General features: G+C 36.9%; 2 protein-coding genes and 1 long non-coding RNA gene across 4 annotated transcripts; 2 read left to right on the plus strand and 1 right to left on the minus strand.

Moving 5' to 3' along the window:
- The first annotated feature begins 69,427 nt into the window (after positions 1 to 69,427).
- CHSY3 (chondroitin sulfate synthase 3) lies at positions 69,428 to 305,919 on the plus strand. Of its 2 annotated transcripts, XM_032476645.1 has the most exons (4): positions 69,428 to 69,482; positions 69,932 to 71,023; positions 73,565 to 73,848; positions 303,617 to 305,919. In XM_032476645.1, the coding sequence occupies exons 2-4, from the start codon at positions 70,216 to 70,218 to the stop codon at positions 305,177 to 305,179; spliced, it is 2,655 nt and encodes an 884-aa protein (XP_032332536.1). In that variant the 5' UTR covers positions 69,428 to 69,482; positions 69,932 to 70,215; the 3' UTR covers positions 305,180 to 305,919. The 2 variants fall into 2 exon arrangements, with proteins under 2 accessions (XP_032332536.1, XP_006184162.2); XM_006184100.3 differs by lacking the exon at positions 69,428 to 69,482 and having other exon boundaries at positions 69,652 to 71,023.
- Positions 154,190 to 156,585, minus strand: LOC116662697. The gene is made up of 3 exons (XR_004318695.1): positions 156,350 to 156,585; positions 154,380 to 154,384; positions 154,190 to 154,200 (listed from the first exon to the last, which is right to left on the minus strand). It is a non-coding gene; the product is annotated as an uncharacterized LOC116662697 (long non-coding RNA).
- Positions 305,920 to 324,275: 18,356 nt separating the features above from the next.
- Positions 324,276 to 809,540, plus strand: LOC116662698. The gene is made up of 5 exons (XM_032476646.1): positions 324,276 to 324,389; positions 620,061 to 620,157; positions 686,785 to 686,980; positions 788,298 to 788,422; positions 809,045 to 809,540. The coding sequence occupies exons 2-5, from the start codon at positions 620,081 to 620,083 to the stop codon at positions 809,271 to 809,273; spliced, it is 627 nt and encodes a 208-aa protein (XP_032332537.1). The 5' UTR covers positions 324,276 to 324,389; positions 620,061 to 620,080; the 3' UTR covers positions 809,274 to 809,540.
- The last annotated feature ends 943 nt before the right edge of the window (positions 809,541 to 810,483 follow it).

The following is an 810,483-nucleotide window of genomic DNA, read 5'->3' on the forward strand; positions in this document are numbered from 1 at the left end:
ATAAAAAGTGACAAAGAATAAATAACCTTTGAAACAGAAGAAATTTTTTAAAAATATATAAGATGCTATTTTGCAGACTTCTATGCAAATATATTTGAAGACCTAGACCAAATAGATTATTTCCCTATGAAGTACTAATTGTGAAAATTGATCTTATTAGAGTTAAAAAGCTTATATAAACTGTTTTCCATAAAAGAATTAGAGAAAGTTATTAAGGAGCTGCCCCCACATAAAGCACCAGGCCCAGATGGTTTTGTAGGTGAATTCTACCAAATCTTCACCAATGCAAACAAGAAAGGCTAAGTGTGCAGGTCCCTCCTGTCCTTCATTAGTCCTATTAATATAAAGTGGTATGTATTTGGGACATGTATTTCATAGACGAACTCAAGAAATATCACATGTTCAATTTGCTACAGTGTGAGAAATTAATTTTTCTGGAATGCTACCTTTAACTTGTTTAAAATTTGCTATTTGCTAATGTTATCCTTGTTTTTTCTAACATAAAGAGAGAAAAATTACTGATTTTACAAGTGTGAAGTGATTTGGAGTCTAAACAGGAGAATCTCACCAAGAGTTTGACCCTCAGAAATAACACCAAAGACATCTAAGTTTCCTATTATTTACCATTCTTCAAAGCCTGTAGGCATGATGTTATCAATCTATAAACTGTACACTGTGAAAGGCTATGGCATACTGTCATGATGAATTTCAGTCCATACTAGATTGTAGTATTTGTCAGAAGAGGAAATGAATCAGTGTCTGGATGGTAATAGTATACAGCAATACAGCTAGGTTAAAGCAAAATATTTATGCAATTCATTAAAAATCAACAAACAGATTTAGCTGACATAATACCCTACCATGTGCAAGGAGTTGATTAATTTGCCTCAGTAAGAAAACCTCATCTGAAACGCAAACATCAAGTCATCACTAGATTAGGTTTATAATAACCCCTTGCCGTTCTCTATGACTTTTCAGTGTTTATAACTCCACACCTATGGAATTTAATGAGATGATGATCAGAATGTAGATACTAATCTTGTAATTCCTGCAGTGAAATGAATTTACTTTGAATTCGCTAGTTGTGAAGGAAAGAAGAGCCTGGACTTATTTCATGGGTAAGGGATTCTTTCAGTTGTTCAAGACAGAGATTGAACTATGGAATAAGAGACTTGAAAAATAACCACAGATCCCTTTGAGTCTACCGTGAAGCAAACTTAGCACAAACATACTTTTACACCAGTCAACACCCATTGTAACTGTTGGGCTAAACTGGAATCCTGGACCCCCAGAAATTAACGTCAGCTCTCAGCCAGTATCCAACAGTCCTTCCATACTCAAGGGTTCCTTTAGGAAGCTGTTGCATGAGGGAACGCACATGTGTATTATCACAGTGTCTCTCTGTCAAGAGTTTTGCTAATACTCCATGATATTGCTGCCTTCGCATCCATCTCGTTTGGCCAAACAGCCTGCAGTGACCTTAAACTGGCATTAGCCCCTTCAACACAGCACATACCCCAGATAGCAGCCTACAGAATCACAAGCCCGTGGAAGTTCCTGATATGATTTCTCCAACAGCACTTTTGATCAATGTTCTTCCTTGCCCCCCAGTGCCTTCCTCTTGTGTGCCCCTTGGATGAGACCCCACAATGGGGCTTTTACCAAACCTTCCTCTTATGGATTGAATTGACCGATCTGCCCTGCACTGGAGTAGCCCAAAGCAGTCCACCCACAGATACTCTAATAAGGACATATGCCCCGGGTCCTGCCTCTCACTGTCTGCACTGGGCCCTCTGTCCTTCCTTCAGGACTTATGACTTGATTTTAATGTCTCTTGTGGTCCGTTGTTGAACTGCAGCAGCTCACCAGCTGGCACCCTGTGCTCCACTTAGGGAGTGTAATTTTGATAAATTCAAAACGCTCTTTTTAATGGTACCTGGCCTCTTCTTTATCCAAAGTGCTCTGAGACTTGGTCTGATTCTGGCATGAGACCTGGTTCAAGGCTGGGACTTTCTACTGTTGTGACTCAAATCAGGCCTCTGTTCAGCAGATTTGGAATTTAGCACTTTCACAATTTAAGTAAGACCTAATTGGCTTTCTGATTATTTGATTTGGTAGACCTCTCTAATTACTTAACCATCCTAGAGGATTCTGAGTGGCAAATCATTCCCTGAGATGTTAACTCTTCCTCCACTCTTGCTCCATTTGCCAAAGTGTAGGCTCCGCCCACCAGGCTCCGCCCACCAGGCTCTGCCCACCAGGCTCCACCCACCAGGCTCCTCCCATTTTTACTAAAATCTTAGAGCCCAGTTTTGAAGAGCCGGTAAAGTCATTATGAAAATTTAATGTTCTCCTATCAGTCTATTCTTCATCATCAATGTGAAGGAAAAGTTTGAGAGCCCTAGAATGAGATAGGGTTTTCTGAAAGCATAGGATATACAAGCTAGCATTTTTGTCGCCCAGACTCTTTCAAGTCTATCTGCCAAATTATGCCAAAGGTTTTCTGGTCTTTTTCTGCCATTCAAAGTCTGTGTTCAGTCCAAGTTGTATTAAAGAACCTAGAAAATGTTTAGATCTAAAAGGAGGCACCATGTTGGATACAGAAACTCTAGTAAGTTTACCCATAGGAAAACATTTAGCCTAGCCAAAATTGTGTTTCTCCATCCTTGGTTAAGAACTCAAAATATTCCTTAAAATTAATGAATTCTTGCAATATTTTTACTCTGATTTTTCATTGTATCATCTAAGCAAAATTGAGATCCTTGAAATCCTGCTTAGTTAGAAGTAATAAGGCACTAGTGGAAATTCGATCTTTCTTTCAAAGGCAGCACGTCATATTCAGCCAAGAGAGGAGAAATGAAGATTAATTCAGATGGATTCATTAGTTCAAAGTTCTCAAAGTTTCAAACTCCTCTCAGATTTTATTGTTTTAGTTATAAAAATCTCACTCTGACTTGATTAGGGCTCCTTCACTTAAAAGACCTGGCAAGGTTATCGATCCAAAGGCTGTAAACTCAGCAACTCAAAGAAAATCAGTCTCCCAGTTTGATTTTCAGTGATCTCCAACCAACTGCTACAATCAATAAACTATTTTTTTTTAGCACTTTCACAGAAAGGCTAATAGTTTCATTTTATATCTTGAGTGATCATTTCACAATGTGAGCTTGTTTTTCTAGCTTTAACTTATCCAATACTGTCAGGATCAAATTTTCCACCCCACTGCCTGGCATTCTTCATCCCCCTTAAACTAGCCTTTTGGACCAGCTTCCTATGCCAGAGAGTTTCACCTTCAGTGGGCACATGGCTCCCAGTGAGCAGACTTGATGCACTGATCAGTCCTCTTGTCGGGAGAGACCATGAGCAGCTATCTTATGATCCAGGAGTCTTACAACATGACTCCATCTCCCCTAAAAATCAAATCCAGGTAATTTGTATTTTCCTGATGTTCTATTGCCTGGAATCCAATCATTGTATCTAATTTTGTCAGCTTTCTTTGATTGCAGTCAACAGAAACCAATTATGCTTAATGTATGGGAGAAAAAAGAATGTATTAGAAGAAAAGTGTGTAGCTCACAAAATCAAAAGGCAAGTGGAAAAACTAAATCTTAGCCTAGGCTAAAATCAGAATAGAATTCAGGTATTTTTAATAACAGGGATTTTCAAATTAATTATAGATCATTATAATCAGACAACCTCCCTTCCATTTCCTTCCACATATGGGTGTTTCTTTGTAATAATTGAATTCCAAGCATAGAGTCTAATTGGCTAGTGTGGGGTGGACCCTCCTCTGTGTTGGCGAGGAGTGGGCTGAGTCCCACAATTTCTCCAAAATTAAATCGATTGGGAAAGGAGTAATCCCCACTCCGCCTCCCAAAGAACGGATGCTTGGCGGGCTATCCGCTTAACTACGTACATATGTAAAGACATAAAAAACTGTCCACTACACATGAAAAGTGATCAAGAATTCTTACTGATCTGCATGATAATTCTGGGAAAGAAATAGATTACTCTAGTGATGGAAAGCATCCTTGTTCAACCTCAGACCTCAGCTGCCGCCGTCACAGCTTTGTGTAAATAATTTTCAGCGCCTAGACTCTGCACACTCTTGTTTCTTAAACTGGGTCCTCACTTACTCTTGCTGAATTCAAGGGATTTGCAAAAAGAAAGCTGTAGGCAAATGATGGAGGAGGCCAGTTATCAGGATTTCACAGTTGTCTTATCAGTTCAAGCTCCACCAGAGGTGCCAGTCCTGCTGAATTTCCGATCAGATGATCCCTTCACTGTGCGTATCCAGGTATGAATGACGAATTACGAGACAACAGATTCTGACTAGTGCTTTGCCTCTACCACCAACTCCTCACATGTTTTTTTAACAAAAGAATTAGATTTTTCTGCCATGGTAACTTTGTTTGGGAGCTTTTTTCCTACAGGGAAGAAAGATGGCATTGGCCACTGGAACTCCATCATGCTGTTCAATTTTGAAAACATTTCTCTTGTGTAGGACCACAGCTTGCCTATGTGGCACACTGTTGCAAATTAGAAAAATGCCCACCTTCTGTGATGGAATTAGAAAAGCCATATTCTCCAAGCAAAAAATGAGGTACACAACTTGGCAAGCAGAGCAAGAACAGAGCTGCAGCTGCCCCTCCCTCATGGTCTGGCTCTTGGTACCGTGCCTAATTTGATTTGCCATTTGTGGTGGCTCTGCTCTCAGGGTAATTTAGGCAAAGTGGAACAACTGGAAACCTCTCCTTTGGAGTCATCTGATTGAAAATGTCAGGAAAAAAGACCACAGGAAAGCCTGAATTGGAGTCATCCACTCTTCCTATGTTCATTAGAGGACTGAAGAAAATTACACCAGCATGCTGGTTGAAAGATTTTTGCCATTGTGGTACCCAACTGTTTAGATGCTTCTATTCTCTTAGTATTTAATGATACAGCATATTTAAGAAGCAGGGCCCTTGCTGAATGCAGTCAAAATTGGCTTTTGGGACACTTACCCCTTACTGCCTCCATCCTCCCTGTACTTCATCCTCACTCTTTGCTCCTGACTCCTCTTGCTACTGTCCACGATGTGTCTTGGTCCCTTAGCTCAAATCAGTACCCTCTCCTGTGTGTTGGTAGCTCTCCTGGCTGTGGCCGATCCCTCCATTTCAGCAGCGCCTTCACGGACATCATTAGGTAAGGATCGCTCCAGCTCAGCCTGGTCCCTAGGGTGCTCTCAGATGTACATGTTACCCCCAAACCAGCCTGGCCCCACTGACAGCTTATCTCAGACTTATTTTCCTTTCCTACACAATCTGTGCCCAGGCTCATTCATTTCAACCCCACTTTTGACCTTCTGTCATAACTACCTAGCTGAGATCCATAAGGTGGGTCCACTCAGCCATTTCCACATTGGGTTCTAGTAACACTTTATTCCAGTGGTTCTTCAATGTGAGCGGAGGACCCCTGGAGGTCCCTGAAACCATTTCAGGGTGTCATCGTGGTAAAAATCAATTTTATAATAATATTTGTATATCACTTGTCTTTCTCATTCTCATTTACTCTTACTAATGTAAAGCAGAGTTTTCCAGATTGAATATAGAAGCAGACACAAGACTCCACCTGCCTCGTGTTTGGTCATGTACTACAGAGAGCTGCAAACATTTAGAACAATGCCACCCTTCTCACTAAGTTTTTTGCTTCCCACATATAGTTATTTTTCATTAAAGTGTTATATAGGTTAATGTGTGATGGGTTTATTATTTTGAAAATTAATATTTTTTAAGTTTTCAAAGGCTATGTGACAGAAATTTATAGAGAATGCACAATAACAAAATCTCTGTCGGGGCTCAGTAGTTGTTAGACCTGAGACCAAAAGGTTTGAACAGCACTGTTCTAAAGCCTGAGATCACTTTTGAGGATTGGGGAGGGTGACATGGGAGGGTGCCCCGAAGCAGCTGGATAGTGAGTGTGGAGCTCAGGACAGAGAGACTAGGATGTGCTGGAGCTGTGGGAGTCTTTGATGTGTAAATGATCATTCAAGCAGTAGGTGTGGTGGAAATGTCCCGGAGAATATAGAGAGTGAGAGGAGAATTAGGATCAACTCCGAAGAAACAGCAACCTGAAAAGATAGACATAAAGAGGGTGCAAAGAAGGACAAAATGAAATGTCTAAAGGCAGAGAAAGGAGGTGAGGAGAGTGAAGTGTCACAGAAATCAAGGGGCAAGTGTTTCGATGAGAACAGTGGTCAGCGGTGTTCAGTTCTGCTCTGGGATCAAGTAAGAGAGGGCTTTGGGGACCCTGTTGAGCCGTTTCTGTGACCTCGTGGGGAAGAGGTTGGCAGAATTCACATGTAAATGGTTGCAGATGAAGTAGAAGAGGAACAACTTGAGATCGCAACTCTCCCAAGAATTTTAGTTAAAATGGAAAAAGATGATAGAACTGGAGTTTGGCAGGAGGCACACAGGATGGGGGATGTTCTGTAGCAGGGAATAATAATTTTTAGCTCACAATGTGACAGAATAGTCCATTTATGTAATTAGCTCCCTGGGTCTTTCTTATCTAATTACAAGTACCTTGAATTATGTGGTCTATTTAACACCTCTCTCTGTTCTCAGCATCTATCTTACCTGACAAATCACAGGAAGTTCATACAAATTTGTTTGAATTAATTAATTACCTTTCTTACTCTTTCTTAATATAAAGCAGGATTATAGTTCCCCATAAACAAAGGAAATAAAGAGCTAACTATCAACCCATTTGAAGGAAACCTTAAAATACTTATGTTAATGAGGTCATGGCAGTTAATTGATCTCACATAGGCAGGAGAATAACATACAAAAAATTCTTAAAAAAAAAAAATAGAGAAGATACAAATCACTTTTAACCCTCGGAAAAATGTGCATTCCTTGTCCCTCCCTGAAGCGAGGGTGTATATTAACTACATTTTTTTTTTTTTTTTTTTTTGAGCCAGCAGCAGCAGAGAAGGCAGAGGGGAATCACAACTGTGGGAGCTCGAGAAAGGAATTGATTTTTGACTGATGTAGCGATGTACTCAGTTCATCTGTCTGTGTATAGCTAGCAAGTAGAACTTTGAAACCTGAATATACATTGTAGCTGGTAACAGTGATCTTTTCAAGGTCTGTGAAGTATTAGTGAAGTGAAATCATTACAGAAAATCGCATGTTCAGAAGAAAAATAAAATGAGCCTAAATAAAAGGGATGGTTATTAAAATTTATCTGTCCAATTCATAATTCTTCAGCTATTTTCATGAGATTACTCTAACATCTGTGCATGAAAAATTCTGTTACAAACACAGGACACACCGGGGCCTCCAGAGGCTCAAAAATAAAATTATGCACAACTGAGAAGCCAGCAGCATGCTAATGACCATTTGTTTTATTCATTAGTGAGATGGATAATTGGTGACATGAATATTCTCTACCGTAATTTTTCATTAAAGAAACATTTCTAAACCAGCAGCTTGTTTTAAAGAGAGCAGAGCCAATGACTGGCTCTCAAAATGTATTAGGAGATGGTGTCTAGCTCTCATTAATGATGGAATACACTCAGGACTAGCAAATTCTTTGGGGAGGGGATGGTAATTAGGTTTATCTTTTTATTTATTTTTGATGGAGGAACTGTGGATTGAACCCAGGACCTTGTGCATGGCAAGCAGGCACTCTACCTCTGAGCTATACCCTCCCCCAGGACTAGTAAATTCTCAACTCTTTAAGTATGTGCATAGAAAATAGAGCAGGGACTAAACCTCAACCCTGTTTGTAATGGACACCTGTCACATTTATTTCTCATCGTCTTTTATGCCCTTTCTCTCTGAGAGGAAGCGTCTGCATTGTGGCCACTACCTCTCCAGTGTGGCAGTCAGAAGCAAATTCCCGGCCTCCGTTGCTCGGGAGATGGAGGCACGTGACCAAAGCACCGGGGTCAGACACCCCTGCGGGGCCTTCCATTTGGCCCAGAAGTGCAATCAGCACTGGCGGCAGTGCCAGTCATGATGAACTTCTGGTATCTGGTACCCAACAGAGGCCATGGGCACAATTTCACCAATAGTCTAGTTCTGTGTCATGATTTGGAGTGTTATTGCTAGAAGCTTAGTTTTGAGTCTATTCTCTCTTTTTTTTTTTTCAAAGTATCCCCCAGCGAAACTATCAACTACCTCATATTCTTAAGTACATCGCTTTTCTGATTAAACTAGCCAGGACAGCTTCTATTGTTCTCAGCTAAGTGTTCTGACTGATATACCCCCATTGTAGCTCCAAAATTGGGAGGGTGGGGGATGGGAATCAGCTCTAAATGCACTGTTGAGCTATTTGACTCTCTACTGGAAGAACTGAGGTGAAGTCAATATATTGGATGTTTCTACTCTAAAAGGTAACGAAACTGAACAGCCACGTTCGAGGAGGAGCGCAGCGCTGGCTGGACTTTGAGTTTTCACCCGGTCACGGTCACCACCATTACCAGCTACAGGTAGGTAACTGAACCGCGTTGACTCTCGATTGCATCACTTATGGTAGATGACAGTAATGCCTAAGGCTTGTGAGGATTAAATGGGAAAATATTTGTAAAGTATCAGAGCAGTGCTTCACGCCTCCCACTGACTAAGAGCTTTTACTCAGCTCTTGCTAATAATGCCTTATAATACTGGTGAATTTTCAGTTACAGAGAATCTAATCCACTCAAGCTATTTTAAGCAGAAAGGGATTTATTGTAGAGGTTTAAATCACTTCCAGAAGGTTTGGGACGGTTCAAGAAATGGAGTCTAAGGGAGGTTTCCGGGGGGAAAGCCTCCCAAACCACCCCCAGAACATGCTAACAAGGAAGCTGCTCTGTCTGCCCTGACCTGTAAAGTGCAGGAGCGGGAAGCTTTCTCAAAACTAGGAAGTGTTACTAAAGCTGCTGGCTCTACCACCCGTGCTAGGCTCAGGAAGCTACCTGCCAAACCAGGAAATCACTTTTCAATCTCCATTAAATTAAAAATAGGCTTACTTTAGTCTATTTTTTAACTTAAACAAAACCGTAAGTTATATACCCTTTTGCATCAGCCATTCCGCATCATCACGTACGTGAGATGCTCGCGTGCCGTTCTGCGCAGCTGTAGTACAAACTTTCACGGCTGTACAGCAGGGTGACGCAGGCAGAACAGTGGCCCCAAAGATGTCAACATCCTAAAACCTAGAACCTGTGAATGTTACAATACACGGCAAAGGAGAATTGATTTGCGTATAGGATTAAGGTTGCTTTTCAGCTGACCTTAACGTAGTAGAGTATCCTGGGTTATCCAGGTGAACTCAAGGTAGTCACGAGGGTCCTTGAGAGTGGAAGAGGCAGAGAGAGCAATGTGAGAAGGACTTGGCTGGCTTTGCTCCTTTGAAGATGAAGGACCTGGTCTAGGATCCAAGAAATACAGTACGAAATGCAAAAACTCAAAGTGGGTGTCCTCTAGAAGCTGGAGAAAACAAGTAAACAGATTGTCTCTCGGAGCCTCCAGAAAGGAAAACGGCCCTGCCGACACCTCCATTTCCATCCCGTGTGTCCTGTGGTGGACTTCCGACCCACAAAACTGTAAGGTAATAAATCTGTGTTGTTTTAAGCCACTAAGTTTGTGGTTGTTTGTAAGAGTTCCTCAACCTCAGCACTGCTGACGTTCTGGACCAGATAATTCTTTGCGGTGGGGGCTCTCCTGGGTAATGTAGGATGGATGAGCAGCGTCCTGGATTTTACCCACCAAATGCCTTTAGCACTCCCCCTGGATATGACAACTAAAAATGTCTTCCAGATATTGCCAGGTGTCCCTGGGGGCCAAAATCACTCCTGGCTGAGAACTGCATGGTATTTTGTTTTATAAGTATGCCAGATTTATTTAGCCAGTCTATTATTTAAGGATGTTTGGATTGTTTGCCAAAATTGTTATTACTAATAATGTGTCTGTGAGTATCTGTGTATGTGTTTTGGTTAATATATGAGCAGTTATTGTTAGATGTGTACCAAAAAATGGTATCACCTGGTCACAGCGTATGCCTTTTGTAACCAATTTGCAATTCTATTCCTGCAGAATCTCACTCTTGCTAACATTTAGTATTGCCTGCCCTTTTCATTTTAACCTTCTAGTGAGTTTGTACAGCATTTCCTTGTGATTTAAATTTGCATTTCCATGATATCTAATAAACTATACATTCTTAAAATGTGTATTCTAGCCATGATAGTCTTCTGTGAAGTGTCTGATCAAGTGTTAAACCTGATTTTATTTTTTGCATTGTCTCTTTTCTTTTTTTAATTCACTAGGATTTTTTTTATGTTCAGATACATTTTCTTTGTTGGATATGTACATAGGTTGACTGGGTGATTGATCCTAATTATCTCAGTGCAATTAAGCTGTTATTGAAGGCATTTGAGATTAAGTGTGGAATCCAGGTGAAACTCTGTAGTGCCTCGTAGGTGGGCATTTACCATAATTCTTGTATCCTCAACACTGTGAGACTCCTTGAAATTCTGTTCTCCCTTGCAGTGGCTTTTGCGTGTGGTTTCTTAGTCTCTGTCTCTGTGCAGATGCCTTAGGAGAAACACCTTCAAGGCTAGGGCTCTCATCTCCCTGCCTCCCATCTCTTCAGCATCTTGGTTGTCCCAAATCGAGTTTTTGTCTCTCTGGGACTATGCAGCTGCCGAGCTGGCATCTCTTCTTCTTGCCTGTAGGTCTCCACCTAGTTTCTCTGCCGCCAGTACTCCACAACAAAGAATTGTCAAATACCTTGAGGGGAAAGCAGCATTCGGCTTATCCAACCACACTTCCTTTCCCTTTATGATCTTGTTTCTCATGTTCTGGTTGCCCGGGAACTCTCCAATACCTTCAAACAGACGATTTCGAATTTCCGGAGCAGTGGTTTGTCATTGGTTTTCTAAGTGTTCTCGGCGGGAGAAGCTGTCTGCTGATTTCCGTCATAGCTGGAGGCAGAAGTGCCCCAGTGGCTTGTTAAGGCCTCAGATCCCCCAGTCATTCCCGTCCCTCCCAGACTCCTTCCCCCTCGTTCAGTATCACTGTCCTACACCGCGGTTTAACATCCCACAATGTTAAACTCAGTTTCTGATTTTCTGCTACCTAAGACCTTGTAGCCATCAGTAAGAGATTGTTTCAGGAAAATCACAGACGCTCTCTCAACCTCTGACTGTGCCTTGTACTGAGAACTTGAAACTATGAGGTTGTTATTTTCTGTCTTCTCTCCTACATTTCGAAGCGGTGAGCCTCCCATTACACCCAGCGTTTGTTTTTTTCGCTCTTGCTCAAATGGTTCATTGCAGTAACGACTGGATCTAATGAAGATGTAGCTTCATTTCACATCAAATGAAAACAGTGGCAATTGTTTTGCCATGGTCAACCATGGACCAGTTTCTTCTCATTTCATCTTCTTACTTCTTTCCAGGTAAGATAACCTGTCCCAGACTCCCATTTCCTGTAGAGTTCTGTAACCTACAGACATCTCTGTTCCTGAGAAGAGCATTGTTTCAGAAACACGTTACCTGGTTTCATCTAAAAGGGAAATGCTTACCATTCTTCTAGTGGTTAGAAGAACTGAAAAACAGTCTGTAAGCTAAACTTCTAGGGGGGAATTATCAAAACAATATATGAGACTTGGCCGTTAAAGGTCCTGCCACAACTGCTGTGGTCAACGAGCTGAAGCATCAGAAGCTGCCACTGCTTCTCTGTCTCCAGATCCATGCCACATCTGCCATGTCCTGGCTCATCAAAACTAGCTCAAGTCTGGCTCTTCTTCTCTCACATGGTTTTGAATCCAAGTTTCATCTGAGGATATCTGATGAGCAAAATCAAGTTCATCTCTTACACGCTCTGACTCCCTGCGAGAGATGAGGCAAAGGCAGCATGGAGTTTCCAGCCTTTGCAAACAGGAAAGCGTTTGAGAAGGGCGCTGGAACTAAGAACAAGCCAATCAGCAGTGTCCACCACTCCCCTAGTGACCTGTTTCCCAACGTCTCCATTATTTTCATTTTTTGATGTTATAGGACCATAGGGCCCCTTACACTATGTGATCAATACTGAAGTATTTTATCCTGCGAACCCGCTTCTCTCTGTGTTCTCTGTCTCAGTGGAGAACAACAGAGGTCTAAACGAGAGCCTGTGAGGGAGCCTAGATGCCTTCCTTTTTCTCTTTTTTCTTTTTTTTTTTTTTTTTTTTTTGCCCATAACTCCATTCCAGTCCTGTCTAAACAAGCACCCAGTACTGGGGATTCTGTCTCCTTACTACACATTTGATCTCCATTCTGTCTATTACTTAATTCATTTGGACTTTTCCATTTCTTTCTCAGATTATTTTAATAGCCTTTTCATTGTTTTTTGTTGTACTCTTTCTTTTCACATACTTGTCTCCAAACAGAATGTTTCCTCCCACTGTTAATACAGGTCTTTCTCACTGTGCCCCGCCCACCCTGGATGTGCACTCTTCCCCCACCCATATACAGCTACTAGTCCTTGACCAAGCTCATTCTGTCTTTTTACATTCCTTACATTCTCAGTCATATTATATTGCTTTTGCCTGAAAGTTCATTTGCCTGTTCGAATGACTTTCTTAAGTCTTACCTATCCTTTAAAACTCTGTTCAAGTGTCACTTCTTCCAGGAAGCCTTCCCGAACTTCCGTCTGCTTTAGATGTGCATAATACTGTTACAGCATCAAGCACACTGTTCCAGCATCAAGCACATGTTCCGTCATCATGGCTTCATCTGTCTGTTTCTTTCCTCTAGGCTCTCAGATCCTTGAGGGCAGATGTCACACCTTGTTAAACTTTGACTGCCTAAAGTATAAAGTGGGAGCTGAGTTGAGTAGTCTGGCATATTTGTGGGAAAAAGAAAATAGCAGTTAGAGTAGAAATCTTAGCAGTATTTTGCAAAGCTTATAAATTAGATTGTATGTTTTAGTTCATTGCAAACTGGGACTCTAGGGTCTGTTTTCCACACGTGCTATGTTTTCTATAAATGTTGACGATGATAACAGTTTGATAACAGTTTGATAACCTTTGGCCAGGAAGTCTTGCCCTAAAAAATTCTCTGTTCAAGTTATTGTCCATAAATTTAACAAACTATACTGGCATATCTAGTTTTAATGTTCTTCAATTTATTGAGCTTTGCAGACGTTGTGTTTTTCACTAATTGAAGGTTTGTGGCAACCCTGAGTTGAACAAGGCTATCAGCGTCATTTCTCCAGTAACATTTGTTCACTTTACATCTCTGTCACATTTTGTTAATTCTTGCAATATTTCTTTCTCATTATTATCTTTGTTATGGTAATCTGTGATCAGAGATCTTTGTTACTACAACTTGCTGAAGGTTCAGATGATGTTTTGCATTTTTCAGCAAAAAAGTCTTTTTAAATTAAGATCTGCACATCATTTTTTAGCCATAATACTATTTCATACTTAATACTATAGCGTAAACATAGCTTTTTATATTCATTGGGAAATCAAAAAATTGTATGGCTTGCTTTATTGCAATATTTACCTTATTGCAATGGTCTGGAACCTAACCCTCCATATCTCTGAAGTATGCCTTATTGAAGTCTCATATAAGTCACTTTTTCCAAAGTATTAAGAGTTTTCTCTTTTTTAATTGAAATATAGTTTATTTACAAAAATATTATGTTAGTTTCATGTGTACAACATAGTGATTCAGTATTTTTATAGATGATACTCCATTTAAAGTTATTACAAAATAATGGCTTTATTTCCCTGTGTTGTATATTACATCTGTGAATTTTATTTATTTTATACATAATAGCTTGTACCCCTTAATCCCCTACCCCTATTCTGCCCCTCCCTCCATCCCTCTTCCCACTTGGAACCACTAGTTTGTTCTGTATATCTGTGAGCCTGTTTCTGTTTTTTTTTATATTTATTCATTTATTTTAGATTTTAGATTTCACATATAAGTGATAACATACAGTATTTGTCTTAATCTATCTGACTTACTTCACTAAGCATCATATCCTCCAGGTCTATCCATATTTTCACAAATGGTAGAATTTGATTCTTTTTATGGCTGAATAATATTCCATTGTCTATACATACCACATCTTCTTTATCCATTCATCTGTTGATGGTTGCTTAATTTTCTTCCATATCTTGGCTATTGTAAATAATGCTGCTATGAACATTGGAGTGTGTATATCTTTTAGATTTAATGTTTTTATTTTCTTTAGATATATACCCAGGAGTAGAATTGCTGGATCATATGGTAGCTCTACTTTTAGTTTTTGAAAAACCTCAACACTGTTTTTCATAATGCCATTTTACATTCCCACCAACAGTGTGCTAGGGTCTCGTTTACTCCGCACCCTTACCAACATTTGTTAGTTGTGGTCTTTTTGGTAATAGCCATTCTGACAGGGGTGAGGTGTTATCTCGTCGTGGGTTTTATTTGCATTTCCCTGATGATTAGGTATGTTGAGCATTTTTCATATGCCTGAGAAGTGTTAAGAGTGTTTTGAAATCAACTCTAACATTGTAGGGTGCATTTTATAAGTTTACCTTGACTCAATATATTCTTAAATGTAGTCACATTCCTTTAAAATGTTTCCAGAAATAACACACATCTCTGATATGACATACATGCTTTGAAAGTAACACTGTCCTTGAGTTCACCTCTCAGGTAGAAGTAGAGCAAAGGTAGGCTCTAACCAAGCTGTGGATTAAACTGTATTCAAAGGAACATTGATAGGAATTGAATCAAATTCCTTGAAAAATGGTGAGATGGCAAATAAAGCTGAGAAGTGCTGCATTAAATGAACTTGAACAGATTTGTTTTTGTATTGTATTGTGTTTGATTCTTACAGCAGGACTTCCCAAAGTCTTCATGTGATAAAAAGAATTTCATTGATTCTCCAAGAAAATATTAAACTAGGCAGCGTCCTCACATTTACCTGACCACAGAATTGGCCCTACTCTCCAAATGAGTATCCTTTTTGCTTCTTTTCGGATTCCTTGTTTACATTTTCCAGAGAAAATAATTCTGAGAGCTCAGTTTGGAAAATGCTGTCTTATCAAAAAGGAACTGAGTTGTTGGGAAATCTTGACAACAGCCTTATAAAGAAAATTCAGAACACTAAAGTAAACCTTGTGAATCAGGAAATAGTACAAAAAATTATGTTTTTTTTTTAATCAGTAGGAAGAATCATTTCCTTGTATTGAGTCTCTTCTCTGCAAGGGAAATAATGGCTGGTTTGCATGAGGGTTGTTTGTTCTTTGGCAGTATCACATCTAAATTCCTGATTAATACTGTCAGAAATGAAGTCTTCTCCTTAGAACTCATTTCTGTGTTCAGTAGCTGGCTGTAACGGGAATTTCTCTTGAATCTAAACTAGTCAGGAGCTGTGCTTCTGGTACAGCTCTCTGAGAGAGGAGCCAAGTTCATTTGCAAGTCTCAAATTGTATTGCCCAATCTATAAATAGATCAGTATACCATTAGATGTTAATTAGGTACCAATCTCTGCTTGGTATAACTGTAGTTCATTTTTATTGAGATATAATTCATATAACATCAAAGATACTATTAAAAATTGTACAGCTCAATGGTTTTGGTATATTTATAATATTGTACAATCATTATCACTGTTTAATTCCAGGACATTTTCATCACCACCTTCCAGAATATCTTGTACCTGCTAGCAGTCACTCCTAATTTCTCCCATTTTCTCACAGCCACTCATCTATTTTCTCTGTGTATTTGCCTATTCTGGGTATTTCATGTGGATGGAAGTATACAACGTTTCACTTAGCATAATGGTTTCAGGGTTTGTCCGTGTTACAGCATGAATCAGCACTTTATTCTTTTTATTGTTGAATAATATTCCATTGTATGGACATACCATATCTTGTTTATACATTAATCCACTAAGGGACTTTTGAGTTGCTTTCAATTTTTTGGCTATTGTGAATGATGCTGCTATGAATATTAGTGTACGAGTTTTTGTGTGACTGTGTTTTTGGTCCTCTTGGAATCTGTACCTAAGAGTAGAATTGCTGGTCGTATAACTCTGTGTTTAACTTTCTGAGCAACTTTCAAAATATTTTCCACAGAGGCAGCACCATTTTTCATTTCCACCAGTGACCTATGAAGGTTTCACTTTCTCCATAACCTCACCAACATTTATTATTTTCCCAAAAATATGAAGAAGTCTTATAACTCAACAATAAAAAGGCAACCCAATGAATAATGGGCAGACGATTTAAATAAACAATAAGATATGCAGATAGCTAATGAGCACATGAAAAGATGCTCACTGTCATTAGTCGCTAGGGGGACTGCAAATCAAAACCGCAAGACACCACATCTAGTTCATTTTAAATTGAGTAGAAAAACACCCTTTCATTTTTTTCTTATTTTTTCTTAAGGAGATTCAGTGTTGGCTCCAGGACAGGGCAACTAAATTTATCAAGTGTTAAAGTCTGAGTGATCTTTGTCCTTCGGAAGCCTTTGATTAAGTATTATTTAGAGTTGTGGGCGTTGTTCCTCAGCTTGTTCATTTCACTGTGGACCCTGTTCCTTTCTCTCTCGTTCAACTTTCTACTTCATGCACGTTTTCAGATAGAGTCTATATTCTTCCCTGTGTGTTTCCTAAATCGGTGATAACCTTTGGCCACCCAGAAGGGATTAATTTTCAATTTTCAAGAGAAAACTTCACCTGTCAAATGGTTTTTGACTACCCGTCCTGTGTGGATTATTGCCAGCACCTCTTTAGTCTCGTTTTCTGGTTTCCTACCATTGTGCAGTTTAAATGTTGATTCAAGAAGCCTTCATTCTTAAATGGGTCGTACTTCTTTTTAAAGACTACTCAAGAGCAATATTAAAACACAGTTAAATATAACTTAATTCACAGGGTTGAGTAGAACTATGAAGGTGATATTTCAGAGTGTATCAGACAAGATATTAACAATTTTATAGCTAAAATGTATGAAAAGTGTAAGAGCGTCTTCTCTGCAATTATGTATGTTTTTGAGAGACACTTCTAACATATGCACAACACTCAGACACAGACATACACGTTTCTAATAAAATACTGGGAGAAAAATCTTTCTAATAGAAGATAGTGACCTACTTAGTTCTTCCTGTATGTTCTATCTTAGTATAAAATTTCACAGGTGAAATTTCACTTTAAAAGATAATGGGAAGTACTTAAAAGAAGCATCCCATGTGCAAATTAAATCCTTTTCTTCACGACGAGGCATAATAAGACCATTTTTAAATATAAGCCCTGCTCATTTTTGCATGCCAGCAAGAAAAATACTATATCCTGTAATTGCTTTAAAGGAGGTCATTAAAAGTGAGAAATATATCTTTACATGACATTTTCAGTTTTATAAAACTGCTGTATTTCCCAGTTTAGAAGATGCTAGAGTGAACACGTAGATGTTCGAGAATAAATTATGAGAGACCATATTGGCAATACTAATTTTAGAAGCATTTGTCTCTCAGTGGAATTTTGATGAATGTCTTCAATGTGTGTTTATGCAGGTTAACAACATTTGAATTCCTCCTTGACTATAGTACTGCCTTTCAAAATTGAGCTTTAAATCAGGCCTAAAAGATTCCATTAAAGGTACTGTTTTTCACCTTATCTCTGAGCATACACTTGCTCGAGTCCTCATCCAAGGTGCAGTCGTCTGCATTACATTGCCTGCTTTGTCTCAGAGTCAGAGATACTGTACCTTTTCCCAGGAGAATCATTTCAGGTTATAAACCTAAACTTAAGCCTTCTTAGAAACCAAGGGGTCACATGTGAGGTTGCCTTTTGTCTGTAATCCATTCCCAACCCACCAGATGGTCAACACTAGTGAGAAATATTCAAAACAAGCTCCATGACTTGGACATTGAGAGGGCTTTTAAAGCAAAATTAATTAGTAAGAGGCTACGATTTCCTTTTATATATTCTGTTTCCACATGTCCTCTCTCAGGTATGCTGTCTTTTGATGATTTACATTTAAAAGGGCATGCAAAGTGTTTTTATCGATAATTTTCATCTCCCTTCACTGCTAACAGATTTGAAAAATGAAATATGTTTCCTCTGTTACTGATTTTTATCACTTTCCCTGTGGTACATTCGGGTTCTTATCTCTCGACTCTTAATGCACACGTCCGCATGTTCCTGTTTCCTTTGCTCTGTCATTCAGCAGAGAGCTGATGGTAAAATGTGCAGTAGGGTCCCAGGACTGTCCATTAAGCACCAGTTCCTCCTGAGCATCGTCCACAAATTACATCAGTTCTCCACGTTAACATCAAGCGTAGGCACGTTTGGACAGGCAAAAAGCACAGACACATGAATGCACAGTAAATGGAAGGGAGAGGAAGACATTTCTTCCCACTAGAAATGGGAAATATTTGTGCAAACTGATCTCTGTTAAAACACAACAGGTAAGAATCATGTATAAATAATCCTGGATAAATTTCAGCTGGAGAAGTTGAGGATTATCTGAAGATCGTAACACAAGCATAGCTATTCTTGAACGGAATATCTTGGGACAAGAACAGGTGGTAGAAACAGAAGAGGTGTAGGCCAGCCAGGGTGATTAAAGAGGAACCCCTCCCAGAACTGAACAAAGAGCATTCTTGAGACACCAGCTAAGTGTTTTGACTAAATTCTGGAAAGAAGAATAAAAAGTTTGTATTAGAAACCTCGTATATATGGTTAGTATGATTTAGGCATTTGTGCTTCATTAACTGTGTAAAAAAGTTGGTGTAGTCATCTTCCCTCAAGTCATGAGTTAAAGAAATCATCCACATATTCTGTTATAGATAAGTCTGGATTTTATCACAGTTGCAGTGAAAATAAATGAGACAAAGCTCTCCAGGGCTAGTCCTAGACATCTGGCAGCTACGTGGCTTCAACACGACACCACTGAGGTGGCTTGTGCCAGAAGTGTTCCCTGTGTGACGGACAGCAAAGGGCAGGAGAGACTGTGTTTCTGAGTGGCATTTCTGTGCCCTGTAGGAAGATGCCTTCAGGAGTGCTGGGGCTTGGAGTCCACTGGGGAGAGCGTCTGGCCCACGTACAGTGGCTGCAGATGAACTGGAACACTTGTTTGCTGCACCCCTTTTCCACTTTTCAGCAGGAAGCACTCTGGGAGCAGCTTGTTCTGAAATCCATCCTCTAGGTCAGGTTAATACAGAAGAAACAGCCAGATGGGTTGGGTGTACTGTCCTCTGACACACAGAAGACAAAACAGAAAAAGACAAAGACAATATGGTTTGCTTGATAGTCAAGAAGTCTGAGTCTCAGTGGCAGATGGATCCCTAATTACCTGAGCTGGGTACCACGCTGCTTTGAGGCCTTTCCAGTTCTGGTCGGGCGCAGTTACTGTATCTAATGGGGCTATACATCAGAGGTTTTAATTAATGGTGATTACTATTTTATTATTTTCCAATTTCTTCAAAACTTATTTTCATTATACCCTCTGCAAAAATATTAAAACCTCCTATGACTGCTGGTGTTATTAACTGGCCACCCGTCCTAGGTGAAACTGCAGTTTAACTCCTAAAATATGTTTGCTCAAGAAAAATTTGTTTCGTTTCTCCTAAGTATATGCATTTGAATTTGTTAAGGTTTGGAAAGAGAATTAGCTGAACTATTCAGACTAGGAAAGAAGTGTTTACTTAATATGTTCATAGGCACAAGTTGGTATAAGAGTAGGAATACTTTTCTTTATTGGTGATGTCACTTAGAGGTGGCAGAGGCAGGAAGTGAAGGAGGGGGCTTACAGGAAGGAGAGGGCAGCTGGTGAGACAGCCGGCACTGCCCACCCAGAGTGCCCATGAGAATAAGGAGTTGACCACTGGTCTCTGGGTTGTTCGCTGACTTAGAACATAGCACAGAAAATCGCTTGGATATAATCTATTAGGAATAGTCAAAGGTCTGACTTCTAGAGCCAATTCCACAATTTCTGATTTTGCAATCTTTAGCAAACTCAAACTTTCAGATTGCCAGTTGTTATCTCTAAAATTTGAAAAATATTACTCTAATTTTCCAAGGATCAAAAAAGACATTTATACCAAATTGTACTTTAAATAGATTCTTTATTTTTTTATTGAAGTACGGTCAGTTACAATGTGTCAATTCTGATGTACAGCGCAATGTCCCAGTCATGCAAGTTGTACTTTCAATACATTCTTTATGTGTGAGTTCTTATCACATAGAGTTAGATTGACAGTCTTCTCCTGTTGACTGAGGCTTTCCATGTGCTGAACTAGAATACCAGGAGGGGTACAACCAAGACTGACATTGTAGCGCAGTTGCCAGGGATGTTTACTAGCTCATTTGTTAAACAAATACTTATTAAGTACCTTCTGAATGCCAGACATTCTCCGAAGCACCTGGGATACAGTGGTTAAAAAAAAAAACAAAGTAATATTGTTCCTCATGGATTACTAATTCTGCTATGGTAAAGTCTCAGAAGGAAATTGTAGGCTGCTGTGAGATGGGACACAGGATCTGGGCAGGTCATTCTCAAGGAAGGGACATTTAACATGAGAAATAAATAACAAAGAGGGGTTACCCAGACAGAGGTTTCCAAACAGACTCTGGTCTGGTAACAGACTCTGGTTACCAAGCAGAGTAACAAACTTCTAACAGGGAAGAATGTACAAATGCCCCTAAAATTAAAGGAAATTTGTCTGCTAGAGGAACCAAAAGAAGTTCAGGGAGCCTAAAACAAGGAGGCAAACAGAATGAGCTAAGGTGGAGACGCAGTCAAGGTCCAGTCTGTGCAGCCATTGCAGCCAGACTGAGGATTTTGGTCTCGTGCCAGAATTCAATAGCCATGGATTTAGTTTGACAAGAGTGGAGTACAAGAGAAGCAGACATAGAGAAAAGATATTTATGAGGTCAAATCAGTAGGATTTGCTAATGGTCAGGTGTAGGTGGGTGACACAGTAGGGGCATAAGACATGTTTTCTAAGCTTCTGGCTTATGATTTTGATGAATAATTGTCCCTTTTATTGGGTGCCAGATATCTAAGGGGATATGCCAAATGAGTTAATGAAAATTCAGTCCTGACCTTCAGAAGAAGAAGCCTGGGAGGAGTTTTAATTTGGTCCTCACGAATTTGAAGCCATGGGCATGTAGATGGTATTAGATTGGATAAAGAATACATTTAGAAAAGGAAATGTTTCAATCCAAAAATGGGCAAAAGACCTAAACAAGCAATTCTTCAAGGAAGACATACAGATGATCAATAGGCACATGAAAAAATGCTCAATATCACTAATTATCAGAGAAATGCAAATCAAAACTACAATGAAGTATCACTTCACACCAGTCAGAATGGCCGTCATTCAAAAGTCCACAAATGACAAATGCTGGAGAGGCTGTGGAGAAAAGGGAACCCTCCTACACTGTTGGTGGGAACGCAGTTTGGTGCAGCCGCTGTGGAAAACAGTATGGAGATTCCTCAAAAGACTAGGAATAGACTTAGCATATGACCCAGGAATCCCATTCCTGGGCATATATCCAGAAGGAACCCTACTTCAAAATGACACCTGTGCCCCAATGTTCATAGAAGCACTATTTACAATAGCCAAGACATGGAAACAGCCTAAATGTCCATCAACAGATGACTGGATAAAGAAGCTGTGGTATATTTATATGATGAAATACTATTCAGCCATAAAAACCGACAACATAACGCATTTGCAGCAACATGGATGCTCCTGGAGAATGTCATTCTAAGTGAAGTAAGCCAGAAAGAGAAAGAAAAATACCATGTGAGATAGCTCATATGTGGAATCTAAAAAGCAAACAAACAAACAAACAAAGCATAAATACAAAACGGAAACAGACTCATAGACATAGAATACAGACTTGTGGTTGCCAAGGGGGCGGAGGGTGGGAAGGGATAGATGGGATTTCAAAATTGTAGAACAGATAAACAAGATTATACTGTATAGCACAGGGAAATACATACAAGATCTTATGGTAGCTCACAGAGAAAAAATGTTACAAGGAATATATATATGTTCATGTATAACTGAAAAATTGTGCTGAACACTGGAATTTGACATGACATTGTAAAATGATTATAAATCAATAAAAAAATGTTAAAAAAAAAAAAAGAAAGAAAAGGAAATGTTTGCACATAGTCTAAGAAAAAACTACTCTATGGACCTTGCTTAATCTTCTACATAATTAAAATTATCTGTAAAGAATAAACGTCCATAGATGGCAGAGCTGCATGCCCAACCAGTCCACAGCTCAATTTTCAGAAGCAAACTGGGTCAATTATACCTCTTTCATATCTTGGAGAAACTCATGCTAGAATCATGACGTGTTTTTTTCTTCCTTGTATTTTGTTATTATTTGCCACCACTTTAGATTATTAAAAAGAAATGGAGCCTATTTTAGAGAGCAAATCACTTCCTAAAATCATGCCTTGATGCCAGAAGTGTCATTTAGCGAAGTAAATGAAAGAGATTCTTTTATGTAAAAACATAAAATATTATACCAATTAGGGGACCCTCTAAAATGCTTTTCCAAGGTTAAAAATGGAATCTCAGAACAGATGACAAACTTTCTAACCATTTAACATGGGAAACCATTCCAATAAGTTGATTCTAAAGATGACTAACTCTCTGTTCAAGTTTTCCTCCAGTCATCTCATAAAACGAAGTCATTAATGGGGTGACCATGCAAGCCTGAAAAAGAAATGACGATCTCCACCTGCTCTGATCCATGAACACCCTTTCACCAGCCCAGCCAGGACTGTAAAGGTGGCAGGAAATGTCTACTGAACAGAGCCATTTTGAGTTTGGGCTAACTTGTCACTTGATATAATCCCACTTTAATTAATCATGAGTGAGCATTCATTTGCTTCCTTTTCCATATAAATTATATAGTCATGGTGTCTAGTCAGGACCAATTCAGGCTTGTTCCAAAGGGAAGATTATTCAGCCGAAGAGCTGAGCAATCATTTGTACCCATCAGTGAGAGAGTTGCAGTGAGCAGAGTAGAGCAAGGTGTATTTATTTTGACATTAAAGATGTAGTCTGGGAACATTTTGCCAAGATAAATTTCATGGAGATTCTGGTAATTGAAATAATAGAACAGCACTTAGATCCTGTGCTGTGTCTGTTCATCTGTCTGTGTTTATCTAGACGTTCTACCTGCTTGGCTGCATCTCTGTTGATTGGCTCATCAATAACACACATATAAAGTTAGGCGTTTCCCTCCAGCTCCAGCTGGGTGAGGTTTTTGTATGATCCTAATGACAAGTGCACAAACATCAAGTGATCAAGTGAAAACCCGTCCCTTAATCTACAAACACGGACACTGATAGGTATGAGGTCATAGCTATTTGTCAGGAATGTATCTGTAAGTTTCATCAATATTAAAGTTTGAGAAAAATTAAGTGCCAAAATTGTAATAATATGCATATGAACTGAAATGAACTAGAGAAAAAAATAAAAGATCTTACAGGGGATGAATTTACATGAGATGAAAACGCAACTCTACAACCAGGACAACAGAATATTAGAACAGTGAGAATAAAAACAGTGAAATAATATCAGATGTGAATGACTAATAAGCATTAATCAAGTTGCAGGAGCAGAACACAGCAAACAATACAAAGTTTAAAATAAACGTAGACATTTTAATGCAAAAAATAGGAGAGAAGAGTTAAATCTATTTAAAAGTACAATTCTGTAAGTAACTATTAAGTTGTCCTGGATAGATAGACAGACAGGCAGATTATGAACCAGGTTACTTAGAGACCATCATTAAAAGAATAAAAGACTACTTCAGCAATGGAGCAATAGATAAATTATTTGTGAGTGATACCAGCCAAAAAGAAAGAAAAAAAATGGACAATTAGATTTTAAGTTTGATTTTGACACTATAACATGAACTTTTAAAACTGAACTAATAGTGAAAACAGAAAAGGCGTGACAAGTTTAGAATCATAATTGGGGGGGAAAAGAGAAAAAGGAAACATTATTTATGTTAGCCAATAACGTTTTCCAGTGTATACACCCTGTAACAATCCACCTGTAGGAAAGAATGATTTTAAATGGATGTTGATCTTCTTTCTGACAAACAAACCAAACAAATAAGCAAACATGGAGCCAAAAAAAAGTCTTTAGTCATCGATATATATTCTTTCACCAGAAATTTCTTTAAAAATATCTTTGGATTTCGAAAAATAAATAAAGGTTACAAAATTAATTTAGACTTTGCCTTTATGGGAAACACAGAATTGAATGTTCCAAGATGAGAATTATTCTAACTTTAACTCTAGCTACCGTTTATAAAGGGATTTGTGCCAGGCGCTGTGCTGAGGAGGTTATGGCTTGCTTTAGCAGATTGGTATCTGCTAAACCCAATTAACCCAGTTAACCCAATTTTTACAGGTTAAGAATTGGAACATAGACATTTAAACCCAGTAGCCCAGGTTTGCTCAGAAATGGAGACTGTTTTCAAACTGAGCATTCCAGTGCCGGAGGCCACACGCCTCACCTCAGTGCTGAACGTTGTGACACTAGGAAGAGACGCTAATGACAGGTGAGAGCCCCCAGCTCACAGCACTGAAGTGCTTGTACCTAAAAGGTTGGTTCCCATCTTATTATATTTTATTTTTTGATTTTGAAATCCTTATTGCAAGAAATTGTGATGCTAACACCGTAGCGTTCATCCACTGGATGCGTGGGCTTTACCGACCATGTGAGCTACCTGTGATTTGCCTCCAGAGACTGTGGAGCTGTCATTAAAATAAGGGAGAAAAGCTCGTACCTGAGCCTCCCTTGGACAGGCCTGCTTCCCCTGGCGCCGGGCTGGAAGCCAGCCTCACATACCATCATACCTAATATCAGTAAAAATAACATGACAAAAATAACAAATCTAAAGTAGACTTCTATTGAAATGTGTTTAAGAAGACAGAGGCGGTAGCTTGCATCTCAAAGTTCGAAGGGAAGTTGTCAACAATCACTTAACCACCTCTACTATTTCTTTTCCTAAGATGACTGCCAACGTTCTTACCAGCTTTCAGTGTCTCTCTTCTCTTGTCTTCCCTTTCAGGTCCTGTCACATCTATTTCCTCTTCTCTGAACTTGGCATTTCTCCTTCCCTTTCTCCTGAGTACAGTGGACCCCTCTCTGGGGTCAGCAGTTTCACGTGTTCATCTGTCACCTTGCTCAACAAAAAGAATCTCAGGTTTCATTATTTCAGAAGGATCAGAGTGGTGGGGAGAAAATGTCACTGCTAACAGTAGAGCAGATTTTCCCGGGTCACCCTTGTAACAGCATTAAGATAAGCAGACCAGAGGTTTATATCCAGAGCCTCAATATCGAACCTGCGCTTGTGTCTCGATACTAAGTTCAGCATGGAGGACTTAGATATCCCCCTTTTCACACATATTTGGAAGCATTACAATACAAAGGCCCCATCATTTGTACACACACAGAAACAATGCTTCCAGGCTCAGATGCTAACCTTCTCTCTGCTCGTGGGGAACTCAGTTCTTACTGATCCAGACTGAGAAGGGGCAGCATTCTCTATAAACAGAGGATGGAGAGTGGGGGAGGGGGGTGCCAGCCACATTCATCTGGGTTCCCAGGAGAGACTTTTCATCATTATTTTCTATATCTTGTGAGAGGCACCTAAACTGAGGACTGTCCTCCAGGAGGGTGGAGGATACTGTCACTTGTAGTTAAATTTCTTGAAACGTCTCTAAAGAAATCTACTATTTTATCACACGCACTCACACACATGCATTGTAAGTAAGGGCATTTATATCATTAAATGGCTCCCGTTCACCACTGTCCGCAGGAATTGAGGCTAGCCTGTGAGTGCAGGTTAACACCACCCCTCGGTAGACAGAGCGCTTTTGAGGTCAGAGGAAGACTGTGCCTCTGCGGGATTTTACACCTGCAACATCAGCAGCCGGCTGAGGTCTCTGATCCTGCACGTGCCTGGTGAGAACCCCAGACACGCTCTCCCTCCTGAGCTGTCTTAAGACCACTGGGCCTTGTCTCATCACGTTCTCATTTCTGTGGGTGTAACCACCACCTTCCAAGTCACCCTCACCCCCCACACTCTGATCTCCACGGGGCTCTGTGTATTGCCTCTTCTGACCCCATCTTTTATTTCATGTGCTTCCTGTAACTCAAAATTTAATAACAAAATCTCCTGCATCCTCATTTGTTTTTTGCTCTTAAAATATCTAGACCTTGGTTGAGGACACTGCTGCCCTCTATGTAATGGCTGTTTTCTTCCCTGTTGCCCTCATTCCACTGGCCTGTAGAGGGAATCAATGTCTCGGTCCTCGTTGCTGATTTCAGGTCATTCTTCCTCTATCCTTAAAAATGTCCAGTTCTGCGTCTCACGCCATCAGGATAACAACTCCCTGACTCTTTTTGTTGCCATCATCCATCACTGCTGCCACATTGCCCCTCACCCCCAGTGACTTTATTTTCTTGCCACTGGAAACCTCTTCTGCTTCTTGGTGATGTTCGTATCCACGTAAGTGATTCATCCAGTATCTGGCCCCTTAATCCCTGATGAATTCCCCACTCTCTTACCTCAACCACTTAAACCCTTACTTGTATCCTTGACTTTGTCCCTATAAATAACTGCAATCTCTCCATAATTTCAATTTCAAAGATGCTACTCTCTGACCTCATATCTCTTCAGCTCACTCTGAGTAACCCCACTGCATCAACCCCGTAACATCACCCAGACTTTCAGATCGTTGATCCTATCGCCAATTCGTCCTTCCTTTCTTAGCTTAAAATCCATTGCCAATCATGTCCCCTTCCCAGCAAATATCCTCAACTTCCTCCTCTGTCTTCCTTCAAGTCTCTCACTTGGTTTTACCACTAGTCAGGTTCATTTCACCTCTCTGCAGCCGGTAGCGGCTAAAGACAGATTCACAACCATGCTAACTTGTCCCACGTTAAAAACATGATCACTGACCTCAGATGGGCTCTTGTAGTTGCCTAGACATCACAGGATATTCCTCGTCTCCGTTTGCTTAACCGCTCTACCAAATGACTAATTCCTACTCTCCTCGGTCAGAAGAAAGTTGCAACAAGCTCCCGCATCCACCTGCTGACCTGCATCTTTACCCGGATGCCCCGCTGTTTCTCCTGTTCCTGGAAATGGAAACTCCTTTTTGCTCTTTTCTTTGGCATCTTTCACATCTGTTCTGCCATTTGAATAACAGCATTTCTTCTGGCTTAATGACAAATCCAATTAGTAGTATGCTTTTTCTCTTTCTCTTTCTCTTTCTAGCAAAACCTCTTTGAAGTGTTGCCTTATACCCTGTTTCTGATTTTATTGTCCTTAAATATATTCTAAATGGATTTTGGCTTGCATTGTACCATCAGAAATATTACTAGAAACATCACCAAAACACTCCACATTGCTAAATTCCAGCCCAGTCTTTATTTGACCTGTCCACAGGTGTCGGGTTAGAGTTAGAAGTATTGGTCTGAATTCATACTTTTTTGAAATATGTATAAACAGAGATAGATACATAAATAGCTATGTGTGTGTGTGTGTGTGTGTGCGCACGCATACATCTGTGTGCATATATATGTAAATATGTATTTCCTAGCTCCGTCTGTTGAAAGAGTCCAGAAACAATAATACCTTCTTAGCAGTTAGCACACAAATAACCCAGATTTTGGTTTCTAAATATCATCCTTCATTGAAAGAAGCTAAGGCTCCTTAGAAAAATGGCTGAGTCCAGGGCTGGACTAGCCCTAGACTAGGACAAAGAAACTATAAAACAAGACTGGAACATTTTTTTTTTCCAAAAAGAAGAGAGCTTAAAGAATGATGGTGACATGTCAAAAGGCAAAAGAGCCAACTCGAAGAGACTCTCCAACTTAGTGACAATTAGAGCATCAAAATGAAAATTCCAACTTGCAAAACACTGAATAAAATAGGAACTCATTTTGTAGAGAAACATACAAATATATATAGTGTCTATAACTTAACTGATGTAAATATGTGAATAAATGAATGAAGGTGAAGGCAAGCCTTCATCTTACCATAAAATATCAATTTATATACATAGAATGATTGATGAAAATAGCCACTTTTTGGCAACCAACCGTCATACTGGTTATTATTTCCTGAAGAAAATGTCAGTGGATACTAAGGCTGACGGGTGGAGGTTTGGTGAAGGATAGGATATTGAAAAATACATGACTATCTCCTTATGAATTTAAATTCAAGTAATCAAATAAAACTGGGGAGATATTGACTCTATTTTGGATGATGATGGTAACACAGTCAGAATAGATAGGTGAGCAAGATTAAAATCCCCAGTAGCAGAAAAGGGTGGGCTCATGTGTCCCCTGAGATGAGGGACAAAGGCGTGTACAGCGTTACTGCTGTGGCGTTCCTGCCCAAAATGCATGGCCTGAGATGCACATGAGGAAATGTCCAGGATGAGGGTACCCTGCGGACGGAAAGGTCTGTGTTCTTTTAAACCATCGTGGCGTGACAGGCAAGGAGAGGCTGAGGAGCTGTTCCAGACTGAAGGAGACCAGCAGGATGTGATGGCTCAGTGCAGCCTGTGTTCCTGGGCGGGGCCCTGGCTGGGGCAGTGGACGACTTTTGAATAGGGTCTGTGAATTGGACAGTGGACGGCAGTGTTTTATCAGCACTCGCTTCCTCATTAAAGGGGTTCTGGGGCAGTTCTCTAGGACAGCAGCCTTGCTGGATTATTGGATCATTTAGGGGTGACAGGACATCAAGGCAAGAAATGGATAATATAGTTCTTACATAATACGTATAAAAGCACACACGCAAGCACACAGAGGGAGAGAGAGAGGTGCTGGAGCAAACGGGGAAAGTGTTACCCGGGAAGGGATGGAGGAGCTTTTATGCTGGTTTTGCAGCTTCTCCACAGGACTGACACCATTAGGAAACAGTCCTCACGTCCTTACTGGGATTCACAGGGCTCTGTGTGATCTAGTTCCTCCTTCCCTCTCTGACCTCCTGTGCTCTATATTCTTTGCTCGTTTAATCCACCCTCCACCCTTGTACCCCTGATCTGGGCCTTCGGAAGCTGACCTGTGACTCAGTAGGTCCCCTTCCCCTGCCTTCTAGTTCGATTTAGACAATGGGGAGAAATGTGGAGACAGAAGAGGAAGAAGAAAGAAGCGGAGGTACTGATTCCACTAGCTCTCTCCCTGCCGGGTCCTCTGCTGGTGGGGGCTGGTTTTCTGTCCCAGGCCCTCAGCCCCTACTGGGGACCGCCCCCTCCACCCTCTCCTTCCTGTATATGGCAGCCCCCCTCTGTTAGTGTTTGGTCCCCCCCTCCTTCCCATTCTGTTTTAAGCCTAGACCTCCCCAGGGCTCTCACCATCTCTTGTTTGCCTCTCTTAACTCTGCTCACCTTTAAAAATATCCCCTTCCTCAAATTCTCAAGTAACTTGTGGGAGAGCCCATGTACTCTTAGTCATTCGGTGACCAAGTTTAAAAGGCCTGGGCTTTGTGCAGCAGGCTGGCCACACTCCCATCAGGACGGGTTTAGAGTGCAGCTCAGTCATTAGACTTTCATTGTCTACTCAGTCAATACCCATCTTCACTGTTCGAAAGGTGTTACCGCACTTAAAAATCTTCATGACCCAAAGATAATGTCTTGTGAAACTGAAGGCAAGTGTACTGTCACTCCCAGTGCTTATGCAGGAAATTGCAGGAATTCTCACTTTTGCTGCCTTGATACAGCATTGGGCTATCAAGTTAACAATATTGAATTACATCAATTTACTAAGGGAAAAAAAACAGCTCTTATAAGAAAAAAAGGCTTTGAATGGATACACCTCACCTCCTGTCCCCCGGCCCCTCGTGCATTCTGTCCCATCCACTCCGGCCTCTGCTGGCACTTGGATGTGCCAGACACAGCTCTGTTCTCTTTCCTCTTCCTGAAAAGTTCTTTCCCCAGATAGTCAACTGTTTTGCTTCCTCTTTTTTCTTCCCTTCTTTAATCAACAGTGATCTTCCTAGTGAGACTTAGAATTTCAACCCCTGACATTCCTCCTGACTCTCTCCACAGCGCCTACTACTCTCGAACACAGTCTATATTTACCTATTTGCCTCTTTTATGTCCATTTCCTCTTTCGAATATAAAGCACAGAAAGGAGGAGACTTAGGTCTTTTTCCCTACTGCTCTATCCTCAGAGCTAAGAACAGGGCCTGGTACCCAGTCAGAGCTCATTAAATATTTCTTGTTGAATAAATTTTACCTCCGTGCCCAACACATTGGTAATGGATGAATTTTTTTTACTAATGACTGATTGACTTACGGACTGAAGACATGAAGAATCTTTAACGCGTGGAATCAGAGAATTGAAGGGCCGAGTGGACCTTGAGGGTCGTTTGCTTCATCCTTGTATTTCACAGATAAGGAGAACGAGGGCCAGGTTTTATGACTTACAGTCAGACGCGGACATTGCCACAGCACAGGGCAGAAGCAAGGTGGAGACGATTACCCAGCTCTCTGACCTCTGAGTCCAGCGCCCTGCCATATCTGTAGACTCATTCTCGAAAAAGACATGATGAAATATATTTCATATTATTCTCAGTTTAACTGTATAGACAGATATTGTTCAGAATACTCAAATAAACCACCCTGAGTCTCAGATGAGTGTCACAGTCACTTTCAAGGCTTAAGCTTAGGTAGCTTCTGGCCCTAGGCTGGTTTATCGTCAAAGCCCTTGGAACTTGTTCTCGGCTGTTCTATATTACGTCTTGCCATATGAGCCACGGGTGATCTTTTTAATTCCACTGAGCTGTGGAAGCTAATAAAAGTAAAGGTCTTTTTGCCTCTCGAGCATTCCTGTGTGGCAAAAATGTTTTCCTATTCTTGTTTCCTAATTATCTGGAGGATGGAAAACCAAAAGAAAAAGAGCAGTTGGTCCCAGCCCCTACTGGAACAGGGGAAAATAGTTTCCAGACTATTTCTATTTTAAAAATAGATTTAGTGAGTAGAAAATCGCCTTAACTTCAATCTTCCTATGTTATTTGCCATTTAAAAAATGACTCAGAAACAATCTTCACATTTTGGAATAGGCAAAAGAGGGATTTGGGGCTTTTTTCATTGATACTACTGGTGGTGATAGACCATCTGTTGGTTTTTAATCATTGCATGCCTTTTAGAAGAATGGACTATCTTTTTAAAACCAAATCTATCTAATGGTTTTGGCATGAGAGAAACATAATGATAATGCAGTAATTTTGTCTTATTATCCCATTTAGAAATAAAGAAACTGAGGTAAAAATAGCTTGTCAAGGGTCACATAGCTAGAAAGTGGCAGAATTTGGGTTTTAATTCGGGTTAGTCAGATTCCGATATTTAAGCACTTTTGACTAAGTTATATGGCCGTAAAGAATTATCATTCCTCTGAAGAGTAATACCAATTGTTTCTAAATTACTATTCTTTAAGAGCTTTTATATATTTTTAAACATTTAAAGTGGATTTCAGAAGCACAGATTCTCAAGATGGAAAGTCCCTGAAGTCGTCTGATTGAACCTCCTTCTGGTAGCTTTAATCTCTTTCACAGTGAAAGGGCAACTGGGTATCTGGTCTCTTACTGAACAACTCAAGTGATGGGGAACCTCCTCATTACATCCAAAGTGGGTTTCAGTATAGCTCTAATTATTAGAATAGTCATTTACTTTGATACAAGTTCTGTATCTCTAAGACTTGAGTTGTGGTCTTTAGAACCAAGACAAGCTTTGTTCTAATTCTCTCATCAACCTTCTTGTAGACTGTCGAATCAGAACAGGACACAATACCATAAAACCTCACTCTCATGTATTTGGGGAGGGGAGTGATCCAAAAATTCCAATACAGGTTGGCGATGTTACCAGGTTAATGAAATTAACCATGTATGAGCCTGGCGTCCAAAGGTCTGTCTCACAAACCATATCCGCCCTGGTCCCTGCTGTGTTTTGGTGCCACCTAGTGGTAGGTGCTACGTGACAGCTATTGTGATTTGTGCACCGAGTATTCAGTTGGTTAGTACAGTAAAAAAATAGTCTTAAACAACGACACAGGTAAGTATGTGTTGAACTGCAATAATTTCAAAGAAAAATAGGGGGAGTGATAGAGAATATAACAAAAATATTTAATTGAGAGTAGAAGTTAGGGAAAGACTCTTTGAGGAAGTGATATTTAAAACATAATTATAGAAGTCAGTCTTACCGAGGAAAGGGAAACAGCAGGTGCATATGTCTTCTGGAATATAGAAACAGTACATTTTTTAAAATTTCAAGAAGCCCAGTAAGTTTGACAATTTTTTAATAGGAAGAGAACGAGACTAGAGAAGTAGCCTGAACTTGAAGGGTTTTGAAGAGATTTGAGGTTCTCAGACTGCAATGGGAAGCCATTAAGATCGGGACTGACATTGTTAGAGCGAGAGCAGGGATAAAAGCAAGAACACCAGTGAGGACATGATTGAAATGGGTCAGGTGAGTCGTGCTAGTGGCTTGACCTCGAGTGGTAGCAATGGTATAGAAATCGATGTGATGGCTGATTTGGGGGCAATTTGCTTTCTCTCGATTTCATGTTATGTATTTTCCCTTTTTACACTTACGTGGTTTATGAACATGCCCTGCATTTTTTAACGAATAAAATGAATTTAGAAGTGTTATTAGTTCAACTAAACCAAAGTGTTTCTTTTTTCTTTTTGTTTTGTGTTGTTGGTTTGTTTCCCTAAATAGTTTGTCAGAGACAGGTCTCTAAGCTACAATTGCATCCATTAAAACCCTAGCATCACTTTTGTCACCTTAAAAAATCAGAGGAGACACTGCAAGGCTTTTGACATCAAACTGACCATCAGACCTTCAAGCAGATGCTAAAGAACAGAATGGAAATGAGGGCTAGAAAAGAAACACTTGCTCCCCTGGTGTTCAACTAGCTTCCTCACAGATGTGAGTAAGAAAAGTACGCACAGAGGTAGTATAAATTCACTGGGGAAAGAGTACTCACTCTATGCAAGAATGTCTGATGCCCCTCCCCGCCCCACCCCTTACTTGGGCAATTATGTGACCTCTTTGTGCGCGAGTCCTAGACTGTAAAATAAAGATGATATAGAACCCATTTCAAGGAGTTGTTGAGATGGTGAAATGAGTCATATAAGGACAGTTTCGAGAAGAGTGTCTGGCATATAGGTGGTGTTAAAAAGTGTTAGCTTTTGAGTTTGTGAAAGATCAGTGTGTGGCTTTTTATTAAATACTTCGAAAACAAAATCATCACCAATAAGAAGGTTATATATTTAGAGTGAGAATAAAAGTAGTGTTTCAACCTTTTTATCTGCTACCTGGATTTGAGTCGCACACTGGACATACTTTCCTGCCAACTTGAACACCGAAAAAATCCAGCATCAGCAAAAGGATAAAATGAAGAACAGGGAAAATGAAAGAAATGTCTAGGGTTTCCACATATATCCCTTTTTCTGTTAAGAATTTGAGAGGAGAGGCTCTTGGTGGATGCTTTATATTTCTCCAAAGATGAAAATCTATTGGAAGAACTTTCCCATTTAAGAATATTTTGACACCTCTAATCAGTGTTTTTGTAAATTAGGAAGAAAATAAATAAGACAGTGCTATCCATACACGTTACGGACTTTGCAGTGACTAAACTTAAGTAAAGTGATAAACTCTTTACTGCATTTTCTTTTAAAGGCTTTTAAGAGATGCTAAGAAATAGTTTTGTCTTCAAATCTGAGTTGGATTGTAAACAACAGTCTGCAAGAGTCATATTTCCCAAGATGGCACTCTGATTTTTTTTTTAACCAGCAGACCGCTTTGGCAATAGCCAAAACATTCAGGAAAAACCGTTAATGACATAGCCAGATGTGTCTTAGAGAATCAACTGTCTGGCCAAACCACCAAAGCCTACAGAAAGGGAGAATGAGCTCAGCAGGTAGAAAAAATTCCGTCCTGCATGATGTATGCTAGGAGCATTACTGTGACTCAGTAGCGTCGTCTTTGTTTCCTATCGGGTTGAACACTGTTTCTTAAAGATGCCCTCCTCTCCGAGTGCTTCTGCAAGACAGCAAGGAGACCTTCCTGGTTCCCATCCTAGCGGCCTTGGAAGCACCTGTGTGTGTTCGCAGGGCTTCGTTCACCCCCAGGGCGCGCTGGGCTCACTGGGCGAGTCCAGCTTATTAGCACAGAAAAACAACCACATTAATCATTCAAATGCATTGTTAGCTAGTGAGCTATTCTATTATGGTTTGTTTATTAGAACTAATTTTTAAAACAAATGACTTTTTGAAGATATTTCTTTAAGGAAAAACTAGTTTATCCTTATCCAGCAGGGAGCACTTCTCCCCCACTCCTCAGACTTACCTTTGGGGCCTTTTTACCAGAGGAGGCCTCTCTCTGCCCCTCTCTCGCTCCTCAGAGGAGGAAGACGATTTATCTGACCGGAAAGTTCAGAAGCTCATTCAGGTCGGGTATGTTTCTGACCCCCCGACCCCCCACCTCTCTCTCTCTCATTTTCTCTTTCTCTGTTCCCCCACCCTCACTTCCCCCCTCCCCCTCCCCCCTCAGAGGGATGCTGGCAGAAAGATGCACTCTTAGCGGTGCCTTGGTCCGCAGGCGCCTCTCTTGCCTGTAGGTATATGGCAATCCCATCTGCTTTCTGCCGTGTAGTAATCATATCGTATTAGGCTCTCTCAATGGGGGTTGGGGAAGAGGAATCACTGGGATCTGGCAGCTTATTTTCAGGAAGGGAGTAAATTCAGAAGCACATAAGGAAGCCTACTGGAGCTGTTAATGCCAGTAAGTATCTAACTGCTAGTGGGGGCAATGTCCTTGGGCAAGATGAGGCGCTGATAATGATAAGGGCTGTGAAACTGATGAGGGGCTGCTCCGTGCCATTTATATACCAAGGGAAGAAAATGACAGTGTCGCATGACTTAGCTCTCAACTCAGGTCCACGTGTGAAAGCCAAAAGGCCTCCACGCTGGCATCGTCTGAAGGCTCTTCCATCCCCTGCAGTCAGAGAGCAGACTGTGTCAAAGCTCAGCCCCAGGACTTGGTTTTCAGATGAGCAGACTTACAAAGATTGTTGAATTAACAGCCCTTGAAAGTCTTCTGTGTTAAGTCAGAGCCCTGATAAAGAGGGAGGGAGACCCTGACATATGGGATGAGGGCACTCAGCTGGCTGTCCTTGGGACCAAGACGCCCACATTTACCCTGAACCTTCTAAGCTAGCAGAAGCGTCTTCCTCCTCCAAAAAGTGGCTATCAGACAGCACCCTCTTCGTGCTTGGAGACCATTTAAAGGTCTTATGTGAAGTACATGCCTTGCAAGAAGATTCTGGCTCTCCTCAAATTCTGCCCTAACTTCCTGCATTGCCTCTAAATCATCAACTAGATTCAGTCTCAACATGGCCCGACCAGGGACCTATTAGCCCTGCTTTGGGAGGAAATAGATTATTCATCAAAAACAACCCACGCCCTTGGCTAACATGTATTGGCAGAGACCAAAATAGCATACTGGGTGCTGAATGAGGGTATCTTGTGATTAGGGGGCAGTGTTCTAGCCAGTACACCTGCAGTTATTCCTAAAAAGCTGCTGATACAGTTCTTGAAGTTGGAAAAAATGATAGCTAGAAAAGCCAGAGCTGCATGAATGACTATTGAGGAAAGGCTCAGAAAATTAGCCATGTCAAAATGGATTTATTGTACAACACCAGGAAACAGTTGACTATGCTCCCCTGCAGTTCCCAGAGGAAACTTCCATCCACTCCGCCCGCAGGAATCTGCTAGTGAAGCAGAACCAGCATCGTCGAGAAGCTGAGTGGTGGCTGTACTCTTCATGCAAGATCAAGAGTAGATATGCTCTTATGGATCTAGGTTCCTGGAAATGACGGGATTCCAGACTAGCAAATGCAGATGGCAGCACTTAATTATCAGAGTCAAGATAGATGTGATTCCAGTGATGGGCAACACTGTCAGAGGTGACCAGAAAACCCTGACCCATGGAGCTCAACCAATGGTAATGGCTTAGAGAACACGGTGGTCCTAGGGTCAAGACAGAGGGACAGCCAACAAGAGTATTGCTTAATATCTGTAATCAAGAATGCGCCAGAATGCAGAAACAGAACTTCAGCCATAGTAAAGTCATGATCTCTTGCCAGTTTCCAGATGTGAAGCTGTTCTCATAGATTTAAGAAAAGACTGGGTTTCCTTGAGGGAAGATGCTGAAATGCCCATGCAGTGTTACAGTGTGATTCCTCCAGTCCCCTTTATTAGGGACATAGGACCATTTCCCCAGGTAACATGCATTCACTGGGGAAAGAATGATACTCAAAACTTCCAGGGGCAGTTCGATACGGGGTCTGATATAACTCTAACGCAGGAAAGAGAAGACCACCATGGCTCCCCTGTGAAAGTGCAGAGGCTAGTGATAAATAGTGTCTTGGCTCAGAGTTTGTCTCACAGTGGGACCAATATGTCATTGCCCTGGTCTCTGAGTACATAATTGGTATGGATGTACTTGATGGCTGGCAGGACACTCACGCTGGTTCCCTGGCCTGTGGAATAAGAGCCAGAAGTAGAGGAAAGGCCAAGTGGAAGCTCTTGAACTTGCTGACTCTGGCCAAGGTAATAAATCAGAAGGACTATCTCGTCCTATGTGGCATTGCACATAAAAGAATCCAAGTAACCATTACATCCCCATGAAACCTACCAATCTGACAAAAGTGAGACAAATAAATTAGGGCCAACGACATGAACTCATTCATTGGGTAGCATGGAAGGTTGTCAGTTTGAATGTGGCTCTTCAGCAGGTTTGGGCTGCATTCCCAGCACTGCTGCTACTTGGGCCATATATCATGGCAGACCCTATGGTGTTAGAAACTTCTAAATGAGGGTACTCGGTATGTTTTCTTTGAGCCCCAAGAGAAGAGTCACAGCACAGACACCCTGTCCTTTTGGAGCAAGATGATGCCATCTGCAATAGAGAGCTATCCTGCATTTGAAAAGTGATTCCCAGCATGCTATTGGACCCTAAGAGAAGCTTGGTGTCTGACTTTGGAGCATCAAGTGATTATATAATGCAGATGTCCATCCATATCTGGACCTTGTCAGACCCACTAAGTAGTAAGATTGAAAATTAAAGCATAAGATGGAAATGATACATTCAAGTTCAGGCCAAGGGGAGTCTGGGGAAGATAAGAAAGCTAAAGATGATCCAGATTTCCCCTTTGAGACACCTTTATTGTACTAATGCCAGTCCCACAGCTTTGTGGGGGATTCCCTATGACTTCCTGACAGAATGTGATGGGTCCAGGTTGTCATGTTGGTTAAATTCCAGTGTATCGCTGCTACACTACCATCCCACTCAGAGTTGTCACTGGAAGACAGCAGTCAGATGAAATCCTCCTATGGGCAGAGCTTTGAATGGTACAGCTGGCCATCAGCTGTGGAAGGGAAGTGGTCTGAGTACAGGTGCATAGCCTGTATTCCTGACGGGCTGGCTACATCTGAGGCAGCACAGTACTTGAAAAATCAGCCTTCCGGTGGAGTAGTGACAGTGTCAGGGATAAGGGTTTGTGCATAAATGCCAAGGCTGCCAAGGTAGAACATAGTTATTACCAGGGCTGAATTTCAACCACTGAAAAAAAATTGTTACACTTACAGTATTACGCCATTCCTCAAGAAACAAAACAGCCATTCAGAGAGAAGTTGAGTAAATCAGACCACTGTCAGCCTGGAGGGGTCAACAGTTTGGCTTTACAGGGATCGATCCATGGTTGAGTATGTCTCTTTCCATCCTTTCCCATAGAGCCTTGTGTATCATGAGGAGGTAAGAGTTGCTGATACGTAACTAGGATAAAGCAGAACATTTTTGGAATTCAGAGGGTTCATTGGGAACCATTTATTTCTTCCATGCCTGGTGATGGTCATGCAGGACAATTACAGCAACCTGAAAACAGAGCACAGAGCCAGTTCAGACCTCTCAAAGATGAAGATCTAGGTTTCCCAAGAACTAGCAGAGGTGCTAGCTGAGGTGAAAGGGATGTGTAGTGGGCGGTAGAAGAAGGAAGTGATGGAGATTATTTGTGACATTGTAACTAACTGCTGCAGAAAATAATACAGCCAGTCCTTCTAACCCACATCTTGCAGGCATTTTCTTTAAAAATAATGACTGGCTACCACCTTGAGGAGTAAGTGACAGAATGTAATAAACTTAATGAGAATCTTGAGTAGATCTGAGTGATGCGAGAGGTGATGTGTAGCAGATGCTGTCTAGGATTTGTACCAACATCTTCATTCTCTTGATGGGGAAACTGAGACAAGGTGGTAGAGACTCATCCAAGGTAACCTAGTTAGTGATTGGTGGGAACAAGGTTTTAACCTAGCTCTTCCCCAACATTCATAATGACTTGAACAAATTTTTTAAAATAGCAAGATATTAATTCATGGCTGCACTTTCGGACTCAGGACTCAGAAAGCAAGTGAATGATCTGTACGTATATAATCTAAAATCTCTCTTTTTAAGTAGTTGGATTTAATATATTCACATATGTTTTGGTAACTGATACACTTGATTACTTAATTAGCATTCTATATTTTTTGTTCTTTTATGTCTTCCTTTCCAGTCTCTTAGTGGACTGAGATAGGACTTTATTACCCCCGACACGTAGGAAGTTAAACATACTTTTACTCTTGTCTGGTGCTTGCATTACACTTTTGAAACATTGTGTATAAATGCCATTGGTAGTTTATCAACACATCTGTCCTCTCTGTAGAGAAGATCTAAAGCATGTTTTCACCAGACACATCTCTACTACTGTCTCTCATGTTTTCTTGTAATGTCTCATTTCATCTCTGTAGTTATTAATTTTCTGCAATCTAAAAATTTTTTATTATTTGTATTCAATGGTAGTGGACCTGCTTCACATGACCTCCACACATTTCACTGTATGCACACACCTAGATATACATACATATCATATATAAATATGTGTGTGTATGTATCTCTTATATACATGATTTTTTATACTCTGTGGTCTCTAAAAACAATTCTAATGTTTAAATATACAGAGTTTTTAAAATGGAAGAAAACTAGATTTGATGGGCTTATTTAGAGATAGTATACACTTATTTACATAAAATCATAAATACTTTGCTTTATGAGCAATTTTTAAAGATTTAAAGAGTAAATAGATACTATGCAACATTTGCTTTGTAAGCTGACCAAAGACTCTAAAAAGCCCGTAAGATGCAATTCCACTCCACACATTTAATTGATTTTCTTGCTGAACTGCTTAATTATGTTCTACCTCTTTCTGGGATTCAATTTAATGTACAGTTTGAGTAGATCTCTCAAATGCCTTTCAGGAATGTATTTTGAGTGATATATTTGCTGACTCTTTTCATGTCACAAATATGTTTATCTTTCCTTAATATTAAGTAATAGTTTAGTAAATATGGCAGAGAGATGAGAGAAAAAAAAGGAACAGGAGAAAAGAGGATGAGATAAAAAATTATATTCTGTTAATAAGCAGAGAGGAGGGTACTAATCATACTACAGGGAGCTTACAATTAGAGCTAAAACATATGGCTAAAACTTTTAACCACATATATAATCAGTAGCTTTTTGAAAGGAAGCCAAGGCAGTTCAGTGGAAAAAAAGACAATCTTTTTCAACAAATGGGGCAAAAAACAATTGGATATCCAGATGTAAAAAACATAAAACAAAAATTTTTAAAAAGGAAGAAAAAAAGAAAGAAAAGCAAACAAAAAAGAGAATCTACCCTTTCCTTACCCCATGCATAAAAATTAACTTAACATGGATCCAAGACCTAAATGTAAATTAGAACATAAAACTGCTGGAAGAAAACATAAGAGAAAATCTTAATAACCTTGAATTTGGCAAATATTTTAAAATAGTATACAAAAATAAGTTTAAAGAGGAAATCAATAATCAGACTTCATCAAAATTTAAACTTTTGCTTTTTAAAATGCATGATATAAAGATGGTAAGATAAATCAAAGACTGGGAGAAAATTGTGTGTGTGTGTGTGTGTGTATGTGTGTGTGTGTGTGTATGTATTTATTTATTTAGATTATATATATTTAGACTCTTACCCTAGAATATATAAAGACTGGTATCACTATGTAATCAGAAAACAAGTGGTAGAACATGGGCAAAAAAGATTTGAACATACACTGCACCGAAAAATATATATAACATACTGAAGACACAACACAAAAGGGTGCTCAGCTTCACTAGTGCTCTTAGAAATTTGCGAAAGCCACATTCAGATACCATTACATAGCAAAAATTTAAAAGATTGACTATATCAACTTTAAACAAGGATACAGATGAACAGAAACTGTCATGTACTGCTGGTAGGAATGTAAAGTGGTACAACATTTTTGGAAAACAGGTTGAAACCTTACAAAAAGTTAAATATTTACCTACCATATGACCCAGCCTTTCCACTCCTTCGTCTTTACTCAAGAGAAATGAAAGCACACATCCACACAAAGACTTGTACACAAATGTCCAAAACAGCTTATTTGTAATAGGCAAAATCTGGGAACAACATAAATGTGTATCACCAGGTGAAAGGAAAAAGGTAAACAGCGGTAAACTCATACAATAGAATACTACTCAGCAATAAAAAGGAATAAACTATTGATGCCTGCAACGATATAGATGAATTGCAAAATAATCATGATGGGAGAAAGAAACTAGAAGAAAGAGCATATATACTAAATGATTCCATTTATAGGAAATTCTAGAAAATGCAAACAATCTATTGTAGTGGAAAATTGATCAGTGATTAACTGAGAATGAGCTGTGAGAAGAAAGGATGTTTTTCAAGGGCACAAGGAATCTATAAGAGGTGATGGACGTGTTCATTATCATGACTGAGGTGATAGTTGCATGGGTATATACTTATGTCAAAATGTATCAAATTGTACAGTAAATACTTGCGGGTTATTTTATGTTCTATCGCAGTCAAATGTAAACAAATCAAGTTATACCTCAGTAAAGCTGTTTAGGATGGCCTAGACAACAGGAACCCTACCATATGCTAAGAATATTATAATGAGAAAACAAAAGCATGCAAATAAATTACTTAGTAACTCAAAGATATACTTGGTTTATATGCCATCTACCTAGTTTGCATTTGTGGATGCCCTAGGGAGGAATTTGCATTTGTGATGCAGACTAAGAACCAGCACGAAGGCAAAGAATGTGAATTGCCAGTTGGTCAACATGAGCCTATACGTCTGCACACCTAGAAATCTTCTGATCACTCCTACTCACTCCTAACCTTGTCAAACTGGAGTAAGTACAAATCTTATGGTTAATGTATCCCTATTTATTGCCTGTTCTGCTCAATGACAAAACAGTCGGAAAGGAACCATAGCCATACAGAAGGGAACCTGATTCCTCCCTTATGCCCTGTGCGAATCAGTTAAGGTTCGGAGACCAAAGCTGCCTGGGGTATTCTCATAGGTTGAGGTTTGGGTCCACCGTGCTTGGAGAACAACAGCCTGATGAATGCTGTTCAGTGCTCTTCTCCGCAGAACTTGTCTGCTGCTTCTCTAGTAAGATGCACACATTAGACAGATCTATGTGAGACTTCTCACGCCTTTACAGAGTCTTGCTGTGCAAGGTTGACTGCAACTCAACTGCCCTTTCCTGCTAGACTAAATCAGGTAAAACTTAATGATGTGGAAGGCTGGGTGAAATTTTGCTCCAGTGTCCCCAGACTGAAGGAGGAAGGTGGTAATGAAGTCACTTCCTGATAATAAGGACAGTAAAATATGAAAGTGAAGCTAATCAGCTTCAGAAGCTTTGCTAAAAGGGAAGGGCAAGACAGAGGAGACAAATCGCCCTTGGGTGCCATAGTGAGGAAATAAGGCAAGCAAGACTTGGGAGTTTGTGTTTGGTGCCATTCTAATTACAATTGCCCACGTTGGTGCACAGTAAATTTAATTTTTCTTACCCAAATTAGGCCTTCTGTTCTTACTCTGAGAAGCACTCCCTCAAGAACTAGCTTGTGGGAATCTAAGTGGATTGACTTTTGGACTTGGTGTCCTGAGGCATCTTAAGAACTTCATCTGTACATGCAGGGAGTCAGAGGGACATGGGGATGGATGAAGTATTGATGGCAGATTTGGGAGGAATAATATCTGCTTTATTCTTTCTATTTTTAAAAATTTTGTTTATCATAATATGTTTCCTTTTTTCTTTTCTTCACTTTTGCTGGAACGATCAGTTATTTTTTCCTTTTATTGTCTTCTCCTGGTAACCTGAAAATCCTGTTACAGAGCTCTGAGCTCTATTTTTCCAGCGATTAACTTCCTATTTTTAAGCCCTAATATTTCCTTCTGTATTTCTCAATTAATGTGACAGATTTAAATAATATCATCCCAAATAATTAATTCACCAAGCATCAGAGAAATGTCTGATTTGTAACCCATTCTCCATCGATTGTCGTAGGGGTGGGCGTGGGCACTGGGGACACGTGATGGTGACTGTTTCTAAGTGAAAGACATCCTTTCCTAAGGGGCTGTGGCGGGGGCTGGAGAATGGCCCAGGGGAAAACACAAGAGTCAGTGGCTCAGGCCACCTCTGTTCTCCTGCTGCCTTTTGTTACTGGTGTTTTCATTCAGTCCTGCTATGCTCTAATCTTGTGATTATATTTAGGATCTGCTTTAAAAAATTGATCTTTTGAATTTGAGTATTTGGGAGGGTCGCTTGTTTTGGGGACGGTTTATTGTTGTTATTTATTTGGAGTGTTTTTTGATATCGTCTTTATCACCTTTTTTGGAACTTCAGAGTTCTCAAATCTTCTAGATTTTGAGCTCAGTTTGTTCCTGTCTGCTTTACATCTTCCAGGGATTCCCCGTTTCCCTGATGCTGTGTCAAGTCCTCCTGTTTTCCAGGGCAACTACGAATTAGACTTGATGTTTAATATGTCGTTTCAGATGCATTTTATGAGGACGGGAAAATCACCACAGGTGGATACTGTCATCTCTGTAATAAAATCCAAAGGAAATAATTGATTAAATGAGAAAGCAATAGATAATTGAGGTCTATTCATATTTTCTTTGAGAAATGCAGTAGGTACATAAATTTACCCAACGTTTTCGTAGGTAGTGTCATAGATTAAACTTGAAAATTACGTAAGTCACAGTCAGGACTCTGTTTAATGCAAATGCAGCACAGACATTTAGGAGATTTTCTTTTAAAATGATTCTGGCTGTAAGAGCCATTCAAAGGAAAGGTGTTAGTCCTTTTGACTTCTTGCATTTATTTTTATTCTCGTAGGAATTTGCTTTTATTTATTTTTTTTACATTTTTTTATTGAGTAATAGTCATTTTACAATGTTGTGTCAAATTCTAGTGTACAGCACAATTTTTCAGTCATACATGAACATGTATATATTCATAGTCACATTTTTTATTTTTGTTATGGGCTACCACAAGATCTTGTATGTATTTCCCTGTGCTACACAGTATAATCTTGTTTATCTATTTTGCATCTTAAGTTCCCAGTCTGTCCCTTCCCACATCCCGCCCCCTTGGCAACCACAAGTTTATATTCTATGTCTATGAGTCTATTTCTGTTTTGTATTTATGCTTTGTTTGTGGGTTTTGTTTTTTTTTTTTAGATTCCACATATGAGCGATCTCATCGGTATTTTTCTTTCTCTTTCTGGCTTACTTCACTTAGAATAACATTCTTCAGGAGCATCCATGTTGCTGCAAATGGCATTATGTTGTTGATTTTTATGGTTGAATAGTATTCCATTGTATAAATATACCACCTCTTCTTTATCCAGTCATCTGTTGATGGACATTTAGGCTGTTTCCATGTCTTGACTATTGTAAATAGTGCTGCTATCAACACTGGGGTGCAGGTGTCATCCTGAAGTAGGGTTCCTTCTGGATATATGCCCAGGAGTGGGATTCCTGGGTCATATGGTAAGTCTATTCCTAGTCTTTTGAGGAATCTCCATACTGTTCTCCACAGTGGCTTTCCTTGCTTCCCTCTCCCACTCTTAATGATTTAGATGTCTTCTTTTACAATTTTGTGTTTATTCTATTTGTAATTCATGGCAGTTATCTCCTTTCCAGTTATGAGTTTCTCATTTTTGTAGCATCCTGCTTCTTTTCTATTTAGAGTAGACCTGTGAATATTTCTTTTAGCATGGGTTTAGTGTTGCTAAACTTTTAGTTTTTGCTTGTCTGGGAAGTTCTTTATCTCTCCTTCTATTCTAAAGGATAGCCTTGCTGGATAGAGTATCCTAGGCTGCATCTTTTTTTCATTAAGGACTTTGAATATATCTTGCCACTCCTTTCTGGCCTGTAATGTTTGTGTAGAGAAATCAGCTGAGAGCCTTATGGGGGTTCCCTTGTAACTCACTCTATGCTTTTCTTTAGGATCATTTCTTTATCCTTGACTCTGGCCATCTTGATTATGATATGTCTTGGTGTGGGTCTGTTTGGGTTCTTCCTGTTTGGGACCCTCTGAGCCTCCTGTACTTGGATATCTGATTCTTTCTTTAGGTTTGGGAAGTTTTCAGTCATGATTTCTTCAAATACCTTTTCAATCCTCTTTGTTCTTTCTTCCCCTTCTGGAACCCCTATTATGCGTAGATGGGCACGCTTTGTATTATCCCATAGGTCCCTTATATTGTTTTCATTGTCTTTTTTTTGTTTATCTCTCAGCTGTTCTGATTGGGTGCTTTCTGTTGTCCTGTCTTCTAGGTCACTTAGTCGTTCCTCTGCATTATCTAGCCTGCTTTGCACAGCCCTTAGGTCAGCCCTCATCTCAGCAAATGAGTTTACTAATTCTACTTGGCTCTTCTTTATAGCTTCTATTTCATTTTTGATGTATTTTATATCTCTAAACACTATTTCTTTTAGTTCCTTCAGTACTTTGTCACTCCTTTTTTGAAATCTTGATCAAGTAGGCCTTCAATGTCTATTTCCTTGATCGTGCTTTCAGGGGATTTCTCTTGATCTTTTAATTGGGAGTGGTTCCTCTGCTTCTTCATATTGCTCATATCTCTCTGGCACTGTGGCCTAAGGAGTATCAGTTATCTAGTTCTCCTGGAGACAGTGTGCTCTTAATGATTTTATCAAGAGGTCTTTGTGTCTTCGCTCTGTTTGGTGAACTCATCTTGCTGTTTCCAGAGGCCCTCTGTTGGCACCCTGTCTGTGCTGCTCCCAGTGGCTGGTGGCTAGCAGATCGCACCCTCTCCTAACTCTGGGTCAGGAGCTGAGCTCTTACCCGGTGGGCGGGCGGGTCACTCCCCCTCCCGACGCCACAGTCAGATGCTGCGCTCCGGCGAGGAAGGTGGGTGGGTCGTGCCCCCTCCCAGCACCGTGGTCAGGGGCTGCGTTCCTGCCAGGAAAGCGGGTTGCCGCCCGCCCTCTCCTGGCGCCGGTCGCTCCGCTGCTCTGTGCAGCTGCCCGCTTTGCCCTGGGTCGGCGCTCTGAAGGCGGACTTGGGAAAGACCACAGAACGCCCCGCCCCTGCTCCATGCCAAATCTCAGCTCCTTGTTTGTCTTGGCGGTGCAAGTTCTCTGAGGTGCCAGGGCAGAAGGATCTTATCTGCCTCGGGCTGTAAACAAGTCTCAGTCCTGCCCAGGAGGTTGCGGAGCCCCCGGTACAGATTCAGGGCTCGGCCCCGCCCCTGCCCAGGCGGTCTGAGGAGAGAAAGACTGTGGCGCCCCTCCCCCCAGGGCACACCAGCCGTGTTGCTTTGCTTTTTTCACAATTTATGGGGGACCGAGGTTGTTCCGCTCCGTATCCCCTCCCAGCCACGGCCCGCAGCCCCCTGCAGTCCCCCGGGGCTGCCTCAGTGCAGCCGCCCCAGGCCTTCGCCCGGCTCGGGCGGCCTGTCCCGGCCCCAGCTGCCTGCTCGCATCTCGGGCTGGGTGTCGCGGGGACTCTTTGTGCCCGTTTAACTCGGTTCTGTCGGTCAAGGGGTGCTCGGGGCAGATCTGAGCCTCGGAGGCTCCCTCTCCATCCCGCTGGCCTCTCTGTTGGAGGGGGGAGACCCAGCGAACGAGCGCCAGTCCTCCTTTGCCGCTCCCTCCCTGTGGGACCGGTCCGCACTGTTTTGCTTTTTCTTCTTTCTTTTTTGTTTTTCTCCTACCTGATTTTTGGTGATCTGATCTTTGCCTTTTGAAGAGGGCGATGTTCTGTCGGAGTTCAGCAGGTGCTCTGGTTGGCTGAGTGGGTCTGTAGATGTGTTTTGGTGTATTTATGGGAGAGGGTGAGCTACAAGCTTCCTTCTACTCTGCCATCTTGCTTCTCTCTCCCAAATATATGTCTTGCTTTTCTTTTTCTTTAGAGTACAAACATGCAACTTCTGTCAGCCATGAATCAGCCTTCATTCACCGCCTGCTTTGTTTTCTACATTGGCCTGATTCACTTAGTTCTCACTTTCTCTTTTGCATTGCTGTGCTAGAGGCTGGTGGAAACATAGAGCATGATGCATACCCCGTGTGTGTTTTCCTAGCATTTCACCACCCACTGCTCTTTGTCATTAATTGAAAGAGAAAATAGAAGCCAACAGGAACCAGAGTTGATGTGGCACACCAAGTTAATGAAGTGGAGGAAATCCAAAGATTCAGGAGATGAAGGAAGATGCACCCCATGGGTTACAGAAATAACTACTCTGAATTGGATAATTTCCCAATACTCTTCTGATGCAAATTCTTAAAATATCTAGTGCTGTGTATAAAACCATAAAGTAATTAGAAATCCAGAAAAATTAATGGGAATGGATTCATTTTGCTACAGAAGGAAAAGAATCAGGGCTTTGGAAAGAGAGCAAAAAATGTGGTGGTGAATATTAAAGAGAATTAAGAAATAATAAAGGAAGAGAAAAATTAATGTCTCAAAAGGAATTAAGGTGTGATGTAGAAGGTAAAAAGATAATTCAGTGCCATAAAATTTTATAACCAGGAGACATCCTCTAGTTTATGGCTAGAACCACCTATGCATGTGAAACTAGACAAAGCCATCTCTGCTGATTTAACAGTTTAAATATGGGGTGGGGAGGTTGTTTTTAGTAACTAGGGCAACAATTCAAGTGTAGGGAAAATAGCTTCACTGAGTAAGATATTTTGATGAGGTTTTTAAAGGGAATAATAGCATCTGAGATTAGTTCCTAGATTCCTGGGTAAAAGAGAAAGCAACTCTGCAAAGTAAAATGTGATGGGAGGGAAGTAAAATGATGCTCAGTGTTGCACTGGGGGTCCAGACAATGGTTAGCATGGCTAAAAAAAGACTCTCCCAAGACCGAACGTATCTAATGAGACTCACCAAAGTATTCGTTAGTGATTTGGGTTTAAATCCTCTCCTCCACCTCACCTATACAATTTTCAACAAGTTCTTGATTGCTTACTAATGCTTGTTTCAAATGGGTTGTTTCAATTTTTAAACTTATATATTAAAAAGGAAACATACTTAAAGTTTCATGTAAAGCAATGTAACCTATAAAGCAAAACCCAGATGCCTTGGAAAGCCAAAAGCCTGCAACTTCAGCCAGTCCAACCTAAAATTTAGAAAAAACCCTAAAGATATTTCTTTCTTTAGGAAATGACAGAACCTACTTACCTCTGCCTATTATGTTAATGTTATTCATTCAACCATGAGTTATCAACTTCCTACCCTTCATGAAGCACTGGTAGGCACAATGGAATAATTAAGTCTACTTAAAATGGGATAGTGAATAGCAGTAAGTTCTTGTATGAGCAAACACTGCAGTAACTTAATGGACATGTATATAATGTATACTCAGAATTATAGATTGCTAAGAAGAAAAATAAAGAAAACTCAGAAAGAAAATTAAATATGAACGGGATCTGAAAAGACAGGTGAAATTTTGCTAAACTGAGAATAGAGTTTACATGATGGATGTGAGGGAACTGGCGATACAGGGAAAGCACAGCATCCTTGATGGAAGATGGAGATACAGGTCCAGTAACAAGTGAAAATGCGCCTGGATTGTGGCAAAATAAGCCCAAAATCTGACAGAACCTGATCCTGCAGTCACATATCTGATCCTGGAGTCACAGAGGCACCCAGGCTCTCGAGGACTCTCACATAAAAGAAAGGGAGTTGACTAAGAAGCAATAGCGCCCTGAGACTTGGACTGTTGGGGTGACGCTGGAGTGGAATGAACTGGAGAACGCTGAACCCACAAATGTGACAGAGCTCTTTTTGCTGCCAGAGGCTGTCCTCTTCCTTCTGATGAGCTGGCTCTGCCTGCTTAAAGACCTGGTGCTGACCTCCTCTGAAGCCTGCATGTGGGAATGGATTTTAAAAGTGCTGGCTCAGGGAAGAAGGAACATGTCGTTAGTTTGGGTATTCCACACACATTCCCTAAACGCCTCTATATAAGTTCTCAAAATCTTGTAGTTTTTCTAGAATGTAAGTTGTCTTCTCTTGGGCCAGACTTTGGGCTTGTCCCCTGATATATTAGCTTCCTAAGGTTCCTACAATAAATTACCACAGACATAGTGCTTAAAATCACACCCATTTATTCTCTTAGAGTATCGGATATCAGAAGTTCTAAAGTGGTCAGCAAGGCTGTCGTCCTTCTGGAGGCTCTAGGAGAAAGTTTGTTCCCTCACTTCTGAGACCTCTCCACTCCTTGGCTCACAGCTTCATCTTCCACCTTTAAAGCCAGTAGTGTAGCATCTTTCAATCTCTCTGAACCTGACCCTCCTGCTTCCCTCTTATGAGGGAAATTTAGAGAAGAGTAACACCTACCCTTCTGAAACTATTCCAAAAAATTGCAGAGGAAGGAACATGTCCCGATTCTTCTATGAGGCCACCATCACCTTGATTCCAAAACCAGACAAAGGTACCACACACACACAAAAAACTACAAGCCAATATCACTTATGGACATAGATGCAGAAGTCTTCAACAAAATATTAGCAAACTGACTCCAACAATACATTAAAAGGATCATACACAAGATCTAGTGAGATTTATCCCAAGGAGGCAAGGATTTTCTCTGGAGAGGGTGTGGGGGAAAGGGAACCCTCCTACACTGTTGGTGAGCATGTAAATTGGTGCAGCCACTATGGAGAACAGTATGGAGGTTTGTTAAAAAATTTTAAATAGAGTTAAATTCTGGGCATACATCTGGATAAAACTGTAACTCAAAAAGATACATGCACCCCAATGTTCTTAGCAGCACTATTTACAATAGCCAAAACACAGAAGCAACCTAAATGTCCATTGACAGATGAATGGGTAAAGAAGACATGGTATATATCTATAGTGGAATATTATTCAGCCATAAAAAAGAATGAAATAATGCCATTTGCAGTAACATGGATGGACCTAGAGTTTATCATATTAAGTAAAGTAAGTCAGACAGATAAAAATAAATATTATATGATATCACTAATGTAGAATCTTTAAAAAAATGACACAAATGAAATTATTTACAAACCAGAAATAAACTCACAGACATAGAAAACAGACTATGGTTACCAAAGATGAAAGGGGTGTGGGGGAGGGATAAACTAGGAGTTTGGAATTAACATATACACACTACTATATGTAAAATAGCTAATTAGTGAGGGCCTACTGTATAGCACAGAGAACTATATTAACTATCTTATAATAATCTATAATGGAAAAGAATCTGAGAAAGAATATATATATATTAGACATATATATATATATATATATATGTCTAATTGAATCACTTTGCTATATACTCAAAACTAACACAACATTGTAAATCAATTATATATCAATGAATGAATGAATGAATGAATGAATGAATGAAAGAAAATAATGATAGAGTGGCAGCAACACTTTCCAGAATTATGAATGGCAGCAACAGCTTCTTGGAATCCGGATTACTGTATCAGGGCGTGACTTTTAATTCAGAAGCTCAGTAACAGCCTCTGGCCCCCTATTCATACAATGGGTTTGTAAAACCCTAATTCCTCATAGTACCTCATTTGCTGCTTGAAATACCTAGATGGCTTTCTGTTTCCTGCACTGAACTCTAATTGACATGACCTTAGATCTAATACACATGTATCACCTATGGCAGCTAAGAGCATTAGTCTGACAGGTCTCAAGTTGCAAATCCACGCTCTAACACTTCATGGCTGTGTGATCATGAGGGAGTTACTTTTTTTTTTTTAATGCCTCAGTTTTCTTGGCTGTAAATGGGAATTATATTATTCCCTACTTATCTAGGGTTTTATTTCCTTTTTTCCTTCCTTCCTTCCTTCCTTCCTTCCTTCCTTTTTTAGTTAAATAAATTAATGCATGTAATATCTTTAGGAAGTATCTGGTATATATTATTATATAGACTATCACACCCCCAAAATATAGCAAATGTTTTGTTTTGCAGCACACACAGAACAGTCACCAAAATTTATCATTTGTATCAATCTCATATTTTAAAAGAGAATTTATATTTGAAAAGAAAAACAATTTAACATAAGTAATTTTTATCTAATTAACTAAAAAGGCAAAAAAGAGCACTATGTTTATCACAAGGTTAGCAATTACAGGAAGTAGCTCTCACCTCCAGATTTGGGAAAACAAAGGGAAGAGGTGGAAATTAATGAAAATAAGAAGCTTGAAAGAGAGCCCCACGGAGCTGAAACCAGATCGCTGAAGGAAGGCACGATTTTTGACCATTTGGCCAGTGTGAGGGTCTCTGAAGGCAGTATAACAAGGCTGATTCTCAAAGTGTTGAAGAGACATATAAAATGGATTCAACTGCCACAGCAAGGTGGCTTTCTTTGTTGGAAACACTTTTTTAAACCATTTGATAAGAAGATGCTCAGAGGAGCAGGCAGCAAGCACAAAGCAAAGAGAAGGGAACATGTTCCTTTTCCCTCCTTTAGCCTCGAGTCTCTCTCTTTAGTGCCAGATATTCCCTGAGTCGACAGGGAGCCAGCCCAAAGCAGCAATGATTACAGGAGTTCCAGCCCTCATAATCTCAAAATGAATATGGGAGGATGTGTTCGGAGCTGAGACAGAACAGCCTAAGAGTTAGCAAATCACCTTTGACTACTCAACATTCATATAAAGTAGATGAACATTGAAATTTCATATTCCCAACCAACCCAGTAAAACTGCTCTTCATATAAATGGACATGTTCTTCTTTTTCACCCAAGTAAGAAGTTCCATTAGACACTGTATCCATCTCTGGAAGACAGTCATTTCCCTTTCTCCGCTATGTTAATTAATCTTCAAATTCAGTTATGGTTCCAACTGGCTATTGCACTACTAAAAGACAATTCTTACACAAAACTGTACAGAATCCTAAAGAGGAGCAGGTAGTGCATGGGTAGAAACCCCTCAAAGGGGAAAGGTAAGTTGCTCCATCTGATCCCACTTATTACGAAACAGTCATAATGTCTGGTGTGCTTTTTCTATTTTGCAAGTGACATATACCACACTGGAGTGTCTTCCTTGACTTTGCTTATCACGTAAAGTACTGTTTTTGGATCTAATTGTTACATATGTTGAATTTAGTATTTTTAAATGGATTATAATTCAGTATCTTTTGTCTAATTAATTTTCTAGGGCATAAAGAGATAGTTACATTTCCAAGATCTTCAGATTGCTATAGCATCTCTCATCCATTCTCCAGATTAATTTGCCCTCCTACCTTTCTATTTTCACACAGTTAAATCTGTATGACAATCAACGTTATTCTCCATACTCTTCTGTAAACCTTTATGATGTCTAAACCTATCTAACTTGATTTGTCATCGATCCTAACAATGCATGTGTGACCTTTTCCTACTTATGAATAAAGGAAGTGTTGGCTTGTTCTAATTGAAATGCAAATAATAGATTTTGAAATATATTAGTGTATTTTTATCCTTTTAAAAATTCCTTTTATGTGACTCTTCTCCTGACATTCTTCCACAGGCATTATTTTTCTTCAGGACAGATTTTAATTGTTCAGGAAGGATGCCAAAAGGAAGATAAAGTCAACGTTTAGCATTTGATGTTCAGGACTGGATTTTCAAGTCGATAACATAAAAACAGGCTTGAAAGCAGGTTGTTGAGAAGAGGATTTCAGTAACATATCTAGGGCCAAGCTTTGCTGATCAGATCATAGAATTTTATCATAAGCCAGGAATAGAACAGAATCAGAATAAGGTAAGGGCTGTCCTTGTTGGGGAGAGAGAGAGAAAGGGAGAGAGAGCGAGCGAGTGCAAACGAGGCTCCCTGATTGATCTTGGATTGGGAGAAGGAGAAAACCACAGACGTCATGGAAAAAGAGGTCTATGTCCTGTGTCCTGACTTCCCCTTTTCTAGGCTAGCGCCACAGGAATCATGGTGGGTGTATATGAAACACATTCTGAAGAAAGTGAAACACAGAATAGCTTTCACCTTCCTCTCTGCCTGGAGCCCTGGTAGACCACACACAGACCGACCCCTCTCCACCAAGAAGGGGAAGAGTGGAGATTGGTGGAGAGTTGAGCAAAGTGATCTAAAGCCCCTTAGGCTCCCTGCGGCAAAGGCTGATAGAAGGACCACACAAGACTGGGGAAGCTTTTGCCCCAAGCCTTAAGGGCTGCAAAGTATCCCCTATACCCCGATTTTAGTTTTAAGAGAAAAGTGACAGGCAGAGCATCATCTAGGAAGTTTAGCTTTGGATTAAAAGAATATTAATGCAGTAGAGATTTTTTAAATTGAAAGACACTGTTTAAAACAAAAGATAATGAACTATTGTTAAAATTCCCTTCCAGTTCCAGTGACTATTTCTCCTTGTGGATAATTTAGGAAAGCTATGGATAATAAAAGATCCTTGAATTCTCTGGACATCTGTGTAGTGGATGAATTTAATGTCACAGTAATTATCTATTGATTTAAAGGAGCTTGGTGATAGTAGCTGTATGAACATACTTATGTATAATCTAAGTCACAGGCATTTTGAAGACCTAGAACTCCAAACAGAGAAATGTAGGGATTATATTGCTTAAATATTTCTTTAAATTAGTTGGCAATATTGATACTATATAGTAAGAAATGTTACAATAATATTCAAATAGGTTCACTCACTTATTTTATGTAAAATTGTCTTTTACAGTATTTTACTGTCCTTCCATTCCAGAGCCTTCTTACAAGATTCATTTTAGAGAAAAAGTAATAAAAAGATTATCTTAAGATTTATAGAAGTCCAATATTTATGGAATGGATGGATACATTTATAAGTTACCAGCAATTGAAAAATGTTGTGTTATAGTCAGGAAATTTGATGATTTGCTCTTTTTATTCATCCAGTTTGCATCCTTAAATTTTGATCTAAGCCTAAGGACTGACTAGCTGTACTTAAAATGAAACAAAATGTTAAAACAAATTATCATTTTAATATAATAATTGCTGCATATAATTTATTTTCCTATTTTGAGATAGATAGAATAACTTGTTTTTTTAATGTATTAAATTTTACTTGCCACATATACTAATTAAAGGCTTCAGACTGGAACTGCATTCCATTAAGTGTCTGTTAGAACATGTCTGTAGAAATGTCTGCTCTGTGTGCCTAAAATTCTTGGGAAACTGGAAACTTAATATTCAAGTTTTATATAATTCTGTTAACACTACTCTTAGGAAAAAAAATTAAGGAAAATTTACAACTAAAGTACTGAAATAGGTAACAAAAATTCTGCCAGTTTAGAATATCTACTGTTGCTGCTATCCATAGAGTTTTTGTTTTAGTGCCAAAATCAAAGATTCCATTTAAAAAATAAAATAAATAGAACGTCTAGGCCACTGGTTGGCAACTTTTGATTCATGGATTTTTATGCTGCTGATGTCAGCGAACACAAGAATTTATGTCTTCACTTTTTTTTTAATGTTCCTATTTTTTTTTTACTAAGAATTTCTTCACCTTTCTTTGAGTTCCATTTGATTTCATTGTGCTATATTTTCTTTGCCTTTGCTTTGTTTCAGTATTATTTTTCAATTTTACTATTACTTGGTTGTTTCAATGCATCTACTCTTAACCAGGTACTTTTTTTCAGTGTGCGTGTTGTTGAATGTGACAGTAATGCCTTGCGGTTATTGATTACTTATTATGGGCCAAGACATTTTGCTGTAATACACACACAGTCTCAATTAATACTCCCACTTAAGGAAGTTGGTGTTATTATTATGCCTTAATTACAGAGGAGGAAGCTGAGGTATAAAGGATTAAAGTCACTTGTCCAAAGTCGCAAAGCTGGCAAATGAAAGAGCTGGGGTTTGATTACCTAGGTAGTCTGACTTCAAAGCATACTTAGTATTTAGTGAAAATTCTTAGTCATGAGTGAGAGAAATTTATCATTAGCTCGCTTATGAAACATGGCATAAAATGCCTTGCATAACCGAAAATCTAGGAGTGGGCTTGAGACAGTGCTAGATCTAGATATTTCAATTAGAACCAGGTCTATCTCTTGCCATCTTTGAAGCTTCATTCTCTTCATTCCCAGACCACCTCCACACGACCAGAACGACTGCCGCCAGCAGCTGCAGGCTCACGAGGTCCTTGCAGCCAGAGATTGTGAGAAGTAAGAGCATCCATCCTGCCATCTCTGGCAATAACCCCGGGGAGCATTATGCTTGGCCTTGTTTGGGTCACATTCCTAAAGCTGGATTGTGGGCAGGACTCTAAGACAGCTCTGGACAATAGTCAGCCTACGTAACCGTACAGACTGAACAGCATTACTGCAGAAGAGAGGCTGGATGATCCTTTACAAGAAGGATATTGAACAGCCAAAAAAAGAAAATAGAAAAAAAGAAAGAAAAGAAGAAGAAAAAAATCCATTAAATGTCCATTAAGGGGCATTGACATTAGACCCTGTGAAATGCTAAGCTTCTACAAAAACACCACACAGAACTTTACAAAAATACTGTGAGGTAGATTTCATCTTCTTTTTCTTTCTTTTTTTTTTTTTTTCCTTCAGATAACAGACCTAGATAACTTGCCCAAATTCACAGATGTGTAAGTCATCAGATCTTTTAAAAATAAATTATGTATCCAACTACACTGCTACTAGAGGAATAATGTACAAAATTCTCCTACCTAGTCTTAAATGGGATGGCATCCAACCTAAGTATAAGTTTTTTAAAGATTGAATATATATAAGTGGATGAAATTAGACACTAGTCTGATTTAGTCCTTCAGTGTTTGGCGATACTCTTTAAAAAATATTCTAACATCCTGGGCATCCTCACTCTTACTTGCCATTTCCTGAGGATATGAAATCAAAGAATAGAAAATTTCTGTTGGGTGAATGTCCATTTTATTCACATTCTTTAGTCGAATAAATGTGATTGTTAAGAACCATGTTTAAGGAAATAAATTCAGAAGTTACAAGAACCTAAAGCAACAACAAGTGCTTTATTATCATTCTTTGTAAAACGGAAGTGTCATTGGGGAAACGAACTTTTTTTTTTTTTTACTGTTTTTAATAGTCATTATTGCCTCAAGGAGGGTGAACTATTAAGATTATAAATCTTAATCTCTGTAGTCAATACATACACTGTCATATTTCTTTATTTTTCTAAGTCATCTTAAGTCTATCTTCAGTACTCCATCTGGAGTGGAGAGTATGAAATTAAATCTAGGACGTTTCTGGGATACATACCCCACCCAGCGTTGTCTAGAATCCTACAGTTGTATGCAGCATCAAATGTGTGGGTTGTCCCTGAAAATACGGATCTGTCGTGGTTTCTGTTGATACATCTATCACTCCTCTGAGGATGGTTCCTTCAAGTCTAGTGGCTCTCTGCTTCTCCTCTGTTGGGTACCCTAGGTACTTGCAGAGACTGAAATCACTGTTGTCTAGGATCTAGGCTCCCTAAGGGGACCCACAAATCTTGGTCCCTTTCACAGTTTCTAGAAATGTCATGTCTCTCACTGTTTCGCCTCAGAGACCTTACTCTCTTCTCTCCTCTCTCCTCATCTGCTGGGACAGCCAAAAGTGAGTTAGTACTTTTACCAAAGAGAGGAATGGCTGTTGTCCTCAAGAAGATTCTACTTCCAGCTCTGCAGGAAGTCCAGGAGCCAGGAAATACAGATGGCCTGGCTACCAGCTTGAAATAGGACAAAGAGGGAGAAACACAGACGATAAACACAAATTATCGTTAGAACACTGTTCTGTGTATGTGTGTAGCCAGGACCTGCAGCTTGAATCACATACAGTTGCATCAGTGTTACCTCTGAAACAAGACATCACGTGACAAGAGAATCTCATCACCTCGGCGTCTGTATGGCTAATCAGATACATCTCAGCTCCACTGAGCTGGACATAATGTCCAAAGTGGATGCCAGCAGGATCCCTAGACGGCAGCTGGATGGAGAAATGAGGAGATACCATTAGGAGGATAAGCAGAATTAGTACGTAAAAACTGCTGGAGAACAGATTAAAGAAGTCAGGCATAAATACCTATAGCTGGAAAATGAAAGTCGGGCCAATTTGTCTAATATCCAGAAACTGAGGGGTGTACAGAATGTTGGCTTTGGGAGAGTCTTTAAGCTCATCTAACTCAGAAACTGTCAGCCTGTGTTTGGTGGGTCAGTAGAGGGGCTTGAAGGTTTCTGGAAATGGTTGACTGGAATTCCATTTTTAAATGGTGTGTTTAGATCTTTTTAAGACTGTAATGAAAAGCAGAAGGTAAACCTAAAAATGTTGTATTGTGAATACTACATGGATGTGTAACTTAAAACTTAATTCGAGATCCTGACTTTCACATAAGTTGCGACTCTGTAAAGCCCATTCTGCAGGAATATGTGTTAAAACTCAAGTGAGGTCATGCCCCTCCTCTGTTCAGTGTCTGAAGTGGCTTTCTATCTGACTCTGGGCGAAAGCCTTAGGTTGGCCAACAGGTGCTACAGGGCACATCCCTCGCCTTGCTAACCCCGCCTCCTACGGGTTCCCCTTGCTCTCCCTCCTCGGCCACCCTAGGAGCCACCTCCTTGCGTCTAGCACACATCCCACGTGCTCCTATCTGCCTGCAGTGTTCTCTCCACAGGCATCACTTTTCTGCCCAGATGCCATCTTATGAATGAACCCCCTCCTGACCACTGTATTTTAAAATTGTCTGCCTGTCTCTAAGTCATTAACCCCCTTCCCTGACTTAGGTTTTCTTACCACCCTGCATACTATACGATTGAATGTTGTGTTTCATTTTACTTCTGCCACCCCACCTGCTGTGTAAGGTCCCCACGACAAGGGCAAGGGAACTTGGTAGGCTTTACTTAATGATGAAACCCTGCACTTTAGGCAAACCGGGGCAAGTGATCAAATTTTTCTTTATAGATTTGTTTGTGTCTGTGTCTGTGTGTATGTTTGAACACTGAAAGTGTTAACATGTAGACGGCTTTCTCTCTTACTCTAAATGGTTGCTGAAGCTTCTTGTACACATAGACACACACATATACACACATACAAATAGAAAATCGTAATCATTTGCTTAAATATATATGGATATATATAAAGAATCATAATAAAATATATAAACTATGTAGTAAGCACCTTCCGTGTTCCAAACCGTATTCTTGGGGTGTTTATCTTGTTTGAGTCCCTTGATCCACATAACAACCTGCAAAGCTCTTAAGGTATTTCAATACAAGGGAAACCCTGAAAGCCAGGGGCATTTTAGAATTCTCCACCCACCCTCTAGTCACCACAAGGGTTTAATGGGTTTTCTTAAAGACAGACTGTCTATGTATCTGAATGCACTCTTTTTTTCAGTCTGCTTCAGTAGTCCTCAAACTTAAGTGGCATAAAAAATATCACACAGGGAGACATACGCAAGACCAGGTATAATCTACTTTATGAGCAAATAAGGGATTTTCAAGAGTAATTTCTTCTCTGCCCAATTTTCAGCTTACTTTCTAATCGAATCTCTTTAAAAATGTAACTTCAATTTACATGAACTTTAACCTCCCTGTGATTTCAAGTTACTCTGTTTCTGCTTGATTTTCAGAATAAAACGCCAACTGTCATATGTGTGCACATATTTGAACGTGGTGTTCGGGAGCCCTGGAACAGGAAGGCTGCTGTTCCTCGCCCCTCTCTTTAAAATTCAAGCTTGCTTATGTCCACTCCCATCAAACCGCAGCCGCACACTCATCCACTCTGGGCCTACTCCTCACAGCACGCTGGTCAGCGGTGCAATGACAAGAAATTACCCAAAGTGTTCAAATATACAGACAGTTTTATCTCTTATTACACATTGTTGCTGTTTCTTGTCTGATTGCTATATTTTGATGATTATGCGAGCTTTTTTTTTTTTTTTTTTTGCTGTTGTAAGTAAAATCAAAAATTTCTCCTCTTTTAAGGATTTGGATCAGTTCACTTTCAGAGCATCCTGAGATTGCAAGGTGAGCTGTTAAAAAAATGCTACTATTTATAACCACTTATCTGCTTGAAACAGGATTTTATTTTTGAAATCATTCAGTGAAAAACACGCAGGAATGAATTTGCAGGCTGAACCTCCGCTAAGACTGTAATTGTCATCTACAGTCCCCAATGTCAAAGCCATCGTCCCTTATTTTCAGTCTGTCATCTTCTTCAAAGTGGCCTCATTGTTGCTGCTTAAATTTTTTAGTGAGCCATTATTTAAAATTTATATGCAATATAAATACACATTTGTTTTTTAAGCAAAGAGGTTTAGAATAAGATTTTTCTCTCTACTTTTTAAAAGTTCTGCTGCTGAAAATAGTTTGAACATCATCGCTGTAGCCCAGGGGTTGGTGAACTTTTTCTGAAAGGGCCAAACAGTCCGTGTTTTAGGTTTTGGAAGCCAAGGGGCAAAAGCGAGGATATTGTGTAGGTACTTATGTAATGTTTAAAATACAACAGTTTTAAAATGTAAAACCATTTTAAAATGTAAAGATTATTCTTAATTTGGAGGCCACCAAAAGACAGGTAGTGGGCTGGATTTGGCCTGTGGGCCATAGTTTGCCGACTTCTACTCCAGCCCAGTACCCCTCTTTTTTGAGGTGAGGAAATGCGTAGCACAACTAACTTCGCTGTGGAAGGTTCACAGATGTGGTAGAACTGAGACAAGAGTGTGAACTGCCTTCTAAATCTCCCGCTAGCCCACATTTCAGGACTGTTAGTGAAAACTTGAGAATAAAAGAAGCCCAGATACAAATATCAGCAGACCCCAAACCATAGGTGAAGCCAAAACCACATGGAAAATGACCACGTCAACACTCAGTGTATAAAAGAACCGTGTTTAGCAGGTTTTTGCGTTTCTCATATTCGACCCCACTAAACCCTTTTCAAATGCAAAGGAAATTCTCCTATAATTCATATACAATTTTATGTATAATAAACCAGAAATTCAAGATGCCTAGGAAATAAATATATATATAACTTCCCACCTTATATTCATAGCCTGTTCCCAATTTTAGAGGTGCAATAAATGCAACTTAATGAATAAAAAAGTAAAACTAGAAAAATAGACCCTCTTATTCTTCTCACGGGCACAGCTTTATGTCCTGATTTGTAGATTCAATTATTAGTGATGTGATTAGGGATTAAATAGCAGAAAATGAGACTTCAGGTCAGAAAAAAGGTTCTGCTTTTGGATTATTTCAATCAGTTTCACCTAGCAAGGCCTTCTAAGGAACTGAGTGTAGGTATCTTTACTGCTCAACAATGTTCTAAAATCTCTGGATCATCAAAAATGAAAGATGAAAAAAGAATCATTTATGTATTAGTATGCGGGTTGTACCACTAAATAAATTAGTGGTAACTTTTCATAAGAAGTATTCCAGTTAATAAAGGAAGAAACAGCAGTAGGATGAGACTTACTACCATTTGCAGCTTCTAATGAATTGATGAATCTAAGAATTCATTATCAACACTACGTCAGAAACAGAGGCAGACATTCTGTGCCTCCTACTGAAAGAACACAGCATCATCTATTAAGTACTGTTGTTCAAAAAGAAAACTTGAACTTGTATCTGGCAGTTCTCTAGAACTTAATGCCAATTTACCAATTCACAGAACATACAGAAGACAGAGAAACGTGTTAAATGACACCACAGCAGTGGAATCTGCAAAATCTAGACTGTAAAACAACTGTACAGGGCAAATTATGCAGTTTTTAAAACCTAATACAATGAAAATAGGAGATGGAGGCAGAAACTATTAAAGAAGCTTGAGAGACATATGAAATAGTGCTGATGATTAGAAAAATCGAAATATAAAAATGGAATTGAGACAATTGTAAAAAATATGAAAGTGCCATGACTATTGATAATTTGAACAATTGTTTGATATTTGATAATATTAAGGAATAATTGCTGCATTTTCATAAGTTGCTGGCATTTTAAAAAATTCTCTTTTAGTGATTACAATAATACATTTATGGGTAAAGAGTGTCTGTGATTTGCTTTAAAATAATCCAGCAGGACTTAAGCGGGTAAGAATATAGATAAAACAAAATTGATCATGAGTTGAGAAGTGTTAAATTTGGATAATGGGTATAGGGAGTTCTAGTCTATGTACTTTGTATATGTTTAAAATTTTTCATAGCAAAATGTTTTTTAAAAATAGCCAAAGGAATTCTCAAAACTTAAGACGTGGTAAAATGGCTCCTATTAAGAATTCTGTTAGTTCAACAGGGAGGGTAACAGGAAAACATGAGCAACTCCAATAGCCCCATAAAAAGGTGGTTTATTTAACATACATTGCTCAATGAAAAGAAATCTAAATTTGCAAGACACCTTTGAAAATACTACTTGGTATAGTAAGGGTTATTAACTCATATGGTTTGTGTCTAATTAGAGTGTAGTATACCCAAAAGTCTGGCTTCAGGAGTGAATATCACTTACTACCTAGAGGTGGCCAGAATTCTGGCCGCATCTCCTTGCCCTTAGTCACGTCAGTGCCTGCCAGTGGTCTTCTAACTACCAGCCTTTTAAAATCTTTGCTGAGGGGTCTTTTCTGACCATGCAGGGAGGGGGGCAGACTGGAAGTACTGGGGAATTAGTGTCCCTTTGGAGCAGCCCATAATCAATGACTAACAGAAGTTAATGAGTAAAATACACCCACCTTCTTTGCTCTTCCGATGGGACACATCTGAGGCCATGGTCTATATTGACTATGAGAGTTTCCCAAGTGAAATTAACTCCAGCTGTCTACAGTGGTAACTGACTTCAGAATTCACCCTTGATTGAATTCTGTCCTTCCCTTCCTTTTTTTTTTTTTTTTTTTTCACTTCTCCACTCTCCTTCTGATATTCCCTGGAATTACTTTCAAATAAACTATCTGATCCCCAGTTCTTCTTGAGTCTACTTCTTGGGGAACCCAACCGAAATATAGAGAAGTGTATATACATTCAATTTGCAAATAGCAAGGGAATAAGGATTCTTCTATCATTTGGGGCTGGAGAACCTAGAGTTTGAGCTAGCTATCCACGCTTTTTGAGGATGGGAAATGTCAGTAGGAGGATGTAATAGTTTTTTTGTGTGTTAATTTTTTTATTTAGCAGATGTTTTTAGGACTTTGAATTATCCCAATTATTAAGGAGAATTAGAACAGTAGATTGCAGACTTCAGTATGTTTAAGAATTGCTCAAATGTCTTGTTGTAAATGTGGATTCTTCTCCCCTCAGGGATTCTAATTCAGAAAAACTCCAGATTTACTAGTAATAATTATACACATTAGAACATTAGGAAATACCTACATAGGAGTCCTCAGAATCCCATTTTGAGAAACACTGACCTAGGTGCCAAAGTTTTAATTACTCATGAAGTACCATAGCCAGATGGGTTCCACATGTCTAAAGGAGGCTTCATCTGATGGCTATCTCATGTCCCGTAGTTCCAATTCTGTGCTAATACGAAAACCTAAATTTGGTTTTAGTCTGGTTCAGACGGGACTGTTGCTATTCCTGTTCTGCTTTCTGTAAAGGTAGACATGGGAAGTGCTGTCTGGAAAAAAAAAAAAAAGTGTGGCGGAGCATGGAGGGTGTGGTAAGCATAAGGCTACCAAAGGTCTTAAAAATGCAGTGCTCCACCCCTCGCTTATTCCTTGGGTGTGCCTCAACCATGCCTCCTTTTGAATCTTTTTGTGCCCAGTTAGAAGATGAAAGCAGAAAGCACTGCTGAGAAATCACTTAGCTGTGAGGCTAGCATTTGTTCTTATCCTTAAGTCTCTTCCTCTCGTCCTCTTTCTGCCCAGCGAAGATTCAGAGCTAAGGCCACAGGGGCCCAGTGAGGGAAAGTGTCATCACCCACCGCCCCGCCTCCAACACACAAACTCATTTTGCATCTTGAACAATATTCTTATAGCAATTTCCAAATGATGACCACTTATTTCATTTATGAGAGCCAGTTTACCTTTTTCAATTAATTCACATGATTTTATTTGGATTTCACTTTCTGTCTATTCCTAGAGCTCCAACTGGCTTCAAAAGACAAGTAATTCTACCTTCAATTATACTGGTGTGGCAATGTTATCTTCTTCCTTCTTCACTAAATGGTAGGACTCTTCAACACTAGGGTTAACTTATTGAGACATTCTTTCTTTGGCCCAATATTACAAAATGGTCAGAGCCTTAGAATAATTCATTGTCCTGCTGTTTGTTTTTGTAGAAATGAAAAGTATACTCCCAAATTTGTTAACGATACTAATTTGTTACTAGATACAAATTAGAATCAGAAGTGAGTGAATGATTTGAACTCTGTCTCAGAAGATTTACTCCTGCCATTCCCTTCTGGTAACAATACATGTACCAAAAAAAAAAAAAAAAAAAAGCTACCGGATTCCTAGAATGCAATAGGTGTGAATTGAAAGCCATGGAGGCAATAATATACTTATAAACATGTCAAAGCTTCAAAAATGTAAATTCACAGACACTCTCATGTCATGGCAAACTATTAGAGTCATTATTCCATCAGGGGTAAGGCATTCTGAATTATCCCTCTTTAAAATATTTGTCTATTTTCAGGAGAAGAAAAAGATAAGTGAAGGAATTTCCTTAGACCAGTGTTCTCAAATGTTTAGTTCTTGAGACCTCTTAATACTCTTAAAATTTAATGAGGACCCCAAATATTTATTGTATGAGAAATTAAAAACTAGAAAAAAATTTTTAATTTTAACTCAGATACAAATAACAAACCTATTATATATTAAGATGACTAAATAAGATCTTTTAGTAACGTAAGTATGTTTTCCAAAACAAACAAAAATTGTGAGGAACGGCAGAAAATAAAAGCTCTGCCCTCCCCGTGCTGCTGTTTTATTGAAATCCATCAAACCTGACTTTCAAGACTTGAAAGGTTTGTGTTATTAATTAACTGACTGTGAACTTAAATAAATCCACTGCTGGATGCAGCAGCCTTAAAATGAATTAAAAACTATACCTGCTTCATTTACTCAACATGCAGTGACAATGGGCTGAGAGATGTGATGCCTAACTTGTCTTGCATCTTATAAAATATCCTGAAATTTAATAAAAATAGGGATAAGAGAAAAGACTCCCTAATCTCTCCTTTTATGCTTATTCTATAATGATAGTGTGGCATTTATATATCTGCAATATATATATACATATGCATACATATATCACATACATGTACCACATTTGTGTGGATCAGATGCACAATATTTGTATATTGATACTTAAGAAAGTAGCACAATACATCCTGTAAATGCTCTAAAATCTATTTGTCTTTAATTTTCAAAAAGTGAGCTTTAAGACTTTAATAGTCAGAACTAGATATATTAGGTAAAATAAAAAAATATGGAGATTAATTTCACCTGTTCTTACTTTTTAAAATGTGGCTACCAGGAATATATACTTTACAGATTTTCATTACATATGGAAATTTACATTTAATACATAAAATTACTTATGTGATCATATTGTATTTCTTTCCAACAGCAATGATCTGTACGATAGGAAAAGAGACCAGGTAAGAGGAATTGAAAATTAAAGACACAGGGAGGAAGGTGACATGTGCATTTTAACTTTTCTAAGACAGAAAATATTAAATTGGAGTTGATTAATACTTTAGGAGAGTGGTGAGAGGAGAAAATTAAAATAAAAAAACCTTTTTAGAATAAATTCAGATTGGTAATTAGGAGCTCTCTGAAGATTTCAAAGCTCACTGCCTAATCATAGACAATTACGTCTTAAAAAGAGAAAAATTCTTCCATCATAAATAGTGCTTCTTTATTTGCAAAAGCTTGATTGTTTTGCTTATGTCTAAGAGACTGTCATTGGAACCTAGTGGGTTAGGAAGGTATGAAAGTTTTCATTCTGATATGGTCACCTCTTGACCCTTTCCTAAGTGACAGCAGTAGTTTCATTATCTTCTCAAAGTGCATTGATGGTTTGGACAAGTGGACTCTCTCTTAGTCAGATAAATCTTTAGGAAATAAAGAATGTGTGCTGATCTTAAACAAATAAAATAATTAAATTTTTTTATTAGAGGGAATGTCAAATCTCCTCAGAGGTAATCACCCAGCCCCAAAAGTCATCAATCCTTGGTCATTCAATTCCCCTGCACCCCCAACGTTGCTAGTCACCTAGCATCACCCTCAGCCCCATGTTACTTGAACTCCAGACATCATACCAGTTCCTCTATAAACATTTCAGTATGTATTTCTGAAAAATAAGAACTTTTGAAAAAACATGGCCACAATATAATTATCATACCTAAAAAGGAATTAATAATTCCTTAGTAGCATCAAATATTGTCAGTGTAAAAAAATGATAACATTTTCAAGCTGATTAGCTAAATGCAGATTAGTGTTAGCCTTTAAAACTTACATAGTCTTATAATGTACTGTAAATAATTACTTTTCACATTTCCTTGTATGAACTTCTGTCATCCCCTCATGTGCTGATTTCTGAGGAAATTAAAGTATAATTAAATGGTTATCTGATTATGCTTCTATGATTATAATCTTCCTTGGCAATGTCAAAAATATTTTATAACATAATCTATCCCTTAAAAACAAAGTGAATTACATTATGATTATTAACCACTAGATGCCACAGTTGCTTCACGCAAATGAGATCAACTCAGTCTTGATCTGTCAAGAAAAAATGATAACATTCTAAATATCACAGAAAATACTAAATCAAGGGGTATTTGCTTATGTTTTGTAACAGAAGCATAGGTTGAACCATATATTTAAATATTTACCTTTAACTTGCATAACTGATCAACTACGATATCCCCCTTTTAGACTCATTTGTAACTTTTTCTGTGATTTTAAAGTTCTTGCTCATTCTTTCCAATCAGTTAAACACTAAGTGTAGTACCTTCAGAGCAGTGTGCTGAAGGGCTCTCTCTAAATGTACCAGACTTCGTTTCAGGGTGTTTGACATTAATGTCATTCCAAAGTCAGGGACATAACCCCTGTGAGAGGTCTGTTTCAATGTGAATCCAGATGATCCCTTATGTTCTAGTAACTTCAGCTCAGACAAGGAGGCAAAGGCCTCATGTATTACAATAGTCCAAATATGAGCATGCTTGAAATTGTTCAAGGATTTGGAGAAGACAGGGAATCAGTTCTGCATTTGTTTCTGGAAGCTATTATAATTTATGAAATTTTTACTGTTATTGTTTTTCTCAAAATCTACTATTGAGGTGCTTCATAGTGATTTTACCAGGTGGTTCACAAGAATAAACATTGACATATTCTTGTATGGATCAGAACAGCAATCCTATGAGACATTTTTAGCCAGGAATTTTGAACATTAACTGCATTTCTATATTCTCTCTTCCAATATAATATACAGATCTGGCTTATTTTAATATGCATGTATTATGTTTATTTTTCTTCAATGATAGTGAGTTTTTATACAAATTTTTCCCTGAAGATGCCTCTTATCCAAATAAGTTCTTTTCTTAAATTCTTCTTAGGACATATTACTTTATTTTTGTTTTAATAAAAAACTTAGTCCTTAGTGGAGATTCCCCAGAAAATTATCTACCCTAAAAATCATGTATCTTCAAAATTAAAGTATGTACTTGAAAATTACTTCACTGACTTTGGGAAATAGCAAATAAATAGCTAGAGGAATCTCAACAAATATGAAATTAAACTCATATAAAAACTTCCCAGTGCTTCTACTTATTACAAATGAAGAAGAGGTGCAGACAGTGTGTGGAAAGATGAAAAAGATATTTTTCTTCTTCTATTCCAAAGTGATGAGGTGATTTTAATAATGTCTCTATTTTTAAATTTTTAATTGAAATATAGTTGATTTACACTGTTGTGTTAGTTTCTGGTGTACAGCAAAGTGATTCAGTTATATACATATATATATAATACATATCCATATTCATTTTCATAGTCTTTTCCACTACAGTTTATTATAGGATATTTAATATAGTTTCCTGTGCTATTCAGTGAGAACTTGTTGTTTATCTATTTTATATTAGTAGTTTGTATCTGTTAATCTCAGACACCTAATTTATCCCTCCCAGACCCCTTTCCCCTTTGGTAACCATAAGTTTGTTTTCTATGTCTGTGAGTCTGTTTCTGTTTTGTAAGGAAGTTCATTTGTGTCATATTTTAGATTCCACATACAAGTGACATCATATAGTATTTGTTTTTCCCTTTCTTTTTCTGACTTCACTTAGTATGATAATCTCTAGGTCCATCTCAATAATGTCTTAAATGCTTTCCCTCATTCTACTTTTGTTTCACTCTAATTTTTTCTTGCCATAGGTGCTAGGGTGGTCCTCATAAAACATAAATAAAAACTATAGCACCACTCCATTCAATACCCTCATGGTCACTGAGAATGAAAGAAATTCTTTCCATAAGTCTCCAAGGCTCAGAATATACACTGCCCCATATGGTGGACACTAGTTCCATGTATCTATTGAACATCTGAAATGTAGCTAGTTTGAACTAAGATGTGCTGTAAGTATAAAATACATAATGGATTTGGAAAACTTACTACTGATAACAATAATGTAAATTTTCTCAATAATAATTTTATATTGATTACCTGTTCCCATGGTAATATTTTGACTATATTAAGTTGAATGAAATGTATTATTAAACATAATTTTACCCTTTAAAAAATGTGGCTACAAGAAAATTTAAACCTCACGTCTTGCATTTGTGGCTCACGTTATAACTCTAGGGAGCAGCACTGGCTTCAGTGATCAGCAAGTCACCTGCTTCCTCCCATTTTCAATCCATAGTAGTCTCTTTGCTAATCCTCAAAATACCACATTTATCTCAAGTCTTCGTGTTGACTATTCCTCCTTCTTGGAATCTCTTCTCTTAGATATCCTTATGCTTAGTTTCCTCACTTTCTTCTGTTCTCTGCTAAACTCATCAGAAAAACTTCTCTGGCCAATCAGTTTAAAATGGCCTCACCTGGGACGAAACATTTCCTGAGTGTCTACAATGAACTAGATATTGTATTTAGCACTTACATAGCTTAATAAATCCTCAGAGAAATGTACTTATCAATGAGATACCTAAACCTCAGATAATTTAAATAACTTTCCCAAGGTCACTTAGCCAGTATGAACATCATTTCAATACTTTTCATTTTATTTCATTTTATTTCATTCTCTGTCTCCTAGACTAAATTAGATGCTCTTGCAAAATACTCTCTCAGAGTACCCTACATTTTCACTTCGTATCATTTGTCACCATGGTAATTCATTTTGGAGTGTGGTATTTAATGTCTGTGTTCTTCACTGCACTATAAACTTCAGATAGGTCGCAGTGAATACCTTGTTGACATTTCCATGTCCACAGCCTTCCACCTTGTCTAATGCTTAATCTCTTTCACATATTTGTTGAATAAATGAATGAATGACATTAACTTTATTCCAAAATATTATAATAGTTGATGAGAAGGTTATTTGTGCCTGGTGAGAATTAATGGTTTTGTAGATCAATAACATGAGTGGCACCTGAGAATGATGCCCAGCTGAATATTGTAGGCGAGAGTTCACTGCTGTGTGACCATAGGTAATGGGACTGTAAGTTATGAATTTCCTCTGGAAATGTGCTGTCCAACATGGCAACCTCCTAGGCAACGGAGGCTAATTAAATAAAAATTAATTAAAATTAAATAAAATTGAATATTCATTTCTTCAGTCATACTAGCCACATTTCAAGTGCGCAGTAACCGTATGTGGCTTGTGGCTGCCTTACTGGACAGCACAGATAAAGAAAATTTCCAGTATAGGGAGAGTTCTATTGAACAGCACTAGTCTAGAAACTTTAAAATGTCCTTGGGAAGATGTATTTTTAAATCAGAAGGAGGTTGTTGTTTGATTAGTTTTGTCTTCTAACTAAAATTAAACTTTAAAAGTCCAATAACCTGTATCCCAAGTGTTTCTGGGCAAGACGTAGACATGGAAAAGGAGCTTCATTGTCCAGCAGATGAAACACTTCGTCAGATGTGCTCATGCACAGCCAGTGACTGGTGTGGAAAGAACCACCCCTCTAAAGTCTCCAGGCAGACCTACTGTTCCAGGGACGCTGCCAGCACCTTGCTGGATGGAGCCCTATGCCTAATGCCATTCAATACCATCTCTTTGCGTTTGATGTACAAAACAGAAGACTGAAATTTGAATAAAAGGAAAGGGCCCTAGATGCCAAATGCACCTCAGACTGTAGTTAGATTCATGACTTCTAGAGGGAAAGTTTTAAAATGTTCCCTTCTTCAGAATGTCACATATCTTCAGGTAATCTCTTCATAATGTAACTTTGAATGATTTTGGCCAATACAATTTAAACTTTTTTTGAGATTCTGTTGCTGGAGATCTTTTTTCCCTAATTGGAGAGGTAACACATTTCCTGCCATTGCCTTAGAAAAGAAAATGCTTTATGGACAAGAACAAAAATTGTATTTTCTGGTTAAGTTCAATTATTTTGGAGGGATAAGAATTTTCTTAGTTTGACTCTTCCGGGTATTGGCCCTCTCTGAAATAGCTGTTTCGTGGTTCTCACGTCCAGACAAGAGACCAATGGAGAGCTGAGGAAGGACTACTGGGCAGCCCCACAAGTCCCAACTCAACAGGTGGGGAACCTGGAATTCTTACTCTCTTTGGGGATTGAGCCCCCACTCACCGTGACCTCCCCTAGCCTTTCAGGCGAGGTATTTCTGATCCCTCTTAGATTTTCTTAGGAGAGACACCGAGTGACAGTGCTGCTTCTGTGTACGATTGGGGAGTAGTGGTGAAGGATGCAGGTAGGGACCGGGGAGTTGGGAAGACTGGGCGGAGACAGTTTCCTGAGCAGTGAGCGGAACAAGGAGTGGAGAGAGGGGACGCGGAATAGCACCCCGAGAGAAACGCGAAAAGGACGGAAAGCGCGGAGAGGAGCCTGGGCGGGCCTGGGCGGGGCAGAATGGGGAAGGGTCACGTCGGGACGTAACGGGCTGTGGGCCGGGGGAGGCGAGCCGGGAGGGAGAAGCGGGCGCTCGCCGGGGGCTCTGGAACCCGAGCTCCGCCGATGAGGTCAGTGGAGCCGACGCGCCGGGAGGAGGGCAGAGGAGCCCCCAGACGCGGGTGTAGCGAGGCTGGCGGAGGGGCGGGACGGGACGGGAAATGGGACGGAGAGCGAGGGCCGGGGGAGGAGGGACGAGGGGGCGTCGGCGCTGGAAGCCGGAGGCGGCCCGACAGGGATCGTTTCCTTCCGGAGAGGAGGCCGGCTCTGGACCGAGGCGCGGACGGGGGGCGTCCAAGGGCGGGTAACGGGGAAATACCGCGGCCCGCGCTTCCCTCAGGCTGGCAGCGGTGGTGCTCGTGGCTCCTCCTCCGGGCCAGTCCGGAGCTCGGCGGCGGGGGGAGCGAGGGCGGGGGCTCGGGAGGGAGGAGGGAGGGACCAGGCGCGCCAGTGACAGGGTGGCAGCCTAGGAGCGGACGCGTTGCCTCCGCCGCCGCTCCACCTCCTCCTCCTCCTGCAGCTCCTCTCGCTGCCGCCGCCGCCACCACCGCCGGGAGAAGTTTCACTCCCGACCCTCGTTCGGAGCCCCGACCCAGAGCGGAGCGGGGAGCGCGGCCGGCAGCTGCAGCGCGCAGCGGGCTAGGCGTCCGGAGCGCTCCGACCCCGAGCCCGCGTCGGCGCCTCGGCGGCGGGCAGCGGCCGGGGCTGGGGGCGTTGAGGCGGAGGAGGGGCGGGTGTGAGCCGGGAGACCCTGCGCGCCGCGCCGCAGCCAGTCAGCCAGCGTCCGCGCCCGGGGCAGCCGCGATGGCCGTGCGCTCCCGCCGCCCGTGGATGAGCGTGGCATTGGGGCTGGTGCTGGGCTTCACCGCGGCGTCCTGGCTCATCGCCCCCAGAGTGGCCGAGCTGAGCGAGAGGAAGAGACGCGGCTCCAGCCTCTGCTCCTACTACGGCCGCTCGGCCGCTGGCCCCGGCGCCGGCGCGCAGCAGCCGCTCCCCCAGCCTCATGCCCGGCCGTGGCCGAAGCAGTCGCCGCCCCCCGCGCGCCAGGAGCTCCAGGGGCCACAGCTGCCTGAAGCAGCGCCCGGAGTAACCAGTTTTCGGAGCAGCCCCTGGCAGCAACCACCTCCGCTGCAGCAGCGGCGGCGAGGACGCGAGCCCGAAGGCGCGACGGGGCTCCCCGGAGCCCCGGGGACCGAAGGGGAACCCGAGGAGGAGGACGGGGGCGCGGCTGGGCAGCGGAGAGGTGGCCGGCCGGGGAGTAGCCACAACGGCAGCGGGGACGGAGGTGCCGCCGCCCCGAGCTCCCGACCCCGGGATTTTCTATACGTGGGGGTGATGACCGCGCAGAAGTACCTGGGCAGCCGCGCGCTGGCGGCGCAGCGGACCTGGGCGCGCTTCATCCCCGGCCGCGTGGAGTTCTTTTCCAGCCAGCAGCCCCCCAACGCCGGGCTTGGCCAGCCCCCGCCACCCCTGCCTGTCATCGCGCTACCTGGGGTGGACGACTCCTACCCTCCCCAGAAAAAGTCCTTCATGATGATCAAGTACATGCACGACCACTACCTGGACAAGTATGAGTGGTTCATGCGCGCCGACGACGATGTCTACATTAAAGGTGACCTCCCAGCGCCGGCTGTCCCGCCTCCCCGACTCCTTTCTCAGCGATGAGCCCCAGTCCCTGCCCAGCCCCTCTCTGCTTCTCTGCCAGCACGTGCTCCGGGCTCCTGCAGCCCCCAGCCCGTCGCCCCCACCGCTCGCGTCCGCCCACCATTCCTAGTCCGCCCCTCCTCCTCTTCTGCGGTCTGGACCCTCCTCACACCTGCCTGGCTTTTTTCGCCTCCCTCTATCTTGCTGTTCCCGTTTCCGCTCATCGCTTGCTCCTACCCTTTACCTGGTAGGAAGGATGAGAAAAGGGACCTTAGGGTTAAACCTGAGGCTTTTCCCACTCCACCCTGCTGTGAAAGCCCCGGGTGGTGGTAGTTTCCCTTATCGGTCCAGAGGGGCGTGTCCTCGGTAAAGAAAGGGAGGGTTGGGATACCCGCGAGAGCCAGTCTGGAGACCCGTAATCTTGATTTATTCCCTTACCCTTTTGTTTTAACTGGATCTAGCGCAGTTTCGGTCCCAGTGAGACCGAGGAATCATCATCGCTGTGCGTTTCCTTCCCTTTCGCACGACCCGCCACTCACTGGGAGTCCTTGACCACCCCCACCGCTCCAACGCGCAGCTCCTTCCAGCCACCACAGTGCGGCATCACACCGTCCCTAACCCCCCGCCACAGCTCAGTAAAACCCCGAGGGGATGGGTGTATTGATAGCAATTGGTTGTAGGGAAGGAGGGGACAGCGCCCGCGAATTTCCCGGGCACCGGAAGCTCCAAGCTGTGCTAGCACACACTAGTATGGATTGTTTCCAGTCCATTTTGGTGATTGCGGCGTAGGCAGCAGAAGCTGGAAGTCCTTCCAAAAACCGCGCGCAGCCCCAGCACGAGAAAACTTTGTCAGTTTTAAAAGAGGCGCTGTCCTTCATCCTGCGTGTGAGTAGCTTTGGCCAGAGAATTATAAACTCGGCGGAGGAAGGTTCCTTAGAGCATGAGTAAAGCTTTACAGTCCTGCTCTCTTCTGGGAGAGAGGCAAGGAAAGTGGCAGGGTTGTATTGAGGGAGGGCTCCCTGTGCTTCCCACATTTCTTAGCTTCGTGGTCACAGGGGGGCAGCCCTTCCTTAGTTTATGCCACTCTCCTTGTAGCCTCATTGCTTTCTCCTGATTCTCGTAGTATCTTCTGCATAGTGAAGGAAAAACAAACAAATAAATACTCCCCCCACCAAATCTATCACATTTTGACCCAGGGACTGAGTGTAGAGGTAGTTAGAGATTTCTTGGGTTTGAGTTGGGAGCAGCGAAATCCTTATGGCTGGCTGGCACAGGAAATATTAATAGATATGAAAATAAAGAATTGGATAATTGGATACAAAAATAAAGAAATGATTGCATTCCTGGTGAATGCACTGTCTTAATACGTAGATAGGTAACTAGGTAGATGTCTGTAAGTGATAGATCCACTATCATACAGTCCCCAAGTCTTCTGTGTCTCATTAGAGTCATGAAGGTTTCCTGGCCGAAGTTTGTCACACTTTGTAGACAATTTCTAAAATGCATTAACAGCACCCACTTCTGTCATATCTTTTAATACTCTGAAAGATTCTCCTTCAGAATACTGAAATGTTCATATTCTTTCCATTTCTGTTAAGAATGAAATGCGTTTTGTATTAAGAACCCAATAATAGCTGAAACTCATTGAGATCCAAGGGGCGTGGCATAAGATCAAGATATGACTGCAGATGCTGTGCTCATCAAAAATGATAGTAAAGATGCTGACTGGGAAGTAAGGAAGGTGACTACTTATTCCAGTGTATCACTCTGTAGGCTACCAAATGCTTTTGAACTGTTTTAGCTACAGGTCATTATTTTTAAATTGTTTTTCCTGATGAACGTACAAAATAGGACCCAATTACATTATTTACATTTTAACAAATGTTATTTTTTCTAAAAGTGTGCTTTCCAAAGTTCTAAAGTGTTACAGTGCAAGATTAGTTTGATATTCCCCCTCCCTCTGTCTCTCTCTCCCTATATATATGTGTGTACATGTATATGTATGTGTATGTATATATATATATACACACACACACACACACACATATACACACCTTTTGGGTTTTATATGACTTTAGTTAAGGACAAAAGACTAAACTAAATCAATTACCAGGAAAAATAATTATTGGATAGCAATGGTCTCCCAACCAATGCCAAAGATTAATATTTAATATTGTATTTCTGGGAATTTTACCACTACTTTACACATCCTAAGAAACCTGTCTTTATTCTCTTTATCATTATTTCACCTTTTTAAAAAATCTGATGATTGTTAGACTTATTGAGGTTTTTCGTTGACTTAAAGGTTGAGAAAGGTTTATTGTGATTTAATTAATACCTGTAAATTAGTCTTTTTTTAAATAAAAGAATATTCAGAGAGGTTTTTCATCTCTTCAGTTGCAAACGACCTGTGGGGAGTTTATGCACAATATTGGAAGTTTTTTCCTTTGTGTGTTATAAATGATTATGAAATTAGGAAAAGGAGTGATTATTGCCTTTGTCTTTGTAGGTGATAAGCTGGAAGAGTTTCTCAGATCACTGAATAGCAGCAAGCCCCTCTACCTGGGCCAGACTGGCCTGGGAAATATTGAAGAACTGGGCAAGCTGGGACTGGAGCCTGGGGAGAACTTCTGCATGGGAGGACCTGGCATGATCTTCAGTCGCGAGGTTCTCAGGAGGATGGTACCGCATATTGGCGAATGCCTCCGAGAAATGTACACCACGCATGAGGACGTGGAAGTAGGAAGATGTGTTCGCCGTTTTGGTGGGACTCAGTGTGTGTGGTCTTATGAGGTAAGACTTGAGCTGTGATGAAACTGTTCACGTATTACAGGTGGGTGACAATTTACAGTTGGGCAGTGATCCTGTTTATTCTCTCTGCATCTTTGAATTTTCTTGAAAATGATAGCAGCAGTCAGTGATGGACACTAGGGTGATTGTGGGAGATACCTTTCTTATTAGAGCTAAGGTGTGTCTGAGGCTTTCTTATTGGCATGTCCCTTAACTTCAAGCAGCGGCCTCTATACATAAAGTCTCATCTCTGAAAGATGCTACTTTCCCCTTATTTGCTTGGTGTTTGTATACATGTATATCCATTTCCTGTCTCTAACAAGAGGGCTCATTCTCTTCTCTTAGGCTGTGGCTTTTAGCATTTGGTACTTCATTGTTTTTGTTATTTTGATTAGGTATGTAATCCCATCTCTTTGTATTCAAGTAGTCCAACTCTGATGTTTCTTGTAAGATTCTCCTGTGGAAATTGAACATTCTTTTTTTTTTTTTAAAGCATAGGAAAATTTAACTTAATGTTATATCACATAGATTTATTCACAAAATTTTAAAGGGAATGATTTTGTGGAAAAACAGGAGTTCTGAAGATACTAAGTAACTGCTTTAATTATGACTGATTCCCTAATTTTTTTTTTTTAGTGTCTGCCCTTATTCCATTTTCTGAACAGCAACCATTATTTAAATAATCTGAGTTATGAACTCTTGTTTTATTTTAGCAATTAGTTTTATGAAATGAGTGGTTTTTTTCCTTCAGAAATTGGTTTTGAAATGAAACGCAGTTTTATTTAAAATAGTTTTCCTGAAAGACAATCTTAGTAAAAGTTGACTCAACACTAAGTAGTGTATTGCAGTTTTTAGTATAGTTTGGTTTTCAAGTGTTAGATTTGAATATATTTTAACTACCCAGTGCACACCTATGTAAATTATAGCTTAACTCATTTACTTACCTTTCCAAAGTTTTCATATTCCCTTAGTGTGGAAGAAACATTTTATGAAAATATGTTGCCTGTGAAGTCATTACACCTCAAGATTACACAGTCCTATTCATTTTTCTTTTGGAGGTGTAATCTCACTTTCATTAATTTTGTTTTCTTTTTTATGCCTCATGGTATATACACTATGGGGAACTATTTCTTACATTTATTACAGAAAGTAAACATTAATGATAGCAGTTATTTGGATTATGTACTATGCAAATTTAAAATTATTACATACCTCATTCCTTTTATTGATAGAAATAGTAATTTTTTTAAAAAAACAACTTACAACTACCTTTAAAATAATAATTTTTGCAAGGGTATTATAGTTTAAAAATAGGTAATGTAGAGTAAACTCAGTGAAAAAGATTTGTCTCTCCATTTAAGGTGAAACTAATTGGAAGGCAAAAAATAAACACAATATGGAAAACAAAGTTGATGTTGTTTACATGAAAATATTATTTTGCAGACATTTACTCTGCATGGATGAGGAAAAAATCCATATTTTTTAAAAAGATGGGAAATTATTATATTTTATTTGATACTTTATTACTTTAACATCACATAGAAAGTTTTAACAAATCTTTCGTTTCATGTCCCTCCTTTCAAGTTTTCATTGATTATGTTATGAACGTGTAACCTTCACATAGCAGCCCACCCATTCATGATCCGAGAGAGTGAAATATGCCCAGGTGACCTACATGCTCAAGAATTGCTTAACATTTTATTTATGGTATAGATGTTTCTTCTGGTTAAAGTGAAGGGGATTTATCACAGATATGCATCCTCTCTATTAGAATAAGTGGAATCTTAGATCTTTTCATTAACTGCCATAAAAGGAGACAAACCAAGAGGACTCCAAGTCTTGTAGGATATAACTGCATGATCACCATATTTACATTAACTTTTCAAAATGCATTTGAATTTTAGATTGACACTTGTCATCACTGACTTCAAAATCTGTATGAAAAATATCATTTTTATGCTTTTTCCTAGCAATAGAAAATATTATGTCCTAAAAGAATACTGTTTCGAAGTGTTGACTTTATGTTTTGCTAGCCATTGCATAGAATTTACTTTGTTTTGGAATTTCATTCTTTAAAGAAGCTATTTAAACAGTATTTATTTTAGAGGTGGCATTGATTTAATCCTAATATAAAGTTTCAAAGTCTTATTCAAAGGAATAATGGGAATTTTCATTACCAAGGAATATATTAAACAGCATCTATTAATAATTTAATAATTAATATTAATTAATATTTAATAATTTAATTAAAATTTAATAATTAATATTAATTAATAATTTAACATTTATCATCTAAGCTTTTTAACATTAGTATGTGTTCTATGATTCCTTAGACACCTGAGTAGGTGGGTTGGGGCACAGCCAAACAAGGGCTTTCCAGTTTGGATTTTAGGTTACTTGAAATGATGTCCAGCTATGCTATTGTTGACATTTTATGGAAAAATTAATCCATTCCACTCTGGGATGACATCCTCAGTAAAGGTGAGACTTCATACCTGGTCATAGAATTAACTGAAATTGGTCAGTAATTTTGTTTCCCTATTTCTTTCAAAGGAACCATCTGCAACAGAATTTTCTTAAAATTTTGAATTTACCTCGTTATACTTTCCATGGATTTCAGGGTTTTGTTTGTTTTTTCCTCCTAGTAAAAGTTCTTGTGGAGTTAAGAGCACTGTTAAAGTAATGTGTCCATGACTTCTGAGTTTGAATAAATGAAAGATTCATGATAGAATGTTATCTTTTAAAAATGATAAACAGGTTTGCAGATCTTGTAGGAAGAGTATTGAAAAAAGGTAAAATTATGGATTGGGTAGCTTATAGCTTTTTTTGACTATAGATAATGTATTTTTAAAACCTAGTATTCTTCTGGTACTCTGCTTTACTGCTGAATTGAAGTCTGCTTTCTCTGTGTTCTTTATACAGTTAGGCATAAATTGGAGCAAGAGAGAGAAATAAACTTGAATTTTGGTTTGAGTTACCAGTCTACCACTTACTAGTTTCATTGTCTTTTTAAAATTACTTCTCTGAGCCTTGTTTAATTCAGTTGAAAGTGAAAGTTATAATGGTGTCCACCTCATAGATTTTGGAGAAGATTAAGTGAAATGTTGAAATGATCCGTGTAAAGCTCTTAATATAATATCTGGCACATAGTAAATTATCAATAGATATTAGCTATTTTTGTCATAATGCTGAATAGACCATGTACTATATTACATATAACATGGATTCATTGATTTTATTCATTTAATTATTAGTAGTACCGAGTGATTCATCTATATCAAATAGTCAAACTGAAAATGAACTCAGTTTTTTTCCTTTGAAGGATCCAAGTTTAAGGGTTTTTTTTTTTGTATTTTTGGCAAAGAACAAGAAACCAATATGTTTCAGTCTTTTAAACTAGGAGGAATCCAGTATCAGTAAACATTATAAAACATGGACACCTGTTTAGAACACTCACTGCAAATATTTGCTTCAGTTTTTGAACATAATATTAAATAAATGATCTTAAGGAGACTGTGGAAATATTATTTAACAAGTGAGTATTTAATATAAGTATTTAAGGAATCCCAAAGAGATCAGAGTCTTATCTATAGTAAAAAATGACTGTGTCGATTTCTAGACTAGTCGCCAGAACATAGCCCCCTTTTCTGAGGCTCTCTGGAATGTTCCGTAGGAAAGGAAGTCAGTAGTATCTCATTCTACAGTTAGTTCATAGGACCACCCAGGAACTGGTCAGGGCCTGCTGGAACCCCTGCCAGGTGTTTCAGGAAGTGATGCACAGCTTCGGTTCTTATGCACGATAAGGTCCTGGTGGTCTGGGGAAGTATGTCTTGCTGGTTGGCCTCTTGCTTTGTTTCCTCCCCTGTCATCTCTGTCTACTTTCGCTTTTTGACTTCTGTCTTTAATGATAAATAAACTGCAAATGCATTTTGATATACACTGCTTAAAGTGCTCGTGACAGGTCAGCCTTGATGTTCCAGGAGATCACACATAGGGGCCTGGGAATGGCTTGACTGCCTCCTAATAAAGAGGCCTTTGGTTGCTGGTGGGCCACGACAGACTGGTTTTCTCTGTGCCTGAGACCATCGGAGAGTCAGAACTGAGATTCTCCCTTTCCCACCTGGAGGTAGAAACACCTAGTTTTCAAGGACATAAGGCACATGTTCATAATCCCTAGACTCTGTGGTTTATTCTTAAACTTATATATAGCTCAAATTGTATAAGGATAGATGACTAACTGAAGCGTGTTCGTGAAGAATCATTCTGTGCTCTTCACTCTGCGTGTTAGGATTTATTGGCATCTACTGTTGGCTTGGTTTACATTTTCGATTGCACTCTCTCTTGGCTACTGGTTTTCTAGTTATTGGAGCTGCAATCTGGCTGCTTGGGAGGCTGCATATGGCTCTTAAACAGTTTGGCACACAGAGTATTTAAAGGTTTTTTGGTTTGTTTTTTGATGCTGTCGCCATGGCAGGCCGTCTTTAGTCCCTTCGTGTCCTGTTGTTGTGCGCGAGGTGCCCCTTGCACGTTTACTTTAACTGCCTGGCCCAGCTGGGCATAGAGTGTTGACGTTTGGAACCAGATAATCCCCGTGTTCAGATTTCATTAAAATACTCTCTAGAAAATGGAGTCATTTTCTAGCGAGAAGGAGGTGTGTATTTTAAATAGTTTACAGAAGAATCCATTTTTTCAAATGTAGCTGTTTAGAATTGTATGTTGTATAATATAGTTACATGTTCTTTGTTATAGGTATGTTTTTAGTAAATAACTGGAAAGTCCTCACTGTTAAAAAATTATTTATACGATTCATTTCCAGCGTCTGTCTTAGCCGAATTGGAAGTTTGTTTTTCTGGGTTTTGTTTTAGTAAGATCACTTATATTAAAGCATTAAAATAACTTAATTTCAATGATTCTTCTTCTCCCTTTGAGGGAGTTTTGCATTTCATCTATGGGAGTGTCATTTTCAGAATAGTGTGTATTTATCTTTTTAATGTGTGCAGTTAAATGGAGCCAAAGAATATATATCTTTATTTCTACTAATTAAATGTTGTTTCAAAGAAAATAGAGCTCCATGTTGCTAGAAATATTTCTCTTGGGTTTAAAAAATCATTTCTTATGACTAAACGGACTTTTATTAGATTCCTTAAAGAGTTAATTTCACACTGGAATGTCTTATGTCTAATCTTGGCCCCCTCAAAGCTATAGACACCCTAGAAAATTCCATTATTTCACAAAAATATATGTTCCAGAAGTGTTTCCCTGGGCTTGTAATACCAGAAAGCTACACCATAAGAAATTTAACTACAGGTAAGTTCTTCATAACTTAACCATTAAGGTTAAAATACCCGTGCCAGTCTTCTAGGGCTGTTACACATCCTTCTTAGCTTCCTTCTATTGCTTGTGAGCTTCCCTTGTCTGTAATGCTAATTTTACTGTATCATGAACATGGTGTATGCCTCCAAAGTACATTAATATCTAGGGGAAAGTATAAGTCTGGGATTTTTATCTAAAATTCAGTCTTTCGATAATCTTTTCTTGGTTCTGATTCAGTCGTTTTTGGTTTTTAACTCAACTATGAGCAGTAAGCTGTTCACACCTACTCTTCCCACCCCCATTCCACTTGTCATATGAAATCGTCATGCATTGATTTTACGAAATTTCTTCTCTGCCGCACTGTTTTTTTCATTGTACAAAATAAAACTGCATTTTGAGTGGAAGGAGAAGCTTGATACAGTTTTTCCATATTTTGTAGTCTTAGCTAGTTCATTTTCATTTAACTGATGTCTCACCACCTGCATTGTGGCAGTGTGTGCTTTCCAAGAAGATGATTTCCAACAGTTGTGAAAAACGTTGTTTGGAAGATAGCTCCACACTATTGGAAATAAGCTCCATGATAACAAACACTCATATTAGTTTCGAAACTTTGAATCCTCTTCCTCTTTAATCGATGGTAAATATTCTAATTTTGTAAAAACATTCCAGGTCAGTTTTCTACTTCCATTGTCTTTCCCTTAGTTTCCAAAAAGCTATGTTTTGAGAAACATTTGTTCAGCCTCTTTTCTACCTAGTGAATTAGTGCTCAGCATACAAAGACATGTATTCTATCATGTAACTATACTGCATTTTATCTTGACTGTGGCATGTTTCTCCTTTACACAAAGGCATAATTTTAATAAGGTTTTTTAGCTAAACATAAACATCATTAAAACAAAAAATCAGTGTTTAAGTTATATATATAAGTAATTATTTGATATTATTGAACAGTTAGGAAAACCTGTACACTGAAAAATGGAGGGGTTGCATTTCCTCAGAATTGGAATGTTCTCATTTACTGTCCTGACAATTAAACAGTAGTCTAATTAAGGCTTAACCACAAGCAAATCAGTTTGTGATGTGACATACATTTAACGTTACTCAGTCTTGCAGAGGTGTTGGATGTAATAAGCACATTACAAGTTTCTAAATTAACTGAATTAAAATTCATTCTGTCTCTCTCTCTCTCTCTCTCTCTCTCTCTCTCTCTCTCTCTCTCTCTATATATATATATATATATATATATATATATATATACACAAACATACATTTTAAATTCAACAGGCATTGTTTTGGAACCAACTAGTGAATGAAATAGATTTCTTAATTTTTTTTTTGAGACCTTAAAATCCTTATTCACCATTTATAATTTGGAAAGCCGTGTCCCTCATTCTTCACAGTTAGTGGTATCTGAACTTTTCATTATCCCTTTCAATTTCATTCATTTTTACTGTAGAGCTGTATCTTTCTTTACAGAGTACCAGTACTTTAAAAATTGATGGTTTAAAGAAATACGTGTATTAATAAAATTAACATATGACAAAATAAAATTTGATGAGAAAAGGGAAAAAGGAAAATGTATAGAAAAATAAGAAAAAAAGAACGTGAAAATACATGTTGAGCTCCTTGTTTCCTGACATTAAAGAGAGCCCTGACTTGCAGTGATGCTGAGGCCTGAGGGCAGTCTTCCCCACGGGCCGGACATGGGCTCTGACTGACCACATGCTCAGCACCACTTCTCTGATAAGTAGGATAGCAGGATTCACTTGGATGTTTCTTATCAATTCCCTCAATATAAACCAGGATCGTAACACAGGAGAGCAGTTCTGCTGGAGGCACTCTCCTTGGAGACAATGCAGTGGTGATCAAGTACATCATTGGTAACTTGCTTGATTTTACTTTGAATTTCAGAATCCTTTTTAGAGAGCCCTCCATGGGTATCACTCCTCACTCAAATGTTTTATATTCGGTAGGCCAACAGGAAATTTGAGTTATTCATGTTCCTTGGTGAGAACCCAGAGTGCAGCTCGTGTGTCCTTGGTTAAGGGAAGATCTGTGACTGTGTTTTGCTCATCAGGAAGAGGGTAGAGACACCAGCTGCAAATGGTGCAATCAGACCAGATCAAGGACCAAACGATCGCCTCACCTGAGGAGCCCAGAGTCGGGCCCAAGAGAATTCCTAACAGCTCGGCCTGGGGTTAGCAGCGTGGTTACCTAGCTGTTGAGCTGATTATTAGAAATGTCTCTTTTTCATAAATTCAATGATTATTTCAATAGTATTTATTATCTAATTATTATATGTTATACAAGTGATTGTATATTTGTTAAATGTGTTATAGAAATATAAAGTTAATCCTAACATAAATTTGCATACACGAACTAAAATATTGAAAGACCAACATTTTAATAATCTAATGTCCTGTTATACAGAAATAATATTTTATATGAAATAAGAATATTTAATATTTGTGAGTATCTTAAACTATGAAAACATATTGTGTTAAAATTAACTGAACATATTCTGCCTTAGAATTCAGTCATGTCACTTCTTACAGAGTCAGCTGAGTTCATTTGCTTAAGTGTATTTATTGGCCACTTTCTATCAGCAGTGAACACACAGACCTTGTCCTCATGGAGCTCCGGGGAGGAGGAGTCAGGCTGCTAACCGTTCTCTGCTTTCACGTCTGATTGAGTCGGGTTTCGTGTCTCTATCATCCTTCTCAGTCTTTATCCTTCTAGGTTATGAAAGCTCCTGTTAGGTCCAGCGGTGGTACCTGTCTCGGCACTGGGATTAAACGATTCTTATTTCAGTTTGTGTAAGCGAGCATCTTCCTCTCTTGAGTTACTGCCTCCTGAAGAGGAGAAAAATAAAGACATGTGTAGCACTTGTATTGCCTAGTAATGTCTTTTGTGCCTGCTGTACGGCACAGACCACTAGGATGTTGGTTTTTTAATTAAGTCTGGAGCTAGACGACCTGGCTTCACATCCCAGCTCCTCCAGTCACTAGCTGTGTGGCCTTAGACGAGTTATTTAACTTCTCGCTGCCTTAGTTCCCTCATCAATCGAGTGGAAATAATAACAGTACTTACCTCACAGAACTGTTGTGAAGATCAAATTTCAGTGTATGTAGCAGCGCTCAGGATAATACATGGCAGCGTTAAGCCTTGCGTAACCTGTTGGCTATGTGCCGAAGCAGAATGGCATAAAATAGGGCCCCCTTTACAGAGCCATTGTAAGGAATAAAACGGTCAGTGTTTTAGAAGTCCTCGGAATAATACTTGACATATACTAATTCCTGTATTAGTATTAACTGTTTTCAATAGTTTCCAGTTTACAGTGTTTATATTCTTTTTTCCCCTTATGGGAAAGAAGTAACATTGGTTGGAAAGCGTTTATTGCCGTTGCCTTTTGAAAGATGGCCTTTGCTGTAGTTGGGACGGTGCTGATGTAGTGCTTCTGGACCCCCTGCCTGCACAGTGGAATGCCCTGGGGGACTTGGAGAAAACTCCGCTGCTGGAACACATCCCTGGCCCGTGATAGCAGAATCTTTTCCAGGTGAGGCCTGTAGCGTGGGTGGTGGTTAAAACCTCCCAAGTGATCCTAGTGTGGCCTAGGGTGTAGACCATTGTATGAGTTAATTTTCTATTTTCAAATATTCAGTCCATTCTTAACTATTCCTTAAAAATTACTTCTGGTTTTGTTTTCCTTTTGGGAAAAACTCCTAAGAAAGTAATCAGCACTTCTGCTTTTTTTTTTTTTTTTTTTAACATCGGTTAACTCATCTGTTCCAAAGAGTTGGTCAGTGGTTTTAAAGACAGTGAATATAAAGCCATCGCTCACAATGACGTGTTTTCATACGGTTCACATGGTACTCTTTTTTTTTTTTTTAAAGAAAAATTCAAGGTGGATTTTAAAGCATTCTTAGAAAAACGTAGTTTACCCATGCAAGGCTTCAGGTGTTGTCCCTGTTTTTATTTATTTCACTTGAGTGCTGTGTAGTCATAGACTTTATAAAATACAGGTGGAACGTTTTCATTGACTTGTTAGCTTTAATACTGACTTATTGCCCAAAAGTGAAAAAAGGAATCAGTGGTCCATTTGAGTGTGAAAACTAACTTATTTAAAACTTGAATCAGTTACTTTGATTTCTTCTTTATTATTGAAGTATCGTTGATTTACAATATTATATTAGTTTCAGGTATGTAACACAGTGCTTCAAGTATTTTTATAGATTATGCTTCATTTAAAGTTATTATAAAATATTGGTTGTAGTCCCTGTGTTGTACAGTATATTCTTGTACCTCATTTATTTTAAGCATAGTGGTTTGTACCTCCTAGTCCCCTACCCCTGTCTTGCCTCTCCCTCCTCTCTCTCCCCACTGGTAACCACTAGTTTGTTCTCTATGAGTCTGTTTCTGTTTTGTTATGCTCATTCGTTGTATTTTTTAGATTCCACATTTAAGAGGTAACATATAGTATTGGGCTTCCCCTTTGTGAGTAACTGTGATTTTAACCAGTTGTTCGCAGATATTTCCACATCCACTGCTGTGGCTGCTGTAATGGAGGAAAGTGCAGGCTGTGCAGGAGTGTAGGGAATAAGCCCCTGAGGAGAACAGGAGGATGCGGGGCTTCCTCCAGACTGGCAGTCATGCACAGCAGTGTTGCCGGCTGAGTAGCGGCACATGGGAAGGCAGAGGCGGAAGAATACCATGATAGCGAATAGTATGTTTGGTTCAAGCATATCTGACGGCAGGAGAAGTGAGGCTCAGAAGGTCTTGTTAGAACTTGATTATGAAAGGCGTTCTGTGTCGTCTTCAAAGGCTTAGAGCATCCCTTTGTAGATCAGTGACTCTTAGAATTACTGGGGGTGATGTGATTGGTTTAGTTCCAGTTATTAAGAGGCCCATGAATAGTACGTTAAAAATCTTTCTGGGTGACTCTAATGAGCAGTCAGAGTGAAAAATCAGTTCCGTAGATAATGGGGAGCTTTGAAGAATTCTTCATAGGTCACTATGATCAGCTTAACATCTTAGCAGCTGGAGCACAGAAGGGCGGATGGAGGCCCTTGTGCCGAGGGATGGTCGCACAAGACAGGAGGGTCTTGCCCTAGACCAAGTCTTCATGAGAAGACTCTTCATGAAAGAGTTAAAGTGGAGGTGGAGGTGAGGAGATGAAGTTGAAAGCTAGTGCGGAGTGAAAGTTGATCAAAGTAGGTGATTGATTAGATGCAGGGATGGAATGGGGAAAAGTTTAAGGCGACACTTAGGTTTTGGACTCGGGATAGTGCTATTCCTAGAGCTAGGGAGTAATGGGAGAAGACTAGGTTTTGGCGATTGGTGTATCTGAGGTGTGGGCAGAGGAGAAATGAGTTCTGTTTCGGACACATTGAGTTTCATTCATCATTCATTTATTCAGCAAATGCTTACTGAGCATCGACTACTCCAGGCACTTTTCCAGGTGCTGGAGTTATAGCAGTCACTAAGAAGGAAAAAACAGGCAGAGGTCCTCGACTTATTTTCTAGAGGGAAAAGATGATAAATAAGCAGGGAAGAGGCAGAAGGATGCAGGGCAATGGGTGTGCAGTTGTCAGTAGGGTGGTTTGGTGGGCCTTACTGAGAAGATGGTGTTTGAGCTGTGCAGGTATCTGAGGGAGAAGCTTTGCAGCCCGAAACAGTCGGTGGACAAGTCTCCAGGGAGTCGTACTTGGCAGGTCAAAAACTAGCCAGAAGGGAAGAGAAATCAGAGTTGAGAAGGGGCTGGGAGACTAGTAAAATATGAGATCAGAGAGGAAAAGGGGTAGGAGATGGGGTCACATATACATGGCTTTCCAGCCCTTTGTAATTACTAGAAAAGTGAGGCCCACATAGTTTGAACAACTTTCCCAGGTTATACAGGCAAAGGTGTTGGTCCATTGCATTATTAGATGGCATAAATGCCTTTTTTTTTAAAGCAGGCTTTTCTCGTAGGTGAAGCAGTTATTGTTTAAAATTACAAAGGAAAAATCATATCACAGTCGTAGGATGAAAGAGTTTAGTTTAAAATTTAGTGTATCAAGATTAGTAGTTTATTTTAAAATTATTTAAAATTTAATTTGTATTCAGTGGTTTGAACCAGTAATATTATGAAATGGCTCAAAAAACTAAAAACATAGAAATACATACAGTGAAAAATCTTCCAAGTTCTGTCTTCCATCTCCCTGGAGTCACCTTCCTCCTATAAACTGTCCACTCTTTCTTCCACAGTTTCTCTTACATGAGGGACTAAATATATACACACACACACACATACTGTATTCCCTCCACTCCTCAATTTTTGTTTGTCACAACAAAACAAAGATTTTTGCAGCGTATTATACACATTGGTCTGAGTGTTGCTTTTTCAGTAATCTGTATTTCTTGGAGCTGTTCTTATATCAGTACCTCCTTCCCATTAAATTATCTCATTCTCATAAAATGAAAAAAATCCTCATTCTTTTTGATTTTAATGCCTCATATTTCAAGGCAGTTGAATCATTTTAAGAGAAGTTGCATGCACTTATGTGAGAACAAAAGGAAAATCCGCTGCATAACAAATTTGCATATGCTAATTTTCTAGACTGCTAATTTTTTTAAAGTGACAGACTCTCCAAATTATTAGCTTTCAAAAGTATGTTTCATTCATTTATTGAATGCTTCTTGTGTATCAGATACTCTGATGAATGCTGGGACAGGTAGGTTCTCTGTGTGGAATCTATGGTCTTATAGAAGGAGGTAGACAATAAAAAAGTAAACAAATAGACGATCACAAATCCTGAAAATAAATGAGCAGGATGATGATGGAAAGAATAAATATGGAGGCTAGTTTAGATAAATTTACCAAGGAACATTTCTGGGAAGAGGTTACATTTGAGTCCAGAGGCCAAGCATTAGAATGAACCTGGGAAGTGTTAAATATCTAGGGTAAGGAAGTAGCTAGTGCAAAGGTCCTGAGGTATGTATGGAACTGACAGGAGGCCAATGTGGTTGAAGTAGAAACATACAGGAAGAAAGTGGTATGAGAATAATGTTCCAAATAGTCCAGAGCCAGATGGCAGAAGAGAGGCTTCATAGGACAATGAGAAGGCTTAAAAAAGGATTTTAAAGAGCTGAGTGGTATGAATTATTTGGAACTTCATGTTCCTTTTTTCATATTCTAAAAAAGTTATGTGTATTTGAGCAACAAAAATCATGATAATTTTTTTAGGTATGTATAGTGTGATCTGAAAGGTATCTTCATGCAAATTGTAATATTAAAAACACATTTAATATTTATTGATATTATTAAGTATCTATATATTTAATATAAGTAAAAATAAATTTTAGTTAGCATCTTATGTTACATATTAATTATGTACATATCAATTATATATATTATACTTAATATAAGTATATATATGTCTATAATGTCTATATAACTAAAACATTTATTAATGAGCTTGTGAAGACAGATTTAATAATAGGGAGTCACAGGGTGCTTTATTGCTTAATGGCCAGTAAGTGGATAATGAGCTTAAAGCATAATAAATGTTAAGTTATAACTTTGGGCTTCCATTTATTGTATGATTTACCAGACCTTGTATGCAATATAGTATGTTATTTTTGGAGATTTTTGCCATAGGATTACAAGACACATTTTGGGTCATTAAAGCATAGAGCGTGGAATGTTATTACACAGTATTATTCGGCAGTGGATCAAAGTTCTTTATATTTTCCTTGAAAATTTAGTTGGTAATTTAGTTAAGATTAAGAAAACTCGAACTTAGATAAGGAAAAAGGACAGAAAAATAAAATTTATTTCAGTTATTGCCTTTTAGGACCTCATGAAAATGCCTACATTTATATGGTTTGCTTCAAGAATTTTGTTTTATTATAGAATTTTGTCTTTATATTTCCCTTGAAAATTTAGTTGATAATTGCATATTTACATGACATTATTTGTAATACCTGGAGGTTATTCTTTAATATAGAATCATTTTATAAGGTTTCTGTCTGAAACCTCAGTTGAGTGTTCCAGAATTCTTAAGATGCATGTCTTCCTTTGTGAAACTAGAGTTTTGGATTTACGAACATACAGCTCTGTTTTGTATCTTAATTAATTGCATTGTGGGAGCTTCTGCTACAAATAGATTTAGAGCAGGATAATTTTAGATTAATTTCATAGCATATAAATCCATTGTCCCCATATAATTGCTTATATTGAGATTCATATCTTTACCCTATGGTTTAAAATTCTGTATTTTTTATATTTGATCTATATCATGTCTTGGTTTCCCTTTTTTATTAAATATTCCTAAAGATTTATGAAACTGTGGTCCATCAGATTCCAGCAAGACTGTCTCCTGACTTTGGAAAGACCCACCATCATCAAATAACCTTTGTTAATCAGTATTTTCTCTTCTGATAATGTATTTTAAAGTAGCATTTGTGAATGTTTATTTTTATTGGTTATAAACGTAATATTGATTATTACTTTTGCGATTATACACATTTGTTACACATGCATTACCAAAATATTTATATATTCAATCAAGTAAATTCTACATACAGATTATACAGCACTTAATCAATTGTAAAAATAATTTCAAGTCCATTAAAATTGATTTGTTCTTTCATTAAAAGAGCGTTTAACAGCATACCATAAATTGAAACCTAAGCAATGTAATGAATGGTATTGTATTAATTGAAACACATAATTATTATAATATAATTATGACACTTCTATAATAAAACAAAATTCTTGAAGCAAACCCTGTAAATGTAGGCATTTTCATGAGGTCCTATAAGGTGCTAATTTAAATAAATTTTATTTTTCTGTCTTTTTTTCTTACCTAAGCTCTAGTTTTCTTAATCTTAACTAAATTTTAATTTTCTGTCCTTGATATTCCTAATGTTTCTTTGTTTTCTAGTGCTCACAGTGTTCAAATGGTGTTGTCGATCAGGTTTTATTTTCCCTCGGTCCATTTTTAAAATGAATCCTTAGCTAACAAATACATCTACAGTGACCTAATATTCTGGACACACTACAAATGTGATTACATTTTTCTTGTTAAACTAAATTGCCAGATTAAGAGAGAAAATGTGACAACTTATTTCAGCTTTGACAATTTTAACAAAGGGTCACATGAAGTAATTTTTGTGTTCATAGATGCGAATTTAGACCTAACAAACACGCTCAAAATATCCAAGTCTCATAGGATTTAAGTCTCATTTGAATTAGACCAGAGTTACATTGCGTCCGGTACATCATGTGGAGAACTGCTTGGAAACAGTTGATAATGAGTAAAATTGATTTTACCAGATCTGACAGTTGTAAAACGTGTCTGAAAATAGTGGAGGATCTGTTCCATGACCTTCCAGGTGTAATTGTATAGCAGTTACCAGTTTGGTGTCAAGTATGTAAGTACTAATACTGACAGTTCCTAATTACGTAGAGCATTTGTGCTTTTATTTTTCAAAGAGCCCTTTCTTTCATCTTATTCTTTGTCCAGAGGGAGATTTGTGGTTGAAAACAGTATGTGAAAAAACAATTTTAGGGTTTTGAGTGGTGAATTCCTTTTTTTGGTTTTTCTGTTTCACCATACTAGTTTAAAATTTCAGTTTATATGCATGTGTTTTGGGGTATCAAGTTTTCCAGCCAACCTCCACACTTCTTAGGTAAGGTGAATCAAGAGTGATGTTAGTGGCATCTGATTCTTGTGGCCAATTTGTATACATTTATTAGTCACAGATTGTGGAATATTAGAAAATTGTGAAAATACTTTTTATTAGCCTATTGGCCATATTTTTTCTGTAGAGTAGAATTCATGTGGCTTGGCCAGATTAATCTAGATCTGGATCAAATAGATTTTCTTTTATTTTTAAAATTGGTTGAGAATGCTGGCCTCGTTGTATGGAGCTATTTTGATCAGATTTGTTCCCTTTGAATGCTGTACTTACTATTGAAGTAAAGTTGGATGAGTCTGCATCATTTTAACAGTTAAGGTAGATATCTTGTGGAGAAAATGGAAGCCAGAACGAGAACTTACTGCAGTTTAAAAAGCAGGGTAGACAGCCTCATCCAGTGTTGATCTGAAGCTTGGTATGGTTCTGTTAATTTCTATTCTCTCTAGTTATAAATAAATATGCCAGGAAATGTTTGAAATGTCTAGTATTTCATAAACAATAGTCTATAATCTAAATAAGCATCAAGTTGACTTATGTTTATATATAGCTATAAAAGTAAACTATTGATCATTAGTTGTATACCAAGCACTATACTGGGCTGTAAGTGGGATAGTGTTTCCTTTGCTTTATGCTAGAAGCGGGCGACAGGCTCAGAGCAGTTTAGTAACTGGCTGAAGTTCACACAGCTAGAGAGCTGTCAGAGTCTAGCTTTGAACTCTGGTTTATTTGATTCCAAAGACCATGTTCTTCTCGAAATGTTACATTGACGTTCTGCCTAAGGATTCAAAGAATGACATTTCATTTTTATTTTAAAACTATGATGTTAGATTGGAATAGACAAGTTCAAGTATATTCAGTAGGAGGAAATTGGAAAGCAAAGAGGTGGGCCACAAAGGTCAGACAGTAAAGACCCAGAATGGAGAGGTGCTGCCGTCAATTTTAGTGCTCTCTCCACTAGACGTGGTTACGTGTTAGAGATCAAGAGTCTCTTAATCTTCCCAGAAGACGTCTGTGCAGAGTGGATGAAAGGGACCAAAACTGTTACAGCCCCTCCAGTCCTTAGCACTTAGGTTTACAGGGAAAATAACTAACAATAATGTTTTCATTTTCAGTGGAAACAGAAAATTGTGTATTTTCCTCTACCCCAAGGCAAGAATAAAAATGTAGGCTGTCAGTTTTATCTAAATTGGTTTTAGCTGGCCTATTTAAGAACAAAGTGCACATGGGCATATGCATCACACCAGAATTTCAATTGTTGGGATGTGTTCTGAGACCTCCTTTTATCTTGAGAGTATTTCTTGTTGTGATAATTGGTTTATGTTAGAATGAAGGTTTCTCATTTACTTCTCAGGGAAACACACACAGGAAATTTATCAGGAATAGTTAAGTATGTTTTTTCAAAAAGAGCTAACACTCTAGAAACTTTTATCATTTCAGAGATTTTTCATATGAATGTTTCATAATTATTAGTTTCTGGGGTGACTTTTACATGGACTTATATTGTTAATATTGTTAATAAATTCTTGGGAAAATCCCTACAGGTAAGTGGGGTCGCTACCATCTTTATGAGATTATCAGAGTACACTGGCTTGTGTTGGATGCCAACTGTATGCTTAGCTACAGATAGAACATGAAAATAAAGGCGGTGCTTCAGATAACAGCTTTAGTAAGATATAGCTCCTTCTTAGCGTTAGATGAAATGTAAAGTTATACAGTAGAAATATCAGGATATTAGACCATATCAGAACGAGTGTATTCGAAGCACTTACCAAGTGTAAGATTCCATGCATTGTTCTTCTCTTGAAGAGCTGAGAGTGCTGCTGGAAAGAGGAATAGCTCCACGAGAATGTTCATAGTGTGGAAGTGAGCCTGGAATTGATGAGTTATACGTGGACAAACACTGTACCTGTTTAAGAGGAGACATCACTGGGAGCTCTGAAGTGCTGGCAGGAAGGTTTCCATGGAGAAGTTGATTTTAACCTTGAAGAGTAGGTAGGTCAGTTCTTCACACATAGAGAAGGGATGAGCCCACCTGTGCTGTGCATGATGCCCTGAGGGCCTGGTGGTCCAGCTGGCCTCGCCTGGGTCACAGCAGCAAAAGAGGGCACCGGGGACCTACCCATGTAAAGCTTTGTCAGTGTCTTCCTCAGAAACGAACTGTTGACAGAAAGCTGTGCCAAGACTACAGACAAGGGATGACAGATGGACCCTGAAAAGTGTGAATGACAGTCCTTTTACCATCAGGAATTGAGAATTTCTTATAGCCTCCCAGTTAAATTAAGGTCTTGGAATTCCAGGAACCCTTAGGCCACTAGGTCATCTTAGTGTACTCTTTGAAAACAGCTGTATTCAAAATCTGGTTCACTGTGCCTCAGTCTTTCCAGTCCATTTCACTTAAAATTGCCTCTGTCCCAGCCTCCATGATCTTATTACAACCTGCCTGTAACGTTTTTTAGGCTCATATATCCTACTAACTGGCAAAAAAAAAAAAGTTTTCATTTTCAAAAATCCACTGGAAACAGCTTTTATTTTGTGCAGCTTTGCAAACAATCTAAAACATGTATATTTGTGAAAAATACATCTAGCCTGAAATTTCAGCTTTATTCTTATTTATTAATGATGTTCTACCACTCTTTGTACCTATGGGCAAACTGACTTAGTCTTGTTTTGTGGGTATCAGCTGATTTCTTCTAGCATAGCTGTAAATGAGGCCTTTGGAAAGAGAATACTCACTTATCGTCTCAAATTTTAATTAAGGAAATCATTAGGTGCTTAATAAATTATACCTGGGCTTTTAATATTTTTAGTTTTAAAAAGTACTTTTCACTAAACTTTTACTTTTCATAAGAAAACAAATGTGTACCAGTTTAATGCTATAAATACTTGGGTATATATATGAAAGTCATTTTACAAGTTACTGTGTCAGATAATCATGTGTTTAACTAAAGAAAACAAGAAACTTGGCTATGCTGGCTTTTGTCTTTCAGTTTTCCAGATGTGTAGGTGAGCAGGCCATGACTAAGTGGGTCCTAAATGATGCATCATAGTCCCGTGCTTTTACTGTCTTCTTGCTCTTCTTTTGCTTCGAGTGTTGGCTCTGTTCTCATGCTCAAAGATTTCAGGCCCTGGTAAGAATCTCATCCTAGTTCCAGACAGGAATGGGAAAGACTTTCTCCTAGCATGAGTTTAGTCCTTTTTTCAGGATGGAAATCCTCCCCATAGACTTCTGCCTGCGTATTGCTGGTTAGAATTATGTCACGTAGCCATCTGTGACTGCAAGAAAGGTAGGTCAATGAAATATGTGTAGCTTCCAGAGTCAGAAGAAAGAGAAGGAGAAGGAGCTTGGAAGTACGTGTTGATAAATCTAACCTAGTGTATGAATTAGTGTTCTCTAGAGAAACAGAACTAGTAGGATGTCTGTCTTGCCTGCCTGCCTGCCTATCTATCCATCTGGAGACGTTAAGGAATTGGTTCTCACGATTTGGGGGCTGGCAAGTCCAAAATCTACAAGGAAGGCTGGCAGGCTGGAAATTCTCGCAAGAGTTGATGTTGCCGCTCAAATCTGAAAGCAATCTGGAGGGAGAATTCTTTTCTTGTTGGCTCTTTGGAAGACCTCATTCTTGTCTCTGAAAGCCTTCAAGTGATTGGATGAGGCTTGTCCGCACTGTGAAGGGTAATCTGCTTTACCCAAAGTTTACTGATTTAAATGTTAATCATAGCTAAAAAGTACCTTCATAGCAATATATAGATTGCTGTTTGACCAAACAGTTGGGCATCATAGCCTATCCAAGTTGACACAGAATATTAACCCTCATACCTACACTATTTACTAAGGTTTGACAACAGCCAATGGTTTAGAACCTTTGCATATTCAAGTCCAGCCTCAGCTTCAGTGGGTTGACACCTTTCATGTTGTAGTTTGTGAATATTAAATGCAATAATTTTTCTATGTATCCCAGGAAATTGTCTTGTGTTAATTATGAAATAGATTTTATATATTCATTGTTATTTAAACAAGGGAAAGTCTTATGAAAAATATCTATTGAGATTTCTTAGGCTCTTATGTAGTTCTGAGGTGGTGAATGATACGTCATTTTAAGCAATAAGATTACTTTTGCCTAAATGACCCGAGAATGTTAGGAGGGACAGTGGAATGTTGACTGGCCTGGAAATGAGGAGGCAGAGGTATTTATGTTAGCTCTGACATCAGCCAGTTCATCACCTTGTCTTTCTGAATCACCTATAAAAGAGGAATAATAATAGATTTTGTGCATTTCCTATTGGATTGTGACAGTTACTTGAAATAATGAATCTGAAAATACTTTATGAACCATAGAGTGATAAAAATTTATAAAGAGACACTAAAATGTGAAGATAAATGTCTCATAATAACCTCTTCTGTGATTAGAGCATGACATGGCTGTTGAGCTGTCAGATGAAGGTTAGAGCTGAATGCAGACTCAAATGATCTGGTCCAAACTCTGCCAGAGTAAGCGTTAGCCTGGAGGGCCTCGAAGGAGCATCCATTCCATGAGCCTGTGATTCGTAGAGCAGTAGGAGGCCATTCCCTGGCAGGATGAGGAATGTTTTGAACTTAACACGAGGCTGTTAAGTTTGGTCAGCGTGACAGCTGTTTCGGTCCTTGCTTGCTCAGCGCTCTCTTTTGGAAATACACACCAATTATTCAAGAAATACTGGAAAATATAATTTAAGAAATACTTCATGTTAATGACAGAATTTTACAGCTAAATATTAATGTAAAAAGCCAAATAGAGAAGGGAGTAAAGTTTACCTAATATTATATTTATTAAGAACAGCCTTTAAACAATCCCACATGATGTTACAGTCAGTTAATTGTACTTGTATGTAGATGAGGCACAACCAAAAGTCACTCACAGTTTTCTTAATTCAGTGAGCCATCATTTTAAGCATATCAAAATCATCCTAAACTTCCAAATATAGGCAATGATAAATATACCCACCAAATGGGATTTATTTACCCTAGCTATGTTTATCATTAATCCCTGCCTTCTTTCATATAATCTTAAATGTCTTTGGGAGAATGATTTTGAATATGTTTATATATGGTATCAACTTATTTCTAAAATTTAGAACGTGTATCTAGCATTTTAATTCCTTTAAAAATATTGATTTTGAAACTCTTAAACTCTAGCTTTTAATGCTTTTTCTTGATGTTTGTATGGAATGGTCACTTAAAATATCAAAGTTGATTTCAAATTTTCAGTGTTGGCTATTAGTAATCTATCCTTTGTGCTGGTAATTTCACTTTCAGTCATTTACCCTAAGGGAAGTAGAGATGATTTTAGGTTTGTATGTAATATTTAATATGTGAGACGATACAGAGGATAGAGGGAAATGGTTATTGTACACCCTGTAACAGAATTACAGACAGCCTTCAAAAATGATTTCCTACATTTACTATAGAAAAATACTTATGACATAATGCTATATAAAAGGAGTGGGATAAAAGTGGAGTATAAATTATTACCTCAAGTCAGCATATAAATTATATATTGCAATGTGATTAGGACTTGAAGGGCAGTACATTGTACTCTGTTATTCTTCTTAAGACTATATTAACATGGAAAATACTGTGGGTACCCTGCTTAATGGAAGTTAGAGTGCTTTTTCATGTGGGGAAATGAAAAAAAATACTGCTGGGTTTATTGCTAGGTAGTGGGCAAATAGTCAATACAGAAGAATTTGTATTTATTGCAGTGGGCACTATTGTATGTTCTTCAGTAATGACGTTCCATGATTACATTTAGGAAGATCACTGAAGTATAGTGTATGGAGAATTCTAGAGGAGAAACTGGAGTTGGAAAAGCAGATAGGAAGCTTTTATTTGTCATCCAGACAGGTTGTTCATTGGTACTCGAGTGTGAGAAAAGGCTCCATGTTGGTTCTTGGAGAAGATAAAATTAAACTTAGATATTTTACTTTGTTTTCAAAAATGATACTGACTTTTTAAATTTTCCAGCAATTGCCTGATATACATAAAAGCTGAGAGAAGAGAGGCGATGGGAAAACAGGTTGCTCTAAGAGGCTTAGCTTTGACAGCTGGAAGGAGGTGCACTGTTAACAACCTGTTTGGGAGCATAATTGCACCAACCTAGGAGCATGTAGTTTAAAGGTGGTGCTTAGAAATACAGAAAGAAATTCTTACTCATAATAAAAATTAGACCCTCACATTACGTGAATCATACTGAGCAGGGCTATAAAAAGAAAACGGACTACTAGAAAGAGCTATTTTAATTACTGTGCTAAGAGGTACATTTCTAGTAAAGATAAAATTTCCTTGGTTACAGCTTGTTTTCTCTTGGGCACTTACCTCTTTTTTTATTGTGAGAAAATTTTAATTTAAATATTCAAATTCATTTCTGAGGTGGACTTTCTAAAATATTTTGAGCGGTCCCTTTAATGTTGAGATAATCTCTTTCTGATCACAGCCATGAAAGAGGCTGTCTAATTGTGTGTCATTTTTCCTCCTAGTTGTCACATCTAGTCCTAAGTGAAATATGAAATAAGGAAATCAAAGAAGAGGTTTATTTTTGTCAGTCTGTATCTTTATTCTGTGTCCCTAAATTATACTCACTACAGAGCCTTACCTCAGAACAGTCGTATCTTGTGCCAAATTAATAAGGACAGACATTGCTTTTGAGGCCACTGTGTCATTCATCCAATTAAAAGGTTGGTTCTTAACAGTCTGTCACTTGGACAAAATACTCACTTGGCACTCTTTGCATTTTCAGAGTTCATTTATCCATAACAGGGACAACAAATAGCCACACAAGGGAAGTTCTCCACAAACAGAATTGCTTGAACAGAAAAGAAGAATGGATGGAAAAATTGTTGTGCTTGGAAATGAGATCAGGATACCTGTTTGATTTACTTTTTAACTAAATTCTAAGTCAACCGCACGGCAATACTGCATTTTCAAAGTAAGTGTTGCACCACAGCATTTGCAGCTCTCAGACTCTGAACTGCAGCTGCCACATTTAGGGACTGAGTTACATAGCTCACCAGTCACTGACCACTGTTTAGACGGTATTCATCTGCAAAGTTGCTGCAGGAAACTGTCCTGTTCAATAGTTTTTAAAAGCAGATTGCTGCAGAGAAGTTCTGACTACACAGTTCTTTGAACAGGAGACAACTTCTTATTTGTTGATTCAGAAGATAGTTTTTGGCCAAAGAAATAACTAGAGGAAAGGTTTAAAAAAATTAGGATTTACAAGTGTCAACGAAGTACTAATACTTAAAAGATAAACTATAGTCATATTATTTTTAACCCTTAATTAGATAATACATATGTCCTTATGTAAAATTTTGGGAAAACTTGATCAACTTTATAAAAAGATGCAAGCACTTCTAAATCACTCCCATATTTGGGGAAGATTACTTTGCCTCTGATTGACTTTTGGTCTACATATCCTGCAAACTAAAGTCAAGCACTTTTGCATGACACATCAGTCAGGATTCTTGTTTGAAAGCAAAAGTACCACCTCTGGATAATTTATACAGAAGGGGACTTACTGAAGGATCTTGGACATTTCCCAGAATTCTGGCAGAGCCAGAGAACGAGGCTGAAGCTAGGCTGCCGGGGATGGGGCCCAGAATTATGCTCCAGCCCCTGTCTGGTGTGGCGTCAGATGCACCCGTAGCTGAGCATACACCTGGCCTGTCACCAGACACTGCCCCCTGGAGCCACAGGAAATCAGGGTAGCTGCCTTAGCAGCTACCACCCTTGCAGGGAAGCAGCCTGCCCTGCTTATGCCTCTCCATGTCACTAGCTTGCAGGATCTGGGGGGCTGATGGGAAAATCCCTGGTCTCATTTCTGTACCCTAGCTCTATGGAGGGTTGTGACTGTGGCTCTGTTCCACCTCTTGCTTCTTTGACAGACTACAGACTAAGATGGGGATTCTTCAAACATAAGAGTGGAATACAGATGATGAGAGTTCAGAAAAAATTAAGATGTATATGATATGCAGGGTCCCAAACGATCAGCTTCCTGGCTTGCTCTGTTCCACCCTCACATTGTCCCATACGCTCATTCTGCGTAGACTCTTCATCCTCCCTTCCGCATGCCTTACACTTTCCTGACACTGTGGTCTGGCTTACGTTGTTCCCTGAGCCTGAAATCCTCTCCTCTCCCATTTATGTAGACTGTCCTTCGAGGGCGACCTCAGTAACCACATTGTACACAGCCTTCCTTTTTCCCTTGGGGGAAACGGCCTCCTTTATTTGGAGTTCTCTCTCTTGCTTGCTTTCTTACTTGCTTTTTGGTTTCTGTCTCATCCGCCCTTGTGTGTAAGTTTTTCAAGATGCCATAGCAGTCACTTCGTTGAGCTTCAGGTCACACTGATCATTAGGCTGTGTTCACCTTCTTGTCAAAAGACACTGTGAATGTTTAAGACTCTAATTTTCCAGCATTTAAATAGAAATTTACATTTTTAACTTATTTCCTCCAAGCACTGTTTTGCATCTAGAGTCAGGTATCTCTACATATAACTTGAAGAATAAAACCAACCTAGAAGTTCCATACTTTGAACTTTTCTCTCCAAATAACAATATGTAATATTAAGACAGGTGCTGTGGATTAAAAACCAAGTCTGCCTACCTGCTTGTCTAAGTGTAGGTTCAATGGTACTAGTAGGCTATCATAGAAGGAATTTTTCAGATTAAAAAGACAAAATATAAACCTAGAATATTGCTAAGTGAAGACTTAGAATATAAAAAGTCTTACTCTCTATGAATAATACTTCGAATTTATGCCATGTCATGAACTTTATTATGGTGATTGCCGATTTCCATTTGAGACATGAATAATCTTCACTGGTATTGAAGATGATAGGCTGAAAATTCAAGGTGCTCATAGCTTTTTAATGCAGAGCCTGTAATATCAATTAAGATGGGAAATCTTTTTATAAGTGCTGCCTCAAGATGAGATGATAAAGCCTGAGGATATGAAGATACAAAGATCAAATGTATCTTAAGTTCTGATGATTCTGTTTCCTATCATAGTGGCAGATCTTACTCCCATTCACTTGGGACCATTTTCTGTTATCTGAGTTCTAGAACTATTAAAGAAAGTATGATCTTGATACATTATCTTAGATTCTAAGTAGTTTATGCTAATCAGATCATAATGCCATTGAAAGCAGTTCTTTAAAGGCTCAGCATGAAATAGAAATGTCCTGAATTCCTTTGCCAGTTTGGGTTGCTTTAGGCCTTGAGGAGATGGTGGGTATATTCTCACTGCCTACAGTGCTGTGTGTGGTCTGTGGACAAGGGTGTAAGAGATTTAATCCTATTTTCTGGATCTAAAGGACTGTAGGACGACACGTTGCTTGCTTTTTAGAAAAGAAACCTGAATCTTTAGGACACATGTGAGATGGATTTCTGGGTATTGAATTATTTAAGATGTGAGTGATCTCTTTTTGACTCTTGCTAAGTGAACTCATTCTTAGTATTTGTAGTGATTACTTATGTGTGAATCAGAAATTAAAGTTTTTCAGAGGAATTAGTTGTCAAAAATGTCGTTAGACTTATGTAAAACTTTTTTTTTTAGGAATATAATCTTTAGATATTATGTTAACCTTTTACAAAATACACTGAGAACAAATCTACACATTAGTAATATTATGTAGATTCTTAAAGATGGAAAAATATGCTTTTGTTGGGAGAAATTACTTGAAATTAACCTTGTTTCTCTTTTTATAAACTCAGCTTTTAAAATGTCACTGTTATAAAAAAATTGCTGCAGTAAATGTCCTTATGTGTAGATGTATATGTATATATATGTATATTATATATATATGTATTATATACAAATTTATGAGAGTGTATTTGAATGAGTGACATATATATGTATATTATATGTTATATATGTATGTTACATTTATAGTCACTTACCTAAAAAATTATAGATGTATATGTTTGTGTACATGTCTGTAATCATACATATGTACACATACACACACAGCTTTAGTAGTAGGCAGACTTATACCAGTGCCTTGCTTATGATTTTTATATGATGTTTCTTAGGGAAAGTTTCCCAAACTTCTGAATACATCACTTTTGATAGAGCAAGGCTGATTTAAATTCTAATAATATGAATAGTAGCTCATAAAACCCATCTAATGTGTGAATAGTACCAGCAAGTAACACTCAGTAATACTATAAGAACACTTAATTTATTTTATTTAAATGAGTCTATTCTCTTATGAATGTTACTCTTTGAAATTTCTATTATAATTTGCAAAGTTACATTTGTCAACTTTCACTTTCATAAAATTAAAATAAATTTACCCCATATTCTTGAATATAAATTTTATTCAGATATCATAATAAAATCAAATGATTGTTAACAGCTTTCCCCAATGGAGATCATCCCAATTAGCTAGAATAAAGGAAGGAGTTCACATTGATTGAACTAGACAATATCTATACTGCCTAATGTATCTATATTGCCTTGTTCAGTATTTACAGTAACCCTAAGTATATGTGTTTTTATCTCCGTTTTACAGGTTAGGAAAACTGATGCTTAGAAGGGGTTAAATAATCTTCCTAAAGCCTCTCTGACTTCCAGGCCTGTCCTCTTAGCATCCCCCCTCACCAGACCTGGGAGAGAGTGCACACTTTATTTTGAATTTTTTAAAGTGTCTTTTATTTGACGATGGATTTGGGAGGTAGAACTTACGTTTAAGGTTTACTTCACTTATGTATGGCGTGTTGCAAATTATGTTAATAAGAGTTTATGAAATTAGTTTCATTTGATCTTTATATATAATCTTGCTTCCAATGGAGGTGTTTTCTTGGACCATCAACATTTGCTTTGTTATGAGTCTGAAAGTTCTCCACAGAAGTTTATTCTGTGTTTTTATTTTGATGTGAATTAAAAAATGTATAGTGAAACACGAACAGATCCTGAATTGTTTGAATGATGCAGTATCAAACAATATGCAGTATTACATATCTACGTTTACTCTTTCATTGGAGCCAAATAGGAGTATTTTCCACTATCGTGAGTGAGGGGTAACAGAAGAGAGACTGAATATGGACGTAATACATTTGCACTAAAATGAATCTAAAATATCATCAATGCACACAATGAGAAACGCTGTGTAGTAGTTCAGAGAAAACTGCTGGAGCAATTGCTTCAACATATGGTGATCATATATGCTTGCTGAACTCGAACTCATGCCATTGTAGGCAGTACCCAAAACTATTGTCACATTAAAATATTGCTAAATTAAGGCTAACTCAAATTTTAATGGGTTATCATGTTTGTGTTTAGTTTGTAAATTAAACATATAGAACTGTATTATTATGCAGGATATAAGTCTATAGAATTAATCCTTAGTGATATGTTTGTATGATAGTGATATGATAGTATTTAGGTACTATAGTAGTAACAGTGAAAATCAATAATCATGATCCTTCAGAATATTTTTTCCTTTAAAAATGTTTTGTACATAAAATGTGAAGGATTGATTAGGGTACTTCAAGTGCTTTGAAGATAAGGACCAGGTCTTATTCAGAGCTCTAGAGAGTTGATGTTTTCATTAAATTTGTGCAGAATAAATTGCATAACAATTAAATTGCATAACATATATACATTATTAAGGACACATAGATCATGCACATAGAACACTGGAATAATGAGCATATAAGGTTTTAGGGGTTAACTATTAAACATTATAAACTTTGGAAGACATGAACTAGAAATCTCAGGAAATTTGATGAGTGCTAGGCAAGTTGCACAGAGCTGGGGAACACACATGTATGAGCGCTGTAGTAATGCTGCTTTCTATGAATAGCTTTCTGATATTCAGTGCTACTTCTTCTTTTTTTTTAATAATAGTTCTTCAAGGATTCTTACCAAACTTAGAGTTTCTGGTTAGAAAGTGATAGTCAAAGAACTGCCATTTTCCTCTGTGCTCCAACCCAAGTCTGCAGCGTCCCGTCCTCTGGTGCAGGGAAGAGGGCTTGCTGAAATTAATCCAAGGAGGAGTCAGAACCTCTAACCTGCAGGTCTCCTTTCTTGGACTATGATAAGTGACCCATCTGAATATCCACTGTAGTTTGCTGGTGGCAGTGGGGTGAGAGAGACTAATCGTTCTAGACTGGTAAGGTAAAATAACAAGGAGCAGCTGCATTTTAGATAGTTTAAATAGAATTATAAGCTGTGTGAAGATGACCTTATAAATCGCCTGTGGTAAAGGGCCTTCAGGTCACTCTTTTGGAACAATGAAATGGATTTTGTATTTTGAACTGTTGACTAGAACATATATTTGTGACTATTTGATCTGATTTTTCAGATCAATTCATTTGTGAAAGTATTACACAAAAATAAATTTACCCTGCTTATAGATGAAAATTGCAAGGTCTATGGTTTTTCTTTCTTTTTGATTACAAAAGTAATGCGTGCTTCTTTTAAAGTAATATTACTAACAGGTAAGGGAGCTAAGTAAAAGTCTCCTTTCTCTGTATCCTTCACAATATGTGTTCATGTTTTAGAGTAAACAGTGGCTTTTTGATTAAAAAATAAATGGCAGAGAAAAAATTATTTTTTCATTTTCTTATAAAATGTTCATGTCAAGTGATCATTTTAGTACACTAACATTCTATGGTAGGACATTTGTTAGCTTCTTTTTATTTATTTAAATTTGTCTTCCCAAATTGACTGCATTGGAAATTAACATGAAATGAGGCCACAAGTTGGACCCATTGTGCTTCAGTAAAAACAGATGTCTATTTAAATATCTGACTTCTCTGCTATTCAGAGTCCCTGAATCATTCTGAAGCCTTCTGTGAGCTACTGCCCCGAGTTTAGTAGGTAAAGACGGGCGGTACTTTCAGAGTACTTTGAAAGTTCAGAGACTCTGTAGGCCACAAGGAATGTGGAACAAGGCACATGTGCCTACTGGGAGAAAACAGAAAACAAAAATCACTGGTCTGTTCTTTTCAAATTGGCCTGGGCACCCCGAGAAAAGCCACAGGAGAAATCTGGCACAGCTTTCTGAAGTATCAACATTGCTTCAAGTTTGGAGGACAGAAAGTTATAATGAAAGAAATAAGGTTATATTAAGGAATAAAAGCAAATGCCTAATTTGTAGAAATTTTTTAATTTTAACATAAAATGGAAGAAATTCTCTTAAAGCATTGAGCTTACACCATCAGTCCCTGAAGGCATGTATCCCATTTCCTCTGCCTTTAAGGGTACTTGTGTTTGGGAAAATTTGAGAAACTCTGCCAAATGTTAAGGATGTAAAAAAGAGGAGAGGGAAGAGACTCATGGATTTTTATTTTTTTGGACAATACAGGAGAAGAGAAAGGTAGATAAAAATGGAGAATTTCTCATAGTATGCAACAAAATGCCTCGAAGATGGCAGGGCATGTCAAAATGCTTGTGGGTTTTTTATTTTTATTTTTTTTAAATTTTCTTTTATTGAGCTATAGTCAGTGTACAATGTTGTGTCAATTTCCAGTGTAGAACACAATTTTTCAGTTATACATGAACATACATATATTCATTGTTGCATACATTTTCACTGTGAGCTAGCTGGTGGTTTTTTTTAAATTTAATTTCACTTCTTTTTTTATTGAAGTAGAGTTGATTTACAATGTTGTGTTAATTTCTGGTGTACAGCATAATGATTCATTTATATATGTATGTTCCTTTTATATAGTCCATTACGATGTATTGAATGTAGTTCCCGGTGCTATTCAGTAGGATCTTATTGTTTATCTATTTTGTATATAGCAGTTAATATCTACAAATCTCAAACTCTCAGTTTATCCCTCCCCACCCCCTTCTTCCCAGTAACCATAAGTTTGTTTTCTATATCTGAAAGTCTGTCTCTGTTTTGTAAAGTTCATTTGTGTCCTTTTGTTTTTAGATTCTACACCTAAGTGATATCATACAGTATTTTTTAAGCTTTCTGGCTTACTTTACTTAGTATAATGGTCCATCCATGCTGCTGCAGATGGCATTATTTTATTCTTTTTTAGGGCTGAGTAGTATTCTATTACATATATATGCCACAACTTCTTTATCCAGTCATCCGTTTGGGGCATTTAGGTTGCTTCCAAGTCTTGGCTATTGATGGAGAGGGTATGAAGGAAAGGGAACCCTCCTACACTGTTGGTGAAAATATAGTTTGGTGCAACTGTTACAGAAAACAGTATGGAGATTCCTTAAAAAACTGACTTACCTTGTGATCCAGCAGTCCCACTCCTGGGCATATATCTGGAGGGAACTCTACTTCGAAAAGATACATGCACCCCAGTGTTCATAGCAGCACCATTTAGTTTCTCTGCTTATTAAGGAACAATGGTGCTAGTATTGAGGCTCAACTTCCATACTTTGCCAATAAGTTTTCTTTAAAAGTCTTCAGCTGGCTGGCACTTTTTCTTTTTTTGAATCCTGTGGATATGAGAGGCTCTGACTTTCTCTGAGAGAAAAAGAACAAGACTTTGAGAGAAGTGAAACTATAAAAACATTAGTGCAGCCACAAAACTTATTTTTAACAGTCTTCCCACACTCAGCAGTAACTCAAATAGCACCCGAGCAGCACACCTTGACTCGGGGAGGTCCAGTGGGAGTGCTGGACTGGGTTTGCACCTCTTTGAGGATCCCTGTGTTACTCACCAGCTGCTGCTTTTGCCTTTAACTGTGTCTGTCTTGAAGTATGACTGCTGGTATAAAGTAAAATGGATGAAGTAATTTTTTTGTTTGCTTTGGGGAAAAAAATAAACATTTCTAGAAATTTTTGTTTCTCATTTTATAGCTGCTTCCTAAAGATTCATTTTGGAAGTAAGTGTATTCCCAGAAAGGATTTCTCCAGATGAGGAAATTATTATCCAAAGTTAGGTCATGATCAAATATAAAATTACAGGGTTTAAAGTGAAAAAGTGTTTGTTTTAAACCTAACAATCCAAACAGTTATACATTTATGTGAAGTTTTTATTTATGTTGAAATTGTCTAAGTATTCATAGATAATTTTGCATTAATCTGTATTTTCTGCACTTTTAATTTTAAAAGTATATTTAAGCAAAATATATGAAAATTTCTTCTTGATATTAAGTGTGGATTACATTAAGTACGTAAATATCTTAGTGTCAGTTGCTTTTGATTGTTTAATAATTGGTATCAATATGAGTCATTATAATAAAGCAATACATATCTGTATAAATAAACTTGATCGGGTAGAAAAGATAGCTTGAGAATGAATGTAATATTTTGGTTTTTTATTACTCCTTTTCCACATTTTGAGAGCTAATATTATTTCTCAGGTTTTTCTCCAATGTGCGATAAACTCAGATGTGCTATGTTGGTGTGTGAAATTACATTTAAGGTTGTTAATGTGATGACTGTTTTTGAGAGACAGTTGGAAGGGTGCAGATAAGAGCGGGGAAATCTCTACTGCTTTAACTAATACTCAGATATATTAGAATACCATGGAAAGTTTTGAGAATAGTATTTTATAGTATACCTTCATTCAAGAAGGGTTAAACCAGTACACATACATGCAGGTGATCTGAGAATATTTTAATCTCATCAATTTTCTTTTACTAAATCTAGTGATTTTGTATGATCTTCAGCATATAAGGGCTAAACAGTTAGTCATCCTTCTCTCTGAACTGCTACAAAACCCTTCTCATAGTGCACATTGTTGCTGTTTTTAACCTTCATTTTGGTGCTAATGTATTAAGTCTATATTAAATCTGACTCCCTCTTGCTACCCTTCCCTCATGACAGTGAGAAAGGTCCTATTTGGCTCTAATGAAAGATTAAACGTGGATATAAATGTACCAAACCTGCGTGGCAGGATGCAGTTATAATGTATCTGCGTGTCTAGGTTCCTATTCATTTCAATATAAATACTTGTGCCCTTCAGATTTGGGATTTTTTTCACCACTGTTGTTTCTTTGATATATTCCTCCACTCCATTTTCCCGCTACTTTTTCCTGAAATTAATGCTCATTAGTCAGATCTTTTACCTGTTGAATTGATTCTCCATTTTACCTTTCTGTTTTCCTCTGTCTCAGATTTTCATCTTGGGCAGTATATTCAAATTTATCTTCCAGACCTTCTGTTGGTCTTTAACTTGACAGTCTTGTAACTTTTTAAGTGCTTTTTAATGTTCTCAGGTTGCTTCTCCTCAGAGCATCCAGTTCTTTTTGTGAGTATGATATCCTTCTTGAGTATTTGAGTGTTTTAAGTTTGTGTGTTTTTCTCCTATAGCTTGAAGTAGCACTTTTTTCTGTTCTTTCTTGCTTATGTTGTTGAGTTTCCTTGGAAATCTGATGACTCTTGGTTGTCTGTCCGTATTTGAGTGAAAGCTTTGGTTGATTATTCTAATCAGGCAGTGTGGATTTCTTCTAACGTTGTAGAACTAGGGCTGTTTCCTGCTGGGCCTCTCTTTGGAGTAGGACGTCTGCCTGGGGACCACTGTGTGTCTGAGAGAGCGGAGCTGACTGAGAACTCTTGCCCAGAGTGAGCACGCAGGCAAGCGGTCCTCAAGTGGGTGCCTCCACACCTGCATTAGAGAGCTGTCCCCAGGTTACTGTGACATTTTTGTAACTTAAGTGCTTTTGTCAAACCATTTTTGTTGTCCATTACATTTCACTTTATTGCAGGTTCTACCTTCAGAGAAATCCAACTTATTAACCAATTAAGAATCAGTTATTTTTAACCTGCAGATCAAAGTTGAAAATAAACCAAAAAAAGGTATTGTGATTTCAAAGTATGTCATGAAAACCTGACAGAAAAATCATCAACTTTATTTCTTATCGTTCATATAGGACATCATTGAGTTTTATGTTGCCCTATTTTTCTAGTGAGGCTGCTTTCTTAGATCTTTACCGATAGGAAAAAAGAATTAAAAAAAAAAAAGAAAGAAAAAGAAAAAAGGTATAGTTAGAAGTAAGTGCTCTGCTGGAGATCAAAAGTAAATAGAAGATGGAACCATACAGTTTGAATGTTAAGTCATACAATCTCCAGGTTAAACTGTTTTCAATGCCTTCTTTTAAAGGAAATAGAGAAGTAATGTCTTCTAGAGAGAGATTATTTTTGAATGGCAAAAAAAGACATATAAAGATTAATCTCTGAAAGAATAAAAGAAAGAACTTGATATTTCCATACTAGCCTAAATAAATGACTTATTATCCTAGTTTGTTAGCCAAACATAGCAAAGTCCTATCCATCATTCAAAGGTCAACTTGAATCTTGCCCCTTATAATGAAGTCTTTCTGGATAAACTCCAACTAAATGTGGTCTCTTTAGTCCATTTACATACACACATCTTTATTCCTCTCTCTCGTGAGACTTACCATATTTTGCTTCATAGTTCGACTTGTGTCCTAGTATTATAGCGTTAGATGTCAGTCGTCTTGCGAACAGGATTTTAATTTTAATTATCTTTGTATATTTCTTAGATATTTTTGCATGGTAGAAATGTAAATAATATTGGTTAGATGGTTGGAACTATTCTAGTCTCATCATTTTCCAATTGTGGTTTGTTCTTGCTTCTAAACAAGAAACATTCTGCATCTATCCATAATGTTGCTGCTTTTTTGATGCTTTTCCTTCATATTTCCTAACTTTATCTCTGGGATTATAGTTTATATTTTGACTTATGGTTTGCATCTTGAAATATGAATGTTATGAATAAACAATTTGAGCACAATTACTCTCTTCTCTATTTTTTCACATTCATGTTTATTATAACTCAGTAGAGCAAAGAAACTCCTAATTTGCATGTAAAAGAATGTGAGATGTGTCAGTTTCAATCTGGTTAAATAGAGAAAAGTAACAATAAACATATATTTATGATCTGGAATAGTTGAGCTCATTGTTATTCAGTTTGAATGTGCAGCTCAAAGAGGCAAGATTATGAATATAAGTGGTTTCCATAGATAGCATTTTTAGACTTATTTGCATTAAGATTTCTCTGTCACCAGTATGGAGAGATGCTGAGAGCTATAATAAATCTGAAAATTTTCTTCAATCACAGTTTTACTTTTCATGCACATTTTGGTTCAATTCAAGGTACTGTTTTTCCTGTTATTATAATAGATGTAAATCTTTTTTTTTTTTTAACTTCTTTATAGTACCTTAAAACTTCCCTGGTATCTTTTTTTTTGACTACTTCATTGCCATAGAGTTGTATTGAATGGTTAAGCATTTCTGGTGCTGGTAATATCATTTAGACAAACCTTAGAAAATCCCTAGTCCTGAGAATTCTGAAGAAAGCTGGTTTTATGACGGCAGACAACCACTTGTCGAAGTTAAAATGGCTTTCCTGGGACCCCCATCAGTGTAGCCTGGCCACCCTACAGACAGAGGTTTGTCCAGCTTCTTTCGCAAAGCTCACATCGAGCTTTTCCAGCATGGCTGTTATGCTGCCTTGGTTGGTTTTATAGGCCTGTCTCTGCTTGGCTTCATCTGCAGGAGGACAGTAAGGGTTTGGCATAAAACAGACAGATACTCACTAAAATGGTTGAATGAATGAGTGAAACTTGACTTACTGATCGTTGGAGGGTCTTTGAAGGTTTTTGACCAAAAGTAAAGTGAAAATGTGTCTCCAAAATATTTATTTCCTGATACTTTAAAAAATGCCATTGATGCTGAGATTTTATTACTTGGTGCACTTTTTAATAAATAAAAAAATTCAAAGGTGGATTATTTTCATGGAATGGCTGAAGTCAGTTTATAATTTTTATTATTTTAAAAGGATGACTGTGGTGAGATGAGCAAGGATTTGGACATTTTACTTGAATACATGAGAAAATGGAAATTATAAAAAGGGTAATTTAACTCCAACTCTGGTTTTAATTAGACTTATTTGTTTTAATGTTTTAAAACTCTCGATGTAAAATCTGTGATAATTTGGATAAATGTGAAGCTTTGCATCAGCATTGTTTTAGTAAATCAGTTGTTTTATATACTAATTATTTTTTAATAATAGATTTGTTCATGGTTTTAAGAAGTAACTGGTTTTCACTTTTCCCCGAAGTCTCTTTGGCAGATCTTTATGGAACATTTTTATGTACCCTACCTCCCATGTTAGCATGAATAAGGAAGACTCTTTTAGAAAGGATTGTCCCTATAATAATTTTACTTTGGGTCTATTGTTCTGAGTTGTCAAATTATAATTTATGTTCAAAGCTATTCTGAATACTGTGTCTACCAGTGGATAGTGCTTAAACCAGTAGAACATTTCTGCAGCATGTTGTGAGTTGAAATTCTTCCCAGAGTGACTTGAATTGGAATGTTTGGTTGATTGCGGCAAGTCTGACTTGCTTTTCACCATAAATGGTACAGACATGAGTTTTCAGAAAATGGGCAATGGAAATTATAGCTAATGCATGGAATACACCAAAGAGTGTAATTGCTTCCTTCCTTCCTTCTTTAAATTTAGTTCTTCTGACATTGCTGAAGTTGCTCAAAATGCTTACTTTCCTAATTGTAACATATAAAGTCAGTAAAAGCAGGGGAGGTTAAGTAATGGGGATAAAAGGGCTTGAATTGAGAGAGAATAACGAATGTGTTCACACTGGCCTATTATCTCGTATAATACTTTCATGTGAAACCGTAGCAATATAGAGAAAATGATTCCTCAGAATGGTCTGAAATTCTCGAGTTGAACCCTTTCATTTTAGCTCACTTACCCCTTTTAAGGATCATTAGTCAGTTGTCATCACCTCCTCATCTAATATCTGTGCATCTCTGCACAAGATGCACGTGGCCCTGGGATTTTTCTCTGATGCCTAAAAATACTAAACTGCTCCAGGCTTTACTTATCTCTCTGTGTTCCTGATTTTAAACACTACCTCAGATAGCTCCTTCTCTGACCACAATTTTTTTTCTTTCAGAATAATCATTCAACTGTTCCTTGCTTTTCCCTCTGTTAGTTCTTTTCTTGCCTTCTGTCCCTTCTTACCTAGGAGTTATTTCTGTGTGTGTGTGTGTGTGTGTGTGTGTGTGTGTGTGTGTATGTGTATCTCCATACCGTGGTCTACAATTTCACTAACACTTTATATCATAACTCCCTTTATAACCAAACTTTCTTATAAAAGCACAATCTGATATCAACTTGTATCACAACTGTACTTTATTTCTCTGACCAACATACTTTTTAAAAAATTTTCAATAACTATTTCAAACCTTCTCTTATTTGGCATGCCATTTTCTACAGATCACCCTGTTTCTTACATTCAGAAGGAAATGAAAGTCATCATATGGAAACTCCGCTTCCCTCAGCCAAAATCAGGAAGCTACCTGTATCTGCAGCCATCCTTTCAACTTTTCCCTCAGTTACGTAGGAGGGGGCCTGGCCTTATTATACCAGTCTCTTCATCTGGGCTTTGTTTCCTGTATCCTCCACGGTCTCAGAAGATTTCCATTGTCAGTTACTCTGTTCTCTTTCCCATATCAACTGTTTGATCTCAAAGGCATCACTGCAGTCAAGACTCAAGACGCAAACCTCCACGATTAAATGCATGACCTTCTGCACCATCCCCTGCCTTTGACCTTCTGATCTCAGTACATAGCCCTACTCCCAGCCAATTGCACATGGAAACACGCACCATTCCTGAGCTCTCGTGTTCTCTCACTCCCTGAGTTCAGTCCGTCCTCAAGTCTTTCTGCTGTTGCTTCCTAAAGGTCCCCACAATATCTGCTTTCCACATCCCCTCTCAACACTCTCATCTAGGCTGGCATCACCTGTTACCGGAGGGATTACCAAAGCCTGCTAATTCCTCAAGGCTCGTCTCCAATATGAAGATGTATTTATTTTTTCTGATTATAAACATGACCTGTCACTCCTCTGCTTAAAACTCTTCGGTTACTTCCTATAGCAAACAAAATAAAGACCCAGCTCCTTTCTGCAGCCTACAAGATCTCCCCCGCCTGCATTTGTCGTCCAGCCTTGCTGTCCCTGCCCTCTGCTTTCCAACCACACCAGCCTTTTTTCTCTGGTCAGGCAAAGGAGTCCTGCTTCCTCTTCTTTGATGACGATATTAAGTAGCTAGACTCTGACTCTTTTGTATATAGTAACTCAGTGGCAGTTCTGGATTCAAGGGTTGCATTCAAATTAAAACTCCAAATAACAAGGTCCTACTGTATGGCACAGGGAACTAAATTCAATACTTTGTAATGGTGTATAATGAAAAAGAATATGAAAAGGAATATATATGTGTGTGTGTGTGTGTGTGTGTGTGTATAACTGAATCACTGTGCTGTACACTAGAAATTAACACAACATTGCAAACTGTACTTCAATAAAAAATTAAAACTCCAGCAGAAAGAGAGGCATTGTCTAGAATTATCTGTTATCTAGAAGGGTAGATTGACTCTGAGAGGTTAGGACACATGGATTGTGAACTAGGAGACAGTCGTCTTGGGTGTTGGTAGCCGTTCCAGAACAGCCAGTTTCAGGTGGGGCCGTGGTACGTGCTGTGCTCCACAGTTCTGCTCACCTCAGGGTGGTTTCTAGGAAACTCACCGAGGCTGCCAGGGTGCCAGCTTCAATGGTGAGGCCAGAATGACCAGAATTGACAATTGCTTATAATCAGTCCAGCAAAACTGTGGGGTGATAGGGAGAGATGACCTCTGTGCTGAGCCAAGGGTTAGAATAGTGTTGATTATTAAGGGAAACTACAACCTTCTTTTATTTCTCAGGCGAGGGATGTGGATTGTAGCCTTTGCAAATGCCTTACATCTCTGTAGCGTTTTAATATTTATGAAGCTGTTTTCATCCACTGCCTTGGTGAATATCTCTGCTTTTAAGGTGGGCACAACAACCATTTTTCAAATTCTTTTTGGGTAGATGAGGAAGCTAAAAGAAAGGGTGTGACTTCAATGTGACCCATTAGTTTCAAAGCCAGGACGAACGGCCACATCTAATGTTTGTGCTGCTCCTCTCTGGGTTGGTATAAAATTCAACACTATTCTGGTCACAGCATGTACTATTAGCATATTAGTGAAGTGTGATGTAGTGGGAAAATAACTAGCAGATGACATTGAGGAGTCATTTTTCAGCCGGTTTTCACAATGCAGCCCTCTATTCAGCAGTTAAGTTGACCTATTTTTAGTTGTGTTTGGGTTGGAGCCCAGAGCAGTACTGAACAGAGTCTACAATCCTCTGCTTGGTGTTACTTGTCCTTAGTCATCATTTGAATATTTCTGATGTTATCTGACTCAGAAAATACATGTTTTCATTTTCTTTTACAGAATCGGTTCAGCTGATCTTGAGTTATATAAAATGTCAGGGTTTTTATTTTTAATTTTCTTTAAGAGTTTGTAAAACACTAAGAAGTGATGCTGTGTGTGTATATGTCCTCCTGTCATTCACTTGAGATGAAAAATTTGTGAGCTTAGTTTCTCCATCCTCACCTCTCAGAACGTATGTGCCAGTCAGGACCAGACAAGGTGGGCAACAGGAAAGTCTGTGCTGGATGAAAATGAGATAATAGTTCAGCTCCTTCTTCGGGAGCCAGACTTTCTGTGTGGGCTGGAAGCATCTTCTGGAGAAGAGAGCCTGGTGTACCTGCTGGCCGTGTGATCCCAGAGTGACTGACTGCAGGTCTGATTTGACTCTGACTGTGCATATTTGTATGGGACAGCGGTGTGTCCTTGGACAAGGTGAAATTCCCAGCAGGTACTGCTGCCGCAGCCTCCCCGCCCCCACCTTGCCTCACTTAGGAAGAAGATGGTAGGAGAAGGTGATGGTGGTCCAGGAAAGAGAATAATTATAACCTTCCTGAGGCAAGGGGCTAGCGTAGCTCAAGTGTGCACCCTTGTGTACCGTGGAGGATTCCGATAACTCCCCGTCCATCCCTGACAGTACTTCGTGCCTCTTTTCTATGTGCAGTTCCCAGCTGGAAGCAGTGCGTGGTCTCCAAGTCTCCTTATTTTAACAGCCATTATTTAACAGTCTAGGATTGAGTTGTTTGGTATGATTTTCTCCCCCTGTGTACAGCAAATAGTATGTGCAGAATCTTAATCACTTTAGAAATAATCTTAATTACTGATATAAGACAGGTTATTAGTAATTCTGGTGTGTTTAAAATTCAAATTAATGTGAAGAGTCTTTATTCCTTCCTGTGCAAACCCTAACTCTTGAGCTATGAAGCTGCTCACAGTGTAAACATTTCTTTGCTTTTTTTTTTTTTTTTAACTTTTAGATCTGTACCTGAAAACGCAAAAGATTCTTATTTTAACCTTTGGTTTTGTCCCCCATTATGTTTTCTGTCATCCAAACATGGATGTGTTTTTTGAAATACATTCAGTCAGCTATCAAAAATCATTTAGAGCCTGTCGTATCTACCAATTTACAGTTTTAGTTTTTTAATTGAAAAAAATGCTTACATGTTCCATGAGAATGCTGTGTTGGTGTCTGCCTTATTACCAGTCTAAACATGGTGAACTGTGACTGTCCCTGTCAGCCTCAGGGGCTGAAGATATGCTTTTGCTTTGCCATCAGGGCCCTAGTCCTTGAGTATTTTCTCGGCTGCAGTTTGAAAGACAGCTGTCGGTGCTGGTGGCTGCACTGTGTCAGCAGGAGCTGTATGTGTGAGTGTTGTGTTGTTGGGCAGGGTGGAGAATGGGTGGCAGGTACTAGAAACCGTTGGGCTGCTGGGCCACACACAGGCCAGGAGCCGTCTCTGCTTAGGTCTATTTCTGTTGCTCCTGTGTCTTTCCGGTTAAAAGTAGTAGTTCAAATCTCATCGAAGATTAGGTGACTGGGATGTGACTTTTCTTCTGGCAATTCATAGAATATAAATTCATAACAGGAGATTTTTTTAAAATATGCGTTGTTCACTGCTGTATCTCCAGCTCCTGTTACCTATCTGCCTTGCACATAGTAGGCTCTCAGTAAATAACTTCTGAATGAGTGAGTAAACCAATCTGCAAGGGGCAAGTCAAATGCTGATACCCTGGAACTAATTAATCCCTTGGCAGCCAGCCCACAAAATGATGTAGGTCAGTGTTTTCTAAAATTTCATTTCAGTGTGACATTTTCATAAATATGGTACAAGTATTAACAAAAGCTTTACATATTAACCTTATTTGTTCAAAAATTTCCATGCCTATTATATGCCAAGAAGAGTTTTAGGTGCTAAAGATTCCAAAATGAAGAAAACCAAAAAATCCCAGCCCTCTTTGAATTTGCATTTTAGTTCAGAAGGACAGGCAGCAAACCAACAAACAAATATTCTCTGTGAAGTGCTGACAAGTGCTATAAGGACAAATCAAGAAAAAGCTCTCTCTGAGAGAACACGTAAGCGGAGACCTGAAGGAAGCACCGTAGTGATGCCTGTGAACTCCTGAAGAGTGTTCCAAGTGGAGAAAGTCCAGAGGCTTTGTGGCGGCAGCAGGCCTGGTGTCATCAGAGGCTTGACGGGCAGGCCAGTGAGACCGCAGGGGCGTGAGCAAGGCTAGGAATCGTAGTGTGGAATCCGTGACATCCTGGGGAGCAAGCCGACCGGTGCAGGCTCAGAATCCCTTGTTAGGATGCTGCGTTTCCTTTGAGGGAGCTGGGCAGCCAAGGGAGGCTTTCTGAGCAACTTGGTTCTGGAATCATCAAGAAGAGAGAGCAGGACCTTCCCCATCATCTCTGTGGGTGATTGGCTGATGAGGCCTCTCCAGCCCTCTGTCCGTTGGGTGTCTGCAGTGTTGGGATAGTTGCCCAGGACAGCATACTTGTAACCAGAACCAGTCATTGAAGCAGATGACCCCGCCCCACACCTCCAACCCCTCAGTACACATGTATTTAATTTCTTTTTCCTTTTAGTTTTTTATTACGCACTTAAACATTGGTATGAATTCTCGGGAGATGAGTGTTAGCAGACTTGGATTTAAGAGGAGTTTGCGTTTCAGGAGTAAGAAGAAAGAGATTGGGCGGTGGTGTGGACGCATGGTTTTTCATAGAGAAAGCTCTGAAGTGGGCGTCAGAAATCTGGTTTTCAGATCAATTTCTAATACTGTCGTTTAACCTTGGGCAAGTGATGTTACGTGTGAAATAGTTAAATCTGTAACCTTAAAATAAGCAGAATTTGGCTAGATGTGTTCCAAGGATTTTGACAGTCAGTATCTTAGTCAGCTCCGGCTACTGTAAGAGATTACCTTAAACTGGGTGGCTTAAACAACAAAAATTTATTTTTCATGGTTCTGGAGGCTGGAAGTGTAAGACGAAGGTGTGGGCCACTTTGGTTCCTGCTGAGAATTCTGACTTGCAGATAGCCTCTTTCTGTGTCTGTTTCTGTAAAAGAGCTAATTCATTACATCATGACGGCTCCACCCTCACGACCTCATTAGCTCCCAAATACCATTAGATTGAGGCTTCAACATAGGGATGTTTGAGGGACACATTCAGTCCATAACAGCCAGCTTTAAAATCTGTGACACTGTCACAATGTCACATGTCATTTTATTGAAGAACTTCTAAGTTCTGTGCAGCTCCTCTAAAGTTTGCCCTGTCAGTACTGACAGTTAAATTAAATACCGTATGCACTTCCTTTGTGGACGCCTTGATTTTAGTTATCATATGCCGTTTTGGTGCCACAGTGGGCCTTGCCATTGTTCCATTTAAACACACTGTTTATTAATACATTGCTTCTGAGAGTGGTTGAAAAAAAGTTTTCAGTGTTACCTTCTTTCTTTGAAACAAGATAATTGACAGGTTTCAAGGAGAAACCTGAAGTAGTTGGGAGGTTACTAATTCCAACATATAATTGACAAAGGGTAATTTCTTTCCGCATTTGCCAAACATTTTCTTCTCCAGTAATTATTCGTTGCAGCTGTAAAGAAGGAAGCGTTGGGGTGCCTCTCTTGGGGTCACCAAGTCCTTGTTTTATATTATAAAATACCATGTGTCTCTTGTAAAATTTGCTGGTAGAAAAACATTTCAGTTACTGAGATCAGAGTCTTAAATTCTTGTTTTAAATGCTGTTCTGGGGAGAGGGTATAGCTCAGTGGTGGAGTGAAGCTTAGCATGCATAAGGTCCTGGGTTCAATCCCCAGTACTTCCAATAAACAAACGAACAACAAACAAACCTAATTACTGCCCCCCCCCAAAGAAAAGCTATTCAGGGAGGAATAGTTGACTAACTCAACTACTATGACTATGGTTAACTTCTCATATTCTGTGCATTCTGGATTCTATCCATCAGAAACATGTTTTGATGGAGAGAGATCTCTACACACTTGTAAAAATGTAAGGGAACACACTAACATTTCTGACAACATGGCTTCTTCTAGATGTTGTTCTGTAAATGCACTGTAGGCTATTAAAGAGGAATTTTCTTTGAAATATTAGAAATGCCACATGGCTGGAGGGTAACAGATGCAGAGACTTGGACGGGTATTCGGGAGGTGGAATATTTTTTTTCTGTTAAATCTGTTCATTCAAGTAAATTTATCTTTGGAAACTAGCCGGTGCCTTGTATGTAACAGGGTGGTCTGTGTGGTAAATGACCATAATCAGCGTGTCATTTCTCAGTGTTCAGTTCAACAGGTAGGCAGGTCATTCTGCACAACTTGCTGCCCTGCCCAGGTTTGCATCCTGGCTCTCAACCTGCTTGCGCAGCAACCCTCGTCTCTCTTAAACTTCTGTGTGTTCATCTGAAAGTGGGGCCGTCATGAGACCCAAGTCATAGGGCTGTTAGAAGCGTTAAATAGATAATAAGTTGTTAATGTAATGATACAGTTTCAATAATATATGGATATTTTTATTTGGGGCTTAGTACATTGTAAAAAAAAAGAATCAAAACGGAAAGACTCCCAAGATAGACCATCCAGTCAGTTTGGAGTTTATGGAGTCTACAGATTCATCAGGAATTCTTTACTAAATAGGGGCTTTTTCAGTTCCATAAAAATGTTTGGTTTTATTCAGTGGCTACTTGAGGGAGAGTCTGTAATAACTTAAGTCAGTTTTCTTGAAACATGTTTAGCTCTGGTCCTGAAAAGGAAAAGAAAAAAGGCAAAAAGAGGTAACAATAAGAAGGAAGCTGCACCGGCCTTTAGTTTCTCTCTTGGTGACCAGTTGCCTGTCTTACACTGGGGACACTGTGAGTAATTTTATACTTTAAGTCAAAGGACTCCTTGTGTAGGGGCTCAACGTGTCTAGTGTTACTTGAGTCGAAAGCAATTTAAGAAGGCAATAAATGAATGATTCTGACCATCTTCTATTTATATGACCAATTTAGGGTGACAAGGTTGTAATGGAAAAAACACTCATCTTATACTCAAAGGGCTTGTGTTTAAAATCAGACTTCACTCCTCCACTGCCCTCAGTGTTCTAATCTGTAAAATAAAAATGCTATACTTCTCTTACAGATTCTCTGGTTAATGTGCTCCACACATAATAAGTACCCCCATACGTTAATTAAGTATGAAACTCAAGCCAATTCTGAGGTTGACATGATTCAAACAGTGGTTTGGAGAAACATCAGAAATCTAGCTTAAACTCACTTGAAGGTGTGGTCATTTGGGGGTTGGTCTGATCCATGGTGTATCTCCATGTCTGTAACAAAAGGGTTCTTCTGTATATGGGGATGGGAAATGGCTTAAATCTAGCTTAAAATAACCAGATTGACTTCTTTCAATTTTCTTTATTTTTCAGAATTGAAAACCAATTATCTTTTGTTAAAATTGTTCAGAATTTATATGTGGAACCTCATAGAGTCTTTCCCATTTGACCTCACAATATTTTTAAAATGCAGCTTATAGTAATTCTCAAAATTGAGGATTAGATTTTAGAGATTAAAAGGTTAATAAAAGATAAATGAGTGAGCCATAAAAAGCAGAATTTTTTGTACAGATATTTTTGTATAGATTTTTTCCCCCCTTAGAATTCCTCTCCTTTAATTCTTATCATTAAGAAAGAGCAGAGGGGAAGGAAAATGGAAACAATATCTCTCTCTTCAGGTAATTTTATTTGTCAAAACGAGATTGACTGAATAAAATCAAATTTATCGCAGAAAAAGCTGCATGACTCAGGTGCCCGGGGCCTGGGGAGGACAGAGAAGAGGCTCTAGCTGCTGGAAGTCTTTTCCCAGAATCAATAGGACAATATTTGGTTTGAGGATAGAGCTGGAAGATGGTTCTTGGGCAACACTTTAATCAAGTGTTTAGGCATCTGGCTCAGGCAGGGTTAATGACCACAGAGCAAAGCCTAAGAAGAATTCCTAGCAAAAGCTGGTCCTCTGATGTGTCATTGGTGGGACGGAAGAGAAGAACATTTTAGGGCATGAGCTGCAGTTCAGGATACATGAGTCGATGAAGAGTGGGAATGCGGCTGATTATACAGGGTAGTGTGTTTAACTTCCCAGTCCATATTTATGCAGGGTGAGGAAAAGAGTTTGAAGGGTGGTGGCATCAGTTATTGGAGGGCCTGTGATACCATCTAAAGAGTCACCATTTGATCCAAGAAGCATCAAGTAATAAGAATAAAGACTATTTTCAAATGATCATACTTGATAAAAAATATTTATATAATTTGTTATAGATGTGTACATATTTGTGTACCTTGCTTCTTTTTACATATCCTTTGAAGGCAATGACACACATTTATTTCTGTAGAAATTAAAAATTACTCCCGAGTGTTCTTCTTCTGTCTAAATACAGCATTTAGTTAAAAGATCTAATATTTACCACTCACTGCTACTATTTGGTTCCGTAAAACCATCCTAATTATCTGAGAAAGCCAAATGTGATCTGGGCTTTCTTGGCAAAAGGATATTGACTTTCATTAAGACTGAATTGCAGTAGAGACCTTTAAGCCTTTATCTGCATCTCATTAACTGGCATGTGATTTGGGAGAGTGGCTATTAATTATACAGAAGGCGATGAGTGAATAGAAAGGATCATTCAAAGGCAAACCATGCTTAAACCTGACTGTGTCCTCAAGCATTATACACTTCATCTGACAGGCATTAATTTGTCTAAGTGTTTGGAATCAGCCAGAGTAAGGGTTTTTAAAGGACACATCTAGAAGCCACATGAATGTCTAGTTTTTTTTTTTTTTTCCATTTAATTTAATTTACTGCTAAGTCACTTTTCTTGAATTTGCATGACTGCTGGTGAAGTGGGGAAGAAAGGAGCATATATGATATAATAGGAATAAATCCTGAGAAGCTGCAGATCAGTTTTTATGAACTAAATTCATCTCCCTTCATCATAAACTATGATGGTGTACTTTTCTGAAATCTCCTACAACTTAAAATGTTTCCTTAGGAAAAAGGTAAAAGAAGAAGCAATCTGCACACCTACCGTTAAGATGTCAGCAAGCTGATTGTGTCGTGTTAAATGTAGACTGTACTGGAAATCTACATTCTGCTTTCATTTCTATTAGAGACATCGTATCATGATTTATTTTTGTAAACCCATATACATTCTTATAGATTAAAATGAATGTGCAGTAAACTCTGTGTGAACTCTCTGTTTTCAGTTTTATCTATACAGCTAATGGTTTTGAATTTTGGCCATGGGCTCTCAAGTTTGGCCTCTTTTTTAAAGTCAGATGCTTACATCTAATTTTTGCTTGCAAAATTCATAGCATTTCCAATATGAAAATGATATGCCTTAATGTAATTTGGCAAACTTACATTGAATATTGTGTGAAAAATGCATTGTGCTACTTAAACCAGTTTGATGGGCAGTTGAAACTCAGAGCAGTGAACTTTTACCTTGGGAGAGGAAGGGCAGAGAAGAGACGACTTCACGAGGACACTCGTGGTGGGATGGAGTGTTCAGTCATCTGATCTGACCAGTTGGGTTCTCATTTGTTCTTTATGAGCTGAGGTGTAACTGTGTCTGTCAGTGGCAGGTATTTCTCACACTTTGAGCAGAAACACAGGGGAACCAATAATTTTGATTGTAGATTTTTATTAAATGGTAAGCATTCTGTGACAATAAGATCCTGGAGCAAATAGGCTAAAGGAATATTTAACCACTCTTCTTGAGATTTTCCAGGGTATAAAGCACAGTGTTTCCCAAAGTTCAGGCCACTGATAGTCTGTGTGCTTCTGAAATATGTGGGATATTTGTTAATGCAGATTTCTTGGCCCCACTGCAAACTTGACTGAATCAGAATCTCTAAGAAGTGGAACTGGAAATCCACTCCTTGGATATTTCTTAACCACTGATTTAAGTTATCTTTCTAGCATTTGAGGTGGTAAGCAATTTATTTCTCTGAAAAATGTTTATACTTCATGGATATCACATTATAGTTTAATCAGTCTTGTTATGTATCAGTATATATTTTATAGAATTACTGTATCTTTCAAAAGAATTATCTGTGGGTCAGTGGAAATAAATTGATGTCACTGTGATAGATCTTTTCCTATTTTCTTATAAAATGATACTTCAAAAAACTTATTTTGTACATATACACACAAACACACACATAAGCACACACACGGAATTAAGTGGTGCCCTAGCTAAGGTTAAATAAGTTGGTACAAGTTTGGGACCAGATTTCTGGCATCAGTATAAATACCACTATGTTTAAAGGAGTTGATACTACTTCTGTTATCAAGGTAATGATTTACTCATTAATGTTTAATGCTTAAACATTACTTAATGTAATTAAATGGATCATGTTTTATGAGGCATGCTTTCTTCAACTAGGCTTTAGATAATTGTAGCTAAATCATTAAGGATACTGATTGCATGCTAAACACATTTTCTTTCTCTTTATAGATATTTAATTTGAAATACTGGGAGAACAACTATCGGTTATTTTTCTTTACCTCTGACTGAACTCAGACCTGAATAGAAACTTCATCATAAAGCGTTTAATTCATTTGTCTTTACACAGAGGACACACAATTTCAAAGCATGATGTAAGTGGATGTGCAAGATTCTTTAGAAAATGTATTCTCCTCCCCAATTTTACATTATCTTATCTTGTATTTAGTGGTGGAATCATTGTGATAAGGTGTTCTTAAGTGCTATTTCTATGGTAGCTGATGGTCAGCCAGAGATACAAGCTTGAGCGAAATGTTCTACTTTAATTAATTCATTAAGGCAGTTTCTTTTTGTTGAGTCAAGGGGAAAAAAAGAACTTACAACCGAAAACTAGTGAAGCATTATACATGTATTTATTTGTTGAATAAATAGTATGACTGCTGTTCTGTGCTTCTTTCTTAAGACTTATTACAACTCATTCCTTGTCTGTTTTTCCCACTGGGCTGTAAGCACCTTGAGATAGGAGAAAATATTTGTCTTGTAAACATTTGTATCACCTGAGCCTATCAGAAGGACTAGCATATAGGAGGTACTCAGTATATGTATTTATTTGACTTCAGGTTTGGATGGCTGGCTGGCTGGCTGGCTGGCTAGATGGATAGTTAGATAGATAGACAGCTGAATAATAAATGCTCTTGGGTTGAAAATGTTTACAGAAAGAGAGATCTTAAATGGCATGGTAACATGAAATAATGCGTACATTTGATCAGTGGTGAGGAATGGATAAACCCTCAAGAGTAATTTTATATTTATTGAAGCTGATTGAGTGGAATTGGACTAATCAAGCTGATGCATTTTGTGGCTTTTGTCATTTTTCTGAGATGCTGTGCTTTACATACACTGTTTCGTGTGACTTGGTTGATACTACAGATATAATCATCTTTAACTATGGACAAAGTTTTTCTCCTTTTTGTGAAAAAGATATGACTTGTGGGTATGTTTTGGTTAATAATGCCACCAGCTATTCTACGCTGTATGGTCATGCTGCTACAGTCCTGCTGTGATATGAATTTGGTAATTGTCTAAATTTGATGATACATGGGACAGCGCTGGGGGAAAAGAGACTTGATGTATGCAACTCTAAATTATTATTGTTAATATCAATGTAAATGCATCGACTATGCCAGATAAATATAAGATCTTGGCAGTTCTTTTCCATGGAGCTAGAAAATTAAAGTGTATTGCAATATGTACCTATAAAATGTGTTCTTAGAACATTCCTTGATGTTCTGTTTAAAAATATATGACAACATTTAGGAGAGAATAGAATATTTGGAATTCAGAGGCAATGTACTGAACAGGTCCAAGAGATTGAAAATGAGAAGTTTTCAAAATTACTTTTTTCTCTAATTTATACTAAGATGAGAGTAGCTCTGCATGTATCTTAATTTTAATAATAAGGTAAAAAAAGACTGCATTTTAGATTTGGTATCACTTTACATAGATACTAGGTATTTAATGTTATTAGTCAAAATATAATAAGTTATTTTAAGACATGATGCTGTTTTAATGATATCTAGTAATAATAATAAAATAGATGAGGTTGCTTCTTAATTTCACTTTCACATGCTATTCATTTACCTTTATAAATCTTCAACCATTGATTAATAAAATACTAGTACTGTAGGATGAACTATTTATTACATTATATTACCAGGAAAGGAGCTAGGCAAGTTTTTTTAACTTATCTTCACAGCAACTGTGCAAGTTAGTATTATTACCTCTGTTTTATAAATGAGAAATCTGAGGCTTAGGGAAGTTACTGGTCTGAAGCCATATAGCTAAAAAATAGCTGAGTCAAGCGTGTCTGCTTTCAAACCCCAAATCCTTTATGCTGGATCTCATTGCTTCTAGACAGTAGCTTCTGCAATTTACAATAATAAATCCATCATTAATAAGAAGGGATCAGGTAGTGAACTGAGAATTGGGGATAGTCTGAAATTACACTTGAAACTTATCCCCAAGGACCTTATTTTGGTAAAGCGAGGTTGTTGCTGGTGGCTGTAAATTTCTGCACATGCTTGGGCTCTGCTGGGAGTTGAGCTCCGCTGCTTCACACATCTCTTCCTCTCTGGCTAATTCACAGGAGGCCTGCGAAAGGCCTGCCTCCCCAAGAGCAGCTCTCGGTGTGCCTTGTTTAACCAACAATGACTAAGTCAGTCTGGCAAGAGACAGATTTTCCCTTATGAATCAGATTGGAATTCTGACTGCATTAAAGTAGGTAATTTGAACAAAAAGAATTTCAGTGTTGCCTGCTACCTATGGAGTAAATCTGAATTCTTTAGATTGACTTTAAAGGTACATCATCAGTCTCTAAATGTAAAAACATTCCAAATTGTCTCTGGATTACCCCTCTGGGCCCTTCAATCCAAAAGGCCAGTTATCTGCCTCCTTACTGCCTAAATTTGGTTATTGACACTAATCTTTTGCTGTAGGGTTCTCTGTGCTTGGAGTGTTCTTGCTGCTTTGGCAAATCTTAGTCGTATTTCATGTCTGGGTCAAGTCAACTTCCTTGGCAAAGGCGTTCTTAACCGTTCCCAGCCCTATTAATCATCCCTTCCCAAAACCCTTTGAGCCCACGTTGTTTCACATTCTCTGTTCCCTAAACTTTTGTGTGCTCATTCTTCTCTGTCTTCAGTGTGTGACTCTGTTTCCAAATTGATTGTAAACATCTGATGATTAGGGATCCTATCATACATTTTGTTTGTTTGTATAACACCCAGCTGGATTTAGACACAACTGGCATTTAACACATATGGATTCAATTAATAAACCCAATTACTGAGTGAGGGCTTGTAATGTCTAGTGACCATCAGCTGTAGTTACTTAACTTCTTTCAAGGTAAAACCTCATTAGACTAGGACTAATTCATCAGCCCTGAGTATTTCAGTAGGGAAGGATTTTACCTTTGAGAATAAGGGTGAGATTCTAAGCAGAAATACTTGCCACCGTTGTCAATCACTCATGAGACAAAGGGCCCAGGGCACAAATTTTTTAGCTGCAAGGAATCTGCAGTGAAAGAATTTGCACTTACACTTAGTTTGATACTTTAATTTTGAAGACTCAGGAAAGCGCAATTGTTTCTGTTTAAAAATGAGAAATCTCATGTTAAAATCCATTAAAAGCTTAATTGAACATAAAATGTGCTTGTAACATCATCACTGCCAACATGTGGACCGTCATACTGTTCCATTCAGCCTAATTGTCTTTCTGACAGTGTCATCATGGGCTGTATGCTTTTGTTTTTGGTTTTGCCTTTAACTAGATAATAAAGCTGAAATGTGTCAATTTCTCATAATAACCCATTGTCAGGGTGCCATCTGTAAACTTGCATATTTTCATATTTTTCCAATCTTTTGATGATCTGGGTAACAAAATCCATACCTGATATATATACCATAGAGTAGTACTTCCTTTTATTTAACCCAATACTTAGCTGTAGGAATTACTGCTAAAGCTAAGTGATGCACAGGGATGGAGAGAAGGGTTGCTCAGTGTCTGGGGTGAGCTGTGTTCTACTGACATACGCCTGTGAGCTCTCTCTCCATAGAGTGGCCTTTAACTGTCCATCGCCCAGTAGACTGATTTGGACTGAAATTCCTTCTCTGGACCTTTTCCTAAAAGGAAGAGATACTCTATTCCTATTTGTTGTTTTATTTGCATTTAGTATTTTTGTCCGTGTTCACCTGTGAAAAAAAACAACAAAAAAGTATTTTTTTTTACTTAAATTAAGAATTTATTAATAGTTCTAGCCACATCAATATCAAAACGTCCTAAGGAAATCCCAGTGTCTACATGGACTTCAGGGTTCTAGAAAGATAAAAGGGTGGAAAAACCATGCAGGAGAGAGGGGAAGGCTTGAGGGTGCATAGCCCCTGTCCCTGGGAAGTTGCCCTTCTCCCTTTCTCTTTCTGCTAGTCCAGGATGTGGGGAAACAAGTCCAGCTCAGTCCTCTTGGCCTTTATATATACCTAGAAGAGGGGATCCTAATTTTTTTTTATAACCTAATATTCTTGTTGGTAGTGGGCCTTCTTAGCCAATTAAAACTCTTCATGTCTGTTTCAGGAGCCCTGTTCTGGGAAATCTGCACCATGAAAGCATCTTCTGGCCTATTTCTGCAGATGTGTGTGTGCATGTGCGTGTGCGTGTGTGTGAATTGATGGATATGGGAAAATGCCCTCCAGTTGGACCCCTCTAAGGGTCCAGCTTCCCTGTCCATCATGCACTGAAAACCAGACCTGTAACAGGCAAGAGATAAGCAGGGAAACTCTCCCCTTTGTTGTTCTCCCTGTGTCCAGTTCTTAGAAATGGCCGTCCTGCGTGCTGGCTGATGGCTGCGTATTCCAGGTGCCTGTTTGAGTTGTGTGCCTTGCGTCTTCTCCTGGCCATCCTCTCTGTCTCTTAGGCCTTCTTGCCTACTCTCCCCTTTTCTCCCATGTACCACCCTGTTCCTTCTTCCACGGTCTCCAGCCCACTGCCTGGGCCTTGTGATGAGTCACTCATACTTTCTCATCTCATGAGGAGTCTCACACCTGCTGCTGCTCTCACGCTGCGGCTGTAACTCTCTCACAGGGTGCTCCCTGCTCCTCTGTCCCCTCTGGGGGCTCTTTCATTAAATGCCTCTCTGGTGAGTTATCTTTTAGCTCTGATGTTGATGAAACCTTTGTGCCGTAGATCGTGCCCGTGCCAGTCATACCTCATCGGGAGTCTGGTCCTGTCAGCTGGGATTGTTGATTCGTATCACGTCACCCCGTGCACGGACGTGTGCTTTCCAAAAAGCCCACTCCTGTTCATCCCTTTTATTCTTCTAATTTAATTGCACCTTTTATGAAGGATTTTAAAGAGACTCTAGAATCCTATCTTAGTCCTAGCTTAGCTACCTCTAACTGCGTATTTAAATGAACTGAGCAACTTTCGCCTGTTTTTATATATCTGTTCATACTATTCCTGTATGAATAGCTATTTTCTGAATATAGAGCTCTTGTTCCTGTTCTAATGAATATAAAATGTTTCTTTTTGAATAGTTGCTAAATGTTTGAGATAATTTAAAATGCAACTTAGTTTCTTTAGGATTACAAAGTGATTTTTTTTCTTTCTCTCCATCTCTCTTTGTAAGACCCACTGCTGTTTGGTGTGATTTCTGTTAGAAATTTTCAGCAGTCTGTGTTGTCATTTTGTAAAATTTCCTTGCTTCCATTTTTACAGGCAGTGCTTTGATGAAAGGCCTCGTTACCTCTCCTAGAGGAACGAGGAGCTGCGTCCTCCCAGTCCATCCATCCCCTTTCCAAACAATTGCTTCTACAGTGATCTTTCTAAAACATGTCATTCCAGATAAGGAGTTTTTATGCTTAGGGTTCTTCAATGTCTCCCTATTGACAAAAAACAGACTTTACAACAAGCTCTTCCCCGGCTTACGTTCTCAATAAAAATTACCCGATTTGCTGTAAAACCCAAACCACTTGTGTTTTCCCTTAGAATGATATGCTATTACACAACACTGACTTTTTATTTGCTGGATCCTCAGTCTGGAATGCTTTTATTTTGTCTGGCAGATTCCTATCTGCCCTGCTTTCTTAGTAGATTGACCACCCCTGAACTTTTTATAGTGGTAAAAATAACTTATTAGCCCAAGGAACTGGATATGAAATGTTACAATTTGAGCCAATATATGTTGAAGCAAATAGAATTTCCTGGCATGCAGCTGCTCTCTAGCAGTCCTTAATCAGAGGGGATAGTTTTGCATCGTTGATGCCTTTCACACTGATCTCGTTCTCCTCCTGCCTGGACCTCCTTCTGAATCACGTACAAGGGATGGAATGTGCCAGTCTGGGGCAGCAGATTATTACCACAGGAAGGAGAAACATACTGGCCCTTATGTGGACTGACTCTGGCTTGGTTGTGCTGTTACCCTTAATAAAAAGAGGACCACTCGGAGGAACAGTCATTCCAACTGGAATATTTAGAAAGTGTTTATGGTCACTCATACCCTCCAGGGCTCTTGGTCATCTTCAAACTAGGATTTTAAAGCCCCAGAATCTTTTAAATTATCTCTGGTGAAATGAAAGTACCAAGGCTGAGAATAAAAAGCAAAGACCCCCGAGTATGGTTCTTTGGGGCTGTCCAGTTGAGTAGTTGGCACACTTCACACTTCTGGAGAGACTGTCTGGCGCCACGGTGAGGGGTGGCCCTGGGAGCAGAGAGCTGAGCGCAGGGCTCCTTCACTGGGTGTCATGGCAGGCGGCACAGGGGCTGAAAGAATCAGCTGCTCTTACAGATTTCATCCCACCGCGGAGCACCCTGTGTGCTTTTTGTAGAAAGGACCTGAATTTATAATTTATACTGGAAAATATGTTATTGGCATAAGATATAGTATAAAGAAGTAACGTCAGGCATGATGATACTTAAAACCTAGTGAGACTGTTACTTCCATTGTTTCTGATACAATAGCGTCTACTCAGAACTTTAGTTTTCGAGCTATATATAGTTATTACGAATGGTTACTTCATAATTTATGTTTTGACAAAATGACTTCTCCTTGACCCTAAATTTTAATGCCATAGTGAATTATTAATTACTTCGCATGTAACAAAGTTATTTCTTTGAAAATTTGCCTAGGATGGTCAAATATAAATTTTAAATGGAAAATTCTTTCTCTAATCTGATTATTTGATGCTTTTTTAATTTTATAAGCCACTTTTTGTATAGATTATATATCATTCTGGTCTGTGAAATTTAAATAATATTTTTCCTTTGAAGCTTTCCATGTGTTCTGTATAGTGGAGCATCACTGTAATGAAGAAATTATTTCAAATCATCTTTCCTATGAGATTTCTCTCTGGTGATGATGATGACAACATGATAGTTATTGTATGAAATTTGAGCTCATACCATATGCAAGTCAGTGTTCCGAGTGTTTAGTGTAGGACTGTTGCATGGATTAAATGAGATAGAGAGTTTATGAGGTGGGTGCCATCATTGTCCTCTGTACACAAGCAAGGAGACTGGAACATGGAGAGTTGAAGTCACTTGCCCATGTTAATAAGTGGCTGCAATTAGAGTTGCTTCCAGCTGGTCTGACCCAATTCCATGTTCTGTGTGTGTATATATATATATATATAATTAAAAAAAAGATAAAATGAGAGCTTCTCTGATTAAAATTAGGGCCACAACCTAGATGCATTTGCACAGCATCCCTCAAATGTCTGTAGGTTCAGTTTTAAATCCTTTGAATTGAGAGGTTTGTCCACATCCTTTGTTTTGTAAATTAAGACACTGCTGAATAGACAGACCAAGTACCTGTCATGTGCCTTCCCAGTGTCACACAGGAATAGAACCTCATCACTGCAGGTCAAGTACTGTTTCTGCTACATGATTTGCCCTGAGATTTAGTTTTACTTTAAGGCAACTTGTATGTGTGAGGCACAAGGCATTTATTAATTCAACATCTATCAAATATTTGTCCATTGACTAATGTGTACCAGGGCCATCTCTTTCCCCCTGAAAGTTGACTTAGACACTTACTGAGGCTGATCAGTATTCAAGGGCTTTTTAGAGGCTGAATTCACTGGCTCAGATGCCTGAAGCCATTACAGGAAGTCACTCCTCTTGGTTTGGGCAAAAGAGCACTGGAAGAGACCTTTGTCAGAAATGAAAACAATCGGCTGGAGTTTCACCTTGTTTGAGAATGCCTGCTGTTTTATTTGCTCTCTTTTTGGTACAGTAGTTGGTTTGAAAATATCCCTGTGCAGCTGTTACAGATGAGCGCTAGCAGTCTCCCAGGGAAGTAAGATGTCATCAGTCAGTTTGGAACTAGAATCAAGCTGTTATGAACTGGAAATTGTAGTGATGGGCTGACAGTTCGTGAGGAAGAAGCCTGGAACTTGGGTACACAGGCTACCTTTGGCAGTTGACAGGTGAATGAACCCTTTTCCTCCACCATCAGCTGACATGGTGTCTTTTTAACTTGCCTTCTCACTTTGGATTCAGATTGTTGTTCTCATGGTCAACTTCATTCAGTAACTGAATTCTATTTAATCAGCAGTCTACATTCTTACACTTTATATGTGGATGCCAGCACACTGGGCAATCATACCTGTGTTCGGTTGTTAGTTGAGGTATAATCACCTTTAAAGCCACTCTCCTTACCTGCTAGAATGGAACCGATTGAAGAATGCCTGGCTTTTGCCCTTAGTTTAGGAGTATTGTCATTACTATAACTTGTTATCAGGATGACTCATGTATGCATATGTGTTGCTGGGATATTGGATAACTAGGCTTAAGGATATTTAAAAGTCTTTATGGATTGTCTTACTCATTCTAAAACATAATTCTCTTTTAGTGGATAAGAGTATAATGCAAAAATAAACAAATTCTAAATGTTGAGGTGACATGTTCCATTTTCTGTAACATGGAGCAGGGGATTTCCTTCTGAACTCTTTGAGGAATACTGGGAAAAACATATTTAAAAAGGTAAAGTCTGTAAATTATGAAAAGTAAAATAAGCAAGTACAGAGTGATTTGAGCTCTGTAATCTTTCGCACCCTGGTTTCGTATATAACATCCATTGAATGTACTCAGGTACTTGCTGTAACAGATGTCCACTTAAAGGCACAGTGAGTTTTCTTGGAACACTAGGATCAAATGTTATAAAGGGGGGTGGTTGGATAAAGGGTATCTGGGGACCTTGCCTTTTTTGGAAATTATATTCCTTTAGTAATAAATTTAATATAGATTTTTCTCATTAGAACACATGTACATAAAAACCTTTATGCATAGATCATTTATTTCACTGGCAGGATTTCAGCTATGTATCTAATAGTTTGTGGAGGGAAGATAGTAGCAGATTGGTAGGAATTGGCTATGCTAGGGTTTTTACCTCATGATTAAGAAATCTATATAGTAACATGAAAAAGACTGGCTAAAAAGGCAAGCTAAATAAATCACCTTGTTTTTCTTATGACTGTCTCTGGGGGTGGTTCCCTTGAGCAGTTCATAAAAAATTTCTAAATATTTCTTTGATTTGTTAAAAAAAAGCAACTTTCTTGCTTATTAGATACATATTGATAAGCTAGATACAAGGTCTTGCTCTATAGAATTAAGAATTTCTTGTTTATTTTAGTTTTGCTTTTTTCTTTCATGTATCAGTCTAATATTTTCATTGAATTTATGTTATTTAATTGAGTGACTACTATGCAAGACACTGCTTGCTAAGTGTATTATGTATAACACCTTTAATCTGTAAAGGAACTACTTAAGGTGGAAATTATTAACCCTGTCAGATAATTTTAGGTGAAGTGATGTTGTTCCAGAGGTCATGCAGGGAATGGCATTGTGGTGGTCCAAACCCCAAGTCCCTTTGCTCCTAAGATCACATGCTTGTCAGTGTACTACAGCAACCCCCAAGGACAAAATGAATCCAAAGAGAGCAATTTCAAGGATATGTTTTATTTTCAACTACTGATTAGCAACAAAATGATAAAGTATAAGCAAGCTTTTAAGGAAAATGCTTTATTTAGACACAGATTACTTGGGACTAACTGCCCGGTGAATCCTGATGTTCACCACTTGTGGCAGCTCAAGACAAAGCAGTCCTTTGTGTGCATAATGTGCCTTGGTGGAATAATTAAGCATACATTTGTCTAATGTCACCCAAAGCAGGTTTAAATTATTTATAAGACAGTCTAACAATTTAGGCATATAGTAAGTAAAATATGCTGATGATTTATGCAAATATTAAAAAAGAACACAATGAACGTGCCATTTAACTAAGTATCTGCAATTCTATCATCATTCCCCTTCAGTTAAATATTCTTTCACTTTGGGGAAAAAATAAAAATTGAAAAGTATCATTTTATCACAACCATAAACCTGTCCAAGATTAATGGTCAGATGATCTGTACTACAATTTTAAAAGAAATATTTTAACAATGTATATAGAAATATCAAGACTTTTCCTTGATTTTGGCTTGCTCAGAGGTATTACCATTATATATCTAAGTAAAAAGCAAAGCAGATAACTTACTTTAGGAGAAAGAAAATAAAGCAAAGGTAGATGTCTAAATGGGGATTATAGGAAGAAATCCATCTAAAACTTTCTTTCACCAGATTTCTTTAGTCCTTTTTCTCTGTTAGTTTCTGTTGTGCGTGTTTCCCACTTTAAGCACAACTTCCTGTCTTTTGAGAAAGTGAATGTGTTAATTACTTACACAAGAGTTTACAGTGCTGTGAATTAAACATTAGTGTCATTTATTTTTAGATATTCCTTAAGTTCCAAACCTGGGGGTGCTAATTATTCTGTTGGCTTTCATTGTTGATTTTTCCTTTTAAAGATAGGTAGTCAAAGTTGATGCTTCCAATGAAATAGTAATTATTTATGATATGTCTTTGATTGCAAAACATACAATAATGTCTAATATAAAAGCTTTATTTTAGTCATACCTCAATTATTTAGTATACAGTATCTTACCAATGGAAGTTAGGCTAATATGAGTTTTTTAGTAGCTTCATTCATATTTTTCTCTTGTTTGCTGTATTAGAAGCTCCTTGAGCTCAAGGACCAGAAGTAATTTATACCCCCGGAGAAATTAGTACAGTTTCTAAAATGCAGCAGGCTTTCAAATATCTGTTAAATTGAATACTAACTGTAGGAGTATTCAAGACAGCTATATACTTGTATCTTTTTAAGTGTACATCACTATATATGTAAATATTCTTTATTAATTCTCTCATGAGCATGTGTGAACTCACTTTAAGGAAGCAGGACAGGTTTGATGTCACCATTTTGATGTGTTCTGGTGATCGTGTGTTCACCTACAGCCCCTCTCTTTTGCAACTTTCAGGAACAGGTAGAATCAACCTCCATGTCTTCCTCATCTGAGTGCATTCTCCCTTGGGACCAAATTTAAAGGGAACAAAAGGTAGTAGTTTTAAGATATGTGACAAGGCTGGATTAAATTTTGTAGTTTCTTGGCTGTTTTGTTGTGGCTTCTTTGAATATCGTATGATAGATTTGAATGAAAGAATACATGTACATAGAAGAAAACCATATGAAATTGGATCCCTGTGTTAATTGGATCCATTGGTTACTTTGAATTAAATTGAGGAAAAGAATTGTTCATTCACAGAAGAAATGAGGATATGGAAGTTGGGAGGGAAGTCGTGAATGTTTACAAATTGTGATAGGTACTCCCTCTGGGTGTTAAACAGTAGTTAAAAGTAGTAAGAGCTTCCTGGGTGCAGTGTCAATTTATTTTTAAGTTACTTACGTGCACTCTTTAACCCAGCAATTCTGCTCCTTGACATTTATTTTTAGGAGAAAACTAAACATGTTTTGAGGGAAATGTAAGTGAAAATATTTTTGAAGCATTGTTTATACTGGTGGAAAAACTGGAACCATCCTCCATGTCTGTGACTGGGCTGTAGGTAAAAAGATCATAATGTATTGGTAAAATACGATGTGGTGCAGGCACTGAAAAGCATGATGTCTGTCATCTGTATTCATTATCTTAGAAAGATCTTCCTGATAATGTTATAAGGAAAAAAAAACAAGTTGTGAAACAGCTTGTTTAGAAGTATTTTATTTACAAAAAAATATGTATTTGTACATACAAATCATTCTGAAGATAAGCCATAAGATTGATGAGGGTTGCCCGTGAGCATTGAGTATTTTGTCTTTTTTAATGATTTTATGAATTTTCTACAGTGGCTACATATTCTTTTATCTAAGTATATTAAAATAATTTTAATCTACCTGGCTAAAGGAAAAACATGGAGTATGTTTGGTCATTTATTTTTTTAAGCTCGAAATTATGATTACTTACCAACTACAGCTGTATGTATGTGTGTATGTATGTGTGTGTATGTGTGTATGTATGTGTGTGTATGTGTGTATGTATGTATTTAGCTAAGAGGTCAGAGAAATGTCTTATTAGTATCCTGCTGCCATTAGAAAAATTTCTACCAATTTAATAGTAAGCAATATAAACCAAAAAGTAATGTGGAAAATATTACATTAAAAAGTTAAAATCGTAAGTGAGGTTTAAAAATTGACTTAAAGTTTAGATCTGTATTTCTTCTATATTATACACTCCTTGGCTGGATGATACCATGTGGCATTTCAGCTTTTCAGTTCATAACAAATGGCTGAGTTAGAGTGAGATTCTTGCTTGCCCTGTAATAGGATTTGAATGCCATGTATACTTTTAATTTTACTGATATAAATAATTATCTTTTAGTCATCTCCTTCTATATTTAGTTCCTTTTATAAATCCTCTTTTAGGTTCTTAATAATGAGCTATGTATTTAATTCATTTAAATGATAGAAATTCAGTCTTCAGTGACTCTTCGTTTCATATATTTCTATATTTAACTGTATTCTTCTGCTGTAAAAACAATGCCTCAAAGAACTCTACACTAAAACAGTTCGCTTGGACTTCTTTATAATCACAAATATTTTTAAAAATAGGACAAATAAAAAATTTCTTTCTTTCATCCATGTATTACTTGTAGATATGAACATGCTCCTTTAATCATCTTTTCCCCCTTGGTGAGTAGAATAATGCCTTAAAAGCAGTTATGTAATTTGATCAAAATTTGTATCTTGTTTTGTTGGCCCAATGTGTGGTGTTCTTTTGGACAATTCGTAACTACGTGAAAAAGGAGAGGAGCCATGAACAGCTACTGTATTTAACACAGTACCTTTCATTCACTCTTACTAGTGTATTTAGTAGTCTCATCGTATTCAAGTGTAAATGAAACATTCTCTTTCTAGGCTTTAGAAGATTTATATTAATCTAATTAAAGCAAAGTATCAGAAGCATCACTCAGCAAGTTATGTAAACACTAATAGAGTTAAATTTGATTAGAAGTGTGTATACTCCTAGCTTTTGATTGAAACATGACATTTACTTTACTTCTTAATGTTTCCTTATCTGGTAAAGCAACACTGATAACTACTTCACAAAGTGGTTTTGAGAATTAAATTGACCAGTGTAGATAAAGGGGTTTACAGTACGTGGCACACAATAAATGTTCAATAAGTGGTAGCTTTTGTTAATGGTTAATGTTTATTATAATCTTCTAGTTGAGATTTGAATTTTATTTTCTATCATTAACCAGTGTGTAGCTTTCCTTACTCTAGTGAAGCGTGGTGTTTCTTTTCAATAAAAATTTAACTTTAAGGTACACTTTGAAAAAGACTGTTATAGATCCATTGAGTGAAAAAGTAAAAAGTAGGCATCTTTTGTATAATTAAGTTGTGCCTTTGCCTCCTCCTTCTTCTCTTCATTTATCAAACCTATAACTGTTTGTGGAATGGAAAGATGAAATCTCTAGGCTTTCAGTGTCTCATTCAGGTCTAAAAAGACCTTTATTGCTATGGTAAACTGTAATTCTTCTAAGTTTATACTCACTGAGACTGTGATTAAATCTACATTTTGCTTGGTATTCTTTGTCCTCCCAGAGCCCTGTTTGTCAATATTATAAATGTAAGCAGTGAAATACATTACTTATTTTGAAATAAATCAGTTTATTACTTGCTCCATTTTTTAGAAGGACATCAACATTTTCTCTACTGTATACACTTAGATGAAGCATAAATATTCTTTGGTCTCTGAGGGAGATGAAGTCTTTTTCATTCTTCTCTGATGTGGGCTATGAATGATTGATTTCAACATGTACTGATTGAACACAAACTGAATACCAAGTGGTAGGGTGGATGCTAATGATAAAATCGTGAAAATTGCCTTTAGGATGCACAGGTACATAGAAACTCATTTCAGTGCTGTTTATTAAATGTTAAGACCATTTCATGCATAAAATGCTAGGAGAATAGAGTATCAGAAGAGCACCTAATCCAGCTTCCAGGAAGTGAATTCTGCTCAAACAACTCTTGAGAAAGTAGAATGATAATTATACTCATAATTATCCTTCTGAATTACCCCTAAACCCTCAGTCATCAGTAAAGATTCACTTATGATCATGTTAATTTCCTGAATATTAAGAACTTCCTAATGCGTTTTAGTAAAATATAAATTTAAGTGTAGTTAGTAAGGTGGGTTGTCTGCTTGATGATTAACTAGAAAGTGCATCAGAAACCTCATTTTTAAAGTATTATTACTAATCAAGGATTCACACTTCGTCTGATTGAGACAATCTTTTAATTCTTAATGTACTCCTCATTTTTTAATAGCAGCATGATTGGTTTATTGTCATTTTCTATATTTCAAAAAAGGTGTTTTTTTTTAATTAATGAGTTTTCTTTGATTAAAGACAAATTGGAAAGGCTGAAAAATAGATCCCATAAAAGCTGAAGCAGTATTTTTCATTTATTTTGTAATTATTTAAATGGCTGAAAATTTGCTCTTATTAAAAATTCATGTTTGGCAAAGTTTGCTACTTATATTAGACCTTGATATTTAACAAAATAAAAATATTAAAATGAAGAATGCAGAAAACAAAGATGTCCCCACTATGCTAGAATTCAGTTTGTGATGGAAAAAATTAGACTCATCAATCTGTTCATAAAATTCTCTGGGTTATAGTCAGAGGATTCAACATGATGTGATCAGTAGAGCTATTTGAAAAATAGATGGATCTTTTAATACAAAACTGATGTCAAACACCCATCAGTTCATGATGTTTTAGAGAATGCAAAGTGTTGGCCCTGTCATATGAAATGGGTATAAAATAATTTTATTATAATAGGTTTTTTGAATTAATTGGATCTTAGTTCAGATTCTGTATAATTAAGTAACAGAAGATGTTTCTTAATTGACATCAGCTCCTTTGCAATATTTTTACAGTAATCTCTTAATTGAAATATACTGGATTACTAGCAAAGATATATATCTCTCCTGTTTAAAGGGATGACTTCTAAAGGAAAACAGCTATGTTGTTCAGAGATGTTAGAGATTTAGTGCTGCTCTATGGCTTAGTTTTAGTTCTTCCTAAAGGAAGACTGGCATGTTTTTTCCTCCATCTTGATCACGTGTATAACATAGTATATTTGTGTTATGTATGATTTGACTATAAATTATACCTAAATGATAGCTGGCCAGTATGAAGAGTAAACATTAACATCTTGTGAAGAATGATCTTATATTTGGACCATTTCAGTATGTGTAGCTGCACCTGTGGCTCTGAAGTCCTTTCTTTCAGCATCAGTTGAAGGTGTCGTGACTGCCTGTTGCAGGTCATTCTCAAAAATTGTCCTTTTATACTTAAACATTGTGCTATGAAGTTTATAATTTGCAGTCAAATTTTTTAGGTACCTGAAATAATCTGTGTGTTTTTTAGTGAACATTTATAGACACAAGATGACATTTGCTTCAAAATGACATTTGGACTCAGGGCTAAAAACAGGTTACTGTTCTTGTCCGGGGAAATGTACTCTCCTGATAATAGCATATTGTTCCCTGGATTCAGGTGAGTAATAGCACCACAGCCATTTTACATGTAAGTGGGTCCAGATCTCTTAGATTCTTTTAATCCTATTTCCTTACTCAGGAGGTGAGTACACAGGATGAAAACATTTCTGATAAAAGGCTTACCTTGATCACTCATCTAAAAGGTTATTATTTTCCCTTACCTACCTTTCGAGGTGCCTTTCAGAAGCAGACCTATTTATAAATACTGTTTGAGGGTCAGGCAGTGGTGAAGACATCCATAAGGCCCCTTCACTTTCATAGCAGTATTTTCTTTTGTGTTGGTCTTAGTCATTGTTGGCTTCTGCTATTTCAGAGCACATGAATTCATGTATAATCATCCCTTGGTATTCATGCATGGAATTGATTCCAGGACCATCACAGATACCAAAATCCGTGAACACTCAAGTCCCTTATATAAAATGACGTGCATAGTATTTGCATATAACCTGTATGCGCCCTCCTACGTACTTTAAAGCATCTCTAGACTACTTACACCTAATGCAGTGCGAATGCCATGTAAATGGTTGTACATACGTTGTTAATTCTATGTAAACAGTTGCCAGCAAATTCAAATTTTGCTTTTTGGAACTTTCTGCGCATTTTTTTTCCTGAATATTTTCAGTCTGTGGTTGGTTGAATCTCTGGAAGTGGAACCCGCAGATACAGAGGGTCAATTGTGTATTTTAGAAAGCAGAAGGACTGCTGTGGGGTCTGCATTTCCTGTAGCACCACGTTCGATGTTTGTTCTGCTCCATCCTCAGAGTGTGTCTGTGATCTCGCTGTGTAAGTCATGGGCTGGTGGCTGGCTCTTCTTTCATGGTGTTGGGCAACAATTACGTCAGCTTTCTCTTTACTCTCCCGAGTCCTAACTTCTACATGAAAAAGTCCTTTTCTAACAAGAGGGAAGAGATTAAATGTTAGGATTTTAAGATCTTGTATAAATGTTCCTAAGGAAAAACCTAGCAGACGAGCCACAGAAAGCCAGAATGAAAAATAGTATCTATTAGAAGGAATCATTTTACAGCTTAACAGCACAAATAATGAAACTTTTTTCTCCTCTTCGTGTATTGATTTTGAAAGGGAAAATACATTTTTAAACTGGAGTATAGTCAGTTTACAATGTTGTGTTAGTTTCTGATGTACAGCACAGTGTTTCAGTCATACATTATATATATTCCTTTTCATGTTTTTCATTATAGGCTATTACAAGGTATTGAATATACTCCCCTATGCTATACAGTAGGACCTTGCTGTTTATCTATTTTATATATAGTAGTTAGTATCTGCAAATCCCAAACTCCCAGTTTATCCCTTCCCACCTCCTTTCCCTCCTGGTAACCGTAAGTTTGTTTTCTACGTCTGTGAGTCTGTTATTGTTTTGCAAGTAAGTTTATTTGTTATTTTTTTTTTAGATTCCACATATAAGTAGTATCATATGGTATTGGAAAAATACATATTTATTTGTTCGTTTTCCTTTAAAATCTAGAGTAAGGCTTCTTTTTTTTCAAGCTCATTTAGGATATAATTATGATAAACTTGAAGGATGAACCAGCAGGAATTTTGGTCAGTTTTGTTCACTGCTATCTCTCCAGTACCTAGGACAGAACTTAGCACACAGTAGGTGCTCAGTCAGTGTTACTGAAAGAAAGAATATATTATGTAGATTCTATTAGAACTACCACTTGTGTGCCAGTTAACTTTTATGAAATCGTTGGGTTAATCAAGCCAAAGATTTAGCCATTTGGAGCTACTGACTTCTCAAGAGGGAGCTGATCTTTTGCAATAATTACATTGTTTTAACCACTCTGTAAGATTTTAGAAAATGTGGAAGTGCATAAACCTATGCTATAGAATTTAAAGCAGGGAAGGGCTTTGAAAACTGAACTTCTGTGTCAGCATCATCCAGGGGGCCCGTTTCCCCTCCTGGAACGGCAGCCTGGAACCTCTCTCCGTGCTGCCTCACATCTGGCCTCCGTCTTCACACGGCTGCATTCCAGGGAGGGGTGCCTCCAGAATGGCAGGAGGTGTGCGTTAAGGTTTTGAAATCCAGCAACATCTACCTGACATAATTGGCAATCCTGATACTTTCTAATAATTTAGACCTAAAGCTTTACCTTTAAGAACTAAACTGGGCGGGGAGGTGGGGTGGGTAGGAGGCCATGGTATATCTCAGTGGTAGAGCGCATACTGGACATGCACAAGGTCCCGGGTTCAATCCCCAGTACCTCTGTTAAGGGGGGGAAAAAAAAGAACGAAACCAAAAAAGGTACATCATTAAAGGAAGAAAACATCAAGATTACCAATAACTGGAGGTGGGGGCAGGGGTATAGCTTAGATGTAGAGTACGTACTTAGCATGCACGAGGTTCTGGGTTCGACCTCCAGTACCTCCAGTTAAAATAAATAATAAATAAATAAACCTACTCACCCCTGCCAAATTACCAATTACTTCAAGTAGATTTTACTGGATTTCCTGACAGATAGCATGACTCTGAGGGATGCTACTGTATGTTTTATAAATACTGTTTATGATATATGCTTCCTATTCAGTATCTAGGAGACCATTGTTGACTTTAAAGCTAGCCAACTGTGCATTAAAGTGCATCAAGTTAACTTGGATTAAAAACACTGTGACAACCCGGGTTTGCCAGTTTGCAGATACAGACTTTTTCCTCTCTCACATAAAGTTGTTTAAAATTGATGTGTTGTAGTGGAAAGTTAATATACAGATTAAGCCACAACCAAGAAAGTGATTTTTGTATAGCATTCTTTGCTTAGTGTCTTTCTATTAAATTAGCTGGCAGGCGGTGTTAAGAACATGGGCTTGGAACGAAAATGCCTTGGTCCCAGCTCTGCTGCTTGCTAACCTTGTGACTTTACCTGCTAACCAAGTTACTTTACCTTTTGGTCCCTCAGTTTATCATCCACAAAATAGGAATAATCATAGTGCCAACTTCATAGGATTGCTTTTGTGATTCAGTGATTCAGTATAGGTGAACAACCTTGTGCAGGATTCAGCAAACTTTCCTGCAAAGGAACAGATGGAAATATTTCAGGCCTGTGCAACTCTTCAGCTCCTCTGTTGTGATGTGCAGGCAGCACAGATTATCCATAAATGAGTGACTGTGGGTGTGTTCCAGTAAAAATACATTTACCAAGATAGGCATCCAGGAGGCATTGTCGGCTGACCCCTAGTCTAAAATATTGCTTTGCATATAATCAAGTTTCAGAACAATTATTTTATTCCACCTTTTGAGGCTTTTCATCTATTAATATTATTATGAACACATAGAGTTGTCCAATGAATAAAGAAAACAGCATATTTGAAAATCTAATTTTCTAACAAAAATATAAAATGATCATAATGTGAAAGAATGTATGAAAATTTCTGGTAGGAAATCCTCAAATTAGTTGAAGGACATGATTAGAGAATTTTTTTTTTAATATAAATGGAATTGGCTTAGTGATTGGTACAAATCAAGAAGCTGGGAAACAGCAGAAATAGGGGCTGAATTGGGGTGTGTGTGTGTTTGCACGTGTTTGTGCCCTGCTTTCTGGTTCTATGGCCATTCTACCGGCCAGCCTTAAGTGTGATTAGATTCAGAATATTTACCTCTTGGCCAAACAGAAATTGAATATGAAGCAGTGTGTCTATTTGAAGATGGGTAGGTGATCCAAAACTTTCCATTTGGTCAGCCTTTACTTCTCTGTTTGTAACTGACTTAATACTAGAAATATTATTCCTGTCTCATTTATATCAAGATTGGATTAATCTAATCAAACGCCCATTTGTTTATGCAGTAATGGTTTGCGCTTGTATTTAGATGTGGACTCATTTTTTCATTCATTCATTCATTTAGTAATAATTTCCTGAGCATCTTCTCTGAGTTAGGATATAAGGACAACTAAGTGAGAAAACAAAAATAAAAAACTGTCTCAGCAATGAAGCAGTTCATGGTAGAATAAGGACAAAGGACAAAAAAGCAAAGCAGTAAGGTGACTACATCATTGTTGACGAAGGCACCACAGAAGGACATCAGAGGGCTGTGAACGTGCAGAGGAGGGGCGCATCCCAAAGAGATGACCCCTAAACTGAGACCTAGTGGAGGGGTTATCGGTAGCAGGTTTAAGGATGCCGGGAAAGGCATTTCAGACAGGTAGAACACCTGAGATCACAGGTGGACACCGAGTGAAATCAGTAGGGGTGAGTAACATGAGAGGGACTGAGAGGTTGCAGGTCTTTGTCTGTGTAATTACAGGGATGGTGACTGAAGTATTTAAGTTGAGGAATAGCATCATTGTATTTGTTCTTCAGGAAGGGTATCTAGTAGCAGGTAGGGAGTTGACTGGAAGAAAGAGGAGTCTGGAGGTTGAAACAAATTAAGAATTTTGTAATTGTGATCCAGGTGAGAGATGATACCAGCTTGGACCTGTGAAGGAAAATTTAGGAGGTAGAGATAAAAGATGTGAAGACAGATGCAAAGTGGGAAGTGGGAGTGTAGATGAATCAGGATGACTTTTAGATTGCTGGCTGTCTTTTATACTAATTCATGCTTGGCATCTCAAGTGTGAAATTTCATCATACATTAATTACCCTTTGGGTTCTTTTTGCAAAGTAATGGTTAGTAATGATGTGTTCAAGATTTTGTTTCCTGGATATTGTAAGAATTATAAAGGTAAACAATAGATAAGGTGTTGAGATCCTATCAACAAACTTCTGAGTTCTTTTTTTTTTTTTTTCAAGTTGAGTATTAACCAGTTTCTACCATAATCAAGTATATTTGGTTGCCATTGTTACTGTTGGGAAATTTGGATTCTCTAAGTAACGTAACTGGGAAGCAGCCAAGGGTGATACGTTAAAAACAGCGTCTATCCCTGAATGAGGGAGTAGGAGGAAGAGAAAGAAGAGAAGGTAGAGGAGGAGGGGGAAGAGGAAGAAAAGGAGGATTCTTGTTCTAAACTGGGAATCAGGGAAGCAGATAATTGTTGGCCCTTGGATTTAAAAAAAAAAAAAAAAAGCAAGGAATACTGTGGTCCCAGGGATTTTTAAGGGAAATGAAGTTGTTTATTGCAGCTCTCTAGGTAGCTACATTGTGGTGAGTGCCCTCTCTGTTTAGAGTGGATGGATAGACCGTCTTATAGTACAAACTACTCTTTGTTCTCCTTTTAATTCTGTGCAGGAAGCCCTGGAAATAGATAATCAAAGATGAAGAAAGAACTTTTTATTTAATTAAAGTTGTTTTATTGCTTTCTTTGGAAGTTTTCTTTTCTGGGCGCTCCTTTAGCTGCTGGAGCAGCCACATGGAGGTGGACGCCAGCTCGCTGAAACTGATGGCCCCACGAGAATCCTCTTCCAGCATGTGCCCACTTTTGCTAAGGTACACGCTTTCTTTACTTTTCCGTCACAACAACAACAAAAGTAGGTAAAAATCTGACTGGAGTACAATAGTGTGTTACCTTGGCCTCCCAACGAAATGATTTCCTGAATTAAGCCAGTATGGTTTTCAGAAGGAATAAGGGTATCTCCTCTACTCATATTTCTTTTTTTAATAACATTTGATTTTGTGTAAATTTTTCCATTGGAAACCAGAAGTCACTGAGTTACTGCTATTTTTAATTATGAAAAGGTGCTGAAGTAAACTACAAATACAACACAAGATACAGAATGGAAAGAGCTGGCATTCTTTGGGACTTAAAGATTTTGTCTTAGGTTCTTGAACACATTTCATAGTCTTTTGATTTTCAAATGCGGTATGTTCTTATATCATCGAGACAAAGCAGAAAAGCAATCTTGCTGTCAGTTATTGGCTGTATTGAAAGCAGAGGAGATGGATTGGGACCAAGAGTTCTGTTCCATTAATACATCCTGTGTTCTGTGGTTGGAGCAACTGTCTGTAGTTACTTTCACCTTTTGTGACTTGGGCGTTTGCATCTCTGATCTGCCTAAATGTTCTGTTCTAAAGAACCAATCCATTTCTGATTACAAAATGCTGGTCTGTTTAAGGCAATTTCCTAGCAAATCCCCAATAATGCCACGTTATATCAAATTGTGCTCTAAAGCAGTAGTTCGAGGTTTGACTTCTCACACACATTCTTTATTATTGTTGTTGTTGTTGTTGCTATTATTAGAGATAAAATAACAGAGTTTGTTCAGTGTTTTGCATGTTCTGAGTTCGGTAGTTTCGGTTTTGAATAGCCAACTTTTCTTCAGTGTTTTGACACTCAAAACACTGTTCTAAATGCTTTAGAAGTATTGTCACTTAATTTTCATCCCATCTCTAAGGAGTGGGTACTATTATGTGCTGTTTCAAGTGAGAAAATTGAGCTCAGACAGTTGAAGTGACTTGGTCATGTTTATATGGCAACTTAATATGTCTTAAGAGTCAGGAGTCTAGTTCTAATCATCATTCTCTCTCCATCCTCCATTATACTCTATCTTTTAAGAATCATCTGGTTCCAGAGCATCTGTGTACATTAAAAAAAAAAAAGTAGTGTGCATTCAGAGAGGCTACATTTATTCCTTTTTAACAGTGAACTTGCATTAAGAGATGGCCACTGCGTTCAGTAACCCCTCCCTCAGTTCACAAGTTGGAAACCCTGGATTTGTGTGTTTGGGCTTTTTTTTTCCCTTTTTTTCTTTCTTCTCTTCTCTCTTCTCCCTCCGCACTTCCACTTCCTCTCCTCTCTCAACTTCTACATAAAGAGCATGGGGCTTAGAACCAAAAAGACCTCATTTCAAAGCCTGATTCTGTCTTTTGTTCATCACCTTATTTTGAGAAAGATACTGAACTTCCCTGAGACTCAGTTTTTCCACCTTAAAAAAGGGATAATAGTCCTTGGCAGAGTAATTTCCATTTAAATGATTTTGTGTCTGGGAAGTTCCAAACCACAGTAGCTGTAATTCTGATTACATTTTGTTAATATTGTCCATATTATTACCTTAGATCACATTGGAGCCTCACTTTCAAAGCTGATGTCACTGAAGCACTCAGCTAGCATAGCCCAGTTGCTCTGTCACGTCTTTAAAGCTGATGGGATAATTTGAGTATAAGATCCTTTGAGAAACTGTTAATTTCAAATACCGTCTGTGAATGTCTTAACAAACTGCACAGGAAGCCCAGTGGGACCTGGTGGTGTTTTCGCCTCTTGGAACCCTGGAGTTGTTTGGACGTGTTTATTTTGACATCCTCCTACATTTTAAATTGTTGCAGAAGTAAATGCTAGCAACAGTTTCTGTCTTCCAACCCATATACTGGGTTTTTGATTTGGTTTCCTGGGTCACCATTAGAACTTGTTTTAAAAACGCACAAAGTTCTGACTTGACGAATATCAGAGACAAATTTTGCATGGTCAAGTTTTTGAGAAAGAAGCCTTCTAAACCAGATTAGATATTTCAAAGAATTCCTTATTTTCTTACTGGCAAACACGTAGTAATCCTAAGGTCTGCCATCTCTAATACGTGTACACACACACACACACGCGCGCGCGCGCACACACACCCTTATATCACTGGCTTTCTTTTCTTTTCTTTATAGCATTTATCGTATCTGTAGCAGTGTGACTTAGTTGCTTGCTTGTTTCTGATGTGTCTTTCCCACCATACTCAAAGATCAATAAAAGCAGAGATATTATATGCCTTGTTTTCAGTATCCCTAGTGCAAAGCACAATTCCTGAATTTATGAATTTCTTACACTAATGAATGAAACCATGTGACGTGCCAGTGTCTGGCTCATACTACTCCTTCTGTAAGTGTTTGTTAGTTTCTTCCTCCTTCTTGAATCACCTTTGCGTGAACTTCTGATGATTGAAATCTGCCGATCGACACATTTCTCAGATGACTCAAAGTATATTTCAGAACTTATAGCTCTTTTGTCTTATTCTTGAGGATAATTTTTTTAACAAGCTAAAGAAAACCAGACGACTGCCTGGACTTAGTTTATCAAAACCAGTTATGTGACAGGGTATGCCTGTAAATGACCAATACGTGACACCCACCTCATCTCTCAGACGGTGAAGTTCCAGCAGCAATGCTCCCCTTTGTTTAATCTGACTTTTCTCAGTCTAGTTTTTTTTTTTTAATTGAAAAAGCCATCCATGCACAGTTTTTAAAAATCAAGCAAAAGTAACCTACAATGACATATGAAGGTCTCTTTGCCACCTCAGACCCCTTGGCTTCATACCCAGGAATAATCAAGTACTTAATGTGCAGTTATTTAACAGTAAAATATTCAGAAACATTTCACTCTTATGCCAGCATCAGTGTGTGTGTGCGTTCTTAAATGAATACAGCAATCACTGTTCTAGCCCCTTGGTTATTTTTCCCCGTTTGAAAGTATCTGTCCATAAAATCTTACTATCTTAGTGCATGAGAATTTAATTCTTTATTTAAAAAAACTGTGCAGTGTTTCATTGTGTGAATATAATTCCATTTATTAAAACTAGTATAGAAAATGAAAAGGAATATGTGTGTGTGTGTGTGTGTGTGTGTGTGTGTACAACTGAATCACTATGCTGTACACCAGAAATTAACACAACATTGTAAATCGACTATACTTCAGTAAAAATAGTTTTCAGCCTTTGTTTTAAAAACAATGCTATAATATATATTACTAAAATACTTTTAATATACACAGTAAATCTATAGGGTGAATTCTTGAAACAAAATGTTGGGTCAGCAGGTTTGTGCTTTCAGAGTGATAGTAGATCTTGCCAAATTTTGCTCCAGGTCAGGTGCCACAATTTATCCTCCTTCCCTGAGTCCGTGAAAGTCCCTTTCCTGCCAGCTAGTCACCAGTATTCTTTATGATCATTCTTTTTTAATTTTGTTAATCTGATTAGTGAAAAAGGGCAAGTCCTTCTTAAGCTGTTTGAGCTTGCATTCTTTAATTACGTAAAAGGCTTTTCTTACTGATTTGTAGGAACACTTCATTCAGTACAAAAACTAGATCTTTGTCTGCCATATGTGGCAAAATTGTTTTTTCAATTTGTTGTTTGGTCTTTTTTCCCCCCTTTTTATATATTCTTCATGAAGAATTTTTTAAAATTCGTGGTTATTAATTTTTTCTCTAAGGCTTATGTCCTGACTTCGCATTCTGAGTGGTCTCTCAGGGCACCCATTAATTGCACCTAGCACAGTCTAATTCCGTCTTGATGTGTGATGGTTCATCTGATTTCTGTCTTGCTCACTGGACTGTAAACTCTGTAAGTTCAGGCAAAGTCTTTCTGCAGCTCCCTGTGACATGTCCAGCACGTAACACAGTGCCTGCCTGCTGTTAAGGGCCTCTTAGGAAATATTTGTTGAATGAATAAAGGAGGAAAGTCATAAGTAATGTGATACAATTCATTAACCTTAAATATTTGAGTATGTGCAGCGTGTATATTTATCACAGGCTCAAGTCCCAGGGGCATATAAATATATCTTAAAAAAGAAGAAAATGGTCTTCAATTCAGTTTCTGTCGGTACAAATCATTAAAGACTATATTTGAAATCATCGCATATTTGCTCTAAGAACTACTGGTTCTTGTAAGGCTGTGGCTTATTTGGTTGTCATTTCTCTCTTACACAGCATCACTTTGTTCATTCAGAAAGCTACAATCTCTTGCTTGCCAAGAAACTTGTGATGAATTTCAGCATTATGTCTCAGAAATAGCTAACTTTGAACAGTGGTGGAAAAACATTTTTCATAAAGATGATCAGTATATTTAAAGAACTCATGACTTTTTAAAAAAGTAGACCGTTTTCAAAGATAATGATGAAGGATGGTAACTGTTTTACTCTGCTGCTTTTTATGAGAGATAAGGCTATGCTAAGTATGTTTTTCCATCTCTTAGTTTAAAAGCATCTTAGGATTTGGGTGTAAAATTTTGAAAGACGGCACTATAAAAATAACACTTTTGGTAACAGGTCCAAATAACAAGGTAGTTAGAGTGAGGGTGTATAATCTTTATTTGGCTGCCAGTATTTCAAGAGTTAATGACTAGAATTATCTCTAAATTCCAAGTCTACCCAAATTTATACTTCATTTAAAAAATTCACATTATTTCTGTAAGTTTAAAAGATCTTTCTAACACAGATTTATGCTCACGTGTGTTATGTCTGCTACCTCTTAATTCTGTGTTCATTGTATTCATCATGTACTCATATTCTCTCTCGCTCTCTTTCTCTCTCTCTCCCCCACCGCACCCCCTTCATCTGGGTGACCTGGAAGTTGACAGTTATTTTACAGACTGTAGTAAAAGCCAGGTCCGCTGCCTAGGTTCGTTTTGCTGTGTGTGCTCACGAATTTAGGCAGAGGGCCCTCAGTTTCCTTGGAGGTTGAATTCATTCTCACAGGAAAGAAAAGATTATCTGAAACATGATTCAAAACATTTTAGGATTCGAGTCTCTCTGAAATTCCTTTTTTTTTTTTTAATTTCCTTTTGTTTTTTTGAAAACGTTTGGGTGAGGAGGCCACTGAGGAAATTACCAGATGATGGAGGTATTGCCAGTACCAAGTTAGGCCTCGCCATCTGTGGCGGTGGCAGAGTTTGGTACCAGTATCCAGTGAAGGGCCTGGGATGGGAGCCAAGATAGACAGGACCTCCCTGAGTTTGTCTTGCCTTCCTTCCTTTATTCCACAAGAACAGTCCTTAGTGAGCATTCTGTGAGTATTTATGTATAGGTGCTTCCAGTAAGGGGGTGAAGTAGTATGTATACAGTAACTTAAAAGCCTGTATATTAGCTATATACAGTTATTTCATAAAAATTAATGACAATTTTTGAAAGAGTCTTATGCTCAGAAAAATTGACATCTCTTGTTCTGAACATGCCCTCACCAGTAGCTTTCTGTTTGGGGGTTAGGGGGATACAAATGTCTATATCAGTGCAATTGACATTCAGAGATTTAATCTATAAACATAACACCTGTGTAAACTGAAAAGGGCAAATAGGGATGATGATGCTAATAGTAATAACAATAACAATAATAATAATAATAATAGCTAAAACACTTAATTGAAATTCTGCCTGGCCTCCTTTAGGTTACTGATACGGAAACCAGTGCTTTTATTTGCATTTGAGTTACTCTGTGCCCTTGTTCTGTTCTTTTTAGCCCATGAGTTTAGCAGTAGAAAATGAGGTTCTTTTGCCTATATATGAGGGTCAAGCAATGTGACTTCCTTCGGTGACTCTTATGAGAACTATCTGGGTCTCTGCCCTTTACGGCCCAGGGTTCAGGACACATTCTCCAAAGCCTACATAGTTAAGGAGTTGACTTTTCTTGGGAAAATGTACATAGCCAAGAATCAACAAGAGAAGAGAAAGTGTGGGTGCCTTCCTTCCTCCCGTCATTCCATAGAGAACTGTGTCAAGGCTGGGTGCTTCTAGGGACACGCTGTCAGAGGGGGACACGCAGGCTAATGGGTGCCAGAGAGCCTGAATTTAGGATGCCAGCTGTTGAAAGCCTGGAAATGCCAGCTGCTGGTGCTTGCAGGCCAGAGAGCACCTGAGAGATCAGAGTTCCCTCTGTATGTAGGTAGATGAGAGTCATGGGAGGCTGAGGCTGCATGGCCCTGCCTGTCGGGAGACAGGGGACCCCCTTCCCAGCCAGCTCATTGTCTAGGCAACCAGAAAATGCCCAGAGTCATTTCCAGACAATCCTGATCCTCATATTACAATGAAGGAGCCCCTGAGAGCAGATTAGAATCTAAAGAGACAAATTTGAACAGTTGGAACCTGAGACATGTATTGTTGCCTCCCTCCCTACTTCTTTTCTTTTCTTTTATTCCTTCTTTTCTTTCCCTCTTTCTTTTTCTATCTTTCTTTTTCTTCCTTCCTTCCTTCTCTTTTAGTGGGGGCTTTTTATTTTAATTCATATAGCCGTCTTTCCAACCTGTTACGCTACCAAATGGCCTAGAAATGCTTTCATTTCCTTGTTTTTTGAATTATTGTGTCTGTTTTCTCTTCTTCTAAATTTCCTGTGTCCAGTTCCAGTTTCCTCTTGGCACTCTGCACAGGAATGTTATCAGGACGTCTCAGATAACTTTCTGCTCAAACTGATTTGTTCTGAGCTGTCCTTCAGTGCCGGAGATGGGCTGTGTGTCTTGTTGGAAAGCGTGTCCTGCTTTTGGCTGTTGCAGATGGCATTGTTGCTGACTGAATTGTTAGGGCTCTGGACAGGATATCGGTGACAGTCTAGGTTCTTGTTCTCAACACTGTGATGTGATCGGCTGCACGACTCCTCGGGCAATGAGGTTTTCACGAGGAACGTGCCACAGTGTAATCGGCTTTGCTGATGTGTGAAGGGGATGTGTAAGGTCTGGATGGCTGCGAGGCTTTCAAGGAGCCATGTGCTGCAGTTCCTTGTGGGGTTTATTGTGGTCAGAGTGTCCCTTCAGACTTGCATCTGGTAGATGAGGAATCTAAATGGTGAACTGACTTGAAAATAGAAATTACCCGAAGCTCCATCTCACAGGCCTTGTGATGACGCAGGTTAGACTTAGCCACAGGCAGGTGGCGTTGGGCCCAGTGAGTGGTCGTCCTGCTCCACGGAGAAGTGCTGGCTGGGGGCGAGTCGTTTCCTTCTGTCCTTAGCTCACGTGCTAAGGAATAAGGCAGAGGGAATAAACCAGACAGGATAAAGAAATGTGTAATTTAAAAAATAAGAAAGCAGAACAAAAAAATCATCCCAACAAATAACAAGTAGGAGAATTTTAAAGTTCCTTTGTAGGCAATTTGAGGCTTTGAGGTGCCATTCTATATGAACTTTCTATACAGAGAAGGATTAAATGTCCCATCACAGAGCTGACTTATGCATCTGAAACACATCAAAGGTTAATTCTGACGACACAGATTTTTTTTTCTAACTTTACTTATTTGTTTATTTATTTTTTGGGGGGGAGATAATTAGTTTGCTTGTTTATTTTAATGGAGGTACTGGGGATTGAACCCAGGACCTGGTGTATGCTCAGCACACACTCTACTGTTGAGCTATACTCTTCCCAAAATATATACACAGTTTTTGAAAAATCATCTGGAGATGTCATGAATCATTTCTTATCATATCTTTTATTTTTAAAGGGTGTTTTATTCTTTTACTTGTTGGAAATAAATATTAAAACATTAGTGTTTTTGATAAATTCTTATAAAATCTCATTTATAAAACTTCATGCTTGAATCAAAAATGCTTTGGTGCAAGAGTGTTACCAGGAGTCATTATAACTGTGGTGCTCACTGTTGAGAAGTGGCTGGTTGAGGATGGTGCTGACAGCTACAACAGCCATTTAGTGCTGCAGTTTGAGATCCAAAAAATGTGATTCCTTTAATGAAATTGTTATATAGGAAATTCAGTAAGTCTTCAAAGCAATCTGATAATACACTTTGTAAACATCTTATTCTTGGTCCACGTTGCATAGAAAAATCTCTTAGGTGAATGAGAGCTGTTCACTTTCTTTTTTTCCCCTTCATCCTTTATTGAAGTATAAATGATGAATGAAATTTTAAAATATTTGAAGTGTTCATCATGATGACTTGTTATACATATACATTGTGAAAGGATTTCCTCCTCTAGGTAATTAACATATCATCACCTCACATACTCATATTTTGGGATTTTTGTTTGTTTTTAGTGAGAAACTTTAAGTTCTACTCTCTTAGCAAATTTCAGTTATACAAAACTGTTATCAACTATAGTCACCGTATAATACATTAAATCCTCAAACCTTATTCATCTTATAGCTAAAAGTTTGTACCCTTTTACCAACCTCTCCCTATTTCCCCTGTCCCTCAGCCCCTGGCACCCACTTTTCTATTCTCTGTTTCTATCACTCACTTTTTGTTTAGTGTCCACATGTAAGTGATACCCTGCAGTATTTGTCTCTCTCAGTCTGACTTACCTCACTTAGCATGGTGCCCTCAAGTGACCCACATTGTCACAAGTAGCACGATGTCTTCTTTCTGAATAATACTCAGAAATATTCCTGACTGAATGAGATTTCGTTTTATGTAAACCCGTTTTCTTAACCACTCATTCATCAGTGGACACGTAGGTTGTTTCCACGTCGTGGCTGTTGTGAATAGTGCCTTTAGTGGACACTGCAGTGCAGATATTATTCCTTTGAGATCCTGTCTTCATTTCCGTTGGATATATGTCCACAAGCAGGATTCCTGTATCGTCCTAAACGGTAGTTTTATCTTTAATTTTTTGAGGCATCTCCAAACTGTTTTCTGTAAAGTCTGCACCAATTTGTATTCCCACCAACACTGCACAAGAGTTCCCTTTTCTCCACATCCTCATCAGTATTTGTCATCTCGTCTTTTTGACAATAGTCATTCTGCGTAAGGTGATACCTCATTGTGGTTTTGATTTACATATTCTTTAAAACTAGTGATACTGAGCACCATTTTATGTCCCTGTTGGCCATGTGTATGTTTTCTTTGGGAAAAAAAATATCTATTTAAATCCACTGACCCATTTTAAATTAGATTTTTTTTTTTTACTATGATGTGAATTCTTTATATATTTTGGATATTAACCCCTTATAAGAGAGATGATTTGCAACTACTTTCTCTCATCCCATCAATTGCCTTGTCATTGTGTTGGTTTCCTTTGCTTTGCAGCTTTTAAGTTTGATATAGTACAACTTGTTTATTTTTTCTTTTGTTGCCTTTGCTTTTGGTGTCAAATCCCTCCCCGCAAAAAAGAAATTATTGCCAATGCTGATGTGAAGAACTTTACTATCTATGTTTTCTTCTAGGAATTTCACAGTGACAGGTTTTAAATTTAAGTTTTTTAATCCATTTCAAGTTGATTTTTGTGTGTAGTATAAAACAGAGGTGGATAAAGGTGCAATTTCATTCTTTAGCATGTGGCTTTTCAGTTTTCCCAACACTTTTTATCGAAATTGTAGAATTGCCCTACATATCTCACGTAACATTTGGTTAGGGTAAGAATGAGAAGACCTAAAAATATTCCAGTTTTAAAAATCGGTATTTGGGGATTGAGGTGGCTTTGAGCTATGTGTTTGCATATCTTTAAAAAGGAATCATTTTCAATGTGAATGTTCTAAAGTGATTTGGGTATTGTTTAGGAGACTGGGAAGTAATGTTTATAAGACCAGAAGATAATGAGATAGGACTTGAATAGACTTGTCATTTTAAAACTGTATTTATGCATGTTTTAATTTATTTTCCTTGTCACCTCATATTCGCATATAATCTCAATCTTATTCTTGAATGTAGGCATTTTTATGATGTATAAATAACCTTATACCATTATAGCAAGTAGATGGACCAGCTGAATATTATCTGAACATTGTCCAAAGATGATGGTTTGTGTGTATATTTAACAGTATATAATTTGAGAATCCTATTTCAACAGCACATATTTAAACTCTGTAATATATTGAACTTTTAAAAGATTTTATAGTCCAGTTTTGAAAAAAATCACCTTGATTTAGGTTAAAAAATTAGCTAAGATTTTCAAAAGTCACTCCTTATGAAAACTATTACTATTATGTTAAATAAAAATAAAAGTTACTTTTTAAAAAGTCACTCCTGTAGTATATTTCGCTGTACCGACTCAGCACAATAGTGCATTTCAACTTAAATTCATATTAGCATTGTAAAGATATTATAGAACTTTAAAAATCCATGATGTTTATGAATCAATTATTTCTTTTTAATTGCGTTTTTAATCTATATTTATAGTAAGATTCCAAATTAAAGTACTTGAAGAAGAGCCTTACAATCCTTATTTTTTATCTTCCGACCTGCAGTAAGGCAGTAATGACTAACTTGTCTTAAAAAGCTTGAACAATCTCTCTGCAAATTTGAAATGTGGTCACTTTACAACATTCTATTGAAAGAGGGAGATGATGCATATATAATTGCCAAATTATTTATGTTTGGCCATAGAATACATTAATCCATGCCTTTTATCTTTTTAGTTTATCTTCGTTGTGTCCTCAATAACAAATATTCATTGCCTCCCTTGTCTGTTTAGAGTGTTCCTAAAGGTAATGGGAATCACAGAGGCATAAGACATGGAACTATATCTGTTGGGAAAATTGTACACAAAAGATAAAAAAAAACCCATATGGTTGCACACCCTAATGTGTGTTGAATGTGTGTGCCAAAAGTAAATAAGCATTGCAGGAAATCTGGGGATACTGGGGGCATCAGGGTCTAAGGGCAGTCAGTGAACTTCATGTTCTTGGATGGTAGTTGGATATAGCCTTAAGGACTGGGCTCAAATAAGCAGAAAACAAGGGCAATGTTTCCCAAGCAGTGGAAATTTGGGTTAAGATGTAGAGTTAGGACTGTGTGTAGAACATCTGTCTGGAGGAGGACTAGATCCTGCAGGGTGACACAAGGCGATAGGGAGGGAGCCATGTCAGGCTGAACAGTGTGCTCTGTGTGGCTCCTGAAGGTCTGTGAGCCGAGGGCAACACATGCTAGAGAACCAGGTGTGTCCGATGGACCAGAATGTGGTGAGGTTTGTGAGGATCTGTCTTGGGGTCATGTGTTTGCAAATGTTTTATAAAGTAACAGTTTACGCTGCAGATTTTGATTGCTAGACCTCACAATATTTAAACTGTGAATGAAAGTTTGTGTTTTCTAAATACTGCATTGAATTACCCAAAAGACAGACGAAGCACAGGCATAGCAATCAGCAAAATAGCCTCAAAAATATCTTAATGAAAGAACTTGATATTTCTAAGAAAGGCATTGGAGTATTCATCAATGGAAAAAATCAGAGCTTTATACTTCTAAAATTTTAATATTGTCATTTTCAATTACATATAGAAAGGGGATTTTTTTTAACTGTTTGGGTCTTCTAAAGAATTTATCTAATCCTGTAAACACATAATCAGTAAGGGGGCCCCTAGCCTACAGTGCTGGATGACCAGTGGCTCTTAAATGTTAATGTCATATTAATCATCCAGAAACCTTGTTAAAAATGCAGATTTTTCAGATAGAGAAAGACAAATACCATATGATATCACTTATATGTGGGACCTAAAAAAAATTATACAAATGAACTTATTTACAAACTAGAAAGAGACTCACAGACATAGAAAACGAATTTATGGTTACCAAAGGGGAAAGCGAGGAAGGGATAAATTAGAAGTTTGGGATTAGCAGATACAAACTACTGTATATAAAAACAGATAAATAGCAAAGTCCTGCTGTATAGCACAGGGAACTACATTCAGTATCTTGTAATAACCTATAATGAAGAAGACTATGAAAAAGAATACATATGTGTATAACTGAATCACTATGCTATACACCAGAAATTAACACAACATAGTAAATCAACTAAACTTCAATTTTTTAAAAAAATTGCAGGTTCCAATTCGGTAGGTCTGGAGTGGAGCCAGAGCCTGCCATTCTAACGATCTCCCAGGTGATACCAATAACGTATGTCTTTGGACTATGAATAAAAAAAGAGATTTTCAACAAGTTAGTCCCTTAGTGTTCAGTACATGGACAACAACATACACCATGTTACTAGGTGTTGATTTGTATTTAAAATGCGGTTCTAATGATCTATCCAACCACCATTTAATACTCTGAAAGACTCAGCATTCTCTTGTTTTTTTCTTTCTGTTTTGATTTTTTTTTTAGTTTCTAATCTATTGTGAAGGGCAAAAAGCTATAAAAGAGGTTATCATCACCGTTAAGAAATTTCCATTTAAAAAGGGAGATAAAGACAAAGACGTACGCCAGGGAAGAAGGCTGCATGTAGATGGTGTGGTAGTGTCTGGAGTGAGGAGACAAAGCAGCGTGGCGCAGCTGATGTTGCTTTCAGTCCAGTTTGAGAATGTTTTTGTTAGTAACATTCAAGGAAAGGAAGGGTCCTAGAATGCCTCAAGGACAGAGATCTCACTGAGGATTAATTAGACATGAGGCTAAAACGGCATATGCAGCCTAGAGTTTCTGCCTGGATTTGGTTTAGTAGGCAAAGGGCATCATCCATGGAAGGCTTTTGAGATAACAGAGAAGCAGGTGCTGGTAAAGGGAGGAGGATGAGGAGATAGATGAGAAACACAGCAAGAGAAAGAAGGGTACCATATGGTATCACATGTGGAGTCCAGAGGACACAAATGAACTTACTTAGAACACAGAAACAGACTCACAGACATAGACAACAAACTTATGGTTACCAGGGATAAATTGTGAGTTTGGGACTTGGAGATACACACTGCTATATATAAAACTGATAAACAGCAAGGTCGTATTGTATAGCACAGGGAGCTATATTCAACACCTTGTAATAGCCTATAATGAAAAAGAATATGAAAAGGAATATATATATATATATGCATGTATAACTGAATCACTATGTTGTAGCCTTCAGTTAAAAAGGAAAGATGAACAGATAAAGAGAATGTGATATATATAAATACAGGCAATGGAATATTTTTCAGCCTTGGACCAAATCTTGCCATTAGCAACAACAGCAAAAAAGAGCTACCTCAGCATCTCAGTACAGGGGGTGAGTGTAGGTGACATTGGTCAGTCTGAGGATAGTTGGGTGCTTTAGGAGACCACTGTAACCATGCAGGTATGACAAGGGTCAGAATGAGGACAATAGGCATGGAAATTGAAAGACACTGATATAACTCAGATTTACACGTTTTACTTTTTTTTTTTAACTAGTTTCTCATTACGGTATTTGAAGTCCTTTGAGGAAAAGGATAGTGTTGGCAGAGTGTTCGTTTGCCTGTGTGTTTTGTATTGCTGCCACGCAGGCATGGAGGGTTGAGTGTGTAAGGTCTGTGTTTAGAATGCTGCCTGCCTCCAGATACTCTGGAGTTTAGTGGCTGCACCGCATTTAGATTCCTCCTGCTTGCTTTTCCCCACCCAGAATTTGAGATTCCCTAACAAGCTGGTCTCTCCATTGCCACAGGCCTTCTTGAGTCATGAACGTTCCCACTGCCTCTCCAGCAGGTCTGTTACTGTCTGCAGGCACCAGGGTTGTGGGGGGAGATCTCTCATCTTGATGGCAGAGGAAAGCAATGAAAGAGAAAAATTTACGAGGCTGAACTGATCTCCTGAGAAGTCCTTATTATCTTTATTTTCTCCAATAAGGAAGTTTGACGGGCTTTTAAAAACTGTCTTTTCCAGGGAATCTCCCTCGCTATTCCTTTCTTTTGACCAGCGTTGATACTTATTTGTTGTTTCCTTCAGACATGTTGAATGCTAGCATTCTGAAGTAAATTTTTTAAATGTCTATAAACAATCTTTTGTTGCACAATAGAAAGCTTACAAAAGCATAGCTTTGGAACGGAACACATTTAAATTTAAAAAATGAGGTATTAAGCAGGAATATTAAGTGGATTTAACACGGGAACTTTGGAAAGTGACAAAAACAGCTTTGTTTCCACTTGCTTTTATGGTACTACCAGGAGGTGAGGAGACCAACCTTAACCCTCTTCAAACCTCTTTCGAACAAGGACGCTTACTCTTGGGAGAATGGGGTTGAAGGACACGCAGTTCCTCTGTGGTAACTGCTGTGTTCCCTGCGCGGTGGCCAGGGGTTACATCTGGGTGCCTGCTGCCTGGTGATCTCATGTGAGAACTGCACTGAACAGGGCAGCCGTGCATTCTTAGGTCCTGTTGTTTTTTAATAGGCAAACTACCCTAGCTCAGCTATTTTCTTTTCCTCCTTAAAGAGAGAGTATGATTTGATACTTGTTTAAATAAATCACATTAACTTAGTAGGAATATAGTACATCCTTATTTGCCAAATGAATCCCTGTGTCTCTTGCCCAGATAGACATCTCCTGGTGTTTTAACAAGCATCCAGAAATGTTATTGTTTACCTTTGAAACATCTGCACGTCTCCAACTACTTAACATACTTAATGAGTAGCTAAGAAATGGTCCTAGTCATTGAGATAATCAGCAGCTGCTTCTGGTTCCACCCTCGCTGTGCTGCTGTAGCCTTCAGCCTCTGTTTGAAGGGTTTCTTGTTATGAAAGATTTTGTGATGATTGTATTAGGTCAGACAGATTTCTTGACGTTTTGTTATTTATAAAATGATTCGATACCCTCACTACCAGCCAGCCTTGTTAATCTTTCGTGGCTCTATCCTAGTATATCTCCCAGAAAATATTTTCTAGAATATGTGATATTTCCATTTAAGTAACTATCTTTTACATCTGTTTGAAGAGTAATTGCTCTTACAGTTACCATCAGCGTGGCAACATTGTTGTTAGACCTCAACGTATATTCTCCAACAGGAGGTTTGCCCTTGTCTGTCTTTTCCCCTCTCTCTTCGTGTGTTCCTGATCTCTGTGAATGGCACCATCAACTACCCCATCACTCGGCCCAGAAACTTGGGCATCTTTTGCCTTCCAGTACTCGTTTATCCCCTGCAATTATTGCCTGGTTGATGTTATTTTCTTAACATCTCTTAATTCCATCACCTCTCCTCTCTGTTCTTGTCTTCCCACTTGGCTCCCTTCTCCCTTTAGTTCAAACAGCTGTCCCTCCTCACTTAGATTATTGCAATTTCTGCCTGATTAATCTATGTCCAGCCTGACGGGTCCTTACACAAACCTACCCCGCAGATACCAATCTGGTTCATATTTTTCTGGTAGAACTCCCTTTGGTTTTTACAACTGAAACATCATAGAATATTTTCACTTGATCTTTGTATTAGAAAATTGTATAAATTTTGAATTTAGTAAAGATGCATTAGATTGAGTCCCAACTCAAAGTGTCTGCATCTTTGATACCACTGGTTCTGTGAGAAGCTCTGTTACACTTCACAGAGCTCTGTGGTTTTGCAATCATATTGTTCTCTCCAGAAATAATAATTTGTAGATATTTTAATTACGCTTTAGGAAAATGTTAGGGATTTGGGATAATTTATTAAGTGTTATAATTCTTTCCACTTGAAATAATGGGAAATAAGCTCCAATAAGCATTTTGCTTGAGAACATCAGAACATCTTACTTTCATGAGTTACTGATGGTAAGACTGAGATACATATATGTTCTCCACGCTGTTTTCCTAGAGATCTTACTGAAACACAGATTTGACCCCCTACTTCCCATATTACATTTTTTTCTGGTTCCCCCATATCCCTTTGATTACAGTTCAAAACCTGCTTGCTTGAAGAAAGCCCTCCATACCTCTCAATGACTTTTTACACTGCCCTTCTGGCAGTCTTTCTCTACCCAGGACCACATGTCTCTGAATCACCTGAGACGCATATTTAAAATACTAGTTCCCAGACTGTTTCCCAGATACGCAGAATCAAGAGATTCTGGGAGTGAAGCCTAGTCATCTGGACCCAACCCCAAGCTCACAAACATGAAATCTGCTGACCTTTGCTTAAGCAGGACTCGCTTTGGCTGGTGAAGTGCTTGTGTCATTCCCCACTGCCCCTTCCCCGACCCCTGCTCGGAGATGCTTCGTGTCTGTGCTTAATGTTTGTCCCTGCACAGACCTGTTTCTGACTTCCCTCCATTCCATAGGATTTTCAGATATTTACATGTTTTTCCTTATCAATGCTGTTGTTCCTTCCTCAAGAGAAGGAGCCATGTTTAATTCAGTGTTGTGGCTCCAGAATTTCATGTGCAGCAAATGTCCGTGTATAAGTGACTGACAAATAGATGTAGGTGGTGAGACTTGGAGGGAGGACCTCTGTTTATTTGTTGTTGTATTGCCAATATTTCTGTATTGCTCTCATAGTTTCTTTATTACTTGCTTAAGACGATGGGTTTAGTGGCAAGAATCTTGCCCTGATTCACAACTCCAATAACCATACATTACCATTATCTACATAATCTTAGCTAAGGGGTCATGGCTGTACTAAGAAATTCTTGGTTTCCATGCCTGTAGATAATGCTGCCTTTGCTGCCTCCACCAATAATGTGCCCTTTACAGTAGGGATACTTAACTGGCAATACTGGAGCTTTGCCATTACTATTATTTTCAGTTATAACCAAAATCTTATTCTAATGACATCAGTGCAACTTGATTTCTTCTTCATACCCTGCTAAATATGGGGAGAGGATAAATGAAAAAAAATTGCTTTTCTTCTCAGTTTCCATGGTAATGGAGCCTTCTGTGTGTTTAAGCAGGAAAGAATGCTGGCACAACCTGTTTCTCTCTCTCTCCCTCTCTCTCTCTGTCTTTCTCTCTGTCTCTCTCTCTCACACACACACATACACACACACACTTACACACACATACATGCACACACACATACATATATGACTAACATACACCACAAAAGTTGATTCTGTCAAATCTTGTCGAAGCTTGGATAAATTTTAATACTTCTTCTTGCTTCAGTTAATTTGCCTTACCCAGTGCTGTAAACACTAAGTTCATGTTGTGATAAATATTTAGAAAATGAGAAAGGAGCAAATGTGTCACATTTTCAAAATATACTACAATTTCACAAATGTTATGAAGACTTTTACTTCTCTAATTACTAGGATTTTAATAAAATTAGAAAGTAGATAGTTTTTATTTCTTTGTTTATTCATTGTCTTGCCAATATGCATTTTATGTAATTGTGCCATTTCTTGGAAGGGTGTGCATAACTGGTCAGACACATGGAGTGCAGCAGTAATTAACTGCATTATTCTTTATTGTTATGAATGAATTAGCTCATTTGTTGGGAAAGTAGATTAAATTTCTTCTGTCATCTGAAAGGCTGGATTTGCTTTTGGAAATACCTCCCCTCATTATGGGGCCTGGATAAATTTGGCAATTTGATTTTTAGTATTAATGTGGAAAATAATGTCATTTTCTACCTCTGAAATGAGTGAATATCTATTTTCAGCAATACCAGCTTATTATTGTCACTGATTTGGATTTACCACACCTAATGCTCTGATGCTGGATGGCTCCCTAGCCCCCTCCTAAGTTTCCTTCTTTCTTCTTCTTCTTTTTTTTTTTTTTTTTGATTGGCTACTCAAAATGATCTTTAACTTGGAAGGCCATTAAATTTGCTTGCTCTGTTTTGACCATTCTGGGCCACTTCCTTTTTGAACGTGGTGTGTTCTTTCAGTTTCTCCTAGTAATTTTTCTTGAATGGTATCTTCAAAATTGTCTGTTCCATTAGTTTGGTTTTCTTTGGGAAGTTCAATTATAAAAAGTAACCACTAGGTTGTTCTCTGTATCTGTGAGTCTGTTTTTTGGTTTTTTGTTTGTTTGTTTTTGTCATAGTCACTTGTTTATTGTATTTGTTTTAGATTCTATGTATAAGTCATATCATACAGTATATGTGTTTTCCTGTCTGACTCATTTCACTTAGCATAATGCCCCCCAGGTCTATCCATGTTATTACAAAAGACAAATTTTCATTTTTATGGCTGAGTAGTATTCCACTGCATATATAGACCTCATCTTCTTTATCCATTCATCTGTTGATTGACACTTAGATTGCATCCACATCTTGGCAACTGTAAACAATGCTGCTATGAACATTGGGGTGCATGTAACCTTTTGAATTAGTGTTTTGGGTTTGTTTTTTGATATCTACTGAGGAGCTGAATTGCTGGGTCACGTGGTAGTTCTATTTTTAGTTTTTTGAGAAACCTCCATACTGTTTTCCATAGTGGCTGCACCAGTTTATATTCCCACCAATAGCGTACAAGGGAAAAGACAGTTTTGAAGTCAAATGATGATGGACCTCAAACTTGAGATACTGTAAACTTGACTTGAGGTGGACTCATTAACTGGAGTTACTGGGAGCCATAAACAATGACTAGAATGTCTCTAGATATACCTAGAGAAGACTTCTCAAAATTCTTTAAAGACTTCATAATACCTTCTAGATTGTTCCAGGTTAGATTGATTTCCTCCATGGTATACTCTTAAATAATGAGACCCTCAGCTCCCTCTTTAGAAATGGGAAAATCTCTACATATGAATTATACAATCTTTGAAGTTTTGTTTCTTAAATTTTTAAAATTTCCCCACTCTTTGAAGAAAAGAGGTTGTAGTGTTACCAATGCTGGTGAGCCCAACTATAGGAAATTTAGTAAATATCAAGAGGTTTGAAGGTATATATTTCTTCTGCAGAAACTATACAAAGCAGAAGGCACCATAATCTGGCCTTGATTCTGACTATGCTGCAGTGTAACTTCTCCAGAGGTCTCTTTCCCAGCATGTCTCACGATAGTTATCATGAAACTAAATACCATGCAGTAACAGTAATAATATGTGTGAAATATAATGGGAAATAAATTTTAGAAATGAATAGAGAGTGTTTATGAGAATTTCATCAACTGTTTAAAATCACTGTGATTAACATACAAAGGGGAAGAGCTCAACCAAGGGTAAGTGAGAGCTAATCACTGTGCCTTATGCCTCAGATTTACAAATTTTGAATAAAACGTTGTAAGCGGTGAACAAAGGACATTGAAATCTAAAACCATGGTCACAGGGTATTAAAGACCATCTAAGAACAGCGTTGCAGAAATTAACACACAGGCCATAATGTAACACCCCCCACTTTTTTCCTGTCTTTGGTTTCCTCTGTTAATAAAGTGTGCAGAGAGGGAAAATGAGTCAGGCAGTTTAACCTAACGTAGGCAGAAATGTTTGTTCTCTAAATATGCAGCATTAAAGAACACATTATTTAGACCAAACACAGGTAAACCTTTTTTAAAAACAACAAAAAAAGTAGCTCTTTAAAGGGAAATGCAAGTTTTATGGCGTGAACAACTGTAATGACTCACAGCATCACATTTTCCTAATACCGGGTATTGTAAGTACCTCTCAATTTTTGAACAGCTTAGTCCCCATAAAATAAGCAACAAATATGGATGCTTCCTCTGGGTCCTCCTTCTTCTACCTCCTGTGTACTGACCCCGTGCTGGCCCCATCCCTCCCTGTAGCAGATGGCCGAAAGATGCTGAAAACTGCTCCTGCTCCTCGGAGGACTCTCTCTTGGCCTGTCTAGTAATTGTGTAACTCTGGGACCCCCCCACCCTCTGGGGACCGAAGTTCTTTCTACATTAGGAATAGTATAACATCAAGGATTTTTTCCGCCAGTAGAGATAGAATCCAATTTAAATTAGTTTGATAAGATTTCAGAATGGCAATAGTTCACCTAAATCTTTTTAATTTGAAAGCCCATTGCCGTGTTCTCTGATTGATTGAGCCCTTACTTGTTTAATATAAAGAAAATGTCTTGAGTGCTATGCGTTTGCAAGCAGTTAGTTTGAGGAGGGTTTCTTTCTAGGGAAGAAAACTGTGTGCAGACTCTGAAGCAGCCTCCCTGCATTGTGTACCAGGCAGCGGTCCCACAGCAGTGTCAGGTCTCCATTTTAACCTCAGCTAAGGAGACAATATGAGATAGTCTTAGTTATCTCTTACAAAATGTACTTTGACTAATTTCTTTTTGATGATATAGAGAAAGTAATTTTCACCTACATGCTTAGAGCAGTGGTGAGAGTTCAGAAGATCTTTCTAACCATGGATAGCATGAAAGGAAAAAAAATTAAACAAAACACTAAGGCAGTCACTGTCCATTAAAGAATCCACAGTTTGATTGGTACCTGCCATTGCTCTGTAAATATGAACTTGAGTGACAGGGGAATTCAAAAGTTAAGTGATATTATTGAGCACAGAAATAAACCTCCAACCCTACCTCCAGTCCTCTTGGCAAAAGGAAATGTGTGAGACCTGAGTAGGAATTAACTGGACAAACTAATGTTGTTAACAAATACTAAAAAGTGTTTTACAGAGTTAAACACCTTTTCACATTTGCCATCTAATTTAACCTTTGAAAAACACTATGTAATGGGCTGGGGCAGCTACTATTTTAATTCCGATTTAAAAAGTTATCTGAGTTTCAGAGTTGCACTTGATCAGAACTGAGAGTGGCAGCACTGTGACTGGATTCTGTTTTGTGACCCTACATTCATTAATTGATTGACCAGGTGTTTGATGAGTCATTAATTTATGGTCTGGAGCAGATTTGACAGAGAAGAAGAAAACCAAGACTTCATCCCTTGAGAGCAATTTTGATAAATTCATATTTTCTCCACCCTGTAATACTCATTTCCAGTGCCATACTAGGGACCTTTATGCATTGGTGCTGTAAGCATCCTCCTGGTTGGCCGGCCCCCTGATTTGGCTCTGCATGAGAGAAAAATAACAGAAGTGTCCTAATTTGGATTTGTTGGAGCGATCAGTAAAGTCTCTCTAAACAAGTAACCTTTAGGTTAAGACCTGGTGAAGTTAGCCATGTGAAAAATACTTCTAGGCAAAAGAAGCAACATGCAAAAGGTGCAGTGCTGGAAGCTACCTAAGAAAGGTGGCCCGTGTAGCCAGAATGAAGGAAGCAAGGAAGAGGGAGCCTCAGAATAGCTGGAGAGCCAACATGAGCCAGATCACATAGGCCCTTACTGGGCCACCGGGCCACCAAAAGGTTTGTCTTTGAACAAAAGGAGCTGAGGAATTATTTAAGGAAGAAAAGTGATACCTTCTGGTTTAAGATCCTTTTGGCCACCGTGTTGAGAATGAACGAAGGGGCCGAGATGGAAGCAAGGAGAGATCAGTCTCACTGTTATCGGTAGCACCGCACCGTGCAGGCGTCGAGGTGAGAGATGGTGGTACCTCCACGGACCAGGGTAGTGAGGAAGAAGTGGATGGCTGTGAAGGAGATCCTCTTGCTGAGCCAAGTTGTCTCAAACCAAGAAAGGCTGCTATTCATCTCTTTTTCCTGGTGTCTCTGATCTCTGCAGTCTAGCCTTCCTATCCATGAAATCTCTGCATCACTGTGGTTTCCCTAGCACTTTCCTACTGCATCTGTAAGTAGGAAGTAATGTTTATCTATTGTATCTCTTCTTAATTACCATTTTGAGAAACATCACATTTTATTGAAAAAGTATTAAAATATGAGTAATGCAGTGATGAAAATAACAGTTGCTCTCACTATGATTCAATACTATAGTAAAAAAGATAATCATTTTTTAAATAAATTGCCTGCTGGAAACACTGATTAGCAGGATTTCCTTCAATAGAAGTCATTGCCTCACATCAGCAAAAAAAAAAAAAAAGTTATTATGGGCTTATCAGGTGGGATCTGTAAATAGAAGTGATGTATTTTAGCAGTGTTGATATAAGTGGATTTATGCCATGTAATTTCTGAGCCTTGTTTGCCCATTTGCATTCTTACAGGAAAATCATGTTTAACAACTGTAGTCCAGAAACAATTCTCAGAAGATGGGATTTTACTGCCCTTAAAATTGTATGTAACTTTTTTTGCATTTTATAATAGGTTGTGTTTTTAAAATTATTATAAACAAATCATAAGAAAAATTTGCCTTCCCTCTGAAAGTTTGACCAATTGGTCTATTTAAATTTGTGTTAAAAAAACATACATAAGGGAGCCAAAATGCTTATAGCATTTTATTCTGTAATTACGTTTTTAAAAATGCTCCCTGGTTCACTTTTTTTGGTGATTTGTGAGAACAGACTGTTTTTCCCAAGGACTTTGTGTGTATAAATCTAATTTAAAATAGTGATCAGTGGGATGCTTAACATTCTCTTTTCCTGCATTTCTGGCCTTCATCACTGAGCAGTCACTACCCCGTGTGACTTACCCTTGCAGAAGCCCCTTGAGGAGCTCTGACTGAACACGTGCCCCGAGGCGCCATGATAAATCCAGCCTTTGGAATTCTCTCTTGCACATGGTGTTTCTAGAGAAGTGAGGAAGGAGTTTTACACTGGCACTAAGAAACTCTGGTTTGCATTGAACTGACTAATTTTTATAACACGAGTCTGATGAACATATAGCAGATAAAGGATCTAGTCTTTCATTTGATAATCTAGAGAAGTCTGAACCCTGGACAGCTTTGTGAAAGAAGAATGCAGACGGTTAGTGGGAAGAATAGCCACAGGTCCGCTGGTTGTTAGCTGGTCACTAAAATGAGTGCGGTACTGGCTGAGCTCATAAGGCTCTCTGAGCATTTATTTTATCGGTAAAATAAATGTGGTCATAGGGTTTCTGTGGGGGTTAAATTAAACAAGGCATGAAGCAAAATTCCAGGTGCGTAGCAGTTTTCAGTCATTCTGAGATGATGTTGATGGTGATGATAGTTATTTGCTCAAGCATCCAACATCTTGCCTGGTACCTAATAGCGGTTTAATAATTATTTTGGTAGAAGTGAAATTCAACTTAAATCGCTATAGTGAAAATGACAACATGTTGCTCACGTCACTGAAATGCCCGCGGCTGGTACTAGTTCCAGGTTCATCTGGGGAGGGTGCTGGGAAAAATCTGTCAGAATCTCTCCTCCTTTCTCTCCCCTCACCACCCATCCTTGTCACTTTCTGTCTTCTCTTTCTGTTACTTTCTGGTTTTGTCCCTGCCTCTTGTTTCTGCATCTGCTTCTCTGTCTTTGCCTTTTGTCTCTCTCTCTCTAACTACTCCCTTTTTCTTTCCTCTTGTCTCTTTCTTCCTGCCTCTTTGTATCTCTCTCTTTGTTTCTGTCTCTCCTCTTGCCTTCTTTCTCCCTCCTCTACCCCATCCGATGTCTCTTCCCTTTCTGTCCTTCACTCTGTCTTTCTGGGTCTGTCCCTTTGTCTTTGTCGCCTCACCTATCCTGTCTCCCTCCCACCTACTTTCGTTTTTGTTGGTTGTAATTCCCTGCAGACCCTGGTGTCCGGATGCCTTCTGGCAGCTTATATGGAGATCAGTGCTGGTGGCCCACTGAAAAGAAAAGGGAGTATGGCTTCCTCTACACCTCTAGCATTTATACTAATGCCTCCGCCCCCAGGAGTGAGTGAAGTTCTGTTTTGCCCAGATCTGGAGCCAGGAGCTTTGTTCTGCCCCCATCTCCTGACTCACAGTGTTTATGTGTGACAGTAATACGCACTGCAGTTCATTAGGTATTTACTGTGTAGCATAAATACTGTGTTACACAGATTTGTAATCTTACTATATCCTCATCACATCTTTGAGTGTTAGAACCATACTATCACCATTCAACAAATGAGGAACTTTAAAGAAAAATTAGGTGTCTTCCCTAGGGTATATCGTTATAATAAGCAACTGAGCTGGCATTAGAAAGTAGACTGTCTGACCCGAGCCCTGATGCTCTTAATTCTACCCATGCCACTGGCCTTGCAAGGGATTTAAATTCTCTGGGTCTTCATTTATTTATCTATAAAATGAGGTATTTGATTTAGATATTTATCCTATTTAGTGCTTGTAATATTAATTTTGCAATTGACCTGAAGTATATTATAAATGTATTTGAACACATTCTGCTGCTCCCAATAGCTTTCCATTCTCTTTCTTATCTTTTTTTTTACACCAATGCATGGGGTTTTATCACACTGTTTCAGATCTGCCCGAGCTCCAGCAACGTAGCCTCTTCTTATCATCGAGAGTGGTTGCCACTGTGTGATACAGGAAAGTGGAATGCGAAGGGATGGCCATGTCCCAGGTCCCAGGTGATTCCCCGGGACACGCCTTGTCAAGTCAGGGTCCTTGGGTTTGCACAGGAAAGAATTCAAGAGCTAACCTTAGTAGAGTGAAGGTAGATTTATTCAGAGAGATACACACTCCATAGACAGAGTGTGGACTGTCTCCGTAGGTGAGAGAGAGCGAACCATGAGGTGTGGGGTTGTTAGTTTTTATGGATTTGGTAACTTCGTATGGTAATAGACAGGAGGATTATTCCAACTACTCCAGGGAAGGGGTGGGGATTCCCAGAAATCGGGCAACCACTTCTTGACCTTTTGTGGTCAGCCTCAGAACTGTCTCAGTGCCTGTGGGTGTGTCACTCACCATGCTGATGTATTACAGTGAGCGTGTAATGAAGCTGAAGGTCTGCGGGGAAGTTGGGAGTCGAATCTTCAACTGCTGTGTCCTTCTTCAGTGGTTGCTCCCTGCCCCGTTCCCTCCTGTCTCAGGAGCACACGGAGAAAGTATTGGCTCCCTCACCAGCCCGCAACCCCATTCCTGTCTTTCCTTCAGGAATGGACGGTTGCAGTCCAAAGACTTCTGAACAACATGCCACATTTTATCTTTGTTGGACAGCTGAGAAGCATAAGAAGTAGCGAATTAGCCCTCTTTGCTTTGGATGTTATAAATGAAAGTTATTAGGCACAAATGTTTGATCTGTCCTGTACTTCAATTATTTCCTAAATTAGTTTTCTGAGTTTTATTTCTCATTATTTTTCGATTTTCTTCCTGGAGAACTTCTCATTTATTCTCTAGGTTGATCTGTATTTTTTTATTATTTTGGATAGTTTTATCAATAATTTGAATTTTCTCTCTTAAGGTATCATTATCATTGCTATTTCATTCTAATGAATTGAAAAGGGAAACTTTATATGTCATAGTTTTCCAGTTATGTGACACATTTAGCCAGTTTTATGCAGAGCAGGTTTAGAAGAGTATTTTTTTAAGACTTTATTTTTTCATAGCTGTTTAATATCCTTAAGCAAAATTGAGAGGAAGATGCAGAGATTTCCCATAGAGCACTGCCCGCAGTATGCACACATCCTCGTAATGAGTGGTATGTTTGTTACAATTGATGAACTTACACTGACACATCGTAATCAGACAGAATCCGTAGTTCATGTTAGGGTTCACTCTTGGTGTTGTACCTTCTGCGGGTTTGGACAAATGTATAATGACATGTATCCACTGTTACAGTCTCAGATAAAGTGTGTTCACTGCCCTAAAAATCCTCTGTGCTCCACCTGTTCATCCCTCCCAGCCCTCCCCAGCCCCTAGCAACCACTGATTTCTTTACTCTCTCCATAGCTTTTAGAAGAGTTTTTTATTGGCATTTTAAAAATTTCTTCTAGCAGTGAGTGCAGCATGGTTTAAATTCCTTTTATCAGAAAATACAGTAAAGCTATTTTTATTGTTCAAAGTCTACTTCAGGGTTAATTCCCCCAGAGGAGCCCGTGTCACAACTCTGATAAAATCACTGATGCTTCGTTTGTTCAAAACTGGAAAAATTCTAATGTTACTCTTTCTTATTACTTTGTTTTCTGAAAATAATGTTAATTCAGTAGTGATTTTTAAAATAGTTTTTGTGAAGTGTTATCTTTATAGAAGTTTGACATTTCTATTCCAAAATCCACTTGTGAGATACTGTTAAGCTCGTGTCTGAGGTGTGATTGCACAGCGCCCGCTGCGTGGGCTCTTTACTGGGTCAGGGTGGTTTTGTGCAGCTGCTGGGGACTCGATGTAGAGAACCTGGACTGTTCATGAGCCCAGTATCTGTGACTTGCGAAGTTTCCTTTGAGGATTTGAAGATGATCTGAGGAATGGTAGTTAGGACTCATCTGCAATCTGCATATTTGTTTCTTATATAACATTTTGCTGCACAAAGAAATGAAAGAAAGTTTTTACCTGATTGCATGGTGTCGTAGAGGCAGAACAGGGAGTAGTTTCTACTTTCTTAATTTTAACGTCTAGAATGTGGCTTAAGTGCAGGCACGTTCTAGGGGAATGCAATCCTAGTTCTTAACTTTTCTTTGAAAAAAAGAATATTACTTATTAAAGATAAAAGGCAGAGAATGCACTGTAAGAAGACCTGGATTCTGCTGCTCCTTGTGTGTGTCCAGATGGGTCCTTAATTTCTGCACCTTTGTTGACACATGAGGGGGCCGAAGGTCTGTTCAATGACTGGTGTTATTAGACTCTATTTTTATTCATCCAAGATATACTTATTTGTTTGCCTCTCTCTCAGTCTTTACTGGATTTTATGCAAATTTAAATTATGTAAATTTAAAATAATGAATATAGAATATTTTCTTCTGTCTATACACAATTTTTAATAGAAGGACACCCCAAATTAACTTTTTAACCTGTTACAGAATTGCAAATTTCCAAAGATGGATGGTTAAGCTATTCCTGTATTTGGCTTAAGATATTCCTTATGGCAACATTGCTTTGGCTAGTAAACCAGTAAAACTGTCATTTGTCATCAGGATTCATGTGGGTTACACAGGTTTTGAATCGATTAAGGTCTACGGGGGGTACATATCTTGTATAAAATGTGAATTGCATGTTTGTTGTTTCATGAAATATTTTAATGCCATGCATGATTTGAAAAAAGTTAATTGATTCATTCAGCAATGTACCTGAATTGTGTAAGATGCTAGGAACACAAAAGTGAACTAGATAGATACTGTATTTTCCCTCATGAAGCATGCAAGGTGACATTTAGGTAAATATGTAACAACCTACTGTTTTCAGTTTTAAAAATAAATGATTGCTATTGAAAGAAAGTTGTTTGGGCAGAAATATGCCCAGGCCAAACATTTTAATATTTCACCACGGTAGGCTGGCAACTTTTAGGAGGAAGAAATGATCTTCAACTCAAATGTAACTTGATAAATTTGCCACTGAAGAAATCAGAGAGTGTAGGCATTCAATGAAATAGTTAGCAAATTCCAAGTAAAGACAGACTTGTGTTTCACTTATGACTGACTCCTATTCCTCTACCACGTATTGTCCATAAATTCAACTATGTAATTACAAACGCATGAGTTAGGAATGTATCTGTTGTATTCTGTCATATGTCCTATTCCCTGTAGTTATGGTCTCTCATGAGCATGTGTGCAAATCATTTCCCCCTGCATATTAGAATATACCCCTCCTGAAATATTTATTGTTTGGAAGATAGTAGTCACAGCATGTAATTATATGTATTGTATTTCTAATAGAATAATATGATTTTGTCAGGTGGTGCTCGTCTGCGTAATAGAGGGTTACAGTGGAAGCCTTGGCTGAGACACGTGTCTGGGCTTCCCTCAGAGAGAACCTGCTGTGACTCAGTACCTCCTGCTTACAGGTTGAGAAGGGTGTGTGATGCCGTCTCCCACCACAAGCCCAGTGACAGAGTCTTCACGGAGATGTTTTGAAGAGAACTCTGCTGTGTATTCTGGTCCCCCCTCTTCAAAAGGATGCTTCCCCCTTCACCTCAGGTTAAGAAAGAGGAGATTTAAGGAAGCTACTTTGAGGGATAAAATGAGTCCCCTGAAGTTCAGAGATATAGGAGACTTCTGTCTAAAACATGCCTGAGAAACCGAGGTTGAAAACTAGTGAAAGAGAGGCGGGTGCTCTGGGATAACTCGCACGTCTAGAGTTGGTTGGAGTTTCCCAAGGTGGATCTCAAACAAATCCTCCAGGAAGCAGACACCGAGATGGAGTTTGTGCAAAGGGCTTATTGCAGAGTTAACATCTGTGAAAGGAAAAGTGGACGGGGAGGATTGTCTGGGCCAGGGAAGCCGTCAGTAGCCCTGCAGGCCTGATAGTCCCCGCCAGCCCAACAGGGGGAGCTCTAACCAGGTGCACTTTAGAAGTGTCTCCTGTTGCGTGGAAATGGCCAGGCCCTTATATCTGAGTCTTGTTCAGTCATGAGCCGGAACCACCCTGAGAAGATTGTGCCCTTGGCTTGAAAGCTGAGGCAGACCCCGAGGGGAATCTGGGTGAGGCATCTCTGCAACAAATCCTCTAGTATTTCTTTTTATAATCATAAAAGTCCTTCCTGTACTTTTAGTCATGAAACAGTCTCATTTAAGTAGTGAAATGTTTGCAATCTAGTGTAATAATTCAGAATTCTGAATTTTGTTCAGGTCTTTCTTTTCCCTGCAACTCCAGCACATGTTTGACAACTGTCTTTTCATCCTTTGTGCCTTCACTCTTCCTTCTCCCCCTCACCAGAGTAGTTTCTCATACCTTCCAGTTGAGACACAGAAAGGAGAGACATTATTGGAAAGAAGAGACACTTTTGGGGTCTCCCTGACCCGGAGATGTTCAGTTACTGATTCTCTCTCATGAAACTTTGTCCTATGATAAATGGGACTTTATTGAATGATGAAAGTATTAGATGCTTTTGATGCATTTTCACTAACCATCATAACCACCAGTGATTTGGCAGACACTCCACTAAGCACTTAATTTATAAACCTTATTGAATTGTAATCCGTATACTGATCCTTCTCTATGAGAAATGAAGCTCATTGGCAGGTGGACGAGGTACAGTTGGGTGTCTGAGGATCCCAGAGTTCTTGGTCTAGGTTGCCCAAAGGTAGGGTAGACTCGTTTATGTTTTCTACATTCTTTTCTTTATATTTTCTTTTTTTTTTTTACCCCAATAAAACTTTTGAATTTGATAATATTTATCAGTTACTGGTCTTACTATGAGTACAAATCAAGTGAGTAAATACAATTAACTATCTTAGAACAAATTCAGTAAGTTCAGCTTGCAATTCCCTGCATGTTTGGAAGATTGTTTTAAAGGTAAAGTATGTTTTTGGCTTTGGGAAAATGCATTTTAAGAAGTTGCAAAAATGGTGAATCTGTTAGGGAAGAAGTTGCCGAGGAGACTAACAGATCTAATTCGACTAAATCTTGCCTTTAGCTGTTGCTCAAGTGTGTCTGTACAGTAAAGTCTCCCAGATGTTTATTTGCAAATTGCTTTGGTGTTTACCACTTGAAATAGAACATACATCAATTGTGGCTGGTTCTACTTTTTCTTATGTTCGAATAATATGGAAGTCAGGATTTGTGGGGCAGGTGAGGGGGTTTCTGTTGTTGTTTGCAAAGAATGTAAATGAAATGGAAACAACTTTGTTTTATGGTGACTACTCAGATAAGTTTTAACTTTTAATCTTGAATGATTGCCCTATGGGAGACTCTATTAACTTCCTACATTATTCAGAATTCATCTCTTCCATATTTATAAGAGATACAGCTTTACATTTTTTTAACAAAAGGTTCATTTCCCCAAATAGAAATCTGAGCAGTGAGAATTTTAGCAATGTTTTATTATGAGCATTTGTCACCATTCTTGTCATTGACATTTAATTGGTTTCCTTTCAAAACCAAGAAAGGATCCATTCCACAGATATTTGTGGTCCAGGCACAGTCCTAAGGGCTGTGGGTAAAACCATGAATAAAACAGCCAGAATGGTTCACAGAACTCATATTCTATAAAGGTGAGATAATTTAAAAATATTTAACGATTAAAAAGATTTTACCATACCTAATGATATTAAGTGCTGTGGTGAAAAAAAGTGAAGCAAGGTGTTAGAGCAAAGAGTACTGATGGGTTGGAGGGGACAGTGTGTTGTAATTTTGAAGAGGAAAGTTGTCACTAAGAAAGTAACATTTGAGTGAAGACTCGGTGGAGGTCAGGAAGCAAGTCAGATGGATATGTAGAGGGTGAGCATCTCAGACAAGGAGAAGAGCAAGTGCAAAGGTCTTGAGACAGGGACTTGCTTGGCATATTAAAGAAAGAGGAGGGAGGTCGGTGTGGGCAGAGGAGTGGACAGAGAAGATGAGGCCAAAAAGTAATCGGGGCACAGTGGGTAAAGTCATGTAAGTCATCTTAGAAAGTAGGACTTCTATGCATAGAAGTACTTTGATAATAGAGGTGACAGGGGTCTGACTTCCATTTCAACATATATTGAAAATAATGTTGTGTCACAACAAAAGAAGAAGCAGAGATTAGGTAGGAGGCTGTGGTAATAATCCAGGTGAGAGACGATGGTGACCTGGACCGACCACGGTAGTGGAGGAGATGCGGAGAAGGGGCAGCTTCCTGAATATGGTTTGAAGATAGAGCCAGTGGGATTTCCTCATGGGCTGACAGCAAAACGGAGCGAGGAATCCAGCCTGCCTTTAAGATTTTTGTATGAACAGAAAAAAGATGGAGTTATCAGTATGTGGATGTCTTCAATCCAGTCATAATGATGTGTACACGTGGTGTTTGCCGGTCATAATACAAGGTATTGCTAGACAGGAGGGAGAAAAACTAAATTGGCTCCAGTTAAAGCAAAGCAACAGGATGCTCATAGATGAGCCCAGGCTGTAAGTAACAGTGAGGAAGTGAATAGCAGTGGGTGATGGGACACACGTGCCTCAAGTTACAGGAAGCAGAAAATGAGCCAAGGTCAGTAGCAGTGGGTAAAAATTACTGTGTGAAGGGGGTAATCGGTTCTGTTCATGAGAATTCTGATTGTTAGACTCAATCTTCAGTCACTTTGAAAACAACAGACTTTAGCTACATTCCTTTCTTTTCAAATTAAAATGGCATCTTAATATCTGTGCAGCTAACAGCTGTGACACTGAAATGAAGAACAAGGTCTGTGGTTGATCAGACCAGGGTAATTCCCGGCTCCTAGGGTCATTCTGGAGCACCTTCCCCAGTTTGGTCCCTCATCTGGTACTGCTTCGCAAGTAGTTCATAAATGATCGTCCTGAGTCAAAAAGTTGTCGATGCTGAAAATGTTACAAGTCACTTTGCTGAGTCCTCGCCAGTGAAGAGAACAGCTTTGGTTCCAGATGCGCTGGCTGTCTTAACAAAATGGAGGAAGATGGATTTAGCATCTCTGTGTTGTCCTCCACTCTAGTGTAACCTGGCAGTAATTCATGCACACTTCCCTTGCACTGTCTCCAGGACGTTGTGGAGAATTAATTAAACAGTGCCAATGAAGCGTGCACTCCTTAGGGAATAGACTCAGCAAAAACAGTAGCAGAGCCTTCCCATACCCTTCCGTTAACTGTATATTCTAAACCTTCTCTTTGTGTCTTGAGACTACCAAATTTAAAATTCACATGCATTATTAAACTCTCTAGATAGTATTTTCTTAATACAGTTCTTCCATTTCTCTCCTTCCTTTACAGCTTACCAGTGCGCCATTTAAGAACTGTCTAAAATGCACAAAGATTGCTTTTGAAGTGGGTACTGATTACATGGACTTTAGTTTGCTGTGCTGTGGACGCTCTTCTTTGTATATTTTCTCATTTTTATTGAGATACGGTTGTCATATAACATTGTCTAAGTTTAAGGTATACAACATAACGATTTGATAGATGTATATCAAATATATATGCATATATTGCAAAGTGATTACCACAGTAATTTGATACAACATTCATCACCTAACATAGTTAGAAACTTTTTTTCTTGTGATGAGAATTTTTAAGATCTACCCTGCTAACCACTTTCAAATATGCAGTGTACGGTCACCATGTTGTATATTATATCCACAGAATTCATTTATCTTATAACTGGAATTTTGTCTCTTCTGACCTCCTTTACTCATTTCTCCCACCCCCCACCCTCAGCCTCCAGCAACCACCAATCTGGTTTCTCTTTCTATGAGTTTTGTTTTTTTACATTCCACTTATAAGTGAGATCATACAGCATTTGTCTTTCTCTGCCTGATTTATTTCACTCAGCATCATGCCCACTAAGTTTATTCATGTTGTCACCAATGGGAGAATTTCCTTCCTTTTTACAAATGACAATATTTCATTTTATAGATAGTATGCTTTCTTTATCCACTCATCTGTCAATGGACACTTAGGTTGTTTCCGTTTCTTGACTTTTAGAAATAATGATGAACGTGAGTGTGCAGGTTTTTCTGCAAGACAGTGATTTCATTTCCTTCCTATATATACCTAGATAACTAGATGTGGAATTGTTGAATCACATGGTAGTTCTGTTTTTAATTTTTTGTGCAACCTCCATACATTTTCTGCAGTGGGTGGCTCTACCAATTTACATTCCCACCAACAGTGCACAAGAGTTCCTTTTTGCCTACATCCTCACCAGCACTTATTATCACATCACTTTTATAATAACCATTCTGACAGGTCTGAGGTGCTGCCTCACTGGGGTTTTGATTCTCAGATGATTAGTGATTTTGAGCACCTTTTCATGTGTGTGTTGGCCATTTGAGTATCTTTTTTGGAAAAATGTCTAGTCAAGCCCTGTGTTCAATATTTTTAATCAGGAGTGTTTGTTTTTTACTATTGTATTGTTGAGTTCCTTATGTATTTTGGATACTAACTGCTTATCGGATACATGGTTTGCAAATATTTTCCCCCATCCTATAGGTAGCCTTTTTATTTTGTTGATGCTTTCCTTTGCTAAACAGAAGCTTTCTAAGCACTTTTTGGCTGATGTAGTTCTACTTGTTTATTTCTGTACATTAAAAATGAATCATCTGAAAAAGAAATAAAGAAAACTGTCCTATTTACAGTAGCATCAAAAGCAATAAAATACTTAGGATCAAGACATTGGCAAAAGAAATTGAAGAAGAAACTAATAAATGAAGTTATCTGTGTTCATGTTTTGAAAGAATTAATATTTTTGAAATATCCGTACTACCCAAGGCCATTTATAGATTCAGTGCAATTTCTATCAAGATCCCAATGACGTCTTTTACAGAACTAGGAAAAAAAATCCTAAAATTAGTTTGTAACCACCAAAGACCCCAAATAGCCAAAGCAGTCCTTAGGAAGAACAAAGCTGGAGGCAGTGCACTTCCTGATTTCAAACTACATTACAAGCAACAGAGACAAAAATAAATAGATGCTCTCCTTTTGAAACATAAAGTTGATTTGTTCATTGCTTTAAAATAATTTTTCTTCTTAAACTGCCAAAAGATTGCAAAAGAAGTTGAAGTCAATATGAGCAGACTGTTGAGAAGAACTCAGACCTTGGAGTCCTATGCTCCTCCCACCTTCATCTCCTTCTTGCCCAAGAAGGGGCAAAACACTGAGTTGTGCTATGCCCGCAGGGCAGAGACTACTAGATTTGGTGCAGTCAAAGAAAAGGACAGATTGGAAACCTTATTTGTAAAAAAGCAAAAGGCTCAATTTCTTTAAAAAAAAAAAAAAAAAAAGGCTTTTAGGTGAACAAAAAAGCCAGTCTGGGGATGGGGTATGGGCACAGACAGTCTGCATGTTGTTTGGCCCAGCAGTTCCACTTCTGTGATATTTTATGCAATAAAAACTTAATCGTGGCTGCCTTTCAAGAATGAGATGTAGAAGGGAATTTTCCTTTTCACTTTATACTCTCCTACTTTGTTTGAATTCTTTATTAAGAATATGATTTGCTATTTGATTATTTAAGGTTTTTTTTTTTTTTAATGAAGGACAAAAGTAGATTTTCCCTAGGCTGCCCAGCGCAGTTCTGGGTTCATAGTAGGCAGCAGGTAGTGTCCCAGTGCTTGGTCCTCTGAGAGAAATAACCTTCCCCTGGGGGCTTTAGCAGTTAAGTTGTTCAAATCCTACCTTCACCTAAAAGCAGTCATGTGATCATGCATAGAGAAAAGAACGCAGATTGGTTTTTCATCCCAGTGTCATTAGTATTGGTAATGCGATACTTATTTTTAGGATCAATTATCCTCTTGACCCCTAATTTGTGGTGCTATTTGACTGTTAAGGAACGGCTGTAAGAGGATAGTAAGCGAGATAAATGCTATTACCCTGAACTTGATCTTCCATTAGCCCCTGCTATACGGCAGTGCTGCTGAACACAAAAGATACCTGTTTAACTAGGTTAATTTCTGCAGCAGAGGGAGTTGCTGAAATTTACATTTGCTTTGTATTTAACTATCTGTGGAAAATGACTTTAGGTGCTTTTGCCTATGAAAAGGGCAGAGTATTTAACATTATGTAATTATCCTTTCCTTTCTGTCCTCAGAACATTTGTCCTTGAAGAGGATTCAGTGAGAGTGAAAAAGATCCCCTCTTTATGTTCATCTCCTTGGAAAGTTATAAGTCAGTGTTGCTCTATTACCTTCTCATAGTAATGCAGTTGATTTGTTATTAAACTTGAAAACAGACTTTTTAGCTTACAGGATGACTGTGCCCTTCTTGGTCATAATTGTGATAAAAAAAGAAGGTTTGATAAACTTTCTCTTAAATAGGACCATGAATCAGTATTTAACCAACAAGAGTAAGTAATGTAGATACTTACATGCATAGATTCATACCCTGCATGCAGAATTTGGGACAGAGAGAAGGATATCAAAACCAGGGAGGCAGCTAATTCATCTGTAGGCCCTCTCTCTACCTTCCTCTGCTTGGTGCATTGTTGGACCATTTCCGTCCTTTATTCCTTCTCCAAATGGTTAGTTCCCTCTACGTCTGCAACAGAAGACAGTGAATGTGCTGCTGCCTGGGTAGGAAATGTTTGTCTGCACCGTGCTATATACAATGTGTAAACTAGTATTGTGGTTAAGAGTGAATGCCTGATTTTTATTAGAATTGTAACAGAAGTCATGAAGAAAGAAGAAGCAAGCATAGTCACTAAATGATCTTTACTTGCCGGTTTTTCTTCTTTTCCACCTATTTAAATTTACTTGAAATGATCAGAAGAAAAAGAAACAGTGTGTCTGTAAGAAATGCTGAAAGTCAGGTGCTTGTATAATGGAATGGTTCGTAAGAAACTACTAGAGATAGAAGAAAAAATGGAAAAATTAGGAGATTAGATTTAAAATATTTTCACAACCCTTTTCTGATTTTGATTTAGGTCCCGTTAAAGATGCATCAAGAACAAGATGACAGTTGTGCGACAGACTCCCGTTCTGGGATGTTAGAGTAATTCAAAGGTATCTCCTAGGGTGGAATTCCAGCAGCAGGACAATTTGTAGAATGCAAATAGGGGATGCATTGGGTGGGTGTGTGTGTGTGTGTGTGTGTGTGTGTGTGTGGTGGGGGGTGGGGAGTAACAATTTTGTGATTATTTTGTAGTATTCCTAAAATTACTTTGTTGAATGCTAAAGCATTTTATAAGATTGTTTAATACACTGGAATTTTGTTGCAGTCATTGTCTAGGATTTGGAGTGATTCCCCATGGTATAAACTTTTTTTTTTTTTCTCTAAACAGCAATTGTGGCAGAGGGGTTTGCCCTGTAAGAACTTTTCTGGTGCCCTAATCTCTTTGTGATATTTGATTTCCCAGTGCTCTGTTTGGAAAGATTCCTGATATCAGACTAAGTAGTTCAAATGTTGACACTGACACTGTGGCTTTAGGCCGTCTGGCTGAGGTGAAATTAATCCATTTCTACCAAGTGGGAAGTGGAGAGTGTGACTGCAGACATCTTGGCCTTCAGTCCAGAGTTCTGTGCTCTGTTGACTGCATCACTGATCACTAAGCATCTGGATACTTGGAAGCCCTGGCCCATGAGCTCTGATGGAGGCCTTTGGGTGTCTTTCCATTAAATTTGAGATAAAGCCAGTTTCAAAATGAATTGAATTTTCAACCACTAATTAGTGACCATTTTCATGGAAACACTGAGTAATTGTCTTGCATTCAAAGTATCCTGTGCAAAATCAAGTCACAGGGAGGGCCTCTCTTAGTCCCAATGTCAGCCTTAGATTTCATTAGACTTCCAGAGTACCCATTGCCAGTATTGTATGACAAGACATTCATTCTAAAATTTGCTCCTCCAAATAGTTCAGACGTATAATAATATGTATTTGAGACTGTGAAAAGGTTCAAACTGTGAAAACTGCCTTTCTCTGCTCATATTTGATTTTGAGGAAATGGGGACGTCTCAGAACAGCAGGGAATTTACTCAGTCATTTATGATAAATTCTCTATGGCTCTAACATTTAATGTTATATCACAGAAAACTGTAAATTATGCAACTGTGATGTTAAAAATTAGAAAGGTGAACAATTTGAAGCTTCATGGGCGTTCAAAATGAGTACCTGATGAGTCTTCAGAGAAACTGATTCTTACATAAAACACCTAAATGAACAGTTTTCAACTTATATGGACAGCATTTCTTGAGGAAAGAGGGAAAGTGGTTCTTTCTATTTAGTAAGCTCAAGCAGAAAAAAAAATGTTGGGCTACTTCTTTATCGGAAGCAAATTCATACGGATGAACAGATACAATATTTAGGGAAGACCCAGCTGTCTCACCCGTGGGGCTGGGGCTCGGATCCCCACCCCCAGCACTGTCAGGGAGCCCAGCAAGCAGGAGGGTTGCCTAATAACAGCTCAAACGGTGTCCTTCTCTGGGAACTGCTGTTGGCGCGACAGGAGGTGTCTTACCCCTGAGGAGGTTTCCCTTCTTCACCCAGTGACTGACTGACACGAGGATCTGGAAGATGGCCCCCTTGCTTCAAGGTGGGGTACGCTTCCTGTGTAGTTGGCACCCATTATTCCCCAAGCAGCCACACTGCAGCTCGACTCTAGTTGAGCCCACATCCAGCTTAACCCCTTCTGCTCTGACTGCTTCCCTCACTCCCTTTTGCCCAGGGCTGCTCCCTCAGTAAGCCTCCTGCCCCTGCCCCCCAGCCCTGAGACAAAGGTGAATGCTGCATCTCTTCAGCTGAACCGTCACACTACCAGGATCCAATGTAAGAGGTGCCAGAAGTGACAGGAAAGCCGTCCGTTACTTGGCTCTAGTCATACTAAACTGACAGAGTGATAAAAATAATGAGTGTCTTCTGAAAAGTGTGTCCTAATTCTGTAAAGATCAGGCTCGATGAAAGAGAAAGGCACAGATATAGTGACTTTAAAATACTGATGTGTGGGTTATTAAATATCCACTTTTCAACACTTTTCTTGAATTTTGCTTATGTTGAAAGTCATAAAGCTATATTTTAATACAGGTGTAGATAAACAATGCAGCAATGTAGATTACGTGCAGGATCGCTGCATTCCAAGTGTTAAAGGACGTGAGAGTATTTCTTGCATCTTGTAGGGATGCCTGTTTCTTTCTACATTATAAATTGAGGAGACTGCAGAAAGGGTAACCCTGGTAGGAATGATGAAAGCTTTCTAAGAAATTTTAAAGAAGCCTGGAACGAAGATTCAAGCATATCCTTTGTTACAAGATAACATTACTACCTTCTAGATTTTAATTTGCATATAAATTTACTGAAGCATAGCATCTAATATGCATTTCCCCCCAGACAGTAATTATTCAGGCAAATCTTTAATTAGATCAAGGCAAAATAAATATTCATATACTTTAATTTTGAATTATTTGCACCTCCTATTACAATCTTTAAATGATAAATTCTCATCATAATATCAGTTCCTTTTGTCTGCTGGTTTTAACAAGCCAAGCTCATCATTTTGTTCCATCAGCATCCTTCACATACGAGACAGGGTTTCAACATTTATTTGTTTGTTGTTGTTGTTGTTGTTGTTGTTAAGATATATAGAGTTTAAGTTCTAAGTTTGATAAGGGTACTCAGTAAGATTGTGTTTTTAATTTTTAAAATGATGTTTTTGAGATGAAATCATCCCACGAGGGGAAATATATAATGGTTACAGTTAGCAGGACAATTATTATGGGGCCAAGTGTGCATTGCTGACTTTAATTTTCCTAATTCTTATAGCAAATAAACACTAATTCCTTATTTTGTTCCTTGTGTGGAGAACCCTAGAGCAGTTCATGCTTGTTATAATGGCACATATTATCTAACCATTTTGTGTTCAGTAGAAACACAAAAATGTGTTTAGAAAAGGAGTTTAATTTTCTGGTTCCTCAGCAGACTCATGAGAGTGACTTACAGAATTCTGCCTCAAGAACCAATGGGACCGAATTTGATTATAGGGCGTTAAGTACGTGACCTCAGGTAGTTATCCCCAAACCTGAAACCTGTCTACAACTATCGCTGACCTGGTAAGCAAGCTGAGATGTTCTCTTTAATCTTGATATAAATTTTATTTTAACGAGCAGTCCTCTTGTCTTCAAGATTGCCTCCACTAACTAGGTTGGAAACACAGAAAATTTTCATGTTAGAGATAACTTTTTGTTTTTTTCTTCCAGTTAGTTTGGTTTTTGTTTTGTACTGTTTGCTTTGCTAAATTAGAACTTTATTTATTGTTAAATGTCCAGATAATGTTAAATGTTCAAATAGGGAAAAGTCACCTGTTTGGCTATCCTATAATCTATAACCCCAGGTGAATGATTCACCAGATCTTTTTCTGCGAATAGATTTTAATAAAGGAATAAGGGGTCAAAAGGAGGCTTTGCATGGGTTTAGATATCTGGAGAAGGGAGGGTCTAGAAATTGGAGATAGGGAGCAGGTTATCTGAGCTATTTCCCCTGTTGCACAGTCTTGCCTCCGTAGGTCTATTCGCGTTACCTGTGTCGGCAGACAGGAACAATGCAGACAGCATCTCTGGATCAAGTGTTAGAACGTTAGCCATCTAGGATCTTAACTGAAGGGCGTTGACAGCACAATTATCCTTTGCAGTACTGCTGCACAATGTTTTGTCTTCTAATCTGGAAGTAAGTCACATATACTGCAGGTTATTCATTTATCACATTTGATTATCATGTAGCAGAATTAGATTAAGAAATCATTGGAAAAGTGTCTGCACTATGCCCAGGTTTTATGATGTTTATGGTTGTGCTAAAGGTCATGCAGAAAGATCTTAAAACGTCTTTGGAGACAAATACTGGTTTCTGGGTTTAATTACAGTTTAGTTCTAGATTCAAGGTCAGTGTGTTTTTCTGATGACAAACACCATTCCACCATGTAAGGCCTCTTCTGTCAGCTTTGTGGCTGTGTAACAGATGAGTGTAGTGTAAATGAGAGCTTTGAGCAGGAACTTGGTGACCTCATACATTCCTTTAATCACCTTGTCCACTAAGCAGATATTTATTGAGCACCTACTTAGTGCTGTTCACTGAGCTAAATGCTTGGACCGTGGAGGTGGAAAGGAGAGGTAAAATGTAAGGCCTGTCGGGGAGTCAGGTGAACAGGGAAACAAACAAGGTATGCGTAAATCTTGGAAATGCAGTAAAAGGAGCTGGTAAGATGATGTGAGAGAGTAATGGGAGAAGGCAAGCAGAAGTCAGCCATTCAGTAAGGAACCTGCCGTGGCCCGGGCGATGGTCGGGATGTGTGAGGAAGAGCAAGACCACCAGGGTCACAGGTGCACACCGAGCAGCTCTGAGAGCCGGGGCACAGGGCCAGACAGGTCGGCAGGGCCCAGGTCTCGTGAGGCCTTGTAGACAGATGTGAGGGTTTTTTTTTAATTAGAAGAGTGGAAGGTCATTCATTGTTTTCTCAGCAGGGAAGCAGTATGATCTAATAACTGTTTTTTTAAGAGATCTCTCTGGATTTCTCTAGAGAATTAGAATAGGGGAAAGGGCTGGAAGCTGGGAGATGCATGCAGATGAGGGTAGTAACAGTGGAAATAATCAGTATTTGATAGCTTACTGATAATTTTTGGAGCTTGAACCCCTAGAACCTGCTGATTTTAAAAGAGGAGGGAAAAGAATAATCAAAGGTACCTTCATTTTTTTTTTGATTTGGGTAAACCGAGTGGATGGTGGTGTCCTTTATGGAAGTGGTGGAGACTAGCTTGGGGAGGCAGTATCAAGGGGAATTGGGACTTTGTTTTGGCCGTACTGGGGTTAAAGTGCATCTTAGATCTCGGTACGGAGACGCCAGGTACACAGCTGAATTGAGGCCATAGCTTAGAGAACAGATCACATTTGAAAACACATGTGCTGAAATGTATACATTTTCAGTGGCAGTTAAAGGCCCAGAATCAGATACATTTACTTTAAGAACATCCGAACAGTCCAGGACTGATGATCGAAGAACTTCATCGTTTGGAGGTCAAATAGAGGACAAAGAGAGCAGAAGTAAGAGCAAGGAGTCACTAAGAAAGCAGGCAATTAAAAACTAGCAGAGGGTAGTAACATAAAGACCAACAGAATAGAATATTTCAAGGAGGAGAGAAGAGGTCAACTGTGGCTAAAAAAATTACTCTAGAGGCGTTATGGTTGAATTTAGCCTCATAGGGTTTTGTAGGTGACCTTGGTGAGGAATTTCAGAAGCGTGGTAGACAGACATCAGATTGAAGTGTACCGAAGCGTGATTGGTAGGAGAAAAAGAGTACAGAAAGAAAGTTAAGCCAAATTTTTTAAGGGCTTTTGCTTTGAAATAGGGAGAAGAAAAATGGTTGCTGGAGAGAATATGAGGTCAAAGGAAATGTACTTTTTTTTTTAAAAGACAAAACTCTTAACCATGTTTTTGCATACCGATTAGTATGACCTAACAGAAAGGAGAAATTCATGTTACAAGACCAAAATAATCTCTTGTAAAATCCCAGAGGAGGCAAGGGAAGGTGGGATGAGAGCACAGGTGGAGAAACTGGCCCTCAGTAAGAGAAGGAAGTCCTCCTCCACGTGACAGGGGAAGACAGAGGGGACGGGTGTAGATGCGGGCAGATCTGTGGGTGCAGTGACAGGAAGATGGGGAACCCTTATCTCGTAGCTTCTGTTTTCTCAGTGAGTAAAAGATGTAATCATTAGCTAAGAATGTGAGGGGGGAAAGTGGGACAGTTCACAGGAGAAGGAAATGTGTGGAATAATCATTCTGGAGAATAGGAAATTGAGTTTATTAGGAAACATAAGAGAATTTCCTGACAAATTTGAGTGTCATGTGATGCTTGCTGCTGTGACTCTAACGTGAAACCAGTCAGCCCTTGTGTGATTTCTTCCAGCAACATCAGATGCTCAGATACAGATGTAGATAATGGCAGAAAATTGTGTTGAAGCTGGGTCACGGTTTTTCTGGGGTGGCCAAGAAGTTGGAAATCTTTACAAGGCATTGACTATAATGATGGACATGAAAGTAAAGCCTTGTGACAAAATAAGTGAAGCTAAGAGGATGGTAATGAGCAATGACAGAGTAGAAGGATCAGTGACAGTCACCATGAGGAGCAGAATTTATGGGTTATGTGTTTAAGTAGTTGAAAAGGGTGGGGGGTTAGAATCAGTGTGAGATACCTGTAATACAAGATGAAGGAGGTTGAATATTTCCAGTTGAAAACTAGGACTAGGATATTGGGGAAGCCTGAGTGAGAGAATAGTGAAAAGTTACTAGAGGTAATGAAATCGAGGGAGTAAGACATCAGGGTATTAGGTGGGTCGTTCACAGGATGCTGATGTCACCCAGTAGAATGACAAGAAAGGTGGCAGTGTTGTCAATGAATGACGCGAGTTTGAAAAATGACACTAGTGAGAAGATTGGGTATATGACATACTTGAGTGGCAGAAGGAGTTAGGGTTTTTAATGGGACTAACTGCTTTACACATGTGAAAACAGGTCAGGAACACTCATCGCTACCTCCTGCCCCAAGGCACATAGAGTGTCCAGGAAAATTAAAAAGCTTTCCCTAGGGATAGCGGTTTAAAAAAACAAACAAACAATGTGCTCAGGGTACATTCAAATTTGGGTATAGCAAGGTGAAGGAAGTGTTGAAAGAAGAGATTGAGAGGAAAGTTTGGTGATAGTGGACGTGGGATTTTAGAGGACACGTTAAAATGTTTAGAGGAGAGTAGAGGAGTGGAGAATTAGACAATGTGCCAAACCAACTGGGGATGAAAGTCTGAGTGATGAGTGATATGACCTGGGGAGGGCTGCTCTCTGCTGGTGGCCAGGGATGTGAGGCAAGATAAAATTAACCCTGAGAGCATCCTGTGATGCTCTGGAAGGAAGACCAGTCATCTCTGTCCAAGTACCTGAAAATGTACCCGAGGTAGAAGGTGTGGTTCTCTCCATGCGAGTAGGTGGTGATGCCAAAGCCCTGGAAGTACCGTTGCCGGCTGAGCGCGTGGGAGGGTCCTACGTATCTCCCTTGGTTTGCCTCAGTCTGGGTCCTGCTGAGTCCGGTGAGTCTTCTGAGCTAGATAATGTGTCACTCTACATCAGCACGTATGAACACCCTGTGCATGCTCAGAGTGGAGAAAGTTTTCCAACCTTGTCAAGGTGTGCTTCAAACCTGATCGCTGTGGAAAATTCCCCGTGCTCCGTGGCAGGGCACGGGGTGAAGGGAACGGACTTTCACTGAGTATCTAGCTGTGTGGGCTCTTGACAGCCTTGTCTCATTTATTATGACTTCAGTCCACTTTTCTTCCCATTTCGTAAGCAACAGTCTCAACTCCACTAAGGTCAGTAAGGCTAGAGCGTGGGGGAAAAGACTATCATAACTCATGTCGTTAGGCACATCTTTAAAACCGCCTCGTTGGAGGGAAGGAAGTGCTGGCCCTGGGAGGCCACTTTGTTATCATCACATTTCATTTGAGTAGAAATGCGTTTAGGACTTAGATTTCTGGCATCTCAATCTTTTTGAAGGTTAGGAGTCAATGTAGCATACAAATGAAGGTGAACTACATTATCCATGACAAAAATTAAACTGGCTAATAATCAGATGCCTTGTGTGCTATGCTGTTCTTCTGGCATGTGCTAAAGTAAATGACTGCAGTTTGAGGAGATGAGAGGAATGTCATCGTTAAAAAAAAAAACTGGCTAGTTAGTAAGGTTCTTCAAATCTTGACATTTTTATCATAACTGTAAAGTTGAAGACAAATGGATTTGATCTTGTGATTATCCCAAATAATCACTGAACAACTAATTTGAGGAAAGCTGTCTCTGCACATATAGTATTAAATATGATATATTTCCTGACATGAGTGAGCTTAACAACCAGTAAAAGATACGATCTATATGGGAAGAGCAGGGAATCTGAACTTGTCAGGGCAGACATCTCAGGTGAATGGAGAGCTAAGCATTGATACGTAATTTTCATAGAGACCTCTGCATGAAGTCAGAATTTCAGATTTAAAATTTACTGTTAAAACATTTGTCTAGAAAGTCAGACTTTTTATTATATCTTAACTGGCAGCAAGTTAACTATAGGTAAGTGCAGTGTATTCATTTGTTGTTATTTCTTTGGAAGAGATTAGATTTTATTATTTAATTATTTAATTAATAAACTAGTTATAAAATTTACTAAAAGAAATTAGCTAAAATTTAAAACACAGTGCTGTTTTTCCTGTCTTGCTTCAGTGGGTACTTGTATTCACATAGCTTCTGTAAATACAGGAAAAATAAATGTCAAGTTTAAAAGTGTATTTGAGAAGTTGAAAGTTCTAATTCTACAAAAACTTCAGGATTATTAAAATACAAGAGAAGGTATTTTTAATTTTGTCTTTGACCATCATAAACTGTATTCATATTCAGATGACTTTAATTCACCTCACCTTTTGTCTGGTATTCTTTAAGACTTAACTGCTTTGGGGAATAGTGATGACTCATTCATCCAACACATTTTTTTCCCCTCTACTGTGTATGAAGTACCATCTGATCTCTGACTGTGATATCAGGATAAACCAGACAGGGGCCACCAGGATCTTGCAAATACACCCTGACCAGTTACAAGTTAAATACTGTCTTCCCTCAGTATCCACAAGGGGGATTGGTTGTAGGAAACCCCCAACCCAGGATAGCAAAATCTATAGGTGCTCATATCCCATATAAAAATGATGTAGTGCTTGCATATACCCTAACGATCCTTCCACAGACTTTACATCATCTCTTGATAACTTACAATAGCTAATGCAATGTAAATATAGTTCAAATTCTATGTAAATGCTATGTCAGTAGTTAAAATACAATGTAAATACTATGTAAATAGTTAAAATACAATGTAAATATTATGTAAACAGTGGCTGGCAAATTCAGATTGCTTTTTGCAACTTTCCAGATTTTTTTAAATTTTCAATCTGCAGTTGGTTGAATCTGAGGATGCACAACCTGTGGATTTAGGCGGGCTGAGTGTGCTATGTTATAGGAAAAAAAATTGTTTTCCAGAATATTTAAGATACACAGTTCATTGGCTACCCTGAGATCATCATGATCTTTTGTTCATCATCCAGGTTTTTTTCTGGGCCAGATCTAACATCTGTATAGTAGAAAAATTCCTGTTGGATATGATTCACTAGCTTAGATGAGTAAAGCTTAAAGGTACTTTTTTACATAAAAGTTTTGAAAAACCTCAGTAGCAACGTACTGACTCTAACGTCAAAGCAACAAGGAAATGTAATTCCATTTGAACTGTAGAAAACAGGAAATGGAGGCTAACACTTTACATTTCCTCACTTTTCCCTTTTGTCACTATCTAATCGAATCAATAAAAGGCTGTCATTGCATTCTATATGTACATATATGTTTTAACTACTTTTGTAAATTCAGTTTTTAATATAACACTTCACTTTTTATAATTATTGAGCAGAGCATGTTTTCAGGTTTTTGGCTAACCTGCACATCTTAGGAGTGTCCACTCTTTTTCTTTCTTCTTTAAGTGCAAATAAAGTATAATCATATAAACTTTGCATATATGTGGCTTTAAAAAAGAAGAAAGCAAAGAAAAAAATTAAGGAGGAAAAAAGTTTTAAAAAGGTAAAGGATTTTTTTAATATAAGATAAAATAGATAGCTACTCCCTGAAATGTAGTCCTGCTCCTTGGTGAATATTTCTATGTGCTTGTAATTTCTTGTCCTTATTTTTCACTTTATGACTTTCAGTGCATGTCTCTAAACACCGAGCTCTCTGTATATAGTTATTTCAGCAGGTGTAGTTCTTGTCTTTATGTGTCCCCTCAAATGCATGGAGCACAGCTTGAGGACAAGGCAGGGCTGGGTGGCCAGAGCCATGTCTCTGCAGGTCTCTAAGTGAACTCCTTCCTGCCTTTAGTCACAGAACACACACAGCACATCCAGATCTGGGCTAACTACCCTGGCATCTTTCTCCCTTGTTTGCTTGTCTCCGGATAGGGACGGCAGGGAAGGGGAAGGAAGGAAGGAGGACAGGAAGGAATAAAGAGGGAAGGGAAGGGGGGGGCGGGGAAGGGAGGAAGGGAAGGGAAGGGAAAGGAAGGGAAGGGACGGGAAGGGGAAGGAAGTGAAGGGCAAGGGGAGGAAGGGAGGGAGGAAGGGAGGGGGAAGGGAAGGCAGGAAGGGGGGAAGGAAGGAAGGTGAAAAGGAAGGGACCGGCCTTCACGGTGCCTGATTGACCGTCCTTACTGGCACTACTTCATTCCTTACAGTCCTGAATTACTTGCTGTGTCTGTCTTTTCGTTCTTCTTTCTTTCTTCTTTCTTTCTTTCTTTCTTTCTTTCTTCTTCTTTCTTTTCTTCTTCTTTTTCCTTCCTTTCTCTTCCTCCTCTGTTTTTCTTCTTCTTTGTCCTTATTATTGACACTTTCTCCAAATTCTTCTCTTTCTCAGTCCCCTTCTATCATGAGGATAGATATTAGGATTTGAATTGTGAGCAAAACCCACTTTTCAGTCCTTTTTCTTCACCAGAGTTGCAGGAGGAGAGAGAGGATGGTGGTTACATAATTGACAGCATTTATAATTTGGCCCTAAGTCTTGAGATATATTAATACATCTCCAAGCGATCACTTTAGAAGCTGATGTAGAGTTTCTGAATAAAAGATAAAGTATGACATTTATTTGGCCAGAGTTAAAAATTTTGGTTTTCATAGTTGGGAAGAAATTTTCACTCCAAGAAGATACATTTAAAAAATATTTTATTGACCAAGACTGCAGTTTGTCTTTGTGTCAGCGGGGAACACGCTTGCGTAGTACAGGGCTTCTCTTGTGAAATAAAATGATTTGTTAAAGCTGTGTCCCCTTATGTTTTGCCTACAGATAGCTGGCACATGCTGTGAAAAAGAACAAGAAATCATTCTCAGATGTTCCTTACGTGTTGTCCAAAGCCAAAGTCCACCGTGTAGCAGCTTCTCTAAATGGGGAAGTCTAACTGGGCTTCTGGGAAAAAGCTTTCAAGGTGTTTTATTTGGCATTGCATGTGTGTGTGTGTATATATCCATATATATATTTTTTTAATTAAAAAAGGAGCTATCAAAGTAGTAACAGGAAAAACTTGCTTAACTTCAAGTATAAGGATAAACTTCCCCACTAGGGTGTGCTGTGTAAATGTCCTGATAAAATGCTGTTTGAAGTGCTCATTAATTAGTGCATAGTTAGGTGGTCGTCTTCCATGGCCAACAATCAATCAATGATACAACATTCCCTGCGCATCTACCATGTCCTTAATTGAGATTGCCAATAACCATGCCTCTTCCTTTGCAATTCACAGATGGGAGGAAATAAAGTTCTTCTGCTCCATAAAGTCAGTACAATGAGGGAATAAGCTTGTCGTTCTTTTGCTCTCTTGATTGGGTAGTAAAATTCTCCCATGGTATGTATTTATTTGAATGCCTTGACAAGGGAGTTTAAAGTAGACCTTTGTTATCTTAAGACTGTTTCTTCAACCCTTTCAGGGCACGTAGGAGAACCTTTTGTGGGTCTGATGTGTGAGCTATGCCTCCTTAATATTTGAGCCCTGAGAACCGAAGTATTACTACTTAGCCATCTGGTGTCTAAGCTGTTCCCAGGAGGTGAGGACACGTGCAGCTGTAGCAGGACTGTGTCTTGAGTGTGGCTCTTTGGGCTAGTCCGTCCCTCCCAGTGTTGGCCAGCTGCCGCCAGTTGTGTGTCGACTATCTTCTGGTATCTCTTGTTAAAGATTTTGTGAGGATAATTCAAATTAACTTCCATTTGTTATGTTTTCCTGTTTAAAAATACTTTAAATTTCATTTGTGGTACCTTCCAACAGTATTGTATAGTTAAAAGGTGGCATTGATAAATGACACCATCTGCCAGCTAGAGGAGCACACAGTGCTGTGTCTACCCAGAGAATACCAGTTTATTGTTATATTGTGAAATTCTCATTTAACCAATTACTGTTTTGAAATACCAACAATGTCTAAAGAAATAATAATTTTATTGAGTATTCCACAATAGCTAGTTATAGATACAATTGTACTGATTACAGAAGATTTAGTAACATTAGCATTTAGGAACAAAAAATTATGTTTAAAAACTAGAAACCTGATAAAAATGAAAGGGACATGGATGGGCATTGGAACCGTACATAGTTGGATTCAAATTCTGGATAAAAACCTGTCTTCATTGACAAGAGAATGGGAATTTTAACTTGGCTTGTGTAAATAGACTCCTTTCCAACAGTGACACTCATCTATAGATATAATTGGACAATGAGGACTCATCAAGGCTTGAGGAAAACCAACTGGTAATATCGTCACCAAACTCAGCTGACAAATGAACTCAATAGGATTTATCTTTTTCATGTAGCATTGTTGCAATAGCATCACATGCCCGTCAGTAAGTTACATTAATTGGTATACATGGTATACATCTATCTTTGGACTATTAATGCAGATGTAACAAAGAATATGATACATTTATATGTATTATCTTAGAAAGATAAAATATTTTTAATCAGAAAAATAGTTCATACTACTGTAAAGTATGATCATATTTTTGGTAACAAAATACATATTCATATTTACAAGTAGATCCTCTTTTAAAAGATCTGGGACAATAGATATAGAACTATAGTGATTTCCTCTGTGGAGAGGAGTACGGGTTGGGTGTTGCCAGAGGGGAGGCCTCATTATATTCTGTGCAATTCTGCGTTATTTGAATTTGTTTTTAAGGTAAAGATATATTCATATGTTGCTTCTATAAGTAAAATATAAGGAATATAATTTAAAATCACTGACCATACATTTAATTATTAAATCACTATAGAATTTTTCTAAAAAGAAACTAAAGTTCTTGAGAGACTAGACATCAATCTACAGGATCCTAAAAATTTGATTCTTTCTCACCTACTTCACTTTCCTAAATCCCAGAAAGACATATTTTTGAGAAGAAAAGGAACATTTCTTACTGAATCCACTGATTGGGGGCCCACAGTGAGCCTGGCATGCTCACTGTGCAATCAAGTTATTGAAAACCAGAAAACTGACACCACGTGGATGTATGTAAGAGGACCCAAAAGGATGACTGAGAAACCTGTCATAGGATGTCATGAATATCTGGGGGGTGGGACAGGGACATTTTCAGTGAGGAAGGCAAGCTTGACTACCTGGAGTGAGAAGCCACAATCAGGTGTTTGAAGGCGCACTCTTATGTGGAAAGACAGAGGTAACATTTAAGGCATGTTTGGGGGGCAGAGATCAAGACAGATGAAATGCATAATTGATAAAGCATTTCGGAGAAGCTAAGGAGGAAAAAAGCAAGTTGTAGTGAATGGTGAATGGGCTTGTAAACCAAGTGTAGAATTAGCTGCCAGAGAAGGTGACAAGTGGCACAAATAGATGCAGTACATTGAAGTGACAGAATAAGTTTGAATTGAGAATGACAGCTGTGTGCACTAGGTTTTGAAAACGAAAGTGTGATGAACAAAAAGGACTGAGGCTGAGCAAACCGAGAACTATACTCTGCCCCCTCTCGGCTTTCCTGGGTGTGCATATGGAAATATGGCCCCTCCCTCAGCTCCCAGTCTGCATGATGTAGTCCTGTAGCCAGAACTACTGGACTCCCTCTGACCCAGATCTCTCATCATAGAGAGAGATAAAGCTGATTAGCCAAGCTTGGTGATAGATCCCATTCAGTGATCTTCTGGTGAGGAGTGGTGAGCAGCCCCATTGTGTAACTGCGACTCCTGTGTGTCCACCCCCACGTGGAAATGCAGTTCTCAGAGAGAGTGCCAGCTTGAGTTGTGAACCACATACCTTCTGCATCTATTAACTATGTAACTATCAACTATATAATAGACATTGTAGATATGTCAGTTTTGGAGCTGTCATCAATAAAAGTATTGCTAAGAAATATTTTGTGACTAAACATTGATCCCATGACACTGCCACACCAGTTCACCATCACTAATAACAGTTTTTATTCTATGGACTCCTCTAGTCTGAGAGAAAATAAGCAGGAATTTTAATCAGAAGGGAAAAAGAGAGACTTCTGTCTAATCAAAAAATACTGAAACCAGTCTTGGGAATTTTGTTTCCAGTCTTCTGGTGGAGCCTGTGTTTTTAGCTATTACTTTCTGTGTCTCAGCCTACTTAAATGTTGTAATCAACTAATATCTACAGGCTTTGATTGCTCTTTCCTGCCCCTATTTTACAAATGGGAAAGAGAAGCACTTAAATTGTCCCAAAGCTACACAAGATTGAGAAAATGGACTCGAATCAATAAACACATACCTTTAAGTACTGAAAAAGGCTCTGATACCAGAAAAATATGTCTAGACAAGAGAAGAAACTATAAACCATGATAAGTAAACAATGTAAAAATTTAGTAATTGTGAAAGATAATGAATGGGTGAATTGGACAGCAACCCCACAATTAACTGGTGAGTCAGTTGTATAACGATAAATATTGTAAGTTCAGAGGAAGGTGATATCTAAGGCAATTGGATGTGTTCAACAATTTACATATTCCCATAGAGGGACATTCTCCCTAAAGTGAGCAATTAAGACAATTTGCTGTAAAAAGAAAAATAGCTACTATTTGGAGACTCAGTCTCCTAAAGGAGAATGGAATTACAGGAAGTCTAAATAAAATGAAGACTAGGATGTAATTGATTTTGATTAACACATGAATGGTGTAGACAGTGAAGACGAAGACAAAGGAAGGACCCAAATGGGTCATGGCAACTCGGAGTTATCAGAAAGCAAGAACTATCATTAAGCAGAGATTACACAGAATGAAAGATAAGAATTAGTGAATTTGAAGTGGGAGGCCCAAGTAGGCAGGTTTATAGAAGGAATCCATAGAGTAGAATTGAATCAGTTAAAAGTGAAGATCATTCCTCATGTTTGTGTTGTCAGATCCATAGATACCCACTTGGTTCCAGAACTGTCTGCAGTTCCTGATTGTGAGGCCAGGCTGGTGACTTGACTGTAAACCTCTGTCTGATCCTCTCACATTTGTAACATCGTGTGTCTTTACAGCAGCTCCTCCCCTGGCCTGAGTGAGTCTCTGTCCTTTATAACTAGAAGGGCCAAAAGAGAGTAACTAGTAAGTATGGTCACTTTCTTAGCTTGGGCTGCTGCAATAAAATACTATAAACTGGGTGGCATAAACGACAGAAATTTATTTATGCACAGTTCTGGAGGCTGGAAGTCTGAGATCACGGTGCCAGGATGGTCAGGTTCTGGTGAGAAGTCTTTGCCTGGTTTGCAGACAGCCACCTTCTCACTGTGTCCTCACATGGTAGGGAGAGAGAGCAAACGCCCCGCTGTTTCGTCTTGTAATGGCGCTAGTCCCATCGTGAGAGCCTCACCCTGTTCTCCTTCCAAAGGCCCCATCTCCGAACATCATCACATTTGGGGGATAGACTTCAACATATAAATTTGCAAGGGGCATAATTCAGTGTATAGCAGTCAGAAAAGAGAAAAAGTAAAGAAGGCTTTCATTCAGAGCCTGGGTGATTGAAAAATTATTCATATTGATGATAATGATGAAATTAAAATAAACCTGTTTAGATCAGGTGAATTCAATTTTAGAAGTTTTAGCTATGTTAACTTGGAGGTGACCAAAAGCAGTGAAATATGAATGTTTAGTAAATCTAGGAAGTTTATCCATAATGTGTCAAGATATGTTTGCTTTACTTAATTTACCCAGCATTCATAGGGACTTCTAAATCTGAGAACCTACAACTTTCCTTAGTTTTGGGACATTTTGTTCTATTATTGCTTTACATTGCTTTATTCTCTTGATCTCTCTTTCTGGAAAGCCTATTGTCAAATATTGGAATCAGTCCTCTACATCCTTTGGCTTTTTTTTTTTTCATTCTTTCTATGTCTTTGTATTTTTAACTGCTTAACTGAGAATTCCTTGGGCCTTGTAGTTTGAACTTCAGCTGTGTGTACTCTTAGTTCATCAATTGATACGTAAATGTCAGTGATCATTTTTGTCATTTCTCTGAAAGCCAATTGACTCTTTGTTGTGGATGTTACAGGCTCTTATTTCCCTGATGACATTAATTATACTTAATCTAAATTCTTGAGCAGTTTCTTCTGTTAACTTTGTTTCCATATATATTAATATGTATTACCTGTTTTCATGGTATTGGCTTTCCTCAGATGTCTGTGTACTCACCTTTGTAATTGAGATTCCTTGTTAGCTCGAGAAAAAGTCTAGTGAAGTGATTAACAGTAGGAAGTCTGGGGCCCCAAGGCCTGGGCTGTGATTAATGACTTCACAGTTCTGTGCCTCCATTTCCTCACCTACAAAATGAAGGCAACTCTAGCCCCCACCTTACAGGGTTTTGTGAGAAATAAATGGCTAATGTTTGCCAAGTTTTTGAAGGCAGCCTACCACATAACCCATCCCTGGCACCCAGTAATGGTTAGCTTTTAATGTCATGAGAAAAATGAAGTGTTTGTTATAAATAAATACTAGCTGTTAATAGTATGTGACTACTGATACGTTTTATTGCAGCCAGGTTCCAGTGACTGTGTGAGAGGGCAGGCTGTGCTCCTGGGGGAGTACACCAGTAGTTTGTCTTCTATGCTTGGGGGCTTTCGGATCTGAGTGAATGCAGTAGTATGTCACCTGGGACATTTACTGCTCTCAGGGGATTGGTGGCGTCTGGAGGTGGGGGTGGGAGAGCATAGCTCTTTCTGACTCCAGGTGGATGACTCCCTGGCTACTCCAATCTGACGGTACCATGCTTCCCCCTACTGGGAGGATGTCTCCTTATGGGTCTCCATCATTTGTAGGGATTTATGATGAGAAAGTGAGGGGCATCCTGTTCTCCCATCTTCAGCAGATCCTCAGTGATTGCTTCCAATGTGAATTGTGTAATCCGATTTGACAAAAAATTGTTTAATTTTGACATGCCCTCTTCTCCCCCATGTGGTCCCAGTATCTACCCCTTGTCAAAACGGTCATTTTTAACTATGGACATGGCAGTCTATGAAAGTGTTATAAAGATAAGATCGTCGTTTCTCTTCTCTAGTTCAGGATGTGTGGCTGTCATATTAGTACCACAGAGTATAGATTTTTCCTTGTGAGCAGAAGTTTTCATTAATAGTTTTAGAAAGAAGAGTTGGGAACAACTGGAAAACATCCTAGGTCCTTGGGTTTCTTTGTGCTGATGAAATGCTGGAAGGGACGAGAGTTTCTTCAGCTATTACTTAAATGAGGTGTCCTGATTATTTTCATGGAATCAAGTAATATTTTCAAGGGCAGCAAATGAGAATGAGAAAATAAAAAGACACAGGCACATTAACAGTGTCAGGATGTTCCCTCCACATCCCAAAGAAGATTTGGACAAAGAAATCGGTCGCACGGCAGCAGGCGCCACCGCCAGAAGCACTGTGGTGGGAGTGGACACAATTTTCCAAGCAGGGTGCCAGTGAGGCCTGGGCATTTTGAAGAGATGATGTATTCAGTGTCTGAGCTCATGCAGGGTGATGGCAGTGGCCCTTTCGTCCCTTCCCTGCAGAATTGTCAATTTGGCCAGTGGTCACCAACACCAAGAAACAGCGTTTGATAAGAATGATGCTGGTAGAAAGATTCAAGAGGGTGATGAGAATTGATGATGATTCTGTTTCCCTTTTGAGCTCCCAAGTGTTCCCATAGCCAGGAATTTGCTGCTCATTGAAACTCTCCGTGGTAGAGAGAGAAATGCCTGTAATGTGCTTTCTGGGGACTGAGGTTGTGCGACATGCCTTGAGAACCTCATACTGTAATTTCTTTCCTCTGCACATCTAACTTCTCTGGGTTGGATGCAATTCATTGACCCAGAAAGTATCTGATGGCATTGATTTGGCACTTAGACAAACTCTCTGACTCAGCTGGTTAAAGAAAGTTCTGGTTCATCAGAAATAAAAGTTTTTAAAAGTTTCAAAAAACGAGCAATTCATTTGACAGCTAAAGCGTTCAGTTCAATTTAAAATGTGCTGCCCTTTTGTTAAAATGATAGCATTTCATTTATTCATTTATTGTGGTTCCCTTTTTTTTTTTTTTTTTTTTTGCTTTTGCTTAAAAGCTTTGGTTGAGTCAGGTTATAGCACTGTGTAAGAAATTTCAATTTTTTCCTTGGAAAGAAAGAAAAGGAATTGCAAAAGGAACCACAGATGAATCTTCCCTGATCTCAGGAGAAAAGCAAAGATAAAGGGAAGCTTGACTCTGTAATTGATCTTTTTGTTTTACAGCTTGTTTCTACTTCAGTTAAAAAAAGAAATTAAGTTGTTAACACCCCTATCACATTCTCCAAAAGTGAGATAGAGTACACGAGGTAGTAGAGCTCAGTGATTTGGATCATGAGTTAAAAAAAAAAATCCTGACTCAGTCTCTTCCTAGCTGTGTGGTCTTGGGTAAGACTCTCAACCTCTCTGTGACTCAGAGTCCCCATATATAAACTAAGAATAATAATTATATCTGCTTTATAGGATTGTTAGGAGGACCATGTGAATCATTACACAGAAAGCCCGGAGAACAAATACTTACTGCATGGAAGCACCATATGTGTGTTTGCTCTCGGGATTTCCTTTAAAGGAAACCACCTGAAATTATGGGGAGGCTTAAGTTCTTAGACTATATAACATTTAATTATTTCTGAAGCTGTTTGTAAAAATATTTTATGTTTATGATATCATGTATAGTAAATTATCATGAATAATTCCCCAATTAAAATTAGGAAGCATGATAATTAAATAATAATTGTTCCTCCAGGTATCATGGTTTTCTGAAATTAAAAAAAATTTTTTTTTCCTTGGGGTCACTCAGTAGAAAAAGTATAGAAAACATGATGTGCCACATTTGGAAGGGAAATGTTATCAGTAATCCCCAAATACTAATATTTGTCATTAATAGCAGAGCTCAATGATATCATTACTGTTTGTAGCATTTTAATTCATTTTCAGAGCTGACAACAGCAGAATCACTTTGAACTTTTGCATTTGTGGAATGACAGTGCCCTTTGATGTAAATATAAAAAGGGTAGTGGTGGAATCATGTATGATTCTTGGACTGCTTTCTCTTCGTCACTTTCTCAGCAGTATTAACTCTCGAGGAAAACATCCATACCAAGATGTTTATCCAACCCCTCAAATTCAACATACGCCAGACTGAGGCCCTCATCATTTGTGCCGATTTCCCTCTTTACCCACCCCCACCGCCCTCCCCACTCCACCTCCGTCAGCACACAGACACACACAGAGCCTCCGCTCAGTTTCCTTGTCAGATGGACCTTTGCTTGCCTGATCACGCAGTCCCAACGACTGATTCATAGTTTCTTTGATTCATAATTTCTCTCCATTCCATTCATTCAGCAAGCAACTAAGTCTTAGTGAATCTTCCTTTAAAACAGCGCTGGTTTATATTCCTTCTGTTTCACCACCACCTTCCTTAACCTCAGGTAGAGCCCTCCATATTAACACTAACTTCTACAACCCATATTTGTTGATCAAATTATGCTTTATTATCAAATCGAGACGCAAGATGTTCATTGTTTTAAAAATGTTGCCATAGTTAATTATCCTTGAGGTGTGGGTATATGAAGAATGGATATGGAATGATCAAAGCCAGATCAGAATAGCTGGCCTGCTCTACAGATTTGAGACTTGAGATTGCTACGATCTCTTAGTTAAAAATCCAGGCCTGCCATGTGGATTTTGGACTCGCCAGCCCCTACAATTGAATGAGCTCATTCCTTAAAATCAGTCAGTCAGTCTGTCTCTGTCTGTGTCTCTCTCTGACTCTATCTCTCTACCTCATCTGTCTGTCTGTCTGTCTGCTGTTGGTTCTTTGTCACTGGAGAACCCTGACTAATGCAGGACCCAACCAGGTGATCACAGTTGACCTCATCTCCTCCACATGTTTAACTTAGTTCATATGCACAGACCCTTTATCCAAATAAGGTTCACAAGTTTCAGGAACTTGACGTGAATATCTTTTAGGGGGCATTTTTCTACCACAACTACTCTGTAAATTAGGAAATCCTGATTTTTACCTTCAGGGTACCATAGAATGTTAACAAGTTTTGCAAGAGGTGAAACAATTCTTAAAACAGATATCAACACAAAACTAATTTTTTTCACAGCAGAGAATGAGTATGTATGCCAAGTGGAGTTTACAAGAGAAAAGAATGTCCTAAGGTGGATTAAAAAACAGTTTAGTGAATTGTAACTTTAAAATTCATGCATATAGCTATATTTGTTAATTAAATCTAGAATATGAGCCACATTAAAAAAAAAGAAAAAGTAATTTACAAAGAAATCCATCTTTTTACAAACCAGAAATCCCATTTCAAAATATTAGGCCTAGAGGTTAGCACATATTATATTTGTTTTATTAATTTGCATATTTGCCAAAGTTTATGAGGAGTTTTTTCCAGTGAATAAGCTATTCAGTGTACTAGATTGAAATAAATAATGACATTTTTTAAAGTATGTATTAACTCTCCTCTGCCTATCCAGTTTTTTGAAAGCGTGCTGAGAAAATACAGATTTTTTTTCAGGTAGGAACATAATTTCATATGATCATACCTGTATAAAAAACAGATTTCCACTTAAAAATAATTTTGCATTCAGTGAGTAATAAATAGCTTTTGGATTTTATTGAATGTGGCTTCTTTTAGCATTCTTTTCTTTCTTGCATTTCAAAATCTGTTCTTTTGAGATTCAACAGTAGAACGTGGTCTTCTACATTAAATGGCTACATCTGTTTCTTTTTTATTTTTAATTTTCTTACCTTTTTCAAACAATGAATTTTAAAGATTCTCATTATATTTAAATAATCTGAGCAGTAGTTTTTTGAAGATATGACTACTGGCCTGAATTTTACCAGGTATTTGATTTGGGGAGTGATACAGAGAGGAGCTGAAAATGAAATAAAGAAAAGACTGTCAGCATAAATGAATAAGCTGTATGACTTTTAAAATTGCCTTTAGAGCTCAACTTTTGTCCACAAACTTGGACATGTTTCAGTAGCAGTTTCCATTGTACTGAAATATTCTTCATCTGATTTATTATTGCTGGAACATCTCAGACATACCCTTGTGTGGTAAGTTTTTTAATCTCCTCTCTTATTTTCCTAAATTTCCATCTTTATTCCTCTTGAGAACCAGTCATTGTTATTGTTGTTGTTATTAAATACCCAAAGTATCCAGTCTTTTTATAAAATCCATTTTTTTCCATGGAAACAAACTAAATGTCTATCGACAGATGACTGGATAAAGAAGTTATAGTATATTTATACAACGGAATACTACTCAGCCATAAAAAAGAATAAAATAACGCCATTTGCAGCAACATGAACCTAGAGATCGTCATTCTAAGTGAGGTAAGCCAGAAAGAGAAAAAAAAATACCATATGATATCACTCATATGTGGAATCTTTAAAAAAAAATGAAAGAAAAAGAGGACACTAATGAACAAATCTACAAAACAGAAACAGGCTCATAGACATAGTAAACAATCTTATGGTTACCAGGGGAAATGGAGTGGGAAGGGATAAATTTGGGAGTTTGAGATTTGCAAATGTTAGCCACTATATATAAAAACAGATTTTAAAAAAATTTTCTTCTGTATAGCACAGGAAACTTCAGTCAATATCTTGTAATAAATTCTAATGAAAAAGGTTGTGAAAACGAATATATGTATGTATATGCATGACTGGGACATTGTGCTGTCCACCAGAAATTGACACATTATAACTGACTGTACTTCAAATTAAAAAATAATAAATTTAAAAATTCATATTTTCACTTCCTGGTTACTTAGGGACGTGAGTATTAAGCAGGAGGGTTTCTAACAGTCCATGAGGATGACTCTAGGACAGTCCCTCTTACTAAGTTTGCCTCTATTCAAACTCTATAGAAGGGAGTTGCAGGAGGCTTGGCAAATTAACAGACATATGCGCTAAGGAACACACACTTAGAAAACAGCTGACTCAGTCCTTGGGATGTAGACAGTTTTACATTTAAAAATCTTTCCATCACTAGCCTGTAAGTTGATAGATATTCCTCTCTCACGTTATTAGCAGTCTTGTTAGTATGTGTACTCTGAGAAGCAGGCCAGGTGTTCCACACGTACTCTTTCCTGTCCCTGCAGCAGGCCTGTTGCGTACGTTTAAGGTCCATTTTACACAGAGAAGTGGAGGCTGACGGAGGGTAAGGAATTTGCACACAATTGTACAATAGCTGAGCCAGGGCTGGACGTGAAGTCCGTTTATTGCTCTAATTCTTCATTGGCCATCCATTTTGTGTTTGGAATAAAGGAGGTGGTTTTGAAATGGGTTTGACTTGCTTTAAGCATGTTTCAGAAGCAAACCTACTCTGCAACACATGTTAAGAATTTAGAAAACAGTTCAGTAATTTTACTTAATTTGGGAAACAGATGAAAATCTTGTCTGCTATTCATTGACTTCACATTTTACATAATGAATGTATGATGTTTCAATCTGCATATGCCTGAATCTTCATCAAGAATCAAATCTGAGAAAGTCCCCAAGGGCAAGTGCTCCTCCGAGAATTCTTCCAAATAATTTGCAGGGTCTAGAAAGCCAAGTCCAAACAAAGTCATTTACCGTGAGAAAAGAGAAAAAGCTGGACAGTTTACCAAATAAGCGTGCTGCCTGTGAAATACACTTTTTCCCTTTTTCTGCTGCTACCTTCGTGTTAAGTTTAAGGAAGCATGCTTCTCTCAGTAGCTGCTTAGGGGGGATGTCTTTATTTTGGGCCATCAGGGATAAATGTCGAGTTTCTACTTCACATACATCAGTTTACAAGAGCAGGTTCTTTTTCCCCTTTGCCTTACTCTGTGCGCAGTAATTTCCTGCATATGCTGTGAATAGAACGTGCCTTCTGTAGCTAATTCACCTGGAAGAAGTCCATTATTTTGCTACTACTGAGTCAACAGATGTAAATTCCTTAGAACAATTGCATTTATTTAAAAATCTGTTGTTTTGTGATGGTTATTTGGGTTTGCCTTTAAAACATAAACTTAGTGTTCATTGTTTTGAAAGAATAAATTTGCTTTGAAGGAAGAACACTGTTGCTGACTAGTAACAAATTTGACATTTAGAACTGGTTTATAAAGTCCTTTCTCAACAATGTTTGAATATTTATTGAAGAATTAGTAGAAGCTCTTAGCCTCTATCTAATGCTAATAAAACAAACAAACAAGGAAAAAACAATCCATGTAGATCAGTGGTCTGTTCCTTTCCATAGAAAGTTCTGATTATGGGTGATTTTAAGGTACTTCATGTTGTAAAATGATGCTGTTTGGTGGTGGTCGTGTGGAATTCACTAGGGTCCATCATTTATGTGACTCTTTCCTATTCCTTCAGACAGCTTCTTGTTCTTGGGTGCACCTGACAAACTGGTGGAGATCACTGACTACCAAAGACTGTCCCTGGAACCTTACTGATTAACTTCATAATAAGTTAAGAAAAGCTGGTTAAGTATAAGATGTCTAAGCCATCACTACTGTTTCACTAGAGAAAGATGTACTTCTAGTCTGACATTTGACCTAATTTGTTAATGTATTTCTTTTTTTTGCTTGCGTGTTGGTTGGTTGGTTGGTTTTGTTTCTTGGGGGTGGGGGAGTAGATATTTGATTGATTGATTCAATTTTTTTTTTTTTTAATGTAACGGAGGTACTGGGGATTGAACCCATGACTTCGTGGTGCATGCTCAGCATGCACGCTACCACTGAGCTGTACCCTTTCCCCTAATTTGTTAATATATTTCTAAATTGTTTGTCTAACTTCATTGTTTAATCACAGCTATTCATCTGCTTTTCCATTTTGGTGAGATTTCAGCTTACTAAACTGAAATGTCTAGTTCACACAAAGTACCCTCCCTTGCTACATGGATTCAGGGCTCACAGTTTTCCTAATTCTAAACAATTACCTATTCATTCTGCTTTGTATTATATTAAGATCTCCGCCAGTGTGCTTTTAGTAGTATTGCATTAACTTATTGTTCCCAAACACATTCTGGCTCCTTCCATGGAAAATAAACCAAAAATGAGACACACAGTGTCCTGAGACTGCACCGCCACACCACGTCCTGAATCTTTGCCCTTGTTTCTTCATTTTCCTCAAACCAGCCTTTCCTGCCACTTCTGTCAGAGGTTTCTGCTAATCATTACTTCCATTTTAATACCCCTATAAATATTTCCCTTTCTTTTATCATATTCTAGAGGATACATAGGTGATTATTGAATTTCTACCAAAATCTTCTGTCCTTTTTGATTTCACACACAACTATGCTGGGTGTGATTCTGGAACACGTGAGTGTGATCTTTTGCTGCCCCCAAAATGACAGAGCATGAGGGGGCCTGAGAAGCCACTTGGTCAACCTTTCTCCTTTGGGAAAATAAGAGAACGAAGGAGCATAGAAGTTAAGTGACTTGTTCAAATATGCACAACTAATTAGGAACAGAGATGGAATTTGAACTTAGGACCCCTTACTATATCAGTCCAGTGTTATTTTTATACCGTTCCACTCTAAAAACAAAGTGGAATTGGGTGTTTGGTACAGTGGGGCCTGACTACCCCAAAAGGAATGTGAGCAAAAACCAGGGCATAGCTTTCCTCCCCACTCCAAGGATTTCACTCCATCCTCAGGGAGGTGAAGCTTTATTGAGCCTATCATTTGTCATTTATATTTAATTTGCTGAAACACGTTGGCATTTTTCAGGTGATTTTCATGATGTAACCTAACTGTTCCCTGGAGACAGTGAGAAGTCATCTGCTCTGGGTGTTCAGCTTACCTTCAGGCCAGGAGAAGCCTGCAGTGCAGGCTGGACAGTGAGCCCAGGGGCGCCTCACGGATCTCAGGCTTCTCAGCATCACCGGCGTCTGGGGTCGTCGCAGGCCCGTGGTGGCTGCTTCAGGGAGGGCGCCGAGTTACCCTGCGCTGGCGCACTGCCAGAAGGCCAGGGTGCTAGATTCCTTTTCAGTGATCTGCTAATATGGGAAACGTGTTTCATATAATCGTGACTTAGAATTTGGTGAGTTAACGCTTGTTTCTCATCCTGGTTGCATTTCATATTTATTGTTCTCAACTATATTTTCTGCAACACAAGTTGTAGTGACTTTGGATGGGAAATAGTCCTTTACTAAGTTGTCCCACTGTCAGTTGCCAAAAGTCACAGGTAGGACTTTCCAGTAACAGTGAAATATGCCCCCTCCTTGAGGCCTCCTCTAATTCCACTGGCCACGTAGTTCTCTTCCTCTTCAGCCTCACAGTAACTGACTGTCCCATAACTTTATGAATTTGCCACTTTCTACATTTTTATTAGATATGTCTCTGTAGTTCTGTTTTGTAGTATGTTCTGAGGAGAGAGGCCAGCTGTAAAATCAACATAGCCTTTACTAACTTAGTAGACTGGTTTGCACATGGTGGGCACTCAGATATTTTCTAACTGAATGACTCTGAGAAAATGAAATTTTGTTCCCTCACCCAACTTCTCAATTAGCTGTGGAGTAGAACATTTATGTAAAGCATACTTGTTTAGTGGTGGAAGTGTTCATTCAGAAGAGTTAAAGCTGTTCGTATATATAACTAGGAGGGAGATCGGAAGGAAAACATGTCTTTGAGTAACTGGATGAGATCATTGTTATCCTTAGGTGGAAATTTGGAGTTGTTAGTGTTCCTTCTTGACCCTTATCGTACATGCAGAACACTGTGGCAGTCTAAATATGATCAATTGCATTGTTTAAAACTGTCATTTTGCTGACTCTGTCTTGAAGGATTTATCAATGGATTGGATGTGGTGTGTGAGAGAAAGACAGGACTCAGGGATGACTCTATTTTGACCTGACCAGCTGGAAAGATAGGGTTGCCCCTGAGGGATGATGGGGAAAGTGATTTTTTTCTCTTACCCTGTTCAGCCGTGCAAATAGAGTCGGTACAGACTGGATGTATTCATAGACATGCTTTCAAAAAAGGAGTAAGTGAATCAAGAGAGGGGCATTAGTTGAGGGTGTATTTTATTATAATAATGGACCGTGGATGTTAAGCTAAGTAAGAAAGGAAGTGAAGACAGAAGTAAAATAATAATGAGATCAATCAGTTGTTGGTCCTAGAGGCGCTGAATAATTGTGGTGGTACTGAAAGTGTGAGTTGAAATGGTAGAACATGATGGTCATAGGATGAGATAATGGAACTTGAAATTGTGGATGGGTTGTGTTTATTTGTAATAAGGTAGAGCGTATGGCTTGGAAGTGAAGGGCTGAGGTAAAGTGGTGATGAGAGCATTATATTATTAGGGTGAAGAGGTGAAGGATTTGAGAGGCCAGAGTATTGGGAAGGTTTCTGTGGATGTTCATATAACAAGGAATTATGACAGCATTATTGACAGGAACCCAGGAGCTAAAATTCTCATAAATTGAGGGACAGTGGTCTAGAGTTGCCATAGTTGAGTGTGACAAGGAAGCTAGCAGATATAATTTGATGACAGGAAATGCAAAACTAGGTATTTTCATAGAGGTGAGAGGAGGACTATGTGAAGAGGCAGGTAAGATACCTACCAAATTTTTATACTCACTGGTACTAAACTTTAAGAGAAGACAGCCACCCCTCGAGAAGATTCCAGGGAACGTGGTGCCCTCATGGGAGAGATGTTAGAGCCCGAAGATGAAAGGAGTGTTCAGAGTAGAGTTGAGAATATGAATTATGAATGTTGGCATATGTGCTTTTTTGACTCAATTGTGGCGTCAGAGACATAGGCTGTATTTTATTCATCTATGGGTTCCAAGCATCTATCACAATAAAGCATGGTTGAATGATTTAATGTTGTATAGGTTCCCCAAAATAATCTAGAACTTTAAAAAAAATAAATCTCAGCCATAGTTTAGGTTTGTGAAAGTTTAATGTTTGTCAATCTATAAATAACTGTCCCCATGAATAACTGGGTTCTTAGCTCTTAAATGTCCAGCCATTTGTTGTGTACAACTATTTAATACTTAGGTTGCCAGCGCTTCTCACGCTTTCTTCAGTGTGGCCTGTTTTCATATTGAATTTAATTTCATTTGTAATTCTTTATTGGTTTTCCAGCCAACAACTAAGTGTCATTATCATACACAGAGCGCCACCAATTACTGTTAATTAGCCCTATAATTGCAAGTGAAAGAATTGAATACACTTGAGTTTCCCATGAAAATTAAAAAATAAGATGGAAATCCACTAATTGCCTATTTCACTTTCAGAAGATTTTATAATTGCTGAAGAATCTCTCTGCTGCTTTGAATTGATGCCTCTGACTGTAAATTGTGGACCAGGTGCTCATAGGATGGGCTGTCTTCAGTTGTGCCAATTTCCTATTTGTTAGCCGTCACCAGGAAAACACTGGGATAAAAATACTACTCCTCTAAAGGAGGAAAGAGTGTGTAACAAAAATTTCTGCTCCCTTTCCTAACAAAAAATTTTGACTGTGGGGAATTCATTTAACGTCCCTTGGTATGCATTGGGAGGGATACGGCAAGGTCAAAAGGATGCCAAGCACAAAAGAATGGGTAGAAAATAGGAAGCAACATCACACCATGCTGCATTGCTTTATGAAAGCACGGTCTTGAATAGGATAATTGTATAAAAAAAATTTGCAAAAGATTTCATCAATTATGGTGGGAGGTGATGTTTGCAGTCAGTTTATTTATAGTCTGCCACTATCAGGATCTAGCTCAAAGAGTTCATCTTTCATTTTAGGTGACCTGATAGAGTGTATTAAAATTAACTAACACTATTGATTGACCAGTCTCAAAATACCAGCTACTGTGTTAAGCACTTTCTACGTATTATTTCATTGAGACTTCATAACAACATTGTGGAGGTGGGAACTAATACTAAATCCATTTTATGAGTAAAGAAACCAGAATCCAGAACTCCTAAGGTTACAGAGCTTGTGGGTGTCGGAGCTGGCTGAGCAGGCAGACGACCTGAGAGCCCAGACTGACCTGCCCCCCAACCCCAGAGACATAGCTCCTCATAAACAAGCTCTTTACGAAGGGAGGCTATGTCAGCTTAATGATCTGCAAAAGCTCCTTCACATTGCCTTACATAGGTGCATTCTTTGTTTGTTTACTGATCAAAAATACTTTCTTGAGTGCTTATTATGTCAGTACCAGAAATGACCTTAGGAATCAAGTAGCCCAACTCTCTTTGTACCTTCTTGCCCTGCTACACTCCTGAGACACACTCAGGGCTGTTAAGTGAATTCTCCATGAAGAGTTTAATATCAGGAAAGTAGAACTCTTGTTACATAGATCAAAGGAAAGCACATTTCAACTTAATGGAGTCTCTTGTTTCCAGTAGGACTTCATTAAAAATACATGATAAATGAATGAAATTGAGATATTTAAGGTTAATGAAAGGGCTCAAATGCATAGAACTAGTTACTAGCAAAACTGAAACGGAAACCAGTACAGTATAACTCTCAGACAAGGCGTCCAAGAAATCCCTGGTACAAACATGGAAAAACAGATACTCTGGTTTGGTGTCTTCTAACAGACGTTAGACCAGATACGCTCTAAAGAAGTGACTTCTCGAGAGATGGTGGAATAGATGCAGTTGGAGCTCACCTCCTGTCACAGAGACACCAAGACCACAAATAACTGCAGAACACCTAGAATAAGAAAGGCTAGAAACTGCCAGAAAGGGTCCACTATAGCTAAAACCTTAAAGAAGGAGCCACAAAGAGACTGGTAGGAGAGGCAGACCTGCAATACAACCACAAACCAGAGAATAATTATGTTGTGGAGGGTCTCCCATGGGGGTGAGAGCTCTGAATCCCATATCAGTCTCTGCAGCCTGGGGGTCCAGCACCAGGAGGAATGGTCCCTGGAATGCTGGGCTTCGAAGGCCAGCAGGGCTTGATTACAGGAGCTCCACAGGACCGGGGGGGAGTCAGAGACTGTACACTTAAGGGTTGCGGAGAAGATCTCACTCGCTGAGACCAAGGAGAAAAGCAGTAATTTCACAGGATCCTGAGCCAGATCTACCTGCTGGACTTCGGGGTCTCCAAGGGAGGCATGGGGTGGCTGTGGCTCAACCTGGGGGCTTGGGCACAGTGGCAGACATTCGGAGGTGTTCATCTGAATGAACTCTTCTTTCAGGAGGCTGACATCATGCTTGGACCTGAGCACCCAACAGCCTTTAGGCTCCAGAGCTGGGATGCTTCCGGGAAAACAGCTAACTAGGTAGGGACATATCCCCACCCATCAGCAGACACTGGCTAAGGCTGACCCCTCAGCTGCCTCTAGACACGCCCCCAGAGGGCCAAGGCCTAGCTCCACCTACCAGTGGTCAAGCACCAGCCCCTCCCACCAGGAAGCCTGCACCAGCCTCTAGACCAGCCTCACCCACCAGGGGGCAGACATCAGAAGCTAGAAAACTTTGATCTCGCAACCTGCAAAACAAGTCTGCAAATACTGGCCAGAATCTACCCTGGAACCAGCTGGCCACAGGCCCCTGGGTGATGAGAGGGGAATACACTGCTGGGACACATAGGACGTCTCCTACTGATGACCACTTCTCCAAGGTCAAGAAACCTAACTAACCTATGTAAAAATACAAGTAGAAATTTAGACAAAAAGAGGCAGCAGAGGAATATGTTTCAGCCAAAGGCACAAGATAAAATCCCAGAAAAAGAAATAAGTAATGAGGAGATATGCAGTCTACCCAAGAAAGAGTTCAGAGTAATGACTGTGAAGATGATCAGAGATCTCAGGTGGAGAACAGATGCACAGAGTGATGTTTTTAGCAAAGAGTTAGAAAATATAAAGCATACCCAAATAGAGTTGAAGAATATAATTACTGAAATGAAAAATACAATATTAGGAAACAAGAATAGACTAAATGAGGCAGAAGAACAGATCAGTGAGCTAGAAGACAGAGGAGTGGAAATCACTACTGTAAAGCAGAAAAAAAAAAAAAAGAAAAGAAATGAGGATTATTTAAGAGACCTCTGGGACAACATGAAACACACTAATATCTGCACTACAGGGGTCCCAGAAAAAGATTAAAGAGAGAAAGACCTGAAAAAATATTTGAAGAGATAATAGCTGAAAACTTCCCAAAGTTGGGAAAAGAAATAATCACCCACGTCCAGGAAGCGCAGAGAGCCCCATACAGGATTAACTCAAAGAAGAGCACACCAAGACATATTATAATTACAATGTCAAAAATTAAAGAGAGAATATTAAAAGCATCAAGGAAAAAACAACAAATAATGTACAAAGGAACTCCCTTAAGACTTTCAGCTGATGTTTCAGCGGAAACCCAGAAGGGAGTGGCACAATATATTTAAAATGATGAAAGGGAAAAACCTACAACCAAGAATACTCTATCCAGCAAGGCTCTCATTCAGATTTGATGGAAAAATCAGAAGCTCTACTGACAAGCAAAAGCTAGTAGAATTCAGCTCTACCAAACTGGCTTTACAACAAATGCTAGAGGAACTTCTCTAGAAGGAAAAGACAAGGCCACAACTAGAAAAAAGAAAGTTACAAAATGGAAAAGCTAACTGGTATAAAGTCAAACATTACAGTTAAGGTAGGAAATCATTCTCGCTCAAACTAGTAGGAAGGGTAAAAGGCAGTAATAGTAGAATTGTCAATTTCCACAATAAGCAGTTAAGAGATACACAAAACAAATGTAAAATTTGATATCAAAAACAGTAATCGTGAGAGGAGGAGAGCACAAATGGAGGGTACTTAAAATGCGTTTGAAAATGAGAGATCAGCAACTCAAATCAATCAATTTGAAAGTCCTAGCCACGGCAATCAGAGAAGAAAAAGAAGTAAAAGGAATCCAAATTGGAAAATAAGTAAAACTGTCATTGTTTGCAGATGACATGATGCTATGTAGGAAACCCTAAAGAGGCTGCCATAGAACTTCTAGAGCTCATCAGTGAATTTGGTAAAGTTGCAGGATGCAAAATTAATATACAGAAATCAGTCGCCTTCTATACACTAACAATGCAATAGCAGAGAAGGAAATTAAGGAAACAATCCCATTTACCATTGCATTAAAAAGAAAAAAATACCTAGGCATAAACCTACCTATGGAGGCAAAGGACCTGTACTCCAAAAACTATAAGACAATGATGAAAGAAATTCAGGACACAAACAGATGGATATACCATGATTTTCAGCCAAAAATGAGCCAAGAGTTGGGCACAGTGATTGAAAAGACATGAATGAATGAGTCCTCCAAATTCATATTTCTCTGGTTCATCCCAGTCAGTTTTCTATTTATTTTGCTGTCTTAAAATCATCAAATAAAAAAAATCTTCCAAGTACAAATGTGCCATTAATTACAGATGTCATAATGCAGTTTTGAAGTTATTAAATGCAGTTGATTTTATTGAAAATTGAAACTGAAAATAGTTCTAAAGTCAGGACTCAATTATTTGGCTAAAGGCTGTACTTCTGACTTACTATAATTTTATAAAAATAAATTTGACTTTTACTACTTTGGTAAAATATACAGATTCAATACTGTTGAAGTGTTAATAAAAATAAGATAAATCTCAATATTGTTAAAGCTATCTTCAGCAGCCAAAATAAAACTAGCTAGGGATAAAAACAGTTCAGATTTTGACTCCTTTCAGACTCAGATACACCTTATTGGTGCTTTGGTAAAGGTTAAAAGTCACTTTTGTTTGATTCCTTTTTATTTGCAGTGGGAGGGGTTTGGAGGTTTCACTGACCTGTCAAATGTTCATGTGTTCATTTATCTATATGTCTGTACCTTTTAACTATCTGTATATTTTGTTCAGTATAATACCAGCTTACCCATGTGGAATCCAATCTGATGCCCAAAGTTGACAATAAATTAATTCACTGTTCTCTCAGTTCAGCACTGCTGAGATACAGAGAGCCTCATAAGCACATTACTGTTCTTGGAAAATCAGTAAAGGCATATTTTTGTAACTACACAAGAGGTAGCACTTGTTAAGTAAAATATTTACTAATTCTTTGTGGCATAATCTTTTAAATTTAGATGTCTGCGTGGAAGTGAATGAAGATTTTCATTCAAAATTAATTTTCCAACTTTATATTTTTGTATTGTCAGAATAGGAGTTTAGCCCATCCTCTGAATAGTTTGGACAGTATAAATAAATGACTGAAAACATCCACCGTGTCTGTGTGAGAAAACTAAGCACCTTTATTTCACCTTGTAGACAGGACGAAGAGTAACTGAGTAGAAAAATACCACCATTGGCAAAATTGTATTGAAATCAACTAAAATAGTATTCCCCAGAATCTTCATGTTAGAGAATATCTTGTGTATAGTTTTCAAAGCACATTCACATTTATTTCTCATCTTGTTCCCATAACGGACTTTGCAAATAGGAGAAATGAGATACAGAGATTTGAAGTGACAAACCCAAGCTTACACAGCTGCTACGCTAAGAGCCATATTCTCCGAGGGGAGATCAGACTTTTTCAGTTCACCTGACTTTTTGTTTCCTTGTCTGTGTCCTAGTAAAATGGTATCACATGGGACAATCTAACAGCTCTCTTAGGGCTGCTAGTCAGTTATCCATGGTTTAAGGTTCAGCTCTTTTCTTTAATGGTGTTCTGCCTACTGGAAGATAGGGTGTACATTTCTGAAGACACAGCAATGTAGCTGAATAAAGCTGTAACAACACAGGGAAGTAAGAGGACAGATCTGGATATAATCCATTTGGATATAAACTAGCTGTCTTAAAATCTAAGAACTACTGAAAATTAAGTCTTGATAGAATATGGAATTGCTGCACAATTCCCCCAGTAATATATATATATATATATATATATATATATATATATATATATATATATATAGCAGATCCAACTATGTGTGGAGAACATTTGGAATATTCCTATTTGTTGGTTCTGAAGATAGGAGACAGTTTGCTCTAGTAAATTGTCTTTGGAGAAGAAATAGTTTATTAAAGATTATAAGAATGTTCACTCCGTTGATTTGTACATTAACCTCGTATTGTCATGTACATCAGTACTGCCACGCAGAACTCTCGTCACCACATTTAGGATTCAGCTGCTTTTGAATGCAGTTGAAAGCTTTGTTTTTACACTAACTAAAAAGGAAAGCTGAATTTCTGAGAGTAACCATTTGGAGTTAAGTAAACAAATACATAACAATAACAATAAAGGAGAAGTCAAAAGGCGGGAATCGCTTATCAAGCTTTTTGACTTAATAGCCACATAATTTCAGATAAGTATCCCTGAGCTTCAGTTTCATCATGTGTAAGTGAGATGAGAATTCCTTCCTTACTGGAATGTTGTCAGGATGAAATAGAATGAAGGGCTTTGAGAACGTTACATCTCACACATCGAGGAGCTATACCATTCGTCTTAAAACCACTGTTGCTTTTTTTTCTCCAACAGTAGTAAAAGGATGTTGTGGCATGCATACCTTAAATGTGCAACGAGTATTTCAGGCCCAGGGATACATCCAGCACATTATTCTCTCCTTGCTTTACAGGAAAACTTCAAATGCTTTCCTTTTAAGGGTAATCTGAAAAAATATTTTTATTAAAATTATAAATTTTTTGTAAAAACGTTAAAAACCTAAAATTAATATAATGCAATATTCTCAACTCTATGGAAGGACATTCCTTTTTGAATATACCAAAATGCCTCTTTGTTCTTTTTCTCTTGATGTTATTTAGGTTCTCCAGGTAGACTTGTTTCCTTTCCCCATTCATTCAGGCTTTCATTTTTCACGTGGCTGTGACATAGAGATGACATTTTGCTAAGCACCATGAAGAATCCGATGACAAGACATGCATGAGTCTTGACCTCAAATTGCTTAGCATCTAGTAGGAGAAAGGTCGATCATGTTGAAGATACACATTAAAATGTAAAATGCAGGGAAGACAGTAGTGCCTTGGGGAAAATGAAACAGTGCTTGCTGTTCCGTCTCTGAGGAGGAGAGGCCAGTAGGGTAGCGTGAGATTCAATAAGGAATGCACCGCCTGAGGTCCTTTCCATCCAGGCCAATATAATTTACTCATGTTACTCGTGATAATTTCTGTGTCTCTCTCAGTACCTCGAACTCAATGATGTACAATCTGAATTTATCATGGTTTCCAAAAATACTATTTTTGTTTAACCTGATTTTCCTGTTTCTTTCAAGGGCATGAAGGCTGAAAGTCTTTGTCATCTTTAACCCCTCCTGATTCTCCACTACCAGTCCCTGTAAGGATAGGATCCGTGTCCTCTGACACTATGCTTTGTCTGCCTGTTGCTGTCCTGCTTCCAGCTTTGCCTTGAGCTATCTTTCCCCACTTTGTGAACGCACCCCCCACCCTTGCTCTTCCGCACCCTTGCGTATCTGTTTTCCTCCACCTGGAATGTCCTTCCTCTACAATGATGTACTCAGGGCTGTAAACAGCTGACTCACATGCAGCCTTGTCCATGAACCTTGCCTGTCTTCCTTTTTCACCATGTACGTTGCCTATGGCTTCAGGACATCCTGCCCTCCCGGCTAAAAGTGAATCTTGTTTTCCAAAAGCTGATGGACCTCAGTTTCTGCCTCGTTCGTGGTTTCATCCCAAGCTATACCGTATTATAATTATTTGAGAACATTATTTATTCCTTAACTACTTTAAAAGCCCCTAAAGGAAAGGACTGTTTCTTTTCACTTTGGTATCATGTGTCTTATAGAGTAAGATAGTTAATAAATGTTTTGTATGCATGAATGAATATATGAATGTGTAACTATAGATAATTTCAGGCTTCAGTGATTTAATAACATTTGTTGAGATTAATATTTTTGGATATATTTTTACATACACACTTAACAAGTTTTCTAAAAGAAAAAAATATATATTTAGATACACATACATTGAGTTTTACTTTCGTTGAAATTTACTCTCAGGATGAAAGTAAGCACGTCTTCTTCCTAAGGATGCTGCATTATTCCTGCTAGAATGTAAATGTAACCTTTTGGGTGGGGGAGTCAATAGTCTTTCCTTGAAGTTAAAGATTTTAGGAGAGGAAAATAGTGGCCAAAAATAGTTGCAAGAGACATAAATAGTGCCCACGTGTGGCTGGAAGAGACTTAGGGCCTGCTTCACCAAATATTCAAAAATCCCACACCCACATCCCTAGTGACTATGGAATTTGTTTTAATTTCAGCCAAATATACAGTAGAAAATTGTACTGGCAACCCCCACCCCCACCCCACTTTCTAATTTGAAGTAGCTAGGTACCATAACATGGCTAGAGGGTGGCAAAAACCAAGACAGTATTTCAAAGGATGTTAGTGGAATCATCATGGGACATTCTCCTTGTGGAGATGCTGGTCCAGCAACGTCTGTATCTGCCATATGCAAAAGGATTTGTGAAGTGGAATTAATATTCTCCACTGTTCAAGTTGGTATGTTAAGTTCAGACGGGTAGGCAGGAGGAGGAGTTGAAAAATTCTTACTGCATGTTATGCTTTGCAAGCAAGAAGGTGTTCTATACTGGTAAATGGAAATTTGAGATTATCAGAGAAATCTGAATATCAGCAGGGGTAATTCAGAAGTACCTGTGTTGCCCAGTAACAGATTCTGTAACCCTTAAATACGTGATGCCTAATTATTGTGTCTAACTTTTAAATTAACCCAGTCATAGTTTTGACATATATATGACATATGCATGTATGTATATATGTACATACCTATCTCCTTTCTTAGCTAGAATTTACATTGAAGAAAAATTTTATGTTTTTATTGTACATACCAAATAGAAACCTCCTAGTAAGACTATTTATAAAAAAAAAAATTAAAATAAATCTGCAGTCACAGCAGCTAGCATCTGTTGGGCACTGAATGTGCCAGTCACCTCGCCGAGTAACTTGAGCACGTTTTCTCCATGTATCTGTGCTACAACACTCTCAAGTATGATTTCCATTTTATCGATAAGGAGACTGAGATTTAAAGCGCTTAAATAATTCATCCAAAGGTAAAGGGCTTATAAGTGGTTACAGAAGGATTTTAAATCAGGCTGACTCTGGATCCCGAATACACCGCATTGGGGGCCATCTGTACAGCTTTACCTGCTTTGTCTGTGTTGCCTGAGTCATAAATGCCTCCTTGCCAGCTAACCAGCTGGGGCTTCAGAAACACCAGCTATCATTTCTGTACATTTCACGGGCTTGTCGTGCCGTGATGCTCCTACCCTTTGGGCACCTGCCTGTGGAGCTGCCACATAAAGAGGCACATGTTCCAGGCCATGCACGGCATCCCCACCTCAGTGATGTGCTCACTCTGGGATTACAAACGGATTAAATTCTGTGATCATTTTTAAAGGTTTTTAAAACTTGGTTCACACATCAGTTTTGTCACCAGTGGGAGTTGACACCTTAGCTTTTATCAGATGTTCAAAAACCACAGATATTATTGGCATTTACTGCTCGAACCTGTCATTGGTAAGACAGATGCTCTCCTGCTCACTCGTATAGAAATGATGTTAAGGACCATTTTGGATTTAGGTCGTATAGCTGGTCCTTCAAAACACATAATGCAAACCCCCAAAGGAAATTCCTCTTGACTTCAGCAAAGCAGGCCTGGTTGTGTTGCCCAATGTTTGAACCTTTGCTGAGGCCCAGCTGGGATCCTGCGGAGAGCAGGGAAGAGAGGCAGCTGCCTGGAAAAGAGCCGTGCCTGTTGAGTGGGCCCTGGGGAGGCCGTGCAGAGCAGTGGAGGATAAGACGGATGCACTGGTACCCGACCCCAGCCCTGTCTCTCACTGCCCAGCCTCTCTCTGATCACCCGCCCCTCTGGGCTCACTTGTGCAATGTGCTGTAATCATCAAAGCAAGACATTAAGTACCGAGATCCTCTTTCTCCAAAGGTTAGTCTGCGGATTGATGAGATTACGTTTGTGAAAGATTCTAGCAAACATCAAATGAAAAGCACTGCCTGCATGTCAAGAGCTGCTGTATTTGAAGCAAAACACCATTCTTCTCTGCTTTTCTTTCTTGTCTGCCTCTGAGACCCATGATGACATTCATCCTTCCATTCTCCCAGCCTGGATAAAGATGGTAAAGAGGACAAAGGGTAAAGATGAGGCCAGAGCTACTTTCCATAGACATTTAAGTCTGACTTGACTGCTGTCATCTCTTCTAAGAAAAGTCTTTCCTTTCAAATATATTGGATGCAACTATAAATGTATTTAAATAAATGGAAGTTTCTTTTTTAAAAGATGTGAAGCCAAATCTCACAAGGAAGACCTTTTCCTGGCTGTGGAATTTTTTTGACGTTGGGATAAATTTCAGGCTGTACATGTGTGGAAAACAGAATGTTGTCCTGTTAGGTTTAGAAGCACATATTTTTGCTTCTTGCATTTATGATTCAGTAATTGTTGTCATGTGTAGAATGAAGTCCTCTGGGTTCTATAGAAAATAGTTTCGAGAGAGAGAGAAGAGGATCACAGTTAAGACCACAGATGGAAATCTTACAGACTTGGGTTCAGATAACTAGATCTCACACTTAACTATCTGCCCGACGTCAGGCAGACAGCTCAGCCTTTTTATATCTTTGTTCTTTTTTCTATAAAAGTAGAAAAATAGTCATACTTGTTGCATAGAGGTGTTGTGAAGGAACCACACATTCATGTGAAATACTTGGTACAAGTTTTAAATGAACAGTCATTGTTGATGATGCTTATGTGCTTTTTATATCAGAAACAAAGAAGTTTGTGGGTACAGCATCAATCTGAGGGTTAGAAGGCTAACATTTCTCTCTCTCTCTCTCTAGCTTCCTTCTAATGGTCCGAGTGATACTATGAAGCCATTCAGTTTTTCTGTTGTTTTCTGGCAAGCATATAGTTGGCCATAATCAGGGAAATACTTTTGGCCCCAGAGAAATATACCTGCCCATTTAAATACATACACATATACTTAAGTATATACGTAACATTTACATATAGAAATCTATTTATACCTATCTATCAATGTATCATGAGGCTGGTGCTGCATGCCACAAAAAATTCAATATATTTAATGGTTGTGTGGCCAGGATGAGTCGACCGGCCCTCAGTTTATTCAAAATGGGAAGTTTGAGGTAAATGAACTCTAAGCTTTAAATCATTAAAAATTTTTAATTTATCTTTTCTTTGTATCTCCAAATATAGTTATATATAATTAATATAATATAATATAATATAATATAATATAATATAATATAATATAATATAATATAATATAATATAATAATGGAACATAAACCACTTCACCAAGGAAGCCTTTCTTTACCCTCTAACTAGGACACACCTCCAGTGTACACTTCCACTGCACTGTGTACCCACCTCTCTGTGATAAAGGCTGTAATTTTTTTAGATAGACCTTCACAGATTTATTACCAGGTTTTTAATAGTTTCTCTTATTTAAACAATTTTTATTGAAGAGTAGTTGATTTACAGTGTTACATTAGTTTCAGGTGTATAGCACAGTGATTCAGTATTTTTATAGATTATACTTCCTTAAAGTTATTACAAAATAATTGCTATATTAACCCTATCCTTGTCGCTTATCTATTTTATACATTTTATATGTAGGAATTTGTATCTGTTGATCACGTACCCCTGTCTTGCCTCTTCCCTCTCCCCACTGGTATTCACTAGTTTGTTTTCTGTATCTGTGAGTTAGTTTTGTTATTACATTCAATTTGTTTTACTTTTTACATTCCTCATAAGTGATAACATACAGTGTTTGTCCTCTGACTTATTTCACTAAGCCTGATACTCTCTAGGTCCATCCATGTTCTCGCAAATGGCAAAATTGCATTCTTTCTTATGGCTGGGTAATACTCCTTTGTGTGTGTGTGTGTGTGTGTGTGTGTGTGTGTGTGTGTGTGTGTATACCATATATTCTTTATCCACTTATCTGTAGATGGGCATTTGGGTTGCCTCTATATCTTGGTAATTGTAAATTATCCTGCTGTGAACATTGTGGTTCATGTATCTTTTTGAATTAGTGTTTTCCTGTTTTTTCCAGATATATACTCAAGAGTGGAATTGCTGGATCTTATGGTAGTTCTATTTTTAGTTTTTGAGGTACCTCCATACTGTCTTCCATAGTGGCTACACCAATTTACATTCCAGCCAACAGTGTACAAGGGTTCCCTTTTCTCTACATCCATGCCAATATTTGTTATTTGTAGACTTTTTGATGATAGCCATTTTGACAGTCAAAAGATGGTCTCATGGTTTTCATTTGCGTTTCTCTAATAGTTAGCAATGTTGAGCATCTTTTCATGTGCCTATTTGCCACCTGTGTATCTTCTTTGGAAAAATGTCTAGTCAGGTCTTCTGCCTATTTTTTAATTTGAGTTGTATGAGCTGTTTATTTTTTATATTAACCCCTTATTGGTCATATAATTTGCAAATATTTTCTCCCATTTCATTGGTTGTCTTTTCATTTTGTCAATGGTTTCCTTTGCTGTGCTAAAGTTTTTAAGTTTAGATTAGATCCCATTTATTTGTTTTTGATTTATTTCTTTTGCCTTAGGAAACAGATCCCAAAAAATATTGCTATGATTTATGTCAGAGTGTTCTGCCTACATTTTCTTCTAGGAGTTTTATCTTTTCCAGTCTTTGATTTAGGTCTTTAATCTGTTTTAAGTTTGGTTTGTATATGGTGTGGGGAAGTGTTCTGAATATCTTTGTTTTACATATAACTGTCCAATTTCCCCAATAATACTTATTGAAGAGACTGTCTTTTCTCCATTGTATATTCTTGCCTCCTTTGTTGTAGATTATTTCACCATAGGTGCATGGGTTTATTTCTGGTCTCTGTATCATTTTATTGATCTACATGTCTGGCTTTTGTGCCAATACCACAATGTTTTAATTACTATAGCTTTGTAGTATAGTCTGAAGTCAAGGAGCATGATACCTCCAGCTTTGTTCTTTTCTCTCAAGATTGCTTTGGCAATTTGGGGTCTTTCGTGGAAAGTCTACAATCTTTGTAATATCTATTCTGCCCATCATTAGCAGTGCCTGAACATAGCAGGCACTCTGTATTGATTGTAGGATCATTTTATAACTGGGCTGCTTTCTTTGAGTTGCCAGTTGAAGCCCACTAGAATCTGTTCCTCTTCAGTTTATTTCTGCAAGCAGGGTACTCTTTTTGTAATGAGCTTATTATTTTGTTTATAATGTGTTGGCCTTGTTCTTAGGATATTGGGTAAAATCTGGGAATGTAAACAAAATTTTAGCAATTATTTAATATAATCCTTGGAAAATAATCAAGACCAGAAGTCAGCGTGTGCTGAGCAGAACAGATTGGCTTCTTTTTAAAAAAAAAAAAAAAAAGACCATCTGTATTAATTCATAACATTAATGCCTAAAAATGATGGGCAGCACCCAAGCAGAAAAAAGCTGAGTGGGTCTGAGGTACTTCACTTACTGTGTTGTCTTGGTCAGTCTTTTTGAGTCTCCAAGCCCCTTTTTATGAACTGAAGTTTATGTATCCCTCAGGCAGAGTGTGAGGATTAGTAATTTCTCAGAACAGCACTTTGCACCCAACCTGTACCCTTTTCCTCCCTTTTTAAATATTTGCCTCAAAGATGTACCAGGGGAATTAGTGGAAACAATTCCAGGTTATTGCTTAAACTAGAAATTCTCACTACTTATACATCTTTCCTCAAGAGTAAGTCCTAAAGACGTTCTACGTGGAACATAATCTTTCTCTTAGGAATACTCACAGACTGATTACACGTTACAGGAACACAACGGAAAATTGTATTTCTCACCCAAGCCCAGGATAATGCACACGTAATTTGTTAGCATTAGTCATCGCCATTGGAGGTTCATGGAATTTTGATGATGATGGTCCCATTTCAAAAGCCAGCAGAAATGGCGTTTAGAGTAGACTGCTGAATTTTGGCTTATGTGCTATATGAAAGAGAATTTTGATTTCAAAAATAACAAGTTATTGATAGTTGCAAAATGGTTCATTACATTTTTTAAAACATGAATTCTCTGTAGAAATGTTAATACACTGGATTCTGGATATGACAGATCTGAGAACCAGTTACTAGCATATTTTATTCAAAGATAAGAAATCCAAATCACAATAAAATTTATTTCACATCATCTGATCTAATAAGACATTTTCTCATAATGCTTTATCTTTGGTATTGAATGCTGTGAAAGGAATCTTTTCTACCTGTTATGAGAGATTATCTGAGTAAATTTCACTGATGCTGATCCCAAATTAAAGAATCTGACCAAATTCCCTGTCTGATGTTTTTAAGTGACTATTTCTCTGTTTAGCATATTGTGTCTTATCCCCAAATATCATGGGTGGTTGATTAGGGGTGGAGCAGGGATGAGAAGGCATGCTGATATGTTTTTGGCTGTGCTTATAAAAAGCCTTCAACAATCTTGATAAAGTCTAGTTTCCCAGTTAGAGAAATGGAGTGTATTTAATTACTGGCACATTCTTGGGTGAAAGGAATTCTCCTGAGAGCCTAGAGAGCAGTTTTTTAAGACTTTATGTTTTAGAGAAGTTCTGGGGTCACTGCAAAATGGAGAGGAAGCCACAGAGACTTCTTATTTACCTTCTGCCCCACACAAAGCACAGACTCCTCCATTACCAACATCCCCCACCAGAGTGGCACGTTGGTACGTTGACAAACCTACATTGACACATCATAATCAGTCAAAGTCCATAGTTTACTTTCTGGTTCACTCTTGGTGTTGTATATGCTGTGGGTTTGGACAGATGTATAATATATATCATTATAATACCTCAGAATGTCTTCACTGCCCTGAAAAGTCTCTGTGTTCTACCTATTCATTTCCCTCCACCAAACCCTAGCAACCACTAATCTTTGAGGACCTTTTCTTTAAATAGCAATTGTTAGTCATAGAAGAAAACAGAAATGACAACTGTAGGAGCTTCAGTTATTTTCAATGTTGCAAATTCCCATTGTATACAGTGTAGAAACAGAGCTTGCCCTAGACCTGGAGATTTGTCTCTCTCTTTCCTTTGTAATAAGTGAGTACCATGGTCAGAAGCACTGTTTGATCTCATTTTGATTATTTTATTTTATATTTGAGGATTGCACATTTGATCACCAGAAAAGCTCATTCATTTCTCAATTCTTCATATTCCTACATAGGTACTTACACGAGAACAGGGGAAGCACTGGGTTGGCAAGGCATCTTTTTTCACTAGATCCTGTTCTATTGTTTTTAAAATGTGTCTCTGCCACGTTAGTATTTTTTGGAAATGTATGCATAGGAAAATACACTCTATCTTTCTCTTTTCTCAAAACTCATTTCTACTGCCCTGAGGCTAACAATTATGTGTTATAAGCAGGTATTACTACTTAGCCATAAATATAACAAGAAAATATTAAAAACCAATTTGAATCATCACATGTGGTAACATCTGATTTATTTGGCATTATTAAGAAATTAGATGATAAGTATAAATGAATGTTTTAGATAATAAAGTGTAATTTCCTTATGTGCTTCTCCATTTTAGCAGGTTTTCTCCAATGTATCTTTCTAAAATACAATTATATTTGTATGAATTCTTAAAATATATTTCTAATTTTTATGATGGTTCAAAATCATTATCATAAAATATTTATTGGGTTCTTTTGTTTGTTTATTTTTATCTGTATTGAAATACCTCGGGGGCCTTTAAGGAGTGTTCATTTTGGGGAGCATTTTTATAAATAGATTTATGCTGGTTTTTGTTTTCTTTTTTCTTTTTAAGTTGGAGATTATATTCCACTGTTTTCCTCTCTCTAAATATGAAATGTACATTTTTTTTCAATCAGATAGCCCTACTGCCTACCCCTCATATTTACCTCTTTTCCTTTTAATCTAACCCCCAAAAAAAACCAGTCATGTTAAACTAATTAATGTAATTTAGGCACAACTGAAGTTTACTACAGTCTGAGGATTTTTTTTTTTTTTTTTTTTTTTTTTTTTTTTAGTCTCCTCAACGTGATTTATGTTAGCTGCATGTGATAGCCTTCAAGGGGCTCGTTCTCCACTTACTTCTGGGTTTATGATTATCTTGAAGATATCTGAAACTGCTGAAAACTTAATCTCTTCAGCAGTGGAAAATTTTTTCTAATTAAAAAACTTTTTTTATTTAAGTGTAGCTGATTTATGATGTTAGTTTCAATGTACAGCAAAGCAATTCAGATATGTATGTGTGAGTTTGGACAAATGTATAAATATACATATACACACACATATATATTTTGTCTTTTCAGATTCTTTTCCGTTATATACTATTAGAAGAAATCGAATATAGTTCCCTGTGCTATACAGTAGGTCCTTGTTGTTTATATATTTTGTATATAATTATGTGTATCTGTTAATCCCAAACTCCTAATTTATCCCTCCCCACCCTTTCCCCTTTGGTAACCATAATTTGTTTTCTATGTCCAGAACAGGGAAATTTTTATATCAGACTTTTAAGTAGGAGAGTGTAATTAATACATGTTGTAAATCAAATAGTGATAAGTTATATGTTGATATGGAAAGCAGCGTTGAAAACATCATAGACAAGATAAAATGAGTTAGTTCAGTGTCAGAAATTTGTCTATAATTAGGATGATTTTTAAATCAGAGCATTTTCTGTCTTAGATGATGTGGAGTTATTTTATTCAACAACAGAAAAAACTCATTGTTAATAGTTAATTAAACATTGAGTGACCAAAAGAAATAGTGCTGCCTTCAAATGAGTATTAAACTTTTGCTTATCAATAATTTCAATTTTCAAATGGTACAAAATGTATTCAGTTGTATAACCTTGACTTAAGTTTCCAGCATCTGATGTGTGTGTAATAGTGGAGATACAAGTACTGCTTGAAAGATAGAGCCGACCTGATTTTAGAGGAATAGGCATTGCCTCACTTGACTGTGCCTGTTTGAACTCTTCTCATCTATTTAGAAAACCGGCTTCCTATTATGTATTTGTATGTGTATGATTGCATACATTTCTCCCTGTGTGGGTATGTGTAGGCAGATGGGCAAAGGAAATGCAGAGCTCTGTAAATTGGCTTCCGTGAAGTCCTGATGATAAGGGAAGTGGAAGCTTATTATTGTCAGCATGTGTCCCGATAACAACTGTGTGCTGATAAGGTGGTTCATCCAGGTTATACGCTTCGGTGTGAAAATGCAGTTGTAACTGGCTTATTGAACTAGCTGAACACACCTTTGTTCTTTCATGCCACCATCTTCTCCTTCATGCTCCTGACTAAAGTCCCTCCCAGTTCCCATGGCTTTTGCATTTACTCCAGGTACTAAGAAGTGGTTTTATTTTTCAGGCAATGTAATGTCCACTCCAGCCTAATATCAAAACTTCCATCTATTCCTAGCTTGAAAGTTCCTGTCTTCCCCTGCTCAGACCTGCCTTAGCTTCTTCACTATGTGCCCTGCCTCTTGCACTCAGCAGATGCCTCTGCTTTGGAGAGCTGGGTGAAGAGGAGAGAAGGGGAGATAAGGGGGCAGAAAAGGCTGGTATGGCATTGGTGCCTTCAGAGAGAGCTAGACATCCAAGTGCAGATGGCTTTCTGGTGAGGTGTTTTTATGGGTTCCTCCAAGAGTTTTTCACTTGGGTCTCCTGATTCCCTGGCATGCTGAAGCCCCCGCCCCTTGGCTCCCCCAGTGCCTTCCTGTCAGTGCTTCCTTTCTGGTCACTTTCCCTGCCTGCATGTCCACTGGGATGGACTCACTTTCAGGGAAATGCAGTGTTGACTCCCTTCCTCAAGGTCCACGTCTGATCTCTCTCCACTCACCACTGCTACTCTCTCCTCGCTCTGCCAGCTCTAGGAGGTCTACTGAGCATTTAAACGTTTCGTCTGTGAGCTTGCACCAATCCCTGCGTTCTCCAAACTCTGGAGAATCTCACATTGCAGTACCCACCCCCTTCCCTCCCCAGCAGTTATATTCAGTGCCCTTGGGTCTTAATGCACGTAACTGATTTGCTCAGGAGACACACAGATGACACGGAGTTGTTTGCATGTAAGAGTGCCGTGCTTGTGCTCCTAGCACCAGTAGGAGAGAAGGAGGCAATTAATGAATGAGACGTGCCCCATCTCAGTTGGTACTTCCCAACATGAGGACTTTATAAATCCTTTTTGAGGATAAAGGGAGACTTGCTTGGCTTTTGCCTATGGAATAAGTGACTGAATATACTGTGTGAAGCATGTCAGCATCGCCTGCTAGGAGCTCTCTGACACCTGGGTGCTTTCTTCTCTTTTCAGATCTGGTTTTTTTTTTTTTCTTTCCATTTGGGATGTTCTGTTTATGAAGTATTTATAATTCCTGTTTACCAGAAATGAATTTGGACCATTGCCAAAAGCACCAGGTCCTCTGTTTCTGAACTTTTTTTTTTTTTTAATTCTTTGCCTTTGTTCTGTTTAATTATGTAGGCTTTTGCTTTCCTCTTATCAGGACCATGATTCAGTCCTTTCAGTGTGTAATTATCCCAAGTGTCCTCGATTTGCTAAAGTGAGAATCTGTATATTTTTGTCAGAAGGCATAGTGTTGTTCAGCCTTGGAAATCTCTTGCAGCATTGTGTTTTCAGTTGTGCCTTTGTGATCCTGAATGTAAACACATGGATTTGAATTCCTACTTGGTAAAGAGAATTAATCTTGAAATAAAGTGACGAAAAAAAAAAAAAAAGAGGAAAATTCTAGGCATCCTTTGCCTTATCTGCAAAACAGCTGTGAATAGCTTTAATGTTGGATGGCAGGACTAGGCCACCTGATCTTTTGAAGATCCTACTATGATGGAGAACAAAAACATGAACTGCTGAAAGAAATTTTTTTCACTCCTTTAATTTTCAGGTTCTTTATCTGTAAGATTAAGGTAATTATACTTCATAAAGTTCATAGGAACAGTGTATGATATAACAGTGCCTGAAGTCAGAGACATGAAGTAAATGCTTATTTTCTCTAAGAAGACATTATTTTTAGTATGTATTTTTATTGAAGTATAGTCAGTTTACAATGTTGTGTCCATTTCTGGTGTACAGCACGATACTCCAGTCATAGATGAATATACCTATATTGATTTTCATATTCTTTTTCACCATAAGTTACTACAAGATAAATTACTACAAGATATAGTTTCCTGTGCTATACTGTATAAACTTGTTGTTTGTCTATTTTATGTATAGTAGTTAGTATCTGCAAATCTTAAACTCCCAGTTTATCCCTTCCCACCTCCTTCCCCCCGGTAACCTTAAGTTTGTTTTCTATATCTGTGAGTCTATTTCTGTTTTGTAAATGAGTTTGTCTTTTTATTTTAGATTCCAGATGTGTGTGATACCATATGATATTTTTCTTTGTCTTTCTGGCTTACTTCACTTAGAATGACATTCTCCAGGGTCTATCCATGTTGCTGCAAATGGCATTATTTTATTATTTTTATGGCTGAGTAGTATTCCATTGTATAAATATACCACAGCTTCTTTATCCAGTCACCTGTCAATGGACATTTAGGTTGTTTCCATGTCTTGGCTATTATAAGCAGTGCTACTATGAAATTGGTAATAAAGCATTATTTTTAAATTTTAAAAAATTGTACTTTAAAAAAGAATTTTTTAATGGAGTTACTGGGGATTGAACCCAGGACCTCATGCATGCTAAGCATGCACTGTACCCTGAGTTGTACCCACCCCCTCGAAAACTGTGCTTTTTAAAACTGCACTTGAAGAAAGGATGCTTCAGGAAATTTTCCCAAAACACTAGTTTTACTTGTTGTTGCAAAGTTAATTGATATTTCTAGGTCCCCCATGCTTCATGAGGTTAACTAGCCCGGGCTGTAAAATGGATCCCTTTAACGGTGAAGACCCCTCCTCTGCTGACCCCTGCCCATGTCACGCCCCCGGCCATCGCACTTAGGAATTCCCAGAGAGGGAGTCTGCTCTCATTTCTTCTCACAAACAAACCCAGTCAGTGACTGGGGCCTGTCATTTTCTTCCTCTCTTTTCCTGCTGCTCTGTGAGTCAGGCCTGTTTGCTGAGCCTCCCTCGGGCCCCTTCCCTACTGGACTTCACCGCCTTGGACCCTCAAGAAGGCAGAAGGGACCTATGACTGTTGAAACCCTCAAAACTCTGAATCCACCGTGGTCCTTGGCATAGGCTATGATATGATGATTTTCTCCTTCTCCTGCTACATTTTATCATGCTGTGGGGAAGAGGTTCGTTTGGGGAGAATTCTGTGTTACAAATGCCATAATATAGAAAGTACTGGCAGGCCTGCCCTACTGGTATGCCAGACTTGCATCCGTCAGCCAAAACCCACTGGGATTTTGGCACGGTCTTGAGCTGGACCTCTACTATTATGGTGTTTAGGTTTGTGCTTCTATACAAAATACTAGAACCCTCTCTCCTGTGAGGTATAGACTCCACGGAACTACTCACTTCTCTTTTCCCAAGATGGAGTGTTCTTTTGATTCCTCCAAGTACTAAAATTTAGACATTTTTAATGTGCCCAGGACACTTCCTGACCATCTCTCGCTTTATATACTGGCCTTTGATAAGATGGGAACGTTATTCAGTTGAATTTAGGGTGTTTTCTTATGCCTGTTGTTGGAAGACCCTCGAGATACAAATATGAAAAAGGCATGGGTCCCTCTTCCAGGACCTTCTACCGCCTGTAAGAGTCAGCTGAAGAGAACAGTTTAGACATGTCAGTGTGTGTCACCTTGTCATTTTTGAATGATCTAGCCACACTGAGGTCCTTGGAATCATGGTTATTTTTCAGAAATATACATGTTTGATTGTAAATGTTAAATACTGCTACTCCCATGTAATTAGACTTCCTGATCACCTAAGAAGAAACACAGAACTAGTACTCCTAATAATAGCTATTATTATTGTTATTAATTCTTATTGGTACCAGGTGCCTCATTTGCTTTGACTTGCTTAATTATTACAGCAGCCTGGTCAGTTGTGTAGTACGCGGCTTATCTTACATAGAAGGACACTCACAAGAGATGCATGAGGTTGCGCAGAATCGCATGGCAGCTGGCCCAGGGCAACTGCTCTGCACTGTAAAGTCTTTGCTTTGAGAATTACCTCCTCGGCTTGATTATGCCTCAAGGAGACAGCCTCCTTTCAGGGGGTGGTTTTATTTTCATCCATGTGTATTTTCATAACCATAGGTAGTAACCACCAAGAAACATTCCTTGAGACCTTTTTATTTCGGCATAAGAAGAATCCACATGATAATAATCAGAAGTGGTTTTCATTTTTTCTGCTGACTACAAAGTCCTAAATATCTTATTGCTTTCTCTTAACACCCTGCCAATCACTTGTCTTCCATCCCATTTCGCCATTATCTACTGTTACCTGAAATAATAACAAAATACTATGATACGTGCAAAGAAGCACTAGCGCTCAGCCCACTCTCTGGAGGGGCTCAGTGGGGACAGATGTGGCGGTGCTTCCGGTGATCTTTGGCAAGTACACAACTGCTTTCCTAAAGCGAGGTCTTCCACCCCGAGGAGAAGTAAGAGAAACGCAGTTCATTCCTTTCCTGTAAAAAATGATACTAACCTGGGGACCACTTAGGAGAGTCCAAACGTAAGCATTCAAAGAAGGAAAAATGAACAATAACAAAAATCCGTGGTGTAATTTTTTGAGCTATTTAGATCCAGTTAAAGGCCAAATCTAAGCACTGATATACTTTAAAACAACAGCAGCTTATAGCTTTACAGATTAGGCTTTTTGACCACACTGACATTAGATGCATCATTATAATTATATGGTTAACATGCTCTATTCAATTCTAATTAATTCCAAATCATATAGTGGGATAACTGAAGCAAGAGCTTGCTTTGATGGAGGTCTGGGGAAAAGGGTTGTCTGTACCGAGTTAGCATGAGGAAATTTGAGGGGTTATGAAACTATCCCGTAGGGAACTGTGGAGGTGGACATACAGTTTCACACTTTTATCAAAATCCAAAGAACTGTACAGCACAAAAAGTGGATTTTACTCTGTAATTAAAAAGAAGCAAATTAGGAGATGGGAGAAAGATGGAATGCAGACGAGGATGGTCCCCACATTGAAGGGTATGGGGAAGAAAGGAGCTGACCTGCATGACTTTGGAAAATTGTGCTCAGACTGAATGCTACATGCTAACAACCAAGAGAACTGTGTCCAGGCACTTTCGTCTAGTTCATAAATTTGTTTCTCATTGGCGTATTAGTAAGGAACTCTGAAACTAATTTATTTACATACTAGAGTTGCACAAATAAGTAAACATATCACAGAAGGCCAGGTTTCTCACTATCAGGGTAAGAAGTTACGAAAGAGAAGAGGAAGAGAAATTGAGCTCTGTGGTACTGGATTGGAGGCAGAAGTATCAATCTGGATATGTTAAAAATATATATGTATACGTGTGTGTGTGTGTATGCACACACACACACACAGAGGACTAGATATAGAAATACAGAGGCTTGTGTATACATGAGTTGGTATTCATATGTCCTAGTTCTCTTCACTGAAGGGGTAGAATCAGTCATTTCCTCAATGGCAATGAGCATACTTTGTGCCCGTATCTTCCCTTCTAAATACTGATTCCAGGGTTGGAACAGGGAAAATTCAGCATAAGTACAGAGCATCTTGTGATGCCAGAAAGTGAAGTGTGTTAAAAATAAGAGGAGATGAGGCATGTTGAAAGTGGTCCAGGAACCAAGCAGAAAGAACTTGAGTGGCAATGATAGTATTGGATTATAATCCAAGGAAAAGAAAAAAATGTGTATGAGCCTGTGCTGATATAAATAAATAAATAATTGACTAAATAATAATGGGGTTAGACAGCAATTCTTCCTTGCAGTTATAAATGTGGAAGGAAGGACTACATTAAAAATGCAGAATTATAAATAGAAAAATCACTATTTGAATGCCACAGTGATAATTGCTGCAGGCAAGATCCATCAATAGATGCTAAAATTAGTGGGCAAAGGTTTACACGAAAACAGATTTGCATAGACTCAAAGTATGCCCTGCAAAGTATTTAGTAATTATGAATGGAAAGTAGCATTTTTACCGTGGACATTCTTGGCAGCCTCCGTCTTAGTCAAGGTCAACATCACCACCAGTGACATACGGCCATAATGAGCCCTCCTATAGGATGCAGGGAGGACACACTCGTGTGGTATCACTGCAGACAATGCGTAGTGTCAGCATTATCATGAGGAAGCATCAGACCAAGCCACGTTGAGGAACAATCCACAAAATAACTGGCCCCTACTCTTAAGAAGTCTGAAAGTGATGGAAGACTAGGGAGGTTGAGGAACTGCTACAGATGTGAGATGACTTGAGCAAACTTGACAATTAAGTGCAGTATAGGATCCTGAATTGGATCTGGAAACAGGAACGCTACTTTACTGGGAAAACTGAAGAAATCTATAGTTCTGTTCTGTTCTTCAGTTAATGAGGTTGTATCAATGCTCTTGGTTTTTCTAAATCTTATTTGGTTATGTAAGACATCAGCAGAGGAGAAGCTGCGTGAAGGGTATATGGGAATTCTCTGTACTATTTTTGCAACTCTTCTGTGAGTTTAGAGTTAGCTAAAAATAAAGTTTTAAAAATTGGCTTTGATTTTTTCCTACCAACTCTTTTTTTCCCCGTAATATGGAATAGCATTATTTGGCAAGCATTATTTTTAAGTATCTTTTTAAATGAGCGACCACCACCAATAGTTGGAATGAGGGGTGTCATCTTTCATTTGTAGCAACTTCAGCATCTTCATCCCAAGTACAGAGCCAGTGACTTCCAAATGCTCTTGATGCGGAGAGGTACCTGGAAGAGTGCTAAGACCCTGACTTATCCACAAGTCATTCTTTTCTCCTTACGGTGCTAACATTTTATTGCCTTTCCTCCTTCTCCTGTTAATAATTTGTGATCTATAATGTTTTGATATTTAAATACAGTATTTCAGTGTACTTCTTTCAAGGGCCAATTTGGTTTTTTACTCCCCTTTTGGGCGTGCGTGCGTGCGTGCATGCGCTTGCGTGCACACACACATGCACATAAAGTCAAGAAGTTTTATTTGATAGCTTTGTTGCTTAGCTATAAATTTGCTAAGGAATATGGAATTGTTGGTTGTCCAAGGAGCCCTAAGCGGCTAAATAGTGTATAAATTATAGGACAGCAGGCACTGCATTCTCCTCTACTTGTGCCGTGGCCCCTTCAGAGCCCTTAGGTCGCCGGCTGTACTGTCACTTTCTCTGAGCGGTCCCTCTTATAACGCCGGCACCGGCTGTTAGGTCTGACCAGAGCAGCCAGTCAGCCGGGAGGGCCAGATGAGCCTTAAATAAAGATTCCCACCTCCCTCCTCATCTCCTGCTGTGGGTGGCTCAGGGAGGAGCAGCCCAAAGACTGGCTGCCATGGCTCATTTCTCTCCTCTTAGCAAGTCTCCTACGAGCCTCTGGGAGAGACTAGGTGTCTCCTGCTACCTGTGAGAGTGACTGAGCTGAGAAAGTGCTTCTGCAGGTTTTCACCACCTGCCCGGGCTGCCTCATGGCTTCTCAGTCTGTGTTTGGGTTTTCAAAACACTGGCCCAGCTCTTTAGCTTCGTTCAGTTTGTATCTCAAATTCATTTCGTGTAACTGTGTGTTGAAATGCCTGCACTATTTTTTAATTAGATGTTTTATTTTGAGCTAATTGTAGATGCACATGAAGTTGTAGGAAATAACACAGAGCGATCCTGTGTACCCATTACTCAGTTTTCCCTCAGTGGAAATATCTTGCAAAAGTATAATACAGGGTCACGATCAGGATGTCTTAGTCCATTTGGGCTGCTGTAAGAAAAAAAAAATTACCACCGACTGGGTGGCTTAAGTAACAGTTATCTCTTATAGTTGTGGAGGCTGCGAAGACTGAGCTCAAGGCACTGGCAGATTTGGTGTCTGTTGAGGACTTATTTCCTGGTCCGCAGGCGGCTGTCTTCTTACCGTGTCCTCATGTGGAGGAAGGGGCAAGGGGGCCCTCTGCGGTCTTTTTATAAGGGCATTAATCTCATTCATGAGGACTCCATCCTCATGACCTCATCTATTCCCAGAGGACCTGCCCCCAGTACCATCACACTGGGGATCAGGTTTCAACATATGAACTGGGGAGATGAGGACACAAACACTCATTTCATAGCACAGGATATTGACACAAGATACAGAGCATTTCCATCCCCTGCAGGATCCCTCATGTTGTCCTTTCATAGCCACACCAACTTCCCTCTGCCCTGTCCCCTCCTTAATCCCTGGCAACCATCAATCAGTTCTTTATTTCTGTAAGCACTTTAAACAAAAGAATTCATAAAGAATAATTAATTTGCCTACTTCCCAATGTAAGGCAGTCTTTCTCCTATAACTTGGAGGGTAGATACTAGCTTGTTTATAGACTCTCTGCAGAACCTTCTAATCTGTCAGGTTGGGTGTTTGTAAGAGCTGGTGCCCTCATGGTTTGGTGGTAAATTCACGGGGCTCAGCATCGGATGCCCCAGGCTCAAAGGATCGCTCCACCCTTTCCTAGCTGTGTGACCTCAGGCAAACTGGGATACTTCTCCAAAACAGAGTTTTCTCACCCAGGGGGAAAAAAGAGAGCAATAATGATATTCACCTTAAAGTACGGGGGACCGAACTATATGAGATGATTTAAGCAAATTACTCAGTATAGCAATTGGTACATACTAATCCTTCTGATCCTTCTGGAACTATTACCTGGTGGAGGTGGCTCTGACAGAGTTCAGAAAGTGAAAAAAAGGCAGGTGGCATCTAAAAACCTAATTTCTAACTCTATTTTCTCAGGCCCAGGAGGAAAAAAAAGTCAAATTTATACAGTTATTCACTGAAAGGAATCACTGAGATATTTAAAAAGTATGAAATTAGAATTACAGTTAGAAAGGATCCTTGATCAATATTTTAACTTTGAATAATAGTGAGTGGTAATATTTGCTTTTTATTTTCTACCATCGGAACCTATCCATTATTGTCTCTGAAATTTTTTAACTCTTTTAGAATTTCCCCTTAAAGTATGCCTTTATTTTACAGCGTGGGCTTGGCTTGGCAGCACAACCCTAAATGTGCACCTAGACAGACTTAAGTTCATTCTCTCCTAAGCATGCAGGGTTCAAGCACAGCTGAGCAGAGCAGTGTCTGTAACTGATACAACAGATTGGTAAATCAGCACATTTACTTCCCCCCTAGTGAGTCATGCAGCTGTATACATCTAAAATAAACCTTGATTCTACCTCCCACAAGCCAGTTTGAAGACTATCTGCTAATGTTTGTTTGGCAGTTGGTAAAAATGAAATAATTATATTGAATTTGTTTTTCTTACTGGCCGTTCCAGTGCGCCTTTCCAAACAGGTCTCTTTGAGAAAATATTTGCAAGGCGGTTCTTCCTATTTCTCCACACCTCGTTTGACATGCTGGTAGCAATATGGAAGCAAGTAGATGTGTTTGCCGTTAGTAACACTTCCTTTAACTAAAACTGGACCACATTTTACCACAGATGCCAAGGATGTACAGGCTGTGTAAAGTCTTAGCTCTCAAGAATTGCATGGTTTAACAGTGACAGTGAAATAAGGATATCCCCTGCTTTTAGAAGTGAATGAACCCGTTGGCTCACACATGAACCTGTGAGAATGATTTATTTTGAATATAATTGATTCTCTCTCTATGCATGTAATTGCCTATTAAAGTGATGTGAAGTTTTCCATCTTTTCATTTCTCTTCTACCTGTGTGAGGAGACATCTGTTATGAGTTGCATTTGTGAGCCTAAAATTGGGTCGGAGGCAAATGACAGAACATTTCTGAAGGATCGTCCTTGCCCAGAATTCTCAGGTGAAAACGATAAGCTAATCTGTGGCACGTAAGAACAGTATCAGTGTCTTGATGCCAGAGTCTGCCGAGCTTTCAGAGCTGACTAGTGAATATAACAATATTCACATTATATCAGGCTCAGTCATAGACCCTGCCCAGACCGCTGATGAGTCCTTGGACTCCTTAGCCGTCTGCCATTTATTCTTCACTTAATTTGAAATGTGATCACAAGGAATAGAGAAAGTTTTGCAGGAGAAACTTAGACAATACATACTGTATTTGGGAAAATATCAAGGATTGGTGGGGGAACGTTTGTATGAGCACAGAGAGGAGCGATAGGAATATTTCACAGGAGGACAGAGGTGAAAAAGAGGCTTTCAATGTACTCTTTTAATGTAATTTGAGGATGTAGATTTATAATCCATTGATATGTTTTATGCTTATATATTCCTACTTATCAGAGTACCTAATTGTCAGTTGATGGTTGACTTTTCTCTAGATTCCACCTAGAGCTTGAACTGAAGAGTCAAATTTAGTTCCCCTAGTGATAGTAATTAAAGTAGCTACTATTGAGTGCTTTGTATGCTCCAAGCACTGGGTTAAGTGCTTGGCATGAAGTGTATCATTTAATCCTCAAACTAACCTTATAAAGTGTGATATTTCATAGTAAATATTAGAGTAAAGTATACTGAGGATTAAAGAAGATGAGTGTTATCCAAGTTGTAAATATTTGGAGAATCTATACTTTGTAAACTTGTAATTACTATCTTAACACTTTTAAATAGACTTTAGAAAAGGTACAGTTGGTTAACTTCTTTATTTATAAAGAAACCTCAGCTGTACCAGTAATGAAAAATCCCATTTCAACGTTGCCTTGAAATACACATTTTTCTCTTGTCTGGTCTAAATTTTTCCAGCTGAGTTGCCCCAAAAGTGTGAACCATCTCTTTGAGTCCAAATATAGTAAACAATCCCTAAAGTGTTCTTTAATTGAAAACTAAGACTGCTGGCGATTATCTGACAGCTGGAGTATCTGAAAAGCTGGCGTTCAGTGGACTATTTCTTTATACTCCCATATTCCCACTAGTGATCACACTGCTGCAAAATCTTGAAAAACCCATCCAAGATGTTGTTCTGTTTTTCGTCTGTCAGTTTAACATTGTCAAAGAGTAATTCCAGCCAGATTAATGAGCCATAAATACCATCTCTTACTTTATCATTTTCCCCATAGGATAATATAGTATATATTACTCACCATTACCATCGATTCAGCAATTATTACAAGCTTCTGAGAAACACTACACAGCACAAAAGTTTTTCTTGGGAAAAAAAAATCACCAAAAAGACAGGGCCATGTCAATCAAGTCTACAGGATATTTTTCAAATTATATCATTCTTGAAGGAGAACACTGGTTAAGTACCTCAAGTAAGATAGCTCGTGTAAGCTGTTGTATTTAGAAATTCACGTATAGGTACATAGTTCTGTTGTTGTGTACTAAAAGGACTTTGGGAAATCACTTAATAGCAATTACTTTCAGTGCTTCGATTTAGGAAGTAATTTGGAATCTGCCATGGGTTGAAAATTAAGTCATATTAAGTCTGTGTCATTCTTCAATTTTTAATGAGCCTTCTCAAGATTCAGTTGCTCCCTCTGAGTTTATTTTAAAGGATCAGAAGATTCTCAAGCATTGTTTTACTTTTGCATTTTGTAGCTTGTAATGGATATTGAAAAAAAAAAAGACTGTACTAAGAAAAACAGCATTTTTTATGGTCTTATTACATTGAAGTGCTTCATTATTACATTGAAGATGTCATTTATATTTTTTTCCACTAAGACGTTGGTCAAAGGGTACAAACTTCCAGTTATAATGTGAATAAGTCCTGGGGATCTGCTTTAGAGCATGGTGACTATAGCTAACAATACTGTATTATACACTTGAAATTTACTAAGAGCATTGATCTTAAAGGTTCTCACACCACAGGTGCATGCACATGCACACACACATACATACACACACACAAAGGTAATTATGTGAGGTGATGGAGGTATTAACTACCCCTATGGTGGCAGTCATTTCACAGTGTATGGGTCTATCAAATCATCACATTGCACAGCTTAAACTCTCACAGTGGTATATGTCAGTTATATCTCAATAAAGCTAGAAACAAAAAATCACACATACACACACACAAAGGACTGAGCTCCGTATTTGTCACAAGTTTGAATTCCAATATATTTTCCTTGTATCTTATCAGTATGTTGACTTTATCATCAATCATGAATACTGTTGTAATTAAACAACAGTAAGATGTTTGCTTTTAATAAATCAGTGTAATTTAAAGTCTTTTTATAAGGCAGTGTAATTCAAAAACCTTACTGGGCGTTAACTATTGAGAAAGATTTTCTTTTTGTTTTTTACCCACTTTCTTCCTGCAAACAAAAATTCAACCTAGTGAGCAATATTATTTCCAGTCCTCTCATCACTAACCAGGCTTGCTTGGTCCAGAACAGGAGCAAGATGATTTCACTTGGAGATGGAGCTATTTATGTTACTGGCATTTAAGCCCATATCTGGTATTTTATATGCTCGATGTAAGAATGTAATTCATAGGATGAGTTAATGTTAGTGAACACGATTCTTGAATCTAAAAGCAAAGCAAAAGTTACGAACATGGTTTTCGTTAGAATTTAAGCTTCTTTCTACATATTGGCCTGGTTATGGAAAAGGAATATGGGAACTGATGTGTCAGAAATCTTCTGGCCCTGTGTTATTTCAGAACTTTATTTTCTCCTTTTTAAGGACCTTTTTACCTACATGTGTTCCTAGCAGCGTGTTCCCTGAGAACAGTATATGTGATGGTGGTAGCAGAGTCTTCCAGTTGAAGATGAAAGTATTTACCAAGTAGCTCAAAGGGCAACAAAAGGGTTATTTATTTGCCTGACAAAAAATGGATCGCATGCCCTCCAAGAAAAATAGGACTGCCTAGCCTCCTTCTGCCTAGGATGCAACTATGGGTGTAGCCAGATGAACATATGGCAGAGACTAATTAAGACACTCCTACCGGGAACAAGCCGTGCACTTTCAGAGCCATCTCTAGAATGTTGAAAATGTCTAGCGGCAGCACACTCTGTGGTCTTGTTTAGCCTTCTGGCCACATTTGCAAGTTGTGTGACAAACCTCCCTATTCAGGAGATTGGTTGTTCACAGTCCAGAAGTGAAGGGATCTGTGGAATTCTGAGAATGTGATGAAGATTATATTAAAATTACTCCAGTGAGCTTGGTGCCTCTATGGTATTGTACCGCACTGAGAGCAGGAAGTCAGGTCAATGGATGAAGGCCAAGTATGTCTTACAAGGCTTGCTGAAATGTTCCCTTTATGAGCTGCGGTTTCATTATTATTATTATCCTTGTCTTCTCTTTATATTTTGGTCCATTCAGCTTCCACCTTTTTGCTGAGCATACCTGAGACTTAGGAAATTAGGTAGCTTTGTGTTATCAGGTATGTTGAGAGAGGAAAATCTCACTGCTGGAAGGAAAAAAAGATATATGTAGATCTATGTGTGTGTGATTTTTTTTTACAGAAAATGAAATATTTTTCTGTGTGAACAATTTTGAAAGTATATAAACATTTATGGCTACAAATAGAGAATTCTTAATATTGTGCATCAGTTTACAGAGGGCATTAGCTTCTAATATCTAGGCCAAGCTTACTTTTTTGTATCTGCATTTCACTCTCTTTATAAAATACCATCCTAATTCTGGCTATCCTTTGCTTTATACCAGCTGTAGTGCACATTTCTTGAGCTGGTGAAGACACATTGTTTGCTGTGTGATAATTCATTAATAATGGAGTTGCTGGAGTCTCTTGTATCCTCAAAGTGTCTCATATTTTAAAAACAGCAGCTTGTTCTAGGCAGAGAGTAAATATGTGTTGATGGACTTTAAGTTTAAGGATTCCTTTTTCATAAGTGGCCAAATGCATCTGCTATTTTGGTAGTTAAACCTGAGAGCACATTTTTATATTAACTTTAGTTTTTTAAGTTGGCTTTTGCTTTTAGGAGGCTTACCTTTTAAGTTTGTATCACCAGTCCATAAAACTCAGCAGAGACACTACTTGATTATTCACATGAATTAAAAAAAAAAAAACTTCTATAATATTTGCCAGCAGATTAAAATTGAAGCTGTTGATTAAACACATATTTCAGCACATCTCAGCTGTGATGTTTTCTTATGGGAATCCTTTCTCACCGAAGAGAGCACTCTCACACATGCGTATGTGGCTTCCGGAATGAGTTAACACTCTTGAGCCAATTAACTCAACGTGTTTTCAGATACCACCTTCCTCCCTGGTCATGTGCTTTGCTGATGAAACATAATGAGAGTCAAAAAGAAAAACCAGGGGCTTGGGAGCTGGAGGAAGAGATTACCCTCTTTTCAGGAGCGACTTCACACCAGAAGCCCTAGCAGAAGTCCAGGGCTCTTGGGCTCATAATGTGACGTGCTCACTAACCAGAGAGAAGGAGGAGCAGCACCATGAACAAAGGCATGGGCTGGCGTGGTTAGGCTGTTGGGTTTTCTAGGACCTCTTTTTTAAAGGGTTGCCCTAGTTGCTAATGTGAGACAGACAGGATAAGGCCAGACTGTCAAAGGCTTCCACTGATAGGGAAGTTTGGCTTCAATTCATCAGGTCAGAGCACCCATTCTTAGTGTCTGAGCAGAGTGGCCTTAGGAGGTTTTAGGGATGCCTAATGTGACAACAACGGGGTGATCAGTTGCAGATGAAGGAAAACGAGGTGTGAGCTCTTTCAGCACTACAGCCCTGTGTCCATCCTTCCCCTGTGCACATCCTTCTCCCCTTTTTGTTTTTTGTTTTTTTGTTTTTGTTTTTTGGTGGGTTTTTTTTTTTGCTTCCTTTTCATTCCTAAGAATAATTTGAACACAAGAATTTCAGAAATGCATTTCGGAGGAAGGTATAGCTCAAGTGGTAGAGTGCATGCTTAGCATGCACAAGGTCCTGGGCTCAATCCCCAGTACCTCCGTTAAAATAAATAAGTAAATATAGCTAATTACCCCCCCCAAAATGCATTTAAACAGAATGATTCAGTGTCGCTACCAGAGTGGTTCATTGAAACGGTCCTTAGGTAAGTAGCGTCGTTTGCCATTCATGCAATGCTTCACGTTGTTATTTGCACTGTGGCACTGTTTCTGATTCTCTGAGTCAATCCTGATCCAACTCTATACAAAGATGACAGAGAGATAGACCTATTAGTAACCTCGAGAAAGGCCTGCATGAAGTAACACAGTGTCACAACAAAGTGGCATGGAATTTAGCCTACTTTTTAATCATATGCACTGTTTCATTCTGGAATTAGTTTGTGGTTACACTGTCATATTATGCACGTTCTGATACAGCAGCGCCTAACTAGATACTTTTAAACTATCTTTACATGTGTAGCCTCCTGACACTGGTTGAAATTCTAGCAGTTCACGAAAGTGGCTATCCTCAGTCATTATTTCTTAGTTACATTCATGGCATTGTCATGAGCATTGAATTATCTCCAGATTATTTTAGGGAAACGTCAAATTTAAAACAAGGTTGTTAGAACAAAGGCAGATGTTGAATTATTCTTCAAAAAGTGGTACGTAGCCATTCAAGTATTTTTTGCTGAAAGTCCCAATAATTGGATGCTCATGTCCAGTTATAACTGTGTCAGAATGTCTTTTCCTGGCATTCCCCCCAAAAACTAGGATGTTGGTCATGAACAGAGTTATAGGGTTTTATTTTTGGCCTTAGGTATTTCTGTTGTGACTATATGAAAATGTTTCACTCTGATTAGGACTCTTACTTAGCCTCTCAAAGCAAACAAGCCCAAGTGGGTTTAGAAATGAGAGTCTCAGGCTCCTTTTAGAAAAATGGCTACCATTTATATGATTTTACTGCACCACATGATGCATTTAATCAGCCATAGGAACCATAAAAGAATTTTATCAGTAGTGTGAAGAGACATTGCATAGCTTATCAATGACTTACATGGATATATTACACTGTCGGGCACTTAATGCTTTCTCATAAATTCTCATAATCTTTTAGTGCTTTTGAATGGTGTAAATGATCATCCTTATCACAAAGTTCTTTACTCTGTGTTAAGGGCGTTTTGCCCCTGGCAGTACAGAAGGAGAAGCCACACCCCACAAACCCACCACTTACATAGAACACCGCCTCGCATGTGCCGACACTGTTTGAAGCACCGAGGATAAAATAGATCAGATCCCTGTCTTCTTGAGGCTTTTATTCTACTTCAGGGACACAGACAGTAAACCCATCACCAAATAAGTACATTTTAGGTGGTGGTAAAATTCTGTGAAGGAAAATAAAGTGAGATAGGCGTGAGGAGGGAGTGTTGGCGGGAAGGTATTGAACAGTAGTTTAACTTGTCCTTGACATGACGTGGCATCATCGGCTATAAATACTTCGTAATGGTATGACACATTGGTACGGTTACGTTTTGTCTGTCCCTAAAGACAGATTTTTAATGTCACTGCTCTGGGAGTCATGATACCTTCTTTAAACTGCACTGCTTGCTAAACTTATTACCTGCATGGACAAGAAAACCTGGAAATTAACCTGGGTAGGAAAATTACAGTAAGAATCAATCCAGCTCTGTAGGAATACTAAGGAAGGATGATAACTTTAGCTGAAGCAGTTTTTTTCTTTGTGGCTTCTGCTCTAGAATCTCAATGACCTTTTTTGTTTATATTTTCATTATGCTTTGAAGAGTTGAGAGTGAATGACATTTAATGAGTTATTTTCATTTTGTCCCCATGACAGTCCATTTCTGGCTTTGCCATTGAAGGATCTTAGGTCTTTTACCAAAATGGGAGTACCTAAGGTTACTAATATGCTTAATATAGCATAACACTGACAATGGGTGCTTCAGTTAATGCTGTGCTTTTCTCAAAGAAAAGTGATTCTTACTTGTATAACTTGTATTATTTGGACCAGAGCCTTAATTCTTTACTCTTCATCTGTAAAAACAGATAAAACTGATCTGAATTGCAGTTTTGCCATCCAAGCATTATATAAACGGTAAATTCTCCTGACCTTCTTCACAATGTTACGATAGCTAATGTTAATAATAGTAATGCAGAGTTCCCACAGGCTCAGCAAAATGAGTAGTATATATTTTAAATGAAGGTGACTTGCTCTCAATAAGTAAGCATTCCTTAGGGGGCTATTACATGTCTACATAAAGGAAATGGTACTGATATTGAAAATAAGTTGGTTTCCTACTGCTTTATGCACACGTGTATCATTTTTGCAAATGTTCTGTCAGCTTAGGTAGCCCTGGCTTCACTCTTGCAGTATCACATGTGTGTTGTCAAAATATGTTTTGCCAATGTATACAACAGACTCTAGCAGGACTCAAATCAAAAATTAGACTGAATAGATACAGGGTAAAACTGAGTGATATTTAATCAGTCAGGTCAGTTCAGTTTAGTACGTACATCTAATTACTGGCAAAATGCATGCAGAGCAGCCTCTAGCCTCTTCCACCTCTCCCCGCAATTAATCAATTGACTAGTTAACTCTTCTCTCCTCTCTCTGACTTCCTTTTGCTCGAAGCAGAAGAGCAAAAGGTTATGTTTATTTCATTGTTCAGCACACTCTTCGATATGGCTGGTAGATCCCTCCAGTACTTACAGTGAGACATATTTTTTATTATCAAAACAACTTATCTGACTGTAGCCTAACAATAGCTGACAGTTTTATAATTCTTTGCCATTATAAAAGACTTTGATACATTTTTTTTTTAAATTCTGGTGCTCCCCAAAGCCCTGTAAGTTAGATCAGGCAAGAATTAATATTCTTGCCTTATTTTATGACTTACGCACTCTAGTTATTGGACATTTAATTTTAAAACCCTTGTAAAACCTTTTTACATAATGAAAATGCATATAGATAATGTGTTAGTGATATATTTGAAGTTGTCTTCAACATCATGCTCATATTGGAATTTCTATGTGTAATTCTAGAGAATCCTTAAAAATTATCCTTCTGCATTAATGTTCTATATTATAGCTTTATATTTGTGTATATATTATATATTACACATTTTATAGGGTAATCCGAAGTCTATGTAAAGTACCTTAATACAAATAAATAACTTTTCCTTTGGCTAATTTATTTTAAGTGGTAATTTTCCAGTTATGTGAGATTGCAGTCTTACTCTTTCAGGAGCAATACGTGAAATCAATATTCCATAGAATGATGGGAAAATATGAAACTAGCAATTAATCTAGGTTGTAATGATTGTCAAAGTTATATTATCATAAAAACACAATCACATGCACATGAGGCTATGATGAGCTAATGTGAGATTTGGACAACTGTGACACTGAATTTATTGGACTTGCTTTGTAAATGTGGTAAGGTTTTATAACATTTAAAAGAATAATTGTATTGGTACTCAGGGTTTTCATTAGAATAGTCACATGCTATATTATGAACTCAGAAGTAGATTCACAGAGACAGTAATTAAACATTTTTGTCTAGAAGTATTTTTAAAGGTTGAGTAATGAAATAGCATCCATCAGGCACTCATAGCAGTCCTGATATATAGCATCCATTTGATAAAGGGACATATTAATTTCATATTTTGTGGACATTCTCTTCTACAAATGGACCCAGATAATCTAAAGCATGAGTATTACTCATTTGACTATGTCTTAGCCCTCAAATTTCTTGGGCAAAAAGAAGATTGCAATCTACTACAGTCAGAATCTATAGTTAATCTTAATAGTTACATCATTCTTTGAAAATAAAATAAAAATATAAAAGTCCCAATGAAAATAGACATTAATTTGGGAATTGGGTTACATGTCTAAGAAACTTTAAAACTACTAATCTGTACTTGTGCAAATGCAGGCTCGCTATAATTTAGAAATCTATGCTGCTTACAAATCTCCCTCTTCAGTCTTGGCTTAGGAATGTAACATCTGTCATGGATTTCCTTTAAACTTTCACCAGTGACGCACAGAAATATATACTGTATTTCCACTAGGGGGTGATCTGCCATTGAAAGTAGTAAGAAGAGAAGGTTTGAAAAATGCACTGTGTGTGGCCCTACCATTGCAAAATGGGAATTCTTGGTAGAAAGCTCTCAAACAAAATGTTTTAAGTAGATATAAGTAAAAATAACATTAATACCTTTGAAGCTGGGTCCAGCAAAAAGAACTCTAAAATCCTTACTCAACATATTTAAAACACAATTTTGAGACCTAAAGATAAATATGTTGGTCATGCATTTTTTCCTCAATTTCTAAATTTCAGGAGTTCAAGGTTTTTTTTTTTTTTCTCATCGGCGTAGAGTATAAGGAGCATTTCTATCAAAGAAGACTATCTTTGCTGCATTCTTTAAAGAACAGATTTCCCTATTCTAAAAAAAGCGATTTATAAGGACTAAATTTTGCATGTGTAATACTTTGTAAAACAATGTGCAGATGAAAATACTAGATGGGGACTTGACGAGAGATTGGACTCTGGTAGTTACCTAGACGCTACACAGAGCTAGACACTGTGGTAGGTGGGTTTCAGACATCATCTCATCTAGTCTTCCCAGTGTTCTTACTTGACTCATTAATGTCTTGACGATTCTGCAGAGCCTCAAAAGCGGAAGTGGACTAAAGGTTAGGGTATTAGGCAGTGGAAGGAAATGAGATAGAGAGTGGGAAGTCTAAAACTGCTTGGGAAACCACTTCTAACTTACCACAGAACAAGGCTTTTGAGTACTGGAGTTGGAGATACCATAGAACCTGCAATTGCTCTGATAAACAAACACCTTGAGAGGTCATGCGTATCCATAGCAAACCTAGCTGCTTCTGAATTATTTTCCTGGGATTTGTCTAAAAAGAAGTGCTCTAGAGTCTTACTTTTGTAGTGACTTTGAAAATTAGCCTTGGCTTCTAGTGAACATAGGTTTGATATAGTCACCATTGTGTCTCCTTCAATTCCCTGACAAAAAGTTGACTAAATTTTTGCCATTAGTCAAAACTCTCACCATAAAGAGTTGTGTTTTCAATGCAATGGATACTTAAATTTCAGATTAAGAAAAAACTGTAAATCTCCATCTGATTGTCTTCATCCTGCTACCAGTCCATATTAACACACAGAGAGGGAACAGCTATTGAGAGCTGTTGCTGCTTTAGCTTCTGTAATTCATTAGAAATATGTTCTATCATTTCTCAAGGGAGAACCCAGGTAAACCACAAGCTAATCTGTGGTCCTCATTCTGCCCACAGGGTTTTATGCCGACAGCATGTGGAGCTCAGACTTCTTGCAATCTGCCTTTAGGCTCAGGGAGATCGTCTTCATGGTGGTTGGATACTTACGTGCAGTTTGCTCCTAACTTAGATGCAAATGGTGTCTAACTTCTTTTATGTTTCATATAAGAAACATTGCTTCTTTACATTTCATTAACTTGAGGATTTATTCAATCTAAATAAAACACGTAGCATTATAGAAGCCCTTCAAACTCTGCAGTATATCCTTGATACCCTCAGGAGTATTTGTGAGACCTTTAGATCTCTCCACGCTTGGGAGCGTGAAAACTTTTGGACAGGCTTCAGCTCTTGTGAAGTATTGATTTTCTTTTTCTTCTGCTGTGAGGAGCTTTTTATAACTACCCTTTCAACTTTCACTGACATTTTATTTCTTATATATTGCCATTTACCTATACACAGACCTCCATGTTTTCATCACTGAAAACGTGATGTGGGATGGCAGGGAAGTACGCTGCCGGTGCGCTAGGCTCACTCACGAGTGCAGCAGCTCAAATCCACTTTGCCAGCCCCATGGCATGACTCCTACAAATCTGTGACTCTGTAAAGTACAAATCCCCCTAGCTATGGACCTTCATGATAAAAATGGATACCATTAAAACCTTAAATGCCAAGAATTTGCTATATCACGTTTTCACTGGTATTGCCAAGATTGAAATCTTGCCTCTTCTGTCAGTCAGGTGTTTAAAATGCTGTACACACGGAAGAGGATTGCCTGAAAGTATACGTCTTATAACCCTGAATGTATATGGTTTATTTTATCCTAAAGCCTCAGATATGTCAAGATCGAAATGTTTCTGAGCTTGCAAGCACATTATGCAGTCAGCCTTAGTTTTTATACAGCTCGGTGTATGGCAGTAGTGAGACAGGAGGAAAGGGGGCAGGGCACAGCCACTCAAGGAATGACAGCAATTTAACACCAGAATGGTGGAAGATTCACCAAAATGGTGGAAGATTCAACTCCCAACTGGCCCTGAGGATTAAGAGGTTTGACTTCTAGTAGACCTTGAGCTTCATTATATGCTCATTGTAACAGTGTGATCAAATAACATGCCCACAGGCATCATGACAGCCCCAAGGCTAACTGCAAAAGGCCAAAGAATGGGCAGTGGCCCAATTCCTGGGAATCCCAGCCCCTTCCCCAGGGCAGTTGGAATGGTCCCACGCGTAGGCATGTGAAGCTACAGAGCCCATAAAAACTGGCAACACCACGCCTAGCGTCCCTTTATCACCCCCTCCTGTTTGGAGACAGCCAGCACTCTGTCTGTGGAGTGTGTACCTACTTTTACCTTAACTTGAGCATCCAATTCCCACACCTCTTTCCTTGCCTTTCTCTTGCCTTACACTCTATGCAGTGTGTTTCTCTCTAAATAAATGTACCTTTACTCAACTGTGGCTCACACTTGAATCCTTTCCTGGCCGAAGCCAAGGACCCACACCTGGCGGGTCACGTCCCAGAGTTTCAACCGAGACCTGGGACACAGCCCTCCTCACGCCCCACATCTGTTTTCCTGCATCAGTAGAGCTTTGCTCTGTTCCGTGTAAGGATCTCTGTTAATTCACAAAGGATCCCAAACATGACCATTGCATTCTAGCAGGATACCATTTATTTATAAACTAAGGCAGTAGTTTCCAATCCTGGGTGAACATTAGAATTTCCTGTGGAACATTTAAAGTATTTTAATATCTGAGCTTCAGCCTTGATCAAATAAATCAAAATCGTGAAATCAGCAAATTTTAAAAAGCTCCCCAGGTGATTCTAAGAGTCAACAGTCATTGGGAACCACTGGGTTAAACTGATTTCTTTCAGCCATCTGGAAATAAAATGCTGGCAGAGTATAAGCAGGTAAAATGAATTGACTGCATGGGTAAAATATAACAGATGCCATGGATTTCACACATTTTATTTTTAAAAACACATGTAGAGGACTTACAAACTCTGTCATGCAGAGTTTGCTGCTGAAACTCATTTCAATAGTTTGACTCATTTAACCCTCAGTAGCAATTCTGTGAGGTATGAACTCCCTCAACCCCATTTACAGATGAGAAAATTGAGTTAAACTACCTTAACCTCACTCACAGCTGGTGAAGGACTGAGTTTTGCTTCAAAATCTGTTTCAGTCCACTGGATCTAAATGTGTTTCCTGAATCAGCTCCACTAGTCTCAGCTAGAAACTTGTTATAAATGCAAATTTTCAGACCTGCTCCCTAGGGTTTCTTATTCAGTAAAGCTGGGGTGGAGCCAGAGAATTTACATTTCTAAGTTTCAAAGTGTTGCTGCTGCTAATCACTTGGGGAACCTCTGCATTGTCCGATCCTGCCTGTAAACTGTCCTGCGATGCGCCACTCTAGAACAGTCTTCCGAATTATAAGAATGAATGCACAAGTTCATGTCTCAATTAACATAAAATATTTTCATTACTCAGAGTCACCTTTGTTTAGTTTGGAGAGGTGTGGGCTGGGATTGTTTACAGGTGGTAAGTCAGTGTGTAAATTGCACAAGCTGCCGCTGCTGAGTTCATGATCAGAGATTGAGGAAATGAGATTAAACAAAAAAACAATGAAAGAGAAAGACTATAAAGAGTATCCTCATTTCACTATTTTTTTTTCCACAATCCGACTACTTCCTCCTTTAAGTGCTTTGTTGCATGCCATCCTCACTCCATTTTCCTTTGACTAACTAATTCAGTGGTTAGCAGTATAATGCAGAAAATTAGTGTTATGGACTCAGTTGTAGCTGATACGCAGAGGCAGTTACAAGTCACATTTTCAGCTCATCGTGTTCATCTTTTGTATAACAACCTGTGTTGGGATGAGAGATATATTACATTGGAATTCTGTAATCGTGAGTCATGCGGTAAATGACATAATAAAATATATAAAAATCTGTATAATAAAAATACATGAGGTGGGGGAGAGAGAAAGAATTTCTGTTAAGACTATGACACAGAATATCAGCTAATGTTCACAGCAAGGAAGAGAACAAATGATGAAGTCAGGGATTATCTTTCTGGTAATATTTCAGCTCCAAAGTATTAGTGTTTGTGTAAATCAAGCAGCACCCAATGTATTTTTGTCAGACCTTAAATCTTTAGTATGGGCTTGTCCAATGCAAATACGAGTTTTGATTTCTATAGGAATGTATTTTCAGTGCAACGCTATATACTTTATTATCTCCAGTCAATAAATGTCATAATATATATTTAAACTCAGAAGAAAAATAGAGGTATTAAGAGAACATTTTTAATTCATTCAATGAAATCATGTTTTCTTTTATAACTAGTAATCTGGAATCTTTAAAAAACAGACCTAGCGGTTAGGAAACACAGATACACTTTTAATCCGTGACTTAGTGGAGGGTAGGCATCCGATGTCTGATGAGGTCTGTTCCTGGTGCATGATTCCTTTGTGTGGCAGGCAGCTCAGCCTCTCCTTTTGTAATCCTCAGTCTGATGCATCCTAGGAGTTGCAAGAGAGAGAAGGAGCTTCAGGAGAGACTACACCATCCGGAGCTGTTTCACCAACCATATCCATCACCAAATGGAGTCATTTTTGTAGCGCTTTTCTTTTTTTACAGGTACAAAAAAATCAGCTACTTTTTATAAAAATATGCTCCATCCAAAAATACCATTGCAAAGCACAGAAGTGCTCAAAGTTCTGTTAAAGGAGTCAATGAGAATTAGATAAATAATTCCTGGAATTAGACTGTCGTTTTTTCATTGCCACCATAAGAGCTGCATTATGTTTCTGCCTGTGGGGATGTGACACCACCCCTACCGTTTTATATCATTCATATCATTTTATGAGACTCGATTTTTGTTCATACTCTTTTTCTTCCTTGTTGCTGTAAATGATCTGTATGAAACAGACTAAGAAATCATCACTGTAGGTTTGAAAACCTCAGGTAGTGGTTTATCCCAAATATAGTTATTACTGAACCTTATGTTTTGTTTTAAATGTGGTTCTTAATATTGGCTTATGAGGACTGTAAAACAACTAGAATCCTGGTGAGTTTTTCAGGTATAGAATTGTAAATAAAGTGGTTTGTGTGATCGTAGTTGATGCAGAAGAGAAGGCACAGGAAGTATGTGTAATAAGTGAATAATGAAGCCTGTTGAACATTGCTGTTCTTTTGGCTTCTTAGGATCCCAGAGCCCCAAAGTGAAATTAGAACTGTGAAAACACATATTACCTTTTATTTTTTAATTTTTAATTTACTTATGTTGTGTTGGGGGGGTAGGTTTACTTATTTATTTTTAGAGGAGGTACCGGGGATTGAACCCAGGACCTTGTGTATGCTAACCACGCGCTCTACCACTTGAGCTGTACCCCCAACCTCGCTGTGTTACCTTTAATTTGCATCCTGGGAATAATAACAGCACCCACCTCGTGGAGGTGTCATGAATACATAGCAGTGCCCTGGAAATGTTTAATCAATACAGTAATGAATTAACCAGAAACAGATCTGTTGAAAGCTTCTTCACGTGATGATCCTGAAGCAAAAAGCTTTATCCTTTAAATCGTCCTTTCCCATTTTCAAAATATCATGCAAGGACCCTTCAGACTGTATCCTTCTAGCTGTTCTTCAGTCTGTCCTCCAGCAGTCCTGGGCGGAGTGATGCCATCCCCCTGCTCCCTTTCCTGGTACCTGTTTCTCTTCCTGCTGGTTTCCTGCAGCAGCATCTGTCCTTAGCTGACTCCTGAAGATGCTGCTCTCTCTGGAACAGTTGTCCCTAAATGAGCCCTAGATCTTTTAGCTTTCAGTGCTGTCTGTACCTATCACTTTGAATGTGCAGTTGACATGTTAAAATCCAAATAAAGACAACATTGCGTAGAATATGATCACAGCCATGAAAAAACTAGTGTGTGTGTGTGTGTGTGTGTGTGTGTATGCAGAAAAAATAAAGCAAACATTAATCAAGGGTTTATTGGATTTTAGGTCATTTTGTTTCTTTTCTCAACCTTTTACAAATCTTCTGCATTGAGATTGAAAGATTATAATGTGACTGACCACAAAGAGGATTTTTTTCAAATCTCATCTTGCACCCCACCTTCAAAAAAAAATAAAGTTTTAGGGTTTTTTTTTTTCCTTCCATGTCTTTACTTCGATAAGTACAGAGAACAGAATCATTTTGTGAACAAATAACCAAGTTTAATATTTTGATGGTAATGTGTTTATATTTCTAAATTGCAATATAAGATCTGACAAAGTCACTCCAAAGTAATGCATGAATTTCACATTTTCCCCATTTCCATAAAGTGTTTCTCCATGTTCATACACTCTAAGATTTTTGCTTATGTTTTGTATCTCCAGGTTCCCAGCGCTTAGAACACCAAATCCCTTCCTACTCATGATGCTCCTTGCAGCTGAAAACTCTGATCCTTCTGTCCGAGCCAGAATTTGACACCTTTCTGTCCTTGTTCCCCCACATTTTGTAAACTAGTGATTCAACCATTCTTTGTGTTCCTCGAGTATCTTTCACTTCCACAAGATCTTCTGTCCTGATCTTTACTGGATCGGTGTCAACACTTTTATCAGTTTAGAACCCAATTATCAATTTCTCCCGTGGGTGATTATAGCATGGGTTTTGCTGACTTCTTGTCTGCGCCCAGGTATATTAGTGAATTTCCGACTACCAAGAACAAAGAGCATGCAGTCCTTAGTCCTAAATAACAGTTGACCCGAGCTCCCTCGGGTTCCACGATGTTATGATGATACTCAAGGCAGAACTGCTGTTTGGAATGACAGCAGCCTGGATTCTTATTAAAGACTGTGCATCCTAGGGAGGCCCAGAATGGCCCACTATCTGTGGGGTCTCTGTCCAAGCCCCAGGTCACCCTCCTCTTAGAATGTCTCAAAGATTCCTCTCTTCCTCTTCCCAGTGTCTCCCCTCCCTGATCGCACAAGAGGCTCTCATTCCTCATCTAGGGAACTTAATCCTCAGTGGGGACATTATCTCACAGTGACCCAGCCTGAGTGCCTTGATGTCCCTTCCTTCTTGAGAATCTCCAGGGCTATTCCTTCATTTGCTTCCCAGAATTATTTTTGAAAAATCTTTCTGAGAAGTTTTAAGATATTTGACCCAAATAGCAACAACAACATTTCCAGCAGTTTAAAAAAAAAAAAAAAAAAAGGAGGGTTATACTCCCACAGCCTTAAGCAATCGTACTAATTATCTCAGAACAGTTCACAAAATGTGACAAAGAGAGAACGGTAATTGTAATGTTCATTCTCTGATACACTCAGGCTATAAATACTGTCTTCTAAATCAGAGTAAGCACCATGCTTTTAAAATGTTTTCTTGAAATAAGTTTGTCACTTTTTATATCCAATATTTAATTCTTGTGGCTTGTTTGTTCCTAGGGACTGAAGAAGAGTTCATATGAGTCAAAGAGTAGAAAGATTCATGGGCAGTATTAATCCTGTTATTTTAGCAGTCTGGGCTAGAAGCTTAACTGGCACATGCCTTTCTTTATTCCTGATGCTATAATTGGCTGTGATGAATTATTCCACCTCTATGGGCAGCTGGCTGGTACCAAGTGCAGTGATTGTTCCCGATTTCATTAGTCCATCACTCTTCCCAAAATGGAGCGTTTGCTACCTGTATGGTTTGCCCAAGATCGCACAGGGCCCATCTGTGTGCTGTTTGTAGGAATGTCAGCCTGAAAGCAGCACCAGCAAGTAAAGGTCAGATGATCTTCTGTGTCTCTTCAAGCCAAGCTTACTCAGAATTAGTTCCCCTGAAAGCTCAGTCAACAGTATAATTAGGGACTTGACTAACTTGCCCCGTGGAAATTGCCCTTCAGCTTTAGCTTAAATCGTTTGACTAAAGAATTTATTGCAGTAAAGACAGAAGCGTTGACTGACGAGTGTTACATTTTTGCAGTTTATGTAGACAGTTTGACATGGAGAGATGGGCTACCTTTTGGAGGACAGAGAAGAGGGTCGAGATGGAAATGGAGAGCATCCTTTAGTGTGTCCCTGCCCTATAGCACCCTCTTGTCACTCAAGTGGAACTGAGCGGGAGCATGTCAAGGAGAATGCAGAAACCCACCACAGTGATGTGATAAGGAAGCAAAGAGACACCAGGATGGGCATCCGGCTCGGGGAGCACAAGGAATTTGGTGGGAGTAGAAGAGTGGCGGTGTCCATGCGCCTCCCAGATGCAGAGGAGCCTGGAAGATGTGTCATATGTTAGTGATGTCTACGCTAAGGAACTGTGCCAGCAGGGAGCTTTGGTAATGGCAGGAATGTTGGGAGCAGAGGCTTCCGAACTACTGAGTTTATAGCCAGTTAAAATGGAGCCCAAAGAAGTTCCCTTGAGATCTCATAGCTAGAGAGTGACAGAGCCAGGAATAAGCAACTCATCTAGTATCAAGTGGCCCATACATCTGTTGAATACTGATGTGTCCAGATCATTTTTCTTAGCGTGCAGAGTAACACTGCTACATTTCCATGAAACTCTCAGCATTAATAGCTAATTCTAGCTTTGTTTTCAACATTTTAAAATTAGAGCATTCATAGTGTTTTAAATGCAAATAGACTTATTAAAACAATCAGAATTTGCCCAGATGTTTCATCAATAAATCAGATTATTCTAAGTAGTCAATTGATAGCACACGTAGGATTACAACATAAATTAATAATAGAGACTCACATTGACTTTTGGTTCTTTCTCTGTACGCGGAGAGGGTAAATGGGAGCATGAGAGCACATGCTGCAGAATATGATGCTTTTCAGCAGTATTTTTGCAAATTACCATCAATTTCCTTTCTCCTCACATAACCTTAAAATGAAGAATTGAGCCTTTTCCTTTAATGGAAGTGAAATTTTATTCCCTAGATTACCCTGGATAAAGCACTTTGCTAAAATGATTCTTCAGTTAAATGTCCATAGTGTAGGAGTGCCGTTTTTGCATTTCCGGTGTGTCACTGGATGAGGCTGCAGTCCCGAAGAGCCTGCCCATCTCCCTTCTTTCACGCACAGGTAGGAGGAAAGGGAGTGACAATTCGAAGCCCAGTGCTGGCTTCCCAAACGTCTTTTCGTTTAATACCCTTATGACTAGGAGAGAGCATATAATTTTCTTTAAAACTGGACGCATCTTAGAATGAAAGGGGACGTTGTTAATAGTTATTCAGAAGCAACAGGTGTAAAACAAAACAAAAACAAAACAAACAAACAAAAAAAAAAACCATCCTGGGAACACCAGGAAGCATGGCCATCCTCTCTCTGACCCCTAGACAAACGCATCCGAGCGTCCCAGTGTGCAGGTGGGAAAGCAGGTCCGGAGACGGTGCGCGGTCTGCCGGAGATCGCGCTTCCGAAGGGGGCCTCCAGGACGCAGCTCGGAGCCGTCCGACTCCCAGCCGTTGCTGTCTTCTCCCCGTGCGGTTCAGCAGTCCCGGGTTATTCACACAAACATGCCGTTTTGTGGCCGTGATGGCAAGAGGAAGGGGTTTGAATGCTTGAAGAAGCCGGAACTCTGGCTATTTCTATGTGCTGCCGATCCGTCGTGTGGGCGTTGAGGGTGCGGGCCGCCTTTGAAGGGCCTCAGACCTCAGAGAGGAGCTCCCTCAGCGCCGCGCATATCCTCTCCCACCCGGAGCAGCCCTGGCCCCTACATTTCTGTCTTTATTCCAGGCTTCTGGTGACGCAGTCGACCTGACACCCCCAGCAGAAAGGGCTCTCCCCCGCTGAGGGAAGTGCTTGGCTTGTATTCTTGACCCATCACCCGTGTGATTTCCTGAAGGACAGACTTCTGCTCTGACCCTTCCCACTGTTTTGTTGGGACAGTGTACATCTCCGCCCGTTTATAAACACACAGAGAGTCTCCCAGCCACGCTCCTGGGTGACCTTCGTCTCCCCCAGGGCCTCATTACCTCTTGCCTCGATACTTCGAGGGGCTTCTCTTAAACATCTCTGCTCTGTTCCCTCCTTCTTCCATTGCTAGAAGGGTCATCTTCCTGACAAACAGACCTGATCATAGCACAGCTTGGGCAGTCCCTGCCGGGTTCTCTGCTGTCTCTAGATGAGGTTCCTTCTTCCCAGAATAATATACAATCTATTTCTTGGGGGTGGGGGAGGGATATCTCTTGAAAGAGAGAGAGCGAGACAGACAGAGAGAGAGAGAAAGAGAGAGAAGAGAGGGCAGGAGAAAGAAAGAGAAATATGACTGCCTCGGGGACACACTGCTCCGCACTGCTGGTTGTGCGTGTCACCCAGTCGCTTGAACCGGGCCTGCACGCGGCTTTCTGGAGCCCTGCGTCCTTGCACGTGGACGAGACTGCCTGGAAGAAGAGGCTCCTCTTTCTAATTTGCGCAAAAACTCCTCTACTTGCCAAGTCATGTGCCTGCAGGGCTTCGTGCCCCTGGGGATCAGCCCCTGTAGCAGGTGCCCAGCCCTGCTCTTTGGGCTGGCCAGTGGCCCAGCTGCTTCCTCCGACAGACTTAGTAAATCTCTAGAGCCGGGACTGTGTCTTCATGGTGCTTCCCCAGCTTTAATGCGAAGATGAGTCACCTGGTGTCCTGTTAAAATGCAGATCCTGATTCAGTGGTTCTGGGTACCGATGCCACTCATACACACTTTGAAAGGCAAGGTCCTAAGATCTAGTGTTCACAGCGCACAGTAGGGGCTCCACGGATAATCGGTGACTAGACGGGTAAATGGAAGGTAAGGGGAGGGATGGAGGGCTTAAGCCATAGTTCACACAGATTAGAGACCTAAAGATCCATTTTTCTGGTGTATTTAGAGAAAAGATGCCAAGTAAAGGTAAAATGATAGAGGAGAGTTGTGAATTTCTTTTCCTTAGGTAAACATTTTTCACAATTTAAGGTCAGATGATACATGCATCGGAGGGGTTCTCTGCATTTTCTCTCGGCTCCCCTGTAGCCCTAATCACAAAGCTTGGCCGACGAGGTAGGGTAGATACTGGGGGTACACCCCATGTTAAACAGCTGCTGTGAAATATTCCTGTGCCATGACATTTGTGTGACTTTTGAGGAATTTGGGGCAGTAATCTTGATAAACAGACTGGAAACCATTCTATCCAATGTTTACGTGTTTTCCTCTACAAAAATAAGTACATATTTTGTCAGTGGCGAAGGACGAGCAATAAGGGAAACACAGTTTGTTTTGTTGGACAGTGTACATCTCCAAATCACCTGTCATGTTGTAGAACTGGAGAAAGAGTGGTTGCTAAAAGGGATGAGGTTGGGCTTCCATGATGGAGCCGGCAATGGGCTGAAAGCAAGAGACAGGCCCTGTCGCTTCGTGGCTGAGTGAGCCTGGAGCAGTCTCTCTGGGCCTCCATGCCCTTTGCTGCAGTCCATGGAGGTAGCATGTAATTATTGCATGCTTGCTGTGTGTTAAGGCCCTCTCCCCGAGATGGTATGACTGCGTCAAATTAGGTGACCGCAAGCTCCTTTTCTAGTCCTAAAGTCAGTAACACATGTGACTTGCCCAAATGCGCGTGAATACATGAATGGATGAATGAGTACGTACAGCCATACACACATGCCTGTGTTCAGTCAGTCTGTGATAACACCAGATTTAGGCCTCTTCAATTTGTTGCTATTTTTGTTGTTTCCCCCCTCCCCTCTAATTAATAGACTGTATTTTTTCCTGAAGTTGAACCAGATCTTTTTTCAGATTTTAAGATAAGATTTGTGCAGAATGAAAGATTGGTCTAATTCAAGCAGAACAGTTGCTCTGTGCGGTTCTTTACTTGTGAGTGATGAATGTCATGCCACACTTGGGCTTTTTCTCGAAGAAGTGGTGTACGTGTAGGACACATTTTTGTTCCCTAACAGCCAGTGGCAAGGAGCACACACGCAGCGCTCAGCTTTCTGACATTGTCTTGACAGTGTCTGTGTCAGTTTCACAGGGCGGCGCTCAGACATCTGCACAGTCTTGGATGCACAGCGACCAGTGCTCGCTGGCAGGGGGAGGCGTTCGCTGGCAGGGGGAGGTGCTCGCTGGTAGGGGAGGTGCTGCCAGTGTAGGTGCTGCTTCTGCTGCTTCCAATACTGAAGACTGTGTTCTCAGGGAAACCCATAAATACTTCAGTCTACCTCGTATTTAGCAGTCAAAGAAAAAGAGATTATTGCCAGCCAGATGTAGGTTTATTAAATAATGTGCTTTCCTTTCATGTCGTTTGTAAATGTTCTTTCTTACCAACATGTATTAGAAGCTGTACAGAACTAGAGCAAATTACCCACGTAAGGAGTGCATTTCTGGGGTCTGTTTGCTCTCACTTCAATGGTCAAGAAAGGTGATGTTGACTGGCCACATGGCAATATTTCTGTGCTATTTGATGCTGTCCTACCTTTAGATTTCATGTTCTTAGAACACATAAATATTCTGGATACATCCTGCTGACTTCTTCTGGAATTGGTAGGTGTGACCCCCCCCCAACCCCTATAACATGCAGGAGAAAAAAAAGATTAGTTATAAAGTCTCAGTAGCAAAGAGCACCTTTAACTAAAAATATTCCCATCAGATATTTATAAAAATAAAAGATGAATTTTATAGAGTTGCCACTGTGTTAAAACTGAAATTACAGTAATTTTAAAATATTTCTTTTGAGCCCCAAATAGGGAGACTGTTTCAGGAAAAGAGTAGGTTTTGAATTCATCATTTTCAGTCTAATGAATATGATTTTTTCTTTCAAATAAATCTGTTAGAGCACATTAGCTACCACTCTCTCTCTTTCTATCAAGCTCTACAGTACTAAAACAGACATATTCACACACACAAACTCATACACAGACACAATCAGTACCCAAAAATAGTTTGTAACACTGTGATGACAAAATTAATATGAAAAGATAAACAGTTCTAAGGTCAATGGAAGAGAAGCACAGAATGAATTAAACAATATAAGATTCAGTAAAATCACATAGCAAAACAGAAGGCCAAATTTGCTGCTGAAGGCTTATAAGTGATGTCAACAGAATGTGCGCCTTGGTGGCAAGACAGTGTCTCAAAATAGCTTCTCTAAGCCAACTTCAGCCTGCACAGTTCAATTTACATCTCCTGTCTTTCTTCCTTATTCTTTGCCCCCTGAATCGTCTTCCTGGGAACACCCTACTAAGAACAAACAAACAGTAGTAATCCTCATAATCATGTCTGTAACAGGGGAAACAGTGTTTGTGTCTTGCAAATTTGTCAGCGCTTCAATTAGCTTGAAAACTAATTCAGTAAGAATATCAAAAACATGCATGTTGAACTTTTACTCCTCAAAAGTGCAGCTCTTTAAATTTGGCTCTAAGTGTGATTTCTCTCTCCTTATTGTTAAGTCACCTCTCACATTTTTCTCTCAATATCAGTAAAAATTCTAGCAGAGAAAAGGCTTGTTAAAAAATAAATGGATTAGTTATCAGTCATGCTGCACTTTTCTTCTTTTTTACTTCACCCCTGGAGAACCAGGGTTAGAAATGAAATGATAGGCTATAAATAATAAAATTTCCTTGTAGAGATAGTGATGAACTCCAGTAAATACCTAATATAAGAAGAGAATCATGGGATCAGAATCTGCCTCTTGATCCGCATTGTGATGCCAAAGCCATACACGACTGTGACGGTCACTTGGAAGCAGGTTTGTCTGTCTTTGAATCTAATGAATCGATGTTGACAAAACCTAAAAGGAAAAGAGATAAGTGATCCCAGAGAGCTGCTCTTGTAAGGGTGGTGCTGTCTGAGGTTTCCTTGGGTAGCAAGCCTGAATTTTACATTTTGTAAATCTAGCTCTTATGGTTGTGGAAACTGGTCCTGGGACATGTCATCCCTCTCATTCCATAGCTGATAAGACGGGCGCAATGAATTACAGCATTTTAGCATATAACCTCCCAGCCGTCAAGGAGCCTCCCTTGCATACATTTCTGATATACTTCGTGGTGGTTATTATGATCATATCTTGGATTTAACTTTGCCAAAGCTTTTTCTATACTTGTTTTCTCATTGTTCTTTGAGAAACACTATTCTGGTTAATGATCACGTTTTGAGGTTGCTGGAGGACTGATTTCATGCCTGCCCACCGTATAGTTTCCTTATCAATACAGAGTCCCTAACACATCGCAGGTAGTTGATAAATATGTGCGTATTGATTTCCTGCTGCGTGTCCTCTGCTGGGCTCATTAACCTTACCAGAGGAAGAAAGACCAATGATTGCTGGTTATGTACTTTTAGCAAAAGACATTTGAGTCTTGGGCTGTAGCGTTAGGTTATTTGCTGCTCTGCGTCCAAATCCTTATGTAACATGTTGGGCTTGTGTTTATAGTCTTTAAGCTACCAACTCTGAATCAGTGAAGACATAATTACACTTGTGGTATTAAGCAGAATTTCATAGTAAGAATTATGTCCATCTGTCATTTTCTTTCTTTTTTTTCCCATAGTGGTAAGATTGGCTTGTAATTTTGTTATGGGATTGAGGCAGGGAAGCCGGAGAAAGAGAGAGACTCTGCTCTGTCTGTAAACTGACGTGTGCATGTTCATCTTAACAAATTTATGATTTTATGTTTTTGCCCTGGTAAGCCAGGAATTAAATGGTCAAATCATTCACATTTCATTTCTTGACTTTTTTGTCATATAATTTAATGGTAGCATGACCTTATAATAGATCATACAAACTGGGATATGTTGAGAATAAAGGGGACAGTTTTATAATTATCTAGGAATGAAAAGTACCATCAGGAACTGTAGGGTCACCTTGCCATTATTGCCTTTTTTCCTTTAGGCTCTTACTTCAGTTGCCAGTCACCCCTGTCTGACTTCCAAGAGAGGCAATAAAGGACCTTGCTAGGGTTCTGTCTCTTCTGGCCCGTGTGGCTTTGCTAAGGCTTCCTGGCTTTGCACCAGTGGAACATTTCTCAAAGAGACAAGAAAGATGTTGGCAATCCCAGCAACGGTTATGTCTGTTTTCCTGTGATATGTATGCAGGCACTATCAGGGAGTCCAATCTGAATCCAGCAACAGCTTTGTTCCCCCAGTGCATGTTATCGCCACGCTGTGCCAGTTGAGAATGGTGTAGCAGGAATCACCGTCACTCATCCTACATTTTTCTCTGGAGTCAATTCTCATAGACTTAGCCTTGTTCTAAATCTCACCCTGGGGTTAAGGACACTAATCATATTTCCAAAGTCAGCCCCTATTTTATGCCAGACACTGTGCCATGATTGTATCTAATCGTGAAAACTAACCCTGTAAGCTACGCGTCACATCCCCATGTGAAATCTGAAGAAAAAGAAGAGCAGAGCGATGAAGAAATTTGCCTCATCAATAAACTGATTCTAGGTTGCATCCTAGGTCTGTCTGCCTCTAAACTCATGTTCTTTCTGCTAAACCCTGATGGCTCTTTAATCAATAATGACCATCAACTCTCTAGACTATGATAACATCTCGCTGTTAGTAACTACCTCATAGCAGTCATCTGTGTCATAAATCGTGAATAAAAGTATTTTGTTTTATTTTCATGTTACTTATACCCACTTTACGTCATAAATTAGGAAAACTAGGCAGTCACGAAATTAGTAAGTACTCAAACTTAGGTAAACAATTGAGAAATTGCTGATGCTAAAATTGTCAGTATTGCAGCAGCTGCTTAAGGGTTAATGTGTTTCTTGTGCTTTTTCTCCATAAAGATGAACGAACAAGGTTTTGTTCTATTCTAAAGAAGATTATTTCAGAGCGTAGGATACTTTATTATGATTATACACTATTAGTGTTCTCAATTCTATAAATATATGCTTTGAAATATAACAATGAGGTACAATTTCAGCACCTTATCAGCCAAGAAAGGAAGTATGTACCTAAATTATTATCACCATACTGAAAATTTGAAACTTAAATTATTCACAAAGTTTGACAGAAGTCTATCCCAACTTCATCTTTATGGAGAATTTAGTCCAAAAAATAATGTTTTTAGCTTGTTCCAAGAAAATGTTTCCAGTTCTAACAATGAACACAAACGGAGGAACGAAAATAGAAAAAAAAAAAAAAAAAGAGTGAAAGAAAAATACAAGTCTCTTTCAAAAATTCTGGTCTCGGAGGTGAGCAAGATTAAAATATATTCTCCTAACAACCTTTATTTCTCGTTAAAGGAAGGGTACAAGCAGTTATGCACTGATGAAACTGTGAGGGTTTTTTCCCCCCTTTTTCAACACCTCTGCCTAGGGAATGCTGAAGCAAAGTTATGGCTGTCCTAGTGGGTCAGCGCCCTGGGGACCTGTGTGCAGGCAGAGACGTGTCTGCTCACTTCTAGTGCTGCACGTCTAAACTGAGGTGGACACAGGAAGCCCCCTGTGCCGCGTTCCCTCAAGGTGACCAGTGCCCGGTATGTGGACAGTGCACAGCTGTTTGCCATGTTCTTCGTCACTAATGAATGCCTGAAATAGAACATTAATGCAAGATCTCATCAGTTTAGCTCAGAGCTTCCTTGACTGAAGGGCCCACGTAAGGTCGGTTGGATCAGTGTTGGACCAGCTGAAACATGGGATCGCTCACAAGGGTGGGTTGCTTAGACGAGCTTCCCAGCTCTCTACTCAGGGTTAAGGATCCTGAGCTTTAGCTGAGCAACAGAATTGCTGGCTTTGCCAGAAATATTCCCTCTTTGCGTGGCACTAATTAATCTATAACATACAAGAATTCCACCACCCTGTTTATCTGTCTCAGTCTCAGAACAATGAGAACCTTCCCTTACACGGTTTATGCTTGTGCTCTTTACAACACTAGTAAAAAGGTTAAGCCTTTGTCCTTGAAAGATGTGATGATGTAAATAACACACAGAAGTTTCGAAAAATGAGTATTTAAATATTAGTTTTAAGTGTTGTCATAAAAGCACATTGTAATAGGAAGAACATGTACGGTATGTCACAAGTTCTAACCCTGGAGCTGTCACTGCCGCTTACTAGTTGCAGTCTGCCTGCGGGAAAGCTGTAGACACTGAGCCTCATTTCCTGGACGCAGAGGTGATACCACATTGCCCCATCCCAGTGTCCAAGGGGACCCAGTGAAAGAAAACACGTGGTAGTCCTTCTGCAACCGTGAAGTGCTATACACGTGTAAATTGGTATTACTAAAAATAGTACACTTAACGTACTTTTCCTCTGAAACTTAGTTAAAACCAAACCAGCTTTTGATGGAAAAAAAATATTGTCACAGTGATATGAAAACTAAATTTCACAAATTTCTCCCCCAAGATAATTTTATGAGAAACTGGAGAGGAATTTGATTATAATCTAACTTTTATAACATGTTTATTCTATTAGGACGAGTGTGTTTATAGACAAACGGTCTAAAATATTTTCACTAATGTGATTTATTTTGTAAATTTAAAATTGAAATTTATGTATAAATTTCAGTATAGATCCCCTCAAGTTTTCTTTCTCTTTCTTTCTATCTTGCTTCCACTGCTGACTCCCCTCCCCCGCCCCCCCTTTCTCCCCTTCTCCCCATCCTCTTCTCCCCCTCCCCCTCTCCTCCCTTCTCCTCCTCCTCCTTCTTTCTCCCTCCCTCCGTCCCTGCCCCCCACCTTGTGCTCTGTCCCTTATTTTGCTTTTCTGACATCAGACCCAAACACAATGAAGGCGGTATAAAAATATGACTTCTAACCTCAGTGCCCAGGAGCTTACACACCACAGCAATGTCCACCTGGCCACCTTGCTTTTAAGCTCTTGACAGCCTTGCCCAGTTTATGCATTTTTGACTTCTCAATCCTCTGAAACATCCTCTCCCAGAATTCCCTGCCACAGAGCCATTTAGAAATCTGTATTCTTACATCCCTGGTGTAAGCCTGAAATTCTGCTCTAGCATCCCCTCTCTGGCTTTCAGGCTAGGCTCTCTGAGATGCTACATTCTTTTTATCTTGATTCTCCTTATTTCACGAACCCATCCCTCCTCATTAGCCAGAATTAGGTTTACAGGAGCCTCTCCTGCAGTCCTGTCCCCTCCCTGGGACACTAAGACTCCTTTTAGCTTTTGACCAGGACTAACGGAAGATACCCCAGCGATCGAGGTTCACCCTCGGCCTCGCTTCCTTCCCTTCACTCGATGAGCGGCGTCAGGTTGCATCGCACTCTTCTCTCCGGACAACTGTGGCTTCTTCCTGCGGTCGTCATAGCCTGGTTCCCTTTCTCTCTGTCTTTAGTTTGGGTTCCCAGGTCCCTTCACTATCTCAGGTCCACAAACCTCCACACGGGTGTTCATCTTCTTTTCAGAAGTACTTCTCTGACCCATGTCAACCAGAAACTGTCTCTAAGAAGTGATGCATGATTCGGTGTTATGCTTCCTGTTCTCCCTCTGCCATCATCACGGACAGGTTCTGCCTTCACGCTGCTCCACACCCTCATCATCCCCCAACAGCTCGCCAGGGCTTTCTCGGGGCTTGCTCTTCATCCCTCGTCCCTTTTCAGCTCCACACATCTCCTTGAGGAGCATCTCTTACTCTCCTTGCGTGTAGAGCCCGCTGCACACTCATCACCTACTCAGATATCCTTCGGCGGGACCACACTAACTCAGAGAAGACAACGTTCTGGAGAATCTCCCCCAGCTTTGTTTCCTCACAGTCTCCTCCCCCTTAGGAAGTCATCCAGTGGGTCACTTTGGAAACTCCAGGGAGTTCTTGGATTCCTCCCTTTCTCTCACTTTCCACACTCATTGGCCCCTAACATGTCCTTATCTGGTGCACATCTCTGCCTTTGTCTCCCTGGCCCTGTCGCCTCTGCATGGGCCTTCAGCAGGAGCCCCCTACCCCATCTCTGGTGTTTGTACTCAGCCCTCCGCACAGATGCAGAAGAGCACCTCTAAAATGCTCAGTCGCATCATGCCCTTTGCCTGCTTAAAACCCTGGAATGGCTTAAATTTGTACTTTAAGTAAAACCCAGTATCTTTACCAAGCCCAAATATAGTAGCCAATATATATATGTATCTTTTTATTTATTATCACAACCACCCTATGAGCTAAGTACTATTACTGTCCTAATAGAATAGACCAGGAGTCTGAGGCAGGGAGGAGGCAAGAAAACTGTCCGGGGTCCTATAGGTAGTAACTGGTGAATCTGGGATTAAAACCCAGGCAGTTGCCTCCAGAGTCTGTCTCATGGATCAGTGCAGGTCGTGACCCAGGCGCCCTGCAGAGCTGCGCGCTGTCTCCGCACTGCCTGGCTGACCCACTAGAACATGAGCTCCACAGGGACAGAGGTGTTAGTCTGCTCGCTGCACCGCTGGGTTCCCGCAACCTAGAACAGTGTGTGTACCTGGGTGGCAAGCTCTCGTCCACCCGTGAACTTTGCACATGGGGGTCCCTCTTCCTCAGCACACTTTTAAATTTTACCCTGGAAACTTCCTCCTTGTCTGTAAAGTCCTAGCTAAACTGTGATCCCTACTCCCAACCCCCCCAAAAGGGCCCTCCCTAGCCACCCTACAGCAGGTCCTGTCTGCCTCTTCTTCCCTCATCATTCAGTTAATTTCCTTCATACCACTTATCTCAGTTTGAACTTACTGTTAATGAATGTGTTCTTTTCCCTTGTGACTTACTTGCCAGAATATAAAATCCACAAGGGCATAGACATTGTACTACTGTAAACCCAGCGTCCTCCATAGCAGGCATTCAAAAAATGTTGAATGAATAACTTTCTATTTTCAACTTAAAGGTTCTTTAAGCTCAGAGACAACCTCAAACAAGCATAGTTATCCTTGGTGTAGTCATCAGTTCAGTAGATATTAAATGAGGCTAGCTCTCCTGCTAGGAACTAGAGATGCCACGAAGAACATTTCTTCTTGTTCTAGACTATGAGCTCTCCGAAGTTCAGGACCATGTTTAACTTGCATAACAACAATACATGATTAAAATGTCATTTGATATGATATTATTATATAATAACCCATGGCTCTTAGGATTTAAGCCACAGTGCCAAAATCCAAGTGCACATAGGTAGCTTGACCTTTTATTTTCCACTGGGCTGTGTATAAATATACTTCCAAAAGGCAGGAGTCCTGTTAACTGACTTTGTTGGGGCCAGTCCACAGCCTCCCCTAAATCTTTCAACAGGAAGCAGCCCTTCAGTTTGATTTGGACCTTCCTCACAGGACAGGTAGCAACTTGCTTTGCTCATAGTATTGCATGGTGATTCTTGCTGTTGTGAGCTTTTTCTCGATTGCCAGCTTCTGCCTCAGCAAAAGTGACCTCAACCCGAACTTTCCAGAAGGCACACTTTCTCCCGTGTCCTCTGTTCCCCAGCCTTGTTCTTGTTCTCCACACTTTCTTGTAACTCTGTATCTAATTGTATTTTGTTCACACACCGTTGGTCCCTAGATCTGCAAAAGTCCAGTTCCAGCCTCTGTAGAATCTCATACTCCCTCTAATGATTAACTTTTCTTCTCTTTACCCTCTTTTGTTGAATTCTTCAAATAATCTGTCTTAAAAACTGAGCACCAGATCTCCCTTGAGGGATCACTGCCGATATCAGTCATATAAGATTCTTTCTCAAGAATTAACGACACATCCTGCCTGCCTCCCCTCTGCATTTCGCGCTTCCACATGGTGCGTGCATGTGTGCGTAGAGGTACGTAAATCACAAGTGCATCTCCCCATGAAAATACTGAAGTAACCAACACAGTAGGTAAGATTTTTTTCCATTTTCCTGATTTTGTATTTCTTCTTATTATTATACCAATCAGTTTTCCTATTGCAAAAGTTATACATACACACACATATTTTTTAAAAGACAGCAATATAAAATCATAAAAAACAGAAAGCAAAATCCTAGGTACTCCACCTTCCACAATAACCTCTGTTAAAATGGGGGTATATTTCCTTTCAGATGTTTGCTTTACTCATATACAAGGTGTATATATTACTTTCATAATCTGAGAACTAAATGAATGTTAGATAAATCAAAATAGGAAGACCTTCTGGACTTATGTCCACGATAAGAAGTTAAACATGAAGGGGAATAATTATGATGATGATGATAAGCAAATACATTGTCCTAGTTTTTTACACCAGGGTCAGTAGGAAGTCAAAGCAAAACACAATGAAACAAAAACTTTGTTAGAGTTTTCGTACTTCTAGCATAACAGGTGGCAGCCTAAGTTTGTAAATACAAAGTGCTTCTTAAATCTGTTTATAGCTACTCATCATTTCTTTAGAAATAGAATGGGTAAACTGATAAAGGAGCAATGATGTTACTTATCAAACAGTGCTAAAGGATCGGACCTCCCCCGGCACCCTTGAAGTGAATTAAATGTAATATGTGTGCTCTTCCAGAAACCGACTAGGCTTAGAGTACCAAGAATTGGTTAATACAGATAGTGCAGGGTTCTCAGCTGGGGGCATTTTTACCTTCCACTCCAGGACAACATTTGGCAGTGTCTGGAGACATTAATGATTGTCACAAGTAGGGGGTGCAGCTAACCAGTAGAAGCCAGGATGCTGCCAAACATCCTACAGTGTGCAAGTTGCCTCACCTGGTGCACAAGTGTGAGCGCACACGCACACACACACACACACACACACACACACACACACACACACAAACCAAGGAATTTTCTAGCCCCAAATGTCAATAGTACCAAGTTGGAAAGCCCTGAGATAGCTTAATACAGGCCTCAGAATCAGACTTCTGTAGCCCTTCCCTAAAGACATCATAAAAATTACAGTTAATATTTTCCAATCTCCTTTACTGGGTATATTTCACTCGGAAAATCTTTATTAGAAATTATTGTGGGAGTATAAGATGTGCCCCTTCTTAACTCCTTCTGTAATATAGTTGGACTTGTTGGCAAGATGTGTTATTAGCACTGAGCCCTGGGATTTTTATGTAAAAGATTAGATAGTCATTTACCAGTTTACCAGAAGTTCCTCTTGGTGAGCACAGAAGGACTGATAGTCTCAGTGCTCTGACAAGGGCAAGAGCCAGAAAGTTTTAATAATTTTACTTCCGTCAAACTCTCAGTTGTCTTGAGATAAGTGTGCAGATTGCTTGTAATCTATTTCTTCCCTTCCTTATCGGTCTTGGAATTGACCCCTTGCTGTATAGACACGTGTGATTGCTGGGTGGCCCTGAGTGCCATCGGGGACACATAATTTATACTTCTATCAGTCCGTAAGTTGGAATTAATGAAATGTTACGCCTTTTCAGTAAAAAGTAGGTTTCGGAAGAGGTTAAGCATAGAGAGAAGATTATAAGGTAAGGAAATAGTGAAAGTGTCCCTTATAATGAGCTGCCAACCTGCAGGAGAGCAGCAGTGGAGAAAGCTGGTTTAGATTTGCAGCCAAACTATATTCCCTTTATTTCAATTACTTACTTTACCCTGATGCTCATTCCAATTTTTGATTTCCAGTTGTCTCATATAAACAGTACTGTATTAGTATGATTAATAACTCTTCCAAGTATTAATGTTACCACATTAGTAACAGTTGAGAATCTAAGTGCCATTTACTAAATGTTTTATTTCTATTTTCCCACTATTCTTTTAAACAACCCAGTGAGATACGCTCCCTTTGTTCCTGAAGGGGATATGAGGCTTAGAGAAGCTATCTCACTTTCCTGGGATCACAGAGCCTGTGAGTGGCAGCTTGGTATTCAGCCCCAGGTTTGTCTGGCTCTGCACACAGGTTATGGTCCTCATCTCCAAGCTGTCACTATACTCGTGTGACTGGTGACTTGTTTTAACATTTAAACAATTGAGTTTGTTTTATTTTTTGTTTCCATTAGGTAAGTCATACGTTTTATGATAACCTCAGAAGGGGGTGCTCAGAAATCAATACATAATACACAAGTTAGCTATTTCGGCAAGGCACAAAAGGATTAGGATCATTATTTTGACATTGGCAGGTAGCAGTCAGGAGTAGGTAAGACTGTTCTGAACGCTACTGACATTCACCAGTTACAATCTCTAATTAGGAGTTTGTGTGATATCTCACCTATGTGTGTTGAAGACAGTTTTCTCTCTTAAGGAGGACCTTCTCCTGCTTAGAGGAGAAACTTAGCTGAGTTTAACAATGTTGTTCCAAAAATCAATGAATCATCTTGCAATCACTAATTACTACGAATACTCACACTGATTATTTAAGACCTTGTGATTGAAAGTTTTAACTAAAAAAAAAATGTAGTTCCATTTTTTTCTTTGAAATATTTGTCTACACACAGTAAAAGGGTCATATTTCAGTGTTTTAACGGTAAGAATAACTGCAGTATAGAGTTCCTTAAAACAAAGTGAACAATTAAATTACACAGTCATCTCTGATTTTATTTACTTAATTACTTACTAATTAATTACTAATTAAGTAATAAAGGCAATACAAGTAAGTAATCACATTTTGAATTTCTTCCCTGATTATTATGTGTCATGGGGCCAATCACAAGTGACAAAAGGGTGAACAATGAAAAAATATGTTTCTGTCCACCATTAGACCCTAAAGCCCATCCCGCAGAGTCACTCGTTTGTGAATCTAATCTTTCCAGAAATACATTTTGTATATAGATGCAGATGGGTATAGATACGGTTATTATGCACACATTTATATTTGTATACATACATGTCACACGTGTGTCTATGTGGCCTCTTCTTTTTGGCTATAACATGAGTATATTATATAAACACTCTCCTGTATTAGAGTTTTCTTTCACTTACAATAATATCTCTTAAAACATTGGGTTCTAACAAATACAGAGTTATTTCTTTTAAGGACCGCAGAGTGAATTGCCAAAGAGATGTTGAGATCTGTCTTTGGAAAATCAGACTAAGAAGCATTTTAGCTGTCTAGAATAAACTTTCAATTCCTTTTTCACTGATTTTCGTTTGTTTAACTTTGGAGTTCATGCCAGTCATGTTCTTTCACAACTTTTCACACTTTCAAATTCAATTTTATTTGTTGCTTTCCCTGTATGTCAAAACTGTCACTGAATTCCTGTTCAGAAAGCTCTCAGGCTTTGCAAGTAGTATTACTCATGTCTCTGGAAACAGTTTTTCTTGAGGGGAACCATGTCTTGATTATATATTTCCTAATAAAAGTAAAACAAACAGAAGATTATTTTGCAGCCCTCATTAAACTGTAGACTCAGAAGAAATCAGAAAAAGCCATTGTTATTTTGCTTATGTAATTGTTCAGAAACTCTATTTTACCAGTAGACCAAAATGAAGAACATTAATTTTTCTCTTGTTCTTACAAACATGTATTGAAGGCTTTCCGTTTCCTAGGCATTAGGCCACGTGTTTGAGATTCACTAACAGAAGTTCCAGAACTTTGTGCTCCATAAAATGTAATAAAGGAGACAAGCAAGTGGGTGAAAAATAGTAGGACATGGTTTTGTATAATTAAGGCGCTCTTTGGATTCAGGGGGAATCAGAAGAGGTTATCTGACAGCCACGGAGGGGTCGACGAAGGCTTCACTTGGAAGGTAATACCTGATTTGAATCTTAATGGCTGAGAAGTTTAAGTTTAATGGAAAAGGGATTGGGAGAGGAGTGATGCAAGAGGGAGAGAAGTCTGGAAAGATTCAGGCCGGAGGAAGTAACTCAGTCCAAAGCAAGAAACAGCACAATAAATTTGGGAAACTGGAAGTTTGGTATAATTGAGTTCTACTGCGCATGTGCTGGCTGCAAAGAGACCCCTGGGACGGTCTTGGAGCCTCGTGCCAAGGAGCTCTGAGTGGCCCAGATTTTGCGGCAGGAAGCAGTATGAACGGGTTTTGCCTCTGGCAGCTGTATGGCAGATGGGGTTGAGGAAGATGAGAGTGGCCCATTTCAGGGCTACTGAAAAAGCCTAGGCAAGAGCTGATGAGACCCAGACCGAAGCATTGGCAGGGATGATGGGAGAAAAAAAATAGTTTGAGAGTTATCTAGAAATTAAATTGACGGAGCTTAATTCACTCCTGAGTCATTCCTTAAGAAGGTACCAGGACCTCCGGGCTAGTAGGTTCTGTCCTAAATACTGAGGATCCGTGGAACATGTGAAAAAAAAGAGCCAAATTATCAAAGAGGCGCAGGGATATTTCCCATGCTGTGTTGGAAGTTTATACTAGGTGCCATGCAGACCAAAGGAGAAAGTAATCATTTCTAGCTGGGGAACTGCCCAACTCAGCCTTGCTGGAGCCTTGCATGCAAATGGCAAGGAAAAGAGTCAGGGAACAGATCCCAGAGGCCTTCCACGCCTCATTAAGAGTTTGGACCTTGTCCACTAGGCAAGGAAATCAGCTGACAGGTTGTAAGCCAGAAGTGCCCTTTAAAAAGTTGACTGTGAGAATCGTATGGAAGACATAAAGGACTTGGGACAAGACCTGAGGCAAGAAAAGCAGCCAAAAAGCCAGTTTAATAATACAGGTGAGGTGAGAATTACTAAAGTAATGGCAAGAATGGAGGGGAGGACACAGATAAGACATGTAATGAGTTAGAATCAATAACATCATCAGTTAGAGGGATGAGTGGAGCAGCAGAGGTGAGGATGACTCACAGATTCTGAAGTGTTCAACTGGGTGAACAGGGACAGGAACCCCACAAAAGGGGCCGAGTCCCTGGGAAATACAGTAGTAGGTGGGGTTTGGGTTCTGTTGGATTTTAGGAACCTGTGGAAACACCAAGGGGAGTAGTCCAGTTGGTGGCCAAAAAAATGGGACTGAATGTCAGTAGTGTTGTCAGGTAGAAGACACAAAAAAGATCTGAGAATTATTGTGTGTAGTTGGCAGTTGTATCTATGAAGGAAGAGTGTGTGGATTGAGGCCAAAAGAAATCAATGAACAAACTTCTGAGAAATTCTTCCCCAGGATGGGCAAGGCCGTGTGACAGCCCCCTGAAAACCCCTCTATGTTCATGGCTTCAGCCTTCTAGGGCTTGTTCTGTTTTTCTGTTACTCCAGTCTTGTTCCCGTTCAGGGCCATTGAACTAGCAGGTTTTTCCTACAAAAAGAATGTTTTGCTTGATGGCTCTTTCCTCAGAGAGGACATCTCTGACCACCTTGTATTAACCTTTTCCTTCACGTCCCTGTCATCTCTGTCACCTACCTTGCCCTTGGTTTATTATCTTCACAACACATAGCACTGTGATTGTGATGGATCACTTATTTAGTGTCCTGTTTCCTGTCTTAATTCCCTCCATCTTAAAGCACCGGAGAATAGGATCTTATCCATGTTGCCACTGTGCTTCTGAGACAGGAGGGAAGGGGGTGGGGCACAGCACTGAAGGAATGACACAGTGGTCGAGGAAAGAACAGCTTGGTTAGAACCAAGATGGTGGAAGATTCGACTTCCAGTAGGCCCTGAACCCCTTGGCACACCCATAGGCACCATGACAGTTCCCAAGCTGACCATATAAGGGCAAAGAGTGGGTGGGGGCCCAATTCCTGGAAATCCTCGCCCCTTCTCCGAAATAGTTGGAATAATCCTCCTACGCCTTAGCGTACGAAATTACCAAGCCCATAAAAACTAACAACCCTGCACCTCGTGGTCACTCGCTGTCTTGCCTTCTGAGACAGCCTGCACTCTGTCTATGGAGTGTGTATCCACTTTTACTTTAAACTAAACACCCCACACTTCACGGCCTCTCTCCCTCTCCCTCTTGAGATGGCCCACATTCTGCCTGTGGAGTGTGTACCTCCTAAGCCACTCTCCCTTCTGAGTGAGATGAACCCCACTCTGTGTATGGAGTGTGTATCTCTCTAAATAAATTTGCTTTCACTTTACTATGTCTCACTCGAATTCTTTCCTGCCCAAGATAAGAACGTATTCTCTGGCAACACTTCCAGCCCCATATTTATTCCAGAGATGTAATAGCTTGGGAAATAATTGAACTATATAAGAATGCCAAATTCTTTACACCAGTTGTGATTTTATTTATATATATAAGATGTGTAATTGCCAACATTTTTTCTTATTTTGACTATATGTGCATTTGCAGAAAGACCCTGACAGTTTTTTTATATTCCTATATCTTATGATTTTGTCTTAACAACTCATATATTACTACAGTATCTAACTTCAAATGTTTTCATAGGTTAGATTTTATAGTCTAAGTGGAGATTTTCATTATCTTTAGGTGTGAGTCAGAATCTCATTATTTGCAACATTTGAGCAACAAAATTTTTCACAGTTCTTTTCCAAAATGAGATTAAATTTTATTTGAAATATGGTTTCTATTTTTGTGTTATTTTATGGACCAAAAGTAAATAACACTTATTTAAAATATAAAGTGTAATAACAGAAACATTTTTGGTCTCATCATCTGACTCATTGATCAAGAACCAGGTAATCATCAGTAAGTGGACCTGTCTGTTTCTCCTCCTGTCCTAATGCCCCTCCCTCAGCATAGTGTCTGCTGTACTGGGTTGGAGCTCGTCATTTTCCTGCTTTAAAAACAAAATTCTTTCATGTGAGTATTTATGTCTAAAACTGTATTCATTCATTCGCCAGTTAATTAATGAATCAGTTATGTTTATTGAGCTCTAAAATAATGGTGCCACACCACATAGAGCTTTCTGGGATTTGCTTTTATCATTCAACATTGGTAAGATTTCATTTATGTTATTTTGCATTGTTAGAGTTCATTCATTTTTACTGCTGTGTAATATTCCATTGTGTGAGTATACTGTAAGTTACTTATCAAGTATCCTATTAATGGCCATTTTTCCCTTTCTTTTTATTTTTGGTTTGTTTCAGTTTTGGTTTTCAGGTTTTTATTGTTGTGGTTTTGCTATCAAAACAATATTGACGTGTATATTCTTTTTTTAAATATATTTTTATTGAAATATAGTCAGTTTACAATGTTGTGTCAATTTCTGGTGTACAGCACAATACTTCAGTCATATAGGATCATCGATATATTCATTTTCATATTCTTTTTCATTATAGGTTACTACAAGATATTGAATATAGTTCCCTGTGCTATACAGTATAAACTTGTTGCTTATCTATTTTATATATATTAGTTAGTATCTACAAATCTTAAACTCCCGATTTATCCCTTCCCACCTGCTTCCCCCCTGGTAACCATAAGTTTGTTTTCTATGTCTGTGAGTCTTTTTCTTTCAGATTCCAGAAATGAGTGATATCATACAATATTTTTCTTTCTCTTTCTGGCTTAACTTCACTTAGAATGACACTCACTAGGTCCATCTGTGTTGCTGCAAATGGCATTATTTTATCATTTTTTATGACTGAGTAGTATTCTATTGTATAAATATACCACAACTTCTTTATCCACGTCATCTGTCGATGGACATTTAAGTTGTTTCCATGTCTTGGCTATTGTAAACAGTGCTGCTATGAACATTGGGGTGCACATATCTTTTTGAATTAAGGTTCCCTCTGGATATATGCCCAGGAGTGGGATTGCTGGATCATATGGTAAGTCTATTTTTAGTTTTTGAGGAATCTTCATACTGTTTTCTATAATGGCTGCACCAAACTACATTCCCACCAACAGTGTAGGAGGGTTCCCTTTTCTCTACAGCATCTCCAACATTTATCGTTCATGGTCTTTTGAACGATGGCCATTCTGACTAGTGTGAGGTGATACCTCGCTGTAGTTTTGATTTGCATTTTTCTGATAATTGGCAATATTGAGCATTTTTTCATGTGCCTATTGGCCATTTGTATGTCTTCACTGGAGAATTGCTTGTGTAGGTCTTCCGCCCATTTTTGGATTGGGTTGTTTGTTTTTTTCTTAAGTTGTATGAGCTGTTTATATATTCTGGAAATTAAGGCCGTGTCAGTCTCATCTTTTGCAAATATTTTCTCCCATTCCATAGAATGTCATTTTGTTTTGTTTATGGTTTCCTTTGCTGTGCAAAAGCTTGTAAGTTTAATTAGGTCCCATTTGTTTATTTTTGCTTTTATTTCTATTGCTTGGGTAAACTGCCCTAGGAGAACATTGCTGAGATTTATGTCGGAGAATGTTTTGCCTATGTTTTCTTCTAGGAGGTTTATAGTTTCTTGTCTCATTGGACGTAGGTGTTCTTGATAGCCTCCTAGTGCAGGAGTTTGTCTAGGGTAGTGTTTCTCGCGCTGTCTTTGTTGAATGATCGGTTTCATTTTGTTGTTGTTGTTTTATTTTCAGTACTTCAAAGATTAAAAATATTCTTTTGTAAAAGACAGAGAAGATGATAAAATAAGTTTTTAAGAAAATGAAAAACAAGACATAAAATCCAGGCCTAATTTTTAATTGGATTTATCATATGTGAATTTACTCTGTCAAATTGTTATTAAAGTTTCAACTTATGTGCCTGTCTTAGTGCAAACAGAACCAAAGTGTTTGAGGACCACACTTTGAGAAGCACTGCTCTGGGGTATAATCTTAGAAGTAGATTTTCAGTAGGGCTATAAATTACCAACTAATGCCACATTGTGTCTAAGTGATTGGTTTACACTCCTAGCAACAGTGTGTAGGTCCCTCCATAGATCAGATCATCACTTATCTTCTGACTTTACACTATTTGCCAGTTGGATAAATGATTTCTCATTAAGGTTGAACTGCATTTCCCTCATTACTTTTGAGGTTAGGCATCCTTTCAAACTTTTATCAGACATTCATGTTCCTCTTTTGTGAAATGTCTATGTCTTTTGCTTAGCTTTCTGTTGTTTGGTTATATTTTTTGTGTGTACTTTATACTAAACTTCTGTCAACTGTATGTGTTGCAAATATCTTCTCCCAGTTAGTGACTTGCCTTTCCACTTTTAAAGGCAAGTTTTACTGTATCAGAATATATTCATCCCGAACTACCAGTTAATCCTCACTTTCTATGAGAAAGCATAAGATATAGATGATATTGTAGCTATGTGCATGCTGAGCAACAGATGGAAGTTTTGGGTTTATTTTTAAAATATTCAGGTAAGCAAAATAGTATTCTTTTCTGTTTAACAAATGAGGAAATGTGGGCTCAGAGACAGAACGAAGACAGAACACAGCTGGCCCCTAGATAGATAGATAGATAGATAGATAGATAGATAGATAGATAGGTTCCTATTAATTCCTTTATTGAGTTGCACAGTTCAGAATATCCGGGAAATGGATAACCCCACTGTCTAGTGCACTGAGTGTACCACACAATCATAAGTAAGGATGGCTAATACATTGTAAAACCAGAAAACAGAGTGTTGAAATTCCCATGGAGACATCAGTGTTCAAGACTTAGATATGAAAAGAACATATGAGAGTTAGGGATTTGTCAATATTAGTCACTATACATAAAATAGACAAATAACACGGTCCTACTGTATAGCACAAGGAACTATATTCAATACCCTGTAATAGCCTATAATGAAAAGAATATGAAAAGGTGTACATATATACATATATGTATATATATGAATCACTATGGTGTACACCAGTAATTAACACAACATTGTAAACCGACTATACTTCAGTTGAAAAAAAATAGAAGATGTGAGAGAAGGTCATAAGCTCAGTAATAAAGTTTTTCCTCTTTATCCTCAATGAAACTTTTCCTTTCCAGTTGACAAATTGTTTTTTCCTTACTAAATTTTCGTAGCATTTCCTCCTTCAAAGATAGGAAGTTAGAGCTGAGAAAGCAGAAAATGTGAAATATGGTCTCTGAAAGACAGCATTAAGAGAGTATCATTAAAATTATTTACCGGAAAATCTGTTAACATGAATATCCTTTTGAGGAGTCTCACTCATCACCCTGAGCACAGGTTCGGTCCTCCCCCGGGAGAGTGGCTCCCATGTGATGCACTGTGACAAAGCACCAACCACAGAGCGGGCGCATTCCAGACATGCTCAGGCATTTTCATATTGCGCTGGGGAGAAACAGATTTGCATAGCTACGTGTTTTGTTAAGGTAAACTTGTTTTTCTTGGAACTCTCCTTCTTCACATTTAGAAAATATGTTAAATGGTTACAGTTAAGCTTCATCTTAATGCCTCATGATCAGTGTAGTATATAGTATTCTGTGTAAAGGAAATAAGCTTTGAAATTTTAATGTAATCTGTAAGTATCCGTGAATTTGGAGGCAAAACTAAACTGAACAACTAAAATTATCTGGAGCCACGTGTAAAAATGTTGTCAGGATAGTTAATATAGTAATAGAATCTCGTAAGTCTTCAGCAATATTTATTGAACTACCCTGTCTACGTGGCTTTGGGGTATCTCCTATAGACACAAATGTACACCTTAACTCGTAAAGCTTATACATGAAGAGAAAATATAAAATAAAATGGTAACTATTTACTACATTTTGAATTTTCTATTTCTTTCACTGAACTAAAAAGTACTCCGGAGTAAAAGATGGAATTGATATGCACAGAGTGTTTTCCTGGGGATTATTTTCAAAAACAAGAATGTATTTGTACTGAAAAAGCCACTCTGATCAAAAAAGGATGTGTTCTTTCTGGTAATCCTAGCGTATGCCTAAAGCAAATGTGAAGTAGCCCTGGTTTGACTCGTGTAGATAAATGGCAGGTATCTTTGTGATTAATCATCTTAGAGTTCATCCCCGGAATTTTTCCCCCCTGGGGAACTTGTACCGTATAATGGGAAGATTAAAATGTATTGTCTCTGAATTAAAGAGTTTGTTTCAGGGCCCAAAGCCTAAAGTCCCTCAAAAGGCCTAGTATGCCTTCAAAATTCTTAGGGTATTTTATCTTCCACTGACTCCAAACAATACTCAATATTCAAAACTGTTACCTACCTTCCTTCTTTCTTCATTTTCCCTTACACACATCCTTTGCCCAGTCTCTCCCCTTCAGAGAAAGCTGAGGGGAAAAATCACCATTCTTAGTATAGTGTCTCCCACTATTTAAAAATCATAAAAACATTTAGGGCTGAAAGAAAATTAGTGTAGGTGTTGCTATAGACCCTGGTGGCACACAGCCAGGGAGGGAGAACTTGCATTCTGTGGTTTCTTCTCCTGTTTATGTCTCAAACCCTCAAAATATGTCTCCCTGCAGCAGCCCTCCCTTGTGATCAGCCCTCCCTTGTGATCAGCCCTCTGGGACCACAGAGACAAAGGGAATTCTTCTTCTTGTAACAGCTCTTCAGATATGTGAAGATTATCATGCCCTTCTGAGTATTCTCTTTTCCAGTTAAGTATCCCAGTATTCTCAGTATTTCTGCTTGGTTTTGAATCCTTTCACCATTCTGACCCTTTCCTTAGAGCACTCTATTATATGGGTCAAAAACCTAAATGCCAGCAGGAATCAGGCAGTTACGGTGAATGTGTGAATTTGACTAGAGGTTTATCAGAAATGCTGCACATTAAACGTTCAGGGATAGTCTTGTCTTCCTTTTAGAGATATGTTTTCTTTCCCTCTCTCTCTTTTAGCATGTAGCTAAATCAATCATTTGTAGTTCCACTTTTAGTAGAGACAAAGGTGGAAGAACATATGAACTTTCCACTTAAATCTTTCATATGGAAAAGCCAACAATACCAACATGATGGCTGTGGTCACTGACATTTGGCTGCAGTTGAGGGAAGCAGTAGATCATGCAGCAGTGGGTGACATCTGGCGAGAGAAGTCACCCCATGGGAGGAGCCTAGGGCTGCTCGCCTCTGGTAGAGGGCCGCCGTGTGGCTGCGTGGACCCGGCATTTGTTACGGTGTCCACCTTCAAGCCGCCTGGAAATCCAGCTTTTGGTTTTCTGTTTGAGGGGTTTTTTTTTTTTTAATGTGAAATTTTCTAGTTGTTGAATGTTAGTAGTGAATTTTTAAAAAGGAGAAAAGAAAGAAAAATCTCTGTGTATCAACACCATGCTGGCCAAACAAAATACATATAAATCCATCTGTAGGCCAGACATGGCAGGTTCGTTACCCTCACTTAGCCATCACTGCTGCAGATGTTGTTTTTCAGAATTGAAGCTCCTCTGGCAGAAGCATGGAGCCAAAGAGGCACAGCTGGACTGAGGAGGCTGTGAGAGGGCTGAGCCAGCACCAGGTGCCAGGGCAGAGCTAGAGGAGCCAAGGGCAACATCTCCTTAGGAGTCTCTCGGTGGCAGGCGGTGGCCACAGGAAGACATAGGCTGCCGGCAGCCGCGAGGACGTCTCACACCTACCTAAAGGTAGACATACCTCAGAGGCTGCTGGGACAAGCAAGGGAGAACCTTGTGCCCACAGGGGCACTCGTGGCAGGCATGGCTTAGAGGTAGGGAATTCAGAGGCAACTCTCCAGGCAGAGATTCTGAAACGGGAACTAGTTTACATGGCAGAAGGTGGGATACAGGGAAGAAGGCAAGACAGAGAGCAGATACCAGAACAAGAGCAGGCAGCAAGGCTGACTTGATGCTGAACTATTAGCCTAGAATTCTTTACGTTCTTTATGCCCAGAAGCAAGATTGGTCCAGAGCTGGGAATGAGGCTGCACCCATGATGGGTAGGAGGTGAGGGATGGTGTGAGGGTGAGGGAGTGGCAGGGACGGAAAGCACGAATGTGGTGAAAACAATAGGTACATGATCACAGAGGTGATTTTATTCCTTACCTAGAAACCCTAGGGACTAAAGATTAGTTGAAATGTACAAATTGATGATACAGATATATACATATAGATAGATCTTCCCTTTTGTTACAGTAGAGCAAAGATGAAGTATCTAAGGAAAACATCCAAAATGTTGTCTCAGCCTAGACTATATATATATATAGAGAGAGAGAGAGAGAGACAGAGAGAGAGGGAGAGAGGATGTTTATATGTATATTAGAGAGAGATACATGATATATATATAATATATAATCTCCTTAGCCTATTTATATTATATATAAAATGGCCTATATATATGAAATATTCCTAAAGCAGAACTTCTTAAGAGAAATCTTTGTATGCAAAATTTCTAAAATATCTTCTTTCTCTCTTATCTAACCTTTTTAAAAAGATAATTAAAATGAGGATTTTATAAGGAAAATAGAGATCCTGAAGAGGAATAGGCATTTGGGAAAGGACCCCTAGATCAAAGACCTCCACTGCAGCTATAATTTCAAAAATTTTCTCTTACAGCTATTAATCTTTTCCTCAGAAAGTCAAGTCAGCAGAGTTATCCCTGTAGCTATTTTTGAATGGAACATGCTTCAAAAACTCTACAGGGTTAATTGTGTGCAATTATCTGTTCTCCAGAGATAGACAGGAAAGGGGTCTTGAGAACGTATACAATATTTAATAGTCACACTTTCATATCCCCATGTGGATTTGAACCAACGTATGATAACTAAAAGTTAACTGACTTTATAATTATAATGCTGGTGATTATCATAAGATTCTGAAATCAATTATATGAAAAGAAAAGGAAGACAGCCTAGTGGAAAGGGCAGTATCACATTGACTTTGCCTCTATCTACCGGTGTGTATTGGTGCTTAATTCATATTTGCCAGACGAATCTTCACAGTATGGAGAGTGGTTTAAGGTCTTCTGAGAGAGAGATAAATGAGGGTTCCCTCTTAATTTGTGCTTGTGGAAGATGCATTTTTGTTAAGAATGATGATAAGTAACAGGTGTAGAAGATTTTGTTTTAAGGTGAAAAACTTTCTAAGGGTAGCGTTTATGTTATTTTTACTTGCAGATCCGACATGGGTAGGCTAATTCATATTAAAACATAAACTATTAAAGCACAGTCATAGATCATCATCTTTTAAAAAAACACTATCTTTCGGGGAGTAGATATATGTAATATATATTGCATATATCGTTCCTTGTAGCCACTTTGGCTCATTTCATAATCACTGGCAAGGAAAATGTGATAGAAATAATAGAGGCCACATAGAGAATAAACCCTTAATATGATTTAGCAATCAGCAAGAGATCACTGAAATAATCATGAATTATGAGATAAGGATATATTAACTCAAGTGCTCATACAGTTCCTGTTGGACCTGAATCCCTTTTGTTCAAACAGAGCAATGATGAGACTCTCAAAAGAAATCTGTCCGGAAGAGTCATTCAGCCAAGGCTAGAAATCCGTTGGCTCAAGAATGTCCCTTGGGCAAGACATACGGGAACCAACCTGAGGAGAGAAGCAGAGGTAACAGCAGGTGATGATTTTTCCCGTTTTATGAAGCTCAGAAGTGCAGAGCGAGCTGCGTGGGCTCTGTCCCACTTCAGCAGGACACTGAGGTCTTAGTGGGAGCTCCAGGTGACAGTGAATGTGATAACTTAACATCTTGAAACTGAAGCCTAAGTAGCAGGTGAGGCTGTCAGCCATAATGGAGGAGAGCAACACTTAGTTTGAAAATCTACACAAAAACAACTTTTTAGAATAGGATTCTCTTCATTTTGAGCTTAAGAGGTTTTCTTCTGTCCTGCTAATGGGAACATGTGGCTGCCTTCTGAGTTTTTACCACAGAATGTCAAAGCCATGCAGTTCCCCTTGAATATTATATATTTAAAATATGGCAAAGAATATTCATAGTAATCATTAGGGGTGTCATTGTAATAGATGTTGACTATTGTGGAGTAACTGAAAGCGAAAACTCATGTGTTTAAAGCTTCCGTGTTACTAGATTGCTTCATAGTATGATTTAAAACAAGTTTTTACCCAGTGGTTGTGTTGACAATTGACCTTACCTCTAAAGTGTACCTGCTCCTCACAAAATTTAGTTATCAAATCAGGTGCAGTGACAGGGTTTTGAAACCTTAAAAAAAATTCCAATGGTAACATAGTTTTCACATCACTAAACTAGGAATCTGTTATTTCCTGAATTTTACTTAAGACGCTGACTCCTAAAACCATGCCACAAACTGAGATGGGGATCTTAGAGTACTCTGAAACTCACAAGTTATATATATGCAGTGATTTCATTTACTTAAAATAAGTCATGACTTCATTTGGTAGCTATGATTTTATTTGGTGACTCTCAAACATTTGTTCTCTGACGTGAAAGCTTGGCCTTTTTGTTTATAATTTTTCTTTTCCAACTGGAAAATCGAAACCTCTCTTTCCTGAAATGTTACCTTTAGCTAAAGAGGAAATAAAATATTTCTATGTGATTGTGTTTGAGGAAATTATTTTGAAATAAGGCATCAAAATCAATCTCTTTTTAAAGGGTTTTTGTTGTTGCTGTTGCTGTAGGAGTTAATTACATAATATTAAGAGACTAATGAAAGCATAAACTCAAGATCATCAAAACCTTACTTTTAAGGCAAAACTTACCCTGGCAGTTGCTGCTGCTATCAGATAGGGGCTCCTAGACTGGTTGAAAGTCTCAAATCTCCACTTTCCTAGGATAGAAAATCAGTGGTCTTCCCCTTAATAGCTGCTTTGGTGAATCTTCAGTTGTACTGGAGGGGCCATGCTCCAGGAAAACAGGGCAGAATCAAATGATCCTGTGGGGGTGGAATTTAGGATTTCTCATCAGTCAAAACACAGGAGATGGCAGGAAGGGGAGGTGGGCTAAAAGAGGAAAGGGAGCCACTTATAAAGAAACAGAAATAGTGTACCTGGAACTGGCCCTGCATTCTGTCTTCTACATGGCAATGTGGTAAAGCCTTCACACGCAATCCATCACTTGTTAATACTGCTTTCTCACTAATATGCACTGATAGGATTTCCACGTGTCTGCTCAAAAGAATAAATCCTTAATTACAATAGAGAGATTAACTTTTGTAGATAAAAGTGCAGTGGTAGCTTAGCATGAAGAGCTAGCTCCTTGTTCCTCCAGACTAGGTCTTTCCTTTGATCATTGTCACAGCTGGTCTGATGACACTAGTTTGAGTTCATCAGCTGAAGCAGAAAGGGAGAACTCCTTCAGAGTTAGATGAGTGTGAGAATGGTTGTAACAGCAAGACATGGTGCTGAAGGTGCTGGGGAAGATAAGCCAAACAAAAGGACCTTCAAAGACCCACTCAGGTACCAGAGCTCTAAGGCAGGCCGAATTAACCTCAGCTCTTTGAACTTTAAATATTTGAATTCGTATCGTATCTGCTCTCGCGTACCTGGCTTCTGTCATTAGTGGTATGTTTGTGAGAGTCTCCTTTGTTGTTGCATGGGGTTACGATTTGCTTATTCTCGTGATGCATTCATTCACTTGACTGGTTGATAGATATTGGGACTGTTTCCAGTTTGAGGGTATTGCTATTTTGGGGGGCTCTTACCTGCTGTTACTCTTATGAAAATGTTTATACGTACCTTTTGGTGAGGAAACGTACTAAATTTTTTTTTATGTACCCAGGAGTAGAATCAATGGTCATGGGATATACATAGCTATATTGGATACTACCAAACAGTTTTCCAAAGTGGTGGAACCAGTTTTGCACTCCCACCAATAGTGTAGGAAATTAAGTATTACCTTAGGGAAAAGTAATGTCACAAAATAAACATCAGAAGGACACCTTTACTGTCCTCTGTCTTCCTTTTTTTAAGTCATTTAATCTAAGGTTATCTAGACACCTGTGGGAATGAGTTTTAGGTGGCCTTAGGTCACTATTGCTTTAAAAATTCAAAAGATATTTCTTTCATATTTTTTGCAAGCTGAAGAATATTCAGAAGTACTTCCATGTTTACCAATGGCACTTCCAGTGACTTTTTAATGTAAGTAATGTTACTTTAGAACACAGAAAAATCTTCCTTAAACTTCAAAAGTTTTTCACATATTGTTATCTAACGATAGTACTGTTTGCCCCATTTTCACATGATGCAGCTGAGATCCAGAGAAGTTAAAAAGTGAAAACCTTTGCTTGGAGACCATCATTCCCCATCAAATCTTGACCTGTGATTCAGGTGTTCATGGTACGGGCTGAGATCATGTTTTTCTCAGATGCAGTCATAGGTCTGTGAGCTGGTCTTTGAAGTACATGTGAACTGTGATTGGATTAGCTGATCTTTATTTATTTCAAGTAGTCAGTGCCACTGCCAGTTTGCATGATAACTTTATCTTCATTTATACATCATTGCCCTTTTTAAAAAGAAATCAGAAATCATGTCATAGATTAAGTGCTTTGCTTAATGTTACTAGGAAGTGATATTCCACTTCTGAAGTTCCGTTTAAAATGTCTTTAACTTCTAAAACATCCAGCATTTTAACTGCACATGTAATGACTCCTCGTTATGACAAGTTATTACGTTACATGGGACTGATTGGGTGTAGAAAGAGTGACGACTGCATTATAGACAAAAGCCTGGTGTGATAAGGGTCAAATACATTTCCCAAAACTGGACAAGAGTTGCTGCTGTCCATTTATTGGTTAAAAAAAAATCAGTATCTGTGTCCAAGTTTCTTTAATGAAGTGGGATGTTGCACTAGTTTTTAAAATTTAAATTATGGTTGAAATTTTTATGCAGCCATTAAGATGATGTTTACGAACTATTTGCAATAGCTAGCTTTGAAAGTAGGTTGTGAAATTGTATACGCCTTATGCACAACTATATACAAATATATAGAAAAAGACTGAAAGCATGTACATCAAAATATTAATGGTGACTCTCATGTGATTTTGGAAACATGGGTATTTTTAACAACTTTTTTGTATTTCCCAAATTTTGCAAAGTAAGTATGTATTGCTTTAAAATGAAAAAAATAGAAATAATGTGCTAGAGAAATCATTGAAAATAGTATTGAGAAGCAGAGAAGTGTTCGATCAACTGGTGTTAATAAATAACAATCAATACTTGAATATATGCTATCAGTAGAATTCTAATGATTACACACTATTTAGGGCTACAGCAGTTTCAGAAGGATTACTTTTAGCCATGGTGTTAAGGGCACTGTGAACTTTCATGCTAAATGTGCTGGCTTACAGGATAAATTAGCAATTCAGTCTAAAATATAAACTGCATTAGTGCTATGTCCTTACAAACTGAAAAGCACATTTGAAGTAGCACTGGACCTGCTCCAGTGGTTAATGCCATGAGTTTTCCATCTCTTCTGAATCTCTAAGGAGGAATAAAACTTGCAGCTATATTGGTTTGTCCTTCTGTGTTTTATGTAACTTCAAGGTTTCATAAAAATATTTCCAGGTGGCATAGAAAAATAATAAAAGATTTCATAAAAGAAATCATATGCTTATGTGGGTCCACCCACCCCCCCATCACCTCTAGATCAGTTCCAACACCACACCAAATTGGTTTCAGAGCATGACAGCTAATGCAGAAACATTTCACAAGCTCACAAGTTCTGAAGAAAAAGGACCCTTATAGTTCAGTATCATGCAGACCCATACAACATTCTGCTAGGACTATGGGTGCCATGTTTCATGTGATACGTTAGAGAATGCATTTGGAAAGCAGTTGCTGATTCATGGTGGTCCACCAAGGGGTTGCAGCTCTTTCAGATACATTCTCAGGTTTGTAAGAGGTCAGACAAGAAAACTCTAATCAACATTACAGTTTCAAGACTGCTGGTGACTTTGCGGAATGTCATCATCCTGAGCCTGCAAATGCCTATTTGGATGAGCAGGTTGTGACATCAGTCCTTTACCTGACTGATGGTTAGTATGAGACAGAGGATCAGATGAAGGGCATGAAGTGCAGAAGGCAAGTGCTGACAAGGTCAATTCATTCTTTCATGTATTCGCTCAACAAATGGTTATGGGGTGCCCTCTCTATGCCAGGTGCTGATCTCAGCGGTGGGGACACAACAGTGAGCAGATCAGACAAGTCTGTCCCATAGTGGGGCTTGCATTCATTGGCAATATCACTGTGGATACATTGCAGAAGTTGTTAATTTTCTTAAAGATTCTGCTGGGCCAGACACTCAGTGTATCATGAGCCCAGAGTCATTTAAAATATAACTCTGGGACCATTTGCATCAGAATCATTGGGACCCTTTTGACAAGGCCTGGAAATCTGCATTTTAACAAGCACCACCCCCCCAACACACACCCCAAACCCAGCCACATATTCATAGTGAGGTTTAAAAACCACCTATCCAAAAGTGTAGCCTTTATAATAAGTGCTCTTAATACACATTACACACTACACACACACACACACACACACACACTAAAAGTAACAACAACAACAGGGATGGGAGGAAACTTTGGGTGGTGATGGCTATATCTGTGGCCTTAATGGTGGTGGTGGTTCCATGAGTGTCTGCCTGTCCTCATACTCACCAAATCGTATATATTAAATATGTTCAGCTTCTTACATGTCAATCATACCTCAGTTGAGTGGTTCAATTTTTTTGAAGTTTTTAAACTTAAAAAATAAAAATAAATAAAAGCCATTGATGCGGGTTTTTATTTCTAATATTTATTATGAAGAAATAATAGAGAACAAAATATTACAAGCCAGAGTAATTTACAAACCTTGTGACCATAACCAAAATTGTGCACTTGCCATGAAATCTGTGGCCTGCCCATTCAGACACTCTGTATTCAAAAAGAAGCAGCTGCAGACTGACTGCATTAATGACTTCCAGAACACATATTGAAAAATTAAATAAAATATGCTTAACAGCAGGTTTTAATACTCCAATAAATTTCATCATTTCTCTTCTTCCTGAAATTTTGGTAGATATTTTTGTGTTGAGTTTTTTTCTTCACCAAAGAGCGTTTAAAATGTTTCCTATCAGTTCTGTGATGGTGAGTAAGAGGAGGAGAGTTATTTAAGTTCCTAATCAATGCTCTTTCGCTAACATTGGAGGTTAAATAAATAATTTAAAGTCACAGATGGAACACTTATAATTAAGATTACAGATATAGCTATAGACATAAAAGTTTCCTTTAAAAAGCAGCAAATAAAAGTATCACAGCTGTTGTTAAAAGCTGTCTTGGGAAGAAATATGAAGTTAGCTTGATTGATAATATTTAATGCCCATTGAACGTCTTTTAAAAGCCTTTCCTTCATTTTGGGGTAATGTAGGGGAGGAAAAGTAATTTTTCCTCTACCCTTCTAGGTTCTTGGTTGAGACTCCCCCACCCCCCATAATAAAAAATTAATAGGAGAAAAACAAACAGACGTTTAATAGCATGCATACCTCCTATTCACATGGAAGGTACCCAAAAAAAGTAAGTAGCTCCCTAAAATGGCCCAGCCACCACCTTAAAAACCATCTCTAGCTAAAGACAAAAAAGGTGTTGGGTGAAGAGGTCAGTCATGGGAGGGAGGTTACCAGGAAAATCACAGTAAACAAGGGCAGAGTTGTTATACAGATTGAAGTCGCTGCTTTCTCCATTGATAAGAGTTTCTAGAGATTTCATACGTCCTCTTCAGAGGTACAGAGAGGGTGACACCCTTTTAAATGGAGATTTCTCTTACAAATGTAAATGTCTCTTAGAAAGGGGTAATTTATACTTGGTTTTCAGAACTTCTCCTATATCTGCTGTTTCTTAAAAATAACCAACTCTAAGTTAATCCTACACCAAAAAGGCGTATTTTGGAGAGGCAGATTCTCCTCCCCTTCAGTAATTTCTAAAAACTGAAGGAATTGTTATAGACTGCTTGCTAGCCTAAGTAATATGAGTTGATACCCAGTGAAATGTAAAATTCTTACTTCTGTGTGCATTTTCTGTATAGTCTCAGTCAAATCTAAAATACGTCACATAAAAGCAGATACTGCCTCAGGCTGGAGAGTGGTCATTCTTGAAACCATGTGATATTATTCACCAACTATTTAAAATTAAGCAAATTTATTGCCTCTGTATGCTCTGCTTCTAGCCATTCTGAATTCTCATTTTTCATCAAAACATCATCCTCTCTCAAACCTTTAAGTTTTGCAAGTTCGGTTTTCTCACCTGGACTATTGTCTCCCATTACCTCTCTTCCCTTTTTTCCTCAGACCTTTTGATTCTTGAAACTTCTGCTCATCATCCTCAGCCTGGGAAGCCTTTCCTTAATGCCCCAGAAGTTAGTCCCCCTTTCTCTCACAGCTCCCTGCCCCTGCACGCAGGATCCTACTTCAACACACATCACATGCCACTGTGCTTCCTCCTACTGCCTGCCACCGGAGGTGGTGCAGTCCCGTTCATCACGGAACCCCAGCTGTGAGGCTACCGCCAAGAGTTTCAAGTAGAGGTTGCAGACTTGAGCCCACAGAGGCGTTTTATGTGTTTTCATTACCGGTTTTGTTGTCGTTGTAACCAGCATTTAAACATTAGGAGATTGCACAGACCGTGCAAATTTGGATTTCTGCCTGTTTTTTAAAAAATCAGAAAGTATGGCAACATTGGGACTGACAGATTAGAGTTTAAGGAATAGTCCTTTGACATAGGACAGATACCTTTTCACTTAATCCCCTTCACCCATTTGCTCCTGACTCTTGTAGGTATTAGAATTTGTGCCCCACCCCCTGATTAAAAATCCAGATGCCGTAGAACGGAGTGCAAGTCATATCTAATCCAAGATTATCTTACTCTGTTTCTCAGTGAACCTCATATGCTCCTAGTTTCGCTGTTCAGAATGTCTCAGGACTTTCTTAGATGCCACGTTTCTCTGTGTCTATCCATCCAGCATCATAGTGCTTCATATATGTCTAGTCACTGTGAGCTCTGGGTGAGAGTGTGTCTGTTTCACGTCTGAATGAAATGCATGTAGTGGATGTTCAATAAGTAGCAACGTGTTCGTTAAGTTTGACATGAGGTGTCTGTGTGGTATTGCTATATAACTCTCAGATTGAATTTGGTTCTATTCCATGTTGCATTGTAGCAGGAGGAATTTCAGTTGTTTTTAGGAATGTGAGAGACTACAATAGACCTACCAAGGGAGTCAGAGCATTGGATAGAAGGTGACCAACCCTGTGCAGCTCAAACTTTCACTTGCATCCATGTCCCGTGGGGATCTTGTGAAACTGCAGCTTCTGGTTCAGTAGGTCCAGGGTGGGGCCTGACAGTCTGCATTTCTAACAAGTGCCAAAATGAAGCCCATGCTGAAAACTTGAATAGCATGTCCAACATATTTGACCCTTTAATAGAGAATGTGATATTGGTTAAGTGGGAGACTGTCTCCCTGGACACATTGTAATCTGAAGATAAGGTCTGTGGGAGGCATTTCCATGAGTTTACTGAACTTGGCTTTTCATTATTCAGTGAGCCAAGAAAATTGAGTCCTGGACTCCAGAAGGGAAGTTTGTAATGGGCGAGCAGAGTCCCTTTGTATAGTAAACATGGGGCCTTTACATCCTTAGGAAGCCCTCACTTTGAAAAACATGTTCATATAAAAGAAGGCCCTTTGATTTCAGTTCAAGGGCAAGCCATCTGGCCCTCTTTTTGCATAGTAATCAGGCTAATAGTGCTAGTGGCTTCAGTGGAGAAAGCATAGAATGGCCCTTTAAAATCTGTTCAAGGGCCTATTTTTAGACTCTGGCAGCACAGGAAGAAGTGTTTATTTCATGTTTAATGCAACCTTCCACTTCAGACTGAAAACATTTCTTTTCGTCTACTGAATCTCTATCAAGTCTCCCAAGAAAACACTGCCAGCTTTGCACATCCCTGTCCTCTAAGATGATTAACTGTTTAGAATTGAAGAGCCTTGAAAATGCAAATCCTGCCACAAGCCCCTGGTGGGGTAAAGAGACAATTCAAAAACGTTTCCAGATGGTTTAGACATTATGTTCTTGAGGTCCTCAAAGCCAGGGAGAGATCCTAAGCTAAGCTGGACAAGTTGGTAAAAAGTCATTTGGAGGAATATTTAGCAGCGTCCTTTGCAGAGGCCTCTGAAACGTGCCACCTCCTTCCTGGGGTACCAGTGCATTAGCGAGATTCCGCTCAACAGCTGTTCGGCCCCGCTCCAGTAAGAGCTGCCTTAGCAGAAGGCTGCGATGGCTTGTGTAGTCTCTTGTTTTTGAACTGTTTTACACTCCTAATCTGTTTTGCAACCTCAGAATGTTTTCTTACCCTGACAGTTTAGAATTTGAGAGCAAGCTGTATCTGTTAATCCAAATCAAGAGACCTTGCTGCATGGGAAGAGTGCCTTATACCTTTATCAGGAATAGTGAGTTCTTACAGAAAAGAGTCTTGAACTGTCAGATTTCTTAACATACCATCTTTTACCTGGAGTTATTTTTTTCACCCCTGAGCAATTTAGTAACTCCTCTTTCTGACAATCCCTGAAAGTATATCCTCCACCTTTTGAAAAGACAGGCATTCAAGTGACTGCTGATTTCTAGCTTTCAGTCGGAAAATCCATCAAAAATTGTGTTGCTTCACAATAGAGTGAGAGGAAGAGTATGAAATCTGAGCAGATGTCAAGCTGTTTCTAAGGTTTCCCACTCTGAGCAAGGTGAGGCCATTTCAGCATCTAGGACTCGTTAATCCCAAATTACTCTCATCCTCTGCTGAATACATGTACTTAGCATTTAAATAGCAGTTTGCGTTTCCAAAGTGTTTTGCGAGTGTTGATTAGCATTTCTTCACAGCATGCCTTTGAGATGGGTCAATATCATCATCACTACTTTACAGATCAGAAGAGTGGGGTGGCAAAAGCTGAGTTATTTGAATGAGGAAATAGAACAAGTCAGAGTGCAGCAAGAATGGATTCCTAACACTAGCCTCGGATGTTGTGGGCATCGCAATCTCTTAGCGTCAGTGTCCCTGCACCCAGAGCTCAGAAGATGCTTAATACGAGTACATGCAAAGATGGTGTTGCTTAAGTAGTGAAGGAACAAATCATTAGAGAGTTTAGTTGATTACAACATGCACTAGATCCACTGTGTGCAAGCATGCTGCCTTGTGCGGAGAGCTCCTGACTCACACTGTAGAAATCGGCTTTTTTGACACTCATCTCTGTAACAATATCATGGAAACTTTTTTTTTTAACAGCAAGGAAATACTTTTCATTGAGCATCTACTCTGAATGAAGACGAGTTTAGAATCTGCAGACATTGCTCTGACACCTGTGAAGAGGTACTGTCATGCCCAATTTGAGGATTTGAGAAACTAAGGTTGATAGGTTACATTCCTCACGCAGATCACTTGGCTGATTCAAAGGGAGCTTAGATTCAAACACAAGTTCATGAATGGTTGTTTACTTGTAGTCCCCTGACGTGCAGAGGATGAGGTCAAGTGTCAATGGAGAGAGAGACTTTTATTGGCAAGCTACTCAGGGTTGACTTCTCTCTCTCTTATTCTTATCAGTGGCTCAGGAGAAGGTATAGACAGCAAGCACATTGTGTTCCTGAAGCCTGTGAAGATCTGGGAGCATACGTGTCAGTTAAGAGAATAAGTATACACTGTATTTTCAAAAGGCCAAGTCAGTGAGCCAAATTGAAGGCTGTGCCGATCAGGGCACACTTGCAGTGCTGTGGGGTGTTTAGTTTTGCTTATTATATGTTAAGAGGAGTACAATCCAGCAGAAGCATGTTTAGAGGGAAGTGACTAGTTGCAACAATAGGGTCTATTTAGGCTGCACTGAAGCAGACCTAATCAGTCAGAGCCATCATTCACGTGAAGGGGTGTCATGTGCAGGGACAAATGGAACCTGCCTTTGGGACCAGCGCACTAGATGCTAGAATTAACACCAGCGGTTAAGGGTTAAAGGGCCAAACTCTCACTAGTTAGAGACAGTTTTGGTGTCAGATCTGTTCTAGCGATAAATCAGTTAACCAGGAGGGTACCAAACTCCAGTCATTAAAGTCATTTGACTGGTATGGTGAGTGGCAGGGACTTGCCTTCGGAGTCTGACGTGCCAGCGTTTGAATCTCAGCTCTACCATTTGCTCTGATGCTCTCCTGTTCTTAAAGAATCAAGTAACAATGGGGTTTACCCCATGTTACGTTTCCTAGAGTGCTTCCTGGCCAACAAGAGGGCCTAGTAAATTATTTAATGTCAGTTTCTCAGGTTAGAGGGATCCATCTATTTGATTTTGAATGGGGACCTTTGATTTCTAAGTCAGGGGCGACCATTCATCAGGGAATGAATTTCGTAAATGGTGGTAACTTCATAAAGAAAGTATAGATAGATGATTTGAAAGTTTCTCCCGTAGCTTCTGCAACATGTATCTGGAAAGTAGTACTTAAGTGTAAAGAAAGAGAAAATTGTAGTCAGAGATTTTCAATACATTAAAAAATATGTATTCTTTGATCCTGTATTAAGATGTTTTGAAGCATGTTTTGCACAGAAGTTGTAATGAAGATAACTCTAAGTTATGAGCACTTTTCTTTTACATATTGTATGTTTTCCTTATCCTTTTCAACCTTTTCAATTGAGGCATGATAAATAAAAGAAATATTTAATACAGTAGCTTAATTATGTAACATGAATTTTCTCTGCAGGATGGCAAATTAAATCTAACAACTTCAAACAACTGAATTAGCATGTGTCAATTATACTTATTAGAGCAATTTTGTACACATGACTAGAGGTTTGAGTGGTGAGATTTAGGATATTGGTAGTAATTGAAAGGGCAAGTAAGAGCAGGCATGGGCATCAGTGATTGCTATGAATCAGCCAAGAAATGCATCCAATGTAATCCGCTGCTGGTGACATTTACCATAGGACAGGTAGAAGTGCCTGCCTAATATGACATGGAACATTTTCAACTGAAAATCCCTATTAGTAGGGTTTTTCCTCCCAAAAAAATCATTGGCAGCACAGTGATTTGAAAAGAATTTGAAGGTGTCACCCTGGTTTCAGAAAAAGGAGGCATATGTTTTTGGAGATACTCTTTTTTGAAATTTGTTTACACCATTTAAAGACAAGTTCATCTTAGAAGATGATTTCTGTCAAATCTTTCATTCCACTTTGGATCTAAATCTGGAACAGACTGAGTTTTTACATTCTATTTTTACTCAAGGAAAGATTATGCAAATTAGAACTACAGATTTACTCACTTCAACCAAGCAGGAGTTAAATTGCGAACAAGCAAGTTCCCTGACCATCTTACTCCCAATACTTACCTTACTTACTTAGTTACTTAGAAGTCATACTGTGGGCAGTCCTTTATCTTGTCACCACCTGGGTCCTCAGTCCTGCCTGTGTCTGCACTCCCCTTTGTCCTCATTCCCTCTTACTGTAACACAGGAAGTGTCTTTTGTCCTGTTAAAGGCATATCCATCTCTGGTGCTTTGGGCTTCATTTCTTTCTCAGATGCCTGTCTCCTTCGCCTTTTAAGTTCCTCCTTTTGCTTCTTGCTTCATTCTTTCAAAGTCCATGAAACAGTTTGCCGAGCTCCTACTTCGTGCTGTCTTGGTGTCTTCTGCATTTGGAGATGCTTCTTGTCTCTGAGCTAAAGAGAGTTGTGATTCTTTCATTCTCACAGAGGAGAAGATTTCATGGAAACCTACTTTCTTTCTCTCTCATTCAATGCAACACCCCAACAGTAGCCAGGAGAAACCTACACTGGTTTCAACTCTGTGCCTCCAGAAAGGAATCTTCTGTTGTTAGGCAGATTCTCATCTAGATAATGTTGCTCACTTGGCAAATGAGGGGGAGGGGTAGAGGATGAGGGGCGTGGCCATTAGAGAGGTTGTACCACAGCTACAATTAAACCTTCAGAGGGAATGCCAGGGGACAGCTCCAGGAAGTGGAACAATGTCCTGCTGGTTTTTGTTACTTTCCAGGAAGCACAGGCTACAGACTCTCTGATATTCAATTACTACTTCTCCTCATGGTGAAATGTTTGAGTAGCTACTGTACACCAGACATTCTTCCAAACATGTTGTGTATACTAATTAGTTTAATCTTCATTATCATCATATCTTCTACATTTTACTGGTAAGAAAACTGGGATAAAGAAATATTAAGTGATTTACGCTAGATCCCATTAGGTAGAGCAGGATGCAAACCCAGGTGGTCTGACACCAGACCCAGCCCTCTCCCCTCTGCTGCAAGATTCTCCATGATCTACTTAGGAAGACAACATCTGAAAGTCTAAACAAAAGGTTTCCTGCATTCCCTCAGGCAAACATACTCAGTGACTTTGATACAACTTACTTAAAAGAACAAAGACTAAAATTTATTAATCTGAGTCTTTTCTTATGAAAATAAAGTAAGTCCCAAAGTGACAGAAGCAGAGAATTCCTAGGGTCCATTTGGGGCTTTTTCCTGTTTATACGCATCACATGCACAGTCTTTTCCTCTTTGAAAATCTTTTCTCTCATTTTTCAAAGTACACTCTAAAGTTTACCATTTAAAAAAAAAAGATAGAAAAAAGGTAATTTTCCTCTAATACGTCTATAGTTTTTTATTTTTAAGTATATATAATTAATCATCTAAAATTTATATTTATGTGTTCTAAATTAGGAAGTCAAATTTATTTTTCCTAAATTATGGACAATTGTCCTAACAGCATCTGTTGAATAATTTATCCTTTAACCACCTACTAGAATTACTACCTTTTAATTTACTAAATTTCTCTAATATGTGTAGGAATCTTTCTGGATTGTTCATTCTATTCTGTTGATGTATGTGTCTATTATTCTACTATTACCACACTATTAAAATTACTCAAAGAAATTTTATGTTTTCCTTTTCAAGACTTTTTTGGCTAGTTTTATTCAACCACCACAGATAGTTTGGGATAAGCCCACTAAGTTCCATTTTTTAAAGTTGATATATTTTCTGGAATTGCATAGTATTTTAAAAGGCATTTTAATAAATTCTACTTAATGAATTTTTAACTAATTTAGAAATCAATTTTTAAGGAGTTGATTACTCATTCATGATTATGGTAACTTTTGCAGTTTATTCAGAGTTTACTCTTATGCTCTTAAATTCTCTTTAGTTGTTGCTATACATTTCTTATTAGGATTTTCAAAGGCACATTATAATGTTTATTATAAAGTTGGCATGGTTATTTTGCGAAGGGTATCAGTCATTTATACAGTCATTACAAACTTGTTGCAATAAAAGAATGCTTATTGTATTCTCTCACCACTTTGAACTTAGCATAATGTTTCTGATTTAGAATTGAGTGATTTTAATTCCTTAAAATGTAGTTTGACCATTTTGTCTTACAAAAAAGACCAAAACAAATCATTTTAGGAACTCAGAAGTAAGAAAATATCTCATTTGAAACCATCCTTAATTTTCCTGATAAAGGAGTTTAAGAAGTCCTAAATTCTAAAGTAAATTACTGAAAACTGGATTTCATGGTGTCTTTTAAGTTACTTACTAATCAAATGTCCTTCTTTGCTGTTATTTAAAACTTTAAATTAGGTTGGGAAAATATGGTAAAAATAAATGAGAGCAATGATAATTTTAGAATATATACATAATTTCATTCAAATTGTAGTATCTATATATCTTACCCAAGATTCTGATACACCATAATTCCATTGAGAATTTCTGATCTCAAATGAGTATTTGATTTTTTTTACTTGAAAATTACTGGTTGAAAGTTAAGAGTATCTTTGGGTGATATTTCAAATTTATACCAAAAAACACTTTTATTTAGTTATTATTTTGTCAATTGATTTTACTCCTCAATAAATCTTTTACCTATAGCTAGTTCTATATGTAATAAATGTCATTCCTTGGTTTTTGGAACATTTGTAGAAAATAAACATTTAATCAGAGATACATTTTTTCTACATCTCTTAAACTGCTCATTTAAATAATATATCATATATGTAAATATTTTAATACTTTTATATAACTGTTCTTTGACTTTCACACCAGCATTTTATATTTGAAAAGGCAGTGCTTTATTCTCCCCATTTAATGGGTGAGAAGATTGACACAAATAATGTGGTTTGCTCACGGTCACGTAGCTGGTCTATAGACTTCAAATCTAAGCATCTTCCTTGTGAAATCAGCTCCTTCCAGTATTCCTTTTTAAAAAGCCATAAAGCCAACTCTCACTAGTCCTGTCTCTGTTTGTTTGTTTGTTTGTTTGTTTGTTTGTTTTAGTTTGTATGTTATTTCTCATTACACTTTCTACAAGGGCAGAGCTCTGGGACACCCTCAGAAGGGAATCTTGAGGGGTGACAGAAAAGCCTCATAGCAGTTGTAGCATGGGTCTCACAGTACCACAGAAGGAATAAATTACAAAGCTGCAATCAACTTAGAGCTAGACTCAGGTGATGTGAGTGTAGCAATATTGTGCCTTCTCTGTGTAATTGCAATTACTTTCAAGTTTATTTTGTCATCAAACAGGCAATTTTTCAATCAGTGCAGCTTGTGCACACCAGCACTCTGCTATAGGAATTATTTAATTCGTTATCATGTACTTCTTAATGCCCAGCCCCACCCTCCCAAAAAAATAGGATCAAGAAGTTGAGGAAAGAGTACATGGAAGGCAAACATGTGGAGGACAAAGGTAATATCAGTGTTCGTTTTCATTCTCCAAAAATGTTTATACGTGAAAAGAGTAGAATACGGCTTCTAGTAACATACATGATTTTCTTTAATAGAGAGACAAACTGTCAGAATGAACACAAAGTATGTTTGATGCTTGGTTAATTTTTTTCTTCTTTTTAGATAACTTACATGAACATACACAGAAGCTGTTTTGACAAAGACATTTAAGCAGCAAGAGTGTGCCTCAGCTTTCGTGTCCCTCACACAAATGGCCCATGGGACTCCCTCCCAATTTGTCATAGCACTTTTCCCTTCAACTTCTAGATCTTTTTCAACTTGGGATCCCGAAGAGGGGCTCCCATTTGTTCTAAGACAACATATTTATTTTTCTTCCTCATTAAAATTATAATCATTTAATCAGATTTTGTCATCCTTAATTATCCCAACACAAGTTATAGTGAGCTAAATAAAAAATCTGTTAGAGTATCTTTGCCAGATTAAACTTAAAATCTAACTGTCGATAGAAAAGGAGTGAAAATAACTAAATACCTAATTAGCTAAATGAAGGAAGGAATCTGTAACTGACAAAAGAATAAATTAGGAAACCAAGTACAATACTCAACCCCAATCTGTGTGCTCTACTGAGCTCTGTAATACCTTGCAAAAAAGAGTCAGGCTGCCCTGGAATTGATAGAAGATGCATCTGTGGGGTAGAAATTTAACTAGATTTCAGAGGATGAGTAGCATTTGAATTGGCAGGGCTGTGCAGAAAGGGCAACCTCGGGTGATTGAGAACAGTGATTTTCAAACTTTTTTTTCCCGTTTGCAGAAAGTTTTTCAAGTAAACGGTTACTTAACCTAATATATAACAGCTCAAAGCAGAGCTTCTCCAATTGAAGTGAGGAGGGAAATGGATTCCAGCATCCTGTGAACATGTCCTCCTGGTCTCTCCTGGAGTTCTGATGTAGCCGTTTATATTTCATCTGCATCTAACCTTCTGTGGCTTCTTTGAGTGCTAGTACTAAGTCCCCTAATGGAAACATTTGCAAGAATCCAGACTTGAAGTAGGGTCCAAGCAGTAAGAGAGGAGGAAACAAAAGGATAATTAGGAAGCACCTGTAAAAAAAAGAAATGAAGTGTGTTGAAAGGGATGCCAGAAAAAGGAAGAAAGGAGTCTGAGACGCTGCTAAGTAATGAGTCTATATGTCAGGAAGAAAATTAGTGGTACTAGGTAGGGAACTAGAAAGTTGAGAGAAGAAACTACATTTGTTTCTTTTAGTAGGTACATGTTTTATTCATTTTTTCCCTTTCAGTATATCACTGTGCAGAAACAGGCTTTAAAGCAGGGACTTAAAGACCAGGTTGATTCTAGTAGGATCTTTAGAAGTCTCTTGTCTTTCCTGAAAATCTGGAATCTACTCATAGGCATGTGATGTACATCAAGGCTCCCATCTCCAGACAGCCCTGGCCAGCATCATTTACAGCATGCTGGATGCTGGAGATAAAATGAAAAGAAGTCTTAGCCTTCAGAAAGCTCCCAGATTTGTTTTGGAGACATGTATTTAGATGAATAAATGAATGTAAAATTAAAACTGGGTTAAACAGTGGGGAAGAATGGTGCCTAGAGCCAGGAGAACATATACGAGTCCTGCTGTAGTCAGAGGAGGTATCCATGAGGCAGTGATATTTAAGCTGAGTAATAATTAAATAGGAGAAGAAATGGGAGTGAGGGATGGGAGATCATGCCAGGTGGAGGGAAGGGCACTAAGGGAGAGAGGAAGCCAGTAGGGCTCGAGCACAGACAGCGAGCGATAAGAGAGAAAGCAGGAGAGGAATGCATTACTCTAAGAGCATTATTATTCTGAGAGCACTGGATGTCACTGAGGGGGAAAAGGAGAGTCACATGATCATATTTGGGCCTTGAAAAGATAACTTATATTCTATCGTGGAGAACTGTTTGGAGAGTGGCCAGATGAGACATGGTCAGATAGGTAACTGTTGCAGAAATACAGAGAAGTTCTCGGTATTTTGGATCAGAGTGGTTGTCTTGACGATATAAAAAGAGAATCAAGATTCAAGAGATAGTTGGAAGGGAAAAGAGATTGGAATTGGTGATGAGGGTGAGAGGAGAGCAATGATAGATTAATGATACATTAAGGATAATAACGTTTTTTAAAAAAATGAAGTACAGTTGATTCACAATGTTGTGTTAGTTTCTGGTGTACAGCATAGTGATTCAGTGACACATGTGTATTCTTCTTCATTATAGGTTATTACAAGATATTGAATATAGTTTCCTGTGCTGTACAGTAGGACCTTGTTGTTTATCTATTCTGTACATAGTAGTTTGTATCTGCTACACACAAACTCCTCATTTATCCCTACCTCCCCACTTTCCCCTTTGATAACTATAAATTTGTTTTCTATGTCTGTGAGTGTGTCTCTATTTTGTAAATAAGTTCATTTGTATCATTTTTTAGATTCCACGTACAACTGATAAAAGATAATAACTCTTGACATGATATCATTATTGCAAGAATCACTTTCCTAGTTTAATGTTTGCTTTCAAATTTTATTTATGGTGCTTTCGATATGGGAATATTTTAATGCTAATATAATACTAAAATCTAATTTTTATTTTTGTGTTTATACTTTTGTTTTTGGTTAAAAAGGAGTTCTCATGTTAGAAAATGTAAATATTTACCCACATTTTTAAAGTATTTTTTTTCTGTTGTAACGGGTGATTCTAGTAAGAAATGGGTCTTTAATACATCTGAGATGCACACATATATGTACACACATACATATATACATATGCATGTATGTATCTAACATACATATATGTTAGATCTATACATAAGCTATATGTATAGATCTTATCTATACATAAGCTTATCTATACATAAGCTATAAAGTAGATAAGGATCTAAATGTATTTTTCCTTGTAAATAGCTAATTGTCCTATAAACCATGTGTTAGATTGTGATTCCAAGTTATTTCCCTTTTTATGAATTCTTTCCACAATGAACATGCCAGAGATTAGCCCTACAAAATCTAAAAATTTAGATATGATATGCATGTAAATATTTTAAGTTATCTTTAATAAAAACCATGTAAACATTATCTAGAACATATTTTAAATACCCTCCAGTATTGGGAGCAGTAATGTTGAAAACAGAGTCATGAAAACAAACCAAAAGCTAGTGGGATTTGGAGTGTACAGTTTTGCTCATTTATACAATACAGCTTTTTAACTCATTGAATGTACCAGTCAGTTATATTCCTCAACTCTCATCCATTTTCTTCTTGGAATTCTACCTTTGCCTCTTGGGACTAAAAATATGTCATTTATATAATTTTATCTGCTCAGACAGGAAAAAAAATTTAACACCTTTTAATGCATTTTGAAAGATACCTCTGCAGACTTGAAACCCAAATTATCCTTTACTCTTTTACTAAAGCTAATTAATGTGCTGCGACACTAACTAGGTCTCATGAAATTATTTTATTAAGCCTTAAATACAAATTATGTTTTCCTGTTGTGACAACTTGATATGCGGGAAACAAAGACAAGGTGTACCCAGTCTCCAGGAAGGAAATATCAGTGCAATTCGAAGGGTCAGAATGACTCAAGTCATTGTGTTTTCCTTTCCAGAAAACTTGACTTTTGAAAGATGAGGCTTTACTTATTTTTAGTTTAGCACCATCCTGGAAGCACCTACCTGTTAATTAGAGTTGTGATTCCCATCCATTCCCACAGCAGTGCTGAGCCCAGGCAGAAGGCTACCGCACTATAATTAGGAATTTTCTTCTAAGAAAAACATCATAATAGACATCCTGCCATGCTTATTTTATTTTAATTGGGTATTTAGCTCTAGGGATCTTCATAATTTTTCATAAAACTTTAATGTTAATAAAATCAGCTGGAAGGAAGCACTGCTTATCTCCTTGATTACACCATAAGGAGCAGGATCTTAATTTGAGCCTTTCTTTCTTTCTTTTTTTTTTTTTTTTTAAGCTAATGAGAGCAAAGAGTTTTAAGTGGATCAACACAGTGCATCACCAAGTATTGCGTCTGCGCCCCCTGCAAAAGAAAAATTACACAGGACAGAGTTAAACAGGGCAGGAAGACTTTATTCAGAACTGTTGCAATAGGGGAGAGAGTTTGAAATCAACTGCTGCTGAAACAAAAGGCAGGAGAGTCTAAGTGCTGGGCTGAGCTAGTGGGAAGGTGCTGGAGGACTTCAGCAGGGACACTGGTCATTGTTATTAGGCCATCTGTGTGTGTATGGAAGTGAGCTTTCTATCCCCCACCCAGAGACAGGGAGACAGTATCTCTGTCTTTCTGGATGATTACAATTCAAAGGAATGGCTCCCAGATCTTTAAGAAAGACATCCTGGCTTGTAAACCTGGCAAGAGACTGGAAGAAGATTTATATCTCGTAGAAGCAGAGGAAGTGGTTACAGTTATAACTTTTGTGAAGTAAATGCTTCCAGAGGAGGGAGAAAAGAGACCTTGAGTTGGGAAGAAACCTGTCTAACCATTGAGTGAGGCTAAAGGGAATGTCCCAGCCATCCTGGTCACCTATTGATGAATGACTAGATTTTGCCTGATGACCTGGGAACTGATTTAAATGTGTCTAAGTCCTTTCTTACAGGCAAAGGATACACAATCTTAAAATCTTCACAGTTTATGTATAACTAAAGGTTACTCATGAATAATCTACTAAGTTAGATATTGGCATTTAGCAGGGATGTTGTTGCAGTCTGCTTTAGAGTGCAAGAGATTTCACTATCTAAAGTTGACTTAATAAAAATACAAGAGACACCCATTGATGCCAAACATGTTAAACATATTTTAACATGTTTTGCATATAATGAACAGAATAATTGAAGAGCTCTTCTTTTCCCAGAATGTGTAACTTGTCCAAGGTCAGACTGGGAATGGAAAAGCAGATCTCAAAGCCAAGGCTTTGCCTCCAGAACCAGGATCTTAGCCCAAAACACATATGCATGAGCACAAGCTGAAAGAATGACAGAGGAACATGCACGAAAGCTTCTTTCTTCTTCCCTTTAAATAACTGAGATGTCCCCCATAGCCAGTCCTAACTCCGCTCCACTCCACTCGAACAGTTCCTGTATAACTCTGAGTTTCGTCCTGTTTCCTGAATGGAAGACTGTCTTGTCTCTATGCAGGTATCAAAGGCCTTCCTCCAGCTTTGCTTTCATTCTCGTTTCCTGTGGTCTCTCAGCAGCACCTCATTTATTTGTGCAGAAATTATTAATGTAACAAGGCCCAGCCTGATGTAGAATCAGTTTGGACCCCTGTGATCATTTCACATTCCGGTGGCACAAAGCAGGAATGATGATGGGTGTCCTCGACCTTTCTCCCTGCTTGGATGACTACGTCAATTACAAAAAATAGTAAAGAGATGTATGACCACCGTCAGTCATGGTGCAACAGCATGGGACTGCGAGTGACTACTTAAGTGAGATATAAAAGCTTTAAGATATGTGCCAAGTCTTGTACCACACAGATATGTGAAGACCTCTGTGACATTTTGCTTTTTAACTTAAAGAAACATTTGGAAGCCTGGGAAATAATGCAGAATGCTGCAGATTTTCTGTTAGAGAATCAGAGTTCTTACGGTAAATGTTTTGATCCCTATTTTGGTTACCAACTAGTTTGGGGGGTGCATATGTGAATGTATTAAAATTAATCATAACTATTTTATTATTAGGCCCAGGCTACCCTCCAGGAGCATGACATCTAGAAAGGCATACAATCAGATAAAGCAGCAAGTACCAGATGGCATAATTAACATAATGAGCATTAGTCAAAATTATACAGCTGTTTATGATTTATATATTTAGTGTTTGTCTCCTCCACTAGGCAGTTAACTCCATGAGAGCAGGACCATGTTTCTTTTGTTGCTCTACCGTAACAAATGACACATTTTAGAAGCTCAATGAGTATTTTTAAATGAATGAATGAGTCATTCATTCTACATTTAAGAGAAGGAGCCAAAATATTGGGGAGGTTTAGATCATGAACGGTTTGGTCACACAAAGTTACTGAAAGAAATTATCATACTGTCATAGATGTGTTATGTTATCTTTCTCATGTTTTGAACGTTTATGTTAAATGGATTCCACTAGGTTTCCTGAGCATCTCCTATGCACATGGCCCTGCAGTATGTCCTCCTACCCAGCTTACCCAATAACATTGGACTCTGTAATGTACTGCCAGCCAAAGTCCATTTTCTACATAATGAATATGAAATTTTCACTCTTAAGTCTTGAAACTATAAGGTCTTATTTTCATTTCAGAGTATTTGAACATAGACCTACTGACCTAAGAAACTGCACCTAAACCAATTATCATTGAACACTGCATAATGGCCCTCCTTCTGTTTGTTGGAAGATCATCAAAATTTAGCTTCTTACCAACAGCAGTCCAAGTTACCATGAAGTTTACTACAGGAACGTTAATGATGATCATTAAAAATAGTCATGTAGTCAAAGTTTTCAAATGAAGAAGTACATGTCATTCTTCAAACAGAGTATCATAAGTCTGCTCCATTCCTAAAGTAGGTTCTTCTACATTAGTGGATGATATTACTTTCATACAGAATTAATAAGCTTCCAATCAGTCTCATAAAGTTAAGTGACTTGTTGCTTGTATCTGGGGAGAATGGAAATTTAAAAATCAATAGCGAAAACAACAAAGAAAATCTTTGACTGTAACTTTAGTTATAGGAGTTGATGGGATTTAAAAGCTCTTGTAACTGGAATGAAACCCATGGACTAGAAAACAGATTATTTTCTTTTTTTCTTTAGACAATGAGGTATAATTTTATGCATGATCAGTTCTATCATGTAGTTGACATATTTGCTCCAATGGGTGAGATAAATTCATTGTGTTAATGTCTCAAAATTGTATGGCAACTACTATCTTTACATTTTGTTTTTCAAAGATCATGAACGCTTTTGAAAGTGATAACTTCCTTCTTTCCTATTGTCTATTACTAGTTACGGTGTGATAATTGAATCACCAGTGAAAGGGATAGTTCAGTTATATTACTATTACATGAAGAAGGGATGTGTGCAAGTTTGCAGAGTGGCATCTTGAAAACCTCTTGAAATTCTTCTTTGCCTCCTCTCTGTAATTAATTGTGAGGAGAATAAAAGATTTAAGGGAATAGTGAATGCAAGAATGTTTCTTGACAATTTACCCAAAATTTAAAAATACCTGCAGGGGAAGTGAATTGCGTAGGTTTCAACAATCATCCGCTTTTATCTTAACTACGTATCAGGAAGCATCTATGTGGCCACTGCCTGAATGTAGGTATGTCAGGCTAAATCAGGCAAATTGATACGCAGTCAAGTTCAATGATCATTTTTTATCGGAGTATTACTTTATTTCTAACAGGATAATTACATGGGTTTATTTAAACTAACAATTGATTATGTGCCATAATACCATTGTCAACTAAAATCTGATGAACTTAGTGATTTCTTTCTTATTTTAAATCTCTTTGATATTTGCTTAAGATAGCATGTGTGCAGAATATATCCTGCTGGGAAATCTCTATCAGATGATGATTTTGTATGTTGTCTGAAAGTATTTTTAAACTGTAGAGAATATATACTGCTAAGAAAACTTCATCACTTGTAAGAGTGTCTGGAAGCTATTTTCTGTGTTGTCTGACAGGTTGGGTTTTTTTTTTTGTTTTTTTTCTAACTAAAATAGCTAACAAAATTAAATGTAACAAGAAGAAAAGTACCAGTTTTAAAGGTACAGATTGCCCATATGAGACTGTTATTTGGATTTCAACCAAGATTAAACTAGCTAATTAAACAGAGGGAAATCATCTAAAGCATTAGTAGAGAGCCGAAATTAAAATGTATCTGTTTATTGGATTGTTTTGACAGGATTCCTTTGGTTGCAAGTGACAGAACCACAACTGAACTGCCTGCATCAGAGAAGTAACTACTGTCCTAGGGAACTGGGAGGTCTGAGTGTGATTTGTTCTGAGGCGTAGCTCAGGGCTATATATATGTTCAGTGCTCTCGGAAGCACTTGGTCTTTCTTATATCACTTCTCTGCCCTTGTCTGGATGCAAAGTCTGCTTTTCTTTCTCTGGGGTTGTAATGTGCAAAATGCGAGTCTGTAGCCAAAGGGAACCATTTTTGGCTACCATGAGCGAGATCATGCCTGTGAATGAAACTAATCTGGAGTAAATCATTTATAACAAAATATACTAATTGGCCAGACAGTGGTTTATATTCCCATTTAGGAAAGGTGAGGCTCATGTGGAATAAAAGGAAAAGAAACATTTTTTTTTACCATCTTAATCATTTTTAAGGGTACAGTTCAGTGATGTCAACTATATGCACCTTGTTGTGCAACAGATCTCTAGAACTTTATCATCTTGCAAAACTGAAACTCTATACCCAGTGAACAGTTCATTTCCCCTGTACCCCAGCCACTGGAAATTACTTTTTGTTTCTATCAGTTTGACTGCTTTAGACATCTCATGTAAGTGGAATCATACAGTATTTGTCTTTTTGTGACTGACTTAGTATAATGTCCTCAAGGTTCATCTGTGTTGTGGCATGACACAGGGTTTCAGAAAGAAGACATTTTATGTTTTTTGTTACTTTAAAGGGATATCCAAGAACACAAATGCCCTTGGACAACTTAAATTCATAAAACAAGCATAAAGAAAGCTTATGGGGCTGAAAGTAATGGGAAAATGCACCACTAACTTAAAATTATTCAAAGTCATTCAAAACACTGGGTTTATGAAGGAAAAAAGGCAAAATTCACATCTGCAGCTTTGGATCAAAAGTTTTTAATATGTGCTTCTTTTAAGTATACTTTGGGGGTGATTTATGAGACAGTATTTTATTTTAATTTTTGCATATAATTTTTAATTAAGCCTTTTATTTTGAGACAATTATTGATTCACGTATAGCTGCTAAAAAGTAATGCAAGGAAATCCCATGTGTCTTTTTTTTTTTTTTTAGTGACTTTTTTTTTAACTTCTTTTAACATTTCTTTTGCGGGGGGTAGGTAATTAGGTTTATTTATTTATTTATTTTTGAGGAGGTACCGGGCATTGAATCCTGGACCTCATGCATGCTAAGCACACACTGTACCACTGAGCTGTACCCTCTCCAAATCCCATGTATCTTCTAACCAGTTTCCCACAGTGGCAAAATCTTCCAAAACTGTAGTGAAATATCCCAAGTAGGATGTTGATGTTAATATATTCCACTGATCTTGTTTCGATTTCCCAGGTTTTGCTTATGTTTACTTGTGTGTGTGTAGGCACCCATACGTGCAGTTTCATGCAGTTTTATCACATGCGTATGGTGAATTTTTAAAGTAGATTATATATGGCTATTTCCAAGATGCTATTATTTTTATGAATTTTAGCAGTAAAATATGTAATACTCTTAATTTTGTGTGACAAACCTGAAGAAGGGCGTCTTATCATACTTAAACTAGATTTTTGCTTTCAATTACCTTATTCAAGCTATAACATTTTTCATTGTCTCTGTAATTATAGAATGATATGTGTACATTTGTTTTTCCCAAACTTATTTCTTCTCCTTAATACTTAGAATTAGGTACTGATTTCATTGTGTCATTATTGTCAGAGAAGTAAGACATGGTTTAAGAACTTACTGTTAATATTTGAAGACAGTAATTGAGGAAAATAATAGTGGTATTCTAAACATTCGCTGTTTTGCTTAGAACCTTTATATTTACTGGTCTTATAAAATAACAGATCATTAGGCATTTGCATTAAGGGCAGTGAGATTCTCCATTTAGTTATGTAGAATTGCATAATTAAATCAGAATAAAATAAATGTTAATATCTGTAAGGCAAATTACCCAACCCTTAAGTACATAGTCACCATTGTATTTTACACCTCTTTAATGATTTATTATTTCCTTGTTCACTTTCATAAAATTATTCTAATTTATAGAGTCTATATGTCCTTCAAACAAGAATATCTTCTTTTCCTAAATCCTCCTTAATCTTACATACAGGAAGAGATTCAAAGAGGATTTTCTAAGATAGAGAATTATTTCTTTTTAGGAAAAATGAAGTGGCGCAGTGGGAACAAAAGAGCTTGCCCTAAATTGAAATAATTTCTTCATATAAATACATGAAGGAAATTTTCTCCTTCATAGAGAAAAATTAACGCAATTAGTTTTTTAATAGAGAACACAAATGATGTTCCAGCTTTCCAGTAATGGCCTGGCCTCTTATTTCTCCTCTGTTTCAACAGAGACCTCATAAAAACAATTCAGTCTCTTAGTTTTTAGATGATGATCTGAAGTCAAATGACAGCTGTACTGAGAATATTTGAATTATTTTCTAAGGAAAACTTAATCAAGGCCATTCTCAATTACGCATTCATTCAATACCGACACTAATGATAGCAGTAGTGAAAACAAGTAACAGCAATGACAATACTAACAGGTAACTCTTACTATCTTTTACTAATAGCAGCTACTCTGTACCACGTACTTTCCTAAGTCCTGAATTGTGCCTCTCTAATCCGTTAGAACTCTTTATTTCTATTCCATTTTTTAGCTTTCTTAATCATCTTTCATGTCCCTTACTGAGCTTCCCACAGTGTTTATTCTTTATTTTCCTTACGGTTTTTTTCATGCCTGTTAATAGTCTATTTTGTTTTCTTTATTTCTTAGTTCTGTGAACCAACATTTCATCTTACTGTCACACCTCTGAGATTTGCTGTTTCTACTCTATTGTTTTCCAAGATAAAGGAAAATGCTTTACATTTTTAGAACAGTTGCTAATGTTTACCTCAGTTTAATGGCTTCTTTGGGGGGAGGGACGCTGGTTTTTGTCTAGTCTTTTTTTTTCTTACAGAAACTTTGTGTTAATGCTGTACTGTTGCCCTTTTTTAGAAAACATACTGATCTCTGGAAGAACTCCTTTTCCCTGAACAAGCCCTTCACCCTGTAGATGCATTCAGGCAGACATGTTTGCTACAGTGGTGGGCTTGCTGATTTCTGCAAAGAAAAGGTGTTGGTCTCCCTGCTGCCTCAGATTAAACCTGCTTCACGAAGACCTGGCTGAACTGTTTAATACTTTACTTCTGTAGCTCTGTCTCTTCTACTTACCTTCTACTTCCTCGGAAACAAAATCCTTCCATCAGAAGGATTGTTCTGCCAGCCCATGTCACCTCAGTTCCTGCACCCACAGCTGTATCCAGAGAGTAGGTTTTATGCCCTTTATTGTCAGGCTGTCTGTTTTTCTGGTTATTTCTGAGGTCTGCTGTCTTTGAACCCTTTTGCCACTGACAGTGTTCTGCTTGGTCTTTTGTCTCCGTTCGCTTCCTGATGATCCTGCTCAAACGTGTCAGCTTTTGGAAATCCTACCCGTACTGTGGTGACTATATATTGTTCTGATCTCCTCATTTTTAAAGCTGGAGTTTACTGGATTTTATTTTTAACGTTCCCAATGTCTTTTCAAAAATAGCCTTATTTACACTCTGTAAAAGTCTTCCCTCCTAAGTACCTAGTTAAATAGCAGTAAATTTATGTAGTTGTGCAGCCATTAGCACAATCTAGCTTTGCAGGGCTCCGGAAGTTACCCTGTGCCTGTTTGCACTCAGCTCCTTAGTATTTCTTTCAGGATTTTAATTGCTAAAATGAAGTCCTTTATTTACATAGCTATGATCATTTCAGAAACTGTCTTTGCTATGTTTTCATTATTAATGAATCTAAAAAGGAAATGGAAGTTTAATGTTATAGAAGATTAATAATTACATATGACTAAATCTTGCCTTTTATTCTTCTACTCTGATTTTCATAATAAATTTATCTATAACTTCTCAGGTAATTTCCTTCTCAGAGGATGGGATTTTGAGTGATACACTTAAAACACTGGGGTCAGTCAGGACACACTGATGTTAATTGCTGCTGTGATTCTGTTAATGTGAAATGATTTTCCCTTTCAGTCTAAGGCTCTGGAGGTACCATGAAATCGATTGAAAATTCTGAAAGGAGAGGAAGCCCTGAATTATTTCAAACAAGCTAATATAATTTTAAAAGCATATTTTAAACTTTTTCTTAAAACAGTTTTGCTACATTCAGAATTTAGTGCAGTAAGTGATAAAATTAACTGCTTGTTCTAGTATTAGTCATAATCTCATTACTGTCGGTAGACCCTTGGTTAAATTACTTAACCCTCTCGAATCTTGGTTTCCTGAAACCCCCACAATAATTTATCTTCATTGTAATAAAATGTTAAGGACTTTTGTTAGGAGGAGGTACCTCAGTGGCATATTAGATACATTGAAGCCCTGAATGTATGTATAACTCAAGCATTTCCAAAAATGAACAAAGATGAAGCAAGCCAACTAGACAGTGCCACACTCATCTTCTGAAAACTACATTCTTCCATCTGTCCTGTATAGCTTGGACTTCCCTAAACATAAAAGTAGAAAATTTGGATATACTCTCTGCTTCTTAATGGCAGATATGGCATAAATTCAAGATGGTCTCATCAATACTATACTACCTAGAGTATGTATAAACGTGCTATTTCTAAGGATTGCCCCCTCACTGTCTTTATCTGCTGTAATATTGCTATGAAGGAATATGCTAGAAAAATAAGCACTATGTTGGTGGATTGGGTTGTAATGATGTGAATGATGCAAGTTAGTTAAACATTTTAATACTCAGATAACAAAATGCCTATAACAGAATGTCACATTTATCAAGTTGTACAGTATTAATCACTTTAATATCATTAAAGGAGCTAGGTAACTCTGCAGTCTGCCTCTGAGCAATGTTTCCTATTTAATTTAGCATGTTCTCTTCTCTTAGTAATGCAAAGTAGGCCTTAAGAAAAGTTTCAGAAAGCCACTACTTACTAGAGGCGGTATAAGTTAGTATTCTACATGCCATCAGAATTCTTTTTATCTTGTTGCATAAAAAAAAATCCATGGAAAATAACATGAAGTAAAATATTGAAGTAATTTCAGGCAAAAATAATAATAATACTACAAAAAAGGAGATCTAATAGGCCACTGAAAATTATGGATTTAATTTGATTTAACATCGATCAGAGTTTCAAATAATAATTGGAATGTGATTTCAGAAAAAAAAATACTGGATGCAGCTGAACTACTATGTCTTGGCTCAAGTCCAAAATCCGTCTTGAAATATCTACTGTTATATTCTTCAGAGTCAGATGATGTTGACTTAAGAAATCTGTCTGAGTATAGAATAAGAACCAGGTGAAATAGTGGCAATAAAGAAGTTGCCATGGTATTAGCCTCATTCCTTTTACGTCACCTTTGGTAGGAGAACTGCTCTGATAGTCATATTCTTGCTTTCCCTACATGTCCAGACACATTTATATACATATATATCAGAAAACCCTACCTAGTGCTATATGCACGTGTATACATATTTTTAAAATAAAACTAGAACTAGGTAGATGTAGAATAGATAAACAAGATTATACTGTATAGCACAGGGAAATATATACAAGATCTTGTGGTAGCTCACAGCGAAAAAGAATGCGACAATGAATATATGTATGTTCATGTATAACTGAAAAATTGTGCTCGACGCTGGAAATTGACACAACATTGTAAACTGACTATCACTCAATAAAAAAATAAATAAAGTCTTATTATTTGGAGTATAACAAATATATCTTAAGTAACAGTTCAATAAATGTTCACAGATTGAATGCATATGTGTAACAATGACCTAGATCAACCAATAGAACATCACCAGCACTCCAGAAACCCCACCTCCTTTCTTGTTATTTTAATGGCTATTGTAACAGCCAACAACATAGTTTAGCTTTACCTGTTTCTGAATTTCACATGAATAGAATCATACAAAACGTGTTCTTTTATATGTGGCTTTTTTCACTTGTTTGTGAGATTTGTCCACATTCTTGGGACTAGTAGCATTTCTTGTTTAGTTCATCTATCTATTCCTTGAGTTCTTTTTGAAAGGGAGGGATTGTATCTTCCTCAATTTATTTGTTTTGTCTATAATTTTTCCTTGCTTTGGATGTGTATTCTTAAGTTTGCAGCGCTCCTTTCCTCCTGTTCATCAGTTTATTTGCACATATATGTCTCATGCTGCACCTGCTGCTGCTGACTCTCCTCCCCCTCCTCTTCCTCCACCTCCTCCTCCTCCTCCATTGGTCATTTTCTTGAATGGGTGTGATGGAGGTGTCTTCATTAACTGGCAGAGTAGTCAGCCGACAGTTTGAAGTGTGATCTCATTTTTGTTTCTGCCTGAGGTGGTGAGCTTTGTCTAAGTTAGCAGAGAGCCTGTTTGGCTGATAAGGATGTCAAGCAGGTCTAGTTTTGGATACCAGTCTTTTAGGTAAGCAGTATAGATCAAGAGCAATAGTTTTTACCTTACCAAGAACTTCTCTGTATAGATGGTCTATCAGAATGCTAAATAAAATGTAGGTCTCCTCTGGGGCTGATACTGCCATTCCAAGCAAAAAGACATTGGACTTACTCCTCAGGGTGAACCCCAATTTTGAAAAATCCATGTTCTACCCATTCTGCCTTATCCTCACAATGATTATGGGGTTATGGATAGACAGTTCTTGTTTTCTTTGATATTTCGGGTTGATTTGAGAATGAATAGATGAAAGAAAGCATGAAAAGATGTTTTACTTAAAAATAGATAGCTGAAAGTTAGTTTGCAGTATTTGCATATTAATTGACAGGAGGTGAATTTGCAGTGTTACAGCATACAGATCTGACATTTTAAATATTTTAATTTCTTTTAAATATAAATTTCACAAGGCATTTTTGTTTTGTCATACCATATAAATAATTTTTATTAAATATTTTCATTTAAATAATATTTTCATTTATTACTTATTTTCTTTTTGAATTTATTCTAACATCTTGATTTCCTTCTACTCTTCAGATGCAGCAACTGTTCCATGAAAATTATGAACACAATCGGAAGGGTTATATACAAGACCTTCACAACAGCAAAATCCACGCAGCCATAACACTTCATCCAAACAAAAGGCCTGCCTACCAATACAGGCTTCATAATTACATGCTCAGCCGCAAAATTTCTGAACTTCGCTACCGCACCATCCAGCTCCACCGGGAGAGCGCTCTGATGAGCAAGCTCAGTAATAGTGAAGTGAGCAAAGAGGACCAGCAGCTGGGAGTGATGCCTTCTTTCAACCACTTCCAGCCTCGGGAGAGAGATGAAGTGATAGAATGGGAGTTCCTGACAGGGAAGCTCCTCTACTCAGCCTCTGAGAACCAGCCTCCTCGACAGAGCATCAACAGCATCCTGAGGACAGCGCTGGATGATACCGTCCTGCAGGTGATGGAGATGATCAATGAGAATGCTAAGAGCAGAGGACGGCTCATTGACTTCAAGGAAATCCAGTATGGCTACCGCAGGGTTGATCCCATGCATGGAGTGGAGTACATTTTGGATTTGCTCCTCTTATACAAAAGGCACAAGGGGAGGAAACTGACTGTGCCAGTGAGACGTCATGCCTATCTTCAGCAGTTGTTCAGCAAGCCTTTCTTCAGAGAAACTGAAGAGCTAGATGTCAACAGTCTTGTAGAGAGTATTAACAGTGACACTCAGTCATTCTCCTTTATCTCTAATTCTTTAAAGATACTGTCTTCTTTTCAAGGTGCCAAAGAAATGGGAGGGCACAATGAAAAGAAAATACACATTCTTGTTCCTCTCATTGGAAGGTATGACATTTTCTCAAGATTCATGGAGAACTTTGAGAACACTTGTCTTATCCCAAACCAGAATGTAAAGCTGGTCATCATTCTTTTCAGTAAGGATTCTGGCCAAGATTCCAACAAGCATATTGAGCTGATTCAAGAATATCAAAACAAGTACCCTAAAGCAGAAATGACCCTGATCCCCATGGAGGGGGAGTTTTCCAGAGGTCTGGGTCTTGAAATGGGATCTTCCCAGTTTGACAATGATACTTTGCTGCTATTTTGTGATGTTGACTTGATCTTCAGAGGAGACTTTCTCCAACGATGTAGAGACAATACAGTTCAGGGACAGCAGGTGTACTACCCCATCATCTTTAGCCAGTATGACCCAAAGGTAACCAATGGGGGAAATCCTCCCACTGATGATGACTTTGTCTTCTCAAAGAAGACTGGATTTTGGAGAGACTATGGATATGGAATTACCTGTATTTATAAAAGTGATCTTCTGGGTGCAGGTGGATTTGATACCTCAATACAAGGCTGGGGACTGGAAGATGTAGATCTCTACAATAAAGTTATTCTGTCTGGCTTAAGGCCCTTCAGAAGTCAAGAAGTAGGAGTGGTGCATATTTTCCATCCAGTTCATTGTGACCCTAACTTGGACCCTAAGCAGTATAAGATGTGCTTGGGATCCAAGGCAAGTACTTTTGCCTCAGCCATGCAACTGGCTGAACTGTGGTTGGAAAAACATTTGGGTGTCAGGTACAATCGAACTCTCTCCTGACAGTCTGGGCAACACATCATATTGCCTTTTTCAAGGGGAGTTTACCTCATTGTTGGTTTTGTTATTTTTATTTGATTATTGTTATTTTTATTATTATAATTATTATTGTTATAATTTTATTTTGTTGTCCTGGTCTTAAACGACTCTTGGTTGTCTTCCAAAGGGTGTTTGTTGACCTCAAACAAGAAGAGTCTGCAGTTCACTGATATTTCAGATTTCTACTGAAGTCAATATATGTATAGCTTTTATATATCTTTATTTGAGATTGAGTTAAATTGTGGCAATCAAATGACTTTTGAAGCTCATTCATCACGAGAGACAGCTTAGAAGAATGTTTTCTTGGGGCTTAAAGATGCAATATCGACTTTTCTTTTGTTTGTCAAATTCAATGTGATACGAATATTTACTGGTGAAAGGTACCACAAAAGTGCTTTATGCTTCCTATGGGGAAGGGACTCTGTAACATAAACTTGAGTTTTGTAATTTATACAAGGACTTAAATATATAGACAATAATTTTCTTCATCTTTAGGATTTTTAAAGTAAATGAACACTTATGATTGTATGTTTATTTTTTAAAAAAAGTTTTAAAAATTGAGGAGTTTTGTTCCACAAGCAACCGGTACTGGCTACCCTGGTCTTCTGACAATTATGTACTCCTCAGAACTGTCTGCTATAAATGCGAATGAACTTTATTTTCTCAAGGAAATATGATTTAATTAAATATTCATGTACATTTTAGAAGCTTTATGAGACAATGTCCTTCATTTGCTGGCAAGAAGATAATGACAGAACCTGGTTATTTATAATAAAACACAGGTATAACAGTATTCTTTTTCAAAAACACTGAAATATTTGTGTTGTTTCCTTTCAGTCGTAGTTGATGTGTTTCTTAATGGTCATCGTCGCCAAAAGGTGCTTGCTACACAGGCTAGGAAAATAAATAAGAGATTATGGGCATGATATCTGTATCATTGTGCTTTAAGTCCTAACCTTCATAAGTGATTAAAATGAACAGTTTTTAAAATTTAATAATTTACATTCCAGGGTAAGTATTCCTCCTTGATCTCATCAGCTTTGTGATCAAACTGAACCAAGAACTGGTCAGAAATGGCCTTTAATGTGGGTTGGTAGATGGCTCAAAGATACAAAAGTAAATGGGGAAATTATAAATATAATGTAAATATTCTTATATTTATAATATAACATAAGTATATAATTAATTTTACAATTATAATTTTGTAGTTTATAGAACACATGGGAAAGTCATTTAGTTTCATGCATCATTCTTTCTTAGAACTGAGTCAATGCTGTCTAGTTTGTAGAAAAACATAACCTCATTAAAGAAATGTAAGAAAAAATTAAAATCTGTGCAAAAAGATCTTTAGAAGTCATATTTTTAAAATTTCATTTTGTAAATAGGTAACCCATTTGCACAGTTCCAAAATCAAGCAAAAATTTTAAATGTCTTCCGCTGTCAGCTTCACTACCTGTTCACCAAGATCTGCCTTCAACCACACATATCTGCCATTTTAGGTGTATGTATGTTTGTGTGCATGTCTTTCTAAAGTTTCAGAAGCAAAAAAGACATGTTTTATTTTTTCACCCTTTATACACAAAATGTAGCATATCATACATAGTGTTCTACACTTTGATTTTCTTTTTTCACACAAGAACACTAATATTTGCATCACAATTGATTTGAAAGCAATTACTGTGCTTTGTTACCATTGTCTGGAACTGACTGCCAAGAGGCCATATAGCATTTGCCTTAGTAATGAGAGTTCCTTACAGGGTAGCAATCTCTTCTAGTGAAGACATTTTGGGCGCTTCAAAAAAAATAACATTGCTTAACATTGTGTCAAATGTCATGGCACTTTCCTTGACTATAACATATCTTAATAATGCAAGATTCATCAGAAAGGAATTAATGGCACTTTTAGATGTTAAAAATCTTGACAGGGCCAACGATTCAGAATTGATCTTTGCTCTAAAATTGTCCCCGGCCTTCACAAGCCCTGACTTTAACAGCTTATTTTCCTATGTTTTGTTTCTTAGCTCTTTTGTGGGTTTTATCTTCCTGTACAGTAAATATATTAACATTCAGTAAAGGCAGTCATTTGGGAAGAGCTATTACTAAATAATAATTATTAATGATTTTATTAATGAAGAAAAGAAATCAAGGTCTGTTCTTTTCTTTAACTTAGGCAACTGAAACAGCAGAGAGTTTTACTGAAGAATTGATGCAGAGGCCTCGTTTAAAACACCCCAAGTCTTACAGGGTCATGAGGCACCTGCCCAGGGATGAAGTGGCATTCTCCACTGTATTGATGAAATTATGCTGATGAAACACAGGAATGCGGAGAGCTCATTTGAACTTAATTACACACATGCACCCTATACTGAAATTAATATAAGTGCATTAAATTCTATTTTATAATTTTGCATTAAGTTTTCCTATGATTTTTTTTCAGGTACTGTGATAGTTCTTGACTGAAATGTATTGGAGTTATACTAGTGAAACTGAATGTTTTTCCATCCGTGTAATATCTGTTACTTAAAATCCCATGATTCAAGGGCAACGCAATGTGAATGCAGCCTGAAGCACAATATTGTACGGTATTGGCATTACCTTATTTGGATAGCTATGGATGTTCTATTTAAATACCACCCCGAGAGCAATTCCATCAACCTTCAACATCATCGTATCGATCGTCTTCTGGGCACTCAACACAACACTGCATTTTACTTATATTGTCCTTTTAAGTGTAATCCTCATAACAGCTCTCAGAATACTGATACTATTTTCTTCATTCAACCGACATGGAATCTGAGATCGTGAGTGATTAAGTAACTTGTCGTGAGTTCACATAGTTGCCATGCTGTAGAGCTGAGATTTCTGTTACTTGCTGTCTTCCCATGCTAACCCACGGCTTCTTAATTGTTGGGGTGACATAGGAGACAATGAGGGCACAGAGGTCCAGCTGACTACATGACCATGTTCCATCCACCATTCAGTTTGCTTCTGCTGTATGCTGGTTCTGGACAGAGATAAGTTTGCTGATCTTGTGCTCAGTTAGAGCCTCTCGAGGCTTTGAATCTCAGTCTTCCCCTACTATGCTGGCTCCCTCTGGGTAGCACTGTGTTGGAGAAGGGTTTCTTCTGTTTCCTTGCTCACAAGCTTTTGGACCTCACAGCAGGAAAAATGCTCAGGGTTCCTGATGCCAGCAACAGCCCCTCTTTATGGGCTCAGCCAGCTGAGTGCAGAACTGTCCACAGTGAAACAACCATATAGTTGCCTGACTGTTTATGTTACTTTACTCTTACAGACTTAGCCTGAGGCAGCTTTGTCAGAGGTAAGATATTTCTAAATCTAAGAGTTGAGCCCTTTGTGCTTAGTCAGTACATGGAAGCCACAGGAATGAATGACCCAAGTGTGTGGAGTGATAGTCCAACCAAGAGAGTAAGTGCTCACTGGAAAGGTAAGTTACGAGGTCCCTCTGTTGGTTTGGTTTTGTGTGTGTGTGTGTGTATAGATAGATAGATAGATAGATAGATAGATAGATAGATAAGATAGACAGACAAATATATATATATTTATTGGAGTATAGTTAGTTCACAATGTTGTGTCAATTTCTGGTGTACAGCACAATGCTTCAGTCATACATGAACATACATATATTCATTTTCATATTCCTTTTCACCATAAGTTACTACAAGATACTGAATATAGTTCCCTGTGCTATACAGTATGAACTTGTTGTTTATCTACTTTATATATATTAGTATCTGCAAATCTCAAACTCTCAATTTATCCCTTCCCACCCCCTCCCCCCCAGTAACCATAAGTTTGTTTTCTATGGCTGTGAGTCTGCTTCTGTTTTGTAAATATGTTCATTTGCCTTTTTTTTTAAGATTCCACATATAAGTGCTATCATAAGGAATTTTTCTTTCTCTTTCTGGCTTACTTCACTTAGAATGACGATCTCCAGGTCCATCCATGTGGCTGCAAATGGCATTATTTTACTATTATTTATGGCTGAGTAGTATTCCATTGTATACATATACCACAACTTCTTTATCCAGTCATCTGTTGATGGACATTTAGTTTGTTTCCTGTTTTTAGCCTAAGAAAGCTGGAGCCCATCTCTAGGCTGGAGCCCATCTCTAGTCAGCAGCCCTGTGGCTGGGCCATTCTGGTTTTATGTGGTCACATTTTCAAATTCACCTTGAGCAATTCCTTCTTCCAGGAGGAGGACCCAGAAGACCAGGCCCTTTTCTAATGGTTTGGATTGGCCATATGAGAGGCAGTAGGGCCGCCAGGCCTGTCGAGCCCTCACCTAGGACTGCCTTATCCCGGAGGGCATAGCCTAAGGGAGACTTGTATCTGGAAAGAGACATGGTGTCTCCCCTCTTTTCCTCTTGTCACTCAACAGAAATGTCCAGATGAGTCTCAAATAGCCAGTAAAAGACATGTAGCTCCATCTTGGCCATGATGATGAGATTTACATGGGGGAATGAAAGCATCGACACACTTTACGTGGCCAAGCTGTCTTTCCTTCCCAACCACCCGAGGCTTTCTGAGTCATTAATCTGATGTCCTGCAAGTCATAGAAACTTAGTGTAGCCTTACCATAGGGATATGTCTGTCTACAAGGAGACTGCAAGTAATCTGTGCAGTCCCCACCCGCCCCGAAGTCTCATTTGGGCTTAAACATTGACAACATATCTCATCAGAAATAGTAATTATGTAATTATGGGTATTGCAGGGTGATTGGGCAAAGTAGTGTCCTGAGGGACAACAAAGGGATCTGTTATCAGTCGTTAGTGCTGCTAACTTGCCTACCTTCCCCATCCGCACTTTTATTAGCATCCTAATCATTGTCAAACATACAGTCGAGGTGGTCTGTCTGTGCCAGAAGCCTCCTAGACTTTCCGTTTTCAAGCAGTAGCCCCAGGAGAGACGGGATGGAGTCCCAGAACATGCCAGCAGGTTCTGCCGCTGTGCCCCACAGCCTCGCTCAGGCTCCTGTCACGCTGCCAAGGTTGGCTCGGCAGGTGGTGGGGATGATGAGACATCGGCAGTAATTCATGCCCCCGATGGTGATACAGCCACATCTGCAGCCCGCAGCGGGCCACCTGGCGCTGGCACCAAGCTGTCAGGATATTCCAGTGTTGCCTTCAATTTGACATACAATTGTCGGTTTCCCTCTTCCTTTCTCATGTAAGAAGCTGCCAACGTCTGTGCCATATTTGGAATTCTACTCCATGCAGGATTGTGTTTCAATCGAATTCAGTTAATATGTATTCATCCAAAGATTGGTGTAAAAGCTGAGATGACTGAGTTTTGATTATCCATCAGGCACTGGTACACATTCTTGCTGTTCTGTTACCACCCAGCCTTGGTATTTATAGGATCAGTTCTGAAGGAATTTGTGAGTATAAGATTAGAAAGATAAATTTGTATTTAAATTGGACCTCCTATAAAAAGGAGGAACAGGGAAGGAAAGGTTTTTTTCCCTAGAATAATTGTTGTTATCTGTGATGTTCACTGATGAGCACATATGTGTTGGGATCTTGCTTGGGAACAATGCTCTCAAGTAGAAACTCTAAGACTGAAACATGCATTACCTGAAAGCAAACCTTTCACTGCTATCAGGCCTCCTCTGTGGGGCTGTTCTCCATCTCTTTCTTGGTTCTCACCCGACTCCTCTACCCTAAATTCCCACAAACATCACATTTTCTTATTTTCGCCAAGTAGGGAGAAGTATGTGCATATGCCACATAGACTCTAAGATCTGTAGGTAAATTTCAAATGCAGATGTGCGAACCTACCTTGATTCTTGTGTCTTGATTTTGGCATCAAGTGTTCAACTTGACATCAGTCAAAAATAACTTAGGCTGAAAGTTCATATAGAAATGAAAATAAATACCACAACTTCAGGATTAATAGCTTTCTGTGTCTAACCTACTAAATATTCTGTCTCCACAATCAGCCTCAAATTTATTTTCACCTCCCATGTCCGCCAAAGTGGCCCCAATACCTGTCTCTAAAAGGAAGTCTTTAATAGATGATAAATAAAATGTTAATTAAAAGCACAATACTAAGAAAATGACAGGGGAGTAGGGGTGTGGGTATCTGCAGTATTCGTTTTCACTTCCTCCTAGTATTCGCTCCATTCTAACATGCTGATGACCCACTTTTCCTTTTAATATTTTCCTTCCTTTTTTCTGCCAGCAGATTCTTCCCTGTCCCTTGCACTTAGAAACTACTTGATACAGGCTATATAATGTTTAGACTACAACTTTCTAGTATTGGTTTTGAGATGTTACTACTGTATAAATCATGAGCTTGAAGGCTGAAGTTAACATAAGTTTTTCAACTCATTTTCATTAGCAACTCTGATCTATTTCAAGCATTCTGGAATGTATTTCTCCTCCTTGTCAGCCAACTGGAATCCCCAGGGCATGGATCTTACACAGCCTCTTGGGTATTTAGACTAGAAACTAAAGGCAGAGAAGTTAGAAACTCTTTGATCTCCTCCAAGGAGAGGATCCAACTCCTCAGTTACTTTGCTCAACATTAAATTCAGGTTTGTACCTTAAATGGACAAAGCATTGCGTCAAAATGTTTACTGAATTAATTATTCAGTCATTTAAAGGTGAGGAGATTTCATGAATAAATCTTAATGTGTATTTTTAGACATTTTGTTTTTGCAAACTACATTTATAATGAATAAGTTCACATATGTTTTATAATCTTTTTCTGGTTAGACATTATATGGAGGTTAAGAATATCAAATAATGATATGATTTATACAGTTATGACTATATTTTCCCAATATCAATAATGTTCATATTTTTATATTCCACAGAATTCTTTTAAGGCTAAGATCTCAGAAAGGGCTCAGAAGGAAAAGGAAGCAACATTGCTCGCAATCCTGTGCTTTTATACCTGCCCCTTAAGCAACATGCTGTTAATTTAGGTAAAGTTCCCTTTGTGTCCGAACACTTTTCCCATCTGTCATGTCACACAGGAAGCCATTTTAATAAGGAAAAGGGAAAAGGAAAGTGATTTATGTTGTTCGACTTTTCATTTCAACAGCAAAACAGCTCCTGTTCATTAAGTGCTTACTTGCTGTGAGCTGTTACTCGGGAAACTATCTCACAGTGTCTGCTTTGAGCTTCATTATCTCTAAAGTAGGTGCCACCTTCCCCATTTTACAGATGAGCAAAATGAATTTTCCTCTCTCTTTCCTTCCATAATTCCTTCATTTAACAAACATACACTAATGCCTTCTTTGAGACAATATACTAAGAAACATCTCATTTTGTTCAAACCACTGCCTTGTTAGCACCAATCTCTACCAAATGTCCTGGTTGTCCATAATGCCACAATTCATGGTTTCAAAGCATCTTAAAGGAGGCAATTAATATAACAGGAAAAAGAGACTCCCAGATAGTGGGACAAATATCTCAAAGAAAGACTTTAAATTACACAGAATGAATATATTTTGGAATGAAATCACATACTTTTTTATATGCTTTTAAAATGCATAATTAAGCTCACTTCTTAAATACATTTATCAAACATACTAGTTTATGCTTCTAAGATGCATGCTTCATTATTTCCACTCTAATAGCTCCTGGATAGTCTTTTAATTTTATTATTATTTCATGAAATAACTTTTGACTCTGAATCACCTGGTGAAAATGTCAAAGTCATTTTTGAAACAATAGATATTCTGGGACAATTCATAACAGCAATTTTCGGTTAAAAAAATTCTTGCTGTGAGTCACACTTGCAGGTACAATTTCTCTGGGCATTCTCAAGGAATTTGAGCTTTAAATTTCTTTACCAAAAATTAACTGTAAGGAAATTGAAGACCTTTTAGAGAAAAGTACATGGAAATGAGTCTCTTCCCCCCGTGCCTTTGAATATATTTTTGTATTTTCTTTATTCCTTCACCTTTTTGATATAGTACCTCTTTCTTTAGATGGGAACTTGTTCCTAAACCGGCAACTCTAACCTGCAGTTCATTATTTCTCCTGTTCTTGGTGACAGTCTCTCTGTCACATGGGCAGAACAGCTGAATTCATTTCTCATTCTAATTGCTTTCTTCAGCATCTTTAGAAACAGTCACATTATATGACACATTGTAAAATTCTTTCAATGGCTATTTAATCAAATGTTATTAAACATGAGGGTTCTTTTTTAAAAAATGCATTTTATCTCAAAATAGGTTTAAGATGCGTAATATTAACCTCTTTTTGCTTTACATTGAAGCCAAATGTAGTTTTTAAAAAAGGAGTTTAAAAAACTGTGCATTGCTTTAGCAATTACCAGAGTCATCTTTGTTTGAAAATGATACCTAAGGATATTTAGTCTTTATTTCCATCAGAATCTACACTAACTTTTGAAGACCCCGATTGTTTGAATTAGCATGTTATAAAACTCCAAAAAATAAGCAAGACTTTGATTATGTATAGTTTCATTGTTACTTCTCCTGTTAAAAGTCTCTGAAGTTCTCCAGTATACTTAGAATAAAGCCTAAACTCCTTACCCTGGCACATACCTCCTGCCCCGTGTGACCTGCCCCTGCCTTCTCTCTGCCCCTTCTCCCCTCTCTCACACCCTGCTTCATTCTGCTCCCATCACTGGCCTCCACTTGGACTTTGAAGCTTGCCAAACTTGCTGCCACCTTGGGGCCTCTGCCCTACTTGTTCTCTGAACCTGGAAAGTTTGCCCTGGAGATCTTCTCTCAGTTGGCTCCTTTTTGTAATTCAGGTCTCACCACAAAGGTCAGCTGGTGAGAAAGGCTTCCCTAACCACCCTGTCTTAAATAGCTCCCTCTGCCACCCCCTCCAAGTTTACCAGCAGATAATTATTACCCTTCTGATAGAGCATCTCATATACCTTTATCTGGTATATGCTGTTCACAATAAATCTGGTATTTTCATTGTTGACTTTTTCATAGTACCTATCACCTCATCACCTTCTTTCTAAAATAACCTCCATGAGAACAGGAACAGTGGCTGCTGGCTCAGTGCTGGGCCCTCAGGCTCTAGAAAAGGCTGGAGCTGAACTCCCGTATTGGCTCAGGGGTCTCAACACGAGGAGCGTGAGCCTGACCGAGGGCACCCCTTGTACCCCCGGCTCAGGCTCAGCTTGGCCCCCCTCCTCTCCTTTTTTGTCTTCTCTAGCCCCTGCCCTCTTTACTCTCTCTTCTTTCTTAATTCATCTTGTTCACTTATTTTAGTTCTGTGGATTTCTAGCTTCAACATATTCTGTGTCATGCATCATTTTGCCCCTTTTATTCCTTTTACTGGCTCTGCCCATTCCTCAGTAAGTTTTCCATCTTTTAGTATAACCTGAATATTTGTTGAATACTAAGTAACGCAGGGGGAAAAACCTCCTCGTTATAATAATAACAAAACACAAAAAATAAACCCCAATTTAAAGGTGTCCTTCAAGACATGAGCAAGGATATTATTACTTAGTTCTTTCTTCTTCGTACTCTGCACAATTGTGGCAGGTGTTCCCCTTTTTTTCTTCCAGAATATGAAAATAAACCTTGTCTCTGGGTGTCATTGTACCATCACCTAATCCAGGCTCTCTTAAATCTCATCTATGAAGTTTCAGATCAAAGATTGTGACTTAGGAGGGTCTACACTTCTGTGGAATCTGAACAGCTCTGGAGTATATCAGTGACCCTTTGGGTTCAGGGCTCTACCTTATCAAGGGGTTTTGAGCATATTTCAAGACTGATTGATCCACATTAGCAAATCACACAGGGCATGGAATTCCAATAGGCTCCTCAGTGCAGAGAGAACAGCTGATGACTAGTTCACAAGGGCACATTGCGTGGCCTAATATTGTTATCTTCCAATACTCAAAGCCTTCGTAGAGGCAAAATTCAGGAGGGAAGTTTGTCTTGTAAGCATAGGCTTGGAATTAATTAAAATAGATGTTGACTTTCAGCCGCATTGCCATCAAGCACTGAGAGCCTGAAAGTCAGAGGAGACTTTATCTAACAGGAAACTGATACTAGTTCTCAAGGCAAGGACCTCCCTGGACCGTAAGCCTTTATCCTAGACAGCAATATTCACCCTTCTGTTGCTACAAGAGATTGCACGCTATTCACCCAATGCACATTAATATATTTCTGCTTCAGCCATAAGTGCTATTTGAATGAACTGTCTCGTCTTCATGTGTGTGTTTCCACCAAATTTTAGAGAGTAAAATATTTTGGCCTATTTCACTTCCAGAATTTATGAAGCTATATTTTGTAAAATAACAGCTAGGGCAAGTTCAAAACTTGCATTCAATGCAAAAGTAATGATTAAAAAAGACTACATTCTTTTGAATGTACATCAGTGACTAATGGTCAGGCTGAAAAACAGAAGAGAATAAAAATAATCAGAAGTCTGTCACGTCTTGGTCTCCAGTTACATAGACAGTCATTTTAAGTCAACTGAACTATGCAGTTATTTGTGTACTTTGCGAACTAAACTGGAGAAGGCAGCATCTTTCAGGTAATCGATTGAAAAAGTGACTAGCCATAGCTAATGACTAACAGCTAATCAATATATCCATCACAAAAGTCCATATAAATGAAAGAGAACTGAATTATGCAAAGAGCAAATTGTTTGACCTATGTCTTTCGTCTTGACCTTTGCTAATTCCAAACCAGCTCTGTCTTTTTCACTGTGAGTATATTTAATTACCAAGCAGCTGAGAAATCTCCAGTCTGCCAGTCTCCCCAAAATGATGGAGGTACTGAAAGAAATTCCCCTTCTTACTCTTTCTCCAGCCTTCAGGGAGACCGTGATTCTTCAATCATAACATGTCTTCATGAGGGACATAATAAATATGGTTAGGTTACAGATTGTTTCATATTAGTTTCATCATTGTATCAAATCTGTGAGATTTGGTATGGGTCTCTGGTCACAGACTGTGTTTTAGAACAAACTACTTCTATGATTTACTTCCATTAAAGTGTACTGATTACCAGCTAATATAATGCACTGTGCCAAGATTGTAACGTTGGCAAAGCCTGCACCCCATCCCCAATGATCTCATTCATAAGTGACAGGAATAATTTTCCACTTCACTGGTGACCATTTCTACCCTTACACTCAAATCTGGTCATGCACAGTCTGGGGTCTAGCTGAAATTTTTATGCAATTCTATTTTTTAAAAATAAATGCTTAATTTTTATATTTAATGATATTTCAACAAATAGCTCTGCCTTTATTAAAATATTTTATTTTTCAGGGGTTATAGAGAAAGAATAAGAATGGAAACTTGATTAAGAGGGCTCAGGGATTCCCAAACCCAAAAGAATATAGCTTTCACCACAAAGATGAGCGATTTTATCCCATGGAGTACAGTCCTGTTAAGTTTTTATATCTGTATTTGTTTTGTCCTGACAGAAGACGTGAGGATTCTGGCTTAGAGAGCTGATTGATTATTTACTTACAGAACATCTTGCATTGGCTTCCAGTGCAGTACCTCAGACCCCTACAAGGTGAGTCAGTGACAGCCAGATGGACCTGTTGGATGCAGAGTCGGGGTCAGTGTCACAAGAGAGGATCTCCACAGTTGTGAGTCTCGGGGACTTCACAGGCTGCCTGGCAGAGTTGCTCACCCTCCCCTCAGGAGAAGGCAGGATCTTACCTTTCCCGTATGAACAAATCTGAGAAGAGGAGGGCACAGTCCCTAGGACCATTACCCTTGTAATCCAAACAAATAGTTCCAGGGGAGATAAATCTGTCAATCTCTCTTTAAGGTATCTGAATTTAACTTCCAAGATGTGCTTGCTGTTCATGAACTTTTAACCAAGGTTGTAGCACTCTTGGTTCAGAAAGCTCTGTCCATGAAGAGATATGAAAATATTCGTGGGCCATTGTCTCCTGAATCTGACAGTACGTGACAGACATGCTCTGGCAGTGTCTGGAGCAGAACGTGGTTTTCTATCAAGGTTGGGAGTTAACCACACTTTCTCTTAGTCCTTGTTTCAAAATGCTTATTTTCTTTTAATCTTTGGTTATCAGAGTGATTGTGCCTCTCCTTTTCTCAGAATTCTCTTACCTGCCAATGACTCATGAAATTATAATTCTGAAGGCCCTCTTTATTTTGATTCAGAGAACTCAAAGAAGCAACATAATGCTTTTAAAGAAGGGGTAAAAATCAAGTCTGACTCAATGTTTTTTACCTAGAAAACACTCAAAAACTTTCTCCTGAGAAAAATAATGCTCACTTGTATATACTAAGTGTTGCATCTTTCTATTTTCACTTTACAAATCTCACCCATTCATTGGAATTTTATTGTTTAAACAGAATTGTGACATTTGTTATGTTAAATGTCCTCACTTGTAAGTAAAATAACAAGAACAACAGTTTCATCCTAAACAAAAGTTTGGTTAGTAAAGGCTTTTTTCGACTGGAATGGAATTTCAGCATTGGAATTTTATCTAACTTATCCCTCAAATGAAAGGTTCTCTCCTGACAGAGATTAATGCATCTGCTAATGACAGAGTCATCTGTCGTTTTTATGAACTTGACATCCTCTTCACTCATCAGTTCTCAGTCAGGTCAAAAAGGCATAAACCGTTCTGCAGAAAGTTTTAGGTAGTTAGAAATGCTGACACTTTATCGTTGCTTAGGGGGAAATTAAGGATGGGTGTGAAGAATATCATTTTATTACTATTATTTCCATAATCAAAAGTTATATTTTAGTCAAACATTCTCTGAGTGACCTGTTACATGCAAATTGAAGAACTTTCCTTGCCTTTATAATTTAATAATTGTCTTATTTATCCAAATGCTTTGCTTTGCTGAAGTCGAAAGCAAGGTTCATTTTACAAATATATCTTAAGAAGCTTTCAGTAGAGTCCCAATTGTTATGGTTAAGTATTGTTACATAACTAACTACTCCCCAAATTTCATGGCTTAAAGCAAAGATTTTTTTATTCTTCATGATTTTGAGGATCAGGAATACAGGAAGGGCTCAGCTGATCCCCACGGTGTCTGCTGGGTTAGCTGGGGCTGGAGGACCCACTTCCAAGATGGCATCTTCACTTGCATGTCTGGAGCTGTGGTGCTCTTGGTCTCTCTTTCTCTGTCTCTCTATCTGTCTCTCTCAACACATCTCATCTTCCAGAACCTTATTCTTAGGGCTAGGGTCCTCAAAACATGACTGCCCCAGAGTAGTCAAGCTTCTTACAAGCAGCTGAGAGCTCCAAGAACAAGAGTTCTAAGGGACAAAGGCAGAGTCTGGAAGACTTTTATAACCTAGCTTCAGAAAGTCTGCCACATTCCATCAATCAAGCAAGTCATGAAGGAGGGGGAGTTTCACTCTACCTCTCAATGGGAATAATTACAAAGAATCCGTGAACCTTTTAAATCTATCGTACATTCAATGTACTTTGTCTCCTGAAAACTGGGAATTAAAGCTAGGGAAAGAAACACTGACTCTCTTCAAAGCTTGAAACTTGAATCTCAATTATTAGACAGATTAAAACAGAGTGATGTACTTAACTTAAGGACCAGGATTTGAACAATTATTATTTTTTTCCTCAAGAAGGAGGCAGGTGTACTCATGGAAAGTAGGTTTAAAAGACACTTCACAAAACACTTTTTATAAAGTAACCTGTCTGTCAATCTCTCACAGAGACAAAGAACTTCTAGTGGGTTGCAAATGCCATGATATGGGGATGTATCAATCAAGAGTTTTGATTAGATGAATGTGTTAAATCGACACAGGAAACTGAAATCTCAGGAGTATGTTTAATTGGTTGATTTACCTCTCCAGCAATTTTCAAAAGCTCTGAAGAACTTAGTTTCATATAGGCTAGCCAAGATAACTTGGCATTTTTGTTTATCACTAGTTCATGAAAGAACCCAAAAGATAAAAAGAAAATCTTTTCATATAAAAGAATGATAAATATATAATGCATGTTTTAAATTTTCCTACAACCAATAAGATCTTGGTACTCCAAACAGACAATATATACATGTTTTTTAAGTAAATCTAGCAATGTTTCTCCTGGTCATTGTTTCCTTGCTATTTGTGTCACGCTCTTCTCTTCTCTGTTTTTTGGATTTTGTTTGGATTTTTATAGTTCAGAACAATTCTGATTTATACATATTTTAATATTCCTAGTGTCCAACAGTTTTAATTTCCAAGGGTGAGATTTTAGAATTATCTTTCCTTTCCGACATTGTAATACGTAGTAATAATAGCAGCAATAATCTTTTTTTAAACTTAAGCTCATCACACTCCATCATCGTCATCTTTTTTCTAAAATAGTCTGATGAGCAGCTCTGATTAACTGCTTGTTGCTCTGAAAATGATAAATGAAAAACCACTGCTATATCTTTATTTCTCGGCATCCTTCCCTAAGACATGCTCACTCTCCTACTCTTCATATCATACATCAATTAATAGAGTGAAGGTTTCTGATCATTTTAGATAGCTGTGTGTGTGTTCTCTGCTTCCCCCTCCCCTTTCTCATATTTATTCTAGACTTTTAAATAGTTGTTCATTAAATAAGTTGTTTCTGTATGCCTACTGTACTCCTCCCACCATGGCACTAATTTCTGGTCATACAAAATTGGTTAAAATAGGGCTGGTGCCCTTAAGGGATGCAAAAGAGGAAGACCAAAGAACCACTGCAAAACACATGAAAGGCCATGGTACAGGAATGCATTAGAAGTTCAGAGGCGTCAAAGTAAATGTTTCTTGTGGACCGAAGAGATCAGGCAGGGATCATCTTCTCCCAAAAAAGGCTAGATAAAGACCTTTACTGTCATATTAAGGACCTTGGAATTTTTTCTGTAAACAAAGGCTAGATGGAGAATGCCAAAGACAAACATGCATTTAGAATTTTTCTTCATAAGCAAATGTTAAAGTCCATGACCTTTATCTTCAATTTTGTGAAAAATTTTAATGTATTATTTATAAAATATCTATCTGTATCTGCATATATGCATATAAAGTGCTTGCCTTTCCCCTCATCTTTCCATTTCTGAAGTCTGAATGTTTGCCTCCCTAAATATCTTTTTTTTAAAAACTTTTTAGAATAAATCCTCAGAAGTATTCCACTCCAACACAATTGACTCGTTATTTATGGCCTTCCATATAAAGAGACATGGGCTATTTTTAACAAATATTTATATCTGAAAAAATACAGGTTTGAATAATACTGCAAATAATAATGATAATAAACATTTGTTGATATCTACTCATTTTCTAGGCACTCTACTAATTACATTTTCCCATTTTGTTCCACAATAATCCTAAAAGGTAGGTATTATTATTATTATTTCTGTTTAACAAATGAGAACACAGAAACACAGGGATTAATTTACTAGACCGAGGTCCCACAGCCAGGAAGTGAAGCATCAATAATTCTAACACAGGCACCAGGATTCTAGATTCCATTTCAAATAAGAGACCCCAAAATTACGGTACCAAGAGCCACTTACTAGATATTATCCTATATTCTGATAATTTTTCTGGTATTTCCTTTTGGTTTTAACTTCCATTTCACTGAGCTATCATTGGATCATGATGTAAAGAGCAGCTTGGCTACTGCAAAAAAAAAACATCCATTGGAATTTTTATTTCAGTTATTGAATTTTTAAGATCTAAAATTTCTGCTTCATTTTATTTTAGAGTTCATGTTTTTTTCTTGAAGTGTCCCATCTCTTCACAAGTTAGATCCATCTTTTCCTTTAAACTATTTAACATATTGTTAATAACTGTATTAAAGTCCTTGCCTGCTAATTCCAATAACCTGCCTATCTGCGAGTATGCTTCTACTGACTGCTTCTCTTGGTTCTGAGTCACATTTTCCTCCTTCTTCATGTTTGTAATGTATTTTATTATATTCCAAGAATTACATGTAAAAGAATATTGGAGACTGAGTATATGTTTTGTTTGTTTCTCAGAAAGTGCAAGCCTTTGTTCTGTGTCTCGCAGCTTGTTTGAGGGCTGATCATTCAGATTCCTCCCAGGAGGATATGGGTTGAGCTGGAACTAGGTTGAATTTGTAAATAGATTTGAGTTCACCTGTGATTAACTCAAGCCCCAATTCCCTGAGGTGCCATCTCTTTGATATAGTCACTATTTGTGTAGGGGCAGGACTGGCAGATATTTTGGCTGTTTTTAGTTCACTTTAGATTCAACTCTAAATGGGCTGCAGAATCCAGTTACCTTGATAAATGCACTATGATGATTTCTTTCTGCTTATTAGCCCCTTCTCTTATATTGTTTTCTGAGCAAAACTAAAGGATGGGGGAGAATTAATGACCCAGGAGTTTGTCCTTATATTTGACTCTCTTCCAGAAGCAGTCCATTCTCCCAGCCCATGCTGTTGTCAAAAGCCCAGATGATTTCCCCTTCAGCATGCTAAGCTTCTCCAACGGCCATTGCGTTCCCACCTGTATCCATACCAGGCACCTTTCTGTAAGTGTGGATGCTGATACATTCCTGCCTACCTTTAAAAAGCCCACTTTACTCTGGAGTTTAGTTCATTACCACTTCCTTGCCAGTTACAACAATCCACAATATTTAGAAGTAGAAAATGAACTTTACTTCTTTGTAAGTTAATTATAAAAATCATGCACTAATTTGGCTATCGATAGAAAACTTAAATATGCCAATTCAAGTAACTCAGTCATTTCTGCTTTAGAAATCAGTCACGTTGGGTAATTCAGGTTCAATTCATGTCCCCACCCTCCTCCTTCTCATTCTTATCTTGGTTATGTATCCAGCATCTAATGTGCCAATTATCATCCTGCCACTAGGAGACAATTATATCACAGTACCACTCTGGCTTCTATTAAAGAGAAGCTTCTCACCTGATCCCTGTCATTCTAAATTACCAAATAATGTCAATGATTTACAGATATCAGATCATTTTAATCTGTATCTTCTTTGCCCTCCTTACTCTCTCCAAGTCTTATCTCTTTCCCTCTTTGGGCTGTAAGCGAATGCTTTCCTTCACTGCTATGGGGTATAAAGGACTCCAGGAGTCTGTTCTCTGGACCATCTGTCTAGATCACTCACTCAGCCTTGCCTGGGTGCTGTATAGATGCAGGTGCCTCTAAGGCATGAGAACTTTCTTAGGCTACATGAAGCAGAGAACACATCTATCTGTTCTCATATTCACCCAAACCTATGTGGCTTTTTCTTTTCTTTTCTTTTCTCTTTTCTTTTCTCTTCTCTTCTCTGCTCTTCTCTTCTCTTCTCTTCTCTCCACTCCTTTCCTCCCCTCCCCTCCCCTCTTCTCTCCTCTCCTCTCCTTTCTTTTCTTCTTTCCTATCTTTCTCTCCAAAATACCACCTCCTCCTCCTGTAATTCAGCAGAAGTCTCCCCCTTCCACAATGGCAGAAAATGTGTCCTCAAATTATCATCTGGAATCTTTTCCTATTTTATGGTTTATGTTGTTAACCCGTACTTAATGTGCTTTGGTTTTCGATATAAGGAGTCAGTCATTTGGAATTCAAGAAATTTTTCTCTAGCTCTTGAAATTGAGTTGTGGTTTTTAAGATGATCACTTCCGTTAAGAGCATAATTAAGTCTTTTCTGTCTATACTTGCCTTTCACATTAATCAATGAATAATACAAAGCTATTCTGCTACCTGAACAGCGGGATAGATTAATAGTGCAAGGAAGCATGAGAACACAATTCATAAAACCTCTATTTTGGTCAGATTTCTGTAAGGAAAAGGATGGCACACTCAACATGCAAGAATGAAAAAAGTTGAAAGAAGTAACTATTTGCTAGGTATAGGCATGATTGGGGGAAGCCCACCTGAGATGAAGAACCAGGAAAAAAAAAAAAAAAAAACTCTGAAGGGTGAAGAATTTTTTTTAAAGAAGAGATGGCAGCTAGGCTCTTTAATATAGCTTTAGGAAAGCAATAAGTATGTTTATAAACCACAAGTAGTTAACTGTAGCTAGAAAGCAGTCTTCAAACTGGATTTGTGAACTACTGGCATCTTACTAAGACTTTAAAATTAGACTATGAGCACATGGTAAATATTAAGGAATTTATTTCAAGATGGTCAAATTGTCTAAATTTGATTTGCCCGAGAAAGTCCCTTCCTTTAAGTCCTTCAGGTGAACGGAGTTTTGAGGTATCTAATTATGTTGGAATATTCTAGGTTCCAATATATTGCGTAGCGGGGCAGAGGGAACCCCTCCACCTAGGGCAGTACCAGGGGTCTGGACCCACCCAAGGCCTACGGAAGGGGTGTGTACTGTGCATGCACGTGCCTTGAAGCTCAGGGAAACAAGACCTGGAACAGTTCAAGGGTCATGAGGGGCCGGATAACTGGACCTGGTTCATGGGGGACCGGAGTCATCTGCCTAATTCCAATCCCTGTCTTACCTAATGTTGCCTATTTCCCAAGAAGGCAGAGCTGGGGAACCTTGTGGGGAAGGGGTGCAGCAGAGAATTCAAAAGTCTTGCCATAGCGGGGTGGGGAGGGGCGGGGTGAGGGAATCCTTCAACAAGAGACAACTGGAAACCCGGGCGGCTGGCGTGGTCGCAGTGGGCGGAGGCTCTGAGGCGCGGGCAGGAGGGCAAATGCGCATGCGGGTCTTGCGCAGCAAGGTCCTCGGAGCAGGGGGGTGCGGCTCAGCCCGCAGCCAGTGCAGGCAAGGCCGCACGCAGTTCAGAGGAGGCTTGGTTACTCTCTGAGTCTTAGGGGAAACCCGGCGGCTGCCGGTGTCCACGCTCGCACTGAAATAGAGACTCTCGTTCGTTGAGAAGCCAGGTATGTCGGGAACGGCGAAACCTTGATAGGTGAGACGGACCCGTCATAGAAAGAGAGACACACCTGGGAGTCGTGGTGCATGGAGAGGCCCGCCAGCCCAGCACAAGCAGACGGAGCCTGCCTTCACTTTTGCAGCCCTAGTATTAGGTCGTATTACAAAGGAAGACTCCCCCGACCCACCCAGGACAACCCTCAGGTGGTTTGGACTGGCCATGGTCGCACAGACCCGGAGGGCCCCGACAGGCCGGTGACTGCTGAAGTGTTGGATACTGCGCATGCGCTTGCCGTTCAGTGGTTAGTGCTTCTAATGTTGAGAGCATCTACTCCGTGGCAGTGCCGACTCTTCCTCAGCATACGTCTGTGGCCACGTCAAGATGCCCGAGACAGAGCTGACGAAGGAAGGAGGGCTGATTTGCAGGTAAGTGAGCACAATATGATGGCACTAAGCGGTATCTCAGGAGTATCCGACTACTGTGAGGAAGCAGTAGTATCCTTTGGCTGTGTCTTCAGATGATATATCTGGAGGGCCTGGAAAAGAGTTGGCCAGAAATCTGAATGTATACTGATTCGTGAACAGTGGCTAAAGCTTGGATGGAATGGTCAGATAATTGCAGGGAATAGGATTTGAGGACTAGAAACAATATTTCAGCCCATTTTAAGTATGGTCTTGTCAGAATGGGTCTGGAGTAGACTCTTTGTGTCCCATATGAATATTCATCAAGGGCGTCTGTTGCAGACCAGGCTTTCAGTAATCAAGTGGACAATAAGACACGTTTTAGGGATTCTGTGTGACTCTTCCCTGTTACCTCAGTGCTTGTTTGCTCAATGGCTTAATAAGAAAAGTGGCCACAGTGGCAAAGATGAAAGTTGCATATATTAACAACCTTGGCTTTCCCTCACCACAGTTCGTCTGGCTAACCCCACTGCTAAGTGCCTCGGGTTCTAACAGCTGACTGACGCTCTTTCCTCCGATAGGAAGAAAAGGTTTGAACAGCCAACCATGTCAGCATGGATGGGGCAGAAACTTGCCCCCATTGGAATAAACATTTATTCTGGGTATATAGATTGTCCTTCTTAGACATCCTGAATCCCTTGTTTCCCATCATTGTATCTGTTATACACTGCTTTTAACAAAGAAATTCTTTTATGGTGAAAAAGTGAGAAAGCAGGTTGATGTTTAAGGGATTCATTACAAAATGGTGCAGTGGTCAGTACATTACTTCCTGTAACACCAGCTGGATGACAACAGCTGATAACTTTGAGGTGCTGTCCTGCAGGATACTCTCTGTGTTCGAAGCAAGTAACCAAACTCTGTTGTTACTTTTCCTCATTTCTCTTAATGACCCTCTTCTACAGATCTGCTTTCATTCTCTCTAGCTGTGCTTTTGGCAGGTTTAGAATTTTTGGTTTCCAAGGCAGGAATGCATTCACAAAATAATGGTTCAGTTGACCTTGATGCTGAGGCTGCCAGTTAACTGTTGGGGCTCTTCCTGTCCTCAAAGGATTGAGGAAAGAAGGGAGTTGATAGACTGTGGTGACTGACCCAAGATGAATGTGATTGATGTTATTACGTAGTGGGGGACGGGGGGAAGTATGTCTGAAACCCAGGAATTTCTCTGTGATGCCTCTTACAACTTCTACATCCAGTTTAAAATGTTCATAGAATTTCAAATAAACCAATAATATAATAATAATAGTTACTATTATTATCATCATTATTTTAAAATCTACCAAGGCTCAGGCCCCACAAGGAGAACGGTTTGTGTAGCAGCCTTACCAGCTGAGGAACATGGAAGTTATAAACTATCACTTCAGACCAGTTGAAGAAAGAACTATAACAATGACCTGTGGTATTTTTGTTTGTTTGCTTGCTTGTTTTTGTTATTTCTATATTTCTGTATTTAATCAACCACTCCCTTTTTTCTCCATTCCCTTACTATCTCATCTTAAGTGTGTTGGTAGCGCTTATATTTACCATTCAACCCGAGTTTTCAGTATGATAGAGTAGCACTATGACTCAATTTAGAAGAGTAAAAAATACCCAGATATGGAAGTAATTACTAATGGAATGAAGGATGAATTTGGATATTTAACAAAGTAATGGGCTTGGTGGGTGAGTTTTATTCAAGGTAAAGTGTTAAATAAGAAGAGTGCCCCTGTAAATGATGAAGTGTGCAATCTAGAATAAGGTTATAACTTTCAAGCATCTTTATTTACCAACTGTCACGCCACAAAAAAGAGTAAAGCAGAAATGCTACTGTAAATTCATAGTAGTTGTAGGTGAATTTAAGTAAACTCTTGTCAGTGCATGATTGATGAGATAGACCAAAATATGTAAGAGTTCATGTAATATAATAAATCATATGGTTGACCTAATCAGTAAATCTCAAACACTATACCCTGACAATAGAGAGTACTTTTTCTTTGTGTAGTCCCATGAAACTCTTAAAACAACTGATTATTTACTAGGCCACTAAGGAACCTAAGTAAATTCAGAAAGGTAGAAATCATGTAGATCATATTGATAACCTAAATAATCTAAATATTCTCTTTTGTTTCATATTCATCTAACTCCCCTGTTTTGTTTTGTTTTTTTATCTTAATACTTAATAGAGTACTTGGAGGAAAAGAATGGAAATGCTTATGAGGAAATTGCTTCTGGCTTTTGTAGTGGAATGAGTCGAATCAAATTGTTGCATATTTTCCCCCTAGAGAATAAAAATAATGCATTCCCCTCCTACGTAAAACAAACAGAACCATTTGCAAATCTTTCATTTTCTTTTAATAAGCCTTCAGATCAACTCAGGCTAGTATTAACAAGCAGAACTTTCCTTGGGGGAAGATATTTGGAAAAATTATTACTTCTTTTTATTTTGCTTCTAAATTATTTTATTCATTATAAGCCAGGTCTCGTAATATCCTAGGCAAAATTAAACAGGCTTGAATTATAAAGATGGCACATACTAGCTACTGAGTAAGATCAATTGTGTAAAAGAGGAGAGTCTACTTAGGTCCCCCAAATTCCAATATATTTAAAAACTTACTTATCACTCTTGACATTCTGAATAAACTAAATGGACAGAAGATGTCTCTGTATGTATTTAGTTTTCTACAAAATGTATATCCTTTACTCCTCTAAGCATACTCTTGTCTAGAAATGTGTCTTGTTCTATGCAACAGTATGCCTTTGTTTATCCATTTAATTCTTATGTGCTCATATTGGGGTTCTGCACAATCTCGTTACTCACTGATGTGGCAGTGTGATATACAAAACAAACCAGGTGTGGCTGTGAACTGCTGTGCAAATTTGAGTCTAATGACCAGTGCAAGAAAAGTATCAAATGTCTTGGATATTCAATTTTTCAGCAGTATTTAATGAAGAACTACTAAATGTCAGGTACTGTTCCAGGTGCTAGAGATAAAACAGTGAACAGAACAAAGTACCATGCCCATATCCCACTGGAGGAAGCAGAAAACTAACAGAACAGGCAAATATGGCAGAGTGTGTTATGTGCTATGAAGAAAAGTAAAGCAGGGTAAGAAAGGTAGTGCCAGAGTGAGCAGAGGTTGCTTTTCTGTACATGGTTACCTGGGAAGGCCTCTCTAATATGGTGACGACTGAGTGGAGATTTAAATTAAGTGAGAACAGACTGATACCTGAGATAAGTGTTTCCTTGGCAAAGGGAATAGCAAGTAGTGTCTTAAGGTGGAATTGTACTTGAGGTTGGAGGAACAGCAGAGAGACACACTGGTTAGAAAGCAGGAGTCGGGGCTGAAGATGTGAGGGATGAGGCCTCAGAGGCAGTAAGGAGCCAGGTCGCAGAGGGCATTGCAAGATGCAGTGACTTTGGCTTTAACTCTTAGGAAGATGGGAAGCCTTTTGGAGGTTATAAGCAGAGCAGTGGTGTAGAATCTGACTTAGATTATAAAAGACTTCAGGAAAGCTCAGATATATGAGAGGGTGGACATAAACTCCAGGTTTGCCCGAACGCTGTTGCACTGTGTAAGGACGTCTCTGGTTTACAGATAAAGCAGTGGCTTTAGTGGAAATAATGTGTGGCCAGTAGCTTTTGGATGGAACTAATGAAGGATGAAAAGTGGGGGCAGCAACCAGAGTCCTGGTTCTAGGGCTGAAAACTGGACCTGCGGAAGTGGAGTTTGTGCTGATAGTGTGTTTTTGGCAGCTCTAGCATGCACTCTCCAGAGTGGGCAATCAGGAGGTTCTCCTGCCTCTTTCAAAAAAAAGAGACAGTCAATAACAAACATGCATGAATAGGTGGAGGGCTGTTTCACCAACAAAACTGGATAGGACTTGGGGCCAAATATTACTGAGGTTATTACGTGTGGCTGATGAGACCTGGGAAAATAAGGGAGTCTTAACCTGTTGAAACTGTCAACGAGTGTGAGGCTGGGGACATCTCATCTCTTCCTCCTACATCCCCACACCATTTACAACTTGTAGAATAATTTTGTTCCATATTTGCATTTTTGACAACATGTGTACGTATCTTTTTTCTGATATTCGACAATGTTGCCACAGTGCATTATAGATACGTATTGACGTCAGTCTTCCTCACTAAATTATGAGCAAGTCAGATACTAGGAACCATGTCTTACTCATTTTTGCTTATCACTAGTACAGCATTTGACATGTAGGATTTACTAAATAAATAATAATTTATGTGTGTGTATATACGTTATTTTTTCTAGGAATAAGGAAGCAGGTAAATGTAACTTTTTCCTACGAGCTGTAGATTTTTAAAAAATCACATCTGAAACTAGGTATCCATCCTTAATTGGATCAGAAACTCTACATTAGTTGTTCATTGTTGTTATTATGGAGGGTTTATGGCTTTTATTTCCCTCAAAATTTTGAGTGAGAGAACTAAGATTTTCCATTAAGAATTAAGCTTTCAATGAACAAAAAAGCAAAATTGCTTTAAAGGACCAAAAAGGCATCTTGGTCTGCATAATTTTAGAAGGACTTGCTTGAAAACACACACATAGACATACACATGTGTGTGTAATTATATAGAATAGATAAAATAATTACACAAACGTATAGCACATCAGATTAAAAATTATAATTTTCAGCGACTACTTCATGATGGCATTATTCTAAGTGCTTTATATACTTTTTATTATTTGAACCTTTAATGGAATTATTTTCAATATTGTGTATCAATTAATTTGGAAATACAGGAGATGATTTTCTACCAAAATCAATATAAAAATATCTGTTTTCTGGATTGATAAGTATGGGATGAGAATTTGGAAAGCTAGTCAAAGATTTGTTTCTCATATTTGAACTAGACCCAGAAGGATGAGTTTTAATCAGTCTCTAAAGGACAGATAATTCCTGATTCGAGCAGTTCTGATACAGAAAAGAACTGAAATATTTCCAACTCATTTCATGTGGCAGACCAAAATCAGTCAAGGATATAACACAAACTGAAGACTGTCATTAAATTTTAGCTATGAAGACAATTACAAATATCCTAAATTCAAGAGAGTAAAATCATTACATATTAGGAGCAGATACGTTTTATTGTAGAAACCCAAAGATGGCTCAGCATTAGGAAATTTGCTAATATACTTGACTGTACTATCAGTGTAAATATACAATCTGGTTATCTGAATTAGTAAAAACTGATAAAATACAATAAGTCCTGATTTGACAGCTGAATGAACAAAACATTTAGCAACCTAAAAATGGAAGGAAATGGCCTTTATAAAAGGTGCTGTATCAGAAATCTACAACAAACATCATAATTAGAGGAAATTAGAGGTAAAACATTTTAAACATTCCTATCAAAGCTAGGTATAAGCAATGATTACTACTGTACAATATCCTATTGCATTGTAGGCACTGCAACAAGACAAGACAAAATGATCGGGAAAAAAACATTGGTAAGAAAATAATTCGCTGCTGAAAGGTTCTTTTTTTAGTATCTAATCCACATTTCCCCCAAAGACAAAACATGAAAATATGGATACTAATACCAGCTTTATACTGTTTTTTAATATACTTGAAGATATTTTTCCCTATAAAGCATTTGGCAGAGTATGTTACACAGAATAAGTACTTAATTACCTTTCATCACTGTCACCATTATCATCACCATTTACTCCCTGAGCCTGCAAGGTTAAGGGCCCAACCAAAACCATAGTGGTTTCTAGTATATTTAAGAGGGCTGATCTTTACATAGTTAAAGGTGGAGATTAAACATATCCATCTTTAACAGGCATAAACTCACAAGGACATGGACAGTGGGAGAGGAGAAAAAGTATCAAAAGTATAGATGCTGGATCTTACTTGAGTAAGTCATAAGCATTTAAGCAGAATAGAAAATTACTCAAAGCTTTGAAAGCTGTTGGGCTGGGAACTTCTAGCTGGTATAGGAAAGTAGGATTTAGGTAAGGAAACTTGGTTAACAGTCTTTAAGAAGCCGGATTTGTAAATCCCCTGCCCCATACCACATAGGCAAACATTTGTCCCCATTCCCTCCACCTCTCCCCATTCCTCACCACAAGATGCTGGAGATTTTTTACTTGTGGGCGATTTACTTGGGCGGTACTACCAGGCACTGCTGAGATGGGGGTGGGGGGTGCTGTGTTGCAACCCAGAGAGGGGTAATTAACTCTAATTTGCATACCACACACAGAGACCATGAAACCTCTTGCCTTCTTCAGCTGGAATGCAGGTCTTTACCTTCTAGGTAGTTTAGAAGAATTTCCTCTGGAAAATCCAGAACAAAGTTCTAAAAATACTGACAGCAAAGTTTTTCTAAAATTAACCAGTTCAGTCAGATCACTTTGTTCCGTTGTATTTATGTGCTCAGAGCTTCCAGTCTAATCTTAGACCACTCCACATAAATACCAGCAGATAAACAAGGAGTACCAAACATCCAAGGAAAGCATCTAACCTGAAAGGGAGAGGAAAAAGTAGAAAAAAATAATCAGAACAAAAGAGACTTAGAGGAAACAAAATACAAGAAGAAAAGCACATGCAGCAAAACCAAAGAAAGCTATAAGAAAACCAAAATTCCCCAAATGAAAGACAAGCAAGTTATCATGAAAAAGAACATTAAAAAAGGGTTGGGGGGGAAGTTTTTAAAATAAATAAGATGATTCTGTAAGCTTCCAGACAGGAAAAAAAATGTTATAAAGGAATAAAAAATCAAATGGCTTCAGAATTCTGAATTCTATAAGATAACAGAGTAAAGCAATAATCTCTCTGAGGGAAAATTAATTTTATCTCCAAATTTCCATACTCATCCACATTACCAGCAAGTATACAGATATTCTTAAGACATTTTCATATATTTGAGACATAAAGTCTTAAGGATTCTCTCCCACTCACTCTTAAGAAGCTGCTAGAAAAGGCGCTCAACAAAATGAAGGGTGTCTTTGTAGGACAAGGATGACATGGGAGTGCAGAAGCAGATGTATCCCCCCTTAGAAGCAAAATGCATTCCCAAGAGGGTGGGAAAGGGGAATTCAACAATGATAGACGCGGGAGAAACTCAGTCACATTGAGGAAGCTCAGAAAGCTCTGGGTAGGTTGCTTCCAAGAATGTGAAATTGATAGATGACTTAATATGCTTTAAAATATTGAGAAAACTAGGGGAGTCTTTGAGAATGAGTTGGTGATAAGTGAATAAAAAATAAGCAAAATGAAAAAAATAAAGTATATAAATTCAAGGAAAAACAAAAAGATATGAGAAAGGCAAAGTAGTTATACTAAAGGGCTCAGCTATTAATAGCCTTTATATATTCTTATTTATATATTCTCATATATATTCTAAGTGTAGTTCTATCATTCTAAATATAATGGAAGGATGGCAGGGAAAAGTGTGTACAAGTGTATGTTTGCAAGAACGTGGTAGGTATAGGGGATAGTGACTTTCATAACAGAAGGTCAATAGATACCACCTATGACTGAAAATTTAAAAATAACATAAACAACCATATTCTATAATTCAAGAGATAAATATCAAAATAAGTGACTAAAGTAGTTGAAAGTAGTTTCCTATAACAGCTAGAAATGGAGGTGGAGTGGGAGAAAGGGCTGCTGTTTTTCGTAACAGTAAACCTTTTGTTACCATTTTACCCTTCCAAGTGCTTGCATGTATATCATTTATAAAAGTAAAAGTAAAAACCATGTCTTGAAGCTTCTCAGCTCACAGCCTAGTTAGTGGTTCCCTGGTCACACCTCCCTGATATATTTTTATCTTCATTTATTAAAGTTTAGACCTGTGGTTTCACGCTTAAAGCTCAAAGTTTATACATGGGTTGCTGAGAAGGTTTTTATGGTTTGTACAGTGTTGAGCCAAAGAAGGCTTTTACAAGTTTGAATTGGTTGCCATCATCTAAAATTGAGGGTTTCACATAAAACTATGACTCCCATTTTCTGGTGAAAATTCAGACTCCGGCAAACGCTTGGGTCACCTTACAAGGAGGCACACATTAGCTGGAGCTGATAGCCATGGCCCATTTTGCCTGCGTCACGCAGTGGTTCTCCACACTCCCTTCCATTCCTGTTGTTTATTTGACAGTGAAACAGTGTGGTCAGTTGTCATTTATCACTGTGCTTGTACTCCTGCTTTGTTACAGTGGAGTTAAGGGAACTATTTCTCTCTCAAAATTGGAAAATAAAAGTGAGAGAGCAATATATTTTTTTAAGAAAAAAATAGGAGAGCACGTATTTCTTACTACGATTGAACAGGATACGGCTTGTTCAGTGTGCAAACCAAATGTGTGTGACAGAAAAATGCAGAGTAAGATATTTTTATGAAAATTATTTTGGTCAGAATTATAAATATTTGAAAATATTCATGATTTAAGCCATAATGCCCAAGATATAAAAAACTGTAATTTTAACAAGTTTTTTTTCCTATGTGTGAAAAAAATGAATACTACTGTGGAATGCAGTTATAACTTAAGTAAAATTATTCTTTAGGTATTTAAAACTTCTGATAGATGAGAGCATGTATTGAGTACAGCAAATGGTGAAACCACAAATAATAATTTTTAATTTAATTTTTATCAGAAATGCTACTTATCAGTATGTTAAAGAGTTAGCTGAGAACTTCCAGAATAGTTGCCTGAAAAAAAAAAATTGTTCATGGTATTTTTCTATAGTGGGTGTTGAGAATACAGATACAAATAATTCCACCTAGACAACAGTGTTTATTCTGGCAGCTTCTTGTGTGATCAGAAAAATTGGGACATGGTGTCCATGACAAGCACTGCATTAGGAACTGATTTAATCTTTGTTTTGAAAAGCATCTTATAAATTTTAACATAGACTGGTCAAAACTGGTAAGAGTGCCTACAGATGGTACAGCTCAAGGATGTTTCTTCTAACACGAGATTTGTTAGAACTTAAATTCAAGGAGATAACATTGTGCAAAGTGGAATGAACGTAGATTTATCACATCATTCACCAAGATGGAATTTTGTTCAAAAATTCAAGGTAAAAGGTTCATATATCATATAGAATTCTATCAGCTGCAAAGAATAGGAAATTCCTACTCAAATTCGCTTAAAAATAGGATACATAATTTCATATGCAGAAAGTCCAGAGAAAGGACGTTTTAGGGTTGATGGATTCAGTATCTCAGTGTGTCATTAAAGACCATATACGTCCTTAGTGTCAGTTTTATACTCAGGCTTTAGCATGATGCCTGAGTGATGAGGTGCTGAGCACGTTTTTTAAAAAATGTAAGTATTCAGTGGAAGATGAGAGACCTTTACTAAAACCAGTTCTGGAAAGGGGAATTACATTAAGACCAGTAAAGCCTGCCCTGGAAACTGGAAGTTGGGTCACTTTCCCCTGAAATACATGAACGCTTAGAAGAGGTTTATTTTCTAGGAAAAAAAAAAGAATCAGGATATTTTGGGATGAAAGAAAAAGGATAGAGATGCTAGGTAGGAGCAGATACTGTTGTCTTAGATGTGTTCCCCTGACTTTAACTAGAGACGGTTCAGTCTTGATGGATGAACTGCAAGCACAGTCGCAGTGCTTCGTGGTTGGCTGTATTAAACTGAGGTTAGGTGGTTTTCTTATGAAGTGGTATTGAATCCTTTTATGGAAATTTTAAAGCAATGAAAATCAGTTAACTAGTGAAGACTGGATCAAAAATTTTTGGATGAACATCTTAACCTATTGAAATCCTTTGACTGTTTCTCGGCAAGGTCTTCAAAAGAGTTTACACCCGTGCACCAATGTCTGTTTTAATTTGCTCATTCCTGGGGTAATTAGGGCTCTGGGAACCTCATTAGGCAGGGAACAAACTGGTCTTCTTTTCTGAAAAGAAGTTGGTTTTCAAAATGAAAGTAATGGCTTGAATTGTATTCCAGAAATTTATAGGTTAAAAACCAATTTTCAAAAAAACAATTTCTTTGATTTCAAACTTTGTGGAAATAAATGATTAATTTCCATCAGTTTTCTCTCATAGGTTTGAAAGTGTGAATGGAAAACTGCTAGTGGATGTTACTGAATTTTAGGACCACATACTACTAAATCTAAACAGAAAAATATTAAAAACAGATATTCTAGGTGTTGTTTCACTAAAAATACAAATCATGCTGTAAGATTTTATCCATTTCATGAGTACCTATATTTATGTACTACTCTTTGCAGCTAGAAATTGCTTCAAAATAAAAATTGCTCCAATAGATCAAAACTGAAACAATACCTGATTTTTATATTATTGGGCCACAGAAATATGTCAGGTTTCAGATTGCAAATCAAGCAGTAGCGTCATTAAAGAACAATTTTTAGAATTAAATATTACAGTAGTTAAAACTGTAGTGTCCAGTTTTATTCATGTTTTATTTTGCTGAATGCTTACACTAAGATTGTATTTTTCTAGTAGTTGGATTTTTTTAAACACATCTTCTGCTTTTTGTGTTTCAGTTATCTTCCTGTTGACATTTAATTTGCTATCTGTTTTAGGTCTGAATGAATTACTTTATCTTAAAATTTGCGGAAAATTGTTCGTCGGACTTGGAAAAGGTTCTGCCTTAACCCTATGAAGATTGCTTTCTTAATCCCAGGGCTGTGTTGAAGCTGTTTCTTTAGTGATTTATAGTTACATTTTCTGATGGTGCTACCTTCATTTAGTTTTAGATCTTATCAGGTGTAACGATGACTTTTATGTGTCAGTTTTATTTCTTTGGCCATGGAGTGCCCACATGTTTGGTCAAAAAGTATTCTGGGTGTATCTGAGAGTTTTTCTGGATGAAATTAACATTTGAAGTGATATCCTGAGTAAAACAAATTGCTCTCCGTGAAGTGGGTGGGCCTCATTCAGTCTGTTGAAGATCTGAATAGAACAAGAAGACTTAGTAAGAGGATATTTCTCCTACGTGACTGCCTAGAGCAGGGACATTAGTTTTTTTCTTGCCTTCAGACTTGAACTGAAACATCAGTTCTTACTGAGTTGTTGAGCCTGCTGGCTTTCAGGTTGGACATACCTTTGCCTTTCCGGTTCTCAGGCCTTCAGACTTGGCCTGGAACTATGCCATTGGCTCTCCTGGGTCTCCAACTTGTGAATGCAAATCTTAAGACTTACCATCCTAATCACATGAGCCAGTATCATCTCATAAATCTCTGTCTCTCTCAAAATATGTTTAGATAGATAGATAGATAGATATCTAGCTATCTAGAGAGAGTGAGAGAGAGAGGTATATATATAAAGAGATTTATTAGAAGGAATTGGCTCATGCAGTTACAGAGGCTGACAAGTCCCAAGATGAGCTGCAAGCACGGTGTGGTGGTTGGCTCTATTAAACTCAAGACCCAGGAAGAGACGGTATTTCAGTTTGAACACAGATACATAGCTGTATAGATGGATTGATCTATGTGTATGTCTTTATAAGATACATATATATCCTATTCTGTTTCTCCGGAATACCCTGACTAATGCGCTGGAAACAATTTTTCTTTGTCATCTTGCTTCCAGCAAAAATTACATTAGGCAAGGATTGGTTTCATGTTTCTTCTTTTGATTTCAGTTGAACCCAACATTTCTATATAGTCTATTAAAGCATTCCTTCTTAAACCTGGGAATCTTGTTAAAGTGCAGTCCCAGTATAATAGGTCAGGAATAAGGTGTTAATTTCTATGTTTCTAGCAAGCTTTTAGCTGATATCAGTGCTGCTGATCCCAGGACCATTGTTTGAAGAGTAAGGTGTTGAGGATTGCAATTTCACAAGCCGCTGACTTACGCCTAAACTTTGGCAATATATTAAGGCTCACTTTCTGCAGCCTTTGCCTACAGATTTGCATCTTGACATTTCAACACAAAAGCTACCTTAAATTAGACTGTATCTTTCCGAACCATCTATTGCCACCTAATGATACCTTAGAAAAACAGTAAGGGTGAGGTCTTACCAGGAAAGTATACCATACTCATAAAATAACTTTTATCTTTAAAGAAAATTATCAGAACTGATTTCCTAGTTTCCACAAACATTGTGACTTCTCTTATAGAATAAAGTTAGATATGAGAAGATTTTCATTTGTGCCCCTCACTTGACACTAACTTACTCTATGTGGCGTAATGAAACAGAGGCTTCAGAGTTAGACATAACTGAGGGAAATAACTTCTTTGGACTTCAGTTTATTTATCTTTCAACTGAAACATACCTCTTACTACCATACAAGCCCTCTTTTATTTGGAGCCCTTACTAAAAATATAAATCTGCAAAGCAGAGGCAACTTATCGTAGAAAACTTTGGATGTTTTCGTTTCTTCATGAATTGCTGAAGTCATAGAAGCAAGAAAGTGTCTGAGACCAGGTCTGACAGAGAAGGAGTGTTAAGACTGATTTTTTTTTTTCCACTACAGAATAGTTTCTTAATTCTCCTTTTGCTCATTACTTCACCATCTCCAACAACACTATAACCACCTATATATATCCACATGAGGGGAACATACAGGAAGAAGGAAGGCAGAGGAGACTTTATCAGAAGGTGGTTGCTATTCATGCTTTGTTCTGGGAACTCTATCTTATTTTGTCTTTTTCTGATTGAGATCACAGTACTTCATAATTTTCATTATCTGCATAGAAACTGAAGAAATCTGACTTGTCTTAGTGCCCTGAGTCAAATCTTAGAAATTTATTTCAATCTGACTCCTTAGCATAATTAATATTATTTAACTCAATAGTGGTCTCTCTTGAAGTTTAAGAATATAAGAAAGATTTTAATTTTAAGGAAAAATGAAGGAAGAGACCTGCTTATACAGTGACACAATGTGTTTTTTCCCCTCTAGCTACCAAATCCTAATTACAGGTATAATTTTTATTGTTGTATATACATATAATTTTTGCTATAAAGCAAAATTTTTGCACTACTGCGTTTGCCTGGGTCTTCTAGAAAGTCGAGCTGGAGACAAGAATTATATTGGTAATAATTTGAGAAGAAAGTACAAGCTTTAGGCAGAGAGGGAAAATGGAAACGAGGCAAGAGATCTAATGTGACACACACAGCAAGTCACTCGGCAGACTTCTTTTCTTGGCCAAGTACCGGGCTCCCCGGGAGGAGGGAATACAAAAGGAACTGAATTTGGCGTAATCTATAGGAGGGAGAGAGAAAAAGAGGCTATTTATCTGACTGGTTCCCTCCTGTTCCCCGTTTCCTAGCAGTCAGTATTTATACCAAGGGGACTGAGGATTCTGTATTGCATTGTCTGGCCTTTCAGCAGCCACTCAAATAATGAGGTCCCATACTCTGCAGTGGTGTTTAATCCCAATTTGAAACTAGCAGGATTACCTGGTGCCGGTGGGACACTGCCCGAGAAAGAGAAAGAGAGAGGCATTTGTAGGAAACCTACTGAAAACTCCATGTTAGAATATCCAGGTATGATAGACATAGTAATATGTATAGCAGTTTAGTAACTTACCTGGAGTTTAGTTTATAGTCAGACTTTTTGATAACAAATCTTAATGTCATTTGCTTTTCCGGACTTTAAGAAATATTTTTATTAGCACAAATGCTTTGATAAAGTATCTACAAGATTTCTGGGTTAATTTTATTTAAAATGTGATTCTGCAGAGAAGTGTGAAAATACACTTTAGGTTAGCACAATATGGCAAATAAAAATATTTTTAAAATATTTTAAAAAAGAATGCTGAAAGTTCTTTTAGAAATGAAACTAGTTATGTTCCAGGTAAATACTTTGTAAAAGTTTCGCACCTCAGTGTAGGTAGTGAAGAATGCAGATGCTGACCTTGAGGTTTTCTTTGATAAATAAATGACCAAAGTGAATGACAGAAAGGACCACACTAATAATGCAGTCTATCTAAAGCCTATGTCATTTTAATATCTCTAAGACATCTGGCTGTGTATAATTTTTGTATACTCTGAGTTCTTTTTTTGTGGGGATGAGAGATTTTTTAAATTATTTTTTATTGAAGCATAGTTGATGTACAACTCTGAGTTCTTAATGAGCCAGCCTCAGGATTTTACAAGCCATGTTTGTTTGTGATTTTAGAGGAGAGTTAAGATGTCAATGTTAGATTTTCACTGTGCTTCTGTAATATTTCAGACTATGATCACAGTGCACAAGAGGTACATGAGGAATAAAATAAGTGATGTAATATAGTGGGACAGAAAGCAAGCATCTATCACCTGATTGTAGAAGGAAGTAGCTGTTTTCAAGAAAAATCAGAACTTTTTGAAAAAGCCAAAAAATAGAGGCATGAACTTCTATAAAATATATGGAATTAGAGGTGCTGATACTACTGTCACATATACCAGCTGGGAGAATATTTCTGCCAACTTTGGAATTTGCTTAAAAAATGAATAGTTCTAACTTTAGGGTAAAAAACTCAACTATTTGAATTTAGTGTTCATCCTAGGTAGAAGAGATATATGAGCTTTATTCTGCCAGGATATTTAAAAAGTTAATCATGATATTCCGCTTCTGCCAGAATGGCAGACTTGGTTATCTGTGAGGAAATTCTCACAATGGAACAGTATACTTTTGAGGAAGAGGAAAATCTGAAATGTGAAGGAACTGGTAAGACATGAAATGGAAAATATATGTAAACCTAAACAAATACTGTGTGTGTATATATGTATACATATAGACCAAAAAAACTAACATACAGAACAACAACATACAGTTTAGGTGGAACATGATTAGATTAAAGCGTTTTAAGAGTTGTGTATTATTCTGGAGAGGGGTTAATACATTGTTCAGTATTAGGATTTGGGGGGTAAAGTTCAAGGATGAAAGCTACAAAAACTATAGGATACACATTTCTGAAACAGTAAGAAAAAAAAACAATAGCAGTAGTGTAGAAAAATAGGACAGACAGAAAAAAATAAGATAATAACAGGTAAATTTGAATAGATTAACAACTGCAGAAAATGAATGAGTTATAATAAATCAGAAAAAAAGAAGGGTAGAAAGTAGAGCTTAGAAATATAGTTAGGGGAAACACCATTTTCAGTAGGAGTGTGAACAAAGAAGGAAAAGGGCGTTGCTCACCCCACAGTTGCACAGGGGTTAAGTCATCACCTACTACAGTTGCTGGTGAATAGTTCACTCTGAGAAGAAACTAAAACAGTAACAGGACGAGGCACTCTGTGCTTTGAACAGGCAGGCCCTCGGTTAGATGTATATCTTAGGAAGAATTTTATTGAACTCAGATTCTTTAATCTTGCATTATATCTAAGAGAAAATCATTAACTTGAGACATCCGTTCTTTGCAGTAATCTTTTACCAAGCTTATGTTTGACTGCATGCATTTCCTAGCCCCAAGTGGTGTATAAACTGGCTTCTCCCCTTCTTCTTTGGAACAGTTTTCCTCAGAGCTAACCAAGAGCTAACTCTGTCAGGGCTGTAGTCCTCAGCAGGAGCCTGAATAAAACTTAAGCTCACAGCTCTCATGTTGTGCATTTCTCTTTAACTCGGTAGGTGATAATAATAATAAAACAAAACTATTAGTATCCAGGTGAGTAAGAAACATATATTTTTGAAAGATACTAAAGAAATTGTAAATAAATAGTTGTTCATTCTATATTTCTGGAAAGAAAAACAAAATCATTTATTATTAAATTCTCGTATTTTTTAATTCAAGGCAGATCTATCAATTCCAGCAGGTTTTATATGAAACTTAAAAATCTCTTCTGCAGTTTATATGGACATACAAAGCTCAAGGAATGGCAAAGACCTCCTGAAGGAAGAGAATAATGTGAGAATTTGCCTTATGAGTTATCACAACACAGATTATAATAATAAAGCTCACACGTATTGGTTCAGGCTAGGATGACATATTTAATATTTTAATGATTCTTGTACTGCTGATACTAAGCAGTCAGAATAGAATTCTGACCAATCAGAATAAAGATCTAATAAATGAGAACTAGTAAAAGTAGATATGCTATTCGGGTGTATACTGGCTGAATATCAGCTTTGAACAAAAAGATAAGTCAATGGGAGAACAGAATGGAAAACCTAGAAAGAGAGCCTGTCTTAAATGGGAATTATGTGTGGTAGAGGTGTCACTTTGATCACTGGGAAAGGAATAGCTGTTTAATAAATGAGACAGAAATGAGTGTCCTTGGATCTTGAAAAAATACACAAAATTTAATTCTAGCTGATTAGGTACATAAAAGTGAAAGAAAATACCTTAAACATCATAAAGAATATATTTAATAATATCTTTCTGTCTTTAACATAGATTATACCATAAAAACAACAGATGAAGTTGGCTATATTAAAATTAACAACTTAATGTTTATCAGAATTCAGAGTAAAAAATTAAAAAAGCAAGTGACAAACTTGGAGAATGTAGGCTCAAAAAATAAAACTAACAAAGGATTATCCAGAGTATGTGATGAATGGCTAAAAATCAATAAGAGAAAGACAAATAATTGGGTAGCAAAATGAGTGTAAACACAGGCAGATGATTGGTGAATAAACATTCCCAAAAATGTACTCAGCCTTATTAGAAATTTGGAAGATTCAAATTAGTATCTATTAAATTGAGAATAACAAGTCCTGGAGGGTATATAAATGAGTGAAAACTGGTACATGCTGCGAGAGAGAGTCAACTGATACAACCACTTTGGACTAAATTTTAACATTAGTGTGTGTTTGAACATACAGTAATGGTGGAGGGATAAATTAGGAGTTTGGGATTTGCAGATACTAACTACTACATATAAAATAGATAAACAACAAGGTCCTACTGTATAGCATAGGGAACTATACTCAATACCTTGGGTTTTTTTTTTTTTTTCAGTACCTTGTAACAGCCTATAATGAAAAAGACTGAAAAGGAATATATATATATATATATGGAATATATATAGAACTGAATCACTATGTTGTACACAAGAAATTAACACATTGTAAACTGTCTATATTTCAATTAAAAAAAAAGAATGTTCACAGTAGCACTATTTATGCTAGAAACATCCAAAATGTTCATTGGCAGGAGAATGGATAAAAAATTGTATTATAGGTGCACAATGGAATACTATATAAAGAAGGGCTACAAGAAATTACATATAAAAATTATAAAAGAAATTACATACAAACTTAATTTTGCACAAAAAAGCAAGTTTTTAAGGAGATCCCACATGTATAAATAAACCCCAGGAATAAACAAAACTAAACAGCATATTTTTTAGGGGTGTGTGTGTATATTATTTACATATATAAATAAAATGTATATATGATAAAACTCTTTAGGAAAAAGCAAGAGATTAATAAATTTAAAGTATTGTTGAGAGGAACACTGATGGATGCAAAGTGCTGATCATGTTCTTAGGTCCTAAATGCTTAGTGGTCTTGCAAGGTATCCTTTTTATTTGATGCTTTCTTATATATACATTGCATATATTCTTTTATTTCTCAAGTATTATGTTTTAAAAATAGATAGAAGAAGAGGAAGATAAGTTACATATGTAGATTTATTTGTCTTTTAGATCCTACATAGAAAAATATTAAGTATAATGATAATCACTGAGATCCCACTAATTCACAACTTAAGGTAGTACAGCTTTAAAACTGACCAGATTTCATGTGTTTACTTTGATTTATGAAAGTGTGTTCAGTTATAGCATTATGTATAGCAGATAGGGGATTTTAACAACTTAACAATGAATTGTTTTAGGATACTCACCAAAATTGTCTCCAAGTTTAACAGTGCTGTGAACTTAGAAGACTCTAATTAAAGGTAGCCTGGCAAGTAGTCAAGACCATGTGCTGATGAAAGGGTGATAGCAACCTCAGGTATTGAAACAGCAGCTTGAAAATGTCAAGCACTTAAGGATAGAGTGGGTGAATGGATTCTAAGAAGGAACTTTTAAAAGAAAGGTGAATGATCACTTTAAACAAACATTTTTTGCTTTGTACTTTTCCCTCTTAACACACCAGGAAGAAAACAGGGAAAGACAGTCCAACTTATGCCATGTGTCAGGATGGATCCAAAGCTGAGGAAGAGAGGATCCAGTAGATCTCACTGTCAAGGAATCTGTCATGCCTGTGAGCCAAAAGGAAGGGGACACGACTTCCTGTGTCAAAGAAAACATTTTGGAACATGGGGGCACTCAGTGCAGAGCTCATGCCAAAAAGAGCTACAAGATCAGATGGCTTCTCACAGGAAAACATACTATAAACATTGGCAGTGACTGTCTCTAGAAACTTTCCCAAACTTCTGACCGGAAACTTTCTAATTACCTGTGGTGATTTACTAACTTCTCTTAATTTAAACTTCAGCATTTAGTTATTTTCTCTTACTTGTCCTGCAACAGTTCTAAGAATGACTTTTATTTAGACTTTGCAGGCTGAAAAACCATGTAATTTTTGGCAAATGCTAACTATTTTAGTTAAACAGGTAGAAATTGATACATTTCTTTCTAAAGACAAGCGATGCTCCTATTCTCATTTTGTGCATGGTGTACAGATGTTCTTTCCAGTTCTTGTCTTGTCTCAGGAAACAGTGATTGATATATTAGGAAATGGCTTTGACAATAGCCTAGAGTGGAGCATGTGAAATTGAATTATCTCTGTAATTTTCTTTTCTTATTCCTTCATGATATGGTTTCCAAGAGATGGTAAGGATAGAAACATTACCAACTTCTACTATTCAGTGATTAACGAAATTTGAACTGAGTCAGTTACAAAGAATCAAAATTAAAGTATCTACTAGGTTTAGGTTAATGTGAAAAAGACCAAACATTTTGAGATTTAATATAAAAATAAAATTAAAAATGTAAATATTTTAATTTCATTTAAATCACACGCACTCCTCACACAAGCAGATTTGCAAAAACATGTTTCTATTTCACAAGAAAGCAGTAAACAGAAGTATCAGATCTAGTGTACTGTGATTTGATGTGCAAAATCATAAACAGACATACACAAAATATCATGTAGCCAAGTTAGAACTACTTTTCCAAGAATTCCCTTCCACTTATGGTTTTGAATGAGAATTGGCCACAGGAAAATTAGTGAGACCGAGGGCAGAAATGGATCAGCTGCCATTAGCCCCTGAGGTCATTTAGGGTACCAATGCGATGTGGCCAGCACATGTTGCTGTCGGTGTGCTGGCTCTTGCTGGGAGGAGGCAGCAACGGATGAAGCTGATGACCTTGACCACTAAATTTGGCCTAACTTCCTTTGCCTGTAGATATATTCCTCTCCCCTCTATCAGAGGAGTTTAGGTCCCTTTTCTTCCTCCCCTAGTGGTGGTTTCCTTAGGAGGGACTGCTGATCTTCTTAAGGACTTAACTCCAACACCTCTCATTCTTCTTAGAGCTATAACCCAGGCACAAGTCCCAAAAGGCCCCAGAGAGAATCCCAAAGGTAAAGAGTATAACTTGCAGGGAGTCTCAAACCACACCAAAAATTCCAAGATTTTGCCAGTTTATATTGATACAAATCTTGAGTGGATCCCACGGAATATTAAATCAGGGTGGAAGGAATATAAAGTTGTATTGAGCTGAATTTGTTAATCTGGCTGCACCAAGCTGAGATTCTGGATTTAATGTGTTAACGTGTGCAGCATAGAGTAGCTCCAGCAGTTTGCTTGGTTGGTTGAGACTTGGACCCAGAGTTGGCCCACACTGAAAAAAGTTGAATTGCCAAACCTTTCATATAACGAAGGTTTCAAAAGGTGTAAGGATATCAGAATTCTAAAATGGATTTATCATATAAATCATGTACCCAACTCCTAACCTTTTCATTCAGGTGGATTCAGAGAACAGTCCCTTCACCAAGGTTGTGAGAAATAAACATGAGCATCCCTGAAGGTCTCTGTCGTAGCTGTTGTTGTTAGGTGATAAATGGCAGTAGGAACTGCTGTCATCAAACTCAAGGCGTGATGTCAGCGGAGAGGATAGGATTCCAGAGTTGTTGGAAGCCAAGTGGTGGTACGAAATTGCCAGAAACAAGTAGGGGCATGGTTACTGTTAACAGGCAGCAGAAGAGGAGTAAGTATAGTGATTTGATCCTTAGAGATTGCTGGTGTTGGCCAATTGATTCAGCTATTCTAGAGCTGACATAAATGAAGCAACCTATTAAAGTATTATTTGAACAACTAGACAACTTCTAGTTGGGTAAACAAAAAGTCCGAATTGAATCCCTTCAACTAGTCCCCAAATTTGAGCCAGTTCAACTACACTGAGACCTTTGAGTGAAAGAACGGCCAGGTTTCCTTGAAGGAGGACCCAGCTATATTGCCATGAATGCGTACTGTTAACATTTATACTGATAAAATAAAGACAGGATCTGACTCTGCCCTTGCATGACTCAGCCTCAACTGGTCTTAACCTAATCCTTGTTGAATACTGTCTCTATATGAAATTTTGATACTTTTTTCATCACAGATTTTTGCACTAATTTAATTCTTAAAACAGTTCATTAAAATATCATTTATCTTAAAAATTTTATTTTTTACTAATAGACTTTATTTTTTTAGAGCAGTTTCAGGTTCACAGCAGAATTGAGCAGAAAATACAGAGAGTTCGCACATAGCCCTCCCCACCCACACATAGATACTCCCCTACCCTCAACATCCCTCATCAGTGTGTCGTATTTGATATAATTGATGAACCAATGTGGACACGTTATCAACCAAAGTCCATAGTTTATATTAGGGTTCACTCTTGATGTTGTACACTCTATGGGTTTTGACAAATGCATAATGACATGTAGCCACCTCTGTGGTATCCTACAGAATAATTTCATTGCCCTAAAAATCCCCTGTGCTCCATCTGTTCAAAAGAGCATTTATCTTGATTACTGTTTTTTGGCACCCTATAAACTTTTGTGCCAGGCACTAGTGTCTCACTCAGTTCCCAGCATTGTATCCAGCTCCTTCCGGATCTCTTCCAGTTTCTCTGATTCTGGGACAGACACATGTGCAATTTCTTCTGAAGATCTCCCAAACGGTTGAGGTTGGAGGTGGTGAGAGATAGACACAGGTTAAATTTTGACCGTGTGATTCCAGTTTGTTAGTATGGGTTCCAGGCTCTAATTTATCCTCACTCTCCCCTCCTTCATGTTGTGCTTTTCAGCCCAACTCTGGCCCTCTTGACTGACAGGAAATTTGGGCCCACCAGCAGACATAGAAGCTTTTTGTAGATTTCTTCACCAGATCCCACAGTTGTGTAAGATCTATGTGGCTTGTAGCAGTTCTCCTTCTCTGCTCGAACCCTAACTAATGTATCTTCAGAATTCTTGGTTGCTTTTTCTTTAGATTTTTTGTCCCTCAGAGATTCTTCAGTACTCCCTGAACACAGAATTTTTTGGTTCCACCCTGATAGCTTGCCAGAAATGTGCAGACGTGTTTGAACTTCAGCAGCGTATGTTGCTTGAGTTCTTTGCCAGCAGAATTTTTAGCTCCCATTTACATAAGCATCTGACTGTTCAACAGATGTGATCATCTTTCTTAAGCTGTAAACCCAGACTACCTGATATCTTACAGCTCTTTGAAATGCAGCTCCAATTAATATTTAACCTAGGCTGTGTCCTCCAAAGCTACTCAAATAAGTAGGCATTCTAGTCTATGTGTTGCCCCACCAACACATGGGAAAGTGCTTTTAATGTTTGCTTATGCTTCTCACCCGGCATTCTTTTTTCTAGGTGAAAGAGCTATTCCTTAAAAAACCATGATTTTCTAGACTGACCATCTGTATCAACTTCCTAGGGTTGCGTAACGAAGTGCTGCAAACTGGGTGGCTTACAACAAAAGGAATTTATTATCTCAAAATTATGGAGGCTAGAAGTCCAAAATCAAGATGTTGGCAGGGCCATCCTCCCTCTGAAACCTTAGAGGAGTCCTTTCTTGCCTCTTCGTAGCTCCTGTGGGCTTGCCAGCAGTCCTTGACATTCTTTGGCTTCCTGCTGTGTAGCTCCAGTCTCTGCCTTCATCACCACATGGTTTTTCTTCGTGTGTGTGTGTGTGTGTGTGTCTGTGTGTGTAGTGGTTTTCTTATAAGGACCCCAGTTGTTCGGGGCCCTCCCTTCTCCAGTATGAACTGATGTTAACTAATTACATCTATCCTAGCACCTATTTGCAATAAGGTCACATTCTGAGGTACTGGAGGGCAGGACTTCAACATATGGTTTTTGGGATGGGGGATACAATGCCACCCCTAATACCGTCATTGTCAGTCTCCTTGGTCCTCCCTTTCCAACGACCTTAAAATGTGGTGCTAAATATCAAACAAAATACTCTGAATAAGTTTTTATCAGAGTAGAATATGGTGGAACTTTTACTTGATTCTGCTGTTGCCTTCATTACTTCATTTGTCCAACAAATACTCACTGAGCTTCTGTTCCACGTCTCACTTTCTGCTTATGCTGAGGATACACCAGAGTGGAAAAGAGACAAAATTGCTGTCTTTGTGAAGCATACATTCCAATTATGGGAGGTAGATGATCAGCACATAGACTTATGCTAGAATTCCAATTATGTCTAAGTGGTGTGAAGAAAAACAGAGCAGGGTAATTGAAAAAAGGTGACGGGGGTGTTACTTGAGAAAGGAATGTGTTTGAGAAAGCAAGTAGATACTCTGAGGTGGGAATGTGATGTGTATGGGGAACTGAGGTACAGCAGGGAGGCCAGGGTGGCTGGAGGACATGAAGGGGGGGACATGAAGGGAGGGCAGAAAGCTTATAAAACAGCATAGGAGGCAAGATTATGGATTTTATACTAGACATGAATTTAGTTGAATGGTTTTAAGCATCTGAGTCACATGATGAAACATATTTTAAAGGTCTGTTCTGGCTACTGTATTGAGGATAGGCTGTTGTTCAACCATAGAGAAAGCTGGGGCTTCTGTTTTGAAGCCATTTACAGCAGAGCAGATGAGAGTGAGTGGTGACATGGAATAATGTGATAGCCATCATGATGAAAAAGAGGTTAGATTTGGGATTGTTTTGAAGACACAGACCTTCATGATTTGCTGATGGATTGAAGTATAAGTGAGGGAAAAAGATGAGTATTAGATAAATCTATAGTATTTACAAGTTTAGAAAAAGAAAAGGACGCTATGGAGGATATTGAGAAGTAGCCTGTGAAACAGAAATAAACCAAGAGTGAGGTCCCAAAGCCAAAAAAAGAAAGCATATTCATAAGGAGGATGTGGTGAAATGGACAAATGCTACTATTAGGTCAAGTGGCACAAGGACAGAGAATTGCCCATTGAAGGTCATTGGTGAGGTGACATGAACAATTTCTCTGCAATTTCAAGAGAAAGTGTGAGCTGAGGTAAAATTGTGAATGAAGACAACCCTTATTACTGAACCCAAATTATTACTGAAACACATACTGACCAGTTTCATTTCCACAAGTTAACTCCTTTCAAATTGTCTCACCAGGCTGTTTCTGAAGCTTTCCAGATGGCTCATGGGCACACTCCCAGGAGCAATTTCCTAAATGGTTGTCCACTCAGCTTCCTTATCTGTTCTCCTCCTGACTAGTTATAAATATTAGTCTTCAGGAAAACTACTGAAACACAGTATGTTCTGAAAATATTTTGTGTAAGTTTTCATGAAAACTAGAAAATGAGACTGTGTTCAGTTTTTGTTTCCCCTTTTTTGCCAAGATTACTTCATAGGTGGTGGTGTGTACTTTCTTCAGGAGGTATGTGCTATTTGGTTACATCTTTCTCCCCAATTGTAGCAGAAAATTGTCACATTTGAGTTGTCATTATGTTTTATTTCCATGCTTTGGAAGTATCCAATAATTTTAATGCTGAATTTTATTTTATTTTATTTTATAATTTTGTAAGATTGCTCCATATCTTGGCATTTGTAAATAATGCTGCTATGAATACTGGGGCACATGTATCTTTTCGGATTAGTGTTTTCTTTTTTTTTCCTGGATGTATTAGCGGTAGTGTCATTGTTGGGTCATACTGTAGCTCTATTTTTAGTTTTTTGAGAAACCTCCATACTGTTTTCCATAATGGTTGCACCAATTTACATTCCCAACAACAGTGTACAGGGGTTCCCTTTTCTCGATATCTTCACCAACATTTGTTAATTCTATTCTTTTTGATGGTAGGAGGTACTATCTCATTGTGGTTTTAATTTGCTTTTCTCTGATGATTAATGATGTTAAGCATCTTTTCATGTGCCTATTGGCCATCTGTATGTCTTCTTTGGAAAAATGTTCATTCTGGTCTTCTGCTCATTTTAAAAATTGGTTGGTTGTTTTTTGATGTTGAGTTGTATGAGCTGCTTTTATATTTTGGATTTTAATCCCTTTTCGGTCATATCATTTGAAAATATTTTCTCTCTTTCAATAGGTTGTCTTTTCACCTTTTTGATGGTTTCCTTTGCTGTGCACTTTTAAGTTTAATTAGGTTCCATTTTTTATTTTTGCTTTTTTTTCCTTTGTGTTAGGAGACAGATCCATGTCAAAGAGTGTTCTATCCATGTTTTCTCCTAGGAGCTTTATGGTTTCAGGTCTTACACTTAGATCTTTAATCCATTTTGGGTTTATTTTTGTTTATTGGTATTAAAGATTATTTTAATACCATTATTTTACATGTAGCTCTCCAGTTTCCCCAGCACCATTTATTAAAGAAACTGTCTTTTCTCCATTGTATATTCTTGTGTCCTTTGTCATAGATTAATTGACCATAAGTTCATGGGTTTATTTCTGGGCTCTTTATTCTGTTCCATTGATCTATGTGTCTGAGTTTGTGTCATTACCATACAGTTTTGATGACTGTAGCTTTGTAGTATAGTCTGAAGCCAGGGAGCATTATTCCTCCAGCTCTGTTCTTCTTTCTCAAGATTGTTTTGGCTATTCAGAGGTTTTGTGTTTACTTAGAAATTTTAGAATTATTTGTTTTAGTTATGTGAAAAATGCCCTTTATATTTTGGTAAGGATTTAATTAAATTTGTAGGTTACTTTGAGTAGTATGGTCATTTTAACAATATTAATTGTTCCAGCCTGTGAACATGGTATATTTTTCCATCTGTTTGTGCCATCTTCAGTTTCTTTCATCAGTGTCTTATAATTTTCCGAGTACAGGTCTTTTACCTCCTTAAGGAGGTTTATTCCTAGGTATTTCATTCTTTTTGATGTGTTTTTAAATGGGATTGTTTCCTTAACTTCTCTTTGTGATAGTTGATTCATTGTTTGTGTATAGAAATGGAACAGATTTCTGTATATTAATTTTGTATACTGCAACTTTACTGAATTCATTGATGAGCTTGAGCAGTTTTTTGGTGGCATCTTCAGGATTCTCGATGTAGAGTATCATGTCACCTTAATACCAAATTTTAAATGTACACCTACTATATTTTCTTAGTTTTGATTTGTCCCTATAATCAGTTGAAACTTTGTGTACAGCAATAAGCCACATTTCTCCATTTTGTCCAGAAGACTCAGGAGAAATTTTCATAAATGCTTTGATAAATCAAGATGAAGTATTTCAAAAAACTTCCTCTGATTTAGTTACCTTTTCCATAGTTAATCCACAGTGGTGTTCAGTAATCAATGCATCCTTTTCGAAAATATTTAGAGCCATTTTATTTGTGAGTGTGTGCATATACATATATTTCTTTTTTATTGAAGTATAGTCAGTTTACAATGTATCAATTTCTGGTGTACAGCATAATGCTTCAGTCATACATGAACATACATATATTTGTTTTCATATTCTTTTTCACCATAAGTTACTACAAGATATAGAACCATTCTATTTGGTATTCATTTCTGGAGTGGTAGTCAGGATCAGCAATTAACACATTTGTCTAAAGCTTCATGAAACCACTTTTCAACCTAATTTAGAAACTTTTGACCAGTTTTCCCAAACTTCCTTTATCTCTATAAAAATTCAAAAAGTAGCTAATTATTTGTAATCATATCTGCAAATTTTTCTACTACTCTGAAATATGATTTTATGGGGAAGTTCACTTCTAGTCTCTAACTTCATATCTTGTGACCTGTAATAAGCTTTTTATAATGTGTTCTCTATCCTTTCCAGTTTGAATATGATTCTCTTTGTAGGAAAAAGAAAGAAACAAAAGTACAAGTGAGTATTTCTCCCTGTTCATCTACCAGGTTCTAATGTGGGAAATTATCTTTCACACCTGTGTTGTTTATGATCCACTTTGCTCATCTGCCCACTCCACTCCATACTCCCTCTTTGAATCATGAAAGCATCATGTGCGCAGGAACTTTGCTTCATCCTTGCTGTATTCTCAGCACCTGGATCATTCCAAACACCAGTCAGAGCTCAGAGAATACTTGTTGAATGAATGAAGTGCTTTTAGTAGTATTTGTGTCATACTTAAACATTTATATATATATATGAGAAATTTTGTTTAAAAATTTCGTATTTTCTAAGAAGAAATCTTGGAACTTTGTATTGCTGTTTCTAATAGTTCCATACATAATCCTTACATGCAAATATTTTCTGTCTTAGTTAAGAACATGTTTTGACTTTATTATAGTTCATAACCCTAAAAGATACTATAATAAGTAACCCTCCAAATGAATTCACAACATTTATTTGATTGCCATACAGTTTATAGATTTTCCTCAGTTAGCTTCAGTCCAGTCTTGGAGCCTATTATGTGGAGGGTCTTTGGTCAGAGTTCTCTGGGGACTGGCATTTTGACTTCTAACTCCGATATTAATTTATTTCGACTGCTTGTCTTCTCATATCTTTTCTGACGACTTCTTATAAGCCAGCTATTCAGCAGTTCATTTATGCTGGAAATATTTTCACTGATTTAAAATTCTTATTAAAAGAAACTTAAGTTTCACTCTGAAATCCAATGCTGCTTTTCCCTTTTTACCTCCATTTCTTTGCACATAGAAACAGAGGTGAGAATAGTGCTTATGTAAGCCCCATCATTATTTCACAGTTTTGTTTTCTTAACTGTTGCTACAGGATCACATCAGAGGTAAATCAATCATATATGGACTCGGGTTTTAGGACAGTTCAAGTCCTGTGAGATGTTTTTAATTGGAGTATCACTCTTGTTGAGCTCTACCCCTTCGTCTCCCAGGAGCCACTCCATATTTCTCCTGTATTTCCTCACATCTGTGTCCCCTGGCCCTTTTTTCCCTGTCCTCACTCATCTTCATCTCACTTCTAGTCCCATCATTCTTAGCAAGGTTTCATTGTGCCACCAGCTGATCAAACACCTTCAGTGGCTCTTTGCTTCCTTGTCTAACAAACCAAACTCCTCTAATTAATCTAGACTAGGGTTTCTCAACCTTGGCATTATTGACATTTTGGTCTGGATAATTCTCGGTTCTGGGAGGCTGTCCTGTGTATTGTAGGATGTTTAGCAGCAAACTTGACGTCATCCCACTAAATTCTTGTAGTCCCATCCAGTTGTGACAGCCAAAAAATGGCTCCAAACACATTACCAAATGTCCCTTGGAGGTGTAAAATTGCCCCTGGCTGAGAGCCACTGATCTAACCCTATCCTATTTATGAAACTCAATTCCTCACTGATTTGTCCCTTTGCTTTTCCATTAATGTGCTGTACTCATTCCAAATTTGGTTCAAATGGTTTCTTTCTCTATCTTGGAAAGTTCTATTCTCCTGCTTCCACATATGTGTATATGCTAGTCCTCTTTCATTTTTTTTCTGATTAAATGGTAGCACTGATGTCATAAAAGTATTTTACAGCCCTTCTTTATGAATGCAGTTCTTTCATCACCAGCAGTGAATTACTGTATTTTAAAATAGTTTATTTTGGTTCACCAACTTCAATAATTTTTTCTGTTTAGTTAACAATTCAGGCCAGTGACTGTTTCTACCATTATTCTTACTGTAAAAAAAAATACTCAATGATATTTTCTTTGCTAGTGATTCTTACATACATCAGTGAAATCTTTATTGGTAATCTGAATTACTTCAGAGCAACCAAAATTATTATTCGTCAAAATATTTCTGTCTGCTTTTATATATTATCCTATTTGCATTATTATTTTTTTGAAATTTCACTTAAGAGCCAGAAAAAACTGTCTGGCCTTTTCTTTAAGATTGTTTCATATGGTTACAATAGGACTCTATGCTGAAACTTAAAATTTGATAAATGAATTAAAAATCCTCTGTACCAGATGCTTTCTCCTGGAATACACCAATTTTCCTCTGTATTTAATGTGCTTCCTTCTCTTGTGGCTTCTTTCTCTCCATTTTAAAATGAGTCCTAAGCAAACAAACAGTAACATTTTTGTTATCTTACACTTTATGCTCTCAACTTCACTGTGCCATCAACCTTTATTAAAAGGCTGCCTACTCTACATGACAAATGCCTAGCATAAACAGCCCCCACCAGCCACCAGAGAAGTACATTATGTTGAAACTAACTTTACTGTTTTATCAGAGACCCCATAATTGGTAAATCTAGTGGCTTAATGTAAGTTCTCAAAGAAGTAATATAATGAGGTATGTGAATCATCACCGTTTTTTCTTTTCTAAATGTATCACATGCTGTTTGGCCTCCGCATGGTCAAGTTTAACAGAACAGCCCATCTTGATAATCATTTAAGGAGCTCCTCCCCCGCTTTTTGGACAGGACAAAATCTTAGAGCTTAATTCAAGAAACTTAGAAAAGGACCTTTGCTCTTTCACTGTGATTGACAGTTGTTACCATCCACACGGTTTATCTTGCTAGATATCTGATGTTTCACAGATATTTCTTCTGGAATTCTCACATTCAGTTGATGAGAGTCTACCTCGCAAATGTTTACTTAACAACTTCACTGTTGTTTTCTTGTTTTAGGCCCTTATCTCTTACTATTTCAAAGTCCTTCCAATAGTACGTTTGTTCCTATTCTCTTACCTTTATTCTCCCTTTGCACAGAGCTAAAAAATAAAGGTTTGAGTCTGTCCTTATCCCTTCACCCCAAGTCGGTTACTAACAGAGTAAATTGGACTGTCCCTCCACATTTTGCCTCATACTTCAGGCTTCAAATGGCCTCTTCCGACTTTTCTTTGATCTCATATGTATAAATATGAGCCAGGAATCTGATACACTCTTTTCTCCAAGAGCCCAAGGGACTATGGCTAGTCAAACACTTGACCTTAGGTCCCGAGACAGAGACTTCAAGGGGCCTGATAGGGAGCTTTACAGTGAAGTTCCCTCTGAGGGCACTAATGGGACCACCTGTTGTTTTTAATGTAGGCAGATTCCAGTGCCTTCTCCTGGAGTGGGCTCCATTTAAAGTGGACTGGTTCATGAGTAGCAGTATCACTAAGATGAAGTAAAATTTGTGAGGAATAGATTGCCTCCGGAACCCCTAGAAGAGCTAAAAGGTAGTTGACTTGTATGTCCTTAATAAGCACGTGATTCGAAAATCCCTGGGGAAGGGTGTCATCTATGTACTATTATCCCTGTGCCCTTGGAGAAAGACAGATGCAGTTAAGATCTTTTCTGTGAAGGCTGTGTAATGACAGGGTTCTTGAGGTCCTCCAAGGTAGCCAAGTACAGGTGCGTTGTGTCCTTTCAGACATGAAGGTGGACTGTGACGAACATGTATTTGAACTAGTCACCTAACAGAACATATTATCCAAATCTGTAATAGCAACGTATCTACAGTTGTTAATTCCATGAGGTTAATAATTTTGATAATATTGGGTATTGGGTCTGGGGCCTTCATGAGTGGGACCAAGCATTAAGATGGTAGTAATCCACCAAGAGGTACCACTTACTTTTTTAGATTGAAGAACAGGTAAAATCAGCTGTCAAATGTGAAAGGAGTAGAGTTAATGACTTGCTCATTAATTAGGTCCTGTATAAAATGTCCTGACCCAGGAAAGTGAAGCTCAAGAGGCTTATCCTTCTGTTGCCCTAAGGTGGACCCCACCTGGACTAGTCTGAGTCCCTGGAGTTTAGCCAGTTAGCACTGCTTGTTTTGAATATTCCTGCAGAGAGACTTGGCAGCCACCCCTGGCGGATACAGCAGTGGCAACAAGGCTGAAGTGGAAGCTCAAGTTTGGGTCCAAGCCACTCTTAGAGTGCTTTAGAACCAATTAGTAAACCAAGGGCAGGCCCCCAGGAAGCTATTAAAGAGTCAATGATCAGGCCATGCCATCCTACTCAGAGCCGTTTGTCTCGTAAAATTTAAAGGTTCTTATGATGGTGAGACACAGCACAGTGAAAGTTGGATAGATGAAGGCAGAACTCGTTTGTCACTTACAGAGAGGGCTGCCACGCAGGGTGCATGGCGATTACATGCTTGGACAGGGTGACAGCAAACCGCCGCAGTAGAGGGCAGCTTCCCTATGACAAGTGGGGTGGGGTTAGCTAGGTTTGCAGGCCCCACGTGTACTGGCTAATTAGAATAATTTCGGGGGCTCCAGGGCTTTGGTCCTCTGTCGCATTGTCTGTCTGGTACCTGGCCCTGGAACAGTTAGGGTAGGTGTTCAGTGGCCCAGAGTGTGAGCTCCAGTAAGGGGAATTATTGGAGTGTAGACTTAATCATCTGCTCAGGAAAAGGCAATGACTGGCCTCTAGTTAGAACCTCAAAACTAAGTCAAGACAGTGTTGGGAGAACAAAAGCAACACTATATTACACCTGTAAAGAGGAGACGTGTTATTGGGCCTGTCTCTAGGCCTCATGAATTGACTTTCCTGGGAAGGAGTCTGAGAATCTGTTAAGCTAATTTATAGTAAGAATAATAAGAATAATTCTTTATTCTTTTTTAATTGAGGTACAGTCAGTTTATAATGTTGTGTCAATTTCTGGTGTCCAGCACAATTCTTTAGTCACACATGAATATACATGTATTCATTTTCATATTCTTTTTCACTGTAAAATACTACAAGATACTGAACATATTTCCCTGTGCTATACAATATAAACTTGATTATGTATTTTATATGTACCGGTCTATAGTAAGGTTTCTAATAGTTCAAGTTGGGCTCTGGAGTTAGCCTGTTTGGACTACAGGCTTCATATGCCAGCTCTGGTCCCTGGACTCATTACCGCACCTCTTTATGTCCCAGCTTTCTTATGGTAGAGTTGCATATAACAGTAGCACCTACTTCCTAGGGGTGTATTGACCTAGCAGAGTACTTGCCTTAATGTAAGTGTTTATGTTAACCTTCAAGATATGTAAGTTATAAAAATTCTTTGGGAAAAAAGGGACTATAGACATTGAAAAATTTTAAACAGTTCATTTAAAATGATTGTGATAGTTGTACCTCTTTAAAAAAAAATACACAAGATCCAGTAATTCTTAATCTTAGGACTCTTAGGAGTCACTGATATGGGTAGCCACGAGAAAATCCTCTTCCTCCATGCTAGTTCATCTAGTTCATCTGGACTTACATGAATTACCTTTAATTTTTGAAGTACTTTTATCTTCCTGAAGTCTTTGACTATGTTGATAGCTTTATAGCAAAAAAAATTATTAAAAGCCTTTAATCTTCATTCCATCATAAGAGAACTGATTACTGCCTGCTTGCAACTCTAGAAATTGGGAAGACCCTATTGGCATTTCCAAGATCTATTTTCTCCTTTCACCTTTAGCCACACTGAAAGCAAAATTGTCCAGTAATGTGATATTAATGGTCTCCAAGAAAATCTGAAATGGCCTTTGCCCATTTATAAGAAAATTATATTCCCTGAGACCATCGAAGGGGATCTGATAATTTTCAGTTAATCTTAAACTAATGGTAAGATTTATACTTACTGTTCTGTTAGCAAAGTGTTTAGCAGACTTTCACCTGTCTTACTAACTTTAAAGTACAATTTTAGTTTATTAAAACATTAATTAATACAAATAATTATAGTTTTAGTACACTAATTCTACAAGAGCTTCCACTGAGTAAAATAAATAGAAAGCCATCTTTCTTCCTATAGGATTGCTTAAATTATGAAGATTTCCTTAATAAGTTCTTTGTTATTTAAGAAGTGTCTATCTAGTTATTTTACTCCTTAAAATTATAAAAATGGGTCACATTTAGCCTGTTAAATGTTTGTTTACTTATTTTTTTAATTGAAGCACCATCAGTTACAATGTGTCAATTTCTGATGTATAGCACAATGTCTCAGTCATGCATATACGTACATATATGCGTTTTCATATTTTTGTTTATTAACTTCAAATAGTTGATTAAACTAAAAAACTTTTAACAGCTTTTAGTGAAACGATCTTTACTTTCTCGCTCATTATAGTCTATAGAATATAAACATTTATAGACTACATACTTTTAAAGAAAAGTGCCTTTCTCATATCTTAATAAATAAACCCCTTTGCTTCATTCTACACCAAACTGCTCTCTGGGATCATGTTTGCTTTTTTTTTTTTTTTTTAAACTACTGAATCTGTATTGTATCGAGCACAGTGCCTGAAACATGGCTGGTGTTTAAAGAATATGTTTGCTGTGCATTTTATGTTTTTCACCCTAGGTGTGTATCGTTATTTATCAGTGTCTATCCCCTGTAGGTGTCTAGGTTTATGTATGTCAATAATCATGATAATCAGAAAATCAGCAACATAGATAGCATTTATTTTGTGCTCATTGTGTACCAGGACAACAGCTTATGTGCTCTGCATAGCTATTATTTCATTTATTCCTCAGAACAATCCTAGGATATCTTTTTACCAAAGAGAAGGAGAGGAATTAGAGAGATTAAATAACTCGTCCAGGGCCACACAGTTCTTAAGTGGAAGACAACATTCATCCCCAGCCCCTTAATGATGAAGTCCCTTCTTTCAACCGTGCCAGGTGGTTTCCTCTGTGGAGACAGCATCCTACTCTCAGGGAGCCCACCTCTGAGAGGAAACATTTGCTCCCTGTTTACTCTAAATATCGAAAACCTCTTCTTTATGGCTTGTGATTTGAGTGGGTGCAGCTTACTGGTGCTATATGGTAGAAATATAAAGTATGCTCTGTGTATAATTTTAAATGTTTTAGTACCCACATTTAAAAAGGAGCAGGCAAAATTGATAATATATTTTAACTTACCCGATATATTCAAAATATTATTATTCCAGCATGTGACATTAGCCACATTCCATGCACACAGTAGCCATCTATGGCTGGTGACAACCATCTTGGAAGGTGCAGCCTTAACTTCTTCAAAGTAGACTATCCAAGGGATTGTTGGTGTAATATAAATTTCCTTATTACAGGTTAAGGAGTCGAAATGATCACATTTAAAATCACAAGTATATTTATTAACAATCCATTAATTTTTATAAAGAATCTTTTAATGAGTATTTTACTGTGAAACCCTTTGTGAAGACAGGAAATCATCTATCCAAATAAATGCTGATCTCTAAGGTTGAAAATCAGGATGGCATAATGGGAGGAGGAGTTATGAAGGCTCACCATATCCTGAAGCATCTTCTGGCTACCCTGCATGGCAGCCCTCCCTTATGATAGGAGACGTCATTGTCATTGGAGGTTACACTCAGGACACCGTTGGCTTTTCGACATTTACACTCAAGACTTTCTTATTTGATTATGTTGAGAAATGGCTTTTTGTGCAATTAGCACAGTCAGTATTGCAGTAAAAGTATTAATATGAAGGAGTTTGTTTTCAAATAATGTTTTACGTAGAGAGTAGCTGTTTGATAATTCATTTACCAGTAATATTGCAATAACATCTTATATACTTTTAAAAGTGAAGGAACTTCAGATGGTTTCACCATCTTTACTTTATCCTTTTATGTGGCACTTACTAACTCCACTTAAAATGCCAGCTCCAGCAAGCTTCACCAAAGCTTTTAGTGAAGTGCGGCATGAAATCTTACATTTTAAATGACTAAAGACTGTTTTAATTTCATAAAGTAGCCCTAATGGCATTTAGTATTATGATCTATTATTGGCTATAATTTAATAAAATTGAATTACCCTGAATGTAATTACTGATCATGTTTATTTTTTTATGACAGCTTGTGTTTTCCATACCCCTCACCTCCCCCTGAATCTGTCAAAGTAATCAATTATTTGTCCCTCTTTGCCTTTAATAAAAGAAAAACTTATAAGTGGAGCTTATGAATTATCAAAATGTTAAAGTGAAGATATATTTCCCCTGCTTTCATGTATTATAAATCTGGGATGTAAGGAGGGAATATGAAAGGGAATTTTTAAAAAAGAAAAAGTACATCTGATTTATGAAGATTATTTTTTATGATACTCATTCTCTGGCCCTGTTAAGTCCTCAGCTTTTCCTTATTTCTCTTTGTCCCATGGGATTATTTGTGAAATTAAACAACTATGTATGCGAAGTGCTTACTCATTACTGGTAATACGAGCATGTCTCAAACTGGTTTCTCTTCCTTCTCCTCCTCCTCTTGCTTCTTTTTCTTCATGATTGTCATCATAATTATAATGAATCCTGCCTTCTTGCCTAAGATCTGGTCCAGTGGTATGCCACAGTTGACTTGCAAGAGCCAGTTGTTTAATTTCCAGGAATTTTGTGATTCTGTTATTACACATAGCCATTATTAAAAATTAAACTTTATAAGCTTACAATTTAACAGATTATACAAGTGTAACAAATACTAAAAAGGTTTCTTTTCTGAGTTATTTTACTACGTTTTATATTACCTATGCTCCTGAGGTTGTTGAGGTCCTTTGCAGCTAAATGGTAGAGATACAGCGTAGTGGTGTGCTGCTGCCTGCCACTGCCCAGCTCTCCGGTCGGCGATGTCATGCTGGTAGCTGGAAACTGGCAACAGTGGAGCATTTATAAATATATAAATCAGCAAATGTCACAAATTGAGGCTTTTTCCTCACTGGAGACTCATTTATAAAGATTTACCTATGGCAGGAAATAGACAAGATACTCCTGGAGCATCTTGTAGTGCCAGAAAGTAAGGAAATGCTAAAAAAATCAGTCAACCAACCAGCCAATCCCGTAGTGTTGGAGGTGTGTTAAAGTGGCACAGGCATTGACTGAAAGAGCTCTTGATGGTCAAAGCTGGAAAACTGAGCAACAAGATAAAGCAATATTGCATTATAACACATAGAATAAATATGCATGAGTCCATGCTGATATAAACAGATAACCGAATAAGTAAATCACTGGGGGAGAATAGACAGATCTCACCTTCTGTGAGTCTTCCTCCCAAATCCAGTAACCACAGTCTAATCATGAGAAAAACAGTCCACGAAATACCTGGCCAGTGTGTTTCATAATTATCAAGGTCATCAAAAACAAGGAAAGTCCAAGGAACTGTCACAACTAAGAGGAGCTCAGTGAGACACAGTGATTAAACGTAAAATAGTGTCCTGAGTGGGATCCTGGAGCAGGGAAAGAACATTAGATAAAAACTAACAAAATCCCGGTAGAGTATGAATTTTAGTTAATAATAATGTATCAGTATTCATTCATTAACTCTGACAAACACACCATACCAATGTAAGATATTATTAATAGGAGAAATTGAGTCTGAGGACTCTGTACTATCTTCATAATTTTTCTGTAAATGTAAAATTATTCTAAAATAAAATATTGATTTAAAAATAGAAATATTTACTAACACGCAGCTGCTCTACCTAGATTACTGTTCTAGGTTGTGCTGTAGACATTACCTAGTCAAGTTCTGTCTGGTGCTCAGAGCTCAATAACTCTGGGCAGGCATCAAGCTGTTTTGTTGCTCTGCCACTGTCTTATCCCTCAAGTACGTCATGCTGGGAGGACAAAAAGAAATGTTGGTAAACCAGGCACTAGTTGTTAATAATTTCTGTTAAACAGATAACACAGCCACATCTCATAGTTTGAATTCTTGTCAAATCACTGTTGGTCTGGAATATATAAACCCAGGATGGCAAACGAAAACAGATTTCTTAATACATATATCTGGATGTACAGGTTAAAGTTCCCTGCCTTTGGCCTATATTTTACTCAGTATGGCAAGATTAGAGATCTAAAGTTGGGATGAAGACTTAAAACCTTCAGGGTGAGGCTGGTAAGTGAGTTGATAGACCAGGGTGGAAGCCAGTGGGTACAGCAGTCCATCAGACTAGAAGCACATCCCAACCTCAAAACATTCAAGTCGAATATTTGTTAAAATGTCTTTGCAGGTCAAACAAATTTTGTCTCTGTTTTGACAGGAGCTTCTACTTTAATTTGTCAATTAAATCCAAAGGAATGCCTTTGATAGCTATGAGTGAAATTATGATTTATTTTGTTCATAGTCTGTATAGAAAAGTAGATCCTGTGAAATTTTGATACATAATACTGAATTTCTCCAATTTAAAAACAAAGTTTGTTCAACATGTTTACAAGTAATGTACATTTTTATACCAACTAGTAGAAAGAAAATAAAGCAGTTTCCAGTATCTCTAAAGTATATACTCTTAAAAATTCACTACTGAAATTTAGGATATTTTCAGCAGAATCAATAGTTGCTCTGTTTTTTTTTTAGTTTAGAGCTCTTTTAAAACTATGTTTTCAAATAATACACTAAAAGTCTTTTACCAGTCTTAAAAACAGTGAATTCCACTATTTCCTTAATGTCTAAGCATACACCATTGTTTTTCTTTAATATAAGTTGTTATTAAAATTAGTCAAGGACAATGTATAAGCTAAATATAAACCATTGTTATGAGAGACTAGGGAATTAAGACTTCCAACCATGGCTTAATACTACAAACATATTCAGAAAAATAAGACAATTTGTTGCTTATTCCTTTAGGCTAAAACAATGTTTTCTATTATAGGAACTGCAGGGGATGCACAGAGATTATGATGTAAGTCTCATGTAAAAATAAATCCCTGTTAATGGTTATATTGGATAAGATCCTTCATGTTTTGGGGCACTAATACTAAAGTATCATTTTTTCCTTAAAAAAATGACCTGTGACCTCCTTGCTACTAAATCCAATAGATAAAGCTCAGTTCTTATCTTACTTTGCTCACAGTAGTATTTGATTATAAGTATTTTCTCCTTCTTCTTAAAATACTGAAATCCCGAGCTCTGTCTTGTGATTTGCCTGCTACCTCTCTAGCTTTTGTCACCATTAAGTTTTATGGCTCTGTTCCTTCTTGGCCTTCTCTCAGTAATGTTTCTCTTGTCACTCTCTTCTCTCCATCCCCACATGGCCAGGTGACTTCATCCATTTTTGTGCCTCTCCAACAAAAATACATTTAAACATTGAAATTGATTTTTGAGTTTCCTGTGACTAAACATTTAAAGAGTTAAAATACTTATTCTGAATTGAGCTAGGAATACAGCTATTATTAGTAAATATGTAATCAAAACAGTATGTATTGGACATTTGGATAGTAAATGTCCAACTTAAAAATTAATAGTTTATTGGAAACACGTCCCTTAAATGTATGAATGGCATTTGCTTTTCTTTGTATAGGTGCATTAGCTGAGAAGTTTCATTCTCATGGATAAATCGAGGGAATGGAAGAAATTTTATTAATCCAGAGTCACTCAATTATTTGAACTTGTGAGTTAGGGGACCTTAACTAGCCTCTTTTGTAAGTTTTTTTACATTTGAAAATGCAACACATATCTGATGGAAGTAAAAGTAGAATATTTAACCTCTTTATGATAACCATTATGCAGAACATATAAGACACTGATGCATGAGAGTTCTCTCCAAGCATTTTCTTACTGAGAATTCAGTATTGAGATTGAGTATTAACTCCCTGCTTTATACAGGTCTGGGAAAATCGCATTCTAAGATAGATGGGCAAGGCACAGAACCTTGCCCTGGGTTTGTCATAGGACAAATTAAGGTCCTGCTGGTTTCCATATTTCTTACTAATTCTCTCCCTCAGTAGTGATATATTTTTTAGAAAGCCTAATAAGAGAAGCAGCAAGATCTTTTTTTTTTTTACGAAAATTGTCAGTATTCCCTCTGCTCCACTATACGATATATTGGAAGTTAGAGCATCCCAACATAGGCCATTATGCCCCAGTTCTCCGTTCACCATGGGGCCTTTCTCAGGCACATCTGTTTTCTGAAAACAACTTTAGAGAATTGAGGATCTTAAATCCCTTAATATTTACCATGTGTTCATATGCTTTCAAAGTCTCAATACTCTGCCAGCAATACCCATATCAGGTTTGCAGACTGTTATTCTAGCTATAGTACACTACTTGTGGTTTATGAACATGGCCATCTCTGCCATGGGTATCTAAAAGCACAAGTTGTTCTCTGCTTAAAAAACCAGTCACTTCACCCTTTTAGCTCACATTTCCTTTTTGTTGGGAAACAATGTCTTACCCTGAGGCAAGAGGAGTGGCAGTGTTAGTCAGTTTCATCTAATTCAGTATTCTCAATAAATATGCACATACATTTTTATGTGGTTACTGTCCAAGAGAGGATATTTCTTCCTCTACACTTCTTGAGTTCTTATGGATGAACTAATAATAAAATTGACACAGAACAGATTAACAGGTGAAAAAGAAACAAATTTTAATTCATGTGTGTATGGCAGTGTCATAGAAATGAAATTTAAGAAGTGACCAAACCAGGCAGCTTTCATACTTTTTAGACAAAGAAACAATACATTGAAAGGAATTGACAGGGTAGAGAAACTTAGATTTGGGTACTGGATTAGTAAGGAATAAAAGCAAAGTTTGGGCTTGGGTAGTAAATTAGTTAAGGAAGTAACCAAGTTTGTTTACACAGACTGCTTGGCCTTGAATTGCCATCTCTGATGATAAGGGCATCTTTTCTACTTCCTGGTACAGGGAGGACACCTTTCACATGGCAGGTTTATTTCCTGCTTTCAAGGAGACAGAGAGGAAGGCCAGAGTGTCTGTCTTGAATCATCTGTTTCTTACAGTAACTTTAATTCAAAATAATCAATATGCCTTTGAAGCATATTTGGGGACAACCTGCTTGGGCCCCAACATTACTATTACAGTACTAATAATCATTTGTTTATATGTGTCTAAATTAGGTTCTGGATCTGATTCCACTTCAGGGGTTGGGGTGTTTGTTTCCTCACATACCACCAAGCAATTCTCCAGATACCAGCTGTGTGTCTTATAATTCATCTCAGTTCTAACTCTATCTACTTGGAGATAGCATCAGATTTCACAGGTCGAGGGCTCAGCCCCACATGATTGCACCCCTTCCCACCTAAGATGCCAGCTGTAGTCCAGGTATCACCTGTGCTTCTGACCAACTGGCTATAGACTGGAGTTTCCAAAGACCCCCTCCTTTGGTTTGATTGATTAGCTGGAGAAGCTCACAGAATTCAGAGAAATATTTTACTTACTAGATTACTAATTTATTATAAAAGAATATAAATCAGGAACATCGGATGGAAGACACACATAAGGCAAGGTATGTGGAAAGGGTGCAGGGCTTCCATGCGCCCTCTGAGCTTGCAACTCTGCCCACATTTTACGTGGTCACCAACCCAGAAGCTTCTGAACCCAATCCTTTTGGGTTTTTTGGATGCTTCATTACATAGGCATGATTAATTAAATCATTAGCCATTGATATTAGATTCAGCCTCCAGCCCCTACCCCCTCTGTGGGATTGAAAGTTCCAACCCTCTAATCATATGGTTGGCTCCTTTGGCAGCCAGTCCTATCCATAGGTGAGGTCCAAAAGTTGCCTCATTCAAATAACAAAAAGACACTTTTATGGCTCTCATCCCTTAGGAAATTCCAAGGATACTGGAGCTCTGAGCCAGGAACTGTTGAAGAAGACTAAATATACATTTCTTATTATAAATCACAGTATCACAGTTTCTCTCCTCTATTAGATTCAGACATTTTCTGTTGGGGAGATTGAATAACACGTTTATTTCCCCAACATTTTACCACACTTATCTTTATATTGATACTCAGTAGGTTAATGTTGGGTGCATGAGTGGTCATGGTCACTAGGACAACCCCTAGAGTGATATAAATTGCTCATCTGTAAAAAGAATCTCTTTCAAAGTGTTCTGACATGTTACCCAATTCTTGCCCAAAGGTGTACAGGTCTAATTATGCTACCACATCTTCTGACCTTCTTTCAGTTGTTGCTGTCATTATCTAGGACCCAGGTGTATACATCAGTGTGACTTCAATGCCAAGTTCTCCTATATGGAGAAGCAACGTGTATAGACCAGTGCTTTTACATGGCAGTTGTATTTTCTTCGATCCTTTTCAGAAAACAATTATTTCTAGTTAAATCTTCCTTGCTTATTTCAAGTATTCCAGATATGTCATGGGTATCAAATGCTTACTTCTGGACAACTGCTTCTCTGTCTTTTTTAAAATAGCCCTTTTGAAATACGACATGGGACTTGAAACGTTATTTTAGATATGAAGTCATCAGCCTAAAGCATACTGGTTACGTGGTTTCCATAATTTTGATTTAGTAATTCTGTTACATGACCAAATGACAAATGCTGAATGAATGCTACTTATTGCCTAAAATGCTTCCGCATCTTTACTATATCGCCCATGCCTATTCTATGGCCTCTGGATTAAAATGTTGGTGCCCTTTTAGAACCAAACCCTCCTTTGATCCACTAAGCCCTGGTAACTATTGATCAATTTTCTCTTGCTATAGTTTTACCTATTCCAGAATGGTGTGCAGTTGGAATTATACAAGATTTAGCCCTTTGATTCAGGCTTCTTTTTTAGCCTAATGCATTTGGAATTCATCCATTTTGTTCCCTGTATCAGAAGTTTGTATCTTCTTATAGCATTTCATTGTATGGACAGTATCTTGGTTAGTTTATTAATTTACCAGCTAAAGGAAATTTGAATTATTTACAATTTTTTGGTGATTATGCTTAAAGCTGTTATAAGCATCCACACATAGATTTTTCTGTGAACATAAATTTCATTTCACTTGAATAAATTCCAAGTAGTATGATTGATGGATTGTGTAAGTGGATATTAAATTTTTCAAGAAATGCCAAGCTGTGTCCCATTTTGCTTTCCCATCAGCAGTGTTTGAGTATTCTGGTTGCTCGGCTGGGAAATTGTAGTTGCATAGAAGCCTCATGAGCCTTTGGTGTTGGTATTTTACTAATTCTGTTATAGGCCTTCTAAACTGTGGGTAGTGGTATCTCACTGATTTTAATTTATAGTTTCTTAACATTTAACTCTGAGCAGTATCTTTTCTAGTGCTTATTTTCCACTCATATCTTTTTGCCCATTCGCATCTCATCCAGTTACTAATTTTCTTATTAAGAAGTTTTGGTAATTATATATTCTGGATTCGTATGTACTTTGTTTTCAAATACAAGCTTTGCAAGTACGTTCTCAGATTCTCTGATTTATATATTCATTATTTGAACAGTGTCTTTCAAAGAGAAGTTTTCAGGTTCCAATGAAGTCCATTTTATAAGTTCATCATGTTTTTTCATTCATGGATTGTCTTTTGATGTGATAACTATGAAATAGTTTTTTTCCTTCATTTCCCCTAGACATTATAGGGTTCAGTTTTAAATTTAGGTCTGTGATCCATGGATAGAGGCTTGTTGTTTTTGCATATGAATGTTCAATGTCCAGTACTATCTATTAAAATCTATTTTCATCCTTTGAATTGCTTTGGTCAAAGATGGACCTTTGTCAAAAATCAGTTGAGCACATATCTGGGATTTATTTTGTACCCTTTATTCTTTTATATTTATCTGTGTGTTCATATCCTTGCCAGTATCACACTGTCTTGATTACTATTGCTTTAGCTGAAGCATTGATACCTGTCAGTGTCATTTCTCTACACTTGTTCTTCTTCAAAATTGTTTTTGGCTGTTCTAGATAATTTGTTTTTTTCATATAAATTTTAGTAGCCACTTCCCAGTTTCTGCAAAAACATTTTTTGGCGGAATTTTTTTTGGAATAGCATTGAATCTATAGATCATTTGGGGGGAGTAATTGAAGTATTGAGTCTTCTATATATGAACACAGTATGTCACATATATAAGTCACCTTTGCTTCCTTTCATCAGTATTTTGCAATGAACAGCATACATATTTTATAAAAGATTTAATTAATATCTAAGTATTTCATGTTTTTCTGTGGTATTATAAAAATATATTTTTTCAATTTTTTATTTCCAGTTCATTGCAAACACATGAAAAATACAGTTTTGTATATTGACTTTGTATTTTGCTACTTTGTTAAAACTGCTGATTAATTCTAAGAGCTTTTTGTAGATTTATTGGGATTATGTACATAGACAATTGTCTATCAATAGAGGCAGTTTTATTTTCTGCCTTTTATCTTTTTTTTTTCATGCCTCCTTGCATTGGCTAGGCCCTCCAGTAAACACAGTATGGGCGCAGGATACAAGATCAGTACTCAAACATTGATATATAAGCAACAAACAATTAGAAAATTTTATTTTAATGTAATTTGCAATAACTCTGATGTCCCAATCCTGTATTATTTTTTTCATAATCTCTTCTATTTCTGGGCTCTTACTAATAATTTCTGTTATTCAGATATGAGTCTTCTTGGCATGATTCATTAAGTCTCTTTGTTTTTCACTTCATTCTACCTTTTATTGTCTTCTTTTTGTTTGATTTCAATATCTGTATACTTTTTCAGCATTATATTCTAAACTTTCTATCTACTTTTTTACTTTGACAATCCTATTTTTAATCTTCAGATTTATTTTTTGTGACTTTTTTTTTCTTTTCATTCTCTTTTCCCTGTATTATCTGTGTTTTCTTTGGGGACTCTTTTTTTCTGTTTATTTGTCTTTGGCTTTTCTCACTTACGGAACTAACTTTCTTTTATTCTTTATTGTCCTTTTACGTATAAAAATGTATCCCTAGGAGCTCTAGTGAGGAGCTCAGTGTAGGTAGGCAGCACTGGCCATTTTGCTTAACTTTTCAGCACCAGGCTGTGGAGGATTTTGCTCTTGAGCTCCGACACCTATTCTTGCTGCCCTAGGTTTCTCCAGAGAGTGAATTAACATCTCTTTAAAGAAAAATAATTTTTTTTTCTCTAGCTTGGCTTCTAAATGAATGACTGTTGCACCTTCTGCATAGTGTAGAGAAGGAGTTATGCATTATTTTCATATGAAGACTTTGTAAACACTTACATTTTCAGCCCATGACTCACTGTGAGCCTCTGTAATACCTGCTGTCTCTTGATTCTATAGCATATATCGCTGTGAATTTTTCCGGATGGCTGAATTCCCTCCTCACCTGCTACCCTCCCCTTACAGATTCTAGATTATTGTTTCCTGTGCTCAGTCATCACCCATCTGTTGTGTTTATTGACACTTTATATATTCTGATGAATCTCCCTCCTACTGCTTTATTATGATGTCTTTTATATTGTTCATTCCTTAACTATCACCTTTAATGAGTCCTTAGGGAAAAGAATAGTGTGTAAGCTTCGTTCTGTTACAGATCAGGAGCCACAGATCACAGCATTTGTAAATTCATAATTAAAGTAAAAGAGGAGAAAAAACTAGAAAATGTTCTTACATGGGATTCTCTACCCTTGGCCCAAAATAAGTTGAAAAAATTTATAAACACTAAGCTATCACAGTAAATGTTAAACAGTGACATAAGGTAAAAATATTACCATTTGTTTGTTGTAATGGCTTCAAACAGTGTATGTTTACTATTAAAATAAATTTTTATAGTTTTTAAAATCTTTGATTTCATTTATGCATGCTAATTCGAAAACCGTGACATTTATCTAAATAAAACCAAATGTTTTAAAAATTACTTTTGTCTTAAAAATGAAGATAATGTGAATATCTTATTAAATGAGTTTAGTTTCAAGTATCTGGCTATCTGCTACAAAATTTTACTTTATGTTGTAAATTCTGTAACAGAATATGGACTTAGGTTTTGAGTTAAATATTCAATGGACTTCTGAATGAAAAATTTTGCAGGACAAAGTAATATTTAATATACCATGTACTTATAAATATTATTAGTGAATATCTTTGAGGAAATGGTGAGGTTTAAATTGAAATTGCTCACAATATGTACTATAAATTATATAAGAATATCTTGTAGATAGATGTTAGAAATGTAAAAAATTCACATGTAAAAATATATTTGGATCAGATCAGTTATTTAAAAACCATTATTTAGCTTTGGGAAGTGATTTTTTTTCTAGGATGTGTATCATTTACTTTTAGCGTTAGTATTTCTTTCATTGATCTTTTTTTTTTTATTAATAGACCTTATTTTTTAGAGCCGTTTCAAGTTCACAGCAGAATTGAGCAGAAAATACAGAGTATTCGCACATAGCCCTTCCCACGCACACATATGTATTCCCCTACCCTCAGTGTCCATCAGTATCCGTCATCAGTGTGGCATGTTTGGTATAATCGATGAACCAACATGGACACATTATTATCAACCGAAGTTTTAGGAAGTGATTTTAAAGTAACTTTTATAGAAAAATTTTTATAACTGTGTATTTTCTCTCTTTTGGTAATGGAAGTCTTTGAGCATCTGAAGAAAATGACTGATTGACTCTGTGCTCAGGAAAATATACATATGTCAATACACATGAAATCATTCAGTCAGAGGGTGTGTATGGCTGATGTTCACATTGAACTTCTCTGTTTTTTGACACCAAACTCAAAAGAAAGGGAAACAGTTCCACTTTATTGAATATGTTATTTAAATCCTTTCAAAGTCTGCAGATATTTTTGGCTTTGGCTTCAGTTGGGAGAAATGTGTATTTTATTTTAACAATTGATATATCCATGTTTTCATATTTCAAAATGAACCCTTCGTTCCAGTAACCCCAAATAATACTGATGGTGATGGTGATTATTATCATTTGAATATTTTTCTTTAAGTTGTGTATCACATGAGTCATCTGGGTATATGCTTCATGAGAAGTCCTGTATGTGTAATGTGAAAGTCGAAGCATGGGAATAGGGATACAAAAGAACATATTTCTTCCTATAATTCTTTAATTGTATTTTATTGTTAATATTAATCTGTTTAAATGCTATAGGACAGATCTGAATTTTGTTAAGATACATCTATTAAGAAAACCGGTTTTATTTTTCTGCAGTGGAATTGTTTTACATTGTGCAAAATTTTCAAAGCTTAACAAAGAGAAAAATGAATTGTGGTTTTATGTGACCACAGTTGATTTTTAGTAATAACTATCAGTAATACTAATTCTTATGTTATCATTTGCATACCTCATTTTGAAGTGATTACAATGTAAGCAACGGTAAGTGCTTCATAAAGGAATGAATGAAATGATAAAGGACATGGTTTGGAATAGCATTGGTATTACTATCTCAAGTCCATAGATGGATAAACATACATAAAGAAGATAAGGACAGAGGCGTGTGTCATGGCTTTTGGCTTTATTTTCATTACTTTAAGGTTGTATTTTGTAAGTTGCTTGATGTCCATTGAAAGTTAGTGGATTACCCAAGACTGACATCATTGTTTACGATTCTCAGTTTTGTATTTTGTTTTGTTCTGTTCTGTTCTGTTTTAATCTCAGTGGGGAAAATTGCCCCTAGGGGAGCTAACTCAAGGAATATAAAGGAAAACCTTCCAATAGCATTGATTCCCTCATTTAGTGAAGATTTGTTGATTATTTTCTATGTGATTTCTATGAAAATCACTGTACTAGGCCCTGGGGAATACAAAACTTAGTAGACATAATTCTACTTAATGTGCACACATTGATGAAAACATAGAAAGTGACACTACAGTCATCAAGGTGCACGTAAAGTGTTATACTACTCTAGTGGAGAGATTACTAAGTGCTGGGAGGACTAAGGGCAAGAAGAGCACAGAGCATCCAAAGTGAATTTTATTGATGTTGAGAATATATGTATACACACACATTATATATATATATACACACACAAATATATATTTATGTTTGGTTATAACTTGGTGCACTGGAATTTCTGTTGAAACAGACTTAATTTCAGATATCCTTTGATGACAGGCTGTTTTGAGAGAAGTCCCTAATATGTTATCTGTGCCCATCAAACTTGTTTATTCCTTCTGCCCACTTCCTGTGATCTTGCTATTCACAAAAGCCAGACAGAGACCTTGGAAAATGCAGCAAAAGGTTTTTAAAAGCAAAACACAATAATTACATTTGAAATTAATAAACACCAAAAGTACCAACTCTGCTCATTCATTTCAGTTCAATGCAGGAAGATTGAGCCATTTATCTTAACCTTTAATACAAAGAAGAAACAGTTGGAATATGACCTCAAAAATGTTTATATTTGAAATAACATTGAAATTCATTCTGTGAAGAAAATAGTCTGTCAGTGCACTGACAAGAGCAAGCCCTCTGTGAATGGGAACTGTCAATAATCTGCTTCAGCAACATCACTGACTGTGACATTTGAAATAAATTTAGTAAAGAAAAATAATGACAAGGTGTCCAAAGAGGCTTTGTGCCCTGTGTCTAAAAGGCTTTCAAGAACACGGAACAGTTTTTACAGCCATTATATAATGTATATTATCAAATACTCTTACAATTCTCCTAGAATATTATTAGCATATTAGTTATTGCTCCAAGTGTGAAGAATTGGACAGCAGACATTTTATGTAACTTTTTGTTTTTTTGTCTTACTATCTGTATACAAATTGAGAGCCAAAAGTTCTTCAAGCTTTTTCAAACATCTATGCATTTATTTTTCCCAAAAGTAAAACAAAATGGAGAAAGGATTTTTTTAAAAAAGTGTAAAATGGCAGAATTGAAAAATGGAGACTTGAGTAGTAACTCATGTGCAGGACCATCTTTATTTAAAATATTTTAAAATAAACTCTTTGATATTTATTTTAGAATAATTTTAAAATTACAGAAGAGTTGTAAAGAGAGTACAGAGAGGTCCTGCATACCCTTCAACTAGTTTCTCCTCATTTCCATCTGATATAACCATGGCACTTTTGTCCAGATTAAGAAATTCATATCAATACATTACTCTTAACTAAAGACATTATTTGGATTTCAGCATTTTTTCCTGCCAACATCCCTTATCTGTTCCAGGACCCCGTCCAGGGTACCACACTGTACTTAGTTGTCATGTCTTCTGAGTCTCTTCTGATTAGTGACAGTTTCTCAGATTGTCCTTGTTTTTCATGACCTAAACAGTTTTAAAGAGTCAAGCAAGCTTCCTTGTTTTTATGAGCTTGACAGTTTGAGGAGTTGAGTTTGTAGAATGTGCCTCAGTTTAGAATTGTCTCATGTCTTTCTCATAATTTAAGCTGGGCTTATGAGTTCTGGGGAAGAATACCACTAAGATGAAATGTTCTTCTCATGTCATACATGATGTCACTGGTGGTGTTACACTTGGCCACTTGATCGAGGTAGTGTCTGCTACCTTTCTCTCCTGTGAAGTTACTATTTTCCCTTTTCATACTCTGTTTTTTTGGGAAGCAAGTCACCATTTCCAACCTATAAAGCATTTTGAATATGAGCATCTTGTATTATTAGAGAATATTGGGCAGAAAGTTCAGTGTATTCACTACCATCTTCAAATGAGAAAGGAGAGCAAAGACACATCCATGATCCTTAACAGTTAAGATGTTTTACAGAAGTAAGGGAACACTAGATTTTAATTGTATGACTTCTCTTTGTCATTGTTAATTTCTTAGGTTTTTGTCACACTCCTAATGAGTTTACTAATAACTCAGAGATTCTAAGAGTTTTAGGATTGAACACTCAGCATTTCTATATGGCAGAGTGTCACAGTAAACTAAATAAGTGAGTAATTTTAGTGTTCATTCTTTCATTCGGGGCAGTACTAGGGCTGTGATGCCAATCGTGCAGTAAATCGATCTGTCTGGAGAGGAAATGGGAGAAAATTAAGCAGAAGAGCATTCTGTACTCTAAAAGAATGTATATTTTTTTTTTTACTAGGCCAGATGTTTCAAAAATAAAAAACAATGTATTTGTAAGTTTGAATGGTCTATGCATAGCTTTCATGACTAAGTTTTCTTCCTCAATACTTAGAGCAAATTTCTGAGAATATGGTAAAAAAAATTACTAAAACTTTATAGAAGCTACCACATGTATATTTCAATCATAAATCAGATAGGATAGACTAATTATAATTGATTACTTTAATTATTTGATATTGTATCCCATTTTCATGATCTTTTTAGGAAAACTATCAATTTAAATTGTCTGTGATTGAAATAATTGGTTAATAAAATTGGGTAAGATGTGTTAATGATCTGCACGATTTCTTGACTCAGGCTTCTAGTAGCATCGCAAAAGGAATACTGTGACCTAACTGGTCTCAATAATAATACATGTGACTAAAAAAAAAGAAAAGAATACATGTGACTAATAATAGATCTCATTCATTTCTGTAATTCTGCAAGTAACTACATGTTCATAGCACTGAATTGCTACTTTTCAAATATATATCAATACCTCTTTAATCAAGTGATAAAACAAATATTAAAGAGACAGCTTCCAGCTTTGCGATCATTGATCTCTTTGATAATTAAGATGTTACTTAAAAAAATGTTACTATAACAACCAGTGCTTCATCAAGTGAACTATAATGTGTGCTGGAAAGGAGAAGTCATAGCCTATGAGCACACTCTGCTTTGTTCAGATCATATCTAAAATACCATGCTATGGCTTTAGATCATTATGAGAAGAAGAAGATAAAGTGATTGTCAGACTTCAGTTTACACTCCCCTTTTTTCTGAAAACACTCACTCCCCACCTTCAAACCGTGGGTGAATTCCTGCTATCAAACTAATTGACTGAGTCAGTAGATGTCATTTCAGAGTCGAGGCTAAGATCATTTTATGCTTCCTCTGGGAATTTCGTTTTAGGACACAAAGGCTAGTTTGTTTGTTGATCAGTTCAACAGAAAGTGATGTAAAGTGGCGTCTGAGTTACTCATGCTGGTCCATGAGCAAGAAGACCAGAGAAATTAGCTCTTTGGAGAGAAAGGAGACTGAATCCAGTCCAGAGAGGAACAGATGAGAAAAAAAAAATCCCACTAGTGAGAATAAGACACACAGAGACGTTAGATGACCATGTGTGTGGTGGTTTTTACTCCCTGTTTCAGTCTGTTGAGGAACTTGTCTGTGCTGCTCTTGGAGTCCCTGATACATCCCTATGACTTTCTAAAAGGTCTCCTAATTTTTTTGTTTAAACTAAATAGATTTTGATCTAATCTGTGCTACTTAAAAAAAAAAAATCACTTACTAAATAGAGAAAAATGGACCAATTCATTCATCCCTAGAACAATGGTAGTTGTATAAATGAGAGTGCAAGTTGAGGACAGACAATGTGATAAGTGTACTCTAATGGCTATAAGGCCCAGATTTGAGGGGGGAAAAATTGAACCAAGAGACAGAAATCCCAGTTGGAGAAGAGAAATTCAGGCTTAATATAACGTAAAAGTACACAAAAAGTTTCAGAAAAATGTAATAATTAAAAAAATGAGAAAGGCTTCATAAGGAAGCTCTCCAGATATGTTCCTCATCAGGAGTTTTTGAGAAAGGGTGGCATGCACCCATCCTGGAATGTTTTGCATTGAGTGAGAAGTTTGCTTGGGTACCTTCTAAATATGCTGTGATCATAAGTGATAACAAAATGATTAATTTGTTCTGACCATTGTTAGAGGATGCTTAATGATGTTGCATATGAAATGTTATGATACTTTAAAAATGAGGGATCTATTTTCAGTTCAGACTACAAGTAAGAAAAGGTCCTTCCCTCCAAAAGCGTATCTTCCATTGCAACTATACAGGGAAAGTACATTCATTGTAACAAAGATTGCACATAATAAGGCACAGAGATAAGGGAGCCAGAGCTGAAACAGGGTGTAGTTATTTCTGGAGTGAACAAGTAAAGCTTTAGTTCTATAAACAAAGCAAATCCTAAGAATTATGTGTTGCAGTAAAAAAGGTCAGGAAGAAGGAAGTATCTAGTCTCGTCTACTCTCTATAAATCAAGGTCATTTTGGAACCCCCTGTACCTCCCCAGCAGAGAATCAAGAAACTCTTCACCTAGCCATTTCAAATAAGCATTGTCACTGATGCCTTGTGTAGAATGTCTGGATGCTGATAGCAGAATCCATTGTGTATTCTTTGTGACTTGAATTCATTAGTAGGTGTGATAAAATGTATATAGCTCTTCTTACTACCATAAAATGGATTTGGTCCTTCTAATTAAGCCTTCGCAGAGTTCTAAATCAATGGATCATTGTAAGTTTTGTTTTAAATAACAATGATTGGTCACCAGTTTCAGTGTGAGTGTGTGTGTGGTGGGGGGAGGTTCTCACACCACCAAGCAGTTCCCCAACACCAGCTGCAGCTGGCTGTCCTACAGTTCAACTCAATTCTAACACCATCTGTCTGCGGATAGTTTGGTCCCACGTGTTAAGGGCTTAGTCCTACAAAACTGCCGCTTCCACTCCAGCATGCAGACACCAGTTTCAAGTCCAGGTTACCACCTATGCTTCTGACCTACTGGGTATAGATTGGAGGTTCCAAAAACACCTCTTTGGGTTTGATTTATTTGCTAGAGCAGCTCACAGAACTCAGAGAAACATTTAACTTAATAGATTACTGGTTTATTATTAAAGGATACAACTCAGGAACAGCCACGTGGAAGTGATTCACAGGGCAAGGGATGGGGAACCAGTACGAGGGCTTTCATGTCCTCCCATAGTGCACCACTCTCCCCAAATCTCCATGTGTTCATCAACCTGGAAGCTCCAAACCCCATCCTATTGGGGTTTTTCTGGGTACTTCACTACATAGTCAAGATTGATTAAATCACTGTCCCTTGGCTGTTGATTTAACCTCCAGCCCTGCTCGCCTCCCTAGAGGTGGGAGTGGGAAACAAGGGGATATTAATTGAAAGCCCTAACCTTCTTTTCACAGCCTGGGTTTCTTAGCAATGGATCCTACCCTTAGGTTACCTACCTAGGCTTTTCTAAAAGTCTCCTCATTAACATAACTATAGAAGATAACTTTATGCCTCTCCTCACTTAGGGAATTCCAATGGTTTTAGCAGCTCTGATTCAGAAATGAGGGCAAAGGCCAAATACATATTTTGTTGATCTGAAACAAATAGATTGTCGGGAATTTTTCCAGCAAAGATTGGTTTATTTGGGTTCAGCAGAGAATTGCAGTTTGGGGTCTTTAATCATGGTGAGTCATGTGCAAGTTCTCTGCACAGCAAGGGAATGAGAACCCTTAAAGAGGGGAAAAGGCAGTTGGGAGGACTAAAGTAAACAAAGAATCTGGCTGAATCACTGCCAGAAAGAAAGAAGACTCTTCTTTCTCCTTATTGGGCTCTGCTGTTGTTGCAAGGTATGAGAGTACTGTCCTCTGCTCTCCCAACTCTATTTAATTGAGGTTTCTCTTTATTAATTTTTTCCACTTGATCTTAGCCAAAAGGCCGAGAAGCGATCTTTATTAATTTGTTAAATAATTTCTTGTTATGAATCCCAGTATCATGAATACTGTCTGAGTTGGCTGGACCTTTATCTGTCTGTTAGATTCTGTATGTGATTTCCAAGAGTGGACCTAGTCATGCAGGGAGCATCATTGTGGGCCTTTGGTTGATTCTGTCTGATATAAAAAAATGAGGAAAACTATAAAAAAAAAAGTTTGCGTTATGCCAAATTTTTAAGTCAGTGGGGTGTAGGGAGAATTTAATTACATTCAAGAAGGCATTTCCCTGGCTATTTCATTTGGACATACTGATTTCTTCCTCAGGCAACTCTCCCATTGAGAACCAGTCTTGTATTAAATTCTATTGAAGCAGGCTCATTTTTTTTTGTGGTTGAAGTTCCTTGCTAATGGTGTTAACCCTGTTTCCTCTTAACTTCCTGATAAAATGTGTTAACATCTTCACTTTCAGGGATTTTTAACTTCACTAAGCTGTGACATATTTGATGGGACTATGCTAATCTTTTTATATATATGTCACAGGAGAGGTATTTTGTTCAATATTCTGAAAAAACAAGTTTGGTACTATGAAAGGGTTAGAGAATGTCTATCGGTGGCTTTCAGAATTACTGGTTCAGAGAGCCAGAGAGTAGTAGGGGATTTCTGCGAGCATGATGCATACTGATACCAGATTACATTTAAATGACAAAAAAATCACCTAATTCTCCTGGTGAGAAGGAAATAAGTGGTAATGCCGCCTATAAATAATCACCTATGGACCCGATAACTCCCACTGATCCCCATGAGCCCCCAGCTCATAATTTTAACTTCTCAACTTTCCACTACTCAAAATCTCTGTGAACTTCAAACTCTGATCATTGTTTTTCTTTCTAATTCAGACTTCATTGCTTCAGGCACTCCCTGTGACCGCACTGGGTAACAAACAGGAAGTGAGACAGGAACAAGTATTTATTTAGTTCCTAGCTAGCTCTGGGCTGTAGTCTAGGCACAGAATTTTAGGATGACCTTTGCAAGGTGAATACAGACTCCCGCTCTTAGAATATGATAGGGAATAAACAGGATTTGTTAGTGATAAAGTTGCTTAATTTTGAAGTGATATTAATGCTTCATGTTACTGGTTTTTAAATATTTACAATTATCTCTTCTTATTGAAAGAAATTGTATTGGCAATTTATTATGTCATCTATTCTCAGGCTTTCTTTTTAACACAAATTTATTTACATAAAATAAAATTAATTTCATAATCTTGAATCTTAATTATAATCCAATAACTTACACCATATTTGCACTTCTCTCAAAATTTCCATCTTCACAAGTTGGATTACAGGACCCTGTGAATGAGAGAAGCAAGTCCGGATGTCTTTCTCCTTAATAGACTGAGCAAACTCTTTAAAGCAGAAGGGCATATTTTCTTCTCTTTCTCCTCAGAACCTGACTGAATTTCTATCCCCTGAGGAGGTTTTCATTGAGAGTCTTATGAATAAATATACAGTGAGTCATTTCTATTGCCATTTCATGTTATAGATGCACATGATCATTTTTGTGGATTTTTACATTCTGTCCCAACTCTCAATTCTAACTCCTAGGACTGAAGGAGGATTAATAAAATAGGCTAACAGATTGCTTATTCTTATGCTTGCCCTTAAAACGGTCAGCTGACCTGACTGACCGGTTGCTGCTCACAGTTCCAGGCCCGTTGTTAAAACTAGAGTTATTGATCTTACTGTTTCTACTTTGTTCCAGTAATTGAAAGCGATAATCATGCTTGGTCTCTGAGTCCTTCTGCAAGGAGAAGGTCACAGGACTGTAAACTTACAAAATAGCCTGAATTACCAAGAAGACCACACTTTGAGTGCTTAGGAGATAAAGAGATCTAACCGCTGGTCTGTATGGAATTGGTCACCTGGAGGCTTCATGTCGCCATTCTGCGTCTTCTGATGAGAAAATGATTCTCTTGCTTGTTATCGATGCTGTATTGTTTGAGCTATGACTGTATAACCACCCCACCCAATCCCCAAGGTGGGTTCACAGTTTTGAAGGCATTAGCCTGCTGTGAGTCCCCTTTGCCCGGCAAAGCAATACAATTTCCTCTTTTCTTCTAAGCTCCGAGACCTTGTCTCTGGGTTATTTGGCTCGTCAGGGACAGGGGCTGATCTTTCAGCAACAGGACCACATCTTAAGATTTGTTTGTTCTTATACAGCAGTACTGGAAGAAGCAATAGCGTTAACACTGGAATGGTTCAGAGGCCTGCTTTATGGCTATGTGCTGTGTAGGAATGGGCATGTAATACAGGAAGTGTTCAATGAGAAGAAGTTCATCTTATTGGCATCAGTCAGTAAAGTATGTGAAGCATAGGGGATGGCTGTGTCGACTGAAAAAAATGCACAAGATGAGAGTTGTAGTTAAGTTTCATTGGGAGCAAAATGAGGACTATAGCCCAGGAGACAGCATTTGAGGTAGCTCTGAGAAACTGCTCCACAGAGGTGGGGGAGAGGTCAGTATTATATATGATTTTAGCAAGGGGGAGTACATGGAGTCAAGCACACAGTTTGGCAGAGGCTTGCTGCTAGTCACGAGGAACAGATGTCACTGTTAATGATTTTAGTGGTTTTCTAGATATGAGAAGATGCAAGACTTTGTGCTCATTAAAATCTTCGGAAAATATCTTAACTATCCGAAGGTCCGTTCGGCCAGTTTTTCCCAGAGCACAGAGTGCCTCATTCCTGATCTCCACCCTGAACTCATTTCAGGCTGTGTTGAAGGCCAGTGACTACTGTGGCTAATTACCTCATCCTTGGAAAGGCAGTTGGCAAGTACCAATTTGGTAGCTGAGAGATTAGGAGGAAATAGAGAAAGGATGGGGATAGCGGTCATTGTGATATAAAATGAATATTGTAATTCGGGTCCTAAGTGTGCTACGACCCAAGGAAGGGTAGGAAGGATAGGAAGAGATGAAAGAATGAATTGGAGTTTAAGATTTCCTGATGGGGTGTGATTAATGTATTCATTTATTTAATAACTACTTCAGTACCTCATAAGTACCAGGTGCTGTGCTGATTGTTGATGATGCAGTGATCGTCCCTAGAGAACCTGTCCCTGCCCTCAAGAAGCTTGTTCTGTAGGGTATCCTGGATAATAACTAGGGTGAAAATGAGGATGTGTGTGTGAGGCTAATGCAGAGTGGAGCTGAAGATTCCTGGGACTGAAGAGGTGAATACAGTTGAGAGTGGATGTTGCATGACTTATCGCATGCATGGAACGGTAACAGAGAATAAAGGGGAGTGTGAGCCAGTTGCCCAAAATACAGGGTATGTTCTAGACTGAAATATAAGAGGGCATTACGCTGTGTAGACCAATAAAAGAAGCTTAGAAATGCAGATATTTTAGCATGAGGCATGGGCAGTGATCTAGAAAGAAATGGCAATGCTAAGCAGGAAGAAGACCAGTCTTGTCCCAACCTGACCCTCAAGGTAACATCAGTACAGAATGCTGAGGGGCCATTTCAGCAGAAAATTGCAGAGTAACTAGTGTTCATTTAAGCAAGGGAGGGTCATGAAACGTTCAGTGAAGTGACTAAAGTAGCAGAAAAGTAAGTCTTGGGAAGGTAGGAAACAGCCCTGGAGGAAAACAGTGTGCTCTGTCCTTCATGAAGTGAGAGATGCTGGATTTTTCCAGTACCAAATATGTTTGGTATTTAACTACATGTGTCTTATCTAGTTGACTCAGTTTTTTATTTTTTAGATAACGCTGAATTGAATTCTCTGTAAGAATTTCTTTCTTAAAAAATGTGTTGTACATTTCTATCAAAATTTCTGTTGAGTATGTTCTTAGCATTTCCCAAATGCAAATAGAATTAAAACAGCTATATAATTTCATACACTAGGTGATATTTGGAACCGTGCTTTTCAGAGTGACTACCATTTTTAATTCCAAAAGTTTGCTAGAGTTGAGCTATATTCTTATATATTCAACCCATTCTTGTTAGAGCAAGCTTAGAACATTATATATTCTATTCAAACGCTATAGGTATAGTAACCAGTTAAAATTATAATACCATGGATTTTTTTTCCTCAAATTTAGGCCATCTTCCCAAACACTTTTAGGAAAAGAAGCAGTTCAATATGGATGGCATTTCCTTTTCTAGATTTTTCTTCTAAAACACAGCTAGAAGGAATAACAAATTAGGGGGAATAAGTACAAGTATAAGGGGGAAAGTCTGCTTATTATCTTAAATGAAACCAAATCAGATTTTGGTTTAATTGATAGATTGATATAATTAATTTTAAAAAGTCATTTTATTAATTATAGCTGCAGTGATTCTTTGCCATAGAGTGGCATCTTAGTACAGTGTTTAGGAAGATGTATCAGGAGGCACACTGGTGTTGGTTAGAATTTCAGCTTCATTTCTTATTAGGTGTAAGAAACATCTCTGGTAAGAGCCATGACAGGGTCATAATATACCTATACACTTACATATGTGTGCGTGTTAACTATTAGCATAAAAAGTGTTTTTAAAGTTTAGGGTTTAAGAACTCATGTATTTCCAAGAAGTATATAATACTGAATAAATTAAAGAACTTAAGTATAAATATAAGAAAGGAAGAAAAGAAACCATCTTTTGAGTTCTTGAAATGTGTGAAGCATGTATGTTACATTATTTAATCCTCCAAATAGTCTTCTGAGGTATGATTATCTCATTTACCAACAACAAAAAAGTGAGAGTAAATATTTAAGTTTTTCTTCCAAGGTTACATGCTAGTAAGTGGCCTAGATAGAATTCAAATCTTGATCTGAAAAATGCCAAAATACTCTTTGCACCACTCCACATTAACAAACTTTGGTTTTATGAAATGAAGCATTTCAAAATGGTATTTGTCAAACATCAACTAGGTAAACTATCATGGGGTTTGTTATTCAGCTTCTATTTCATTATAGTATTTTTATAATACTGCAGATATTCACAAGGAGGAGATGTTTCTTTCCTATTCTCCCATTCACCTACAAACAGAACCACATTCTTTATAGTTTTGCACTTTTACATTCCCCCAGACCTTATAGTTCCAACCAGGTCAGGGACAGAAAGATACAGTGGAAAGTCCTTGCATTCCTGCTTCATCTTCACCTATAGGGTCAAGTAGAAATATGACTGCATTAATCCCCAGTTGCTGAGTAAATGGGGTAGATTGAAAGAAATTCATCTCATCATGAGGTCCATTCTTTCTCCACCCTCTGAATTGGGCATGGTCACATGGATGGCTGTAATCACTATTAGCAAACGTGACTTAGGCAGAGGAGTGAAAAGTGCTTATAGACTGGAGTTTCAGTTCTCTCTCTGCTGGGAACGTTTCTTCTACCATGTGGATGATCCTCCTGGAGGCTGAGAGTCCACAAGGAGGGAGGCTGTCCCAGTCATCCCCACCAAGGTGTCATAACTAAACAACATGCCCATCACCGCATAAGTTAGTAAGGACATTCTAGACCAAGCCAGTCCATGCTGGAGAAAATGCCAAGTCAACCCACTGAGTTGTGAGAAATAATTAATGTTTTTTGTTTTAGTCAAGTTTTGGTGTGGTTTCCATCAGCAAGGGCTTTCTACTACAAAAACTGTGCTAGACTCTTTGCTTGTTGCTTTGAGGGTTCAGAGATGAATAAGTACTTGTCACTACCCTTCTGGGTGTTGTAGCTGAAAGAGGAGGTCAGGATATAAATGTCATAAAATGTGTCATAAAAACAAATGATTGAATAATACTGCATCCTAATACTAGAAAAAATGTCACAGTAAAACAAGCTCAAATTCACTTGGCATTGGGAAGCTATGGAAAACTTTTCTTCATGTGTATCTCAAAGTCAATATAAGAAAAGGAGAAAGTTTTCAGAGAATTTTGGAACCAAATTTTAGAGGCATAAGCAATCTTGGTCTAATTCTTTTTTTTTTTCTTACAATTATTATTTTTATTGAAGTATAGTCAGTTTACAATGTTGTGTCAGTTTTTGGTCTACAGCATAATGCTTCAGTCATACATGAACGTACATATATTCATTTTAATATTCTTTTTCACCATGAGTTAATACAAGATAATGAATATAGTTCCCTGTGCTATACAGTATGAACTTGTTTATCTACTTATATATATTAGTATCTGCAAATCTCGAGCTTCCAGTTTATCCCTTCCCACCCTCTTCCCTCCCCCTTCAACCATAAGTCTGTTTTCTATGTCTGTGAGTCTGTTTGTTTTGTAAATAAGTTTGTCTTTAGATTTCACAAATGAGTGATATCATATGATATTTTTCTTTCTCTTTCTGGCTTACTTCACTTAGAATGACAATCTCCAGGTCCATCCATGTTGCTGTAAATGGCATTATTTTATTCTTTTTTATGGCTGAGTAGTATTCCATTATATAAATATATCACAACTTCTTTATCCAGTTATCTGTCGATGGACATTTGGGTTGTTTCCATGTCTTGGCTATTGTACATAGAGCTGCTTTAGTCTAATTCTTATACTCTGCAGATGAGAAAGTGGAGAGTAAAGGTGGTCATGGCAGTGCAGGACCGTCACTCATCCAGTGGCTTAGATTATTGCCTTTGAATGAAAGAAGGAATCTTTGTCCTTTTTTCTTGCTTTCAAGTCCTTCCTGGGAACCTTGACACTCTACCCATCCGACCAGGCCCTGGACCGTAGTATCTGCTATGGTATTCCACGAGAGGGAATATTTCCTGATGGAAGGGATTGAGTGAAGGAGCCAGCTCCCCACCTTAGAGTGCTGACAGATGGGCAGGTTTGGAACCAGAGAGCAGAGATCTGAGGCAGCTCCTCTAGACACACGCTTGAGGAACAAGCAGAGATGGTTTCCCTTATAAATTTTGGGTACCTTGCATCTAGGAGGAACTGGCCCCAAAATATGCAAATGAAACGCAACACTGAGGGTGCTGAGGCTTTGGACCTATGCATGTGTCAGACTGAGGACTCCAGGATTCTGTGCGAGAGGCCCTGGTACCTGCTCTGGGCCCTGCCAGCTCCCAGAAGGCTTTACTTTTTCAGCTCGAGCGTGCGCAGTTCAGTCCCCACCCCTAAACCCACCCCCATTCTGGCTTCGGTGGTTCTTCCCATACACAGTATTTGGGCCAGAGTGTGTTCCCCTGTCACTGGTCAGACCTCCAGGCCCTGGTGACAATGTACTGTCTGGGGGCAGGGTTTGAGGATTTTCTGATTCATCCGCCGACTCACCTGCCGGCACCTATTGGCCTCCCGAGATCACGCGAGAACAGGATTCGGCTGCTGCGCCTCAGGCCTGGTTCAGTTCTGTGAGCCACTCCTGGAGCTAAGTTTCTCTCAGCGCATCCTCTCCAAAAAAGAAAAAATGAAAAACAGTTTCCTAGTAATTCAGCGCTTCATTCACTTATTTGTTTATCCTATTCAAACTACCGTGGACTGTACGGTTTTACGTGGTCTTAGCGGCTGCGTTCGTGTCACTCTGGCAGTTGGCGGAGTGCTTGTCCGTGTGTCCTCTGCCTGTGGGACACGGCCCTTCCTCGGCTGGGCGAGTTCGCAGACGCTGCCTGAGCGTGGAGCTAGCGATGCTCGAGATTCAGCGCCGCGCACGGCACGGGCTTCTTCAAGGAAATGTGCGCAACTTTGGATTTGTAGTTCTGTCTTCATTTTCCTTAAGACGCCTCCAGGCATTGGTGAGGAGAGTATCTGACACTGTTTTTCCTGCTCGGCCTATTAGAGGTAAGGAGCTACAGGGCCAGCCGCGGGCAGGCTCGGGGTAAACACGGGAGTCAGAGGCTGGCCTGGGTGAAATAGAGACTCAGCGGTCCTGCCGTGTCTTCTTGCTGCAGTGATTTGGCCACGTGTTCTATGCAGTGATTCTACAACTATTTTCTTGTTTTGTAATGTTTTCATTTTTGAATTAAATCACTTGAGAGCAATATGTTTAAAAACAAAAGCACATATTTAATGAAAAACTTGAATGTATCATTTTTGTTGGTCAGTTTTGATATAAGAAGTTTAACTTAAAATGTTTGTCGACATTTAGCATCCTACAGGGATACAACAGCGATCAAACTGACTATAAAGACCAGAGAACACATCTGCTTAAGCTTAGCAATTTTAAAACGCATCAGTTATTTTAGGACTGTGAGCAAAGACAATGATTTAACACATGTAACGACAAAGGTCATTTTGTGTATCACTCCAGAAACATGACTTTTCATTGAGATTCAGTAACTTTTCTTCATCAATATTAATTTTGCTCATTATGACTTCAAATTTTCTTGTGTATGTACATACAGTGAATTGATGGCTATTCATTAGCAAATGGGGAATTGGTCAGTGACGTCAGTTTTATGTCAGTACTATCAGTTGCTTGAAATTGAAAGTAGTTAATTCTAGTACGATTCCATTTTTTAAAATACAATTCATAGAAGAAAGTAAAGCTTTCAGAAGTTAAACACTGTCAAAATTGACATTATTGAAAAGGATATTAGTTTACTCAGTAGTTAAAATGAAGTTAAAAGAATTTCTTTTGTGCCGATAATATGAATACAGATTTTGGTAGTTCAGAACATCGCAGTAAAACAAACAAAAACAGTGTTATTAATAAATTGAAGCATTTATGGAGCAGAAATGAACTTGAAATTGGTTGAGGTACATAATGCATTCAAGTAAGCTTAAATGCACTGCCAGTCTACATAGAAGCAGAAAAGGTAAAATAGACAAGCAACGTTGTGTGTATGGTAGCTGGGCTTCAAATTGTTTCCTAGTGAAGCCATGTCATAAAAACAGGGAATTGAAATCTAGAAAGCCTGCGATTCTTTAGCATCTAAATATGATAATAAAACACTAAAAAATAAATTTTAGGGTTTTTTTTTTCTTAACCATTATTTTATAAAAGTAACTTATCTGGCTGCAAAATATTTTAGAAATTATATAAAATTATTTTAGTGCTGCTTTTGACTCTGAAAACTTTCCTTATGTGGAGGAGGATTATATGGTCACCCCATGCATAAGGTACTAAAAGGTTGCCTGGGTGCTCCCCTAGAGTGATATGAGTGTGTCTTGCAGGCACTCGCTTAGACATGGAGAATAGAAAAATGAATAAAAACATTCTCTTCCTTCCAGTAGCTCACAGTCCAATGGAACAAAAAAATACTCATAACTTAGTGTTGTTGGCTCTATGTTGGAATCATATACAAAGTTGGTAAGAGAGAATAGAGTATAATGGCTGTAGTGGATGTTACAAATCTTTTGGCAATTAGATTCTAGAATGGAATATAAAGCTGGTAGAAAGTTGACCATGCAGTATATTTCTGAAAAACTTTGCTCTGTGATGTCAAAGAAAAATTGCACCTGACGGTTAAACAGATATGGAAAACAATTTAAGTCTACTACAAGAGGGAACTCAACTCCTGCTGGGGGAAAAAAAAGATAGGAGAGTTTTTAAGCACTGAAGTGAGCTGTGGAAAAGTACTAGAGGAAGGAGGAGGTAGAGAGGGTGGTCAGTGTGGTTAGACCATTTGTATTTGCTGCCTGGCACTTATGGAATTTTAGCTCCTCCCCTCCCACAGAAACTAGGTGATAGGGGTTGAGGCCCATTTCCGTGGGAGCAGTGGTTCCCAGAGCCTTGACAAAGACTTTCTTGGGTTTTAAAACAAGAGGCTGGGAGAAGATTCCCATCTCAAAGGGAAAGAGAAAGCATTTGTAATTCCAAATTTTCTGAAGTAAACACTCTAGGAAAAGGGAGCTTAGGATCCTATAGGCAGGATTTTATCTAAAGTTTAGTCAAGCTGAGGGGAATGTTAAGGCTGTTTTGGGCAGTGGGTCTGTGAGCATCACTATATAACTGACTCCAACTTAGAGAAACAGAAGCGAAACTCAGTTATCTGGATTCTCTCCTCAGTGCTTTTCTTAGCTGGGGCAGTTTATTCTTGCCTGCCAGGATAAAATTATGATGGGGTCATGATTAAAACCTGGTCATATGACTTTAAGATTCAGTATGAATAAATACTTCTGGTGCTGTTGTAGTCAACTTGGGAATAGGCTCTGCCTCTTGGACACATGGCCTCCAGGGATCCTCTGTTAGGAAAGATCTTACTCTTTCACACAGTAAAGCCAATGAAAGTGTATTTTTTTCTGCAAATGTGACAATGACAGGATCTAACATCTGCTCTATGAGACAGCTGCATACAGTAGCTCCCCGCTAAATTTAATCTACCCACTAAATCTTAGCTATGTTCCTGAGGAAACATGAGTAAAACTATTGCCTTAGCTTGTTGCCAAAGATGGGATGTCCAGTAAAGATGCCAAAAATATTTTAGTATTATTTTTATATCTTTGACATTTGATGGCAAACCACATTTACCGATGATATTTTTAACATCTTTACTAATTGCCTTCAATATGTTGTGTCACCTTTTAACAGTTATCTTTCCTTTAGAAGGTATTTATGTTAATTTAACTACTGAATAAGGAGTAACATATACAATAATAAAAGTAAGGCACTATAGTTTTCCCATCACATCCCTTCCTTTTCTTGCTCTGTGCACTTGCTCAAGTCCCATAACTTCTATGAAGTTTCTTCCTGATAAAATTGAAATAATGCCAATTCCCCTGCAGGGTTGTTGTGATGATTTGGGATTGTGTATGTTAAATCCTTGAAACATGGTAAATGCCTAATAATGTGTTGTTATTGTTATGAAATCTTCATGTGCAGTGTGGTTATCAGAAGGGGATGCCATTGTTTCATAAGTGTAAGACTGAATATACCCAAAGATTTTCTGAGCTCAGATGTTGCCAATGAATTTTCTGTATTCTTTCTCACTTTCTTAGAAGAAAAAAAAGTATTTTAAAGATGTTAGTACCAAAGCATAACACTAAGTTATTCATTTAAGAGTGTTGGGATCAGATTTCTGGCCTCTAAACTCCAAAGCAAGAACTTTTCAAGAGCACCCAGAGATGATGTCTGTTCCTTGATGCAGGATTAAGTAGCACTAATCCTTGGCTAAATTTTTGATATGTGATCTCAAAGCTTGAATAGCTGTAATGTAATAAAACCAAAGAAGACTGGGATAATGCTGAAAGATTTAGTCATTCATTCATTATGTATGCATGCATGTGTGCATTTATTAAAAAAAAAATGTATAGCGTGCCTACTATCTAATGCAATCTAACCAGCACTGTGACAGTTGTTAGGAATAGACAAATAATAGCTGATTCTTACTAAGTCTTGCCAGCACTAACATATGGTTTAAATGTTTGTGATTTTTTATATCTGTTTACTCCTCAATACTGCTAATGAAGTAGATGTTATTGCTTTCCCCAGTTTATAGACAACAACACTGAGGCAAAAATTAAATAGTTTACCCATGGTAACATAAACTAGCAAAGTCAGAATCCAGGGAGGCTCCAAAACCCATGCTTTGAGTACCACTCCATACTATTTCTTCTCAAATAATAGTAGGCAAAATAGACATAGTACTTGGCCTATGGTGATAATGGAGAAAGAAATTAATCAAATAATCACAGTAAATACATGTTTATAAAATATTATAATGGGCTAAGTCCAGTAGTAGGAACATTATATGAAGAGGTCATGATTTATGAAGGACCATGGAGAGTATGAGAAACTGAATGAAGGCCAGAGTGATTGGGACACAGGCAACTAGGGGAGAAATGATGCAGAGTATTGACAGAGAGGTAAGATCTTTACATCATATAAGCCTTATCTCTGATGTCCCAAAGGCAGACCTGTGTTGTAATCCTGATTTGTCACTTTTTTGTTGTGTACTTTGAGCTAGGGACTTAATTTCTCTGAATTTCATTTTAGAAATAGAGATAATATTAGAAACTAACTCACAGTGTTGCTGAAAGCAATAATGGAATAGTTTGTGTGTGGCACTTAGCATAGTGCCTGGCATGTATAAAAACTGAAGTTTCCTTATTATCATAATTATCTTAAAAACTAAAAATATTTACCACTTTAATTCCTCATACTGAATCTAATTATTTTCCTTAGCCTGAATTAATGTTCTATAATTTATGCTCTTAATATCAGTAGAATAAGATATGCGCTAAACTTGTTCCACTTTCTTCAGTAAACTGGTCTAGAAAAAAAATTTTTTTAAATAGTTTAAGATTAAAAATGTGCCACTTGTCATGAGAACCCATTGTAACTCAACTCCATCACCTACACAGGTGTGCCAGTGTGAGTGTTTGTACTGTAGTGCAGACAACCATTCTATATTCCAGTAGAACCAAAGCAGTAAATTTAATGTAGTCTAGGTCACCCGTGTTATTTCCCACAGCACAGTTATGTTAAAATCCTAAATCACCGTCTTCACTGCTCCAGAGTTGCTGAAACAACCCAAAGAAATCTAGGCAAATGAATGAATTTCCAAATTTAGCTTCAGTGATTGTTGAGAGCAGTGACTATCACTCTAAGGAATGCTGTGGGTTAGTGCAGTGGATTGCCAAAGTAGGTGGCGAATTTCCTCCTTACACAGGAATAAGGCTGTTAGTGGGCTCATAAAAACTCAGTGGTAATACAGTTCATTTATTTTGTTCTGCGTGACTAGGAGAAAGGAGACTTTCTCTTTTGTGATCAAGAGGAAGGTAGCAGTTAGTTACACTAAAACCAGCTCTCAGAAAGACAAGTGGCCTGAGCTGACCCAGTTTTGGAGGTAGCACAAGCCTCTTGGGCAGCTCTGAACGACAGGCTTTTTTCAGTGGAAAAATCAGATGACTTCCTGTATAGGTTATTTCCTTACCAGGTCTACTATAATAAACACCTTAGGAAAAATTTATTGATAGTCAGCACAAAGTAATAGGCAGAGGCAGCCAACTAAGTAGGTAAGGAGGGAATCTGAGGAAATAGAATACTCATTGGGAAGGGAGGAGTGCTAGCAAACTGGGCACCTGGGAAGATGCCATAACAAGATTTGTCCCAGGGCTGTATTATTAAAAATATTTTTTAGGTGCCTCCTTTGGGAAAAATTCCTTCATTTCCTGATTCCTGCAATAAGCTGGGCCTCTCATGATGCTGTTGCCATGTGTAGTCACCTCATCTGAGGAGCAACTGGGATCAATGTGAAAAAACAAAAAACAAAAAACGAAAAAAACCTTCCAAAAAACCATGAACTAATTTAATTGTTTTCTAATTGAGTGTGTATGGTCTAATTAAGCTGTGCAAGTTCAAGAACTTCACAGTGCTCCCAGGGAGATTTGCACTTGGCTGATCCCTTCTTTTCTGCTCTCTAAATCTTGGATTCAGCATGCAGCTGTTCACATCTCTTGTCTTTGTGCCACCAGTCAAGTCATGGGGGAGAACATGGGGCACAGTTGAGTACGTGGCCTCAAGTTTATCAGGTTCATTAGTAACAGCTCCAGATACAAGTAAGATGAAGTTCATGTTTGGAATAACCTACCAGAAACTCCAGCTAGCAACTTTAAATAGTAAACAGTTTGTGAAGCTTTGGCACAGTTCCAGTGAAAGTGTTCATTAATTTTGTTAAAGGGGAAAACTTTTTTTTTTTTCCGAATGTGTTTTTGGAAATTCCTGATCATTGTGTTTTCCTATCCACATTGTCTAAAAGTCAAACAAATCTGTCTTTTGCTAGTTATTTTTAGTGGAGTAGTAAAAAAGAAAATAGATAAATTGGAGTTTTAATATCTAACTGCTTTCTAAAACTATTTTAAAAAGAATATGAATTTAACAAATATTCTGCTATTGATAGTATTTGATGTTTCATTAAATTGAAAATAATGGACAGTCTTGTTTTTACAAGAAGCTCTGTCTTTTGAAGATTTGAACTTTATTCTTCCTAAAATGTGTACTTACTGATTAATTCAATTTTGAATTGAAGTAATTTATCACTTTTATAAATTAAGTGACTTTCTCTTTCCTCTCACACAATGAAATTGTTAATCTAATGGTCCTGCAATGTAATGGTCTCTCTAGAAAGAACACTCTAGGCAGTTTTATTCTGATATACTGCTAGAGCCCAGGAAATTTGATAAATTTACAGCATTCATATAAGTGACCTGTAAAATTATGAGAAAAAAAGCACTCTAATTTGCCATGTAATTGGCTTTTCATTATTCTGTCCAAAAGATCATTTGAATATTCTTGATAATAGTATAAAATGAAAAGATCTTTATAGTCTCTTATCATGACTCAGTGTTCCTTGTGATTTTGTGTGTGATAATTATAAATGTTATTAATGACAATTGTAGTGACCATTTTTGATGAGTTTCTTTATGACAGACACTATATTAGTAATGGATACAGAGTAGTATTTCAGTACATTGGCTTTAAATTCACACAAACAGTTTTCATTACAGCTTTAAGGAGTACATCTTTATTGTAGTACATAGTTTTGAGGATGTAGCTTATTTATGTTTCAGAGAAAGCCTTGTGTAACCTTTTGGAACTCAGTTTTTCTAAATGAAAGATGGAGATGGTAACACTACATAGGATTGTTACTTATGATGGAGAATTTATGCACAGTACTAAGCAGCGTTTTTAGGAAACAGAATTAGTGAAATGCAGACTGAGTCTGCACTTAAAAAAAAAGGTGAAATTGAGTTCAAAAGCCGTTTGTTTACTTGTGAAAGAGACAAAAACAGTGTTTTGTATGGAATTGTTCAAATAATGACAGTAGTCTTCCATTTCAGTTCTTTTACATATACATGGCATTGGCAAGTAAGCAATTTTAAAATGTTAAATTACTTGTTGTTATTAATTTTATTTAATACTGTGCTGAAAACTCATCCAGCTCAGTAGTTGTAAGTTGTTTAACCATACACAAACTGTCTGGAGTAATTATTACATATTTGGGCAAAAATTTATATAGCCACTCTATATATAGGCATTATTAAAATATTAAAATAATTATTAGTAAGCTTCTATATACTGAGACTGAATGCTATAAGCAAACAAAAAAGATAAGGTAAAATGATTTGATATTACTATTTCAGTATGATTGTACTAACAGTTTTATTGAGACTCAAAACTACTGAGAAGTACACAGATAATATTTATTAGATGTAGATGCTGAGCTTTGGAAAAATAATAGCTGGTCTAGGTTACACAACAACTAAGCAGAGCTGGCCAATTGGTGCCACATCCAAAGCTCTTGTTATATTCTTTACCCGATTGTCTCTTTCTTTATTCTTCAAAGCTAACTATGGGAAGAGAGTGATAAAAGAACCAAAGAAAACAAACAAAAAATAGGGAATGGGCAATATTTATTATAGAAGTGTCATTAGTAAAATTTATGTAGAACAGATAGACGTCCTTTGGTTCTATTCGTTGTCTCTTTAATGAGGACAGGACCTTCCTGCTTCCTTTCCCATTTGATAATTTGCTCAAAAGTTGTAGATGGCTAATTTAAGATCAGGGGACATCAATATAAAATCCTAACCATGAGAAACTACTTTATGGCATATTATTATACAAATGACATGATATGTTTTGCACTTGTGGTTTCCATTTGACTTAATTTTTTACTTCCATGATGACCTCAGACTTTAATAAATTGAAATATCTACTGTATATAAATAGAACTTGGATTGTCATTGAGCAAATAGGAGCAGTTATACCAATCAGTTGTAGTTTTTTTTTTCATTCTCCTGTTGGAATATTTTGGTTTTGATCTTTAATTATGTATAAACAATTTGTGTAAAAAGAAAATCTCTTGCTTTTAAAAATAAATTTTAATGAGCATTGAAATATTTTTATCAGTCACAGTTGACCAATAAGAGGCAATCATTTGTTTTCTGTATTTTTATTTGAACTAAGCATAGGACTAAGAAAATTTAGACACCCATTTTTAAGTCATTAGGATTTAGAGGTGTAGTAGAATGTTGGCCATTATGCATCTCAACTAGCATAATTAAGAAAAATTAAATAAGATCTGTGACTCTTAGTCCAACAAGTAAGGAATTCAGTTGACCTGTACTCTCTGGCTGTGTTAACTGTACTAGACACATTACTATTTGTATGCATAAAAGACAGTGCAAATAGATGGCATCACTGTATTGGTTACCTTAGTTCATTACTCAAGGAAGGACTCTCTTAAAATAATTATGTAGAAACTGAGGAGAGTTAAAACTTTACACTGAGATGAAATAGTTTAGAAAATTAAGAAAGAAGGGAGCAAACTAAATTCCAAGTTTAATGGGATAGGTTGTTTTGGGGTTGTTTCTGTTGTTGGTAGCCTCAAAAACTACGTTTGAGTGTTGTGGAGGTTTTTGTAAACTGACACGTGCATGACACTCTCCTATATTATTTGATATTTCTATCATATTTGATGGTAATATGCTTACTTTAAGTGTGTCTTGGTGGAAGAGTATATTAAGGAATCTCCAAACTGTTTTCTGTAATGGCTGATTTACCATGTGATCCAGCAGTCCCACTCCTGGGCATATATTGGGAGAAAACTCTTAATTTAAAAAGATAGGTGCACCCCAATAGCAGCACTATTTACAATAGCCAAGATGTGGAAGCAACCTAAATGTCCATTGGCAGATGACTGGATAAAGAAGATGTGGTGTATATGTATATACACATACACACACGTAGACACACAATGGAATACTACTTGGGCATAAAAAGAATAAAATAATGCCATTTGCAGCTATGTGGATGGATCTAGACATCTCCATACTAAGTTCAGTAAGCCAGAAAGAGAAAGAAAAATAACATATGATATCACTTATATGTGGAATCTTTAAAAATGACACAAATGAACTCTGTTACAAAACAGAAATAGACTCACAGACATAGGAAACGAAATTGTGATTACCTGATTACCAGGGAGGAAAAGGGGGATGGAGGGATAAATTGGGAGTTTGGAATTTGCAGGTATTAACTACTATTTATAAAAGAGATAAATAGTAAGATCTTACTGTATAGCCCAGGGTACTATATTCAATACCTTGTAATAGCCTATAATGAAAAATAATATGAAAAGGAATATATATGTGTATAATGGAATCATTATGCTGTGCATAAGAAATTAACATAACATGGTAACCCAACTATACTTCAGTTTTAAAATGTGTGTTTAAAAGATGAAGTGCATCTATTGGGGGAAGCAATATGATGTCAAATAATCCAGTTAATTAAAGAAAAAGATCTGATCTGGGAGGTGAGAAGATTAGCAAAATGATTATTCTGTGGTGTTCTTTGTTTATCAGTTGATTTTTTTTGACTGGTTGGTACTTTTTTATTTTATTGAAGTCAGTAAGAGTTTTTATCATGACTAGATATTGAATTTTATCAAATGCTTTTCCAGCATCTGTGGAAATGACCATGTGATTTTTTTTCCCTTTCTTTTGTTGATGTGGTGTATCGCATTGATTGATTAGCATATGTTGAACCATCTTTGTGTCCCTGGGATGAATCCAATTTGATTGTAGTGTATAATCGTTTTTATGTTTTGTTGAATTTGGTTTGCTAATATTTTGTTGAGAAATTTGCATGTATGTTCATCAAAGATATTGGCTTGTAATTTTAGTAGTGTCTTTGTCCGGTTTGGTACCAAGGTTATGGTAGCTTCATAGAATGAGTTTGGGAGTGTTCTCACCTCTTCAGTCTTTTGGAAGAGTTTGAGAAGGATTGTTGGTATTAAGTTCTTCGTATGTTTGGTAGAATTTCCTAGTGAAGCCATTTGGTCCTGGACTTTTGTTTGTAGGAGTTTTTAAAAATTTTTTTTGTTTGTTTTATTACTGATTCTATTTCTTGTGATTTGTTCAAATTATCTATTTCTTCTTGATTCAGTTTTGGTGGACTGTATGTTTCTAGAAACTTGTTCATTTCTTCTAAGTTGTCCAATTTATTGCCATATAGTTGTTCCTAGTGTTCTCTTACGATCTTTTGTATTTCCTCTTTCATTCTCATCTTGTTTATTTGTGTCCTCTCTCCTTTCTTCTTGGTGAACCTGGCTAAAGGTTTGTCAATTTTGTTTACTCTTTCAGAAAAACAGCTTTTGGTTTGATTGATTTCTTCTCCTGTTTTTTTAATCTCTATTTTATTTATTTCCTCCCTGATCTTTATTATTTCTTTCCTTCTGCTAACTTAAGGTTTTGTTTGTTCTTCTTCTTCTAATTCTTTTGGGTGGTAGATTAGGTTGTTTATTTGAAATTATTCTTGTCTTTTGAGGAAGGCTTGTATTGCTATGATCTTCCCTTTTAGGAGTGCATTTGCTGCATCCCGTAGATTTTGTGTGGTTGTGTTTTCATTGTCATTTTGTCACAAGATATTTTTTAATTTTCTCTTTGATTTCATCATTGATCCACTGGTTTTTTAGGTTTTTCATTGACATTTAAGGTAATTGTTGATAGGTGTGTGTTTATTGCCATTTAAAATTTTGTTTTCCAGTTGATTTTGTATTTCTTCTTTGTTCCTTTTTTTTGTTTTTGTTTGTCTTTTTGTGGTTTGATAATTTTTTTTTGTATTATGCTTGATTTCTTTTTTGATTCATTTAAATCCAGGCTAAAGATGAAGCAGGCATGATAGAAGCTGAGGGAACTATAAAAATTTTTATCTGAAGAGAAGTAAGTAAATGCAGTAATGTAAGATAATTTCTGGAAAGGGAATTAAATGGACATTTTTACAGAGCCTAAGTGATCCTATTGAAAACTTTACATTTTATAAAAATAAAGTGTACTGTAATATTTATAATTTATAAGATATAGGAAATAAAAAGAGAAATATGTATCATTAATGGTATCAGCTGAAAAAAACTTCACTAACCATTTTGATGTGTTGCTATGCATAGATTGTGGTTTATTTTACATAGATTTTTTTTAAATTGAAGTATGGTCAGTTACAATGTGTCAGTTTCTGGTATACAGCATTATGTCCCATTCATTCATATATATATATGTGTGTGTGTGTGTGTATATATACATATGTATATATACACACACATTCATTTTCATAATCTATATCATTATAGGTTTTTACAAGATAGTGAATATAGTTTCCTGTGCTATAGAGAAGAAATTTGTTTTTTATCTATTTTATATATAGTGGTTAACCTTTGCAAATCTCAAACTCCCAAATTTATCCCTTCCCACCATCTTTACCCCTGTAACCATAAAATTGTTTGCTATGTCTGTAGGTCTATTTCTGTTTTGTAGATGAGTTCACTAGTGTCTTCTTTCTCTTTCTTTCTTTCTTTCTCTCTTTCTTTCTTTCTCTTTCTTTCTCTCTTTCTTTCTCCTTCTTTTCTTCCTTCTTTCTCTCTTTCTTTCCCTCCATTCCTTCCTTATTCCTTCGTTCTTTAGTTTCTATTTTTCCTTTCTTTCTTTCTTTCTCTTCTTTCTTTCTTTCTTTCTGTCTTGCTTTCGTTCGTTTCATTACTTCACTTCCTTCCTTCCTTCCTTCCTTCCTTCCTCCTCCCTCCCTCCCTCCCTGCCTCCTGCCTCCCTGCCTCCCTGCCTCCCTGCCTCCCTGCCTTTCTAAGATACCACATATACATGTTATCATATGGTATTTTTCTTTTTCTGGCTTACTTCATTTAGAATGATGATCTCCAGGTCCATCCATGTTGCTGCAAATGGTATTATTTTATTCTTTTTTATCGCTGAGTAGTATTCCATTGTATTTTACATAGTTTTGATCAAACTTTATATGTAAGTTTTTGTGCTAAATTTTCTTAGTTTATCTTTGGAGCATTGTAAAAGTTTCATATCACTAGAAATTTACTATGCATCTTTAACATAGTATATATAGTATTTCTTTGAGGATATCCACAAGGATAATTTGGTCATTCCCTTTTTATTTAGATTTTTTTCTCATTTCACAAAAATAAATAATGGTAAGTAAGTATACAGAGTGAATTCATTGGGGTAAATAATAAAAAGTTTCTTGATATCCTTGATTTTGACACTTGTAAAATGTGTACTATAATCACTAGTGAATGAAAGTACTTATGGTGATGTACCATTTAATATTATGAGTTCTTATTCTTGCTCATTTGTACAAAAAATAAAGCATCAGTGATTCATTTCATGGCTAGATCACCAGGGGCATATTCTTTCCTTACATAGCTCTTGTTAAATTTTATTATTCATAAATAGTCTCTTGTGTGTGTTCTCTATCAGTCTATTGAGGAACACTCTTTACTTCTACCTTTACACTTCCTGGTCACCTGTATTGTGAGACTTTTCCCTCAGACTTATTCTGAGATAAATTCCCTGAATTTATCTAATTTGACTAAGCTTGACTTCTAATCTCCTTTCCAGCTGCCAGTAGATTATAATAACACCTCATATGTATTGAGTTTCCAGTTCTTCCCTAGGGCCTTTAAAGTTCATCCAGATAATTTCTTAATCAAAATGAACTAAGACTTGTAAAAATTCTAATGTATGTTGTCAGATAGGACTATTTTCTTTCACCAAGACAGAAAAAAAAAAAAACCTGTTTTGATCTTCATCTCACTTTACCTTTGTGTTGTTTCATTCAGCTTTCTCTAGAAAACATTAACCTACAGTTACTAGTAGAGGTGATGCTTCTACTTTAATTTCTTTATAAAACTTTAATTTTTCCATGGATATCTTTGGAAACTTTAGCTTGGCCCCATTATATGTGTATATTCACTCATACACATCATTAGAAGGTGAGAAAAGATGGATCCCTTTGCTCACAAAGAGTCTCTGAAAATTCATATGTTATTATAAGAACAGTTCTTATGGTGCCTCTAGAATAAACATTCTGGTTAAGTAGAAGGATCTTCAACAAATGGCAGCAAACAAATCAAATTTCAACAAATAAAGCAGGGGTCAAAGTCTAATTGCGTCTAAATTTAAATTGTAGCAATGGCCCCAGTGACATTTCTTTGGCCTATTCTGAAAGACAGTGAGTGTCTGTTGCACAGATTGTTAGTTTTAATTTGTTCAAATGTGTTTTCACTGCCAGTTGGTACAGAGGTTGCAAAGGGAAACAGTCTCTGGAGGCAGAACAAGTGGACAAATGTGTTTTTTGAGTCCCTTCCAGTGGAAGCCAGTTTGATATCCCTAAGGAAATGTTTCTTGACAATAATTGTATGAAAAATACCAACATTTAATTTTCACTTGTTTGACAAAATGGAAACTCTTCTATTTGCCAAGAAAATGGAACCATTGGACCCTTTAATCTCCATATTTAATGGAGTTTTAAGGAAAGGCTGAAAAGGAGATAGTATGTGAATTGTGTCCCAAATAGCCTGTAAAGTCAGTCTAACTAACAGACACTGTGGATTTGTGAAGACCTGTATTGTTTTCTTTTTTGAAGTTTTGGAAGTTTTTTTATTTTTTTATCTTTCCTGCCTTTCACTAACTCGTTGGGTCTTCCTTGTTTCTTTTCTATTTATTGTAATCGTTTGGAAATTACACATTTTAAAAATCTCCTAGTGATTACTAGAAACAAACAAAATTTAAATATATTAATTTTGGTATCACACTAGCCTAAAACTTAGAAATTTCCAAACAGTTCAGTAAAATGAATTTAACACATGAAACTACAATTACTGTCACTTTTTTTCCAAGTAAATGTTAATGAGAAGAGTGGCAGGAATAAAAGTGACCACAACAATTGGCAGATCTAGTTGTTCTTCTAGCTTTTAAAGTTTATTTTAAGCAGGAAAGGCAAAAATAAGCACCACCCAACCAGAAAGCACATTTTAAAAAATTTCAGTGACCTCAAGTCTTCGGTTTGATTTTATTACGTTTTGCCCCCTTTTCTTTCTTTTTCTCTGTTACACTTGATAATAACAAATAAACAAGATATGCTTATTGAATGCCACTCAAGATAAAGCTTTTCCCATAAATCAGAAATCACATAACATCATTCTGCAAAACTCTGTCATTTGCTCTATATAATTAACATCGGACTGGGAAGTTTTATTTTTACCTGACAAATCTGATAAATACTTAGGATCAATAGAAAACTATTCAGTTTGAAATTTTATTGTATCAGAAATTATCAATAAGCAGATAATCATTTTTTCAGCTAGCCCATAATATTTAGTTCATTTCGTATTAGAAATATTGTCTGAGTAATCAACCTGGTCTCTGCTTTTTCCAACATACCTGATAAGACTTTAAGCTTTGTAAATGGGTTATTCAGACCTGGCCTCCAGGTTAATCCCACAGTTCTGCTTTTTCTCCTGTGAGTGTGTTAAAAAATCCAGCCATGACCCTCCTTTGTTTTTAATACCATATTGGATGACAGTTCCTTGTGGTAAAGAGAGACCAAAAAAACCTAAACATCTCAGGATGCCATTGTTAATTCCATATGGTGAATATTTACTGTAATTGCCATTTAAATGTCTCAGAGGGTTTTCAAATTTATTTGATGTAATGTGGGGAGAGTAGCAAACATCATTAGGCTTGGAAAAAACACTGATTAAAATAACTGAAATCAAACCCTAGCCAAAAAATGGACATGAAGGGCAACACTTTCTCACAACTTATTTTGGGAATTTCTACAAAAACTTCCTGACTATTATTCAGCATAGCAATATTTTTCAGATTTTTTTGAATCCTTATATATTTACCCAATAAAATCATGCTTTTATTTGTTTTTTTCAATTGGTACATGATGACAGACTTGTGCTTCTGGCAGGAACAGTATTTTCCTGGTGTCCATGCTCCTACACTTCTTGTTACAGTCATTTATAATTATCAGGGAAGTACAAGGTAAACGAATGTGACTTTAAAAGTTTTGAGTTTTGTAGAATTATTCTTGGAGACTTTGAGAATGTGGATTAATTGGTAACACCTCCAAACTGATAGAAATACTAAGACAATGCCAAAAAGATAAATAGAATTGTGACCCAGCTGCTTAAAATTCAATGCAAATGTTAGAAATGTTAAGCTTTATTTTCAGTTATTCAACAAACATTCCATGAAAATCCTGGCACTCTGCATGCATTAGGACTAGAGAAATGAGTAAGTCATGGCTTCTTTTCTTGAAGAGTTCATCGTAAATGCAGGGAAATGTTAATCTCACTTAGTTTTAGTCTAAGTTAGAAATTTCATATCACACTGTTATAAACCCTTTCATTTGAACAACTTCAATTTTACTTCCTATAGAGCATCACAAATTAGGCTAATTTTACCAAATGTTCTTCAGATAGATAACTGCATGATGATCCTCTCCCAAACCCATCACCAATGTCTCATTTTCCTTTAAATGTACAGTAGGAGTTACCCACTTTGTATTTAATGATTGTATGATCAAGATGGCTCACTGAAAATATGGTATTACCATTTCTCCCTGTATCTAAATTCCTTTTGAAATAACAGAAAGTACTAAAAAAAGAGAGGGTGGTGGAAAGTCATGATAGAAAAAAAAAAAAAAAAAAACAACCCAAAACAGGAGTAGTTAGCCTTTGAGGAACTTGTGGAAAGTTGTAAAAAGATGGTTTGGGATTGATAGGGAAATTTAAAATAAAGTCATCTAAAACTATACACATGATGAGCATACCTGCTGGAGAGGTGATGATTGGCCTTCCGGTAGGACCCTGGAGAAATCCAGATCTGGGGTTGGTGGAGGGATGTGAGTTTATGTGATCACAGAGCTTCTTGTCAGATATTGGGTAGGACATGCCAATCACTTTCTTAGAATATAAAAACACTCAAGGTGGGACATTTGACTCAAGCTATAGGATTTTTCTATATATGAGATCATACCAGCTGCAAATAATGACAATATTACTTAATCCTTTATGATTTAGATGACTTTTATTTCTTTTTCTTACCTAATTGCTCTAACTAGGATTTCAGTATTATGTTGAATAAGAGTGGTGAGAGTGGGCACCTTTGTCTTGTTCCTGATCTTAAAGGAAAGTTCTAGATCTTCCACTATGGATTGTGATGTTAGCTGTGGGTTTGTCATATCTGGCCTTTATTGTATTGAAATACATTCCTCTCATGCCCAATTTGTTGAGTTTTTATTGTGAAAGGATGTTGTCTTTTGTCAAATACCTTTTCTGCATCTATGGAGATGAGCCTGTGATTTTTATCTTTCATTCTATTAATGTGGAATATCACATTTATTCGTTTGTTTATATTGAACCATCCTTGCATCCCAGGGATAAATCCCACTTGGTAGTGGTGTATGATCCCTTTAATATGTTGTTGAATTTCATTTTCTTATATTTTGTTGGAAATTTTTACATCTGTATTCATAAGGGATATTGATCTGTGTTTTATTTTCTTGGAATGTTCTTATCTGGCTTTGGTAGGCTCAAGCTTAAGTGAGAATACAATAAACTAAGCAAGGTGGGCATCTGCCTCACTGGGCATTGAGGAGGAGAGAAGAAGACAAATCAGAGACTAAAATAATACCAAAAAGAAAATAGAAAAAATAGAAAAGGCAGATATATTTTATGACCTTCCCAATATAAGTCATCCCTTACTTTAGCAACTTTAATGACCCCATCTTTAGTGCCTACTCACCACCTACTTAACTAAAGGAAAACCCAAGTAAAGAGTCAGTATTCATCCTAAAGAAAAATACAGGTTATGGTAAGTGCTACAAAAGGTTAAAGTGCAAGTGAGATGCTAGAGAGTAACAAGGGGTTCACTCTCATGTAGGGTGATCAAAAAAGTCTCTGTGATGATATAAATTTTGATTTGAAACCTAAAGGAGGAGAATGAGCCAAACATATGAAAAGTTATGAGGAAGAGAATTCTGAGCAGAGAAATAGTAAGAGAGGGGTGGGGTGGAGGTGGGGATAGGGAGAATAATTTTTGAAGAATCCAAAGGAGGACAGTGTGACTACATCATAAAGAGAAAGGGGAAGACTGATGTAAGATGAGGCAGGGTCCATGTCATGAAGTTCTTGAAGAAGTGTGGAGTGTGGATTATTTTTCTGATCAGTGAGATATCATTAAAAGTTTTACCCAGAAGTTGGCGTCTTCTGGTTTTCACTTCTTATAAGATGACTACGTTTGCTCTATGGAAAATGAATTGAATAAAGGCAAAGTGGAAGAAAGGAGACCAATGAATGATCTATGACAGTAGTTTAGGCAAGAGTGATGGTGTCTTGGACCAAGGTAGTGGCTTTGGAGATGATTTCTAGATTTTTTATTTGAGCAACAGGGATTGTGGTGGTATATTTATTGAGATGGGACTACCAGAGAGGGGCAGGTTTAAGTGGGAGGTAACCCAGAGTTTAATATTTTTGAGATGTATAACATTTTGAGAGCTTTAATATGTTTGAGATGTGTAACAGATTATATTTGAAGGTACTAAAGGTCGTGTCTCTTTTAGTGGGAGGTAAGTGTATGACTACAGTGATTTAAAAAATGCCTAAGTAAGTTTACTGAAAATTCAAGAGTAATTAGTAACACTTTAGAAATAGAACTTACAGTTTCCAGGTAACTAGAAGAAGAAGAAAAGATTTAAGAAAACCTCATCAGTATAACAAACAGCAGGGAAGGTGCAAACAAGATGAAAAATAAAATCATATTATAAATATAAAATAAGTTGTTTGAATATTTCCAAGCATCTCAATAATTATGACAGATGTGGTTTTTTTGGTTGTTTACAATTATTTGCTATTATGTACTTTGCTAAAATGATGACAGAAATCTTGGCAGAAAATTTTTAGTATAGTCTTAGGCCAATTACTAGCAGTGAGATTGTGTGTCAAAAATACATGTGCAATTTTAGTGTGACATTCATATGAATTATATTGCTTTTTAAAGCAGACAACTTGTCTTATTTCTTGATTTTCTGCTTTATCTAATTGATTTATGTTCTGATATTAATCCTTTCCTTTTTTAATGCTTATGTTGGATTTCATTTGCACTCCTCTTTTTGCTTGGTAAGGTAGAAGCTGAAGTCATAGTTCTAACACCTTTTTACATATAAATAGGTGTTTCATACTATAAATTCACCTCTAAATGCTGCCTTAGCTGCTTCATACAAGCTTTAATGGGTTCTGTTTGTATTTTTATTCAATTCAATATACTTTCTCCTTTCACTTTTTTTTACTGAAGTATAGTTTATAATGTTGTGTCAATTTCTGGTGTACAGCATAATGTTTCAGTTATACACGTACATACAAATATTCCTTTTCATATTCTTTTTCATTGTAAGTTGCTGCAAGATAGTGAATATAGTTCCCTGTGCTATACAGTAGAACCTTTTTGTTTTTTTTATATGTAGTAGTTACTATCTGTGAATCTCAAACTCCCCATTTACCTCTTCCCACCCCTTTTCCCCCTGGTAACTGTAAGTTTGTTTTCTATGTCTGTGAGTCTGTTTCTGTTTTGTAAATAAGTTCATTTGTGTCCTTTTTTTAGATTCCACATGAGTGATATCACATGGTATTTTTCTTTCTCTTTATGGCTTATTTCATGTAGAATGATGATCTCCAGGTCCATCCATGTTGATGCAAATGGCATTATTTTATTCTTTTTTTATGGCTGAGTAGTATTCATTGTCCTTCACTTCCAGTGTCAAAATATATTGAAAATCATTCTTTCCTATATTGTGACTTATTTTTAACTTGTTTCACACTATTTGGTGAATCTCACTAGATAAGGAAGTCCAGGGTGCTTTTCTTTTGATGTAGCCTATTTAGTGCATATTGCTCTCTGCAACCATGGTTTGATTTTTTTTTCATTCGTTTTAATTCACCATTCCTTTTCCAGTCTTGCTCTTACCCATCTTTTATTTCCTCTTCTTCTACCACTCCAATTACACATATACATATATTGTGCTTTTTCTCTGTGTCTTCTGGATGTTTTACTCTTCCTTTTGTATTTTTCTTTTTCTTTTTAAAAAAATCTCTTCATACTTACTTCTGGAAATTTTCTGCTGACATACCTTCCAGTGAGTGAGTGACTGTTTTTCTAACATGCTTTTATACCTGTATTTTTAGTTCTTACTTTGAGTTTATGTTTTTCATTTCTAGAATTTAGAATTTTTTTCCAGTTTTTCCCATGTCTTACTTTGTTTTCTTTTTATCTCATTGAAATACACTTATTTTAATTATGTGTCTTGTAACCTCATTATTTGTATTCCTTGAGCATTCATTTTTATTTTCTGCTGTTTATTTTCATTTATATTTATGCCTCATATGCCACTTCAGTTTTGAATGGTAGTCAGATATTGAATATGAAAACAAAGTATAGAAATAATTTTAACCCTTGAATGATGTTCTTCCTTCAGAGAGGAATTTATTTTCTTCTGTCAAATGGCTTAGGGTTCCAGCAAGTCAAAATTATATAGCTAGTGTGATTCTATGTTTAGTCTCCCAAGATACTGTCTTTTGGGATCCCAGCAGAGAAAATAGAAGGTAGATGCTACCTCTGGTATCTTCTGACTCTTAATATTTTCCCACTAATATGGGTTTATGAAAATCACAGTTAAGCTCTTTAGCTTCTCAACCTCCTCTCTCAATTCAGCAGACACCATTGGAGAAATGCTCCAAATGCTGGACTTACCTCACTGGGGTTTTGCCTTCTTTTGAAGCTTGGCTTCAAAAATCTGTACTGCCTTGTTAGCTCTCCAGCACCTTCAAGCAGGTATTTTTAATATTTTGTCAAGCTACTGTTTGTTCTTGCAGGGACTCTGTCTAAATTATCTTGCTTGTCATTATTGGAAAAGGAAGTTCCAGTCTAATTCTAACCTTTTTGTAAATACATGTATCCCTTTCATAAAAATAATAAGAACTTATAATTAACTAGTTATTTCAATAAGAACATTTTACTTGACCAGAAGTAGGAAACCACTATAAATTCTAATTCAAATTGGAGTCATGAAGAAAATATTATTAGTGTAGTAGGAATGCAAATTCTCATTAGTTGTGATGCAAATGCACCTATCCCATAACAAAATCAGTTCTAAAGACTAAAACTGTAGCATCATTGTTCAGGGGAGATTCTGGCTGTATTTAAATAAAGACTTTTAATAATGAATTTAAAAATTTTTCAAGTTTAAGTATTTCTTCTGTAGTAAACACATAATACAAAAATAGCTTTCCAAATATTGCAACAATATATGGTGAAAATCATTTTAGTGCCATGACTGAAAAAAAAGTTATTTCATTAATAATTTCATATAAATCTCATGGAAGTAATTTTATAGAAGTGTAGTGGTAATGTAAAGTACCATTAGTTATGATGAAAGTGTACCTTTTTCAGAACAAAAGACCATTTTGTGAGATTTTGTTGGTCAGTCTCTACATTTTGGCACTGTTCTAAATGATCAGCCTGAAACAGTGAACCAGAAAGAGAATGTGCTTCCATAGAGAGCTAACATTCTAGGAAAGAAGAAACATCCAAATAAGGAACAAAAAAGATAACCTAGTGTTAGAGATTGCACTTTTACTTTTTTAGAGAGTGAATGTCATATATAAAAAGTTTCAAGGACATTGTCCCTATTTATAATGGTGACTACATAATTTATTTTCTAAACCAGGGCACTTTAGAGAGTAAAGGGAGATGCTGAAATAATTGATGTGATTAAAATTTTTATTGAAATGTAGTTGGTTTACAATATTAGTTTCTGGTGTAGAACATAATTCTTTTTTTATAGATTATACTTCATTTAAAGTTTTTATAAATATTGGCTATATTCCCTCTGCTGTACAATATAGCCTTGTAGCTTATTTATTTTCCTCTTAGTAGTGTGTACTTCTTAATTTTCTAGCCCTATCTTGCCCTCCCCTCTTCTCTCTCCCTGCTGGTAACTGGTAGTTTCTTCTCTATACCTGTCAGCCTGTTTCTGATTTGTTATATTCATTCATTTATTTTATTTTTTAGATTCCACACATAGGTGATAACACACAGTGTTTGTCGTTCTCTGTCAGACTCATTTTACTAGGTGTGATACCCTCTAGGTCCATCTATGTTGTTGCAGATGGCAAAATTTCATTCTTTTTTAATGTCTAAATAATATTCCATTGTGTGTGTGTGTGTGTGTGTGTGTGTGTATGCCACATCTTCTTTACCCTTTCATCTATTTGTAGACATTTAGGTTGCTTTCATATCTTGGCTATTGTAAATAATGTTGCTATGATTATTGGGGTGCATGTATCTATTTAAAATGGTGGTTTCTTATGATAAATACTGAGGAATGGAATTGTTGAATTCAATGGTCATTCTATTTTTGGTTTTTTGAGGAACCTACATATAGTTTTCCATCATGGCTGCACCAATTTACATTCTCATCAACAATGTATGAAGATTCCCTTCTGTCCACATCATTGCTGATATTTGTAGACTTTTTGATGACTGCCATTCTGACAGGTGTGAGGTGATACCTTATTGTTGTTTTGGTTTGCATTTCCCTGGTGATTGGTGATGCTAAGCATCTTTTCATGTGCCTGTTGGCCCTCTGTGTGTCTTTGGAAAAATTTCTGTTCAAATTTTCTGCCCATTTTTTAACGTGGCTATTTGGGTTTTTGGTTTTTTTTTTTTGTTTTTTTTTTTTTTTTTTTTTTTTGATACTGAGTTGTATGGTTTTTTTTATATATTTTTGGATATTAACTCCTTATCAGTCATATCACTTGTAAATACTTCTTCCCATTCAGTAGGTTGTCTTTTGGTTTGAGTGATGGTTTTATTTGCTGTGTAAAAGCTTTTAAGTTTAACTAGATTCCATTTGTTTACTTTTGCTTTTGTTTCCTTTGCCTTAGGAGGAAGATCCAAAAAACTATTATTAGAATTTATGTCAAAGAATTGTTCTGTCTAAATTTTCTTCTAGGATTTTTATGGTTTCCAGTCTTCCATTTAGATCTTTAATCCATTTTTAATTGGTTCTTTTTTTAAATATTGTGTGAGAAAATGTTCTAATTTCTTTCTTTTACATGTAACTTCACTTTTCACATCACCACTGATTGAAGAGACTGTCTTTTCTCTGTTGTATAGTCTTGCCTCCTTTCTTGTAGATGATTTAACCGTAAGTGCATAGATTTATTTCTGGGATCTCTATTCTGTTCCATTGAGGCATGTGTCTCTAGTTGTATAGTCAGTACCATACTGTTTCAATTACTGTAGCTTTGTAGTATAGTCTGAAGTCAGGGAGCCTGAAATCTTCAGCTTGGTTCTTTTTTTTTTCAAGATTACTTGAAAAAAATTATGGGTCTTTTGTGTTTCCATATAAATTTTAGAATTTTTTGTTCCAGTTCTGTGAAAAATGTCATGGGTATTTTGATAGAGATTATAGTAAATCCCTACAGATTGCCTTGGGTAGTATAGATATTTTAGCAATATTAATCCTTTCAGTCCATGAACATGGGATAATTATTTCATTTCTTTGTATCATCTTCAATTTCCTTCATCAGTGTTTTATGGTTTTTGGAGTATAGGTCTTTCATCATCTTGAGTAAGTTTATTCTTAAGTATTTTATTGTTTTTGGTGAGAGTTTAAATGTGATTTTTTTTCTGGCTCTCTCTCTGATAGTTCATTATTAGTGTAGAGAAAAGCAACATATTTCCATATATTAATCTTAATTCCTGCACCTTTATTGAATTCATTTATTAGTTCTAATAGGTTTTTGGTGGACATTTTAGGGTTTTCTATTTAATAGAATGTCACCTGCAAACAGTGACAGTTTTACTTCTTCTTTTCGAATTTACATGCCTTTTATTTCTTGTCTGATTGCTGTGGATAAAACTTCCAATATTGTGTCAAATAGAAGTGGTGAAAGTGTGCATCCTTGTCTTGTTCCTGATTTTAGAGGAAAACCTTTCAGGTTTGTACCACTGAGTATGAAGTTAACTGTGGCCATACATGGCCTTTATTATGTTGAGATAAATTCCCTGTCTACGAACTTTGATGAGTTTTGATCATGAATGGATATTGAATTTTGTCAAATGATTTTTCCATGTCAGTTGAGATGATCATGTGATTTTTAGCCTTCCTTTTGTTAGTGTGGGTGTATCAGTTGGTTGATTTGCAGATATTGAACCATTCTTGCATCATTGGAATACATCTCACTTGATCATAGTGTGTGATCTTTTTTATATATTGTTGAATTTGGTTTGGTAATATTTTGATGAGGATCTTTGCATCAGTATTCATTTGAGATATTGGTATGTATTTTTCTTTTTTTGTAGTTTCTTGTCTGGTTTTTGTATCAGGTAATGGTACCCTCATCAGATGAATTTGGTACTATCCTATCCTCTTCAATTTTTTGGAATTGTTTGAGAAGGGAATTAATTTAATTTTTAAATAATTATTGACTGAAAGATTCATTTTCTTGTATCTTTGAGTCTATAAAATACTTTTACTCAATTATTTTTAAATATAATTTTCTTAAAATGAAAATAGCATGCATCTGTGCACATTAAAGCAAAAACTTTTTTAATTTTGGTTTTCATTATAGTTGATTTATAATGTTAATTCCAGGTGTACAGCAAAGTGATTCAGTTGTACATATGCATCCTTTTTTTTTTTTGTATTTTTCATTATATGTTATTAAAGAAATTGAATATAGTTCCCTGTGATCTATAGTAGTTCCTTGTTGTTTACCTGTTTTATATATGGTAAAATGTTTCTATTAATCCTGAACTCCTATTTTATCCCTCCGCTGCCCTTCCCCCTTTGATAACCATAGTTTGTTTTCTATGTCTGTGAGTCTGTTTTTGATTTGTAAATAAGATTTGTATAATTTTTTAGATTCTACATATAAGTGATATTGTATGATATTCATCTTTGACTTACTTTACTTAATATAATTTAGAGTCAGACAGATAAAGCAAAAAAAAGTTTAAATCATTGCTTATCCACCAATAAAGATAGTGTAGTTTAAATTAAATTAATTAAATTTAAATACTCATTCTTGGTATATGTTCACATACTTTAATCAGTTTTTAAACTTTAATAGTCTCTAATACTGTGTCACTTGTATTTTTATGAAGAACTTACTTTTTTAAACTGTTCTTTCTTTTATTTTTCCAAATAATTCTAATACTTTTAAAGGTTTAATTTTATTATTAGTAATTTTGAAATATTTGACATTTTAAATCAACTCTTCTCTGAATACCGTAATTTTTTTTAATGGAGAAAGTATTATCTCGGCACATGGTGAGGTACCTGGTAATGTAAAAGCAATAATTTTTTCAAAATGGATGGTATTCTCAGTTTTCAAAATTTTCATATTAAAATGTGTGTACATTTTAACCCATGTATTTTTCCAAGTACTGCCTTTGTTGCCTCCTTAAGAACATCTTTTTTGATAAATATTTTTAAAGCCCAAACTCATAAATTCTCTTTTTATAATCTTTCTGAATATTTCAGCAAATGCATATGCAAATCATAGGCCTCTTCATGTAAATTCTTCCAGTTAAAAATAGAAGTTTTTTCAAAAGATTCTTCCATCAAGTCAAGATATTACAAAGTGCAATTACAAGAATTTCATAAGTAAATCTTACGAACTGTGGAATCTTGCATCCTTCAGTTTGTTCAATTCCTCACTTATTCTTGTAGAAATAATTTTCAGTATGTTCTGATTTGCAAATTTTTCCCTTAAAGTGTTGATAGAGATCAAAATAATTGTTGAATGTTGAGTAAAGGAGTCAAAAGGGAAATTTCTGTAATTATTCTGTACCTCATTGGTGTAATCACTATATAAATGAATGCTTTTATCAAAACTCATCAAAATGTACTCTTAAGATCTGTGCATATACTTACATTTAAATTTTACCCTGATAAATATTCAACCAAAAACACACCCCCAAAAACTAAACGCTTATCTGAGTAAAGTTAGAAACAAACCAGAATAATTCATATATCCTAGTATCTTTTATTTACATTACAAATACATCGACTTTAAGCAGTAATGCATGTTTTATAAATACATACTGAATTAAAAAAAACACTTAGTAGTTTTGAATGCTAGCTTCATTGGGGTTTGGATTGGAGTGGCATATAAGGGAAGAAGGCAATAAACAATTAAAATAGAAGTTTTCTTGGATTTTTCTTTTAGGTACAGTCTTCTGTACTGAAGTCCAACATTTAAAGAAAGTATGTTATTAGAATTGTATGAAAAGTTTTTTAAAGGAAATTTTAGAAACATACTGAGAATTTGTTTCTTGTTTATTCCAGTCTACTTAAGAGTAAAATTTCATGAAGCTTGGACTATGAAAATTTCTCTCAATGTAGTTAAAGGGTAATAGTCGATAAATAAAATACCCATTAGAAAATTCTAAAATATACGTGGCTAATTCTTTTAGTAAGAAAACGGAATGTGGAAAAAATAGATTTTTGGCAAGGCAGTTGAACCCCAGTTCTCTGTTTTTCACACATATTGAATAAGAAATTCACAACTGCCACATATAGAAGTGCAGTTTTCAGGAGAGTCCTGAGGGTGAATATCCAACTTCTTCATGGAAATTTAAGGAATACAGTTTTGCAAATAGGATGAATATTTTAAAATATAATTATTGATTTTAAGGAGAATATTTGCACAGACGTTGTAGTTCATACGTTAAGACAAAATTATAATTCCTTAGGGCAGAATTCATGCCCAACATTGCTCTCAGCTTTGGATGGTGTTTCAGATATCATCGGGACAAAGTATGGTTTTGTTTTGTTGGTTCCAAATTGGATAACAATGTGGATTTTAAACTGTAGATAGAGTCAGTATCACAAGGTTGTGGCACTCCAAAGTACCAGTGGATTAGAACATATTATTCAGCTAATAATGAACATACTTTTGTGGCTTTTTTAATTGAAATATGTGGGGGAAACTGCATTCTGTGTCTTTCTGACCTGCTCTTTGAAGCTCAGCTTCATCATTTTCGTTTAGTAGTAGTATGAAGTATCTTTGTTTTCATTATTATTTGTCAAATGTGTTCTCAAAACGGCATATATAATTTTTGTGTAATTTTAGATAAGGAAAACACGTGGAGCTGTTAAGTGATAGGGTCAAAGACTAAGCTACGGGTAAGTCAAACCTTTACTTTGTGCCTCTGTATATTACTCAAGAATGGATGTTAGTGCTGTGCAGCTGATTCAAAGGGTCATTAATTTACCTTCTGGTCTGGTCAGTAACACTTTCTAAAGATCACACACACATTTCCCCCTATCTGAAGGTATTTAAGTGAAGAGATTTGTATAATTTTGCATTTATAATTTTACTTAAACCTGTAATGTAGGCCCCGTCCCTAAATTTTATTGAGAAATTGGCTACTTCAAATGTTTTTATTTTGTTCAATAAATTAGGTAAATAATTTTTTAAAAATATGTATATCACAGGATAGAAAACACCATATAATGAAATTTGGACTTTTTATTTGTAGAAACAGGTCTTTAGTATGTGTCCTTTAGAATATGAAAAGTTCGTGCATGTCCTTAAGGACAATATTAGAATAAGGTAGAAAAAAGAAAGTTAGAATAATGTTACCCTATGTCTTCACTCTTTCCCATGTGAAATGTAGCTTCCTAGGTTAGAGAGCAAAAGAGGGTGACTTTCTAATAGTCTACTCTGTATAAATTATTATATTCATTCTTTCTGATTTAAATAATCATTTTTTGGAAAACATTCCCACCCAAGGCACCAATAAAATGATGATAAAAATACATTCTTAGAGGTGTTCTGCTTTAATACTGTTTCACAGTGAAAATATGGACATCATGAGGAAAATAAAATTTCCCCTTATCATTTAGAAATGCTTCTGTAAAACTTACAGCTTAACTACTTGTGTTTTTGTGTAATATGAAAGATCTGTCAGAAGTTGTGTTAGTCCTTTTAAGTAATGGGGATTCTCTGTTCGTTTTGTCCTTACACATTAAATTAAAACAAATGTACTGGTGACTCTCGAAATCTTTTCAATTATTATAATAGAAATGTGTGAAAATGTGAAGTATCTGTAGGATGGTTTTATTTCAGCTTTCAGGCACTGTTGAAGCACATTTCAGACTTATTGTTGATCCAGGCAGAGAGCTTTGAAGTAAATTGTTTACATTGATTTGCAGTCCTGTAAGCCTTTATAGTAAGCTATCCTCTTTGAGTTTGCAGCCTTGCTTAATTCAGCAGAAAATTGCTCTGCCTCTTTCAGAGACTCACATAGATGACTTGAACACAATTAAAAGAATTCAGCCTATGATGAAGATAATGAAGGCAGGCCTGAGAGTCCCTTTGATGACTAGACAAACAGACACACAGAACAGCCTTGCTTATGGAGAACTGAGCTCTGACTGAGGGAGATGATAGAGGCAAGAAAGTACATACCTCAGTGCCCAGCACAGGGTGGGCACCCAGACGGTTATTCCTGTAGAACAGCAGTAAAGGAACTGTTACCTCCTCAAACACTCATCTCTAGTGAATAGGTGTAGAATTTAGACTCTTCCTGTGTATAAGTAGCTCTCAAATAGCATTTCTGTACTTTGAACAGATGGATTGTGTCAGAGTAGCTATGGCATGTGAAATTTAAAAAGGGAAGTAAGCAATATCTTAGGAATACCTAGAAGTTAAGAAACAAGCTTTTATGAAACCAAATGTGCTAGTGGAAAAAAATTTTAAGGGAGTTTAAATTCTTTCTTCAAATTAACCCCCAAAAGGATATCATACTATCTAGTATTTCAAGATTAAGAAAATATACAAGGCACTTCTTTTGTCATGCCTATAGTCCCTGATGCACTTACCATTCTGAACAGTCACTTTGAGAGAATCTACTGTGTACTGACAGGAAGGCAACATGTGGCGAGTTGAAGACACACACTCAGCAGTGGACGGGATGCCCGAGTCTAAATTGAAGGTCTGCCATTTACTAACCTCTTAAATAGAAACACTAATAATAGTTGCATAGGAAGGTTGTTGTGAAGATTAAATAAATCAATATATGTAAAGTATTTTGAACAGAATCTAGCATGTAACGAACACTATATAAATGTTAACTATTACTTATATTTTGTTATTACTTCACACATTTTCCATAATCGGAGAAAGCAAAAGCAAAGCAAATAATCCTTGATTTTCTAAGCAGGTACATACTTGAGTTTATCCAGTGGAATTTCTTTCAAATATAAGAGGTTAGAGAATTGGTAATCTTCTCTATTTGTTACCTAATGAAATTTGGGCGCAATGGAAATAACTGGCTTGCATTAGGTGATGTCAGTCCTTGGTGTACTCACTTTCAGGGCTTTTCTTTTTCTTACTCTTTTTTTCCCCATGAAGAACATTTACTGTTTTATCTGCCAAAGGTCATTTCCACCTTCTTTGTACAAGTTAACACAATTTCCTTTGAAAGTGCCCCTCCTTAGCAAGAATACCAGTCATCTTTCACCAAAACTGACAAATGTAATGTGACCTGGGCCTGGCCAGGCAGCCAGTGTATTGGCTGAATGTTTTTTTTTTTTAAAAAGGTTAAGTGATCTTTTATGTAAGAGTTAATATATAAGTACTGCGTAGGTAAGGCATCCTTTACTCTGATATCCTTAATCTGGGATCATGTAAGTGTGAGACTGTCTACAAATATGTCACACAGCTCAATAGCAAACATACAAACCAATAAACATCTGATTTAAAAAGGGCAGTTGAGTTGAATAAACATTTTTCCATAAAAGAAGTACATTAGGCCAAGAGGAACATTGAAAATTGCTCATCATCACTAATCATCAAGGGAATGCAAATCAAAACCACAGTGAGATAACACCTCTCAGCTGTTGGAAAGGCTGTTACCAAAAGGATAAGAAATAAGTGATGCCTAGGATGTGGAGTAAAAGGAACTCTTTGTGCACTCTTGGTGGGAATATGAATTGTGCAGCCACTATGGAAGTCAGCGTGGAGATTCCTCAAAACCTAAAAATAGAAATGCTGTATGATACAGCAGTCCCACTTCTGGGTATATGTCAAAAAGAAATGAAAACAGGGTATCAAACAGATAGTTGCACTCCCACGTTCGTTGTGGTGTTCTTATTCCTAACTACCTGATGCAGTGCAGTGCACTGTGCTATTCAACCCAAGTAATAATTTCCTACATCAAAATGTGCTTTTCACTAGGATGAAGCTTGGGGAACTAGCTCTCCTTCAACATCCCCATTTATAATTTTATACAGCTGTTAGGCAGTAACCAGCACTACCTTTTTTTTTTAAACATTTTTTTAATTGAGTTATAGTCATTTTACAGTGTTGTGTCAAATTCCAGTGTAGAGTACAATTTTTCAGTTATACATGAACATACATACATTCATTGTGACATTCTCTTTCGCTGTGAGCCACCGCAAGACCCTGTATATATTTCCCTGTGCTACAACGGTACAATCTTGTTTATCCGTTCTACATTTTGAAATCCTAGTCCCTTCCCCCTGGCAACCACAAGTTTGTATTCTATTTCTATGAGTCTGTTTCTGTTTTGTATTTATGTTTTTTTTGTTTTTTGTGAGTTTTTTTTTAGATTCCGCATATGAGTGATCTCATATTTTATTTTTCTTTTTTTAACATTTTTATTGATTTATAATCATTTTACAATGTTTTGTCAAATTCCAGTGTTCAGCACAATTTTTCAGTCATACATGGACATATACACACTCATTGTCACATTTTTTCTCTGTGAGCTACCATAACATTTTGTGTATATTTCCCTGTGCTATACAGTATAATCTTGTTTATCTATTCTACAATTTTGAAATCCCAGTCTATCCCTTCCCACCCTCCGCCCCCCTGGCAACCACAAGTCTATATTCTCTGTCTATGAGTCTATTTCTGTCCTGTATTTACGCTTTGTGTTTGTTTGTTTTCGTTTTTGTTTTTTAGATTCCACATATGAGCGATCTCATATGGTATTTTTCTTTCTCTTTCTGGCTTACTTCACTTAGAATGACGTTCTCCAGGAACATCCATGTTGCTGCAGATAGTGTTATGTTGTCGGTTTTTATGGCTGAGTAGTATTCCATTGTATAGATTATACCACTTCTTCTTTATCCAGTCATCTGTTGATGGACATTTAGGCTGTTTCCATGTCTTGGCTATTGTAAATAGTGCTGCTATGAACATTGGGGTGCAGGTGTCATTTTGAAGTAGGGTTCCTTCTGGATATATGCCCAGGAGTGGGATTCCTGGGTCATATGGTAAGTCTATTCCTAGTCTTTTGAGGAATCTCCATACTATTTTCCACAGTGGCTGCACCAAACTGCATTCTCACCAGCAGTGTAGGAGGGGTCCCTTTTCTCCACAGCCTCTCCAGTATTTGTCATTTGCCAGCACTACTTTTTGAGTTGACAGTTAGGGGCAAGGATAAAACTTATATGACAATTGCTAAGGAGCAGAAAATACTGAGAAGCTGCTTAGATTCAAAACTCTTGACAAGTAAAAATTCTGGTCTTGATTGTTAGGTAATGGAATCCATAAGAGCAAAATTGATAAAGAACCAGTTAGAGTTTTATGAGAGTTCATTGTCAGAAATCTGAGCTTGTCTTCCAGGGCCCTCTGATTGCTCAGTACCTCTGTTAATTTTTAGGCCATAAAACTGGCATCAGCAGCAAGTGGCCTGCTGGACTGGCATAGTCACCAGCAGTGAAAGTCGTCTTTTACACCTTTCAAGTGTGAGGAGGAGATACTGTACAGTGAGCAGAGTGAGGGGCAACCACATATGTGGAACAAGAAACTTACACAATGTCTGGAATGGGAAAACCACTTCTCTGGCCCATCTGGATATGATGTAAGTCCTGGACCAGTTATCACTGCTACCAGTACCTATTCCTCCATTTCTAGATGAGAAATACTCAGTCTTTCCTCCCATTGTGTTTTGGATGAATTAATCACACTTTATAGGATCTCAGGAAACCATTTCTGAATCTTCAGTTAGAGATCCTGAATTTGGAAATGATAGAGGAACATCAGGTACTAGATAATAACTAAATATTATTGGATAAAAAACTAGATGTTACCCTTTGGTGAAGAAATAATTGTGTTTTCATTTATACATTGAAGTTAGTTGGGACATTTGTGAAATTATAGGTATGGCAATAAGGTTCAAAGATGAAATAGAGAAAATTGAAAAGCCACAATCTTAGTTGAGTAACATTTACACATAAGAACATGGAATCAAAATTATGTGTATGTCACTTCTTTCTTATATTACATCATGTATCAGTGGAATTGAAGTTTAACTTCCAGTAGGGGTTACAGTGAAACTTGACCAGCTGATTCTAAAACTTACAAGAAAATAGTCTGTTGTACAAGAATTCAAAAACAAAATTTTCTCAATTAAAAAAAGAAATAGCTTTATTTAAATATATTGATATACAGTAAACTGCACATAGTTAAGTGCACATTTTGATGCATTTTAACATAGGTTTATACCTGTAAAATCACCACCATCAAGACAGTGAACATATTCATCATCTCCAGAAGTTTCCTTATGTTAATCTCTTCCCTTGTGACCCTCCCTGCTGCTTGCTAGGTATAGATTTCTAAGTTGATATTTTTATTCTAGTACTTCAAAGGTTTTGCTCCAGTATGACCAAGTTCACATGGTTTCTGATAAGAAATCTTTTATCGTTCTTATCTTTATTCTTTTATATGTAATAACGTCTTTTTTCTTTGGTTGCTTTCAGGATTTTGTCTTTATCACCGCTTTTGACAGTTTGATCACGGTATGCTGTGGTGCCGTTTTAAAAATGTTTGGCTTTGTGGAACTTCACACTGTGCACTATAGGTTTCATCAAATTTGTAGAATCCTAGCCATTATTCTTCTTATGTTTTTTTCTGTACCCACTATTCCTCCTCTCCTCTGGGACGTAATTACACATATATTAGGCTACTTGAAGTTGTCACATAGCTCACTAATTCTCTCTTCATTATCATTTTAGTCTTTCTGCTGTCTTTTCATATTCTGTAATCTGTATTGCTATGTCTTCAATTTCATCAGATTTTTCTGCTGCACTGTGTAATTAGCCATCAAATCCCATCCAGAGGATTTTTCATTTCTGACAAATAATTATAAATTCTAGAATATTTATTTGGACTTTTAAAATCTTTTTTATATTTTCCATGTCTGTACTCAGCATTCTTAATCTTTCCTTTAACATATCAACCATGTGGAATATACTTCTAGCATCCAGTTTAGTATCATTGTCTATTAATATCTGAGTTAGCTTAGTTCTGGTTTGCTTTTTATTGGATAATTTTTCTCTTAGCTTGTGGTTGTATTTTCCTGGGTTTTTTATTTCCTTTTTTTATGGAATGCCAGACATTGTGAATTTTGCCTTAGGTGTTAGACATTTTTGCATTGCTGTAAGTATGACTGAGCTTTGTTCTGAGATGCAATTAAGTTACTTGGAAACAGTTCCTACTTTTGGGATTTGTTAGATAGTAACAGAGCAGTATTTAGTCTAAGGTTAACTACAGCCACCTAATTGGCTTTCTTGGGTTCCTACCTCCATCATCTCAAGTTAGGAAATCCCCCAGGCTCTGCCTGGGTTTCCCTTCTCTGCTCCGTGTCCTAGAACACTCAAGGTAGTAAAGCTGTGGTAATCATAGGACTAAGTTTGTTGATCTTCATTTTCCTTTTTTGCCTGACATTTATTATCTTAAAAACTATTGTTTCATGTATATTGTCCAGTGTTTTAGTTGTTTCTTCTGGGACAGTAAATCTGGTCCCTATTCTTCTATCTCAGGTGAAAGAAGGCAACCAAGACAATTCAGAGCAAAAGTATGAAAGAACTTGCTCTGTTATTTGGTGCAGAATTGAAAAACTGATCAATTGGACAGAAAATGACCTGTGTATATGAAAAATTAGTACCCCATAATTATAACTTTTTTTGAATTTGTAGAGAGACCCTATAGACTACTTAAGAATGATATTGGAAATATTGACAAGTGTTTGGCAAAACTGAAGTTATATCTTTTTCACTTAAGGCACAAAAGATAAATTCTAGCTGCATTAAAGTTCTAAAACATAATAAAATTATTAAAATTTTAAAAGAAATAAAACTAGAATAATATTGTGACTGTGGGTTATGGAAGCTCTCTGTAAGCCAAAATTATAAACCGTAAAGTTAAACTCATAAATTTGATTATGTAAAACTCAAAGTCTGCAACCAACAAACTTCAGCATAAGCAGTATTAGAAGGTAAGTGACAGATGGGAAAGAGTACACATACAGCAGACACTGAATTAATACTAAAATATGTAAAGGGTTTGCTAAGTAATGAAAGTACCAGACTAATGGAAAACAGAGAAGAAAATATAAACACTGCTTATACAGCTTCTTGTTATGTACCCAATTTTAACACCACACTTAATAACAGGAAGGAATAAACAAAGATTTTCATTATAGTATTGTTTCTTATTATAAAATTGGAAACAGCTTATACTTCCATTAGTGAGGAAATAACTAACCTACAAATAAATCATGGTATATCCACATCATGACATACTATATATCAAGTTTGAGAATGACATGGAAAACTCTGCAAGGGACTTATTATGGTATGAGGAGAGGGAGAGTGAAGGAAGCAATTTTTATAATATATGTAGTATGACTTTTCAGTGAAAAGACGAAGATACATATTCATATATCAACACTGTATATTTCTCTAAATGCTTGAATGTAAGTATGTAAATGTGTATGTGTATTTAAAGCATAAAAATGCTTGGAAATGTACTCATTAATCTGATAATCTGGGATTAAAAACAAGGGTTACCTGTGGTAGTCAAAGTGGGTTTTTACCTTCATCTATTTCACTTTTTAACACTGAGAATGCATTCTACTTTCCTTGTGTTATTATGTAAGTAATACCAAACAGATACTTAAGAAATGAATTATGCATTTGGAAGGAAGTGTGTATGTGCAGTTTGTGTGTACATGTAAGGAGGCCAGCTAGCAGTGGGTGCCTGCTGTCATTGTAGCACAGCATCCCTTCCTCTTTTCCCAGTTTGTAGAGCCTTGTAGCTCCTTTTGTGTTGTTTTATTTTATTTTGTTTTGCTTAAACTAGCTAGAATTGGGTTTAGATCACTTGTGATTTGAACACATCCTTATTTTCTTACCGAGACATTTTCTGTTCCATTCTCCATTTTACTCAAAAAATAAATAAAAACAGCACATTACTTCATAATCTCATGCTTCTCTTCAAGAAATGAGTCACTAACCAAGTATAGAGCATGACTATAATCTCTTGAGTGGAGGGTAGACTGGGAAAGGGATGATGCTTTGGAAATTTGCTTTTAGAAATGTCTGTATAATTAAACAGCTAGGTTTTTATTTCTATAGTCTGTCAGTGAAGTTACAGATCTGAACCTCATGGATTAAAATGATAGACTAATAAATTAAAAGGAACGAAATATAGGATTAAATGAAGTATATAAGATTCTAACAGTGGAGACTGTGATTATGGTTTAATGTCTCCTGTTTCCCTTCTGTCAACAATCAAGCCAGCAGAGCCAAGCCCTAGGGATCTGAGACCTGGGGAAGCTCTCTTGACAGACCACTCTGCTCTCTTGCATACTGCTATAGATCACAGTATTGTTATATTGTCAAATATCTGGATCCCATGGACTGGCTAAATTGATTCATAAAATCAAGTACTGTGCTTAATATTGTTACCAACTTTCTTGAATGGGTTGTGCTCCAGCTGAGTCCTTCCCTTGCCCAGCCCTACTCACCCCAGTTGAACAAGACCAGGTTCAGGAAAGCAGAGCAGAAACTTTATTTGTTGATCAAAATACAGAGAAGGGAGAGCTCGTGCTCTAAGGACACCTTTTCCCTAAATGAAGGAAGATGTGGGACATTTAAGGGGTAAGAGACTGGTGCCTCATCAGAAACTGGGGAAAAGGTCAGAGAGTTTCAGGAACAGCTAGGGACATACAATCCCTCAGGCTCCCTTGCGCACGAAACTTACTGTGCCTAGTAAGGTAGAGGTCCCCTCTTTGGGCAGAGATCTTAGCATGGTAATGAAGCAAAGGCAACTCTTTGAGGTTTCCTCTCCACAGGCAGTGCTTTTGGAGTTAGGCTGAAACAGGCTCAGGGTGGTTGACTGTCTCCTTTCCTTTGAGGTGTAGTTGATAAACGTCTTTGATAGGTGCTTTAGAACAAGAATGGAAGTAGGTTAAAGCAGAGGTCTTTTAGCACCCTGAGACATGTATGGGTGACAGTATTAAATTTTTTGAACATTTACACACTGCATTTAATGTACTGGTGGACCTATGATATACTTCTATTCAAAACTGTTTTAAAAAATTCTTTTGAAAAGTAAGGTTAACATATCTGTGTACATTAAAGTGAAAACTTATTTATATTGATATTGAGCATGAAAAATGACATTGGCATAATTCCTTTTTGGTACATATTTGCAGTTTTTAACCTTTCTTAGCTGTATCTTTAAGATTAGGACCCTGAAGGTTTTTTTGAAGAATTTATTATCTATTTTGGATGGCCTTGTTTTTTATCTTTTTTCATAACATTTCCTCTAGTCTTATTAAAGTTGTACGTTTACGACTAATAAATCCATGATAAGCTCTGAGCAAATCCTATTAAATGAAAAATACAGTCAGTTATTATTTTTCCATAATGAAATATATCAGTATTTTAACAGAAGTATTGTCACAGGTACAGTCTTTTTGTTTCCCATACAGGCTACCATTTTTGAAAATGCTTTTGAAAACAAAATAATTTTCTACCACTTATGATTATTTTAATGCTTGTCAGATATAAATGCTATACAAATGTAGGGCTTATCGATTTTATTCCATTCCAGTGGGGAATATAAATATATCCAATAAAAATAGGAGCTCCTTTCTCTTCACAAGTCAAGATATTCATTGCATGGTGTAATTAAACTTCAGATTTAAATTTCAAACACGATTTGAACTATTGTTGTTTAATTTGTTTGATTCTTGTATGGCTTTTTAAAGTAAGCTTCTTTGTTGTCTGACAATCATACCGAACAGTCAACAAACTGTAAATTGCACAGCTTGGTGAAGCTTCACAAAGTGATCACTGCCAATATAACTACCACTCAGATCAAGAAATAGATTATTACCAGGTTCCCAGAAGTTCCCCTCTTATCTCCTCCCCATTAGTGACTATTTGAGATCCATAATTGTGGGGGTTTTTTTTTCAACTCAGAAAAATAATCCTTACCCACTGTCCATTTTATTAGGCAGTGCATTGTTCAGGTAGTTTATTCTTTGTGTGTGTTTGTGTGCGTATGTGCCTGTGTCTGTGGGGGAGGGGTGGTGAAGAAGGAGAGAGAAAGAAAACATAGTACATTTAATTCCTATTTGTAGGCAAGACTGGCTATTGGTCTGTGTATGTTTGATCTACTTCTGTTATAATTTAAAGATGATAAATTATGTGAACCTATCTTGATATGTTCATTTATAAGAATGGCCATTTGAAAGGATTGGACATTGGTGTATAGGCAGACCCTTCACACAATGCCCAGAACAGGCATTTGGAAAATTCAGTTGCAGTTGCTCACAGTGTAACCTCATGAAGTAGATTTCTCTGGGGGTATTGCTGCAGGTGCCTGGAAAGCTCATCAGGAAAAGAGGAGAGGCAGGAAGTGAAGGTGCTGAGATGCAGGGAAACCAATGAATCACAGTTTTTTGTTGTTGTTATTGTTCCATCTTGGCTTTAGAACCAATTTATATGTAAGACATGGAAGACAGATTGATAGAGATACTGGCTTTAATACTGATAAAACTAATCAGAGAATATGGCTTTCATTTGCAGACGAGAAGATTTGCTGAAACTCACCCAAGGGAAACTTTGGGTCAGATAAGCAGATATACTGACATGGGATAACTGTCCTGAAGGGAAAAAAAGAAAATTAATCCCCAGTGCTTACCAGATGTTTAGTAGATGAGCTTTGCTTATTAAAACACGTGGATCAATGCCTGCCAGACTCTTGCCAGTCAACAGACTTGTCCTTCTGTATGGAGTGGAATAACGAAGGGATGAGAGAAGGAAGCTGGGTATTAGGGGGTTATTATCATTCTGCATGGAAAAACAAAACTGAAGGAATGGAGGTTTCTCCCTGATACTGCACATTAGCGATCACTTATAACCTCTTTCCTGACTGAGTGTATGTCTATATGTTACCATGTACTATAATCAAGATAATTTAAAAAAAAAGATAATTTTAACTTAATGGTTAAAAACCCTGTGGTAATCACATAAGTCTATATAGAGAGTAACCTAATCACCCTCAGAGCATAAAAAATGAATTATTTAGACAAATTAACCAGCACTTTGGTGGTCTTTATAGCACTGAAGTATTAATCATTCCTTACTTTCAAATAAATTAATAAACTTTGATTAATAATTTGACCCAAGAATTCCAAGAATTGTGTATTTCTCCTGTTGACACTGCCAAGTAACTCTAATGTATTATGCAGAGCCAAAAGATAGGAAAAAGTAGTTCTAATATGTTCACTCTGTACACTAGAAAACTTGGCCTTTATTCCAGGCTAAAATTTAAATACATTATTATAAGGTTGATCAAACAAGACTTTCCTAAAGCACTCTTAATACACTTGATTAAAATCTGAAACATAAGTATATAAAGAAGAATAGGAAGGATGTTCCAGGTCCATGGAACAGCATGTGCTAAGACTTTCTGGTAGGCAAAAAGCAGAATAGGATGAGTAGTTAGATGAAAGCCAGAGTGGCCAGAACTTGGTGCATGAAGGAGAAAACAGTGAAATTAGACTGGAGAAGTATACAGAAGTTAGACATCCCATGTAACTCTTATTAATAATTTTGATCTTTGTCTGAGAGCAGTGGGAAGCCACTGAATAGTACCAAGTAGGAGGGTGATATGATCCGATTATAGTTCTGGAAGGACTATCCTACATGCAAGGTGGTTGACTGATTAGAGAAGGACAAAGTATGATACCAGAAATTCAGAGAGGAGTCTGTCTCAGACTCAGAGTTAAAAGATTGACGGTAATTTAACCTGGCAGGGTGATACAGGAGATGGAGAAAAGTGGATATATTGAAGAAGTATTTATTAATCAGTGTCAACAGGACTCAGTCAAAGGTTGAAGATGGGGTTGGAGTAGAAGGAACTTTCAAGAATATTCATTTAGTGAATATTTATGATGGAGACATGTGGTAGGCACTCATTAGTAGCTGAGGATATTCCAGTAAACTCGGGACAAGGTTTCTGCTCTTGTGAAGCTTACAGTCCAGTGAAGGAGACAAACGAGTAAGTAAATAATCAAGAAATGAATAAAAACATATTAAAATGATACGTATTTTGAGGAAAATAAAATGCTGTGATGTGACAGAGAGTGGCTAAAGAAATCTTTTACTTAGAGGTGTCCAGGGAACATCTGTAAGAGTAGAGTAGGTAAATTTGACATCTCAGTGACTAAACTGACCCAGCCACACGGAGAAGTAGAGTTGGAGTAAAAAGCCAATGCAGATGCTCTAATGCAAGAAAAAGCCTAATTATCTTCAAGTGAAGAAAGGCCACTTTTTTGGGAAACTAGTGAGCAGGAGGGTAGTGGGAGGAATAAAGTTGAAGAGGTTAGCAGGTCTAGATTGTGTAGAGCCCGGTGTGCCAGTTTAAACAGTTTCAGTTTTATTCAGTGCCTATGAAAAGGCATAAACTTGTTTTTAAAAGCAAGGTGATCAGAATCCAGTTGCAGATGGGAGATGATGATGGTGACTTGAACTAGTTAGTATGTCATTAGTGAAGGTGGAGAAAATACACTTGAGGTTATTTTTGAGGTAAACAAGGAAGGATTTGCTGTTGGATTAGATGTAGATGTTTAAGAAAGAGATCCCTCTCTTAAGTTTTTAGTTGAACAACTGTGTAGGTGATAGTCATAGTCTTAGGAAAGATCTGGGGAGGAATAGGTTTTTGAGGGACAGAAGGGAGAATAAAGAATTTTTGATCATCCATGTCATTTAAGGTACCTATTTAATATCCAGGTGTACATGTAGTTTTGATCAGGGCTAGAAATATTATCTAGTTTGCACATCTGCATAGATGGTAGTGCCATTTATTCAGATAAAAAATTCTGTCTGAAGTGTAACTGAATGATGTGTTCCAATGGGATACTAAGTAGCAAAAGCAGAGGAAGCTACTGAATTCATTGGTAGCAGCCTTCTGATAGTGCTCCTATCTTTCCTGGAGAAAGAAGGCCCTTGTTTCTTTGGAGATATTAGCAGACGGATTCTGCTATCTGTTACATTAATTTCTACTTTCACCTTTATTATTTCCTTCCTTCTGCTTAGTTTAATCTCTGGATTTTTAGTGTCTCTGTTGAGGTTTAGATTGTTGATCTGGATCTTTCTTAGTGTTAGCCCTGTGTTAGCTGTGTCCAGTAAGTTTTTATGTTTTGTGTCTGTTTTTATTCATCTCAATATATTTTCTGATTTTTTCTTTTAACTTTAGTTATTTTGGAATGTGTTGTTTAATTTACACATATTTATGAGTTTCCCAAATTTTCTCTGACAGCTGATTTCTAACTCCATTTCATTGTGGTAGGAGAATATACTTTGTGTTATTTCTAGCCTTTTAAATTTATTGAGCCTTGATTTATGGCCTAGCATATAGACTGTCCTGGAGAACGTCCCATTTGCATATATTGTCTTGCAGGTGTGTGGAGTGTTCAAAAGATGTCTGTTAAGACTAGTTGGCTTACAGTGCTCAGGCCTTCTGTTTCCTTGCTGACCTTCTGTCTGGTTGTTTTTCCTAGTTGTCTCTGGTTGTTCTCTTTTCTAAACTAGCGAGCCTGCAGTTTAGCCTGTGTCTTACATCTCCTCGCAGTTGTCTGTCTCTGTGGCTTCCACTGGTTTTTAGAGTGCCCTTAGGCTTGTCTTTGTCCAATGATATCAGTTCCTTTGGGAAGAGATTAGGAGCTTTTTTACAGTTTTTCCAAGTCATGCAAAATCTCTAAACTGGGGCTCTGGAGCTAAGGGTAGGGATAATGGCGAGCTTCACTTTGAGTAACCCTTCTCCCTCTGGGAGCCAAATGCTCCTGGAGTCAGGGTACGGGGAGCCAGAGGTCCTCAGGTGCTTGCCTCATCTGACATGGAACTACTTACTGTCTGATGAACCAGGGCAGAGATGATAAAAGCCTGTGCTCTCAGCTCACAGTGTCCTATGTAAGGTCTGTATTCCATGAATGGGGGCTAGGCAGTAGCTCCTAAATAACTCTCACCCAGGATTTAGCCTCAGTGACAGGGAGCTGGGGCGAGGTAAGAAATGCTGGTACCCTCCTCTTCCCCAAGGGAAACATGCTTTGTGACTGGGTCCCAAGGGGAGCAGTGTTCTTGGCTTGGAGTGGAGTCACTACCTGCTGAATTGGACAGGGTGTTAAGGGGATTGTCTGTCTTCAAATACCACAGATTTTTGGCCTTTTTTAAAAACCAGATTTTCAAATTTTTCTTTATTTGATGTTTCTTCACTTACTGTTTGTCCTTAAAACCATTTCCAGAGTTTGGGCTCTTAAAAATGTTTTTGCTTGTTTTTAATATACTTTTCACCAGTTTCATTGTGGAGCAGGTCAGCAGCTTCTCAGCTGTCATGCAGACAGTCTCCAATATGCAGTTTTAAACTCTTTAACTCTGGTGTTCAGTATATATGGTTATAGTTCTATAAGACTTATTTGAACAAATGATAGTTGACCCTCATATGAAATAAGCATTCTATTTTGGATTAAATTTAATTTGTTGTCAATAATTGAGTATATGTCCTGAGGGACATTCATATTATTCAGATTTCTGCCTCATTAACTTAATGGAACTGACATGTATGTGTTTTCTCTCAGTGTTGGTATATTGGCTGGTAAGAGGTTTGCAAATTGCATCCAAAACATACCTTTCCTCCCATGTTCTAAATTCTTGTTGAGATTATTATCTTGGATATAAATCACTTATGAGCTCCACTTTCCTGTTTAGCATTCATTACTACCTAATAGCTAAATTGTGGGAGAGAGAAGTCACTTCCCACTTTCACATTGCAAAATGTGATGTCTGAAGAAACCCCCAGAATAGGGGGACAGAATTGTAACTAACCCTAATGTGTCAAAATACATGAGTGAATTAAGGTGTCTAATTGTAGAGCCTTTAGAGGCAGAATTTTAATTTAAGAATCTGCTAAATGCAGTGAAAAAATCTAGCTGCAGTGTAATTCAATACTGACACCTTACCAATAACACATTTAAAATGAAGCAGTAGAAAAAAAAATGATTTCTAGCTGCAGCTACCTTGGGTTTCTCTTTTATTGGTGTAATGATGCAGGTACAACAGAATCAAGCAGATAATTGCTGACAGCCTTTATCAGCTCCTTCCTGTGCCTCCGAGCTGTCAGAAGTGGAAATAGTTGCCCTTGTGGGTAATAGCATATATGGGACCATTTGTCTCTTTTGAAAGATTTATGAATCATTTTCAAATGATTTCCCTTGATACTAAAATACCAGCTATTATAGCCCTTCTCTGCTTCTTTTTAACTTTCTTCTCTGTGCTCCATGTTCTCTTACTCATTTTGGATACAACCAAGTATACCATAGTAAGTCACTTTTCACAACTGGGTTAAGGGGATAGGTTTTATTTTAGTAGCTTTCCCTGTAATTTATTTTCTGAATAATATGAGAGAAAAATTTGAATGTAGTACAGAATTTTTAGATGCTAAGACCCAGTGTATTTTGACTCATGCAATTAGAGGAATTTGGGGCTAGGATCTGACATAATATTTTTATTGCACACGTACTATGATATACATAACAAATACAGACCTGTTGTCTGTATTATAACATCCTATGGGCTTAAAAGCAATTAAACAAGGGCTAAAATAAATAAGTAGAGACAATAAAATCTATTTTTTAATAAAAACTTGCCAATATGTGTATTTTATAAGAATTTGCCATATTTCCTGCAGGAAAGATACCCAACTCATTTGAAAGTAAAATATTGAGTTAAATTGATTATTCACTATATAGTAGTTTTAAAATGTTTTTTTTTTCTTTTTAGTCAGTGGGTTGAATTCAGTTAAGTTAGTATGTTCTAAATATGAAAGCACAGCTTTTTTTGCTTCTGCAGAAATTCAGAGTATTTAGACTCATGTAATTGCATAGTTCCAATGGCCTGCAAGATCAAATGTCTAAAAAGGGAATGTTGCATATTTTATAGTTAAGCCCTGGACTGCCTTATTGCAGCAACTCATTCTAGATGTTTTCAAGAAATTCAGTTCAGTTCAAGGATTTCTTGACAAAATTCTACTTTAAGTCTTGCGCTTCTTTAGTTAAATTTATTCCTTTGTCTTTGAATCTTGCACTGTTGTAAATAGATTTGTTTTCTTAGTTATTTTTATTATTCTGGGAGTCATTCTTGGAGGTCTAACTTAGAGCCTACCCCTTCAGTTCTTTGAATGATACTGTAATCCCTTATACTAAACCCCTTCCTACTTAAATACCCTGAGTGATATCTATTCCCTGCAATGAACTCTGAATTATAGAATGATATTTGGGGGTTGCAATTCGTGAGCGACTTAGATTAACCTGTAAGAATGAGAAGATGTTGACCTTGAAGAATTTCAATTCTATGTCATATATGACAATGGGAAAATAATAATCTATTAATTTCATACATAAGGTATAAGTATTGCCTGAGAGATGTGAAATAAAGATACTTATTTTAAGATGTAGACAATCTCACACCGTATCAAACCAGTGGTAAAATTCATTGACGTGTTCTAAAATGGACCTAAATTGGAAGAATTTAATCATGTAGCATCTGTTCCCATATGTCGTATGAATACAAGGAATATTTATACTCTGATGTTTAGGAAGAGACTGGGTGCTGTAAACTGAAGACACTTGATCTTATAATTAAGCTTAGGAAAGCTGAACTTACTTGAAGCAACTTGTTGGCAGCATAGTGTGCCTTGAAGTATTTCACTTTACACTGCCCCTCAAGAAAAGAAAGAATATAGAATTAATGGTTAGTAATCTCAAGATAAATTTTATTTAGTTAAAAAAATTTTCCAGACCAGAAAATTTTAAGCTAGTAAGTTGGATAACATTGTTCTCTGGAATCTTTCTCTAGCCTGCCTCAGGAGTTTTTATAAGGGATCTAATAGATTATAATAACAAATTCTCATTAAATGATATGTTTATCATTTATCCTGTCTTACTCATTTTAAAATGTTGGTAAGATTGGTGAGGTTATCATTTAGGTTGCATACTAAAGTCTCTGCTAACATACTTTTTAAAGCAGTAAATAAAAGAGCACTCAAAAACCAGTTTTAGGATGTCAAATGTTTCTCAAAAGAAAAGAACATTAAATCTTTTAAAATTTCAAAAAATACTTTCTAAAGTGGTGTGGATACTAGCTTGATTTTTATACCACATATGACTAATCAAAGATTTCATTAACCTGCTTATTTTAATATGAATCAGAAAAGCAGAGAACAGATAGAGTTCACTGTACTCAGTGAGTTTAAGAGAGAAATGTCTTCTGGCACACGCACAATGCAAGTAGAAATTTAAGCTGTAGTTTGGTTTTCATTTTAAAACTGCTTTGTTAGCATGATTTTATTTTTTCCCAGTGCTGTGTAGAGTGTCTAGATTCTATATTCATATTTTTGCTGTTCCATTCATTTACATAACAAAACATGTCTTGTTTGAAGAAAAACGTACCGTTAGAGAAAGAATGTCTTTGTATATATAAATCAGTTGGCCAGAAAGCAGTAAGAGAATTTTAATAAATTCAAATTACTTACATGGAAAGAACACAAATTCTTAAATCAAGTTGTAAAAATTTTACTCTAATTATATATCTCACATTGGTGCTTGGCCCCTCATCTATTTCATGGATAGATAAGCAGGATTTATTCCCAGCCTGAGTTTTCTGATTGGTATCCCTCCTCCCTCACCAATAAAACAGATTTTTCAAGATACAAACTTCTTTAACTCTGTTTTGCCTCTTCCTAACTTTATCTTATTCTTTGTTATTTTTTTCATTTTTGTCTTTTATATTCATTTAAAATCATTTTCTCTCAAGATTTATATATATTGAATAAACATTTATTGACTCCATTTATTGAATGGAAACCTCCCATTTATTGAATACAAAATATTTAATGGGTATCTATTAATTTGCCATATTCTATTATAGGTACAGGGATATGATCAGGGGTAAAGTAGTACAAAAATAGAATGTCTTTCACAGACTTTAAAAAAGTCAATATACAGTAATAATGTAAAAACAATATAATCACAGGCTTTAGAGTAAAATTAGGGATTCTCTTTTACCAGTCTTCTCTGATTTCATCTGAGACCCTTAACCACTTTAAAAATTTTAATGTGCTCCTTTCAGACTTTTTCTTTTATGCAAATATGTACTTATATATAGAGAAATGTATATATTTCTACCTAAATGGAATCATGGCAGTCTTTGTATTTCAGAGCATGTAGATCTCATTTAACTACTGTATGAAGTTCTGTGGAGAAAACTTAATTCATAGAACCATTTCTCAAAAGTGGTTAACATTTACAGTGTTACTGATTTTTTTTACTAATATAATCAGTAATCTAATAAATATCTTTATACATATGTAGAGATATTTTTAAAGATCTTTCATATGGATATAAATATATGTAGATATTCTTGTGAAAATCTAAAATTGAACTTTGTTTCCAAATAATAAATAAATCTAATGTTTAACTTCAAAAAAGATTGCACCTATGTACGCTGTTATCAGTAATTTTGTTAAATTTCCTCTGCCTAATAACTCTTACATACTATCCCCAGTAGTTTTAATTTTAATGAATCTATAGGATGAAGTATATTGTTGCTTTAATATGTATTTTCCTTGTTCCTAGTGAGGTAGAGCATCTTTTCACATGAATATGGGTTACTTTAGCTTTTTTGTAAACTATTACTTTAGTGTTTGTCCATTTTTAATCAATTAACTTACCTTTTGCTTACTGAAGAATAGACATTATTTATATGTGGTGAATATAAAGTCTTCATGCATTCTACATGGGGCATCTATTATTTGATATACAATAAATATGATCAAGTCCTTTATATTCCTACTGTATTAGTTTGCTAAGGCTGCTATATATCAGTTGTTTCCTAGCATATCAGTTATACCTTTTTTTTTCATTTTTTTTAGTGTTTGCTCTTGCAATTAATACTTAAAACTAATCCAAGTCCACTTACAAATAACACTACAGCACTTAGTGGTTAGTGTAAGTTTCTTATATTATCAAAATAATCCTAATTCCTCCTTTTCATCCTATGTATCGTTGCTGTCATTCATTTTAAGTGTACATAAGCATATACATACATATATACATGTACACATAATGTATATAAGCATATACACATATATAAGCATATACACACACACATGCACACATACATACATTTGTACATAAGCGTACAATAGAATGCATTGTAGCTTTTATCATTTTGAACAAATTACCTGTTAGGTAAATTTAAGAATAAGAAAAATAAAAGTTTTTATTTTACCTTTATTCTATGAAACTTTTCTTTTCGGTGTGTAGATCTGAGTTTCTGATGTATTAGTCTCCTTCTCTCCAAATAATTTCTTTTACTATTTCCTGCAAGTCAAGTTTACAGGCAACAAATATACCGAATTTTTATTTGTCTGAGAAAATGTTTATTTCTTCACTTTTGAAGGAAAATTTTGCAGGGTACAAAATTCTTTGTCGGTAGTTTTTTTCTTTCAACACTTTAAAGGTTTCACTGCACTCCTTTGCTTGCATGGTTTCTGAGGAGAGGTCAGACAATTCTTATCTTTGTTCCTCTATAAATAAGGTGTTCTTTTCCTCTGGCATTTCTCAGAATTGTTCTTTATCTTTGATTTTCTGTAGTTTGAAAACAGTAAGCCTAGGTATAATTCTTTGGGTATTTATTCTGCTTGATGTTCTCTGACCTTCCTGGATCTGTTTGGTGTCTGACATTAAGTTGGGGAAATTATTAGTCATGATTGTTACACACAGTTCTTCTGTTCCTTTCTTATATTTTTGGTGATCCCATTATACATATGTCGCACCTTTTGTAGTTGTCCAACATTCCTTGGATATTCTGTTCTGTCCCTGCGCCCAGTCTTTGTTTATTTTGCTCTTTGGTTTTAGAGGCTTCTATTGAGATATCCTTAAGCTCAGAGATTCTTTCTTCAGCTGTGTCTATTCTACTAGTAAACCCATCAAAAGCATTCTTCATTTCTGTGACAGATTTTTTTTTTAATGTCTAGCATTTCTTTTTGGTTCTTTCTTGGTGTTTGCATCTCTTTGCTTACATGTTCTTGCATGCTGTCTGTTTTATTCATTAGAGTTCTTAGTGTATTAATCGTAGTTGTTTTAAATTTCCGACCTGATAATTCCAACATTCCTGCCTGGTTCTGATGCTTGCTCTCTCTCTTCATACTGTGTTTTTTGCCTTTTAGTATGCCTTATGATTTTTGTTTTGATTGCTGGTTATGATGTAGTGGGTAAAATAAACTGCTGTAAATGGGCCTTTGGTAATATAGTGATGAGGTGTGAAGAGAGGGGAAGCATTCTGTAGTCCTGTGTTGGTGTCAGTCTTTTAGTGAGCCTATGCATCTAAACTGTGAATTTCTCACGTGTTGGTCTTTTTTTTTTTCCTTCCTCCTTACATAGGTGGGAGAGAATGACATCAGTGGGGCTGGAGTTCAGTATTTCCCTTCTCCCAGGCCAGTTAGGCTCTGATACTGCCCCTGCAGCTTGGGATCTGGTTAACTAAGTTCCTTTGGATGTTAGGCCTTGTTAAGAACAGAGTGCTCTGGCGTATTGCCAAATAGTTACTTTTCCCTCACCCGGCCAGAAGCATGGAGGGACTTTTATCCGACATTTGCTTTGAGAAACCTGTTCAAGCTCCTGGCAGTAAAACTCAAAAAAATGTGGGCCCTCCGTTCTAGTACTGAGCCCCCCTGGGGTTTTAAAATTTCAGACTTGTCCACTCTGAGCCTCCAGCAATTCATCAATTATAATTCTGGTTTTCCTACCAGAAGCTGGTTCCCGCAGAGGTTTTAGCTTATGAGTTTCTGTTCAGGTAAGTTGTGAGTCTCTGTATTTGCCCATTAGTCTCTCCAGTTTTGGGAACAGCAGTTTTCCTTGTGACCTCAATTCTCTTAAGGGTCTGAGAAGAGTTGGTTTTTCAGTCTGTTCAGCTTTTTACTTGTTAGGATGGAGTGGAAGCTTCCAAACTCCTTACATGTGAAACCAGAGTCTGTATCATTTTAAATCTTCAGATTTAAGAGCCTGTTTGTTGTAAAGGGTTGATTGATAGAGGGAGCTCCTGTCAAGGAAGGTTTGTTAACTGTAACCTAAGGTTTTAGGAAGAACAATGAAAAAGAAGGAAAGAAGCAGTGGACAATTGTGTCAGGCAGGAATAGCCTCCTCAGACAGAAAAGGAGTTGCCAGTTTGTCAAGATGGCAGAAGGAACTTGAAGTTTGGGGTTCTGTGAGTAATCCCAATATACCTGTATGTCTTGATTTTAATTCCCAAGGTGCCACTCTTTCCCGACAAGTGTTCTGATTGTCCTGTAAGAACTCAGATGATATTTCAGATTAAATTGATATAGTTTAACAACTTATAAAATAAAACTGTTACTGATTTTTCAGTTAATTCAGCACTGTGAAAACATGAGATTAGAAAGTTTTTTAAATAAAGTCATAAAGGTCACTGGTTCTTTATCCATGATTTGAGCCAGTAATTTAGAACATTGAATTTGTCAAGTCTGTTTCTTTATTCTCTCCATAGTTAAGAAAAAGAGTCTTATGTCTTTTTTATTGTTCATAAGCAGCAGTTGCAAGTTCTCTTAAGTCTTTAAGTCTTGCCTTCAGTCTATACTTTATTCTAGGAAATTATACTGGATAACTTAATTATTTTATCTCTCCCAGTTATGGGTTGCCAGAGTTGCATGCCCAAAGACTAGTGAGATTTTCATTAACGTTAGATAACCAGTTGCTAGTTTTCATGTCTTTCAAATTCTGCTTTTTGCCACTACTGTTGGTACCAATTACTGTATTTTTGGATTTTCTTAATTTTAAATGGCACAACCTATGATAGGTAGTTTAAATAAAGTAAATTTGTTTTCAGACTCTTGTCAAGACCAGATAGTCAGGTTTGGAGGCATTGTAGGAAGCAGCACTGACAAATTACATCATGGAAGCAATCCAGTGAAGCCACACTGCTACCACCTAAAAACATAGTCACCTGAGTACATCTGTGTATTCTGGGCACTTGATGTTTAAACTTCTGCCTCTTTTCACACTGCAGGTTGGACTTCTCTGCCAACCCTTGTTAGAAGGTGGTGATTGCTTCTTCACATTATCTAATTTGGAATCAAGGTCTTATAAGGGTGGGTGTGAATGACAGAACCTGGATCACAAGAATGACTAAAAAGGGAAGCTGGAGAAGTGAGTTGGGGGTTTCTGTTTTGAAGATACAGATTCAGAGACAAAAGTTCTCCAAGCATAGAAGGGATGTGCAAAAGGGTTAAGGCAGCTGAAAAACATGGTATTTGTCTTCTGTATGTATCATTTTCTAGCACAGAATTAATTACTAAAAATTAGATGTTTTTGTCATGACTTCCTTGTACAACTCTCCGGGTTCCGCACCCCTGGAGTGGGTAGTGATCTTTTTTCTTGATGAGAAGAAGAGGATAAGAATTAATTTGTCCCTAAGGTTGTTCACCATCTTCATTATGTTATTTATTACAGTAAGTCCACTTTTTTCTTAAAGATATTCCTAAAATGTTAAGATTACCCTCATCCATTTTGGACTAGTTACTTTTCAGGCTTCCTGCCCATCTTCATCACATTTCTTCCATTTGCTCTTGTGGTTCAGTTGTCCTATTTCTTGGATTTTATGTACCTTCTATCTTGAATTTCTTTCATTTATATAGAATGTATTCAATAAATTTTCTCAAAAAGTGTGAATGGGAGGAAAACTTTCTGAGTTATTCCATGCCTGAAAAGCACTTTCCCTTTAACTCGACTAGTAGTTTGGCTATGTATAGGCTTTTAGATTCAAAATTCTTTTCCCTCGGAGTTGTGATGACATTGGCCCGTTTTATTGTAGCACTTACTGCTTGAGTTTTGATAATGGTTGTATTGATTATAATAATTCTCATTTTTTTGGTGGCAGTCTATTTATGTAACTAGGTAATAACAGTATTGGCTATCAACCTAGGATTTTACCTGCAGAAATAGTATTTTACTCGGTGTGAAAAAAAAAAGTGAAGATAGATTTCAATTATACAAATCTTTTGTTAGTAAATACATTGAGTTGTGGAAAGCAAGAAAAGAGAGACAATGTTAAAAAATGAAATGAGGATATTATATGCAGGCATACTTCAGCGATATCACTGGTTCAGTTCCAGACCACTGCAGTAAAACAAATATTGGAATAAAATAGATTGTATGAATTTTGGTTTCCCAGTGCATATGAAAGTTATGTTTATACTATATTACAGTCTTTTAAGTGTACAATAGCATTATGTCTAAAAATATATATACCTTAATTTTAAAAATACCTTATTGCCAGAAAATGATAACCATTATCTGAGACTTCAGCTTTAGCATACCATAGTAGTAGCAATATAAAAGATCACTTATCTCAGATCACCATAAGAAATATAATAACATTGGGGAAGTTTGAAATATTGTGAGAATTACCAAAGTGTGACACAGAGATCTGGAGTGAGCAAATGCTACTGGAAAAATGGCACTGATAGTCTTGCTTAACAAGCAGGGTTGACACAAACCTTCTATTTGTAAAATAAACATAGTATCTACGAAGTGCAGTAAAATGAGGTATGCTGTACTGATTTCACATACTTTTTTATCATCCACAACTCCACAGCCTTTTCCTTTCTTTTCCTTTTTTGGATACAGCCATCCTTCCTTTTTCAAGAACAAAAACATTACACCTCCCACAGCAAATAAAAAGTCCATTCTCTATTTTTCAACTAGGATCAATGTTTGGTTAGGAATTCTGGATTCAACTAGAGAAGCAGAACCAGTTAGATAAATTTATATACACCTACATACACATATTTGTTGCAGGTAATTGGCTTACACAATCACAAGGGCTGGTTAAGCAGTCTTTTTAAAGCTGTGTCTGTCTCCACATCTGATGCCTGAGCTTGAAGTTCATAGGAAATTAGGAAGGGAAAATCACAAGCGTGAGCTGGAACCCTATGAGAAAGTGCTGAAACCCCAAGAGGATGAACTGAAACTCATGTCCATTCTTGTTTCCTTTGACCTTGGTGAAATGGGTGTCCTGCAGCAGCCTTTATTGCAGAGCTAAACACACACTTGGCTCAGGAACCAAAAAAACTCAAGGTGAGTCCAGAAAAGGTAGAGAATTACAGGTCCAAATGCTGCTTCAGGCCTTTGAGATGAGTCAGCCAGTCAGCAACAAGTGGGTCAGTGACAAAATGGCTGCCTCACTTTCCTAGTTCTTCTGAATCTTGCAAGAATCTCCTTGTGGAAAACGGGAATTTTGGGTAACGTAGGTTTCTACTTATCCAAGTGACACATTACAAAGCTTTCACAGTTCCCCCCAAATGGTGAACGATTTATTATGAAATTTCATCCATCACTGCTAGAAAAAATCTTTAGCAAATAGCCATCAATATGGTCTTTCCACATAACTCCACAGAATAATTAAACCAAAAATGACTGTGATATAATTTTATGTGTGGATTTGTTTAATTCTGGCTTTTACAATATTTGCCAGTGGAAGTCCTCTTTGTTTAATAATCCTAGTTTTATATCAGTAACTTTTGAATCATACAGCTTCCGTTAGTGCAAAACCAGGATGTTAGCTTATACAAAGTTTTTATCTTTTTTATTTGCTGTGGCAGAAGAATCATCTTTTGATTGATGTAAAAGTGTTGTCACATTTTTATCAGACAATTTAAAATCACATTAAATTATAACCTCTTTAGTTAAGATACCAATCCTGATTTCTCCTGCTCTGATGGTGTCATAAGCACCGAGACTTTATAGAAGCATTAATAATCAAGCTCACAGCTGGGTCTTGTCAACACAATCAAAGACTAATGAAAGTGAATTAAAGCTGAAAGCAATGGTTGAACAGTTCTGGAATCATTCTGCTACTGCTCATATAGCCAGGGCCATTACGTGGTGCTCCAAATGTGTAATCCAAAATGGAAGGGAAATGAGATTCAGCTGGTCTTCAAGAGACACAGGGAATCTGATGAAAGCATTGTAAACAAGCCAGTGGACTCCATCTATCACAAATTATAAGACTTTTTTTATTAAAACAAAGGACCTGGCAGAGAAAGTGCCAAATGCTGTTCTTTAATAATGAGATGGAACTGACAGTTTGTATAATTTACACATCAATTTGTTCAGAAGCTTTTTTTTTTGAAAAGCAACAATGTTTGAATACTAATCACTTTGTATTTGAAAGGTGCCTAAATCTCCAGCCAGAGTATGTTGTGGAGAGATTAAAGTGTTCTTAATTTGGTAGAGGCTGAATTTACAGCGGTGAATTTGGAAAGCTAAAATATAATCTCCTGTGGATAAGACTGTCATTGAAATATCATAATGGTCATTTTTAAGGCTGTGACTTGTCACATCTTGCACTGGTTTTCAAGGCATAAAAATCATATTTGTTTCTTTTTTTTTTTTTTTAAATCTGAGAGTTGTTTCTCCCCCAAACGTAGGTTTTAGATAAATTTAATTGAACAAAAAAATAACTTGTATGCTTTTACCAGAGTGATTTAATGGCTTAGTCTCTCAAGAGAGAACTATTTTAGTTGGTATTATGAAGTTAAATTTCTTAGAAAGCCTCTTTGAATATCTTAAAATAGTAACTAATATATTTAATTTTGGAAAAATGTGAGAGCAAACTAGGTGTTGAGCTTCGTTCAGAATCTCTAGCTGAAAATGGGAACTAGTATATTTACCCTCATCAGACTAATTAGAAATTATATGTATTTTATTTATTTCGTTATTTTTATGGATAATTCTTTCTTATAAATTAATGACTCGCATGCTAGGTCTCTAGAGGTGGTTCAGGATTTTGCAAAATTTAATTTAAAATTTTTAATTAATTTAAAATGTAATTAAAAATACAAATGTGTTATGTAGCATCATTTAGCATATTAAAGATAATCAGTATGTTAATTTTCCATCAGATTTCTTCATATTTATGCATTTTTCAAGGAGAAAATCTTTTCTTGCCAGTTGTGTTTCACTGAAGAGTATCCTAAGAATACAAGATAAACTATTAAAAACATTTTACCATAACCACTCAGTTGTCCATGTAAGTCAGTCCAAATTTTAAATACCTGTACTCATCAAAAACTAACTTGTCATTTCCTTTACTTTCTGATAAGTAAATATTACCCATTTAATCGTACATAGTTAAATAGTATTGATAAAATCCTGCTTATTTCTCTTGATTTTTGGGATCCCGCTTAACATTTCTTATGAAGAAGGATTTATGCTGCTGGAAACTGAAAATTTATGTCTTAAGCTCTGTTAGTGTTGAGTAAGTTGCTTACTCCTCTTTAAGCTCAAGGGCAGGAGGAAGCCTGTCTTCCTGATTTTCCGTGCCTGTGTGGCCCAGGTTATATCCTTTGTAACAGACTACAGCCCTGTAGCCCTTTACCTCCTTGATAGCTGTGCAATAAGCAAGCCAACTAACCAGGGCTAGCAAATCATTTCAGAATAAATGAGAGCTTTAGTGAGGAGGGAGGCCGTATTAACTATGCTGCTTTTGCACAGGCATCTACCCAGTGTCCACAAAAAAGCAGGAGGTTGGAAATTGCCCCCTCCACCATGCAGGTGTGCAAATGGTTATCAGCTGCCAGTTGATTCAGACAGAAACTACAAACTGCTTTTCTGGATCCTGCTATCACATAAATAAAAGCACAGGGGCCTTGAGAGGGGATTTCAGACCCTTCCAACCCTGGGACTCAGATAAAAATACACTGTTTCTAGAGAAGGGTGGAGTAGAAACCTTCTGCCCTGCGGGAGAAGGAAGAATATCACTTGGTCCCAGGCTCTGGCATCAGCACAAAACAGAAGTCTGCTCAGTTGGAGCAGAAGCAGGAAATCCCATGCCCAGGACCAACGCAGATGCAGGTAGAGTTCAGCTGTCATGCAAAGGAGGAGCAGGAGTGCTTAAAAGGCCTCCTATCCAAGGCCCAGCACAGGCCCACCCTGTATTGAAGCTGAACAACTTCAGTAGAACTGAGTATTTCCTTGCTGCACCATCATGAGCCCAGCAGCCTATTAAGGAAGAATAAGAAAATACCCTCTCTGTGTTACAGACATTCAGGAACTACTGAAAGCCAAGGGTGAAGTAGAAACACTTAGAAAAATGCTATGGCATCTTAGGCCACATCCTGAGTAAAAGGTAATAGAAAACCATGACTGGAGGAATTTGAAAGTGATGAGGCAGACAGCTGTGGGACAATACTGAGGAGTCTAACATAGATGTGATTAGAATCCAAAAAGGCCAAGACACAAAAGAACAGGACCAAGGGAATGTTTGAAAAAGTAATCGCCAAGAATTTCTAAAACTAGTAAAATAAAATACTGAAACTTAGAAAACCCTAACAGAAAAAACAAAATTAAAAGAACAAAACAAAACAAGATCTAGACACATTACAGCCGAACTTCTGAACACCAAAAATAAAGAAAATATCTTGAAAGCATACAGAGGAGGGAAAAAAAAGAATTATTAGATACAGAGAAACAAAAATAAATTATGGCATACTTTTCATCAGAAACAATCCAAGTCAGAAAAAATAGAGCAGTATCTTGGTGTTCTGAAATTTTATATAAACCTTGTCCAGATATACTCAGCACATCTATCTTTCAATAATAAAGGCAAAGTAAGGATTTTCTTAGAAAAACAAAAGCTGAGAGAACTCATTGCAAGCACACTTGCAATTCAAGAAATATTAAAGGAAGTTCTTCAGGCATAAGGGATATTATAACAAATGGAAATTGGATCTACATAAAGAATACGAAAGCACTGGTGAAGATAAAGGTAGGGGTGAATATGAAGACTTTTGTCCTTGTAATCACTCTGAGAGATAGTTAACAATTTAAAGTTTAAAGAGAACAGTGTATTTGGAGGTTATGTAATATCAGTTTCTTGTTTATTAGCAAAGTTAATAAGAGGTAAAACAAGAGGTAAAATGTATTTTCTGGTTGTTCTATCCCATGTAATTCCCCTAGATTTCAAATCCTGGGCCAGGCCTTGAACATTAGGAAGGTTTATGGACCAGTCTTTATTCGTCATGTGGATAACTACAGTCCTAACTACTCTTTCTAGTAATTCTTCCCCTAAAAATATAATCACTGGGACATCTTCAATATAGTGTATTAAATTATTCTGGGTAATTATCAGCTCCACTTTGCTCCATACTTGATTATGACAGCATGCTGATGAATTCAGATATCCCTGTGGCAAAAACATACATGTATATTGAATACTGTTTTATAAAGATGCATCTTGTGCCTGATGGGACTCTGGGACAGGAATGGAAAAAAAAGATAATTGCCGAGCCTGTCACAGCATGTCCACCAACTTGCCCCGTTGTACTTCTTTGCACGGTCTTTATCGTGTGAATACAGCTGAAGTCATGGAGGGTCCACCATATTTCATCCTTATAGTCTACACTCTGACCCCAGAAGATGCCTTGAGTTCTGGCACCACAGGACAGTTAGAGAGTTTTTGGAATCAGTACTCCACTTTCAACCATTTGCCCAATTAGAGCAGTTATCTCTTATTGCCTTCTGGAAATCCATATTGCTTACAAGGAGATCTGGATAAGGTCATTAGCATGTTTCCAAGGAGATCAGGAGTCCCTTTTTCACTTGCCAGTGTGGAGTAATGCACCTATCTCTGTCTCATCCTTTTTTCTTTATGTTTCCCTTCCATCCCTTTCTTCCTCTTTCTTTTTCTGTCCCTCTCTTACTTTCTTTTTCTTGTCATTGTAGTCCAGTGGGTAAATTTTGAGGTATCAGTCTGAAGAGTACTGCCAGACATGGGGAAATCTCACCAATTTTCTGTATTCAAGTGATGTACATGCATGATGCTATGGTTTTGTCTTTCATTCTCCTCTTTTCCTCTGTAGGTGGAAGGATTAAAACAAATGATGCATTGTTCATGAAACAAGAATATGGATATTTTTTCTTTCTCTCTGCCCAGCATACACCGTCTTTAATAAAAGCTGGTGTAATTTTCTTTGGCAAGTAAGCTATTCTATGAACTTAGTCATATACTTTCAAATGCATTTATCACAGAAATGTGGTTTTGCTTTGGAGAGACCATCAGTCCTGGTCAGGGGTTGAAATTAGGACCCCATTTTTCCTACTCCTAGCTCTTTCTGGAGCATTTTCCAGCAGTTTTATTCCCCATATATTATTTGTCTGCATTCTGCCAAGAGCTTTAGATACTGTTTCCAAAAATTTATTTAACCCCAGGACACCACAGAAAGTAATCCACATTATGATCTCCATTTTACAGTTGAAATTGGAGCTTGGATGGATTGCATAAGTTGCCTAAAATCACACAGTTAATAAATGATATTGGAGGGGAGAATGGCATTTTTGTCACCAAAAATCAATTTACCTTCTTCTAATAATAGACCTCAATTTTCAGGATATGTGTTTTTTAAGCTCTACTTTACAAGCCTGTGGCCTTCTTGGCTGGGTTATAATCTGAGCAAATGTGAAGCTTTAACTATTTTCCATGAAATAAAGTCATTGCATGGAAGAGAAAACCATGCCAAGAGGTGGAGAAAATTCAGTCCTGTTAACACTGTCTGATCCCTGAGTTCAGTTGTGCCTGAATTCATATTCCCCTAGAATTTTCTTAGCTTTTTTGAATATAATTTATAAATAAAAATTGTATATATGTAACATGTGTAGTGTGACGTTTTGGTATGTATATATATACACATTGTAAAATGATTTCCACAATCAAATTAATTAACATATTCATTACCTCACATAGTTACCTTTTTTGTTGTTGTGAAAACATTTAAGAGCTCTTAGCAAATGTCAGGTATACAAACAGTACTGTTAACTGTGGTCACCATGCTGTTAGATTAGATCTCTTGAACTTAATCACTTTACATAACTGAAACTGTGAAAATACAGTAAACATACAATGGAGTATTATTCAACTTTTAAAAAAAGAAGGAAATCCTACTATTTGTGACCACATGGTTAAACCTGGAGGCCATTATGTTAAGTAAAATAAGTCAGATTGGGGAAGACAAATTCTGCATGATTTTGGTTACATGTGGAATTTAAAGTCAAACTCATAGAAGCAGAAAATAGAACCATGCTTGTCAGAGGTTTGGGGATGGTGGGAAATAGAGAGGTGTTGATCATGGAGAACAAAATTTCATTTATGCTGAAATCTCTCAATTATTTGAACAAACAAATTTGAAAAAATTCCTTAGGCTGGGTTAAAGTGTGTTTTCCATCACTTGTAATGATACAGTAGTGGAGCCAGGACTTGAACCCAGCACTGCATGACTCCAAAATTTTTGCTATAATCCATTTGCTATAGTGCCTCTCAATGGGTGTTATACTGAGGACAGAGGAAGTTCAAGGGAATCTTTACCAGTGTCTAGTGACTTAACAACTAAAAGATACTTTGTAATCTACTCTATTAATAATGAGAAAATTGTACAAATGCAGATTTATCCAATATCATAATTTATTGAGGAAGTGCATAAGTATTAGTTATGTTTCTCAGAGAGATAATATATTATGAATGAATTTTTCATTACAAGTGAAATTATAAATTTTCTGTAGACTTGAATCATATTTTACTTTAAAGTCTTCAGTGAAGAGAGAACTCAATGTTATTCTCATCTTTTCCAGGAATAATCCTCTGATATGTCACCATTTTTACCCCAGGTCAAATTACGTAAATGTTTCTTAAATGAAATCACACATATGACCCATTTGTTTTACTTCTTTCTAATGCCAAATCAGTATATTCTACTGATGAGACAAATGACTCTTCCCTGCCCCGCCACATGCCCCCCCCCCCCATTAAAGGGAAATCACTTTACTTGCATCAGACTCTGGACCTGACCGCGTATCTAAACCATGAAGATAAATTGGAACCAAAGGAAAAAGGACTGGTCAAAACACAACCTTTAGCAAGACTGTTGAAATACTCTTGTTTCACTTAGCATGTGGAGAATTTAATTCATCCTACGCTGGATGAAAACATATGTGCAATGATTTTTGAGTACTAGATACTTATACTTACTGGCTGTGAAATGAATAAAGTTCCTGTGATTTTTTGTCAGGTGCTCATTTAAAGACATCCATGCAGTAGTGCCCTTAGCAAAGAAATACCCAATAGCAAAACTTATGGCTCATGCAGGCTACCTACCTTAGGCCCAGTGCTGGATAGTTCCTGTGCATGGCTTCTCTGAAGTTAGTGCTGGCTACTTAGTGAACAATGAGTAAACGCAGAATAATTCTGTATGAAAACAGGCAGCAACATAAAGCAGCATTAATGTAAAACTGAGCGCTCTCGGGAAAAAGCCCCAAGACACAGAACTGTCTGATGAAATAGACTTAGCAACTAGCTTTGTTTTCATTTGTATTCTTTGTTTCAGGCCATCAAATTTCAGCACCTCACTGAGCTTTGAGCATCAGTTCTACCTCCAAGGAAGTTAAGGGGATGTTAAGTAGTATTTTTCACAGTTAAAAACTCCATTTCTCCTTGATATCCCTTAAGCATGATCACAGTTCTTTATCTAGAGCACTTTGAGGTGTGGAAATTGGGGGAGAGTAGAGAGAAGCCACAGAAATTTTGCAGAGTGGTGTAGAGGCAAGAGACCAAGACTTGCTTATGCAAAAGGCCAGTGGATGCTTGATTGCCTGGAGGCTTGTGTCTCAATATTAACTTTGTGCTCTTACCTATGGGAAAAGGAGAATGAGGTTCATACATTGGCCTATTTACTGAGAGTCTCCTATGAGCAATCACTAAGGTGGGGGTGGTAAGGTGGTTTAGAGAGCTAGAGTGGAAAAGAAGAAGAAAAATTCAAAACAACATTAAAACATAGTCACTATCCCTAAGAAATGACAATGAAGTGGGAAAGTGAAACATGAATAAATTTTCAAAAAAATCAACTGAGCAGCAAATGTTCAGAGGAGTTGAAAGTTCAAAAGGACTCTTCATCATTTCTTTCCATTACCCTAGTCCCATCACACACACATTCACCCACCAATACTGTCTGTCTGCCAGGCCTTGGATTTGTCCCTGTTACATTCTTGTTATGCTCCTAGCTTAGTCCTTATCTTTTTCAGATTCTGAGTTCACATACTCCAGGAAGGCTTCCCTGAAGTACTGTCCTCCACTGGGATATGTCACAGCACATATAACTTGACTGTAAGTATTTTGAAGATATATCTTTATATATTGTATATTCAGGGTCTAAAATACATTAAACATTCAGGAAATATTTGATGAGTAAAATAGTATTATCCAACACCTTCATCTTATATATGGGTTGGTCAAGACCTTGGGAGATAAGATTTTTGCCCGAGGTTGAGCATCTAGAATGAAGACTGTAGTGCTGACTTTTTGTTCGTGGGCTTACTCACTCCAACCTATGTGATGACTTTGTGTCATAGGACTTACCCAAGGTGCACTCTGTTATATGCTCTGGCTTCAGTATACATCCCAGGAGACTAGGTACCCATATTTGTCAGATGACTTTTTATGTGAAAACTAAGGGTAAGGATTTTTTTCTCCAAGGATCAAAAGAACAAAATATGAAATATAATCTTAGACTTCAAGAGAGTTTAGCAGTTACCTTGAATAATCCTCAGTATATGGATAAAAATGTCTTTGACAAAATAGTCATTCATTATCTATTTGAAAACTCTAGTGAAGACGACCAGACTTTCTGAGGCATGTCAAGTGGCTAACATTTTAGAATTCTTCCTCACAATGTACTGAACATGCCTGAAGTTTCACAAGTTTCTACCTTGCTTCCCAATGGCCAAACTAGTGTTTGCTAAGTGTCCTCTGTGAAGGGTTGGCCAAGAGTAGACCTTCCGTGGGATTACATAGTTTCAAATCCCCTTATGGCTGTGGTTCTTAGAAGGATGGGTCTGAACATCAAACAGATCACTCTGTTATTCAGTTTCTGATGGTACTGCATAGATGTATAAAAATCTCTGGGTTAAAAAGAAAAGAGGTGAAAGTAGTATGGCATAGGAAGGATGAGTTACCTAATGATTTGGGTGAAGCTGGTGAGATTCTGAGCATGCTAGGAATAGTACATGCTAAGAACTTGCAATTCATTTAGTGAAAAATAAAGAATTTTTTTAATGATATTGCTTATATGTGCAATCTTAAAAAAAAGACATAAATGAACTTATCTACAAAACAGAAACAGACTCACAGACATAGAAAACAAACTTATGGTTACCAGGGGAGTAAAAGGGGTGGGAAGGGATAAACTGGGAATTTGGAAATTACACCTCTTGGGGAGTGAGGGAAATGTTAGCTATCTTGATTGTGGTGATTGTTTCTTGGGTGTACACATCTATCAAAATTCATCAAACTGTACATCTGAAATATGTGTAGTTTACCGTACAGGAACCATACCACAATAAAGGTGTTTTAAAAAGTAACTTTTAAATACAGTATTAACCTCTGATATATCTAGGAAGGTCATATTTGTTAACTCAAAACAAATGAAAACACAAACGATGACCATTCGTGCATATAAAGTCCGAGTAATTTCAAATAAAATTACTGCTTAGCTGAATGCTTAAGCAATTTTGAATGGCTGGAGTGAATCAAAGAATAGTTTATAATGTAAGCTAATTAGATTCACAGGAAAGATGTGCTGATTTAATTCAAGTATTCTCCAGTTCGTTTAAACCTCACCTGCTTTTCTTACTTTGGATTACTAGATGCTTTTGCTAATCCCATCGTAAGCTGCCTCAAGTCTTGTAAATTTAACCTTTTTGTGAACTGTCTTTGCTATTAAAAATTCTGTAACTATAAATCACTTGAATCATGGGAAGTCATTAAAAATGTTTGGTCCTTAACAGTACCTCTTTCTTCCCTCCATCTGTATCTTACAATATACAAAATAAGTGAGAAACTTACATATGATTTTAATATTTATGATGGTCTATATATGATGGCTTACATATGATTTTATGTTTGTTTGTTACTAAGTATGGTAAAATTCATTCTAGGTTAACAGAGTTAATATCATGGCTCAGTTTTAGTTTTATAGTTTTATGGGAGGTTTAGGGGAAAACCTTAAATCTCTTATCCTGCCATATAATGTTTGCTTTCTTATAGGAAAAGAGAATATTATTTTGACTTACAAACATTGCTCTAAGAAAGAGTTCCCCTTTTTTCTGTAAAATATGTGCAAGTTTGCATGGAGGAATTTTGGACAGTATGTATGTATCTCCTGGCTTTAAGATTTTTAGTTCAGAAATCCCATAATTACTGTATCTGAACCCATTTGGGAAAATACCAAATTTTTCTCTATCTAAGAAATTACTTAGGCCTTTACAGTAAATAACAGTGTGGCATTGTGTAACTTTTGCCATTTGTCTTACCTCTGTTCTCTTAGACCATAGGCAAGTTGTAAGGGTAGACTGGCACGCTGAGTTAAATTATTCAGGCAGATGGAGGTTGTGATCCACCCTCTCCCCAGTTTTTTCTGTTTTAATCACGTGAAAATTTCAGCTGGAAGGAGTATTTTATTAAGATCTGAGTTATCTCTCATTTAATCTAGCTGTCTATATATCGTTGTCATTTCAGATATCCATTTCATCTTGAGTATTTAGTCGCAAGTTTTGTTTACATGTACATGATAATTTAGGACATTGTTAACATATTAAACTGGCTGGTTTTATATCACTATGTAGTTGATTTGATATGCTGTGTTGTTTAATTTAACCAAAAACCAAACTATGAAAACCAAGTATTTCTAGAGTAGCTTTTACTTATCTCAGAAAAATTGACTATTATTTTTATGAAGTTTCAAAAACTTGTAATATTCCTTTACAACTCAGTTTCCTCATTTCAAAAATGAACAAAGCATAGTTACAGACATGTTTTTGATAGGTACTTCACTAACAAATGGAAGTCACTTTTAAATTATGAGGTGAAATGTGAAATTAATAGATGACACTGGGTGTTTTAAGAGGTTCATTTTTCTCAAATACAATTATAAGAATCAACCTGGTTTGAAAGTAGCAAGAGCCTTTTGCTATTGTAAGGAGAGACATTTTGGAAAGCCTTTGTATATTCTTGATTTGTACATCAAAGATTATGATGGACTGTAGAATAGTGATATATAGAATAGTGGTATATTGAATTATATATTACCTTTACCATTTTTTCAGCTCTATTGCAGTATAACTGACAGTAAAAATTGTATGTATTTAAAATGTGCAACATGATGATTAGATATATGTATACATTGTGAAATGGTAACTACAGTCAAGTTAATTAACATATCCATCATGTCACATAGTTACCATTCTTTTGTGTTAAGAATACTTAAGATCTACTCTCTTAGCAAATTTCAAATATATAATACAATATTATTAATATTAACTTAGTCCTCCTGTTGTACATTAGATCTCCAGACTTTACTCATCTTAAAACTGGAAGTTTTTAGCCTTTGACCCACATCTCCCCATTTTGCCTACCCCTGATAACCACAATTCTATTCTTTGGTTCTGCAAGTTCAACTTTTTTAGATTCCTCATATAAGTGAGATCATACAGTATTTGTCTTTCTGTGGCTGACTTATTTCGCTTAGCTTAACGTCCTCCGGGTTCATCCATGTTGTTACAAGTGGCAAGATTTCTTCTTTCCTTATACCTGAAAAATATTCTAGTGTGTGTGTGTGTGTGTAGGCATGCACTATATTTTCCTTATCCATTCATCTATTAGTGGACACAATACTATTTCCATATCTTGGCTATTATAAATAATGGTGAAATGAACATGGAGGTATAGATATTTTTTTGAGAAGCTGATTTTGTTTCTTTGGATTGTATACCCAGAGGTGGGATTGCTGGATCATATGGTAATTTTACTTCTCAGTTTTTAAGAAATATCCATACTGTTTGCCATTATGGCTGTACCAATTTCACATCACCAATTGAACCTAAAATTGTGTTGCTTGATTGTTTGTTTAAATACCTATATCCCATCTTGTCTCAAAATTTTAAGGGAAAGTATCAGTATGATTAACATTTAAATATTTTTTCAGAGTGCTTCAGAAGGCTATATATTGGTAAATATACCCCAAATCCATCTATTTGTTAACAAATGTTACTTGAGTACCTGTTATGTATTGAGTACCTGTTATGTATTGAGTACCTGTTGAGTACCATGCTAGGTGAAGGGAAATACAGTAGTGAATCAAGCAGACATGGCTCCTGCTCTCACAGAATAAGAGGCCTAAACAGAATAGCTGTCAGATCAGAAGGTCTTTATGAAGTGTTGTAAATGCTATGAAATCAATGAAAAGGAATGGAGAAAAATGGGCATGAGGGTGGAATAGAGCTACTTCAGATGTGGGAAGCCTCTTTGAGGAATGGAAATTTAAACAGAGATTTGAATAATTAGAAGGTGCTAGCCTTGTGAAAACTGGAGTAAAATGAAGGACAAACAGCAGAAGTTAGGAAAGAAAAATGTGACAGGAGCGTAGTGATCAATGAACGTATGTTATGTGATAGGATTGGAGAAGTAGACCAGGATGAGAGCAAGAAGGATCAGAAGATGCAGGAAGTCATTTGAATTTTTATTCTATGTGCGATAGAAGACTTCAAGGAGGGTAAAGTAGTGAAAGGACGGGATCTTCTTTACGTTTTAAGTTGATGTATAGGGAAAGATTAGAGGTGGCAAGGGAACCGGTTGAGGGTGGCTGCAGAAGTTCAGATGAGAAAATGATATGATCGATAAATGTGGTAGCTATGGACATAGGCAGGTAGAGATATTCGTAATATATTTTAGAAATAGATTGATTTAAACTTTAATTATTAAAACATAATGACACATTAGATGTAGAAGTAAGCAGAGGTTTGTCACAAACCAGAAGAAAATAATACCTTCTAGATTTCTGCCTTAAGAAACTAGGTGCATGGTGGAACATTCACTGCTGTGTGGCTATTTGAATGAAAATGAAGAATTCTCTTTTGCATGTTGAGTTTGACATGTTTGAAGTGTTAAACTATAAATGTTAAGAATTCATGTGAAAATGGGAATTTCAAGCTCAGGAGTGATTTGGGCTGTAAGTATATATTTAGAGGTTATTAATCTGTAAGTTTTATTTGGAGGACTTCTCCTTTCTAGAGATAATATGATCATAAGTTCACGACTAAGTACAGCTCCTCTGGAGATCATACAAATGAGGCATAAACTCGTATTTCCATTTGTTCTATATCTATTAATCTTTTCTATAATGACCCGTACCAGTCTTTTTATGTTACTGAGCAATACACTGTACACCTTGAGTTTATATCAGCGACTTAGAAGTCATCAACCTTCCTCACACTCCTCCTCCGCCACACATACAAAAGCTGTACTCAGATCTCAGGCCACCACTCCGACAGCCCCTGTCAGGCTTGTGCAGGTGTATCATAGAGCCTTTAATTTCTTTACTTGACTTGGGTTAATTATTTGGTAGAGTAATGAATAAGTTGCTTTTTCAGAATTACCTGTTTTCTTAATTTCCAATGAATATTATTGTCTCTTGTATCCCATTCTGAACCGATCTAATCAGGCAGTTGGTTAATGTTTGATTCTAATGAGTTAAAATATTATCTTAAAACAGATAGCTACTTGCTTCAATCTGCCTGGCTCCAATAGTGTTACCTCTCATAAACGACCATGATCCACTTTGTTGCTCTGCACCCTGTAGGTTCCAAGGCCTGTACTTGCCCAGTGTCAAGACCCAGGAAAGAACCCAGAGTCAGAGACAGAGAGTGACTGTAGTTTAACTGATAGGAGGGAGCTTATAAGTTTGAAGCAAGGTCCTGGAGCAAAACCCCACTGTGTGCAGGTGACAGCAGGGCGGAACATGGTGTCACTCTTCCCTTGCAGGGGCAGGGGGAGGTTACCAGTTATAGGGGGAATTAACATTGGTTTGGTTCATTGGTTACCAGGGAAACCAGCAGAGGGGCACACCCCTAACCACCCCTAACCACCCCTTGGGTAAGCTATTGGGAACATCATTAGCTGGGGCCTGGGGCAAGTATGTAGGAAGGTCGGCCTTGTGAGCAGGCTACAGGTGAAGCAGGCACTGGTTGAGCAGGGGATGTACAGAGACCAAGAGAACAGCCGTCATGAGTGGCCTGAGCATACACACCGCTAGCTCTGAGATCCCCAAACTCCCCTCCCCCTTTTAATTATTTAATTCTACCCTTCAAGATCCAGGAAAGCATTCAGCCTCCATGAAACCAAATTGAAACTTTCAGCTTTCACCAATGACCTTTTTCTTAAATTTTCCAAGGCCCTTGCTGAGTACTTATTTTCTTGCTTCTTTTTGTTTTTCCAAATGTGTTTGATTTAATTTCCTGGGAAATCTTCATGGTGGTTAATGGCTTACTCATTATTATTTCTCTTGGAACACGCACAGCATAGTGCTGAGTTTAAAAATATCTTCAACAAATGGCAACTGAATAGAATTTTAACTTTGGCTTATTTTAAAAATTAAATGGGGTGATATTTAGGCAGAAATTTCATATCATTGTAATTGGTGGAAATAAATATTTAGTGGTTGATAGGCATCTTGATATTTTTTCAATAAAACTATGTTTGTGGTTACTTAGCATTTTTACGAGGACAGTTTCACCCAGTTATACAGAATAATACAAGACACACAGAAATGGTGTTTTTCCTTTTTCTGTGATGGTGAAATTATGCTACCAAGAATAAAGTCTCCATGGAATAGCCTAAAAGACAAACTTCCATTACGCCATTGCTTTTGTTTCTATTAGCAATCATCCTTTTGATTCTGAGTACTTACTGTGTTCAACAGTTAGTCATAACTTTTTGGAATTATTAACTTTGCCTTAATTCTAACCATTTTTTCCTTTTCCCTTGTATCCATATTCCAATTTAACAGAGTATCATATCAACAAAAACCCCAGTTACTCTATGAGACGTATTTAGAATAGCAGTTCAGTGACAGGGATATTACAGGTTAAATTCGTTTGGGTCACCCACTAAGCAGCTGGAACTGTTTTTCAGATTTTGTTTAAATTGGAAATTGGTATTATTATTTACTTGCAAAGAATCCATTAATGTCCATTACATGGAAATTTAGTACATACACAGGGAAAGGCACAAGGGATGCAAAAACTGAATAAAGTATTTTATGAGCACTCATGAGTTCACAGGGGAAATAGATAAGTAAACAACCATAATGTCATGTAAGTGCAAAGGAACATGTATAACTTGTTTAAGGAATCAGTGGTCTGCCTAGGAACCTGGCCTTGAGGGGTGTCAGAATTCAGCAGGAGAAGGAGAAGAGCTCATGGGGAGGACAGTTGGAGCCAAAGTGCAGATATGGCCACAGAGGAAAAGCTGGTCCCTGGCCCACCTTTCTTTTTTTCCGAACTCCCCCACCTGTATACCCTGTCCAGCTCCATTCTCTCATACAACTTCGATTTCTTGGTCATTCCTGTAACGTTAGGGATAATCACACTGTATATGTGGTCTACATTTGGGAAGGTGGACCTGGGGAAGAGACTGATACAGGCTTTGATTTTGGGCTTGACATCATTTAGACAAGGAATTCCAGGGTGTCAGCTACCAGAAACATGGTTTAGAAGATGGGAACCATACAGTATTACAGTGAGCTTGTCTCTTGGCCTCCCAACTCATAGCTCTTAGGACATAATGAAAGGAAGACACCATCTGAAGTACTGTATCCAAACCCAAGACCCCTCGGGGTTGTACTGGCTGCAGTTATCTTTTTTTTTTTGTCTGCTTATGGGAAGTGTCAGTGTAAATGCAGACCCTCACTCCTGAAGATATTTGTATATCTGTGTGTGTAGATAGGTATTGTAGTATTCTCCATAATAGGATGGTCAGTAATGGTTAGCTTTCTGAGACAGTGAATAAGTGAAGAAACTGTAGCCCCGCCAGTAATCTTCATTAAAAAGATTGTGTTTAGTTTCCTCTTGTAACTTAATAGAACTAAATGTAACAAGGTTTTTCCTAATTTTTAGCAACAGTGTGACATTCTAAAAGTTCTGATAGTTAATATTGTCTGTGACCTTCTTTGGAGGAAAACAGTTCAATTAATTGCTTTATTAAAAAGTCATTTGCTGTGAGAAGAGAGTACTCATCTTGATTCCATCTCATTTTCATAATCCTTTGAAACACCTTGCACATAATGGAAAACAAATAAATATGCCAGACAATTTATTGGATCAAACTGCAGTTTGTCCCCTTTTCTCTCATGTATTTATGTTGCCTTTCCTGCTTGAACATTTTATCCTCTGGGTGAATGCATTATTTTTTAATTATTTTGAGGAAAGCTTAACAGAGATAGGAATAATCCAATTAAAAATAGTCTTGTTCCTGCAACTTTGTTACATATTACAGAAATACAATTCTTGCATAACTTTGGTTGATAAACATGTTAATAAGAGATTTTACTAAGAAAAATTAAAGCTTAAGAAAGAGATATTCTCTAGACACAATAGCCTCCTGTACAAATGATAAATTCCTAAAATTTTTTCTGTGAAAATTCTAAGATGTCCCCAGTGATTAAATTCTATGGTCCTATAATAAAATATCTTATCTTTGCTTTGATATGAATAACTAGAGAAGCTCAGCCAATGTCGTCTCTGTACTTTTTCCCCAGCAATTAATGTTTACTTTTTAGATAATGTCATTTGTGATTACTGATTTTAAATATCTGAGTATTGTTAAACATTAACAATTAACTAACATTAATAATTAATAAACATTACCTAATGTTAGTTATTATCTAAATAATTATTTACAACCGTTATTTCCATGTGAAATAGTAATTTTATATAAGCTTACTGATTTTTACCTTTGACCATCTATTGTACAATGAAAATTACACAAGTATCTTGAAAAATATACTGATACATTTTTAATATAAACAGCAGACATAGGTAACACAGACATATGAACAACACACATGCAGAAGACAAGCTGCCCAAGCCAGAAATTTACTGGATTTGATTTATTCTTAAGAATATTTTTGTTGCTTTCCTTTTATTTCAATTATTAATGTAAAAGGCTCAGAGATCCTGGCAGTAAAGTTCTATGCATAGTTGCTATTCTTCAACTTAAAGTTGTTGAACCATCTGTGAGCTATATCCTGGCAAAAGACGCTGTGAGAAGTAACTAGTTGATATTTCTTTGGATTCATTCCCATATCCTTGGTGCAAATTTGCCCACGATTATCAAACCTCATCTGGGGAAATGGACTCCATTTTCAGTTCATAGTGTGATAGATTTGGCAAATGAGCAAATCTGGAAGGGCTTTTAAACAAATTCTGTTAGAAATCATGGACATGTAGCAGGGAATAAAGTGGCAGTGAATCCTCAGCTTCCCATCACATTTGGCATGATCATGAAAGCTAAAGCAGAAGGAAGGGTGAAGATTTCTCAGGGAGAGCAAAGAGGAGCAGAAGGCAGAAAACCTGTGGATTAACAGCATGCAAACAGGACAGGCTAAGGAGAAGGAGACCTCTAAGAGAGAACTAAGAAACTGAGAGAGGAGAAGTTTATGTGGAGGAAGGAGTGGTAGATGCTGTGAACTGCCACTGAAAGGTTAAGGAAGGGAGGCTGAAAATTTTCCTCTGTTTATGAATTTATGTTTCCTCTGTTTACGAATTTGGAAATTTGGGTGACTTATAGAGAGAGATTTCAGTGGAGTGGTAAATACCAAATGTAGAATTTTCAAGAAGCTCAAATGAGATAAGAAAGAGAATTGTTCTGAGAAAGAGAATGCAAGGTCAAGAGAGAGAACACCTTTGTTAAGTTTGGGAGTTGGCTCTTTGAAAGAACTAGTTGCATTGTGTCTTTTTTTAACATTGACTCTTTTATAGGGCTTTACATTTTTAATAGAAAATTTTAATTTTATGTAAGTTTTACTCTATTTTGCGTAGTTTTTTCAAAGTCATACTGTAAATAGACCACTTTTTTTCAATTTGAATGAGTAAGTTATTTAGCAAAACTTTTCATACATAGGTACCTTACCCAACTTAATGTCATAGATAATGAATTTACAGTTTTAAGTAAGATACAGCTTTGATTCAAATGTTTTATGATTTGTTTGCTTTCTTATAATATTATTGGTATAGTAAATATTTTTTATTGAATAATTTCTTTTTTATTTATTGAATAAAGATCTTGAAGAATGAGAGAAATTTGTTCCTGGCTAACCATAATTTTTTGTATGGAGTGTACTTAGAATCACAGACATTAGTGGTACACGTAAACTTATTCGTGTATCAGTTTTTTTTTTTTTAAACAAAGATGGGTGTTAGGCTTTTCCCCATGCTCACAACTCCAAAAGCTTCCTACAGACTTGGTTCTGATGATGTGTTGTAATCCATACTTATTCACTCTAATTCTGTTACTTTTGCCTTAATTTATAAAAGTGAGAAAGGCATACTTCTGAAATGTAAAGTAGACCTTAGGTGCTGAATTATTTATTGGCTCCCATTACATGCCTCACCTATATTTCCAGAAATTATAAAGATTTTGAGAGAAATTCCCCCCCCCCCTTTTTTTTTTTTTTTTTGTAAATTCTCAGGTTGTTGCCTGGGGAACTAGAGCAAAGTTTTGGGTTTCTGATGAGTGAACCCTGAACTGGGGATATGTGGACAAAACAGAGTGGAGATTGGTTGCATTTGGACAGTATTCATAAATAATAATATGAAAAAAAATCTCCATGCAAAGTCAGACAGGATAGGTTTCTTGAGGTACCCTGATTTTAGGTGAAAGGAGGTCAGTCCTATCTCCCATGTCCTGAGTCACACAGTGCACTCATCAGAGGGCACTGATTCTCGTGTAATGAGCAGAGCCGTGGGATTCTCCAAAGGTGTTTTACATTAGGTTTCTGTATGTTTTAGGACATAATTTTGCTCATGTTATCTCCTAACATTTTATATGCAGTATATGTAACGAGGGAACCACTACCTGAGGAATGATATTTGTCCCTCAGAAAATATATGTTCATAGAATTTCTAGGTACTTACAACTTAGTAAGTTTCCTAGAGTTTGGCTCTGAAGATATATTGAAAGCCATAATCTTGTCAGTACTTCTGTTCTTTTCCCCCTTACTACGTCAGAGTGGCATAAAACTGCAATTCTAGTACGAGTTGTATTTTGGCTTTTTTAAAGCTTAGTACAAACAAGATTTTTTTTTTTAATGCTATGCACATGGTATGGCTTCGTGTTTCTCCTTTATAAGCCTAGGTTTACTGTGATACTTTATAATCTGTCCCGAAAATTTGGACCCTGCTACATATACTGAAATCTACATAAATAGAGCATAAAGACTATTTCTCAGTGTTACACCTCCATTTAATAGAAATAGATCATTTGGAAGCTCAAAGAGTTAAAGTTTGAGAGAAACAAACTGTTTACTGATAGCGATAACAAGACAAAATGCTTGGAAAATCATGTGTCTGTGTGTGTTTTCTTCACTTACTTGATAAGAAAATTGGAGTTTAATTACCATTGTGTTTTCATCAGAGCAGATTCTTAGCCTTTCAATATGACCTCCTTTCTTCTATACAAAAGGACATAGCTTTCAGTTTTTATTCTCTTTAAAGAAAATTCAGTGTAGGAAACCTCTGGAAAATTGAATTTTTTCTCATATACTGAGCTCTCTTATAGTTTTCTGTTAACATCATTCTTCTGAGCATAGCCCAGTGTACTGTGTACAAACAGGGTGATTTTTAAAAAGCAAAGGATGTGATGAGATAGTCTTTTGTACTGAATATGGGCAGAAACCTTGCAGTTCTATGTATGGCTGAGGTATAGACAACTGGTAGCAGATGTAGGAACACTGAAGTACTGGGAATTTCTCTAGATCCTATTTTAATTACTGATTCCAGTATAGCGTCCCATGTTGTAAAACACCCATTTTTACCAATTCCCAAAAATGTAATCTTAATTTTAAAATTTTATATATATATGTATATATATAGATATATGGATAGATATATAGATATCTGTCTCAAATGCTTGTTGTGAAGGAGGAAAATAATGCAAACTCTAATCATTCAGGTGAAAGTAGTTGATCTTGTGTCAGTCCTACTGGTTGATTTTCCAGACCCTCCCTAACTTGCCCAGTAAGCATAGGGGTTCCTCAGCAGGTATGGTGAGTAGTGATCATTTAAAAGAGTCTAGAAAAAGAATCCACTGCTCAGAGAAATGCCTGTACTCAATTTTAAAGTAAAATTCCAAAAGAATTGAACTATTGCACAAGATCAACTTTGCCTAGTGAAAAATTAAAAAAAAAAATCAGGAACTTGGATTCATACACTTGAAGGAAACACATTAAATTACTAGGGAATTTAATCTAAAGAAAAGTTTATTTTCTAATTTAGTGATCATATAGCTATTCCTTTTAGAGTATTTATCTTTTTACTTGATTTTGGTTTGTTGTTTACCAGCTGAATTCTGGAGACCTGACAAAATGTTGGACATAGTTCAGATTTGTTATATATAGCTCCAAAAATCATATTGAAAATGTTGTCCTTTTAACAAATTGATCGCCACGTCACCCAAATCTGAGTGACAGTTGTGTTTCCTCAGGGGCACCCGATCCGCAGTGGGTGATCCGTATTAGTAGTGTAATTCTCAAATAAGCCTTGTAAGATATTTCAGAGCACAGCTATGTTTACTGTTTTTAGGGATTAACTTCCATATAAGTAAAAGTATTTTCTTTAAACTGCTTAACATTTAAGAAATAAAAATGGCCCATAAGATTTTCTTAATAAGCAGGTTTCATCTTAACAATGTGATCAAAAACAGTAGTGATATTTAAAGGAAGAGTAAATAGTGAAAATATAGTCATTATTTTTGTTCTAGTTGAGTTTTTGTTTTTCCAAAACACTTTTTTTCAGAGAAAAGTGTTGATTGATTGATTGAAGTATAGTCAGTTTATAATGTGTCCATTTCTGATGTACAGCATAATAGTTCAGTCATACTTACACATACATATATTTGTTTTTATATTCTTTTTCATTATAGGTTACTACAAAATATTGAATATAGTTCCCTGTGCTGTACAATATAAACTTGTTAGTTTATCTATTTTATGTATAGTAGTTAGTATCTGCAAATCTTGAACTCCCAATTTACCAAAACATTTTTAATGAGGACTCTTCCAGGGCATTTTAAGCTATTTTATCTGAAAAGACGAATTTTCAGGATATAGTAGTGGCTAGTTAACAGTGCAGTGTGAATTGTCACCTTCATTTTTCATTGCAACATTCATGAAAATGCACAAATACATACAACATCTCTACAGTTCTAAAAATTCAATTTAGATTTAAGTATCTGCAATGTATTAAAAAAAAAACCACTCATCAAATCACAAAAGGGCTGTGAAATTCAACCACAGAAGGAATAGGAGAATATTTCCACTATCCCTTGGAGAGATGTGGCTTTCAGGAATCAAAAACTAACAATAGCATCCTTCCAAATGGGAGATCTGGGTACAAAAACCAGAAAACTTTGTAACAAAGCCTAGTAAACAAATACTCCATCTAGCTATTTGCTATATATATTTATATATATATATATATATACATACACACACACACACACATATATACACACAAACTTTAATATAAATATGACAAATAATTATATATTATCTGTATATAAAAATCCCAAATTTTCTTACCAAAATATGGAGTAGAACGGGCGTGCGTGGTCAAATAAAATCATGCTTGGTTCCTTATCTCATTGAAATAAAATGTAAATGAATGAGTTATTCTTTATATTACTCACACACACAAACTTAACTTTGATTTAAGAATAAAATCTTGAGAAAAATATATTTAAAAAAAAGATCAATTAGGTATCAAAAGATATATAGGCAATGGCAGAAATTTGAGGGCTTTGTAAAAATACCCCCTCCAGAATAATTGTATTAATTTGTTGTTTTAATTTAAAAATTCTTAATGTAAAACTTAGAAAGGATTCCTTACTTTTCATCAGTCGTGTTCTGCTGTAAAAATGTGGTATCATAGACCATGTATCATGATTCTTTAGTCACCCCCAACAAATATGAAAAAGCAAACAGCTCCTTAGGAATTAGGTATTTTTTGTGTCATCCTTTCTTCTCCTTTCCCCTGAATAACTTGAAAACATTTAGCCAGAAGAAAGTGCTATTGTTACTAAAGAAAACAACAATTATTAAGGGGCATATGTCCTCAATTATTGTAATCTACGTGCTAGATTTTACTGTGTAGACGCTGAAGAAATATATTTAATATTCACTTCTAATAAAAGAGCTTATATGTTTTCCAAATGAGCTAGTATTCCTATATCTTTTTTATTATGAAGCATGCAAATTGCATAGTCAAGTATAGAGTATAATGCCAAAAAAAAGGTACTTACCATTCATCTTTATGAAGAGAAATGTAATGCTCACTCAAATAACTTCAAGGCTATAGGGATCCAACTGAGAAATTAAATTAAAATTAAAATATAACTGGCAATGATGCACATTAATAAGGTCAGCTTCAAAATTATCATGGTACAGTGGAAAAAGCAACATTCTACATGCTGTGAGAATTTCAGGAGGCTCTTTTACCTAGCACAGGACAGATCCTTTTATCTTTCATCTTTCCCTGGTCCCTATTCCAAAGTTGCATGACACTATGTAGCTCCAAAGTATAGTACTTGATTAATAGATAAGATTTTCAGTGGAAACTACCATAAGTAAAAGATACAAACTTATACAACCATGCCATCATGTAGTAATAAAACCACCTTAAGAAAATGCTATGATCATTAATTTGCAGGAAATTAAGAGTTAAAGTACATAATTGTTAAGGTCTAATGAAACATGCTTTATGATTATATCGGTTGTATTTGAGATTCACTGTTATTTTTTGAAAAAGAATGAGGAAGGACTAAGTCCTTATAAAAAGTTACTACATAAAATAAAGGCAAAAAAAGATTTTACAATTGATAATAAGGAAATATACCTATGGTATATAGCACAGACTGGCAAACTGTGTCCCACAGCCCAAATCCAGCCCACCTCAAGTTTCTGAAATAAAGTTTTATGGAAGCTCATAAGTACTCATTTGTTTATGTTTTGTCTCTGACCGCTTTCCTGCTATAGCTATAGAATCGAGTGGTTGTTATAGAGACTAGCCTATGCCTAAAATTTTTACTGTCTGGCCCTTTATAAAAAAAACCTTGTTGATATTTGGTATAGAGAAATTCGAAGACAAAAATATTAATTAATGTCATACTAAAAATATAACCCACATCAACTAACTCTTAGTTTGATAAGTCCTGGGCTTCAGTATAGATAGATAAATAAACCTCTTATGACATGAAAGATACCTTGATAGAAGATCACAAATTTGAATTCCTAATAAATAGTAAAATAGTTATTCCTTATAGGTGTAAATGTGAAATAAAAGTGTTATATAACTCACTTTTATTCCACGTTTACAAGTTTTTAATACCTCATTTAATTTAAACCATTAAAAGTCAAAAGGTTTTTTACCTTATGAATGGTATAAATTGGTACACTTCTGAAATAAGTTTCATAATTATGAATTATAATGAAAGTATATTCTTTGAATTGTATAATCTTCACTGTCATTTATTCTCCTGTATAGAGGCCTTCGATTCAGGCAGAATCCTGGTATTTTCAGTGCCTATCTTGGCGCTTAATAGGTGCTCCACAAATATAAGTTGAATACCTGAATTTCTTCTGATAAAATGTTTTAACCTTTGTCTCTTATTATCAGTGAAAGGAAGATTTGGTAGCTGTTCATTTTTCTGCAGACATTTGGCAGGGAAATAAAGATAGGCCACATAAATTATATTAATCATAAGCACACAATTTCCAGAGATTGCCTTTCACTTGGAGATAATGAAACAGCCATGGCTGGTTAGCTTTTGATTTACTTTAAGTTTCTATGGCTGATCTTTCCATTTAAATAGATTTGTAAGTCTCTTCCTTAGACATTGAATTTATCCAGAAATAGTCTCTCTTTCCATGACATTAAATTAATATTGATTTTTCTTTTAGTTTTAAAAGCCATCAACTGAGTTTTAAAATGTATCAGGGATTACTATAAGATTTAAATAATACAAGTAAAATGACTGACTTTAATTAGTCCAGTTGAGCAGTTAATGACCACATTTTACATGAAATCCTATTCCCTTCTTTAGTTAGTCCAGTGGTATTTTGTCAGGAAGAAGTACAATAGGAATATTACAGACTGTCTCCGTAAAGAGCTGATCATAACATAGAGACTCTAACCAATCTTTTCAGAAGCTGATGGAAGGAAGGAAGAATGAAGGGGGAGGGGCTTAAAAGTAATTATAATTCAGCAGGTACAAAATTTGAATCTTCCCACTCAAATGTTTTTACGTTTGAAAATTAAAAGGAAAAATTGATTGATCCTTGAGGGATCTGTCATAATTATTGCCATTTACAAAATGAAACAATAGTAGATTGTTAATTTTAGTTTTCTTATATTTGCTATTATTGATATATTCAAATAATTACCTCTACTTTTTCCTGAGAATCAGCTTTTCTTGCCTTTTCATTTATTTAACCACATAAAATATAAAATTATTATTTTGTCTTCTCTTATGAGCAAAAACCAGAATTTTGGACTTAATTTTCTCTATGGGATTCCATCTAGTTAGTAAATCCTACAGACATCAGCTAAAAGTTGATTTAACAGTTGAAATAACATCTTGCTTAGCATGCAGACAATAAGAACAGGCATAGTAAGCAATAGGTAACAGCACATTGTTTACCTGCAGCAGTCTGAGGAAAGAAGAGGTAATATATGTATATGGACGGGAGTAAACGGCGAGATAAGTTGTTGAGATTTTTGTCTCTGAGATTTGCCCTTCAATATATTTATTTTAAAGACATTTTATTTATTAATGATTATAGAAGTGGAAATTTTTCAAAGCAGGGCACTTAGATTGTAGGACTAAGAGCTTTGAATTGCCTCATAATGAATAGAAACCCAACCTATGAGCTAAAAGATAGAAATACAATTTTCATGACTTACATTCCACCCAAGTGCCAATACTATCTATATATTAGATTGGAATTTTAAAATTACAGCTTGTGCTAATTTCCCAATAGATTCCAGAATATCTTCATTTTACTTTATAATAAAAAAGGATGGTTTATGAATGAGACATCAGAGAATATGATTCTTTTGAATCTGTGGCAGCAGTGCTATTATCTCTCACATAAATCCGATGGCAGCTTCTTCATTAGCAGCTAGTATGTCAGTATTTGAAGCTCTTTTTCTCGGGTCCATAGAGATCCCCCCCCCCACTTTCTATTATATCATGGCTTATAACCATGGAAATAAGATAGAAATATTTTAGTCTCCACTGCAAGAACCATTAGTTCCTAGGCAAGAGATCACATTTGGACTGTTAAAGTTGGAAAAATGAATTCCTCATGCTTTTGCTTGAAAAATACTGAATACAAAAGAGAAAATGAAAATAGAGTGGAGAACTCCATTAGCTATGAAAATAGGAGACAGCTACACTTCCAAAAAGAGCAAACATATAACTCCACAGATAAAAATCAGTGTGCAGAATTGTCTGAGAAGCGAGGACACAATTTAAGTATCTGATCCAGTAAGCTTTCTTAGTAATAGTAATGTCTAAATGTGCACACAAGCCACAGTGTGTGATGCCCTTCATAACAAGTTAGGCAAATCAGGATTTAACCATACACGTATCATAACTTTGCAAGAATCAGATTTTCAGTGTTTTCGGTGTCACTAGATGGTGAATAAATGAACCACGGCAATTAGCTAAGTAATAGGCACAGAGACTGGTCAGCTGAGAAGAAGCATACATTCACTCTTCAAACCCACTGTGGATATGGGTCTTGCCTGGAAACAAGGCAGACTTCTCCCAGTTTATCGAAGACCATATCCGCAAGGTAGAGTGTTACTGAAAATGGCTAACTTCTCTTAAACCCAACTTTCTACCTGATGGGATTGAGCCCCAGTTGCTCACAAGGTAACCCACCTGTCAACACACTCAGTCCCTGGAATAGAGCCTCATGGATCCATTCTTGGTAAAACACCACAGCAAAGCGATTTGTATGTACTGATTCTAGGCTCATCATTCTTGGATTGAATCAATAGGACCTGTCTACTGCTTTATCTAATGCATCTGATGTTCTGTTCCCAAATTTGACTTGTAACTACTTCTAAAGTTTCTGGAGTTTCCTCAGATTGGGACCCCTCCACTAGAGTAGGTAGCTCTCCTTGGGGAAAAAAAATCTATGAACAATATAATTTTGAAATATAATATGAAAACGAATCAGTTTTATTTTCAAATTAACTCCTTCATTTCATTTATCTATGATGATCTACATTTCCTCAGGATCCATATTCCTCAATCGAGCTCATTATCTCTGGATTTCTACCTTAAGCACTGCTCTCCTAGTCTTCTCTTGGGACTGCTTATTAGTTTCCAATGGCTGCTATGACAAACTGCCACAGACTTGGTGGCTTGAAACAACAGAAATTTATTCTCTCGCAGTTCTGGAGGCCAGAAGTCTGAATTCATTTCCACTGTGCTGAAATAAAGGTGTCAGGAGGGTCACACTCCCTCCACAGGCTCTAGGAAAAAATCCATTTCTTTCCTCTTCCAGTTTCTCTGCAGCATCTGTGTCAAATCTCTTTCTCCCTCCCTCTTGTAAGGATACATGTGATGGCATTTAGGGCCTGCCCAGATAATCTGGGGCAACCTTCCCATCTAGAGAGCCTTAGCTTAATTACACCTGCAAAGACCTTTTTTTCCAAATAAAGTAACATTCACAGATTCCAGGGATTAGAACTGATATTTTGGGGGCCACCACTCATCCTGCTGAATCCACATATTCATTGCTCATCAAACATAGACACTTGACCAGTGTCTTTAAATCCCATATGCTTGATTAATTCAGTACTCCTCCAACTTCTTTCCAGTAGGGTCTTCTGTGAGTTCATAGAACTTAACCATTAAAAGAAAATCTTTCACACCATTAATTCCCTGGGAAGTCACACCCAGAGATTTAGAATTCCATCAGCAAACAGCCAACATTTAAGCCGGATTTCTATTGTGCTTAGCATGGATATACCTGACTCCCTTTTTTTTTTTTTTTTTTTTTTTGGTAGTCTGTATCTTAAACCTCTACTTAGATTCCTGATTCCATAAATGTCCTGGTCATGCTTCCCACCTAAAATTACTGCTACTGTAAACTACACTGTATAAAGCCTTTGTGTTCTCATTGATCCTCTCGGCTTTCCTCTTTCCTCTGTCAAAATTGTATGTTGCCATTTCACAAAGCTATATTTTAACTGTCTAAATGGAATTTTCCAGTAACTCATATCATTGTCTTCCTATTTAAGGCTTGAGGAGACTGGCTGTCAAAGCGTTCTTGGATCCAGTTTTTTGGGGGGGAAATAATTCGGTAGACTGTAGATCCAAGGTTTATCTTTTGGAATATATTCTTTTTAATAGGGGATGAGTTTGAATTCTAAGAGCTTAAGCCTCTTCTGAATCATTTCCCTTTTTACTTTTATCATCTGATAATCTTCCGGTTTGCTCTCTTACCTCTTTGGGGTTAAACGGTATCCTGAGATTAGTTCTTTATTCATGTAAAATAGTATCTAAAGTCTCTTGCCAGTATACTAGTCCCTTGGTAATGAAAATTTTTTTCCTTAGATTGACATAATCACTATTATACAGGCATCTGTTAGATATTAAAATGTAAATCTATCATATTAGACCTGTTGAATCGGAACCTGAATTTTAGCTGAGATCTCCAGCTGATTGGTATTTATATCAAAGTCTGAAAAGTAGTGCCCTAACCAAATCAATTCTAATGAAATCTTTAAACAAGTTATAAGCTTAGTAATTACTTTTACGTTTAAATTTATAAGAATTTAATTCTGTTTTTTTCCTCTACCCTGGTCCAGTTGGTAGTCACCAATTACATGAGTCTCATAAATCATGTTTCTTATGTTGAGGAACGAAGAGAATAATGGAGTGGAGAGGCTAGTAGTTTCCTTCCACTATTCCAGGAGTTAGGACAAGGTGATTTTGAAGGATACCGACTTTGATATTTGATGACTAAATTAAATAAAAGATGGAGTTGTAATCAAAGTAATATATATTAAAAATTGTGGAGACATTATGTACATAATACAGCATATCTGTTGGTTTACTAACACATTCACTCATTGTTTCCTCATCTTATTAGATGACTGCATCGGTGTGTCTTCTGTTTGAATTCTTAGCTCCAAAGCAATTTTTAAAATTACTGAAGCTGGTTAATATACAGGTACAACTCCCAGTTGTATGAAAGTGTTTTCTGGGATCTTGCTGTAAAAGATGCCTTTCAGGACTTAGTTCATAATTTATATTCTGGTTTTTATTTTTGTACTGTTGTGTTTAGGTCAACATAAGTTACCCTGAAGTGAATCAAGTCTGTGAAAAAAGAGATGGGAAATACAGGCAAATTTTGAAGACTCTTTTAGAAGTTCAGTGTTTTATTTTATCTCCATTCGAAACCATTTTGCGTCCCAGTAACATGTATAGTCTAAGTTGGTGAGTCTGGATGAAATCAGAGAGTTGAAAAGATTTTTGTCAGATTTCGTTGTAACTCATAAATAATAGGCTACCCATTACATCTGTAAGCATATGTTTAAAGTTTTTCAAAAATGGTAGCTATAATCAGGCTGAATTGATCCTACTTTTACATCTTAATCTAATTTTGAAATATTTTTTATTGCATAGATATGTGTTATCATCTAGTATTAAATTTTTTAAAATTAATTTTACATTATTTATATTTTATAGAAGCAATTTCTTACATTTGAGTGCTTACTGTGGGTCAGCCACTGTTCGTTTTATTCTCATAACTTTAGAAGTTATAGGTAATATTATTAGCTTCCTTTTACAGATGAAGGAGCTGAGATAAAGAGCTTATATCACTTAACAGTATGTGATTAAATAGAATTTTTTAATCTCAACTCATATATGTGCTAATTATTAAATGTAAGTTCAAATAAAACAGAAGAGTGTAGTAAATAAAACAAATGTTCTCTTTCATTTTCCTTTCCATAGTTCCATCTCCAGCAACAATGGCAATCTGCAACTATTAGTTGTTTTGCCTGTATTTTTAGGCCTATTGAATATTTAGACATAATCACTTTATAAACACACATATAAACATTTTCTAATATGATTAATTTTATGATACATTAAATACTCCTGGGAAGCAGCATCATACAATCAGAATAGATGTCCCATTTTTAATGTTTTGAATGAACACTGAGTCATACAAAATTAAAAACCATTTATAAAGTATATGTTGGGTATAAAGAAATACAATGTAAAGAACATCCATGTACCCACACCCAGTTATTTTAAAAGAACATTACCAAAAACCTTTAAAGTTCCTTCCACCCCTCCCAATCCTGTCCTCCTCTTCCCGTTCAGAGATAATGACTAACTTAAATTTTATGTCTGTTTTTTTGAACCATCTCTAAAACATACGATATTTAGTTTTGAATGTCCATGTACTGTATAGAAGTACAAAAATACAGTACATGTTTTTCTGTGACTAGCGTTTTAAATGAATTTTATGTTCCTGCAATTCAGTCATACCATCTTAACATTTTAACATCTGCATACTAGAGAGTCGAAAATTCTTTATCCACTCTGCTGGGTAAAGTTGGGTTGTTTGGAAGTTATTCACATTGCAGTCACTATAAGCATTCATAGGAATATCTCCTGATACTTAGGTCAACAGTTACAAGTTTATAAACTCGTTTAGGAGTTAAATTGCGTCTTCAGCTTTACAATTTAATGTCAAATTATTTTCATAATGGTTACACCAATTTATTCTCCTACCAGCAGAAATCTCTCTACACACCCCCTAACACCTGATAGTATCTGAAACTTTTTACTTTTTCCAACTTGGTAGGTGTGAAATGGCTATCCATTTTGGTTGTAATCAGTGCGTCCCTGATTACTAATGTAATTCAGATCCTTTCTTGGTTATTTGCTATTTTGATTTCTTCTTCTGTCAAGTGTCTTATTAAAATCTTTCACCCTTTTCTCTGTGTGTTTGATGTCTTAAAAATTTTTGTTATCTTTAAGATACAGTATTAGTTTTTGTACTATAAATATCTCAGTATTTGGACTGTCAATCAACTCAGTTGTGACTTTGATAAACAAATATTTGCTTTTAACATAGTCAATTTTAACAAATTTTCTAGTCTATTTTGAATTTTTTTGTGTGTTGTTTAAAATATTCTTCCTTTTCCCAATTTTAAGGATAATATCCTATACTAACCTTTAAGCTTTTTACACATACTGTTTCACGTTTAGTTCTTTAATCTTCTCAGGATAGATTTTTATGTATCCTTTGTAGTGTGGGTCATGATTTTACTTTTCCCTGTTGACTAACCATTGATTCAGTAGTATTTACTGAAATTTCCATTTTTCTACTAATCTGCATTACTAACTCTCCTCTAAATCTTTCCAGATTCACATTTTATTACTCAAAAGTGTTTTTATACCTATGCTACCATCACATTATCTTAATTAATATAACTTTATAGAGATTTTTTTATATATGACTAACCAAATCTCCCACTCCTACTTTATTGCTCACCTTGAAGGATGTTTTGACGATTCTTCACCTCTCCTTCACAGTATTCATAAGCTCTTCCTTATGAGTATTGAAATTAGCTTGTCAGGTTTCCCACCCCACTTTTTTTTTTCTTAACTTTTTTTATTGATTTATAATCATTTTACAATGTTGTGTCAAATTCCAGTGTAGAGCACAATTTTTCAATTATACATGAACATGTATATATATTCATTGTCACATTCCTTTCTCTGTGAGCTACCATAAGATCTTGTATATATTTCCCTGTGCTATACAGTATAATCTTGTTTGTCTATTCTACAATTTTGAAATCCCAGTCTCTTCCCACCCCCCACCCCCTTGGCAACCACAGGTCTGTATTCTATGTCTGTGAGTCCATTTCTGTTCTGTATTTATGCTTTGTTTGTTTGTTTGTTTTTTAGATTCCACATGTGAGCAATCTCATATGGTATTTTTCTTTCTCTTTCTGGGTTACTTCACTTAGAATGACATTCTCCAGGAGCATCCGTGTTGCTGCAGATGGCGTTATGTTGTTGCTTTTTATGGCTGAGTAGTATTCCATTGTATAGATTATACCACTTCTTCTTTATCCAGTCATCTGTTGATGGACATTTAGGCTGTTTCCATGTTTTGGCTATTGTAAATAGTGCTGCTATGAACATTGGGGTGCAGGTGTCATTTTGAAGTAGGGTTCCTTCTGGATATATGCCCAGGAGTGGGATTCCTGGGTCATATGGTAAGTCTATTCCTAGTCTTTTGAGGAATCTCCATACTGTTTTCCACAGTGGCTGCACCAAACTGCATTCCCACCAGCAGTGAAGGAGGGTCCCCTTTTCTCCACAGCCTCTCCAGCATTTGTCGTTTGTGAATTTTTGAATGCTGGCCATTCTGACTGGTGTGAGGTGATACCTCATTGTAGTTTTGATTTGCATTTCTCTGATAATTAGTGGCATTGAGCATTTTTTCATGTGTCTATTGATCGTTTGTATGTCTTCCTTGGAGAATTGCTTGTTTAGGTCTGGCAGAAGTATATGTTTAAATTATCTTTTAATGAGAATTCCCTAGTGAAACACAATTTTTGTGTGCTTGAAAAATTTTTCCCCATATTGAACACTGAATAATTTTGTTGGATGTAGACTTTGAAATTGGTATATACTTTTCTTAGCACATTGAGGGATGCCATTCCACTGATATTTAGCTTCCAACTGATACTTTAAAAATAATTTGTCTGTTACTGTGGCTATATTTTATATCTTATCTTTATTTTAGGAATTCTACAGTTTTATTATGACATGCATAGGTTTATTTTTCACCTTATAAAACTGGGCTTATTAATTCTGTAGATTCAGAAAAATCCTTAACCATATTATCTATTGCCTCTGATCCATTTTCTCTCTCTTCTCCTTCTGGAACTACTTCCAGTTCATAGCTACTGACAAACATTCTCTCCTTGACCAAACTGTAATTAGGCTTCTCTGAGCTACTCTGCAACTAGTTCGGGGCATATCCTCAAGAGCCCAGTTTTAACAAGAATCCTTCTGAGTCAGTCTAGCCAGAATCTGATCACCTTCAATATCTGACCAAATCCCTCATCGCACACCGTTTCCCAGTATTAGTCTGATGATATGGCCAGTCTTCAGCTAGAATCCGGTCAGATTGATTTAGCCAGAATCCTCCCTTACTCCTGGTGTTTCCTTTCAGTAATTTTCCATCTGTCCCCCACCCCCTTACACACACATGCATACACACACTGCTCCTTAGCTATACATTCCCATTTTTCCTTGTATATGACTCTCTCCCCTATTGCAGAACCCCATTTCAGTACTCCTTATACCTATCATGGTAGTCCTAAATAAAACCTGCCTTACCATTTTAATAAGTGTCACTGTAACTTTAACATAATCTTTGTAGTGTGAATTTTGTTAGTGATAGATGTAAGGAGCAGCTTATGGTTATGAATTCTGAAAACAGAAAGTTTTTCCTCCTACGCTCAGTGCCAGAGTTTGAAACAGGCAATTTTCTTTAAGGGTAAAATTAACTGCTAAACTGTAGGTATAGCCCTAGGGGCCTCATTTTATGGTAATGATCTTTTGTTACACACCTCAATTTGAATGGGCCCTGGGCTTGGATTCTGAAATGCTTCAAAACTTAAGCTCAGATTAATCCATTTTTGGTTAATGTCCTAAAGAGAAAAAATCAGCTTTCATGTTACACTTAACTTTATCAGCAGCATCTGACTATTGCTTACTTTCTGGTCAGTTCTTGGATACAGTAATATGATTATAAAATGTGTTTTATTTTGCGTTTTTAGTTACATACAGTGGCTAGGTCTGTCCAGAGACTATGCAGTCATACTGTTAGACAAGCATCCATAATGGTACCCTAACTTGTGGAAAGATAACTGTGGAAATGAATGTTTGAGTCTTTGAGATAGAGAGCATATCTGTAGGATTAATCTGAAATACTAAATATGTGGCTCTGTAGAAGTAGTATTTTCTGTAAATATAATTTCATGTGGTTTGACTACTCACATATATAGACCTTGTCTTTGCTTTTGCAGATTCTTTTTGTCTTATCAGTGTTTGGGGTGTTTCACTGCTTTTAATCAAGTCCATCCGAATATGAGGGGAAATTAAAAAGCAGCAAAGAGTAGCAGTTACCAGCTCAGAACTCTAGGGTCTTGGATTTTCCGTAGATTAGCTGTGCAACCTGGGATGTTATTCAATCTCTGTGTGCCTCTCTTTCTTCACTTGTAAAACTAAGAGAATCATGTCTAGTCCATAGGGTTATTCTCAGGGTTAAAAGGGTTAATATGATTAATGTGTTCAGAACAATGCCTGGTACAAAATAAGTTCTGTGTAAATATATAATGTCATTATTACAAAAAAGAGCATTTAAACCCCCAAAACATTTTTTTTAAACTTTAAGACTTAAAAAGAAAGGAAAAATGTAAACTTAATAACTTAAAGGTTAGGTTTATCCTTGGATTTTATTTGTGGCTTCTCTTCTCAGTAACAAACAGAGTCAGAAATTGGCTACTGGAAACTATCTTGCATTTGTTTTTAGACTCTTCCCTGGTTATTAACATAAAGGGTCATCGTATTTTGGTATTGGAGGTGACATTGGTGATTATTTCATTATGAAACTTCCAAATGGCGATTATTTCATTATGAAACTTCCAAATGTAGAGATTACTCTCAGAACATCCTTGAGAATTACTCATTAAGCCTCAAATTTGCTGTACACTTCAGGAAATGGTAATAACTCTGCTCTTAAGGCTGCCCACCCTGTTGTTGCTGGATAGCTGTAAACTTTATAAAGTTCCACTTCATATTGTATCAAAAACAACTCTCCCTTTAGCTTCTATGCAGTGTGTTTTCTTTTGCCACATAAATAATGTATCTCCTCCATCTTGTGTCAAAAAGAAACATACAACTTCCTCTACAAATGAATGAGTCAACTACTTTAAAAGCATTTAGCAAAGCTCATTGGGAAAAATAGGCTGCTGCTGCTGCTTTTTTGGGTTGTTTTTTTTTTTTTTTTTTTTTTGAAAAATAGGCATTTAAATTGTTAGTTTCATTTCTTTAACTTTCTTCTTTTCAAAAATATCTTTCCACTCATTCCTTCCTATCTCCTACTCTCCTTCCCTCCTTTCCTTATTCTCATTGCAGCCCTTAGAAGGTATACATTACTTTCAAGCCTTTTCTTCTTTACGGTTTCCTTCAGGCCTTACCTTTATGGTATGGTTTCACAGCTCTTCACCACTGTGACCATTTCTTTCACCATTTGAATTTTCCAATTACAGCTTAAAATGTAGCTCAAAGTACCAAAGAAAGCACTAGTCTCTTTTCTTCCATTATTCTAGCTACCATGATGCTGATACCGTAAACCTTCAATTAGCTTTTATGTACCAAATGCAGTTTGGCTCACGCTGAGCTTGAGGTCCCTCAGAATCTTCAAGGGCTTTCTGTATCAGTTGCTTTTAATTAAGGACGTCATGCAGATTGAAACTATTGCAATTGAATATATAGCCTGAAGTCAGGGTTTTATATTTATTCTTACTGAATTTTATCTTACTAGTTTCTGTCTATAATTGGAGTCTATTAAGATGTTTCCACCTTGATTTGACAGTTTTTCCCAACATGTGCCAACAGGAAATTTGAAAAATTTGCCTTCTATTCTTTTTCCAGATTATTGAGCAAGTTTTTCAAATATCCTTTTAGCACCACCCTCAAAATACCAACCTAATGATAAATATTATAGCAGTACATTTATTCAGCCTATTAGGTCTCCTCAAACTCTGTTACTATGTGAAAACATTTTCCATGCTTTCAATAAAGATGTACTGAAAGGCTTTATTACATGCCAGATAAAACTTAAGATTTATTATATGTATGGTGTTCATCCAGTCTGTCAATCTGGGAACTACCCTCAAAAAGCAAACTATTTTAATTTTCTGTGACATTCTAAGTCAGTTCATTCTTATTCCTAGAAAATGTATCTTTATTTAAATGTTCACAAGCCATCTGTACAAAATTTTTTTCTAGGGTTTTGCCAAAGTATAATTTAAATTTATTTAACAATAGCATATGAAATCCCCCTTTCCATGTCTGAAAATCTGGAACAACATGTGCTAGTGTTTAGCTATCTGGCAGATCTCCTATACTCCCTGGATTCCCAAAACTTACTGAAAAATACTTTATATTCTTTCACATGTGATGAATATATTTTCTGTATAACATAGTTCCTCTGAATACATATTCTTTGAATTCATTTAGACACTACCTCAGTGTTGGCGTCTCATGTTTTAATCTCTATAATCTTCATAAAATCTGTTCCACTCCTTCCAATTTGAAGATACTACTACTAGATGGAGAAGATAGAAGTAGACACACACTTGGGCATCTGATGAAAGTTCTAGACTTATGGTTCAGCAAATTACGTCATTGTGTGAATTCAAGCAATTAAAATGATTATAAATTAAAAGCTTTCATTTCTTAAGATGGCAATTCCTTTATATTTCATATTTCTTACAGTATATTTGTTAAGTAAACAGTATATTTCTAGAGGTGAATGTGTCATGTGGACCTGTGCTTATCAAACCTAAAGGCATGGTGATTTTTCCCGATTTAGTAATATTATAGAGAATTCATTCAAAATTGAACTCTTATATTTTAGCAGTAGAACTATGAAGTTCTATAGATCCTGAGATGATCATTTCTGCCCTGTAATAAGCACTAGGTACATTTATCTTCTTATGGCTTTGGAGATCTGGTATAAAATTTTGATGCCTATGATACGTTTTTTGCCATGATATATATTATTTTCTCAGGTTATGTTTCTTGCTTATTTGTAGGGAGTTTTAATTATAAATACAACTTTCAGTGAAATAATAAAGTAGGTTATTCTTGACAGATTATTAATAGAAAGTTAGAAAATTTAATGTTTCCCACTATGAATGAAAAATTTTAATTAGCATAATTAATTAATTACTTTTGCCCAGAGGTTTCCCACCTTTCCAGAAAATTGAGCATTATAACAGGCAAATAGATCCCTGAAGAAAAGCAATTTATTATTTGTTTTATATGCCATTATCTCTTTAAATTCCCCCATTTTTGAGTAGCAAAACAGCACGTCAAAGTAACTTGTGTCCAGACTAACTGCATGTCACGTTCCTCACTGGTAAAGAGAGGGTAACTAAAAACTCTTCCATCAGTTTGGGAGGCACAGTGTGCAGGCAACCTTTCTACAAGACCCTATCTGCAAGTGTGAAAGGGCAGCTTGTATGAACTCTCTTTTAACTTATTTTTCTTCCTTCACTTTATTCAGCTGAGTCTTACCAGAAGGAACATAGTTCCTGTGAGGCAAAAAGCACAAATGTATTAGGATCACTTGGCCAGTAGGTACACTGAAATTTAAGTTTTCTTCTTGAGTAGTGAGAATTTTCTCAGTTTTAAATCAAATGTCAGTAAACAACCACATGTGCATATTAAGCTCCATAATCAAAGATTGGAGTATTTGATTATTATATGACTAAATAAGGATACATGCCTATTAAGAAAAGTAGAAAATATACTATAAGCAAATGAAATAAATTAAAATGCTCATAACTTTACCAAGATACATCATTTTGATGTATATTCATTTTATTTTTTAAGTATGCATTAGAATTTTTACCTTAAAGTGTTTTTTTCTTTATTCTCATTCTTGCTCCTCTTTTTCTCTTTCACTAAAAATAAGTTCTCTATATACATAATGGTCAATGATAGAATTTAAAACATTTTTTAAAACTGCATACTGGTGACAACACTTACTGAAAAGATATTTAAGAATTATTCTTTAGAAACTTCCTAAAAAATAGAAGCTAATCAAAAGTCCATGTATTCAACTTACTCTTTGATTCAGTACCTTAGGAAACCTTTCTGAAATTAATTGATCTAAGTCTTTAACAATTCAAATACATCAGATTGATGATGGTGATGATGGTAACAAATCATTCTCAATTCCACTAAGCAGGAAATGTAAATGTGTATGTAGTGAGCATATGTTACTTATAAATAATAAATATATTCCTTTGTGACATAATCAGTGGTATGGGGCCTCTAATGCCCAGTGAATATACAAAAGGTTTTTTGACCCAAAAGACAAAATAGCTAATAACCATAATTTGTGTTCTGCTAGCTAGATTGCTTCACAAACATTCAGTTGATTTCCTCAAATGTCAGAAATCTTCATAAATTATCAGAATCATGAAAAATGAACAAATTCATGCATTTATAAACTAGATTTTAAAATAGAACATTATCTGCACTCCACAAACCTCACATCCCATTCTGGTTACTAATAACCCTTCTCCATTCCTCAAGCATATTCTTGTATTCTGACATCTGACACAGAGGATTAATTCTAAACTTTATATCAATACAATCGTATGGTATATATTTTTATCTTACTTCTTTTGCTCATATTATATGTGTGAGTTTTATCCAGACTGCTCCAAGTAGCAGTAGTCTATGCATTTTCATCCCTGGATTGTATTCCATTTTATGAATATAGCACAGTGTATACATTCCTATATGAATAATGCTTCTTTGAATATTGTGGTAGATGTGTTTTTACCCACTCATATACCTATTTCTTTTGACTGTTTACTTATGTGTGAAATTGTTAGATTATAGGTTATGTTATAATGCTCAACTTTAGCTTTTGTCAAACAGAATTGATGATTTAATTAATTCTACTAATTTACACTTGCAACAGCAGTATAGAAGAGTCTCAGTTGCTTGGCATGTTTACTAGTATTTTTTAAATATTTAAAAATTTTAGCCATTATGATAGGTATAAAGGGGTATTTCATTTGAAATTTAATTATCATTCTTGATAACTAACTAGGTTGAGTGCTGTTTCATATGTTTATTGGCCATTTGATCGTGTTGTTTTGTAAAAGGCCTGTTCACATATTTCCTATTCTCCTATTGGGGGTTTGTCCATCTTTTTTTCATATTCACGGTAGGAGTTCTTTATATAGTTGGATAAAACTCTGTGGGTTTTATGGTTTGCAAACATCTTCCATTATGCTACTTGACTTTTCACTTTCTTAAGCCCCTTAAGGGTGGCTTTTGATGAACAGATTTCTCTTAATTTTAATGTAGTTCAATTTATCATTCATTATTGTTGTCCATTTTGTGCTTTGTGTGACTATTTAAGACATACTTAGTTATCTAAAAATCAAGAAGTACTTACATGTTATTTTCTAGATGCATTACTATTTTATCTTTCATATAGAGATGTACAATTTCCCCCTACAATTGACTTACATTTATAAAGTATGAGGAATGGGTAATGTTTAATTTTTCTGTTTAAGTATCCCCTTGACCTAGGCTTTTAAAAATTTAGTTGCTTCATTGCTCTGCATTGCCACCTTTATCATCAGTTGAATGTCCATAAATATATTAGTTAATCACCAGAATCTGTTCTGTCCCACTGGTCAATTTGACTGTTACAGAAATACCAAAAATTTTTAAAATAATGTGGCTTTATTTTAGGATCAACTATTCAGTAGCATACATCTTTAATTTTGTTCTCCTTCAAGAATGTCTTTGCTTAGCCTACTAAATGAGAGAAAATATTTGCAAATGATATATCTGATATAGGGTTCATATTCAAAATACATGAATAACTCATACATTTCAACATCAAAAAAGCAAACAACTTGGTTGAAAAATGGGCAGAAGACTTTAGTAGACATTTTCCCAAAGAAGATATACAGGTGGCCAATAGACACATAAAAAGATGCTCAGTATCACTAATCATCAGGGATTACAAATCAAAACCATAGTGAGATACCACCTCACACCTGTCAGAATGGCTGTCATCAAAATAACCACAAATAATAAGGGTTGCAAGGATGTGGAGAAATTGTACACTGTTGGTATGATTGTAAATTGGTGCAGCCACTATGGAAAATAGTATGGAGGTTCCTGAAAAAGTTAAAAATAAAACTTTCATGTGATCCAGCAATTTCACTTCTCAGTATTTACCTGAAGAAAGCAAAAACACTAATTTGAAAAGATATATGCACTCCCATAGCCATTAAGATCATTATTTGCAGTAGCCAAGATATGGAAGCAACCTAAGTGCCCATTGTTAGAAGAATGGATAAAGAAGATGTGAGACAGACACACACACACACACATCGACAGACAGACAGATACATACACACACACACACACACACTGGAATATTACTTAGCTATAAAAAAACAAAATGTTGCCATTTGTTACAGCATGGATGGACCTAGAGGGTATTATGCTAAGTGAAATAAGTCAGATAGAGAAAGACAAATACCATGTGATTTCACTTATGTGTGGAATCTAAACAACAGAACAAACAAAAGGAAACAAAACAGAAACAGTCTCATAGATACAGAGAACAAATGGTGGTGCCAGAAAGGGGGCAGGTGCAAAATATGGAAAGGAGATTAAGAGGTAAAAACCTCCAGTTTTAAAATAAATAAGCCAGAGAAATGTAATATACAGTAAATAATATGGTTAGTAATAACAGTAATTACTTTGCATGAGGATGGATGGTTATTAGACATATCATGCTAATCACTTTGTAATGTATACAAATGTCGAATCACTATATAGTACACCTGAAACTAACATGTTATGTCAGCTGTATTTTAAAAAAAACAAATAATAAGTATTTTAGTTAGCCTTAGCTCTTCATATTTCCATATAAATTTTAGAAATTGCATGTCAGTTTCCACGAAAAGACTCACTAAATTTTTTATGTGATCTCATTAAATCTATAGATTAGTTTTGAGAGATTTTATGATCTTGCATCTTTCCTTCCATAAACCAGGTAGTCAGGTAAAGGCCAAAAATGTCACCTTTGTTGATTTTCTGGGCAGTCACCCTACTTTTCACTGGGTGCTAAAAATTCTCTTATCAGAGACATGTGTCCTGATGATTAGGCTTGAAAATATGAGATGCTAAAACTAGCATCTTCAGCCTCTTCTGTTCAATGTAATTGTGTTCTTAAGCAAACTTAAAAGAGCAAACATCAAGTTACTTAAAGGCTAGAGAGGTTCAGACTTGAAATAACATGGTCATTTTCCTTGTATAAATTTCAAATGTTAAAAGTATTTGTACAGTTCAAAATATTTAGCTATAAAAAAGCAGACATCACTGTTAGTAATCTGTTGTCTGATCACACAAAAGCTTTTGCTCAAGAATTTATGAACTCCATTTTTCTACCACAATAAGCAATATTATTAGTTCAGTGACTCTTTATCAACTTTGTCATCCATTGAAATGATAAACATAGACAAAACCACTCAGACAAAGCAATCTTGTTTCAAATGCAGTATTTTCCTTGACATATTGTTAGCCTTGCTCTTGAAGTGTTATTATTTCATTCATGTATTCATCAAATATTTATTGAGCACTTATACCAATTCGAATGTCATATAATGAAGACATGATTGCTGCTTTATTGTTCATCTAAGAAGATAAAATTCACATACATGAACTTTATATACCTAAAAAATATAGAATATTTCTTTGATTAAGTCACTTCACATTGGCCTCTCCACATACTATCACTCAAATTTCTTTACCTACAGCCACAGAGGCACATGGTGATCATTCGTAACTCTGCACTTGTACACAGTGCCTCTCATTTTGATTTCCAAAGTATACCTTGCCATTATCTATGAAAAATTGAGCTCAATAAATCCATTTATAAATATCCCTTCGGCTGAGTTTCATTTCCACATATCCACATGTTTATCGGTTATCTCTACCTAGAAACTGCACAATGACTTTAAGCTCAATAAATACCAAAATGAACGTATTATACTTAACCTTGTCCACAGCCTAATCTCAGTGTTGATGTATAGGAACACACTCCATATGATTCTACAAATCAGAACCTTGGAATTGAACCTGGAGTCTTTTCATTCCAGCCCTACTACTCTAGTGGTTTAAATCTTCACGTCACTTCACTTTTTCTACTGAATATTTTCGTATGTAGACAGAAACTGGCATGAGACCTAGAGATAATCCTGACACCATTTTTTAGCTTCTGGTTCCCATTCCTTCCAGAATCTAAGCTGCATTCTTATTTGTGGACACTGGAGACATCCTAGATCCTTATCATCTATCTTTTTTAATATAATTTACTTATATTAAAGCAGGTATATGGTTGATACCTGTTATTTAAAACCAAAGATCCTACCTCCTCCATGTTCCAAATATAATGAACTATAGTCTTTCTCTATGACCACTGTATTTTTATGCAAATGCTTATAGCACCTATGAAAATATGCATTTCTTTTTCTGTGTTTCTTTATCCCTAGTAAAATTCTACTAAGATTCATAAGGGCAAGGATTTACTCTAATTTCTGTGTCCCTAACACTTGCTGCAGGACTCAGTAAATATTTACTTAATTGGTAAGTGAGTAGAAGAATGTATAGATGAATCTATACATTACATTACATACACATTAATGATGAATTATTAATTCAAATTATACTTTTCTTCAAGTCTTTCTCACCTTGCCAGTATGTTCTGATTTCTAGTAGTTTGAAGAGATATTTATTATCTGTGTTTTTCATTAAGCAATATTTTAAACATTTTATTTTATTACGCTGCATCTTAAATCTTTTTTGTACTAATTCTGGGACAATTATAAGCACAAAATAGTTCCATTTTAAAAGTAATTCAAACAGTATCATACACAGGAGAAATATACAACATTTATCAAATGATTCTTAGATGATTAGATAAGAATCACAAAAATGGCAACTACATAAGTATATAGTCATACTTAATAATTTTATAAATATTGACAGTGAATTCCAGAATGCTTCAGTGTCTTATCCAAGGAAGCAGGGCTAGTTCATAGAACTGAGCCAAGATGGATAATCAGCTTAGTGAAGGCAAAACATAGGCTTTTTAAATAATATTTTTAATATTACTAGCTACGCTTGACATTTTAATGTGTGTTTCATGTAAGTTATGTTTGATGTAATAACTTACAGCTTGATAGGAGACATGAACTTAAGGTGCTGCTGTTCTGGGGAAGGAGGGAGATAATGAATAATCCAACAATGGGTTGTTTCAACTAACAGAAAAGAAAAAGACAGAAAGGAGAGTGGCGTTTACAGAGGGAGGAAATTAGAAAACCAAAGTACATAGAAGATTGACAAATTAAAGCCAAGAAAAAATTTCTCTACAAAATGGATTGAGACCCCCAGGTAGCATGCTTATAGGTAGTCCGCAGAGATTTGGCAATGGCCAGATATCACTGATCACTAATACTAGTTCTAGATAGGAGGAATTCAAAGGGTCCTGAGGTTGCTGCTTGTAAACATTGAAGTGAATTTCTCATAAATCCTTCACAACTCATAAATTAGCGTGATCCTTTGGGCACAAAACAAGAACACTTTAGGTCAGGCATGAGAGAATTCAAACTGTGAGCCTGAACAGTTTTTAATAATATTTGAAAATACAGTTCATAAGATTTAACAGTTCTTTGCGCTACTGATACTCGCTGCCAAATTATCTGTCATTTTCATAGAACTGATTTTGTTTCTTTTTGATTATAAGGATTTTTAATTGTTACATGGTAGAGGATAGATGTGTGGGCAAATTTAATCCTTTAAATGTGTTGGAAAGGAATAACTTCTTAAAAGAATAAACTGTCTAATGTGTCATATTAACCATATGGGTATTTTGAAATGTATATTTGAAAAATTGTACAACGGGCTAGGAATAATCATGCTCATAGGATTCTGATTTTTTTCAGGCGTCTATCTCACACAGTTTAACAATAGACAATAAGACATCAAATTTAATAGTTTTATACAGTGATCCACCGTTTGTATTTATAAATAGTCAACTTTAATTGCATGATTTACAAGTTGAGGGGTTTTGCCCTCTATTTTCAAGTTTTACAGAAAGTGTGTGTGGAGGGGGTGGAAGAGTAAGGAGGAAGAAAGCAAGCAAAGAGGAAACCCCAGGGACATTTTCCATGTTAAAATCATCCCACTAGAGTAGTTTCTTACCCTTTTAAATTTTTTCCTTTGTTAGTTGTAAAAATAATGAAGAAAATTCTTTCAAGAAACAGAACCACAGTATATAATACATCAATTTGGCAGCTGCCCCTGTATATTTTGAAAAAGTCATTTTTCTCTCTACATGTACAAATTACTTTAATACTTGAAATTTTTTCTCAGGCTTATGGGATACGGACTCCTTTGAGAATCTTACTTTTTCCTTCATGCTCAGTTCTCTTCATGTATCTACATTCACAGCTGTGGAATCTGTGGACTATTACCAGTGTTTGCTGTTTGATCCTTTTTCTGGTTACTGTGTTGTCAGCAAATAATACTATTGTTATTTCAAAGTGACCTTATATACCCCAGGTATGGTAAAAGAAAAGTATTTTTTCACTACTTGCCCCATTGCCCTCTCTTAATATCTGCTGTAATTTCAGTTTTACATTCTTTATGGGAGTGGAAGTGGAGCATGGCACTGTAAAAGGACCATTTTTGATTTCCTACACTGGTTTTTATATCTCCTATATTTTGGTTAAATCCTGTCTCAGACTGTAAATAGATGATACTAAGCCATATTTTTTGAACCTCTCAAACTTTCTTCATTTATAAAATTGAAGTGTGATCAGCTGAAAAATGGCCCACCGAAAATACTAGGTTCTAACATACAGATCCTGTGAATATTCTTATATGGCAAAGACTTGGCAGATATGATTAAGTTAAGGATCTCGAGATGGGGTGTGGTAGTTTGCTGGGCTTAACAAAAGATCACAGATGGGTGGCCTAAACACTAGAGACTCATTTCCTCACAAATCTGGAGGCTGCTGTCCAAGATTATGGTGTTAGCAGAGGTGGTTTCTTCTGGGGTCTCTCCCCTTGGGTCTTGTAGATGACCATCTTCTCCTTGTATCTTCAAATGGTCTTCACTGTGTGTGTGTCTGTGTCTTAATCTCTTCTTCTTATGAGGGCATTAGACAAACTGGATTAGGGCATAAACTAATGACCTCATTTGCACATAATTACATCTTTAAAGACCCTGTTTTTAAATACAGTCACATCCCGAGGTACTGGAGACTAGAATTTAATATATGAATTTGGTTGGAGGTGGGGGTAACAGTTTGGCCCGTAACACTCTACTCTCTACCCACTCTCCAATTCGTGTCCTTCTGACAGGCTAAATATATTCATCCAATTCCAGTAGCCCCCAAAGTGTTAACCAATTCCAGCATCAACTTAAACTCCAAAATTTCATCTAAATCAGATAATGGGTGATACTTGAGATGTGATTCATCTGGAGGCAAAATTCCTCTCCAGCTATGAATCTGTGAAATCAGACAGGTTATCTGCTTCCAAAATACAATGGTGAGACAGGCATATTATAGACATTCCATCCCAAAAAGGAGAAATTGGGAAGAAAAAAAAGATGAGCCCTAAAGGCAATCACTAGTATCCTTGTAAGAAAGAGGCAGAGGGGAATCTGAAACAGAGAGAGTGCTGTGTGAAGATGGAGCACAAAGAGGTGTGAAGATACTGACCTTGAATACCGTACTGATACGGCTCCAAGCCAAGGAATGCTAGTGGCTGCCAAGCGCTGGGAGAGGCAAGAAACAGATTTTCTCCCAGAGCCTCTCGAGGAAGTGTGGCTCTCTTAGAAACCTTGATTTTGTGCTGAGTGATACTGACTTTGGACTTCTAGACTCCACAGCTCTGGAGAATAAATTTCTGTTGTTTTGAGCTACCAATTTTGTGATAATTTGTTGCAGCCATCTACAGACTAATACAAAACTAATAAAGAGAACAACCTGTCTCATTGGATTTTTTTAAAGGATAAAATACAATAATTTATAGCACTTTGCACTGTGACCTGCCTGTGAAGATGTGGTCAATGAATGTGGTCTTCTTTTTCCATGTCATCACAGTCACATAACCTGGCTTACCATGTTTCTCTAGGGCTCAGCCCAGGAATACAGACTCAGTCAGTGAATATAATAAATATTATGGGTCATTAAATGAAGGCAATAATCTGAAACATATTTCTACTTCTTCTCCTAGCACAAATTCCTTTGTTGCAAAGAAACAGAGCAGATACAAGAAAAGAAACAAAAATCTAACATTACAAGGGAAAAAGTCATCAGGGGAATGGAAATTTTGGTATACATGAAAGATGGAAAATTAATAGAACCCTCAGTTCTAATGTGGAACCCCTTATCATGAAAAACGCATAGAAGTGTTGGTTAAAGTATTTCTAAAGAATTACACATGTTCATAGATCTGCTCAATAAAAGAAAAAAAAATTCCCGAGGTGCCAGAATAGATGAGAAAACTGCTAGCAAGAAAGAACTGATCTTTCTCCTGACTACCGAATCAATGCATAGTCATAAGAAAATATCATGAAACTGTATAATATTGTGATGGAGAATCTCTCATTATCTCAGTCATCAGGTACAAATTCTACAGATGATTTTGGAAATACTCCACTTTACCTTATTCTTCCCTACATTTGGTAACATCCCTATTCATTTACTCACATACAAGAATACATACTTTATAGTTTCATTTATATAAAGTTCAAAGTCAGGCCAAAACTAACCTGCTTACAAAAACTAAAAACTAATTCCCAAAATAGGTCATACAATATATACCTCCTTGCACCTTACTTTTTTTTTTAACTTAATAACTCTTGGATTACTTTCCATATGTCTCCTTATAAATTTCTTTCCATGTGTCTCCTTATAGATCTGCATAATTATTTTAATGTTTATTTAACATTTTATAAAGGATAGAAATCAACTAATTTCTTTTAATATAAAATGTGCAATGTGTTTCACTTGATACACTTTCACTGGCCAAATTAGGGTTAATGTTCTAAGAATTATCCAGTAAAATATTTCTTGTTTTCTTTCATGTAATCACATTTATCTTTTGAGTTATCTTCTGTGAGTTTTCTAAACCAGATAACTTCTTGAAAAGAATATAGAAAAATTTTAGTTTTTTATAATTTCATTTTCTTTTTTAAATCAACTGTTATAGTGAAATATATAAGCAAAAAGTACATAAATTGTAAGTGTTCAGAGAAATGAATTTTTAAAATGTGAACATTATCCCAAAAACCACCATTCCTATAAGAAACAGAGTTTTACTAGCACCCTCAGGGCTCTTATTCAGTCACCAAAAAGTTGACTTGAAAGTGAAAATACTAAATCCGCCATATCTGCAGTCATTTTTAATTTGAACAGCTGGGAATAGAAAACAGAAGCTTCTGGCTGCATTTCTATTTTGATAAACATTCATTTATTAATGAACAGTTTAATAATTGTCTGGAAGAATTTTTCTCAGGGCTCTCTATAAATCACAGTAGCCACAGGGAGAAAGATACCAGACCTACGAAAAACAGTCTGTGATACAACGTTTTGGAAGCAGGAATATGTATGTCGTCTAAGATTTCTAACTAGTTTAGTTGATGCATTGTCTTTCCAATGAAATTCTTAGTAGAAGTTTATATGGAGTCATCTAGTTCAAAATGGTACATGGAACATGCATATCTGTCTTTCATTCCTCCTGGAATTACGTTAAAAATACAACAGAACAATCAAAAAGGATGTGAAGATCCACTTATCTGTATGATGAAAGTTGTACTGGATATTCCCTAATATCCTACTTTGCTTTAATATTGAATTTTATTAGTTTTAAAACACTAAATGATTTATATTCATAATGCTATGGAAAATAAGTGGAAATTATCTATCTTATGTGAGTAGAGTGGAGCATTGGCGACACAAGGGGTAAATATGGTGTTGCATCACTTTATGTGCATGGCCAGATAAAAAAACTTAATATGAGCAAATTTTCCACACATTTTAAAATCAAAAGTAAAGACATCCATAATTTCCTAATAATGAAAAGATAGTTTCTAATTTTATAACTATCCTGAATCTATCCATCTATTTATCCATTAATACCTGGTTAAGAAATTTCAGTGTTCACTGTGTAGGGCGTTTAAGAATACAGAGAGGGAGATAAAATGGAAGTAGAGAAGGAAATGAGGGGAGAGGGAAAGAAGGAGGAAAGGAGCGAGACAGAGAAAGAAAGACCCTCCCTAAAATGTATTTTGAAAAGTTTGAACCACAGAATCTATTCTAGTTTACCATAGTGGGTATGTCACAATCTAAAAATTCGAAGTCATTCCCTGTGTAATTTTTTTCTCAGTGAACATACTTATCCATTACTTTGTATGCATTATGTCACTCATTCATCACAAGAGCCTATGAAACAGGCCTTTGCATTTTGAAGTTGAAGAAACCGAGGTGTGGAGAGGTCAAATAATTATCCAGCATCATCAGCATGAATAACAGAGCTGAGGATGAAATCCATGGCTGTCCTCTAAAGGTTACATTGCCATCTGGTCCTGTCTGCCCATTTAACACACCACTCCCCGTGATTACTGAGGAGGGACAAACTGAGAATATGTTACACATACTTTAGAAAGGGTTATGAAATGTCAATGGAATGATGTCAGTTATTTTTAATTTAAAGGTTATCTTCTCCTATACTGTATTCTTTGGGCGTTCAGTTTGACAAACTAAAAAGACTGAGAAATTTTTCAAAATTAAAAGCTATTGGCAATCAGTGATATTCAAATAATCATGATTCTCTATGAACTGTATTGTACTTTAATATTTATTCAAAATACAGATTGACCCAGGAAGATAAACTTGCATACGTCAATGTGTTTTATGGTTTATAATACCCCTTTAATGCAGAATCTATGTTTATAAGGCTTGTTACCCAAATGTAATTTATTTCAGTGATTGTTATTTCAGTTGTGAAAGTTAAAGGAGGAAATCCAGATGGAACTGTTGTGTCTATACTGGGTAACTACCTTAAAGAGCAATGTCAAATCACCAGTAAACAACCCACAGTATCCTTGATCTGTTTGCTACCCTCCATCTGGTTTCCTTTGAAGTGGGTAGTTTCTTAATTACTGACACTCTGGATTCACTTTAGTCTTAGCTATTTCATTGTCTGTTACTGGGATATATTTGCAGAGATTGGATAGGATTCTTTGGAGTTGCACAGTGTTTTTATTTGCTAAATATTTAAATCCACTGGGGAACTTTTGTGTGACCATAATAAGATGCTAAATTAGCTGATAATTTCCCAAGGTTAAATGGGATTAATGGTGGAGCTAGACTTGAAATCCATGACTGTCCTACTCTAAAAGGTCATACTTTATTACAGAATAATGAGAGCTCACAAGGAAACAGAATCACCAGAGGGGCCCCTTGAGCACTGGAGCTTGTGATAGGGGACAGTGTTTGAATTCATAATCTTCTGTTTTTCTGAAAGCACTCCAAATTTCTATTATGGACTGTAGGGTTTTTTTTTTTCCAATTCAGTAAAAAGGTGATTGAATGTATGTTGCAAAGGAGAGAAGTTTACATCTTTTAGCTCAACTTGTCATATTGAGTCACCTACATCGAGGATGTCCCTTGAAAATGTGAGGTTGATAAATTCTGAAGAATATGAAAGTGAGAATGGTGTCTACTCTCTTTCTCTGTTACCCAGGTGTGACCCTAAGGAGGCCACAGATACTGATGTAGGTCACAGTTTTCTAAAAATTAAAAAAAAATTCTCAATTCATAACTAGCTTTCAAAAGCTTTTACTAACTGATTTCATTAGATCAGAGATGCACACACACAGGACCCACGCTTACACACACACACATAATTTAGTTATATTGTTGCACTTTTGTTCTTGGCTTTTTTTTTTTTTTTAACTAAAACTCAGTTTCCCCCGGAAGCGGATCATGAGATAAAGATTCAGGTGCAGGGAGTTTATCTGGGAGGTTGAATGGACATTGGTAGGAGAATGAGGAAAAGAAACATGGGACACAGTTATGACAGAGCAACAGGAGCTTAATCCTGTAGGGAAGCTCTGGGATATAGTGCCTAACACACATCTCAGGATTATCCCACCCAGTGGGTCCAGCATAGTCACCTGCTCACTGGTGAGAATTCATTCTCTGGCACTTCTGACCTGCTGAACTTCTGTGGCAGATGGCATTTTCCAAAAATGACCACAATGAGACCTGTTGTCCTGCATTTTGTTCTAACAATGTGACTTTGACACCCCTCCCATCAGGACAAGGGTTGATGTACCCTTTCCTTGAATCTGGGCATAGTTGTGATCACAAAGGAAGCAGCACTTTGTGACTTCTAAGTCTGGGTCATAAAAGGTGATACAACTTCTGTTTGGTTCTTTTGGAATGTTTTCTCTTGGAAACTATGCATCATATTGTGAGGAATTCAATACCTTCCTATAGACAAGTTCATGTGGAGAGGAACTGCCAGCCAGTACCAAGGTGCCGTCCATTTGAGAGAGCCGTCCTGAAAGAAAATCCTCCAGTCCCAGTGGAGCCACCCACCTGACACTGCATGGAACAGACAGGAGCTAATCCTGCTGAGCCTTGCTCAACTTTCTAAATGAAATGAAATTAATGATTGTCATTGAATCGGGACCTTAATTTGGGGTAGCTTTGTAGAAAACAATCAGTAACTGCTACAGATTTTTGTTGCCATGAGTAGGACCTAAGCCCCCTCCTGTTGAATCCCAGAGGTGAGCCTTAAGTAACTGCTTTAACCATCTGTTTCAACTTGGTGGTTTCAAAAATGGTGACAGTTACAGATCAGGATTTGGATATTCAGGAATTTAGCAGATTGTATTTAGTTAAGGTGGCCGCAACAATATCTCCCTTTCTGTATCTTTTTCTAGAATTTTGTCACTACCCTATCAAGGTGTACCCTCCTCTGGAACGTCATTGGATTTTTGTGACAGCCTTGACCACAGCCTATGGCAGAAGTGATGTTATGTAACTTCCCAGGTTAGGCCATAAAAATGCTACTCACTTCTGCCTGGTTAACTTTAGACACTTACCCTTAGAACCCAGCCACCATGCCCAAATAGCTTCTGGAAAACCCACATGTTCGGAAGCTGAGGCTCCATGCCTGTAGTCCCAGGTGAGTCGCAGCTGACAGACCACCTGTTTGACAGCCATCTGGGCAATCATCTTGGAGGGAATCCCCATCCTTAGTCAAATCATCCCATTCATATACCACACTACATAAAGGTGAGCTTCCCTTACTGAGCTCTGGGAAAATTGTGGATTTGTGGTCAAAATTAATGATTGTTAATTTAAGTCAATAAGATTAGTGTAGCAGTTTATACATAGATGTGTGTACATTGGGTTAGGCAACAATTTATTATGACATCAAAAGCACAATTTATAAAAGAAAAAAATTGATAAACTGAAGTTCATCAAAATTAAAATCTCTGTGATTCAAAAGGTATTAAGAAGCTGAAAAGACAAGCCACAAACTGGAAGAAAATGTTTGCAAAGCATTTATCTAATAAAGGATATTTGTATCCAGAATATATAAATGCTCTTACAGTTCAATAATAAGAAAATAATCAGGCAAAAAGTAAGTGGGGGGCTGTTGAACAGACACTTCACCAAAGATGATATGTGGATGAAAATAAGCATGAGAAAATGTGCTGTTAGTAGTGATTAGGGAAATGCAAATAAAAGCCACAATGAGATACCTCTACACACCTATTAGAATGGCTAACATTTAAAAGATTGAACGTACCAGGTGTTGCTGAGCGTGTGAAGGAACTGGAGCGCTCATACACTGCTAGTAGGAATAAAGGATGGTACAACCACTTTGGAAAACAGTTTGGAAGTTATCCAAGAAAAATGAACCCATATGACCATGCAATGACTTGCACATAAATGTTCATAGCAGCTGTATTTATAATAATCAAAGCTGAATAAATCCAAACTCCCATCAATATGTGAATGAATAAACAATCTGTGGCATATCCAAATATACTGTTCAGCAATGAAAACAAATAAACTATGAATACATGTTGCATACAACTTGGATGGATTTCAGAATAATTATACTACGTGAAAGAACTCAGACCAAAATAAAAAAAGTATACATTGTATGACTCCATTTACATAAATTCTAGGGAATGCAGATTTAATATGTAGTGACAGAAAGCAAATAGTGGTTGCCTGGGGATAGGGGTGAGAGTAAGAGAGAAGGATTACAAAGGAGTACGAGGAAACTTTTAGGGATGATAGATGTTCACTACCTTGATTATGGCGGTGGTCTCACATGTGTCACAGCTTATCAAATTGTGCACTTTAAATAGATGCAGTTTATTCCGTTTTATTTATACCTCAGTAAACCTGTTTTTTTTTTTTAAACACCTTTCCAAGACCTCATTATTTGCACTCCTTTCTGGAACAAGTATCTCCTATATTTTCCCCTTGTAGTGTTTTCCTAGACCTTTTCAATGCATATATCACAAAAAGTAAATATTGATTTGGTTAAAGTATAAGAACATTTTGATATGCCCCAAATTATTTTTAATCTTAATTATTTTTCTATCAGCTAATCCTAACATAGATTCTGCCCTATTTTTAACATGATACTTATAGACAGGATGAATGAAAAGTACAGTATTTTCAATAGAAATTTAACCTATTCTGATGACTCACCATAGAGAAGAGATGAGATTTAAGGAAATTGTCCAATCACCTGACTTCTCACAACAGCTGCTTTTTTGATAACCCAAGAGGGTTTTCTACTGTTCCTCATTAAATGAGCTACAGTGCCTTTTCACCTCCCCTATCTTCACTTTGAATGCACCTGAATAGGAAGTAATGACAGAAAACAGGACAGCTAGAAGACGGTTTAAATTCTATTAGAAATTGTTAATCTCAGTAAAAATTTTCTAATCCCTGTGGGCCTTGTTTTCCACATAGGTGCAATTGGAATAGCCATACGTACTCCCTTCATGTTCCCTGGTTTGATTTGATTTTAGTGAAGATGCAGAGAGAGAAAGTTTTCCTTTAGAGCTTCCTTCTCTTTCTTAGAGCACTGGGAAAGCCTAGGGTCTGCTGTACTATTTCTGGCAAATTTATCATGAGTCTGTTCTTAATCTCTTTTGTAATAACTTCTCTTCTACTTCCATTGGTAGGTATTTCACATGGTTCAGATAGCGTTGTATTCTCTATGATTTTTCCCTTAAAGGCAACACATACTTCCAGGGCCTCTAATATCACTACTGTACAGTTGAATTAAGACCCACAGTGTCTAGAATTCTATTTGGTTTTCGGTTGTCTAGGTTTTCCCTCGGATGTCTTGGTATTATTCAGATATGACATTCAGATGCGACTAATTATGCATATTTCAAGCTAGTATTATTCCTGACATACTATTTCCATTTATAAAACACACCTTCCAGTTACCCATGCTCAGCACTTCAGTACAAAGCCTTGTGTTAGGCCCAAAGAAGAGCCTCAGTAAGTATCTACTGATGTTACACACTCCTTGTCTTCCTTGACTCCTCAGCGTGGTTCAGAGCATCACATCACTTTGGAAAGAGATAAAATTCTGTCTTAGGGAAATCAAGAGTGAAAATCAAGAGTGTCTGTATAAAAGGTTATGTCTGTGGAGAAGCCTGCATCAGTGAATGGAGATGCTGGCACGCTGTGTCTGTGTAGACATTCTACAGAGCTGTGGGTGCAGCTGCAGAGACACATGAATGTTGTCAGCCTATATAATGTCCAATAAGTACAACTGAATATTAAAAAGGGCACTCTCATCACCATATATTCCCCACAGTAGTCACAGAAAAAATGAGCAACACACAGAGTTTACAAGGGATTTGGAGAGAAGGTTGTGAGCTGCAATAGGAAAAGGGAAGCTGAAGAGGGAGGGTTAGTTTCTCAGAACACAGAAGAAGCTGGAACATAATTGAACACTGTGCTAATCTGGCAGGCTAGATAAATTTTGTTAGTCCAAATGATTTTTTAAGACTATTTGTAAAACTGGCTTTAATATACCTTAATAGGGATTCATTAAGGAAATGGCTTGTTACCATTCATGTGTTTAATGATTATGGCATATTTCCTTAACTAGACATGCAATTGATTGCTTTAAATACCCAGCTCTGCAAGTCTATTTCTGCATAGCCTTGCTGCATAAGATAAGTTTGCTTCATAGAAATGTTTCTATTCACTGGGAAAAGATACTATTTAAACACCTATAGTTTATGAAATGAAAAGAGTGGACACACACTCTTAAATACAGAGACAGTGATTTTATTATGAAAGCTATGACTTTTGAGTGGCCTTCTATTTAATTTGATTACTAAGTGATATATATGTCCACACTGGTGGAAGATGACATAAAAACTAATTACATGCAAAAGAAAAATTCAGAGACTTAGCAAAGCTAATGCATTTTTTCTTTGTTGTTATTTTTTCCTTCTTGACTTTATGAGCATGATTATTTTAGTTTAATTATTTCCATTATGCTCCTGTGCAAAGGAGTTTTCTAATGGTTTTAGTCCTAGTGACTCCATCAATGAACCTGTGCTCGGTAGCAGACATCTAGCAGCTTAATATCCCCTATATGTTATCTGGAACCATCTCCACATCCCATGTTTACTTGTTTGACAAATATCAGTGCTAGAGAGAGGCACTGTCATAGAGTAAGAGAAATCTAGATTGGGACTCCAAAGATACCAATTCTACTTCTTCTTCTTCCACCTGAGTAAGCTTGAAAAATCATTAAAAACTACCTAAGCCTGTATTTCATTACTTGTAATATAGAGATAATACTTTCACTATCTCACAGAATTGTTGTAAGAATCAGATACATTTATTTCAGTCAGTATTTATTCTTCTATGCCTGTCATAAAGTATGGCACTCACTATGGCACAGACAGTATTTAATAAAAAAAATTGTAAATGTATTGTGGCATCATATTAGGTCACTCTTTTCATCTAGGTTTAAATTATATCATCTAAGGATCTGGCAGTCATGTTAATTCTTTCTGGCCAATAAAGAAGATTCAGGTTTGCAAATCTAAGTTTCATATGTTGTTCCTATAGAACAAAGGAATAAAAAGCTAAAATAGGGAAAAAACACCAGACAAATATAAACAAAAGTGAAACTGATCTAGCTATGTTAACATAAGGAAAACTTTTTTAAGGGAGAAAAATATGACTGGAAATTAAAGATTATCATAAATTTTTAAAGGGTTTAATTCAAGAGAAGATATGATAATGTTAAATTCATCAAGACCCATAAACAAAGCAATACAAATACAAAGGGAAATGGGTAAGTCGACCATTTGATATTTTCTGGGAAATTTTAAACACATATGTTTCTCTTAGTAAATGATAGATGAAGAAAACAAAATAATCTATAAATATATAGATTTGAAAAAGACTTCCTAAATGAGTATATAGACCATTTACTGAATAATTGGAAAATAAAGATTTTTTTTCAAGGCCATATGTAACATTGATAAAGATTGGCTAAATATTAGGACATAAATAGAGTGAAAAATAATTTCAAGGAGGCAGTATTGTTGATTTCATTGTTTTACAACAATAAATTTGGATGGAAATTGATAGCAAAGTAATAACTATCCTTCATATAAAGTGCCAAATAAATTCCATGTCAGAGAAAATTTATAAAAGAAGTTTAATTTTAAAAGGTAATTTAGAATATATGAGAATACAACATTGCATTGAGTACCTATTATGCATCAGGCAGTGTTCTAGGACAGGTGAACAAAATGGCTGTTTCCTGCTTTCGTGAAAGTTTACATTCTTGGTGGGGAGGGACAGACAATAAATAAAATGCCAGATGATGGTAAGTGTTAAGGAGGAAAAATAAAGGATGGTAGGTGGAAAAGGAGTGCTGGGAGAGACTGGGGAGGGAGAATTTTAAATTGAATGGGTTAGAGAAAATACCACTGAGAATGTGACCTTGAAGCTGAGACTTAGATCATAAGACAAGCCATGCAGAAGTGTGGAGGGGGCCGGGGAAAGCGGATTATCTGATATATGTGTGTGGGCATGCATGTTTTATTTCTGACTTAAATCAAGTTTTCCTAAAAGCAGGATAAAACTGTGATGGAGGAGGTTAATTTCTACAACATGTCATATCCATTTAAGTCGAAAATATCTTTAAGTCATAAATAGTTCATCTTTCTCCTCTTCAGCACTTTATGGATGATTTACCTTATTAAAATGGAAATTTTTATGCATTTCCTATGATGCTATTTTATCATTTCACGTTTCTAAAATAGAATATGCCATTTACTTTACATTGAGCTAATATTGACTGGGAATACAAAGCAGCAGTTGGCTGGCCAGCTGCCAAGGTAAAATATACTTAGAATTGTAACTCAGGGATGTACATAATGTTAAAGGGCATAACAATTTATTAGTTCTGTTATCTTCTTAATACACATTGTAAGGAACAAGTGGAATGCCTCTTTTGCATTTCATGAATACTGAGTGTATGCAGTTTCTCAAGTTATAAGTTATTTTATCCATGAAAAAAATGCCAAGTATGGTTCACCAAAATCAACTACTTTGATTCTGAATGTACCAGATTTTTAGCATTCAGGACAGTTTTAATCTTTGGTAGTGTCTGTTTAAATATTACAGTGAAATTCAGGATTATAAATAAAATCTAAACGAATGCTGGTGGTGTAAGAAAAAATTATGTAGGGTTGTTATCTCCATGTTACAAAGCAGTTTCTGAAACGACAGACATGTCTGTTTAAGATTACTGCTACTTGAAAACAAATTAAGACTGCAGATTTTGGTGTCAGAGATTTGAATCCTGAAACTTAGCACTAATTAGTGTGGTTATCTTAGGGAAATTATTGACTTCTCTTACACTTGGTTTCCCCTTCTGTAAAATTGGCATAATAATACCTACTATCAAAGATAAATATGAGAATTAACATGAAAAAATATGCACAATACTTAGCATATTGTATTGTAAGTATTTAATAAACATTAGTGTAACTTTTTAAAATCAACTGGACTGAATGAAGATCAAATAGGAAAGAACTTTGTATTCCTCCGGGTTCTTCAGAGAAGTAGAACCACTGAGAGGTGTATAATATATATATATGTATATATGTGTGTGTGTGTGTGTGTGTGTATATTAAGAATTTTATTATTAGGAATTGCCTTATGCAGTTATGGAGGATGAGAAGTTCCAGAATCTGCAGTTGGTAATCTGGAGAACCAGCAGAGCTGATGATGTAGTTCTAGTCTGAGTCCAAAGGCCTAAGAGGCAAGAGAATCAATGATGTAAGTTCCAGTTCAAGTCAGAGGCCAAAAGAAGGAGAAAAGCAGAGTCACAGCTCAAAGACAGTCAGGCAGAAAGAGAATAAATTCTCCCTTACTCAGCCTTTTTGTTCCATTCATCCCTTCAACTGATTGAATGTGGCCCACCCACAGTGGGTGCTTTACTGCTTTATTCAGTCTACTCAATTTATATGTTAATCTCACTCAGAAACATCCCCACAGACACACCAGTATCATGTTTAACCAAAATATCTGGGCATCCCTTGGCCTAGTCGAGTTGCCACATGGAATTAAATGTCACGACCCCCTTCACACATATTGTCCTGATGATTGCTATGATGTCTGTTTCCTACATTTGAACATTTTAGACAGACCCCATGGATTTTGTTCATTTTCAGTTATCAAAAAAGTCAAGCCTAAATCAAAGTATTGCTTACTCTTATGTTCTATTAAAATCTTGCCCTCTTTCCTGGCTCATGCTAGAACCTTGATTAGGAGCAGCTTAGAGACGAGAACCTGAGGCCTGTTTCACAGTGTCATGCCCCTCCTGCTGACTGATACATCCAACTCCTTTGGGTTAGAGATGGGAATTACAGAGAAAGGGCAACATGATTTTATTTTTCTTATTTGTTACTGTTTATTGTTCTTTCTTGGCTCTTGAATGTCCCCTCTTGGTAAGCATCCAAGAAGCCATAATGGAAAATGTTGATACATTTAAATACATTAAAAATAAATAATATGTATAACTCCCAAAACAGCAGAGACTTTATTTAAACCGCAAATAACAAAATACATAAAACTATTTTTATCATAATGCAGAGGAGATATAATCTTTACCATTTAAATAACTCTTTTTAAAGAAAATCAAAGAAAAAGATATTTAATTTTTTAAAACTATATGGGCAAAGAATATGGGCCATTAACATGTAAAGGAAAATGTAGAAAAGTCCAATAAATAACCTAGTTGTAAAGAAGGAATTCAGAATCATATACTAGCTAACAATTTGCTAGTTACTTGTGTTACACAAAATATCAGGTCTCTTTTTTTGTAAAAATTAAAAATTTACATTAATTTCTTATTTATTTTGTAAAGTAGTGCTTAGTATGGATCTGACACATAGTAAGTGCTAACTAAATGGTAGGTATCACTATATAAACATGTTAAATAAAGCAAATAACTATAGGAATATAATTAGGATAAGTAACTGTAATCTAACTCTATTACAAATGAATTTAAGACCCACATTGAATGCGCTATGGAAGAAAAACAGCCTAGTGGGCAAGATCATTTTGACCAAAACTCTACAGTTTTGACCAAAATTGTACAGTTGGTTGAACATATTATACACAAATATTGTTTACTTTTTAGTACTTTTATTTCTCACAGGGTTATGGATTAACAGTTCAACTCTGAGTCAACTTTATGTGTGTTCTAGGATTGAGAAAACAAGTAACTATTTTGTGAATTATGAGAGCCAGGTTTCTCACCAGCAGGGAAAGAAGTTACAAATAAGGAAAAGGGGAAAGCTAAAATAAACCTGTGACTGTATTGCAATCAGGGCTATTGCTGTGAAGTTATGGTTTTTAGTATGTTGATAGACATGTAAGTATAGATAAATATGTGTGTTTGTATATTGTGTGTATGTGTGATTGATGGATATTTTTGCTGGCTTTTTCTGTTGCAAGAGCCTAGAAGCAATGACATCCCAGTAGCAATAGACACAACTAACATACAGATACTGTGTATATCCATTGTAAATACTATTCTGAAATACCAAGACTTTGTAGTATAATGGTTGAATCCAGGGCTAGAGAAGGAAAAATACTAATTAAAATTGGAAATCTTGTGCAACCAGAAAGTAAGGAAACCTTCGAAACATGATTGGAGTAAGTCAAAAGAATATAGAAGCTAATTTGAAGGTGTGCCCAGTGACTAAATCTGGTACAATTTAAGACAAAATAAATAACGACAATGATGACTTACATTCCATCAAATAAAATAAATCAGTCTTAGTCCATACTGATCTAAATAATGTAATATATAAATAAATGAGAAGGGACAGCTCTTTCTTACAGTGTAATTTCAATAAATAAATGTAGAAATAGTGAAAGAACTAGAAAAATTAACGCCTTTTAGCAAACACCACAACAATTTGATTTTTTTAGTGTTGATAGGTTGCATAAGGTTATATATGGTTATATAAAATGCTAACACTAGGGAAATCTGGGTGAAGAGTATACAGGAATTCTGTGTATTAGTTTTGCAACATTTTTTAAAGGCTAAAGTTAGGTCAAAATTAAAAGAAAGAAAAGATACACAGGGGCTAATTTTAGAAAAATCAAAGAAGCCATTGTAGGGTAAAGCTGAATTTTGAAGGCTGAGTAAGAGTTAGTTTTGAACATGTTGATTTTTGGTTCAGTGAATCCCCAAAGTGGAAAAGACTAGAAAGATGTTGCCTATAAAGTGTTAGGACTAGAGACGCATTTAAGAATCCTTGACTACCAAGGTATAGTAGAAGAAGCCTAAGAGTCAGACACAATCAACCAGGAAGATGGTATGCAAGGAGAAGCGTAAGTGAAAGATAGTCCTAGGGAATACAGGCTGGGAAGAAATAGCAAGAAAAAGTTTAAAAAGTTAAAACAAACAAACAAACAAACACCAAGAGAGGTGGCATCAAAGAGCAGAGAGTTTAAAGAAAGAGGAAGTTACCTGCTTGCCAAGTGGTTCAGTGTGTAGGAGGAGGAAAAGGAAGACAAGGAGGAGGAAAAGGAAGACAAAGAGGAGGAGCGGGAGACATGCTCGTAGATACAGTTTGGCTAAATTTCTGAACCTCAAAATAAAAGGAAAATTTTACAAGCATCCAAACAAACACTTTTTTAAAAACCCATTTAAGCTAAAGAATTTGTATCTACCACAATGGAAGCTAAGATACTGCGTAATTATCTATAAATAAGAGAGAGCAAAGGATTGTGTTGTAAGTTAACTCTATCCAGCTGAGATATCACTTATTTGTCAAATAAAACAGAAATATTTAGGGGGTGAAAGGATTTAGCAGGTGTCCCAGCCAGATTATTCATCTGAGAAATGTTCCAGAAAACATTCTAACCATTAAAAATTAAATTAAACACAGATCTCACAATGGGAAGAGAGAGATACAAAGTATGTGAAATAGAGTTAGAATTTTTTTGCAGTTCTAAATGGATTATAAAGTTAATAGGATTTTTGAGGACATGTGTTAATTATTTGTGAAATTTTGAGAAGTAGATGGAAGGAACAATATAATAATAGTGTAGAACCAAAACTTCCTTACTATCTCTGGAAAGCACAAGATTTGAATAAGGATGAGGAGAATGGGAAATAAAGCTTTCATTGTGAAGGGATGGGGCAGATACACAGGAGGAATAACAAAGGTTTTGAGGGCATTGCTATTCTCATATTTATGTAATTACATATTATGTATAATTATAAATTTAAACAATTTTGAATGCCAGAGGTGGGAGAATTAATATCAGTGGGACAGAAAATCTTTGTATAAATAATCTTTGTAGTACTCATGTGAATTCTGCCTAAGAGAAAAATTACACTTCTCACCCTCAGAGTTGGATATCCAAAAGTTTCTCCATAATTTCCTTTTGTTGTTTTCACTTCGCCCTTCAGAGCAGGTCTTTTTCCCTTACAGAGCTAAAGGAAACTTCAGCAGTCGATTATTCCAGGCAGAAAAAAAGAAAAAAATAAAATTAAAAAAAAAATTATTCCAGGCAGCCTTGTTATTCTTCAGCTAGAACTAACTGCTTTGCCCAGACTGGGCATTTCAGCCTGTTATTCCTCATCCCAAGAAATCTTTCAGTAAAATTAAGAGCTCCATGAGAGAGGGGTATAATAACATATTTCACTTGCACTTCCTTAATGCACATTGCTTGGCAAGAGAGAGCGTCAACAAATGTTAGTTGAATGAAGGAACAAATTAATAAATGAATAAAGAAATCAAGTAATAGACCTAAAATCCTGGTACCTGCTTATAGCTCCTCTCTGATCTTTGAGTTCAGAGGTGGAAGAGAAATAGGACTTTATTTTAAGAGGCCCTTAGTTCCCTCTCATGAAGAGGAGAAAATGGCTTCATGATGTTAATTTTGCATAACTCAAATAGCCTCTTATTAAAAGTTCCTTTATCAGTGTTCCATTAATATTTTTTCATCCATTTACTGAAACTCTGAAATGTTGATAAATGTCATAAGAGAAGTTTATTTTTGTGTGTGTGGCCAATCTTTTTCTTTCTGAACAGTATAAATCACATTTTATAAATAACAAAATAGTTTCAAATAGTATTATAAAATGGAGTCAATTCAAATGTTTTTTGATGTTAGATTTTGTTATTTTGCCCTTCATATTTATGTTAGTTTTCTTGGTTACCATAACAAATTTCCACAGACTTAGCAGTTTAAAACAATACAAGTTTATTATCATATGGTTCTGCAGGTCAGAAGTCTAACATAGGTCTCATGGGGCTAACATGAAGACAGCAGATCTGTCTGGAGACTCAAGGAGGGAATCCATTTTCTTATCTTTTCAAGCATCTATAGATGACCTGCATTCCTTGGTTCATGGCCCCCTTCTCCATGTTCAAAGCCAGCAGTGCCACATCTCTCTGATCACAACTGGGAAAGGTTCTTAGTTTTTAAGGACTCATATGATTAGATTGGGGTTTGTGCGTAATCCAGGGTAATCTCCCCAGCTCAAGATTCATAACCTTAATTACATTTGTAAAATCCCTTTTGCCCTGTGAGGCAACATGTTCACAGGTCCTGGGGATTGGAACATCTTTGGGAAGGGGGCATTATTCTAACCACCAAATTATTATTAGAAATTTTACAGACATATTGATAAGAATGGACAGAGATCCCAGAGCTCGTACCCTTGAAAGATAAAAGAGGACGAGATTGTAGGAAATACTACCTTTGCTTCCTGTCCTAGACTGAATGTTTGTGCCCCCACTAAGAAATTCATATGTTGAAATCCTAACCCCGGAATGTGATGGTATCGTGAGATAGGGCTCCTTGCAAGAGTTATAAGGAGTGGTGTTGGTACCCTCGGAGAGTTCCCTCACCTTTAACACTGTGTGAGGACACAGCGAGAAGACAGATGTCTCCAAGCCAGAAACTGGCTCTCACCAGACACCAGGTCAGCTGATGCCTTGTTCTTGGACTTCCCAGCCTCCAGAATTGTGAGAAATACATGTTTGTTGTTTAAGCCACTCAGTATATTGAATTTGTTGTAGAAGCATGAACAGACCAAGATACCTCCTTTATAATTTCACCTCAGCCACTTTTTCTTATAGGACCTCTTCTATTTATGACTAGCCTATTTTCGAATCATCATGGAGCTTTTGAATTTTAATCCTGTTTGCCCAGTAGAGTTCATTCCTTCCATTGTTAGGTCACTAACACACTCTAGTCCATAAATCCAGGATGTAGATAAAAATACTAAATAATAGTGTTAATTTTACTGTTCCATCAGTTTTACTTTGAACTCTTGGTTGTATGCTCTATAGGATTATACATAGATCCTAAGAGGTAATTGATGAGAAAGTACTTTCTACAACTTAAGTCATTATGCAAGTGTAATATTATTATACTAAAAACCTGATAGAAAGTTGAATATAGATTTTAGGTGAGTTACAGTGAGGCAATGTTGTAGCATATCCTGAGAGGCATTTTCTCTTGGATTTTACTGGACATAGTGTCTGGTCACCAGTGGAAAAAGTAACAAGGAAATTACTGTATACCTCATTTGAAAATTATGGGTATAATCCATTGTATACATTACATATTCTATGTACTGTAATCAGCAAGCACTTCATGACGTGTATTATTGTCCTTTTAGCTACTCTATATATTTTGAAAGGATCTGAATTCAGAATCTGCTATTTTTCTTCTTTTATCTTTCCAGAGTGTTTTGTCTGTTGTCACGTCTTAACTCAGGAATCTTCAGGATCATGGATTTCAGACTAGGAGTAATTTCGCCAGGTTTTTGTGCAGTAGCCAAACTAGGTGTAAATTGATTTGGTCTAGTTATTGTGAAAATTAAAAAACTGATATTTCTCACAGGTTATTTGTCAAATTTAAGATTTACTCATGTGCCTTTGATGGGTACCTGCTTATTTTTTCCAGTCAGACAGCAGTAGGAGCAACAAGAAAAAGAGGAATCATTTATAATACTTTTTTGTCACCCTCCTGGATTCAGAAGTATTCTTGGCTTACTCTTTCATTTTAATTTTAATTTTAATTTTTATTTTTATTCTTTAAGCTGGGCTCATCATTTCAACTGCAGCCCTGAAAACTAATGTAAAACCTTAAAGTAACACCACATTAACAGCAGAAATAGAAAAAAAAATTGGCAATTTATTATACTGTTTGATATTTACCTATTTTACTTCCTCAGATAGCTACCTTATTTTCCTGGAAAGAAATCGTACCTATTTATTTTGGCTTAGTAAATTATCTGCACATGTGACCCTCACTATATCTTTTCTTGAGGAATGATAGAGTGATGCCATATTGAAGATGAATTGCCCTGTGTACCCAATTAATTATTTCAGTAAAATTTCTTCACCAACACCACCACTCATAATGACTGCTTATGAAGCCATTAAATCCTGGCTCTCCATAGCTTTTGGACATTGTGCAGTGGTGTCATAACTGTCTTTTCTTCTCATTGTCCTTGAAACAGTCCTTAGGAAACCATATAAACTTTGATGTGTTTTTGAAAGGTTTGCTTGGTCTTAATTGACAAAGAGTATAGAATTGAGATATATTATTTGGCACTGAAAGATCATTTCTTTGAAAGTGCAAGATTCAAAGCTGAGGTGTCACAAAGGAGTACCAGAAAGTTGTTTATTGAACAAAAAACTTCAAAGGACTTTTTCCCTCTTGTGCTAACTTGACAAGATGAAATCTGCAGAGAACATATTCAGGAGAGTGGAGACCTGAGTTTTCAAGCTGGTTGATTGTGTCCAGCAGTGGTTTGTGATAAAAGGATAGCTCCTGAAAGGTATCCCAGTGTTGCTGTTTTCTTGCATACAGTTTTCAGCATTTTTAAAATATTAACTAAGCCGATAAAAATAATGTTGTTTTTGTCCCCTCTAGTAAAAAAATCTCAAGTCTAATTCTGTAGTTATTCTGTAAGAAAGATGTCTTTTCACAATGGAATGTACAAAGAAGCCTGACTAGTGTGTACCAATTCTTTGTCGTTTCTGTAAAAACTTAATCAATTCCTGGTAATAAATAGCACACCCACGATCCACATGACTTAATGGCTTGGGATGAATTCAGTGTAGTCACCCAACTCATTGATAACCTTTATGACCTGCCAGGGAAAGAGAATAAACTCAATGTTTATTCCATTGTGAAAAGATGTTTTTAAAGTAATAGATACTTACTGTGTATTTTTAGAACAGTTTAGTTGTTTACTGACAGGTTTAAGTACTAAATTTTACTCTTTTCAGAAAACTCAGCTACAATCTCAACAAACTATCTTGCGAAGTGTTCAGATACAGATCTAAAATAACATCAATTAAGAAACTCTCCAACCCACATGCTTTCCAGACATGCCCAGGGAATATAATCCCCAAAGGACTGTTTTCCAGCTTGTCCCAGAATGTGAGCATAGTAGGCTCACCCCCAAAAGGTAGGAATGCTACAAAAACATGGTGAATTTAGTAGTAGAGAATCACATGGAAGTAGAATGTGGCATGAGAATGTAACGAGTGATAGGTAGGACTTAATTAAATGTAAAATTCAATAACAATAAAGTATGCTACTTTTAACAGCAATGCAGACTCAGCTGGGGCAGATGCTACCAGTTATGCTACAGGCACATGGAAATATAGATAAATACATTTTAAAAAAAGGAGAAATTAAGTCCCCATACCTATAACATTCATAAGTATACAATCATGCAGGTTCACATATCATGAAGAGAGAAATGTTTATAAGCTTGTACAGGACCATCAAAAACAGAAGTAGACTCAAACTGCTCCACAGTGATATTTTCAAAACACAGTTCACAGGGAATTAGCACAGAATAGACATCTCTTGTGGTGGATGGTCTCATAATAAAATACTGTATGTTATACAAGAAAATGAAATACTGAGAAATGATCAACAGATGCAAGAAGATAAAAATTAGCACCCCAAAGAGTAGACATAATAAGAAACTCTAAAATAGAGGCTGTGAAATGAATATATTTTTATATGATTGAAGAAATGAACTGAAAATATAATTTTAAAAGGACACTATAAAACAGAACAAATAGATTTATAAAAATAACCAAATAGAACTTTTTGAATTTAAAAATCTAAATATTAAAATTAAAAACTTGATAGATTCAAAAAACAAACTAGACACAGCTAAAGAGATACTAGCGAAGTACAAGATATATAGAACAGAGAGAAAACAGAATGTAGTTAAGAGATATGAAGGACAAAATGAGTAATTTAACATACAAACATTCTACCTTGTTTCAGAGGGGAAAGGTTTGCTGTAGTGTGAGATAAAATTGAAGATGTAAATTTCAGCAATTATCCTTCTAGGTTTATGTACTAAAATTCTTCCACATGTGCTTAAGAACATGTATAAGACATATGCAAGGATGTTTATTGCATCTTTTACAATAGCAGATAAATTAGAAATGTAAGCATCTGTCAGTTGGGAAATACATAAATAGAGTACATAATGAGTAAATTATGATAAAATAAATTTACTTCTATATGTGTGTGTTTATGTATCAAAATGAAATATCTGTATGTTTTAAAGATAAACTTTTAAAAATGAATCACAAAAGGATAAGTAAAAATTTGATAATCACAATGTAATCATTAAAAGGAAAAAAAATTTTATCATAACAACAATAAAATCATAGGATGAATGGAAACAATCCTGGATAGTCATTGTAGTTCAGGGAAGAAGGCTTAGAAAAGGAAGAGTTAGGTTTCAGACTATATCAGTGTGAAATTTTACTTATTTTAAAAAGAGATTTGAAGTATATAAAGCAGAAGGTTAACTTCAGCAAAAATTTAAGAGATAACTCATTTCTATTAGGCTTTATTCCTTATTACTCCATTTTTTAAAAATCTTGTAAAAAACCTACAGTAAATTCTAGGTTGCAAGTCCTTTGGTTACTTGGAAGCCAGTTGCTTGACCTCTCAGCAGCATTTGACACAGCTGATCATTTGCTGCTGCTTGAAACTCTGGACTTTGAGTGTATTGTGTTCCTAGTAAAGGTTGAAGTGACTTAACTTTCTGACCACTGTATTGGAGAACCCCAGGTAATATGGATGTCTGTTCTTCTTTATGTGTAATAATCATTGAGTGATCTATTTTCTGCCATGCTTTTAAATACTATCTCTACTTACTGATGACTCCCAAATGGATCCTCTACTCTTGGTCACTCCAGGACTCCTGATTCACAAGATGCAGTGGTTTACTCTACTTTGCAAATTTTACGTATCTACACCCATTCTCCATACAGCATGCAGAATAATGTAGTGTCACTCCCATGCAGAAATCTCTAGTGTTGTACCATGACTTTTAAAACAAAATCTTAATTCCGTGCTATAATTTTTTCGGCTTCAAATGACCTGGCTTCTAGCTACTTCTCCAAACAGGTACATAACTGTTTCCCTAACAGTCACAAGTGCTTTGTGTTAAGATCTTTGTTCTAGCAGTTTCTTCTGCCCGGAAGACTCCTCCTAAGATAGTTTTAGTTTTTGCTTAAATATCATCTTTTCAAAGATACATTCTCTGATCACCATGTATGATTCTTCATATTCTGTATACTTATCCTGCTTTATATTTTCTTCATTATCACTTTTAACCTGACATTTTATAAATAATATACTCATATATTTTTGCCTTGTGAGAATGAAAGTTCCATGAGGTCAGAGATTTTTGTCCGTCTTGCCCACAGCCATATCCGGTACCTTGAACCATCTTACGCAGTGTAGGTGCTCAATAAATATTTGTTGAATTGATGACTCAATTATTGCTGTATGACTGCTTTTCATTATGTTTGAACTCTTCCATAGGAAAAAAGATAGCAGTTGTCTTAGTTGAAATAAGATATGCTAGCATTTTTTAGTCAAAAAATTATTTTCTATAGTGATTTATTGAACATGTTTGTAGTATGGTAACTTATCATTATGTGATCAATTCACTTATCTCAGCAAACTATTGCATAAAAATTGTTCAGAACAGATGACATTAATCTTCCTGTGAAAGACTGAGCAACATTCATTCTCCCAAACAATTGAATTATAATTTAATCCCAAACCTTGATCCTTCCACCTTCATTCTTAAAAACCTCTTGAGACGTGCTGGGTATGCAATTAAATAAACAAGAGAAGATACTTTTTATGTACTAATTAGTTTAAAATTAGAGGGTCCTATTGGAAATAACCAATTGGGAGCAATTATTTAGCCAAAGGTCAAGTAAAATCGGATCCTTTAGAGTTTTAATTGATGGAAAGAAGCATAAGACTAGAAAAGAATAGTAGTGAATGCACCCATGGCTAATGCGTGGCCAATTCTCAGATGCTAACCCTTGAGAATGCCGTTCTTTTGCAGAGCTAGAAAGGAGCCAGGATCCTGAAGGATGAAGGGTGGTGGGGGGCATTGCTGATTGAAGTGTGTATAAAAAGTAGTTAAAAATGCTATTTTCCTGGATAAAACAAATGTGAGTCATGACGTGAGTTCTTATAGTCCTGTATGACTGAGGACACTGAGCACCTAGTCTGGAAAATGGCAATTAATAGAAGTACTTACATTCTAAAGCTATCAGTCCTCAATCCAGGGCTCTGAAGTTCAAAAGAAACATGCTGAGTTCAGAATTTTAGCAACCTCCTCCCTCTGGAGGCTGATCATTGTTAATTTTTTGGTTCCTCTATTAAAGGAATGATGTTATAATTACAAAGGGAGAGGACTGCATGCATGCCTGCCTGGATACTAGATCTGTGTTTATGGATTTTGAGGTCCAGTCAGTCAATTTCTGGCAGAGAAGCTAAAAAAGACAGCAGCTGAGAATTCTTAGAGTTGAAAACTAGTAGTAATTTTCACAAATTACAACATGCAGCTGCCAGTTACATTCATAAACAATGGTCCCACTTTAGGAGTGTAAACCAAAAATTTCTTGTAGCTTTCCTTTAGAAAACTTGGGTGTTAACCTTTAGTACTGTTTTGAAAGTTGCTAGATTGCAAGCTGATTATATCCTGTTAATTTTATTGGTACCTTATAACAGAGGCTCCATAATTTTCTAGAAAGACTGTGTTGGTATCACATCTCATTTGTGCAGAACTCAATTCTTGAATTTCTCTGTAATGTCAGAAATAGAATAATGCTACTGTACTTGAACATATGCATTATTTCTAGGAATCATTTTTCCTAGTTAGTCCTGGATGTTGAATTTTCCTTCTCCAAGTCATTTTGATTTAGAAAGATTCTAAATATTTAGCTCATAAAATGTGAATATTTTAAAGGGTTTGTGCAGAATTAATCATTTCAGGTGAAGTAATATATCTATTTTTGTTAATTCTGATAAACAAAATAAGAAGTGTATGTTCAGTCAGAATCAACTAAAGTGAAGTCCTTGGAGGTAATGAGCATTTCTATGATTTCATTGACTGTGCATAATTAACTGACCCATTTAATTATGAGAGGCTTTGGTTAATCCCCATAAGGTCTGTAGCAGATGCTATTTCATTGTGGGTAACTCCACAGTCCTGCTGTTGTAACACAGAATGTTAAAAGTGTCACTGGACTTCCTGGTATTTTTCAATCATCCAAGGCTGAAAATTGAATGAAAATATTATTCTCAATGAAAAAAGTTTGTCTTCATCTCAAATTCCCCAAAATGAATGCCTTAAAATACAAACAAGCAAAAATACCCAGTATTCTAAGAGAGAAATAACAGAATAATCTGAGCACCAGCTCATTTAATTCTCACACCAAATCACTGAGAGGAGTAATTATTTGCTTTTTTTTTTACAAATGAAGAAATTAATGCATAGAATAAGTTGTACAGATAATAAGTGGCAGATAAATGAAATAATTAAAACTTGGGTCTAATTTGGTTCCAGTGTCAAACAATTAGCAGCTACATCAGGGAAGCAGAGCATTACATGGAGCTCCAGAGTCTCATTGCCTGGAGTTAGACTCCAGCTTCACAACTCACTACCTGTGTTATCTGGGGCAGTTCATTTGTTTTCCTCACTCTAAAGATCCTCCAAATGCAAAACAAAGAGGGTGATAATATAATTTAATTTATCTCATTGTGTTGTTTTAAAGCTGTATAAGAAAAGTGCTCAGCACCATATCTGGCACATTTTAAGTGCTCCATGAATATTATCTATCCCAGTGTGCACAGAATTAGACATTCTCATGGGAAGGGGGGTTTCCTGGATCTAAGATGCTATGAGAGACAGAGTAGAGTAAAGGAAGCTATGGATGGAAAGCTTTTCCTTGGGAATTTAGTTAACATAAATTGTAATCAATAAGGCAACACATATTTGTGGAATGTCTGATGTTTTCCAATTTGTTTACAAGGAGCTAGAGATAACAAAAAGAAAGAAAATGCATCTGCATTCAAGTAAATCACCTATTTAGTTGGAAGAAAGGCAAATAATAAATAGAAAACTCAAAATAAAAGCTACTGATAAAGGAATCCGTTATTTCTAAAATAGTCAAGAAAGGGCTTCATAGTGGAACTTGGAAGATCACACACAACTTCTCAGAAGTTTACAGGTCATTTTATATATTGGGAGGGATCTGAGTTAGAGGAGGGAGATAAATCTGAAGACTTAAGAAAAGGGGGTATTAAGTGGCAACCTAAAGAATTTCAATTTTAATCTCTAAGTAATAAGCATTCAATGAAGTATTTTAAGCAGGAGATGGACACAGTTACATGTACACTTAGAAAGTCTATACAAGAATGGAGATTTCATTGAAGATGCACTGTATTAGCTAGATTGAGTTTGATTGCACTTAACAGAAATCACAAAAAAGCAGCAGCTAAGTGCAGAGGTAAGCAGACCTGAGATGGCACGGTGGCTCTGTAGTGATTAGGGATCTGGCTTGTTTCTGTCTGTCATCCTTTTAGTACGTGGCTAAAATCCTCAGGCTCTCTTGTAGATGACAACTGAACATCTGCTTATATTAATCTACAATCCAGGCATCAAAAATAAAAAGAGGAAAAAGAGAAGGGAAAAAAAAGGGATGAGCCAGCTGTCAGCCCCTTTTAAAGAGCTTGCCTTGGACCCCACCTCACATTCTGTTTTCATCTTATCTACTACTCTAGAATGGAACAAAAGATGTTATACGCTGCTGCACTCAACAGTATAGGGTCTAAGTTACTATAAAAAGGGAGGAAGGATTATTGAATGGTTACCTAGCTAAGAGTAACACTGTTAAGTGCTGATAAAATAATTGAACTCTAATGAGAACTGGCACTAAGATAGTTATCTGTGAAAGTAGGAAAAGGGAAAATATTCTTACATCCACTAAGAAAACAGTTCTGCTAATAGAATAGCCATTTTCCCGTATCTCCCTTATTCTTCCATATGAACCTAAAATTATTTAGGTTTAAATAGTTCAAAATTATTTATATCCAATTTTGCTCCCCCCAGAATACCTTGTGAGAATTCTATTTTGAGATTGCATCAAATTTCTTTATTAGTATCAGGACAGAATTAGTACTTTAGTGATATTAAGTCTTCTTATAAAGAATATGATATGAGTTGCTGTTTAAGCCATGTTTTTCACATTAATAGTTTTCTTCAGGTAGCTCTTGTGCCTTAATTTAATAATATAACATAATTAATATTTTCCTAATTCTCTTACATTCTAAGCCAATCTTGCAGATTATTTGTTCCTATTAATATATCTAGGAGGATATTTCTTTATATAGAGAAAAAGTATTAACTTTTTAATATGTACCTTGAATCCAGTCACATTATTAAAATATATTAATTCCAGCGGGTTATTTCTAAAGTCTTTTGGTTTTTCTAGGCATAAAATTGTATCATAGGAAAAAGAAATCTTTCAGCTCTTCTTTTCCTGCACTTTTACTGTTGTATATATTTTTTGTTTTATTGCACTCACTTGAACCTGCATTTCAGTATTGAAATGTAATGGGCATGTCTGTCTGTTTTGTTTCTGCTTATTCAAATATTTTAGCATTTCATTATTCAAAATGTATATTGTTGTTTTCTAATTTTAAAAATTACTGAGTATTCCTTGATGGATTATGTAGTTTTCCCTGGTTCTTTAGAGATTTTCTTATAAATAGCTGCTAAACTGTATTAAATACCTCAAAGCATTTATTGGATGGATTTTATTAATTTTCTCAGTCGATTTTTAATTACATTCATTACTATGATATATTTCTGATGTTTAAGCTATTCTGGCATTTCTGGAGTGAATGCTGCCAGGTCATAGATTATTCTTTTCATATGTTGATGAACTTTTTGATTTAAATTTCTAATCAATTTTCATGTATAACTTTGGGACTGTAAATTTTTTAAAAACAATCTTTGCTGCATTTAGTTGTTATTTTACCTTATAAAGGTACGTAGGGGGTTTTCTGTCATTTTCTGTGGCTTAGATTAGTTTAATACTGGAGTTGTCTGTTCCTTATGGATAAAATTTGAAAACGGTGAAATGACACAGTCTTCATGACTTTTTCAGTGATCGATTTCAATGACCTTCCTAGCATCTTCCATAACTGAGCTGTTCAGGCCTAAGCAAGGAGTAAAATTTTAGGAGCCACTGAACTTTAAGGAACAGTTGGGCTTGGGCAAGTAAAGACCAGAGCTAGGAATGACTTCTCAAACATCCTACACTGCAGAATGTTCGGGATCTTTGTACCCCCTTGGGAAGAGGCGTGGGCAAGAGTACTAATAATGACTAAGGTGGAATTACCTATCAGCCTGGGCAGATACGAGGTCAGATTAAGTCAGACTTAATGAAATTGTAAAAAAGAAAAATGACTGTGACCTTTCTTGCATATTCAAGCTCGTGAAGTAAGAGTCAGGTACCTGCATTCATTATTAACACTACCTAAGTTAGATAACCAACTCATGGATCTCCTCACCTTAGTTCTATCCACTAAGTCAGGGTTTTTTCCTTTTTTTTTTTTTTTTTTAAATAAAACCACCCCACACAGATACAATTGCATGCATGCAACCATCCACACATACTTTGTCACTAATACTATGTTACTTTGGAATAAAACTTGTACCTATTAGACACTAAAGGTTCCCAAATCAACAAACTAATGTCTCATAATCCCTAAAATATATTTACACTGTCACATTTAAGAATTATTTTAAAACTTAAGAATAATATATATCCTATATCTATCTATTCTCTTTTGTTTTCTTCTACTTACTCTCATTCCAGTCTCATTTATTTCCTCAGATACTTCCAAAATACTCCCTGCCTGTTTACATTGATTATCACAAGATTTGTATGCATAGGCCACAAGGAACAAAGGGTGAGGTGACATGGGTCTCCACACTGAACATAACAAGTTTGCTGCAGTTTGTACCGATTGACAAGTTGTTTGACTGAAACAGCAAATCGGTTCAGTCAAATTGATTATACATTCAAAGTGTGGAGACTTTCTAAAAGAATCTGCCCCAGCTTTACAGAAAATGAAAGCATTGTCACTCTATGTACCCTAGAGTCTTGCACATCCTAGAAAGTGTGACTGTGTTCTGAAGGCCTGCCACTTCTGCAGCCTTAATGAGATTTGTGGAAATTGAGATACTGGCTGTATGATCTCTTATAGACAGCAGAAGCCCAATTTTCCAAACTTAAATCTTCTGATGTAGTCATTAGTACTGAGTCTTCTTTCTGTGAAGCTTGGTAATCATTTCTATCTAGGGAAGTTTTATGACAAGAAACTCAAAATTTACATTTTTAACCATTTATATTGTGCCAAGAATTGTTCAAAGAGCTGTATATTTATTAACTCACTGAGCCCTTGCAAGAACACTATGTGGCATGTATGTAATGTGGATATTATTATTGTTGGCATTATTATTCATCACTTATAAATGAAGAATTTATAAAAAGATCATTTAGCAAGTAATTTGAAAAGTCAAACCTAGCTAGCTAGTCTGTCTTGAGTGTGTATGCTAGGTCACTGTGTGCTTATGTAGACAATAAGAACTAGTCAAATAACTAAAAGATGTACTAAAACTTAAAAAAAAAGTTTCTGAGACCTTCCTCTGGATTAGCTGCTAATGTGTGCAATGAAATCAAAGTATCTAATAAAACAATAGTAACAATAGTACCAACAGCCAAACCCCAAGTCAGAAATACTTAGTGACTTCAAGGAAAAGGAAAAAGAAAAAGATATGCATGCGTCAACTGTTGGACAAGGTCCTTGTTTGGAGTTTACATTATAATGAAAGAGAAGATAACAAATAAGTTGATAGATGATATAGCAATATAATGTGGTGATAAGTGCCAGAAAGAAAAAAAGTGAGGTAAAGAGATAGTGAATGCTGAAAGGAGGGCTCCGAAAAAGTGACAGTTAAGAGGAAACTCAAATTATGAGAAGAAGGAAGGTAAATAAAGATGTAGGGTGAGACCATTCCAGGTGGGCCGAGGAACAAGTGTAAATGAATGTCCTGAGGTAAGGATTGGTCTAACATGTCTGGTACAGCCCCTTTGGAGGGCAGCTCAGCTACAGAAAAGAGAGGGAAGGGAGCAGTGGTAGGTGATGAACTCAAATAAATAGACAGAAACCAGACAGGTAGAGACCGGTAAGACATGGTGTAGATACGGGTTTTATACCACATGTATCACTGAGGACTTCCAATCAGGACCATGATTTGACTAATTTTAAATAGAGCTGCTGTGAAGAGACAAAACTATAGGGGACAGTGAGATGAGGGGGAGCAGTCAGGAGGCCACTGCAGGCATCCAGGCTGGAGATGAAGTTGTTTGCAGAAGGGTGTTAGCAATAAGGGTGAGGAGAAGTGGAAATTCAGAACATATTTTAAGGTGGAGAAAATAGGACTTGCTGATGAGTTGAATGTGTAGTGGAAGGAAAGAGATCAAGAATGATGTGTGTGCTGCTTTCATCAATCTCTGTGGAAGAAACAGGAAGAATAGCCTGAATGAACAACAAAACAGCCCAATTCAGCTTACATTTGTTACAGAATTGAAAATATAAGTAACTTGTAGCCATCATACTGTTTCCATTTCCCTTGAAGTTTTTAATTCCAGACAGGTTTTCAGTTAGATTTCCTTTGATTTCTCCTCTTTCCATTCAGTAATTTCAATATATTCTATTTGCTTGAGAAGGAACCTTTGGGAAATTGAATCTAACAATTTTTCACTAGTCCATCTGATTTCTTTTCTTCTGGCTAAAATAATTTTAAAAACATTTGCTGAAGTGAACAATCTTAGTAATCTATTTTTTAACTGTAGTATAGTTAATTTATAATATTGCATTAGTTTCTGTTGTAGAGCATAGTGATTCATTTGTACAAAGATACGTATATATTCTTTTTCATATTCTTTTTCATTATAGGTTATTATAAGATATTGAATGTAGTTCCCTGTGCTATACAGTAGGACTTCATTGTTTATTTTATATATAACAGTTTGTACTTGCTAAATTCCTAATTTATCCCTTCCCCCTTTCCCCTTTGATAGCCAATAAGTTTGTTTCCTAGATCTGTGAGTTTCAGTTTTGAAAATAACTTCATTTGTATCAATTTTTTAGATTCTATATATACGTGATATATGATATTTGTGTTTCTCTTTCTGACTTATTTCACTTAGTTTGATCATCTCTAGGTCCATCCATGTTGCTGCAAATGGCATTATTTCATTTTTATGACTGAGTAGTATTCCATTGTGTATATACGCCACAGCTTCTTTATCCCATCATCTGTTGATGGATGTTTAGGTTATTTCCATCTCTTGGCTATTGTAAATAGTGCTGCTGTGAAGAGTGGGGTGCATGTATCTTTTCAAATTAGTGTTTTTGATTTTTCTGAATGTATACCCAGGAGAGGGATTGCTGGATCATATGATAGTTGTGTTTTTAGTTTCTTAAGGGACCTCCATACCATTTTCCATAGTGACTGCACCAAATTACATTCTCTCCAAGAGTGTAGGAGGGTTCCCTTTTCTCCACACCCTCTCCAGCTTTTGTTGTTTATGGACTTTTTAATGATGGCCGATCTGACCAATGTGAATTTGAACAATATTAGTAACCTTTAATGCATTTCACTTCTTGTTTTTCTCTAGCTGAGTGCCTTCCCTAATCAAATTTTCAGAAGGATATTGTTGCTTGGCTTACTAAACATTATAAGATTTTGATTCATCTTCATTTATAGTTGTTGATCTTCAAAAAAATGCTCCAATGTAGAAAAATGTATTGTTTCTAATCATTTAGAACAGTAGAATTCCTAAAGGAAGAGATGAAATAAGATACGTGATTATCTTCAGCCCTTATCTCAGAATTAAATTTGCGACTCACCTGTAAAGTCGTATCATATAGTATATGTGTCAGTGGAATGGAGGCATGTGGCGCCAGAACCTGAGGCTGTCCTCAGACCTATAATGTCCTGATTATTTTATGCCAGAGACTTGGGGTTTGACAAATTTAGTTGTACAGCTCAACTGGACTATGAAGAGAGAAGCTAAAAAGCATTTTGGTTTAAGCATGAAAACCTTTAAAACAATTTCAGCCATCATCTCAAATAATAGAAATGATTCCAATATTAATGCAATCACATTTTGCAGCTCTGGCCAACAGTCTCTGCATATTGAGTGGGTTTATACTGCTCATCTCAAGTCAACCAGGGAATTAAGTATCAGCTTCCCATTATTCAAACAAGAAATTCACTTCATCTATTCCTGAAACTCTTCCTCTCTGCAGGTGAATGTGCTAGATTTCATTTTCTGGGAAGTAAAAATCAATCTTTCTAAGCGGCACAACCCCACAGCAAGAAACAAGGCTGCTGCAGCTTCACATGGTGCCTCAATGCCCCTTTTAGCTGGTGAGAGCCGCATTCCACAACCAGATGAAAGTTATTTACCTCAGACATCCCCACTCCTCACCCCAACAACTGTTTGGTCTGGAGTTTGGCCAATTCAGCCCTGTCATCAGCTTCTCAAGCTTACTGACCTCTTTGTAAGCCTCTAGTTTTTTAGGTGTTTATCTTACCTGCCGTATTTCATAATTTTGGCTAAGATCTGCAGAGAAATTCTATATTTATTAGGTAAGAGTAAGGCTTGCAAACTGAATGAATTTATCCAAAAAGTTGCCTCAATAAGGACTTTCTTGATGAAGAGAAATAGAGTTCTATGGGGCTCCATTACTCAAAGACTATCTAAGAGCAGGATGGGAATTGAAGGAACAAGCAAAGGGAAAGGTGAAGTAAATAAAAAGGAGGAATTGTGACAAACATAAAAGGGCAAGGGTGAAGGGGGGAGAAAACATCACATGCTGAATGTGTAAACATGTGTGGCATAGGTGAGTGTTGAAGGAAATCAGCACCAACGAAAAAGTTACTCTTATTTCCTCACCAACATTTTTTTGGTAGTTTACATGCCTGGTATGCACTTGAATAGCCCTGATTCATAATGATTTATTTTATTAAAGGCACTTTACAGATATGTACCATTATGCATTTATCGTCAATTCAGTTATAAAGTTACACTGGGAGATGTCTATTTGAGCCCATTTTTGCCATTATTATCTTTAAGAGAAAGAATGAAATAAAAATAAATATATTTGTATAGTTGTCATTTAATGACTTTAAACTATGCTAAAATATCATTTTCCTTATATGTTTTACATTAGAAAAAATTCTCAATGAAAATTTTACCTTATGGATTAGAGGAAAAATTATTTTAAAACATAATTCTATATATAGTTTCCTATTTAAGTATAGCTGATATACAGTATTATGTTAATTTCATGTGTACAGCATAGTGATTCAGTATTTTTGCAGCTTATACTTCATTAAAAGTTACTACAAGATACTGGCTATAATTCCCAAAATGTCCTTGTTGCTTACCTGTTTTTACATAATCCCATACCCTTATCTTGCCCTTTCTCTCTTCCCTTTTCCCACTGATAACCACTGGCTTGTTCTCTTTATATGTAAATCTGTTTCTTTTTGTCATATTCACTAGTAGTTTTTTTTTTTTAGATTCCACATGTAAGTGATAGATTATTTTTCTGTCTGTTTCATTAAGCACAATACCTTCTAGTTCCATCCATGTTGTTGCAAATAACAAAATTTCATTCCTTTTTATGGCTGAGTAGTGTTTCATTGTGTGTGAAACACACACACACACACACACACACACACACACACACACACACACACACACACCCATATACCACATCTTCTTTATCTACTCATCTGTTGATGAACTCTTAGGCTGTTACCATATCTTGGCCATTGTAAATAATGCTCCAGTGAACACTGGGTACATGTATCTTTTTGAATTTGTGTATTTGTTGTCTTTGGATATATACCCAGGAGTGGAATTGCTGGATCATATGGTAGCTCTATTTTTAGTTTTTTTGAGGAACCTCCATACTGTTTTCCACCTTGGCTGCACCAATTTATATTCCCACCAACAGGGTACTAGAGTTCCCTTTCTCTACACCCTCATCAGCATTTATTTATTTGTAGACTTTTGTTGATAGCTGTTTTAACAGGTGTGAGATGGTACCTCATTGTGGTTTTGATTTGTATTACTCTAGTAAGTAGGGATGTTGAACATCTTTTTATGTACCTGTTAGCCATCTATACATCTTCTTTAGAAAAATATCTATTCAGGTCTCCTGCCCTTTTTTTAACTGGGTTGTTGTTGTTGCTGTTTTGATATTGCTATTAACCACCTTGTTGATCATGTAATTTGCAAGTATTTTCTCCAATTCCCTAGGTTTCTTCATTTTGTAGATGGTTTCCTTTTGCTGGGCAAAAGCTTTTCAGTTTAATTAGGTTACATATATTTATTTTTTCTTTTGTTTCTTTTGCCTTAGGAGACAGATCTAAAAAAAATAATACTGTGGTTCATGTCATGTTCTACCTGTGTTCTCTTCTAGGAGTTTTATGGTTTCTGATCTTGCATTTGGACCTTTAATCCATTTTGAGTTTATTTTTGTTTATGGTTTTAGAGAATGTTGTAATTTCATTCATTTACATGTGGCTGTATAGTTTTCCCAGCACCACTTGTTGAAGAAGCTGTTTTTTCTACATTTGTATATTGTTGCCTTCTTTATCATAGATTAATTGACCATAGGTACATGGGTTTACTTCTGGGCTCTGTTCTGTTCCTTTGTCTATGTATCTGTTTTTGTGCGAGTATCATGCTGTTTTGATTACTGTAGCTCTGTAGTATATAGTCTGGTATTTTGTTCCTTTTGAAATTTATGAATAGGACATGTTGAATACGAAAGTAAGTAAATCATTGTTTACAATCATTTAAAAGCAACCATCCGTTTTAGAAGAAGAGAGTAAGCGCATAGGCTGAAGTTTTGAAAGAGGATTGGTAAACTTAGTTTGAAAAAGACTGGGTAAACAAAACTAATGTTAATATGATAACCATTTATTCACATATGATATTCTCCTGTATAATATATAATGGTATTATTACCTATAAAATGTTTTAAATTTAGTTTTCATGGAAAATTGACATTCCAGGGTTTAGTAATAAATCAATCCTATGGATTCCGATTCTCTTGGCACATGGTAATGCAGTCGTGGTTGTATGTTTGCTCTACTTTGAGATGGTCAATACAGGACTGTAATCATTTTGGACAGCCAAATTTATGTGAAGCTGTTTTCCTTTATCTCCTTATCTTTTTCCTTTTTTCCCCTTCTCTTTTTCCTACCACAGACTATTGCTCTATCCTTGTCCCCTTTTCCTTCCTCCATGCCTATCTCTCACTTTTATCCTTTGAAATAAAATGCAACATAGCAGCAAAGACCTAAAATAGAAGCACAAATATGTGCCACTAGAGTACTATGGACAAGATTATTTCTGGACATGGGTCTTGAGGAGATGAGCTGTGAGCTATCTTAAAGAAAAAGTAAAATGGAGTAGGAAATTTCTGGGCAAAAGTAACAATTTTTATACTGGTAGAAATAAACAAAAGGATGTGTTACTTGTTGGGAGTGGTAAAGACTTCACATGTATATGGAATTTAAGTTGCAGTGAATAGGGAGTAGATCTTTTATGTCATAATAGTGCATTTGAAAATTTTTTCCTGATGGCAGTAATGAACTGACGGGGTGTTTTTTTTTTTAATTGGGACTTAAATAATCAGAATTGTACTGGAGGAATATAACTCTGATGGTTTAAGAGTGGACCGAAGGAGAGGACCTGAGTAATGCCTAGCATAATATACTTAGTGTACCAATATATATTTGTTGGTTAGATAGTGAATATATGTGTGAATGAATATATAGTCGATTTGTTAAGGAAGTTATTGACACACATTGAAATGCTAAGCTCCTATATAGGAGAACTCCACCATTCATATATTCCCGTATTATTGTAAAATGTTTCCTTGGATATTATCTAGGCTTGGAAATTAGTACATAATTTGAAGACAGTTACTAAGTCATATGTAAGGTAGACATTCTTCATAGATAGTTTAGCATATAAGAATTTGGCAACCATGGAGTATGAGTCAAGTCATAACATTTTCATGGCTCATTGTCCATAAGGAAGCCTGTTAACCCACATGAGATTTGTTTAGAGTAAGTCAGCTGTGGCCTGCGAGAAACTATTGCAGAGAAATTTGAAAGATTTCTTTATGTTACCATTGAACTCTGAGGCCAGTGGTAGCAGCAGCGTTAGTAAGGAATCCTCAAAGAAGCCTCCTGAAGTCCTGCCATCTCAGCACCATTTCCTGGGCCGCTCATGTGGTCAAAACTGTACACATTTTAGAACACCTGGAGCTCCAGATGAGACTGTGACCTCAGACCTAGGTGCCAGGGCCTCTCCATCATATGTGGGTGTTACCTTATGGTGCCACTTTGGTAGCCAGTGATGGCTACCATTTATTTTTCACCCAGTAAATGAAAGTATTTTTCATCCTTCAGCCTCCTTGCTAAGTATGTGCTTTAGTAAAGCTATTTTTATTTGAACTTCACATTACTCTTGAAATATTTATTATTACTCCCATTTTATAGAAGTTGAAATTAGAACTCAAGAAGGTTACAGAACTTGCCAATTGTCTCAGAGCAAGAAAGAGGTAGAATAGGCGATAAAAAACTCAGATCTGTCCAGTTCCAAGTACCTTTCTTTGGAGCATTCTTACAGTTTGATAATTCTGTAGATAAAAGTTTAAATACCAAACCTCAGAAGTGAAAAATAAGCACTTTTGGACAGAAAGAGTGAAGCATGAAAGTAGGAATTGTATCTCACCATTCAAGATCTGACATACTGAATTAATTTAATAAAATATATAACATTACTTCTCAGATTCCTTCTTTATTTATCATTGCCCACTCACACCTAAAACACACGCATGCATTCCTTGTGCAGAAAGAAAGTTGTCCTTCTGGGTTTGACTACTGATGTGAAAGTTTGTTTTGTGGATTTCTCCATTACTCTGACAAGTGCAACTGTCCATATGATTACAAAACAGAAGCTGCAATAAAAATCAAAAGGGAAAATCTAGTTGTTGTGACTGAAAAAAAATCCAGAAAATATAAATTACTGCTTGTTGAGAGACTTTATATTTTAATACATCGTAAGAACACATTAAAGAGCAGATGCATGGAAAAAAACCCCACAAAAACCAAAACTCATAATTTAAAAAGTGGCAATCTTTAAAGAACACCCTGTAACTTTTATCAATATGTAGGAAGACTTTCAAAAAAAGGATATGGAAATTTATTGAACTGTGTTAACATTTCCTGCCTTCTGCAAAGTAAAGAAAACGTGCTTTTAAAAAGCATGATGACAGGCCAGTAGTTTATAGATGACAAAAAAAGTAAATACTTCTTTAAGATTATTTTGAAGCTGAGAAAAGAGGCTATTATTTAGAAACTCAAAAGAATATTAGAAAGGAAACTGCATATTTATTAAGTGAAATTGAAAAATTTGTTTTCTAAGAACATCGTTTGAATTGAATAGAGCATCAGGATGTTACATAGTTCTGGATAAGCGTAGCAGTTGGAAATTAGCGGTGTAGAAATCAGCAGCAATATGGTTAATGATAACTAAATGCTTTTATTGGTATCAGAGTTAACATCCCATTAAAATGTATTGAGATAGTCATACTTGCTGTTTGCTTTAGTTTCCCATTGATAGCAGGCACAACAAAATTTATTCAATGATTTATTTAATTTGTATTTATCAAGTGCTTAATGTGCCAGGCACTTTTCTGAGTCAGCACTGTGGGTAAATCACTGAACGTGAGAAAATTCATTGACCTCTTGTGGCTTACATTCTAGAAAGAAAAGATGGGAAAAAAAATTCTATCAATATATACTATGATGGGTGGAAATAAGTGATATGGGGTAAGGAGGAGAGAGAATGTCAGGAGTGGGTGCCATTTTGTGTAAGATAGACAAGGTGAGCTTCTTTGTTAAAATGATATTTGAACAGAGTCCTGAAGTATGTGAAGAAACAAGATGTGCAGATATCAAGGGAAAATGTGCCAAGCAGGAAGAACAGGAAGGACAAAAGCCCCGCGTCCTTAGCGAGTTCAAGAAACAGCAAGGAAGTCAGGTGTTGCTGGAACACTACAAACAACGGGGCAGTGGAATGAACGAAGTTAAAAAGGCAGTGGAGCCAGATCACGTAGATCCTCATAGGTCATTGCAGGAGCTTTGACTCTTACTCCGGGTTAAATGGGAAGCCAAAAGAGTTCTTTGAGCAAAGGGTTGACAGGATCTGAATTATGTTTTAAAAGGCTTTCTGACTACTACTATGTGGAAAATAAATTATGTTGTAGCAGAGAGGCCAGGGAATATTGCAGTAATCTATATTACAGTTACAATGTCCTGTGCTAGGCTGAGTCAAGGCAGTGAGAAGTGATTGGATTCTGGATATAGCCTAAGGGCAGGGCCAATGAGATTTGCAGACATAGTTAGTGCTGGGGATGAGTAACAGAAAGAAGATAATCGAGGGTGATACTAAGAATTTTGGCCTGAGAAACTGGTTGAGTGGAGTATCTATTTGCTGATGTGAGGAGGCCATGTTGAAGGTAGAAATATCAGCATTCAGTCATGGACATTTTAAGTCATGTCTTATACATCCCACTGGAGATGTTAACTAGACAGTTAGATATATGAGTCTGGAGTTCAAGAGGAGTCCAGAGTAGAAATATGAATTTGGAAATTATCAGCAAAGTGATATTTAAAAGCAGAATAGTAGATGAGATCATAAAGGGAATAAATGTAAGACACACTTTCATGTTGAAATTTATAAATATTAGTTATCAGAAATTTATTAATTACTTCATATAAAGTGATACTCTGGATATTTACTCAAAGTTACTAATAATTATTAATGATTTTAATAATATACTCAGTAAAAGTTACTATTCATATTTAAGCATTTTTACTTCTCTATGTCTTAACTTAATAAATGAATTTTAAGCTCCATGATGATACTGTGATGCCTTATTTTGCATCTCCTCATAATGCTTAGTAAAATACTTGACACGGAATTTGTTAAGTGTTCTGTATTTACAAATGTATGGATATGAAAAAATGAAAGTAGCCCAGATAATTTATTATGCTAGGCCTACAGCTTGGTGCTCTTATTAAAATACAAATATAAGAAGATGGTCTCACCTGCACTCTAAGAGTTTCATATTTCTAATACTCTCTTACAGGTTCTATTTAAAAACAAAATCTCAACTAACACTATAAACAACTAAATGATTTTTATTAAAAGATACTCAAAATTTTCAATGAATATTAAATATCTTCTCATTCTGTATCAATAATTACATCTGAAACCCATAATTCCATTGTTCCTTAGCCTACATGAATTAATTGTCTTCCTTGTTAAATATTAGATATCTCAATAAATACTACAAAGTACAGGCATATTTTGCATTCCTAAAATTTACAGCTAAATAGAAAGGGAGTTTTTTTCTAAAATATTTTTTGCTGAGTGTTCTTTCCTGGATCCTAATCTTACAAGAAATGAATCTCCGCCTAAAGTTGAGATCCTAAATAAAGTGCTTACAAATTGCTTTTCTTCAGCAGCTTCAATTACTACCCAAACTTAAATTATCCCTCTTAAGTACAGATTTCTAGAATCAACGTCCAAAATTTAGTCTCCTGTTAATACAACTAATTAGACAAAACACATACCAGAACCGTAGGACAAAAACTATTAGAGGTGAAATTGCATTTCTATTTCAGGTCCTCCCAAGTAAACTAAAATGTCTTTATTTTCATTTCCATCTTCCCTGTGTTAAATTTGGCTAATTTAATTTCATGTGATCAATTTTTTTTGGTTAATATTTTTTAAATTGAAGTATAGTCAGTTTACAATGTTGTGTCAATTTCTGGTGTACAGAGTAAAGTTTCAATTTTAAATATAATACATATATTTGTTTTCATATTCTTTTTCATTATCGGTTACTACAAAATATTGAATATAGTTTCCTGTGTTATACAGTAGAAACTTGTTGTTTATCTATTTTATATAAAATAGTATCTGCAAATCTCAAATTCCCAGTTTATCCCTTCCCAACCCCTCCCCCTCTGGTAACCATTAGTTTGTTTTCTATGTCTATGGATCTGTTTCTGTTTTGTAAATAAGTTCATTTGTGTCTTTTTTTTTAAATTCCGCATTTAAGTGATATGTGATATTTTTCTTTTTCTTTCTGGCTTACTTCATGTGATCAGGTTTTAATTTATCTTTTTCCTGTATAATTTTTATTCTTCATTTACATCTTTGCATCACACAAGTTTGCAGAGAAGTAGCTAAATAGTGAAAATCTTACATTTGGAACAACAGTTTCAAAGATACTTTCCATGTACTAATTTACTGAACACTTACTTTTGGTACTGGGGATATACTGATGAATAAAGATGGCAAAATCTTTATTCTCATTTTACTTACATTCTTATGCATTAGAGGTAGAGGGATAAATAATAAAAAGCAAACAATTAAATGAATAGTATAGGTTTCGAGTAAGTGACCTGAAGAAAATAAACTTTGAATCTGTGGTGAAGAGAGGATGGGAATCACTGGGTTACAAAAGGCGCAGCAAGAAGACCATTGGGAAGATATTTTAATAGTTTGGACAAAGATAACTGGATAGAACTGGGTGCTTTTAGTGAAAACTGAGAAAACAAGTCAGACTCAGTATGGTGTGTGTGTGTCTGCGTGTGTGTATGTTTGTGTTTGGAAGGCTAAACCTATAGAATGTGCTGATGAATTGGGTATGAGTGATGATTTTCTAAAAATGGAGAAATAATCAAGGTTTATTCTTAATTTTTTGCGTAAGCAACTTAGTGGAGAGTTGGCTTATCAACAGAGGTAAGAAAGTTGGATAGAGAGGAGTGAATCAGTATTTCTGCCTTGGGCCATTTCAGTGTGGGCTGCCTAGGAGACATCTAATTGGAGGTGTCAAGTAGGCAGTTGGCTACATGATTTCTCACTTGAGTCAAGAAGTGTGGGTTGGTGTTAGACAAAAAGAGCTAAGAGAAGAAAATGTTTCAAGTTGGAAGGAGTGGGTAACTCTTTGGAATTCTGCTGAAAGTAGAAACAGTGGGCTCAGAGAAATAAACACTTTGGAAAAGTTGATTATCCTAACGAGATCATAACGAGATCATTTTCAATGGGTGGTGGGAATGGAATCCTGATAGAGTGGATTGAGGTAATAATAGTTTGGGGAAGAGTGGCTTTAACTTGTGGTTTCCTGACACTGATTGCCTTTTCAAGTGCTTATTGATAATTTATGTTTTTTATTCAGTGGAGAGTCTATACAAATCTTTTGCCCATTTTGAGGGGTTCTTTTCCTTTGTATGACTGAGTTGTAGTTCTTTACATAGTCTAGATTGAAGTCCTTCAGGAGACAGAAGTTTTGTAAATATTTTTTCCAGTCTTCCACTTGTCTTTTTATTTCATTAATGGTGTCCTTTAAAAAAATATTTTAATTTCCATGAAATACAGTTTATCAAATGTTTTCCTTTTATAGTTAGTACTTTTTGTTAGAACTGTCTAAAAAATCTTTGCCTACTGTCGAATCATGAAAATATTCTCCTGTTTTCTTTTAGGAAAGCTTTATTGTCCTAATCTCTCTCTCTCTCTGTCTCTATACACACACACACACATACATACATATACATATACATATATATACATATATACACACACACACACACACACAGACATACATATATATGTATGTTATGTATGTGTGCATACATATATAAATGTTCAAGTCTGTTAATGGTGTCTGTTTTTTGATTTATCAGCTTATTCATCTACTTCTTACAGTATATATATTCTTGTTTGTTATGTATGCCTGTAATACCTATATTTTGAGGCACTAAGATTGCTTTGTTTCCAAACTTTGTATGTGTTATATGGACAACATATTGTCAGAGTTTGACTTCATCCATTCGGGGGGGGGGGGCTGTCTTTTAATTGATGAGTTTAACCTTTTTACAAATGGTTTAATAGCATTACATTGGTACTTTTTATATGATCTTCTTTTGCATTTTGTGTACTTTCTTATTCATCTTCTTTTTTCTCCTTTTCTGATTTCTATTAGAGTTATGTTCTATTGGTTGAATAATTTATATACTATTTTTCTGTTAAGTTGGCTTTTTTAACATAAATGTATGATCATATTTATTTACTCACATTTATTTATTAAAATTATTTGTAAATAAAAATACCAGTATCTGCATCATCTCCCTAACAAGAAGTATTCTTTACTCTCTCTCATGTCTTTTTGGTCTCCAGGGCCTCATGTTTATAGTATCTGCAATTACAGTTCCTGACTGCTAGGAATATATGTTTTCTATAATTTGGTCAAATTTTGTTTATTTGCTTGTTCAGTAGAGCAGTAAATCTCATCAAGACATTTTATTACTCACAAATTTCTTGTAGTAATTCCAGGATCTGGTTCCCTCTTGCATAGAAACTTCCACAAAGTGTAGGGGTTTTGTAGGCCCATAAATATTTTTACTCTACACTAATTATTCAAATAAATATATGGCCAAGTATAAAATTCTAGGTTCACATTTCTTTTTTATTTTAAAATGCCACTTTATTGTCATTTCGTTTTTATTAAAGCATGGCACACATATAAAAAGGTGCAAAATCAGAAGGGTACAAGCTCAGTGAATTATCACAAAGTAAATGCACCCATGTTACCACCAATGAGGTTAAGAATAATAGAACACTACTGACATCTGAAAAGCCCCTGACATGCCTCCTCCCAGTCATTAATCCCTCTGCCTCCTAAAATGTACCTACTATCCTAATTCTAACATCATGGATTAGACTTGTGACTTTTTTTTCCCTTATAAATAGAATTGTACTGTGTGTACTTTCCTCTGTCAGGCTTTTTTCCCTCAATACTATGTTTTTGAGATTTATCATTTATATTATGATGTATTCGTACTACTATATAGTATTTTGTTATGTAAACATACTTCAGTTTAGTTATCCATTGTGTTGATGCATACTTCCAGTTTTTACCTGTTGTAAATAGTGCTGCTGTGAATATTCAGTGCACTTACCTCTTAGTACGGATATGCACTGGAATTGGTTAGGTGTACATGCGGAAGTAGAACTACTAAGTTGGAGAATGTGCCAGTCATAAGTTCCAGAGATGATACAGAAGAACTCACCTTTGCGCAGTTTCCCCTCCTGAATTTTGGCCTGTCTGGTCCTTGTTACTACAGCAGCTTTCTAATGCCTAAAGGATAATTTTGCATTTTATCTGGCTTTTTAGTTTTCTTTGTAGAAATGTTATTTTCCTGCAAGGTAGTCCAGTATATCATCAAACATAACTATATTCATTTTGTTTTTAAAAAATTGTCCTTAAACAATGAAAATACTAGACTAATTAATGTACTTGTAAATATGTCCTTGAACTTATCTACATGCTGTATTTCTATACAAAGTAATCTCATGTTTGTCATTTCTAACCACTTTATTTTTCTGTTTGAACAACTGGAGTAGTTTTGGCCTTTCCATAGTTAATGAAGCCTCCTAAGTCTACCCTGATTTTCAGTTACAGATTTAAGGGTTTAGAGAGTAAGGTGATAATTTTTTAAATAAATTATTAAGGCAGCCATGCTCCATGCCATAATCATTTGAAGTATTTTTAAATTGTCATATTGGACATGATTAATTCATATCCATTTATAAAATTATAAAATATACAGCACACTTTGGGTAGACTGTAATTCCTCCTTTAAATACACTACCGGGTTTTGTTTTGTAACCGTGCATTTTCTTTCTCCTGGTCATCCTGATGCCTTCAAGGACGTGAGGGAGGAAGTTAGATAGTTGAAGGACAGTTGAGTCTTGGACCTAAACAGGTGTTTCAAAGACGAGGTAATGGAAGAAAACGGCACTATTTAGTCATCCATCTCTCAAAATAATCAGATTTAACTTTCAAAGAGGAGATTTCAGAGAATGTAACATAAATTCTTTCACTAGCAATATTATTCTATTCATGATAGGGCTGGGATAGTTTAAATATGGTACATAAATAGTTCACTGTTTTTATAGACTGTTCACTTGATAAGAAATGAAAATTTGTCTCAGAACATGTGCATCAGTGTCCAACTGGTAACCATCATATATTAACTTTTCATATAGCACATCTTCCATGAATTACCCTCACTGGTGGTCTTCTATTCTATTGTGCCAGAGATCACTAGTTGCTAACCACACATTTCTACTGCCTCTTCCTTAGTATTAGAACTCACTAATTTTTAATATGTACCTGAATGCATGCATTTAAAACCTAGCTTCCTGAACAACTTCCTTAACAACTGAGATAGCCAATGAAATAGAAGCAGATACTGAATTGTAAGCTGCTTTTGAAAGAAAGCTCTTTAAATGTGGCTGACTAAGCTTAGAAGAGGCTCTTTTGCCTTTATGCCTTTCTTCTTCATCCCTAAAGAAGAAACCACTGTCACTTGCATTCCTTAAAATCATTTTGGGAGAAGAAAAATGGCAAATTAAGGGGGAGTTGGATAATTGTACCATAATAGTGGCCAACTGTACACTGAAGTGGCCAACTTCATCCAATTTGATTTTCAAAACTTTCTTTCACAGCTCTCTATATTAATTACAAGCTACTTTATCCATACATTGGATACAAAACTTACAAAGTAAGATTTAAGTTTTGAAATATAAAAATAAATGTTATTGTTCTAAAATAAAAAATAGTTATAATTTTGTGATTTAATATGAAGTTCTAAAATATAATAGTCCAGTTGTATTATAAAAGCACAACGAGTTTCATTGTTTTCTTCATGGAATGTATATATTGGTTTCAGTTTTTAAAATTATTTTTCATTGTGCTTTACAAATGTAACAGGTAACTACTTGCAAACCAGGAAGCATCTTCACTGTCTAGTATGCAATATTGTCAACATTTTTGCTCACTACTTAGTTTTTAGCTACTTAGTTTAATCTTTGCCAAGGTTGTGTCTCATGATACATCCTAGTTCAGGTAATGCAAAGAAAATGGAACTGTTAATATTTAAACTTGTGTAGTAATCTATATTAATGAGAATATTTTCCTTTTGCTTTTAAAATTTGTCAGTTTACTCTTTCAAAGATGTTAGTAAGTTTTTATAATCCTCCATAGTAGAATTGTGGACTGTATAAATTTCTTATAATTCTTAATTATCAGAATAGTGAAGTGTCATTAATTTGCATCCTTAATTGATAATTCAGAATAATTTGGGTAAGATAGTTACTGTAGTTTACAGTTACTAAACCTGTGCAATATAAAACCTTCAAAAAATAAAATCAACTTGAGTCCAGAGTATATATAAAGGTGTAAAGCAGATGTTTTTATACCAATACATTAAAACAGATTACTCATTTAATTTTCAGATAGGGGCCAAAGAGGCCAGACAACTCTCTAATGTTAAAGGCAAATGAAAAAACTTAGAAATACGGTTCATATTTCCTAGCATAGGTATATTGATTTTTCCTTTCTCTAAGTTTTCACCTTTACAAATAGCTTGCATTAGTGAGATGATCTGTATACCTGACTCTCTTCAAATGTTAACGCAAATACATTACTTACGTATTATCATTTCAGCTTAACCTGAAATTGGAGAAAGTTCAAATCATTATAAGAGCTAAATAGGTGCATAGCAACATAGTATGTGAATATATTTTAATCCTGAGGATCCTGTACATATGCCAAATTTAATAAAAATGAAAATTTTACCATATATTCAGTAAATCAGAAAAATAGAAAAATCCAAGTATTTGAGCCCTTATACAGGTCTCTTTATAAATAGCTTATATTTAAAACACTGACAAAACCAAAGATTGGCAAAGATACGGAGCAACTGAACCTCTCATGAGAATGTAAAATGGCATACTCATTTGGAAAATGATTTGGTAGTTTTTTACAAAGTTATATTTATACTTGCCACATGACTCAGCCTTTCCATTCAGAGAGTATGAATAAAAGAATATGTTTTTTATAAAGACGTGTACCTGAATGTCTATAAGAACTTTATTTTTAATGATTCAGATCTAGAAACAGTCCACATACCATCACCAGTGAGTGGAAAAACAAATTATCATCTATCCATACAATTAAAAAATATTTTAAAATAAAGAAGAATTATTTGTTGATGTGTGCAACATCTAGAGGAATCCCCAAATAAGTAGGCTGCATAAAAGAAGCTGGATAAAGAATAATACATCTGTAAGCTTCCATTTATATAAAATTCTGGAAAATACAAATTAATCTTTAGAGACAGAAAGCAGAATAGTGGATGTCTGAAGATGAGAGAGGGTGGATATCAAGGAAAAGAGAGTGGACAAGATTTAAAAAGAGCATGCAGAAACATTTGAGGGTGTACAATATATTTATTTTCTTAAGTTAATGGCTTCCCAAGTCTATGTATATATCCAAAATTTCCAGTTGTACACCTTAAATTTGGGCAGTTTATTTTTTATTTTCCATTATACCTCATTAATCTATTAAAAATAATTACAGTTGAATTAAAGATCAGAATGAGAGGCAAAGATTTTGACATTTAAGTGAACAAAATAAACCAAAATATTTTTGTGATTATAGGATTTTAAAAAATAAGTATTCAGAGTGCAATTACAAAAATGAAAGGTGGAAATTTTGACTATATTATATTTTAATTATAGAAGAAAAGTCAAAATGAACTAAGGCACAGACTTAGAAAATAGCTTATTTCTAGGACAAAGAAGTTCTACAATGAATTGAAAAAAATGTACTTTGAAAATGGCACAGGATGTGATTTGGCAGTTCACAGAACAAGAATCAGAAGTGGTTAATAAAATGCTGTAAAGATGCTCATCCTCACTAGTAACCATAGTAATGGAAATTTAAATGATCGTGAGTTACTGTTTGTACATAAAAGACTGATAAGTATTTTTAAATTCTGAGAAAATAAGACACTGACAGAAATGTGGGAGAGACATGAAGTGTATACATTACTGGTGGTTGGTTTAACTATTTTCAAGTTACTGTTTTATCTTTTAAATTTGAAGACCTATACTCTTTACAACCTAGCAAATCCACTACTAGGTATATACCCTAAAAAATTCTAGAATAAGTGCACAGTAGATAAGCACTGTGTTGTTCATTGCAGCATCATTTTCAATACTGAAAATTGTAAAAAAGCCAATTATCCATTAAATGGGAATTAATAAACTTTTCTTATAATGTCTTATTACACGTTAGTTGAAGTCAGTGGTTCTCAGCCAAGTAAGATTTTGCCCACCAGGGGACATTTAGCAATATCTAGAGACATTTTTGGTTGTCATAACTGGGGATGATGGATGCTCCATTGCCATGGTTACCAGTAAGGGTGAGCATCTTTTCAGTGCATAGAGGCCAAGGATAGTGCTAAATATCCAAAAATGTGTAGGACCGCCCCACATAACAAAGAATTATGCAACCCAAATGTTAATAATGCCAGGGTTGAGAAAGTCTTGTTCAAATGGATAAAGAACTTTTGTGTATATCAACATGACTGTATCACAAAAGCAAAATATTAAAGCATAAGAGACAAATGGCAAAAATATAGATAATATTATTATATATAAATTTTAAAAACTAACAAATCAGTACTATACATCATTAAAATCATACATGTTTGTTGTAACTTTTTAAAAACGTCTGTGGACAGGAAGAGATCAAAATTGCAGAGTAGGAGAATGTGGAACTCACTTTTCCCCACAAACACATCAAAAGTGCATCTACATGTGGAAAAACTCCCACTGAAAACTAAGTGGAGACTGGCAGAAGGACTCCTATATAACCAAGTCTGTAAGAAAGATAGACACAGAATTAGGGGAAGGGAAGAGCAGCAGTCAAGTCGGGACATATGCTGCTGGGAGGGGATTCAGAAGATAAGGGGGGATTACGCAGATAGGGATCCTCCCTGAGGAGTGAGAGATTTGAAACATATATTGGGTGCCCCAGCCCTGGGGTCTGACACCAGGAAGATGAGTCCCCTTGACTAGTTGGAGGGCTGGTGAGTCTAACAGGATGTCTGTGGGAAGCCTGGAGTTGTGAGGAATGTGTACAAATTTGCTTACTCTTGAGGCAGAGCAGAGAGAGAGGAGTGAAATTGCTCAGGCCATGGGCTGCTTTTCCGTGACCGCTCTGGCAGTTGCCCTAGCTTGAGCTGAGTGACTGCTCCAGCCCAACTTAACAACATGACACAGCTCCACACTAGTGTGAGGGCAGCCACGACCAAGGAAAGAACTTGGCTATGAGTCACAAAGACAACTCAGACCAGAAATGGGATCTGAGCAGGGTGGGGGCAGGGATCACTGATACTTATGCATGTATCTCTTCAGAAGAAGTCTAGATCTCTGACTATGGCTAAACCACTATGGCCCATGCCGCAACCCCTGCTGAGCAGCTGCAGCAGCCCCACCTGCTCTGTAGTGCAGCTACACATCAGGGCGAGGATGGGAAAGAGAAGAGAGCTCAGCTGTGAGGCAGGAGAACACACATTTAAAGGGAACAGAGCCTCTTCAGATCTGACCTTTAGGGCTTCTGCTCCCTCAACATGGGACCAGATCCTGCCCCTGACAGGACCACTAAGTTGATGAGAAGTGCTAACACACAGCCCCACCTCCTACCAAGGTGATAGTTTCCGGCACATCCTGTGGAAAAAAATGTGACTTGTATTCACATCAGATCCCGCTCTACCACCAAACCCACTGGGCATACACAGGCTATAATAGGGATGCTTCTATTCAGGGAGACTGCTTCAACACCACAACAGGTAACTATTCCACCTAATTTCACAGAGACAAAGAAAGTTAAGGAAAATGAGAAGGTGAAAGAATTTGTTTCAATTGAAAGAGCAAGAAAAACCCTTGAAAAAAAACTAAGGAACAGAAATTTTAAAATTGGCAGGTAAAGAGTTAAAAGCATTAGCAATTAAGAATGCTAACTGAATTAAGGAAAAGAAAAGATGAGCACAGTGAGAACTTCAATAAGGAAATAGGAAGTATGAAAATGGGCCAGTCGGAACAGAAGAATACATTAACTGAAGTGAAAAACACGCTAGAGGGAATTAACAGCCGACTAGGTGACAAAGAACAAATAAGTGATTTGGAAGATAAAATAATGAAAATCACCCAATCAGAAAGTGAAAAGAAGGACAAAATCTTTTAAAGTGAGAATAGTTTAAGGGGTCTCTGGGACAACATGAAGCATACCAACATTGGCATTATTAGGGTCCCAGAAGGAGGAAAGGGAGAAAAGGGGGTAGAAAATGTATTTGATGGAATTATGGCTGAAAATTTTGCAAGCATGTGGAAGGAAAGAGATATCCAGGTACAGGAAGCACAGAGGGTCTCAAACAAGATGAACCCAAACAGACTGACACCAAGACATATCACTTTTAAATTAGCAAACTTAAAGAGAGAATTAAAGACAGCAAGAGGAAGTCAGTCATATACAAGGGAACCCCCATAAGTCTCTCAGCTGATTTTTCTGCAGAAACATTGCAAGCCAGAAGAGAGTGTCATTATATATTCAAAGTACTGAAAGGGAAAAACTTGCAACCTAAGACATTCTAGCCAGCAAGATTATTGCTTAGAATAGAAGGAGAGATGAAGAACTTCTGAGATAAGCAGAAGCTAAGAACTTGTCAATACTAAACCTATCCTAAAAGTAATATTAAAGGGTCTTCTCTGGATGGAAAGGAAAAGCTAAAACAAGAAGTAATGATCTATAGTAAAGGAAAAATTCCACTAGTAGAGGTAAATATATAATAAAGACTGAGGATCAACCAAGTCAATAAGGTGGTATGAAAGTTAAAAGACAAAAATTTGTAAAATCAACCAACATTACAGTAATCAGTAAAGGAATAAATATGAAGCTATAAAATACGACATCAAAAGCACAAAATGTGAGGGAAGGAAGGGGAAAATGTAGATATTTTGGAATATATTTGAACTTAAATGACTACCTATTTAAACCATGTAAATATAGTTAGAGGCAATACATATAAACCCCATGGTCACCACTAATCAAAAACCTACAATAGATATACAGAAACTAGAGAGAAAGGAACAGAAGCATACTACTAAACAAAATCCTTAGACCACAAGGAAAGAAACTAAAAGAAGAAGAAAAGAACAGAGAAATGTAAAAACAGATAACAGATAAAATGACAATAAGTACACATCGATCAATAATTACTTTAAATGTAAATAGACTGAATGCTCCAATCAAAAGACATGCAGGACTGATTTGATAAAATAACAAGATTCATCTATATGCTGCTTAGAAGAGACTCACTTTAGAGCTGAAGTCAAACAGACTGAAAGCGAACAATGGAAAAAGATATTTTATGGGCAGAGAAGTAAGAAAGCAAGGTCAGCAATACTCGTATCAGACAAAATGGACTTGGAAATCTATAACAAACAAGAAAGAAGAGCATTATATAAAGGGATCAATAAGAAGAGGCGATGAAAATGGAACCCTAGTACACTGGTGATGGGAGTGTAGAATTGGTGCAGCCCTATGGAAAACAGAAAGGTGGTCCTCCAAAAACTAAAAACAGAAATATCATATGATCCAGCAATTCCACTCCTACACAAAGAAAACAAAAACCCTAATTCAAAAAGATACATGTGCCCCAGTTGTTGGAAGCAACCTAAATGTCCATCGAAAGATGAATGGATGAAGAATAAGTAGGGTGTGTGTGTGCGTGTGTATACAGAGAGAGAGAGGCACACATACATATATATATATATATATATAATGGAATATTACTCTTCCATAAAAAAAATGAAATTCTGCTATTTGCAACATTGTGGATGGACCTAAAGGGTATAATGATTAGTGAAATAAGTCAGACAGAGAAAAACAAATATTCTGTTATCCCTTGTATGTGGACTCTAAAAAATAAACAAATGTATATAGCAAAACACAGACTCACAGATACAGAAAACAAACTAGTGTTTACTATGGGGAAGTGACAGTGGGGAGGGGCATGATGAGCATATAAAATTAAGAGATATGAAGGACCATGCATAAAAAATAAGGAAGAAATAGGAATACATTATACAACACAAGAAAATATAGCCATTATTTTGTAAATACTTTAAATGGAGTGTAAATAAGAATACTGATTAAATCACTGTGTTGTACATCTGAAACTACTATAATGTTGTAAATCAACTATAGTTCAATTTTAAAAATAAATAAATGAAGAGCAAAATTCATGGAAATTATTTGGGTTGACATTAGTAGTGGCTTACTTTAAGGAAAGTGAAAGATTAAAAAAATGTTAATGACATTTAGCTATTTCTTTTTAGAATGTATCTGTAGCAACTATGACAAAATACTATTTTTGTTAAGTATATGTGGTGAGACCTGGTACATAATTATAACATTGTCTGTATTTTTGCTAGTTTTGAAGTCTTTCTAATGAAGTTTCTGTTGTTAAAAAGTAAAAACCTGTGCATTGAATTCATGAGCTTATTTGAAAATAATATACATAGTAAAGTACCAGAGAAAAGAGATACATTAAAACAGAAGCCAAAGAATCATAAAAAAATTTTTCATTACTCAAGCAGTAAAGTTGTTCAGTAAAGCCAAGATCATATTTTTAAGAAGTTGTAAATAAAATTAAGTTTTGTTAAACTTAATCAAGAAAAGGGGAGAAAAGATAAATTAATGGTAGCTGTGAAGAAGGAATATAATACCAAGATGGTAGAGGGATATTATTGTAATAAAAACATTTACCACAAAAACAAAAGGGCAGAGAATATGAATAATTAACATAAAGGAAAATAAGTACACTATAGGGTTAATCCATTTATGGAACAAGAATTATGTGAATAAACTATAACATGCATTCAATAAATAACTGATAAATGTATACCAAGCAATTAAATATTATATAGTCATTAAAAATGTTATAATGCTTAAGGATAGGATTTTTTTTAAAGGGAAAATACTTATAATATTAAAAAATAAAAATTAGCAAATACAGCATGATCTTAATAAGTATTTAAAATAACTTTAGACAAAATTAAAAAGCAAATATGCATTAAGTGCTAACTAGATTTATCTGTAGTTGATAGGATCATGAGTGCTTTTTTCCCCTCTGCTTCTTTATAAGTTTTTGTACTTTGAATGTTTTACTATATTCTAAAAATGTTTTAAGTTTTGAGCTCTGCCTATTCAAGGTAGTCTTATTTTACTGTTAATTTTTTAATATTTTTGTTATGGACTATATATAGTCATTGAGCTAATTATAGCATATTATTGGGGAGAGACTTGTATGGTTCAAACTCAAGTGTGATTCAGATGCTCATCTGTAAAATGATGTTCCCAGATTTATAACAAAATATATGACACGTTCAATACAAAACATAATTAGTGTAAGTAATGGAAAGTTCATCTTCCAGAATAGTGAGCCACTTATAATTGGGCAGGAAGGGGGCACTGGTATTCTGTGGGACAAGTATAAAACCACTGTCTTGAAATGAAGACTCCTTCTTAGTAATCAGCTGTAATAAACTGTGTAATCATAGCTGGAGATGAGTGCGATGCTACAGGAGCTATTTTGAGGCAATAGCAGACTGCAGTTCTCAGAGCGTTCAGACTACCTATTTCATACTAAAGTTCCATCATCCTGAAAAGTAGAGTTGGACAGTAGAAAAAATAATGTTACTTTATAGTATAAATCCAGTGTGACTCACCAGAAGATATGACATATATTAATCATTTCTTATTCTGGAAAATTGTCCTTCATTAGAAACTGAGTATTATTAAAAGAGAATAGCAATTTATTGGGAATATTACAGTCAGTCGCTTGGTATGTATGTGTGCATCTATTCAAGACTGGTCAACCTATTGCTCCTTCAGAAATTGTTCTCTCCTTGACTTTTTGGCCCTGCCTTGTCTTGATTCTTTTGTCTTATCATCAAATTATATTCATTTTCTTTACGGTGCCCTCTTCTTCTGATAGTCTAGTATGTGTGTCCCTCCCATTGTCTTCATCCTTCCCTTCCTCTCTTTGCCACCTCTCTTTTCTGCTTTCTTTGTTTCAACTTTTATCTCTGGACATAAATATTTACTGGGTATCCACAATATTCCAGACACGTTATGTGTACTGTTAATTTCATTCTCTCATTTAACCCTCCCAAAAGTCTTATGAAATAAGTGTAATTATTTCTTCCCTTTTAAGTGAAGAAGCTGACACAGAGGGATTAACTTCTCCAGGGCTGTAAAAGTGTTTATAGGTGATAGAGCTACATTTAACGAAGATACAAAACTACAGAGGAGTAAACCTTCTCGTGGCAAAAATGTGTGTTGTTTTTTTTACCTGATGCTATGAGTCTGATGTCCAAGGTACTAATTAGTAGATTTTCTGTTTACAAAAGGGAAAAAAAACGGATTTTTCTTTTTGATGTGTTTGACCCTCGTTTCCCATCTCTTGTCATATACTTAGGCTAAGAGTATATGCAGTCAAGATCCTTAAGCTGGTTCATCAGGGTCTCTTCAATTTATAGCTTAATGTGATGCAACGTCTCTAATGTCCCTTATCATAGATGCAGTAACAATCCTTGCCACCACTATAGGGACATAGGGTTAATAAGCCTAACCCATATTCTGCTTAGTCAAATAAGGATACTTATAGTGTATGACATCAACTGCTTATGATCCATAAATTATAGATACCAATTTACCTCTCCAAACCTAAAAGAGTTACTCATCTTTGCAACTTCAACTTCTAAAAGCCTAATTAGTCTGACTCTTACCTGCAGGATGACCATGCTAACAACTAGTGGAGAGAAAACTAAATGTAGAAAACAATTCCTGTCCATAGGGAATTTTTCTTCCCCCAAACTTGGTACTGTATGTCTTTTTCACTTTAGCCATCCTGTTGGGTATGCCTTTGTATCATATTGTGGTTTAACTTTTCATTTGGCAAGTAATGACATCAAGTGCTTTTCATGCATTTATTGCCATTTGAATATGTCCTTTTGTAAAATACCTGTCCAAACTTTTGCCCATTAGGTTGTTTGACTTAACAATTTCAGTCATTTTTTACATATTCTGGATATGATAAACAATTCATACATCTTTGTCCAACCTGTGGCTTGCCTTTTCACCCTTATAAGAATATCTTTTGATACCATTCAGTTCATTAAAAACATAGGTTCTTAAATTTAATGTAGTCCAAATTATGTTTCCTGCTTGCTTCTTTCTTTCTGTGTCCTATGTTTTAAAAATAACATCTAAATGCATCTTATGTTTCCTTCCAAAAATGTTATTACTTCACTTTTTATCTTTAGATTTAAAATCCAAATGAGATTGATTTGTGTGTATGTTATGAAGAGAGGGCTAAGATTCTTTTTCTCCCACACATTTATTGAGTTGAGCAAACAAAATTTATTGAAAAGATTCTCCTTTCTTCCATAATTCTACACTATTGCCTTTGTAATAAATCAAATAACTCTGTGTGAGTTTGTTTCTACAGTATCATTTCTGTAGTACTCTTGTCAAGAATACATAACTTCTATCTAATCACGAGAAATCATCAAACAAAGTCTAAGGGACATTCTAAAAAATAACTAATTAGTACACTTTGAAAGTGTCAAGATCATAAAAAATAAGGAAAGACTGAGAAACTATCACAAATTGATGGAAACTAAGGAGACATGACAACTAAATGCAATGTGGAGTCCTGGGTTGTATCTGGAAACAAAGAAACAACGTTAAGTACTAAAGACTGGTGCAATCTGAATTAACGTTGTCTTTTAGTTGATAATACTGTATTGATTTTAATTTGTTATTCTCAAAAGTTTGGAAACCCGTTTTTCCCCTTTTTCAGGGGAAGGACCATGTCCAGATTGCTTCAGGGGGTCTAAGTCTGCAGCGTAACTTAAATGTTTTCTAATTACTATGTTTTTCCTTCCTGGAAGATACATGTTCTGCTTCCCTTTGGTATTAGTATCTATGTGGAGAATTCTCTGAGAGTCTTTTTCCCTCTTCTAGCTTTATTGAGATATAATTGACATATGACACTGTATAGTTTAAGGTGTACAGCATAGTGATTTGAATTGGATACCTTATGAAATGATTACCACAAATAGATTTAGTGAACATCTGTCATCTATTATATAGGTACAACATTAAAGAAATAGAAAAAAACATTTTTTTCCTTGTGATGAGAACTCTTAGGATTTACTACCTTAGCAACTTTCATATATAATGTACAGCAATGTTAATTTTATTTATCACGTTGTACTTTATATCACTAGAACTTATTTATCTTAATTGGGAGTTTGAACCTTTTGACTACCTTCACTCAATTCCCCCTCCCTACAACTCCTACCTTTGGTAACAAGAAATCTGATTTTTTTATTTTGTGAGTTTCTTTGTTTCTGAAGTATAATTGAACTACAAAACTTTGTTAGTTTCTGGTATAAAACATAGTGATTCAGTATTTCTATATATGTCAAAATGATCACCATGATAAGTCTAGTTGTCATCTGTCACCAACCAAGATATTACATAAATATTTACTATATTCCCTATAATGTACAATTCATACCTCTGAATCATTTATTTGTAACTGAAAGTTTGTATCTCTTAATGTCCCTCACCTATTTCTCTCTTCCCCAATCCTCTTCCCCTCTGGCAACTATATGTTTAAGTTCTCTGTGTCTTTAACTGTTTCTGTTTTGTAACGTTTGTTCATTTGTTTTGTTTTTAGATTCCTCCTAAAATTGAAATCACACAGTATTACCCTTTCTCCATCTGACTTACTTCATTTAACATAATATTCTCTAGGTCCATCCATGTTCACAAATTGCAAGATTTCTTTTTTATGATTAATATTCCATTGTATATGTATACCATATCTTCTTTATCCGTTCATATATTATTGGGCACTTAGATTGCTTCCATATCTTGGCTATGGTAAATAATGCTGCAGTGAACATAGGGGTGCATATATCTTTTTTATTTAGTTTTTTTTTTCCATTTTCTTCAGGTAAATACTCAAGTCACATTGCTGGATTTCATAGTAGTTCTATTTTTAATTTTTTGAGAAATCCCTATGCTGTTTTCTATAGTGGCTGCACCAGTTTACATTCCTACCAACAGTGCACACTGATTCCCTTTTCTCCATATCCTTGAGAACACTTATTTGTTGTCCTTTTGCTAATAGCCATTCTGACAGGTATGAGGTGATACCTCATTATGGTTTTGATTTACATATCCCTGATGATTAGTGGTAACATCTTTCGCATGTGCCTGTTAGCCATCTATAGGTCTTCTTTGAAAAATTTACCCAATTTTTAATTAGGCTGTTTGGTTTTTTATGTTGAGTTGTATGGGGTCTCTGTATATTTTGGAGATTAACTCCTTGTCAGCTACATCATTTGCAGATACCGTCTCCCATTTTAAGCAGCCTTTTTGTTTTGCTGGTAGTTTCCTTTGCTGTGCAAAAGCATTTTAGTTTTATGTAGTCCCATTTTTTAACTTGTGATTTTGTTTCCCTTAGCAGAGATATCCAAAAAATATATTGCTAAGACAAATGTCAAAAAGTGATTCCTACTTCTCTGTCTCCAGGTTCACTGATCTATTTCTCTGTAGCATCTAATCTACTGTTGATTCCTTCTAATGTGTTTTTTATTTCAGTTACTATATTTTTCAGCCCTTTTTGGCTTTTCTTTATATTTTCTAACTGTTAAAAGCTTCTAACTTCTCACCTTTATTCATCCATTTTTCTCTTGAATTCTTGGAGGATCTTTATGATCACTACCTTTATGCCTTTTATTGGGTAGATTGCTTATCTCCACTTCACTCAGTTCTCCTTCTGGGGTTTTATCTTATTCTTTCTTTTGGAACATACTCCTCTTTCACTGCTTTTTGTGTAATTCACTGTTTTTATTTCTATATATTAGAAATAAATAGTGGATGTTGGCCAAGTGTTGGGTGGTGTTGGATCACCTGGTGACTAGCGATAGAGCCCCAGGGGGACCTGGGGCTAGTGCTGGCCCACTGGTGTACAGAGCCAGATCCTGAGTTGACTTGCTATGGAGTCTGGGTCCTGGAGCTAGTGTTGGCCTGCTGGTGGGCAGACTGTGGCTCATAGGTGTCCTGGGGTTGGTGTTGTCCTAGGGACAACTGGCTGAGAGGCCCATGGTGTCTTGGAAGTGGTGGTGCACTGCTGTTTGGCATGGCCAAGGCCCAGGTTATCCTATGACAGTGCCAGGCTGTTGGTGGATGGTTTCATTTTGGACTTAGCTGGCTTGTGGGCCACAGTATTCCCTGGTGCTAGTGTCAGCCTGCTGTTGTGTGGGACTTAAGCTCCAGTGTTCTAGGGCTGGTTATCTGCTCACTAGTGTGTGAAGTCAGTTCCTGGGGCTAGTGCTGGTCTACTGGTTGGTGGAGCTGGGTCCATCAGCTGAGTGCCTAGAATTGCTGCTGCCAGTGTCTGTGACCCCAGGGTGTGTCCCAGTTGCCCCCTGCATCACCGAGAGACATTCTAGGGTCATCAAGTGAATCTGAACCAGGATCCTTTCAAATTACTGCTTCTGTTATGTGCCCCGGCATATATGAGATCTGCCTGTATGTGTTCTTTAAGAGTGGAATCTCTAATTCCTACAGCCTTCTGGCTCTCCCAAAAGTAAGCTCCACTGGCTTTGAAAGCCAGACCTTCTGGGACTTGTCCTTCTGCTACAGGACTCTTGGACTGGGAAGCCTAATGTGGGGCTTGGGTCCCTTGCTCCTTGGGGAAAGCCTCTGCATTTGTATTTGTTCTCCCATTTCTGAGTCACCTACCCCAGGAGTATGGGTCTTGACTATACAATGTCTCTGCCCCTCCTGCCCATCTCCTTGTGGTTCTTTCTTTGTATCTTTAGTTGTAGAAGATCATGTCTGCTAGTTTTCAGGTTATTCTCATTAGTGGTTACCGTGTAAATAGTTGTAATTCTGGTGTTCTCATTGGAGGAGGTGAGCTCAGGGTCTTCTTATTAGGCCATCTTTGCCACTCCTCCATGCATTTTTTTTTTCATTTTAATCTTACTTTTTTATTCTGAAGATTTGTGTTTTTCTTTACTTATTGGAAATTGTAGTTCTATACCTCTTTAAAATTTTATTCACCTCTGACTTTCTTTTTTGTCCTTTTTGAATGTGTGGTGGTTTGAATTCCAGGATTGAGTCTCAGTTTATTTTATCTTTTCTTGCTAGTTGTGTTTTTGCATGATTTGTTCATTTATTCCACACATTTATTTTATTTATTTATTGACATATTTGATTAACAAATGGTTGATGTATGATATGTAAGTTGCAGGTGTATGATATAACAATTCAAAATTTTGAAAGGTTATACTCCATTTATAGTTATCATAAATAATTTACTATATTCCTTGTATTGTACAGTGTATCCTTGTAGCTTATTTTATAAATAATTGTTTGTACTTCTTAGTCCTCTACCCCTATATTGCCCCTTCCCGCTTCTGCGTCCCCACTGGTAACCACTAGTTTTCAACACTTATTTGTTGAATATCTATAGTTTCAAGGCCTTGTTTTAGGAACTGGGATTATGATAATAAATAAAACAAAAAAAATTTCTATCTTGTGAAAATGGCATTCTAACATTCTTACCTTATTTATTAAAGTTTTCTATGAATTCATCTTATTGAATTTATTTTCTCAATCACTGTTTTGTTTTTGTAACATTATATTATTCCCTGATTTTCCCTTTTCATTACATCCTGTCATTACATCCTGTTCTTTTTATTGACTGAAGTACATCCTAGGCTCCTCCATCTCCTGAGTTATCTCTCTTTCTTTGTAGTTACTCTTTTTGTTCTGGTCTTTTTTAATCTCTCATTGATGATTCTCCTCCTCTCCATTGATCTTTATTGTGTGTTCACATTATTAATAAGGCATAGCATTATGATTCTATAAAATGGATATGAATTTCCTCCCCTGCTGTTGTGTGGTTCGAGTTATGTCCCTGGCAGGCTTCTCCTCTGGAAGGTCACCTTCAGGATACATACGCCTAGAGCACAATGTAAGACTCAGTACTTTGTGAATTTCAGAGTGAAGGATTGTCTCTAGAAAGCACATCAGTACCCATGTTAAAAGGCATTAAAGAAGAATCCTCACGTTTTCTATCTGAGATAAAGGTCAGTCTATCAGAGAATTTACTAGTAGGGGTATGGAGATAGTGGGAGGGGGTTGGAATTTGACTTATGCAACTGTTATGCAGAAAGACCTTCCACTAATGACCACTTTTTGTTTCTCTTCTCACTCTTAGAACCATGCTCATAACTAGGATTCTGATTGGAATAGTTGCTTTCACATCTACCATGGGCTCTGGCTTCATTTCTCAGGTGTGCCTGTAAACCAACTTTAATTCGCTCTTCCAACAGTATATTAAAATTAATTCAGTGACTGCTTCCTTCCCAACCCCTTGCTATTATAATTTTCTTTTTTCATATTTCTATAAAGTATTTTCAAGAGGGTCACAGAAGTTGAGAGGTGCATTTGTGCATTTTTAAATCCATTCCCCAGCTTCCACATTATGTGCAGTATTACTAGAGGTCAAAGCAGTAAATAATACATTAATAATATAAATGTATTTATTATAGTTCATTGTGAAAGCCAGCATATACAGAATTCTCATGCAAAGACTAATATGAAAATATAAAGCATTGAGGAAGTGAATCATATGAATCAAATATGAATTATAAGTTATAAAAACATGGAGGTGACAAGGCAGATTTTTAACTTTACCTTTTTAAGATAATGCTGTGCATGTCTTTCCAGCATATGTTTTCTAACAATATATTGAGCTGACTGCAGACTGCCACACATTGATCATGAGGCAACTCCAGTCCCTTGTTAAGTCATCCATAAATGGAGATCACTAGACACATGGGCCAAGGATAAACGGGGACTGACTAACCCCTGGACCAGGGAGTTACTATCATCTATCCGTTTTCCATTCTTTTTCTCAGTTGCCACTTAGCTTGTTGAAGGGGATAAATGAGTACAGTTGTGCCAACTTAGGGATATTAGTGTCATTTCTCTTGGTGCCGCCAGAATCCTAAACCCAGGTCTTTGTGTTGACCTTGAGGTATTGTTACTCATAATAATACAGTACTTATGCAACACACACGCTATTACGTGCCTTTAGAATGATGAATACTTGCCACTTAATAATTAGGCACTTCAGATGGCAGAAGTTTTTCACTTAATGGTCGTTAATTGAATGAGATAGATGAGGAGAATTCTAAAATTGCTTCCAAGTGTAAATCTCAGACCAAAATGCACACACACATACATATACATAGTAAATAATAAGTGGATGGATCTCACACTTTAAAATATACACACAGAATAAACAGAATTCAGAATAACATAGTTCACTAATGGGAATTTGTGCTTCAACAATTTTCACAGAAATTATGCATTAAATATTCAGCTTAGCATTAGTTATTTATGTAAATGTTTGACCAAAGCCTCTATTGAAATTTGTAGGGATTCATTTAAAATTCTTTATGAAAAATAAATATAAAATGGCTTTGTGAGTCTTGTTAATTTCTCTAGCCTTTGGTAAGTCTCCAGCAGTCTCTACCAAACTGGATCCATAGTGACCAGTGAGTACCAGAGCAAGAATAATTTCTGACATACTATTTCTTTGATCATCTAAATGTTTAAACACTGACTAAATTTTCAGTTTTTATTCTGTTTGATTGTAAATATTTCTCATTTTGACTCTAGTAGGCTCTGGTAGTATATGGTAAGAAGAAAAAAAAAGCAACAAAGAATAAAATTTACAATGCTAATTTTTAAAGAGCAAAGTAGGAGTAAAAATTCTTTGTCATGAAACTAATTACATTTCAAGAGAAGACATCAATTGTTAATTTTCTATTAAAATATAACGAATTGAATAGTAATACATTAATAAAATAGTACTAAAATTTTATTTGTAGCACTCTGTAGTTTACAGAAGGACTTACTATTATTACCTCTTTGTAAGCTTTAAATAAAGCTAAGAGATAAGTTTAAATATACCCATTTTAGACTTGAGGAAATAGAGTTTAACAGTAAGAATCATACCTGATTTTCAAAAGCAAGAAATTTTTTTCCCAATTAACAATCAAAGATATTCTCTCTGTTATATTACAGCTATTTTTATATTTCATGTCATAACCTGGCATAAATATATCTGAAATATTTATTAGTTAGTTTTCATGTAAATATTTGACACAACTTTTAGATGAACTTTCTCATGCTGTTCTCCACTGGTGAACAGAGGGTCAGCTTTGTATCATGTTAACATGGTTCATGCCATACATATCTAATAATCATTAGAAACACTCGTATATCACTTATGCCAAACTTAAGCCATTGCTTGTGATTTTCATCCTTTGACTTCCAGGTGGGTAATACTAAACAGCTCCCTTCCACGACTTTCTCCAGCCAGTTGTCTGAAGATGCCTCTTCTGGCCCTGTCGTCTTGCTTTGACTGTCAAGATAAAATCTGCTCAAAAACTGAACAGTTTATAAGAGCCATAGAAAACCTCTTTTGTGGTAGAACTAGTAATATCTGTTCTTGGGTTTTTTTTTTCAGGCGTGAACACTTTTTATAGTTTATACTGTAGGATTCTGAAACTTCAGTTTAACCCAGGTTAGGGATATAGGAACTTTAAGAAACAAAGTCTTGACCTTGTCTGTAAGTGTTTCTGCAGTTTATCCAGTTGAAGAAGTGCCCTTTCACCTCAATAAGAAAAATTAGTCTTTTCTGTTTTAACTTTTTAGTAATTTGTCTTTATTCTCCACACAACTTTTACTTAAAATATGTAAAGCAATTAATAATGTAGAATGTTCATAATTCACCAGTTGGTAAAGATTTCACCATTCTGTTTTCTTTACATAGTTCCTGTAAAATCTTCTTGAGACAGCCTGTCTTCAGTAGAGATAATCTAGAAGATAGGATCACCATTCATTCGTCTACTTTGTTTTCCATTACAGGCAAGATAAAGTCTTTATACCTTTGGAATTTTCCAGTTTCATCTCTGAAAACTATTCTCAACTAAAAGAAAATGCTCAAATTCTTTGGAAATACACTCGTGTAAGCATGTTCTGTTTTTCTAGCATAGTCTTCCTTCTCATCTTTATAAGATTTGAACCTAGGAATTTGAACCATAAAATTTCAAGCAAGTTATACTCAAGCAAGCTCTCTCCAAATGGCATCAGAGATAGCATTGGACAGCTCCAGGGAAACAATGTCTTTTTAGTACTCTTAACTCTCAGAAAGAGAAATAGCTGTCTTCACTCTTCCCTGCATCCATAGTACTTCCTGAAAAAACTCATTGACCTTACGTGGGTCATGCCCACTTCTGGACTGAATCTGTGGGAGGTGGGGTACTCTCAATGAAGCTGTGATTTCATCATCAGTTTTTTGGTGGAGACAGACTCAGTGATTGTCAGTCTAACTAAATGAAAGAGGAGCAGTTCTCATAAGGAATAAAGGAATTCTCTTACTAGAAAATGGGGAAAAGAGGGCAGAACAGCCAAAAACATTTCTCTACTCTATATAGACATCCTTCAAGAGGCAAGGAATATTATCCCCTATGTCTGAGTCTTCCCCACTGGAATATGTAAAGTCGGTCGTTTATTCTCCTGAGATTCCTGTGGAACATGTTTAATTAAACATCACAGAATAATGTACTGTTTTTTGGTACTGCTCTGCCTCCCTCTGTAGATTGTAATTCCTTGAGGACAGAGGCCATATCTTAGCTGTTTGTGTATGCTCAATGCATCATAGTGTTCAGGACAAAGTAAATCATAAAACTCTTCCTTATATTAGTAGGGTTATAAGCATGAGTTCTGTTGTCTTCTGCTCTTTCACAAGTTCAAAAAGGCACATGCAAGAACTGTTACTTTAGCTGTGTTAAAAATAATCATTTCAAAACTGTGATTTAAATATAATAGGTTTGGCTTTAAGCAATGGATGATATTAAAAATATTTCTTTATCCTTTGTAGAATAGCTCCTGATGACATAGTACAGTACATTGATCAATGTCCTTGCTTAAAAAGTTATTTGAAAGCATGTTTTAAAGTCTAACAGAAAAAAATGATGTTTCAAATTCCTTGCTAATATAAAATATGCTTTTTCTTTTCATTAGGTGTATTTTCTCCTGCTAGATAATGAGAAATTCAATTATTTCTGCTTCCATTTTGACAATTAAGAAACAAATAAATAAAATTTAAAATTTTTTTAGCTTAATTTATTTTTCTAGTATAATTGTTTTCTAATCTGGTTCTCCATTTTATCAGGCATAAAGATCAACTAGGGAACTTGTCAAATACATGTTTCTTTGCCCACTCCCTGAGATTCTGATACAATCAGTTATTACCTTGCATTGTTTGAACATTTGATGATTCAGAAATTGGCAAGTAAATATGCATGTTTCAATCCCTAGGATAGTCAGCAAAAGTATAGGAACAAAGCACATTCCCAAACAAACAAAGGGACAAAGAAGGGATGATAAAGAGCATGATTAAACCAATCTGAAAGATGTCAAGAAAAGAAAAACAAAGAAAATAGACCTCCTTTGGGTGAATGGAAATAGAGAACACTTGGTATCTGAAAAGTTCCCCTGTAGAATATTAAGCTGAATATTAATCAGTATTAATTAATGCATATAAGTAAACCACCAGAGATTGGGGAAAGAATTACTAGAAAGGAATGGAGATAAAAATGCCTCCCTTTCAAAATATGAGAAGGGAGGATTTTAGCAAATTTTGTTAATGAGAATAGATTCAAAAATCAAAAGCAAAATAATAGCAAGCCAAATGCAACAATATATGAAAATGAGAACAATATCAGAAAAGTAACTCCAACAAATATAGAAAAATAATTGATAAAATTCAACTCCATTCATGATAGAAATGTTTAACAGATTAGACATAGAAATGAGATTCTTTACTCTGAAAGAGTATACTTAGAAAATATTACTATAAACATCCTTATAAATGGGACAATGTTAGAAATACTCCTTTTAAAGGGAGAAATGATACTGGTTCTTTTGTTCTCACTTAACAGTATATCTTGGAAATCACTCAATATTAGTTAGCAAAGCTTCCTCATTCTTTTTTAAAGCTTCATAGTGCCTTATTTTGTAGATGTACCATAATTCATTTTTATATGTCGGCATTCATATTGTTTCTATCTAGTATCTTGCAGTTACAAATAATACTACAGTGCAAATCTTTTGCATGTATATTTTCATATTTTTAGAGGTGTAGTGTAAAAGTTTATCTTAAAGATAAATCCTTAAACTAGGGTCAAAAACTAAAGATGCATTTAGATATTTTTAGATTTTGCCAATTTCCTCTCTATAGTGATTGAAATGTTTTATATCCCCTCCAGAAATGTATGAAAATATTTCTTTCCCTTCAGATTTGCCAACAGAATGTACTGTCAAACTAAATTTTTTTTCAACCTGACAGGGGAAAATGATATCTTGGTGTTTTAAATTTCATTTCTATTGTTAGAATTGTAAACTATTGCAACTGAAAAATCTTTTCATAAGTTTAGAGAGTATTTTTATTTTTTGTGAATTGTCTGTGTACTTCTACCCACTTTTTAAAATAGATTTTTTTGTTTGGCACTTTTTGGTCCTTTTTTATATTGGATTTTGGTCAGTTAATGTAATCTATCATATCAATAGGCTAAAAAAGAAACATTATATGATCAATAGATATCAATTATCAATATCAGTAGATGCAGAAAAGACATTTGACAAAGTCCAACACCCATTCATGATAAAAAAAAAAACCTCTCAGTAAACTAGGAATAGAAAAGAACTTCCTCTCCTTGATAAAGACTGTCTACAAAATAAAAAATCTAAAGCTAACATCATACTTAATGGTGACAAACTCAAAGCTTTCCTTCTGAGATAAAGTACAAAGCAAGGATGTCTCCTCTCACCACTCCTTTTCAACATTGTACTGAAAGTTCTAGCTAATGCAATAGGACAAGAAAAGGAAACAAAAGGTTTACAGACTGGGAAGGAAGAAATAAAACTGCTCCTAAGTGACATGACCATCTGTGTAAAAAATACAAAAGCATCAACATAAAAACTGGATCTAATAAGCAATTATAGCAGTGTTGTAGGATGTAAGATTAATATACAAAAGTCATTCTCTTTCTTACATACCAGAAACAAACAACTGAAACCTAAAATTTAAAACAGTACTGTTTACATTAGCACCCCCCACAAATGAAGTATTCAGGTATAAATCTAACAGAATATGCTCAAGATCTATATGAGGAATACTGTAAAACTGATGAATGACATCAAAAGAGAAGTAAATAAGTGGAGAGATATTCCATGTTCATGGATAAGAAGAGTCATTATTGTCAAGATATCAGTTCTTCCCGACTTGATATATAGATACAGTGCAGTCTCAATCAAAATCCCAGCAAGTTACTTTGTAAATATTGACAAACTGATTCTAAAGTTTATATGGAGAGTAAAAGACCCAGAATAACCAACACATATTGAAGAAGATCAAAGTTGGAGGGCTAACACTACCCAACTTTAAGACATACTAGAAAGCTTCAATAGCCAAGACAGTGTAGTATTGGTTTAGAAAAAATAGACAACTATATCAATGGAACAGAATAGAGAACCCAGAAACAGATCCACATAAAAATGATCAACTGATCTTTGACAGAGGAGCAACGGCAATACAGTGGAGCAAAGACAGTTTTTTCAACAAGTAGTGATAAAACAACTGGACATACACACCCCCAAAAAACGAATCTAGATGCATACCTTATACCCTTCAGCAAAATTAATTCAAAATGGATCACAGACCTAAATTTAAAACACAGAAATCTAAAACTCTAACATAGGATAAAATCTAGATGTCCTTGGATATGGTGGTGACTTTTTATATATACAAAAGCAGAAGCACAGTCCATGAAAGGAATAATTGATAAGCTGGAGTTCATTGAAGTTAAAAACCTTTGCTCTTCAATAGGAAGTATCAAGGGAATAAAAAGACAAGCTACAGACTAAGAGAAAATATTTACAAAAGACATATCTGATGAAAGATTATTATCCAAAATATGAAAAAAAACCTGCTTAAAACTCGACCCTAAGAAAATGAACAATTGATTAAAACTCTGAGTATATACTGATATTAAAATGTAAGAAAATAAACAAATACATAGAATCTAGTGATAAAAAGAAAAGCTTCACTTTACACTACTATGTAAAACAAATGATGACATTTTTAAAATCACCATTTTGCAGCAGTCATTTTAGTAACTGATTCAGACAAGGATCATTAGTGGCTGTTAAATAATTAGGTGAAAGTTTGTAGGGCAACAGTATACTCAAACATCTCAAAGTATCTCGCAGAGTTCACTTATAAACTGTTAAGGGGAAAGATATTTTTGTAACGGAAAAATCTGGCTGATAATACCTTAACCAAGAGATCCAAGTTAACATAATAATTAGACCAATTGACATCACATGCCTACTAATATGATGCATTGTGAGAGCCACAATATTACTTAAGTAGAACTTCTTTCAAAACTGTATGAATTAAGTCTGAACATAAGGAAACTACCCCATAACACAAGTTGGAGGACGTTGTAAAACAAAATAGAAACTTTAGCCTATAAACCTTAAAAATGTCAGTATCGTAAAAGACAAAGGAAGCTAGAGGTAGTATTCTAGGTTTTAGAAGAGTAAAGAGATGAAAACCACATGATATTGTGATCTTAGACTGGCTCTTAAATCAAGAAAAAATTTTATAAGGGACAGTACAGTAACAAGGGGGAAACTCAGAGTATGTACTACGTATTAGGTAATAGTATTGACTGCATCAATATTACTGAATTTCCTCAGTTTGATTATTTTATCTCAGTTATTTAAGAGTGAGAAATCATGATGTCTGCAAGTTATTCTCCAATGGTTTGGCAAAAAAATTTAAGATTGAAAATTATGTATACTCACACAGAGAATTTTATTATATTCTTCAGATTTTGTTTGAATTTGTTCAAAATAAAAGCTTAGTGATAGTTCAAATTATCATTAACAAAATGGGGATCCCATCATTGCCACATCTATGTATTGTTTTTCTTACAGCCTTATCGAGTACAATAAGATAATTTAAAATGTCAAAGTATTAGAATTCTTTGTTAAGAATAGTAGAAGAAATACATAAAATTCTCATCATTTGCAGATGGTGTGTCTACATAAAATATCAGTAGTCATATACAAAAAAGTACTGTATTTTAGCAGTCTGACCAGATAATTACATTTCTATAAATCTGCAGCAACTCAAAAATGTAACTGTTAAAAGCTTCTGTAATGGCAAAAAAGTTACAAAATTTCTAGGATTACATTTAACAACTATGTAGAAGACCTGTATGCATAAAATTATAAAATTGTCTGGAAAGAAATTAAGAACACTAAATAAATGGACAGATAAAGTATGTTTGTGGATAGGAGGGCTTGTAAAGATACCAATTTTTCCTAGTTTCCATAAAGTTTTTGGGTTTATTATCTGATTTTTATCCCTCACATGATCTCTTTTATCTTTTATAATGTTTGCAAACTCATATTTTAACATAATAACCTTACAACAAAGAAAAATATTAAGAAGGAAAAATTCTGGAGGGAAAAGTGACTTGGCTTCACTCTTCATTCTTTGAAGGCCTTGGTGCAAAAAGTTTTGTGAAGGCTGGCTGGCCAGCTTCGTCTTTCTCAAAATGAGACTCATTAAAAGGTAACCTGAATGGTATCATGCCTTTTTGAATAGAATATTCCTAGTTGGCTTTTATGCAAAAAAAAAAAAAAAAATCTAGTCAAGATAATTATAATCTTCAAGCAATATAATCAGAATATATTTTAATTTCAATTGATCTTTTTTTGTTTTTAATGCTTTGTTAATGTGAACAGGAAAAATGTAAATACCTTTTCTTAAACTAACAATCTTCTATCATAGTGGTTCTCAAACTGCACTGTGCCTCAAAATGAACCAAAGGGCTTGTTGAAACACAAATCAGTGGACCTCAACCCCAAAATTTCTGATTCAGTAGCTCTGGGATGACATATTTCATTTCTAACGAATTCCCAGGCGATGCTGATGGTTGGCCTGGGAGGTGGGTCACAGTTTAAGAACCAGTGTCTATCAGTTTTTAGATTCAGATGCCAATAGGCTCCTTTCTTGGAGTCAGTGAACTGTACAGGTTATGTGTAGGTGGGACGTCATGCAGTCTGAGTTCTGCCTACTGGTGTGCTCAGGCTGTGAGGGCCACAGTTTCATCATCTCCATAAAAAGAAGTTGGCTCCAGCGGTCTCTAAGCACATTTCAGTTCTAAAATTTTACAAGCCTTTTCTTTCTCAACATTAAGTTCAAAAAGGCAGTGAATTTTTTAATCTCCTGGTATTTGCTGATGTGGCATTTGCCAGTATGAGTGTATTTGTCAACATCTAATAAGGCTTGTGAAAATCAATGTCCAGGAGAAAATTCTGTATTGAGAATTCTGTTACTTTTCTATACAGTCTTGATCAAAATAAGTGGTAGATATTTGCAAAAATAGGGTTGGATACTTGTTAAAGGACAACTTTAAATTTTTAGGGGGCTAGGCAATACCTTATTTATGATGTGGGAGTTCACCCTGTCTCAAAATATGTGAAATAACTTTTACTTTGATTCTGACAGAAAAGTCTCCTGGATGTTGACTTAAGTGCTAAGGAGCACATGTTCAAGAAGCTTTCTAGACCTCAGAGATGAGCAGCTGACTGGCAAAAACAAACAGGATTTCTCTTAGCTCTTCCACTGAACACAATACTGTAGATAACCTGAAGGTAGCAGTCTAATGCCAGCTTTGGTAACCTCGCTTCACCTCCATTTCTGTTTCTCAGTATAAATTAATGTGGAAGCATAGGTATCTTCTAAGTGGGATAGAGTCATTTTGGAAGAAAAAATGTGCATTTGAAATAATGTATGTAGGATGTTTTTGCAAACAATTTATATTACCTCATAAACATGCTCCCTAGGAGTCTATTAACATCTTTATATTTACAGATACCATCAAGAGAAGATGAAGTATTGAGTCCCCACATAGGTGTGATAAATGGCACCACAGGCAATGATGAGAATGCCAGCCAGACCTTTAGTCATTTATTTCCAGCTTTATTGCTTAGAAGTTTCAGCCAACAATCTTACTAATGTCCTTTGGTGATTAAAAGTGTCTGCAGGGGACTAAAGATGATTTGAGGCTTGAGTCCAGAATACTGATTCTTCTTTAACCATATTTCATGCTCCTTCCTTATTTTTGGTAACAGGTTTGATAAACTAACTGTACATTGTTAACATGGAACATTGTATATGAGTCCAGTGCCCCTCACAGACATAATTTCAAAATTGTTAGAATAGAAAATACTTTTTCTAGTGAGTAATAATCCTCTCCAGATGAGTAGCAGATTTTTATTTTTAAAAAATACTAATTTATGAGAATAAAGCACTGTGTAGTAAAAATTTCACTCTAAAAAATGAATCAAATTATTTTGCTTATCAGGATCCCGAAAGTATAAAAGAAAACATCATAATTCTGTTACTTATTTTTAGAGCTACTAATTGGTTCAGAATAAGCTATAAAAAAAATGAAGTGTGGGTTCAGTATCTCTGCATGAGATTATCATACAGCACCAAATCACTTCTTCTCATGTGGGCTGTCTGCTGCATATTGCTGATTTTTTTCTTCCAATTTTAGGCCTGTTTTAATTCAGCACCCTAAAGAGGAAAAAACATTCTCTAGCTCCTAGCATTGTCCATGAAACTAGCAGTTTGGACTTCATTTCCCTGTGCATTTTAATCCATGGTCAGTTTAAGCCACAGACAGGTGTGTGGGTATATATATATGTATGTCTGTGTTGTATGTATGTATATATAGATGTATCTTTGTGTGTGTGTGTGTGTGTGTGTGTGTGTGTGTGTGTGTGTGTGTGTGTGTCTGGCTGGACAGAAGGATAGACCCTCCCCTGCAGTAGACTGAGGCAGCATCTGCAGATTTCTATAGCTTATGGAGGATAACCAGCTATTGCTGCTGAGTAATAGATCCAATTTAAAAGGAATTTAGCGCATATGGCCAATGCCATAATAGCCCTTAAGACAAACAATTTTGGTGTTTCTTAAGTAGGCAGAGTGCTTATCTTTTCCAAATAAAGCCTAGATGTCTATTAGGACCAAGGAAAGAAGAAAATCTGTAAATATTAAGGTTCCAATTATCATTTACTTCTAATAACGCCTTTTCCCTTTAGCCATATTCACTGATTATGTTACTGAATGAGGTATACATGAATTCCCTGAGCTGGTGTGCACTACTGAGCATGTGAGCTTGTACCAGTATTGGCAAATTGAATCACAGGTCTCTGTTGCACAATAAACCCATATACACAAATCTGTGTACAGGATTAAGTTGAGCCATACCCTATAGAAAATAGTTAAGAGCTCTGAGCAGGATTTTAAAAGCAGTAGCCATGCCAGTGCAAACATAGACCCATGTGCTCATCTCTGTGTTAGAAGCTAATGGTGATTATTGACTGCATGTACCCAAGACTTTTAAGATGTCGATTTCATCAATCTATTTTTAGGCACATTTGCTGTGATCTGAAGGGAAAAAGGAAAACCTGTTTCCATATAACAACTGTGGAGGTCGTTTCTGCTCACATTTTGTGAGGTAAGCAGTGTAGATACCATTTCCCAAATCTTGCAATGTGTGAGAACCTGAGTTAGCACTCTCTTCTGGTCCTGCCATCATCATCATCAATTTCCGAGTACATCCGCACTCTCTCACTGACATCATGATGACTTGACTTGTGGGAAGCCTCCATTTTGCTTTCCTAGTATTTGCCTTGGGTTGACTTTTGGTCACTACCACTAATTATATAAAAATAAGATGTATTCTCTTCCTTCACAAAGTTTGGTTCAGAAGATTTTCTCACTTATACCTCCAGAAACAGAATTCCTTCATTTTATGTATGACAGTCTAGCTTTACCAAAAAAAATTTTTACACTAAACTTTTACTATGAGTAAATATCATGGAACCAACTAATACTTACACTTTAGTTAAGCTATCACATTTTGTAAAAAAAAAAAAACTCTTTAAGTTTGTTTTCTCATTTTGTAAATCCTTTATTTTGGTCCCAAACCCTAGAATTCCAACTCTTTTTATTAGTCTTCTGTATGTCTAGTCCATAGTATTGGCATACTATCTAAAACTCCAGGCCTTTAGAATATTAGAAAATTCGGACTTGGGCTCTAAAGTCACCACCAACTAGGTCTGAGATACTCACTTTAAAGCAGTTTAAATCGTAAATGAACTTTAAAAAAATTTTTTTTCACATTTAGTTTTGGGTCACTCAACTCACATAATACTTGTTTTGAATATAGGGTGGCAATGTATGGGATAATCATTTTTATACAGAACGGTTTACTGCTGGGTTAAAGAGAATTTGAGAATTACTAATCCATTTTTGTACTTTAAGATGAATCACTAAAGTCAGGGGTGAAATTCATTTAAAATGGATACCAATAAAGTGGCATTCAAAGTCTTCCTCAGTCACAGTTAACTTTGTTAGTAGTTGAGAAAGAGAGACAGTTAAAAAAAAAGAAAGAAAGGAAAAGACTCTTACTCAATAGATTTCACTTTGGAAAAGCAGAACACCTCACTCAGTTCTTTCTATACTTAGGGACTAGTACTTCTTGCTGAGTCACTTATCCACCATCTATAGAAACACAAGCAGCATCACAGGCATCCATCCATCAGGAGCTGATTTGATTTGGCATGGCACATGGCTTAGCCAGTGAGACCTAAGATTGTCTAAAGTAGAAGAAAGATGACACTTGTGAATAAATATAGAATCATTTGAGGCACATCCTAAGTTTTCTAGGAAGCCTCATCTTACATGGTGGATGGGTAGCATTGGTATCGTTGCTTTTTAATTATTTCCCCTGGTAGACAGGTGTCACCTCTTAGCTTAGAATAATTCTGGAGATTACAGATTCCACAGCCTCTCTCCTGACAATCTCATCTTGCAGAAGTGTTCTTGTAGTTTAATGGATTTTTAATATTTCAACTGTTTTCTTTGCCTCACTTTATACTAATTACTTATCATTACCTACTAATGAACACTTGTGCTTGTAAAGTCAATCCCTGTGTGCTTGCCTCTTGCCATTCCCACCTCTGTCAAAGATTTTCATTTCCATTCGCCATTTGTGTGTGTAATTTTTATGATGACGCATATGCTCTGTGAGAACCTGATGATTATAGATTTTTAGGGACCTATGTAAGACTAAATGAATTTGATCTATGAAATTATGGTTTAAAGTAGTTGAACTTTTTCTGCCCACAGTGTGGAGAAAATCATATTATAAGTGATAAATATACATCGGCACTCAGTTTTCCTATTGAAGTTTGGATGCAGAAATATAAGAAATTAGCAATGAACCGATACTATATTGACCATAAAAAGACCTTTCAATTATTATTTTTAAAAAAAAAATCTGACATCTTGAGTAAATTTAAAGTGTGTCAACTGAATTCTATTTAATAAGGACATACAAACAATATATTATATGCTCTCTTTCCTATTTAACTTTCATTAAAAACAAAACCACGAAATCACAAAGGAAGAAAGAAACATCACTAAATGAGTGATGTCAAAACAATTATGGATGATAGTAAGTATAAAGAATACTGGAAGAGGCCACCATTTATCATGTTCTTGGTAAAAACATCAGACTAATGGCAACCTTTGCAGAGCAATGCTGAAGAGGGTCTAATGAGGAAGAGGCAAGTATGATAACTTTTGGTAAGAAGTCTGGCTGAAGATAATGTTATTATTGATTTAAATCTATATGTGTTAAAGCCATCCAAACCCCAGCCCATAGACATGTCAACCTCTTCAGGCATGTGCATGGTATTTGCCATCTAGGTCTTTACTGCCCAAGTGAACAAAGAAAATATAACAGTGCCAAAAAGCAGGTTCTTTTCTAGAGGCATAGAATTAACTATCTGAGGAGGGCCGCATATTAATCTGACTGTTATTAACCGTTCTCTTTCCAAGTACACGTTCAGTCAACATCTGATTTACTCTTAAATCGAATCAGGAAAATTCCAATTGGAAAATTAACAATTATCAGATATTTGAAGAAAACCTAAAGTTATAAAAAGAAAGATCATGGTAAACACAAGTAAAAGCTGACCCCAGAGGAAGCATAGATGTTTCAGGGAACAGAATATAACTTAAATTTTTTCTACTATAAGGAAGTTCAAGAAAGTATTACGTTTATAAAAAGATCAATTTTTTGAGAAGCACTTTAGAAAAGTAAGGAATTATTATAAAGTTTTTAAAACATTATAATAAAATTAAGAATACATCAATACAAGAAAATATGGTAGAACATAAAGCAGAAAGAAGAAAGTGTGAGAGATAAGGAAAACATTTTTTTCCAGTCCAGGAGGTGTAATTATTTATAATATAATTGCTCCAGAAAGGGCTAGTAGACAAAAGCATGTGGATAAAACTGTGAAAGACATGCTTTTGAAGAATTTAATTGGAGCACCAGTCTTCAAGGTAATTAAAGTCATATTTCAAATTTTCTATATCCCTATTGATTTTTTCCTTGTCCTATCAATGACTGAAAACATTGGGATCTCTTGCTATGATTGCTCATTGGCCTATTTCTCCTTGTAGTCTGTAATTTTAGACTAATTAGTTAAGTAGAAGCAAACTTAATTTTTTTATCTTCTTAAAGAAGTAACTTTAATTATTATTGAGGCTTACCTGTTTTCATCTGGTATCACTGTGTGCCTTACAGTCAATCTGCCTGATAGTAACATGGCTACATGATTTTATTTTGGTTATTGTTTGCAAGATCTCTTATTTAATCCTTTCTTACTTCAAACTTTCCATATTTTTATGTTTTATATATGTCTCCTATAAGCAGCATATAGTTGGATTATTAGTTGTAAAAGCAAAAAAAAAAAATCCTAACACTATGTGTATTTTTTGTTTTTACAACTTTATTGAGCTATAAGTGATTAACAATATAGATCATATATTTAAAGTGTACGGTCCTATGAATTCAAACAGATACATAAACCTATGAAACCAGTACAATCAAGTTAATGAACATTTCTAACACACTCAGAAGTTTCCTTGTGTCCTTCCATAATCCATTCTTCCTTGGCTTGATCCTCAGACAACCACTGATCTGTTTTTTGTCACTGTAAGGTAGCTTGAATTTCCCAGGATTTTATATAAAATAAATCATCCATTAGGTACTTCCTTTTGTCTGACTTCTTTCATTCTGCATAATTATTTTGAAATTCATACAAGTTGCATGCAATTGTGCCTTTGAGTCTGTTATACAGATATGCCACAGTGTGTTTATCCTCACGTTTTTAGGAATATTTGAGTTGTTTCCTGTTTGGGGCTATAACAAATAGAGCTGCTAAGAATATTCATACGTAAGTTTTTGTGTCTACATGTTTCATTTCTCTTGGGAAATAACCTAGGAGTGGAATGGTTAGGTCCTGTGGTATTTGTATGTTAACTGATTAAGAAACTGCCAAACCTAGTTCCAAACTGATCATGCTATTTTACATTCCAACCAGAAGGTGTGAGTCATTCCTCTACATCCTCATCAAACTCAGAATGATCAGGCTTTTTAATTTTAGTAGGTTTTAGTGGTATCTCTCTGTGGTCTTAATTTATATTTCCTTAATGATTAATGATATTGAGCATATTATCATGTATTTATTTGTAATTCATTTATCATCTTTGTTGAACTGTTAAATATTTCGCCTGCTTGAAAAAAATGGGTTTCAACTTTTAAAATTGTTTTTAATGAGTTTTCTCATTGTTGAATTTTGTGACTTCTTTATTTATTCTAGATAGAATCCTTTATAAGATATAAGACTTGAAGATATTCCCACCTTAGTCTTGTATTTTCATCCCCTTAACAGTTTATTTCAAAAAGCAGATGTTTTAAATTTTGATACAGTTCTATTTTTCATTTTTTTCTTTTATGGATTATGTTTTTGGTGTCAGATTTAAGAAATCATTCCCAAAACCAGGTCACATAGATGTTTTTACTGTTTTCTTCTAGGTTTTACATTTAGATCTGTGATCCTTTTTGAGAATATGTTCGTATATTGTACAAGGTATGGGTTGAAGTTCATGACATATAAATAGCTAACAGATCCAGCACTATATATTAAAAAGCTACCCTTTCTCTGTTGGATTTCATTTGTTCCTTTTAAGAAAATCAATTGCCCATCAATGTGCGGGTCTATTTCTGGGGACTCTATTCAGATCCACTGATGTGTTTTCTATCTTGACACAAATACCACACTATCTAGATTACCAGATGTCTTGAAATTAGGAAAAGATAGTCTTCCAACTTTGTTCTTTTGAAAATTACTGTGACTAATTGTAGAGCCTTTGGATTTCTAGATAAATATTAGAATTATCTTGTCAAATTCTATAAAACGTCTTACTGAGATTTTTATTGTGATTAAATTAAATTTCTGAATAAAATTGGAAAAGAATTTATATTTAGCAATACTGAGTCTTCTGAACCCAGACTATGGTATGTTACTGTTTTAGTTTTTACTGTATAAGTCTTGAACATCTTTTGTCTGATTTATCCCACAGTTTCATACTTTTGACTTATTATAAATTATTTTATCTTTGCATTTGAGATTCTCATTGTTTATTTTTAAAATATATAAATGCAGTTGACTTTTTTGGTCTTAGTCTTGTATCCTGAACCTTTACCAAATCACTCATTAGTTCCTGTAGCATTTTTGGTCAATTCTAATGGATTTTCTATATAGCTATCTTGTCTGGTGGGTTCAAGGAAAATGCTATGGCTTCAGAGGGAGAATGTGGCATTCTTTAAATATTGGTAGTCTTTAAACCTGCAGAACTGAAATGAATTCAGGTAGGTCAGTGTGATTTAGGGCATCATTTCCACTAACCTTGAGCATAGGTTATGTAAGCTGGTGTGATAGTAAGAAAGTCAGGTTAGGATCAGTTTCAGTTTCTTGATTGCCAGGGACGTCCATGTTGCTGCAAATGGCATTATGTTGTCCTTTTTATGGCTGAATAGTATTCCATTGTATAAATATACCACATCTTCTTTATCCAGTCATCTGTTGATGGACATTTCCCTGGAGAATGTCATTCTAAGTGAAGTAAGCCATAAAGAAAAAGAAAAATACCATACGAGATTGCTCATATGTGAAGTCTGAAAAAAAAAAGAGCATAAATACAAAACTGAAACAGACTCATAGACATAGACATAGAATACAAACTTGTGGTTGCCAAGGGGGTGGAGGGTGGGAAGGGACAGACTGGGGTTTCAAAATTTGTAGATACTGACAGGGATATGCAGAATAGGTAAACAAGATTATACTGTATAGCACAGGGAAATATATACAAGATCTTGTGGTAGCTCACAGTGAAAAAAATGTGACAATGAATATACGTATGTTCGTGTATAACTGAAAAATTGTGCTCTACACTGGAATTTGAGACAGCATTGTAAAATGACTATAACTCAATTAAAAATGTTTTAAAAAATAAAATAAAAAAGGTATATCACAAATATTCCTTTAAAAAATAAATTAATGTCAGACATTGTAATACTTTAGGCATTTCAAATCTGTGATTTGTTGAATATTGTTTTGGGCTATTGGCAATAACCAAGGTAGATTAAATGATTTCTAAAATGCATAAACGGAGGGGAAAATGGTTATTACTCATGATCCTACTGACAGGCCTGAAAACATTCCATTCATTATTAAACTGTAAACTTGACACTGATGATCTATCCCAGGGATAGGATCCACTGTGAAATGAAGTGACTTATATTCAAACAATGCTCATCTGTCCTAGTCACTTTTAGTGACCTGGGGTTCTAGCCAGATAATGACTGATGGGTGTTCCTTTTGGCTTTGCCATAGTTCTATATCACTGGCCTGTGCATTATCATTTCAAATTGCAATTTGGTCTCTGTCCAATGTATCAGCCACCCACACTTAATTTCTCTATATATTGATGGACGTATAAACTCATATCACATAAAAGGCAATTTGAACTTACTAACTCATGACGCTGGAACATCAATTCTCCTCTGCAAATTTGGTATATGTCACATATGTGTCTTTATGTAACACATTATTGCTTTTACCACTGTCACAGAAGAAAGCAGCTCAGTTTTTACTCTTTGGTGTGAGAAATCCTGTTCTTTTCCCTCAGAAAGGACTTTCTCTCTCTCTGTTTTTAGCATTTCATGAGTGGGTCAAAAGTATTCCACCCGAGAGAAGGGAGAACCAGATGAGTGTGTACACTCTTGTTGCCTTTGGAACAAGGGACTGCGTCTGTAGTATCTCTGTGCTTATAGAGTTTGAATTATCGCTGTGTTATGAAGACCGTCTTCGGCTTTTCTGTAGTTGTTCTAATGACTGTTTTGGAATACAGACAGCTTCTTTCTCTGCATTCACGAGCATCCTGCTGTGTAATCACATTACCTCCCTATGGGTGCTGCTGCTGCTGCTGTTGGCCAGCACTTATTGGAATTTATGCCAGGTATTATGAAAATGATTTTACGTACTGTTTCTGTGTTACTTAATTTATTACTGTGTAACAAGTTACACCAGATTTTAGCAGCTTAAAACAATGAACGTTTATTATCTTATAACTATAGTTTCTGACGATCAGGGAGCCATTTAGCTGGGTGGTTCTGGCTCAGGTTCTCACTTATGGTTGGAATAAAGCACCCAGCCATGGTTGCAGTCATTTGAAGTCTGGAGGATCTGCTTCCAAGCTCACTTACATAGCTGGGTATGTGATATAATATTCTGATAATTAGATTAGATATGTACTGTTAATCTTCCTATACTACAGCAAGATACAGAGGCTCATTGAGTAACTGAACCCAACTCTAATGCCTTTGTCTTCAATTTTAGCCACTATGGTTAGAAATCCTGGTAATTGGAAAGTGGAATTATTGGGTATTTACAGTTATTTTTTGTTGTTGTTAAAGAAAGTAAAATCTAAATTTACTTTAAAGGGGGACCTAGATCCTTCCTTCGTTAGGAGAAATTTTTTGGATACTGTTGAGTGTTTAGTATTTTATATTTATTCATTTTGTCCTGAATACATACATGAATACATACATATATGAGGTATTCTGGATCAAAGATAGATTTCTTATTAAATACCTCACAATAAATAATAAGTGCCATTCCCTCATTGCCCTAGTCCCTATCCCTAGAGTGACAAGATGAGAGCTGAGTCAGTTGTCTTACACAAGTGGATAGACTCATCCACAGGCAAGGAAGGAAGAAAAATTAATTTTCTACGCTTATGAAGTGGTAGGATACAGATGTCCACTCATTTCCTGAAAGGGTCTCTTCTTACTCTAACCCTTTGCTATGTAAATAAAATGTTTCTAGAAGCCAGAGGCTGTCTCCAGATTCCTGGGCCTCATTCCTTGTTGAAATGAGAACACCTAGAAAGATAGTTTCAGTCTTCCTGGCATGTTGAGGGTTTAACCTAAGAACCTCTTGTCAAGGTTGTTCTTTTAAATATAAGAGTGACAGCAATTTACAACACAATAGCTGCAGATCTAATTCTCATGGTACCTGAAGAGTCTCGGAGGGCTGGGGCAGAGCTTTTTACTAGAATACTGAGAAAACAGGGGCAGTTGTGTTTCCCACGGGGAGCTACTGAGAGGCTATGGGGCCTCTCTCTCTTCTGAACAACTTTGTTTTTTCTCTGTAGTTTTGTGTGTGTGTGTGTGTGTGTGTGTGTGTGTGATGAAAGATACTAAAAGAGCTTATTGATTTTTACTTACCTATCACTTTACGAATTACTTGTGTCAGTTATTAGGCATATCTGTGTCAGGTGCATCTTTTATCAAAGAACCCCACAGAATTTTTACACTTGTCAATTACTTAGATATTGTGCTGTTAATTAAGGTGATTGAAAATGGTCTGTCTAATGTGACTTCCAGATCTATAGCTTTCTGTCTTAATCTCATTTTATAAATAATAGAAATAATAGTAGCAAATATTTATTTACCACTCACTGTATGCCAGACTCTGTTCTGAGTGTTTTACACAAATTAATTAATTTAATAATCTTAATCACGCAATAATATGAGTAATGGCCTATTATTGCTATAATGGGTAAACTGAAGTATGGAAAGTTATGCAACTCGTTTAAGATGAAACACTTGGGAAGTTGCAGAGTTGAGATTTCATTCTAGGCATTTTGTCTCCAGACTGTAAGCTCTTGACTATTGTGTGAGTTGTATGTGACTCATTATTTCAAAAATAAATATTTATTTTGCACCCTCTATAATCCAAACACTGTTTTAGACACTGTGGATGCATCATTGAACAAAATATTCAAAGCCCTTAACTACGTGGAGCTTATTTCCTGGTTAATGCTAGGGTAGGGCAGGTAAGGAACAAAAATTAAGCCAATAAACAGATGTGTATAATATGTTAGATTGATAAATACTGTGGAAAAAAATTAAACAGAGGAGGAAAATAGAGACTAGAGGGAGCTGCTCTGTTAGAGTTGTCAGGGACGTCTTCATTAAGATTTTGTTTTTGAAATATGAGTTGCTACCAAAACTGTGGATGATACGATAAACTTAGTACATCAAGAGCAACGTTTTTTAAACATAGCATAGATAGAGTAAAGTCAATTTGCAAAGATGTCAGAGTTTGTTGCAGGAAGTACACATAGTTTTCCATATTTCCTTCATGTGTGTACATATTTGTGTATATCGACTCATGAAGTCAATTATATTTCTTTCTATATGTTATAATCCAAAAGAAGTTGACTTTGACATTCTGGGGAACCAGCATGGAGGCCATTGAGGCTGATGCTTAGGGACTGAGAGAGGGTGGGTGGAAATAAATTAGAGAGATGGGCGTGCACCAGAATTTTGCACCAAAACACCTACAGAGCCCAGTGAGCCATGGTAAAATATTTGGCTTTATTACAAGTGAGGCAGTGAGCCGTTTGAGAGTTTTAAGCAGAGTAGGCATAATCCAACTTACAATTTAGAAGGGTCATTTTAGCTGCTGTGGGGAAAATAGATTTTATGGTGCAGGAATGGAAGCAGTTGAAAAGGGAGCATTGTTTCACACAGTTGAATCCATGGGAACAGGAATGAGATACAGAGTTCTGATTGTTGAAATCGTAGCAACAGAATTTTAGACCAATGGTAACCTGAAGAATATATATCTAGCCTCCAATTCTCTAACCAAGTGCTTTTCCTAAAAATAACTCTCATTGTTTTTACATCATTTTACTGCTAAAGGTGAAGGTGTTCTATTTCATCTACTGAAAAGGAAACCCAGAACAGTAATAAAAGAGTATGCCCTGAAGATTAGAATCATAGCTGAAAAGGGAATAGTGTTTCGAAAATTATCGATATGCTTTTTCTTTTGCCTTTAGGAGCACATAAGCACAAGAAACATCCATCCATCTGGATGGAGATTAGTACCTATTAGAGAAAGAATGCAGAGTGCAAGCCTAGAGTATAATTTGGCTTCCAACATTAAAAAACTGGATTTTGCACGTAAGCTAATTTATTGTGGAACAGTTGTTTAAAAAATCCTTGATTTCTTGCTTCGATACTTCAAAAGAAACATGGTAGTCAAGCAAAGAAGAAAAAAGGGGAGAAGACCACTCTTTCAGTCATGGTACAGAAAAACAAAGGGAGAGAGAACAGAGAGCATAGACTAATGACTCGAATTCCTGTAATCCAGATTTCAGCACAGAAAGGGATACACATGTTAGATAAGTGAGGGTAACTGAAAGAGTCGGGGAGTTTTTAAGTCTTTAGTACACACACACACACACACACACACACACACACACACCCCATTTTTACTGCCCTAGAAACAAAAGCCCTGCCATAGACTACTGCTTTCCCAACCTGGGGCACGGTCACGTCAACTTATCAAAACAGAGAGGTCAGGCAGAACTAGGGGGTGTCCCATCACACTTGTTTCCCATGTGACATAGACACAGCTGAAGGTCCGGCTGAAGCACTTACCAGTGTTTTTGTATTGGGGGAAGGTGCAGTGAAGGTGACAGGACAGGCCACTTTGGGGCCATTTAAAGTTTTGGCCAGACTTCAGAACTGCTCTTAGCTCCAGTGGGAACTGAGAGTGTGACTGATGGGTCATGACTCCCCTGACTAAAATCAGGGAGCCCAGATGAGGATTAACTGATGACTGTCCAGCAGGACAAGAATATCCAAGTGGACCCTCATCCAGAAAACCAGAGAATGCTGAGGGTGTCATAACCAAGACCTAGATTCTTCTCTACCTCTGTGAAACCATCCTATCAGGATGATGAAGGGATTTCCAGAGAATCCAAGAATTTTTATCTGAAAGAGTTGAAACACTGCTATCTAAAGCATCCTTTAAATTTATTAGATCATAGTAATCTTGGACTAGTTTTAGATTGTGATTCTGTCCTCACTAACAAGAAGGTAGGAGCTTAGGAGAAATGACCAGTATATTTATTGACACAGTGAATAAGGTACATATTCTCTCCATGTACAAAGTGCTGTGTAAGCTAAAAATTGTAAAAGCACTACACAGTTTGCTACCGTTTATTGGATGTTTACTGTAAGCGTGGCCTGACTCCAAAGTCTGTAACCTTAAACACCACACCCCATTGCCTGTTTAACAACAAAGAACAGAAGAGAGAGATGCATTACAACCCAAGTGCTGTAGGAATACCTACACTGGATTCATGGGGATACTTTCAGTTAGATAGATAAAGAGGCTTAGGTATGGGGGCAACGGCTTAAAGTAAATATATCTTTAAACACAAATATCTTGAGAGGTATCAAATACATATCTGAGAGTGTCTGAAGCAGGAGGAGGTTCAGAAGAGTTATTAGGAACCTTCCACGTGCCAGACTCGGGATGCCTGGAGTTCCAGAGGGGTGGGGTATCTTAGAGGAGGCATCACAAAGGTAGGAGATACAAGTCTTCAACAGAAGCCGACGGTGGAAGGTCATGCTTACTCTGCCACTGGCAATTCCCCCAAACAGCCTTCTAGCACCATAGCTTATGACTGGGCCTCTAAATCGTGCAGAAAATGGAGCCACCCTGAAAAAACAGATTATTTTTATCTTTAGGAAAGCATGTATGAGCATGATTTTAGAACTGCTATCCTTTAACTCTGTCAAATAGCTTCCTATTTGCTAATTAAGAACTGTTAGATTGGGAAAGAGTTCCATTCTACAAGTAGGGTTAAAAGACCTAATATGTGAATTCTAGGTTAATTTAGTATATAAAGTGGGGGAAATCACACTGAAGTATAATTGGTAGCTAAATGAATAAGCGTAAGTGGGTTTATCAGATTTGGTCTCTATTCATGGTGTAGAGTGAGGAGAATAAGATGATGGTGGAAATCCTAAAGAAGGGAGGGAGGGTGGTATCAAGAAGATAGGTATTTCAACTTAATTTCTTTTCCAAGGCTATTCCCAATTTACTTTTCGTTGAGCCAAAGCAGAAAGAAAGGACCACAGTCACGTATTTGGACTAGTCGGCTTCACTTGATTTACTGGTTTTGTTTTTTAACACTGAATCTCATCATTCAAAGGAAACTGTAACCCCAGAAAATTTATTCTTTAAAGTATCACTGTATTTGAAAATAATCCTTTAACTTCCTCTTTACTCTTTCTATAACTTTCCTATAATATCAAATTTCTTGCCAAATCTTGGAGAGTCATATAAGGCGTTACACAGTAACAAAATCAGAGTACTTGGTGTTCCTCCATAAGTAGGAAAGAATGTATATGGACCAAAGGGATTGTAAAAGAAATGCCCATGGGATTTAACTCAGGTCTTCTTACTAGAGGAAGAATGAGGAAATCCAAAACCATCTGGAGAAAGTACATGTTTCCAGTTTAGCTGGGATGCATTCGCAGACTGGGAAGGGAACATGGAATTTTCCTTTTGGTTTTGTGACCTGTCTGTAACTAGTTTCATGTTGGGTAACAAGTTTTCCATGGGAGTGGTCTTCTCTGTTGCCCTGCCAACCTTTCCTGTTCACTTGAGGTTCTATCTAGAAAAACGTGAAGAATACGCTTGTCATCACTAAGAAAAATGCTATAGCTACAAAGTAGTGAGCTTTAAACACGGATCTTAAATTTAAAAAATGTCATGCTGTCTCTGTGTTAACGGACAGTGAGCTATGTTATATTAATTACATTTAGTTTCCTTTAATTAACATGTTTGATTATATTACCGTATGAAGTATTTTTATTTTTTGTATTTTCCGAATTTTCTATTTGTAGCTTGTATTTCTGGTATAATCAGAAAAAAACAATTATATAATAGAAAGATATAGAAAAGTATGATTATATGTCTCTGAGAACCCTGAAGTAGAAACATCACTCAAACTAATTCTTAAGGGACAGATTCCTAGTACCTTCCTGGCCCTGTACACAGCTTTCTTAACCTGCTTTCTGGAGACTTCCTAGTGGATCCCAAAAGAGAAGGGAGATTTTAAGAGATAGGTTTATAAGGTGGTTATCTAACTTTGACTTTCCACACAACCAATTCAAAATAATACACATGTGCCCCGGTAGTAAACTAAGGAAGCCATGACTAAATTGCATAGACTTGAATCTGCTTTTTAAAAGTTTACAAGCAAATGTTCCTCTTTCCCAGGGCATTGCTTCCAGGCATTAACATTACCTAGAAACTACTAAGATGCTGATTTAGCATTCGGTATGAAACATCTGTTAGTGGATTTTTCAGGTGTGAGCAGGCTGGAACACTGAGCCATACCATAATGTTTAACAAATAGCCAACAGAGCATACATTGTGAATCAAATCATGATTAGCAATGTCTATGTATTTTTGAATACGATTATTTTTTTTAATCCTAGAGGCCTTCTGTTTGGGGTTTTTTTGGGGGGGAAGGAGAGATAATTAGGTTTGTTTGTTTATTTATTATTATTTTTTTAATGACAGTACTGGGGATTGAACCTAGGACCTCATGCATGCTAAGCACACACTCTGCCACTGAGCTACACTCTCCACCTGGATCCTAGAGGCCCTCTGTACCTGGAATATTACCATATTGCTTTCCAAAAATGTGAAATGCTGTTCTTTGGAAATTAGAAAACTAACTCAAAGCAGTTTTTAATTTTTGCTTTTTAAATTAATAAAAAGTTTCTTTTTCTGAAATTTGCATTTCTATTAGTATTTTAAATTTAAGATTTATTTCACTTTCCATGGGGAAAAAAATATTATAACATTCCCTGTCTAAAAGTTCAGTGTATCGATATAAAGGAAAAATTCTTAAAATAAATTTACCTCATTATTTATGACATTATTGAAATTTCAGTGGTATATGGATTTTTTAATTAAGACTAATGCTTAAGTTAAATAATCTAGAAAATAGTTGATTAACTTAAGCCATGAGTTTAAAACTTCAAGATGCATCTGTATTTTAACTTTCTAAGTATAACTAAAGTCATATTTTGGTGTAATTTTGAGAAATAGATATTTCACATTAGAATTATTTCACATCCATATCCATAGGATAGTTTCTTTACAGTGATTTTCAGAACATGGTAGAACTTTTTGAAATACTTTAAAGATTCTAATTGTGATGGAACAATTTAAATCCACTCTTTTATCTCAAATAGAAAGTTTATGGTGTTAACACTTTAACACTAGAAATTTAAGGAAATATTTTGTGATCTTTAGGAATCTTACCTTAAATATATTTAAAATATATGGGGTAAAAAACAGCTGAAATTGGTACATTATATTTTTTTCTCTATATAAACAATCAGACAGGTATTATTATTATTATTATTATTATTATTACTATCTCTAAAACACCATAGCTTTTTTAATGTATAAATGTTAGAAAGGTTTATTAAAGAAAGTTAATAAAATAGTATACTTATTTCTGTTTGTTGATTGTTAATGAACTATCCAAAAAAATTAAATATCAATAGGAAAAATAGATTTTTTTAAGTCTTCTTGAATATCTTGATAACTAAAGGATGTATTTACCACAGTGGTAGACACTTGAGAAGCCAACTGTTAAACTGCTTGATGTGACTTGATTCTACATCATATAAAACTGGGTAGAGACAGCTTTCTCACTTTGGGGTAACTGTTTCAATTCCTCTAAATGAGAAAAATGTTCTTGAGAATGGGAAATAGCTTGCTAAATGATAAGCATAGAAGATCATTTATTTTAAATATATAATTTAAATCTAGAGTGCTTCAGGATAGGGCAAAGACAATTTTTGAAGGAAATATTCACAATGTTGATTTAGATGCTATATTTAATTATGAAACCACTCAGAATATTTCTTCCCATACCTTTTACTGATACTGATTAGTGATCATCACGCTTGCTTCAGTAAAAATTGAGGGAACAACTGATGCACTGCTTAGAATTGCAGTTATATTTATTCTACAACTGCTTTGTGTTGGGTAAGTGGGGAATCCCTTAGAGGCTTCATGTATCTACTTGACTTTCATAAAATTAAGTACAAGCATACATTCTAAAAGTCTGTTAGACTCCATCATAATATTTCAGCTTTATCTGTAAAATAGCAGGAATGGTGTAATAACATTTACCTCATAGAGTGAAGACTGAATGAGATAATTCATTGCCTGGCATGAAGACTCAATAACTATTAAGCTGGATTTTTTTTTCTCCCCTTAAGAGTTTGAGCATATGAAGGCAGACACTGCTAGATCTCAGTACCTAAGACAGTGCACTGGGTTAACAGGCATTTGATTACTATTTTGCATTACTTAATAATATAGTAAAATTGTATGGAGAATAGAAACCACCATAAAGCAGTGTATTTTCACTGCGCAGTGTTAGTAGGATTCAGTAAATATTCTTCAGTTCATTTAACTGGAATCTTTAAAGAAGTGAACTGATGTATAGACTTTATTCATTACTCTACCTATTAACTTCATAATAGTAATAATTTATAAGATTAAACTAGTACTTTCCAAGTTTCTAATATTCCAAGTGAGTATACACATTCCTACTTAGTGTTTACAAATTCTGAATTTGTTTCTGAGGGATAAAAATGTTCCTATAAAACAGATGGCATTCTGATTTAGAGTTATGGACCCTAAATTCTACAACAAATTATTGCACAAGTACATATAACTGTAAAAAGCAATCCCTGATTTATTAGTGGCAATTTCTCCTAGTGTGCCTCCACATACAGCTAAAAAGATTTACTGCTTCCTAACCCAGGCATGAGTTTTCACACTTGGTTTTTAGGACTTTTCATAAACTCGTGCTTTTAAGGAAAAAAAAGAATGAATGAAAGCACAGGGAGAACAATTTCTCCTTGATCAATTCTTCTCAATATGTGTATAAGCCTTGGGATTTCTAGTGGATCTGTTTCAAGTCCTGACATCCTCTCTAACAAAATGCATTGATTTCTGTGTGTTCTCCACAAGACTAATATACTACCAAGTGGGATGATGCATATAAAAATACAGAAAGAGAATTAAAGAAGGGGGAAAGTATTACTAAAAAAATGAAAGATTTTACGAATACAGACATTCTCTGGAGGGCAAACTGCCATTTGCGATCCCAAATATTTTTGTAATTCATACTGTGCTTACGCTTTGGACATTAGTTTATTTTTCTCCCTGTGATTACTTCAGGCATCCATTTTATCCAGGTAATTTTCCATAGTCTCTACTTGAACCCTCCCATAGAGGGTTCCTGTACTAAACTATCCCTTGGAGAACCATTGGCAAATAGCCAAACATCTAAGGTTATTTATCAGTACCTGGACAAACCTTCATCTCTGTACACCTCTGCATGTCTTTGATCAAATCACTTTCCAACTTCCATTCTTCCCAATCTCCCTCTGTCTTTTTTGGAACTTAGAGTGTATTTTCAGATAATTCTGCATTATCTCTACCTTCCTAATGGCACAGTGATTATCTTGCACTGACTGTCACCAGTGTTCTCTGAGGACAAGACTTCCCTTTCATCTCTGTCAAGTGGGGACTGCTTTCTGAAACCATACCTTACAGTTTTGATGTAGGGTAGTTGTACGTGTAGGTCTGTTTGCCATATTCAAACCGTTTCTCCTCCCACAAGCCTCAAAAACAGTTGAAGCTTACTGCAGAAGTTTTTTGCCACAAATTAATGATACTTAATGCTATTTTCTGCTGACTTCCTGCTCACCCTTTTCAATCACTGATGACTTTAGTATCTGGCTTATTCTTTCTTGTTACCTTATCCTGTCTTTCTGCTTGGTAAATTGAACATTCACGAGAAGGTTTCATCTGACATCTAGTCTCTCTTCTCTTCATTTCCTCTCAATTAATGCTATTTTCGTACTTACATCACACCTCCCTCATCCCCGTGCTCATTTCTTTGTTTCATCAACAACTGTGCGTTGGCCTTAAACACCCTCATTCTCTGTCACTTCTTATCCTTTTAGCTCCCTTTAATTAACCACAATGCATCAGCTTTTTTTCATCAAGACCTCTGTTGATCCTGTCACTTTTTCACTATTCATCATGTCATACCCTGACATTTCTCCTTAACCAGCCAGTATTTCAAAGGCCATTATTTTAATGGATCTTTCTGAACACTTTAGCCATATCTCCTTGTCACTCTCCCCCCCACCCCTTACCTTGTAGCGTCTCACCTCTGATTGAACCCAGCAGTCTCTTTTCTCCGTTCCTGTATCTGATTAAGGATTAGTGTGGACAACATTACAGTAACCTGCTAACAGGTTTCACTGTAGATTTAGAAACACAGATGATTACTCAACACTATTAAGTAACCCCATCATATTCTTTCTCTTCAAACCTCTAAACTCCATCTTAGTTCATTCACCCTATCTAATAACTTCATTTCAGAATCAAATGAGAGTTTCCTCATTTTCTGACTCACTGATATATCATCCTTTTTGCATCTGTATCCACATTCTCTGCCTTTTCACTTGTCAACCATACCACCTGTAGTCTGAAACCCTTCCTTACATTCCCTTCTCAAGAAATTAATTTCTACAATTGTTCCTTTTAGCTGTATACCATAAATTTGCTCTGTTATACTATTCTTAATGTATAGGTCTAGTGTCTTTATTCTGGATACAGATCATTGTTTTTCAGCCTCTTTTTCATTACAGAATTTCTTAAAAGAAGACTATGGTCACTTTGTCCAAATCTTCCCATCCTATTTCTTTCTCAATCGTCCCAACTAGATTGTCACTCCATTCCATGATAATTAAAGATCTTCTTGGTGCTACAGTCACAGTGGTCATGTTTCTGCTCTCATCCTACTTGAATTTCGAAGCAGCATTCAATGCAGATGATCACTCACTGTTAAAAATCAGTTTTTGGGTTGTCTGGGATTCTGAGAAACTACTTTCTCCCAAATTTCCTCCTGTAGGTAAAGTTCTCTTTCTTAGTCTTCTCTGCTGGTTCTTCTGCCTCAGAACAACTTGTAAATGTTTATATAGTCTGTATACAAATCCCTTATCAGATTTATGATTTACATATATTTTCTACCATTCATTGGGTTAACTTTTCACTTTCTTGACCATTTTGAGTAGAGTTATTTTGCAGTCCCACCAGTATAACAATCAATTTGTTGGTCAGTAAATAAACATTCCAAACTATACTGTGGTAAAGCAGAAGAACAATGGTGTTTTTTTGTGTATCTCACACTACTTTTCCAGGAGGACAGGGAGTAGCCAGGGGTAGAGCACTGCTTCATGCGCATGCTTGCCTAGAGGACGTGTGCTTGTTGAGGTTAGACGTGAGCTTTGTGTTTGGGTTTCGTTTCACTGGACTTCCTAGCAGAAACAGAAAAGACTTTGGAACTGGTGGTAGTTTTTCACTTCCAGGAGTTTTAAAGTGAGAACAAATGTAGAAACGGGAAGGGTCTATTCCTCACCATGGGAGAATTCCCTAAGCAGACGCACAGTTGAGCAAGAGGCACGTGGATCAAAAGCACAAAATGCTTCTGTCATTTTAAGTGCCCGATAAATGACAGCTGAGTGAATGAATGAATCAATGAGACCGTGTAACAGTATGTAACTTGGATTCCTTAGGATCCTAGAGTTCTACTTGTTGCAACACCATGACCTTGATTGTACTGGGCTAAGGTTTGTGTGGGCTTGGGGGACAAAAGAAATTTCAAGGCAGGAAATACCATAAATTTCCTAGAGTATCGTAAATAAGTAAATTGCTCAGCTGTTACACAGGATGAAACTTTGTTTTCTGAAGACTTTGTTCTTCAAATTTTTGAACTTTTATAAAATCTAGCAGTAGTAAGTAAGCTTCTTAGTAGTTAATGCAAATTAAAAGACTTCCTTGGTGGTCAATTTCCAGAAATGATGCAATTCAAGATTACATAGGAGCAAAATGGTGTAAATGTAATGTAAATGTAAATAAAGTGAAGTGGTGTAGTGTAAACCAGTTTGGGGACAAACTAGTGATATCCTTTGGTGCACTTGAGATGACACTACATTACATTAATGAAAGGGATCAAATAAATATTTTCTGTGCATATTCTTAAACATAATGCTTCCAATGAAACAAAACTTCCACTGGTAATAAGTGAAATAAGAAAAATAGACCTAGTATATTAGATTCATTCCTTAAACCTTTGATGTTCTACACTAAATGTGCCTTGAGAACATTATCTTCTAAAGGTCTTCTATAAAAATTATCTGTTACTGTTGGCATCTTCTAGTGAATCTTACTGAACATGTAGTTACATTACTGAAACATACTGAAATGCTGATATTACAAGTGTAAGAAAGATTATTTTGTAGATTTTGTGGGGGCTTGACATCCTTCTGAAACTGATGTGAACAAAATGAATAACAGAGTATTTGTTTGCCTTAGTTTAAAACCGTTTCTTACAACTTTTCTCGAAACACTGGACTTGCATTCTACACAGGTCGTGTCTATTGATTGCCTGGTCATAGACCAAGCGGTGATAGGTCTGCAACCTGGTCATTAGTTATAACTAGCCGGCAGCATTCCTGAGCATGTCTGATGCAGAATGAAACAATTCTAGCTCTTTAGTTCTCTAAGAACTTTGCCCTAACTATATCTCAGGATAGAAAGACATGAGGCCAAGGCTAAGATAAAAATTGAAGATGTAATAGTCCTTTGGGGCAAATTAATGCTGCCATGCCAATAGACTGATTTTGTTTTTCCCTGACTTCAATAGATCCTGAAGCACAGTTCAGGAGTGTATTTTTGTTGTATTCAACTGGAGCCACTGATTTATCAGGCCAGTAAATGTCACTTGACTAATTTGTCTGCATTTGGCTGTGACATTCTTTGAAATTGAATCAGATCAAGAATTGTTGATTTGAACTGATTGTGTACATCAGAGGATTTAAATTGTTATTACTGAAATAACACTTTCCATTATGTATAGTTTGTTTTATAATAAGGTCTGAGTTTATCACATTATGTTAGCCTCCTACTTTGTGAAGGGATGTAATTTTAGTATTACTGGAAAGGGACTGTGTCAACTAAGAAGGGCATTTTCCCCTCTCACTCTTTGGAAATGTTCATGGCAAAAAAAAATGCACTAGTGGTATAATTCTAACTTATAGTTCTTATAATTAATCAGTATATTAACTGAGCTAAAACTGAAAGTAAACAATATTGATACTAACACTATTATAGATGCACTATATGTAGTATATATTATTGGTATACTATTATAAAATATTAGTAATATAAACTATTCCCTTACTAAGGAAATAGTATCTTTATTCTCTCCAGTAATATGAAGATAAAATATATCATTACATTAAAAAAAAAAACCAACAATATTAGCAGAAAAAGGCTTGGGATTCAGGGTTAATTTAGCTTTGCAAGTAGATTTTTTTTCTATTTTCAAATTAGGGTAAAGTTTACATACAGTGCAATGCTCAGATTTTTAGTGTACCATTCAGTCTTGTTTTGATGGGTGCATATCAATAAACAGAATATTTCCATCATTTTGGAAACTCCACTCCTTTTCATAGTCAGTTCCTTCGGAAACAACCACTAACGTGATTGCTAGCCCCTTACATTTGTGTTGTTTATTCTCAAATTCATATAATTGGAATCATACATACATACTTTTTTTTGTCTACTTATTTCGTGTAGCATAATATTTTCACAATTCATCTATGTTTTTGCATAACAGTAATTCATTCCTTTTATTGAGAAGTATTCCATTATAGGAGTATACTATAGTTTTTTTTTAATAATCCATTCTCTTGTTGGTGGTCATCTGGGTTGTTTACAGTTTGGAACTGTTATTAATAAAACTACTATGAACATTCATGTACAAGCTGTTTTGTGAATATAAGCTTTCACTTCTCTTGGGTAAAAAGTTAGGAGTGAAATACTTAGGAGTGCTGGGTATGAATAAATGTATGTTTAACTTTTTAAGAAAATGCCAAATGATTTTTTAAAGTGATTATAGCATTTTAACCTCTGATCTGCAATGCATGAGAATTCCACTTACTCCAGGTCATTTAAGCATTGGTGTTGTCAATTTTTTTTTTTATTACAGCCATTCTAGTGGGTATGCAGTGTTGTCTCGTTGGGGTTTTGATTTGCATTTCCCTGATGGCTAGTGATATTTAACACATTTAAAATAAATTACTGCATACATGATATTTACATGTCTTCTTTTGTAAAGTGTTTAAGTCTTTTGCTGATTTTTAAAATGGGCTGTTCATATTTTTATCAAATGTCTGTAGTTCCCTATAGTTTTCTATTTGCCCCCACCTCCTGCCCCTATCTCCTTATGTTTTTGGCACTTTGATATTAAATATATACACACTTTAGGTTTTTTTCTCTATTTTGATTAATTACCATTTTTATCATCATGGTAGGGTCCTTTCTATTTCTGGTAATATTATTTATCTTGAATAGCCATCTGGGTCTTTAGTATGGCCATACCAGCTTTATCATGCATAGCTGTGACAGGGTAGATAATTTTACACCTTTCAACCTGTGTGTATCCTTAATTAAAATTGTGTTTATTATAAATAACATAAAATTGGGTCTTGCATTTTTATCTACTCTGACAATCTGTGCCTTTTAATTGGAGTGTTTAGTCCAGTTATATGTAATGTAATTGTTGAAAAGTTTGATTTCTGTTTGTTCCATCTTCTTTTTATTTCTCTCTTCTTCCCCTTCTGCTATTTTTTATGTGAATCAGATATTTTTTAGTGTTTTATCTCCTGTTTTTATTTATGACTCTGTGTTATTATTTTAATGGCCTTGCAATTTATTGCAGAAAGAATTTTTCAGTTTCTTTTAGGATTCCTTCTATAATTCTTAGAGCTACTACTTTTTTTCTCTTTATTTTTGTGTCTCAAACTTTACACCACAGGAAGCACTGTCTGTAACAGACACTCCCACACAGGTCTACCTGTAACCTCAGATGTCCTCTCTTCCCAGTTTTCAAAATGTGTGTTCTCACTAAAGAAAGAAAAAAAGGTTGACTATGGCATAGGAATATGGAGGTAGAGACAGGACAACAATAATGAGAAGGGGTTTAAAATCTGAAAGGAGTACATCGTATTCAGTAGTTGGGTTCTTGCTGAACTATGAATCACCACTATTGCATATCCTTCTGATTTCTTTTTTTTGTTGTTGAAGTACAGTCAGTTTACAATGTTGTGTCAATTTCTGGTGTACAGCGCATTGGTTCATACATGAATATACATATGTTCATTTTCATATTCTTTTTCACTGTAAGCTACTAAAGATATCAAATATAGTTCCCTGTGCTATACCTTCTGATTTCTAAAATCAAGCTTGATTATGAAATACATATATATAAAGGATATTTGTAAATAGTTCTCTGGAGCTTATTACCACAAATTTGGGTGTGTGTAGCGAGTCTTTATGAGACTAAGGAAATCACACTACTTTTAAAAGGGAGCATTACATAGAACTCTTTTCTCTGTTGATAGTTGTGAGTCTTCCAATGTCTGCTATACTGAAGGACACTTTTGGCAGTTTCCCTTCTCAGACTGTTCCTTTCAGCAAGTCTCCATGTGACACTGTTAGTGTTCATCTTCTCCACCAAACCCATGCTGTTGTACACACAGCCTTATCTTAAAAACAAAAAGCAGTCCATGTACATTTTTTATCCATAGGTCACCTTCATTTTTTCATTTAACTCTGCTGCCCTGGACAAAGCAGGTTTCTTCAAGTTTACCTCTGACCATCAGTGAGCTTTCATGGTCTCTGATGTGAGCTGATTCAAAGGCTTACTGAAAGGGTCATGTGAGGATTGCTCAAATTTCTTTTAGGAAGCCTGAACGGCATGCAGGTGCAGGTACACACACACACACACACACACACACACACACACAAATACATTACGAGGTGGGTAAAGGCAACTGACAGAGGGAAATTGATAGGATGCCTCATAAGATAGCAGAAGGGAGACTGGAGAGAGAACCCCAACAATTATAGGGAAGTAGACACAGCTACAGGGGAGGCAGGGAAGAAATAAGCTGCCACAGGTGTATCAGAGTAGAAGTACTGAGCAGGGGATGACAGTTGATCTTGATAATTGTTCAGACTTTACATGACCTTCAAAAACATTCCAGTCCTCCCAGAGTCCAGCTGTGTATCTTTTCAGAATACTTTCTGTCTCTCATCTTCCTCCTTTTGTCCTTACAATAAATCCTACCACCTGAAGTAAATGCACATGTATTTATCATTGTAGTCTGAGAGAGCCTAACATACTTGTTGTATCCCTGTTTGCATTTGATAGTGCTTGTTACAGAATATATTTCTAATGCTCTGTTGGATTAGCTCTATTGGATGATCAGAAACTGGTTCCATATTCCTCATATCATAGACAGTGATCCTGTAGCCCTCAAATATGTAATCTTTGTAAAGAATTATTACTCGGAGCAGAGCAGGCAGACATTACAGGCTGGAGTTACTGTTTATTGTGTCACTGTGCTTAATTTATTCAACTGCCTCTGACATTCTCCCTTCTCTATATATATGATTTTTTATTTTTCTCTCTGTGGATCATTGTCATCAGAGTATAAACATTTTATTCCTCCCTTCTGAAAAAAATATCTATTAACTCTGCTTTCTCTGCTCACTACAACCCTATTCCTTTGCTTCTGTGGCAAATTGAAAGGGTTGTCTACTTTTCTTTCTGATTCTCCATTCATTTTCCCTTAAACTCACCGCAGTCTGAATTTTCTTGTCTCCACCACTTTACTGAAACTGTTCTTAGTAAGGGCATCAATAACTTCCACATTGCTGAATCCAATGATTATTTTTCAATCTTTATCTGATTTGATTTAACAGCAACACATGACATAGTTAGTTACTCCTTCTCTTTGGTATTTGTTGTAGACCTGGCTTCTGCCAACACTTGATTTCCCTCTTCTATTTCCTATTTAGTCAGCTTTGCTTTGCTGCTTTCTCCCCTTCTTCCAAATCTTTGAATCTTGGGAAAATTCAGGCCTCTTCTGTCAAAGGGAGGATGGAATTCTTCCAGTTTGAGGATGCCACATAAAAAAAATTCAGTTCCCATCAAATTATTTTTTCTCCAAAAAGTGCATAAGAATATACAATAGAAAGTAGATCTCCAGCCCAGATGTTCACTGTCACTTTCCTGAGTCTTAAACTGTGTCTCTTACCTCAGGTGTTCTATCAGAAATTTATAGTGAATTGGTTACATAAATTATCTTTAATTTTTTTAATTCTAGCTTTTTAAAATTTAAACATATATATTTATAACATGCATTATATACATATTATTCTTATATGCATTAATATATGCATAATAGTACTGCATAGTATTTCATTTCTTTTCATAGGTCAATCGTAAGTTATGTAACCAGTGGATTTTTAGATTTTTTTTTAAAGTTTTATGACAATGTTGCTATGATTAGCCTTATGAAAGCAGTTTATACATATGGGTGAACATATCTGTAGGACACATTTTTATAGGTGAAATTCCTGGCTTAATAGGGCATGTATACATTGATCCTCATTATTTGCAGATTCCATGTTTATGATTTCACTTACTTGACAAAATGTATTTGTAACTGTAAAATCAGTTCTTGCTGTGTTCTTGTGGTCATTTGTGGACATGTGCAGAGCAGCAAAATATCTGAGCTGCCTGACATGCACATTTCGTAGCTGTGGTTGAACAAGGAAATGCTCTGCTTTCTTGTTTCAGCTGTTATACTGTAAGCGAATGTCCTTTTTGAGATCTATTTAGTGCTGTATTTTATTCTTTATTCCTTTTTTTTGATTTGGGTTGGTGCTTTTGCTATTTAAAATGTCTCCCAGGCATAGTCCTGAAGTGCTGTCTAGTGTTCCTAAGCACATAAAGGCTATACTGTGCCTAACAAGAAAATGCATGTGTTGGATAAATAAGCTTTGTTTAGACATGAGTTTATGGTGCTATTGGCTGAATGATGAATGTTAATGAATCAACAATATATATTAAATAAGGTCAAAGAGAAATACACATAAAACAAGATTATGTGTTGATCAAACGATGAAAATATTGTGACCAGAGGCTTACAGATACCTAATTCTGTATTTCCCATAGGAACAATGATTCATGATTTGCCATTTGAGTGTTTGTGGCAACTTTATAGACCATCACTACCAAGGGTAACAGGACCTGACTTTACAGCTGATTTTTGAACAATGCAGGGGTTAATCTGCATATAATTTATAAACAGCCCTTCATATCCTCGAATGCAACCAACCATGGACCCCATAGAACTACAGTGTTTACTATTGAAAAGTATCCATGTATATGTATAAATGGATCCATGCAGTTCAAACCTGCATTGTTCAAGGATCAACTGTATTTCATTTGTGATAGTAACAAAGCTTCTAAGATGTCTGAAAACATCTGGGTTAAAGCAATTTATACCCTATCCAACAATATGTACGTGGTTATTTGTTCAACACCTTCACCAACAGTGTGTGTAAGGAAACTTAAATCTTTGTCATATAGGTTCAAATGTTATCTTACTGTTATTTTAACTTCGTCTTCAATTACATATATTTGTATTGGTATGTGTATATGTGTGTGTATGGAGGGTTTGCTTATATCCTTTCCTCATGTTAACAATTGCTTTGTTGGTGTTTTTCTAATAGATTTTTAAGGGCACTTTTTTATTGAGGAAAATTATCCTTTGGCTGTGGTATTGGTTGAAGATATTTTTTTCTTAGTGTCATTTGTCTTTTATCTTTGAGTAAGTTTTTGTTTGTTTGTTTAACCATTAAAACTTAAGTTTTTGCATTGTGAAATTTATCTGTCTTCTTTTTTATTTTTGTGCTTTGTTTAGAAAGATCTTCCCTAATATGAAAATAAGTATTTGAAAGTCTTCCATATTTTCTTCTAGTCCTTTTAAATGTTATTGTTTAAAATCAACATATTTGATTCCAGCATTAGTTTTTTCCTCTTCTATTTAAATGGCTATCTAATTGAAACAACCAGTTAAAAAGTAAATTCATTTTATCCATTAGTTCAAAATGCTATTTTGATGTCGTATTAAATTTCCATATACACTTAAATCTCTTATTTTTATATAGCATATTTCCAATTTTGTAAAGTATACTTGTACAGAGACCAAAAGAAAATTAATGTCAACATATTTATACCAAACAAATGAAATGAAACCTAAACAGGGAGCCTAACTGGGCTGGCATATGTTGTTTTCCAAATGTTTTAGCCTATCATTTCTGTGGAAGATTCTGCAACCAATAGAAAACTAATATCAGATGATGCTTCAATCCTTAGGGTTTTTGGTTGAAAGTAAAACAGAAGTGTGTTGAATTTGCCAGTATAAATTTTGTGAATTCTCTGTACGCCGTTACTTCTAACAAGTCAGTATGTAAAGTAATTCATCACTACATTCATAATGTAGCATTCGAGTCATTTGAAACAGATTTCCCTGGTTAAGTCTCACATTGTTTGGAAATGTTAGTTTATTACTCAAAAATCCACACTAACCTACAAAGCCACTAATAGCCTGCTAAATGTAACAGACCCCACACATCCCTATAATTCTACAAGTTAATGGTTTCATGTAGAGAGAGATTCCCTACCATGGTCAAGAAATTCAAGTTAGTTATTTCTGCCTGCCTTTTCTAAAACTGAGTCATTGAGGAGGTGACAGAGATTGGTGATGTTGAGCACTAATAGTGCTGATCTCGCTGACAACCCTCCAATTTTAAAAATAATTAGGTACTTTTTTATTCAGTTTTCTGTGTGGCATTAAATGTTCACAGCTTCTTAAATAGCTGTGTGACACTATTCTTGGAGGACGTTTAAGAGTACCCTCCCTATTCCCCCCAAACCCCAGATCCAAACTACAAAGGAAATAGTAACAGAAGTAAGATCTTACGGCAAGTTTTACAGAGAGGCTTCCTTGGAATTGAAGCTAGCAATATTCTAATTCATGTTTGCTGAGCAGCTATAGTTTTTGAAGTAACTCAGATTTTCTAAACATTTAGCGTTCCCTGTTTTCACCAGCAAACACAACAGGACCAAAAGCAGTTTGTCAGCCCAGATGATCTCTGCTAACAACTAAGAGATAGGATAATTAACTGGATCTTTTTTCACAAAACAACTCCTGTTTAGAGAGCTGAATTTGTTCATGAGATCCTGGTTCATTTTTGTACAAGATTTGTTGGACCTGAACTCCAGTTATGCACCAGTACTTCTCAGTTGGTGACCTGGTGGCTCCTTGTGACTTTGTTAATGGCTGCATCTTCAGTTGCCTTATTGTCATACATACCAGAAGAAATGTACATATTGACTTTTTGCCACATTAAATTCATTTGGGTCCTCTCTTGGGCCAGTTAATAATCTGTCGGTAGCTACTGGAGGTATTTGCTACAGAGAGGGTTTATGGAATCTATGTAATGACTAAGATGCTATCTTTCACATTTTGTGAACATTAGATAGGAAAATACCATGTTTCATGCAACTCTTTCCCAGTGACTTTCCCCCAAACTCTATCTTTCATGGTTTTTTGATGAAGGATAATTAGATGGGGTGAAAGGCTGTGCACATTCTTCTCCCCAGAGATGGACTATATACAATGTTTTAGTTATATACTGCTGAGCTACAAAGTGCCCCCAAATCTGGTGGCTTAAAACAATTTATTATCATATTGTGGTTCTGCCCACTGATTATGCCGGGCACTTGACAATTAACAATCTAGACAGTTCTTACTTATAGTCTTCCATATGGCTGCAGTCTGATGGTGAGTGGGCCTGGAGTCATCTGAAGGTTCTGCCAGACTGGACGTTCAGGGTGGCTTCTTCCCTCACACGCCCAGAAACTCATCAGGGATGGCTGGACTCACGCGGCACTGATCAACCAAATCTCTGACTGGGCAAATTGATGATATCAAGAGACATGATTTAATTCATTTAATTCATCTTCAGGAAATTTCTTCTTACCTTTCTTTGATTTCAGTCCTGCTCCCCCTACCCTCTTAAATAGGTTGGGAAAGTCAGTAGAAGTGTAGTGTGCAGGGTCTTTTCTTGCTGTTTCAAATGGCATGTGTAGATTTTTACTAGTACTACAAACTAAAGCCTTTGGCACAGTGTTTTTCAGTGTTTAGAGATCTGTATTTCTTTTTATGAAGACTTAGCAAAATTTTCTCATGGGCTCCAGGTGGGCTTAGCCTTTAAATTTTTTTCTAAAAATAAAAATTATGCACTAAGTTTTCCTTTGGTATACTATTAGAAATTAGATTGTGGCTGTGTTGAACTTAATTTTTTCATATTCAGTTTTTCTTAATTGTCTCAATTTTTGCTTTCAAGAAACCATATGTGTACAAGTTATTTGTTTCCTCTGGATCTTGAAGTCTTGGTTATTTCTATTCTTTGAGACTCATTTGTTTTTGATGAATTACTGAAAAGCATCCTGTGATTTTCACTATAATTCTTCGTGACACCAGAACAACTACTACCTAGAGGAATTTAAAAATTAGATTTCAATTTGCTGCATCAGTATAATGCACATAGGTTCAGTGTCACGACTGGTTTTAAATCATCTGGAAGGAAAGACTTTTGTATGAATTACGCTTCACATTTTATCTGTGGGCTGGTCATGTCAGCTTGGCTGCCATTTGGTTTGACATGATGTCTAGCATATCTAATTTCAGCACTTGAAAGTTTAAGGCACTCAACTAGAAAGAAAAACGGTATTTCATCTGCATCTACAGGCTTTGTCAGATGGTGGGGGTACATATGGTAAAAATGTTTAACAAAGAATGAAAAATTCCAAGGATATATTCCCAAATTGGGCTCTAATGATCATTTTCCTTTTCTAGTTCATCTGTGAGGTTATTCCTGGATTTGAGCACTTCGGTAAAAAATTTAAAAAAAAATTAAAGACCTGTGTTTTGTCACACTTGCTAGCTATTCTATTCTGTGACCAACATTTCCTTGGCCACTGTGTCAGTGCAACCATGATTTAAGTTAGCCACAATAGTAATATTTGTAGAAACTGTCTTAATGATGACACATTGGTAGTGTAGCAGTGGTTTTGAACACAGGCTCTGGACAGAGTTGAATGCTATATGACTTCTTCACTTAGTAACCCTCTGACCTTGAACTGGTTAATCTCTCTAGACCTTAGTTTCCTCATCTGCAAAGTATGGATAATAAGAGCTCTTATGCAAATGAAATGAGATATACAAGTGCACTGATACCTTTATTTGCCCATTCAGATCCACTCTCTGTCCTTCTCCCCATTGCTCCTTCCCAGGAGGCTGACCTGCATGGACCACAAGAGGCTTCCTTGTCCTTTGCCTCATTTGGTTTGGCCAGTAGGGAGCCCAGACAGAAGATCAGAGGGGGCTAGGAGTGAGACTGGGCATTTTTCCTGAACCCTTGCCCTGCAGCATTCCCTTAGGCTGTCTCTGTTTCTCCCCAGAAACTTGATTGACAGAGTATGTGCTTAACATAGTGTCTTATACATTGTAAATGATCAACAGAGTGATATTTATCATTAAAATGACTTAAAAGCCTGTAAATCAATGTTATACACAACCATTGTTCAAAAAGAACACTGCTTGGATTATGGTAAAAGCACAGCTTTGTTTTTATTTAGCATTTTGTGTTTAAGCTTGGTTTAGTGGTGACAGCTTCTTCTGTCCCTGGAGGAAAACTCCAGCAGTCCCATGATTTCTTTGCTCACTGTTAAGTGACAGTCCTGCAATCACTTTAGGACACAGACACACTCACCATTCAGTAATTAGAATGTCGTGACCATGTGATAATAAAGATCTGACCTTGGTCAATTCTTTGCCCATTTCCCATATTGAAACTGCTCCAGGTTGGTGACTGCTGTGGGTATGGGGTGAGGTTCTGGCTCTTTCCCACCTCACCTCCTCTGTCTCTCACTCATTGCTATTTTGGAACTGCCAGTGTGTTAAGGGTGGGAGAGAGGGGAGGGGTGGGAAAGAGCACTGCTTGGCTAGGGGCTTCACTCTCTTTGGACTTAGAGCTGCTGCCTCAAGGTGGGCCTGAAGATGGATGAAGCTGATTTTTCTCTCATGAATTCTTTTTGAGTTCCTCATAGTTTCCTGCTGAGCCTTCTCTCTCATAGTTCCCTTGGCCAGGACACAGGATTACTTTTCACCCATGTCTGCTCCATTCTGACATACCCCCATGTGAAACATGGAGGCGTCCCTCCACCCATTCCCAAAGCAGCAACCTTCTCTTGGCTTCTTCAAACAAGCACTTAGTCAGCTTATAAAATTCCAGGCAGGAGGCAGTCCCAGTCCCGAGCCCCCACTTAGCTTTCAGGCCCCAGTCTTCTTTGTCTCCAATGGTCAGGAGCACATTTCAAAGCTCTCACAGGGGTGCCCTGAAGCTCCCTCAGCAGACTTGGGGATAGAAGGCAGCACACTCCAGTCCATCCTCAAAGGTGTTGGAGGTGAAGACAGTCCACTCCAAACAAAACTTGTCACCATATTCTAAAACCTGCCAGCATTTCGGGCCCCTTTTATATCCCTGGCTGGACTGAGGTATTCAAGAGTCAGAAACAGATTCTGGTAGGGCTCTTCCTTGGTAAATCTGCCCAAGGTGGTTATTTGGTGTATGATATGTATATATTTTTTTAAGTATCTTATTTTATTGTATGATATCTATCTTATCAGCCTCATTGTAGAAACATTTTAATACTTACACAAAGTTACTTAGTGTTTTTTTGTTTTATTTTATCTAGAGCAAAACTTTAATGATCGGGACCTGGCTAAAAGGGAAGAGTTTTCTGATTCGTAGGTTGATGATGATATCTCTATTACTTTTCTTCTGCATATGTTTGAGTCTTTTCAGTATGAGTTCCGACTATAGATAGAGAACTCAGATGAAGGCAGAAGAATGATAATGCCGCAGACATCGAGAGTGACTGGTATTGACATCTGGTGCTAGGGGCTGTGGGTGAGTCAGACACAGGGAGGGTCTTGCACTCTGGGATTTGTAGTGCAAAGGGAGCAATGAGACATGCGTAGAAAGGAATCAGTGTCATGGGAAGTAGGATAAAATGCCGTGGGAACTCAGAGGGAAGAAAAGAAAAGGCTCATTCAGTCTCAGGGTGTCTGGGGTGAGAGCATACTTCTGCAAGTTTCTAGGTCACAGAAGGTAAAAAGAAGCAGTTGGAAATTCCTTGATGCAAAACCTGACTCTTCTTTTGGGATCTGTGTTTAGGTCAGCTGATAAACGAGCCTCCACTCAAACCCCTTCAAGCCAGCAAGCATCATCTCTGGATATTTTATTCTTGGCTAAACAGGGATGGGATGGTTCTTTCCTAATAGCTGGATATGGCAAGCATCCATTTCACATAGTGGACTGGTAAAAAGTTAAGCTTAGACCCCAGTCCTGAAATTGTCAGGTCTGTTTGCCGTCCTTGCTGTCAGTAGTAGCAGCAGGGTTGTTTCAGGATACAAGAGGATAAGACACAAGAACATTAGCTTGGAACTCTTAGCATTCTTTGAAGGTGATGCTCGAATGTTTCAGGAAAGTGAATGCTGTTAGATATTGAAGGCTGAATCTATTAAGAATTAAAGTGAAGAGGTCTGATTCATCTCTGTCTGCAAGAAGGAGGTATTTTCTTAAAAAAAAAAATTGTAAGTTTTCAAACATATACCAACTAGAGAGAATAGACTAATGATTTCCCATGTAGCCATCACCCTAAGAGGGCACCATAACTGTTGAAATAACTATACTTTTTTCCTCTGCAAAAACACATATTCTAAATGAAAAACCTAATGACACTGGAACAGAAATGTAGTAATTAGTATTCTGGCAAAGATGAAGATGCCGGTTTTAACTTTAGAGATTAATTTATGATATAATTACTTGTGCAAAATTTCTTTTGATATCAGTGTAAAGGCATGATGTCTTTGATAAAATTGGTTGTATGGCTAACTTTATTCTTCCATTTGTATATTAAAAAGTTTTACACCTGTGTATCATTCTCAATTTTTATAACACTTTTGTTGAGTTATCATTAGATCACAAGCTTAACTCGTCAAAGGACAAATGATGTACTCAGACTTGCTATTTTATCAGTGTGTAATGTGTTTTCTTAGTTATCCAGCAGTTGCCTAGATGTCCTCATTCTCTCCTCTTGCTTCCTTCTGGTCTTTCAAATTCACAGTCACTCATTCATTAAGGAAGAACTTTGTCAAGATGAGGAATTTTACTGCAAACAATCTATTCTTTCACTATTTACCATCCCTGCGAAAATAATCTGAACGAGCTAATAATGAAATCTCCAAAAGGCAGTAATTTTTGGCAGTTTTGCCTGTTGCCCAAAGTGGGAATTTGGAATTGTCCATGAGAAGTTATCCCTGTTAGCCAGGATGATCCATGGTGCAGGGTTACATGCAGCCCCAGGCATCTGGGAAGCAAAGGCTAGGGACTTCCTGGTGTTTAGCGCATTTACAACAGGACCCAGTGGACAAAGGAAGAATGAGAATGGACTGAGGACTCCCCTTGGTCCACCTCTCCCAGGTAAGGACTGAAGGTTCAGGTGGAGAAGCTGAGGTTGAAGTGCAGTCAGATAGTCTGGGCCAGCATGACAGATGGGATTATAATTGTCGACTCAAGCCTCACAATGGAAGCCAGGTTATTTCAGATGTCAGCAGATTGTTTCCAGATGTCATGCATTGATTGATGTGCTGAGGCTTTTCCTGATTTCTCAGAAGGAAGGCAGGGCTGAGCCTGATTTTATTGTGTTCAGCAAACAAAGTCTAAGGAAGATAGGAATTTCTGGTTCTATTAAAAGAATTTTAGACAACGTTAATGTGATGAGACACGTTTGGACATATTTTGGGAAGCTTCAGAAAGTCTCTGTCATTTTCTCTGATCAGGTAAGAAACATCTGTATATGAAAAAGTTGTGAATAAAATTTGCATTTCACCCAACTTACAATGCAGCAAGCTAAATTTTTGATATTTGGAAAATCCTTCTAGGGTCTGAAAAAAAGTCTGTTAGCTGAGTAGTCAATGAATTCCAGAATTCTTTAGTAGTGAGATTGTGTTTGAATAGTGCTACCTGCAGGGCAATGCCAACGAAATCCTCGTTGCAAAATATAAACAACTGCAGTAGAAACAAGAGCTGAAATTATATGTTCTTAGGAGTGCCGTCTTTTAAAATTTTTCTTCCTTTTTGGAGTTATAGAGGGAGGGAAAAAATCCTATTTTTTAAATGAAATTTTTAATGAATTTTTTAACAGTAGCTCAATGAAATGTTGTCAGAGTCTTCTGAGAGCCCAAAGAAATCCTTGTTTCATAGGGGAGTTTGTCACAGGACTTAGAGCTGAACAACCATCACTGTGTGGCTCCCATAGACTGGCCACATTCACCTTAAATAGAGATAAAACCTGAACACAAGTCAGGGCCATCCCGGAGAAGTCTTCCTTCTTTTGGCTGCTGGAAATGAATATGAGAAAAATTCTGTGATTACAGAATTGGTTGACAGGAGTCCCTTTTTTATGCCAAGGATTTCTTTATTTGTGGGTTTTCAGAATGGTACAATTTAGAGACTCAAATGTGAGGGCTCGATTCCTCCACTGGAGAAAGGGAAAGAGTCATTTGGCTGGCTGTTGAAGTGGGAGATCCGGCCAGATGTGATCTCTTTCAGAGGAGATTTCAAGTTGGGAGATAAGTCAGAATCTCTTTCTCCTTTCCAAGTTTCAAGTTCTTGATTACATAATATTTTTAGGACCTGAAAGAAGAAGAAGAAGTTAAAAAAAAAAAAAAAAGAAAGAAAACAACAACAACAGCAACAAAAACCAAGATCTTCTCTTTCCTGAAGCAGTTTCTGTAGTAGAAGACTTTTTTTTCCTGCAATATTTTATAAATGTGATCTTGTGGGAGAGAAAAAGCAGGCACACAGGGAAAATCATATAAATAATTGTTCAGAACGTGTCATCGATCATTATTGTCAAATATAAGACCTGTTCTTGAAGTCATTCTCTTCTTTCACTGATTCCTAGAAAAATATGGAAAGAAGGGTGAGCCAACTTGAGGAGTTTAGAATGGAATTTCTTATTTCACTTTTCATGTCCTATTGGACACCACACCCAGCATTTCTGGGACTACAGGGTGGTGTTTGAACAGATACTCCAGGTCCAAGATATGCTCTACTGTCCTTTTTGGGAAGACAGTAATTCCTGTGTTTTCCACACCCAGATGACACAGAACAGGTTCACTACATCATGCCAAGGCACCAAACAAACCCATAACACATTGGGCCTCCTTTTCTCAAGTCACTCAGTGTTGGAGCAGGAAAAATTCTGTTTTATATGCAAGGGAACTAATGTTCCGAGAAGGGAGTGATATGGCTAGTTCAGAGGTTCATGGCTACTGAGCAGTACAGCCCAAGTGGCTGGAACTGCCACCCAGATCTCCTGACCCTTCATTCAGTGGCGGTGTCCCCCTTCTCTAGCCATAAGTCAGGTTGGCACACCTTTATTTGCTCTATCTACTAGACTCTGGTTTTCTCACATCAAGGAGCTGATTCCTGTCTTTGCAGAAAACCTGCCCAAATGTACTCTTTTGTCAAAGCCTCTTTGCAATCTCCTGGCCTTGGGCTACACAGAACTTCCTTAAGTACTTCTCTGGATTCTGAATCAACGTCTGGCTCTGGTGTTATTTGTAATCCCTCTTCTATCTACCTAATTCTCAAATAATTGCTGTGCTTGACCTTTGACTTGGGGAAGGGTATGGACAGGACCCTTTTCCTCTTCTTAGGAACCTTCTCCATCATTCTCTTAAGTCTAGATCAGAGGACAACAGTGTTTCTCTATAAGGGGCCAGACAGTCAATATTTTAGTTCTGCAGGCTATATAATCGCTATTACAAATACTGGATTTTGCTGTTTTAGCACAAAAGCAACGAAAGACATCCTGTAAATGAATGGGCATGGATGTGTTCTAATGAAAATTTATTTTGTAAAACTGTACAGGCTGTAGTTTGCTGACCCCTAGTATAGACAGTCAGCAAAATGGTAAAAGAAGCCCTAATTTATAACATATGCCAATTCCCATGGTGTAAATGCTCCCACCATGGCTGATATCAGGCTACCAATGTGAGGTTACTGAACAAAATGTTGGGAACAGATGCACAGCAGTACACCATTTCATAATATTTCCAACAAAAGGAAGTAAGTAACTAGAAAAAAGATAATAGTAAACATAGTAAAATAATTAGTAAGTGATGAGTCTTTGGTATTTATTACCTTTGTATTAATATGATTGATTTAATTGTGCATTTATATAACAATTTTTACTAATGCCTATGTGTAACAACTGGCTTGCAAAATTCTGGAAAATATAACAGTCAGGTCTCTTGAGCTGATATGGACCAACTCCAGCATACCACTGGTGACAGACATTCAGAAACTTTGTTTCATGGAGAACGAGGGTTAAGATCTTCCTGGAGACATAGTAGAGGACCTCCCACTGCATAATTCCTTGATATGGGAGAGGTAGTTTTGCATGACTTCTCCTACACCCTCTTTATTTTCTGTGCCTTGTTATATACCCCACAACCTGCTCTGCAGGATAGCGTTATAGAAGAATGGCCTATCTCCTGTGGTTTCCTCTTGGATCATACTACACCAAATTGTGGGAGGGCAGGCTGCCCCAAACCTGCCTGTTCTCACTGTCCTGTGTCCTTCTCAGTTCATTTCCCATAACCGAATAGGAACAGAGCAAGCCAACTGCAAAGGCTAACATGTAACTGGATGTGATGGTCATCCTTTAAACATCCTATAAACATCCCAAATCTGTTTAGAAACTACTCACTTGGATAGTAGGTAGGGAGGGACACCTCCAGTTTCCACTCTATGGGTAAAGAAGAAAATTCATAACCATATTGTTTTAGGCCCAAAATTCCTTTTTCTACTTAGTAATTTTCAAATTTCTGATCTTCTGCATGTAATGGCTAGAGGTTGTGTGGAGCGGTGGTAGCTGTGCTGGTTCTTCTACCTCCTGACAAGCCTTCTAAGGATGTGTCTGGTAGTGATTAGTGGCCATGCTACAATTATGAAGCAAAATCCTCCTCAACTTCATGTTGTCACTATGTGGTTATACATTCTTTAGAAGATCTAAACTTAGCTGTGCATTGAGAAATGACTAAATTTTTAAATAAAAATTTTGTTTGAGCAAATTCATAAGAATTACTTCCTAAGAATGAGGAGAAAGGGCTATAGGTTTGCTCTTACTCACCTACTGGACGCCTTCTATAAGCCTTGGAGTAGTTTGCCACTTTTTACCAGTGGAACCAGGCTAGCCATACTTACTACAAACTAGACATCAAAACAAAACAAAACAAAGCCCTCCATAACAGAGCCTTTGTTTATAAATCTTAGTAGGATCAACCATAGCTTTTCCTCAAACCAGTTTTCACAATTTCTGTGATATTTTTTTAAATGTTGTAGGGGACATGTTAGTCATTGATTCTGCAGACATACCCTGTCTTTAAGGATGTGCTTCACCAATAGTCTCCATGAGAGACTGCTGTGCACACCACGTAGCTTCAGCCAGTCCTCTTTTTCCAGTGACAGCTGCTCAAACCAAAAGTGGACATCTGACCTAAGCTTGGCCTGCCAGATGTTTTCCAAAAAACTGAAAACTGGACCCTGAGAGATTATTAGGTAATAGTGGGTATAGAATCATAATGTTGGAATCTATTTTCTGCTAAGAGTAAAATGAAGCAGGCCAGTCTGTACAGTAAATGCAATTTATTTTTTATAAAACTTCCCCTCCCCACATAGGTAACTACTTGTGTTAGACATAGAATATTTCTAATGAAAGGAATTTATCACAGTGATTGCCTCTGTTGAGGGGGAGTAGGTGACTAGGGTTTATGGCTGGGAGTTACGTTTAATTTCCACTATATTTCATTTTGTGCCTTTTTAATTTCATACTATATACACGTATTACTTTTTAAAAAATTAGTGCAGCCTTTTTATAGGAAGATAAAAAGTATGGTAAGTGAAAAGAAGAAAATGTAAATTACCCGAGGTTGTAGTATAGTTCTTTAACATTGAAGTCACTTTCTTAAAAATTTGAAAATATATTACCTAATTGATCAGAGTCCATTTTTAGGAAAAAGATACAACAATTGAAAGAGAAATAACATTGCCAACTTTAGTGTCAGGATGAAGGAAATTGTACCATTTTCTTACTTCTCATTAAGGAGAAAAAATAAAAGTAGAACTGTTTGGACTGATTTTATATATTGATATAGAAATAGTTTGGAAAAGGTTTTGAGTTTATTGTGATTATTCTAAAATATACATCTGTAAATGCACAGCAAAAAACCAAGTTAATGCTTTTGTTTTTATGTTTAATTTAAATAGAATTGAAATATTAATTTTAGAATTTGATCAAAGAAGACTTAAGAAAATATTATATTTAGCAGACCTATTAGCTGTAGTTTATTTTCTGTTGTTTTTTATTAACTGTATTTTAAATTCTATGAGATAAGCATCTGACTGAGTCCTTGTTGCATGTCAGACCCTATTTTTAGTTCTAGGCTAAAACAGTAATGAGTCACAGCCTCCACCACCATGGAACCATAACAAATCCATGTTTACTGACATGGAAGGAATGGAGGTCCAGTAAAACGCTGAGTGGATTAAAGGAAATTTAAGATACCCTCCTCTAATAAATTAGGTTTTAAAATGTAACCTTAGAGAGTTAGATTGTGGCTTAGGAACCCAAATAAATATTCAGAAATAATCACTGAATGTATAAAAGATGGCGAGTATTGTACTAGGTGCTAGGATATAACTTTGGGGAAGAGAATAAGACAGAAAGAATTTTAAAAGTAGAGATAAAACAGTTTAATGGGCAAAATGAAAATATTAGGTATATTAACAATATACAGGAAACAAAATGTTCTCATTCAACCTAGAATTGTCATTTGCACTGCTTTCACATGAGGGTGAGAATGAGACTACATGTGTTATTTGTTTTGCGACTTCCTGTTTCATTGCATTTGAATTTTGGAGTCTGTAGCACTTCACTGAGATTGAGGAAAGTCATGTAAACTGGGACTCATTTCAGTTTCCAGCAGCAACTGTAATAAACCAGGTGGATGAATGGCTAAGCTGGCTGAAGTGAATAGTTCAGAGAGTCAGGCAGGGACCACTTCTGGAAATCTTGGCAATTGTTCTGCAAAATTTTGTACCTTACTAATCTACTTTTTATCAAAATCAGGTTGCTAATATTTAAAGCTGAAATGCACTCTTAAGAAGATACCTAGCCCAGTACACAAAGGAGGAGACAGGCAGAGGAATACCCAAGATGGAGCTGCATGGAATGTGTGAATGGGTCAAGAAAGACTCTGATATCAGATGGGTAGGCAGTAGTTTGGGGATTGGTGTGTGGTAACTGAAATGCTCATACCAGACTTAGGAGCTGATACCCTAAAAGAAAGTAGGTGTGGTAATGTGGATTGAGTTAAGACATCACGTAGGATTTAGGAGATCCCCCAAAACAACATACCATGTTGATTTTCAATTTAGGTTATTTATTTGTTTATTGATTTTATTTAATTGGATGAAGTGAGAAGTCATCGACTTGCTTGAGTATTAGCAATCGCTACAAAAGAAACAAGGCTAAATGTACTTAAAAGACATTTCTTAAAACCGCAATGAGATACCTTTTAATTACCATTAAGATGGTTATAATAAAAAATTAGAAAATAACAAGTGTGTGAAAGGATGTGGAGAAATTAGAACACTTGCACATTGGGTAAGAATGTAAAATGGAGCAGCTATGGAAAATAGTGTGGTGATTTTCATCAAAAAATTAAACATAGAATTACCATACAATCCAGCGATTTCACTTCTGGGTATATACTTAAAAGAACTGAAAGTAGGAACTCGAACACGTGTTTGTATGCCCGTTTTTATTACAACATTCAAAATAATCGAAAGGTGGAAAAAACTCAAGCATCCATTGACAGATGAATGGTTGTGTTTATTTAGAATTGAAGATAATGTTCAAATAATAAAAGTTTAGGAAAGGATGATATCAAGTTAATTTTAATTGATAAAAAGAACAAGTTTTCTGAATAACAATTTGAAATATAAATAATTTGAAGAATAGGAATAGATTTCCATGATGTTTTTGTTTTTTTAAAAACATAATTGTATTAGATTGATACCAGGTTGATCCATTTTGTTGTTTCACATGTTTGAATAAACTGGTATAATTAAGCTATTTTGATAAGAGTAGTAATTCTTAAATGAGATAAAGCATATACTAACAACTTGATCGTTCTTCATCACTATTATGGGAGAAAAAACCGGGATGTCAGAAGAGTGGCAAATTCTTAATGCTGCCTAGACAAGGTCATGTGATTATATGTATACACACAGTGGAAAGGGAATGTTCATGGGTGGGATATGCTGTGTCGACTTACACTTTTGGGAGCTGGAAATAAAATGAAAGAGACTTTGCAGAGATTAATCATACAATTACATGAAAATATTGTGATACTTCTGACTTGAGAAAATTCAACTTCTAGAAAATATTTTTAATCAGAATTTTTAATAACTTGCATTTATCTCCTTCGTGTAAACATATTTTAAGCAGACGTAAAACTTTAAACATTGCTTAATAAAGCTATATGCACACTTCTTTGCTAGATTGAACTTTCTCTCTCTGGAATTCCTCTGTGTCTGTTAGAATTTGTCAAAATTTTCCCTCTGCTACATTTTAGGCAGTGACAGATTAAGGCTTCCCAGATATACCGTGTACGCTCTCCATCTATGTGGTCACATTGTTTGTTTGCATCAGTGGGAAGTGGGCAGAAATGATGTGTTACATTTGATTTAAAACAGGAATATTACAAATTTTCCCCTTGCTCATTCAGGCAACTGGAAAAGAAAGACTGCAAGATGGCAGACTTGCAAAATGAAAACATAACTTGTCCTCAAGTCACTGTTAAAGGCACAGTACCTTACCTGCCTGTGTATGTGATATGAATGAGAAAACAACCTTTGTTGTTTTGACTTGTCAAGATTTCAATATTTATTTATTACTGTAGCATGATTACTGTTGAGTAACATACAGGCACCCTATTACATTACTAGGGAGGATGTAAAATGAGAGTTACCTGTTTTGAAAGTAAGCTATCATTTGATATACTAGTTCTTTATATGTTCATTCTTTTTTGATCTTGAAAATCTACTCCTGGAACTAGATCTCAAGAAGATAAATACAGTGATGAATATGCTACTTTCATTCATCAAAACTGTATTTACAATATGATTCCAATTTTATTTTAAATAACCCACTACATATGTATGCTCATACGAACTTTTTGGAAATACATATTACAAAAGTTAGGAAAGGTTACACCAAATTTTCCATCGTGGTTTTGTACTGGGACAGAAGATGGTAAAAGAAATTACAGGATTTTTTAAATTAAAAAAAATTATGTATTTTTCAAATTCCATTTAAAAACATTAGTTTTATAATTAAGAAATAAAACAACAAATGTCATAAAAGAAAAATGTTTTAAAGTAAATTAAAACATACTCCAGAGAGAATATAGAGATGGCAGATAAGCACAAGCAAAGGTGTTCAACACCATTAGCCTTTAGGAAAATGCGAATTAAAACCATTATATAATACCACTCTACACCTATTAAAATGACTAAAATTAAAAAAAAAATACAGTAATGAGTGCTGACTCTGTGGAGCAACTGGAATTCTCATACATTGCTTGGTGAGAATGTAAAATGGTATAGCCATTCTGGAAAGCTGTTTGGCAGTTTCTTATAAAGTTAATGCTGGGTTATTTACCACATGACCCAGCAATCCCATTTATCCTAGAGAAATGAAAACATGTTTACACAAAAACCTCTGCACGTGTTTTTATAGTGATTCTGTAGTAGCCAAAACATGGAAGTAACCCAGTGGACTTCAGGGGATGAATGGATGAATGGTGGTACATCCATAGAATGCAATCCTTCTCAGCAATAGAAAGGAATTATATATTAGTACATGCAGCAACATGGGTTTATCAAAGACATGTTGATTGAAGGAAGCTGGTCTCAAAAGGTTGTATACTGTATGATTTCATTTATTTGACATTCTTTGAAAGACAAGGCTGTGAAAAAAAGCTATTGACAGAGAACATACTGGTGGTTATTAGGAGTTAGAGGTAGGAGGAGGGTGTGACTACAAAGCAGTAGCAATGGAGGTGTTTTGGGGGGGTGTGAAACTGTTCGGTATCCTGGTTGTGGTATGGTTATGCAAATCTGTATATGAGTTAAAAATCATAGAACTAGGTACCAAAGAAGTTAATTTTATTGCATGTTAATTAGAAATAAAAAAAACCAAGTCAGAAACAAAATAAATAATGCCCATCCATCAAGCTCCCCTGTTTGTACCTCACCTACTTTTCAAGTTCAGTGGAGTCCACACTGAGTTACCCTTTTCTTCCTCTGAAAGGGTATTAATGAGTACATCATTTATCATTTGGTTCTTATCAACAATAGAATGCACTTCCTCGATCAATAATAGTACTTAGAATAACGGTGTTTATTGCCTACATCATTTATCACTGGGAACTTATCAGTAATTGCTTTTGCACAATTGCTTGCCTCTCTCAGGTGGGCATGTCTAGTTTCTCTAGAAGAATGGAACTAGCATTTATTGTTATGTAACAATACTTTTTCTTCTGTGTATGCATACTATTTCATATTTTATTCAAAACAAGCCAGCAAGGTAGTATTAATATTTCCATTTTGAGGGATAAGGAAACATAATATTGTAAAATTGTAGGAAGCATCTTACAAATAGTCAGAGGCAAATCTGTGGATCAAGGATGGGCCTGGCTGACTCCCAAGCCCACGGTCTGTCCTTTATACCGTCATGCTGCTCCACAGCCGGTTGGCACACTACTGAAGGTAAAGACTGTGTCTTACACTTTAGAATCCCCATGTCATCAAGCACTTCTTGACATTTAAATGAAAAAATATATGTATTTTAAGGCGCTTCAACATTTTAGTTGCCACTTGTCCCTCAGACTCAGTGTTGGAGTCTGATGTGGCCAGCTGTGAGATGGTTACGCTGGAATAGCTGGGACAATGGTGTATACACTGTAGGAGCCAAGGCTAGGCTTGTTTCTTGATGATTGTATTGGGAACTGGGAATCACATAGAAGAACAGAATGGAACAAAGGACCCAAGAACTGTGAACATTAGGCTCTAATGCCCTACGGCATCTGTTGTAGGTAATAAATTCTCTCTTATGCTTTTGGAATGTGACTAGCTGATATGATCCTTGGGAGGACTGAGAAGATAATCTCTCAGGTTGTTTTTCTGTGGTTCAAATGAGGATCCTCAGTTTAGCAAGGCTGGCGGTAGGGAATGTGGAGTAGTAGAAGTGAGGTTCACGCTCTTATGTACAGGAAGGGAGTTTGGGGTGGATAGAAGGGGAGAATTCTGTGAGGGAAAGGGGGAGCCAATACCCCCTTGGGCCCACATATTGCTGAGTGTTGGTGGGTAGTGCTTTCCTCTTGCTCTACCTGCGAGCTGGTCTGTCATTACTAGGCAAGGAAGGCCCACGTAGGATCAGGAATGTACTCCTGGGGGCAGCATCCGGGCAGCATCCAAGGCTCGAATTTATTTTACATGAGCTCTGGGCAGAGTACTTTGTTCTCAGGGTGACCGCTTTCTTTGCTGGGGTGTTCTTTAAGGTAAGGATAAAACTAAATAAAACCACCCAGAAAGTTGTGCTTCTATTAATAAACTTTCCCCAAGGTGTAACTGCAGGGTTTTCCCTGAAATCATTTCTCTTAATTGTTTGTGCTGCCGCTGCTGCTGCTCAAATGTTCCAAAGTCCAAAATAGCACTGTGGTTTCGTGTTTTTTTGACACTGCAGTGTCACTGTTAGAGGGTTTTTGTCTCCTTTCCTCTACGTTGGTGCTATTTTGTTCACATTGCTAATGGCTTCTTTATTATCACTTTTCCCTTTCCCCTCAGCATCTGCCTTTCTGTACTAAGATTTCCCAGATTTCCTCTATACAGTGTCTTTATGTTTTATACGATGTGGTAGTTTGTTTACAGTGATCCCAAAGCCCACTGACTTTTTCTGCCTCTATTTTCAACTTAGAGCCTTTGAATTCTTTTTTCTCTTCATGCCACTGGTGCCACATCTTAATCTTGTATCATCAGCCCATGTGACTGATTTGATACTTACATTTTTTCTTTTTGGTTCATTAACAAAAACATTAAATGAATGTATCATATATTATAGCTTATTCTGTAACTTTCCATTTTTACTCTTTTTAACTCTTCTAGATATTTTGTCTAATTTAAACATTTACTCTTAAAAGACTCCTGACCTTTATACCAGCTGTAAGTATGTTGCTAGCCTTATGTGGGAGATAGATTGCTGTATGTGTTATTTACGGACGGGGGGGAGAAATCTCTGACCTCAAAATAACATTCCTTTTGCATTATCTTTACTTTTAAAAACTACCTTGGATTTTATCAACTAGGGGACTGGATATTTGTGAAAAATATACATTTTAAACATGAAATACTTTGGGGAGGAAGTTATAGCTCAGTGGTAGAGTGTGTGCTTAGCATTCATGAAGTCCTTGGTTCAGTTCCCAGTACCTCCATTAAAATAAATAAGTAAACCTAATTACCCCCTACCCCCCAAAAATAAAAAGTACTCTTGGAGTATTAATGTGGCAAATAACCTTGATGATTAAGCAAGTTGAACAATAGCTTGAAGTTTCAAGAAGACCTGAGAAGTAGAGTTTTGATGAAAGAGGGAGAAGTGAAAATTAATTCTGAAATTTGGGCAGGGTGCTGCTATGAAGGGGAGGCAGCAGAGGGACCCATTTGCTTGAAGACAGTAGAGAGCAGAGGGGAGAGAAGAGAAAGGAAGATACCAAGTGATGGAAAAAATAGAATTAAGAGGGTACGAAAGATGAATGTTCTGGTAATTTTTCCTAGGGCTTAAAGTATAGTCATGGGCCTGGATAGAGGAGGAGAAAAATGTATTTTCCATGGTAGCATTCAAAAGGGTTCTACCTCAGCCTTTAAAATAAAAATCCAATGAGTGAAAACTTTCATTCCTAGCAATCTTGTATGTTTGTTTTGTTTTGTTTTTTGTTTGAGGGGGGAGGTAATTAGATTTATTAATTAATTTTTAATGGAGGTACTGGGGATTGAACCTGACCTCATGCATGCTAAGCATGTGCCCTACTGCTGAGCTGTACCCTCCCCCCCAGCAATATTATAGATTGAATAGTTTATGAACACTGAAAATGCTTTATAGACACATCCACATCTCTTTATATGCATAGCTGGACTGACAAGGATGTAAAGGAAATTGGAGTTCATTGATACATATAAATCATCAGTCAGCCAGTACTGAAGCCAGCAGCTGCCCTGGGCAAATATGCAGATATCCTGGTGGCCTGGAGCTGTAATTCTAATAGGTCAAGAATAGGGACCAGTGGACTTGTCAGAGACTCCAGGAGAAAATCAGGATCACTGAAAAATGACCCACAGCAAGAGAAAGTATAAGAAAAAAATATCTGCAAATAGAGATAGTAAGGAATTTTGCCTGTCCTGACTGTGGTTCTGGTAGGAGGGAAAAATTCTTCCTTAAAAAATTTGTAGCTGCAAGCTGGCTTTCATAATGATTTGGGAGCCAGAATTCACTTCTCTTTTGTGGCCCGGAGAAATCCCAAGCCATGTATTTTGTTTCACCTAGTTATGCAAACACAAATCCTCTCTAGAGGATTATACACTCAACTCAGTCTTCAAAGAAATCTAATAGGAAAGATCTCAATAAACAATAACCAAATCTCTCCCTCTGTCTGTCTGTCTGTCTGTCTGTCTCTCTCTCTCACACACACACACGCACCAATCACAAAATACATGGAGAAACAAGCAACTATAAGTCAGTTAACTACAAGTATTCAATTGCAGAATTAGAACACTGAAGAACTAAGATATTAGAATTAATGGAAATAGATAATAAATTAATCTAAATTCACTCTTCTTTTCTAATTTCTTAGGTTGTAATGTTAGGAGACTGATTTGAGCTCTTTCTTATTTTTAACATAAGCATTTATAGCTATAAATTTTCAGCTTGATACCACTTTCACTGAGTCCCTTAAGTTTTGATATGTTTCATTTTCATTCATCTCTTGAATATTTTCTAATTTCCCTTGTGATTTTCTTTTGATCCATTTGTTATTTAAAAGTATATTGTTAAGGTCCACAAATTTGTGACTTTTACAGCTTGAGTTCTATTATTAATTTTTTATATTGAGGTATAGTTGATTTACAATATTATATTAGTTTCAGGTATAGAACATAGTGATTTAAAATTTTATAGATTATAATCCATTTATAAATATTATGAAATATTGGCCATATTCCCTGTCATGTACAGTATATCCTTATAGCTTATTTATTTTATACATAGTGGTTTATACCTCTTAATCCTTGCCCCTTCCCACTTCCCTCTCATACTGTAGCCAGGTGTTTGTTCTCTGTATCTGTGAGTCTGTCTCTTTTTCCTTATATTCACCAGTCTGTTTTATTTTTTAGATTCCACATATAAGTGATAACATGCAGAATTTGTCTTTCTCTGTCTGACTTATTTCGCTAAGCAATTATACCCTCCAGGTCCATTCATGTTGTTTCAAATGGCAAGATTTCATTCTTTTTTATGGTTGAGCTGTATTCCATACCACATCTTTATCCATTCATTTTTAAAAATTTTTTTATTATTTTTTTTATTTTTTGGGGGGGAGCTATTTTTAATGGAGACTATTCAAGGTTTTCTGTTTCCAAAAATTTTTAGAATTGTTTGTTCTAATTCTGTGGAAAATGCCATTGGTATTTTGATACAGATTGCATTGAATCTGTAGATTGCCTTGAGTAATATGGTCATTTTAACGATACTGATTCTTCCAGTCCATGAACATAGTATGTCTTTCCATTTGCTTGTGTCATCTTGAATTTCTAACATCAGTGCCTTATAATTTTCAAAGTATAGATTGTTTACCTATTTAGTTAGATTTCTTCCTAAGTACTTTATTCTTTTTGATTCCATGCGTAGTTTTTCTTTCTGATAGTTCATTGTTAGTGTATAGAAACCCAACAGATTTTTTTTTTTTTTTGGTACCCTGCAACATTATTGAATTCACTCATGAGTTGTAGTAGTTTTTTTGTTGTTGGTGTTGTCTTTGGGATTTTTCTATGTATGGTATCATGTCATCTTCAAACAGTAACACTTTTACTTTTTCCTTTCCAATTTGGATGCCTTTTATTTCTATTTCTTGTATGATTTCTATGGCTAGGGCTTCCAGTAATGTTGTAAAAGTGGCAAAAGTGGATTTCCTTGTCTTGTTCCTGATCTCAGAGGAAATGCTTTCAGCTTTTCACCATTGAGTATGATATTAGGTGTGAATTTGTCATAAATGACCTGTAGTATGTTGAGGATTATTTCCCCCATACCACTTTGTGGAGAGTTTTTATTCGTAAATTGATCTTAAATTTGTCAAAAACCTTTTCTACATCTATTGAGATGATTATGTGATTTTTATGCCTTCATGTATTAATATAGTGTGTCACACTGATTGATTTGTGGATGTTGAACTGTCATTGTATCCCTTGGAAAAGCTCACTTGACCATGGTGTATGATATATGCTTTTAATTTATCGTTGAATTTGGTTTGCTAGTATTTTGTTAAGGATTTTCCTGTTGATGTTCACCAGTGATACTGGCCTATAATTTTCCTTTTTTGTGACATCTTTCCATGGGAGTGGTATCAGAGTGATGCTGGCCTCATAGAACAAATTAGGAAGTATTCCTTCCTCTGCAATTTTTTGGAACATTTTGAGAAGTGTAACTAGTAACTCTTCTCAAAATGTTTATATAGAATTCATCTGGGAACCATCTGGTTCTAGACTTTTATTTTAGGGGAGTATCTTTATTACTGATTCCATTTCATTACTGGTAATTGTTTTTTTCATATTTTCTATTTCTTTTTGGTTCAGTCTTACAAGATTGTACATTTCTAGGAATTTGTCCCTTTTTTTGTAGGTTGTCCATTTTATTGGTGTATAATTGTTCATAATAATCTCTTAATGCTCCTTTGTATTTCTGTGGTGTTGCTTGTAACTTTTCCTTTTTCACTTCTGACTTTACTGATTTGGACCCACCCTATTTTTTCTTGATGAGTCTGGCTAATAATGGTTTTTCAGTTTTGTTTATTTTTTCAAAGGAGCTGCTCTTAGTTTCATTGATCTTTTCTTTGGTTTTTTTAGACTCTTTCATTTATGTTTTTTGTATTTATTTTATTTATAATTTCTTTCCTTGTACTAACTTTGGATTTTGTTTGTTCCTCTTTTTCTAGTTCATTTAGGTGTAAGGTTAGGTTGTTCATTTGAGATTTTTCTTGTTTCCTGGGGTAGGCTTGTATTGCTATAAACTTCCCTCTTAGAACTGCTTTCTCTGCATCCCATAGATTTTGGATCATTGTATTTTCATTTTCATTTGTTTCCAGGTATTTTTTCATTTCTTTGATATTTTTCAGTAATGTGTTGGTTGTTTAGTAGCGTATTTAGTCTCCACATTTTAATGTTGTTTGCAGTTTTTTTTCTTATAGTGTTTTTTCCTACCCTATGTTTTGATTCCTTCTAGTGTATTTTCATTTCATTTATTGTATTCTTCACCTCTCTTTTTTGTTGTTCTTGATATTTTCTAACTCTTTATTAAAAAGTTTTAACTTCTTGCTCTGTGCATCCATTGTTCTTCCAATTTCTTTGATCATCTTTATGATCATTACTTTGAACCCTTTCTCAGGTAGATTGCCTGTCTCTACTTAACTTAGTTTTTCTGGGGTTTTATCTTGTTCCTTTGTTCGTAACATATTCCTCTGTCACCTCATTTTCCTTAAATTGCTGTTTTTATTTCTACATATCTGGTAGGTTGGTTACATTTCCCATCCTTGGAGAAGTAGCCTTTTGTAAGAGTCCTGAGTCCCAGCAGCATAATCTCTTCTGGTCACCAGAGGTATATGCTCTGGGAGTGCCCCCTGTGTAGGCTGCATGGGTCCTTCTGTTTTGACATGCTGACTACTGTGGGTTGTCTTGTAGGCCTTGCTGGCATATTTGGTTGCTAAGCCTTGCCTTTAGTGGAGCTTACTGGCTGCTGGTTGGTGAGGATGGGTCATGAGGTGGCTGCCTGTGGGACTCTGGGTGTTCCCAGAGCCAGTGCTGGCTCACTTTTAGGTGGAGTTGGCATCCAGGGTATCCTGGGGCTAATGCCCACCTCCTGGTGGGTAAAGCCAGATTCTGGGCTAGTGTTGTCCCAGTGGTGGACAGGACCAAGTCCTGTGGTCTGAATTTAGGACACAGGGGTCCCAGAGTTGCTGTTGAAATGCTGCTGGGTGGAGATGGTTCCTGACACTACTGGCTGTGAGGTCTGGGGTGCCTCCAAGTTTGTGTTAGCTTGATGGTGACCAAGACTGTGGTCCACTGGGTCCTTGGAGGTGGGTCCTGCTAGTGGGTTTGTTGGTCCACTGGCTGCAGGGCTTCAGTTGTCTTGAAATTGGTATCTGCCTGCTGGTGGGAGAGGCTGGCCCCAAGGCTAGAGCTGGCTCATTTGTCATCAGGGTTGGGGATTCTGGGGCTGGTGCCTGCCCACTGGTGGACTAAGCTGGATCCTGGGGTCTCTGGCTGCAGGGCCCTGGAAATCCCAGGTCTAGTACCTGTGCATTGATATGTGGGCCTGGGTCCTGGGCCCTCTGATGGGTAGGGCTGTGTCCAGGAGCATATGTGGTCTCAGGGAGTCTTAAGGCAGTCTGTCTGTTGATGGGTGGAGCCCCACCCAGTTAGTTTCTTGGCCTGTGGTGTCCCAGTACTGGTGCCTATGGGACTGGTGTGGACTGGGCTGGGTCCTGAAGCTAGTTAGCTGTACAGAGAATACGAAAATGGCTCTTGCCAGCACCAGTGTCATGTGGTAGAATGAACTCCTTAAAATGGATGCCACCAGTGTCTGTTTCCCCAGGGTGAGCTGCAGTTGCCTCCCTGCCCCTCCAGGAGATGCTCCATAATCAACAGGTATGTCTGACATGAGCTTTCAAATTACTACTCCTATCCTGGGTCCTGGAGCATGTAAGATTTTGTATGCACCTTAGGAGTGGAGTCTCTATTTCCCACAGACTTCTGGGTCTCCTGAAAGTAAGCCCTGCTGGCCTTAAAAAGCCACATATGCTGGGGCTCATCTTCTTGGTACAGGACCCCTGGGCTGAGTAGCTCAATGTGGGGCTCAGAACTGAAATTGTAATTATTCTCCCATTTCTGGGTCGCCCACCCCGTGGTATGGGTACCACAACTCTGCCCCTGCTATTCATTTCATGGTTCCTTCTTTGTATCTTTAGTTGTAGAAGAGCCTTTCTGGTAGGTTCCAGTCTTTTTTATCCATAGTTGTTCTGAAAATATTTGTGGTTTTGGTTGCTCTTGAGAGGACGTGAGCTCAAGGTCTTTCTGTTCCACCGTTTTGGCTGATCTCTTCTGTTACTCATTTTTAGCTTTATTCTGCTGTGGTCAGAAAAGTACTTTGTATGATATCTGTCTTTGTAAGTCTGTTAAGACTAATTTATGACCTTACAAATGGTGTATTCTGGGAAATGTTCCATGTGCACCTGAGAAGAGTGCGTTTGCTGTTGTTGCTGTGTATGGTTTTCTGTATTTGTCTCTTAGACCAGTTGGTATGTTGTGTTGTTTAAGCTCTCTGGTTCCTTACTTAGCTTCTGCAGGTTTTTCTATCCATTATTGACAGTGGAGTATTGAAGTCTCCAACTATTGTTGTAAAATTGTCTATTTCTCCTTTTAATTCTGTCAGCTTTGAATCATAGATGTTTAGTTGCCTAAGTGTTTGTAATTGTTTTATCTTCTTGCTATATTTGAACCTTTATAATATTTAATATCCTTCTTTGTCTCTTATAGGTGTTTTTTATTTAAAGTCCTTTTCCTGTGGTATTACTTTAGATACCCCTGCTCTTTTTTTGTTTGCTCTTTTCATGGAATATCTTTTTCTGTCCTTTCTTTTTTAAGTTTATTTGTGTCTTTTAATCTAAAGTGAGTCTCTTGTAGGCAGCATGAAAGTTGGATCACTTATTTAATCCTTTCTGCCAATCTCTGTCTTTTGTTTGGAGAGCTTAATCCGTTTACTTATAAAATTAATTACTGATAAGAAGGGACTTGTCACTGTAGTATTTGTTCTCTGTATGTCTTACAGCTTTTTTGTCCTTCATTTCCTGTGTTATTGTCTTCTTTAAAATATAGTTGATTTTTTTGTAGTGAAACTTTTCAAGTTCCTTTCTCTTCCTTTGTATGTGTTCTATAGCTATTTTCTTTGTGGTTACCATGGGGATTACATTTAACAGTGACCAGTGGCCTCTTCACCTGCCCTTCTGTGATGAGCAGCAGCAATCAGCAATCAGAGCACAGATTCCTAATATTTGGAGGACGAGATACTTTTTGCTCCCACTGGCTCCACAAGCTGTGCGCAGGCTGCTCTAGGAACACGTGCACAGCTGCCTGCCATGGGGTTTTGAGTGAGAAATGGGTACCTGCCACTGTGCCAAGAGGTAAAAATTAACTGAAATTAACCTCAGCTTACAACTCCTTTCCCTGAAAGTTTCAAGCCTTCAACAGACTCCAGAGTTCTGAAATGATTATATTATATTCTGACGGTGTAATTGTTGTCTGGTTGAGGAGATAGATACCTGGTGCTTTAATTCTGTCATCTTTCCTGATAATTTTTTGATACAGAGCTTTAAAGGGAGAAATCATGTCCACACTTAGAAGTGACTCATATTTCATTGCATTCCTAGAGAGAAGCATTAATTTTTTCTCATTCTTCTGTGCAGCCCCTGCTAACTTCTGCTACTTTATTTGTATTTGTGATACATGGTGCAATACTGAGAATATAACATTTAATATATTTAGGGGAGAAAAAGAAAGACAGAGACACAGAGAGAGAGAATATGAATGCAAGACACAAATACAATGAACATTTTTAGTAGCATCCACGCAGCTTTATACTGTATAGCCTATACTTGCTCACTTTTATTTCTTTCCAGCGATATTTTTGTTAGCTATTGAATATATTTTCATGTATAGTTCTTTGTACACTATGCTTTCAAAATATCCAACTACTTCTATTTAGGTGAACACACTCTGCTTTTTTCACATCTCCCTGTTACTGAGTCCAAGCTCATTACTGCTCACCATATGACAGACCAGTAAATCGAGAGTCAGGTTGTTGTGGCAAGGATTAGTGACTTTATTTGTTAAGCCAGCAGACGGAGAAGATGGTGAACTAGTGTCCCAAAGAAACACCTTGCCTGGGTTTGGATGCTATTTCTTTTATAGAACAAAGAGTGGAGGTGGGGAAGTAAGGTCAAAAAGGCAATAAATCATTGCAAATATTTCCTGATTCCTGCCAGACTCCAGAGAGGATGTGTTAATTTCTTCTTTCCTGCAGCCATTCACAGGTGGGCCTGGTGAGGATGTTTCCTGTGAGATAAACAAAGGTATTTTAGTTTAAAGCTCAGCCATGAGAGACAGGGTTCCCAGTGATGGGCCATTATGTACACTTGAAGGTATAGATATAGGAGACATCCATCCATTTAGTGACTGGCTTGTAGCAAAAGCAGTAGAATACAAAGGTTAAAGTAAAAGAAACATATTCAATATAGAGTCCTGCTTGTGGATTAGTTATTTCTATGCTTGGAATATTCCTCTTCTCCATGACCACTCAGCAAATTTCTATGCATCCTAAAGGACTTAGCATAAACATCATTTAAAAAATGAGACTGCGTCTCCTTCCTTTTCCGTGCAAACAGAGTTAGTAATTCTTTCTTCTGCTTTTATTATCCAGCTTTCATTCATGCTTCTCTTACTTCATTATCATCCTGCGGAGGTGATTAATTGCTTCCTGTCTGTCTTTCCCTTAGACTGAGAGAGTGTCCTTGAGGGAAGTGTTCTGTCCTGTTTACATTAGCTCCCTAATCAGAAAGAGGCAGTCTCAATAAATGGTGAAAAAGAGAGAGCTGGTGAGTAATTCTCTTTTCTGTATTACAAAGGAGTCAGCACCTTTGGAAGTTATAAACATCATAAAAATAAAATTAAAAGACAGATTTGTGAAGAAAAGTAACTTTAAAATGATTTGGCACATTTGGAAAAGATTGTCATAATCGGGAGACTGGAGTTATAGTACTTGCTTTGTCTTTAACTAGCTGTGTGACTTTAACAAAAATATGTAGGGCTCTGTTTTCTCACTCGTAAAATTAGGGAGTCAAATTAAATCCTCTGCTAGATGAAAATTTTGTTAAACGGCCCATTTCCCAAACTTGTGGCAAGCCAAGCTGTGCTGTGATTGCTGTCCTTCCAGGTAGCAGATGACAGCCGAAGTTTACAAATGCACTTCAGATTTGCTGATGCTCTGAAGTCCAGAAGGGGAGAGCACACTGGATGTTACTGGTTGAGCAGAACAAATGTTTTTTGTTACTGTTGGACCTTGGGGAGGAGCAGTGCTGTCTCGAGGATCTTTAGACTATTCATGTAAAATAATGAATTTATGAAATCAATTTATTACCCTTTTTTAGAAGCAGTTCTCATGGAATGACAATGGAAGAGAAGTTAGCTTATAAGTAAAAGCCAAGAGCCAGCAGGGATGGATTTAATAACTGAGGCCACCATGACAGGCATGAAAGGACAGCTAGACACTGATTTATTGGCAGTTCTAGATTGTGTGGAAGCCAGTGGTGGTACTGAACCTGGAAAAAGACTTGAGATTGGAGGTGAGAAATTTCCCTAAGTGTGGAGACAATAAACGTTGAGGCAAAGAAAGGACATTTTTTGAACTTACCAGGCACTTTAGAGGTGGAAAGTTCTGTCCAATTGTGAAAGGTATGCATGGCAGTAAGAAGTCAAGAACACCAGATTATATATAGAAAGGGGAAGAAGAGCATATATTACTGGTGTTTCTTCATGAATACCTTGGGGTAAGTGAATTGCCCTTAAAAGTTTATGATGTGGTAGTTTAGTGAGGCTTATTTTGCCTTTTGGCTACAAGAATTATCTCATTGAAGGTAGAATTTCTAGTGAAATATTTTTCTGAATTCTAAAAAGTGAAATCTTAACAATAAGAGGTTAGCAAATGAAGCATGTTAGAGAAGAGGCTGGTGGTATGAATTACCTAGCTGTGAAAGGATGCAGGTAAAGGTTTTCGTGACCTTTAGTCTGTCAGCCACAAATATTGTGCCATCTCTCCTGAGAAAGTGAATATACCCCAGAGACAGACTTTTTTGTTTCAAAGTCTTTAGCACATGGCAGGCACATAGCACGTGCAGGTGCTATGCATATCTTGCGAATTATTAATTGATAATTTATATGTGTTAGAGCAGGCAGATAGCTAGATATGAGCAGAGAAAGGGGGACACAGACCAAATGGCAGGAATTGGGCAGAAAGGAGGGGCACAAGCCAAATGCAGGAAACATACATAAGCACCAGGGGATCCATGGGCAGAGAAAGAAAAGCAGGAATCTTTGGGCTTAGGAGCCATACCTTTTGGCCTGAAGACCAACAAAGAAAGGTCAGAAAAGGCAGAAATTTCCAGTGTCTGAATGTAACCTTTTGCGCATTATGCCTTCATTTCAATAAAATTGGCCTTGTAGGTCAGAAGTACCCGTCATGCACTGACGCCATGACACTTCTGATCCAGACTAAATAAGCACAAAAATCCCTCCTCCCTTTGGGCAGGTGGAGTTGGGACGATAATCAGGAAATATGATCCCAAGCTCTTCCTTCCTCAGTGAATAGTCCACCCATTCATTTTTACACCCTATGTAGCTAACTTGCCAAAGAAACTCAGGGCAGCCGCTCACCTGAGCCTGCCCACTCTCCCCTGAGAGTATACTATCCATCCTTTAATAAATCCTCACTTTACTTTTTTTAACTTCTAAGTCTTATCTATGAATTCTTTCTGGGATGGGACAAGAACCTGGAACCTGGTTGGATCCACTGGCAACATGTATTCTTAGACAATAGAAAATATACTTCTGAAGGTCTTGGGCCAAAGGGAGTGCTTAAAGAGAGAAGCAGAAGCCCAGCTTCAGTGGATGTTCCAGTAGTTTCTGAAAATCAGTAGAGATAAGACATGCAGGGAAGATTACAGATAAGTCAGAAGTAAGTGATAACAGACATCCACCCTACTGCGCTTTAGATAATCATGGTAACTATAGAGGCCAGCCCAGCAGGTTAGAACTTAGACATGCCCTTCCGGCTCCTTACACAACCTTGTACAACCTCTATCATTCTTACAAATCAGGAGGATCAAGTAGCTCTATCTGTAGTACTGAGCTTCATCCAGCAATTCTTCTAATTTCACCCAATTTCTAACAAATTTGTTTCACAGGGTACAAGGCCTTAACTGCTGCATAATTGCAGAAAAGATTAGACACTTTACCACTTAAGAAAAAAATTCAACTATTTTTTCCTAAGATTACATTTGTTCATGCAGGTACAAATAAAGTTGGCATTTTTCTTGATTACCTCCCTAATCAATCAGTCTTGTGGCTGCTGAAATTTCTTTGATTGCTGATATTTCAGAGTTAGGATTTCTAGGAATCACTCTTGATAAGACGATCAGAGAAGTAAATTCTCAGTAATGCCTTTTGAGGAGGGTGTGTGTGTGTGTGTTAATTCTTTCCTAGAAATACAGCTTATTGTGTTGCTCTTATACATAATTATTAAAGGTTGTCAAGGTATGTGAGTTGCTTGGGATGAAAATCCATAATTATTATCATTAGCAGTCATTAAGCATGCTTTCTTAGTAGACATTTGAATATCTTTTCACTGGTACCCCAAATCCACTGATTCTACCATTCATTCTCGGAGCCCCAGTTCCTAGTATGATGTAAAGAGTGTCAGGTAACACCGCCACGTGCACTTGGGCGGTGTTGCAGAGAGGAATCCTGAGCTTATAGAACCCAAGTCTTTTGTAATGGCCAGCGAGCCTGCCTACCTTTTGCTTTGAAGGGTGGCTCACTCTCTGTCAGTTTTACAAGCAAGGCTGTTAGTTTTATATACATTTTTCAAAAGGTTGAGCAGAACCAACTTCTGGTAGAAAGCTGTGCAGAAACATGAAGACCATGGATAATCCCAATAGTGTTATCTTAAACATTTCTATTCTTAATTCTAATATTCTTAGTGTCATGAGATGCTTACTCAGTAAGGGAACAATGGTTTTACCTCAGGCAATTGGAGGTACCTTCTAATCTGAGTTTAATGACAATCGGATTTCAGTACAGACTTACCTGAAGTTATTGTTGGCAACCCTGACTGCCAAAGTGGCAAAATCATTGACTCTCACATTGATGTCACTCCATTTGTGCACTGAATTCAAATTACTTGGTGTACAATTTTGGATCAGATTAAGGTAGTATTCACCTTCCACCTAGATAGCTGTATCGTCGGATTGGATTTTGTGCTCCCTTGACTGATAAGAAATATAAATATCTTACTGTTTATATCTAAAAGACCTTTGAACTTGATGGAATCTTATGTTTTCTTTCTCATATATTTCCTATTTGGTTGAGACGTGTAATTCTGAATAATAAATAGTATCTGAAATTTGGAGAGTTGTCACACTGTCACATTTTCTAAGGCCATTTGACTGACTAATGAACTGAATTTGTTTTCAGTGGCTGTAGAATTATGAATTTCAGGAAATAATTTCCTTTTCTAGGCTTGAGTAGCTTAGTAAAATGTAATAAAAAGGAGTAATATTCATGAGTTTGTTTTTTTATATGAGTGACAGCTCTTTTCTCCCATCTTTCATGAGACTATAAATCTAAAGTATAGTCATTAACTTCACTGAATGCTGAGTTTGCATTTTCCATTTCATCTTTTACCAGCTTTTTGGTAGATAGTATATATTTGTTTAATATGGTTTCACACACTCCTTGGTTTCACTAATGGGTGTCTCTAAATCACTTATTGCTACTCGAAGTTGTAATAAATCTAAAAGAAACTTCTTTCAAAAATTCAGCTTTATTCTTCAGTAGCAGAGCTGCCATATGTTCCTATGAAATACAGCTTCAGGTTGATAGCATCTTTGTCTAAATACTGGAAAACATTTAAGCAGAACAGAAGGGATGAAGTAAGAAGCAATTTTTCCTCCAATATTGAGCCCTGTGCTTTTTTTTAAATCAATGACAACTGGAATAAAGAAGAATTATATATATTCTTCCAAAAATTTCACACTCACACAAACATACACCCGTTTTATGTTAATGATGTGGAAATTCTCAACATATACTATTTGCTTTTTATATTTTCATCTAATGAGTTTTGATTATTATAATTTACATAAAAATAAATTGCACAGATCTCAAGTGTACAATTCAGTGATTTTTGAGAATTGTATACACCTGTGTAATAATCACTCAAAGCAAGATAAAAACATTTCCATAACTCCAGACAGTTGTTTTATGCTACATTCCCATCAGTTCCTCTGAATTCCTGACTGATTTCTAATTTCTGTCACCATAGATTCTGTCTGTTCTTTGACTTCATACAAATAGAATTATATTCAGCTAGATACATTTTCAAAAAACATTTTGTCCTTTAAGCTTCTGAATTTTACTTCTGTGCATGTGTAGTAGAGATCTACTTAAAATTTCTAAACATTTAATAAATAGATATTATTGAGTAGTCTTTCCTTCCCCATTGATTTACTGAGACACTACCCGTGTTTTATTTCAAGTTTTCATAGAGAGCAGTTCTTTTTCTGTATTCTCTCTTGTCATTGGCTATCACGGTACCCAGCCCATAATATCATAATTACCTGTAGTTTCAAATGAGTCTTTATGTATGCTAAGACAAATTCCATGACCTTTTTTTACTTCAAAATTATCCTGCATACTCCTTACTTTTTATACTCCAGTGGATTTAGGGAAAGCTTGCCAAATTTTGTATAAAACAATTTAAAAGTTAGATTGTTTTTGGAGAAATTTCACATCTTTAAAATCCTGAGCTGCTTGTATTTGAATGTGCTATAGCCATTTCATTCAGTCAGGTCATCTTTTATGATCTTTAAAAACATTTTGCTCCTTAAAAGTATTGCACGTATTTTGTCAAATATATTTCTTGGTATTTTATAGATTTTGTTCTGTGGTGGGCAGAATAATGGTATCCCAAAGATATCTACATCTTACTCCTCAGAAGCTATGAACATGTTATTTGGTTATTGCTAGGAAATAAGGAAAACATTGACTTTTATATGTTATAGGATATCTGTAGCTATAGTTGTCATTTAATTTGTAATTTTTGAAGGGTAATAAAATATAGAAGTGAAAACAAGAAACAAAATTGAGAAATTTATTATATAAAAAACAAAGAAACATTGGATCCTGTGTACCATTTACCTGCTTTCTCCCAATGATAACATCTTGCAAAAGTAAATTATAATATCATAACTAGGATGTTAACATTGACATAGTCAAAATACAGAACATTTCCATCACTACAAGGATTCCTCATGTTGTTCTTTTATAGCAACACCTGGTTTGCTTTTGCCCCCACCCCCTTCTAAACTCCTAATAACCACCAGTCTCCATTTCTCGTGTAATTTCCATTTCTATATGTGTAATTTCAAAAATGTTATATAAATAGAATCATACAGTGTGTAACCTGTAGGGGTTTTTTTTTCACCAGCATAATTTCTCTGGATATTCATCAAGATTTTTGCATGTATTTGTAGTCTGTGTATCACATATCAGTGTTCATGTTGCATATACTCATACTCTACTCCTTTTTACTGCTGAGTAGTATTTCATGATATACATGTACTACAGTTTGTTTAATCATTCACTTGCTGGAGGACATTTGGGTGGTTTCCAGTTTTTGGTTATCAATACTGAAGGTGATATAAACATTCTCATACAGGTTTTTGTGTGAACATGTTTTCATTATTCTGGATAAATATCCAGGAGTGTAATTTCTAGGTAATATGGTAGCTACTACATATTTATTCTTTCAGAAACTGCCAAACGATTTTTCAGAGTGTTCGTACCGTATTACATTCCCATCAGCAGTGTTTGAGTGATCTAGTTTCTCTGCATCCTTATTACCATTTGATGTTGTCACTATTTTTTGTTTTAGCCATTACTATAGGTGTGTACTGATGTCTCTTTGTGGCCCTATTTTGAATTTTCCTATAATGATGTTGAACATTTTTCATGTGTTTATTTGTGATCTTTGTATGTGTCTTCATAACTTTCATTCATGTTCTAATTGGGTATTTGTATACTGTTGAGTTTTGAGAGTTCTATTGAAATTCCTGACACTTGTCCTTTTTTGGATATGTTGTTAGCAAACATTTTTCCCTGTTTGTAGCTTATCTTTTTATTCTTTGAACAGGGTCTTCCACAGAAAAAAAAGTTTTTAATTTTGATAAACTCCAACTTGTCAGTTACCCTTCTTATGGATCATGCTTTTGGTATGAAGAGTCAAAGAATTCTTTGCCTAGCCCCAGATCCAAAATTTTCTTCTAAGTTTTTTTCTGAAAGTTTTATGGTTTTATGTTTAAGTTCATTTTGAGTTCAGTTTTTTATGAGTTATGAGACTTGGGTCTGGGATTGTTTTTTTGCACATAGTTGTCCAGTTGTTCAGGCCCCACTTGTTTTCCTTCATTGATTTGCTCCTGCCCTTTTGTCAAAAATCAGTTGAACATATTTATGTGTTATCTATTTCCTGGTTCTCTGTTCTGCTCCATTGATTTATGTGTTATCCCTCCTCCAATACAGTTTTGATGACTAAGTCTTGAAATTTGATATACTTATTTATCCCACTTTATTCTTCTTTTCCAGAATTGTCTTGGCTATTCTAGTTCCTTTGCATTTTATATACAGTTCAGAATTGTCTTGTCCATATCTTTCTTTTAAAAAATCTTTCTTGCATTTTTATAAGAATTGAGCTAAATCTGTATCAGTTTGAAGAGAATTTTTATCTTTTCTATATTGAGTTTTTAAATTCATAAACATGTTGTGATCTTCCAGCTCTATATTGAATAAAAGTGCAGAAATCAGACATCTTTGCCTTGTTCACAGTCATAGAGGAAAACATTCCATCTTTTACCATTACGTGTAATATTAGCTATAGGTTTTTTGTAGATGCTTGTCATTAAGTTGAGGAAGTTTTCCTCTATTTCTGTTTTTCTGGGCTTTTTAAAAATCATGAATGAATGTTGAATTTTGTTAGAAATTTTTCTTCATCTGTTGATATGATCAAGTGGTTTTTCTTTTTTAGCCTATTGATATGGTGGATTACATTGACTAATTTTTGGATATTGAACAGGCCTTGCATCCCTGGAATAAACCCCACTTTGTCATGGTGTACAATTCTTTTTATATAATCTTGAGTTCTATTTTCTAATATTTTCTTAAGATAATTTTGTGTTTAAATATGTAGGAGATAGTGGTCTCTAGCTTGCTTTCTTTTCTTTTCTTTTTTCTTTTTTCTTTTTTTTTTTTTTGTACTTTTTCTCATGTTGGTATCAGGATAATATGGGCCTTATAAAATGTTTTGGGAAGTATTCCTCCTCTTCTGCTTTCTGGAAAAGATCATTTGTAATTAGTGTTAAATCTTCTTTAAATATATAGTAAAATTCTTCAGTGAAACCATCTAGACCTGGAATTTCTTTTTGGGAAGTTTAAAAGTGGTGAATTCAGTTTCCTTAATAGCTATAGGGATTTTCTAATTATCTATTTCATATTGACTGGGTTGTAGTAATCAGTGTTTTTCAAGTTATTGGTCTATTTCATTTAAGTTGTTGGATGTGTTTGTGGAGAGTTGTTTTTAGTATTCCCTTATTGTCTTTTTGAGGTCTGCAGAGTTTGTAGTGATATGGCCTGGCTTCATTCTGATATTAGTAATTTGCTTATTTTCTCCTTTTATCTTTGTCAACAATCTTTTTTTAAAAATTTAAGTACTAGCTTTTTGTTTCATTGATTTTTTCCCTATCTTTCTGTTTTCAATTTTATTGTTCATTTCTGTTCTTAATTTCTTTAGTTACCCATGGCTTTAGAGTATGTGTGCTGGTGACAGATTCTTTTAATTTAAGTCATTTCATAATGTTTTTATTTTTACTTCATTCTTAAAGTATAAGTTTGCTGAGTATAGTATTCTGGGTTGACAGACTCTTTTCTTTCATCACTTAAAAAATGTACCACTCTTTTGTGACCTCCATAGTTTCTAATGAGAAATCTACTGTCATTTGAATTGTTTTTCTGTGTAGGTCAGGTGTCATTTCTCTCTTGTTGCTTTCAAGATTTTTTCTTTGCATTAGTTTTAAGAAGTGTGATTATGATATTTCTGGGAGGATTTCTTTAGGTTTACCCCCACTTGGGTTCACCTAGCTTCTTAAATCTGTAGGTTATGTCTTTTTTTTTAATAGCAAATTTAGGGTTTTTTTCAGATGTTATTTCTTTGAGCGCTTTTTTAGCCCCACCCTCTTTCTCCTCTACTTTTGGGATTCTTATTACAAGAATATAGATCTTTCATTATAGTTGCACAAGACCCTGTTTATTTTTTCAGTCTATTTTCTTGCTGTTTTTCAAGGTGCATTATCTCTTGTTCTGTCTCCCAGTTCACTGATTCTTTTCTCTGTCCTCTCCATTCTGTTGTTGAGCTCACCCACAGAATTTTTATTGCAGTTATTTTATTTTTGAGTGACTCCCCTTTCATGGGGGCAAAGTGGCCCTCAGAGAAGAGAGAGCTACAGTTGGAGGACTTTGTGACCCTTGGCAGAAATTTTATATGCCCTAGGTATGGAGAGCTTTTATCCTAAAGAGAAGTTTAAAAGTAGTATCTAGGTAGAAGGGGTATAGTCTAAGGAAGTGCTTTCTGTGGCAAGAGCTGGCACTGGGAGATTCAATAGAGACCTCCCTGATTGCTATATATTAACACCCAGAATGTCTGAGAGAGCCAGAGAACTCTTGCAGATGAGGCAAAGACAAGGATCTCACATTGCTTTTAGTAGAGTAGTTGAACCATAGAATCAGTACAATTAAAACCATACAGATTAAGATTATATCAGAGGAAGGCAAGTTATGAGAATGATTCCTTGATGGCTCTTGGGAGAGGCTGACCAAGAAAGGCACCAACTTTATTGATCATATTATGCCAGGGAGGGTAGGACTAAGAGATGTTTTAAATCTCTTGAATCCTCAGGAGGATATGATCATGTGGACTATATAGTAAAATCAATTATCATTAAAGGTTCCTATTGACAAGCTAATTGTGTGCTTCTGTGATATAACAGACTTTATAGGAGAGGATGTTTCCCTGGTGTCAGGTGAGAATTTGAGCCAAGGAAAATTAATAATTATGTAAGAGAAAACCAAGACCCATCGTTTGCATAACAGGTACAGAGATAAAATGAGATTTGCATCCTCTTTAGGCTTTTCCTGTATAGCAATCTGTAGGATTAAAAAACAAAATTTTAGGGGAGAAACTTGGAGTAAGTTTTAACAACTTTGCTTCATATACTCAAAATTGACCTTGAAAGTTCAAGTTTGAAAGTTTCTGTACTAGTGAAGTGATTTCTATTAGTGCATGATCTGTTAGGGGGAAGAATAGCTGCTTCTCATTACAGCAGTTCTGTGAGTATCTACAGCTGTTTTATTTAAGAGCTAAAAGATTGAAAACCATTTACATTTATGGTTCAAAATGTGGGAAATTAAGATGTTTCCATTAGAAGAAGAAATTAGATTATTTTAAAGCTTTTCAGCATTATCTACCTCATCTGAAGGTTGTTAGAAGCCATTAAAACTTGTTCTCAGGCTTTCTTCAGAGTCTGAATCCCAGGAGTGGCATGCATGGCTTTTCATTGCACTAGAATGAATGGATAAATTTTAACAGTGGTTCCAACTTCTGACATCTTATTGAAAAATGAATACCAAATTTTATTGCTTTTTTTTTTTTTTTTTTTTTTGCAGTCCCTCAGAATGGCACACCAATTTTGATGTATTATAGCACATACACTTTGTCTGGTATAAGGGACAAGAACACAACAAACTTTCCTTGAAAGATAACATCCTTGAATGAGTCACTGTGAGATTTAGTTACCTCATTTACAAACAAGGTTAATAATATCTGCCCATTCTTTCTATTAGGAATGAAAAGTAGGAGTGGATGCTGCTGAGTAATACAGCCTGGGAACAGCTCTTAGCAATTTATCTTAGACATAGCCTTGAAAGTAATACTTTGTAAATATTGCAGACATGTCCCTATTTTTTAGGCAACTACATCATTAATATTGCTCTCCTAACATTCAGTTCTTTTCCTTGGCTTTATATTTGACAACAGTAACTACTCTACAAAGCTTCCACAGAAGCCACAGTTTTTGAAGAGACTATTCGCCATCTGTACAGAGAATAACATTGAAGAGTTTTTTTAAGAGTTACCCTTTAGTTTCGTGATTAAATTCTGGCTAACAAAATTAGCAGAAAAAAACTGTAAACTTTATTCTTCAGATGACCCTTTGAATCTTGGTCAGTCTTAATCATTTTCTAAGCAGTATGTGAGTATGAGCTGGATTACAGAGGGAGCAGTATCAAGACATTAGGAAGGGAAGAGTGTCAGCATATGTTAGACTTTTGTCAATATAAAAACTCCTAAAATAAAATCAAACCATTTGGAGTAGCAGAATAATAATACTAATAATGACACTTTAGAAAAAGCAATTTATTGAAAATTACATTTTTGTTTTTCTCCCAAGCATGGCCAAGATTATATTTCCCATTATTCTAATAGGATGAGCATTAAAGTGGAGTTAAATTGATGGCAAAGAGGAATATAACTTTCATTTCCTGCACATCTGAGCTTCTAGACCAAGTTCATACTTGCTGTAGTTTACTGAATTTACCCCATGTGGGCAAATGTCCTTGCTGGTGCAGTGACCATGGGCTCTGAGCGTTCTTGCATGTTTTTGCTGGGGATACCAGAATGTAAGACCCTGACCACTCTTTACCGAAGTCATTTTCCAGGATTATGTTCACAGCAAGTAACCTTGAGGGATAAAGTAATATCTCTCCCTAGACAAAGAACAGGGTTTCTTCCTCTACCATAAAAACAGTGAGTATATGAATCTCAATGTTCCTCTCCTGTAATGCAACCCAAAAAGACAGAAGAGGGGGGAGTATTGAGAATGTACCTGTAACAAAACTAAAATTCTGGAACTAAAATTCTGGAGTTCTGAAAACTGTGAAGTGATGGAGAGTCTATATGGATGTAGGAGCCCCATGTACCGCCAGTGGAAGTGTGGAGCCAGCTATCCTGAACAGTCTCCAACCATACTGGAGAGGAATTGGACAGTACCTTGTGAAATTGAGTGCACATCCCCCACATCTTGCCTATACCTCAATAGTTTTGCTTGAGTGATTTAACTCTTTTTAAACTAAAAATAAGTATTAGCAGGCTATTTGGTCATCCTTATCCCAGAAACCTGTGAGGATGTCAATCACTGTGTTGTTTGTGATAACAAGAAATATGAGATGATTTGAGTGTTTTATTTCTGGGGATGGGGAGGTCAAATATGAAGAATTGCATATCATGGAGTCCAATGTTGTACTTAGAAGTGATGGACTAAATATGTATGTGGCAATATGAATGAGTTGTGAAACCTTAATACTAAATGAAAAAAGTAAGAGTTAATGACAATACTATAATACCACTTGGGCACATTAGAAATACATACCCACAAAACAACTTACATTTTACAGGAACCCATGTGTTTATATATATTAGATACATATGAAAGTATGTCTGTGGTGGCAAGGATTGAAGAAGAGAAATAAATATGTTAAAGCAAGAGATTATTCTTGCATGAATCAATATGATACTAAGCCATGAACAGATGAGTATTAGTGAAACTCTATATGCCCAAAGTTAAAAATGCTTTTATATTTATATGTGCTAAATTACAAATGCTAGGAGTTCCAACAGGCAGTGTGGATGGTTCACTCTTGGTGGTAGTTATCCAATCTTTATGATGAGTTCTCTCTCTCACTTATAAAAATTTTTATTGTGTAAGAACATTCATTGTGTAAGAATGTATTGTAGAAGAACATATATAAGAACACTTAACCTGAGATCTATCAACTTAACCAGTTTTAAGTATATAATACATTATTGTTGACTATAGGTACAGTGTGGAACAGCAGATTTCTGGTGCTTATTCATTTTCATTAACTGAAACTACACATTTGTAGACTGATAAGAATAATCGACTATTGACCATTGACAGTCTGACTCCCCATTTCCCACTACCTCCGTCCCCTGGCAGCCACCATTCCAGTCTTTGATTTTATGACTTTGACCATTTTAGATACCTCATATAAATGGAATCATGCACTATTTGTCTTTCTTTGTCTTATTTCGTTTAGTGTAATGTCCTCAGGGTCCAACCATGTTATCACATACTGCAGAAGTTCCTTCTTTTTTAAAGGTGGAATCATGTTGCATTGTGTATATATACCACATTTTCTTTGTCCATCTGTCAATGGACATTTAGGTTGTTTTCGCATCTTTACTATTGCGTATAATGCTGCAGCGAACGTGGGAGTGCCAACAATCTCTCGCGATCCTGATTTCGATTCTTTGGATATATACCCAGAACTGGAATTACTGGATCATGTTATTGTCCTATTTTTAATTTTTTGAGGAGCTTCTATTACTGTTTTCCATTGCAGCTGTACCATTTTGCATTTCCACCAACAGAAGGCAAGGTTTCAGTTTCTCCACAATTTTGTCAATACTTGTCTTTTTCCTTCAGTAGTAGCTATCCTGGCAAGTATAAGGTAATGTCTCACTTTTATTTTCATTTCCTTGATGATTAATGATACTGAGCACCTTTTCAGATGCTTGTTGGCCATTTGTATGTCTTTGGAGAAATGTCTATTCAAGGCCTTAGCATATTTTAAAATCATGTTATTAGTTTTTTGTTATTGAGTTGTAGGAATTTCTTACATATTGTGGAGATCAACCTCTTATCTGATATATTTGCAGATATCTTCTCCCATTCTGTAGGTTAACTTTTTACTTTGCTGATTGTTTCCTTTGCTGTGCAGAAGCTTTTTAGTTTGATATATTCACACTTGCTTATTTTTGGTTTTGCTCCTGGTGCTTTTGGTGTCATATCTGAAATCATTGCTAAGACCACTGTCATGAAGCTTTTCCTCTGTGCTTTTGCCTGTGTTTATCTCTAGGATTTTTATAATTTCAGGTCTTAAATTTAAGCTTTTAATCCATTTTATGTTGATTTTTGTGTCTGCTGTAAGATAAAGGTCCAATTTCCTTCTCTTACTTGTGGATATCCAGCTTTCCCATTACCATTTGTTGAAGAGATTATCCTTTCCCTTTCATGTATTCTTACCACCCTTGTCAAAGATAGGTTGACCATATATTCCTGTACTCATATCTGAGTTTTCTGTTCTATTTTATTCCATTGGTCTGTGTGTCTGTTTTTTTTTGGTTTTTTGTTTTTTTGTTTGTTTGTTTTTTGGTTTTTTGCCAGTATCATAGTGTTTTGATTACTGTAGCTTATAATATATTTTCCAACCAGAAACTGATTCCTCCAGCTTTGTTCTTACTTTTTAAGATTGATTTGGCTCTTTGTGGCTTTTTATGGTTCCCTGTGAATTGTAGACATGTTTTTTTCTATTTCTGTTAGAAAAAAAAAAACTTTTTGGGACTTTGATAAGAATTGCGTTGAATAGTATAGATTACTTTGGGTAGTATGGACCTTTTAATAACATTAAATCTTCCAATCCATGAACACATGGAAAGTATCTTTCCATTTTCCTGTGTCTTATTTAATTTCTTTAATCAGTGCTTTCTATTTTTCATTGTATAAATCTTTCACCTCCTTAGTTAAGCTTATTCCTAAGATTTTATTCTTTTTGATGCTGTTGTAAGTGGATTTTTTTTTTACAGTTTTCTTTTCAAATAGTTTGTTTTTAGTGTCGTTGTAGTTCATTTATTGTAGTGTATAGAAATGCAACTAATTTTGTATGCTGATTTTGTATTCTGTGACTGTATTGAGTTTGTTTACTAGTTCAAAAAGTTTTTAAGAAGTCTTTGGGGTTTTCCACACACAAAATCATGTCATTTGAAAACTGGAATAATTTACTTCTTCCTTTTCAATTTGAAAGACTTTTATTTCTTTTTCTTGTCTAATTGTTCTAGCTAGGGCTTTCACTACTATGTTTAATAGAAGTGACAGGAGTAAGGATCCTTTCCTTGTTCCTGATTTTAGAGGAAAACTTTCACTTTTTTTACCAATGAGTATGATTTTGGCTGTGGGCTTTTAATATATGGCCTTTATTATGTTGAGTTATTTTCTTCGTATTCCTAGTTTGATGAGAATTTTTGTCATGAAAGATGGTTGAACCCTGTCTCAGTCTGTTTAGATAATCATGATTTTTTAGTCTTGATTCTGTTGATATGGTATGTTACATTAATTTATTTTGTATATTGAACCATCTTTGTATTACAGGGATTAATTTGAATTGGTTGTGCTGTATGAAAGTTTTAATGTGCTGTAGTGTTTGACTTGCTAGTGTTTTGGATTATCATGTCTTCTTGGAGAATTGAACCCTTTCACTCCTTTATCCTTATGAAATTCCCTTCTTTATCCTTGATAACTTTCCTTGCTTTGTAGTCTGCTCTGCCTGAAATTGATAGATAAAAAGATAGAAGTATAGCTACTTCTGCTTTCTTTTGACTAGTTTTAGCATGGTATTTTTCTCTCTTTATTTTGAATCCATATAGGTCTTTATATTTAAAGTGGGTTTCTTTTGTACAACATATAGCTGGTCTTATTTTTTAATCTACTCTGAAAATCTGTTTTTTAATTGGTGCATTTATTCCCATTGGTATTCAGAGTGATTACTGATATAGTTGGATTTCAAGCTATCATATTTGTTACTGTTGTCTTTTTCTTGCTCTGGTTCTTTGTTTTCATTTTTGTCTTCCACTCTATTTCTGCCATTTGTTGTTTCAATTGAGTATTTTATAATTCCACTTTCTCTCCTTTTTTAACATTTCAGTTGCACTTTTTTTTTTTTTTACTTTCTAGGTGTTTGCTGTAGAGTTCGCAATATACATTTACAGCCAATTCAAATCTGCTTTAAGATTATAGTGTACCACTTCATGAGCAGTGTGAGAACCCTAAAGTAACAAAATAATCCTAATCCCTATGTCCTGTCCCTTGTGTCATGGCTGTCATTAATTTAACTTACACGTAAGTATACATAGGCATATAAATGTAAGTATTCATAAGATCAATACATAAGCATACATAATTGAATATATTGTTGCTATTATTATTTTGAGCAAAGTGTTATCTGTTACATCAATTAATAAGAAAAAAAGGGTTTCATTTTTCTTTCACTTACTACTTGTTTGATGCTCTTCCTTACTCTAGGTAAATTTAGTTTCTTACGTTTATTATTCCTCTTATCTCTAAAAATCTTCTTTTAGCATTTTTTGTAAGGCAGGTCTCCTGGCAACAAATTCCCTTTTGTTTGTTTGTTCGTTTAAGAAAGTCTTTATTTCTCCTTCATTTTGAAGGATAATTTTACAAAGTATATAATTCTAGATTGGTGATTTTTTTCTCTCAACACTCTAAATATTTCACTCCACTGTCTTCTTGCTTGTGTGGTTTCTGGGGAGAAGCCAAATGTAATTCGTATCTTTATTCCCCTGTAGGCAAGGTGTTTTTTTCCTCTGGCTTCTTTTAAGACTTTTTTTTCCTTTATCTTTGATTTTATGTAATTTGAAAATGATATGCTGACATATAGTTGTTTTTGGCATTTATCCTGCTTGGTATTCTCTGAGCTTCCTGGGACTGTTGATTGGTTTCTGACATTCATTTGGGGAAAATCTGTCAGTATTGTCTCAAATATTTCTTCTGTTCTTTCCTTTATTTTGTTTCCTTCCGATATTCCCATTGCATGTATGTTGTCACTTTTGTGGTTGTCCTACAGTTCTTGGGTATTCTAGGGGGTTTTTTTTCTTCAGATTTTTTTTCTCTTTCAGTTTTTGAGGATTCTATTGATATATCTTCTAGCTCAGAGATTCCTTCCTCAACTATATTCAGTCTAATACTCTAATAAACCCATTAGAATTCAAATGAATTCTTCATTTCTGTTTTCTTTTTCTTTGTGTTGCCTGTGCTCTTGGAGTCATATATAAGAAATCATTGTCAAATCCAGTGTCGTGAAGCTTTTTCCCTATTTTTTTTTTTTTTAGAAATTTTATAGTTTTAGGTCTTATATTTAAAAGACCGTCCTTTCCACAAATGAACTTATCTACAAAACAGCAACAGACTCACAGACATAGAGAACAAACTTATGGTTACCAGGAGGTAAAGGGGGTAAGAAGGGTTAAATTGGGAATTTGAAATTTGCACCTCTTGGGGAGTGATGGAAATGGTAGCTGCCTGGTTGTAGTGGTGGTTTCATTCGTCTGTACATCTATCAAAATTCATCAGATGGTATATCTGAAATATGTATAGTTTACCATACAGGAATTTTACCACTGTAAAGGTGTTAAAATAAATAAAGAAAAATAAAATGAAAAACTGTCATTTCCCCATTCAGTAGCCTTGGCACCCTTTTTGAAGATTATTTGACTATATTCATTAGAATCTATTACTCAGAATCTCTGTTATATTCTGTTAGTCTGTATGTCTGTCTTCATGCCAATACTACACTGTTTTGAGCACTGTGGCTTTCTAATATATTTTGAAATCAGGAAATGTGAGACTTTCAACTTGGTTCTTCTTTTTCAAGATCTTTTGGCTATTGGAAGTCTTCTGTTTTGTTTTTAAGTGTATTCTATTTTTAAGCTTTTCTATTTGCTAGGCATAAAGACTGGAAGCTGCTTTTTAAAAAACAGACTGATCAAATCAGAGTGGGTGCTTGTGATTCAGTGGAATGTGGAGGCATCAGAATCCACTGAGAGAAGAACATTCACCACCACATCAGTAAAAATCTGCTTCCCACACCAGCCTTGGCTCTTGTGTGCAGGAACTTCTCTTCAAATTTGTAACTATGTTCTTCAAAGAGTATTTTCTCCCTTTCAGTTTAGGCATGTTCAGGACCCTCTACTGGATATATAGCCTATACCAAAACTGCTTAAACTTTAGAAGATGTAAATGGGTAGTTTGTCAATTCACTCACAAAATGTGTCTTTTGCATTATGATGTGCTTTGGTCATGCAGTGTGGCCACAGTGGCGGGCAAAGCAGACTTGATCACTGCCCTCAAAGGATTTGATTCTGCAGCTTTTTGTGAACGTAGACATAACCTGACATGAGTGTCAATGTAAAAAACAATTCCAAGTTTGCTACTTAAGCTATAAAATGTAATTTCCTAATTTTTCTCTTTGACAACTTTTTATTAAGGTAAAGGGACACTTGCCTTAGATATGAAGTGAGAACAAAACACATGCCATTCTACATTATAACTTTTAACAAGAAGTTTTAGTTTAAATATACTTCAGGTTTGCTTAAATGATTTATTTCTTCCTCTGTAGTCATGAAAGAACTTCTGGTGCTCTATGGAGGAATGAAAGACAAGACATTTACTGGTGGTGAGTGAAAAGGGAACAGAATTGAAGCCATGGTCTGCTTGTGGAAGAAGGGGCTCAGTTGTACCAAAACAGTGTTTAAAAAATAATTGGCTTTAAAATTTGTACTAGCTGGGAAATTCACTGCCTTGGGGTTGAAAATAAGTACATGAAGATACCTGGTTTTATCTAGAGGATACTCATCACTTAGTCACATTTTCCTTCAGGAGAGTTTAAAATATTAAGTCCTACTTGACCTAATTAAACTTACAAGCTTTTGCACAGCAAAGGAAACCATAAGTAAAACTAAAAGACAACCTACGGAATGGGAGAAAATTTTTGCGAATAAAACCGACAAAGTTTTGATCTCCAGAATATACAAGCAGTTCATATGACTTAATAAGAAAAAAACAAACAGCCCAATCCAGAATGGGCCAAAGACCTAAACAAGCAATTTTCCAAGAAAGAAATACAAATGATCAATAGGCACATGAAAAAAATGTTCAATATCACTAATTATCAGAGAAATGCCAATCAAAACTACAATGAGGTATCACCTCACACCAGTTAAAATGGCCATCATTCAAAAATCCACAAATGACAAATGCTGGAGAGGTTGTGGAGAACAGGGAACCCTCCTACACTGCTGGTGGGAATGCAGTTTGGTGCAGCCACTGTGGAAAATAGTATGGAGATTCCTAAAAAGACAAGGAATAGACTTACCATATGACCCAGTCATCCCACTCCTGGGCATATATCCAGAAGGGACCTAGTTCAGAATGACACCTGCAGCCCAATGTTCATAGCAGCACTATTTACAGTAGCCAAGACATGGAAACAGCCTAAATGTCCATCAACAGATGACTGGATAAAGAAGAAGTGGTATATTTATACAATGGAATACTACTCAGTCATAAAAACTGACAACATAACACCATTTGCAGCAACATAGTTGCTCCTGGAGAATGTCATTCTAAGTGAAGTAAGCCAGAAAGAGAAAGAAAAATACCATATGAAATTGCTCATATGTGGAATCTGAACAAAACAAAACAAAACAGAAATACAAAACAGAAACAGACTCATAGACATAGAATACAAACTTGTGGTTGCCAAGGGGGTGGGGGGTGGGAAGGGACAGACTGGGATTTCAAAATGTAGAATAGATAAACAAGATTATACTGTATAGCACAGGGAAATATATACAAGATCTTATGGTAGCTGACAGAGAAAAAAAAATGTGACAATGGATATATGTATGTTCATGTATACTGAAAAATTGTGCTCTACACTGGAATTTGACACAACATTGTAAAATGATTATAACTCAATAAAAAATGTTAAAAAAAGAAAAAGGATATTAAGCCCCACTTAAAGCCCCAGTTGGTAGTGGAAGGGAAGATTGAGAGTGAGAATGATGTTCATATTTCTATTGCACAATTCTTCTATAAATTAGTTTTTTGATTTGGAATTAATTTTAATTAACCTCTTTGTGCCTCATCTTTTTCTTTGTGTCTGTTTCTTCATCTAAATGGGGATGATAAAAATATATCTACCCTATAGAATTATTAGGAGTATTAAATGAGTTAATATTTTAAGAACACTCAGAACATGGCCTAGTATGTACAATGTCTAATATAAATGTTAATTAATAAATTTGAAATGTCTATAGCTCTATGTGCCTTCTATATTTGATTTTATATGAAATGCTTTGAGGATTATAACAAAGTTGAATTACTTTAATGTAATTGAAGGAATGTATATATAACACAGAAACTCCAGTTTTGCTAGGATCTTTTGTAATATGACACAGGCAATATTGTGAAGGCATACATCCCCTTTTTCATTCATGTTATGTTTGGCTCTTTATATTAATTTGTTTGTGTTTTCTGAAGGTTTTGCTGTTTTTTAGGGTGATTTGGGATAATGCCAAACTAAAATGATAGATCTCAATCTATTTGTGCCCTTCTGAGAAATTAGAGTTAGGTTAACAATTTTATCATGAGGCATTCAATATCCTAGAAATAATCTTTTGTCTCTGGTTTGGTTCACACTTTGCAGAATCTCTAGGCATTGAAGAAGTGGCAAATTTATTTGGAGAAAGAGAGAATTCGGAGCTTACTTTATGAAATATTCTTTCTTTGAATTATTCTGCTTATCAAATATTAGACATTGGACTCTGACCATGTGAATTAATTTTTTAAATGGAATATGCCATTTGTTTACTGTTTTATTTTGTTCTTCTATGTATGTGAAATATTAAATACAAACCTTTTAGTTCATTAAAACTTCTTAATGAGAGCTGTGGAAATACCCTTAAAATATTTGCATGCAAAAATACGTGTTCAGTTTCTTAAAATACTTCAGCCAAGGTGTCGCAGCCTATGAAAACAGTGACATATTTTATTGTATTAGCATAACAAGCATCTAAGAAACACCCTGATAAAAGATTAGTATGCCAAGGTTTTGTCAGTGTTAATGTGGAAAGGGTATTGGCAAAAAGTAAAACTTCAGACTTTGAGAATTGCTTCCAGTACTGAAGCTGCAATGCTTTTGATTTTATTTTCTAGGTCATTGCTTCCCAAACTACATGCTGAACCCCTACTGGGACTGTGAAGATACTGTGAGTGTTCTTGGTGATCAGAGAAGAAGAGATTCAACAGTGTGGTAGGTAGCGGTGAGGGACTGCAGGCAATTACATAAAGGAACCAGATGCCCTCTCTCTTCTGGTCCCTCACTCAGTAGCTCCAAATCAAGTTTTTTCTCGTCTTTTCAGATTCTCTGCCTTGCTCAAATAGATGAGTATTGGTAACTTTCCCTTTATTTTTTCCCGTTCATTAATAATTATAGCTAATGACTGTTGAGTAATTACTTTGTGCCATGAGACCATGTGCTGAGTGCATTCGAAAAATTATTTCACTTAAACCTTAGCAGAATTCTTTGAGAGAGGCACTATTCCTTTTCTCCAGGTGATAAATGGAGAAGCTGAGATTTGAGGAGTGATTTATATTAGGTTATTCAGCTAAAAAAAGATGCTACCAATTTTGAACACAGGCAGCCTGAATATAAGGTCCACAGTGTTTTCTCTCTCTTTTCCTTTTGTTTTCATCATTGAATCTAATTGGATGAAATGATCCAAGAACAGTTCCTCTATCACTATCAACTAGGCTGAGGATGGGGAGCAAGCCACCTCAGTGGGGCAGCTCAGGCAGCATATTCTCAGAAGGGTTTTCAAAGAGCAAAAACGCTTCTTTCAGATTTTGAGAAATGCCCTCTAGAATTCTCAAGTTCTGCCTAAGAATTACTTTGTCTAATGGGAAAAAGAAAAATTACTGTTTTTAAAATGCAGCAGATACGATGCTCATAGATGTTGATAAAGTTTAAGAACCTTATTAGTGAATTCTCTAGCTTCTCAGACTGCCTTGACGCAGTTACGTATTTTTGGTGAGGATGACATCATTGTGTAAGAATTCTCAGTCTGTCTCCCTCTACCCTCGTTATTGCTTCTGTCTGCTAACTGCTGCTTCTGATGAAGGTAACTAATACTGTGGTCATTGTTGAGAATTAAGGGACATATTTAACAGGTGCCTTCTTTGAAATGAATGACAAACTTAGATAGAAATGAGAATTCCAGTAATGGTGGTAAAAACACCTGGGGCAGTTCCTTCCACAAGGAATATTAAAAAAAAAAAAAAAGGACAATATTATTAAAGACAGTCAATTTTAGGCACTGACAAATGTTCAAAAGCAGATAGAAACTAAGGGAAAAAAATGCTTTTGAAAGTCTGTTATTGCATTGGTTAAAAGCTGCAAGTTTGTGACTTTCTGACCTAGGGGTTCTCCCCAGACCCAACCCTAGAAAAGGAAGACCACCGTCTTGCTGGTGTGAAGAGTGGAATGAGTGTCAGAGTTCAGAGCAGGATTTTGGAAGTGAGAAAGCCACATTTACCTGCCAAGTGTTTTGTTTTTCCCCCTGTGATAACATTTTGGGCTATGTCTTCTTATTGATAGGCCATTCTACTAGTGCTCTGAGATAGTCTATAATCTCAGGTTTTGTGTTATATTATCTCTTTTTCAAAATTAGAATTTTCTTGAAAAACCCTGTACATGTTGGGATATTTAGGACAAAGCAGACATGTCTGGCCTTTAGGTTTAATTTTGGTGTTGGGCTGAAGCTTTCCTTTGGGAGATAAAGGCTGTAAGAGTATGGAGGAAAACAGATAACATTCTCTAAAAGAAAAACTTGCCTTTAGCTATTGTTACTGTACTTTTGATTGTTCATATATGGTAAATCCACCAGAAAGCACTTGGTGCCCAAGTGTTATGTCTTACTAATTTGGTTAACCCAGGAACAAACTGTGGTAACACATATGCTTAGGAAGATCAGTGGCTTAGGAAAAATAAAAATGTTTGTAGGAGTTGCACGAGTTTAGGGGCATTCTCCAGATTTAGATACACCCAGAAGAGGATGAAAACAAGGATCTAGCCTGATCTGGGCTCTTAACTCACCCTCTGCTCATCATGGCAGTCAAGTTGACTTGATCTACACATATATCAGCATACTAGAGACTGATTCAACGTCCCTGTATGACTGTGTTACTTAAACGTTCCTGAGACATAGTCAAATGAATGGATGCATGGATACATGGATGGATGGATAGACAGACAGACAGACAGACAGACAGACAGATAGATAGATAGATACAAACAAAGAGACAAACAGATGTACTATAAGGAATTAGCTCATGTGATTATTATGGCTGAGAAGTACCAAGAGCTGCAGTAAGCAAGCTAGAGACCCAGGAGAGCCCATGTTTTCCTTCCAGTGTGAGTCCCCTGAGAACCAGGAGAGTATGTACTGTAAGTTCTAGTCCAGTGTTCCAGCTCAAAGACAGACAGACAGAACTCTTTCTTACTCAGCCTTTTTATTCTGTTCAGGCTTTCAGCGGATTGGATGAGGTCCACCCACATTGAGAAGGGCAGTGTGCTTTACTCGGTCTACTGATTCAGATGTTAATCGCATCCAAAAACAGCCCCACAGATGTACCCATAATACATTTAGCCAAATATTTGAGCACCCCATGGCCCAGTCAAGTTGACACATAAAATTAGCTATCACAATGCCTCAGAGTGAACTATCTGATCTCTTTGGCCAAAGAGCTGACCTTGGTTAGAAAAGCATATCTCATAACCTCATGCTTCTAATGGGACAGAGATTGGGAGGGGCCAGACTGTTGTTACCTGGAGGTTTAATAACTACGGTGAGGCTATTATGAAGCGACCCAGGCAAAAATAGAAACTGGTAATATTCCTGGTTAATACTCAGCCAGAAGAAATACGTCTTAGATATAAACATCCTTGAGCACATTAAAATCTACTTGGAGAGATACCAAGCTAACTATAACACAGGACAACCTTGGTAAGGATCATAATACAGAAAGAATTCTATGAGAGTACAGGGTGAGGGATAAAGGAAGGCATATTTTGAATCTGGAATTTTTTTTTATTGTTTATCTTGGGCTTTGCTTTGTTTGGGGCAGCTTTTTAAAAATAAAGATATAAATAACATAAAATCCACCATTTCAATTCTGTGATTTTCAGTATTTTCATATGGATGTATAACCACTAATTCTAGAGCATTTTTTTCACCCCCAGGGCAGATTTTTGCAGCAGATAATTTTCTTGAATTTCACCGCCATATACAAATCTTATAAATAGCATGCCATGAATTTATTGATGAAATATTTTGACTCATCAACCTAGACAAAGAAGCAGTATTTCAGCACCTTTTGCCTCACGTGGCATGTTGTCAATAAGTCGTTGACTTGTACTGCTTGAAAGTGGAAACTTTTCAGTTTCTCATACTGCATCTTTGCCCTCACATTTTTATTACAATTTTACATATTAGTCTATATTAGTCTTACGTTCTCCTCCACTGTGTAACTTTTCCTTTTTTGGGAAATAAGTTCTCTCACTAGATAAGTTACTTCCTGAGCTTTTTTACTGAAAGCTTTATTCTGTTTTGGGTTTCTAGTTGCCATTTAGAATAATCACCATCTTTCCTTATTAAATGTCTATAATTCATGGTTAGCTGTTGTTTTTCAATTTTTCTGGAGCTACCACAGCAGTTGAAAGCTCTTTGCCCCAGACCACATGGAATGAAAGAGCAACTGGCTCATTTAAAACCCATGGATAAGTAGCTTTCATTATAAAGACATATGTATATTTTTTGGTTTGTATGTCTTATTGCAGTAAAGCAGCAAAATGACTCAGAAGATTATAATGATTTATCACTAACCTTATTGGAATTTTCCATTGACATAGGCCTAGAAACCTCCCTTTCCATCTCAAACCTTGTCTTCAAAATTCATCTCATTGGGCTGTCATGTATGTCTGCAAAACACAGACAAATACTGTGTAAAACAGAAGGACGTAATAAGTAGCCAAACCAAAAAATTTCAAAAAGCACATTACAGTACAGTTTACTTCTAGTTGACCTAATCTACATTTTGCACTGTCTGTAAAGCAAGGTGCCAAGGAGAGAGCGGAGCCATAGTGTGTGAAAAATGCCTTCTTTAGGATGAAAAATTTTCCTTTGATTCTCTATTACACCAGCAGAAATTGTTGGCATTGGGTAAAGGTAGGCCAGAGGAGGTGGTGGGAGGCGGAGACAACCATCCGTCTGTTGTCCTCGTGTCTGTTCAATACTCACCCTTTGTTATTGGCTGTACCTTTCCTGAGTCTGTATCAGAAAAGGACCCAACCAAGAGTCCTGTCTTACTAACTTTTAATACCTTTATAATGTATTTATGTAATATTCAGTGCTGACATTCCTGAGCCAGTATCAGTAAGAGGTCGATCTGAGTTATTTTCCTCCTGGTGCTGACAAGTCTCTTCTGAGATGCTGAGCTGTCTTGCCTTGTGTGCCATGTGCTCACTGGTATGTGGCCTAAGTGGAGTCACTGGGCCTCTGAGGCAAAGGTCAGACGAATGAAAACCTCATTAGGCCCTGGCAGTAAGCTTCCTTTAGCACTTACCACCTCTAATTGTCTGTTTACTTGTCTATTTTCCCCACTGAATTGGATCTTACACAGAGGAAAGGTATTTTCTTATTTACTATTAATTCCCCGGTATGTTACATAACACCTTGTAAAAGGCAAATGTTCCTTCTTGGATGAATAGTGAACTCTCTAAAACATCTTGCATCTCCTGTTTCATACTCATCTATGAAGACAGCTACTCCAAAAAAATGTTCACAATAGTCTCATTTTAATAGCAACAAACCCCAGTACGCACTGAGTAAGAGCCTAACTCTTAAAAACGCATTAAAGTGCCAGTCATTCTGTGGATGGAAGGATGAATGTAATTTTTCCTGGCAAAACAGAAGCAACTCAAGTAACACTCAGTGTTTTTTTTTTGTTTGTTTGTTTTTCCCATGTACTCTGGCCTTTGGGCTACAAACAAATGAAAGTAATTTTATCCCAGCTAAAACAATCACCTTTGGGGAATCCTAGAGCCTGTGGTATCTAGAATTGCTGAAAATACCTCAACTCTGTTGTCTCTTTAAGACATACATCTTTTGAGTGTGCTCTGCCGGTGGGGATTATTTAGTTATTTGTGATGATGCATCATAGGAAGGGCACAGAATGTTGTCCTTCTCTTGCCTCAGACTCTGGGGATATTTGCAGGAAATTAGATACTTTATTTCTGAGAAAATTCATTGGCTCTAGTTGTTTGTTTCCTAGTTCAAAGCATTCCTTTGCCTTTGCCATGGGATATTGTGGAAATTCCCAGGGCATTTTTTAAAAATCAGAGCTACCCCTGTCGTCTTTTACCCGCAATAGCAAGTCATGTCATGGGGGTGACAGATGAACCCTTCTCTGTCCTTATAATATGCTCTTCATCTGACCGTGTCATGCTGCAACCTATCACGGCTTTATTGTAAATATCCATGATCATTTCTCTGCTGGTATTTCTTGTTTGCATGTCTTATGTTAATTATCTTTCAGGTTCACTGTTTCCATCTGATACGGAATTCCCTTTTCTTAGGCCCTTTTGTTTTTCTTCCCTACTTTTTAGTTTTTTCCTTTTCAGAGTTACACTCTTCAATCAGATTGACCCCCTTCTCACCTGGCTCTTGTTTAAGATGCACTTGATTGAGAAACTCTTCCTAATCCACATTACATCTAATTTTGTAGATCACTAGACAAAGTATTTCCTGAGCTTCAAAACATAATGTTTAAAGGTCTGCTTTGGCTATTTCTGTCCCTTGAAATTGCTCAGCATTTGCCAAGCCATTTTCTTAACTCTGTGTGAACTTGGCCTTCCTTACGGTGGTGTAAAGGATGAGAAGGAAGGAGTAACCGATCTTTTCTCTTGTATCAGAAATGAAGTGAATAATCCTCAAGAAGTCCTATGACAAAGCTATTATAAATACCACCATTTATAGCTATAAAGGTATCCAAGTCCTAGAAAGGAGGTTAACCACTAGTCTAGCTAAAAACTGAAGGAACCAGATTCCAAGCCAGGCAATAGAATTTCCAATCCCAAACTCTATTAAATGAGGCTTCATCTCTGGAGGAGGTTTAAAATGAATACATTTTCCAATGATACCACTTTAGAAATAATTGGGAGAGGAGGTGGGGCAAGAACTAAGTCACATAATAATATATGAATATCTTATTAAGTAGGAATTGGGTCCTACTAAGGGCCAGCACTCTTAATAGATGCTGGGGATAGATCAGTGGACATGGCAGGCCAGCTTTGTTCTATTGGACTTTTCATTCAGAAAAAAAGAGGCAGATGTTGATAGACAAGTAAACAAGTAGCAAACATGGAAGTATCAGATAATGGTCAGAGCCATGAGAGAAATAAGGCAAGGTGATTATATTGTAACTGTGGAGTGCTGCTACATTAGTAGGTGGCCGGAGAACACCTTACAGAGGAGGTGACACTGGAAATGAGAAGTGACTAGCTGGTATTTTATTCATTGTTATCAAGAATTAGAAATAAATATTTTCAAATATATCAAAAAGATTGTAAACAGAATGAAATCCTTCCAAATCCAAAACAAAGCCAAACCTAAATGAAATATCCTCTTGTTTCACCCCAGTTAAATGTAGGAAAACAACTTTCAAGTCTCTTTCTCTCTAAAGTTTATGAAGTTTTCTTCCTCTCCTCTCTTTTTGAGGATGAAGATCCAAAGTCACATATATTATATTCAACTTAAACAAGGGACATTTATTTTTCTATTTTATTTTTATTAAGCTATATATATACACACACATATATATGTATATGTGTGTGTATATATATATATAGCTATATATATACAAAGTTTAAAAATTCAAATAGTTCTAAAAGAGCTTTAAAGGAAAAAGAACTGTCTTCTGTTGTACCTGTCCCTGTGTGCAGTTCCTAAATGTCAGAGATAACTTTCAGTCTTTGTTATTTTCTTAGATTTTTGCCTTCATTAGTTCAAAATAGCAAGTTTATACCCTGTTTCTTGATTTTTTCAGTTTTATATCTTATGTATTGATTTATTCTTTTTAAAATGATACTTTATCTTTTTTATTCTCTTCCCACATCTCTTTCCTACTGTCTTTAAAAATGGTTATATCATTAGTTCTGATTCGATCAATTTAGATCTGTTAATCAATCTAAATCTATTAGCTCTATTACCAATTAGACCCTGAGATTTACATTATCAGAGTTTACATTATGATGATGAATGATACAAATATTGTTCACATATGGGCCATGTGGTTTACAATGATTACATTTCCTTTCTTGTATATCCTTTTCTCTTCCCAAGTGCTGATTGACACATTTTAAAGTTTCATACCCAGACTCTCCCTCAGAACTATAAAGAATGTTCAAATGAATTAAACAGTTTATCAGTTTCAACTTCTTGGAAACATTTCTCCTTAAGCCCTCCTCCTCTTGCTCTAGTCTGAACTGGTTGCTTTTTCATCATTCTGAGACCCCACTTTCCTATTGTTTTTAATTGGAGCTCTATTTCTTGAATTTAATGTCTTTCTTTTTCTTGGGTATGACAGGCCGAATAATGGCCCCTCACAGATGTGCACATCCTAACCTCTGGAACCTGTGAATACGCTACTTTACATGGGAAAAGAGACTTTGTAGATGTCATTAAGACCTTGAGATTAGGTCTTTGAGGAGATTAGTCTAGATTATCCAGATGGGCCCAATGTAATTACATGAGTCTTTCTAAGTCTGTAAGACAGAGGCAGCAGAGTCCTGGCAGAGTCAAAGAAGATGTTATGCTGCTGGCTTTGAAGATAGAGGAAGGGACCATGAGGCAAGGTATGCAGGTGACTTCTAGAAACTGGAAAAGGTAAGGAAACAGGTTTTTTCTTAGAGCCTCCAGCAGGAACACAACTCTGCCTACACTTTGATTTTAAGACATCCAACTTCCAGAAGTGTAAGATAACAAATCTGTGTTGTTTTAAACCACTAAGTTTGTGGTAATTTGTTACAGCACCAATAGGAAACTAATACAGTGGCTTCTGCTCTAATTTTGGTAGAACACTTCCCTCTAGTATCTTGAAATAGAATGCATGGAAAATACATTTTTGATGCCTTATTTATCAAATAAATATTTTTACCTCAGAGTTCACTGAAGATGGAAATAATATTTTTACCTCAGAGTTCACTGAGGATGTTGAAGGTGTTTCTCTGTAGTATACTTGCTTCTGTAGGAAGTTTAATGCCATTCTGACACCTGATCCTGTATTTCTGCCCCGTCTTATTTACTTTTCTGTTGGAAAGCTTATAGTCTATTCTTTCTGTCCCCAGCGTTCAGCGATTTCCTGAGGGTATGCTTGTGCTTTAGTGTGAGTCTTCTTTTTTCTATTAAGCACTAGTAATATGGAAACTTAATCTTTTCAGTTCTGGAACATTTTCTAAATGATTTATTTGATAATTTTCTTCCCTCTCTTTTCCCTGCTCTCTCTTTCTGGAACTCCTGTTACTTGGCTGGTGGACACTGTGGACTGACCCTGGGAGTTTCCGTTTTCCCCTCCTATTTCCTGTTTCTGTTTTTGCTTTGCTTTCTGGAGATTGCCTTAACCATATTCTGTAACTCTTCGTAAGTTTGTCATTTCTTCTCTCTGCTTCTTAATTTTCAAGACCTTTTTTTGATCTTTGAGTGTTCCTTAAAATTTTCCATTCTTTTTTCATAAATACAGTATTTTCTCTTCCCTTTGTAAAGAAAATAATTAAAATATCTGGCTTTCTTTCTGAAATCAGTTTTTGCCTTCTCAGTAATTTTGGTCTTTGCTTCATGTAGGAGGCTTTTCTGAAATGTCTGATGTTCTTTATCAACCTATTCACATTTAAGAGTGAGGTACTCGACAGCTGGCTGGGAGCTGTGGGTGTCAGTTTGTGTATGTTGTGTAGGCAGAGACATAGGGTGCTGATTGATGGTCTTCACCGAAGATAGTCTTCTCTGTCTTGGCTCTTTCAAGGATGTAATTTTATGGTTATTGTAGCTCACTCCCTCCCCCAAAATTGTGCTGATCAATTCCTTCAGGGATGACCCCATTAATCCCTTGTCTGAGAGATAAAAAGTGTCTGCTAGTATTCTCAAAGACAGATGGGAGAAGGAACCCATGCATCTCATTGTTCAGTATGTAGACATTCACTTAATCCTTCTGTTTTTCATTTTGCCTGGGGTCATCTGTGGGGATGGAGGACAGAATCTGTGTTTTTAACAGCCACTTTACAAAATCTTTTTAGCAATCTTCCTATGTCAAATCCAACTGCACACTTGTAATGCGTCTCAATTTCTGATGATTTCTTGAGTTCTGAGGCCCAGAACAGCCAGTTTCTGGTTTCCTCCATTCAGGGCTTTTCTTGCTCTGTAATCTTCTTTCTAGCTTCCAAAACTAGATCACTGTCATTCCCTCTTATGTTCACTGTATTGTTTTGGACCTTTTTAAATCTTTTCAATATAATTTTAGTGAATTTCAGGAGAGAGCAATGGAAACAAAATGTGTCAATCCTTCATGTTTAACTGAAGTTCAAGAATTTATCCTTTTTTTTTCCGCAATCATATTGATTTCTAACAAACACATTTTATGGATTCTAGTGCTAGGCTTCTAAGTCAGGAAGTTACTCCTTTGTTTCCTGAGGTACATGACAGAGTAACTGATGAGCGTATAAAATTATATAGTCCTTTTATCAATTTTCTGGCTATGTTGGCAGTTGGTAATTTAAGTGCCCAGAGCACCACTGAGGGCACTTTGTGCCCTGTCATTGCCACATTCACATGTCATATAATAATTGTTGTAAAATTAATGATGGTTCAAAATTAGTGAGTTTTTCTTAAAGGCGTATTTTACTCAAGGACTATAAAAAATACAATTTGCTTTCATGGTTGAGAACCCATACCACTGTTTTCTTCTTATTTTAGTAGAATTTTGTTTTCTAAAAAGTAATTTCTAAGAATCTTCCTGAAAGTCCAACCCAGCACAGTTTCTTTGCTTTATTAACTTCTTATTCCACACTCTTCTGAATTTATATTTTTCTGATTAAGTGGAGACACTTTTCATATTGGGCTATTATATGGAAGATTTATCCTAAAATTACCTTTTTTAAGTTTTAGGAGAATGTCTATTTCTAATACTTTGGAATAAATTAAAGAAATACATGCTTACCTTATCCATGTTTTGGGGATATTTATCTCCATGGCTCCTTAATCTTTTTATAAGGGAGAATCTTAATTATTTTAATCTCTCTTCAAACAGATATCTTTTATCATTTTAATTTTGTATCTTTGGACCTTTTCCAGCTTCATTATGTTTATTTTGTGGTTCATTAACCAGAAAGCCATATGGCACTTCTAGTGTGAATTCTTTATTAGTTTTTAATCAGGATGAAATTTGGTTTTCTGTTTGGCTCAGTCTGTTTCCTGATGAGGTTCTGAGCTTTTTTTGCTGTGAATTTCATTTCAGAGTCTTCAGAGGATCTATAATGGTAATTGGATTGAATTCTAGAACAAAAGTATGATCTTTAGTTCTGTCATTTTTATTTAGAATAAAAATGAATAGGAACTAGAGGTTTCTTTAGAAGTCATATCACGCAGTTCCGTGTGAGGTAACAAAACCCCGAAGACTCTCAATGTGTAGGGTATAGACCACACAAAATACCTGGACTCTTGGATTCTAACCAGGGATATTCTCACTACATACTTCTGACTAGTAAATCATGTCTAGCCTACCTAAATTTATGTAAGTCCCTGATTTAGATGAATTAAGAGAGTCCTCTGTACCACCCTCTTCTTTCCTTCCCTAATATTACCTCAACTATTTCTATCATCTCCAATTCCCACCTTGTTTGTCTATAGTCTTTAGAATTTTCTCTTATTTCCACCTACTATTTCTGTACCTCCTCTCAGTCCTACCTTCTCTGAATCTGTTACCATTTATGAATTGTATCCCTTCTGAAAACAAGAAGATTAAAGACCAGAGCTCTGATCTGCCTGATTTCCATTTTTGCCCCACTACTGTGTGTGTTCCATGCAGCAGCTTGAGTGTTCATTATAAAAAAGAATCATCTGCGGAGAGAGAGAGAAAAGAATAAAGCAGATTCACTAAGATAGGTAGGGAGTAGAGTTGGAGAGAAAGCCAAGGTGACTCTCCAGTTCTCCCATGTCTTGGAGTTGCATAAATCGTCCCTGTATCCTTATAATAAATTTTCCCTCTATGCTTGTGGGAGTTCACTTCATCTATTGGCAACTGAATTATTCTAGTTATTACCATATGTTTAAATAAAATGATCAACTGTTTGAATGTTTATATGTTGAGAAGAGTTTTATGAGCTAAAACATCACCTATACCATTATTTCTGTGTGTGGAAAATATGGAAATAATTTGGAAAATATGTGCCAAGTAATGTAAATGACTATTTGGAATTAAAGCCTAAGTTCTAAATTTGAGATTGCTATTTTTATCAGTTATCCATGTTTTTATCTATTAAAACCATCTATTACTGTCTATTCATCTATTACACTTTAAAAAGCACACATTGATACCTCTCTTTCCTCCCTTACTTTCTGTCCTTAGTAGGGGATAGGACTCATGCTCTGATCCTCAGAGGCAATCCTTAGCTGTTGTTGACTGTTAAAAATTCTACTTTGGAGGAATATATAGCTCAGTGCTCAAGCATATGCCTAGCATGCACGAGTTTCTGGGTTCAATCCCCAGTACTGCCATTAAACAAACAAACAAACACTGATTAGTTCCCCCCTGACGCCCCCAAAAATTCTACTTTGGCATCAATTTATCCTAATGAGCCTATTGACATTTTCAGTCCAAGTTTTTGAAGAAATAATATCAGTTAAAAATGTGTCATGTGAAGAAACATAGCGCAATCCTGAAGGAGAAAAGGCTTTTGCAGCATCTGCTAACCTCTAACCCAAAGATCTTCTTTGCCATAAAGTTTTAAAAATGTAAAGTAGAAAAAAAGAAAAAAGAAGATGGAAAATCTGGCCTTTAAATCATACTGGCTCAATTAATAAATACTCTGTAAATGTTCAGCCATACTTTTAGGTAGCTGAGTCTGTTTTGTTTTTTGTTTTTGTTTTTTTTTTTTGTGGGGTATGCCAGTGGCAGGGTAGAGGTAGACTTTGAGTTGCCAGTAAAGCATTTAAAGTCAGATAAGCACAAAAAGTAGATAATCATGGTCTTGTTAACTGCTGAGGCAATAACCAGTGAACATCAATTAAAACAGAAGGCTTTGAAATGAGGGGAAAATAATTTTAAAGAGAGCTGCTGTTTTTCTTAATTACCGGATAAGAAAGCAGCCAATTCTCTGCTTCTCCCCCCCTCCCACCGTAGATAAAGGAATCTGAATAGTATATCATTCAGTACAAGAACTTTACCATCAGTTTTGTTCATCAGCAAAATCAAAGAAACAATTGCAGGATGTTCTCTGTTATTTAGCATGGAATGCCTTTATCACTTTATGTCCTTGTCTGACATTCCTCCTTGTTTGTCTCCGTTAAATGTTTGGCTGTTAGTCACATAGTGCTTTGCCAAATAAGTCAGCACATGGAAGTCTGTATTACTTAGAGCTTTACAGCAATGTCACCTCTTCTTTAAAACAGTTGGGCAACACTGCCTACCGAGTTGAGTATAATGTACGCTGTGTAGTATAAGGCCATACTGATTACCTTGAGAAGCAAAATGAATAATGAACAGTACAAAAAGTAACACTGAGAATTAATTTAGTGGCAGACTCTTTGATCCCATTAATGATTTCATTTTTAAAAGATATAATAAAATCCTAAAATATTCTGTAGTGATGACCTATTAAAGTTAACAGCTTTCCCTCCTTGAGCTGCTTGTCCGAAAGTGAAGACAAATGCTTTTGTGGGAAACCAGGGTGGGACAGTGTTCAGAGAATTGCATGTTTTTCTTTCTTAAATTTATCAGTTGTCTTTTCTGTAGAAAGAACAAGTCAACTAACTTAGGCAAGGTAATCATTCTGTCATTTTTCTAAAATACTCTTTTGTGACTTTCAGAGCATGGCTTCCATAGATCATTTATTCATTTAGTAGTAATGCTTCTAGAAGTGGATATGCCAGATTTCCATATGTGATTTTATAACTTATAAGGACAGTCTGGCAAGGATAAGTTTGGATGCTTCCCTAAGACACTTTTGCTGAGAGCCTCTAACTATATGATGAGCCTCATTTCACATACCTTTCAAATCCCTTCTCTAAATCTTTTGCTTTGGGGATGGCTTCTGGATACAGTAAGAGCAGTTTGCTTCTGAAGGTGGTGGATGCTGCCTGGCAGTTAATTCTCTTTTTTTCTCTGTGGAATCTTAGTGGAATGTCCTTAGAATAATAATGATGCATGACTCTTTCTTGTACTATGTCCAAGATATTCCTGGTAATTTTCATTTACATTATTTCTAGATGCATGTACCAGATGCACGTCTGTTAATTGCTCTGCATCCTTCTAAAGTTTTTCTCCCCTCTAAAATTTAAAAAGCCAAATTATGGACATGGTGAAGTTTGGCTCTAATGTGACTGGGTTTTAAATTAGTCCCTCCAAGTAATTGCTTTGTGTTTAATATATTTTTATTTGCGAACTTGTATGTTTTATATTCTATGATGGACTGGTTTCCATTTCAGTTATAAATAATGTGTTGAGGTTCCTTTGTTTGCTGATTTTTGTGTTTATGTGACGTCTGTGTTTTTAAACATTCACAAAAGACTGTATCTACATGTTTATTATATCTTGGATGATTATTTCTTTGGTTTCCAATGGCAGGTGTTCCTTTTTACTTAGAGCTAATTATCATGAACCCAGGTTTTTGTCCCACATAACTATTGCATTTTAATGGTTCTCTTTTTGGGACTAAAACCACATCTTTATGCTGGAAACAGTTTCCAGAGACTTGTACCACTACTGAGTCACTTAACATTTCTTGAATCCACCTATAGTCTGTCGACCTTAGTCTGTTCATTCTCCCACACTCTTAGATGATAATTTCGTGTAACACTTCCTTCCCCAGCATCATTCTTAGCCTCTTATTTCACTGAGACAAATAGAAGAGAACTTAAGCCACTCAGCTCATCTACTCACCTATTTGTGTCTATCCCCATGTGTTCCACTTTCTGTGTTTACTCATAAATGATTTATGCTCCTAGCAGATGTCAACATCTCTATTCTGCTGAGATGTCTATTTTCTTGCCTACTTGAAGAAATTGCTCTGGAATTCTTTACTCTTTCTCCCGTCATTCATGACTTCTCCCTCTTAAGTGGATTGTTCTTACTAGTCTACAACCATGTAGATATATCTCCCATCATAGAAAAACTCCCTTGTCTTTAGTCCATTTTGAGTTTATTTTGTGAGTATTGTAAAACAGGGGTCTAATCTCATTCTTTTGCATGTGTATGTCCTGTTTTCCCAGCACCAGTTTTTGAAGAGACTATATTTCCACATTGAGTATTCTTGGTTCCCTGTTCCCCTATCAGATATTATGATTGTGTAAGCGTAGGTTGGTTTCTGGGCCCTCAGTTCTGTTCCATTGGTTTTTGTGTCTGTTTTTATGCCAGTACTGTATAATTTTGTAAAACAGTTTGAAATCTAGAAACGTGATTCTTTCAGCTTTGTTGATGTTGGTCAGCATTGCTTTGGCTACTTAAGATCTTTAGTGGTTCCATACAAATTTTAGGATTTTTTTTTTCTGTTTTTGTGAAAAATGTCATTGGAATTTTAATGGTGATGTAGTGAATCATTAGATGCCTTTGAGTAGTTTGGGCATTTTAACAGTATTAATTCTTCTGATTTATGAACATGGATCATTATTTGTGTCTTCTTCAGTTTCCTCAATGTCTAAATAGTTTGCAGAGTGCAGCTCTTTCACCTCCGTGGTTAAATTTATTCTTACATATTTTATTGTTTTCCTTACTATTGTAAATGGGAGTGATTTCTTTATTTTTCTTTCAGATATTTTGTATGTCTGTTTGGTGTCTTTGTAACTTTACTGAATTCATTTATTCTAACAATGTTTTTTTGGTGAGTTCTTTACAATTTTCTATATATAAGATCATGTAGTATACAGAGGCAGTTTTACTTCTTCCTTTGTTATTTAGATGCCTTTAATTTCTTTTTCTTGCCTACTTACCCTGGTTATGACTTCTAATACTATGTTGAATAAGACTGGTAAGAATGGGCATCCTTGTCTTGTTCCAAATCTTAAAGGAAAAGCTTTCGGCTTTTCACCATGGAGTATGATGTTAGCCGTGGGTTTGTCATAAATGGCTTTTATTATATTGAAGTGTGTTCCTTCTATATCCAATTTGTTGAGAGCTTTTCTGATGAAAGAATGTTGAATTTTGTCAGTTGATTCTTCTACATTTATTGAGAGAATATGCTTTTTATCCTTCATTCTGTTAATGTGGTATAGCACATCCATTGCTTTGTATATATTGAACCATCCTTGCATCCCAGGGATGAATCCCATTTAATCATCATGTATGATCATTTAGCGTGCTGTTCAATTCAATTTGTCAGAATTTTGTTGAGAATTTTTCCATCTATATTCATCAGAGATATTGGCCTATAGTTTTCTTTAATTGTAGTGTCCTTATTTGGCTTTGGTATCAGGTAATGCTAGCCTTATAAAATGAGTTTGGGACTGTTCCTTGCTCTTCAGTTTTTTGGAAGCGTTTGAGAGGACTGGCATTAGTTCTTTAAATGTTTGGTAGAATCACCAATGAACACATTTTGTAAGGGGGCATGTTTCTTTGTTGGGAGGTTTTTGACTACTGTTTCAATCTCGTTACTTGTAGGTCTTCTCAGATTTTCTACATCTTCATGATTTAGTCTTAGCAAGTTGTATGTTTCTAGCAATTTATCCATTTCTTCCAGGTTACTCAATTTGTTGATACATAGTTTTTTATAGTAGCCTCTTACAATCTTTTGTATTTCTGTGGTGTCAGTTGTAATATCTTATTTCATTTATAATTTTGTTTATTTGAGCCCTCTTTTTCTTGGTTAATGGTTAGTCTAGCTAAAGGCTTGTCAATTTTGTTTATCTTTTCAAAAACTATTCATTTCTTTAGTATTTTTCTTTTGTTCTTCTCGTCTCTATTTTATTTCTGCTCTGATCTTGGTTATTTCCTTCCTTCTCCTAACTTTGGGTTTAGTTTGTTCTTTTTCTAATTCCTTTAGATGTAAAGGTTGGTCATTTATTTTACTTTTTTTTTTCTTAATGTAGGCATTTGTCACTATAAACTTTTCCTCTTACAAGTGTTTTTGCTGCATCTCATAAGTTTTGGTATGTTGTATTTTTGTTTTCATTTGTCTCAAGATACTCTCTGATTTCCTTTTTGACTTTTTCTTTGATCCATTAGTTTCTCAGGAGTGTGTTGTTTAATTTCCACATATTGGTGAATTTTCCAGTTTTATTCCTGTTATTGATTTCTCATTTCATACCATTGTGGTTGTAAAAAAAGAAAAAGTAGATATGATTTTTATCTTTCAAAATTTGTTAAAGCTTATTTCATGGCCCAATGAAATGATCTGTCCTTGAGAATATGCTGTGAAGAGATGGCTTTTGATTGTATAAATATTCGTTGGATGAAAGAGTGAATCTACTTTTATTTATCTTATTCCTAGGTCAAATTCCCTAGTAATTCATTCCCCACCTAAGAGCCACAGTGGTCTTTTAGAAATACAAACTCAAAGATTTCCCTGATAACTTGGAATGAAAATTAAAGTTTTAACTGGGCCTGAAAAGCAGTAAACATGTGACCCCTGCTTATCTGGAAGACTTCATCTTGCTTCACTCAGTCACTTTTATGGTTCCAGCCATCTGCGTTTCTTAAGGGTCCTTGGAGACACCAAGTTCTTCCTTGCCCCGGGGCCTTCACATGCACAGATTTTCCTGTTTAGCATACTCCCACACCCTACTAGTTTTTTGGATAACATTATTTTCAGTCAGGTCTCAGTTTTAAATGCGTGAACTTTATTGTTAATATTATTTTTTTCTAAAGTTAAGAGGTGATAAAATACACTCAAAACATAAGAAAATCTAGTGACAGTATGATACTTCCTAAGTTCATTAAATTAATTTTATTCAGGATGTGTAATGCTTTTTATATTTCTTGAGGGTTTCAGTGTATTATTTAACAACAATATAGATTTTCACTTTATTGTACTTAAGGGTACAGGAGAGCATCTCTGTTTTAGGTAAGAGATTGAGAATAGGAGGGGGAAGAGCGTGGGAGATGGAGAGGTCGAAAGAAGTAGATGCTGTTTTAAACAGCCTCCTATTTAAGCTAATAATATGAAGAGGAAGATAGTGCAATTTTCACAAACAAAAAGGAGTATCTTTTACGCTCTGATCTTAAAAATGCCAAGTGATATTACTTTATTGATCCTTGCAATGTCAGTAAGGTAGATGTTAGGAATTTGAGTTGCCATTGGAAAAAGGCAACCCAGAAAGATAAAGAGACCTTTGGAAGTGAGCTTGGTGTGAATAAAAGATATTTTAATTTATAACTCAAGCTGTGGCACTTCTTGGATTTTGTTTCAGTTCAGTTGGATAAACAAGTATTACATCTATATTTTTCTGCTAGTATTTGGGGGGATACAAAGCTAAATAAGTGAATTCAGGCTCCAGAGACATCCTAATCTAGGTGGGGAGGCAAGCATCAGCAGTTAACCACACATCCATTAAGCCCTTTAGTCAGTAGCTATAGTAGCAAATATGATAGAATACAGTTGAAGAAGCAGTTCATTTGAACTGAGGAGAATTAGGAAGTGTTTTACGATAGGGGCGGTGTTTGATCTTGGACGGATGGAAGAGTTTGACAGCTGGAGACATAGAAGAAGAGCATTTTTTACTCCCCCAGCATATGTGGAGTTATTAACGAGCATGATGTATTTTGCAGAAGAGAATAAAATCTGGTGCTGCCAAAGCATGGAGTGTGTAGAAGAAGATGAGTTTTTCTCCTGCCTCCTTTCTTCCTCACAAGAAATTTCCTGGGCTGAGACGTTCTTCTCTTGTTCCCTGGGGAATTTTCTCTGAAATGCCTTGTTGGCTGTGTGTTTTCATAACACCTATGTTTCTTCTTTCATTTATTTTTCATTCATTTGTTCACTTTGCAACAAACATTTAATTGGAACCTATCATGAACCAGGCATTGTGCTTAGTTAGCCTGTAGACACAGTGTTGAAGACAGATATAGTCTCCCCTGGAGTTCATGATCTGGTAGAAAAAGATAGACATAAAACACATAGCTTACACAATTGAGACTATGTTGTATGCAACTTAGGAAAAGCAATAGGTACTGTTAATTTATTCAACCACTGTCAATTGTTCATCACCTATTTTGCATGACAAGAGCTGGAAATATAGCAGTGAACAAAATGAACAAAAGCCCCTGCTTGATGACAGCAAGTCATAAAGAGATCTGACCTACTGTGAGAGGTGAAGGAAAGTATCCCCTGGAAATGACATTGAAGTGAAGTCAGCGTAGTATCTGGCACTTGGGGGATATTTGCTACACAAATGAGTCAGAAGGATGGTACTACTACAGCTCTTACTGCTTCTAGCTAATAGGTATTATTGCATTCTTACTGCGAGCCAGTTTATTAATTGTACTTTAATGCAGTTTATTATTTAATCCTTGTAATAACTGTGTAATATAGATACTGTTATTGTACTAACTTTCTGATGCAGAAATTGAGTCTTAGAGAAGTAAAGACTTTTTCCTGTGATCTCACGGTCTGTAATCGGAAAAGCTAGAATTTGAACCTAAATTTATGTGACTCAACGTCTACATGAATCTTAAGCGCAGGATTGCCATCTTTTGTACTTTGTATAATGTCTGTATTTGGCTCTTATCATCCTGGCTTTTGTCAAAGAGCTCATAGGTCTCCTGGGGTCAATTGTTGATAGGGAGTAAGGGTTTAGGGAAGACTCTATGAGGAATGCACTTGCTGTGTATCTTCCCCACCCTCTGGAAATTTCTGGATTTCTCGCATGCCCAGTTTGGTTTTTAAAGGGTAGCAGTTTGTTGCTTCAGGGGTCCTAAGGAACTGTGCTTGGAAATCCTGGGATCTGTGAGTGAACTGTGTCTCCTGACGTCACTTAATGGACAAATGCTAGTTTATAACTCTGTGAGGGTGGAAGCCTTGTTTGTTTGGTTCGTGACTCTTCCCCAATATCAAAGTCACTGCTCAGTAAATGCAGTCCTGGTACTATAAACTATAGCCTAGGAGGGAGATGTGGCTCATCTGGATATTAAATGCTCTTCCATGAGGCCTTCAAATACACTTAATGAATTAAAAGAATACCATATAAATATTGTTTTACTTTGGTTTGAGAAGCATGTTCCAACCCATTCTAACCATAAGAAGGTGAAAATTAGAAGTGGCTTCTATTCAACTTATTTTACCATTTTCTCCAGTGGACCTGGAATCTCTTTATTGATATCCATGGCATCCACAAGTCCCCTTTCCCTGTCTTTAGAGAAGCCTCCTGCCCCTGTAGTTTCTCTCCTTTCCATATGCCCCTCTGTAAATGTCACTCCTTGTTTACTCTCTCTTTCCCATCATTCTGCTCCTTTGAGAGTTCAGGCTCTTGAGGAACTGTCAGGCATTGAATTGTTTCTAGTTCTGATAAGGAGCAGGAATGTAGAAAGAGCAACAAGCTAAGGTTGCTGGGACCTGTCCGCAGAATTTTATATAAGAGAAAGTCAGGCTTATCAGCCTATAAAGGTTAACTTTCTTTTAACAATCTCCTCTAAGTTACTTTTTCAAAGTTCCTGACCCCTTTGTTTCTCTGTCCTCCATTTTAATGCTGAAGACCCCTTTCCTCATATTGACATGAGCTAGACAGACCCCAGGAATAGGAGGAAGAGGGATAAAACAAACATTTATCCCATCACAAAAATAATTGCAGAGAGAATAAAACAATCAATCATGAAACATCTGACAGAAATTAACATTCTTTACTACTCTGCAGAATTATGAGAAAATAGGGAAAGTATTAGACACTGACACTTCAATTTACAGTTCAAATTTGGAAGTCCTGAAACTGGGCTAAATTGTATGCAGGAGTTAGATTAAGCGCAAGAGTCAATGTTTATTTTACACTTCCTGTGCAGTAGGTGTTGCATTAGGCACAGTGGGCAGAAAGATGAATAGATCGTTCCCTGGCCATGCTGATCACAGTCTAATTGGGAACAAAATACGTAAACAGATAATTTCCATACAACATGGTAAGGACTGCTATAGAATTATTCTTGGGAACTCCAAACTAAACCCCAGGTTAAATCAAGGAATCATTCCTGGACAAAGTGCTGCTGAACTGAGTTGTAGCCAAGTATGCACAGGAAACTGTTGTTAGAGCATAAAGTTTAATGGAAAGAGTGACAGAAGATGAGCATGGAGAGTAGATGGGGCAAGGTCATGGTGGGTCTTGCGTGCCATTCTGAGAAGCTTGGGCTTGTAAATGATGAACCATAAATCAGGAAAGGCAGTGTTTGGCTATGGTTACAAACACTTCCCATTTTTCACTGGCTTGAAACAGCACAAGTTTATCTTTCTTTCACTATATGTCTATCACAGGTGGGCAGAGAGACTCCACACTGTTGTCACTAAGGAACCCTAGCTAAAGAGTTATCTTGAATGTTGACAAGTTACCTTGTCAGAAAGAAAAGAGAATCATGGAGGGATTCACATTAGCAACTGGCTGCTCTAGGTTAGAGGTGACATAGGTCACTTCTACACACAGTCACCCCGTGTGCAGAAGGGACAAATGCTGTATATATTTGGCACAGAGTACTAATGACTACTGTAGTTTGCCTGTCTAGTCACCAAATATTTGATTTGTCCTCTATTCAGTATGCAAAATATATCCACCTCCTAAGGGAGACACACCCCAAAGGTCCTGTTTAGTCATGGCATCATCTGAGTCTCGTAATTCCTACATCAGGGTATAGTTCCTGGTAGTTTAGTTTGGTCCAAAGACTGAGTTAAAAGGGCAAATTACCTGCTCTCCTCCCAAACCTAGCATCCAGTGCTGAAATGGGATAAGATCATCACAGTACATAAACCCGCATAGTGGAAAGAGGTAGAATGAGAGTCACACCACAGTTACTGATTTGCAGGGTGTGTGAAACCTTGCTGCAGTGACAGAGAAGGCCTCTGCCCTGAGCAAGAGGTTGGAGGGGGTTGAGGGGAAAGCGTGCTCCTGGACTTAGTCCTGACTCAGGTTCTTGAAAATGTCTTCCCGATCCATTTCTCTCTGGCTCTGTGCTCCACCCACATAGTTTCTTCCATTTTCTCCTTAGCTGTGTCTGGAGCGGGCACTCGAGAACATGCTCTTCTTCCAGGATTGTGGTTCTGTGACAGTTAACTCAAACATTTAGTCAGCTTCTTATCTGTTTTTATTTTAGTCATCTCAGTATGCCAATAGTTACAGCCACAATTATTTTCAAAACACAGTTTTCTTTCTCAACATAATTATATGTACTTTACCACTTACCAGTTTTTGGAGGGGAGAGACATGCCTTCCTCTGCCTCTTTTTCTTAAGCCATTTTGTCCAGCTGGAAGAATTTATTGGGCGCACTCTGAATGCATGGATTTAGCAGCAATATCTTTGTCTTGCTTGCAAGGCTGAATTCTAATCACCTTTTGCCACCCAAAGCCTCCTGAGTATTATATTTTATTTTTATGTTTATTTATTTATTTATACTTATAAATAACTTTATATTTATGTAAATAAATATACATATCACACATTTTATACAAAAATTGAGTTTTATATTTTACCAGTGGAAAGGAGAGATAGTTGCTTCTTCCGTCCTGGCAAGTGCCCTTGTATTTTCCATTCTGCCTGTTTATTTTAGCCTTGCTTATAAACCAGCCAGTTTTTAAAGGTGATCTCTTTCTTATAGTATCTGGTCAAATGTAACCAACAGCAGTTAATATTACTAACGTTTGGATTTCTAATCCTTGCCTCTAATGCTACTAGTTTATTAGATCCATTATCTGTACCTATCAGTTTTTCCAACTGTTTCATCACTGCATATCATGAACTGTCCTGCTTTCAGTTTCTTCACAGTCCACCCCTGGGTTCCCAAGCTAATTCTGTTTCTTAGTGTTATTGTTCAGCAGCACCCCACTTTTAGAAACCAAGTTTCATTTCAATCAGGGTAAGTTAGGTTGTGCTGTGGTAACAAATCAACCAGATGACTCAGTGTCTTAAAACAATATGTTTTTTGCTTGTACTACATGTAGATCATTGATTGGCAATTACAGTCATCACTCGGAGATCTAGGGGTCAAGGACCACCATCTCAAATATTACATATTACAGTAACAGGAGTAAGAGAGCCTGGGCAGGTCTCACATCAGCAGTTAAATACTTCGGTTTAAAGTGACAAAATTCGTTGGTCAGAAATAGTCACATGGGTTCCCACTCCCCATATTAAAGAGAGCCAGGTGGCCCAATCTTACCACATACCCAGAGGGGGAGGAAGTGGAAATATTTGCCAAAAGCATTAGCAACTATCACAGATGGTGAATCCCTGAGTGGTTTTATACAAAAGTGAGACCTGGCAAGATTTCTGTTTTATAGAATTCTCTCTGGTCATAATTAGAGGAAATAACTGAAGGGAGCAAGATGGGAAATAACCACACTGATTATGAAGCTACGTTGTAATTTGGAAGGACTTAGTGATGAGATATAAAAAAATGAAAATGATTTCTGTTTCTGAATTTTAGTTGACTGTGCCACTGTTGATGCTATTATTTAAAGTAGATACAAGTACAGCAGTAGATGTGAAACAGAAAGATTCTGAGTCATATGGTAGGTGTACTGAGTTTAGGATATCTGGCGTAGGGACAACAAGCCTATCTTTATATGGTTCTCATGTTCAAGGCAGAGGTCATTACTGAAAATAGAAATTTGGGAGTATTAGATGTTAATTACAAACCATGAAAAATGAGTGAAATCCCTAAGGAAGAGAGCTAAGTAAGAAATGTTTTCAGCCCAATTAGAGTTCCTGGGGAAGCCTAAGTTCAGGTGCTGGGCAGAGGACAAAGACTTTCATCAAGAATACTGAGAAGGAAGGGAAGAGAGTAAGAACGAGAATCCAGAGAGAGCTGTGTCACACAGGAAAGGAGGGGAAGGAAGTTCCAAGAGAATAGTTCATAGGTCAGATGTTAAAAGAAAAACTCAAGGTGAAGACTAAATTGAAGTATTGGGTTTGGAAATGAGAAAGTGGAAGTTTTGCCAGAGTAGTGTGTGCGTGTGTGTGTGCGTGCGTGTGTGTGTGTGTAGGGAGTGCCTTACTTCAGTGAATTAAGGAACAAATAGAAGTTTTGCCAGAGTAGCGTGTGTGTGTGTGTGTGTGTGTGTGTGTTTGTGTGTGTGTGTGTAGGGAGTGCCTTACTTCAGTGAATTAAGGAACAAATAGCTGGTGGTGGGAGGGGTGGGTGGTGAGGAAGTAAAGGCAGTGTGAGAACTTTTCAAGAAGATGACCTGGAACCAATCACCACTTAAATTCATTAAAATTTACCTATTTTATCTCAGTAATGAGACGGTAGTGCCTGTTCTACTTGTTATGTGATGATGTGACTCTCAAATGAGATAAAATATGTAACATACTTTGAAAAGTTTAAAATTCTTTGTGAATGGAAGGCATTATTCATATTAATAGGTGGTTTGTGGAATCTTAATTGGCTTTTCCAGAGCAGTCATGTGACACAGGCAGACATGAACAAAAGAACAGCAGATGTGCAAAATAGACTGTGATTTACTTGGAACCGAGATTGGAGCCATCGGTGTGGTGAGTGGGACTGGACGGGCTGGAGGAGAAGCAAGGCCAATCCAAGTAATGAGAGGAAGTCTAGTTAACTTGTTTGGATGTTGGAGTCACAAATAAGTACTTTTTAAATGTAGTTCTTACTCTTTGGTGAAAGGAGTGTTCTCTGAGCCTTCCTGGGGGGAATTAATGGAAGTAGGGTTAGATAATGCAATTGTACTTCTTAAATCCATGCCAACATTCCTCTCTCTCTGAGGCTTTGGGCTTTTTCCCTTTACATTGCAGGGAATTTTTGCATTTCAATCTCACATTAAATGCATAATCTCTGGTGAATGTACACTTGTCAGTAATTGAGGCCCCATTCAAAGTGATGCCCCAGCATCCTAAGTCTAACACTCTTAGCACCCATTCTCTCATAGTATTCAGTTTTTTGTCAAAACAAATCAGCTAAATCTTGTAATTCTCTTGGAGTGTAAGCGATCTCCTACTTCATCAGGTATTGAACTGTATGCCCTGGATCATTAAGCCCCCACCCAGGAGTAGACATAATGAGGAAAAATGGATGTGAGCATCCTCTGACAAGGCGTCTGCTTCAGATGGGCCAGTCCCAGGCCTTGAGTAAGAGAAGGTGAGTCTCCTCAGAAGAGACTGTGAGTAACTGAGACTTCAAGTCTCATTTTCATTCGTGTCTGTCTAGATGTCCTCATTTCTGAGACTGGAACCCAGTCTTTTCTATTCAATTCCTGACTTTCACAGAGGATGCTCTGTGAATCTGTGAAATCAGTTTATTTTGTAATTCTTCAACTGCATAGTTAAATTTTGCATCTGATTTTAAGCAATGCCTATTCTACAGGTAAAAGAAAGAAAAGATTCTCTTTGAACTACCAAAGAAGCTCCCTTTTTCTTGAACTGAAAGTTTTAAAATGCTGAGCTTATTTATCTCTTCTTGTAAATTCTCCAACAGGCATAAATAAATAAAAATAAGGCTCACCCTACAGTCTTATAGTCAGCGCTATTACCATAAAGGCCAAGAAACAGAGCCCCCTGGCTTCCCAAGACCCTTGCTCTAATAGATACCTGACTTTATTTACTATAGTGATAATCTAGTAAATTGTGATGCCAGTGTATGCCAAAGATGATCACTATCCGCTTTTTAATTTATAAAAAGCTTAGCACAACATTCAAGGCTAGGGGTATAGCCAAGTCATCCCAGGATTTTATCTTTGAGAATCTGTTTCCTGACCTTATTCATGGTGCCAGTTGTGGTATCCGTTGAGTCCAGTTAGGAAAAAGAAATTACACTAGGAATTCCTGCACCATGGGTTTAACGCTGAGAATTGAATACATAGTTATTGGAGGACTGACAAACAAAAGTCATAGCCAGGAGATCACTTAGATAAAAAATAACTGCAGGATGCAGATGTCAGCTTGAGCCTGGGGAGGTGGGGGAGTTACCATAACCTAGGATTTCGGACAAGCCGCCCTGCAGAATTGAATCTCAGGCCTTTGCGGAGCAGGCACATCTGGCTGCTGCCAGTTTTTCTGACTTGATTCTGTGAGTGTTGAAAGTTGTTAGTGTCTAGAGCCAACTGCTGCTGCTGAGATGGATTGCCCCTGCTGTGACAGCACAGACAGGAACAGCAAACAAACAGAATAAAGACCCTTCTCTACTCCTGCTCCCTTCCAGTCTCTCTCTAATGCCTCTTATTGACAGAATCTAATATAAGCCCGCTGGCAAAGGAGTCTGGAAAATGTAATTTGCAGGGTCCTAGCCTAAGCATTACGTGAAAGAAGACAGAAGAGTGAGTTTGGAGCTGAGCTGCAGTGGGTATGTAACCAACACACAGGCATTCGGCAAAGGTGATACAGAAGCATTGATTTTTAAGCTGTCACCGACAGGATGAGAAGGAGTTAGTTAGGCCAAGAGGAGGGGAAGATATTTTGGTCAGAGGGAGTGATATATGCCAAGGCCAGAAAGAGAAGAGAATGGCAGCTTTAGGCAGGCAAAAATGAAACTCATGTCATTTTCTTTATAGAAGCCAGGAGAGTTGGTGGATGGGCTTTCCTACTTAAGGGTTAACGTCAAAACAGTGGTTCTTACATTACTGATGATGTATTCCTGATATTATTACAATAACAGAAATTTGTATCTTTACAGACTTTTTACATTTTCCAAATTTAGCTCTTCAGGAAGCTTCAAAAAATTTGGCTGGCATTTTTAATTTTATCTTTCCCTCTGTTCTTTTATATTCTAACTAGCATTTGTCTTGAGGATTTTTATTGAGATGTAATGGACATAATGCTGTATATTATATCCCCATAATTTAATTATTTATAACTAGAAGTTTTCACCTTTTGATTCCCTAAACCCAGTTCTCCCATCTCCTACCCAGCACCTCTGACACCACCAGTCTGTTCTCCACGTCTGTGCGCTTGGTTTTGCTGTTGTTCTTTAATTCCACATGTAAGTGAAGCCATATGGTATTTCTTTTCTCTGTCTGATTTATTTCACCTAGCATAATGCCCTCCAGGTCTATCCATGTTGTTGCAAATGGCAAGATTTCATTCTTTCTTATGGCTGAGTAGTATTACATGGAGTTTATATACCACATCTTCTTTATCCATTTATCTCCCAGTGGCCACTTAGGTTATTTCCATATCTTGGATATTGGAAATAATGCTGCAGTGAACTTGGGAGTACATATCTTTTCAAATTTAAAGAGTTTTCATTTACTTTGGATAAATACCCAGAAGTGAAATTGCTGAATCATGTAATAGTTCTATGTTTAATTTTTTGAGGAACCTCCATACTGTTTTTCTTAGTGGCTACATCAATTTACATCCCCACCAGTAGTGCACAAGGGTTCCCTTTTCTCCACATCCTCACCAACACTTGTTCTTTCTTGTCTTTTTGATGGCAGCCACTCTTAACAGGTATGAGATGATATCTCATTTTGGTTTTGAATCACACGTTCATGACTATTCATGATGTTAAGCATCTTTTCATGTACCTGTCGACCATCTGTATGTCTTCTTTGGAAAAAGGTCTATTTAGGTCCTTTCCCCATTTTTTAATCAGGTTGTTTGTTTTTTTGTTATTGAGTTGTATGTGTTCTTTACATATTTTGGATATTAATCTGTTGTCAGACATGATTTGCAGATATTTTCTCCCATTCTGTAGGTTGCCTTTTCATTTTGTTGATGGTTTCCTTCCCTGTGCAGAAGCTTTTTAGTTTGATTTAGTCCCACTTGTTTATTTTCGCTCTTGTGTCTTTCCTTTTGGAGTCAGATCTAAAAAATCACTGCCAAGACCAATGTCAAGGAGCTAAGTACCTGTTTTCTCCTAGGAGTTTTTTAGTTTCAGGTCTTAGACTCAAGTCTTTAATCCTTTCTGAGTTGATTGTTGTGTATGGTATAAGATAATAGTCTAGTTTTAGTCTTTTGCATGTGGTTGTCTAGCTTTCCCAACACCACTTATTGAAGAGACTGTTCCTTGCCTTCTGTTCTTAATCAACCTTCTTTTGACTTTTGATTTTGGAATAAGAAACATTAAAGAGAATCAGTAAAAACTAGGTTCGCATAGCTTTTCATTTTTTGTTTGTTTAAGAGATTTATTTTTCATAGAAAGTATTCAGTGAATAGTAATATGCCTTATATTTCAATTTTTTTCATCTATTTTTTTCTCCGGCTTAAGAAGAGCTATCTTAGACACTTATGTGACATAAGATGATTTCAGCTTATGTGACTCCAGCTCATGCAACCCAGTGTTTTGAAAGGACTTTAATCGCCACAAGCTTTTAATGAAATGAAAGACTACAAATGCAGGGGTGAGACCCTGAGAACAAAGGATGCATTACTCATGCACTTGATCTGTTGTGCCTGCACGCTTGAGGAAAGGGAAAGAGTGCCCTGATTGGTTGTCTAATTTAGGCCACTTTGTTTTACTACTCAGATCTCTGCTTAAATAGACATCTGCAATGGATACTTGGGCACCAATATCCTATAGCTAGTAATGTCATGCAAGCCATATCTAAATTTTACCCTCTTCAGAACTCAGTGAAGCCTCGAATTTCCCAGAGCTGATTTATTTTATGTACTGAGTACATGATACATGGCACATTAGCTATAGAGTGATGTGCCGATTTAGAGCTTTATGATTTTGTTTAATCATCTGTCATCACTAACTGTCAGAGATAAAGATTTCACATGGTTCTGTGACTTCCTGGTATCTCTCTCTCTTTGCTTTTATGATCCCTCCCAAAATTGACATTAATTTTTCTGTTTTCTTTCTTTAATTTTTCTTACTGCAGCCTTGTATGCACTGACTGTGGTTAATTAATAAGGGTTTTTTCAACTCTACTATTTTCTTTCTTTAAACAGTATGAAACTAAGACATCCAGCTTACCTAATTTTCTCCTTCATTAGAAACAAAAACAAGAAGTTCAATTAGAAAAAGAAAAGAACCAGTCATGCCTCTTCCAAGCTGTCTGCATTTATCAGAAGAGATTGTTCATAACAGAACTGGGAGGGAGAGATGAAAACACACATTTTAGGATGATTGGGTAGGGGGCTTGGTGAAAGTGTGACCATCTCTTGCTAGACAGTATATTAGAGATTATAACTGTTCATTAGTAGTTAGCTATGAGTAATTAGAATATTAATTAGAAGAAGGAGCAGCAATATGTTCAAATTTCAATGAAGAAAAATCACTCTAATGAATAAGTAAGTATGTTCTGATGAACAAATGAACACATTTATGCTTCATTATATCTGAATTTCAATGACAAGTCCTGTTGATAGTCACTAAGCATTTATTAGTAATAAGTGCATCATACTCACTGTACTCAAAGCAAAAAGCTCTGTATTGTATTTAACACAAAAGATTTTATTCAAAATGAAAGAGCTGCTAAGTAGTTCTTATTGTAAAGCATGGCATCAGACATATTCCCATAGAATTTGGTATGAAAAAGCAGTATCAGTTTCATTACTGTACCTGTCAGACCTCTTTACTTGTCCTTGATCAGTCTCCCTAAGTCTGGACTAGAGAGTAACTGAGTTATCAGGCCTGTGGGAGAATGCTGAAGATTTTCCTTTTTCTTCTCTTGAGGGAGATGGGATTGTTTTGCTTGAAGGCAAGTGACGGAGGGGGCACTTTAAGAAGTCTACTCACGGAAACTGGGAGTATCTGAAGAAGGTGTGAGTTACATCTGAATTATAGGCTGGATGTTTGCTTAATGAGTGTGAATTTACTAATCCTCCCATGTGCCTATTTGAAAACAGATACAGAAAGGACAAGAGTACAGGGAAGAGGATTAAGCATTAGGAAGTCACACCTCTCCTGTTTAGTAGGTGAAGAATGATGACCCTTCCGTGGACTAGGTAGATACTCAAAGGGGAATCAGACATCAGCCATGTTGCTAGAAGCAAGAGGTTACAGAATGAGTTACTGAGTGAGAGTGGATTGGATGAGGTCACACTGGGTAGACTGTCTACTTCAAGGACCTGGCTGTCCTCTGCAGGGCTTCCTAAAGAACCCACACGTACTCCCCACATGAGAGAAGGAGCCCTTGAATGTCAGTAATCAGAGAGCATCAATAGTCAAGGAGGACCAGCCACAGCCCCAATGAAGTCAGAGACATTTGCCCCCTTTCCTTCTGTTTTCTCCAAGATTTCACAACCCTTGGGGAGCAGAGACATGGAAGAGGGAGAGGGAGGAGGTGGAGAAGTGAAAGAGCCAACAGGTGCCCATCTGTCTCAGCCAGGGGAGACACGGGGCGTCAAACTACAGTTAAGGGTTAAGTTTCAGATTGCATTTAATTTTCATTGGACTGGCTAATTTTATACTGAAATTGGTTGTGAAGCTATACATTCTGCCTGAAATGTGATTAAGGGGAAGGAATAGGGAATTTGTACAATACATATAGGAGGAAAGATTGGCGATAAACAGGAACGCTTTCCATGTCTGTACTTCACTGAGTCAGACTATTCAGCACACCCGTGAGGAACTGCATCCTCTCATTCCTGCCCTTTCCTCTGGCTTCATCTTCTCCTTGCTCTCCCGAATTCAGATCACTTTATTTCCACTGGCACCAAGGTCTCTCCCACCTTAGGAGTTGCTGTTCCTTCTCCCTGGAATGTTCTTTCTGGATCTTCACAAGACGGGCTCCAGCTCAAATACCCCGCCCTCACAGAAGAATTTCCTGACTGTCCTGTCTAGTGTTGCTCCCCTCCCTTACTGAGTTCCTTTGTCCCATGCCCCTGTTTATTTCTCTCATGATTAAACCATCTCTGATTAATTGCTTATTTGTTTACTGGTGTATTGGCACCAAATCAGTCTGTTTTATTTCTGTATATCCCAGTGCCTGAGATACAACCACTCAATAAACATGTATTAATGAATGAGTGAAACCAGCCTCAATAATTCAAGAGAACCTTAAGGTTACTGGTAAACAGTCATAATTGCCATGTCACTTGCTCCCAAATGTAAACTGGTTGCTAATGACAGACATTAATTAGGGCTCTATTCCAAGGCTTTTCACTATAGGGTAATAGATGCTTCAATCAGCTCTGTTTTCCTTGTGGCAAAATCATTCCCTGGGGAAAGCAAAATGCAGAAATTATTTATATTTATTATGTATCAGGTGTTTTAAACATTTACTCCTTTACTTTTTTAACTCTTTAAGGTCAGTATTGCTGTTTTATCGATTCAGAATCCAAGCAATCTGATGGGTATGGGACTAGATATTCGTTGTGCCAGCATTGCATCCAAGTCTAGGGTTCTCAAGTCCATAGTCTCCCTGGAACATCACATTACTTTCCATCTTAAAACTCTCAGGCTACTGGTGATAACACATGATATCATCGGTGGCTTTATGAAGTTGGGATGCTGCTAACACACTGTTTATGACTTTGTGGAATCAAGGACCCATTATAGCAAAGTCTTTGAATTTGTTTTATCTTGTTCTACATGTATTGTTTGGACGGAACCATAAAGACCAAAAGAACATAAACCGTAGATTTGTCTTTCACCAGTTGTCCGAGACAAGGATTGCCTTGCAAGTAATTTACTGGAAAGTGTTCCCAGGAGAAACTGGTAAGGGTGGAAGGAGAGAGGACAGAGCAGGGCAGCAGTCAAACCAGGGATTAGATGCAGGTCAAGTCCTAGGGACCGATTAGCTGATTCCTGCAGCTTCAGAGTTGTCTTGACCTGCGGTGAAGAGACTGGCTTCCATACTCCCCTGCTGGTCACTCAGCTGAGGGAGAGAGGTGGGGAGGTGCAGATGTAAACTTGCAGGTGCTCTGGCTCTCTGCTCCTGCAGCCTCCTGTGCCAGGACTCAGTGACCCCTGGAGGAAGACAGTCCTTCAGAGGCAAAAGCATACCAGAGCCTGAGGAAGGGGATGCAGAAATGGCCCGAAGGGATCCTAGGAGATCTGGGTGAAGAACTGACCGGTGTCCATTGTACCGATCAAACCCCCCTTATTTTACAGGAAAATTAAATAAATTCCCCTTGTACAAGGAAAAATTGAAGGCTTATTTTTTGCCATGACTTGGGCTATTTAATTTAAGCTCCACTGATAATTCATCTCAGCTGGATATTTTGAAAGGAAGATGTAGGGTGACATGGGGGTTGCCAAGTTGGCTATCATAGGAAATGGCATATGGTTCTAGCTGAGGCTTGGGTCTGAAGGAGCAAAGAATGAGGAGATGCATCATCACCAATTTACAACTGACTGCACTCTGACTCCATCTTTCTTGTTTCCTCAGCCCTAAGCCTCAGCACATCATTGCTTAGGAGGCCAGATGCTCCTAAGGCAATCTATGGAACGCCTCTTTCTAGTCTGTTCTTTATAGCTTGAGAACCTTTATAGTCCTTTCATGACTCCCAGTTTGACTTCATTTCTGTTCTGCAGTTTTCTGATCTTCTCCAGCAATTTTTCCCCTTGACACGCTGGCAGACGTGTTGCCTCTCTTACTCATCAGCTCTCCCTGTCTTGTGTCCATTTATGTGTTTAAATTGCAATTGTGCCCTTATTTTTAGTGAAAGAACTTAAAACAGCAACATGGCTAGTGCAGGAATTGACCATTGTTTCTTTATATTCTTTCCCAAATACAATACTTGCATTTTTTCCTTTTATGTGTAAATTGATCTCTAATAATTAGCAGTTTAATTACCTTTTTATTTTTGTGGCAAGTCAAATTAGTTTAACAGACAATAGGAAAAACTAAAATTAAGTTTAAGTACAGTGGAATTCAATTTATGGTTATTGGCCAGGGTTGAGTTCAATTTAGTTATCTATCAGAAGTAATTTTTCATCTGAAAAGAAAGATAAGCAAAACATTCAAAATATTTTCATACAAATTTAGCAAATAATTAATAAATGCTGAATGAACCTGTGATATTGTTAAATATCCCATTATATGATTAATTTTATGTGTCAGCTTGTCTGAGCCACAGTGCCCAGATACTTGGTCAAACATTCTGTAAATGTGACTGATATTTAAATCAGTGGACTTTGAATGAAGCAGATTACCTTCCAAAATGTGATTGGGCCTCATCCATTCAGTTTGAAGGCCTGAATTTTAAAAAACAGTGACACCCTGGGCAAAAAGGAATTCTGCCAGCAGACTCCCTTTGGACTGATACTGTGGCTGTCCCTGGTGGTTGGCAGAAATTTGGTCCTGTCCAAACCATTGTGAGACATCTGGTCCACACCAAAAAATCTTTGATATTTGGTCCTGTTCAAAACCACTTGGCATGGACCGGATGTCTTACAGACATTTTGAATAGGACCGAATGTTCTGCAACATCCCTGGGTCTCCAGTTAGCCTACTCTGCACATTTTGGACTTGCACCTCCACAATCACATAAACCAATTGCTTAACATTTATCTGTCCATCTATCATCTGTCTACCTATCTGTTCACATCCTGCTAATGCTGTTTCTCTGGAGAACCCTGACTTATATACCTATCTATTTTAAATTGCCTTGTTAAAATCCCCATCCTTTTTGGGGGGGGCGGCGCAGGTTTTAGGTATAAGAACGTAGTCACCAATGAAATTATTTTAGAAATGATGAATGTGAGTGTGGTCTATTTTTTGACAACCTGAAAACACAAAGTAACAAAGGCTGGTTCCCAACCTCCTTAGCCATGACTGTTGACTGACTTTTATGCTGTGTCACCAGCGAGCTCTCTCAGCAGTGAACAGACCATGGACCATTTATCCTACGTCTGAAAAAGGCTTTAAGTTTATTTTTTTCCTCAAATTTGAGTAATGTATATTTTGCTAAAGAAAAAAATTATAAATACCCAATGTTGAACTATAATTTTAATAAGAATAGTACTTAAAAATGAACAAAATAGGAATAAATTACTTTATTTTGTTCACTGATATATCCTAGCACCTAGCTTAGTGCCTAGCATGTATTAATTGTATCCATCCATTTACTGGGAAAGGAATGAATGAATACTTATAGGTCTTACAGAACTATAAAGTTCAAAGCAAGGTTTTAATATCAGATGCATGAAAATAAATCCAATGAACTAAAATATTTAATAACACTAATTTAATGTCATAGATCATATTGTTTTATTAAAATTAAATTCGTCTTCTCAGCTTGAATATGGTATTATTGTTATACCATGAAAGTGTTTGGTTTCAGGATTTCTGGGAAAATTATATGATGACTCAATTCTATTCCAGTATTTTCTCCTGAGAATATCTTTATTCACATGATGTTCTTTGGCTTTGGTTTATACCAATGCATTATCTTCATGTAAATACACAAAGTGGTGTGCTGGTAAGTGTTTAACTACCAGCTTTCTGAAAAGAAAGGATATATTCATATACATAATGTACATATATATTTACTTATACTTATTATAAAGTTTAATGACAGAATGGATGTGTAGCATACATTATTTGTTGTAAATTTTTAATGAGTATTTCCATTTATTTGTGTCTTCAGTTTCTTTCATCAATGTCTTGTAGTTTTCAGTGTACAGATCTTTTTCACCTCTTTGGTTAAATTTATTCTTAAATATTTTGTTGGTTTTGATGCTGTTGTGAATGAGATTATTTCCTTTCTTTTTCAGATAGTTTATTGTTAGTGTATAGAAATCCAATTTTTTTTTTTTTTTGCTAATTTTAGATTCTGCAATTTTACTGAATTGGTTTGTTAGTTCTGATAGTCTCTCTGCATGGCTAGTTGAGCTTTCTCAAAGCATGGTGATCTCGAGTAGTCAGATTTCATACATGGCGGCTAGCTTCCCCTAAAGCAAATGTTTCAAGAAGTAAGGTTGCAAGGCTGCTTTGTCCTGGCTTTGAAAATCCCTCATCATTGCTCCAGCTGCATTCTGTTGGTTAACAGGGAGAGAGGAGAAGACTATACAACAATGTGAACAATGAGAGGTGTAGTTCGTTAAGGGGCCATATTTGGAGATTAGTTACCAAGGATATGATTTTCTCACTATATTTTGACATGTTGGGCCTAAAACTAATACCAATTTAAAAATGGATGTTTAGTGAAAAGCAAGCCCTAAATTAATAGAATAAGTATATTCATCTTAGTAACAGAACTTACCTAATGATGTCTTATAGTCCTTGTAACCATCGTGTGTGCCAAGTTGGTCCATGCAAACTGTTTTCAGAGAATTAAGCAGTCTAGGTCCAGGAGTCAAGACATTACAGAGTTGGAAGTGACCCTAGAAGTTATATTTTATAGACGAGGAAACTAGGACCCAGAGAAGTTACAGTGACGAGTCCACGGCAATTAGTACAGTGGTTTATGGCACAACTATCAATAGTACTCAAGACTCTGTCAGTGTTCTTTCCTTTATGTTTTATTTTGTTATGAATCATATTATTTGGGTGATAGTGTGGGAAGATGCTTGCATCCCTGTAAATTTAGTAACATGGGAAGTGGTGATGTGGGAAGAATTTATTAGGATATGAGTCTAATGCTTTTTTGTAAACTATTTGCAATGGTTTTTATGACCCGCCCCTTAGAAATACTGTATGCATTGCTTCATTTCACTTTGTGATACGTTTCAGGGAGTAAAATACAGTTTTAACATATGGTTTGTAGTTGAAAAACCAGGGACCAACCTGTTTCACGGTACTAAGTCTAGAAGCTACTAGGGAATGACTTTGGGTCTCAGCTCACGGCCTTCGACTGGGTGTTGAAACTGCCAAGGGACTATAGGGATGCTTGGTACTGGGGATGAGAAATAATTTGAAGATACTAGGCATGATACTTCTAAGAACTGGTTCTGGTTTTGGGGATACGAATCTCTGTCATTTTCTTCTAGAACTTTCCTAAGAGGTATGCTATGGATGATAAAAGGATAGATGGGCACTAAGTGAGTTCCAGGGTTCTCTTGGAGTTCAGATGCCCTTTAGCGGTGGATCTCAGATTCAGGGCTTGACAGGGTGCTGAGGCATGGAGCTCAGCTACTCAGCAGGAGGGATGTTCTGGCAGAGGATAATCTTGTCTGATTACCGGAGCAGCTGTGGGCCATATGGGACTGGTGAAGCTTGCAGGAGCCTAATTCCTAGGAGCTTCCGTGCTCAAGAGGAAAGGCAATATGAAAATGAATATATGAATGTTCATGTATGACTAAAACATTGTGCTGTACACCAGAAATTGATGCAATATTGTAAACTGACTATCCTGCAATAAAAATAAATAAATAATAAATAATAAAATAAATAAGGGGAAAGGCATATGCTTTGCCCCACTCTTGTCTCTGCCCAGGATCAAGCTAATTCCTGCCTTCATTTCTTTTTCTGTTCCGTGCCCTCTTGAAGTTGCCACACAGCTTTCTTGTCAACTCCAGCCTGCACTGGTTGCACAATCCCCAGATCTATTTTACCTGCTAGATAGTTTAGAAAAATGTTTGGAACAACTTTTCTACCTGGGTTAATGTTTGCTCTCCATCAGTGGTTTGCCTCAGTGGCTTCACATTAGAATCACCTGGGGAGTTTTCAAAAATTCTTATGCCCAGATTGTGACCCGTATCAACTAAATTAGAATCTCTGGAAATGAAGAGTTTCCACCACCCTCCACCACCTCCCACCTTGCATCATTTATTTTAAATCTCCAGGTGATTTCACTGTGCAGCCAAGTTGGCAACAACTATACTATGTATATAGTTGACCCTTGAACAACAAGGGTTTGAATTGCATGGGCCCGCTCATACACAGCTTTTTTTCTATAGTAAATACCACAGTCCTGCATGAGTCTTGGTTGGTTGAATCTGTGAATGCGCAACTCTGGATACAGCAGAACTGTGGATTTGAAGGAACCACAAAACGGAGGGCCAAGTATGAGTTATATAAAGATTTTCAGCTCTGCAGAGGGTCAGTGCCCCTAACTCCTCCATCCTTCACGGGTCAGATGTACACTAATTTCCAAGAAGGCAGTGGTGAAAGGTAAACTCTGTTTGTATGCTTCCTGGTGTTTAGTGCAGGTCACAGAGTAGTGGCTTGCAAACACCGGTGCTTAGTTCATGGCTGGGCAATCCCGGTACCCACATGTGTGCTAAATTAGATGTGTGGTCACAGTCTAGAGAGGCAGTGTATGAAGGTATTGAGATGCAGGCTGTGAATTCGAATCTGTGTTAAAATCCTGACTGTGCCACTCAGTAGCTATATGACTTGAACTTGGGCAAGTGACTTAAACTCAGTGCTTCAGCTAACCCATCTGTAAAAATATGGGAAATTAGATTGCTTAATTCATAGGGTTCTTCTGAGGATGAGTTTTAATGCATAAATGGCTTAGATAAGTTCTTGGCCTTTAATAAGCCCTCAGCAAATCTTAGCTACTTTTATTATTCTGCTGTAAGGAGTCTGCTTTTTTTTCCCCTTTTATTCTCTAATACTTATTTTCCTTCAAAGCTTGGGAAAGTATGATAAAAATTATGATAATATTTTTTAAAAAATCCTTATATGTTGACTTATCCTGATATATCCAACTTCAAAAGATGAAACAGATAAAACAAAATCGTATTTGTTTTCTCTGAATCACTAACACACTAACGAGTCTGTAATTGTTGTCCTTTAGGAGACTGGCCTGAGAAGCTTTGATGGGCACTAAATAAACTTCATGGATGCACTTTATGATAACTTTGGGCAGCATAGCCTACTTACCATGCTCTACAGCTACCATAATCTGGAAGGAACTAGACTAACAAAACTCAAAAGACAAATAAATAGTAACCTGGAACCAGAACCTTTTGGCAAATTTTAACAGGGTCAGTTCTTACTGAAGGTCTTGTTGAAGTCAGTTAAAATGCCATTGGCTTACCAGGGCCTCTGTCACAGGATAGTCACTACCTGGTTTTGATTTTTTTTTTTTTTTAGAGAAGACTTGTAGATGAGAGCGTTGGGTTTGTACATTCCTCTTCCCCTCTGGGTATGTTACATATAATTATAGTCATTTCAAAGGTAACACTATAGTTAAGACACTATATCTGAAATGGGGCGTTGAGAGTATAGGGGGCACTGTTAGTAGTTATGGCAGGATAACAGATCTGGAACTCCCCAGAACTTCAGTCACACTGACTGGTCACCAAGAAACATCAGATCCGTTCATGGTAGGAGGAAGACATTAAGGCTTCTGAGATTGTCCCTCTCCTGGCTCTTACTTGAAGGTTTCTCTGGTTTGCTTCTCTCTTTTTCTCTCTGTCTCAACCTTTATATTCCTCTGACAAGGACTGGCTACCTAACACTATAAAGTTTTCACTATTGGACATGGGTTAAAAAAATAAAAAAGATGATAGCAGCTCTATGGAGTTCAAAGTTAAAGTTAAAGACACTTTCCTCTGAAGGGAAATATTACAGGAAGGGTGTCCTTCATCTTCCATTGTGATGAAGAGCCTAGTAGCTGTATCTATGCCTGTATCTCTATTTTTATCTCTGTCTCTTTTTCATTTTCTTGATCTAAGCAGGTTGGAATTTCTGCTTAAGGCCTGTACTCTCACACTAGTTAGAAAGAACTACTCTTTGGTGACAGGTCAAAGAGAAATTCAAAGTGAGCACCACAGTAAGGCGGGGATCGTGTTAGAGGTTTTCCCCCAGAACTCTTCTGTGGTATAACATTGATCATGCACAACTACTTTTAAGTATTATTCCAAAATCCCCTGGATCTTCTTAGGATGCCTCAATTTAAAACTAGTAACTTATGGAACATTTTACATGGTTTAGCACCTATGAACTCCTATGGATAGTACAAAGCTGGAGAAAGATGTCAATACTTCTTTTAAGTCAGAAATTGTTTCAGCTTCTTGAAGCCACAGACCAGATACATTGTTGCAGTTTTATGAAGCCTCAACTTCTCTGCATGTTTTGTGCTCCTATTTTTAATTTCTGGAGGGCAGATTCTCCAGCTACTGCTATTCTATACCCTACATGCTGAACCTTGATTTTCTTTTTTCAGTATTTCAAATAAGATGATGTTTCTCTGCATTATACAAGTAACCTGAAAATGGAAGGTGGTTTTATATCTTGTGCTTTTTCCTGTTTGGACCCACAAATCTGGTCACGGAATGCATTGGCTTACTGAAGTTTCCTGGGGCTTTGGACCATGCTACTTTGAATTGCCTGCGTTCTTTCCTTTTTGACTGTGTGTGGGGGGAGGGGGGGTACACGTTGAGTATAGCATCAAGCCAGGTTTTCTGGAAAGAATAATGCAAAGAATATACCTCTCTGGAAAGGAAGTATGGATAAAATAGTCTCTCTGGTTTTCCAGATACATTATTGTCTTTTATTCCCTTTATTGAAAACATTTGCTTCCTAATAGATTATCTCTAATAAAATCTTTACATGACATGAGCTGAAGCATGGGCATTAAATAAAAAAAAAACTCTTCCATATGGAATTATTTTGAGGAAGCTTATTAAAATGAGAATGATAATTAACTGAACTCTAAATGATTCCTAAATCCTAGGTTAATATGAATCTGCTTTCCTCTGTATCCAGCAGTTTGAATATTTAGAGTCAGGTGAAGGCATCATGAAAGAACGATTAGCGTGGGTGGTTTCGGACATGGAAAGCTTGTGTAGTCCCAGAGAAGCAGAACAACAAAGAGGAAAGAGTTCTGGCTCTGAGTCGGACTTTCCTGAGTTTGGATTCCTAGACCTGCACTTACTAGGGCTACCGTGAGCATGTTAGTTAGATTCTCTGGGTCATAGTTTCCTCATCTGTGCAATTGGGATAATGATACCTAATGCACAAAAGAAATAAAGGCATAAATCATTCAGTGCGGTACCTGCCACATTAAACTCTCAATAGATAGAAGGCATATTTGCTCAGGAACAAACACCGAGTGCAGGGTGCAGTCTGACCTTGCAGTACTCATCACCTCATTTCTCTTCTGCTTTTCCTTTCCCAGTACTGAGAAAAAGAACTTTCACACTACAGTTCACATGAAATCTCTTGGAAGTCTGAGGATCATTTAAATCAATAACTCATGTTCTTTTTTCAACACTTATTCATAATGTTTATGCCCTTCAAATAATTGGAATAGCTTTATTAAAAAAGGTACCACACACTCTCCAAAGAAAACTCTTCAGACATAGAATTGCATAAATCAACCTAATGCCCATTTTTGTTACCAAGAAGCTTGCATACTGCTCTCAGTATCTTTAAAGCTCCTATTAAATATACTATATCATGGATTTATTAAAAATACCATTGATACAATTTTGCTGAACTCAATAATAATAGCTTACATAGAATGCAATTTGCCAGACATTATGTGAAGTGCATTGTGAGAACTAGGATCTCACAACCCTTTTCCTTATTATATTGCCCAATTAATAGATAGGAAAACTGCATCTACAACAGATCAAGCCGAGGAGGGTGTAGTTCAGTGGTAGGGTGTGTGCCTAGCATGAACGAGGTCCTGGGTTCAATCCCCAGTACCTCCATTAAAATAAATAAATAAACCTAATTACCCACCCCTCCAACAAAATTTTTTTAAATTAATTAATTAATTAAATAAAAGAGATCAAGCCATGCAGCCAGTGACTGGCAGAGCTGGCATCAGGCTGGCTTTGGTTTTAGATGACAAGACACTGTAATGTTTGGTGAACACAATCTTTCAGCCTGAGAGTCTAGGATTTTAGTAGCTGCAGCTAGGCTGTGAGCACCTACATGACCAGCCCCCAGTTAAAAACTGTGGGATGTGAGTCTCACACAGGCTTCCTCGGGCAGAAAAACTGCAAGTGTGTAGCTGCATGTCACTGCTGGAGAGGGAGCCCCTTTGGGGAGAGCGTGGGAAACCTCCAGACTCTGCCTGGTATGTCCTTATTCCCTAGTGACCTGCCTGTGTAGCTGTGCGGTGTTGCTGTACTATATCTTAGCCATGAGTACAACCACAGGCTGCGATCTGTGGGTCCTTCCAGGGGAGTACCTAGTGTGTGGGTGGTCGTGGAACTGCTGAGACAAGTGGTGTCTGAGGGGCCGACACAGGAGTTGACGTAACTACTGGGGAGATAACATTATCCATGAGTCAAGGAACTGTCTTTAAATCATCTTCCTGGAACCTGCAAAGATGTTAGTTCAGGACTGAGATCTCAGCTCTTCTAGAAGTTTCAGTTCCAGTGCCTCATCTTGGGTCAGTCTATGGAGTACAGTATATACATTGTAGAATATGTGCTTATAGACACAATGGTTAGAAAATATGCCAGTATGTCCAATATCTATCTTCTTTATGTGTGTGTGTTCTGTGTTTTTAATGTTTTGCATAAGAATGCCCAACACTGAACATAATTGCAAATATTCAGATGTGCAAAAGAGGAGATAGGGCCTAATTATAAATGGGAGACATGATTTTTAAAAAGTAAACAGTTAAGCAGAGTTAGTATCCCACAACATATGGACCATAGATCTTTGTGGCTGAGCTGCCTCACCTGTGACCCCACAATTAGGGTTATGATTTCCTTTCCCCTCCCTATAATCAATAGATGGAATTAGGGGGCCAGTGGTTGAATGTGTTCACAAGTCCTTTTTCTAGAGCGTTCTCTACTTCTCCAGACAATTGTCTTTTTAAAGAGGATTTTAGATGTTTTTATTTTCTTCTTTGTATTTCCCTCTCATTTTCTGAACCATGTACAATGTATATATATTGTTCTTATAATAAGAAAACCTGACGTTTCATAATCAACATTATAACATTTTGAATATGCCAGATGATCACAACTAAATTTGTTCCTATCTACCAAATTGTGAGGGGATAAACAATCAAAAGTAAGAAACAAATCTGTGGATCATAAAACTGTGAAGAACCTATTTTCACTTTCGACTTTTCTATTTTTCAGAATTTTCCCAAATTACTTTCATAATGAAAAATCTTGCGTTTTTATAATTTATTATGAAAGCTAGACATCTGCTATGATCTTGTGAAGTTTAAGCACATTTATCAAGATACTTCTTTTAGAGAAGAAGTTTCCAGGACCCTCTGTCCAAGAACATGTGGATATTAGAGTGTGGAAGGAGATCAGGGTGTAGCCGCAGGCCCCACAGAGAAGGTGGGAAAGGACTTCCACACCACAGCATGTGAACATCCAAGTGGTCCTTTTAGTGTGGGTATTACGATTGGTTTTCTTGACAAAGTCTCAGTTAAGCTATTTGATAAACACATAAGCATTTTCATTCATTAATAAACTACTTTTATTCTGTAGAATTTTATAATAGAATTTTAGGAAATACTTATTCCAATAAATAATTATTTCCCAAGATGAAGAGGCTTAAGCGCAAAGAGGTTAGATGCTTTTTCCCAATGAATAATGAAGAAGTGGCAGGATCAGCCTAGAATCCCGTTTACCTGGGTCCTGTGTGAGTGTTCTAAGTGCTGCGTCTGATCATGCTGTAAGTAACACTCTTCACTAACAAAAAGCCAAGTTGGCTTCGTTGTCTTGTCTAGGCATTACAGACCCAGCACAGTAAAGTAATTCTTCTACTTGCTTCTAGTTATCAAACCATCGGAAGTAACTTTACTGTCTTTGCAAGAGATTACAACAAATAGTTAATACTAGACTTTAAGCCTGAAAATGCTGAAGTTGGACACCTCGAGAAAATAGAGATGGAAAGTGAATCTGAGAAATAATTAACAGATTTTGGAGAAGTAGATGAAATAATCAGCTGGGCAACTGCTCTATAATATGAGTCAATGAAGTCAAGCATAGTGAATATCTTTCCTGTGAACCCCAGTCGTTCCAACAGCCCTGGGTTCAACTTGATAGGACTTCTGTTTGCAAAACTGTTTTTTGCACAGTGCAGGCTGCTAATGCCCAAGTTATTGATGGTGTTTCAGGGAAAAAATAAATGCTCTGTGTAGTGGGATTAGTGGTAAATGATTTTTAATGATGAAATTACAGTTGAGTCAGAAAACCATTATTTGACTTGTCCTGTTGAGTAAATATTAAATGAATTACCCTAAACCTATCTCCACATTTTCTGAAACTCAAGAGTCAATTTCAAACACATTTCCTGTTTTGTTCTTATCTTGAATGTAGGGAACTTATGTGGCCAATTCCCTGGACCTGGGCTGTCTTTTCCATTTCACCTCCTCCCTATCTCCTGATTTGCTAGCCATTTAAATATTTAATAGCCATTCTGATTATAGATTCTTTAGTTTTAAAATTCCAAATTGTCTTGGACTGCCAAAAAAATTAAACCAAAACAGTCAAGTGAGGCTTTTGGGAATTCATAAAGTTAGAATGTTAGTATAAAAGAAAAAGACAAGATCCTTGAGTGAGCTATTGACTGTGCTTTCCTCAGACACATGAGCTAAAACACATACAATTTTTTGCTCTCTGAGATGACATTAAGTCCTTGTAAATTCATAGAAAAAAAGCAGTTCATAAAATGTTCTCAGGTTCCTATATTAGATGGCATCTGACTAAAGACAATAATAAGCAGGCACTGCCATGAAGCTTGAAAATTAACTTGGGTCTCATTTTGAGTGCAGAAGTCTTCCTAGGCTCAATGTTGTGTGTTGTACGCCTGGTCTCCCCCAAGCTAGAGAGGCCTAATCTCTGTAGAAGTTGTACAGAATTCTGTGTGTGTGATCACCTCCTACTTTTGTGAAGATAGGCTTAGAAGCTAAACAACTCCCTGTTCATCCCACGTGCAAGATTCAGGTTGTTGATAGGTGGTGTGATGTTGTAAGACTACTTTTGTTTATTTGTTTTGAGTTTAAACATCAAAATTTATACATTCTGATGAATCACAGAGTCATCAAAGTTGGAGCTTGTCAGGAAAGTACCGAGGTCACCTACCTTAAAGCCTTCATTTGTCACTGCTCTCTGGCCTCCCTCATTTATATCTAAAATAAATGACAGTGGTAACATCCAATAATACTTCCATTTCTAATTTAGGATTTCTCTTTTTCCATAGAAGTAGTAGAAAGAGCAAGCATTTCAGATTTCTTATCACTTGAAGAATTTTGAAGAATACCTCAACTTTTCCCCCTCCACAGTGTAATATAAATTACCTCTTCAGAATGGAATGGCCACAGTTTGAAGCACCATGTTCTCTTTTTCCTTTTATGTATGTTCCACAAGTTTTGACTTTCTTCTTTATAAATTGCAGGTATATTGTTTATTCTAGGAGAGAAAGAGAGAGGCTGATTTTTAAATTTTAATCTACTCTTTATTGAATGATAAACTACTCAAATATGACTTGAAATTTCTCTTGAGCTTTAATTGCATTTTGGCTTTGGACTCAACTTGATTCAACAGAAATAGTCTGGGGTCAGATTGTCTAATTTTGACCTTGATCTGAACCTTTTAAGACACTTTCACAAAAATACACCACATAAAAATATACCTCAAAGGTTCAAATGGACAATAAGACCCTTCTGTTAAGAAGATATTCCTGTATTTAAAACACTAAGTCAGGAATGATTCCTAACATTCCTCTTTCTAAAGGCTTGGCATAGACTTTAGACAAAATGGCCACTGCCTGCTCTGGCAGACCAGAGAGACGCATCCTCTGTGTGAATAGCGTGATCCTACTTTCACATTCCAGGAGTGTTCTTGGAAATCAAGACCGTCACAATTTAAAATTTGCCTGTAAAGTATTAAGGTAAAATTTAATAATCTGTTTTCAGTTTGTTATCATTTTAGAAAATGACTCTGAGAGCTGTCTGTATTAATTAATGACTAGCCAAATAATAGTGGCTTGAACATGATGAAAGCTTATTTCTTTCTCACAGCAATAGCCTGGAGGCGGGTGGTCTACGGCTAGTATAGTCTCCCTGAAATCATCCAAAGACCAGCCTCTGCCCAGTGTTACTCTCAACTTTCCATGTTGGGGGTCCCAGCTTCATGGTAAATGATGGAGTACCATCAGCCAAGCAGCAGGATGAGGGGAAGATAAAGAATTAGCATGGCCTCTACTTTAAGGACAAGTCCAGAAGGGGTCAGTTTCTGTTAAAACATAGTCACATGGCGACACCCAACAGAAGAGGCTGGGAAATTTAGTTCTTATTTTGGGTAGGCAGGAGGCAGCAGAAATCAAGTGTTCTGTTCCTATAAGGACAAAGCAGGGAATGGATCTGCAGGGAGCAACTAGCAGTCTCCCTGATGCTGTCTGATTGCTAGAGTCACTTTGGGAACTTTTAAAATATGTAATCCTGGGCCTTACCTCTGGTGATTCTGATTCATTGGTTTAATCTCAATGGCCGAATTATTCCCAAGCTGTATCTCAATGATACAATAAAGCATCATGAAGTCACATGTCAGTAGAACTGTCTTTGCAGAAACCTATTATGTTCTCAGCTTTCAAAAAGAGAGACAATAAATAGCTATATGTTAGCCATCCCTGCACTTTTTGCATTAGAACTTTTGTCAAGGATATGATGCATTATGTTGTTCGGTCATTCTGATGTAAAGATCCTTGTGACTAATTTCTTTCAGCACTCAAATTCAGCTAAACACATTTAAACTTCTTTCTCCTAAATATTTATTCTGCTTTACTAGACAATTGGAGCTATGTTCCTCTGAATGTTTCTTTTGCCTTAGCTGCAGAAAGAAAAGACCTTTGTTTTATGTCCCCCTGTTGTAGCTTAGCTTAGTATTTGTGCAAATAGTTTCTTTTGACCTCTTTTTCTCTTAAATATATCCAATATTACTGAGTTTGGTCTTTCTTTTACTGTACATCTTTTATAGGTTTCTTTAAATTAAAATTAGATTTAGTTTAGACATATAAGCAATAAAAATAGAAGCTTACAAACTGTACATTGTGAATAATGACAGTGACACTAATTTTTTGAGTGCTTACTTTGTGTGAAGCACTATGCTAAGCATTTTAGAGCATCAGCGTATGTTACACTAACGTGTGTGGTCCACAGCAATCCTGGGTCTAAAGTGGTTCAGTTTTTGCAGAGTGTAAGCTTCAAAAAAGCATAGTCCAGCCAATAAAGGTAATTAAGCACAAGACCCCACCTTTATTTAGATCTCTCAGAAATGAACATTAACAGAGGTATCGCCAATTAAACATAGCAAAAGTTCCCCTAATTCTACTTTTCCTTAAATCTCTTGCATCCTTTGGAGCTTAGAAGTTGCCACATTTCCAAAACATCTGCAAGTTTTTGGGTTTGGTTTTTTTTTTTTTTTTTCCTTTTTTCTTGTCCTCATTCCTCTGTAATACTTTGTAATAGAGAACAGAACCTCCATTCCCATCTGTTGTTGGCTAAGTGATGATACTCTAGGATGGCTGGAGGACCAGGCAACTCTACGCTCTGGGTCTTCCTCACTTCCCACAGAAAGAAGTTTTTTGGAATCCTCTGAATGTCTTGATCTCCTCTCAGAGCATTCTCCTCCTCATTATTCTCTCGAGGTAGCTCCTTTTTGATGAGAAAACACTAAGGTTTTGTAAAATTAATCAGCTTCTACAAACTCCAAAATCATCCAGCTAAGAATCAACATATTGAAGTCCACGGAGTGTAACTTCAGGGTCTCTGTGCTTAGATACCCTACTCTTGTTGTCCTTGATATGGCTGGGATGATGGCACCATCGTTCTTTCCATAGTTTAAAATCACTTCCAATATTATCTACTAGGAACAGTGTTATCTCTGTCAGATTACTTATCACATTTTATTGTAACTTATTTTTTTCTTCCTATCTACCATTGCACTCACTGTAAACCTTGATAATTTTTTGTCTCTTCACTACTAAGTGTCACCTCTGTATGCAATATTTTGTACACAATAGGCAAAATAATAAATACTAACTGAATTAATGACTGGATGTCTGGATGAAAAGAGTGAGCTGCCTTTCTCTATGACTGGAATTTTTGTCATCAATAATTTACCCATCTCTATAATCTCAAGGCTTTTTAGAAATGAAAAATAGTTACTGCTCACAAAAATCTGAGATATTTGGTACATAGTAGTAAGTTAGCTTGCTTTCATGGCTCATAAATTGCTTCTGAAGGGAATTTCAAAAAGATAGCTCAAAAAAATGTTTTGAGCAGTGGCAACATTATATGTTCGATTGTAACATTATGGGGGGGAAAAAACCCAGGATTTTGAACCAGAAAACTAAAGTATAAATCCCAGCTGTGAAGAGTCTTGGGCAGGAACATGAAACAATTTAAACCTCAAATTTCTCTTTAAATTGGGAATACTGCTTGCTGTAGTTCATGGTTTATTTATTATCAAACGGGAGTTGATGTATGTGAAACTCCTTTGAAAAATCTCAGTGTGTTGTTATTATGTGAACTGTTAAATTTCTGTTTTGTTTGTTAAAATGTCGTGAATAATAACCATTTTATCTTTGGGTATAAAAGAGCACATTAGTGCCCCATGTTTCTACTTTTTTATTTTAAAATCTCAGAAGACAAGAATCAATAGGACTTTGTTTTTAACTTTCTCCACTTATCTTTGAACAGTAGCTATGCCTATTATCAAATGCATTCCCATTGATGAGTTCAAAAACTAAACAATATATCCATCACATCCCACATTTCACACAGGATTACACCGTCTGGACTTTCAGAAATACGGTTTGGTGATGTTGTTCTGTAATATTATGTGGGGTTTCTAAAATAAAATATCAATTTCACTAAATATTAGCAAAGTAAAAATCATTTTCTAATTCCTCATTTTTGCAAGAAGTAAAATTTAAGCAATAAACAAAATGTAATATCTTCATTTTGGTAGAATTAAGCAATTACAGATCTTTTCTGTTCCTTTCTTGTCCTATCAAAGATATTAAAAATCATTATGTATTAAGCCTTATCATAATAGAACACACTTAATTAAGTTCCACCAAGTGAACAATCAACAATGTCAATAATTCAGAATATGTGTTAAATGAAATTAGAACACAAGACAATTACTTTTAATTAGGTTACAAATTATAAACCGTAGAGGGGTGGCAAGCCTCATATATCACCAGCAATTGTATTGAAAAGGTCACTTAAAAACAAATACAGGAAAGGTCTAATAAAAGAATAAACCCATAAGTTTCTTAAATATGAATTTTGTTGATCTCCAGCGTCATGCTACTGATACTGATGCTACTCTTTCAATGAATTCCAGGTATCTGATTACAGTTTTATCCTGTGCATTGCAGTGAAAGAGTCAGCTTTCCCATATAATTTGTGAGAAAGCACAGTTGCACGGGATGGTTGATATACTTGTAACTTACTTTCAAAACTTAATCATCCTATAAAATGTATCTTGCTAATATAATACACACTGAAGTGGTGCACATGTCCAAGAGAGCCTCTTTGGAAATATGTATCAACTAAAGCACTGCCCTCTTGGGTTCTCCATATCATTTGTCTTAAAGATAAGCATTGTCTGCCCAGATTACTTCAAAATATAGGCACAGCTCATTTTATTGTGGTTCTCCCTGCCCCACCAGCCCTGCTGCAATCTTTATTGTTTGAGCTTACCTGATTTACTATACATATATCTTACCTGCATAACTATAGAAACTGCAGATAGCAATGTCTTTTTTAGGCATCATGTTGTAAGGTCTGGGCTCTCTAGCCATTAAAGGATTAATTTGGTTAACCCTTCCAGGAGAACTAGACGCACACTATGGAATAACATACATAAAATATGTAAACTATTCATTTAAGTGCACATACCAAAAAAAAAAAAAACGTAGGTAGTATGTCTTCTACATTTCAACTGGTCCGTTACTGACCATCTCCTGATTAGGAGTAGATGAGACTAATACCTGTTTTCTGGTTATGTTTGGTACTTTGTACTGAATGATGAGCATTTTGTTCAGCAGTCATTTGCTTGTTCCTTTTATGTGGCTCAAATTCATTCACATCTCACATCGTTCTGTGACATTTTACACTGGACAGATATATTAGGCAAGGTTTATTTTATTGCAGCCAGCAGAGAGAAAATGACTCTGGGTAACTCAGGCAGAAAATGGAGTTATTGGAGGGAGCTACACACAATCCAGAGAAGCTAACAATCATGCTTCTGAGGTAGGGATGGGAGGTGGGCCTGGGACTCAGTAACTGGCCTTCACAGAGCTTCTTTTAGAATGCTTCCCTTGTCGTGACTCAGTGTGTGTCCCCCATGTCTTTCTGTTCCAACTCCACATTCTCAGGAGAAAGACACTGGCTCATCTAGGGTTATTTTCTACTGTCTGACCTCTCTATCTATCAGATATAGGCAGGAGGGTAGTGATAGAGTACAAATATGGTAGTACTGGCATTGCTGTGAGCCAGGTTGCACCCTAATTTTATGTACGTCCCAATTGGTCACTCTCATCACAGCTAATACGATCTTTGGAAGAATTTCTCTCTCACACTAGTAATTCCTCAGAGGTCGGTTTTTGAGCACAGGATGTTCATCCTGAAAGTTTATGTTCACAGCTCTGCTTCTTTCTATTTCCGTTTGTAGTTGCTCAGACTGTGCAGTGCTACAGCGTGATTGTGCTGCTGCCATCTAGGATAAGATGTTTGCTCCCCTCGGTGCTTCTGGAACAGGACAGACTCACCTGGCTATCTGAAAGCTTCTCTTCCAGTACTCAAACCTGATGTTCCCTGTGGTTAATTCCCTTCTCCACTATCAAATATTTTCCCTTCAATTTTTAAAGATCTTTTCACAATGACCTTTTTGGCTTCCTGGAGTTTTTGCTGTTTAATTATTTCATATTGGTTAATGCATGAAATAAATCTGGATAATGCTTTATTTCAATCCATCTGTAAGGCTCTGAAGAGATTTGCTGAATATGGCAAGCTTTTTTTTTAAATGTTCATTTAGTTCTTTCATGTCCATTTATTGTGGAGACGAATGGTGGCTCCCTGGCGTGCTTACTTACCCAGGTGGAAGATTGTTGCTGCTGCTTTCACAAGACCTTTCAGACCTAAATTAGGGCCATATCCCTTTAAGTTAAAATGCCAAAAAAAAAAAAAAATCTATATATGCTATAAAGTGAACTTTCTCTTTTTCAAAATCATGTGCCTTGATAATTTCTTTCATTTTTACAGCATTCCAGTTTTAATTGACTCAAGATGGCATTTTTGTTTTTTCACTTAAGGAGTAGTGCTGAAAAGACAGTATCTTCCTATTTCTGACTCATTTCATGATCTTAAGTCAGTCTTTTGGGCTTTTGAGCAGCACTCCGTTAATGAAATGGAAGTATTTATGTTGTTTGCTCCCACCTCCCAAAATGTCCCAATTTTCTCCATGTTTTCAAATTATTTGACATTATGGCCTGTTTCGCAATTTGGTATTGATGAGACAGTTTTGGTGACTCTTCACATTCTTCTTTGTGGTGCTCAAGGACTGTACATAAAGCAGTTGGCCCTCTGATCCTTCAGATTTCTCCGTTATGAAGACACCATTGTCTGTCTAGGCTAGAGAATGTGGGCTAATTTTGATGTGTGCAAATCTAGGAATTTATTTGAGAGACTAAAATAGTTTCTTAATATTATGAAAATCCTTTATTCCTTCCAAATTGAACCTGATAACATTCATTATATTTTAAATATTTCCATAATTCTCTCTCTAATAAAAGGGGGTTAAAACAGATGACAGCAATCTGATACTAAAACTAATTTTCTTTTGAACTTTCTTCAGTTGCTTTCTTTGTCCTTGAAGAGTTTACAGTTGAATGAGATTTCTGTCTTTTCTTACTATCAGATCATGCAGAATTCAATTGACTACGTATTGCTGTTGTTGGTCTCCTTTGGTATGGGTGTTCTAGACCCTTGAGAACATTTCAGTGCTAAGTATGATTTAAGAAAGGTTGATGCAACAGACACATAGATCAGTGGAACAAGGTTGAGAGCCCAGAAATAAACACACACATATATGGTCAATTAATTCATGAAAAAGAAACCAAGAATATACAATAGGGCAAGGATAATCTCTTCAGTAAATAATGCTGGGAAAACTGAACAGCTACATACAAAAGAGTGAAACTGGACCATTATCTTATACCATACACAAAAATCAGCTCAAAATGGATTAAATACTTGAATGTAAAACCTGAAACCATAAAACTCCTAGAAGAAAACAAATAATAAGCTCCTTGACATTGGTCTTGGCAGTAATTTTTTAGAATTGACCCCAAAATCACAGGCTACGAAAGCAAAACTGAACAGGTGGGACTACATGAAATTAAAAAGCTCCTTCACAACAAGGAAACCATCAACAAAATAAAAGAGTGAGAGAAAATATTTACAAATTATGTACCTCATAAGGGGTTAATACCCTAAATATATAAAGAATTTATACAACTCAATAACAGGAAAAAACATTTTATTGAAAACTGAGCAGAGGATCCAAATAGACATTTTTCCAAAGAAGACATTCACATGGCCAATGAGCACATGAAAAGATGTTTAACATCACTAAACATCAAGAAAATGCAAATCAAAACCACAATGAGATACTACCTAAAAACAAAAACAAAAATTAACAAGTATTGGTGAGGATATGGAGAAAAGAATCCTGGTGCACTGTTGGTGGGAATCTAAATTGATGCAGCCACTATGGAAAACAGTTTGGAGTTTTTTCAAAAAATTAAAAATAGAATGATCGTATGATCCAGCAGTTCCACTTCTGGATGTTTATTCAGAGAAAATGAAAACACTAATTCAAGAAGATATATATACCCCCATGTTCACTGCAGCATTATTTACTATAGTCAAGACATGGAAGCAACCTAAGTGTCTACTGACACATGACTAGATAAAGAAGATGTGTGTGCCAGTCAGAATGACCATCACTAAAAAGTCCAGAAACAATAATGCTAGAGAGGGTGTGGAGGAAAGAGAACCCTCCTGCACTATTAGTGGAATGTAAATTGGTGCGGTAACTGTGGAAAACAGTACGGAGGATCCTTAAAAAACTAAAAATGAAGTTACCATGTGATCCAGAAATCCCACTCCTGGGCATATATCTGGAGAAAACTCTCACTCAAAAGGATATGCACCCCAACGTCATAGCAGTACTATTTACAACAGCCAAGATATGAAAACCACCTACATGTCTTTTGACAGATGAATGGATAAAGATGTGCTATATATGTATATACACACATACATATACAATAAAATACTACTCAGCCATAAAAAAAGAATGAAATAATACCACTTGCAGCAACGCGGATGGACCTAAAGATTATCACACTAAGTGAAGTCAGGCAGGCAGAGAAGAACAAATATATGATATCACTTATATGTGGAATCTAAAATATGATACAAGTGAATGTATTTACAAAACAGAAACAGACTTGCAGGCATAGAAAACAAACTTATGGTTGGGGGTGGAATGGGTAAGGGAGGGATAAATAAGGAGTTTGGGATTAGCTGATACTGACTACTATATATAAAATAGATAAACAACAAAGTCCTACTGTACAGCACAGGGAACTATATTCAATATCTTGTAATAACCTATAATGGAAAAGAATATGAAGAAGAATATAGATACATATATTATATAAAATTGAATCACTTTGCGGTACACCAGAATCTAACACAACATTGTAAATCTACTATACTTAAGTATAAATAAATAAATCAGTTAAAAGATGTGTGTGTACTGGAATATTATTCAGCAATAAAAAAGAATGAAATACTGCTATTTGTGACAACATGGATGGACCTAGAGGCTATTATGCCAGGTGAAATAAGTCAGACAGAAAAAGACAAATACTGTGTTATCTCACTTATATATATAATCTGAAACAATGAAACAAATTCATAAGTACAAGAACAGACTGATGGTTGCCAGAAGCAGGGGACAAGGGTGGGGTTGGAGGGGGATGTGAAATAGGTGAAGGTGGTCAAAAGGTATAAACTCTTCTAGTTGTAAAATTAAATAAGTCATGGGGATATAATGTAATAAACATATGTATCAGTGGAACAGAATGCAGAGCCTGGAACTATACCCACACACATATAGTCAATTAATTTATGAAAAAGGAACCAAGAACATAAAATGAGAAAAAGGCAGTCTCTTCAATATATGGTATTGACTGTAGTCAACTATAACATGGTGACTATAGTTAATAATACTGTATTTTATATTTGAAAGTTGCTGGAGAGTAGATCTTTAAAGTTCTAATCACAAGAAAAAAGTTTGCAACTATATATGGTGATGGATACTAACTAGAGTTATTGTGGTGATCATTTCAAAATATAGACAAATACCAAATCATTCTGTTGCACACCTGAAAACTAATATAATGTTAGGTGTCAATTAAAAAAAAAACAAGTTGCTTATATAAAAAAAGGAAAAGGTAATGAATTGTACCCATTATAATTTTCTTTTCCAGTTTTCATTTTTAAGAACAGCATATGCTACACTTGCATTGCTTATTTTTTGGAATAACCTGATATATAATGATCCCAGCTACTATATCCTGATTGGCAAGGATTTGATGGGCACTCTGCTAACTACACACGTTACCATCTGAATAGTGCTGCTATGTCAGCTGTCAGAGGTCAAGGTTATTATTCCATAGGTGTTAGGTATGTGCTGATAACTATATAAAATATTACTTTGTAATTATACCATCATTGTAAGTGGAAAATCTACTTGACATTGGAAATAGAATAATTTATTATTATTATTTTATTTAGGTCTTGGTCATGCAAATTGAGCATTAATGAGAGAACTGTTACATTTTAAAACACTTTTTCTTAAGATTTTTGTCTGGCTATTTTTAACTGCATGGCAATAAATTCTATGACGTTTAAAATTGTAGCCATGCAGAAATTGCTTATTGCTCTTATAAAGCTACATATGGAAATGTAGGTAAATAGACAGGCTTTGAGTAAACACTGCAGGAAAACTTAAAGTTCTATTATGGACTCATGAATGTTTAATCATTCCAATCGGAAGTCACTTTAGGTGGTGGTTAAGTACATGGAATCTGGACTAACTGCACATGTTTAAATTTATGCTCTGCCACTTTCTTACTTTAAGACTTTGGGGAAATCCCACCACTTTCGTATCCCTCATTTTTTCTCATCTATAGAATAGAAACAAGCACCTCTCCTTAATTGGTCTGCCTTACTCTACTGCTGTTTTTAATGTGTGCTCCAGTTTCATTGATTCTATATGTCTCTCATGATGAAGTTCAGTATATCTTGTTTGTACAGTTGATGAATCCCAAGAAGTAGGCCATACTTAAAACTATTGTGTCAGCTGTGGTTCAATCAGGAAAGTGAAACTACTATGAACAATATGGAATAAGAGATTATTCTAGTAAAAAAGATTGTTATCTGTGTGAGTGGGTTTTAAATGCTAGCTAATGTTTTATTACTTATTTTGAGATCTTTATTTGGTGTCTGTGAATTCAATGGATTAGAGTTATAGGATAGTTCTAATGTTTTATCCTGGGCACGTTTGAGGAAATACTGTATTGTAAAATTGGTATTTCGAAGCAGTGTAGAAAATGTAAAGTACTCCGTAAATAGTTTCAAGGAAATTGGTTATATATTAAATAAGAAATAAGGTTATATTACATGACATTCACAAAAATAAGCCCTACATGTAATCAAGATTTTGTACCAAGAACCAAAACTATAAAAATAATAGTAGAAAGCATATGACTATGACCATTGCTCTACTCTATTTAGAAAGAACTAATTTTTCATATTATAGGACATCTTCAGTAGTGTGTGACTGAAAAAGTAAAATTACCCAAAGAATGAATGTGATTCCTCTTGTAATGTAAAATTATCTAAAAATGTTAATATAGCAGTTTTATTTTTGGCAAAGATATTTCTGTTTCTTAAAATTGAGAAATTATAATCTTGCCTTCCTTTATCATCTTTTCAAGAGTAAATTTTGGCTGAAAATTCTGTATTATACTGATAATATTTTCTGATCTAAAACTTGAGATTTGAAGTTCTTAAATGCTTTCTTATTAATATTAAGCTTTAAAAGCCTTAGAATAAGACTACCATTTTAGCATTCAATTTGTGTTAGAAAAACTACAAAGTCATAATTTATTCTTCTCAAAATAAATTCTTTACTATGTGGAAAAAAAAAGAAAGCTTATGACTATGTTTATGACATGGGATAGCATAAACCGTATTAGACAAGCCCCAAAAGCCATAAAGAAAAAGACTGATAAATCTGATGTCAGAACAGAAGTTTCTTTATGATGAAGAGAGAGAAGAGATTATAGAAAGAGGTGATAAACAACAGACTGGAATAAAGTATTTGCAGTATATGTAAAAGAAATTGGATTCATATCAAGAGTATATTCAAAATCTAGAATTCAAAAAGAAAAAAGAAATGAAATCAGTGGAAAAATGGAAAAAAGGCTATGTACTTGGTGCATAGGGAGTTGATAATAATGGTTGCCTCTCTGGAGGGACCTGGGATTTGGAGTGGTAATAAAAGAGATTTAGGTTTGTATACAGCATTATGGTATTTTTCACAAGAATGATGTCTTCATAAATTACTTATTCTCTATATATTCAAGGTATTAATTCTTTGTATTTATATGTAAAGGAAATAATTTATTTAGCTATACTCTCCAATTAAGGACAATTAGTTAACTTACAAATTTTTTCTATCCAAAGGCTGCTGCAATGAACATTCATTATGTATCTCCTTAAAAACATGAGGGAGATTCTTCCTTAAGACAGATTCTAAGAATGGAATTACTGGCTCATAGTTTACTCTCCTGTTTTAAGTTTAGAAAGTATGGCCAAACTGTTTTCCAAAATGCTTGTGACAATTTTACTCTAACAATCAATACGTGTCTACTCTTGTTTTTTTACTCTGGCAAAAGGATTGATAAACTCATTCAAAATAAGAAATACGAGCCCTCAACAGAAATATCAGCAGTCTCTGAATAATCACTTAGCGAAAAAATAAACATAGTGGCCAGTAAACATGAAATTACGCTTGTTCTCATGCCTAATCATGAAAATACAAAATACAACAACTGTGAGGTACCTTTTTTCCACCATCTGCTTGGCAAAGTAAACAAGTCCTTAGGATTGTAGAGAATGCTTGCCAGTATCTTCACTATCCAGCAAAGTGAGATAAAAGACTTCTAGTTTTTTTGAAATTAGGAAAAAAAGTTTTATTTAAGGTAGTAGAGAAAGGGCCCATGGAACTTGTACAAAAAAAGTGCTCAAAGATGAATCAAATGTTGTTGGAAGCCTCATACAGCCAAGCTCTGTCAGCAGACCGCAGGCTGTAGGGCCCTCCACAGTCTTCCTGTTATTACAATTAGATTGAGTAGAAACAGAACAGGCAGAGACTACTTAGGAAGAATTGGCAAAAAACAAGAATTGGGTAGAAGAGTTCAAGTCTTAGTCAGTCAATGTAGAAGACATTTTAGAGCCGGGTTGAAATATTGGCATCTGTGGGGGAAAAAGTGGTGATTGAGGACCTCCTAGGTTTGTTTTTTTGTTTGTTTGTTTGTTTGTTTGTTTTCTTTTAAGGAGTGGGAGAGAGAGATTCCTAAGCAAGCTCTCAGGACTTCCCTCAGCAGTGGGGCCTGCTTCTGTAACCAGCATAAGGAGGATACACATTTAATGGTGTAATGCATGTGCCCAGGGAATCACAGTTTAATGTTGCAAAAGTTGCAGAAGATCTAGGGGTATTTGGAGAGTGAATTTGGTCCTACAGGCAACATTTTCAGGACCCTGCCTTGTTAGATTAAACTTTACAAAATAATCTGGGCCATTTGTTTGGAATGATGGCCCAGAAGTTTCAAGCTATTCTTAAGAGCCCAGTGGAGCCACAGGCTAGACTAAATGAGTTGTACTAAGCACTAGTGGGACAATGGTTTCCAATCACAGAATATTTTTTAAATTAGAAAGCAACCAGTATCTTGGGCATATGGTGGACTAGAATTTCCCAAGGAAACTGTGGAATTGAGATAATTAAGTACACATCTGAGATGGTACTCTCAGATTTTCAGACTGGTCAAAAATAGGTAAGCTCCTTGGACACAACCTGGGCGTCTTCTAGGTACTCAGCTGATTTTGCCGTTAGCAGAATGAGGAGCAGTGTGTAGTTAACTTTCCTAAATATTAGCCGTGTACTAGCAGGAAGCTACAGTTAGAGGAAAGAGGAAGAGGAGGCTGCTCCTCATGTGCCCAGTGCAGAAGTGGGGATGGAGATGAGGTTAAGAATTAAGTTCAGACAAGAGGAGGATGGCCTCTCTCCCTAAGAGGGATATGAGCTGTGCAGAAGATGAGAAGCACTGAATGGAATTGTAATGCTATGAAATTTTCTAAACCGTTCTTCAGAGGATCACTTTTCATTTGTCTGTGAACCAAGAAACCATATTATCCCGTTGTTTCAAACCCTTGCATGTGCCTGGTAAATGTGTGTTCTTCTGAGCCCAGTGAAGGGAGTAACATTTGTTACACCATAACTTTGCCCTTTACCGGGGAGTGAGGAGTGGCAGTTCTCAGTGTTGTCTTTCGGGAGTGCATATTAATCACTTAGATTTGGCTGAGGAAGGGAAGGCGGCTTTCCTTCAGATTTATCTCACTGGACTAAATTTCATAGGCTTTTTCTAAAACAAAGTTATACTTCATTAATGAGAAAGAGGGATGTTAGGCTCTAAAGATTATTGGAGGTGCTGGTGTAATTAGATAAAAATGTGTGTACCTGAGACTATGCAAGAGAAAAACAAGTAAAGGTACCCGGTGTTTGAGAAGTCGGTCACTCCTCCTCCATCTCTGAGAGCTATGCATGGAATGTGGAGTTTTTTTTCCTAAATACATTTTTACTGAAGTACAGTTAGTTTACAGTGCTGTGTCAGTTTCTGGTATATAATAGCACAATACTTCAGTCATATAGGAACATACATGTATTCGTTTTCATATTCTTTTTCACCATAAGTTACTACAAGATACTGAATATGGTTCCCTGTGCTACACAGTATAAACTTGTTGTTTATCTATTTTATATATAGTAGTTAGTATCTGCAAATCTCTAACTCCCAATTTAGCCCTTCCCACCCTCTCCCCCTTCCAGTAACTGTAAGTTTATTTTCTATGTCTGTGAGTCTGTTTCTGTTTTGTAAATAGGTTTGTTGTCTTTTATTTGAGATTCCACATATGAGTGATATAATTTGGTATTTTTCTGTCTCTTTCTGGCCTACTTCACTTAGAATGACAATCTCCAGTTTCATCCATGTTGCTGCAAATGGCATTATTTTGTTATTTTTGAATATGGAGTTTTTAATAGAGGAGAAGTACAGTTTCAGAACAGCACTAGAGAGTAAAGCTGTTTAAGGGACTCAGTAAATAGCATGGATCAAAGAAGGTTCTAGATAAACAAAAACATCTTGCTGAGTTGCCTGAGGCACAACTTTTCAGTACAGGGCCTTCCCTCCTGTGAGTTTGCAGCCAGGACATTGAAGTGAGGTCCACGTTGGAGGGTGTAGAACAATTCATAAGTATCATTATTTAAAAATTTTTTTTACATACAACTGTGATTAAGATTACATAAGGTGTTTACTTGGACGTTTTGTTGTTCTCCCCACGTCAGCATGCTACCCTGTGTCTCTACCCCTACCAAATAATCCATTTTAACAACTTCCCATCTTTTTATTCAAATTGGTGGAGTTTTATAAAGAGGTATATGTATGTATAAAACCTATTTTTTGTCATTGTTTTACAGAACACACTTTTTCTCATGGAAAACTCTTTGTGAATTTAGTACAACTCTAATTTATTTGTTTTCATGCCTCTGTCATATTTCATGGTGTGGGTATAAAAAATGTATTGTCATTTTCCTATTGATAGGTGTTAAATTTGTCTTCTGTTGTCATCCAAAATGAGTAATACTTCAGTGAATATCTCTACAAATGTCCCTTCAGACTGTAATATTTCATTTCTATGGCATAGATTCTTAGGAGTTGAAATACTAGGTTAAATGGTATAAGTACTTTTAATTTTAATAGATGTTTGCAGTGTAGTAATTCATACTTACATCATTAGTATATGAGAGTACCCTTTTCTTCACAGACATACCAGAGATACTTGTTCAAGCTTTCTTCAGTTTTGCCAGTCCAGTGGTTGTGCAGTGGCATCTCAGTGAAGCCAATATACGAATTTCCTATGTATATACTATAACACAGTATACAGTGTTACTAGAAATGACACCACTGGAGTCTCATTTTTCAAAGTTTAGAAAGAATCTCTGGCTACTCAGCGCTGGTTTGTGGTATATGACAAGAGGACAAAAAGGGACCAACTTCCTTTAGTATATATTTCTCACTTAAGCAATGAACTCCAAGTGCTTATTGGTCGTTGGATATGGTGGGTCAGTGTAACAATGTGCAACAGAAAAAAGAAAACCAAGCACTATGATAGCAAGAACAATGGCCTGGAGACCTGAATTTGCTATGGAATTTAGGCTTCTGAAGTAGGTATGAGGTGGCTGACTGTTGGAAGCTTCCTTATATTCTATAGTGGGTTGGTTAAGTTCACTGTCACTTATGAAATAAATCAGGGGAACAAGATGGGACATTTAGAGGAGTGAAGAATAGAAAGAAATAGTGGTGGTATAGCCCAAGGGACCAGCCAGTGTTTCTTGGCCAATGTACCGGAGATTGGCATATAGAATTATATATTGGCATCTCTACTTAAAAGAACAAGTGGAGAAGCAAATGGAAGATCCTGCAGGGCAGTCTCGTAAGAGCTGAACATACCAGGAGACTTGCTGGTCTTAGGGCATGGAAGAACACTTTAGCCGGTCTTTAACCATTAGGAAAAAGGTAGCTGTACCTCCCTTTGTAAGAGCTCCAAAGGAACGACAGACAGCAGGATAGGATTTTTTTCCTCTTCAACACTCACCTTTCCAACATATATACATATACTTAGCATGGCAGGAAGAAGCCAGGGAGGCAAAGTACCTCTTACAGCTGAGGAAGAGTTTAAAAATTTTAAATATTGTAACTCACAGGAGAACTGCTGAGAGAAGGTCCATCTTTGAGTGTCTAAGAAGTCTGATTACCTCCTTAAGTTCCAGGGACCCCTGAATCCTCTTTCCCACTCCCATTTGGGCTTATTCATGATGAAATCATCTAGATTCATTCAACTGACAACCTCTACAGGAGACTAAGAGGTGGGGCTTTTGGAGGAAAGGAGAAAAGTAGAGAAAGAAAAAGAATTCCCTTTGGGAAGCATACATTTCTCTGGCTACTAAGGAAGGCGGTGGTCATGCGGTCATGTTAGAGCTTCAGAGTCTAGCATGAGGGACTCAACTAGTTGAGAGCCTGAATGTTGAACAGCCTAAGGGATCCCGCACCAGAACCTCTATACCCATGTGGTTTTTGGAAAAGTTGGAAGATATTCTGGAACCTGGGGACTGTTTTGTAAATTCTTCCGGACTTGGTGTGAATACATGATCAGCTAACAGCACAGTTGTTTTATAATGAATAAACTCTTCCTTTCCCCATTAAGCATATGGATCTGGGGCTTTATTTGTGTGGTAAGTGCTATTTAGTATTTTCTAAGGACTGGGAGCTTCACCAGATGCCTTCCATACTTCACCTCATGTAATTACCACACGGTGCTAACCCCAGTTTGTATAAAGGGAACTAAAACAACATCAGAGAGAATAGGTAACTAATCCAAGGTCACACACACTGTGAGTGACAAAATAGGGTTTCAGTCGTACGTCGGCCTGACTCCCAGTTCCACGTTCTTGCCACACTTTTTCTTCTAAACCACGTGCAAATGCAGCAGCTCCTGGTGCTCCCTGCGGAAAACCCCTGCAACTTCAGACAGTGGCCGCAAGGGCCTTGGCGTCCCAGCAGAGTGCCAGGTGCGCCGGCTTCATGGCAGAACTCTGCAACAGTGCTCTCTTTGTTCAGCATGTTGAATTTCCGAGCATATTATTAGCGTCTCAGGAAATCCTTCCCAACAGGTTATTTCCAGCCGGCAGCCTATGATTTATTCCAAATGTCTGAATGAGCCGAAGAGAGTTTCACCTGGTCTGAAGTTGCTTGTCCTGGCAGACAGATGTCTGCACTGCTTCTTACTTCCTAACAAAATTTGTCTCTGCCACACAGGCTTAAAGATCTCTCTCACCTTTGTGCCGTTTACCTGGAGACAGCAAAATAATGGATTTAAATAAGGAGCAGGTCCTATCACAACTCTCCTCCATCACTATTTTATTTATTTTTCCTAACACAAGGATTTTATCTTCATTTATGTCCCTTATTATGGATGTTGCTATTATTTCACATGCAGTATTTAGCATTGGCAGCATCAACCCTGCTGTTTGAAAAGCACTTGGAACTGGAAGCAAAGCCACAGTCAAAGTTGACTTTGGCAGTTGTGTTTTTCAGACAGGCAGATCTCTCCAGTCTCCCTAAAAGGTGTCTAGGGCACTGAGATGAGACTGTGTCCTGGAGACACAAAGCCCTCTCAGTAGCTGTAAGGCCTGCTCAAAGACAGTCTAAACGCCAATTTTTTTAAACCAAAAGAAGTGAAGTATCTGAAGTGGCTCCCTAAAAGCCAGTCATTGCCTCACAGCTTCTGGGATTTGCCAACAAACGCAGCTGGTGCTTGTCTTGAACAGGATATGCCTCGGTAGTTTTCTGATGCCTTTCTGGTGCGGTTATTTCATTAGCAAAGTGTCTCGGGTTTTATTGGGATGCTGTTGAGTGGGGATTGTGGACAAGTATTATTGGATATGCTGATTTGGTAAATTGCTTTCAGTTTTTTTCCAACCAAATTTCTTTTTAGTCTGTGTGTACCTGTTTCTGATTTATGCACTTTTGCCTTTTCAACCCTGAGAGCACAGAGAAGTCTGAGTCTTTTCAGGTCTTTTGAAAGGGTTACGGGTCACCCGTAGGATCTATCCTGCAGGGTCCTGTAGGGGCTTCTGGTGGACACCACTGCTCAGGGCTCCCTCAGTCTCTCCAACCCCTTGTGCTTCTCTTCCTCGCAAACCTTTCCAGGTCCCCTCTGATGCTTTTTACCACAGTACACAAATTCTACTGCCTTTCTCCCACTTTCTGGAACTCTTTGTCCCATTTAAGCTTTAACTGAAACCTGGTTCTCCCTGAGGACTCTTCCTCTGACACCTCTTTCAAGTGAATGCTGCTCCTTCTCGCGGTCACCTGCATCTGCACTGGGCGATGAAGCTCACACTTTTTGGTCCCCTAGTGTCACTTCTGAACTTGCATTCTTCCACTTCTGAAAAAAATTCCTGCTGCTGATGCTCATGACCTTCCTCCACGTGATCTTTGCTGACTATCTGCTCACCCCCTGTTGGCTAATGTACTTTGTGGCATCCAGCTCGCAGAATTCTGCTCTACCTCAAATCATGTCACTGCACTGACTTCCGAGTTTATAGAGGTTGCCACCCAGCCAGATATGCTTGACCTCCTCAATGCCAAAGTCTTAAACTGTCTTTCCTCAGCAACTCTTGTCCACAGTGTGGACACTATATCATTCTGAATCCCATAACAGTAATTGCTTGACCAATTATAATAGCTGCCATGGATTAAGCACTTACCATGTACCAGGGCACTGAGCTATCACCTTTAGATTTATTATTTCACTTAATTCTGATTTCAACTCTTGTGAGGTAGATATTATAATGACCCCCATTTTAATGAGAGGGAAATCGAGGCTTCAAACAGTTAAGTAAGTTGTCCAAAGTTAAACAGTAAGTAAATGATAGAACTAGGGTTAAAAATAAAAATGTCTGCCTGAAGTTCAAGCTTTTAACTCCCACAGTATAAGCATTCTCTTCTTTGACCATCTCTCCCTCCCTCCCTTCCACCTCCCTCATTCAGGGCTATCCCTCCTGACCCTTAAACTCTAAGAGCACCTTGGCTGCATGCTTTTCTCAGACGTGTTAGCTTCTGTGTTTTTCCTTTATTTCCTAGTAAGTCTAGATTCTGTGGACTATCATCAAACGGGAGCTCTTTGCTAGATCCTCTCACTCTGTTTCCTATTGTCCTTCTTCCACACCTGCCCTGAGAATATCTAACCCACTCCACATATGGGTGGCCAGGCACTGTGAGGAAGAAAACTGTAGAAGATGCAAGTCTTACTCCCATAACTTAGTATACGGTAAAAGTAACTCTTTATTCTGCCATAACAAATTAGCTTCTAATTTAAACTCCCAGTCTACTAGTGACAGAAACTCTATCTCAGTCAGTTTCGATATACCCCCTCTTTTCCTGAAGTTATATCTAATTTTCCAGGTGTTTATACATGCTAAAGTAAAAGTTAGTGGGACAGGGGAGAGAGAGGAGGACCTTTCCTTGGAATTGTCAGAAAACCACTGGAATCCATTGAGATGTCCTCATTCAAGTTGGTTTTTGGCAGATGAAAGCAGTACCCTCTTCATCCTGCCTCGTGACCTGCTCCAGAGTGTCTACAGGTCTGTGGCCCTCTGGGCCATTTATTCATTTTAGACTGTGGCACCAGGGGACCCAGCAATACCCAGCATACTGTGGGCGCAGAAAGAATGGTTAGGTGACGTGTCTGTGTGCACAAGTGCTAAGCAGTCTTATAGCGTCCCTCCCACTGTGCTGCCAACAGTGTTCCCCATGCCACTTCTCTAGAACTCTTGACCTTACGTGTACCTCAGTTATCTCTAGGCTCCATCTTTTTTATTTCACTTACGTCCGTCGGAGGGGTGGTGGTGATGGGCCTTTTTATAAGTGTTCTCTTTAATTCCCCAATCCTCACTTGTTCACCTGTCTAGAGTGTCTTCATCCTTTGACATAAGCTTAGAGCTCCATTTACAGATCTCCTGAAACAGAATCCGTAATGTCTTATGTGCTTCCATCGGCTCTTAACACACTGATTTATTAACACATATTCATTTGTCTGCTTCCTCCTTCTGACTGTGAGACCCTGGGAATCAGGCATCATGTGGTCTTGATTATCGTTAAGCCCTTACAGAGAGTAGCTGATAGAAACCCAGTGATTTACTTTCCTTTTTTTCAGCTACACAAAATGTAAGCAAAAAATGGTCTGAGCTTTTACTAAGCATCCATATATTTAAAGAAAAACTTGTCTCTTGTTTCTGTCGATTGTTTGACATTGAAACATGTTTTTCAGAAAATTGGTATGTAAATTTCTGCCATAGAATTTATACACATGATATTCTTAAAACAGCAATGAGATAACACCTCAGAATAGCTGAAAATAATAGGATTGACACTAAGTATTGTCAAGACTGACGAAGATGTGGAACCACTGTAACTTTCATCCATTGCTGGTGGTCATATAAATTGGTATCACAGCTTTAGAAAGCTGTATGACTACTAAAATTGACTATTTGCATACTCATTTATTAATAGTTTTCATATGTGCCAAAAGACATAGACAATAATGTTCATAAGAACATTTTCTGTAATGGCCCCAAACTGGAAACAATGCAGTTGTACATCTGCAGTAGAATAGATAAATAAAATGTGGTATAGTCATACAATGGAATACTGTATTGCAACAAGAATGAATGGACAGTAGCTATACACATAAACATGGCTGAATCTTACAGCTGTTTCCATTCATATAAGGTTCACTAACAGGCAAAACTAACATGGTATTAGAAGTGAAGAGAGTGGTAACCCTTGGAGGAGGAGGAGGAATGAATGATTGGGAAGGGGCACATAGGGGAATTCTGTGGTGCTGGAATATTTTATTTCTTGACCTGGATGGTAGTCTATGGTACATTCCCTTTGTGATAGTTTATATTTTGTGATTTGTACCCAATTCTGTGTGTGTGTTATACTTCAGTAAAAATGTTTTTTAAAAGCCCAAGCCAGTGATTGTGTATCAGCATGGCAGAGAAATGACTGTAGAGAACTTAGGTCACCTTTACCATATTCTTTACATAAGCATCCAAGGTTTACCAGTGTAAGGCCGTTGCTGTCCTCTGGAAGTTTCAGAAGGGCTACTTTCAGCACTGGTATTGCAATGTAACCAGGGAAATGTTGCTCTAAAGCAGGGATTCTTTGTGTGTGTGTGTGTGTGTGTGTGTGTGTATGTAAAATTCAGTTTGTATTAATGCATCCCAAGATTACATTAGCTTTTTTTAAAGTCATTATTCCTGAAGTTGATCAGATATCACTTCCTCAGGAAATTTCACTCTTATGTCTATCCATAGAAACCTATACAGTAGTCTTACCTGGATTTGTAATAAGTTGTTTAATAATCTATGTCCCTCACTTGACTGTGCAATATGAGGGCACAGACTATGTTGTTTCATCTCCCCACTTTTACTGCATCTTCAGTGTCTAATACAATGTCTGGATCCTAGGATTCAGCATGTATTTGCTGAATTAAATGGATGAATATATTGGGTTCAACAAATTAAAATGTTACCAAATAAATGGTTATTATGCTTCCATGTGCATAAGGGGCAAGTCTAAGGCTGTTCTGAATTATTTTAATTTCTGTATCAGGTGGAATGTATTTTTTTATTGAAGTATAGTCAGTTTGCAATGTTGTGTTAATTTCTGGTGCACAGCATAGTGTTTCAGTTTTATATGTATATATATTTTTTACATATTCTTTTACATATATATGTAAATAAATATATATATATATATTCTTTTTCATATTCTTCTTCGTGATAGGCTATTGTAAGATATTGTATAGAGTTCCCTATGCTATACAGAAGGATTTTGCTATTTATTTACTTTATATATAATAGTTAGTGTCTGCAAATCCCAAACTCCTAATTTTTCCTTCCACCTCCCCTTCCCCCCAGCAACCATAAGTTTTCTATGCCTGTGAGTCTATTTCTGTTTTGTAAATAAGTTCATTTGTGTCATTTGTTAAGATTCCATATATAAATGATATCATATGTTATTTTTCTTCCTCTTTCTGGCTTGCTTCACTTAGTATGACAATCTCCAGGTCCATCCTTGTTGCTGCAAATGGTGGCATTATTTTATTCTTTTTTATGGCTGGGTAGTATTCCATCCTATACCTATATACCACATTTTCTTCATCCATTCATCTCTTGATGAGCATTTAGTTTATAAAACAGAGATTCTTAATGTTTTTTATTCCTTGGCCAGTTTGGTATGACCTATACATTCCCTCTCATAAAAATGTTTTTAAATGCATAAAATAAGAATAATACACCTAAGATTACAAAGGAAACCCATTATAGTACAATTATAAAATATTAAAGATGAATTTTTGTTAATATATCAAATAATAAGATAGTGTATTTAAAATGTAGACAAGTTAAAGTTAAATTTTATTTTTAAAAGCTACATCAGAGTGAAGGCTGTTTACACATTCGTGCCACATTACAAACATGTATCTTTACAGAGAGTTAAGAAATCTCATTTGAACTATCCATTCAAACCATGTGAATGACCTACCTTTGTTTGTGTATTGGTGAATAAACAATGATAAACATGATACCAAAATTCAGTGTGGGTGCCTGGGTCACCAGTATAAAAACTTGCTACCATTTGATGATGGAATGACTACTAGGTGCCGTGTAGTTGTCCAGCCGGGCATTATGAGCAGCTGTAGGTAGAAAGATCACAGTCACGTATGATCACATGTGATCTGTCCGCTATCATTCTAAGCAGTGGTGGGAGAAAAACAATTTTGAAGATCTGTAACAATGACAAAAGCATTATACATTGTACCTGTGTATATATAATATAAAGAATCTTTGGCTTCTCTTGGTCTGTAAAGTCACAGGTACTGCTGATACTTCCATGGTTTGTTGTCTGTATTCAAAATGAAAATAATGCTACCTTTTAGAGGTTAGAGAAGAAAAATTAAGGCTGAAGTGAAGATGTCATTTTTATCTCATTCAAGTTAGAAGTTCCCTAAACTGTATCTTGGGTGAAGAACTGCTGTTCCGAAATGAAGGTGTGAATTCCTATGTTGACTTCCCTTGAAGAAAGAGGTTGTAGGAAAGAGGTGATGTAAAAAATTCTCAGTAATCACAAGTGACATTTTAAGCTTCTTTGTAGAAAAAATAAAAAGCCTAGGTTAAGATTAGTGGGAAAACAAATATTTCAAGTGCTCTGAGCCCTCAGGAGAGCTAAACCTCTGACTAAGAAGTCAGTGACCCTGTTCCTTTATTGTTTACACTAGGGCATCTGGATGGGTCAGGACACTCAGAAGCCTAAACTGACAAAGGGAGCCATTGAATTTTTTTCTTCGATAAGGTCTCTTCACATAAATGGAGACTACAGAATAAGATGACTTCAAAACTTCTACTGATTCTTCAAGTCTCAGCCCAACCTTCATGTCAGCCTCCTCAAGGAGCCCTTCTGTGCCCAGAGTGCCTGGACCTCCCCTATGTGTAGCCCTCACCACCCTGAAAATGTCTGGTTGAGGATTTCTTTTATTTCACTAGATCATAAGCTCCATGTAGACAAAGATGAATATCCGTCTTAATCATTGCTTTATCCCTAGAAATGGCAGTGTCTGAAATGTGGCAGACACTCACCAAGTATTTGTAGAACAAATAAATACACAAATAATCTACTAAACGCTTTTTGTTTCTCTCCTGTTTGTTAATCAGGATGAGAAGAATGGTGGGGAAAGGTATGAACCACAGTCCCGTGTTTAGAGCACACTGGGAGTGCCGATTCACGTGCAACACTGACTTAATGCAGGATGACTACTGCATGATAAGGGCTTTTCAAAAAATTAGAGGTTGGGACATCACATCAGGCAGATCCAACGACTTCGCTGATGGAAGCTCCTCAAAACTGAAGGTAAAAATGCCTCTTCTTTTATTTGGGCAAGACTCTTAAATCCTGTTGTGTTTTTCCTCAATTTTACCTAAGAGATAAATAATTTTTATTATCCTGCATATGTTAGGTAACTCAATTAATAAAACGTAGAACTGCATTTTGATGAAAGTAGCTATTTTCAAAGGGTTACTGAGAATTACCTTGCTGAGTAAATTAAATTCACTGTAGAAGGAGATCAACTGTGACTAACCTAGGTCTTTTTTTTTCCTCCACATTATTCCTTGATTTATTTTCCCAGGTCCACCAGACAAAATCAGCTTTCCTTCTGAGTGGTTGTGATGTATGTTTCAATGCAAAATGATTTCTTTGTATTCCAAATGAGTAGCTTGTGTAAGGAATAGGATAATTTTTTTTTCACCCAGTTTGGCTCTGCTGGGATTAACCAGCAGACAAGATTTGTGGCCTTAATACATAAGGCCATGTTATTGCATGTTGTAAACTATGTATTTTTATAATGCTACAAGAATTAAGGCAAGGAGGACTGACCCTTGGCACTATTCTCACCCTTTACTTTCATCTGAGAACTTTATTGCTTGATACTTCTTTTAGATGAACTGGTCTTATGCCCTCAATCCATAAAGAAGGAGGCTGTCACCATTATGTACTCACAGTATTGTTTACTCTCATGAGCCAAGAGCGAAGTCAAAAGATGACTGACCTTGCCGTCCAGCTACTGCCACAAAGAATTCCACAGCATGCGTTAAACAATGAAATATTTCTCATGGCGGGTATTGTTCAGAGTATGAGAAGCCAGTAATGAATAACTTTACCTTGCAAGGGAACTAGTTTTCTAGTCAGAGTGTACATTTTATAGCTACTTAATTCTGGCACGCAGGACCAGAATTCACGGAGATGAGAAATATGTACCAAAGCGGAACAAGACGTTTGCCCCCATCTGTGTGGCAGTGACTGGTGGCACCCCACATGAAAACCTTTCTTGGTTCAAGCATCTCCCATGATCCATGAGGCTAGACTCTGGGAACTTGTTTGAACACTTTGCTAATCAAGGACTGAATCAGGTCCAGTGCTTTTCCCAAAAGAAAATCTCCTCTGTGAGAGAACACCAGCTAATTGTTGTTGGTTTTTCTTAGCATCACAAAAGCCATGTGAACTTTAATACCTACTCTATTGAGCTCCAAACATATAGATTTCCTCTCAAGTAGCAATAAGCAACTCCATTGCCCTCATCACATCATTGAAACATATGCAGCATCCCATTGCCTGCTTTCATCTGAAAACTGAAATGAATTCCGTTTGGGAAAGGGTTTTGGGGGAGGATCCATTCATCTCCTCTTGGTGCTCTCGGTCCTAGTCTAGGCTCACTTTAAACATGAGGCAGCTGTATATCAGGACCATATCCACTTAGCTCTTTATAGAGTTACTTTTACTGACTTATACATTTATATACTGCTCAAGTTTTTATTCAAGATTGTTTTAGAAATAACTGAGTGATATCTTGTTTTAATTTCTGTTAGTATTATATAAAAGGTATGCTAAGTTAATTTTTTGCAACAACACTCCCTATGTAAAACTCCTGGTAAGAAATTTACTTTAGGATTTATTAACAGGGAGAAAAATGTTTAACCCAAACTTTGTTTCCTCAGGAAAAAAAGAAACTATTTTGTTTCAGCATCTTTTAATGTACATTGTGATACCATATTTGCTTTTTTTACGCTAACTCCTAGGAGACTCAATTAAATTTAAGGTATAGTTACAGCAATTATATTGAACCTTACATCTAACACATTTGGGTATATTTTTCCTTGGTTTTCATTTTTTATTTTCAATTTTCACATCCAGGTATCTCTTATAACAATTTTTGTCAAATTATGTTGGAAAGAAATTAGATCCATTATATTCCAACTGACAACCTCTATGACAGAAAGGGCATATATTTACCTAATGCATAGGAGAGGGCCTGGCCATTGCGAGTACTAACTGGATAAATACAAATTGCATGGACGAGGTCTAAAATCAATACACAAATATGTGTGTCCATCAAGGCTTACTTTCCAAGGTGGGATAAATGAATTTGAAACCCAAGAAAAAGAAATAGAAAATTAGAATACTGAGAGAACTAAGTATATGTTCATAACCAGTAACATGAGTCACACACTTATTGAACTTAGTAGAATTACAAAATAGTGAAACTGAAAAGAACTTTCACTAGGAAGAAATTTTACCCAACTTTGAATGGTGCAGGACAGGATGACAGATGGGATGTGTAGCTACGTGTGCATGATGATGTACGTTTTCATACATGTGCATTTTTTTGGAAGATTAGAGAGAGAGTTTTGGAGAATAAGCAAAGAGGTAAAGTACAAGTATGACACCTATTAAGAGTGAAGGATAACAAAAAATCATTCCCCTTCCACATAAGAATTTGACTCCCTGCTAAATTTCTGTTGTTTTCCCATTTGGAAACCTGACAGGGATAAAATGTCGTCTGTGTTATTAGGAAGCTTTGCTTGTGGAAAAAATGACCCTGGATTGGTAAATTGCATCTGAATTGAAAGAATTATAAAGATCTAATAGGGAGCCATACTCTGGACCGCCCTGAATGTGATGACTCATAGTTTGACATGTCCCTTGTGAGGACCTGTGGAAGTGTCTCTAAAAATCTGGGATTCCATGGGGCAGGAGGCTTTTTACCCAGTGTAAAAACCATTCCTTTGCGCCTGAACTATCACCTAGGGTGACCCAGATTGCCTTAACACTCCCCTCAGCTTTGCTAAACTTTTGACAGATTTCTTCCTGACGGTAGGCCCCTGACCTCGCTTTTCTTAGAGTATTAACTTTAGAAAACTTGGCATTTTAAAGTCTTCTCTGCCCCCTTTGAAATGTAAATCTTCTACAATCCAAGAATATCTTTCTCAAGGACCTAGGGGTCCTCCCTTTGAAATGTAATCATCAAGAAAGATGGGTCCCCTGTCCCCAATCTCTTTGGCAGAGTAGGAGCCTAACCTTAGTAAGAAATAAGGGACAATTAGCAAAAAGAGCTGGCCTAATCACATTGAGGATTCTCCCAGTGAAGATCCTCCAGGACTTTCCCATTAGCTCACCCCAGTATTTGAAAATCTCCTCTTTTGTTTCAGGGGAGTTGTGTTCAGTCTCTTTCCCCTGTTGCAGTAGTCTTGAATAAAATCTTCCTCGCTGTTTTTCACAAGTGACCAGCGCAGTTTTCCCCATACAGAGGTGAGGTGAGAGAGCAGAGGGAGGAGTGGCAGAGTGGCTGTGTGGATGGCTGCATCAGCTGCTGCCCAGACTCCTCAGGAAGAAGCCTGACGCTGCCTTTACCGGCCAGGAAGCAGACTCCCTTCTGCATCTTCCAGAGTCGGCTGAGGTCAGGAAGGCCTGTGATAGTCTTGTGAGTCTGAAAGTTTAGTTGAATATAAGAAGTCTCCCCTGATGGTTGTTGCACTTACGATGACCCTATTCTGCTATCTCACTACTGGTTTTCACTTTGCCTTCTGATAGAGTTTACATTCTGCCAGAAGGGCAAGTAAAACCAGAAAGTGAAATGGTAAGTCCTTACTGACTTGCTTCATAGTTTGCAGCAGCCTAGTCTTTTTTGTTATTACCTGATCCTGAGTTACTATTTCATGGCATTTGAGAAAACCCTCCTGGAACTTGTCCTTATAATGGAGCTGCTTGCTTGTGTCAGAACAACTTTGGAAGAACAACTCAGCCATTTTAGTTAGTCAGTTGCGAGCAAAATAGCAGTTTATCCATATGTAAAGGAGATAACTACCATACTGTCATCAGAGAACATGATTTATAAGTGGGTAGAGGTTAAAAAAAAACCTACAGATATTCTAGGATCAGTGAAGTTTGTTTTTGCATTTGGGGGGATGGTGATGGGAATAAAACTGATTCACTGGCTGCTAGTAAAGAGGTTACTATGGACAGTCTACTCTTGAGCACACTGGCTGGGGTCATCTCATGAAAGTTCCAAAAGCCAATTTCAGCTGTTTATAGGTTCTTTGAAAAACCTTGAAGTTTTAATGTGGACTGTCTCTTTGTATTGTCGACTGGGGTGCTTCTGTTGGTTACCTTTCCCTTAATTGTCAGTCCATGTCTGCACCATTTCCTCATCAGGATTTCTCAGCACATTCAGACAGTCCCAGCTTGGGCAGGATGATGGTAAAACGTTCCTTCCTGAGAGCTGAATGTATTTTTCAAAACAATTACGTAGATTCAATTGATCAAGCCAGAATCACTGTTCAAAGATCTATAGATAGAACAAAGAACCAAAGAAGGAAAAGAGGAACTGTTTGACTCATTTTCCTTTTAATGATCCTGTAAATGTAGGTCATATAGTTGAAAGGAAGTATGTTTGGGACTTGGGGAAATTATTTCAAATATATTCTAACTCTAAAATTAAAGTACAGTCAGGCAGATAATGGATTGCTGCAAAAATTTTATATGCACTTTATCTAAAGAGCTGTCAAGAATTTATAAATGAATACCACATTGTCTGAACTTCTTAGAGAATACAGACAGCTTCCTTGGACTAATGCTAGCTGTCGGCTGTTAATGCATAATAATTATGTCTTCACTGATAACTCTTCCAGGAATTTGTTTTCTGTATCTTCTTATTGTAATTCCTTTCCTCCTCCACCTCCTCCTGCTTTTAAGATTTCTTTTTTTTTTTTATTGTTTAGTCTATGCAAAGATGGATTCTCCAGGATATGAAAGGATTTAATAAATGATAGGATTTGTAGAGACATGGATGGAACATTTAAATCTGGAAGACTGGCATTAACTTAAATGAGCAAAATTAAAAAAAAAAAATCTCTGGAATTATTCCAGACATCTTTGCATGTCACAGCTGAAGGACTATGTGATACTGTGGGAGAAATTTGAACTTAAGCTTTGAGGAAAGGGGACCCTGGCAAAATTTAGTTAAATTCAGCAACATTCCTAAGCTCAGTGCATGCATTGTGCTAGGTGCCATAGGAATCACAAAGGTGCAGAAGATTCCGTGTGTCCTCATGGAATTTATGACTAATCTGAGCTCCTTACTACTCAGGAGCTCTTCCCTTGAAAGCAGGGGTGACTTGTAGCATTCTAAACCCCTAGAACCCAGTAGTCAGGGCCAGTCAATGCCCAGGAAGTGGTTATCGAACCGAAGCACGTGAGGGTGCCTTAGAAATAAAAACACGAATTACCTAATGCGGTGGGTGATTTTGTAATAAAACTGTTGTATTAATCAATCAAGAAATCTTCTTTGCAGCACCAGTATCCCTTTAAAAGTGTATCTCAACTCTTTCCCTTTGAGTTAACAGAAGATCAAGATGATGATCTGACAGATGAGAAAAGCCAGCTAAAATAATCACTTACTGAGCTATTGACCCCTTACATTGCACTGAGTATTCTGCGGGGTGCTTTGCATGTTTTATCTGACTTCATCGTCACATAATTCTGTGAAGATACAATGAAGCAACTGAAGCCCCCATCACTGAATAATTTTTACAGAGTTGAGTAGCTAGTAAGGGAAGAAACTAGGATTGCGGGTCTGTTTTATTTCATTCTAAAGCCTGTGTTTCTTCCATTGGTTTTCACTGTTTCTGAAGCATGAGAAAATTACCAGCAGACACTAGATACATGCCTCCAATAAGCCAGAAACTTTGACAAGTGCTCTTATTCGAAGGTTAATGCATTCAAACTTACTGGGAATTGCTCACTGATAAAAGGTAAGGTAAACTTTGATTTTCCTAAGTGAGCGATCTGAAGCTGATATTTAACACAGCTTTTCCTCTCATTTCCGTATCTCATTTGCAGTTTACGTTATGGCAAAATATATGTGAATTTTGACTGAGGCTTCCAAATATATGTGAATTTTTTTTATTGCTCATGTCTTCCTAGGTTTGTACACCAACAAAGAAAGGAGGAATAGAAAAGAGAATGGAAATGAATGTTTTAGGTATTTACCGTGTACTAGATATTAGTAGTAACTGTAAGATTTAATCCCCAAAAGCCATTTTCTGACCTTGAAGTCCTTTTTTTTTAATCCGTCCCGCACTCAACTACAGCAATTCCACATAAATTACTAATAGAGCTGACAATTGTTGAGTTGTGCTGGCTCTGCCAGAATCTAGCTGCAAATTTTGGGGCAAATCTCTCTAAGCACCAGTCTGCTCATCTATAAAATGGAGATAATGATAATGATTATCTCACAGGGCTTGAAGATTAAATAATTTAATTTGCTGAGCATCATGCCTAACAAACAGAAAGTCAGCCAGTCTTTCCCTGACCTTGGCAGTCTGAGATACGTTGCATTTTACACTGTCTAAATGAAATTAAATCTTGAGTTAACATCTGTATGCCAGGGTCTGCTTTATCTCCAATATCAGTAGAATTTAAGGCTCCACTCATGCCTCCACTGTATGGAAATAAGTTTCTGAGTTTACTCAGTTGGAAAAAAAAAAAAGCTAAGGGGCATGTTCTTCTGTTTCTGTTCGCCTTGATGCCTGGCCTCTGGAGTTATGCAGTGCCCTCCACAGCTGAGGCTGTGGGGAAGCCATGTTCTCGGCCTCAGCTGTGGGGATGTCACTGGAAGGCCCAGGACCAAGCTTCCTAGTTTGCAACCCATATCATCAGTCATGTAGCTGTCCCCATCAGAGTTCCCGCCAGCTCTGAGGAGCCCCAGAGCCAAGTGTTGGAGCCCAGGAGCCCCCCAGCCCAAGTGTTGGAGGAGGTTATCGAGAGCATGTGACCACTGACTGACCTGCGGGTCTGGATCCAGGTAATTGGCAGCTCCTCCCTTGCCCTTGTGCAGGCAGGCAAATGTATGTTCTGCCCACCATTCTCACAGTGGGAGCCATTTCAAGGATTTAGCCTTGAAAGAGCAATGTGGTATTGAGACCACCTGGACTGAGCCCAGTTATAAGTTTGTAGGGATCCGGTGGGCGGGTGCAGAGATCTGCTCATTTTGCTACCGGAAGACTAGCCTTGAAGACTAGCCTTGTATGTGAATTGCCCTGCGTGTTAGAACTGTTACCTACCAGTCTGGAGCGCTCTGCCTCTCTCTTTGAGCTCCCCTTACTCTCCACGTGAAGGGGCCAGTTTCACATCTCACCTAAGCAATTGAGTTTGCAAACCAACACCAAGTGGCAGCCTTCATTTCTCCAACCCCCAGATAAGGTTGCCACACACCAGGCTGAAGTCTTGCCCCTCTTCAGTCAGTGACTCTGCACAACCTCTGCATACCCCTCCCCCAAACGGAACCAGCTCTTCCTCTTAATGACCCAGACTTTGTAAAAGGGATGGGGTGGGGGAGGGGTAGAGGCGGGTAGGGTTCTGCAGGGTTGCTTAATGTGGACTTTTTGCATTTCAGGCTTGCAGCCCTGAGAGATTGTTAATAAACTCCTCCCATTCCCATCTACCACTCAGTTTTCTGTAGTTACCCTTTCGTGGATGCTAGTCAACAGCCTTTATTTTGAGGTACAGCACTGTTATACATACTTTTTATCACAATATACATATTTCTCCATGTTTTGGGTTTTGTCCATTTGATGTTATATCATGGAGCTCTTTCAGTGAAAGTTCACCTTAAAGCAATCTGTAGACCACGTGCAACTGAGTAAGAAGAAAACTTGTTTTCGTAAACGACTAAGATGTCTGAGGTTGTTTATAACATAATATTTCCTAGTAAAAGCTGACTGATACACGTATTTCTACTTGTGTTTTACGGATACCATCTAGAATTAATCAGTGTCAATTGTATTTCCCTGAAAATAAATAAGAGAATTTATATGCTTTACTGCTTTATTTGTTCAATGTTGTTTTTTACATCACAGTTTTTCCTTATGAATTCTCTTTTCTTTTTGCTGAAATACATTGTAAGGTGATTCTTTTAGAGGAAGTCTATAAGTAGTAAACTGAGTCCTTACTTGTTTTAAATTGTTGAGAGTTTGCCTTTACAAATGATAGTTTATTTATGCAAAAGTGTCTAGATTCAGAATTACTGCTTCTCAGAACTTCTGAGCTATTTCCATTTTTGTCTTGAGTTTGTCATTGTCAGTGAGAAATTTGATGTCAGTCTTGCTTTCATGCATTCCTTATTCTTGTATTTTGATTCAGTATATATTTGGATGGATTTTATTTTCGCGTACTTGTTTATTCTCCTGAGGATTTTGTGTGCTAAGTTTTTACATGTTTGGTAACATGTCAGTGGCTGAAGGATAATATCACTGTTTTAAATGATTGTATGACACTTTATTTTCTTATAATGTAGATGTGTCTTCCCTGACTCCTGGCATGAGAAGTATTTTCTATTCAGATGACCATGTACTACAGATAATTCTTCCTGCCAGTTAATTCTTTCCTCAGCTAAGTTCACAATCAAGATACAATTTAGTGTCTACCATTTTTTAAATAAATTTTCCTGGGAAATAGTGTTTAGGTATGCAAATTAGAATTTTTGTATGATTTGAAATTTAAAATGATTTTTTTGGTCTTTGAATGATTTTAGTTCCATTCATTATAAATTCTGCTTCACAAGCACTGATTATACATGTGATGGATTTTTGTGTGGCCTTCTGTCTACCACCTTCTCCATAATCATCCCTATATATTCTTTTCCATTATTCCTTCTTCATAATTTCATCTAGGCTTTCAACATGTACCTGGATGTGATTTAAGTCATCTTGTTTTTAGTTGTTTTTAATGTATTTTTTTCTCTTCATTTCTTTTTCTTTTTATTCCTGCACTCAGCCAGCTCACCTTTTATCTTTTGCTGTCTTAGAAACTCATTTATCTCTTTTATGAGCTTTTCTTTTATGGACAGGTAATGTTGTCTGAAATTTATTTGAGACCATGGAGAACTATTTGTCTGAACCCCTAATCTGTTGGGTATTTGTTCTTATAATGTATTTTCTTCACTCACCTGCTTTTATTTTCCCTGTCTACTTTATTGGGGTGTTTGTTTATATATATATATATGTTGTTGTTGTTCTTCTTCTTCTTCTGCTGCTTTTAATGGATCAAGTATTTGAGGAATATAGTTGGAGAACTGTGTAGAGGTGGAAATAATGTGAGTTAGAACAATGTAGGTTTAGGTTTTTCATCTTTAAAATTCCCCAAGAAAACCTGTGATTTCCTCTGCCCTGGGACACTGTGACCACACCTTTCAGTGTCCTAGCAGTCTTTATGACACAGAGAGTCCTTTATGTCACATCTCTGCTGCTGAGATCTGGTTGTGTGTAATAACTGTCTCTCCTCTTACCTTAACCGCATTTTATCCATCCGTGAACAGTCTAGGTTGTAGACCCGAAGAATGACACATCAGCCTGGTCATCCATTCTGTTCCACTTTCTCTGTGTCCCTGTCACATTTACAGTCCCTGTTACTTTTGTGAGCCCTCTTATCCTTCCAGATCTTGTTAGGGTAGAATCATATGCCTTTTAGATAAGTGTTTCTCATTCACAACTTTAACCAACATGTAACTGTTCTTAATGCACTCCCTTGTTTTAGCCTGGATTTCCCAGTATGGCAAACTTACCTCATATTTTATAATTTAACTGAAAATGAAGATTTTTCTTTTTGCATTCTTTTGGTTGTTTTGGTGGGCTTCATGGGTTTGGGAATACAATTTTTGGAAGTCTTTTATCTATCATATTTAACTGAAAAGCCAAAACAGCTTTAAAGAGGTTGAATTTATGTGATAAAAGCTCTCTCCTAATAATTTTCATTGATACGAATTATAGAGATGTTTCAGATATAGAATCAACAAAACTTGCTGATGCATAGGCTATAGGAGCCAAGGAGAAGGGAGGAATCAAGGATAATGATTACATTTTCTTGGCTTGAGCTTCAAGGATGACGGTGGTGCCAGTCATTTGATGTTGAAGACAGGAAGGCCAGGTTGCCATGGAGGCTGTATTAGACATTCCTTCTTAGGCATGTTAACATTGAGGAATTTCTGAGCTATCCAAGTGGGGATTTCAAATATGCTCTTGGATATGAGTCTGGAGTTTGGGGAAGAGTTCTTGGTTTAATATGAGTTTAGAATGGATTAGCCTAAATATGCTAATTAGAACCTTGAGGAAGGGTAAATTCATCTTGAAAGTTATATAGATAGTGAAGAGTAGAAGCCAAGCTCTGAGACAGTCTTATGTTTATAGATCAGGTATTAGAGAAAGAGCAAAGAGGCGAAGCAGTAGAAGGAAAACAAGGAGAACACAGTGTCTCTAAAGGGAAGAGGCAGTATGACTTCAAGGAGTGAAGGGTCAGCTGTATTAAATGAGTGTGAAAGGTGGAGTAGAATGAAAAAAGAGTGCCCTTTGGACTTGGCAAAAACATGGAATTCACTAGTGACCATGACAAGAGCAGTTTCAATGCATTGGTGGGTGGGTAAGAAGCCAGATTGTGGTGGCTTGAATTAATAAGGTAGATGAAAGTAAGGAAGCACAGGAAAAATAGACAGCATTTTTGAGAGGTTTAGCTGTGAATGGCAGTTGACGGATAGACAGTAAGATGTAGCATCGAATTTTTTTGTTTATTTGGTTTTAATATGAAAGATACTAGAGCATGGTTGTATTCTCCTGGAAATGATACATAGAAGAGAAGAGATTAATCATGCAGGAGAGTGATAGATGATTGACGTTGTATAGGCTTTAAAAAGGAGAGAGGGGATTTGATCCAGAGCAAAGGTGAAGGGACTGTCAGTGGACAGAAGCATGCTCATATATTTTGTTGAAATAGGATAGAAGATGAGAATATGGGTGTTAATGCAGGAAGGTTCTTAAATTTGGTGGTGGGAAGATGAAATTCTGGTGGCTTTTGTTTTCTCTGTGAAATTTGAGAAGAGATCATCAGGTTGCTGGGGGAGAAACATTTTGAGAGGCTTGAGATAATAAAGATATTAGAAACTGATTCATTGTTACGAAAGCAAACCATTTGCCCTGTTAAACTTGTTGTATTTAAATGATTATTTCTATATTCAGTGATTCTTTTTCTGGAAAATAGTTAAGGAAATTATAAACCAAGGCTAAATGCCTCCTGACATATTGCTGTGTGAGTTAGTGCCTATTAGTGTGTCCATTTTACAGATTAAAAAACTTGAGCCTATAGATTTTAAATAATTTGCTCACTGTAATACAACTGGGAGGTGAGGGAATTAGAATTCAGTCCAAACTGATGTTTGAGCCTGTGCCACTAATCGTTGCATTAGACTGCCTCTACTCATCATTGCATTTAAATTACCCACCACACACAGTGAAAGAATGTTCTTTCTCTTTACTGTTCTTATCTCTGTTTCAAAAGTTCCCCTAACTCACTCAACAATTAAGTTTTTATAAATTCTAGATAAAATAACCACCTCATTTCTACACTACTGAAGTCAAGAGTCAGAAATAAAACCATACATTCTCACCTCAGCATTATCCATAGAAACTAAGACTTTTTATTTTTAATCTGTAATTAATAAGCCATGATGAAATAACTAGAAATTTGACAGAACTCTATAACTCACTGTGTCTTCATGAATAATCTTTTCTCTCAGTTTGATGTTAATATTTGCTTTTATCAACATGTTAATTTTTCTACGTAATAGTTTCCTTTCACTTTTCTTTTTTAATAAGACAAAAGCAAGAATTTAGACATTTGACAGAGTATCTATATAAAGCAGAGAAGAACAAAAAGATGCTGTCTTGGCACTGAGTTAATGAGTTATATTTAAGAGAACCGTGAAGGATGCTGGAATAATATGGATGTGTTGTTAATGAATCTTGTTTATTTCTCTTGTTTTTATTCACTTAGGAGTGCTATCTGCAATTGGGATGCAAAAGTTTGATTTGACAGTTCAATTACTAAACATAATTTAAGAGTGGAGATCAGATCCTTAGCTAAATAGGGGAAATGTAACGACAGGAAGGAAACCAACATGGCAGAGATAAGAAACCTGATCAAAGTGTCTCTGTTTCCTGAATTTTATTACAAAATTCTGTGAAACAGGCTTAAATTACTACACTGTTTTATGGAAGAGGAAAGTGAATCATAAATATGTATAATTTGGGGATAAATGGTATATTAATCATGTATAGCACATAAAATTTAAGTCTCTTTTTTTTCTGACATTATTCTTGCTTCTTGATTCATGAAGTGTTGTTTGTAGATGGGTTACTGTTGACTAAAATTAATACTTGAAGTTCATACCTATTTTGGGAAAAAATTGAAAGCTAATAATTAAAATGCATATGTAACTGAAAGAAGTTAACCATGGAATTAACTTCATCATGAAATTTCAATGATACCTTGATGTATTACCCAGTTTTTAAGACTGTCTTTTGTTGGAGACAGGAGGAAAGTAGACACTGAGCTACACTATTGGAGGAAAGAACACAAGATAAGAGTGGTCAACTAAAGATTAAAGTGCCAAATCTGCTTATTTTATTTTTCTTCTTGGTAGTGTGGGTGCCCGAGAGCTGTGTTACCCTAGACACGAAGACCCCTGTATGTGGTTTAAGAATAAAGAGCCTTAGATGTATAGAAAAGTATCACATAATTGCATTTTCTGGTGATAAGGAAGAAGTCCTGAGCAGAGTTATGCCCTCGCTGAGGGTGGAGCTTCTTGCTTCTGCAAAAGGGAATTTTGTTTTCTTTCAGAAGAGGTAACTACATCTTGATCACATAATTTCACTTTGATGATATAGACATTCTTAAAGACAAACTAATTAAAGCTTTCATTACTTATATTTTCAGAAAGCTCTTATATAATGAGCTATGTTTCAAGGTCATTTCACAATTTCAAAAAAAGAGGGATTCTAATAACGTATCTAGAACCATATGTAAATCTTTTTTTAATTGTCTTTGGCCTCATTGAAATGTCAGGCATGGCAGACGTGTGCTTTGCTTTAAGCTTATGGTCATGGAAATTCCTTATCCAGAGAAATGCTAAAAAAAAACCAAAAAACTCATTTTTTCCCTTTAAATAATGGATATCAGAAAAATAAGAGGACTGGATTTTTACTAATTCTACTCTTACCCCTTCCCAATATTCTTGATCTTGAAATGTGCTGCTTAAAGTTGAGTTTCGAAAGTCAGAATTTCAGGCAAGATCCTAGCCAGCAGAAGGAAAGAGCCTCCTTCTCATTGGAAATGAAAGTAATTTTCCTGAATCACTAATGCATATTTCTAACTGATGATCCTTTTGATTAATAAAAGTTGATGACCCAAAAGATAGGAAATGCTTAAAATGTGACATAGCTTAAGGAAATTAAAAATACTATCTAGGATTCTTGCATATTCTAGAAGCAGAATTGGTTCTTGTATCTTGTAGACAAATACTATTAGAAGAGTTTTATTTTAGGCTCATGTCCTTTGTTATTACAAAATTTTTTGAAGTTAAACTAGTTCACTTTTTTTCATAGCAGTCTGCTGAAATAAATATGAATCGGCATGATCACAGAAAAGGAAATCAAATTCCTGCCAGATTCACTGTTTTGAGGTAAATCACCTCAAGGAGGTGGTTAGAATTAGACAGCGGCTCTAGGGCATCAGATGTTTGATGCGCTCCCCACAACCTCGGTTCATACACTTTCTTGTCTCTAATTGGCTGAGGAACAAGATATCAGTCAGCTCAAGATCAAACAAGCAGCGCTGGAAATGAAGGGGTTTGGGGAAAATGATACATCCTAGCAGCTGAGCCTTGGGAGGAAATGGATTGATTAGATTTTATTTTCTGTCTGGGATCATGCCTCTGCTTCTTGGGTAATTAAACTGTAGGCTGAAAAAAGGGGGTGGGGGTAGAGGGAAAGAGAGAGAGAAAAAATAGCCATGATAAAAGTTCAGGCTGGTATCTGTGACTTTAAATATTAATTTAAAACAGTTGTAAAAAGTATTAGCTTTAGCTAACATAGTGACTTTCTGCAGAGAAGAATGCTGTCTTCCTGTGCCTGGGGAGATGATAATCAAGCTTGGCAGACTGGCAATCAATGTGAATTCATTAAAGAAAACAGGAAGTAAACAGGTGTCTTTAAAATTCTCTCTCTATTTATAAATACTTTCAATATGAAATAGTTTTGATGTTGAAAATCAATGAAACAAACAAACAAATAAGTGAAACAAAGCAAGCAGACTAATGGAAAAATCCTGAGAGAAATCGTCAGTCTCTCAAATTATTCCAGCTGCCCACCTCTCCAAGATACATGAAACTTCTCTAAGCTAATGTCATCCTTTGTACATATCCATTTGCTACTTTTTTCTTAATTACCAAAATCAACATGCTTACTGTAGAAAAATGGAAAAAAATGCAGAAAAGCAAAATTAAAGAAATATTTGAAAACTGCCCATGCTCTCCTCACTCTGCTGTAACCAACTTTGATATTTTATAGGATATTCTTTTGTGTTTTTCGCTGGCTATTTTTTCCCACAATGCCTTTGAGTATACATTTTCATGAGTATGTACACAGATCCACATAAAAACAAAAATGTACTTTGAGGTTTTTTTCATTTTACATACAGTGATATTATGCTTATATGTCTGTGACAGCAGTATATTGTGTTAATTTGTGTAGATCATTATTATTCTTTTTTTAGTTTGTAGTGACTGTTATAAGCCTACTCAGTATCCAATATCCTTTTCTTTCTAATAGAATCCAGTTTTATTGAGCAGCAATATGCCCAGCTAAAAATCCAAAATCAACTAAATTTACCAATGTCCTTTGCAGCTTGCATAGCCGTTTGACATGATCTTGGCCAATGAGGGGTTTCAGACGAAGTGTTTTTTCAGTAAAGATGCTGCCCCTCCTTTCTTTGTCCTTTTCCTCCTTCTCGCTGTCTGAAATAAGGATGTAGTGGCTGGAGCTGCAGGGCCATGATTCCACTATGAAGAAAGGTTAAATGAATCACCAACACCTTGCCCCTGACATTCCTGAACTGGGCCAGCAACCTTCTTACAGATAAAACCCCTTCATTGGCACAGAATAAAATTGAACCCTTACCTTACACTATATACAAAAATTAACTCAAATGGATTAATTACTCAAACATAAGACCTGAAACCATAAAATAAATATTAGGAAACATAGGGAAAAATAAGACATTGGTCTTGGCAGTGATTTTTTTGGAATTGATACCAAAAGCACAGGCAACAAAAGTAAAACTAAACAAATTAAATTACATCAAATTGAAAAGCTTCTGCATTTATTTATTTATGTTCTTTTTTTTTTTTCTTTAGATTCCACATATGAGTGATCTCATATGGTATTTTTCTTTCTCCTTCTGGCCTACTTCACTTAGAATGACATTCTCCAGGGACATCCATGTTGCTGCAAATGGCATTATGTTGTCCGTTTTTATGGCTGAGTAGTATTCCATTGTATAAATATACCACATCTTCTTTATCCAATCATCTGTTGCTGGACATTTAGTCTATTTCCATGTCTTGGCTATTGTATATAGTGCTGCTATGAACATTGGGGTGCAGGTGTCTTTTTGAAGAAGGGTTCCTTCTGGATATATGCCCAGGAGTGGGATTCCTGGGTCATATGGCAAGTCTATTACTCGTCTTTTGAGGACTCTCCATACTGGTTTTGACAGTAGCTGCACCAAACTGCATTCCCACCAGCAGTGTAGGAGGGTTCCCTTTTCTCTTCATCATTTGTCATTTGTGGACTTCTGAATGATGGCCATTCTGACTGGTGTGAGGTGATACCTCATTGTAGTTTTGAGAAACAGACTCATAGACATAGAATACAAACTTGTGGTTGCCAAGGGGGAGGAGGGTGGGAAGGGATAGACTGGGAGTTCAAAATTTGTAGATACTGACAGGCATATATAGAATAAATAAGATTATACTGTATAGCACAGGGAAATATATACAAGCTCTTGTAGTAGCTCACAGCAAAAAAAAAGTGACAATATATGTATGTTCATGTATAACTGAAAAATTGTGCTCTTCACTAAATTTGACACAACTTTGTAAAATGACTATAACTCAATAAAAAAAAAGTTTAAAAACAAAACTTTCTGCACAGCAAAGGAAACCATGAACAAAGTGAAAAGACAACTTACTGAGTGGAAGAAAATATTTACAAATTCTTTATCTGGCAAGGGGTTAATATCCAATATATGTAAACAACTTATATAACTCAGTATCAAAAAAAAGTCCAGTTAAGAAATGGGCAGAGGACCTGAGTAGGCATTTTTTCCAAAGAAGACATCCAAATGGCCAGCAGACACATAAAAAGATGCTCTGTGTCACTAATCATTGGGGAAATGCAAATCCAAACCACAATGAGATATCCCTTCATACCTGTTAGAATGGCTATTATCAAAAAGTCAAAAGAGAAGTATTGGTGAGGATGTGGAGAAGAGGGACCCCTTGTGCACTGTTGGGATTTGTAATCTATTGTGGAAAACAGTATGGAGGTTCCTCAAAAAATTAAAAATAGAACTACCATATGATCTAGAAATCCTACTTCTGGGATTTTATCCAAAGGGAATAAAATCACTGTCGAGAAGACAGATTTGCACTTACTTCCGTGTTCATCACAGTATATTTCACAATAGCCAGGATATGGAATAACCTAAATGTCTATCAGTAGATGAGTGGATAAAGAAAATATGGTGTGTATACACATAACATACACTGGAGCCCGAGCCAGTGTGGGCTGGGGGGCATGCTGAGGCATCCTGGCAGGCCGGCCAGGGCACCATGCAGTTCTCAGTCCACTGCCTCTGCCCTGGGATCAGGAAAAAGCAAGTCTGCACATGTGCTTTTCAAGAGCAGAGTCTCGGTTTCCTACGCCCTCCCATAAGTCCCACTGGCTTTCAAACCAGCCAAGGGAGCTGTCTGAAGTCCATTTCTTCTTCATTTCCAAACATAGATACTTTTCTTTTCCTTCTTTTATTATACCTTTCTTTCTTTGTTTTTTGATTCCTGGCTTAATTGCAATTTAGTCGGAATACATATGAAATATGTAAGATTTCCATCTTTGGAAATTTGTTGAGATATGCCTTCTGACCTGGCACTTGGTGTTTTTTCTAAATGTCCTGTGTGTGCTTGAAAAAAATGTTTATCTTATTCTTATATTCTATATTCTTAATTTTTTTCTTGTTCTATCAGTTACTGACAAAATTGTGCTTCACCTTCAGAAATGAGAAATGTCTTATTGTAACTGTGGATATGTTCATTTCTCCTTACAAATTGATCAGTAAAATGCATGATTTTCTTTAGTTTTTTTCTAACTTATTGATATCAACTTGTATATATTATTCTATAATTTCCATGAGTTCATGTAGCAAGACTGAGGAATGCTTTTATTTTGGTACGTAAGAACAGAATTGCATGCAATCATAAAAAATGTATGTGGTATTAAAAGGCAGTCTCATTCCTTTAGCTGAAGATGCATTGAAACAGCCGCTATTAATGTGTCTTTTACTGAAATGTTGCCAAAATTTCTTTCATTCCAGTACATGTCCTTTTCCAAATGATTAAGCAGTTAATTACGCTCCCTTAACCTCTCTGCTAAACAAAATGCCACATTGATTGAGAGGCTTTGAATTAGTTTGTGCTGCTTTCTCATTCAGATCATATGTGGTTCTTATAAAATGGTATGTTCTTGTTTACATTACACTTACCTATTAGAACGGTCGTAAAGGTGGGAAAGACTTACGGGCTTTGAGGCTTTTGGTTTATTGTGTCTTTGTGGAGTTCTGACCCATATTCCTATGGAGTTGGACGTAATTAATATTTCTTGTGCTTTATGAGTTCCACTTCTAAGAAACTACGGTAAATTACTCTTACCTGCTAGCATTTTCTTTTTTCTGTCTATAGATACGTTGAACAAGAGAGAGAGAGCTTTTGTTCATGAATTCTATCTTTTGAAATTGTTCGCAGTATTTTAATTGCTATATAACAAAATGTATGTTGTACTTATGAAACTAAACCAGCTTGATACTAAAGCCAAATTTGAATATGTGCTGTCTCATTGTATGTCTCGAGGGGCAGCAAAGTGGTATAACCAGCTTTTGACATTTGGAGCAGAAAGCAGTTCTAATAATTAACTCTTATTGCATAATTAACTCTTACTGCATAATTATTATTATAATCAGAAAGGGACCTTCTTCACTGCAGTGATGCAGGATATTAAGCTGGGAAGCATGAAAACAGCCTTGTGAACACCTGGACTTATTACAGTGAAGCAAGAAACCAAGGCTGCCAAGAATGGAGGGCACTCATACTCACCAACCCAGAAGTGATCACTTTGGCCTTGAGAGAACATTGCTGAGCGTAGGAATGACAGATCAGTGGGAAAACTGTTGATAAAGCAATAGTCATTATCCTTGAACTGTTTAATCCACCAGAATAATTTTATGGTTTCTTAGTCCTTAATCATTTTAAATGACTCATAAACCTGTTGAATAGAAGTAAGATCATTTGGCTATTATTAACTAATATAAAAATATTTTACTCAAAGGCAACCAGATTGCATGCCAAACAGGATTATGTGATGAAAATGCACTTATCTACTCTTTCCTCTAATGCCATTCAGAGACCTTCTTGGAGAGCACAGTGTAATGATATTCAGGTACCTTTAAGTGAATGAACAAATGAACATATTGTCATTAAAGAAATTTAGCCTCCTGTGAGGTAACTTTTTAAAAAATTATTAATCCTGGATATTATCATTAGAATTAACTTTTCTAAAATGTATTAGGTTACACTATTTTACTACAGTATTCATTCAGTTGCCTAAAAAATTAAGTCAAAACACTTTTAATTTGGCATTCAAGGCCCTTTATAGTATGACCACAAGTGACCTCTCTAGTTAAATTTCCCATTGCTCCACTCTGTATTTGGTCTAGAATTCTGATGTATTTTCTGTTTCCCAATCATGTCAGATAGTTCTATATCTCTTTATACTGCCTACACTGGTTTCTCACTCTGCAGTGCTTTTCCCTATGTTTCCTTAATGTAAAAAATAGAAGCGTTGCTCAAATGAAACATTCTCTTTCAAGCCTTCCCGGATTCTCACAATTAGAATGCATTTTTTTTTTCTTGCTCCAGGCTCTCATAGCACAATGCTTGTGTTTCCATTTAGTGCTTATTTCACTGTCTCTCCCAAAGATTTGAAGGTCATTGTGAGTAATTGATCTTGTGTTCCCAAAGCTTACCAATAACTAGTGTTTGTTTAGTGACTATTCTGTGCAGGATGCTATTCACTTGGGACACAAATATGAAAAGGTATTGTCCCTGGCATCTGTTAGGTGCTTATTAAATATATGAGTGACTGAATGACAAGGAAGGGGTGTTAGTAATTATTACATTTAATGAGTTGCCATCCTCCTAAATAGCATATAGTTCTAGGAACTCTGATGAACAGAATGAGGAAAGATATTTTTTAAAATACTCCATTTTGGAGTTCTTGTAAAGAAAATACATGCAGTTGGGGTATTTCAAGATGGAAGGGCCTGGGATCACTAATTTAGAGATTTCCTATAGCTGCTTTATAATTTAATTTAACGAGTGAAATTATCATCTTATTTGTCTTGAATCTTGAAGGAAAGAATCTTGGAGACTTCTCTCCATGGACGGCCAGATCCTGTAAGTCTTATATGGGGTCACTTACAGTTCTTAGATCTTGTAGAACTTTTTAAAACTAGATTGTGATTACTGTTTTCCTGAAAGCCAAATCCTCCACTGAAGAAGCTGCCTGAAATACATGCAGTTGTGAAGCTGAGTGCCAGGCACAACTGAGAAATTAGTTTGGGAACATAGTATTGAACGCTTTACTAATGAATTTGAATTTTTAATTAGCAATAGCAAAACACTGGAAGTTCTGAGTAGTTGAATGGCTTAATGTGTGTCGTATGGAAGGCATGTCAGTGTGCCAAAAGAAAGATTAGCCGCAGAAATAAGTGAATGGAGGGTCAGAGACAAGATATGAATATAGTTTCATAGTTGGCAAGAGAACATGAGAACCACAGTGAGAGCTACTTTGGAAATAAAAAAGAGCAGATAGTTGTTGGAACCCTTTGGATAATTAATCAGCAGAGTCATGGGGAGGGGAATATAATAAAAATGACAGGCTTGGGTGCCTGAGAGTGCCTTTTATCAAAAGAGGAAACACAGGAGGAGGAAGAAAGAGAACGGGAGTTTATCAGTCAGGATGACCTAGGTTATGTTGCATTAATGTTAACCTTGAAATCTCAGTAAACTGAAATAGCAAAGTTTCGTTTCTGCCTGTTTTCACGTCCCCATTTTGGCCTGGTTGGGTTTTTGCTCCACATCTTCATTCTGGGGACTCAGGCTGACAGATCAGCCACTGTCTGGAAAGTTGCCAGTTGTTGTGGCAGAGGAAAGAGAGTGCAAGTGAGTCTTGTACCAGCAAGTAAATATTCCAGCCTGGAGGTGGCACGTGTCATTTCCACTCATAACTCATTGACCAGACTAACCACAACCACTAAGGGAGCAGCTGTAAGTTGAGTCTCACGTGTGGTCAGAAGGAAAGGAAGATGTGAGAGAGGTGTCAGTGAGAAGCTTGTTAGTCAGATCTCCTGAGAAGCAGACCCCAGAAGGTGCTTAAACATGCAAAGCTTTTGTTTGAGCAAATGATTGGGAGAGAAAATGGGAAGGGAGGCTGAGAGAACCATCAGACTGTAATGCAAGTCTTTCCCGAGTGAAGGAGGGGGTCTAAGGAAAATTCCCAAGACTGTCAGGGAGTCCTAGAGTTCGTAGTTTGTCAGAGGAGTCCTGTGTTTCTGAGAGCAGGCCCATCCTAGCATCCTTCTCCAGCTTAATCATTGGTTGAAAGCAAAATTGTGGGAAGAGCTGCATCAGTATAAGTTCAGCCATAGAATTTGAGCCCAAAGCTCAAGCCCTTGGTCAGCTGGAGGTCTGCAGATAGCACATTTTCATGGTAGCCACAGTAGCCTTGATGACTGTCTCTGGAGTTGACAGAGTTTGATTTACGCATGTTTTATCTGCAATTCTGAAACAGGGAATGTAGATAAGAGCAGTATACAGCAGAAGCTTTATTGTGGTGATATCTAGCAGAAAGATAGACCATAGCATTTGCAACTTGGACAGGCTCTGAGGCACTAATTTGAAAGCCTTGGCAATAGAGGTGGAGATTAAATTAATAAAAAATATACTCACAAGAGCAGGAAAAAATCCCACATATCCTCAAATATAAGGTGATCCTGAATGCACTAGGAGTCCCTTTCACAAGATGTTGGTCACTGCCTGGTAGACGAAGGGATGGAGAGAGATCTTAGATAGTTGGTCACTTCTGCTTGAACAGGGGCAAACAGATACAAACAGAGAAGTTGAAATTGGATTTCCAAATTCCTAGGTGCCAAGGAGGGAGTAAGAGGCCACCAGAAAACGCATTCAGCCAAGTCAAGGGAACTGCAAACCGGAGATTAGCAGCAATGGGGACCTCCACATACCCAAAGCAAAGTCCCCAGAAAGAAAACATCAGCTTGAACTCCTTTTAGGTAAACCATCTTCCCATAATGCCAGTTACATGGGACATTCCCTGCTCATTCCCCTGGCCTTCTGCTCTGATTTGAACTTGGTGGATGAGAAACTGCAGTTACCAAGTTGGGAAAGAAAGGGTTCAAATCATAAGGTGGAGTCGGGAGGGAAGACATAGACCTTTCTTCTCCTGCTTCTGCCTGCCAAAAGCTCCGGAGGGGGGATTTAGCCTTGAATGAAGCTAGAAGACTTATTCCATTGAACTGGACTTTTCAAATTGAAATCTCGATATTTAAAATGACCCCAACAGTTTCTCATACCTAAGCATGATCGTGGGATCTGAGTTTTCAATTAAGGACAAGATAAAGCTAGCCCCACTGAACAAATTTTCTACTAATACTAGGATACAAAACTAAACTTGTCTTGTCACTACATCTTATTAATTTTGCTTTTTTAAAATAAATCTGTTAAATAAGAAAGTCACCATCAATAAGAAGTGATGAATGGGGCAGCCATGATTGCTCTTCTCTAATTTTACAAGAATGCATGGTGTCTCAAATGCCTTGTTCCAAGAAATAAGACAGTATGCAAAAGAGAATTTTCTTTCCAGATTAGATTTTTCTGGAAGATTTTTCTCAGCTGAATTGAAGTTCACAAATTGTGAATTCAGGGTCATTGCCATACTTAACTATCTTGATGGAGTTGAAGCTAAGATCTCCGTCTTCCTTTTCTCGGAAGCCCCAGAGTTTCTGCTACAGTCATAGACTGAAAAGAATAACCAGATACTGAGAACATAATTGTGCCTGGGATGATTTATTAAGTACTAAGGATTGGCTTTTTTTTAAGTTAGTGGCTGTTTTGCAGTTGCTAGGAACCTTTTGTGTTTTATTAACTTACTGGACTCCTCAAAAAGTGAAACATATTAGAAGATCGGTGTAACCTAATTCAAGGCCTAGGGCACTGAAAGCACCGCTCACTCCAGAGGACACCACCAGCTGTTCACCACGTGGAGGAGTTTCTAATTCTGTCAGTCATCAGGAATTCCTCTAACTGAAGTTGAGTGGTACAAGAATTTGGGTAAAATTTTACTTTCTTTGGATTTTAATCTATAATGCTTTGTTGGACACTAACGTAAGAATTTGGAGCTTCAGCTTCTTTGGGACTTGAATCATTGGAATCAAGTTTCTTTTGGGAAAAGGTTTATGTTTATATTTGGGACATCTCAATTCATTATGTTATTATGGGATTATCTTTATGATGCCTTTCGATTTTATTACCAAACAGCTGTTAGACAGCAAGATTGGAAATAATTTGGCTTAAGAAATGGAATAGAAAGTAAATTTTCAGCATTAATCCCTAAGTAGCTCTGTGGTTGATTTAATTAATATGTGATTCTAGCACATTTCTGTGTCTTCTGGGAACAAAATTTTACTGCTCAAATATGGTTCAAGGAGAACAAACAAATAGTCAGATGGTCTTAAGAAAGTGAGAATAGATGATTTTAATTGACTGCTGGTCCCCTTCCTGTAGGGGGATGTTCCCATCCCTGGTTATGCATAAGCTTGTTTGAGCCTAAAAGGTAAAGATGAGAGAAGAGCTGGGGGTGGTCGGGGGCAACTCCTGACATCTCTTGCCATGTGGAAGACATCCTTCCCCTCTGTGCCCCTTGCTTCTCGTCATGAGAAGAGAGTGGACTCCTCTCATTGGTGAGTTTGGGCTACAAGGAACAGGACATGCTTGGCCAGTTACTTTCCTCCTTCAGATTTGTCGCTCCGTAGAGAGATCTAGTGTGCTCTTGACTGTGTGGAGGAAGGACTGTCACATTCAGAGCTGCTAGTGATGGGTGGGTGAGTATCTGATTCTGGACAGGGATGTTTTAGGAAGCTCTTTGTTCTCCAAAGCCACCCCCTCCAACCCAGTTTCATTTTCAATAAAATCCGCCTAACACTTTGGCTCTCCATTGACTTACATCCTGCAGGGAAAAGGAGTGTTATTTACTAGCTGCCTTCAAACCTCAGCAAAATTGTTCTGGGTAACAATACAATTTGTGAACACATTGTTTGGTCAATGTTGGAAATGCTTAGGTAAAATATATTGGTGAATGTTTAAATTTTGGGACATTTTTAGGTACTGTTTCTTTTTTCAGAGGTTTCTAAAGACATTCAGATTCTTGGATTTAACAAATTAAAGCTAAAGCATAAGAAAAGATTAAGAGTCAGAAAACTATTCCGGACTTTCATAAGTGCACAAGGATGATGTTGGAGAGAATAGCTTTGTGAGAAAGGAAACGTTTTATGAAGAAGTTTGGTGTGTAATCGTATAATCTCTGTGGGCAGGAGGAGACATCAGTGTTTGGAGGAATAGTTTGTGTGTGGCTTTGTGAGTGTGTGGATGTCTTTATGGGTATGTGGGTGAGGGTGCGTGTATGTGAGTAGGAGTATGGGTGAATATATATGGGTGTGAGTGTTACATGTATGTGCACTAGTGTGGCCAGGTGAGTATGTGGATACATGTGTGTGCAAGCACATGCGTGTGTGTGGCTGTGCATATATGGGTGTGAGTGTGGCTGGGTAAGTGGTTATGGGCGTGTCAAGGTGTGTATGAATGTGTTTGTGTATTGGTTTGAACTGTACGAAGTGTGCAGCAGAAGACAGATGAAACCAAAAGCTCACAGAATAACAAAAAACATCCATTTCCTCGGGGAATTTCAAGATAACGCATAAGAAAATATCAAACAAGTTTTAACCTCAGAAATTTGCACTTAAAAATTAACCTGAAAGATGAGAATTTTAGTTAATCAATACAGCTAGGCAAAGCCTAGTCAGTGAATGTGAACAGACTTTTGTAAAGCAAGACAGGAGTCCTAGAGAACCTTCTAGGGGGTTGTGCGGTTTCCGTGTGGACTGCAAAGTTGCTCCTGGGAAGGGTGGGAATAGGGGCTGAAATCCAGCTGTTTCTCTATTTGCTAAACCATGTGCTCTCCACCCAGGGAGAGTGTCTTTTTATGATTTTCATAAAGACGCCCTGAGGTCCTAAACAGCTCAGCAAGTGGGGTTTTCACACTTTATTTTCAGATGTGTGACCTCATTGCCTACTACCTCTTCTCTCTGGAACAGTTCCTCTCAATGGGTACCATTTCACCTGGCCTGGAGGAACAAGTCAATTCTCAAAAAAAGGAAAGGGTGACCTGGGATCTGAGAAAGTTGGAGAAGTTTACTGACAAGGACTTTGAAAGCTTAAGAGGACATTTATCATTGATCCAGGAATATGTATAGGTTGCCTTTGAATTCCTTCTAGAGGTCCTATCACTTCTTTACCTTTTTCCTAGCTTTTCCCAGGTGCATTTTATTTAATAACAATTTTTGGTGTTTGCATTTTGAAAAGGAACTCTTGAAAAATTTAAAAAAAAAACTTCTAAGAATATAGAATGAATATCTAATTGCAAAGAAGAATCATAGGAGCATGATGTTGGAGAATGGTTGGGCTTGTGGAATTTCCTAGGGCCCATGAATCCCACTGTGACAGCATTGATTGGTTCCTCCTAAGATACACAAATTCTTCATGTATTTTCTCTAGAAGTTCTGAGAAGGACACCTGATGAGTCTGTCTTTCAGGAGAGGTGACTTTGGATAAGGAATGAGTGGAAGGTTTGTGGACTAGAAAAATGAATATGATAACTTAGCCAGATATTTTGAGATGTGTCAAAGTGAGACCAAGAATTTTAAAATTGTGAACATGGAGAATTAATCTAGAGGGGAGGTTCCATTGAAAAACTGTTCAGGAGGTGCAATAGATCATCCCAAGTTGGTGTTTACCTTTGCCAGCCTTCCCAGTGTGCTGAGTCTAGGGCAAAGAAAGTTTCTCAAGCTTCATTTATCCTTTCACAGCACATTAATAAAGTGATTCCCTTGTTTGTCAGCACTTTTTATTCTGTAAAGCCTCAAACTGACATCGATCACACATGCCAAGGTGTAAAGAATAACACATGCACTTTCCTCCAAATCTAACTGCACTTGATTCATACAGCACCTTTTAATTTACTTTAGCTGAGCTATATATTTTAACTCCTTAATGGAACCAGCTTTCTGCATGCCTAGGCAGTTACACAAAGGACACAAGATTGTTTCTTTCACCACTTCCTTCATCTCTCAACTGTTCTTTCACTAGTTTGTCACTGATGTATTAATTTCTATTATGAATGATGTCTGTGTTTTTGTCGAGAAACTCTAGGCAGCTGCGTGATGTAATATAAAAAGGTGACTATCTTAGACACAAGCAAGCCTGTGTCCAAGTCCTCCTCTGCCAATTGCTAGCTGTTTGACCTTGAGCAAGAAATTTAAACCTTCTGAACCTCAGTTTCCTTATCTTTTAGACTGTTGTAACAGTTCCTCATTTTCAGGGGTTTTGTAAAGATCACCTTATATATGAGAATTACATTAAATATGTAGCTCAGTATCTGACATGGTGGTAGGCATGTTTATCTAATTAAATTTGTAGAAACTTTACCTTTTTTTTTTGTAAAATCCAAAAATTATCAAAGCATCTTATAACAAATTTTCAATAGTGTTGAATGTAATAGTAAAAGTGGCCTGTTCTTGCAAATGTATTTTTTTTTTCACCTGAAATTTTACTTAAATTTTAGAATGCTCATTAGGGTCCCCTGTTCTGTGACCTACATTAATTTAGTAAATCTGTCATTTTGTCTGAAATACTTATCAAAGAGATTTAATTGCTTTGCTCTTCATTTCCTCCTAAACAGGGGAATTTCTCCTCTGTGAATCCATAGCAGAGCACTTTTTGTTTTGGTTAATAATCTACCTATTAATTTCACCAGCTCTTCCTTCATTCTGTTAGCTGTTTGAAGGTAGATCTTATGTTTTTTGCTGCATCCTTATCTTCCCAGATTCCTAAATCACATACTTACTTAGTGGATCATTATTTTTTTAAAGTTGTTTCTTGCTTGGCTCTATTTCACTTAAGATAAAGAGTGTGAAATAGGTAGATGGACAGGCAGATTTTAGTATTATGTATATTATATATATATATAGTATTATATTGAAGCTCAAAGTAGCCGAATGTATTGAGCTTTAATACCTTCTGGTTTTGTGTTGTCATAGGAAGGTTCAGAGAAGACATCATTTAGGAAAACAACAGCAACAAAACCCTTCCCTGCAAAGAGGCAGGAGGTTCAAGGTTTTAGGAGGATGAATGCAATAGGCATTTAATGATACAGTCTGCAATGTTCTGTTCATGGTGAACAAACAGCACTTTTTTCACAAGATTATATTTTTCCCAAGGATCTTGACATATCTTCATATATCAGCCTTGCAGAAGTTAAAGATTTTTGTTAGAGAGGAAATAATATGTGAAAAATGCTCCACGGTGCATTGATTGTGGGACTAAAACGTGACAGGGGACCCAGGGCTTGTGGCAGTGGAGGTGATGGACACTGTGGTGTACCTCAGGAATGTGATAATGGTAACAGCCGCTTGTCAGTTCCTTTCACAGTTGCTTCTTGTAGTCAGATCTGATTCAGTGTGGGTATGACTGCAGAAGTTTGTTTAGTTGTTTTTTTTAAGTTAGTATTACTAATTTAATGTTTTGGTTTCAGAGAATATACCATGCAATCTTGACTTAGTGTAATATTGGTTAGTAATTTAACCCTCTTTAAAATCAAAGGACCTTAGAATCTTTTAAGGCCACTTTTTCCTTCCCAATAGATATCATAGTTGTTGAATTCTTACTCTTTATTCTTATGCAAACTATTTATTGAAGTATTAAAATAATAAATTAAACAAAAATCATAAGTGTACAGCTTAATGAATTTTTACAAAGGAAATATACTCATGTAACTAGCAACTAGATTAAAAATCGGAACACTGGCTTGAACCCAGAAGTGCCCTATGTCCCTTTTGCATCACTGCCCTGCCCTCTTTCCCTGACATCAAGGGGAATCATCACTCTGACTTCTCACATTACAGACTAGTTTTGCTTCATTTTAACTTGTTAGAAATGGGTTTTTACAGTATGTACACTTTCACATCTGACTTCTTTTATTCATGTTATGTTTGTGAGATTTATCTGTATTATGTATAGATGTAATTCATTCATTCTCATTGTATGGTATGCCATTATATACAATACTGTAGTTAATAAATCTGTTTCCTTGTTGATGAACATTTTGGTATCATGAACATTTCCAGATTGGGTGTATTATGACTAGTGCTGCTAAGAATATTCTAGTACATGTCTTTTGTTGGCCTTATGTGTATGTTTCTGGGGGGTATATAGCAAAGGATGAAGTTGTAGGATCACAGGGTATATCTACATGGGTTAACTTTGGTGCTGTACACCAGAACCTGACACGACATTGTAAACTGACTATACTTCAGTTAAAAAATAAATAAGTAAAATTAAAATAAAAATTTTTTTAAACTTTGGAAAGTATGATCCATCAATGGTTGTACCAGTTTACACTCTCACCAGCCTGTATATGAGAATTCTGGTTCCTCATCACGGTTGCCAACTTTTGATATTTTCTTTCATTTTCATTTTACCATTCTGGTTGTTTAGTTTGCATTTCCCTGATGACCACTTGGATATTCTCTTTTGTGAATTGCCTATGCAAGTCTTTGGTTCCTTTTTCTGTTGGATTGTCTTGCCTTTTTCAGGTTGATTTGGAGCTATTCTTTATATTTTAGAATTATGCAGTATAGTCTCATTTGTGTCTGGAATATTTTTGCTCTTTGTATGATTGTGAAATACATCCATACTTTGTAGATAGGATTATAGGTCACACTCATTGTTATAGTACTTCACTGTGTTACTATGCAGTTTACAGCTATTTTGAATGGTGCTGTTATGAACATTTTTATACATTATTTTGGTTGACAAATGTATACCTAACAGTGGAATTGCTTAAATACAAGGTAGACATATGTTCAACTTCAGTAGATGTTACTAATTAGTTTTCCAAAGTGCTTTCAGTTATACTTATGTCAACAGTGAATGAGATTTCCAGATGTTCTTAATCATCACAGAAACTTGGTATTATCTGTTCACTTATTTATTTCTTAATTTTAGTCATTTTGGTGATGGGCATGTAGTGATATTTCTTTGTGGTTTTAATTTGTCTTTTCTTGATAACTTAGAGAAATTGAGCACCTTTTACATGTTATTAGCTATTTGGATATATATATTTTTTAATTTCTATACTTTTGTACAAGTCTCTTGTACATTTTTTCTAGCAGGTTTTGTTTTCTTAATTGATTTATATGATTTATTTTTAGATTTTGGATTGAAGAGTTTTATCAAATATATCATTGTGTTGCTTGCCTTTTTATGAACAGGAGTTTTTAATATCAATGTAATCCAGTTTATCAAAATGTTTTCTTTATGATTAGCAATTTTTATATCCTATTTTTAAAAAATCTTTGCTTATTCTCAGGTCATGAGTATGTTCAACCATGTTTTCCTCTAGAAGTTTTATTGTTTTACTTTTCACTTTTAGCTATAGAATTCACGTGAAGTTGATCACTGAACGTGGTATGTGTTAAAGGATACAATTTAATTTTTTTTCCAGTACAGTCATCGAAATGGCTTACCACCATTTATTGAAAAGATGATCTCTTAGCCTCTGCTCTGCAGTATCATAAGTCTAGTAATTATATTTGTGTGGTTCTCTATCTGGATTCCTGTTCTGTCTGTTTAGTCTATTTGTTTATTCCTGTACTGGTAGCATAGTGCTTTAATTATTACAGGTATACAGTGTAGTACAATAAATCTTGATTGGATAAGCCCTTTAGTTTTGTTCCTCTTTAAGACCACCTTAGCTATTCTTTGATGATTGTATTTACATCTAACTTCTAAAACTCTTCAATATCTTTACAAAACCTGCTGGAATTTTGTTTGAGACTGTGTTAAATAATAGATTAGTTTGGGAGAATTGATATCCTTACAATAATGAATCCGTCAATGAATTCAGTACCTCCCATTCCCACTAGTAGTTTATTGGTAGTTTATTTTTGGTATCCTTGGTAGTTTATTTTTTTTTAATTCTATTGTAAGAGGCATATGTATATTTTAAAATCTAGTTTTTCTATTTGTTTATTAATAGTAAACAGAAATAGAATTGATGTTTTTATACTTATATGTAGTAACCTCACTGAACTCACTTACCAGTTCTAATGTTTTATCTGCAGATTATTTTGGATTTTCTACAAAACCAATCACATCATTTGCAAATAATGACAGTTTTATGTTTCTTTTCCAATCCTTATGCCATTTTTCACTTTTCTTATCTTAGTGTATTGGATAGGACCTCTAGTACAGTATTGACTGATGATAGCAAGCATCATTACTTCATGTTTTATGTCAGTAAGGAAGCATGCACAGTTTCACCATCTTGATAATATGATGCTTGTTGCAGATTTTTTGTATGAATATTGTTCATTAAGTTAGGGAAGTCACTTCTATTGTTGGTTTCCAAAGAATTTTATCGTGAGTGAGTGCTGAATTTTGTCAAATGCTTTTTCTGCTTCTGTTGGGCTAATTATATTGCTTTCCTCTCTCATTACGTTATTAATAAATTACTTGGGATGAATTTGGGATGCTACCTTATACTTGCATTGCTGGAATACAGTCTATTGTTCAAGATGTATTATCTTTTTGATATATCTCTGTATTCATTTTGTTAATATTGTGTTCAAGATTTTTACATCTATGTTTATGAAAGAATCTGGTGTTTAATTTTCCTTTCTGGTTACATGCTTATCATGTTTTTAAATAAGGGGTATGTTGATCTTAAAAACTGTTGGGAAGAGTGTCTTCTTTTCTGTTCTCTGGAAGAGTTTGTGTGTGATTGGTGTTATTTCTTCCTTAAAAGTTTGGAAGACTTCACCAGTGAAGACATACAGGTCTTAGATTTTCTTTGGGGGATGATTTTCAATAATGGATACAATTTCCTTAATAATCTAGAATTTTTTCAGATGTTTATAATAAATCAGTTTGGCTGAGTTTTTTTTTTTTTAATTTTTGAGGGGTTTGTCCATTTCATAGACTCCTTTGATGATCTTGAACAAAATTACCTTTCTTTTTCTTGATCAATCTTGCTATGGGTTTATTGTTTTATTACTAGTTTTAAAGAACCAGCTTCTAGTTTTGCTAGTTTTCTCTTGATTTTCTCTGTTGTTGATTTCACCTCTTCTTTGTTATTTCTTCTCTTCTCCCTTTATAGGTTTAATATACTGGTCTTTTCCTAATTTATTGAAATGGAAGTTTAGTTAATTGGTTTTTAAGCTTGTTTTTTCTTAATTCATGTGACGAAGGGTTCTGATTTCCCTCTAAAGGCTGCTTTGGTTGCATCCCACAAGTTTTCTCTTGTGTTATATTTTCTTAATAATTCAGTTAAAAGTATTTTTAAATTTTGGATTTGAAATCCTTCTCTTACCAGTGAATTATTTAAAGTTTATTTTTTAATTTCCAGACAGTTGGAGATTTTCTAATAATCTTTTTTTTTTCGCTGAATTCCAGTGTACAGTCATGAAATTCACTGAGACTGGCTTTTGTTCAAATTCATGACCAATTTTGGTGAAAGAGTTAAGAAAACAAGATCTAGAATCAGACATCCGGGGTTCACAGTTACCCTCTACTGTTTTCAAGCTCTGTAATCATCATTAAATTATTTAACATGTCAATGTTTTGGTTTTATCATAATAAAACAAGTATATTGATATTACTGTAATAATATGCTAGGTCTACCATAACAAAATATCACAGACTCGGTTATTTAAACAACAGAAGTTTATTTTCTCATGGTTCTGGTTCTTATTTTCTCTGGCTGGAAGGCCAAGATCAGGGTGCTAGCAAGGTTGGATTCCTCTGAAACCTCTCTCCTTTACTTGCAGATGTCTGCCCTCTTACTGCCTGTTCACGTGGTCATTCCTCTGTATACATGTGCCCCTGGTGTCTCTCCCTCTCCATGTAAAGACATGTGCCAGTAGCCTCAACGATAGTCTTTTTTAAGTCATACCTTTCTAAACTTTTGTGTAGTATCCTTGAACCTATTGGGCTTAGTTGAGAAGGCCACACACCCTTATCTATTTTCCCTGAATTAGCATCCTGAAATTATTACTGGGAACCATATTAATCTTTCATAGGTTTTAATAAAGTGATACAATGATCCTAAAAGACAAAATAAAAGCTTCCATCCTAATGGCCTCATTTTAACTTAATCATCACTTTAAAGGCCTTATCTCCAAATTTAACTATGTTCTGAGGTATTTGTAGTTAGGGCTTCAACATACGAATTTGGTAGAGGGGACACAATACCTCCCTCGTAACTCATTATGAGTATTACATGAGGTAATCTACACTACACTGTTTTATCAGTTGCCTGGCACATGATGAGCATTCAAAAATGTAAGCAATTTTTATTTCTTATGCTTATATATATTTGAGTTTATACACATGAGCCTAGATCTGAGTGTTTTATTTTTGTAGTCAAATTTGTTGGTATGACATATATCTTTGTTCTTAGTTTTGTTATCATGTTTTACAATGTAATTTCTCAGTTTTTTAATTTTTATTTCATTTTTTATTGTCTGGCTGTTTTGACTGTTTTTATGTATGTGCATTTTTTTTAACTTTTTTATTGAAGTATAGTTGATTTATAGTGTATTAGTTTCTGATGTATGGCATAGTGATTCAGTCATACATTTATATATTCTTTTTTATAACTGGTTACTACAAGCTGTATGTACATTTTGGTTCTCATAATTTGAAAGCATAATAATAATTTTTCTTTATGTATTTTTTTATTTTTAACTATAAACATCAATAGTGGCACTGTAAAATAGAAATTTCTAAGACTATCAAAATGTTCTGTGTCTGTGCTGTTCAGTACAGTAGCTACTAACTACATGCTGGATATCAAGCACTTGAAATGTGGCTAGTGTGAGAAACTAAAATTTTAATATTAATTCATTTAAATTAATTTAGAGTACTCACGTGTGGCTAGTGACTATTGGACAGCAGAGATATATGGTATACTCATTTCTCTACTTTATTAAGCAATATTCACCAACTCCCACTTACGAGGAAACTTCCACTTCCTCCCATCTTCCTTATTTTCTCCTCCTCTCCTCCACATCCTAATTTTTCCTCATTGTTTTCTTCTTAGCTATTTTGGTGGTATTTTTAATTGGCTTAAATATATTTATATCTTGATAGGGTAGCAATTAGTGCTCTTTGTTATGTATTCCAGTTCTCCGATTCTGGACATGTGGTGGGGTTGCCGTTGCTGATAATCTTGTGTTTGGATGTGTTCCTGGGATGAATTCTGGCCAATGAGTCATAAGTAGAATTGACATTACCAATGTGAGTCTCTTTCCTCTGCCATGAAGTTTAGTAATATTTCAGGTTGTGGTTTTCTGTCACTGTGTTGGAGTGAAGATAATATAGAATACAGAGACAGCATACCCATGATAGACAATTAGCATGAGTGTGAAATAAACCTTTATTATGGTAAACCATTAAGATTTGGGGGTTGTATTTTCATGTATTTTAACCTAGTCCAGTCTGTCTTGACTAATAACACTCTATTCCTTGATTTGTCAGCAAAAATCTGTTGACATTTCTATAAAGGAAACCATCTCATTTGCCAAGCTATCAATGTTTTCTTCTCTCTCTTTTCCACATGTTGTTTTATTATTAAGTAACAATAATATTGTTTAAAATGTGTCCTTTTCTGAACTATAATCTCCACAGTTGTTCTCTTCTTAGTCCTACAACTAAATGGATTCATTTTGCCATAGTTTCTGCATATACTTTTTAGTTAGCAAAAACGTGGAATGATTCTTAGTCAGAAAGCAGTAAGAATGACTTCACTTTTAATTACTTAGTGATGATAAATTAATAGAAGGTGGTAAGAATAAAACATTAAAAATTGGAAAGCCATATAGACAAAATGTGGCATTATTTACCTACTGATCTTCGTGACAGAGAATACTAATTTTGTCAAGAAAGCCTCATTGAATTATATTTCTATAATGTGTACCTAAAAGACTGTTTGGCTGGATATAAAATTCTTGTGTTGCCCCTTCCCTTTGTTGTCCTTTGTTCTCTAAGGACATGTAAGTCTAAGTCATCTAGCTTTGAATCAGTCTGAAACTCCCAGCTGATTTTTTTTGCCTTAATAAGTAATCCAATTTTGTCTCCTAAACACAGAAAGTTCTTTCTTCATTTTGAAGTCCAGTAATTTTACTTCTGTATGTTTCAGTGTTTGTTGTTCTGTGTTTATTTTCCTGGGACAAAATAAATCTTTTTAACCCATAAATTCAACTGTTCTTTTATTTATGGAAATTTTTATTGATATGTATTTTTATTTCTAAATTTTTTATTCTATTAATTAAGTAGTTACCTTCTTAGGAGACTCCAATTACACATGTATTAAATATTCTATATCACATTGTCTAATAATTTTAAACTCCTATTTTTTTTTTATTGAAGTACAGTCAATTACAATGTGTCGATATCTGGTGTATAGCACAATGTCCCAGTCATGCATATACCTATAAATATTCATTTTCATATTTTTCCATTAAAGTTCATTACAAGATATTGAACATAGTTCCCTGTGCTATACAAAAGAAACTTTTTTTAATCTATTTTTATGCATAGTGGCTAACATTTGTAAATCTCAAACTCCCAAATTTAACCCCTCCCACCTCCTTTCCCTGGTAACCATAAGATTGTTTACTATGTCTTTGAGTCTGTTTCTGTTTTGTAAATGAGTTCATAGTGGCTTTTTTGTTTTTTTGGTTTTTTCTTAGATTTCACACATGAGTGGTGTCGTGGTATTTTTCTTTCTCTTTCTGGCTTACTTCACTTAGAATGACATTCTCCAGATCCATCCATGTTGCTGCAAATGGCATTATTTTATTGTTTTTTATGGCAGAGTACTATACCATTGTGTAAATATACCACAACTTCTTCATCCAGTCATGTGTCAATAGACATTTAGGTTGCTTCAATGTTTTGGCTACTGTATATAGTGCCGCTGTGAACATTGAGGTGCATGTGTCTTTTGGCATTTGTAAACTCCTAATTTTAAATTTTCTTGTTCAATTTTCTCTGTCTATCCTTTATGAATCTCACTGTATTTTCAGAATTATTTATTCTACTGAGGCCTTAAATTCATTTCATTCCCCACTAATTTTTTCAGGTCACCCAGCTCCTGTTTCATCTCTTCTTATTTTTTCAGTAATTTCTCAGAATCCCGTTTATTTCATTAAGTTCTTTAAGTTTGCAGTGATACAATTGATCATGATGTTAATCTGAGGAACTGAATTACATACCTAACTCCATCCTCCAGTAGTATCTGTCACATCATCCTTCATAACACTCACTACTGTCTCAAATTTCCTTGCATTCTTCTTTTGTTTACTTGTTCATTATATGTCTCCCCAATATAAATAAAGATTATTGCAGACAGATACTCTCCCTGTCTCCACATTTAACACTTTATCCTAGAAGCTTACTTTAGGCTAACACATATTAGGCAATGAATGAATGGGTACCCTCTCAGTAAATCTTTATTATATGGAGGCTCATTTTTGGTACATGAGACTCACAGTACTTCCCAAACCATTGTTAAAGATTTGAAGGATATCAAATAATCCACAATACTGAGAAGGATTGTTAGTTGTCTTATTTTAAAGCTGACTACTAGCAAATGTTAATATAAAAGTGTCAATCAGTGTTAAAGCATTGCATTAAGGAGGAATAACAACACACTTCTGTGAAACTCTAGCTTATGTAAGGTTTGATATGGCCTGGTTTGATATGTAATGGTTTGATAGAGTTCTAGGTACAACAGTTTTCCCCCAAGAGGTCCCATAAGTAAAAACCCTGAAGCCTGGTGGACTCCCTCACCTACACAAATTGAAAAAACATAACAGCAACTCTCTTCATCTTATGAAAAATGGAATTCAACATTAAATCTTATCTTTCCACATACCACTCTTTCTTATCATTGAAATGCAAACAGAGTTGGCTTAAGCAAAAGTAACATTTTTGGAAATCTGCTGCCTGTCAAATGCTGTGATAAATGCTTTCCTCTTTAATAATAATGATGGTTTAGTCTAATGGTGTCAGAATCATTACTGATAACCTAAAAATTATAATAGGTGGGCTGTTTGTGGCTGGCACATAGTTAACTGGCAAACAGTAGCATGAGATTCAGGCATAGTCAGAAATTAAAACTTGGTAAATGGCCTTTTTCCTAGGTTAGGAGTTGCTAGGAATTTTTCCTTAATATTCTTCCAAATGTATATTGATTTTCATATATATTATTGGCATCATTTAATTTTAATTATTATTAATGGTTAGTAAACAGATTTCTTTTTATGTAGGCTAAATATCTTCTTTTATGTAGGCTAAATAACTATATTAAATCTGTTACCTTAAAAATAACTCTTACTAATTTTAAATGTTTTTATTTTAAGTGTAGAACAACATTCGCTCTGCTTGTTCCTATAGCTTGAGAGCAATAGCAGGAGTCACAGTCATGCTCTCCGTACCATAAAGTTCACCTGTATTCTTCCCTCAATGAGAAAATATTTCTGGCCTTCCAGCCTTTCTCCACCCTCATTCCATTGACCTGCATGCTAATTTCCTTAGGCCTCATTAACTGTTTTGTATACTGCTTACTGTATGCTGAATACCCTATCTATACTCAAGGCAGTTTGGGAGATGTATTTACTGTTTTTTATTATAAAATTATTTTTCTAAATAATGCAAGTTTATAAAAAATACTCAAAACATTTTTAAAGTATCTGCATTAAAGGAGTATTTAATGTTTGTAGATCTTTAACTAGCTAACATTTTAAAGATGATTATAATGCACATATTAGTTCCAACATATGTTATCAAGACAGTTGATTAATCCAGACTTTTCTATAAATCATCCCCTTCTAGTACCTACAGTACTTTTCCATACAGGGAACTGTACATGTAATTTTAGGAGTGAGGAGTGTCTAGAACTTGCCTAGTTTCTAAGGGGTTAATCAAGCTTAGCCTCTCCATTTTGGTTGTCACTGTTTCCTAAATGTCTGGTTCAGTCTACTGGGAAGGGCATATGGGCATGGTCTTTGGCTACCTCTTCAGATTTTGTTTCTTACCCTTATTTCCTCTGGCACCTTCTAAAATATTCCCTTTTGTAAATTCTAGACCTTAGTTTTAATCTAGCTTTGAAAGAAATTAAGGGCACCTTTTCTGACCCCAGAGATAATGTTGTGAGCAGAGTTCAGTGCTGAAACTAATCTTTCTTTTGGGTTGAAAAAAAGAAGAGCAAGAGGAAGAAAAAGAAAGTCTCATACACACACACACACACACACACACACACACATTTCCTTTTCCCCTCAAAACTTTTTTTTTATTGAAGTATAGTTGATTTTCAATGTTGTGTTAGTTTCAGGTGTACAGCAGAGTGATTCAGTTCTTTTTCAGATTCTTTTCCATTATAGATTATTATGAGATATTGAAACCTCAGAACATTTTCAAGAACTCCTATTCCATAGACTTACCATATGACCCAGTAATCCCACTCCTGGGCATCTATCCAGAAGAAACCCTACTTCAAAAAGACACCTGCACCCTAATGTTCGTAACAGCACTGTTTACCATAGTCAAGACATGGAAACAACCTAAATGTCCATTGACAGATGACTGGAAAAGAAGCTGTGGTATATTTATACAATGGAATACTAGTCAGCCATAAAAAATGACAACATAACACCATTTGCAGCAACATGGATGTCCCTGGAGAATATCATTCTAAGTGAAGTAAGCCAGAAAGAGAAAGAAAAATACCATGTGAGATCACTCGTATGTGGCATCATTTAAAAAAAAAAGAACATAAATACGAAACAGAAACAGACTCATAGACATAGAATACAAACTTGTGTTTGCCAGCAGGGAGTGGGGTGGGAAGGGACAGACTAGGAGTTTGAAATTTGTATATACTGACAGGCATATGCAGAATAGATAAACAAGATTATACTGTATAGCACAGGGAAATATATACAAGATCTTGTGGTAGCTCACAGTAAAAAAGAATGTGACGATGAATATATGTTTGTTCATGTATAACTGGAAAATTGTGCTCTACACTGGAAATTGACACATTGTAAACTGACTATAACTCAATGAAAAAAGAAATTAAAAAAAAAAACTCCTATTCCAAATAGATTACCCCGTTGTGGAGATGAATTAAGCAGACTTTAACTGATGTCCAGCCATAGTTGTGTATTTAATTTAAATAATTTGAGGAGAGAAATATGTTTCTAAAATCATTAATAACAATAATTTGAGTTTCAATTCTAAGGATATGAAACCCACGGTTCCCTAGTACAATAATCTTAAGCACCTAAGAAGCCAAAGATTTTTAAAATTTGCTTATCTCTCATTTCTTAGATATAACTGGTTTACTTTGAACCTCATCTCATTAGGGTTATTCAGGTAAGAATTTTAGCTTTCACAATTTACTTTGGATTCCAGCAATAAGTTTTTTCAAAATCTTTTTTGTCTTTTGCAACCTTCTCATGTATCTGTTCCGTTGAGTGAAATGAATGTCAAAGAATAATTAGACCAAATGTTAGCTTAAATCTACAAGCTGAACAAATTTATTTTGATATAGTTATATATTACAAGGTTACGTATTGTATGGACTCTACCAGAACACTACTGCCGTCTAGTGTTCATTTAGTAACAGATTTTTTGCTACTTCCAGAAATGCCTGATTCACTCTTTTCCACTCCTGAGTTTCCCAAATGCCTAATTAACATTGTTGGCTCTCCAGTCACTGTGCACACTGATGGCTTCCTACTGCATGTGTTTTTTTACCTTTCTTTAGAGGGCTTTCTTTGGCATGGGGCAGGTCGGAATGCTGGGGAGTTGGTGTGCTCAAAAACAGGCTCCAGCTAATGAGCTAATTTATTGGGGAATACATACTGGCTTCCTCATCCTTCAGGTGGTCTCACTGAGGAATGATCTCACTCACAGTGGGACTGAGCCTCAGTTGCCCACAGTGGACACCTGTACATTATCTTACTCTGTTTTAATTTCCGTCCATTCTCAGTCTTCCTTTACCACTCCCTGTAGTCCTGCTAGGATCAGCTCCCTATTAAACCATTGCACTCAAATCATTATCTCAGAGTCTCTTTTTGAGGAAACTCAATTTAAGTTACTGGTTTTATTGGGTTACCTTTGAGAATGCTCAGTACATTTTAGTCAAGGTCTAGAATTAAAAACAAACCCTCATTTTAGATTAGTTGTGTTGGGTTTTACACAGATACACATTTTGGTTTTGGCAAATTGCTTTTCTTTTAAGGACTCTCTTGCTGGAGTTCTCATTACTGTAGAATATAAATTAACCCTCAGCCAGCTTACTACTTCAGGGCTCTCGGTGTTAGGCTGATTATGTTTAGGACCTCTCCATATTCATGCCTCTAGGCTCTTTTTGACCAGAAAAAAGAAAATGAACTTGATTTGACTCCTCTCCTAATTGAAGCCCCAAAATGCAAGAGCCACAACACACATATACGTAGACATATTTTAAATTAATGCATAGAACAATACTCAGTAGTGTTTGATAAAGTCAATTGAAGACTATTTTCAATTTTTGAAAATTCTGACACTCTATAATCTTGTAATACGAGTAGGCAAATAGTGTTCCTAATTGTTTATTCATATAGTCCAAGCCCCTGAGCTTTGAGAAAATCAGAATTTCTTGATGGATCCTCCAAAGAGTGGCAAAAGGTACAACTTGGATGTACAAGAAATTAATTCATATGGCTTATCTCGTCTTGCTCAATAGCCCCCTTCCCATTCAGCAGCACACTGAACAACCTCTACCACAGAATAGCCCATTCAAGATTACTCAGTCTTTTTCATTTTAAAGTACTTTTTTTTTACTGTGGTGGGGAGGGTGCTTAGTCTTTAATGCCATCTTTCCCCTCATCCTTCTCCTTCTCCCTGAGAGGTTTCTTGACACAAGGTGAAGGCCAGGTTACTCTGTGGTGGTAGGAGGGGAAGAGTCTAGAGGTCGTGTGAGCCTTACTGACTTGGGATTGGGGTGTGACAGTTGAGCATGTATTTGAATGGCTGAACCTCTTAGACTCAGTGCATTTTTCCATCTACCCTCCAGCTGCTTTCCACCCCATTTCTTTCCCCCCCAAACCTCTGTAAGGCAAATTACTTCTTAATTCTTAATGGCCTGCCAAATTCCCCATCCCACCCCCATCCACCTGGGAGCAGGGGTGGGAGTGCCACATCTCCCTACACCTGTCACGTAGTGTCTCTGTTCCACTGTGGCCAATGGCTGCAGGACGACCCTGAGGCATTTTTTGGCTATCACCTGAAGTAGGAAAGTGGTATATGCTTCCTCTGCTTTTCACTTCCAGCTTCATTCCCTCTCCCTCCATCTTTGGTCCAGGGTGGTGGGGGCATCTGGCTCCACCTCAGAGATACAGGTAGAGTTACCCCTAATTTCTTCTCCTCCAGAGCTCTCAAAATCTTCTGTACACTAGAAAGATCCCTTCTTCCTAAATGTTAGTGACTTCCCTGATTTCCTTTCTTCTCTGTGCCCTGAGGCTGAGAGTAAAAATCCAAGCTCTGACCCCCTTGTTTTGCTTTTGTAATGTAAAAAGAAGATTTTATAATTTAGAAAACATATTCCTCCCAGCAAAGCTTGGTTCTCAAGCCTATCATCTAGCTGTGAACTCAGGAATAATTCAATTTTGAAGCTTAAAGCTGAATAATGATTTATTTGTTCTAGGAAATATCCAACAACCCCCTGAAGTAATGAGTATTACTCATTCAATGGGTGGGGAGTCAGAGAGAAGTGGATTTATAGTGAATGAAAAGTATGTTGGTTTCAAAACTATTACCCCTCTCAAAATGTTATTTCAAAGAGTATGTCTTAAAATAGACTCTTACGTACCCGTTGATGAATAACCCAAATAAAGCAAAATATGTGAGGCTGGCAATACTTCATAGGGTTACACAGCACGTAAATGTTAATGCATGAGAGGCAAAAGTATACTCCTTTCTGCTAATCTTGGCTTTATTACTGCTTAAAGTGTAATGTACAAATTCTTTCAAGTTTAGCCTTGAAAAATTGAAAGACCATCATTTTTTTGAGCCCTATCTTGGCCTGCAGTTATAATGGTGACTCTCTAGTTTTGGTCAGAATAAGAGATTTAACCAAAAAAAAAAGAGGACACAAATTCTAAAATTTCAGTCTCTCTAACATGTATATCTGCATTAGTACTTTAATGTTCATCTGCCCGGGAAATGGGTGCTGTTGAAACCACATTTTCAGACGCTTACGCGCTCCCCTATTTATTCCAGCCTGACTCACTGCTTCTGGAGTGACGAATGAGGAAGGCAGAACTGGTCTGCTTCACAGCTGCTGTGCAGATGAAGTCAGGTGATATATGAGAGGGGCCATGCTTCAGGGGATGCCTGTAGCCTGGTGAGGCACATAAAGATTTGACAGGGAGCTTACCTTTATTGAGCACCTCCTATCTGCCAAATGCTTTCAGAGAAGAGAGAGGAAGATTTCACATATTCTTAAAGACTGCGTATCCTTTCTACCTGGAAGTTGAAAATGTGAACCGAGTGGAAGGAGAGAGCTATTGTTACTTGAGGGTCTACTGTGCTGGTGCTGTGCATCCATTACATTACACAGTCCTCAAAGCAGTCCCACGCAACAGTCTCATTTTCCAGATGAGAAAACTGAGACCTATAGGAGTTAATACGCTTTCCCAGGACCATGTTGGTAGTAACTGGCAGAGACTGGGAATGGAACTCATATCTATTTGGTTTTAAATCTCAAGCCTTTTAACTACACCAAAATGAGTATAAATATGCATTTGCTGTTTCTCACCTTGGCTGTGTTGGGATAAGGAAACACCAGGATGGTTTGTTGACAGAACATGTAGAGACTACCTGAGACTAGGAACTCGATATGCCTTGACAAAGTCGTAGAAAATTACTGCTAATAACTTACTGGGGAATCTTCAAGGCTTTAATACAAGTGCAAGGATTTACTTTTTTCCCTCTTTATTTTCATGGTACATCTGATAATTTTTGCTATTTTGCAGGGTACAATGTCTAGTTTGTGTTCACTGATAGTCACACTCAGAGCTTATTATGCCTGGACCATTACCCAGCACAAACCTGGTTTTTTGTGTGGGTAGGCCATGCAGGAACTATGGCTCTGCCTTAAATGTACTAACGGAGATGATTATTTCCACATTTCAATATTGTTTTCAACTTCTAATAGGTTATAAATTATATTTGTAATCCCCTAATTTAATGAACAATGATTACGCCATTAATTCATAAATGGCACCTAATCTAATTAGAGCAGAGAGATGCCATGTGCCTTGGGAAGTCCGTAGGATTTGAGTTTTGCCAATAACTCTTTTGTGAGCAAATTTAAAGACATAAACTTAAGAGAGGTTTCGAAAGGATTTTCCCTCATCATCATTTTTCATTTAGTTTGGAAGTGGTGTATTTAGGCAGATAAGTCTCTGTGTCAGAAGATGACGGGTACAAGAGGTAGAAGGAAAAAATGAGAAAAGTAGTGAAGATGAGAAACTCCTCCCGTCAGCCCTGCCTCAGACTAAGGAAGAACACTCTTAGGGAAGCAGTGTTGTCGTACTGTCAGAAAAGAAAGAAAGAAAAGTCCAGAAGAAAATCATTCACTTGACCGTTCAGAAAGACTATTTCAAAATAGTTGATTCTACCTGGAGCTTGGTAACTTTCCCCTCAGCTGATCATTTTTAAAAGGTGCTATAGTGTGTTTCCCTTTGTCAACTTCTGTGTCTGAGGTGGCATCTGGAAGAAGAGAATTACACTTCAGGTTTATAACCTTACTGTGCAGCTTTTCTGGAAAGTAACTTAACTTTATTTACATCTGCCCTCAAAAAATAAACACTCAAGCAGCAATAAACCAGATGGAATGAATAATTTACATATCTCCAGGGGAGCCTGACAAGAAGCAAAAGCAGAAGACATGACTGACTGTTTTACAGAGATTATCTGATGTTAACGTGCATCAGGTACCCATATTGTGACTGAATGTAACTGATTTTGTATTTGCTTTCAGTTGCATATTCCTGAGGACCAGTACAATGTGTCAGAAAGAAAGAAAGGAAGAGGAGGGGAGGGGAAAAAAACGTAACTGAGTGAATTCCTCACTTACGATGAGTCCTTTCCTTCCCAGGAAATTTTCTAGTCCCACTGACCTAATTTCTTTGATCGAGTCACTATAACAGCTAGAGAAGATAACACAATTTCCCACCATGTAAGAATATAAATATGGCCATTTAACTTATTCATGTTGTTTTCTAAACAATGGGGTTTACTTATAAACATGCCTACAGTTGAGCTGTTGAGAGAGGTAGCTGTAGATGTGTTAGGGTCAGTGCTGGAAAACTAGCTCCTGCCTTCTGGGGACTTCAGATCCCCTGCTCTTCCCCTTCTGCAGACTCACTCTTTCCTTTTTTATGTTTTTTCATTTCTGTGCTTCATCAGTTTCACTCTCAAACCCTTAATTGATGTTTCCCTGATCATAAATCGGTCCTCCTTGGCAGGAGGGACCCCGTCTCCAACTGCCACTCTCTGTTTCGTGTGGAAGTGGTGTGTTTCTGCTGTTGTGCCTCTGTGTACAACTCATAGGAAATATTTCTTCATGTTCAGTTATGCTATAAATTTAACCCCTGGTTTTACACTATATTTTACCAAGAATTGGGACACTACCCTTTGTGTCTAGTTATTTTATTTTATGTAAAGATTATTTCCTTAATAAAATTTATCACATCAACAGAGATTATACTTGAAAATAATATTAAATTGTTTTTCCTTTCCCTGACTATATGGTTTTCTTAAAAGGAGATAGCTTCAAGACTGTTATAGCTTTAAAAACGAGCAACTGCATTTTCAGGAGCTCTGTTTTCACATTCGTGCTTTCTTCACCCCCACTCCACTGATCCTTACCCTTTCTTTCATGCAAACTCTGGCCACTCTTCTTTAAGTTGATCCTGTATAGTCAGGATCTTAGATCCATTTTCAGATGGTGAATCATAAAATAAACTGAGTTTCTCCTAACTGAATAAAGTCTCTGGAGTTGTAAACCATTGGACTTGATCAGAAGTGATTTGAGGTATATTGAGTTATACCACAAATAGTAATATCAATAAATTCAGAAGAAGGCAGAAACGGGGGAAAGGGAACCAAAAAATGGGCAAATAAAAAGCAAATAGCAAGATGTTAGACTTACACTCGTAGTGAGATGCCACTGCACGTCCCCTTGAATGGTTAACATTGAAAAGACTAGCAATACGAAGTGCTGACAAGGATAGGGGACGACTGAAACTCTGGTGTTGCTGGTGGAAGTGCAGGATGATACAGCCACTTGGAGAAGTTTGACAGTTATTAAAATGTTAAACATATACTTACCATGTGACCCAGCAGTTCTACCCCATGTTGTTTACCTAAGAAAAATCAAAATATTTCTACACAAAGATTTGTGCTCTAATGTTGATTACAGCTTTATTCACAACAGCCCCAAACAATGATAATCCAAATGACATCAACTGGTGAATGGGTAAATGTGTTTTGATATTTTCATACAGCGTGTTACTACTCAGAAACAAAAAGGAACAAGCGACTGATGGGTACAACATGGATGAATCTTGGAAGTATTATGATGAGTGAAGGAAACCATACGTATAGACTGCACGCTGTATGATTCCATTTGTATGAACTTTCAGAAAAGGCAAAAGTATCGTGAAAGCACAACAAGGAAAGATCAGTGCTTGTCACTGGTTTGAGTGAAGGGAGTAGATTGACCACAGAAGGCCATGAAGGAACTTTTGGGGATGATGGAAATATTCCGTATCTTGATTGTAGTGGTGCTTATCACTGTATACTTTTGTCACAACTCACTGCAGTGTACACTTAAAATTGATGAATTCTGTTGTATGTAAATTACACCTCAGTAAAGCTGGCACAAAAGAGTTGAGTGAACTGTACTTAGCAAAGGATGTTCAAAAGAATCTATTAGTCAAAGGATGAAACAGAATGAGGGCAAGGAAGGAGGGGAGAAAATGAGAGAGAGTAAGGTATGAATGAATAGAGTCCAAACAGCAGAATGCTTTGCTTTATTGCAATCATGACATTGTGGTCATATAAGAACACTGTAGGAGTTCAGGCAAGTAGAATTCAGCCCTCTCAATAAAGCCTGAATCTTCGAATGTACCCCTCTAGTGGGATATATATATATATAATGACAATGAGATTAAAATGAGAAACTATTTGCTAACAGTATAAATGGTAATGAAAGGCAGAATTAAATGTGTTTCCATCAGTTTCTTTTGAAAAGATTTGGGAAGGAGTTTCTGTTTTGTTTTGAGACTTTAATAAAATTTTATGATTGACTACAAAAAGCTGTACCCATTGAATATATACAACTTGATGAACTTGGAAATAAGTGTGCATCTGTGAAACTGTGTCCACAATCATTGCTGTAATATATCCATCACCTCCAAGTTTCCTCCTACCCTATTTATTTATGTATGTGTTTAATTGTGATAAAACACTTAACATAAGAACTACTGTCTTAGAAAAAAATTAAGTATATAGTGGGGAAATTCGAGAGGCCTTTGTGTAAGAAACAGAGTGGTGAGCCCATGAGGGAAAGAATTTGAATCTCATTTACAAAGAGTGGATTTGACACTAAAGCCAATCAAGAGAAACTTTTGAGGGCTCGCACGTTGTTTTGGCCCATTGACTTGGTTTGGCTGAAGTCTGTGTAATATATCATGTAAGTGCCTTTCTGCATTGTTTCCTCTGTTCTACTCAGTATTCTTCACGGAAGAGCCTTGAATGAGAGAATGGCTGAAGCTCAGCATGCTTCATGGAGCCCAGGTAAGTCTGCCCAGAATTGGAACAACTCTTGCTGTTTGCAGTTTAGTTTGCTGTCCTTCCCTTACTACCCTAAAGGACTAGTATTGCCCAGAACAAGAACAGAACAAGGTGTCTTTTCCCTTGGCCTTGGGCAGTTTTCTGTTTCCAGAGGCTTGGTGGGATAATTCACTAATCTTCAGAATATTAACAAATGATGTATTTGTCGGAAAGTTTGTTTCAATCTACCCTAATTTCAAGAACAGCTTTCTTCCCCCCGCATTTGAAAGCTTCTCACTTGTCATGGTAAGTTATTAGGTTTTTTTAGTAGATTTTATTTTTTTAGAGCAGTCTTAGGTTCACAGCAAAATTGAACAGAAGGTCCAGAGATTTCTGATGTATGCCGTCCCCACACAAGCACACCCTTCTCCATGGTCGCCATCCCCCACCAGAGTGGTACATTTGTTACAGTTGATGAACCTGCCTTATCTCCCAGAGTCAATTGTTTATGTTAGAGTTCACTGCTGATGTTGTACCTTCTATGCATTTACACAACCTTACAATTATATATATCCTTCACAATAGTATCATACAAAGTATTTTCACTGCCCTCAAAGTTCTCTGTGCTCCATCTATTCATCCTTCCCTCCCCATTAACTCCTGGCAAACACTGTTCTTTTTACTGCCTCCACACTTTTACCTTTTCCAGAATGTCATATACAGTTGACCCTTGAACAATATAGGTTTGAACTGTACAAGTCCACTTACACATAAATTTTTTTTCAATAAATTTGTACTGTGATACTATACAATCCAAGGTTGGTTGAATCTGTGGTTGCAAAACTGTGGATAGTGAGGGTCAACTGTAAAGTTATGCACAGATTTCAGACTGCATGGGGGTCATAACGCCTAACCCTGCATTGTTCAACGGTCAACTATAGTTGGAATCAGACAGTATGTAGCTTTTTCAAATTAGCTTCTTTTGTTTAGTAGTTTGCATTTGAGGTTCTCCCATGTCTTTTCATGGCATAGCTCATTTCTTTTTAGTGCTGAGTAATATTCTATTATATGGATGTACCACAGTTTATCCATTCACATACTGAAGGACATCTGGTTTGCCTTCTAGGTTTTAGCAGTTTTGAGTAAAGCTTCTGTAAATCCACGTGCAGGTTTTTGTGTAGACATATGTCTTCAGCTCCTCTGGTAAATACCAAGGAGCATAGTTGCTGGATTAGTATGCTAAGAGTACGTTTAAATTTGTGAGAAACTGCCAAGCTGTCTTCCAAAATGGCTGTACCACTTTGCATTCTTACCAGCAATGAATGAGGGTTCCAATTGCTTTACATCCTTGCCAGCATTTTGTGTTTCACTGTCCTGAGTTTTAGCCATTCTAATACATATGTAGTAGTATTTCATTGTTGTTTTAATTTGTATTTCCCTGACAGCATATGATGTTGAGCATCTTTTCATCATTTATTTGCCCTCTGTATGTCATCTTTGGTGAGATTTCTGTTAGGGTCTTTGATCTATTTTTTAATCATGTTGTTTGTTTTCTTATTGTTGAGTTTTAATATTTCTTTCTAAATTTTAAGTCGTTTTTTAAACATGTACATTTCTTTAATTGTCTCTCTGATGTTAACTGTTGCTTTGTGGCATTGTTAGAAGTAATTTAGTGAAAAAAATAAGTTAGGAATAAATCATTAGATTTTTCTCTCTAATGGACTTAAAGGACTTTGGTGAACTTGTAAAAGGTAGAAAATATTATAAGGTGACATGACTGTACTCAAAATTTTGTTTATAAGACAAATTTTAAGCATTCTTAAATCTAAATCTCCAGGACAACTTAACCTAAATGATTAGATATTTTTCTGAGGGAGACTCTGTGTGTAGATCCATTTGGCTAGAGAAGATAAACTCAATACCCCTCAGTCATTGAGCCCCTGTATTCATATTTATATCTACCATGAATGGTATAAATTAGATATTCAGTAAATGTTATTTGAATAAGTGTATTGCCTTATGCTGTAGTTAATTATAGCCAAAATCAAAACCAAAATAAAATTTAACTTTGGTGAACTAATGATCGTACTGAAAGAGAAATGAACTTATTTTTTAAAACTATTTCTAAATGGAAAAGCCAAAGTTTTCTAAAGTAGACACGTCTAATAGGCATTACTTATCTATATTGCTAATCATAATTCAGTGACTTTATGTGATCTTTGCTAAATTTCCTAAACAGATTTGTGATATAAACTAAGGAAACCATGTTTTTGCAGTGTTTGAGAGAGTGTGTTGCTTCATGAAATTTAAGGAGGGGGATGACTGCAGCTGCTGATGAAGTGCCTGCTACTGTGAGGTTTGAGATTATGATTTCATTCCCTACCTCTTCACTCTTCCCATAAGCTTAACACGATGTAGTGATTACCTCTGGGATGCTGAACAGGAAGGTTCAATCCAGAAAGTCTCACTCATTCTCTTCCAACATGCAACTTCTTGAGTGTTCAGGGGAGGTCGAAACAAAAGACTTATCTAATACCTAATAGAAAAATTATTGCTTCTCTTTGAGTATAGACTGAAGGCTCCAGAGTCCCTCCATGTTAACTCTCCAGCCTCAGCCTGACTGGATGTACTGTGAGTTTGCTGGGTAATGTTTTAGGCCTTCAGAACAAAGGATAAAGGCTGCAGATCTCCTTAGTCACCTGACCACTCAGCTTTCTAGTCCTATACATAGTATGCTCAATCCTTTTATTCTTTTGCCCAAAAAGCTTAATACTGTTGGAGGTAGAGGGGACATCTTCATGTTTTGAACTCTTCAACCTAATTCCAGACTTCAAGCCAGTGGTCGTTTAATCTATGAACTAAAAAGCTATAGAGAGTTATGTCTCTTGAGAGCTTTCTGTGATCCTCTCGGCTACTCAGTGCCCTGGATCTGCCATAGGTAATCTATGTTCCCTCGTGCCAATTGCTTTACCTCTCAGATTTAATTTTATAATTATAACAAGTAAATATTATGCTTCATTATTTCTTTCTATGTGTACTGAGTATCTTCATTATTCAAACTCTCTTATTTCTCATTAGTCAGAACTGGGTCTTGTCCTGACTCTAGATCAATTACTGGCAAATCAAATAAAATTTCCAAGGCTAACAGAGACTGATTATGGTTCATCCTCATGAACTGTGGGTGGGGACTCCCTTCCCAGGGACCACTGGTCAATTAGGAGTCTGTTTATAGGAAAAAAGGGTGGCCAACTGAGCAGGCAACAAATTCATTCTGCCACAGGTATATCCTACAAAATGTTTATTTCTTGAACTGGATGTGCAGAGATTTAATAAAAAGATAAATGACACAAAATAGGAAGCCCAAAAAAGGCAGCAAAATAACCCAGAACATAAAGAATTCCCAAGTAGAAGATACTGTAATAAACTATATGTTTAAATTTTGCTCACTTGTATATATATCTTACATATTTATACAGTGAAATTCCTATATAGACTTCATTGTGCTCATACTTTCCTAGCCAAGAATTCTATATGGTCAATGAACTGATGTCAGGGAAGAAGACCAGAAAGAAAAGGAGAAATCTCCAATCTCAAATTCTTCACCTCTGTACTCACTTCTGAACTCCTGAGTGGAATGATATCTCAGGAGTATCTCCTATTCAGTGTATCTCTAGCTTTCTTTTTTTTTTTTTTTTTTTAAGTAACTTCTTCCTCAAAGGAAATCAGAGAGGGAGTTATTTTGTTAGTTTCACCAACATGAATGTGACTGAGAAATCATCAAATGCACAAAGGCACCATCTGGCCTCTTGCCTCTCTCCTCAAAGAAGCATGTGTGGTTGACATCTAATGACAGAAGGCACACCCGTTTCATGAAACATCCTAAAAGACTTCAAAAACTAAAGTGAAGTCTGATTAGTTTTAATGGAGGGCCTACTTTTCTTCTTTAAAGTGGTCTGAGTAATCGGAGATGCTTCAGCCACTACTGATTATGAAATAGAATGACAAAACCATGTATTCCTTACTTTAGGGAGAAAATTGTCTTAGATTTAGTTGACTCTGTACTTTTATTTCTACCTGCTCTCCATATTGACATTTGTCAACCTATAGGAAACCAGTTTTGTCTATGGTCCTAATTCTTTTAGACTAAAATTAATTTTATTAGCAAACAATAAGCAAGAGATCTCTGAGGTTTTTAAAACTCTTTTAAATGGTTTTATATTTATATATGTTCATATTAGAAATGTTATATTTTAACCCAGTTTCTGCACTTGACTGGTATTACAGAAGGTGAGGAAAGAAAACAAAGCCTGCCACAGAAACTATACCAGGACCATAAATTGATGGGAGTAAATACCAGCATTTAACTGAATAATAAATGTTAGATTTAGGGGCTCCTGTTTAATGTATATAAACATTTCACCGTTCTCTTATTTACATAAAGTAATGAGTAGAAAACATGATTTTCGTTATGATTGCAATATTGGTGTCTGTAGTGAGAAGACAAGGAGTTGGCCTGGATAGGGCGTTCTCAAACTTCAGTGTGTGTTATTAGTCTCATTAGGAGGACTTGTTAAAACACAAAGTGCTGGGCTCTACCCCCAGATTTATGATCCAGTAAGTCTAGTCTGGGACCTGAGAATTTGCATTTTGACAAGTTTCCAGATGATGCTGTATTTCTGGGCCAGGGACCATAGTTTGGGAATCAACAGCTTCAAGAGTGGCATGATTGCATGACAACAAAGCAAAATATCACACAGATTTTAAGTTTGTTCTTTCTCTGCTTATTCACACGTTAGTTTATTCTGAGCTTTGTGAGACCAGAACCACTGTATTACTCCCTGTTCTTCACCAATATCTACTAACATGTCTGATACATAATATATAGTACATATTTACTGGATAACTGCCCTCCGTTGGCACCCTCTTTGGGCTCCATCAATGCCTGTTTAGAATTCTTTAAACGTTTCTACTTAAAGCAATTCCTCCAACATAAAATTCTTCAGGTTCCAATTCAAAAGAATGTCCCATAGACCTTGTCTTTGCTTCCATGGATCACATTATGCTTTCTCCAGTTTTGGGACAAATGACCATTGTTATGGTTGAAGGAAAACAAAATACAACTATTAAGAAATTGTTTGAGTGTAAATTAAAAATAATGATCTTAGCTTCAAAAAGCAGTGACACTTGACTATCTAGACTGTTTCATAAGGGATAATGAAAAGTGATCATTTAAGTTCCTAAATTTCAAGCAACTTTATTAACATTCTTATTCTTTTATTCAACTGGCATTTCTCAGACTCTTTCTAAATGAGTTACTCCTTCCTTATCCTCCTTTGGTACCTGATAGCATCTCTATTATGGCACTTACCACACTTAATTGGTGGGGGTAACACTTTTCCGTGTTTATTTTCTACAGAAATCATACAGTCATGTAGGCTGCTTATATCCCCAAGGAATATCTGTCTGGACAAGGCTTGCAGGGGAAATATAAAAAAAGAGCATCACATAGTCATTACCTTAAAAGAGTTTCCCATTTAGAAGATGAGACAAGAATGTACATTAATGTGCTCATTTAGAACCACAAACACTCGTAATATTCTATGAGTATTCTTACTTCACTAGACATCTCCAACTATTTGGGGAAAAGATCATAATTATCTTGAGAGCAAAGGCAGATCATCTCATGTAATCTTATAAAATGTCCTATTCATAGTAAATGCTCATTAAGTCATTGCTGGATTTAATGATGTAAGTTGACTGGCATACAGAAGGCTTCCAAGGGGAAGGACTGTATCATACATACATATATCCTTTGCATCTCACACAGCATCTTGCATATAGTCAGGCATTTGTTATACCTGGAAGTTCTCAGGAGCGTTAACTTATTCAGCTCCACAGTGTTTTAGCTCTATAAATTATTTATTACTCTAAGAAAAAGAAAATCCCAGCTAATAATCTTTAAATCGGAAATCTTGCACTGAAGCCCAGAAACTAAGCGGTGCTGCATTTAAAACAGCAACAAATAAATGAAACAGGGTGGTTACAGTCTAAGCTGTTATTAAAATAGAGTGTGTTAAGATGAAATTATAGCTGGATAAGGGCACCAGGAATTTTATCAGGTCAAATTGTTCCCATGAATTATAGATGTTTTGCTGCGTAAAATGATCCCATAAGTCTGCTGAGCCACTGTGCTAAATCTGGTCCTGCACTTGAAAACTGGATCTCATTGTGTAAGCAAGGAATAGAATGATTAAAGGGAAGTAAAGGCAAAGACTTATTTCTGCCCTCCCCAGAAAACCAGAGGATTTGTGGATGCTTAACATAAACTGCTGAAATGTTCATTGACTATGTCTGTGGCAGAATTATTCTCTGTATTCATGGTTCATTAGCTTTGGCTGGTTCAGGACAGGCTGGTGTACAAGGACCATTGATATTGAAGAATGTTTTAAGAAAATTCTACTCACATTGCCAACTAACAGAGAAGAAAGATATTTCATAGATACATCTAAGTAACCAAAAATATGCTGATGTGTTAAAGTAAAAACTCCTAAACTGTATGAAGAAATGTATTCTTACCATGGAGCCAAGATCATGTAAGTTTTGATTTTTATAAATCATAGCACTGAAAGAAGGATCAGTTATGCATATTGACTTAATTTGTTTTATTTTCTGGAACTTGCTAGTGGAAATGCAGATGAGCTTGGTAACACAGCCTGATTCTATAGGTTGGCATTTGGGACCTCTTTTGATCTGTGCCACTGATTCTGTGTGATTGTATATGGTGTGCACCGTCAGCTTCCTGCAAGTCTGGTCTTGAAGTACCAGTACTTTCAGGGTATGAATACCCAGGACTAAATGGGAATGAGCTTTTATCTCTTTGGTAAAAAGAAGGAAAGTGGGAACTTTAGATATTTAGACTCTGCAGTCAGTTACACACCTCTAGTGATATCCACTCTGTCCATTTTCTGTCACATGAGACCAACTCCACTGTAAAACAAACCTGCATCATAATATTGTATAGTGAAAAAACTTGCATGCATATAATCCTGTATAATAACCATTATACATAATATTTCTGTAGACTCTTTATAACCACCTCATTTTATTTTTTATCCATTAAACATCTGCAGGTTTTTTTTTTAATTTTGAAAAATATTGCCAAGACCTTTTGTGACATATAACTTACGGAAACCCAAACTTACCATTCTTGCTATTTAATGAACTTGCTATGTTTTGCTGCTTAATGAACGTTCAGAGTGCAACTTTTATATCCTGTGGAAGCTTGAAAACATTCTTTACATTAAGAAGATTTTCTCATACATACAAACGCAGGGTACCGTGGAGGTAGGGTAGGTTGTCAGAAGCGCGGCACGCGTGCTGCAATTCCACCTCCCACACCCACAGCAGATGCTGTTTCTTTTTCTGGTACGTTCAAAGTCAGTCTCAGAATACATATTCTAGGCAGCCACCATCAGTTGATTGGTGGTGGAATTAAAGTCAAAACTTTTTTCCCATTGGTTCAAGGTTTCATTATCTCTCAGGGATCAGACTCGGCATCTGCTATCCAAGATGTACCTACAAACTCAGACCCCAAGAAAAAAAGTTGATAAAACTTTAAAGCCCACCGACTTCCCTTTCCCTAAAAATTCAAAAAATACTTGGCAGAATTTGCAATAAAGGGAAGCAAATTTGGGATATTCTTGCTTTTTCCATCCAACTTGGAACTGTGAGTTTAACTGCTACCCAACATGGATAATGAATTGATACTTGGTTGATAATTTTCAGCAACTACAGCAAGGTCGGCATGTTGATCTCCAGTGGGAGACAGGAAATTAACACTGAATATTTTCTATTTGTCAGGAACGTATATTTTAAAAAATCTTGTCTTTTCCTCTCATAACAGTTCTTTGAGGAGAATTTATAAATGTCGCATACTGCTGAGGAAATTGAGACCTAAAAGATTAAATTACTTACTTAAGTCATGTTGCCTTTAGGTGGCAAATCCAAAATCCAAATTTGCAAACTCTCTGCAAGGACCATGGTGGTTTTATGAACCCTTAAAGATTTTATTTGTTCATTTATTTCTACTCTGTATGTTTCCTATATTGAGTTAGCAGATTCTGAATAGGTAGACTCATAGATGAGGACTTCGGGGTTGGTCTCACCAGTTCCTAGAGAACTTAGTTATGCCTGTGATCCTGTGTTAGAGTCAAAAGGCCCCTCATAGTTAAAAAAATGGAGGAGGAGAAGAAAAGATAGTGCTATGTAAACATAATGCCATGTAAAATAAAAATAATACTCAACATAGAGCATTTTCTTTTTAAATACTAGCTATTTTTTATTTTATGTGTCTCTTATTTAAATCTTAGAATTATCTCATAAATGTACATAAGATTGCCTCTTGGGATTTTGACTGAAATTGCATTGAATCTATAGATAAGAGGTAAGTTCATGGAGAATTGGCCTATTTATGATACTAAGGTTTCCATTACATGGTCATACATAATCTTCTATTTACCTAGGTCTTCATTGATTTCTCTCAGTAATATTTTATAGTTTTCTGTGCAGAGGTTTTGTACATCTTTTGTTAAATTTAAGGATTTTCATGTATATCTTTGAAGTTTTCCTTGTATTAAAAATTAATATTTTATATTAGCCTTTTATCTAGCATACTTCGTTAGTTCACCTATTAATTCCAGATTGTAAATCTTTTGGATTTTATATGTAGAAGATGTGTAACTTGTGAATTATAACAGGCTTAATCCTTTCAAACCCTTACAATTTTTTCTTTTTCAAGCTATGTCATTTTTTTAGGACCATGTAGGTTTTATGTTGGCCCTCTTTATTAGTTTAAGAAAGTTCTCGTTTACTCTTTGTTAAGAAGTTTTAAAATTTTTTTCGTCATGGATAGGTGTTGCACTTTATAAATGCTTTTTTCTTTATTTGTTTAATTGATCGTATGATTTTTCTTTATTCTGTTAACATGACAAATTACATTTGCTGATTTTTTTTCATATTAAAACAACTTTTCATTTTCGTTTCTAAAATAAATCCTGCTTGATTGTGATATACTATTTTTTTTAATTTGCTGCTGGGTTTGATTTTTTTTTTTTATTTTCACATTTATGTTCTCAAAACAGAAAACTTTAGTTTTGGGGTTTTTTTTTAATTGATGTATAGCCAGTTTACAATGTTGTGTTAATTTCTGGTGTACAGCATAGTGATTGACTTATACACATATACATATTCCTTTTCATGTTCTTTTTCCTTACAAGCTATTACAAGGTATTGAATATAGTTCCTTGTGCTATACAGTAGGACCTTGCTGTTTATCTATTTTATATATAGTAGTTAGTATCTATAAATCCCAAACTCCCAATTTATCCCTCCATCTGCCCCCTTTTTCCCCTGGTAACCACAAGTTTGTTTTCTATGTCTGTGAGTTATGTTTTCTGTTTTGTAAATAAATTCATTTGCCTCATTTTTTTATATTCCACATATAAGTGATATCATATGGTATTTTTCTTTCTCTTTTTGGCTTACTTCATTTATTGTGACAATCTCCAGCTCCATCCATGTTGCTGCAAATGGTTTTATTCTTTATAAAGGCTGAGTAGTACTCCATTGTGTGTGTGTGTGTGTGTGTGCGCGCGCACGTGCATGTGTGTGTGTGTGTATACACATATAAAATATCTTTTCCTATAATTTCCCTGGCAGATTTTTGTAACAAGATTATCCTCACTTCATACAATGAGTTAGGAAATGGTTTTTTCTTTTCTGTTCTCTCAGAGTTTCTTTAAGATTAGCACTATTCTTTTTAAATATTTGGAAAGTTTTACAGGGTGACCCATTAATAACCTCCATCAGAAGAGATTTTATCATGAAAAGATTAATATAAAGATTTTTCATTGAAGATTCAACTTTTAAAGTGTATATAGGACAATTTAGATTTTCTGTATCTTCTTGGTACATTGTACTTTTTAAGCAATTTTCCTTTTCATGTGAATTTTTTAATTTACTGGATAAAGTTAAAGATAAATATCTTCTTTTGAATGTTTTCAGGATCTGTAATGATACATTACAGATGAACTAATTAATTTATGATTTGGGTAATATGTGTGTTCTTGTTCTTTTAAAGATCTTTCTAGTAACATCAATTTTATTAGTGTTTTCAAAAAAACCAATTTGTGACATTGATTTTTTTCTGTTATACTTCTTTTTCTATTTTACTCAATTCTGCTTTTATAATTATTATCTCCTTCCTTTTCATTTCTTTGAGTAAAACTGCATTTCCATTCAAACTTCATCAGATAGGATATTTAAGTCAATTGATTTTCAGGCTTTTTCTCCTCATATATTTGGTGTTATAAATTTTTTTCTAAGCTTAATATTAGTTGTACACCAAAAAATGATGACATATTTTCATCATTATTCAGGTTAAAATTTTCTAATTTTTTTTATGATTCCCCCCATTGACTTAAGAATAATTTTAAAATATGGTTGATAGGTAATTTGAAGTATGTTTATAGAAGTATTTGGAAAATTATTAGCTTTTGGTTATTAATTTTAGCTTGATTCCTCAATGGTCAGAAAACATACCCTGAGTTATTTCAATTATTTCAAATTGTTGTGACTTTTTCCCTATGTCTCAGCATATTGTCAGTATTAGCAAGCTTTCCAAATGCACTTGAAACAAATGTGTACTGTGATTATCAAGTGTGATGTTTCCTATATATCAGGTCAAATTTGTGATCTTGTTCAGAGTCTTTACTGATGTTTGTCTTATTCTATCACTTTGTGAGAGGGGTGTGTTAAGCTTTTGTATTAAGTTTACCTATTTGTCTATTTCTGCTTTTAATTCTATGAAGATTTACTATGGTACAGTTCACCTTATGTGTTTTAAAATTTAGAAATGTTACATCTTTCTTTTTTTAACATTTTTTATTGATTTATAATCATTTTACAATGTTGTGTCAAATTCCAGTGTTCAGCACAATTTTTCAGTCATACAGGGACATATACACACTCATTGTCACATTTTTTTCTCTGTGAGCTACCATAACATTTTGTGTATATTTCCCTGTGCTATACAGTATAATCTTGTTCATCTATTCTACAATTTTGAAATCCCAGTCTACCCCTTCTCACCCTCTGCCCCCCTGGCAACCACAAGTCTGTATTCTCTGTCTATGAGTCTATTTCTCTCCTGTATTTATGCTTTGTTTTTGTTTGTTTGTTTTTGTTTTTGTTTTTTAGATTTCACATATGAGCGATCTCATATGGTATTTTTCTTTCTCTTTCTGGCTTACTTCACTTAGAATGACATTCTCCAGGAGCATCCATGTTGCTGCAAATGGCATTATGTTGTCGGTTTTTATGGCTGAGTAGTATTCCATTGTATAAATATACCACTTCTTCTTTATCCAGTCACCTATTGATGGACATTTAGGCTGTTTCCATGTTTTGGCTATTGTAAATAGTGCTACTATGAACATTGGGGTGCAGGTGTCATCCTGAAGTAGGGTTCCTTCTGGATACAAGCCCAGGAGTGGGATTCCTGGGTCATATGGTAAGTCTATTCCTAGTCTTTTGAGGAATCTCCACACTGTTTTCCATAGTGGCTGCACCAAACTGCATTCCCACCAGCAGTGTAGGAGGGTTCCCCTTTCTCCACAGCCTCTCCAGCATTTGTCATTTGTGGATTTTTGAATGACAGCCATTCTGACAGGTGTGAGGTGATACCTCATTGTAGTTTTGATTTGCATTTCTCTGATAATTAGTGATATGGAGCATCTTTCTGATGGCTTGACCCATTTGTTACTCTGAAATGACTTTTTATTTCTAGAAATAACTTCTGCTTTTGTATTTTTACAAATGCAACAGTTTTCATTTGACTTTTAAGTTGGTGTTTGCACTGTATATGCTTTCTCCTTTTGCCTTTAGGTTTTGTTGTTGCTGTTGTTCATCTTTTTAAGCAACACATAGTTGTTTACAGTCTGGTCTAAAGAATCCTTGTTTTTCTATCAGAGCATTTAGACTATGTACAATTGGTGTGATTACTGGTATCTTTGGATGTGTCTGTTGCCTAATAATTTCATTTCTGTTGTTCCACCTTTGCATGTTCCATTTTGCCTTGCTTTTATTATATGTTAGCTTTATTATTTTAAGTTCTCACTCTTGTTATACATTCTTTTACTGTTCTTTTGCTTTACCTGTATTCTTTTTATTTCTGTTTTTTACACTAGAGATTACAACATGAATCCTTAACTTGACCTACAATCTAATATAAATTAATATTTTTGCCACTTCATAAGTGTAGTATCCGTGGGTAATAGTACAACCTCACATCCCTCTATCGCCATTTTTGCAACTGCCTTTTAAAATTACTATTTTCTTGAATTTTAGTTTTCTATATATTTTAAGTCCTGCCATGTGTTTTGTGTGATCAATACTCTTTTAGATGTATGCATGTCTTTGCTCATTCTTTTGGCCTTCATTTCTCTCTACAATCTTATATTTCCATCTGAGATCAGGACCAATTTTCTTATCTCTGAAGAACTCCCTTTATTATTTCTACTCTTGATAAATTCTCTGGTATTTTTTTTCCTGTCTAAAAATGTCTTCATTTCACCTTCACTTTTAAAAGATATTTTTGCTTTGTATAGACATCTAGGTTGGCAGTTTATTCTCTTTCAGCACTATGGAAAAATCATGCTACATCCTGTGACTTCAGTCATTTTGTTGAAGGAAATGTGTCTTTTATTCTGCGGCTGGTTTTAAGATTGAATCTTTATTTTTGGTTTTGTTATGATGTGCCAAGATGGATTTCCTTTGTTGTTATATAACCTACTGCATGAGGTCATACTGCTTGTTAAATCTGTAATTTGATGTCTTTTTACAATTTTGGAAAAATCTCAGCCAAAGTCTTCATTTATTGCTTTTGCTCCATTCCCTTTCTCCTCCCCATTTGGACTCCAATTACATGTTATTTAAAAGTTTATACCATATTCTATATGTCTTTCATGCTCTATTTGTTTTAATCTTGTGCTGTAGTTCTGATATTTTTCTACTGACCCATCTCCCAGATCACAAAAGATGTCTTGAGTTGACTTCTGTCTGCCATTAAATTCCTTAGAGTTTTAATTTTTAGTCATTGTGTTTTTCTGTTCTGTAGTTTCCATTTGAAACTCTTTACCTTATCATTTATTTTCTTGAATACGTTAATCATCCCAGTGATCTTAAAGTCAGTGACAGATAACTTCAATATCTAGTTGTGTATCTGTTTCTTTTTTCCTTGGTCCTGCTTCTTGCTGCACTTGGAAAGTTTGAGTAAATGTTGGCATCATCTGAGAATTTTGAGGCTCTGGAAGATGTTTCTTCCTCCTGGGAGGATTCTCCCATCCTCTTGCTAGTGTCAGAGGGGCCGGTTATCTCAACCCAGTGAGAACCTGAGCCAACTTGAAGCTCTTTTGCAATCTTTGTATGTGTATTCCTGTTTCTTCCCCTAACTCCCAGGGTGAAGCCTTTCAAGTTTCCAACTGAGAGCCTAGGGTACTCCCTACGTACCTTTTCTTCAGTAAGGCATGAACTCCAGTTTTTCTGTCTCTGATACTTGAGATTATCAAAACTTTCACTCTAGTTTTTACCTGCTTTGGGCTCTGCTTAATTAACCTTTTGCCCTACATTGCTTAATCAACAAATGTCTTAAGAAGACAACAGGGTTTCCTATTGGCTGTACTCTTCTGTGTGTGTCTCACATCTCGGGAATATTGACTGCCTTACATCCTAGCTCACACTCTGCCTCCCTTTGCAGTCTCAAACTTCAAATTGTCTCCATATCCCTGGGTTTGCCTAAAACCCTGATGACTCCTCTGCCACCCTTTGTTCTGTACTCCTCATGCATGTTTCTTAGAAATGGAAAATCCCCTAAGAGGAAAAGTGGCCTGAAGAAAATTGTGCTTCTCATCTTTCTGCAATGTAGACACTCATGCCCTGGCTGATTCATTATCTTTCTGATTCATTCAAATCATTTCTGTTTTATTTTGTTTAGTTTTTCTAATTGTTCTCAGTGGAAATATTGGTCTTCTGCAAGCCACTCTATCAAGCCAAAAACACATGTCTTTGTAATTACATTTTCTTTTCTGTGCATGCTTCAGATAACCATTGAGTTCCTTTTTTTTTTTTAATTCCTTTTTTTTTTTTTTAGCTTTTTTGGGGGGGATGATTAAGTTTATTTATTTATTTAATTTTTAAATAGAGGTACTGGGGATTGAACCCAAGACCTCAAGCATGCCAGGCATGTGGTCTACCCATGAGCTACACCCTCTCCCAGCCATTGAGTGTTTATTGTTGCTTAAATACTCTGGACTTCAGGACTCCTAAATGTTCTCTTCTAGGAATAAGAGACAATAATTCTTTATAGAATTAAACCCTTAATTGGAGATACTGCTCAAAAGGGCCCTCATGGAAGTGAGAAGAGTCAGAAGGAAGACTAGTGTTACCTCATGACATAGGCAGAGAGGGGAAGTTTGTCTTTCCAACTTTTTATCTTTATCTTCTAGGCTTCCCTTTACCAAGCTAATTATCACAGTGTCATCCTTTCCAAATTTACCTTCCAAGGGATGGCCCCAGTGTTGGGCTCAGGAGCCATGTTAACATTTTGATTCATATAGAGTATCTCCCAACAGATACCAGTTACATAGATTACAATATGAATGAGGATTCCTGTGATCATGCAGTGTGGCCGAGGGTGTTTCTTGCTTAGGTCATCCTAGAACCGTGTTCCATGCACCATGATATGGTCTTTAATATCAGCTCTTCCCTTCCCCTCTTCCTGCTCCTGTCTGTCCTTTGCCTCTTTTTTTCCAGTGACTAGGGTATTTATAACTTTATTATATAATGTAATCTTAATAGGTTAATATGTTATTCTTCTCATTGATGACTGAAATTTTTTCCAGTAGAAAGGAATGAATTTTACATTATGTGATTTTTTTTTTACTGTATACTAATGGGAACGGTGGAAGCTTTAAGTTGAATTTAGATGGTAAATATTGGCATCATATTGGCAATCAGTCACATCATATACATCTAAGAACTAGCAAGAAGATGAGTTATTATGTGTTTCATAGTTTGGCATACTTTATTTATTTGTCTTCAGTTCCCATACAGTCCAAGCCCTGTATGCAGTTGGATTTAACAGAATTTATACTTAGGAATTTTCAAGTGTATATGGTAATATTTAGATTAAGTCACTTTTTATTGTACTAAGTATAATAAAAATTTCCCCTTTTTGAATAGTTTACAGCACATTTTTCGATGTTTGTGTTATTTTTAATCATTCCAGTCAACTTTTGAATCACTTGTCTGTCTATATCCTAGACTTCATTATTCACAGTGTCAGAAATTCAATTTAATTACTGTACAAGGTAAAACTGAATTGCATACCTCATGAGGAGAGCATATTATGAATGTCTTATTGCATTTGAAAAAAATGGATAACCTTGTAATAAATTTTGATGGCATCCGTAAAGAACTATTTAGAACTTTTTTTTAAATAGTTGCATACCACATGAATATTTTAATCTAGTTCTGTATGTGAAGAACAAAGGAAAGAAAGTAGTGTCATCAGAAGGGTATATGCCCATATCTTTTAATGAATCTGCAAATGTTATGTACCTGAATGTGGTAACATAGGAAGATACTGAATATTAGGGGAAAAGATGCTAAAATCCACCCCACTTTTCCAAAGGCCAATTTTCTGTAGAAGTAGAATGGGGATATATACCCTTGATATATATTTATTTATAAAAACATTTTTGATTGTAACATTAAACACAGGTTGAGAAAACTACTTACAGCACAATGAATAGAACACGTGGATTGCTATACATAGTGTAAAGAATTATTGTAGCATAATGAATTATTAAAAGGTGAACCATCACAAAGATCAAGAAAAAGAGCTCTGCCAGTCAGTCCAGAAGCTCTCCATATTCCCTGTCCCAAACGCAACTCCTCCTTTTCTTCATAAAAGTAACTACTACTCTGATTTTCTTCATGATTTCCTTGCATTTTTAAAAACATTTTCACCATATGTATCTCTAAACACTACAATTAATTTTGCCCATTTAAAAAAAAGTGTTTTAAAATATTTCTTAATCTAAATGTTCCCCCCACATCTTCTTTTATATTCTTTATTAACTGAATAACTCAGGTTGTTTGACCTGTAGAGATCCTACACTCGAGATTTTGCTGAGTTCACTGATATATCCTTGTTTTGGTATGTTAATTACTTCCTTGGACACTGTTAGGCAATTTGGAAGTACTGTAAACCTTGTGCTAATAAGAGAAGCCATTCATCATTCACTAGCATCTGTACGTGTGATTTCCAAGCTGATAAAATCCTTTCTATGCACTATCACTAAAAAGGAGTGTTTGTGTTTTGGATGGGCAGTTTATGTGAAGCTTTTCAGAAATCCTGTTGAGATGCACATGAACTTAATTTTCTGACTCCTCTCTCTGACTGATTACCTCATGGTGTTAGCTAGGGAGACAGAGGACGTAGATCAATACAATGAACGAATATCACTTGGGACAGCGTTTCTCAAAATATGTGTTGGAGAATACTAATGGCCCTTGATATGTTACTGTATGGTCCAAAGAAAAAAAGGCGTGTGTAAAATAAATTTGGACAATGCTAAGTCACATGCTTGTGAGCATATTAAAGTTGCTGCCAACTCCTATGTTAAATAAAATTGTTTAAGTTTGATTAGTTTATTTTTCCAACTCTCTTTGACCAGAGAAGAGTTTGCTTCTTGCTCATTTGTTTACGCTGAATATCTAATAGTATGTTATGATACATATGTTTACCAGGAATACAATTAGAAAATCCTTATCAGGATTGCACTGAATCTGTAGATCAAGTTAAGAAGCATAGATACGTTAACAATATTAAGTCTTCTGATCCATGAACATGGGATGCCTTTCCATCTATTTAGATCTTCTTTAATTTCTTTCAACAGTGGTTTATAGTTTGCAGAGTATAAGTTTTGCACTTCTTTTGTTAAATTTATTCCCGCATATTTTATTCTTTTCGATTCTGTTATAAATGGAATTGTTTTCTTGATTTTCTTTTTGGATCATAAGTTATGTGTGTAGAATTACAGTAAACTATTTATGTCTTGAGATTCTATTCTGCATCCTGTTGGACTTGTTTATTAGTTGCAGTAATTCTTAGAAGAGTCGTTAGGATTTTCTATACACTAGATCATGTATTCTGCGAACAACATCTTACCTCTTCCTTTCCAATCTGGATGCCATTCATTTCATTTTTTTGCCTAATTGACCTCACTAGAACGTTCAGTATAATGTGGAATAGAAGTGGTAAAAGTGAATATCCTTGTCTTCTTCCTGATCTTATGGAGAAAGCATTTAGCCTCCACCATAAAGTATGAACATTAGCTGAAATAATTCAACTTAGTCATGGTATATTATCCTTTTTATGTATTGCTGGACTTGGTTTGCTAGTATTTTGTTGAGGAGTTTTGTACTTATATTCTTAAGAGATACTGGCCTGTAGTTTTTTGTGATGTTTTTGTCAGATTTAGATTACTAGAACCTCACAGAGTGAGTTGGAGAGTATTCCTTCCTTTTTGATTTTTTGTGTGTGTGTGAAGATTTGGTATTAATTCTTATTTAAATCTTTAGCTAAATTCAGCAGTGAAACCATCTTGGCTTGGGCTTGGGTGGATATTTTTGACTACTTATTTAGTCTCTTTATTTGTTATAAAACTATTCAGTTTACCTCTTCTTGAATCAGTTTGAGTCATTTTTTTCATTTTGCCATTTGGTTTTAATAATTTGTTCATTTCATCTAAATTATGCAATTTTTAGCATGCATTGTTCATAGTATTTCTTAATAATAATTTTTATTTCATAAGGTTGGTAGTAATGTCCTCACTTTTATTCCTGATTTTAGTCTTCTCTCTTTTCTTAGTAAACCTAGCTAAAGATTTCTTAATTTCTTCCCAGATTTATTGAGATATAATTGATATATAATACTGTGTAAGGTTATGGTATACAGTGTGTTAATTTGATATGCTTATGTATTGCAAAATTATTACCACTCTAGCATTAGCTAAGACTTCCATAGTGTCACATAATTATCATTTCTTTTTTCTGGTGAGAACATTTAAGATCTACTCCTTTAGAAACTTTCAAGTTTATGATACAGTATTATTAACTATAATCACTGTGCTGTATGCTAGACCTCCAGAACTTAGTCATCTTATAGTTAGAAGTTTGTACTCTTAAAGGTTTGTCAATTTTGATCTTTTCACAGAACCAACTTTTTATTTCATTAATCTTCTCCACTGTTTTTTCCATTCTTCTTTCCTTTACCTCTGCTCTAATCTCTATTATTCCCTTCCTTCTATTTGCTTTGGGTTTAGGTTATCATTTCCCTGCAGTGTCTTAAGGCAAATGGTTATTCTGTTGATTTGAAATCTTTCTTATTCTTTTTTATAGGTATTTATAGCTATAAATTTCCCTCTAAGCATTGCTTTTATAACTGCATTGAATAAGTTTTGGTATTCTGTGTGTTCATTTTCATTCATCTTAAATTACAGGTGAATAAGAAAATACTTTTTTTGACCCATCTATTATTTACAAGTGTGTTGTTTAATATCTGTGTATTTGTGAGTTTCCCAAATTTCTTTCTGTTATTATTTCTAATTATATTTCATCATGGTTGGAGAATACTATGAGGTTTATTTTATAACTTAGCATGTAATTTACCTGGAGAAAGTTCCATGTACACTGGGAAAGAATGTATATTCTTCCATTGTTGGGTGGAGTGTTCTATAGATGTCTGTTAGGTCTAGTTGTTTTGTGGTGGTGTTGCAGTTTTCATTTCCTTGTTCATCTTTTGTCAGTTGTTCTGTTCATTACTTACAGTGAAGTATTGAGATCTCTAACTAGTATTGTTGAATTGATTATTTCTCCCTTCATTCCTGTAAGTTTTTGCTTTATGTATTTTGGTGCCCAGTTCTTAGGTACATATTTGTTTATAATTTGTTATATATGCCAGGTAGATTTGCCTTTCTATAAAAATTTACTATTATAAATTGCCTGTCTTTATCATAACTCTTTTATAAAATGACTAGCTTTATCTCTAGTAATTTTGTTTTAAATCATATTGTCTGATACTAGTATAGCCACTCTAGTTTTGTTATGGTTGCTGTCTCCATAATGTATCTTTTTCCATCCTTTTACTTTTAATCTATTTGTATCTTTGAATCTAAAGTGTGTCTCTTGTACACAGCACATAGTTGGATCTTCTTCTTTTTAATCCAGTTGACAATCTCTGTCTTTTGCTTGGATTACTTAATTTGTGCACATTTAATGTTATTATTGATATAGTTAAGATTTACATTTGTATTATTACTTTTGTTTTCTGTATGTATCATATCTTTTTTGTTTCTCTGTTCCTCCTTTACTGCTTTCTTTTTCTTAAACATTTTTTCTGACATTAACAATTTAATTTCTTCAATGATTTTTCACAGTTTTTATGTTTTTTTTTTTTAATTTGTTCCTTTAGGACTTAACATATACATCTTTTTTTTATTGAAGTATAGTTAGTCACAGAGGTGTCAGAATCTACGTCAAATTTTTGTTGAGTTAATTCCAGTGAGACATAGAAACATTAATTCCATACACCTCTATTCCATGTTCCTCTATTTTTTGCTATTATTGTTATATGTATTGCATCTATATGTGTCACAAAGGCAACAATGCATTGTTGTAATTATTGCTTTATATAATTTTGTATCTTTTAAGGAAGCTAAGAGAAGAAAGGAAAGCAAGGGTATATTTATAGTATTTGTTATATTAACCATCTCATTTACCATTGCTAGTTCTCTTCTTTTGCTCTTGTGGATTCAGGTTACCATCTGGTGTCATTTCCTTATCCCAGTTCTCATCATCTCTTTTGTCCTGTTACTGGCAAATGAATTTACATTTTTACATCTTGTAAGCCTAAAGATACGACTCTACACATATAGTTTTATACAATTACATTTTAAATCAAGAGAAGAAAGGAGGAGAAATATGCATTTATACTGTCTTTTACAACTATGTAATTACCTTACTAGTGCTCTTTGTTTTTTTCTGTGTGTTTTAGTGACTGCCTGCGGTTACTTATTTTCAGCCTGAAAACTTGTAAGACAGGTCTGCTAACAACACAAATTCTCTCAATTTTGATTTATCTAGAATTTGTGGGGGTTTTGCCTAATTTTTTTTATAAATAATAGAAATTCATTTCTCACAGTTCAGCGGATTGGAAGTCCAAGATCAGGGTGCCAGTGTGGATAGGTTCTGGTAAGACTTTTTTTCCTGGTTGCAGATGACCAACTTCGCACTGTGTTCTTCACTGGTAGGTGGACTATTTTACCTTATTCTTATTTGTTTGTTTGTTTGTTTATTTATTTATTTACTGAAGTATAGTCATAGTGTGTCAGTTTCTGGTGTACAGCATAATGTCTCAGTCATGCTTATATAAACACATTTATTTCTTTTCATATTCTTTTTCATTAAAGATTATTACAAGATATTGAATAAAGTTACCTGTGCTATACAGGAGAAATTTGTTTTCCATCTATTTGTATATATAGTGGTTAACAGTCTGCCTTATTTTTGAAATAAGTTTTTTCTGGATTTATGATTCTTGGGTGACAGTTTTTTTTTTCTTTGAGCATTTCTAGTATATTACTCCCACTACCTTCTGGTCTCCATTTTTCTGATGAGAAATCAGCTATTAAGTTTATTGGAATTCCTTTGTAAGTGACAAGGAATTTTTCTTTTACTATTTTCAAGATTTTCTCCTTGTCTTTGGCTCTCTGCATTTTTTACTATGAATTGTCTGTATGTTGATTTGTATTTATGCTACTTGAATTTCACTGAGCTTCTCAGGTATGTAGATTGTTTTTCATTAAATCTGGGACATCTACAGCTATTATTCTGTCATTCTCCTTTCTCTCTGTCTCTTCTTAGTACTTGATTATGTGTATGAGTTTAATGGCATCCTACATTTCTTTGAGGCTTTATTTTTCATTTTTTTTCTTTCCATTCTTTGAATTGCATAATCTCTATCAATCTGTCTTTAAGTTTTTCTAATTCTTTGTTCTCCCAGTTCAAATCTACTGTTGAGTTCCCCTAGTGGATTTTTCTTTTCAGTTACTATGCTTTTCAACTCCAGAATTTCCATATGACTTTTTTTTATATAGTTTTTACCTCTGTATATTTCTCTGTTTGATAAGACATCATCTTCATACTCTGCTTCTTCAGTCATGGTTTCCTTTAGTTGTTTTTTTTTTTAATATATTTATAGTGACTACTTTCAAGTCTTTGTCAATTAAATCTGATTTTTATTTTCAGAGGCAGTTTGTATTGCTTGCTTTTTATTTTTCTGTGTATGTGTCACATTTTTCTGTTTCTTTGCATTTTTATTAAAAACAGGACAATTCTGATAGTATATTAGAACATTTCTGCCTACCAGCACCCTCCCCCGGCCCTGAACCTTCTATGGAGATTGTTACTGGTGTTTGCTTGTTTATTTGTTTAGTAGCTTGTTGGGTTATTTGTCTCTTTCCTTCCTGCATTGTGAAGTCTCAAGTGTTGCTCCTCAGAGGATATTTATAGCATTTGACATGTTCACAGTCTCTTAGACTGTTTCTTTCCCTGACCACACCCATCTGTTAAGCTCCTCTAATTACTAACTGATTACTCCATTGTTTTCAACAGTGCTCTAGGGTATATATAAATTGTGCCACAGACTAATCTAGTTACGTTCACGGTCCTTTGCAGGGATAGTAGTTGAGGCCAATTTTTGAGATTTGCTCTGACTCCAGGAATGCTCTTCTTAGTAGCTTTCCTTTTTCCTGATTTCTTCTGGTAAACTAGCTGGTCTGTGGATTAGTTTATATGTGTAATTAAGCTACTATCCCACTCTTAACTGCTTTCTACCTAAACCTCCATTTTTTGTGAGTAGACCCTTAGGTTCAAACTTAACATTCTGATTCAAATAAAGTAAGATCTCTTGGGTGGAACGTCAGAGCTCTCTTCCCCAGAGTGGAATTTCTGAGCTATGGCCCTAGAGCTAGGGTTGGGGACAAGTGGTACGTTTTTCTCTGAGTGACACTCCTATTTTAGTTGATGGGCACTGGATGGGGGGTGGTAGCCTCTGGTCTTCATTATTTGCCTTCCCTAGTCTGGAACTTCAGACCTATGAATAAGCTGGGAGCCTCAATATTCTTAGTGTGCCATGCACACAGGAGATGTAGGGCCTCTTCCCATGAGTGGGAGCTGGGCAGAAAAAGGGAGCCCCTAAACTCTCTGTAGTGGTTACTAGGAACTTAGCTGGGCCACAAATACCTGTGGATTGGATGAGAAATAAGGATGTCTTGCCCTTCTTGAAAAGACATTGTAGTCCTTGACACGGAGCTGGAGCAAGAGGAGGTTCTGTGCTCTAGGCTGCCTGGAGTGGGATTTCTGTTACATGTGTCAAGGAGAAGGGAGTGAGTTTAGGTTCAGCTAACAGATCATTGCCTGGATGTAGCAGTACTAAGCTAGGAAATTGGTTGGTGATGGCTATCTAAGATGCAGAGCTGTTCACAGGAGATTGTTTTAGGGGGCAAATGGAATGAGAGAGGAGTGTGTGGAAGTTCAGAGTCAGGAATTTTTGAAGGACTAGTGTGGAAAACCAGAGAAAATAGGGAGGGAAGAGAAGGACTTAAAGTCTCTCTGTGACAGATTAACTTTGCTGAAAGATGGGTGGGAGCTGGAGAAGAAAGAAGAGCTATAGTTCATGGAAGTATTATGTTTAAGGAAGGAGATGGAAGTCAGTAGCAAATTCATTGGAAAGGGCCTGTGGTGGACCTGAGATAACCCCCAGTGGCCAGTGTTCTGTACAGTCCCCTCGTAGGCACAGTGTGCACGGAACTTGTACCTATGATGGGATATCACTCCTGTGGTTATCGTTGTGTGGAAAAGGTGGAGAGATTTTCTACATGGGCCTGACTTTGTCTATCAGGTGAGCCCTTTCAAAGCAAGAAGCTTTCCTGCTGGCCTTGAAGAAGCAAACAGCTGCGTCACGAGCTGCATAAGGAAATAGGTGGCCTCTAAGAGTGGAGGGTCTCTGTCCTACAGCCATAGGGAGTTGAATTCTACCAGCAGCCTGAGTAAACTTGGAAGAGGACTCTTAGCTCCTGTTGAGAATGGATCCCAGCCAACACCTGACTGTAGGCTTGTGAGTCCCTGAGCAGGAGACCTGGTTAGTCTGTGCCAAGACTCCTAACCTGGAGAAACTGAGATAATTCATTAGTGTTGTTCTAAGTGACTAAGTTTGTGGTAATTTGTTAAACAACCATCAAAAACTAACACAGACTTCTTTCAGCATGTTTGCTTGGGACATGAAAAATCAAACCAGGCTTTTAGAGAAAAATATCACATTGATTTGAATCATTTTGAAAAGTATTTGACCTATGTGATTATCCCATTTGCCTACATCTGTTCCATTATTCCAGAGCGTGAGAAGAGACATTCTTGAGCTAGTTTTTAAGACCGTTTTTTTATTGCTTAGTTTTGCAGTGTTTTGCCTAAGGCTATTGACTAGAAGGTTTCAAAGTCTTATAGTAATACTGTATTGTCTGTTTATTAAATAATGGCATTTGAAAGTGGTAACTTTATGCCAAATGTGTTTTTCTTCTATCAAAGACTGACGTCTTCACTTTTATAATTATATTTCCAATGGTCTCCCGTACTTTTCTCCACACATGTGTTGGGTTCTGAACTACGGTCATTGTTATTGAAGGAAACAAAAGTAAGTATTAATTATTTTCTAATTAGCACTTCAGGCAATCTAAGATAGATGGTGGAGAGCGTAGATATAGACACAAATTCTTAGTTCTGATAAAATAAAAAGAATAGTGTGCTTCAGAGAGAACCATTCAGAATATGTTTCCTTTTCCTTTTATCATTTAATCTGTGTTCTACTCAGAATCCATTGGAAGATTAGCAATCCCTATTAACATTATGTATTTAATATAAAGAAGTATTCACTTATTTTGGTTTTTAATTTACTTTGTGTATGAAAAGAAAACAGTTTTTTCATTAAGGAATAAAGGAGTCAAAAAAAAAAACAAATTTGTTTTGACTTTTTACTTTCTCCTGTTAAAAGGAGCAAACTTCTGAAGATACAAGTTTAAACAAATCTCTGTAATTGGTGAAGATGGTATATTTAGATTAGTCAGGATGAATATTATGTTTTATGTTAGAAATTTACTTTACGATAATGCCATGGAGTTGAGAAGAGTCTTCTCCAGCTGTTGTGAAGTTGCTCATGAGAAAAGCTAGCAAATGGAGTGGCCAGGCATGTATAGTTTATAGTCTTCCTTCTTTCTTATTCCGTTTCTTGCCAAGAAGTAAAAGTGGCAAAAATCTTCCAAAATCTAGTGTCCAAAAATACAATGCAGTATGACAGCAGCTGCTCAGAAAATCTCTGAGAAGTAAGGGAAGAAGTGCTGAGGAATGATGCTGGATCATCAGCACAAGAATTTGAGGGAGTCACTTGATTGAAAACCGTTTCTAACGCTGTGAGGATTTTTCAAGTTGTAGTTTACAGGAGTTAAAACATGTGAGGACACTTAGGAAGCGTGTGAAACATCTGTCATTGTTAGGATCTTGAAAGAAGTTGCTGCCCTGAGTTTGAGTAACCCTCTTATTAGAAAAAAATGGCAGCCCAGGCAATCCAGTGACAAAGCCTTGCGCTCTGAGGGAAAAAGATACAGCACTGCCCAAAGCATGGCAGTTGGTAAAGCATCATACTCATAGCCAGAAATTAAGCTGCACTAGAGAGAGCTAGTGGAACAGAACAAAATCTTTAGAAACAAGTTCCCCTTTGTTATTGTAGGGCTTTCAACAACTCACTCTGCTTCCTTCCTGCTTTGTGGTGCGTTAGCACAGACCAACAATATGCCTCTGAAGCAACCTATGACGTAAATAGGTCAGTTACTGTGGATTAAATTCAGTGCATCTTGCGGGGAAAGTTCTTTGCCAACCTGTCCACTTGACAGGTTTCCCGCACTACTTCAGCCAAGAGGAATTGGTACACTAGCATGTACCACGTCAGACCGTCTGGAAAGCAACAGTTTCATAATATGGCCTAAAAAAGAAATTCGATTTACCAATCTAAGTACCTAAATGTTAACGTAATTTATATTCAACTGTCACATTAGAGGTAGCATGTCAGTTGACCTAAGAAGACAAGGCTCACAAAAATACTTCATTTCAGAGTTTGTATAGCAGGTTGAGAACCCTCACCCCCTGCCACCGTAATTTTGTTGCCTCCTTTTTCTGCCTTTCAGGATTGTAGGGATGCATAGAACATCCCAAGTCCTAGCCTGGTTAGTCATCTCACATTGCCTCCAAGACAGCGCGTCTCAGATCCCAGGAAGAAAATGCTTTGGCCTTTTTGTTGTATAATTTTAAGAAGGCTTTTCTTCTGTTGGCATTCTTGGCTAATTCTGTGAGCTAAGTGTTGGCAATGACTTTGTTTAGGTATTTGCTTGCAATTGCTGCTGAGGTAGCTTGAATCTAAACTTGAATTGTGAAATAAACTTCGATCTTTTCTCTTTTGGCTTCAACTACAAAGTACATATATTTACATTGGATCTGAATACTTGTCTTCCCATGATAACATTAATGAAGTTCTTCTGTTTTAATAAGTATTAAATAAAGGAACAAGTCCAATGATGAATTGAATCAGCCTGACGTTTAAGCCTTCAATGCTATCATTATATTATGTCATATCAGCATCTTTTTCTGAGGATTCTTTCCCATTTTTCTCCTCATCTCCAACTCTGGTTAATCTATTTACTACAATTTTTAAAATAATAAGTGGGCTTTTTTAGAAGCCATTTTTGATTTACAGAAAAATGAGTGAAAATTAGAATTCCCATATACTCTCTCACCATTCCGCTCTGTTTCCACTATTATACCATCTTGCATTAATGTGATACAGTTGTTGCAATTGATGAGACAGTGTTGAAACATTAATATTAATGAAAGGTCATAGTTTACATTAGGGTTTACTTTTGTATTGTACATTAAATTGGTCTTGAGAAATATACAATGACAAGTACCTACCATTACAGTGTTGTAGAAAGAATCTAAATATGGCTTTGCATGTCAGTTTTCGGGTTCTACAGATACTGTAAAACTAAACAAGAAAAAAAATACTGTATTTGCTGAGATCAGAAAGAGCCAGTCTGTTGTCAAGTTACCGCCAATGGACCCAGCTCTGTATATTGTTTCTGTTCAAGTGAGTGATCGTTGACACAAAAGGAATGCTTTTTCTCTAGCTTTTTCTGTGCTGGAGATGAAAGCTATCCTGTGTCCATTAATGAGCAGATATACATAAGAGTTAAGAGGAACATTCAGATGAAGTCTTTCACCCATTCTGCTCACTATTTTGTGACTATCTCCGTTACCTTCCAATGTGTCTACACTTTGTCATGTATAAGAAGGATGGTGGTGGGGATTTTGACCATGCAGAAGGTTTGGTGACATCTAGGAAAGCCCTTAACTAAACCTCTCTTTGGTAATTTTCCTGCTCTCTTTTTAAAATTTTGTGTACTTGATCGTCTTTCTCCCCTTTGCATCTGGCCTAGGTTATTATATTTGTTTATAAGGCTCATTGTTTTAATTCTTTGTAAATATTTTTAACTTTTATCTGTATTCCTTTCTTAGATTCATAATCTTCTTTCTATAAAAAATAAAAGATCATAAATCTTTGTTCTTTTTCTTTGTATATAAAAATATTTGTCTTTTTGTTAAACATATACACAGAAATAGTATATAAGTGTACATGTAAAATATAAGTAAAAATAATATTATACATGTGTTTATTGCACAGGTTAAGAAATATAATTTTATTAATACCTTAGAAATGCACTGAATAAACCTCTCTGATATTATCTTGTTCTTCCTTTCCCACAATGTTAACCACAATCCTGAAGTTCATGTTCTTTATTCCCTAGCTTTGCTTGATAGTTTTACTACCTATACTATTTATTTTTAAGCAATGTACTATCAGATTTTGCCAGCTGTTAGGCATGATATGAATGAATTCATGCTGTATTTTCAGAGACTTGTTTCTTTTGTTTAGTATTATATTTTTGAGACTCACTTATTTTCTATATATTTTCCAAGACAAAAATATATAGAATATATTCATTCAACTGAGAATGAAGAATCTGGTTCTTTCCCATTTTTGGCTGTTAGGAACAACATTCCTAATGGGCAAAATTTTACTCATTTTTTGATATACCAAAATATATGCATACTACCAAGCATGAACATTTGGATTAAATTCCCATTTCTTGCTATTTGGAACAATGTTCCTATGAACATCCTTGGACGTGTCTTCTCTTTACACAAGTCCAAGAGTTTTCATTTTTGATTTTTGTTTTATACCTAATGATGTGATTGTTGCATGATTTACATATTCAGTTTGTGATGAATACTAAACTGTTTGGCAAAGTGGCTGAACAAGTTTATATTTCCACAAGTATTAAGAGTATCTGTTGCTTCACATCTTTGAGCATATTTAATATTGTGCAAAATTTTCACTTTTGACAGTTTGGTGTCTGTGAAGTGGAATAAAGTTTGTCAGAATATCTGTTGATATCTGCCTGACCTCTATAGCGTCTGTGGTCATATACTTTTTTCATAATAAAATTTGGTTGTGCTTTTTCTCTCTCTTCTTTTATTATCAATATGGCTATATTTTTATATTTTATTTACCTTTTTAAAAAAGCAGACTTTATCCTCCATTTATCTTCTGTGTTTTGTTGGTTTTCTATTTTCTTAAGTTTGTATTTTACTGTATTACTTTTTTTCTCCTTCTGCTTTGTTTGGTTTATTTTTCTTTATTTGTGATTTCTTAAGTTGTATAATGATTATATTAATTTTGAGCCTTTATTCTTTCGTAACATAAGCATTAAGGACACATTTCCCTCTATGTATCATTTAACTCTTTCCTCCAATTTAAAATTTATTATCATTCAGTTTTAAGCACTTTTTGTGTTCTATTATGACTTGTCACTTTTTAACTCATGAGTTACTTAGAAGTGTGTTTTAAAGTTTTTAAATATTTAAGGTTTTCTAGTTGTCATTTTGATACAGGAAAATGTGGGGCAAGAGAATGGCCACGTCCCAGGTCTCGGTTGAGTCCCTGGGCCGTGCCTCGCCAAGTATGGGTCCTTGGCTTCACACAGGAAAAAATTCAAGATTGAGCCACAGTTGAGTAAAAGTAGATTTATTCAGAGAGATACATACTCTGTAGACAGAGTGCAGGGCATCTGAGAAGGTGAGGGAATGAGAGGCCACAAGGCTAGATGTTGCTAGTTTTTGTGGGTTCGGTAGCTTCATTTACTAACAAGTGGGGGGATTATTCCAGCTGCTTTGGGGAAGGGGCAGGGATTCTGAGGAACTGGGCCACTGCCACTTTTTGACCTTTTATGGCCAGCCTCAGAACTGTCATGGCGTCTGTAGGTGTGTCATTTACCATGCTAATGTATTACAGTGAGTGTATAATGAAGCTCGGGGTCTACTGGGAGTCAAATCTTCTGCCATCTTGAATCTCCACGTCTACTAGGAGTCGAATCTTCAACTGCTGTGTCATTCTTTTCTTTTGGTTGTGTCCTGCTCCCTTCCCTCCTGTCTCGACTCCAGTAAATGGGTACTACAGACTGGAACTAGGGAAACGAGTAAACCAGCTGACTCCAGAAAATGGGGACTACAGACTGGAACAGGGAAAGTTCCTGTCTGAATGAACTAAGGGCTAGGAACTCAGATTCCCTAGAGCTGGAACTGTCTGTCATCACAAGCTGACCTGCTAAGCCCTGAACTGGAAAGACAGTTCAATCAGGAGTTCATCATAACAGAGTGGAGCCCAGAACCCAGAGGAACTTACCAGTGGCCCTTGAAAATGGCAAAAAAGACAGTGAACTCAAAAAGGGGTACTCAGGTACCACGCCTGTATTTCTTGTTGTCCCCAAATGCCGTCATAAGTTCACTTTATTTTTTTCCTCGTTTAGTTTTTTTTAATTAATCTGTTTAGAAGTTCACTTTAGATCCAATTGCTATTACCAAATCCCTTAACAACAAAAACTCAACTGAGTAAACTTAAAGATCAAACTGACTTTATTAAATGATTTGTGAATGGAGCAGCGTCCCATTTACCAAATGGAAGGAAGCTCCACCAAGCTGTAGGAAAGGAAAGGTTGGTAAAGGCAGAAAGGAGCTAGAAAAGGAAATTATTAGCAAAGAATGCATTGTTTCAGGCAGGGTCATCCTCTTAAGAGGAATGGAAGGAGTCTGTTGGGTAGATTACCTCACTAGTGCTGACAGGTAATTCCAGGTTGACTGGTAAAAGGTTACATTCCAGGGAGAGGCTGAAACTGCAATTTAGTTAGGTATTGAAAAGTCTTGGTTTGCTCATGTGTGGTTAGCACAAATGACTCCATTTTGGGCCTGTTATTTCTTTTTAACACCATCTTTTGTTTTATTTTTGGTTCGTTTTTTTATGGTCAGCTTCTACCAGGTTTTCAGTGTTTCTTTCTATAAAGCTGCTGTGCCAGTGCTTCTTCAGAGTTAATGTGTATCTAGATCACCTAGATACCTTTTTTTAAATGCAGGTTATGTATCAGTAAGTCTACCAAAGGAAAAAAAAAAAGTCTACATATTTCTAGCAAGTTCTCAGATAATACTGATACTTCTGGTCCATGGACCACATTTTGCTACTTTGAGTAGCAAGGTTCCATTCCATTATTTCAGTAGATTTTGTAGTAAATCCTATCTTATCTTCATCTGTTCCTTGCTAAGTGGTCCCAGCTTACATTCAATATAACAATGTCTAATAGTTTGGTATTTAAAGATAGGACTCAATTTTATTTAATCCTCACAGCAGCATCAACAGTAGATTTGGAAACCTGATTTCAATGAGAAGATTGAGCCCAAGTGTACAGTGACATACTCCAGACACTTCTCGATCTTGAGTTCTCTGTCATACATCTCTGTACTAGCTCTTTCCAAAGGGGTTGGGGAAGTGTGCAGGGCTAGGTGACAACTTCAATTTAGATAATTTACTCTAGAGCACTTTTTCTCTGAATCTGTTGTATCCTCTTTCTCATGAACTTGTTCTGCTTACCTTTGGTGTTTTGCTTTCAGGTTGAAGTGGAAATTGGCTTGACCTCCCTTGAAACCCTCCTGTGACAATTTTTCTGAGTGCTGATTTATCATTTAGGTGTCTCTTTTCAGCTGACTGATTGTCATTTGTGAAGCTCCATTTTTTTTTTAATTATAGCTTTCTCTAGTGGGTTCCTAATACATATTAGCATAATAGAATAAATCTTCTATTATGGCAAATTTGGGAAATCTTCAGTAAAGAAATCTGTTTCACTTTGTTTAAATCTGTTTTTTTTAACTTACTTTGCCATAAAACTCTTAGTTTTGGTGATAAAGACATCCTTTTTCATTTTGTGAATGTTTCTGAATTTTATATGCAGACACACCCATATACTTTACAACCAAGCACGTTCTAAATTTTCACTGAATAACAAGCATTATACTAAGTACTTTAAAGACATCTCATTTTATTCTCGCAATCACCCTATGAGGTATTATCTCTCCATTTGATAGGAGAGAATTAAGTGGAGGCTTCATTACTTATATAAAATATTTAGCAGTCAGAGCTCAAATTCAGTTTAGGATGCCTGGCTCAGAAGCAGGCTATGTACCTTTTAGGGATGCCTTACTGCTTTTCAGGTACCCAGCATTGGCATTTCTTTAGGATGTGCACCATGCAGCTGGTTCTGCACTGTCTGTTTAAACTAAAAAGATGGGAATGGGTGGGAGGTACAGTTAACGAGGATTGTGGGAGTCTATTGAGCAATTGAGCCTACTTTACTAATAAAATGAATGCCCAGAAGGGTGTGTTTGTCACCTAATAAATGTGGTTCAGTCTCAGAGACATCATTCTCAGAAGAGTTTTTAAAGCGTTTTACAGGTATTTCTGTGCTTGCCATGGCTCTTTCCCCAGGACACCTTTGCAAAACTGATGAATAGGAAGTGACATGGCAGGGGTTTCTGACTGGCCCACTTTATGTGAAAAGGTGGAGGGCTCTGCTCTTAGCCAGTAAAGTCAAATCTAGTTTCCAAAACTAAATGAGGGTAATAATGACAGTTTTTAAAAAACCAGAACACCACTTTATTACATCCCATTGTGTTTATAGTTCTTGGCAACAACAAAAACAAAAACAAAAACAAAAAAGTCCCGCAATCAAATTAGGACAATCTGCACGACAAAAGTATTAACAAGAGACAATGGAGGCAGGAAACTGTTTATGATTTTCATTATCTGTAATGCTGCTAAGAGCTTTATTTGTCTTCACCTTGAAGTTCTGGATATCTGACTGTACTTGGCAGCATTAGCTTCTTTTACTGAAGCATCTTACTATTTAAACAAGCATCAAGCCCTTGAGGTTATTTTGGAATGTTTTCCTTTCTCAGGTGCCTAGGGTTTTCTGTTTCTAAAAGAGACTCATTTGAGAAAAACCTAGGAGCCTCTCTAGGTGCTGTTTATTACTTAGATGAACATACAAGATTCCAAGAGGCTTAAATGGAATGAAGAGTGTTGGCTTCAAAGACAGTTTCTCCCACTCCAGTAAATGATGTTGGGCGGTTAACCCAGGCTCAGCGTCATCCCTGAGATGAGAGATCATAGTAGCTAACTCATCGGGTTTGTGGCAAAGATTTGAAGGCACATGTATGAAGTCTCCTGCCACATTAGGCATTTCAGGATTGGTAGCTAGCCTCTTAGAACAGGCCTAGTGACAGTGTGCTGCGGGCAGGAATGTGCTCCGCTCTCCTGGACCGAATAGTTCACATATTAGCTGTGCGTTGGAGATGAACCTGAATGGTTCTTTCCAGTTAGTATTCATGTTTTTCCGGAGGTCAGCGATGTTTATATGAGCCAGTTCTGGGAGGAAGTTGAATGCAAGGCAAGTAAGCTATTTTTAAAATTGCCTGGAGAACTGGGTTTTCCCAATGAACTGGAATTGGAGAACATTCATACCTTCCACCATTTCTTGGTAAGAATATTATCTTCACAAATGCGTTTTTACGTACATGCAGCAGATGTTCAGATTGCTTTTTGTATCACCTGTTGGATTATGTGCCTTTCCCTCTCATGCACGAACATACTTGTACAAAATCAGAATTTTTTCTTACTAACTTTGAAGTTGTCACTATCAAATTATTGGTTTAGATGTTTAAAAAAAAAAAGGTCTTTAGCTCCTTTCTATTTTTCTGCTGTCTCTGATTGAGTATACTGAAATTAAGGGAGGATTTGAAAAGGATGGTTCTGAGTAAGATATTCAGGTAGGCTAATTTCTCTTCCAATTTTTTTCAACATCTTGCATTTTCTTTCTATTCCATCTTTTGAACTTCGCACAGCTCCTTTCTGGGAATACAGTTCTTTAAACGATTTATTCTCATTTATCTGTAATTTGAGAAGCTGCCTGATAAGGTCATTTTGGCTTAGAGTGATTCTAACTTGAGAGGAATTTAGTGTGTATCAGACCCTCATCTAACTAACAAAGGCAGAAGAGCTCACACTCTTCATTTGATAGCATCGTATGAGCTGGCTGATCACTTGAAACTAGGAGTTTCCACTTAGCAACTGAAATTATTCACATAGATCACAAATACCAGAGCTGAGGGCGGGTATTCTAGGCCAGATTCTTAGAATTATAAAGGGAAATTTTAAAACTACGTTAAGATCCTGAGAGAATCTGAAGTAGAACTCTGCTTTTATTTATGGGCATGAAAGTTTTTTCCCTTGTAAATCCAGATGTTAAGTACCTGGGTGAGTGTATGTGTGCATACATACGTGTACAAATGTATGAGGTTGTGTGTGTTTGGCTCAGCATGTGCATGTACCCATATAACTAACCTGTTACCTGGAGAGTTTATTTTATCTCAGAAGTATGATAAGTAATCCAGCTTTGATTTTGAGTGATTCTTTTCTCTTTCTGATAATTTGCAGTAATTACAAGTCTTTCTGTGGTGGTTTACTTTAGTTTCAAAGGTGATGTCAGGAAGCCAGAGACATGGGCCACTACACTCTATCTAGCAACCTTTTTTGCCCCAATATTGCCAGTATTTCCATCTGAATTATCCCCTTGGGAGACTGTAGTGGTAGTGTGTGTGGTCTATGCCTCAGAGAGGTGTGTGTTAAGTCTCTGATACTTAATGATCTTGGACAGATTATTTAGCTTCATTAAAATTAATTTTCCTCATTTGCAAAAAAGAAGACATGTAACTAAAAGCTTGTTGTGAGTTCTACATAAAAGAAAACATAAACTAGCAGTGTCTGGCATAGATTAGGTGCCTAATACGTGTTAATTATTGATGTTTTTGCTATTTTGTTATTACTAGTACTTGATTCATGTACCATCATCACTACTAGTGTAAGTACATGCAGCCCATATCGTTTCTTTGTTCCTTGGAGCTTCTGTGGTTAACAACCTCCAAAGACATTACAAATTTGGATGTCAAAAAGGGTGTATTTTAATGTTGGACATTTTAAATAAAAGCTGAAATTTTATTAACTTCTAAGAGTGACCTTCACTTCTGCCAAGTTTCTATTAGGAAGTGAAAAGTCTGTTTGTAATATGAACAGTTATTCCTAATTTGTCTGTGTTTCAGCTATGGCTTTATGAATGTCAGGTTTTATTAATCTGAAATTTACCTATAAATCTCATGTTGAAATCCTGACTGGAAAAAAAAATTTACACATTTCAGAAGAGTTTGTGTGGTTGAAAAAGATGTTTTAATTTTTTCAGTTGAAAAAATGATGACCATTAATAAGTGTCTACTATATGTCAGGTACTCTTTTAGATAATTTATATGTTGTAAAGTTTAAAGTTTTCATATTTATTAATATTATCCTGAAAACATACATGAAGTTCCTGGAGGAGAGCGTATTAGTATTATTGTTTATATACAGCAAACAGTAACCACTTGATTCCCTGTGCCCCAGTTCTTAAACTTGGTATGATGTGATGAGAGCTAGATAAATTAAAACTCGGTACATAAGGAGTGTATTTTAAGCAAGAAATCCTGAAACATTGAATATGGGTTCTTAAGTATGTTACCCACCCCGCTTCCTGATAGGGTCTCCTTGGAATCACGATGGGAAGGGTCCTGAGTTCTTACTCGAAGCCTTTAGAATATAAATAAATCTCTCCAGAGGAAAGACAAGACTAGGGGCTCCACCTTTACAACCCAGGGATGTCTCCTGTCTCTCTCAGGAGTTCTCTCATTATGTACATCAGTCCTAAATTGAGCTCCAAGGCTTGCTGTTAGCCAGGGCCAAGTTGGAGTAAAATTTGCTCAAAAATCCCTAACTGTGCTGAAATACAAAAATATTTTCTCCATAGCCCCAGGCATGTATTATTAAATTTAAACTCATGGAACGCTGTTTTTTTCCACATATCTTTTTTCCCGAAGGGGAGTTGAGGGTCAGAAAGTTGAAATAAAATTTCCAAAGCCACACAACTAGGAAGGAGATGTATGATTAAAACTGAAGCCTGTCTGATGTGAAAGCTTTTTGGTGACTAGAATGCTGGTCTGAAAGACAGGCTGAAGGAGTACATATTTTACACTCTGTTTTCAGCAGACCCACACCTAAGTGATCCTGGCGGTATTAGCATCTTACCTCCTGTTTCAGAGTTTTTCTGAGACAGACACAGCTAACCACTTAGAGATGTACTGGAAGAGGAGGAAGAGAACAGTTTGACAAAAAGAGTTAGGAAAGGACAATGGGAATTGAAAGATACTTTTTTTTGTTGTTTTTTTGGTTTCATTTTGTGCAGTCTCCTACTTTTCATTGCTACAGGTTTTCCTCAAATATTGAGAGGGTTATTTTTCTCTCCACAGACCTTGCTCACTTCCCATTCCAGTAAAGAAATGTTTTTCTCTATTTGTATTATTTTGATGTATGCTTAGAGTATGCATGCAGCCAATATGACAGCATATACTGCTCATGGATATGACAAAGAAGCAAGAATCTTTAATACTGGGTTTCTTTTTGAGTTCTGATTCCAAGGTGAGGAATTAGGACGAAAACCTAATTTTCATAAGAGATGAACTTAATATGGGTGGAAAGGAGACTTAGACTATTTTGTTATCAATTTCCATGCAAAGAGAGAAAGCATACCTTATGTCAATTTTTGCCCTGTGTCATCTTTAGGTGACAGTATCTTTGATAAAAGCATTATGGTTCTGATTACCTGACTTTAATCCCTTCTATTGTCAAGGAGACTATGAGTTACCAGTATGTTAAAATACCCTTTATTCTTGTTTTACACAATTCTGCTGTAGTAAAAATAAAAAAGACAAAGTTGGTGGCAGTGCCAAAAGAGCCTGGTACAGAATTATGTGCTTCATACCAGGTTTCCCCAGGACTTCAGCAAGCCCGGCAGGAATCAGGAGACTCTCCTGCTGTAACAGAATCACGGCCAGGTGCAGCTGTTCACTCTCAGCAGACTGTCCTTCTCTAGTAATCACCCGGGGCTGGGAACATTCCTGTGATTTTAAGTGTTATGGAGAGGCATGAGTCATTTGTGAATGTATTTTTTTAGGGCTTAGCTGAATCCTGGACCCAAACCTCTGATCAGTGTTTGCCGTGGGAGGTCTCTAGAGTCTGGGACAGGCTAGGGTCTGAGGATGCTTCTGGCAGCCTCTCTGCCCGGGGCTGTGCTTGCTGCCTCCACGCGGGGAGGTACTTAGGGAGGAAAGAGGAGGGATCTCCTGCTTGTCTATCACTGTATCTTCCCACCTCCCTCCTTTGCCTGTTCCTTGGGAACTAAATAGAGATTAGCCTTGAGCAATTGACTTCTTTCACTTTGAGCCAGTATGAAAAATAGGAGAGAGGTTGCAGTGGTGGGTAGTGGGAGGTGGAGAATGGGAAGAAAGTCTTTGTTGGGTACTTTTTAGTTGTCAGGCATTTTATTTACAGTCTTATTTGGGTCTTACATAAACCAGGCAGGGTAAGCATTCATTCAGTCATCCATTCATCCACATTTTTTTAAACATCTTTTTATTGAGTTGTAGTCATTTTACAATGTTGTGTCAAATTCCAGTGTAGAGCACAATCTTTCAGTTATACATGAACATACATATATTCATTGTCACATTTTTTTCGCTGTGAGCTACCACAAGATCTTGTATGTATTTCCCTGTGCTGTACAGTATAATCTTGTTTATCTCATTCATCCACACTTATTGCAAGCCTCTTGTGTACCATGCACCATGCTAGGGGCTGATTATTAAAATCTCTAAATTAAAGATGAGGAGAAAGAATCTGAGTGAAATCAAGTAACTTGCTCAAAATTGCACAGGTAGTAAGTGGAGAAACAGAATTCAAATCCAGGATAGTTCTTTCACATGACCCCTGAGGATTTCCTCTCTTTAGGTGAAAGGCAGTAATTGTTAAGAAATTTAATAAGGACCCCTGTTGGCTGGACCAGCTTTCTCCTGAATGATTAAAGCTGAAAGGATATCCCCACACAGTCTGTGTGGGACCAAAGCTGTAGTGCTGGAGACCACGATTACTTCATTTTCCTTCTTTGTTTTCAGTCTCCTTCTACATCACCTCCACTCTCCTGACCTCAGGTACCATGGGCATCTGTGTCTTTAACACCCCTCCACCCCACCCCCAACTTTCCATCATCCATTTCTGCTGCTTTGGCGTGGGCAAGTCAAAGATTCTTCGAGGCAGTGCAGAGTACTTTGTAAACTCAGCTTCTGGGACCCTTCCAACCACGTTATTAACCCCAGACTCTTCTTGCATAGACACCTGTTGTTTCTACTGTCAGTTTGTCTGACTGCTTTGCTAAACAAATTTCCATATCGAAGATCCCACTTAGAACCAAAATAATTTGTAATTTGTTATGCAAATGATTTTAAGTCAAAATGGGTTGTGTTTTTGAATGATCCTGTTATTGACACTTTTTGTCTGTAATTATAATACTTGCTGTGATTTGTGACATGTGTAAAGACATTAGAGAAGCTTTCTCTGCTTATTTTGTAGAAGAAATCATGAGGTATCTTGTTCAGTGTTTTTAAAGTTTTAAATTTAAACTCTTGAGGCATTCACTTAGTTTTGATATTACTTAATAGCTACTTTTTCTAGTTTAAAACCACTTTGCCATGATTTTTTAATACATTATTTATTCAGGATTTACAAGAATGATCTATTTCTTGAGCATATTGAATAAACACAGTAATAAAGTCAGCCCTTAATTTAAAATGGTAACGTTAAGAAATTCCTCTAATGATTTAATGGGAGTTTCTCAACTATCTTGTTTTATTTTAATGGACAAGCTTATCAAGAACAGCTTTGGTAATGTACTTCACAACCAGCTCTTCAATTGTGAACCAAACGAATTTTTTATTGCTTTCAGAAATGAAACTCCATCATGAGATACTTACAGTAGTAAGAGAACAAATGAAAAGTCAGTCTTTTCAAGGTAATGAAGCAGTGCTAGAATAGAGCAGACAGTGTTATAATGAAGGTAAGAAGGTTCCTTAATGTCTCATGTATAGTTATTACAGTTGTTTGTTAAATGTGAGAAAATGCTTATGAGAAAAATCACTGATTTGTAAAGCAGTAAAAAAAAAAGACAGGGAAGAGCTTCTGCCTCAGTTAGAAACCTGCTGAAAGTGACACTTTAGGTTATTTTTAATATTTCAGATAAGTTATTTTTCCACTATTTTTCATGTAGAAAAAGAAACAGGCAGGTGGTGAAGAATATAGATTTTCCTTGACTTTGCATATCCCTAGGATCTCTCTGTCATGCTTTTGTTTTCAACTTCTGATCTTATCCTACAAGCAGTGCTTATATTATTGCTAACCCATGTCTTTACCAGTGTGTTAACACATTCTTTTCTTCCCCAAACCACCATCACCACATGCCTCCAACTTCTGACTACTGGTCATAAATATCCTACAATGTCTTCTGAAATATTATCACTGAGACAGGATATGAGTGTTTTCTGTTATGTTATTCTAAGAATGTTAAGCCCACTTTGAAAACTATTGTATAAATTTTTTACCATTTAAAGCAAAACATTAGAAGTTTCCGGAATGAACTTCTACCAAAAACCAAAAGGAAAAATATTTAAGCTGTAGTCTATCTATTCCAATATCATGCAGTTCAGATACAAATCTTTCTTCCATTGACATGGCAGAAATGTTGCCTTTCAGTCTCTGAAGAGAGTAAATGGAAATCTAAAAAAGTGAATAGAAAAAAAAATTGCAGAAGGTATTTTATTTTCTAAAAGCGTTAAGCTTCTCATTCTTACCTGGATTTCTCAATTTGGAGTATTCTTTATGGGGTTTTGAATTTAATCTGTAGAAGCTTTAAATTTATAAAAAGACATTTGGGGAGAATTTCATGATGTGATTCTTAAAGGAAGAAGAATACAGCTGCTTTTACACATTAGGTTAATCTTTTAGGACAAATGAGCAGAGTTTGGGAAAGAAAGTAGAGGAGAGAGGGTGGTCAGCCCACACCCCACCTCTCACTGGGTATTAACATGACCTTCTCGTGCTGTTGAATTACTTTTTTAAGTTCTTATTTTAAACAGAATGAATATTGAAAATGCTTGCTGAGTAAACTAATGAAATACATGGCATAAGCCATTGAGATGTTTACTTAACTCCAAATGACTTATAAAGGGATTTTTGAGGTGAACAGCCCTTTAGGCAAGCCATATATCACTAAGGTAAAATAAATAAATTTAAAACGTTTACTGTAGATCAACTCTAAATTACTCTCCTATATCCCACCTTTCGCTGTCTTCATAGAAAACTGCAGAAAGGGTACAATGCTGGTGAGGTTGTGTGGAGTCAACAGTTAGTCCCCGATACAGTACACTGAAAAAGACACAAAGTGCACAAGCACGGTTGTACACACACCCAGGCGTGTGTAAAATATGTATTCTCCCATCTAAATATACACAAAATCAATTTCTGTCATATTTTGTACATATATCTAAAGTGCTCGATGCTAGCAGGAGCTCTGCTCGGTTGTTAGGTTGATTTAGACAGCCAGTCTCACAAAAGTGACTGCTCCCTTGGTTAGTTTCTGCAGTTCCCAGGATAATGGTCTCCGTTATTGTTTCTTAGGCCTGACTGCGTATCAAGGGTCTCCAGGGAGACTTCTTCAAATTACAGGATGTTTAGTGTTTGGAGCCTAGGGCTCTGTATATTAAAAAAAAATCTCTAGGTGACCTTGATGCACATCATTTTCGGAATGTATTTTATGCCATGTTAACTGCTGCGGCTGATTACATCAAGACTGGTAAGGTTTGGGTGATTCCAGTAGAATCTGAGTGCCCTGTGAGCAGTGATGTTGTCCTCTTCACTGCTGTGTCTTTAGCACCTAGAATGGTACTGATCCAGTGAATGATACTGGTTGAGTGAATCAGTGAATGAATGCATGCCTTAGTTCCTCACTACTTGTCAGAAAATTAGTTTTTCACCTTATAGCCTTAACAGATTTCTTCAAAAGTAAAAAAGTTGTTTTGTATACATTATATAAATAAGTAGCCTCCCATAATAAGAATGACGTCACTTGTGTCCTCTCTAACTCTGTGTTAGTAGCAAGTGAATTTCTCAGCACTGCTACGGTGCACCCCTAAGTACCACTCCCAGTATTCCCAAATTAACAGACAATACAATTTTTTGCAGGCAGATATATCTAAGAATCCCTAGGCATTTACTGGTATCCCTGAGCCAGCTGTGGTCCATCTCACCCCTTGCAATGGAAGAGAACTTGACCACACCACACAAGCCCAGAAAAGTCCACTGCCAATGGCCCAGTGGCTTCTTGCTTGGGAAAGTGTCGCTCTTGCTGTAACTTGGCTGGTGATTTACTCTATAACACATGTTCTCTTCACGTGAGCACAATCCTTTCACATCTTTGTGCCTTTTCCCATGCCATCTCTCCTGCCTGGAATACCATTCTCTTCTTCTTACTCACTGAACAAACACATCTACTTCTGTTCCTTGGGCCTCCTTCCTCTCAGCTGAGACACAACCACTGGTGCTCTCCCTCAAAACTAATTGCTCTGCCTCCTATTTTCCCACCATGCTTGGCCATGCCAGCCTCTGCTGCATGTCACTTCCCCTGTTCATGCTTTAAAGCTTCGGTCTCCATTCTTCTTCCTCCCCTGCCAAGCTTCCCCCCCTTCCTCCTGGGCTCAGAGCATATCTCGCTCATTTCTTGTTGCCTTTGTTTATCCCAGTGCCAGCTTCAGAGCAGACACTCCAGAGATGCTCTTTAAACGTGTGATTACCTATGGGCTGGTTTTTGTTTTTGGTTTTTGTCTATCGAGTATGAGGTTTAGGGAAGTTAGAATAGGAGAGAATGAAGGCTCTATGGCACTCAGAAACTGTGCATTCCGTGGAGAAATCATGAAAAAATGATTGTGTTTTTTCCTCTCAGAACTGAATGGGCTATCTCTTCTGTGATCCTTGCTTCTGTTGGGCCTTAAGTAAGAACCTGCAATCTCTGCCTCTTTGAGGCTTTTAATTAAATTAGCTCTACTGCCTCCAGAAAGGCACACTTCCTGCCTGTCTCCTTTTGTTTTATCTACACATGAATATGAGCAGGCACTACCTGTTGCTATATTCAGTCTCTTCCAATTTTCAATAACAGAAACACACTTTCTTTTCATATTCCTGCCTCCTCTGTAATCTTAACACAGCTCTCTTTATTTTGGCAAGATAATGGATTTTTTTAAGTAACAGCTAATAATAGCAGCTCATTACTGATATGCCCTTCAGCACTTGTGCTGTAAACCATTCTGAGGGTCAGTTTTTTTTTTTGTTCACATTGTCAGGGAGATTTCTTTTTGTTCCTTCTGGCCATCAAGACAGGCAGATTTCCTCTACGATGTGCTTTTATGTCCAGTTCACCCCTGGCCTGAGGATACGGCGTATTTTCTTAGTGCACTACTTTAGGTAATTTCTGTGGATGGTTTGAATGCTGGTCTAACTACCTTCTTGGGATGGAGGAGGGAAAAACACGTTAGAACAGATTATTATATTTCAATGAATTATTTAGACTTAGTGATAATCGTAAAAGGAGCTAGAAAATGGTACAAGGGGGCAGTAAGTTTTGAGAATAAACATACCCTGGCGAAAAATAAATAAATAAATAAAGGTTAGGGAAAAGAATTTCCATTTTATGTGGGTCGTGGATACCTTTTATTCGATCCCGCCTCAGTGTTTCTTTTGGTATTTCCATTCGAATGTGGGTTGAACTTGTCATAGATGGGACTTGCTATAAATGTTTATTATTCTTCGCTCTTCTCCGGCCTGTCTCCTTTTGGCGCCACTCTCTGATTTTTTTAAATCTTCTCCTTCCCTTTGGTTGATTTTCTGTTCAGGTTCGTTTCTCAGCCTGTTTCCTTCTCCTCCCAGTTTTCTCCTTCTCACAGACAAACTAGGCAGCATCTTGCTCACAGACTTAATCTTTCCCTCATCATATCTCCAACATTTGTATACTCCTCCTTTCCTTGGTGGAAAAAAAACAATTTTTATAGCAATGTTGCTTCTCAATTAAAAAAATATAAGCAACATATGAAGAATGTTGGAATCCTGAAAATAAAAGAAAGATTAAAATCTTGCCGAGTCATAGTTATTTTTAAAATGTAGGATGCTTGATAAAAGCGCAGATCTCTCGGGTTTCAGAGGGTGATGTCAATAGTATTCTCCATGCTATCCCGATGTGACAACAACAAAGATCTAAAGCAAGAGTTGCGAGAAAAGAGTTCATGGAACAGAATCGATTCTTACAGCGAACAGTCGTGTAAACAGAAATGGTTACAGGCTTCTGAAAGGAACTTAAAGGATATAGATCGATGCTGAGAGTCAAAGGAGAAAATACTCGGCCAGTGTCTTTGGTCCCCTTAAGAGCAAATGCATTTCTAAGAGTAAAAAGTGATTAAAAAAAAAAAAACCCTACATTTGTGTGTATAAACACTCACATGCTTTGCAAGTCATCACCTGAATTAACACATTTAATTCTCAGAGCCACCCCTGTAAGGCAAATTGTTTTCCTCTCCATTTTTCAAGTGGGGAAAGTGAGGCTTAGACCTGGGATGGTGCAGTGGGTGGGTGGAAGTACCAATACTCAAACACAGTTCTGCCCGACTGAGGTCTGATCTCTTAACCAAAATGCTGTCTCAACCTTAAACCAAAGGTAGAAAAGAAAACAGCCCCATGTGTGATTGTAGTGATTTTTTTATTGCCTTTGTACAGGAAGATACCTTAGATACCATATTCAAACTTAAATAGATCTTAGAGAAAATCTTGTCAATCCTCATTTCTTAGACAAGAAAAATGATTCTCAGAGAATAGAAAGAATTAACTCAAGGATGCCTTTTGCCTTTGTGGGATTAAAACCCCAAATCACTCTGATGGCAAAACCTTCACTCTTCATTAATTTTTTTAATACCTTTGTTGTGGTGTGGTTCCTGTGCAATACACTACACATATTTCAGATATACAATTTGATGATTTTTGATAGATGTATACACCCATGAAACCACCAAAACCTTGGCTCTTTTAAATCCTATTCTCTGTTCCTTCCCACAAATTATCTTCCCCATTGATGTCTCACAACACTAGAAAGTCCACCCCTGAGAATTCTTTGGAATAAAGGTACTTGTATTCAGAAATCCTCCACTAACACATGGATTCGTTGCCCTGAGGGAATGGCACAATGGTTACTGTTTTGCTCTGGGTTTGCAGTTCCAGCAGAAGGCTGCTGCTTGCTTTTCCAGGAGGAAGAGGCAGAGGTATACACTCTGGGCCTGTTTAATCCCCTTCACTCCCAGATTTCCTGCCTTGGGGGAAAATACGTATCTCTAGTTGCTCTCTCAGTGAACAGGTTATGTGTTGCAAAATTGCTCTTGAGCATTCAGAACATCATACTTAGAGCACGGCAGCATCTTAAGTACAGGCATTGCGCTCTTTGGTTTGTTACATTGAGAGGTCCGTTGTTGTTGTTGTTGTTGTTTTCAGTAACTGCACGGGTGAAGGTACAGCCTGCGGGGTCTGACTTCACCACACCGTGGGGAGTGGGAGCGTTCTGTTCAGAGAAAGCCCTTTGAAATGAGTCCACAAAGACGACTTCCCTCCAAGGACACAAGGCCTGTAAGTTGAAGGTGGGCACAGAAAGTTGTGAAACAGGTGACTGTGGCACTTTCCAAACTTTGCTGCACCTCCAGAGTTGTCTTTTTTTTTCTTTCTAGCATGGCTGAGGATTGCGGCCATGTATTTAATGAAAACCAAGACCATCAGAAGAAAAACTGCTCACTGCAGATCTGAGGCTTTATGTTAGGCTTTTTGGGTAGGCAGGGGCGTTTCCTGAGCAGCGAAATATCTTGACAAACAGTTCTGACATGTTCAAAGGAAACTTTCATCACAATCACGAATACAGGAGGGAGAGTTTACATGATTAAATCTGCATCAAGGATTTCAATTTAGCATTGCATGCTCATTTTTCTTGAACCACTGAGGTAGAATAATTCACGTGGTGAGCAAAGGATTGACTTGAACAATGCTCTCCTTAGGAGCCATGAGCCCTAACACAATTGCAAAAACAATACATATTGACTGTTTGTTGTTTTTTTCTCTTTTGGCAGATTTCAGCAGGGTAAGATTCCTTCATAATAAAAATGTGATTGAATCGTTAACCTCACTCCACTCCACAGATGAACATCAATTATTGTCTGCTACCAGAAAATTGTTATAAAGTCTAAATTACTATAATTTGGCACTCATCTTTCATAGCCATTCTTCAGGGAGAAGAGGGCCACAGACAAGGGGCCTAGGCTTCCTGTGAGATGAGGCAGCGAGGCTCAGGCACTGAGGTCTGTGTTGGTGGCTCTCTTGACAGCCGCCTCTGAGGAGCTATGAAATTATCCTTAACTCTTCCCAATTTAAAGAGGAAAAGCGTCCTTTTAAATATGCACTGTTGTTGTTTTCAGGTCTTTTACATTGGCTAGAGCAGTGTTTTTCAAAGGTTGCTATGTTCTTCTATATTTAGGAGCAGTGGGGTAGGACGGCAGAGGGGAGAATGAGTCTACGAGAAATTACATGTAGACTGTCTTAAGTGTATGTATAACTCTTTCTAATAGTTTAAAATCATTTACTTTACTTTCTTTTATTTTAGGTACATGTGTATAGTTTAGTCTTTATCCTATAGCAGGCATGTTTACAGCAATCAAAGGACTCCATCTGAAAGCAAAGGGTATAAATAACACTTATAAACAAATGTATTATGTGTCTGTGTGTGTTTGTGTGTGATTCAGGTAAAAATGAATAATTTGCCTTTGACAAGTTCCCAGTGTCACTGTAGAGCTTATAGTTTTTTTTTTTTTCGTTTTATTCCTCTTTGTTTTCCTTCATTTAAAAGAAACAGTTCAATTTCCCCCTTTACAGTGAGTCATTGGCTATAAACTATTACCTTATTCTGAGTTATTGTACATGTTACTTAAATAGCATTAGATTATTTTTTTTAAAAAAAACCTACATATATAATTAAAATACTGCTGCATAATCAAGATTCTGAAGACTTTTATTTCCAACATAAGGGAAACATTGAACAGTCTGAAAATTCTTGGTCTCAAAATCATATAACTATAGCTTTGGGCTCACAGTCCGTGGTTTTAGAAACTTTTTGCACTGCTCTGCTTTCTTTTCATGATCTTTTACCACTTCCTTCTCCATCAAGCTGACCTTTTATTTTAATGTGTTTTCCAGAGGGAACTTAATGTAATAGAGGCGACCTATTGTTGGACATGATTTCAGATGACAACTTTGCATAATTGGTGTGCTTTATGTTGTTACTTAATTGAACAAGAATAGTCAGTTTAATGAGGCATTTTCTACATTATTTCATTTTTATCTGGCACAACCAGCATGACTCATCACCAGGGTTTTAGGTAAACATTAAACTCCGGAGACAGGAGGAAGTTGAAGGAGGTGTGGGTTCTGCTTTTGCCAAGATGATGAAATAACACAAATTTTAGGCTCCATTTTCCAAAATGAATGCTGGAGAAATTATAGAAGCCAAAGAGAACTGTGAATTTAGGAACTAACAGAGGAGAAACACGTACCCCTCCTCTCAGATGGAGGACCATCCGAGAACTAGTTTGTGCAGGATAATTGGGTAGCAGCAGCCTGCTCCTAGGAAAGCCAGAAGCAGAAAATGGGAGAACGGAATAGAACAGTGGTTCTCCAATGTCCTAGGCAAATCATTGGCTACTCCCGGATCTACTGCACCAGAAACTTAAGGCAGGGCCCAGCTATCTGTGTTTATACAAGCCACCCAGGGATTCTGATAACATGCTGAAGTTTGAGAAGAGAAGGGTTTTTTTTAAGCCTCAGTTGCCTTTTTCTTGCTTTGCCTTGGAACAGTCATGGCCTGCAAGCTTTACTGCAGACACCTGCCTCTCCCTAGCAGCCGAGAGGATCAGTGCCCTTGCCAGTTCGGGGAGTAGGACAGCAGTGAAGAAAGTCCTGCTTCGGCAAGAAGTTACTAACCTAGGTGTAACTGACCAGCAGTTCTCCAGCATTTATGTCGCTATTTAACTTCTCAGTCTTCAGCCTCTAGAAGAGAGTGAATGTGCCTCTGTGGATTCACCTGAGGCTTTAAAGAAACCCTGATTGGAGAAGCTGCCTGCTGGAGGTCAGCAAAAGGTACCAGGGATTCTGTGGGGCCTGGGATGCTCTAGCAGGGGGGCTCATCTCTGCCTCTCCCGCTCACCAGGACTGATCCAGTTCAGGGTTTACTCCTGTGCCATTCTCCATTAAGCAGACAGAATAGCTAATACCCTCAGGAAAACATGGGTTCAACAGACACAAGAATGAGACCTCTGCAGTGAGTCACCAAGATGGTAACATAGGTGGTTCCTGACTTGGCTCCCCCTCACAAGAACAAACAACTACTCATGAACAAGACATCACTGAGAGAATCCCAGAACACAGAGGTGAGGCTGAAGCACCATCCTGCACCACAGAGACCAAGGAGATTACATTCAAAGGGTAAGAGAAGCCGCTAGAGGCTCACCACAGCCTTCCCTGCCCCCCCGCAGGCCAGTGCAGCACCACAGAGAGAGGTTCCCCCTGACCTTCGGGACCTCCAGGGGAAAAGGGGAGCCCAGGGGGACAGCCAGCACCCCCTCAGCATTGTGAGAGCCCCTGTCCTGGTATCACCCCATGGGAATAGCAGGGGACTCTGTGGGGCTCAACCACTGGGAATCTATGATGGAGAATGAGACCTCTGAGAAGGGGTGGATCCAGGATTATGAGACCTGGATTTTAAATCTTATTCTCATACTGCAGTGTGACCTTTTCCATGTCATGATGCAGGATGAATTGGCATAGTGAGCTAAAGGAATATTCCCTGAAGCTATGTTTACACAGGTGCAGCAAGTCCATAATCTGCAGAGTGGCCCGGAGACCCAGGAAAGAGTTGATGTTGCAGTTTGAGTCCGAAGGCTGTCTGCTGACAGAATTCCATTTTCCTATAGGGAGGTCAGTCTTTAGAATAAGACCTTCAACTGATTGGATGAGGTCCACCCAAATTATGATCTACTTTCCTCCAAGACTGCTGATTTAAATGTTAATCTCATCTAAAAAATTACCTACATGGAAACCTGTAGAATAATGTTTGACCAAGTACCTGAGAATCATGGCCTAGCCAAGTTGACAAATTAACCATCACAGTGGTGACTCTTGGTCTCCATCTGAGGAGTTCAACTAACTCAGAAGGAAATCAGTGAACCGGGCAGTATATGTAATCTGAAGCAGATATATACTGAAACACAGAGACTCCATTGATGGGTAATGTTCATCCATAATAGGTTCTTCTCTCTTTCCAGGCAAATAGGAAGGTTGCACTTTTCTAACTCTGATTATGATTATTACTACTTCTTTATGAGTCGAAGTTATGATTTATTACACCTAGGTGAAGCTGTTAATTGCCAATACAAGACTCTCCAGAACTCTTTTCCCCTACTGTGTTGACCAAATGGGTTGCATGCTCCAGACAGGTTAACTACGTAATGATGGATTTCTAAGACACCACATGCTGTTGCCCTGGATCATTGCCGGGACCTGTAGTGGCCTTTGGATAAGTTAATCCACTGAGGTTTGGGGGTTTTTTTTATTACTATATCACAGTCTATTCTAATACATGGACCAATAAATTAAAATAATCATGTTTTATTAAAGAGATAAGGGATGATATTAGCAATATGAAATGCAGCAAGAATCATAAAGAATAACCAAGTAGAAAAATTAGGTATGAAAAATGTATTATTTGAAATATAGAACCTAATACATAAGATGGATAATCTGATGGGTATAGCTGAAGAGAACTGGAAAGTCAGATTGGGAGACCATCCAGAAGTCATTAGGAAGTAATAGAGAAAAAATATAAAAGGAAAGGCTAAAGAGATATGAAGGATTGGAATAGAAGATACAGTGGCGAGTTCAGAAGGGAGGAAAAAAGTAAATATAGAAAGAAATTATTTGAAGAAATAATGGAAGTAAATCTCTCAGAATTTGGTAGGGTATAAATATCAATATATTAAAGAAACCAAGAGAGTTAATATTAAGGTAGAATAGTGACGTTTTGTTCTTATCCCTCTACAGTTTGTTTTTAGTTATTACTCTATGTTTCTAAGGTCTAGAGTTTTTTTATTTTTTTAACAGAATGAATCATATGCCTAGTTCCATACTATTTCTGCAGGTTATGCTCGCTCGCACACTCTCTTCCATACACACACACACGCACACACATTTACACACACACAAATAATGAGCCATATTACATTTATTTTCCCATCTGGAGGTTTTTAACCATTACTGAATTGAATTCAGTTCAAGTCCGTGTCCCCAAATTTAAAGGTTTTCAGACTGACTTTCTTCTTGTTTCAGTGAATATATTTATTTTCCATTTAATTTTTTAATGCTAATTGAACGAGACATTAAGCAAGCCAAAATGAGCATATGTACCTTTTGGGTAAAAATATTCTAACTAGAGTAGTGGATGTTAGCCAATCACAGGAACTGCTGTGGACACGACTCTCTAATCACTGCAGATAACTGTTAACCACAGATACTGCCTTCATCCCTGTACGACTACTGTAGGGACTACTTTTACTACTACTGTTAAAGTGGATAAAATTTTATAATTTATAATCTATATTTTCATATAAATATAAATAAATGTATGTAAAATCATATTCTTATATGGGGAGAAAAAAATATTACTGCCATTTTATAGATAGGGAAATTGAAGTTCAGAGTGGTTACTTTCCTAAAAGTCCAATGTGAATATAAGACTTGCTGATTTTGAATGTGATTCTCTTTATGATACATCATGCTGGGATTTCATACAAAGAAGTTTGACTGTTTTTACTACTTCTGCACCTTTCAAGCCAAACTCAGTCTTTAACATTCAATTTTTAGTTTAAACCTGCGTGTCTGTGACCACATGGGTGAGCACAGGCACTAACACACATCCACACAAATTCACAGTGAACCTTCTGCCTGAATACATACTCAGGAGATGAAGAGAACACCTAATTTTCCCTAATACTTGATTATTTCTCCTCATAATGAAGACTGTAATTTACCAAGTGACTTTATATGTTAATCACTATATACATTAAATAATTCTATACTCCTAATCCTGTATTAGAAAGTATCTGCATTCTAGATTTGAGGCTCAATGAGATTAAACGCATTAAATTGCTTATTTAAAGTCACAAGGCTAGTAAGGAGCAGAGCCAGAATTTAAACCCATACTGTTTTCCAGTTCTTTTGTGTTTAATAACTTGGCCCTGCAACTTGCTGAACAGAAATATAAAAGTTCAGGGATTAATCTGTGAATGAGTTCAGAAACAATATACTCAAAAGGTGAGATACGGAGGAGTCTATGCAGGGCTGGTTCCTAACATTGGCACTTCTAGGTTAAGCCTATGAAGGGAGGCCCATGGAAGGAGGGAGTTGTGGAAGGGGCCCTTGTAACTCCTGGCAAAGACTTGGAGCCATTCATGTAGGGAACTTCAGGAGCTGCGTACCTGGACTGTCATGACGGGAGGTGGAGGGGGCAGACATCAGGCTGCATGTTCCTTTGGCCCCATGGACTCCTTGCCTTGTAGAGACAGATACAGCCACAGAAGGGCCAGAGTGAGACCTGGCTCCAGTTTCTAGGGTAATAGTGGTACATGGTAAATAATTTAACTGCCAAATTTTCACTAAATAGGAGGAAATGAAATTCCTTATACTATATGAAAAGGCAACTAAATAGGACCTAGAATATTTTAACTTAAAGAAATCTGTTTTTGGAAATTAGACAATCAGAGATTGAATTTTCATTGTATACAAATAATCACTAAGACAAATTACCCTCACTAGTAATGAAAGAAATATAGATTTAAAGCAGTAATAATGTTCATGATCTATTTTAAAGTAAGATTAAGCTAAATACTACTGAGATAGAAGTGAGGCTATCACTCAAATATAAAACTAATGGGAGAATTATCTGTCATAAGTCTTTTGGAAAATAATTTGGGAATTTGAACAAAATGTCTGAAAATGTCCCTATTATTTGGCCCAATAATTTCACTTGTGGAATCTAGCCTAAGAAAATAATCTGAAATGCCTAAAATCATAATATAAGTGCATTTCTACATCATAGTATTGTATATAATAACTTAAAATGGAAGGAGCCTAATTAATTTAATTATTAGGAAGTAGATACATAAGCTTTAGTAAGTATATCTAATTGACTGTTATGTACTATTAAAATAGGACTTCAAAAAGTTTTTAATAATGTAAGGGAATATTTGTATTCTAAATTTAAATTTCAAAAGCAATGGTAGCTCATTTGTGTGCACAATATTATGTCTACTCCATAAAGATATTTACAGATAAAAGACTAGAAGCAGTTATACTAAAATCATAAATAAATAGGATAATAATTAAAATAAATCCCATAGTTGGTGGTCAGTGAAGCAGTTGAGGATCATTAAGTCTGTGTTTCCCACTGTTAGGTCTCCGTGAAATAAAGAACATGTTGAGATTTTGATTTTGTAAACAACAAAAAAATGGTGTTGGGAAAACTGGACAGCAGCACGTAAAACAGTGAACCTAGAACACTCCCTTACACCATACACAAAAATCAACTCAAGATGGATCAAAGACTTAAACATAAGACAAGATACAATAAACCTCCTAGAGGAAAATATAAGCAAAACATTATCTGACATACATCTCAAAAATGTTCTCCTAGAAGAAATAAAAGCAAGAATAAACAAATGGGACCTAATGAAACTTACAAGCTTCTGCACAGCAAAGGAAACCAGAAGTAAAACAAAAAGATAACCTACGAAATGGGAAAAAATTTTTGCAAATGAAACCAACAAAGGCTTGATCTCCAGAATATATAAGCAGCTCATACGACTCAATAAGAAAAAAATAAACAACCCAATCCAAAAATGGGCAGAAGACCTAAACAAGCAATTCTCCAAGGAAGACATACAAATGATCAAAAGGCACATGAAAAAATGCTCAGTATCCCTAATTATCAGAGAAATGCAAATCAAAACTACAATGAGGTATCACCTCACACCAGTCAGAATGGCCAGCATTCAAAAATCCACAAATGACAAATGCTGGAGAGGCTGGAGAAAAGGGAACCCTCCTTCACTGCTGGTGGGAATGCAGTTTGGTGCAGCCACTGTGGAAAACAGTATGGAGATTCCTCAAAAAAGACTAGGAATAGACTTTCCATATGACCCAGGAATCCCACTTCTGGGCATATATCCAGAAGGAACCCTACTTCAGGATGACACCTGCACCCCAATGTTCATAGCAGCATTATTTACAATAGCCAAGACATGGAAACAGCCTGAATGCCCATCATCAGATGACTGGATAAAGAAGAAGTGGTATATTTATACAATGGAATACTACTCAGCCATAAAAACCGACAAGATAACACCATTTGCAGTAACATGGATGCTCCTGGAGACTGTCACTCTAAGTGAGGTAAGCCAGAAAGAGAAAGAAAAATACCATATGAGATTGCTCATATGTGGAATCTAAAAAAAAGAAAAAAAAACAAAGCATAAATATAGAACAGAAATAGACTCACAGACATAGAATATAAACTTGTGGTTGCCAAGGGGGTGGGGGGTGGGAAGAGATAGACTGGGATTTCAAAATTGTAGAATAGATAAACAAGACTATACTGTATAGCACAGGGAAATATATGCAGGATCTTGTGGTAGTTCACAGAGAAAAAAATGTGACAATGAATGTGTATATGTCCCTGTATGACTGAAAAATTGTGCTGAACACTGGAATTTGACACAACATTGTAAAATGATTATAAATCAATAAAAAATGTTTAAAAAATGGGTTTACTGTTAAATATTTAAGCCACTTTAATCAATGAGGATAATTTTCCATTGATTTAAATAGAATGATGTATGAGAAATTAATGGAAATGAATTGATAATTTTTATTGCCTATTTTGCCTACCACTTAGAAAAAGAATCTCATGATTGTTGTCATAGACAGTCCACACTTTATTTTTATTCCTATTATATCAACATTAAGACAATTTGTGAAAATCCATCTTCTTTGAGTGCCAAAATATTATTTAAAATTTTGAGAAAAGCTGCTGTTTTTAGTACTATTTTCATTATTTTCTTCAACAAATCTTTATCGAGCACACGTGATATTCCAGGGATTATTCGGTACCTGTAATATAACAGTATACAAACAGAAATGGTCTACATATTTTGGAATTCTTTAGAATTAATGTACCAAATGTAAATATTCCTATTAAGCTCTGAGCTTAATTATTCTTCAGAAATGTTTGAGAGTGTCCTGTTTTGTAAGAACAGAAAATTACCAAATGAAACCCCCTGGGCATCATGGAGGTTTTGGTTGCCTTACTCCAGCCGTGTTGTTTAAATGTCCACAGATAGGGCTTCAGAGAGATCGCTCGTGATGGTGATTGAACTTGCTACAGAAAAAGACGGAAAACTTAGATTTGTTGCAGTTTGTAAGTGACCTTCATTGTGATCTTTTTTAGCCTATTTGAGTTCCTCCATAAATCAAATCTGAAAGAGTGGTAATTTCTCAATGAGTCCCTTCTTAAAATTCAATGTAATCTCTTTGTGGCAAAGACTGAATGATTGCAAATATATTCTTCACTACATTCAAAAGCACTAAGAAGCTGAGACAATTAGGGCATCAAAAACAGAAATACTTAACATTCATTTACATAATATGTGTTACTCCATCTAGCAGTGAAGAAGAGAACAGCCCCAACTTTTATTTTTTAATTTTTAAAAGAAATATTTTATCAAATGATGAAAACATACTTACAGTTTTTTTCTAGTATTAACATATTCTGAACAAGTAGTTATAAATGAAATACTGGTTGACTCCAGAGGAGACCCACAGATTTTTTTTTTCCAGCACCATGGAACAATAGATTAAATTCAGATTTTTGACAGTTTGTTGGTAAATACATATACTTAGGAAAAGTACATCGTGCAGCTGTGTTTGCAGAGGTATACTGCTTGTCAGTTAAAATCAGATGTTATTTAGAAAAGAATCTCTACGTTATGAAATTTAAAGGGTGTCCTAAGATAAAAGTTTATTTTGAAATAGAAGTAAGCCTCATCATTGAAGTGTCTCTGTGAGCTCACCGACCATATTGACAAAAAATAAATTAAAAAAAAAAAAAAAACCCTATGCTTTTTCCCTATTGAACTGACTTCATAAAGTACCATGAAGGAATAGTTTTTGTGACTGGTATCTCATAACAATTACTTGGTAAAGAGTCGTAACACTTTATGAACAAGTAGATGGCACAGCATGAAAAAATACCCATTTTACACACACACACAGCTTAGTAGTGAACACATTTTATTAATTGAAGTTCTACTTGAACTGACATTTTTAAACTTTGGTATTCATCCAACTTTACCTCTTTCATCTCTTTTTTTAAGGTATAAAACTTTTATCTGCTTTTTAAAATGAGATCCTTTTAAAAAACATTGCTAGCAGTCAGTTTTCATCAATCAAATTCTGTATTTTTTATCAGTTGTCTCCTAAAAAAAATTGGTGTCTTGGATTATATTTAGTACCTCTAGGAAATGTGATCACTTAACGGAATTTTAAAGAGTATGAAACAATTTGTTATGAGCTTCATCCATGGTAGGCACTGACTGCAAATAAGATACTTTTATGAAAAGTCCATTTTCTTCCAATACATGATGGTAGACTGAATTATTACTCCAACTCTTCACCCCTACTCCCACTGCTACCAGTTCCCAAGAGGACTGTGTGTTCCTTTGCCACATTCATTACCCTGCAGTGTCCCCTCCCACAGTAGTTGGAGTATATTTTCTTATCCCAGTGATGCTGGGATTGACCATGTAACTTGTGTTGGCCGATGGAAGCACTGAAAAGGCATCAGGTTTCTACTTGTCCTCTTGTGCCTCAGGCATCACCATGTGATAGACATCCTTTACCTAGTTGTCCTGGGAAAAGAGTAGGAGTGAAGCAGAGCCATCCCAGTTGACATACAGGACTGTGAGAACAAATGACTTGTTTTAAGCTGCTGAATTTTAGGTATTTTGTTACACACTGTTCTTGTGGCCATATGTAACTGATACACTCGTGACCACCCTCCCTAACAAGCACCACTGAAGGAATTTCTGCAGTGTGTTTTCACTTTTGGTAGGTGCTTCAAGTGACCCCCTTCCACAAAGTATGAAAGAAAGTAGCTTTTAGAAGACAGGAGACCTGTGTTCTGGCCTTTTCTTGGCTAACAAGTCACATGATCTTCAGTAAATCCCTTAATCTTTCTGTGCTTCACTTGTAAAGATAGTAATACTTTGATACCTAAAGGCTGAGGCCTTAGATTTTTTGATATCTAGATCCAGATTTTGTGACTTAAATACACAGTTTTATGAAATGAAGCCGTATCATTCGTTAAGGACAGTCCAAGTCCATTACTTGTTACAGCTGCACAACAAGTTAGTGTCTTTGAACTGCAGGGGTCCTGAAACAGGAATTGGGAGACTTGGGAGGTCAAGGGAGGAACACCCCCTGGGTAAGGGCCAAGGGCAGACACTGAACTAAGATTTGGGGAACCAAGATGAACAAAACACTTTGGTGTTTATAATAGGATCTGAGATCAGAAGAATTAGCAGGAGGAGATACAGTTTTATGAACCTTGCATCTGACCCTTTTCTAAGTCTATATGCTTTCTTAAACTCCTCCTATCTCAGAAGAATATGGGTGTCTTTTGACAAGAATATTATGTAGCAAAACATCATCATTATAGTGACATAGCTGATTCCAGATTCACTTGCTCTTTTTTGTCTTTTTGATTATGGTTCCTGATAAGAAATGTGCACATGACACATGTGTTCAGGTCAAACAAGCTTAATTATTTTGCCAGCTCCTATCACCCCTTGCTCCAAAGGTCAGATACCAAAGGCTCTTCGCTGAAGGAAAAGATTTACCCATCTTCCCAGGCTGGTGTAACACAGACGTACGCTTACAGATGATGTTTTTCTATATATTTATTCATCCACCATTACATTTTGAGACGAGGAATTGCCACACAGTCAGGGAGACTGGGGAATAGAGGCTTTTAGCTGGGTGGCAAACTGCCCAGATGAAAATGAGCAGAAAGGGAGAATGGGGATTGGGAAGCAATTAACCATTTCTGCCACAGTGATGAATCTCTGTGTTTTGCTCCTGAATTTATGGCACTATAAAAAGCTTGCTTTTTGCTGACCTAAATTCCCATTTACTCAACATGTTTATTCTTTCAGATTGCAGCAGTTCATGTGGGAACACACCCTAAGGTGCTATGTACTTATCCAGCATAGGTACATCTTTCCACACTGGGTATCTATAAGAGTTGCCTCATCAAAACAGTCATGTAGGTTTAGGGTTTTAAAAGTCTGTCTGTAGCACACTGCAGACATTTAGCTATGTGGTTTTATTTAAGATCATCTGCATACTGCTAGGAACAAAAGGAGGTGACCTATGGTCATTTAATAAATAGGCATTATGAATGCTAAAGGCTGCCATGTATGTTGGCAGATCATAAGCCAATGAACTGCTGAGTTTATAACTAAATTCTGGAATAATTTTACAGTTGGACCCACCATAGACAATTTTGAAGAACTGTTTTTTTCCCCTAATTGCTCGGAGACTTCTACAAAAGAATCCTAAGATGTTACACCTTTCACACATTCTCTGGGTTAGTCTTGTGAAGTTAATGGCTTGGGACAGAAATGTCAAATTACAAGCAGTGAAGTTATTATAGGAATAAGCTCTAGGGAACTCTCAACATAGGACAGAGTTAGAAAAGTTTTCAGGACACCATGAAGCACAGCCTTGGGAAAGAAGATACCATATAACAATGCTGAAAATCAGTAGCAGACTGGATTTCACAGTTGCTCTATACACATGGAGATGGGCTGAGCCCTGCTAACGGAAATGTGACTCTTGTTCTAGATCAATGGAGTTGCCCTGAGCAACAGTTGTAAATTAATTAATACTATCTTACATTTATTAGAGTTCTTTCACATACATCAGTTCTGGTTCTGTATTGTTATTTAAAGATCACAGATAAGGAAATCAAGGTTCCTTGCCTTTGCCAAGATCATAAAGACACCAACCAGCTACCTTGGTGTTACCGAAAAGGAATCAGCCTGCCTGTTCCCAGAGAGCCTATTGAAAGCACCAGGTACCAGAGACCCAGTCCCTTGTTTAGTTAAGTTTTATTAGCCTGTATCTTTTATGACCCTGAACCCCAATTTTTATCTCTCTTGTTTTTGGTTCTCTGCACTGAATTTCAGTGATAACTCAGTCCGTTGCCCCCATGGACTGTGGTGCTGGACCTTCTCTCTTGCTTCCCAGCCCAGCCTCAGTGAGCACCAAGCTTTGGACCTTTTGTATCTGTTACAGCGTTGGCTACAAAATAATTAAGTGAAATAGCTAAGTACTAACCCAAGTCACACACACCAAACCTGGTGTTTTTGCTGATTTATCATACTTTTCCAAGTCAACAATATGATTGTCATTACTATTATGAACAAAAGTGTGACTTAAAACAGATTTTGATTCACAGATAAAGGCAAATAATTATGCATTTACATGTAATTTAACTTTAACGTCATGCCATTGCATTTTAAGTCTTATAGTCTTTTTCTTCTTCAAAGTAATATTTTAAATGTTTTTGAAATCAAGTTGTGATCAGAGCCAAAGACTGCATTCACTTAATCATTCATGTAGTTACTGATCACAATTTTTTTTAGTCAATTGCAAGAAATAAAGGCTATCTTGTATACTATTGTATAGATGTTCATGATTAATTCTATCAGTTTCCTATTATTGAATATGTAGATTGTTTTCTTCTCTTTTAACTGTAAATAATGCTGTACTGGTATATCTGTAAGATAAATTCCTACAACTTGAACTGCTGGTTCACAGGGCATATGCATTTGTATTTTTTAAAGGAATGTATTTTATTTTATTCTGAGATGGGACATAAATTCTTCTTTTATTCTTGTTTGTGCTATAAATAATAAATGAATTCAAAAGGAAAACAAAAGGGTAATAGTGAAAATATTACCAGTTCTATCTTTTTTTGATAAGCAACCACTGTTACCAGCTCCCTGAATATCCTTACAGAGATAATCTATGTGAACACAAATATGTATGTATATTAGGAATTAGAAAATTCCTCTTTTTTGGGAATATTTATGTTTTCTTCTGTACTGTACTTGTGAGAGCCCAAAGGGTCTTGCTAAGACGCTCATTGAAAGAGAAATCCTCAGGCTCTTATGTCACCCTTCATGTTAGGAGGGCACTTCAGTATTGTTTCATCATTCAGTGTCTGACATACATCATAATTATGGGAGATCCTACCTCTAAAAGTTGTGTTTCTATTGATCTTCACTGTATCTGTCTATTCACTCTGGAGGGAAGGAAGGCCGGGCTAGAGGGAGCTACACTGCCCTTGTCCACAGTTCTTAAAACATTATCCAGTCCAGACTGTTCTCTATGCCAGAGACTATACCATATCACAAAATCTGCCTTTCCTTTCTCCCATAGTAAGAATTTAAACTGGGTGCATGATTGCAGAGCTAGGAACTATGTTTCGTAAGCTCTCTTCTGGTGGGTGTGATCATGTGACTGAGTTACCACTTATGGTGTCAGAGAGGAAGTGGGGCATGTAAGCTACTACTTTAATTGTTTACTCTGCATTTCTGTTCATTCTTTCTCCACAAACTGGCACATAGATACATCCTCAAGCTTTGAATATGTGGAATAGTCCAATGATGTGGTGAGCAGCAAGACAGAAGGAACTTGGGTCTCTGCATGATTGTGTGAAGCACAGATGTCCCACCGATCTTTGTTGCTCAACTTGGGTGGTTACGTGGGAGAGAAATAAATGTGTGCCTTCTTTAAGCCACTGTCTTTACAGAGTTTGTTACAGAGCTCATCCTGTACCTTGACTAGTTCAGCTCCATGCCTGGTTATCAGCAGGCAGCCTAGGGTTCCTTTGTCTTCTGCTGTGTCCCATGTAAATGTCTCATTTTGGTGGAGCACAAAATAATTCTACTGTTTTTGTGCGTGCATGTTTGAAAATACCTTTATTTGGCCCTTCTACTAGATGGATAGTTTGATTAGGCATGTAATTCTAGTTGGGAAATAATTTCCCTTCAGAGTTTAGAAGTTACTGCCATTTTCTTTGCTATTCTAGGAAAAGTTTATTTTGATTTATAATTTTTCTCTCTTTATTGAGGGTTTTAATATCCCCTTTATTTTGGTAAGGGTATGAAATTTCTCAGCATGAAATTTCTCAGTATGAAATTTTAGTGTGCATCTATTTCCATCCGCTGTGTTTGGCATTCAGTGGGCCCTCTCAGTGTGACCTTTAATCCTTACAGAATTGCCTTGAATTATTTGATGGGTGATTTTCTCCTGTTTTCTCAGTTCTTTCCTTTGTAACTGCTGTTTGGTTGTTTTGTTTGTTTATTTGTTTGTTTGTTTGTTTTTGGATGTTGAACCTCTTAGTTGCTCCTGTTTTTTTTCTTTTCCTCTTTTTACCTCTTTGTCTTTTTGCTCTGTTCTCTATGAGACTTCCTCAAATTAACCTTCCAACCCATCTGTTAATGTATTTCATTTCTGCCATGAAGTTTTTAATTTCCAAGATCTACTTTTCTGTTCTTCGTATGCTATTCCTTTCTTATTATTCCCTGACATGACCGTGGACGCCATCCCTATATTTGGGAGGATGTCAATAATAGTTGCTTTCCTTTTGTTTTCTTTTTTTATCCTTATTGATTATGCTTGTTTTGATTGCTGTCTTCCTGTTAGTTTTCCTTAGATATTTGTAGATCCTTTCTTATCTGCTTACAGAATAAGAATTTCAAAGCTGATTGAATGCTCTGAGTAGGGGAATGTGGCTTGCAGATTTATAGTTTCACAGTGGGGTGGTCTTGACAGATCATTAGCTGCCAACCTCAGATTTCAGTTTTTTAATACATTTCTTCTTGGGCTGATCTGGTGTCCCAGAGAAGGGTCTCCTAGCCCCCAGCCTAGAGATTTGGCTGTCAGAATTCTGGGAAGTGATGAGAGGATGGGGGTGGGGCTGGTGGTTCCAGCATTCAACAATCATTATTTATTCTCTACTTAGTGTCCCTGTTTTTGTTAAGTTTCCCAGGCCCACAACTGTGCTAAGTATGCCTAGCCCAGAGATTCTCCTTTTAAAACTTTTCTGAAGAATAATCTTTCATATTTCTTTTGGGGTAGGGGAGGTACACTTACTCTATGGACTGGAGTATAGAAGGACATCAAGAATTTTGAAAGATTCCTAGACAACTTTTACCATATTCTCTTTATTTTATTCTTTCCCCACCTAGTGTTCCCTTCACTCCTGTTTCCAGAAATAGCAGAAACCCCTGGCATTGCCAGCGTCTGAGCCTTTTGAGAACTCTTTAGTATAAAGTCAGATTGTTTCTAACTGCTCTGCAGACTTAGGAGATGGCTATAGAAGATCTACTTAATCAGTGGCCATTTTCCTATATGATTTTTTGTTTAAAAAATCAGTAGCTATTTTCCTGTCATTTTTGAGAGAGTATATGTTTTTGGTTTGTTTTAGGTTTTGTTTTGTTTTGTTTTGTTTTAAGGTCTCATTTGATTCTACTTCAAGTAGCAATGAATTTAGATGTGTTTTTTCAATCTACCATTTTAATCTGGAGCTCTGATGAGTGCTTTTATTAGTCATTTACTTTTCTCTTAGACTAGCAGAGAAGGTTTAAAATGATTTACCTTCCCTTACATACATTCTTCTATGAAGAAAAAAAACGAAATTTTATTATGAAAACTGATGGAGAGTATTAAGAAATAGTTATATTCTCTTATTCAGGGAATTAATTTAGGCCCAGAAGAATGCAGTGAATGGGAATGATAAAATCTTAATCTCCAACAATTTTCAGAATCTACTGTTTCATATTCCATTTATTTAAAAGGACAGAACTTGTGCCAAACATGTACTTGGGATAAAATATGAAACTAAAACGCTGACAGCAATCGCCAAAAACAGAAACTCATTCACAGAAAAATGATATAAAAGAAGTTAATCAGAGGGATCAAAACTCAGAAAATGGATTTGTTTGCAGGCAGTAGTACATCTGCAGGTGACAAAATTGTAACAAGGTCTAAAGATACTGAAAATTCTCTGTTCGTTACTAATTGGCCTTGTGCCAGTATATATCCAAGTGAAAGAGAACCTAATCTATTTATTTTACTACTTTTGTCTAAATTTTGTGTCTACATTAGTATTGGCCCCAAAGTGCTTCTCTTTTTAAATTTCATGTTGAATTCACTAAATCACTAACCAATGGAAATAAACATTCCATATCCCCTTGCAGCTTTGAAATGAGAGGTTTCCATGGCATTCAGAATTATCTGGCTCTGTGAAAACCATTAAAAAGCCTGAGAGATAGAGAGGCTGTAATTTTAATCACTCAGGTCCAATATAATCAGCTGTCCAACTACTCGTCAGTTCAAACTGCAGCTTTACTCCACTGCCTCCTTGCTTCTGAGGTGCCTCTCTGAGGATCAGTCACATCTGCCAGGGCAGAGAGGGAGGATGAATGAACTAGATTCTGGTTTGCAAGCCAACTGTCCTGCACAGAATGAGATCATTTCTAACAGAGGAGCTGGTGGGGCCTCTGACATATACAGGGTGTTAGCTGTTGGCATATTTGAAGTGGGCTCTGGGGGCGTGTTTCTGCACAGAGAAACCTTACCTGGGATCCATTTATAGTTTCATTCTGGATGCATGAAGCACCAATGAAGTGTGGTTCTTCATGATCAAACTCTTTCTAAAGTTACATAAATGATTCCCATGGTCATACTGTAGGACCCAGTAGAATCCATACTACATGCTCTCAATCCCCCTTTCCTGTGAGTGTTGTTTCACAAGATCTGACTCCTTGGACATTGAAGGCAGATAAAGGGTACTTGAAAAAGACTGCCCTTAGGAGCCCAATACATTTTGGTGGGATATTTATAATATTCAGAGCACAGAGACATAGATTATGCCATTTAGAGACATTTTTAACCCAGATCTACCATAGTGCTTTGTGTTTTTAAGTGCTTCAAGGTTATTCATGACAGGTAGTATCTATTTCCAACAGTCTTAGAACAGTTTTGACTAATCCCAGGCTGGCACCATCTGAAATGAAAAATAAAAACAGCCTATACCTTTCGCCATAGTAATCTGCTCTTCTAGGTTGTCCAGGATTAGTTAAAGAATCTTACTTTGTCTCTCGTGCAGATTGGCTTTTCCCTCTGGCATCTCTCTCTTTTTTTTTTTTATTGAAGTATAGTTGATTTACAATGTTGTGTTAGTTTTTTGTGTACAGCATAGTGATTCAGTTTTATTTATATATATATATATATATATATATATATATATTTTTTTTTTTTTTTCTTTTTCACATTCTTTTTCATTATAGGTTAATACAAGATAGGGAATGTAGTTCCCTGTGCTGTACAGTAAGACCTTGTTGTTGATCTGCTTTACATATAGTAGTTTGTATCTGCTAATCTAAACTCCTAATTTATAGCTACCCTCCCCTTTCCCCTTTGGTAACCATATGTTTGTTTTCTGTGTCTGTGAGTCTTTTTCTGTTTTGTAAATAAGTTCATTTGTGTCATTTTTTTAGATTCCGCGTATAAGTGATATCACATGATATTTGTCTTTCTCTGTCTTTCTCTGTCTGACTTACTTCACTGAGTGTGAATATTTCTAGGTCCATCCATGTTGCTGCAAATGGCATTATTTCATTCTTTTTTTTGTGGCTGAGTAATATCCTATTGTGTGTGTGTGTATATATATATATATATATGTACACTATACACACCACATCTTCTTTATCCATTCATCTGTCTGTGGACATTTAAGTTGCTTCCATACTTGGCTATTATAAATAGTGCTGCTATGAACATTGGGGTGCATGTATCTTTTCAAATTAGAGTTTTCTCCAGATATATGCCCAGGAGTAGGATTGCTGGATCATATGGTAAGTCTATTTTTCGTCTTTCAAGCAATCTCCATACTGTTTTCCATAGTGACTGCACCAAATTACCAACAGTGTAGGAGGGTTCCTTTTTTTCCACACCCTCTCCAGCATTTATTGGTTATGGACTTTTTCATGACAACTATTCTGACCTGTGTGAGGTGGTACCTCATTGTAGTTTTGATTTGCATTTTTCTAATAATTAGCAATATTGAGTATTTTTTCATGTGCCTATTGGCCATCTGTATGTCTTCTATGGAGAAATGTCTATTTAGGTCTTCCACCCATTTTTGGATCCTCTGGCATCTCATAAAGTTTTTATGGACATGGGAAGGGCCTTGAGAAAGCAGAGCTGTGATGACTGGTTTGTTTACACTGTTTCTCATCATGTCCTGTCTGGGTTTTTTCTCCCTTCTCTCATTTATCCCAAATCCCCAAATGCCCTTAAACTCTTTCTACCTCTTCATCCCTGAGTTTCTTAAGAAATGACCTGTTAAATTTGTTACTGATGAGTAGTTGTACTGTATTTCCTATTAATGTTAGCATTCTGGCAAAGAGTAATGTAAGAAAAAAAAGTGGATCCAAGGGAATGCTCCTCTTGCTGTGGCATTTCAGATGTCAGTAAAAAGCTGGAGGAAGAATCTGAGGGAGGGTGGGTGGGTGGGTAGGTTGGGCAGAAGGGTATTCTTTGTCTTCTTGAAGTTTCTGCCTACCCTCTCAGAAACATATCGAGGTATTGGTTGGATTTCCTGATAAAACACCATGAAAAGAGATGGTGACTTGAGGGAAGTGCCTAAGTGGGAACTTTTTTTCCTCTCAGCATTTTCTGCTTGAAGAACAGCTCTAGGTTTTGCAGAATAAATTAAATTGATAGTAGAATAAGTAGGCCAGACAGGTGCACTTCAAATTAAATAAAAATCATAAGCCAGTATATTCTGCTTTCATTCTGACACTCAAAGCTCTTCTCCCTTTATATTAATCACTTAGCAATTCTTAGAAGTCAGCATTATATGGGCAAAATACTGTTCATTAACCAACTCTTTACAGAGAGAATGTATGTGAACTGATTTCCTGTAAAAAGGAAAGTTATTATTGGAACTTGAAGATCCTATGTTACAGTAAGACTTACTTTGAAAAATACTTCACAATACAGCTTGGAAAACTCTCCATTATACAGAGAAGACGATAGAGTCTCCAAGATGGTAAATCATTTGTCTAAACTCATAAAATGTATTCAGCAGAGCTTTGATTAGATTTTCTTCCCCTGTCAGCGTTCTTCCCATTGCTCTGTGCTGCTACTTCTGTGCAATAACAGTATCCCACACACCTTTCAGTTGGTTTGATGTGAATCACGAAGTAAATTTCACAAAAAGAAAGAGACAAGAAATCTTCGAATCATTCATTAGGCAGGTTATGAAAATTCAAAATATTAAAGCACTGGAAAATTCTACGTTCTCCAACATTTTATCTTGAATAATTTCAAGCCTGTAGAAAAGTTAAAGAAATAGTACCCCAAAAACCTGTAAACCACTTACTTAGATTTGCTGATTGTTAAAATTTTGTCATATTTGCTTGCTGTTTCTCTATTTACATACATACATTTACTGAAGTGCTTGAAAATAAATTGCAGGCATCATGACACTTTTCTCCTAAATGCTTTCTAAGAGTAAGATTTAATAATAATTTTCTTATAAAATCAAAATACATTAATGAAATAGAACACATTGCTATAACCTGTGTGAGGGGGTACCTCATTGTGGTTTTGATTAGTATTTCTCCAATAATTAGCAATATTGAGTATTTTTTCATTTGCCTATATATAAAATATATAATACCTATTAACAACTTGTAGTTTAAAGTAAAATTAATCTAGGTAGTTCCCCTACATTTTTCTGTTTCCATAACATTGACTGTTGTATAGAGACCAGCTTGGTGCTTTTTTTTTTTTTCCAACTTCCAATAATTTGGATTTATCTGATTGTTTCCTTATGATTAGAGCCTGCTTAAAAATTTGGGGCAAAATATCAAATGCATGATATTATGTCTTTCACAGTGCATCAGCTTTTTAAAGGTCACTTTCCTGATTTATAAATACTCTGTTTTACAGTGATAATTTGAGGCTATGTGAGTACGTCTTCCTGAACAAATTTCCATTCAGTGGTTTGAGCATTCATTAATGATGAATTAGTTATCATATTGGTAGTTGCAAAACTGTGATTTTATAATTTATCTTTTCTTATACATTTATCAGTTTACATTCTTCTGTAAAGACTAACTTTCCCTCATTAGTGAGGACTTACAAATTTTTTCCATTCAATGTGTTGTAATCTATTATTAAATACTGTTTTTTTTTTTTTTAATATTGGGATTGTTAAATACAAGCTTTTACAAAAGAGTTCCTGTGTCCTCATGACAGCTCTTCATCAGTGTTTTTGCACCTCCTTAGTTTCTGGTACAAAGCGTTATTTTGAAAATTACTTTGAAAATTTCCTGTCTGGTATCTGGTATTAGCTCCAAAGGGTCCTGATTCCTTTTAGTGAGGAATTGTGTTTAGAAATCTGTATAACTTTTTCACATCTTTTGTACAGAAGAGATAGGATTAAAAAATCTGATCTTTTTATCTTACATATTTTGCTTAAAAATATATCCCAGCAGTTACTGTTCTCAGTATCACTGTTCTCAGAAAGCCTGTTCTTAGAGATGGTTCTTATTCTTATACACAGCTGAATAATATACGATGTACCATAGTTTTTCTCCTATGTTTGGGCTTTAAGGTTGTTTCCATTATTTTTCTGTCACAAATAACACTAAAATGAGTAAACGTATGCATACGCATTTTTATATTATTGAAGTTACATATCAGGGTAGAGTCATAACAGTGGGATTTCGAGGTCAACAGATAAATACATATGTAGTTGTTAGATATTCCCACGGTCACCTTCATAGGGGTTTGCACAGTTTCTTATCCTCCCCCTAGAATGTAAGAGAGTGCTGCTTCTTTACAATCTAACCACAAAATATGTAGCCAGGCTTCAGAATTTTTGCTAATTGAATGGTATCAGTGTGGTTTAAGTGCAAATTTCTTTAATTTGGGTGAAGTGCAGCCTTTTTTCACATATGTAAGATGTCTTTATGTGTGTTTATAATTAATTGTTAGTCTCTTTTTCCAATTTTCCGTCAAGTTTTTGTCTTTCCCACTTTAAGAGTTCTGTATGTATTAGAGATGTCTTTAACAAGTGATATATTTTAAATATTTTTTCTAGTTTGGCAGTTCTCTTTTGTCTTTCCTTATAGTTTTTTTCATGCAACATTGTTTTAAGGTTGCATTCATCAGTCTTTTAAAACTGCATCTGGGTTTCTTGCATCCATGTTATAAAAATGAAATCACGTGTATCTCCTCCTAGGATTTATGTTTTCAGTTTTTTACCATTAAATCTCTGATCCATTTGAAGTTTATTCTGGTGTTTGATGTGAAGTGTGCATCCAGTTTTATCTTTTTCCAAGTGGCTAACCAGTATTTCTCACATCATTTATTTAAAAGTCTAGTTTTCCTTCAGTGATTTAAAATAACATCTTTATCATATGTTGAATTTCTATATGTTTTGGGGTCCATTTCCGGATTTTTCATATGTCAATTTATGCATGTATGAGTATTATGCCACTTTAATTATAGATAATTTCTAGTATGTTTTAATCTCTTGTAAGATTAGTTCTAGAGTTTGCCTATCTATCCTTACATGTTTATTTTTACAATGAAATCATGATTAATTTGCCCAGATCCAGAAAAAAAGGTGATATTTTTATTTAGATTATATTAAGTTCATATATAAACTTAGGGAGATTGCTGTTTTCTGTTCAAGAACAAGGCATGTATTTCTTATTTCTTGCAGAAGTGTTTTCTGATTTCCTTATGTAAGTGTTACACATTTCTTGTTAAGTTTACTCCCAAAGTTTTTTTGTTGCTATTTAAATGAGATTTTTTTCTGCTGTTGTAACTTCTAATTGATTATTGTCGTATAAATGAAGGCTTTTAATTCTTGTATATTAATATTATATACTTCTTAGTGAATTTATTGAGTGATATTTACCATTGATTGAGTTCTCCTGTGGTAATGTTACAGCATCTTCAAAGTGATCAGCTTACCTCTTCATTTCCAATCCTTTTTCTTCTAATTACTTTTTTTCTGATTTAACTGCATTGGTCAATGCCCAAGTACAATGTTAAATAGAGATGGACATAGTGGGTATGCTTACTTTGTTCCTTACTTTAGTAAGAATGACTGTTGTTTCCCCATTAAATAAGATACAGACATTAAATCTTAAGTTCTCTAGCTATAGCGCCATGTCTATCTCCATGTCCATTTCCACCTCCACCTCTGTCCCTGTACCTGTCAGTATTGTCATCATCATCTCCATTCTAGATGGACACATAACATCCAGGGTAGGATTATAAAATCATGCTTAACACAAAGTATAGGACCTACACAGTACTAAAATTATTAATAACTAAAACAGTGTAGACAGTAGCAAAATGCAGGTTCTTACCTTGGAATGATCTCAGACAGTCAACACAGTTCCCCCAAATGTCCTTGCCCTCCCTCACAGGAATATCTTCTGCTCTGGATTTAGCATGCAAAGTTTTAAGCAATGTGTATGCAGCATTACTTAAACAGAGAGCCCTTTCAGCAGAACACACTCATTTTGTGTCCCTTTAGATACACCGCTTGTGTGATATTTTCTAATAAATAATGCCTTATAAATCCATATCTGAGTTGATATAAAATGAGCAATCATTCTAGTAAAAGGTCTATCCTATGCAAAGTATTTTGGAGATAAAGACTCTTCATGGTCTTCCTGCTAGTAAATTCCACTAATGTGTTTGTAGAAGGTCAACTTGTATGCAGTGAGGTTTGACTGAATTATTTTTTCCCTTCCTCAGAGGTCTCCAGTAAAAAAAGAAGAATACAGTACAGGCTTGTTGTATATAATTTTGATTTTTGTACAGGACAAGGAAGTATCAATTCCCTGTCATTGAATGTTTCCTAATGGAATAGATGTTGAATTTTTTCAAAGGCCTTTAAGCATCTGTCAAGGTAATTATCTCATTCTTCTCCTTAGATCTCTTACTATAATTTATTATATGAGTGGATTTCTATCATTGAGCCATCTTTGCATTCTTGAAATAAATCGCATGTGTTGATTATGCATTATTATTTATCTGAATGTAGTATGGTGTTTGCTTTTACTTGTGTGTGTGTGTGTGATATCTTATTTAGTTTAGGTATTATTGTTATACTTCATAAAAGAAATTTGGGAGTTTTTCTTCATTTTCTATCCTCTGGAACAATGTTTTAAATGTCTGTTCTTTGAAAACTAGGTGATATTTCCCTGTGAAATCATCTGGGACTTGTGCTTTTTTTGTGGGATAGTAATTTGATACCTTTGTTACTTCTATGGAAAATGGTTTGCTCAAGCTTTCTATCTTGATGGGAGTGAATTTTAGTAAATTGTGTTTTCCTAAATAATTATTTTATATATATATTAAAATTTTTTGTGTAAATTGTATAGTATACTTTGATTATTTTAATTTCTTCTGTTTCATGGCTTTAAATTCATCCCATAGACTCTGGTATACTACGTTGATGTTATCATTACTCTTTAAGAAACAGGAATTTCAGTTTGTATTTCCACTTTCACTCATGAATTACCTTATACAGTGTATACTTCTATAAATCTTGAGGAATTTTCTGATTTTGTTATTAATTTTTGGTTTTATTGCATTGTCATCAAAGAATGTTTTTGTATTTTTATTTGATGTAACTTACTGAAGTTATCTTTACGACTTGGTATTTGGTAAAGAGTTGTGCATGTGCCACTTGTGTTGAAGAAGAAGGAATATGCTCTATTCAGGCTCACTGATATATATTAGAGTATATATTCTAATACTTACCTTACTGGTACTGTTGTATAGGTCTTGTATATCCTTGCCTACTTACTGTCTACTTGATTTGTTTTGGACTGAGAGTTATAACAGTGTCTTCTCTTTTTAGTGAGTTTTTCTCTATTCCTCCTTTACTTCCTTTTAATTTTTGCTTTATGAAAGTGACTGCTGTGTTTCTGGTACATAGATTTTCATGAATATTATATCTTCTTTGCGAATTGCGGCTTTTAGTCTGTCAGAAGAAAATTCAGAGAGATTTACTTGATGTGAACATTTTATTCAGCAAGAAACAAACTGTTCACAAACAAGGAGACTTCATACCAGAAAGTGGCCTGAAGCTCAGAGGCATGTCATTACAAGATGGCTTATAAAGTAAAGAGTAAGTTGTTAAACCTTACAGTGATTAGTTATTACAATGGAGGTTTCCAGGCAGCAGGGGATTGGTTAAAAGTGATTTTTTTCTATCATTTTAGGAAAATGACTTAAATTTCCTTTGTGAATATTAGAGGTATTTACACTAAGTTTCACTTCCATTCACTTATAGTAGCCTATGTAAGTTTCACATATGTAAACTAGATTGAGTTTTGCATATGTGGCTCAACTAGTTTGGTCTGCTTGGGGTATCTTCAAGCTTAATGTCCAGTTTATTTTAACAAATATCATGAACTGTATTTTTTTTAAACATCCAGTGCCTTTTGGTCTGAATTCTAGTCTGTTTGATAGCAGGAAATAGCTCCTGTTTTCTTATTGTTTTCATTTGTCTTTCATACCTTTGCTCATCCCTTTATTTTTAGGCTTTTTGAGTTACTTCATTAGAGGTGGTGTCTATTGCATGCAACATAGAGCTGGGTTTTGCTTTGCAAAAATTCCATGTTCCATTAAATAGACATCTAAGCAATTTTCATTTTGTCTTAAGGCAGTGGGCTATAAGAAATTACAGGAGTCAGGGAATTATCAATTATGTGCAGTAGGAAGAACACTTTATCTTACATTGCACTGTTTCTATCCCTAGTTACATGTTATGTGGTTGGTTTTAATAGAGTCACTTTAAGGGCGGAGTGAAATTTTTTTTAAGTTTGCATTTTGCAGGAAAATAAGTACCAAAAAGAATGAAAAAGGAATTTGAAACACTTTGCTCTAACTTTTATGTGAATATATTACGGGCTTAAAGCAAGTGTGAATCTCAAAGGATATAAAGTACATAAAACTTGGGAGATCAGGTTCTACTTTCATATTCTCTGTTCACTATCAGTAAATCTTTGGGTAACCACTTACACTCTCTAAACCTCAGTTTCATTATAGAGAAACTGGGGATAAAATTAGCTCTGCTACCTTCTTTTTAAAAATTGTGTACCCATCAAAATATCCATCTTCATTACCCATTTTTCATAAGGCCTCCTTCCCCAGCAGAGATTTGGTCATGTTACTTACCTGGTAAATCTCCTATAATGGCTTTCCTTTGTCTCTATGTGTTTAAATAATTAAAATATTCTATAAAATAATAAATCTACTCACCTTATACTTGTACTATTGTGCTCTACACTTCTGAGCTCTAGTCCTTTGGAAGTAAGCAGTCTCAAAATTTTTCTGTTTTTAGTTTGTGTATGTGTCGGCAGGGGTGGTGCTCATTTACCTTCATTCCTCTGAGTAATATAAACATACTGCTCTTTCCTGTTGCTTCTCCAATATGAAAAATGAGGATTAACTCAAATTGCATCTTTCCTTCCATTCCCAATATTTAATGGTTATATTATTTTTTGTTCTTCCTACTTCTAACGTTAAATAACATGCGTATACCTCTCCTTATTGTTCCATCAGCTTTAGGCAGACCATACCTACCCTGTGCCCTCTCATTCCCTCTCTCCACTGCTTCCTCACCGCATCTTCTACTCTGTCAGCTCCACCTGGCATGTATATGGTTATGGCTCACTGTTCACATTCTCCACCAGACTTACTTGTTTATGGAAAGTCATAGGAGGAGATCAACTTTAAGAGAGTGAGCTCAAATGAACAGGATTTATGTTAGTCTTATTTTTATTTTGGGAATATACTCCAATTACCTTACCTTTTCTGGGTTCTAATATCATCCTTGTGCTCTTCAAAGGAGCATGAACCTTGCATCAAGGTTAAATAGATTATTTTCATTTAAAATCCACCTTTGTAGCTTTTTTCATTTTTGAACCCTGAGTTTCTTACATTTCTGTTTTCTTGTTGGGAGAGATTACTTTTATCATTTCCCAAATATCTTCCAACATTTTTCAGGTTTACTGACTGACTCCATTCTCCTTCTTGGAGATTTTCTTTTAGGAGCTTCACTTCCTCTTATAACTTGACCCATTCAAGGCTGATATTGAACTAGGACATACCAGTACAACTGTACTCATTTTTAAAACAGTGAAATATTTATGTGTCAGAAGCAAAATATTTTAACAGTATCTCTAACAAAATTAATTAGTAACATAAAGTTACATGTAAATGCATTAATTCAAATGTCATCATAGGATGCTGTGATGACCATTGTTAAGTGGGCTTTCTTTTGGTCACAGCAGCATCTGAGATGCTACCTGTCCCTTAGTCCAGGTAGGCAGCATAGCATTCTTTACATTGCACTCTGTGGTTTAGGCTAATCATTGATTTTTATATTCTAAATAATTTTATGTATTGTGTGTTAGTATCATAATCCTTGCACAAAGTTGTTTGTGAATTGTTTTGATATTTGTAAAATCAATAATTAATCATGAAATATTATCACTTCTTGGCCTTTTGACTAAGATCAAGTGTAATCATGAAATACTAAAACTATCTTTTTCCCCTTTTTTACCTCCTGGGTTGGTGCCACCATTTCATTTCATTTCACTGTCTGATTTTCCTTTTATTTTCATAGAGTACACCTGAGGTCTTCATTCAAAAAATGAATAGATGACAAAATCACATCTGAAAATAAATTTATTAAACAGTGAAACTTAATTGACAGTTGAGCTGAGCACAGAGTCACAGCTAAATTTTTTTTTCATACTCTGAAGGTATCACTTCATCATTTTTTAGCATCCATTATTGCTTATCCTCTTAACAGATCCAGATTGTTTACCTAACTCTGTTTTAGGTGCTGATGCTAATCTGATACTGATTGCTTTGTTGATGACATTGCTCAATGGGCCCTTTCAATGTAAATATTATGGCTCTGAGATATTTTCTTACATTACTCATTTGATGATTTTCTTCCCTCTATTTTCTTGCTTCTTTCTTTTAGATTCCCTAATAGTTGAATGATGAAGTGATGTTCTGTCTCTCATGGTGCTACATTTCTCAATATTTTAGCTTTGTTTCAGTTTTTAATTCACATGCTGAGAAATATCTTCCATGCAACTATCCTGTTTTCTATTAAATTTTTCATTTTGGAAATCATTACTTCTAACTGATTTTCTCATTGTTCTCTTTCCACTGCACTGTAAAGAGATAAGCAGTAGTCCCCTTACATGGTACCTGAATTTGAAACGTAGATCAAGGACATTTTCTATTGAAATACATTTAATTTCAGAAATGTGAGACATTTTTAACTCTATCATGATAGCTTTGGAATATCTGAAGGAAAATGTAGGAGGCAACTTTAATAAATTGTATTTAATAATTCTGCACATAACTTTTTGTTTATTGTGGGAGAATCATAATTATGTGTTAAATATTATGATCCTCAAGTAAGAATAGTTTATCTTTACCTAATTTTTTTTCCATCCTGTTTACATTAATCTGCATCACTATTTTGCAATAAAGTAAGATCAATCAATTGGGGAGAATAGTAACCTTTTCTAATATATGTTTGTTGCAATTGTTTTAATTAAATCCAAATCACATACCAGAATTCAAAATGACAGGTACCAGAGCCATCCTAGCCAAAGGCCATATGCAGTCCACATTTTCTTCTCATTGTTAAATTTTGGCATTCTAATGTCTCTCTCCTTTCTTTGCCCCGAAAAGTCATTGTTCTTTGATGGGCCTCCTGCAATCGATGAAATAAGTGCACTAAAAAAGTCTATTAGATAAGAAACCAACCTCTTGACTCCTCTGATTCACAGAGAATGTTAACAGGAAAGTTCACAAAAAAGTAATACCATTAATCTTGGCCTCAAATGCCTCAGGACCCACCACAGCCTGCCAAAGGTCATCGTAAAGAACATACATCGCAGTACCATCTGATGTCTCTTTATAGCCTGTTAAGTAGAAGTGGTTACTTGTTCCAGTTGAGCCACAAATTCAATTCCCTGCAGTAATTTGAGATGAATTTCTTTACTGTTCCCTTGTATTTTCCCCAGTCAATCTGTCATTTAGGACCGAGCAAAAGGGAATAGTTTGTGTAGCTGGATGCCTGGACACATTTAAAACGAGGCAATGTATGTGATTATTCCTCCACCAGCTGTGAAGTTGTCTGGCCTACAAAAGATAATACTGTTACTTGGAACCATGAATTCTGCCACCAGATGAAAACCACGCTAGCCGTCTGATGAACCTCAGGAGAGACAGAAAAATCTTTCATCCCCAAGGTCTTTGAAGTGTAACAGAAACATTTACTGAAGGCATAGGTTCCTTTGCATTGTCTCAAGAAGAAAGGTATCTTTCTTGAGGACAAAGATGAGGCTGGTTTGTCTGTGGCACTATGGTCTTTCACATAGCAGCTGAAAAACTCACATTGCTGGGGCTGGGGTGGGGGCAAGGAGTAAGAGAACCCTGACAAGAATCAGTGTCTGTGTTTCACAACTCTAGAAACAAAATGTGTTATCTTTCATTCAGTGATAAAGTGAGAGATTAAACTGCTGCTGCTCCCTTCTCCTCTCTTCATCTGGGTTCAAAGTAATTACGGTTTTAGGTCAGATCTATGGTATAATAAACTTAGACTTTCTCTTACCTACGGAGCCAGGCATTCAGGCCTGTGCTCTGATGAGAAATGCTTATCATGTTATATATTTACTTTTTAAATGATTGTATACATTTCAGATTTAGAGATTTCTTCCCCAAGAGTTTGCTGTCCATGATTCGCAGGTAAAACTGCAGTCGTTGGCTACTGGAGCATCCAAATATCACATGAAAACCTGGATGCAGGGACTATTCAAACAGATGATCTGGACACATTGTCACTACAGACACACTGACTGCATTGAATGTTTCTACCTCACCACACTGGCCAGTCTAGATGCCCTGATAGGCCTGACCCAGTAGTTCATCCCAAGCATTTAGTATGTATGTACCCCTCATACCAATCACCATCTCAGCCGGATCTGACAGCGCTGCTTTTGGGGAATAAGTTGAAGCTAAGATTGCGTAAAATTTCCAGCAGGCCAACTTCTCTCCTGTAGTTATATATTTAAAAAAAAAAAAATTGGTTCTCAATCACTCTAGGCTCTGAATGCAAAACATCCAGGAATCACAAAAACAATATCTGTTTTTCTTTTCTTTTATGAAGATTGCTGCCTGTAGGACTCTGGCAAGTAGTGTTTGGCTTGAGACATGAATACAGTCCAGAGTGTTTATTTACTCAGTCTTTCAGAAGTCAGTCCTGGAAGGTCTACAACTTGAAGCATCACAAAGATGCCTTCTCTTTTAAACATGACCTATTTTAACCTGAGTATAAGAACTGGATATTTTGATGGAATCTCCTTCTGTAAATTATGCTTAGCAATGGAAAATTATGTGAATCTGTGTCAAAATTTTAATCATCAGACTCGAGTGTGATGTCTTGGAGGAATTATACTGCCAGCTGTGTCTTTAATGAAATATGTTAATGCAGTCATTTGATTGATAATTACAGTCATCTCTCTTGGTATAATTTATAGTTAATACAGGTGGCCCAGGTGAAGCAGTTTGAGTAACAATTCCTTTCCGTTTGCTGCAGCATCTCTGCATTCCCTGGGTATGGAAGGAGTCAAAGGACACCTGTCGTACCTTCCACAGCCTCACCTGTGGAACACTGACTGCTTTGCGCGTAACATGTTTGATGTTACATTTAACATGTTTGATCAGTTTTAGCTGTGATAGTTATGGTTTTAGGCTCCTATGAAATGGAAGGTCATTTTAAAATGAAAGATAATTTGTTTTATCTGAGAAAGAACCGACACAGTGTTTTCATTAAAGGCCTTCTTTTTCTTTTTTCTTTATCTGAATGGGTACTGTTCCTGTCATGCTGCCATCGTTACTCAGCTTGCTCTCAAACTCAGGTGTGGGCATGCACGTATCCTTTGAATATAAGAGCCAATATCAGCTGCCTAAGCACTGCCTTTCGCAAAATATGGAGATAAAATGACTTGTCTCCGCTACTGATTTCCCAGGCGAAAGCATAAACACATGCCATAAGTACTCATTCAGAATTGACCTTCACGAAAAACCTCTATGAGTTAATGCCTCATACAGATGCTCTGAATTTAAAGATCAGGTGATTTATAGTAACACAAAAATACTAGACTGTGGTTAAACATTAGAAAGTCATTTATCAGTTCTGTTACACTTATTCTTTCCTATCCTAAGAACAAATGATTTAGTATCATGTTTTTATTCCAACTTCTTCTCTACAATAGGATTTCTAGGATATCTAGTTTAATTTCCACATGTAGCAAGACCTCCCTCACAAGGAATGAGACCTAAGCACATTGAGTGGTATTTTCTATGAAGTTTTGTGACAAACACTGTAATAGAAATTCTGTTACTATAATAGGGATAACAGACACCTTCTAGTTGACAACTCTGATATATTAATGGGAAAATGAATTGTGATTTGGAGTACATTGAGTTAAATCAGCTGTAGATTTGACTTCTGCTTGCTGTGTCACTGTGTATTATTTTCAAACCGTGTAAATGACTAAGAACAACTAAAATTTAAAATGATTTACTATTACACAGTGACAGGAAAAAAGAGAACATGCTTAATGGCACATTAATTAATGCTGGATTCAAACTGAATTCTATGAGAGTCTGCAGAGGCACTGGGGAGTTGGTTTTAGTCTTTGCAACACAGTGAATAAAATAAATTAATGATAAGGCACAGAGAATGCTGTCATCTGTGTCAGTCCATGCTATAGGAAGGCAAGTGCTTATGAAAAAAAATTTCTCTGCAGGCAAAGTAAAACTCATAACTGTCAGCGAAAAGGTAGAAAGGAAGGTAGTATCCTAAGCTTTATGGAAGCTTTTACTCAGAACTCCAAAGTAGAAAATCTTCCCTTCCACGCTTTTCACCCCATGGAGATTATTGAATCCCTATTTTGTGTGTGAAGTTCACTAATGGAGAGGTGCTGAAAAAAGATGGAAATTTAGGCAGTAAGTCCTTTCTTCAGGAGAGAATATACACGTACATGCACAGGCAAACAGAGAACTTCATGAAGGTGCATGTACCTTTAACTGCACACGTAGCTCTGTTTGAGGGCTGTTGGGTGAGAGTCTGGCTATCAGAACCTACTCTAAGACCCCTCCAAGATGCCAGCTCATCTCATTGACCCCCAAATTCCCATAATCTCTTAAAATTTTATAAAAACTGGCCAGCCTTCTCTCCTTTCTGTGGTCATATTCCTGAATTGTAATGTGTCATCCTGTTCTCTTTTCTCCCCCTTTTTTGTGTTTTCTCCTGAAAATCTTCTTGCCCCTGACCTGACACAAGCCCATCCCCTCAGATTCCTCTTTACCAAAGGACCTGTGCTTCTGGCCAGGTGTCTCTACCCAGCTACATGCAGTTCCGTCTGTTGGGGACTTACCGTTCTCCTGTGGTATCTCCATCTCTCTAGAATAAATTCTTCAGAGTTAGTTTGGTGTTAACCCTCATTACTTAAGGGTATAGCTGGGAGTGAGAAGCAACTAATACAAAAATAAATGCTTGTGGGAAAGATGTGCAAAATCCCTTGGAAATGTTAGGCAAATGTCAGTTTATTATTCTAAGCTGAAATGCAAATACATCCCATCTTGATTTCACCTTAACCACTTACTAAAACTTAGTGAAATTATTGGCACGTTAATGGATTTTCTGGCAAGTATTTCCCTCCTTCTATGAAATAACCTAGGCCATTAAATCTTTCAGTAAATGATTGTGAGTCATTTACACAAGTTTAAAGATAATTAAGGCTTTTCTTATACTACATGAATTGCATGGAGATACAGGTATAATTGGCAGTTCAGATATTCCCTGAATGATTCCTCTATAAATTAGGACAGTGATTCCATTTGAACTTTGAAATGGAGAGGAACAAACTTTAAACAATTGTCTTTCTCTAGTTTGAATTTGTAGATTCATATGTTTAGCATTTTGTAAAAATAAAAGCATGAGAAAAGAGCTTAATAGAGAGGAAAATTAAAGAAATATTTGCCCCAGTAGGTTAGCTGTTTTCTTTTCTGCAGCAAATGTATATACTTTTAAAGAGCTTTCTCAGTTTAAACTCATCACATAAAAATTGGAGAATATCATGGAAAGTGATTATTCCTGGAATATATCCCAGGATATTACTTACTAAACTTTTCCTAGGAAAATCTATTTTGATTTAAGCCTAAGCTCTGGGTCAGATTCTTCTAAAGGCGATGAATATGGGGATTATTTACAGGGTAGGACTTTTTAGAAGTTGTTCATACATAAAATGTCCCATCCTTGATGCATAAACCTAAACTGGAACTAAATCTGCAAGGTATTCATGACAATTCATGCAAAGTCAGAATTATGCCAAGAAAGTGCACCCTTGCATACTGAAAATGGAGCTAGCGGAAGTTGCATCAGAATGTGAACAGACTGTGTCACCAAGCACACTGTAGGGTTCAGCCGTCTTTTTTTTTTTTTTTTTTAAAGCAAGACTTTCTGCTCTTTCCACAGTGCTCGGGCTGCAACAAGAACCCGTCGCCTGGGTGCGTCTACTCACATTGGCCTGCTGGGGCCCGAAAACACTGCTGCTGCGCTTAGCGCACCAGTTCATCAGTTCATCTCAGGGGAGGACTCTGGCCGCAACCTGAGCTCCCCAGTGAACTTGGACCTGCCGGTGAGGAGGGCAGAGATAGGAAGGAGACGGGAGGGGTCGGGGTGGAGATCAAGGCCTTCTCAATGAAGAAAGCAATGACACAGTGAAAAACACTGAGATAGACATTGTTTTTACAGCGAAGATAACGACATCTGCTAATGGACAGTTCTGATATATTAATGGGAAAATGAGTTGTGATGTATTGGATTTATATTCCAGCACAAGCTTATGTCATGTTGGATCCATAGCAAGTGGTTCACAAGTGCTACTTGAGCGGCACTGGTCTTACCTGGTAAGTGCACTAGAGTGTGAACACATCACATATGTTTCGTATAATGCTGTATATAAACTTCACTTCCTTGGATGTGTGATTTTCTTAAGCCTCAGTTTCTTCATCTATAAAATGAGGATAATCATATTTTCTTTATGAAATTTTCAGAAGGATTAAAATTTTTTAAATGCATAAATAGCTTTATCCCAGGATCTAGTACATCTTATCACTAAGTGAATGGTGCCTGGGTAAGCTATCTCTTATGTGCTATGTGCCATTCTAACAAAATATATGAGTTAATTATAAAATGGTAACATTTATTTTTATATTTAATTATAAATTTAATTAAAAGAAAACATTTAATTGTACTGAATATACTTTTGAGAAATCAGCGAACAGTTTCTCATGGCAAAATACAGGCTTCAGAAAATATGAACAGGTTCTATTAAGACTTAAAGGTGCTTTTCAAAAAGGAAACATGAGGGTGTGGTATAGCTCAGTGGTAGAGCGCATGCTTAGCATGCACAAGGTCCTGGGTTCAATCCCCAGTACCTCCATTAAAATAAATAAACCTAATTACCTCCCCCCAAAAAATTTTTTAAAAAAAGAATAAACAGAGTCAGAGTGAGTCACCCCTGTATGACGAGTAACTGAGGGGCAATTTGGAGGAAGGAGTGAGAGCATGAATCACCTGTGGGTGTCTTGGAAAAGGAACAGCATCACATAAGGTCCTAATTTTGCAACCTGGAGTTTGACCGCTGCAGATGTTGTCTTTGAGCACTCACGGTGCTCCACTGCAATCTACCATAGATCTAAACTGCTCTTAGTCATCAGTTTTCAATCCTGAGATTCACACTCCAGCACACAGGATTGAAACCTAGTCTTCTACTGAGTCCTCCGTCCCTTCTTTTTTCCACTTACGGAAAGTGGTGGGGAAAACCTGGGAATTCTTAGAGTACTACCAGGAGGGTAGCAGCAAATTTGGAAGATCAATAATCCTTAAACATAATGGTAAAACATACCAGC

Source organism: Camelus ferus, chromosome 3, assembly GCF_009834535.1.
Source record: "Camelus ferus isolate YT-003-E chromosome 3, BCGSAC_Cfer_1.0, whole genome shotgun sequence".
In the NCBI taxonomy this organism is placed as follows: domain Eukaryota; kingdom Metazoa; phylum Chordata; class Mammalia; order Artiodactyla; family Camelidae; genus Camelus; species Camelus ferus.

Coding starts and splice junctions, on each gene's coding strand:
- LOC116662698 (XM_032476646.1), top strand. CDS start 620,081: ATGCTGAACCCCTACTGGGACTGTGAAGATACTGTGAGTGTTCTTGGT. Junction 620,158..686,784: donor AGAAGAGATTCAACAGTGTG/GTAGGTAGCGGT, acceptor TTTGTTAATCAG/GATGAGAAGAATGGTGGGGA. Junction 686,981..788,297: donor GAAGCTCCTCAAAACTGAAG/GTAAAAATGCCT, acceptor TGTTATTTAAAG/ATCACAGATAAGGAAATCAA.
- CHSY3 (XM_032476645.1), top strand. CDS start 70,216: ATGGCCGTGCGCTCCCGCCGCCCGTGGATGAGCGTGGCATTGGGGCTG. Junction 71,024..73,564: donor CGACGATGTCTACATTAAAG/GTGACCTCCCAG, acceptor TTGTCTTTGTAG/GTGATAAGCTGGAAGAGTTT. Junction 73,849..303,616: donor AGTGTGTGTGGTCTTATGAG/GTAAGACTTGAG, acceptor TCTACTCTTCAG/ATGCAGCAACTGTTCCATGA.